The sequence below is a fragment of the Typopeltis vanoorti genome, chromosome 15, assembly GCF_054136105.1.
Source record: "Typopeltis vanoorti isolate ZY-2024b chromosome 15, IOZ_Tvanoo_1.0, whole genome shotgun sequence".
NCBI classification, from domain to species: domain Eukaryota; kingdom Metazoa; phylum Arthropoda; class Arachnida; order Uropygi; family Thelyphonidae; genus Typopeltis; species Typopeltis vanoorti.
In genome coordinates, this window is record NC_143563.1 from 116,018,234 (window position 1) to 117,171,666 (window position 1,153,433).

General features: G+C 36.7%; 3 protein-coding genes across 14 annotated transcripts in view; 1 reads left to right on the top strand and 2 right to left on the bottom strand.

The window, feature by feature from the left end:
- Positions 1-15,377: 15,377 nt before the first annotated feature.
- Positions 15,378-177,724, top strand: LOC150099094 (chitin synthase chs-2-like). Its single transcript, XM_090405809.1, has 10 exons — positions 15,378-15,418; positions 28,746-28,825; positions 38,398-38,500; positions 70,910-71,063; positions 82,517-82,727; positions 106,385-106,585; positions 120,113-120,507; positions 140,085-140,748; positions 156,729-157,466; positions 177,354-177,724. Exons 1-10 carry the CDS (start codon positions 15,378-15,380, stop codon positions 177,617-177,619), a joined length of 2,853 nt encoding a protein of 950 aa, XP_090261935.1. The 3' UTR covers positions 177,620-177,724.
- Positions 35,167-559,429, bottom strand: gwl (serine/threonine-protein kinase greatwall). Of its 7 annotated transcripts, none has more exons than XR_016549465.1 (15): positions 559,208-559,429; positions 546,748-546,803; positions 531,336-531,436; positions 498,188-498,279; positions 440,720-440,859; positions 417,728-417,816; positions 384,249-384,364; positions 350,066-350,282; positions 326,797-327,752; positions 296,973-297,108; positions 261,283-261,396; positions 233,909-234,010; positions 214,785-214,895; positions 205,077-205,305; positions 35,167-35,198 (listed from the first exon to the last, which is right to left on the bottom strand). XR_016549465.1 is itself a non-coding variant. In XM_090404739.1 (14 exons), exons 1-14 carry the CDS (start codon positions 559,298-559,300, stop codon positions 205,259-205,261), a joined length of 2,280 nt encoding a protein of 759 aa, XP_090260865.1. In that variant the 5' UTR covers positions 559,301-559,429; the 3' UTR covers positions 204,609-205,258. The 7 variants fall into 7 exon arrangements, 3 of the variants coding, with proteins under 3 accessions (XP_090260865.1, XP_090260863.1, XP_090260866.1); XR_016549466.1 differs by lacking the exon at positions 35,167-35,198 and adding an exon at positions 39,795-39,998; XR_016549463.1 differs by lacking the exon at positions 35,167-35,198 and adding an exon at positions 132,516-132,728.
- Positions 559,430-584,504: 25,075 nt separating this feature from the next.
- The window catches only part of Ae2 (anion exchange protein Ae2), an 834,322-nt gene continuing 265,393 nt past the window's right edge, over positions 584,505-1,153,433 (bottom strand). For 4 of the 6 annotated variants that reach the window (XM_090404844.1, XM_090404848.1, XM_090404849.1 and 1 more), the window contains 19 exons: positions 1,122,714-1,122,765; positions 1,092,946-1,093,097; positions 1,036,956-1,037,107; positions 1,005,395-1,005,575; positions 961,007-961,229; positions 940,741-940,846; positions 930,771-930,971; positions 920,084-920,188; positions 867,928-868,111; positions 841,078-841,281; positions 831,478-831,626; positions 817,912-818,106; positions 783,620-783,838; positions 750,299-750,388; positions 706,331-706,497; positions 668,080-668,333; positions 639,617-639,786; positions 603,104-603,274; positions 584,505-586,989 (listed from right to left, as the gene is read on the bottom strand). In XM_090404844.1, the coding sequence (XP_090260970.1) occupies positions 586,936-586,989; positions 603,104-603,274; positions 639,617-639,786; positions 668,080-668,333; positions 706,331-706,497; positions 750,299-750,388; positions 783,620-783,838; positions 817,912-818,106; positions 831,478-831,626; positions 841,078-841,281; positions 867,928-868,111; positions 920,084-920,188; positions 930,771-930,971; positions 940,741-940,846; positions 961,007-961,229; positions 1,005,395-1,005,575; positions 1,036,956-1,037,107; positions 1,092,946-1,093,097; positions 1,122,714-1,122,765 (3,029 nt within the window). In that variant the 3' untranslated portion in view covers positions 584,505-586,935. Of the gene's footprint in view, positions 586,990-603,103; positions 603,275-639,616; positions 639,787-668,079; positions 668,334-706,330; positions 706,498-750,298; positions 750,389-783,619; positions 783,839-817,911; positions 818,107-831,477; positions 831,627-841,077; positions 841,282-867,927; positions 868,112-920,083; positions 920,189-930,770; positions 930,972-940,740; positions 940,847-961,006; positions 961,230-1,005,394; positions 1,005,576-1,036,955; positions 1,037,108-1,092,945; positions 1,093,098-1,122,713; positions 1,122,766-1,153,433 lie in introns of those variants that run through there. The other 2 variants (XM_090404845.1, XM_090404846.1) reach the window with 2 other exon arrangements.

Below are 1,153,433 nucleotides of genomic sequence, written 5' to 3' on the forward strand. Positions count from 1 at the left end.
TCCAGCACCTAGCATCTGTGATTATTATTGTGTCAACCAATCCAATTGAATGTTGTCACTTGTCATGAGTTGAGCGCTTTCTGTATGATGGCTGTATTACAAAAAGCTGTGACATGTTTTCTGAAACTGAAAATTTGAAAGTGGATGTTAGGAGAAAAAACCTAAATGTTTCTCTTGCTATGCAGTATAGCATTTGTTGAGGTTGCAAAGTTTTTTAACGGTATACAGGCATTTTTATTCTAGTCTTCGGAAACAACAGACAGTAAAAAATATCTCCTCCTGAATAAAAATCAATATTCTGTGTATTATAAGACACTGTTGATCTACAAAAAAATACCAGCAGATGTGAGATTGATAAGACAGACGAACCGCTGATACTAAAAAAAAAAAAAAAAACACTAAGGAATGTAGGATTCCCGAAAGTGTGAGTAATTCCGATAATGATAAGATGTTATGTACTGAGTCTCAGTAAACAAAAGAAAATTCTTGGAAAATGGAGCAAAATATACACAAACCAGAGAAATACACATAACATGGGCAACAAATTTTACGAAATCATTGGCTGCTCCATCAAACCATGTTTATTTCTGCCATACCACTCTATCCTCTCCATTCTCCTTGTATTTTTTTTTTTCAATTATGCCATCACCCAGCAACTTATAGGACACACATATCACAAATGTTAATTATTAATAATTCGTTTAGCATTAATGAAAGTATTTCTACTCACACTTATTCTTTTCTTTCATTTCCCATTCTCACATGTGTTATAAATGATGGTACACATATTTTCATCTTTGAGTATTTCAAATATATCAACCAAATATAGCATTCTCCTTCATTGTAGTTTTCTAATAAATCCTAAAACAAACCGATTGTCCCCCCCCCCCCCCACTGCAGAAGTATTCAAAGTTCTAACAGATAAGCTTAGGTGTTGATGGTTATTCATAACTTAGTTTTTAATGGTATTAACAACACCAAACAATTTAATCAAAAGATGTTTTATTAACTGCTTATATTTCGCTCAAATCAGCATCATCAGAGCACAACACACACTTGTACACGTAACAATGAGTAAGTAAAACAATAAAATTGCAGTGCACAAAAGATCTAAAGTCCTATCTATGGCTCCCTATAATGTTGAAAAAAAAAATCATTATAGCCATGTGGGAGTTGCTCTTAGGATGACAGTCTCCCAAATTTTTGGCAAATTAATGCAACCATACATGTTCAGGTTAGGAGAATTCTTCGAAGCCATTGCTGACAAAAAATAATCTTTCAGATCTGCAACCACTCCTAATTACCAAATGGATTACCAAAAATCCACAAAGCTAATAACCCCCTACGCCCCATAGTTGATAGCATAGATAGTCCCATGTATAAACTGGCCCAACAGTTAGCCAAGTCACCTGCTCCTCTTACTGGCAACTCCTCTACTATTGTAAAAAATTCAGTCCATTTCAAAACACTAGTTAAAAATGGTATCCTAAAAACTTCAGACATAATGGTTAGTTTTTATGTCACCGCTTTATTTACAAATGTACCACTTATAGATACTCTGGATTTGATAAAGTCTAAATTTCCCCCTGATATTTTTGAATTATTCAAATTTACTATGTATGCAGGTCACTTTACATGGGGATAAAAAATCTACAAACAGATTAATGGTACTGCTATGGGTTCCCCCCCCCCCTCTCCCCCCACTTAGCAAACTTTTACATGGAACACTTTGAAAACAAAGTACTTACCACAGCTATACAAGCCACTAGTTTGGTTATGCTATGTAGATGATGTGTTTGCCATTTGGCCCCATGGACAAGATACTTTTGGATGCATTTGTCACCTACCTAAACAGTCAACACCCCAAAATCCACTTCACAGTAAAAAAGAATCTAATAACTGTTTATTATTTCTTGACACATTAGTCACCCGCCTTTCAGATGGATCACTGTCTTTTTCCATTTACAGAAAGCCTGCACACACAGGAAGATACCTACATAAACAATCACATCAACAGTATAGCATTTTAAAAACACAGAGCCAGAGCCATTTGTTCTAATGATACAGCTCTGGCCACAGAACTCAAATATCTGCACCATACATTCTTAGCCAACGGCTACAATCCCTACAAAATAGATAAAATACTACATAAGCTCATTACTTCTCCCTCCCCTAATACACAGGAACACACCATGACTATCTCTATTCCCTATGTCAGAGATACATCAGAAAAGATAGCCAAAGTACTGATGAAACATGGCCTTCGCACTACTTTCAAACCGCATATAAAACTAGCAACTTTGATCTGCTCTCCTAAGGATAAACTTCACCCTTTAGCACACCCAGGAGTGTATGAAGTTCCCTGTAACTGTGGCTTGGCCTACTATGGACAAACAGGAAGATCAGTTAACATCTGCCTGGAAGATCATAAAAAATACATTTGCTACTATTACTATGGCAAGTCAGGACTGGCAGACCATGCTTTGGATACTCCTTCACACAGGATTAGATGGGAGAAAACAAATGTGCTATTTAGGTGTGGTTACAGATCTGAAAGATCTGTAACCACACCTAAATAGCACATTTGTTTTTTGCACATTATTTTAGAGTTAGCAATGGCTTTGCAGATTCTCTTAACCTGAATAAGTATGGTTGTATTAATTTGCCAAAAATTTGGGAGACTGTCATCCTAAGAGCACCTCCCACATGGCTGTAATGATTTTTTTTTTCAACACTAGACAGCACCATAAATGGGACTTTAGATCTTTTGTGCACTGCAATTTTATTGTTCTACTTACTTGCTGTCCTGTGTACAAGTGTGTTGTGCTCTTATAATGCTGAATTTGAAATTCAGCGAAATATAAGCAGTTAATAAAACATCTTTTGATTAAATTGTTTGGTGTTGTTAATACCATTAAAAACTTAAGTTATGAATATTCAGTTATCCTGCAATTAATTGCATTGGACCAATTAAAATGAGTGCCGATGCGCTATACACTCTCAAAACTTTCATACATCGATAAAAATGCAATCATAAGGTCATGTGCATCTGCAGAGGGGGACAATGGAGAACCCCCCCCCCCCCCGGATCAAGTAAAAAATTCCATAAATTATAATCATGAAAGCGATTGAGATATGTAATCTTACACCCTCGACCATGGGACGCGTTTTTTGTCTTAAAATTTTATTATGGGTTGGCCCGTTTTGGCTCATGGCCTGGTAGCCATAGAACACGTGTTTTATTGCAGCAATAAAGCACGTGTTCCTGTTTTTGGTTCATCTTTTTCTGATTTGTGAAAAAATGAACTGTTGTGACCAGCGACCAGTGTTCGTTTGCCCTCTGTGTCTAGTGAATCACTGAGTGAAGTGTAAATTGTAAATTTATAGTGAAACAAATTTAAACAGAAAAATACATTTTTAAAAGGTAAGTGTATGTAATTTAATATTATTTACTTGTTAGTTTTATGATTTTTTTTTGCTTTTAAACTGAAATAATTTGATTTAGGAATTTGGGATTAATTAGTTGATTTTTAATAAAATATAACGGTCAATTTTTTTATATATGAAATTGTGCTAAAAACTGTATTAATTCCTATTTTTTTTTTTCCCAAGAATTAAAGATCATTAAAATCGATGTAAAATGAAAATAATGTATTTATAGTTTACATTGACAAATAATTACATTAAAAAATGCTAAAAGACGTTTATTGATGTATTTATTTAATTACATCAATAATTATAAAAATTTATTGATGTAATTATTTGTCTCCAAGCTTTGCCCCCCCCCCGCCACCTGGAAAATTTTCTGCGGATGCCCATGCATACAGTCAAATTGATGTGAAATTTGTAGCGTGGGCATAACAAACACAACAGAACACCCAACCAAAATGGGCACGCGACACCACTGATATATATATATATTGATCCCATATATTGTGACTAACGTACAGCAGGCATATTGCAAAAGTGGCTAAAATAGGTTGAAGCACATCATTGTCATGTCAGGGGTAAAGGTGAGAAATCAGAAAAAAAAGTTTATTTATTTATTTATATTTTGAAGAGTTGCAGGCTATATTTGTTTGGAAATACTTCTTGCAGAAGACTGTTCCAGAGGACAGAGGTAGATGGAATAAAAGATGAAAAAGGAAAGCAGGTTCCGTATATTTGCAGTTGCAGAGTAAAAGAGCAATGGTCAGCTTCTACTCATGTATTACCAGTGCAACAGAAAGTGGAGGAAATGATAGAATGATAATTGACACTTAAGTGGAGCAATGACTATTGAAGTATCTGTAGAATAGACAGACCTGAAACACTGCATCTGTGAGATAGAAGTTTAAGTGAATCTGATAGAGTGGAATCACCTAGGAACTGAATTTCTCTCCTGTGGACAGTATCAAAATTTTTTTGAAAAGTTTTAGGGGCGCCATCTGAGCATGCAAGCAGTAGTCCAAGCATGGAAGAATTTGATATTTGTACATAGTTAAGAGTTCAGTAGGTTTAAAACAGTATCTCGAATAAAGAGAATGCCTACCTTTTTGGAAGCTGAGGAAGCAATGGATATGATATGTTTGTACCAGGAGAGACTGGAGGTAAATATCCATCCAAGGCAGAGAGATCTAATCTTGTCTGGCGATTTCTGTATTGTTGAGGGTAAGGGTAAGTGAGTTGATATCTTTTTTGTGAAAGAAAAGGAAGGCAAGACAGCATTTTGGTAGCACTGAAGGTGACTAGATTATTCTTGCCGCATTGAAGGATGATATGTAGATCAACGTTTAAGGCGCTGGCTGTAAATGATCTTGATCCTTGGAATGTCTGTGCACTGCATGGCATGTCAAATGAGCAGTGAATGGAACTATTATCATCTGCAAAGCTGTGGATAGAATTAGTGATGACTGAGAGTAGATAGTTTAAATACATGAAAAAAAATAAGCGACAGGACAGTGTCGTGAGATACACCTGCATTGCTGGAATGACCTGAGAGGAAACCAGCAAGGCAGTTTGTTTAGCACCTGCTAAATAAACTGCCACCCTCTGTAATTGGATTGGTGGCTTCCTCTCAGGTCATTCGCTCTATGTTGTGGTTGATGGCTCCTACTCTTCAGGTCTTAATGCCAAACATGATCAAAGGCTATGGAAATGTCAAGAGCAACAGTAGAAATTTTTCCAAACCTTTCCATAGCATGTGTCCAGTTGTGGGTAATGTAAATTAAGAGGCCAGCTGCGTATCTGGAATGGCAAAATCGATACTAGGGGTGCTTAAGAGTCAAAGCTGTATAACTGAGAGGAGACCTCCACATAGCCTTTAAAGGAATGCGGCGAACAGACCAGGGCTTCTAACCTCGTGTCCAATCCTCACCATCACATGGTGCACCCTATTGGGTATCTACCTGGATACTGAACGAACGAGGATGGGCAATTTGGGTTTTAGCCGACCAAATTGTATTCTTATTGGCTTAAACCAATATACAAAATGATGGTACATGACAAAATTTCATGCCAGCTAAGGCGTCACCTGGTTGAATAAGGCCCACGTTGTTTTCGCCAGGGAACCAGGGCGAACAGCAAAAGGTCAGCTACTGGAATGAATCTGAAAGCACACCCCCAACTCAACTTCACCAGAGTTAAAGATCGGTAATATCAATATAAGAAGCCTGAATGGCAAAGAAATGGAGCTAGCCGAAGAATTAGATAAGACCAGATCGACATAATAGGGATGACAGAAACAAAAAACACAAAAACTGGCGAGATCTTTCTCAGCAATAAATAAAATGTTATATTCAGGCAATGACAATCAAGGAAAAGAAGGTGTATTCAACATAAAATACGAGGCTAATCTTCTTGAATGGCAGGCAGTCTCAAGTAGAGTGATGTGGACAAATATCAGAATGGGGAACTGGACAATGAGACTTATTTGAGCCTAAGGTCCAACAGAAGGCTTTACTAAGGTAGAAGTAGAGGAATTTTTTGAGGCTCTAGAGAAAGCAACTGATAGAATGAAAAAGGAAAAGATGGTCCTTGTTGGGGATCTAAATAGCAGAGTAGGAAATGATTGTCAGACCTACAAAAATATTTTGGGAATATTTGGAGAAAACAGCAAAGCTAATAATAATGGCAAATACCTGTTGGATTTCTGCTCAGGACATGGACTGGTTATTACTAACACCATGTTCCAACATAAAAATGTGCACAAATTCACATGGAGAGAAGACGCAAGAAATAAGAAAAGTTTCATCGACTATGTTATTGTTGATAGTGATGTTTTCTCCCTGGTGCAGGACACCAGAGTGTATAAAGGATTTGAAATTGGATGTGATCACTATTTAGTATTGAGCAGGATAAAATTGAATTTCATACTGAAAAGAATGACATGTAAAAAAGTCTTAAAGCGAATAAAAGTTGAGCAGCTCTCAGATGTGAACTGTAGACTAAACTACACAAAGATTATTGAAGAAACAAGGAAAGAGTTTGAGAACAAGAACCAAACCTTGTAGATTCATTGGCAAACCTTGAAGAAAAACCTGACTGATTCAGCTAGAGATGCATGTGGTGAGGTTGTCTGCAAGGATAGAAAAATCAGAACTCCATGGTGGACACAGGAAGTTAAAGAGTTAAAGCAAATAAGTCAGCTTGTGTTCTTAGAGAATACAGAGACAAATGTAAGAAAGCTAAACACTGTGGAAAACTGACTAAACAAAAGTAATGGGAGGACATTGGCAAGAACATAGAAATGAAATATCAAGAAGGTGGTAAGATATTCTGGAGGTTGTTGAAGAAGCTTAGAAATGGAGGAAAGAATGCTGTAAAAGGAGTTAGAAGTGATAAAGGTGACATGAAAACAGGAGAAAAAGTATCCATGAAGTATGGAATAATTACTTCGAAAAATTGCTAAATGAAACAAGCAGTGATAGCACAGTGGTAAAAAAAAACACTGTACAGGCATACAGTCAAGAATACATATCCATACTTGAAGTAGAAAATGCCATTAAAAGCTTGAATGTGGAAAGGCAGCAGGAGTAGATGATATTTGACAGAAATGATGAAATATGGTGGTATAAAAGTCTTACAGTGGCTGCACTGCATAGTTCAGAAATCCTGGACAGAGGGACGAATTCCCGCTGATTGGAGTAGAGCTCTAATAGTACCCATATATAAAAAGGGAAATAAAACTGAATGTGAGAATTACAGAGGTGTTTCCTTACTGAATGTTCCTGGCAAGATACATGCAAGTATACTTGAGAAACGGTTGAGAAGAATTCTGGAAGAAAAGCTCGGTGAAGAACAAGCTGGATTCAGGCCAAATAGAGGCTGTCAGGATCAGAGCTTCACTTTACAACAAATAGTTGAAAAATCATGGGAATAAAACAAACATCTGTACTTAAGTTTTGTCGATCTGGAAAAGGCATATGACAAGGTGCCAAGAGAGAAGCTATTCAATACGCTACAGTTATATGGTGTCAATGGGGCATTATATCAAGCAATACTTACTCTTTATTTGAGTTGCAAGTCAGCAGTTAGAATTGAAGTACAGGAAGATGGTTTAATGGTAAATCTGGTGTGAGACAAAGATGTACATATTCCCATCTGTTATTCGTTATCTAGATGGATCACATTATGAAGGAAAGTGGTATTAAAAGTGATATCAGAATTCTAGATGTTAATGTCGTCATCATCATCATCATCATCATCATCATCAAATTCCTGCCATGTACCCTCAATGGGTGTACAGGATATGACAGTACTACATGAAAAAATTACATCATTACTAACTTCCTATCTACAATTTAACTCCAAATCAGTCTGTTACTTGTCAAGACTCCAACATTATCAGATCTTATATTTCTATCGTCTAAGGCACTTTGTACCACATCAATCCACCTATATCTTGGTCTTCCTCTGGGTCGTTTTCCTGCCAACCTGGCAGAGAACACTTGTTTTGCTAATCTTTCCTCTCCCATTCTATTTAAGTGACCATACCACCTGAGATTAGCTCTGCTAACGCATTCCTGGATGCTGACAATGTCAAGTTCTTTCCTAATATCCTCATTTTTAATATGATATTGCCATTGATGCCATCTGTTCACACTTCTAATCTTTCTCAGGACTCTCATATCTGCGGTCTCTAGTCTTTGGTCAAGTGTTTTACTTCTGACCCAGCTCTCAGATCCATAAGTTAAAATTGGTTTGAACACAGTCTTGTATACAGCTAATTTAGTGTTCCGACTAATTTCTTTCTTATTCCATATGAATTTATTCAATTGACTTCCCACGATACCAGCTTTGCTGATTCTGTTGTCTATTTCTATATTTAGTTTACCATCTTCAGTAAAAATTGTGCCTAAGTAGCTGAAATGTGTTACTTGTTCCACAGGTTCTCCATTCACAACACAGTTGACATTTTCAATGATTCTGCCTATTTTCATTGTCTTTGTCTTTTTATTGCTGACCTTCATACCATATCTATTACAACAGCTATTCAATTTAGTCAGAGAATCTTAAAGACTTGTAGTGGATTTATTTAGAAGTATAACATCATCCGCATAAAGCAAAGAGCTGACATTAACATCTCCAATTTTGATATCAGGTTTAATACCACATTCCTTCATAACGTGATCCATATAGATAATGAATAACAGAGGGGATAATGTACATCCTTGTCTCACACCAGATTTAACATTAAACCATCTTCCTGTACTTCCTTCAATTCTAACTGCTGACTCACAACTCAAATAAAGACTAAGTATTGCTTGATATAATGCCCCATTGACACCATATAACTGCAGCATATTGAATAGCTTCTCTCTTGGCACCTTGTCATATGCCTTTTCCAAATCGACAAAACTTAAATACAGATCTTTGTTATATTCCCATGCTTTCTCAACTATTTGTCGTAAAGTGAAGATCTGATCCTGACAGCCTCTATTTGGCCTGAATCCAGCTTGTTCTTCAACAAGCTTTTCTTCCACAATTCTTCTCAACCGTTTCTCAAGTATACTTGCATAGATCTTGCCAGGAACACTCAGTAGGGAAATACCTCTGTAATTCTCACATTCAGTTTTATTTCCCTTTTTATATATGGGTACTATGAGAGCTCTACTCCAATCATCGGGAATTCGTCCCTCTGTCCAGGCTTTCTGAACTATGCAGTGCAGCCACTGTAATACTCTTATACCACCATACTTCAGCATTTCTGGTCGAATATCATCTACTCCTGCTGCCTTTCCACATTTCAAGCCTTTGATGGCTTTTTCTACTTCAAGTATGGATATGTATTCCTGACGGCATGCCTGGTCAGTGTTTTTTATCACTGTGCTGTCATCACTGCTTGTTTCATTTAGCAGTTTTTCAAAGTAATTACTCCATACTTCAAGGATATCTTTTTTCTCCTGTTTTCAATTCACCTTTATCATCTCTAATTCCTTTTACAGCACTCTTTCCTCCATTCCTAAGCTTCTTCAACAACCTCCAGAATATTTTGCCACCTTCTTGATATTTATTTTCTATATTCTTGCCAAAGTCCTCCCATGACTTTTGTTTAGCTACTTTTACACACTGTTTAGCATTCTTGCATTTGTCTCTGTATTCTGTAAGAGTAAAAGCTGACTTATTTGCCAGGAACTTTTGATATGCTTTCTTCTTTTCCTTCACTGCCTCTTTAACTTCCTGTGTCCACCAGGGAGTTCTGATTTTTTTATCCTTGCACACAACCTCACCACATGCCTCTCTGGCAGAATCAATCAATGTTTCCTTCAGAGTTTGCCACTGAATCTCCAAGGTTTGATTCCTGTTCCTAAACTCTTTCATTTTCTTTTCAATAATATTTCTGTATTTTAGTCTACAGTTCACATCTGAGAGCTGCTCAACTTTTATTCGCTTTAAAACTTTCTTACATGTTATTCTTTTCAATATGAAATTCAATTTTATCCTGCTCAATACTAAATAGTGATCACATCCAATTTCAAATCCTCTGTACACGCTGGTGTCCTGCACCAGGGAAAAAACATCACTATCAATAATAACATAGTCAATTAGACTTTTCTTATTCCTAGCCTCTTCTCTCCATGTGAATTTGTGCACATTTTTATGTTGGAACATGGTGTTAGTAATAACCAGTCCATGTCCTGAGCAGAAATCCAACAGATATTTGCCATTATTATTAGCTTTGCTCTTTTCTCCAAATTTTCCCAAAATATTTTTGTACGTCTCACAATCATTTCCTACTCTACTATTTAGAACCCCAACAAGGACCAACTTTTCCTTTTTCATTGTGTCAGTTGCTTTTTCTAAAGCCTCAAAAAATTCCTCCACTTCTACCTTAGTAGAACCTTCTGTGGGACCATAGGCACAAATAAGTCTCATTGTCCAGTTCCCCATTCTCATATTTGCCCACATTACTCTACTTGAGACTGACTGCCATTCAAGAAGATTAGCCTCGTATTTTGTGTTGAATACTATGGCTACTCCTTCTTTTCCTTGATTGTCATTGCCTGAATATAACATTTTGTATTTATTGCTCAGAAAGATCTCACCAGTTTTGGTCTTTTTTGTTTCAGTCACCCCTATTATGTCGATCTGGTACTTATCTAATTCCTCAGCTAGTCCATTTCTTTGCCATTCAGGCTTCTTACATTGATAGTACCGATCTTTAACTCTGGTGATGTTGAGTTGGGGTTTGTTTTCAGATCTGTTCCAGTAGCTGACTTTTCACTGTTTGCCCTGGTTCCCTGGCGAAAACAACGGGGGCCTTGTTTAACCGGGCGATGCCCCAGCCGGCATGAAATTTTGTCATGTTGTACCATCAATTTTTATTTTGGTTTAACCAATAAAAATACAATTTGGTCGGCTAAATCCCAAATTGCCAGCCCATCCTCGTTCGTTCAGTATCAAAGTAGATACCCAACAGGGTGCACCACGAGAAGGTGAGGATTGGACATTAAGTCAGAAGCCCTGGTCGGTTCTCCGCGTTCCTTTAAAGGCTATGTGGAGGTCTCCTCTCAGTTATACAGCTTTGACCGTTTTATGCAGATGATGTTATACTTCTAAATAAATTCGCTACAAGTTTGCAAGATTCTCTGACTAAATTGAATAACTGTTGTAATAGATATGGTATGAAGGTCAGCAATAAAAAGACAAAGACAATGAAAATAGGTAGAATCGTTGAAAATGTCAACTGTGTTTTGAATGGAGAACCTGTGGAACAAGTAAAATATTTCAGCTACTTTTTTAGTGAAGAATGTAAATTAAATATGGAAATAGACAACAGAATCAATAAATCTGGTATGGTAGGAAGTCAATTGAATAAATTCATATGGAATAAGAGAGAAATTAGTCGGAACACTAAATTAGCTGTATACAAGACAGTGTTCAAACCAATTTTAACTTATGGATCTGAGAGCTGGGTCAGAAGTAAAACACTTGACCAGAGACTACAGAATGCAGATATGAGAGTCCTGAGAAAGATTATAGGCATGAACAGATGGCATCAATGGCAATATCATATTGAAAACGAGGATATTAGGAAAGAACTTGACATTGTCAGCATCCAGGAATCAGTGAGGAGAGCTAATCTCAGGTGATATGGTCACTTAAACAGAATGGGCGAGGAAAGATTAGCAAAACAAGCGTTCTCTGCCAGGCTGGCAGGAAAATGACCCAGAGGAAGCCCAAGATATAGGTGGATGATACAGTACAAAGTGCCTTAGACAATGGAAATATAAGATCTGATGATGTTGGAGTCTTGACAAGTAACAGACTCATGTGGAGGAAAATTGTAGATAGGGAGTTAGTAATAATGTAAATTTTTCATGTAGTACTATCATATCCTGTACACCCTTGAGGGTACATGTCAGGAATTTGATGATGATAATACTGGTGTCGCTGATTAATTGGTTGATCTCTAGGTAGTGGAAAGTTTGCTATTGATGACATTCTCCATTTTGGAGAGGATTGAGGTGATGTCAACTGGTTGCTAGTTTTACTGCAGACTATCTTTCATTTTTGGGATAAGCTAAAAATGCAATTGCTTCCATGCACTGTGATAAGTACAGCTATGTATAATAGATTGTAGAGACAATATAGAACTGGTTTTAGCTCTGGAGCACAATGCTTGAGACAAGTAGAGTTATGCAATCAGGACTAGGAGACTTTATAGTATCCAAGTTTAGTAATTTTCTGATGTCTTTTTTATCGAAAACCCACAGGAGACATATAGCACTCAGATGATATGGAAGGAGGCAACTTCCCTTGGTTATTAATGCATGAGTTCATGGTAAAGGGCAATGCTAGGAGACAGGATTTATCTTTGAGTGGAGTAATAGTGGTGCAATCAAGAAGAGAGAGGAGGAAGTGTAGGTGAGCAGAAGTGAAGTCCAAATGACCCTAGCAAGGGAATAAAAGGTATAGCTTCCATTTTAATTTTCTACTGTTGGCCTTTATGAAAAGAGATTTAGATCTGTTGATGACTGTTTTGCATTTGTGTCATGCTTGAGTATAGACCAAGTATAAAGCTGGAGTTCTTGATGTGCTGTGATACACTGAATTTTTTTTTTTACTATTTTGATAGACTTTCTGTTAAACTAGGAATTGTAAAGCAGACAAAGATTTTGGGTTGAATGAGGGATGAAGGAACGGATGAGCCGAAGCAATAATTAGTGAAAGGAAAGAAGAAGTATAAGTTCCATAAGGTCATCCCATTTGGCATCTTTGTAGTGCCAGAGGATGTAAGGTTAAGGGTAGTTTGAGGAGGGATGTTCTATGAGGGAAGAGACTTGCACAAGATTATAGCTTGAGTTACTGAGAGGAGTAGTGACCTCAGTGTTGTATCTGGAAGAAGAACTGGCTAGAAAGGGAGAATTTTGGAAGAGTGTTATCAGGAATTTGATAACACTCTTCCAAATCTCTCATCTAAAGTAAGTGAATATGACATAAATTCAGACGACCATTTTTTTAAAGTTCCTTCAATGTCATTGACAAGTTCTTAGACACATCGTGTTACAGTTACCCCAGACAAACTCGGTTTTTTAAATACTTCCTTGTTATGTGGGCACAGAATTTTCCCCAGCAGTGATGAGACACTCTTTCACAAACTTGCCGTCCAAGAAGGCTTTTCATTTTTTAGCAATTTTTTCAGCTATTACATAACTTACTTTGACACACACACTTCGCTCTCTTCCCTCTGCCTTTTAAACATACCCTGCAGGCATTTTAAATCAATTTGGAGATGGTTCGCTTTGTCCACGCGAAGCTGCCCTTGCAGGTGATCGAAATTGGATGCATGCTTTGTCTCATAGTATCAATTTATATTGTATTCTTTTGATACTGACACTAACTCAAGACAAATTAAACACATTGGCTTATCGTCGATTGGCACAAAAAAGTACAAATTGGTCCACTTTTCATTAAAAACCCAAATCACTTGATTTACACTTTTTACTCGTAGAAGTGATGGAAGGTGAACCCAAAAAATTATCCAAAATGGCCATGTAACGGTTATTATCCACTGAATATGTCTCACACTAATGAAAAAAAAAAGCCTGGCAATACAAAAACCACAGTAGGCTATGGTTGACGCAACGAACCTGCACGCGCTTATACATGAATATCACACTCTTCACGACTGATTGATTGTGAATGAGATCTTCTTGTATTTATATGAAAATAACGAAGTATCGAGAACCTTCAAGATGTATCTGGAAGGAGGTAGACAGCGCACTCGAATGAACTACTGCTTCAGCCATCTAGCTGTGACGTTAGTACCGCTTGACGCTGGTAGATGGCTGAAGAAGCATGTCTATTTGATATTTATTTTTATAGGATTTTATGTAAAGTATCAAATGCACAGCGTTCCTTGTGAATCTGGAAAGCATCTTGCAATTCTAAATACTGCAGTATATCTTAGTGACCTGCAGGCTTCATTGAAATTATTTTTTTATTTAATTGCGTTTTAATGTTAATTAGTTATTTTTTCAAAATGGCCAGTGGTCAATGACAAAGAGCACCACGCACCATGCGTTGAAGACCCCTGGCCTATGCACTAACTGGCAGCCAGCCTGCAACACCTGTACCAAGTATATTACATTTCAAACAGTATGACAAAGTAACAATAATTTGATTAACCGTTATTATAATGAAATGAGGTCTAGTGAACGAGAGAGAAGAGGGAGAAAACCACTACATCAAGGCTCTATCCTACAATTTGTAACATTGTCAGAGAACAAATTCATATAAATACTTTCAATACAGCAGAACTGGTGGCCTAATCAATAACTTAACATAAATGTTTGTTGCATTAAAGCTAAGATCATAGATTACCACAGTCCTAATTATAATTAACTCTTAAACCAAAAGGTTATGTGGGTAGAATTTGTGCCAAGAATTCGTTCTTGGAATCTTTAGACCACTATTATTGTTAAGATTACGGTGGTCGATAAGAATTTCACAGGTCACTTTAAATTTACGCTGACACATTGTTTTGGCGTGATGTAAAACTGGTGCCTTTCCAGTCAATTTTATGTAGACTATTCAAGGCATGATCAGAAAGGCCAGATTTACCATAGTTATTAAATCTAATGTGTCGTCTATGTTCCTTTTCTTGGATAGGAATTGTGCATCGTGTTTCATCTATATAGGAAAAATTACAGGTGCAATGAATATGGTATACTCCGGGGTGGGCCAGTGGAGGAAGTGGATCAATCCTTGAATGCATTGAATAAGTTCTTTAATTTTGCAGGAGGTATAAAGGTGGCAATCAAGGTCGTATTTCTGTAGTATTCTCTTTATTTTATCTGATATTCTTTTAATGTATGGAATGGCTACTGGGAGTCTTGGGAAGAATTTTGTTGATAGTATTTTTGCTGTAGCCAATTTTCAGGAAGGTATTGCTGATAAATTTTAACTCACGTCTCAGTGCTTGCTCACTGGAGCAAATCTTTAAGGACCCATATTTCAGCGTGTTAATGACATATAGTTTTTGTGTTGGATGGTGGTAAGAGTTCATATGTATATATTTGCCAGTGTGTGTAGGCTTACAGTAAACAGTGAAGGAAAGACTGCTGGAAGGAACATATATGACAAGTGTATTATCAAAGAATTAGAAAAGGAAGTGTGTTTTGACTTTCAATTGCAATCATGAATTGTATGCATTTATGTTGTTTATTAGGGTTGAGAAAAGTGTCTAATGTCTGGCAGCCATGGGACCACATAACAAAAACATTATCAATGTATCTAATCCAAACTTTGGATTTTTAAGTTAAGGAATCTAGAGCACGTTGCTGAAATGCTTCCATATAAAAGTTAGCAATTAGGGGGAGTAGCTCATGGCTGTGCCTTCTTTTTTGCAGGTCAGAAGTATTTGGCCAGACAAAATAGCTAGAACATAGTACATGGGCAAAGAGTGTCGTGATATTGGGCAGGAATTTGTCCTGTAAAAGAAGAATTGCATCATTGATTGAAACATTTGTGAAAAGGGCAAAGACAAGAAATTGACTAATAAATCACTTTTTTTCAAGCGCAATGTCCTTAACAAACTGTGTGTTTTTAATATAGGAGGGGAATGACCTACCAACTCCTTCAGTGTTCATACTAGTTTCATGGCTAGGTGATAATTGAGGTTGTTGATAATCGGCTAAAATGGTATACATTCTGCTTGCAAATCTTGGACAAATTATATATTCTCAGGGAACACGTGCAGTATGAAAATAGTTTTTTAATCAGTCACATCCTGGCCTGTATCTGCAGGCCAGGATGTGACTGATTTAAGTAATTCATCTGTTTTCTTTTTAATCTGATTAGTTGGGTTATATTTCACAAATTGGTAGGTGCTGTTGTCTGAGACTAGTTGATTCATTTTTTCCAGGTAATTAGTTTGGTTTAAAATAACCATGACACTGCCTTCATTGGTTCTAGTAATTACAATGGCCTGACTTGCTTTTAATTATTTCACAGCTGCCAATTCAATTCTTGTCAGGTTCCAAGTTATTGCTTTAGTATTGTTTAAAATGTTAAAGGTTTTTAATCATATTTTACCAGTGCAGTAAGCTAAATATACTATGGTAAGCTAAAGATTCACGTTTCTGTTTTGATTAATCAACTGGCAATTTTAAAACAATATAGAGAGAACATACTTATTCCCAACTGCATCAAGCTAAAAAGGAAATTCACCTCAGCAAAAGCATTAAGAATTTATAACAATATGGAAAAAGCAATGCTCAGAGAGCAGATTCAAACTACTTGCAAAAACTTAGCATTTGCTCAAAATCAGGTTTGAAATTTAAAATCTGAACTTTTCAGTTATTTAAATCCATATATTTGGGAAGTCCTTGAGAGGACTGACAAGTCAGCTAAACATACCCTGGAAAAAAGAAAGTAAAACTTATAGCCAAATTTCTTAGACTGAAAGAGCAGCAATATTTAAATAGCCACCAGACAAATTTAAATTTCTCATCATTGAATGACTTTGAAAGCAGGCAACCACAGGTCAGTGATGACAGGTGCAACTAACCAGAATTAAGTGATAACAGAAGTAATCAACTGCATTCAATGAACAGTTGTGATTAACCATTCTAGCTATGCCTTGAACTGTGATGAACTCTCACTATTTTGAAAAGGCTTAAATTTTGCTGCAGCACCAGGGCTGTTAACAAATTAGATTTTATATACCATATTGAAAGAATAATAAGATTTCTACTAACCACCATAGCTCATAAAATACAATTAGAAACCTCTAACATTTTAAACAATACCAAAACAATAACTAGGAACCTGACCAAAACTGAACTGACAGTTGTGAAATCTTTAAAAGCAAGTCAGGATTTTGTAATTACTAGAGCTGATAAAGGCAGTACGGTGGTTATTTTAATCTGATCCCTTACCTAGAAAAAATGAATGAATTAGTCTTATACAACAGCATCTATCAACTTGTGAACTATGACCCAACTAATCGGATTAAAAAGAAAAGAGAAGAATTATGCAAATCAGTCACATCCTGTCTCACAGATACAGTTAAAAAACTACTTCTACACTATGCTTGTTTCCCTAAAAAAATTATGGTTTGAGCAAATTTCACAAGAATAATGCATCATTTCAGCTAATAGTTGAAGGTCATGCTTTAGCAACTTGCTCACATTCTATAACAATGTTACCATTGAATTAGACAATGGGAATAAATACACTGTGATACATTTGGATTTTACTAAGGCTTTTGACAGAATACAGAATGGTAGACTTGCATAAATCGGAGAATATGGGTTTGGATTATAGTATATTAGCAGATGGCTGACTGATGGATATCAAAAACTGGTATACGAGGGGATGTGAGTCTGCAAAATTTAAGGTGATCAGTGGTGTACCACAAGGATCAGTGCTTGTGTAACTGTTATTCAATCTGTACATTAATGACATTGGGAAGGATCTGACAAGAGACATACAGCTTTCCATCATCAGCAAAGATAGGTAGGGTAATCAGGAATGCTACTGATATGCAGTACTTGCAGAATGATTTGAATAGGCTGGAATTATGGGCATGGGAAAATGGATATCAGCTCAATGTCAGTAAATGTAAAGTCATTCACTTTGGCATGATCAGATATTCAATGTCGTATTATATAGGTGGGATTATGCTAGAAGAAACTGATGAGTCTAGGGATCTTGGAGTGTTAGTAGATAGGAAGTTGAAGTTCAGGTGCCATGTAACAAAGATTGCAAATACAACTCAAAAGAAAATTGTAATGCTGAAACGAACGTTCACATGTATGTCATTTTGCCTCTTTACAAGGCCTGAATAAGACTTCACTTGGACTATTGTGCGCAGGTCAAGTCTCCCTGATTTCCATTGTGATTCTGATATAATGTGAGAGAGAGTGCAAAGGAGAGTGTTAAAAATTATATCAGGATTGTGGAATACTGAGTATGAAAACAGATTGAGAATTGTAGACTGCAGACATTAGCAAACAGGAGAAAGAGGGTGTGATATGATCGAGACTTACAAACTTCTGAAAGGATCATACAGGATTTCAAATGATGGAATTTCTCAATTTATGGAGGGTGGGGAAAGAACAAGAGGGCATCCTTGGAAGCTGAGAATGAATGCCGCTAAGAAGGGAGTGAGAGCTAGATTGTTCTCTCATAGGGTGGTGTGCGACTGGAATGGATTTCCATTAGATGTTGTGAGTGAAAGCATTGTGAATGAATTGAAGAATAAGTAGAATAAATATGATAGCTGGTGTGTGTAGTATGTGGCCTCCAGTGGCGTTGCGTGATCATTTCAGTTGGGTGTGCTGTCATGTTTTGCAGGAGGAGGGGGGAAGCTTGGAGACAAATAATTACATCAATCAATTTTTATAATTTATTGATGTAATTATTTGTCAATGTAAACTATAAATACATTATTTTCCTTTAGCATCGATTTTAATGATCTTTAATTCTTGGGGGGGAAAAAGGTATTCAGAATTAATAGGATTTTAGCACAATTTCATATATTAAAAAATTGACTAGCATATTTTATTAAAAATCAACTAATTAATTAATCCTAAATTAAATTATTTCAATTTAAAAGCAAAAAAAATCATAAAACTAACGAGTAAAATAATATTAAATTACCGTATTTGCCGGCATATAGGATGCATCCCCCTTTTTGTACACATTTTTTAGGGAAAAAACTTTATCACTGAATATTATAATGAATTTACAGTATTTCAAATATAAAGTAATAAGTACGTCTAGTTTCAACAAATACCTAATCTAACTAGGAAAGAGTACCCACCTTTTAATCGTCAAAACCCAGAAATTCATCTCTAGAGCAAAATGAAGAGACACTTGAAACCTCTTCTGAACCAGAATATGAGTCCTCATACAACAAATTGTCCTCTGTACCATCCAGCGCATTACTAATTCCACACTTCTTAAATGATTTAACCAGTCTCAGTTTTCACAGCATCCCATAAAGCTTTGACCCACTCACAAACTTGCAAAATGCTAGGCCTCTTCCTTCTTCCTGATGGCGTAACCTCAAAATCTGAAGACTGCATCCAGCTGTTTCACTTCTCCTTCATAAATTCCTTAAATGGTTTATTAATACAGACATCTAAAAGGCTTCTTCAACAGTCCACCAGGGTGCCTAGACCAAATTTTATCTATCCATAACTTCATTCCTCCTCCATCCATCCAGCCTTTTGCGTGAACATGTACAAACACTCCTTTAAGCAGTTTTTCTTTGGATAGCATCTTCCTTTTAAAAATCAACAGTGGCAGCAATTTTGTCCCATCAGCACAGCAGGATAAAACAACCATGTAGTGAGTTTTTTCGTGCCCCGAAGTTTTAATAGTGACACTTTTAGTGTCCTTGGAATCTACAGTTTTGTTTGAGGGCACATCAAAAGTCATCAGTGTTTCCTATTTGCGCAAGTTCAAATTTTTCTCGTTTCCTTGCGTTAATGATGAATCGATAAAATTCAATCATTTTTTCTTCATATTCAGCTGGCATCTTTTGTGATATTTTTGTTTTAGTTCGCATACATAGCTGGTTTCTCTTCATGAATCTTGAACACCATGATGTTGATCCAGTAAAGTTGGCGATTCCTCTGTTAGTGGCTATCGCTTTCACTTGATGAATAATCATTTTTGTAGACACCGAAAGTCCCACTTTTCTGTGGTCTAAAATCCAAGTATTTAGTTCTGTCTCAAGTTCTGGCCATTTTGCAGTTCCACTTTGTAGGTTATGTTTACTGTGAGTTGTTTTTTTTAATTCCAGTTCCTGATTCCGCCAAGTTCTTATCATTTTCTCAGTTGAGGTGGTCCGAAATGCCTCTCTGCAGCTCAATCAAATTTCTGCAGTTAAATTTTCTTTAAATTTCTTGACAAATTATGGCTGAAAAACGTCGGCATTGTTACAATATTGCATACGAGCTACGTGTGATTGCATATGCTAAAGAACATGGAAATCACACGTAGCTTGTATGCAATATTGTAACAATGCTGACGTTTTTCAGCCATAATTTGCCAAGAAATTTAAAGAAAATTTAACTGCAGAAATTTATCACCGTTCACAACTGCGACAACAATTGGAAAGTTTAAACGACCAGGACACAGCTGTGATCGTCGATGACAGCGTCCACTGAACTCTACGTCAGTGTTTCTCAAAGTGTGGTAAGTGTATCCCGGGGGTATACGTGAAAGGTCTTCAGGGGATCAGTGGCAATTTTCAGCTATGCATCATTAATGCAGAGAATAAAATTCAATGTATCCGTGAAGTTCGAGATTGGAAAACGTTCCTATTGTATCACTGGATAAGGTACAGAGACATCTGCAAGTGCAATATGTTTCTCAACAAACAGTGCAATTAGAGACAACTGGGATAAAAACAGCACTAACTAATGAATCGCATGTCCTCCTCCCACAGAAAATGCTATATGACTCGAGCTAAATCATATGTTGCCGGTGCAACATATGGTTTTGTTTGAGTGAACGTGTTAAAACGAAGAAATATATAGTGAATGTGTTTCAGATATTATATAAGGAATTCGATTGAAGAGAATTAGCATTTCAACTCAACTGGCGGCTTGTCTTTGTCATTTAGTAGCACGATCTTTTGTTAATACCGCACCAATCATATGAACGCAGATGTCTGAAGTTTGAGAAACATTACTCTATGTAACTGGAATGCTCTCACACACACACACACACACCACAAGGAAGCAATAAAGAAATCGCGTAACTCGGACCAGAGAAAATTTCCAGAAATTAAAATAATAAAAAACTGAGTATCAGCGTATAAGACGCACCCTGTTTTTCAGACCTATTTTCAAAGAAAAAAGTGCGTTTTATATGCCAGCAAATATGGTACATACACTTACCTTTAAAAAATGTTTTTTGTTTAAATTTGTTTCACTATAAATTTACAATCCACACTTCACTCTGTAACTTACTAGACAGAGGGCAAACTAACCGGTTACTGTTCACAAATGAAAAAGATGAACCAAAAACAGGAACATGTGTTTAATTACCGCAATAAAATACATGTTCTATGGCTACCCCGCAACAGGCCAACCCATAAAATTTTAAGATAGACAAAGCATTCCCAGAGTCGAGGGTGTAAGATTACATATCTCAATCAATTTTATGATTATTATTATTATTATTATTATTATTACGGGTATCTCCATGGAGTCAGTAGACTCATCGCGGGAGACCCAAACTAGCAAAACAATATCTGTCATATCTCTTCTTGAATTCATTTACAGACGAAGAGCTCACAACTAAGTCAGGCAATGAATTCCACTCATTCACCACCCTCCAGGCAAAAAACCTTGTTCTGACACCTTTGTTAACCACACTCTTCTTTAATTTCCAGAGATGACCTCTTGTTCTTCCATCACTATCACACAGCTGAAACATTTCCCCTGCATCAATCCTATAAAAACCTTTTAGTAATTTGAATGTTTCTATCATATCCCCTCTTCTTCGCCTATCAACCAATCTCTGCAATCCACAAGCTCTCAATCTTTCAATGTAGGGAGCATTTTTTATATCACTCACCAACTTGGTCACTCTTCTCTGAACCCTCTCCACAGCCTCCTCATCTCCAAGGAATCCAGGTGACCAGACCTGAGCACAGTAATCCAAATGTGGAAGTATCAATGCTTTATAAAGGGGAATAATAACCTCTTTATCTCTGGATGTCAGTGTGTTCCTCAACAACCAAGTAATCCTATGTGCAATCTTGGACACCTTAGCAATGTGTCCTCTGAACTTCATCTCCCTATCTACCAATACCCCTAAGTCCCTAGCCTCATCAATCTCTTGGAGTACCTTTCCATCGATGTAGTACACAGCTGGTAATCTTTTAATCCCAAAATGCATGACTTTACACTTTTCCACATTGAACTGACATCCATTTTCTTTTGCCCATTTTACCAGTTTATTTAAATCCTCCTGCAAACTTTCAACATCAGCTTGATTTTTTATTGCACTACACAACTTTGCATCATCAGCAAACAACTGAATATCTCCCTTTAAGCCGTTTCCTATATCATTTATATACAAATTAAACAACATTGGCCCAAGCACAGAGCCCTGAGGCACACCACTGGTCACCTGCCTCATTCTGGACTCGGCTCCTCCATACACCACCTTATGGTATCTCTCCCCCCCCCCCACCCCCCCCCCCCCCCACCCCCCCCCCCCCCCACCCCCCCCCCCCCCCACCCCCCCCCCCCCCCACCCCCCCCCCCCCCCACCCCCCCCCCCCCCCACCCCCCCCCCCCCCCACCCCCCCCCCCCCCCACCCCCCCCCCCCCCCACCCCCCCCCCCCCCCACCCCCCCCCCCCCCCACCCCCCCCCCCCCCCACCCCCCCCCCCCCCCACCCCCCCCCCCCCCCACCCCCCCCCCCCCCCACCCCCCCCCCCCCCCACCCCCCCCCCCCCCCACCCCCCCCCCCCCCCACCCCCCCCCCCCCCCACCCCCCCCCCCCCCCACCCCCCCCCCCCCCCACCCCCCCCCCCCCCCACCCCCCCCCCCCCCCACCCCCCCCCCCCCCCACCCCCCCCCCCCCCCACCCCCCCCCCCCCCCACCCCCCCCCCCCCCCACCCCCCCCCCCCCCCACCCCCCCCCCCCCCCACCCCCCCCCCCCCCCACCCCCCCCCAGTTTTAATTTTTTTTTCTTATCGGCATAGATTCTACAATAATAAGCACAACGACTCTCTAGACCTCGGCAAACAAACAATAAAACATAAAGAAAAAACACTGCAAATATAATACATGATGGTACAAATTAAATGGATATTGAATCCAACATTTTCCATAGCCGAATATAGAAACTACAAGAGTTTCGTGCTGAATATATAGAAACTAAAAGTTTCGGTGGATGCAAGCATAAGCAACCTTATGGGCAACTTATAATAAAGGTGGAGTAAGCTCCACATCACTTTCCTTAGTATTTTCCATAATGTAAAGCACATCTCCTAGAGGACATGTATGATAAATAAGCTTTGGCTCTTTATTTGAGTAATACATGATGGTTTATTTATTTTCAGTTACAATCTAAAAATTATTGAACAAAGAAATAAAAAAAACCAACTAAACTATACTATACTGACATCAGAGTCGCAGTATCTCTCAGATACAAATTTACTATCAAATATCACAAACCTTTACATAACATGCGTTAAACCAAATTGACAGCAAAAAACAGTGCGCAATATCACTCTTAACATATGAATGCACAGCTACTCATGACCTCCAAGCTGAATTGTGTAAGAATATTTATGTTAAGCATTTTGCATGTATCTGTCAGATCAGATGTGAGCTCCGCATGATTAAAGGCACATTAATCAAAACTCTTGCCGTATATCAAAGGATTGCCACAATTAATTTCACCGCGTTAAGCAAGGGATACCTGTATATGTTTATCAGTGGCTTCGCATGCTCATTTCAGTTGGGTGTGTGCTGTCATGTGGGTTATGCAATCCGTGCTACAGATTTCACATCGATTTATTATTATTATTTCTGATGAGGAGAAATGACTGTGGAAGAATGATATTTTGGGATAAAAATGGGAATAGAGTGACTGATGCAAAGGACATAGTGGAATTGTTCAATGACCACTTTATTGGAGTATTTCATCCTGGAGGAGTCAGTTTTAATGCTAGAGGGATAGGGCAGGTTCAAGGTTTAGATGTACAGGAGGAGAGTGCATTTCAGATACTGAAAACTCTGGATGTCAATAAAGCTTTAGGACTGGATGGTATTTCACGAGTTTTGAGAGAATGTGCTAGGGAACTGACGGTGCCTTTAACCTGGCTTTTCAATGAAAGTCTGGCTTCGGCAAAGGTGCCCAGGGAATGGAAGGAAGGTAAGATAGTGCCATTGCATGAGGGTGGTAACAGACTGGAAGTGTCTAATTATAGACCAGTCTGTGTGTCATCAGTAGTTGTTAAGATCTTGGAGAAAGTAGTGAGGGACCGTATACAGCACTGGGCAGATGAGGGTAATGTTATCTGTGAGAGTCAACATGGATTTGTGAAAGGGCGCTCTTGTTTTAGCAATATGCTAAAACAAGATGTAACTTTTATAATAAAGTTACAAGAACATTAGATGAGCGAAAGGCATATACTGCAATTTTCTTAGACGTAGCAAATGCCTTTGCTACGTCTAAGAAATAATATAGGTCCTAGTACTAAGAAACAATATGTCTGAGAAATAATATAGGTTAAACAATATAGGTCCTAGTACTGAGCCCCACAGGGCTCAGTACTAGGACCTATACTGTTTAACCTTTATATCAATGACATTGCCAGTGGATTGCAAGGGGATATTCAGTTGTTTGCAGATGATGCGAAGCTGGGAAGGATTATTAGTAATAGTGCAGATGTGGTAGCCCTGCAAGAGGATTTGAATAAGCTAGTTAGTTGGGCAAATGAATAGGGGTATCAGTTTAATGCAGCACAATGTAAGGTCTTGAGGTTTGGGAAACATCGATGGGATGCTGCATACTCTATGGGAGGAGTTATACTGGAGGAAGTTGGGGAGACAAGAGATCTGGGGTTGATGATTGATAGAAACCTGAAGTTTAGGGGACATATTGCAAAGGTGGTGAAGATAACACAGAGGATTGCTGCAATTATGAGAAGGACACTGACCTGCAGAGATAAGAGGGTTCTAATTCCGTTGTATAAGTCTCTGATCAGACCACACTTGGATTATTGTTCTCAGATTTGGTCCCCAGGATTTGAAGGGGATAAATGAACTGTGGAAAAGATACAAAGATGGCATCAGGACTGTACAAGGATAGTTATGAGAATCGGCTGAGTGAATGTGGACTGCAGTGTTTGGCAGATAGAAGGAGAGGTGATATGATTGAGACTTTTAAACTGTTGAGAGGTGGTTACAGGGTTGACAGTGGGGAGTTCTTTCACTTGGTTGAACAGCGGGAAGGAGTGATGACAAGAGGCCATCCCTGGAAGTTACGAAAGGAAACTGTGAGCAAGAGGGTGAGGAGTGGTTTCTTTGCATGGAGGGTGGTTGAGCCGTGGAATGCATTGCCTGATATAGTGGTGAGGGCGAGAACGGTCAATGAGTTTAAGGAGTGGCATGATAGACTTTGTGTTTCTTAGGGGGAACCTACCCTCGATGAGTCTTGACAGACTTTATGTTCTTAGGTAGGACCTCCCACAATGAGTCTTTTGACTCCATGGAGGCCTGAATAATAATAATAATAATAATAATAAACTGAATTTGCAGATGAGAGTGACGTGAAAGATGGTTTTAGCCATTTTGCAGACAAAAGCAGATTAATATTAATTCAAAGGGATATTATGTTGAAAAGTGACACAGTTGTTTTCTTTCTATCACCTCTAAACGTTAGGCCAGAAACTTGTGGAACTACCCTCGTACACAGTTGATAAACATGTTGTGCCTTATCATATTATTCATTACAGTTCTATCCTCTAAGTATAATTATGAAGTATGTTCCATGCTGAGCTCCGATTTGTTATGGGATAGTTATTATTATTTTATATATATATATTTTTTTTAGCAAAGTGTCATCTTCTTATGAGGGTAATTTACGATTTCGTATAGTGAGACGTGTATTGTTTCCATATATTGATGGACAGCAATGAAAGAGAACTACTTTGCAGTTCCAGAATTGTTACAAGTATTATTATTTTGGAATGAACTTAGTTTTTTATTAAACACCGTGATGCAGCAAAACTGCAGTTATTAACCTTGCAGGTTTCATTTTTTTATGTAATGGAGTTAACATTGTGATTTTTAGATTAAGTGGTAATTTCTAAAAAAAAATAGTTTTAGTGATTGGCAATATGATACAATGGCACATAAGTTTTTAACTCGAGAAAAACAAGCCATGATTGTTGAGTTATGCCATGAAATCATATGAGGTCATGTTTCACAGGATCGTAACAAAATTGGTGTATGCCTTAAAGAAAGAAAGAAAAACAAAATGGAGGATACATTTTACAACAAATTTCTTTTTCCTCCCTTTTCATTCCCATTAACTTTCTACCCATCTACAGTATTCATATTCTACAGACCACCCTTCATGCATGGCACGAGATTACTCTCACCTTTCTGAGGAGTAATCTCACACACCAATGTTATCATAAAATATTTTACAAGCATGTGAACATTAAGGTTCATAAACTTGATAACATCTTTCTAATAAATTATGTTTTTTGAAAAATTTCATATGTGTCACTATTTTGTGTGCCATCTTAGGAGTTACTACTTCAAAAAGCTACTCGAGTAATCACCATACATCTGCTGACTATCTGAAAAGAAAACTTTTGTATTTCTTCATAGAAATTTGGTTGTGAGCCTAATTATCATGAGCAATTATCCAAGAATTGCTAATTCCTGGATACGTAAAAGAAAATTTCTCAATTTATTGCCACTTTACAAGGCCTTGATAAGATCTCACTTGGACTGTTGTGCACAGGTCTGATCTCCTGGTTTCTGTTGTGATTCTGATACAGTGGAAAGAGAGAGAGAGTGCAAAGGAGATTGTTAAAAATGATATTAGGATTGTGAATACTGATTATGAAGACAGATTGAGAATTGTAGACTGCAGACACTAGCAAACCGGAGAAAGAGGAGTGATATGATTGAGACTTACAAACCTCTGAAAGGATCATAGAGGATTTCAATTTATGCAGGGTGTGGAAAGGACAAGAGGGCATCCTTGGAAGCTGAGAATGAATGCCGCTAAGAACGGGGTGAGGGCTAGATTTTTCTCTCATAGGGGGTGAATGATTGGAATGAACTGCCATTGGATGTGGTATGTGCAAACAGTGTGAATGAATTCAAGAATAAACATGATAGCAGGTGTGTGTAATATGTAGCCTCCCTCGATCAGTCCTTGACTCCGTGGAGGTTTCTCTTAATAATAATAATTTGCATTGACTAGAAGAATTGTACGTTCTTCCCATGAATGCTAATCCAAGGTAAAATTTTCTTAGGATCTGAGTATATGTTTTTCATGTCTGGCAGCACACATTGTTAACGTTGAACTGTAGATTTAAGTAGTTTCATTCATTGGCTAGTTTGCAAGCCATTATTACATGAGGTATGATCAAAAAAAGTTGCCAAAGTGTCTTATCCAAGATAATGTATTTATTTTGGAATGAATGATTGAAATAGTTCCTTTACAACTATGCAGTCCAACATTTTTGAATATTTCCAAAGTCCTTTGTTTTGAACTCGACAAGTATACCAGCAGTTTTTTTTTTTTTTTTCAGTCTCTTGATGATATCAATTATTATTCCATTTAACACCAACTTGAGTTTTGAAAAATCGAAAAAGTGTAAGGTATTAAAGGAATTAATCTCAAGAATTACGAGAGCTAGCAATAAGACTTATCATTCTGCATTCCCTGTGGCGAGGAGATGATAAAATGGTATCAGGATAAAAATTCACCTGTCCTGACTGCTCCATTCCTTCATAAGAGGAGGAGCCTTAGAAATGTACTAGGAAAGTCATGAAACATTATTTCACTGTCATGATTTGAGCAGGTCCGATGGACTACGTTTGTCCCAGCCATGAGAAATATGTTGCTTAACACTGCTCATCAGTGGTATATTTCATGTGTGGCTAAATATTAACTGAATGTTGCGAATTCTTTCATTATAATTAGACTGTGGAGCTCTACAACAGCTTTAAGATAGCATAAGATATAGTAGATTACCTGCATAATTGATTCTTCTCATAGTTATGCTTGTGCTGTTGTTCAAGACGGTCACTATGAATCAAAAAAAATCACATTTTTACATAAATAATCCATATTTAGTATTTTATGTCAGCTCACATCTCAATTAAAACTCAGAAAATGTTTTAATATTTAATTTGCGGAAGTTTTTCTCCATCAGAACACAAGCTCATCACTGAAATGTGGCATATTTTGTTGGAGTTGGTGGAATTATAAAAGGACACAAACAACAGTCACATTTTACAAGGCAATAAAGCACTTCAACTAAGATGAGAACAGCAAACTGCACACCTTGCATAGATGCCAGTAGAACCAGAGGAGACTTAATGGATTTGCTACAGACTTCACTTTTTAAAAAAATTTTTTAAAGTCATAAGTTCCACAAACAAGAGCTTAAAAAAACCTGTAACAATCAGTTGTGAAAGAGACTGGAATACAACTTCTTAAGTTGACAGCCTGGAAAGTAGCGTGAATGGACCTTTGGTCGATAGTGAAACTGCATTCTAGTTTTGAGGGAAACTTGTGCTGTAATATCGTAAATTATTTACACGTGAACACAAGGAGAAGTATTATTTATTAAATATGCTGCCAAATATTTCAGTTTGAAACTAACAAACTATCATCAGTGGCCCAAACAACATTTTTTACAAGATAGAATGCAACAATTGATTTATTCAAAATAGTACAAGCCACGTGATGTTTCATCGCTAATAGCATTATACTTCACTGAAGAAAAGGTTAATCATAAAAGTGATTATAAAATAATTATATAATTTATGATCATTAGATCATTAGATGTAGTATCCAGATGGTTTCTTAGGACATTCTATCTTTGTAAATATCATTATTGGCCTTAATTAAAATAAAAATAATGTGTTATTCGGATCCAAGTTTCCCCCATTATTTCCAATTTTTTGGAATTGCATATTAGGCTCATAACTATTTTAATCATGAAACCCTGGTGAGATTTTCTATTTTGAATCTGGAGAAATCATACTAATAATTGATTCACTTTTTTTTTTTTTTTTTCTAGGATGGATGAAGATCAAGCAGCTCGAAGGAATGCCAAACTATTTTTGGACATTGCAGATCCTGACTACTATATGTTTGAAGGTAAGTATTTTATTCTCTAATGTTTCTATTATAGATACTTTCTAATTTAGCTTTGCAGCATGGCTGGCAGATTGATAGTGTTTCTGCCCTCACCTAATAGGCCATAGGTCGAGCTCACTGCAGGCATGGTGCAGGAACTCTTTCTGGCATGAAGGAGTTTCATGTTTGGTCTGTAGAACAGGGTTTACTAATTATCTACATTTAGCAATAGCACATTTGTAATACCACTTGTTCTATAGGTGCCTTTCATGAATGAGAATCACATAAAATTCTTATTAAAATGATAGGCTATTAAAAATATTTTTAATTATATAAATTTCATTACATAAATTCTGTTTCCTTTAAAACATTGGTTGCTACTTTTCTTTTATTAAGAGGTATTACATGTGATGTAGTGAATGATTAAACATACTGAATGAACTGCAATGTTACCACGATTATATTCTTCTTCTTGTTTCTCTCTTTTTTTTTTTCTCATGCAGTGCAAAATCTTTTGCTCATAGTATAATTACTATGAGCAAAATGCTGTGGACAAAAGATTTTTTTCTTGGTTTAAACTTAGAAGTTTGTTTAGGACGTACAAAAGTGGACCATCCCTCCCAGTGTTTTTTTGTTATGAGTATGGAAGAACATAAACTTGGCATAGTGTTGTTTGAATAATAAAAAAATATAATTATCAATTACAAAAAATTGGCATTTTAAGTCAAGATTGAAGATGCATATTTTGTTATCTTTTAATGTTTGTACGTGAGAAAATCTAAACGAATTAAAAAAAAAAAATTCGTAAGTTACACAGACAACAGCTTAAAAAAAACTGTAATACATCAGTGCCTTGACGTAAGTGCTTAGGTCACTATTCATATTTCTTGAATAGTGAGCGGTTATAATCTCTTGAATGAAATAGTGTTGAAAAGACTGGTTCAAAGATAGATGGAATCAAAGAAGGTGAATGATAATCTGGCTAGGCAAGAAGGGAGCAGAACTGTTGCTTACATCTTTGGAGGAATGGGAGAAGAAAGTGAGGAATGTTCAGCACAACAGAGGCAGAAACAGAACATTTATGAGAAATAATTGGAGTGAGTAAATCCGAAAGTAATTATCTATTAACTGGGTTGCCCTTCTAATGGATAACATCAAGCATTTTTTTGGGAGATTGTCTGATTTTGAATTTATAGTGTTAGCAGTTGTCTGGTTGAGAAACTGTGTCTTGTGGGGAAAGGATGTTAAATTTTAATGCCAAGAAAAGTTTCCGGTGTAAGTCATCCCAAATCGATAAATCTCATCTTGTATATAGATATGGATATTGCCAAAGGTAACAAGAAGTAAACTTGACATCTTTGTTGTGTTAAACAAGACAGGGCTGCACTTTAGCAGCATTGAAATTCACGGTTGTTTTGACTATCCTGCAGAATAGCAAGCAGATCAGTGTGTAAGACAGCTATGAGAGATCTCGAAGATTGTCCAGTGTTTCTCATATGAACGGAAGGAATAGTTCATTGTCATCAGCAAAACTAGGCATTGGATTTAAAGTCAGTAAGACAAGAGCATTTATGTAGAGGAGGAGTAGAAATGTAGAGTGTGATATGCAAGAAGACACAAAAGAGTTGCTAGTGCATGCAAAAAAGAAGAGTGAGAAAGTAAAAGTTGTGAATCTGTTGCCATGGTATGATAGAGGTGAGCCGAGACCGAGAGCTATGATCACTAATAGATCAGTGTGCAAAATGACCAGGAGGAATGGTGTGGATTTGTGGAGTGCATTTGATGGATGGAAGGAAGGATTTATATAAGGTGGATGGTTCACATGTAAACAGATTTGGTGTCAGGAGTCTTGAGAAAATGTTATTTGGTGAGAGTTTGAAAGTACTAAGTCAGAGAAACTAGAATTTAAGGGGGATGCAGGCAACCTAGAGGTTAGGAAGTGGGAGGTGTGATCATATGATGTAACACTCCAGACTCACTTTAGTCAGCTAAGTAACAGAATGTTTAAGGGATATATATGGAATAGGTGGCAGTATGGTAGTTTAAGTATGCCAATACCAGAAGTATTCGAAATACAGTGGAGAAGGTTTTGACATTGGGTCGCACAACTTGGCCAAAAGTTATAGGCATTAGTGAAATGTGGTTGACCAAGGATATGGTCATATGAATAGAATACATGCGATATAGTGTTTTCAGAGAGGATAGAAGGAACAGGAGAGTTCATCAGGGGAACAGAGATTTAGATGGCAGTTCATTTGAAGCTATCTAGTGTGTGAAATAGAGGCCAACAGGGTAAATATGTAATGGGCTGGTGTTATAATCCAGGGGGTATATGGGAAAATGTAGATAACATACACTTGCAAATTAGCCTGATAAGTACAAGTCGAGTAATTATTATGGAGAGGATTTCAACTATGGAGACATAGATTGGGAGGAGGAATGGTTACAGGATAGGGATAGAAATGGAATTTAATAGTTGCTAAAAGATAATTATCCGAGGTAACATGTAATTGGTCGGAGGAGGGGAAACAAGGTTCAAGAGTGTTGGATGTAATCATTACATCAGAGAACCTAACACTAACCAACTGGGGCAACTCGTGGTAAAGGTGGTATAACTTCACATCACTTGCCTTAGTATCCCATAATGCAAAGCACATATCCTTATGGGTATGTATAATGCTATGCATTATGGGAAGGGTTCATTACCCAGACCAGTTTTATGGGATACTAAGGCAAGTGATGAGAATTTATACCACCTTTACCACGAGTTGCCACAGTTCTGAAATTACTTCAGGTGCAAACTTTGTTTGCTTACACTTGGATAAAGGATTAAACCAAATATATAATTGGTAACATAACCAAGTGAAAATAACTTCCATCAACTATCTCTAATCCAGAGAATTTTAATAATAAGGTGTGACACCTTTTGGCAACTGGTATATGGAAATATGACTTCTGATTACTTCCACCTTAGTATTATTACCTCTGGGTCTGGCTCCCACTGATGAGATCTCAATAAAGGTTGAAACTAGCCTGGTAGTGACCCTTCCCATAATGCATAACATTATAGATACCCATAAGGATATGTGCTTTGCATTATGCGATACTAAGGCAAGTGATATGTGAAGTTATACCACCTTTACCACGAGTTGCCCCAGTCCTGAAATTACTTCATGTGCAAACTTTGTTTGCTTACACTTGGAAATTTATTTTACATGTTTAGTTATACCCATAAAAAGAGAGCACCATTAACAGCAATTCAGCTGGCATAAGGTGGTGGAGATTAGAAGGAGAATATTTATTCCCTTTTTAGTGAGGAAAGTAAAGGAACAGATTTGGAGACCTCTACATTTGTTGAATAATAATCTTTCTTTCTGAAAAAAAAAAAATTACGCAGTGATATTTGGAGAGAAGAGGTTGAAAATTGAAATAAAGATCAATAGATGTGAGCTGGAAGAGATTAGAAACTTCATGTACCTAGAGTGAAACATGACACACCGTTTAGGACTATAAAAAAAAGAGATAAGACTGCAAAAAGTGAAAGTAAACCTAATGACAGTGGACAAGTCAAATCAGGAGCCTTCTCATAAAGTTTCCCATAGATTTATTTATTTTTAATTCCTGAAATTAAATTTATACTTTCTCTCACACACACATACATGTCATGAAATTCTTTTTAAATGAATTTTATGTAAATAATTATGTCTTATTTTCTATAATATATTATAGAAAATATAATATATTTCTATATTATATTTTCTATATTCATTAAATATTTATTAAACAATGTTCCTTTTGTATTACATTTCTCTTGTCTTTTTATGAGACAAAGATAAGTGAATGTAATATATGAAATTCGAAAAGTTTGAGTAAATAGAAATTATTATTACATGACACCTCCAGGGAGTCCAAAGACTCATCGAGGGATGGCACCTACTCTACAACTTTCTGTCTCCACCACTCAATCCAACTACAATGAGCCACAATTATACCAGTGGCATCTACTGTCCATCACCACTACTAGTATTTTCGTAGACAATCACAAACATCCATGCACATGGCAAGACTCGAACCCGCAGCCTGTCGGCTAGAGAGCGGATATGCTAACCCACTTGGATAACCAGAAATAAAAATCCCAGAACTACAGTTCATGCTATTCAACATTATCATCCTTGATTTTCAAGACAATGAAACTAAATTATGCATATCTGAAACAGCAACAATCAAAACTAATTGTAACACCATAAATATTCACCACCTTTACATTGTTTCAGAAGTTTGGCATCTTTATCATATTAAAATGAATCTGAACTTATAACCAATTAGAGCACTTCATGCCAGCCAGTGCCATCTATATAGGAAGTACTTCTATTATTTTTTCATATTCTTTCATACTTCTGAGAATGGCCATATTCAAAATGGCTCCAGCTTTTTACATCTATCATGACTAACAAAATTCCTATTCATTGTCCAGCTTATTTTACAGGTTTTTAGCCATTCAAGAGTTGAAAGGCACCCTTTCAATGTTTTAATTTTCTCATATACTTATTTTATATCTTAAGTTTATTATTATTATTTTTAAATGTATTGTGAAAACACCAGAAATGACAATTAATACTCATGGTACGAACCTAACCTATTTATAGTTGTTGAGAGGAAAAAACAAACAAACAAAATAAACATGTATCTTTCCTCCTCGGAACATTCAGTATATCGAATTATTTCAGCAAGGTAGATATATTTTACACCATAAACAGATTGAAATATATTTTTATAATTATCGAGCAAAAGTGAGTTTATATATATATATATATATATTTCGTAACAAACTGTGTGGCGGAAGAGTTGTTTTATGTAACAAAGGTCATGATGTAGATATATTCCGTCAGTCATTTGTGTGGTTGATCTGTTTTACAATTGGGATCCAAGTCTTAGGGAAAGAAGCCATTACAACACCTGTATGAGATTGACTTAACATTTTTTTTTTCTGTTGAAAATCGTTATACATGATTTTATTCTAGACAGAACTCGAACAAATGTATTTTCCAACTACAGGGCATTTGTTCTTCTGACAACATTGTGGAAGCACCAGTTTAGGAGAATGAGCAGCATTCAGCATGAGTTAATTTTGATTACATTGCAATAATAAAACAACTGAATCCCGCGAAAGGAGTTGCGATGTTCATGCAACATCAGTTCTCTTTCATTATAGAGCATATTTTAGGGTTTTCCTAATTTCACGTTTGTTCCTCTTTACTGTGCAACTATAAAGAGGAACAAGCACTGTTGACAAAAGTAAACATTTACAAAAATCGTTCCTGTAACAAAAATATGAAGCCAATCCTAAATTTCTTATTAACAGTGTACATAGATAATCTTCTACCGAAACTAATGAGTTGACTTCTCCAACTTTGTTTTGGATCGGTAATACTGTCTAAGAAACAAGTGTAGCAATCACTTGATCTGGGAGTCGAATATTTGGTGGCTGGTAGCTCTTAAATTTTTTGATGGATTGTATTCTTCAGGGATACATAAATATTATTATCATTATTATTATTATACGGGCATCTCCATGGAGTCAGTAGACTCATTGCAGGAGATTCAAACTATCCACACAACATCTATCATACCCCTTTTTGAACTCATTGACAGACAAAGCACTCACACCTGAATCAGGCAACGTATTCCATTCATTCACCACCTTCCAAGCGAAAAATGAAGTCCTCACACCCTTGTTAACCACACTCTTACTTAATTTCCAGAGATGACCTCTTGTTCTTACACCACTAATCCACTGCTGAAATATTTCCACTGCATCAAACCTATAAAACCATTTTAGTAACTTAAATGTTTTCATCATATCCCTTCTTCTCTGCCTATCAACCAACTTTTGTAACCAAGAAACTCTCAAACTATCAATGTAGCGATCATTCTTTACACCACTCACCAACTTGGTCACTTGCCTCTGAATCTTTTCTACCACTTCCTCATCTCCAAGGAATCCAGGTGACCAGACCCGAGCACACCAGATGTGGACATATCAACACTTTATAAAGAAAAATAATAAATTCTTTATCTCTGCATGTTAGTGTGTTCTTCACTAACCAACAAATATCGCATTCATTATTTTGAAGGAATAACTCAGAGATGTGTCAGCTTGCGAAACATCAGTTTTCAGCCACAATGAGAAAAAAAAAATCATTCAAAGGATCTGTGTTTAGAAATCTGGAATAGTACGAACAGCATTATGTGCTTGCTATGTTAGTTAGCAGTACTCTAATTTTTACTCCTGCAGATCACTCATTCTTCACAATAAAGATTTCGATATCCAGATAAAAAGGACACACGAGCCATTAACTTTCAAGGTTCAGGGTTGTTTCTTGCTCTTTAGAATCTAAAGATGGTAAAAAGAGTGATGTGAGACCCATGAAATGTAAAACAACCTTAATAAAAATAAAAGAACAAAATAATTCATTTATGATCATATTGTTAGCATATATGACTAAAGAGAAATCAGATAGTACAGGGTGTTTCCAAATTATGTAAAAATATATATTCATGAAACGACATAAATATAATTTAATTTTTCTTTATAACATTTAAAAGGTAACAATTTTTTCCCCCCCACAATGAAGTAATTTTGTCAATCTGCTTGGTATCACTGTGTGGATGAGAATCTCTTCATGTGAAGTAATTGGACCTTATCACTTCAGTGGTGCTGTTAATGGTGAAAATTATCATGAAAGATCGAGAGATTATGCTGTACCAAATATCAGAAACATGTTTAGAGATACGTTTGTGGATTTTTAGCAAGATGGTGCACCTCCACATTATCATACAGCAGAACGGGATTATCTTAAAATGAATTTCTTGATTTTTGGATAGGTTGCTGATGGAGTGTTTTTGAAAATCCTCTAGATCTCACCCTTTTGGAATTTTTTTGCTTGTAAATAACTGAAAAATCATGTTTCCAGTTGCATACTGCAAACATTGTAGGATATGAGGATGATGATAAACAGTAAGCAGAAAAAATTTCGCCTGCCTTATGCCTTTTAGTTTGCAGTTCAGTTGGCGAGATATGTTGCTCATGTATTCAAGCCGATGGTGAAACTTGAACCTTTAAATATAATTTATGTTATGAAAATACTGTATCTCTTAGCTTTAAAATGTGATAAAGAAAAATTAAAATTGTGTATTGTTGTTTACGAAATATTAATTTAAGTGTGTATACATAATGTTGAAACAACCTGTAAATTTATATCGATTTGCATGTTTTTGCTCTTCTCATTGAGACCTAGATAGAATTTTCTGGTTTAGCTTGGTTTGTCATTAAGTGACTGTCCCATGTATTTCACCAATTTAAACCTTTGGAGTCACCAGTATTACACACAGAAAGTTTCCAGTTCTTCCATATCTTTGTCCAAGAAATTCTATGAATATATTGCAGTCTACAAAATACATTGCAATTAGTATAAATCGTAGTCAGAACAAACAGTTCGTTGGAGACCAGTTGACGAAAACACCCAAAATTTAAAAAAAAAAAAAAAAAAAAAAAAAAAAAAAAAAAAAAAAAAAAGCAGAACTCTGTAGTCATGATTTCCTATTATATAGAACAATATCAAGAAAGGCCAGTGAGTCAAGGTGAATGATCCCTTTATGGTTTCAAAAGAAACTTATGAATGAAACCACACAATCAGTGAAAATCAGTCACTGCCTGTACTATACTACATCATACTCAAATATATTCCACTGTTGCTGCAAACGATTAACAGCATACATGATCATTAATAAAATTGCTTCAAATACAACAAATACCTGTTGTTGAACTTTATACATGTGCATCAGACCTTTTATCTGTATTTGCATATTGTTTGTATATGTTTGCCATCAGCGGTGTAGCTAGAGCTTTTGCCGCCTGGGCAGGTTCCTGAGTTTGCTGCCCCTCTCAATGCACACCAAACATATTACAAAAAGTCAAAACGACGTATAGGGAAATAAATTAAAACACTGTTTGTTTTTGAAGTAAAACTTTAATTTCAACATTCTAAAATGTTATTTTTCTTGCTTTTCTGTTAGCAAAATCATCGATGACATTGGCAAAGTCTATTTCATAGTAATGTAGGTAATTCATAATCAATTTTATTTAGAAAAACTTCTCACAACTAGCAACACTTGCAGCAATTGTGAGGAAAATTCACAGTAGTATTACAATATTTGGAAATGAGTTCTCCAGACTGTGTTTTAGAATAAACTGCAAAAGTTCAAAAATGTTCAAAGTGCCGCATCCTAGCTACGCCTCTGTTTGCCATCATGAATGGTGCCACATGTTTATACTAGAAAAATAAACAGATTAAGAAAAATAGGAAAAGAAGTTAAAGAATTCCCTCTAATACGCAAATAAAATTCAAACAAAAATTCTGAGCAGCTTATTCATTTTTATTTTCCCTTTTCAGTAAAATTACTTTTCCAATCAATAATACTGAAAACTGCTATTGGAGAGATAAAGAGGTTATTATTCCCCTTTATAAGGCATTTATACTTACACATTTGGATTACTGTGCTCAAGTCTGATCACCTGGATTCCTTGGAAATGAGGAGGTTGTGGAGAAGGTTCAGAGGAGAGTGACTAAGTTGGTGAGTGATGTAAAAAAAGCTCCATACATAGATAGATTGAGAGCTTGTGGATTGCAGAGGTTGGTTGATATGCAGAGAAGAGGAGCTATGATAGAAACATTTAAATTACTAAAAGGTTTTTATAAGATTGATGCAGGGGGAATATTTCAGCTATGTGATAGTGATGGAAGAACAAGAGGTCATCCCTGAAAATTAAGGAAAAGTGTGGTTAACAAGGGTTGAGAACTAGATTTTTTGCCTGGAGGGTGGTGAATGAGTGGAATGCATTGCCTGGCTCAGTTGTGAGTTCTTCGTCTGTAAATGAATTAAAGAAGAGATATGATAGATATTGTTTTGATAGTTTGGGTCTTCCGTGATGAGTCTACTGACTCCATGGAGATACCCGTAATAGTAATAAAAATTAATCATTTCTGAGAAGAAATGCTTTCAAGGCATTGCACCCCCATTAATATTTACGAATCACCACTAACTCAAAATAACTTTTCAGACAAGCCTTTTAAACCTAACAAAATAGGCTTATTCAGGTCATATTTTAGGAGAAGAAGAAGATGTACACCATGACCATACACGGGATTCCAATTTGTGGCCTTTGCTGCAAGCACAGTTATGTTATTTTCAACTGAACTGCAGCAGTATTTCCTTCATCACATTTCCATATTAACTACACATACTGGCAAAGTTGCAAAATAGATATTAGAGGAAATCTGCTATTTTATTTTGCACAGCTAGAAGGTAATCCTAAAGGTGTACTTATATGTGGAAAACTATTAAAGAAATGCACTTTTCTAGTGTTTTTTCAGGTGGCTAAATGGAGAACAATATTACAGCAAGTACCCTCCCTCACAATAGTTTATAGAATTATGTGATAAACATAACAATTTTTCAAAAGAAATAAACTTTCCTTTTTTATATCTTATATGGATGTTGTAACAACAATTAAGAGAACTATTTAAATGCAGCTCATGTTTTCTTTGATGATGCTTTCGAGAAAAGTGACACAATGGGATGGATGATTAACATGTATGTGAAGCAATTAATTGATGTTATCGATGAAGCTGCAAGGTAAGACTTTATATTAATGCACCATAATTACATTAATGTGCTTTTCAAATTGTTACATGTTATATGAAGTTCATACTATTTATATTGTGACCCATGTTTATGAAAGAAAAGTCTCCAAAATGATAAAAATAAATCTCCTAATGCCTTTTATTTCCATGGGAGTAAGCGAAGGCAGTTTCAGCCCTAATTTTATTGGACCCGAGGGGAAGTCAAATTTTGCCATTAGCCAGAGACAGCCGGCTCAAGACTATCACTAAAGTTAGGGCCACAAGAGAGTTTCGCTATCTTGCTACCTGTAACTCTACACAAAATATATTATTGTCTGAAATAGCATGGTTCTGTGGTTGAGTTTCATGAGTTTAGATAATACTCAAATAAATGAAAAACTCAAATTTCCAGGAAAAAAAAAACAGCTTGTTCATGATCGACTAACTCAGGAACTGGTCAAAGAAAGGCTTAAAGAAGATTCTTTTAGTTGGCAAATAGTGATGCAAAAGCCATTCATTGACTTTTATCCAAAATGACAACATTATTAAATTGACATTGGCTGTTTACATTACACCACTACAATTAAGGCTGAGTGGAATGTACTAAAATAAAGTTACTTGTATCTCAGTCAAGTTTGTAAAAATTTTATTTTTTATAGAAAAAACCTTGACACTTCTGTATGAATCAGTTAAATCATCATTTAAGGAGAATAATAAATGTTCATGGGTACCTGTGTGGCCCTGTGAAAATGGAGTTGTTTCCATAGCACTGGACAAGCAGAAGAAAGGCCGTTATAAGTTTGATTCCAATTGCTGACTAGGGGAATTTTCAAGACCTTTTTCAGCCTATTCTGAGTTAGTTAATCTTTCACATGGGATTAAAAACCATACGACTCAAGGAAATTGCTCATATAACTTGCACTATTTCAGGCTATACAGTATAATGTTTTAGACCACATGATTTCTTTAGCTATCTGCCATGCTTGCTTGCTAGTCAGTGATGGTTAAGAGTGGATCTTCAAAAAATTAGGGTGGGCTAAATGGTCTTATCTTCTTGCTTTGGGAAAAATGGCATTAAAGGCTTTGTATTATATATAAATGTTTCTTGTATCTGATGATTCAGGAAACATTTAAGCAAAGCAGTTGAATTCAGGCCTTTCAAAAAAAAAAAAGTTTTTGAAATATATGTATACAAGCCTGGTTGGACAAGTGGTTAGTCTATCTTCTCTCCAGCCTGGGTTCAAATCCCACCTTGTGTATTGATGTTTGTGATTTTCTTTCACCATCACACACAGGGCTGCATTTATCATTAGGCGCAAGATGGGGCCTCATTTTAAAACCTTACTCCTCCTCACAAAGAACAATAACAATAACGGCGAAGGTTGGTCGATTGGTAGAGCCTCTGCTACTAATCGCTCAGTTAAGTAAGTTTAGCGCAGTTAGTAGTTGGAAGAGGTCCAATCGTTCGATGCTGTCAGCGCACACTCTCCCTCGATGAGTCTTTGGCCTCCCTGGAGGTGTCAAAATAATAGTAATAAGTAGAACAACAACAACAATAAAAAAACAGCGTAGTTATAGTTGTAAAATAAAATACTTATTTTTAAATATTAAATTCATAATATAAAAACTAGAGGCTGCTGAAAAATTTGTGAGGCTTCCAGCTTCTATTTGAAATACATTGTTCTTTCCATAGAATATAAAACTAACAGGAACTCTGTATTTCATAAAATTTATGTATGTAAGCGCATACCATTTCTTTGCTGGACGTATATACATGTCCAGCAAACCTGGATAATATTCTCTCCATCTGCTGAAAGAACATGGATAAGAAGTGTAGTTTGACCATCATGTCCATTAGAAGGTGCGATAATCCTTCACGCTGAAAAGAACACTTAACTACATTACCAAGGGTATGCAGTAGCTACGTTCTGTGGCCTACAGCAAGAAACGCATTGCCATTTTCTCAGTAACTGGAATCTAAGTTATATCAGACTAAATACCTATGAGTTATATTCATTTTGCTGCTTGTTTTTATCATATAATTATAGTTTTTAATGCCAGCGTAAAATAAGAAATCCTTTCATACTTTCTTCACTTTGTATTGTATCACTTTGGAAGATCAATGTCACTATCAATTTTTTTGCTAATTATTTTAATCGTCAATACATTTTAAAATTCTCCAAGAATTTGATTGAAGATAATGATTTGTCAAACAATTATTTTATAAATTCATGAAAATCCGAATCTAAAAATGAATACAGCCTCCATCTGTTCCAAAATATGTTTCCTATTTTATTCATAATCTTAGTTCGAAGGTTAGTTATCATACGTAAATCTTGAATCATATCATGTAATGCATAATTTTTATAACGTAATCTGTAGGTTTTTGCATTTCAACTTTTTCAGTTTTCACCCTAATCACTCACTACAAATCAAAATAAACGGCAGTTATGAAGTCAACTGTTATGTACATATTTTCGGCTAATTTCGATATTATGTGGCAGTTTTGAAGTAGCAATATTTTCCCTGCAGTTTATCATTTGAAACATGTGTAGGTGCATGCATCAAAATGAAATTTTATTTCCAAAATTTTCCTAACAGAATTAATTCGCCTTTAATGGCTAACTCCTCCCCCTCCCAAAATTATCACCACACACACACACACATGCACTTTCTTTTGGTTCGAATTCGTTACTTTTTGAAAGTAATTGTACTGTTGCAGTTTTAAGCAAAAGACAAAGAATCTGATAAAATACCATTGGATATAAATTAAAAAGACTCATGATCGAAAACCCCGAGTAATGCAATTTAACACCATTTGTTGTTCATAAAAAAAAAAATAAAAAAATCGTTCCGAAAATTGAAATGTGCGACCCATATAATCTTATTTTGAAAGGAAAGGAAGCAAAATGTCATATTTATTTCAATAAATGTTATTTAAAAAATATATTTGACATAATATTTCCAGTGCAAACAAACATTTTGATTATTTATTTTCGCACATGTGAAATTCGTTTTTATTTGGGAAGAGACACAATAAGTAAATTGTGCAGCAAAAAAGGGTCAATCCAAGAAATACAGTGCACATACCTATAATAATCCGTTAAGGGGGGTGGAGGGTAATTGCATTTTAACAGATAGAATGCTGATGAAGTTTCATCAGCATTCTGCCTTTTTATTAGGTCAAAGGGATTTTGAGTATATTTGTGAACAGATATATTCAACATAGTGCTGTAAAAGTGCCGCATTTGAAGAAATATTAGTGGCATAATAATAAAATAGCAAAATTCATAACGCTTCAGAATAACTTGATAATACCAAAAGAAGATGAGACACATCTGTAGAAATCTATTATTATTATTAGAGTCCTTTTAATTATGAACTCTATAAAGATATACTTAATAAATTTGTATTTTTGTGTTTTTAAATAAATAAACTAGTTTCATTTTGTCACAGATGGTTTTCGCTGGACTACCTGGACTTTTAGACTATTGTTCTTATCAATTTTGTAAAAACTCGATTGTAGGTTAAATATTCCAAAGCACATTACATCGATTTTTTACTTAGGTCAAGTCCCATAAGAATGTTGTAAAAAATAACCTTGTTTGTCTCTGTATAATTTGTATTAGATATTTTTGTAAATAGCCCTTTGCAAATTAACTGTATATACTTCTTTAATAAGAATATGTTAGTGTTTTTAACACTCTAACATATTCTTATTAAATTAAAAGGCAATGTTTTTCTCCAGAGCTGTATGTAATAAATCTGCATGGCGTCATTTGAAAGGTTGTTTATTAAATTTTGTGTGTATGAGAAAGGCTTACAAGCTCTGCATAAACACCTCTGAAGTCAGTCAGAAAGGTTCAAACAACTTTCCGGTGGTCGGCAACTTACAATCAAAAGAAGGCACAGAAGAGAACAAAGAGCGGGCCGAACTTGAAACTTAAGATGAAAGAATCATGCCGAATTCTTCGGGGGTTACAAACTTCGTGTGAGGTCTCAGAGAAGGCATAATAAAAGGGGACAGAGCCAAGCATATAGGGCTTCCCGTTTCCAAACATTGCCAGAGAGGAGCTTCGAGTTGCCGAAAGGAGATGTTCCAATCGCCAGAGAAAAGCTTCCAAGCTAGAGAGGAATCCTGGTTGACAGCAATTCGAGTTAGTGGAGGTGGCAGTCATCCAGGCATTTTTGGTGAGCCCAAGCAGAGGAGAAAAAGCAAGACAAATTACCCATAGCACCTTGGCTCAAAAGTTTTTCTTTTCACTGTGGGAGAATAACTTTTTGCCAGAGCTGTATATGAGTACCGCAGGGCACAGTTCACAGTCTGCTATTTTCCCAATGAGATATTTCTGAAGCCAGATTTCCTGAAGGAAGCTCAAGATCTGATATGAGAGAATTGCCTTAGAATTTTTTGTGCAAGACCTTTGACTGAATGTGCGATACAGATTTTGTGTAAGATAGTTAGTTATAGTTATATACCTTTGTACAATTCCTCTTATAATGTGTTTTATTTAGACAATTAAGATTTAGATTAACAGTAACAAGAAGTGTCATTAAGAGAATCTATTGGCATATTTGATGTTGATATACAGTTTGTAAAAGTAATTTAATAGAGTTAGCTAACATAAGGTAATGTAGTAAAGATTTTAATTACATCTTTCTTTAAATTAATTATGATTCAGTTACATGGAATATTTAAAAGTGTAAATAATATATATATTTAGAATTACATTAAAAGATTTTAAACTATTTAGAAAATTTAATATTAAATATAAAGTATTGTAGAAGTTGCATAATTATTTATAATCCATCGATATAAGTTAGTCATTTATTTATATAAAATGACTTACAAGGTTGCTAGTTTAATATTATTAATATTTATTGTATACATGTGAAATTCGTTTATATTTTTGGGAAGAGACACAATAAATAAATTGTGCACCAAAAAGGGTCAAATATTGTAGAATAGTAAAGGAAATTCCAAAAAAAACCGGAAATTTAACTGATAGTTTGTTACCGTTATTTGGCTAGTACTTGTAAAGCAGTATACTGTATACAAGTGTATATACCTAATTATATGGTTAAAGTAGTTGTTGCAGTCGATAAGAATAAATTATTCAATTAATTATTATTCCTATTTTACTGTTACTCGTTCATTTTAACAAAACCAAGATACTACTGTTTCTATTTTTGTATTTTTTAAGCTTTTAACGTAATTGTTTATTTTAGATTTAATAAATATTTATTTCGCTTTTGATAGATTAATACACATAATGATGCCAAGAAAATTTGAATCCGGAGCTAGTAAAAGAAAACGACTTAAGAAAAAATGAAAAACAGCTAAATAGTCAAAAGGGGGCAGTTTTGAAAATGAAGAATTTCGTAGAACTGAAGTTGTACTTTGCAGTTCTCAGAATTTTTATTATTATTATGTGACACCTCCAGGACAAAGACTCATCGAGGGAGAGTGTGCCAACAGCATTGAACGATTGAACTCCTTCCAACCGCGCTCAAACTTGCTTAACGTTTTGTGAGTCATTAGTAGCAGAGGCTCTACCAATCGACCAACCTTTCATTATCAAGAGATAAAAGTGAAAATGAAGCACATCAAAATGATGTTGAAAACATAGCAGAGAAAGAAGTAAATGAATCAAATCAAGAGGATTCTGAAGAAAATTTTCAATCAGAGTCTGTACTTACCAGCAAGCAAGCTATCTCTTATCCTACCGATATAGCAGTGTGGCTACTTACTATTAATGAACAGTTTATCGAGCATATTTAATAAATATGCCCCAGAATGTTGGTAAAACCGAAAATTAAAAAAAAAAAAAAAACACACAGAACGCAATAGAATATATGTATGTCAGAAATGTAAATATATCACATTTTTACTGTAAAAAGGCGAATGGAACAAAGGAGAAACGAGAGTGGCTAATTTTTTCAGAAACCAGCAAAGCAATTTACTGCTTTGTTTGTAAATTGTTTTCTAAGTCAAATAATAGCTTAATGAAGGGTTTTAATGACTGAGGAAATATAACACGAACCTTATGTGAGCACGAGCATTCTACCGAACATATACGAGCGATGTGCACATATCGCAAAAGAAAATGAAGTTCTGTAAATAGTCGAATTGATCAAACAAATACAATCTGAAGAAAATTATTGGAGAGAGGTTTTAAAAAGAATAATAGCTACCATACACTAGAGTAAGGTAGCTAAACACGATTATTTATCGTGTTTACATTATTTAAGTGAATTTGATGATTTTTTAAAACATCACATGAAAATGTACACCAACTGTGGTTCTGGCAGATCAAATTATCTTTCTTACCATACTTGTGATGACTTCATAGCGTTAATAGCTAAAAAAACAACAGAAATATTAATATCAGAAATTAAGGAAGCTGCTTATTTTGCAATAATACTCATTCAACGCCAGACATTGCCCATAATGACCAACTAGCTATGATATTTAGTTATGTTGCCGCAAATTCTGACATTAGAGAAACATTTATCAGGTTCATCAGAATTACACAACCTAATTCCTTATATTTAGAAGAGGTAGTATTAAAAAAATTAGAATTATCTTTGGATATAAAAATGTGCAGAGGGCAAAGCTATGATAACGTTGCATATGAAAGGTATCTATACAGGTTTACAAGCCAGGCTGTGAAAAACAACGTTACTGGCTTGCTGGGTGAAGCATAAAATGCTTTTTATTTTCCCCTTTATCTGTGTGGAGAAGCTTGATGGGGGAGGTTGTGAGACTTATGCTCGTACTTTGTGAACTATGGAGTTAGCTCTGTTCTGCTGAAAGCAGGATTGCCTTGGGTCTTTTGTGTTTTTGATAGTCATGTTCACTATAACTGGAAGCTTGTCTGATTAGTGGATTGGGATGAGAATGTGCCTTGCTGAAGAACTTTTCCGCATGGTCATGAAGGAGAGAACGGGTCAGGGGTTCCGGTTTCTCTGTGGATTTGCGTGTTTCTGACGAACCATGGGGCGTCTAAGATCATCCGCAGGCATTTGTTTTGTATCCTCTGTAGTTTCTGGATGTTAGATTTGGATGTGTGACTCCATGCCGGGGATGCATATGTGATTACTGGTCGAATTACCATCTTATATAATAACAGCTTGTTGAGTTTATCCAATTTGCTGTTGCGATTGATCAGGGGATAGAGTTGGGCTATGGTTCTGGATGTCTTTGTGCCTATGAGCTTGATATGGCTGTTGAAATTTAGCTTTTTGTCTAGCTGTACTCCAAGGTATTTGGCTTTTGTCTGCCATGGTATCTTTTTTCTGAGAAGTTCAATATCATCTTGGATGAAGGCTTTGCATCTGGTGAACAGTATAGCTGAGCTTTTGACGGGGTTTACTTGTATCCTCCAGTCGGAGAACCATTTCTCTAGCTTTGTGATAGTATCCTGGAGACGACTGATCGCCAGGTGTGGGCGGAGAGATCTTGTCATTATGGATGTGTCGTCAGCATATAGGGCTGTGATGGTAGTCCTCAGGTTCTGTGGAATGTCAGCCACGTAGATTGTGAAAAGTAAAGGAGCCAAAAGAGATCCCTGTGGTACTCCTGCCAGGATTTTGCGCCTAGTTGAGATGGTGCCATTTATTTTTATCTGCATGGATCTGTCAGTGAGGTATGATTTTATTAGACGGGTAAGGTTTGTTGGAATGTTGGCCTGAATGAGTTTATAGAGTAATCCTTGATGCCATACCTTATCAAAGGCCTTGGCAATATCCAGAAAAACTGCAGCTGTGTGAAGGTTCCAGTTGTATCCTTGAGTGATATGCTCCACTAGTCGGTGTATTTCTTGCACTGTGCTGTGCATACGGCAGAAGCCGAATTGTTCGTTTGGAATTATTCCTAATTGGTCTGATTTTTCTTGTAGTCTTGAAAGGATAATTTTTTCAGCAATCTTTCCCAGATTGGAAAGCAGGCTTATTGGACGGTAGCTTTGCGGGAGTTGCAGATTGTTTCCTGGCTTTTTTATTGGTATGATGTCTGCTGTTTTCCATGCAGAGGGGAAGTGTTGTATCCTCAATATTGCATTGGTTATGTTCACCAGATGCATAATAGCTTTTCTAGGAAGTAATTTGATGATTCTGTTAGTAATTCCATCTGGCCCTGGAGCTTTTTTGTTGTTTAGATGTTTTATGATGTTGGTTATTTCAACTGGAGTAGTGGGGGGTGATGCTGGCTAGCTTGTCTTCGGACTGACTTAAGGTACGCTTGACCTGCTGGTGGACTTTATATATGTGGGTGATGTTTATATTATCATATGACGGGCTGCATTGTTTTTCTAGGTTTTCTGCTATTGCTTCTGCTTTTTCTTTATCAGTGTGCGCCATTGCATGGGCGGCAGGGGATTGTGTTTAGTGCGCAGAATCTTCAGAAATTTCCATATTGTGTGATCTTCTGGGTTGAGTGATGATAGTTTATTGTCCCAATCCTGGTTCCTGTGGATTTGAAGTGCTTTTCTGACTTGGTTGTTCAACTTGTTCAGAGTTTTCTTGTGTTGTGGTATCTTTTCCTGGCTTTGTTTTTTGTTCTGATGAGGTCCATTATGTTTTCTGGGAGCCGACCGGATGGGTGGTTGGTTGTGGTTTTGGTGACTGCTTCTAGTGCTTTTTATTTATTTGGCTTGTTAAATTGCTTATTGCTTCATCTATGTCTTCTTTTTTGTGGATGAGTGGTACAGGACCAATGTATTCTGGTAGGATTTTAGCTAGCCTATCCCACGATATGAAGGCGTGCCAAGTTTGATCAGGATTGGGTTGTGGTCGGATGATAGTTCACTGAGCATCTCTAGTTTGTATTGATAACTGATGTTTCTAAGGATAGCTATGTCAAGTACATCTGATCTGCCTTGCGGGCTGTAATGAGTGTGCTCAGTGGATCCTGCTACCACAACTGAGTTAAGTGTTGAATAGTTGTGTAGTATGCGACCACTTCTGTTGTTGGTGGTGCTGAACCATGCTGTGTGTTTGGCGTTCAAGTCACCTACTATGATGGTGGGGTCTGTGGTGCCGAGGACTGCATCCAGGTCTGTTGTCAGTAGAGGATTGCTTGGTGAGTTGTAGGCAGCATTGTTTGTGTGGACTTGTATTCTTGTGGTTTCCAGGTTTGTAGTCTGTGGGTTGGATATGGCATTGTGGTGGAGGTAGGGTTTGATGTAGATGGCAGTGTTCCTCCTCTGGAGCTGAGTCTATCCGTTCAGTATATTGTGTATCCTCTCACTTTTGGGTTGTTGGCAGATCTTAGGTGGGTCTCATTGATCAGCATTATGTCCGGGTTGTGTCTTTGTGCGAATTCCTCTAGTTCTAATGTTTTGTTGGTGAGGCCATTGGCATTCCAGGCTGCAATTAGAAGCGAGTTAGGTTTTACTTTTGTTTTATTCATAGTTGAGTGCTGTATGGAATGGGTTCCTTGCAGGAATCTCTTTGTGGAGGATGGAGTTGGGTTTGTTCTGCTGAATTCCTGCAGCATAGTGGCTAGCGAAGCAGTCAGTATTGCTGTGATGTTGGAGCCTATTTGATTGCTTTGTATTGTGTCCTTTGGGCCGGCTGCTTCTGCATAGGTCTTGGTGGAAGGTTGAGCCCTTTCCTGACTTTTATGGATTGGGTTTTGATGGTTTGATGACTGTGAGTGGTGGTCCAGATTGGGGGAGGTTGGACGGGTCTTGTAGTTCCGTGATTTCTGGGATGGTGGCTGCATCCTTTGTAGTTTGCTGGGTGGGGACCTCCACAGTTGGCAAATTTGGCTGGTGTGGTTCTTGCTTTTGTGCATGTAATGGTTTGATGCTTCTCGCCACACTTCAGGCATCTGAACTCGACTTTACAGTCTTTGGGCATGGCCAAACTTTTGGCAACGATGGCATTGCCCTGCTGATGCCCTTTTCCTGAGTGGCTCTGTTGATATTTTAAGTCCACAGACCGCAGTTATGTCACAAATTTGTCTCTGTGTGTTCTGTATCTCAACCAATACTAATGGCATCGGTTGTTTATCGGATCTGTACATCCGGCTGACTTTGATAGGTGTTAAGCCCTGCTGGGTAAGGTCAGCCGCGATCTCCTCGGAGGTAATGCCTTCGGTGACACCTCGCAGTACAACCTTTAGATTTCTTTCGCTGCTTAGTGCGAAGGTGTGGTACTGTAGTTTTTTGTTATTCCTCTGTAGTCTGTGACTGTTGTTGGTTGAATTTTTACACCTTTGTCGGTGTTTCTGGCCCAGGAGTATCCAATTTGATGTTCTCTTAGGTTTCTTGCAACTGTGGTCTATTTTTCCTTTTCACGGAGAATTACCGGGGGACCTTTTCCCTTTTTTCCGGGACTATTTGTGAGGGTGTTTCGTTTTCCACAAGATCATCCTCGATTCTACGTCTCTTGCCCGTCTGTTCTCCTGTGAAGACCGTCTGACTGAGGCTCTCGGGCAGGGAGATGGATGTGTCATTGATCTCTTCCACTTCGCCCTCCATATCATCGGATTCTTCCGGCTGTGTGTACAGGTTTAGGAAACCTGGCCATTCAGTATCAAATTTTTTAAGCAGTAATTTAAACAATTTTAATGCTTGCTCTTTGTTTAGATGCTCTAGCAGATCAGTAATATTATCCATGTCTGTTTTATTTGTTGTTATATCTAGTAGGTAGTGATTGGAAAATTGCTTATGATCGCAATTAGAAATCCCGCAGGTCTTGAGACCTGCCAGCAGAAATTTTGTAGAGGATATTGCAGATGAAAAGGATTGCCAGCAATATCGAGCGATTAGCTAAATGCGCAAATCAATAGCATATGAAATTTCAGAAAATGAAGAACGCTTACCTCTATATATATCATTTATAATTCAAAACTATCGCACTGAACTAATACGCGAGCCGCCATTTGCATATTTTAAAAAGCGTAGTCCCTCTGCACATTATATACCGTGCTCTAGTCATTCCTTAAATTTAATTGGCAACTATGCCGCGGAATCTTGTCCGGAAGCAGTGCAATATTTTTGTTTTATTCAAAATGTATATAATTACTTTTCATCTTCAACAAGATGGGGTATAATCCTTAAACATAAAAAAAAAAAAATCTTTAACAGTTAAAAGACTAAGTGAAACGAGATGGTCCGCAAGAGCTGACGCTATATTGGCTTTGAAACGTGGATATAAACAAATTAAAAACGCATTACTTGAACTATCCATTTCTCCTCATGAAAAATCTATTTCTAAATTAGAGAGCTCATCATTGGCTGAACATTTTGACAAACCAGAAACAGCAATTTTAACAGTTATGTGGGATAAAATTTTACAACGAATAAATGCTACTAGTAAATCTCTACAAGATCCCGATATGGATTTGTTTTTAGCTAATAATTTGTTACTCTTTAGTTTTATTTTAGATATAAGAAATAGTTTTGCTGCTGTAAATGAAGAAGCAAATTTATTAACAGATGAGACAAAATTTAAAGATGAAAAGGAAAGAGTTAAAAAACGGGAAAAAAAATGAGTGACGAAGTTTCACAATCTAACAATGAGATTATATTACATGGGAAAGAAAATTTCGCTGTGAACACTTTTAATGTCATTTGCGATAAGCTAATTTTGGAAATTCATGAAAGAACAAAAAGCTATTTCGACATATTAGATATGTTTGACATTTTTTTGAAGGAAGATATAGATCAAGACAAGTACAAGATTAGTATTGATAAAATTTTACAAACTTATGGGACTGACATTGATACAGAAAAATTTACTGATGAAGTTAAGCAATTTTTAATAACGATAAAGGAAGAAAATTCTTCAATTAAAAATATGTACAAATTTATAAACGATGGGTTAAGGTCTACTTTTCCAAACGTTGAAAATATTTTTGACGATGCCTATTTCAAATGCAAGTGCTGAACGCTCATTTTCAGTGTTGAAACGAATAAAAAATTATTTAAGAAGCAACTTACACAAAAATAAAACAAGTGACCTGTCGTTATTATGCATTGAATCAGATGTAATGGACTCGATCAATTATAATGACATCATAGATATATTTATTTGCTAAAACCAAAGCCAGAAAAGAAAAAAAAATTAGTTAATTTTGAACTGATTTATTTTTATATTTTTTTAAAATGCAAATATATGTATACCAATGTTGTATTGTGTTATTAAAATGAGTTATTATGGAAATGTTGGCTTTTATTTTCAATGAACAAAAAAAAAAAAAGCTAATTTTTGAGGGCCTCATAATGATGTTGCATCTCGGGCCTCCAAAAGTATAAATGCGGCCTTGATCACACATTAAATAATTCGTATTTTCCCAAGATGGACTGAGTCATTATGGGAAAAGTGGACTTAAACCTTCCACACTAAATCTCTCCCACAAGTCTTGACCCACAGTGGGAGAGATACAGGCTGATTACCATATATCTATCTATCGATCAGCTAATGCCTTTTTTTATTCCTGTATAGTGAATAGGTGAGGCCGGTTTAGTCCTGTCTAACTTTTGGAGACTGAGTGGGCAGTGCGATCTCCACTGGTGGCCTATCAGAGATAGCTGGCCGAAGGCTATCACTAATCAAGTGTAACACAGTGATGAGACGGCTAACAAGTGGTACCTAACACACATATTTTTAATGTCTGAAAATAGTGTGGGTTCTAACGGTCGATTTTCTTGAGTTTATGGGATGAAAAACCTGAGTTTCCAGATTTTTCATCTGCTTTTTTTTTTTTTTCCCTGCCTGCCTGTGCCAGGGATTTACTAACTTCGGAACCAGTCGAAAACACAGTTCCTCTAGTCAATGACTCGAATCGAACTCGCGAGCAGTTTGGCACTGAGGAGTGCAAACACCACTTCCACTGAGTTACACAGGCTCATATATATATATATATATATATATATATCAAAAGGCCAGACAGCTAAATCCATCATTTTGCACATGGAAGAACACCAGAGAGACATTTCCTACAATAGGACTAGAGCCCAGCTCTCTCTCTAGCCACGTTCTCTTCTCTATTAACTCGGATGAAGGCCGCCAACACCTCGTAGACTGGCCAAAAACTATTAATGTGTGTTATGATGAACTCGAAAGAAAGTTCATCGAATCTAGAGAAATTTCACTAGATTCATCCATTAACAACAGCCTTAGCTTCCATCTCTCTGATGCACACATTGCCTCTGTTCAGTATTGGCGCACTCGTGGCAGCTCACGCACGTAGTCAACTTTAATTTAGAACTCAAGCTCGCACTCCTGTTTTTAAAATGTACTATTGTCTTTTATACTAGATCTGTTGATGTAATTTTATCATGTCTCTGTCATTTTTTATATAATTCTTTGCCTGTGATACCTGAAGAAGTTGAATCGTTCAACGAAACTAGTTGTATCTTAATATTAAACCGTTGTTTATTCATTCTCGGTATATAGTCAGTCAAACTAATTTTTTATAATATTTTCTACCGAGTAAAGATGAACAATAATATATATATATTTTATTTATTTTTTCTATATTCTATACTGTATTTTTCGATAGATAACGTGCGCGTTATCTATACAAAAAAGTCTAAATTCGTTAAAAATGAACATGCGCGGTATACATTTGAAAGGTATGAGAGGTAAATCAAATGTAATAAAACTAAGGTAGAAGTATTACTTAATATTTCTTGAACATTACACTATTCAAATCCAAAAACTGCTTCATCAGACGCAATATTGAAAGAATCAATTGCGTTACAAATTTCGTTTGGTATTTCTTCAGCTTCATAATTATTGCCACCGGGCACCACTGCATTCCCTTGTGCTTTAATGAAACCATTTCTAACAGTTTTCACTTACAGCTGCCCAACTTTCTACAATCCACGTAACTATATCTTTATACGACGTTCTTTTCATCTGCCCTGTTCTGTTATATTCATTGATGCCATTCATCATCCAGTATTCCCACCTAGCCTGCAAATTATCTTTGAATATTTTATTTACTGCAAGATCAAAGGGGGGGCGGAATTTTTTTTGTTAAACCACCTGGAATGACGGCCAATTTGGAATACTTACAATTGTTTTAACTTATGCTGTCGTGTGTGCCCTACACGAATCCAACACTAACAAAGATTTTGGGTTGAAAAATGCCATTTTTCTCTTTCGCCACACATTCTCCAACCAAAATTTCATAACCTCGGAATCACAACCTTTTGGAACAGTTTTTCTTTTGAAAATCACCGTCTGTGGTAGTTTGGAACCATCTGCAGTTACACAGAGAACCACAATAAAGTTAGATCTTTTGTGCCCTGTTGTAGCAGCTGAAACCTCTTTTGCTCCCTTCAGATTCACAGTCCTAGAACTAGGCATGTCAAAACTTATGGGAACCTCATCTATATTCCCAAAGTGACAAGCATCAACCCCACACAAGTTTTCTCTCAGAAACAAACGAAATTTAGCTAATTTTGCTTCCCATTCGCATGGCAAATTTTGTCCAATACTAGTGGAGGAGCGCACACTTAAATTGTTTCTCTTAATAAATCCAAAAACCCAAGATGGTTAGGCCTTGAAATCCTTTTGCGCAATTCTTTTTGATTCCTGCAACATATGGACAGTAGATATTCTCATACCTTTGGCTCTTTCACTAACAACCCAATCAGTTTTTTTCCTATGGTTGGCCACAAGCATCTTCTAAACCTTATAGCACGTTTCCTCATATGTAAACATTTCACAACTGTTTCAGCCTTTCACCATTTACGAACACTACTTTCTCCAACACTGAACAATCTACCAGCTTCACGATTCCCTTTTTCCTTCACTACTTCTACCACTTCAAGCTTGAACTGCACTGTGTAGGATTTTCTCTGAGAAGTACTTCTGTCTTCCATGGGTAATTCAGATCTAATAACAAAATATAAACAAATAATGATTTACTTTATGAAATAATTGACCACTGCAACGCATATGCTTTTAAAGAATTCCTCCGTCTTCTGTCTGTATTTCCTAACTCTACCGCTAGTTGGCGAATGCGCGTTATCTACACATCAAAAGGAGTGATGACAATGTTGGGGGTGCGCATTATCTATCGAAAAATATGGTATATATTTCTCTAGTTGACGACTAGAATCGAACTCGCAACACTCTTTCTTTGGGCAGTTTAGCACTGAGGAGTGCAAATACCACTTCCACTGAGCTACACATGCTCATATATATATTTATTTATTTACAGAGTAATTGACTCAGTTAAATAACATGTTTAAAATTATTAACTGACTTAAACACCGAGAAAAAAATACAAGAGATTTAATAAGGTTTCAATACTAGTTTCATCGGAAATGCCGACTTCGTAAGGTGAATACAGTACCATGGAGAAAACAACATCTTAAAAATATATTGTACTTTAGACAAAACAGAGTTTAGAACAAGTAGTAGTTGTGTTTGAAATTGAGTCCGAGCATTAGCTCTGGCATGAATCACTGTGCATGTGAATGATATCATGAGTGCACCAAAACTGAATTACAGTGCTATGTGAATCAGGCAGGCTGTAACCGAGATTGCTGTTTAGATGGGCAGGGTCAAGAGCTATTTCTTTGGATTCCAAGATACGTCTTTGTAATTCATCGGAGCATTTATGGATGTTTGAAGTTGAGTTCCAGTCTATTTGATGTTGTCGTCCTTCAACATTGGTATTGGCTGAGAATAAAATGTGGCTGGATAGGGCACTAGCACGGACTCTGCTCTGATGAATTAGAAAGACGTATCTTGGAATCCAAAGATTTTCTGAGGTTCCCTGGATGTAAGGAAGGGTAATGAAATTATTGTGTTTTGGATCTTGTAGGGGATCATATTCAGCAGACAGAGAGTTTGTTACTTTTTTGAAGAGGAAAACCATTGGCTAAAAGTGCCCTGATGTGATCAGTTTCACTAGAGAAGATAATGTGTCTTGAGCAGATGGTTCCGTTTGCTAAGGTTTTGATAACACCATACTGCTGAGAGGGGATGTGATGTAAAGGATGATGATGATGTACCTTCCAATGTGTTTTTTTTTTTTTATGTAGACAGAAAAGGATAAGGACTTGTTGGGTAGCCAGGTGACAAGAGTGTCAAGGAATGGAAAACTGTTATTGTTTTTCTTTTCAATCATGAAACAGATCTTTGGGTGTTGGCTATTGAGGTGCTAAAACATTTCCAACATATATCCCAGCCATGCATCAAATAGATAACACATTGTCCATGTAGTATAGCCATATTAGGTTTGAAGAGGAGGGGTTTATTGCTGTATTTTCAAAATGTTCCATGAAACGATTAATCTAGGAGGAGTCTATAGTTGTTCCTGCAAGCTACTTGTGTTTTTTTCACTGCCAAGTGTAGCAAGAATGCAAGGTAAAAGTGAATAACTCTGATATATCATGTGGAGAGTCTGAGTGAGTTCTGAGGTTTCTTTCAGAGGTATGTTAGTCAACAGGAAAGTATCTTTAAGGATCAAGTATGACAAGCAAATTAAATATTTTAATGTGGGAGGTGTCCAGTGGTGAGCTATAAGGGACTCACGCGAGCCCTTTAATTTTTTCTTAAATTTGTAATAATCTTGTAGAACTAGAAAATACCACAGTGGAATGTATACATGCTACTATAATTGATACTTTAAATTCATATGGATTTTCTGATAACTATTTAAAAAATCATTTCATTGCATTTTGTTCTGATGGAGCTAGTGTAATGTTAGGAAACAAATCAGGTGTTACAATCAAACTTCTTATCCATAAAAATTTCCCAACGTTGTGATTTGGCATTGCGCTCATCATTTACACTTCGCATTAGATGATTCGATAAAAAACATTAAAGAAATAAATCATTTTGAAATATTTATGGATTAATTATATGCTTTTTTATCATCACCAAAAAATCAACGAGAATTAAATACGATTGCAAAAGACCTTGGTATCAAAATTTTAAAGATCGGCCGTGTGTTTGGACCACGGTGGGCAGCTTGCAGTTTACGAACAGCTCTTGCTTTGTGAAGAAATTACCCAGCTTTATGCAAGCATTTTGCATCAAACGATAAATATAAGGGCTTTTTAAACTGATTTCTCAATTTATCCTACAGGAATTATCATATCTATCAGAAGTTCTACAAAGTCACAATATAAGTATTATAAGGGCTAAGTTAGGCTTTTTTTTTTTTTTTTTTTGCTCGATGATGCGAACCCTTTGTTAAAATTTCCATAGCTCAATACTGGAGGTGTCGCTTATAATGATAAAGCACTTCTGGGCTTTATCATTACAAGTGACGTGTTTGGTCAATTTATAAGAGGGGAAGCTAATTGTATCCACTATGTGTCTCAAGGATGTGTTCTGTTTATTTTATATAATCCATAAATTTGGGGAGGCATAGGATTATAAGTTTTTGGATAGTTCCACAAGGCCAGGAGCTTTATCTAATAATGTTTGAAGTTTTTTTTTTATTATTATTATTTGGATAGGGATCGGTATCTTACTGCTCAATTTCTGAATAACATTGACATTTTTTGATCATATTCAGAGCTCTCAAGTACTGCTATCCTTCTCTGCTCTTTGGTGATGATAACCTTCTAGTTCTGGTTTAACTTTTTAAGTGCACTGAGTTTCACATGGGATAAATTCCTTTTTTGGAAGCTTTGCCTATTTTAAAACGTTGTCTATATCTAGGCAGATATTATTGGCAATATGGCAGGGGAGACTGTAGATGCCCTTTACTATTTTTGTCATATGTAACTGAGAACAAATTCAGTTGCCTACTTTACCAAAGTTTTGAAGATCGTTATCATGAAACCTCCAACAAAATTCTATCACTGCATGCATGGACAGCACCAGTGGTGCACCTTTGTGCACGTTAAGATGTCTTGGTGCCAAATTGAAATATTGGCCTAATAATCTAATTATTATGTAAATTTTGTTATCTCTAGATATGTTTTCTCTACTAAACTTGATTGTCAGTGATAATAAACCTGTTTGCATCCATACCTGTCAGACTTTCAAGGTAGTGTGGCAGTTTAATATTCACTGGTAGCACCTCTGTGTAAGCCTTCATTAACTTTTAACTATAGACATTGATCAACTGAAAAATGTCTGATGTAAGGCTTTATATGTGTTAAGTATGATTCCCAATTTCGTACCTACATGCAATACTTAGTTTTTGGCTCTGCAAGTAGTGATGTTATGTAATCTTGCCACTTTTGTCATTTGCTCTTCCCTTCCTTGACATGTCATGTTCCTGTAATGTATCGAATAGTGAATGTTTTTTGTTTTTTTGAATGCATATAGCATAATCATCAGGAACTCATTATATTTGCTCTGATTATACAGACCTGATTTTCAATCCTGTTTTACAAGACTCATAAACTCACTTTCAGTTGAAAGCCCTTTATAAAATCCTTCTTTGAAAACAAGCTGGGAAGAACACATGCATTTAAAAGATAAGCTACTGGTCTTTTGTTCCCCCCCCCTCCCCTTCAAAGTCTCATAATACTATTATTATTATTATTATTATTATTGTTTAGGCATCCAAGGAGTCAAAAGACTCATCGTGGGAGGTCTCTCCTAGGAAACACAAAGTCTGTCATACCACTCCTTAAACTTATCTCGCTCTCATCACTATCAGGCAATGCATTCCATGGTTCAACCACCCTCCATGCAAAAAAACCACTCCTCACCCTCTTGCTCCCAGTTTTCTTTCGTAACTTCCAGGGATGGCCCCTTGTCATCACTCCTTCCCGCTGTTCAACTAAGCGAAAGAACTCCCCAGTGTCAACCCTGTAACCACCTCTCAACAGTTTAAAAGTCTCAATCATATCACCTCTCCTTTTTCTATACACCAAAGTCTGCAGTCCGCATTCCTCAGCCAATCCTCATAACTAATATTGTACAGTCCTGAAACTGTCTTTGTTATCTGCCTCTCTACCATTTCTACGGTTAATTTATCCCCTTCAAATCCTGGGCAACAAATCTGAGAACAGTAGTCTAAGTGTGGTCTGATCAGGGTCTTATACAACAGAATGATAACTCTTTTATCTCTGCAGGTCAGCGTCCTTCTCATTATTGCAGAAATCCTCTGTGTTACCTTCACCATCTTTGCAATACGTCCCTTGAATTTCATGTTTCTATCAATCATCAACCCCAAATCTCTTGTCTCCTCTACTTCCTTCAGTATAGCTCCTCCAATAGAGTATGCAGCATCCCAAACCTCAAGACCTTACATTTTGCTGCATTAAACCCACATCCCCATTCATTTACCCATCTGTCTAGCTTATTCAAATCCTCTTGCATGACTACCACATCTGCACTATTACTAATAACTCTTCCTAGCTTCACATCATCTACAAACAACTGAATATCCCCCTGCAATCCACTGACAAAGTCAAAGGGGATATTGTGTGGTGAGTGTTTGGAAAGGTTGGAGTTGGGAACATTTGCCATACATGAATTAGAGGAAAAGGCCAGAAGATTTGCTTTTTCTATAGTTGATGATGATGGGATAAAACCATTCAAGTGTAACAGTGGTGGAAGCTATGTCTGATGGATTTTGCAGGAGGCCAGAAAACATGACTGTCATTTGAAAGAAAGTTTCTTGCTTTTAGTTCTGTCAAAATCCCCTTTTGGATGATTTCAAAATTTTCATGCAGCTATTCTGTGCTTTGTAAAGCCCAGAATAAGCTGTAAAGGAGGATGGAATTTCAGATTTTATTTATTATTTAGCATATACAGAAAAACAAAAAAAAAAAAAAAAAAGAAGAAAAAATTAATGATCAAAACTATATACAGATTGAGAGTTAACCAATTAATGTCATCTGGGAGGAAATGCAAGTTCCTGAGTCCTCCAGGGAAGGAGTATGTGGGTCAGTCATCAGTGATATGATGCATAGTCTGCACAGCAGTGCATTCACAAAAGGGTGATTGCAAAATTCCCCACAGATGTAATAAGTCGGCACAGCAGCTTTGTCCAGTCCTAAATCTGTTTAGCTGGCTCCAAAAGTGTTGCAGTAGATTGAATCCTGGAGGTTTGATAGTTGGATCTGTAATCAAGTACTTGTTTGTAATTTGTTTCAATGTAGTTTGTTTCTTCACCAGTCCTAGAGACTCTTCTCTCCCGTAGTCCTAAATGGACCGTTGTGTCATTCATGGCATTCAATACCAGATGATAGTCCTAGAGACTATCATCTGGTATTTCCACAAGCCATATGGAAGATCTGGGGATAGCGGTGAGTTGGAGGTGGAGATATCTTGATGTATAGGAAGGTGCATGTTATTTCTGATTTTCTTTATTTCTTTGATGGTAGCTTTTTCTCTTCTGAAGCATGGAGGAATGATGTGGGAAAGAATAGGTAACTATGGGAGAGGAGTAGATCTTAAAGTGAGAGATTGTTATCATTGTTATGTTAAGCTGTTTGTGTCCACAGGAGTTATGTGGTGACTTTGGCTCCAAACTTACAAGCAATACTCTGCAATAGGGAAGACCAAAGCCAGGGCTGCTATTCTAAGAGTTGAGGCATTGCAATCCCAAGTTAGACTATGGTCTAGTGTGATACTAAGGTAACAAGGGTTACTTTCAGAGATTACTCTTGTTGCAGAAGTTTATTTTTTAGTTTTCTATGAGCCTCATGGTTATTTAGGTGAAAAGTAGAAACAACAGTTTTGCTGGGATTAGGATAGTCTCCAGCTCTGCTTTTTTGTGAATTCAGGTGACCTTTTATTTTCCTATTGGAGGGCATTTGTTCTAATAATTTTCGAGTTTTTTTTTGGCTTCTTTATACAGTAAACCTTTCTTCCATATGGTGTCATAAACTGATTTTAGTTCTATGAAGGCAGTCCCTGTCTTTAAACCCTTTTGGTATCCAGCTTCTCTGTGGGTTGTGAGAGCTAGGACCTGGTCTAAACCTACTCTGTTCACCAGGTAAAATGGCTTCTATTTTTGGAGAAATCCTAGAGAATAATCCTTTTATAAAGTTGGATGAGAGCTAGTTATGGTATGCTTGATTCTTCATCTGTACAGCATTAGCACAACCTTGGAGAATCAGAGCTTAGTTAGCTGCTGGGAACATAGAGTAAAATGGGGAATAAATGATTCCATACCAGTGGGGATTATTTCGGCAATACATTCAGTACATATATTTCGGTTGGAAAAAGTATTCCGATTGAAAGAATGAAGCACAGATGTTGCAAACATCATCCCACTTGGCAATTTTATAGTGCGATACAACATGTTGGTGTGTGCATGTTGCTCCATGGGGTAAAGCAATTAAGAGTAGGTTATGCTAATCAAACAATTTTCATGGTGTCCATAGAACAGTCACTAGTACGGAAGAAGTACCGGGTGTTTGGAGAGTGAGTGGGCTATCTGGTATTTGAGTAAACGTGAACAATTTGGTTAGGTCGGTGGTGATAGCATGTGTCAGTATCTCTACCTGCTTGTTCCAATCAGTTGGAAAAGGGAAGCCAGTTGGTGATGTAAACATTAAAATACCTCGGTATGATAATCTTGTTGTTACAAAAGTAGACTGAAGAAAATCAACAAATTTGGAATGGTTGGTAGCATTAGGGGAACAATAGAAGCAGTGAATGAATTTGAAAGAATGAGAGACAGATATTCCCAGCCAAAGGAGGTTAAGATGAAGAGACTCTATCTTTGTCATGACATATGATTATTATTATTATTTTCTTGACCTACTTGAAGTCTCAAGACTCATCGTAGGAGGTCAACACTAGTCAACCAAAGCCCATGGCACTTCTTAAACTTATCCACCGCACTTCGCAACTCTCATTCATTGCCACTGCTACACTCTCTACCACTCTACTCTGCACAACCTGAAATATCAAATCTCCATACATGTTTCTCTGAATAGATTCATTCATTCTTCTCTCACTGCCATCCCCGACTCTTTATGCTTTCATTGTCTCTCTCTCTCTCCCTCCCCCCCTTCTCTCCCTCTTCCACACACTGTTAACTTCCTCCAATTTTCTCTCTTCCCCTGTCTCTCCCATTCTCTCACTTCATACTTCTCGCACCTGGCCAACCTCTCCAGCTTACTAATCTCTTCATTCACTATTCTCAACTCAGCCTTCATGCCTTCCATCTCCTTTCTCAGTAGTTCTATTTATCGCTCCATACATCTTGTTTTCAATTGACATTCACTCACTCACTCTCACACACACACACACCCATGGTCATCAGATAAACCATCTCCCTCTGGCACACTGCCCAAGGTCAGATCCAGTACATCTTTCACATTCTCTTCACTTTCTCTAACATGCTACTGGATCCGTAAATCAGCATTCACCCATTTTTGATGCACTATCTCTGCTGCTGCTGCAGCATTTTGGGATCGAAATACTTGTGTCTTTCAGTGTTTCCCACTGCCTACATTTCATGTCTCACCTGCTACAGTTTTAATTCATGAGATGCATATGTGCCATATGTGTATAGCAAGCTATGAAATCCTCAACTATGCTATGAATAATGTACTCTTCAAATGGTGGCAGAATGGGCAACATGTTAGATCTGGCGGCTGCCATGATGAATCCTTTATCACAGTTGTATACAATATAGATACCAATAGCACCAACTTAAAAATCAAAGTATTGGTGATGAAATAAACACAATAAAATCCTTCCTTACTAATACCTATTTTTTTATAACATCTCGCATCAACCAACTATATATATCTTCATGCACTAGCACCACCTATCAGAGTAAATGCAGAGATGCCACTGCTGAAATTAGTAACCGTGCGTAATTGAGGAAGTACCTTGAATAAGTTGAAATCTCTGGATTTATGTCAGAAAAAGCAGTAAAGTTTATAAACTGGAGATGGTAATGAACATTATTGATAATGAGAAGATGTATGCTTGTAAAGTTAGTGTCTCTGACTCTGTGGAGGTCAGATGTTAATAATAAAGTCAATTTAGAAGGTTCTTTGAGGGTTTGCAATCTCAACTGGATTGCATACAGATGGCAGCTGAGCATTTTCCCATGCAGTGTTTGAGATTTGGTTTTCATGGTGGCTGCTGAATGTAGCATTTGATTTTTGCATTGGCATTTCTTGCTTATAGTCATTAGTTGGTGCATGCTTTATCACTATTTTGACAATTTGTCTTCAGCTGATGATGTAGTTTACAACCTTAATTAAATATGCCTAGAAATTATATTATTTTTTTAATCCTTTATCCAAACAAAGTTTACATGTGAAGTATCTTAATGACTAGGCTACTGTATACAGAGGAAAAAACTTTCTACAACTAGTTCTCATTCAGAGTATTTTAATAATAAGACAATACACCTTTTCACTTGTTGTATATGGGAAATATATGACTTCTACATTTACTCAAACTCAATATCTCTTCTGGATCTGGCTCCGACTGATGAGACCTTAATAAAGATTCGAATGGGTCTGTGTGTGGCCCTTCCTATAATGCATAGCATTATACATATCCGAAATGGTGGTGCCCATACCAGTTCACCTTAATAAGATGTAAATTCATTATCTGCTCTATACAAGTAGTCTAGTTGTGAAGATACTTCACACACAAACTTTGTTTACATTTGGATAAAGGATTAAATAAGAATATCATTTCTTGGCATATTTAATTAAATTATAACCAAGTAAAAAAATTTTAACCTGTTCCTACTGAGTGAAAGTAAGTGGATGTGCTCATTTATATGATGGAGATGGAAAGCATTCTAGCGTAATATTTACAGCCATTACAAATTTGGATCTGTTTGTTGGTGTGTCACAGGTAACTGTCCAATCACGGGACATTTCTTTCGATCTTTCTCCCATATTTGACCGAATCAGATTTAAGTATACCAAACAAGATGCCATACTGGAGAATTCAGCTATTGAGATCACAAGGGACTATGCTTGCTAAAATTTAATACATAACAGGAATTTCAGGCGAATATGAGCTGAAATCATGAACTGAAATTCTTATTCGATTATTTCATCTAGTAACAGTGGTGGAATGTTTAACAAAAGTAAGAAAAACAACTAAAGCAACTTTGGCACATGTAGTCTAGCCTTATAATTTGGTTTTGCCTCATTTTGCTATTAAAATATTCACTTGAAATGCAGATTTCATTAAATTCCATCAAGCCAGAGTGGCATTATTATCATTTCAAATCATTTTTCCAATAAACACTGTTACTGTGAATATATACACTGCTTGGAAAGAAGTCAATGGATACCATAGTGTGAAGAACAAACAGCCATGGCACCCACCTTAATAAGATGTAGGACTTCCTTTCTCTGTAATGACTGAAGTGATCCTATCATTCTTGTTGTAGGCATGTAATGAGGTTTGAACTATTGTGGGACAGACGTCCCTTGACCTCACCTGATGCATCAATTCATCTCACAGATGTACAATAGGATTGAGATCAGGACTCTGTGTAGGCCAATCAAGTGTAGTGATGTACAGATTCATGTTCCGGTCAATGCCCGGAACACCACATTGAATGGGTTGGCCAATGAATGATGGTTTTTATATATTATCCTTCATAGCACCCTACAGTCATTCTGTGAGTGTGGTGGATTGTTCATTGTGGGTAACACTTGCAATTCACTCCCTTTACTTATACCTCAGTATCACTGATTGTTGACCTGGGATGGCCCTATTTGTCAGCAATTTGTGAACAGATAGGCTAATGATGTGGCATCCTGTTACTATACCTGTTTCATACTCCACCATTCTCTTCTTGCAGCCATTTCATCCAGACACAGTGCAACTGTGTCTGGATGAAATGCATCATATTACTCTAATTTATACTGGCTACAAACGCGTGACTTGTTACATGGCACGATGCACCTTGCTCATGGGGGCTGTCCATTGACACACATGTGAGTATATATATTATTTCAAATCAAATTTGCCAGCAAACAATTATAAAACAGAATGGGAGAGGAAAGATTAGTAAATCAAGTGTTCTCTGTTAGGTTGGCAGAAAAAAATACCCAGAGGAAGAACTAGAGGTAGGTGGATTGATAGAGTAAAAAGTGGCTCAGAAGACAGAAATATAAGAATCTGATCATAGTGGAGTCATGACAGATAATAGATTAATTTGAAGGAAAATTGTTGATTGGAGGTTAGTAATGATATAATTTTTTCATTTAGTTCTATCATAATATCATAACACTCCATTATGGTACATATCAAGAATTCGATGATGAGAAAAATTAGGGAAGAGAATGTGGCGTCAGTGGTAGATTCATATTAAAACATGAAACATGAAGATATTACCGAACTAATTTAACATGTATTATTATTATTTGAGACCCTCAATTTCATCAGAAGATATCCTATAACACCCATTCAGAAGTTTATAGTAATCCATGTATTTGCAATCTGTCCTCATAATTTAAATCCCATAATTCAGATATAATCTTTCTAACACTTCTTTCCACAGCTTCTTTATCCCCTTGGAACCTGGAATACCAAATTTGCACACAATAATTCAGGTGCAGTCTTATTAAGGGCCTTATAAAGAGGCAAAATGACTTCTTATCCTTACATGTCAAGGTTTGCTCCAACATCACAGTTATTCTCTGAGTTGTATTTGCAACTTTTGCTATGTGAGCTTTGAACTTGAAATTCCTATCTACCATTATGCCAAGATCCCTATCCTCACCAGTTTCTTGTAGCAAAAACCTGCTAATATAATATAATATAATATGCTGCTGGAAATCTCATCACACCAAAGTGCATAACTTTACATTTACCAACATTAAACTCACAGCCATTTTTGTTTGCCCAAATTTCCAGCTTATTGAAATAATTTTATAAGTGCTGGATATCAGTAGCATCCCTGATTACCCTGCCTATTTTTGCATCATTGGCAAACAATTGCGCATCTCCTTCCTAATGTCATGAATGTATAGACTGAACAACAATGGCCCAAAGGCTGAACCCTGAGGTACAGCACTGGTCACCTTATATCTGGCAGATTCACACCTGCCATATACCACTTTCTGATATTGTCTGTCAGCCGTCCACTGATCCAAGTCAAGAGTTTATATTCCAATCCCATTTTCTCCAGTTCATGCAACAGACTTTGGTGTGGTATCCTATCAAATGCCTTAGCAAAATCCAACATCGTCATGTCTATTCCCTTTATCCAACGTGGCCATAACATTGTTATAAGATATAAGCTTTTTTTAACATGACCTTCTTTTAGTAAACTCATGCCACCCTTTGCAGAGCATAGCTTGTTTGTCTACTCATTTCTGTATGCGAGTTCTTACCTACTCTAAAATCTTCACTACCACGCACCAGAGATACTGATAGGTCAGTACTTAACCACATCAGTGTTTGCACCACCCTTGTATAATGGAACTATCATACATTCCTGTGATGTCATTCTTGAGCTGAGACTCAAGTTATGCAAACATGTTCAAGGCCTAGCCAATTCAGCTGAATATTCCTTTAGCAAATGTACCAGTATTCCATCTATCCCTGACAAATTTGTATCCAGGTTATGCAATAACCTAGTCCTTATATCCTTGATTATCATCATCAAATTCCTGGTATATACCCTCAAGGATCATTCTACATTTCATGTAGAACTATCATATCCTGATAGTTCTACATGAAAAATTTACATTATTACTAACATCCTATCTATAATTTTCATACAAATCAGTCTGTTACCTGTCAAGACTACAATATTATCAGATCTTATATTTCTGTCTTCTAAGACACTTTACTGTATCAATCCACCTATATCTTGGTCTTCCTCTGGGTCTTTTTCCTGCCAACCTGGCAAAGAACACTTGTTTTGCTAATCTTTCCTCTCCCATTCTGTTTAAGTGACCATACCACCTAAGATTAGCTCTGCTAATGCATTCCTGAATGCTGACAATGTCAAGTTCTTTCCTAATATCCTTGTTTTTAATATGATATTGCCATTGATGTCATCTGTTCATGCCCCTAATCTTTCTCAGGACTCTCATATCTGCAGTCTCTTGTCTTTGCTCAAGTGTTTTACTTCTGACCCAGCTCTCAGATCCATAATATCGTTGATATGGTCCTTAAACAGAAAGTTAAAGTTGGCAAAGTGTTTGATGCCAACTTTCACCTAGGTGATTTGATTCAGTCAGACTTGCCTGAGAAGACTAAACTATTAGATATGACAATATTGGAATGCTTACAATAATAGACTAATTTGGAGGAAGATTGTTGATAGGAGATTAGAAGTAATGTAAACTTAATAATGTTTTAAAATTTAATAATCAATGCGACCATAGTTGAAATCTCCCATAATAATCACCCTCCTTCCATTCGTTTCTTCTATTTGCTTGTGCATACTGTCACCACCATCTTTTCCATCACCTGGTCTATAGCAGCACCCAATTGTATATTTAGTTCTGCTAGTCACAATCTCACACCAAATGGCCTCAAATGTGCTCTTTTCTCTATCCTGCAATTCAACTTCTATTCTTCTTGGCTGCAGCTCATCAGTTATCATCAACAATACTCCTCCCCCCATTTTATTCTCCCTGTCATTCCTGAACACACCATACCCATCACATTCAATCCCACTAGCTATATCATCTACAGTCAGCCATGTTTCACTAATACCAATAACCTGTGGTCTGGAAGTGCAAACCATGGCCAAAAACTCTTCCTTCTTGTTCCTAATACTCCTAGCATTAGTGTACATAAATTTAAGACCCCCCATTAGCCCCAACCCTACCTTGATGCCTTATATTAACTATCCCACTCTGATTTGTTGTCCTTATTTGCTCGGGCATATTATATTCATTCTTACATTCAACTGCCTCCCTAAGGACTGTATATCTACTCCCCCCCTTAATAAATCTAGTTTCCCTGAATTTGCACATCCACCACATTCAGCAACACTTTCTCAAGTTTTCTTACACCGTAACCATTCAAATGCAAGCCATCCATCTTATATAGATCCTTTCGCCCATCGAACTCACTCCACACGTCCACAAATTCCACACCACTCGTCATACATAACCCATGCATAAAGTAATTCGCAATTATGGCTCTCCTTTTAAACATTTCACTGTCATACCGTGGCAAAAGACTAATCATTCTCACTCTTTTCTTTTGCTACCTCAAACAATTCATTCAGGTCTTCTATCATTTCCATTTTGTCTCCTTTCAAATCATTCATACCTGCCACAACAATCATTTCTTTCACCCTTTTCTTTTGCTCTCTAATAGACTCAGTTACATCCTTTATGGTCGCACCAGGTTGGTACGATTTTGTCAAATCCTCTCCTATCACACCTCGTACTAACGAGTCTCCATACAGCACTCTATCCTTCATTTTGTTCATGTTCACACTCATACGTCTATTTTTCCTGTCATACTTTTTATTATTGGCTGGTTCATTCAGTCGACTTTTGCTCATACGCTTTTGCTCATAGCTGCTGTTTTGCCCTTTGTATCGCACCATTCAACAACGTGATCTCACTCATTGCGTCTATCTCATCTTTTTTATTCTCAGTAAAACCATTAATACTATCATTCACACTTTCTACATTCACACTCTCACAATTCTCTGGTACAACCTCGCCGTTTCTTGTCATATCCCTATTTTCTTCATTCTGAAGTTTGACAAAAATATCACACTCACGATCCGAAATACTCTTCAATTTCTCATTCTCCCTACATTTTCTGTGTACATTTCGCAGCTAGTACACTGAATCATCTCTTTTATACTACCGTTCTTTGATAAAGATGGCGAATCATCATTACTGTCTGCCGTTTTCCTTCGTACTGGAGCCATACTTGCAACGTATTTTATCAAATTATAAATTATAACACACCAAAAACACACAAAAAGATGCACTAAGAGATGCAAGGCAAACAAAACTACGCAATATTAAATAAATTTATCAACGATAACTGAAAATAATACTTATCTTATCCGGAGCTTTCACGAACACTACAAATCCCTCTAGCGGCGACAGCCCCAATAAAATATGTTATAAAGACACACAAAATACTCTAAAAACACAAAAATCATTCTAATACACTATAAAACCAATTTTCTAAGGAAAAACACACAAAAAACACCAGAAATCACCAATTTTACACGAGCGCTAAATTACACCGACCACTCACCATATAACCTAGAACCCCGACTCCCCAATTAATTAATGATTGCAGTGAGGAGAGGACACATGGGAGGAAGGAATTGGATTTTATGCGGTTATTAAGGGATAACTATCTGCGACAGCATGTAATGGAAAATACCAGGGGTCAGAGAGTGCTTGACCTAGTAATTATATCTGAGGATTTGGCTGTAACAAATATAACCACATTGTCACCAATCGGTGAGAGTGATCATAGGGTCTTGACTTGGGAGGTGGCTAAAGGTGTAGAATTTTCAATTAAGACAGGGTACATTTGGAATTAACGGGCTGGAAAGTATGACAAGCTTAGGAGTTTGATTGGTTCAGTGCCATGGCAGGTACAACTGCAAGGACTAGAAGTCGATAGTGCATGGGAGGTAGTTAAGAAGTGTTTGCATGAAGCAATGGCTGACTGTATACCTAGAGTCCGAATAAGAAATCAACTAGGGGTTAAATGGATGAATAACACCATTAAGCTTGAGCTGCAAAAAAAGAAACAACTATGGAGGGAATTTAAGGAGAAAGGTGACTGGCAGGCACACGAACGGTATAAAACGCAGGCCAGAAGGGTAACGAGTGTGGTAAGAAAAGCAAAAAAGGATTACGAAAGAACATTGGCCATGCAGGTTAAAGAGAATCCTAAACAGTTTTTTAGATATGTAGCAAGTAAAAGGAAAAATGTACATGGCAGAATGATTTTAAAGAATGCCGATGGTAGGGAGGTAACTGAATCAGTTGATATAGTTGAGTTACTGAGTGAGCACATTGCAAGAATATATCATCCAGGTGGTGACATTGCAGAAACGAATGTACCAGTAGATTATACGGGAATTGTGGTGAATGAAGTGGAGGTGAGTAGTCTATTGCATAACCTCAATGTCAATACATCTGTGGGATTGGATGGTATACTGGCTCGTGTTGTACGAGAAGCAGCTAAAGAATTGTCAGTACCCTTGACCATTTTGTTTAATTTGAGTCTCGGGTCTGGGTTAGTCCCGAGGGGGTGGAAAGAAGGGAAAATAGTTCCACTGCATAAAGGTGGTTCCAAGACTGCTGTTGTAAATTACCGACCGATTAGCATATCAGGAATCATTGTTAAGGTCTTAGAGAAATTAGTCAAGAAAAGAATACAGGATTGGATAGATGAAAATGGAATATTGTATGGGGGACAACATGGTTTTGTGAAGGGTAGATCATACCTCAGTAACTTGCTCACGTTTTATAACACAGTGACGGCTGAACTGGATAGGGGTGATGGGTTTACAGTAATACTACTGGACCTTGCCAAGGCTTTTGATAGGATACCACATAGAACCCTAATCAGTAAACTGGAGCAGATGGGGATAGATATAGGGTTGGTGAGATGGATAGGAAGGTAGTTGAAGGAGAGATACCAGAGAGTGGTTTATTCAGGAGTGGAGTCTAAAAGATGGCTTGTGACTAGTGGAGTGCCACAGGGCTCTTTTCTTGGACCACTGCTTTTCAATTTGTTCATTAATGATATAGGAAAGGATTTGAGAGGAAGTGTTCACTCTTGTTTGCTGATGATGCAAAGTTGGGTAGAGCAATTATGAGTGCACAGGATGTCAATATTTTACAGGATGATTTGGATAGTTTGGAGGACTGGGCTAGGAAAAATGGATGTCAATTTAATGTGTCAAAGTGTAAGGTTATGCACTTTGGGGTGAAAAGAATAGCAGCAGTATATCGCATTGGTGGAACCGTACTCCAGGAGATTGATGAGGCCAGGGATTTGGGAGTGTTGGTGGATAGGGAATTGAAGTTTAGGGGGCACATTGCAAAAGTGACTAAAACAGCTCACCAAATCACTTGGCTTCTGAAAAATACTTTAACATGCAGAGACAAACAAGTTGTTGTTCCTCTGTATCGAGCTTTGATAAGACCCCATCTTGACTACTGTGCCCAGTTATGGGCACCAGGGTTTCTTCGTGATGGGGAGGAAGTGGAGAGAATCCAGAGACGAGTGACCAAGATGATAGCAGATTTGTGGAATGAACCTTATGAGAATAGGTTGAAGATTTGTGGGTTGCAGACATTGGGCGATAGGCGAAGGAGAGGTGATATGATTGAGACATTCAAATTACTGAAGGGTTTCTATAAGATTGATCAGAAGATATTTTTGAAAATATGACTGGTGGTGGGAGGACTAGGGGCCATGAATGGAAGCTGGGCAAGAGCATGGTTGACAAGGGTGTTAGAGCTAGGTTTTTTACTTGGAGAGTGGTGAATGAGTGGAATAAGCTTGCCCGGAACAACAATAATAATAATGTTGTACTGTCATAGCATCCTGTACACCCCTTGAAGGCACATATCAGGACATTGATGATGATGTATTTTGTTTTACATGTTTGTTGTAAATTCAGATGTCTCTTGTGTTGGCAGTTTAATGGAGTATTGGCAGCACTAAAAAACCTTCAGGGAGTAAAAATACCCCATGGAAGACCAAGACCTAGGTGGTTTGATTCAGTCAGATGTGCCAGAGAAAAACTATTAGATATGACACTTGTAGCACACTCACAGACAACACGATAATCAGTGAAGCAAGTGGGTGACTCTATAGTCCTATCTAGGTGGTGTGTCCTCTATGGGCATTTGTGGGCAGCTTAGGATATAAATTGGGACCTCTGATGATAATTGTTTCCCAAATTTTCGGAAGTTTTATGCATCCATATTGATTTAAATTAGGTTGATTTCTGAGTGTTGCTGCATATTCAATTTTTCATGCAAAATCAATTTTTGGAATCTGCTGCAGCACTCAGAAATCAACCTAATTTAAACAAATATGGATGCATAAAACTTCTCAAAATTTGAGAAACAATAATTTGTAGAGGGTCTCAGTGACTGAAAAGAAATATTGGAAGCATTAAAATGAGTTTTTAGTCCATTCTTAGTGTTGTCAATATGCCATTAAACCTCCAACATGATGTCCTCTAAACACTTAAGTGTTAACACACAGATGCCTCTTGTCCTGCATTTTTATTAGTTAAGTTAAAAAAAATACATCAGTAATTTTAATAAATTTAGTTTAATCCTTTATTATAAGTGTAAGCAAACAAAGTTTGCACCTGAAGTATCTTCAGGACTGAGGCAACTCGTAGTAAATGTGGACCAAGCTCTGACCAAGTTTGCACATTTGTTTGCTTACACTTGGATAAAGGATTAAACTAAATTTATTATAGTCTAACCAAGTGGGAAAAAACTTTCTACATCAGTAATTTGTTGAGTGCAGTGCTATTTGTAGTTGCAACTATTTATAACCTATTCCAGTTTCAGCATCTAGGCAATCACTTTTGTTTTGTATTCTTTAGTAAAGTCCATCAAACAGATACACACCTTTCGCCTCCTAAAAAGATCTCTACTCCTTATGGTGGAAGATTAGTATGGAGTTTGCCTGGCAGAAATAAATTTATCATACATTTAAAGAACAAAGATTTAATACGGCATAAAAAGAGGTGGAGTCAGGTAGGTTTGATGGTATTGTTAATTGTATTTCCTTTGAGATGTGTTCCTTGATTGTTCTAAAACATTTGATATGTTAATTTTATTTTGTTCTCTGACTGCATGTGTTATTTCTCCTTCTGGCTGGATGAAATTTAGAATCATTACTAAGATTTTCAAGCCACCTCACAGTTTTAATTTAAATTGAATAATTTTTATCATCAAAATTTGGCAAAACATTTAAAATGATATAAGCTATTGCAGGATGATTGTATTCTGATGTTTAGAAAATCCACTAAAATCTAAACTCAAGTTTGGTTTGAAAATTTTTATGACAAATTAGACACAACAAAATTATAGGATCAATTGGGAAAACCAGAGGTCATCCCTGGAAACTGTAATAAAGAGGGTGTGAGAAGCACGTTTTTTGCATGCAGAGCTGTGAATGATTGGAATGCCTTGCCTGAGAGTGTGGTGTCTGCAGAGAATTTGAGTGTGTCGAAGGCACAGTATGATGAGCTGTGTGATAAAAGGACCTCCTAGATGAGTCTTTGAATCCATGGGGTCTTGGGATAATAATAATAATAAAGGTGGGTAACCAGTGGTGTGCCCCAGAGTCCTGTTCTTTGCCCCTGCTGTGTTTAACTTATTTATAAATGAAATATCATTTGGACTCACTGGCGAGCTTCATTTGTTTGCTGATGTTAAGTCCCTTCAGAAAGATTTGAATAGACTTTTCACTTGGACAGATGAGTGGGGCTGTAATTTATTAGTAAGTGCAAGGTGTTACATTTTGGAGTGCAGAAATATAAGGCTATGTACTGTATTGATGGTTCTGTACTGCAGGAAGTGATTAGATTAGAGATTTGGGAGTGGTGGTTGACAATAGACTGAAGTTTAGAGGGCACATTGCAAGTGTTGCAAAGACTGCACATCTTAGTGCTGCTATGATAAGTAGGGATGAGGAAGTAGTTGTGCCACTGTATAAAGCATGGGTCAGGCCACACTTGGACTACTGCGCTCAGATTTGGTCACCTGGTTTTCAATCTGATGGGAACATTGGAGAGAACCCAGGGAAGAGTAACTAAGATAATATCAGGACTATGAAATGATGGCTTTGGAGAGAGAGAGAGATTGAAGAAATGTGCATTGCAGAGTTTGGTAGATAGGAGGAAAAGAGGTGACATGGTAGAGATATTTAAGCTACTGAGGTTTTTTTTATGATATTAATTTAGAGAGGATTATAAAAAGAGTCGAAGGCAAGAGAGAGGAAGAATGAGAGGCCGTGGAGGTTGTCGTGGCAGGAATACCCGTGGGCATGAAATTCATCAAGTCTGAAATGCTTCTGTCTTTGAATTCAGATGATGCGTACATTACACTTAGTTTAGTCTTTAAGCGAACTGTATCGAATAATGATCCATAGGCTTTTTGCAGATATGTTACATCACTATCAGGGAATTTATTTCTGTAGTTTTCAAAAAAATCACAATTAAGGAGAGAAAAGAACTGAAAATTTGCAATAGATTTGAAGCACTCTCGAATTTGTAACATGTTGTTGTCCAGGATTTCATTGAAAAGACGCTTAAATCTTAACTCTTCTGAGTCATCACACATATGACGTCTCTTATGACTTGGTTTCCCTTCACAAACATTAATATCACATGTAACATTGTCATAAATACTCATGAAATCTTCCTCTCTCATAGTCTGAATATTTAAAGAGAATTCTTCAATTGTTTTGGCACAGTACCTTATATCTAGAGATTTGATTTGCAAAATTTTAAAGACAACATCAGGAAATGAGAAAATACTACCAGTAGAAATCGAGTGTTAAACTTTGTAAGAAAGTTAAAAAAACCTTGCGCTTTCAAAACTGTGTCACTGTCCCAGTCATCTGGAGCATCCAAAATGTGTTGAAAGAATGCCTCTATCATGCCATAATTCTCTTTCACAGTGTTCACAATACGTGAAGTGAAGTTCCATCTCGTTGGCGCTGCAGTGGGCAGTTTCCTTCCAAGAAAGTTCTTAAGAGCAGCTGTCCACTTTGTAGACTTTGAGAAGAAAGCAGTAAGACCCAACATAGTTTGAAAGAACACTGTACACTCTTTGATGTTGGAAGCAGATTGCTGTAGTGTTAAATTCAGTAAATGGCTGTAACAATGCACGAAAGCCGGGCATGGATACTGTTCTTGAATCTGTTTGTTTAAACCACTCACTTGACTGGCTAAGACAGCAGCACCATCATATGTCTGCACCACAAGTTTTTTCTCACACTTCTACTCCTTCAGAACTGCACTTATGTGTTCGAAAAGTGCTGCAGCGGAGTGATCACATCAGTGAAACCCAGAAATCTTTCGTGAACTTCATTGTTGCCGTCAATGTAATGAAGAACAGTCAAAAGCTGAGACTTGTTTATGATGTCAGAAGTTTCATCCATAATTAGTGCCACAAAGTCCATTTGTACGATCTCTTTCTTTATTACCTCATAACTACTGAGGTAATTGCAGCAATCAAGTCGTTCTGAATGGCTGAAGATGTACCTCTAAAAACAAAGGACTCCTTCAAATGAGTTGCCAAAAGGGGATCATACTGATTTATTAGATCAAGAAGTTGTACATCATTTCCTCTGTTTGCAGACATCAGGGACTCGTCATGACCACGAAAAGGTAGCTCTTGCTTTTATAAGTAAGGGACAACGTCTATTAAGCATTTCGTGATTTTTTTTTCACCTTTTCATTATGCATCACTGACACGTTTCTGTTCATCAAGCTGATGATCAATTCTTGCTCTTCCGAGCTGTTTAATTGAAGAAAACACTTAATATGGTTAGCAGATTTTTTGTGCCTGGTAATAGACAATGTCAAAGTGTTTAAGTTGCTAAAACCGCTTTTGCACCACACTCCATTATCACTAGACAAGGCCAACAAAACAACTTATGCAATTTCTTCGATCCTGCTAACCAGTGGATATTCTTGTACTGATCCTCACTGAACGAGCAAACATATTCTCTGTTTTTTTTCCTTGTGATGAGTTTTTAAATCTGGCATGCCTGAAAAGCAAGCCATGCCTGCCACATGACAGGCATGGCTTGCTGTTCTTTACAATATCACTTTTCTTCTGAACACTCATCTGGGAAAAGGGATTTCTTAATAAACTGTCAATAACACACACTTCTAATGACTGTCCGGTATCCATCTTAGCGCCTCAAAATTAACAGAAAACTAATAAATGCAGCAGTTTACATACACAGTCCCCCGCAAAGCAGTTCACTTAAACATCACACAGACTTGTAAAGGCTGGCTGAAGCTCACTGGTTAGAGCTACTTTGACTGCGTATGGCCTGTGTTTAAGCAATAGGGTGAGACGACCGAGCAAGCATTAGCCTTCGATAAACAACGCAAAGCCCAATTATTGCCGCGCAAGCTTAAGACGTCTTCTATCTACAAAAATAAAAGCCTAAGTGGAATGCTTATAAATGCATGCATTTATTAACAAATAAATACTACTTCTTTCTCAAGTAATGAGAAAGAAGTAATAAAGAAATTATTACTTCTTTATTAATAAGAAGAAGTAATAAGAAAGCGTGAAGAATTAGCCCCTAAATTGGTGAGAACTAGGATGCAGAAATAGATTGATAACAGCAATTCTCTGTGGTTGTCAGCATGTGTTTGTTAAAGGGGAATCGTGTTACCAATTTACTTATGTACTATAACAAGGTGAGAAATGTGAATAGACACGTTGAATCAGTTTAAAGCACGGTTGGATGAGCATTATGTGCAACAGTGTGTCCCTCCCATGATGAGTCTCTAACTCCATGGAGGTCAGATGTTAATAATAATAATGTCTTGGACAAGGGAGATGCATATACAGTGGTAAATTTAGATTTTGCAAAAGCTTTTGCTAGACTGCCACATGACAAGCTGTCAAATAAACTGAAATGGATGGAATTGGATAACAGAATAGTGAGTTGGATCTATCACTGGCTGTCAGATAGATATAAGACAGCTGTATATGGGGTGCAGTATCCTGAAGGAAAGGGGGGAAGTCTAGTGGTGTGCTGCATGGGATCTGTACTGGGGCCATTGTTGTTCAGTTTGTATATTAATGATATTGGTATGGGTTTAACTGGTGATATGCAACTGTTTTAGATGATACAAAATTGGGGATTGCAGTGCAGCATCAAGCAGATATTATGGCCCTACAGGAGTGCTTGAATAGATTGTATGAATGGACAGGTAAGTGGAACTATCAGTTCAACGTTGCAAAGCATGAGGTTTTGAAATTTGGTAAGCAACAATGGAATGCAAAGGATATACTTGGTGGGGAAACTATAATGGAGATAGAGGAGATAAAAGATCTGGTAATGGTAGTGAAAAAGACCTGAAATTCAGTGGCTACATTGGAGAAGTTGTGAAGTCATTACATTGGATAATGGCAATAATGCAGAGGATGTTGATGTGCAGAAATAAAGTTATGTTTCCATTGTATAAGACCTTAATCAGGCATCATATGGATTATTGTGCACAGATTTGGTCACCTGGTTTTAATAGTGAGGAGGAGGATATGTTAGAAAGTGGTCAGTGATCTTTTGAACAGAATATGAAGACAAATTGAGAGAATGTAAATTGCAAAGCCTTGTGAATAGGAGGAGCGGGTATATGATTGAGACATATAAGCTAGTCAGGGGTTATCAGGTTGACATGGAAGAGATTTTTCATAGAATCAGAGAGGGGAGGGGTAGAACAAGAGGCCATTCCTGGAAACTGTATAAGGAGGGTGTCAGCAGAGAAGTGGTGAGCAAGTTCTTTTCATGGAGAGTTGTTGATTAATGGAATGCATTCTCTGAGTGTATTGTGAATGTAGACGCATTGAATCAGTTTAAGGCACATATTGGATGAACTTTGTGTGTAATCGTGTGTACCTCCCACAACGAGTCTCTGACTCCATGGAAGTCATATGTTAAAACTCCACTCATAGTGTATTTGTCAATACTGTATTTGAATTTTTTTTTTTTATACATAAATGTTCTCATTTCAAATACCAGTACTCTTTTGAGGAAATTCTCTGTAATCCTCTCAGAGGTTTTCGGTTTTACGTAACTGAACATTCAGCAGACTTGTTTGTTTTCTCTGTTATTTCCTGACATTAACATGTAGTTAAAATGTTATATTATTAAAATAAAGGAATTCACTCATAATTAATTTAATGGAATGAACACAGCACACAGAGCTAATTAAAGAACAGGTTAATCATTCAGAGAAATAATAAAATGTTTAATTCATTTAATTATTTCATTGTGCTGTATTTATTCCATTAAATTAATTATGATTGTAAACCAGCACCTAAGTCTAAATACTTGTTTAAGTAAAGGAATTCTTTATGGTTATGCAATACAATCAATGTTGAAGAGCAGACCGGTTTTAGTGTGTAAATGCATATATCACAAACTCTAAATGCACCTCCAGTTGGCATATTGATCACGAATAACCTGAAAAAATTTAGTCACTAATGAGAAATATATCCTGGCGTAGGATAAAACATAGTAGGGAAAATATCTTGAGGGTCAGAGGAGCCTTCCAGATGCTTTGGGACTGGCATATGAGAGCAAATGTTGCTCCCCTCCCCAATGCTTTTCCCAGTCTACAAACTGAGAGCAGCATTTTACTGTCCTGGAGATATCAGGAGTTTTCTTCACAGTACCTTCACCAACACTGATGATACTATGGTAGTGAAATATCTGTAGCCATTTATTAGCTAAATTGTAATGGAGTGATGTCATTAATTGTAAATATAGTAAGACACATTAACTGATTAATCTTCATTGCTGTGATTTTCATGTTAAGAAATCCCTTCCAATCTAACAACAACAACAGTGCACTTTAACTGCAAAGTTCGAATCCTGTTAAAGATGTGAAGAATCTTTAAGAGATTTTTCATCTGAAGATGATAAACCTCTTTTTGGCGCTCATTGCCCATTATCCAGTCTCATATGAAGGTATCAGATTAAATAGTTATTTCATCAGCATTTCATTACAGAAACTAGATTTTTCATCTCACAAAACAGGTACACTGAACTGAAATGCAGTGGACTGAAGAAATAACACTGGCCAACAAAAAAAATTTTTTTCCCTGTTGATTATGATCTGACACTTGTTTTTTACTAATTTGGGTGCGCCGATTTCAAATATCAAACCCATTTTTCTCTATCACGTCAGGTTTTTCCTGGCATTTTCTTTTTGCTAATTTGTAAGTTTTTGATAGTTTTAAGGAGGCAGTACTATTTAGAGGATCAAAAAAATCGATTTTTGAATATTATTTTCTGAAAGTATGTACTTTTAAAAATCTGTTCCTAACTTTTTATCAAGAAATTCGAAAAATTCTCGAAGATATAGCCTATTATTCAAAGCGGTGCACAGATCAGAATCGGAGCGCTCATTGCTCTCGCTTGTTAGTAAACGAATAAGTGCATAAGAACCTGCAACGGCACGTACTGGCGCTTTGAATGTGAGAGAGGCCGATAACCGACCTAATACATTTAGGTGATGAAAAGTAGGAGATGACAACTGCCTAAAACAAATGAATGCTATATGCGTCATAGCGGACAAAGAACGATCGAAATCAGTCAATCGTTAATCGATCGTGAAAGTATGAGGAGCGCTTATAACGTTTCAATAAAGTCTCTGGTTTTTTTTTGTCTTGTTAATTGCATGTTAGTCGGCAGTGAAGAAAATACATAATGTCTACTACTCGAAATTGTGTCAACAGTGTAGATTCCTTCTGCTACATTTGTGGCAGCTTTACTGTTCCCAGTCAAAGGACAAATATCACTGATTTCATTAAGAAAGTGTACTTTGCATACTTTGACATAAAAATTGCAGATCAGGATAAGTCATGGGCTCCAAATAAAGTGTGTAAGTCATGTGTAGAAAATTTACGACAATGGAGCAAGGAAAAACGCCAAAAATTAGCTTTTGGCATTCCAATGATTTGGCGTGAACCGAAAAATTACGTAGATGATTGCTATTTTTGTTTAGTTCAGACTTCTGGTTATAATAAGAAGAATAAGAAAAAAATTGTGTATCCAAATCTCGACTCAGCAATTCGGCCAGTTGCTCATTCCAATGAAATAGCTGTGCCAATTTATAAAGGACTTACTTTACTTGAGAATGATCACACGATCGGGATATGCCAGATGTTCTTGAGGAGCAAGACCCAGATATTGATTTAGACAATGAAAATTTAATTTCTAGTTCTGGACCGCAACGTTTTACTCAAGCGGAATTGAATGACTTAGTAAGAGATTTGGGCCTATCAAAGGAATCATCGGAATTGTTAGCTTCAAGATTAAATGAAAAAAACTTACTGGAGCAAGATACGAAAATAACTTTTTATCGTAGCAGGGAAAGTAATCTTGTACAATATTTTAAACACGAGTGTGGGTTTGTTTACTGTAACAATGTGTTGGCCTGAGGAAACTACAATATGCTACAAGATTTCATTAGTCCAGTGATTGATGTAATTTTATATTTGTCAACATGCCACAGCATATGCATAAGTGTACTAATATTCTTTATGATTATGCCATAATTAATTATTAGTACTTATGTTAGTTTAATGTACGAACTTTAAAAAAAATTGGAAAGGTATTTACGAGTAAATTTATTGGGACTGGGCCCTCATCTTATAAAAAAAATAAATAAATGCACATTAGGTAGCATTGCAATCTTATGTAGTTTATGGCAGTGTCTATTGCATGTAGCTCTCTCACAGCAAAGTTGATAGATTCCAATGGGATCTGAGCAGACATTATGCTGTCTGGAAAGACAGCAGAAACTCCCATTTAGATCCTCTGATTTTGAACCATCTGTGAACCATGAGGCACAAAATCAGAGTATTCCAGTCTGTGCGCTTGAAAGAGCTATTTTAGTAGGGAGCAGGAAGGATGAAGTATTTGAGTAGCCAGAAGAAAGAAAAGCTGCATGGTGGTATATATGAATGCCATGGCAGTAATATATTTAATGGCATCTGTGCAATGTTGTCAACTTCAATATCTAAAGTTTGTAAGAGAGCTTTTGTTCACAAACCAAAGTATAATATGGTGGTTTTGATGTACAGTTTCACCCAACTTGGACAAAAAATAAATGACCACATGGGATGGTCCAGCAGGGGTTATTATTTTGGTAGCATATAGCAGAGTCAGCTGTAGAGACTGAAGTGACAAGATTCATTTGCTTCAATGTATAGGTTAGGAATCATTGAGACTATTGAAATGATCCAGTTACAATTCTTATTGCTTGATAGCAGAAAGGGTCCAACCAGCATAGGGCACTCCCTCTGGGTATTTTGTGAAGATATATATGGTAAAAAGGGAGGTGAAGTGCTGTTGATGATAGAAAAAGTGTTACGTCCATACAAAGTAGAGATGCAAGGGAGAAATAGTGGTAATGGTTTTCCGGCAGTATGGTGTGAGACAGAGGTGAATAGCATGAAATACTTTGTTGGATGTTGCTACTCTACACATTACACCTGGTAATGTGTAGAGTAGTGACCAGCAAATTAGCCAAAAAAATAGGAAAAGGGTGATTATCATGGGTGATTTTAATTATGAGATAGCAACTGGAAGTAAAGAAAATAAATTTCTTTAGTTTTTAAGGGACAACAACTTCAGGCAGTATGTAAGAGAGGGTACATTAGAATTTGAGGGTCTTGGATTTGATCATTTCATCAGAGGATATAATAAATTTAGTTTAATCCTTTATCCAAGTGTGAGCAAACAAAGTTTGCGCCTGAAAATGTTAGCTTGGTTACGAGTTGGCCAGTGTTGTACTACCTTACCCCAGTCCTGAAGAAATTTTCAGGTGCAAACTTTGTTTTCTCACAATTGGATAAAGGATTAAACTAAATTAATTATAATCTAACCAAGTGAAAAATAAACTTTTCATCATCAGAGGATAGTATTATAAATGACGTGTGAAATCATCCTCCTGTTGGTGAGAGTAACTATGTAGCGATCACCTGGGTGGATGCCAACAGTGTAAGGACTTCTGTGAGAAAAAGGATATATGTGTAACTACAAGGCTGCTGATTATGGGAAGCTCAGGAAACATAAAATGAGGAATTGGCTGGAAAGGAGATCAGTGCTGCTTGGATGGTATTCAAGAACTATCTGGTAGAAGCAATGTCTAAATATATTCCAAGGGTCAGAAGGTTAAATAATGTAGGTGCGTAATGAGTGTAAGCAGTGAACACATAAGATGTCGTGACATAAAATAACTAATAAACAGAAATATGCACTTGGTGTATTCTTTCACACCCACAGAATTTTCAGCCCTTTTTTGCATATTTATATATTAGGGATTTGTTTTTGTTTCCAATTAGTCAAAGAGTAAGAATAAATCTTGTTTTTCATTTTGTATTATGTAATATAACAAGATATAGTGTCAGTGGCACAAAAAAGTAGAATGTTTCATTGCACTTTTTTTTCCACATAATACTTTATCAAGAGGTTGCATTCATAGCGTACAATGTCATGTTAGCTGTGAAAGACATAACTCTGTTGCGCACTGATGACCTCGGGAGATTGGAAAAGCTATCTGACTTTCACCCTCAAAAAAGAAGTACCGCAAACCCTATCCCCAGCAAAAGTGTTCAAGTAACTTTGTGGAATTCAAGAATTGATTTTCTCTTACGTGAAATATGTCTTGCTTGTTTCACCATAGGTGTGGTTTCATTGATGGGGTTCTTTTGGTTTAGAACAGATTATCAAAGAAAACATTTTTTCTCCCAACTTAATAATTGTTGTATATGTTAATTATATTTCTCTTTTCAAACAGTTATCAAAGAAAAAAAAATGCTACATTTTCCGATTTTTAAAAAAATCTTAATTATAATTTAAGATTCATATTTTCATGTATGTGGGTGATCTGAAAAGTTCTTGGCCTAAAATGAAAAAACGAATTTATCATTTCAAAATTATTTTTATTTTTCAACATAATCTCCTTTAAGACTGATACATTTATTCCAACTATGCTTCAGCGACATTATCCCATCCCTGTAGTGGTTCTCAGTAACATCTGCAAAATATCCCTCTACAGCTGCAATCACCTCTTGATTCAAAGAAAAACACTGACCAGCGAAGAAGAGTTAGTTTTGGGAAGAGATAGAAGTCAGAGGGAGCCAAATTTGAGGAATAGGGTGGATGTTCCAACAATTTGTAGTGTAGATCCCTTAATTTTTCCATTGCCAAAACACCTTTGTGGGCAGGTGCATTGTCCTGATGAAAGATGATTTTTTCTTCTGCAAACCAAATCTTTTCTCATGAATTTTTTCATCTAGTCTGGTTAAAAGATCGGAATAATATTCCCGGTTATTGTTTTATCCTTTTCAAGATAATTAATAAACAAAATGCCTTTAGCATCCCAAAACACCGATGCCATGATCTTTATTGCTGATGGAACTGATTTTGCCTTCTTTGGTGCTGAACAACCGGTCTGTCCACTCTTTTGACTGCTGTTTGGATTCTGGTGTGTAATGGTGAATCCAAGTCTATTATTTTAAGAAGAATAAAATCAGTTTTATTCTTATCAAAATCCTCCAAGCACTGTTCAGAGATTTTCATGCAAGTGCGCACCCATCTTGTTGAAACTTTTTCATTTGCAATTTTTTATGCAAAATATATCCTACACGTTCTTTTGAAATGCCTATAGTCTCAACAATTTCATGCACTTTGACTTGCCTGTCATACAATACCATATCGTGCCCTTGATCAGTGATTTCTGGTGTTGTTACACTTTTTGGATGTCCTTCACGTGGATCATCTTCAAGGCTGGTATGGCCACGTTTAAATTCGCCAGCCCATTTCTTAATTGTCGAAAATGAAGGAGAAGAGTGCCCATAAACTTTTATGAACTTCGAATGAATTTCTTTTTGCATTAAACCTTCTTTTACAAAGAATTTTATAACTGCATGATAGTTAATTTTATCCATTTCAATGGATACAGACAACACTTTTGCTTCAGACAGCTGTATAAAAAAAACTACTTGATAGAATGACTTGCAATTTCACACTGATGTTTATGACAGATGTACCAAAAAAAAGAAATGTGACAATGGTTTTGCCATCTTTGGTTGAGGCTGAGAACCTTTCAGTCCACCCATGTAAAAACAAAAGTGACAAAAGTGTTTTTACATATTCTTTGTTATACATCTTCTGTATAATGTATCATTATAATAACAACAGAGAGTAACATTAAGATAATTTATCAAAAGGGGGGTAAAACTAGTCCACATTAACCACTGATCATGAAATTCACTTACTGCAAAGTCTTTTTGGTCTTAAGCAAAGATGTGCAGAAATCCACTATACTCGATAAGCATGAAACTGAATTTTAAGAAATAATCATGTCTGTAAAGGTTTCTGAAATATGAATTTATTATTTCTATCAAAGATAGTAAAATGAGTACACTTTTTTGTGCAGGTGATGTACATGTACTATCTCTTGGGTTACAATGTAATGGAACTTCCGATGTCTGCAAGTAAAAGAGATATTTTGTCAATGAACATTTATATCTTAGCATTAGATGGTGATATCAACTTTCAACCGAAAGCAGTACAACTGCTTGTAGATTTAATGAAGAAAGATGAAAACTTAGGAGCAGCATGTGGACGTATTCATCCAATTGGAAATGGTAATTTTTTTGTAGTATGTTCGTTATATTGTAACATTCCTGCAGGATGTTTTCATTTTATCCATAATGTTAATAACCAAATATATATTATTATTATATATAGACCTCCATGGAGTCAAAACTCATCATGGGAGGTCAACACAGGCAATGCATTCCATGCTCCTACCATTCTCCATGAATAAAACTCACTTATCTTTTTACTCACTACTCCGTTTTGCAACTTCAGGGGTAGCCCCTTATCGTTGTTCCTTCCCCTCGTTCTACCACATGAAAAATCTCCTCAGTGTTAGCATGATAATAACCCTTCAACAGCTTAGATATCTTGATCATATTCCCCTCCCCCATCTTCCATCCACCAAACTCTGCAGTCTTCATGCTTCAGTCTGTCATCATAATCAACATTGTACAGTCCTAATATCATTTTTGTTATCTGTTTCTGCACCCTTTCCAAGGTTACTTCATTTTCCCTTCAAATCCTAGTGACCAGATCTGAGCACAGAAATCCAGATTTGGTCTGATCAAAGCTTTATACAATGGAACCACCATACTTTTATCTCTTGCAGTGAATATCCTCCTCAATATTGCAGCAAATTCTCTGAGATGTCTTGAAGATGTCTTCAAACCTCTATCCACAATCACCCTGAGATCCCTTGCTTCCTCCACTTCTTCCAATATAACACCACCAAGTGAGTATGAATTATCCCGTCTGAGGATTCCAAATTTTAAAACCTTACATTTACTTGCATTAAACTGACATCCCCATTCGTTTGTCAACCTTCCAGCCTATTCAAATCCTCTTGAAGAGTCAAAACATCAGTACTATTACTAATAACTCTCCCAGGCTTCACACCATCAGCAAACAACTGCAATCTCCCTTTACTGTAGTGACAGTTTATCATTGACATAAAGATTAAACAGCAGTGGTCCAAGTACTGAACTCTGTGGAACTCCACTTGTAAAATATTACAAGTGGAGTTCCACACTTCCTTACTACTTGATACTGCTCCCACATATAACTCTCTGATAACTACCAGAGAGCCGATTATGAATCCAATCCATTAACCTAATATCCAAACCCATATGTTGCAACTTAAAAATCAAGTTGTCAATTAGCACCCTGTCAAATGCCTGTGAAAAATCCAAAATAATGGCACTGTATGCTTTTACTCTCATTCACTGTTCTTGTTACTCTATTGTAAAAGGTTACTAGATTACTAAAACAAGAGTGCTCTTTAACAAATGCATGATGGCCTGCATAAATAATATTTCCCTCATCTACCCAATTCTGTATATGAGTTCTCACCAGTTTCTGCAAAATCTTAACAACTACGGCACTAGAGAAGTATCAAGTGATGATAATTATCCTAAAATGCATCAAGTATTTTAGTCTGTAAATAATGGGCTATCATCAGTGTAATAAGACAGAGATAATGGATTTCATCTGACTTGTTATGACATAACTAATGATAGAGTAGACTTTCATTGTAAATAGCAAATGCCATTATAACAAACTTTCTCAATGGAACAAACTGCTACAAAGTCCTTGCTGAAGACTATACACTATAACAAATTATTCCAGTGGTTCCTACAAGTTTGCAATAGTGAGAGTCAACTGTATAATGTTAAAAAGCTTATTTATTATTATTTTTTTTTTTACAGCTGCTGAGAACAAGAAATTCCCAAACTTTTGGTAAGGGCAAACAATCATTTTGATTAAGGTTTGATCAAAGCAATAATGCTTCAGAACTGTCTTTGAATTTACATTCAAATTTAAAATGATTTGTGCGGACTCCATGCTGAGTGAGCAAGATTTCCATTAGTGTTGGTGTCCCTGAAATCTGTTCTCTTTAGATTGGTTAGTTTGTCCAAAATATGAGAGATGGCATTTGCAGAGCACCTGGTAAACATAGAATTAAAGTTTTGTTGTGTGGTAAGAAAGCTGATTTCAATTCTTCTGGAACAGTAATATTTCATCTGCTACTAAATATGTTAAGCCTGATCTATATGAACATGGGCCAAAATGTACTCCCTCCCCATAATGAGCATAATCCCCATGCATATACCTTCATCCACAGAAGGCATTTTACATTTGAATGTTTATTTAAACAAAATCTTAAAAAAACATGACTTGACCTCCTGTTACAGACAATACAGAAAATTGGCATCCCTTATCCGCTCCGCTAAAGACCAACCACTTCCCCTAGACCTACATGGTGTATACCAGGTCCCTTGCAGCTGTAAACTGTCTTACTTTGGCCAAACAGGCAGGACAGCGAATATCAGAATTTCGAAACACAAGGACTACATCCATTTTCACAAGTACAGCCACTCTGGTGTTGCAGACCATGCTCTGGATACATGCCACAGAATACGGTGAAAGAAAGCTACAGTAATGCACTGTAGCAAATACAAATTCGAAAGACTATTCGTGGAATCAGCCTCAGCCCTAAGAAACTCTCCAAACCTCAACAACTTTGGTTGTATGACTGCCCCAAATTTGGGAGGCCTACATAGCCCGCTAGGGGGTACCATCAGGACTTTTAGGAGAACAAATAGCTTCATCACTTCATTCTCAGTTACTGTGTTGTAGTGCCTACATGCACGTGCCTTTTTTGTAAGTTCCTTTTCAAGATGGCAATGTGACATTGCCGAAATATTTATTAAAGTGTAATTTAATTTATATTCTTATCTACGTTGTCAATTCCTAAGTGATTTAGTAATGCAATACCAACGTATAAGATTGTCTACGAGAATAAAGAAAGCTCAACTATGAATAGTAAGGTTTTTTTTTCCCAACAACAATGTATCATTAGTTATATCTTAACAACTTGGATGCTATCTCTCTAGCTTGCTTGCAGCTTGTGCCATAGAGGTGAAATCCATTTGTAAGTTCTCACTTTCGTATGTGAATTATTTCTCTAATGGTCTGACTTATGATATATTTAAAATATTTTGTGCATATACATCAACATCAAATTCCTGACATGTACCCTCAGTGGGTGTACAGGATATTATGATAGTTCTACATGAGGAACTGACATCATTACTAATTTCATATCAACAATTTTCCTCCAAATAAATCTGTTATCTGTCAAAACTCCAACATTGTCAGATCTTATATTTCTGTCTTCTAAGGCATTTTTTTGCTGTACCAATCCACCTATATCTTGGACTTTCTCTTGGTCTTTTTCCTGCAAACCTTTCCTCTCCCATTCTATTTAGGTGACCATACCACCTTAGATTAGCTCTGCTAACACATTCCTGGATGCTAACAGTGTCAGGTTCTTTCCTAAAATCCTATTTTATAATATGATATTGACATTGATGTCATTTGTTCTCACACTCTAGTCTTTGTGTTCTTTGTTTGAATGTTTTATTTCGAATCCAGCTCTCAGATCTATAAGCTAAAATTGGTTTGAACACTGTCTTGTATACAGCTAATTTAGTGTTTTGACTAATTTTCTCTTATTCCATATAAATTTATTCATTTGACTTCCTACCATACTGGCTTTGTTGATTCTGTTGCCTATTTCCATATTTACTAAAAACTGTGCCTAAGTAGCTGAAATATTCTATAGGTTCTCCATTCACGATGCAGTTGACATTTTTCAGTGTTTCTGTCTATTTTCATTGTGTATCTCTTGTTATTGCTGATTTCCATACCAAATTTATTACAACAGTTATTCAATTTAGTCAGGGAATCTTACAGACTTGTACTAGATTTATTTAAAAGTATAACATCATCTGCATAAAGTAAAGAGCTGAGGTTAACATCTCCAGTTTTGTTATCAAGTTTAATACTGCTTTCCTTCATAATGTACATCCTTCTCTGATACCAGATTTAACATCAAACCATCTTCCTGTACTTCCTTCAGTTCTAACTGCTGACTTACAAGTCAGATAAAGACTAAGTATTGCTTGATATAATGCTCTATCGACACCATATATTATTATTATTATTCCTGACACCTCCAAGGAGTCTGAAGACTCATTTTCAGATATGTGGCAAGTAGAAGAAGGAATGATTATTGTAAGACGATGTTAATGGATATTTCTGATAAGCAGGCATATATGTTAGTTACTCATAGCTATTATTTTTCAGGAAATAACAACATACACTAAAATATTAATTATACTAACTTTAAATAATACTTTCCTATATTTTGGGAAGAACGTTATATGCCATCATCAGGAATCACAGAAAGAATGGTATGTGCACACAGGTACTAACACTGGCAAATAAAACTGAAGAAAGGCAACCAAAGTTTGGTGTCCAGTCCTAACCGTTGCCTCTAGTGGACTGAAGAGATGAGGATGAGTGCTTCTCAGATTTGGGGTAATCTCATGTACCAAATTTGTTGAGGTTTGGAAAGTTTTTCAGGGTTGAGGCAGATTCAAGGAATAGCTTCTCATATTTGTATTTGCTGTGGTGTAATAGAGTGGCCTTTTTCCAGCATATCCTGTGGTGGGTGTCCAAAGCACGGTAGTCAAGTCCTGAGTGGTTGTAATGGTGGAACCAGATATAGTCCTTGAGTTCAGAAATTCTGATATTGGCTGTAGTAGGGCAATTAGCAACTGCAAGGAACCTGGTAGGTCTAGAGAATGTGGTTGGTCTTTGGTGTAGCAAATAAGGAATGCCAATTTTTTATGTGGCCTTTAAGTGGTAGTAAGGTTGTATTTCCTTAGGATTTTTGTTAGTTTCAGATGTGCCCTGGATATATGGAATTTTGAGTAATCTGAAGGGGGGGGGGGATTTGCTATTACGGTGTTTTAATATTTCTTGAGGAGCTAAGAAAGTGTTGAAAATATGGTCAAGTTGGGAAGGGGGCTACTGGTGGTGAATGTATCTATCTGTGTGAATTTTTTGTAAACGGAGAATGTCAGAAATCTGCAGGCTAGCATGTAATCAGTGTCTAGCCTGCAGATTTCTGACATTCTCCGTTTACAAAAAGGAGAATGTCAGAAATCTGCAGGCTAGACACTGATTACATGCTAGCCTGCAGATTTCTGACATTCTCCGTTTATTCCTGACTGCATGTTCCTGACTGCATGCAGTCAGGAATTCCTGACTGTATTCCTGACTGCATGCAGTCAGGATATGTATTCCTGACTGCATGCCTGGTCAGTGTTTTTTACCACTGTGCTGTCATCACAGTGGTAAAAAACTCCCGTTTTCATGTCACCTCCAGAAATCTGCAGGCTAGCATGTAATCAGTGTCTAGGAATAGGAGACTTGTTTTCCTTTTCCAAGGTTAACGGGATCCTGGGATGTTAAGAAAATGTTGAGGATATCCAGGCCATGTGACCAAACGGTAGTGCTGTAATGAGGCCGTGGCAAAAGAGATGCCCACCACGGGCGCAAAACGTAAAAAATAAATAAATAGATATAAAAGTCTGCTATTTTATATTGTATTTTTAAATTTCGGCAATATGCCGCTTTAGACACACAAATTCTGCAACACACTGTAACTCGTTTTGATGGGGTTAATAGTAAGTATTTAACATATTGAATTTAGTAAAATTTAACTTGTTACATTTAAATTTTTTTCATTTTTGGGTTGGGGGGGGTACAAGTCAGACAGTTGCCACAGGCGCTTCATACCCTCATTACTGTACTGCCAAATGGAGAAACACATTATCTGCATAGTATTTCCAGACAGTGTGTTTTTGTTGGGAAAGGTTCAAGGATTTTTCTTCAAGGGTCTCCATTAAGAAGTTGGTTAGTAGTGGAGAACCCATGGCTGTCCCCCTTCTATCCGTTTGTGGAATTTTCCTTGCCAAATAAAATAGCCTGAGTTCATGGTGAACTGAAACAGGACTGAGATATTAGAAGGAAATGTGGCTTGGATGAGGTCTACTATACTGGGGTGAGTGTTTTATGTGTGAAAGTGTGTTGCCAGTATATTGTGTGATCACTTTGGCTATATGGGTGAATCAATGCCATCCACAATGGGATGTAATGACACATTTTGTAGCCCATATATCTGGGGGATGTTAATGGGAATGATAACTGCTGCAGAATACATCATTGAGGTATTCAGTGAACAATTTATAAGGGTGTTTCATCCTCATTAGAGTGAAATTGTAAAATCTCGCGAGAAATTATTTCTTTAAGAGAATTTTCGCTAAAGATTTTACAATTTTTTTGTCTGAGTTTATAAGAAAAAAATGTGCTTAGTAAGATGTAAAAATATAAAAGAATAATTTACTTTTAGAATGTACCTGCACTTTAGACTTATTGGTAAAAGCTTAAGAGGAGTTAAGCCGGATTAGTGCTGATTACCACCGAAATCGTATGGTCAAGCGGCCAGCGACGACGTCAATTCTTTCATTACTTCTGGCTAATCCTGGAATACTCCTAATTAAGAACAAAGGAATAAAAGGCAATACAGCACGTGGCTTTTTGATCCTTGGTCTCGTGCTTGGCTCTTCATCTACGAGGGCGCCTTCCCTAGTTCCAGGATGATCATTCTTCCTGCCGCCAGCTCTCTCTAGGCTCTGGATAGCTATGGCAGAACCCCAGCACGTCCGATGAAGGAAAGCTCTCGAGGATTGACCAGACGGAAGACGTTCCAGTTTCACTGCGTGTGTTACGGAATATAAGTCGGACTTTCCTCTCGAGGTTGTTAGCAAGCAAGCCATTATTTTGTTGTAGTATGTTTGTGAATGTAACTCGAAATCGTAAAGGATTGAGAGAGGTTACTTGTTAACCGGCGGGTAAGATTGAATGTGAAATAATGGAAGAATATGTATTGTTAAGTATGTCTAATTCATAGTTTGCTTGTGTCTTAATTAGTATCATTGGAGTATCGGATGTGTTGGAAGAAAGTTAATATAATCCCTCCTGGAATATTTATGCATGGTTTTGTCTCATAGAAGACACTTTTATTTCATGGCACTATAGTTTCTGTTGCTCAGATAGCAAGTAGTTTTGTATGTTAAAGTGCTTTTGATTAAGTTAATCTTTTATTAACTCTTATATGCTCTGTATCATATCTTTTAGTTTGATAATAAACATGTTTTTGTTTTGTAATTACCTGGTTCTCATTCCTTAGCCAATGCACTATCCCAAAAATATTAATGAGCCTGAGGGAGTAGAATACAGTAACGAGCCATGACTTGCATAGAAGTATTAACTTATTTTCTTGTTATCTTCTCGCCCTGACTTTCAAACGTAAAAGGATCAATTAAATTTCTTAATTGATATTGTGCAATTGCTCAGGGACTGTTACGTTAGATAGACTTACAACATGAGGTCTAGCTAACCACAGAAAAAAAAAAAAATGGGGGGGGGGGGGGCAAGAATAAGTAAGTAAATAAATAAACAGCAAAAAAATAACATATTTTACAAAATCATTACAAACTCAAATGAAGTGGATGGCTTAATTGTGAATAAACAGGAGATATACAAGGAAATAAATAAGCTTGATGTCAATAAGGATTTCATGACATGTCACTATGTTTCTTAAGGGAATTGGTAGTGGCATTAGCATGCCTATTTAATCAGAGTTATAGTCTCCAGGGATGGCCTCTTGTTCTACCCCCCCCCCCCTCCGATTCTATGAAAAATTTCTTCCATGTCAACCTGATAACAACCCCTGATTAGTACAAATTCCTAGAGAGTGGAAATTAAGTAAAATTCTTCCACTGCATAATAGCGGTGATAAGGCTATGGCTACAAATTATATGCCAATCTGTATATCTGGAGTTCTGGCGAAGATACTACAGAGATTGGCGAGAACTAGGATACAGAAATGGGTTGATAACAGCAGTACACTTTGAGGTTGTCACCAGGAGTTTGATAAAGAGAGATCATATTTGACAAACTTACTTATGTATCATAACAAGGTTACAAATGTCTTGGCCAACGGAGATGCATATACAGTGATATACACTAAATTTTGCAAAAGCTTTTGATAGACTGTCACATGACAAGCTGTTAAATAAACTGAAACAGATTGGATTGGATAACAGACTAGTGAGTTGGGTCCAGGATATTGGCTGATATCCAGGTGACCAAATCTGTTCACCATAATCAATATGAGGCCTCTTAATCAGGCGTCATATATATTATGGTGAACAGATTTGGTCACCGAGTTTTTATGGTGACGAGGATATGTTATTAGAAAAGATCCAGAGAAGATTCACAAAGGTGGTAAGTAGACTTTTGGAATGTGGAGTATGAAGACAAATTGAGAGAATGTGAATTGTCTTGTGAATAGGAGGAGGAGAAAGGGAAGGAATATGATTGAGACACATAACCTAGTCAGGGATTGTTATCAGGTTGACATGGAAGAAATTTTTCATAGAATCGAGGGGGGGGGGTAGAACAAGAGGCCATTCCTGGAGACTGTATAAAGAAGTTATGAGCAGAGAAGTGAAGAGAAGGTTCTCTGCATGGCAAGTGATTGGTGGGTGGGATGCATTGAATCAGTTTAAGGCATGGTTGGATGAGCTTTGTGTGTGATAGCATGTACCTCCCATGATGAGTCTGATTCCATTGAGGTCAAATGTTAATAATAATTTAAATGCAAAAATAGCATAAGATGATGTGATTATGGACAAGAAGCCATATTGCTACCGGCTGGTGAGCCTGAATTTGAAGGCATACAGGTATGTAAAGTTTGGAGTTTAGGAGGGACAGAGAGAATAAAATGGGGGGGAGGGGTATTATTGATGATAGCTGATGAACTGCAGCCAAGGAGAATTGAAGTTGTATCGCAGGATAGTGAAAGGAGCTCATGTGAGGCTATTTGGTGTGAGATTGCGACTGACAGAATAAAATATACAGTTGAGTGCTGCTATAGACCAGGTGATGGAATAGATGGTGGAGATAGTATGCATAGGGAAATTGATGAAATGAGTGGAAGGAGGGTAATTATTATGGGGGATTTCAACTATGGTAACATTGATTGGAAAGAGGAGAGGACACATGTGAGGAAGGAAAAGGATTTTATTCAATTATTAAGGGATAACTATCTGAAACAGCATGTAATTGAAAATACTAGGGGTGTGAGAGTGCTTGACCTGGTAATAGCATCTGAGAATTTGACTGTAATGAATATGACGATGTTGCCACCTATTGGTGAGAGTGATCATAAGGTCTTGACCTGGGAAGTGGCTAAAGGTGTGGAATTTTCGATTAAGACAGGGTAAATGTGGAATTACCGTGCTGGTAAGTATGACAAGCTTAGGAGATTGCTTGGATCAGTGCCATGGCATGTACAACTGCAAGGGCTAGACGTCGATAGAGCGTGGGACGTGGTCAAGGAGCATTTACAGGAGGTAATGGCTGATTGTATACCTAGGGTCCGAATAGTAAAACAAGTAGGGGTTCAATGGATGAATAACACCATTAAGCTTGAGCTGCAAAAAAAGAAACAACTGTGGAGGGAATTTAAAGAAAGGGGTGACCTGCAGGCACACGAACAGTATAAAGTGCAGGCCAGAAAGGTACCGAGTGTGGTAAAAAAAGCAAAAGCGGATTATGAAAGGAAACTAGCTTTGCAAGCAAAAGAGAATCCCCAAACAGTTCTTTCAATATGCTGCAAGCAAGAAAAAAACTGTACACGGCAAAATGATTTTAAGGAATGACGATGGTAAGGAGGTCACTGAATCAGTCGATATAGTGGAGTTACTGAGCGCGCACTTTGCAAAAGCATATCATCCAGGTGGTGACATTGAAAAAATGAAGGAACCATTAGTTTATACGGGAATAGTGATGAATGAAGTGGAGGTGACTAGTCTATTACAGAACCTTAATGTGAACACATCTGTGGGATTGGATGGTATACCGGCACGGGTCTTGCGTGAAGCGGCTAAAGAATTATCAGTGCCCTTGACCATGTTGTTTAATCTGAGTCTCAGGTCTGGTTTAGTCCCGAAGGTGTGGAAAGAGGGGAAAATAGTTTCACTGCATAAAGGAGGATCCAAGACTACAGTTGCAAATTACCGACCGATCAGCATATCAGGAGTCGTTGTCAAGTTCTTAGAGAAAGTAGTCAAGGGAAAAATACAGGAATGGATTGATGAAAACGAGATACTGTACAGGGGACAGCATGGCTTTGTGAAGGGTAGATCATGATTCAGTAACTTGCTCAAGTTTTATAACAAGGTGATGGCTGAACTGGATAAGGGAAATGGGTTTACAGTGATACTGCTGGACCTGGCAAAGGCGTTTGACAGGATACCACATGGAATACTAATCCGTAAACTACAACATATGGGAATGGATATAGGATTGGTGAGATGGATAGGTGGTTGGTTGATGGAGAGATATCAAAGAGTAGTTTATTCAGGAGTAGAGTCCAAAAGACGGCCTGTGACTAGTGGTGTGCCGCAGGGTTCTGTTCTTGGACCACTGCTGTTTAATCTGTTCATTAACGATATAGGGAAGGATCTAAGTGGAACAATTCATTTGTTCGCTGATGATGCAAAGTCTTGCAGAATGACTTAGATAGATTGGAGTTCTGGATGTCAATTTAATGTGACAAAATGTAAAGTTATGCATTTTGGGGTGAAAAGATTAGCAGCAGTATACCACATTGGTGGAACTGTACTCCAAGAGATTGATGAGACCAGGGACTTGGGAGTGTTGGTGGATAGGGAGATGAAGTTTAGGGGGCACATTGCAAAAGTAGCTAAATCAGCTCATCAACTCACTTGGTTGTTGAAAAATACCTTGACGAGCAGAGACAAGCAAGTTATTGTACCTCTGTACTGAGCCTTGATAAGACCTTATCTCGACTACTGTGCCCAGATTTGGTCACCTCGGTTCCTTCTTGATGGGGAGGAGGTGGAGTGGATCCAGAGGTGAGTGACTAAGATGATAACAGGTCTATGGAATGAACCATATGAGAACAGGTTGAAGATTTGTGGGTTGCAGAAACTAGTTGATAGGCAGAGGAGGGGAGATATGATTGAGACATTCAAATTGCTAAAGGGATTCTATAGGATTAATTCAGAGGATATTTTTGAGATCAGGACTGGTGGTGGGAGAACTAGGGGACACCTATGGAAGCTGGGCAAGAGTGTGGTTAGCAGGGGTGTTAGAGCTGAGTTCTTTACTTTTAGAGTGGTAAATGAGTGGAATAAGCTGCTAGAGTCTGTTGTGGGTGCTATGACGGTGAACGAGTTCAAGACAAGGTATGATAGATACTGTGAGAATGTAATCGCATAGTTGTGTGGACATGATGTTTAGGGCCTCCCTCGATGAGTCTAAGGACTCCTGGAGTCGCCCGAAATAATAATAATAATAATAATAAAGGGATAAGATTTTGTACCTGTGCGTGTGCACACACACATACATTTGAAACTATATAACAGGGGATTGTAATACTCAGGAAACAGCATGGAGCACTAAGGAAAAGAGACAGTTAAGAGATAGTTGGTGATAGCAATAAGAATTGTGTACCTAGACAAATGGATGAATAGAATAGGAGTCAAATGAATAAAGAAATTACATGAGAATTGTGGAAGAAAAAGGATATTTGAAGTTAAGGATAAAAATGGAACTATTTAATGATTCATTTGTTAAGCTATTTTATACTGATTGAAATAATTTTTGTGGGGGGTGAAGGTGAATGAGCTGTAGGCATTCAAATTCAGTAATTTTGATATGAGAAAGGTGATTGGACTGGATGAAACTTTGCATTTTGTAAAAGAATGTGTTAAAGAATGAGAATACATTTAGTTTGGTTGCTTAATAAGAGCATGTGTAAGGTGTGGGTGAGAGAGAGAGAGAACATAAATGTACTACTGTAAAAGTTGATGCAGCTTCATAAATTTTTACAATGTTTTATTGAATCGATTTTACAGGAGTCACATCCGAAATTCAAAGAATTGTAAACTTGTATATAATAGATGTAAATAATAATATCAGCCCAGAAAAATTCACATGATACTGTAGATAGAAGATATACGAGTGTGTATTTCAAAAGAAAATCCCTTAGAGATCTGAGGTATGCTAGAATTACCTACATAAGTAATACAAAATGCCTATCTGTAGAGACCCAGAGGAATTAAACAAGTATCTAAAAAAATAGAAGTTTAGGGGCAATTACCTTAGAGTTCGGAAATCTATTTGATGTATCACTTGGTATAGGGTAGAATGGAAACCCATTGTAACCAAAGCAGTCCGACACCGCCGTCAAGGTCCATAGCAAAAGGGGGCGGTATGCATCAGAAGCTGTTATGCTATGCTGAAAAAGGGATTAAACTACACTTCAGGGAGATAGAAGTTGGAACTTTCTAGAAGGAAAGGAGTTAGCACGTGATAGGTACGGGGATCCCAGACCTTAATTCAAAGTTTGCGTGGAAATATATGGGGTCTAAAAACTTCGCGCAGCGTCCCGCGAGAGGCGAAATAAAAGGTTCAGCAATGGACTGACAGCCATTGACGAATGTGCATTGGGAGACGTGACGCCAGGAGAAGAGAGGGAGGTCGATCCATGGAATCCCGGGTGAATTCGTGGAGGGTAACTGGAGGCGAAACCTTATAGAGCAAGTAGCGGCTCAGGACCTGGATGACAAGGCTTTGATCATCAGACCGCACGTCCTAGTGCCTACAACACCGAAAGATCGACCTCCAGCCCTGCGAGAAATTCCAGAGGAGAACACAGTTTCCATGATGCTTCTGAAGCGATAGAGCAAGCCTTAAAATAGAGGGGGATCCAGAATAAGCCTGAAGAGAAGATACAACTAAGTGCAATTGTGCCTATGAAAGAATTAATGTTAGTTGAATTTTGTTGAAAAGCTTTCTCTTATATATGATGGGAAGAACTGAATTCTTAGAGCTGGAGGATGTAATAGATTGAAAACTTATTAGCATGGAGTGAATTTGTTTGCTTTTTGAATAATCTGAAGGATATTAATGAAAGTTTAAGCTTATGTTGTATTGTGTTGAAATGATTTAAAGGAATTGATAAGAAAATTATAGAATTTAGAATTGTAATGGTGCGAGAAGTTGGTTGCTAAGTGAGTTTTACATTTTTTTTGTGAAAGTTAGAATTAGAGATTTTATTAGTCAAAGCATGATAATTCCTAGATTGTAAATGGGCTGATAGTTATTTGATATATAGAATTAATTGTTTGATGATTTACGTCTTTGATGTTTATAACATGCCTAAGAGTTGTCCTATGTGATGTTTTAATTTTGATGCTTAGCTTTGAGAGGAAATGATAGTAACATCATTTAAGTGTATACATTGTATTATTGTCTTAGTGTGAATAAATATGTTTGTTTTATTTATAAGAAGTGCCATCTGATCTTTTTAGCAACTGCACTGTTCTCAAATAAAATCCGATCCTGTAAGCGGGAAAGAAATTAAAGCTTGGTACGAAATTTAAGTTAGGAGTTAGCCACGACTGTAATTAACTGTATAGAGGTGCTTTACTGGAGGTATAAACAATTTCTTATGCCAATTAGAGATTTTTAGTGGCACAGCCTGGAATAATCAAATAAATTTCTAGAAATCTCAAGTATAATATACTGAAAGTAGAGAAAAGGTATTAAGATTAACTGACTATATAGAAAGGTAAAAGATAAGGATGAAGTATAAAAAAAGTTAATGAATGAATATATGGAAGACAAGTATAAAGAACAGATAGATATATTACAAAATCGATAGACAGATGATTAAGAGAAAGATAGATATTTTAAGGTGCAGTAACAATAACATTAGTAAGTAGTAAATAAAAAAATATATTATGCATATTAAAAATCAAAACCTCAATATATATAACAAACACACAGTAACATTAGAAAATATATATAAAATAAAGAAACCTCAATAATATTACACTACTGCATTCCGGTGAAAATAGAACGGATGCATTAAATTACAGACTAGGTTGTATTTTTGAAATGGTAGTTACATCTGGTAAGGTTGATTAGGAAGGGCATTGAGGATTACATGATGCCTGTAGTGCATAATGGGATACATGTTATTATTATTCAGACTCTCTATAGAGTAACAAGACTCATTGTGGGAGGTCAATCTTAGATAACACAAAGTTAATCATGCCACTTCTTAAACTCATTCACCGTTCTTGCTTTCACTATCCTATCAGGCATTGCATTCCATGGTCCAACCACTCTCCATGCAAAATTTACATGTTAAATTACCCAAGCGAAATTAATGACTTGGGTACTTATCCTCCCTATGATATCTTTCTTAATAATATTGAGGCAAATGATCTGTACTCAACAGCCTCTAATTTCCTATCAAGTATAATATACTATATGCAGGTGAACTACTATATATCATTGAACCAATTTTAACTAAATAGGTTTGTTTGTTTGGAATTACTATGGCTGAAGCAACCAAAGACTATGGAAGTGAATTTCAGTCTAACTGAAGTGGGAATTCACACTAGAATTTGGCTGATGTTATTTTATCTTTAATGCAAATCCAACTGATAAAAAGTTGTAAACATATTGTACATTTAGAATTATAGCTGGGCTAAGGGTTAGGTAAACCGTGAGCACTACTTTTGAGATTAAACATGGTAAGCTTTTCAAACCACTTCAAGCCTCCAATAAGCAAAACGGTGGTCTTACAACATCCACATGTGGGATTCTACTCCATGGCATTTAGTTGGACAATCGAATTCTATCCAGTTGGCCAATCAGATGTTAATAACCATGCATATTTCAGTTTTAAAGATTTATATTATATATATATATATGACGATCCGTAATATTAACTTGGAATTGGGATATGTTCATATTTATATATACTGACTTAGATCCCAGAACTAGAAATAACAATTAAATAAATTTATTCAAAACACAACATGTTTCAGCAGATTGTCCGACTTCTTCAGGCGTGGGAACATAAAAAGCAAATAAAAAACACCATAAGAAACATCGTATCACTATTATAAAATTCAGTTAGCTTTGAACTGTAGCTACAGTCCGTGTTGAAGTTCTATTGTTGAGCAACTGTGTGCATCTGATTTCACGAGTGTGCCAATATCGGATAGCAGAGCTGAAAGAGTCCGGTAAATTATAACTGAGGTTATTATTTATATGATGAGGGTCCATAACAATTTCCTTAGACTCGACTATGCAGCGCTCCACCTCGTCACGGCATATATGAAGGTTTCAAGTTGTTGTCCAGTTTATCTCATATTTCAAACCTTCACATATGCCGTGACGAGGTGGAGCGCCACATAGTTGAGTCTAAGGAAATTGTTATGGACCCTCATCATATAAATAATAACCTCAGTTATAATTTACCGGACTCTTTCAGCTCTGCTATCCGATATTGGCACATTCGTGAAATCAGATGCACACAGTTGCCCAACAATAGAACTTCAACACAGACTGTAGCTATAGCTACAGTTCAAAGCTAACTGAATTTTATAATAGTCGTTTTTATAGTGATACGATGTTTCTTATAGTGTTTTTTATGTGCTTTTTATGTTCCCACAGCTGAAGAAGTCGGACAATCTGATGAAACATGTTGCGTTTTGAATAAATTTAATTGTTATTTCTAGTTCTCGGATCTAAGTCAGTATATATATATATATATGTATATGTAATAAATTTTTTGTTAAAAAATTTATTACATCTATATCTCCTCCAGAGATTTTTATTAAAAATAAAAACACCTTGTTGCAACTTTTATAGGTAAAGGTGATAAGGCTCCGTATTACTAAAACTTGGTATTTAGGGTCTAGCTACTCACCAAGGAGACCTCAAAAAAAGGTTGAAACCGGTCTGGGTAGTGACCCCACCCATAATGCATTGGAGTATACATCTTCTAGTGAGATGTGCTTTACATTATGGGAAAATACTAAGAATAGTGATCAGAGCTTTACCCACCTTTACAATGAGTTGCCCTGGTGTTGTAACATCTTTAGACTTGAACTTTGTTTCAGGCGCAAACTTAATTGTTTGCATACTTGGGATTAGGAGTTAAAATAACCATGTTTATAAAATTACTTGGTTATCCTAATATATATATATATATATATATATATATATATATATATATATATATATATATATATATATATACCCTATAATATAAAAAGCTTTTTTTGTAACGTTTTTTTGTCAAGTTATTTGAAACTCGGGCTACCCTGAGTGTCGAGTCATCAGAATTCAAGAACCGGCCTACCAGTCCGGAAGCATGGGGAGGGGGGGGGGCATAGGCGCTGGGGGCAGACCCCCTTTCGAGTCTTCAAAATTCAAGTCATCAGAAGCTATAAATTAACTTGGAAACATATTGCTGACATTTGAAGGCATTCTGGGTGCCATGGTATTGTTGAGCATGATCCCACGTACAACAAAGTTGTATAGCTGAAGAGAACCAAGGCTATAGCTAAGGTTAGTATTAAGATGGACCAGACTGAGGACAATTTTCTGTTGATTCCACAGTACTTCTCTTCAGCTCATCATAGCATCTAAAAAAAAAACTTTTGGGATTTGTTCCAGATCACTGGATGAGTGACAGAATCTTCAACTTTGGCATCCAGAATGCCTTCAAATGTTAGCAATACATTTGAAGTTAATTTATACCTACTGATATCTCATAATGTATATTTTTGTAATTTCTCTTTTCATGTCATACACCAGATTGAGTCTCCTAAGAAGATGAAACTAATTGTGTGTTCAAATGCTTAATAGTTTTTTTTAATTTCGATATTTCTCAACTTCTTTAATCTTTTTATATAGCTGAGTAAATCTTTTTGATCTGTACTTACCTATGGATAAGATCCTCTAGATTTAAATGATGTTCATTTCAATCTCCAAAACAACACACACTTTTCCTAATAGGTAAACAAATTCACTTGATGTTTCTATTGCTTGGCTAATGCTAATTTTGTTCTTTTTCAGTTCCTTTCTTTAAATGTTCACAACCGTACTGATCCTGCAGGTAGAGCGCCAAGATAGTCAACACTATTATTATTATTACGGGCAAATCCAAGGAGTCATTAGACTCATCGAGGGAGACCCTAAACATCATGTCAAGAACTATCATCAGCATTTGCACAGTATCTATTATACTTTGCTTTGAACTCATTCACAGTCATGGCGCCCACAACACACTCTGGCAGCATATTCCACTCATTCACCACTTTTGCTCAGTTTCCATGGATGGCTCCTAGTTTTCACACCACCACACTGTTCTGAAAAATTTCATCTGAATTAATCTTGTAAAACTCCCCGCAGTAATTTAAATGTCTCAATCATATCACTCCTTTTCCGCCTATCAACCAGTTCCTGTAACCCACAAATCTTCAACTTGTTCTCGTAACGTTGATTCCATAGACCAGTTATCATCTTGGTCATTTGCCTCTGGATCCTCTCCACCTCCTCCCCATCATCAAGAAACATTGGTACAGATCTGCACACAGTCGTCAAGATGGGGTCTTATCCAGTCTCAATACAGAGGAAGAATAACTTGCTCATCAAAGTATTCTTCAGTAACCAAGTGATCTGATTTAGCCACTTTTGCTATGTGCTTCCTAAAACTTTAACTTCCTATCCACTAACACACCCAAGTCTCTGGCTTTGTGAATTTCCTGGAGTACGGTTCCACCAATGTGGTATACTGTAGATAATCTTTTCACTCTAAAATGCATAATTTTACACTTTGCCACATTAAACTGAGATCTATTCTCCTTAGCCCAGTCTGTCAATCTATCCAAATCATCCTGCAAAATTTTGACATTATGTGTATACACTATTGCTCCACCCAACTTTACATCGTCAGTAAATAACTGAACAGTTCTTCTCAGATCCTTTCCTATATTATTAATGAACAAATTAAATAGCAGTGGTCCAAGAACAGAAACCTGTGGCACACTAGTCACAGATCTTTTTGTGAACTCTACTCCTGAATAAACTACTCTCTGATATCTCTCCATCAACCACTCTATATCCATCCCCATGTGCTGCAGTTTACTGATTAGAATTTCATGTGGTATCCTGTCAAAGGCCTTTGCAAAGTCCAGCAGTATCACTATAAACCCATTACCCTTATCCAATTCAGCAGTCACTGTATTATAAAACATGAGCAAGTTACTGAGGCATGATCTACCCTTCACAAAACCATGCTGCCCTCCCCCAATATAGTATCCCATTTTCATCTATCCATTTTCCTGCATTTTGCTCTTGACCAACTTCTCCAATACTTTGACAGTGACTACTGATATGCTGATCGGTGAGTAGTTTGCAACAGCATTCTTGGAGCCTCCTTTATGCATCGGAACTATTTTCGCCTCTTTCCACCCCCTCTGAAATAACCCAGCGCTGAGACTTGGATTAAACAATATGGTCAAGGGTGCTGACAAGTCCTTTGCCACTTCACATAAGACTCAAGGTGGTATACCATCCAATCCCACAGATATATTCACATTAAGGTTCTGTAATATGCTATTCACCTCTATTTCATTCACCTTGGTTCCCTCATTCCTGCAATATCACTGCCTGGATGATATACTCTTGCAAAGTGTTCACCTAGTAATTCTACTATTTTGACTGATTCAGTTACCTTCCTACCATCAGCATTCCTTGAAATCATTCTGCCATATACATTTTTTCTTTTACTCGCAGGATGTTGCAAGAACTGTTTGGGATTCTCTTTAGCCAGTGTTGCTAACTTCCTTTCATAATCTGCTTTTGTTTTTCTTACCACACTAGTTACCCTTTTGACTTGTGCCTGCAGGTCACCTTTCTCCTTAAATTCCCTCCACAATTGTTTCTTTTTTCGCAGCTCCAGCTTAATGGTGTTATTCATCCATTTAACACCCACTTGATTTACTCTCCAGACTCTAGGTATGCAGTCAGCTATTACCTCCCTCAAACACTATCAACATCCATCCCTTGCAGTTTTACATGCCATGGCACTGATCCAAGCAATCTCCTAAGCTTATCATACTTATCAGCCCAGTAATTCCACATGTACCTTGTCTTAACTGAAAATTTCACACATTTAGCCACCTCCCAGGTCAGTACCATATGATCACTCTCACCAATTGGTGACAACGCGGTCATATTCCTTATAGACAAATCCTTTGATGCAATTACTAGATCGAGCACTCTCGAACCCCTAGTTATATTCTATTCCATGTTGTCTCAGGTAATAACTGCATAAATTCCATTTCCTTTCTCCCATGCATCCTCTCCATCTTCCAATCTGTTTCCATAGTTGAAATCCGCCCCCCCCCCCTTAAGTTACCTGTCCTCCACTCATTGAATCTGTTTGCCAATGCATACTACCTCCATCATCTATCCCAACCCCTGGTCTATAGCCAGCACCCAATTGTATATTTTGTTCTGCTGGCCTCAATCTCACACCAGATAGCCTCTAATGTGCTATTTTCACTGTCCTGCAGTTCATCAGCTATTCATCAATAACACTCCTTCCCCTATCCTTCCTGAACACACTATACCTTTCACATTCTACCCCATTAACTATATCATCTTCTGTTAACCACGTCTGCCAATAACCTTTGGCCGGGATGAGCCAACCAAGGCTAAAAATTCCTCCTACTTGTTCCTAATGCTTCTGGCATTAGTGTATATAAAGTGCAAAAGCCCCCCCCCCCCATCTTGATGCCTTATACTAACTATCCCATTCTGTTTTGTTACCATTGTATATCACTATTGATCTTACACATATTGTTCATATGTCTACAGGATACAGATAACATTCTGTGACTCTTCTGAGTATGCTGTGGTTGTTGTTTGTTCTACAGGCATTTCAAATCCCTGTCTAGTTGATTTTTTTCTTCCATGGAGCAGCATTCACACAGTCACTCTCATTCACATGTTGTCTGGAATTATAATAATGTCAAGTGGAATGATATTCATGATTTCTGTGGCCCATTTTCTTAGTTGTATTATTATTTTCAGTGTTATGATTCAAATACTTCCACTGCATGCATAGCTAAAAGACATTGATTCTTCAGTGAACACTGAAATCTGTCTTTACTTTCTATTTATAATGAGACCATAAATATCTGCATGCAAATTATCAACACATCCAAAAAGTATTTTGAAAGGGCTAAAAGCAGGAGACTTCCTTCAAGTCCAGATGGCAATTATGTTTTTTTTTTTTTCTTCAAAGCAACTGACTATAATTTTTGTCCAACCTTATTTTTATCTTCTTTATATTTGTGGTTCTGATGCATCATAGCTCACAGGAAAAGCCAGTTTCTTACTTTTTCTCCAAGTTACAATAGAACTGTGGTAAATCCCAACTTGGTAAATACACCTGGCATTCCAAACATGACAAATGCCTTTGAGTTTTTGGCAGAAAAAGTCAAGAACATCTTGTCCAACTGTATACAAAAGAGGCTTGTGATCTGGACAGCATTTCTCTGACTTTTCTGAAGATTTGGTTTGGGATCCAGAGTTGATCCTTGTTCATAATCGGCTTTTTATTCTTCGAGAAAACCATTAACACTCCACTTGTACTCTATGTTAATAAGGAACTATGAAACATTCTTTTAATTACAAAATAAGTATCAATATGAATTTGCCAAATTAATGCATTCTGATAATTTTAAATCACATTTTCCTGGCCTTTCTGAATTAACATCCATGTTCAACTACAATCTGAATTGTTTCTGCAAATCTAATTAAGTGCTGTGTGTTTTATCACAATCGTAATTTGTTCTCTGAAAATATGGTTAGAAATTCAATGAAATATTAATGCCTCAATAAATTATTTATTTTGCTTCTAGTGTATATACTGTGAAGCACTGGTATGAATAACTACCAAACCTAAGCCTATATTACATTACCAGCAACTGGGTTTAAATCGATTTCCCAAAGGATAGGAGCAGTCAACTTGTAAGAGGATGTTAAGGAGGCCTTATAAGATGGGAGGTAACAGCAGTTACATAGTATAAAAAGAAGACTAGGAAGGCAACATGGTTGGTATGGGGGAAAAAATCACATTATAAGGATTCCAGTAGTTGATTTCGCTTTGAAATCTGCATTTGCTAGGATATTACATGGAAAAACTATAACAAAAGTTGGAGTGAATGGGTATGAAGCTGGTGACAGATAGGAGTGACTGACAGACAGACACCAGAAAGTAATATATGGGGAGGGGGGTTGGAATCCAGAAGAATGAGGCTAACTAGTGAAGTGCCTCAGGGATCTGCACTAAGGCCATGGCTCTTTAATTTGTATATTAATGATATAGGGAAAGATTTAAGGGAGGGATATTCAGTTGTTTGCTGATGATGCAAAACTGGGTAGGGCAGCAGTTGATAAATGCAGGATGATTTAAATAAATGGCACTATGGGAGAAGAATGATAGACGTCAATTTAATGTTGCGAAATGTAAGGTTGAAAAGATTATATACAGTACTGTGTATTCCACTGATAGTACGAAATTGCAGGAAACTGATTAAGCTAGGGATCTGAGTGTCATGGTACAGTGAGTTGAAGTTTGGAGGGCATATTGTAAAAGTTGTCAAAATAGCTCATAGGATCAATTGGATGCAGAAGAATGGTTGCATCTTGACTAGCGTGCTCAGATTTGGTTGCTTGAATTTCATGGGATTCAAAGACCAAGCTGGTGGCAGGTCTGTAGAATGCTCCCTATGAGAATAGGTTGAATCTGTATGGGTGTAAAGTTTAGGGACCTTCAACCTTGGTATCATTTCTGGGTCTCACATATGAGACCTCAATTAAAATCAAAACTGGTCTTGGTAGTGACCCTTCCCATAATGCATAGCATTATACTTATCTGTAAGGATACAGTCTGACAACAGATGAGAGAATCCTTGACACTTATGCACATGGCAGAAGAAGGTTAATCCATTTCTATAATAGGTTAATTAATGTGTTTCGTGGTATGAGTGTTTATTATTACACGTCAGACAATTAGCTTTTCTTTAATGAACATTCTAGTTTTTAAAAAAATGGTAACTATTTTGCTAGTATAACAGTTATAAAATTTTATATAAACCCATGATTTCGCATGTTTGTGATGAATTCGTACATCGCCTTATTCCTTTCTCCTCTTCAACGTGAATTGACTCTTCTTGGTACTCTGCCAGCTACGGTTCTCTGAACTGTGGCAGACTTTATGTGCATTGTATTATGGGATACTAAGGCAATTGATGTGAAGTCATTAGCCCCTATATACAGCAGCCCAGTCGTGAAGTGACTTCACACACAAAGTTTATTTGCTTACATTTGCATAAAGGATGAAACCAAGAATATAATTTGTTGGCTTTAAAGTTCAGTGAATAGGCAGAAAAGAGGGAAGATGATAAAAGGGTTCTATAAGATTGACAAAATAAATTTTTCAATACATGATGAATAGAGAGAGAGAGAACTAGAAGTCATGCCATAAGTTGTGAAAGAGGAAAGTGAAGGTTAATAAAGGTGTGAAGGCTAGATTTTCGCTAGGAGAGGAGAGTGATGAATGAGTAGAATGGATTAGAAGTAGTGGTGAGTGCCCTGACAGTGAATGAGTTTGAGGAGATATGATAGGTATTGTGTGTATAAAGGATAGTGTAGGTCTCCCAAGATGATTCTTCTGATTTCATGGAGACACCCATCTAATAATAATAAGAATGTTCCAAATCTCAAAAAAAAAAAAAAAAAAAAAAAAAAAAAAAAAAAAAGGAATTCTTTGCTGCAGGAGAGAGAGAGAAACAATTTTTGCTCAAAAATTGCATTCCTAAAGTGAAATGAAATTTTGTCTGTTACCTAGTTTACAAATTAAATAAAGATGTACTCTTGATACTGGTATGTATTATTACCAAGTAAAAGAATTCCTGTCTCTCTGTCTTATATTATTTGATATTAAATAGTTGTAATAGGATTGCCATCATTTCTGTTGGTGGAATCCAGAGATAATGTACATTTGCACAAAATTTACAACAGACAAAATTATCTGCCTCTGCAAATCTCCATGTTTAATGAGACACCTTGGTATTAGACATGAAATCCTGACTTGAATCAGAATTCAAGTAGATCCTGAGATGGTTACCATCCTTATATAACTATTCTCACATTTGGTTTGGGCTCAATACCCATGCAATATATATTTCCTTTCTCGTGAGGAAGGACAGCTCACAGATTTTTAACCCATTCATGATTATGACTGTTTCATTCTCATACCTACTCTTTGTCTTATTTCCAGGGAACAAGATTCTGACTCTGGTGTTTTATGTGCTCCACACCTTCATGGATAGCCTGGTTAACATATCCTCTCTCCAGCCATGAGGCTGCAGGTTTGAATCCCACCAACCATTTACCATATGCAATATGACCTTTGATTCCTTTGTGTCATAATATATCAAATCAAATCCCAAACTTCATGAATACAGGCATGATCTTACTCCTTGGAGTGAAATCATACCTGAATGCATAAAATGAAAATGATTATCCTAATAATATTATTATTAACCATTTAATTTTCCTGATAGTTATAATACAGAATGAGTGATTAACCGTACCATTTAAATTCAATTTTTTAACTTAATTATTCAAATTTTGCTAAACTATTGCATATCCTGAAATGTCTAGTTATCAGAGAAATTTTCAAATGTTTGGTTTAACAAAACCAGAAATGTGAAATTAGCCAACTTTCCCTTAATATTATTGCAATACTAAATAGCACTATAGATAACCTGATTTTCATGGAATAATATGGTATATTCTTCTTTCACAGGAGCTATGGTATGGTACCAGAAATTTGAGTATGCCATGGGTCACTGGCTGCAAAAAGCTACAGAGCATATGATTGGCTGTGTGCTTTGTAGTCCTGGTTGCTTTTCTCTATTTCGTGCAAGTGCTCTGATGGGAGACAATGTAATGAAAAAATACACAGCAACTTCAACTGAGCCCTTGCATTATGTACAATACGATCAAGGTTAGTAATTATGTAAATAAGGGAAAGAATATGTTTACTTAATAAGCTTATTTCCAGAAAATTATATACATTCAAAAATCTTTTGTAGTTTCTAGTTTTGCAGATAAGAAATGTACATACCATTCCCTGAAGCTATTTATTTATTTATTCGTATGGAGTTTCCTCCCTTTTTCTCCCCCATTCCTATTGGGGTGAGTTGAGCCCCCCCCTCATGGGGGGGTTAAGTATTTATGGCTGTAGATCCGTATGCGTGTTCATGGGGCTGGTTTGCCTGCTTGCGGGATGAAAAATGCCAGATAAACTGGCAGAAAAAACCAAATCCCTACTGCCCGCGTCCAAGACCGGCTAACTTGGCTATGGCTGAGGAAGATCCTCAAATTCCTCACGTCTTCGATGGGAATCGAACCTGGGACACTCCTTACCCAGTCATATGGTTGCGAAGTGCACAGCCACTAGGCTGACCATGTGGATCCTGAAGCTATCAAAAATAGTTAATTTCTCTGTGTCTGTTTAGACACTCAATCAAATTTAACACTCACTTTTATAATCGTATCCCATATTTCCTCCTGCAATCACATACAACACTTACAGCAAACCAGTTTGTATTTAGTAACTGCAGAGAGGAAAGGTAAATGAGATGTTTATTTTGACTGGTACTAATGATCTCGAAAGAGATAAGTGAAGTATTTGAGAAGATATGAAAGAGTTGCTGATACAAGTGAATAAGTAAAAGTTATGACTAGATTTCTTGGTGGGTTTTGAATGGGTAGAACTGTGGGAATAATGGATCTACCACAGTGATTCTTCTAACTCCATGGAGATACTTGTATAATAATAATTATCATTATTGTACAGGCACCTCCATGGTCTTCACATCCCTACTAACCACACTTTTATTCAACTTCCATGGAGGACCTCTTGTTCTGGCCCCTCTAGCCAAGTGCTGGAACATTTCTCCTGCATCACTCCTATAGGGAGGTTATCATATCCCCTGTTTTTCTCTTGTCAACACAGGAAAAAACAGGCTACTCACCTCTGAATCCTCTCCACTGCTTCCTCATCCCCAAGAAACCCAGACTTGAGAACAGTAATCCAGATGTGGGCACATCAAGGCCTTATAAAGAGAAATAACGACTTCTTTATGTCTACTTGTTAATGTGTTCTTCAATAGCAAAGTAATCTTATGAGCTACCTTAGCAATATGTCCTTTAAACTTTAACTCTGTTAAAACTACTCCGAAATCTCTAGCTTCATCTATTTCATTGAGTAAAGTTCCATTAATGTTGTACACAGCTTGTAATCTATTTATCCCAAAATGCATAACTTTACATTTCTCCACATTAAACTGACACCCATTATCTTTTGCTTATACTGACAACCTATTTAAATCATCCTGCAAGTTCTCCACATTGCCTTGATTAACTATTATTCTACCTAATTTCACATCATCAGCAAACAACTGAATGTTTCCTTTCATTTCTTATATCATTTATATACAAATTAAACAGTAGTGGTCCAAGCACTGAACCTGTAGTAAACCACTAGTCACCTGTTTTCACCTTGATTGCTTGTAGAGTGGTGAATGAATGGAATGGGTTGCCAGAGTTAGTTGTGAGTGCTTTGTCTGTTAATGGTTTCAAGGAAATGTACGACAGATATTAAGTTCATAGTTTTGGTCTCCCACAGTGAGTTTTAGGACTGTAGGGAGATGCCCTTGTAATAATAATCATAACAATAATAATAATATTCAGATTTCCATAGCTGTTGTAGTGATTCATGTTGAAGTTTTGAACAAAAACTACATAGCATCAAGAATGAAGGTAAATAATTTACTAAGTAAATTAAATATTTGCAACCTGATGTTTTGCCAGTTCAAGTTAGCATTATCAAAGTCACTTTGAAGACACACTCAGTGAAAACTGAAAATAAAATGAACTCCAGAACAGGATAGTCACATGTATGGAGGGCAATGGTGGCACTCTTTGTGATTGTTATTGATGGGCAGTGCAAAAAATTGATGTTGGATTACACCATTGTTCTGTTACAGTTTACTGGTTTTGGTAGCCCATGAGACACTTCCAAGAACAGCCAACCAGGTGTATGTGGAGTGGCTCTAGCCTAAAATTAACTGAAACTATTCATTTAGAACTAGCACAATAAAAGAAGTTTAATCAGGAAGTTTGACCTTCTTGCAACAAAGAAAAATCTCAAGCAACTTCCATCAAGCAAGGCGATCCACAACTTCTCACATTATGAACCATGATTTCTCACATTATTATTATTATTACCAGGGAGTCCAAAGACTCATCAGGGAGGGCATCTACTCTACAGCTCTCTATCTCCACCACCCACAATCCACCAACTACACTAACGCCATCTACCGCCCACCACTGCCACTAGTATATTCACAGACAATCACAAACATCCAAGCCCAGGGGGGGGGGATTCGAACCCGGATCGTTTTGGCTGGAGAGCGGATACGCTAACCACTCGGCTAATCAGGCTGGCCTGGTTGGCCGACTCCCAAGGCCGCGACGCCCTTGGGAGTCGTTAGTTTTGTTGAGGTGGCCCGTGAAATAATAAAAACAAATTTAAAATGTTTTAAGACTAAGTAGATATATTTTTTTATCTTAAAAGAAATATATTTAATTTTTATTATTTATTATTTCTTTTTTGTATTGAATATAAATACAATAAACATTATAATCACATGTCTGTATTACGATGTTTTTTTTTCTGAATGGGGGTCGTGAAATATTTTAATTTTTCCAAAGGGGCCTTCACATCCATAAGTTTGGGAAGCACTGGCCTTCCCAAATGATACAACACCAAGAGTGTTGTATCATATGTCTCCTTGTGGTCCTAGGGTCCCTGGAGAGAGTATAAAAAATGGGAGAAAAGAGCACCACTTGGAACACCTAAAACAGGTGGTACCAGTACAGCATTTTGAAAAAAAAATTAGTTTGTCTGAAAATGCAAATAAGAAATCACAAAGTGTGTGTTGAGCATTAAAATGGCAATAAAAAAATATGACAATTTTGGAATAAGCTACAATTAACTGCAGCTTCAATTTAATTTTTAATTTCATGATTTCACATGGAATAACCATTAATGAGTCTTGAACCAACAACTGGTTCAGTAAAACATACAGCAAAGTATACTGTACAGTAGTGTAGTTGTTTTATTTTTTTTTTACTATAGTGAAATTTGAATTCAAAAGAATTCAAATTTGTATGTTCATTCTCTATCTTACAGTCATTGCTATAATTCTACCCAGAGGTTGCAAGCAAGCATGGTATTCTACACCAAGCATGATTTATGGCGTAAATTAAACGAAAAACATTTAAAATGTTTGGGATTTATCTCTCCCTCTCTGTTTCTCTGCTGAACAGTAGAGACCACCTTGCTAGTGTAGTGTGAATTTTGCCATACTACTATGGCTCATTGCACATTTGTTCTAGTGGGCTATTTACACACAGTTTGAAATTGTTAGAGTTGAATTTTTAATTGTCAGTGTTTATGTTGATTTTTCAAGAACTGTCAATGTCGATGTCAGGCAGCTGACAAAGATAATGGAAAATGTGGTCCTTTCTGGGGATTTAAACAGCAGCATATGAAATGAATCCGAGACATAAGGAACATTTTGAGAAAATTTGGAGAAAAGGGCAAAGCTAATAATAATGGTAAGTATTTACTGGGCTTCTGCTTGTCTTTTCAAGAACTGTCAATGCCAATGTCGGGCAGCTGACATAAAGATAATGGAAAATATGGTCCTTTCTGGGGATTTAAACGGCAGCATATGAAATGAATCCCACCAGGCATACAGGAACATTTTGAGAAAATTTGGAGAAAAGGGCAAAGCTAATAATAATGGCAAGTATTTACTGGACTTCTGCTCGTCTTGTGCAAATCTGTTATTCAAAGAACTCGACTGAACTAGGATGCTTCTGTAAAAATGTGATGAGTGTGTTAAAAGTTAAATGCACAGTTAAAACATATTTCACCGATATTTTGGCTTATGAGTGTGCTCTATATATATAATTTCTTTTGCCTCATTTTGAAATGAATAGAAATCTTAAATATGATTTCATTAAATTCAAACAGCTAGTACTGAATTATCAGTTTAAATCATTTTGAGACATAATTGGCATTACTGAGACAAAAAAAGGTGAGATCTTACTAAACAATAAAAAGCATAGGATGGTATTTCCAGGTTCCAGGCAATAATAATCAAGGAAAGGAAGGAGTAGTAATAGCATTCAATACCAAGCACGAAGATAAACTTCTTCATTGGAAGGCAGTTTCGAGTAGAGTTATGTGAGTAAACTTCAAAATGGGGAAATGGACAATGAAACTTATTTGTGCCAATGTCGGGCAGCTGACATAAAGATAATGGAAAACGTGGTTTTCCATTATCTTTATGTCAGCTGCCCGAACATTTGGGAAAATTTGGAGAAAAGAGCAAAGCTAATAATAATGGCAAGTATTTACTGGACTTCTGCTCAGGTCGTTGTTGATAGTGATATCAACATGATGGTTCAGGATACAAGTGTACAGAGAATCTGAAATTGGAACCTAACCTAACCTGACCATTACTTATTAATCAGGATAAAAATGGTTATCACAATGAAAAGAACAGTATGTAAGAAATTTTAAAACCTTTCATTTGTTTCCATTTGAAACAAATGGAAAACAAGAACCAAACCTTGGTTCTTGTTTTCAATTTGCTTCATTTTCATTGATTGCCACCTTCCTGATATTTATAAGAATAAATATCAGAAGGTTGAATTCCTAAAGATTGGAGTCGAGTTCTCATAGTACTCTATAAAAAAGGGAATAAAGGGAATTCCTTTACAAAGGAATTTCACTGCTAAGTGTTCCAGGTAAGACTTATGCAAGCATACTTGAAAAGAGATTGAGATAGATTGTGGAAGAGAAATTTGGAGAACAACAAGCTGGGTTCAAATGAAATAGTTTGCCAAAATCAGATTTTCACTTTAAGACAAATAGTTGAGAAATCATGAGACAATGACAAGGTGCCCAGAGAAAATCTTTTCAAAACACTACAAAATCAGGAGTGAATGGAATATAATACAGAGCAATCCACAATCAGGGCCGAGCCGTGCGGTTGTGCAGATTGTGCGCCGCACAAGGGCGCCATTTCACCACGGGAAATAATAAAAAAAATATTAAATTTTCTTATTCTTGAATTATATCGTACTATATAAATTACACAATTACAAATTATAGTTAATGCAATAAAAATGAAATTTTAAATCAGTCAAATTATTATGAATTCTTAATAATCTAACAACATTTTTAACTTAATACATCACCAGTTTTATTATAATTTGTTTGAAGTGAAACGTTATCAATATTACCACAGATTTTATTTTACAGAGTAAGCATCGACTCAGCGAAAATTTTATAAATATTCTCGATTTTTTATTATATTTTTAGTGGAAATTGTTAGTTTAAGACAGACCGCGAATTCATTCTTACGCTGTCCTTTGCCCAGTAACACCAACAGGATGTAGCATAGAGGCAGCCTGCCTCACGGTGCTGCTTAATAAGGGCGCTTGTTCAGTCATATTACGGCAACAAGATATTTTACAAAAATACAGCGTTTAGTTAGCAAATAAAAAAGGTGCCATTTCCCATTGACAGTGAAATATGTGCTTATTATATTTTATTAATAAAAAAATTATAGCCATACATACTAAAACTAAACATTTTAGAACCCACTTATTAGATACTTAAGGAAACAACCCATAAAGTATCATACGATGTGAATTTCATAAACTTTTATAGTCTATATATATATATATATATATATATATTAAATTATATTATGCATGAATTCTCCTACTCATATTGCGAGTCTCTATCGCCCCGAATTTCACATTGGAGCGATAACTCGCTCCTTGCAGTAAACAATACGCCATCCCCAACAGCCATTATACTGAAGAAACAGGAAAACCAATTAGTGTTATCATATCACTGGATAAGGTACATATAGACATTTGCAGACTGTGTAATATATTTCTCAACAAATTGTGCAATTACAGACAACTTGGAATATAAACACTAACTAATGAATCCCATCTTCCCTCCAACAGAAACTGCCATATACACTCAAGCAAACCACATGTTGCAGGTGCAATATATGGTTGTGCTTGACACTACCCCCCCCTCATCATGAACGTGTTAAATCTAAGAAATATATAGTGAATGCATTTCAAATATTATGGAAATCGATTTAAGAGAATTAGCATTTCAATTCAATTGTCAGCTTGTTTTGTTTGGGTTGCGCGATCTTTTGTTAATACCACGCCAATTATATGCACTTCTTAATAGCTGCTTTTTCTCTATTGGCATACAATCGCGCACATCTTTCACTTCTCATATGTAAAATATGTATGTAAAATAAATCTAAATTTATACTAATTATATAGTTAAAAGCATATCTCCAAATTATCTTTGTTATGTAATATTTCTTCAAAAAAAATCAACTAACGCCTTTTTATTCCCTAATAGGGAGTAGGCAAGGCCTTTATACCCTATCTAGCCTTTGGAGACTGAGTGGGCAGTTCAATCTCCACCAGTAGCCAATCAGAGATAGCTGGCCCATGTCTATCACTAATTATAGCAGCCACCAATGAAGAGGCTGGCAAACAAGTGCTGCCATTTCTTGGTACCTAGCCTTAACAAGATATGTCACTGTCTGAAATAATGTGGGTACTACAGTCGATTTTCTTGAGTTTACGGGACGAAAAACCCGAGTTTCCGGGAGGAAAAACCCGCTTGCCTATGCCAGAGATCGACTAACTTGGGAACCGGTCGAAGATAGGCTTAGAAAAAAAGTTCCTCCAGTCAGCGACTAGACTAGAACCTAGGTCTAACTTCAAGCAGCCAAGCGCAGTAATATTTCTTTTTATATTAAAATAAAAGTAATTTTTGTTTATATATATATATATTCTGGAATAAATATTTTTGAAAATGTTTATTGTGAAAAATTCCTTATTAATGAATTTCAGTGATTACAATGTTCTACTACTGTTAAATAAAATTAATTTTTATATATGCATATAAACTATTTTGTACTTTTAACAAAATAAAATTTTCATGGAAACTTATTTTATGGGGGCGCTGAAAAACGTTTTGCACAAGGCACCTCCTGTCCACAGTCTATATTTGAGTTGTAAGTCAGCAGTTAGAATTGATGAAATACAGGAAGATGGCTTGATGTAAAATCAGAGTATGACAAGGATGGACATTATCTGCTCTCTTATTCATAATCTATATGGATCACATTATGAAAGAGAGTGGCATCAGGCCTGATATTAGATGATGGAGATGTCTAACTTAGCTGTTTGCTTTATGCAGATTATCCTAAACCCATCTAGTGCAAGTCCCCACTAACAGCTGTATCAAATTTGATATGAAATTCAGTCAAATTTGATACCATACAAAGACCAAAAGTGTGAAAATAGGCAGGACCATAGAAAACTTCAGCTACATTCTGAATGGATATCCTACAGAACAAGTAAAATATTTCAGCTATTTAGGAATAGTTTTTAGTGAAGATAGCAGGTTAAATTCTGGAAATAGACAACAGAATAAGCAAAGGTGGTATGGTGGGTAGCCAGCTGAATAAATTCATATGGAATTAGCCAAAATACCAAACTAGCAGTATCAAAGAATGTTCAAACCAGTCGTAAGTTATGGATCTGAGAACTGGATTAGAAATAATGCACTTGATCACAGATATGAGTGTTCTGAGAAAAATTAGGGGAGTGAACTGATGACATCAATGACAGAATCATATTAGAATGGAACTTGCTAACCTAAGGTGGTATATGGCCACTTAAATAGAATGGGTGAGGAAAGGTTAGCAAAATAGGTGTTGTATGCCAAGATGGAAGGAAAGAGATTCAGAAGAAGACCAAGGCCTAGGTAGATTGATTCCGTTAGAAGTGCCTTAGAAACATGAAATATTAGATATGATAATATTGAAGTTCTCATAAGTAATAGACTGATTTGGAGGAAAATTGTTGATAGGAGATTAATAATAACGTACTTCATGTAGTGTAGTGCTGTCATAGTAACCTGAACATCCCCTTGGGGATACATATCAGAAAATTGATGATGATCATTTTGATCATTTTGAGAATAAAAATGTTCCAATTGAAACCAAAATTAAACTTCCTAGTCATTATATTTTATGCATCCAGAACAGATTTTCATAAAATATATATATATATATATAGATATACATATATATATGTAATATAAACATACCATAATATTTTGGCTATTCTTCTCCTGCAAATGATTCATTTGAAACAAAACTTGGGATAGTTTGACAATTTTATAAGAATTTTAAATAACAAATTTGAATAAAACTGCATGGTCAACGTCCTAGAATAACTTATAGATGCCATCAACAAATTGAATAGGTTCTTAGAAATTTTGAATAACACACCTAAATGTGATTTACTTTGTTTATTACAAGTGCCAAGAGCATAAAGAATAGGACAGAGGAATATGTGTCACTTGTTGATTTATCAGAAAAAAATTATTATATTATAGGAGAGGAGGAGGGGTGCTACTAATGATATCAGATGACTCAAGTCCAGTTAGGGTAGAAATACAAGAAAACAATGATGGTAACAATGTCCCATGTAGCAATGAGTTTGAGTCTATTTGGTGTGAAGTGGAGGTTAACAGAATGAAATATATGGTGGGGTGTTGCTATAGACTTGGCAGCTCAGTTGTAGGGGGACAAAGAAATGCATCGCCAATTTAGCCTTATGGGTACCAAGCGAATGATCATTATGGGTGACTTTAATTTTCAAAACATTGATTGGGTAGAAGATCATGAGATTTCTCTTGAAATCTCATGATCACAAAGAACAGGACTTTATTGAATTGTTGCAGGATAACTTTCTCAAGTAGCATGTGAAAGAAGGAACTCGAGGTCAAAGAGTTTTGGATTTGCTCATAGCATCAGAAGGGATCTCTGTCAAGAATATAGCTATTTTACCACCAATTGGTGACAGTGATCATGCTGTTCTTTCTTGGGAAGTATCTACTTGTATTGAAACTACAATTAAATCAGGCTACATGCTGAATTACAAAGCTGGAAATTATGATCAACTTAGACGAATATTATCTTTGGTCCCATGGTATCAGTTACTGAATGGAAAAAATATCAGCAATGCATGGGAATCTTTGAAAAAGTGCTTGAATAAGGCAGTATCTGAATGTATCCTTAGTGTTCGAAGAGTAAATAGGTTGGGTGTGAAATGGATGTGCAGCCTTATTAAGCTAGAAATCCACAAGATGATGATGATGTGGAAAGAGTATTGTGAGAATAAGAGTGAGAGGAGTTATGAAATATATAAAGCTCAGGCCAGAAAAGTAACGAGTATTGTGAGAAAAGCTAAAACGGAGTATGAAAAAAAATTGGTCATGCAAGCTAAAGGCACTCCAAAAGAATTTTATCATTATGCCGCAAGCAAAAGAACGAATGAATATGGAAGAATAACTTTACTGAATGCAGATGGTACACGAGTGTCAGAAGCTAAGGAGATTGTTCAGTTAATGAGTGCTCACTTTGCTAAGATATATCAATAAGGTGTATGTAGTATGGTGCTACTGCTACCTTGGATGAAAAGTTAGAGGTTCATGAAAATGAGGTTGAAGAGCTTTTGCATAACCTGGATAAGAATTTGTCAATAGGGACAGATGGAATATCTGCCCATTTGTTAAAGGAATGTTCAGCTGAATTGGCTAGGCCTTTCACACATTTATATAACTTGAGTCTCAGCTAGGGAATGGAAGGAATGTAATATAGTTCCGTTGCACAAGGGTGGTGCAAAAACTGATATGTCTAACTACCGACCTATTAGTATTTCTGGTGTGGTAGTGAAGATTTTAGAGAAATTAGTAAGAACTCGCATACAGAAATGGGTAGACAATCATTCTATACTCTGCAGGGAACAGCATGGGTTTACTAAAGGAAGGTCATGTTTTAGCAATTTGCTCATATTTTATAACAATGTTACGGCCGAGTTGGATAAAGGAAATGGATACACTATGATAATAGTGGATTTTTCTAAGGCATTTGATAGGATACCACACGATAGGCTGTTGCGTCAACTGGAGAATATGGGATTGGAATATATAGTCTATTGACTTGGATCAGGGGATGGTTAACAGACAGATATCAAAAAGTGGTATACAGTGGGTGTGACTCTACCAGATTTAAGGTAACCAGTGGTGTACCTCAGGGTTCAGTCCTTGGGCCATTATTGTTCACTCTATACATTAATCACTTCAAGCAGGGTCTATCATCAGATTTGCAATTGCTTGCTGATGATGCGAAGATAGGCAGGGCAATCAGGGATGCTACTGATATTCAGTAATTACAAAATGATTTGAATAGACTGGAAATCTGGGCAAACGAAAATGGTTCTCAGTTTAATGTTAGTAAGTGTAAAGTTATGCACTTTAGCATGATTAGAGATCCAGCGGCATATTATATTAGCAGGGTTATGCTATAAGAAACTGAAGAGACAAGGGATCTTGGTGTATTGATAAGAATTTAAAGTTCAAAGGTCACACAGCAAAAGTTGCAAATATAACTCAGAGAATAATTTCTATGCTGAAGTGAACCTTGACATGTAAGGATAAGGAAGTAATATTGCCTCTTTATAAGGCTTTGATAAGACCTCACTTGGATTAATGTGCGCAGATTTGGTCTCCCGGGTTTCAAGGGGATAAAGAAGAGTTACAAAGATTATATCCGGATTATGGGATTTAGATTATGAGGACAGATTGCAAGTATGTGGATTACAGACTCTGGTTAACAGGTGAAAGAGGGGTGATATGATAGAGGTCTATAAACTTTTGAATGGGTGTTATAGCATTTCAAATGATGAAATTTTTTGTTATATGGAAGGCGGGGAGAGAACATCGTGGCATCCATGGAAGTTAAGGTTGTTCTCAGTCAAGAAAGGGGTAAGAGCTAGGTTTTTCTCTCAGAGAGCAGTGAGTGGAATAATTTGCCCTTAGGGGTAGTGAGTGCATCTAGTGTAAATGATTTTAAGGGAAGGTATGATAGCTGGGTTGGGTAATTTACAGCCTCCCTCGATGAGTCCTCGACTCCGTGGAGGTCTCAGATAATAATAATAATAATTATTATGTGACACCTCCAGGGAGTCCAAAGACTCATCAAGGGAGAGTGTGCCAACAGCATCAAACGATTGAACCCCTTCCAACTACTAATCGTGCTCAAACTTACTTAAATTTTTTTGTGAGCCATTAATGGCAGAGGCTCTACCAATCAACCAATCTTTGCTGGCAAATCAAATATATGAAATATTATTAGATGGGAAGAGATGAATTAACAGATATTTCCTTATTATAAGTGCCATGCTCACTTTATGTTCAAGACATGCATTAGTCATCACTAATACCATATCCTATCATAAATATATGCACAAATTCACAAGAAATGATTATTGAAGAATTTGAGAAAATTCTTCTGTTATATGTCAAGCAAGAAGAAGAAGAATTATGGCAGGTTGAAACTGGTGAATAGTTATTGTATAATGCTGAAGTAGTATTATTTTGAGCATATGCTCATGTGTTGGCAGTACTCCCAAAAGTGGTTCAAATTCTACCATGGAGTGCAATCAAAGTCTTTCCCATGTCTGCTTTATGCATAATTTTCACTACCCAAAAGTATCATGATGTACAAATGTTTAAAATTTTAAAATGTGGACGGCAGGTGATTACAGGTTTGTGGTATTTTACTAACCAGCAATAGCATTCACTGTGACTCCTTTTGTGGTTTGGTAATCTTCATGTGATAGATGAATCTCATTGCCTTGCCTGAGATCACCTGCTGACTTACTGGAGACTTGAAGTGGTTCCTAAATGTTCCATGTTTGGTCTCTATTCTGTATTATATAACCCTCAGTTCATTTGCAAGTACTAATACACTACAGGTTTACAACCTTTAATGAATTTGGTTTACATTAAAAAGTAAAAACAGGTTTTAGTATCAAGTATGTACAGACATTGATAAATAGCATTTTAACAGACCATTGCACTACACCCAGTGCAGTGATGTTTCCTGTGATCAGGCAGCATCGTTGTGAAAATGCCAGAGTGTTTTCACTGATGTTTGGACGTTGAAAGCTAAGGAAGAACCAAAGAATGATTATTAAACAGTGCTTTAATTCTATTTATCTAAGAATTGGGTCACTCTGAATGGTTGTTGGCCTCTGTGTTTAGTTTACCATTTACACACTGGACATCATTCTGAGCAATTGCAGAAGCACTGGGTTTGACTGGCACGAGGGATAGAGCCCCTTAGTTTCTATACATGAAGGAAAGTCATCAAAAATCATCAAATGATAACAGAGTATGTATATGAAAACATTATGTGTAAGTAATTTTTTTTTTGCCTTGATTTAATATAATGATTATAACAATAGACATGATTATCTTGATTTCAAGGCAAGCTGGCTAAGTGGATAGCATATCTGCTCTCCAGTCATCTTATGTTTGAATTCCACATCTGGTGTGAGAGCACCACCATATTTCTTAGAAGCCATTAAATTGCTTGGAAAATTCGATATCTAGGGTCCTTGAGCATGGTTTCAATTATGACATGTTTAAAACCTTATGCAGGTGGGTTCACATAACAAAAAGTAGAGGACAATTTTCCTTCTGCATAAATAACACACAGAAACGGTCCTCTAGTTTTTGCATTATTTATGCATCTTGCATAACATAAGTCTAAAGTGGCACAAAATACTACTTCATCTCCAGAGTATGGGTTCTAGATTACCTAACTCATAACCTATGTGAGTATTAATGTACCATAGTTTTCAACAACCTTTTGCAGGTGTATAAAAATTGTCTTAATATTATATCAAGACAATTTTTGTGTGGTATTCCTTATTTGAAGGACTAGAAATCATAAAACATGAATAATGCTAATATTTTCTTGGATTCTAGTTCTCCATGAATAGGATCAGTTACTAATAAATACAGTTGTAGATTTTAATGCTAGCTAGTTGTAGAATGTCACTCTAGAACTTATTCTCCAGTGATAATAACTTCTCACATTCCAGTTTCATCAGCATTTTCTCTGCAGACCAGCTGCAGAGAAAATGCTGATGAATCAGAATATATGAAATAATCTGCTTTGCAAATTATTTCATATATTTTGATTTTGGTTTTCTTTAGTTAGTACACTGACAAAATCCTATGTAGCATGCAACTTCAACTATGTAACTAAGCATGTAATCTTCATGCAACTGGTAATTACTTCCTTGTACTTTTCCATAAAATCTCCTTTTTTTTTTGCTTTCTTCCCCCCCCTCCAGTTCTCTGTTCATTTCATCATTCACAACTTTACTCATACTACAAACATTTCTATTTAAACCTTAAAATATTTATATGTATATTAGCATTTAATATAATTGAAATCTAGCTTTCTGTTTATAGGTGAAGATAGATGGCTGTGTACTTTACTTTTACAACAAGGTTATCGTGTGGAATACTGTGCTGCTTCTGATGCCTATACCCATTGCCCAGAAGGATTTGGTGAATTTTATATTCAGAGAAGACGCTGGGCTCCCTCTACCATGGCCAACATCTTAGACTTATTAAGAGATTACAAAAGGACTGTGAAAAACAACAAAAACATTTCCATGCTATACATATCATACCAAATGATATTAATGGTTGGAACTATCCTTGGACCAGGAACTATTTTCCTCATGATAGTTGGAGCAATGGTAGCAGTTTACAATATCTCCACTATGAATTCTGTTTTAGCCAATACGCTTCCAGTCCTTTTCTTCATACTTGTCTGCTTTTGTATGAAAAATGATACACAGGTATGCAACATAAAATTGATCATAGATATAAGTAGCAGTTCACTGGTATAATACTGTTGATTTTCCTTACAGGCACTTTATATTAATTTATAGTACATGACAATATTAAAATTGTATTTACTAATAGATTGAATTTCTTTTGATGACAATGCTGGACACTACACAGAGATGGATTTAGTAGGAGGGGATCCAAGCAACTATTTATGGTTTTGCCTTCCTAGAAGGCTGGTATCAAAGGATAAATCAAGTGTGATTTATGGCATAGATTTCTTAAAAACAGTTTGTTGTCATTATTGCAACATGTATGCATGGGGATGAATGTGAAGAACGTGCTTGTAGAGAGAGACTGAACAAGAGAAGTAGAGGGTATGGACTGTAGAAAGTGCAACATTTTGATGAATTACGAGGCATCAGTAAATGAGAAAAAAAAAAAAAAAAGAGTGAATGTCAGGCCAAAAGAGAAAGTAGTGAGGATTAGAAGGTTATCAGTGGTAATGGCCAATAAAGGTGAGTGAGAAAATAAAAGTGTCAAAAATGTGACTGCAGAAACAGAACAAAAGTGAGCATGACTGCATGTGCAAAAGAGAGAACAAAGGAATGAAAGTTAGTAAGACTGTGGATGCTTTGTATATGAGTGTGATTGCTGGTATGTAAGATTTGAAGAATGAGTTGATCAGGTTGTGAAATGAGATGATGTACATACACAGTAAGATTAGACATCTGGTGGATAGAAATGAAATATTAGAACTATTAAACTGTGTTTAGTTATTTCTCTGTGCTACTCATCCTGTAGAACCTAATTATGAGAACTGAAAGAGTATACAAGGATAGAATGAAAGAAATTAGAGAAAAAGATGCAATGGATGATTTCATTATTAAAGGTGAATGAGAGGATACACAAGGTCTGCTTTCTAGAATGGAAGATCAACAGAGTGATAGATGTGTACAAAAAATCAATGAGCAAGAGAGCTTGTGGTGGTTATGGGAATAAAATGATCTGAAGATTGGTGTTAGGAGGTTATTGAAGAAAATGAAAGATAACAGTATCATAGAAAAAGTTGTCAGCATGCTACTGAGGTATGACAATGACAAGTTGACAGGGCAAACAAGAATCACGAATCGTATGTTGGCAGATCTGTGTATCTGAGGAACACAATATCAGATTGTGTCCCCATGGTCAGGAAGACAAACAAGGTAGGCGTTAGATAGATGAGCAGTAGTATCAAGCTTGATCTGCAAAAAAAGAAAATGTTATGGAGAATGTTCAAGGAGAAAGGCGATCAGTACACCCATGAGCAGTACAAGGCTCAAGCTAGGAAGGTTACCAGCATAGTAAGAAAAGCTAAATCAGATTATGAGAAGACGTTAGCCAAGGAAATCAAGGGTAATCCCAAAGAGTTCTTCTGCTATGTGGCAAGTAAAAGGAAAAATGCCTTTGGAAGGATAACTTTAGTGGGTGCTGATGGTATTGAGGTGACAAATTCAGATGTAATAGTAGAGTTACTGAGTGATCACTTTTCAAAAGTCACAAAAGTGAGGATATCTCTGTACCTGTAGCAATAACTAATGTGAGAATTGAAGTTAAGAAATCAGAAGTACTTAGTATATTGCAAAATTTAAATGCAAACACTGCTGTTAGATAGAATATCTCTCGGGTGATGCGTGAATGTGCAAAGGAATTGCCAACGCCTCTTACTTGGTTATTTAACTTAAGTTTGAATTCTGGTATGGTCTCTAGGTAGTGGAAGGAAGGCAAAGTAGTTCCTCTGTATAAAGGCTGCGCTAAAACTGTGGTAGTTAATTACAGACCAATCACCATCTCAGGAGTATTGGTAAAAGTATTGGAAAAGGTTGGTTAAAGACAAAATTCAAGAATGGGTGGACCAGGATATGATACTCTATAGGGGCCAACATGGTTCTGTTAAAGGACGATCCTGCCTTAGAAATTTATTAATTTTTATAATAGAATGACATCTGAGTTGGATAAAGGAAATGGCTACACAGTGGTACTTCTGGATTTTGCTAAGGTGTTTGACAGGATACCCCATGGAATACTGTTGCGCAAATTGGAGCAGATGGGGATGGATACTAAACTGGTGATATGGATAGGAGAATGGCTCAGGGAGAGATACCAGAAGGTGGTGTACAGAGGAGCAGAGTCCAGGATGAGGCAGGTGACCAGTGGTGTGCCTCAAGGCTCTGTGCTTGGGCCATTGTTGTTTAATTTGTACATAAATGATATAGGAAATGGCTTGAGGGCAGATATTCAGTTGTTTGCTGATGATGCAAAGTTGGGTAGTGCAAAAAATCAAGCTGATGTTGAGAGTTTACAGGATGATTTAAATAAGCTGGGAAAATGGGCAAAGGATAATGGATATCAGTTCAACGTGGAAAAGTGTAAGGTTGTGCATTTTGGGATTAAAAGATTACCGGCTGTGTACCACATTGATGGAACGGTACTCCAAGAGATTGATGAGGCTAGGGACTTAGGGGTCACCCTAAGTCACCCAAAAAGGGAGGGGGGGGAGTGCTATTGATGATAGAGAAAGAGTTATGTCCATACAAAGTAGAGATGCAAGAGGGAAATAGTGCCAGTGGTTTTGAGGCAGTATGTTGTGACATAGAGGTGAATGGAATGAAATACTTGGTTGGATGTTGTTATAGACCAGGAAATGTGGATGGTAGTGACTTTGAAATGTATAATCAAATTAGCCAAGCAAATAAGAATGGCAATATAGACTGGAATGATGAGATAGCAACTGGAAGTAAAGAAAATGAGTTTCTTGAGTTTTTTGAGGGATAACTACCTCAGACAGTATGTAACAGAGGGCACGCAAGGAATGAGAGCCTTGGATTTGGTCATCTCATCAGAGGATGTAATTATAAATGAGGTATCAAATCATCCACCAATTGATGAGAGTGACCATGAGGTGATTACCTGGGTGGTTGCCAGCAAGCAGTGTGAGGACCTCTGTGAGAAAAGGGTATATGTGGTGGTACACAAGGGGGGGGGGATTATGAAGATCTCAGGAGACAGCTTGCGAGTGTAGCATGGAATGAGGAGTTAGCTGGAAAAGAGATCAATGCAGCTTGGGGGATTTTCAAAAACTATCTAGTAGATGCAATGTCTAAATGTATTCCAAGGCTGAGAAGGTTAAATAAGGTAGGTGTGAAATGGATGAATAAAGAGATTAAGCATGCGATACAGAGAAAAAGGGCATTATGGAGGCAGCATAAGAGAAATGGAAATAACCAATTCCATGAGGACTACAAAGACCAAGCAAGGCGGGTGACGTGGTTGGTGAGGGTAGCTAAAGAGAGGTATGTCTCTCTTTAGCTACCCTTTAGCTTTGACTTCATTAGCTAACAGCAGTTAGCTAATGAAGTCAAAAAGAATCCTAAGGAGTTCTTTCAATATGTAGCCAGCAAAAGAAAGAATGATTATGGAAGGATGATATTGATTGGAGAAAATGGTATAAAGACAGCTGTTGCAGAAGGTGGTGGAGATACTTAATGAGCAGTTCATAAAGGTCTTTCAATCTTGTGAATATGACTTCATGGAGAGATTGAGAGCAGTTGATGATGGAAAAGAGAGACTGACTGTAAGTGAGCAAAGAGGTGTATGGGGAGTTGAGCAAACTAGTTGTAAATAAGGCTGTGGGACTTGATAATATATCACCACGTATTCTGAAGGAATGTGCCAGGGAGTTGATGCCGGCCTTGAGATAGTTTTTTAATATGAGTCTTCCACTCGATCAAGTTCCTAAGGAGTGGAAGGAGGTCAAGATTGTGCCACTTCATAAAGGAGGTGATAGAACTCAAGCATCAAACTAGGCCTATCTCTGTGTCAGGTGTTTTGGTTAAGTTGTTGGAGAACTTTGTGAGAACTAAGATCCTGAAGTGGGTTGAAAACAAAGGTATTATCTTTGATGGATAGCATGGATTTGCTTAAAAGGAGGTCATGTTTTAGTAATCTATTTACTTATTGCAATAAGATGACTGGTTCCATGGACATAGGAGAAGGATACACAGTAAATATTTAGATTTTGCAAAGGCTTTTGATAGATTACCGCATGATAAGTTGATAGTCAAACTGGAGTGGATGGGGTTGAATATTAGATTGGAGACTGGCTATAAGTATCAACAAGTTGTGTATGGGGGAGCGATATCCAGGAAAAGGAAAGTTATTAGTGGTGTGCCTCAGGGGTCTGTTTCAGGGCCATTGCTGTTTAACTTGCATATTAATGATATTGGTGGAGATATTCAGTTGTTTGCAGATGATGCAAAGTTGGGACGAACCATGAAGAGTAGAGAGGATGTTGTGGCCTTACAAGAAGACTTGAATAAATTGAGCGATTGGGTACAGGAATAGGGATGTGAGTTCAATGTTGCAAAATGTAAGGTTTTAAAATTTGGAAAACAAAATTGGGATGCAGAATTTATGCTTTGTGAGGATATATTGTTGGAGGAGGTGGAGAAAATAAGAGATCTGGGGGTGATAGTGGATAAGGATCTAAAATTTAGGGGACACATAGCCAAAACTGTGAAGACAACACAAAGGCTTCTGGGAATGATGCGGACGACACTGACTTGTAGAAGTAGGGAGATTCTTGTTCCATTGTATAAGGCTTTGATTAGGCCACACATGGACTATTGTGCCCAGATTTGGTCACCTGGTTTTCAGAAGGATGAAGAGATGTTGGACAGGGTCCAAAGGCTACTGACTAAGGCAATTTCTGATCTCTGGAATGTCGAGTATGAGGAAAGATTGAGAAGATGCAACTTGCAGAGTCTGGTAGACAGGAGGAGGAGGAGGGAAGATATGATAGAGACCTACAAGTTATTAAGGGGTTGTTATAGGATCAATGCTGGAGAGGTTCTACAGAAAATAGTGGGAGATCAGGGGAGAACCTGACGTCATCCCTGGAAGCTGGTGTGAGTAGAGGAGTGAGAAGCAGGTTTTTTTCATGCAGAGTTGTGAATGACTGGAATGCCTTACCTGAGAGTGTGGTGTCTGCAGAGAATTTTAGTGTGTTTAAAGCACGGTATGATGAGCTGTGTGTTTGATAAAAGGACCTCGTAGATGAATCTTTGACTGCAAGGGGTCTTGGGTAATAATAATAATATTCAACCAGAAATGCTCAAGTATGGAGGTATAAAATCCTTACATTGGCTGCACTGCATAGTTCAGAAGGCCTGGACAGTGGGACGAATTCCAGATGATTGGAGTAGAATCTCTCATAGCACCCATATATAAAAAGGGAAATAAAACTGAATGTGAGAATTACAGAAGTATTTCCCTACTTAGTGTTACTGGTAAGATTTATGCAAGTATGAGAAATGGTTGAGAGGATTGTGGAAGGGAAACTTGGTGAAGAACAAGCTGGTTTAAAGCCAAATAGAGGCTGTCAGAATCAGATTTTCACTTTACGACAAATAGTTGAGAAATCATGGAAGTATAACAAAGAACTGTATTTAAGTTTTGCCGATTTGGAAAAGGCATATGACAAGGTGCCAAGAGAGAAGCTATTCAATACATTACAGCATGGTGTCAATTGGACATTATATCAAGCAATACTTAGTCTTTATTTGAGTTGCAAGTCAGCAGTTAGAATTGAAGGAAGTACAGGAAGACGGTTTAATGTTAAATCTGGTGTCAGACAAAGATGTACATTATCTCCTCTGTTATTAATTATCTATATGGATCACATTATGAAGGAAAGTGGTATTAAAGCTGATATCAAAATTAGAGATGTTATACTTCTAAATAAATCTGCTAGAAGTCTGCAAGATTTCCTGACTAAATTGAATAACTGTTGTAATAGATATGGTATGAAGGTCAGCAATAACAAGACAAAGACAATGAAAATAGACAGAAGCATTGAAAATATCAACTGCATTGTGAATGTAGAACCTATGGAACAAGTAAAACATTTCAGCTACTTAATCACGATACATCATATTCTGTACACCCCTTGAGGGTACATGTCAGGAATTTTATGATGATGACGACTCTTGGTCAATGAGCTGAAGGTCTAAGAATGAGCCTCTCACTTGCTCACACTCTCAAGTTATAGAGCAATATTTTGTCTCCGAATCCAAGATGTTTCTTCAAGGAAGAAACAGATTCAAAATTTTTAAAAAACCTCAATGAAGAATTCTAAAATGAGTAGAAAGGCTCGTGTTGGCAGCACATGTTAGTTTATTTAATGGTATTGATTCAAAACACAGAATGATAAGAAAATCGTATTTTTTAAACTTATTAGCTGATATTATATCCAGCATCTTCAAGGCACAAGAACAGTTTGTCACAGTACACAAAACAATAATTTGGTATAACATTGGGACCAGTTTAAAAAATTTTTAATGGAGAACACAAGGAACTAAAGTCTTAATTGATGCCATATAGTGTTGGATAAAGAGAGAGAGAGAGACCACAATTAGGACTTTAGCTCCTTGTGTTGTCCGTTAAAACTAGTCACACTGTAATACCATTGTTATTTCATGTGCTGTGACAAACTGTTCTTGTGCTCTGAAGATGCTGGATATAATACTGACAAAATATCGGATAATAAGTTAATAAATATTATTTTCTTATCATTCTGGAAAAACAAAGTGGCTTTTAATGATATATATACACTAAAAATTAAAGATATTTCTTGGTATCTTAAATTTACTCCAACAATATATATATATACGCTCTTGCATAACAGGAGGCATTTCTAGAGTACCCAGAATCCTTTATACATTAGATGGAGCTCAGTGATGATACAGCAGTGTTCTTCCATTCATTTCATAGATACTTTTTTTTTTTAACTACAGTATAATCAACCATCCTTATGTTGCTAGAGATAGTGAAGCAGAAGAGTGTAAGAGGTAGAACTGTGAGGACTGCCAAGGTATGATGGTAGGGAGCTAAGGAGAAGAGTGATGAATATGAATGGCATATTGGTTTAATTTTTCTAATCCTAAACTAATATGCTATTTAGAAGTTATTACAGATCAGAAATATTATTTTTATTTAGAGTCAGCCATGGCTATGAAGAATTATCCTAAGCTGAACAAGTATGATTGCATTAATTTGCCCAAAATTTGGGAGACTGTTATCTTAAGATTGACTTCTACATAGCTGTAATACTTCTTTTTTAAAAACATTACAGGGTACCAAATTAGGACTTGAGATCTTTTGCTTGTTACAATTTGAATTGTTTCACTTACTCATTGTCATGTATAAACTTTGACATGCTGCTTTGTGCTCACTCTGAAATTCAGCAAACTGTAAGCCAGTTAATAAACATCTTTTTAATAAAATAATTTGTCTGGTGTTGTTAATACCATTAAAATAAGTTATGAATGACATAGTAGTTAGGATGTGCATGAAGAGAGGATGTATGAGATAAATATGAGAGTAGAAGATAGCTGTTTGCTGCAGGTGCAGTGGCAATGTGAAACAAACTACCTAGGTTGTTGCTGAGAGGAGAATAGTGTATGGCGAGTCAAGGAAATGAAAATTAGATGATGGGATTGTGTAAGATACCAGGAATCAGTGCAAGATAGATGAGAGAATCCAAGATAAGAATGCAGGGATGGCCTCAGTGGGAGCAATAAGTCAAGGTCTTGGTGAACACTAAGGTGAGGAATTATAAAAAAAAAAAGGAAAGAGAGAGGGGGGATAAGGTACTGTACTTATACACAAATGCACAGAATATTAAGAAAGAGTGCAGTTATCAGCCTTGAACTTAAACTCAACTTATTTTTATTCTTTACCAGGCAACAGGCATGTGCTTATCTATGAACATTTTAAGTTATTAAAATATTCATAGATTAAGTTATGCACTAAGCAGTAGTGCATAACTTACAATGCTAGTTTGACGGAAAATTAGGATGCCTATAAAATATCTAGTCACCCTAATTAATAATGTTTATGTGGACTAAGAGTTAGATAAGCCAGGAGCTCAAATCATTTGATCAGCCTGGCTATTTGGAGTTATGACCAAAGCAACTAAGTCTGTTAGGCCAGTGTATGACATCTGTTAACTGCATATATTCTCCAAGGATGAAAATCCTGCTGCCATTGTATGTGACCAGATAACTTACCATTGTGAAAAGCCCTTATAAAGGTTCTCATCTTTAGTTGAGAAGGCAGTATGTTATTTAAACAATATTAATTTTATTAAAACTTTACAAACTGACTAAAATAATTAATTTTACATACTATTTAGTTAATTTTATTTATCTATCTACCAAACTAGAACCATCAAAGTTTTTCTATTTTCAGCTATATATCAATGCTCCATTTTTCTTGTATCAATGAATAAAAAATAAAAAAAATTACCAATTTAAAAAATAAGTATACTGAAAAGCTTAAACAAGCACATGTGTTTTATTTGATTTTAACATAAGTGGACTAAGAATTAAATAATTCAGGATAAATTTATCCTGATGTGATCCTCCCATAAAGCTATGATTTTGAATTTCTTCTAGTGGTGACTTTTGATGGTTTTGAATTCCTTATAGGCTGCAGCTTTGGAGATGTTGAGGACTGCTTACAGTTCAGAGTTTAAAATATCACATAGTTAATGTTAGCTGTATTTATTTTTGACAGCTCACACAAAATAGCACCAATTTGTTCATGCAATAGCACTAGACCAGCCTGTTTGTATATATTGGGTCTTGGCTGAATGAAACTTGCTTTTAATTTTTATATCAGTAAATAAATATTAATTATTTTCTAATTATTCTATTGTTATTATTATTATTCAGGTCTCCATGGAGTCAAAAGATTCATCATGGGAGGTCCTTTCTAAGAAACACAAATCTATCAAGACTCATCGAGGGAGATCCCTCCTAGGAAACACAAAGTCTATCATACCACTTCTTAAATGCATTGACCGTTCTCACTCTCACCACTCCATCAGGCAATGCATTCCATGGTTCAACCACCCTCCACGCAAAGAAACCACTCCTCACCCTCTTTCTTGTACCTGACACCATCTTTGTTATCCGCCTTTGTACCCTTTCCACAGTTAATTTATCCCCTTCAAATCCTGGGGACCAGATCTGAGAACAATAGTCTAAGTGTGGTCTGACTAGAGTCTTATACAATGGAATGATAACCATTTTATCTCTGCAGGTCAGTGTCCATCTCATTATTGCAGCAATCCTCTGTGTTACCTTCACTACCTTTGCAATATGTCCCCTAAATTTCAAGTTTCTATCAATCATCAAACCCAGATCTCGTCTCTCCTACTTCCTCCAGTTTAAGTCCTCCCATAGAGTGTGCAGCGTCCCATCAATGTATCCCAAACCTCAAGACCTTTGCTGCATTAAACTGACATCCCCATTCATTTCCCCATCTATCTAGCTTATTCAAATCCTCTTGCAGGGCTACCACATCTGCACTATTACTAATAACCCTTCTCAGCTTCGCATCATCCGCAAAAAAACGAATATCCCCTTGCAATCCACGGATAATGTCATTGACATAGAGGTTAAACAATATAGGTCCCAGTACTGAGCCCTGTGGAACCCCACTTGTAACCTTCTCCCTCTTTCATATTGCTCCGGCATACACAACTCTCTGATACCTATCGGAACAGCCAATCCTGAATCCAGTTGACCAATCTGACATCCAACCCATGTGGTGCAACTTGAATATCAGCTTATCATGTGGCACCCTGTCAAATACCTTTGCTAAGTCTAGGGAAATGGCAGTATATGTCTTTCCCTCCCTCATCTAATGCTCTTGTAACTTTATCATAAAAGGCTAGCATATTGCTAAAACAAGAGCGCCCCTTCACAAATCCATGTTGACTCTCACTGATAACATTACCCTCATCTGCCCAATGTTGTATATGGTCCCTCACTACTTTCTCCAAGATCTTAGTAACTACTGATGACACACAAACTGGCCTATAATTAGACACTTCCAGTCTGCTACTGCCCTTATGCAATGGCACTATCTTACCTTCCTTCCATTCCATGGGCACCTTTCCTGCAGCCAGGTCAAAGGCACTGTCAGTTTCTTAGCACATTCTCTCAAAACTTGTGGTGAAATACCATCCAGTCCCACAGCTTTACTAACATCCAGAGTACTCAATATGTAGAACACACATTCCTCCTGCACCTCTAAACCTCGAATCTGCTCTATCCCTCTAGTGTTCAAATTGACTCCTCCAAGATGAAATACTCCAATAAAGTGTTCATTGAACAATTCCACTATGTCCTCTGCATCAGTCACTCTTTTCCCATTTTTATCCCACAATGTCATTCTTCCACAGTCATTTCTCCTCCTACTGGCCACATAGCTAAAAAATTACCTAGGCTTTTCCTTGGATCTAAGGGCCAATCTTTTCTCATATTCCAGTTTCACCTTCCTTACCATACTAGTCTCTTCTGGCCTGTGTCTTATATTCTTCATGCATCTTCTCTTCACCTGTCTCCTTATATCTCTTCCATAGCCTCTTTTTCGCATGTAGCTCCTTTAATATTGTTTGTCATCCACTTTACTCCAAATTGTGTCCTCTATTCCTTCACAATTTACCAAGCACTAATGATATCCAGGCCTTCCAATTCCTCCCTCCACGAAACTTCCCCAAGTTGATGTCTAAGACTATTATAATCACCTGCTTTATAATTCCACATACATTCACGTCTCTTTGATACTCCTGCATGTCTATTAATTTTCCAAGTCAAAACCATATGGTCACTCTCTCCAACTGGTGGGAGAGATGTCATCTCAGTTATTATCAGCTCTTCTGATGCTATAACCAAATCAGAAACTCTTGAACCTCTTGTTCCCTCTGTTACATGTTGCCTAAGACATTTGTCCTTCAAGAATTCTAGAAATTCTATTCCCTTATTGCTACATGCATCTTCCTTTCCCCAGTCTATACTGCTGTAATTAAAATCTCCCATAACAATCATTCTTCTTGCACTTGCCACGTTCAACTATCTCAACATCTCCTGGTCCCCACCCTTTGTGCTCCTTGGTCTGTAGCAACACCCCACTAAATATTCTGTCTTGCCCACTTCCACCATATGCTTTCGAAATCATTAGTGTCACAGCCTTCCAAAGCCTCCATTCTTAGAGGACATAGGTTGTCACTTATCATAAGCAGTACTCCACCGCCATGCTTTCCCTTCCTATCCTGTCGAAAAATGCTGTACCCAGCAACTTCTATTCCTGTTGTTATATCCTCTTCTGTCAACCACGTCTCTATGATCCGAATAATTTTTGGCCAGGCTGATGCTATCAGTGACACCAATTCCTCTCCCTTATTCCGAATATTCCTGGCATAATTATAAAGCATAAAAATGCCATTGTTTCTATACTCAGTATTACCTGATGTTGTCCCCCTTCTCCCAAGTACCCATTCCCACAAGAGGCCACCCCTGCTACCATCCACACTAACTCGTTCAGAACAGCAATCTCTGCAGATGCCTACATCCTTCCTCATTCAAATGCAAGCGGTCTCTCGCATACCGTTCCTCTCTGCTCTCAAACACACTCCAAGCATCCACATATCCAAATCCTCTCTTCTGACACATCCTCGCTATTATGCCATTCAATATCACCACTCTTTTGCTCAGCTCGACATTATCATACCTAGGCAACACACACACTATCTTTCCTCTCTGTGTCTTCTTTTGTACAGCCTCAAGTAAGAATCTCATATCTCTCGCTGCCCTATTTACACCACCACTCAAGTCATTTGTTCCCACCATCAGAATAATCTCATCCACCCTTTCACCTCTCTTGAATTAAATTTAATTCAATTAAAAGTAAAATTTAATTAAATTTAATTCAACATTAAATAAACTAAATATGAATTGCTAACACATAAGTCTTTCTACTTGTTTCAGGCTTGTTGCTTGGCTATATTACTATAAGCTGTAATAATGCCAAGCTTCATAAATTTCAAAGGGTCAAATGATAATTCAATAAACAAAGTTTAATGCATGAATCCTCAAAATCCTTAATTTGAGGTTTATGAAACAATTACAAAAAGTGTTTTCAGAAAACTGTTGGTATTTTTATTAACATTTAAAGTGATTTACGGACATCAAATTTCATCTGATTCTTATGGTTTACTGGTAAAAGCATAGCATTTACTGTTGGACCCCAAGACAAATGATCAAAATGAGTGTTCTCATAAGAGAGGGTGCATGGTCTGTTTCACGTTTTCTCACAAAAAAAGGTTTGACTTCATTTATGCAAGCTGTAAGAGAAAAATAGAAAATTCCATGGAAAATTCTGCAATGTTATATTTTACTTTATTTGTGATATGTTTTTTTTTTGTTTAATAACTAATATTTAAATATAAGCAAATTAAAAATTTCTTCTTGATTTTATTTGTAAGTTCTAAAGAATGACTTGCTGTAATATGTCAATCACTCTTCTAGTGAGTAGTAAAGTGACCAGTGCAGAAAGATAACTATTTAATTGGGACCATCAAGGAATTTATACCAGGATGAGAGAGAAAGGAGATGAAGAATGAATTAAGGGAATAGAGATGAATGAATTGGAGGTATTGTGCACTAGTGATCCAGTGCTTATGCTAGATGAGACAGCACCCCCTCTATAAAATCTAAATTTCTGGAGTGATAGTTAAGGTCAACTGTGACAAGGATACTGGTTGACCCTGGTGGTTTTAGGGGTGAAGTAATTGAGATATCAGCAGGGAGGGAAGGAAGGAACTGAAAAATGTTTGAGAAGTTCATCCAGATGGAGATAAATCAGAATTCTTGTTTTTAAAATCTTCAGAGCTTTTGATGTGAGAAGGAGAATAACCAAACAAATGCCAAAAGGATAAAAATACAGTCCTACTTATAAATCTTTATATGTAGGACTGCATATATTCAGATCAACAGAATCTGAATGTAAGAATGTTTACTTTTTGTATCTTGGTGATATTTACATGTTTAGGAGTCTGGTATGATATAACCAAATCTTATCAGTTCTTTTTATTATTATTATTACTTGACACCTCCAAAGAAAAGGCAAACTGTATAGCCTGGATTGGATGTAATGTACAGTTTGCTTTTTCTTAAACCTTCCACACTGTGAACCATCCTCAGAATGCTTTGTTTTTACAGGATGTAAAACGTTTTTACTATATACGGGATGGTAGTGTGAGTTAAGATTCAGACATCTGTAAGTATGTGTTAACTCAAAACCTTGTAAAGCTGGAGAATAACTTCCTCTTTCTTACAAGTTAATGTTTTCTTCAACATTGCAGTTATTCAATGTGATGCCTTAACCATTTCAACAACATATCGCCTAAACCTCAACTTTTGTTTATAGCAATCCCAACTCTCTAGCTTCAACAAGTATTTGCAGTAAATTTCCATTAATACTTTGCATGTAATGTCCTCCCTCAAAAATGAATAACCTTAGAATTGGTAACATTGAACTGATATTTACTGTCATCTGGTCAAGTCAAGTCTACAGGAATTTTGTATCAACTATGTCCCTTATTGCTTTTGCTAACTTTGCATCATTAACAAATAATCAGATATTAACTCTTAAGATGCTTCCCAATATCATTAATATACAAGTTAAACAAGAATGCCCAAAGTCACCTTCATTCTCTTAAACTCAACAATTCAATACTTCACTTTCCCATATCTGTCAATCAGCCACTCTTCCTATCCATGTCATAAAACTTGCAACATCTCATTTGGATCCTGTTAAATGACTTGAAAAAATTGAGAAGGTATTGTAGTGTATCTATTCCACTTATCTAACTCTGATTTATATTATCTACATTGCCATGATGTCCTCTTAGATAGTGACTCATCTGTAATTTGCTGCCTCAGTCCTAACTTTACCTTTTAATAACAAAATTATCTTGCTCTCTTTCCCTCATCAAGAAATCTTACTGAACTAGGTCAGGAGCACTGGTGACTCTAGCACATTCCATCAGCACTCATGCCAATATTCTAACCGCACTGTTGTAGTTCAGTCAGGCTCTTGTAATGTATTTTATACCTCTAACCCCCACTCTTCTGTTGAGCCCCCTCCCCCCTCCAAGGAATCCAGAAAGTTAATGAGTTTGCCAGAAATGTATACCTTACTATAGTGAACGTGTAACAACTCAACTATTTCCAATGCATCTGACATTTTCTTATCTACATTTCTTTAAGCTGCCTTCCCAGTTTATTATAAACACCTGGTATAGTTCCACACATGTTCCTTTTTACTCAAAGCTCTTACATGCATGATCATGGGAGGCATTACAGCTGGCTCATTTATATATATATTCTCAGATTCTATATTTTTCATACAGTAATTTTGTGAAAAAGTCTTTGATATATAAAAAATTCTAGCAAAAATGAATACACATTGTAAAATGCATTCGAACATCAAATTTATCGTAATCAAAATTTGATGTCAAGGCTATCAGATGAAAAGATGTGCTGTTAGAAAGCTCCTGAAAGATCTGTGATTTTGTTGATTTATTAAGTGTTTTCTTAGATTTAATTGTGTATTTTTAGTATATTATTGTAGTTTTTTTAGTGTAATTATTATATTATAGCATTTTATATCATAACTACAGAAATATTATTCGTTTTTACTACTCTTAAGAATGGTGCCTAAAACTCATCGTAACAAGGCAATGTCTAAAACTCAAGTTCTTACTACTGAGGAAAGTGTTTGTCCTGATGAACAAAAGTACTGCTGCAGCGATGATGATAATTTATCTCAGGATAAGTTGACATTAGAAATATCTTGGTCAAAAGAAATTATTAGAAAATTGACCAGAGAATTGGAAAAGATGGAAAAACGTCTGATTAAACTCAGACATGATAAGAAAAAGGATCAGAACAAGAAAAGGCAGGAAAGTACTGAACATGGTAATCATAATATTAATAACAAGGTAAGTCAGTTAACATTAACATCTAAGAAAAAAGAGGTAATATGGTATAGTGACTCAATCTTAAAATTTGTGCTTGCCGAGGGTGAAAATTAAAAATATGACAAATGCAATTGAAAACCAAAAAAAGAAAAGTAAAAGAGATGGTAGTTCTGGTAGGTACTAATAATTTAAGCAGTGACAAATATAGTATGAGAGAAAATATGAAAGGTCTGTTGGAAGAAAGGAGAAAGAAATGTGAGAGTAAAAATTGTAGGATTACTGTCATATCTGGATAGCAATCCTACAATTTTTACTCTCAGGTGACATTAGCAATTGATTTCATGCCAGGCTGTGTAGAAGAAATGGATGCGAGTTTTTAGATGTGTGGAGTGTGTTTGATGGCAGAAATGACTTGTATAAGAAGAATGGCCTGCACTTGAATTCATTTGGCATCAGGAGCCTGGAGAAATTACTTCTTGGTATGAGACCTAATGCAGAGAGTTAGGGAAACTAGTTCTTCCCCCTTGCTGATTTAGTTTCCCTAAAGCTCTGCATTAGGTCTCATACCAAGAATGGGAAAACGTGTGCGAAAGTTCAGCTGTGTTATGCAAATGTGATAAAGATATGAATGTCTTCAAACATGGTTATGTATGTGGCAAAGGGGTGTAAAAATATGCTTTGGGTTTGGATCTTTTAAGTATGTCTGGGAAGGGAAAAGAGAAAATTTTAGAAAAAGACCAAATAGACTGCATAATAATTTTTTACACAAAAAAGCAAGCATTACATATTGTATGTAACTCACCAGAAAATAAAGTGCTCAGCTTGAGATGAACACACTTATGATTTTTAATGCACTTTTCTGGCAGAAACGAGGACAATTTTCAACAATAAACATTTTATACGGTAAACAATTGAGGTACATGCCTGCTAAAGGGTATTTCCCCTAACATAAATTCGCTACTTATAATAACATGCGGGATACAGGCAGACACAAATTTAACGAAGATAAAATTTGATTTTTAAGTCGCAGGATGAAAAACATATGAAAAGATAAAGGGTTACTACAATTTGTAGACTGTGTTTTTATCGGAACCGTGTTGTATAAGTGCTAGGCGGTAATTTATTATGTCTGTACACAAATGCCAGGTGCATCAGAAATAAAGGGGTTGAATTATTGCTTTATTGAATATGATGTGGCTTAAGATTGTTGGCATTAGTGAAAACTAGGTATCAGAATCAGATATGGTAAGTGGGATTGAGTGTAATAGTATACCATTTTTAGGAATGACAAGAGATAGGAGAGGAGTACTACTAACAATATCAGATGACTAAAGTCCAGTTAGGTAGAAACACAAGAAAATAATGATGGTAACAATGTCCCATGTAGCGGTGTGAGTCTATCTGGTGTGAAGCAGAGGTTAACAGAATGAAATAAATATGATGGGGTGTTGCTACAGACTTGGTGGCTCAGTTGCAGGGGATGAAGAAATGCATTGCCAAATGAATGATTGTTATGGGTGATTTTAATTTTCCAAACATTGACTGGGAAGAAGAGAAATCTCATGATAAAAAAGAAGAGGAATTTATTGAATTATTGTGAGACAACTTTCTCAGGCAGCATGTGAAAGAAGGAACTCGAGGTCAAAGAGGTGTTCGATTTGCTCATAGCATCAGAAGGGGTCTCTGTCCAGAATATGGCTATTTTACCACCAATCGGCAGCAGTGATCATGCTGTATTTTCTTGGGAATATTTAACTGTATTAATGCTCCGATCAACTTAGGAGAATATTATCTTTGGTCCCAGTTACTGAATCGAAAAAATGTCAAGCGATGCATGGGAATCTTAAGGGCTTAAATGAAGCAGTATATGAATGTATCCCTAGTGTTCGAAGAATAAATAGGTTGGGAGTGAAATGGATGTGCAACCTTATTAAGCAAGAGATCCACAAGATGACGACGTGGAAAGAATATCATGAGAGTATGAGTGAGAGGAGTTATGAAATATATAAAGCTCAGGCCAGTAAAGTAACGAGTATTGTGGGGAAAACTAAATTGGAGTATGAAAAAAAATTGGCCATGCAAGCTAAAGGAAATCCAAAATAATTTTATCGTTATGCTACAAGCAAAAGAAAAAATGAATGTGAAAGAATAACTTTATTGAATGCAGATGGTACTCGAGTGTCGGAAGCTAACAAGATTGTTCAGTTAACCAGTGCTACTGCTACATTAATATGAAGAGTCAACGGTTCATGAAAATGAGGTTGAAGAGCTGTTGTATAACCTGGATAAGAATTTGTCTATAGGGACAGATGGAATATCAGCCTGTTTGCTAAAGGAATGTTCAGCTGAATTTGCTAGGTCTTTCACATGTTTGTATAACTTGAGTCTCGGCTCAGGAATGACACCACAGGAATGTATGATAGTTCCATTTTACAAGGGTGGTGTAAAAACTGATGTGTCTAACTACTGACCTATCAGTATCTCTGGTGTGATAGTGAAGATTTAGAGAAGTTGTTAAGAAGTCACATACAGAAATGGGCAGACAAACAAGCTATACTCTGCAAGGAGCAGCATGAGTTTACTAAAGGAAGGTCATGTTTTAGCAATTTGCTCATATTTTATAACAATGTTATGGCTGGGTTCAATGAAGGGAATGGATAAACTATGATAATGTTAGATTTTTCTGAGGCATTTGATAGGATACCACACGAAAAGCTACTGCATAAACTGGAGAATATGGGATTGGAATATGAACTCTTGACTTGGATCTGGGGATGGTTGACAGACATATCAAAAAGTGGTATACAGTGGGTGTGAATCTACCAGATTTAAGGCGATCAGTGGTGTACCTCAGGGTTCAGTCCTTCGGCCATTATTGTTCAATCTGTACATTAATGACATCAGGCAGGGTCTAACATCAGATGTGTAATTAATGTACAGATTGAACAAGAATGGCCGAAGGACTAATTGCCCTGCCAATGATGTGAAGGTAGGCAGGGCAATTAGGGATACTACTGATATTCAGCACTTAGGCTGGAAATTGGGGAAACGAAAATGGCTATCATTTTAATGTCAGTAAGTGTAAAGTTATGCACTTTGGCATGATTTGAGTTTCAGCAACACATTATATTATATTAGCAAGGTTATGCTACCAGAAACCGTGAAGGCAAAGGATCATGGTGTTTTGGTGGATAGGAATTTGAAGTTTAAACGTCACACAGCAAAAGTTGCAAATACAACGCAGAGGATAATTAAGATGTTGAAGCCAATCTTGAGATGTAAGGATAATGAAGTCATTTTGCCTCTTTATAAGGCTTTGATAAGACCACACCTGGATTATTGTGTGGAGGTTTGGTCTCCCGGGTTCTAAGGGGTATAAAGAAGCTGTGGAAAGGATGCAAAGAAGAGTTGCAAACATTATATCTGGATTATGGGATTTAGATTATGAGGACAAATTGAGAGTACGTGGATTGTAGATTCTGGTTAACAGGAGAAAGAGGAATGATATGATAGAGGTCTATAAATTCTTGTAGAGAGGCTTATACGCTGGTTAAACATGATAACTAATAATTAAGGAATTGACAGCGTACACTAGAAATATAAATTAAATAAACTTTAATATATACTTTCCGATATTTCGGCCAAGTAATAAGTCTGTAACAAGTGGTCTTACTTGTTACAGACCACACAGAAAATTGGCATCCCTTATCCACTCCACTAAAGACCAACTACTTTCCCCTAGACCTACCTGGTGTATACCAGGTCCCTTGCAGCTGTAAATTGTCTTACTTTGGCCAAACAGGCAGGACAGCAAATATCAGAATCTCAGAACACAAGGATTACATCTGATTTCACCAGTACAGCCACTCTGGGCTTGCAGACCATGCTCTGGATACTCGCCACAGAATAAGATGGAAGAAAGCCACAGTAATACACCACAGCAAGTTCAAATATGAAAGACTATTCATGGAATCAGCCTCAGCCCTTAGGAACATGCCAAACATCAACAAATTTGGATGCATGAGACTGCCCCAAATTTGGGAAACATTTATCAAAAGAACTTCAGCCCAAAGGCCAAGAACTCCCAACATAGCCCGCCAGGGGGCACCATCAGGACTTTAGGAAAACGTTATCTTCCTAGCTTCGGTTCTCATTTGCTGTTATGTAGTACTTGTGTGCACGTGTCTTTGTATTAAGTTCCCAAGAAGATGGCAACATGAGGTTTGCCGAAATATCGGAAAGTATATATTAAAGTTTATTTAATTTATATTTCTAGTGTATGCTGTCAATTCCTTAATTATTAGTTAAGAGGTCTATAAACTTTTGAATGGTTGCTATAGGATATCATCATATGAAATTTTTTGTTATGGAAGGTGGGGAAAGAACACGAGGGACATCCATGGAAGTTGAATTTATTTGATGTCAAGAGAGGGGTAAGAGCTAGGTTTTTCTTTTTCAGAGAGCAGTGAGTGAGTGGAATAGTTTGGCCTTTAGGGGTAGTGAGTGCATCTAGTGTGAATGAATTTAAGGGAAAGTATGACAGCTGATTTGGGTGAATCATAGCCTCCCTCAATGAGTCCTAGACTCCCTGGAGGTCTCAGATAATAATAATCAAGACGGTGTAGAAAAATAACAAGAAGTAATCTTTGAAAATTGTATAAGAGTGAAGATTCTTGCATGAACTATTTATTAATTTATTTTATTTATTTTTTCCAGATCTACCTTGCCCAAATAATGAGTATTGGCTATGCTCTCCTAATGATGGCTGTTCTTGTTGGTACTGCTTTGCAGCTAGTAGAAGATGGCATTGGAGCACCGTCAGCAATATTTTTCATAGCCCTAGCCAGTAGTTTTATAATAGCTGCTTTACTGCACCCACAAGAGTTCTGGTGTATAGCCCATGGATTTTTGTACTTTCTTAGTGTTCCTTCTATGTATCTCCTGTTAGTGATCTATTCATTTGTAAATCTCAATGTTGTGTCTTGGGGCACACGCGAGGCACCTCAAAAAACATCTTCAGACAGTGAGACAGGTAAAGAACAAACAGGAAAGAAAGAGAAAAGACGTATGACATGGCTGGGTCTTGGTGCTAAGCAGGAGGAACAAGAAGGAGGTATAACATTTGGAATTGGCAATTTGTTCAAATGTTTATTTTGCACATATGATAAGCCTAATGACAGAGAGCAACTCATGAATATACAAGACTCACTAAATAGCTTATCTGAGCAAATTACCTCAACAGATTTAAGTAAGAAATCACAAAATGCTTTCAGAAGAAGATCATTGGCTAAACAAATGGCAAATCTGCCACCTTTACAGGAGTCGGTGGAATCTGTTTATGAAGAAGGTGATGACTGCCCTGATAATCTCTTGAATGACGGTAAGATAAATCTGAAATTTTTTATTATTAACTAATTTTATTTTAAAATGAAATCTTACATTTTACAATTTTTCAAAAGCATTGTAAGGTGATATTTTAGCAGCTCATCAGCAAGATATAGTAGTGGCATACAGCAATATCTTGCTAGGTGTTGAGAATGAATGTAGTGTTTTTGACTTGTGCTGTTTTAAACTTCAGTAATGATATATCATCTAAAGTTTTTCAGGAAGCTCCTGCAATTTCAAATTAATATACCAATTAAGCATATGGTCTACAAAATTAGTCTTTACTCCTAGTTGCAAACTGCCTACTCTTGTGAAGCCTACCAAAATTCATACATGCAAAGACGTATTTGAATACCATAACATTGTATACAGAATCCCTTGTCATCTATACTGGCTTGACCATCTCTATGGTTGCACCTGCAATATTCTTAAGCACCTAAGCAATAGTAAAAAAAATCTGCTTATTGGAAAAAATTGCAATCCACACATTCAGAAAAAATCATACTTCCCAAAACGAGGGAGCAACTATCCTAGTATTTCCAAATAATGAAATTATGTCATGGATTTCAGAAATTATAGCTATAAGAAGTTGGTGTATAGCTATACACCAACTCTATAAACTTCCATTGTCCCTTTCTTTTAGGGTTACACGGTGATCAGCACTCATATTTGTAGATTTAGGGACTCAAAAACACACGTGTTGAACAGATTAATTACAAATAAAATAAAACTTGACGTTTCGACCTCTATATCGAGGTAATCATCGGAAGAATACAACTGTATGCAGAACCAAGCTACATGCTCAAGCTTTCTATACCAGTAAACTAAATCTACGTAGTTAACAAATCTTTTTTCTAGCCTGACCTCTAGTGATAGAAAAGAAAAACAAAAATAAAATAATAATAATATATATATATAGTTTTATGAAAAAAATTGAATGACTAGAACCGAGATTTAATTAAAAAGGTTTTAATATAAACACACTACTAGTTTCGGCCTGTAACAGCCTTCTTCAGGTGACATTATAAAAGAAAAAACACTAAACATTGAGGGTTAAAAGACTATGAACAACATAGACAGTCTTTATACATAATTAGCATTAAAATGTTGTAGTTGTATTTGAAGCTGTTCTTTCATTTGTTGCATTGTTGGGAGAGTGCGTGCTTGCTGCATCACGTGGACGCCAGTACATGATTACAGCTGAATGACTATCCGGGAGGTTGTAGCTTAAGTTGTTATTTAGATGAACAGGATTGAAGATGATTTCTCTCGATTCCACAATTTTTCTCTCTATTTCGTCACTGCAACGGAAGATGTTTGTAGATTTTTCCCAGCAGACTTTGTGACTTTGGTTATCATCATTAGGATTAGCCGAGAAGAGGATATGACTTGATAATGCACTTGCTCGCTGTCTCTTGTAAGTAATGTCTCTCATGTGTTCTTCCATACGCATTTTGACAGATTTGTCTGTCTGCCTGAAATAAGGAATATCGCAGTCACATAATATTTTATATACGCCAGGGTATTTGAGTTGATGATGACAAGGTATTGGGTGGCTAATTAAGGAACGGATCTTTGGAAGTGGAGTGAACAAGGTTCTGATATTGTATTTTTTTAGAGCTTTTGCTAATTTATGTGAAACAGTACTTATGTAAGGAATAGATATATTGCTTTTGAATCTATTTGTTTCTTCTGAGTGATGTCTGGGAGGATTAAGAAGGAATTTGTTAATGATTTTCTTGGAATATCCATTAACTTCGAAAGAAGTTTTCAGATGGTTTATTTCTGTAAGCAGTTCATTTGGATCATCAAGAAGAGAACGGGCTCTATGTCCCAAGGTGGAAATTATTCCAAGCTTATGAGGAGGGAAATGATGGGATTGACTGTGCAGATATCTGTTGGTATGTGTGGGTTTTCTATATATCGATATTTTTAGTTTACCAGCAGAAGAGCGAGTCAGTTTGACATCAAGAAAAGGCAAGGAATTATCCGTTTCAAGCTCAGCAGTAAACTTAATACTTTGATGTCGGCTATTGAGATGTTCGAGGAAAACCATAAGGGATTCATGTCCATGGCTCCAAACAATGAAGACATCATCCACATAACGTTTCCAAACTTTAGGTGTTAAAATAAAGGAAGAGATAGCCTTGGTTTCAAAATCTTCTAAGTAAATATTTGCAAGAAGAGGAGATAAAGGATTACCCATAGCCAGTCCATGATTTTGTTTGTATATATTATCTTGAAATTTGAAGTAACCGGACCTGATGCAATGTGTAAGCAAGGCTAACATTTTTTTGGATAACTTGTCCTTGAGTAATGTTAGGACTTCATCTGTTGGGACATTAGTGAACAAAGAAGTTATGTCCAAGCTAGCCATGATGTCATTTTCATCAACTGTAATATCCTTGATGTATGTAACAAATTCTGTAGTGTTCTTGATAAAGGAATAGAGCCCGTTGTCTTCTTGATGATCCAAATGAACTGCTTACAGAAATAAACCATCTGAAAACTTCTTTCGAAGTTAATGGATATTCCAAGAAAATCATTAACAAATTCCTTCTTAATCCTCCCAGACATCACTCAGAAGAAACAAATAGATTCAAAAGCAATATATCTATTCCTTACATAAGTACTGTTTCACATAAATTAGCAAAAGTTCTAAAAAAATACAATATCAGAACCTTGTTCACTCCACTTCCAAAGATCCGTTCCTTAATTAGCCACCCAATACCTTGTCATCATCAACTCAAATACCCTGGCGTATATAAAATATTATGTGACTGCGATATTCCTTATTTCAGGCAGACAGACAAATCTGTCAAAATGCGTATGGAAGAACACATGAGAGACATTACTTACAAGAGACAGCGAGCAAGTGCATTATCAAGTCATATCCTCTTCTCGGCTAATCCTAATGATGATAACCAAAGTCACAAAGTCTGCTGGGAAAAATCTACAAACATCTTCCGTTGCAGTGACGAAATAGAGAGAAAAATTGTGGAATCGAGAGAAATCATCTTCAATCCTGTTCATCTAAATAACAACTTAAGCTACAACCTCCCGGATAGTCATTCAGCTGTAATCATGTACTGGCGTCCACGTGATGCAGCAAGCACGCACTCTCCCAACAATGCAACAAATGAAAGAACAGCTTCAAATACAACTACAACATTTTAATGCTAATTATGTATAAAGACTGTCTATGTTGTTCATAGTCTTTTAACCCTCAATGTTTAGTGTTTTTTCTTTTATAATGTCACCTGAAGAAGGCTGTTACAGGCCGAAACTAGTAGTGTGTTTATATTAAAACCTTTTTAATTAAATCTCGGTTCTAGTCATTCAATTTTTTTCATAAAACTATGTATGTTAACCGAGTCAATGATCATTCTGTCATATATATATATATATATATATATATATATATATATATATATATAAAAAAAAAAAAAAAATATATATATATAGATAAATGCAACTACAATAAACTGTTAGAGTCCTCATGTATTAATATTCTGGATAGTTACAAAATGATTTCTTTCAGTTGCTATTGAATGTTCTAAACACTTCACCAAGTCACCAGGTTGTCTTCTTGTAGTGGGAATTTTTCTAATGCTAGTTTAGGATGTTATACAGGTTGTAGATGGGTCCTCCACATTCTTGAAATGGTGAAGCCATCATTTTTGTTGAGATTTGGGTTGTGTTTGAGCATTTCACAAGACTCTTTAAATTTTCTCTCAAACCAGGTTTTGGTGCGGTGTAGGGACTTGGTATTTTTCCAGTCAATTCTATGGTATGTTTGGAGTGCATGGTCAGAAAGGCCTGTTTTACCGAAGTGTAGGTATTTAACGTGTCGTTTGTGTTCGTCTTGTCTGATTGGGATAGTTCGCCCTGTTTCCCCTATGTATGGTATGTTACAAGTGCAGTGTATTTTGTATACCCCTGGGTGTGCTAGGTGTGGAAGAGGATCTTTAGAGGAACTGAGTAGGTGTCTTAGCTTATTTGGGGGTTTAAAGGTGGTTTTAATGTTGTATTTGCGAAGTGTTCTGTCTATTTTTTCAGAAATGCCTCTAACATAAGGAATGGCAATAGCATTCTTGAAATCTTTTTTGTTCTTACTGGTGTCTTTATGGAGGATCTTGTGAATAGTTTTTTTATTGTACCCATTTTTGATAAATGTTTGGTTGATGATTCTGTATTCTTGGTTTAGAGCCTGTTCATTTGAACAGATAGTTAGGGCTCTGTGTTTAAGGGTGCTTATGACACCTAAGTTTTGTGTTGGGTGGTGGTAAGAATTTTTGTGTATGTATTGGCCTGTGTGTGTAGGTTTTCAGTGAACTGAGAAGGAGAGACAGCCAGAGGGAAGACGTGTGACAAGTGTGTCTAGGAAAGGAAGAGAGTCGTTTTTTTCCATTTCAATGGTGAATTGGATACGTTTGTGTTGTTTGTTTAGGTGGCTAAGGAATGTATTTAAAGCTTCACGGCCGTGGGGCCAAATGGCAAAAATATCGTCGACGTATTTGAGCCAGATTTTGGGCTTTAGACATGCTGTCTCTAGAGCCCGTTGCTCAAAGTCTTCCATATAAAAGTTAGCTATTGGGGGAGAAAGTGGTGAGCCCATGGCTGTACCTTCTTTTTGAAGGTAAAAATTGTTTTGCCATATGAAATATCCGGAGCGGAGTACGTGGGCAAAAAGGGCCGTGCTGTCATGTGGAAATATGTTCTGTAGGAGCAAGATCGTGTTATTGATTGGGACATTGGTGAAAAGGGAAGTTATGTCAAAGCTGACTAATAAATCTTGGTCGGTGAGTGTAATGTTTTTGATCTTACTGATGAAATGTGTATTTTTTATGTAGGAAGGGGACTGACCTACCAATTCCTTGAGTGTGGCAGCTAATTTTTTTGCTAAGTGATAATTTGGGCTGTCAATTCCTTCAACAATTGGGCGAAGTGGTGTGCCAGATTTGTGTATTTTTGGCAGGCCATAAATTCTGGGCGCACGGGCATACTGAGGTATTAATTTTTTTGTCGTTTCTTCGGGCCATGTGTGGACGGATTTGATTAATTCAGTTGTTTTCTTTTTGTTATGTTTTGTGGGGTTGTAGTTAACCTTTTGGTCGGTGTTATGGTCAGATATTAACTGGTTCATTTTTTCTATGTATGTCGTACGGTCTAACAGGACGGTGGAATTGCCTTTATCGTCACATTGCCCCTATGTGATTTCAGAGAATTGGAAGTTCCATAATATTAAAATTAACTCCAAGTTTTAGCCAATAAAAATGACTAGCAATTTGATGTGTCCATTTAAGTGACCTCCACCACCTTTTCCACTCTTCATTTCTCATTTCTTTCCTTCAAGAGAGAGTGTGTGAGCTTTGTAATTATGAAGATGATGCCATGCCGAAAATGATCATACTGTAATTATGTGATATCATTTTATTTATATATCTTTTTCTTTGGTTTTAAATTACTTCTCCACATATTATTAATCTTTATACTTCAGTCTTTTACAGTTTGTTTTTAATTAATTTAACTTATTCTTTTGTGATCATTAAAACTAATCATCGCAGAAATGCTTTCTTTCACAATAATTCTCTATACACTGCCTCAGTCAAAATTATCAGGTGCATACTTAAGTATTGTAGTTCCACACTAAATATAATTTCAAGGTATGTTTTTCAAAATGTTTTAATCACAGGTCTAAGCCAGGAAGTTCAAAACTAAACGAGTGCTCCTAAACAAAATAAGCTTCCTATATTATATTGAAGTAGCCTGTGTAGCTCAGTGGATGTGGCGTTTGCCAACCACAGCGCTTGGCCGCACGAAGGAAGACTTGGTTTCGAGTCTAGTCGGCGACTAGAGGAAATTTTTCTAAGCCTTTTTTCAACCGGTTCCCGAGTTAGTTGATCTCTGGCACGGGCAAGCAGGTTTTTCCTCCCGGAAACTTGGGTTTTTCGTCCTGTAAACTCAAGAAAATCGACCATAGAACCCACATTATTTCAGACATTAAATATATTGTGTTAGGGTTAGGGACCACGAGATGGCGGCACATTTGAGCCGTCTCTCTTCACTGAGTACCGCTTAATTAGTGATAGCCTTGGGCCATCTATCTCTGATTGGTACCAGTGGAGATTGAACTGCCCACTCAGTCTCCAAAAGTTAGATAGGGCTAAATGGCCTCGCCTACTCCCCGTATACGGGGAATAAAAAGGCGTTAGCTGATTTTTTTTTTTTTTATATTATATTGAGTGTTTTAAATGGTATAGTGCTTCATTTTCTTTCAGAGAATTTTTTCTTGAGTGGTATATAAATCAAGTGAATATTAAATCCAACATTATTTCAAAGCCAAATGTAGAAACTATGAAAGTTTCGTAAACAAGTTGACCAGAGAGCTTACGGGACTGCCAGCAAGTGTATTCTCATAAGCTCTCTGGTCAACTTGTTTACGAAACTTTCATAGTTTCTACATTTGGCTTTGAAATAATGTTGAATTTAATATCCACTTGATTTATATAATTTTGCATTGCTGAAATGAAGCCTTTTGGCTTTTTATTTTAGTAAATTTCTTCAGTGTTTTTTTTTTTTTCCTTTTGATGTTAGATATTCTGAAAATGGCATCATTAAGGAAGCACACATATCAGTGGCATGGAAAGCTTCAGCTCGAACATTTAGTTTTTTAGAGTGGATATGCTGCAAAAAATGTTAATATATATGCATCAGAAAATGTAATAGAAATGTGATGATAAGCTAGAATGTTCTAAAAAAAAGGAAAACAGAAGTAGTATCATGAACAAGTCAGTAATGGATAAAATGCTAATAACGATGGCATTTGGAAAAGGGTGAACTCAAAGCACAAGATTAAATGTCTAAAGAAGAGTTGGACTTTTGAGTGATGTGAATAAGGAGGAGGAAGTTATTAATATGAAGAAAGTATCATAACATTACAGATTATTCTCAGTATCCTTTGATACTAAGGATAATAATGTAGTGTTATGTGGGAATTCAATTATTAGAGGTGTATATAAAACATGTTTCCAGATAAAACACTGAAAAAAACAAACAAACTGGATGCATAGGATACTGGCATTAAAATTCAGATATCCCACACATAAAAAAGATGAACTGAATTAAAATTTAGAAATTTATTATTTTGTGAACTTGTTAAATAGTCAGGAGAAATTGAAGGAAGTTTTTCTGCTATATAGCAACTAACAGGAAAGATAACCTTAATCAATGCTGATAGTAGCAAAGGAAATAATTTTGCAGAGTATATCATCCAGATGAAGATTTTGAAATTGTCGCTGTGTCAGAGACTAATGCAAGAACTGACATAGATGAACTTAAGATATCATATTGAAAAGTATGAATGTGAATACAGCAGTAGTATTGAATGGTTTATATACTGTGCAAATATGCAAGAAAACTGGCAATACCTCTGATGCAATCGTTTTATCTGAGTCTCAGATCTGGCAAGGTTTCAAGGGAGTGGAAAGAGGGTAAGACAGTTCCAAGACAGAAGCTACCAATTAGTACCTCAGGAGTGGTGGTTAAAGTACTGGGTAGATTGGACTAAGATACTCTAAAGTGGGCAGGATGGCTTTGTAAAAGATAAGTACATCATCATCAAATTTCTGGTATGCATACCCTCAAGGGGTGTACAGGATATGATAGTTTTATTAAAACACTTAAGAAATAGAACAACGTAGTTAAGAATATAAATTAAATTAATTAAATTAAACTTTAATAAATATTTTCCGATATTTCGGCAACATCACATTGCCATTTTCTAAAGGAACTTACAAAAAAGTTATGTGCACGTAGGCACTACAACACAGAAACTGGGAATGAAGAGATGAAGCTATTGTTCTCCTAACAGTCCTGATGGTGCCCTCTAGCGGGCTAAGTAGGTGTTCTTGGCCGTTGGGCTGAGGATCTGCAGATGTAGGCCTCCCAAATTTGGGAGGCCTACATCTGCATACACCCAAATTTGTTGAGGTTTGGAGAATTTCTTAGGGCTGAGGCTGATTCCATAAAGAGTCTTTCAAATTTGTATTTGCTATGGTGTATCACTGTAGCTTTCTTCCACCGTATTCTGTGGCGTGTATCCAGAGCATGGTCCGCAAGCCCAGAATGACTGTATTTGTGAAAACGGATGTAGTCCTTGTGTTCCAAAATTCTGATATTCGCTGTCCTGCCTGTTTGGCCAAAGTAAGACAGTTTACAACTGCAAGGGACCTGGTAAACACCAGGTAGGTCTAGGGGAAGTGGTTGGTCTTTAGTGGAGCGGATAAGGGATGCCAATTTTCTGTAAGGTTTGTAACAGGAGGTCAGGTCATGTTTTTTTAAGATTTTGGTAATCTTTTCCGAGGTGCCTCGGATGTAGGGAATGGTGATGGATTTAGAGTAATCCTTGTTGGGGGGGGGAAGGGGATCTGTGGTTTGTAGGTTCTAATATTTTTTGGATTTTTTTTTGGGGGGGGGTAGCCATTGGCTGAGAAAGTGTTGAGGATGTGATTTAGTTCAGTGTTTAGGGCCAAGTCGTTTGAACAGATTAGTTTAGCCCTGTTGTATAGTGTTTTCACTACTCCATATTGTTGTGAGGGGGGTAGTGGGATTGTTGGTGAATGTATCTGCCTGTATGGGTGGGTTTTCTGTAAACTGAGAAAACCAAGGATCCATTAGGCTGGCGGGTGACTAGTGTGTCTAGGAAAGGGACACTTGGCTGTTGTTTTCCTCTTTTTCCAGAGTGAATTTGATTCTGGGGTGTTGGTTGTTTAAGTGTGTTAAGAAGGAGAGAAGTGTTTCAGAGCCATGTGGCCAAATAGCGAACACATCATCAACGTAGCGAAGCCATATGGTTGGTTTTTGTGGGGCAGAGGCTAAGGCTTTTGCTTCAAAGGTCTCCATAAAGAAATTGGCCAAGGGTGGGGAGAGTGGTGAACCCATGGCTGTCCCCTCTATTTGTTTGTAGAATTTTCCCTGCCAAACGAAATAGCCTGAGTCCATTGTGAACTGAAATAAGGCTGAGATATCGGGAGAAAATTTAGTTTGGATTAGCTCTAAAGTTTCCTTGAGTGGGACATTTGTAAATAAAGAGGACACATCAAAGCTGATCATTATGTTAGTATGTTGGAGTGTAAGGTTTTCTATGCTGGCTTTTTTATGTGTGATGGTGTGTTGCCAGTATAGTGTGTGAGCTCTTTGGCCAAATGTTTAGCTAATTTGTATGTGGGGGAATCAATGCCATCCACTATGGGACATAATGGCACATTTTCTTTGTGTATTTTTGGGAGTCCATAAATACGGGGAGGTATAGAGTTAAACGGCTTTAATCTGTTGGTAACTTCTACAGGCCAAGAAGTGACTCTCTTAAGGAGCCTGTGAAGTTTTCTAATTTGAGAGTTGGTGGGATTGTAATTGATAGGGAGGTAAGTGGCCCGATCTAATAGAAGAGCATTCAGCTTACCTGTGTAGTCCTTTTGGTTAAGTAATACAGTTGCATTTCCCTTATCCGCTTTGGTGATAACTAATTCTTTATTATCCTTCATTTCCTTGTTTGATATGTTGGTTTTTGGTGGTCTTGCTTTGGAAAGGACACAGGCTACATCCAGTCTTACACTGTTGGCGACTTGATGTGGAAGGTGGCGGATTCCGCGGTCGATCTGGATCATAATATCCCAATAAAATTACACTAGGTATTTTATTGGGAACAATGGCGAACACCTACTTAGCCCGCTAGAGGGCACCATCAGGACTGTTAGGAGAACAATAGCTTCATCTCTTCATTCCCAGTTTCTGTGTTGTAGTGCCTACGTGCACGTAACTTTTTTGTAAGTTCCTTTAGAAAATGGCAATGTAACGTTGCCGAAATATCGGAAAATATTTATTAAAATTTAATTTATATTCTTAACTACGTTGTTCTATTCTTTAAGTGTTTTAATAATGCATAACCAACGTATAAGCCTGTCTACAAGGATATGATAGTACTAGATGAAATTACTAACTTCCTATCAACAATTTTCCTTTAAATCAATCTGTGACCTGTCAAGACTCCAATATTATCAGATCTTATATTTCTGTCTTATAAGGCACTTTTTACTGTATCAATCCACCTATATCTTGGTCTTCCTCTGGGTCTTTTTCCTGCCAACCTGGCACAGAACACTTGTTTTGCTAATCTTTCCTCTCCCATTCTGTTTAAGTGACCATACCACCTAAGATTAGCTCTGGTAAAACACATTCCTGGATGCTGACAATGTCAGGTTCTTTCCTAATATCCTCATTTTCAATATGATATTGCCATTGATGCCATCTGTTCACACCTCTAATCTTTCTCAGGACTCACATATCTGTGGTCTCTGGTCAAGTGTTTTGCTTTTGACCCAGCTCTCAGATTCATAAGTTAAAACTGGTTTGAACACTTATTGTATATAGATAATGTAGTGTTTTGGCTAATTTCTCTCTTATTCCATATAAATTTATTCAGTTGACTTCCTACCATACCAGCTTTGTTGATTCTGTTGTCTATTTCCATATTTAATTTATAATCTTCACTAAAAATCGCGCCTAAGTAGCCGAAATGCTCTTCTTGTGAATAGGTTCTCTATTCACAAGCAGTTGAATATTTTCATTGTCTTTGTCTTTTTAATGCTGACCTTCATACCATATCTATTACAACAGTTATTCAGTTTAGTCAGGGAATCTTGCAGACTTGTAGTGGATTTATTTAGCTGAGATTAACATCTCCAATTTTGACATCAGGTTTAATAATGTACATCCTTGTCTGACACCAGATTTAACATTAAACCATCTTCCTGTACTTCCTTCAATTCTAACTGCTGACTTGCAACTCAAATAAAGACTAAGTATTGACACCATATAACTGTAGTGTTTTGATTAGCTTCTCTCTTGGCACATGCCTTTTCCAGATCTACAAAACTCAAGTGCAGATGTTTGTTATATTCCCATGATTTCTCAACAATCTGTTGTAAAGTGAAAATCTGATCCTGATAGCCTCTATTTGGCCGGAATCCAGCTTGTTCTTCATCATGCTTCTCTTCCACAATCCTTCTCAGCTGTTTCTCAAGTGTACTTGCATATATTGGAGGGAGTTTGATGGGCGAAAGGATTTCTACAAGATGGATGGCTTACATTTGAATGGATTTGGTGTGCTAAGACTGGAAAAAGTGTTGCTGAGTGAAGTAAGAGTGGATGTGAAAACTAGAACTATTAAGGAGGGGAGGAAGTGGATGTACAGAACATCAGTGAGGCAGTTGAGTGCAAGAATGTATATAATGTGCCCGAGCCAGTACGAAGGACAAGAAATCAGAATAGGATAGTTATATCCTATTCTGATTATAATATATAAGAATAGGATAGTTAGGATAGTATAATGCATCAACATAGGGGTGGGACAAATAGACCTCTGCATTTCATGTATACTAATGCCAGGAGTATTAGGAACAAGAAGGAAGAATTTTTGGCCTTGGCCACAGGTTATTGGCATTAGTGAAACATGGCTGACAGAAGATGATATAGTTAGTGGGATAGAATGTGTAGGGTATAGTGTGTTCAGGAGGGACAGAGAGAATAAAATGGGGGGGGGGGGAGGAGTGTTATTGATGATAGCTGATGAACTGCAGCCAAGGAGAATAGAAGTTGTATTGCAGGATAGTGAAAAGAGCTCATTTGAGGCTATTTGGTATGAGATTGAGACTAACGGAACAAAATGTACAGTTGGGTGCTGCTATAGACCAGATGGTGGAGATAGTATGCATAGACAAATTGATGAAATGAGTGGAAGGAGGGTAATTATTATGGGGGATTTCAACTATGGTAACACTGATTGGAAGGAACTGGATTTTATTTAGTTACTAAGGGATAACTATCTGAGATAGCATGTAATGGAAAATACTAGGGTTTCGGGAGTGCTTAACCTAAATTTGACTGTAATGAATATGACCATGTTGCCACGTATTGGTGAGAGTAATCATAGGGTCTTGACCTGGGAGGTGGCTAGATGTGTGAAATTTTTGATTAAGACAGGGTACATGTGGAATTACCATGCTGGCAAGTATGACAAGCTTAGGAGATTGCTTAGTTCAGTGCCGTGGTCAAGCTGCATTTGCAGGAGGTTATGGCTGACTGTATACCTAGAGTCCAAATAATAAATCAAGTAGGGGTTAAATGGATGAATAACACCATTAAACCTGAGTTGCAAAAAAAAGAAACAACAACTGTGGAAGGAATTTAAGGAGAAAGGTGACCTGCGGGCACATGAACGATATAAAGCACAGGCCAGAAGGGTAACGAGTGTTGTAAGAAAAGCAAAAGCGGATTATGAAAGGAAACTAGCTATACAAGCTAAAGAGAATTCCAAACAGTTCTTTCAATATGCTGCAAGCAAGAAAAAACTGTACACGGCAAAATGATTTTAAGGAATGCCGATGGTAGGGAGGTCACTGAATCAGTCGATATAGTGGAATTACTGAGTGAGCACTTTGCCAGAGTATATCATCCAGGTGGTGACATTGAAGGAAGGAAGGAACCATGAGTTTATATGGGAATTGTGGTGAATGAAGTGGAGGTGAATAGTCTATTACAGAACCTTAATGTGAATACATCTGTGGGATTGGATGGTATACCAGCACGGGTTTTACGTGAAGCGCCTAAAGAATTGTTAGTGCCCTTGACCATATTGTTTAATCTGAGTCTCGGGTCTGGTTTAGTCTGGAAGTGGTGGAAAGAAGGGAAAATAGTTCCACTGCATAAAGGAGGATCCAAGACTACTGTTGCAAATTACCGACCGATCAGCATATCAGGAGTCATTGTCAAGGGAAAAATACAGGAACGGATTGATGAAAATGAGATACTGTATGGGGGACAGCATGGTTCTGTGAATGCTACTCTGTAAAATGCAACATATGGGAATGGATATAGGGTTGGTGAGATGGATAGGAGGGTGGTTGATGGAGAGATACCAGAGAGTAGTTTACTCAAGAGTAGAGTCCAAAAGACGGCCTGTGACAAGTGGTGTGCCGCAAGGTTCTGTTCTTGGACCACTGTTGTTTAATTTGTTCATTAATGATATAGGGAAGCAACTGAGAGGAACGGATCATTTGTTCGCTGATGATGTAAAGTTAGGTAGGGCAATAGTGAATGCAGAAGATGTCAAAATTTTGCAGGATGATTTGGATAGATTGGAGGTCTGGGCTAAGGAGAATGGATGTCAATTTAATGTGGCAAAATGTAAGGTTATGCATTTTGGGGTGAAAAGATTAGTAGCAGTATATCACATTGGTGGAACTGTACACTGGGAGATTGATAAGGCCAGCGACTTGGGAGTGTAGGTGGATAGGGAGTTGAAGTTTAGGTGGAACATCGCAAAAGTGGCTAAATCAGCTCATCAAATCACTTGGATGCTGAAGAATACTTTGACGAACAGAGATAAGCAAGTTATTGTTCCTCTGTATCGAACCTTGATAAGACCCCATCTTGGTTACTGTGCCCAGATTCGGTCACCTAGGTTTCTTCTTGATGGGGAGGAGGTTGAGAGGATCCAGAGACGAGTGACCAAGATGATAGCAGGTCTATGGAATGAACCTTATGAAAACAGGTTGAAGATTTGTGGGTTGCAGAAATTGGTTGATAGGCAGAAAAGGGGAGATATGATTGAGACATTCAAATTGGTGAAGTGTTTCTATAGGATTAATTCAGAGGATATTTTCAAGAACAGGTGGGAGGATTAGGGGACATCCATGGAAGCTGGGCAAGAGTGTGGTTAGTAAGGGTGTTAGAGCTGGGTTTTTTACTTTTAGAGTGGTGAATGAATGGAATAAGCTACCAGAGTCTGTTGAGGGTGCTAGGACAGTAAATGAGTTCAAGGCAAAGTATGATAGATACTGTGTGAATGTCTAATAGTTGTGATGGACATGATGTTTAGGGCATCAGCTCTGGCAAGGTTCCAAGGGAGCGGAAAGAGGGCAAGATATTTCCATTACAATAAAGGTGGCTACAAGACAGAAATACACTTCTGAATAAAAAAAAAAAAAATTAGAATAATCAAAGAAAATGTTAATGATTTGCAATTATGATTTAATGCATAGAAAATAATTATTATCAAATATGAATTAGCATCATCTAAATCTATTTACTTTGTAGATTCCATAACCATGTAAACACATAAAAATGTAATCTAAATTATAAGAACACTATTATTTGAAAACATTCACGAAATTAGAATAATTTTTAACATGGTTCAAAATATTAGAATATTCCAAATTTTTCTGATTGCTTTTGAGGAGAGCATAGAAATGGCATATACTTCAGTAACTGTGGGACTGACTCACATGTGTGAGGAATCGTTTGCATGTGGATTTTATTTAATCATTTGCTAAACATGGGTTGAACCAGTGACACATCGAAAGCTAAGAAGTTTTGTATGGTGTCTCTACACAAACTCAACAGTATATAGCTAAGGTATTGAAATGCTCTCAAGCAAGCCTGAGGATAGTATTGAGACAGTATTCTAATAACTGGAGTTTTCAAAATAATTGCTGCAATAGCTGTCAAAAGGTAATAACTACATCAAGAGATGAGAGGAGATTGAATATCATGAAGAAAAACTGGTTCCGAAGTGTAAGGTATTTTCGCAGGAGAAGGAAAGAACTAGGACATATACATTTGAACGTATGTGTCTAAATCTATGATGTTGAGAAGACTTCACAAATTGGGTTTTAAATTACATGTGTCTAAGATGAATCTGCTTATGACTTCCAAGCAAAAGGCAGCTGGAGTGTGATGGTGTAAGCAAAGACTGTTGTGGGAGTCACAAGAGGTCTGGAAAAAGGTACTTTTTAGCAATGAAAGTATGTTTTGTGTGTCCTATGGTCATCAAGAGATATGTATTTGGCATCATAAGCAAGAAGCATTTAGTAAAGAATGCATGAAACGTTCAGTGAAATTTGCAACCTCTGGCATGGTATAGGGTTGTATGACAGCAGAGGGGCAGGTAGGCTGTGTTTTATGTGCAAAAGAGTCAATTCCAAAGTGTACCAAGAAATTCTTGAGCATTTATACGCTAACCACATGGCCAGCCAAGCTGGCCATGTGGTTAGCATATCTGCTCTCCAGCCAAAAGGCTGCAGGTTCAAATCCCGCCATGGGCATGGATGTTTGTGTTGTCTGTGGAAATACTAGTGGCGGTGGTTGGCAGTAGTTAGTAGATTGAGTGGTTGAGACAGAGTTGTAAAGCAGGTGCCCTCCCTCGATGGGTCTTTGGACTCCCTGGAGGTGTCAAATAATAATAATAATTTTGTTACCAGCAAAAAAAAAAAAAAAATTACGTATCTTTCATTGTAGCCTTTTTTATTTATTCATTAATTAAAAAAAAAAAATCACTGTTAGAATTAGCTACAGCACTTAAGAAATTAGAGTTTCCTCTGATTCTTTAGAACAATCTGATAATACTGCTGTAAATGATTTATCGGGTACTAATTATGATTATGAGAAAGTGAAGAATATTTTTAAAATATGTGAAAGTCTACAGTAATAGAAGTGTCTCCCCACCATGACATTGATGGAAATTTAAATATCATAGCTATTTGTTTGTGTTTTTCTTGTAGTTGTTAAATACAGATAGAACTGATTTTTAAATTTTATCCATTAAATACAATTTATTCAAGTCTTTAGCGCTTGCCAATTTCATCAGCATTAAGTGTATCAACATTTGAGCTTTACTTATTAAACAGAATATAGATTATAGATCCAATACAATATCTTCTTTATCACAAAAATTTATCAGAATAAAGATGAACACTGTTTTATGGTATTGTAATTCATCATTTGTTTAATAAATTAAAATATGAAGTTAGGATAATTTATGTCACTGTTATCATATGAATGGTGCCATGAGCACTGCTATATTAAGTTAAATTCTGAGGAAATTTTTGGACTCATATTTTGCTTTATTTATTCTAGAAGATCAGTCAAAACAAGAATCTATAAAGAATAATACTTGGCTGAATGAAGAAGAACTAAGACACTGCAAAGAGGAACAGCTAACCAGTAGAGAAAACCAATTCTGGAAAGACCTCATAGTCAGATACCTGTTGCCTCTTGAAAAGAATAAAGAACAGGAACAAATTGTGGCTGAAGAACTCAAAAACTTAAGAAACAAAGTAATTTTTGTATTTTTAATGGGGAATGCACTATTCATTTTAATAGTACTCTTACTGCAATCCAAAAAGGATACACTTCATATTAATTGGCCTCTTGGACAGAAAGCCAACATCAGCTATATTCCCATAAACTATATAGTTACCATTGCTATCGAACCCTTGAAACTTGAACCAATAGGACTAGTTTTTGCTCTTTTCTTTGCATTAATTCTTGTTATTCAGTTCTTTGGTATGCTATTTCATAGACTTGGAACTCTATCACATATTTTATCTTCAACAGATATTGGACTGTTCAATAAAAAAATGGAAGATATAAATGATAAGGTTTTCATTGAAAAGCATGGACTTGAAATTGTGAAGCAGCTTCAAAAACTTAAACCAGATGAAGAAAAAAATTGTCAGAAAACACAGCAGACCAACAGAAGAAAGGGAACAGTCTGTATATTGGAAGAAAATCAAAAATATAAACCAAAAGTTAAAACATTGGATGCTGCTTTGTATAACCGCTATAGAAGATTAAGCGAAGCAGGTTCACATGGTGAGTATTCCATTTCCCAAAGCAGTCATAAAATTATTCAATAAGTCAAGACTCATTTTGTTTAATAAGCATTATTAATATGGAATTTTATATGGTCTATGGTAGTATAAACACACAACTTTTTTCAATAATGCAATATGCCATACCAGTCTGAAATTAGCACTGAGTTTTGATTTCTAAATGTTGTAACATTATCTGTACTAAATTTATATAGAGTATTGTAACGTCACTGCGTCATTATAATATCTATTTGTTATTCCTATATTTACCCTATATTATATCTTGTTCCACTCTAAATATCCCTCCTTCTAATCTACTGTCGTGCCCTTAAAATATTAATTCAGATTTATCTCCTCTTCAGATATTGGCAAAATTTATATTATGCTGCACCAGCCAACACCCTATAACAGAGGAGACTCTTGTTCAGGGAAATAAATCAAAATTCAAAAGGGATACACACAATAATTAATCTCACGTTGTGCAGATTCAGTTAGCAGTCATGACTCGAATCTCGCTTAAGCAATTATATCTAAATTCCTTCCCGCCAAAAGGTTCTATTTCATAAGTGGTGGTTTGTGTTCATAATCAGGTATAAGGTACAAAACATGTTTATTGGAAAAACATAAAAAATTTACTCTAAGTTAAGGCTCATACTAAATCACAATGAATCTGAGTATGCTAAATCCTTCAATTACAAAAGGATAAGATTAAGTGTAAGCATAATACAACTAGGATATAATTCCTTTCACAAGTTATTCACAGAACATGCATTAAACACGTTCATTAATACTCTACCAATATCTATCTTAATTCTGAATTTCATTAAGCAAGCCTAGCCATTCTCAATCAAAATACTGCCTATCAACAATTCTTGTTTGTTCCACAGGTCTCAATTAATTCAATCAATTCTCAGTTAAAAGTTCTCTACTAGTATCCTTTAGTTTACAGTGCACACAAATTTCTTATTCTTCTAAGCGATATTTAACAACATAGAATGAAAATCTTTACATTACCGGATCCTTTCAGATTTCATGCAGATCTGGGTTACCTTACTATATATTCTTCGGCTGTCTTTGCGCCTGGCGATGCACTACGCTTTTCTTTTAATCGTTTCCGACTGTTGCAAGCTGTCTACTGCTCCGCAGGAAACTATCTCCGATGGGACATTCTGCTAAGGCTCGATTCTGCATAGGCCATCATATCACGATCAGCTCCATTTGGAAATCTTCAAGCATTCTCAAGAAAAGAACTTGCCGTCCATCATCACTGTAGTTGATCCACCGCTCTCTCATGAACTCCTCGACAAAACCTCATAAAACTCGAATCCAGGAACCACAAGGAAAAAGCCCTGTAAAATGGCACGCTTCGTCTTTTATTCACCCTTTTTGGGCGCCCTCTATTCGATGTGGTTTTCACCCACAAACCCCATCGTTCATGCCCCTTGGGTGATCCTACACTCTCCCTAATCTGTTAGGCTACATTATTCCAGGTAGCCGTTCTGACATCATTTTCCGTGTAGGTATAGCCTCCATCGCTACGCTCGACTCGTACAGATTATCCGCGATTATTCCGGATTACTACTTATAATTTTTCTCAGAATTTCGTAATGTACTAGACAGCTTAATGGGAATTACAAATAACTTAACAATTCCCTTACACAATTCTTACTATTTTTGACACATAATTCTCTGCTTCTCATTTCAGTTATGCAGGAATAACTCTCACTATATGGCACACATGGACTACACATTATTACATAACATAAAATAATACTTCATAATTATTAGCTGATGTGCAGATATCTCCTTAATTAGTAGTAAACATCATGTTAAATCCTGAATAAAGAATTTACTTGTAAAGCTCTCCATTCAAGATCTAACAGTATACTGCTGCCCTGGTTAGCTGAGTGGTTAGTGTATCTGCTCTCCAGCCAAAAGGCTACGAGTTTGAATCCCGCCGTAGGCATGGATGTTTGTGATTGTCTGCGGAAATACTAGTCATGGTGGTGAGTGGTAGATACTGTTGGTGTAGCTGGTGGATGGAGTGGTGGAGACAGAGAGAGAGATGTAGAGTAGGTGTCCTCCCTCGATGAGTCTTTGGACTCCCTGGAGGTGTCATGTAATAATAATAATATTTCAGCTTGTCACATTTTTGTCTCTTGATAAGTTTGATGAATTTTGATTTAGAATGGTTGATCCTTATTTAACTTCTTCATCCAAATCTATTTTGGATTCTGTAAGATGATTGGGACTTTTATCAGATTCACTCTTTTAAATTACTGTTTAATGTAAGATGAGCAAATGTTCAAGGCCATGATCCATTATTTATCTTAATTTAGATGCAGTCCCTTTCTCCTCAGATTATCTGAAACATACCATAAGTTCACCTTGAGAACCTGCTTTGTTATTGCTAAGGTAACACAGATTTATGGATTCAAGTTGAAAGAAAAACTGTTTCTTTCAGTACACCCTCTGTCCAAAAAGAAACTGAACTTTTCGAATTTAGAAGAAACTAGTGGTGCTACCTGCTGTATCTTTTTGTTGTTGAAAGCAGCAACCTTCACTAGTGTTGTGTCAACTGTTTATGACATTTGTTTCATTAGAAGCCGAGTTATCGTGCCAAGAGTGACAGTGCGTTTTGAGGAACAGTCGGAAAATGAGTTTCAAACAGAGAGCTGTGATTGACTTTTGTATTAAACTTGGTAAACATTTTACCGAAATGCATCAAATGCTTCAAAAAGCATATGGTGATAAATGCTCGTTCTTTACTCAAGTTCTACGATTCCAAGGGCATTATCCACATAATTCGTTCCTCCTGGCCAAACGATCAGGAGGAACGAATTATGTAGTTCACTGATGGTCTCAATGGCGAGTTTTATCTCAAAGTTTTGAAATGATTGATAGCAAGAATTCGTCACGTATGGGATGAATATCGTGATGCAGGCAGCCGGTCACTTTTGCACGATAATGCACCATCACGTTGTTTGAACATTGTGAGACAGTTTTTGAGCAAAAACCAATGAATGAATGGTTTAAGCGATTTCAAAGTGGTCGTGAGACGCTTGAGGACGACCAAAAGCCAGGTCACCCAAAAATTGGACTGAGCGAAGTTAACATCCAAAAAGTGTGTGATTTCATCAAGGAAAGCCCGAAATCGTCTGAGATTGATTGAAGATGAACTGGGGATTCCAAAATCAACTGTGCACAACATTTTGACCGAGAGTTTGGGCCTTGGTAAATTGAATTCGCGCTTTGTTCCCAACAAGTTGACCGATGACCAAAAAATGTATCAAATTGAACACTGCAAGGACCTCATTAAACTTCCTTGAAACGATTGTTACTGGTAATGAAACGTGGTGTTTTGAGTATGAGCTCAAAACAAAACGGCAGAGTGCCGAGTGGAGACCACCAGAAGAGGGGCACCCGAAAAAAAGTCGCTTGGAGAAGCCAAAAGTAAAGACAGTGCTGATTTGTTTCTACGATTCCAAGGGCATTATCCACATAATTCGTTCCTCCTGGCCAAACAATCAGGAGGAACGAATTATGTAGTTCACTGATGGTCTCAATGGCGAGTTTTATCTCAAAGTTTTGAAATGATTGATAGCAAGAATTCGTCACGTATGGGATGAATATCGTGATGCAGGCAGCTGGTCACTTTTGCACGATAATGCACCATCACGTTGTTTGAACATTGTGAGACAGTTTTTGAGCAAAAACCAACTTTGTGTGTTGGATCACTCGCCATAATAACCTGATTTAGCACCCTGTGACTTCTTTCTCTTCCCCCAACTTCATTTGCTGATGAAAGGAAAGTGATATGACACCATTGAAAACGTTCAAGTGGCAGTAACCACGACCCTCAACAGTTTCCCAAAAACCGATATAAAAAACTCATTTAACAAATTAATTGACTGTGCCAAATGCTGTATCGAAGCTGAGGGAGAGTATATTGATTGAAATAAATGATTTGAATAATTATAATTGGCCTGTGTTTTATTTTCTATCAAAAGTTTTCAGTTTCTTTTTGGATAGAGGGTGTATAATCATATGTAATAATCTTTGGTTTACATATTGAGTGTGTCCATATTTATTTTCTGACAATTTCTGCTGTGAAAAGGGGTAAGATTATTTTAAAATGCTAAAATGGATTAAAGAAAACTTATTGAAATTAAATTAACACAAAAATTTATATTTCAGATGCAGACCAATAATCTAGAAAAACTAAAGAATAACTTTTGGAATTTTGAAAACTGGCAGAGTTGCTCATTTGCCTGCATGGGTTTTCTGAGTGATAGTGTTTTTGCTCACTAATCAACTGGTTGTAGGTTTTTGTATCCCATTGTGGGTATGGATATCTGTGAATATTTTAGTTGCAAAATGAAATTTTATTAACCAATGTGAGATCCTGATCAGGGTTTTTAGATTATCAATCCTTAGCTTATCCATGTTACTTATGTACTATAGCACTGGTGGCTCTCAAGGCAATTTTGATTTCTATTATGTTTATTAACATAAAAGTTAAGAATTCATGATACATATAATAATATGTTGTTTAAGAGATACTTATGCCATGAGAAGTTTCTTCAATTAACACAAAAAAAAAAACACAACTGATAAGTAACACCATTTATTTAAGACCATCATCAGTGGCAACGATAGTTAATTACAAAGCAGAATGCAAACAATACATTGGCTTGAAAAAGTAAGAGCCGTGTGATGATCATTAGCTATTAAAAAAAAACTTATCGATGTGTGATCAAAATAAGAATTTTCCATATCTTAGAGGAAGCAAGGCAGTTGTTCTGATTTATGTTCAGATGATGAAGTAAGTATTTACAGCAGGAACTTGTAAACATCAAACAATATGTGAAACCCAATGGCTTCTCAGAAAGGACTATGCAACAGCTTTTCAATTCCTATAATCCTAGCTCAAATAACAAGCAAACAGTACATCGAGTTCCAATTTCTTACATTTCTGGCATCTCAGCACCCATTTCCAGAATACTTAAGAAATACAATTTAGTGGCTACTTTTCTTCCTATTAACAAATTGGAACACCGTGGTTTCCTTCTTCAAAAGATAAACTCTAACTCTCCCTGGTGTCTGCCAAGTTTCTTGTGACTGTCATCATTCTTACTTTGGACAAACTGGATGCTTTGTAGAAAAGAGAATACAAGGACACCAATTATACATTAGCAATAGTAAATCTGAAAAATCTGGCTTGGCACAGCATGGAATAGATACAGACCACAACATCTTATGGTCTAAAACACGCTTACTTCATTGATGTCAATATAAATTTGAATGCTTGTTCAAAAAACGTGCTAAGGCCTTAGTTCACCATTCTGAACTTAAATGGAACAACTACCGCTCTCTCTCTAAGATATGGGAAAGTGTTATTTTAATCACACACTAATAACTTCTTTTATTATTATTATTATTTTTTAAATAGCCAATAAATTATCAAGATTGCATTGTTTTTGTATAACATCACTTGGCTCTTACTTTTTTCAAATCAATCCATTGTTTGTGTTCTACTTTGTAATTAATTATTGTTGCCACTGATGATGGCTTATAATATTCAAGTTGAAATATATGCCTTAAATAAATAATATTACTTATCCCTTGTATTTTTTCATGTTAACTGAAGAAACATATATACCATTTTTCGCAGACATATCAATACGTATAATTTGACAGCATACTACATGGAATTCTGTTATGTAAACTGGAATAAATACCAAAAAGTAGTATATGGAGAAGCAGAATCTAGGAGAAAGCAGATAATTAATTGTGTGCACCTAAGGCTCTATGCTTAGAGTAGTGCGGTTTAATTTGTACATAAATGATATAGGAAATAATTTGAAGGGAGATATTCAGTTGAATGCAGATGGTGCAAAGATGGAAGGGTAATAGTTAATCAAGGTGATGTAGATTAACTATTACCATATCATACAAACTATCCACACAATCTATACCTTGAACCTATTAACAGACAAAGCATTCACAACTCTCCAAGCAAAAAATCTAGTCTTCATATCCCTACTAACCACACCATTATTGAACTTCCAAAGATGACCCCTTGTTCTGGCTCCTCCAGCCAAGTGCTGAAGGAAATAATTCTATATCATATCCCCTCTTTTTTTCTCATATCAACCAACTTTTGCAATCCACACACCCTCAATCTATCTTCATAGGGAACATTCCACAGACTACTCACCCTCATCTCCAAGAAACCCAGAAGACCAAACTTGAGCATACAACTTAACTCTACTTATCAATATGTTCTTCAATGAACAAGTAATCTTATGGGCTATCTTAGCAATGGAGAGAGGTTGAGAAAATGTGGACTGCAGAGTTAATGCATAGGAGGAAAAGAGGTGACATGATAGAGACATTTAAGTTAGTAAGAGGATTTTATCAGATGAATCCAGATGAGATTATAAAAAGAGTAGAAGGCAAGAAGGGGGGAAACCAGAGGCATTACCTATAGTTATGTAAGAGTGTGGTGAAGAGGGGTGTGAGGAGTAGATTTTTTTACATGGAGAATCATCAGTGAATGGAATGCATTACCAGAATGTGTTGTTAACACAAGGAGTATTTTAAAAATGTTGTCAGTTGAATGAACCTCCTATGATGTGTCTGCAATAATAATATGTCCTCTAACCCTTTAGCTTCATCTATTTCTTGGAGTACAGTGCTCAATGTGATACACAGCTTGTAATCTGTTTATCACAAACTGCATAACTCTACATTAAACTTACACCATTATCTTTTGCCTATACTGATAGCCTATTTAAATCATCTTGCAAATTCTCCAAATCTCATGATTAGCTATTATTCTACCTAATTTCGTATCATCAGCAAACAACTAAATATATCCTATATCATTTATGTACAAATTAAACAGCAATGGTCCCAGCACTGAACCTTGCAGCAAACCACTAGTTACCTGTTTTTGTCTTGATTCTGCCCCTCCATATACCACTTTTTGATATCTGTCTGGCAGCCACCCTCTTATCCACTTAACATGTCATATCCATAAGAGAGTTCCATGTGGTATTCTGTCAAATGCCTTTGTAAAATTCAGCAGAATCATCATATAGCCATTTCCTTTATTTAACTTTGCTGTTACTCTATTATAAAAAAAAAAATAGTAAATTGATCGACCCTTCACAAAGCCATGTTGCCCCCTCATACAGTATCATATTTTTATCCACCCATTCTTGAATTCTCTTTTTGACCAATTTTTCTTACTTTTATCACCACAGCTGAGATACTGATTGGTCTATAATTTGTTATTGCAGTTTAGAACTTCCCTTATGAGAGAGAATTATTTTCCCTCTTTCCACTCCCTTGGAACTCTACCAGAGCTTATTCAGAGGCATTGGCAGTTGCATATGCTTGCAAAACCTGAGCTGATATCCTATCTAATCCCACAACTGTATTTAGATTGAGATTCTGCAATATCCTAAGAACTTCCAATTCATCCACCTCTGTTCCTGCATTAGTGCCTGTCACATATGTTACAGCAGTAACCTCACTAGAATGATATACCCTTGCAAAGTGGTCACTCAGTAACTGGACTATTTTATCTGCTTTTGTCACCTCTTGACCATCATCACTCATAGGTTAATCTTTTATAGTCATTCTTCCTCTTACTTCCACATAACAAAAGAATTCTATGGGATTTCCTTTGGCTTGCTGGGCTAGATTTTTCGCATAATCTGATTTTGCCTTCCTTGACACCTTTCTCTTTATATCCCATCCACAGAATTTTCTTCTGTGGCTCATGCTATTAAGCATCCATTTAACACCTATTTAACCCTCCTTACCTTAGGTATACAATTTAATCTTGCTTCCTCTAGATGACACTTAACTATTTCCCATGCACTAATAAATCCTTACCTTGCAGTATTTTATGCCATGGCACAGATTTAAGCTTCTTCCTAAGCTTGTCATAATCACCTGCCTTGTTTTGAAAAATTGAAAAAATTCAGTTTCCTTCCAGTCTGTATCTTCATAGTTGAAGTACCTCATAATAATCACTCAACCTGTACACATTGGACTAATTTGGTGATTCATGTCTTGCAGAGCATCCAAGGAACAAACAATCGGCAAGATTAAGGAAAATGAGACTGCACATGCAGTTTATAGACCATTTCATACTTTGTTCCATGTACTGCTTGATAGTACATATACAGACTACAGACAGTTTATAAGATCAACACTAACTGCTTAATTGCAGTCATCATCACCGGAAGTATTGAAAAACAAATCATATGGCATTGAACATTGCCATTCTAGTCAACATAAAAAGAGAAGAGAGGAAATTGTTCTTGTTAGGCTCTAAATAAGTCACAGTCATCTTACACATTCTTCTTTACTGAGGGTTGATGACCCTCCCATGTGTGAAAAATGCAATACACATCTTACTATTTGTCATATTCTGGTGGAGTGCCAGCACTTTACATGAGAGAGGAACGAAATTTTTACCTACCTAGCCAAGCCATAATATGCTCAAGCAGATTACATAATATTTTTAGCCTTCTACAAAGAATTTATATAAACAAATTTGACTGCTATTTTGTTTATTTATATGTAGATATTGCATTGCTAAGTTTTTGAGCATGTATATTGTTCACTAGTTTCTCTGTGGCTATTTCTGTACTGCTGTAATTTGCTGTAATTCTATGAGGGTGGGCTGAAAAGTTCTTGGCCTAACAGTGAAAACATGAATTTATAATTTCAAAATTATTTTTATTTTTCAACATAATCTCCCTTAAGACTAATACATTTATTCCAGTGATGCTACAGCACCATTATCCCATCCCTGTAGCAGTTCTCAGTAAGATCTGCATAAAATACCCTTCTACAGCTGCAATCACCTCTTGATTCGAAGAAAAATGCTGACCAACGAGGAAGAGTTTTAGTTTTGAAAAGAGATAGAAGTCAGAGGGAGCCAAATCTGGGGAATAGGGTGGATGTTCCAACAATTCATAGTGCATATCCCTTAATTTCCCATTGCCAAAACACCTTTGTGAGCAGGTGCATTATCCTGAGAAAGAAGTTTTTTTTCTTCTGCAAACCTGGTCTTTTCTCATGAATTTTTCCGTCTAGTCTGGTTAAAAGATTGGAATATTATTCCCTAATTATTGTTTTACCTTTTTCAAGATAATTAATAAACAAAATCCTTTAGCATCCCAAAACACCAATGCCATGACCTTTCCTGCTGATGGAACCAACTTTGTCTTCTTTGGCATTGAACAACTGGCTTCTGTCCACTCTTTTGACTGCTGTTTGGATTCTGGTGTGTAATGGTGAATCCAAGCCTCATCCATAGTAATAAATCGATGCACAAAATCAGATTTATTCTTGTTAAAATGCTACAAGCACTGTTCAGATTTTCATGCGAGTGTGTTTTTGATCTGTTGTGAGTAAGCGTGGCACCCATCTTGCACAAAGCTTCTGTCACTGGAATCAGTTGCAGAGTTCATGCAGAGTTGTTTGCAATGGCTGACCTTGCTGACAGTAGAATGGGAAACGTGCAATGTGGCCGAAATATCTCGGATCAAATGACTGAACTCATTGGCTCTTCTATCATACTATACTTGAATGGACTCAACTCTTTTCGTCTACTCACCCTGATGGCAAAGAATGTCTACACTGCTAATGCCCATGTGTCAATGTGTGTGTATGTATGTATGTTATACAGGTGAGGCAACATACAGCTATAAAGGTGTCTGGAACACTTTTGGTAACAGAGCATACTACTCTCTGTGTCTGCCAGTCAGCCAATTCCCCCCACTCCAACACACACCCATGCTACTAGCTTGCCATCATTCCCATTTGCTCCAACATTTGTAACAGTTTTCCATGTGTTATTCTGTCAAATGCCTTTGCAAAGTCCTGCAGTATCATGGTGTAGTCATTTCCCGTATCCAATTCCACTTTATTATAAAATGTGAATAAATTACTGAGGCAGGACCAATCTTTACAAAGCTGTGCTGCCTACTATAGAGTAGCACATCCCTATCTATTTACCTGTTGTTAGATTTTATCTTTAACAACTTTTTCAATATTTTAATAACCACTCCTAATATATTAATTGGTCTGTAGTTTGCTTTGTCTATCTAGGTGCCACCTTTACAGAATGGAACTATCTTATTCTCTTTCACACCTGCCTGGAACCCTGCCAGAGCTGAGAATTAAATTGAACAACTTCAGAGGCAGTGCCAATTCTTTTGCACATTCATATTGTGAATGGGAAGACATGCCATCCCATCCCACTGCTGTATTCACAGACATTTTTCAATATGCTGAAAATCAATTGTGACATGAGTCTGTTTCACATCAGCAACTGCAAAATTATCACTCAGCAAATCAACAATTTCTTCTGCTTCTGTCACTATCCTACCAGTCATTTTTCCTCTTGCTTGTTTGGTTAATTTTCTCTTATACCATATTAGTCACTATTCTTGCTTGAACACCTTTTCTTTATATTCCATCCACAGCATTTTCTTTTTTCTTTTTGCAGCTCTTGCTTAATATCTCTACTCATCCACTTAATCGCCATTTGGTTTAACTTTCTGACCTTGGATATGCAGTTTGATATTGCTTCTCTCAAACAATCCCTGACCACTTCCCATGCAGCTTCCTAAGTTTATCATAATTACTAGCCTTTTCTTGCAAGAAAATGCCACATTTAGCAATTTCCCAGAACAAGACTGAATAGCCACTCTCCCCAATTGTAGGCAGAGTGTCTATCGTGGTCATGGATATATCTTCTGATGCTATTGCCATATACAACACTCTCTCAAACCCATGCTCTGTTCTATAACATGTTTCAGGTAATTATCCTTTAGCAACTGCATAAATTCCACTTCCATCTTTCCATGCCCCCTTTCCTCCCTCAAACTTATGTCCCCATAGCTGAAGTCTCCCATAATTGCTTGGCTTGCACTCGTGCTAATCTGCTGATGAATGGCATCTACAGCAGCAACCAACAATAAAACCGCTAATCACTTGGCCTATCTAGCCAAGTTCTAGTGGTAAGACTTATACGTTGGTTAGACATAACTGGTAATTAATTTACGGAATTAACAATGCATGTAAAGTAAATTAATTAAAGATAACTTTAATGAATCACTTCTATATTTCGACAATGTCACATTGTCATCTTCAGGAACATAAAGATATGGTATGTGCACTAAAGGAACTAACAAAGCAAATGAGGAAGAAATTAAGACACTAATTTTGTTCCTAAAGTCCTAATGGTGCCCTCTTGCGGGCTAATTTGGTAGTCTTGGCCGTTGGGCTGAAGTTCTCATAATGAAAGTCTCCCAAATTTGGGGCAGTTTCATGCACCCAAATTTGTTGAGGTTAGGAACGTTTTTTAGAGCTGCTGAAGATTCTTTGAATAATCTTTCGTATTTAAACTTGCTGCGATGGATTATTTTTGTCTTCTTCCAACGAATTTTATGGTGGGTATCTAAGGCATGGTCTGCCAGCCCAGAGCGGCTGTACTGGTGAAACCGGATGTAGTCTTGGTGTTCTGAAATCCTGATATTTGTTGTTCTGCCTGTTTGGCCAAAGTAGGACAATTTGCAGCTGCAAGGGACCTGGTATACACCAGGTAGGTCTAGGGGAAGTGGTTGGTCTTTGGTAGAGCGGATAAGGAATGCCAACTTTTTATATGGTCTGTAACAGGAAGTAAGGTCATATTTCTTGAGGATATTAGTTATTTTTTCAGAGGTGCCCTGGATGTAGGGGATAGTGATAGACTTGGTGTAGTCTTTATTGTTGAGGGGGGAGGGGGGTTGTGGTTTTCAGGTTTTAGTATTTTTTGGATTTTTTTGGGGTTATAGCCATTGGCTAAGAAAGTGTTGAGGATGTGGTTTAGTTCCATAGTCAGGGCCTTGTCATCTGAGCAGATTAATTTTGCCCTGTTATATAGTGTTTTTATCACCCCATATTGTTGTGAGGGGGGGGGTGGTGGGATTGCTGGTGAATGTATCTGCTAGTGTGGGTGGGTTTTCTGTAAACAGAGAAAACCAAAGATCCATCAAGCTGGCGGGTGATTAAAGTGTCTAGGAAGGGGAGGGTGTTGTTTTCCTCTTTTTCTAAGGTGAACTGGACTCTGGGATGTTGGTTGTGTAAGTGTGTTAGGAAGGAGTGGAGCGAGTCTGAGCCATGTGGCCAAATAGCAAACACATCATCCACATAACGAAGCCAAATAGTGGGTTTTTGTGGGACGGAGTTTAAGGCTTTTTCTTCAAATGTCTCCATAAAGGAATTGGCCATGGGTGGGGAAAGTGGTGAACCCATGGCTGTCCCCTCTATCTGTTTGTAGAACTTTCCTTGCCAAACGAAATAGCTTGAGTTCATTGTGAACTGAAATAGGGCTGAGATATCGGGAGGAAACTTGGCTTGGATGAGCTCAAGGGTTTCTTTGAGTGGGACATTAGTGAATAGGGAGGAGACGTCAACACTGACCATTATGTCAGTGTGTTGGAGTGTGAGGTTTTCTATACTGGCTTTAAAGTGGGCCGAGTTTTTTATGTGTGATGGTGTGTTGCCAGTGTAGTGTGTGAGCGTTTTGGCTAAATGTTTGGCTAATTTATATGTGGGGGAATCAATGCCATTCACTATGGGACGTAATGGCACATTTTGTTTATGTATTTTTGGGAGTCCATATAATCGGGGGGGTCTAGAGTTATAAGGTTTAAGCTTGTTGGTGACTTCCACAGGCCAAGAAGTGACTTTCTTAAGGAGTCTGTGGATAGTTCTAATCTGAGAGCTGGTCGGATTATATTCAATGGGGAGGTAAGTAGTACAGTCTCGTATTAAAGAATTTAGCTTACCTTTGTAGTCTTTTTGATTGAGTACCACAGTGGCGCTTCCCTTATCAGCTTTGGTGATTACTATTTTTTTGTTGTTTTTTAATTCTTGTAGGGCTGTATATTCGTTTTTGGATAAGTTGGATTTTGGCGGTTTGGCTTTAGTGAGAACACCAACTACATCCAGTCTCACGTTGTTGGCGATATGGATAGGCAGGTTGCGAATTCCACGCTCTATTTGAATCATGATTTCTTCAGCAGGAATCCTTTTTGGAGCTAGGGCGAAATTGTGACCACGTGAAAGTGCGGTGAGTGCTTCAGGCTTTAAAACTGATGACGAGAGGTTGACTACTGTGTTAAGTGGTGGCTGGGGTACAGAAGTAGAAGTCTTGGTCAGGTTTTCGTATTTTTTTACGTGCCGACTACGTATTTTTTCGAATTCCTTTCTTGCCGATGTGCATGATATGTCATGGAGTATCGACCATAGATCAAGGCCGAGTGTGTTAGAAAGCTCTTCCTCTAGCGCCCGTACGTTTTTGTTTTCGTCGGCAAGGAGAACGCGCGTCGCGGTCATTTGTTCTCTTAACAGGGCGAAGCTAGTGCGGTTATAAATTCTCGTAAATTAATGGGTCATGATGTGGATTACAGCAGAAATGAATGAAAAACATTGAATTAAACAACAGTGTAATGCTCCCAATCATTCCAACTGTTATTTAATTGGTTCCTTGTGCCATTTCATTCCATTAAACATTCAACATGAGTTCCAATCAGCACCATAACCTAAAAATATGATTATGGATGTAGTGGAAAATATAGCCTTTGGACCGTAGACGAGATATGGAGCTGAGGCCTTTTTTTCTTTGTCCCTCCATCTTTTTTTTCCTCAAATACTATTGGGTTCTCTTATCCCCCCCCCCCATATTCTGAACCTATGAACTTTCATTTCTCACCACAATGAAGGCTATAATAAGAGTGCTTACTATGGAACTGAACAGCTTTCTACTTATCTAATGCTTACTTACTATCTGGAATTGCTCATGAGGTTCAGTGTTCATAAAACACTGGCAGAGTTTGAACAGATTTGATAAAAAAAAAATACTGAAATTGGTTTGGATAGTAGCATTTTACCATAATGCAAGATATCTGAGAAGGAGTTTGCTGTGCATTATGGAACCTTTGGGAGAATATGATATTAGTCAGCTGCTCTCTACATACAAGCAGTTTAGCTGTGAATATACTTTACGTGCAAAATTTTAATTGCTCATGCCTAGAAAAAAAAAAAAAATCTGTATGTAAGAAAGGTAGTCAACTTCACTTCCAAATGAATGCAAAGTGACCATGCAGTCTTCACTTGAGAGACTGCTAAATACATGGAAAATTTGTGTTAAGAAGAGTAAATGTGGAATTACAAAGATGATGACTACAATGAACTCAAGAGGCAGTTTGGCATAAGAAACTGCTAGGAAAGGAGGTGAATGAAAAAGCAATCAAGGGATATTTAAGGAAAGATATACTAGATTACATACTCAGTCAGCAGAGTGAACTGGATGCTAGATAAATGAGCAACATCATTTTAACCAAGATTTGATAATTTTTTTTTTTAAATTGTGAAGAGTATAGAAAGAGAAAGGTGATCAGCATGCACATGAACAGTACAAAGCACCAGCAAGGATGACCAGCCTGGTAAAACTGGTAATTAGTTTATGGAATTAACAACGCATATAAAGTATATTAATTAAAGGTAACTTTAATGAATAACTTCTATATTTCGGCAATGTCACATTGCCATCTTCAGGAACATAAAGATATGGTATGTGCACTCAGGAACTAACACAAAGCAAATGAGGAAGAAAGCAAGAAACTAATATTGTTCCTAAAGTCCTAATGGTGCCCTATTGCGGGCTAATTTGGTAGTCTTGGCAGTTGGGCTGAAGTTCTCATAATGAAAGTATCCCAAATTTGGGGCAGTTTCATGCACCCAAATTTGTTGAGGTTAGGAACGTTTTTTTAGAGCTGCTGTTTTTAGAGCAATGGTATGTTAAAGTTTGCATAATAAATGCGCTACAAACCACCTTCATGTCTTCATCATCCAAAATTTAGGAAAATGATTCTTGTAAGAAACAAGCCAAGCCATCAATAAAAAATTATTGTTGATGATAGTTTGGCAGCTAGCCTTAACATTGCCTAACTTAGTGATCAAAAAGCAGAGTTACTCTAATCCATTTAAGAATCTAGGCCAATCCTGTAGAATCTCTCAGTCCCTCCTCCATTATGCTAACAGCATATAAGTAGAAAGAAAATTGCCCAAGGCATAAAAGTAGAATTTAAAGTAGCTGTATGTCCATGACAAGGTTAAATGGATGTGTTTCAATGCTACCTTCATCAACAGTGGGATGATAAATGGGGCCTGCATCCATTTTGAATAAAACATGGACAAAGATCTGTTATGGTTGCCTTGCTGTCACCATATTCTTGAAATAGTTCTAGGATCTGTAGTAATACTACTCTCAAATGGACTTCTGCAGGCCCAGAAATACTTCTGTTCAAGAGGTTTCAAAAATCATGGACAGCTTAAGACTGTTCCAGCTTCCAAAAATAGTGTGATGGGTGAAAAAAGCCACAGCAGCTCTCACTGAAATTGCCAGCAAGATGATTACCTTCACCAAAACAGAATTTTATTGGGAGTAATGGTTAAAACTAACCATCAGGACTGTTAAATATACTTGAAATTTTCAGTTTTTTTTTTTTCTTATTATTGCAAAAACAGTGACCAGGTGTCCCATACCAAATTCAAAATGTTTCAAATCTGCTATTTTTAAGGTGCACTCTAGTATAATAAAAATACAATAAAAGAAAGCTTTACCTTAGTAATTTACTTGACTTTATAATAAAATGATATTTGAGCTGGATAAGAAAAATGGCTATAACAGGATACTGCATGGAACCATACAAGTTAGAGACAATGGGGTACCAACCTGTTTAAAACTGATGGCTGATGGACAACACATCAGAGAGTAGTACATAGTGGGGATGAGTCAAAGAGAAAGCAAGTGATCAGTGGTGTGCCAAATGACTTAGTATTTGGACTACTGCTGTTCAGTTTTGTATATTAATTAATGGAATGATGGGGGGGGAGGGAAGAATGAAGGCCTGAAGTGGCTTGAAAAAGTTCCATGTTTGGTCTTTAGAATAGGGTTTCTGAACTATGCAAACATTTTGTGGCCTTCACTCACAAAATGTTTTCTAAAACTGTAGTACATTCATTTAACTACTGAAATGGGTTGGCTAAGAAGATTACTTGGAGTATCTCTGCTGGATAGACTAAGAAACGAAGAAATAAGGAAACGACTAAAACAAGAAATAACAATAATAGACAATATCCAAGAAAGAAGACTGCGATGGTTTGGCCATGTGACCAGAATGGGAACAGAAAAACTGCCAGCTAAAGCTCTGAATACAACGATGGAAGGTAAAAGATCCAAAGGGCAGCCCAGAATTAGATGGATAGACAAAATAAAAGAGGACCTGAAAACCAAATCACAACAAGCGACACCAAACTGGACAGAATTGTTCGGAATCTCCAGGGAGAGACAGAAGTGAAAAGAGTTCATTCGGCCTCATCATCATCCACATAGATGATGGAAGAGAGAAGAAGAAGTACATTCATACTGTGATTAGTATGAATATACTATAGTTTTACAAAATGTTTTGTGGATGAAGGCCACATAAAAAAAAAATAAGTCAGAGGATTACTTAGATCTTAAGAAACATACTAACAAGTAGGGATAAGAAAGTTATTAACCGACTTTATAAGTCTTTAATGCTAAACATCTGGATTACTGATCATAGATTTAGACAGCTGAATTTCTTGGAGATGTTGAAGTGGTGAAAAGAATGCAGAGCAAAATAACCATTAAATTATGTCTGGTTAGCAGAGTGTTCATAGGTAAGAGATGAATTTCATTGCCTAGTGTGAGATCACCATCCCACTTATTAGAAGCCTTTAGTGGCTTGAAGAAGTCCCATGTATGATCTCTTGAGCAAGGTTTCTGGACTATAGAAAAAAATCCTTAGCCCACTGGCAGGGTACAAATGTACTATAGGTTTACTAATAATAACCTTTTATGGGTGGGAACCATGAGAGAGAGAGAGAGAGAAAGAAATAGAAGGTTTGTGGGATATAGTTTAGAAAAGAGGGAATCTAATAGGTACACATAAGTGTGCATATAGAGTAGATGCTAAGTTTTTTTTCAATAAATTATTGAACGAGAAAGACAATGTGGGGCTTATAATAGTGTGTGTAGATAGTAACGGTGCAAGAGGTTTTTTTTTGCTTGGAGAGTGATAAATGAGTAGAAAGGGTTGCCAGAGGTGGTTGTGAGTGAGTGAATGAATTTAAGGTGAGTTATTATATGTATTGTGTGAAATAAAGCTTAGGCCTCCCATGAGTTTTTAGACTCCATGAAGATGGTCACATAACAATGATAATAAAGGAAAACATTGCTTAACACGAATTTTATATGCGCAATAATCAGTTAGCATGATTGAGTGAAATGATACTATTTCCTACTCTAAGCGAGTGATTAATCAGTTAACGCGATTTTATATGTTATGCGAAATTTTACTTTACATGAAATTTTTGTCGCCAAACTGCAGCGAGCAACAGCACTTGTCAATGTAGCAGCCAGTGGTGGCTGGCGACAATCAGCAGTCGACTCAAAGCTATCATCACAAGCGCATGTGCAAACTCTGTTTTCTTGCTCAATCACTTTTCCTTCATTTTGCTTTCATTTAGATACCTATAAGGTTTATTATATTCAACCCCTGATATGGAAAAGAGAAAGACTGATAAAGGAAGTAGAGAAGAAAAGTAATTACATTACAAGAAAAGCTGGAAGTCATTAAGAGACATGAAAGTAGCACTAGTAATACAACGATTGTGCAAGACCTGAGTCTACAGTTCGGACTATGTTAAATAGAGCAAAGAAAAGTTGCTACTGCTTCTTTAAGCATCCAGATCACCCAAAATAGAAGCCATTTAATGATCGAGATGGAACATCTTTTATCACGCTGGATTGAGGATTGTAACCGAAAAAGAATACCTCTTGGTACAAGGAATATTCAGGCAAAATCTCTCAATATTTTTACATCATTGAAAGAGACCAGATTTCGAGAGCAACATGAAAGCTTTACTACAAGTTTAAGATGGTTTGACCATTTTAAAAATCGAGCTGAGCTGGACTGAAGTCGATCACTATTCAAACATCTTTACTTTTTTTTTTTTTTTTTGTAAAAAAGATCAATCAAATGTTTAGACATAAAATAAAAATTTAGGTGATTAACTTTGATGATTTTATCCTCTATTATAGCTTATACATTTTTCGCTAATTGATGGATGAATTATAATTTTTCCTATTGTTTATGGTATTTCACTTAGCACTCATTAATTGGATTAATTAATTGCGTTAATCGAGGTTTCCTGTATACCATTCTAAAATATATACACAGTGTGCTTGTTGAGTAATGAGATAATTATTATATCAAAACAAATAACTATATTTGGAATTGTCAATTATACAGATTCAAAATAATCTCACTCCAACTCTACATAACATTTACATCTGTCGCACAGGTGTTCAAAGGCACAGTAGAAGTCCTGAATGGGAACCTCCTTCATTGTCTGGGTCACACAGTGTTGGATGCCTTTAATTTTGCTGAAGCGCTTCCCCTATCAAGGCACATTTCATCTTTGCGAAGAAGAAAGTCTGCAGGAGCAAAATCTGGAGAATAAGGGGGGAAGGATGTTCTATCACACAGATCAACTTTGAAGCCAGAAACTGCCTCACAAGCAGTGTGTGGATGCAATAGAAACCAGTTGTTGTGGAACAGTTTTTTCCTGACGCATTGCATTGGGCATGCAGGCATTAAATTACTCCTAAATACTGACCATTCACTGTGGATAATTCCAGCAGCATCAATATTTTTGCAATCTGACTTTCTTCTGCCAAGGAGAAGACATTGCATGCTTGCCCTAGCATTTCATTTCTGGATCAAACTAAAAATATTAACTTTCATGACAGGTGACAATTCTTTGCAATACATCTTGGTCAACTGCATGGATGAAATTTTGACAACATGCAACACTGTGCTCCCTCTGTTCATGTGTCAATGTGTGCAGCACAAACTTTGAACAAATCTTCCTCTAGTGTGGATCTCTTTCTAAGATTAATCTTGCCATTTCTTTACCGACACCAAGCTGTATAGTGAGTAGCCTAGTGGTTATTTGCTTGTCATGGGCAACAATTTCCCTAGCTTTTCATCACATTTTCATTTGTCCGTCCATAGCGTGGTTAATCCTCCTTACACTCTTTAAACATTGAAAACCAGTGGAACACCTGTGAATGACTCAGTCATCACCGTAAACTTTTTTTCTTTTTTTTTCAGATATCGGTAAATTTCTCTAGCAGTTTTTCCTATTTTACAATAAAATTTTATCACAGCTCTTTGCTCCATGATGCAACTTCTGACATCACTTACTTCAATGGTTGCCACTTGAAAACTCGAAAGTCAGGTGACAGCAGTCAAAACTGCTATCACCTGATTGTTTTGACAGCAGTTTTCACTGCTAGAGTGTGTTGTAATTGCACCTGCAATTACAACACACTCTAGCAGACAAAACAATAAACATGTTTGTTACTCTTATTTAAAGGACTGTCCTAAAAAAATCAATCTGATTACTTAATGGGCACATTGTGTAGTGTCTGACCTGTAGGTTTCTAGATGCTTTTAGCTTATTGTCAAGTACAGGCAGCTTAAGTAGAGAACTTAATGACCAAAGGAGTACTCCCCCACCCCCTTACAGGAAATGCAGGCTAAAAAAAAATACTTAGCCTGCCCACAGTACATTAATACTGTTAGCAATGGGCCTTTTTTGCTTGTTTGTTATAATGGTAATATTTTTAATAACAAAAAAAAAAAAAAAAAAATACACACGTGTTAAATAATCAGACTGAACAATGGTTTTATCAGCCATTTTTATTTATTTGTAGGTACACCCATTTTGACAAATATGAATCGTCGTTCCAGTACCATCAAAGCATTAGAGAGGCGGTGCAGTACTGTGATTCAAAGAAGACTCTCCCAATCTCAACCTATCCAAGAATCATTACAAGAGAGTGATATAGTACAACTCCGCCGTTTAAGCATAGCATATGGTCCAAAGCCAAATGGCACTTTAAGAGGGGAATACAATACTGGTTATGAAATTTCAGATGGAGAAGAAAGTGTTACTGATATAACAATGCAGTTCCCTTGAATTATAATAAAATCATATCCATGTTTACCTTGACTTTAAACCCTGAGTGGACTACTGATTAGATGCAAAATTGCTCAAAAATAAAGTAATTTATATAAAACACAAGATATAAGATGTGGTGTAAATTACTTATCCCATTCCCACATTTAAAATAATTTAAGTTTAAGCTTGCCACTTTTATAAAACATCCAGCAATTCATGCTGACCAACACTTCATAGCAAAAAAGAAACAAACTGTGTGTGTGTGTGTGTTTTGCATTCTAGTTAAAACTCATATCGATCATTTAACGGCATGAATTAACATTTTAATACCTCCAATATATTGCCTCTGCCAGAGAAGTGTAATACACATAGCAGTCACTAAGTTACAAACCTTTATGCAGATGTATGTAAACATCAATTATGCAGTATATATATATGCAAAATACTTGGTCACATGCATCACCACGTATTCTAGGTAAGTAACTAATTAAGAATGCTGAAGGTCAGTAATCATCAATAGTGTTGATCACAATGGGAAAATCAAAAAATCTTTCAGAGTTTGATAAAGGGCTTACTGTGGACGCCCACTGGCTGGAGCCATTATTTTGAAAACAGGAGAGTTGACTAGTTACTCCAAAGGTGAGAAGAATTAGTGTTTCACATATTTTGGGAAGTTTTATGCAACCAGTCACAGAGAGAGCTGAACTTTAGTGGAATGTATAAGGTTAGCAAGTTTTCTTGTGGGGCTTGAAAGGCATGCAGAGATTTGTATTTCTTTAAGACTGGCTATTTTTTCTGAAGTGCCTCAGACATAGGGGATGGTGATAACATTACTAAAATTTTTTAGAGAGAAGTCAAGGATGATTTGGTTGGATCATCCTTGACTAAATGTCTGTAGGTAGAGCAGTCTCTGAGAATAATGTCCATTTTTCTATTGTATGCACTGATATTAAGAATAACAGTAGCACTTCTATTATCAGCTCTGGTGATACAGCTATCTTTGTGTAGTTTCTTGAAGGCACTGAGTTGGCAAGATGATAGATTTCTTTTAGGAGGCGAAAATTAGAAAGAATGCTGGTGACATCAAGCCTAATGTTAGCTATTTCCAGCGCTAGATTGCAGATAATGCATTCGATGTTGAACATTAGATCTAGTGCTGGTACTTGTTTTGGAGCAACAGCAAAATTATGGCCAAGACTAAGGACACTGACACAGCATCACTAAGTTTTTTTGATGTTGTGTTCACTACAGTATAAAAAGATTGAACTAGAGGTGCAGATTTAGAATCGAGAAGACTGTTGTACTTTTAGATGTGTTTATTTTTTACTTTTAGGAATTCTTTCTGAGCAGAGGCTTCTGAAATATCAAAGAGAATGGTAAAGAGTTCAGTGTTCAGAATACCCAAGAGCTCCGATTACAATGAGTTGATGGCTGCATCGATAGCAGTGAGAATGGTATGACAGCAATCCGTTCCTGCAAAAAAGCAAAACTGGCATGCTTGTAGATATGAAGGGTCTTTTTAGATTTGAATTTGACTTTAAATTTTACATAGTTTTGTAATATTTCTGTGTCCAAACATCTTTTGAGAAAGGCAACCTTGTTTAATTCTCTATAATAAATTTAGTTTAATCCAAGTGTAAGCAAACAAAGTTTGAGGCTGAAATATCTTCAGGACTGAGGCAACTTGTCGTAAAGGTGGACCAAGCTCTCATTACTCCTTGTCTTGAGTGATATAGAGCTTGGCCCACCTTTACCACGAATTGTCTCAGTCCTGAAGATACTTCAGATGCAAACTTTGTTTGCTTACACTTGGATAAAGAATTAAACTAAATTTATTATAGTCTAACCAAGTGGAAAAAACTTCCAACATCTTTCTCTAGGTCCAGAGTAATTTAATAATAAGGTGAGACACCTTTTGGCAACTCGTATAGGTAAATATAACTTCTCCATTGCTTCCACCTTAGTATCACCACCTCTGGGTCTAGCTCCTGCTGACAAGACCTCAATAAAGGTCGAAACCGGTTGGAAGCTTGGGTGATGAATGGCAATGCTGTAGCTCATGAAGTTAACTGAGGCACGGCTGTTACCCCTCGGATGAGATGTGAGCAAATGAGCGGCTCTGCTCGGTGGTGGGGGTGAGCCTGCCACAGTGTAGAGCAAACCGGTTCTGAGAGTTGTTCTCAGTGGCAGGGTGAGCCTGTTACTGAGGGGAACATCACTGAGTTTTTGGAGTTTGACCTATACTTGAACATTCAACAAAGGTTGAAACCGATCTGGGTAGTGACTCTTCCCATAATGCATATCATTATACATGTCCGCAAGGATATGTGCTTTGCATTATGGGAGATACTAAGACAAGGAGTGATGAGAGCTTGGTCCACCTTTACCACGAGTTGCCTCAGTCCTGAAGATAGTTCAGGTGCAAACTTGTTTACACTTGGATAAAGGATTAAACTAAATTTATTATAGTGTAACCAAGTGCGAAAAAATTTCCAACACGTGTAATTCTCTAGACAGTTGATGTTTCAACTTACCATAATGCTTTGCTTTGTGCACTCTATCTTCTCCATGAATGATCATAATCCATGTGTTAAGCCTTAACACATTGATCATTCAATCTCACATTTTGGCATCTATTCTGTGGAGAATACCAAATAAGTGCTCCACCTCTCTCACTATCCTCTGGTCGTTTTCATCATTTCATTCTTACTATCACTGCATGCATGCTTGCCTGCCATCATCTTTGCCATTCACAATTACGTTTTCTCACATTCTGTTGTTCAACTCACCTAACACTTCTAGCATTCACTCTTGAACACTTCTAATACATGCTCACCAGTTCCATTCTCTTTCCATGAATTATTATCAGACCTCAAGGAGTCAAACAGCTCATCAGGTGGATGTTCTCCATCTTACACTCAGCTCATCATACCATGACTTGAATGCATTCCAACCACACACAACTCTCCATACATAAAATCTACTCCTCACTGCCTTGCTCACACAGCTTCCAGGGATGGCCTCTTATTCTCACCGTCTTCCCCTGATTCTATGAAAAATCTGATCCACATTAATCTGGTCATAATCCCTTACTGTATGTCTTGATCAGGTTCCCATCCTCTTCCTTCTATCCACTTTGCAAATTGCAATCACTCTTCATACTCAGCATTCTAGAGATTAGAAACCATCTTAGTCAATCATCTCTGAACCCTTTCCAACATCTCTTCATCTTTCTGCAAACTAGATGGCTACCTCTAGTTTGATTACTCTGTGCAGAGTAATCTATATGAGGTCTGATCAAAGCTTTATATGATGAAATCACATCCTTAATCCTACATGCCAGTGTTCTCCACATCATTGCCATTATGCAATGTGCTGTCCTCACAATTTTAGCAAAATGTTCCAAAATTTCAGGTCCCTATCTCCCAATACCCCCAGATCCCTCATCTCTTCTGTAACCTATTTGTGCTTCCCAAACTTGAAAACCCCCTACACTTTGGTACATTGAACTGGTAGTCCCATTCATTTGCCTATTCACAAAATCTATTCAAGTCCATTTGCAAGGCTACAACATCATTCTATTCCTCATAATTCTCCTTAATTGCATCATCTGTAAACAACTGTATATCACCATTCAAGCCCTTCCCAATTTCATCTACATTCAAATTAAACAGGAACGACCCCAAAACTGACCCTTCAGCACACCACTAGTGACTTTCCTCTTCTGATATCACTTCCCTATACACAGCTTGCTGATACCTCTCAGAGCCAATTGACTGCATTAAACTATTTATTCCTTGACATTTTAATAAAGAAACAATCCAATAATAGTATCAACCTATCTGTATACAGAAAACCTACAAATACTGGACGTTACCTCCATTTCAACTCAGCTCATCACATAGCTCAGAAACTTAGCATTATCCATAGTCTCAAGAAAAGAGGCGACAGACAAGGATGACAGTATACGACAGACAAGGATGACCTACTAACGGAATTAACCACAATATCCAGAGAACTTTCTTTAAATGGTTACCCAAAAAGACTCTACAACAAGATTCTCTTTACTGATATACCACATCAACAACGTGATGACGTCCAATACATCAGTACAATTACGATTCCTTTTGTCAGCAACCTTTCCAAAAAATTAGCTAACCTTTTAAAACCACATAAGATCAGAGTGGCATTCAAACCAATCAACACTATTCGGAAATTTTTAAGATCACCAAAAGATCCTCACCCATTCTACAAGTACTCTGGAGTATATAATATACCTTGCTCATGTGGTATTAGTTACGTAGGTCAGACCTCTAGAAGCTTTGAAACGAGAAAGAAAGAACACATAGGATATGTCAGAAATAACAGACAAGACATTTCAGGCCTTTCATGCCACTTTGCCTCTACTATCCATCACATTGAGTGGGATAAGAGCCTTATGCCATACATAGAAGATAACTACCATTCAAGAACCTTTAAAGAAGCAGCTACAGTCACCCGTAAAACTGAAAACCTAAACAAGAATCAAGGTCTAATTTTACCAGAAATTTGGAAAACTTTTATCAGATCATTGAACATCAAAGAAATGAACTTTCATAACAATTATGTCATGAACCATAACGAATAAATCACGTTAACAAGACACGCATATTGTCACACACAATACCCATTTTTTGTATGAATTAGAACCATCAGTTATAACCTAGTCTGTAACCTTCATTTTAGCTTACTAGTTTGTATTCCCTGAGGATGCCAATAGAAAAAATTGGCGAAACATGTAGGAGGATAAAATAAAGCTACTTGACAAAGATTATATATAAAAAAAGTGTAATAGTCTTATGAATGATTGTCAAGAAAAAATTCAACATAATGAAAAGGATGTATTTTATCTCTGTGCCTGTTTAACTTGTACAGCAAATACATTTTAAGAATGGCAGGACTGGAGGAGTCTTCAGTTGGAATTAAAATTAGTGGAAAAAATATTAATAATTTGAAGTATACAGATGATACCACCCTGCTAGCAGAATGCAAAGAAGATTTGGAGGAACTTATTATTAAAGTTAAAGAAGAAAGTGCTAAATATGGTTCTTAAACTTAACCTCAAAAAGACAAAAGTTATGGCGACATGTGAACTTAATGATTTTGTAATAGATGGGGAGAAAATGGAAGCAGTTAACAATTTTGTGCTCCTAGGATCCCGAATTGATAAAGATGGTTATTGTACTGAAGAAGTTAGAAGATTATTACTCGGAAAGAATGCAATGACAAATTTAAGCAAGATCTTTAAAGATAAAAATATTAGCCTTGCAACAAAAATCAGAATCGTGAAAGCAGTGGTATTCCCTGTGGTACTGTATGGACGTGAAAGTTGGACCCTGAGAAAGAGTGAAGGAAGGAAGGAAGGAAGATAGATGCATTTGAATTATGGGTTTGGAGATGCTTACTAAGAATACCATGGACTGTAAAGCAAACCAATAAATCAGTGATAGACAGAATAAAGTCAGATTGTTCCCTCGAAGCTATGATCATGGAGCAAAAATTGTCATACTTCGGGCATATTATACGAACAAATGACATTCTGGAGAAGATGATGATGATGCTTGCTGAAGAAGAGACCAACAATTAGATGGGTGGATGGAGTTAAAGAAGCAACTGGAGTGTGCTTGGAAATTCTGAAAGACATGGTCAGGGACAGATCTGAATGGAGAATGTATGTTCATAGGATCACCAGGAGTCGAAAACGACTCGATGGAACATAACATAACAATGCTAGAATTTTATTTCCTTTGCTGGATTAGAGATAGTTATTGGAAGTTTTTCCACTTGGTTATAGTATAAGTACTAAGGCAAGTGATGTGAAGTATTAGCTTCTATATACAAGTTTCCCCAGTCCTGAAAATACTTCAGGTGCAAACAAATTTGCTTACACTTGGATAAAGGGTTAAACCAAGTATATCATTTCTTGATATCTTTAATTTATGTATGAGTCATTTGCTTGTTTGTGTAGTTTTAAAAGCTTTTATTTTTATTATACTATATACTGTATTGTATGTCATGGCACCAATACAATGCAGACAATTTTAACTTGCATAATTTGTTTCACTAGTGTGTGTGTTCAAAATGTATTTGCTTTTTGGAATAAAAATAGAATGAGAGTGAAGGAACAAACAGGGAAATATGTGTGGGTTGGGGATTGGGGTGAACAGGAAGACAATGTGTGAAAAGACTAAACATACACACATAATCACAGTAATAAGATTTTTAATAAGTAAATATTTCATCCTAAGTATCATAGGACATCTTCAGTACAGATGATTCAAACAATACTAAGAATTACATACACTTAGGGCGCATGCTTACAATGGAATCCCTCTATGTGTGAAGTAGCATGTTATAGAAATTAAATTAAAATATATCTGGAAAAAAAGGATTACATTAAAATTAGATAACATATGAAATTATTTTACACAATTTAGGATGACAATTTCTCAGACTTTAGGGATAGTAAGAACATCATTACAGTTCAAATTAGGTCTGTGACATAGGGCTTCAGCACTTTCTTCATATAAACGTTCATGTTTATATGAAGATCTATGTAGAAGTTTGGTTTTCTTCCAATGGATCCTATGGTTAGGGTGTTCAATTCCGTGTTGTGTAAGGCCAGATTTCTACGATTAGATGAGACGTATGGTCTTGATGTTCCGAAATGTGTTTGTTAATGGATCTACCTGTCTTTCTATAGTAGGTCAATATACAGGAGCATGGGACTTCGTACACACCAGGTAGCATAAGAGGTGAGAGGTTAACAAGCAAGAGGAAGGAACAGCAATGGGGGTCTCCCTTATCACCAAACTTAGTCAACCTCTTTCTAGGACACCTGGAAGAAAAAATTTTCATGTTTAATCCTAAACCAAAAATCTGGCTATGATAAGTTCATGACGTCTTTGCTGTCTGGGGTCACTCTGAACAAGAACTACACTTGTTCCTAGATAAAATCAACCTTCTTCGTCTGTACATCAAATTCACACTCGAAAAAGAAGCTCCACAGGGTATCTCCTTCCTGGATGTACAAATCCAAAGAAAAGAAGATGGTTCCATCTCCACTTCTGTCTATTGTAAGCTGACTTTTTCAGGATGCTACATTCACAATTCTTCTGCTCACCATCCATCTCAAAAATTTGGCATCATTAAATCATTAGTAACCAGAGCACACAGATTCTGCTTCTCCGAAGGTTCTTTAAACCAAGAATTGGAAATAATTAAAAATACAGCCATAAAAATTGGATACAATCCAAACACAATGCAAAAAATCATCAGTTACTTCCCCTCACATCAACTAGTCAAGAACAAATCCGTAGAATTCCCATACCATATGTCAAAGGCATCTCTTAACGTCTTTCAAAAATTTTGAAAAAATATAAATTGGCTGCTACCTACAAACCAGTCAACCAAATCCACAATTGGTTACCTTCTCTTAAAAACAAACTCTCACCTCTTATGCTACTTGATGTGTATGAGGTCCCATGCTCCTGAAAATTGTCCTACTATGGACAGACAGGTAGATCCATTAACAAATGCATTTCGGAACATCAAGACCATATCCGTCTCATCAAACCGCAGAAATCTCGCTAACCAGCATTGGTCAGACTTACCATATCCTACCTATGCAAAGTCTGAGCAAAGTTTCAGGGAATTAAATCATCTGAACATAAAATCACAGCAGGAGTCAAATCATGACTCCCTGTGATTATCTCTGCTCTCTGAAGAAACTGCACCAAACCGGTAAAATTAAACACTTACTGCAATGGCAAGTCAAGTGCTCAATAATCACCCTTGCACATCTGACAAAGAGATAAGAGACTACAGGTCCAATCAATCCAACATGCCAGAACAGTTATCTGTCTAATATTTCAATAATTTGAACAGTATAATTGAAAACAACTGAAGGAGAAAAACAAGTAAAAATTAAACACGATAACAAAATATTAAAACAAGCAAATAATTTCAGGATTAAGATGAAAAAATAAGGGGGGGAGGGGGAAGATGTTTTAAATAGCACGATATTCAACTTCATATCTACAAGCCATTATCCGCAAAAATATATTATAAATCTGCATCGCCGAAGTGAAGCCTTTATTTATAGTAAATACTTTTACACCAACCGAGAGTTCGCTTACGAAAAATACACCTCTCTGATGTTTCAAGTTACTTAGTACCGAGGGTTTTTGCTCTCTTAAGGTTTCTGCTTGGTCTCTGATGAAAACCAACCAGTTTGAAACAGCTGTCAGGTCAGTGAAACCTTTTCAAAATGGACCAATAGTAGGGAAATATATGGATGCTTGGGCAGTGATCATCTCTCCTATAAGGTCTGGCTAGGACAACTTGTAAATATTGGTGAGTGTATTCCGGTAAGCTCTCTGGTCAAATGTCATATGAAACTTTTATAGTTTCTATATTCAGCTTGGAAATAATGCTATATTTAATATCCACTTAATTTTTATAAATATACAGTAAACCCTCGATTTAATGGACTAATAGGGGCTAAGGGTGTCCGTTAAAGCGTGAAATTTTATCAATATTAGCACTGTAATAACAAAAAAATTGTTTTACACACACTCTTAGATAAGTTAATGTGAAGTTAATGTTCAATGTTGAGGCACTTGGTTTAGGTAATCCTGCTTTGAAAAAACTATCAAGTTTTTTTTAAATTTTGGATTCTGCTGTTTTTTTTATCATTAACTCCCTAAAATTATGAAAATGTGTGTAATAAAACTGCTGCAGAAAGTCTAACCACATGACAAAAGAACCAGTTACAGTGCGATTGGTGTGATCACGTCCTAATCATTTGCTGAACATGTTTTATGAGCTGTGACTCATTTATGTCGGCTAAATTACTGCAGTGTTTTTCCGACATATGATAGCTTATTCACTAAAATTTGTTAAAAATAACAGAAAATTAATAACAAAAAGTAACCTGTTAATTTAATTATAAGCAAATCTTGGTTAAAAGCATTTTAAAATTAACAGGGTGTTAATTTTCACATGTGATATACGGTCCGTTAAATCGAGGGTTTACTGTACTAATGTTTTTTATGGAATAGAAAGTATGGGTGGATTAAGAATGACAGATTATTTATTAACGGATTGAGTGAGTGTGTGCATGGAATAAATAGTGCAGAAATACATACACAGCGATTGCTGAGTGATATACAAAGTGAAGACATACATGTTTTTGCGATCTAGTCCCATGGCCGCCAGACACTAGACACTTTCCTTAGCCACCTAAACAAACAACACAAACGCATACGGTTCACAATTGAGATTGAAAAATAGAACACACTTCCGTTTCTAGATACACTTATCATACGTCTTCCTTCTGGAAGAGGAAGGAAGATGTATGATAGGAGGTCTTTCCTTCACTGTTTACCAGAAACTGACACATACTGGCCAATATATATGCATAAACTCTTACCACCACCCAACACAAAAACTAGGTGTCATTAATACTCTAAAAAACAAGGCTTTGAAGATCTGCTCCAGTGAACAGGCATTGAAAGACGAATTTAAAGTTATTAGCAATACTTTCCAAAAAAAAAATGGGTACAGTCAAAGCATTATTAACAAAATTCTCTACAAGACCTCAATAAAAAACAAAGATAAACCAGACTACAATAAAACTATAACCATTCCTTACATTAAAGGGACATCAGATAAAATAAACAGAATACTACAAAAATACAACCTCAAAGCCACCTTTAAACATCCTGCGAAATTAAAAAGCTTACTCAACTCATCCAAAGACCCACTCCCTCTGCTGGCCAACCCTGGAGTATACCGTATTTACTGCAATATATACCATATATAGGGGAAACAGGACACACAATTCCTATCAGACAAAAGGAACATAAAAGACACATTAAATATAATAACTATGGTGAAGCTGGCCTTTCTGACCATGCCCTGAACACTTTACATAGAAGTGACTGGAAAAGCACCAGTTGTTTACATCACACCAAAACATGGTATGAATGCAAATTTAAGGAAGCCTGTGAGATTATTACCAACCACCCCAATCTGAACAATAATGATGGTCTAAAAAATCCCAAGCATATGGAAGGCACTTATTCAACACACAGAACCTTTCTCTCTAAGAGTTAACCATAAACAGGACTGTAGATAATCCAGAATCCTAAATCTAAAATAACAATTGTAATGTTAAAAATAGACATCCTTGTTACTAAAAGAAGACTATCTATAAGAAAGAATGCTTTTCTCATGTTATCTTAAATAGAATTTAGCTTTGATGTAGTTTCTAAATAATTAATTAATTTGTAATTTTTTTTTTTCCTTAGAGGTCATGCCAGTAGAATAACCAGTGATCAAATCATTGTTTCTATAGCTTACTGTGTGTAACGTAACTCAGTTTGTCCTTGTATATACTTCATATGATGATCAAAACGTTGGGAAATTAAAAGAGTTATTTATAACATGGTTGTAAAGTCCATAATTTCTAAAATGAATGCTGATCACCATGCAACACTAAAAGAAAGTAGTGTATGGAGAAGCAGAATCCAAGAGGCGGGTGACTAACAGTGTGCTGCTATTGTAATTTGTACATTAATAATATAAGAAATGATTTGAAGGGAAATAATAAGTTATTGGGTATCATAAGGTTAATCAAGGTAATCTAGTGAGCTTACAGAATGATTTAAACAGGTTGACAGTAGGAGCAAATGATAATGGATGTTAGTTTAATGTGGAAAAGTGTAAAGTGCATTTTGAGATGAAATGATTACAGGCTTTGTACTACAAGAATATGATGAAGCTAGATAGGGAATTAAAGTCAGAGTCAATTGCAAAAGTGGCCAAGGTAGCTCATAGGATTATGTGGTTATTGAAAAACATATTAACAGGCAAAGATATTATCATTATTAACATAAGACTAATAGAGTCAAACCAGTGAGAGAGGTGTATATTATCTCATGCAAAAAGATCATCAAACCATAAACCCATTCAGTTTCTGCACTTGCTACACTTTCAGGCAATTCATTTCACACATCAATCTCCTCTCCCCATGCAAAGAACCTACTTCTCACACCTTCCTTATATAGTTTCCAGGGATGGCCTCTTGTTTTACCCTTGCCTCCCTCTACTCTATAAAAATTTCTCCATATTAATCTGGTTACAACCACTCACCACCTTATATGTCTCAATGATATTCCCTCTTCTTCTATTCATAAAGCTCTATAAGTTGCATTTCCTCAATCTCTTCTCATGTCTGATATTCCACAGACCTGACACTAACTAAATAAACCTCTAATACAGGGTTTCCAAAACTTTTCTGACGATGGAACACTTCACAAATCCTGAAATTTTCACGGAACACCTTGGTTATTTTGTAATGTATTAATTAATAATTAATTGTTCATTTAGCTGATTTTTAGTGTTAACTGATAATTAATTAAACATCAATTAAACGTAAACATCATTAAATTAATTCATGCTGATTTTCATCGGCATATCCCATTCTGATCACCAAAAATTTATAATATTATTATAAGTACTTACGAGTGGATGCAGACTTTTCCTCATATGTGCTGGTAGTTTTCTCCTCTTTTTGTACATCCTGGAGATAGCTTTGTAGGCTGGTGGTGGATGACTCACTATCTGTTGCGTCACAAACACCTTCAATAAAAGATTTCTTAATACCAAAAATAAACAAAGTCCCTTGTCTCTTATTCATATTAAAATTTAATCTGCAGGCCTATTACTTTTAAAAAATCATGGCACTATTGTTTCGTCGAAACTTTCACCCTACAATATGAACTTGCGAAGAAAGTATTCATATTGTAGGGTGTTTGGTCACTAACATTTGCAACACAGATGTTATTTCACTCAGTTTTGACAACAGAGGATACACCGCCCATTGTTGTAATCAGCTTGCAGGCAATTTTTATGATCGGTCATAAACAGCAGTATTCTCTTTCCCCATTGTTAAAAGATTTCGATGTGTGAAAATTAATGATAATTCATGAATATTTCCATGTTTAAAAATATGCCACTTGGTCACTGACATTTGCTACACAGATGTCATGCCATCCATTGTTATAACCGCTTGCAGGCAATTTTTATGACCGGTCATAAACAGCAGTATTCCCTTTCCCAAATGTTGAAAGGTTTCGATGTGTGAAAATTAACGATACACAGATGTTATTAGGCGTTCTGGGTCTGAGCTTTTCGACATATTCACGAATATTATTCTCCTCAGAATATTTCCACTATAAAATATTTATTCATGAAAAATGCTTAGAAAACTAAAATGACAAATTCCAGGAGAAACTTCTCGTGGAACACTTATTCACTTTCCGCAGAACACTAGTGTTCTGGGGAACACAGTTTGGAAAATCCTGCTCTAATACATCCCGATCCCCCTGAAAAATGTGTATGTACACTTCGAAGAATAAAGAAGGTAGGAGTGAAATGGATGTGTAATGTTATTAAGTGAATACAGAGTACATAAGGATATCAGTTATGAAAATTATAAGAAACAGGCCAGAAAAGTTGCAATATTGAACAGAAAGCTAAGTATAAAAAAGGAACTGGCTCTGCAAGCTAAAGAAAACTCAGAAGAATTCTATCATTATGTTGTAAGTAAAAGAAAGAATGAATGTGAAAGAATAACTCTCGTCAATGTGAACTGTATGCAGGTGGCAGATGCCAAAGAGACTGTTCAAGTGATAAGTGCCTAATCGCTAAAAGTTATCAATCTGGCATATGCAATATAGAACTCAATGCTAAATCTACACTGGATAAAGAAACTCAGGTGTATGACAAAGGGATATAATTCATATTCAGTTTATGCTGTTGCATAAATTGAATATGAATTCTGCAATAGGGACTAATGGGATATCAGCACAGGTGCAAAAAGAGCATTCAGCTGAATGCTGTTTCTTTGAACCTGGCTGGGCTGTATAATTTGATTCTCAGACCACGGAAGATTTTACATGAGTGCAAAGAATGTATGATTAATTCCAATGTGCAATGATGGTTCAAAGACTAATTTGTTGAACTATCAACTTATCAACATTATTATTATGTGATCCCTTCAGGGAGTCCAGAGACTCATCGAGGAAGGGTACCTACTCTACAGCTCTGTGTCTGCACCACTCAGTCTCCATCAACTACCATCACAATCTACACCATAGTCATCTGCTGCCCACCACCACCACTACATGAGTGGAAAGAATGTATGATTCATTCCAATGTGCAATGATGGTTCAAATACTAATTTTTTGAATTATCAACTTATCAACAGTATTATTATGTGATCCCTTCAGGGAGTCCAGAAACTCATCAAGGGAGGGTACCTACTCTACAGCACTGTGTCTCCACCACTTAGTCTCCATCAACTACCATCATCATCTACTGCCCACCACACTGTTAGTCACCAGATTGTCAAATAGAGCCAAACCACAGACAATCATATACATCCATGCCCACAATGGGATTTGAACCCGCAGACGTTTGGCTGGAGAGCGGATACACTAACCACTCAGCCAAACAGGTCGGAAATATCAATATATCTGGAATCAAGGTAAAGATTTTTTTTTGGGGGGGGGGGGGGGGAAATCAACTGGTTAGGGCTCACATACAGAAATCATTCCATAATAATGCTACTGTTGAGTTACCATGATACTTTTGGACTTTACTAATGCTTTTAATATAATTAATCATGGAAAGCTGTTGCATAAATTGGAGGATATGGGACTGGATTATAAATTACTAGTTCGGATAAGAGGATGGTTGAATGACATATCAAAAAGTAATGTACCACAGGGATCAGCCCTTGATCATTACATTAATGATATTACAAAGAATTTAACAGATGACTTGCAACAATTTGCTGATGATGCAAAGATAGGTAAGGTAATCAGGAATACAAATGACATGCAGTACTTGAATAATGATTTCAATAAGCTGGAATTGTGGGCATGTGAAAACAGCTCTCAAGATGAATATTAGTAAATGTAGCTTTGCACTTTTGTGTAATGATATATCCAATGGCATATTTTATTGGCTAGATTATGTTAGAAGAAACTGACCAGGCTAGCGATATTAGACCTTTAGTAGATAGAAATTTGAAGTTTAGGAGTCATATAGAAAAATTGCAACCACAACTCAAAGGATCACTGCAATGCTGAAACAATCACTGGCGTGTAAGAATAAAGAAGTCATTTTGTTTCTTTACAAGTCTTTGTTATGACCTCATCTGGACTACAAGGGTGGTCTGAAAAGTTCTTGGCCTAACAATGAAAAATGAATTTATAATTTCAAAATTATTTTTATTTTTCAACATAACCTCCCTTAAGACTAATACATTGATTCCAGCGATGCTCCAGCACCATTATCCCGTCCCTGTAGTGGTTCTCAGTAAGATCTGCAAATATCCCTCTACAGCTGCAATCACCTCTTGATTCGAAGAAAAATGCTGACCAGCGAGGAAGAGTTTTAGTTTTGGGAAGAGATAGAAGTCAGAGGTAGCAAAATCTGGGAAAATAGGGTGGATGTTTTCAACAATTCATAGTGCAGATCTCTTAATTTTCCCATTGCCAAAACACCTTTGTGGGCAGGTGCATTGTCCTGATGAAAGATGATTTTTCCCCCCCTGCAAACCAGGTCTTTTCTCACAAATTTTTTCGTCTAGTCTAGTTAAAAGATCAGAATAATATTTCCTGGTTAATGTTTTGCCCTTTTCAAGATAATTAGTATTATTATTATGGGCGACTCCAGGGAGTCCTTAGACTCATCGAGGGAGGCCCTAAACATCATATCCACACAACTAGAAGACATTCTCACAGTATTTATCATACCTTGCCTTGAACTCGCTCACCGTCATAGCACCCACAACAGACTCTGGCAGCCTATTCCACTCATTTACCACTCTAAAAGTAAAGAACCCAGCTCTAACACCATTGCTAACCACATTCTTGCCCAGCTTCCATATGTGTCCCCTAGTTCTCCCACCACCAGTCCTGATCTCAAAAATATCATCTGAATTAATCCTATAGAAACCCTTTAGCAATTTGAATGTCTCAATCATATCTCCCCTTTTCCACCTATCAACAAATTTCTGCAACCCACAAATCTTCAACCTGTTCTCATATGGTTTATTCCATAGACCCACTATCATCTTAGTCGCTCGCCTTTGGATCCTCTCCACCTCCTCCCCATCAAGAAGGAACCTAGGTGACCAAATCTGGGCACAGTAGTCGAGATGAGGTCTTATCAAGGCTTGGTACAGAGGTACAATAACTTGCTTGTCTCTGATCATCAAGGTATTTTTCAACAACCAAGTGAGTTGATGAGCTGATTTAGCTACTTTTGCAATGCGCCCCCTAAACTTTATCTCCCAATCCGCCAACACTCCCAAGTCCCTGGCCTCATCAATTTCCTGGAGTACAGTTCAACCAATGTGGTATACTGCTGCTAATCTTTTCACCCCAAAATGCATAACCTTACATTTTGTCACATTAAATTGACATCCATTCTCCTTAGCCCAGAACTCCAATCTATCCAAGTCTTCCTGCAAGATTTTGACATCTTCTGCATTCACTATCGCCCTACCCAACTTTGCATCATCAGCGAACAAATGAACTGTTCCTCTTAGATCCTTCCCTATATCGTTAACGAACAAAATAAACAGCAGTGGTCCAAGAACAGAACCCTGTGGCACACCACTAGTCACAGGCCATCTTTTGGATTCTACTCCTGAATAAACTACTCTTTGATATCTCTCCATCAACCCCCAACTATCCATCTCACCAACCCAATATCCATTCCCATATGTTGTAGTTTACGGATTAGAATTCCATGTGGTATCCTCTCAAACGCCTTTGCCAGGTCCAGCAGTATCACTGTAAACCCATTATCCTTATCCAGTTCAGCTGCCACCTTGTTATAAAACTTGTGCAAGTTACTGAGGCATGATCTACCCTTCACAAAGCCATGCTGTCCCACATACAGTATCTTATTTTCATCAATCCATTCCTGTATTTTTCCCTTGACTACTTTCTCCAAGACTTTGACAACGACTCCTGATATGCTGATCGGTCGGTAATTTGCAACTGTAGTCTTGGATCCTCCTTCATGCAGTGAAACTATTTTCCCCTCTTTCCACACCTTCAGGACTAAACCAGACCCGAGACTCAGGTTAAACAATATGGTCAAGGGCACTAACAATTCTTTAGCCGCTTGATGTAAGACTCATGCCGGTATACCATTGAATCCCACAGATGTATTCACATTAAGGTTCTGTAATAGACTATTCACCTCCACTTCATTCACCATAATTCCCATATAAACTAATGGTTCCTTCCTTCCTTCAATGTCACCACCTGGATGATATACTCTTGCAAAGTGCTCACTCAGTAATTCCACTATATCGACTGATTCAGTGACCTACCTACCATCGGCATTCCTTAAAATCATTTTGCCGTGTACAGTTTTTTTTCTTGCTTGCAGCATATTGAAACAACTGTTTGGGATTCTCTTTAGCTTGTATAGCTAGTTTCCTTTCATAATCCGCTTTTGCTTTTTTTACCACACTCGTTACCCTTCTGACCTGCACTTTATACTGTTCGTGTGCCTGCAGGTCACCCCTTTCTTTAAATTCCCTGCACAGTTGGTTCTTTTTTTGCACCTCAAGCTTAATGGTGTTATTCATCCATTTAACCCCTACTTGTTTTACTATTCGGACCCTAGGTATACAATCAGCCATAACCTCCTGTAAATGCTCCTTGACCACATCCCATGCTCTATCGACATCCAGCCCTTGCAGTTGTACATGCCAGCACGGTAATTCCACATACACCCTGTCTTAATCGAAAATTCCACACCTTTAGCCACCTCCAAGGTCACCTTATGATCACTCTCACCAATAGGTGGCAACATGGTCATATTCATTACAGTCAAATTCTGAGATGCTATTACCAGGTCAAGCACTCTCACACACCCCTAGTATTTTCAATTACATGCTGTCTCAGGGGTGCTTAAGGGTCAAAGCTGTACAACTGAGAGGAGACCTCCACATAGCCTTTAAAGGAATGCGGAGAACCGACCAGGGCTTCTGACCTAATGTCCCATCCTCACCTTCTCGTGGTGCACCCTGTTGGGTATCTACTTTGATACTGAACAGACGAGGATAGGCTGGCAAATTGGGATTTAGCCGACCAAATTTTATTCTTATTGGTTAAACCAAAATAAAAAATGATGGTACAACATGACAAAATTACATGCCGGCTGGGGTGTCGCCCGGTTAAACAAGGCCCCCGTTGTTTTCGCCAGGAACCAGAGCGAACAGCGAAAAGTCAGCTACTGGAACAAATCTGAAAACAAACCCCAACTCAACATCACCAGAGTTAAAGATCGGTACTATCAACATAAGAAGCCTGAATGGCAAAGAAATTGAGCTAGCCGAGGAATTAGATAAGTACCAGATCGACATAATAGGGGTGACTGAAACAAAAAAGACCAAAACTGGTGAGATCTTTCTGAGCAATAAATACAAAATGTTATATTCGGGCAATGACAATCAAGGAAAAGAAGGAGTAGCCATAGTATTCAACACAAAATACGAGGCTAATCTTCTTGAATGGCAGTCAGTCGTAAGTAGAGTCATGTGGGCAAATATGAGAATGGGGAACTGGACAATGAGACTTATTTGTGCCTATGGTCCCACAGAAGGTTCTACTAAGGTAGAAGTGGAGGAATTTTTTGACGCTTTAGAAAAAGCAACTGACACAGTGAAAAAGGAAAAGTTGGTCCTTGTTGGGGATCTAAATAGCAGAGTAGGAAATGATTGTGAGACATACAAAAATATTTTGGGAAAATTTGGAGAAAAGAGCAAGGCTAATAATAATGGCAAATATCTGTTGGATTTCTGCTCAGGACATGGACTGGTTATTACTAACACCTGGTTCCAACATAAAAATGTGCACAAATTCACATGGAGAGAAGAGGCTAGGAATAAGAAAAGTCTCATTGACTATGTTATTGTTGATAGTGATGTTTTCTCCCTGGTGCAGGACACCAGAGTGTACAGAGGATTTGAAATTGGAAGTGATCACTATTTAGTCTTGAGCAGGATAAAATTGAATTTCATATTGAAAAGAATAACATGTAAGAAAGTTTTAAAGCGAATAAAAGTTGAGCAGCTCTCAGATGTGAACTGTAGACTAAAATACAGAAAGATTATTGAAAAGAAAATGAAAGAGTGTGAGAACAGGAATCAAACCTTGGAGATTCAGTGGCAAACTATGAAGAAAACATTGATTGATTCTGCCAGAGAGGCATGTGGTGAGGTTGTGTGCAAGGATAAAAAAATCAGAACTCCCTGGTGGACACAGGAAGTTAAAGAGGCAGTGAAGGAAAAGAAGAAAGCATATCAAACGTTCCTGGCAAATAAGTCAGCTTTTACTCTTACAGAATACAGAGACAAATGTAAGAAAGCTAAACAGTGGGTAAAACTAGCTAAACAAAAGTCATGGGAGGACTTTGGCAAGAATATAGAAAATAAATATCAAGAAGGTGTGAAAATATTCTGGAGATTGTTGAAGAAGCTTAGGAATGGAGAAAAGAGTGCTGTAAAAGGAGTTAGAGATGATAAAGGTGACATGAAAATGTGAGAAAAAGATATCCTTGAAGTATGGAGTAAATACTTTGAAAAACTGCTAAATGAAACAAGCAGTGATGACAGCACAGTGATAAAAAACACTGACCAGGCATGTAGTTAGGAATACATATCCATACTTGAAGTAGAAAAAGCCATCAAAGGCTTGAAATGTGGAAAGGCAGCAGGAGTAGATGATATTCGTCCAGAAATGCTGAAGTATGGTGGTATGAAAGTCTTACAGTGGCTGCACTGCATAGTTCATAAAGCCTGGACAGAGAGACGAATTCCCGATTATTGGAGTAGAGCTCTCATAGTACCCATATATAAAAAGGGAAATAAAACTGAATGTGAGAATTACAGAGGTATTTCCCTACTGAGTGTTCCTGGCAAGATCTATGCAAGTATACTTGAGAAGAATTGTGGAAGAAAAGCTTGGTGAAGAACAAGCTGGATTCAGGCCAAATAGAGGCTGTCAGGATCAGATCTTCACTTTATGACAAACAGTCGAGAAAGCATGGGAATATAACAAAGATCTGTATTTAAGTTTTGTCGATTTGGAATAGGCATATGACAAGGTGCCAAGAGAGAAGCTATTCAATACGCTGCAGTTATATGGTGTCAATGGGGCATTATATCAAGCAATACTTAGTCTTTATTTGAGTTGTAAGTAAGCAATTAGAATTGAAGGAAGTACAGGAAGATGGTTTAATGTTAAACTGGTGTGAGACAAGGATGTACATTATCCCCTCTGTTATTCATTATCTATATGGATCACATTATGAAGGAAAGTGGTATTAAACCTGATATCAAAATTGGAGATGTTAATGTCAGCTCTTTGCTTTATGCGGATGATGTTATACTTCTAAATAAATCCACTACAAGTCTGCAAGATTCTCTGACTAAATTGAATAGCTGTTGTAATAGATATGGTATGAAGGTCAGTAATAAAAAGACAAAGACAATGAAAATAGGTAGAATCACTGAAAATGTCAACTGTGTTGTGAATGGAGAACCTGTGGAACAAGTAAAACATTTCAACTACTTAGGCACGATTTTTACTGAAGATGGTAAATTAAATATAGAAATAGACAACAGAATCAGCAAAGCTGGTATGGTGGGAAGTCAACTGAATAAATTCATATGGAATAAGAGAGAAATTAGTCAGAACACTAAATTAGCTGTATACAAGACAGTGTTCAAACCAGTTTTATCTTATGGATCTAAGAGCTGGGTCAGAAGTAAAACACTTGACCAAAGACTAGAGACCGCAGATATGAGAGTCCATGGCATCAATGGCAATATCATATTAACAATGAGGATATTAGGAAAGAACTTGACATTGTCAGCATCCAGGAATGCATTAGCAGAGCTAATCTCAGGTGGTATGGTCACTTAAACAGAATGGGAGAGGAAAGATTAGCAAAACAAGTGTTCTCTGCCAGGTTGGCAGGAAAACGACCCAGAGGAAGACCAAGATATAGGTGGATTGATACGGTACAAAGTGCCTTAGAGGATAGAAATATAAGAGCTGATAATGTTGGAGTCTTGACAAGTAACAAACTGATTTGGAGGAAAATTGTAGATACGAAGTTAGTAATGATGTAATTTTTTCATGCAGTACTGTCATATCCTGTACACCCCTTGAGGGTACATGGCAGGAATTTGATGATGATGCTGTCTCAGATAGTTATCCTTTAATAATTGAATAAAATCCATTTCCTTCCTCGTGTGTCCTCTCCTCCTTCCAATCAATGTTACCATAGTTGAAATCCCCCATAATAATTACCCTCCTTCCACTCATTTTATCAATTGTTTATGCATACTATCTCCACCATCTATTCCATCACCTGGTCTATAGCAGCATGCAACTGTATATTTTATTCTGCCAGTCTCAATCTCGCACCAAATAGCCTCAAATGAGCTCATTTCACTATCCTGCGATACACCTTCAATTCTCCTTGGCTGCAGTTCATCAGCTATCATAAATAACACCCCTCCCCCCATTTTATTCTCTCTGTCCCCTCCTAAACACACTATAACCTACACATTCTATCCCACTAACTGTATCATCTTCCGTCAGCCATGTTTCACTAGCGCCAATAACCTGTGGCCAGGAAGAGCCAATCAAGGCCAAAAATTCTTCCTTCTTGTTCCTAATACTCCTGGCATTAGTATACATGAAATGCAGTGATCCCTTTGTCCCACCCCTATCTTGATGCGTTATTCTAAATATCCCATTCCCATTTTTTGTCCTGATGTCCGCATATCCCCCCCCCCTTGGTAGTTCTAGTTTCCCTGGTTCTGCACATCCATTTTCACTTCATTCAGCAACACGTTTTCCAGTTTCCGCACACCAAATCCATTCAAATGTAGGCCATCCATCTTGTATAAATCCTTTCGCCCATCAAATTCATTCCACACGTCCACGAATTCCACACCACACCGTCTGCATAACCTGCGCATAATGTCATTTGAGATTATGGCCCTCCTTCTAAACTCCTCTCTGTCATACCGCGGCAACAGATTCACCATTCTAACTCTGTCACTCTTTTCTTTCGCTACCTTTAACAATACTTTCAAGTCCTCTCTCTCATAAAAAATTTATCTCCTTCAATTCATTCATACCCGCCACAACTATCAATTCTTTCACCCTCTGTTTTTGCGCTCTAATACTCTCACATCCTTAAATTTCGCACCCGATAAGTACGATTTAGTTAGACTCCCATCTATCACTCCTCTTAATAATGAGTCACCATACAACACTCTTTCCTTCATTTCAGAAACTCTCCCACTCTTACGCTTATTTTTCCTTTCAAACACTTGTTTATTTACATTAGCCGAATCACTCTGGAAAGAGTTTTGCAGGTGCTCTAATTGCTGCTGTTCATTTTGTATCACTGCCCGCAACCTAGTGATCTCACTTCCTACAAATAATTCCTCATTTTTTTAATAATTTAAACCATTCTCTCTCTCTGTATAGTTGCTTTCACTCTTTCTTTGATCATCGCTCTCATTGCCATCTTCTACATCGCAATTCCCTATCAAGCCACTATTTTCACTCACATTCTGACTTTCTTCAACCATAACTGTCTCACAACCTGACACATACTTCAACTCCTCACATTGCTTATACTTTCTGCACATTCTCCCACCACTATCACATTCAATCCAAACTCCAGCCTCATTCGGGAATGCATACATCCCACACACATCACATTGGACAAACTCTCTCACATTACGGTTTTTGAAGAATGGCGTCGTATTTTTGGACGCCATTATCTCATGTCGCTTTGGTGCCATGTGTAAATCTATGAAACTTTTCGTTAAATACTAAATTAAATAACAGAATTCACACCAAAATCACACAGACACAACAAGCTACCAAAATTAGACAATATTACGTTATGATTTAAACCTATATTCTAATTTTCACTCAAAATTATACTTAGCTTTCAGGAGTTCTCTGAAAACACTACTGACTGTGTAGCCCTCTAGCAGGCTGGATTCAATTAATAAACAAAATGCCTTTAGCTTCCCTAAACACCGATGACATGACCTTTCCTGCTGATGGAAGCGACTTTGTCTTCTTTGGCGCTAAACAACCGGCTTCTGTCCACTCTTTTGACTGTTGTTTGGATTCTGGTGTGTAATGGTTAATTCAAGTCTCATCTATAGTAATAAATCTTGCAGTTTTATTCATTTTAAAACACCCAAGCACTGTTCAGAGATTTTAATGCGAGTGTATTTTTATAATCTGCTGTGAGGAAGCACGGCACCCATCTTGCACAAAGCTTTTTCATTTGCAATTCTTCATGCAAAATATATCTTGCACGTTCTTTTGAAATGCCTATAGTCTCAGCAGTTTCATGCACTTTGACTCGCCAGTCATCCAATATCATATAGTACACTGATGAATGATTGCTGGTGTTGTTACACTTTTTTGGACATCCTTCACATAGATCATCTTCAAGACTAGTATGGCCACATTTAAACTCAGCAGCCCATTTCTTAATTGTCGAAAAGGAAGGAGAAGAGTGCCCATAAACTTTTATGAACTTTGAATGAATTTCTTTTGGTGTTAAACCTTCTTTTACACAGAATTTTATAACTGCACGATATTCAATTTTATCCATTTCAAGGGATACAGACAACACTTTGGCTTCTGACAGTTGTATTAAAAAAACTACTTGATAGAATGACTTGCAATTTCACATGGATGCTTATGACAGATGTACCAACTTAAAAAAAAAAATATTGCCAATAGTGTTGCTATTTATGGTGAAGGCCGCAAACTTTTCAGACCACCAAAGTATAAAGTATATACATCAGGTGGTGAAATATGAAGGAGAGGTGTAGAGTTCACTGTAGAGAAGAAAATTAATAAGAACATTACCCATAACATCAAAAAAATCAGACAGAGTAACGGCAATTCTAGTAAATTCTAAACCTAGAGATATGTTGTTCATTCAAATATATGCTCCTACAGAACAGAATGAAGAAGTAGAAATAGATAACATATATGATGAAATAGAATGGTGTATAAAGGAAACTGGAGGCAAGAAAAATTGAGTTTTTATTTGTGCTATGGATGACTGGAATGCAAAAGTTAGATCACAGAGAACATCTACATATGTAGGTCCATTTAGACTTGGAATTCGGAATGAGAGAGGACACCTATTACAGAAAGCTGATTGATTTCTGTAACATGTAGTCTCATTTAACACATGAGAAAGTCCAGATGGAAGATACAAAAATCAATTAGACTATATCGTGTCAGTAAACATTATTTCAATAGAATACATAACTCAAAGGTGATGCCAAGTTCTGACTGTGGATCTGATCATAGACTGGTCTTAATGAAGATGAATATTCGCCTGAAAACAATAAAAATTAAAAGAAAACAACCCCTAAAATGGGATCTTCAGGTGGTACAAAATCAAAATTTAATGTAAATGTTTTGGAACTGCTGTTTGTACACTTGTAAAACAAAAATAAACCCTCTCAGTGGAATGAACTACAAGCAGTTATCATAACATCTGCTAAAAACCACATCAATAAACATGAAGAAAGAAAAGAAAAAACCATGGATAACATAAGAAGTAATCGACCTTGTTGATGAAAGAAGAACATGGAAAAGAGCAGCAAATGAAGAAGAAAGATTAAGATATAAAACATTGGATAAAAGAATCAAACAGTTATGCTGGAGATTGAAAGAAAACTAGATAAATAGGCAGTGTACCGAGACAGAAGAATTACAAAATAAGAACAAAACCAGAGAAGCATTCCTAAAAGTGAAAAAACTTAATGGAAAATTAAGCAGTCTAGTAACATTGAGGACAAAGATGGGAACATAATCATTGATAAGGAAAAGATAAATAGAAAATGGGTGGAGTACTTATCAGATCTCTATAATGATGATAACGTAGCATGATAGATGATTCACGACACCCGAAGTTAAATGTAGCAAGAGATACCACTCTACTGATAATAAAGGAGATACAACACATAATTAACAATCTTCCTAATAATAAATCCCCTGGGTGCGATAATATTCTGACTATGCTGCTGAAAGCTTTGGACTGGCTATAATAACAACTATTTAGTGGAATCCATTCAGGACATAAAACAATAGAAGTTTTCACAACATCTATCTGCATACGAATTCCAAAGAAAAATAATGCACAAAATTGCAAGGATTACAGAACTGTGAGCCTAATATCCCATGCATGAAAAATTATTTTAACCATTGTTAACAAAGAAATTGAAAGAGCCTTAATCTGTGAATTGAGTGAACAACAGAAAGGCTTCAGAAGAGGAATGGGTACCATTAATGCTATCCTAGATCTAAAAATACTAATAGAAAGATCACTTGAAAGAAATAGGAAGATATACATATACTTCATAGACTTTCAGAAAGCCTTTGATTGGGTAAAACATAATAAAATGTTCAATATATTAGATAAATTAGACATAGAAGATCATGTACTTAAGATTATAAAAATGATTTACGCCAAACAGAAAATGCAGCTGTTTAACTCTGAGACTTCTGAAGTGAAAATAAAAAAGAGGAGTTAGACAAGGTTGTATCCTTTCACCAATTTATTAATATCTATGGTAAGATATTAATAAATATCTTTAAAATACAACAATATTTTAAAGATATTTATACAACAAAATATGGTTAAAATACAACAATCTTAGATATGCTGATGACACCATTCTAATAGCAGAAAACAGAAAGAAATAATCAAATTACTGCAGCTACTAATTGAAGAGGATAAAGAGTTTGGATTAGATAAATGCCAAAGAGACCAAATTTATGAAAATCTCAAAAGAAAACAGATCCGAGCCAGAAATATTCATAAACAATATGAAAATTGAGCATACAACACAATACAAATATTTAGGCACCTACTTTACTGCAGATGGAAAGCAAGATATAAAATAAAAATAAGAACAGCCATAGCCAAAGATGCCTTCTGGAAAAATAAAGATCTGCTCAGAAGTTCTGTGGGTATCGAGACAAAGAAAAGAATGATAACATAAGTGTGGCCAGTTTTCACATATGAAAGCGAGACCTAGGTATTCAAAAAGAGTGTACGACAACAGATAATGGCCTTTGACTATAGGAAGCTCTGAAAATCTCATGGATAGATTACGCAACAAATACAGATGTCCTACTGAGAATGAGAACACAGAGATCTTTACAGGAAATGATCCAGAGAAAGATGAAATTGGCAGGACGTACTCAGAGGTTCAGCAGGACAGAGGATACTAGCAGTTTTAGAAGGAAAAATTATGGGAAAAGGATCAAGATGTAAAAAACGAAGGACATAGTTTGAAGATATAAGATCATGGACAGGATCACATGGCTGTGCAGAAACAAAAAAGGAAAGCCACCAACAGAGAGAACTGGAAGGACATGGTGCTGCAACCTCTCACTGAGGAAGCTATATGATGATGATAGTATTTAAGAACAAATGACAATAGTGAGAATTACTTTAAAGGTGAAAGTTATGCAATTGCAAAAAAGTACTGACAGCAAAACTTACTGCAGTTCTGAAATTTTTTGATTTGACAATGAAATGAAATTTCATTTTCAAATCAATGAAATGAAAAAGTAATGAAAAATTCAGATTTATACACTCTATTTGTATATAAGGGTTAAGCTAGGCATTTTATTTGAAAGAGTTCCTGCTGATCTCAGTGAAGATCATCAAGTACTATATTTTTGGACCATAAGAGGCACCTTTTTACGTAGAGAAATTGGTTTAACATTGGGGTGCGTCTTATGGTCTGAAAGTAGGCAATACCAGGTAAATCTTGGATTCCCATGTTTTCAATGCGAGCCAAACACGTGTCTCGCTGTATAGGTGGGAATCCTTGATTTACATGCGAAAACTTTACTGGCATTAATAGTAGTTAGTGGGCTAGTGTATGTGGTTTTGAAAGGATGAGATGATTATTAAGTCATTTCAAAAATGCGGCATAAGTAATGCGATGGATGGTACTGAACATGACTTAGTTTTTGAAGAGAGTGATAACAATAGTTCAGAAATAATATGAAAATATTATTTCATATTATGACAATAATATGAAAAGTGACAGTAACGAGACGAGTGATAGTGCCGAGGCAAGTAAAGACGAACTGAATACTGCTGGTACAAGTTATGGTAATAATAAATTAAATTTAAGGTTTGTGAATATATTTATATAATAATATAATTTTTCTAAAAATTGTCTCATAAATTTGGTGTGTGTCTTATCATCTGAAAAATATGGTATTCTAATTTCCCCAACTGCTTAAATCTTAACCTTCATCCCTATAAAACAGCAGTTCAGAAAAATTGGTACTCAGAAGAGCAAGCCAACCAGAGAGTTCAGTTCTTTATAGATGGCTGACTAATGAAAATGATGACAGATTTGTATAAGACAAAGTATATACATATAGTGTCACTGGTCAGGTTACAGACATGCACACACAAAGTAATCTGTTTATCTGACTTTCAAAACAATGACCCTTTAATTATCCAATCCTTGCATGTCGAGTGCCTTCTTTGTAGAGCAACATATAATAGTATTTTAATTATCTGAACTCACCGTTCTGATAATTGAAGGGTTGGATTAAATTTTTATTCAACCCTTCAATCCAGTTGATCAATGTTCGAGTTATGTTATGTTAAGAAGTTTTTACTTTTTTTAAAATTTTTAATACAGTTGTGATGGCAACTGTTTGCAGGGAGTTTATTATAACATTAAGTGAACAAGAAATAAGGAAAGCTTGAATTCAAGACTAATGTCACAACACATACTACAAACACAAATGTGAATTACTGCAAAGTTTTATAATTATTTTATTATTATTTATTTATTTTTTATGGTAGAGTCATAAGCAAATATCTTTACTCTTCCACCAGAATTCACTGATTATTACTTTTTTACTTTTTATACACTGATTTTTGCTTTTGAGAATGTGTGGAGAAATTTTAATAACTATTTTGTGCTTTCCTCTCACAGGTTTGTTTGCTATAATCAAAAATTTACACTTTGAATATTTGAAAGCTGGCAATGCAATTAAAAATATCAGTCAAGAAACTATGGCACTGGTGTTCAGAAATACTAGATGGTGAGCAAGAGTATCTTACAGCAGAAGTAGGTCATTTCCACATTCTTAAATGTCTGACAAGCAATAAAGATTTAAACTGTAAAGTATAATATCTTATTCACTTCATTTACTTTATGGATATCCTGCATAACTTTATGAAAAGACAAAACACTTTTGACAAAGTTCTAAAGTTAACTCACCATGAACTTTGAATGACATTTCTCCTTCCATATGCACTTTCATAAAGGAGCTGAATATCTTTTAAATCCAGATAAATGTGTTTGTTTCAGATGAACAAGTTTAAGTTTCTGGTTGTAAATATTAATATTCTTCTCTTTTGATGAAAAACAGTTCATGAAAAATCTCTCATTTCTTCTCAGAATCAGTAATCGAAATTAGAAATGTTAAGGTGATGAATAGTGTTACGAGCTAGAAAATGGTAAAATATAAATGATCATACTGTAACAAAATAAGCAGAGACAAGCTGAATATATAATATGAATTTTATCAACACACACAATATGTGCAAATCAGTTCAGTCTGCTTGCACTTCCTTGAAAAACGAAGTACTTTAAGAAAAAACACATTAACCATCTTGGCAATGAAAATAGTATTTTCTTATAACCTGATTACACCTAAAATACATACTTTTAAATTCAGTTATAACAAAATTCTAAGTTATTACACTAAAACACACATAAAATATAGCCATAGTCATGTTATAGTTCGCCCACCGATTAGAGACCCTTCGACACTTCTGCGCATGACCCAAAAAGGAGAATCCATTCCGATAATAGGGTAATCAATCTGTCTTTTGGGATGAGTTTGTTTATTATTACAGGTTGGAAAATTAAGCTTTTCTTTTACGAACATTGTAGTTTTTAAAATGTAACTATTTTGCTTGTATAACAGTTGGAAATATGTACGTAGCGTATTAACAAAATTAAAAAAAGGTATAGCATAAAACAAAAATGTAACGAAATTTATTTTTAAGAAAGTTTCTATAAAATAAAAATAATTATACAGAAAAACAGAAATTTTTTTCAAATGAACTTAGATATTCTAAACTTACAGTTGAGAAAACTGAGACACTTTAATGTCCTAAACCGATTATTTATGACTTGTTGCGACTCTTTTAACAAACCCATCGAAAAAAAAAAAAGGTTGGAAAAAAATACCATCATCAAATCCTTTAATCTTCATAGTCATCTGAATCCACATTCTTCTTTAGAATACCAACATTTTCCATAAGTTAAATTACTATCAATCCAAGTTTCATCTAGATACACAATCAGCCTTTTCTCATCCCTGAAATGTCATATTGCTCTCAAATGCTGCGTTCTAGATAAAACAATGTCACTCTCCATGATAAGTTTCCTTTTATTCTAGGACTTTTGAAAACAAAATCCGATTTCATGAAGTATTTTCCTTAAAGTTTCTCTTTTCCAAGGAAAATTAATTTTTTCTTTAAGCACAGGAATCAATTTCGGAACAGTTGACACTCTTTTCTCGACCACGTAAAAATCGTGAATAGTTCTTCTTATAACATCTACATCAAAATCATTCAAAGCTACAGTTTCGATGGTTTTCTTTCTTTGGCACTTTTTTTTTTTTTTAGGAGATTTAAATTTTGGCTTACCTTCACCTTTTTATTCCCTACGAATTCTTTTAACAGTCGACCCCGATACGCCCGCACTTGCGCGTTTTATGACTTGAGACAGGGGAACAAGGAAACTGCCTTTTAAAGATTCTTTTTCGCAGAATGTCAGCACATTATTCAATATTCTTTTGCAAGAACTACTGAAACGTTTAACAACAGAACTTGTTGACTGTACTGGATCCATCATACAAATTAATAATAAAAAAATAATGCAAAAAAGCGACAACAAAAATCAAGCTACTACTAGTACAGCGATAGAAAAGAAAGCACGTGATTTCGCATTTTGGCGATAAATTCATACATCCTTCATTTCTTTCTCCCCTTCAGCATGAATCGACCAGCAGAGACCTACAAACGGTGGGCAAACTATAAGAGAGAAGACACACAAAAAAAAAAAACTCTTATGTTCTTGTTGACAGTGATATTTTCACACCAGTTCATGTTACAAGAGTACACAAAAAATATACAAATATTCTATAAAAATAATAATAAAAAATAAAATAAAAGAGTGTGAAAGCAAGAACCAAATTTGTTACCCCATTTCCCTTGGCGACTCAGACTTTCAGCCAGAGAAGCTTGTTTGCAAAGACAGAAAAATTTGAACTTTTGAAAAAGCTAAAGAGGAAATCTTGGAAAAAAAAGAAAGTATATCTGAAAGAAAGTTCCAAGTATCAGAGATCATAAAAACTAAGAATATAGATGTTCTAAATGTCTTGCATAATTATTCAGAAAGACTTAAATGAATCAAGTAACAACAAGTAGAAAATATCAAAGAGGAGTACATATCAATATTTCTGTAAGAAAAGCTATCTTCTTCTTCTTCTTTTTCTGAGCCATTTTCTGTCCACTGCTGGACAAAGGCATCTTCCAGTTCTTTCCACTTTCTCTATTCTTGGCAATGGCTGACCAATTTTTCCCAACAAAATTTGACAGTTCATCACTTCACTTTCTTTCAGGATGTCCTTAGCCTCATTTCCCTACTTTTAGGAATCCAGTTTGTTAGAATGGTGGTTCATCGCTAATCTTCTCTTCTGGATAGATGTCTGGTCAATTTCTATTGTAGTCGCTTATGGTGAAGAATGATGAAACAGTGATGTGAGTCTGGCTACTTACTCAGGTGTTTCGCTTCTTATCTTTTAATGTGATGTCTAGCATCAACCTCTCCATTTTTCTTTGACTTGTTGTTAGTTTATTTTCCAGTGCTTTTGTTAGCAAAATACAAAACGATGGTACAACATGACAAAATTTCATGCTGGCTGGGGCGTCGCTCAGTTAAACAAGGCCCCCATTGTTTTCGCCAGGGAACCAGGGCGAACAGCGAAAAGTCAGCTACTGGAACAAATCTGAAAACACACCCCAAGTCATCATCACCAGAGCTAAAGATCAGTACTATCAACATAAGAAGCCTCAATGGCAAAGAAATGGAGCTAGCTGAGGAATTAGATAAGTACCAGATCAACAAAATAGGGGTGACTGAAACAAAAAAAGTACAAAAACTGGTGAGATCTTTCTGAGCAATAAATACAAAATGTTATATTCAGGCAATGACAATCAAGGAAAAGAAGGAGTAGCCATAGTATTCAACACTAAATACGCAGCTAATCTTCTTGAATGGCAGGCAATCTCAAGTAGAGTGATGTGGGCAAATATAAGAATGGGTAACTGGATAATGAGACTTATTTGTGCCTATAGTCCCACAGAAGGTTCTACTAAGGTAGAAGTGGAGGAATTTTTTGATGTTTTAGAGAAATCAACTGATACAATGAAAAAGGAAAAGTTGGTCTTTGTTGGGGGGATCTAAATAGCAGAGTAGGAAATGATTGTCAAACATACAAAAATATTTTGGGAAAATTTGGAGAAAAGAGCAAAGCTAATTATAATGGCAAATATCTGTTGGATTTCTGCTCAGGACATGGACTGGTTATTACTAACACCATGTTCCAACATAAAAATATGCACAAATTCAGATGGAGAGAAGAGGCAAGGAATAAGAAAAGTCTCATTGACTATGTTATGGTTGATAGTGATGTTTTTCCACTGGTGCAGGACACCAGAGTGTACAGAGGATTTGAAATTGGAAGTGATCACTATTTAGTCTTGAGCAGGATAAAATTAAAATTTCATATTGAAAAGAATAACAAGTAAGAAAGTTTTAAAGTGAATAAAAGTTGAGCACCTCTCAGATGTGAACTGTAGACTAAAATACACGAAGATTATTGAAGAAAAAATGATAGTGTTTGAGAACAGGAACCAAACCTTGGAGATTCAGTAGCAAGCTATGAAGAAAACATTGATTGCTTCAGCCAGAGAGGCATGTAGTGAGGTTGTGTGCAAGGATAGAAAAACCAGAACTCCATGGTGGACACAGAAAGTTAAAGAGGCAGTGAAGGAAAAGAACAAAGTATATCAAAAGTTCCTTAGAGAATACAGAGACAAATGTAAGAAAGCTAAACACTGTGTAAAACAAGTTAAACAAAAGTCATCGAAAGACTTTGGTAAGAACATAGAAAATAAATATCAAGAGGAGGGCAAGATCTTTTGGAGATTGAAGAAGCTCAGAAATAGAGGAAAGAGTGTTGTAAAAGGAATTAGAGATGATAAAAGTGACATGAAACGAGAGAAAAAGATATCCTTGAAATATAGAGTATTTACTTTGAAAAATTGCTAAATGAAACAAGCAGTGATGACAGCACAGTGGTAAAAAACACTGACCACGCATGCAGTCAGGAATACATATCTATTCTTGAAGTAGAAAAAGCCATCAAAAGTCTGAAATGTGGAACGGCAGCAGAAGTAGATGATATTTGACCAGAAATGCTGAAGTATGGAGGTATAAAAGTCGTACAGTGGCTGCACAGCATAGTTCAGAACACCTGGACAGAGAGACGAATTCCAGATGATTGGAGTAGAGCTCTCATAGTGCCCATATATAAAAAGGGAAATAAAACTGAATGTGAGAATTACAGAAGTATTTCTCTACTGAGTGTTCCTGGCAAGATTTACGCAAGTATACTTGAGAAACGGTTGAGAAGAATTGTGAAAGAAAAGTTTGGTGAAGAACAAGCTGGATTCAGGCCAAATAGAGGCTGTCAGGATCAGATCTTCAATTTACGAGAAATAGTTGAGAAATCATGGGCATATAACAAAGATCTCCTTTTTAAGTTTTGTAGATCTGGAAAAGGCATATGATAAGGTGCCAAGAAAGAAGCTATTCAATACGCTAGTTATATGGTGTCAATGGGGCTGTATATCAAGCAATACTTAGTCTTTATTTGAGTTGTAAGTCAGCAGTTAGAATTGAAGCAAGTACAGGAAGATGGTTTAATGTGAAATTTGGTGTGAGACAAGTATATACATTATCCCCTCTGTTATTCATTATCTATATGAATCACATTATGAAGGAAAGTGTATTAAACCTGATAACAAAATTGGAGATGTTAATGTCAGCTCTTTGCTTTATGCAGACACAATGTTATACTTCTAAATAAATCCACTGCAAGTTTGCAAGATTCCCTGACTAAATTGAATAATTGTTGTAATAGATATGGTATGAAGGTCAGCAATAAAAAGACAAAGACAATGAAAATAGTCTACTGCATTGTGAATGGAGAACCTGTGGAACAAGTAAAACATTTCAGCTACTTAGGCACAAATTTTAGTGAAGAGGGTAAATTAAATATGAAAATAGACAACAGAATCAACAAAGCTGGTATGGTAGGAAGTCAATTGAATAAACTCATGGAATAAGAGAGAAATTAGTAGGAACAATAAATTAGCCATATACAAGACAGTATTCAAACCAGTTTTAACTTATGGATCTGAGAGCTGGGTCAGAAGTAAAACGCTTGACCAAAGACTAGAGACTGCAGATATGAGAGTCCTGAGAAAGATTAGATCCATGAACAGATGGCATCAATGACAATATCATATTAAAAATGAGGATATTAGGAAAGAATATTAGCAAAACAAGTGTTCTCTGCCAGGTTGGCAGAAAACGACCCAGAGGAAGACCAAGATATAGGTGGATTGATACTGTACAAAGTGCCTTAGACGATAGAAATATAATATCTGATAATGTTGGAGTCTTGACAAGTAACAGACTGATTTGGAGGAAAATTGTAGATAAGAAGTTAGCAATGATGTAAATTTTTTAATGTAGTACTATCATATCCTGTACACACCTTGAGGGTACATGGCACGAATTTGATGATGCTTTTGTTAGCGACCAATTTTCACAACCATATGTGATGACTGGAAGTATAAACAGAGTGGGACATCATTGTTTTGAAAAATGCTTTTTAATTTTCTGAATGCACTCCAGGCAAGTTGAACTCTCCAATTTATTTCCTTTTGAGTCCACAGTTTAGATCAATGAGATGACAAGTATGTATATGAAGAGACTCTTTCCAAAAAATTGTTTTCTATTATGTTTTTTGGTGTTACTAAATGATTTAACATGATTTTAGTTTTTTCTTGTTTATTTTTAGACTGACATTTCTGCTTTCAATGTCTTCTGGAGTGTTTAGAAAAATTATGATATCATCTGCATATCTTAGGTGTGTTAAGTTTCTGTTATTAATTTTTATACCAAGGTTTTTCCAGTTTATATCATTAAATATTTCTTGAAGGACTGATGTAAAGATTTTGGGTGATAGGTCACCCGTCTTCTTGTCGGACACCTTTTTCAATTGATATTTTATTACTACTTGTGTGAAGTTGGATTGTTGCTGTTGCAGTGTGGCATATTGCCTGGAGGAGGTCCAGGAAATATCAAACAGGAATACATATCAATATTTCTGTAGGAAAAGCTATCAATAATCTAAAATGTAGAATGAAAGCAGAAGTAGATAATAAATTAACTATAAATGCTCAAATATGAAGGGTATAAAAGTTTTACAACAACTACACTGTCTAATTCAGGATGCCTAATCAGAAGGTCAATTTCCAGGTAACTGGAGTAGAACTCCCATAATACCCATCTATAAAAGGGAAATAAAATTTAAGGTGAAAATTACAAAGGAATTTCCATACTGAGTGTTCCATATAAGATTTATGTAAGCATACATGAGAAGGGGCTAAGATAAATTGCAGAAGAAAAACTTGGTGAATAATTTGGGTTCAGGCCAAACAGGAATTGTCAGGATCAGATTTTCACTTTAAAACAAACAGCTGAGAAATCATGGAGGTATCAACAAGAATCTTCATTTAAGATCATATGCCCTTTCTAGATCTGTAAACAAGTATAAAGAGAAAAGGTCTTTAAAATGCCAGTTATATGAGGTAATCTACATATTATACGGACCAATATATATACAGGGTGTCCCTGCAAAACCACCAACATTCGTCATAGAATATGCTGCCACAAATGCATCCTGATGCCAGTAGGGGGCTCAGACAAGGCAGCGGCTTAAAAGTGCTGGATCAGCCAAAATCCAGCATTCTCATAGTAGACTGGACATGAGATGCAGCAGTTTACGAATGCAGAGAAAGCTGATATGCACCTGATGTTTGGCATAGCCGAGGTCAATGGTAGAGAGGCGCAAAGACTGTACCGTGAGCGATATCCTATGTGCCGTGTGCCCGATCATAAAATGTTTGTGCGAGTGCACCGTCAGCTGTGTGAGGCAGGCACCTTCCACATCAGTCGAAGGTGCTCTGACCGTCCGTGCTCATGATGCTGCATGAGCACGGACGGTCAGAACACCAGCCATGAGCGAGGACATCTTGTGTATGCTTGTACCTGGGTTACCAGGTACAAGCACGCAATACACTGCCTGGAGCCTGGGTGTGCAATGGAACAGTGTCTGGCGAGTACTGCATGAAGAAGGGCTACACCCCTATCACTTGCAGCAAGTGCAAGTGATAGGGGTGTTGACAGCTGTTGATTATCCCCTGCACATGGATTTCGCCCAGTGGTTGCTGCAGCACAGTGTCATACAGCTTATTTCCCAGCTCCTATGTTCTTTACGGATGAATCAACTTTCTCACATGAAGTCATAGTCAAAGTCCATAATGTGCATTTGTGGGCGGCCCAGAACCCCCATGGTACACGTCCACAGTCGATCTAGCAATGATTCGCCATCAATGTCTGGGTGGGGATCATGCATAACTACTTAATTTGACCCTACCTACTGCTGGACCGCCTCAATGGGTGAATGTACCGTATTTTCCTGAACTGGTTTTGCCAGAATTGCTTCAGAATGTTCAAGTCGCCACCCGCTCCCGTATGTGGTTCCAGCATGATGAGGAACCTGCCCATTTCAGCATCTTAATGCCACATTTGGGAACCGATTGGGCACGGTGGTCCCATCCCATGGCCCCCAGATCACTTGATCTTTCTTGTCTTGATTTCTTTCTGTGGGGACATTTGAAGAGTGTTGTGTACGAGACGGCGCGCATTCAGCGGAGGATCTGGTAGTCCGACTGTCTTTTGCAGCTGGTGATGTGTGCGACAAGCCCAGTGTTTACAAGCAGGTATGCCAATCACTACTCCACCGTTGTTCCTTGTGTATCAACATTGGTGGGTGGACGTTTGCACATTTGTTGTAATGACCTCCAATAAATGTCACTCTGGAAACCTGTGTCTGTCCTTCATTTCCGACTCCTCACTGCATTACGGCCATATATTCTATGACGAATATTGGTCGTTTCTGTGTGTACTACCATCCCCTCACATTTGGGCCATGAATTCAGGGACACCTTGTATACATATGTAGTCTATGCTTCAGCTGTGAGCCAGTAGTTAGAAATGATGGAGGTAAAGGAAGACAGTTTCATGTAAAATCAGCAGTGAGCAAATATGCACGCTAACTCCACTCTTATTCTTCATTTATATGGATCACATCATAAAAGCAAGTGGCACTTAATCTGAAATAGAGATATTATTATTAAACAGGCATCTCCACAGCATCAGAAGACTAATTATGAGAGAGCTACACTTTATAAACATTACCTCTCCTTAAACTCTTTCACTGTCAGGATACTCACAACTAATTCTGACAATTCATTCCACTTACTCACCACTCTCCATGCAAAAAATCTAGCACTACTCACACTACATTGTTACACTACTTCCAAGGGTGATCTCTAGTTCTATCTCTCTATTTGTCATATATTGAAAAATGTCCTTTGTGTCAGTCTTATAGAACCTGTTTCTATCATGTCTCTGCAAATAAACTAAACTTGGCAACCCATACACACTCATGTTGGAGGTTTAATGGAATATTATCAGTACTGGGAAAGGTTTAAAACTAATTTTAATGCTTCCAATATTTTGTCTGTCACAGAGAGATCTTCAGGGATTACAAATAACTTTTTGTAACAGCACACACACACAAATACAATACAATAATAAGTAAAACACGAGTGAAACTAAAGTCCTATCTAGGTGATGTGCCCCTCTATGGGTGTTTGTAGGTGCCTAGGATGCAAAGAGTGATCTCTGATAATTAATGTTTCCCAAATTTTGGGAAGTTTTATGCAACTGTATTTGTTTAAATTCAGTTGATTCCTGAGTGTAGATGCAGATTCAAAAAACAGTCTTTCTTTCTTGAATTTACTATGGTGGAGCATGGTGGTTTTTTTCCAGGAGATCCTGTGGGTTGTATCCAAAACGTGGTCTGCAAGGCCAGATTGACCATAATCATGATTGCAAATGTACGATTTGTGTTCTTCTAACTGGATGGTTGCTGATCTGCCTGTCTGTCCGAAGTAAGCCAGCATACAGGAACAAGATACCCTATATACTCCATTCTAGTAGCAAGGCTTATATGTTGGTCATACATAACTGGTAATTAGTTTACGGAATTAACAATGCATAGTTATTCATTAAAGTTACCTTTAATTAATATACTTTATATGCGTTGTTAGTTCCATAAACTAATTACCAGCTATATACTCCAGGCACTGAGAGAGGAGGGAGCTGATCTTTGGTGGAACGGATAAGGATAGTAAGTTTATGGTAGGGCTTAAATGCTGTGTGGAGATTGCACTTTTTTAATGACCTGGCTATTTTTTCTGATGTGCCACAGAAGTAGGATATGGTGATGACATTTCTGAAGTCCTTCTGAATAGATGGTAGGGGAATGGGGAAGGAATTGATTTTTTTTTTTTTTTTTAAATTCTGTGATCACTTTTTTTTTAAATCATTTTTTAAAAATTCTTTTTAAAATATCCAAGATTTTTTACATTCTAGTATATTACCAATATTGCATCAAATGACTGTTTATTGAGTGTAAAAACTTCTTACCATGAAAATATGTAGTGTCAGTTTCATCATCAGGAACAGGTATAAATGGAGCTTCCTTCAGAAGTAAATTATTCCAGTTGATAAATTCAAAAAGAGGCCAAGTTTTTAGTTCTGAAAAAAAAAAAAAAAAGCATAAAAGAAAACATTCTGATAGCTAATATTATCAAAAACTAGGTGTTAATCAGATGAGATTTACTTCATAATGTAGAGGAATTTTTAAGTGCATTTTGCAGAATTTCTTTTTGCAATTTTTGTGCCTGGTATCATTTTTGTTATTCATCTTTGCATTCTCTCCATGGTAACTCCGTCCTCTTCAAAGTCCAGAGACCAGATCTGAGCAGAGAAATTCATATGAGGTCTGATCCAAGCCTTATACAATGGGAGCACCACCTTTTATCTCTCGTGGTCAATGTCCTGTTCCATATTGCAACAGTTCTCTGAAATGGTCTTCCCAACCTCTGAAATGCTCTCACAACTTCAAACTTCTATGATTGCCACCAGATCCCTTGCTTCCTCCATCATAACTTAATCAAGTAAGTATGAAGCATCCTATCTGTGGATTCCATATGTCACAACCTTACATTCTGCAGTGATGCGTTGATTACATTTTGCTGTTATAATGAAAATCTGTCTTCATGCTCTGTGTAGGGTGAGGGCGATCTCTTAGTAAATGTCTGGAACACATTCCATTGGTTTGAAATGCTGCCCAGAGCCAGGATACAATGCTATGTGAGATTCCAAACTCTCTGGCAACATCAGTAATTCTGTGGCTTTCTTCAGCTTTCCAATAATTCTTCCCTGCACAATATCCTCTAGATTAAGGGTTCTCAACCTGTGGTATGTGTACCCCTTTGGGGGGGGGTACGTGGTAAAATTTTTGGAGGATAGGGGGTATGCCGTGAGAGCTCAAAAGTCGCTAAGTTGGCACCCACCTCACTGATTACCCAGTAAAATGTTTATAATTTTATATTGTTTATTCCCATTGTTTTACTATAACTATAGTTTTATCTAACTATACAAGGGGTACTCCAGTTACATATACATTTCCAGGTGGTACATGAAGCATAAAAGGTTGAGAACCACTGCTCTAGATGATATCTTTGAGACAATACAAGACATCCAAGTTTGCAACTTTATTCCTTCACAAAAACGCTTTGGTATTAAAATAAGAAACTAGTTGGTATTAAAATAGTTTTTTCTCAGATACTTGATCAACATTCCCGAAATAGTCAATTTTACATAGCTTCTGTGGTCAAGAAAAAATATCGTTTAATAAGACCTTACTATAGTTTGGATTATCAGAAAAAGAGAGAGCTATCCAGAGGAATGGTAGATGAGATTACAGGAATAGCAATAAAAAACTAAATGAGGTTTGTGCTCAGTAATCATATGCCACTAATTACAACAATACCCATGTCTTCTACTCCAATCAACCAGACTTCAAATTTCTAAACAGGCCTCAATTGTAATCTTTCCAACCTTGAGGCTAAATGGAGTAAAAACAGCACTGAGAAAGTAAATTGCTGTTTGCATCTTCAAGGAGTACAATATAACCCTGTAATGTGTGTGTGTGTGTGCGCGCGCGCGCACACACACACACACACAAGGCAATACAAAATCAAGTGAAACTTGTGGACAAAAGACTGCAGTTAAAGTAGGTGTGGTACCTTCTGTGGGGTGTCTGTTACAGGCCTCAATTGTAATCTGTGATCTTGGAGGATTAATATTTACCATATTTAGAAATTTTTACACATCCATATTTATTCAGATTAGGCTGGTTTTTGAGGGGCAGTTGCAGATGTTAAAAAAAGTATTTCAGTTATAAAATTGCTGCAATGTATCGTGATGGCTTTTCCCCACACGAAATTAATAAAAAAAATACATCTGCAATCATGACTATAGTCAATCAGAGATGCTACATACTGTCATGATTGCAGATGTAGTTTTTTATGCTCTTCTATATAGATGGTAGCTGATCTCTGTGTAGGGCCAACTCAGAGGAACAAGAAACTCTTATACATACTAGGAAGAGGAAGGAGTTAGTTCTTGGGGAATGAACGAGGGCAGCCAGTTTCAAGTGAGACTGAAAGGCTGTGCAGATAGGGTTGTATTTTTTGGACCATTTTCTCTAACATTTCAAAAGCCTCCAGTCAGAAAGAATTCATGAACATAAAAAATAGATACATCAAAAAGTGTTAAGTCTTTTTAACTTGAATGAGAATAAGTCTTTTTAACTTTCCAACCTCGAGTTCAGTCTATTCACACCATAGTTAACCTATTGTCAAAAAAGAATTAATGAAGCAGCCATCAGTGCCCTAAATCTCAGCACAATTTTGCCATATCACAGAAAAATGTAACAGTATTAGACCTGATGTACCCTACCTCAGGAAATAGCTGACAACATTAGGCATGAGAGTCCAACAGGGTACATTGAAAGAAGTGTAATATGGTTTCAGAGAAAAAAGAGGAGTTTCAATATAAATTATTAAGGTATTAGTTCTAAAATTTACAAGGTGCTTTTTCTGGTTAGATCATAAGTGGTTGTGAATAGTATATATTTTCAGGTTTTCTGTTGTTCAGAGTATTTTTTGGAAGCCTTGACAGCACTTTTATACTATGTTTTAATAATGATGTCCGATATAAGTCTATTTGCCAATAAATTATCACTTGGCCCTCCACCATTCATGGACTACATTTTACACTACATACTACAAGATTTTTTTAGCATGTGGTGCTTGCAGTATGTTTTCATCCAAGCAGTTAAAAATATAGATAGGAAACAGAACAGTGCACATCTGTATAAAATGTAGGAAATGGAAAGGCTCAGCGACATTGATATCAGCACTGATTTAAGTCACTGTGGTAGCAGTGTATTAAAACCTAGTGAATACTTGCAGAGAAAGATGAGTAGTGTAATTGAAGGTGAGGAAGATATGCATCATTTGAAAATGGATATTTCATCAGGGAGTGTAATAGATTTTGAGGATGTAACAAGTGGGTGAGAGAGAGAGAGAGAGATGCTGGTAAAAGAGGTAGAACATTATGAAAAATGAGTTCAGAAGTGTGAACAAAGAGATTAGGAGACTGGAATGGCTAACTGATGTGAAATGGACAAGGGGTGGAGTGAGAGAGTGTTATAGGAATGTTAGAAAGAGAGAGAGAGAAAACAGAACTAGAGGACAAGAAAGAATGAAGAGATGCCAAGATAGTGCAGGAGATAGGGATGGAGACATGAGAGAAAGGCAGGTAAGTGTTAGAGTGCAAGGGGGAGAGAGAGAATGAAGTATGCAGGTGAGCAAGAAATGAACATAGCAGTAAGAAATGTGGTGTATGGAGATTCAATCATTCATGGAGGAAAAACAGAATGCTAGAGGAGAGCTTGCCTGTAGTAATGATGGTGTATGTGACTATGGAAATTAAGTGAGGTGAAAGAGGTGGATGAGGTGATTGAGATAGTGGGTACAAATGACCTGAGAGGTAGCGTGAATCGGATAGTGTGAGATTTGAAGTTTATGCTTGAGGTTGTATTGCAGAAGAGCACGAGAAGGAAGATAGTGTGTTACATTCATAATAAAGTTTAATGGAATGAATACAGCACAGAGAAATAATTAACCAGATTTAATCATTCTGATATTTCATTTCTGTCACAGAGACATCTTTAGAAATACAATATTGAAATAACACACGCAATAATAAGTGGAAGAAATTAAACTATTTTAAGGGGACATACCTATGGGTTACCACCCATAGGTATGTCCCCTATGGGTGGTAACCTTAGTTATTGAGTGGGAGACCTAAGAATTATAGTTCTAGAAGCAAATCATATATAGTATGGTAAGTGGAAATGATGTTTATCCAGGGAATTTAATCAGCTAAGCTTCATAAAAGATGCAGGGACTGGTATTATGTGCATCTGCATGTTTAAAATAAAATTTCACTTGCCTATAGCTGTCTGAATCTAGATGGGCTAGCTTTGCTTCGAGAATAGATCATCATCAATTATACTAATTTATCTGCTATTAATGCAGCCATTAGCTCTTCCCAAGCTGAACCCTCTTCTATTTTCAACCCAAACTTGAGAGAATTTGCTTTGATATTTCAAATAAATCTGCTCACAAAGAAATTCAGAAAATAAAGGATAAACATAATGAAAAATATAACAAATACTGCAAATCTTTTTCTCGCCTCAGCCATACAGTTAGCCACTTTAAGTTGTTGCTAACCTTTTGTCAAAAAGACTTGATAAAATAGCAGTGCTTCGTCCAGTCATAGTTTAGAAATCATGTGGCATATATAGAGAGAGTCCATAACTTGCATCTCCTAATATTGCCACATATCATTAGGTTCGACATAGCTAACACCTTTTCACAAACAACACTACCATGTTCTACGCACTCTATGCTCTACGTGAATTCTGCAAAGACAATCGTAATCATTAACCATATGGATAGCCTCCAATTCATGAACCTAATTACCCACTGTGTCCCATAGTAGATGTTACTGACCCCTTCCCCCCCACACACACACCTTTAAGTCAAACAGGGCTCCACCGATTTTTCCCTCAAACGTTTGGTCTGTGTACCAAAGAACAATAAATGGAAGCGATAGGACAAATAATTTTGTGGAAGCCTGTCATCGAAAACTGCAATTGAGCTTTGGCAGCACCACAAGTCATCCAAACTTATGGATTTTTATAAATGGACTACAAAAAATTCAAAAAACATATGATGTTGATTATGAAAGAGCAGTAGCAGGTTTTCAATATGAGCACAAACGTAGACATTACAATGAAGCTGACCAAAGAATTTTGAAAAAAAGTTATTAATTACGATAGGGAAAATATAACAGAATATTTACATGGTGTTGCATATAACTATAATATGAATTAATAAATTCAAAAAAATTGTCTTGAATTTCATATATACTTTTTTTGTTTTATTGTAAATATGTTTGTTAATTACAAAATAATATTAATAAATGAATTAAAACAAAACTATATTTTTTCTTTATTTTAATACTGTGCAATTATACTTTTCATTTTTAAATCATTTTTGGACCACTCTTTTTAACCATCTCTTTCTTAAACGATCCTACAAATTTTGATATATGATATAAATGAAAATATATAATATAAATATTTATTAACTAGCTGACTCATTTTTTTGTATGGGAAATTTCAATATAACTTCTATACAATTTTTAATTCTACACAATAAAAATAAACTTAATTATAAGTGGGATTTTTCAAATTTTATGTTTATACCGTTCATTTAACTCATTTTTCAAAAAAATATTATTTAAATTTACCTGGTAATAGATCAACAGAATAGAATGTAGTGAGAAGAACTTATATACTTTGTTATATGAGATGCCAAAACAGTGCACCAATAAGTTACTGAAATAAAAATCTCGTATAACAAAGTATATAAGTTCTTCTCACTACAACCTTGGTATTATCTAGGTCAACCTACTCACTGATGAGACCTCAATAAAGGTCGAAACCGTTCTGGGTAGTGACCTTCCCCCATAATGTATAACATCATACATCTCCTACAAGATGTGTTTTTACATTATGGGAATTACTAAGAATAGTGATCAGAACTTTACCCACCTTTTGCTACGAGTTGCCCTAGTATCGAACCAGGTGTTTAGCTTACACTAGGATTCGCCGAAATTTTTATAGTTTGCTATATTCGGCATGAAACTCTTAGATTTCTATCTTTGAGTTTCTCATTCGGTTTTGAAATAATGTGGGATTTAATATCCCCTTAATTTAAATAATTTTACATCACCGAAGTGAAGCTTCTTGGCTCTTTATTTCAGTAACATACGTTTTATGTATGTATGTATTTTTTTTTTTTTTTTAAATATTTGTTTGTTTTAATCTAGCACTAGATGGTAGACTGTAATGGACTTGGGATATTATTGAGCCTTTGACTTGCTCATTTTGGCTTATGGCAGTAGGTTTAAAAACACTTACTTGTTTGGTATGGTTTGGGGATAATTGTTTTTGCAGGATCATGCTCAGTATAATCTGCTGCTTTGTGGATTAATGAGTTAGGGTGGATAGTGGCATTTGCAAAGAAGTGGCAGCTGTTTCACGTAAGAAAATTTGATCTCAGGGATAGTGGGTTTTCAGTGAAACTGTATGTTTGTTAGAAACAATGGTACACTGAACACTATTCATAAACATTTATTTTGTATCTGCAGTTTGATAACGTTTGAATACACTGTGTGTGACTCCATGCAGGTGAACCATACATCAGGATTGGCCTGATCAGCATCTTGTATAGAAGCAGTTTAAGTTACATACTAAGCCAGCTATTATGGTATAGTAATGGGCATTGTTGCCCTATTTCCTTTGAGCAGACAGGATCAATATGAGTTGTGAATCAAATCCCTTTATCTATTTGTGCTCAAGTATTTGGCTATTGGTTGCCATGGAATAGGATGCCAAACATTTGCACTCCAGAGGTACTTCTCTTTTTGCAAATAGTAATGCAGTGTCTGCATTAACATTAATTTACCATATTTTTGAACCATTGCTCTAGTTTTCGAGATTATATTTTGCAGTTGTTCAACCACGTCACAGGGAGCAGATCATTATTGCAGTATCATTTGTATATAGGGCCATTGTGGTGGCAAAGAATTTTTTGTTGTTGTTATTCAGTCTTTACATTTATGGCACTGTAGAGGATCTGACATGTAACATAACTATTTGCTGATGATGCAAAGATAGGTGGGGTAATCTGAAATGCAGCTAACATGCAGTACTTATGAAATGACAATAACTTAAACATGCTGGAATTGTTGGCATGTGAAAAAGGGCTGACAGTTTAATGCTAGTAAATGTAAACTTATGCACTTAGGTGTGATGAGATATCTAAAGCAGTATTATTTTAGCAGACAGGAAGTGAAATTTAGCAGCCACATAGCAAAGATTGCAAATACAACTCAGAGGACAATTGCAATACTGAAATGAACATTGACATTTGGAAGGAAGCCTTTTTTTTTTTTTTTTTTTTTTTGTGTGTGATGTAATTATTTTATTTTGTAATCTTCATATTCTAGTACAAAATTTTGACAATCATATGTGTAACCTAAGAGCAACAGCTGGTCCAGGTTACGATATACATTAAATTACAAAAAGTTATGTAATGCATTATCATCATATACATATATGTACATCCATATAATATACATATTATATATTATTATAATATAATAACATAATAAAATCAAAGGAGACATGCTAATATGTACAGAGAAAGTTGCATAACATTAATTAGGAACAAAATAAAACAAAATAGTTAAATAGCATTTAGATTTTTTACATTTTACACCTGCAACAGGATCTTTTTAATACCAATATGCAAAACCAATCCTTTATATTATTATTCTGAACAGAGCTTCCTCATTTCTGTGTGAAAATAAATATTCTTTTATTCGAGTTTTGTATTTGTTTGGGTTAGTTTCATTTCTTATTGAATATTTTTGGCACTAAATAAGTATAATGTTTGTCTTCTTTATTTGCTTTAGAAACTACTGTATTTTTTGGACAATAAGACGCATCCCAAATTTATGAGACGATTTTTAGAAAAAGATATTTACAAATTCTTACTTAATTTTTATTTATTGCTACAATCATTTGTATTAGCAATATTCAGTTCATCTTCACTCTCGGTACTATCACTGGGCTCGTTAATGTCACCGTTCGTATTACTTTCGTCTGACCTATCGTTGTCACTCCCTTCAAAAACTGCATCTTCAGTACCATCCATTGCTTTACTTATCCCGCATTTCTTAAACGACTTTATAATCGTCTCTTCTTTCACAGCTTCCCATGAATTTTTCACCCAGGTACATACGTCTGAAATTGTTGGCCGTTTCATATGTCCTGTTGCTGTAACATCATGATTTGCCATCCATTTGTTCCACTCTTCCCACATAAAATTTTTGAATGGTTTATTAATAGATCCATCCAAGGGTTGTAATTGACTTGTAAGGCCTCCAGGAATGACAGCTAATTCTGTATTCATTTCTTTTAGTCAATTACAACCCTTGGATGGATCTATTAATAAACCATTCAAAAATTTTATGCGGGAAGATTGGAACAAATGGTATAGTAATGGGCTATTTCCTTTGATCAATTCGCTCTGAATTGATCCCACACTAACATTGCAGGCTTTTTAAACAATGCACCTGGACGTTTTGCCCATATCTTTTGTATCCATAATTTCATTCGTTTCGTCCATCCAGCCTTTATCTTGAACGTGGATAATAATGCCACGAGGAATTTCATCTCTCAGTAAAGTTTTTCTCTTTATGAAGGATGAAGTTAGAGGCACTTCATCCATGTTCGCAAATTGATTAAGCTCGAAGTTAAATTTCCTTCTTGCTGATATGACAAATCAATGGAATTCTATAATTTTAGCTTCATAGTCAGCTGGCATTTTTTGGGCTAGAGTGGTTTTTGGATGCATGCATAACCTGTGTCTTTTCATAAATCTAAAGCACCAAGATGATGATCTGGTAAACTCTAAAATTCCATTAGCAGTTGCCCATCGTTCGCTTCAAAAATTATCATTTTCGTAGAAACAGATATTCCCATGTTGCGATGATTTGTTACCCCATTTTTCCTTTGTACTTCTAATTCTGGCCATTTTTCTAGGTGCGACCAGAATGTTTTCTTGTGTTTACATAGCAGTTTTAATTGTTCCTCTTGTTTTCTCCACTCGCGAACCATTTTTTCTGTTGGTGGTGGACCAAAATGTCTTTCTGCTGCTCTGTTTCCATACTGTTTTGCATAATTTATCACATTTAATTTATAACTCACGTTATATGAAAGTCTTTTTTGTTTTACACTCATTTTTTTCTAATATTAAGATAAAAATTTTAGTGACTTATAAAAAATAATTCAAATGAACCGTACAAAAGCACATATGTTTACACACTAATGACTATTGACGCTATAAATTGGTGATTCACCCACATGCAGCGAGATAATTTAGGTACCTACCTTCAGTGGCGTATTTACTAATTTTATTAACATATTGCGCCAGTAACTGAACTTCGCTAACAGCTTCGGTACAGTGTAAAGATTCGTATTTTAATGTTACCTTTGGACCATAAGACGCACCCCAATTTTAAGTCGATTTTTCTATGTAAAAAGGTGCATCTTATGGTCCGAAAAATACGGTATATATTTTAGGCCCTTATGTCTACTAAGGAAAGCATCATTTGATATTTACATATTCATTGTTGTTTTTTTATGAATAATAGTACCCTATAGGTGTATAAATATCTAAAAGATAGTATGTTTAGTATGGTGTATTTATTACACATTGCAGTATCCTTATATTTGTTTCTAGTTAAGTTTGAATTACTTCATTCTGAGTTGAGACTAAAGGTTTCAGCATAGTGCGATAGATTCTGTCCCAACTTAATATACCATATTGTAGTGTGCTTTGAATCCAGGCAGAACATAATATTTTCAGCATATTTAAATTTAAGAATTCCCTCAAGGGCTTACTTTAGTGAGTACGGGAGCAGCAAACCACAGTTCAGCATCAGGTACCTGAGGTACCTGATGCTGAACTGTGCTTTACTTCATGTAATATACATCTGTATATTATCTGTAGACCAGTCACTACTCTTCTTTCTTTCTTTCTTATTGTTTCTCTTGCTCCTTCTCCCAAATGCTACTAGAGTAGTCAAGGGCTAAGGGCAAATCTTTCCTATTATGCTATGTTTTTTCCATCTCACGCAATGGGAGTCTGCTTTCCCTCCCAAAAAGGCAGGTTCGGAGGCCTTGAGGTGGTAGCCCCACCACCGAACTCACCCTGTGAAAGGCTGGTAGCTTATCCGGGGGAAATTTCAAATTACTTGCAAAGCTCTGAAGAATAAAAATAGGATGGATTTAATTGGAATTGACCCAGCTAATGGACAGGGAATTCTCTTTGAAAAATTAAAAATAGTTACTTGGAATGTCTGTGGAATCACACACAAAATGAATGAGCTAAACAGAGAACTAAAAAATAGAAACATGAAATAGCAGCAATAACGGACAAAAAAAGAAAAAGAAGGGATCTCAAAATATGGAATTATGTCATGATCTCTGGAGTTCCAGAAGACAAATGGGCTTCATCTGGGGTTGCAATTTGGATTAATAAAAAATGGAAAAACAAAATTTTAGATTATACTTGGTATCAGACAGAATAATCAAAGTTAGAATTAAAATTATGAATCAAATATTCAATATTTTTGGAATTTATGCACCAGTAGATGGAAAAGAGGAAGAGACAGAAAAATTTTACAAAAAACTTCAGGAATGTATTGATGAAACAAATAAAAATGTGGCAAAAATCTTGATGAGAGATTTCAATGCTAGGGCAGTGTTAGATCTGAAATAGGCGACCTCAATTTTGCATGATGTCACCATTCCAGAATCTAACAGTAAACATAAAATAAATATGCATACTTATCTTTTAGCATGTAAACTTAAATGTAAGTCAACAAAAAGGGGCAGTTATAAGAGAAATTATTAGTGATTTTCTACAAGTGAAAGAATGCAAGTTATTCAGCAACATAGGGCAAAGATCGCCCTAACGCTACAAGAGCAACGTATGCGCCCGCGGGCATCACATTTGAGAAAATATCGTGATCCATACATTCTTGGAAATAGAAAGTCCCGTATGTTGATCGGTGATGTCACCCAGTCGGAGACCAATAGATGAGACGATAAGAGAAATTCAAACTCGAAAAGGTGGTGCTCTTGGGAGCGTATAAAAACCGGCAACACGGAATTGAATCCCCCCGTTTTCTTGTTCCTGCATTTCTCTCCGTGTGCTACAAGCGTTCATTGCAGTTCAGCTTTTATTTTTAAGAGCTGACTCTCGAGAAGTTCTGGCATGGCACCGCAGCAGATTTCGGCAAGTTCAAGCATAGGCAGTCAGTGAAAAAGGTCGTTGACATAAAACTTTAGCAGAGAAATAGCGCCCGGCTCAAGGGAGCACGTGTATTCCACGTGGCGAAAGAATCGAGATAGCCAGAATCTCGTAACAAAGAAGGAAGGAGACAGAAAGAAACCGATAAAGAGTAGATAAGTACTTTCACTTGTTCTAGCCCCTTTTGAGAATTGACTAACAGTGTGAAGAGAGTGTCTTAAGTTTGTAATAGAAGGAAGTGTGAAGAACTAAGATTTTTGTAAATGACTCTATGCCCTTTTGAAATGAACTTTAATAGAGATTTTGATATAGAGATTTTATATTTAAATGACAATTGATAGAGATTTTGTCGTAATTCATTCGAGAGAGATTATCAATGTGCTAAATGCCTAAATGTCCAATAGAGTTGTAGATAAGAATGTAAAATATGTTGAAATATTTAATTTGCTAAAATTTAGAAATCAATGCTTAATTATTTTAAGAGCGAGAGGGTGAGAGAAAAGTAGAAGTTTAAATTAGAATTAATAATTATTTTATTTTGTATTGCATTGCATAATGAGTTCATTAAATTTATTTGATACTTTACATGTCTGTGTTTCTGATCATGCTGACTGACCCTGCCCTTTCATAAAATACGAACCTATGATTGTATGTGTGCGTGGGGATATCTCAATTAAGAGTAGTAGGGCACAACTGCAATAGACTAGAAAACCTAGGGCTTCTAAATTTCAGATAAGATTATTAGTAGCACCTGATATGGTATGACTATTCTTAGGCTGAGTTTAGCTCTACCCTTAATGCCCAGGCTGGCGCAGAAAAAATAAATTTGCCTGAGTAAATAGGACAGCTCATAGTAATTTCTGGTGTACTCATAGTACACCAGAAATTACCTATTCAGGGAATAGGTAATTTCTGGTGGCCCTTAGAAGAAAAAATTACGTAAGGAAAAGTATAAAAGGGAAACATAACGATAAAATTAAAACAAAGAGAAGGTCACATAACAATGGTGTAACCTATATAACAAAAGATACAAGCGGTAGGAATTTGATAGAAGAGGTTGAAGTAAGAAAGGATAAAATCAAACATAGAGCATCGATATAAATATAAAAGTAAAATAAAAAGAAAACAACAGGACGTAACAGCAGGAAGTAACCCAAGAACAGGATGCATTGGATCAGAAGGAGAATCAGCAATCAATAGCAATGGAATTTTATTAAGAGAATTCTGCATATTTAACAAACTAAAAATCAGCAATACTTTCTTCAGGCATAAAAATATACATAAGTACACATGGTAAGCAAGAGGAACAAAATCACTAATACATTATATTATTATTTATAACAAACCAAATAATATCACAGATACAAGGGTTTTTAGAGGAAGCGAAATTGATAATAATCACATGTTAGTTGAAAGCAGATTTGAATTTATCAAAAGAACCACATACTTCAAAAGAAAAAAAGATAACGTACCAACATCTACTAAACAATTTAAAATTCATCCCCTAGAACAGGAGAGTATTAGAAACTTATATAAAAGCAGAATAAGAGATAAAATAAAACCAATCACAAACAATATTGAAACTGACTAGAAAAATATAAAGGAAACCATACTAAAAGCAGCAGAAGAAAGTTTAGGATACAAATCAAGGAAAAACAAAAAATGGCTCAGAACTTGGAATGATGACTTAAAAGGAATTAATCAAAAAGAAAAAAACAGGATTTTAAAATGATGACTTAAAAGGAATTAATCAAAAAGAAAAAAACAGGATTTTAAAATCTATCTGCAAAATAAAAACACTGCTGACTATATACAACATAAGAAGTTACAGGCTGAAGTCAGAAAGCTTTCCAGAAGTATATGCAGAGAAGATTGGAGTAAATATGTTAAATCATTAGAACAGGCCATCACTGGAACAGAAAGAATAGGTTTTAAAATTTTCAGGCAACTACAAACAGCAGAAAATGACCAATTAAGAAATAATCTAATTTCCAAAGAGGATTGGATAGAACACTATAAAATATTGTGGAATGAAAAACAAGAAATACAAAACAATGACAAAACTCACAAAATTGAAGATACCAATATACATGAAAGTACAGAAGAAATAGTAATGGAAGAATTAGAAAAAGAATTAAAAACTCAAGAAATAGAAAAAGCCCAGGCCTGGATGGAATATACATTGAGCTCTTTAAATATGCAGACAATAGCTTAAAAGAAAACCTACTTAAACTCTTCAATAATATCTAGAAATATCAAAAGATCCCAAAATAATGGGAAACTGGAGCAGTAATAAATATTCACAAAAACAGGACAAATATGGAAATTACAGAGGCATTACTCTCTTAATAACAGCATCTAAACTATATGCAAACATCTTAAAGAATACATTAATTAAACATACAGAAATTTATTTAGAAGAAGAACAGTGTGGTTTTAGAAGAGGGAGAGGATGCACAGATGCCTCTTTCACAATGCAAAAAGAAAAGAATTTAACCTGTTCACTTTTCTTCTCTTTATTGACTACCAAAAAGCATATAACCTGAAAAGAAATCTACTCTGGAAAATATTATAAGATGATAAAATACCTCCTAAATTAATTAAAGCAATAAAAAGTCTATACAGAGAAACAAAATTTGTATCAAATTTGCAGATGGATCATTAATCATTATCAGAACCTACAACTATAAATAAAGGAGTAAGACAAGGCTACGGCTTATCCCCAATTCTATTCAACATTTATATAAACAGAATCGTAAAAGAATGGAAAACAACTGTCCAAGATGGAAATAAACTAACAAATAATAAACAGCTAAATACAATACTTTACGGATGATCAAGTACTGATTTCAAATTCAGAAGATAAACTCCAAATTGCAACTAACCAAAAATTTTAAATGAAAATATCTGAAACTAAAAATATCTGGATCATTTAAAATGGGGTGGAAACACCATTCTAAATGTCAAAATTATGCTTAACAATGAAATAATAGAACAGTTACAGAATTCAAATACTTAGGAAATATAATCTCGCAATACAATACTGATTCACAATTGGAAGCAAGATAATTTACAATAGAATGCATGGCATAATTAAAAGAAATTTTGGTAAACAAATGACTAAAGAAACTCAATTAAGATTACATAATATGACCTCTAAACCATCTCTCAATTTTGAAAGTGAAACCTGGATTCTAAAACAAAGAAACAGACAAAGATTGGAAGCAGCAAAAATGAAGTTTCTAAGACCTCTCCTGGGACTCTACATTAGATAAAAAGAAAAACACAGAAATAAGAGAAAGATTACAAAGAATATCATACAAGAAGTAGAAGAATATCAGCAAAATTGGCTACACCACATAGAAATGATGAATAACAATAGGATTCCCAAACTAGCATATAAATATTAACCTACAGGAAGAAGAGACTGCAGACGTCCAAGACTAAGATGGAAAGACCAACTTCATCTGCAGAGCAGGAACAGGACATTAAACGCCTATACCTGAATTGCTCAGAAGATGACGAAATTTAAGAATCTATTTAGGTAGCAAAGTCTGTTTAACATAATCCTTACTTTAACTAAGCTGAAAAGCCAAACACTATTTTTTTCTGGCGAAGTTAATTAAAGTAAGGGTATAAAAATCCCTTATTATTTTACAGCTAGTATGCGAAACTCTAAGATCAAGATGATCTTAGAGTTTCGCATACTGGCTGTAAAATAATAAGGGATTTTTATCCCCCTAATTTAATATCCTTACTTTATTTACGACATCGGTAATATGTGGTTTCCAGCTTAAATTACTATCGATTTTTAATCCCAAGTAAGTTATGACACTGACTTTTTCTATTTCCTCACAGTTTCAATTTGAATTTGTCCTGCAATTCCAATTATGCAAAATTAATTGTGCAGTGAAGTTCATTTTGCGTGTTGTATTTCACAAATTAAAATTTACATATTTAGTTTTTGAAACATTCAGACTGAGTTGGTTTGACTGGAACCACTTTGTGACTTTTAAAAGATCACCATTCACTATGGTTTGCATTTGTTTGGCTGCATCTGTAGAGAATTAGTACTGTATCATCTGCAAAAGTATTTATTTTACTGTTTAGTTTAAGATTGCAGAAGTAATTGATATAAATATTAAATAAAATTGGTCCTAAGACAGATCCTTGTGGTACACTGCAGTATACTGTTTTGGAGCTGCTATAGCTGTTGTTTATTTTTACAATTTGTGATCAGGCATTTAAGTAATTTTTGAACCCGTTTAGGGGGCAGTACGTTGTATTCCTATGACTTCTAATTTTTTTTTAATTAAAATTTCATTACAGTGTCAAAAGCTTTGTGTATATCTAGAAATGCTGCTCATGTTAGTTTATGTTCAAAGTTCATCAAGGGAGTTATAAACTGTGTTTGTCAAGTTCAGTAAAGCATGTTCTGTGCTAAATTTTTGCCTGAACCCAAATTGATTCTCTGTAAAGAAGTTGTTTTTGTCCAAAAATTTCATGAGTCTAATTTTTACCAATTTCTCTAATATTTTCAAAAAGACCAGTAGAAAGGAGATTGGTCTGTAATTTTTCAAGTTACTTTTGTTTCCCTTTTTTGTAAATAGGTACAATTACGGTCTTCTTAAAATCCAATGGAAACGTGCCTGTCATCAGTGATAAGTTAAAAATGTACATTTGGCATTATTTCACAATGCTAGTGTTAACACCATCGTATCTTGAAGTTTTGGTTGTTTTTAGGCTAGCTATAACACTTTTGATTTTATTTTCACAAGTGAGGAAAAGATATATCGACTTATCAATTCTCTTGAGAGTGCAATTCTGAGCGGTGGTTTTAGCATTTTTCATAATGCTTTCACTGACCATGGCAAAGTAATTATTGAATTCTTCAGTTAGTCCTCTGTCTCCATTTTCTCTATTCCTATCGATATCTTTAAGTATGGGGAGGGTTTGTTTGTGTATATCTTTGCCGATTAATTTATTTGTAAACTTCCATTGTTTTCTGTGGTTTCCTTGGCATTTTAGGAATTCATTACTGTAGTATTCGTTTTTACTTTCTTTTAATTTATGGAGTATTAGATTTCTATAGCACTTGAAACTGTGTTATTAATATTGATTGTGTGGGTATTTTTTAAACTTTTTATACACTTTATCTCTAATTTTTATGCAGCATCTGATTTCCTGTGTAATCCAGGTCTTTGCTTCTTTCATTCTGCCTATTATTTTAACTTTAATTGGGTCTTGTATTTTATTGTTTAATATTGCAATAAATTTATGATATGAGGTATCAATATTTGTTTCCGTCATTATCTCTTTCCAGTAGACAGTGCTCACGTTACGTTTCAATACTCTGGAATCAATTGTTGTGTAGGGAATGTTTTTGGTTGTACTATCTCTGTGCTGTACTTGCAAATGCACTTTAATACTGACTGGAATGTGATTCGCAATAAGTTGGTCAGAACTGCTGCTTGGATTTTGTTTCCACTTAAAGTTCTCCTGAATATATGATCTAGGCACATTCTACCACCATTGAATTCTCTAGTGGGGACATTAATATATTGTTTAAGTCCATGCATAGCAAGTAGATCTAGATAATCTTGAGAGGAGCCACTGTTCCTCAGCAAGTTAATATTCATATCCCCAATTATGAGTAACATTATCACTTCTGATCTCATCTCGACTACACTTGAGTTCTTGTATAAAGTTGGACTCTGTGTAGCATTGCAACCTATATACAGGCATTATATATATATTACGATGTTCTAAATATAAATAGACATTTTCAGCTGTTTTCATTTTTATGTTAGTAATGTTATTAACAGATATGGAATATCAAATAAAGATAATTACACATCCACATTTGTTATAATTTTTACATTGATGCTAATTTTTAAATCCACATAAATGGTACAAATCAATTTCAGCATTTTTAACCCAGATTTCTGTTAATATCAGAACATCTAGCCGATAGTTTAAATTGTCTAGCAGTAATTCAATGTGTTCTAATTTATCTCAAATACTTCTTATATTTATATTGAAAATATTCAAAGTACTTACAGTGTATGAGGATAAAAAGTTTCTTAATTCTACTGAATCATGACAAATTACACATTTATGAAAAGTGACATCATAGTTATTATTCTCATCTGCCATTGTTGTTCGCAATTAGTTATTACTCTCACTGTTTTCTCGGAGTTTAGACAAGTCTTCTTCTCATCTAATTCGCCATATTTTAAATGTATCATCTCTTCTCATGAAAAGTTTGCCCTGTTTGACCCAAATATTTGTAGTCGACTTCTTCACATTTCTTGGCAATAAACAGTAGGTGTTTTAGGTTTCCAATCAAGTGCATGTGTAAATATATTTTGCTATCCTTAAAATTGTCGCACATATCAGTTGTACCTAGTCTATATTTGATCCTTTTGTTTCCATCTAGCCATTTGTCTCTGATCGCTTTACTTTTAAATTTTATAATGTTAGGCATTGCTTTGTTTTTCTGCCCACTAGGAACATAGTGTATAGCTTCAATATCATCATTTCATTATAGCTGATCTTGATTTTATGTGCAATTTTCTTCGCTATTTCATGCACACTTTCACGTGCTCATGAAGAACATCGACAATTTCTAGGTTTGAGCTAATTGCCTGTTGATTCAAAATCAAATCATCCACTGTTTCATGAATTTTTTTCAGCTCACTATGCAGCTCCATATTTGCATTTTTTAGATTTTAAGTTCCTTAACTTCTTTAACATTGTTTTAAGTTCCTTAACTTCTTGTGTCAGGGCAGCAATGATAGTCAGAAAGCCATCTATTTTGTTCGAGGTATATTCAGTTGAACTTCTTAAGTCATTGACATCTTTTTTTTTTTTTAAATTCTTTTATTAATCCCATTAAATCCGTCATACATATATTGTCTGTATTACTAATCTCTGGAATGCACGAATCATCACCCCTGTGAGAAGTTGCCGATGGGCATTGACTAGCACTGAAATGGTGTCCGTCATGGAATAAAAAGTTGAAACAGTGAGCAGGTCTTTGTTGTTCGCTGAATTTGCACGAAGCGCATTTCCAGTTTTGTTTTCTATCTTTGGAGAACTTTTTAAATTGGCTTTTGTTGAGACCAGCATAATAAAAATGATAACTACTTTTGCATTTATCTGCACACTTCATAACAGATGTAACGTCAATACTAGTCTCTTCACAAAATTTGCAGTGGACTCCTATTATGCTAGATAGAGTTTAGTGTTAAAAGTTAATCCTATTCTTTGCTCTACGTACTCCCCTTGTATACTAGCCCAATGGCAACCATTGAATAACAGCGGGTTGAATAGGCAAGTTTTTTAGTACTGCTTGCAGAGGTTAAACGAGTTAGAGTAGAGCGAGTTATAGACTACACTTCAGGAATTACAACACATTTTTTAAATTGAATACTAATTAAAACATTGTTTACCTACTGAGCACTGTTTCACATGACTGTTAGGCACCGCACCACCAAGCAGACTATCATTTTGCCACTTTTACAAGGACTTCATACGAATGCACCTTGACTACTGTGTGCAGATGTCTACTTATTTCTAATGTGATGCATATACAGCAGAGAGGGTGCAAAGTTGAGTGTTAAAGACGATATTGGGATTGTGGAATGTAGATTATGATGACAGATGGAGAATGTGTGGACTGTAGATACTAGCAAACATGAGAAAGAGGGGTGATATGATAGAGACCTCTAAATTCTGAAATGGTTATATAGGATACTGTTAGAATTTTTAATGTTATAGAATGTGGAGAGAGGACAAGAATGCATCGATGGAAGTTGAGAATGAATGCAGTCAACAAAGGGGATTACAGTTAGATTTTTCTCTTACCGAACAGAAAGTGATTGGAATGGCTTTCCTCTGGAGGTGATGAGTGCAGGCAGTGTGAATGAATCAATGAAAAGGTATTCAAGCTGGGATGAAGGCCTCCTTCTGTGAGTCCCTGACTTCCCTGATAATAATAATTATAGCAAATTATCAAAAAGACCCAATCAGAATTACAAAGCCCCTTACCATAGCCCATAATTTCTCTATAGTGAGAGATGCTGTAAAAATTTCTCCAAAAATTAAAATTTATTCCACCTATTAATTGCTGAAAACAGAACAATGTCAATTATTACAAGCAAACAGAATCTTTACCTTTAGCACTTGGGCGAATTTCAGGTTCTGTAGTCAACAACAAATCAATGGCAGTTTTGGCTTCATTAGATAGTGCTTCCTCTTCTACTGGCCAAGGAATATCTATACAAAAAAAAGTAAGCAGCTAATATGAAACATTTGAAACTGATATGCAAAGCCAGCCATTTTTTTTTAACGATTTCAATATTTGTACAAGCATACCTCAACTAATGAAACTTCACACTTATGGACATTTGTGAATTGCCACTAACCCCAAAGTTATGTCACTTTCTTCAAAGTTATGGCTCTTTAGTGCCATGATGCCACCACCTTCTATTGTAGAAGATACACAGATATGACACAGTGCTATACCTGACCAGCAATAATTGTATAGCAGTATACACAAACTCATTTGATAAACCAGTTTTCATACCATTAGGTTTTTTAATTCAGTAATAACTGCACCACCATCAAACTTCAGAGCACTGCTTCAACTTGTGAACATTAGAGTTACGCCACTTTCCTGGAAATGAAGGTGACATAGCTGTGGGAAATGACTGTACTTTAATTTTTCAATTAAAGTATACAGTCATAAAACAATTGAAACAAAGTATTACTAAATAAAATATAAGACATACTGTTCTGTTTTGATTCACCTCTCCAGAAACATTTAATTCCTCTTTGATATCAGTCCCTAGCAGTAAAAATTTCTGCCTCCTTCCACTCTCCAATACATCCAAATTGCTATATGCTTTATTATGTTAGAGGAGCCTTTGCTTTAAATTGACCAGTGATAGATTATGCTTATGTAAAACACGATACTCTTACTTCATTTTACTGCTTCCTCTTACTGGAAATTTAAGTGCTTCTTTACCATCACTGTGATACTGGGCTTGTTCTGATGTCAATTTGTGTAGAACATTTTGATAGCTTCTATTGACCATGACAATGCAGTAAAGGTATTGTGCATAAATTCTCTTGAAGAGTTCGGCTAAAAGTTTACAAGTGTCATTTTTTGCTGGATTTCTAATGGCTTGATGCAGCGTTTTAGGATCAACTGAGTATGTAATCTGGAATGAGTTATTTTCGAGGATGATACTTATGCTTTATGTAAAAATGATATATATCATTTTACTCAGAAGAAGAACTTGATGGTATTTCTACCTTGTCATGGTGAAGAGTTTGCATGCACCACAGAGTCTGAAAGCTATGTTGGCAATAGCATACCTATTAGTAGGGCCATCCTAGCAGCACAGGTCAAGGGAGCAGTGCCAGACTAAGACAGATATCCTGGTCCTCCAGGTTGAAGGTTAAGCAAGAGGTTGGTAACCTATTCTCTTCTTGGAAAAAAACAAACAGATAAACTCAGAAACATCCAAAGCAAAAACAAGATGAATTACTGGAAACAGCAGTAGCAAACAATTTGGAATAACAGACATATTAAATGTTGCCACTGGGAATGTTAGAGATTGAAGTTGAAATTTATTTTTTTTTTTCATTTGGTTATACTATAAATTAAAGATGCACAGAAATTATATTCTTGGTTTCATCCATCATCCAAGTGTAAGTAAACAAAGTTTGCATGTGGAGTAATTTCACGACTGGGCTACTTATATATAGCGGCTTCACATCATAATAAATTTAGTGTAATTCTTTATCCAAGTGTTAGCAAACAAAGTTTGTGCCTGAAGATACTCCAAAACTGAGGCAACTTGTAGCAAAGGTGGACCAAGCTCTCATCACTCCTGTCTCAGTATCTTCCATAATGCAAAGCACATCTCCTTGCAGATATGTGTAATGCTATGCATTAAGGGAAGGGCCACTACCCAGACTGGTTTCGACCTTTATTGAGGTCTCATCAGTGGGAGTCAGGCCCAGAAGTGGAGATACCAAGGCAAAAGCAATAGAGGTCATCTCTACTTATATGAGTTGCCAAAAGGTGTACCAAATTATTATTAAATTACTCTGGATCCAGAGAAAGATGTTGAAAGTTTATTTTCAACTTGGTTAGACCTATAATAAATTAGTTTAATCCTTTATCCAAGTGTTAGCAAACAAAGTTTGCGCCTGAAGATACTTCAAAACTGAGGCAACTCATAACAAAGGTGGACCAAGCTCTCATCACTTCAGTCTCAGTATCTCCCATAATGCAAAGCACATCTCCTTGCGGATATGTGTAATGCTATACATTAATTGAAGGGCCATTACCCAGACCGGTCTGGTCTGGTCTCAACAGATGATCTCAACAATACTGTTATGAAATAATGTTGTCAGTATCCAACTGTGGAAGTTAGTGGCAAAAGAGGCCTACTTTTATCTGCACACAAATGTTTATACAATTTGGCATAAACATTTCTTTATACCAAATTTTACTTTTTTTTAATGGAAAGAATGACAATGCCAGAATGTTGTAGCAATCTTAGAAGATGAAAACCAAGGTAGTACCAGAGAATGTGTACATATGTGATTGGTCTGCAACATTTTATGGATTTTTGAAGCTGTATTGCTTAAATAGCAGAATTTTAAAACTGGAAGCACAAATCCTCCATGCTTCTTTGATAGTTGAAGAAATTCCTTTTTAACTTCTTGGTATTGGCAGGACCAAAAAAATTGCACAGTCTTACTATATAACTGACTTTTTTCAGCTTCTGTGATGTTTGTAATATTTGTTATGTACAACTGAGCAGGAAAGATTATGCTTTTAAGCACTATGATTTTAAAAGAAAAGGAAAGTGGCCCAGTTTCTAAGGTTTCAGTGTTCATGTACACAAGTTCTTGAAATGGTAATATTAGGTAAGTGGAGAAGGGAATTCTAACTATAATGAGGGGTTCTCTCTTAGAGCTTAGTGAAAAAGGAATGCCTCCAAGATCCCAGTTTCCAAAAACTTTTTTGTCTTGTCTGCATTAGCAGTTAATTTGCTTAATTTTTTTCCAAAATACTCAAAAGTATTTGGAATCATTATCCTTCAAAGTGCCTATTACATTATCAGCATATGCTAATACTTTATTTTCCTTCCTAGTTGAAGAAACTGTTATTCCTCACATAGCACATGTATTGTTGACTTCCTGTAAGAAAGGTTCAAGAACCAGTGCAAAAAACAATGGACTAAGAGGGAAATCTAGCTTAACTATTTTTTGAATTTTGACTGGGTCTGATATGAACCCATTAACTAGGTGGGCGGTAGCTGAATTGGTATAGACTCATTTAATACTGGATAGCAGGTTTTTACCCACATCAATTTCAATCTTTATTGAAGTGAAATAGCAAAGGGGTGCATAGGCCTAGAGTGGTAAGTAAAGGGGTGAAAGAGACCTTGACAGTATTAGGAGAAAAAAAAGACAGATAGATAGAGAAAAGGCCTCAGCTCTTTTATATCATAATATAGCCAAAGGCTATCAGTTTTCCTTTTTCACCAATCTCATATAGATGAATGACCAAAAGACCAATTGAAACTCAAGTACAAAGATGCCTGATACCTACATGATTAATCTTATCTGAGTGGTTAATAACCACCTTCAGTTGATCTTCTCTGCCTCGGATTGCTCTCTAGTCATCTCTGCAGTTGACTATAAGACTACATTGAATTAAGACAATGAAACCATTTAAAAAATCTCTCATAGCAAAAACAGACTGAATATTTCATTAAGTGGATGGTATACACAAACTAGTGAAAAATTTGATATCTCCTAGAATGCTTCAACCTTTATCGAGGTCTTATCAATGGGAGAAAGACTCAGAAGTGATACCAAGGTTGAAGAAATGCAAAAGTTATATTTCCATATACAAGTAGACAAAAGGTGTCACAGCTTATTCCTAAAATACTCTGGATTAGAGATAGGTGTTGAAAATTTTTTTTAGTTATACTATAAATTAAAGATGCCAAGAAATTATATTCTCGGTTTCATTCTTTATCCAAGTGGAGCAAACAAAGTTTGTACATGAAGTAACTTAAGTAGCTGAAGTTAGTGAAGTAGCTATATATAAATAGTTGAAGTTAGTGAAGTAGCTATATATAAATAGTTGAAGTAACTTCAGCTACTTGTATATAGAGACTAATGTCTTTGCATCAATTGCCACCTGCATCACTAGAATTTACAGAACTAAAAGAAATATTGCAAAGAAAGCTCACCAAGAATCTTGTGATAGATTTATTAGTAATATTGAAAATGATTTACATGGCCATCAAAACACTGCTTATAAATTAATAAAATATTTGAATAAATCAGAAAAAGAGGTAGCAGAAACTCCAGGAATCTCAAAAGAAGAATGGTAAAATCCATCCCTCAGTAAAGAAGAAATAAAAGATAAAGATATAAATAATGTAGAAATGAGAAAAAGAGTGTGTGGCTATAGCAATTAAGTGGGATGAAAGGGTAGATGAGATGATTGTGATGGTGGGCACAAATGACTTGAGAGGCAATGTAAATCATTTGCCGAGAGATCTGAGATTCTTGCTTGAGGTTGTACAAAACAAAATGCAAAGAGGAAAGATTGTGTGTGAGTTTTGCACAGATATGCCTAGGTATGATAGTGATAAGCTAAGCAGAGGAGCAGTAATAATGAATAGCATAATAGCCAGAATGTGTCAGAAGAAAGGACTGGAATGCGTGTATGCTTGGAGGGCATTTGAGGACAGAAAGGAACTGTATGCGAGAGATCACTTGCATTTGAATGAGGAAGGATGTAGGCATCTGGAGAGAGTGCTGTTTTCTGAACAAGTCAGTGTGTCAATGCAGGGAAACTAGAATTCCCAGGGTGGATGGTAGCAGGGGGGTGGCCTCTTGTGGGAATGGGTGCTTGGGGATAGGGGGGGGGATGACATCAGGTAACACTGAGTCCAGTGTGGTCTGGAGGAGATAATGATAGGTATAGAAGCAGTGACATTTTTATGCTTTATACTAATGCCAGGAGTATCCGGCATAAAGGAGATGAATTGGTGGCACTGATAGTATGAGCCTGGCCAAAGATTATTGGGATCTCAGAGACATGGTTGACAGAAGATGATATAATAACTGGAATAGAAGTGGGTACAGCATTTTTTGGCAGGATAGGAAGGGAAAATATGGTGGTGGAGTACTGCTTATGATAAGTAATGACTTATGTCCTCTAAGAGTAGAGGCTTTGGAAGGCAGCGACACTAATGGTTTTGAAAGCATATGGTGTAAGGTAAAGGTGAGCAAGACAGGATATTTAGTGGGGTGTTGCTACAAGCCAATGAGCACAGAGGGGTGGGGAGCAGGAGATGTTTAGGCAGATGAGCCTGGCAAGCGAAAGAAGAATGATTGTTTTGGGAGATTTTAACTACAACAGTATATGCTGGGAAGAGGAAAATGCATGTAGTAATAAGGGAATGGAATTTCTAGAAATTTTGAGGGACAAATGTCTTAGGCAACATGTAATAGAGAGAATAACAGGTTCAAGAGATTTGATTATAGCATAACCAAAGGTGCATCAGAAGAGCTGATAATAACTGAGATGATATCTCTCTCCACCCCAGTTGGAGAGAGAGTGATCATGTGGTTTTAAATTGGAAGATGAATAGACACGCAGGAGTATCAAAGAAAAGGTAACGTATGTGGAATTATAAGGCAGGTAATTATAATAGTCTTAGATATGAACTTCGGGCAGTTCCACGGAGGGAAGAATTGGATGGGTGAGATATCATTAGTGCTTGGAAAATTGTGAAGGAATATTTGTTAGCAGCAATAGTCAAGTGTATGACACAATTTGGTGTAAAGTGGATGACAAACAATATCAAACAGGAACTGAAGGTGAAAAAGAGATTATGGGAGAGATATAAAGAGAGGGGTGGAGAGCAGATGCATGAAGAATATAAGCAGGCCAGGAGAGTGAATAGTATGGTGAGGAAGGCAAAACTGGAATATGAGAAGAGATTGGCACTAAGATCCAAAGAAAATCCTAGGGAATTTTTTATCTATGTTACCGACTTTGCGTTTCCTAGGAAGGCCCTCCCATGACGAGTCTCTTGACTCCATGGAGACCTGAGTAATAATAATAATAATAAAATGGATTTATTGGAGATGGTGGAATTATAAGAAGCTTATCAGACTAGGATATAGCCTTTCTCTTATTTAATAAATATATATATATATATATAGCGAGAGAGAGATTTTTTTTATTGTAAACATAACAATCTTATGTACAGGATTAACAGTTTTTGATTCTCTGCAGTCAGGCAGAGAGGTTACATGCTCATACTTTTGAGGTATGTTACATTGAAATATCAGTTATAAAGTGAATTACATTTTTTTTTTTTAAATTAAAGCCATTAACAGTTATTTTGACATGATACTGTATAAGAACATAAAATCTGACATGTATGTGGAAGAACATAACTGTTGCTATAGGACAATATTATCTATTTACATGAGTGAAACAGATGATTAATATTTGCACTGTTAAGCACAAAAAAAGCTTTCTTCCCCCTTTCTTGGGGGGGGGGAACCACTTCTATGCTGGAAAGTGGACTAAGATGAAGTTGCCCTACTCAGCCATGAGTTGATTCCATGGATTCCAGTCTTGGTGGGAAAGATCTAAGGTGTTGTTTTGCCTGTGGTGGTGATGCTCGTATAGAATCCGACTTCTCACCTTTTGTTTGAAGGCTGCAAGGAGTTAGTCAGCTGCCTCTCTCTGTGAAGTTGCTGTGCTGTCTCGTCTTGTATGTCTGAGATAGAAGCTGTATATTACCACTTTCACAGTGATGAAGAGGTAATTGCAGAATGAATAATTATTTGACTCTGCATGGATAAAATTGAAATACTCCTCTTCTGTATGAAAACTACCACAGGTGAAAGCTGCCATTTCCCAAGACAAACTGATTAACTGGGTGTTGACTGGGCATTCCAAGTAGATATGCTGGACTGTTCCTGATCAGTAGCAGAACAGGCAGTTATCTGAGTTACATTTTCATAATATAGTTAGAGTGGGTAATACATTGTGCCAAATTCTCCAATGAATATCTGCATCGGGTTTGATGGCACTTGTGCGATATGGTAGGTCCCATTGAAATAGTGTTTGGTGCGATGATGCAGGATTTTCCAATAAAATGCTTTGGTTCGACTGTTGTGTTCGAGTGCTGTAGATTTTGTTGGTGTTGCTGGGTGTAAGTTTCTCCCATGAATTATTAGTTCTTATTAGAAAGATAGGCACCGGATCTTCTGAGTTAGGAGGGATAAGCCCCTCTTCCGTTATGCTATCAGGCATAGTGGCTTGAAAAGCAGCCTTTACAGGGTGCATCTACTCAGCCTGATTTCCATATTCCAGGTTTTCGAGCGATTTTTGAAAGTGCCAGGTGAGGCTTGGAGAAAGAATGTCACCCAAGATCCTAACGCCTCACCAGCTCCATGGAGGAAAGAAAATCTCTTTTTGAGTGATCGGCTTCCTTACCATCGTGTTGTGGAAGATGGGTTCCATGAGGATTTCAGGAAGGGATGCAGTCTTCACTGTGTGCTGGAGGTTTAGTTTCTTCCATCTTCGTAAGGCATATTTGTAGAAATTTGCTAGATTCACTTTCACGTGCACTGTTGTCATTCTTAAGGTTGTGGAGAGAGAGAGACCTCTAGTGGCAGAAGTGAAAAAATATATATTCAGTGAGTGGTGCATTTATGTGCTGTTTCCTGTTGTAGGGTATTAAGGAGAAATCAGGGGATTGACAAAAGAGCAGACCCAGATTCCTTCACAACAGTCTTCCTCAGGACTCTGTGTTATCCCCTATACTTTTTAACATCTATGTGTATGATCTACCTCATACCAGATCAAGCAAGTATATATATGCCGATGACCTAGTGATCTTAGATCAATCCACCTCCTTTACCAACCTTGAATACAGACCTGAACACTCAGGAAGAGTACTTCAAGCAGTGGTACTTGAAGCCAAATCCAACAAAACACTGTCCTCAGTATTTCACCTGTACAATGCAGAGGCGAATCGACAACTCAACCTTTCCTTCTGAGGAAAAATGGTAGAACATGAGCCTCACCCAAAATACCTTGGAGTGAGCCTGGACAGAAACCTAACCTATAAAAGGCACATCATCAACCTCTCCAATAAAATTAAAACCAGAAATAACATCATTTCAAGGCTTGTTGGCACAACCTGGGGTTGTGGTGCAGAAGTCCTAAGGTCGTCTGCACTAGCCCTCGCATTCTCTGCAGCAGAATATTGTGCCCCTGTCTGGGAAAGAAGTACACACACTAACATTATAGACACTCAGCTGAACTCTACCATGTGCACAATTAGTGGGACAGTGAGAAGCACCCCTCTCTCCTGGCTGCCTGTTTTATCTAACATTGCTCCACCACACATACGGAGAAGACAAGCCTCGATTAAGGAATTTAATAAAGTAATGAGCAACTCACTCCAACCTACCCCAGACTCTCATAAACCCACCTAGTCTTCACCTCAAATCTAGAAAGCCTCTCTGGTCTATGGATGAACTCTCTTCAGCTGCGCTGCCATCAATATCTGACATATGGAGAGAATACTGGTCCAACAATCTCCCAACAAACAGCTTCCTAGTAGAAGATCCCTGTGCTCTGCAGCCTGGTTTTGATCTACCTAGGAAGATTTGGTCATCCATAAACAGGATCAGAACTAGTCAGGGCAGATATGGCTATCTTCTACATAAATGGGAGCTGTCAGATCACCCTTATTGTGATTGTTCCCCTGTGGCTCAGACGATTACTCATATTGTGTACGACTGCCCAAGGTGCCAATTTCATGGTGGTGGCCTACAGGACATCCACAAGGTGATGGATGAGGCCTTGAATTGGCTTTCCAGCCTGGACCTTGACCTGTAGTTGGTATGATGGTGGCAGTGGTTATGGAGGAACCAGCAGAAGATCACGGTCCCGTCTCACCACGAAGACGTTATTCTCCTAGTTACTCTCATAGTCCTCGTCATAGTATCAGCAGAACTCCTCATCATGTTAGAAGATGATGATACAGTGTGAAATGGGCCTCCTCTAATGGATCAAGTTTTTTCACACAAGACACAACTGCTCTCTACTTAAACGTCGGATACAGCTACTTTTATGTTGTGAAGTGTTGTGAGAACATGCAGCCTTGTCATACTTGTGCGATATGGTAGGTCCCATTGAAATAGTGTTTGGTGCAATGCTGCAGGATTTTCCAACAAAATGCTTTGGTTCGACTGTTGTGTTCGAGTGCTGTAGATTTTGTTGGTGTTGCTGGGTGTAAGTTTCTCCCATGAATTATTAGTTCTTATTAGAAAGATAGGCACCGGATCTTCTGAGTTAAGAGGGATAAGCCCCTCTTCCATTATGCTATCAGGCATAGTGGCTTGAAAAGCAGCCTTTACAGGGTGTATCTACTCAGCCTGATTTTCCAATAAAATGCATTACATAAAAGACACCCTGGCTTGTGCCTTTTATGTAATGAACTTTTATATGTTAAGATTTTCATAATTTGCGATTGTACTTTTCACTTACCAGTTTTCATGTAGCCATAAGGATAAATAAATAAAGGAGAAATCGAGTGTGGAACGTTGTTATCCTGTTATGAATGGAGGTCAAGTTTTGTCCTCCATCTTTGAGAGAAGTACATAGCTTGGAGTAGGAAAGCCAGTGTTTGTTTTGTTCCATATGAATTGATAGATGGTTGACTTTATTTGTGTGATGAATTGCACTGGTGGCGTGAAAATCTTTAGTGTATGCCAAAGAACACCGGTGGCTATTTGGTTAACAACTTTTGTTCTCCCTCTTGTGGAAGCAGAAGCTCATATTGCTGTCCACTTTCCTAGTACTTGCTTGAGACGTTTATTTAGTGTTTACCGGTTCTTATCCACATAAGAGGGAGTGTTTCCTAGGTAAATCTCCAGGTATTTGTTTCCCTCTGCGGACCAGATATTGGGGAATCGGTTTGGTTGGTCCATTTGCCACGCCACAGTCCTGTGGTTTTATGTGCATTTAGTTTGGCTCCTGAGGCTGCTTGGTATTGTTGGTATGCTGTTCGTATGTTATGGAAATCCTCTTCTTTGCAGGCTATAATTGTAACATCATCAGCATATGCTGTCAGGGTTATGGTTTGGTAGGAAAGTTTAGGACAGGATGCCCTAAGCAGCATGCTTAATCTACACAAAAACAGCTCAATAGCAATTGTGTAAAGAGGACTGGAAAGTGGACAGCCCTGTTTAATACCTCTGCTGTATGGTACAGTTATGGTAAGTCTGTTGTTTATTTTCATGCAAAAGTGTGCTTTGGTATACAACATCTTAATAGAATGAATGATGCCTGAGCTAAAGCCAAAGGCTTTCAAGCAGCTGAATAGGTATAGGTGCAGTTGAAAGCTTTTTCTTGGTCTAGTGTTACAAGACCCATTGTTTCACTTTTGTAGTTAGCTATGCTTATGAGATCCCTTATGAGGTGTAAGTTTTCGTGGATAGATTATCCAGGGATAGAATAGCTCTGATGCCTATTTATTACTTCATTCAGAGCGGGTTTAAGTTTGTTGGCAATGGCTTTTCATATTATTTTACAGTCTGTGTTTATGATGGAGATGGGTCTCCAGTTCCCTAATTTTGTCGCACCTCCTTTCTTTGGAATAATTTAATAACAGATGTTGTCATATTGAGTGGGAAGCCATTGGTATTGGCGTCGCCATATGCTCTGTAGAGGGATAGGTCCAAGCTGTTCCCAGGACTGGTAATATTCAGTGGTGAGCCCATCTATGCCAGGAGATTTATCTTTAGGTAAAGAGGTGCAAGCAGTTGTCAAATCATGTAGCTTGACGGGGAGTTCTGTGTTATGCCTAGTTGCTGGTGATAGTCTTTTCACATCAGAGAGAATTATATTTGTGGCATCCAATCTTGCAGTACTACAAAGAAATTTTTGTAGTACTGCAAGGTATATAAGAGGATTTTGTCATGATTTTCTATGATATTTCCACTATCTGTTCTTAATAGCATATATAGTGGTGCACTCTTGTTGGCGTTTTTCCAGTGAGAAGAAATACTTTGTGGGTGCATCTGCAAAGTTAATGTGTGTGTGTCGTGCTCTTATTAGTGCTCCTCTTCCAGAGTGCTCTAGGTGTGAGGGTATGGTGTCTTCTAAGGACCAGTATTACTCAGATTCCGGATGATGTAATTGCTGTTGTTGTTGTTGTTGCATATTTTGAAGGACTGAATGCTTATTCAAATTCCTCTGGTGATATACATAGATAGATAGATAGATGATCTAATAAGAAAGTGGAAATCTACTATAGCAAACCCAGGAAGAAATATCATACAACAGTAAATCCAATGCTTTTGCCGTTCACAATTTATAGCAACTAACTAGTGAATACAATTTAAGAATTTCATTAAAGGAAACTAAAACTATGGCATTCTGTGGTAAATATCCCATATGAACTAAAATAGTAATTGAAAACCAAACTTTAGAAAAAGTAACACATTTTGAATATTTAGGATGTGATGTGGGGTGCTTAAGGGTCAAAGCTGTATAACTGAGAGGAGACTGCCACATAGCCTTTAAAGGAATGCGGAGACCAGGGCTTCTGACCTAATGTCCAATCCTCATGTTCTCGTGGTGCACCCTATTGGGTATCTACCTGGATACTGAACGAACGAGGATGGGCTGGCAATTTGGGATTTAGCCATCCAAATTGTATTCTTATTGGCTTAAACCAAAATACAAAATGATGGTACAACATGACAAAATTTCATGCTGGCTGGAGGTGGTCGCTTGGTTAAACAAGGCCCCCCACTGTTTTTGCCAGGGAACCAGGGCGAACAGCGAAAAGTCAGCTACTGGATCAAATCTTAAAACACACCCCAACATAACATCACCAGAGTTAAAGATCAGTACTATCAACATAAGAAGTCTGAATGGCAAAGAAATGGAGCTAGCTGAGGAATTAGATAAGTACCAGATTGACATAACAGGGGTGACTGAAACAAAAAGACAAAACTGGTGAGACCTTTCTGAGCAATAAATACAAAATGTTATATTCAGGCAATGACAATCAAGGAAAAGAAGGAGTGGCCATAGTATTAAACACTAAATATGAGGCTAACCTTCTTGAATGGCAGGCAATCTCAAGTAGAGTGATGTGGGCAGATATCAGAATGGGGAACTGGACAATGAGACTTATTTGTGCCTATGATCGAACAGAAGGCTCTACTAGGGTACTAAGGTAGAAGTGGAGGAATTTTTTGAGGCTTTAGAGAAAGCAACTGATACAATGAAAAAGGAAAAGTTGGTCCTTGTTGGGGATCTAAATAGCAGAGTAGGAAAAGATTGTCAGACACAAAAATATTTTGGGAAAATCTGGAGAAAAGAGCAAAGCTAATAATAATGGCAATTACCTGTTGGATTTCTGCTCAGGACATGGACTGGTTATTACTAACATCATGTTCCAACATAAAAATATGCACAAATTCACATGGAGAAAAGAGGCAAGGAATAAGAAGTCTCATAGACTATGTTATTGCTGACAGTGATGTTTCTCTCCCTGGTGCAGGACACCAGAGTGTACAGAGGATTTGAAATTGGAAGTGATCACTATTTAGTCTTGAGTAGGATAAAATTAAATTTCATATTCAAAAAATAATAACGTGTAAGAAAGTTTTAAAGTGAATAAAAGTTGAGCAGCTCTCAGATGTGAACTGTAGACTAAAATACACAAAGATTATTGAAGAAAAAATGAAAGAGTTTGAGAACGGGAAACAAACCTTGGAGATTCAGTGGCAAGCTTTGAAGAAAATCCTGATTGATTCAGCTAGAGAGGCATGTGGTGAAGTTGTCTGTAAGGATAGAAAAATTAGAACTACATGGTGGACACAGAAACTTAAAGAGGCAGTGAAGGAAAAGAAGAAAGCATATCAAAAGATCCTAGCAAATAAATCAGCTTGTGGTCTTAGAGAACACAGAGACAAATGTAAGAAAGCTAAACACTGTGTAAAACAAGTTAAACAAAAGTCATCGGAAGATTTTGGTAAGAACATAGAAAATAAACATCAAGAAGATGGTAAGTTATTTTGGAGATTGTTGAAGAAGCTCAGAAATGGAGGAAAGAGTCTTAAAGATGATAAAGGTGACATGAAACTGGAGAAAATGATATCCGTGAAGTATGGAGTAATTACTTTGAATTACTTCGCCAAACTTTTCTTACACAATTCTTCTCAACCGTTTCTCAAATATACTTGCATAAATCTTACCAGGAACACTCAGTAGGGATATACCTCTGTAATTCTCACATTACAGGTATTTCCCTACTGAGTGTTCCTGGCAAGATTTATGCAAGTGTACTTGAGAAATGGTTGAGAAGAATTGGGAAGAACAAGCTGGATTCAGGCCAAATTAGAGGCTGTCAGGATCAGATCTTCACTTTACGACAAATAGTTCAGAAAGCATGGGAATATAACAAAGATCTATATTTAAGTTTTGTCGATCTGGAAAAGGCATACGACAAGGTGCCAAGAGAGAAGCTATTCAATACGCTACAGTTATATGGTGTCAATGGGGCATTATATCAAGCAATACTTAGTCTTTATTTGAGTTGTAAGTCAGCAGTTAGAATTGAAGGAAGTACAGGACGATGGTTTAATGTTAAATCTGGTGTCAGACAAGGATGTACATTATCCCCTCTCTTATTCATTATCTATATGGATCACATTACGAAGGAAAGTGGTATTAAACGTGATATCAAAATTGGAGATGTTGATGTCAGCTCTTTTCTTTATGCAGACGATGTTATACTTATAAATAAATCCGCTACAAGCCTGCAAGATCCCCTGACTAAATTGCATAACTGTTGTAATAGATATGGTATGAAGGTCAGCAATAACAAGACAAAGATAATGAAAATAGGCAGAAGCATTGAAGATGTCAACTGCATTGTGAATGGAGAACCTGTGGAACAAGTAAAACATTTCAGCTACTTAGTCACTATTTTTAGTGAAGATGGTAAATTAAATATGGAAATAGACAACAGAATCAACAAAGCTGGTATGGTAGGATGTCAATTGAATAAATTCTCCTTGTCCCAAGTATGCAAAACAGTTAAGTTTGCACCTGAACGTAGTTCAAATCTGAAGGTAGTGCAACACCAGGGCAACTCGTAAAGGTGGTAAAGCTCTGATCGCTATTCTTAGTATTTCCCATAATGTAAAACACATCTCACTAAGAGATGTATAATGTTATACATTATGGGTGTGTGTGGGGGGGGTCACTACCCAGACTGGTTTCAACCTTTTTTGAGGTCTCCTCAGTGAGTAGCTAGACCCTGAAATACCAATGTTTTTAGTAATTACTTGGTATCCTTAATATATATCATCCCCAAGGTAAAAAACTTTTCACATCTTTATCTCATCCAGAGTTCCTTATTCAAAGTAAAAGTACCTTGTAGCAACTTGTATAGGTAAAGTTGATAAGGCTCTGTATTACTAAAAACCTTGGTATTTCAGGGTCTAGCTACTCACTGAGGAGACCTCAAAAAAGGTTGAAACCGTCTGGGTAGTGACCCCCCCCCACACCCATAATGTATAACAGTATACATCTCTTAGTGAAATGTGTTTTACATTATGGGAAATACTAAGAATAGTGATCAGAACTTTACCCACCTTTACAACAAGTTGCCCTGGTGTTGCACTACCTTTAGACTTGAACTAAGTTCAGGTGCAAACTTAACTGTTTTGCTTACTTGGGAGAAGGAGTAAAAAAAACCAACTTTATAAAATTACTTGGTATCCTTAATATATATTATCCCAAAGGTAAAAAAAAACTTTTCACATATATATATATTATAGATATATATAGAAATATGTAATTAAATTTAATTTAATAACTTATATTTAAATAAATCAAGTATTTTATATTGTTCTCTCAGTAGTAAAATGATTTAACAAATATAGTAATTTAATACAAAAATGCAGAGTTTATTTTTATTTAAGTTCTGTCTAAAAGTGTGCGGCCCGTGACGCTACTGCTCATCATATACTGGCCCTCGTATAGAATGAAGTTGGCCATGCCTGATCTAGATTATACACACATATATATATATATATACAGAGACAATCTACATTACATTTCAAACAGTATGCCAAAGAGACAATTATTTAATCAAGAGTTATTCTACTGGCCTGACCTCTAGTGAGAAAATAAAATAAAATAATAATATAACTTTATCAACGTTATATTCTATTTATAACATCATCAGAGAACAATTTCATATAGATAGTTTTATTAAAGCAAAAGTGGTGTTCTAATTTAACATGAGAGTTAAGATCCTGGATTATATACATAACTGGTAATTAGTTTACGGAATTAACAACGCATATAAAGTATATTAATTAAAGGTAACTTTAATGAATAACTTCTATATTTCGGCAACGTCACATTGCCATCTTCAGGAACATAAAGATATGGTATGTGCACGCAGGCACTAACACAAAGCAAATGAGGAAGAAAGCAAGAAACTAATATTGTTCCTAAAGTCCTAATGGTGCCCTCTTGCGGGCTAATTTGGTAGTCTTGGCAGTTGGGCTGAAGTTCTCATAATGAAAGTCTCCCAAATTTGGGGTAGTTTCATGCACCCAAATTTGTTGAGGTTAGGAACGTTTTTTAGAGCTGCTGAAGATTCTTTGAATAATCTTTCGTATTTAAACTTGCTGCGATGAATTATTTTTGTTTTCTTCCAACGAATTTTATGGTGGGTATCTAAGGCATGGTCTGCCAGCCCAGAGTGGCTGTAGTGGTGAAGGAACTGTGGAAGTCACCAACAAACTAAAACCTTATAACTATAACCCCCCCCCCCCCGATTATATGGACTCCCAAAAATACATAAACAAAATGTGCCATTGCGTCCCATAGTGGATGGCATTGATTCCCCCACATAAAATTAGTCAAACATTCAGCCAAAATGCTCGCACACTACACTGGCAACACACCATCACACATAAAAAACTCAGCCCACTTTAAAGCCAGTATAGAAAACCTCACACTCCAACACACTGACATAATGGTTAGTTTTGACGTCTCCTCCCTATTCACTAATGTCCCACTCAAAGAAACCCTAGAACTCATCCAAGCCAAGTTTCCTCCCGATATCTCAGCCCTATTTCAGTTCACAATGAACTCAGGCTATTTCGTTTGGCAAGGAAAGTTCTACAAACAGATAGAGGGGACAGCCATGGGTTCACCACCTTCCCCACCCTTGGCCAATTTCGTTATGGAGACATTTGAAGAGGAAGCCTTAAACTCTGCCCCACAAAAACCCACTATTTGGCTTCATTATGTGGATGATGTGTTTGCTATTTGGCCACATGGCTCAGACACACTCCATTCCTTCCTAACACACTTAAACAACCAACACCCTCCCCTTCCTAGACACTTTAATCACCCGCCAGCTTGATGGATCTTTGGTTTTCTCTGTTCACAGAAAACCCACCCATACTGGCAGATACATTCACCAGCAGTCCCTCCCCCCTCACAACAATATGGGGTTATAAAAACACTATATAACAGGGCAAAATTAATCTGCTCAGATGATAAGGCCCTAACTACTGAACTAAACCACATCCTCAACACTTTCTTAGCCAATGGCTATAACCCCAAGAAAATCCCCAAAATACTAAAACCAGTAAACCACAACCCCCCCCCTCCACAATAAAGATTACACCAAGGCTATCACCATCCCCTACATCCAGGGCACCTCTGAGAAAATAACCAATATCCTCAAAAAAATATGACCTTACTTCCTGTTACAGACCATATAAAAAGTTGACATCCCTTATCCGCTCTACCAAAGACCAACCACTTCCCCTAGACCTACCAGGTGTATACCAGGTCCCTTGCAGCTGCAAATTGTCCTACTTTGGCCAAACAGGCAGAACAACAAACATCAGGATTTCAGAACACCAAGAGTACATCCGGTTTCACCAGTACAGCCGCTCTGGGCTGGCAGACCATGCCTTAGATACCCACCATAAAATTCATTGGAAGAAAACAAAAATAATTCATCGCAGCAAGTTTAAATACGAAAGATTATTCAAAGAATCTTCAGCAGCTCTAAAAAACGTTCCTAACCTCAACAAATTTGGGTGCATAAAACTACCCCAAATTTGGGAGACTTACATTATGAGAACTTCAGCCCAACTGCCAAGACTACTAAATTAGCCTGCAAGAGGGCACCATTAGGACTTTAGGAACAATATTAGTTTCTTGCTTTCTTCCCAATTTGCTTTGTGTTAGTGCCTGCGTGCACATACCGTATCTTTATGTTCCTGAAGATGGCAATGTGACGTTGCCGAAATATAGAAGTTATTCATTAAAGTTACCTTTAATTAATATACTTTATATGCGTTGTTAATTCCGTAAACTAATTACCAGTTATGTCTGACCAACGTATAAGCCTTTCTACTGGATTATATACAGTCCTATTTATAATTAACTCTTAGACAAAAAGGTTATGTGGGTAGAATGTGTGCCTTCCATATTCTTGGGATTTTTAGACCATCATTATTGCTAAGATTAGGGTGGTTGATAAGAATTTGACAGGCCTCCTTAAATTTATATTCATAAATTTAAGGAGTTGTTTATATTTACCTGTTGTTTATATCACACCAAAAGCCTTTCCAGTCAGTTCTATGTAGAGTATTCAGGGCATGATCAGAAAGGCCATATTTACCATAGTTATTAAATTTCATGTGTCGTTTATGTTCCATTTTTTGGATAGGAATTGTGCATCCTGTTTCACCTATATAGGGCAAATTACAGGTGCAATGAATATGGTATACTGCAGGGTGGGTCAGCAGAGGAAGTGAATCCTTGGATGAATTGAGTAAGTTCTTTAATTTTGCAGGATTTTTAGAGGTGGCAGCATTATGGCTGTATTTCTGTAGTATTCTGTTTATTTTATCTCATATACTTTTAATGTATGAAATGGGTACAGTTTTATTGTAATCTAGTTTATTTTTGTTTTTAGGTGAGGTCTTGTGAAGAATTTCGTTGATAGTATTTTGGCTGTAGCCATTTTTCAGGAAGGTATTGCTGATAACTTTTAATTCATCTTTAAGTACTTGTTCATTGGAGCAAATCTTCAAAGCCTGTTTCTTAGAGTGTTAATGACAACACCTAGTTTTTGTGTTGGGTGTGGTGGGAGTTTATGTGTATATAAAGCCCTGTTTCTTAGTATGTTAATGACACCTAGTTTTTGTGTTGGGTGTGGTGGGTGTTTATGTCTATATATTGGCTAGTGTATAGGCTTTTGGTAAACAGTAAAGGAAAAACAGCCAGAAGGAAGATGTGTGACAAGTGGTGTATCTAATGTGTTCTGACTTTCAATCTCAACTATATGTGTTTGTTTAGGTGGCTGAGGAAAGTGTCTAATGGCCATGGGACAAAATATCGAAAACTTCATCTAAATTAGACTGAGTTTTAAAGTAGAGGAATCTAGAGCACATTGCTCAAAAGCTTCCATATAAAGTTAGCAACTAGGGGATAATAATGGAGAGCTCATAGCTGTGCCTTCTTTTTGTAGGCAGAAAGCATTTTGCTACACAAAATAGCCAGAACATCGTATATATACAAAGAGTGTTGTGACATTGGGAGGGAATTTTCCTGTAAAAGAAGAATTGTGTTATTGATTGGGAGATTTGTGAAGAGAGCAGAGACATCAAAACTGACTAATAAATCACTTTTTTTCCAGTGTTTAATTTTGTTTAGAAAGTGTTGCGTGTTTTTAATAAGGAGGAGGAAATGACCTACCAACTCCTTGAGTGTTGAAGCTAGTTTCTTGACTAGATGATAATTGGGGCTGTCTATACCTTCAACTATCAGCGGGAGTGGTACATTCTCTTTGTGAATCTTGGGTAAACCTTAAATTCCAGGGGAACAAGCATAGTGTGGAAGTAGTTTTTTAACTGTATCTTCAGGCCAAGAAGGGGCTGATTTAAGTAATTTTTCTGTTTTCTTTTTTATCCAATTAGTTGGGTTATAGTTAACAAGTCGATATGTGCTGTTGTCTGAGACTAATTGATTAATTTTTTCTAAATATATTATTCAGTTTAAAATAACAGTGGCACTGCTTTTTATCAGCTCTAGTGATTACAATGTCTTGATTTGACTTTGATTTGATTGACAGCTGCCAATTCAGATTTGGTTAGGTTGCTAGTTATTGTTTTCATATTCAATATGGAGGTTAGGAGAAATCTTAAGCTTCTTTCAATATGGTATTTTAAATCAAATTTGTTAATAGTCTTGGGTGCAACAGCAAAGTTTAAGTCTTTACTAAGTAACAAGAATTCACTATTGCTCAGGGCATAGTGAAAAAGGTTGATCACATGGCTGTTCACCGAAGGCAGTTGGTAGCTTTGTTATCACTTACTTTTGGTTGGTTTTTGTTACCACTGGCTTGTGGGTGGCTGTTTTCATTCACTGCAGAGAAGAAATTCAAATTTGCCTGTTGACTTCCTGAATATTGTCAATCTTTAAGTCTATGAAATTTGGACAAATGTTTTCCTTTCTTTGTTTCAAGGATATGATTAGAGGAGTTATCTGTAATCCTGTCAATGATATCACAAATATCTGGATTTAGACGTCTTACAAGTCGTCTTGTAAGACGTCTTGTAAGACAGCTTGGACCCTGATGAGCACCAACAATTCAAAACAGCCACCAGGCCAGTGAAACCTAAATCAAAAATGCTAACAAATAGTGAATATCAGCTATAGACAATCTGTGTCTTTTAAGTAGTGAAAGCCAAGACTACTCTGTTGGTGAAAATTACAATCTCATAAGCTCTCTAGCAAACTTCAAAACTTTTTAAGTTTCAATTTATTTGGCTATTAAAAAAAAATGATGCATCTATAATATCCTTGGTATCCAATGCATAATGGAAGTTAGGTTGTTGTTTTTTTCACATTTTTACCTGAATATTTATTCATTTCTTTCTTTGTTGTTTTTGTAAAATTTATAGTGGCTGGAGTGGTTGTGGTGTCTTCAGAGTGCTCTAATAAGTTTAAAGCTTTTTTGATTTATAAGAAGATTCAGAAAAGGAGCACCATGAACCTTTAATTCAGTAAATCTGAATAATAAAATTAATTTTATTTTTATATAATGAGTGCTCACTTCCCAAAAATCTATCAAATGCGTATGTAACATAGCACACAGTTCTACCACTACATTGGATGAAGAGATAGAGATGCATGAAAAGGAGGTTTTAGAGCTGTTGATAGAATTCAAATTCGAATAATAAGAATTCGTAATAGGGACAGATGGGATAGCATCACGTATGCTAAAGGAATGTTCAGCTGAATTGGCTAGACAAGTGGTATGTTTGCTAATTTCATCTCAGCCCAGGAAAGATCCCATAGGAATGGAAACAATGCATAATAATTTCATTGACGAGGTGCAAAGCATGATATGTCTAATCATCAATTTATTAATATCTCTGGAGTGTTGCTGGAGATTTTAGAGAAGTTGGTAAAAACTTTCAAATGGAAATGGGTTGACAGAAAAGCTCTGGTTTGTAATGTACAGCATGGGTTTACTAATCTGCCAAATTCAAGGTGACCAGTGAGCATAGGCATCTGCAGAGGAAGGAAAATGGGGTACTGCCCCCCCTCCCCAGGATCTACTTGTAAAAAAAAAAAAAAAAAAAATTAAATTAAATAAAAATTTATTGATGTAATTATTTCTCCCCCCCTCCCAGAAAATTTTCTGCAGATGCCCATGACAGTGAGGCATCCCAGGAATTAATCCTTGGCCCATTGTTGTTCAATCCATATATTGAAAAGGGTTTCAGTAGATGTTCAAGCGTTTGTCAATGATACAGAGATGGCAGGGTTATCAGAGCTGAATATTATGATATCTCTTACAGAATGATTTCAACTGGATGAAAGTGTAGGCAAACAATAATGGCTATTAATTTGGTGTTCAAGAATATAAAGTTATTCAATTTGTTATGATGAGATACTTAACAGCATATTATTATTATTATTATTAAACAAGACCTCATGGAGTCAAAGACTCATCTAGGAGGTCCTTTTATCTCACACACATCTCATCATACCGTGTCTTAAACACGTTCAAACTCCTTGCAGACACCACACTCTCAGGCAAGGCATTCCAATCACTCACAACTCTGCACGAAAAAAACCTGCCTCTCACTCCCCTACTCACACCCTCTTTATACAGTTTCCAGGGATGACCTCTGGTTCTCCCCTGATCTCCCACTATTCTCTGTAGAACTTCTCCACCATTGATCCTATAACAACCCCTTACCAACTTGTAGGTCTCTATCATATCTCCCCTCTTCCTTCTCTCCACTAGACTCTGCAAATTACATCTTTTCAATCTTTCCTCATACTCGACATTCCAGAGGTCAGAAACTAACTGTCAGTCGCCTTTGGACCCTTTCCAACATTTCTTCATCCTTCTGAAAACCAAGTGACCAAATCTGGGCACAATAGTCCATGTGTGGCCTAATCAAAGCCTTATACAATGGAACAAGAATCTCCCTACTTCTACACGTCAGTGTCCTCCACATCATTCCCAGAAGTCTTTGTGTTGTCTTCACAATTTTCGAAATGTGTCCCCTAAATTTTAGATCCTTATCCACTATCACCCCCAGATCTCTTATTTCCTCTTCTTCCAACAATATATTCTCACCAAGCATAAATTCTGCATCCCATCTTTGTTTTCCAAATTTTAAAACCTTACATTTTGCAACATTGAACTCACATCCCTATTTGCTTGCCTAATCACTCAATTTATTCAAGTCTTCTTGCAAGGCCACAACATCTTCACTACTCTTTATGGTTCGTCCCAACTTTGCATCATCTGCAAACAACTGAATATATCCATCCAAATCTTCGCCAATATCATTAATATACAAGTTAAATAGTAATGGCCCTAAAACAGACCCCTGAGGCACTCCACTAGTTTCCTTTTCCTGGATATTGCACCCCCATACACAACTTGTTGATACCTATTAGATAGCCAGTCTCCAATCCAATGCACTAATCTAATATCCAACCCCATCTGCTCTAGTTTGACTGTCAACTTATCATGAGGTACTCTATCAAAAGCTTTTGCGAAATCCAAGTATATTACTGTGTATCCTTCTCCTCTGTCCAAGGAAGCAGTCACTTTATTGCAATAAGTAAGTAGATTACTAAAACATGACCTCCCTTTAGCAAATCCATGCTGTCCATCAAAGATTATACCATTGTTGTCAACCCAACTCTGGATCCTAGTTCTCACAAGCTTCTCCAACAACTTAACCACAACACCTGACACAGAGATAGGCCTATAGTTTGATGCTTGAGTTCGATCACCTCCTTTATGAAGTGGCACAATCTTGCCCTCCTTCCACTCTTTAGGAACTTGACCAAGTGCAAGACTCGTATTAAAAAATTATGTCAAGGCAGGTGTCAACTCTCTGGCACATTCCTTCAGAATATGCGGTGATATATTATCAAGTCCCACAGCCTTATTTACATCTAGTTTACTCAACTCCCCAAACACCTCTTGCTCACTTACAGTCAGTCTCTCCTCCCCATCATCAACTGCTCTTAATCTCTCTATGAAGTCACATTCACAAGATTGAAAGATCTTTATGAACTGCTCATTAAGTATCTCCACCACACATTCTGCAACAGCTGTCTTTATACCATTTCCTCCAATCAATGCCATCCTTCCATAATCATTCTTTCTTTTGCTGGCTACATATCAAAAGAACTCCCTAGGATTCTTTTTGGCTTCATTAGCTAACTGCTGTTCATACCTCTCTTTAGCTACTCTCACCAACCAAGTCACCCTCCTTGGCTGGTCTTTGTAGACCTCATGAAATTGGTTACTTCCACTTCTCTTATGAGGATTCTAAAATGAAGAATTCATATTATGTTCATACCTCCACAATGCCCTTTTTCTCTGTATTGCATGCTTAATCTGTTTATTCATCCATCTCACACCTACCTTATTTAACCTTCTCACCCATGGTATACATTTAGACATTGCATCTACTAAATAGTTTTTGAAAATCCCCCAAGCTGCACTGATCTCTTTTCCAGCTAACTTCTCATTCCATTCTACACCTGCACGCTGTCTCCTGAGCTCTTCATAATCATCCCCCTTGTAGTTCCACATATATCCTTTTTTCACAGGGGTCCTTGCACTGGTGGCAACCACCCAGGTAATCACCTCATGGTCACTTTCACCAATTGGTGGATGATTGACACCTCATTGATAATTACTTCCTCCAATGAGATGACCAAATCCAAGACCCTTAATCCTCGTGTGCCCTCTTACATACTGTCTGAGGTAGTTATCCCTCAAAAACTCAAGAAATTTTATTTTCTTGAGTTTTTGAGGGATTTTCTTTATTTCCAGTTGCTATCTCTTCATTCCAGTCTATATTGCCATAATTAAAATCACCCATAATGATGACCCTTTTCTTATTTGCTTGGCTTATTTGACTATACATTTCACTATCCCCACCATCCACATTACCAGGTCTATAACAACATCCCACCAAGTATTTGGTTCTATACACCTCTATCTCACACCATACTGCCTCAAAACCACTGGCCCTATTTCCCTCTTGCATCTCTACCTTGTATGGACATAACTCTTTCTCTATCATCAATAGCACTCCCCCTCCCTTTTTACCCCTTCTATCCTCATGAAACACATCATACCTTTCCATCTCTATTTCTGTCAGGATGTCGTCCTCATCTAACCATGTCTCACTTATTTCGACAATCTCTGGGTGCACAGACGCAATTAGTGCAACCATTTCATCCGCCTTGTTTCTTATACTTCTAGCATTGGTATACAAACACAACAACTCATTTCTAGATCTACAGCTAGTTCCACTGATACCACTCACTCGATGTGATCTCTCCATGCTGGACTGGGGCCATTTCCCTTTCTGCTTCTTCATTTTAGAACCCTTTGCAATTCCATCTGTTTCCCCTTGATCCCTGGTCATCCCATTACTTTCCTGCCTACACATGCTCTCACCTCCTCTTGGAGCATCCACCTTTCTCACGCTGTGTAGCCCTGTCCACCCTGACCCTCCCCGTTTCCCTGCTCCTCTTGCACACCCATTCTCTCATCACTTCACCTCACCAATTCACCTTCCACTTCTTCAATCTCTCCTGTCTTACACTCCTGCTCTTCCACATCACTCCCCTCTCGATCTGATTCATTTTCTCTATTCACTTCTCTGCCTTCCAGCAGCAGTCTCTCCAAGCAACTCACACCATAACCACTCAAATGCAGTCCATCGCTCCCATACAGCTCACTTTGTCCCTCAAACTCATTCCACACATTAACAAACTGTACTCCCATCTCCTCACACATTTCGGCCAGAATATCATTCATAATCCTTGCTCTCCGCCTCATTTCACCACAATCATACCTAGGCAACACGCTGACTACCCTTCCTGTCACACTATTCTCTTTTATCTTTCCAAGCAGTCTCCTGACAATCATTTTGACATACTCTTTGTTCTCTCTCAAATCATTTGTACCAATTAATACAATTAACTCTTTTGCTCGCTCCCGCCTCATATTCAATGCCTCAATCACTCTACTCATTTTACTGCCTGGAAAACATACTTTGTGCATTTTATCCTCTAGCACACCTTTAATAATGGAGTCGCCATACAACGCCACTTGCTCATCTTTCGTTAACTCTTTCATGCCATCATGATTTATTTTAATAGTTTTGACCTGAATTCTCTTAATTTCATTCCGCATCCATTTCATTTCTTGCTTCATCCAATCCAATTCACCTTCCGAACCTCGCGACACATTCTCTCTATCATTAAATCTTTCTAACTTTCTAACTCTCGACCCCCTCTTTTCACTTTCCCTCTCATTCATCCTTCTTTGTTTCCATACTTTCGGTCCAACATACGTCCAACTTTCACTATGATTCTTCTCACTTTCACTCTCATTTATCTTTCTTTGTTTCCGTACTTTCAGACTAACATGCGTCCAACTTTCGCTATCATTCTTCTCACTTTTACTGTCATTCATCTTTCTTTGGTTCAGTACTTTCGTTCCAACATGCGTCCAACTTTCGCCATCATTCATTCTTTTTTCACTATCATTTATTCTTTCAATTTTTTTTACTTGCGATTTCTGCATCACGCCATTTCTACTTTCATTCGTTCTCTCAATTTCGTTTCTTTCCGCCTCACTTTTGTCCCTTTTAACATCTGTTACGGTTGCCAAATCGCTCTTTTTCTTTTTTCCTGATTTTTTAACATTTTTTCGCCTCTCTTACTCACCATCCTTCTCTTTCAAACGTGCACTCACGACACAATTGGTACTAGCACTTTCTGTCGTCAATTTCATATTCGCATCATCAGTTCCTCGTTCAGGTCACACTTCGCACACACCCTTCTTCCAACCGCACTAAACATCCACAAGTCATTTATGTAATCGAAGGAATACATATAACAGACCTCACACTTAACGAAATGACTGAAATCTAAATTAAAATCATGGAATGACAATGCCGCTGCCATTTTTTTTTTCTCTGCAGGTTACCAGGTCTAATAATAACGATTTCGTAATTTAGTTTAGGCAAGAAAAAACCCCCACACTAATAATATCGGTAGCGTACAACGTTTACAGCCGCTCTTACTTAAACAATTACGCATATATACTTAATTATTCCTAGTAAAACTTATCTGAATCAGGAGCTCTTCGAATCGCGTCCGCAGCACTTGGCCCACTAGCGCCCTCTTATTATTAAGAGTATTTCAAGCATAATCCCACCAATATTATATTGGTGGGATTATGCTTGAAAAAAACTGATGAGGCTAGGAATCTTGGAATTAATGTGGATAGGAAGCTGAAGTTTAAAGGGTCACATAGCAAAAATTCACTTCATAGGATAATTGCAATGTTGAAATGAACAATGACAGGTAAAGATAAGGAAGAAAGATGTTTTGCCTCTTTACAAGGCCTTGATATGACCGAACCTGGAATGCTGTGTACAGATTTGGCCTCCTGGATTATGAGGGGATAAAGAAGCTGTGGAAAAGCTGAAAAGTAAACTTACAAAGATGACATTGGGATTACAGGCTGTAGATAATGAGGACAGATTAAGAGTATGCAACTGCAGATGATGGTTGATGGGGAAAAAAAGGGGAAATATGACAGAAGTCTAGAAATTTCTGAAATGGTATTACAGAATGTCAGTTAATGAAATTTTCTATTATATGAAAGGTGAAGAGAGGACAAGGGAACATATTGGATTGTTTGTGTGGTTAAGAAAAGGGTGAAAGCTAGATTTTTCTCTCACAGAGCAGTGGGTGAGTGGAACAATTTTCCAATTGATATGGTGAGTACATCTAATGTGAATAAATTCAAGAGAAAGTAGAACAGCTGGTGTGAGTAACGTATGGCCTCCCTTGACAAGTTCTTGACTCCCTGGAGGTATCTGATAATAATAAGTCTAAATTTATTTTTATATAACTATAATTTTAATGGTAAACAAATTTTATAACTGTTTAAAGAAAATGGAGTGAAAGAACATGCACTTTCACAGAGACTACTTCCACAGAGGTTCCCTGCAGAAGGAAAGAAATGATTGCTGCAAAAAAATTTCTGAACCTCTGATTTATACAGCAATTTACTTTTACCTTTGGTTTTTGACCTTAGAATATAAAACCTACAAAGAAAGTCCCTTTCAACTTTTAACATTTCTCTCTATCATTTTCAATTGAATGATCTTTTGTTAAAATCTTTCCACTTGGCATGGTAAATTGTGACTACAAGATGGAGCTCTGTTTAGAAGACATGGTTTTATAAAGGAATTAGTATATGTTAAATCATGAATTACTATGAGAGTAATACCACAATACTACACTTACTTCCAAAGAAAAAATGCAGAAAACGAACTCTGAATGCAAAATACACATGTCAAATTGCATAAACATAGTTACAAGTCATATACACTTCTCAGTGATTTTTGTTACTCAGATGCATTTTTATTTATTCATAGCACTTCATTTCTTCAAAGTCACATAACAACTGAAATCAAAGTAATTATAAGTTTTCTGGCAATTTCATGATCACATCTGTTAATTACATTTTTTTTTTTTAAATACACATAGAAAAATCTTTGAAGAGGTATAAAGCTGAATTATTGTATAAAGTTTGTAACACTACAATTCGTCCTAAGAAATATTTGGCATTTCTTATTTTCAATGTGCATGCACAGAACATTTGAATGTATAAAAAAAAGTACACTATATACTTAGAAATAAACTATTTAAGTTTTTTTTTTTTCTCAATAAGAATCTACTACAGGTAAAAGAATTAAAATTTGATTTAATATTTACAATTATCTTTTATATAATTATGTATATATTAGAAAATGACTATTTAAGATACCTCTCTGCAAAATGTTGTTAAAAACAGCTTCGGGTGTCTGATCGTTAAATGGAGGGAAACCAGTAAGAAATTCAAAAAGACAGACTCCCAGTGCCCACCAATCAACAGCAAATCCTATAAATAAGTACATAAATTTGAATACAGGGATATTAAAATTAAAAAATATTTCAAATGTAAAATGATTAAATTATAATACAGAAATAAGATTTTGATTAATTTCAGAACTCTTAAATACAGTTAACTTTAACTGCAGTAAATGCTGCTATAATCAATTCATTTTACCTAACTACAAAAAAAAGTCCTGCCCAAAGCCACATCAATATAGTGCAATACTAAAAGAAATTCACTATAGCAAACTGTCTACTATAACAAACTATTCTGTTAAGAATATACTATAGTGAGAGTTGACTGTTACAAACGTGACAATTTAGCTTGTCCACACAGTAACTTGCATAATAACTTGGTACACATCCTAGGAAGGGGAGGGAGGGAAAACAGTTATTATGACATATATAGGATAGATAACAGCTAATTTTTACTAAGCAGAAAACAGATTATTAATCATCCACAAGACACCAGCAGAAAATTTAATCCAACCAAGCTTTTGATCATACAGTTAAAACAGAGAAAAAAACAACTTAAGACAGAATGCTGGCAAAATGAAATGTGAAAGATTTTTAAGTGAATTTAGTGAGTAAATAAAAAGTTAAATATCTTTCTCTTGATAGAGAATTTCAGAAGGAAGTATTCATCCCTTTTATTGATTATAAGAAAGCAAAGTCATCCTTTCATAGTCATTCCTCCTTTTACTTGGCATATAGCAAAAGAACTCCTTAGGGTTTCTTTTGGCCTGGTCAGCTAGCTTTCTCTCATAATTAGTTTTGGCCTTCCTTACCATACCAGCCACCCTTCTTGCCTATACCATACACTGCTTATGAGCATGCTGATCACTTGTTTCTTTATAATCCCTCCACAACCTTTTCTTTGTGTGCAACTCCTGCTTAATAAAACTATTCATCCATCTAACTCCTACCTGATTTATCCTTCTGACTAGGTATATGTTCATATACTGCTTTCTTCAAACACCCTTGCCCACATCCCATGCACCAATAACATCCCTCCCCTTCAAATTCTTATGCTATTGCTCTGCTGAAAGCTGTCTCTTCAGCGTGTCATAATCATCTGCTTTGTAATTTCAAATATATCTCTTAATAGAAAACTGTGCATGTGTGGCAATCTCCCAAGTGAAGACTACATGATCACTTTCTTGGTTTGGTTAGTGTTAAGTTGCCTGATGAAATGACAAGATCTAGCACTCTTGAATCTTGTGTCCCCCTTCATTACATGTTGCCTCAGGTAATTATCTTTCAGCAACTGTATAAATTCAATTTCCTTCCCTACCTATGACCATTCCTCCTCCCAATCTATGTCCCCATAGTCGAAATCCCCCTATAATAATAACTCGACTTCTGCTCGTCATTCTAATTTGTGAGTGCATGTTATCTACATTCTTCCATTTACCCCCTGGATTATAACAGTAATAACCAATTACATATTTTGCCCTGTTGCCTCTATTTGACACCAGACAGTTTTAAATGAACTGCCCTATGAATCTCTGTCCCCCAATGTACTTCTATCCATTTTGGCTTTAATTCCTCTGCTATCATTAGCAAAACCCCTTCCTTCTGTCCTCTCTGAAGACACTATATCTCTTGCATTCTATTCCTATGATCATATCACATTCTCAGTCAACCATATTTCACTAATGCCTATAACTTTTGACCAAGATGTGTTAACCAATGCCCAAAACTCCTCAAATGTATTTTGAATACTTCTGGTGTTAGTATACTAAACTGCAAAACCCCCTTAATCCCACCATCTCCCTTACAACTTGTGTTACTTAGTCGACTAAAGTTAACCTGGAATGTGATCACACCTCCCACTTCCTAACCTCTAGGTTGCCTGGACCCATGCTCATCTGCATTCTCCTAAACCTTCTACTTTCCCTTACTCTCAATGAACAATATTTTCTCAAGATTCCTGACTCCAAATCCATTTAGATGTAAGCCATCCACCTTATATAAATCCTTCCTTTCATCAAACACACTGCACAAATCCACACACAATCTGCGCACTGACTCATTCATGATCATAGCTCTCTGCCTCAGCCTCTACCGTATCAGCTTGCCTCTATCATACCATCACAACAGACTCACAACTTTTACTTTCTTACTCTTCTTTTTCACATGCACTAGCAACTATTTCATATCTTCTCGCATATCACACTTGTCACCTGCGAAATCATTTGTACCATCCAAAATAGACATATGGCTTTATAATGGAAATGTCAGCATCACTGACATTTCCATTATAAAGCCATAGTAATGGCTTTTCCATTACTATCTAGTCATTCTCTTCATTTCCCACTGTGTCATTTGTACAGTCATTCCTACCACTCGCAACACTAATTACACCAATCACATTATCACACATTGTCTTTCAACTCACCACTATCACTCTCTTCACATTTATAACATTCATTCATGAAACACATTCCTCAGTTACATCCCCTCTACAAAAAAATCTTTCGTTCTGTGAAAGCCATACATTTTGTACATGCTGCAGCAAACCTAATCACATATGCACGTAGATAGGCTTATGTGTTTGTCAGACATGTTTGTAATAGATTTCACGGTTTGATATGAACACAGAGGATTAAGAAAATAACTATTTATTAACTTAAAAGCTAATATTTCTGGCTAATAATGCTGGATATAATACCAGCGAAATATTAGCTTTTAAGTTAATAAATAGTTATTTTCTTAATCATCTGTGTTCATATCAACCGTGAAATCTATTACAAACTAATCACATATGATAAAATTTCCTGGCATTGATTTGGGTATTGACACCATGATACACAATACGGTGTAGAAAAAAACAAATATTAAACCTTTAATAATAAAAAAAATTAAGCACATTATCCTTACAGTTAATTACACAAACACTTCTAAATATAATGATGCAAAAAGAATGACTTTAGTTGTTGATAAAAGCTTCCAAAATTTTTTTTTTAAAAAATTATCTCTCAGCACCAATATTCACCACTTGTCCTATCTTCTGCTCTCTTACAGTCAATATATTCTTTTTATTCAAAGCTCTCGCATGATTTGCTATCTCATAAGTTAAAACTGCATGATCACTTTCTTCAATTCAAGGCAACATATTTATCTAATTTTTATAGAGTTTCAGATGCTAATGAGATTCAATATTGTTGTTCCATGAGTCAATCCCATCATGTGATCCTTAAGGTAATTACTCCTCGGTAACTATAAATTTCTTTTTTTTTTTTTGTCAATATGCATTTTTTCTCCTTTTCACCCAGGTCTACAGCATATCCATAGCTGAAATCAACTTTAACGATAGCTTCACATATATACATAAGGTTTATCTGTATAGGCAGTTAACAGTCCTATTCAGAAAAATCTAGCCTGTAGCAACATCCAAATCTCAACAAATTTGGGTGCATGAGACTGCCCCAAATTTGGGAAGCTTACTACATTCTAAGATTTTCAGCCCAACAGCCAAGACAACCCAATTTAGCCTGCTAGGGAGCACCTTTTAGGACTCTAGGACTGACTTCAGTTGCCTTTCTTCAGCCTCATTTGATTAGTCTGAGTGCCTGGTGCACATATCATTGTTTTGTGATCCCTGAAGCTGGCAATATAACCAGGGGTGGCTCGTGCATAGGCACTGCAGCACCCCCAATTTTTCTCGATATATAAATATATTTATTAATTTATTTATATTTGCTTGTAATATTTAATTTTATCATCAACAATCATATACAATTCTCTTAATTAGTATAAAAAATAATAAAAATCCATCTTGTAGCACTTAGGAGGGCGAAGGACGCTAGCAGCACTGCGTTTACCAGTATCATATTGCTAGGCACGCAAGCACATGCACGTCATAGTGAGATGCGAGTTATTAGTGTAATTCGGCACTGTCCATCACGGTTCCACTGTTGTTTAAATGCAGTTTGCGCTAGTAATACAGTGTTCGTAATGCTTATCGTGTTTACTCCGTCTCTTTAAATGTTTGGACATTACAATTAAAGACATAGCATTTGTTATAGTTTTTATTTTAGAACATTATTGTGGTTATGATAATGGATTTTATTTTTAACTAATTTTGAATTATACCAAACTGCATAATTTTATCGATAATAAACAATATTTTTTCCATGTGTAATTCTTTTTTAAAATTTTTACCATAATTTTGATATTTTATCCAAACATGTATATACACTGTACTTACAGTTTGTATGTATATTTCGAAAGTTGCAGCACCCCCAGGATTTCAAGCCACGAGCCGTCACTGAATGTAACATTGCCAAAATATAGGTATTTATTAAAGTTTTTATAATTAATAATTTAGTCATCTCCTAAAAAATTAGAGGTATGTCTAACCAAGTATAAGCTTATCTACAAGAATAGCAATAGACAGCAACAATGGGATTTTTAGATACCATAAAAAAGGAGAAAAACTGCATATTTTGGTCATCTACTTCATAATGAAAAATATAAGATACTTCAAGTGATTATAAAAGGGAAGATAAATGGAAGATCTTGACTGCACACATCAGACAGTGGACTGACACGAGCGCTGAAAAATTATTCAGAATGACTGACGATCACTCAAAATTTGCCAAGGAGCTTGCCGATTTCTGATAAGAGATGACATTCAAAAAGATCTCTTAATTAACATATGTGACATTTTGTGCAAAAGCCACATGAAAGGTTGTTGCACAAAATGGAGGGCATGTGACTGAATATAAGCTACTGACTCGGATAAGTCAGTAGCTTAAGTGAGAGGAGACCTCCACATGGCCTTTAAAGGAATGCAGAGAACCGACCAGGGCTTCTGACGTAATTTCCAATCCTCACCTTCTCGTGGTGCACCCTGTTGGGTATCTACCTGGATACTGAACAAACGAGGATGGGCTGGCAATTTGGGATTTAGCCAACCAAATTGTATTCTTAATGGTTTAAACCAAAATACAAAATGATGGTTCAACATGACAAAATTTCATGCCGGCTGGAGAGTCGTCTGTTAAACAAGACCCCCATTGTTTTCACCAGGGTGAACAGCGAAAAGTCAGCTACTGGAACAAATCTGAAAAAACACCCCAACTCAACATCACCAGAGTTAAAGATCGGTACTATCAACATAAGAAGCCTGAATGGCAAAGAAATGGAGCTAGTTGAGGAATTAGATAAGTACCAGATTGACATAACAGGGGTGACTGAAACAAAAAGACAAAACTGGTGAGACCTTTCTGAGCAATAAATACAAAATGTTATATTCAGGCAATTACAATCAAGGAAAAGAAGGAGTAGCCATTGTATTCAACACTAAACACAAGGCTAATCTTCTTGAATGGCAGGCAGTCTAAAGTAGAGTGATGTGGGCAAATATCAGAATGAGGAACTAGACAATGAGATTATTTGTGCCTATGGTCCCATTGAAGGTTCTACTAAGGTAGAAGTGGAGGAATTTTTTGAGGATTTAGAGAAAGCAGCTGACACAATGAAAAATGAAAAGTTGGTCTTTGTTGGGGATCTAAATAGCAGAGTAGGAAATGATTGTGAAGACTTACAAAAATATATTGGGAAATTTGAAGAAAAGAGCAAAGCTAATAATAATGGCAAATACCTGTTGGATTTCTGCTCAGAACATAGACTGGTTATTACTAACACCATGTTCCAACATAAAAATGTGCACAAATTCACATGGAGAGAAGAGGCAAGAAATAAGATTGATAGTGATGTTTTCTCCCTTCTGCAGGACACCAGAGTGCACAGAGGATTTGAAATTGGAAGTGATCACTATTTAGTCTTGAGCAGGATAAAATTGAATTTCATATTGAAGAGAATAACATGTAAGAAAGTTTTAAAGCGAATTAAAGTTGAGCAGCTCTCAGATGTGAACTGTAGACTAAAATACACAAAGATTATTGAAGAAAAAATGAAAGAGTTTGAGAACAGGAACCAAACTTTAGACATTCAATAGCAAGCCTTGAAGAAAACCTTGAATGATAGAGCCAAAGAGGCATGTGGTGAGGTTGTCTGCAAGGATAGAAAAATCAGAACTCCATGGTGGACACAGGAAGTTAAAGAGGCAATGAAGGAAAAGAAGAAAGCATATGAGAAGTTCCTGGCAAATAAGTCAGCTTGTGCTCTTAGAGCATACAGAGACAAATGTAACAAAGCTAAACACTGTGTAAAACTGGCTAAACAAAAGTCATGGGAGGATTTTGGCAAGAACACAGAAAATAAATATCAAAAAGGTGACTGAAGAAGCTTAGAAATGGAGAAAAGAGTACTGTAAAAGTAGTTAGAGATGATAAAGGTGACATGAAAACGGGAGAGAAAAGATATTCTTGAAGTATGGCAGTAATTACTTTGAGTAATTGCTAAATGAAACAAGCAGTGATAGCACAGTGGTAAAAAACACTCAACAAGTATACAGTCAGGAATACATATCCATACTTGAAGTAGAAAAAGCCATCAAAGGCTTGAAATGTGGAAAGGCAGCAGAAGTTGATGATATTCGACCAGAAATGCTGAAGTATGGTGGTATGAAAATCTTGCAGTGGCTGCACTGCATAGTTCAGAAAACCTGGACAGAGGGACGAATTCCCGATGATTAGAGAAGAACTCTCATAGTACCCATATATAAAAAGGGAAATAAAACTGAATGTGAGTATTACAGAGGTATTTCCCAACTGAGTATTCCTGGAAGATATATGCAAGTATACTTGAGAAACAGTTGAGAAGAATTGTGGAAGAAAGGCTCGGTGAAGAACAAGCTGGATTCAGGCCAAATAGAGGCTGTCAGGATCAGATCTTCAATTTACGACAAATAATTGAGAAATCATGGGCATATAACAAAGATCTCCATTTAAGTTTTGTAGATCTGGAAAAGGCATATGACAAGGTGCCAAGAAAGAAGCTATTCATAACGCTATAGTTATATGGTGTCAATGGGGCATTATATCAAGCAATACTTAGACTTTATGTGAGTTGTAAGTCAGCAGTTAGAATTCAAGGAACTACAGGAAGATGGTTTAACCTTCCTACCGGCTAGGACGTCTATAGACGTCCAACTAAATCTGGATAAGATTCAGCCCACCTGTTTAAAGAACCTGGATAAGAAGTGCAATTTGACTGTCATGTCCATTAGAAGGTGTGATAAACCCTCACGCTGAAGAGAAAGGTTAATCGGATTATCTCCCGTTCGTAGCTGCCTCTCAGTTGCCTATAACAAGAAACGGACTTTCTTGTTCCATGCTGGTGAACTGGATTTTAGTTATATATGATAGACTAAAAATAGAGAAATTATTTATATTTTTGTTTTCTCTTTTTATTCTACAATACAATTTTAATTTCTGGACAAAATAAAGGTCTTGCATAATTTCTTCACTTAACCAATTTAATTTTTTATTTTTTTGCGCTAATTTTTTTCTAATCGCTACTAGACAAAAGATTTTTCTTTGTTCTCGAAGAAATTAATTCACGATAATTATTTGGAATATTCTTTTAAAAAAAGAAAAGAAAACCGGCTGCCCACGTTCAAAGTTATATTAATTTTATTTTTGTACAAAACCATCGAAATCGAATAATACTTAACAGATTTCCTTTAGGACACGCTTGAGCAACTTTGCTTTATAGAGAATAACATGAAATTCTTTAATCATATTACTAAATTTTTTCTTCATGTTGTATAGTAATCTCTACTTTCACTTTCTTGGTTTCCTTGTATAATTGGTCATTACAAAATGAAATTAACAGTAATGATTTAAATTTATATTTTCTGCATAATTCAGATATTTTATTCTCCAATTTTTAAAGTAAGCGATACGTTTGCTTATTTTTATCATTCAAAATATGTATATCAAATGTGAAATTTCATTTCCATATTTTTACAATAGAATTGAACTTTATTTTGCCTCTGATAGTTTAACCCCCCCCGTTGCATTACTATCACACACCCGAAAACTGTTATGAAACATAGGTACAGTTTTTATTTAATTCGTTATTTTTCTCTAGTAATTGTTCCACATAACTTTAATTTTTCGATACTGAAACTATGTGGTGATTATTATAAATTAGCAAATTATAAATCAGACAATATACATATTTCCTGATTATTATAAATCAGGAAATTATGTGATATTCGGATACAGGTGAAATTAATATTTAAAATCACTGTCATCCTTCAAATGCAATATCAGAATAAAGAAAGTGAAAAACCCGAAGTTTCGAAATACATTTCGAAAGCCCGCTCTCGAAATGTATTGGTCTACAGACTGGATTCTGAACACGCCAATGTTTCGTGATGTTATGACTGAAAAACAATTCAATCTCATCATGAAGTATTTGCATTTTCAGAATAATGAAGAATACGATCAGGCAACACATCCTTGCCCAGTCCTCAACAAAATTTATGATTTTCTGATGAAAATCCGTCAAAAATGTAGATCATTCTACATTCCTGAGAGAGACTTGAGTATCGATGAAAGCCTTATGCCATTCAAAGGTGGACTGAAATGTAAGCAGTATATTCCCAAAAAGAAAGCGAAGTATGGAGTAAAATCTTTTATGCTTTGCGAATCAGAAAGTGGATATCTTTGGGATTTCAAACCTTATACGGGAAAGCAAACTGTAATCGAGCACGATAAATATTCGGATCTCCCCTTGTCGATGCGTGCAGTAATGCAGTTACTAGACCCTTTACTGGGGAAAGGTTACTGCATTATAATGGATAATTACTATATATGTGTCCTGAACTCGCTGATTTGCTTTTACAGCATCTTACAGATAGTTATAGTACTGTAAATGCAAAAAGGCGAGATATGCCTCCAGATCTGACTTCAGGAAAGCTATCGAAGGGGGAAATCCGAACTTATCAGCGAGGGAAAGTCTTTGCACTACGTTGGAAAGACAAAAAAGATGTTTTTCTGCTATCTTCCTTGCACAATCCATCAGCGGAATCCGTGGAGAAGCATGGTTTGAAGAAAGAAAAACCCATTGCTGTGTGTGCATACAACGACACTATGGGTTGAGTCGACAGGTGCGATCAGCAACTATCATTCTACTCTGTAATGAGGAAACAGCATAAAAAATATTACAAAAAAGTGTTTGGACATGTTATTTGAATTTTGAAGTGTTTGGATTTTGTTATTTGGAACAGTTTCCTCCTGTACAAGAAAAAATGTTTGTCTACCATAACATATCTAGAATACAGAATAGAAATTGCGAAAGCATTGCTGCATGCACATGCACCTTCTTCAGCAAGCAGAAAAACAGGAAATCCTGTCAGACATCTGAGGTTGAACGCTGCTAACTCCAACCATTATCCCGAAAATCTACCACCAACGGCTAATAAAAAAAAAACCTCCACGCAAATATTATGTATGTAATAAAAAAAATATCAGAAAGGAAACAAAAATCTGGTGCCCTGAGTGTAAAACTGCTTTGTGTGTTTACCCTTGCTTCAAGGTGTTCCATGCAGTTCAAGAATTTTAAATTCTGAACAGTATGAAATAAAAAATGTTTGTTTTCAAGGCCATCAAAACAGTCCTTTTCAGGACTACAAATATTGATAGAGGGATACCCGAATGCACTGTTTCTTTATCATCTTGAAGGCTAATTTTTAAGTTCTTTTTATGACACAGAGAAACTGGAAAGAGTATTCCAGGTAAAGTATTTCATCAAAACAATAAAAAATAATGAAATAAAATCTACCCTATATATATATAAAATGATAAGCTTTTTTATGTCATGTTTATCGAAACGTTTTGAAACTCAGGGGCTACCCTGAGTGTCGAGTCTTCAAAATTCGAGTCATCAGAATTCAGGGGCTGAACCCCCTTTCGAGTTATCACAATTGAAGGAGAACTGGTCTACCATACCGGAACACGGGGAGTTGGGCACAGCCCCCCTAGTTAATAAATGAAATATATAAATAATAACGGGAACATTTTCACCTTGCCAACACTCAACATTGATGTGATATGGGCTCCAAATTTCTTGTTTCGGATATATATATATATATATATATATATATTACAAAGTTTTGTAATAAAAATTTCTGCTACAATGAAGTTTGGCAGAATCAACAATATTATTACCACCTTATTTCTGTTTCTCGTGTGGGAGAAAAACGGTAAAATGTCACTCTTATAATTATATGAGATGTTATAATGGCAAAAATAGTAAGAAAAAAGTCATTTGCAGTTTCTCTTCAAAACACAAAGAAAGAACATTGTAAATTCAGCCAGTGGAAAAGAAAATACTACATATTTTTCTCCTGTTATCTGATTTTTTTTCTTATAGTTCAAAGAAGAAATCACTACATATAACATGAAGTCTGCAGGAGGGAAAAAAATCTGGAAATTGGTTACATTATAACGAATAGAGAAATCATGTCAGAAAAATTATTCACGTATGATTCTAATCTCAGCAGACATAACATTTTCTTCTAGATTAGATATCTAAAGTAACTGAACCTTTGCTACTATTTTACACTAAAATGAACGGGTATGTTCCCCAAGTGATTTACGTTTGTAACAGCTGTCTTGCGAACGATTTATGAAATAAATTATCTGAAATATCCGCAGATTGCTTAGGTCTATATCCCCCCCCCCCCAAAAAAGAAGATTATGAAACGCATATGCACCTTTTCTTTGAAAATAATTCAAATCCTCTTTTTCAAGATAATTGTATGATTTAATTTCTAATTTTTGATAATAAAAGTGAAACTGATCATTATAAATTAAGCAATTATTTTGGCATAAATAATGTATAAGCATGTAAACGAAATATCAGTATTTCTGTTAGAATATAGGTAATCAACAATCGAAAAGGAAACAAGACATTCTTGACATATTCTGCACTACAGCCTGGGGCACTTTAGTGTTCTCCCCTTTCTTCTCAATAGCACTGAGAGTAATAAGCCTTCAACTTTTCCTCCAGCTAAGAGGATATTACCAAGTATTTAGAAGACATAGATTATTTCAGAAATAGCTTCCAGCAGCAGAAGTAATATTTAGATTTTTTTAAAGAAAAACAAACAAAAATAATACTACTGAACTTTCTTTTGTGTGGTATGCATATAAACAATTTTGCATGGTGAAAATATAGCATATTATTTCTAAAATTTCACATCATTTCAGCGGGCAGTAGAACAGCTGGTTTTAGATTGCAAATAAATAGAACAGAATTAGAAGTTTCACAATACAATCTGATTGCCGTATATCTTTTGTCAAAATGCTAAAATGAAGTAATTGATTTGGAATGCTGTCTAGAAAAGCTTTCAAACCTGTGAGTTCTAGGAGAGGATAAGGAGGGGGGGGGGGAAGCATTAGAAAATCTTCAAAATGAAAAAGAATTTTGAATCATTCCGTATATGATATTTTTCCCATTATATTTTCAACATATCTACGAGGATGTGCACTAGATATTATCGTAATATGCATAATACAAATAAATAAATAAATGACGAAGGGGAAGAATCACTGCTAAAATATCATTGGATATAAATTTTTGATACCAAAAAGACACAATAGGAAACCGAGTAAGGCAATTTAGCATTTTAACATTTTTTTTTATTTTGTCTTTATGAATAACAAAAAATCGTTTCTAAATCTGAAATGTGATGATCCATATAATGCTATTTCGCTAGAAACGAAAGAAAAAGGACATATTTATTTCAATAAATATTATTTAAAAATATAAATGTTTGACATAATATTTTCAAAGCAAACATTTGAAAATTTTAAAATTCGAAAAAAAATTATTCAATTATTATACGTAAAGTGAAAGAACAATCAGTGCATCTCTTCCGGTGCACTGATTTGTAGAATAAAATACACCAAATTCACTATCACTAAATAGATTCATTGCAAAAGCTGATCAGTGGGCATTTCAGGATTGATTTTTTTTTCGCATATGTGAAATTGGTTTCAATTTTTGGGAAGAGACACAATAAATCATTTTAGAGGCAAGAAAGGTCAAATAACTTAGGACAGTAAATGAAATTCTAAGCAACACAATAGACGTAAAGGCAGGGGGAGGGGACACAAAGGTCACTCAGCAACAGTTAATCCACTAATGCTATAGAATAGCCGTAACGAGATTAACGGCGGAGGAAGGTAATGGCATGATAAAAGGTAGAATGCCGACGAAGTTTTGATCCATGAAAAAAGCTAGGGAGTGTTGAATATTTCATCCACACCGGCCGGTTGGGAGGTTAATGTTAAATCTGATGTGAGACAAGGATGTACTTTATCTCCTCTGTTATTATCTATATGGATAACATTATGAAGGAAAGTGGTATTAAACATGATGTCAGAATTGGAGATGTTAATGTCAGCTCTTTGCTTTATGCTGACGATGTTATACTTCCGAATAAATCCGCTACAAGTCTGCAAGATTCCCTGACTAAATTGAATAACTGTTGTAATACATATGGTATGAAGGTCAGCAATAACAAGACAAAGATAATGAAAATAGGCAGAATCGTTATAAATGTCAACTGTGTTTTGAATGGGGAACCTGCGGAACAATAAAACATTTCAGCTACTTAGGCATGATTTTTTAGTGAAGATGGTAAATTAAATATGGAAATAGACAAGAATCATTAAAGCTGGTATGGTAGGAAGTCAATTGAATAAATTCATATGGAATAAGAGAGAAATTAGTCAGAACACTAAATTAGCTGTATACAAGACAGTGTTCAAACCAGTTTTAACTTATGGATCTGAGAGCTGGGTCAAAAGTAAAAATCTTGACCAAAGACTAGAGACCGCAGATATGAGAATCCTGAGAAAGATTAGAGGCATGAACAGATGACATCAATGGCAATATCATATTAAAAACGAGGATATTAGGAAAGAACTTGACATTGTCAGCATCCAGGAATGCATTAACAGAGCTAATCTCAGGTGGTATGGTCATTTAAAAAGAATGGGCGAGGAAAGATTAGCAAAACAAATGTTCTCTTCCAGGTTGGCAGGAAAACGACCCAGAGGAAGATCAAGATATAGGTGGATTGATACGGTACAAAGTACCTTAGATGACAGAAATATAAGATCTGATTATATTGGAGTCTTGACAAGTAACAGGCTGTTAGGACTGTTATTGAATGCATCCAGGAATGCATTAACAGAGCTAATCTCAGGTGGTATGGTCATATATTGGAGTCTTGACAAGTAACAGGCTGATCTGGAGGAAAATTGTAGATAGGAAAATAGTAATGAAGTAAATTTTTCATGTAGTACTATCATATTCTGTACACCCCTTGAGGGTATATGGCAGGAATTTGATGATGATGACTTGGATAAGTGAGTGGCTGATGGACCGGTATTAGAAAGTGGTATATGGGAGTGGGAATCTGCCAGATTTAAGGTGACCATTGGTGTGCCCCAAGGATCAGTCTTCAGACCATTGCTATTTAATCTATATATTAATGATACTAGAAAGAACCTGACAGGAGATCTTCATTTGTTTTCTGATAATGCCAAAAAGACATGAAAATATGAGATGCTACTGATATACAGCATTTACAGGATGATGTGAATAGTATGGAAGTGTAGGCTAATGATAATGGCTGTCATTTCAATGTTAGTAAGTGTAAAGTTATGCATTTTGGCATGATGAGAAATCCAAAGCCATATTATATTGGTGACATTATGACTGGAGACTGAATGAGGCTAAATATCTTGAAGTTATAACGAACAGGAAGTTAGAGTTCAAAGGTCGCATGAGAAAAATTGCAGATACAACTCAGGTAATAATTGCAATGTTCAAATGAATGCTGACATCTAAGGATATGGAAGTCATTTTGCCTCTTTACAAGCCTTGATATTATTATTATTATTATTATTACTACTACTACTATGGGCGACTCCAGGGAGTCCTTAGACTCATCGAGGGAGGCCCTAAACATCATGTCCACACAACTATACGACATTCTCACAGTATCTATCATACCTTGCCTTGCCTTGCCATCACTCACTGTCATAGCAACCACAACAGACTCTGGCAGCTTATTCCACTCATTTACCACTCTAAAAGTAAAGAACCCAGCTCTAACACCCCTGCTAACCACACTCTTGCCCAGCTTCCATATGTGTCCCCTAGTTCTCCCACCACCAGTCCTGATCTCAAAAATATCCTCTGAATTAATCCTATATAAACCCTTTAGCAATTTGAATGTCTCAATCATATCTCCCCTTTTCTGCCTATCAACTAATTTCTGCAATCCACAAATCTTCAACCTGTTCTCATATGGTTTATTCCATAGACCCGCTATCATCTTAGTCACTCACCTCTGGATCCTCTCCACCTCCTTCCCATCAAGAGGGAACCTAGGTGACCAAATCTGGGCACAGTAGTCGAGATGAGGTCTTATCAAGGCTCGATACAGAGGTACAATAACTTGCTTGTCTTTGCTCGTCAAGGTATTTTTCAACAACCAAGTGAGTTGATGAGCTGATTTAGCCACTTTTGCAATGCGCCCCCTAAACTTTATCTCCCAATCCACTAACACTCCCAAGTCCCTGGCCTCATCAATTTCCTGGAGTACAGTTCCACCAATGTGGTATACTGCTGCTAATCTTTTCACCCCAAAATGCATAACCTTACATTTTGTCACATTAAATTGACATCCATTTTCCTTAGGCCAGAACTCCAATCTATCCAAGATTGGAGTTCTGGGATTGGAGTACCATATGACTACACTTGAACTACTGTGCACAGATTTGGTCTCCTGTGTTCCAAGACAATGAAGAAGCTGCAGAAAGGTTGCAAAAAAGTTACAAAAACGATATCAGAATTATGGAATGTTGATTATGAGGAAAGACTGAGAGTATTAGTCTTTCCACATATATACTCAACCCACATAACTCAGAGTATGTGGATTGCAGACAGAAGAAAGAAAGGTGATATGATAGACATCTATAAACTTCTGAGACAGCATTATAGGATAATGGTTGATGAAATTTTTCATTATATGGAAGGTAGGGAGAGGACATCTGTTGAAGTTAACTTTGTTTACAATTAAGAAAGGGAGGTGAGCTAGATTTTTCTCTTATAGAACCTTGACTATGAGAGAAAAATCTGTAATTATTTTAGAATAATTTGCACTTTTTTTTTCTTTTGAGATTTAGATTGCAAACTCTTATATTACGTTTTATGTTACTCCCACCGATGAAAAAGTTATTTGCAAACCTACAGCACATTTTGTACTGTGGGTGGGCTTATGTTTGGCACATAAGCCCTCGACATTTCAAAGGCATTTGACTGGGTTTGGCAGAGGGGCTTATTATCCAAACTGCTATCCAATAGCATGCCTTCCTCACTCTGCAACTGGATCAGCAACTTTCACACTGTTCAGCAGATATGTGTCGTGGTGGATGGCTTACTCTCCTCAGATTTCCCAACTAATGCAGGATTACTCCAGGGTTCTGTTCTTTCACCCACTCGCTTCCTCTTGTATATAAATGACCTACTCTCATAGACTTCCAATCCTATCCATAGCTTTGCCGATGACACTCCATTCCTCCTTTTCATTCCACAAACCTTGTAGTGCTCAAGTATTAGAATCCACAAGATCTACCATGACCAGTGCCCTAAACTCATATCTCCTAGCTATATGCTACCAAAACTCAGTCCTGCCTGATCTTTTGAAAGAAAGAGCTTTCATCACCCTTACCTTCTGTAATACCGAGATATCCAAACATGATCAGATTTCTCTTCTTGGGCTGACCTGCACCTCCGCTCTTTCCTGGTATACAACCACATTTCAACTATAGCTTCTGCAGCTGCCAAAAACTTGGTGTACTTTTTTGCATAAGAGACTACTTCACACCTTCACAACTGCTAACTCTATACAAAGCTCAAATCTGCCAAGCTATGGAATATTGCTCCTATATTTTGGGTGGTGCACCAAAATCCTCTCTAAGATTGCTTGGTTCTATCCAGAAGAGGGCAATCCGGCTAATTAATGATCCCTCTCTCACACATACCACTTCAATCCCTTTCTCACAGGGATTCAATTTCTAACTTGTGCCTCTTCTACAGATAATTTCATGAACAATGCTGTGCTGAATTGGCCACTATTATTTCTCCACCCTTTTCCAAAATCATTAAAACATGAATCACTGCTAACCAACACCTTTTACAGTCCATCTTGAAACTCAATGAAACATTGGTAGATGTGGCTACCTACTACATAAATGGGAGCTGTTAGACCACCCTTATTGTGATTGTTCTCCCATGGCTAAGACGATTACTCATATTGTGAATGACTGCCCAAGGCACCAATTTCACAGTGGTAGCTTACAGGACATCCAAAAGTGACGGATGAGGCCTTGGATTGGCTTTCCAAACTGGACATTGACCTGTAGCTGTTCTGTATTCCTTTATGCCATAAGAATAAATAAATGAATAAGTTGAAACCACTTCTTTGCCTCCTCTTTCATTCCATCTGCTTATGTCCTTTGGAACAGCCTCTCCCCAACTCTGCCTTTCCCAAACATTACAAAACTCAGCTGTCCAAGTAAAATGTGAACAGAGTCCTCCTTTCTTCTATTCCTCTTGCCCACACACAACACTAAATGTGCTATAGGTATCATGGCCTTTCATATATGGACCAGATATAAAAAACCATTTATGATAATTCCATAGCCCTATCTATTTTGGTTAAAAACAAATTATCTGTTGTTGTGGCATACGTTTTTTAAGGCAGCTGTTTCATCTAGTGAAATGTTGCTATTAGGAGATTTGGATTTTATCAGATTTCTGGCCACATGCAAATGAATATTGTCAGTCATCACTGGATATAGATCCCTTATCACTTCTAGAACAAGTACTTGTCTAGAAGTGATGGTAAAATTATGACTGCAACTGAGAACACTGAATACACACGAGGGTGGTCTGAAATGTTCTCGACCTCGACCATAGATGATTATTATTATTATTATTATGTGACACCTCCAGGGAGTCCAAATACTCATTGAGGGAGAGTGTGCCAACAGCATCGAATTATTGATTCCCTTACAACTACCAACCACGCTCAAACTTGCTTAACTTTCTGCAAGCCATTAGTAGCAGAGGCTCTACCAAATGATCAACCTTTGCTGGCCACAGATGGCAACACTATTAGAATGATTTTTTTTTTCCTAAGTTGGTACATCTGTCATGAGCATCCATGTAAAATTGCAAATCATTATATCAAGTAGTTTGTTTTATACAGCTGTTTGAAGCAAAAGTATCATCTGTATCCCTTGAATGGATAAAATTGAGTATCATGTGGTTATAAAATTCTTTGTAAAAAAAGCTTTAAAGCCAAAAGAAATTCATTCGAAGTTCATAAAAGTTTATGGGCACTCTTCTCCTTCATTTAAGAAATGGGCTGCCAAGTTTAAATGTGCCATACCAACCTTGAAGATGATCCACGTGAAGGACATCCAAAAAGTGTAACACTAGAAATCATTGATCAAGTGCACGATATGGTATTGGATGACCAGAGAGTCAAAGTGCGTGAAATTGCTGAGACTATAGTCATTTCAAAAGAACGTGTGGGATATATTTTGCATAAAGAATTGCAAATGAAAAAGCTTTGTGCAAGATGGGTGCTGCGCTTGCTCACAGCAGATCAAAAATGCACCCTTATGAAAATCTCTAAACAGTGCTTGGAGCATTTTAACAAGAATAACACTGATTTTGTGCATTGATTTATTACTATGGAGGAGACTTGGATTCATCATTACACACCAAAATCTAAACAGCAGTCAAAAACAGTGGACAGAAGTTGTTCAGCACCAAAGAAGACAAAGTCAGTTCCATCAGAGGAAAGGTGATGGCATCAGTGTTTTGGGATGCTAAAGGCATTTTGTTTATTAATTATCTTGAAAGGGGTAAAACGTTAACCAGAGAATATTATTCCGATCTTTTAACCAGACTAGACGAAAAAATTCGTGAGAAAATGCCCAGTTTGCAGAAGAAAAAAATCATCTTTCATTAGGACAATGCACCTGCCCACAAAGGCAATGGGAAAAATTAACGGATCTGCACTATAAATTGTTGGAACATCCACTCTATTCCCCAGATTTTGCTCCCTCTGACTTCTATCTTTTCCCAAAACTAAAAATCTTCCTCGCTGGTCAACATTTTTCTTCAAATCAAGAGGTGATTGCAGCTGTAGAGGGGTATTTTGCACATCTTAATGAGAACCACTAAAGGACAGGATAATGGTGCCAGAGCATCACTGGAATAAATGTATGTCTTAAGGGAGATTATGTTGAAAAATAAAAATAATTTTGAAATTATAAATTTGTTTTTCCATTCTTAGGCCGAGAACTTTTCAGACCACCCTCATATTCCGTAAGCTGCTATAATAAATATACTATTACATGGATTTTTCTTGGTTGCAGCCAGAGACATTTTTCACTGTTGGAGAAATTTGTCTTTTTTCATGTGAAGTTTCTGACATTTTGACATTCTTTAGTCGATGCATTTATGTTTTGATTTTTTATGGCACATCAACATCTGAGGCTATAATGTGCCAAGTCAAAAGGTAAAAGAAATCAAACAAATATTTATACATAAATAAATAATGTAAAATTGGTATATCTGATATATAACTAAAATTTAATTTAGTATATCCAAGGAGTTCTAAAGTGTCCAACAGTATCATAGTGGTGTATTTATTTCCTTTATACAACTCAGCCACAGTATTATAAAATATGAGTGAATTACTCAGAAATAACTTTGCTTTAGTAAACTACTCATAATGTTCATTGAAAAGTATAGCTTATCTGTCAACCCATTTCTGTATAAGTTGACAGATAGGCTACACCTCCCCAACATGCAGCCTCTTTGAGTATGTGGCTCCTGAAGAGCTACCATATCTGCACTATTACTAGTAAAACTATAAAAGTATTGGTGAATACTAGCGTGAGCTACTGCAAGTAGTCCTACAATGTAGTACAAACACGGGCAACTCGTTGCAAAGATGGGTAAAGTTCTGATCGCTATTCTTAGGTGTTTTCCATAATGTAAAAACACATTTCCTAGGAAATGTATGCTGTTATTACATTATGGTGAGAGGTCACTACGGCAATACTTTTATAGTTTTTTTATACTATATTCGGCATGAAACTCTCTGATTCCAATCTGAGTTTCTTATTCGGTTTTAAAACAATGTGGGATATAATATCCCCTTAATTTAAACAATGTTTATATATCGCCGAAATGAAGCCTGTTTGCTCTTTATATTTAAGTAACTTAATTGATTTGTTCATGTTACATGTCAGAAAGTGCGTTAAATCTTCATTTTTCAACTGCTTTTCCCAAAGAACTAGTTTACATTTGAATGCCTTAACTTGGTCACACATGTTCGTAATGATCTGATCTTTTCCTTGCAGTTTTAAATTTCAATCATATAAGTGTTTTGTTATATCAACCATGAAGGATAAATCTTGCAACCACACTGTGTCAAAAAACAGGCTTGTGTCTTGATTTTTAGATATTAAGAACTGACATATTTCTTCTTTCAAGTCCCAGAATTGTTTAAGAATCTTGGAGCAGGATAGCCAACGTACCTCGGTATAGTAGGACAAACCAGAATATTCGCTGTCTAATTCACTTAAGAAACAGAGAACTGTCGCTGATTTAAGCCTCGAGATTTTATGAAATTAATGAATTTTTTGACAGATGTCAACACATTTTCATGTTTATTACTTTCGCGCATAATACTTCTTGATGTATAATACAATGCATATGATGAATCTTGGATCCGTCATAAATTTTATTTTGTTATTTTTTGCAGTAATGCCACGAAACCATTGTTTTTTCCGGTCATAGAAGGAGCTCCATCTGTAGCTACAGAAGTTAATTTTGACAGAGGCAGATTGTATTTTTGCAGAAGTTCAAAAACACAATTAAATATATCTTGTCCTGTACTAGTGTTATGCATTGGTACTAGTTCCAATAATTCCTCAAAAATGTTGAAATCTGTGTCGCAAGCACGAAGAAACACAGCTAATTGAGCTACGCCCTCAATGTCCATACTGTCGTCACAGGCAATGGAAAAAGCTTCAAAACTAGATGATTTTGCTTTGATCTGAACACCTAAATTGTCAGCCAAATCAGTAATTCTTTCCGCAACTGTATTTCGAGACAAAGAGATTGTTTGAAAAGCCTTCATATTTTCAGGACAAATAATTTCTGCAGCTTTAATTAGACATTCCTTAATAAAATCACCTTCAGGAAAAGGTTTTAAGTATTTAGCTATCAACTCCGACAAGATGTAGCTTGCATGTACCACCGCTTCACTTTCTGGTGATACTTTAGTGAACATGAACTGTTGTTTTTTCAGTCCCGACTTGAGCTCTTTCAACTTTTCTTGTCTCATTAATCCCTCGTAATTATCATATTTTGATTTATGTTGTTCATAGTGACGATTAATGCTTTGGTACACTGATAACGTTATTACAAATTAAGCAGATTATTTTATTTTTTACTTCACAGCAAAAATACTCCAATTCCCACTTTTCTTGGAAATTTCGATGTTCGTCAGCAATTTTTCGTTTATTACTAACACTTGGTTTCGATAGAGACATGCTGAATATTTTAATAAAAACTGATATTTTTTCTTGAACATCAACTTACCAGACGCTAAATAACTGCACAAATTAATAAGAGTAATGTAAATAAACTTATTTTTTTTTGTTCACCGAAAGCGAAATATTTCCTGTTACGCACACCAAACAAGTCAGTTCAAACAAGACTGACGACTAGACGTGGACGAGGTACTGGCACGTGATAGTAGGTATATAATCGGCTGGTAGAAATAGTGGGGGAAATGGTTCGCCTGCATGTAAAGGAAATGCACGCAACACGGCTATATGTAGCCGTGGTAAAAATATTCGTCGTAGGCCGCATGCAGCCAGCGGGTTTGACACCCATGTCCTACAAGCATCCCACAGAAACAAGATTTAAAAAATGCTATCATGCTTCCATATATCAAGAATGTTGCAGACAAGATGGCTAAATTACTAAACAAACATAACATCAAAGTAGCCTTTCTGCGACTGGAAAAAATTCAAGATCTCTATATCCCCCGAAACCTCCACATCATCCTTTAAAAAAACCAGGTGTTTATAAAATTTAATGTTCTTGCAGCATCTGCTACGTAGGACAGACAGGAAGATCTGGGGAAATACGCATAAACGAACCCCAAAAGGATGTACAAAACAGAAGAGAACACAAATCAGGTCTAGCTTTCCATACCACTTCCACCGGCCACAATGTACTCTGGCAGAAAACAAACATGTCTTATATAGAAAAAAACTGTTACATAAGGAAATTTAAAGAAGCTGCAAACATGCTTAGAATTCCAACACAATGCAATAAAAACCAAGGCTTAATTCTACACCAAGTTTGGTCAGCTTTGATAAAAAATATACCTCAGTCAGATCCCGGACATTATGATCGTGAACAGCAGAACGTGGCATCATCCAGCATTGTTTAAACTTAGCACTGCTTTGAATCTGTATTTTTTAATTTTATAAATAGTCAGACGGCTACAACTGTATAGTATGAACTATTAATTTCTCTTTTTTGTTGTTTTTACTTTCAGTTACCTTTTACCCCTGAAGATATAAGGCAAACGACTTACGAAACTTCTCGGGTTTTATTTCTTTATTGTGCTTTTAGCTTAATAAAAAAAAAAGTGGTCCAATTACCGGAATATGCCTTATGAACTTCTAAACCACAGAAACCTCCACTTACAATTAAATTATTTCAGTCTAAAACAAAAAAAATCATAAAACTAACAAGTAATATAATATATATATAATATATATATAATATAATATAATAATATAAATTACGTTCAAGTAGAAATTTGTTTCACTATAAATTTACAATTCACACTTCACTCAGTGACTCACTAGACACAGAGGGCAAACGAACTGGTCGCTGTTCACAACAATAATGAACATTTTTTCCCCAAATCAGAAAAAGATGAACCAAAAACAGGTTGTTTTTGGTTCATCTTTTATTGTTTTATTGATAGATTAAAACACGTGTTCTATGGCTACCCTGCCGTGGGCCAAAACAGGCCAACCCACAAAATTTTAAGATAAACGTCGAGAGTGTAAGGTTCCAGATATCAATCACTTTTATGATTATAATTTGTGGAATTTTTTACTTGATCCTGGGGGATGTGCCAAGAAATTGGAACTGTCTAAAAGATGCATGACTAGATTGTCAAGAAAGGGCAGATGGTGATTTGATTCTTTTTCTAGTGTGAAGTGTATTTTAGGATGTTGGCTATTTAGGTGAGTTACAAAGAAATCCATGTCTTGCTCATGAAGCTGGCAAATACATCATCTACATAGTACAGCCAGATTAAAGGTTTGAAACTTGCTGCACCAACTGCTTTATTCTCAAAATGCTCAAGTAGAAATATGCCAAAGAAGAGGTGAAGGGAACTCAGTGCAGTATCATTAATTTGTAGATTTTTCCTAGCCAAATAAAGTGCATGTATAGTAAATTTGAAGAATTCAAATTTTTGTGTTGTAATGCTATGAAAAAGAGATGAACAGCATCTGATACCTAAGCCTGTTTATAAGGTTCATGATCTTCCATGGCAACTTAGTCATTTTAGCCTTTCTACAACAATGCTGGAATACCAATACATTCCTGCTTTCCTAGAACTCAAGAAAAGTTCTATTGGGTCAAAGAGCATTATATATTTATTGACAGGCAAGTTTAATACTCTTTTATGTAAAAATTATTGCTACTTGCACAGAGATTACTAACATAAATCAAAACTATTGCCTCTCTACATGAATAACTCATGTATTAAAACCCTAAATGTAGTCTGCAACATCTAAATCAATGAACATCAGATCTCCGAAATTGTGACAAAAAAATTTAGAAGAGGAAAAAAGCATGCATTTGATAAAATTTGAAATCCACCAACAATGGTTTATGCACCTACCACAACTTTGCCAAGATTGTATGGTTATAAATTTATCATCACAGGCATTTATGGAAGAAACTGCCAGTGTTCGGTAGTTGGTTGGTTAGGAGTTTATAGTTTATTGATGCAAGGATGGCAAAGGCCATACAGTGCCTAACCAAAGGTTACAACTGTACTCAAGGCAATAATAAACAGATAAAATAGTAAATAATATGTTATGTATAAACAGCAAATTTAAAAAAAATTTAGTAATGCAAAGAGTACTACATATAAATAGAATTTATAATCAAATGTGTTTGTATAAATCAATTATTTTTAAGAAGTTAAAACTTCATGCAAATTATTGGAGTATGAGAAGATAATAGTACATATAGCTTAGCTGGTGTAGTAAAAACGTTATCGCTTTCTTAAGCAAATTGCTAGCTCTCTACCAGAATGTAACAAAGGGTGAGATGTGGTACACATAGGTGGGTCATCAGCCCTCAGTAAATAAGAATGTGTAAGATGACTGTGACCTGTGTGCAGAGTCTAGAGAAAACTTTCTCTCTTCTGTTTCTCCAAGTGACTGTGACCTGTGTGCAGAGTCTAGAGAAAACTTTCTCTCTTCTGTTTCTCCACTGAATTGACTGACAATGCTTAATTTCAGGAATCTCCTGCAATTTATTTGTCAGTGCTTCCTGCCATTGGATTATCAGCTTTGATTTTATGAACAGTCTGTATATGGGACTGACAAAATAGTACTGGAAAATGTATAAGCTGATCTAGCAGCTGGATCTGCAGTCTCATTTCCCTTAATCCCAATGTGACTGGGAATCCAACACAGCTGAATATAAAAATTAATTAAGGACCTTCAATTTGTATAATAGCAGTAGAACCTTGAAAAATCACCGATGTGGATTATACACAGGAAATGAGACGGCTTGTAAAGAACTCAATGAATCTGTATAAATTATACATTTTTGAGCAGTTTTCTTTTATTTTCACAAGCTGAATTGTATGCAATTCTGCTACATATTGCTGCAGTTGAGTGGAATCTGAATGGATATGATAAAGTCAGAAAAGACAGCAACACAACCAGTAGAGGTCTAAGTTCTTGAACAATCAATATAGATAGGAAGGAAATCTCTTCTACTGTGTACACATTAAATAACTACATATACACTTAGTTAGCTTTCCATTAGAACCCCCACCTCCGATTTACATATTCGCTGCAATAACAAAGTACCACATGATATCAATGTCACATACAGCTACGATAAATGGGCACACCTATCCCCTGTAAATAATCAGTAAATGTTTGCCAGTAATGGTGATGTAAGCTAAATTGACTGCAGGCAAATAGTTGGGGCCCAGAGGGCAGGTGCCAGTATTTTGTTAACAGCTGTTGCTCCCACACTAATGTAGCAAGGGTGTACCAGGACTGGATTAACCATGAACAGACATCCATTAGGACTCACATTGGTCAGTCATGCATGATTGATCCTAGAGGTGAGTGTCGGGTGTTTCACCTGGTATCTCAGCAATGACATGCAAGCTCACCCACCAGTACAACAGCTGGGCAGCTCAATCCATTTCCACATGCACCATGTACTGTACTTTGCTTTGCCTGTGGTTCCACAGCCAAAGAACAATAAGGATACTCATGATGATGGCCAGGTATTGCAAACAATGGCTTGCATGAGACAAGGAACATTGACAATGGACCCTCGACAGATGGTAGAGGCAATCTGGAGTGATGAGTCCCATTTCCTGCTGCACCATGCTGATGGCCTGGTTCACATTTGGCTTAAACAGCACAAAGCCCTATCTCCTGCTTGCACAGTTGGGGTTCAAGAGGCTGGTGGAGGTGCTGGTCTGGGGAACTTTTTCCTAGCACACCCTAGGTCCGTTGGTTATCATCCCAATAACACTTAATGGTGAACGCTACTACAGAGATCTTTTAGCCGACCATCTCCATCCATATCTGAATGGTAAGGAACACAATAATGAATACACCCCATTGCCTTTGTCCCCAAACTCCCATGACTGTAACCCAATTGAACATTGTGGGATATGCTAGAATGTAATGTGAGAACAACTGATCCTCCTCTGTGGAATTAGCATGAACTGACAGAGTTGCTGCAGTGAACATGGGTTGAGTTATGCAAGGAGAATGTGCAATGCCATGTGGAACCTGTTCCTAGGCATCTACAAGTCATGATTGCGGCATCTACAAGTCATGATTGCACAGAGAGGCAGACCAACACATTATTAGGTGGATGTTTCTAATGCAAAGCTAACTCTGTGTAGACAGACAATGGAGTGTCAGACCTCCTTAGTTGACACAATGAGAGGTTGAATGATGGAGTGCAAATGTAGCATGGGGGAAAGCTCTTATGTTCGATGCAGGTAATGTTGTCAAGATTCATGCCAATAGTTTACATAATCTCTTTAACACACATACCAAAAGAACATTGGCAGAATTCATAGGATATTGAGCCTCCCAAAGCCGAGAAAAGATACTAGTCCATTGCAGAATGCTCTGGAAGAGACTTTATTTCCGATTGTCACCCTCAACATAAAAACTCTAAATGGGCAATGTACAGAAAGCACCAGTAGCTATCCATAATCCCTGATGATGGATAGGATTCACCCATCACAGGCTACTCAGCTCTGCAGAACCATAGACTTGAGACCTACAATCCAGCTTTGAATATACAAGTGCACAAACGGTGAAGCAAAGAAGATTGATTCAAACCCTATTCAGTAGAGGATAGAGGTGCACAGGAGATTGAATGCTCTTTTGCACTTTCCCTAAGTTGATGAATGTATGCAAGAAATGTGAGCTTTCTGTCAGAGATGAGCCCTAAGAACTTGGCTTCTGCTGCTGCTACCGGAATAATACTTTGTCTAATTCTTTGAGTGCATTTTCTGCAGATGTATACACAGACATTTTTCTACTGAAAACCTCAATCCATTACTAAGAGTTCATGAAGCGACATGATCAATTGATTGTTGAATGTCTTTCTTTCAATTACCCACATGTTACAAGGGTGAGAGTAAATAGTGAAATCATGAACATATAGAACATTGCCTATAATGGAAGTAGCTTAAGTGATTAAATTAACTTTTATGTACTCTCAGTTCAGGTCATAACTTTGCTATTACACCAAAACAACACACAGACTAGAAATTATGATGAAGATAGAATATTGGATCTACAATCTTCCTCTTTCAACAGCCAATTTACTTATGCCAAGAATGTGGCTTCTGAAATCCGATCCCCCCCCCCTACATCCAACAGTTGATATACAGAGTCCCACTCACAAAACTTGCCTACAGCTAATATCATGACAAAATCTAAACCAGCAAATCAAAATAAAATTAAAGAAAGAAAACTAGCCTTTAAAAAGTTATATAAGAATAAAAAAAAATCGTGATAACAAAAGCTGATAAAGGTTACACATTGTCTTTATTAATTATTATTCACATCTGATCTCTGTGGAGTCAGAGACTCATCATGGATGTACACACTATCACACACACACAGCTCATCCAACTGCCTTAAACTGATTCAATGTGTCTACATTCACAACACACTCAAGCAATGCCCTCCTTATCCAGTTTCCAGGGGTGGCCTCTCATTCTATCTCCCTCTCCCATTCTATGAAAATTCTCTTCCATGTCAACCTGATAACAACCCCTAACTAGCTTATATGTCTCAATCATATCCCTGCCTCTTCCTCCTCCTATTAATGAGGCTTTGTGATTTACATTTTCTCAATCTGTCCTTGTATTATACATTCCAAAGACCACTCAACACCTCTGTGAATCTTCTCTAGACCCTTTCAAATATATATTCTCATCACCAGGAAAATTTGGTACCAAATCTGTGCACAATAATCCATATGAGGCCTGTACAATGTAATCATAACCTCCTCTTTATTTCTGCATGTTAGGGTTCTTCTGCATCATTGCCATTATCCGGTGTGATGTCTTCACAACTTGCATAATGCGGCCCCTGAATTTCAGGTCATTGTCGACTACCTCTGCCAGATCTCTCATCTTAATCACTACAACAACAAAAAACAGAATCTTCTAGATGACAATTCTACTAATGAAATTATAGATTGAGACTCGACTATTATTGAAAAAAGTTACTTTTTAATCTAAAGAAATCATTACTAACTTAAAACCCATTCATGTTGCACCATCAAACACATACGATATTTATATGTGGCTTTTGAAATCCAATTCCACTCTACATCCTATAGTTGATATATACACAGTCCCACTTACAAAACTTGCCCAATAGTTAGTTAAACCGCAGGCTCCTCTACTTATATATATAAAATCAAACATAACAGTTTGTTTTCACATCACCTTATTTATTTAAGTATACCACTAACAGATACTCTTCATTTAATAAAATCAAACATTCCTTCCCTTTTTATATTTTTGAATTATTCTCATTTACTATGCATTCAGATTACTTTACTTGGCAAAGAAAATCTACAAACAAATAGCATGGCAATAGATTCCTCCCTCTACTGAACAGCTACTTTCAAACCTTTAATCTCATTACACTATATAAATGATGTGTTTGCCATTTATATATAGATATGCCATTCATATAGTCAGTAGGATAGAATATGAAGGATATAGTGTGTTCAGGGAAGATAAGAGAAAAAAGAATAAGGGAAGGAGTGCTATTGATAATAGCTGATGAACTGCAACTACAGCCGACCAGAATACCAGATAACCCAAATCACTCAACAAATGCCCTAGATATCTTCCTTACCAATGACTCTTCCAAATATATAGTGAATATAGTGAGCCCCCTGGGTAATTCTGACCATAACCTAGTGCTCATCTCCAGCCTCATGCAACAACGCTTACACAGTAACACCAGCACAAGAGTAGTTTGGCATTATAACAGTGCCAAATTGGACAGCCTACGACACTACTATGCTTCCTTCCCATGGTTGGACTATTGTTTGCAGTCTTCCAATCCAAACATATGCACCGAGCACATCACCAAAGTAATCCTCACTGGCATGATAACATACATTCCCCACACCACTCTGAACTGCTGTCACCTATCCAAACCCTGGTTCTCCAAAAGATGTGCCAAGACTGTACAAATGAAAAAATCAGGCATACCACAACTAGCTCAAATTAAGAACTCCATCCTCCTTCAGTGCCTATGCTGAAGCCCAAAACAGATGCAAAAAAATGATCAATGATTCCAAAACAGAATTTGAACGGGCAAAAAGCAGGAAACTTGCAGCCTGTCCTAGTGGCAGCCATGCTATTTGGTCTCTTCTCTTGCCAGAGTAATTGGTCACAACGTTTGCCCTACACTACTCCCACCCCTATCATACCCAGATGGCTCAATTGCAAAATCACCCACAGAAAAAACTAATCTCCTAGCTTCACACTTTGCCTCCAATGCATGCATAACTGCTAATGGCAAATGCCCCCAGTCATTCCAACTGCCCAACATACAATGCCTCCTGTATCCTTTTGCCAGAAAGAGATCATAAACCTGTTGTCAAAATTAGACACAAAAAAAATCCTGACCCTGATGGCATTTCTCCAGTTCTGAAGGTCTGTGCAGAAGAACTGACTCCTATCCTATGCCGTCTGTACACACTCTCTTACTCCACTGGTATATCCCAAAGTCTCAAAATTGGCTAATATTCAACCCATTCCCAAAAAGGGTGACAAATGGCTGACATCTAACTACTGCCCTAACTCACTCACCTCAATCCTATCTAAAGTGATGGAGAAAACCATCAATTCTCAACTCCTACTCTACCTTGAAGGTACCCAGCTATTAAGCGACCACCAATACGGATTCCGTCGATGCTGACCAACAGGTGACCTGCTCTTGTATATCACCCATCTCTGGACATATGCCATGGAAAAATTTGGCGAATCCCAAGTAGTTGCACTGGATATCTCTAAAGCCTTTGACCACGTCTGGCACAAAGGCTTACTAAGCAAACTTCCATCATTTGGACTGTCTCAGGACTTCTGCAGATGGATTACCAGCTTTCTGTCTAGACACACACTATGTGTAATGGTAGATGGCTCCCTATCCTCCCACTATCCAACTAATGCTGTGGTCCCCACAATGTTCAGTTCTCTCACCGACCCTCTTCATTCTGTACATCAACAACCTACTTCAGTTGACCTCCAACTCAATACACAGTTTTGCAGATGACAGCACGTTGCACTCCTCCCTTTCATTCGATAAACCTTACCCTACCAACTTACTTCAACCCACAGAACATCACCCACAACTTCCCTTAATTCGGACCTCCAAGACATCCTAAGATGGGGCTCAGATAACCTTGTCAACTTCAATGCTAGTAAAACCCAGTTCTGTCTTATTTCCCACAAAAAAAAAAAAGAACCATTTTCCCCCAGTATTATTTTTGATAACATTCAAATTCCCAAAAAAGATGAAATTTCTCTTCTTGGAATTACCCTGACATCAAGCCTCTTCTGGCATAAACACATCACAACCATTTCATCCTCAGCTTCCAAAAAAACTAGGTTTTCTCTTTCCCTCAAGACATTACTTCACCTCTCTACAAATCACTAATTCGCCCAGCTATCGAATACTGTTCTCACATTTGGAGTGGAGCTCCTAAAAGCTCCCTCAAAATACTTGACTCAATACAGAGGAGAGCAATTAGACTGATAAATGATCCATCTCTTACTGACTCACTTCCCCCACTTTCATATAGATGTTTAGTCTCCGCAATTTGTATATTCTACAAATATTTTCATGGAAAATGCTTATCTGAAACAATATCAATAATTCTCCCACTCTGTACTAAACCCATTGGAACATGTACAGCCACCTCCCAACATCCCTTCACAGTACACCTCGAAATCCACAGAACAAGTTTCTTTTCCTCCTCCTTCATCCCTGCTACTGCTGTACTGTGGAACAGTCTTCCCAGCCAACCTATCGTATATGGCCAACATTAAAAAAAGAGTTCAACCGTAGGCCAGTGAAAATAGCAATTAGAGGCTATCTGGTGTGAGATAGAGGCCAGCATGCTTCTACAGACCAGAGAATGGAGAAGATGATGGGGATAGGATGCATGCATCAACAAATAAGCTCAATGAGTGGAGGGCAGACAATTATCACGTTGGATTTCAACTATGGGAACAAGATTGGAAGGAGGAGAGGACACATGAGAGGAAGGAAATGGAATTTATGCAGTTACTAAGGAGAAATTAACTGAGACAACATGAGGTGGAATATACCAGGGGTTTGAAAGTGCTAGATCTAGTAACTGCATTTGATAAATTAAAGATACCAAGAAATTATATTCTTGATTTAATTCTTTAACCAAGTGTAAGCGAACAAGTTTGTGCCTGAACTATTTTCAGGACTGGGGGCAACTCGTATAAAGAAGCTAATGACTTCACATCACTTACTATCCCATAATGCAAAGCACATATTCTTACAGACATATGTGATGCTATGCATCATGGGAAAGGTCAATACCCAGGCCAGTTTCAACCTTTATTGAGGTCTCATCAGTGGGAGCCAGACCCAGACGAGATACTAAGATTGAAACAATGCAGAAGTCATATTTTCATATACGAGTAGCCAAAACGTGTCACACCTTATTTTTAAAATACTCTGAATTAGATATGGGTGCTTAAGGGTCAAAGCTGTATAACTGAGAGGAGACCTCCACATAGCCTTTAAAGGAATGCGGAGAACCGACCAGGGCTTCTGACCTAATGTCCAATCCTCACCTTCTCGTGGTGCACCCTGTTGGGTATCTACTTTGATACTGAACGAACGAGGATGGGCTGGCAATTTGGGATTTAGCCGACCAAATTGTATTCTTATTGGTTAAACCAAAATAAAAAATGATGGTACAACATGACAAAATTCCATGCCGGCTGGGGCGTCGCCTGGTTAAACAAGGCCCCCGTTGTTTTTGCCAGGGAACCAGGGCGAACAGCGAAAAGTCAGCTACTGGAACAAATCTGAAAACAAACCCCAACTCAACATCACCAGAGTTAAAGATCGGTACTATCAACGTAAGAAGCCTGAATGGCAAAGAAATGGAGTTAGCTGAGGAATTAGATAAGTACCAGATTGACATAATAGGGGTGACTGAAACAAAAAAGACCAAAACTGGTGAGATCTTTCTGAGCAATAAATACAAAATGTTATATTCAGGCAATAACAATCAAGGAAAAGAAGGAGTAGCCATAGTATTCAACACAAAATACGAGGCTAATCTTCTTGAATGGCAGTCAGTGTCAAGTAGAGTAATGTGGGCAAATATGAGAATGGGGAACTGGACAATGAGACTTATTTGTGCCTATGGTCCCACAGAAGGCTCTACTAAGGTAGAAGTGGAGGAATTTTTTGAGGCTTTAGAAAAAGCAACTGACACAATGAAAAAGGAAAAGTTGGTCCTTGTTGGGGATCTAAATAGTAGAGTAGGAAATGATTGTGAGACATACAAAAATATTTTGGGAAAATTTGGAGAAAAGAGCAAAGCTAATAATAATGGCAAATATCTGTTGGATTTCTGCTCAGGACATGGACTGGTTATTACTAACACCATGTTCCAACATAAAAATGTGCACAAATTCACATGGAGAGAAGAGGCTAGAAATAAGAAAAGTCTCATTGACTATGTTATTGTTGATAGTGATGTTTTCTCCCTGGTGCAGGACACCAGAGTGTACAGAGGATTTGAATTGCTGTTGTAAGATTTTCCACTTGGTTATACTATAAATTAAAGATACCAAGAAATTATATTCTTGGTTTAATTCTTTATACAAGTGTAAACAAACAAGTTTATGACTTCTGCATTACTTCAACCTTAGTATCACCTCTTGGTCTGGCTCCACTGATGAGACCTCAATAAAGGTTGAAACTGGTCTGGGTAGTGACCCTTCTCATAATGCATAGCATTATACATAGCATTATACACATATCCGTAAGGATATGTGCTCTGCATTATGGGATACTAAGGCAAGTGATGTGAAGTCGTTAGCATCTTTATGTGAGTTGCCCCAGTCCTGAAAATAGTTCTGGCACAAACCTGTTTGCTTACACTTGATAAAGAATTAAACGAAGAATATAATTTCTTAGTTTCTTTAATTTAGAGTATAACCAAGTGGAAAAACTTACAATAATAATTGCATCTGAGAATTTGACTATAATCAATATGACCACACTGATGCCAACTGGTGAGAGTGATCATATGGTATTGAGCTGAGATGGCTATAGTGTGAAATGTTCAGTTAAGAAGGGATATATGTGAAATTACAGGGCTAGTAAGTATGACAAGCTTAGGAGATTGCTTGGATCAGTGCCATCCATGGCATGTGAAACTGGTAGGACTGGATGTTGATAGTGCATGGGGAGTGGTAAAGGAGTGTTTTAAAGAAATAATGGCAGACTGAATACCTAGAGTCAGGAGAGTAAATCAAGTGGCAGTTAAAAGGATGAATATCTTCATTAAGCTAGAGCTAAAAAAAATAAAATAAATTGTGGAGGAAATTCAAGGAGAAAGGTGACTAGCAAGCACATCAGCAGTATGAAGCACAGGCCAGAAGGGTAATCAGTGTGGTAAGAAAGGCAAAAATCAGAGTATGAAAGAAAATTAGCAGTGCAAGCCAAAGATAATCCCAAACAATTCTTTCGATATGTTGCAAGTAAAAGGAAGAAAGTTTATGGCAGAATGATTTTAATAAATGCTGATGGTAGTGAAATAACTGAATCAGTCAAAATAGTAGAATTGCTAAGTGAACACTTTTCAATAGTATGTATCATCCAGGTGGAGATATTGCAGTAACTAAAGAGAGAGAGGCAAATGCTTATATAGGCACTAAAGTAAATGAAATGGAGGTGAATAAAATATTACAGAACCTTAATGTGGGATTGGATAGCATACCAGCTTGAGTTTTATGTGAAGCTGCTAGGAATTGTCAGTTCCCTTGACAACATTGTTTAATCTAAGTCTCAGCATTGGGTTAATCCCAAGGGGGTGGAAAGAGGAGAAAATAGTCCCATTCCATGAAGGAGGCTCCAAGACTGATACAGCAAATTACTGACTGATCAGCATATCAGAAGTTGTTGTCAAAGAAGTGGAGAAGTTGGTCAAAAGCAAAATAAAGGATGGATAGTTGGAAATTAAATACTATATGGGGGCAACATGGTTTTGTAAAGGGTAAGTCATGCCTCAGTAACTTGCATAAATTTTATAATACAGTGATAGCTGAGCTGGGTAAAAGTAATGGGTTTACAGTGATACTGCAGGACTAATAATATTAGTCCTGCAGTATCACTGTAAACCCATGTGGTATCCTTGCAAAAACTTTTGAAAGGATACCACATGGAATTCTAATCAATAAACTGCAGCACATGGGGATGGATACAGGGTTAGTGAGGTGGATAAGAGGATGGTTGATTAAGAAATATCAGAGAGTAGTTTATTCGTGAGCTGAGTTCAGAAGAAGGATGTGACTAGTGGCATGTCACAGGGATCTGTTCTTGGGCTGCTACTGTTTAATGTGTACATTAAAGTTATAGGAAAGGATCTGAGAGGAACTGTTCAGTCGTTTGTCAAGGATGCAAAATTGGGTAGAGCAATGGTCAATACAGATAGTGGTAAAATTTTGGAGAATGATTTCGATAGACTGGCAGCCTGGGAAAAGAAGAATGGATATTAGTTTAATGTAGCAAAGCATAAGATTATGCATTTTGGGATGAAAAGATTACCAGCTGTATACCACATTGATGAAAATGTATTCCAGGAAATTGATGAAGGTAGAGATTTGGGAGTGTTGGTCAATAGGGATTTAAAGGGCACATAGCAAAAGTGGCGAAAGAAGCTCATCGAATTACTTGGTTACTGAAGAATACTTTGAAGGGCAGACAAGCAGGTTATTATTCCTCTTTATTAAGCGTTGATAAGACCCCATCTTGAATACTACATGCAGATCTGGTTTGTTGGTAATGAGGAAGAAGTGAAGAGGATCTAGAGGCGAGTAACCAAGATGGTAGCAGGTCTATGGAATGAACCTTACGAGAACAGGTTGAAGATGTGTGTGTTAGAAATTGGTTGATTGGCAGAAAAGGGGGTGATATGATTGAGACATTTTGTATGTCTCAATCATATCATCCCTTTTCTGCCTATCAACCAATTTCTAACACACACAAATTACTGAAGGGTTTTTACAAGATTAATAAAGAGGAAATTTTTCAGAACAAGACTGGTGGTGGAGACCTAGGGCCATCCTTGGAAAATGAGCAAGAGTGTTAGAACTAAATTTTTTGCTTAGAGAGTGATAAGTAGAATAGGGTATCAGAGTCTGGTGTGGGTGCCATGAGTATGAATGAATTAAAAGCAAAGTATGATACATAATGCACAAATGTTGGATAGTGTTTGGCATGATGTTTAGGGCCTCCCTCGGTGAGTCTAAAACTCTGTGGAGTAGCTTGTAATAATAATGTTGGATTCCTTTGTAATAATCACCTAAATAGCCAACATCCAAAATATACTTCAAATTAGAAAAAGAATCAAATAACTGCCCTTTCATAAGACACTAGCCACTTTACTTTCTAACTTTCTATTTATAAGAAGCTAACACACTGGAAGATAAACCACTAAAGTATAATTCAGGAGCTAAGTAATCTGGAGTTCCTAATATTTTCTTACTGCTGGACATATCTTGGCAGTGACGTAACTCAGATCCACGGCTGCTTGTTCTAGTGATGCAGCCTTTCCTACAGAGCTCAACTACTTAACATCCCACTTCTATGGATAATGGCTTCAGCCACTATAAAATAGATAAAACACTGCATTCTCCCCCCTTCCCAAACACACAAAAGCAAACCACCACCAATTCCTATCCTTAAGGACAAACGCCATCCACTACCACATTTTGAAGTGTGTACAGACAGGAGTATCTCTTAATATCTGCCTTGGAGAACCTAAGAAATACATTCACTGAAATCCAGTCATGACTTGCCATCCATTATGGCAAGTCATGACTGGCAGACCATGCTTTGGACACCTCTTCACACAGGATTGGATGAAAGAAAACTAATGTGTTATATTGAAATTATTATAAATCAGAGAGAGACTATTTTTCAATTTGATAATGACTATGAAGCACTCTTCTAACCTCAACAATTATGGCTAGCATTCATCTGCCAATAATTTAGGAGACAGTAATCTTAAGATCAACTTCAACCTAACAAGTGTAACTTTACCTATACAACATTACAGTGCATCAAATTAGGACTTCATCCATGACAGTCTGAATTGTTTCATTTACTCATTGTTACAATGAGTAAATGAAACACTCAATTGTACTGCCATTAGTAGTAGTTGTCCATCATGCTGGTTTGAAACCTTGCAAAATATAAGCTTGTTAATAAATATTTTATATGATTTATTATTTTTTGTGTTGTAATGTAAACAGAGATCAATAATGTCCAACACCAAAGACTGTTTACAAGAGTGAATTAAGCTCAAGATATTTTTCTTAATTTGTTTTAACTATGTAAAAGCAAATAAATAATCCAACTTTTAAAAAACAATCTGCTTTTAATTATAAATTTTCTTCAAGCCAGTTATTACCATGTTCTCTCACAAGGAGTAATTCAGGAGCTAAGTAATCTGGAGTTCCTAATATTTTCTTATTGCTAGACATATTCTGGCAACGGCGTACACTTTTTGGTGTCCTGTATGGGGTATGACCTGAAGGGGTTGGTGACTGAAAAAAAAAAATAATAATAATAAATAAATAAAATAATAATAATAATAATAATAAATGCAATAATAATATACATTGCTAAGAAATGTGCATATTTTTCTAAATACATAATCTTAGAAAAATACGCGCATTTAGTTTCAATCGTGAAATAACTATATAGAAGGTTATAAATCATCTAGGTAATAAGAAATGGATTCATTTCCAAGATCATTACTAAAAGAATGAACCAAAAAACTAAAGAAAACCTCCCCAAGTTTCATCTAGCAACCATGAATTTATTATGCTGTGAATGATTGTGTAATTGTTAAAAATAAAATAACATATCGGATGCAAAAGGCACAATGCCACTGGTGATTTTGAGACAAAATCTGATTACTTAATGGCAATTTAAAACACCATCATTAGTAACTTTTAAAATAATGAAATTAGATTATAATACTCAGAGATTCTCACAATCAAAAACAGATATAAGTGCAACAAATTGTCATAGGCCATTTATTTCATCTGATGGGCACCTGGATGGAACAATGTACTTGCTTTGTTTCACAACCAATGAAAACATTGAAAGTTTTTTTCACTTGGTTATACTATAAATTAAAGATGGCAAGAAATTATATTCTTGGTTTCATCCTTTATCTACATGTAAACAAACAAAGCTCGCACATCAAGTAACTTTATGACAGGGCCACTTGAATATAGAGGCTAATGACTTCACATTAATTGCCTTAGTATCCCATAATGCAACACACATATCCCTACGGACATGCAAAATGCCATGCATTATGGGAAGGGTCACTACCCAGACCAGTTAAATCCTTTATTGAGTTGAAAAAGCAAATGAGTGTGCATCATAGGTCTAGAGTAGTTAGTATAGCAAGTGCAAGAAAACCTGATAGTACTGATAACACTGTCACTTGTGAAAAAGGAAAACTGATAGTCTTTGGCTATATGATGATATAAAAGAATACAGGCCTTTTCTCCTTTTTCACCAGTCTCATGCAGATGAACAACCAAAAGACCAATTAAAACTAAAGTGCAAAGATGACTGATATTCAGTGGTTAGCCTTATCTGAGTTAAACATCTTGAGTTGCCTGGGACTGCTCTCCAATCATCCCAGCAATTGACCATAAGACCCCACTGAACTAAGAGGATGGAACCATTTAAATATCTCTCATGGTAAAAAGAGACAATTTTATCTCCCTCTGGTGAATATTGCATAATGTAGGTTGAAAATAGAATACAGGATTGGGTTGATGAACATAAGTTTCTATATGATATGGGTTTGTGAAGGGCAAGTCTTGTTTCAGAAATCCGCTTATGTTTTATGATAAGGTAACAAATGTGTTGGATAAGGAAGAATCATATACAGTGATCTATTCGGATTTTGCAAAAAGTGTAGGAATAGATAATATATTATTATTATTATCCAAGACCCCCATGGAATCAAAGACTAATCTAGGAAGTCCTTTTATCATACACACAGCTCATCATACCGTGCTTTAAACACACTCAAATACTCTGCAGACACCACACTCTAAGGCAAGGCATTCCAATCATTCACAACTCTGCATGCAAAAAAAAACCTGCTTCCCTCTCATTCACACTCCTCTTTATACAGTTTCCAGGGATGACCTCTGATTCTCCCCCCTGATATCCCACTGTTTTCTATAGAACCTCTCAAACATTCACCCTATAACAACCACTTACTAACTTATAGATCTCTATAGGCTTGATGTCAGGGTAATTCAAGAAGAGAAATCACATCTTGTCTGGGAATTTGAGTGTTATCAAAAATAATGCTGTGGGAAAACGGTTCTTTTTTGTAAGAAATGGGACAAAACTGGGTTTTACTTGTGTTGAAGTTGACGAGGTTATCTGAGTCCCATTGGAGGATGGCTTGGAGGTCAGAATTAAGGGCAGTGGTGGTTGGGGTTTTATTGGTTGAGGTGAGTTGTATAGAGTAGAGTTTGTCTAATGAAAGGGAGGAGTGTAATGTGCCGTCAACTGTAAAACTGTGTACTGAGTGCGAGGTCAACTGAAGCAGGTTATTGATATATAGAAGGAAGAGGGTCGGTGAGAGAACTGAACCTTGTGGGACCCCAGCATTAGTTGGATAGTGAGAGGATAGGGAGTCATCAATCATCATCACACACGCATAGTGTGTGTCCAGACAGAAAGCTGGCAATCCATCTCCAGAATTTCTCAGACAGTCCAAATGATGGGAGTTTGCTTAGTAAGTGTTTGTGCCAGACCAGTCAAAGGCTTAGTATAAAAAGTGCAACTACTTGGGATTCGCCAAATTTCTCCATATCATTTGTCGAGCGATGAGTGATATATGAGAGTAGATCTCCTTGATCGGCATCGATGGAGTCCATACTGGTGGTCACTTAATAGCTGGATACCTTCAAGGTTAGCAGTTGAGAGTTAATGGTTTTCTCCATCACTTTAGATAGGACTGAGGTAAGTGACATAGGCCGGTAGTTAGATGCAGTAATTTGTCACCCTTTTTAGGAATAGGTTGAATACAAGCCAGTTTCCAGGCTTTAGAATATATACCAGTGGAATAAGAGAGTATGTACATGGGTAATAGGATAGGAGTCAGTTCTGGTGCACAGACCTTCACGACAATTGGAGGAATGCCATCAGGGCCAGGAAACTTTTTTGTGTCTAATTTAGACAACAGGTTTATGATCTCTTTTGGCAAAAGGATACAAGGGGCATTGTGTGTTGGGTAGTTGGAATGACTGGAGGACATCTGCCATTGTCAGTTATGTGTGCATTGGAGGCAAAGTGTGAAGCCGGGAGGTCAGCTTTTTCTGTGGGTGATGTTGCAATTGAGCCATATAGGTATGACAGGGGTGGGAATAGTGTAGGCAGGACCAAAAAAATTGCACAGGTTTACTATATAACTGCCTTTTTTCAGCTTCTGTGATGTTTGTAATATTTGTTATGTACAACTGAGCAGGAAAGATTATGCTTTTAAGCACTGTGATTTTAAAAGAAAAGGAAAGTGGCCCAGTTTCTAAGGTTTCAGTGTTCATGTATACAAGTTCTTGAAATGGTAATATTAGGTAAGTGGAGAAGGGAATTCCAAGTATAATGAGGGATTCTCACTTAGACGTTAGTCTAAAAGGAATGCCTCCAAGATCCCACTTTCCAAAAACTTTTAATTTTGTCTTGTCCACATTAATGGTTAATCCACTGCTTTTCTGAATTTTTCCAAAATACCAAGAAATATTTTTTTATTATTTTTATTTTAGGAAGCATTATCCTTCAAAGTTCCCACTATATGCTGATGATGTATATTCCTTTACAGCTGAAGGAACTGTTATTCCTCGCACAGCATGTGTATTGTCAATTACCTGTAAAAAAGGTTCAACAACCATTCAACTCTACAACTCCGTCTCACTACTCCACCAACCTTCATCTAACACCAACTACCATCACTAGTGCTTTCACGGACATCCATGCCCATGGTGGAATTCGAACCCACAGCCTTTTGGCAGGAGAGCGGATACGCTAAATACCACTCGGTATTATGCTTTCACATTCATTCATTCTTTCAGTTTGCAGCATAATGTTAGATTACTTTTAGGTTGTCTTTACCTTGCAAAGCCAGTTTCTTTTCATATTCAAACTTTGCTTTCGATACAATACTTCTAACTCTTCTGGTCAGTGCTTTATGATTTTTATAGAAATAATCATCCTTACGAACAGACATTACTTCCATATCATATTTTTCTTAAGAATCTTCTGATTAATAACATTGCACATTTCAATCCTATCATTTTATTCTTCAAATTGTAGGACATTCCAAGATTTCAACATTTAAGTATTTTTTTAAAATGCTTCTCATTCACTGCTGGTATCCTTCTAATCCATCAATCAATATCATGGGACTGAATCTATTATGCAACTCAGTTGGTCATAATTTGTTTTTCAGTTCAACATGTACCACCCTCTTCTGAATGGAACATTCATATACTTAACCACTTCCCACATAGACACAATATAATTACCAAATGGAGACAGAACAGTCGCAACTTTAATTGAAACCTGCTTGGCACTATAATCGGATCTAACACTCTTTGACCTCAAGTTTCTTCTGTCACATGCTGCTTGAGGAAGTTGTCTTGCAACAGCTAAATGAGTTTTGTTGCATTTTTCTCATGAGATTTCACTGCTATTATACGAAATAAATTAAAGTCATAATAATTAATCATTTATTACCCATCAGACTGATTTGGTGATGCATTTCATTGTCACCAGCAACTAATCCACTAGGCCTGTAAAAATATACCAATATCTTGTTAGACACAACCTCATACAAGATAGCTTCAAGCTCACAACAGAATGGAAATTTTATTTTTTTTACTGGTATTACAGCAATACTATTCTACCCTAAGTAGACAGAAATCATCTAAATCATAAGCAGCACACTCCTTTCTAAAATTACTATGCCATTTATATGAGAATATGAATCTTTAAATAAAAAGCTCTCACTATGTAATGGCAGCATATTCATTATTATAAATCAACCTTTATGAAATAAGCATTGCTTTTTTCAATGGAGCCGTCCTATCATATCATGCAATATTTTTAATGAATTTATTTCTTATTGCAGTATTAATATTATATATTATATATACTTGATTCTTTCGGCTTTTTATTAAAATTTTTGGCTATTTAAATTTTTCCTCATTAAATTTTTATACTATAATTATTTCTGCATATTAAGGTGTTTTACTGTTTAACTATTAAGCATGTGGTCAGGGAAATCTTAACACTGAAGTTCCTCCAACTCACTCTTGGAAATTTTATCTTAATGGTGATTGCCAAATTAACAAATTTGGTATACACCTTTCTGATTTCATTTTTGGTCAGGGAGTCCAAAGCCTCATCGAAGGAGAGTGTGCCAACAGCATCGAATGATTGATACCCTTCCAACTACTAACCATGCTCAAACTTGCTTAACTTTTTGCAAGCCATTAATAGCAGAGGCTCTACCAATCGACCAACCTTTGCTGGCAAATCAAATATATGAAACATGATTAGATGTGAAGAGATGAATTAACAGTATTTCAATGGAGTCAGCAGACTCATCACGGAAGATCCACCCCATTTATGCACACAATACCTATCATACCTTTTTAAACTCACTCACTGTCAAGAGTGGTCACTACTAATTCTGGCTATCCATCCAATCATTCAAAACTCTCCAGGCAAAATATCTAATCTGCACATGCTGACTAACCCTACATTTACATAACTTTTGGGGATGGCCCCTAGTTTTTTCTCTATTCATCATGTATTGAAAAATTTCTTTTATGTCAATCTTATAGAACCCCTTTAAAAACAAGTTTCTATTATATCTCCTCTTCTGCCAATCAACTAAAATTTTGCAAACCACATACACACCTGCAACCTATCATCGCAGGGAGCATTCCACAGATCTATTACCAGCTTGGTCACTTGTCTCTGAATCCTCTCCACCATACTCTGATTCCTAAGAAAACAAGGTGACTAAATCTCTGCACAGCAGTAATAATGCTTCTGAATCATAGCCTTATAAAGAGGGATAATAATCTTCCTATGTTTATTGTTACTGTGATTTCAACATCCAAATAATCTGCGTACCTTTTGTTTGGTGAACTCGTTGATCCTGTTCATTATGTTGAATTTTTTCTTGACAATTATTCATAAGACTATTACACTTTTTTTTTATAATCTTTGTCAAGTAGCTTTATTTTATCCTCCTACATGTTTCGCCAATCTTTTTCTATAGCCATCCTCAGGGAATACAAACTAGTAAGCTAAAATGAAGGTTACAGACTAGGTTATAACTGATAGTTCTAATTCATACAAAAAATTGGTATTGTGCGTGTCTCGTTAACGTGATTTATTCGTTATGGCTCATTACGTAATTGTTATTAAAATTCATTTCTTTGATGTTTAATGATCTGATAAAAGTTTTCCAAATTTCTGGTAAAATTAGACCTTGATTCTTGTTTAGGTTTTCAGTTTTACGGGCGACTGTAGCTGCTTCTTTAAAGGTTCTTGAATGGTAGTTATCTTCTATGTATGGCATAAGGCTCTTATCCCACTCAATGTGATGATTAGTAGAGGCAAAGTGGCATGAAAGGCCTGAAATGTCTTGTCTGTTATTTCTGACATATCCTATGTGTTTTCTTTCTCGTTTCAAAGCTTCTAGAGGTCTGACCTACGTAACTAATACCACATGAGCAAGGTATATTATATACTCCAGAGTACTTGTAGAATGGGTGAGGATCTTTCGGTGATCTTAAAAATTTCCGAATAGTGTTGATTGGTTTGAATGCCACTCTGATCTTATGTGGTTTTAAAAGGTTAGCTAATTTTTTGGAAAGGTTGCTGACAAAAGGAATCGTAATTGCACTGATGTATTGGACGTCATCACGTTGTCAATGTGGTATATCAGTAAAGAGAATCTTGTTATAGAGTCTTTTTTGGGTAACCATTTAAAGAAAGTTCTCTGGATATTGTGGTTAATTCCGTTAGTAGGTCTTCCTTGTCTGTCATATACTGTATAGCTCTTTTCTTGAGACTATGGATAATGCTAAGTTTCTGAGCTATGTGATGAGCTGAGTTGAAATGGAGGTAACGTCCAGTATTTGTAGGTTTTCTGTATACAGATAGGTTGATACTATTATTGGATTGTTTCTTTATTAAAATGTCAAGGAATGGAAGTTTTTTATCTTTTTCCATTTCTAATGTGAATTTGATGGTATTGTTGAAACTATTGATTTGGTTGAGATAATTCATTAGTTCTTCTTTCGTATGATCCCAAATGATAAAGATGTCATCTACATATCTGTACCAAATTTTCGGTTTTGGAATGATCTGGGTTAAGATTTTTTTCTCTAGATCTTCCATGAATAAGTCAGCACAAGGAGGTGATGGGGGCTACCCATAGCTAATCCAGTGAGTTGCTTGTAGATCTTTTTTTGCCAAATAAAATAGTTAGAAGTTAAATAGTGATTGAACAAAGTAGTGATGTTTTTTGGGAACAAGTTGTCTAAGATGTTGATGACTTCAACCACTGGAATGTTAGTAAACAGAGATGTAATGTCCATGCTTGCTAGTATATCCTCTTCAAAATATTAAATACTTCAGATTATGAAGAAAAAATTAAAAATCTATTATCTGACAGGTCGGTATATGAAGTTCTCAGTAGAGATCCTACCACAAAAAACCATAATGACACCAATGAATTATTACGTGGAATGAATAACTGGCCTATAGAAATTATAAAAAAAATAAAATCTATGCACTCGCTTATTCCTAGATTGTATGGCCTTCCAAAAATTCATAAAGAAGGTATACCATTACGTCCAATAGTTGATGGAATCTATTCTCCCACTTACCAACTGTCAAAGTATCTGGCGAAGATTTTACAACAACACATTCACGTCTCGGATACTTATATTAAAAACTTGAAACATTTTATAGATAAAATAAAAAACATCCCTATTTTGAAGAGGACATACTAGCAAGCCTGGACATTACATCTCTGTTTACTAACATTCCAGTGGTTGAAGTCATCAACATCTTAGACAACTTGTTCCCAAAAAACATCACTACTTTGTTCAATCACTATTTAACTTCTAACTATTTTATTTGGCAAAAAAAGATCTACAAGCAACTCACTGGATTAGCTATGGGTAGCGCCCCTATCACCTCCTTGTGCTGACTTATTCATGGAAGATCTAGAGAAAAAAATCTTAACCCAGATCATTCCAAAACCGAAAATTCGGTACAGATATGTGGATGACATCTTTATCATTTGGGATCATACAAAAGAAGAACTAATGAATTACCTCAACCAAATCAATAGTTTCCACAATACCATCAAATTCACATTAGAAATGGAAAAAGATAAAAAATTGCCATTCCTTGACATTTTAATAAAGAAACAATCCAATAATAGTATCAACCTATCTGTATACAGAAAACCTACAAATACTGGACGTTACCTCCATTTCAACTCAGCTCATCACATAGCTCAGAAACTTAGCATTATCCATAGTCTCAAGAAAAGAGCTATACAGTATACGACAGACAAGGATGACCTACTAACGGAATTAACCACAATATCCAGAGAACTTTCTTTAAATGGTTACCCAAAAAGACTCTATAACAAGATTCTCTTTACTGATATACCACATCGACAACGTGAGGATGTCCAATACATCAGTACAATTACGATTCCTTTTGTCAGCAACCTTTCCAAAAAATTAGCTAACCTTTTAAAACCACATAAGATCAGAGTGGCATTCAAACCAATCAACACTATTTGGAAATTTTTAAGATCACCGAAAGATCCTCACCCATTCTACAAGTACTCTGGAGTATATAATATACCTTGCTCATGTGGTATTAGTTACGTAGGTCAGACCTCTAGAAGCTTTGAAACGAGAAAGAAAGAACACATAGGATATGTCAGAAATAACAGACAAGACATTTCAGGCCTTTAATGCCACTTTGCCTCTACTAACCATCACATTGAGTGGGATAAGAGACTTATGCCATACATAGAAGATAACTACCATTCAAGAACCTTTAAAGAAGCAGCTACAGTCGCCCGTAAAACTGAAAACCTAAACTTGGAAAACTTTTATCAGATCATTAAACATCAAAGAAATGAACTTTCATAACAATTACGTAATGAGCCATAACGAATAAATCACGTTAATGAGACACGCACAATACCAATTTTTTGTATGAATTAGAACTATCAGTTATAACTTAGTCTGTAACCTTCATTTTAGCTTACTAGTTTGTATTCCCTGAGAATGCCAATAGAAAAAGATTGGGGAAACATGTAGGAGGATAAAATAAAGCTACTTGACAAAGATTATAAAAAAAAAAGTGTAATAGTCTTATGAATAATTGTCAAGAAAAAATTCAACATAATGAACAGGATCAACGAGTTCACCAAACAAAAGGTACGCAATCTGGAAGGTTTAAAATGCAAAAAAGCTAGGTATTTAATCCAAATAATCTTTTGAGCTATTCTGCCAACTTTTGTAGTATGTGTTCTGAACTCTGTCCACCATTACCCCAAGTCCCCAGTGCTAAATGTCCTGCAATCCAGCACCATCAATGCGATACAAGTATGAAATCTTTTCATCCAGAAATGTATAAACTTACATTTTGCAACACTAAATTGACAACTATTATATTTGTACCACAATGCCAATTTATTTAAATCATCCAGCAGTATATTAACATCACCTTTATCAACTATTGCTCTCTCCACTTTTGCATCATCAGCAACCAAACTGAATATCACCACTTAAATCTTATCCTATATCATTAATATGCAAATTAAATAGTGGCCCTAGAACTGAAGTTACTAAAAGAGTTTGGTAGGACTAATGCAGAGAAAATTTTTCAGCACTTAGGTGGAATGGGGGAGGTAACAGAACAAGAGACCATACCTTAGACTTGAATGAGAGTGTGGTTAGTACATGTCTCACGACTACATTTCTTGCTTGGAGAGTATATGAATGAAATAAGTTGCCAGAATCTATTGTAAATGTTTTGTCGGCAAATGTGTTCAAGGAGAGGTATGGAAGGCATTATGTGGATGGTCTAGGCCTTCCCCAGTGGTTATCAGATGCTATGAAGCTTTCTATATAATAATAATAAAATATGAAATAAACATCTGAATAGATACCAACATCAAATGATGATAACTTCCCAATGGCACAATAAACCACCCAAGCATGTGCCTTGTATGTAGAGATGATGGCTTCAAAAACTGCAGGAAAAAACGAACTCCAATGTTAAACCAAATCCAGCAAAGCTGCAGTTGTAGCAACTACTCTGGACCAAATGTTCGGGTTCAGGAAAGCAAATCCCAGCCAGGAATACACAAACAATTCTCACTGCACTAGTCAATGGCTAACACATGTACAAGGCCAAATTCTCTACAGATTGTGTTCTGGAATGCCAGTGGTCTAGGAAACGAAACAAAATGCACGAACTACAAGAAATTTATGATGCTATAGAGCTGAGGTAATCCTTATACATGAAACGCACCTTTGACAGATGTCAAAGGGTGATATCCCAAAACTCAGGAACTGTGTTCTATACCACAACGACAGACCAATGCCTGGGGAGGGAGGGAGGGAGCAGCCATATTGTTAAGTCCAGCATAGAACACAATGAAATTATAAATCCTGCATTACTAACAGAGAAATCGAAGGAGTGGAGGTCCAAACTGCAAATGCAGGTCAACTGAAAATATAGTACATATATATAACTCTCCAAATAAACAGTTATTAGAATCAGACTTGACTGAAATTCTAGCCACAAACAAAGCAGTGCCAGTAGCAGGAAACCTAAATGCTAAGCACACTGTCTGGAATAGCAGAACTACAAATCGAAACAGTAGCACCCTCAATGACTTTGCTGCCATCAGAAACATGGTAATCATAGGACCTCCAGAACACACAATACTACAATGTGGCAGGACTTCCTGATGTCCTTGACATAGTGATAGCACAAAATATTGTGCAACAATACCAAATAAGTGCAATGGATAACCTCAGCTCTGACCACAACCCAGTTTTACACTAACTAGGTTTACAACATGAAAATAACCCAGATTTTGTCCAACCATCAACTGGATAAAATTAATGGCTGCTCTACATGAATCTCTTGGCCCAATTCCAATGATCAACTCGAAGGAAAAAAATTGATGATTAAATGTCAAGTCAGAAAAGCAGATAACAACTACATTAACAGCTGCCACTGTGGATGTGCCATGCACAAACTCTGACTAGCTTCTGGACAATATTAAAAACCTGATCTGTGAAAAGAACAGAGCGAAGTGACATTACCACAGAATACCATTAAGTATTCTGTGGGTAATGTACAAATAGGATTAAGTACAATACAGCTACAAACGAAGTTTGATATGCACTTAAAAACTATCAAAAGATGAGATTTCTAACAAAATCATCAAATGCCTACCACATAAAGCCGTAATGCACATTGCTGCTATTATTAATGCAATATTAAGATATCACTACTTCCCTGCACAATGGAAAATAGCAGATGTGATCTTAATTCCAAAACAAGGAAAAGCAACACACCTTCCCCAAAATATTGCCCAATCAGCCTGCTTTCCTGCCTAAGAAAAATAGCTGACAGGGCAATACTAATAACACTGCAGAAAGTCAATAAAGAATTAAATCTCATCTCTGATGAGCAATTTGGATTTCATGAGAACCACTCCATAGAACAAGTTCACAAAGTCATGGAAAACATCAGGGAAGGGTTCAACTGTAAGCAGCACCAAGGGGCAATCATTCTGGACATTGTCAAAGCATTCGACAAAATATGGCACAATGGGCTTCTTTTCAAACTCCTGTAGGTCAAAATTCCCACTAGGAGTGGTCAAACTTACCAAACTACTCCAGTGATCGCAAACTCAGAGTGAAGTTCTAGAGAATTAGATTGTCTGAACCCAACATCACTGCAGATATCCCCCAGGGTTCCCTGCTATTACCTCTGCTCTTTGATATCCATGTAGCGTGCATTTCATGCACAGTTGTCACCATGATGATACTTTAATAATGGTCTGCTCCATGTAACCTAGATTGGCAACCGACAAACTGCAAAATGCAGTCTCAGTACTAGAATAATGATTCAAAAAATAGCTAACTGATGTTAATGCAGACAAGGGCACTGCAGTGCTATTCACAAGATGAGTGCCCCTGGAGGATGAAGATGTGTTTGGCACCCCCATTCCATGGCAACCAGTAGCCAAATACTTAGTGGTACAACTAGATAAAGAGCTTTGCTTTACAACTCACATCGATCATGTCTGCTGAAAAGCAAACAGGGCAATGAGACAGCTATACCCATTACTGAATTGTTGTAGCCAGCTAAGCAAAAAACTCAAACTGGTGTTATACAAGATGCATCTCAGGCCAGTCATGATGTATGGTTCACTCATGGAGTCACACAGCGGATTCAAACGTTAACAAACTACTGATTATCCAAAAGAAATGTTTATGAATAGCGCTTAACAAGCCATTGTTTGAGAGAAACATACAACTTTACTGAGAAACTTATATCCCATAGATCAAAACTTTCCTAAGCAAAAAGGCTGCAAAATTCATTGCAAATGCTGCTTTCTGCCCTAACCCACTAATCTGCCAAGCGATAAGACTACAGTGAGCAGGATTGCGCAAAACATAAATGTCCCAAAATCATGCTGAATAAGCACATTTTTTTTAAACCCACTGCCAAATGCCCAAAACGAGCAAGCCAAAGACTCAATAATATGCCAAGCCCATTATTGTCTATCACCTAGCAGGAGACTAAAACGAATACCTCAGGACAAACATCCCAAAAAAATCATACCGAACAAGTAGGTTTTTTTGTTTGTTTTTTATTCTCTTATAAAAAAAGAAAAGAAAAAGACTCACTGATAGTCAATAGCCCACAGTGGTCAAGCCAAGTGTTCAATAATATTCCTTAATCCAGAAATTTTGTTGCAAATCCAAAAAAGGGATAAAGGGCACAGGTACAATCAATCCATCATGCCAGAACAGTTATTCTCAGTGTCTTCAAGTATATTCCTCTGTCTCCCACTGATGAAACCTCATAGCTGAAACTAATCTGTGTAATGACCATTCGCATAATGCATAGCAATGTACATGTCTGAAGGAAAGGGTGAACTGCTTTTCCCTGGACTCTCACAATGTATAGCAAATTGTCATAGCAGAATCTAACAATGCAAATTGTTAGATTCTGGGGAAATTGATGTCAAGTCAACAGTTTCATACACAAGAAGTCTATTCATACTTCATGAGTAACCTTTGCTTACACCTGGGAAAAGGATTAAAAGAAGAATATAATAATGTCTACTATAATTTACTGAGGTTGAGTGTGGAATTTAACAAGGACAATATATTGACCACTCTTATTCTACATTTTGCAACCAACCATTGATCTAACCAACAATTCAGTCAAATTTAATATGAAGATGATACAAAGATAAGCCGAAAGGCTTAAAATGGGTTTTTAACATCTCCCTCTTAATTATGAAGATGAAACATTACTTATTGTCCATAAAAAGCCATTATTAATAGATACATTTACCTAAGCTACAACAGATTTTAAGTAAATATTAAATTGTTTTTTTAATGTTGGTTACTTTAAATAGATATCCATATATATTCATCATCAGTAAAACTTAACTCATCATCTATAGGATCCCCCAAAGAGATAACATCTTTCTTAATATCAGTTAAAATATCAATTTCTCATACTGTCGATCGCAACTGAAATAGATTATTATTATTATTATTCAGGCCTCCATGGAGTCAAAAGACTCTTCAAGGGGAGGTCCCCCCCTAAGAAACCAAAAGTCTATCATACCACTCCTTAAACTCATTAACCGTTCTCGCTCTCACCACTCCATCAGGCAATGCATTCAACCACCCTCCATGCAAAGAAACCACTCCTCACCCTCGTGCTCACAGTTTCCTTTCGTAACTTCCAGGGATGGCCTCTTGTCATCACTCCTTCCTGCTGTTCAACCAAGTGAAAGAACTCCCCAGTGTCAACCCTGTAACCACCTCTCAACAGTTTAAAAGTCTCAATCATATCACCTCTCCTTCTTCTATCCACCAAACTCTGCAGTCCACATTCCCTCAGCCGATCCTCATAACTAAAATTGTACAGTCCTGAAACCATCTTTGTTATCCGTCTTTGTACCCTTTCCACAGTTAATTTATCCCCTTCAAATCCTGGGGACCAAATCTGAGAACAATAGTCTATTCACAAAAATCTGTGCATATGATAAATTAACTTCAAAATACTATTAAAAAAAAAAAAACATCTGCATATACAGCAATACATTGCATAGTGCAGGTTTCACTATAGCTTGGTTTATAACTTTTAACATGGGAAACATTTTTACAAGTAGTACAGCACTGTACTGCATTAATATTACAGCTCTACTAAAACAATAGCACAGTGATTTAGTATATCAAAGTAACAGCTGTATCGATGCACCCTTTAGTACAGGGATCGCCAAACTTCTTTGACCGTCGACCCCTTCAAGAGTTTCTTGACTTTTTATCGAGCCCCCTCTATTTTAGTATTATGTAATTATAATAGGATAAGCAAAAAAGATGCTTGTTGGTAAATACGTCATTTGGGCCTACTTGATTGGCCTCCGTAACTATTTTCATGACCTTGCTCCATCTTACAGGTCCTATTCATGTCGCTGTTCCCACGATTCACTCTTAATTGCGTTGTCATTCAATATGGAGATAATTCAAGTTAACCGAATTAAATATTACCCATACAATGATATCTTATATTATTTTTATCGACCTCTGAGCCCGAATTGACCCCTAACAATGTTATATCGACCCCTGGGGGTCGATATCGACCACTGCTTTAGTATTATTTCAATTTCGATGCAGCAAAGTCGTGGTTGCTCTGCAAAATTTTATACAAGTAACCTTTTACACACAATTACAAGGGAAGAGGAAATGCATCAAAGCATGTGAACCTAACAAATGTAAATGGCTAATGCTACAACAAAAACTACAAAAAAACATGAAGAAGAGGAAGTAAATTAGATGAACTGTTGCTGAAGCGCATATGAAAGAATTCTAATTAACCCTGCAACTGGCTATATTATCTATAGATGTCCAGCTAAATCTGGATAAGATTTTGTAACACCTATTGAATAACATGGATAAGAAGTGTAATTTGGTTTCAGTATTTCATCCACCTCGTCAGTAGGGAGGTTAAATGAGCTTTTGATTTTCTTATGGATGCCAATCCTAAAATCACATGAAGCATTAAAGTTCGGAAAGCATTGCAAAATGCTACTTGATGTTACAAGAATAAGAATGCAGAAAATGAAGAAAAAAAATCTATGTAAACTGCACTGTTTAAATAGAGTATTTGAAAATAAAACCTCGTGTTCAATTATAAACAATAAAAATCTTTACTATATTTTTCTTTTATTTTAATCCTTTTTAATTTTTTTGTGTGCATTAGTATTTCTGGTGAGATTGCAGTAGACAAATGATGCATAATTATTATTTTCCCACCAATACTGCAATTATTTGGAATGCATTAAGCTATAATATGTTATGATAATGTTTTAAACAGTGCAGTTTTGCAGAGCATGTAACTTCTTCAGCACCTGCTAACCACATTATGAAAGGTATTACTGTATTTAGGTGAATTCAGACTCAGATACGGTATATTTTGCTAAGGGTTCCATGCCATATAATTGCAAAGCAAGCTAGTCCTGCAAACAATTCTAGAAATCCCAACCAGTATTCCATTCTGGCATCAGTATATGCTACTAACAATGTCAAATACTGAACAGTCACCACAATATGCGCTCTTCAACTAACAGGGTGAAGGTTTGAATATCCTGCCGTAGGCATGGATGTTTGGGATTGATATGGGAGATGGACTTCACTGACCAGTGTGAGACCACCACCCCCCACTTATTGAAGGTCGAAAGTGGCTTGAAAAAGTTTTATGTTTTGTCTCTAGAGCAGGGTTTTTGATCTTTAGATAGTAGATGAATTCCACTGCCTAGTGTAAAACCATCACTGTGTTTACACAAAATCTGAAGCAGCTTAAAAAAAAAATTCATGTTTTGTCTCTAGAGCAGGATTTGTGGACTATCCCTTATCCCACCCAAAGTGCTAATATTAATCTGTTATACACTAATGGCCTATAATGTGTGGGATTCACATAAAAAAAAAAAAAAAGAATTATCTATGATTTCTACTCTTCCACTCAAGTTAAAAACACAAACTTTACATTTAGACTGCACTGCATCACAAACATCTGTTAAAAAACAATCAGCAAATCTAATCTAACTTTGAAAGGACCAAATGCAGAAAATCTACATCACGCTCACACCACAGTAGGTATTCTGGTTTCTTATAAAGGCTATTGGACACAGCTTCTTATATAACTGCATACATGCTTTCATCTCAACTAAATGAAATTGCATGAAAAATGCACCAATGAAACATCAACCAAACATAATGCTAAAATCCTCACATCAGTCTTTTTCTCCCACTTATGTATAAACAGTATGGAAAATCACCTTGTATTTACCAAGAAGAACATCCCACTATATGCCTCCTCTGATCTTGCACTAGAAAGACACCAAGAATGTTTAAAAGTGATGTCAATAAGTCTCCTTTTGTAGTAGCAGCACATGCTATCACACTTCTATTTCCCTTACCTCAATCCTCTCAAAAACAAAAACAATAGAGAAGGTAATGAATAAGTTAGTTAACAGCTAACTTATTCATTACTTGGAGATCCCCCCAATTAATTAGTGATCACCAATATGAATTGTAGCACTCTCACACCACAGCAGATGTAGCCAACTTTCTCCACCGTTCAAGACAAGCTATAAAAATGTTGAGAGAAACTCATGTGGCAGTCTTGACATTTCCAGAATATTTAATCAGTTGTGGTATAGATGTCTCCTTACTCAGCTGCCATCTTATGGTTTATCTTCTGTCCTTGGCAACTGGGATGCCAGTTCCCTATCAGACAACAGCACATCCTGATCCTCTTCTTCATTTGAAAAACCATTTGTTTCTCAAATGAGAAAAGTTTCAAGAACCTTCATATCTAATGCCTTAATCTAATCTCCATATCTAATATCTTAATTAAAATCTCACATGATTAACGATGTATAATGTTCATTTTACAAAAATTGTGTTTAAGGAAAGATATATATAAAGAATTGTCATTGCTTGTAAAATTACCAAAAATCCTTTGGATGTAATAATTTTATTACAAAACTGTCTTAAACAAAATGTGTATTGCATGAAGTGTGATGTCATCGTGTCCTGATGCTAGCACATTTCCATATGTGGAAATCTTAAGCATTGCACATGTATGCTGCACAGAGTTCAGGGTGTATATAAGCTCACACATCTCAAAGGAGAGCATCTTAGGGTCTTCAGCTTTCTTTTCCCTGGGTTCACCATCATGTGAAAGTGTGATGTTGGTCATTGGAAAGAGGGACGTCTTGGGTTTTTTCAGTCCTGTTTCTTTCCTGGATCCACTGCCATGTGAAGCTTTACTGTCTGTTGCCGGAGCATCTTGTGTCTGAAATTTGACACATGTCGCCACAGAGAGTTCATCGGAAAAAGCATTCATCGAACAGATGAGGCTGCCACATTGCCAAGTACCAGAATCCAAAGGTAAAAGGATATTGATGACAGAAGACAAAGAAAAGCAACAGGAAAGAAGAAAACAGGCCTACAGAAGAAAGAAATGGGAACTTCAACATAAGAGGTATATGATGTGTAATTCGTCGTAAGCACAAAGAAAGATATCTTCCAGACCGATCACATTCTGTGTTTTGCACTGCGATCAATTTATTATTATTAGTATTAGTGTAAATATTATCGATGTAAATCAATAATTACCTGATCTGAGAGTAAATAAGCGTATTGCTACATGTACTAAATGTAAGGTTACTTAATTGAGCATATACTTGAAAGTTTAATATTTTTATAGGTAAGAATGACCAGTAAAAGTACAAGAAATTATGTTTAGATTTCAAGATAGTATTGTAGAACTAAGCCTGTGATAGTCATTTATAATTACCTAAGACTTGGAATTTCATTGCATCAATGCTTAAATGAAAATGAGCTGTGTATACAGATTTCTTGATTTAATTAAATTGATCTATGAAACACATTGAGACTGACTTGTCAATGCACTGATCCAAAACAATAAGAACCTGCATGTTCTGAGTAATAAGGGGCAAGATATTTATATTATGATAAGAGATAAGTTTGAGCCACAACTAATATAAAGCAAAGGCCAGAATTAATGGGGCATAATATCTGCTTTGTCTTCACTTAAGATTCTTACAAACTCACACTCAATAGGTAGTGTAACTGGTACAGTCATAAATCAATTTGTTAAATTGCAGAGTGTGAGTGAAAGTAAGAAAGCCAGAACATAAAGTACTACTTACTTATCCTCTTCACTCCCTGTGGAGCATAGGGCCTCGAACATAAAGTAAGAGTTAAATATAACTTAAAGGTGCAGATAAGATAAAGCAGATGTTTAATACTACAACCTTCAGCTGTTCAAGAAATGTATCGACAGATGCCTTCTTTCTTCGTGACAACCTTCCCATATGAAAATAGCACTGTTGTGTTATAGGTGGTTTTGCAACCTCTCACGTGTAGATTTGATATTAAAAATAAATGACGATGGGATCAAGTTCTCTTTTGTAAAGATTGCACTACCATTACTGAAATAAAGAGCCAAAAGGCTTCACTTTGGCGATGTAAAATATTTAAATTAAGGGGATATTAAATCCCACATTATTTCAAAGCCGAATAAGAAACTCAAAGATAGAAATCAAAGAGTTTCATGCTGAATATATAGAAAACTATAAAAGTTTCGGCGAATCCTAGTGTAAGCTAGGATTTATCGTGGGGTATTTCTTTGATGAGTTTCATGCCATGGATGTAAGGTCTTACAGCACTTTCTCCTCTGAGTTTCTTGCAGGCAGCGCACATCACAGTCATTATCTCTGCAAATATTTGCAATGAGATCTTGCTTGACACTGGAGAAACCTTCAATATTAAATGATATTATTTTTAGGCCTGGCCCTTTGCTATTCTTCTGCTGAATATGCCTGCCCAGTATGATACAGATCCTGCCATGCTGAAAAACTTGACCCAGCATTGAATGAAAGCTGCCGCTTAATTACAGGATGCCTGAAACCAACACCACTAAAAGACCTCTATACTTTGGCTGGTATTGCATCCCCTTCAATTCAAAGATCTGCATTCTCAGTTGATGCAAGAAGCAGACAAATGAATGATGAATGCCACCCACTATTCGGCCAGACTGCAGTGCCCCAAAGACTAAGATCCCGACATGGCTTCTTTGCAACTGTTGAACCACCTAAAAACCTCCCAGAGACAAGACTTCAATAATGGCTTGCTCTATATCCTGAAAATAATACTGGTATTCCAACAGCCGAACATCTTCCATGTGGTGCTGACTTGGACTGGAATACTTGGAAAAGCCTCAACAGACTTCGAACGACAGGACGCTGCAAACAAAACCTCATCAAATGGAGCTACCTCACTGGCCCAGACGATTGTGAGTGTGGGACAACCCAGTCCATGGAACACCTTCTTTCTTGTCCCTTTCTTCCATCGCCTTGCACAAAAGAGGACTTTATATCCTGCACAAAAAGAGCAGTTGATTGTGCAAGATACTGGAGGAACATCTGACCATGTTTATTCTATATAAGTTATGTATAGTTTCCTTTTTTTTTCATATTTAATTATTATTCCCTGACCAGTAAGGTCAGGGAATAATAATTAAATATGAAATAATTTAATATGATTAAATTATAATTTAATAATTAAATTAAATATGAAATAATAATTCACCTACCAAATCTAAGCTGATCTCATTGTAATGTATCCTAATTTGTTGTAAATCATGTTGTACCACTAACTTACTACTGTACTACTTGTGTTTGGATACGAAATAAATAAATATATAACATATATATTTAATAAGCCGAAAAGCTATTTTACCGGAGAATATGTTAATAGAAAGGGATGTATTACCTGGTGTTGTACTACCCAAGTGATCATTTACACTTGGGCTCGCCGATAGTTTTTTCTGCATGAAACTCTATGGATTTCAATCCGAGTTTCGTACCCGACTATAAAAACATAAAGGGATTTACCATCCCCCTTTCTATTAATATATATATTTATTTATTTTTATATATAATAAATCAGGAAATTTGTATGGTATGGCAACTAGGCAATTCTATATATTTTCAGCTATTAAACTTTCATGCATTTAAAAACAGAACTGTAGCAATCTAAATGGATTTGCTGCTCATGTTGCTGAACAATAAATGAGTAACAATATTGTTTAACAACAATATTTCACCAGCTTTCCATCTTGGGCAAGAAACAATCTGTGTTATATAGCTGACAGTGATTTTTTTTGTTTATTTCTTAAATAGGAAATAACATAAAAACTGCAAGTATTAGGTATGATAAGCAAAGTAGGTTAATAAAGTATACAAATTTATATGGTTAAACTGATTATGATAACATACAAAAGATGTAATATACAGGGGGTCCTCGAGTTACGTCGGAGATCCATTCCTACGGACTGACGTAAGGCAATTTTCGATGCAAGTCGGAATTACCATAGCCTAAGTTACTCACCTAATCTAAAACACCCTAAAGTCATACGTATATCAAGAAACAGAACTAGGCCATAGGAAAATGAAAGGGAGAACATAATTACTGTATAGTACAGAAAAATGACAAAAATAAAACTGTAATAAAAAAAAACAACATAAAACAATCTTTTCGCCTTTTCTTGAATTAACATGAGACTAGTTGGGATATGGCATTGATGCTGGTTTTCCAGCCAAATAACAAGAAGCCTTTCCATCTCAATCATGAGCCTACTATGTTTTTCGTAATCACAGTCGATTTCATGGGCGCCATATCCTTTTACGTGTTCAAGGATGCAAACTTTATCCTTGATAATAGTCCCGACTGTAGTACGACTTAAGTTCAACGCGTGGCCGATGTTCATTGGCGTTTCTCCCTTTTTTGCCTACTATATTTTTCATAATCACAGTCGATTTCATGGGCGCCATATCCTTTCAAGTGTTCAAGGATGCAAACTTTATCCTTGATAATAGTCCTGACTGTAGTACGACTTAAGTTCAACCCGTGGCCGATGTTCGTTGGCGTTTCTCCCTTTTTTGCCCTTTTAATAATGTCTAATTTCACTTCTAATGTAATAGCTTTCCTTTTCTTCAACACACTGCCATCGGAAGAGTCTGCCTTACGTTTGGGAGCCATATTGAAAGGTAAAAAGTCACAAAAAAACACAAACACTAAAGTGAGAGAGCGGATGTAAACAAGGCACGCGGTACCCAAGCGATGCCACCTCTCCCAAACAAACGGCGCATAACGGCGTATTCTTCTGCCGCACTCACAAACAAGTTTGCCCGCAACATTTGAATTTTACGTTGCACTGCTTCAAGTTGAAATTTATTTTTAAAATTATTTATCGCATTACCGCTGTAAAGTCGAAACGACGCAGGTCGAGGACCCCCTGTATATATCCAACGCTTTTTTTTTAAGTTATGACATCTGATTCACTGTTGCTGTAGTATTCTTCATATGATGCATTTGTACTGTTATGCTAAAGGCTAAACTTGCTTACATACAGTGATCTAAAACTTTTATAGCTCAGAGGACTAAGACAGAAAACCAAATACCAGTAACTATAAGATTATCAACAGCTTTCTTAGGAAGGTGCTCATATTTCAGGCCTGTGTAAACTTACAGGCTAGTTATGTTAATATGTTCACTGCCATTCATTTATGAGAGAATGTACCCAGGCCAGTCAGAATGACCTTGATGTAGTGCAGGGTTTCTCAAACTGTGTTCTGTGTAACACTAGTGTTCCATGGAAGGTGAATAGGTGTTCCGCTAGAAGTTCTCCTGGAATTTGTCATTTTAGTTTTCTAAGCATTTTTCATGAATAAATATTTTATAGTAGAAGTATTCTGAGGAGAATAATATTCGTGAATATGTCGAAAATCTCAGACCTAGAACGTCTAATAACGTGTGTATCATTAATTTTCACACATCGAAACCTTTCAACATTTGGGAAAGGGAATACCGTTGTTTATGACGGGTCATAAAAATTGCCTGCAAGCGGATTATAACAATGGGTGGATTAGGTTAGGATCTCTGTTCTCAAAACTGAAGGAAATGACATCTGTGTAGCAAATGTCAGTGACCAAGCGGCATATTTTTAAACATGGAAATATTCATGAATTATCGTTAATTTTTAAATATGGAAATCTTTCAACAATCGGGTACCGTCGTTTATGACCAATTATAAAAATTGCCTGCAAACTGATTACAACAATGGGCGGCTGTTCTCAAAACTGAACGAAATAACATCTGTGTTGCAAATGTCAGTGACCAATCAGCAAGGAAGTATAAAGAAAATTTTTCCACTGAAATTGAAGATCAAGGAAGTCTGTATCCGGTTCTCAAATCTATTAATACTGAATATTTTCTTCGCAAGTTCATACTGCAGTGTGTAAGTGCTTGTTCTGAAACCGGAATGCCGTGATTTTTTTAAAAAGTTTTAGGAATACAGATTTAAATTCTAATATGAATAAGAGACAAGGCATTTTGCTTAATTTTGGTATTAAGAAATCTCTTATTGAAGGTGTTTATGACACAACAGAGAGTGAGTCATCCACTACCAGCCTACAAAGTGATCTCCAGGATGTACAAAAGGAGGGGAAAACTACAAGCACACAGGAGAAAAAGTCTGCATTCACTCGTAAGTACTTATAATATAAATTTTTGGTGATCAGAATAGGATATGTCAATGAAAATCAGCACAAATTAATTTAATGATGGTTTAATTAATTAATAATTAATTATTAAATAATAATAATAAATCAGCTAAATTACCAATTCATTATTAATTAATACATTACAAAATAACCAAGGTGTTCCGTGAAAATGTCATGATTTGTGAAGTGTTCCGTCGTAGAAAAAGTTTGAGAAACCCTGATGTGCATACACATCCAGGCAATTCAACCACCCAGGTCAGACTGAGTTATGCAGCATATAAACATGTCTCTCTTATAATGCTTAGAAGCAGAAGTGGAACATATGCAAATACTTGTTTGACACTTGAAATCTTTAGTGGCACATCTGCAAGTATTGATTTGATGCTTTAAAGCATCAGTGGCATTGAATGTGTTAATAAGACTTTTAACGACTTAATTAATAATACATCAGGTAAAAAATTCAATATTTAAATCCAATATTTCATGTACACGAACTGAGAAATTTTTATGATAAGAATAACAGAAGGACAAATGTAAATCGAATTTCAAGCAAGCATTCAAATATTTTGACTCCACTCTCTAGGCATCATGTTGGAGGCTTAATGGAGTATTAGTAGCACTAAGAAAGGATCAAAAACTAATTTTAATGCTTACAATATTTCATCTCAGTCACCGAGACATCTTCAGGGTGTACAAATAACACTTGTAACATAACCACAAAGATAACACCCATTGTTGTGGTTGTGAGTGACTAAAGTCCTATCTAATTAGTGTACCCTCTATGGGCATTTGTAGGTGGCCTAGGATGTAAACTGGGACTTCTGATGATTATTGTTTATCAAATTTTGGGAAGTTTTATGCATGAAATTAGGTTGATTTCTGAGTGCTGCTGCATATTCCAAAAACAGTCTTTCATTTTTGAATTTACTATGATGGAGCATGGTGGTTTGCTTCCAGAAGATCCAATGAGTGGTATCCAATACATGGCTCTATAATCTTTGTTCCAGTAGAACCTCCCTTTCAACAGAACTGAACCATATACACCATACCTTCCTTCTCCAATGGCTACTGTGCTTGCAAAATTAAAAAAAAAAAAAAATTAATCCTTCCCCAAGTTCTCAGCCATCCCTTCAGAAGGATTTCAGAAATGCCATCACCATCCCCTATGTCTGGGGTGGATTGGAGAAAATAGCCAGGTCTTTAAAAAAGTACAATCACTACACAGATTTTAGACTCCCACTGAAAACTTGCTACCCTTATCCATTCTACCAAATATCAGCTCCCTCCTCTCTCAGTGCCTGGAGTAAAGTACGCTGTTCCTGCAAGTTAGAACAGACAGGTAGATCAGCCACCATCCGTTTAGATGAACACAAATCTTACCTCTGGAATTACAACTATTGTCAATCTGGTCTTGCAGGATCTTCTGGAAGAAAACAGCCATACTTCATCATAGTAAATTTCAAAAAGAAAGACTGCTTTTGGAATCTGCAGCAGCACTTAGAAATCAATCTAATTTAAACAAATATGAATGCATAAAGTTCCCCAAAATTTGGGAAACAAAAATTGTCAGAGGTCCCAGACATTTGAAAGTTGTTTACATGCAAATTTCTTTGATATGCAAAACATAAGAAGATTCCTAGAATAACTCTTCATTTTGAAGGTAAGTCTTTTTAGGGTAATGGTTTTTCTTCATATAATTGCATGTAGGGCATTAAGCACATGGTCTTCTAATCCACTTTCATTATATAATTTTGGTATTTTTCTCTGTATTTAGTGGCAGATCTGCCAGAAAATGTCTCAGTTACTGAAGGCAGAATACTGGATTAAACTACTGAATTCTTTACCTGTTGTGTTGTTAAGCCATCAAGTCTTTTATAAACATATTCATATTTTCTTTCATAGAAATACGGAATGATTAGTGAATTCCAATCTACTTCATGTAACTTCTCAATAGTATACAATGACAGTGTCGTACAATGCTTGCTTATCTTTCCCCCCCCCCCCCTCCCAACCTCAAATGCATGTTCAGTTTTGCCAATATGTGTCCAAATGTTGCTAAGTCATTTTATGTATACAAGAATGTGGGGGGGGGGGGGGTTGAGAAGATGAAGATCTAAACTAATTTGATAAACAGGTTTAAATGCTCATCTTTTCCAAGGCCAATGTAAAATATGTGCTTATATTCCAAATTCAGTGTACATAGAAAATTTGAATTTGTCTGCTCTGAGAGTTTACCAAACTGGATCATAACTAGTTTTGCTTCTGTTTAAGTGAAAGAGAGATGTACAGTGGTATCTCTCTAATCCGAACTGCGGTTTGAAAGAAAAAAGTTTTATTTATTACGTATTATTATTTTGTGTACTATTATTTTTATTTAATAATTATTATTTTAACTATTATTTATTTTATTATTATTATTACAGTACAGTATTTTTTTCATACTGTCACTTGTATGGTTATACTGTACTGTAGGCCTATTTTGATATATTGTGTGTTTACGTTTGCTTTTTTATACTGTACAGTACGTACTGTATTGTCAACATGAATCACTGCTGTTGTTAATGAACTGATTAGTCACCACTATTGCACAATGTTTGTGTATCTTTACATCTTTTCAATAACAATTACGAATTAGCCTACAGCCCGGATGTATATAACGCTCAGTTTTTCTTTGGTTATTAAAATGAAAAGTTGTCTTTATTGTTTTGTGTTTTCGTAAGTTTTCAGTGAATGACTATCGATTGTTTTAGTTTTTCATTAACTTCATTTTTTATTTTACTCTTTTTAACACTAAAATTTATTTCATTAAAATGGCTACCAGGTCAAAGCCTACCAAAAGAAAACACATAAAGTTATCATTGTCAGATAAGTGTAAAATAATTCAGCGTCTAGAAAAGGGTGAAGCGGCAGTACAACTTGCTACTGAATACAATGTCAGCAAATCTACAATTAATGACATTAAAAAAAATTTTTTTTTTTTTATAAAGACAGGATTTTAACTTATGTTTCAACCACAGAAGAAGGACCAAGCCTTGCTTGGTCCTTAAGAGACGAACTCTGAAAACAAGCGACTTTTCTTAACTTGATTCTGCTGTTTACACGTAGTTTCTTCAAGAAAGAAGTCATCATACTCCCATCTCTGGAGACATTTTAAAGCAGAAAGCTAAGCATTTCCATTCACAAATTTACCCGGATCAGAAATTCAAAGCAAGTGATGGTTGGCTAGAAAAATTTAAGAAACGCCATGGTATTTGGTGTCTATCAATATCAGGGGACAAACTGACTAGTGACATATCTGCTGTAAAACCATTCCAAAAAGCTTTTTTAGAAAAAAATCTTGAATTAAATTTAACCGATGATCAAATTTATAATGCGGAAGAAAGTGGTCTTTGTTCGAGGTCGTTACCAGAGAAAACTCTAGTTCACAGAAATGAAGCCTCAATGCCTGGTTGAAAAATGTCCAAAGAGCGTGTCACGTTCATGCCTTGTGCAAATGCCTCAGGAAAACATAAATTAAAGTTACTTATGACTGGAAAATCAAAAAACCCATGACCATTTAAGAACCTTTTTAAAATCCCAGAATTTAGAACAAAAAGCATTTTTATTATTGGATAACTGTCCTGGACATCCTCCAGCAGATGAATTGATTAGTGAAGACGGAAATTGTATGGCTATGTTTTAGCCTCAAACTGTACTCCACTGTTGCAACCAATGGCTCAGAACATAATACAATCCATTAAATTAAAATATCGTAAAGACCTGATTTTAAATGTAATTTCCCAAAATTATGACATGACCACATTAATAAAAAATATAAATTTGAAGGATGTAGCATTCTCAGTTGCTGCTGCTTGGTAAGCCATCGAACCTGGAGCAATTCGAGCGTCATGGGGAAAAAAAAAAAAAAAAAAAAAAAAACTGTGGCCTTCTAGAATTTACCAAGATAACTATGGTGATACACAAAAAGAGGAAATTCAAAACGTGCATAATTTGGTTAAAAATATAAATCCAGATGTTGAAATTTCACAAACAGATGTTACAGAATAGATTACAGGTAGAACCGAAAGTGAATTCAAAATCGAATCAGATTCTGAAATTATAAACATGACGCTACAGAATGATTAGATGGTGATAAAGAACTCGAAGAAAAAAAAAAAAAGTAAAACGTGAAGAGGCAGTTGACAGTTTTAATATGTGTATAGAATGGGCTAAGCAGAATGATATGCCATTCCACAAAATTTTATTGCTAATGCAGCTCCGAGAAGAAGCATTCGAAAAATGTTTAGCTTCCAAGAAGCAAAAGAAAATCAGTGACTTTTTTACAAAGAAATAAAAAAAAAAAATTTTGTGTTTGAAATTTTTTTTGTATTGTGTACAAGAAAGTGATATTTTTTACGCAAATTAAGTTACATACTGAACTATGCAATTTTATTAAATCAGAATCCTCAACAATACAGGTAAATACAAACTAAATTTTTTACTAAAATAAACTTGTGTATTATATTTTTAAGTTTTACATTACAGTAGCTTTTTTCTATCAGTAACTTCATTTATTTACAGGATTAAATTGATGTACAATTAGAATCTGATTATTTTTGACTTAAACGCTAGTTATTGTTGTCTCTTGGGGAAAATTTTGCTAATCCAAACTTTGCTACTCCGAACAAGCACAGTTTTTATTAGTTCGGATTAGCGAGATACCACTGTATTTCAAAACATTCTCCCTCTTTCTCTGTCAGTTCAACAGAACTGTACATTTCAAGAGAAGATAAAGCTATTTTTTTCAAGATAAGCTCAGCAATAATAAAAACAAAAACAGGACTCCTTGTATAAAGATACCTTGGTACATTCAATACTGGAAACTAAAAACAAGTATGCCACATTAACAAAATATATTAATTAAAATTAAACACAAATATTTCACTTTATACATGTAATAAAACATCATCAGAATGAGATGAAGAACAATAATAGAAATGCAAAAGAATAGAAAAAGGGATGGCTATGGATCAACGCAGATAAATGAGAGGAGATCTGCAAGCCAACTTTTATGGAATGCATAGAACTAACTAAGGCTTCTGACCTAATAATAAATTTCCATTTAAAGGTACACCAAGTTAATAGGAATTTATATCGATACTGAATGTATGAGGATGTGCTATAACTTTGGGATTTAGCTAACCTAATTTTAAGAGGGTGGTCTGAAAAGTTCTCAGCATATCAATGAAAAAACGAATTTATAATTTCAAAATTAATTGTATTTTTCAACATAATTTCCCCTTAAGACTAATACATTTATTCCAGTGATGCTCCAGTGCCATTATCCTGTCCCTATAGTGGTCCTCAGTAAGATCTGCAAAATACCCCTCTACAGCAGCAATCACCTCTTGATTCGAAGAAAAACACTGGCCAGCGAGGAAGAATTTTTAATTTTGGGAAGAGATAGAAGTCAGAGGGAGCCAAATCTGGGGAATAGGGTGGATGTTCCAACAATTCATAGTGCAGATCCATTAATTTTCCTATTGCCAAAACACCTTTGTGGGCAGGTGCATAGTCCTGATGAAAGATGATTTTTTCTTCTGCAAAGTGGGTCTTTTCTCACAAATTTTTTTCATCTGGTCTGGTTAAAAGATCGGAATAATATTCCCTAGTTATTGTTTTACATTTTCAAGATAATTAATAAACAAAATACCTTTAGCATCCCAAAACAGCGATGCCATGACCTTTCTTGCTGATGGAACCGACTTTGTCTTCTTTGGTGCTGAACAACCAGCTTCTTCACTGTTTTGACTGCTGTTTGGATTCTGGTGTGTAAAGGTGAATCAAAGTCTCGTCCATAGTAATAAATCAATGCACAAAATCAATTTTATTCTTGTTAAAACGCTCCAAGCACTGTTCAGAGATTTTCATGCATGGGCATTTTTGATCTGCTGTGAGCAAGCACGTCTTTGCACCCATCTTGTGCAAAGCTTTTTCATTTGCAATTCTTCATGCAAAATATAGCCTACATGTTCGTTTGAAATGCCTATAGTCTCAGCAATTTCACGCACTTTGACTCGCCGGTCATCCAATACCAGATTGTGCACTTGATCAATGATTATACTTTTTGGAAGTCTTTCACATGGATCATCTTCAAGGCTGGTACAGCCACGTTTAAACTCGCAGCCTATTTCTTAATTGTCGAAAACGAAGGAGAAGAGTGCCCATAAACTTTTATGAACTTTGAATGAATTTCTTTTGGCTTTAAATCTTCTTTTACAAAGAATTTTATAATTGCATGATACTCAATTTTTATCAATTTCAAGGAATATCGACAACACTTTTGATTCAAACAGCTCTGTAAAAAAAAACTACTTGATAGAATCAGTTGCAATTTCACATGGATGCTTATGACACATGTACAAACTTAGAAAAAAAATCTTGTTGCCATATATGGTCTAGGCCGAGAACTTTTCAGACCACCCATGTAAAGTTGAGAGTATTTAAGTGAATTATTCTTGTTAACATTTTAATTGTCTCTGAAAATATAACAAGATGTATAATAACAGAATAACAGTGATTCTCTTACAAGAAAAGTTGTATAAATGCATAATGTAAACACATGACATAAGTGAGTGAAATCAAAGCCAAACTGAGTCATTATCTACCAGATTTAGTTATATAAAAGTAGTGGAACTAGTTGATTAGATCCTGCTAATTGGTATTAAGTCACTGTAATTTAGACAATAAACATCCATCATAGTTTGTTGCACTAACCCATTGCTTATGTATCATGTCACCGTTTTTTTTTGTTTTTTTTTTTGTATATCTTGAGGATGTCAACCATTTGTTAATCTGCAATGTTTTTCTGGTAAGTATGCAAAGTAGTAATGTTTTCTATTACTGTAAACTGTAATGTCCGTATACAAAAATAAAAAACGATTTGCATTGGATCTTTATAAGCAACTGATGATTTCAATCATTTTATTGATGTAGCCTGCACTTCTTCTCTTTACTTAATTAATAAGCAAGAATTATTTTAATACCACATAAGACAGACTCAACATCAATAAAATAAAATTTGTTACCTAAATAACATATAAACTTCACTTAAGAAATTCTTAGCAAGTTTTCTTTGTTCAAGAACCTTTCATTAAGAGCTTAATATATACTTTTGTCAATTCTTAAAGTTGTAGTTTTTAAAAAATTTGCAAAATTTGCAAATTAAATAACTTACTGACTTGGTTCTCCATTTCCGAAAAGAAATACCTTGAGGAGTTTTTGGAAGAGAGTTATGCTTTACTGCTTTCTTCACCATTTTTTTTGAATCTCCTAGTTCTGAACAAGAAGTAGATCTGTTTTGTGCATGTGATGATGCTGTGAAATCAAATCTAGTTTCTTTCATGCAGTGTTCTCTGGAACTTTTATCATATTTACAAGATAATGAATGAGGAATGTTTTCTTTTTTTTCAATCTTGACAATTTTATTTTTTTCCTTTTGTGCAAGAGAATTTATAGAACTTTCTTGACAACAAAAAGGAATAGCATCCACTGATGATGATAATATATTTAAATTGCTAAATGAATTCTGTGTGGATGAGCAATCAAAGACGCTTCCTTCACTTTCAGAAGAAGCATCAAGAACGTCACCTACAGATAACACAGAAGTTGACTGCCAACGAAATGAACCAAGTTTTCTGCGCTTTGAAGAAAGATGTAATCCAAATTCTTGAAAATCACTGGTCATACCTGTTGAATTGAACGGGGGTATATTTTCGTTAGAATTTGAAGCAAGCAAGAATGGAGAACATCTTTTAACATCATGTATTAATTTATTCTCACACATCTGGTTTATTCCTGAATGTGCTTTTGAAGCAATAGCTTTGTTAAAATTATTGCTCCTTCTATGGTATGTTGAAAGATCACTGGAAAATATTTCACTTAGATGCCTTATGGAACGAGACTGAAACTTTCTCCTCTGTTTTGGAGCTGAAGGAGTGTTACTAGATTTAGAATTAAGACTGGAACCTGAAACATCACAAGATGAAATCATGCTTCTTAAAGAACGTTTCTGCTTAGCTCTAGAAACAGCAGAAACAGGATCATCTAGATAACTAGGTTGCTGTAGAGACAAAACAGATGATGAAGTAGGATCTTCTGAAATGTCAGCAGGTTGATATCCAGATGATTCATCTAAAATAAATAAACATTAAATTGTTGGTGCAGTATAAAGTACGTGTGTATATGTACATGATATAGATATTTAATGAATTCTATTCTTGCAAAAACTGTGTGTTCTGAAAAAAAAATTAATAAAAAGATGCGATGGGATGTCAGAGATCAGTGATTAGTATCTTCTGATTAACATGCCTCATGTTTTCATATGAAAATCGTAGCAACAAAAAATTGTAAACTTATAGTACAGTAAATGGGATAAGGATTAGATTATCCTATTCCACAGACATGGTGCATTCATGCCTCAAACATCTCACAGCAGTTTCACATCACATAATGAAGATCATCTAACACCTGCAGCATTCAAAAACATCAGAGTTGTAGTATGATTTAAGCCCACAGCTTATAGGTAGGAAACTGACGACACTAACTATTTAGCCAACCAATCTGTCAAACTTGATATCTGTGATAATTTTTTACAATACTTACTTGCTTCTGAAAATTATTTCACTACTTGAATCATTAATAGTAATAAATTCTGTATAGCATATTTTGAAATATAGATATGTAAGTAGCAGACATAACTAATAATTAAGAGGGAATCAATTTTGGAAATAAATCATTTGATGGGAGGAGAATTTCTGATCTTGTTTCAAGATGATTAACAGTGCATGCAGTTAAAGAGAAAACAGAATAACAATTGTAAAGTATAGCACATGTTGTACGATGTTAAATCAGGAGAGCTTGATTTGTAATCATTATAATTCAAAGACTGGAATTATTTTAAAAAATTACTTAACACAGTAATGAGGAGTATTAAGTAGGATAACTTCCAAAAATTGGGAAAGTTTTAGGCAGTTGCTTCTATTTAAGTTTGGCTGAACTTCGTGGCTTTCTTTATACAATCCTTCTAACAGAGGAACAGCCTGGGTATAAAACTTCAGTCTTTTCCATTGAATGCTGGTGTCAGGTAGAAATGGCATGACTAGCAAGACCTGAATTATCAAAATAATGGGTGTATTATTCTTGGTGGTCCTCTAGACACATATATAAGTGAACCTGTTTGTCTGGCCATAATATGAGACCACATAAACAAGGAATTCTATAAACATCCGATAAAAAACAGGAGGATATTTATCTTTTGGAGAGCATAAGAACAAGTGAATTTACAAACTGGACAAAAGGAGACTTTAGAATTTTCTTGTTGAGAAGACTAGGACGAAAGCCATAGTTGTCTAGTACATTTGTTATGATGCCGGAGTTGCAACAGAGATAATAGTAGCTCTAATAAAAGACAGTTTTGTTTTTAGAATAGAAACTGTGGATTGTACTTGTTTTTTTTCCATATACCGAAAACCTAAGACTACCATTAAGTTATATTTGGAAGAGAGTATTTGGGAATAGAAGGTCTTTATTGTTTTCTAATTCAAGTGTAAATTTTATCCTTGGGTGGAATGATTTTTTTTTTTTTTTTTTAAATAATAATAATTTCAGTGTCACACTCTTTGAATTCTGATGGTTACAGATCAAGATAGGCAGCATCAGTACAAACTCATTATTATGTTAAATAGAATGAATAGAGCACAGAGAAACAATAAAATACAAGTTTAATAGATCCTATATTTATCTCTGTCACATAGCCATCAGAAATACAATCTTAAAATTATAAAGCACACACAAAAACACTCAAAGCAATAAGTGGAAACAAAATTGGACTAAAAAATAAAGTCCTATGAGGGGGATGCCCTCTTTGGGTGCTGTTGGTTGGGAGGCCTTACAATTAAAGTTTCCCAAATCTTGGGAAGTTTAACACAACCATATTTAAATATTAAGATTATGCTGGCTTAACAAATCTGCTGCTCAAGTTTATATTTTTTGTGGTGAAGCATAGTGGTTTTAAGCTTCCTGTCCTGGAGTGACTCGAGTGTCAGGAGAGATTTAGTGTGATCTTGTAGATCACTCAGTTTTTGGGGAGGTGCTTCCTGAACTTTAGCAGGACATCAGTTAAAGTCAAAACTGGTCTGGGTAGTGACCCTCATTTTAATGCCTAGCATTATACACTTCTGAAGAGAAGTGTGCTTTGCATCATGGGATACAAATGCAACTGATGTGATGTCATCAGCCTCTATATACAAGTAGCCTGATCATGAAGATATACATGCCAGACACTGAATAAGATACCTTTATGCAGATGTATATCAAAGCAACTTATGCAGCGTATATATATGCAAAATACTTGGTCACATCCATTACCATGTGTTCTAGGCAACTATTTAAGAATGCTGATGATCAGTAATCATCAATAACATTGATTAAGGGAAAAACAAAGGATCTTTAAAAGTTTGATAAGAAGCTTATTGTGGATAACAGTGACTGGATCCACAATTTTGAAAACAGCAGAGCTGACTGGTTTCTCAAAATGTGAGTTATCCAAGCTGTTTAATCAGCAGAAAAATAACCGACACTGCTTTTCTAAGAGGTGTAACCGTGGTCCTAAGACAGTTATCAGGAATGTCATGACTATTGTCTGAGAAGGCTTGCATGGACAAACAGAACTTCCTATGTGCAGCAATTGACTTGACTGAAGCTTTTAATGAAGGCTGCTCCCAGACCATATTTCACAAAACTATATGCAGGGAACTGAAGAAGCTTACTGGTACTGGCAGTCGCATGCCTATATGTAAAATAACAGTTTTTAATTCAGTGACCAGTATGTGTACTTCCCAAACAATCTTTGTTTGCTTAAACTTCAATAAAGGATTAAACAAGAGTATAATTTCTTGGGGAGTATAATTTACAGAGAAAAGTAGCGATCCAACTGCAAAGCACAGAAATTAGACCATAAAATGGTGGCTGGGAAAGAAACCTTTGTGCCTGATTCAATGAAATGCCTTTGAAACATTGAGTGATCATACAAGGTGGGAAGATTTGTTGTGGAACCAGTATGGAGATCACTAAATGAAGAGGATGGCTACTAATGCCCTTCACTGATTTTGAGAGAATTCAGTTGGAAACAATGGAATGATAGTCTAGATAGATGACTTTTATTTTCCTTTTAACAGATGGGATAGAAACAGATTTGCTTCAAAGTTGAGTAAATGCCAGAATGTGCTAGGTGAAAGAGCTGAAGAGGTGTGAAGTGGAGTAGATTGTATAAGTTGTAATGGATAGTGTGATTTTTGCATATGGTCCACTAGAAGGGAAAACAGGAACTTTTGAGTCTCTAGAGAAGGCAGGAATACAATAAACAAAAAGTTACTTGGTGGACACCTAAACAACAAAATAGGAAATATCCCTTCAAACTGAAATCTTTTGGGAAAACTTGAAGGGCCAAGGCAAATAATAACAATCAGTACCTTCTTGATTTCAGCTAATCAGTGGTCATTAGCAGACAGTGAAGGAAACTGTAAACCAACACTCACACACACAAAAACACAGGTCAATACATACACAAACTCATACCACCACATTACCCAGAAACAATGTGTTATTAGCACCCTAAAAAACAGAGCCTCAATAATTTGCTCTGATACGAAGGCTCTGAAAAATGAACTGAAAATAAGTAAAGTGTTTATAAAAAAAACAGACACAATAAGAAAACAATCCGTAGAATAATTCACAAAAATGCAACCAAAAATGAAAAGATTACAGTAAGGTCATATCCATCCCCTATACGAGGATTTTCTAAAGGAACAGACAATATACTACAAAAATGCAACATTAAGGCTACATTAAAAATAAAAATATATAATATCTAGGCTCTTCTACAGATTCCATTCCCTACATAGGTTAAACAGACCATACAATCCGAAAACACAAAGAACACAAATGATGCATTAGATATCTTTATCACAGAAAAGCAGGCCTTTCTGATGGTGCACTTGAAACAAGCCACTGGACTGAGTGCAAATGCATCCAGTCCTCACATCAAACCAATTCATGGTAAGAATGTCAATTCAAATACTCATCATCATCAAATTCCTGCCATGTACCCTCAAGGGGTGTACAGGATATGATACTATTACATGAAAAATTTAACTCATTACTAACTTCCCATCTACAATTTTCCTCCAAATCAGTCTGTTACTTGTCAAGACTCAAACATTATCAGATCTTTGTTAAACATACCAAGCAATTTTATAAGCTAGGTTTTTAATCCTTTTTTGCACCTCCACGTAGTGCAAGTCTGAGGCAACTCGTTGCAAAGGTGGAGTATGCTCCGATCACTTTTTTTTTTTTTTGGTATTTTCCCCTAATGCAAAGCACATTCGGTTGCGGAGATGTATGATGCTATGCATTAAAGGTAATCTGGGTAGTGACCATTACCTTTAATACATAGCATCATACATCTCTGCAAGGGAATGTGCTTTGAATTAGGGTAAAATATCAAGAAAAGTGATCGGATCTTACTCCACCTTTGCAACGAGTTGCCTCAGACTTGCACTACGTGGAGGCGCAAACTTGACTTACTTGGGAAAAGGATTAAAAGCCTAGCTTATAAAATTGCTTGGTATCTTTAACATAATATATACGCAAGGTAAAAACCTTTCTACATATTACTCTCATCCTGAGATTTATATTTAATGAGATTAAAGCACCTTGTGGCAACTTGCTTAGGCAAAATTTATAAGCTCTGTATTACTTTAACCTTGGCATTTTTTAGGTCTGGCTCCCAGTGATGAGACCTCAATAAAGGTCGAAACTGGTCTGTGTAGTAACCATTACCTTTATTGCATAGCATCATACATCTCCACAAGGGAATGTGCTTTGCACTAATGGAAAATACCAAGAAAAGTGATCGGGACTTACTCCACCTTTGCAACGAGTTGCCTCAGACTTGCACTATGTGCAGGTGCAAACTTAACTTACTTGGGAAAAAGGATTAAAAATCTAGCTTATAAAATTGCTTGGTATATTTAACATAGTATATACCCAAAGAAAAAAACTTTCTACATTATCAGATCTTATATTTCTATCGTCTAAGGCACTTTGTACCGTATCAATCCACATATATCTTGGTCTTCCTCTGGGCCGTTTTCCTGCCAACCTGGCAGAGAACAATTGTTTTGCGAATCTTTCCTCACCCATTCTGTTTAAGTGACCATACCACCTGAGATTAGCTTTGCTAATGCATTCCTGGATGCTGACAAAGTCAAGTTCTTTCCTAATATCCCCGTTTTTAATATGATATTGCCATTGATACCATCTGTTCATGCCTCTAATCTTTCTCAGGACTCTTATATCTGTGGTCTCTAGTCTTTGGTCAAGTGTTTTACTTCTGACCCAGTTCTCAGATCCATAAGTTAAAACTGATTTCAACACTGTCTCGTATACAGCTAATTTAGTGTTTTGGCTAATTTCTCTCTTATTCCATATAAATTTATTCAGTCTTCCTACCATACCAGTTATGTTGATTCTGTTGTCTATTTCCACATTAAATTTACCATCTTCACTAAAAATCGTGCCTAAGTAGTTGAAATGTTTTATTGTTCCACAGGTTCTCCGTTTACAATGCAGTTGACATTTTCAATGATTCTGCCTATTTTCATTGTCTTTGTCTTTTTATTGTTGACCTTCATACCATATCTATCACAACAGTTATTCAATTTAGTCAGGGAATCTTGCAGACTTGTAGGAGATTTATAGATAAGTATAACATCGTCCGCATAAAGCAAAGAGCTGACATTAACATCTCCAATTTTGATATCCTGTTTATTACCACTTTTCTTCATAATGTGATCCATATAGATAATGAATAACAGAGGGGATAATGTACATCCTTGTCTCACACCAGATTTAACATTAAACCATCTTCCTGTACTTCCTTCAATTCTAACTGCTGACTTACAACTCAAATAAAGACTAAGTACTGCTTGATATAATGCCCCATTGACACCATATAACTGTAGCGTGTTGAATAGCTTCTCTCTTGGCACCTTATCGTATGCCTTTTCCAGATCTACAAAACTTAAATACAGATCTTTTTTATATTCCCATGAATTCTCAACTATTTGTCGTAAAGTGAAGATCTGATCCTGACAGCCTCTATTTGGCCTGAATCCAGCTTTTTCTTCCACAATTCTTCTCAACTGTTTCTCAAGTATACTTGCATAAATCTTACCAGGAACACTCAGTAGGGAAATACTTCTGTAATTCTCACATTCAGTTTTATTTCCCTTTTTATATAGGGGTATTATGAGAGCTCTACTTCAATCATGGGGAATTCGTCCCTCTGTCAAGGCCTTCTGAACTATGCAGTGCAGCCACTGTAAGACTTTTATACCACTATACCTCAGCATTTCTGGTCGAATAGGTGCCATCAGTCTCATAAGAAACATTTCTTTTTTATACAGCCATATCCCAATGTAACTGATAGAAGCATGTGGAGTAAACTGTGTTGTGCAAGTTCTCCTGAGACAAAAGAACTGACATTTTTAAATGACTATAACATATTTTATAACTTTGATCTGACCAAATTGTATAGTCTATCTTTCAGCATTCCAATATGTTCTAATGTTTTTTTATGGAATAGAAAGTATGGGGGGGGGGAATAAAGAATGACAGATTATTTAGTAATGGATTAAGCGAGTGTGTGCGCATGGAATAAATAGTGCAAAATACATACACAGAGAAGATTGCTGAGTGATATACAAAAGAATGTGGGAGAAGATCAGGGACAAAAACAAGCATCAGTGGGGGTAAAGAATGTCAAGTTAAAAAGGAGCAGAAAAGATATTGTGCTGTATGGGGATTCTATAATTAAGGGTGTGAAGGATGGTAGAGTAATTAAAGAGTGTTATCCAGGGTCAAAGATTAAGGATATAACTGAGGCTGTGAAATTGCAGAAAGATAGAGCAAGTGAGATTGTTGCAGTTATATGAACGAATGATCTAGGTAGCAATAGATTTTCTGAGACAGGATTTGAAGATTTTAATGATAGCAATGAATGCAAAGAGCGAGAGTGAAAAGATCATGAGTGTGCTACCAAGATTTGATAGTGATGAATTAAACAGAAGAGCAATTATAGTAAATGGAATGATGTCAAGATTATGTAAAAGCTTTTGCAAATAAACGATACTGAATATTTATTTTATGAATGTCTGGGATAACTTTGATAAAAGGAAGGAGTATTTTAAGAGAGATGGTTTGCACTTAATGGATTGGGCGCTTGGCATTTAGAACAGTTATTGATAAAGGATAGAGTAAATGGTCAAAAACATGGAAATGGGATTTGCTAGGGAGGCAGGTGATAGAGTCAGCTATAAATAGTACTAAGGTCATTAATTGCTGTGAATTTGGGATTAATTGTTTGCAGAAAATTAACAGTATACAGAGTGGGCTAATTCATACACAGGGAGATTATGGGAGGAAGGGAATATTGCAGTTTATGTATACACTTGGTCGTCGACTTACGACAGACTTCTGTTCTGGCTGATAGGTAGGTCATAAGTCGATCTGGTCGTATGTCAGCCATATATTTATTAACAGTATTCTTTAACCTTTCTAATCTTTTTATCATCTTTATAATTTTTTTTATAATCTTTTAAATTTATAATTATGTATATTGTACATAATGTGAAAAATAATACTGTACATACTGTACTGTAAACACAAAAATACAATATAAAATTAATGTAAAAATTAACACAAATGAAATTACAAAATCAATTTTTAATCTTCGCTTATGCTGGGTTGTGGATCGTCAGGGTCATGTTCTTGGGTTGAGGTAGGAGATGTTCTCTTGATGAGGAACATGCTGAGCTTTGTTTGAACAGTTTGTTTCTTTTTTCTTCATATATCTCACGATAACAACCCACAGCATCTTGAACGATACGTTCAACCTTTGTGACTCATTTGACATTAGGGTCCATTGCTTCGAAACTGGCGAGAGCTTTATTCAGTTGCGAAAAAGAATCTGATAAACTCTTTGCAGGTGAATTTCTTTTCTGGCTCCTCTTCTTCCTCTCTAGCTTTTTCTTCTGACACTCTCTGTGCTTCCAATTCAATCAACTCTTCATCCAAAAGTTCATTTATTTCACAATCTAGCAACTCCTCTACGTCTTCTATTTCACATTCTAATTTAAGATTTTTTGCAAGTTTAACTATTTTTTCTGTAATCACTTCCAGTTCCTCTGCTTTTTCAAATCCTTCAAATGTATTTGCATAACATTTTAGACACTTCTTCCAAATTCCCGACATACAATTCTTTGTTAAACGTTCCCATGCGGTCGAAATATTCTTGATACATTGAAGAATGTTGTACTGCTTCCAAAAGTCTCACAAACATAAATCAGCATCAGAATCTATCACTTCGATGGCTTGTGCGAATGTCGTTCTGAGGTAGTGAGTCTTGAATGCTGAAATAGCACCCTGATCCATGGGTTGAATGAGAGCGGTTGTGTTAGGTGGCATAAAAATCACTCTAACATCATGTTGAAGGTGTCCAGATGAGGAGGGTGGCCAGGGGCATTGTCCATAATCAATAAAATCTTGAAAGGGATACCTCTCTCCCTGCACAATATTCATGAGCATGGGGAATAAAGCAGTTCATGAACCAGTCTTCAAACATTGCTCGAGTCATCCAAGCTTTAGGGTTTGAACGGTAGTAAATGGGCAGTGTGTGTGCTTGTTGATGTGCTTAAATGCATAAGGATTTTCTGAACGATAAATGAGAAAAGGCTTCAGCTTAAAACCAACGGCATTCCCAGTCAATTGATCCTTAAAACCTTTGAATCCTGGCATCCTTTTTGCTTCTTGGTGTATATGCATACAATTAGGCATGCGTTTCCATTGCAAGCCAGTTTCATCAACGTTAAATATTTGTTCCGGTAGATAACCTGCTTCTTTGATTAAAGAGTCAAAACCATCAATGAATTTTTGGGCTTCATCTGCACTTCCTGCTTCTCCTGTGACACGTACATTATGCAAAGCACATCTTTTTTAAAACGCTTAAACCATCTAGTACTAGTCTGAAAATCTTCTGCATAATCATCTCCGGCACGTGATTTTAAACTCTGAAACAGACTTCTACCTTTCGCTTGCACTGTGCAAAGGCTCATGGGTGAATTTTTCTGTATCAAATCTTCCATCCACATAAACAACAATTTCCCCATTTCGTGGATGGGTCCCTGTTGTTGTTTGGTTAAAATTGTAGACTTCATAGGTGCGGAACCTTTCACAGCTTCCCGAATTCTTTCTTTGTCCTTAAGTATCGTCGATACCGTGGAATGCGATAACTTCATGTCATGTGCTATCGTATTCACTTTCTTTCCGCCTTCATACTTCTGGATAACTTTCATTTTACACTCTAAATCAATAGTTTTCCTTGACATCTTAGCTGGCGTATCTCCCTGGTGCAGGACACTCTGGTGTCCTGCACCAGGGAGAAAACATCACTATCAACAATAACATAGTCAATGAGACTTTTCTTATTCCTTGCCTCTTCTCTCCATGTGAATTTGTGGACATTTTTATGTTGGAATATGGTGTTAGTAATAACCAGTCCATGTCCTGAGCAGAAATCAAATAAGTATTTGCCATTATTATTAGCTTTGCTCTTTTCTCCAAATTTTCCCAAAATATTTTTGTATGTCTGACAATCTTTTCCTATTCTGCTATTTAGATTCCCAACAAGGATCAACTTTTCCTTTTTCATTGTATCAGTTGCTTTCTCTAAAGCCTCAAAACATTCCTCCACTTCTACCTTAGTAGAACCTTCTGTGGGAGCATAGGCACAAATAAGTCACATTGTCAAGTTCCCCATTCTCATATTTGCCCACATCACTGTTATTTATATATATGAGACATATGTATATGACACTCCACATGAGACTGCTTGCCATTCAAGGTCAGCCTCATATTTAGTGTTGAATATATGGTTACTCCGTCTTTTCCTTGATTGTAGTTCCTGAATATAACATTTTGTATTTATTGCTCAGAAAGATCTCATCAGTTTTTGTCTTTTTTGTTTCAGTCACCCCTATTATATCAATCTGGTACTTATCTAATTCCTCAGCTAGCTCCATTTCTTTCCCAAGAAATGGAGTTCAGACTATCAACATAAGAAGTTCAGACTTCTTATGTTGATAGTACCAATCTTTAACTCTGGTGATGTTGAGTTGGGGGTGTGTTCTCAGATTTGTTCTAGAAGCTGACTTTTCGCTGTTCATCCTGGTTCCCTGGTGAAAACAACAGGGGCCTTATTTAACCAGATGACTCTCGAGCCGGCATGAAATTTTGTGATGTTGTACCATCAATTTGTATTTTGGTTTAAGCCAGTAAGAAAATAATTTGGTCAGCCAGCCCATCCTTGTTCGTTCAGTATCCAGGTAGATACCCAACAGGGTGCACCACAAGAAGGTGAGGATTGGACATTAGGTCAGAAGCCCTGGTCGGTTCTCTGCATTCCTTTAAAGGCTATGTGGAGGTCTCTTCTCAGTTATACAGCTTTGACCCTTAAGCACTCCATTCAAATACTCATCAACCAAATCTCAACAAAAATGATACTCTAAAAGTTCCAAGTATTTGGATGGCTCACCTACGACCCATATAAAGTTTCTGGAGAGGGAAAAAAATCCAATTGAATTTCTTTTCTTCTGGTATTCAGGCAGCAAACAGAAATTCTGGGTAACAATTTCCATTTGCAGCCTGAATACCAGAAGAAAAGGAAATCAACTGGGTAACAATATAGTAACTTTCAGGCAGCAAACAGAAATTGTGGATAACAAGACTATAAGAAGCAAATAATTGCGAATGTAGTTTTACTAAGAAAATTGTGTTTTATTTTATTTTTTGTATTTCTTTTTTTTATTTATTTTAATTTTTTCCACTAGAAGTCAGACTATGCTCAATGGTTGACTAAGCAGTTATTCCCAGCCCAGTATGTACCAATATGATCCAGAGAATGTGTATATAGAGGCTGATCAAAATTAAAGTATCCCTTTAAAGCCTTGTGGTGTACCATCCAGTGATCCAAATGCTGTTAAACTTTGCAGAAATACATTGTGCATCATGCGGAAGTGATATCTTGGGGGGGGGGGGGGGGGGGGGGTAAAAATTCACCACAACAGTGCATTGTAAATGCAGAATATATGGAATTTGCACATCGTATAACTCAGCAGGTGCTAGAAGAGTTTAAAAAGATGGACAGAGGATTTTTCCCTTGATTCTGGTTGTTAATACCATCCATAGTGATGACACTAACCTTGCCCCAACATGTTCGTAAAGTTGTACTACCTAAACAATTGCAATGCTGGTGCTGCACTCTGCGAATTTCGTCATCTGAACAAATGTCAACAAGGTCCACTATCTCCATGTGTTCTGTGATTAATGATATCGTTTTGAAGAAATGGGATCGTTCAGAGTTAGAATGGCAGAAGTTGCTACTGCCATTGTGGAACAGGCCATGAATAACAGCATTAGTTCCTGCAGTGCACATGCTATATCAAGACACGTACCTTACACAACTGTCTGGGAAACTCTACAGACGATTCTGCATTTCTACCCATTCAAATAACCCTGACAGAGGAGTTGCCCTGCAAGACTTTGAAAGTCAGCTGACATTCGCTTTAACATTCCTTGTTCAAGTGAAGTTGGATGCTGCATGGCCATGGATGATTGTGTGGAGAGATGTGGCTCACTTTTACTCAAACAGAGTTGTGAATACCCACAATTTCCCAGTATGGGCTATGCAAAACCCACATGCAATCCAACAAATTCTTTTGCATTCACTGAAAATTATTGTTGGGTGCAGGGGTTTACCGCTTCATTGGACCATTCTTCTTTGAGGACATTTACCAGTCAGGTTCTGTGACCTGCTCAGTTACTATTGAGAAGTATCGCAATATGATAAATAATTTTGTTGTGCCACAGCATCACCTGTGCATAGATTCAATTTTCATGCAGGATGAAGGCCCTCCACACACCAGTCGATCTGTATAGGAGGTTCTTCAAGAATATTTCACAGAAGCCAGAGTGATCAGCTATGCATTTCCCACTGCATGGCCACCTCATTCACCTGATCTGACACTATGACTTCTAGGGATTTCTCAAAGAGAAAGTTTATCAGGATCATCCTGATAATTTGCAAGTGCTGAAAGATAGCATAGTGCAGGATGTGTGTAACATCACTCCCAAACCATCTGCATTCTGCCAGTATGCCAAAAACTCCAAAGGATGCAGTTTAATTAATTTTTAATTAAATTAAATAAATGTAGTTTAATTTTAATTAAAATAAGTTCTTAAACACCATAGTGTGTCTCCATAATTATTCATAATGATTGCTGATCACTATATCATCCTGAAAGAAAGAAATCAGTATTATTATTAGTCAATAAGTGAAAGATTTTGAAAAGAAAAACCAAACTAAGAGAATGAGTGGCAAATTCTGTAGAAAACATAGGCTTTGCAAGGAAAACATGATGAGGTTGAAGGCAAGGATAAAAAATAAAAATAAAAATATCATGGTGTACACATGAAGTTCACAGAGCTGTTTTTGTCAAAAGAACAAATGATACTGGATTTCTTCTTTTTGTGATATTACTGGAAGTTTATGGCTAGTAAGAATATACTCTTAGAAAATACAAAGCAAAATTTTTTAAATTAAGGGGATATAAAATCCACATTGTTTCAAAACCAAATAAGAAACTCAAAGATTGGAATCGAATCAGAGAGTTTCATGCCGAATATAGTAAACTATAAAGTATCGGCAAACACTAGCGTGAGCTAATGCAAGTGACCCTAGTACGTAGTACAATATCGGACAACTTGTTGCAAAGGTGGGGAAAGTTCAGATCGCTATTCTTAGGTATTTTCCATAATGTAAAAACACATTTCCTAGGAAATGTATGCTGTTATTACATTATGGAGGGAGGTCACTACCCAGACCGGTTTCAGCCTTTTTTGAGGCTTCATCAGTGAGTAGCTAGACCATAATACCAAAGTGTAAGTTCTTTTCGCTATACACTTTGGTATTATGGTCTAGCTACTCACTGATGAAGCCTCAAAAAAAGGCTGAAACCGGTCTGGGTAGTGACCTCCCTCCATAATGTAATAACAGCATACATTTCCTAGGAAATGTGTTTTTACATTATGGAAAATACCTAAGAATAGCGATCTGAACTTTCCCCACCTTTGCAACAAGTTGTCCGATATTGTACTACGTACTAGGGTCACTTGCATTAGCTCACGCTAGTGTTTGCCGATACTTTATAGTTTACTATATTCGGCATGAAACTCTCTGATTCGATTCCAATCTTTGAGTTTCTTATTTGGTTTTGAAACAATGTGGATTTTATATCCCCTTAATTTAAAATATTGTTTATATCGCCGAAATGAAGCTTATTAGCTCTTTATATTTAAGTAACAAAGCAAAATGCTGAAATCTAATTTCAGCATTTTGTTGAAAAAGTAAATTTAAACATCTAAAAAGTAACTATACAAAAGTCATGTGAAATTTTGAAAACAATACAGCAAATACCATTAAGATGGCAAATTTTGGCTTGCTTTCATCTCTAAGAGTTCTTCGAAATGGAAGACAAAGTGCACAACGAAAGGAAGAATAATCCATAAAGTTCATAAAAACTAAAGATATTCTGGGTATCTGGAGTAATTATTTTAAAACATTATCAAATGAGGTCAATGATACAGAGTAGGTGAAAATTCACTGTACAATGTTTACAAATTAAACTACTACCTAAGAGAATAAAATGTAATGCAAGTAATAAATTACTCAACATTTCAGGCCTCTGCACTATGACCATCTTCAGCAGAACATATAGTATAGATAAATGCACAAGCTTATAAGTTGGTCGTCTGAAAATTCTCGGCCTAACAATAAAAAAAATGAATTTATAATTTCAAAATTATTTTTATTTTTTAACATAATCCCCCTTAAGACTGATACATTTATTCCAGTGATGCTCCAGTGCCATTATCCCGTCCACGTAGTGGTTCTCAGTAAGATCTGCAAATTACTCTTGTACAGCTGCAATCACCTCTTGATTTGAAGAAAAATGCTGACCAGCGAGGAAGACTTTTAGTTTTGGGAAGAGACAGAAGTCAGAGGAAGTGAAATCTGGGGATGTTTCAACAATTCATAGTGAAGATCCCTTAATTTTACCATTGCCAAAACACCTTTGTGGGCATATGCATTGTCCTGATGAAAAAAGATAATTTTTTTCTTCTGCAAACCGGGTCTTTTCTCATAAATTTTTTAATCTAGTCTGGTTAAAAGATCGGAATAATATTCCCCAGTTACTGTTTTATCCTTTTCAAGATAATTAATAAACAAAATGCCTTTAGCATCCCGATGCCATGACCTTTTCTGCTGATGGAACCACTTTGTCTTCTTTGGTGCTGAACAACCAGCTTCTATCCATGTTTTGACTGTTGTTTGGATTTTTTGTGTGTAATGGTGAATCAAAGTCTCATCCATAGTAATAAATCAATGAAAAAAATTCAGTTTTATTCTTGTTAAAACGTGCTGTTCAGAGATTTTCATGCAAGTGCATTTTTGATCTGCTGTGAGCAAGCGCAGCACCCATCTTGTGCAAAGCTTTTTCATCTGCAATTCTTCATGCAAAATATTTCAGAAGAACATGCCTACACGTTCTTCTGAAATGCCTATAGTCTCAGCAATTTCACGCACTTTGACTCGCCGGTCATCCAATACCGTATCGTGCACTCGATAAATGATTACACTTTTTGGACATCCTTCATATGGATTATCTTCAAGGCTGGTACAGCTAAGTTTAGGCAGCCCATTTCTTAATTGTCGAAAATGAAGGAGAAGAGTGCCCATAAACTTTTATGAACTTTGAATGAATTTCTTTTGGCTTTAAACCATCCTTTACCAAGAATTTTATAATTGCGTGACACTCAATTTCATCCATTTCAAAGGATACAGACAACAATCTGGCTTCCGACAGCTGTATAAAAAAAACTGCTTGATAGAATGACTTGCGATTTCCATTGGATGCTTATGACAGATGTATCAACTCAGAAAAAAAATCTTGCCAATAGTGTTGCCATCTATGGTCGAGATCGAGAACTTTTCAGACCACCCACGTATATAAGGCAGAAAATGTACACAACAGCAATGTATTCAAATACAAAGGAATTTTTTAAGGAGCAAAATAAGAGAACAAAGAAAATTCCAAGCAAATCAAGGTTAACAATCATAGTATATGCGTCATCAAAACTTCTTTTAAACATCAAAACTTCTTAGTTTTGATGTTTAAATCAAAGTTCATACACATTAATACTTAGTCACCACACATTGTGAATGTAAGAATAAATATTTAACCAAAGTATTTTGCATCTCTGTATATCTTTAAATGATATACAGAGATGCAAAACACAATCTTCTCTATAATTCTGCATATTATTTAATGCAATTTAATGACTAAATATTTTACTTTTTCAACAAAGCTCCTTCGTTGTTTCCAGAGAAGCATTTCTTAAACTCTGCAGGGCACTAATGTTCCATGAAAAATCATCATAAATAAAAAAAATAGAATAAAATAAATTTTTGCATACTTGTAGCATACATTGTTTTTGTATCATTATAATTACTATTATTATTTTTTTTTTGATTATACACCCTCTGTCCAAAAAGAAACCAAACTTTTTGAAAATAGAAGAAACTAGTGGCCCCACCTGTTGTATCTTTTTGTTGTTGAAAGTGGCAACCTTCATTAGTGTTATGTCAACTGTTTATGACATTTGTTTCATTAGAAGCTGAGTTATAGTGCCAAGAGTGACAGTGTGTTTTGACGAATGGTTAGGAAATGAGTTTCAAACAGAGAGCTGAGATTGACTTTTGTGTTAAACTTGATAAAAGTATACTGAAACACATCAAATGCTTCAAAAAGCATATGGCGATGAATGTTTATTCCATATTCAAGTTTACAAGTGGTTTAAGCAATTTAAAAGTAGTAATGAGATGTTTGAGGACGACGAAAAGCCAAGTCATCCAAAACTGAGTGAAGTTAACATCCAAAATGTGCGTGATTTCATCAAAGAAAACCAGAAATTCTCTGTGAGATTGATTGAAGATGAATTGGGGGGGGATTCCAAAATCAACTGTGAACAACATTTCAACCGAGAGTTTTGGGCCTTCGTAAATTGAATTCGTGATTTATTCCCCACAAGTTGACAGACGACCAAAAAATGTATCTTATTGAACACTGCAAAGACCTCATTGAAACTGCTCATAAGGACTCAAAATTCCTTGAAACGATTGTTACGGGTGACAAAACGTGGTGTTTTGAGTATGAGCCCAAAACAAAGCGCAAGAGTGCTGAATGGAGACCACCAGAAGGGGGGCATCTAAAAAATGTCGCTTGGAGGAGTCAAAAGTAAAGATAATGATGATTTGTTTCTATGATTCCAAGGGCTTTATCCACAAAGAATTTGTTCCGCCTGGCCAAACAGTCAATGGTGAGTTTTATCTCAAAGTTATGAAGCGATCACTAGCGAGAATTAGTCGCGTACGGCATGAATATCATGATGCAGGAAGCTGGTCACTTTTGCACGATAATGCACAATCTCATCGTTTAAACATTGTGAGACAGTTTTTGAGCAAAAACCAAGTTTGTGTGTTGGATCACTCGCTGTATTCACCTGATTTAGCACCCTGTGACTTCTTTCTCTAACTCCAACTTCATTTGCCGATGAAAGGAAAGCGATACGACACTACTGAAAACGTTCAAGTAGCAGTAACCACGACCCTCAAGAGTATCCCAAAATCCGATATAAAAAATTCATTTAACGAATTAATTACTATACAAACACACGTAATAACCACATAAATAAGTTTTAATAAGTAAATATTTCATCCTAAGGATCTTAGGACATTGTCAGTACAATTCAAGCAATACTAGGAATAACATACAATTAGGGCGCATGATTACAATGGAATCCCAATATGCATGCAGTAGCGTGTTAAGAATTAAATAAAAATATATCTGGAGGGGAAAAAAAAAAAAACAGAGTAAATTAAAATAAAATAACATATATAAAATTATTTTACACAATTTTATATGACAATTTCCCATACTTTAGGAATAGCAAGAATGTCATTACGGTTTAGATTTGGTCTGTGAAGTAGGGCTTCAGCACTTTCTTTATATAAACGTTCATGTTTATATAAAGATCTATGTAGAAGTTTGGTCTTTCCTCAATGGATCTTATTGTTAAACTGTGAATGAAATTATTTTGTATGTTTTTGTTCTTCATTCACATTTAACATAATCTACCATACACAAAGGCTAGACTTGTAATTAATTAATGTAAATCACTTGTTTATAATTTAATATTCATATAACTACCTTTAATTTTATCTAATATTTAATTAATTAATCAAAGATATATGTATTAATAATGAAAAGACTGTATTAAATATTATTAAGCTATTTTGTTTATTACTATATTAATATTATAAGAACTTGTATTTGATAATTTAACTGCGCATTAATTGAAATGTAAATATTCTTTATTTATTCCTATTTGTAGAAGTTTAGCGTTATTCAATACCTCAATTTTATTATATTTTGTTTTGTTATCATGGAAACGTATGTTAGATAGCTTGCACGAATTTGGAACAGTGCTATGCTTAAAGAGATCACGAGCACAATTTAGGGGGAAGAATGGATATAAAAAGGAAGAACGCTGAAAATATATAGATTAGAGAGAGAAGGTGAGAGAGAGAATTGGCATTCGGTTGGAATCGGAATATTCAGCATTCGGGGAATCAGAGTGCGATATTAGAGAGTTGGCAAGTCACTCGAGCAGCTTATTTAAGTCTACTAGTCGAGAAGCGGTTAGCTAATAAGTTGTAAAATAACAATTATAGCTACGGAAGACAGCTGACTAATAAGTTGTAGAATAACAATTATAGCTACAGAAGACAGCTGAGTGACTACTGAATGAATAGCGATACTAGAGTTGAGATTTAATTTCATTTCAAGGACACACAGAATCTTTAAGCATAGCACGGAGTAACAAGAGAATAGTAGAGGCTGTAAAGTTGAAGTTTACCATTAGCTGTGTTTAGAATTATAGTGCCTAAAGAATTATTTGAATGCAGGAGGAATGAACAACTGTGCATATAAAATCTAAAGTTAAGGAATTATTGTGTTACTTTAAATTCATGAGTGATCAGTACTTCATGCAAGAACGTCTGATTATGTGTATTGTGACCGTGAATTAATTCAGTTAATGCTAGGAAGATTTGTTTTAATGAGTGCCGTATACTGCTCAAGGTGTTTACAGTTATAAAAAATGTTTGTGTGTAAGTTTATGAAGAAAGAAGTTTATCGGTAAGATTATTCCAACCATTAATATTCCTTTGCAGAGAAGTGTGTGAGTTTCATCCTAGAATTTCCTTATATTAACAGTAACTATTGCGGAAGTTAGCTAAAGTGTAAATTTAAAAGTGTTTGTTTGTGAAGTGGTGTTACTGCAATTTTTGTCATATTTGGAACTTAAGGAACTGCGAGAAGACTGTATTATAGAGATAACAGATTTACCATTGTATGAGTTGTATGATTGAATTTATCTGAGGAGTTAAAATGTTTGTGATATCTTAATTACTGATTTGAATTTAAGTGTAAAATTTATGATTCTAAAATTAAATGTTTGTTTTTGTTAATCAAAGGATGTATTTTGCCTGAATCTCTTTTACTGCACCATTCATAAAATATTCGAACCAAAGCGGTAATTCAAATATACTCGGCCAGTATATATAATAACAACGTATAAAGGAAGGATAGTTGAGAGTTGGTTTATCTTCAATTCTTGAACTAATTCAAATATAAAGTGGCACAGTCTTTAAATATAAATTTTCTTTATATTTGAGTTAGAAATCAACTTACAACTTATTAATTAGTTAAGAACATCGTAATAGTAATCATGTCGGATCCAAAGTATAGATTGAGAAGAAGTAGGATCCAACATTATGCTTTGGGTTTTAAATTCTGTGTTGTGCGAGTCCAGATTTCTGCAGTTTGATAAGACGGATATGGTCTTAATGTTCCAAAATGCATTTATTAACAGATCTACCTGTCTGTCCATAGTAAGACAATTTACAGGAGCATGGAACCTCGTACATGCCAGGTAGCATCAAAGATGAGAGTCTGTCTTTAGGAGAAGGTAACAAGTTATAGATCTGGTTGATTGGTTTGTAGGTAGTAGCAAGTTTTATTTCTTCATAATTTTTGAAAGACGTTCAGAGATGCCTTTGACATAAGGCATGGGAATCCTATGGGCGTGTTCTTGTCTAGGTTGATGTGTGGGGAAGTGACTGATATTTTCTTGAGTTGTTTTAAGATTGTATCCATTTAGTATGGCTATATTTTTGATTATTTCCAATTCTTGGTTTAGAGATTCTTCAGAGGAGCAGAATCTGTGTGCTCTGGTTACTAATGATTTAATGATGCCAAATTTTTGAGATGGATGATGAGCAGAAGAATTGTGAATGCAGTGACCTGAAAATGTCGGCTTGCAATAGACAGAAGTGGAGATGGAACCTTCTTTTCTTTGGATTTGTACATCCAGGAAGGAGATACCCTGTGGAGATTCTTTTTCTAGCGTAAATTTGATGCGAAGATGAAGAAGGTTTATTTTATCTAGAAACAGATGCAGAGCGCTGATGACTAACCTATTTAACTAACATCTTGCCTTTGAGGCGATTGGCTGTCCAATTACCCCAGACAGCAAAGACGTCATCGACATAATGTAGCCAAATTTTTGGTTTGGGTTTAAACGTGAAAATTTTTTCTTCAAAGTATTCTAGAAACAGGTTTGCTAAGTTTGGTGATAAGGGAAACTCCATTACTGTTCCTTCCTCTTGCTTGTAAATTTTTTCTTTCCAAGTGAAGTAACTGGACGTAATAACAAATTTGAATAATTCGACAATATCAGATGGAAATTTTTAAGTTAACAAGTCTACTGTTTCTTTATGGGGAATATTAGATCTATAACTTGTTACCTTCTCCTAAAGACAAACTCTCACCTCTGATGCTACCTGGTGTGTACGAGGTTCCATGCTCCTATAAATTGTCTTACTCTGGACAGACAGTGGATCTGTTCATAACTGCATTTCAGAACATCAAGACCATATTCGTCTTATCAAACCGCAGAAATCTGGCCTCGCACAACACAGAGTTTAAAACCCAAACCATAGGATCCATTGGGGGAAAGACCAAACTTCTACATAGACATAGATCTTAATATAAAGAAAGTGCTGAAGCCCTACTTCACAGACCAAATCTAAACCATAATGACAGTCTTGATATTCATAAAGTATGTTAAATTGTCATACAAAATTGTGTAAAATAATTTTTATATATTTATCTTATTTTGTACACCCCTTAAGGATACATGTCAGGAATTTGATGATGATGATCTTATTTTAATGTCATCTTTCCCCCCCCCTCCAGATATATTTGAATTTAATTCTATAACACGCTACTGCATGCATATTGGGATTCAATTTAATCATATGCCCTAATTGTATGTTATTCCTAGTATTGTTTGAATTAACTGTACTGACGATGTCCTAAGATACTTAGGATAAAATATTTACTTATTAAAACTTATTACTGCAGTTATAATTAGATTTCAATAATTATAATTGGCCTGTTCAAAGTTTATTTTTCACTTGGTTAGAATATAATAAATTTAGTTTAATCTTCAGAACTGGGGTACCCCAGTCCTGAAGATACTTTCAGGTGCAAACTTTGTTTGCTCACACTTGGATAGACAGATCTTCCTCTAAATCCAGATTAAACTAAATTTATTATATTCTAACCAAGTGAAAAATAAACTTTGAACATCTTCCTCTCAATCCAGAGTAATTTATTAAAAAGGTGGCACACCAATTGGCAACTCCTATAGGTAGAGATGACCTTGCTAATGCTTCTGACTGGTATCTCCACTTGGGCCTGGCTCCCACTGAAGAGACTTCAATAAAGGTCGAAACTAGTCTGGGTAGTGGCCCTTCCCTTAATGCATAACATTAGACATATCCACAAGGAGATGTGTTTTGCATTATGGGAGAGATACTGAGATAGGAGTGTTGGTATCTTGCTCCACCTTTGCAAGGAGTCACCCTGGTGTTGTACCACCTTACCCCAGTCCTGAAGATACTTTCAGGACTGGAGTAAGGTGGTATAACACCAGGGCGACTCCTTGCAACACCAGGGCGACTCCTTGTACTTTCAGGTGCAAACTTTGTTTGCTCACACTTGGATAAAGGATTAAACTAAATTTATTATAATTGGCCTGTGTTTTATTTTCTATCAAAAGTTCGGTTTCTTTTGGGACAGAGGGTGTATACTGGCATAGACTAATAATCAAGTAGACTGCAGAACACTTTATTTTGGTAGGCTTTGCATTAGGGCACATGGACTGAGGGAGGGAGGGAGGGGGAAAGCAAACTGATATCATGCATTTGGTGGATGAAACAAAGTAACCTTCTGCTGATATATTCTTGCATGTTTACACAGTGCTATCTTCGTAATTACAAGATTAGTTCTGTAGTATTGCAAAAAAAAGCTAGTAAGGATAATGCATAACTAAACTCACTTCCTTGTATAATTTTTTTTTTGATAATTAGTATTTTGAAATATTATTATTTCAAATGTAAGTTTTGTATAAATATATTGTGAGAAGAAAAAGTTCTGCAACTAAACAAGTTTGGGAAATGCTGCTCTAGAGAATGATGTCAGACTACAAATGTAATGACACATCATACTTGCTACAAATGCAATGATACCATATGTAATAGAGCTATCTTTGATTATACAGAAAAATGTAAAATATTTGTTGAAAAATTTTCTGTAAAGAACTCATGAGGATGTGCCAAAAAGATTGGCACATCCTCATGAGTTCTTTACAGAAAATTTTTATACTATCTTCACAACAAGGTAGCTATTTAGCCATATTTAGTATATTATGATTCAACTGCATCCACTTCTAGATTAGTCCGGTTTGACTTTTAAAAATATATAACTTCTGTCTAATCAAATTAATTTTATCATGGCCTGAAAAATGTGCAGAAAATTCTTCCCACCATAAGATAAAAAATGGTTTGCAGAGAACATTTAAAACTCTCTCCTCTGCTGAATATAAACTTTTATAATCAGAATAATTATGATTAGATACAGTACACTAGTTATTCCAAAAATTTTGATATTTAATATAAAAGCTGCTTTGAAATGCTTTCTTAGTACTGAAAAAACCCAACAAATATAAACCTAAGGCTTAAGTAACAGTTAAGTAATTGTTTTACAACAAAGAAATATTTATAAAGATATATCAAGCCTTACATTTAGAGCTAAAGTCAATCTTTGTTTTTACTATCTTAACCACGTCACTGAGAGGAGATGAAATAACTGAATCATAGTCAGAAATACTACCATGGTCTTGAAATCTTTTGAGATGTGTAGAAATATCTTCTTTATTTCTCAAAACACCATGGGCAGGATTCAAGACAGTCTTCAGATTTGTTGAATCAGATGAAATTAGGTCAGCTGAGGCAGAATTCTGAAATAAGTAGTCTTCATTATCAAAGAATCCTGTTATGCTGCTAATGAGTTTACAAAGAGTAAATTGTGAACTTATCTTTACAAACATACTTTAGATCATTCAACTAAATAATAGAATAAATGAAAATATTTGCATATTATCTTTCAAGCAAAAAGATACTGAAAACATAGTGTCTCAAAGAAGTCACATGCATGTTAATCAGTTCATCTAGAAGACCTTGAGCTATTTCAGTTTAAAAGTATTTTACCATCATGATGGTAAAATCTCCATTTCAGAGCCTGTGTAACTCAGCAGATGTGGCGTTTGCGCATCATAGCACTTGGTTACACAAAGGAAGACTTTGTTTCAAATCAAGTTGACAACTAGAGGAAATTTTTCTAAGCCTTTTTTTTTTTTTGACCAGTTCCCGAGTTAGTCAATCTCTAGCTTGGGTATGCTGTTTTTTTCCTCTCAGAAACTCAAGAAAATCGACTGTAGAACCCACACTATTTCAGACATTAAATATACTGTGTTACGGTTATAGACCACGAGAGGATGCAACTTGTTGAATCATCTCTTCACTGAGTGCCGCTTAATTAGTGATAACCTTGGGCCAGCTATCTCTGTTTTTTTTTTTTTTTTTAAATGTTGGGCCCCATATAAGAGAGATTGGCTGGTCAACCTATAATACATTAGTACCGTATATGGGTAGTGGGTTGGGAAAGGAGAACCTTGTTTACGTTTGATTTGAAAGCCTGTATGTCGTATTCTTGGGAAATACATCAGGGAGAAGACTATTCCACAGTACCGTAGTAGCAGGGATGAAGGAGGAGGAAAAGAAACTTGTTCTGTGGGTTTCAAGGTGTACTGTGAAAGGATGTTGGGTGGCAGCTGTACGTGTTTCAATGGGCTTAGTACAGAATGGGGGAATTATTGATGCTGTTTCAGATGAACATTTCCCATGGAAATATTTATAGAATATACAAGTCGCAGAGACCAAGCGTCTATGTGAAAGTGAGGGGGAGCAAGTTGGTGACTGTAGAACCCACACTATTTCAGACATTAAATATACTATGTTAGGGACCATGAGATGACACAACTTGTTGAGTCATCTCTTCACCGAGTGCCACTTAATTAGTGATAACCTTGATGCTGTTTCAGATGATTGGGTACCAGTTGAGATTGAACTGCCCACTTAGTCTCCAAAAGTTAGACAGGGTAAAAACTGCCTCGCCTACATCCTATATGGGAATAAAAAGACCTTCGCTGATTTTTTTTTTTTAAATCTTCATTTCAAACAATTTCAAAAATGAGACATGAATGATTCCATGAACTGAGAAGTCTTTTTCCTTTCTTTCTTTTTAAATATTAACTCCCACAAAAGAGATTGTGGGAGTTAATATTTAACATGCTGGAGTAACATCTAAGCTTTTGCGATATTCCTGATTGCATGATAAATATTACAAGATTTCCAGAATTCTCTAAATGTCATTTTGGGATTTGTATCCAATGCTTTAATTGCTTGGGACAGTGCTCTCTTTGGCTGCAATAATAACGTAGTGTTGGGTGGAAGTTGGACAACTTTCACATTGGGGTGGAAATCATCCAAATGGGCAGGATGGAGAATTGTATAAAATAAGCAGTATCTTAAAGGGAATGTTATTTTCATTGCAATATTTTTCTACGTCAGCAATAAAGCAGTTGATAAACCAATCTTCATATAATGATAGAGTCATCCATGATTTTTGATTGAATCAATAATGAACTGGAAGTGTTGCTTTGGTGATGCCTTTAATGCTTGTGGGCTCTCAGAGTTGTGAACAAGTATTGGTTTCAATGTGCATGTTCCAGATGTGTTTCCACCAAGCGAAAGTATTACCCTGTTTTTCGAAGCTTCGTGTCCTGGCATAGTTTTTTCCTCTATGGAAATACAAGTTTGAGATGGCATTTGTTTGATAAAACAGGCCTGTTTCATCCATATTAAATATCTGCTAATGCAAATATGGACCATGGCCAATTACGGATTGTAGCCACTCCAGAAAATTTTTGGCTGCTTCAGAATAACCACCGGCAGCCTCGTGAGATATGTGCACACCAATCATTGCATGCAGCAAACTACTGTGTTCCTTGTCTTAGCCTGTATTGCCATAAGGCTCAAAGGAACAAGTTTCTAGATCTGGTTTTCCATCCATATCATAAGCAATTTTTCCATTTCTGTTAGTGTGCATTGAGGTCTTTTTTGTTATTATGGTAGTTTTCATGCTGACTGTTCCTTTAACATGTTTTTTTATATGCAAGGCATATAAAACTACTATCTGCCTCAACTGTCCAAATTACTGGGACCACATCAAAAGCTCTGCCACCACACGTGTGGCTACGAGATAATGTTATAGTTTCCACCTTCACATTAGCTGTAAGTAGACTGAGTATAGAATTATACATGTCCGCAAGGAAATGTATTTTGCATTATGGGATACTAAGACAAATAATGAAAAGTTATACTGCCACGAGTTGCCGTCCTGAAAATACTTCAGGCGCAAATTTTGTTTGCTTACACTTGGATAAAGGATTAAACCAAATATATAATTGGTAAAAACATGCTTATTTTCTGTTGTCCCTGTTCTATGAAATAACAGAACATGGAAAACTTCAAAATGAAAGAAAATTCTGACTCAGGTCAGATATCATGCAATTCTGAACAATGAGAAGCCATGTGTTTTATACTGGGTATCTTATACAACTTGGGATCTAAATTCTACTGTAAGCAGGAGTGTTTGTGATTATCTCTATAAGTGGCAGATAAATATTACCACTTGGTTTTATACCACTGTCTTACTTACTAAAACTTGAAAAGTTCCATGTTTAGTCCCTAGAGCAGGATTATGGAGGGGAAAAAAAGGATTATGTAAAAAATTTTAAAAAAATCTAAAACAACAAATCTTAGTCCACTCATGATACTAATGTACTATTTACAATTTTCTGTGGAGCCATATATATATATATATATATATATATATATATATATATATATATATATATATAAAAATGTGGATGATAATTGATTGCTTCCTTCCTCTCTCCCCTCCTACATTCTGCAGGCTTTGATCTGTTCTCTACAGTGAAAAATTGTAAATTGTGGAATCCCTTCACTGTCACTGATGAGGCTTCTGTCAAAGTGACTCAACTTATTCAATACACCAATAAAAAGTTTTCTGAGAAGAATAATATAAGACTTATGGGATGGAAGCAGTGATAAGGCAAAATGGAAATTATAATGAAGACCTGTAAATTTTCATGTATTTTGTTAAATAAATGTGTGGTTTAAGAAGAATGTGATTGTGCACAGAACTTTTTGAGGTGACTCGTACATTCTGCATGATAACTGTAAAGACAAACTGTAAATTTACCAAAAGGTTGGCATATACTTTCCTATTCAAGACATTACTACTTGCCTATGGAATATTATATAAATCCATTCATCCAGCCAACCTTAAAATACTGTTCTCACATTTGGGGTGGTATACCTTCATACAAGACATTCACAGAAACTCCATCCACTCATTTTCTCGTAGATGTTCTGTTTCCTATATGTTTCTTTCAAATTTCAAACATGATGGCCAGCATTCGATGTGTAGAATTTATGGAGACAAAAACACCTGTAGGATTTTACTTATGATTAAGAAAATGACACTCAATGTCTCTAGATCAAGGTCATTATCAGGAAAACATGTATATGAACAAGATGCAAGCTACATGACGCTATGCATAAGTACACTAAATCTGACTGCTTTGTTAAGCTTCTACCTAGCCTGGTGAGAAAAAAAGAAGATAAAATAAATAAATAAAATAAAATAAAAAAATAAAAAAAATATATATATATATATATATTAACAAGTATCTCACATTTCCTTCATTTTTTTTTTATTTTTTAAACCAGGTTTTCATGCGGAGTAAGGACTTGGTGCCTTTCAAGTTAAGTATCTGACAGGTTAGAAGTGCATGCTCTGACAAGCCTGGAAACACATGATCAAGGAAACTTTCAAACCTCCTGCAAAATTATAAAAGATACTTAGTTCATCCAAAGAGCCCCTTCCTTACCTTGTCATCCAGGTGTGTGTGTGGGGGGGGGGGGGGGTTACAAAATCCTGTGCACCTGCAACTTACCTACATAGGGCAAACAGATTCCAATAAGAAAAGACAAACACCACATTAAATCTCTTCACTATGGTAAAACAGACCTGTCAGATCATGCACTCCAAAACTGTCACATAATTAACTGGAAAAGCACCAAGTTCCTATATCGCACCAATACCTGCTTTGAAAGAAAATTCAAGGAGGCTTGTGAAATGTTGATTTATCATCCCAGCCTAAGCAAGAATGATGGATTAGCAATTCTAAGAATCTTGAAGACCCATCTACAACCTAAATATCATCCAGAACATGAAAGCAGAATCCCAAAAGAAGAAAACCTAAAGATAGCCGGACTGTAGAGATGCACTTGGAGTTCCACTGTATTTTTTTTCATCCTCTGTATTTATTATACTTATTATAATTTTTATTTAATTTAATTATTTATCTTACTTACTTATTCTCACCAGAGGTCAGGCTAAGATAAAAGATTAACAAAGCAGTCAGATTTAGTGTACTAATGTGGAGTGTCATGTAGCTTGAGTCTTGTTCATAGACACTGATTTTTAGTGGAACCTGTGGCATAGTAATTAAGTGAAATCTTTAATTAGTAAAAAGACAGATATTTCGTACTAAAAATAATAGTACATCTTCAGTGTCTGTAACAGTAATGGGAATGGAATACAGGCAAATGTTCGGTGGATCACCTATTAAAATACAATTTTTACTGCATGCTAGGAAATAATAGAAATAACAAATTTAATCTAGTAAGATAAATGGATTTTTACATAAGATAAAAGTCTCCCAGAACTTTGAGAGAGACATATACAGTCATTTCTATTTAAATTCAGTCGGTGTAAGATAGTTTCACAACTTTCTTTGAATAAGCGTTCATATTTGAATCTGCACTATGGAGGAGAGCTGCTTTATCCCACTGGACACTATGAGTAGAGTCGGTACTGTGCTGCGCCAGACCAGACTTCAGAGGTTTGTTATAATCAATATAATATTGATGTTATTTTATTATTTTTTTCAAAGAATGGCCAGTTTGTCCAAAATAAGAGACATCACATTCGCAAGGTATTTGGTAAACGCCAGCCAAAGATAGAGAAGACAGTTTATCCTTTGTAGAAGGTAATAAAGAAGAAATTTTGTTGATAGGAATATATGTTGGAATCAGTTGATACTTTTTCAGAATTCTACCTATAGGTTCTGAGATTCCTGGAATGTACGGAATAGGAACTCTGCAGACTGTTGAAGAAACTGTAGGTGTTGGAACATAAGAGTCAAGTATCTTTTGCATTTGATTGGAGCTGTAATCATTTGATTCCATTAACATTTTAATGATGGAAAGTTCTTTTGTAAGATTATTTGGGAAAGAGCAAACTTTATGTGCTCTATGAATTAGAGATTTAAGAATGTCAAATTTTTGAGATGTGGTGTGCAGACTTTTTGTGAATGTATCTGCCAGTAAAAGTGGGTTTTCAAATAACGCTTGTAGATAAGGTACCAGACGACGTTCTGGTAAGGAGGATGTCCAAAAATGGTAAATTACCAGAGTTTTCTTTTTCCATGGTGAATTGGATGCATTGGTGAAGGTTATTTATCTGTTGTAGAAAAGTGGAATGTTCATCTTCAGTGTGTGTGGCCAAACAGCAAAAACATCACCGACGTAACGGTACCAAAGAGATGGTTGAGGATGAATGGATGAGAACATAGTATCTTCGAATTGTTTCAAATAGTAGTTTGCCAAAGGGAGACAGAGGGCTACCCATGGCAGTACCTTCAATTTGTTTGTAGATTTTGTTTTTCCAACTGAAATAACTTGAGTGGATGACATATTCGAAAATCCTTGCGATATCTGGAGGTTAATCTTCATATAATGAATTGACTATGTCGGTTAATGGGATATTGATGAACAGAGAAATGATGTCAAAACTAACTAATATTTCGGAATCTGTAATTTTTATATCCTTGATTTTTTCAAGAAAATCTGTTGAGTTTTTTATATAGGATCTGGAATGACCAGTGAGAGCACTTAAGGCACGTGATAATACTTTTGCAATACAATAAGTTGGAGAGTCACTGCAATTTACGATAGGTCGTATAGGACAGCCTTCTTTATGGATTTTTGGGAGTGCAGAAAGACGAGTAGTTCTTCTAAAGTAGGTGCGTATATTTTATCCACATAGTTCGGATCCCAACTTATAACCTCACTAAGTAATTTATTTAGCTGTTTAATTTGCAAATTAGTAGGATTACATGTGATCTCTTGGTAGGTTGTGGTGTCTTTTAATAGGCTGGATACATTTGTCTCATCGTCAGTCTTATTCATAATTACAATAGCTTTTCCTTTATCGGCCTTAGAAATGGATATTGTATTATCTTTTCTTAAAGAAGTTAGACCTTTAATTTCAACATTTGATAAATTGAATGGAGGTAATTTGCTTTTGAATAACGAAGTCGCAACTTCAAAACGTAGTTTGTTGGCATCTTCATCATAGATGATGAAGTCCTGACAAACTGCATTCTACATTATGTAAGAAATCAAGATAAGGAATGCGTGAAGGAATAACAGCAAAATCGAGGCCGTTTGCTAAAGCACTGGTTTCAGCGGTGGATAATGGGAGATCGGAAATGTTTACAATCCATTTATTTGTAGACGTACTGTCAGAGGAAAGGTTTTTCTTTTGCTTGTTATATAAAGAGGTTGTATTTTTGCATAAGATTTTGAAGATTTCTCTCATAAGACAGGGATAAGGATTGTTTTGATAAGTGAAGAACAATATCCAATAATTCTTCATTAAGAACACCTGAAATGTCTTCTTTGAGAACTGATATAGAATTGATATTAGAAGCTAATTCTTTTTTGGCAGTACGAAGTTGATTACGAATTAAGGAAAAACTTGCACGTATATAAATAGAGTGGGCTCCAGGAGACTGAACTGTTTCTTTAAATCTAGCGAAAGTGGGAATAACTTTAGTATCACGCCACTTTTTGAGGAAGGAAATCCGTGCTTGAAGCTTATCTTGTAGAACCGATAAATTTCCCAATTTTCCTGTTAGTAAACTCTTCCCCATGAAGGATGATGATTCTGATTTTTAGTGGAACCTGTGGCATAGTAATTAAATAATAAAGTAACATGTCAAAACCACAGTGAAATCTTTAATTAGTAAAAAGGCAGATATTTCTTACTAAAAATAATAGTACATCTTCAGTGTCTGTAACAGTAATAGGAATGGAATATAGGCAAACGTTCGGTGGATCACCTATTAAAATACAATTGTTACTATGTGCTAGGAAATAATAGAAATAACAAATTTAATCTATTAAGATAAATGGTTTTTTACATAAGATAAAAGCCTCCCAGAACTTTGAGAGAGATATACAGTCATTTCTATTTAAATTCGGTCGGTGTAAGATAGTTTCACAACTTTTCTTTGAATAAGCGTTCATATTCTGCATCTATGGAGGAGAACTGCTTTATCCCACTGGACACTATGAGTAGAGTCAGTACTGTGCTATGCCAGACCAGACTTCAGAGGTTTGTTATGATCAATATAATATTAATGTTCTTTTATTCTTTTTTCCAAAGAATGGCCAGTTTGTCCAAAATAAGAGACATCACATTCGCAGGGTATTTGGTAAATGCCAGCCAAAGATAGAGAAGACAGTTTATCCTTTGCAGAAGGTAATAAAGGATAGTACATCTTCAGTGTTACAGACACTGAAGATGTACTATTATTTTTAGTACGAAATATCTGACTTTTTACTAATTAAAGATTTCACTGTGGTTTTTACATGTTACTTTATTATTTAATTACTATGCCACAGGTTCCACTAAAAATCAGAATCATCATTCTTCACGGGGAAGAGTTTACTAAACTAACAGGAAAATTAGGAAATTTATCGGTTCTACAAGGTAAGCTTCAAGCTCGGATTTCCTTCCTCAAAAACTGGCGTGATACTAAAGTTAGTATCACGTCTACAAATAAATGGATTGTAAACATTTCTGATTGACCATTATCCACCGCTGAAACCAGTGCTTTAGTAAAGCACCTTGATTTTGCTGTTATTCCTTCATGCATTTCTTATCTTGATTTCTTACATAATATAGAACGCAGTTTGTCAGGACTTCATCGTCTATGATGAAGATGCCAACAAACTACGTTTTGAAGTTGCGACTTCGTTATTCAAAAGCAAATTACCTCCATGCAATTTATCAAATGCTGAAATTAAAGGTCTAACTTCTTTAAGAAAAGATAATACAATATCCATTTCTAAGGCCGATAAAGGAAAAGCTATTGTAATTATGAATAAGACTGACTATGAGACAAAAGTAACCAGCCTATTAAAAGACACCACAACCTACCAAGAGACCACACTAATTCGCAAATTAAACAGCTAAATAAATTACTTGATGAGGTTATAAGTTGGGATTCGAACTACGTGGATAAAACACGCACCTACTTTGGAAGAACTCCTCGTCTTTATGGACTCCCAAAAATCCATAAAGAAGGCTGTCCTGTACAACCTATCATAAATTGCATTGAATCTCCAACTTATCGGATGGCAAAAGTATTATCACGTGCCTTAAGTGCTCTCACTGGTCATTCCAGATCCTATATAAAAAAAACTCAACAGATTTTCTTGAAAAAATCAAGGATATAAAAATTACAGATTTTGAAATATTAGTCAGTTTTGACATCATTTCTCTGTTCACCAATATCCCATTAACCGACACAGTCAATTCATTATATGAAGATTAACCTCCAGATATCGCAAGGATATTCAAATATGTCATCCACTCAGGTTATTTCATTGGAAAAACAAAATCTACAAACAAATTGAAGGTACTGCCATGGGTAGCCCTCTGTTTCCACCTTTGGCAAACTACTATTTGAAACAATTTGAAGATACTATGTTCTCATCCATTCATCCTCAACCATCTCTTTGGTACCGTTACATCGATGATGTTTGTGGTCAAACAGCAACATTTGCTGTTTGGCCACACAGTGAAGATGAACTTTCAACTTTCCTACAACAGATAAATAACCTTCACCCACACATCCAATTCACTATGGAAAAAGAAAACTCTGGTACTTTACCATTTTTGGACATCCTCCTTACCAGAACGTCTTCTGGTACCTTATCTACAAGCGTCTTTCGAAAACCCACTTTTACTGGCAGATACATTCACAAAAAGTCTGCACACCACGTCTCAAAAATTTGGCATTCTTAAATCTCTAATTCATAGAGCACATAAAGTTTGCTCTTTCCCAATAATCTTACAAAAGAACTTTCCATCATTAAAAAGTTAATGGAATCAAATGATTATAACTCCAATCAAATGCAAAAGATACTTGACTCTTATGTTCCAACACCTACAGTTTCTTCAACAGTCTGCAGAGTTCCTATTCCGTACATTCCAGGAATCTCAGAACCTATAGGTAGAATTCTGAAAAAAAGTATCAACTGATTCCAACAAATATTCCTATCAACAAAATTTCTTCTTTATTACCTTCTACAAAGGATAAACTGTCTTCTCTATCTTTGGCTGGCGTTTACCAAATACCTTGCGAATGTGATGTCTCTTATTTTGGACAAACTGGCCATTCTTTGGAAAAAAGAATAAAAGAACATCAATATTATATTGATTATAACAAACCTCTGAAGTCTGGTCTGGCACAGCACAGTACCGACTCTACTCATAGTGTCCAGTGGGATAAAGCAGCTCTCCTCCATAGTGCAGATTCAAATATGAACGCTTATTCAAAGAAAGTTGTGAAACTATTTTACACGACCGAATTTAAATAGAAATGACTGTATGTCTCTCTCAAAGTTCTGGGAGACTTTTATCTTATGAAAAAAAACCATTTATCTTAATAGATTAAATTTGTTATTTCTATTATTTCCTAGCACGCGGTAATAATTGCATTTTAATAGGTGATCCACCAAATGTTTGCCTGTATTCCATTCCTATTACTGTTACAGACACTGAAGATGTACCATTATTTTTAGAATGAAACATGTCTTTTTACTAATTAAAGATTTTGCTGTGGTTTTTACGTGTTACTTTATTATTTTGTTCATAGATATGTTTTCTTGATGATGAAATTGATACAGAGGTCGAAATGGCAAGTGTTATTTTTGTAATTATGAGTAAAGTAATTGCTCCAACATGTGTGTTTTTGTCATCATAAATTCTACACAATGTTTTCTATATGTATTTTGATGGACACTACTCCCCATAACTGATCAGCACCATTCTTCCAATTTCTTCTAAACACATAAAAATATAAAATATAAGCAGCTGGGCAACATTTGCATGCACTTCAGCTTCAAATACATTAAACCAGCTTCTCATTACTTCTTTCATTCTATCTACCCCTGTTTTTTGGAACAGCCTTCTCCCATATTCTCATACTGCTCAATGCAGCCACCAGAGATATAAATACAAAAATGTTTTTGTTTATTAAATTTCAACATCAAAAAAATTAATTATATTCAATAAAATATCACATGGAGTAAAAAAAAAACGAAATTCAATGGCAAACTGAGCAGATATTTGCCACAAGAGATTCCAGCTGATAACCTTAGACTGAAGGACATGTAGCTCTAACACTGACTACAAGAAAGTTGGATGTAAATATGAATGGTGAAGTTCATTCTTTGCTGCATGTAACAGTGTTATATAATTCCCTAAGTAATATTAACTCAGTTTTCATTCCATCTATTACATTCATTGGGTACATATTTTAATGAAATATGCAAAAAAAAAAAAAAAAAAAAACGAATACTTCCAATCTGCAAAAGGGTGACTAGGTTTTTTGTAGTAACTTTTCTTGTTTATGACAGTGTTGTTCTATTAATATAAATTGTATTTATTAATTCTATTTCATTATATATTTCTATTTCTTATTAATAATTTCAGTATGGATATAAGTAAAAATTTTGGTAAGAAAAGAAGAGAAGATGAAATGTCTGAAACTGCAGAAGGCACAAGTTTTGGAAATCAGAGTCAGCATTGAAACTTTGTTTCAATGCTGACTGTGATTTCCAAAATTTTGAGGGGAAAAAACTTTTCATCAAGAGCACAAAGAAACGTATTTAAATATATTAAATGGAAACTAAAAAGATTATGTAGCTCAGACATTTTTACAGTTTGTAAAAGTTGGGGGAAAAGGGCCAACTCTACTGCATTTATCGAAAAATTTTAAAAAGGATATGGTTTCTCGAAAGAAACAAATGATGACTTTCCTCTCAAGAAATAAATTATATTTAGGATCTTTGAAAGTGAATTTTTGGATACAAAATATTACAAATCATTTACTCAAGTGAATTTTTAAATATTGGTTATTTTGGCCATAGAGCCTGAAAGTGTAATATTTCAAAATATGGCTATCAGTTATTCAATTCAATGACAAATTAAGGAATTGGAAGTGTCAATAGGGCAAAGAATTAAGTAAATAGATAAATAAGAGTCCTTTTTATAAGTACATGCTTACATGAAAGCAGTCATGATATAACAAAAACAAAAGCAAACCCTGGAATGTGTGAGATATTTGGACAATGATAAAACTAAAATTATTGAAAACTAAATTTGTTGAAATGTCTCGCTTCATTAAAAGAACGTCCCAATGCAGTGAACATGTATAACGAATTAAAGAAGATTTTAAAGACTTCATATTTCCACAAATAATTTGTGTTGTAACCACTGATGGTACAACAGTAATGAAAAGTAAGAGAAATGGTGTACAAGCTTATTTATTAAAATTGTCTCAAAGAGTTCTAAATGCTGTCAACACAAGCAGTGTGTTAATACTTGCTGATAGCATTTAGAATTTTTTGATGAAGAATAATGACAAAAAGAGCATAATGTATTACTTAATTATAATCATAAAAGATGGTTAAGTTTTGATTATGGTGTTCAGTATATTTGTGAACTGTATAAAATTGTTTTTAGCATATTGGAACCTGATCATAAAGATTTAATGGCAAAATTGCATAACATATTCTGTGTGACTTAATATTATTTTTAAAAGCCTTTTCACCATGGTTGAGTTCCATAAATAAGCAACTACAAGCAACCAACTTGACAGTTGTGGATGCAATGTCAACATACAAAAAAAAATATTGAATGATCTTCTATGCTAAGCTGAGAGTGATGATTTTTTCCTTCTTTAATAAGTTTTATAAATACAATATCTAACAGAACAGTTCAAATAAATATATAAAAAATAAAATTACTGATTGATTGAAATCTTTAAAAACTGAATGAATGCAAGATTTCAAGAACTTGATTTTAAAAAAAATTTTTTTTTATAACATCTCTTTTTTCAAGAAATGAACATGGAAAATTTGGAATATTTATTATATAATGGACTATCCTCGCTTTCTGCTATTCCAATACTTAGCTGGGAAAATTGTAAAATTTTCCTTAATGGAACTTATACATTGAAAACGTTTCTCAAAGATAAAAACTTGATAATAGTATCATTTTGAATGGATTTCTATAATAATTCAAACAAATATAAACAATTTGCTACTACAGTAGCTCAACTTCTGTTATCAATATTCCCAACAACAGTTTACTGTGAGCGAGCTTTTAATACATTGCATTTTATCAAAAATAAATATCACAACCAAATAACAGATGAGAACTTGATGCCTGCAATGAAACCAGCATTGGAAGAAACCAAAAAGAATTTCACTTGGAAACAATTATTAAGTAAATAAATACGGTTTATTATATTAAACTAAAAACAGGATTGTGTCCAGAGAAATATGTTTTGAGGTATTATGTTTAGTTGTTGCGTTTTTGTTGCATTTACTATTTCATTTTAATAAAATGTCTTGGAGTTGAGCATTTTAGTTTAACATTTAACATGTTCATAGATCATTATTACTATACATTAGTTTACCTGAAGCTCAAAAACTAAAACAAGGTTTACTACTAATATAACCCATGTAATTAATAATAAAGATTCTATAATTATTTCTGCAAATAATTCATTTACATCAAAAAGAAATATGAAATATTTCTTTTTGATGTAAATGAATTACATCAAATTTAGTACGAAAAAAGTATTTAGTACTAAAAATAACAGTACATCATCAGTGTGTAGAAACAAGTAAATCAGAGGAATGGGAATACAATGTACATACAGTAGTTGGTTTACCAATTAAAAACTGTTGCCACCTGCTAGAAATTAATATTCTTCTCCCTACTACATATTAAGCCTACTGGCCTGTTACAGAGCTTTAGCCTGTCTAAGTCATACCCGACTAACCCTATGCCGCTCGGTGTTTCTTATGGCTGTAGCTGCGCATGATCATGGGGCTGGTTTGCCTGCTTGTGGGAGGAAAAATCCCAGATAAACTGGGGAGAAAAACACTGCTGTCCACACCCAAGTCCGGCTAATTTGGCTATGTTTGAGAAAGATCCTTAATCTCCTCACTTCAGCGACAGGAATCAAACCAGACACTCCTTTCCCAGACATATGGTTGCAAAGCACATAGCCACTCTCCCACACTTTGGGGGGGGGGGGGAGAGAGACAATCGTTAAGATTCAGATTTAGCTGATGTAAAAGGGCTTTGCAACTTTCTTTGAAAAGAAATTCTTATTTAAACCTGCTTCTATGGAGAAGACGAACTTCATCCCACTGGATACTGTGTTTATGTCAATACTACGTTGTGCCAAACCAGACTTTTGAAGTTTCATGTATTCGATATAATATTGATGTTCATTAATTCTTTTTTCCACAGAACGGCGTGTTTGTCCAAAGTATGTTAGATTACATTCACAAGCTATCTGGTAAACACAAACTAATGATAGATGTGACAATTTGTCTTTTGTGGATGGCAACAGATTTGTGTTGATAGGAAAATATGTTTCCCCATCAACAAGTTTCCTTCTGGAAATATTATCAACATTATTATAAACATATTTATAATTATAAATTATAAACATAATTATCAACTAAAACACAAGTTTAAAAAAAAATTCCAATCCAAAAAATTGATAAAGCGGGAATTCGTAAAGTGAGAACTAGCTGTACATCTAACCCTTGTACAGGTAAAGTCCTATCTAGGTGGTGTGCCCTCTATGGACATTTGTAGGCAGCCCAGGATGTAAAACTGGGACCTCTAACAATTATTTTCACTATATTATTTCAGGAAATTACAACGTACTAGGATATACATTAAATTAAATTTTAATATATTTCTATATTTCGGCAACGTCACGCTGCCATTTTCAAGAACTTATGTACAAGATACGTGCACGCAGGCACAGCAAAAACAATAAATGAGCAAGAAGAATGAAGCTATTATTTCTCCTAAAGTCCTGATGGTGCCCTCTAGCGGGCGATGTTGGTATTCTTGGGCGATTGGGCTGGAGGTCTTCTGATGTAGGTTTCCCAAATTTGAGGAAGTCTCATGCAGCCAAATTTGTCGAGGTTTGGCTCGTTTCTTAGGGCTGAAGCTGATTCTATGAAAAGCCTTTCATATCTGTATTTGCTACAGTGTATTATCCTGGCTTTTTTCAAACGTATTCTATGGCAAGTATCCAGAGCATGGTCAGCAAGACCAGAGTGGCTGTATTGGTGAAAGCTGTCCTACTTCAGCCAAACAGGCAGGACAGCGAATATCAGAATTTCAGAACACAAGGACTACATCCGGTTTCACCAATACAGCCACTCTGGTCTTGCTGACCATGCTCTGGATACCTGCCATAGAATACGGTGGAAAAAAGCCAGGATAATATACCGTAGCAAATACAGATATGAAAGGCTTTTCATAGAATCAGCTTCAGCCCTAAGAAACGAGCCAAACCTCGACAAATTTGGCTGCATGAGACTTCCTCAAATTTGGGAAACCTACATCAGAAGACCTCCAGCCCAATCGCCCAAGAATACCAACATCGCCCGCTAGAGGGCACCATCAGGACTTTAGGAGAAATAATAGCTTCATTCTTCTTGCTCATTTATTGTTTTTGCTGTGCCTGCGTGCACGTATCTTGTACATAAGTTCTTGAAAATGGCAGCGTGACGTTGCCGAAATATAGAAATATATTAAAATTTAATTTAATGTATATCCTAGTACGTTGTAATTTCCTGAAATAATATAGTGAAAATGCATAACCAACGTCTAAGCCTTTCCACGAGTCTAACAATTATTGTTTCCCAAATTTTGGGATATTTTAAGCATCCATATTCGTTTAAATCAGGTTGATTTCTGAATGCTGCACCAGATTCCAAAAACAGTCTTTCCTAAACAAGTATGGAAAGTTATGGAAAGATAAAAGTATTATCATCACCAGAGTAGATAAGGGTAATGCCACCATCGTCCTTAATGGCATGGAATAGATAGTGCCACCTCCATCCGACGAGATCAAGATCCATTCCACAAAAATGCAAGTGTTAAAAAATTTAAAAAACTTACTTGAAAATAGTATCTTCCTGGCCACCAGATATTAAAAAAAAAAACTCAAACCCCTCGGTTCTTGTCCCCCTCCCACCTGGATATATGGTTTACCTAAAATCCACAAACTTAATTCCCTCCTTAAGACCTATAAGTGAATGCCACTTATGTTTCATGCTACAAATTGTCAAAACAGCTGGCAAGCTCTTTTACCTCCATCACCCAATCACTGGTCTTACCACATAGCTCAAAATTTCTCTATCAAATCAACCTTCCTTTTTCATTTGCTCCCTCTATCACTCTCTAAACTCTGTCAACCACTCTAACCTCTTCTACTTTCTCTCTTTCTAAAGCTTGATTTCTGCAGTCTAAGTACCCCAATAGTGAAGTCATCCTTGAGGACTTCAATGTCCACAACTCAATTGACTCCCCTTCTCTAGTTTCACTGATGAAGCAAGCAGGGATGCATGCTGAGGTGTTCGCCATCAGCAATGACCTATTTCAGATTATCAATCTTCCCACCAGAATACCAAACAACCCTCTACAATTTGCAAGCACACTTCACCTCTTCCTAGCAAGATCCCCTTCCAGGTATAATGTGGTTGTCTGTTCTCCTTCTGGAAATTTTGACTACAACCTCATACAAGTCTCTTTTGCCACAGAACAACTTACATCCACCAGTTCACACTCGTGTGTACTTTGGCACTATAAGGGTGCCAACTGGGAGGACCTCTGTGACTCCTCTATTCCTCCTTCTCATGGTCTGACTACTACTTGTTCTTCTGATCCAAACACCTGATCAAACCGAATAACAGAAATCATCCCCACAGGACTTAAGGTTTTCATCGCCAATTCCACTCCAAATTATCAGCCACCATCCAAGAATTAGTTCTCAAAAAAGTATGGCAATGCTGTAAAAGAAAAATCCTCTGCTTACCACAACTGGCTCAAGACCTAAACTCCAGCTGTCCTCTCTGCTTATACAACAGCTCACAACAGTTGCAAAAGAATCATCACTAAGTCCAAGTCAGACTCTGAAAGAGTCAAATGCTGCAAAAACGCCTCCTGTCCAAATGGTAATCACTCCTTCTGGTCCCTTGCGAAGGCCATTGGGCACAACTTCTGCCCACATAAGATTCACCACTCTCACATCCCAATAGTATTATAGTCACTTCGCCAAAAGACAAGGTCAACTTACTGACATCACTCTTCCAATTCCTGAACTGATGAACTGGGCACAGTTCCCTCCACTCCACAAAGAACAGTTCCCTTCATGTCTCCAACAAAAAAGAAATCCAAAGAATCCTTAATAACTTGAACACAAACAATCATCTGGTTCTGATAGTATCCCACCTATTGTGGTAAAAAATTGAGCCCCAGAACTAACGCCTATTGTGTATTGCCTTTTCAATCTATCCTATTCAATTGTCATCTACCCAACAACATGGAACAAGTCCACATCCACCCAAAGAAAGGTGATAAAAAGTCAACAAACAAACTACAGTCCAACAGCTCTCACTTCTGTTCTCTCTAAAATTATGCAGAAAATCATCAAAACCAACTCTTGAATCATCTAGAGACATACTAACTAATCAGTGACCAGCAGTATCGATTCTGCCACTAACAATCTACAGCTGATCTTGCTTTCACCACCCACCCATGTTTGAAGAAACTCACAAGGTTACCTTCGACTACAAAGGCATTTCATCGGGTTTGGCACAGGGAGTGTACTCGCCAAACCGCCATCCTATGATCTGCCTTCCTCACTCTGCAACTGGATTGGCAATTTTCACACTGGTCACTCATTACATGTCATGGTACATGACTTACTCTCCTCAGATCTCCTCACCAATGCAGGAATACTCCAGGTTTCTGTTCTTCCACCCACTCTTTTCCTCTTGTACATAAATGACCTACTCTCACAGACTTCCAATCCTATCCACAGCTTTGCTGACAATACACTCCATTCCTCCTTTTCATTCGACAAACCTGTTAGTGTTCAAGTATTAGAATCCTCAAGATCTACCATGACCAGGGACCTGAACTGAACTCAGATCTTATAGATATATCCCAGTGGGGCAAGGACAGCCTTGTAAGCTTCAATGCTACCAAAACTCAGTGCTATGATCTCTCGCAAGAAAGAGTGCACCCCCCCCCCACACACACACCTTCAGTAATACCGAGATATCTACATACGATCAGATTTCTCTCCTTGAACTAACCTGCAACTCTCACTATAGCTCCTGCAGCTGCAAATATACTTGGTGTACTTTTTTGCACAAAACACTACTTCACACCTGCTAACTCTATACAAAGTCCAAATTCATCCAGCTATGAAATATTGCTTCCATATCTCGGGTGGTGCACCAAAATCTTCTCTAAGATTGCTCGATTCTATCCAGAAGAGAGCAGTCCAACTAATTTGTGATCACTGTCTCACAAACCTACTTCAATCCCTCTTTCACAGACATTCACTTTCTGCCTTGTGCCTCTTCTACAGATACTTTTATGGACAGTGCTCTGCTGAATTGGTCACTATTATTCCTCCATTCTCCTCCAAAATCATTAAACCAAGAGTCACTGCTAACGAACCCTTTCACAGCACATCTTAATATTCACCAAACCAACTTCACTGCCTCCTCTTTTAATCCATCTACTTCTATCCTTTGAATCAATTTCCTCAACTCTGCCTTCCCTAAAGGCTACAACCCTTAGGCTATTCAAGCCGAATGTGAACAGACTCCTTTCTTTTATTCATCTTACCCACACACGGCACTAGTGTGCTACAGGTCTTATGGACTTTCGTGTGTGGACAAGATATATATATATATATAAAAAAATTGCTGATTTTTACCTGGAAAATTTTGAAAAACAAGTCAGACTCAGCCTTTCTCAAAACTTTTATGTGGCTAAGATACATAGATGATGTGTTCTTATTTGGCCTCATGGCCCAGACACATTAGACTTCTTCCTCAGTCACCTCAACAGTCTACATCCAAGAATCCAGTTTATGATGGGAAAGGAAAATAACAAGAGTTTACGCAAAGTATATAAGTTCTCTTCGCTATAACCTCGGTATTACCTAGGTCTACCTACTCACTGATGAGACCTCAATAAAAGTCAAAACCGGTCTGGGTAGTGACCTGCTACCATAATGTATAACATCATACATCTCCTAGGAGATGTGTTTTACATTATGGGAAATACTAAGAATAGTGATCAGAACTTTACCCACCTTTGCAACGAGTTGTCCTAGTGTTGAACTACGTGCTTTAGCTTATGCTAAAATCCGCCAAAACTTTTATAGTTTGCTATATTCGGTATGAAACTCTTTGATTCCTATCTTTGAGTTTCTTATTCAGCTTTGAAATAATGTGGGATTTAATATCCCCTTAATTTAAATAATAGTTTACCCTTCCTAGACACCTTAGGAAGGGTAAACTATTGCCTTCCAAATGGAAACCTCTCCTTTACTGTATATAGAAAACAGACAGACAGACAGGTAGATTAATCACTATCCATTTAGATGAACACAAATCGTACATCTGCAATCATGGCTATGGTCAATCTGGCGTTGCAGACCATGTATTGGATACAACTCACAGGATCTTCTGGAAGAAAACCACCATGCTTCACCATAGTAAATTTAAAAAGGAAAGACTGTTGTTGGAATGTGCAGTGCCACTCAGAAATCAACCTAATTTAAACAACAATCGTTATTGGTCCCAGTTTACATCCTAGGCCACCTACAAATGCCCATAGTGGCCTCACCACCTATATAAGACTTTAGAGTCACCCACGTTTTATTAAGTATTGTATTGTCTTTGAGGGGTGTTACAAGGATTACTTGTACACGTAGTTCTCTTTACAAATTTTTTGGATCAGAACTTTTATTTTAAATTATGTGCAGCAAAGGTGATTAGGGGCATGTACAGGGAATTACGCAGTATGTAATAACATAATGATCAGTTAGAACAAGCCTGAGTCACTCACAAGCCTTGGCAATGCAATTCATAGTTTTCTTCAATTACATTTGATTTTTTATTTTGTTTTCATTTTAACTATATCCCTTTCACTTTTCCAACAATGTTTGGAAAATGAGCAAAAGAAACAAAGAAAAGCAATTACATTAGAGAAAAAAAATACGAAATTATTACCAGCCATCAAGCAGGTAGCACTGTCAAAACTCTTTCTAAGAAATATTCTCTTGTTGCTACTACAGTTTGCACCATTTTAAAGGATAAAGAAAAAATATTTGAAAGAAGTAAAAAAAATGTGCAATCTATGCAGTTTACATGGTTGCATAGAAACAGGCAGTATAATTCTTAATATAGAAAAACTGTTAACTGCTTGGATAAGCGACTAAACTCAACAATTAAACATGCCTATTACCTATGTAACAATTTTAATTAAAGCATCAGCCATTTTTAAAATGCTGAAAGACCAAAAAGGGGATGATTGCAAAGAGACTTTTTCTGCAAATAGTGGGTGGTTTGACCACTATAAAAAGCGAACTGGTTGGTATAACATTAAAGTACAAGGTGAAGCTGCAAGCACCGATAGTGAGGCTGCAAAATCTTATCCAGAAAAATTAGAAGAAATAATTAAAGAAAGAAATTACTCACCATCACAGATTTTTAACATCGATGAGATGGGCCTTTTTTGGAAATGGATGCCTGCAAGAACTTACATCGCAAAAGCAGAATCCTCAATGCCAGGTGTTAAAGCATCAAAAGATCACATCGCTCTACTATTAGGAGGAAATGCTGCTGGCAAATGCAAGTTAAAACCCTTATTTGTGCATTAATCAGAAAATCCAAGAAGCTTAAAAGGAATTAATAAAGATACTCTCCAGTAATATGGCAAGCAAATAAGTAGGCTTGGCTGATGCGTTCCCTATTCGAAGATTGGCTTATGCATCACTTTGATCTTGAAGTGAAACTTTATTGTGAGAAAACGCAAATTCCATTTAAGTGTTTCTGATAACTCACAATGCACCTAGCCATCCCTCATCAGCAGCTTACATTTGCTGTGATGTAAAACTAGTCTTTTTACCTCCAAATACAACTTCTCTTTTACAACTAATGGCTTTAAATGATTGCGACATTTAAAGCACATTATCTCAAAGAGACTTTTGAAATGTTAATAGAAGCAACTGATGAAGATGGAAACTTTTGTATCAAAGAGTTTTGGAAGAGATTTAACATTTTAGAAGCAATTTGGGTAACACAGAGCACCTGGCATAAAGTTTCCGAAAAAAACTATGAAAGGAGTATGACATAAACTTTGTCCTTAGTTTAATCATAATTTCAAAGGCTATGAAGATCAAACAAAGATTGCAAATTGTGAAACTCAAGCGATCTTAGGTATGGCTAACCAGTTGCAAATGGAAAGTTTTAGAAGGAGAGGTTAATAAGCTACTTCGATTTCACACTATGGAACTCTCACTCAATGATTTCCTTGAATTAGAGAAACAAGAAAGAAACAAAGAAGAAAAAGACAAAGAAGATAATGAATATGAAGCTCCAACTCGGTTTTTCACTTTAATAAGCCTAGAAGAAGCATTTAAACTTCTTGAAAAAGCTAAAGCAATCTTTGAATCACAAGATTCAGACTTTGAACGATTTAGTAAATTTTCCCACGAAATGAATAATGCTTCTGCTTGCTATCGAGCTATTTTAAACGAAAAGAAGCGAAAGTCAACAAAGCAGATGACACTCAAGATCTTCTTTGAAAAAAAAAAAAAAAAAAGATGCACCAAAGGAGATATATCAATATCTCCTGCTGATTCACCCAGTGATATAGAAATGAGCTAATTTTTTTTTCAAAGAATCTTTTTTAATTAAAAATTTTTCTTATGTTATTTTTTTAAATATGTAAATCTTTGGCAAGTCAAGTCTTTTCTTATCATTCAATATTAATTTTATATACTCCTGCTTACAAATGTAACTCTTGCTTATAGCATTATTTCTAAGGGCAAATAAACTCCCGCTTTATGAACGGTCACCAGGGACCAATGAATTCATAAAGACGGGAACTACCTGTACTCCTTGAAGATGTCTCAGTGACTGAGACAAAAGATTAAAAACATTAAAATTAGTTTTTAATCCTTTCCAAAGATGAAACTTTTGTTGGAAAGTTTCAGGTTCCAATCTATCTATCACATGAGGAACCTTTATCAGGTCTTTTCAATCAAATGATAAGTTAGCCAGTCTCATATGGATGTAGAGTTTGTTTCTCCCAGAATTTCAGGTTTTTCATCCCACAGAACAGGCAAGCCAGCCCGATGAACATGTAGCTCTACAACCATAAATACCTGCCCTTATGGGATACAGCAGTGTGATGTGCCTGCTGCATTAATTTGTCATGACTAATGTTCCGTCTAAGCTGTGCATGTGCACCTATCAAAAAGGGCGCGCACACACACACACACACACACACCTTGTGACAATGCACATAAACTGAAAATTCTGAAAGCAAAAATTACAAAATTTTTGCTTTCAGAATTTTTCTTTAATGTTTTTTTAATTTTTGAACATGGCATAAAAACAAATTATATAAATCACACTTGTTACTTATTTTATTTAGTAATTTCTCCAATGTCTCCATGTCAGTACTACTCCAAACCATTCCAATTTAATACTTTACCATTTTTTTCACCTTATAAGGACATGCTTTTTTGTACCTAAAATTTATCTGAAAATTAGGATGCATCCTTTAAGCCAAATGCATCTTATAAACTGGTGCACTTACAGTGCGTCTTATACACCGGTGTGTTTTTTATGTGTGCTCACTGCTTGTCGTAATGCGTGATCAGTTTGAATAGTTGCACAGTCGTTAACGGTCACACATTTAAACTAGTAATCAATGCAGTATTATATTTAAATTTTTTATAATCCATTTATTCTATGAAGCACAGACATAGCTATACAATTGCGTTTAGGGCAGCAGAGCAGCACTTTGGGCCTCTGCGTACAAAAAAATGGTATAAACTTGGAGGAAACAAGAGCAGCAATTAAGAGAAGCAAAATTCTAAAAAAACACAATCCCCACAGAAAGCTGGCAAAATAACCAGAAATTTAAAATCAATAAATGAATTAAAAACTTGGATAATGGATCAAAGAAGATCGGTTTGCTGCATATCTACAAAAATCATTATTAAAAAATTAATGGCAAATATCGATTTTACTGGACCGCCACCATGGTGCTTTAGATTTATGAAGAGAAATTATTTATGCATGTTTGCAAAAACGAAAATATCACAAAAAAATACCAGACAAACGTGAAAATAAAATTATTAAGTTTCATATATTCAACATAAATGCTGGAAAACAAACAGTTTTGAATTTTCACAGATAGCTAATATGGATGAAGTGTCTCTGACTTTTGATGTGCCATCTAACAAGACTGATGACTCCAAATGTAAAAATAATACTGTTGACACTTCTGGTCATGAAAATATACCTATACTGCTGTTTTGTCATGGTGTGCAGATGGAACAAAATTGCTACATTTTTTCATTTTTAAAAGAAAAATTTCTCAAAGGAGTTTACTATTCAGATTCAACCAAAAGGATGGATGGATGAGGAAGAAATGAACTTATGGATAAAGGTGTGGTCAGGATGTCCTGGAAGTTTATGTCAGAAACCTGCTTTGTTAGTATGGGATCGGTTTAGATGTCATAAAACCAAAGCTGTTAAGAATGAACTTTGCAAAATGAACACAAAAATAGTTGTAATCCCAGTAGGACTGACCTCCAAGCTTCGACCTTTAGATGTATCAATAAACAGATTTAAAGGATTTATGAGGGAAAAATGGATCAATTGGATGCAATCTCCAAATTTTGAGAAACATCTACAGGTAGGAGAAAGAAGGCCACAATTTCGCAGGTGTGTGACCAGGTAAAGAGTTCATGGAATGAAGTGAAACCCAAAATTATTATAAAATATGTTCAAAAGTGTGGCATTAGTAATTCTCTTGACAGTATGGAGGATGACTTATTATTTGAAGACAGTGATGACTCAGTTTCTGATGAAGAATCAAATTCAAAAAATTTTGAGAGTGAAAATGAAGATGAATAAAGATTTGAAAAGATTAATGGAATTTATGTCAGATTTTTTAATTTGCTAATGATTTTTTTAAAGAACAATTTATCTAATAAATGGATAATACATGTATTAAAATTTAAAATAAAAAAAATAATATTTACATGAAAAATTCGATGCATAATTCATGCAACTTATACTGCAAGGAAGGATTTTTTTCCCCCAGGGATGTGTTGTGTCCAATACAATGGTGTGTCTTATAAGGCGAAAAATGTGGTAGTTACTTTTACCCTGTGCGGTGTGGGTGAACTGATGCTCATGTCAGCAAGTTGCAGAGGCATATTTGTTTAGAGTGTCCACTGTCTGGACAGTACAATCACTTGAACTTGTGGTTATGCTTGTATATACTTGAAGTTATGGCTAGATAAAAAAAAAAAAAGGGGGGGGGGGTTAATATTAGAAATATTACATTAGCAGTTTAGCGTATTAAACCCTCAAAATATCACTGAAAAATTAATGTGGATGAGAACTACAAATTTGTTCAAATTTGAGTGGCTGGACCAATGTGTCAAAACTGCAACTTCAAAGAACAATAACAACATGCGACTTGAATGTTAGTATTAACAAAAAAGAATTTTCTATTCTGAAACTAGACATGATTTGTTTATGAACTGCATGTACATGTAGTATTTAAGCGGCTGAAGGAGTAATCATTTAGGTTGCTTATAAAGAAATATTTGGAATGCAGTTGCAAGTTTTTCTATTTGGTTATATTATAAAGTAAAGATACCATTAAATTATATTCTTAGTTTAATCCATTATCCAGGTATAAGCAAAAAAAAAAGGTGTTAAAAAAGGGTGCAACAACACCTTTTGGTGGCCAAAAGATGCTGACTACTTGTATCTGGAAATATAACTTCTGCATTACTTCAACCTTAGTATCACTTCTGGGTCTTGCTCCCACTGATGAGACCTCAATAAAGGTCGAAACCAGTCTGGGTGGCCCTTCCCATAATGCATTGCATTATACATGTCCGTAAGGATATGTGCTTTGCATTATGGGATACTAAAGCAATTGATGTTAAGTCATTAGCCTCTATATACAAGCTGCCCTGTCATTAAGTTACTTCATGTGTAAAGTTGTTTGCTTGCACTTGGATAATGGATTAAACCAAGAATACAACTTTTTGGCATCTTAAATTTATTTAGAATGCAGGATACATCTGAACAAAGATGTTGCACCAATTTTAGGGTAACAAATTAGTCTGTGGCTTGTGACTTTCACTGTTGTGAGCACAGGATACCATAAACATTGAGTCTGAGAATGGAAACTTTCACACAAAATGTCTTTCATGCACATAACTGGCAAAATTTAGAGGAAACATTGGTCATCACTCCTAATCGGAAACATCTGTGCTGAGGGACAGACAGGTTGAAGTAGACCCTAAAGGGATGTACAGGGTATTATGATAGTGCTACAGGATTAAGTTCATGTAATTACTAATGTTCTTCAATGATTTTCCTCTGAATTAATCTATTATTTGTCAGCACACCAATATTGTAAGATCTTATATTTCTATCTTTCAAAGCACTTCTGACCATTTATCCACCTAAATTTTGGTCTAACTCTGGGTTATTTTCCTACCATCTTGGTATCAAACACTTTTCCTCTCCCATTCTGTTTAAGTGATCATACTTTGGATTAGCTCTGCTCAGACATTTTCAAATGCTAACAATGTCAAGTTTGTTCCTAATATTTTCCTTTTTAATATAATTTTGCTATTGATGACATCAATTCACTCTCCTATTTTTCTCAGAACTCTCATATCTGTGGTCTATGAACAAATGTTTTATTTCTAACCCAACTCTCAGATCCATAAGTTGAAACTGATTTGAACATGGTCTTGTTTACTGCTAGTTTAGTGTTTTGGCTAATTTCTCTCTTACTCCATAGGAAATAGTTCCCCACTTTCAGCTTTACTCATTCTATAATCTATTTCCATAGTTCAAATTAGTAAGGTATCTTTGAGATGTGGGAATGGATGAAAAATACAGGTACACGAGTTAAAGATATTAAGCCAGCACTTTTTTTTGGGGGGGGGGGGGGGTCATTAAGTGCAGTATGCATTCTTTGCAAACAGGAAAAGATGAATAAAAAAGATTCTGCATCCATGTCACTGTTAATAAAGGTATGCTGTACCATTGCATACCATCCCAAAAAAAAGCACTGCATTAAGCTGTTATTATATTATAAGAGTTGAGTCAAGCAATACAGTCGGACTAAATAGGATATCATCATGGGTACTGAAGGAATGTGCTAGAAAGCTGGTAATACCTTTGACCTAGTTTTTCAACTTGAGTCTCAGCACATGCATGATTCATAATGAGCATAAGGACAACAAGATAATTCCACTATATCAGGATGAAGCTTGGACTGGTGCAATGAATTGTAGACAGTGTGGTCACCATGATATTGGAAAGGTTGGGTTAGGATTGGCATCCAAAGGTAGGCAAACTATGATCATCTATATCCATGATTTTGTTAAGGTTAGATCTCATTTTAGAAATCTACTCATATTTTATAATAGAGTGATAGCAGAGATGGATAATGGAAATGGATATACCATGATACCTCTGGATTTTGCCAAGGGATAGATCAAATAGATAGATATGAAAAATAGATAAGCATGACTGGTACCTGTGAGTGTTGAATGATCTAAGAGAAGAAAAATGACCAGTAGAGCAATATAGTTCTGCTTTTTTTTCCCTTTTTTTTTTATGTTGGGCCCATATACAAGAAGTTGGCTGGTCAACCTATAGTACCATATATGGATAGTGGGATGGGAAAGGAGGAACTTGTTAACATTCGATTTAAAAGCCTGTATATTGTATTCCTTGGGAAATACATCAGGGGGAAGACTGTTCCACAGTATAACAGTAGCAGGAATGAAGGAGGAGGAAAAGAAACTTGTTCTGTGGGTTTCAAGGTGTATTGTGAAAGGATGTTGGGCAGCAACTGTATGTATTCCAATGGACTTTGTAACGAGTGGGGGAATTATTGATGCTGTTTCAGATGAACATTTTCCATGGAAATATTTATAGAATATACAAATTGCAGAGAATAAACGTCTATGTGAAAGTGGGGGGAGTGAGTCGGTAAGAGATGGATCATTTATCAGTCTAATTGCTCTCCTCTGTATTGAGTCAAGCATTTCGATGGAACTTTTAGGAGCCCCACTCCAAATGTGAGAACAGTATTCAATAGCTGGGCGGATTTGCGATTTGTATAATGTTAACAGCTGTTTTGAAGTTAAGTAACGTCTCGGGCAAAAGAGAAAGCCTAATTTTTTGGAAGCTGAGGATGCAATTGTTGTTATGCGTTTATGCCAGGAGAGGTCTGATGTCATGGTAATTCCGAGAAGAGAAATTTCATCTTGTCTGGGAATTTGAGTGTTATCAAAAATAATACTGGGGGAAAATGGTTCTTTTTTGTGGGAAATAAGAACAGAACTGGGTTTTACTAGCGTTGAAGTTGACGAGGTTATCTGAGCCCCATCGGAGGATGTTTTGGAGGTCAGAATTAAGAGAAGTTGTGGTTGATGTTCTGTGTGTTGAAGTGAGTTGTGTAGGGTAAGGTTTATCAAATGAAAGGGAGGAGTGCAATGTGCTGTAATCTGCAAAACTGTCTATTGGGTTGGAGGTCAATTGAAGTAGGTCATGGATGTATAGAAAGAAGAGGGTCGGTGAGAGAACTGAACCTTGTGGGACCCCAGCATCAGTTGGACAGTAGGAGGATAGGGAGCCATCTACCATTACACATAGTGTGTGTCCAGACAGGAAGCTGGCAATCTATCTCCAGAAGTCCTGAAACAGTTCAAATGATGGAAGTTTACTTAATAAGTCTTTGTGCCAGACCTGCTCAAAGACTTTAGAGACATCAAGTGCAACCACTTGAGATTCACCAAATTTTTCCATGGCATATGTCCAGAGATGAGTGATATATGAGAGCAGGTCACCTGTTGATTGGCACTGACGGAATCCGTATTGGTGGTCGCTTAATAGCTGGGTACCTTCAAGGTAGAATAGGAGTTGAGAATTGATGGTTTTCTCCATCACTTTAGATAGGATTGAGGTGAGTGAGATAAGGTGTAGTTAGATGGCAGTGATTTGTCACCCTTTTTGGGAATGTGTGAATATAAGCCAATTTCCAGGCTTTGGGATACATATATACCAGTGGAGTAGGAGTGTGTGTGTACAGACGACATAGGATAGGAGTCAGTTCTGCTGCACAGACCTTCAGAACTGGAGAAATGCCATCAGGGTCAGGATTTTTTTTGTGTCTAATTTTGACAACAGGTTTATGATCTCTTTCTGGCAAAAGGATACAGGAGGCATTGTATGTTGGGCAGTTGGAATGACTGGGGGGCATTTGCCATTAGCAGTTATGCATGCATTGGAGGCAAAGTGTGAAGCTAGGACATTAGCTTTTCTGTGGGTGATGTTGCAATTAAGCCCTCTGGGTATGATAGGGGTGGGAGTAGTGTAGGGCAAAAGTTGCGACCAACTGCTTTGGCAAGAGACCAAAAAGGCATGACTGCCGCTAGGACAGGCTGCAAGTTTCCTGCTTTTTGCCCGTTCAAATTCTGTTTTGGAATCGTTGATAATTTTTTTGCATCTGTTTTTGGCTTCAGCATAGGCACTGAAGGAGGATGGAGTTCTTAATTTGAGCCAGTTGTGGTATGCCTGATTTTTCATTTGTACGGCCTTGGCACATCTTTTGGAGAACCAGGGTTTGGATAGGTTCAGAGTGGTGTGGGGAATGTATGTTATCATGCTAGTGAGGATTATTTTGGTGATGTGTTCGGTGCATATGTTTGGATTGGAAGACTGCAAACAATAGTCCAACCATGGGAAGGAAGCAAAGTAGTGTTGTAGACTGTCCAATTTGGCACTGTTATAATGCCAAACTACTCTTGTGCTGGTGTGACTGTATAAGTGTTGTTGCATGGGGCTGGAGATGAGCACTAGGTTGTGGTCAGAATTACCCAGGGGGTTTATTACATTCACTGTATATTTGGAAGGGTCATTGGTAAGGAAGTGATCTAGGGTATTTGGAGAGTAATTTGGGTTATTTGGTATTCTGGTCGGCTTATGAACAATTTGTGTAAGGTCGCTGGTGGTGGCAAATATTTCAGCGTCTCTGCCTGCAGGATCTGTACAACTGGAAGAGGAAAGCCAGCTGGTGTTATGGACATTAAAATCACCTAGGAAAATGATTTCACTATTAGGATAGTGGGACTGGAGGAAATTAACTTTTGAGGAGAGGAAATTAAAGAGCTCGGAGTGGTTGGTGGTATTGGGAGAGCAATAGAGATAGCAGATGAATTTGACTGAGTGGAGGAGGGATATTTTTAGCCAAAGAAGGTCAAAGTTGGGCGATTCTAGGTTATGTGCTCTCTGACAGGGTATGTTAGAACGGATATATGTGCACACACCACCCTTGGGTTGAAAGGAGTTAAATAAAGAATAGTTTGGATGGTTGAGATGGATTGTGCCAGGGAAAGAAGAAATTTGATTTTCTGTTAAGAGTAGGTGGGTTTGGTTGACTGCAGATGATAGTGAATGCTATTAAGTTTGGAGTTGAGACCACGGATGTTGGTGCAGTGGATATGCGGTGCATGCATACTGGTCTCCTTGGTGGCTACTAGTGGCGTCACTTAGTTTTTGCACTAGTTTGGTTTGTTTGTAGTCTATGGTGTTGTCTCCATTTTTGGCGTTTTTCTTCTAGCTGTCTTCGGAGTTGCCGTCTTTGTTCCCTTTGTTCAAAGGTTAAGTCAGGTCGAGCACGTACACGCGATTAGGGCAACCGTCCTTTAGTTTGCTATTTATCGCCATTATTAATTTGGAAGTGTTTGCCGGTGTATCACAGATCACTTTCACAAGACATGGAAAGTTTGTTCCGTCCTTTCTTTTGTTTGTGGGACCAAATCGATGACATCTGATGATATTCCTGGGATTGAAGTTGCATTCACCTGCTAGTTTGCTAATTTCTTCTTTTAGAGAGTTACCATTTTCCTCCGGAAAGTTCAGAATAACGGCATTGAGTCTCCTGTTTTCAGCTTCGAGCGACGTGTGTACCGTTGATACGATTAAATCACAGAGTTCATTAGCGAGTACAGATGCACTTGCAATCTGCCGCTGATCGTCGAGTATCTCGAGCTTTGTTTCCAACTTTCGGATTTTGGACGAGAAAGTATCAATCGTGTTATTAAGGTGTTGTTCAAGATTTTCAACTCGTTTGCCTAGTTCAGCAGCTGTTTAACAGAAGGAAGGCACATCGAACAGAAAAAAGTCTGGTTCAGTTTGATAAAAAGCTTGGGAGCCAATTCATCTATTTTCACACAGGAAGTATGTGGCCAGTTGTAACAGTAGTTGCATGATATACCTTTTTTCCTTTCGGTAACTTCAGTTTCGCAACTGCAGCACTTCGTATTGTCTGTTTGTTGGCTATCGGCTGCGGTATGCTGATGGGACTCGAAGTAATCTTTTGTTGTTGACCTTTGTTGCCGCCATCTTTACTTCGCATCGTAGGCATATCGGGCACTTTCACGTGGCTGTTTTTTTTTAATAAAAAATAAATGATATGAAGGACTATGGGTACTTACGAAAATGCTTAGGCCATTGTTATTTTTACTTTTATTTATTTATTTATTCGTATGGCATGAATATCAAAACATGCAGTACAATGCACTTTAATAACATATAAAATTAAAAGTCATTTTAAAAACCAATAAAATTAAAAGGTTACATCCATATTGGTTAGATAGTTCATAGCTTCGGGTGTGTAGCACTTAAAAAGTCCAATTTGTCTCCTGAATATGCTCTGAGATAACACTGAGTCATAATGTGGTTCACAGTTTGTCTCTGAGCTCCACAATCACAATGCGGGGATGGTCATTTACCCCATTTAAAAAGCATGTCCGCACATACACCATGACCAGTTCGTATTCTATTAAGCTGAGTCCAGGATTTTCGTGGGAGGTGTGAGCAAGCATCAAAACTTTCTTGTAATTCATTGAGAGAAAATTTTGTAATGTCATCTGTATGGCTCTCCCACTGTTCTTGCCACTTTTGCTTCAAGTCAAAGTTAGAATGTAGTAGTAGTTGGGCTAATTGTAGTGGTGGATGTCTTGATCTCAATCGTCGTACACTTAAGTCTGGGAGATCTAAATGTATTGGTAGGGCTGTGTTCTCCAAGATTTTCTTATACTCCTGTAAGAGAGCCTTAGTCCTGCACAGATTCGGTGGAACAATGTTACTAAGAGCTGGAAGCCAGTGTGTGGGCGTTGATTTAATTGTGCCAGAAATCAGTCTCATTGTATTATTTAGTTGGCTATCAACAAGTTTAACATGTGTGCTATTTAGCCACACTGGCGAGCAATATTCGGCAACAGAGAAAACTAGACCAAGAGCAGTAATCTGCAGATTATCGGCTGTTGCTCCCCATGTCATGCCTATTAGTTTTTGTATCATGTTGTTATGGGTTCTTAACTTGGCAGAAACGTTTGTTAGGTGTTGCTTGTAAGAGAGCGTGCGGTCCAGGGTAACGCCCAAGTACTTTGGAAACTTATTGTGTCATAGTAAACATCCATCAAAGAAGATATGTAAAGTGACATCTGCCATGTGATTATTAAGGTGAAAGCTTGATACTTCTGTTTTGTCTGGATTGAGCTGGAGCCTCCATTTTTTATAATATTCACCTATAGTTTTCAGATCTTTTGTAAGTACGTCTTCAGCCTGACTCATGTTTTTGAGTCGAATGGCAATTACAGTGTCATCAGCATAACAGAACTTGCGTGAGATGGTAGCAGGCAAGTCATATGTGTATAGGTTATAAAGTAAGGGTGCCAATACTGACCCTCGTGGAAGACCATTATTAAGTTTTCGTTGTCGGGACATTTTATTTCCTAATATAACTTGAAAGAAACGTTCAGTGAGCATGGAGAAATTAAGTGTGCAGTCCGTTTACATGGGACAATGCTAAGAAATTTGTATATAAGACCTTCGCCCTATACTGTATCATAGGCTGCTGTTACATCCAAGAAGACAGCTGATGTTTTATCTTGCTTCTGAAATCCAGCTTCTATGTATGATGTTAAAGTGAGCAATTGATCACAGCAACCACGTTTTTCTCTAAAACCAGCTTGCTCAATCGGAACATGCTGCATAATTGGTGTGGACAATCTGTTGTACAGAAGGCGCTCTAACATTTTATAGGCGCAACTCAATAAAGCAATAGGTCTGTAATATGGCGTCGGCTAGCTCGGATGGTTACAGCAGATAGACGGGCCACAGATAACTCGGCAATTCAATACTGGACAACAACGACGTGTGAGCAGCCACACCATCCACAACCATCTCCTCTTATATATTAATGATATGAGGAATAGTCTAGAGCATACAAAAGTGGGCAGTAACGCCCCCCCCCCAGTGGGCACCGAAACCTTCTAGGGAGGCTATATTTGGGAGCGTTCAGGCGGTCTAGGGGTCAGCGGCTCTTTATTGAAGATATATATTTAAAAATTAATTATTTTCGTGATTTTGCAATTAGATATTCATTTAAAATTTAAATATTGCATTTTAATTCATCTTATGCCTGTCTTAAACGATCAATTTTTTTTTATCAATTTTCTATTTCAATTATTTAATCATTTAAAAATTTACCATGTCAGACAGAAATAGATGTCAATTTTCTATGTCAATGAGAAAATAGAGCCAGATGCATGGGGCACTCCATCTCCGAAGTCGTGCAGGCACTGGGTGTTTCACAGGCCACTGCGTCAAGAGCGTACCATGAGTACATGGAATCAGGTAAAACCACAGCTGCTAGGGAAAACTGCCATGGTCTACAACTTGTCAATGATAGGGCATGGCGTCGGCTAGCTCGGATGGTTACGCAGATAGACGGGCCACAGTGCCGCAGATAACTCGCCAATTCAATACTGGACAACAACGACGTGTGAGCAGCCACACCATCCACAACCATCTCCTCACTATGGGGTACAGAAGCCACTGCCCGACTAGGGTACCTCTGCTCACCACACGTCACAAGGCACAATGATTAGCATGGCAGCAGGAACACTGCCGGTGGACCCTCAACGCATGGAAAAAGGTTGCCTGGACTGATGAGTCGAGGTACACGTTGGTACATGCCGATGGCAGCGTACGAGTGCGTCGCCAATCATATGAAGCAATGGATCCCTCGTGCCAGCAGGGTACAGTTCAGGCCGGGTGGTGGTTAGACTGTTTACGTGGTGGTCCATGTAAACAGTGCATGGGGACTGTTTACGTGGGATGAAATGGGTCCCCCTGGTACATCTACCATCGTCCCTCACTGGCGAATGATACAGGGACCTGCTGTCAGATCGTGTGCACCCATTTCTGCACCTACAGCACCCTGAACCTACAGCAAGACAATGCACCAGCCCACAGCTCCCGAATTGTGGCCGAGTGGGTGGATGAACACTCCATGAACACGAGGATGCTTGGCTGGCCCCCGAGGTCCCCTGACCTCAATCCTATTGAACACGTCTGGGATGCTGTTGAGAGAGAGAGATATACGTGCCCTGGACCCTGCTCCGACCAATCTCCGTGCATTGTGGGAAGCTGTGCAGTGGTCAAGGATCAGTTTGGCTCCCCAACACTTCGGGTGCTTTGTGGAGTCTATGCCAGGCCGCATCGGCACCGTCATCAAGGCGAAAGATGGTGCTACCTGCTACTAGGCAGGTATCTCTAATTCAGCTGCTCATGAATGTAGATACAAGTGAGATTTTGCAGTATAGGAGGTGGGGTAGAACTTGGAATCATCTTTGTAAGCTGAATAAAGGATATCAAGATTAAGAATGATGTCCAGGTTCTTCTTGTGGTGCGTGGTGAGAGTGTGGAATGGGCTACCATTGGGCATTATGAGTACATTGTGGTTAGTATTTTAAAGAGAGAGAGAGATAACATGTATTGAAGCAGAAATGACTAAATCGATGAGTCCTGATGATGATAATAATGCCAGTGATGCATATTACAAATTGTGCTTAAAGGATGATAACATGCTCCTTGTAAAAGACAAACAGAATTACTCAACAAATCAGAATGTAGTTACACAGCATCATTTAATTTTCTTTCATAATTTAAAATTCTCTTTACTAATATACATATTTTGCAAAGATGGCTAACATGAAGGGGAATGTGTGTTGTTTTATCATCTTTCACTCTCGCGAATTTGAGTTCACTAATGTGTGAGCCAGTTATTTAATGATGATATAGTTAAAAAAAAAACTCATGAATGAATAAAATCATTTCTTAAAATTCAAAAGGTAAAAAACACTTACAAAAGCAAGTGAAGATGTTAAAGAAAGTAGCTGACCAGGAGTCCGGCTTTTTAAATACTGAGCTACCTCCTTGTTTCTGTGTGATGGTGTACCAATCAAATCCATCAACTGAATTTCTGAAAACCCAAATCAAACCAATTAGCTGTATTTCTGAAAAACAAAATCATTATTAAAATAATATGAACACACTATCATGATTCATAAATAACGAACCAAAACAAATCATGGGCTCCTCATTATTACTGCATATCTTTACTTCTGACTAAAATTAACTAAACAGATTCAGGAGAAAAAGGTGATCTATTATTTTTGAATTGCAATGATTTAAAGAGAATCAAAATGTCATAACAGATTGTTACTCTGTTTAACTGTTATTATTCAGGACATTCATAATATCAGGACTGTACAGTTCTGATGTCATTTTTGTTATCTTTCTATGTACTCTTTCCAAGGTTAATTTATCCCCTTCAAATCCTGGGGACCAAATCTGAGCATATTACTCCAGATGTGGTCTGATCAGGGATTTATACATGGAATTAAAATTCTATCTCTGCTATTCAGCATCCTCAGTATTGTGGCAATCCTCTGGGCTAACTTAACCACTTTTGCAACATGTCCCAACAACTTCAAGTTTTATCAATCATCTCCCTCACTTCCTCCAACAGAGTATGCAACCTCCCATTGATGTATCCAAACCTTCAAGACATTACATTTAGTTGAATTAAACTGACATCCCCCATTCATTTGCCACATGTCCAGTATATTCAAATCCTTCTAAAGGGCCAACACATGTCACAAGTACTAATAACCCTTCCCAACTTCACATCTTCTGTAATCCACCGACGATGTCATTGATATAAAGGTTAAACAATACAGGTCCCAATAACTGAGTCCTGTGGGATCTCACTTGGAACTTTCTGCTTCCTTGATAATGCTCCCACATACACAACTCTCTGATATCTATCAAACAGCCAATTACTAATCCAGTTCACTAACCTAACATTTAAACTCACGTGCTGTAACTTAAATATTAGCTTATAATGTGGCACCCTGCCAAATGCCTTTGTAAACCCCCCCCAAAAAATCACAGCATACACCTTTCTCTCATCAACTGCACTTGTTACTTTCTTATAAAAGGCAATTAGATTACTAAAATATAACTGCTCCTTACCAAATCCATGTTGACTCGCATATATAACATTACCCTCATCTGTCCAATGCTATACATGATCTCTCACTAATTTGACCAAAATCTTAACTACTGATGAAACACAAACCGGTCCATAGCTGATACTTTCATTCTACTACCACTCTTATGCAATGGCTCTATTTTGCCCTCCTTCTGCTTGGGCACCTTTCCTGTAGCCAGACTTGTTGATAACCCAGGTCAACTGAGCTATCAGTTCTTCCGTGCATTTTCTCTCAAAATCCGTGGTGAAATTCCATCCAGTGCCATTGCTTTACTGACATCCAGAGTACTTGGTATTTGAAACATACTTTCCTCTTGCATTTCTAAACTTTGAACCCTCACCATCAACCTAGTATTAAAACCTACTTCTCCAGGATGATGTACCCCAATAAAGTGATCATATCGTACCTGACCATACTTGTCACTTTCCTGGCCTGAGTCTCATATTCTTCATGCAATTGCTCTCCATCCCTTCCTTATATCTCTTCCATAACCTCTTTTTCACTTGCAGTTCCCATTTGATATTGTTTGTCATCCACTTGACCCCAAAATGATTGGATTCTCTTTTTCACTTGATGTATACAATTTGCCATTGCTGTGAATAAATATTCCTTCACCCATGCACTGATGATAACACACCCTTCCAATTCTTCGATCCATGGAACTGTCCCAAGCTGATTTCTAAGATTATTATTATTATAGTCACCAGCCTTAGAATGCCAGATAAATTTCTTTCTCTTTGATACTCCTGCATGTCTGTTCATCCTCCAAGTCAAAACTACATGGTCACTCTCTCCAACTAGGAGGGGGGATGGGTGCCATGTCAGTTACAATTAGATCCTCTGATGCTATGACCAATTCCAAAACTCTTGAACTTCATGTTCCTTCTTCTACATGTTATCTGAGATATTTGTCTCTCAATAATTCCATTCCCTTACTAATACTTGCTGCTGCTGTTTCCTCTTCTCAATTTATATGCATTGTTAAAATCTTCCTTAATGTCCTTCTTTTTCACACAATTCAAGCTCAACTGGAAAAATATAGTGATCCATCAGGATTAGTCACCTGCCTTTCAGATATTTGAGTTCTGAAAACTAATTTTCAGACCTCAAATTTCTGTGCCATATGTTCTTGGCCAATGGCTACAGTTCCTACAAAATAGATAAAATACTACACAGCCACATTACCCCTCCATCCCCTAATATACAGGAATAAAGCATTACCATTTCTCTTCGCTATGTCAGAGGGATATCAGAAAAGATAGCCAAAGTACTGATGAAACATGGCCTTTGCACAACATTCAAACCCCATGTTAAATTAGCAACTCTGATATACTTCCCTAAGAATAAACTTCACCCTCTAGCAATTTTTGAGTCAGCCATGGCTATGAAAAATTCTCCTGACTTGAACAAATATGGTTGCATTAATTTGCCAAAATGTGGGAGACTGTTATCTTAAGAGCAATTCCCACATAGCTGTAATATTTTTTACAACATTAGAGGGCACCAAAATAGGACTTCAGATGTTTTGTCCATTACAATTGTATTGTTTCACTTACTCACTGTATACAAGCTGTGTTGTGCTCTGATGATGCTTATTTGAAATTCAGCGAAATATAAGCAGTTAATAAAATAGTTTGTTTAGTGCTGTTAATGCTATTAAAAATAAGTCATGAATGCACATCTAATGTTGGACCATGCCTGTGTCATTAATATATAGGTTGAACAATAAAGGCCAAGATCTGAACCCTGAGGTACACCACTGGTCACCTTAAATGAGGCAGATTCATACCCAGTGTATACCACTTTTTGATATTTGTCTGTCAACAATCCTCTGATCAAAGTCAAGATTTTATATTCCAATCCCATATTCACCAGTTTATGCAATGGCTTTTCATGTGGAATCCTATTAAATGCCTCAGAAATCTCATTATCATAGTATATCCATTCCCTTTATCCAACTCAGCCATAACATTGTTATAAAATATGAGCCTAAAACATGACCTACCTTTAGTAAACCCATGCTGCACCTTGCAGATTATAGCTTGCTTGTCTACCCATTTCTGTATGCGAGTTCTTACCAACTTCTCTAAAATCTTCACTACTACACCAGCAATACTGATAGGTCGGTAGTTAGACACATCAGTTTTTGCACCACCCTTGTACAACGGAACTATCATACATTCCTTCTGTTTCCGTGGTATCATTCCCAAGCTGAGACTCAACACATGAAAGGTCTGGCCAATTCAGCTGAACATTCCTTTAGCAAATGGGTTGATATTTCATCTGTCCCTACTGACAAATTCTTATCCAGGTTATGCAACAGCTCTTCAACCTCATTTTCATGAACCTCTAACTCTCCATCCAATGTAGCAGTAACACTGTGTACAATGCCATTAGCTTCTAGAGTACCATCTGCATTCAATAAAGTTCTTCTTTCACATTCATTCTTTCTTTATTTTGCTTGTGGCATAATGATAAAATCTTTTGGATTGGCATAAGATTGCATGGCCAATTTCTATTCATACTCTGATTTAGCTATCCTCACAATACTTGTTACTATTCTGGCCTGAGCTTTATATATTTCATAACTCCTCTCATTCTTATTCTCACGATATTCTTTCCACATTTTCTTCTTCTTGTGGATCTCTTGCTTAATAAGGGTGCACATCCATTTCACTCCCAACCTATTTATTCTTTGAATACTAGGGATACATTCAGATACCGCCTCATTTAAGCACTTTTTCAAAGATTTCCATGCATTGGTGACATTTTTCCTATTCAGTAACTGATACCATGGGACCAAAGATAGTATTCTCCTAAGTTGATCATAATTTCCAGCTTTGTAGTTCAACATATAGACTGTTCTAATCGGACCATCAATACAATTAGATACTTCCCATGAAAGCACAGCATGATCACTGTCACCATCTGTCACCAGAAGGTGACAGTGACTATTTTACCACCAAATGGTGGTAAAATAGTCATATTCTTAACACAGAATCCTTCTGATGCTATAAGCAAATCCAACACTCTTTAACCTTGAGGATCCGTCTTTCACATGCTGCTTGAGAAATTAATGAAAATAAATCATGTTTAGCATTCATGCAGTGATAGAGATTGATTATACATAGCCAGGAAAAGTGGAGGATATGGACATTTACATGTCAAGCAAACAGTAGAAGAAGAAGAAGAAAAGTGAGATAACTGAAGCACAAAGAGAAACAAAAGTGAATGCAGTAGATTCAAAAAAGCAATAGAAAAAGAAAAAAACTGAAAAAAGATCAGAAGGTTAGAAAAATAAAATATTCCATAGTCAATATTTGAAGAACATTCAAGGAAAAGTTGATAGTCACTTAACAATATACCATCAAGAAAGAAGCAGAAGGTCTGATACCTGCTGCTCAAAAACAAGCAATACAAATAAATGTTATCAAGGTGAAAATTGAAAAGATACATTATGATAATAGCAAATTCGAACTGTGCAGAAATAAAGAAGAGAAGAGACAGTGGATACATCATTATTTCTAGTAGCATGATTGCTCATATAAATTATAAACAAAGGCATGATCAGGTTGCAAAAGCTGTACGAAAATATTTCTCTTGTAGAAAAAATTCTCTTGTAGAAAATATGGTATCCCAACTTGCAAAATACCTCTTTGGGGTATGTCATATTCATGCATGTGTTGATTTCTAGGACTTTTGGATAAGGCCCAAATTGGACTCATCTGCCAGTCAAATATATGGTTATGTTATGTTTCTTGTTACTCTTTCCTGCTTATGTCATATAATTATAGTATTTTGAAGAGCTTTTATACTAGCACCTTCTCACATGACTTTTACATATCTACAAAACCTATATACTATGGTTGGTCAAGAGGATAGCATACCTGCTCTTTAAACTACAGGTTGAGGATTCAAATCCTGCTGCAGGAAAAGTTTTTCTGAATCTCTGAATGTGTTAGGTAGGCGATGTGTTTTTCATCACCTGGTGATGCAACCATGATGCAAACATCTTATGGATTTATAACTGTTAATGAGTGAGAGAGTTCACATAAAAAAGTAAAATAACACACACACACAAACAAATATATAGTTCTCCCCAAGATTTCTCAACTATTTGTCTTAAAAGTAAAAAAATCTGATCTGACAAACATTTAAAGATTACACACATTTTACAGACATAGTAGACAATGCAGTAAGGATTAACATGCTTTCAAATGCAATCAAATTAAACTTGCCAAGAAGTTATATAACTTGTTTAATCCTTCGTTTAAGTATAAGCAAACTAAGTTTGCACATGAAGTATCTACACGTCTTGGCTACATGCATATTGAGGTGATGACTCCACATCAATTACCTAAATATTCCATAATGTAATGCAATCTTTCTTTGAGACGTGAATATTGCGACATTATGGGAAAGGTCACTACCAGAGCTGTTTCTGCCTCTATTGAGGTCACATCAGTCAGAGCAGAAGAGATACCATGGATGAATTAATGCTACTCTGTATTTCTCATGTACAAGTAGTAAAAAATGTAAGTTTATTATTAAAATATTCTGGATCACAAACACTTGGTAGAAAGTTTTTCCACTCGGTTCGAAATAAAGAAGCTGATGACTTCACATCACCTTAATAAAGGATTAAACAAGAATGTTTTCTTGGTAAGTTTAATTAATTTCTAATGAAGTAGAAAAACTATGAAAAGCTCTACTTTGTAAAGGTCCCACTTTACATCCTAGGCCACCTATAAATGCCCACAGAGGATGCCCAGATGGGACTTTAGAGTGACCTACGTGTTTCACTTTGTATTGTGTTGTATTTGAGTGTGTGCTACAAGATTTATTTCTAATCCCTGAAGATGTCTCAGTGACTGATATGAAATATTAGAAGCATTAAAATTAGTTTTTAATCCTTTCCTAGTGCTGTAAATATTCCATTAAACCTCCAACATCAGGTATATAATCCTCATCTACTTGACTGTACTAGCCCTGTACTTCCTCAGTTAGTCCACCCTAGCATCATCCTGTCAATTTCAACTTGCACAGTACAGTATGGGGATACAATAATAATGACAACCCAGGCCAACTATTGACAGACACTGGATGTTTGCAAACAACCTCCATCTCCTTTACAACAGCAAGCAATCCAGAACCTTTAAATCTGGAAGATGGCGTTCTAAGACAACCCTGATCTGTTTTGCAAAACAGATCAGGGTTGTGTTCCTTCCATATGGAAGGAACCCCTTTCACCTCAACCTATCAAGTACTGCCTCCTTTTCTCCACAGCCAGCACAGACTGTGCCTAATCAGTGTAGGACTTATAATCCCCAGGAATAAAGTTTCTGAATACCCCCAATGGAATCTCAGGAAAACAAACTGCCCAAAATTTACTGAATTCATTGAAAACACCAACATAATTCCACCTGTAGTTGATAACTATAAAAGATTCACTAAACTTCTCTAACATCTGGTGAAAGAAACATATCCCTGAGAGGATTCAGAAAAATCTATATACACCGTGCTGGTCAACTGAAAGCAGTATTCTTTTAGCCAGAGCATCTGAACTGAATTGCTCTGGATTCAGAGCATCTGAATCCAGAGCAACAGAACCATCTAGACACTGCTTCTGCTCTCTTAAGGTTCTTGGATGATGGCAGAAGAGCTAGTTGGCTTGAAGAAATGAACAAACTTAACTTAACCAGATCAAGCCACAAGGCTTGTACACTGCTCCATCTGGCTTTACTGAATTCATTGAAAACAACATCAACATAATTCCACCTACAGCTGATAACTATGAAAGATTCACTAAACTTCTCTAGATTCTGCCAAGAAACACATCCCTGAGAGGATTCAGAAAATTCTATATACACCATGCTGGTCAACTGAAGCAGTATTCTTTTAGACAGAGCATTAATAACAGAACCATCTAGACACTGCTCTCTTTAAGGTTCTTGGATGATGGCAGAAGAGCTAGCTGGCTTCAAGCCACAAGGCTTGTACACTGCTCCATTGACTGAGAGACACCAACACTCCAAACAGGACTAAAGGAAAAGTAAACCCTAACAGTATTGCAAAAATCTTAGCACAAAAAGCTAAACCCAAAATTCCCACAGATACCAAAATAGAGATCCATCGTCTTTATAAAAAAAGTTTTCTTATCATGTCCTACATCTACAGCAAACTGTAATCCAGTAACTATAGATGAAATTAATGCATAACTCAAACAGGTAAAGCTCCTGGCATTGATGGCATCCTTCCAGACTTTCTCACTCACCTTGGCCAAGAGCAAAATCCTGGCTATCTAATTTCTTCTCTACAATAATAAATAATGAATGGTTCCCAAAACTTTGGTATTAATCAAAGATAATAGTCCTGCCAAAACCTAATAAGCCAAGTGATGGCCCTAATAACTACTGCTAGATAGAATAGAATTACTCTGCACTCCTTACAAACTTTTTGAAAGGATTATCCTCTCTAGAATTTCTCCAAAATTAGAAGTCATCTTACCCAGTGAAGAAGCTACAATCAGGCCCTAGCTCTCACAACCCATATAGAAGCTGGATACTAAGAGGGTTAAAAAAACAGGTACTGCCTTAATTCCTAACATCAGTTTATGACATTGTATGGAAGAAATTTCTACTGTATAAAGCAGCTAAAATACTCAACGCCCAAAAAACACTAAAATTAACAGAATGTTCTCCAATAGGAAAATAAAGGTTCATCTGAATACACAAAAAAGCAGAAGATTTATATTACAGGATGGATTGCCACCAGGATCTGTTCTCTCCATAAGCGACACCTTCAACAGCATGTCGAAAGTTTATCTATGCTGATGACATAGAAATCACCACCCAAGACAGTATCTTTCAAGGCCTTGAGGAAACACTAAACAAAGATCTGAGCTCAGTACAAAATTACTTTGAATGCTGGGGACTCTCCTATTTCAAGCAAAACTGCTGTTTCTGCTTTCCACCTAAATAACCATGAGGCTCACAAAAAACTAAAAATAAACTTCTGCAATAGGACTTTAATCCATGAAAATAACCTTGCTACCTTGGTGTCACACTTGATAAAACAAGCTGACAAGCAAAACTTGAGGTTGTAATGCCTCGACTCTTAAAACACCAGCCCTGCAATTACTCTTCCCTGCTGCAGAGTATTTCACCAGTTTGTAGCCAAAGTCATTGCACAACTCTCATAGATATATGGCTTAACATAACAATGAAAACCTTCTCTGGTACCTTATGATCTACTCCTCTCCCATGATGATGCACTCTTTCCCACAAAACTCCTCCATGCTTCAGAAGAGAAGAACTATCATCAAAGAAATAAAGAAAATAAGAAATAATATGCATATTCCCATTCATCAAGATATCTCTTCATCTACAGCACACCACCTTGCCTCCAGATCCCCCATAAGGCTTGTGGAAATACCAGATAATGGTCCCCAGGATTGGTGGAAAGACTGGAATGAACTACAAACAAGTACCTAATAACAAATCCAACTATCAATTACTAGGATTCAATCTACCTTAACACCTCTGAAGTCTGCTAAACAGATTTAGGACTGGGCAAGGCCACAGTGCCCACTTATTACATAAGTGGGGAATTTCAAGTCACCCTTTTGCATGTGTGGTGCTGTGCAGACTATACATCATATCACTGATGACTGCCCCATACACTTCTTTTCTGGAGAACTAAGGAATTTGCATTTACTCCCAGGCAATGCCATCAACTGGTTAACTGAACTGCGTCTGTATATAGTTTTGCTCAATATTTTGTACCATAGTGCCCCCCTATACACGGGACATATTTTCCAAGACACCCCCCACCCCACCCACGAATAACAAACTGCAGATAGTACCAAACCCTATATATATATACTGTCTTTTTCCTATACATACATACCTATGATAAAGCTTAATTTATAAATTAGGCACAGAAAGAGATTAACAATAACTAATAATAATAAAAAAAAATTATAACAACATACTTTAATAAAAGTTTTCTGAATGTGAACGGAATCTTAGCAACCTCAGCATATGTTTATTTTTTATTATTTTATGAAGTTGAGAAATTTCACCTTTTTCACTTAAAAGGAAGTACTTTATGCTTTTCTTTGGAAAATCCGAATTGCCATCATCACTACTCTTGCACTTTGGGAAAATAAGGGTTACTTGAACACAAACACTGAGGTACTGCAACAGTCGATCTGAAAACCGAGAACTACTCAGAATGGTGCAAATTTAAAAACTTATGAATTGTCTATTGCTAAAAGAAAAAGCCATATGGCTTCATTTCAGCAATGTAAATTTACATAAGCAAAGTGGATATTAGATCCAATAGATAACTGAAACTATGGATAAGAGAGGACTATGGTATCTCCCCATATACTAAATCAGTTTACATGTAACAATAAGTGAAAGAATTCAAATTATAACAGACAAAAGATCTAAAGTCCAAATTTGGCATTCTCTAATGTTGTAAAAAAGAAGTATTGCAGCTATGTAGGAGTTGATCTTAAGATAACAGTCTCTCAAATTTTTCGAAAATTAATGCAGCCATACTTGTTCTGGTTAGGAGAATGCTTCACAGCCATGGCAGACTGTAAAAGTAATTTTAATGACCTGTAACTTCTATACAGCACATTAGTTTTCTTCCTTCTAATCCTGTGTGAAAGGATGTCCAAAGCATGCTTTACCAGTTCAGACTTGTCATAATAATGATAGCAAATGTATTTCTTATGCTCTTCAAGCTGGATGTTAACAGAATTTCCTATCTGTCCACAGCAGGCCAAGTCACAGTAACAGGGAATTTCAGACACTCCAGGATATACTAGGGAATGGAGTTTATCCTTAGGACAGATCAGAGTTGTTGATTTAATATGTGGTTTGAATGTGGTGCAAACACCATATTTTATTAGTACTTTGGCTATCTTTTCAGATGTACCTCAGATATAGGGAATAGGAATAGTGGTGTTTTATTCTTGTGGGTTTGAGGAGGGGAAGTAAGAGGGCCATGTAGTATTTTATTTATTTTGTAGGAGCTGTAGCTAGGCCAGGAAAGTATGACAAATATATTTAAGTATTGCAGAAAGTTGCATTATTAGAACAAGCTCTGTGGGTATGAGTGTTTTTAAAATACCATATTGTTGCACTGGATAATGATGTAATTGTTTATGTAGATATCTTCTTGTGTGTGTGTGTTGGCTTTCTGTAAATAACCATTTGAAAGGTGGTTGACTAATATGTCAAGATACGGCAAACATTTATCAGATTCTTTTTCTAGTTTGAAGTGAATTTTCAGGTGTTGGCTGTTTAGGCAGGTAACAAAAGAATCCAAATAGCAAACACATCATCACCAAAGCATAGCCACAATATGTAGCTGTGGTAAGTATTTTGTTTACCAAGTGTTCCATGTCAAAGTTAGGTAAAGGGGGAGAGAGGAGGAACCCACCAGTACCATTAATCTGGTTGTAGATTTTTTTTCTTGCCATGTATAGCAACCTGGATACATAACAAATTTGAATAGTTCGAAGGTAAGGGTATGGGAGGTTAGACTTTATTAAATCAAGAGTGTCAATTAGTTAACTAATATTTAAGGAATTGACAGCGCATACTAGAAATATAAATTAAATAAACTTTAATATATACTTTCCGATATTTCAGCAAACGTCACGTTGCCATCTTCTTGGGAACTTAATACAAAGACATGTGCACACAAGTACTACATAACAGCAAATGAGAACTGAAGCTAGGAAGCTAACGTTTTCCTAAAGTCCTGATGGTGCCCCCTGGCGGGCTATGTTGGTAGTTCTTGGTCTTTGGGCTGAAGTTTTCTGATAAATGTTTCCCAAATTTGGGGCAGTCTCATGCATCCAAATTTGTTGAGGTTTGGCATGTTCCTAAGGGCTGAGGCTGATTCCATGAATAGTCTTTCATATTTGAACTTGCTGCGGTGTATTACTGTGTCTTTCTTCCATCTTATTCTGTGGCGAGTATCCAGAGCATGGTCTGCAAGCCCAGAGTGGCTGTACTGGTGAAATCAGATGTAATCCTTGTGTTCTGAGATTCTGATATTTGCTGTCCTGCCTGTTTGGTCAAAGTAAGACAATTTACAGCTGAAAGGGACCTGGTATACACCAGGTAGGTCTAGGGGAAAGTGGTTGGTCTTTAGTGGAGCGGATAAGGGATGCCAATTTTCTGTGTGGTCTGTAACAGGTGGTCAAGTCATGGACTTGACCACTTGTTACAGACTTGTTACTTGGCCGAAATATCGGAAAGTATATATTAAAGTTTATTTAATTTATATTTCTAGTATACGATGTCAATTCCTATTTGCTATTTGGCCACATGGCCCGGTTTCACTCCTCTCCTTCCTACACTTAAACAACCAACACCCTAGAATCAAGTTCACCCTGGAAAAAGAGGAAAACAATAACCTCCCCTTCCTAGACACACTAGTCACCCGCCAACCTGATGGAACCTTGATTTTCTCAGTTTATAGAAAACCCACCCATACAGGCAGATACATTCATCAACAATCCCATAACCCTCCCCCTCACAACAATATGGAGTTATTAAGACACTATTCAACAGGGCAAAAATAATCTGTGCAAATGATCAAGTCCTAACCACTGAAATAAATCACATCCTTGACACTTTCTCAGCCAATGGCTACACCCCCCAAAAAATCCAGAAAATACTTAACCCAGTTATCCACAACCCACCACCCCCTCCCCTTCACAAAAAAGATTACTCTAAATCCATCACCATTCCCTACATCCGAGGCACCTCGGAAAAAATCAACAAAATCTTAAGAAAACATGACTTAACCACTTGTTACAGACCACATAGAAAATTGGCATCCCTTATCCGCTCCACTAAAGACAAACCACTTCCCCTAGACCTACCTGGTGTATACCAGGTCCCTTGCAGCTGTAAATTGTCTTACTTTGGCCAAACAGGCAGGACAGCAAATATCAGAATCTCGGAACACAAGGATTACATCCGATTTCACCAGTACAGCCACTCTGGGCTTGCAGACCACGCTCTGGATACTCGCCACAGAATAAGATGGAAGAAAGACACAGTCATACACCGCAGCAAGTTCAAGTATGAAAGACTATTCGTGGAATCAGCCTCAGCCCTTAGGAACATGCCAAACCTCAACAAATTTGGATGCATGAGACTGCCCCAAATTTGGGAAACATTTATCAGAAGAACTTCAGCCCAAAGGCCAAGAACTACCAACATAGCCCGCCAGGGGGCACCATCAGGACTTTAGGAAAACGTTAGCTTCCTAGCTTCAGTTCTCATTTGCTGTTATGTAGTACTTGTGTGCACGTGTCTTTGTATTAAGTTCCCAAGAAGATGGCAACGTGACGTTTGCCGAAATATCGGAAAGTATATATTAAAGTTTATTTAATTTATATTTCTAGTATACGCTGTCAATTCCTTAAATATTAGTTATCATGTTTAACCAGCGTATAAGCCTCTGAACAAGAATAGTGTCAATTAGCAGTATATTAGTAAAGAAAGAAGTGACATGGAAACTAACTATTATGTCTGAAATTTTAAGGATGTGATTTGAAATGGACAGTATGTTTTTTATAAATGTGGAGGATTTAGCTAACTGCTGAGCAAGTTTGAGAGACTGTTAGCTTGAGATCTAGTCCTGCATAGCTGTAATACTTCTTTTTTTTACAACATTACAGGGTGCCAATTTAGGACTTTAGATCTTTTGTCCATCACAATTTGAATTGTTTCACTTACTCATAAAATAAGTTATGAAGAACTTCAAAACCTAAGTTTGTCTATTAAATTGATGATCATCAACAGAGATGATGTTGTATATAAAGCAAAATATTTCTGTAAGTTGAAACTGATATTGGTCAGAAAATTGAACAAGTTTACCTTCTAACAATGCTGTGATAGTGATATTTTTCATGCTTTTCTCAAATTCAAAGAAAACTTACATTCAGGTAAGGCACATTGTATTACTGAGAGATGAGTTTAGAGCTCCTACAAGAACAAATTGCTGCTACTTGCATAGAGCCTAGTTCAATAGCACTATAACGGTTCTAAATGAAGATCTATTTAAAAATGTTTCAAATCCTGATCTGTTGACCATCCTATATCACATCTCTGAAGTCTTCACAAAAAAAGAATTCATAAAAGTTAAAATCAGGCATCTGAAGAAATTTGAAATCCTACAACAACACAAATGTACAATGTGCCAACCATAACTTAGATGAGATCACGAAGTCAAAGTTATCATCAGTGGTACTTAGAGAAGAAGATAAGAATGCTCTCATTTGTGTTTATAACTTTGCTGTTTCAGCTAAACAAGTTTAAAATTACAATGAATACTGAACGAGGCATCTACAATCTTCTACCTCAAATAGCCAATAATGTGCGTTTAGACATAGCAAGCACTTTAAATAAATCTAAACCACACAGAAGTAATATACCACAGAATGAAAAAGTTGCTTTAAAGAAGTTACAGATGAATAAAAATAGTGATTACTAAAGCACATAAGGATAATGCCACAGTTATCATAAATGAAAAGGATTACAACAAAAAATGCAGCATCTCCTAGGTTACAGTTCTTCTTACCAACTTATAGATCGACACCCCACTATGTCTCAAAAGAAAAAAGTCCGTAAATTATTGTAAAAAGTGACTAATTGGCTGAAAAAATTCATCAACAAAATAAAACCTGTTAGTGTTAAATCACCTCATATTTATGGGGTACCTAAAATCCACAAATCTAATATTCGCCTATGTCCTGTAGTTGACAGTATACAGTCCTACTTATAAACTTGATCAACAGTTAGCTAAGTCACTTGCCTCATTACTGGTACTCCTCTACTTTCATAAAAAAATTTCTGTGCATTTCGAATCACTAGTTAAAAATTACATCCTTAAAAATACAGACATAAGTTTCAATGTCACATTTTTATTTACTAACATACCACTAATAGATACTCCAGAATTAATAGTCTAATTCGCCCACTCTCCCGTGATATCTTCGAATTATTGAAATTTACTATGCACGCAAGTTACTTTACGTGGCAAAGAAAAATCTACATACAGAATCCTCCCTCCTGGTCCCTTTACCTAATTTTTACATGGAACACTTGGTAAACAAAATACTTACCAAAGATACATAGTGTGGTTATGCTTTCGTGATGATATCTTTGCTATTTGGATTCATGGGGAAGACATTTTGGATTTTTGTTGTTGCAAACAGCCAATACTTCAAAATTCACTTCACAGTAGAAAAAGAATATCTATTTTTTTGCTTATCTTGACATATTAGTCAATCACCTTTCAGACGGTTATTTACAGAAAGAGCCCACACACACACACACAAAAAAAAAAAAATGACGATATCTACATAAACAATTATATTATCATCCAAGTGCAACAGGGATACTTGTCAGGCAAATGATCTGGATAAATTCCAGCATCTTTTTCCATTTAGTGCAATTACTAGAGAATTGTAGAATCTGATAGGAATGTATAATTGTAAGAGGAAACAAGTAAACTCTTATAGTGCTTTAAAACAAATCTGGTAATAATAACTCCCTTTTCATTCAGATGAACACTAGAGCACAGAACACAGTGAGAAAATAAAATTAGTACTTTAAGTTACAATAATGGAAAGATGTATACTACACTTGGTGATCCCAGCTCTTTCTGTTTAGGTGAATCTGCAAGACCTGTGTGGGCCATTGGTTGTAGAAGTCAAAATAAAATAATTTGTTTTCTGTTACAATAAGTGGAGGATGTGCACCAAATTTGGTAACTGTTTTTGTCTGGATGAATTTCACAAGTTTGTTTTAGGTCCTCCTCTATAGGAAATGGAGAGAAAGAAAAGCCTAACCTTCACAGTGCTTTAGGTATGATAAGAGTAAGTTGTTTACTAAATAAGAAGATTGCAGATGTTCTTGCTTAGATGGAGGGAGAATCATAGCCCTTTTTTATTTAGACAAAAAAAAAGGGCACAGATTTTGGTTTGGGCCCCTATGGGGAAAATCTTTATGGTGCTTTCACTTATGACAAGCATACACTATATACCAAATTTACAGAAAGTAGCTCTTTTACTTGCAATGTACAAAAATTAAATATGAGTATCCTCAGGTTATAGGTTTAAAAAACCTAATGTTTTTAGTTACAATAAGAAGAACACAAATACAATATTTGATAAGCACAATTTTTTTTTGTCTATATAAAATCTGAAGGAGTTTAGTCTGAGCGTTCAGGTTGGAGGAGGGGTGGGATGAAGATGAAATTTCATAGTGATTTTAGTAAGAAAAGAGTAGGAACTTTTTTTTTTCTTTCCCTCTTCCTTTTTTGGTATAAATTTGATCTGTCTTCTGAGGATTCTCTATGACAAAAATTTCAAGTTGTGAAAAGTTTTTTTTTTTTTTTTCACTTGGTTACAAAGTAAATTATGCTTGACAAGAAATTATATTCTTGTTAAATCATGAAACACATCCCAAATCAACATCACGAGAGTTCAAGATCAGTACCATCAACATAAGAAACCTGAATGGCAAAGAAATGGAGCTAGCTGAGGAATTGTACCAGATTGACATAACAAGGGTGACTGAAACAAAAAAGACAAAAACTGATGAGATCTTCTGAGCAATAAATACAAAATGTTATATTCAGGCATGACAAAAAGGAATAGCCATATTCAACACTAAATAAGAGGCAAATTTTCTTGAATGGCAGGAATTTCAAATAGTGATGTGGGCAAATATCAGCACAGGGAACTGGACAATTAGACTTATTCATACCTATGCTCCCACAGAACGTTCTACTAAGGTAGAAGTAAAGGAATTTTTTGAGGCTTTAGAGAAAGCAACTGACACAATGAAAAAGAAAAGTTGGTTCTTGTTGGGGATCTAAATAGCAGAGTTGGAAATGATTGTCGGACGTATAAAAATATTTTGGGAAAATTTGAAGAAAAGAGCAAAGCTAATGTTGGATCCTACTTCGTCTTAATCTGTACCTTGGATCCGACATGTTATTTACTACAATGTTCTTAACCTAAAAATAGTTGCTAGTTGGTTTCTAATTCAAATATAGAGAAAATTTATATTTAAAGACTGCGCCACTCTATATCTGAATTAGTTCAAGAATTGAAGAAAAATCAACCCTCAACTATTTCTCCTTAATATATATACTGGCCGAGTATATTTGACTTACTTAATTTACCCGCTTTGGTTCGAATATTTTATGAATGGTGCAGTAAAAGAGATTCAGGCAAAATACAACTTTTGATTAACAAAAACAAACATTTAATATAAGCTATATAACACATACATAAATTCTACTTCTAATTTAAACAATAAAAACAAGTCAAACATTAAGCCAAGTCAATCACATTAGTTCAACCTTCCAAGCCTTCACATTCACTTTCTCAGCTTCTGAGTTACAAAGTTCCTACACATATATAAATATAATAGAACTTCCTATCTAATCAGTTTTCACACACTTCTCAGTCATGCTATAAGTTCAAAATATCGCAGGCACTAATAGTTGAAAATATCTCTCTAACAATTCTTAACTTCAACTCTCAATCACGAAGAGTTTCCACAGTTGAGGTTAGGTTAAGCGTAGCGTAATTAACACTCAATTCTTCAAGCATTGAAATAATACACTAAGATAGTCCTTACCGGAAATAGTTCCTAGTACATCAAATACGTTGTGAGCAAACTTTTAAATTATTTTTATTTCACTTAAGAACACATCTACAAGACTCATCCACAGTTATAATTAAAACACTATCAATTGCGCTTCAGAAATCCAGACATCGACTGCAGGGTACTTTAACTATCCTTGTTACCACTCATAAACTAATTAAAACACTGTGCGGTTCTCCTTAGGGCAAATCGGAAATAAGCTGCAATTCTAGACCAACTGGGTTTATTCAGAATTCTTCCTTGAACGTCCAGCTTTTTATATTATCTGATTACAGCATAAATTTCCCTTTTATTATTACTGCTGGCTTCACTTTCAGCGAACTATAAAATTCACTTCTTCCTTGCTCACTTATAAAAATTATCCTCTTAACTCCTGCCCTTAAGAACCTTTCATTTACTTCTACTTCTCTAGTTTATGCCCTTGCTTCCTTTCACTTCCAAGTTTCCGTCCCAACTCTCTCTTGTTACCTCTTATATTTTTTTATCATTCTTTTTCCAGCCCTCGCTCTGTTCCACTCGCGCTCGTTTATTTCACGCGTTTCCATGACAACAAATAAACGTAAACATTTTCGCTAACGTTACATAAGGTTATACCACTACATTCAGTTATTACATAACGTTAAACTTTCACAAACAAGAATAAATAGAATATTTGCATTTTCAATAAATGCGTAGTTAAATTACAAATACAAGTTCTTATAATATTGACATAACAATCAATAAAATAGCTTAATAATATTTAATACAGAATCTTATTACTATTAACACATATCTTTGATTAAACAATTAAATATTAGATATAATTAAGGTAAATACATGATATCAAATTATAATTTAAGTTATTTACATTAAATAATATTTACAAATGTAGCCTTTGTGATGGAAGATCATGTTGGATTCTGAAGCAAATAATAATTACTCTAATATCTACATAATCAGAATCCAACACTAATAATAATGGCAAATACCTGTTGGATTTCTGCTCAGGACATGGACTGGTTATTACTAACTCAATGTTCCAACATAAAAATGTGAATAAATTCACATGGAGAGAAGAAGTATGGTCATTGACCATGTTACTGTTGGTAGTGATGTTTTCTCCCTGGTGCAAGACACTAGATTGTAGAGAGGATTTAAATCTGGTGTCAGACATGGATGTACATTATCCCCTCTGTTATTCATTATCTATATGGATCACATTATGAAGGAAAGTGTTATTAAACCTGATATCAAAATTGGAGATGTTAATCTCAGCTCTTTGCTTTATGCAGATAATGTTATATTTCTAAATAAATCCTCTACAAGATTCCCTGACTAAATTGAATAACTGTTGTAATAGATATAGTATGAAGGTCAGCAATAACAAGACAAAGACAATGAAAATAGGCAGAAGCATTGAAAATATCAAATGCATTGTGAATGGAGAACCTATAGAACAAGTAAAACATATCAGCTACTTAGGCACAATTTTTAGTGAAGATGGTAAATTAAATATGGAAATAGAGAAAAGAATCAACAAAGCTAGTATGGTAGGAAGACAACTGAATAAATTTATATGGAATAAGAGAAAAATTAGTTAAAACACTAAATTAGCTGTATACAAGACATTATTCAAACCAATTTTAACTTAAAGATCTGAGAGCTGGGTTATAAGTAAAACAGTTGACCAAGACTAGAGACCACAGATATGAGTCCTGAAAAAGATTAGGGGCATGAACAGATGGCATCAATGGCAATATCATATTAAAAATGAGGATATTAGGAAAGAACTTGACATTGTGGGAGAGGAAAAGGGGAATGGGAGTGGAAAGATTAGCAAAACAAGTGTTCTCTGCAAGGTTGGCAGAAAAAAGAACCAGACCAAGATATAGGTGGATTGATATGGTAAAAAGTGCCTTAGAAGATAGAAACATGCGATCTAATAATGTTGGAGTCTTGACAAGTAAGAGATTGATTTGGAGGAAAATTGTAGATAGGAAATTAGAAATTATGTAAATTTTTCATGTAGTACTATCATATCCTGTACAACCCTTGAGGGTACATATTAGGATTATGATGATGTTAAATGCTTTATCCAAGTATAGGTATCTATGCACGTGAAGTATCTTCACAGATACTAGAAAAAATATATGACATCTGCATTAATTCAACCTTGGTATCTTCCTGGGTCTGGTTCCTAATGATGAGACATCAATAAAGGTTAAAACCACTGGTCTGTACTGACACTTCCAATAATGCATAGCAATATACACTACCGAAAGGAAGTATGCTTTGGGATAAGATACTAAGGCAACTGATGCAAAGTCAACAATCTCTGCACATAAGTAATCCAGTCATGAAGATATTCGCATCCAAACTATTTGCTTACACTTGGATAAAGTATTAAACAACAATATAATTCCTTGTCATGTAATATTCAAAGAATTTAAGTGTACTGAAGATAAAATAATTCTCAACGGTTATTTTTCTTCAAAAATATGGAAGTCTTTTGACAATCAATCTCCTAATAACACTACTTCAGAGACTAGAAAATATCCATTCTTTACATCAAAAGCAAAGCTTCTCAGAACATGTCTTGTCATCCAGTAGCATCCTCTAGCAAGAGGGTTGCAGCAGATTAGCAGCACTTCTTCATTTCTCTCTGTCTGTTGCCTCCGTCATTCTTAAACCAGTCCATTCCATGATATCATTGAACCACTCTCTAGTTGGTCTTCCACATCTTCTCTTCCTCTCAACTTTCCGTTGTAATATAGTACTTGTCAGGCATCCCGAAGAACCTCTCAGAAGGTCCTGCAAATCTGGTCTTTGCATAATATTCTTGAGCAGTGTTCCTTCCATCCCAACTCTTCTTAAAACTTCTTGATTCGATATTCTCTCCAACATTATAATCTTTTCCATCTTTTCATAACACCACATTTCCAATGTATTAATTCTTTCCATATCTCTCTTTTTGAGTGTCCATGACTCACTTCCATAACTTGCAATACTCCAAACTATTGCTTTAACTATTCCAATGGGGGGGGGAGTCTGACCACACACCTCCTCGCGGCCCCCCTGGACCCCTTGAAGTTCTTGACCAAATTTCTTATGGTCCGATTTCAAGGTGACTAACATGGCAACGGCACCCATTTTCTAATGAAGAGTCAAAAAAAGTTATCAACCAATGCTACTGCGTCCGGGGCAGCCGACGCGTCAGGGGCTGCAGTCTGGGCTCCTGATGATAAATATGCTACGAGGACTCATATTAACATTTTGCAACTCAATATCAACGGTACTCAGAGAAAAATGGATGAACTCAAATACATGCTTTACAAAAACAATATCCATATAGCTTGTCTACAAGAAACAAAACTAAATAAAAATCTGAACTTCATCAAAGGATACACAGTTCTTAGGAAGGATAGAGAGGAGAGCAGGTGGTGGGCTTGCTATCCTTTTGAAGACCCCAGAAATCGAATTCAAAGAAATCACCCTAAATCAATATTTAAATAATAACAGTTTGCGGAAGCTCAAGCTGCTGAAATACATTTACCAAACCATTCTATTTCAATCACAAACGTCTACCATCCTGATAATACAAATATTGATACAGACATCATTGAAAAGCTAAGCGAATCTCTAACTGATGCAACGATTATACTTGGTGACCTAAATGCTAAAAGCCCAACGTGGGGCTCCCCCGATTTAGACCATAAAGGTCAACAATTGGAAGACCTCTTTACAGATTTGGAACTCACAACAATTAACAATGGACAGAGCACCTATCTCTCTAAAACTAAAGGAACTGAATCTGCTAATTGACATCACAGCTATTAATTATAGTATTGCATCAAGTGCACAATGGAAAATTTTGGGAAATGCCATCAGTGACCACAGACCTATAATAACAACACTAAACTTCAAGATTGATCAAGAACAGCAAATCAAAAGGACATGGAACTTCAGAAAAGCCGACTGGACAAGGTTTACTCAAACCTTGGAGAGCTTCAGTCAAGATGAACCTGTCTCTGGAAATCTCGACAGAAAATTACAAATCCTTACTTCACACATCAGTAAAGCTGCCAAAGCAACAATACCAAGAGACAAGAGGAAAAACCTGGATACCATACTGGAAAGATCACAATATTGATTCAATGATTACAGAAAGAGACAATATCAATGAACAATTCAGAATTAATAAAACTGATGAAAACAGAAAGAAATTAATGGACATAACACACAAAATAGAGCAGGAAATTTGGAAGTGCAAACAAGAGAAATGGGCGAAGTTTTGCAGTAACCTGGATCCAAGAAAAGACAGCCAACACTGGAACATTATTAGAATTCTAGACAACAATATCAAAAAAGAGAACCAACAGAAAACAAACTTCATCATAAATGCTGGGAAACAAGTTATTACAGATCAAGAAATTGCAAACACACTTGCAAAAACCTATTCAAACAACTCCAAACTTCAGTATAACAGAGGGGACAAAATCCTCGGTAAACTCACAAGTAAAATACAAAAACAAGCAAGAACATACCAATATAATGACATCTTCTCCGAAGAATTAACACTAAGTGAACTAAATTCATCAATCAAGAAAACTGCACCTAATAAATCTCCTGGTAATGATCTTATCTTTGGTCATATGGTCAAACACCTTGGCAAAATTGCCAAAGAATAACTTCTGGACATTCTCAATACCTCTTGGCAAACAAGCAAACTTCCAAAAGAATGGAAAAAATCAGTTATTGTACCCATCCTGAAACCAGACAGAAATGCTGCAGAATGTCAAAGTTATAGACCTATCGCATTAACTAGCATACTTTGTAAAATTACTGAATTTGGGATTTAGCCGACCAAATTGTATTCTTATTGGTTAAACCAAAATAAAAAATGATGGTACAACATGACAAAATTTCATGCCGGCTGGGGCGTCGCCCGGTTAAACAAGGCCCCTGTTGTTTTCGCCAGGGGAACCAGAGCGAACAGCGAAAAGTCAGCTACTGGAACAAATCTGAAAACAAACCCCAACTCAACATCACCAGAGTTAAAGATCGGTACTATCAACGTAAGAAGCCTGAATGGCAAAGAAATGGAGCTAGCTGAGGAATCAGATAAGTACCCGATCGACATAATAGGGGTGACTGAAACAAAAAAGACAAAAACTGGTGAGATCTTTCTGAACAATAAGTACAAAATGTTGTATTCAGGTAATGACAATCAAGGAAAAGAAGGAGTAGCCATAGTATTCAACACAAAATATGAGGCTAATCTTCTTGAATGGCAGTCAGTCTCAAGAGAGTAATGTGGGCAAATATGAGAATGGGGAACTCAATGAGACTTATTTGTGCCTATGGTCCCACAGAAGGTTCTACTAAGGTAAAAGTGGAGGAATTTTTTGATGCTTTAGAAAAAGCAACTGACACAATGAAAAAGGAAAAGTTGGTCCTTGTTGGAGATCTAAATAGCAGAGTAGGAAATGATTGTGAGACATACAAAAATATTTTGGGAAAATTTGGAGAAAAGAGCAAAGCTAATAATAATGGCAAATATCTGTTGGATTTCTGCTCAGGACATGGACTGGTTATTACTAACACCATGTTCCGAGATAAAAATGTGCACAAATTCACATGGAGAGAAGAGGCTAGGAATAAGAAAAGTCTCATTGACTATGTTATTGTTGATAGTGATGTTTTCTCCCTGGTGCAGGACACCAGAGTGTACAGAGGATTTGAAATTGGAAGTGATCACTATTTAGTCTTGAGCAGGATAAAATTGAATTTCATATTGAAAAGAATAACATGTAAGAAAGTTTTAAAGCGAATAAATGTTGAGCAGCTCTCAGATGTGAACTGTAGACTAAAATACAGAAAGATTATTGAAAAAAAATGAGAGAGTTTGAGAACAGGAATCAAACCTTGGAGATTCAGTGTCAAACTCTGAAGAAAACACCGATTGATTCTACCAGAGAGGCATGTGGTGAGGTTGTCTGCAAGGATAAAAAAATCAGAACTCCCTGGTGGACACAGGAAGTTAAAGAGGCAGTGAAGGAAAAGAAGAAAGCATATCAAAAGTTCCTGGCAAATAAGTCAACTTGTGCTCTTAGAGAATATAGAGACAAATGCAAGAATGCTAAACACTGTGTAAAACTAGCTAAAGAAAAGTCATGGGAGGACTTTGGCAAGAATATAGAAAATAAATATCAAGAAGGTGGCAAAATATTCTGGAGGTTGTTTGAAGAAATGTAGGAAAGAGTGCTGTAAAAGTAGTTAGAGATGATAGAGGTGACATGAAAACAGATGAAAAAGATATCCTTGAAGTATGGAGTAATTACTTTGAAAAACTGCTAAATGAAACAAGCAGTGATTACAGCACTGTGGTAAAAAACACTGACAAGGCGTGCAGTCAGGAATACATATCCATACTTGAAGTAGAAAAAGCCATCAAAGGCTTGAAATGTGGAAAGGCAGCAGGAGTAGATGATATTCGACCAGAAATACTCAAGTATGGTGGTATAAAAGTCTAAAAATTGCTAAATGAAACAAGCAATGATAGCACAGTGGTAAAAAACACTCAACAGGCATACAGTCAGGAATACATATCCATACTTGAAGTAGAAAAAAGCTATCAAAGACTTGAAATGTGGAAAGGCAGCAGAAGTAGATGATATTCGACCAGATATGCTGAAGTATGGTGGTATAAAAGTCTTACAGTGGCCGTACTGCATAGTTCAGAAAGCCTGGACAGAGGGACGAATTCCCGCTGATTCCAGTAGAGCTCTAATAGTGCCCATATATAAAAAGGGAAATAAAACTGAATGTGAGAATTACAGAGGTATTTCCCTACTGAGTGTTCCTGGCAAGATCTATACAAGTATACTTGAAAAACGGTTGAGAAGAATTGTGGAAGAAAAGCTTGGTGAAGAACAAGCTGGATTCAGGCCAAATAGAGGCTGTCACGATCAGATCTTCACTTTACGACAAATAGTTGCATGGGAATATAACAAAAATCTGTATTTAAGTTTTGTTGATCTGGAAAAGGCATATGACAAGATGCCAAGAGAGAAGCTATTCAATATGCTAGTTATATGGTGTCAATGGGGCATTATATCAAGCAATACTTAGTCTTTATTTGAGTTGTAAGTCAGCAGTTAGAATTAACGGAAGTAGAGGAAAATGGTTTAATGTTAAGTCTGGTGGGAGACAAGGTTGTACATTATCCCCTCTGTTATTCATTATCTATATGGATCACATTATGAAGGAAAGTGGTATTAAACATGATATTAAAATTGGAGATGTTAATGTCAGCTCTTTGCTTTATGCGGATGATGTTATACTTCTAAATAAATCTGCTACAAGATTCTCTGACTAAACTGAATAGCTGTTGTAATAGATATTGTATGAAGGTCAGCAATTAAAAGACAAAGACAATGAAAATAGGCAGAATCATTGAAAATGTCAACGTGTTGTGAATGGAGAACCTGTGGAACAAGTAAAACATTTCAGCTACTTAGGCACGATTTTTAGTGAAGATGGGAAATTAAATACAGAAATAGACAACAGAATCAGCAAAGCTGGTATGGTGGGACGTCAATTGAATAAATTCATATGGAATAAGAGAGAAATTAGTCGGAACACTAAATTAGCCATATACAAAACAGTGTTCAAACCAGTTTTAACTTATGGATCTGAGAGCTGGGTCAGAAGTAAAACACTTGACCAAAGATTAGAGACCGCAGATATGAGAGTCCTGAGAAAGATTAGAGGCGTGAACAGATGGCATTAATGGCAATATCATATTAAAAATGAGGATATTAGGAAAGAACTTGACATTGTCAGCATCCAGGAATGCGTTAGCAGAGCTAATCTCAGGTGGTATGGTCACTTAAATAGAATGGGAGAGAAAAGATTAGCAAAAGAAGTGTTCTCTGCCAGGTTGGCAGCAAAACGGCCCAGAGGAAGACCAAGATATATGTGGATTGATACGGTACAAAGTGCCTTAGACGATAGAAATATAAGATCTGATAATGTTGGAGTCTTGACAAGTAACAGACTGATTTGGAGGAAAATTGTAGATAGGAAGTTAGTAATGATGTAATTTTTTCATGTAGTACTATCATATCCTGTACACCCCTTGAAGGTACATGGCAGGAATTTGATGATGATGATCATACACTCTAGGCTTATGCATTGGCTGACAAAAAATAAGAAAATCAACTACTACCAAACTGCCTATAGAACTCGTCATTCGACAACAGATCAATTATTCCACTTCTGCCAAACAATAATAGACTCATTTCAGGAAAAACCAACAAAAAAGACAACTGCCATATTCCTTGATATGACTGCTGCTTTCAATCGTGTTTGGATCAAAAAATTAATACAAACAGTACATAATATTGGAAATAGAGGAAACACTTCAATCTGGATTGCTGATTTCATAAGAGGAAGAAAAATCAAAGTCAGAATCAATGCAGCAATATCAAAAGAGCAGAGAACCTGGGCTGGTGTTCCCCAGGGCTCAGTACTCAGTCCCTTACTATTCCTTCTATATGTCAATAACATTCATCCCTATCTTACAGAAGACACAAAAGTAACTTGCTATGCAGATGATATAGCCATCTGGCACACTAGTGCTAAAATCAAAGAATCAGAGGAGATTCTAAACAAATCCATGAGATTAGAAAAATGAGCAGATGAACTTAAACTCAAAATCAACCCAGACAAAACAAAACTAAGCACCTTTAGAACAGACAGGAAAAATAGACATTACTACAATTCCAAAGTCATGATCAACAACAAGCTAATTGAAAAAGTCGCAAATCCAAAATACCTTGGCATTACGCTTGATCAGGAATTACCTTTTGCACACCACATCTCTAACATTTCCAACAGAGCTCTAAAAAAATTAAATATACTGAAAAGGCTTTGTGGAACAAATTGGGGCGCAAAGCCAAAAATCCTCAAAACTACTTACACTACACTAGTAAGGCCAATAATGGAATATGCAGCACCTATCTAGTCACCTTCGGCCTCATTGGTAAAGAAAAAATTAGACAAAATACAAGCAAAAGCATCCAAGATTATCATTGGTGCAGTCTCATCCAATAACAACATCAGAGCCCAACAGGAATGTGGGCTTGACCTGCTGGAGGACAGACGAAAATTTTGCCACCATAAAATTCATAAATAATATCGGAAACTATCAAAGTGATCATATCTCCCTAAAAACTTATGCACATTGAAACCAAAAATGCAGACTTCACAGATCATCAACTTTACAATATGATGACACTATCAGGAAAGAAATAGGTCTTGATCAGCTAAATACCCACATAAACAAAGGACCTCTATTTTCCAGTCCTTTAACTTCAAATACCTCCATAAATCTAAACCTTACCAAACTCTGTACAAAAAAAGAACCAAAAGAAATGCTCAAAGAAAAAGGCCTAAATACTATCAACCTTCTTTCATCCTCCAAACAGGTTATTTGTTATACCTATGGATCGTCAGACACCAATATGATTAATGGAGGCGCTAATGTTCTCCTTCTACTCCCGAAAGGTGAAAAATTTTCAATAAAAGTTAGATTTGGGAGAATCGCTTCCAATTTTACCAGCGAACTCTATGCAATAAATAAAGCACTAGAAGCCTACTTAAAACTATCATCATCTCAACAATCTGAAGGAATTATAATTTACAGTGACTCAAGATCAGCTATGGAGGCAATCAAAAATGGCAATACCAAGCTCACACAAGACATCCATAAACTCTTAAATCAACTAAAGTGTTTAGGTAAAAGTTGCATTTTACAATGGATTCCTGCTCATGTAGGCATTGATTACAATGAAGCAGCTGATAAATTAGCAAAAGAGGCCAGAGAACTCAACCAAGAAACTCATATGATAACTCTTGCTGATGCCAATGCACTAGCAAAAGCTAAACTAATTCCACTGAAATCAGTGATACAACATCAAATTCCGGAAATCAGTGCTGACAGAAGGACCTCCACCACGATAGCAAGACTACGAACAGGACATTATAGAGGTATGAAGATCAATACAGATGAATACGAGAACATATAGAAACTGCAACAACTGCCCCAATACTGAACTGACACCCACTCACATCTTTACCTGTCCAGCAATTACAGCAGCCTTGCAAGAAATAGATCCTAATCCTGAACAATAGCTCTATACAAACAAAATCATCGACATAGCCAAAGCAGTACAAGGAGCACACGGACATCTAAGACTCTTCAAAGGACAAGACAACAACAACTATTCCAATTCTAACACCTATTTTAATATTCTTGTTTATTAAAATTCTCTTCAAATTTCTTTTTCTTCAATTTTCTTAAAATTCTCATAAATGCCGATTTAGTTTTGCCTATTCTATTTCTAATGTCCAACTCTGAAGTTCCTTTTTCTGAGATCCAGCTACCTAAATATTGAAATTTTTCCACTTCTTTCCTCCACATCTCATATTTACATTATCTCCTATTTTTCTGCCTATTATTATCTTGGTCTTCTTTGTGTTAATCCTTAGTCCGTACTCTTTCCAAGCATTTTCAATTCTTTGAACAATTTGTTGTAATCCATTTTCACTTTCTGCCATCACCACTACATCATCCGCATATCTTAAGTTATTAATGATTCTTCCATTTATTTTTATTCCTTCTTCTACATCCTCAAGTGCCTCTCTAAGCATCTGTTCACTATAAAGGTTAAACAATAACGATGATAACTTGCATCCTTGTCTAACTCCTCTCTCCACCGGGAATTCTCCTGTTTCCTCACCATTTACACATACTGATGCTGTTTGTGACCAATATAATATCTTTAAAATTTTGAAGTCATAAGAGTCAATATCAATATTTTCTAGAATGTCAAAAAGCCTTTTATGTTTCACTGTATCAAATGCCTTTTCAAAATCTAGAAATTCCAAAAACAACTTTCCACTATGGTTTAGTGTTTTCTACCAATAATTCTTAGACAAGTTATAGCCTCTCTAGTTCCTCTGTTGGTTCGGAATCTAAACCGTTCCTCATTCATTTCTTTTTCTATTTTATTCTTAATTCTCTCTAAAATTATTTGTGCCAGAATTTTTGCTTAATAAGTTATAAGACTTATCGTTCTAAAATTGTTATATTCTAAAATTCCCGTCTTTTTTGGAATGGGGATAAAAATTGATCTTCTAAACTCCTCTGCTAATTCTTGTCCCTCATAAATTCCATTAATAATTTGCCAGAAAACTTCCATACCTTTTTCACCTATATTCCTTATAAGTAATATCTGTATACCATCTATTGCAGAGGATTTTCCTTCTTTCATCTTTTGAATTGCTAGATTCAATTTCTCCCTCGTGATACACAGCCTGTACCCACTATGCTCTTTGATTTGATTTTCTCCTCTTTCTCTGTCTTCATCCCTCTCTGTAATATTTTCTCTTTTTCTATCAGAATTTCATCTCTTTCATTCTTGACTGCTCCAGTCCTAAAAAACTTAATTTCAAGATGAACTAGTTAAGATCTATTATTCTTTTTTCATTAATGATGAAATTCCTCTCTTAAATAGCCTGAAGTTTATCAAATACCTTGTTTCTACCAAAAAAAGGTTTAATGACAGCCATATGGATGAACTCTATCCAATAATTTATGCTTCATCCATGTAATTTCAATGGTATTCAAAAGTTATTTCAATTTTTCAATCAACACTTCACATATATAAAAAAAAATAAAAATGAAAAATCAATATCGCATTAAAAATAAGAGTATGAAAGAATGTTTTAAAAAGAATTAGAGTTGAGCATTTTACAGGAAAATACTAAGGCATGTGATGTGATGTCATTAGCCTCTAGATACGAGATTCCCAGTTGTGAAGTTACTTCACGTGCAAACTTTGTTTGCTAACACTTGGATAAAGGATTGATCGAGAATATAATTTCTTGGCATCTAATTTACAGGTAAACTGTAGACTCAACTATACAAACAGTATTGAAGAAAGAATGAAACAGCTCAAAAACAAGAACCAAACCTTGGAGTCTCAATGGTAAACTCTGAAGAAACTAAGAGTCAAATAGTGAAGTAGTGTGCAATGAGAGAAAAATAAGAATGCCATGGTGGGCACAAGAAGTTAAAGAAGCAGTTGTAAGAAAAATAAAAAGCATACCAAAAGTTCTAGCAAATAAGTTGCCAGATGCCATGCCTTAAAAGAATGCAGAGAAAAATGTAAGAGAGCTAAGCTATATGTAAAAGTAGCTAAACAAAAGATAAAAGGCTTTAGTAAGAATACAGAAGATATATATCAGGAAGGTGGGAAAATGTTCTGGAGACTATTAAAAAAGCTTGGAAATGGCAAAAAAGTTACTGTATGGAATCAAAGGGATTAATGGCTTTATGGCAGGTGGCAGAACCAAAGAATTCATTGCTTGATAAAGTGGTGAATATACAGACAGTAAATGCATTTATGGAGTAGTATGAGAGATTGTGTTGTCTAAGATGGCCTTATGTGTATGACTCCATGGAGGTTGAGAAAAATAATAGTATAATATATCTCACTAAAAATGTCCCTGGGAATAGTAAAATTGGTACAATCATCCATAAGAACTTTCCAAGACACAAAGCAAGTAGCAAGTCAGTTATGGTAATAAAAGTTAAATTAAAGATGCCAAGTAATTGCTTGCACTTGGATAAAGGATTAAACAAGAACATATAATTTCTAGGATTGAAAGATGTCCCTTCAACAAAGTAATCTATGTGATTTCTTTGCAATTAGCAATTAAAACAATTATGACACATGCACAAAACTTGTCAGGTTTTTTAATTGTTTCTTTTTAATAAACTCTTTATATTACAATGTGGTCTCAATACCGAAAACTACCTACAGGAATTTTAATTACCTTTAAAAATCCTTTCAACATTTTCTAACTTGGCATGTGGCCAGGGTGTATTTTAAGTTTTCATCATTTAAATCTTGTGATCTCACTTAAAAACTACTGTAAAATAGACACATTTTAAAATTATATTAACACTGAATATGCAAGCTTAAATGGTAAAGTATGTGGGTGGTCTGAAAAGTTCTCGGCCTCGACCAAAGATGGCAACACTATCAGCAAGAGTTTTTTTTTCTAAGTTGGTACATCTGTCATAAGCATCCATGTGAAATTGCAAGTGAAGTAGTTTTTTTATACAGCTGTATGAAGCAAAAGCATTGTCTGTATCCCTTGAAATGTATAAAATTGAGTATTGTGCAGTTATATAATTCTTTGCAAAAGAAGGTTTAACGCCAAAAGAAATTCATTCAAAGTTCGTAAAAGTTTATGGGCACTCTTCTCCTTCATTTTTGACAATTAAGAAATAGGCTGAGAGTTTAAATGTGGCTGTACCAGCCTTGAAGATGATATCCACCTGAAGGACGTCCAAAAAGTGTAACAACACCAGAAATCACTGATCAAGTGCACGATATGGTATTGGATGACTGGCGAGTCAAAGTGCATGAAATTGCTGAGAATATAGGCATTTCAAAAGAATGTGTAGGATATATTTTGCATGAAGAATTGCAAATGAAAAAGCTTTGTGCAAGATGGGTGTCGCACTTGCTCACAGCAGATCAAAAACGTACTCGCATGAAAATCTCTGAACAGTGCTTGGAGCGTTTGAACAAGAATAAAACTGATTTTGTGCGTCGATTTATTACTATGGATGAGGCTTGGATTCACCACTACACACCAGAATCCAAACAGCAGTCAAAACAGTTGACAGAAGCTGGCTGTTCAGCACCAAAGAAGACAAAGTCAGTTCCATCAGAGGAAAGGTGATGACATCAATGTTTTGCTAAAGGGATGCTAAAGGCATTTTGTTTATTAATTATCTTGAAAGGTGTAAAACATTAACCATGGAATATTATTCCGATCTTTTAACGAGACTAGATGAAAAAATTTGTGAGAAAATGCCCAGTTTGCAGAAGAAAAAAATCGTCTTTCGTTAGGACAATGCACCTGCCCACAAAAGTGTTTTGGCAATGGGAAAATTAATGGATCTGCACTATGAATTGTTGGAACATTCACCCTATTCCCTAGATTTGTATCCCTCTGACTTCTATCTCTTCCCAAAACTAAAAATCTTCCTCGCTGGTCAGTGTTTTTCTTTGAATCAAGAAGTGATTGCAGCTGTAGAGGGGTATTTTGCAGATCTTACTGAGAACCACTACAGGGACAGAATAATGGCACTGGAGCATCGCTGGAATAAATGTATTAGTATTAAGAGAGATTTTGTTAAAAAATAAAAATAATTTTGAAATTATAATTCGTTTTTTCATTGTTAGGCCAAGAACTTTTCAGACCACCTTCATAGATCATTATCCCCTGCTGGACTATAACAACAGGAAGGTACTTCTGCTTTCAAAAATAATAAATGATAAAAGGGAAAATGTCTACTTACCTTTGCATCATTTTAATTGATGGAGGGACTTCTTCAATTCGATTTCCTCTCATATACAATGATTTTAATCAGGGTAACTCCACAATCTGAAGTGGAGTTACCCCAATTAAGTGGAGAAAATTCAACAAAGCAAGAATATAAAACTTTTTTAAAAGGGAATAATCACCAAGGCAATTATTCCATGCTATAAATATGTTCAAATGTTTCAGTTTCAAAACTGAAACTGAGTCACCCATATCTAGCAAATTGTTACTGCTCAGATTAAGAAATTTCAAATTTCAGAACATACTAACATTAAGGGAAATACTATCCAACTGATTGTACTGTAGAAAAAGCTCTTTGGTAACACCAATTTTACCCATGTTTTTACCTAAATGCTCATTATCTTTAAGAACAGATAAATTTTCAATGAGAATAGAAGAATCTAAATCCAAGTTTGATAGATCCAGCTGAACCACAATCAGCCGTCTTGGGTATTGCCTGGTTAAACAAGGGGCCCCATTGTTTTCAACAGGAAACCAGGGAAGACAGCAAAAAGTCAGTTACTGGAACAAATGATTGATACAGTTAACAGTGCCTTAGAAGACAGAAATATAAATTCTCATAATCTTGAAGTCTTGATATATAACAGATTGATGTGGAGGATTGTTGATAGGAAGTTAGTAATGATGTAAGTTTTTCATATAGTACTATCATAATAACCTCTACACCCATTGAGGCTACATGTCAGGAATTTGATGATGATGAGCAGGAGGAGGAGAAAAGTAGGTAGACCAAAGGATAGCAGCTTATTTAGCAGGCCTCAATGCCAGACTTCCACAAAGGATGAGATACTCACCATGACCAGCATCTTGAACATGATTCTTACTGCCAGGAGAGAGAGATGAGGTGAGACTATCACTCTGATTATAAGAATATCTGCACTATAGATAGGAAAGCGAAATTATCAAAATGTTGTGTGCTCTGAAGATGCTGGATATAATACCAGCGAAATATTAGCTTTTAAGTTAATAAATAGTTATTTTCTTATCCATCTGTGTTCCTATCATATCGTGAAATCTATTACAACATGTCTGACGAACACATGCCTATCCACGCGTATCAAAACATCAGCCTACCCATGAAACTAGTATGTAGTATTCTGTAGCTTTAAGACCTTTCATGGGTGGGATTGTTATTTAAAGAAGATTAAATAAGTGCTATGACAAAAATAACTGATTTGTATATTGCTGATTACAGTATATATAATACTCTTCTTGCCATTCCAGGAATTTCCTATCATGCATTAAGTGGTATAATTGTGAAAGAGTATCCTATTTAACCCAGTGCTGGTGAGGTGGGAAAATGTAACAAAAGTGATAAGGTGGGATCCCAACAGACCCATCCAAAAAATGTAGTGCATTATAGAAATCCATATCTTTTTAATCAATATTAGATTACGTATTGTTTACATGTCCGGTAATTTTACAGAACAAAAATGCAGATCCACAAAATTAACTGATGGTTACTGACTAATTCTAAATCAATTCCACTATCATCATCTCTGCTGAATGGCTCCTTGTCTGTCAAAGCCTCATTTATAAGTTGACATAGCCTCTGTTCTTCCTGCTTGTAACTCATGTGGTAAAAAAAAAAAAAAAAAAAAAAAATATTATTCTCAAAATACCCTCTAAATATTTACGAAAACGTATTTGCTTAAAGGTGGTATGTAAAAATATAGAAGACACAGCGGTAACGATAATATTTTAGCAGAATATAGCAGAAAATATAGTCGTACTTTTGGTAGGATGGAGTCTGGTGGACTCCAGCACACTTTACACCTCTGCACAATAAACTTGCATGCGTGAAACAGCCTGTCGTCTATGGCGTCGAGTAGCGGGTTAGGGGAGGGGAATCTATACTGAGGCATGACTCACTGCCACGTGTTGTTAAAAAGTTATAGTCGATTTAATATCTTTGGGGTCTGTGACACCCCCACTTTACTAACGGCAGGTTAAGAAAAACTGGTTTCCATGTTAAGTGATAAATATTTAGTGACAGAAAACAGGCATATTTTTAAATATAAAACTTAGTAATAACAACAACAATAGAACATAGATTCATTATTGTTATTCTGATAAAACAAAATACTCAAAATAGCTTACGTTTCTTAAATGTTATTTTTGACAAACCAAAGTCAGTAAGTTTAATATGTCCATTACTGGATATCAACATGTTGTCAGGTTTCAAGTCTCTAAAAAATAAATAAATAAATAAAACAAAAAAAGGACCAAGTTTGCCAATATAAAGAATAAATACATATAAGAAAGGAAATAAAAATTAAGGATTGTTTATAAAATGAAATAAAAATACTTAAGATCACTGACATTGGGATCAAAATTAACATGGAGAGAACACACAAGAAATACAAGTCTTTCGAATTATATTTTATCATTCAAAGTGATATTTTCAGAGGCTCAGGGTACAAGAGTATATGCATGGCCTCTGAAGTAAGAAGTGATCACCATTTAGTTTTCAGCAAGATAAAAATTAATGTCATATTGAAAAGTATATATAATTTTTTTTTTTTTTAAATCTAAGTTAAACAGCTTTCAAAGATGAATTCTCCTCTTAGTCAATCTCCTCATGGCCGAGTACTTGTGACCTGATATGTATGTCATCAGTCCAGTAAGAGTAAGAATTTGATCCAGTTATCTTCATGAGCCTGTCTCTTAAGATGAACTGCAGACTTAAATATATAAATGAATGAAATGAAAACAGTAGAAAGTAAGATGTGGACATACAGATAAAAATCTGAAGAAAACACTGATCAATTTTGGAGACCTGTGAAGTTGTTTGGGAGGATAAAAACATTAGAATTTCATGGTGAAGACTGAAAAAGTTAAAGAGGCAGTCCTATAAAAGAAATTTTAATCTACATTTTTATTTATTTTTTCTTATTTCCATTGTATGTCTTTTCATTCTGTTAAAAGTTGATTCTGCAATTTCTATTCTTCTGAATAGAAATCTCATTATTAGGTTTCTGAATAGAAACCTAATCTCTATAATTAAATGTCTTAAATAAATGTAACTTTCAACTTGTTCTACATGGTTTTCTAATTTGAGTTTTAACTTTGGAGTGTATTTTATTCTGCTTACTATCATAACTTTAGTTTTTCTGTGATTATGGAATTTAATATAAGGCCATCTTTTTTTTTATCTCTATTAAATCTTTTATCAATCATTATTGTCTTGTTTTGCATAAGAAAGGTTATTTATATTCCTTTTTCCTATTTTAAGTCCACCAGTTCTACCATACTTTCAAAAATTTCTTTTCTATAAAGAATGAAAGAGGAGAAAGCAAACAACCTATCTAACACCTTGTTGTATTCGGAAAATTTTTGACAGTTTTGCAATTTGGTTCCAATATAATATAGGTTATCAGTCTTATGTCATTCCTGTCTATTTTTTCTTTATTAATGTTTCTATTAATTTCTTAAGTGAACACAATCAAATGCTTTATTAGAATCTATAAAATAAAGATGAACATCTTTCTGCATTTCCAGATTTCTTTCTAGTACCATTCTGATGCTAAAGATATCCTCTCTTGTTCCTCTGCTTTTCATAAATCCAGTTTGGGCGTCCTTTATTTCACTTGCTGTGTTTGATTTTATTCTTTAAAATATGATTCATAATAGTAGTTTTATTATATGGCCCATTTTGCTGGCTCGTCCATCGCCCAGCATAAAAAGGGACTTTAAGCAGAGGGTCTAGGTCGAAAAATATGCTACAATGAGACCACCTGCAATGCACAATGACAGAAGGATATTAGTAGGAACATAACTGCAGACCTCTACAGGATGATGATGGATTGGAAGAACTGATGAAGGAATTGGACCATATAAAATGGGATGTTGTGGGCTATCAGAGATAAGAGGAAAAAAAAATATAAACTCGCATGCAATTAAAAAATGGACAAATACTCTACCACTGTGAATGTGACAGAAACTTAACTGGTGGTGTAGGATTCCTAATAAATAAAACAATCAAGGACAATGTCCTCTTTGTTAATAAAATAACATCAAGAATAGCTGAACTAAGTCTCTTCATAAATAAAAGATACTAACTGAATATTATACAAATATATGCCCCAACCACGGACCATCCAAATGAAGAGAGAGAAGATTTCTGTGAAACATTAGAATCCACATTAAATAATTCTAAAGAATTCTACATAATTATAATGGGTGACTTTAATGGCAAGATTGGAAGCAGAGATGACCATCTGAACTCTATTGGTAAATTTGGATTTGGACAGAGAATTAAAAAGAAGAAAGACTTATTGAATTCGCAGGAGAAAATAACCTCTTTATTATGAACAGTTTTTTCAAGAAGAAAATCAACCAAAAATGGACTTGGAGAACCCCAAATGAACAAACTTACAATGAAATAACTTCATCTTTCCAACAGAAGATATATAATAAATAATACCGAAGTGCTTAATAGATTTAATACAGGAAGTGACCACAGACTAGTAAGGGCAAAAGTATGGATCAACAAAAAATGGGAACAAAATAAGAGCATAAGAAAAATGTCCAATTTAGTGAATCTACAAAACCTCGACCACAATAAAAGCTGTTATAGAGAATCACTCATAAATGAACTAAAAAAGTTAAACACAGCTACTACCATCGATGATGCTAATGAAATCTTAACAAAATCTATCTTGAATTGTGCACTATAAATAGGAGGTGTAAAAAGACACCAAAGAGAGGAAAAACTAAGACAGGAAACCTTAGATCTAATGAAGAAAAGAAGAGATATGAAAAGAGATTTGAATGACACCAGTAAAATAGAATATGCAGAAATTTGTAAAACTATACGTAAAAGGATGAAACACGAAATTAGATAGTATAATACTACGAAAATTAAAAATAACAATAGAAAACAATAGTAGTATGAAGGTCCTAAGATGAACATTATCAGTTGGAACAAAGGAAATAACTGCTGTAAGAGGCAAAAATGGTGAACTTATAAAAAATAGTGATGCAATAATCAAAAGAATTCAGGAATTTTATATTGAACTCCATGAGAGAAAGACTGAGACATCCAAGAATCAACTAAGGATAACTCCCGTGAGGAAGAATACAATGCCCCTGAAATCTTACAAGGTGATGTGGAAATGCCACTGTGGGAAATGGAAAAGCCCCAGGAGAAGATGGAATTATGGTAGACTTCTTAAAACTGGGAGGAAACCCTGTCATAAAACAGCTGACTAAACTCTTTAATAAATGCCTAAAACAGAGAAAAATTCCAAAAAATTGGAACAATTCACTTCTAATATTAATTTTTAAAAAGGGCAATAAGGAAGAAATTAAAAACTACAGACCTTATATCAAAAATGTTACAGATAAGCTAGCCAAATTAATGAACAAACACAACATAAAAGTAGCCTTCCTTCCTATGGAAAAAATCTCAAGATTCCTACATCCACCAAAACCACCTCATCATCCGCTTAAAAAACCAGGAGTCTACAAAATCCATTGCTCGTGTGGGATTTTCTACGGAGGACAGACAGGAAGATCTGGAGAAACAAGCATGGCTGAACACCAAAAAGATGTACAATACAAAAGAGAACAAAAAACGGGTTTTGCTTTCCATACCACTTCCACTGGACACGATGTACTCTGGCAAAAAACGATGATGTCATGCATAGAAAACAACAGTTATATAAGAAAATTTAAAGAAGCTGCTAATATGTTAAAAAACACAACCAAATGCAATAAAAATCAAGGTTTAATTCTCCATCAAGTGTGGTCAGCTCTAATAAAAAATCTACCTCAATCTGAGCTCGGACTGTATGAACGAGAACAAGAACACGTGACATCGTACAGTATTGTTCAACATCAATAACGTTTTATATCTGCATTCTGTTATTTGAGTTTATGAATAGCCAGACAGTTATGATTTGTATTTATTAATTCTCTTGTTTAAACTTTAAGTTATACTATTTGCCCCCTGAAGATGTAAATCCTACGATTTACGAAACTTGTCGGGAACTGTTATTTCAGTATTTTGTATAACTGAATAATAAAAAATGTAGTGTAATCACCGAAATATATCTTTTGAACCAATTAGCCACAGAAGTCAATGCCTGCAACTACGGACCTATAAAGCTTACTCCCCACCATATATATAGTCTTCACAAAAATTATAAATAGAATAAAATATAAATTTGAGGGAATGCAATCCTGTGAACAAGCTGGATTTAGGAAGAATTACAATACTTTGGACCATGTTCACACAGTAAGACATCTTATTGAAATATCAATAAGCTGTCAATATAATAAACTTTTATGTCTGGCCTATATAGATTACAAAAAAGCATCTGATTCAGTTACAACATCTGCAACACTAAAAGCTCTTGAAACCCAGGGAACTGAGAAACCATATACAAAAACATTTAAACATATTTACGATAATGCAACTTCTGTAATTAAATTACAGTGAAAAGTTTCCAATACAAAAAGGCATCCGGCAAGGCAATACCATATCTCTCAAATTATTTACAGCTGCACTAGAGGATGTATTTAAAAGCCTTAATTGGGAAACAAAAGGAATAAACATAAATGGAGAAAGGCTGCATCATCTGAAATTTACAGATGATGTTGTCCTAACAGCTGATAATCTTGAAGTATATGTATATTTGGGCCAATTGTTATCCTTTGAGGATTGCCAAAGAAAACAGACTGAACGAAGAATTCACCTTGGATGGATGGATGGCTTATGGGAAAATGAGAGACATATTCAGAAGTGACATCCCTATGAGTCTAAAAAGGAAAGCTTTTGACCAGTGCATACTTCCTGTCCTAACATGTGGGAGAGAAATATGGACTTTAACAGAAGCCCTAAACAAAAAGCTGAGAACAACACAACATTGCATGGAGAAAAGTCAGTTGGTTGGTTGGTTGGCTTATAGTTTATTTGGCACAAAAACTACAAAGGTCATACTGTGCCATACTAAAGGTTACAAACATTAGCATTTACAGAAAATTGTTAACAATATGTCTGTACAAGAATCTAGTTTCATAAAGCAGCATCTCTAGGTAAACAGAAATGTTGCAGAGGGCACAGCAACACACAAGGTCAGAGGTTATTACAGTAGTGCAAAAATAGTTAACAATATAAGTTAATACATAATATATGAAACACTAAGCCAAGGAATGCTGTATCTACATATATGTAAAATTATAACAAATGCCTTTATAGCAGTACAAATATAGGCAAAAAGGGATTATTATACAATATGCATGGATGAAAATTAAATTTAGCAATGCAGTAGAAACAGAATTACTAGAAAGTACACAAATAGGTAAGATGTCCTACAGCACTACATGATTATTCGAAAAATAAAGTAGTAAATAAGATGCATACACAAAATGTATGTTAAGTGATGCAGTATCTACATATAAACAAAATTACTGCAGAGGTTTCAGCAGTATATAAATAGATAACTATAGGTTAACATATGTATATACAAAACAAGTCAAGGAAAGCAGGTGTCTACATCTAGTAAGATTACAACAAACATCATTATAATAATACTTAAAGAGTCAGAAAGGAATTATTATACAGCATTGATGTATAAAATTTGAGTTTAGCATTATGGTATTTACATATTAACAAAATTACAGCAGGGTGATACAAATATACAAGATTAAGGCGCATGGTAATACATAATTGGTCAGATTTAACCTAATGAATAATACATAGGTATAAAAGTTAAGTTACGCAAAAAAAAAAGTATTTACATATAAACAAATTTATGGTCAAATGTGTTTGTACAAATTAATTCTTTCTAAAAAATTAAAAAAAAACAGCATGCAATTTGCCAGTCTGCTAGCATTTCCCCGAGTGTATATGGCTTGGTTAGATGGGCGAAAATTTCATTCCTCTCTCGTGTAAATTTTTGACAATCAACCAGTGAGATGTGTGTTGCATTTTTCACATATGGGTCATCAGCTCTCAGTAAATGAGAGCTGATGGCTGTGACCTATGCGTAAGGTGACTGTGACCTATGTGGAGCCTAGCAAGGACAACCTCCTCCCTTCTCTTTGTACGTTGACTAGAATGCCAGTGTTTAATTTCAGGTTTAATGTTATATAATTTGTTTGTTGAGGTTTCTTGACATGTTAACTCACACTGAGCAATTAGCTTTGATCTATGAGTTGTGTGTAGTCTGTATATAGAACTGTCAAATAGTATGTGGAGAAGGTATGGGCTGATTTAGCAGCTGCATCTGCAGCCTCATTTCCTTTGATTCCGATGTGGATGGGAATCCAGCAGAACTGAACATCGAAATTAAGGATTTTCATTTTGTGAAGCAGCTGTAGCACTTCATAAAGTACTGAATGAGGATTATACATAGGAGAGGAGATAGCCTGTAAAAAGCTCAATGAGTCTGTATAAATTATACACTTTTGGTAGCAGTTTTCTTTTATATGCACAAGTGCAAGCTGAATGGCATGTAACTCTGCTGTATAATTACTGCAGTCTGGTGGGATCTGATTTGAGATAATAAGGTCAGGAAACACAGCAGCACAGCCAACAGAGGTGTTAGTTTTTGAACCATCAGTATAGATGGGTAAGAAATCAGCGTGTGCATTAAACAATTGCAGGTAAATGGATGATGGGGTATAAGATTTCTGTAGCTGACAAAGTGAGAGGTTGCAGGATGGTGTGCAAACCTGCCATGGAGGAATGCTGTTCTGTTTAGTGTAGCTAATGTTGTCAACATTTATACTAACAGCTTGCACAGTTTCTTTAATACACATACCAAAGGATGTATAGCAGTTTGATGTGTGTGATATTGAGCTTCCCAATGCAGAGAGAAGATACTATTCCATGTAAGATGATCTGGGAGAGATTTTATTTTTAGGGCTTAATTAAGAGCCAACTGTTTCCGTCGAAGTGATAGAGCCGGTTCATTTGCTTCTACATAGAGACTTGGAGTGGGTGAGGTGTGAAAGGCACCAGTAGCTATCCGTATACCCTGATGATGGATGGAATCTAACCATCGTAGGTTACTCTGTCTTGCCAAGCCATAGACTTGGGACCCATAATCCAGCTTTGAACGTATACGTGCACGATAAAGATAGAGCCATGAAGCTCGATCAGCACCCCACCCAGTAGAGGATAGAGTGCGAAGGAGGTTCAAAGTTCTTTTGCACTTTTCTCTTAGTTGATGAATGTGTGCTAGAAATGTGAGTTTTCTATCAAAAATGAGTCCCAAGAACTTGGTTTCTGTAGTTACTGGAATAACAGTAGGTCCCATTCTTAGTTCAGGATCTGGGTGATGAATGCGTTTTTGACAGAAGTGTACACAGACACTTTTTTCTGTTGAAAACCTAAACCCATTATTAAGAGCCCACAGAAAGACATGATCAATTGCTTGCTGAAGTTGTCTATCAATTACCCTCATGTTACGTGAGTGACAGTGGGAGAAAGCTGTTCAATGATTGAATTGATTTTAATAGCAAAAAGGGTTACACTTAAGACAGAGCCTTGGGGAACACCTTGTTCTTGAAGATATGGTCGAGATAGCATACTTCCCACTCTGACCTTGAAAGTTCGCCTGGACAGAAAGTTTTTAATAAATATAGGGAGGTGTCCTTTGAGACCTAGGTTATAGAGGTCTTTTAATATGCCATATCTCCAGGTTGTGTCATGTCAAAAAAAAACAAAAAAAAACAGATGTTCTTGCTTCAGAAATGCATCTCTTATACAAGTTTCTAACCGAACTAAATGGTCTAAAGTTGATCAATGTCTATGGAAACCACATTGTGTATTGGAAAGAAGAGTGTTGCTTTCTAAATACCAGAGAAGTCTGGCATTAACCATTTTCTCTAGTATCTTACAAAGACAGCTAGTCAGAGCAATGGGTCCATGATTATTTGCTTGTGTTGGATCTTTTCCTGGTTTTGGGATAGCAATGACAATTGCCTTATGCCAAGAATTTGGAAACTCTTCCTCTGCAAGTATTCTATTGTACAATAAGAGAAGAAGATCCATAGAAGATGATGGTAGATGTTTTATCATTTCATAATGGATGTCATCAGGTCCTACTGCACTAGGGTGAGATTGTAGGAGAGCTCTTCTTAGTTCCTCCTTGACAAATGGCTGAAGAATGTTGGTAGAAAAATTAAGCCTTTGTTTCTCTTGCTGCTCTTTCAGTATTAAAAATTCCAGAGAATATGAAGCTGTTGCTGAGATTTTAGCAAAAGTTTCTCCCAAAGTATCTGCAATAGCTTTGGGATCAGCAAGAACACTTCCATTATAGTCTAAGGTGGACAAACAATGTGTACTATATCTGCCTTTCATTTTCCAGATTTTATCCCATACAATTTTTGGACTGGTCATTTCATTAATTGATGTAGTAAATTGGATCCATGATTGTTTTTGACTCTGACATCTTACAAAACGTGCTTTGGCTCGAGCACGCTTGAAAGTTATTAAATTTGATGTGGTGGGGTATCTACAAAATATGCTCCATGCTTTGTGTTGATCTTGTTGTTGATTGATGGCATCAGGTTTAAATTTTGCAAGATGAGAGAAAGTGTTCCAGTCAGCCTGGTTCATTTTCCATATAGGTATCTGTGTGGGTGAACATGGTTCCTGTGAAGACATTGTATAAAGAACAGGAAAGTGATCACTTCCATATATGTTCTCTTCAACATCCCACATGAGCAGTGGAAGAATGGAAGGGGAACAGATTGTAAGATCAATTGCGGAATATGAGCAGGTAGGCATATGGAAGAAAGTATTGAGTTTATTATTTAGAAGGAAAAGGTTATTATTATCAAGAATTTTTTCAATGATTCAACCTCGTCTATTAGTGTTGGCACTACCCCATAGAGTATTGTGACCGTTAAAGTCACCCATCAAAAGTATGGGTTCAGGCAGTTGCAAGATAAGGTTATCAACATCAATTTCATTTAACTTAGCATTTAGTGGTAAATAAATTGAACATGCTGTAATCCCACAGAGAAGCGAATCGCTACCGCTTCCAGAGAAGTATTAAATTGGACCTGATGGAAAGGAGTATGACTGCCCACTAGGATAGCTACTCCTCCATGAGTGGGACCATCTCCAGTTCTATCCTTACGTACAACAGTGAAATTCCTAAAGGTACGGTCCTCGTTGGGTCTTAAGTAAGTTTCCTGTAGACAGAAACAGAAAAGGTTTGTGTTTCTGCAACAACATCTTTATATCGTCAATATTCTGGCAGATCCCACGACAGTTCCATTGTAAAAATTTTCCTATTGCTTTGATTTTATTGACTTGTCTGGTTTTCGAGAGGTTGAGGGCTTACCTTTGTCAGATTTATATTTATCCACTGTTTTAGGGAAGTATGGACAGCCAGTGTCCATCTCTTCCTCTGGTAGATTGTTCAAAACATCAAATGTGTTAGGGTCAGTTGGTATGTTTAGTTTGCTTTCAGTGGGTATGGAGGTATCCATTTTTTCTGTGCGAGTGTCTGGTGGTTTATCTTTGGGTGAAGTCTCCACCATAATTTTTTTGGCAGATGAGTTTTCATTAAATGGGACCATTTTTGAAATTGTCTCTGGAGTAAGGCCATAGGTCTTGTGATTAATGCACTCAGCAGAGAAGCACTTGCGATCGTTAAGTTCAGATATGGTGAAATTATCAAATGGTGGAATAGACATACATGTTTAAGTTGCTGTTGGCACTTTTTTAATTGTTACTTTTTCAGCATAAGAGGATTGTAGAACAGGTGTAATGGTGGCTAGCTTTCTTTTTGCATCCTGATATGATATGTTTTGTTCTGTTTTTATTTTTTGTATCTCTTTTTCATCTTTCCATTTCTCAGACATGCACGAGAGTATGCTGGATGATCTCCCTGACAGTTGACACATTTAGCTTTTTTTTCACAGTAATATTTATTTTCATATTCATTACTACCACATCAAGCACAGGTAGTAGAACCACAACAGGCAGTTTGGATATGTCCGTATCTTTGACATTTAAAGCATCTCAGCAGATTAGGGATGTACATTCTAACAGGACAGCTGAGATACCCTGCTTTTACAGATGTCGGAGGCCTAGGTGTATCAAAAGTAAGGATGATGTTCTTGGTTGAGACCAAGCGACCATCCCTGCGTATCAGGATGTGCCTCACACCAGTCACTCCTTGATCTTTAAGCTCTGAACATATCTCCTCATCTGGAACTTCAAGGAGATTCCATTCTGATATTGCTCCTCTACTGGAATTGAGTGTTCTGTGAGGTGTTACTGCAATTTGAATTCCACCCATTGTCGTTGCTCTCAGTAGTTTCTCAGAATGTTGTTTGCACATTGTTTTCACGAGGATATCACCAGAACGGAATTTCTTGACAGTTTTGGGAGGTCCTGCCAGTCCTTCTAAACCTTTTTGGAAAAAGAAGGGTGACATTTTCCCAATTGGTTTTTCACCTGTTGCATGAATGATTAAAAAGGTTGGTACATTTTTGTTAGTATCCAATATCTTTTGTTTCTTACTTCTGTTTCCATATGCTGAGTCTATATTATCAGTACTTGGTTGGGACTTTGTTAGGGTCCCTGAAACATTTGAGGATGAAGAATTCGTATTTAAGGAATTTTGAATTTGGTGCCAGAGCTCCCCACCCACCACGGAGCCACACAATGCATGGAGAGAAGTATGCTAAAAATAACATTATGAGATAGGAAGACAAATACCTGGATAACATCTCAAACAGGTCATGAATATTGCAAAATACATTAAACAGGCTAAGTGGAGATGGGCTGGCCATATTGCCAGATGCAATGATAGGAGATGGACTAGAAGAACAAGAGAGTGGAGACCAATGGATGGAGCAAGACAAAGAGGAAGACCGAGAAGAAAGTGGAGGTATGAACTGGAACAAATTGCAGGAGTGAGATGGATGGGAGAGGCAGTAAACCGAGTGGTCTGGAAAACCATGGGGAAGACCGTCCAGCAGCGGACAGAACCAAAAGGTTGAAGAAGAAGAAGAATCTTTATATTCGATTGCCCCAGTCTTTTTTTAGGATTTTTATAAAGATGAATTCATGAGTTCAAGAGGAACATATCCACTTTCATATATATATATATATATTTAAAAAAATATTTAATAACTAACAAACCGAGAATAGGTTAGAAAACTTTAATGATACAACTAGCTTCGGCTTATTATGGCCTTCATCAGGTATCTTTGTAGGCAGAAGAAACAATAATAAAAGACTGAAGATATTAAGAAAACTGAGAAGCACAGGTTAATTGTATTAGATAATTAAAAATAAAATACGTTGTATTAAAGTTCCAGTTGTTCTATTTACATGCCATTGTTTATTGTATGCGTGGTAGTAGACTCTCGAGAACGCCAGTAATGAACAACAGCAGTATAGCTCTCAGGGATGTTATAGCTCAAATTACTGTTTAAATGTTCAGGATTAAGGATGATCTCCCTGAATTCCACTATTTTTCATTCAAATTCATCCTTGCAATGGAAAATGTTTTCAGATCTATCCCAGGAAACCGAGTGACCTTGAAAATTATCATGAGGATTGTTAGAGAAGAGAACACGGCTGGATAAGGCACTAGCATTTGATCTTTTATAGGAGATGTCTCTTTTATGCTCCTCCATGCGAAGTTCAACAGATTTATTAGTTTGACTGTAATAATGAACATTACAGTCACACCATAGTTTATATATGCCAGGATATTTTAGATTATGATGCTTAGGTTGAGGATGGCTTATAAGAGATGTGATTTTTGGAAGAGTGGTGAATAACGTCCTGATATTTTACTTTTGAAGGACTTTTGCCAATTTTTGGAAGATCACTGATGTATGGGACTGAGATGTTACCTTTAAAATTGGTAGTTTCTGTATTGTGGTGCCTAATAGGATTCACCACTCTTCCAAAAATCAGATCTCTTATAAGCCATCCTAAACCTAAGCATCATAATCTAAAATATCCTGACGTATATAAACTATGGTGTGACTGTAATGTTCCTTATTATGGTCAAACTAATAAATCTGTTGAACTTCGCATGGAGGAGCATAAAAGAGACATCTCCTATAAAAGATCAAATACTAGTGCCTTATCCAGCCGTGTTCTCTTCTCTAACAATCCTCATGATAATTTTCAAGGTCACTCAGTTTACTAAGATAGATTTGAAAACATTTTCCGTTGCAAGGATAAATTTGAAAGAAAGATAGTGGAATTCAGGGAGATCATCCTTAATCCTGAACATTTGAACAGTAATTTGAGCTATAACATCCCTCAGAGACATACTGCTGTTGTTCAATACTGGCGTTCTCGAGAGTCTACTACCACGCATACAATAAACAATGGCATGTAAATAGAACAACTGGAACTTTAATACAACGTATTTTATTTTTAATTATCTAATACAATTAACCTGTGCTTCTCAGTTTTCTTAATATCTTCAGTCTTTTATTATTGTTTCTTCTACCTACAAAGATAACTGATGAAGACCATAATAAGCTGAAACTAGTTGTAGTATTAAAGTTTTCAAACTTATTCTCGGTTTGTTAGTCATTAAATATTTTTTTAAATGTATCACAGTAACTGAGTCAATGCTCATGAATACATATATTTATATATATATATATATATTCATATTTATATATATTGACTATAACCGAGACTAGAATAACAATTAAATTTATTCAAAACGCAACATGTTTCATCTCTCCTATTTATATATATATAAATAGGGGAGACCTTCGTCCAGCAACGGACAGAACCAAAGGGTTGAAGAAGAAGAATCTTTATATTCGATTGCCCTAATCTTTTTTTTTTTTTAGGATTTTTATAAAGATAGAATTCCTGAGTTCAAGAGGAACATATCCACTTTCATATATATATATATATATATATATATACATATATATATATATATTAAAAATTAATAATTATACTGACTAAGAACACCGAGAAAGCTAAGAAAACTTTAATGTAACACGACTAGTTTCGTCGGAAAGCTGACTTCTTCAGGTGTGTAAATAATAACAAAAAAACTGGAAAAATAAGGTAAAAAACATGGACTTCTCAAATTAACAAAATAGGAATAGCAACAGTCATATTTGAACTGGTGTCCGCATGGCAGGACCAGCGCGAGTTGTAAGTGAGTGGCACCTGATTCAAGAGTGTCAGAACTCAATCACTGCACTGTGGGAGTCAGATAAAATGTATCATTCTGGCTAAATGTATCAAAACCTTCTCCACCAGTTTCGTGTGGCAAAGTAATGATTTCAGCTGTGTGTGTGTGTGTGTGTGTGTGTGTGTGTGTGTGTGTGTGTGTGTGTGTGTGTGTGTGTGTGTGTGTGTGTGTGTGCGCGCGCGCGCGTGCGTGGAGATTCGTTGACTCGGCTGAAATAAATATTGTAAAAATAGAGTTGAATGACTTAAACCGAGAGTTAAGTAAAAAAAGGTTTAATAGTAAAACACAACTAGTTTCAGCTTATAACAGCCTTCATCAGGTGATGTTATAAAAGAAAAGAAAAAACACTAAACACTTAAGCTTAAAGAATCTATGAACAACATAGAGAGTCTCTATACATAATTAGGATGAAAACATTGTAATTGTATTTAAAGCTGTTCTTTCGTTTGCTGCATTGTTGGAAGAGTGCGTTCTTGCAGCATCAGGTGAACGCCAGTACCTGATTACTGCTGAATGGCTATCTGGGAGGTTGTAGCTCAAGTTATTATTTAGATGTTCAGGGTTGAGGATGATTTCCCTAGATTCTATGATTTTTCTCTCCATTTCATCATGGCAACAAAAAATGTTGGTAGATCTGTCCCAGCAGACTGTATGACTTGGGTTATCATCATTAGGATCAGCCGAGAAAAGGATATGGCTTGATAAGGCACTGGCTCGCTGTCTCTTGTAAGCAATGTCCCTCATGTGTTCCTCCATATGCAATTCAATAGATTTGTCCATCTGGCCAAAATAAGGAATATCACAATCACACCATATTTTGTACACACCAGGATATTTAAGATGATGATGACAAGGTTTTGGGTGGCTTATTAAGGAGTAGATTTTTGAAAGTGGATTTTTTCAAAGTTCTGATATTGTATTTTCTTAGAACCTTGGCTAATTTTTGTGAAACTGAACTTATGTAAGGAATAGATATATCACCTTTAAATGTATTTATTTCTTCTGTGTGATGACTAGGAGGATTAAGAAGGAATTTTTCAATAATTCTTTTCGAATATCCATTAAGTAAGAAAGTAATTTTTAGATAGTTGATTTCTTTATGAAGTTCATCTGGGTCATCAAGAAGAGAGCGAGCTCCATGTCCCAAGGTAGAAATTATTCCAAGTTTTTGGGAAGGGAAGTGATGGGACTGACTATGAAGATATATCTGTTAGTATGTGTAGGCTTTCTATACATCGAAATTTTAAGTTTACCAGAAGAGCAAGTCAGTTTTACATCTAGAAAAGGCAGGAAACTATCAGTTTCAAGCTTGGCTGTGAACTTTATACTTGGATGTCGACTATTGAGATGTTTAAGGAAATCCATAAGGGAATCATGTCCATGGCTCCAAATGAGGAAAATGTCATCCACATAACGTTTCCAAACCTTAGGTGTTAAAGCAAAGGAAGAGATAGCCTTGGCTTCAAAATCCTCCAAATAAATATTTGCAAGAACAGGGGATAAAGGATTACCCATCGCCAGACCATGATTTTGCTTGTATATAGTATCTTGGAATCTAAAGTAACCGGATTTGATGCAATGGGTAAGTAAAGCCAACATTTTTTTGGATAACTTGTCTTCGAGTAATGTTAGGACTTCGTCTGTTGGGACATTAGTGAACAAGGAACTATGTTGATGCTAGCCATGATTTCATCTTCATTAACTGTCACATCTTTAATGATCATTCTTTCATATATATATATATTCATATTTATATATACTGACTATAACCGAGACTAAAATAACAATTAAATTTATTCAAAATGCAACATGTTTCATCGGATTGTCCGACTTCTTCAGGCGTGGGAACATAGAAAGCAAGTAAACACTATAAGAAACATCGTATCACTATAAAACGACTATTATAAAATCAGTTAGTTTTGAACTGTAGCTACAGTCCATGTTGAAGTTCTATTGTTAAGTAGCTGCGTGCGTCTGATTTCACGCGTGTGCCAATATCGGAGAGCAGAGCTGAAAGAGTCCGGTAGATTATAGCTGAGGTTATTATTTATGTCATGATGGTCCATAACAATTTCCTTAGACTCGACTATGCGTCGCTCCACCTCGTCACGGCATATATGAAGGTTTGAGGTTATTGTCCAGTTTATCTCCTGTTGATGGCCTTCATCACTTGTGTTTACTGAAAACAGTACATGGCTTGGCAGGGCACTTGCTCTAGTTCTTTTGTAGGCAATGTCTCTCTGGTGTTCTTCTAGACGTAGGAGGATGAATTTTTCAGTTTGGCCATAGTATTGCTTCCCGCAGTCACAAGTGATTTTGTACACTCCTGGGAATTGTAGATGGTTGTGAGCTTGTTTGTATTTACTTAAAATCGATCTTAGTTTAGGAAGAGTAGAGAAACAGGTTTTTATGTTGAACTTTCTTAAAATTCTTCTTCTTCTTAGTTTCGTGGAGAGCGAGCTGATATATGGTAAGGAGATATAACCTTTTGGATTGTCTTGTGTTTCTGAGTTGTTTTGATGGCGGTGGTATAGATGCTTATTAATAGTTTTCGACGAGTAGCCATTACTTGTGAAGGTTCTTTGTAGATGTTGTAGTTCATTTTTTAGATCTTCATCATCTGACAGTATAGATCTAGCATAATGTGCTAGGGTTGAGATGATACCCACTTTCTGTGCAGGATAGTGATGTGAGGACGCATGCAGGTATCTATCTCTGTGTGTAGATTTTCTAAAGATTGATATTTTAATAGAATCAGATGGCTTGGTAAGTCTTACATCCAGGAAGGGAAGAGATCCATTTTCTTCAACCTCCACTGTTAATTTGATATCTTGGTGGAAGTTGTTTAAATGATTTAAAAAAGACCTAAGGTTATCGGTCACTATCCTGCACAGAAAGTGGGTATCATCTCAACCGTAGCACATCGTGCTAGATCTATACTGTCAGATGATGAAGATCTAAAAAATGAACTACAACATCTACAAAGAACCTTCACAAGTAATGGCTACTCGTCGAAAACTATTAATAAGCATCTATACCACCGCCATCAAAATAACTCAGAAACACAAGACAATATTTAGTATTGAAGTTCAATACTAAATGGTGATTACTTCCTATTTCAAATACCCTGTATACAGTTGTCCTGAACCAATGGGAAAATTTTTCACTGTCAAAAATAGCATAGTCAATGAGACTTTTCTTATTTCTTGCTTTTTCTCTCAATGTGAATTTGTGCACATATTCATGTGTTGGATCGTGATTTTAATAATAACACAGTCCAACACAATTTTTGCTGACTTTTATATGAGACTTGTTTTTTACTAATTTGGGTGCGCTGATTTCAAATATCAGTGGTGAGCGGTGAGTGCTCCGATTCTGATCTGCGCACCACTTTGAATAATAGGCTATATCTTTGGGAATTTTTCGAATTTCTTGATAAAAAGTTAGGAACAGATTTTTAAAAGTACATACTTTAAGAAAATAATATTAAAAAATCGATTCTTTTGATCCTCTAAATAGTAATGCCTCCTTAAAACTATCAAAAACTTACAAATTAGCAAACAGAAAATGCCATAGAGGAAAAACCTGACGTGATAGAGAAAAATGGGTTTGATATTTGAAATCAGCGCACCCAAATTAGTAAAAAACAAGTGTCAGATCATAATCAGCAGAAAATTTTTTTTTTTTTTGTTGGCCAGTGTAATTAGTCATTGCCCTGAGCAGAAATCTAGCAGGTACTTACTATTATTATTAGCTTTGCTCTTTTCTTCAAATTTTTTCAAAACATTCTTATTTGTCAGGTAAAAATTGAGGTTGCACCTGTGAATCAGTTATGTCAAACTCGTGCTCCCACATTTTATTGTAATTGCAAGTATTTTTTGTGCAAAATAAGAAGTAAACGGAAAACTAACAGAGGGTACTAACGAGCCAATTACTTCCACACAATTTGTAAGTATCTATTGTCCATCAACTCAGTTACTTTTTACAATTAAAAAACAGCCACATGAAAGCACCCGCTCTGCTTACCATGTGAAGTAAAGATGGAAGCAACAAAGGCCAACAACAAAAGTTACCTTGAGTCCCGTCAGCGTAGTGCTGCCGATCGTCAACACCCCGAATGACAATATGAAGTGCTGAAGCTGTGAAACCGAAGTTACCAAAAGAAAAAAAGTATATTGTGCAATTTCTGTTGTCAATGGCTACATACTTCATGCGCAAAAATAGATGAACTGGCACACAAGTTTTTTTACCAATCTCAACCAGCCTTTCTTCTGTTCGATGTTACTCCCTTCCGTAAAACAGCTACTAAACCTAGCAAACGAGTTGAAAACCTTCAACAACACCTTAATACTATGATCAATACTTTCTCCTCCAAATGAAATATCAGGAATACTACAACTGGCTCAAATCAAGAACTCCATCCTCCTTCAATGCCTATACTGAAATCCAAAACAGAAGCAAGAAAATTATCAATGGTTACAAAACAGAATTTGAACGAGCAAAAATAGGAAATTTGCAGCCATGCCTTTTGGTCTCTTGCCAAAGCAACTGGTCGTAACTTTTGCCCTACACTAGTCCCACCCCTATCATATCCAGATGGCTCAATTGCAACATCACCCACAGAAATAGCTAACCTACTGGCTTCACACTTTGTCTCTAATGCACGCATAACTGAAATGGCAAATGCCCTATAGTCATTCCAACTGCCCAACATACAATACCCCCTGTATCCTTTTGCCAAAAAGAAATCATAAACCTGTTGTCTAAATTAGACACAAATAAGTCTCCTAACCCTGATGGCATCCCTCCAATTGTCCTGAAGTCTGTGTACCAGCACTGACTCCTATTCTATGCCATCTGTACATACACTCTTACTCCACTGGTATATATATCCCAAAGCCTTGGAAACTGGCCTACATTCAACCCATTCCTAAAAAGAGTGCCGAATTGCTGCCATCTAACTACTGCCCTATCTCACTCCCATCTAAATTGGACTGAGGTGAGTGAGACATTAATGGAGAAAACCATCAATTCTCACCTCCTACTCTACCTTGAAGGTAACAAACTATTTAGTGACCACCAGTACGAATTCCGTCGATGCCGATCAACAGGAGATCTACTCTCATACATCACCCATCTCTGGACAAATGCCATGGAGAAATTTCATGAATCCAAAGTGGTCACTTGACATTGCTAAAACCTTTAACCGGATCTAGCACAAAGGATTTCTAAGCAAACTCCTATCATTTGGACTTCTCTGGACCTGCAGATGGACTGCCAACTTTCTGTCTGGACGTGCATTATGTGTGATGGTAGATGGCTCCCTATCCTCTCGCCATCCAAGTAATGCTGGGGTCCCACAAGGTTCAGTTCTCTCACCGACCCTCTCTCTTTTGTATATCAATGACCTACTTCAGTTGACCTCCAAACCCGATACACAGTTTTGCAGATGACAACACATTGCACTCCTCCCTTTCATTTGACAAACCCTATTCTACACAACTCACTTCGACCCATAGAACATCAACCACCACTGCCCTTAATTCTGACCTCCAAGCCATCCTCCAATGGGGCTCACATAACCTCGTCAACTCAACACTAGTAAAACCCAGTTCTATCTTATTTCTCACAAAAAAAAAAAAAAAAAAAAAACATTTTCCCCCAGTATTATTTTTGATAATACTTAAATTCTCTGACAAGATGAGATTTCTCTTCTCAGAATTACCCTGACATTAGACCTCTCCTGGCATAAACACATCACAACCAATAATACTGCACTTCTTCCTCAGCTTCCAAAAAAGTTCTCATATTTGGAGTGGGCTCCTAAAAGCTCCCTCAAAATGCTTGACTTAATACAGAGGAGAGCAATTAGACTGATAAACGACCAATCTCTTATCAACTTGCTCTGCTCACTTTCACATGGATGTTTGGTCCCTGCAATTTGTATATTCTATAAATATTTCCATGGGAAATGCTCATCTGAAACAGCATCAACAATTCTCCCATTCTGTACTAAGCCCATTCCAACATGTACAGCTGCTGCCCAACATCGTTTTTACAGTACACCTTGAAACCCACAGAACAAGTTTTCTTTTCCTCATCCTTTATCCCTGCTACTGTGGTACTGTGGAACAGTTTTCCCCTTGATGTATATTCTATACCCAAGGTATAGAATATACAGGCTTTTAAATCAAATGTAAACAAGTTTCTCCTTTCCCAACCCACTATCCATATACGCTACTAATGTACTATAGGCTGATCAACCAACCTCTCGTATAAGGGCTCAACATAAAAAAAAAAAATTATTTCCTACTCTGCTGTTTAGATCTTCAAGGACCAACTTTTCTTTTTTTCATCGCGTCAGCTGCCTTCTCTAATGTCTCAAAAAATTCCTCTTCTACTCCACTTCTTCCTTAGTAGAACCTTCTGTAGGAGACCATAAGTACAAATACATTCGTTGTTATGTTATAACTATATAACAAGTCCCTTCTACAGCACGTGAGCAGGTACACATTTGCCAATGTATGTGACATGCCAATTTCAAATTTTTTCAGTATTATTTTGTGTAAAATTAATACTTGTGAACTGTCTTCATGATATAACTACACTTTTAGAAATTTAAAAAAATATGATTTCGCTTTATTATTGATGAATTATAAAACTGGAAAGCAAAATGTCTTTTGCATTCTAACATAACTTTGGTCTCTCCAGAAAGCACACAGTGATTTATTGTATTTCTGCCTTTTAACATAACTTTGGTTTCTCTAGAAAGGATGCAATGATTCATCACATTTCCAACAGATGGCAAACTGAAAGTAAAAATGATTTGTTGCATCCTGCACAATAGACAAGTACTGAATGATGTGATTTTTGCAGTGCCCAGTCATACATGGGAAAAGTAAGATTATCAAAACAGGTGTTTGATGCCAGAATGTCCTGAGAAAAGATCCAAAGGAAGACCAAGATCTCAGTGCGATGCAGTCTGAAGTTAGAAGACCAAAATATAAGATCTAACATTATTGGTGTCCTGAAAGATAACATAGCAATTTTCATAAAATTATCAGGCAGTTTGGAATGTTTGTAATAGAAAGAAGTTATAATGATGTAAACTTTTCATTTAGTACTTTCACAGTATCCTATATACCCTTTAAGAGTTACATATAGGGTTTTGATGATGATGATGAGAATAATCTTCAGTCAGCAAAATGATCTTATAGAATATATAAGAAAATGTAAGAAAGCTATGTGTAAGAATAGCTAAACAAAACTTACTTTTGGAAGAATACAGAAGATAAATATATGAAAGTGATAAAATATTTTGGAGGCTGTTGAAAAAAACTTAGAAATAGAAGGAAGAGCCCTTCTATTTCATACTCAAGGTGATAAAGTGGCTTTGAAAAAATTTCCGTGTCTGGTCTCTAGAGCAGTTGAAATCATCTAACCCTTTATTCTCCCATGGCACTAAAATCTAACAGACTTTAAATTTTTCATGCTTGGGACACACAAAGGGAAAAAAGTAAAATAAAATAAAAATTTTAAGTCTGTTTTCAAGAACAAGCTAGTTCAAAAAAACAGGTAGTTTTCAGGGCCAGATTTTTAATTTAACTCAAATTAAGATGTCATGGGATCTGCATTTAAGTTATAGTCGCTAGACCGGTAAAAGACACAAGACGGTGAACCACTCTTCTCTTGGCACTCATGTCAAGAAAAGAGTGGTTCAAAACTTTAGTTATATGACGAGAATAAGATGACAGGAAAATTGGTATGAAAATCAGCTTGATTTTCGTATGTTATTTCTATTTAAAAGCTATGAAAATAAGCAGAAACATGGAAAACATAACTACATGCCAATAAAGAACCTGAAGAACAAGGAAAACATTTCAGCTATTAAGGCACAATTATTAATAGAATAAATGATGAAAGAAATTAGTTATAGAACTAAACTAGCAGTGTACAAGTAAGTCTTCAAAAATTTAACCCTGTATATCTGAGAGTTCAGTTAGAAATAAAATAGATGATCAATCTAGAGCAGTGGTTCTTAACCTGTGTTCCCCGGAACACTGGTGTTTCGTGGAAGGTGAATAGGTGTTCCGCGAGAAGTTCTGGAATTTGTCATTTTTAAATTAATTTGTCAGCACAAATTAATTTAATGATGATTTAATTGATGTTTAATTAATTATTAATTAATAATTATCAATTATTGATTAATAATAAAAAATCAGCTAAATTACCAATTAATTATTAATTTATACATTACAAAATAACCAAGGTGTTCCGTGAAAATTTCAGGATTTGTGAAATGTTCCGTAGTCAAAAAAAGTTTGAGAAACACTGGTCTAGAGGCACATAAGTTCTCAGAAAAATTAGGATCATGATCATTAATAGCAGAATCACATTGAAATGAGAATATTAGTAACTAGACTTCATTAGCATTCAAGACTGCTATGAGCAGAGAAATTTAAGGTGGTATGCCACTTGAACAGATCTGGAAAGGAAATGTTAGCCAAACAGATGCATTTCTTATGCCAAAATAGTGGGGAAAACAAATGTCTATAGGAAGACTAAATAATATCTAGTTTACTGATACAGTTAGTAGTATCTTAGAATAATGAAATGCAAAACCTGACAGCATTGGAAACTTGACAAATAACAGACTAATTTGGAAAAAAATGTGGAAAGGAAGCTAGTAATAATTTAATTATGTTGTGTGATCGTAATATCCAACACCATGATTCTGATGATAAAATTTTTTAAAAATTTACTTAGTGGACTTGGATACAACTATTAATCAACATCCAAATTATAGTGTGTTTAACTCTTAGTAAGGGAATACCATGAGTAGAGATATAAATACAAAATTAATGATGGAAAATCTCATGTAAAAAGATTTTTTTAATAGTATAATTTTTGCCTGGCATCTTCAGTACATTTTAAGCTCAAATTAAACAATAACTGACAATTCCAAAAAACACCACCTAAGTAGCTAGTGTAAGATAACTAAAAAGGTCAATAAAATTTCCTAACAAAAAAAAAAAAAAAAAAAAAAAAAAAAAAAAAAAAACCCTATAGATACAATAAAAAGTTAGGAAAGATTAGCTGATTTTATTATTATTATTATTATTATTCCTTACACCTCCAAAGAGTCTGAAGACTCATCACAGGAGGACACCTACAACTGTCTCAACCACTACACTGAATATAAGAATGGTGTTCTTCTAGTCGAATACAGGCAGATCTTCTTGTTTGTCCGAAATAAGATAATCCACAAGAGCAAGGAATCTGGTAGACACGTGGATAATTAAGATGTGGAAGCTTGTCCTTAGGAGAAGTGAGAAAGGTGGAGATTTTTCTGACCAGTCAAAATGCAACAAAAATATTCAGTGGTTTTAAAACTTTTGCTATATGTTCACTAATGCAGTGTACATAAGGGATAGGAATGCACGTTATTTCTTCTGTATTGAAGAGGAAGACATATCAGATAGTTTACATCTATTCCCTTTATGGGAGATAGTACTTTACAAATCGGCTAATCTTTCCTAACTTTTTATTGTATATATAGTTTTTTTTTTTTTTTTTTTTTTTGTTAAGAAATTTTATTGACCTTTTTAGTTATCTTACACTAACTACTTAGGTGGTGCTTTTTGGAATTGTCAGTTATTGTTTAATTTGAGCTTAACATGTACTGAAGATGCCAGGCGAAAATTATACTATTAAAAAAATCTTTTTACGTGAGATTTTCTGTCATTAATTTTGTATTTATAGTGTGTTTAGTCAATAGTAATTTCCATTTTCAAACTCATTTGAAAGATAAAAGTACATGATCTTTATTTGTCAAAATTAATTTGGACCAAATATTCAGAAAATGAAATTAATTTCAAATGCTAGAAAAAGAAATTTAAAAATTTATAATGTCTCAGCCAATGCATACTACCTGTGCACAATGCCATGAATATGCAAGTATTCCAATGCTTGAGCAGCTTCAGCAGTATAAAATACTGCCATGTCTTCATCAAAATAGCCATAAACATGCAATAATGACTTCACATCTCCACCAATCATATATTCCATTACCTAAAGGGAAGGAAAAAGAATGAGTTACACATAACAATAGTAAGAATGGAAATTATTTTAATAAGTAAATTCCATTAATGTACAAATATTTTTATTTACTACCATTATTAGGGATATCTCCAAGGACTTGTCAAAGTAGGGCCCTCTACTTCAATACTCCAACTACACACAATGACACTATTACTACAATCAATACCACTACCACTCACCATAGTCAACAACATTTTTTGTCTGTAAATTGTATGTTCTCTTTATACAGGAATCTCAAACAAAGCTAGATGTCAGTTCAGGCTAGGAACTAAAACAAATACATTAGAAAATATAGACAAGTGGATTTTATTATTTTATTTAGCATATAGGTAAATACAAGAAATTATTGAGCAAAACTATATACAGACTGACAGTACAGTTAACCAGTCAATGACACTATCTGGAAGTAAATGCAAGTTCCTGAGCCCTCCAGGGAAGGAGTGTATGGGCAGTCATCACAGCACCACAAATACAAAAAGGTAACTGTGAAACCTACATGGCCAACCTATGGCACATGCACAAAAAGTGGTGCACTGGATGATCAGAAGTGGCATGCTGGATCCCAATGATGATAATAAAAAGTAAGCCTATTTATGCAAAAAGTATTAATCAGAAACTGATTTGTAGGAAAAAAGCTAAAACTTTTGTTTCATGCACATCTTTTTGCACATTCACTTGTTTTATCCTGAGGCAGCAGGTGTTAGCAACAGTGGTGTGTCACAGGTTTATATTGATCAGTCTTGTCCACGTGGTTAGCCTAGTGGCTGTGTGCTTCGCAACCATATGACTGGGAAAGGAGTGTCCCGGGTTCGATTCCTGTTGAAGACGTGAGGAATTTGAGGATCTTCCTCAGCCATAGCCAAGTTAGCAAGTCTTGGCACGGGCAGTAGGGTTTTTTCTGCCAGTTTATCTGGCATTTTTCATCCCGCAAGCAGGCAAACCGGCCCCATGAACACACACAGATCTACAGCCATAAATACTTAACCCCCCCATGAGGAGGCTCAACTCGCCCCAATAAGGACGGGGAGAAAAAGGGAGGAAACTCCATACGAATAAATAAATAAATTGATCAGTTTACAACTGATACTCGTGTGCTATAGAGATGAGCTTCGTTTGTCCTTTGTGAACATTTGCAGTTTTGTATTTTTTTTGAAAATTAAGCCTTGGTTTTACATTCAGTAACCTATCACAGTGCAAAAAACAAAGTGACAGCAAGCGTGAATTCAATGAATAGTATGAAAATGAGCTCTTATTTATAGTGAATCCATTAAGAAAACCATTGTGCATTGTTTGTGAAAACACTTTCTCGCATAATAAAAGACATGATCTTAATAGACACTACAAAACACAACATCAGACTGAAATAGAAGGAAAACTGAAGCTAGTGCTTGGGTCTGGGTTATGGAGAGAATATGTGATTAAGAAAAAGGAAGAAATCAAAAGATGAGATATGTTTGTTAAAAGAAGGTATGAAAGTTTGGCGATGACAGAAGCATTCTACGAAATTGCTTTAACGTTGGCTAAAAAGCAGAAGTCTTTCTCTGATGGAGAAGAAATTGTTAAGCCTTTTCTCCAAATATTTGCAAGCTACCTTGGTGATAAAAATATCGAAAGGAAAGTAGACAAAATTGCTCTGTCAAAACAAACAGTTACAGGATGCACCAAAGAACTCTCTAATGATGTATATGAGCAACAGAAAGATCTTGTCCATGCTTGTACTTTCTTTTCTTTAGCTTAGGACATATCTGCTGACATATGTGATGAAGCCAGTTAAGCATTTTTATAAGCAGAATCGATGATAATTTTAAGTTTTGAAGAACTTATCGATCTTGAATTATTTCATGGAAAAACAAAAGGATCAGATATATTTGAGAAAGTGAAATCATGCCTGGAAAATCTACAAGAAAATTCTAGTAACTTCATCATTGTTTGTACTGACGGAAAACTGTCAATGATAGGTAAAGCCGCTGGGACTACAACTTTGCTTGAAAACGTTTTCTGTAGTCCTTTACTAAAATATCACTGCATTATACACCAAGAGTGTATAATGCACTCTGTGTGGAAAAACATTACATTTGCAGCATGTTATGTTACCAGTTGTGAAATGTGTAGCAAGAAAATTAAACAGAAGAGAATATTGTGAAATATTAGATTTGGAACATGCTGATTTCATTCTTCACTGTGAGGTGAGCTGGCTTTCTAGAGCAGTGTTTCTCAAACTTCAGATATCTGCGTACCCTTCTTAAATTTTCATTATTGCCAAGTACGCCTAATTAAAAGTTTATTTTTCACTTCGTTAGACTATAATAAATTTAGTTTAATCCTTTATCCAAGTGTGTGCAAACAAAGTTTGCACCTGAAAGTATCTTCAGGACTGGGGTAAAGTGGTACAACACCAGGCAACTCCTTGCAAGGGTGGAGCAAGCTACCAACACTCCTATCTCAGTATCTCCCATAATGCAAAACACATCTCCTTACAGATATGTATAATATTATGCATTAAGGGAAGGGCCACTACCCAGACAAGTTTCGACCTTTATTGAGGTCTCTTTAGTGTGAGCCAGGCCCATGTGGAGATACCAAGGCAGAAGCATTAGCAAGATCATCTCCTCCTATAGGAGCTGCCAAACGGTGTGCCACCTTTTTATTAAATTACTCTGGATTTAGAGAAAAATGTTAAAAGTTTATTTTTCACTTGGTTAGACTATAATAAATTTAATTTAATCCTATATTCAAGTCCAAGTGAAAAATAAACTTTCAACATCTTTCTCTAAATCCAGAGTAATTTAATAAAATGGTGGCACACTGTTTGGTAGCTCCTATAGGAGGAGATGACCTTGCTAATGCTTCTGGCTTGGTATCTCCACTTGGGCCTGGCTCCCACTGAAGAGACCTCAGTAAAGGTCGAAACTAGTCTGGGTAGTGGCCCTTCCCTTAATGCATAACATTATACATATCCGCAAGGAGATGTGTTTTGCATTATGGGAGATACTGAGATAGGAGTGTTGGTAGCTTGTTCCACCTTTGCAAGGAGTTACCCGGTGTTGTACCACCCCCAGTCCTGAAGATACTTTCAGGCGCAAACTTTGTTTGCATACACTTGGATAAAGGATTAAACTAAATTTATTATACCCCTAATTAATTAATTAAAAAAACAAATTCATTAATAATTGAAATAAAAATTTAATTAAAATTAATAAATTAATTTAAAATATTAATTAAAATTAAATATCTATTTTATTTGAATTTATATGTCCATGTAAACAAAAAATATGATTTATTTTTAAATTTTGGTTTTCTAGAGATGTCAGATGACACACTCATCAATTTCATTTGATCCAGATGCAATATCAACGTTTTCTTGTTGCTTACAGCTACTTGTATTTGCTATATTGCTCTCTTTTGGGGGTTTTAGAAATCCAATCTTTAACCAATGATCCATACATAAAAATTTGAAAGCTAAACAAAATACTGTATTTACTCGAATATAACTAACTTTTTTCCTAAAATTAAAGCTAAAAAATCGTGTTGCGAGATACGTGCGGGAATTTTTGGAAACTAAAGTTTTCAGAAAAAAACTGAAAATGGTGCGACTTACCAAGAGCTCCTACTCGCTATCACTACTTTTGGCATCGAGAACAGTTTCTTTGTGTGAATTGTCAAAATCATCTATCTAAATGGCGTTATCTTCTTTCCCATTATTTCAAGCAAAAAATACCAGTCATTTACAAGACTTGAGATACGTAGAGCAGCGAAGAACTGCATATGATTGGTGCGGTATTAACAAAAGATTGCGTGAACCAAAGACAAATTAGCATTTTAACAGTTCAGTTGAAATGCTAATTCTCTTCAACCGAATTCCATAATATCTGAAACACATTCACTATATATTTCTTAGTTTTAACACGTTAATGATGGGGTGGCATCAAGCAAAACCATATCTTCCACCGGCAACATATGGTTTTGATTGGTCTATACAGCAGTTTCTGTTGGAGAGGGAATGTGATTCATTATTTAGTGCCGTTTTATCTAATTATCCCGGTTGTCTCTAATTGCACTGTTTGTTGAAAAATATAATGACTCCTTTAATTATGCATAGCTGAAAATTGCTGTGTACCCCCTAATGACTTTTGCGTGCCCTCGGGGGTATGCACACCATACTTTGAGAAACACTGTTCTAGAGGAAAGGTTCTGAGTATATTTTGGATACAGAAAAATACTGTTCATTATTTTCTATAAGAAAAAAATGAGCTGCCTGAGGAAAGAGCCCTTTTATTTGAAAAATACTGGCTCTTCTTTGATTTAACATTTTTAGTTTATGTTACCAGCCATCTCAATGATCTAAATTTGAAGCTGCAGAGCAAGAACAAATTCTTTCCAAGCTTAGCAAATGATATCTATGCATTCAAGATGAAATTAAATAACCTCTCAGTTAGAAAATGAAGATATGAGCTAGTTTCCACACTTAAAAGAGCAGAGTGAATCTGCTAAAGATAATGACAATTTTACAAAATATATCAAAAAAATCAGGTTATTGCAAGAATCAGTTGAAAGTCGTTTCGTGATTTTGTTAAAGAAGAGAACTGCATACTTGCATTTATAAACCCATTTTCACTTTATTATTATTATTATTATTATTGTTCCGGGCAACTCCAAGGAGTCGACAGACTCATCGAGGGAGGCCCTAACATCATGTCAAGAAAACTATTCGACATTCACACAGTATCTATCATACCTTGCCTTGAACTCATTCACGGTCATAGCACCCACAACAGACTCTGGAAGCTTCTTCCACTCATTCGCTACTCTCCAAGTAAAAACCTAGCTCTAACACCCTTGTCAACCATGCTCTTGCCCAGCTTCCATTCATGGCCCCTAGTCCTCCCACCACCAGTCATATTTTCAAAAATATCTTCTGGATCAATCTTATAGAAACCCTTCAGTAATTTGAATGTCTCAATCATATCACCCCTCCTTCGCCTATCGACCAATTTCTGCAACACACAAATCTTAAACCTATTCTCATAAGGTTCATTCCACAGACCTGCTATCATCTTGGTCACTCGTCTCTGGATCCTCTCAACTTCCTCACCATCACGAAGAAACCCTGGTGCCCATAACTGGGCACAGTAGTCCAGATGGGGTTTTATCAAGGCTCGATACAAATCTTAAACCTATTCTCATAAGGTTCATTCCACAGACCTGCTATCATCTTGGTCACTCGTCTCTGGATCCTCTCCACTTCCTCACCATCACGAAGAAACCCTGGTGCCCATAACTGGGCACAGTAGTCCAGATGGGGTTTTATCAAGGCTCGATACAGAGGAACAACAACTTGTTTCTCTCTGCATGTTAAAGTATTTTTCAGAAGCCAAGTGATTTGGTGAGCCTGTTTTAGTCACTTTTGCAATGTGCCCCCTAAACTTCAATTCCCTATCCACCAACACTCCCAAATCCCTGGCCTCATCAATCTCCTGGAGTACGGTTCCACCAAAGCGATATACTGCTGCTGCTATTCTTTTCACCCCCAAAGTGCATAACCTTACACTTTGGCACATTAAATTGACATCCATTTTTTCTAGCCCAGTCCTCCAAACTATCCAAATCATCCTGTAAAATTTTGACATCCTGTGCACTCATAATTGCTCTACCCAACTTTGCATCATCAGCAAACAAGTGAACACTTCCTCTCAAATCCTTTCCTATATCATTGATGAACAAATTGAAAAGCAGTGGTCCAAGAACAGAGCCCTGTGGCACTCCACTAGTCACAAGCCGTCTTTAGACTCCACTCCTGAATAAACCACTCTCTGGTATCTCTCCTTCAACCACCCTCCAATCCATCTCACCAACCCTATATCTATTCCCATCTGCTCCAGTTTACTGATTAGGGTTCTATGTAGTATCCTATCAAAAGCCTTGGCAAGGTCCAGTAGTATTACTGTAAACCCATTACCCCTATCCAGTTCAGCTGTCACTGTGTTATAAAACATGAGCAAGTTACTGGGGCATGATCTACCCTTCACAAAACCATGTTGTCCCCCATACAATATCCCATTTTCATCTATCCAATCCTGTATTCTTTTCTTGACTAATTTCTCTAAGACCTTGACAATGATTCCTGATATGCTAATCAGTCGGTAATTTACAACAGCAGTCTTGGAGCCACATTTATGCAGTGGAACTATTTTCCCCTCTTTCCACCCCCTCGGGACTAACCCAGACCCGAGACTCAAATTAAACAAAATGGTCAAGGGTACTGACAATTCTTCAGCTGCTTCTCGTACAACACGAGCCAGTATACCATCCAATCCCACAGATGTATTGACATTGAGGTTATGCAATAGACTACTCACCTCCACTTCATTCACCACAATTCCCGTATAATCTACTGGTTTATTCGTTTCTGCAATGTCACCACCTGGATTATATATTCTTGCAAAGTGCTCACTCAGTAACTCAGCTATCTCAACTGATTCAGTTACCTCCCTACCATCGGCATTCTTTAAAATCATTCTGCCATGTACATTTTTCCTTTTACTTGCTACATATCTAAAAAACTGTTTAGGATTCTCTTTAGCCTGCATGGCCAATGTTCTTTCGTAATCATTTTTTGTTTTTCTTACCACACTCGTCACCCTTCTGGCTTGCGCTTTATACCGTTCATGTGCCTGCCGGTCACCTTTCTCCTTAAATTCCCTCCATAGTTGTTTCTTTTTTTGCAGCTCAAGCTTAATGGTGTTATTCATCCATTTAACCCCTACTTGATTTATTATTCGGACTCTAGGTATAGTCAGCCATTGCTTCATGCAAACACTTCTTAACTACCTCCCATGCACTATTGACTTCTAGTCCTTGTAGTTGTACATGCCATGGCACTGAGCCAATCAAACTCCTAAGCTTGTCATACTTTCCAGCCCGATAATTCCAAATGTACCCTGTCTTAACTGAAAATTCTACACCTTTAGCCACCTCCCAAGTCAAGTCCCTATGATCACTCTCACCGATTGGTGGCAATGTGGTCATATTTGTTACAGCCAAATCCTCAGATGTAATTACTAGGTCAAGCACTCTCTGACCCCTAGTATTTTCCATTACATGCTGTCGCAGATAGTTATCCCTTAATAACCGCATAAAATCCAATTCCTTCCTCCCGTGTGTCCTCTCCTCACTCCAATCAATGCGACCATAGTTGAAATCTCCCATAATAATCACCCTCCTTCCACTCATTTCTTCTATTTGCATGTGCATATTGTCACCACCATCTTTTCCATCACCTGGTCTATAGCAGCACCCAATTGTATATTTAGTTCTGCTAGCCACAATCTCACACCAAATGGCCTCAAATGTGCTCTTTTCTCTATCCTGCAATTCAACTTCTATTCTCCTTGGCTGTAGCTCATCAGCTATCATCAACAATACTCCTCCCCCCATTTTATTCACTCTGTCATTCCTGAACACACTATACCCATCACATTCAATCCCACTAGCTATATCATCTACAGTCAGCCATGTTTCACTAATACCAATAACCTGTGGTCTGGAAGTGCCAACCATGGCCAAAAACTCTTCCTTCTTGTTCCTAATACTCCTAGTATTAGTGTACATGAATTTAAGACCCCCATTAGCCCCAACCATACCTTCATGCCTTATATTAACTATCCCACTCTGGTTTGTTGTCCTTATTTGCTCTAGCATATTATATTCATTCTCACATTCAACTGCCTCCCTAAGGACTGTATATCTACTCCCCCCCCCTTAACAAATCTAGTTTCCCTGAATTTGCATATCCACTACATTCAGCGCAACACTTTCTCAAGTCTTCTTACACCATAACCATTCAAATGCAAGCCATCCATCTTATATAGATCATTTCGCCCATCAAACTCACTCCGCACGTCCACAAATTCCACACCACTCGTCATACATAACCCACGCATAAAGTCATTCGCAATTATGGCCCTCCTTTTAAACATTTCACTGTCATACCGTGACAAAAGAATAATCATTCTAACTCTCTCACTCTTTTCTTTTGCTGCCTCAAACAATTCATTCAGATCTTCTATCATTTCCATTTTATCTCCTTTCAAATCATTCGTACCTGCCACAACAATCATTTCTTTCACCCTTTCCTTTTGCTCTCTAATAGACTCAGTTACATCCTTTATGGTTGCACCAGGTTGGTACGATTTTGTCAAATCCTCTACTAACACACCTCGTACTAACGAGTCTCCACACAGCACTCTATCCTTCATTTTGTTCATGTTCACATTCATATGCCTATTTTTCCTGTCAATACCTTTTATTATTGGTTGGTTCATTCAGTCGACTTTTGTTCATGCACTCTAGCTGCTGTTTTGCCCTTTCTATCGCACCATTCAACAACGCGATCTCATTCAATGCATCTATCTCATCAATTTTATTCTCTGAGAAACCATTAATACTATCATTCACTCTATCTACATTCACACTCTCATAATTCTCATGTACAACCTTGCCGTTTCTTGTCATATCGCTATTTTCTTCATTCTGAAGGTTGACAAAAATATCACACTCACGATCCGAAATACACTTCAATTCCTCATTCTCCCTACATTTTCTACACACATTCAATCCTTTATTATCATCTATCCACACTCTGACCGCACTCCGTAAAGCATACATTTCACAGCTAGTACACTGACTCATTTCTTTTATACTATTGTTCTTTGATAACGATGGCGAACCATCATTACTGGCCGCCATTTTCCTTCGTACAGGTGCCATAATTATTGCAACGTGTTTTACCAAATAATAAGTTATACACACCAAAAACACACAAACAGACGCACTAAAATACGCAAGGCAAACAAAACTACGCAATATTAACTAATTTTACTTATCTTATCAGGAGCTTTGCACGAACACTACACACTACGATATAACCTCGAACAAAACAACACTTAATGAACAAAAAATTATAAAGATGCCTAGTAACATACAAATGGAACTTATTGACTTGAAAACGAATTCATTCTTCTTCAACCTTTTGGTTCTGTCCACTGCTGGACAAAGGGCTCCCCCAATGATTTTCCAGATCACTCGGTTTTCTGCCTCTCCCATCTATCTCACTTCTGGAATTTGTTCCAGTTCATCCCTCCACTTTCTTCTCGGTCTTCCTCTTTGTCTTGCTCCATCCATTGGTCTCCACTCTGTTGTTTTTCTAGTCCATCTCCCATCACTGTATCTGGCAATAAGGCCAGCCCATTTCCAACTTAGCCTGTTTAATGTATTTTACAATATCCATGACGCCTGTTTGAGATCTTATCTAGGTATTTGTCTTCCTATCTCATAATGTTATTTTTAGCATACTTCTCTCCATGCAATGTTGTGTTGTTCTCAGCTTTTTGTTTAGGGCTTCTGCTCAAGTCCATATTTCTCTCCCCCACATGTTAAGGACAGGAAGTATGCACTGGTCAAAAGCTTTCCTTTTTAGACTCATAGGGATTTCACTTCTGAATATGTCTCACATTTTCCAATAAGCCATGCATCCAAGATGAATTCTTTGTTCAATCTCTTTTCTTTGGCACTCCTCAAAGGATAACAATTGGCCCAAATATACAAATAGAAAACATAACTGATGATCTAAACCTTGAGATCATAAACAACAAATAAATTACATATCTGTCAAAAACAACAGGCACAGAATCAGTATTAGATTATGAAACAGAGCATCTTACCAAGTGGGAAATACTAAAGAATGCCAGAAGTGACCATAGACCTATCATCACAACCATTAATTTGCAGTTAGACCAAAAACGACAAACAAAGAGATCTTGGAACTTCAGAAAAGCTAATTGGCCTAAATACACACAACTATTAGAAACATACTGCACTGGCACACCCACTAGTAAAGAACTTGATCAGCAACTACTAGAATTAACTAAGAACATACTGAGAGCTACAAAAATTTCAATTCCCAAAGGAATCAGGAAAAACAATTGGGTTCCATTCTGGAAAGATCATAATATCAACACTAAGATCACCAAAAGAGATAGAATCAACGAACAGTTAAAACAAAATAATACAGAAGACAACAGAAAGAAGTTAATAGAATTAACTCAAAACATAGAAGATGAAATTTCTAACTGCAAACAAAAAAAGTGGGAAGAATTCTGCAATAGACTAGATCCAAGAAAAGACTCACAACACTGGAATATCATCATATTATTAAATAATGCAACACTTCCAGACACTAATCACTCTTCAAACACAGCCTCCTCAGCAATTAATACGGCAGCAAACAAACAAACAAACAGATGGAAATATGCTAGCCAAACATTACTCTAAAGTAAGCAAACGCAATACAATGAAGAAGACAAGAAGTGCAAGAAAACTGCAAAACATCTGCTAATACAATCCAGAAACTATCCTTCTGAAGACATCTTTACTCAGGACCTCACAATGACAGAATTAGAAACAGCAATTAGTCAAGCTGACCCTGGCAAATCACATGGAATTGATCTTATCTTCGAAGATTTGATTAAAAACATGGGAACAAAAACTGAAGATATTTAACATTTCCTGGAATACAGGTAAACTACCAAAAATCTAGAAAATCAGTCATTATACTCTTACTAAAACCTAACAAAAACCCTGGTGATAGTAAAAGCTGCAGACCAATAGCTTTGATTAGCACTCTCTGTAAACTAAACAAAAGAATAATACATACCAGACTTATGAATTGGCTCTTTGAAAATAACAAGCTCAACTTCTACCAAACTGCATACAGGTCTGGACACAATACAGAAGATCAATTATTTTAGCTTTGCCAATCAGTCATAGATGGCTTTCAAGAAAAACCACCAAACAAGACAATATTCTTGGATCTCACAGCTGCCTTTGATCGTGATTGGAGACAAAAGCTAGTTAAATTGCATACGATATTAGAATAAGGGGGAAAGCATTAATCTGGATTTCAGATTTCATGAAAGGAAGAAAAATGAAAGTAAAAGTTAATGGAATTTATTCCAACATGCATCGAACTTCAGCTAGAGTCCCACAAGGTTCTGTTTTAAGCCCACTCCTATTTCTCATCTATATGAAAAATATCCATTCTCACATAACAAATGACACAAAAATAGCATGCTATGCAGATGATATAACAATCTGGCAAACAAGCAGTAATCCTCAACAATCTGAATAAGTCCTAAATAATTTAATAAAAGGCTTAGAAAGATGGGCAAAGGAACTTAAATTACAGATAAACCCAGAAAAAACAAAACTGAGCATCTTCTCCACTGATAGAAAAAAAAACAGACACAATTACAACCCCCAAATCAAAATATATAATGCCAAAACAGAAAAAACAGTCTCCAAAATACTTAGGCCTAATAATTCATCAATTACCCTTGATACTGAACTGAGATTTACAACTCATATTGCAAATATATCTAATAAAGCTCTTACAAAGCTTAATATCATCAATAGGCTTTGTGGAACAAAGTGGGGGTGTAAGACCAAAGACAGTTAAAACTATATCCAGCATTCATACGACCCTACTATGGAATATGCATCATCAATCTGGGGGTCCAGCTTCTACTAGCTCAAAAGAAAAACTTCACAGAGTACAATCAAGAGCAGCAAGAATTATTATAGATGCAGTCTCATCCATGAATAATTTAAAAGTTCAACAAGAGTGTGGGCTTCACGTACTAGAAGACAGAAGAAAACTCTCCACAGTTAAATTCACTAAGAGAATCAGCAGCCAACAACAGGATCACATCTCACTCAGGACTCTCGACGCCTGGACAAGAAAATCTAGACTAAAGAGATCATCTACTTTACGATACAATCATGAAATTAGAAAACACATCGACTTAGAGCACCTGTCCATTAAAATAAACAAAGAATCATTCTTTCCCACTATTCTACCAAAACACACAATGATAAACTTAAATCTCCTAGAACCTTGTTCACAAAAGGATTCACAGGAAGAAAATAAAAGAAAAGGACCTGACACTATATATCATTTAAATAATCTAAACCATGTCATTGCCTACATTGTTGGATCATCTGATGAAGCAATGAACCAAAGAGGTTCAGGAGTTTTTCCAACTCTACCTGGAAATGCAAATCAAAACCACAGCTAACAAAATAGCTTCAAACTTCACTTGTGAATTAACAGCCATACAAACAGCTCTCAAGTTCTCTCTCTGAAATCCTGTAATAACCATCTACAGCAACTCAAAATCTGAAACTTGAGGCTTTAAAAAATGGAAAAACAAAACTTGCACAGGAAATTCATGAACTACTAACAATTTTAAATTTGAAAAATAAGAACTGTACACTGTAATGGATACCAGCCCATGTAAATATTGAAGCCAATGAAAGAGCAGACAGATTAGCCAAAGAACCTACTTACCTCAAAAATTACACCCACTAACTGATGCTAACTCTGTTGCCAAAATAAAATTGGTAAAACAAACTATCAAGAAGAAGAATGTAATCAGCAAAATTAATGAAAATAGAGAAATAACCACAATCATCATCACCAGACTAAGGACGGAACATTTTAAAGTCATGAAAATACAGCCAGACAGTAGTAGGAACCATGAAACATGCAAGAACTGTCCAGGAGTTGAACTAACACCTGCCCATATCTATCCTTGTACAGCAATTGCTGCTGCTCTACAGAAAATTGACAATAACCCTAGAGAAAAGCTCTACTCCATCAAAGTTCAACAGATTACCAAAGTAGTTCTACAGATCCACAGTCATATCTAGAAGCTCTTCAATGGACTCAAAAACAACATTTCTTTATCCATCTTACATTTCTGTTCACAAATTCTCATCTCTCATACTATTGTCTCCATTCACAAGCACTTCATTCCCCCTTTTATACAATTCCATTTGTCCATCAAATGCATCCCAGACAATAATAAACTGAATCCCTTTCTAATTAGCATCATTCATGATTTTTGCTCACTGTCTCAACTCATTGTCATACCTATGCAGTTCTATCTTTACTACCACACTTTGTCTTTAATTCTCCTAACATCTATAGTCACATTCTCTCTCTTGGCCCAATCAAATTATTTGTTCCCACAACCACCACTAACTCTCTTGTTCATTTACTTATATCCAAATGAAATGATGATCCTATTCATCCTCCCTTCAGGAAAACAGAATCTTGTGCATCCTCTCCACCACTTTTAAAAATGGATTCTCTATACGGCACCACTCTGAATCAAGTATCACCCACTTTTCTTTACCATCTTTCATTATATTCCTTTGCACCCTTCATTTTCATAAACATCTAATCTCAATTTGCATGTGATTCATCTAAAATCTCATCTTGATCAGTTCATTCTTCAAGTCCTGCATTCATGCGATCATGCTCTCTCTTGAATCTTTTGCTTTAGTTCTGTTATTATTATTATGTAATACCTCCAAAGAGTCCAAAGACTCATCGAGGGAAGGCACCTACTTTACAACTGTCCGTCTCCACCATTCAATCCACCAACTACAGTGAACCACATCATCTACACCAATGCCATCTACTGCCCACCACCAATAATATTTCACAGACAATCGAAAACATCCATGCCCATGGCGGGATTCGAACCCGCCGCCTTTTTGCTGGAGAATGGATATATGCTAACCACTCAGCCAACAAGGTCAGCGATTTCAGGAATTTTTCCCAAAATTTTGCTTGCTCTTGTTTGAACAATCACAATCTCTTTCATTCCCACAATTTTGCTTGATCTTCTAACAATCCTGCTCTCTATCTTTTTTTCTTAAATAAAGACAACCCTTATAAACTCAAAGAGCTATAAATACTTGTCTAGTGCAGACTTCTACAATCATTCATACCGAAGGTGGGATTCGAACCCACGACCTCTTGGTTGGAGAGCAGATATGCTACCCACTCGACCAACCAGGCCGGTTGTTCGCACAATTTCACTTGCTCTTGTTCCAACAATCCTACTGTTCCAACAAAATTGTAGACCTAACTAATTGTTAGGTCTACAATTTTGCTTGCTTTTCTTGCAACAATCCCACCCTGTATTGTTCAATTCACTTTGTTCCAACAATCATTCTCTCTTTCGTTCCCACACCCAATCTCACTTTACATCATCATCATCATCAAATTCTGCCATCGTGTAGAACTATCATATCCTGTACACCCCTTATGCATGAAAAATTTACATCATTAACATAACTTCCTATCTACAAATTTCCTGCCAACCTGACAGAGAACACTTGTTTTGCTAATCTTTCCTCTCCCATTCTGTTTAAGTGATCATACCACCTGAGATTAGCTCTGCTAACGTATTCCTGGATGCTGACAATGTCAAAGTCTTTCCTAATATCCTCATTTTTAATATATTGCCATTGATGCCATCTATTCATGCCCATAATCTTTCTCGAGACTCCCATATCTGCGGTCTCTAGTCTTTGGTCAAGTGTTTTATTTCTAACCGAGCTCTCAGATTGATAAGTTAAAATGTTCATGACTTATTTTTCACAGTATTACCACACCACACAATTTTATCAAAGATATGTTTTATTAACTGCTTATATTTTGGTGATTTTCAACTCAGCATCATCAGAGCACAACACACTTGTACACGCGACAGTGAGTGGGTGAAACAATGCAATTGCAATGGACAAAAGATCTAAAGTCCTATTTTGGCGCCCTCTAACGAAAAAAAATAAATAAATAAAAATCAGCTATGCAGGTGTTTCTCTTAGGATAACAGTCCCCCAAATTTTTGGCAAATTAATGCAACCATATTTGTCGAAGTTGGGAGAATTCCTCAAAGCCATTGCTTACTCAAAAAATAATCTTTCAGATCTGTAACGATTCCTAAATAGCACATTCGTTTTCCTCCATCTAATCCTGTGTGAAAGAGTGTATAAAAAAATAAATAAATAAAAATCAGCTATGCAGGTGTTTCTCTTAGGATAACAGTCCCCCAAATTTTTGGCAAATTAATGCAACCATATTTGTCGAAGTTGGGAGAATTCTTCAAAGCCATTGCTTACTCAAAAAATAATCTTTCAGATCTGTAACGACTCCTAAATAGCACATTCGTTTTCCTCCATCTAATCCTGTGTGAAAGAGAGTATAAAGCGTGGTCTGCCAATCCCGATTTGCCATCGTAATAGTAGCGAATGTATTTTTCGTGTTTTTCCAGGCGGATGTTAACTGATCTTCCTGTTTGCCCATAATAAGCTAAGTCACAATCACAAGGAACTTCATACACTCCTGAGTGTGCTAAAGGGTAAAGTTCATCCTTAGAGGAGCGGATGAGACTTGCGAGCTTGACATGAGGTTTGAAAGTGGTGTGAAGGCCATGTTTCTTCAATACTTGGGCTATCTTTTCTGATGTACCTCTGATATAGGGAATAGAAATGGTCATGTTGTATTCTTGTGTATTAGGAGAAGGCAGAGTAATGGGCCTATTTAGTATTTTATCTATTTTGCAGGGATTATAGCCTTCGTTACTATTACAATGACAAGTTGGGACTGGCAGACCATGCTTTGGACACTCCTTTACACAGGATTAGATGGAGGAAAATGAATGTGCTATTTAAGAGGCATCACAGATCTGAAAGATTATTTTTTGAGTCAGCAATGGCTTTGAAGAATTCTCCCAACCTGAACAAATATGGTTGCATTAATTTGCCAAAAATTTGGGAGACTGTTATCCTAAGAGAAACTCCTGCACAGCTGATTTTTTCCCTTTTTTTTTTTTTCGTTAGAGGGAACCAAAAATAGGACTTTAGATCTTTTGTCCATTGCAACTGCATTGTTTCACTCGCTCACTGTCGCATGTACAAGTGTGTTGTGCTCTGATGATGCTGAGTTGAAAATCAGCAAAATATAAGCAGTTAATAAAACATCTCTTTGATAAAATTATGGTGGTGTTAATGGCATGAAAAATAAGTCATGAATAACCGTCAACATCTAAGCTTATCTGTTAAGTTAAAATTGGTTTGAACACTGTCTTGTATATAGCTAATTTAGTGTTTTGACTTATTTCTCTCTTCTTCCATATAAATTTATTCAGTTGACTTCCTACCATACCAGCTTTATTGATTCTGTTGTCTATTTCCATATTTAATTTACCATCTTCACAAAAAATTGTGCCAAAGTAGTTGAAATGTTTTACGTGTCCCAAAGGTTCTCCATTCACAATGCAGTTGATATTTTCAATTTCTTTGTCTTGTTATTGCTGACCTTCATACCATATCTGTTACAACAATTATCCAATTTAGTCAGGGAATCTTGCAGGCTTGTAGAAGATTTATTTAGAAGTATAACATCATCACATAAAGAAAAGAGCTGAGATTAACATCTCCAATTTTGTTATTAGGTTTAATACCCCTTTCCTTCATAATGTGATCCATATAGATAATGAATAACAGAAGGGGAATAATGTACATCCTTGTCTCACACCAGATTTAACACGAAACCATCTTTTTGTACTTCCTTCAATTCTAACTACTGACTTACAACTCAAATAAACACGAAGTATTGCTTAATATAATGCCCCACTGACACCATACAACTGCAACAATTTGAATGGCTTCTCTCTTGGCACCTTGTCGTATGCCTTTTCCAGATCGACAAAACTTAAATACAGATCTTTGTTATATTCCCATTATTTCTCAACTATTTGTCATAAAGTGATAATCTGACCCTGACAGCCTCTATTTGGCCTGAATCCAGCTTGTTCTTCACCAAGCTTTTCTTCCGCAATCCTTCTCAATAATTTTGTAAGTATACTTGCATAGATCTTGCCAGGAACACTCAGTAGGGAAATACCTCTGTAATTCTCACATTGAGTTTTATTTCTCATTTTATATATGGATACTATGAGAGCTCTACTCCAGTCATCTGGAATTCGTCCCTCTGTCCAGGTCTTCTGAACTATGCAGTGCAGCCACTGTAAGACTTTTATACCTCCATACTTGAGCATTTCTGGTCTAATATCGTCTATTCCAGCTGCCTTTCCACATTTCAGGCCTTTGATGCTATTTTCTACTTCAAGTATGACTGCATGCCTGTTAAGTGTTTTTTTACCACTGTGCTATCACTATCTGTTTCATTTAGCAATTTTTCAAAGTAATTACTCCATACTTCAAGGATATCTTTTCTCACATTACGTTGGGATATATAATCAAGATTTATTTGGGATGATTTCATCAGGTTACAAAAAAATGTGTGTAAGGAAGTGGGGAACAGGATTTTATGCTGATAATGTGAATAAAATAAGAAAGCTTCTTCTATTAGGTTCATAGTCCTGAACACATACCACCTGTTCAAAATAAATGCAAAGGTTTTCTATCTTCTAAGATAGAAATTCCAAAAGTTAAGTCTTTATCCTTACCCTACTCTCAACATATTCAGATTAACTGAAACTGAAATTATACAGTGAACTTTTTAGTGTAGTTATTACTAGAAACATAATTTCAATTTTAAAATCATGTTAATTTTTTTTAAGCTTGCAAATGGAATTATTAACTTTAACAAGCAATGCTACTTTTTTTTTTCAATTACAACAGAATACAAACACAAGGCCTCCTGATCTGAAAAATAATACCATGAAGTGTAAAGCATTTGCTGTAACTTTTACACTGTTACCTATAATTTACCTGATCAAATGCTTTAATCCATTAATAAAATATATAAAAAAAATCCAATATAATAAACTTGAACACTAAAAGTAATGTAAAAATTCAATGTAGCTTACAAATGTCAAAGTTTTACATTGATTTTTTACATAGGTCAAGTCCCATGAGAACTATAAATAACTTGCTTGTTTCTATGTATATTTTGCAAAATATTAATATAGTTAACCCTGTGGGAAGTGAACGTATTTACTGTTTTAATGTCAAAAACAAAGGCAATGCTTTCGTTGCTTACTGTGCTAACACCTTTAAAGATAGTATCTAAGAGTGCTGCTAGATTTAGAGAAGTTTCTATGGCCCCGAAAGGAGAAGCAAAGTATCAAAGAGGTCCGCTAGTTTTAGAAACAAGTTTCCATGCCCGGCAAAATACAATCAAAAGATTGCATGGAGGAGAACAAAGAGCAGATTAAACTTAAAAGAAGATAAAAGAGTCATGCCAAATTCTTTGTGGTTTACTACCCTTAGTGCAAGGTCACGAGATTACAAAATAAAAGGGACTGAGCCAAGCATAAGATGCTTCCCGGTTCCAGTCGCCGCCAAAGAGGAGCTTCCAGGCCAGAGAGAGAGAGAGAGGACTTCCAGGGCAGAGAGAGGGCTTCCAGATGTTGCCAAAGAAAGAAAGGCTTCCAGATGCCAGAGAGAGGGAGGGATCCCGGTTGAGAGTTGGTGGCAGTTTCAGTTTCTTGGAGGTGGCAGTTCGAGCTATTGGAGACAGCAGTTGTCCAGGCATTTTGGCGAGCCAAAGCAGAGGAGGAAAGGCGATATAAATTACCCGAGGCAGCTTTGCTCGGAAGTTTTTTTTCTTTTCACCGTGGGAGAACAACCTTTTGCCAGAGCTGAATGAGTACCGCAGTCCACAGCCTGCTATTTTCCCGATGAGATATTACCGAAGCCAGACATTCCTGAGGAAGTTCAAGATCTGAGATGAAAGAATTGCCTTAGAACTTTGTGCAAGACTTTTGACTGAATGTGCGATACAGAGCCTTTGTAAGTTCCATACTTTTGTACAATTCCTCTTATAGTGTGTTATAGAAAGACTTTTAAGAATTTGGTTAATAGCAATAAGAAGTGTCATTAAGAGAATCGATTGGCATGTTGGAAGTTGATATAAAAATTGTAAAGATAACTTAACAGAGAGTTAGCTAATCTCTTTGCAAGTATACTAGAAGTTTAATAAGTTGAATTTTGTAAGCAGAGAGTAAATAAGATTGTGAGTTAAAGAAGTTAATTAGTGTTAAAGTTAAAAAGGTTCTAATTTATGTTAAATATTTTATAAATGGATAGAGAAAGCAATCTCCCTACTGCTTAATTCATGTATAATTTGTAAATAAATGTGTGTTAATTATTTGTTAAAAGAGTTCTGCCTGATCTTTTATTTTACAACTGCACTGTTATTAAATAAATCGGACTTGTGAGCGGGAAATAATTTAAGGCAATAAAAACACAGTCCAGTTACTTACGAACCACGACTGTTAAAGTAAACATTGATAAAAAAACTTCGCTCATGAGAGAGAGGGAAATCTACTGGAAGTTTTATTTAGTCTTATGCCAATTAAATGATATATTGGTGGCACAGTCTGACAAATACATTTCCAGTATTCAAAGGCATTCGACTAGTAAATAGGAAGGTGGATAATCATAGTACGCAGTAGAGTAAATGAGAAAGGATAAGAGAGAAAAAGCGCATTAGAGTAAAGCTATAAAGAATTAGGAAATGAAGATAGAAGAGAGTAAAAGATAAAGATGTTACATATAAAAAATAACATGCGTTTACAATGGCACAGACAGCAAAAGATATTACAGTAATACAGTTAACCCATGAACAACAGGGGTTTGAACTGCATTGGTCCACTTATATGCTAATTTTTTCAATAAATATAGTGAAAAATGTTTGGAGATTTGTGACAATAGAAAAAAATTGCATAGGCTAGAAATATTGAAAAAAATTAAGAAAAAGTTTGCTATGTCATGAATTAATAAAATATATGTGGATATTAGTCTATTTTATCATTTACCTCCATAAAATATATACAAATCTATCATAAAAAGTTAAAATTTATAAAGAAAGAAAGAAAGAAAGACAGACAGACAGACAGTACAAGCTGCCATTCACAGCTGATAGAAAAAATGTAAACAAATGCAAAGATGCAGTATTAAATCATAACTGCATAAAATTAATTGTAGCACATACTGTACTACTGTAATAATTTTAATAATTTTGTAGCCATCTCCTGCTGCTATTGCAGTGAGCTCAAGTGTTGCACGTATCTGCTTAAAACGGCGTGTGATGGTAATTATCTCCATGTGAGCAGTTTGTCTCTCAAGTAAATTGCATATCACAGTAAAATGTGATTACTCGCAGTTCTCGTGTATTTTTTATCGTGTTTAGCGCAATACCATAAACCTTGAATAACACCATGGGACCCATACAAAGTGCCACTAGTGATGCTGGTAGTGCTCCCAAGAAGGCAGAGAAAAGTGATAACATTACAAAAAAAATACCATAAACCTTGAATAACACCATGGGACCCATACAAAAGTGCCACTAGTGATGCTGGAAGAAGTCGTAACATTACAACAAAAAGTGAAACTGTTGATATGTACTGTAGATTGAGGTCTGCAGTTGCGAGCATTTCGAGATAAATGAATCTGGCATAAAGACCATTATAAAAAAAGAAAAGGAAATTTGTGAAGCTGCTGCTGCAGCTACATTAGCAGGCATGAAAATCTTGCACTGTCTAAGGAATAGCTTTTTATCTCATTCTGAAAATGCAACTTTTATCTGCGGCGCAGGATTGCTACAAGAAAGGCATACCTATAGACTAATGTGATTCGAGAAAAAGAGAAGTCAATTATATGACAACTTAAAGCAAAAGAAAGGTGAAGGATTAAAGCTGGAGAATTTAATGGCAGCAAAGGATGGTTTGATCATTTTAGAAAGAGGTTTGGCTTAAAAATGTCAAGATAACAGGAGAATCAGCTTCTGCCAACCAAGAGACAGCAGATGAGTTCCCAGATGCCATTAAGAAAATCAATGAGGAGAAAGAATATCTGCCTGAACAGGTTTTTAATGTAGACGAAAATGCCCTATTCTGGAAAAAAAAAATGCCAAAAGGACATTTATTAGTAAGGAAGAGAAGAGAGCACTAGGATTTAAGGCAGGAAGGTATAGGCTAACTCTACTGTTTTGTACAAATGCAGTTGAGTTTATGATCAGGACTGCCCTTATCTATAAAGCTGCTAACCCATAAGCCTTGAAGGGAAAAGATAAATACCAGCTGCCAGTCTTTTGGTCATACAACAAGAAGGTCTGGACAATGATTTTTCTGGATTGGTTCCATCGATGCTTTGTCCATGAAGTCAGGAAGTACCTTGCTAGTAAGGACTGCCTTTTAAAGTTCTTTTGATATTGGGCAATGCTCCTGGCCACCCAGAACTTCATGAGCTCAACACCAAAGACACTGAAGTGGTCTTCTTGCCCCCAAAGACAACATCCCTAATTCAGCTTCTAGACCAGTGGGGTCATAAGGACCTTTAAGACTCATCACATACAGTACTCTATAGAAAGTACTGCCAAGCTATCGAAGCAAAACTCGATAGAGAGAGAGAACATCATAAAAGTCTGGAAGGATTACACCACTGAAGACACCATCATTGTTACACAAATTAAACAGAGCTCTATAATTAGCAACCTAAGTATAGAGCGCTATAATACATTATTAGTCACTTACCTTTTCCTGGATTCAATTCACCTGTACACTATTTTTTGATGTCTCTTCATCAGCCAGCCTCTTATCCAAATCACCAGCTTCACATACATGCCCATTTGAAATAAGAGCTCCACATGTATCCTGCTAAATGCCTCTCCAACAACAGCTCTCACTGCATAACCATTTCCTTTAATCGAACCGAAGCATCTCTATTATAAAAAGTGAGCAAATTACTTACGCAAGACACACACACACACACACACACACAGAATTCTGCCTTTTGCCAACTGCAATACTTTAACCACCGCTCCAGAAATAGTGACTGGTCTCTTGGAGCCTTCTTTATGCAATGGAACTATTAAGACTAGATGGGTAATACACCTTTGCAAAATGAGCACTCAGAATCAATTTTGTCTCATTACAAAATGAAAGAACTCTTTAGGATTTTCTTTGGCCTCCTTGGCTCTCATTAGTTTGGCTTTCCTTACCATAATCATCATCTTTCTCATCTGTGCTTTCTACTGTTCATGAGCTTGTGGTCACCTTTCTCTTCTTATACCCTCTACAACTTATTCTGAATCACCCATGTGATGATCTGATACTGCTTTTTTTAAACACTCCATATTAACTCTCATATACGGTATAACAGATTTCCCCTCCAGATTCTGTCATGACAATACTACATGATAGCTCTTCAACTTGTCCTAATTGCAAGTTCCTGGCAATACCCCAGCTTAAGACCATATGATCATTCTCAATTGGAAGTAGTGTGGGAATCTTTATTGTTGCCAAGTTCTCTGATTCTATCACCAGCTCTGGCACTTATAAATCTGAAATTTTTCTGCCATTACATGTTGTCATAGGTAACTATCTCTTCACAGCTGTATAAATTCCATTTCATTCTCTCCGGTGACCATCGTCCATCCAATGCACTTATTGTGTTAATTGGCTGGTGCATTGCCATCTAGGTTCTCCCTTTTATCCCATGGCCTGCAAAAGCAACCAACTATATATTTTATCTTGATGGCTTCTACCTCACATCAAATACCATCAAATGCACTGACATTCCTGATGAACCCTCTTTTTATTTTTTGGCTTTAATTCTTCTGCAATTATTAACAAAACTCCTACCCTCATTCTATTTCCTCTAATTCTCTGAAAACACTATACCCCTTGCATTCTATCTCTAAGACTATATCATCTTCTGTCAACTAAGTCTCACTAATACCTGTAACATTTGGCTGAGTAGAACTAACGAATATCAAATAACCCCTCACCTTCATTCTGATGCTTTCACCATTAGCAGACATCATCAACTGCAATACACACACACTTCACCTCACAACTTACCTAACACCTAGTGTTTCCTCACTCAATTTCAGAGCCTAAAGAGCTAATTCAACATTGAACATCATTTGATTTTTTTCTCTTGTATCAAGGATGCCTGTACCTATATTGACATGCACTTTCTCTCTCTCCTCTTAAAGAATCCCTCTGGTTTCCACGAGTCTGCACTTTCCCTATAATTGAATGAAATGGATGAACGAACGACTCTCAGGAAAGGCAAATGTCCATATAATAGATATTAGTAATGCAATCAATAACAGAAAAAGGATTGGAAAAAGAAGACATTTTTACCTATTTCATCAACTAACAGCAGGCATGTACAAGAAAGAGTTGAAATAGATATATGTTTTAAGTGTCACATAAGAGGTCGTATTAAATATGTGAAGCATAATGAAGCTACTGAAGAGGAATATACAATGTATTTGTAAGAATCATCATCATCAAATTCCTGACATGTACCTTCCAGGGGTGTACAGGATATTATGATAGTACTACATGATAAACTTCCTATCTACAATTTTTCTCAAAATTAATTTACTATCTGTCAAGACTCCAACATTATCAGATCTTATATTATTGTCTTCTAAAGCACTTGATACTGCATCAATCCACCTATATCTTGGTCTTCCTCTGGGTCTTTTTCCTGACAACCTGGCAGAGAACACGTGTTTCTAATCTTTCATCTCCCATTCACCTGACAAGTGACCATACCACCTGAGATTAGCTCTACTAACACATTCCTGTATGCCATCAACATCAAGTTCTTTCCTAATATCCTCATTTTTATTATGTTATTGCCATTGATGCCATTGCTTCATGACCCTAATCATTCTCAGGACTCTCATATCTGTGGTCTCTAGTCTTTGGTCAAGTGTTTTATTTATAACTCAGCTCCCAGATCCATAAGTTAAAATTGGTTTGAACACTGCCTTGTATAAAGCTATTTTGGCTAATTTCTTCTTATACCATATAAATTTTCTCTCTTATTCAGTTGAATTTCCTAAAATACAGACTTTGTTGATTATGTTGTCTATTTGCATATTTAATTTACCATCTTCACTAAAAATTGTGCAAAAGAACCTGAAATGTTTTACTTGTTCTATAGGTTCTGCATTCCTGATGCAATTGATATTTTCAATGTTTCTACCTATTTTCATCATCTCTGTCATGTTACAGCTGATTTTCATACCAAATTTATAACAGCAGTTATTCAATTTAGTCAGGGAATCTTGCAGACTTGTAGCAGATTTATTTAGAAGTATAACATCATTGGAATAAAGCAAAGAGCTGAGATTAACAGCTCCAATTTTGATATCAGGTTTAATACTGCTTTCGTTCATAATGTGATCCATACAGATAATGAATAAATAGAGGGGATAATGTATCCTCGTCTGATACCAGATATAACATTAAACTATCTTCCTGTGCTTCAATAATAACTGTTGACTTACAATCAAATAAAGACTAAGTATTGCTTGATATAATGCACCACTGACACAATATAACTAGCATTTTGAATAGCTTCTGTTTTTGGCATCTTGTCATATGGCTTTTCCAGATCTACAAAACTTAAATACACATTTGTTATATTCCAACGATTTCTCAACTATTTGTTGTAAAGTCAAATTCTGATTTTGACAGCTTCTCTTTGTCCTGAATCCAGCTTGTTCTTCACCAAGCTTCTCTTTTCATTCTCAACCGTTTCTCAAGTATACTTGCATAAATTTTACCAGAAACATTCAGTAAGGAAATACCTCTGTAATTCTCACATTCAGTTTCATTTTCCTTTTATATATGGGTACTAGGTGGGTTCTACTTATCATCTGGAATTCGTCCCTCTGTCCAGGGATTCTGAAGTATGCAGTGTAGCCACTGCAAGTCTTTTATAGCTCCATACTTGAGCATTTCTGGTCAAATATCATTAACTCCTGCTGTACTATCTTGTCTACTATTGGTGGTTTACAAAGTGTTTAGAAAAGTCTTGGCTCATAGGCTTTGTATGACTCTGGACCTAGCACAACCAAAACAACATGCTGGCTTTTGAAGTGGCTTCAGTACAATGGACCATGATAATGTTATTTTCGACAACTGAATATTATACTACAAAACATAAAACTTGGTTTTAATTGGAGATTTTACAGAGTTATAACCTGCTAGTTTCGGCAAATTGATTGTTGGCTTCGTCTGGGCATACCAAAAGCAACAAAACAGCTAAAAACAGAACAGAAACAAGCTGAAGTATCAGGTTAAAACATAACCGAATGCTAAATATTACTAAAATTCAAATGAAACGTTACACAAAATGCATCAAGCATGTATGTTAGTAGTCATTGTTATACAGGTGCGTTCTATAATCGACTGCAAAGTTGAACTCTGATGTGTTGAGTGTTGAACTATGATCTTATGAGAGCTTTCCATATGTCACCAAGGATCATCCTTGGTTTCTGTTAAGGCTGCCTCTTGAATAGATCACTACTGCAGCTTCTTTGATGTTATAGGTACGAAAATCTTCTTCTGAGTACAGCATAGTACTTTATCCCATTCAATGTTGTGATTGGTATTAGAAAAATGGAGAGCTAAACCAGAATTGTCTTCTCTGTTGTTGTTAACGTCCCCGATGTGCTCTTTTTCCTTATCTCTAAACTTCTAGATGTTTGTCCTATATAATTTAAACCGCAAGACAAAGGAATGTTGTAAACTCCAGAATGTTTATAGAAAGCAATCTTGTCCTTTGGTGATCGTAACAAGTTGCTTCAAACCAATAAAGTTGTCTTTATTGGTTTGAAGGTCACTCAGATCTCTTGAGGTCTTAGCAGTTTTGCAATTTTCTGTGAAACTGTGCCAGCAAAAGGAATGGAAATAGAAGACCTGTAGTGAGTTTCTTGGGTTTGCTGTTAAGAGGGGTTGGAGAAAATAATCTTTTTTATCAATTTTTTTTTTGGATAACCATTGTTTGTTAAAGTTTTGAAGATGAAATCTAATTCATCTGTTAAAACTTTGTCATCTCTCTGCTCTGTTTTTCAGCATATGTATAGTACTCAACTTTTGTGAAATATGGTGTGATGAAGAAAAATGCAGGTAAAGGCCAGTGTAGGTCAGTTTGCGATAAACCTTTAGATCAATATTGCCATCTGTTTGTTTTGTGATCAATGCGTCTAGAAATGGTAATTTTCTTTCCCTTTCGAGTTCTAAGGTAAACTTGATTTTTGATGAAATGAGTTTATTGAAGCTAAGCAATCAAACAGTTCTGCTTCAGTATGTTTCCATATGATGAAAATGTCATCGACGTATCTCCACCATACTGATGGTTTTGGATCCATATGTGACAAGATATCATTTTCAAACTTTTCCATAAATAAGTCCGCACATGGAGAAGATAGAGGACTACCCATTGCAAGACCTGATAGTTGTTTATAGATCTTTCCATTCCATTTGAAGTAATTTGAATTGACGCAATGTCTATAAAGTTGAGCAATATCTTGAGGAAACAGATTGTCTATGATGGTTATGACTTTATTCACTGGGACATTGGTAAACAAAGACATTAGAGGTAGGCTAGCAAGCATGTCTGTTCCTGATATTGCGATGTTTCTTAGCTTTTCAATGAAATGTTGTGTATTTCTGATACATGTGTCTGTATTACGAATATGTGCTTTCAGAAGACGAGCTAGGTATTTTGATAGTAAGTAGGGGAATTTATCCCATCTACTATTCGAAGAAGAGGTATCCCAGCATTGTGAACTTTCAGCGAACCACATAATCATGGAGTTAACGGATGTAATGACATCAATTTCTTTTTAGATCTGTTGGTCAATTGTCCATATTGCATAGAAGGTTGTCTGTTTGGTTTCGGTTTGGTTTGTCCAGGTGGGGGTGTGAGTCTAATTCACAATAAATGGATGTGTCTGAGAGCAACACCGAGATGTTTGATGCATAACTCTGTAAAAGGTATTTAAAATGACGGTAGAGTTTCCTTTGTCTGCCTTGAGGATAATTATTCCTTCGTGTTTTTTTAAATTGGATAGTGCTCTTTTTTTTTTTTCTGAAGGGGTGATGTTCTTGTTTGGTGGTCGTGAAGATGAGAGGATGATTGCAGTCTTCAATCTCAAATCATTAGCAACTGATTCAGGTAAAGAATGAAGTGCCTTCTCCACGCTGCACATAATATCTACTTTCGGAATAAACTCTGGAGCATCTGCAAACTTAAAACCTTTTTAAGGATGCTGACTTCTGTAGGTGTTAAGTTGTGGTCCGAGAGGTTGAAAACAACTTTGTTATCTGAAAGGTTGAAAACAACTTTGTTATCTGAAAGGTTTGGTCTTGAATTAGAGCTTTTTTTGTATAAAGAGTTGAATTTTTTTATCTGTTTATTCTTGGTAATTAAAAATGTCATATTAAAACTATCGTTAATCATGTTGTCTAAATGGGACCATAGGTTAGCCTCTATACTGTTAGAAATAACGTTGTATAAATGAAAGCAAGGTGAATCCACCTGGCTCAGCACAAATCTAGCGTGTTCTATCCTTTCGAGTAATATCACTAAAGACGTTTTAAAACATATCTGTTTAGCTCTTCTCAAGTGAAACTGTTCACTTATAAGTAGAAACATGGGAATAATGCTGTTTCTACATCTTTTTAAAAACATGAGTTGATTCAGAAGTTTAGTCTTCTTGCATTTAAGCTGTTCAAATCTACGTACCTTACGCTTGACTTCCCCATCAAGTCTGTTCATGATAATGTTTTTTCGAACACTGAATATTACACAATGAAACATGTAAAACTGGGTTTTAATTGGTCAGAGATTTTTTTTACAGAGTGATAGCCTACTAGTTTCGCCAACTTGACTGTTGGCATACCAAAAACAACAAAACAGCTTAAAACCTGTATATATATATATATATATATATATATATATATATATATATATAAAAGATTCTTCTCTCCAACACCTCATAACAACAAACCCAAGAAACTCACTACAGGTCTTCTATTTCCATTCCTTTTGCTGGCACAGTTTCACAGAAAATACTTAAGACTTATTACAGAATTAAATACAGAAAGGACTTATTTACGGAAAAGTCTGAAAAAGATATCTTGTCACATATGGATCCAAAACCATCAGTATGGTGGAGATACGTCAATGACATTTTCATCATATGGATCCAAAACCATCAGTATGGTGGAGATACGTCAATGACATTTTCATCATATGGAGACATACTGAAGCAGAACTATTTGACTGCTTAGCTTCAATAAACTCATTTCATCAAAAAATCAAGTTTACCTTAGAACTGGAAAGGGAAAGAAAATTACCATTTCTAGATGCATTGATCACAAAACAAACGGATGACAATATTGATCTAAAGGTTTATCGCAAACTGACCCATACTGGCCATTACCTGCATTTTTCTTCATCACACCATATTTCACATCTTTCTTCATCACACCATATTGAGTACTATACATATGCTGAAAAACAGAGCAGTTTGTATCATAAGAGATGACAAAGTTTTAACAGACGAATTAGATCTCATCTTCAAAACTTTAACAAACAATGGTTATCAAAAAAAAAATTGATAAAAAAGATTATTTTCTCCAACCCCTCCCAACAGCAAACCCAAGAAACTCACTACAGGTCTTCTATTTCCATTCCTTTTGCTGGCAGTTTCACAGAAAATTGCAAATCTGCTAAGACCTCAAGAGATCCGAGTGACCTTCAAACCAATAAAGACAGTTCACAACTTGTTACGATCACCAAAGGAAAAGATTGCTTTCTATAAACATCCTGGAGTTTACAACATTCCTTACTCTTGAAGTTTAAATTATATAGGACAAACATCGAGAAGTTTAGAGATATGAAAAAAAGAACACATCGGGGACATTAACAACAACAGAGAAGACAATTCTGGTTTAGCTCTCCATTTTTCTAATACCAATCACAACAATGAATGGGATAAAAGTACTATGCCGTACTCAGAAGAAGACTTTCGTACCTACAACATCAAAGAAGCTGCAGTAGTGATCTATTCAAGAGGCAGCCTTAACAGAAACCAAGGATGATCCTTGGTGACATATGGAAAGCTCTCATAAGATCATAGTTCAACACATCAAAGTTCAACTTTGCAGCCCATTATAGAACGCACCTGTATAACAATGATTGCTAACATACACGCTTGATGCATTTGGTGTAACGTTTCATTTGAATTTTAATAATATTTAGCATTCGGTTATGTTTTAACCTGATACTTCAGCTTGTTTCTGTTCTGTTTTTAGCTGTTTTGTTGCTTTTGGTATGCCCAGACGAAGCCAACAGTCAAGTCGGAGAAACTAGTAGGTTATAACTCTGTAAAAAAATCTCCAACTGACCAATTAAAACCCAGTTTTATATGTTTCATTGTACAATGGACCATATTCAAGTTGTACAACAGATTATTGATCAGTGTAAAATGAATATCAGTTACCATTATGTCTTGATTTTATTTATTATGAGAAAGCATTTGATTCAGTAAAAACCTTTGTAATACTTAAAGCATTGCAAAAGCATTGGAGGAGCAATATGTCAGGCTCATCAAATCAGCATACACCAATGCCACAGCAGCAATTCATTTCAATGGAAACATCTCTATTGTGGAAATACAGAGAGATATAAGACGGGTTAACACAATATCTCCAAAATAATTTGCATCATGCCTAGAAGAAATATTCAAACTTCTTGATTGGGAAGGGATAGGTCTGAAGATAAATGGAAGCTATTTAAGCCATTTAAGCTTTGCAGATGACATAGTTATCTTTATTTCAACTGTGCATGAATTACAGACTCATATCCATGAACTCCAAATTGCTAGCAAAACAGCTGGCCCAAAATTAAACCTAAAGAAGACCCAAGTTATGTTCAATAGCTATGTCCAACCAGAAATAATAAAAACCAATAACAATGAAATTAAACAAAATAGATCATTACATACTTAGGAAAATAGATATCAATGGAACAAAATATGCACAAAATTAAAAGACGCACAATACTTGGGAGGAAAGCATTTGGAAAATTACATTCAATATTCAAAAGCCAACAACCATTATGACTGAAAAGAAAAGATTTTGACCAATGTATTCTTCCCACATTGACATATGGCTGTGAAACATGGACACTAAAGGTAAAGGAAATTCAAAAATTAAGAAAACACAATTCAGTATAGAAAGAAGTATGCTTGGTATCACAAGACTAGATCACAAAAGGAATATGTGGATAAGAAATCAAACCAAAGTCTCTGACATCATAGGAAGAGTGAAACATCTGAAGTGGCAATGGGCTGGGCATACTGCTTGTAGACAAAATCAATAATAGACAAAAGAAGCACTGGATTGGATTCCATAAGAGGAAAAATGACCACGGCACTTACCTAAAATCATGGTGGATTGATGATGTCATCACATTTGCAGGAGTGACATGGGAAAGAAGAGCCATGAACAGACAGTTTTGAAATAATCTTGGAAAGGCCTTCATCTAGCAGTGGATTAACAATGGCTGATGATGATTATCATCATCATTTACTCTTGCTGCTGTCAAATTGTGAATGAAGATATTTGAGAATTATAATACTTCATTCACATTTAACATAATCTGCCATAACTTAAGCAACACTTGTAAATATTATTTGATGTTAATCTCTTGCTCGTAAATTATTATTCATAATTACTTTGAGTTTGTTTATTATTGTTTAATTATTTAATCTAGAATATGTATTAATACTGAAAGGACTCTGTATTATAATGTCACTCAATTTATTTTATTTATTCCTATGTTGATGTTGTAAGAAGCTGTGCATATATATTATAAGAATTTGTGTTTATCATATTCAAAATATTTTATGTAAACTACAGATTATTACCTTATTTGTTATTTCTGAAAGAGAATGTAAATATGTGGAATTCTGCTGATATGATTTTATGTAATTCTTCTGATTGAATTTGATTGGCTAGTAAATGAGAAAAGGAGTTGTTTTTAGTTAGCGCGTGCTTAGAACGTGAACGGCTATGATATGGAGAAAAGCCTGTAGATGTAAGCTGAACTGGCTAGAACCGGATTTTGGCAGGAATAATAAATGCAGTTAAATGGAAGACGAAAAAAAAACACTGGGGGAGAAAGCTTAGGGACAGCGAAGAGACTGGTCGCGTGTAACAAAAGGTGAGTTGAGATATGTGAAAAAATCGACAAGGAAAGGACCAGGAATAAATAGGCCTTAAAAATTACCTCTATTGAATTCTGATATTACGATAGATTCTTAATGATTAGAGGGAGGAAAGCTGCAGAGCTGAAGTCAATACATAGTGGAAGATAAGGAATTAGTACATGACGTAAATCTAATGTGTCAAGACTTATGTAGCTCTGTGTTTAATATTTCAGTTAACTTAGTGAAGATTTCTTTGAATTGTGTTTCCTCACGGTAATTAGTTAACAGGAATTTTTAAAATGTGCCTAAGTGAATTCGATGTGCTGAAGTTGTAACCCGGTAAGACTTATCCTTTTTACATCCAGTGTGAAGCAAATGAAAATTAGTTCCGCCTAATATATCTTAACCCTAGCTGCGGCCTTTAACTATAAATAGTCAAAAGAATGAAGTACTAAAGTACTTCTCCCTTGAATTGATATTTGCCTTGTAATTCAATTAAGTGTTTATAGACTAGAAGTTAATTAGAGAAGACAATAAAAAAATATTTATTGTGAATTCTGGAACTTTGAACTGTGAAAACTATTTTCTATTAATTGGCAGAATATAGAGAACTGAGAGTTGAATGTTTGATACCTAATGCATTGTATCTATTCAGAGCACTAGAACTAAATCGATGTGTAGATGATATGATTTGTCTCATAGAATAGAGACAAGTTGTGATAGAAATGCTTATGTCTTTTATAATAAGATCTAAGAGTTTTGGCTTTAATCTTAAAACCTAACTGAGTAGCTATCTGCATCTCAGAGATATTTTGAATTTGTTCAATTGCATTATCTTGTTTAGAAAGTTATATTTAGATGTACATGTTATATAACCCTGCATTAAATGTTTTGTTTTATTGAATTCAATTTGATGTTTGCCTGATTTCCTTTCATTGCATTGCTCATAAATATTTATCGGACCTTGCGGAAGCCTTAAAAGATAATATTAACCTCGGCCTATAGAAAAGTGAGACTGTAAATGTTAGTCGTTGATTGATTCCTCTATATTATATAGACTAATCTGAATATAAGGTGGTGCAGGATAATATAAATTTCTTTATATTCGGATCAGTATCAATCAACATCTGACAAATAAAAAACGGAATTTAAAGAAGTAAGGATAAGTTCAACTAACCAACATAAATGGATCAGACTGCAAGATAGGGCGACACAACACTGCCTTTCCACATTTCAGGCTTTTGATGGCTTTTTCTCCACTGTGCTGTCACTGCTTGTTTCATTTAGCAATTTTTCGAAGTAGTTATTCCATACATCAAGAATATCTTTTTCTCCAGTTTTCATGTCTACATTTCACATCTGAGAGTTGCTCAGCTTTTATTCGCTGTAAAACTTTCTTACGTGTTCTTCTTTTCAATATGAAATTCAATTTTATCCTACTCAAGAATAAATGGTGATTATTTCCAATTTCAAATCCTCTGTACACTCCAGTGTCCTGCACTGAGAAAAGATTACTACCAGCAATAACATAGTCAATGAGACTTTTCTTATTCCTTGCATCTTTTCTTCCTGTAAATTTATGCACATTTTTATGTTGGAACATTGTGTTAGTAAAAACCAGTCCATATCCTGAGCAGTCTCATTGTTCAGTTCCCCATACAAGATTAGCCTTGTATTTAGCATTGAATACTATAGCTACCCCTTCTTTTTCCTCATTGTTATTGCCTGAATATAACATTTTGTATTTATTGCTTAGTATTTGTAAGCAGTGCAGACTAAACAAAGAATTGAGTAAACAGTACAAATCATAAGTAAGAAGTCTGGCAGTATGCATCGGCAGCAAACTTTACAAAGAAGGTACACAAGACAAGCTCAGTTGGGTGTAGGATTAGTTAATAACAAACCACTGAGATGCTGTCATTTCAAATCATTGAAATACTCTCTGAAGGGGAATAGTCAGAGAAAGAACCACAAAACCTGAAATTGCAGATGACATTTATATGAGCCGAAAGATAGCAAAATGAAGAGGCAAAAATCTCCTGAGTTTGAAGAAGAAAATTTAATATTTCCAATTTTATAAGTAGATGAATTTTGAAAAAAATCAAAGGGGATGTGAAAATAATATAGAAAAAATCATATATACACCTTGGAAAGAAGTCCAGACACCATACATAGTGTGAGGAACAAACAGCCATGGCGCTCACCTTAATAAGATGTAGGACCTTTTGCTGTGATGACTGCTGCAATCCTGTGAGACAGTGTTTCACAAGCATACGATAACAATCAATGGGAATTTTGGACCATTCTTCCTGTAGGCATGTAATGAGGTCCTAGACTGTTGTGGGAAAATGGCCCTTGACCTCAACAGACTCTCCAGTTCATCCTACAGATGATCAATAGGACTGAGATCTGGACTCTGTGGAAGTCAGTCAAGTGTGGTGATGTACATGCCCACCAACAATGCAGTTACAGCAGCAGCCTCATGACACAGTGCATTGAATTGGTGAAAAAGACAATGGTCAGTTCTGTTGAAACCAGGCAAAAAAGGTAGCACTGGATTGTCCAGAATGCTCAGATACCTCTCAGAGATCAATATTTGTAGCACCAGGAAAAACAGGACCATGCCATCACATTACCACATCCGAATTTCATAGTTGGGGTTACACAATCTGGTAAGAGACATTCACTGGGGCATCCGCCACACCTATCAGTAGAGGGTGTAGCATGATTCGTTGTTCCATAACATAGCTTTCCAAACTTCCACATCCACCGTACACGATATTTGCACCACTGAAGACAACACTGCATGTTGGGTTGGGTAATCTGGATCTTGCATTTTGCAGTCCTACCGTGTTGCGAGCCTTGGTTCTAAATGTTTTTGAGTAGATTCATGTTCCACTTGATGCCAAGAACTCTGCACTCAATGTGTGGGCCAACAAATGGTGGTTTTTACATATTATCCTTCATAGCACCCTATGGTCACATTCAGTGAGTGTGTTGGGTCATGTACTGTGGGTGCACTTGCAGTTGACTTCTTGCTCTTCCATCTCAGTATGGTATTGCTGACTGTTGATCTGGGATGACCCAATTTGTCAACAATTTGCAGAACAGATAAGCCTGCAACATGACATCCTATCACAATGCCTCTTTCAAACTCGGTAAGTTCCCTTTGTGTAACTATTTCCCCCAAACACAATTGCACTGACTTGTCAGCATCATATTCCTTGAATTTATACAAGCTACAAAATCACAATTTGTTACATGGCATGAGCAAGGTGCATCATGGGGGTGTCCAATGATTTTTATCCAAGCAATACATATCATACTTGAAAACAGCAGTACTACAAAGTTTTTTGTTTTAAAGATGAAACTGGTGGGAAAGAGTAAACAGCTTAAAGGAATAGGCTGTTTACTTTTCTATTTATGTGAATTTTAACAATAATATCAATATGATGGGGTGCTTAAGGGTCAAAGTTGTATAACTGAGATGAGACCTCCATATAGCCTTCAAAGGAATGCGGAGAACCGACCAGGGCTTCTGACATAATGTCCAATCCTCACCTTCTCGTGGTGCATCCTGTTGGGTATCTACCTGGATATTGAATGAAAGAGGATGGGCTGCCAATTTGGGATTTAGCCGACCAAATTGTATTCTTATTGGTTAAATCAAAATAAAAAATGACAGTACAATATGGCAAAATTTCATGCCGGCTGGGGTGTCGCCCGGTTAAACAAGGTCCCCTTTGTTTTCGCCAGGGAACCATGGCGAACAGCAAAAAGTCAGTTACTGGAACAAATCTGAAAACACACACCAACTCGACATCATCAGAGTAAAAGATCGGTACTATCAACATAAGAAGGAGCTAGCCGAGGAATTAGATGAGTATCAGATGACATAATAGAGGTGACTGAAACAAAAAAGACAAAAACTGGTGAGATCTTTCTGAGCAATAAATACAAAATGTTATATTCAGGCAATGACAATCAAGGAAAAGAAGGAGTAGCCATAGTAATCAACACAAAATACGAGGCTAATCTTCTTGAATGGTAGGCAGTCTCAAGTGGAGTGATGTGGGCAAATATGAAAACGGGGTACTGGACAATGAGACTTATTTGTGCCTATGGTCCCACAGAAGGTTCTACTAAAGTAGAAGTGGAGGAATTTTTTGATGCTTTAGAAAAAGCAACTGACACAATGAAAAAGGAAAAGTTGGTCCTTGTTGGGGATCTAAATAGCAGAGTAGGAAATGATTGTCAGACATACAAAAATATTTTGGGAAAATTTGGATAAAAAGAGCAAAGCTAATAATAATGGCAAATACCTGTTGGATTTCTGATCAGGACATGAACTGGTTATTACTAACACCATGTTCCAACATAAAAATGTGCACAAATTTACATGAAGAGGCAAGGAATAAGAAAAGAAAATAATGATATTTTCTCCCTGGTGCAGGACACCAGAGTGTACAGAGGATTTGAAATTGGGAGAGATCACTATTTAGTCTTGAGCAGGATAAAATTGAATTTCATATTGAAAAGAATAACACATAAGAAAGTTTTAAAGCGAATAAAAGTTAAGCAGCTCTCATATGTGAACTGTAGATTAACATACACAAAGATAATTGAACAAAAAAATGAAAGAGTTTGAGAACAGGAACCAAACCTTGGAGATTCAGTGGCAAGCCTTGAAGAAAATTCAAGGCTTGCCACTGAATTTTCAACCAGAGAGGCATGTGGTGAGGTTGTCTGCAAGGATAGAAAAATCAGGACTCCATGGTGAACACAGGAAGTTAAAGAGGCAGTGAAAAAAAAAAAGAAATCATATCAAAAGTTCCTGGCAAATAAATCAGCTTTTGCTCTTAGAGAATACAGAGACAAACGTAAGAAAGCGAAACATTGTGTAAAACTAGCTAAACAAAAGTCATGGGAGGACTTTGGTAAGAACATAGAAAATAAATATCAAGAAGGTGGTAAGATATTCTGGAGGTTGTTGAAGAAGCTTAGAAATGGAGGAAAGAGTGCTGTAAAAGGAGTCAGAGATCATAAAGGTGACATGAAAACAGGAGAAAAAGATATCCTTGAAGTATGGAGTAATTACTTCGAAAAATTGCTAAATGAAAGAAGCAGTGATAGCACAGTAGTAAAAAAACACTCAACAGGCATACAGTCAGGAATACATATCCATACTTGAAGTAGAAAAAGCCATCAAAGTCTTGAAATGTGGAAAGGCAGCAGGAGTAGATGATATTGGACCAGAAATGCTGAAGTATGGTGGTATAAAAGTCTTACAGTGGCCGTACTGCATAGTTCAGAAAGCCTGGACAGAGGGACGAATTCCCGCTGATTTCAGTAGAGCTCTAATAGTGCCCATATATAAAAAGGGAAATAAAACTGAATGTGAGAATTACAGAGGTATTTCCCTACTGAGTGTTCCTGGCAAGATCTATACAAGTATACTTGAAAAACGGTTGAGAAGAATTGTGGAAGAAAAGCTTGGTGAAGAACAAGCTGGATTCAGGCCAAATAGAGGCTGTCACGATCAGATCTTCACTTGACGACAAATAGTTGCATGGGAATATAACAAAAATCTGTATTTAAGTTTTGTCAATCTGGAAAAGGCATATGACAAGGTGCCAAGAGAGAAGCTATTCAATATGCTAGTTATATGGTGTCAATGGGGTATTATATCAAGCAATACTTAGTCTGTATTTGAGTTGTAAGTCGGCAGTTAGAATTGAAGGCTGGTTTAATGTTAAGTCTGATGTGAGACAAGGATGTGCATAATCCCTCTGTTATTCATTATTTATATGGATCACATTATGAAGGAAAGTGGTATTAAACATGATATCAGAATTGGAGATGTTAATGTCAGCTCTTTGCTTTATGCAGACGATGTTATACTTCTGAATAAATCCGCTACAAGTTTGCAAGATTCCCTGACTAAATTGAATAACTGTTGTAATAGATATGGTATCAATGTCAGCATTAAAAAGATAAAGACAATGAAAATAGGTAGAATTGTTGAAAATGTCAACTGTGTTGTGAAAACAGGGAACCTGTGGAACAAGTAAAACATTTCAGCTACTTAGGCACAATTTTTAGTGAAGATGGTAAATTAAATATGGAAATAGACAACAGAATCAATAAAGCTGGTATGGTAGGAAGTCAATTAAATAAATTCATAGGAAATAAGAGAGAAATTAGTCAGAACACTAAATTAGCTGTATACAAGACAGTGTTCAAACCAGTTTTAACTTATGGATCTGAGAGCTGGGTCAGAAGTAAAACACTTGACTAGAGACCGCAGATATGAGAGTCCTGAGAAAGATTAGAGGCATGAACAGATGGCATCAATGGCAATATCATATTAAAAACGAGGATATTAGGAAAGAACTTGACATTGTCGGCATCCAGGAGTGCGTTAGCAGAGCTAATCTCAGGTGGTACAGTCACTTATATAGAATGGGCGATGAAAAATTAGCAAAACAAGTGTTCTCTGCCAGGTTGGCAGGAAAACGACACAGAGGAAGACCAAGATATAGGTGGATTGATATGGTACAATGTGCCTTAGACGATAAAAATATAAGATCCGATAATGATAATATTGGGGTCTTGACAAGTAATAGACTGATTTGGAAAAAAATTGTAGATAGGAAGTTAGTAATGATGTAAATTTTTCATGTAGTACTATCATATCCTGTACACCCCTTGAGGGTACATGTCAGGAATTTGATGAATGATATCAATATGACATATAGATAACCATTATAGTACATGTTTCATGTAATTAGAAATAAATAAGATAAAGATAAATAAAGAAAGAAAAAAATAAGAAAGATGCTTAAGTATGTTTGCATGGTGTGAAGGTTTACATGCTATTTAATAATGCTATTACGAAAAATGAAAGGTAGTCTCAGGTATTTGTATTAGTGGGAACTAAAGACTTAAAATCAAGGTTACTTAAGAAATTAGAAGATTATTTTTTTTATAACTGATTTTAGTAATGATCAGGTAAATTTTTAGAGTCAATTAAAGATATTTTTTTAAACAGTGATGTATATTCCGAGCGTACCAGGAGTGTGTGTAACACACCTGAAAAATCCATGAAGAAATTTTTTAAGTTATTTATTTTAAATAACTATTTATTTACTCCAAAGCTTTTGACTGTATTCATCATGTGAAACTATGGGAAGTAATGAAAATAATGGGTTTTCATCAACACATTATCAGGTTGATAGCTCACTTGTACTGTGAGAAAGAAGCCATGGCAAGAAGAGGATTAACCAATTGGCTTCACGTTGTAAAAGGAGTTAGGCAGGGATGCTCACTTTCTCCTCATCTGTTCAGTATCTATGTTGAGGATACTGTGCATTTAGCATCTGATGAGCTTAAGACACAAAGTAGGATAGGTGGTAGATTGATCAGTAATCTGAGGTACACTGATAATACAGTATTCTCTGTAATAACAAGGAAGAACTAGGACAAATCCTTGACAAAGTTAATGAGATCAATAAGAACAGAAAAATTCAGCTCAATCCTAATAAGACAAAGATTATGGTTCTCAAGGAAATACAGACAGGGAAGATCCTGAGAAACAAGTGTACCTTAATGGAGAAAGAACTGAGGAAGTCAGCAAGTTCAAGTACTTGAGATACAAGTACTTGAGAATCCAAAAGACATTAGAAGATTAGGAATGGATAAAACAACAGTCAGAGACTTATCCAAAATCTGGAAGGATGGATCTAGCTCCATAGGAACAAAGTTGAGGATTCAGGATGATGCCGCTTTTCCAATAGCGAATTATGGATGTGAGACTCGTAATCTAAAGAAGTCTGATAGGAAAAGGATGTCTGCTTTTGAGATGTAGTGTTACAGAAGGCTGTTGTGGATATCATATACTGAAAGGCAGACAAATGGATGGATGGATGCTAGAAAAGGATATTGACAAATGAAAGTTGAAATACTTAGGACACACTGAAAGGATGAAAGGAGGATTTCTCTAAAGTAACAAAAGGTAAAGCTTCTGGACAAAAAGGAAGGGGAAGACCAACAATAAGATGGATGGATGGTGTGTCTGAAATACTGATCTTCAGGGAGTTGAAGCCACCAGAAAAGCATACGACAGAACCATCTCCTATTGATTGCATTGGAGAGGCTGGTCTGAGCAGGTGGTTCTAACTCAGTTGGTTATGGTTTTGGTAACATCATACTGCTGGGAAAGTTAGTGAGTGTACCTTCCAGTGTGTGTGTGTGTGTGTGTGTGGATTTTCTGTAGACTGAAAAGGATAAGGATTTGTTTGGTAGCCAGGTTAACTAGAGTGTTGAGGAAGGGTAGACAGTTATTGTTTTCTTTTTCCATGGTGAAATGGAACCCCTTCAGTGTTGGTTGTTGAGGTGGGCTAAAAATGTTTCTAATATATTCCTGCCACAAGGCCAAATGAAGAATACGTCGTCAACAAAGTGTAGCCATATTGTTGGTTTGAGAGGAACAGAATTTAGGGCAATGTTATCAAAATGTTATGTGTAAAGACTGGCATGGGGGGGGGGGGGGAGTTGAGCCCATAAATGTACCTTCAATCTGCTTGTAGGATTTTCCCAGTCAGGTAAAATAAGCACAGTGTACTGCAAAGGTGAATAACACTGATATGTCTAGGGAAAGGAGTCTGAATGAGATCTGAGGTTTCTTTCAGTAGTACATTAATGAAAAGGGAAGCTATATCAACACTGACCATGATGTTGGTGTCTTTGAGAATCGTATCTGACAAACAAGATTTGAAATGGACAAACTTGTTTTACAAGTGAAGTGTGGCTAGTAATAAGAACGAAAGCTCTTTGGTTAAGTGTTTGACCACTTTATAAGTAGGGAAACCAATACTGTTCACTATGGGTCTCCAGGGAATTCCATGTGTTTTTTGGTAACCAATAAATTGGGAAGGCCTAAGATTTAATTTTTCGAATAGTTTCAAGAGGCCAGAATACAACATCTAATAATTTTTCAAGAAGCTTTTTTGTGTTTAGGTAGGGTCAGTATGAATTAGGAAGTATGTCGATCAATCTCCAAAGCAATTGGTCGTAACTTCTGTCCTACACTATTCCCACCCTATCATACCCAGATGGATCAATTACAATATCACCCACAGAAAAAGCTAACCTCCTGGCTTCACACTTTGCCTCCAATGTACACATAATTGACAATGGCAAATGCCCACCAGTCATTCCAACTGCCCAACATACAATACCCCCTGTATCCTTTTGCCAAAAAGAGATCATAAACATGTTGTCTAAATTAGACACAAAAAAATCTCCTGGCATCCCTCAAATTGTTCTGAAGCTCTGTGCAACAGAAATGACTCCTATTCTATGCCATCTGTACATACTCTCCTACTCCACCGGTATATATCCCGAAGCCTGGAAACTGGCCTATATTCAACCCGTTCCTATAGAGGCTGGCAAATCGCTGCCATCTAACTACCACCCTATCTCACTCACCTCAGTCCTAACTAAAGTGATGGAGAAAACCATCAATTCTCAACTCCTACTCTACTTTGAAGGTACCCAGCTATTAATCAACCACCAGTACAAATTCCATTGATACCGATCAACAGGAGATCTACACTCATATATCACCCATCTCTGGACAAATGCCATGGAGAAATTGGGCAAATCCCACTTGATATCTCTGAAGTCTTTGACAGGGTCTGGCACAAAGGCTTACTAAGCAAACTACTATCATTTGGACTGTCTCAGGACTTCTGCAGATGGACTGCCAGCTTCCTGTCTGGACGCACACTATGTGTAATGGTAGATGGCTTCCTATCCTCCCACTATCCAACTAATGCTGGGGTCTCATAAAGTTCAGTTCTATCATCAAAGTTCTACCATCTTCTTTCTGTACATCAATGACCTACTTCAGTCGAGCTCCAACCCAATACACAGTTTGGCAGATGTCAACACATTGCACTTCTCCCTTTCATTAGACAAACCCTACTCTACACAACTCACTTCAACCAATAGAACCCAACCAACACTGCCCTTAATTCTGACCTCCAAGCCATCCTCCAATGGGACTCAGATAACCTTGTCAACTTCAGCGCCAGTAAAACCCAGTTTTGTTATATTTCTCACAAAAAAAGAACCATTTTCTCCCAGTATTATTTTTGATAATACTTAAATTCCCAGACAAGATGAGATTTCTCTTCTCAGAATTACCCTGACATCAGGCCTCTCCTGGCATAAACACATCACAACCATTGCATCCTCAGCTTCCAAAAAACTAGGATTTCTCTTTCACTCAAGACATTACTTCACCTCTAAATAGCTGTTAACCTTATACAAATCACAAATCTGCCCAGCTATTGAATACTATTCTCACATTTGGAGTGGGTCTCTTAAAGCTCCCTAAAAATGCTTGACTCAATACAGAGGAGATCAATTAGACTGATAAATGACCCATTTCTTACCAATGTACTCCCCTCACTTCCACATAGACATTTGGTCTCTGCATTTGTAAGTTTTATAAATATTTCCATGGGAAATATTCATCTGAAACAGAATCAATAATTCCCCACTCTGTACTAAGCCCATTCGAACACGGGTTGAATCTTGAATGGGAAATTTTATACTAAATTTCCCATTCAGAGGAGATCAATTAGACTGATAAATGACCCATTTCTTACCAATGTACTCCCCTCACTTCCACATAGACATTTGGTCTCTGCATTTGTAAGTTTTATAAATATTTCCATGGGAAATATTCATCTGAAACAGAATCAATAATTCCCCACTCTGTACTAAGCCCATTCGAACACGGGTTGAATCTTGAATGGGAAATTTTATACTAAATTTTATTTATTCAGGATTCAACAAGAATTAGAAAACAAATAAGAGATACTTGAGTTTAGTATAGAAACTGATTGTGAAAAGAGTGCATAGAACGAATATTTTATGTGAAGATACAAACCCTAAATCAATTAAGTCAATTTTATGTAAAGAAGTATGTTTTAGTTAATTGTAACAGCCATAATATGTTCTATGTGAAACGTATGTAATCTAAAGTTCAAGGTCGGGGGAGCATTACTCTTGCGGCAGGCAAAGATTCAGGCAAAGATTCAGGCAAAGTGTCAGGCAAAGATTCGTAGGAGAAAAGAGGGTGCTAAAGGTGCGAAATAAAAAGGGTTAGCCCCCCTTGCAGAAGGTTTTTTGATCGTAGCACTTTTCGCCATTGCTCGAGTCGTGACCATTAGGTTTTTGACCTGCTCTTTTCGGACGAGCAGTTCTATCTCGCCTCGTGATGGATCCAGGATAGCCCGTACATGTTCCATATCGGCAGCTGTAGTTCCTGTATTCATGACCACGATGTCGAATAGGATCACCAGAAACAGAACCAGACCAACTTGGACAGATCACCAGCCGTGCTGAAAGGGGCAGACGAGACGTACACCATGTATGCCCACATGTGTAAGGGTAATTCTATGATGTTCCAAACTAAGTTTTCAAGGAAGGAGAACCCAGTACTGTATGCAGAAAGTGGACTATCTTGGTAAAGTAATGTTTTATTCTCCCTTATATTAGAAGAGAAGCATGCTGTAAAATAAGTGTGAACTGCAGTTAAGTATTAAGTGTGAACGAACATTCCAGTGAGGAACTTTAGGTGATTAGCATTAACTGCAAAGGTCTAGCTCTATAGGTATCTTTGTCTCAGATTGTGAATTAGGTAGAGTGTGATAATTATGATTTGTAGCCTTTAACATAGCTTTACAGGATAAATTGAGACGATTAGAGTTTTGATATATGTATTGTGTACAGTCTAATGAGTGGAATCTTAAAAGGAGCCTATGTTAAATTTCCAATTAAGTTCTAAATATCAATGATAGCTCCTCACCTGAGTATGACTTTAATCTAATAGTGAGAATGAATGTAACTATGTACAATTTAGTGATCTTAATAAATGTTCTTTATGTTTTAACCTGAAATTAGCCTGTGTCTGAATTCAACTCATTGTTCATAAATTCGGAACCTAATGCGGAGAACAATTGAATATTTATAGGCCACGATTGCAAACATCATTGAGTATAATTAGTTAGATAATTAGGAGCTGAAGGATAAGTGTAGGGATAATCACCTCTGCATAATTTCTGAGAGAAGTTCCATGGTTAAGGATTCCTCCTAACCTAAGGATACTGGCTGGCACAGTGGAACAAATAAATTTGCCAGTATCTAACAGGAAAACAACTCCAGACAGTAATTACAAAGGATTTGGCTCCAACAAGGAGATAGGCCCTTTGTCCGAGAGTTTAATACACACGGTTACTCTAAGTAGTCGGCCAAGTAGATAGATAGCCTTCGTAGTTTAGCACCATTGCTTGTGTTAAGATAGGATTATCAGGGAAATCAGTTTAAGGCAGAAATAAGGTAAATCGATTAACACAAGGACGAGATATTGAATACAGATATAGAATTAAAAATAAAGAATTGAATGTAGATATTGAAAGTAAAGAAAGTGAATAAAATATAAATACACGTGAATATAACACACGTACAGCTGCCACCCAACATCCTTTCACAGTACGCCTTGAAACCCACAGAACAAGTTTCTTTTCCTCCTTCTACATTCCTGGTACTGTGGAACAGTCTTTCCCTGATGTATTTTCTAAGGAATACAACATGCAGGCTTTTAAATCAAATGTAAACAAGTTTCTCCTTTCCCAACCCACTACCCATATACAGTACTAACGTACTATGGTTGATCAGCCAATCTCTCGTATATGGGCACAACATAAAAAATAAATAAATAAAAATTTCTGAGTAAGATCAACATTTTTTTCTATCGTATTCAGAACAATCAAGTATGACAGTAGCATTACTCTTATCTGCTTTATTGATTATAATATTCTTGTTCTGGAATAGGTTTTTTAAGTGCAGTTAATTACACATGGGATAAGTTTTGTTTTTTGGAGGCTTTGCTGACTAAAATGCTGGTTATGTCTAGCTGGCAATATGGGATGGGGGGACTGATGCTCTGAAGGAAATACCATGCCTGCAAATTATGGTAAGAATAGAACATAGTCTTCTACTAAGAAAAATAAAAATCAATGGTCATATTTAAAGTTACTGTTATTGGTTCACTTTTTTTTTTTTTTTTTAACTTTTTTTGGTAATCCTATCCTATAAGGTTGTTCAACCCAACTTATGCAGATGGGCATAAAAGTGAAGAGAAAGAAGAAACTTGTTAATGTTGGTTTTGAAGATTGTACTCCTTAGGAAATACATAAGAAGAAATATTCCAAATGGCAGCAGTAGAGGAAAGAAGGAAAGTGACAAAAAGTTGTTCTTCAAGTTTGTGATTCAATTGTAAAGAGATACTGAATGACTTCACATTCTCTTCTGAATTTGTGTTATTATTTAGCAAATTTAGCAGAGAGTGAGAGAATTATTGATGCCAATTCTGATGAACTGTGTCCATGGAAATATCTGCAGAAAATGCAGACGGCAATAAATGAGAATGTCTGTGCAAAAGAGAGTTGTGAATTACAGCTGTGTTTAGGGTGTTCTTATAGGCATGATCCAAAATGAGAGAACAAGCATTCAATGGTTGGACAGATTTTATGATTTATATACAGTGTTGGTAGCTGTTCAGAGGTAAAGTAGCACCTTGAACAAAAAAAAAACTTTTTTTTTTTTTGGATTCAATCAAGTGATATTTGTGATATGCTTATTCCAAGAGAGGTGGGGAAATTTGAAGTTGAATTAATTCCCACAACAGAAATTTCAGATAGTCTAGAGATTTGGATACCACCAAATGCAATGGGTTTTTTTTTTTTTTTTTGCAACTGAAATTAATAAGGTCATTTATCAATCATAAATAACCACCGCCAGTGGCGGCAAATGAAGTTTTAAGTGGGGGAGCTGCCTATACAATATAATTATTTTTAAAAAAATTATATTTTTCCTAATTAGTAACCAATTTATTAATAAATTGGTTACTGATTAGGAAAAAAATACTTTTTTTTAAATTATTTTGTATAGGCAGCACCCCCACTTAAAACTTCACGGGCTGCCACTGACCCCCACTGAAAAATAATGTCATCATCAAATTCCTGACATGTACAACCGTTGAGGGTACATGTCAGGATATGATAGTATTACATGAAATAATTACATCATTACTAACTTCCTATCTACAATTTTCCTCCAAGTCAGTCTGTTACTTGTCAAGACTCCAACATTATCAGATCTTATATTTCTATTGCCTAGGGCCGGGGTCGGCAACCTTTTGAGTCGGAAGAGTCAAAAATTACAATTTACAAAATTTCAAAGTTTTTAAAGAGCCACAAGATCTTATTGTCTTCAAGGCATGTTTGCACGGCATTCGCTATATCTTCCCCTCTAGTTTGTTAGATACTACAAATATTAGATACTTAGTTTACGAGTAAAGGTGTTATGCCGAAATCAATGAAAATTGCCAAACATATAAACTTCCGACGGACTGACGACAGTGACGATGCGTGTCACGGGGGAGGGGTGCGGTGAAAAGCGAGTACAAGTGGCTGAGAGATAGAATCGGTGCCTAATCCTCGTTAATCGATTCAGAACGATTTTTAATTTTTTTTTTTTTTTTGATAAAATAAATAATATTTGCGTATGGAACTAAAGAGCCGCAGCTTCACATCCAAAGAGCCGCATGTGGCTTGCGAGCCGCAGGTTGCCGACCCCTGGCCTAGGGCACTTTGTACAGCATCAATCCACCTATATCTTGGTCTTCCTCTGGATCGTTTTCCTGCCAACCTAGCAGAGAACACTTGTGTTTTGCTAATCTTTCCTCTCCCAATTCGATTTAAGTGACCATACCTGAGATTAGCTCTGCAAACGCATTCCTGGATACTCACAATGTCAAGTTATTTCCTAATATCTTCGTTTTTAATATGATATTGTCATCGATGCCATTTGTTCAAGCCTCTAATCTTTCTCATTACTCTCATATCTGCAGTCTCTAGTCTTTGGTCAAGTGTTTTACTTCTGACCTAGCTCTCAGATCCATAAGTTAAAACTGGTTTGAACACTGTCTTGTATACAGCTAATATAGTGTTCGGACTAATTTCTCTCTTATTCCATATGAGTTTATTCAATTGACTTCCTACCATACCAGCTTTGCTGACTCTGCTGTCTATTTCCATATTTAATTTACCATCTTCACTAAAAATAGTGCCTAAGTAGCTGAAATGTTTTACTTGTTCCACAGGTTCCCCGTTCACAACGCAGTTGATATTTTCAACAATTCTGCCTATTTTCATCGTCTTTGTCTTCATACCATATCTATTCACTAGATATGGTATGAAGGTCTTTTGCTGACCTTCGTACCATATCTATTACAACAGTTATTCAATTAAGTCAGGGAATCTTGCAAACTTGTAGCGGATTTATTCAGAAGTATAACATCGTCTGCATAAAGCAAAGAGCTGATATTAACATCTCCAATTCTGATATCATGTTTAATACCACTTTCCTTCAAAATGTGATCCATATAAATAATGAATAACAGAGGGATTATGTACATCCTTGTCTCACATCAGACTTAACATTAAACCATCCTACATTTCTAACTGCCGACTTACAACTCAAATACAGACTAAGTATTGCTTGATATAATGCCCCATTGACACCATATAACTGTAGCGTATTGAATAGCTTCTCTCTTGGCACCTTGTCATATGCCTTTTCCAGATCGACAAAACTTAAATACAGATTTTTGTTATATTCCCATGCTTTCTCAACTATTTGTCGTAAAGTGAAGATCTGATCCTGACAGCCTCTATTTGGTGTAAATCCAGCTTTTTCTTCACCAAGCTTTTCTTCCACAATTCTTCTCAACCGTTTCTCAAGTATACTTGCATAAATCTTACCAGGAACACTCAGTTGGGAAATACCTCTGTAATTCTCACATTTAGTTTTATTTCTCTTTTTTTATATGGGTACTATGAGAGCTCTACTGCAATCATTGGGAATTTGTCCCTCTGTCCAGACTTTCTGAACTATGCAGTGCAGCCACTGTAAGACTTTTATACCACCATACTTCAGCATTTCTGGTCGAATATCATCTACTCCTGCTGCCTTTCCACATTTCAAGCCTTTGATGGCTATTTCTACCTCAAGCATGGATATGTATTCCTGACTGTATACCTGTTGAGTGTTTTTTTCTACTGTGCTATCACTGCTTGTTTCATTTTGCAAATTTTCAAAGTAATTACTCCATACTCTAAGGATATCTTTTTCTACCATTTTCATGTCACCCTGATCATCTCTAACTCCTTTTACAGCACTCTTTCCTCCATTTCTAAGTTTCTTCAACAACCTCCAGAATATCTTACCACCTTCTTGATGTTTGTTTTCTATGTTCTTGCCAAAGTCCTCCCATGACTTTTGCTTAGCTAGTTTTACACAGTGTTTAGCTTTCTTACATTTGTCTCTGTATTCTCTAAGAGCACAAGCTGACTTATTTGCCAGGAACTTTTGATATGCTTTCTTCTTTTCCTTCACTGCCTCTTTAACTTCCTGTATCCACCATGGAGTTCTGATTTTTCTATCTTTGCAGACAACCTCACCACATGCCTCTCTGGCTGAATCGTTCAAGATTTTCTTCAAGGCTTGCAGCTGAATCTCCAAAGTTTGGTTCCTGTTCTCAAACTCTTTCATTTTTTCTTCAATAATCTTTGAGTATTTTAATCTACAGTTCACATCTGAGGGCTGCTCAACTTTTATTCGCTTTAAAACTTTCTTACATGTTATTCTTTTCAATATGAAATTCAATTTTATCCTGCTCAAGACTAAACAGTGATCACTTCCAATTTCAAATCCTCTGTACACTCTGGTATTCTGCACCAGGGAGAAAACATCACTATCAACAATAACATAGTCAATGAGGCTTTTCTTATTCCTTGCCTCTTCTCTCCATGTGAATTTGTGCACATTTTGATGTTGGAACATGGTGTTAGTAATAACCAGTTCTTGTCCTGAGCAGAAATCCGTCAGGTATTTGCCATTATTATTAGCTTTGCTCTTTTCTCCAAATTTTCGCAAAATATTTTTGTATGTCTCACAATCATTTCCTACTCTGCTATTTAGATCCCCAACAAGGACCAACTTTTCCTTTTTCATTGTGTCAGTTACTTTCTCTAAAGCATCAAAAAATTCCTCAACTTCTACCTTAGTAGAACCTTCTGTGGGACCATAGCACAATTAAGTCTCATTGTCCAGTTCCTCATTCTCATATTTGCACACATCACTCTACTTGAGACTTCCTGCCATTCAAGAAGATTAGCCTCGTTAGTGTTAAATACTATGGCTACTCATTCTTTTCCTTGATTGTCATTGCCTGAATATAACATTTTGTATTTATTGCTCAGAAAGATCTCACCAATTTTTGTCTTTTTTGTTTCAGTCATCCCTATTATGTCATCTGATACTCATCTAATTCCTCAGCTAGATCCAGTTCTTTGCTATTCAGGCTTCTTATGTTAATAGTACCGATCCTTAACTCTGGTAATGTTGAGTTGGGGTGTGTTTTCAGATTTGTTCCAGTAGCTGACTTTTTGCTGTTCGCCCTGGTTCCCTGGCAAAAACAATGGAGGGCCTTGTTTAACCAGGCGACACCCCAGCCGGCATGAAATTTTGTCATGTTGTACCATCAATTTGTATTTTGGTTTAAGCCAATAAGATTACAATGTGGTCGGCTAAATCCTAAATTGCCAGCCCATTCTCGTTCGTTCAGTATCCAGGTAGAAACCCAACAGGGTGCACCACGAGAAGGTGAGGATTGGACATTAGGTCAGAAGCCCTGGTCGGTTCTCCACATTCCTTTAAAGACTATGTGGAGGTCTCCTCTCAGTTATATAGCTTTGACGCTTAATGTAGAGATCAAAATTTAGGACTACAGAAAATGATATTCTGAAAATGTTTTGGTGATCCAAATACTGCAAATCTTTTCAAATGAGATAGAGAAGTGCAGTGTATTTGATTTGCAATATATTGAACAAAGATAGAAGGTAAAAGAACAGGGCCTTGTGGATATTTGGTCTTCTAAGGTGTCATCTCCTTCTAGGATGATGACACCATGAGCTTCCACCCTCCATGTACGATTTTGTGCTTCTCTCTTGCATTAAGACAAAAAGGTCCAGTCCTTGATATTTCCTATCCAATCTGTTCTTTGTTTTCCTATTCTTCTTCTTCCTTGTATCACTCCTTTTAGAAGTGTTTTTTTGTGGGGATTCATGCATAAGTATGTGACCAAGGGTTTTCCTTTTCTTAATGGTTTTCAGCAGAGTCCTTTCTTCTCCAATCACCTCTAAATTATTTATTTTTTGGCAGTCTATGGGACTCTAAGGATTCTTTGAAGGATCCAATTTTAAAGGTTTTCAGTTAATTTTCACATCTGATACTGTCAGGTTTCTGCTCCATATAGCAGTGTTGACCACATGTAGCATTTGGACAGCCTAATTCTTGTTTTTGTGTGAATTTCCCTTGAGGTCAAAATGTTTTTCATGCTAATGAAGGTTGATCTAGCAATTTCTATCTTCCTTAGTATTTCCTTTTCACACCTTCCACTCTTTGTAAATAGGAGTGATGTTAGCTTGCTCCACCTCTGCAACGAGTTGCCCGGTGTTGTGCCACCTTACCCCAGTCCTGAAGATACTTTCAGGCACAAACTTTGTTTGCTCACACTTGGATAAAGGATTAAACTAAATTTATCATAGTCTAACCAAGTGAAAAATAAACTTTCAACTCTTTGTAATTAGTTGACCCAAATATATATGACTCTCTACTTGATTTAAAGTATTTCCTGTGATCTTAATATTTATATTGGTTACTTTCCTTTTTGTTCTTGTCACCAGCATGGTTTTGGCTTTTTTTTTTTTTTTTTTTTTGAAGTTAAGTCCACATTTTTCACTTAGTTTCAGAATCTCTTCTAGTAGGTTTTGAAAAGAGCTTTTTGGTTTTCAGCCAGCAGTACTGCATCAACTGCATAGCTTAAGTTGTTTACATTTCTACTTCCTATGGTCACTCCTTTAAATTCTGCTAATTTTTGGAAGATACTTTCAGTATATAGAGGTTAAACAATTTACAAGAAAGAATACAACCTGGTCTGACACCCTTCTTTACTGAGAATTCCTCTCAGGTTTCTCCTGCAATTTTTATTGAGGCAGTTTACTCCCAATATAAATTTATCAATAATCTAGTATCTTTCCCATCTACTCCTAATTTTTTTATGCATTCTATTAGTCATTCATGTTCTATATTGTCAAAGGCCTTTTGGCAGGTATCCTTTTTCGCATATTTTGTTATATATGTCAGTCAGTGATGTTATGGCCTTATCTTTAGGCATTGTGCCATAATTCCATGATTGTAGGATTCCTTTGAATACTCTATCCCTTATTTTGACTTTCTCCATTAGGACGTTTTCCATTGGCATCTTCAATGCAATGAATGCCTACCCTTTTCCCAGATTTTCTAGTTAGTTCCCTAACTTTTTCCTGAATTTCTCTGGCTTTTGTGTTTTTGGTCCAAAAGCTCAATTTCCTTGTATTTGTTATTGAGCCATAGTTCTTTTCCAATCCTGCATTCTTTCCTGATCTTGTTTAAGTTCTTGTATTCAGGATGATTTTTGAATTTCTTTCATTCTTTCCTCCATCATTTTCAGTATCTTGTCATTCATCCAGGGTTTACTCATCTTCTTCTCAAATTTGGGAATTGTTGGTTTTACTGCCTTTTTTTATGACCTCTTTAAATTTCTGCCATCTACTCTAAATATTTTTTACTTACATTATTTAATAGAATTTTGTGCCAAACTTAGTTAATGCCTTAGAGATATCAAGATAACTACTTGAGATCACCCAATCTTTTCGATGGCATAAGTCCAAATGTGGAAAACATAGGCAAGAAGACCACCTATTGATCAACAATGGGAGAATCCATACTGGAAATAGTTTAATAGTTGAGTGTTGTTTTCTCGGGTGCTTAAGGGTCAAAGCTGTATAACTGAGAGGTGACCTCCACATAGCCTTTAAAGGAATGCGGAGAACCGACCAGGGCTTCTGACCTAATGTCCAATCTCACCTTCTCGTGGTGCACCCTGTTGGGTATCTACTTTGATACTGAACGAACGAGGATGGGCTGACAATTTGGGATTTAGCCGACCAAATTGTATTCTTATTGGTTAAACCAAAATAAAAAATGATGTTACAACATGACAAAATTTCATGTCGGCTGGGGCGTCGCCCGGTTAAACAAGGCCCCCGTTGTTTTCGCCAGGGAACCAGGGTGAACAGCGAAAAGTCAGCTACTGGAACAAATCTGAAAACAAACCCCAACTCAACATCACCAGAGTTAAAGATCGGTACTATCAACGTAAGAAGCCTGAATGGCAAAGAAATGGAGCTAGCTGAGGAATTAGATAAGTACCAGATCGACATAATAGGGGTGACTGAAACAAAAAAGACCAAAACTGGTGAGATCTTTCTGAGCAATAAATACAAAATGTTATATTCAGGCAATAACAATCAAGGAAAAGAAGGAGTAGCCATAGTATTCAACACAAAATACGAGGCTAATCTTCTTGAATGGCAGTCAGTCTCAAGTAGAGTAATGTGGGCAAATATGAGAATGGGGAACTGGACAATGAGACTTATTTGTGCCTATGGTCCCACAGAAGGTTCTACTAAGGTAGAAGTGGAGGAATTTTTTGAAGCTTTAGAAAAAGCAACTGATACAATGAAAAAGGAAAAGTTGGTCCTTGTTGGGGTTCTAAATAGTAGAGTAGGAAATGATTGTGAGACATACAAAAATATTTTGGGAAAATTTGGAGAAAAGAGCAAAGCTAATAATAATGGCAAATATCTGTTGGATTTCTGCTCAGGACATGGACTGGTTATTACTAACACCATGTTCCAACATAAAAATGTGCACAAATTCACATGGAGAGAAGAGGCTAGGAATAAGAAAAGTCTCATTGACTATGTTATTGTTGATTGTGATGTTTTCTCCCTGGTGCAGGACACCAGAGTGTACAGAGGATTTGAAATTGGAAGTGATCACTATTTAGTCTTGCGCAGGATAAAATTGAATTTCATATTGAAAAGAATAACATGTAAGAAAGTTTTAAAGCGAATAAAAGTTGAGCAGCTCTCAGATGTAAACTGTAGACTAAAATACAGAAATATTATTGAAAAGAAAATGAAAGAGTTTGAGAACAGGAATCAAACCTTGGAGATTCAGTGGCAAACTCTGAAGGAAACATTGATTGATTCTGCCAGAGAGGCATGTGGTGAGGTTGTGTGCAAAGATAAAAAAATCAGAACTCCCTGGTGGACACAGGAAGTTAAAGAGGCAGTGAAGGAAAAGAAGAAAGCATATCAAAAGTTCCTGGCAAATAAGTCAGCTTTTACTCTTACAGAATACAGAGACAAATGTAAGAAAGCTAAACGGTGTGTAAAACTAGCTAAACAAAAGTCATGGGAGGACTTTGGCAAGAATATAGAAAATAAATATCAAGAAGGTGGCAAAATATTCTGGAGGTTGTTGAAGAAGCTTAGGAATGGAGGAAAGAGTGCTGTAAAAGGAATTAGAGATGATAAAGGTGAAATGAAAACAGGAGAAAAAGATATCCTTGAAGTATGGAGTAATTACTTTGAAAAACTGCTAAATGAAACAAGCAGTGGTGACAGCACAGTGATAAAAAACACTGACCAGGCATGCAGTCAGGAATACATATCCATACTTGAAGTAGAAAAAGCCATCAAAGGCTTGAAATGTGGAAAGGCAGCAGGAGTAGATGATATTCGACCAGAAATGCTGAAGTATGGTGGTATAAGAGTCTTACAGTGGCTGCACTGCACAGTTCAGAAAGCCTGGACAGAGGGACGAATTCCCGATGATTGGAGTAGAGCTCTCATAGTACCCATATATAAAAAGGGAAATAAAACTGAATGTGAGAATTACAGAGGTATTTCCCTACTGAGTGTTCCTGGCAAGATCTATGCAAGTATACTTGAGAAACGGTTGAGAAGAATTGTGGAAGAAAAGCTTGGTGAAGAACAAGCTGGATTCAGGCCAAATAGAGGCTGTCAGGATCAGTTCTTCACTTTACGACAAATAGTCGAGAAAGCATGGGAATATAACAAAGATCTGTATTTAAGTTTTGTCGATTTGGAAAAGGCATATGACAAGGTGCCAAGAGAGAAGCTATTCAATACGCTGCAGTTATATGGTGTCAATGGGGCATTATATCAAGCAATACTTAGTCTTTATTTGAGTTGTGAGTCAGCAGTTAGAATTGAAGGAAGTACAGGAAGATGGTTTAATGTTAAATCTGGTGTGAGACAAGGATGTACATTATCCCCTCTGTTATTCATTATCTATATGGATCACATTATGAAGGAATGTGGTATTAAACCTGATATCAAAATTGGAGATGTTAATGTCAGCTCTTTGCTTTATGCGGATGATGTTATACTTCTAAATAAATCCGCTAGAAGTCTGCAAGATTCTCTGACTAAATTGAATAGCTGTTGTAATAGATATGGTATGAAGGTCAGCAATAAAAAGACAAAGACAATGAAAATAGGCAGAATCATTGAAAATGTCAACTGTGTTGTGAATGGAGAACCTGTGGAACAAGTAAAACATTTCAGCTACTTAGGCACAATTTTTACTGAAGATGGTAAACTAAATATAGAAATAGACAACAGAATCAGCAAAGCTGGTATCGTGGGAAGTCAATTGAATAAATTCATATGGAATAAGAAAGAAATTAGTCGGAACACTAAATTAGCTGTATACAAGACTGTGTTCAAACCAATTTTAACTTATGGATCTGAGAGCTGGGTCAGAAGTAAAACACTTGACCAAAGACTAGAGACCGCAGATATGAGTGTCCTGAGAAAGATTAGAGGCGTGAACAGATGGCATCAATGGCAATATCATATTAAAAATGAGGATATTAGGAAAGAACTTGACATTGTCAGCATCCAGGAATGCGTTAGCAGAGCTAATCTCAGATGGTATGGTCACTTAAATAGAATGGGAGAGGAAAGATTAGCAAAACAAGTGTTCTCTGCCAGGTTGGCAGGAAAACGACCCAGAGGAAGACCAAGATATAGGTGGATTGATACGGTACAAAGTGCCTTAGACGATAGAAATATAAGATCTGATAATGTTGGAGTCTTGACAAGTAACAGACTGATTTGGAGGAAAATTGTAGATAGGAAGTTAGTAATGATGTAATTTTTTCTTGTAGTACTGTCATATCCTGTACACCCCTTGAGGGTACATGGCAGGAAATTGATGATGATGATGATGATGTGTTGTTTTCTCCATGATTTCAAAAAGAACTGGAGTGAATGAAATTGGATGGTAATTAAATTTTTTGCCTTTCTTCGGAAATGATTGAATATGAAAAAAAAAGCAGTAGAAGGAATAAAGGAAAATGAATATTCGGTAACTGAAGAAATGCCACCAGGGTCAGGAGACTTTTTGGTTTCCAGTTTGAACAAGATTCTTCTGATCTTTTTCTGGCAAAAAATCAAATAGGGAATTGAACACTGGATGTTTCAAATGGCAGAAAGATATTAACTAAGATCATCTATGCAAAAATTAGGTGAAAAATAAGAGACCAGGAGATTCGTTTTTTCTGTGGGTAACAATGCACCATTCAAATATAATGGAAGCATGGTTGAACAGAAGTTATAGTCATATAACTTTTGTCCACAATTGGAAAAAAACAGCTTGGAAAGAAATTATAAAGTACAGTGCTGGCATTTGGATATGATGTAAATTTTCTGCTTTTATTCCTTTCAAAATCAGTTTTGGATGTGCTGAAAGTTTTCTTACAGCTATTTTGGACTTTGGTATTAAAAAAACAAAGACAGAGAGATTTCAATATAAGCCCAATTTTTCCCTTATAGCAGGCATGGCCAACTTCATTCTAAACGAGGGTCAATATATGATGAGTGGTAGTGTCACGGGCTGCACACTTTTAGAGAGAACTTAAATAAAAATAAACTATGCATTTTTTTGAGGCATTAGTTATATGTATTGAATTACTATATTTGTTAAATGATTTTGCTACTGGGAGAACAATATAAAATGCTTGATTGATTTAAATATGTTGTTTAATTAAATTTAATTACATATTTCGGGTTTTTTTTACATGTAACCCAATTTAATGAGAACACTGTGGCCGTTCATGTGTGGCAACAAGTTCATCAAAGTTGATTTTCAACGCTAATAACAATTTTAGTACGTACTTGTCTAACGTATTCTTGGTATTTAGCGACATGGCACTGTATGTAGTGGCGTTTGAGGTTATATTCCTTGTGCACAAACAATATTTGCAAACAGACAAGGCATGTGTTTTGTTGTCGTTATTGTTTATAAACAGAAATTCATTTTCCCATTTCTCCTGAAATGACCTGTTTACTTCACAGATCTTATGTTTCTTACTCATAGTACACAAAGGCTGAAGTAACTGACCAGGGGACACAAACTGCAATTATAACCCTGTTAACTGTGAAACTGATCACTGTAACCAGAGCAGAGCAAGTGACTTTCAATGATGCATTACTCTGGAGCGCATAGAAATCTACCACTACTACAACTCGCACAGAGAAGCAGTAGATTTTATAAATCGAGTAATCATTTTAAAGCAATTTTGATTCCGTGTTGAGAATATAAAGTGTTTCCGTCATCAGAAATAATGAATATAACTAGTATATCAATCAGAAAATCAACGGTCGAAACTAATAGCTAAATTGATAATACATATAATTGAATATAGTTTTTATCACCAAAACTTACAACCAAAATCACGTTACGGGCTGCGTGCCTGCTGTTGGCTACCTATGCCTTATACAGTCCTGGCACACTTCTTGGTAAACCAAGACTTAGATAAAGGATGAGAAGTTAAAATGTTTCCATACCCTTAAGAATTGCTTCAGATAATGATGATTCATTAGAAATGTACTGATCAAAAGACTGAACAACATTTAGATGTTGATTTTTGTCCACCATGCTAGGAAAGAAAATTAAAAAAAAAAAAAAGAAGTTCTAAATAGTTGTTTTTCATTAGAAGAACAACAGAGGCAAAAAATGAATCTGGTGGAATGGGGTAAGAGGAAAATCTGTTGGAAGCTCTCTGATATGGTATATCTAAGCAGACATGTGAATAAATACCACCTTTGAAATGAAAAGAATCCAAGAGAATGCAATTTTGGAAATCTGAGGTGAGTAGTGCTCAAAGAAGTTCAAATTTGAGTTTTTCCTGTTAGGGAAAAGGATGTGTGCATATCTGGTTTTGCAGAAGGTGGGCAGAAATGAACATTACTGAGCCCGGAGCTAAGACAACAAACATTTATGATGTGCATCTAAAAAAGCTTTGGAAGATTCACCTTTATCCACATGCAATCTACTTCTCTTTGCTTGACTTTTCATGATTGTTGTTAGTGGCTGAAACTGGAAGTTATAATGGATTTCTTACCAAGCGGTAAGGAATCCATTATAATCACACATGCTGCAAAGGTGTGTAGCTTGGTAAGGCATCCATTACCTTGGTAATGGATGTCTTACCAAGAGTTTTCACCATCACTTGGATTCCCTCCAGGCATACTTGCAGAACAGTGGCAGCAAGATTATTCTATAGCCAATTAGGACGACTCCTAAAACATTACCATTAAACTCAGCCCAGTATACTAAGTAGGAGAGTGGTCAACAGAATAACTATTTTAAAGCTGTACATTCAAGAAGGAGAAATGGTGGGTCTATCCAAATGTCTGATGCAATTATGAAAACATCACTCATATTGCATGCTGGAAGAAATGGAGGGAAGAGGGGGGACAAGTAATTTGGGCTTTGTTCTGATATCCAAACATGGTTTTTGACCACTTCTAAGATTCCAATAATCAAAGTGGTGGTATTACACTAGGCAATGAAGCTCATCTACCACCTGGTGAGGCCTAATACCACTTTCATTCTGAGGAGTATCAGCACCACACAATGACTCCTGCCCTGCTCACTTTAGTTCACTCCTGGATGGCTTACCCCCCCCCCCCAGGTCTAATAATCAAATGCCTGCTAGTTGGAGAATATATCCAGGGACTATTAACAGGCCCACTAATGTGAAGGTTAGGCAGAGGATTTGGATGCTGCACACCAAATGAACTCCACTGAAATTCAACATACTACAAATAGTAGTGGCCAGAATGTCAGTTCCATCAGTGTTTTAGACTTCTGCGGTTTAATCCTAAACACTATAATCATGTAATCTAATGGACCATCCCCAGAAGAAAGCCTTCAGACCCATTAGGCTCTCGACAATGCACAGTAAACAAATTGAGTATTACTTACCAAATATATGTTGCTTTTAGACTGCATAGAATAAAACAGTTGTACAATAAAAGGGCTTCTACTTAGTGCAAGGGCATCCCTTTCTGCTAAGACTGAAAAAAAAAATCATTATTATAAAAAAAAAACATTGATTTGATTTCCTTATTAAGATCATATTTTAGAAATTTACTTTGTATAAATAAAATAACTTCCCTAAATGAAAGATACTCTCAAAAGATATTCTGAATAATTTATGTGACTATTCCATAATAAAAATGTGATAACGACAATTCAAAAGTATATGTTTGTTTGTCATGTCCTTTTCTGTATGTCTTTTTATACAATTTCTATAACACCATCAAAATCAGATGGATTTATCACGCATATCATTACCAAGCATGTAAATAAAACTATAGGATTTGTGAATATTTCGAACACACAGTGTTAATTCATAAGCATTTTTATTAAAATTAGAATTTTTCCATCCCAGTACTCTGCTCTATACAACAAAGTAATAAAGTACATTATCAAAAATTATGGAGACAACTACCGTGTTAGAGCAAAACTTTAGTTTAATATAAACCAAAATGAACACTCGACGTTTCGACCTTCATATCAAGGTCATCATCTGGAGCATACACATATATACAAAGAAACAAGCTGGACTACAATCTACATGATTTGTTTAAAGTTACTGTTCAAGAGTTACAACAATTATTGGCCTGACTCTGGTGAGGAAAAAAAAAAACTTTACTACATCAAAGCTAGAGTCCTATTATTATTATTATCTATTAGGTTACAAAATTAAATTGGGCTGGAGAGCCACATGTTTATATATATATATATATATATATAAAAACTAAGTGATTGTACATATAAATTTCAACCAATTGGTATGGAATAGTTTCCGATAAAAGCTGAAAATTGCTTAAAGTCCTAAAGTGTGCTGGAAACTAAGTAGGCTGAATATATGCCACCATTATTGTTGAGATTAGGGTGGTTAATCAGAATTTCACAGGCTTCTTTAAATTTTCTTTCATACCAGGTTTTTCATGATGTAAAGAGCAGGTACTTTTCCAATCCATTTGGTGGAGGGTGTTGAGAGCGTGATCAGAGAGGCCTGCTTCACCAAAATTGTTATATTTAATGTATTTTTTGTGTTCTTTTTTTTTTTTTTTTTTTTTACATATAGGGATTGCACGTCCAGTTTCACCAATATAAGGTAAGTTACAGGTGCAGTAGATGCAATAAACTCCAGGATGTGCCAGTGGGAGGAGAGGATCCTTAGAGGAATTGAATATGTTTTTTAATTTTATAGGTGGTTTAAAAGTGGCATTAAGATTATAATGGCATAGGATTCTATTAATTTTTTCTGATAACCCTTTAATGTATGGGATGGCTATGGTTTTAATGTAATCTATATTCTTTTTTGATTAAGTCTTATGAAGAACTTTATTAATAGTATTTTTGTTATAGCCATTATTTATAAATGTTGATAATAATCATTAATTCTTCTTTAAGAGCTTATTGATTAGAGCAAATTGTTACAGCTCTGTTTTTAAGGGTGTTAATGACTCCAAATTTTTGTGACGGGGGGGGGGGTGATATGAGTTAGCATGTGTATATACTGGCCAGGATGTGTTGGTTTGCAGTAAACCGTGAAGGATAGACTGCCTGAGGGAAGATGTGTGACCAGTGTATCCAGGAAATGGAGCGAGTTCTGATTTTCAATTTCAGTAGTAAATTGTTCAGGTGGCTAAGGAATGTGTTTAAAGTTTGTCGACTGTGTGGCCAGATAACGAAAACATCATCAACATATCTAAGCAACACTGTAGGTTTTAGAGTAAAGGAATCAAGAGCACTTTGCTCAAAAGTTTCCATATAAAAGTTAGCAATTGGGTGTGTGGGGGAGGGGGGAGGGGATCGAGGTGAGCCCATGGACATACCTTCTTTTTGTAGGTAAAATTTATTTTGCCACACGAAGTAACTGGAACGTAGTACGTGGACAAAGAGGGCCATAATGTTGGGCAAAACTTTGTTCCGTAGGAGAAGAATTGAGCCACTGATTGGGGCATTTGTGAAAAAGGGCAGAAACATCAAAACTGACTAATAAATCATCTTTGCTGAGATTTATGTTTTTAATTTTGCTTATAAAGTGTTGTGTGTTCTTTATATAGGAGGGGGAATGGCCTACCAACTCCTTGAGTGTTGAAGCTAATTTCTTCGCTAGGTGATAATTAGGGCTGTCTATTCCTTCAATCATCAGCCAAAGCGGAATATTTTGTTTGTGTACTTTAGGAACACCATATATTCTGGGAGAAGAGGAGTAATGGGATATAAGTTTTTTAACAGCATCTGATGGCCAAGAAGTAATGGACTTGAGTAATTTCTCAGTTTTTTTCTTTTTATTCTGTTAGTAGGATTATAGTTTATAAGCTGATAGGTGCTGTTATCAGAGACTAGTTGATTCATCTGATGGATGTATCTGTTAAGGACGACATTGGCATTACCTTTGTCCGATTTTGTTATAATTATATCTTGATTAGCATTTAATCAATCTTTTAAGTGCCCTTGATTCCTTTACTCTAAAACCTACAGTGTAGCTTAGATACGTTGACGATGTTTTTGTCATCTGGCCACACGGTCAACAAACTTTAAACACATTCCTTAGTCACCTGAACAAACAACATGAACGCATAAAATTTACTACTGAAATTGAAAATCAGAACTCGCTCCGGTTCCTGGATACACTGGTCACACATCTTCCCTCAGGCAATTTATCCTTTACGGTTTACTGCAAACCGACACATACTGGCCAATATATACATGCTAACTCATATCACCACATGTCGCAAAAATTTGGAGTCATTAACACCCTTAAAAACAGAGCCATAACAATTTGCTCTAATCAATAAGCTCTTAAAGAAGAATTAAAGATTATTAGCAACACATTTATAAATAATGGCTATAACAAAAATACTATTAATAAAGTTCTTCATAAGACTTCATCAAAAAAGAATATAGATTACAGTAAAACCATAGCCATCCCATACATTAAAGGGTTATCAGAAAAAATTAATAGAATCATATGCCATTATAATCTTAATGCCACTTTTAAACCACCTATGAAATTAGAAAACATATTCAACTCCTCTAAGGATCCTCTCCTCCCACTGGCAGGAGAGGATCCTTAGAGGAGTTCATTGCATCTACTGCAGCTGTAACTTACCTTATATTGGTGAAATTGAACGTACAATCCGTATACGTAAAAAAGAACATAAAAGCCACATTAAATATAACAATTTTGGTGAAGCAGCCCTATCAGATCATGCTCTCAACACCCTACACCAAATGGATTGAAGTACCTGCTCTTTGCATCATGCAAAAACCTGGAATGAAAGAAATTTTAAGAAGCCTGTGAAATTCTGATTAACCACCCTAATCTCAACAATAATGATGGCATAAAAATTCCAAGAATTTGGATACATATTCAGCCTACTTAGTTTCCAACATACTTCAGGACTATAAGCAATTTTTAACTTTTATTGGAAACTATTCCATACCAATTGGTTGAAATATATAAGTATAATCGCACATATAACATGTTGCTCTCCAGCCCAGTTTAATTTTGCAACCTCATCATTAAATTCCTGCCATGTGCCCTCAAGGGATGTACAGAATATGATAGTACTCTACAATTTTCGTCCAAATCAGTCAGTTACTTGTCAAGATTCCAACATAATCAGATCTTATATTTCTATCATCTAAGGCACTTTGTACTGTAGCAATCCACCTATATCTTGGTCTTCCTCTTGGTCGTTTTCCTGCCAACCTGCCAGAGAACAATTGTTTTGCAATTCTTTCCTTCCCCATTCTGTTTAAGTGACCATACCACCTGGGATTTGCTCTGTTAATGCATTCCTGGATGCTGACAAAGTCAAGTTCTTTCCTAATATCCTTGTTTTTAATATAATATTGCCATTGATGCCATCTGTTGAAGCCTGTAATCTTTCTCAGGACTCTCATATCTGCGGTCTCTAGTCTTTGGTCAAGTGTTTAACTTCTGACACAGCTCTCAGATCCATAAGTTAAAACTGGTTTCAGCACTGTCTTCTATACAGCAAATTTAGTGTTTTGGCTAATTTCTCTCTTATTATATATAAATTTATTCAATTGACTTCCTACCATACCAGCTTTGTTGATTCTGTTGTCTATTTCCATATTTAATTTACCATCTTCACAAAAAATCGTGCTTAAGTAGCTGAAATGTTTTATTGTTCCAGAGGTTCCCCATTCACAATGCAGTTGATATTTTCAATGATACTGCCTATTTTCAACGTCTTTTTATTGCTGACCTTCATATCATATCCATTACAACAGTTATTCAATTTAGTCAGGGAATCTTGCAGACTTGTAGGGGATTTATTTAGAAGTATAACATCTTCTGCATAAAGTAAAGATCTGACATTAACATCTCCAATTCTGATATCATGTTTAATACCACTTTCCTTCGTAATGTAATCCATATATATAGATAATGAATAACAGAGATAATGTACATCCTTGTCTCACACCATATTTAACATTAAACCATCTTCCTGTAGTTCCTTCAATTCTAACTGCTGACTTACAACTTAAATAAAGATTAAGTATTACTTAATATAATGCCCCATTGACATCATATAACTGCAGGTTATGGAATAGCGTCTCTCTTTTCACAATGTCACATACCTTTTCCAGATTGACAAAACTTAAATACAGATCTTTGTTATATTCTCATGATTTCTCAACTATTTATCGTAAAGTGAAGATCCGATCATGACAGCCTCTATTTGGTGTAAATCCAGCTTTTTCTTCACCAAGCTTTTCTTCCACAATTCTTCTCAACTGTATCTCATGTATACTTGCATAAATCTTACCAGGAACACTCAGTTGGGAAATACCTCTGTAATTCTCACATTCAGTTTTATTTCCCTTTTTTTATATGGGTACTATGAGAGCTCTACTGCAATCATCGGGAATTTGTCCCTCTGTCCAGACTTTCTGAACTATGCAGTGCAGCCACTGGAAAACTTTTATACCACCATACTTCAGCATTTCTGGTCGAATATCACCTACTCCTGCTGCCTTTCCACATTTCAAGCCTTTGATGGCTTTTTCTACTTCAAGCATGGATATGTATTCCTGACTGTATGCCTGTGGAGTGTTTTTTTCCACTTTGCTATCATTGCTTGTTTCATTTTGCAAATTTTCAAAGTAATTACTCCATACTCTAAGGATATCTTTTTCTACTATTTTCATGTCACCCTTATCATCTCTAACTCCTTTTACAGCACTCTTTCCTCCATTTCAAAGCTTCTTCAACAACCTCCAGAATATCTTACCACCTGCTTGATATTTATTTTCTATGTTCTTGCCAAAGTCCTCCCATGACTTTTGCTTAGCTAGTTTTACACAGTGTTTAGCTTTCTTACATTTGTCTCTGTATTCTCTAAGAGTACAAGCTGACTTATTTGCAGGAACTTTTGATATGCTTTCTTCTTTCCCTTCACTGCCTCTTTAACTTCCTGTATCCACCATGCAGTTCTGATTTTTCTATCCTTGCAGACAACCTCACCACATGCCTGTCTGGCTGAATCATTCAAGATTTTCTTCAAGGCTTGCAGCTGAATCTCCAAGGTTTTGTTAAACTTTGATAAATTTAGATTCCTAAATTTATCAAAGTTTAACATCGTTTAACAGGAAAAACCTTGTAAGGAATATGCTTGCTTCTAGGTATGTGCTGTATGCAACTGGTAAAATATAGATTACATTATTATAAAGAAAAAAGATTGTGAATATTTCAAGGAAGGAATACAGGTAACCCTCGTATAACGTGGTACTTATACAATGCGGTTTCGATATAACGCAGTCTACAAATTGTGGTGTCCCTTGTTCAACGCGGTTTCGATATAATGCGGTCTACAATTTCTAGTAACCCTTTATTATTTTTTTCATATTTTTCACCGCGGAATTAAAAAATCAAATTTTATCTTCGTTAAATTTGTGTCTACCCATATCGCGCAAGTAGTTATAAGTACCGAATTTAGTTTTATTGTATTCACTGAATAAGGCACTGTACAGAGGGCTTTTGTAGTCTGTGTCATTCTCAACAAATAGTGCAATTAGAGACAGAATAAAAACAGCGCTAACTAATAAATCACATCTCCCCTCTCACAGAAACTACGCTGTATAGACTTAAGCAAAACCGTATGTTGCACCGAAACACAGTATCTAACTAAAAACTATTGTCCAATTTTTCAATTATGAAATAAGTGTTTTTTATTGCATTTGAAATTCTCGATGTCATTATGACAGATCACAAAGGCTAACTTAAAATAAAAGACTAACAAGAATTGAAACATGCCATATAATGAATGTGTGAGTTCGCCTGCGAGCTCAAATGCAAACAAGAAGCCATAAAAATTCAACCAAGGGTTGAAATGTTGTGTGACTTGAGCCAGTAAGTAATGAGAAGTTCCACTGGAATGATAAATGACACCCTGTTGTGAATGTGTTAAAACTATTAGTGAATTTTGTTATGACAGTTTCAGATGTTATGGAATTCAATTGAAGAGCATTAGCATCTCAACTCAACACTTGTCGGTTGCTTTTGTCTTTGGGTCGCGCGATCTTTTGTTAATACCGCACCAAAACGTCTTTATAGCTGCTGTCTTGCGTAAAACAAAATTCAGCTTGTACGTATTGTAACAATTAAAAAAAAAACTTGAATAATTTATAAGCGTTTAAAAGGATATCACCTATAAATCATTGACGTGCCACCTCTGGCACGAGTTCCACAGGTTCGCAATCTAGAGTTTACTATATAAAGTGTTTATTGTTGAAAATTGTCTTCGTTTTCTGCCAGGAAAGCGCATTTAAAATCATAAGTGTGTTATTCTCAAGCAGAGCAGTTTATTTTCTGGTGAGTTACATACATATGTAATGCTAAAAGTTTATTTTTATTGTAATGGCCATTAAATCTGCAATGAAAGGGAAAAAACCAACATTGAAGAGGAAATTCATTTCTCTCGAATAAAAAATTAAAATCTTGGATTGGTTGAAAATTGGAGAAAAACCAGGAGTTGTTGCAAGGACTCTGAATTTAAATGAATAAACAATCAAACAAAATGAACATAAAATCCAAGGAAGTGTTATTGCTAGGTCAACGGTAAGTGCAAAGCGCGTTGCTCGTGTTCGCAATATTCTAATAGAAAAGATGGAGAAATCTCTAATGATTTGGATACAAGATTGGGAAAAAACCAACATTGAAGAGGAAATTCATTTCTCTCGAATAAAAAATTAAAATCTTGGATTGGTTGAAAATTGGAGAAAAACCAGGAGTTGTTGCAAGGACTCTGAATTTAAATGAATAAACAATTCAAACAATCAAACAAAATGAACATAAAATCCAAGGAAGTGTTATTGCTAGGTCAACGGTAAGTGCAAAGCGCGTTTCTCGTGTTCGCAATATTCTAATAGAAAAGATGGAGAAATCTCTAATGATTTGGATACAAGATTGCACTCAAAAGAAAATTCCTTTGGAAGGACACCTTATTAAGCAAAAAGCTCTCAAAGTTTATAAACATTTAAAAGAATGGATCAAGATTCTTCAGAAGAAATTTCTCAGCATGGATTTTCTGCCAGTAAGGGTTGGTTCGAAAACTTTAAAAAGCAGTTTTCTTTGTATAATCTTAAAATCCATGGAGAATCAGCATCAGCAGATGTTGAAGCTGCCTGGAAATACCCAGCAGAACTTTTAAAAATCATTAAAGAAGGTGGTTAACGTGCAGACCAGGTGTTCAATGCGGATGAATCTGGGTTATATTGGAAAAAAATGCCAAAACGCACCTATATTTCAAAAAATGAAAGATCAGCTCCTGGATTCAAAGTTTCCAAAGATAGAATTACTCTACTGTTTTGTAGTAATGCATCAGGTGATTATATGACAAAACCAATGTTTATTAACCGATCTGCAAATCCTCGTGTGATGAAAGGGCTCGACAAGTCCATCCTACCTGTTTATTGGCGGGCCAACAAAAAGGCGTGGGTTACAGCTAGCATGTTTGAAAATTGGTTTATCAAGTATTTTGTATCCAATGTAGAAAGTTACACAAAGAAAAAGAATATGGACATCAAAATTCTACTAATTTTAGATAACGCACCAGGCCACCCAACAAATGTAAGCCATCCGAATATTAAAATGACTTTTTTGCCGCCTAATACTACTTCACTTATTCAACCACTTGACCAAGGAATAATATCAACATTTAAGTCATATTATATTCGGCGAACATTTCAATTAATTTTGGAAAAAATGGAATCTAATCCAAACATGACACTGCCTCAAGCGTGGAAAGAGTTTTCAATATTGAATTGTGTAAAAATTATTTCTCTGTACATTAAGGAATTACAACCCTCTACGCTGAATGCTTGCTGGAAAAAAATATGGCCTAAAGCTGTAATGGAACAAAATTTCGTACCTCCAGTGGATGCCGAGCTACGTCGTATATTAAATGTCACACGCATATTTGGTGGAGAGGGCTTTTGCGATATGGTTGAAAACGAAATTAGTGAATTAATTGATGGAGAAACAGATTTAAAAGAGGAGGAACTGGTACAATTGATAGATGGCGTTGAACCAAATGGCGAGGAAAGTTCTGCTGAAGATTTTGATTGTGATGAATCCATTAAAGAATTCAGTTTAAAGAAATTAGCAGAAGGATTGGACTTGGCAAGAAAGTTAGGAAGTTATTTTACGGATAATGATCCCTCAATGGAGCGCTCGGGAAAATTCACGAGACAACTGGATATTTGTTTAGCGCCATATTATGAACTTAATAAAAAATTGCAACATAGTGGAAAGCAAAGTCTTATTACTGACTTCTTGATGACTAAACCAGCTGAAGTATGCAATGAGAATTATACAAATGATGTCCAAGAGATTTCAAGTGTTGACGACTTCAGGCCACTTAAAGAACATCTATGAAATGTTATTTCTGAAGATTGTGATGATGATTAAAATATGCGCTTCATTTTATTGTGTCTAAAACATTTATGCATTATGTGCAAATGAAATTTATGTACAATTTGTAATTTTTAGAATTGATAATACAATGTTTTGTAGTATGACTTGCATTAAGTTGCTGTGAACAAAAGCTCAAAGTGCGTGGGCATGCCGATGGAAAGAAAGGTTGCCCCCAGGCAGTCACATGCCCATGGCACGTGCAGAAGCAAGTGGTCAGAAAAAACAAACGATACAAAACAAGACCTACGTAGGAGAAATTATACATGTTGGGTGAGCCACGTGAGTTACGGTGATTGCCGATAGGGGAGATGATATAAAAGGGTTAGGAACCCCCCCACACACACGGCTTTTTTTTTCTCTTCTCTCTTGGCTGGTAGTCTCATGTATTCTGGTGGGTAGACGGTTGCACGGAGGAGCGTCTCTGTCCAGGAGTGCTTGGATGAAGGATCAGCGAAGAGTCCTGTTAGGAATCCCGAGGGCGGTAATAGGATATGCCGCTTATGACCTGGAAGGATCACATGCTCCTAATCGTACGATGAAAGAACACATCTCCGTTTGACTGACAGGCAATCCATGGAAAGGGCTCAGCATCTGGGCAACAGGTCTCACGGAAGCAGAATCGCCTTACGCCATCGTCATATCTGGAGTGGGCTAGTTATGCTGGGATCGTGTGGACTTGTCTTTGACCGAAGAAATCCATGCCATAGCACCGACTAAATGAATCGGAAGGGAGATCGATCAGAGAACGGTAGTCAGAAGATGAAGGAACAAGTATGAAGAACCAGTATGTACGGTAACGTTGAAAATTCTTTGTCTATATAATGTGTATAATAAAATTAACATGTTATAAATGAGATTAAGGGAAATTGAGGATTGAGGACTTTTATATAATTAAGACAGGACTGTAGCACCTTAATATTAGAACGCATAGTGAGGTAACTCCTATATGGTTAAACTAATGTGTATGTTTTTGAAAGTATTAAGAAGGTTTAGTCTGAGTAATGTGATATAAGAAGATTAATGTGAATATTGCAGTCAAGTTTTGTCAGTTTGTGAAATAACATATTAATGTTGCTTCTTGATGTCCTTACTTAATAAGGATACTGTTAAATTGTGAATAAAGATATTTTATATATTATAATACTTCATTCATATTTAACATAATCCACCATGTCATAAGCAAGACTTGTAAATATTATTTGTTATTAGTCTCTTGCTTATAATATGTTATTCATATAATTGCTTTGAGTTTTGTTTGTTGTTAATTAATTATATAATCTTAGGATTAGTATTTGTAATAAAAAAGACTCTATATAAAAATGTCATTCATTTTATTTACTTAACTCTGTAAAATTATTATAAGAAACTGTGTGTATATGAATTTAAATGTACCTTATGTGAACTGTGATATATATATTTTTTGTTATTTCTGTAAGTGAAAGTAATTTTATGGAATTCTACTGATGGGATCTGATTGGCTGTTGACAGAGAAACGGAGTTTATTATTAGTTAGCTTGTGGTGAGGGCGTGAGCTACTGTGTATGAAGAGAAAAGCCAGTCGATATAAGCTGAACTGGTTAAAACCGGATTTTGGCGGGAAAAGGAGAATGTAGTTGATTGGAAAACAAAAGTAAAGGAGAAGCCTTAGGGACAGCATAGAGATCGGTAGCGAGCGGCAGAAAGGGAATTGATATATGTCGTAAATCGACTAGGAAAGGACAAGGGATTAATAGGCATTTTGAATTACTTCTATGGGAGTTCTGATACTACGATAAATTACAAATGGTTAGCGGAAGAATAGTGCAGAACTGAAGTTAATACATAGAAGAAAATAAGCAATTAGTAGATAACTTAAACCAAGTACATTAAGACTTGTGTATTTCTGTGTCTATAATTCAGTTATTATAGGGGAAGATTTCTTTTGAATTGTGTTGCCATAAAGTAAAAGTCAACCAGAATTTCAAATGTGCCTATGTGAATTCGATGTGTAGAAGCAGTAATCTGGTAAGAGTTGTCCTTTCTATAACCTGTGAAGCTATAACAGTTAACTCCGTCGGATATATTTTGACCTTAGCTGTGATGCTATGTCAATTAATGGTCGGATGTTAGATGTACTGAAGTACTTTCCCCTCGAAATAATATAGTGTAGCCTGTCATAAGATTAGTTATTGTAACATTTGGAAGGTTAAACTTTTAAGAACTATTCTCAACTTGATTGACTGCGCATAAAGAACTGAAAAGTAAATGTCTGATAGTTAATGGATTGTAATTATTCTGAATACTTTAAACTGAACTAATATATTTTTGATTTAATTCATCTAATTGGGTAGAGAGAATTATGTGAAAGAAATACTGATGCTTTAAGAATTAAGAAGTGTCAACATTAGCCATAATCCTCAAAACCTAATTAAGAGGCTACTAATATCTGAATATGAATTTTGGTAATTGTTCAATTTGATAACCTTTTGCAGATAGTTATACTTGAATGTATTTGTTGTGCTATTCCACATTAAATGTTTTCTTTTGTTGAGTTAAACTTAGCGTTTGCTTAATTTTCTTTCATTGCACCGCTCATAAAATTGATCGGACCTTTGCGGAAGCCTTAAATGCTATTAATAATCTAGGCCTGAAGATAAAGTGATAATATAAGTATAGTTGATGATTGATTCCTCTATATTATTTAGACTAATCTGAATATAGGGTGGCGCAGTATAATGTAAATTTCTTTATATTCAGATAAGCATCAATGTTGTTGTTGATGTTGCTTCTTAATGTCCTTACTTAATAAGGATACCTATAATTTTCTCTGATTAACATTGAAGTTTTTGATTCAGTTTCTTTGTATTGTAAATTGTATTAATGTGTCAAATAAACCTTTGCTATCTTTAATCCGAGTGTCTGACTATTAGAATCCAATGCACCACTTGCTAAAAGATACGAATCTAAGCGGGAGAAAATAGATTATGTTACTGGTCATGATTACAAATCAGTAGTCATTATAGTACACCTTTGAGATCACATCTTGATTAAGACATGTTTAACTTAATTTAATAGCTTAGGTGGCGCAGCAAATAAACATAAATATTCCTAATGCTTTAACAGAAGTGAGATTTCAAAGACCTTCCCACGCTGCTTTTGGCTCGACCCTGAGGCAATTCCTTTGTGTTTTAGACCACATTACTCCTTAGAAAGGACCCAGCACATAGCACATATATTAAAAGAATTTAAGATAGGGGGACACAACAGTTTGGTTCCTGTTCTCAAAAATCTTTCATTTTTTCTTCAATAATAATAATTATTATTATTATTATTATTGTTACGGGAAACTCCAAGGAGTCGACAGACTCATCGAGGGAGACCCTAACATCATGTCTGGAACAACTATTCAACATTCACACAGTATCTATCATATCTTGCCTTGAACTCATTCACGGTGGTAGCACCCACAACAGACTCTGGAAGCTTATTCCACTCATTCACCACTCTCCAAGTAAAAAACCTAGCTCTAACACCCTTGTCAACCACGCTCTTGCCCAGCTTCCATGCATGGCCCCTAGTCCTCCCACCACCAGTCATATTTTCAAAAATATCTTCTGGATCAATCTTATAAAAACACTTCAGTAATTTGAATGTCTCAATCATATCACCCCTCCTTCGCCTATCATCCAATTTCTGCAACCCACAAATCCTCAACCTATTCTCATAAGGTTCATTCCACAGACCTGCTATCATCTTGGTCACTCGTCTCTGGACCCTCTCCACTTCCACCCCATCACGAAGAAACCCTGGTGCCCATAACTGGGCACAGAAGTCCAGATGGGGTCTTATCAAGGCTCGATACAGAGGAACAACAACTTGTTTCTCTCTGCATGTTAAAGTATTTTTCATAAGCCAAGTGATTTGGTGAGCTGTTTTAGTTACTTTTGCAATGTGCCCCATAAACTTCAACTCCCTATCCACCAGCACTCCCAAATCCCTGGCCTCATCAATCTCCTGGAGTACGGTTCCACCTATGCGATATACTGCTGCTATTCTTTTCACCCCAAAGTGCATAACCTTACACTTTGCCACATTAAACTGACATCCATTTTTCCTAGCCCAGTCCTCCAAACTATCCAAATCATCCTGTAAAATTTTGACATCCTGTGCACTCACAATTGCTCTACCCAACTTTGCATCATCAGCAAATAAGTGAACACTTCCTCTCAAATCCTTTCCAATATCAATGATGAACAAATTGAAAAGCAGTGGTCCAAGAACAGAGCCCTGCGGCACTCCACTAGTCACAAGACGTCTTTTTGACTCCACTCCTGAATAAACCACTCTCTGGTATCTCTCCTTCAACCACCCTCCTATCCATCTTACCAACCCTATATCTATCCCCATCTGCTCCAATTTACTGATTAGGGTTCCATGTGGTATCCTGTCAAAGGCCTTGGCAAGGTCCAGTAGTATCACTGTAAACCCATTACCCCTATCCAGTTCAGCTGTCACTGTATTATAAAACGTCAGCAAGTTACTGAGGCATGATCTACCCTTCACAAAACCATGTTGTCCCCCATACAATATCCCATTTTCATCTATCTAATCCTGTAGTCTTTCCTTGACTAATTTCTCTAAGACCTTGACAATGATTCCTGATATGCTAATCGGCCGGTAATTTACAACAGCGGTCTTGGAACCACCTTTATGCAGTGGAACAATTTTCCCCTCCTTGAACCCGCTCGGGACTAACCCAGACCCAAGACTCAAATTAAACAAAATGGTCAAGGGTACTGACAATTCATTAGCTGCTTCTCATACTACACAAGCTGGTATACCATCCAATCCCACAGATGTATTGATATTGAGGTTATGCAATAGACTACTCACCTCCACTTCATTCACCACAATTCCCGTATAATCTACTGGTTTATTCGTTTCTGCAATGTCACCACCTGGATGATATATTCTTGCAAAGTGCTCTCTCAGTAACTCAGCTATCTCAACTGATTCAGTTAGCTCCCTACCATCGGCATTCTTTAAAATCATTCTGCCATGTACATTTTTCCTTTTACTTGCTACATATCTAAAAAACTGTTTAGGATTCTCTTTAGCCCGCATGGCCAATGTTCTTTCGTAATCCTTTTTTGCTTTTCTTACCACACTCATCACCCTTCTGGCCTGCGCTTTATACCGTTCATGTGCTTGCCAGTCACCTTTCTCCTTAAATTCCCTCCATAGTTGTTTCTTTTTTTGCAGCTCAAGCTTAATGGTGTTATTCATCCATTTAACCCCTACTTGATTTATTATTCGGACTCTAGGTATACAGTCAGCCATTACTTCATGCAAGCACTTCTTAACCACCTCCCATGCACTATCAACTTCTAGTCCTTGCAGTTGTACATGCCATGGCACTGAACCAATCAAACTCCTAAGCTTATCATACTTTCCAGCCTGATAATTCCACATGTACCCTGTCTTAATTGAAAATTCTACACCTTTAGCCACCTCCCAAGTCAAGACCCTATGATCACTCTCACCGATTGGTGGCAATGTGGTCATATTTGTTACAGCCAAATCCTCAGATGTAATTACTAGGTCAAGCACTCTCTGACCCCTAGTATTTTCCATTACATGCTGTCGCAGATAGTTATCCCTTAATAACCGCATAAAATCCAATTCCTTCCTCCCGTGTGTCCTCTCCTCACGAAATCAATGCGACCATAGTTGAAATCTCCCATAATAATCACCCTCCTTCCACTCATTTCTTCTATTTGCATGTGCATATTGTCACCACCATCTTTTCCATCACCTGGTCTATAGCAGCACCCAACTGTATATTTTATTGAATATTTAGTTCTGCTAGCCACAATCTCACACCAAATGGCCTCAAATGTGCTCTTTTCTCTATCCTGCAATTCAACTTCTATTCTCCTTGGCTGTAGCTCATCAGCTATCATCAACAATACTCCTCCCCCCATTTTATTCTCTCTGTCATTCCTGAACACACTATACCCATCACATTCAATCCCAGTAGCTATATCTATATCATCTACAGTCAGCCATGTTTCACTAATACCAATAACCTGTGGTCTGGAAGTGCCAACCATGGCCAAAAACTCTTCCTTCTTGTTCCTAATACTCCTAGTATTAGTGTACATGAATTTAAGACCCCCATTAGCCCCCAACCCTACCTTGATACCTTATATTAACTATCCCACTCTGGTTTGTTGTCCTTATTTGCTCTAGCATATTATATTCATTCTTACATTCAACTGCCTCCCTAAGGACTGCATATCTACTCCCCCCCCCCCTTAACGAATCTAGTTTCCCTGAATTTGCACATCCACTACATTCAGCAACACTTTCTCAAGTCTTCTTACACCATAACCATTCAAATGCAAGCCATCCATCTTATATAGATCCTTTCGCCCATCAAACTCACTCCGCACGTCCACAAATTCCACACCACTCGTCATACATAACCCACGCATAAAGTCATTCGCAATTATGGCCCTCTTTTTAAACATTTCACTGTCATACCATGGCAAAAGACTAATCATTCTAACTCTCTCACTCTTTTCTTTTGCTACCTCAAACAATTCATTCAGGTCTTTATCATTTCCATTTTATCTCCTTTCAAATCATTCGTACCTGCCACAACAATCATTTCTTTCACCCTTTATAAAGATCTCACCAGCATTTCTCTTTTATGTCGATCTGTTACTTATCTAATTCCTCAGCCAGCTCCATTTCTTTGCCATTCAGGCTTCTTATGTTGAGAGTATCGATCTTTAACTCTGGTGATGTTGAGTTGGGATATGTTTTCAGATTTGTTCCAGTAGCTGACTTTTCGCTGTTCGCCCTGGTTCCCTGGCGAAAACAAAGGGGAGCCTTGTTTAATTGTGCGACACCCCAGCCGGCATGAAATTTTGTCATGTTGTACCATCATTTTGTATTTTGGTTTAATTCAATATGAATACAATTTGGTTGGCTAACTCCCAAATTGCAGCCCATCCTTGTTCGTTCAGTATCCACGTAAATATCCAACAGGATGCACCACAAGAATGTGAGGAGTGGACATTAGGTTAGAAGCCCTGGTCAGTTCTCCCCATTCCTTTAAAGTCTATATGGAGGTTTCCTCTCATTTATACAGCTCTGACCCTAAGCACCCGATTTTGTAACCTAATAGATAATAATAGTAGGACTCTAGGCTTTGATGTAGTAAAGGGTTTTTTTTTACATCACCAGAGGTCAGGCCAATATTTGTTCTACCAGGTTGGTCAGTAACTTTAGCAAACCATGTAGATTGTAGTGCAGCTTGTTTCTTTGTATATATGTGAATGCTCCAGATGATAAACTTGATATGAAGGTTGATACGTCAAGTGTTCATTTTGGTTTATATTAAACTAAAGTTTTGCTCTAACACGTTAGTTGTTTCCATAATTTTTGAAAATGTATTTTGATCACTGTGTAAATATGAAAGAAAAGAGTAATAGAGTGATAAAAGGCACCAATATTTTTCTAAATTTTTTTTATGCATTCCACTCGCAAAACACTGCTACACTCATATCACGAGCAGGCCAAGATAATCCAAATATCCTGCTCAAGAAATCAAACATAAAACCCTTTCAAGTCTTGTATGAATGGAGTTGTGATCTCATACCAGGTAATGATCTTCAGCATCATCAAACTCCTGACATGCGCCTTCAAAGGGTGAATAAGATATTATGATAGTACAACATGAAGTACTTACATCATTAATAACTTCCTATCACCAATTTTCCTCCGAAGAAACCTACTATCTGTCAAGACTCCAACATCATCAGATATTATATTTCTGTCCTCTAAGGCACACTTGTTACTGCATCAATCCTATATCTTGGTCTTCCTCTGGATTGTTTTTCTGCCAACCTGGCAGAGAATACTTGTTTTGCTAATCTTTACTCACCCATTCTGTTTAAGTGACCATACCACCTGAGATTAGCTCTGCTAATGCATTCCTGGATGGTGACAATATCAAGTTCTTTCCTAATATCCTTGTTTTTAATATATTGCCATTGATGCCATCTGTTCATCCCCCTAATTTATCTCAAGAATCTCATATCTGTGGTCTCTAGTCTTTGGTCAAGTGTTTACTTCTAACCCAGCAATCAGATCCATGAGTTAAAATTGGTTTGAACACTGTCTTGTATACAGCTAATTTAGTGTTTTGGCTAATTTCTCTCTCATTCCATATAAATTTATTCTATTGACTTCCTACCATACCAGCTTTCTTGATTCTGCTGTCTATTTCCATATTTAATTTACCATCTTCACTAAAAAATAGTGCCTAAGTAGTTGAAATGTTTTAATTGTTCTATAAGTTCTCCATTCACAATGCAGTTGATATTTTCAATGTTTCTGCCTATTTTCATTGTCTTTGTCTTTTTAATGCCGACCTTCATACTGTTGGATCTTGAATGAAAAGATTTCCATAAAGAAATAATTTATTCAGGATTCAACAAGTTTTAGCTAAACAACAACGAAAATGCTTGTACCAGGTAAAGATACAAATTGTTTAATGAATCATATGCTAGTACTATTTTATGTAATATTACTTAAAGGTAAACAATGTCATTTTTTTGAAAGAATTTATAATGGAAGAAGTATTCTTTATAAGATATATGTTAAGGCATGTAACAGAAGTTCAAAGTCTACTAACGAAAATGTTGGGTGAATTGCGTAGCCTACAGTAAATTGTCCATGTGAGGGGCGGCACGCGCTCGGTGTTTTCCAGGAAGACGTGGCACATGCACGGAATTCTCCAGGAAGACGCGAATAGAAAAAACGACATGTGTGCAAAAAGAGGGTGCCAGGCAGAAAGGTATGAGAGTGAAGAGGGTGCCAAAGGTAGTGGATATAAAAGGGGTTTGTCCCCCTTTAAAGGAGTCTTTTTGTCTTTTGTCTGTTTTGCTTTGGATTTTCTTGTGAAGTCGGGGCGAGTTCAAATTCGGGATCTTGTCGATAGTGTGTAGTTATTCATGGCCATCGTTTCAAGATGTCATACGGAAGGAATCGACGAGAAGATAATCAGCAGCATTCCGAGCAAATTTGAAGGAACTGACTGCCATATACGTCCATGTGGATCGATCCAAGCCATGCTGTTTCTAGTCCACGATGGGAAAGAAAGGCAGAACAATGAAGTCCAAGCCTAGCCGGTGAGACAATCATCTAGAAGAAGACCGGATATTCCGTGGGACGAAGCAAGGATAAGATGACAGAATGAATATACTTCCAGAAATATGGTAATGTAAAACCTTTTGTAATTCTTTGTTAAGAAAGAGAGGAATATTGTAATATAGAAGAAAAGAGATGTTATGTTTCAGAACTCTATACTTGTAGAAAAAGGACTAAAGCGAACATTGGATAGCAGTGTTCAAGTCCTAGGGCTATTTCTCAAATAATTAATTGAATGAATTATAGTTTGAAATGCTGTGAGTAATGATCTATAAAGTTAACGATGTGATTGAATTAATTTGAGAGAATATGTAGGCTCGTAAGGATATTTGAAGGATGCTAACAAATTTTGTGCTATAGAATTAACCCATACTTAAATTGTTGTATAAAATACAGTTGCTATGCTTAACCCTTTTACTTAGGATACCTATATTCCAATTGAGTTTATTCTTGTAAATGTGTAACCTTAGGAATTTAATAAACTTATCTTGAATATCTTAACCTGGTTTGTGCCTTGAATTGAATCCAATGCACCGCTTGCTAATATATGAATCTGAGCGGGATAGAATTATTTGACAGAGACCACGACTGCAAACTAAAGTAAATTAAGTAACATAGATAAACTGAGATAAGAAGCATTTAGTAAATTGATTAGCTTAGTATATTTTCTGAAAGTTACTCCTTGGTGAAGAGAAATTTCTAACCTAGGGATCTGGCTTGCACAGCTTGATCAAATAAATATTGCCAGAACCTGATTTAGGAGGTGACTCCAGACCGTTATTACTGAGGATACGGCTCTATCCAGAGGTCTACTCTCTGTTAATTATTTAATATACTTAATCATTCTGAGAATCGGCCAATTGTCAGGATAGATTATACAGTAAATGCGAGAGTGCAGTGTTATGATAGTTTCATGAGTATAGACCATAGAAGTACATAGTTAAAGTGATAACACTACACAGTGATAATTTAAGACTAATAAAATAGGAAGAAGAACACAATAAAAATATAAAATTAAGGAAATGTCACGACATAACAATACCATATCTATTACAACAGTTATTCAATTTAGTCAGTGAATATTACAGACTTGTAGTGGATTTATTTAGACGTATAGCATCATCTGCATAAAGTAAAGGGCTGAGATTAACATCTCCAATTTTGATATCAGGTTTAATAGTGCTTTTCTTCATAACGCGATCCAAATAGATAATGAATAAACAGAGGGAATAACGTACATCCTTGTCTGACACCAGATTTAATATCAAACCATCTTCCTGCTCTTCCTTCAATTCTAACCATTGACTTACAACTCAAATAAAGACTAAGTATTGTTTGATATAATGCTCCATTGACACCACATAACTGTAGAGTATTGAATAGCTTCTCTCTTTGCACCTTGTCATAGGCCTTTTGAAGGTCTACAAAACTTAAATACAGATCTTTGTTATATTCTCACGATTTCTCAACTATTTGTCATAAAGTGAAAATCTGATCCTGACAGCTTCAATTTGGCCTTAGTCCAGCTTGTTCTTCACCAAGCTTCCCTTCCACAATCCAAGCATAAATCTTACCAGGAACACTCAGTAGGGAAATACCTCTGTAATTCTCACACACTTTTATACCTCCATACATGAGCATTTCTGGTCAAATATCATCTACTCCTGCTGCCTTTCCAGATTTCAGTTTTTTTACAGCATTTTTCTATTTCAAGTATGAATATGTATTCCTGATTGCATGCCTGTTAAGTGTTTTTTTACCACTGTGCTATCACTGATTGTTTCATTCAGCAAGTTTTGAAGTAATTACTCCATACAACAATGTATCTTTTTCTGTAATTTTCATGTCACCTTTATCACCACTAATTTATTTCATTTCAAAAAGTCAGCCGCAGGAACAGATTACTTCAAGAATATTATCACAATTAAAAAGTTCCACAAATTTGACAAAAAAAAAAAGAAGCTAGAATAACATCAGGGGAGTAAGAGAAATGCAAGTGTAATAATGCTAATAAGATTAAATGAATGAAAAAATTTACAGAATGCTTTTATCAAACCATCTTCCATTTATACCTTAATTATCTGGAGTACTTAATAATTTAATAACAAAAGATTAACTTTTGTTACTCAAGACCTTATCCAAAGCTTACAAAAGTAAGTCTACAGGCAATGGATAAGATGCAGAGAAGTAAAGCGAACCTTCACACAAAGCTAAGCGTTCTGAAAACGATATTCATGTGCACTCACTATGGATGAGAGACTCAGTTGATGATCAAAGACTTTTTATGGTGAATAGTGGCATTTGAAAAAATATGCTATAGAAAGATTCTACAAACTCGATGGATGCAAATGGTAATGAATAAGAACCCTATAGAAAATTAAATTGGGAAGAGAACTTAATGCAGAAAATACTTAGAGGGAAATTATCTTTTTTTTTTTTTCACATATCTACAGAATGGATGACAGCAGAAAGATCAAAATCTTGATGTTTTGCAGAAAGGATGGCATAAACAGAAATGGCTGGCCAAGACAAGAATAGGCAAATAATGTGAAGGAGTAGTGCAAAAAGTCTGCAGGAGTTGGGCTAGTCAAGGACATAAGGGAAATATCAGAAAATAGTAAAAATTACATGATGGTGTTGATGCAATGGTCATCATAGATAATGAAGAACATAGATCTTGCCACTTCCACAGCTGATCATCTAGCTGATAGTATTCACCTTTGGAATGAATCCATAGAAAGGTTTAGAGCAACTTGTATGGTTAGCCCTGACATTTATAAGGCATTTAATCAGGTCTGGCATTGAAGGCTGCTCAACAAACTATTATCCTATGGTCTGCTTTCTACTCTTTGCAATTCACTACTGTCATGGTAGATGATTTCCTCTCCTCAGATTTTACCACCAATGCAGAAACACCCTAAGGTTTTGTATTTTCACCAACTATTTTTCCTATGAATAGCATCTGAAGTCAGTCTTACATATAAATGTGCATGACTGACTTCAGATGATATTCATAGCTCTGATGATGACAGTACACTCCATTTCTCTTTTCATTTAATAGCCCTTATAATGCCCATATATCAGAAGTCTCAAGATCAACCATAACCAATGCCTTAAATGCTGATTCCCTTGCTATACTTCAATGGAGCGAAGGCAACTTGTAAAGTTTAATGCTACTAAAACTCAGTCCTGTCTAATTTCTTGCAAGAAAGATTTCACATTATTAAGCCTAACAGATATCATTCTCAAACAAACACGTTTCAGCCACCAAAAAATTCTGAGTACTTTTCTTAAGGCACTATTTCTCACCCATACAATTACCAAAACTATCATCATCATCAAATTATTGCCATGCACCCTCAATGGTGTACAGGATATGGTGATACTACATGAAAAATTTACATCGTTATTTCAGAAATCCAACAGGTATTTGACATTATTATTAGCTTTGCTCTTTTCTACAAATTTTCCCAAGATATTTTTGTATGTCTGACAATCATTTCCTACTCTGGTATTTAGATCCTCAACAAGGACCAACTTTTCCTTATCTACAATTTTCCACCAACTCAGTCTGTTATTGTCAAGACTACAACATTATCATATCTTACATTTCTATCGTCTAAGGCACTTTTTACCATATCAATCCACCTATATCTTGGTCTTCTTCTGGGTCATATTCCTGCCAACCTGGCAGAGAACACTTGTTTTGCTAATCTTCCCTCTCCCATTCTGTTTAAGTGACTATACCACCTGAGTTTAGCTCTGTTAATGCATTCCTGGATGAGGACAATGTCAAGTTCTTTCATAATATCCTCGTTTTTAATTTGTTGATTATTTTTAACATATTATGTTGATCATTTTTAATATGTTAGCTTTGTTGATTCTGTTGTCTATTTCCATATTTAATTTACCATCTTCACTAAAAATCGTGCCTAAGTAGCTGAAATGTTTTACTTGTTCCACAGGTTCTCCATTCACAACGCAGTAGAAATTTTCAGTGATTCTGCCTAATTTCATTGTTTTTGTCTTTTTATTGCTGACCTTCATGCCATATCTATTACATTCGTTATTCAATTTAGTCAGGGAATCTTGCAGACTTGTAGCGGATTTATTTAGAAGTTAAATAAATGCATAAAGCAAAGAGCTGACATTAACATCTCCAATTTTGATATCGTGTTTAATACCACTTTCCTTCTTAATGTAATCCATATATATAGATAATGAATAACAGAGGGGATAATGTACATCCTTGTCTCACACCAGATTTAACATTAAACCATCTTCCTGTACTTCCTTCAATTCTAACTGCCGACTTACAACTCAAATACAGACTAAGTATTGCTTGATATAATGCCCCATTGACACCATATAACTAGCGTATTGAATAGCTTCTCTCTTGGCACCTTGTCATATGCCTTTTCCAGATCAACAAAACTTAAATACAGATCTTTGTTATATTCCCATGATTTCTCAACTATTTGTCGTAAAGTGAAGATCTGATCCTGACAGCCTCTATTTGGGCTGAATCCAGCGTGTTCTTCACCAAGCTTTTCTTCAACAATTCTTCTCAACCGTTTCTCATGTATACATGCATAAATCTTACCAAAAACACTCAGTAGGGAAATACCTCTGTAATTCTCACATTCAGTTTTATTTCCCTTTTTATATATGGATACTATGAGAGCTCTACTCCAATCATCTGGAATTTGTCCCTCTGTCCAGGCCTTCTGAACTATGCAATGCAGTCACTGTAAGACTTTTATACTTCAATACTTCAGCAATTCTGGTCGAATATCATATACTCCTGCTGCCTTTATAGGAAAGACAGCATTCTATCGATACTTCAAGTATGGATATGTATTCCTCACTGTATGCCTGTTGTGTGTGTTTTTTTTTACCACTGTGTTATCACTGCTTATGACATTTAGCAATTTTTCTAAGAAATTACTCCATACTTCAAGGATATCTTTTTCTCCAGTTTTCATGTCACCTTTATCAACTCTAATTTCTTTTACAGCACTCTTTCCTAAATTTCTGAGCTTCTTTACTTTCTATTCTTACCAAAGTCCTCCCATGACTTTTGTTTAGCTTTATTACATTTGTTTCTATATTCTCTAAGAGCACAAGCTGACTTATTTGCCAGGAACTTTTGATATGCTTTCTTCTTTTCCTTCACTGCCTCTTTAACTTTCCGTGTCCACCATGGCGTTTTGATTTTCTTATACTTGCAGACAACCTCACCACATGCCTCTCTGGCTGAATCAATCAGGGTTTTCTTCAAGTCTTGCTAATGAATCTCCAAGGTTTGGTTCCTGTTCTCAAACTCTTTCATTTTTTCGTCAATAATCTTCGTGTATGTTAGTCTATAGTTCACATCTGAGAGCTGTTTAACTTTTATTTGCTTTAAAACTTTCTTACATGTTATTCTTTTCAATATGAAATTCAATTTTATCCTACTTAAAACTAAATAGTGATCGCTTCCAATTTCAAATCCTCTGTACACTCTGGTGTCCTGCACCAGGGAGAAAACATCAATATCAACAATAACATAGTCAATGAGGCTTTTCTTATTCCTTGCCTCTTCTCTCCATGTGAATTTGTGCATATTTTTATGTTGGAACATGGTGTTAGTAATAACCAGTCCATGTCCTGAGCAGAAATCCAACAGGTATTTGCCATTATTATTAGCTTTGCTCTTTTCTCCAAATTTTCGCAAAATATTTTTGTATGCCTGACAATCATTTCCTACTCTGCTATTTAGATCCCCAACAAGGACCAACTTTTCTTTATTCATTGTGTCAGTTGCTTTCTCTAAAGCATCAAAAAATTCCTCAACTTCTACCTTAGTAGAACCTTCTGTGGGACCATAGCAGAATTAAGTCTCATTGTCCAGTTCTCCATTCTCATATTTGCACACATCACTCTACTTGAGACTGCTTGCCATTCAAGAAGATTAGCCTCGTTAGTGTTAAATACTATGGCTACTCATTCTTTTCCTTGATTGTCATTGCCTGAATATAACATTTTGTATTTATTGCTCAGAAAGATCTCACCAGTTTTTGTCTTTTTTGTTTCAGTCATCCCTATTATGTCATCTGATACTCATCTAATTCCTCAGCTAGATCCATTTCTTTGCCATTCAGGCTTCTTATGTTAATAGTACCAATCCTTAACTCTGGTGATGTTGAGTTGAGGTGTGTTTTCAGATTTGTTTCAGCAGCTGACTTTTCGCTGTTTGTCTTTGTTCCCTGGCGAAAACAACGGGGTCTTGTTTATCTGGGCAATGTATCAGCTGGCATGAAATTCTGTGATGTTGTACCATTATTTCTATCTTTCGGTTTAAGCCAATAAGAATACAATTTGGTCAGCTAAATCCCAAATTGCCAGCACATCCTTGTTCGTTCAGTATCCAGGTAGATACTTAACACGGTGCAGCATGAGAAGGTGAGGACTGGACATTAGGTAAGAAGCCCTGGTCGGTTCTCTGCATTCCTTTAAAGGCTATGTGGAGGTCTCATCTCAGTTATACAGCTTTGATCCTTAAGTACCAACACTATATAAATCCCAAATCTGGCTAACCATGGAATACTGGTCACACATTTGGAAGTGTGTACACCCAAATCCACTTTAAGATTTCTTGATGCAATACAGAAGAGGGCAATCTAACTAACTGATGATCCCATCTGTCTCGAAATCTCTCTCTCTCTCTCGCACAGAAATTCAGTTTCAAATGTCAGTTCTACAGGTACTTTCATGAACAATGTTCACTAGTCTGATCATTATTGTCTCACTATTCTTCCCCTAGTTTCTTCCAAAACTTATAGGAACACAAGCAGCTGCTTGTGAACACCGATTTACCTTCCAGCTCCAAACGCATTGAACTAACTTATTTTTCTCTACTTTCATTCCATCTACTCCTGCTCTTTGGAAAACAATTGTTTTAAAAAAATTACTTGTACTATGCTTTATTTCATTGTTATGTTTATGTTCTAAAAACTGTTTTGATTTTCTGTGTTTTTTTTTAATATCAAAATTCAAGGACAGTTGGATTCAGTTTCATAACTATACACTATTTGAAAACATACTACTATACAGTACTAAGATGACTGAATTCAACATCTTGAAAATAAAGTAATAAAATTAATTTTACAAGGATTATAAACTAGTGAGTTTCTGATACTTCATGTAAAAAACATATTCTTCAATTTTATTTATGAGTGCTTTTTTAAGAGATCATAAAGGACATCAATAGATTAAGTAAAGTAAACCAATAGATGAACTAAAAAAATTTTGCTAACAAAAGATACGTAATTTTGTATGTAATCCCATGAAGTATTATTATTGCAGAGGAACCTTCGTGGAGTCTGAAAACTCAACATGGGAGACTCACACCACCCAAGTCTATCATTCCTCTTCTTGAGCACATTTACCAATGAAGTACTCAATAACTGATGCTGACAACCCATTCCACTCATTTGCTATTCTCCAAACAAAAAATGTAGTCCTCACAGCCTTGCTAACCACACTCTTACTCAATTTCCAGGGACGAACCCTGGAAATTGCCTCCTATAATCAAGTTGTGAAAAAATTCCATTGCATAAATCTTATGAAATCTTCTGAATATCTTATTCTCACTTCCACTCTTCTTTTCTGCCTATCAAAACTTCTGAAACATTAAACCCTTAATCTAACCTTGTTGGAAGTTAGCAATCACACCATTTTAGTCACTCCAGATCCTCTCCACCACTTCATCTATCTTCTGGATGACCTCCAAACTCTTTTGACTGCAATTCATCTACTATCATCAGCAAATCCCTCCACTCCATTCTATTTTCTCTATCCTCCCTGAAAATACTACAGTCCTTACATTATATTTCTGTGATTATATCAACTGCTATGAACCAAGTTTCACGGCTATAACTTTTGGCAAAGTTGCACCAATCAATGCCAAAAACTCCTTCCTCTTATTCCTGTTACATCTGGCATTAGTACAGCAGTGAACAAATTAATCTGGACAAGTTGAAGTTTCATCAAGTTTTTGGTTTCAGTTCACAATAATTTTGGTTGAGTGATGTGTGTTTTAACTGTCTCTGTTATGTTTATTAATAATGTTGTGAATTTTTAATAATGTAAGCAAGTTGACATTCATAGTGTTTTATTCATTTTGTGTAGCTACAAAATGAAAATGAAACTGACACTCAATGGGAAAAATATTGATCAAGTGTCAAGATATAAATATCTTGGTTGCTGGCTTAATGAACGGTGGGATCCAGAAATAGATATAAAGACAAGGATTGAAGTTGCACGGCAGTCCTTCATGAAAAGGCCTTTGACAGGATACCACATGGAATTCTAATCAGTAAATTGCAGCATATGGGAATGGACATAGGGTTGGTGAAATGGATAGGAGGGTGGTTGACGGAGAGATATCAGAGAGTGGTTTACTCAGGAGTAGAGTCCAGAAGACGGCCTGTGACTAGTGGTGTGCCACAAGGATCTGTTCTTGGACCACTGCTGTTTAATTTGTTCATAAATGATATAGGAAAGGATCTGAGAGGAACAGTTCATTTGTTTGCGGATGATGCGAAGTTGGGTAGGGCAATAGTGAATGCAGATGACGTCAAAATTTTGCAGGATGATTTGGATAGATTGGAGGTCTGGGCTAAGGAGAATGGATGTCAATTTAATGTGGCAAAATGTAAGGTTATGCATTTTGGGGTGAAAAGATTGGCGGCAGTTTACTGCATTGGTGGAACCGTGCTCCAGGAAATTGATGAGGCACGAGATTTAGGAGTGTTGGTGGATAAGGAATTGAAATTTAGGGGACACATTGCAAAAGGGCCAAATCAGCTCATCAAATCACTTGGTTGCTGAAGAATACGTTGACAAGCAGAGACAAGCAGGTTATTGTTCCTCTGTATAGAGCCTTGATAAGACCCCATCTCGACTACTGTGCTCAGATTTGGTCACCTAGGTTTCTTCTTGATGGGGAGGAGGTGGAGAGGATCCAGAGGCGAGTGACCAAGATGATAGCAGGTCTGTGGAATGAACCGTATGAGAACAGGGTGAGGATTTGTGGGTTGCAAAAATTGGTTGATAGGCGGAGGAGGGGAGATATGATTGAGACATTCAAATTACTGAAGGGTTTCAATAAAATTAATTCAGAAGATATTTTTGAGAACAGGGCTGGTTGTGGGAGGACTAGGGGACATCCATGGAAACTGGGCAAAAGTGTGGTTAGTAAAGGTGTTAGAGCTGGGTTCTTTACTTGAGTAGTGAATGAGTGGAATGCGCTCCCTGAGTCTGTGGTGGATGCTGTGACAGTGAATCAGTTTAAGGCGAGGTATGATAGATACTGTATGAATGTCGAATAGTTGTGATGAATATGATTTGGGGCCTCCCTCGATGAGTCTAATGACTCCCTGGAGTTGCCCGTAATAATAGTAATAATAATAAAGACCTAAACATGGAAGTCAGATGCCGAATGCTGAAATGCTACGTGTGGTCTATTCTGCTCTATGGAGTTGAAACATGGACATTGAAGGCGACAACTATCAAGAAAATCGAAGCCTTTGAGATGTGGCTATACAGAAGAATGCTAAAGATATCATGGACAGAAAAAATTACCAATGAAGATGTCTTAAAATCCATTGGCAAAGCTAAACATCTTGTACAAATAATCAAGAAACGAAAAACATCATATCTTGGTCACATCATGAGAAACAGCAAATACCAACTTCTACAAACTATTTTGATAGGAAGAATTGGTGGCAAAGGAACTAGAGGAAGAAAAAGAATATCATGGTTTGACAACATCAAGACGTGGACAGGAAAGAGCAGTGCACAACTGCTCAGATTAGCACAAGAGTGCAGTTTGTTCGCCAAGATGGTTGCTGACCTTCGATAGAAGATAGCACAATAAGAAGAAGAATATGCTAAAAAATCCAACCCAATGCAATAAAAATCAAGGTTTAATTTGGATAAAATATGTAACAGATTTGGATAAAATATGTAACAGAACTTTTCAATGATACTAGACAGAAGCCTATAAATATAAAATATAACATTCAAGGACCAGCAATCATGAAATACGAAATAGAGAATGCTATACGAACAAGTAAAACAGGAAAAGCCAGTGGACCAGATGGTGTGCAAACAGAATTTTTAAAATTAAAAGAACCAGATAACATCAAACTTCTTGAAAAGCTATTTAATAAAATATATGAAAGTGATGAATTTCCATCAGATTGTCTCGATACACTTATCACTGTCCCAAAGAAACCCAAAGCGAATTCCTGTGGTGACTTCCGACTTATTAGTCTAATGAGCCAAACATTAAAAATATTTTTGAAAGTAATTCAGAATCGTATTTATAGAAAAAGTGAAGAAACTCTAAGTGACACACAATTCGGCTTTCAGAATGGTTTTGGTACTAGAGAGGCCCTTTTCTGTATCCAAATATTGATACAAAAATGCATAGAAAAACAGAAATCTGTCCTTATGTGTTTCATAGATTTTGAAAAAGCATTCGACAAAGTCAGACACACTAACTTAATAGAAGTCCTTCAACAAATAAGGCTAGACGAACAAGACATAAGACTAATAACAAATCTGTATTGGAATCAGTCAGCTACCGTTCAATTAGACAACATTACCAACAGTGATATTAACATCAAAAGAGGAGTGAGACAAGGATGTGTGCTCTCACCACTCCTGTTCAACATATATGCAGAGGTAATCTTTAAAAAAGCATTGGAAGAATGTCCAGAGGGAATCAGAATAAATGGAAAGATTGTTAACAACCTACGATATGCAGATGACACCGTGCTAATTGCAGATAACATTATGGATCTCCAAAAACTCATTGACAGAGTATACATAGAAAGCCAAAGAATGGGAATAAATATAAACATCAATAAGACAAAATACATGATCATCAGCAAACATCCAGCCTCATCAATGAAACTGACACTCAATGGGAAAAATATTGATCAAATGTCAAGATATAAATATCTTGGTTGCTGGCTTAATGAATGGTGGGATCCAGAAATAGATATAAAGACAAGGATTGAAGTTGCACGGCAGTCCTTCATGAAAATGAGAACACTATTCTGCAATAAAGACCTAAACATGGAAGTCAGATGCCGAATGCTGAAATGCTATGTGTGGTCTATTCTGCTCTATGGAGTTGAAACATGGACATTGAAGGTGACAACCATCAAGAAAATCGAAGCCTTTAAGATGTGGCTATATAGAAGAATGCTAAAGATATCATGGACAGAAAAAATTACCAATGAAGATGTCTTAAAATCCATTGGCAAAGCTAAACATCTTGTACAAATAATCAAGAAACGAAAAACATCTTATCTTGGCCACATCATGAGAACAGCAAATACCAACTTCTACAAACTATTTTGATAGGAAGAACTGGTGGCAAAGGAACTAGAGGAAGAAAAAGAATATCATGGTTTGACAACATCAAGATGTGGACAGGAAAGAGCAGTGCACAACTGCTCAGATTAGCACAAGAGTGCAGTTTGCTCGCCAAGATGGTCGCTGACCTTCGATAGAAGATAGCACAATAAGAAGAAGAATATGCTAAAAAATCCAACCCAATGCAATAAAAATCAAGGTTTAATTCTCCATCAAGTGTGGTCAGCTCTAATAAAAAATCTACCTCAATCTGAGCTCGGACTGTATGAACAAGAACAAGCACACGTGACATCGTCCAGTATTGTTCAACATCAATAACGTTATATATCTGCATTCTGTTATTTGAGTTTTATGAATAGCCAGACGGTTATGATTTGTATTTATTAATTCTCTTGTTTAAACTTTAAGTTATACTATTTACCCCTGAAGATGTAAATCCTACGATTTACGAAACTTGTCGGGAACTATTATTTCAGTGTTTTATATAACTGAATAATAAAAAAAAAATGTGGTGTAATCACCGAAATATGTCTTTTGAACCAATTAGCCACAGAAGTTTACGCCTGCAATATCTAATATAATACAGTAATAATTTTTTTTTTTTTTTGATTGCTAAAATATTTATACATACAATAAACATCTTGTGTGACGTCGTACCTTATAATTTTACAGAGTTCAGCACTAAGTGCTGCAATTCCTACATTGGATTTCAATTAAAATTTTTAATAATACTTTTTTGCCTTTATATTATGTATTTACAACACATGTTCTTCTAATATTAACAATGAAGATTATACAGAATTTTTTGTATAATTTTTTATTTTATTTAATTTTTTTTTTATGTTTTAGAAAGAGTGATTATACATACAAATTTCTGCATTTGCTTATAAGGATTACTTGTAGATGAGTGAGGCAAGTAAATCCCACCTACTTCAAAGCTTGGGTTAGCTTTTATGAAGAGAGTGGTATTTAGCCTTCACTATTTGTGTTGTTGCTACTGTTTATGTATGGGATGTAGGCATTGGATGTTGGTGATTTGTGATGTGTATATTAGTGTTAATGGTTTCTTAACTTTGTTGGTATATTTTCCAGAGTTCGTTTTTTAATGTTCTGTAGTTATCTACGTGTTTTAATTTTCTTGGTAGGTTGTTGAATTGCGTGGGTATCTGATGTGATCTCATAAAAGAACCGTATGAGTTGTTGAAGGGTGTGGGGATGTAGAGAGTTGTTGTAGGTCGTGTTATACGATATGTGTCTCTGTTGTTTCGATAAGTGATGTTGAAGTAATTCCTTGTTAGTGTCATGTAGTGTTTCAGGTTTTTAATTCTCAGAATTCTGTGTATCGCCATGTGCTTGTCAGATATTGGTTGTTGCGTGTAAGGTGTCCAGATCACTGTTGACAAGATTTTCCTGTGTAGTGTTTCTACTTTTGTTAGGTGGCTTTTTGATGTATTTGCATAGACTGCTATTCCGTATCTGAGTAGGGATCTGCAGATACCGTGATATAGGAGTTTTTTTTTTATGTTGGTTGGAATAATGTCTTTAACTTGGAAGAGTTTTGCTGAGATGATCCGGAGTTTGGTGTGTAGGTATTCTATATGTTTTGTCCATTTAAGGTGGGAATCTATATAGAGACCGAGGTATTTTGCGTGTGTTACAGGTTTGATTCGGAACATTGTCAGGTATTTTTGTTGTTAATGCAGCGGTATGTGTGACAATGTATCGATAGTGATGCGGGACATATGATTCTTGGGTTGAGTATTATCAACATCTGTGTTTTGGTGCCGTTGATTAGAATTGCGTCTTGGTGGAAGTATGTTGTGATTTCGTTTAGGTCTTGTTGTGCTTTGCAGAGAGCCGTGTTAATGTCTGTGTGGATTGCTAGTAGTGCAGTGTCATCTGCGTATTGAAATATTTGACTTCTTATGGATATGTTATGAACATCGTTAATGTATATGTTGAATAGAGTAGTTGATAATATGGCACCTTGAGGTACACTGTGCTTTACTTGTATACTCCGACTGTGACATGTACCTATTTTTGTTACTTGTGTTCTGTTTGAGAGGTAGTTCTTGAACCACGTATGCAGTGTTCCTCTTATATAGTTTGGTGAGTAGTATGTCATGTTCAAGTGTGTCAAATGCTTTGTTAGGTCCAGCAGTATAAGGACGGCATACTTATTTTTGTCGAGAGCTTTGTTTATTGTGTCGGCAATGTCTTCTAATAAAGTAATGGTGCTTTTTGTTTTCTGAAAGTCGTATTGGTTTTGTGAGATGATGTTGTACTTCTGTAAATAGTTCTGTAGTCTGGCGTGTGTTATTTTTTCTAGAATTTTTGAGATGACTGGTAGTGTAGCTATTGGTCTGTAGTTCTGAGTATCGTTTCTTTTGCCGTGTTTGTATACTGGCGTAATTACTGCAGTTTTTAGTTGTTGTGGAACAATGCCTGTGTCGAATATTATGTTCACGAGTTTCAAAAGTATTGGATTTATTTGTTCAAAGTGTGTTATAAGGTCTGTGAGTCTTATTTTGTCTATTCCTGGAGTGGTCTTTGGTTTTAGTTGTAGGATTGCGTCTTTCAGTTCCTGTTTTGTTATGGGTGGAAAATACATCGTTTGCTGTTGACTTTGTGTCAGTAGTTTTTTGTTGATCGTTGGTAGTTTGTCTTTTTTGAGTTGTGTGATGTTGTTTGTGAAAGCATGGTTGAATGAGTCTGCTAGTTCCTCTTAGTTTGTGTCCTGACCAAAGCTTTTTGCAATAAAATCTTGTGCTGAAGTTTTCTTTTTTCGGGTTACTAATTCGGTGAGTGTAGCCCATGTTTACTTAATGTTGTCATTATATTCCATGAATTTTTGGAAGTAGTAGAGTCTTTTTTGCCCTACGAATTTTTGTTGTTAGTTTATTTCTTGTGTTTTTGTATACGGTTTGTAAATGTGTATTACTGGGTGACTTTTTAAGTTTTTTCCATAGATTTTCTTTTACGGTAATAGTATTTAGTATGTCGTCATTTATCCATGGATTGTTGTCTGTTTGTCACCTTGTTTGTGTAGGTTTTGTTGCTTTTTTGTATATTTCTGTGAACTCTAGTTAAAAATTCTCGTATCATGTTACAGGATCGTTTATTTTAAGTAGGGAATTCCAGTCTGTATTTTTTACTTGGTTATCAACAATGCTCTTTAGTATGATTTAATATGAAAGATATATAAAGTTGTATTATTATTATTATTATTATTATTAATAATAATATGACTTTTTCTTACAAGCTAAACAATTATTCACAATATTCCACTCATAAAAAATAAATAACCTAATACTATTAAATACATCTGAAAAAAATTGTTTATCTTTCAGTGCCATTGATTTAGGTATAATACAAAATGAAAGGTTATATATAAACAATGATCAAAATTTATTTGAAAATTAAGATTCATGGTTAAACAAAACAAATGCAAAAAATACTCAAACTTACCTTGGTGCACCATATTTTTATTCACCATATCAGATTTCTTCATGACTTTAATTGCATATATTTCTTTGGAATTTTCCTTTTTATGTCCCAAAAATACTTTTCTATTGAAAAATCACAAAATAAATAAACGACTAAAGTAATTTCTGTCTGAAAACAGTAATTTATATAAGCGATCTAACTCTTCTTGCAGCAGTAGTTATTCAAATGGGATCAGATTCCAATCATGTATTGCTTTTATATCAAATGCATATAACTTTATAAGTATACAAAGCCACAAGGCACATCATTTTGAGTATTTTAGAGTGACTGCCAGTTTTGTGGAGAGAGCAAAATACATGACAATGGAGTAGAGAATATTGACAAAAGTTCAGACAATGCTAGTTAGTGTCAACAATAATGGTAAAAAGATAGAACAAAGAGAACTTTAAGAAAGAAAGAAATAGCCAACTCATGTAGAGTCCTTCACAAGATTGCAGAAACATCAAGCAACTAGTAGAGCTGACAAGAGAAAAAAAAAGCAACAAGTGCGAAGTAAGAAACAAGAACGTACGAGTAAGTGAGAGAAAGAGGGGAATGAGAAGTTTTTTATATTTCTATGATAAGAGATATACATAATAAAGTGTTATTAAATCTTGTTTCTCCTGGTGTAAAAATTAATACATACAAAAACAAAAGGTGAAAGAACTGTTCTGAGCTGGCACTCATGACTTGAAAGATGAAAAATATTATACGAGAGAAAATATGAAAGTCATTTGCAGCAACGTCGGCTGCTGTGACCAGACTTTAAAATAAGGTCGAGGATAAGAACCTTTGGAAGCTATGGGATGAAGACAATTAGGTGGTTTCACTTAATAAAAGAGAGTGTTAGCGAGGATTTCAGATGGATTAGATAGCGTACAAGATTGGTGGAGACATAATTCAAAAACGATTCTGAGCTCTACAGTCGAGGTGCTTGGTGAGACATCTGGAAAGGTTAGAGAGCAGAAGGGGGGGGTTGGTGAGGGAATAATAATGTACAAGAAGCAGTGATGGCTAAGAGGAGGGCAAAGCAGAAGTGGGATGAGTCAAGAGTGAAAGAAAACAGAGAGGAGAACAAGGAAAGAAAGCGAGAAGCCAAGAGAGTTGTTGTGCAGGCAAAGGCCATGGCATATCAAGATCTTTATGATCAATTAGAAACAAAGGAAGGACAGAGAAAAATTTATCGATTGGCAAAATGTAGAAATAAGGCATCAAAGGACATCTTTACTGTGAGGTAAATCAAAGACTATGGAGAAAGAGTATTAAGGGGGGATGTGGATATAAGAAACAGATGGAGAATATATTTTGAAGGGCTTTTGAATGAGGAAAATGCGAGGATTCACAGAGAAGATGGGCAGCCTTATGAGGGGGATGGTGCAGAACATCAGTAGAGTGGAAGTGAATGAGGCCATAAAGAGGATGAAGAATGGAAAATTGGTGGGCCCCTGACAGGATCCCAGTGGAGGCATGGAAGGCACTGGGAAAAGAGGGAATTGATCTGCTATGGGACATGTTCATAAAAGTTTGCCAACAGGAACATATACTCAAGGAGTGGAAGGAAAGTACTCTTGTCACCATCTATAAGGGTAAAGGGGATACACAAGACTGTAAGAATTACAGAGGAATAAAGTTGATGTCCCACACAATGAAAATTCTAGAAAGGGTTCTTGATGGAAGACTGAGAAAGGAGATTGCAAAGGAGAAATTTGGCTTCATGCCTGGTCGATCAATGACAGATGATGGAAAAGTTTTGAGAGAAACAGGAACTACATCTAGTGTTTATTGATCTGGAAAAAGCATACGATAGAGTCCAAGGCAAGAAGTCTGGAGGTGTCTAAGAGAGAAGAAAGTACCAGAGAAATATGTCAGGTTGGTGCAGGAGATGTATAGAAATGTGAAGACAAGAGTTCGGACCTGCCTGGGAGAGACAAAGTTTTCAAGTGACAGTTGGCTTGCATCAAAGGTCAGCATTAGTCCATTCCTGTTTAATATTGTGATGGAGGTGGTGACAGAGGAGGTGAGAGAAAACGTGTCTTGGACAATGTTATATGCAGATGACATAGTGCTGTGTGCAGAATCAAGAGAAGAAGTGACAGCTAAACTGGAAAGATGGAGGAAAGTACCGGAAGAGAGAGGTATGAAACTGAGCAGAAGTAAGACAGAGTATATGTGTGTTGCAAAGTGGATGGCAGCCAGGAGACAGATCTGGAGCTGGAAGGAAATGTCATCAGGAAGGTTAAGGACTTTAGATACTTAGATTCAACAGTGAAAGAGGATGGATGGCTGAGAAGGAAGTGGGATGCAGGATATAAGTTGGATGGAGGAACTGGTGAGAGATGGCTGGAGTGGTATGCCATAAGAGGGTGCCGATCAATCTAAAATACAAAATCTACAGGACAGTAGTGAGACCAACTATGATGTATGCTATTGAAACTGTGGCCTTGAGGAAAAATAACATCAGCAGGATGGGGGTAGCAGAGATGAGAATGCTTAGGTGGATGTGGGGTGTGACCACAAAGGATCGTCTGAGAAATGACTATGTAAGGGGAATGGTGAAAGTTACGAACTTAGGAGCAAAGATACAGGAGGCAAGGTTGAGATGGTTTGGTCATGTGATGAGGAGGGAGGATGAATATGTGGGAAAAAAGGTCATGCAGATGGATGGGAGGAGGAAGCACAGGCAGACAAAGAAGAGATGGAGGTAGCTGATTGAGGAAGACTTGAGGATGAAAAACTTGGATGTGGTTATAGCCCAAGACAGGAAGATGTGGAGAAGACTCACTAAAAACAGCGACCCTACTTAAGTGAGAAAAACTGCAGAAGACGAAGAAGATATGAAAGTCATTGGAAAAACAGAAAAAGGGGAGAGAGAGAGAGAAGATCAAGACCAAGTCTGCTGCTGCACTATGATAGCAGCAAACTGGGGAGGAGGGCACTGATCAAATGAATCAATGTGCAGGTTGTGCAGAAGGAATGATGTTAAGTTTGTAGACTTATGGACTGAATTTGATGGACAGAAGGACTTATAATGGAGATGGATTGTACTTGAATGGATTCAGAGGTTAGGTATCTATAGAGCTTTGTTTACTGAGAACGTGGAAGCACAAAGTCAGGAAAACTAATGCTATCAGAGTTGATGCGGGTAGTGTGTACAGACACCCAGGAGGGGAGCGAGTGTGAGAATAACCATAAATTCAGATTCAGTCTCTCAAGTAACAATATCAAATGGAGTAAAAAAACACAAGGTGTAAAGGTCATTGGGGGACTAAGAGGATGTTCAGTTTATAGAATATAGTCCTAGAAGTATCAAAAATAAGAGGGAGGAGTTTTTGACATTGATCAGTGCTACCTTGCTAAAAGTTACAGGCTTTAGTGAAACTTGGCAGACAGCAGATGAGGTAGCTACAGGGAGAGAATGTGAGAAAAAGAGAGAAAGAGATAACATTTTCAGGGAGGATAGAGAAGATAGTATGGGGAGGTCTGCCACTAATGACAGGAGATGAATTGGCCAAAAAAGCGTTAGAGACATGCATGTGGATGGCAATTCATTTAAAGCAATCTGGTATGAGATAGATATAAACAGGCCAAAATACACAGTTCATTACTGCTATGGGCTGGTGTGAGGAGAGGGATAGAAAGTAATGTACAAAGTACAAAGGATAAGCCATGCATCACCAAATTAACACAAGTGAAAGCTGAGTAATTACAACGGGAGACTTCAACTACAGACACGTAGGAAGGAAATGAAATTTATACACCTATTAACAGATAATTACTTGATGCAACATGTAACAGAAAGGACTTGGGGTATGCAAGCATTGGATCTAGTAATATAATCAAAAGATCTACTTGTAACTAAAGTGATCACATTGCCTCTGACTGGGAAAAGTGAGCATATGATCTTGACTTGGGAGGTTGCAAAACATGAAATTTTCAGTTAAGAAGGGGGTATGTAGAAGTAAGAGGGATGAGTATTATCATTAAGCAGTAACAACAAAAAAATATAAATAAATAAATAAAATGTTGTTGGGAGGGGGGGGGGGGGGTATAAGGAGAAAGGTGATCAAGCTCACAAAGCAGAACAAGACTCAGGGAAAAAAGGCAACCAGCACAGTAAGGAAGGAAAAATCAGATTATGACAGGAAATTGGCTGAGTAGGCCAAATGAAATCCTAAAAAGGTTTTTTGCTGGTGGTGAACAAAAAAAGAATGATAATGAAAGGATAATCCTTAATAAGTGCTGACTATTATGTGGAGGTGAAGGAAGCAGACAAAATAGTTGAGTTGATGAGTAACCACTTTGCTAGAGTTCAACATCCAAGTGAGGACATTTCTGTGACAGATATAATAGGAATTGATGTGGGAATAGAGGTTGATGAATTGGATGTGCATAAAATATTGCAGAATTTCAATGCAAATACAGCAGTGGATTCAGATGTTATATCAGCTAATGCATTAAGAGAATGTGCAGAGGAATTGACAGTGCCTCTAACTATGTTGTTTTTGCATTGTGATTTTGCTGTTAAGTCTCAGATCTGATAAAGTCCCAAGGAAATAGAAGAAGAGCAAAATAATTACTATGCAAATTAAAGATCAGTCTCTGGAGTGGTGGTAAAAGTATTGGAAAAGTTGGTCAAAGAATTTAGAAATGGGTGGATAACAATATTATACTCTTTGGGAACAGCATGGCTTTGTGAAGAATAATTCATATCTTAGTAATTTACCAACTTTTTAACTGTGCCTCCCCCATTACAGAGTCTACTTGGCTACAGATACATCTTCTGATGCTATTACCAGATCTAACGCTCTCAAACCTCTAGTTCCCCTCCATGTGCTGTTTCAGGTAATTATTCCTTTGCAACTGTATAAATTCTACTTCCATCTTGCCATACCCCCTTTCCTTTCTCCAATCTATGTTCCCATAGATGAAGTCCCCCATAATAATTGCTCAGCATGTACCCATTATGCTAATCTGTTGATACATGGCATCCACATCTTCCTGTGGTCTATAGCAGAAACCAGCAATATATTTTGTCCTATTGGCCTCTATCTCACACCAGATAGCCTCAAACAAACCACCTGTCCCATACCCAAAATCCTGTAACTTTTAATTTTGTTGGTTGAAGTTCTTCAGCTATCAGCAATATCTCACCTCCTGTCCTATTCCCATGCTCTCTGAAAATACGATACCATTTACATTCTATCCCTGTAACTATTGTTATGTTGTTGTTGCTTTCTCCTATATTTTACTTTTATTACTCCTTTTATCACTATTTTTCTATTCTACAATCGGACAAATTATCTATTTTGGGACTTGTCTCCTTTTTGGATATTGACAAATTTATATTTTTAAGCTGCGGCAGCACAATATCCTATAATAGAAGGGACTCTTATTCAGAGAGACATTCCCAGAATTTCATGCATATGCTCATTAACAAAACTCTTTACTATGGCCAAGTAAATTTCAGCTAGCAGTCGTGACCTCTAATCTAACTCTATAAACTTTCAATTCTCTCCCTCTTAGGTTCTAATTTTATGAGTGGTAGTTTGATTCTCATATTCAGGCAAAACTCAGGTATAAAAACAAAACATGTTTATTTGGATCTTAAGACACATACAACTATAATATATCACACATGCAATGGACTCAAGGTCATGCAAAATCAATTCATACTAAGTTAATTCTAAAGTCATACTAAACAATACTAGACAAAGGAAATAAGCACAGTACTATATAAGCAATAATTCTCTTCCATAAGTTACACATTAATATACTCAGATTTAACGTCAAAGAAATTTCAATCAGATTCTATCTGCTACACTTGTCTCATATATTGAATTCTATCTCACTCATATATATTCGTTCCAAGACAATTTGTCTGATGGACACCAGCTATTACAAATCAGAATAATCACTTAGAGTTCTCTAGTAAACTGTCCAAATTCAATCAATATACAATTACTTTCTTCCCTCTAATGCAACTGAATAACATATAACAAAATACTATACTTGACCATCACTATGCCAGAAATCAGGTCTGCCAGATCTGTCTACCTTTTTGTTAAACACGACTGTACTTCCATCGCGTCCACATGCTGGGTCTGGTTAGCGTCTGATTAGGCTGTACTTCGCACATGACAGTGTTTCTGCGTTGTCCTTGATTAGCTGTTGGACATACTTGTATCTGTTGCCACTTCTAAGGAAACATTCGCCATTCCTCTCTGATGGGACATTTAGCGAAGGCTCGTAACTGCTGATGCCGACATCTCATGCTAAGCTCTGTCAGAAATCTATTGAACATCTTTAGGAATGGGCTCGCCGTCCAACATCGCTGCCCCATACACGTCTGTCTCGACCAGAAAAGACCAAATTCCCAAGAGTAGAAAGCCCTGAAAACTGACGCACATCGCCTTTTATTCCTACTTCCTGCACCCTCTTTTTCCTTCTGTTTTTTTCACATGGCACCTCTCGATATTGCCCCCTGGTTGATCCCATACTCACCTTCTGCTCTTGGAGTACTCTTTTCCCAGAAAGCAAACTAAAGTTACCTTCTGCGTATGCCACTACCTTGGGCTCTACGCTCAACCTGTACGGCTCGCAATGACCTTTGGACTACTGTTTACAACTTACTCAGTGACTTACTGTATATAAAATTGTCTTAATGAAAGTAATATTTACACACAAATTCTCTATTTAACAATTTTGAACAGACATTATATCATAATAATTTACATGAAGGGAACATATATTCTTACACACACTTAGTAATTTCTTTTATTTTCTGCTGGAGTGCAGAAAGTTTCTCCTACAGCTTTTATATGAAACATGTTAAATCCTGAATAAATAGTTTCCTTTTCCAAGTTCTTCATTCAGGATCTAACACTATATCATTTTGTAATTACCAAAGAATGGTAATTAAGGCTAAAGAAGAAACATGGGAAAGAAAGTACAGGGAGATCAAACACCTAGTGGAATATAATCACTCTTCTGAGGCTTGGTGATCTGTGCAACAGGTACGAGTCCCTTATATATCTCAAACAGGACTTAATATCATTTCCCTCCAAGATTTTAAGAGATACTATGAATGTTTATTATATGAGGAGAGGGTGGAATATCAAGGAGATGATAGGCTGTTGCCAGGAGAAAGACCATACCATACCATACCTGCATGCAATGATGAGCTATAAGGGGCTCACGTGAGCCCTTTGTTAAATTTTTCTCAAATTTGAGAGTACCTTGTTCTTGTTTACTTTATTTTTTCAAAAAAAAAAACAATTTTTTGAAATATATTAAGCGACAACTCATACAGTAACCTAACAAAAATTAGTCTATTCGGCAGCGTGTAGATTATTTGGAATGATTGTTTCAACTCCTCTATAGAGAATGTGCCAAATCTGAAAATAAAATAAGCACATGCACTGTGTTTAGATAATATTTATTTTTTATTTATAGATTGTTTGTCATAAAAACTTCTATCGTAAACAAAACAAATTTATTTTGTTTATAAAAAATGCGGACTTTTGCATATGTGCGATTATAAAAGATTTTATTCTTATTATATTTTGATAGTTAAAAAATGTTTTTCTTATGTAAGATAAATTAACACGGATGATTGCTTGCAAATATTTCATGTTTAGATCATGAAATATTTGTTTAAAAATGATAGCCTTTACAGGTTGATGTACCCTCATACCTTTTGATTGGCATTTGTACATAAGCTGTATTAATAAAAGTTTTTATGTGAAATATGGCTCATTTTTGCTCGACGATGTGAGCCCTTTGTTAAAATTTCCATAGCTCATCACTGCTGCATGGTATGTTAGAGCACAAATTGGAGGAGAAAAGAGAACTTGAAATACCTAAAGTGGGTGACCCATCTTGAAAAAAATGAGTTTACCTGAAAATGCAAATAAATAAATAAAAAATACACATCCTGAGGAGTGAAATGGCAGTAAAAAAAAATCAGAAATTTGACCGTCTGGAAATAAGCTGCAATTAATTTTAAAATTCTCCAAATTGCAAAAATTCTGTGGAATCACAAAATAAAAATGGATATTATAATAATAATGCTAATAAAATTATTAAGAATGTGCCAACGAGGGATTTAGTTGAACTACCAAATACTGAATATCTGGCTGAAGCATACTGAACTGAATTTTATAAACAAATGGTTTCAAAATAATGATAATAATACTCATTAAAATTTATAAAAATTTTATGAGCATTTTTTTTCAAAGCATTTGTTTATAAAATTTAATTCACATTATTTAAAATTTAATTATACTTTGGCTGAATATTCAGCACCTCGGCCAAATTGCAGAATGAAAAAAGATTAAAATATATCATGGATAATAATACTTCACCTAATTATGTGTCCACATGAAAATAAATAAATGAATACATATATATAGAAACTGGGGTGCAAAGTTCAACTCTACCTCCCCTTGGTGCACCCTGGGGTGTTGGAAATCCTAACCATTATCAGACCTGGACCCAACACCACTAACAGAGAAGTGTATATGCGACCACAGCAAAGATGCCACTACAACAACAGAAATAGCCCTGAGTCCTGCACAGCCCACACTCACCTTTCTACAGCGACGGTAAGACACAGAGTGAGGCCAGGGGGGGGTGCTAAGAATCTCGCAGATGAAAACAGGCCGCCTCTTAAATCTATGAAAAAGGGCAATTGGTACCCTCAATACTCGAACTTTGGCAAGAGACTACAGAATAGATTTATTAATCAAAGAACTAACCAATATCAACTTGGATATCCTGCTAGTGAATGAAACAAAAAGATTGAAAGAACTGACAGCAAGATGGCACAATGGCTCACGGATACTCCTCGAAGCATCCTTGTTAAATCTAAGCTCACCAAATCGATCCTTTCTTGTAACATCATATCTGAAAGAATAGGTGTACTCGTAACTGGAATAGAGAACAATATAACAATAAAATTAATACCCTGCTATGCTCCAACATCTGTAGCAGATAATCAAGAAATAGAAAATTTTTACATGAATCTTGAAGAGGCATTAAATTACAAGTCAACATACACATTCGTTGGTGGTGACTTTAATGCCAAAATAGGATGTGGAAAAGAAAACAAAAAGTTTATAGGACCACATGGCCTAGGAGAAAGAAATAGAAGAGGAGAGAGATTAGCTGAATTTGCTGCAGCAAATTCAGCTAATCCATCTTCTTCCTGGCAAGTCCATCAAGTCCATCTTCTTCCTGGGCATTTGTTGAAAACAAATGCCCAGGAAGAAGATGGACTTGGCAATCACCGAATGGAGACACAAAAAATGAAATTGACTACATTTTAATGGACTGCAAAAGACTGGTATAAAATGTTGGTACAATAGGCGAAACATACTTCAACATAGATTCTGACCACAGACTCCACAGAGCCATTATAAGAATAGACCACAAAAAAGAACAACATATCAGGGTAACATCAAACCACAAAAGACAACCCGAACAAATAGACTACCACAAATTCAGGAAGTACATAGAAGAGACTGGATGGACTATTAAGAACTGTTACATAAATGATGACTATTACTAAGATAATAAGCCGAAAGGCTATTTTACCGGCAAATATATTAATAGAAAGGGGGATGGTAAATCCCTTTATGTTTTAATAGCCGGGTACGAAACTCGGATCAAAATCCATAGAGTTTCATGCCGAAAAAACTATTGGCAGGCCCAAGTGTAAATGATCACTTGGGTAGCACAACACCAGGGCAACTCCATGCAAAGGTGGAGCAAGCTCCATCACTAACTTTAATATTCTCTCATAATGTAAAACCCAGCTCCTAAGAGATGTATATATATTGTTTTACATTATGAGAGGAGGTCACTACCCAGGTTTCAACCTTTTCTGAGGTCTCATCAGTGAGTAGGTAGACCTGGAATATCAAAGTTTTAGGTGAACATAAATATAGGAGTACACCACATCGGCAATTCGATAGTAAAGGTATGTAGGTTCGTGTTCACTTAAAACTTTGATATTCCAGGTCTACCTACTAACTGATGAGACCTCAAAAAAGGTTGAAACCGGTCTGGGTAGTGACCTCTTCTCATAATGTAAAACAATATATATACATCTCTTAGGAGCTGGGTTTTACATTATGAGAGAATATTAAAGTCAGTGACAGATCTTGCTCCACCTTTGCATGGAGTTGCCCTGGTGTTGTACTACCCAAGTGACCTGACGATAGTTTTTTCGGCATGAAACTCTATGGATTTCGATCCGAGTTTCCTACCCGGCTATTAAAACATAAAGGGATTTACCATCCCCCCTTTCTATTAATATATTTGCCGGTAAAATAGCCTTTCGGCTTATTATCTTAGTAATTAACAATAAATATAGGAGTACACCACTTCGGCAATTCGATAGTAGAGGTATGTAGGTTCGTGTTCACTTAAAACTTTGATATTCCAGGTCTAAATACTCACTGATAAGACCTCAAAAAAGGTTGAAACCTGTCTGGGTAGTGACCTCCTCTCATAATGTAAAACAATATATATACATCTCTTAGGAGCTGGGTTTTACATTATGAGAGAATATTAAAGTTAGTGACGGAGCTTGCTCCACCTTTGCAAGGAGTTGCCCTGGTGTTGTACTACCCAAGTGATCATTTTATTATTATTATTATTATTATTTCGGGCGACTCCAGGAGTCCTTAGACTCATCGAGGGAGGCCCTAAACATCATGTCCACACAACCATGCGATTACATTCTCACAGTATCTATCATACCTTGCCTTGAACTCGTTCACCGTCATAGCACCCACAACAGCCTCTGGCAGCTTATTCCACTCATTTACCACTCTAAAAGTAAAGAACCCAGCTCTAACACCCCCTGCTAACCACACTCTTGCCCAGCTTCCATAGGTGTCCCCTAGTTCTCCCACCACCAGTACTGATCTCAAAAATATCCTCTGAATTAATCCTATAGAATTCCTTTAGCAATTTGAATGTCTCAATCATATCTCCCCTTTTCCGCCTATCAACTAGTTTCTGCAATCCACAAATCTTCAACCTGTTCTCATATGGTTCATTCCATAGACCTGTTATCATCTTAGTCACTCGCCTCTGGATCCTCTCCACCTCCTCCCCATCAAGAAGGAACCGAGTTGACCAAATCTGGGCACAGTAGTCGAGATGAGGTCTTATCAAGGCTCGGTACAGAGGTACAATAACTTGCTTGTCTCTGCTCATCAAGGTATTTTTCAACAACCAAGTGAGTTGATGAGCTGATTTAGCTACTTTTGCAATGTGCCCCCCAAACTTCATCTCCCTATCCACCAACACTCCCAAGTCCCTGGCCTCATCAATCTCATGGAGTACAGTTCCACCAATGTGGTTGGTATACTGCTGCTAATCTTTTCACCCCAAAATGCATAACCTTACATTTTGTCACATTAAATTGACATCCATTCTCCTTAGCCCAGAACTCCAATCTATCTAAGTCACCCTGCAAGACTTTAACATCTTCTGCATTAACTATTGCCTGCCCAACTTTGCATCATCAGCGAACAAATGAATTGTTCCACTTAGATCCTTCCCTATATCGTTAATGAACAGATTAAACAGCAGTGGTCCAAAAACAGAACCCTGCGGCACACCACTAGTCACAGGCCGTCTTTTGGACTCTACTCCTGAATAAACTACTCTCTGATATCTCTCCATCAACCAACCACCTAAACCACCTATCCATCTCACCAACCCTATATCCATTCCCATATGTTGTAGTTTACGGATTAGTATTCTATGTGGTATCCTGTCAAACGCCTTTGCCAGGTCCAGCAGTATCACTGTAAACCCATTTCCCTTATCCAGTTCAGTCACCTTGTTATAAAACTTGAGCAAGTTACTGAAGCATGATCTACCCTTCACAAAGCCATGCTGTCCCCTGTACAGTATCTTATTTTCATCGATCCATTCCTGTATTTTTCCCTTGACTACTTTCTCCAAGACCGTAGTCTTGGATCCTCCTTTATGCAGTGAAACTATTTTCCCCTCTTTCCACACCTTCGGGACTAAACCAGACCTGAGACTCAGATTAAACAACATGGTCAAGGGCACTGATAATTCCTTAGCCGCTTCACACAAGACCCGTGCCGGTATACCATCCAATCCCACAGATGTGTTCACATTAAGGTTCTGTAATAGACTAGTCACCTCCACTTCATTCATCACTATTCCTCTATAAACTAATGGTTCCTTCATTTTTTCAATGTCACCACCTGGATGATATGCTTTTGCAAAGTGCGCACTCAGTAACTCCACTATATCGACTGATTCAGTGACCTCCTTACCATCGTCATTCCTTAAAATCATTTTGCCGTGTACAGTTTTTTTCTTACTTGCAGCATATTGAAAGAACTGTTTGGGATTCTCTTTTGCTTGAATAGCTAGTTTCCTTTCATAATCCACTAGTTTTTGACCGATAGTGTTTTCGGCATGAAACTCGATGGATTTCGATCCGAGTTTCGTACCTGGCTATTAAAACATAAAGGGATTTACCATCCCCCTTTCTATTAAATGATGACTATATTGACTTTATTAATAAATTCAAAGAGTGCAAGAAAAAATCAGAAATTCCTGTGAAACAAAAGAAAAGAGAACGACTCTCACCTCAAACTACAGAACTACTGAACTGAAGAAATCTGAAGAAAATTTTCTAGAATACAAAATTATTTGTAAGTTACTAAGGAAAAGAATTCCAGAAGAATACAAAGTTTTCAGGATACAAAAACTAAGAGAAGAAGTGCAGGCAAAAACCAGTCTGAAAAAAATAGAGAAAGACTTAAATTTTTAAACAGTCAATTCCATCTGCTTTACAGGATCAAAATGCAGAAAAGCATACTAATAGAAAAAGGATAGAAGAAATTGTGCAGAATTTTTATAATGATCTCTATGCAACTAAGTGCCAAGTTTCAGAACCTATCATTCCAAAACCAAGCAATATACCAGATGTACTTTCAGAAGAAATAGAACATGCCCTTAAGAAAATGAGCAAAGGTAAATCCTCAGGACTTGATCATGTTAAGGCTGAAGAAATCCAACAAGGTGGACCAATTATTTTCAAAGCGTTGGCTGCAGTTTCACATGGTACTTCAAAGAAAGAAAGAAAGATTCCAGAGGAATGGGAGATCTCAAAAACCATACTTCTATTCAAAAAAGGGAACAAGGAAGACATAAAAAAACTATCGTCCAATCTGTCTACTCTTTCACATATATAAAATCATGAACAGAGTAATACTGAACAGAATCAAAATACAGAACAATCAATAAAAATGAATAATGATTTATCTGAAGAACTAGCAAAAAGAAAGAAAGCTGCATGGCTATCATTCAACAGACTAAAAGAAACACTTACTGATCCAAATCTTGACATCTCTGTGAAGGAAAATCTATTTAATAGTGACATTCTTCCATCACTCACATATGGATCAGAAACATGGAACACAACAAGAAAAGAAGAAGAAAATCTCAGAATAACTCAGGGCACAATAGAACACAGGATTTGTAACATCAGTAAAATGGAACATGTTAGAAACACGGAACTAAGAAAGAGATCAGGCATAAAAGATGTGGTAACTGCAGTATATAAAAGCAAGATGAGATGGGCAGGTCACATAGACAGAATCAGGGATAACAGATGGACATATAGAATATTCAACTGGTAACCAAGAATAAAGAGAAAAGCAGGAAGACTACCTACAAGATGGGAAGATTCACTAGTGAAATCTATGTGACCTGCACTCATGGAGAAATCCTGAGTGAAACACAGGTCCATCAAGGTAATATAGAAACTTTTAAAGTTTCGAAAACTGACTAAAGAGATTATAAGAATACAATCTTCGCATTCAGAGTTGCTTTACCTTGCAATAATAAAAAGACACAAGAGCTGTCAACATGTCCATATATTTACCTTTTGACAGTTCTTTTGATTAAAGTTTCAGTGGCCTGACACTGTTTCAAACTTTGGTTCTCATCAGAGATCAGGCAGAAACCTTAAAATAACAAGATTCCTGATTCAATATCAAAGCAATTCTGTTTCAGAAAATTGTATTTTTCATAAGTGAACAGCAATTGGTTCTTAAGAGTAATTATCAAGAAGCCTATAAGTATGCATTTTGATCATCAAAATTTGTTTATCAAAATAAACAGATCAATTCATATTTCATTCACTACTTAAGAAACTTGGAAAGTTTTAAGTAGTGCAAACTAAGGTAACTCTGATGCCGAGGATTGTATTTTCATATGGTCTCTTTATTTTTTCTGAAACTCGCCACGTTTCTAAATATATGTATATTCAGCAAAATAAGCATTTATCTCTCTAATGTCTCCTATTTCTGTTTATTTTCTATTGCCAAAATGAAGACTTTTACAATCTTCTTTGATGAGTAAAAAGGGAAAATAAAATTTTGCTTTCCATAAATATAACTGTCAAATTTTTACATACAGAACCAAGATACTTCAACTTGAAATAAGTGAGATATAATAGAGATTATGGATCCATCCATATTTTATAACCAAATGTATGGAAAAAACTTAAAACTTTCAAAATTTACCAGAGTTTGTAAGAACAACCTTCTCATGAGCTTTATAGTATTTTTTTGAAAGTACGAAAATTTTACAATTCTTACTTTCCCTTATTTCCATATTTTGCAATAAAATATAGATGAATCTGTAATAGTGTCTATTACAGTCAGTGTCACAACTAGGCAGGTGCACAGGCACAGGGACCAAGATGAAGGGAGCCTGAAATTGGGTATCAAAAAATTATCAGTATTATATTTTCATTTTCAAATTTTGTCACTGTGGGGCCAATTCTGTAAGGTTTTTGGTTCAAGTTAAAAATTAACTGTTCTATTTCTATCCTATTTGTTTTTTTGTTTTGTTTTTTTTCCAAAAAAAGGAGGAGAGAGACAGTAATGTGTCAACATCCAGATCTCTCATTTCCTCCACCTTCTTCAAATATCTCCCACTCCTGTGCCTACCCATTCAGTCTATGCAAGTCCTTGTAAGGCAACAACACCACTCTACTTCTCATAGTTCTTCCCAATTTGAGTCATCTGCAAACAACTGAACATCCCCATGAGAAGCACACCACTAATGCCAGTGTGTAAAATTTGTGGCTCATTCCCATCAAGAAGGTAGCCACAAATTTTACATACTGGCTATTGTTTCCTAGATGTGTCAAGAAGAATACCTATCTCTCTCTCTCTTTTTTTTTTTTTTTTTTTTAACTACAGTTACTTTATAACAAATCAAATCTTCAAATTCTAACCACCAGTTAAAATTAATTAAGCAAACATGAACATTTAAATAAAACAATAAAAAAAGCACAAAAATATAAAACAAAAAAGATACTGACCCAAAAGCACCTCGTGAAATAGGTTTGATTATTATAAAATCATCAATACTGGGCAACTGAAAAAAATAAAAATAAAAGCAAATTATATTTAACAAAACTGCAAACTTAAATAAAACCACAAATTAAATTTAATAAAAACTGTTAAACCAGTTGGCTGAGTGAACAGTGCATGCACTTCCCAGCTATGCATTTGAATCCAAAGAAGCAATGCTGTAGAAGATGCTGTACACTCAGTAGCTGTCCACCATTATACAGCAAAAAAGGTCACTTTTAATGATAAATGCCATCCCATTTCAGATCAATCAGAGCACATTTTCCTAGCAGTGGTATCATACGATCAAAGATCCTCTGATGCTACTAGAACAAGAGCTGAATAAGAAGTGTAACCTATCTGTACATCATTGCCAACCAAGTACACCCATTCATGCTAGAATTAACCTGCTTGTGATGGGATAACGTGCGAAGTCACAGGACATTTTCTAGAAATGGTTATGTTATTTTTAAAAAAAAGTGATTATAATAGCGATAATTTTAAATTTGGGAATAAAGAACTGATCTCTTTATTCACAATATCTTAATCACAACGTGCATCTTTCAGATGTGATGGAATGAGATATTTGTGACAGGGGACAGTGGAAAATCAGACAGAACCCAAGAAATCATTGTATTCACCTGAGCAAGAATACTTTGGAGTGTTTCTAGAATCTCATCAATGCTTCAGAATACTGAAGTTATGAAAGTGAATAGTCAAACATGCTTTAAATATCACTAAAACTAGCCACTCAATGTATATAGTCAATTTTCACTATAGTAAATTCAATTCTCTGTTATAGTGAATTTCTTTTAACAGATCATTGTATCGATAGGACTTTTCAGTCCTATAGATACAATGTGTATTTTAAGAAAACTTTTTTTTTTGCAAATATCAATAATTATTTGGTATTTGCAGAGAAAAATTGCATAATGTAGTGGATGCATAAATAGGCTTTAATGAGGAAAGTGAACATGTAAATATACAGAAATGCTAAATATAATTCCTTGGGTAACAAACTGGAATGGAAAGATCAATACAAAGTGTAATGGAAGTCATGGACCCCACCCTGAGGAAGCTACTATGCTTTATGTGCATTTATACAAGAAGCAATTAAGAACAAGATGGAGGAAGTTTTTGCAATGGATAGTTTTTTTTGCTAAAAGGTATTTGTATTAGCAAGATGTGGCTGATGGATGATGATATAGTTACTGGGATAGAATGTGAGAGGTATATTATTTTCAAGACAGACAGAGCAAACAAGAGGAGGGGGATATTACTGATGACAGCAGATGATTTGCAGCTAAAAAGAGTAGGAGTTCAGTAGGAGGTCAAAGCGGCAAAAGGCAGTGTATATGAGGCAATCTGGTGAGAGACAGAGATCAAAAGTACAAAATATATAGTCAGTTGCTGCTAGAAGCAGGAAATACAAATGATGATGTGGATTTTATGCATAGGAAAATAAGTTCAATGAGAGGAGGGCGAGCCATTATTATGGAGGACATCTACTACATGAACATATTGAAAGAAGGAAAGGTCACATAAGGAATAAGGAGCTTGTTCACATTTGACTTCACAAGCTGTGGATTGTAGGCCTTTGGAAACATATGGTTGGAGACTGTTCCAGAGGAGAGCAATGGAAGGGATAAACAAAGAGGAGGAGAAATTTGTTCTGTGGGTTTGGAGTTGAACTGTGAGAGGGTATTGATTGGCTGCTGCATGCACTTGGATTGATATGATAGAGGGTGGAGGAATTATCAATGCCAAATCTGATGGACAGTAGTCAGAGAAGTATTTATAGAAGATGCAGACTGCAGAAACTGAGTGGAGTGTATTAGTGAGAAAGGGGTCATCAATCAATCTACCTGTCCTTTTTTGTATAGAATATAGAATATTATTTTTAGGGACTCTTAACGAGTGACCAAGATGGTGGCAGGTCTATGGAATGAACCATATGAGGACAGTTTGAAGATGTTTTGGTTATAGAAATTGATTTACAGGCAGAAAAGAAATGATATGAATACAAATTACTGAAAATACAAAGAAATACAAATTACTGAAGGGTTTTTACAAAATTAATACAGAGAAAATTTTTCAGAACAGGTGGTGGGAGAACTAGAGGCCATCCTCGGAAACTAGCAAGGGTATTAGAACTAGATTTTTGGCTCGGAGAGTGGTGAATGAGTAGAATAGGTTGCCAAAGTCTGTGAAAGAGTTAAAAGCAAAGTATGGTAGAGATACTACATGAATGTTGGATAGTGCTTGGCATTACATTTAGAATCTCCCCCTTAATGAGTCTAAGGACTCCATAGAGTTGCCCATATAATAATAATATATAGAAGAAAGAGGGTAGGCAAAAGAACAAAGACTTGCAAGACCCAGCATTAGTTGCATAGTTAGATGATAAGGAGCCATCCACCATCACTTGAAGTGAGCATCCAGTGAAAAAGATGGCTACTCAATTGCAGAGGTCTGGAGCAGACTAAAATGATGGGAGTTTACTTACTAGACCTTTGTGCCAAACTTGGTCAAATGCCTTTGAACTATCAAGGGCAACCACTTGAGATTCAGTGAAACTTTTCCATGGTATTTATCTAGAAATAGGTGACATAGTTAGTAGATCCCCTCCCATTAATTAGCAGTGAAAGAATCTACACTGGCACTCATTTATTACTTGAGAGCCTTCAAGGTAGCATTGGAATTTGTGAGAGATAGTGGGCAGTAGTTTACCTGAGGCAGCATGTGATGGAAGAATAGAAGGTACCCATGGACTGGGAGTGCCAGATCTTCTCTAATGGAAATTTTCTAATGCCTGAGAGTGCATTAGAGAATTTGTTTACAACCAGCTACGACCAGATGATGAAAGAACAATCATATGGTTTTAACATGGGAGGTGGCTAAATTGCAGAATTTTCAGTTAAAAGATATACATGGAATTACAGAGCTGGTAATTATGTGGTAATTAACTATGGGATGAGAAATTAGAGTTGAAAGACAGTAATGCAAGGGAAATAATCAAGAGGCATTTGAAGGAAATAGTAGAGAACTGCATATCTAAAATCAGGCTGGTAAATCAAGTGGATCATGTGAAGTTAAATGGATGAGTGTTATCATTAAGTGCAAAAAAAATGAAAATCCTCCAGAGAGAATTTAAAGAGGAAAGTGATCAGCAAGATCATGAGCAGTATAAAACATAGGCCAGGAAGATGACCAGTATGGTAAGGAAGGCAAAATCAGAATATACAAGAGGAATCTGACTGAGCTAGTCAAAGGTAAGTAAATCCCAAAAAGTTTCACTATGTGGCAATAAAAGGAAGAATGACTAATGATAAAATAATTTCAATGAATGCAGATGGGAGGGATGACCAAACTGACAAAACAGTTAAATTAAATAAATAACTACTTTGCAAAGATATATCATCCCGGGGAAGATACTGCAGTAAGAGATTGATGTGAAACAGGTGGATAGGATAACTGATTGATGTGGAAACAGAGGTGGATAGGATAATTTTAGAACTTGATGCAAATACAGATACGGGAGATTAGATGTGATACCATTTTGCATATTAGTAGAATGTACTAGGAAAATGGCAGTGTCTTTGACCAGATTATTTAATTTTTGTCTCAAGAGGGAAATAGTTCCATTGCAGGAAGGCAACACCAAGAAAGAGGTAGCATAGCCCCACCTTATCTGCAGTCAATACCATTCCGAAAATGTTAAATGAAAATTCCAGAAATAAACAATTTATAATTACACTGGCAAAGTGGATATTAAATCAATCATTATTTCAAAGCCAAATGTTTGTGGTAACTATTAAAGTTTCGTAAGTTGACTTGAGAGCTTATGAGAATAAAATCCTCGACATCCCCAAATTGCCTTAGCTATTTAAGTCAAGTAGTGCAAAGCTAAGGTAACTCGGGGATGCAGAGGATTGTATTCTCATAAGTTCTCAGGCCAACTTAGGAAACTTTCACAGTGTCTACAAACATTTGGCTTTGAAATAATGTTGATTCTAATATCCACTTGGCCTATGTAATATTACATCACCAAAATGAAGCCATATGACTCATTTAGTAATAGACAATTCGTAAGTTTTAAACTGGGTGCCGCTCTGAGTAGTTCTCAGTTGTCAAATTGACTGGCACGGTATTGCAGTGCTTGTGTTCAAGTAACATTATTTTACTTAATAATGGCTCCAAAGCACAAGATTAGTGATGTCAAAGAGAAGCTGTAAAGTGCTTCCTTTTAAGTGAAAAAGGTGAATGTTCTCAACTTCATAAAATAAAAATAATAATAATAATAAAAAAATGTTGAGATTGCTAAGATTCCAATCACATTCAGATAACGTTTATTAAAGTATGTTGTTATAACTGTTCTATTTTATTATTAGTTATTGTTGTTAATAGGGTGCGCAGCAGCTAGGTTCTTGTTCCTGCACCCTGTTAATACCCATTAGGGGAGGCTAAAGCTGCTATCGACCAAACGCAAGCAATTGAACTAAAATGCTCCCAAATTCCTGCCCTAAAGGATCCCCCCACCTGGGGCCAGGCCTAAAAATAATATCATTTAATATTGAAGGTTTCTCCAGTGTCAAGCAAGATCTCATTGCAAATATTAACAGAGATAATGACTGTGATGTACTCTGCCTGCAAGAAACTTACAGAGGGGAAGGTGCCATAAGACCTTACATTCCTGGCATGAAACTGATCAAAGAGATACCCCATGATAAATATGGTAGTACAATATTTACAAAAGAAAACTTAATTCCATTATCCATTGACTCAACAAACAACAGAAACATTGAGATTATTAGAACTTGTAAAAATATCTCAATCACCTTAGTTTATAAACTGCCAGAAGAAGCTTTCTCCTTCCCTGACATCCTCCTCAATAAGAATGCATGCATGACTAATGTTGTATTAGGTGACTTTAACAGCCATAGTATTAACTGGGGTTACACAAAGTCCAACAAAGATGTAGAACTTGTAGAAAAATGGGCTGAAATGCTTTCTCTAAACCTGATACACAATCCAAAACTCCCTGTATCTTTCAACAGTGGCAGATGGAAGCAAGGCTATAACCGTGACCTCATATCTGTTAGCTCAAAAATATCCAACATTTGTGTTAAAAAGACTTTAAATCCCATCCCATACTCAACAGAGACCTATAATGCTTCAATTCAACACAGCCATTATGCCTAACACTGTCCCTTACAGACGATGATTTAATTTCAAAAAAGCTAATTGGAAGAGTTTCGTGGAAGATCTCGACTGCTCCATAGAAATAGTCCCTCCAAACCCTCAAGATTATCCCGAATTCATAAAAATACCTCCACCAAACACATCCCACTGTCCCGAGGATGCCGCACAAAACTTTCCAGGCCTCTCCAGTGACATATATTTGCTAGTTACCTATAACTTTACACTAAACCCTTCTCAGAGGAGGCTATCAAAGCAGGAGAAAGGCATGGAACTTTATCAACAGAATTAGGAAGGATTTCATTAAGCCATATGAGCATCCACAGGTAACAGCTAATGAAATTGCTAACCAGCTGCTGCTGAATGGAAAATTCCCTAAAAAAGCATCCAAAAAAAATAAGATACTTAGAACCCCAAGTGAGGAACAAAATATGATTAATTCAGATTTCACCATCAATGAACTCGATGCTGCCAGAAACCTATTAAAACCTAGAAAATCTGCAGGCCTTGATGATATCTGTTATGAAAAAATTAAACATTTTGGATCCAGGACTAAAGAGTGGTTATTAAAACTATATAACACTTGCCTCAGAACCCTAAGGATACCAACAATCTGGAGGCATGTTAAAGTGGTGACCTTTCTGAAACCTGGGAAAACTCCAACTGAAGCAAAAAATTACAGACCTATATCAATACTCAGCAACCTCTTCAAACTCCATATCCTTGGATGGTATACCTGCTCGGGTCTTATGTGAAGCGGCTAAAGAATTGTCAGTGCCCTTGACCATTTAGTTTAATTTGAGTTTCGGGAATGGGTTAGTCCCGAGGGTGTGGAAAGAGGGGAAAATAGTTCCACTACATAAAGGAGGTTCCAAGACTGCTGTTGCAAATTACCGACTGATCAGCATATCAGGAGTCGTTGTCAAGGTCTTGGAGAAAGTAGTCAAGAGAAAAATACAGGAATGGATAGATGAAAATGGGACACTGTATGGGGGACAGCATGGTTTTGTGAAGGGTAGATCATGCCTCAGTAACTTGCTCACGTTTTATAACACAGTGGCGGCTGAACTGGATAAGAGTAATGGGTTTACAGTGATACTGCTGGACCTTGGAAACTGGGCAAGAGTGTGGTTAGCAAGGGTCATATGAATGATTAATCTTGAATAGGCTACAACCCCTAATTGAACCCCATCTTATTGGTGAAGGAGGCTGGTTTTAGACCAGGCAAATCCTGTACATCACAAATTCTCAACCTCACTCAATATATAGAAAATGGTTATGAGCAAAACTAACCCACTGGAGCAGTCTTTGTACACCTAATTGCAGCATATGATACCATAAACCATCTCATACTCAGAAATAAAATATACAGAATAACTAGAGGCTATTGCCTTGTTCTCCTGATCCAATCACTCTCAGAAAACAGCGGTTCTTTGTGGACCTGGGGGTAGGGAGAGCTGCTGGCATCCCCCCAAAAAATGGCTTCCCCCAGGGAAGTGTGTTATCACCATTATTTTTAACATTTACATCAATGATCTCCCCATCTTTCCAGGTACTAGAAATTTTATCTATGCTGCTGACCTTGCCATAGCTACTCAATCAAAAAATTTCAAGTCCATTGAAACTAGTCTATCACTTGCCTTAAATAGTCTAATCATATATTATAGCAGCAATCAATTAAAAACCAAACCCCTTGAAAAGCCAGACTGGACTTTTCCATCTTAACAATAAGGAAGCTAGATTTCTTGGGAAGGCTCTAATTTAGAAAATTCCTGGAACCCAATCTACTTCGGTGTGACTCGATCGCACCCTTTCATATAAAAGACACAGAAAAAATGAAGGCAAAAGTGGATGCAAGAAACAACCTACTAAGAAAGCTTACCTCCTCCAAATGGGATGCAGACCCTAGCACACTGAGATCTTCTGCCTTGGTCCTTTGCTATTCTTCTGCTGAATATGCCTGCCTGGTATGGTCCAGATCCTGCCATGCTGAAAAACTTGACCCAGCATTGAATGAAAGCTGCCACTTAATTACAGGATGCCTGAAACCAACACCACTAAAAAAACCTGTATACTTTTGCTGGTATTGCACCCCCTTCAATTCGAAGATCTGCATTCTCAGCTGGCTAAAGAAGCAGACAAATGAATGTTGAATGCCACCCACTATTCAGCAAGACCACAGTACCTCAATAGCTTCCCAGCAACTGTGGAACCACCTAAAAACCCTCCTGAGACAAGACTTCAACAATGGCTTGCACTATACCCTGAAGTAATACCGGTATTCCAACAGCCAAACATCTTCCATGTGGTGCCCACTTGGACTGGAATACATGGAAAAGCTTCAACAGACTTCAAATGACTGGACGCTGCAAAAAAAACTCATCAAATGGGGCTACCTCACTGGACCAGATAATTGTGAGTGTTGGACAACCCAGTCCATGGAACACCTTCTTTCTTGTCCCATTCTTCAATCATCTTGCATGAAAGAAGACCTTATATACTGCATAGAAAGAGCAGTTGATTGCGCAAGATAATGGAGGAACATCTGACCATATTTATTATATATCTTATGTATAGTTTCTTTTTCTTCGTATTTTACTTATTATTCCCTGTATAACTCACTTATAATTTGTTGTAAATAATGTTGTATCACTTACTACTGTATCACTTGTGTTTGGTTACGAAATAAAATTGTTTTAATCTCTTACTGTGACTAATTTATAAATTAAACTTTACCATAGATATGTATGTATGTATGTATGTATAGGAAAAAACATAGTATATAGGTTTTGTTGAAAGTTTATTTTCCACTTGGTTAGAGTATAATAAATTTAGTTTAATCCTTTATCCAAGTGTGAGCAAACAAAGTTTGCGCCTGAAAGTATCTTCAGGACTGGGTTAAGGTGGTACACACCAGGGCAACTCGTTGTAAAGGTGGAGCAAGCTACCAACACTCCTATCTTAGTATCTCCTATAATGCAAAACACATCTCCTTGCGGATATGTCTAATGTTATGCATTAAGGGAAGGGCCACTACCCAGACCGGTTTCGACCTTTATTGAGGTCTCTTCAGTGGGAGCCAGGCCCAAGTCGAGATATCAGGCAGAAGCATTAGCAGGTCATCTCCACCTATAGGAATTGCCAATTGGTGTGCCACCCTTTTTTAATAAATTACTCTGGATTTAGAGAAAGATGTTGAAAGTTTATTTTCCACTTGGTTAGAGTATAATAAATTTAGTTTAATCCTTTATCCAAGTGTGAGCAAACAAAGTTTGCGCCTGAAAGTATCTTCAGGACTGGGTTAAGGTGGTACACACCAGGGCAACTCGTTGTAAAGGTGGAGCAAGCTACCAACACTCCTATCTTAGTATCTCCTATAATGCAAAACACATCTCCTTGCGGATATGTCTAATGTTATGCATTAAGGGAAGGGCCACTACCCAGACCGGTTTCGACCTTTATTGAGGTCTCTTCAGTGGGAGCCAGGCCCAAGTCGAGATATCAGGCAGAAGCATTAGCAGGTCATCTCCACCTATAGGAATTGCCAAAGGATTAAACTAAATTTATTATATAGGTTTTGGTACTATCTGTGGTTTCAGATATCTGCAGGGTGTCTTGGAACGTATCCCCTGCATATAATGGGGAACTATCAGCATATCAAGAGTGGTAGCCAATCTACTAGAGAAGTTAATGACAAAATTCAGGAATGTGTGAATAGAAATAGAATACTCAGGTCATTTAATTCATTAATGACATAGGAAATATTTATTTGAAATATATCTGCAAAGATCTCCAGGATGATTTATATGACTGACAGTATGGACAAAGGAGAGTGGCTTTCAGTTTAATGTATCAAATTGTAAGGCTATACAATTTAGGATGAAAAGATTACCAGATGTGTCTACATTGATGAAAATGGACAGAAGAAAATTAACAAAACTATGAATTTGGAAGGAATGATGGTGGACTGTGAGTTAAAAGTTCATGGGACATATTTCAAAGATGAATAAAATAGCTCATGGAATTATCTGATTACTGAAGAACATACAAGCAAAGATAGAGTGGTCATTATACTGCTTTAAAACGCTTTGATATTACTCCATCTCTAGGCCACTTTATACAAAATTGATGGAGAGAATACAGAGGCAAATGAACAAGTTAGTAATAGGTCTATGGAATATCTTCATGTGGGTTATCCTTTCCTTTAGTGTTACATGTGGTGATCAGCATTCATTTTACAAAAATTATGAATTCTACAACCGTGTTATAAAGCTTATTTTAATTTTCCGACATTTCGACCTTCATATTAAGGTCATCACCTGGAGCATACACATATATATACAGAGACAAGCTAAATTACATTTCACATATTATGCTGAAGAGACAATGATTTGATCAATGGTTATTCCACTGCCCTGATCTTTAGTGAAAATAAAAAAATTACTATAAATGAAATAAAATAAATTAATTATATCAACTCTTTTTTTTTAAGGTTACACGGTGATAGTTTTTACAGTAAAATGATATCCTAAATTAACACGATAATTGCTATATTAGATTTAGAATCCTGGATTACCTATGGTCCTATTTATAATTAACTCTTAGGAAGAAAGGTTAAGTGGGTGGAATATGTGCCTTCCATGTGCTTAGGATTTTTAGACCATCATTATTGTTAAGATCAGGGAAAAGGAGATGTTCAAGATTATGGCAACTATAGAGGGATCAAGCTGATGTCACACACATTGAAGATATGGGAAAGAGTAATTGAAGGAAGGATACGGCAGGAAAAAAAAAATTGGTGAGGAGCAGTTTGGATTTATGCCAGGAAGAGGGACAACAGATGCAATATTTGCGCTAAGGCGATTGATAGAGAAATATAGGGAGATGCAGGCGGAGCTACATATGGTGTTTATAGACCTGGAAAAGGCATACGACAGAGTGGCCAGACAGGAGGTATGGAGGTGTATGAGGAAGAAGGGGGGGGTGTCAGAAAAGCACGTGAGGTTGGTCAAGGAGATGTATGAGGGAGCAAAAACTCAGGTCAGGTCTAGTGTCGGCATGACAGGGGGGTTCCCCATTGTCATAGGGCTCCATCAGGGATCAGCTCTGAGCCCCTATCTCTTTGATCTGGTCATGGATGTACTGGTGGAGGACGTCAAGAAGGAGGTGCCATGGAGCATGATGTTTGCCGATGATATTGTTCTCTGTGAATCATCCTAAGAGAAGCATGAAAAGACCCTGGAAGAGTGGAGAAAGGTATTGGAAGAGAGAGAGAGGCATGAAAATTAACTGGGTAAAAGATTGAATATATATCAACGGGGAGTGATGAGGATATGATCATACAACACCAGGGAGAAAGGTTAACTTCAGGGAAGAAATTCAAGTACCTCGGATCGGTCGTCGAGAGGAATGGTGACCTGGATGAGGAAATACATCACCGAATAACAACATCCGGCTGGATGAACTGGAGGAAGATGAGCGGGGTCCTGTGTGACAAGAGAGTGAGTTGTAAGATGAAAGGAAAGCTGTATAAGATGGTGGTGAGGCTGGCGATGCTCCACGGCACAGAGACGTGGCCTATAACAAAGGCACAGGAGAGGAAGGTGGAGGTGGCGGAGATGTGGATGTTGAGATGGATGAGTGGTGTGACGAAGAAAAGGATAAGAAATGACTACATCAGAGGGACGATCAAGGTGGGACCAATCGGTAAGAAGTACAAGAAAGCAGGCTGTGGTGGTTCGGTCATGTAGAGAGGAATGAGGAGTATGTTGGTAAACAAGTGGATAGTATGGAGGTGGAGGGAAGGAGGAAAAGAGGCAGGCCCAAACTAAGATGGAGGGATAAGGTGGCAGAGGATCTTAGGGAGAAGGATGGAGTTGGAAAGATGCCCTGGACCGGAGAAACTGGAAGAAGATTAAAGATGGGAATGCCGACCCCGTTTAACATGGGATAAGGCATAGCAAAAGAAGATTACTGTTAAGATTAGGGTGATTGATGAGAATCTCACAGGCCTTCTTAAATTTACGTTCATACCATGTTTAGGTGTGATGTAAACAACAGGTGCTAATCCGGTCAATTCTATGTAAAGTGTTCAGGACATGATCAGAAAGACCAACTTGACCATAGTTATTATATTTAATGTGTTGTTTATGTTCCTTTTTTCTGATAGGAACTGTGCATCCTGTTTCCCCTATACAGGGCAAATAACAGATGCAATGAATACAGTATACTCCAGGGTGGGCCAGTGGATCCTTGGATGAGTTGAGAAAGTTCCTTAATTTTGCTGGAGGTTTAAAAGCGACTTTAAGGTCGTATTTTTGTGGTATTCTATTTATTTTGTCTGATATCCCTTTAATGTATGGAATGGTTAGTTTTATTGTGATCTTGTTTATTTTTATTTTTAAGTGAGGTCTTGTACAGAATTTTGTTAATAATATTTTTAGGAAGGTATTGCTGATTACTTTTAATTCATCTTTATGATCATTTTGCTTAGAGGATGGTGAATAAATGGAATAACTGTTGTTTTAGAATTACAGCCAAAACAACTAAATCAATGAAGTTGTAAGTTATCGCTGAACAGTGTGCTTGTTTTGCAGTATGAAAAACCAGAGTTTAGCAAAAATCCTAGGGTGTCTCCAGAGCATTATCAGGAATCTGGATTGTTAATTATCACAGGCTGAGGAAATATAAACTACAAAGTTTGGTGTATACGTGCTCTGTTATTCACTGACAGAGCATATGAAAAGATGCAAGTGTCCCAAGACAAATGGTTCTAGACATCCCATGGATCTTCGAATTTGATGGAGATATTCACGTAATAATACTAATATGGTAGACATACCACATATCCGAATAACAAGCTAACAATAATAAACTACTAGCATAATGTCCTAGACGTGGATAAAATGAACTTGGGTTCATTTTTTTTAAACAATGAACTAATTACATAAGAGAATCAATCTTCTATAAGGATAGTAGTTGACACTGCTTAAAGTAACGCCCATCAATGTGCTATTACTTACATTTCTAGGATTTAAAAAAAAAAAAAAACTACAAGTCCGTTTCAAAATGAACACAGAAAAATATAGACATAACGAATAGCAAAAGAGATTTTTCTTTTAAAAGTTTTTTTTTTCCAGTCTTTTCCTCCACAATTACCAAAAATGTATGTATCATAACTACAATGACCAAGAAATAGTAAATACCAAAGCTTTTCATTAGAAAACATACTTTGATAACATTCGTGCGCGACCGTTCACCATCTGGATGTAACTCGCTGATGTAACAATCTTCAATCGCCCCATCACCTTTTAAGCTTTGCATTTCACTGTTCTCTTTATGTCGCTTCAGAAAACATCCAATAAAGAAGTTTTCTAATTGAAGTTAAGCATTTTAAAAATTAATATTAAACTGCCAGTAATGCGAGTAAAACGAAATAATAGCAACTACAATACATATATTCAAACATTGCGCCACGATTTTCAAACTACGAGAACAACAACGCCACAAAAAAATTATTTCCTTTAAATGTACAAAATTAAATAAAATAGTTAAGGAAAAAAGACAAACCCTCGTATATTAGAGAGAAGCGTGAGAAATTAATGATTGAGTAAAATAAATAAATAAAATAATAATAACTAAGTTAATAGATAAACCCTAAAAAAAATGCGTCGATATTTTAAAAACTTTCGAACGAGAACGAGCGCTTTGGAAAATGCAGACCTTAAGCATTACGAAATTTCAAACCTTCAGTTATTTAGTAGCGCATAGGTACACAACAAAATACAGGAGGAACTACTACTTAGAACGTAGGGTTCTATCTGTATCTCTTATACCGATGCTTTTGATTAAAGGTTTCCAAGGTGTTGGATATAATTTGCCACATTGGATTATATCATCAGCTCTATTACAGAAACCTCTGGTAGAGAATATTTCAATTTGATTTATTTTATTTTATTTTTTTTTAGGGAAGAATTCTAAGACAGGAATGCCTGAAAAATGCTTATGTTAAGGTTTATTATTAGTTTGTTTTATACTCTAAGCAGTAGCATACGGAATACACTTTTCTTTCTTTCTTCCTTTCTTTTTTTTTTTAATGAACACTTTCATTTAAAACAACTTTCAGTCAAAATTTATTAGTAGTAGTATTTGACACCTCCATGGAGTCCAAGGACTCATCGAGGGAGGGCATCTGCTCCACAACTCTGTCTCCACTGCTCATTCCACCAACTGACAGCAACTACACCAACGCCATCTACTGTCGACCACCACCAGTATTTCCAGAGACACAAACGTCTATGCCCACGGCGGTATTCGAACCCGCAGCCTTTTGGCTGGAGAGCGGATACGCTAACCACTCGGCCAGCCAGGCCGGCAAAAATTTCCTCTAGTCAACAACTAGACTTGAACTTAAGTCTAACTTCAAGCAACCAAGCGCAGAGAACGCAAGCGCCACGTCCACTGAGATACACAGGCCTCGACTGTATATACAGGCCTAAATTACATAACGAACAGTTGGTAAAATTTCTCAGGTCAGGATATCTCATCACAATATTCTTGTTAAAACTTTTTCTAAGCTTCCACATTTAATGACTTGAATTAAAAACATCGTTAATTGTTGTACTACAAGGCAGGTGATTATGACAAGCTTAGAAAGAATAAACTTAAATCTATGCCATGACATGAAACACTGATATTAATAGTTCATAGGAGATAGTTATGGGTCATCTAGAGAAGTGTTTCCCAACCTTTTTGAAGTCGCGGTCCCCTTGTAGCGAATGTTAATTCACTGCAACACCCTAAAAATCCAAAATGGAAATTTTTTATATTTCACATATCATAAAGTTGAAGTAATAAATTATAATTTTACAACACTAAATATGACATTTATGACAATGCAATACTGTTATAAATGGAGATATTCAGAAGAATATGGACATATCAATTAGCCAAGTGTGAACAACAGGTGTGAGCAATATGATAAGATAAAATTTAATGGAAATAAACTATCCCGCGGATCCCCTTTGTTGGGAAATACGGACCTATAGGAAGCAATATTAAATTGTAAGCCTATGGTGAGGAGGGTTAATCAGGAAGAAGATAGACGGATGAGTAATAGCATTACCCACGAGATGCAGAAGAAGAAAATGATGTGGGTGGTATATAAAGATAAACAGAAAGGTGACCAGCAAAGAGTCATAAAGAGTACAAGGCTCATGCATGAAAGGTGTTATATTTTAGCCCTATCTAACTTTTTGAGACTGAGTGGGAAATTCAATATCGACCACTAGCTAGCACAGGAATATAACTAATTGTAAGCAGCATCAGATGAAAAAAACAGTAGAAAAGTATTGCCATCTCAGGTTCAATATTCCTAATGTGATAATTGTTGGAACTTTTGAACTTCTTTGGATAGATGGACAGAGTCTTTGACTCTTTATCCCTTTATCTGATTTTAGCTTGTGTATGAGAGGATTATTGTGGGTAAATTATCTGCTCATTGTGAGTATTGTAAGCTGTATTAGCTTTCTCTTGCGATGGAGGATTTCGTTTTTTATGTTTGAAATGATCCGAAGGTTTATAGTTTGCTGCCTGTTCAATTAGCTGATTTGAGTGATATCTGTGACTGCGAAGAATTTTTCTGCAATGCCTATCATGTAGGTCTTGATTTCTGGAAGGTTGGCTTCTTGGTGTAACTGGAGGTTTCTCATGAACTAAGTGGCATTAAATGCCATTCTTATGCATTTGTTCTGGATCGTCTGTAATGTGTTGATGTTGCTTTTAGTGTGTGTCCCCAGGTTGGTGATGCGTAAGTGAGTTGTGGTTTTATCACTGATTTATAGAGAAGATTTTGTTATTTATGTTTAGGAAGCTCTTCGTATTCAAAAGTGGATATAGCTGTGCTATTGTCTGACTTGGTGATAATTGTTGTTCAGCGAAACGCATTTTTATTCCGGTCTAGGGAATGGACGAGGCCATTCCCTAGACCGGAGATAACTGGCCCAATCAGAGATAACTGGCCCAAGGCTATCACTAATTAAGCGGCACACAGCGAAGAGGCGGCTCCACAAGTGCCGCCATCTCGTAGTCCCTGATACTAACACAATATATTTAATGTCTGAAATAGGGTGGGTTCTACGGTCTATTTTCTTGAGTATACGGGACGAAAAATCTCGCTTGCCTGTGCCAGAGATCGACGAACTCGGAAAACTATCGAACAAAGGCTTAGGAAAAAATTTTTCTAGTCGCCGACTAGAGTCGATACTAAATCTTCCTTTGTGCGGTCAAGCGCAATCGAGTGCGAACGCCACATCCACTGAACTACACATGCTCTGATAATTGTTTTTTTTTTTTAAATCAAAAATGAAAATATATTCCGCTGCACTATTTTAGTCAAAGAAAAATATTGTTATTATTATTATGGGCAACTCTAAAGAGTCCTTAGACTCATCGAGGAATTTCCTAATTTCCTAAACATCATGTCAAGAACTACTCAGCATTCACACAGTATCTATCATACTTTGCTTTGAACTCATTCACCGTCATGGCACCCACAACAGACTCTGGAAGCTTATTCCACTCATTCACCACTCTCCAAGTAAAAAATCTACTTTTCAGCCACTTTTCCATTTATCAACCAATTTCTGTAAACCTCAGATTTTAATTATGTTCTCATAAGGTTCATTCCATAGACCAGCTACCATCTTGGTCACTCACCTCTGGATCCTCTTCCCCCCCTCCTCCCAATCACCAAGAAATACTGACACCCAAATCTATGTATGCTAGTTAACATGGGATCTTATCAAGGCTCCATAAAGAGGAACAATAATCTGCTTGTCTCTTCTCATCGAAGTATTCTTCAGTAACCAGGTGATCTCATGATCTAATTTAACCACTTTTGCAATATGATCCCTAAACTTATTGCCACATTAAGCTGACAAAAATTCTCTTTAACGGTCCTGTCTGCCAATCTATCCAAATCATCCTGCAAAATTTTGACATCATGTGCATTCACTATTGGTCTACCCAATGTTTCGTCATCAGCAAACAGAAGAACAGTTCCTCTCAGATCCTTTCCTATATCATTAATGAACATATTAAATAGCAGTGATCCAAGAGCAGAACCCTGCGTCACACCACTTGTAACAGACCTACTTTTGAACTCTACTCCAGAATTAACTACCCTCTGATATCTCTCAAACACCCACCCTCCTGTCCATCTCACCAAACCTATATCCATACCCATGTGCTGCAGTTTACTGATTAGAATTCCATGTGGTATCCTGTCAAAGGCCAAAATATAATTATATTCAATATTAAAATGAAGTATTCTAACGTGGTTACAGTTGTAAGCTGTAATCTACATTTCTCTGTCGTGTGCAAATTGAATAGCAATTTTATCAGTATTTTCTATTATTAATATCGGGTGATAGAGAAGGGGTGTGTGTGTCATGTAGTAATCTATCGAAAGTCTTTGCAAAATTTAAATATACTACTGTACATGCATTCCCCTTGTTCAATGTATTCGTCCGCTTGATATAATAAGCAGATTGTTAAAACATGAACTTCCTTTAGCAAACTATTGCTAGCCATTAAAGAGAATACTACTACTGCTGCTGTCCAGTGAGTTTGAATCCTTGTCCTCATTAGCATCTCCAACACTTTGTCCACAACTCCAGAGGTTAATTGCGTGTGTTTGTGTATGTATGATTTTGTTGTTCCAACCCATGAGAGGTCATTTGTACACCTATAGCACATTTGGTACTTTTGCACTACACTGCATTAAACCACGCATACAAAGAGTGTCGTGAATTCGATTCTGGTCACCGAAAAGAGAAACTTTTTCTAACCATTTTTGAACTGTATCCCGAGTTAGACGATCGCTGGTATAGGAAAGAGGGTTCTTCTCACTGAAACTTAGGTTTCATCTCCCGTTAACTCAGGAAAATTGACCGAAGAACCCACAATGTTTCAAAGCATTACAAATATTGTGCTGGACGACGATATCACGGCTTGAAAACACGGGTGTAGTCGGCCAGGGCGACGCCCTGGTATTTTTTTTAAAACTATCAACATTTTTAAATTCATTATTATAAATTATAAGAATTATAATAATGAGACTTATAATGCATATCCAGCTTTTGGTCAAAAAATAGCAGCTTGCACTCTTGTCATTTACGTTTCAGAAAACAAGACAGTCTCTCTGCCATTTGGCCGTCGTATATCGCAATAATAATAATAATAATAATAATAATAATAATAATAATAATAATAATAATAATAATGATGATGATGATGCAGCACTTCGTGCTCTGGATTTTTGTTTCCAAGGTAGAGCCCTGGCACTATTTCTTTTTGGACTACACCTCTGCTTGTTAACCGTCTCTTTACTGAGTGGCGATTAAATTAGTTATAGATTTTGGCCAGTTACGAGGGGTGTGTTGGTAAATTTCCAATAGACGGCGACACAATTCGTTCATTCGTACCAGTGTCAGCACGTATAGTTCGCCCACTGTTTGTAGATCTCTCCTTGACATTTTGCCAAGAATAGTCGATTCATGCTGAAGGGGAGAAAGAAATGATGTACGTACGAATTGGTCGCCAACATGCGAAATCACGTGCTTTATTGTCTGTCGCTGTACTAGCTTGATTTTCGTTGTCGCTTTTTTGCATTATTTTTTTTATGATTAATTTGTATGATGGATCCAGTACAGTCAACAAGTTCTGTTGTTAAACGTTTCAGTAGCTCTCGCAAAAGAATATTGAATAGTGTGCTGACATTCTGCGAAAAAGAATAGTCTCCTTGTTCCTCTTTCTCAAGTCATAAAATGTGCAAGTGCAATTGCGGACGTATCGGGGTCGACTGTTAAAAGAATTCGTAGGGAATCAAAAGGTGAAGGTAAGCCTAAATTTAAATCTCCTAAAAAAAGCGCCAGAGAAAGAAAACCATCGAAACCGTAGATTTGAATGATTTTGATGTAGACGTTATAAGAAGAACTATTCACGAATTTTACGTGGTCGAGAAAAGAGTGCGAACTGTTCCGAAATTAATTTTCCTTGGAAAATAGAAACTTTAAAGGAAAATACTTGATGAAATCGGATTTTGTTTTAAAAAGTCCCAGAATAAAAGGAAACTTATCATGAAACGAAGTGACATTGTTTTATCTAGTCAGTATTTGAGAGCAATAAGAAGTTTCAGGGAGGAGAAAAAACCATTGTGTATCTAGATGAAACTTGGATTGATAGTAATTTAACTTATAGAAAACGTTGGTAGTCTAAAGAAAAATGTGCACTGCTACAAACCGGAAATGTCTCGTGGCGCATAATAATTTTGTGTGCGGGTGAAGAAATGGGTTTTTTTACCGGATTCAAACTTACTATACAAAGACAATTCAACTACTGGAGATTACCATGGGCAAATGAATTCTACGATCTTCGAAAAGTGGGAAGAAAAAAAAATGATTCCAAACCTTCCTAAAAATGGTGTTGTTGTAATTGATAACGATTCATATCACTCTATTCGATTAAACAAAGTTCCCAATTTGTCTAATAAGAAGCAAATTCTTATGGATTGGCTCTCTGCAAATAACATTTCTCATTCTCCTGATATGCGAAAAATTGATATTGCTTAATTTGGTCAAAAGAAACTCGCCCACAACTAAACTATTTAAATTCGACACAACGCTCAAAGAGAGCATGGATTTCTAGCTTTGAGGCTACCACCACATCATTGCGATATTAATGCTATTGAGTATGTTTGGGCAGAAGATAAAAGTTTCATTCGCCATCGCAAGGTAACTGGGGATATTGACATGTCGAAACTTTATAAGCTTTCAGAACAGGCGATTGAAAGTTGAAAGTATTACAGTTTAAAATTGGGGAAAATATTGCTCTCATGTCACCTCATTGGAAAATATGTATTGGGACAGAGACGGATTTATCGAAGAATTATGCGAACCTTTGGTGATCAGTTTAAGTGATGGCGATTTGGACACCGATTCAGATAACTCTGAAGATTAAAATGATTTGATATTGGTATTTTTTTCAAACCTTTTTTTGCATGGGTTTGTTAAAAGAGTCACAACAAGTCATAAATAATTAATCGGTTTAGGACATTAAAGTGTCTCAGTTCTCTCAACTGTAAGTTTAGAATATCTAAGTTCATTTGCAAAAATTTCTGTTTTTCTATATAATTATTTTATTTTATAGAAAACTTTCTTAAAAATAAACTTAGTTAAATTTTTGTTTTATGCTATACTTTTTAATTTTGTTAATACTCTACGTACATTTTTTCAACTGTGATACAAGCAAAATAGTTACACTTTAAAAACTACAATGTTCGTAAAAGAAAAGCTAAATTTTCCGACATGTAATAATAAACAAACACATCCCAGAAGACAGACTGATTATAACCCTATTATCGGAATGGATTCTCCTTTTTCAGATCCCTCGACACTTCTGACATGCGCAGAAGTGTCGAGGGATCTGTAATCGGTGGGCGAACTCTATCATCGTATTCATGAGCCCTGGCAAAACTTTAGCCACTAGCGACGCGTAATTCTCGTTGGTAAACATTTAAAATGACTATGTTCGCATTTTTCATAAAAATGGAGAAAAACGAGTTTCCTACAGTGATAAAACACTTCGATTTGAAGAACTGGACAACCGTGCAGATCAAAGCTGAGTTAGATGCAGTTCAGCTACTCTGCACAGCATTAAAAACGATTTACTTTGGGATAAATGACTTTAAACGTGGTCGTGAATCCATCGATGATGAAGCGCGCTCCGGAAGCCCAACTGATGTCACTGCGAAAGAAATGATTGACAAAACTAATGGTATCGTTATGGAAGACCACCAAGTGAAAGTGCGTGAGATTACTGAGATTGTAGGAATCTCAACTGAACGGGTTTTCCTGCGCGAAAAATCTGTGTGCGCGATTGTTGACTGTCAATCAAAACGCATGTGAAAAGACATTTCAACGCAATGTTTGGTAATGTTTAATCGCAATTCCTAGGATTTTTTCCATCGATTCGTGACTGTAAAGGAAACTTGGATCGACCACTACACACCCGAGTCCAAGAAGCAGTCAAAACACTGGACAAATCCCCGTGAAAGAGCACAGAAAAAAGCGAAAACCGTTCTGTCAGCTGAAAAGGCGATGGCACTGTTTTTTGGGATTCCCAAAGAATTAACAACATAGTGGCGTTTGTACACCACGGCGCATGGCCGCACGAAGGAAGACTTGGTTTCGAGTCTAGTCGGCGACTAGAGGAAATTTTTCTAAGCCTTTTTTCGACCGGTTCCCGAGTTAGTCGATCTCTGGCACGGGCAAGCGGGTTTTTCCTCCCGGAAACTCGGGTTTTTCGTCCTGTAAACTCAAGAAAATCGACCGTAGAACCCACATTATTTCAGACATTGAATATATTGTGTTAGGGTTAGGGACCACGAGATGGCGGCACATTTGAGCCGTCTCTCTTCACTGTGTACCGCTTAATTAGTGATAGCCTTGGGCCATCTATCTCTGATTGGTACCAGTGGAGATTGAACTGCCCACTCAGTCTCCAAAAGTTAGATAGGGCTAAATGGCCTCGGCCACTCTCCGTATACGGGAATAACAAGGCGTTAGTTGATTGATTTTTTTGATGACTATTAGGAAAAGGGTAAAACAATAACAGTAGTCTATTATGCGTAATTGTTGGACCGTTTAAAAGAAGAAATGAAGAAAAATACGGCCCAGATTGGCGCACAAAAAAGTGCTCTTTCATCAAGACAATGCATCGTCCCACACATCGACCGTTGCAATGGTCAAATTGTGCGAATTGAGATTCGAATTGGTTCCACATCCACCGTATTCTCCGGATTTTGTCCCTTGTGGCTTCTTCAAACTCGAACTTAAAAATTTGGCCAGGTGGGAAAAAATTTTCTTCGAACGAGGATGTCATCAAGGCTGTCAATGACTATTTTGCACAATTTGACAAATCCTACTTTTTAGATGGGATGAAAAAATTGGAAACTCGCTGGACCAAATATGTAGACCTCGATGGAGAGTATGTTCAGAAATAAATGTGATTTCTTCCAAAAATATGTGTTTAACTTTTTTTTACGAAACTTTTCAAACAACCCTCATATTTCTGAAAGGCTAACAGTGAAGATTGAACTATCCACTCAGTCTCCAAAAGTTAGACAGGACAAAAAAAAAGGTCTAACCTACTCAATAATAACATTATTAAGAGAGACCTCCAAGTAGTTAGAGACTAATCGATGGTAGCCACATACTACACGCACCAGTAATCATACTTATTCTCGAATCTATTCAGACTGTTTGCATGCACAATATCCAATGGCAATCCATTTATATCACACCTTATCCTATGAGAGAAAAATCTAGCCCTCATCCCCATCTTAGAGACGTTTATTCTCAGCTTCCTAGGATGGCTCTTGTCCTTTCCCACCCTCCATAAATTGAAAAATGCCACCAACTGAAACCCTATATGATCCGTTCAGAAGTTTTTGACTGAACCATATTATCCATGTATCTCCTGTTTTCTGGTGTCTGCAGTCTACAAATTCTCAATCTGTCTTCATAATCACTGTTCCACCATCCTGATATCATTTTTAACAGTCTCCTTTGCACTCTCTCCACTATGTCAGAATCACAATGCAAATCAGACATGCGCACGGTAGCCCAAGTGAAGTCTTATTAAGGCTTCATAAAGAGGCAAAATGACATCCATATCTTTTCACATGAAAGTTCGATTCAACATTGCAATTATATTTTGAGTTATGTTGACAATATTTGTTACATGGCCCCTGAACTACAACTTGGTATCTACTAACAATTCAAGATCTATAGCATGCTTAGTTTTTTCTAGAATAATCCCATCAATATAATATGATATTGGATATCTAATCATTCCAAAGTGCATGACTTTACATTTACTGATATCCTTTTCATTTCAAATCATTCTGCAATTAGTACATAGCAGCAGCATCCTTGATTATCCTACCTACCTATCTTTGCATCATCAGCAAACAGCTCGTATGTCATATGTCAAATCCTCCCCAATATCATTAATGTACAGACTGAATAACAGTGAACCAAAGACTGACCGTTGTTACACCACTAGATACCTTAAATCTTGAAGACTCACATCCTCTATATACACTTTTTGATATCTGTCAGCCATCCTCTTACCCATGCTATAATATAATATTTGATAATCCAATCCATTATCTCCAATTTATGCAGCAATCTTCGATGGTGTATTCTGTCAAAAGCCTTAGCAGAACCCAAAATTATCACGGTGAATCCATTCCTCTTGTCTAGTTCAATGGTAACATTATAGAATATGAGCAAGTTGTTAAAACATGACCTTCCCTTAGTAAATCTATGCTGTCCAAGTACAGATTCACTGTCAACCTATTGCAGAATTCGAGCCCTAACCAATTTTTACAAATCTTCTGCTCCATTCTTGATTGACCAATGGTTGGATACATCAGTCTTTGCACCACCCTTCTGCAATGGAATTACCATATATTCCTTCCATTCCTGTGGAATCTTCCCTGTTCTGACTCAAATTATATAGCCTTGTCAAAGGAATAGCCATTTCATCTGAAAATTCTTTTAGTATACCTGTGATGATATCCATTCAGTTTCTATTACTGAATTCTTAATAGATTTGCAAAACAGCTCTAATACCTCCTCTTCTTACACCAGAGTTTCTTCATCCAGTGAAGAGGTAGCAGTGCCCTTAATGTTGCATACACCAGGTTGAAAGCTTTTAGCAAATAGTTGAACAACACCATCTGCATTCAGAAGAGTTGTTTCATAATAGTTCTTCCTTTCATTTGCAGCATATCGACAAAATTCTTATAGGTTGCATTTAAGCCTGCAGTGCTAGTTTCTTTTCATACTCGCTTAGCTTTCTGTACAACAATAGCAAATCTTTTGGCCTGCTACTTAAAATTTTCATCACATCCTTATGCCCTCCGCATTCCTTCTACATCATCCTTTTATGAATCTTTTGCTTAAGATTACACATCCATTTGATTCCTAGCCTATTTATTCTTTTAACTCTTGAGACATATTCTGATATTGCATCATTTAAGTATTTTTTTAATGCTTCCTATGCGCTATCGATATTCTTCCCATCCAGCAAACTGATCCCATTCCACTGAACACACGATACACCTCACTTGGTCATAATTTCCTGCTTTGTAGTTCAACATGAAACCTTTTCTAAATGGAATGTTCATAAACTTAGTTGCTTTCCAAGTGTATACTGCACTTTCACTGTCACCAACCGAATTCAGATTAATTACATCATTGACTGAAACACCTCTGACACTATAATCAAATCTAACACTCGTTGAAATCGAATTCCTTCTGTAACATGCTGCTTGAGAAAGTTGTCTCACAACAGCTCAATAAATTCATTGAGATTTTACTGATACCAATCATTATTTGATAATTATAATCTACCATTATAATTTTTTGCGCAATTAATGGATGGTTGACAGACATATCAAAAAGTGGTATTCGGTGGATGTGAATCTACCATATTTAAGGTGTACCTCAGGGTTCGGTCCTTGTTCAATCTATGCATTAATGGCATTAGTGAGGATCCAACAGATGTGCAATTGCTTTTCTGATGATGTGAAGATAGACAGTGCAATCAGGGATGCAACTGATGCTCAACACTTACAAAATGATTTGAATAGATTAAAAATTTGGGCAAACGAAAATCGCTAATCAGTTTAATGTTAGTAAGTGTAAAGTCATGCACTTTGGTGTGATGAAATTTTCAGGAGCGCATTATATTAACAGGCTTATCTACAAGAAACTGATGACGTTAGGGAGCTTGGCATAATGCTGGATAGGAATTTGAAGTTCAAAGGACCCATATCAAAAGTAGAAAATACAACTCATAGGATAATTGTGATGTTGAAGTGGACCTTGACATCTAAGAATAAGGAAGTCGTTTTGCCTCTTTATAAGCCTTGTTAAGACAACTCCTTCATTATCGTGTGCAGATTTGGCCTCCCAGGTTCCAAGGGGATAAAGAAGCTGTGGAAAGGGTGCAAAGAAGAGTTACCAAGATTATATTGATTATGGTATTTATATTATGAGGAGAGATTGCGAGTATGTGGATTACAGACACATGAGAAAGTGGATTGAATATGTGGTTAACACGAGAAAGAGTATTGATATGATAGATGTCTATAAACTTTTGAAGGTGTTATAGGATATCTGATGAAATTTTTTGTTATATGAAGAGAGAACATGGGGCATCCATAAAATTTTAGTTTGTTTAGTCAAGAAATGGGTGGGATCTAGGTTTTTCTCTGAGTGGAGTAGTTTGCCTTTAGGGGTAATGAGTGCATCTAGAGTGAATGAATTTAATGAAATGTAAGACAGCTGGTTTGGTTGAGTTATAGCATCCCTCATGGTCGTTGACTCCCTGGATATCTCAGATAATAATAATAATAATACTGTATATATATATATAGGAAATAATTCAATAATATTCACTGAACAACTCTATACTCTTTGCATTAGTCAGTCTACTCCTATCCTTGTCTAACCATGTCATTCTTCCTCCTCCTACCGACCACATAATTAAAATATTGGCAAAGTTTATCCTTGGATCTCAGGACAAATCTCTTCTCATATTCCAGTTTTGCCCTCCTTACCATATTAGTCACTCTCATCTTATATTCTTCATGCATCTGCTCACCACCCCTCATTTTATCTCATTAACCTCTTTTTCACCAGCAGTTTGATATCATTTTTCGTCATCCACTTTACCCAACACATAATTGAGTTCTCTTTTTTTTTACGCTGCTAATAAAATTAGTCCCAAGTGCTGATGATATCTTGCCATTTCAATTCTTCCATCCATGGAACTGGCACATGGTGATTAATAAGGTTATTATAATCATCTATCTTATAATTACACATACAACTCTTTCTCTTTGATGCTCCAAACATCTATTCATCATCCAAGTCAAAACCACATGGTCACTCTTTCAAACTGGGGATGGAGATACCATCTGAGTTATAATCAGATCTTCTGATTTACTAAAATAAAGAGCCAAAAGGCTTCAATTCGGTGATGCCAAATTATATCAATTAAGTGGATATTAAATCCAACATAATTTCAGAGAAGAATATAGAAACTATAAAAGTTTTGTATTTGAAAGTTGACCAGAGAGCTTGTGGGAATACAAATACACTCGCCGCCATACTACGAGTTGCCCTAGCCGAACCTAATATGTTGGATTTAATATCACTTAATTTATAAGATCTTCTGATGCTTTTCCCAAATCCAGAACTCTTGAACCTCATGTTCCTTTTACATGTTGTCTAGGACATTTGTCTCTCAGGAATTCCAGTCTCTTACATGCAGTTTCATCTTCATAATTTAAACTGCTATGGAGTATTGCACTATATGGATGTGAAACTTGGATTCTAGACAAAGACATAAGGAGATTAGAGACTTTTGAAATGTGGTGCTGGTGCCGCATGAAAATCAATTGGTCAGAAAAAAAATCAAACAAACATATCCTGAGAGAGATAAGCAAAACAAGAAGTCTAATTAGATCATTCAAAATTAGAAGAGATAGGCGGTATGGACATATACTTAAGCATGATGTACTTGTGAAAAGAATAACTGAAGCAAAATAGAGGGGGAAAGACCAAGTCAAAGAAAATCATGGGCCTGAGGAGTTATCAAGAGATTAAGAAGCCAATGATAGAATGTAATAGAGGAAATTGCTGCTGAGCTATCAGTCCCAAAATTAATGCAAATGAGTTTAAATCTCCAATAACGATCATTCTTTTTACACTTGCCAAGCTCAACTGCCTAAACATCTCTTGCTCTTCAATCTCTACACTGAGTTAGCTTTGCATTAGGAACGCCTACCAAATAACACATTGGTCTACCTCTCTGTACAATCACGGCTTGTAAATGCCTAGAAGCAGAATCCACAAGCTGTCAAATATCCTCCATGCATAACTTGACCCATGTCCTCTACAGCAACTCTCAGTTCATGCTGATCTGTGAATGAAGATCAGCAGCTCTCATACCCTTTTCTTGCATATCCCACAAATGTTCAATTGAGTTACAGTCAGTGGAGTTTGGGCCAAGGCAATGTGGTGAATTCATTGTCGTGGTCCTCAACCACTCAGTAGTTGCACGAGCCCAATGACAAGGTGTGTTATCCTGTTGAAAGATGACACTGTGAACAGGACAGATCTCCTGCAGATATGGATGGAGCTGGTTCCTGTAGCAGTCATCATTCATTATTTGTGGGATGATAACCAACAGACGTTCAACAGGCTGGCAGTGTTATGATCTAGGGACCTTTTTCCTAGCATGTGTTAGATCTGTTAGTTATCATCCCACAAACAATGAATGATGAATACTACAGGAACCAGCTCCAACCATATCTGCAGGAGATCTGTCCTGTTCTGCTGCACAATCCTGAAGCCAGCCATCAGGATTGTGCAACAGGAAATGGGATTTATCACTCCAGATAACCTATCTGTTGAGGGGGCCATTACCGATGTTCCTTGGCTCATGTAAGGCATTGTTTGCAATGCCTGCTTGTCTTTGGCTGTCGAACTCCAAGAAAAGAACGGCATGGTGCATGTGCAAATGAGTCAAACTGCCTCCATTCTAATGGTGGGTGAGCTGTGCAACTGTTGCACGTGGTCTGAGATACCAGTCATAACTACGAACACTTACGTCTAAGATCAACCATGCATGACTAACCAACGTGAGCCCTTCATACAGTAGTACAGGAGCAACCAACAAGTGCAGCTATTTCAGAAATACTTAAACCTGACCTGCAGATCCCAACTATCTGCCAGCATTCAAATTAGCTTACATTGCCACGTTTCCCCATTACTTGCAAACATTTACTGATTACAAAGTACAGGTGTTCCCATTTATAAAGTAGCCGCATGTGATGATATCACAAGGTACTTCGTTACAGCACTGAATATGTAAATAGGGGAGGTGTTCCTAATACAAAGCTAACTCAGCATATGCTCCATGGCTTATAGCAACACCCCCCATTAAATATTCTGTCCTGCCCACCTGTGTTTCACTACATATGTTCTCAAAACTATTAGTGGCATGGCCTTCATAATTCTCCACTCTTTGAAGATATAACTTATCACTGATAGTAAGCAATAGTCCACCACTGAATTCCCCTCTTCATATCTTGCCAAAAAATACTACACCTATTTCTTTCAGTATATTATCTTCCATAAAACATGTCTTGCTGATCCCAAATAATCTTTGGACAGGGCTGAGGCTATCAGCACCAACAATACATCTCATTATTCTGACTACACTTCATATTTGTATAAAGAATCATCAAGGCACTGTCACTATTTCTATATCTATCATTATTCCTCAAGACTCCAATGGATTTTGCATTACACCATGCATTCCCCAAAGAGACCATGCCTGTTACTATCCACCTGATAATTCTAGTCAACACTGATTTGTTTAGAGAACAACATTCTCTCCAGATGCCTACACCCTTTCTCATTCAACTGCCACCCATCTCTCTTATACAGTTCCTTTCCATTCTCAAATGGCTTTCAAGCATCCACATAATCCAATCCTCTTTTTTGACATATTTTGGCTATCATACTATTCATTATTGATGCTCTTCTCCTCAGCTCTGCATTATCATACCTCATCAACACACTATTTTCCTTCTGTCTTCTTCCTGTACACCATCAATTCATACTGTCTCTCAAGTCATTCATGCCCATCATTACAATTTTCTCATTCACTCTTTCACTTCGCTCAATTGCCATGGCAACACTGTCTATTGTTCCCCTAGGCAGACACCCCTCTGGCATTTTATCTTGCATACTATGGATCATCAAATCCCCATACATCATGCCTCTTTACCACTCTGTTCCTTCCTGGCTCACCTGCATCCCTCACTCTCTCCTCTGAGACTTTCTCTTCTTGTTCTCTCCCTTACCTGCCATCTTTCCAAGCTTTTCATTTTTTTCTCATTTGCTCCTTTCACTGGTTCTCCTATTCTCTCTCCCTATTATATCATTCCCATAACACTCTCATTGCTACTGTGATTCACTTTCCATTTGTTGTTTCTAGTCTCCTTATCTCTCTTTCGCACTCCTAAATTCATTCCTCATACATGCCACTTTTTCTTTCAGTGCATCAATTTCTCTCTCTGCAAACTACTCTTGCTCAACATTCATTCTCCCAGTCATTTGCTTTCCTCACCCTCGATCCTGCTATTCATCTCTCTTGTTCGATATTCACCCGTTTCTAATGTTGGGCTACTGAAGTCTGTTATGCTAATTTCTAAATCACAAAGTTCTCATTTTCTACATTTTATGCAGACATGCGCTTCCTGGTATCTCATGTCATATTTCAAATTGCCAGAATGTATGCATGCTGCAAGCACCATATGCCACAGAATCCTGTAGTATACTCTGTAAAATGTAGTCCTTAGTTTTTAAATGGTGGAGGATTCTGCAATAAGCCACTGACAAACTGAACTGTGGCTGTAACTCAAACACTGCACAAGAATACTAACAAACTAAACTAAAATATTCCATTAACATACAAATTCGTCAATTGCAAAACTAACTACAGACTATATCTCCTATTTACCTTAGAATCGAAATAAAAGCTCTATTTAAGCTGTCTAAAGCCATTATTATTATTAGTTTTGTTAACCTCCATGGAGTCAACAGACATCATGGGAGGTCTATCAATAATGGGCTTTGAAGTTATTTACACTACCTGTACAATGCAGTCCTGCATTGCTGGACTGCACAATGTAGTACGACAGTGCATTCCACTCAACAACAACACTCCATGCATAAAATCTATTCCTCACACACTTCTTCACCACATCTTTATACAACTTTCAGGGATGGATTCTCCTGCTTCCCATCTTTACATCCACTCTTTTTATAATTCCTTCTCTATTAATCTGATAGAATCCATTAACTAATTTGAAAGTCTCTATCATATCTCCTTTTCCTCCTATCCACTAACCTCTGGAATACGCATTCCCTCAAATTCTCTTCATAATCAACAGTGCAGAGTTCTGATATCACTTTCATCATTGATCTTTGGATGGCCTCTAGTGTTTCCACATTACAATGAACACCAGGTGACCAAATATGAGCACGATAGTCCGTATGTGGTTTGACCAATGCCTTATACAGAAGTACCACCACCTCCTTATCCCTACATGTTAATGTACTTTTTATCATAGTAGCAATGCAATGATTGACTGTGGGCATATGAATGAGGAAATTCTTTACATGCAGAAGGAATGCTTTGCCTGAGTGTGTTGCGAATCTAGACACACTGAATCAGTTCAGTTGGATGAGCACTTGTTGCAAAAGTGTGTATCTTCTGTGATAAGTCTCCGACTCCATGGAAGTCAGATGTTAATAATAATTATACTAAATGATAAATTAATTCATTTATTTCTTTAAACAAAGAAAGTTGGCATCATTAACATTCTGAAATATTTTCCAGGGAAGCATAATTTTATCACTTGTTTTTAGACTAATATGGATGAGAGAGAATTGTAGTAGCCTTTCCTTTGGTCATAAAGTAAATTATAGTTAATAAGAAATTACAATGTACAATGCGGTGTAGTGGTAATCACATCTGCCCTAACACGCGGAAGAACTCCAGGTTCAATTCCTGGCAAGTACGGTAAAGGAAAACGAAATTAGAGCAAGTGTAGCTCAGTGGATGTGGTGTTTGCACATAACAGCACACGAAGGAAGACTTGCTTTGGAATCTAGTTGGTGATTAGAGGAAATTTTTCTAAACCTTTTTTTGACCGGTTCCCAAGTTAGTCGATCTCTAGCAGATGCAAGTAGGTTTTTTCTCTTGGAAACTTGTTTTTCATAATTTAAACTCAAGAAAATCAACCGTAGAACCTACATTATTTCAGACATTAAATATATTAAGGTTAGGGACTACGAGATGGTGGCACTTGTTGAGCCATCTCTCTCTCTCTCTCTCTTTGCTGCGTGCCGCTTGATTAGTGATAGCTTTGTGCCGGCTATCTCTGATTGAGTACCAGTGGAGATTGAACTGCCCACTCAGTTTCCAAAAAGTTAGATAGGGCTAAAACGGCTTCGTCTTCTCCCTATACAGGAATAAAAAGGCATTAGCTGATTTTTTGATAAGAAATTACATTTCACTTTTTTTTAGTTTGGCTAATATCCTACTAGCTAAACTTTAGAACCAATAAATCCTCAGTCTATCATCATAGAGAATACTGTATAGCTCTTCCAAATTTTCACTTGCCTGTGTATCTTCTCCATCAATTCAAACCCCAAGAAACCAGAAGAATTTGTGCACAAGAGTCAAGATGTGGTCATACTCATTCCAGTGTGGCATATGAGAATATCTGCTCTCCACTCAAATAGTCTGCAGGATTGAATACTGAGATGGCAGAGATCTTTGTGATCATCCTTAGGTGCAAGATGAATTTTACTGCCAGGTGTAATACCTCTGCTCCTCTTAGTGGATGTCTTAGGTGGGTTGAAACAGTTCTAGGTTTAGTATCTAGCACAAGGTTTCTGGATTATATAAAAATAAACCAAATATATCATCATCAATTTCTGATGTATAAACTCAGGGAGTGTACAGGATCTTATGGTAGTACTACATGAAAAGTTATATTATTATTATTATGATTCAGGCCTCCATCGAGTTACAAGACTCATCATGGAAAGCCTATCACAGAAATCACTCCTTACCCTCTTGCTCAGAGCTTCCTTTCGAAACTTCCAGGGATGGCACCTTGTCCTTAATACCAAACAAAAGAACTTCCAAGTGTCAAACTGTAACTACTTCTCAACAGTTTAAGTCTCAATCATATAACCTCCTTCTTCTATCTACCAAATTCTGCAGTCCACATTCCTTCAGCCTATCTTCATAACTAACATTGTGCAATCTTGATACCATCTTTGTTGTCAGCCTCTGCAGTCTTTCCACATTTATCCCCTTCAAATGGGACCAAATTTTGAAAACAATAGTCCAAGTGAGGTCTGAAAAGAGTTGTCATTTATACAATGACAACTCTTTTCTCTACAGGTTAGCTTCCTTCTCAGTATTGCAGCAATAATCTGGGTCTTAACCCAGATTATTGCAATATGTTTACCAAATTTCAGGTTTCTATCACAATATGTTTCCCAAATTTCAGGTTTCTATCAATCATCACCACTAGATCCCTTGCCTCCTCCCCCACTTCTTCCAAATGAGTATGCAGCCTCCTATCGATGTATGCCAAACTTCAAGACTTTACATTTAGCTGCATTATACTGACACTCCTATTAATTTGCCCTTCTGTCCAGTTTATTCAAATCCTCATACAGGGATACCACATTTGCACTATTACTGATGACCCCTTCTCAGCTTAACGTAATCTGCTAGCTGAATAGCAGATTGACAATGCCGTTGATATAAAGGTTAAACAATACAGATCCTAGTACCGAGGCCTGTAGGACCCCACTTGTAACCTTTTGCATCCTTGACATGTCCTCCCATGCACAACTCTTTGATACCCATGAGATAACAAATCCTGAATTCAGTTCACTAATCTAACTCATGTCCTGCAACTTAAATATAAGCTTATCATGTGGTACCCTGTCAAATGTCTTTGTAAAATCAAAAAGGAAGAATATGCCTTTCCCTCATCAACTGCTCTTGTCACTTGTAAAAGGCAATAATATTACTGACCCCTTAACAAATCCATGTAGATTCTCACAGATAACATTACCCTCATCTGCCCAACACTGTAAATGATCCCTCACTAAGTTCTCCAAGATCTTAACAACTAATGATGAAATACAAACTGATCTATAGTTTGACACTTCCAATCTGCAACCACCTTTATGCAGTGACACTCTTATCCTCCTTCCATTCCTTGGGTACCTTTCTCATGGCCAGACTTTTATTGAAAAGCCAGGTCAAGGAAGCTGTCAATTCTCTAGCACATTCTTTCTTCCATGGCAAATTTCCATCCAATCTTACTGCGTTTTCACTTCCTATCTGGTCAGAAAAATACTGTATTCTGCTCCTATCCCTGTTAGTATATCATCTTCCATCAACCACGTCTCAAAGATCCCAACTATCTTCGCCACGAGTTCATCAACTTTATTCTAGATACACCTGCCATTAATATCTAGGCATTGTCACTGTTTCTATACCTATCATTATCCCCCACTCCAAACTCCATTGGGTTCAGCATTCCCGATGTATTCCCTCTTCTCCCAAGCACCTATTACCACAAGAGGTCACTCTTGCTACCATCCACTCTGATAATTCCAGTTTCCCTGCATTGACATACTGACTCATTCAGAGAACAGCATTCTCTCCAGATGCCTATGTTCTTCCTCATTCAAATGCAAACTGTTTCTCACATACAGTTCCTTTCTGACCTCATATCCCCCCCCCAAGCATCCATGTATTCCAATTCTCTCTTTTGACACATTCTGGCTATTATACTATTCATTATTAATGCTCTTTTCTGTAGCTCTGCATTATCATACCTGGGCAACACACATTATCTTTCCTCTCTCAGTCTTCTTCCATACAACCTCAAGAATAAACCTCAGATCTCTTGGTGCAGATGTGGTAGCCCTGCAAGAGGATTTGAATAAGCTAGATAGATTGGCAAATGAATGGGGGGGGGGGGTTCAGTTTAATGCAGCAAAATGTAAGGTCTTGAGGTTTGGGACACATCGACGGGACGCTGCATACTCTATGGGAGCACTTAAACTGGAGTAAGTAGGAGAGACAAGAGATCTGGGTTTGATGATTGATAGAAACCTGAAATTTAGGAGAGATATTGCAAAGGTAATGAAGGTAACACAGAGGATTGCTGCAATAATGAGAAGGACACTGACCTGCAGAGATAAAATGGTTATCATTCCATTGTATAAGACTCTGATCAGACCACACTTAGGCTATTGTTCTCAGATCTGGTCCGCAGGATTTGAAGGGGATAAATTAACTGTGGAAAGGGTACAAAGGCGGATAACAAAGATGGTGTCGGGACTGTACAATGTTAGTTATGAGGACCGGTTGAGGGAGTGTGGACTGCAGAGTTTGGTGGATAGCAGGAGAGGTGATATGATTGAGACTTTTAAACTGTTGAGAGGTGGTTACAGGGTTGACACTGGGGGGTTCTTTTGCTTGGTTGAACAGCAGGAAGGAGTCATGACAAGGGGCCATCCCTGGAAGTTACGAAAGGAAACTGTGAGAAAGAGGGTGAGGAGTGGTTTCTTTGCATGGAGGGTGGTTGAACCATGGAATGCATTGCTGATGGAGTGGTGAGAGCGTGAATGGGCAATGCATTTAAGGAGTGGTATGATAGACTTTGTGTTTCCTAGGAGGGACCTCCCTCGATGAGTCTTGATAGACTTGTGTTTCTTAGAAAGGACCTCCCACAATGTGTCTTTTGACTCCATTGAGGCCTGAATAATAATAATAATCTCTTGCCTCCAGTTCACACTGCCACTCAAGTCATTCGTGCCCACCATCATGATCATCTCATCCACCCTTCACCTCGCTTACTGCCACAGCCACATTTTTTATTGTTCCTCCAGGCAAACACTCCTCAGGCATTCAATCTTGTGCACCATGGATCATCGAGTCTCCGTCTATGTTTCTTCCTCACTTGCCTGCATCTCTTACTCTCTCTTCTCTAACAGCTTCTTTCTTTGTTCCCTTACTTACCTTATGATCTGGCATCTCTCCATCCCTGATTCCCACTCTTTTACTGGTTTACCTATTTTCTACTCTGAATGAATAGAATAGGTTGCTTGAATCTGTCTTGGATGCCATGTTGGTGAATGAGTTCAAAAGACAGTACAATATATATTGGTGGTTAGTGCTTGATATAACGTTTAGTACCTCAATTAGTCTACTTCAAGAATATATTATTATATTCTTGTTATTAAACAAGAATATAATAATATATTTATTTATTTAATAATTTTATTACTGCAGTAGTAAAATTATTAAATAAATGTGTCTAATAAACTTTATCATGCCACAAGCATCATTAAAACCTACTTTTAGTTTGGTTCAAAATATAATTGTGTATTATCAAAACATTGTAGGAACATATTAGTTTTACCAGAATAAAATGCTTGCTAAGAAAACTAAGTCAATATTGTTTTATGAAGAGTGTGTGTGTGTTGGGAGCGGGGTGTAATTTTTTTATTTTAGAAAAATATATATATATATAAAAATAATTGTGGGAGGGGAAGAAATGCTACTAGGAAGATTTTCTCTGGAGTCTAAACATAGTTCTGATAAAATCATCTCCAGTAAGGAAAGTGATTATTATTATTTAGAACCTTCATGGAATCATTACAGTTTATACAAGCAATGCATTCCATGATACTACTATTCTCTATGCAAAAAAAAGTTACTTCTCACTCTCTTACTAACCACTGACTCTTGCAACTTTCAGGGATGCCCCATTATTCCTTTCCTTTGTTTTACCATACAAAAATATCTTTCCAGTTTGGTATATATATCACTCAAAAACTTCAATGTATTGATCATATCATGCCTTTCTCTTATATTCACCAACTCTGCAGATTACATGACTTTAGTCTGTCCTCATATCCAACATTCCACAGTTCTGATATCGCCTTTGTTACCTGCATTTGTACTCCTCCTCCTCCTCCTAAAGTTGCTTCGTCTTCTTGAAATTCTGGAGGATGTGGTTTGATTAGGACCTTACTCAATAGAACACTCACTCTCTTATCTCTACTGGCCTGTGTCCTTAAGAATTGCAGCAGTCTTTAGGGTTGTGTTCACCACCTTTGCAATATTATTATTATCTGAGACCTCAAGATAATCAAGGACTCAAAGGAGGCCATACATCATCCACACCAACTGTTTTTCCACTCTTAAACTCATTCACACTAGATGCACTCATCACTTCTACAGGAAAGCTGTTTCACTCACTGATATGTTAGCGAGATATCAGTGAGTGAAACTCTTGTCCTCTCTCTCCACCTTCCATATAATAAAAAATTTCACATATTCCATGAACATCACATTTCTGTCTGCCATCACCCCAAGATTTCTCGCCTCCTTCACTTCCTCTAAAATCTCAGACCACGAGATGTAATTTATTTACATCCTAATGTCCTTACAGAAGAGACTCTGCAACTTGGTTGGTATAGACAAGTCCTTTGGTCGGAAAGACTCAGGTTGGAATCCTGTCTAGGACAAGAGGAGGCTTTATCAGGTGTTTTCAATCAAATGGTGGGTAGCCCTGTCTTATATGGAGGTGGAGGGTTTTTCTGTCAGAAATACAGATTTTTCGTCCCTCAAAACAGGCAAACCAGCTTTACGAAAAGCCATATCTATAGGCAGAATACTAATTGCAAGAGATTACAGCCTCACCATCTTACTGTGGATCTCAGGTAGAAGTCCATAATAGTCAACCTCCTGGATGGAGATAACATTTGATAGGACAGTGTGCCTGACACCATAAGGCTTTTGAGCGCTTAAAAGGTTGTGGGTTAAATATTCTGATTCCAGAGGTTATTTGTTCAAATCTAGTCTTCTCTAGCATGATATACGAATACTATTCACAGCAAGCTGGACTGTCGATTAGTTTTTTTATGGACTTCCCAAAAGCATGAGGAAAGGGAAAATGCATATATTTCTGCTATCACTCCATCCCCAAATCAATGCACATATATAGTTGGTATGTACATAGAGCAACAGTGCTTTTCCTTCACTAGTATTCAGTTTGTTATCTGGATTGAATTGCCTTCTTTGTTATTATTTTATTTATCACTTGTAGTATGCATGCAGGTTCTACTGCACCTAATAATACTTGTAGTTTGAGTGCAGATAAACTTCTCTGCTCACAATTATGAACTAAGAAAATATTAATAAATAGCCACTGCAGAGATCTCAAAAATTGGTATCATTACTTGTGATGCATAAATCAACCTGGACATGTGCAGTATATATATATTGCCTTGCCAAAAGTATCTAGACACCACTTGTCTGGCAGGTCATACATATGGATGCAGTCAATAACAAGTTGGGGCACCATTTGCAACAATAACTGCAGCAGCACATTGGGGAAGATTATCTACAAGTTGCTGATGCTTCAACAATTGATGGTGGTTGGTGACAGGTGGCTTGCACAGGCATGCAGCACTCCAGAATATCCCACATCACTTCAATCAGGACTCTGAGCAGGTCAAGGCAACAGGTTAATGCCAAGCTGTTTTGTGTGAAGCACCTTTGTGTTGTATGTGCAGCATGGCATGTCGCATTGTCCTGCTGGATTAGTTTGTGTCTTTTTTAAAGAACTCAGAAGTTGAATTCTTCTTCTTTGGCCATCTGAAAAAAAATAATCTGCAGTTTCTTTTTCAGGCCAGTATTACCTGAAGTGTCATTCTTTTGTCTTGACAAGAGAGAACTATATGAAGAAATAATTAATAATCAATTCCATTCCCATGGAACTCTGTCATCACTCCAGGAAGATGATTAGCCAGCACCTCTTGATTACTAGAGGCAATGTCTTGTGTCCACACCACATATGGACTCAACATGTGCAGAACAGAACATTGCCCATACCATGACTCCACCACCACAATCCTTCACTGTGTGCACGAAACAGTCTTGGTCATATCTCTCGTGAGGGTGCCTCCAGATCCCACATATGTCGTCCACCTAATTGGTGGAGAGTAAAGCACCTCATCATTCCACATCACTTTTGCCCACTGGTCCAGTGCCGACACTCTTGACACCAGAAGAGATGCTGCCAAGCATTCGCCTCTGAGATGAAAGGCTTCCTCTTCACAGCCTGCCCAAAAAACCCCATCTCATGAAGAGCACACTGCACTGTTAATGTTGATAGGCCACACTGGGAGGTGGAAAGAGAACCTATCAGGTCCACTGATACAGCAGCTGTGATGGCCTGAAGAGTGATCCTACAAGTCTTTGTCACCTCTCGGATGATGGCCTGTTTGTCGTAGTCCAAAAGAATATGGGGTCTTCCTGATTGCGGTGCGACCATTGTAGCACCTTGCGTCTCGCATTTCTATACAATTTCATGTGCAGCAGATCATGGATGTCCAGTAAGAACACTGATTTCACAGATGGACTTGCCACTTATATGGCACCCAATGATCATGCTTCATTCAAAATCGCTTAATTGACATGTCTTGGGCATGCTGACCAGTTGTGTTCTGCAAAACTGCTGTCTTGGATGTCTGCTACTTTCTTTTTATAGCAGATCCCATGCAGTGCTTTATGGGAGGCCAGTACATTATATACCTGCGGGGGAAGGGTCCAAATACTTTTTGGCAGGGCAATGCAATTCTTCTTCTTCGGTCATCTGAAAAAAAAAAAAAATCTGCAGTTTCTTTTTCATGCCAGTATTACTGAAGTGTCATTCTTTTGTCAATACAGAGGACTACATGAAAAATTAAATACCACAGCATAAACTAATATGATTTTATTACATATTATTCTGAAAAGTGCAAGCTTGGACGGAGTATGCTAAGTTATCTGACAGCTTTGTAATTTGATTCTATTTAACTGAGTATACCATATCCACTTGCATTTTTGTTTGTTTTTTACTCAATAGTTACAATAATACTTTTATTGCCATAACTTTAACAACCAAAAAACAGTGAACATAACAAATGAAAAACCCAGGCTGAATTAATTTTCTTTTAAAATGATTTTAAGATTAACATAAAGTGCAAATTACAGTACTTATGAATTACACACTATTTCAATATAATGAAACATGATATTCTTTTTATTCTTATTAACCTATGATTTTGAAATAACTTCATATGGTTCTGTAATGTAAATACTGTAATAATGTATAAAATAACAAAGGAAGGCAGTCATATATATAATATAAACTAAACAAAAACTTTAATTTATATTAAAGTTTCTACTATAAATATAAAATATAAATTAAAGTTTTTTTCTTTTTTTAAAAAAATAATAACGCTTTTGCAAATTTTGAGAAACTGGAAATATTCAAGAAAACATTTTCTGTATACTTCTGAAAAACTAAATTGAATATAAATGCATTACATAAAAATTATCTTAAAATACTTAGCTTATTGTTAGAAGAGATTACATTCATTTCCTACATCTAGACTTAAGATAGAAATGTTTCAACACTTCATGTAACAGTAAAGGAAGACAAAAATAATGAAATGATCAATTCACTATTGTAGAAATCATAATACTAGGCATTTTTTCCCCTACTAATTTTTAAAACAATGATTGGCATGCATTCTTATTCAATTAACTACCATTCCAAAGTGGACCTGCATTTCCATCATCTAAACTTATGATAAATTTATCTTCCTTAACTTATGGTTAAGGAAGATAAATATTGATTTTTTGGGTCTCACTATATTGTTAGACTGCATTTCTCTTAGTCACAATGCTAATTATTAACAATATACTCTATTAATATCATGAAACTGACATCAAAATATATCACATATGCTTTTATCACTGTTCATATGTAATTACAATGTTTTATCAAAACATTTTATTGTTGCTACAAAGTAAATATCACAGAATTAAAAAAAAAAATTAATATTCTACAACAAATATTATCCTATATTATCCAAGAAATTGGTAGAATGTTTATCTGAAGAAATTTTTTATTCATATAGTATTACTGCTGTCATTTATAGAGTGACATATTATCTGTCTATTTTACAAATGGTTGAAATTCTTTCTATCAACAGTTTTTTTATGCATAGCTTTTATCAAGAGTTTTCTGCAATAATCCTTAAAGAGTGAATATAAACAAGAAGATCAACTGACAACAAATGTTAATAAAGTGGACAAAAAAAAAAAATTGAAAGTAGTATTTATGTATTACTATAGCCAACACCTTTATGAAAATGCACAACAGTCCTCTCATTTAATGTCAGATATCATGTGAAAATCACATTTTAATTGAGATAAGTTATAAATATTTCATCTTATGAAAATATAGGCCTCTAAATCACATATCCTGTTTGAGAATATAAATTTAAGTGTATAAGTAAACTGCTACACTATACAGCTGAAAGCACAGAATTCATACACTGTTAACTATACAGTTTTATCTTTAATTTATTAGGTTTAATAATACAACTTTACAAAATCATCCTGGAATATTACAAAAAAAAAAAATCTAGGCTAAGATAACCACTTATGGTCCCAGTATAAAGGCTTTCTTTATCACATTGTTGTTCTTGCACACCCACCCCAGATGTGTGTGTGTGTGTGTGTATGTAAATAAGATTTTTTAAAGTTTATAAAATTACTTGGTAACCCTAATATATATATTATTATTATTATTACAGGCAACTCCAGGGAGTCTTTAGACTCATCGAGGAGAGGCCCCAAATCATGTTCATCACAACTATACGACATTCATACAGTATCTATCATACCTCGCCTTAAACTCATTCACTGTCACAGCATCCACCACAGACTCTGGCAGCCCATTCCACTCATTCACCACTCTAAAAGTAAAGAACCCAGCTCTAACACCCTTATTAACCACACTTTTGCCTAGCTTCCATAGATGTCCCCTAGTCCTCCCACAACCAGCCCTGTTCTCAAAAATATCTTCTGAATTAATTACACACACACACACACACACACACACACACACACACACACACACACACACACACACACACACACACACACACATATGCAACTAATTATTTTATATATAAATACTAGCTAAAAAACAAAATCTGATCTTCTTTAATAAATCTGTATTATATATATTTTACAGAAGGCAAAGTTTATTTAATAAACACATTCACAAAAAAACTTTCTTCCAAAACTGCAGGAAATCTTGAAAAAAAGGGAAATCAATAATTTTTGATTTCCTTTCAGAGATCAGTATCTTCATCATCACTTTCATCTTTAATTTCTTCTCCATCAAGCTGAAAAAAACCAATAAATTTTATTTCACACTCAAGTGTTACTTTACAAGCAATTTCATTCTAACATTTATTGTCAATAAATGCTAAAAATTATTACACAGTGACAGCTCAGATTTTTGGGGATACAATGTCCAATATTGTTTTGGAAATTTACTACATTAAAAATGTGGACATCTTTCATTTGAAAGAACTGAATGGAACATACACCAGAACAGATAATCTGAGGCTTTTTAATGTATTGAATATAGTAAAGTAGCTCAAATGATACATCATTTGTGGTGTACAAAAATGCAGGAACCTACAGGTTGCCCCATTTTTCAATTCATAGCATAATGATCATCTATGTCAAGTATTCATCACTTGATGATAAAGCATCTGCAGCTGATAACTTGATGTTTTAAGGATCCTTGTGACATAAAGACTGAATAATATACGCACGTAAACACAAGAAAGATATTTAATTAACCAATTATTTCGGTCTGGAAATAGCAGACCATCTTCAGTGGCACTACAAGAACAGGTTTAAAAAAAAAAAAATACAAGGTGGAATACTAACAATAGATCATTTAAAAATAGAACAAGCCACGTGATGTTATATCACTAAGTATTAAAGGGGAATATTTTTAAGCAGAGACATGATTGAAATAAAGATATTAATTAATAATATTAAATAATATAAAATTAATATGAATTAATGAGTTATCCTGATTAGACTTTCCCAGATTTTTGATATAGATATACAGTCATTCCGATTCAGGTTAGGACAATGGAGTAAGGCCTCTACACTTTCGTTGAATAAATGTTCAAATTTATAACGGAATTAATGTAAGAGGCGAATTTTTGACCAAAGGATGTTGTGGTTAGTTTCAATCCCGTGCTGAGACAATCCAGATTTTTCAGGTTTGTTGTGATGAATGGAGGATTGATGTTCGCTTCTTCTCTACTTACGGCCAAACTTCCTCCTTCCAACATATCTCTTTCTGAAATGAAATCTTTACAGTCCTTGAGAAAAAAACAATCACCTCATTATCATCAAAACTGACAAGGGGAAAGCAACAGTAGTTATGTACTCAGCAAATTACAGAAGAAAACTTTCTCTTTCACTTCGAGATAGCTCCACATATCAAGAACTTGATTATAATCCAACCAACAGACAACTAAAGAAATTAAATTCTCTCTTAGATGAGGTCATCAGTTTAGATAGAGAAACAATTGAAAGACTTAAAACTCATTTTGCTCATCATCATCAGTATATTATCTCCCATAAAACATGTCTTGCTGATCCCAAATAATCTTTGGACAGGGCTGAGGCTATCAGCACCAACAATACATCTCATTATTCTGACTACACTTCATATTTGTATAAAGAATCATCAAGGCACTGTCACTATTTCTATATCTATCATTATTCCTCAAGACTCCAATGGATTTTGCATTACACCATGCATTCCCCAAAGAGACCATGCCTGTTACTATCCACCTGATAATTCTAGTCAACACTGATTTGTTTAGAGAACAACATTCTCTCCAGATGCCTACACCCTTTCTCATTCAACTGCCACCCATCTCTCTTATACAGTTCCTTTCCATTCTCAAATGGCTTTCAAGCATCCACATAATCCAATCCTCTTTTTTGACATATTTTGGCTATCATACTATTCATTATTGATGCTCTTCTCCTCAGCTCTGCATTATCATACCTCATCAACACACTATTTTCCTTCTGTCTTCTTCCTGTACACCATCAATTCATACTGTCTCTCAAGTCATTCATGCCCATCATTACAATTTTCTCATCCACTCTTTCACTTCACTCAATTGCCATAGCAACACTGTCTATTGTTCCTCTAGGCAGAGGAACAATAGACAGTGTTGATGAACAATATAGATGAACAATAGACACTCCTCTGGCATTTTATCTTGCATACTATGGATCATCAAATCCCCATACATCATGCCTCTTTACCACTCTGTTCCTTCCTGGCTCACCTGCATCCCTCACTCTCTCCTCTGAGACTTTCTCTTCTTGTTCTCTCCCTTACCTGCCATCTTTCCAAGCTTTTCATTTTCTTCTCATTTGCTCCTTTCACTGGTTCTCCTATTCTCTCTCCCTATTATATCATTCCCATAACACTCTCATTGCTACTGTGATTCACTTTCCATTTGTTGTTTCTAGTCTCCTTATCTCTCTTTCGCACTCCTAAATTCATTCCTCATACATGCCACTTTTTCTTTCAGTGCATCAATTTCTCTCTCTGCAAACTAACTACTCTTGCTCAACATTCATTCTCCCAGTCATTTGCTTTCCTCACCCTCGATCCTGCTATTCATCTCTCTTGTTCGATATTCACCTGTTTCTAATGTTGGGCTACTGAAGTCTGTTATGCTAATTTCTAAATCACAAAGTTCTCATTTTCTACATTTTATGCAGACATGTGCTTTCTGGTATCTCATGTCATATTTCAAATTGCCAGAATGTATGCATGCTGCAAGCATCACATGCCACAGAATCCTGTAGTATACTCTGTAAAATGTAGTCCTTAGTTTTTAAATGGTGGAGGATTCTGCAATAAGCCACTGACAAACTGAACTAAAATATTCCATTAACATAAAAATTCGTCAAGCGCAAAACTAACTACAGACTATATCTCCTATTTTCCTTAGAATCCAAAGAAGATATTATAAAACTATTCGATTTCGTAATACACTCTGGATATTTCTTATGTCAAAACAAATTTTACAGCCAAGTAGAAGGAACAGCCATGGGAAGTCCTCTCTCTCCTGCTTTAGCCAACTTTTATTTAGAACATCTAGAATAAGTCCTCTTCTCATCTATTTTTCCTCAACCATCCTTTTGGGTAAGATATATAGACGACATCTTTACTGTATGGCCGCACAACAAAGCCTCCTTACCTTCTTTTTTAAACAGTATCAATTCCTTACATCATTGTATAAAGTTTACTATGGAAATGGAAGAAAATAACCAGTTATCTTTTTTAGATGTTCTCCTCATCCAGTCACCTTCAAATACGCTTACAACTACAGTTTACAGGAAAGCAACATTCACAGGTCATTATATTCTTAAAGAATCAGCCCATCATCCTTGTCAAAAAACAGGAATCATAAAATGTCTAATGAGAAGAGCCAAAACCAATTGTTCTACTTCTAATTTTCTACAGAAAGAACTTTCTACTATCCAACAACACATGAAACTCAATGGCTTTTCCGAAAAGAGTACTCAACATCTTCTCGATTCTTATAATCCACCACAAAACAACAAAGATTCAATACATTGAGTTCCAATTCCATACATCTCTGGGATTTCAGAGCCTATCGCAAGAATTCTGAAGAAATATGAGTTAACAGCTACGCATTCAACTATTAATAAATTATCTTCCCATTTTCCTTCTTCTAAAGACAAACGCTCAACTATGTCTCTTCCTGGAGTTTATCAAATTCCCTGAAACTGTGATCTCTCATATTTTGGACAAACTGGGCATTCTCTTGAAAAAAGAATCCAAGAACATCAATCCTCCATTCATCACAACAAACCTGAAAAATCTGGATTGGCTCAGCATTGGATTGAAACTAACCACAACATCCTTTGGTCCAAAATTCGCCTCTTACATAGATCCCGTCATAAATTTGAACATTTATTCAAAGAAAGTGTAGAGGCCTTACTCCATCGTCCTAACCTCCTAATCGGAATGACTGTATATCTATATCAAAAATCTGGGAAAGTCTAATCAGGATAACTCATTAATTCATATTAATTTTATATTATTTAATATTATTAATTAATATCTTTATTTCAATCATGTCTCTGCTTAAAAATATTCCCTTTAATACTTAGTGATATAACAACACGTGGCTTGTTCTATTTTTAAATGATCTATTGTTAGTATTCCACTTTGTATTTTTTTTTTTATTTTTAAAAAAGAACTGTTCTTGTAGTGCCACTGAAGATGGTCTGCTATTTCCAGACCGAAATATTTGGTTAATTAAATATCTTTCTTGTGTTTACGTGCTTATATTATTCAGCTGATAACTTGTATATGACAATGGCAGAGATGACCAATTATGTACTACATGTAAAATGTACATTTGGATACTTTATTCACAGATGCAATGCTTTTTTCAATGCCACTACTTCTAGAGTTTACAGTGCTGTGATTTTGAATATTTCAATAACTGTTTTGTTTCTAAGCAGATTCCCACACCCATAATCGAATCAGCTGGTTTGGTGTTTTTTCATTTCTTTTTTATTATTTTAACGGCTATTTCTGCCTGTTTTCGTTTAGGAGTGTCTCTTATTTTAAACACATTGGCTCTTTATTCAAGAATTCTTAGGGTATTTTAAAGGTAAATAAATGCAGATTAATAGAGGAAGAAATTTTGCACATACCTTGTTTGGAAGTTAGGATGTCTTCTTTCTCCATACTTCTGCTGTTTGCTGTTAAAATGGGGGGGGGGGGGGGGGTTGGAAACATGGAGGTTCGGAAAACGTGGAGGGGGTGTTTGATAAATTAGAAAACCCGGGTTTTTTAAAATAATATGTATATAAATACATACATTATTATATTTAAGGGTGCTATTTTCGGGAAGGGGAAAGGTTATATTGGAAACTAGGCAGGGGAGAGCGTTTAACGGGGTGTGAGCCATTTTCGATTCTGTATCGTCATCGGAACCTTAAGGGAAGAGTGCCTTCCCGTTCATTTCTTTTGTTTCATAATTTTATTCAAGTGATTCCCAACCATACTAACATTACTTTATTATTATATTATATTATATATTATGAACCATGGAAGAATGCATTCTCTGATAGAGTGGCGAGAGCAAGGACAGTCAATGAGAATCAAAGTCTATCATACCACTCCTTATTTAAGGAGTGGTATGATAGACTTTGTCTTTCCTAGGAGGACTCCCACGATGAGTCTTGATAGACTTGTGTTTCCTAGGAAGGACTTCATGCGACGAGTCTTTTGACCTTGGAGGCCTAAATAATAATAATTATATTAGCAATATAATATATATGCTAATATAATATTATATATTATATTAGCAATGCCCAAGGAAAATCTCCTCAGTGTTAATCTGATAACAACTCTTCAAAAGCTAATCTCAATCATATCCACCCACCCTTTGTCTTCTATCTGTAAAACTCTGCAGTCTGCATGCTCTCTATGTATATTCATAACCAACACCATAGACAGTCTCGATATCATTTTTATTATCCATCTCCATACCTTCCAAAGTTATTTCATCCGCTTGAAATCCCAGTGACCAAATCAGCATACAGAAATTTAGATGTTGTCTGATCAAAGTTTTATACAATGGGACCACCATCATTTTATCTCTTGTGGTCAATGTCCTCTTCAATATTCAAAAATTCTCTCAGATGTCTTCACAACCTTTGCAATATGTCTCATCTGAATTTCAATTCTTCAGTGTCATGAATCGATCTTGTCTGAGATTTCATGTAAACCAACATAATAAATGATTAAAGCTCTATCTGGCCAAGTATGCAAAGAATTGGCTGGGAATATGGAAGTTCAGATAATGGGAAGCCCTTTAAAAAAAAGTGTGGTGAAGTTCTACCAAGAAAGATGCATGCCTAAACATCAATAAGGGAGCATCCTCAAAAAGATCCAGCAGCTCTGTCAATGGATTTGCTTCAACCAATGCATGAGAATTTTCATTCAATAAATTACCATTATGAGTATTATTCACTTCATCAGTGCATAAAGTGCACCTGCACTCATCCTAATGTTTAATACTATAAACACAATACGACGAGAACAAATAAGTGTATAAAGGTGCTGATATTGTTTGAACAACAATATCAGCACAACAGTATCAAATTGTGTATGATGGACCAGTGTCCCAAAAAAAGGATGGTAAAAAGTGGTGTGTCTCAAGGTTCAGTTCTTCGACTTCTGATGTTTATTTTATTTGATAATGACATTTCACTTGGACTGACTGGGAATATTCAGTTGTTTGCTGATGATGCAAAGTTGGGACAGAATTATAAGGAGCATTGCTGATGTTATTTCTTCCTTCAGGAAGATATACAAGTCCTTACCTTGGTCAAAGGAGTGGGGACTAGTAATTTTAATAATAATATTATTATTATTATATCGGGTATCTCCTTGGAGTCAAAACACTCATCACTGGAGACACACCCACTAACCATTATTCAAACAGTGCTTTTCATACCTCTCCTTAAACGTATTCACCATTGGGGGGAATTCAAACTACCCCTGGCAAACCACGTCCATGAAAGACTGCCTTCACTGGATGCTGTATTCAGCAGTAACTGGCTCATCATCTCTATCAGAAGATTGGAATCTTCAAAACTTTATTACAATGTGGTCATATTATATGCTCTAAGCTGCAACAACTACAGTAAGAAGTTTTACACATCAAATGATATATGAAATTCAATGGCTTTTCAGAGCAGACCACACAACCTCTTTTTTAATTCCTATATTCCTAGCTCATATAACAAGGAAATAGTATGTAGAGTCTCTATGCCAGACATTTCTGGGATTTTGGAAGCAATGTCTAGAATTCTTAAGATGTACAATCTAGCAGGTACAATCATTCCAGTCAAAAAACTATCATCATGGTTCGAATATTCTAAAGATAAATATTCTCCTCTTGTTCTTCCTAGCATCAATCAAGTTACTTGTGGCTCTCATCTTTCATATTTTGGATAAACTGCACATTATTATTATTAATATTATGATTCAGTCCTCCACAGTGTCACAAGACTCAGCGTGGGAGGCCCACCCTAGAAAACAAAGTCTATCATACCACTCCTTGAACTCATTCACCATTCGTGCTCTCACTATCAGGAAATGCATTCCACAATTCAACTACCCTCCATGCAAAGAAACCACTCCTCACCATCTTGCTCATGACATCATGGTCCTTGTCCTCACTACTTCACATTGTTCTACCAAACAAAAGAATTCCCCAGTGTCAACCCTATAACCACCTCTCAACAGTTTAAAAGCCTCAATCATATCATCTCTCCTTCTTCTTCTTCTATCCACCAAACTCTGCAGTCCACATTCCCTCAGCCAATCCTCATAACTAACATTGTACAATCCTGAAACTATCTTTGTTATCTGCCTTTGTACCCTTTCCAAGGTTAATTTATCCCCTTCAAATCCTGGGGACCAAATCTGAGAACAATAGTCTAAGTGTGGTCTGATCAGAGTCTTTTGTATAAGACTCTGATCAACAGAATGATAACCCTTTTATCTCTGCAGGTCAGTGTCCTTCTCAGTATTGCAGCAATACTCTGGGTTACCTTCACCACCTTTGTAATACGTTCCCAAAATTTCAGGTTTCTATCCATCACTCCTCGATCTCTTGGCTCCCTCACTTCCTCCAGTACAGTTCCTCAGAGTATGCAGCTTCCTACTGATGTATCCCAAACTTCAAGACTTTACATTTAGCTGAATTAAACTGAAATCTCCCATTCATTTACACATCTGTCCATTTTATTCAAATTCTACCACATCTGCACTATTACTGATAATCCTTCACAGCTTCACATCATCTGCAAATAACTGAATATCCCCCTGCAATCCACTGACAACATCATTGATATAAAGGTTAAACAATACAGGTCATACTAAGTACTGAGCCTCATGGAACCCCACATATAACCTTCTGCTTTCTTGCTACAGCTCCCTCATTCATAATTCTATGATACCTATCAGACAGCCCATCCCCAATCCATTTCACCAATCTGACATCTAAACCCATGTGCTGTAACTTAAATATCAGCTTATCGTGTGGCATTCTGTTAAACGCCTTTGTAAAATCTAAAAAAAAAGGCAGAATATGCCTTGCCCTCTTCAAATCCATGCTGACTCTCACAGGTACCATTACCCTATCTGCCCAATGCTGTAAACGATCCCTCACTACTTTCTCCAAAATTTTAACTACTCATGAAATACAAACTGGTCTATAGTTTGACACTTCCATTTTACTACCACCCTTATGCAATGGCACTATCTTACCCTCCCTCCACTCCTTGGGTGCTTTTCCCATGGACAGACTCTCATTATAAAGTCAGGTCAACAAAGCTGTCAGTTCTTTAATGCATTCTCAAAACCTGTGGCGAAATCCCATCGCATCCCACTGCTTTATTGACATTCAGAGTACTCAGTATTTGAAACACACTCTCTTTTTGAACTTCTTGTCAAGAAATTTGAGGAAACAATAACTGCTGGACAGACTAACCAATGGCAAAATGGCAAATCTTTTAAGGATTTGAGAATTGGATCACGGAATGTACTTTTTTTTTTATTGGTCGGGAACCCTAAGAATGCTGCTGGAGCAGTTAGATAAATATAAGTTACATATTACTGCTATACAAGAAATGAGATGGACAGGAGAGGGAATCACAGAAAAGAAGAATTATATCATATTTTATATTGCCAAAAGAAAGATCACATGTTTGGAACAGGCTTCATTGTACACAAGAGAATAAAACATCTTATCACGGGTGTCAAAGCAAAATCACATAAAATGTGTAGATTATGAATCAGTTTTATATCTGTGCATGCTTCAACTAAAGAAAAAAATGAGCTGAAAAAGAAATCTCTTTTATGATGATTTAGATAAAATCTAAACAACCATTCAACTTGTATATTATCCAAGCATATGCACCAACCAAAGACCATCCAGATGAGGAGTTGGAATAATTTTATGAAGACATCCAAACTGCAATCTCTAGTGCTAAGTCAGATGATATTATTATAATGATGGGTGACCTAAATGCAAAAGTGGGCTCAGAAAAAATCTCATTTTGCATGGGAAACCAAGGGCTTGGAATCAGGAATGAAAGAGGTGAAAGATTAATTCAATTCTGTAAACCAATGACCTAATAATTGCCAACACACTATTTAAACATCCTCCCAGAAGATTATATACATGGAAAAGTCCTGGTGATCTATGGAAACCAAACTGACTATATAATAATAAGCAAAAGATTCTGAAATGCAATAACACAAACAAAAACATATCCTGGAGAAGTCATAGGATGAGACCACAACTCAGTGATTGCAAAAATCAAAATAAAACTTAAGATACCAAGCCAACCATTCATAAGAGAAACTTATAATTCAGACTCATTTAACAACCAAGAAGTTAAAGCTTTATAAAAGAAGTCACGAAATCCCTTAACAAGTCAGACACCACAACTCACACAGAAAATAGAACACCAATTGATGAAATTAACATCAATTGGCAAACATTCAAGAATAGCATCAACGAAGCAGCCAAAAATATACTCCCACAATTAAAAAGGAAAAGGAATAAACCTTGGATAAATGAAAAAATATTAAAGTTGATGGAACAAAGAAAAAAGTTAAAGAACAAACCTGAATGTAAAGGCATGAATAAAGAAATTAAAAAAAGAATGCAGGAAAGCCAAACAGATATGGATTAAGAACGAATGTACAGACATAGAAAACCTTGATAGAAAACACAAAAGCATAGAAACGTATGAAAAGATCAGAGAAATGACAAGCAGGACAAAAACACAGTAAATCACGCACCTGTCATTAGAGACTCAAGAGACCATATTCTAATGGATAAAAAAAATCATGGAAAGATGGATTAAATACACAAGGATATTATACGAGCAACAAAGAAATAATATTCCTGAACAGGCTAATTTAGAAGGACCACCCATTTTACTTTGTGAAGTTGAAAATGCTGTCAGAAAACTAAAACCACATAAAGCTGCAGGAATAGATAATATCTTGGCAGAATGGTTGAGGGCTTTCGATGAAGGAGGACTGAAATTTCTAACAAAATTATGCAATAAGATATACGAGATTGGATTTCTACCAAAATATATTAATTTATTATTATTATTATTATTATTCAGGCCTCCATGGAGTCAAAAGACTCATTGCAGGAGGTCCTTCCTAAGAAACACAAAGTCTATCAAGACTCATCGAGGGAGGTCCCTCCTAGGAAACACAAAGTCTATCATACCACTCCTTAAACTCATTGATTGCTCTCACCACTCTATCAGGCAATGCACTCTATGGTTCAACCACCCTCCATGCAAAGAAACCACTCCTCACCATCTTGCCCGCAGTTTCCTTTTGTAACTTCCAGGGATGGCCCCTTGTCATCACTCCTTCCTGCTGTTCAACTAAGCGAAAGAATGCCCCAGTATCAACCCTGTAACCACCTCTCAACAGTTTAAAAGTCTCATTCATATCACCTCTCCTTCTTCTATCCACCAAACTCTGCAGTCCACATTCCCTCAACCGGTCCTCATAACAAACATTGTACAGTCCTGAAACCATCTTTGTTATCTGCCTTTGTACCCTTTCTACAGTTAATTTATCCCCTTCAAATCCTGGGGACCAAATCTGAGAACAATAGTCTAAGTGTGGTCTGATCTGAGTCTTAGACAATGGAATGATAACTCTTTTATCTCTGCAGGTCAGTGTCCTCCTCATTATTGCAGCAATCCTCTGTGTTACCTTCACCACCTTTGCAATATGTCCCCTAAATTTCAGGTTTTTATCAATCATCAACCCCAGATCTCTTGTCTCCCCTACTTCCTCGAGTATAGCTCCTCCCACAGAGTATGAGGCATCCCATCGATGTGTCCCAAACCTCAAGACTTTACATTTTGTTGCATTAAACCGACATACCCATTCATTTGCCCATCTGTCTAGCTTATTCATCACTCAATTCATCATTGTGAAGAATTGATTGTGATTGTTCCCCTGTGACTCAGACGATTACTCATATTGTGTACGACTGCCCAAGGCACCAATTTCATGGTGGTGACCTACAGGACATCCACAAGGTGACGGATGAGGCCTTGGATTGGCTTTCCAGACTGGACATTGACCTGTAGTTGTAATTATTTTTGTTTTTTTTAAAAAAAAGGAGGACTTGGAAAGCAGTTTGTGTCTTTTATGTAATGAACTTTTACATGTTTTTAGTTTTTCATCATTTGTTTCTGGATATTGTGATTGTACATTTCACTTGCCAGTTTCACAAAGCCATATGCATAAATAAACCACTCAATTTTCATTCCAGTTCCCAAAAAAACAAAAGCTACAAGATGTGATGAGTTCAGGACAATTAGCCTCATCAGTCAAGTATCAAAAGTCCTCCTATATGTTATTCTTGAAAGAAATAAAAGAAAAATAAACATAGAAATAAATGATACACAAAGTGGCTTCAAGGAAAATGTAGATACAATAGAAGGTATCTTCAATGTCAGAACCATCATAGAAAGATATCTAGAAAAACAAAAAGATTACCACTGCTTCATAGATTACAAAAAGGCATTTGACAGTGTTCAACATGAGCAATTAATTGAAATCCTTTCAAAAATAGGCATGGACGGAAAAGACATTAGGCTAATAGCTAATCTTAACTGGGAACAGACTGCATCTTTGAGAATAAATAGAGAGACCTCAGAAGAATTCCCAGTTCAGAAAGGTGTGAGACAAAGCTGTGTCTTGTTTCTGATTCTCTTTAACCTGTACACAGGAGAAATATTTAATAAAATTAGTAACCTCAAAGGAATCAATGTAGGGGCAGAAATATTAATAACCTAAGATATGCAGATGACACGGTTTTTCTAGCAGAAAACAAATATGACCATAAGACCCTTATAGATGAAACCCTCAAGTACAGCGAACAGTATGGCCTGTTTCAACTTTAAAAAGACAAAATCATGATAATTTCAAGAGAAAAGGAAATACCAAAAATATGCATCAATATAAAAGGAAATAAATTAGAACAGGTGCAAACATGCATATACCTCGGCCACTTGATCACAGAGAATGGCAGAACAGAAGATGAAATTAGAAAAAGGATTGAAATTGCAAGGTCAACTATCAACAGTATAAAAAATCTACTGACATCTAGAGAATGAAATCTGAAAACAAGACTAAGAATCTCCAAATGTTACATATGGTTCACATTATTATATGGAGTAGAGACATGGCCACTCACCAATCTGAGTGTGAAAAAACTGGAAGCCTTTGAAATGTGGATGCTGTGAAGAATTATGAGGCTATCATGGAAAGACAAAAAGACAAATGAAGAGGTACTAGAGATGGTAGGCGTAAACAGGAGCCTGATAAAAGAAATTAAAAAGAGAAAAGGCTATTTTGGACATATTCTGAGACATAACTGCCTACAAAGGACACTTCTCAAAGAAACTGTTGAGGGAAAGAGGAGAGGAAGACAAAGACTGGAGTGGATGAAAAATATAGAAGACTGGACCTATCTCTCATATGAGGAATGCAGCAGAGAGGCGCAGAATAGGACATGGTGGGGACACATGGTAGTCAATCTCCTGGAGGGAGAAGACATCTGACAGGACAGGAGATAAAATCTATGAGGAATGCCCAAGAAGGGATATTAAAATTATTATAGGTGATTTGAATGCTAAGAGAGGGAAAGAGGATACATACATACATACCATTGGGAAATATAGTTTGCATAATGAGTCCAATGATAATGGGAATAGATTGGTCAATTTTTCTTCGTGAAGAAACATCATTGTTAGCAGAAGAAACATCATTGTTTAATCACAAAAACATTCATAAAATGACTTGAAGTCTTCTGATGGGAACATTTTACACAAACTGATTACATCTTAACAGATGCAAGACACTTGTCCAACTTGATGGATGTCAGATACAGAGGGACAAATATTGACTCTGACCACTATCTAGTTATATCCAAGATTAGAAGCAGAATCTCAAATACAAGGAAGACGTATGGATCTCATGCCAGAAAGAATAATAATAGAAGACTGAAGGAATTAATGGAATAGAAGACTGAAAAAAATTAATGAAAGCCTATCTACTCTAACTGATAGTGAGAGTGCTAATGATGACTGGAAAACTCTTAAGAATGTCATAGCTACAACAGCAGGTACAGTATTAGGAAAAGGAGGTAGAGCTGAATATAACTACTGGTTCAATGTGTGACTAGCAAAAAAATGAGGCATATAGACAAATGCAGCAAACTTGTAAAACTGTAGAGGAATATTGTATGACCAGAAAGGAAGAAAAAAGTGCATAAGAACAGAAAGAAGAAACAATATGAGTATGAACTTATAAAGAACCAGAACATCACCAAAGTATAAATGAAAGAAGGCACTACTATCAGAAGTTAAAAAGAAGCCGGAAAGACTTCCAGCCTAGAACAACGTTATGTAAGGATAAGGAGGGAATAATCCTGGGTGGGAATGAATGAACACTAGAAAGATGGGTAGAACAATTAATGAATCACTGAATACTAATATATCTGATCAACTGGATGACACAGATAAAATAGAGTCAAACAGGAGATCTAGAAGTAGATGAACCAATACCAACAATTGCAGATGTGGAAGCAGCTATTACAAAACTTAAGAATAATAAGGTACTAGGAATTGATATGATACAAGCAGAATTAATTAAAAAAAATACAGGTATAGAATATTTCAGGCAGCTGTGTCAACTCATAATCAAAATTTGGATCACTGAAACAATCCCAGATGAGTGGAATCTCACTATAATATGCCCTATACATAAGAAAGGCAATGTAATGATCTGTTCTAACAGGAATCAATTTATTATGTACCACTTATAAAATTTTCTTCAACATTCTATTCAAGAGACCCTGTGTAGAGAATGCTATTGGTGATTATGAATGTAAATTCCATCAAGGAAAATCAAAAATGACCAGACTTTTACTATATGCCAAATACAATGATTAAATCTGGTGAAACCTAGTTTGGAATGTTGAGAATGGAGTGTAATGTAATATACTACATTACAAAAAACGTTGTTTAATGATGAAGTATATGTTCAACTACAGTGATTCTAGAATTTAAAAAAAACAAAAAAACAAAAAAAAAAAACATGCATTATTTTCTCAAGATTTCCATAAAGCAAGTTTCAAAATATATACATATATTTGCATTTTGGATGCTACTTGTTCTAAAACTATCTAAATAAATATTCAACACAAAAGAAAATTAATTACATGGAAAATAAAACAGATTCATTAATATCTATGAATATAGTTTATTTTTTATTCTACTTGGTGTAATATTTATCTATCAGCTATTTGGTTTAGAATTTATATGGTAAACTGAAAAGGAAAAATACAGTTTTCAAAACAGAATACTGGTATTTAAATAAAAATATTAAGATATAGTGGAATGACAATTTGAGTATAAACTTTTTATTTTTATTTGGGGCACACAAGTTCAATGTGAGGGGTGCAAATTTAGCTCACCTCCTCATGGTGAACCTGGATAATGCTAAATGAGCTAGAGTGATCATGGCAGCCAGTCTATCCATGGATATCCTGGCTACTAACTACATGCAGCAATCAGAAGCGAACGGTCCTTAAAAGATCCATTTGAAAAACCAACTGTGGCGGAGTACATGTGGCTCAACAGCTGCCATACTAAACTAATTGACTGTCAGTGTAACACCACAATGCGACTTACATCTGGAACCATAAAAATAATTCCTGTTTATTGGCTTCCAATGCTGAGTAACATAATACCACCAAATCTACAAAGACGTGACGCTCTATTACGAGAATATGATAAATACTCAGAAATACTGAATTGCCTATACATAACGACATATCAGAACTACTACAGCTTAACAGATTGAGATTAAGAAAGTCTCCTCTTTGTGAATGAAGGACACATCTGAGAATGACTAAAATACCAAAGATCAATGGAAACGAGTGTGGAGCAAAAATACTAATGCCCAACTCGAAATTTGGTTTGATAGGTGCTGCCTCAACATCCCGGATATGGAATTGAGCCAAAAGACATGGATAACACTGAACAGGATTCGAACCTGCCATGGAAGATGTGCAAGCTTTCTGTACAAGTGGAGAAAAATTCCATCACCGGAGTGTGACCGTGGACACCCGAACCAATCAATCCATCATATTTCCACTGAGTGCAGTCTTTGTGCATATACGGGTCAAAGAAGTGACTTCCTGGAGGCAACACAGTCTGTTATAGACTGGATCAGAGAACTTGATCTTAACTTATAAGTGCTTTGTCCTGAAGGCGTAACTGCCTATGTGTTACTTTAATTGTTTGTCAATTACATTTTTTATTTACCTTTTACATATTTGTACTGATTTATGTACATGCACTTTTATAACTCTATGTAGATTGCCATACGATAAACAAATAAGTTCAATGTGAGCTTACTCTGTAACTCAACTTTTGTCACATGTGCTCACTGTAGCTACTGTATCAAAAATTTTTTTTTCAACTTTTGTATTCAAATAACTTTTGGTGTGTATGCTTTACTGTGTATGCAATCCCGAAGAAATCTCTGAATATAAGGTCAGGCGTATAAATTGGACAGGAAACAGGTCCTTTATTTGCCCACCCACACACATTATAGACATCCAAAATCTGTTGTTGCAGAGGTGTCCATCTAACTGAAAAATGTTATTAAGACATTTTTTAGTTCTGGAAAAAAAAAATTGTTGAGGAAACTATCCCTGTCTTTCATTTTTTAACATTTAATTGTATCATAATGGACTTGTGTGTCTGTTTTAGTATTTGATATGCTGACTGCAATCTTTTTAATAGAGAACCCATCTCTAAGCTTATATGGGGATTTCTTCAGACTATAATAATTTCGGACTCAGATTTATGAATATGCTTAAGAGTTCTTGAGAAATTCTCAGGTGTCCTACAAAACTTAGATTTCTCAACACAGCTTCAAACTGATTAAACCATTGCTTGATATATTTACCAGTATGTGGATTAGCCTGACAGATTTGCAAAAAGTCTTGTCACACATGAATCACTGATTAAAACTTAAAACCATACAGCAGAGATTTCTGATAAACTATCATCATCTTAACATCTATGATTAGAATTGGATGGGAGTACATGAAGACAAAGCTCTTAGCATAGTTGTTTTCACAGTACACACCCATGATGAATAACTACCCTAGGTATTCGTTTGTGAAAATCCTGTATAACAAAAGTATGAAAATGACATCACTAAAAAAATTTATAATTGTTTTGCTTATATTCTTTTAAAAAAACAAATATACATACTGCTTGCAATTCACTTTCTGTAAAACAATCTTTTAGACGCCATCGTACAAATACCATAAAAAGCACAACAAAAGGGAACGCTATGGCTGCTTCTGTTGATTTTACAACCCAAAGTACAGCAAAGCATGCTACTTGAATCATGGTGAAGAAATGCATCTTCAGTGTTCGAACCTATAAAATACCATTTTGTTTATTTTAATACAATTGTGGTACATTACACATAGAAATTAGATGACACTGACCAATAAATAGTTCATGCATAAAAATCAGTGTAACCTGGGTTACGCAATAGGACTTTTCTAATTAATTTTCCTCCTTCTTACACTTTCAATGAACCAAAAATATAGCTAACTTATTAACTAGAATAAAAAGTCAAATTCCACTGTTTGAAAGAACTGTAAGAATTGATTTTTTTTTAAAGTATATAAATTCAACTATGTTTAATTTGTTTACAGTTTAATTTAAAGTCTATATTACTTTAAATTAACAGTTTAATTATTGATTAAAAAAAACTGTAGTCAATTTCAGAACTACAAGAAGTAGGAATTTTTTCTGAAATGCTTGTTTATCCATTACTCAGACATACATTTTACAAAAACAGATAAATAAAATGATACAGCCTATTCTTATGTAATGGGAATGAAGCTAGGATTAACCTGGTAGTGAAACAATAACATGACATCCTTTCTTGTATACAATGAAGTAAACAGAAGCAACATGATTGTGTTACTAGTGTCATGATGAGAAGTTGTGGAGTATATGAATGGTGTTATGAAAAATGTTTTTTTCTCTTTAATTATATCATGTAGATTTATGTAATATTGCTTTTGTGTGATAGCCAGACTGGATATAATCATTGTACTGTGGTTCTAAAAGTGTTTGCTTTGGTTGTTATTTTGATTAATGGAGGTGCCATTAATGTTACAAAAATGGAGGCAGGGGCAGAAAAGAAGTTTATGCCAGCAGCATGGAAGGTCTCAACTTGAAGATCTCAAGTTTTTCTCTGGATGTTTCTCAATGGATAAGATGCGACAATTGTTTTATGTATGCATCCAAAAACATTAAAGATTTATGGAGTGCTAAATCAAATGATAAAAAGGAATGTATCATTATAAGTAAGAAGTGTGATGAAAGGCTAGGATGTTTCAAAAATGAGAACAGTGTTACCAAGAGTAATCAGAAAATGGATGGGAGTGCTTGTTATGGTAATAATAGAAGTGGTGTAAAAGAGCTTAGGCAAGAGTTGATAAAAATGAAGTGTCAGGTTAAACATATAGAGGAGGAAATAGAAATTTAAAGAAGAGCATGACTGATGAAAATGACAAGGAGGTTAAGAAGAAGCAAATATCTAGAGATGATAAGGTTGCTTTATATGGCAACTCAATCATTAAAGGTGTGGTAAAAAATAAAGTGCACTAGACATGTTTTACAGGTGATACAATAAAGTGAATAACAGATGCTTTGCATAAAAGGAAAGAACTGGCATCAGAATAATTCATAGTGGTGGGCACAAACGATCTGAGTAGAGAGAGACAAAGAATGTGGAAAGGGATTTGTCTCTACTCAAGTCGTTTGTAAAAACGACTTGAGTAGAGACTAATACAACTTGAGTAAGACCAATGCCTTATATGAACTATTTTATTTTTTATTTTATTTTATTTTTTTTTAAATAACGAAACCTGTGGTGCGTTCATAATTAAAAGAAACACACGTATAAACCACAGTGAAAATTATTTAATTGTAAATATTTCATCCTAAGTATCTTAGGACATCATCAGTACAGTATTTAAGCAAAATTAGGAATAACATACAGTTAGGGTGCATGATTACAATAGAATCTCATGAAAACATTCATAATGTGCTAAAGTAGTACAAAAAAAAAAAAGTTAATTATTTAACACAAATTTTGTATGATAATTTCCCATACTTTAGGAATAGTAAGAACGTCGTTGCGGTTTAGGTTTGGTCTGTGTAGTAGGGCTTCAGAACTCTCTTTGTATAAACGTGCATGTTTAAATAAAGATCTATGTAAAAGTTTAGCCTTTTCCCAATGGATCCTATGGATTGGATTTTCAATTCCGTGTTGAAACTCAAAAAATCATCAGTCACTTCTGCATACATCAAACCAGACAGGAAGAAGTGCATATAGGATTCCCATACCTTACGTTAAAGGCATCTCAGAACGTCTTCCTAAAATTATGAAGAAATACAATTTTGCCACTACTTACAAACCTATCAACCAAATTTACAACTTATTACCTTCTCCTAAGGACAAATTCTCACCCTTGATGTTACCTGGTGTTTATGAGATTCCATGCTCATGCAAATTATCTTACTTTGGATAGACAGGTAGGTCTGTTCTGAAACGCATCTCGGAACATCAAGACCACATTCGTCTTCTTAAACCGCAGAAATCTGGCCTCTCTCAACACGGAATTGAAAATCCAAACCATAGGATCCATTGGGAAAAGGCTAAACTTTTACATAGATCTTTATTTAAACACGAACGTTTATACAAAGAAAGTTCTGAAGCCCTACTACACAGACCAAACCTAAACCGCAACGACGTTCTTACTATTCCTAAAGTATGGGAAATTATCATACAAAATTGTGTTAAATAATTAACTTTTTTTTTTTTTTTGTACTACTTTAGCACATTATGCACGTTTTCATGAGATTCTATTATAATCATGCGCCCTAACTGTATGTTATTCCTAATTTTGTTTAAATACTGTATTGATGATGTCCTAAGATACTTAGGATGAAATATTTACAATTAAATAATTTTCACTGTGGTTTATACGTGTGTTTCTTCTAACATATGAACTATTGTGCTCAGATTTGGTCACCTAGTTTTCATTGTGATGTGAAAACACTAAGGATGGTTCAAAGACGAATAACCAAAGTGATATCAAGACTCTGGAGTGTTGGCTATGAAGAGCGTTTAAGAGACTGTGGATTACAGATATTTTTTTTTATGCTGACCCATACACGAGAGGTTGATTGATCAAACTATAGTACGTTAGTACCGTAAATGGGTAGATTTGGATGAAAGTGAAAGAGGAGATATGATAGAGATCTTCAAGTTAGTTAAGGGTTTTATCATATTAATACAGAAGAAATTATAAAAAGAGTGGATGTTAAGATGGGAAGAATGAGAGGTCATTCCTGGAAGTTGTATAATGATGTGGTGAAGAAGAGTGTGAGGAGTAGATTTTTTTACATGGAGAGTTGTTAGTGAGTGAAATGCATTACCTGTGCACGCTGTGAGTGCAGGCAGTAAATAACTTCAAAGCTCATTATGATAGACATGTTGCTGGTTGAGTGGGCCTCCCACAATGAGTCTGTTAACTCCATAGAGGTTACAAAATAATAATAATAATAATAATTTTTCTAGGCATGAAAACAGAAACCATGAGAGTAAAATGACAAATGAAGATGAAAACTTGGATATTATAACACAGATCTTGGATATAACTGCAGATAAAACCCATCAAAAATTATTGGTTTGTATTGCTCCCCCCCATCTCCTTGATGGAGGGGGGGGAGGGTGGAAGTCAGACTAAATGAACACATTTAGTCTGACTTTTATGAATTAAGTTCATTTTTTTTCAGATCCCAGAGTACCTTGTTAAGATGTTCGTTTCTTTTCAGTTACAATCTGAATGTTTCTATGACTATGGAAGTGATGTGTTTACCACATTTGTAATTCGTGTTCTGAAGATGCTGGTTGGAAATCAAAAAATATTAGTCAGTTCAATTAATTATTTAACTTTAGGGTTATTTATACTATGAAACACTTATGAATATCTAAAAACATTTCAGTCTTGAAATGTTTTTAGATATTTAGGCACCTGGGGTAACTGCCAAGGAAAGGCTGAAATTTCACTGATATGGAAAAAAAAAAAAAAAATTTGGTCTTTTCCCATAGAGAGAGTCAAATGTTTATGCAAAATCTATCCATGCTACTATGCTGGCTAGATTTTAATGAAAATTATATGTGGAATTACTACTACTATTACTTGAGCCATCTTTCAGCCCCACTGCCAATGACTAAGGAAAGTGATTATGCAGTTGATTTCAGAAGCTGCCAAACATGTAGCATTTCAGTTAAGAAGTGATATATACGAATAACTACAGGGCAAATGACTGTGTTAAGCTTAGGAGGTACTTAGAAGCAATGCCATGGTATAATACAATGATGGTAACAATGTCCCATGCAGAGGTAAGTTTGAGTCTATCTGGTGTGAAGTGGAGGTTAACAGAATGAAATATATGGTGGGGTGTTGCTACAGACCTGGCAACTCAGTTGCAGGAGACAAAGAAATGCATTGCCAATTTAACCTTATGGGTACCAAACGAATGATCATTATGGGTGACTTTAATTTTACAAACATTGATTGGATAGAAGAGAAATCTCATGATAAGAAATAAGAGGAATTTATTGAATTGTTGCAAGACAATTTTCTCAAGCAGCATGTGAAAGAAGGAACTCAGGGTCAAAGAGTGTTGGATTTGTTCATAGCAAATCCAACACTCTTTGATGGGATCTCTGTCAAGAATAAGGCTATTTTACCAATTGGTGATAGTCATCATTCTGTACTTTCTTGGGAAGTATCTAATTGTATTGATGCTCCAATTAAAACAGGTTACATGCTGAAGTGCAAAGTTGGAAATTATGATCAACTTATGAGAATACTATCTTTGGTCCCACGGTATTAGTTACTGAATGGGAAAAATGTCTGCAATGCATGGAAATCCTTGAAAAAGTGCTTAAATGAGGCACTATCTGAATGTATCCCTAGTGTTCAAAGAATAAATAGGCTGGGACGTGCAACCTTATTAAGCAAGAGATCCACAAGAAGAAGATGATGTGGAAAGAATATCATGAGAATAAGAGTGAGAGGAGTTATGAAATATATAAAGCTCAGGCCAGAAAAGTAGCGAGTATTGTGAGGAAAGCTAAATTAGAGTATGAAAAGAAATTGGCCATGCAATCTTAAGCCAATCCAAAAGAATTTTATCATTATGCTGCAAGCAAAATAAAGAATGAATGAATGAAGAATAACTTTATTGAATGCAAATGGTACTCTAGAAGCTAATGAGATTGTTCAATTAATGAGTGCTCACTTTGCTAAGATATATCAATCAGGTGTATGTAACATGATACACAGTGCTACTGCTACATTGGATGAAGAGTAAGAGGTTCATGAAAATGAGGTTGAAAAGCTGTTGCATAACCTGCATAAGAATTTGTCTATAGGGACAAATGGAATATCAGCCCGTTTGCTAAAGGAATGTTCAGCTGAATTGGCTACGCCTTTTATGCATTTGAATAACTTCAGTCTCAGCACAGGAATGGAAGGAAAGTATGATAGTTCCATTGTACAAGGGTGGTGCAAAAACTGATGTGTCTAACTACCAACCTATCAGTATCTCTGGTGTGGTAGTGAAGATTTTTAGAGAAGTTGTTAAGAACTCACATACAGAAATAGGGAGACAAACATGCTATGCTCTGCAAGGAACAGCATGGGTCAACTAAAGGAAGGTCATATTTTAGCAATTTGCTCATATTTTATAACAATGTTACAGCCAAGTTGGATAACGGGAATGGATGCACTATGATAATGTTGGATTTTTCTAAGGCATTTGATAGGATACCACACGAAAGGCTGTTGCATAAACTGAAGAATATGGGAGTGGAATATAACCTCTTGACTTGGATCAGGGGATGGTTGACAGACAGATATCAAGAAGTGGTATACAGTGGGTGTGAATCTGCCAGATTTATGGTGACCAGTGGTGTACCTCAGGATTCAGTCCTTGGGCCATTACTGTTCAATGTATACATTAATGACATCAGGCAGGATCTAACATCAGGTGTGCAATTGCTTACCGATGATGCAAAGATAGGTAGGGCAATCAGGGATGCTACTGATATTCAGAAATTACAAAATGATTTGAATAGACTGGAAATTTGGGCAGACTCTGGTTAACAGGAGATATGATAGAGGTCTATAAACTTTTGAATCGGTGTTATAGGATATCAACTAATGAAATTTTTCATTATATGGAAGATGGGGAGAGAACATGGGGGGCATCCATGGAAGTTAAATTTGTTCATAGTCAAGAAAGTGGTAAGAATTAGGTTTTTCTCCCAGTGAGTGAGTGAGTGAGTGGAATGAATTGCCCTTAGGGATAGTCACACCTTCCCTTAAATTCATTCACATCTAATGTGAATGAATTTAAGGGAAGGTGTGACAGCTGGTTTGGGTGATTTATAGCCTCCTTCGATGAGTACTTGACTTCCTGGAAGTCTCAGATAATAATAATAAGAAGAAAAATCAGCAAGGTAAGCATGTATGCAGCATATGGGAGATAGTCACAGGGATGTGAGGAGTGCCTGAAGGAACCAATATTAGACTTATACTCAAGAGTAGGAGGATAAATCAAGTAGGAGATGGATGAGTAATCATTGCAAAGGAACTGTCATAAAGAGAATTTTAGAGATATAAAAGAAGGAAAAACAAGAATACGAGAGGAAATTAGCTGAGCAGGAACTAAACAAAATTCTAAGAAGGTCTTTTGCTATGTGGTGAATAAAAGAAAGAATGATAATGGAAGGATAACTGTAATAAGTGCTGATGGTAGGGAGTGAGGGAAGCAAACAAAATAGTTCAATTACTGAGTGACCACTTTGCAAGAATCTATCATCCAAGTGAAGGGAGTGCAGCGACAGATGTTAGAAGTAGTAATGTGGAAATAGAAGTTGATGAAATAGAAGACACTGCTGAAGGATGTCAATGGAAACATGGCAATGAGAGTAGACATGATATTATTATTATTATTATTGCAGGGGCACCTCCATGGAGTCTAAAAACTCATCATGAGAGATCCAAACAATCTATTGTACCTCTATTTAAACTCACTGACAGACAAAGCACTCACAACCAACTTTGGCAACCCATTCTGCTAATCATCACTTTCCAAGCAAAAAATCAAGTTCTCATACCCATACTAACCACTCCTATTTAATTTTCAGGGATAACCTCTAGTATAGCTCATGTTGTTTAATGGAAAAATAGACATCTAAAACTAACGCTTAACTAATTAAATTTATTTAGCTAATTATACTGTGGTCCCCAAGGTATCTTCATGGGCACAAAGAAATATATTGAGCATGTGCACACAGACTGAACATAAAAGGTGAGCTCCTACTGTTTTCTAACCGGTTGTGATGGGACACTTGCTGAAGTGCTTCAAAATGGTCTCCCAGATTTTCGGTAATGTGATGTAGCCAAATTTATTTAAGTTTAGGGAATGATTTAGTACTGTGGAAGATTTGAGAAACAGTCTCTTTAATTTAAATCTGTTTCTGTATAGGAGAAAGGATATTTTCAACTGGATCCCATGATCTGTATCCACGTAGTATGGTCTGCCATCCCAGACACATACAGGGTGATCAAAATTAAAGTATCACTGTTTAAGTCTTGTGGAGCACAATCCAGTGATCCAAATGCTGCAAAACTTTGCAAGAATGCATTGTGCACCATGCAGGAGTGAAATCTGAGAGAGAGAGGAGGGAAAGAAAAAAAACAGGAGTTCCAAAACTTACCTCCACCAGGGGCCTTATAAATACCAAATACATGGTATTCGCATATTACACAACACGGCAAGTGAGAGAAGGGTTTAAAAAGATGAACACGAGATGTTTTCCTTTGTTCTGGTTGTTATACTGTCCACACCTGTACTACCTAAACAATCCAGTGATTCAAATGTTGCAAAACTTTGCAGGAATACATTGTGCATCATGCAGATTTTCAACTAGATCCCATGATCTGTATCCACATAGTATGGCCTGCCATTCCAGACACATACAGGGTGATTAAAATTAAAGTATTGCTGTTTAAGTCCTTGTGGAGCACAATCCATTTCTCTCTCAGATAATGCAGAAGCAATATCAGAGGGAGAGAAAAAAGTTCCAAAATTCACCACCAGGGTCATTGTAAACACCCAAATGCATAGAATTTGCATAACACACAACTTGGCGAGTGCCAGGAAGGTTTAAAAAGATGGACACAGGACAAAAGCAGTTTTCCGTTCATTCTGGTTGTTAATACTGTCCACAGCTGTACTACCTGAACAACTGCAATGCTGTTGCTACAATCTGCAAATTTCATCGCCTGAACAAATGTTGACAAAGTCCACTATCTCCCTGTGTTCTACAATGAATTATAGTCATTTTGAAGAAACAGGATTGTTGGGAGTTAGAATGGCAGAGGCTGCAAACCAAGAATAACAGCATTAGTTTCTGCAATGCACATGCTTTATCAAGACATGGATGTGCGTTACACAACAGTCTGGAAGATTCTGAATTCCTACCTATTCAAGATAACTCTGACAGAGGAGTTGAGCCTGCAAGATTTTGAAAATCGACTGACATTTGCTTTAACATTCCTTGCTTAAGTGAAATTTCCTATTTGTCCAAAGTAGTTAAGCTTGTAGGACCAAGGGATGTTGTAGATCCCCAGGATGGTCCACATGGTAGAGAGGATATTTTGGTGAGTGAGCAGTAGGTATTTGATGAAATAAATAACCTTGATGTTAATAAGGCGATAGGATTTGATGATATATCACCACAAGTCTTATGGAAATGTTCCGGGGAATTGGAGGTTACACTGGCATACCTGTTTAATAAGTCTTACAACAGCACAGGTTCCAAGGGAGTGGAAGGAAGGTAAAAATTGTTCCAATGCATAGAGGTGGTGATAAGGCTGTGATTGATTGGCCTGTAATTTCTAGTCACTAGAAATTACAGGCCAATCTGTATATCTGGAGTTGTGGTGAAGGTACTAGACAGATAGGTAAGAAGTAGAATATGGAAATGGGTCAATAGCAGCAGTATTCTCAGCGGTTTTCAGCATGGGTTTGTTAAAGGGAGATCATGTTTTATTAACTTACTTATGTACTACAAGCTGTTTCAAAAAGAATGACCCAATTTCAAATAATTATATTTAATAATGAAAATGTGGTACAGTTACAAAATAAATTACCAAGTATGAAGTAAGGCCTAAAGGCTCTGGGCCAAGGCCGTTCACATGGTATAAGTCATTCATTTGTGGTTCGTGGTTGCAGAGATATACAATTTTCAAATCGGGACATTCTTTTTGAAACGACTAATGTATTGGACAAGGGAGATGCACATTTGGTGGTATACTTAGATTTTGCAAAAGTTTTTGATAGACCACCACATGACAAGCTGTTAAATAAACTGAAACAGATGGGATTGGATAACAGACTTCTGAGTTGGATTAGTGATTGGCTATCAGATAGGTATCAGAAAGTTGTATATGGAGGGAAACTTTAAAGGAGGTGGAGGATATGAGAGATCTGGGAGTGTGGTGGGAAGGGACCTGAAATTCAGAGGTCATATTGAGTAAGTTGTGAAGTCGTCACATCAGATAATGGCAATAATGTGGAGGACCCTAACAACAGAAATAAAAGGCTGAAGGAAGTGCAGGTAGAGTTGAGCTGTGCTAAAAAAAAAGTGTTTTTAATCGGTGTATAGTGTGGCTTTTGTCGTGAATTAAGCTACATTTTTTCAGTAATACAAGTATCCTTCAGTGGTCTGTTTTGGAGTTTAGTTGTTGTATATATTGTGTTATTTTTGGTTTATTCTTACTAGTCAGAGTCGGATGCATCTGGGGTGGAAGAAAAGTTTTTGTTATTTAGTTATTTAATATAGTTTTTGCTTGAAGTATCGCATAAGTAAATTAGCTTATAGTAGAGCGTTTAGCATTTAGTTCTTTGGCACTATTTGAATGATGGCAGCAGCCGCAGCCAGCATTCAAACAATGCCAAGTCCTCCCCCATTTAAGGACTATATTTTGCATAACATATTACAGAATTTTGTAGAGTGTGGTGCTTGTGGTATGTGGTGAGTGAGAGAAGGGGGAGTACATATATACACACAAAATGTAGGCAATGGGAAGAACTTAGTGAGTCAGAGATTACCATAACTGACCTTTGTTGCATCAGGGGAGGGAGGATCTCAACCTAGAGAGACGAGTAGTGTGACAGAGGGTGAGAATAACAAGCGAAATGCGAACGAAAAAATAAGAGTGGTGAGTGTGGAAAGTTTGAATAATTGTCAAGTTTTTGGAGATGGTCTTAAATAGGAGGGTGAATGGTGAGCAAAAGTGGCTAACTTGCAGAGAGAGAGAGAGATTGATGAGCAGAAAGAGGAGGTGGAATGTCTCGGGGAATGAGTTGAGAAGTGTGAAAGATGATATCAGCCGAATGGAAGAGATAAATGCAAGGTGAATCAGAGTAGGAGTGACAGAGAGTTACAGGAATGATAGAAGACGAGAGAATAGAAACAGTAGAAAAGAGGGAATGAGAAGAATGCAAGGGAGTACCGGAAACCAGGGATAGAGTGATGCCAAGACAGCAGGTAAGTACGGGAACACAGAGAGAAAGTGTTAGAAGAGAGAGAGGGATGCAGGTGAGCAATCAAGGAACAGTGGTAAGAGGTGTGATGTATGGAGACTCGATGATCCGTGGTGTGCAAGATAGGATGCCAGAGGAGTGTTTACCTGGAGGAATGATAGAAAATGTGGCTATGGCAATTAAGCAGGATGAAAGGGTGGATGAGATGATTATGATGGTGGACACAAATGACTTCAGAGGCAGTGTAAATCGATTGGCAAGAGATTTAAGATTCATGCTAGAGGTTGTACAAAAGAAAAGAGAGAGAGAGAAAGAGGAAAGATTATGTGTGTGTGTGTGTGTTGCCAGGTATGATAATGACAATCTGAGTAGATTAGCAATAATAATGAAGAGCAAGATAGCCAGAATGTGTCAGAAGAAAGGATTGGAATATGTGGATGCTTGGAGGGCATTTCAGGAAAGAAAGGAACTGTATATGAGAGACTGCATGCATCTGGAGAGATTGCTATTTTCTGAATGAGTCAGTGTGTCGATGCAGGGAAACTAGAATTCCCATGGTGGATGGTAGCAGGGGTGGTCTCTTGTGGGAATGGGTGCTTGAGGGAAGACATGAGGTAAAGCTGAGTTCAGTGGAGTCTGGAGGAGATAATGATAGGTAAAGAAACAGTGACATTTTTATGCTTTATACTAATGCCAGGAGTATCTACAATAAAGGAGATGAATTGGTGGCACTGATAGCATCATCCTCCGAACATTATTAGGATCTCCGAGACATGGTTGACAGAAGATGATATACTAACAGGAATAGAAGTAGCAAGGTACAGCATTTTTTGGCAGGATAGGAAGGGAAAACGCAGTGGTGGAGTACTGCTTATGATAAGATATGACTTGTGTCCTCTAAGAGTGGTGGTAGTGACACTAATGGTTTTGAAAGAATGTGGTGTGAGGTAGAGGTGAGCAAGACAGGATATTTAGTGGGGTGTTGCTACAACAAAGGAGCACAGAGGGTGAGGAGCAGGAGATGTTTAGGCAGTTGAACTTGGCAAGTGAAAGAATAATGATTGTTATAGGAGATTTTAACTACAGCAGTAAAAATTGGGAAGAGGAAAATGCATGTAGTAATAAGTGAATGGAATTTCTAGAATCTTGAGGGACAACTGTCTTAGGCAACATGTAATAGAGGGAACAAAAAGTTCAAGAGTTTTGGATTTGGTCATAGCATCAGAAGAGCTGATTATAACTCAGATGACATCTCTTCCACCAGATGGAGAGAGTGACCACGAGGTTTTGATCTGGAAGATGAATAGACATGCAGGAGTGTCAAAGACAAGGGAACATATGTGGAATTATAAGGCATGTGATTATAATAGTCTAAGATATCAACTTGGTGCAGTTTCACAGAGGGCAGAATTAGTAGGCTAAGATATCATTAGTGTGTGTGAAATTGTGAAGGAATATTTGTTAACAGCAAAAGTGAATGACAAACAATATCAAACAGGAACTGAAGGTGAAAAATAGATTATGGAAGAGATATAAAGAGAGTGGTGGAGAACAGATGAATGAAGAATATAAGACTCAGGCCAGGAGAGTGACTTGTATAGTGAATAAGGCAAAACTCGAATATGAGAAGAGATTGACCCTAAGATCCAAAGAAAATCCTAGGGAATTTTTTAGTTATGTGGCAAGTAGGAGGAGAAATAATTCTGAAAGAATGACACTGTGGGATAAAAACAGGAATAGAGTGACTGATGCAAAGGACATTGTTCAATGAACACTTTATTGGAGTATTTCATCCTGGAGAAGTAAGTTTTAATACTAGAGGGAGAGCACATGTTCGAGGTTTAGAGGCACAAGAGGAGAGTGTATTCTAAATACTGGGTACTCTGGATGTCAGTAAAGCAGTGGACCTGGATGGTATTTTGCCATGGGTTTTGAGAGAATGTGCAAAAGAACTGACAGCTCCGTTGACCTGGTTTTTCAGTAAAAGTCTGGCTATGGGAAAGGTGCCCAAGAAGTGGAAGGAGGGTAAAATAGCACCATTGCATAAGGGTGGTAAAATAGCACCATTGCATAAGGGTGGTAGTAAAATGGAAGTGTCAAACTGTAGACAAGTTTGTATTTCATGAGTAGTTAAAATTTTGGAGAAATTAGTGAGGAATCATTTACAGCATTGGGTAGATAAGGGTAATGGTACCTGTGAGAGTCAGAATGGATTTGTTGAGGGATACCCTTGCTTTAGTAATATGATTGCCTTTTATAATAAAGTAACTAGAGTGACTGAAAGGGGAAAGGCATATTCTGCCTTTTTTGGACTTTACAAAGGCATTTAACAGAATGGCACATGATAAGCTGATATTTAAGTTACAGCACATGGGTTTAGATGTCAGATTAGTGAAATGGATTGGGGATTGGCTGTCTGATAGGTATAAGAGAGTTGTGTATGGTGGGCAATATTAAGGAGGCAGAAGGTTACAATTGGGGTCCCAAAGGGCTTATTACTGTGACCTGTATTGTTTAACCTTTATATCAATGACATTGTCAGTGGATTGCAGGGGGGAGTATTCAGTTATTTGCAGATGATGTGAAGCTGAGAAGAGTTATTAGTAATAGTGCCGATGTGGCAGCCCTTCACAAGGATTTGAATAAACTATACAGATGGGCAAATGAAAGGGGATATCGGTATAATGCAGCAAAATGTAAAGTCTTGAAGTCTGGGATACATTGATGGGAGGCTGCATACTCGATTGGAGGAGCTGTAGTGGAGGAAATAGGAAAGACAAGAGATCTGGTGGTGATGATTGATAGAAATTGATAGAAAACTGAAATTCAGGGAGCATATTGCACTCAGAGGATTGCTGCAATACTGAGATAGATGCTGACCTGCAGAGATAATCATTCCGTTGTATAAGATTCTGATCAGACCACACTTAGACTATTGTTCTTAAATTTGGTCGCCTGGATTTGAAGGGGATAAATTAACTGTAAAAAGGATAGAGAGGCAGATAACAAAGATGGTTTCAGGACTGTACAATATTAGTTATGAGGATTGGCTGAGGGAATGTGGACTGCAGAGTTTGTGTGATAGAAGAAGGAGAGGTGATATGATTGAGACTTTTAAACTGTTGAGAGGTGGTTATAGGGTTGACATTGGGGAGTTCTTTCACTTGGTGGAACAATGGGAAGGAGCGATGACAAGGAGCCATCCCTAGAAGTTATGAAAGGAAGCTCTGAGCAAAAGGGTGAGGAGTGGTTTCTTTGCATGGATAGTGGTTGAACCGTGGAATGCATTGCCTGATAGAGTGACGAGAGTAAGAACGGTCAATGAGTTCAGGAAGTGGTATGAAAGACTATGTGTTTCCTAGGAAGTCCTCCAACAATGAGTCTCTTTACTCCATGGAGGTCTGAATAATAATAATATCATCTGCAAAAAGTAAAGAGCTAAGTTGGACATCTCTCATTCTAATATCATGCCTAATGTCACTTTCTTTCATAATGTGATCCATATAAATGATGAATAAGAGTGGAGATAATGTGCATCCTTGTCTTATGCCTGATTTTTCATCAAATCATGTTCCTGTATTTCTTTCAATTCTAACTACTGACTGACAACATAAATATAGACTATGTATTGCTCTGTATAATGTTCCATTCATCCCATACAAGAGTAGTGTTTTGAAAAGCTTTTCTCTGGTTACACTGTCTTATGCATTTTCCAGATCTATAAAACTTAACTACACATCCTTGTGATATTCCTAAGATTTCTGAACTATTTGTCATCATCAAATTCCAGCCATGTACCCTCATGTGGTGTACAGGATATGATACTACTACATGAAAAATTTACATCATTACTAACTTCCTATCTACAATTTTCCTCCAAATCAATCTGTTACTTCTCAAGACTCCAACAACAATACGGTACAAAGTGCCTCCAACTAAGGCACTTTGTACCGTATCAATCCACCTATATCTTGGGCTTCCTCTGGGTCATTTTCCTGCAAACCTGGCAGAGAATACTTGTTTTGCTAATCTTTCCTTGCCCATTCTATTTAAGTGACCATACCACATGAGATTAGTTCTGCTAACGCATTCCTGGATGCTGACAATGTCAAGTTCTTTCCTAATATCTTCATTTTTAATATGATATTGTCATTGATGCCATCTGTTCAAGCCTCTAATCTTTCTCATTACTCTCATATCTGCAGTCTCTAGTCTTTGGTCAAGTGTTTTACTTCTGACCCAGCTCTCAGATCCATAAGTTAAAACTGGTTTGAACACTGTCTTGTATACAGCTAATATAGTGTTCAGACTAATTTCTTTCTTATTTCATATGAGTTCAATTGACTTCCTACCATACCAGCTTTGCTGACTCTGCTGTCTATTTCCATATTTAATTTACCATCTTCACTAAAAATTGTGCCTAAGTAGCTGAAATGTTTTACTTGTTCCACAGGTTCCCTGATCACAACGCAGTTGATATTTTCAACAATTCTGCCTATTTTCATTGTCTTTGTCTTTTTATTGCTGAACTTCATACCATATCTATTACAACAGTTATTCAATTTAGTCAGGGAATCTTGCAGACTTGTAGCGGATTTATTTAAAAGTATAACATCGTCTGCATAAAGCAAAGAGCTGACATTAACATCTCCAATTTTGATATCATGTTTAATACACTTTCTTTCATAATGTGATCCATATAGATAATGAATAATGGAAGGGATCAAAAGTGAAGATCCTGAAATAGCAAGATGAATTACTACATAGCCTGAACTCATCTCGAAAAACAAAATGGATTGATACAGTTGAAAACCTTGATTTCAAATAATCAAGTAGAAAAGCTTGGAATCTTCTCCAACAACTATCCACAACTAAACTACCTAAAAGAAAAAGCATAACTATCTCTGTTGAGAAAATAGCTAATCAAATTAATATATCAAGGGCACCTAGGGATCATGGACATACCAAGAAAGTTAAGAAAGAACTTAGAGCTTTAAAAACAAATGCCCCTGCTTTCTCACTTCCTCAATCTTCACTACAGATAAAGTAAAAGCCATCATTAAAGATATCAAAGCAGGCAAGGCCCCAGGCTTCGATGGTGTCCATTCTGAATTTCTGATCAATAGGGGGCCAATTGCTATAAAATGGCTCTCTGACTTCTTTTCTAGTATATTATTGACTGGCCAACTACCTAGCCAGTTTAAGAAGTCAAAAATAGTTGCTATTCTTAAACCTGGAAATCTGCCCCAGGAGGCAAAAAGTTTCAGACCTATTGCTTTATTGAGTTGCACCTATAAAATGTTATAACACCTTCTAACATTTTCTAACTTAATGAAAAGGACTACAAAGGTAAGCTTAATGCTCTTCTATTAGATCGGGCTACTTACCTCCCTATCAATTACAATCCCACCAACTCACAAATCAGAAAACTTCACAGGCTCCTTAAGAAAGTCACTTCTTGGCTTGTAGAATTTACCAACAGATTAAAGCTATTTAACTCTATACCCCCACCCTGTATTTACGGACTCCCATAAATACATAAAGAAAATGTGCCATTATGTCCCATAGTGGATGGCATTGATTCCCTCACATACAAATTAGCTAAACATTTGGCCAAAGAGCTCACACACACTACTGGCAACACACCATCACACATAAAAAACTCAGCCCACTTCAAAGCCAGCATAGAAAACCTTACACTCCAACATACTGACATAATGGTCAACTCTGACGTCTCCTCCTTATCCACAAATGTCACACTCAAGGAAACTTTAGAGCTAATCCAAGCTAAATTTTCTCCCGATATCTCAGCTCTATTTCAGTTCACAATGAACTCAGGCTATTTCGTTTGGCAGGGAAAATTCTACAAATAGAAGGGACAGCCATGGGTTCACCACTCTCCCCACCTTGGCCAATTTCTTTATGGAGACCTTTGAAGAAAAAGCCTTAGCCTCTTCCCCACAAAAACCAACCATATGGCTTCGCTACGTTGATGATGTGTTTGCTATTTGGCCATATGGCTCTGAAACACTCCTCTCTTTCCTTACACACTTCAATTGCCAACACGCCAGAATCAAGTTCACCCTGGAAAAAGAGGAAAACAACAGCTTCGCTTTCCTAGATACAAGTAACCCGCCAGCCTGATGGAACCTTGGTTTTCTCAGTTTATAGAAAACCCGCCCATACAGGCAGATACATTTACCAACAATCCCCCCCCCCCCCTCACAACAATATGGAGTGGTGAAAACACTATACAACAGGGCTAAACTAATCTGTTCTAACAACATGGCCCTAAACACTGAACTAAATCACATCCTCAACACTTTCTCAGCCAATGGCTACCCCCCCCCCCCCCCCAATAAAAAATCCAAAAAATATTAAAACCTACAAACCGCAGTCCTCCCCTCCACAACAAAGATTACTCAAAATCCATCACCATTCCCTACATCCGAAGGCACCTTGGAAAAAATTACCAAAATTTAAAAAAAACATGACCTCACCTCCTGTTACAGGCCTTACAGAAAATTGGCATCCCTTATCTGCTCCACCAAAGACCAACCACTTCCCCTAGACCTACCTGGTGTATACCAGGTCCCTTGCAGTTGTAAACTGTCGTACTTTGGCCAAACAGGCAGGACAGCGACTATCAGAATTTCTGAACACAAGGACTACGTCCGGTTTCACAAGTACAGCCATTCTGGTCTTGCAGACCATGCTCTGGATACACGCCACAGAATACGGTGGAAGAAAGCTACAGTAATACACCGTAGCAAATACAAATTCAAAAGACTATTTATGGAATCAGCCTCAGCCCTAAGAAACTCTCCAAACCTCAACAAATTTGGTTGTATGAGACTGCCCCAAATATGAGAGGCATACATCAGCAGACCTTCAGCCCAATGGCCAAGAACACCTACTTAGCCCGCTAGAGGGCACCATCAGGACTTCTAGGAGAACGATAGCTTCATATCTTCATTCTCAGTTACTGTGTTGTAGTGCCTGCGTGCACATGCCTTTTTGTAAGTTCCTTTGGAAAATGGCAACGTGACGTTGCCGAAATATCGGAAATATTTATTAAAGTGTAATTTAATTTATATTCGAATCTACGTTGTTCAATTCCCTAAGTGATTTAGAAATGCATAACCAACGTATAAGCCTGTCTACGAGAATAGAACACCTTCTATAGATTGTCCATACCAATCATGCAGCATGTCCTGAATGAACAAGTTGGTTTTAGAGAAAAACGTGGTTGCTGTGATCAAGTGCTCACTTTAACATCATACAGAGTAGCTGGATTCCAGATGCAAGAGAAAACATCAGCTGTCTTCTTGGACCTGACAGCAGCTAATGATACAGTATGACATGTAGGTCTTATTATACAAATTTCTTAGCATTGTCCCATATAAAGGACTGCGCACTTAATTTCCTCCATTATCACAGAACGTTTCTTTCAAGTTATATTAGGAAATAAAATGTCCTGAAAACGAAAACTTAATAACAGTCTTCCACAAGGGTTAGTATTGGCGCCCTTACTTTATAACCTATACACATATGACTTGCCTGCTACCATCTCACACAAGTTTTGTTATGCTGATGACACTGTAATTGCCATTCAACACAAAAACGTGAGTCAGACTGAAAAGGCACTTACAAAATATGTGAAAACAATAGGTGAATATTACAAAAAATGGAGGCTCCAGAGCTTTCACCTTAATAATCACATGGCAGATATCACTTTGCTTATCTGCTTTGAAGAATGTTTACTAAGGCACAATAAGTTTCCAAAGTACTTGGGAGTGACCCTGGACTGCACTCTTTTACAAGCAATACCTAACAAACGTTTCTGCTAAATTAAGAACCCTTAACAACATAATACAAAAACTAATAAGCCCGACATGGGGAGCAACAGCCGATAACCTACGGATTACAGCTCTTGGTCTAGTTTTCTCTGTTGCCGAATATTACTCACCAGTGTGGCTAAATAGCACACATGTTAAACTTGTTGATAACAAACTAAATAATACAATGAGCCTGATTTCTGGCACAATTAAATCAATGCCTACACAGTGGCTTCCAGCTCTTAGAAACATTGTTACACCAAGTCAGCACAGGACTAAAGCTCTCTTATAGGAGTATAAGAAAATCTTGGAGAACACAGCCCTACCAATACACTTAGATCTCCAAGACTTAAGCGTATGATGATTGAGATAGAGACATCAACCACTACAATAAACCCAACTACTTATAGAATCTAACTTCCACCTGAAGCAAAAGTGGCAAGAACAGTGGGAAAGAAAGACAGATGATATCACAAAATTTTCTCTCAAGAAATTACAAGAAAGTTATGATGCTTGCTCACGCCTCCAACAAAAATTCTGGACTCAGCTTAATAGAATACAAACTGGCCATGGTGTATGTGAAGACATGCTTTTTAAATGGGGTAAATGACCATCCCTCACATTGTGATTGTGGAGCTCAAAGAGAAACTGTGGACCATATTATTTTATTTTTATTATTATTCCAGGCAACTCCAAGGAGTCGGCAGACTCATCGAGAGAGGCCCTAACATCATGTCAAGAACAACTATTCGACATTCACACAGTATCTATCATACCTCACCTTGAATTCATTAACGGTCGTAGCACCCACAATAGACCCTGCAGCTTATTCCACTCATTCACCACTCTCCAAGTAAAAAACTTGGCTCTAACACCCCTGTTAACCAAATTCTTGCCCAACTTCCATGTATGGCCCCTAGTCCTCCCACCACCAGTCCTATTCTCAAAAATATCTTCTGGATTAATCTTATAGAAACCCTTCAGTAATTTGAATGTCTCAATCATATCACCCCTTTTCCGCCTATCGACCAATTTTCGCAACCCACAAATCTTCAACCTGTTCTCATAAGGTTCATTCCACAGACCTGCTATCATCTTGGTCACTCGTCTCTGGATTCTCTCCACCTCCTCCCGGGACATCAAGAAGAAACCCTGGTGCCCATATCTGGGCACAGTAGTCTAGATAGGGTCTTATCAAGGCTCGATACAGAGGTACAATAACTTGTTTGTCTCTGCTTGTTAAAGTATTTTTCAGAAGCCAAGTGATTTGATGAGCTGATTTAGCCACTTTTGCAATGTGCCCACTAAACTTCAATTCCCTATCCACCAACACTCCCAAATCCCTGGCCTCATCAATCTCCTGGAGTACAGTTCCACCAGTGTGATATACTGCTGCTATTCTTTTCACCCCAAAATGCATAACCTTACACTTTGCGATATTAAATTGACATCCATTTTCCCTAGCCCAGTCCTCCAAACTATCCAAATCATCCTGTAAAATTTTGACATCCTGTGCACTCACAATTGCTCTACCCAACTTTGCATCATCAGCAAACAAGTGAACACTTCCTCTCAGATCCTTTCCTATATCATTGAAACAAATTGAAAAGTAGTGGTCCAAGAACCGAGCCCTGCGGCACATCACTAGTCAAAAGCCGTCTTTTGGACTCAACTCCTGAATAAACCACTCTCTGGTATCTCCATCAACCACCCTCCTATCCATCCCCATCTGCTTCAGTTTACTGATTAGACTTCCATGTGGTATCCTGTCAAAGGCCTTGGCAAGGTCCAGTAGAATCACTGTAAACCTATTACCCTTATCCAGTTCATCATCACTGTGTTATAAAACGTGAGCAGGTTACTGAGGCATGATCTACCCTTCACAAAACCATACAATATCCCATTTTCATCTATCCAATCCTGTATTCTTTTCTTGACTAATTTCTCCAAGACCTTGACAACGATTCCTGATATGCTAATCGATCAGTAATTTACAACAGCAGTCTTGGAACCTCCTTTATGCAGTGGAACTATTTTCTCATCTTTCCACCCCTTCGGGACTAACCCAGACCCGAGAATCAAATTAAACAAATTGGTCTAGGGTACTGACAATTCTTTAGCCGCTTCACGTATGACTCGAGCCGGTATACCATCCAATCCCACAGATGTATTGACATTGAGGTTATGCAATAGACTTCTCACCTCCACTTAATTCACCACAATTCCCGTATAATCTACTGGTACATTCGTTTCTGCAATGTCACCACCTGGATGATATATTCTTGCAAAGTGCTCACTCAGTAACTCTACTATATCAACTGATTCAGTTACCTCCCTACCATCGGCATTCTTTAAAATCATTCTGCCATATACATTTTTTCTTTTACTTGCAACATATCGAAAAAACTGTTTAGGATTCTCTTTAGCCTGCATGGCCAATGTTCTTTCATAATCCTTTTTTGCTTTTCTTACCACACTCATTACCCTTTTGGCCCTGCGCTTTATACCGTTCGTGTGCTTGCCAGTCATTTTCTCCTTAAATTCCTTACATAGTTGTTTCTTTTTTTGTAGCTCAAGCTTAATGGTGTTATTCATCCATTTAACCCCTACTTGATTTATTATTCGGACTCTAGGTTAGTCAGCCATTGCTTCATGCAAACACTTCTTAACTACCTCCCATGCACTATTGACTTCTAGTCCTTGCAGTTGTACATGCCATGGCACTGAACCAATCAAACTCCTAAGCTTGTCATACTTTCCAGCCCGATAATTCCACATGTACCCTGTCTTAATTGAAAATTCTACACCTTTAGCTACCTCCCAAGTCAAGACCCTATGATCACTCTCACCGATTGGTGGCAATGTGGTCATATTTGTTACAGCCAAATCCTCAGATGTAATTACTAGGTCAAGCACTCTCTGACCCCTAGTATTTTCTATTACATGCTGTCGCAGATAGTTATCCATTAATATAAAATCCAATTCCTTCCGCCCGTGTGTCCTTTCCTCACTCCAATGTACATAATGTCACCACCATCTTTTCCATCACCTGGCCTATAGCAGCACCCAATTGTATATTTAGTTCTGCTAGCCACAATCTCACACCAAATGGCCTCAAATGTGCTCTTTTCTCTATCCTGCAATTCAACTTCTATTCTCCTTGGCTGCAGCTCATCAGCTATCATCAACAATACTTCCCCCCCCATTTTATTCTCCCTGTCATTCCTGAACACACTATACCCATCACATTCAATCCCACTAGCTATATCATCTACAGTCAGCCATGTTTCACTAATACCAATAACCTGTGGTCTGGAAGTGCCAACCATGGCCAAAAACTCTTCCTTTTTGTTCCTAATACTCCTAGCATTAGTGAACATGAATTTAAGACCCCATTAGCCCGAACCCTACCTTGATGCCTTGTATTAACTATCCCACTCTGATTTGTTGTCCTTATTTGCTCAGGCATATTATATTCATTCTTACATTCAACTGCCTCCCTAAGGACTGTATATCTACCCCCCCCCTTAATAAATCTAGTTTCCCTGATTCTGCACATCCACTTCCTTCAACAACACTTTTTCAAGTCTCCTTACACCGAATCCATTCAAATGCAAGCCATACATCTTATATAGATCCTTTCGCCCATCGAACTCACTCCACACGTCCACAAATTCCACACCACTCATTATACATAACCCACGCATAAAGTCATCTGCAATTATGGCCCTCCTTTTAAACACTTCACTGTCATACCGCGGCAAAAGACTAATCATCCTAACTCTCTCTCTTTTCTTTTGCTACCTCAAACAATTCATTCAGGTCCTCTATCATTTCCATTTTATCTCCTTTCAAATCATTCGTACCTGCCACAACAATCATTTATTTCACCCTTTCCTTTTGCTCTCTAATAGACTCAGTTACATCCTTAATGGTCGCACCAGATTGGTACGATTTTGTGAAATCCTCTACTAACACACATCGTACTAACGAATCTCCATACAGCACTCTCTCCTTCATTTTGTTTATGTCCACACTCATACTCTTATTTTGCTTATCATACTTTTTATTATTGGCTGGTACACTCAGTAGACTTTTGTTCATATGCTCAAGCTTCTGCTTTGCTCTTTGTATCGCTCCGCTCAACAACACGATCTCACTCGTTGCATCTATCTCATCTTTTTTATTTTCTGTTAAACCATTAATTTGCTCTGTATTAATACCATCATTCACACTTTCTACATTCACGCCCTCACAGTTCTCTGGCCTTTTCTTGTCATACTTTACAACCTTGCCTTTTCTTGTCATATCACTATTTTCTTCATTCTGAAGTTTGACAAAAATATCACACTCACAACCTGAAATACACTTTAATTCCTCATTTTCCTTACATTTTCTAAACACATTCACTCTTTTATTATCATCTAACCATACTCCAAACGCACACTGCAAAGCGTACATTTCGCAGATAGTACACTGAATAATCTCCTTTATATTACAGTTATTGAATAAAGATGGCAAACCATTATTGCTAGCCGCCATTTTCCTTCTTACGGAAGCCATACGTAATATTCAAGTAAATTTGTCAATGATAACTGAAAATAACACTTATCTTATCAGGAGCTCTCAACAAACACTACAGACTACCATATTGTGACCCAATGTTATCTTAGAGCATATTCAGGAGACAAATTGGACTTTTTAAGTGCTACACCTGAAGCTATGAACTATTTGACCAATATGGATGTAAGCTTTTAATATTATTAGTTTTTAAAATGACAGTGTATTCTATTGCATGTTTTGATATTCATGCCATACGAATAAATAAATAAATAAATGGAGGGGATAATGTACATCCTTGTCTCACACCAGATTTAATTAAACCATCTTCCTGTACTTCCTTCAATTCTAACTGCTGACTTACAACTCAAATAAAGACTAAGTATTGCTTCATATAATACCCCATTGACATCATAACTGTAGTAGCATATTGAATAGCTTCTCTCTTGGCACCTTGTCATATGCCTTTTCCAGATCTACAAAACTTAAATACAGATCTTTGTTATATTCCCATGATTTCTCAACTATTTGTCGTAAAGTGAAGATCTGATCCTGACAGCCTCTATTTGGCCTGAATCCAGCATGTTCTTCACCACGCTTTTCTTCCACAATTCTTTTCAACCATTTTTCAAGTATACTTGCATAAATCTTACCAGGAACACTCAGTAGGGAAATACCTCTGTAATTCTCACATTCAGTTTTATTTCCCTTTTTATACATGGGTACTATGAGAACTCTACTCCAATCATCCAGAATTCGTCCCTCTGTCCAGGCCTTCTGAACTATGCAGTGCAGCCACTGTTAACTTCAGCATTTCTGGTCGAATAACATCAACTCCTGCTGCCTTTCCACATTTCAATATCATACTACTACTTCAAGTATGGATATGTATTCCTGACTGTATGCCTGTTGAATGTTTTTTACCACTGTGCTATCACTGCTTGTTTCATTTAGCAATTTTTCAAAGTAATTACTCTATACTTCAAGGATATCTTTTTTTCCAGTTTCATGTCACCTTTATCATCTTTAATTCTTTTTACAGCACTCTTTTCTCCATTTCTAAGCTTCTTCAACAACCTCCAGAATATTTTGCCACCTTCTTGATATTTATTTTCTATATTCTTGCCAAAGTCCTCCCATGACTTTTGTTTAGCTAGTTTTACACAGTGTTTAGCATTCTTGCATTTGTCTCTATATTCTCTATGAGCACAAGATGACTTATTTGACAGGAACTTTTGATATGCTTTCTTCTTTTCCTTCACTGCCTCTTTAACTTCCTGTGTCCACCAGGAAGTTCTGATTTTTCTATCCTTGCAGACAACCTCACCGCATACCTCTCTGGCTGAATCAATCAGGGTTTTCTTCAAGGCGTGCCACTGAATCTCCAAGGTTTGGTTATTGTTCTCAAACTTTTTCATTTATTCTTCAATAATCTTTGTGTATTTTAGTCTGCAGTTCACATCTGAGAGCTGCTCAACTTTTATTCACTTTAAAACTTTCTTACATGTTCTTCTTTTCAATATGCAATTCAATTTTATCCTGCTCAAGATTAAATAGTGATCACTTCGAAATCAAATCCTATGTAACACTCTGGTTTCCTGCACCGGGGAGAAAACATCACTATCAACAATAACATAGTCAATGAGACTTTTCTTATTCCTTGTCCCTTCTCTCCATGTGAATTTGTGCACATTTTTATGTTGTTATGGACTGGTTATTACTAACATGTTGTTAGTAATAACCAGTCCATGTCCTGAGTAAAAATCCAACAGGTATTTGCCATTATTATTAGCTTTGCTCTTTTCTCCAAATTTTCCCAAAACATTTTTGTATGTCTGACAATCATTTCCTACTCTGCTATTTAGATCCCCAACTTTTCCTTTTTCATTGTGTCAATTGCTATCTCTAAAGCCTGAAAAAAGTTCTGCACTTCTACATTAGTAGAATCTTCTGTCGGACAATAGGAACAAATAAGTCTCATTGTCCAGTTCCCCATTCTCATATTTGCCCACATCACTCTACTTGAGACTGCCTGCCATTCAAGAAGATTAGCCTCATATTTAGTGTTGAATACTATGGCTACTCCTTCTTTTCCTTGATTGTCATTGCCTGAATATAACATTTTGTATTTATTTCTCAGTAAGATCTCACCAGCTTTTCTCTTTTTGAGTCACCCTTATTATGTCAATCTGATACTTATCTAATTCCTCAGCTAGCTCCATTTCTTTGCCATTGAGGCTTCTTATGTTGATGTTACCGATCTTTAGCTCTGGTAATATTGAGTTGGGTTGTGTTTTCAGATTTGTTCTGTTAGTTAACTTTTCACTGTGTATCCTGGTTCCCTGGCAAAAACAAAGGGGGCCTTGTTTAACCAGGCGATGCCCCAGCCGACATGAAATTTTGTCATGCTGTACCATCATTTTGTATTTTGGTTTAAGCCAATAAGAATACAATTTGGTCGGCTAAATTCAATACTGCCAGCCCATCCTCGTTCATTCAGGATCCAGATAGATACTCAACAGAGTCCACAACGAGAAGGTGAGGACTGGACATTAGGTCAGAAGCCCTAGTCGGTTCTCCACATTCATTTAAAGGCTATGTTGAGGTCACCTCTCGGTTATACAGCTTTGACCCTTATGCATCCCGACCTATTTGTCTTAAAACGGAAAATCTGATCCTGACAACCTGTATTTAGCCTGAACACAGCTTGTTCTTCTCCAAGTTTCTCTTCCACAGTCTTTCTTAACCTCTTTTCAAGTATGCTTGCATAGATCTTACCTGGAACACTCAGTAGAGAAATTCCTCTGTAATTCTCAAATTCAGTTTTATTCCCTTTTCTATAGATGGGTACTATGAGAGCTGTACTCCAATCATTGGGAATTCGATCTTCTGTCCAAGCCTTATGATTCATGCAGTGTAGCCACTGCAAAACTTTTATACCTCCATACTTAGGCATTTTAATCCAATATCATCTAATTCAGCTGCCTTTCCACATTTCAAGTTTTTGACGGATTTTTCTACCTTAAGTATTGATATGTACTCCTCTTTGCATTCCTCTTGAAAATTTTCTTGTATGATTCTGTCACTGCTTGGTTCGTTTAACAGTCTTTCACAAAGTAATTACACCGGACATCTAGGATATCCTTATCTTCAGTTTTAATGTCATCTTTATCATCTTTGATTCCTTTTAGTTCTCTTTCCTACATATCTAAGCTTCTTCAATAGCTTCCAGGACATTTTGCCACTTTCCTGATATTTGTTTTCTATATTCTTACCAAAGTCTTCTCATGACTTTGGTTTAGCAATGTTTACACATAACTTCACTCACTTACATTTTTCTCTGTATTCTTTTAGGGCATCTGCTGACTTATTTGCTAGGAACTTTTAATATGATTTCTTCTTTTCCAGGACTGCTTCTTTAAAATCTTGTGTCCACCATTGTGTTTTTATTTTTCTTTCTTTGCAGACAACTTCACCACATACCTCCCTAGCTGAATCAATCGATGTCTTCTTTTTCAGAGTTTGTCAATGAGACCCCAAGATTTGGTTCCTGTTTTCAATTTGTTTCATTTTTTCTTCAGTAATGTTTGCATAGTTGAGTCTACAATTTACCTCTAGAAGCTGCTCAACTTTAATTCTTTTTAAATTTTTCTTACATACTGTTCTTTTCAACATGATATCCAATTTTATCTAAGTAATGGTCACTTACAATTTCTAATCCCCTGTACACTCTTGTATCCTGAATCAGCATTATGATATCACTATCAACAATGACATAGCCAATGATGATTTTCTTATTTCACCATATAAACTTGCACACATCTTTATGTTGAAACATGGTGTTAGTAATGACTAGTCCATGTCCTGAGCAGAAGTCCAGTAAATACTTTCCATTATTATTAGCTTAGCACTTTTCTCCAAATTTTTCAAAAATCTTCCTATATGCCTGGTGAGATTCACTTCCTACTATGCTGTTCAGGTATCCAACAAAGACCAGTTTTTCCATTTTCTTTATGTTAATGTCTGTTCTAATGACTCTAAAAATTCCTCCGCTTCTTCCTTAGATTAACCTTCTGTGGGACCATAGCCACAAATAAATTCATTGTCCATTTCCCCATTTTGAAGGTTGCCCACATAACTCTACTTGAAACTACCTTCCAATTGTAATGGTAGCTATTACTTGTTATTTATGAGCCTGCTTGATCACCGCTCTATTGTAATATCTTTATTCTAATTAGCAGTGCGTGCTTTTTTCTCATAACCTTTCTTACTTATTCTATTGTGTACTATGTTTATCCACCTTTCGTATTTACTAGTCGTATGCCTATGAACACTGGAAAATTTATTTATTTAGAACTGCGCCACCAGTATATCAATATCGGCACAAGATTCAGTAAAATGACCGGTAGATTTCTCTCTCTCTCTTGTATAACGTAAATTCCTTCAACAAAGTTTATATAAACAGTCGTGATTCTTAAGTACTTAAACTGCTCTTTTTTAATGCCTTAGTTGTTTCCTGCTCACAAGTTTGATTTTTTTTTAGAAACAGTGCATTGAAAAATAAAAGATCGGGCAGCACTCTATTGACATATAAATAAAACACATTTATTTACAATACTAACAAAGTACATTAATTAAACGATTGGGAGGTTACTCTCTCTACCTATCCTTTTAGCATAAAGAAACAAATGTTCCCCTTTCAATACTAAATGATAATACAATATATTTACTCTATTACTTCTCTGTTTATTAAATCAAAATTATCTAAACTAATTTACTCATAAAGAGGTGGTTAGCTAGCTATGCCAAGTTATCTCACAAATTATATTCCAATTAATAATAAATCAGAGGACTCTCTTATAGATACTTCTTATTACTATTTCTTATCAGTCCATCTATAACATAACTCCTAGATTACAAAAGTAATGTACAACAAAATATGGAGCAAACTTACAGAGGCTGTGTCACACACTCTTCCAAAGGTTTTGCACTAAAGTCTCTATGTTTTTTCTTTCATCTTGGGCCTTAGGCTTCCATCTGGAGAGTCTTGCTTCAGGGGGAGTCTAATCGGGATCTTGGCAAGTCTTGGGCTGCAATTTTCCCAGTACTCGAACAGCTCATGCAAGAAGTTTCAGCATAGGTTTGAAGGTCGCCCTGTGACTCTTGGCTTCGGTTGACCTCCCACAGCAAGAGGACTTCCAACAGACACTTGGCTCGGGTCTGGTGTGGGTTCGCCGTAACACCTGGTCTTCTGGATTCAGGCTGTCTCTGGTTCTCTCCTCCTTGGTAACTGCGCCTCGCCTCTCCTCGGTAACTGCGCCTTGCCTCTCTTTTTGGTAACTGGGCCTCCTCTTCCTCCCAATGTCCGACTCAGTCCCTTTTTATTTCCCATTCTCCGGGACCTTGCACCAAGGGTTGTAACCCACAAAGAAATCAGCAAATCTCCTTGATGTTTTGATAAAACCACTCAGTTCTTTCTTCTCTTCCATGCAGTCCTTTTTTCTTATTTTGTCGGGCAGTGGAAACTTCTCTGAACCTAGCAGATCTCTTTGATACTAACTTTGAAGATGTTATTGCGCAGAGCTCGTAAACAACTTTCTCACACACTTAATCGTAAACAACTTTCTTTATACATAGCTATTATACAAAGTTCTGATGGCAAAGCATTGCCTTTGTTTTTAACATTCTAGAAATTTTAGTTAAAATAGTAAATACAGTCTTTTCCCATAGGGTTATTTACATTAATATTTAACATAAAATACATAGAGATAAACAAGGTTGTTTTTGTAACAAACTCATGAGACTTGACCTCTGTAAAAATCGATATAAAGCACTTTGGCATTTCTAAGCTACATCGAGTTTTACACAATCAAGAAGTTTATCTTCATGTTTGGTGTTGAATGCTATTGCTACTCCTTCCTTTCTTTGATCATTATTGCCTGAAAATAGCATCCTATACTTGTTATTTAGTAGTCTCATCTGTTTTTGTCTTCTTTGTCTCTATAATGCCAATTATGTCCATATGGTACTTTTCCAAGTCTTCTGCAAGTTCGATTTCCTTTCCATTAATACTCCTTAAATTGATGGTTCCTATCTCCAGCTCTTCTGATGTTGGGTTCATTCCTCTTCTTCTAGATGCTGATTTGGAGTTTGTTCCAATAGCAGACTTTTCACTATTCGCCCTGGTTCCCTAACGAAAACAGTGGTGGCATTATTTAACTGGGAAACGCCCCAGCTGACATGAAATCTCATCATGTTGTACCATCATATGCATTTGTGGTTTAAGGCAATAAAAATTAGTTTGGTTGGCTAAGTCTGAAATTGCCAGCCTATCTTTGTTCATTCACAGTACCCAGTAGATACCTACTAGCAGGGTACACCAATTGATGGTGAGGATTGGCATTAGATCAGAAGCCCCAGTTGGTTCTCCCCATCCCTGAAAGGCAATGTGGAGGTCTCTTCCCAGTTATTTGGTTTTGATCCTTAACCGACCTCAGATATTTCAAAAGAACTAAAAATAAAATCAATAGAAGGAAAACTAAACAACTACAAACAAAACTGGATAGAATATGCAAACTGAATTGCCAACACCTGATATCCTAAACAATTCTAATATAAGCAGTTAATAAAACATCTCTTTGATAAAATTGTGTGGTGTTGTTAATACCATGAAAAATAAGTCATGAATAACTGTCAACATCTAAGCCTATCTGTTAGATTGATGATTCTGCATGGAGAAAATATTGTATACAAAGCACGACGGTTCGGTAAGTTGAAACTGAAATTGTCCAGAAAATTGAACAGGTTAGCCTTCCTTAAATGATGCCACGACAACGATATCATTTTATCTTTTCTGAAATTCAAAGAAAAGTCACAATCGGCAAAGGCACATCATATTTATCGATGGGCAAGTTTAGCACTTCTCCAAGAACAAATCTCTAAGTTCGCATAGAGCTTAGTAAGCTAAACAGCTCTATAACAAGAACTAATCAATATGTTAAATCCTGAAATGTGGACTGTCCTACATCACATGTCCGAAGTTGCAGCAAAAAAAGAATTTACAAAAGTAAAAAGCAGACACCTGAAGATATATGAACTCCTAAAACAGCACCAACATACGAAGTCCCAACCACAAACCCATTTACAGAAGACCACGTGGTCGTAATTCTATTGTTGGAAACACTCACTGAAGAAGCCAAGAATGCTCTCAGTCTATGCATAACTTTGGCATCATGCCTAAACAAATTCCTAAACTAGAAATTACGATGAAAGTAGAACGAAGTATCCACGATCTTCCGCCGGCAATGGCCAATAATATGTGAACAGATATAGCAAGTATTCTAAACAAGGCTAAGCCTCCAAAACGAAATATGCCACGTAATCAAATAACTGCCCTAAAAAGTTATATAATAATAAAAATATTATTATTACAAAAGCTGATAAAGGAAATGCAACACTTATCATGAATCAAGAAGAGTATAACAGAAAAATGCAAGATCTCCTATTACCAAAAATCCACAAAACTAATATCCCCCCTACGTCCCATAGTCGATAACATAGATAGTCCCACACATAAACTGGCCTAGCATTTAGCCAAGTCACTTGCCCCCTTATTGGCAACTCCTCTACTTTTGTAAAAAATTCAGTCTGTTTCAAAACACTGGTTAAAAATATTATTCTAAACAATTCAGACATAATGATTAGTTTTGATGTCATCTCTTTATTTACCAATGTACCACTTATAGTCACTCTTGAGTTAATCAAGTCTAAATTTCCCCCTGATATTTTTGAATTATTTAAATTTACAATGAATGCAGGTTACTTTACATGGGGAGGAAAATTCTACAAACAGATTAATGTATTGCTATGGGTTTCCCCCTCTTCCCAAATTTTTACATGGAACACTTTGAAAACAAAGTACTTACCAAAGCTACATACAAGCCAGAAGTATGGTTACACTATGTAGATGATGTGTTTGCCATCTGGCCCCATGGACAAGACACTTTGGATGCATTTGTCACCTACCTAACCAACACCCCAAAATCCACTTCTCAGTAGAAAAAGAATCAAATAACTGTTTACCATTTCTTGACACATTAGTCACCTGCCTTTCAGATGGATCACTATCTTTTTCCATTTACAGAAAGCAAACACACACAGGAAGATACCTATATAAACAATCACATCATCCTCCAGTCCAACAGTATGGTATTTTAAAAACACTTACACACAGAGCCAGAGCCATTTGTTCTAACGATACAGCTCTGACCACAAAACTCATATATCTGCACCATACGTTCTTAGCCAATGGCTAATCCCTACAAAATAGATAAAATACTACATAGGCCCATTACTCATAGCCAAAGTATTGATGAAACATGGCCTTCACACCACTTTCAGACCTCATGTCAAGCTGGCAACTCTGATCTGCTCACCTAAGGATAAACTTCACCCTTTAGTACACCCAGGAGTATATGAAGTTCCTTGTGACTGTGACTTTGCCTATTATGGGCAAACAGGGAGATCAGTTAACATCTGCCTGGAAGAACATGAAAAATACATTTGCTACTATTACTATGGCAAGTCGGGACTGGCAGACCATGCTTTGGACACTCCTTCACACAGGATTAGATGGAGGAAAACGAATGTGCTATTTAGGAGTTGTTACAGATCTGAAAGATTATTTTTTGAGTCAGCAATGACTTTGAAGAATTCTCCCAACCTTAACAAATATGGTTGCATTAATTTGTCAAAAATTTGGGAGGCTGTTATCCTAGGAGAAACTTCTGCATAGCTGTTTTTTTTTTTTCCTGTTAGAGGGTGCCAAAAATAGGACTTTAGATCTTTGGTCCATTGCAATTGCATTGTTTCACTCACTCACTGTCGCGTGTACAAGTGCTTATATTTTGCTGAACTGAAATTCAGCAAAATATAAGCATTTAATAAAACATCTCTTTGATAAAATTGTGTGCCATTGCTAATATCATGAAAAATAAGTCATGAATAACCGTCAACACCTAAGTTTATCTGTTAGATCCTAAACAATTAATAATAATAAAAAAAAATTAAACCAATTGTAAAGAGAAGGCTGGGTAGACCTCAAAAGAGGATATTAGATGGATAATAAGACCAGAATGGACCAATAGGAGTCTATATCCGTAATTAATGTTATGAAGATGATGACGTAATTGTAAGTGGTGGTTTCACACTTTCCTTCAGTCGGTGAGAGTGATCATGAAGTGATGGGCTGAGTTACTTTTTACTTCTTGTTCTTTTATTTTTTTTCCCTTCCTATCTTAGTGACTCGCTCTTCCCATTTGCTTTCCCCTCTGTTGTATAAATTTTTAAAATAAATGTAACCCTACATTGCCAAAAAAACCATAGCCACATGTTACTGGAGGACTGATAGTTGTTGATAGATGGTTGTATGGTAAATCAACAGCTGACATCCCTCTGACTTCCAAGTGGTTTATCTCTACGACCAGGAATATCTCCAGAAATACTAAAAAAAATTTACATGCCCAAAGCATGAATTATGGTAAAAGGTATATAAACAGCTAAATTCAAATTATGTGCAAGAATTTGTAATTTTGTTACAATGTTTTTTTACTAGCCAATTCAATTACTAGTCTTCAGTGACAAGAAAAACTTGTTCATTCTGCTCTCTCTCTCTCTCTCTCATCTATCAAAGTACAGGGCAGATGAGTTTTAGAGCAGAACTATGTAAACAGATGCTCCTTCCTATTTTTATCTAAGCATCTAATATAGCAGATGAGTTTCTCCTCATTTTAAATATCTGAAAAAGACTTGCAATAGGAGTCTGATTTTTGTTAAACAAAAATTGGTTAATTTTTGTTTAACGACATCAGCAGTAACTGACAAATTTATATTATATATCATTCTGATACTGTTCTGCTACTTGGCTTATATGATTTTATAAACGGTAAATGATTTATTGAATTTAATTTCTTAATAGTTTGTATTAAAATGGTAATTCAAGTGTTCAAATTTAGAATATCTTTTTTTGAAAAGCAGTTAAAGGTGTGTCTGTTCACTGAGCGATTTCTTGCCAGATCTCTGTCACAGCATTTTTCGTGGAAATCGAATGTCTCAAGAAACTTAAACGTCTCCACTTTAAGAAAGCCCTGAAAATCTTGTAGTATTCTATAGTTTCTATAAACAGTCCCAGGATATTTTTTATACATTACAGAATGCAACTTTGTCTTCATAGCATTACTTGATTGTTTTCTTCTTCAATTTAGCATTGTGTGCAAACATCACTTCCAATGAGCTACAAGATATTTCATACTTATTGCAGAGCTTAATACATTTGTAGTTAATGGTTATTCAGAGTTAATACTTCAGAGTTAATAGACATTTAACCATATTTCTTTGTTTCCACTATCAAGACTACAGTAATTAAACTAAAAGAAGAAAGGTCTTTAATAGCTACAATTTTGAAGTCTACCAATGGCTAGCCTACCTGATCTGCTCTCCATACTAATAATCATATGTGAACTGGTCTACTTCAAACAGTAATATTTGACATAATTTGTACAGACAACAATAACACAAACATTGTATCACATATAATCAATAAAGCAACTCAGGGATTGATGATCATGCCTTTGAGAAATTGGTATAAAAAATTCATAGAAATATAGATACCAAAAAACTGCCTAAATCTAGATACTTTGACAAACTAAGAAAACCACTGCCTATTTTGTAATATAACTGAATATACACCCTCTGTCCAAAAAGAAATCAAACTTTTCGAAAATAGAAGAAACTAGTTGTGCCACCTGTTGTATCTTTTTGTTGTTGAAAGCGGCAACCTTCATTAGTGTTGTGTCAACTGTTTATGACATTTGTTTCATTAGAAGCCGAGTTATAGTGCCAAGAGTGACAGTGTGTTTTGATGAGTGGTCTAAAAATGAGTTTCAAACAGAGTTGTGATTGACTTTTGTGTTAAACTTGGTAAAAGTTTTACCAAAACACATCAAATGCTTCAAAAAGCATACGGTGATGAATGCTTATCCTGTACTCAAGTTTACGAGTGGTTTAAGTGATTTCAAAGTGGTCGTGAGACACTTGAGGACTACAAAAAGCCAGGCCATCCAAAAACTGGACCGAGCAAAGTTAACATTCAAAAAGTGTGGGATTTCATCAAAGAAAACCCGAAATCGTCTGAGAGATTGATTGAAGATGAATTGGGGATTTCAAAATCAACTGTGCACAATATTTTGACCGAGAATTTGAGCCTTCGTAAATTGAATTCGCGATTTGTTCCCCACAAGTTGCCCGACGACCAAAAAATGTATTGAATTGAACACTGCAAGGACCTCATTAAAAACGTTCATAAGGCCTCAAACTTCCTTGAAACGATCACTACTGGTGATGAAACGTGGTGTTTTGAGTATGAGCTTGAAACAAAGCGTCAGAGTGCTGAGTGGAGACCACCAGAAGAGGGGCATCCGAAAAAAAGTCACCTGGAGAAGTCAAAAGTAAAGACAATGCTGATTTGTTTCTACAATTCGAAGGGCATTATCCACAAAGAATTCGTTCCTCCTGGCCAAACGGCCAATGGTGAGTTTTATTTCAAAGTGTTGAAGCAATTGATAGCGAGAATTCGTCGTGTACAGCATGAATTTCGTGACTACCGACCATTCGTCAAAACACATTGTCACTCTTGGCACTATAACTCGGCCTCTAATGAAACAAATGTCATAAACAGTTGACACAACACTAATGAAGGTTACCACTTTCGACAACAAAAAGATACAACAGGTGGCAACACTAGTTTCTTCTATTTTTGAAAAGTTCGGTTTCTTTTGGGCAGAGGGTGTAGAATGTGTATAGTAGCATCATCATCATGACAATATATCGAGTTTTAACATTAAAAAACTCAATATATCGTCTTTTATTGTTAGAATACTATAATGACCTGTTCAAAAACTAAATTAAAGTTTTTAATGGCTATCAGAAAAATTAGTAAATTTAAGAACAACTGAGGAACAAGGTATTTAAAAATAGACATACTGGTCTTCTACCACACATTTTGTAATTGTATCAATAATTATCAACTAAAAAAATGTTCATAAACTGCTGCATATATATTCATGTTAGAAGTTTTAAATTTTAGCATAAGCTTATATTATAATGTGATCAAAAAAAGTTTGTGCACTTTTTTTTAGATTAAAAACAACACAAAAAATGAAAAAAAGTTTATTCAGAAAAATAGGCATATTTGCAGTTAATAACATAACAAAAAATGAGTTTATAAATACAACTCCTGATATTTAAAAGTGAAGGAAATCATTCAACTTCATTTCCAGTCCTTTTACACAGTTTTGAAACTGTTGATTCTGCAAATGGCTATCTAGCAATATGAAAATCAGATGACAAGATATCTGATGAATATAAAAATATGATAATCAGAATTACAAGATATCTGGTGAATAGGAGGTTGTAATAGAAGTTCCCAACCAAAGCCAAGGAGAGTCCTGGTTGCCCACATCATCTGAGGTGTCACATTGTCCCAAAGAAACAATGATTCTGTGATTAATTTTTTTATTTTATGTTGCTCTCATAAAAAGGTTACTTAACAAACCTATAATACATTTTGTAGTGTGGCTGGGCTGATTTATATAGGATATTTTTTAAGATATTTTATGTGACTGTTTCACCAAGAAAATAGACCCTTGTGATGGATAATACCAGCTATATTCCTTCAGACACAGAGCAGTGAACTGTGGCATAGATTTGAAGAATGATAACCAATGATGTGATTCATTTATTTTGTTGCTCTGTATGTTTTTTTTTTAAAGCACATATTAGCAACCAGTTCAAAAATAGCTCAGTATTTCGATGGAAAAGTAGCAACAAACCACCTGACAATCTCCAAATTTTACACTTATTTAGACTTGTGTTAGTTATTAATAAAGAAATTTAAAGGTTTATATTAACAACACAGAAATTAAAAAAAAAATTACTGCATCAGTTAGTTAGGCAAAATATTAGATTAAAATATTCAAATTTTATACATCTGTGTTATTAGCTGTGAAGTTTTATTATTATTATTTGGCAACTCCAGGGAGTCCAAGACTCATCAAGGGAGGGCAGCTACTCTCAACTCTCCATCTCTACCACTCAACCTCATCCACCAATCACATCATCTGCACTAACGCTATCTACTGTCCACCACCACTAGTATTTTCACAGACAATCACAAATATCCATGCCCATGGTAGGATTCAAACCTGCAGCCTTTTGGATAGAGAGAGAATGCACTAACTTGGCCTCTTGGCCAACCAGGCCGGCAGTTAATGTGGAATCTGGTGCAGTGTTTGTACACCAAGAAAACTTTAACTTTCCCACTCAAAAATGAATGGTTTGCTCATTCAATAAATATTTCTGCACACATCTGTCATATTTGGCTTGAATATGACTCAACTTCAGTTCATTTTCGGTGGCAGTTAGTCACTGTTTTTCTAGGAGTTACCAAAATTTGCATCACCACATGCTACAAATTTTTCCAACGATTTTGGGTTATGTGCTCGTTCTGAATGCAATGGCATCCAGAAAATTTATTGTCAAAATATTAACTTTGCAAAAAAAGTGCACAAATGTTTCGGTCACATGATTAGAAATACCATTAGATAATAACCTTCTGCACATAAGGAAGTACAGGATGATGTTTTACAGGAACAAACATTAGAACAATTCGCTCAAAAAAATGAACACCAGTCATGGATGATACCCCCATGTATAAAAACACTCCAAAGAGAACAGCCACTGGAACTTGTTGTAGTATGGGTGCCATTAAAACAGAGATACCTAGTGAAACAATCAGATTTAATTATCAATGTAATAATATTTAATTAAAAAAAAGTTATTATATTACTACAGCTACCCCCCCCCTTCCCAGGTCACAGTTGCCATTAATACTTATTACTAAACATCACCATATTATCAAGAAATTCATTCTTAAAAATGAGACTCAGCTTACTAAGCTACAGAAGAAGAAGAGAATATTTCAAGGTAATGAACACAAAAAAAGTGTTCATCTTTTGTGCCACAAAATAGGTAGGAAATATTAATTAGCACAGCTGATTCACATTTGACATATCATATTTTCACATATCATTATCAGATGAAACAGATTTAATTCAGTGCAACAATCATAAAAATTAATCTGAATAACTTTATATATGAATTTTTATCATTATTATTATTATTATTGCTGTTATAAATGCTGTTAAAGAAGAAAGATGTGGCCAAACGCAAATATCTTAAAAATCAAATTACAAGAAATACAAATATAGTACGCCCACAGATACGAGACCCTTCGACACTTCTGCGCAAGTAAAAAGAAGGAGAATCCATTCCAATAATAGGGTAAGCAATCCGTATTGTGTGATGAGTGTTTATTATTACATGTAGGAAAATTAATTTCTCTTTTATGATCATTGTAGTTTTTAAAGTGGTAACTATTTTGCTTGTATAACAGTTGGAAAATTTTACATATAAAGCATGTGATTTTGAGTGTTGTTGACCAATTCATACATCACATTATTTCTTTCTCCCCTTCAACATGAATTGACTCTTCTCGGCAGTCTGCCAACGACAGCTCTCGCTTATGTGGCTGGATTATATCTTAAAAATCAAATTATAAGAAAATGTAGACAAGATAAAAAAGAATACCTGGAAGAACAATGTAATAACATAGATGAATTATTTAAAAAAGAAAACATATAGAGAGCCTATAAAGAAATTAACAAATTGGCTTTCAAATTTAATAAGAATAGCAAAAACAATGCCATTAAAGACGAAAATGGAAAATTATTCATAGAATCTGAGGATATATTAATGGACTGGAAGAATTATCTTGAAAATCTCTATAATGGTGAAAAACTAGATGTTGATATTAGCATAGAAAATCAAAATGAGGATAATCTAGGACCCTCAATAATGCAAGAATAATTTGATAAAGCACTATCCAAAATGAATAAGGGAAAAAGTACAAGTGTAGACAATATTCCTATAGAACTACTACAAAATCAGGTAATGAGAGACAAAATCCTTACTCTATCTAATAGCCCAAATCTATGATAGAGTAGAAATACCAAAGAAGTTCATGAAATCAACTATAATACCAATACCAAAAAAGAATAATGCAGCCAATAATAAATGGATAAATGCAGCCAATTTAGAACAATAGCTTTAATCCCACATGTTAGCAAACCTCTGCTAAAAATTATTAAAACTAGAATTTATTCAAAAATAGATTGTCTACTGGATGAGGACCAATTTGGATTCAGAAAGAATTGAGGAACAAGAGAGGCAATACTCTGTTTAAGAACAATAATAGAGAGAAGAATAAATCTTAGTAAAAATACTTACATTTGCTTCCTTGATTTAGAGAAAGCATTTGATAAAGTAAACCAGCAAATACTCCTAAATTGTCTAACTAGTACTGGCATTTGAGGCAGTATGGTGTGAGATAGAGGTGAATAGAATCAAATACTTGGTGGGATGTTGTTATAGACCTGGTAATGTGGATGGTGGTGATAGTGAAATGTATAGTCAAATAAGCCAAGCAAATAAGAAAAGGGTGATCATTATGGGTGATTTTAATTATGGCAATATAGACTGGAATGAAGAGATAGCAACTGGAAGTAAAGAAAATGAGTTTCTTGAGTTTTTGAGGGATAACTACCTCAGACAGTATGTAACAGAGGGCACAAGAGGATTAAGGGTCTTGGATTTGGTCATCTCATCGGAGGATGTAATTATCAATGAGGTATCAAATCATCCACCAATTGGTGAAAGTGACCATGAGGTGATTACTTGGGTGGTTGCCAGCAGTGCAAGGACCCCAGTGAAAAAAGGGTATATGTGGAACTACAAGGGGGGTGATTATGAAGAGCTCAGGAGACAGCTTGCAGGTGTAGCATGGAATGAGGAGTTAGCTGGAAAAGAGATCAATGCAGCTTGGAGGATTTTCAAAAAATATTTAGTGGATGCAATGTCTAAATGTATACCACGGGTGAGAAGGTTAAATAAGTTAGGTGTGAGATAGATGAATAAAGAGATTAAGCATGCAATACAGAGAAAAAGGGCATTGTGGAGGCAGCATAAGAGAAGTGGAAGTAACCAATTTCATGAGTTCTACAAAGACCAGGCAAGGAGAGTGACTTGGTTGGTGAGAGTAGCTAAAGGGAGGTATGAACAGCAGTTAGCTAATGAAGCTAAAAAGAATCCTAGGGAGTTCTTTCGATATGTAGCCAGCAAAAGAAAGAATGATTATGGAAGGATGGCATTGATTGGAGGAAATGGTATAAAGACAGCTGTTGCAGAATGTGTGGTGGAGATACTTAATGAACAGTTCATAAAGATCTTTCAATCTTGTGAATGTGACTTCATGGAGAGATTAAGAGCAGTTGATGATGGGGAGGAGAGACTGACTGTAAGTGAGGAAGAGGTGTTTGGGGAGTTGAGTAAACTAGATGTAAATAAGGCTGTGGGACTTGATAATATATCACCGCGTATTCTGAAGGAATGTGCCAGAGAGTTGACACCTGCCTTGACATATTTTTTTAATATGAGTCTTGCACTTGGTCAAATCCCTAAAGAGTGGAAGGAGAGCAAGATTGTGCCACTTCATAAAGGAGGTGATCGAACTCAAGCATCAAACTATAGGCCTATCTGTGTGTCAGGTGTTGTGGTTAAGTTGTTGGAGAAGCTTGTGAGAACTACGATCCAGAGTTGGGTTGACAACAATGGTATAATCTTTGATGGACAGCATGGATTTGCTAAAGGGAGGTCGTGTTTTAGTAATCTACTTACTTATTACAATAAAGTGACTGCTTCCTTGGACAGAGGAGAAGGATACACAGTAATATATTTGGATTTTGCAAAAGTTTTTGATAGAGTACCTCATGATAAGTTGACAGTCAAACTAGAGCAGATGGGGTTGGATATTAGATTAGTGCATTGGATTGGAGACTGGCTATCTGATAGGTATCAACAAGTTGTGTATGGGGGTGCAATATCCAGGAAAAGGAAAGTCACTAGTGGAGTGCCTCAGGGATCTGTTTTAGGGCCATTACTATTTAACTTGTATGTTAATGATATTGGCAAAGATTTGGATGGAGATATTCAGCTGTTTGCAGATGATGCAAAGTTGGGACGAACCATAAAGAGTAGTAAAGATGTTGTGGTCTTGCAAGAAGACTTGAATAAATTGAGTGATTGGGCAAGCAAATGGGGATGTGAGTTCAATGTTGCAAAATGTAAGGTTTTAAAATTTGGAAAACAAAGATGGGATGCAGAATTTATGCTTGGTAAGAATATATTGTTGGAAGTAGAGGAAATAAGAGATCTGGGAGTGATAGTGGATAAGGATCTAAAATTTAGGGGACACATCGCCAAAATTGTGAAGACAACACAAAGACTTCTGGGAATGATGAGGAGGACACTGACGTGTAGAAGTAGGGAGATTCTTGTTCCATTGTATAAGGCTTTGATTAGGCCACACATGGACTATTGTGCCCAGATTTGGTCACCTGGTTTTCAGAAGGATGAAGAGATGTTGGAAAGGGTCCAAAGGCGACTGACTTAGGTAGTTTCTGACCTCTGGAATGTCGAGTATGAGGAAAGATTGAAAAGATGTAATTTGCAGAGTCTAGTGGAGAGAAGGAAGAGGGGAGATATGATAGAGACCTACAAGTTGGTAAGGGGTTGTTATAGGATTAATGGTGGAGAAGTTCTACAGAGAATAGTGGGAGATCAGGGGAGAACCAGAGGTCATGCCTGGAAACTGTATAAAGAGGGTGTGAGTAGGGGAGTGAGAGGCAGGTTTTTTTCGTGCAGAGTTGTGAATGATTGGAATGCCTTGCCTGAGAGTGTGGTGTCTGCAAGGAGTTTGAATGTGTTTAAGACCCGGTATGATGAGATGTGTGTGAGATAAAAGGACCTCCTAGATGAGTCTTTGACTCCATGAGGTCTTGTTTAATAATAATAATACACTTGAGGGATAGTAAAATAATTTATCAAATTTATAAAAATCAAAATGGACTGATCAAAATCAATGATAAAGAGAAAATAATAAATATAAGGAGTGGAGTAAGACAAGGATGTATACTTTCACTGCTTATATTTAATTTATGTGTTTCCTAGGAAGGACCTCCCACGATGAGTTTTTTGACTCCTTGGAGGCCTAAATAATAATAACAATAATAATAAAATGCCATTCAGGAAACTAAAGATAAAATAAATAGCAGCATAAAGATAAATGGTCAGCAAGTCATGTGTATGAGATTTGCTGATTAGCAGAAAGCAGAAGAATGTTAAAGAACGTTAAAAAATAACCTCGAAAAATATAAAATGAAAATCAACACAGATAAGACTAAAATCCTTGTTACAGGCAAAACCCCCTATCAATATAGAGCATATAGACATCAGCGGGAAAACAAGTAAAAAGCTTCAAATACTTAGAAAACCCAATAACAGAAACTGGCAGAACAAGAGAAGACATGAGATCAAGAAAAAACAAATATGCAGGGACTTCGTGTGTCTCAGGCTGATACAGTAGCTGTGAAGGCTTGCAGAAAACCTTGAAAAAATGGCTGATTAAAGGGGCTCTGGTGAAGATATTAGGACTGCAATGACATCTGTTTAATCATTGGCAGAATAATTCATATATCAATGGCAATGTGAAACAATGGCAGGTGGAAGAATTTGAATACAGATTCTTCCGCCTAGTAGTTTGAGCCAAGTTAGTTGGCTATTGCAGATGTGGAAGAGATGCGGGGGGGGGGTGTCCCTCACCATGTTACTATCTTAAAGCTGACCATGGAGAAACAGAAATATCTCACAAGCTATGCTTTGGAAGTTGGAACCCCTGCATTGGGTTTCCAACTTCCAACAGTAAATAGTTACTGGTAAGAAGACATTGAAATTATGAGTAAAATGAGTGCTGTAAATGTACTCCACGATGATGATGTCAACTTAAATCTGAAAGGAAGGTTGGCATCTGATATTTGTCATTTGAGAACAAGAAACAGAGTCTTGAAAATTGGAACTTGGAATGTGAGAACATTATATAAACTAGGGAATTCTGACAACCTTATATAGGAAAAGAAAAACTAAAGTTGATGTGATGGGAATTAGTGAAACAAGATGGCCTAACATGGGAAAACTAGAAAAAGATGGCTTTACATTTGGATTTTCTGGCAGAGAGAAGCATGAATATAGAGCATGCTTCATGATTAAGAAACGCCTCTTTAAATCTGTAATGGGGCTGTGGCCCATAAATGAAAGAATGATTCTTATTAAATTAGCCACAAAGTCTTTTAACATCATAATTAGCCGGGTTTATGCTTCTACGTAAATTATCATTGCTGATGACATAATCTGATGTGATGACTTCACAACTTGTGCAATGGGACTCTGAAGGTGATATTATTGAGACTTTTAAACTGTTGAGAGGTGGTTATAGGGTTGACACGAGAGTTCTTTCGCTTGGTTGAACAGCGGGAAGGAGTGATGACAAGGGGCCATCCCTAGACGTTACGAAAGGAAACTGTGAGCAAGAGGGTGAGGAGTGGTTTCTTTGCATGGAGGGCGATTGAATCGTGGAATGCATTGTCTGATAGAGTGGTGAGAGCGAGAATGGTCAATGAGTTTAAGGAGGGATAGACTTTGTGTTTTCTAGGAGGAACCTCCCATGATGAGTCTTGATAGATAATAGTAAATTTAGTTTAATCCTTTATCCAAGTGTGAGCAAACAAAGTTTGCGCTGAAAGTATCTTCAGGACTGGGGTAAGGTAGTACATCACCAGGCAACTCGTTGCAAAGGTGGAGCAAGCTAACATCACTCCTATCTCAGTATCTCCCATAATGCAAAACACATCTCCTTGTGGATATGTCTAATGTTATGATTAAGGGAAGGGCCACTACCCAGACTAGTTTTGACCTTTATTGAGGTCTTTTCAGTGTGGGAGCCAGGCGCAAGTGGAGATACCAGGCAGAAGCATTAGCAAGGTCATCTCTACCTATAGGAGTTGCCAAATGGTGTGCCACCCTTTTTTAATAAATTACTCTGGATTTAGAGAAAGATGTTGAAAGTTTATTTTTCACTTGGTTAGACTATAATAAATTTAGTTTAATCCTTTATCCAAGTGTGAGCAAACAAAGTTTGCGCCTGAAAGTATCTTCAGGACTGGAATAAGGTAGTACAAGGCAACTCGTTGCAAAGGTGAGGCAAGCTAACATCACTCCTATCTCAGTATCTCCCATAATGCAAAACACATCTTGCAGATATGTATAATGTTATGCATTAAGGGAAGGGCCACTACCCAGACTAGTTTCGACCTTTATTGAGGTCTCTTCAGTGGGAGCGAGGCCCAAGTGGAGATACCAGGCAGAAGCATTCGCAAGGTCATCTTTACCTACCTTACCCCAGTCCTGAAGATACTTTCAGGCACAAACTTTGTTTGCTCACACTCGGATAAAGGATTAAACTAAATTTATTATAGTCTCGATAGACTTTGTGTTTCTTAGGAAGGACCTCCCGCGATGAGTCTTTTGACTCCATGGAGGCCTGAATAATAATACTTCAGATCCTTGTCCATCACCACTACTCCAAGGTTGCTTGTCTCCTCAACTTCCTGCAAAATTTCTCCACCAAGTGTATAACTTTGCATCCTTTTATTACCTACCAAATTTCAAAATTTTACACTTTACAGCACTGAATTGACAGTTCCATATTGTTGCCTACTCCTACAATCTATTCAAGCCCTCCTGTAAGGGCACAGCATCTGCTTAATTCCTCATCACTCTTCCCAGGTTGCATAATCTGTAATCAGTTGTATATCACCAGTTAAACCCATCCCAATATCATTAATATAGAAATTAAATAAAAAGCAATGATCCCAAAACAGATCCCTGGGGTGCACCACTAATGCCTTTCCTTATACATAACTTGCTGATACAACTCTGATAGCTTGTCACCTACCCAACTCACTAGTCTATCATCCAATGTGAGGTATTTGAGACTGGTTACCACACAGTCTCAAATACCCCACTCCCATCCTGATCTATTCCATTTCTATGCTGATCATTCCACCCCACCCCCCCAATACATATATTCATTACAACTTCCACTTCCCATATGCCATGTCTTCCTGTCTACCTAGTCTCCTCCCTGTTTCCCTGTTTCTCTTGCATTCCTATTCTCATTCCACTGGCAACATATTTCTTTCCTTTAATATATACAAACACAAGAAAATAAGTAATAATATTTATTTAAAGCCATATATTTCAGCCTGAATATTACAGGCCATCATCAGTGGTAATGACAGCTAATTACAAGGTAGAAGCAAACGATTAATTGATTTGAAATAGTAAGAAACGTGATGTTATATATAAAACAATGCAATGGTATAACTGAGGAAACACTGCATTATTAATTATTCATTAACTCTATTTAAAAAACAAAAACACTTTAGTGATGTGTAATTAGAATAAGACTTTCCCATATCTTTGTAGAGGCAGTTATTCCAATTTAAGTTCAGATAATGAAGTAAGGCCTTAGTGCTTTCTTTAAATAAATGTTCAAATTTATAATGATGCAGATGAAGTAAGAGTGTTTCAGACCATATGATATTGTAATCTCTATAAATTCCATGTTGTGCCAAGCCAAATTTCTCTTGTACTGTTTATTTAAGCTAGGATTATTAGAATTAAAAAAAAAAAAAAAAAAGCTGTTGTGTAGTCCTTTCTGAGATGACATTGAGTTTTATGTATCATTTGATGTTTAAGAGTTCTTGCTATAATTGGGCGGGTAGATCTCAAAAGAGGATATTGAATGGATAATGAGACTGGAACAGACCAATGTGGTCTATGTCAGTAATCAGCATTATGATAATGCTATAATTTATATATTAAAGATGCCAAGAATTATAATCTTGGTTTAATCCTTTATCCAAGTGTAAGCATACAAAGTTTGCGCCTGAAGTATTTTCAGGACTAGGGCAACTCATACATATAAGCTAATGACTTCACATCATTTTACTTAGTATCCCATAATGCAAAGCAAACACCCTAATGGGAATGTATAATGCTATTCATTATGGATAGGGCCACTACCCAGACAGATTTCGACCTTTATTGAGGTGAAAAAGTAAAGGGTTGCTCATCATGGGCCTAGAGTAGTTAGTACAGGGGGTGCAAGAGAGCATCCGCTCTAACCAAAAGTCTGTGGGTTCGAATCCTGCAATGGGCACGGATGTTTGTGATCGTCTGTGAAAAATACTAGTGGTGGGCAGTAGTGTAGTTGTAGTTGGTGGATTTGAGTGATGGAGACAGAGAGTTGTAGAGTAGGTGCCCTCCCTCGATGAGTCTTTGACTCCCTGGAAAGCATCACGTAATAATAATAATAAAAAGAAAAAAAAAAGATAACATGAGGGACAAAGAAAAGGCCTTAGCTCTTTTATATGATCATATAGCCAAAAGCTATCAGTTTTCCTTTTTCACCAATCTCATATAGATGAACAACCAAAAGACTCATTGAAACTAAAGCGAAGGATGACTGATACCCAGGTAGTTAGCCCCATCTGAGTTAACTACCTTGAGTTGGCCTTCTCTGCCTGGAATTTCCCTCCAGTCATCCCTGCAATTGACTATTAGACCACATTGAATAAAGATGATGGAACTATTTAAAAAACCTTTCATAACAAGAATAGACAGAATTTTATCCCCTCTGATAAACATTGCATAATGTGGATGGTCTACACCAGGGTTTCTCAAACTGTGTTCCACGGAAGGTGAATAGGTGTTCTGCGAGATGTTCTGGAATTTGTCATTTTAGTTTTCTAAGCATTTTTCATGAATATATATTTTATAGTAGAAATATTCTGAGGAGAATAATCGTGAATATGTCAAAACGCTCAGACACAGAATGCCTAATAACATCTGCCTGTGTGTCGTTAATTTTCACATATCGAAACATTTCAACATTTGGAAAAGGGAATACCGCTATTTATGACAGGTCATAAAAATTGCCTGCAAGCGGATTATAACAAAGGTTGACATATCCTCTGTTCTCAAAACTGAAGGAAATGACATCTGTGTAGCAAATGTCAGTGACTAAGCAGCCTATTTTTAAACCTGGAAATATTCATGAATTGTCGTTAATTTTCACACATCGAAATCTTTCAACAATCGAGAAAGAGAATACCGCTGTTTATGACCGATCATAAAAATTGCTTGCAAGCCGATTACAACAATGGGAGACGTGTTCTCAAAACTGAACGAAATAACATCTGTGTTTCAAATGTTAGTGACCAATCAGCAAGGAAGTATAAAGAAAATTTTTTCGCTGAAATTGAAGATCAAGGTAGTCTGTATCATGTTCTCAAATCTATTAATACTGAATACTTTCTTCGCAAGTTCGTATTGCAGTGTGTGTAAGTGCTTGTTCTGAAACCGGAGTGCCATAATTTTTTTAAAAGTAATAGGAATACAGATTTAAATTCTAACATGAATAAGAGACAATGCACTTTATTTAATTTTGGTATTAAGAAATCTCTTACTGAAGGTGTTTGTGACGGAACAGATAGTGAGTAATCCACCTCAAGCCTACAAAGATCTCCAGGATGTACAAAAGGAGGGGGAAAACTACCAGCACACAGGAGAAAAAGTCTACATTCTCTCCTAAGTACTTATAATAATGTTATAAATATATTGGGTTGTTGCAAATGAAATGGACGATTTTAAGGACAATTGAAAAAGAAGAGAATAAAAAGAAGAATACTTGTTTAATCAAAGTATTCTCCAGCAGCATCAATGCATTGTTGCCAACATGTGGCAAGGTCATTTATACCACATATGTAAAAAATCAGTGTCTCTGGAAGTGATGAAGTCCTCCACTGCCCGATAAATTGATGCATCGTTGCAAAGCATTTCTTGGACAAAAAATGGCTCAAGTGCCGGAAAAAATGGTAATCAGTTGGGGAAATGTCAGGAGAGTATGGAGGATGAGGCACAATTCTGTATCCCAAATTGTTGATTTGTTGTATGGTTGACACTGTCGTATGTGGTCGGGCGTTATCCTGAAGCAATAGGACTCCATATCTATTCGCAAGTGCTGGTTGCTTAAGGCACAATTTGTCATGCATTTGCCGCATAACTGTACAATATCGAGCTGTATTTATCGTTTCACCTCGTAGAAGGAATGAGTAGTGAATAACACCAGCAGACCACCACCACACAGTAAACATCTTCATTGGATGCAGAGGTGCCTCTGGAGTCCTTCCTGGAGCATCTTTCACTCCCAACCACTGCGATGAACGTGTACGATTGTCGTAGAATAGCCACTTCTCATCCACATTCACAATTCGTTGCAGGAACCTTTCTTCTTTACTTCTTAAGAGAGAAGAGCACACTTCCAAACGACATGCTTTGTTTTCATCAGTGAGTTCGTGAGACACCCACTTGTCGAGCTTCCTTACTTTTCCTATTATTGCCAAGTGCTATGAAACAGTTGAGAAGTGTACATTTAGTGTCTGGGCAATCTCTTGTACAGTTCGTCGTGGATCTGATTCGATTAAATCCTTTAATTCATTCGAATCAATGGAGGAAGGACGATGGCCACAGAGTTCGTTTTGTAGCCTCAAATCTCCTGAGCAAAATTTTGCAAAACAATGGCGAGTGGATCTCTGATTAGTTGTTCCTCCACCGAATGCTTTATTGATGTTTTTTACTGCAGCCGCTGCAGAATTTCCCAATTTGAACTCGTAAAGGTATAGCAATCTTAATTGACTGGGTTTCATGATTGACTTGATGTCGGTAGTATTCAATGTTTAATGCTCGTTGAACGAAACAAATACTGCAAATGCATCACCCACGTGTGACGCTGTCACATGACATAAAAAATTTGCATATACCTCAGCGCTTGCTTTCTTCAGCAACCAGTAGAAACCTGAGTCATTCAACAGCTATTTCATTTGCAACAACCCAATATTTGGTGATCAGAATGGGATATGTCAATGAAAATCAGAAGAAATTAATTTAATGATTTGCCTGAGGAAACTACAATATGCTACAAGATTTCATTAGTCCAGTGATTGATAACTAACCACAACATGCCACATCATATACATAAGTGTACTAATACTCTTTATGATTATGCCATAATTACTTATTAATCCTTATGTTAATGTATGAACTTTGGAAAGGTATTTACTAGTCAATTTGTTGGGACTGGGCCCTCGTCTTTTTAAAAAAGAATTCTTCTTACTCTTTTAACTAGTTTTATAATTAATAAATCTGATTTATTTCGAACTGTTTAATTTTTGTTACTGAACATTTTATCAAATCATTCTTATTACAATTGCTTTTACATTATTTGACACGGTTTAGTACTTTTCTTACAAGTATTGTTAGAATTCATATTTACTTTTGTGTGTTGCAGTCTTTTTTTACTATTTTGCATTATTCATTTACTTTTATATTATAGAACACAATTGTATTTGTTTTTATTATAGCTCTAACAAATATTGGAATTTCAATATTATTCAAAAATTACCCATGGATTCTTGTTTAAAGACAGGAACTTTAACACAAGGAGGAGCAAGTACTTCTGCTGACACATCTACTCGTATGATTGGAGAAGATATGGAATTACAAACTGTGGTTTCTTCAAAAGCTAATATTAAAGAACAAGAGTCATCTAAGAACAGACCAAAACAGAAGTACCATGAAAGTTATTTAAATTATGGATTTACGTGTATTGGCAATACACATACTCCTGATGCAATACGTGTTTTATGTAATAAAATACTAGTAAACAGTTCTTTGGCTCCAGCTAAACTTTGTAGGCACTTTGAAATGAAACACACTGATTACAAAGGAAAAGATATACATTTTTTTAAGAGACGACGTGACTCGCTAGAAAAATCTAAACCTCAAATGGCTACAATTGCTACAGAAAACTGAAAATGCAACAGAGGCATCTTTTTGTGTGAGTTACCACATTGCACTTCATGGTGAAGCTCATACAACTGGTGAGTCGCTCATTAAGCCTTGTGTGAAAGACATTGTATCATGCATGTTGAATGAGCAGATTGCTAAAAAAATAGATGCAGTACAATTATCAAATGATACTGTTTCATGCCGCATTAACGATCTTTCTGCTGACATAGAGAAAGAGCTAATTCATCGACTTAGACTTTGCAGTGAATATTTATTGCAAATGGATGAATCTACAGATGTCACAGGACTTGCTGTATTACTAGTGTTTGTTCGTTACATATTTGATAAAAGTATTGAAGAAGATTTACTCATGCGAATATCTACAAGAAAAAACTACCAGAGAAGATATATTCAACTGTATTAATAATTATATTACAAAACAGGGAATGGGTTGGGAGAAGTGTATTGATATTTGTACAGATGGTGCTCAAGCAATGGTAGGAAAGATAAAGGGTGTTGTAACACGTATCCTGCAAGTAGCTACAAGCGCCACCAAAGGTCATTGTGTTTTGCATAGACAAGCACTAGTAGCAAAAAGAATTCCTACATATTTAAAAACTATTTTGGATGAAGCCGTAAAAATGATCAACTATGTATCTCGACCACTTCAATCCAGATTATTTAAACTTTTGTGTGATGAAATGGATAGTGCACATAACACACTTTTATTACATACTGAAGTGAGATGGCTATCCAGAGGAAAAGCATTATTGAGGCTTTTTGGACTTCATAGTGAGTTAATGGTCATCTTGACGTCACATAATTTAGGAGAAAATTTTATTGAATTATTAAGAAATTGTTCATGGTTGATGAGTCTTGTGTATCTGGCAGATTTTTTACAAAGTGCAATGAAATTAACTTATCATTACAAGACAAGAATATTACAATTTTTAATATAAGAGATAAAATTTCATATTTTGATAGGAAGTTGCAATTCTGGATTTCTACAGTTGAACAGAATAATTTTGATTGTTTTCCAACCTTGCATGAATTTTTGATTGAAATAAATTCTAAAGTAAATAAAGAAGTTTCTAATGCAATTTTAGAACACTTGCATGACTTACAATCAACCCTTTTGCAATATTTTCCACAATCCAGTGAGGGCAATTCCTGGGTTCTGAATCCATTTACAGTGACAGCTAAGCCAGCGGGCTTCAGCACAAGTGATTATGAAAATCTAATTGACTTAATTAGTGACTCTGATTTAAAACAAAGATACAAGGAACTGCCAATAAATGATTTCTGGGCAAATTTAACAGAAGAGTACCCGAGCATGTCAAAACTAGCTATTCTTGTTTTACTTCCTTTTACAATGACATATTTATGCGAGGTAGGATGTTTACATTATGCTGCAACCAAATCAAAGTCCAGGAACAGACTCGACGCTACACCAAATACGAGAATTCAACTTTCTAATATTGTGCCTGATATCAAAAGAATTTGTCATTAAAGACCCAAAAACATTGGAGTCATTAATAACTTAATTATCAATATAATAAATTTAGTTTAATCCTTTATCCAAGTGTGAGCAAACAAAGCTACCAACACTCCTATCTCAGTATCTCCCATAATGCAAAACACATCTCCTTGCAGATATGTCTAATGATATGCATTAAGGAAAGGGCCACAATCCAGACTAGTTTCGAGCTTTATTGAGGTCTCTTCAGTGGGAGCCAGGCCCAAGTGGAGATACCAGGCAGAAGCATTAGCAGGTCATCTCTACCTATAGGAGTTGCCAAATAATGTGCCACCCTTTTTTAATAAATTACTCTGGGGTAAGGTGGTACAACACCGGTGTTGTACCACCTTATCCCAGTCCTGAAGATACTTTCAGGTGCAAACTTTGTTTGCTCATACCTGGATATAGGATTAAACTAAATTTATTATACTCTAACCAAGTGAAAAATAAACTTTCAACATCTTTCTCTAAATCCAGAGTAATTTATTAAAAAAGGGTGGCACACCATTTGGCAACTCCTATAGGTAGAGATGACCTGCTAATGCTTCTGCCTGGTATCTCCACTTGGGCCTGGCTCCCACTGAAGAGACCTCAATAAAGGTCGAAACTAGTCTGGGTTGTGGCCCTTCCCTTAATGCATAACATTAGACATATCCGCAAGGAGATGTGTTTTGCATTATGGGAGATACTGAGATAGGAGTGATGTTAGCTTGCTCCACCTTTGCAACGAGTTGCCTGGTGATGTACTACCTTACCCCAGTCCTGAAGATACTTTCAGGCGCAAACTTTGTTTGCTCACACTTGGAAAAGGATTAAACTAAATTTATTATACTCTAACCAAGTGAAAAATAAACTTTTAATTTTCAATATACGTGTACATACTCTAGTTTATTTTACTATTTTTATGAGTTTTGTTTTTAATAATTAACATTTGACAATAAATGTTTGTTTTTTCTTAATGCTTAGATTTACTCATTTATTTTATTTATTATTTATATTTACCTACCCTACAAAACAACCAAGATGTTCCGTTAAAAGTTCAGGATTTGTGTAGTGTTCCGTCATAGGAAAAGATAAAGAAAATTTTTTCCACTAAAATTGAAGATCAAGGTAGTCTGTATCCAATTCTCAAATCTAGTAATATTGAATACTTTCTTTGCAAGTTCGTATTGTAGGGTGAAAGTTTCAAAATTGTAGTGCCGTGATTTTTTAAAATAGGCCTGCAGATTTAAATTTTAATATGAATAAGAGACAAGAGACTTTGTTTAATTTTGGTATTAAGAAATCTCTTATTGAAGGTGTTTATGATGCAACAGATAGTGAGTCATCCACTACCAGCACACAGAAGAAAAAGTTTGCATTCACTCTTAGGTAATTATAATAATATTATAAATTTTTGGTGATCACAATGGGATATGTCAATGAAAATCAGCAAAATTAATTTAATGATAGTTTAATCGATGTTTAATTAACTATTAATTAATAATTAATTATCAATTCTTTCTTCTTCTTCTTCTTTTCAGCCATTTTCTGTCCACTGCTGGACGAAGGCCTCCTCCAGATTATGTTCTTGGCAATGGTCAACCATTGCCAAGAACATAATTAATAATAAATAATTATTAATTAATAATAAAAAATCATCTAAATTACCAATTATTATTAATTAATACATTACAAAATAACCAAGGTGTTCCGTGAACATTTCAGGATTTGTGAAGTGTTCCGTCATAGTAAAAGTTTGAGAAACCCTGGTCTACACCATCTAGTCATAAATTTGATATCTACTAGAATGCTTCTTTCTAAATACAAAAATCGTCTGACTGAACAATAAAATTTTCACAGTACAATATTATAAAGCATTTGGATGTCATATTGCTGGTTTTCAAATCCATGTTTCTTTCTAACCTTCCATAAATGGTATTTTAATTCGTTAATTATAAAAATCAATTCTCTTCCCATTGCTTACTGGTGGTGGATATTGCAAAAAAATAACCTGTTCCAAATACACAGGGCAAGAGGGCAGCTGTAGAATGCATGTTCTACTGTTTCCAATTGATAACAGATGTCACATATTGGATCTCTGATGTTGAAATACCTCCATTTCATGGTGCTGTCTGGAAGGTGGCCATATGCAATTCTCCAAGCAAGATTCTTCTTCTTAGGGTATCCTTGGAACTTCCACAAATTGTGAAACAAAGTACTGTTGTCAGTACCCAACTATGGGATTTCATAGTGAAAGAGATTAAAGATTTCTTCATACCAAATTTTACTTTTTTTAATAAAAAGAATGTCGATGCCAGAGTGTTTTAGCAGTCTTCAAGTTAAGTACAAAGTGTTGTAGTATTCAGGAACAATTTCAACTTTTGGACCTTTACAATCATTAACTCCAAACAGGGGAAGATGAAAATCTAGGCAGTATAGGAGAAGGTCTGCAATATTTTATAGATTTTAGATGCTGTATTGCTTAAATAGCAGAATTTTAAAACTGGAAGCCCAAATCCTCCATGCTTCTTTGATAGTTGAAGAAATTCCTTTTTAATTCTTGGTATTGGCTAGACCAAAAAATTTCCACAGGCTTACTATATACCATATTTGCCAGCATATAAGACGCAGTTATTTTCTTTGAAAATAGGTCTGAAAAACAGGGTGCGTCTTATACGCCGATATTCAGTTTCTTATTACTTTCATTTTGGGAAATTTTCTCTGTTCCGAGTTATGTAATTTCTTTCTTGCTTCCTTGCAGTGTGTGAGAGCATTCCAGTTAAGTAGAGTTCAATGGATGCGCATGCACTGTCATCGGCGATTACAGCTGTGTTCCTGTTCGTTTAAACTTTCCAATTGTTGTTGCAGTTGTTGTGAATGGTGATAAATTTCTGCCGTTAAATTTTCTCTAAATTTCTTGGCAAATTATGGCTGAAAAATGTCGGCATTGCTACAATATTGCATACAAGATTGACTGCGTATTAGGTATTTTGAAAGTAGACCTACTTATTACTTTATATTTGAAATACTGTAAATTCATTATAATATTCAATGATAAAGATTTTTTCCTAAAAAATGTGTACAAAAAAAGGGGTGCATCTTATATGCCGGCAAATATGGTAATTATTTTTCTTCAGTTTCTGTAATGTATGTAATATTTATTATGTACAACTGAACAGGAAGGCATTTCCATAAACTTTTAATTTTGTCTTGTCCGTATTAGTAGTTAATCCACTGATCTTGCTAAATTTTTCCAAAATACCAAAATATGGAATCATTATCCTTCAAAGTGCCCACTACATCATCGGCATATGCTAATACCTTATTTTCCTTTATAGTTGAAGGAACTGTTATTCTTCGCACAGCATATGTACTGTCGACTTCCTGTAAGAATGGTTCAAGTACCAATGCAAAGAGCAGTGGACTAAAAGGACAAACCTTGCTTTACTCCCTTTTGAATTTTGACAAGGCCTGACAGGAACCTATTAACTAGGAAGCGGGTAGTTGAATTGACATAGGTTCCTTTGATAACGGATAGCAGCTTTTTACCTACACCAATTTGCTGGAGGATGTAGAATAGAAAGGGATGCCTGACATTATCAAATGCTTGAGTAAGGTCTTCTGATAGCACTGCCATCAACTGCTTTTTTTTTTTGTGTTAACCAGGTGGATTAGATCATGTAGCAGAAATAGATTAAATTCTACTGCTCGACCTGGTACTGCATATACCTGTGTGCTTTTAATTATGTATCTCATTCCCACTTTGAGCCTGTTAGCGATAATGCAGAAAAATATCTTGTAGTCAGTATTAGATAGAGAAATAGGTTTCCAGCTGCTGATTAAGGTGTGATCTCTACAGGGTTGGTGCAAGAGTATCTGATGCCCCTAGGCAAAGAAAATTTAGGTGCTCCTATACATTGTCTCTCTCTATATATTTTGTCATATTCACACAAGCACATGTGGAACCTAGGCAAGCACCCCTAGGCAATTGCCTAGCTACGCCTAATGATAAATCCGGCCCTGGATCTCTATTAGGTTTTGGAATGAGGACAGCATGGATTGCTACAAATTCACTTTGTATGTGTCCTGATGAGAGAAAGGAATTGAATGTATAACTAGAATGGGAATAATAAAATCCCAGGCCTTGTGATAAAGTTCTATCCCTAGACAATCAGGTAATGGGGATTTTCTTGTCTGGCATTCTTTATAGGCTATGGTAATTTCAGATGCTGTAATGGGTCTGTCAAGCCCATCTTGGATATGAACAGGAAAGCCATTAATGTTCCAAGAGTTATAATTTCAAACAGTACTACTGTCTTCAAACAGATTTTTGTAATGTTTTTGAAAGAAGTCAAGGATGTCTTGATTGGTGGACATGTCTTCTCCATTAACACAGATCTGAGTGATAGTCCTTTCTTTGTGAAATTTAGTGAATTGTCTATTGAAGAAGGCAGTTGAAGGGCTGTCTGCTAGTGCTGCTGTATTCTTATCTTAAAATTTCTTTCTTCTACTTGTTTCTGTTTTTACATTTCTATCTCTATTAATGTTTCTAATGATGTTGCTACATTCTATACCACTGTGTTGGTTTGTTACGAACCAGCTTCTCTCTTTACAGATCTTTCAACGTTTTCCTTTTGAGGAAAGCTTGTTCCTTTCCCCATTCTATCATATTCTGTTTTACTGCTTGCTTGAATTTTAAGCACATATCCCAATTCCAGGGAACATTATTCCAATTTGAACAGAGGGTCTGGAATTTAGTTGAAAAGATCAACAGAAAATTTGATGGAAGTCTCTATGGTCCGGAACAGACCTCTACTTTTTCTATGCAGTGGAACTTAAGTAGAACTGGATTATGATCTGACATGTTGATGCCAAGATGTTATATCTGAATTATCCTGTTTATAAGGGAAGAAGAGATATAAATTCGATCAATACGAGTACCAATACCTTGATTCATGTACGTGAATGCCTGGAGATTAGGATTGTGAATCTCTATGTCTATTAGTTGAGCACTGTCGAGATATGTTTTTAACTGTACATATCCCACTTTTCCACTTCTGGGGTGTCCTCCTATTTTGTCTAATGTGGGGTTTTCAATACAATACATCCATGATGCTAGGGGGCATCTTTAGAACTCTAGGAACAAGAGTAGTTTTCTCCCTTCTGCTTCATTTTTTTTTGTAGTGCATGCGTGCATGTGTCATAGATGTACCCATGAAGATGGCAATGTGAAGTTGCCAAAATACAGGAAGTATTTATTAAAGTTTCTTTTAATTAATATTCCAGTATACGTTGTAAATTCCTTAAATAATTCAATAGTCATGTGTTACCAAAATATAAGCCTACCTACAAGAATATTGGTAATTTCAACTGATGTTCCATCAATATTTGACTGGCAAAGTGGTTTCTGCTGATCTGGAGTTCAGGAGCTTATTTCTAGCTGATTTGGTCATGCACTTTTTGTAATTTTACCAAGTGTAGTGTGTTTAAAAGAGCTGTCTTTACTAGACTGAATTGGAAGATACAGAAACTCTCCAGTTGCTATGATGAAGTAGGCACCGTATAAATATGGCTCCAATTCCTGGAAGAATTTTCATCTAACTGTTCCACTGGAGCATAAACATTTATAAATCTTATTACACATTCACAGTATATCCAGTCTATTGTCAAAATTCTTCTTTCTGCATCTCTTTGGATATTACAGAATGATCCAAGAATAAGAACAACTCCTACTCCAGCCGTGTTAAATCTTCCAAAGCTCCAATTAGAAAGAAGTGGATATCTATTTGTTAAAGTTTTTATATCTTTATATCTGCAGGAGTATGTTTCTTGGAGAAACAAAAACCTAATATTATGGTGTAGCATAAATTTCCTGTTTAATTTGCCTATGGAATCCTCATACATTTAATGAGGCAATGCAGAAAGGAGATGTTATGATTAATGAAGTGTCACTGGTAAGTCTTCAACTTCTAGATTTTGGATGAACCTGATGAGGTCTTCAATCTGTGAAGGAGCAATCGTGTAGCCTGCTCCTTGTAAACAGTTTTCCAGTTTTTCAGATGTTGCTTTCCATTATTTCAATTTCATGCCTATCATTCTTGATTTGGAAGTTAGTTATTTTCTTTTCATGTAGGTGATAATCATACCGAGAAAACTTTGTATTCTCTTTATATTTTCTTTAATTGTATCTCTTGCTTTTCCTTTATTAGCATGAAAAGGTTCTTCATAATCCATAAACTCTTCTGAGCCTGACGAGTTTTCATTTGATGATCCACAGCCTTCTCCATCTTCACGTTTTTTATTACCAATTTTCTTTTAGATGTAGTTCTTTTTTTTTTTTTTGTGTTTATCCTCTTTTTTTTTTTATTAATTCATCTTTCCTTTTTGATAATCTTGTCTGCATATTAAGTTCATTTAGTTGTCTTACTTGCTTTTCAGTTTCTTCTCCAGTTTCTCCTTGTAGAACAGTTTCATGTTTTTGCATTTCGTTTTGTACCTGTTCAGTTGCTATACTAGGTTCATTATTGGTAATTTCAACTGATGTTCCATCAATATTTAACTGGGAAAGTGGTTTCTACTGATCTGAAGTTTGGAGGCCAATTTCTAGCCAATTTGGTCGCGCACTTTTTGTGATTTTAAAAAGTGTAGTTTGTTTAAAAGTGCCGTCTTTATTAGATTGAATTGGAAGATCTGGGAACTCTTCATTGTGCCTCTCTGATATATATATATATATGGTGTTCTAATTGGCTCTACCAGTGCTTCTACTCTTTCAGCAAAAGTTATAAAAGGACAGGTATCAACGCGGTGTTCTGAACTTTCATATTTCTGACAGGGTTTGAGACACTGATTAGCAAAGTGTCCAATCTTCTCCATGCAGTTGAAACATTTTGATTTGGGACAGGTTCCACCCAAGTGATCGTATGAACCACAACGCAAGCACTGCCTTTGTGCTCTGGGATAATTTACCATAACTTGGGTTATAGCGATGTTGACAAAATTTGGTACGGACATCTTATCCATTGTGAAGGTGACTTCACCAGAAAACCAGCTTGGATCTTCGCCTGATAAACCCTTTCGTATATTACTAATCTTATCCCATTTTGAAAATGTCTGTATAAGAATTCATTACTGTTCTCTATATATTCCATCGAAAATCTTTCGATTTTTATTGTTTTTACCTGGCTCCGGACCATTACAGGAATAACTGTGCTGCCTTTGAAAGTAAAACCTCGTAATATGTTGTCTCTTGTTTCCACATCTTTGACTACAATTAAATATTCCCCCCTGCCATAAGGGGTGAAAGAATAAATCTTACTGTAAAATGGTGGTTGTGATATCGCAAAAGTAATCCCGTAATGCAGATATTAACTGCACTACCAGAAATTTTAATATTTATTTTAATAAAGACCAGTGCTAGTGGAGGGTGAAACCACCACATCTTTGTAAGGTCTCATCAGTGGGAGACAGACCCAGAAGTGGTACCAAGGTAATGCAGAAGTCATATTTCCATATATGAGTAGCCAAAAGGTGTCACACCTTATTATTAAAATACTTTGGATGTTAAAGTTGATCGTTCCACTTGGTTAATCCAAGAATATAATTTCTTGGCATCTTTAATTTATAGTATAACCAAGTGGAAAAGTTTTCAATATTCTACTTTTGAGGTAGAGTTTTTATCTTGTTTCATATCTCTTCTCTTTATCTTTATTCAGAAGTGAATATCAGGAATGTTTATGGTTTCCTGTGAAAGTTTGTTTTCATATTTTTCATTTTTGAGTAGCCAAAAGGTGTCACACCTTATTATTAAAATACTTTGGATTAGAGATAGATGTTAGAAGTTTTCCCACCTGGTTATACTATAAATTAAAGATGCCAAGAAATTATATTCTTGGTTTAATCCCATTAATAAGGAATCACTGTGGAAGACCTTTCACAGAGATCACACCTGAAAACACCAATGCAATGCATGCTATGATCTGTGATGATAGATGAATACCAGTCAAAAACATTGCAAAGACTGTGGGGATATCCAGGTAATGAATGGGATCATTATCCACCAATAGATCTGGGCATGCAGAAGCTCTCAGCACTAAAGTGAGTCCTGAAATGTTTGAATGCTGACCAAAAGAGAGGATGTGTGCTGTCATATATCAAGGGATTTTGAATCATTTTGAGTAATCAGGTGCAAATTTTTTGGCTCTTATTGTGAACATTGATGAAACATGGCTTCATCACTATGATCCAGAGACCAAACAACAGTAAATGGAGTGGAGACACAAAGGTTCTTTATGACCAAAGAAGTTCCTAATCCAAAAGTCAGCAGGAAAGGTCCTTGCCATTGTCTTTTGGGATATTGATGTATAATCCTTACCAAGTACCTCAAAAAAGGTGAACCTGTTACAGCAGCCGTTTATTCAATAGCACTGAAAGAAAAACACTGCAGTAGACTGAGCAGAGGAGTGTTGGTTTTGCAGGACAATGCACCTACTCACACTTCTCATGAAACCCAACAGACAATACATAACTTGGGCTTTCAATGACTGCCTCACCCATCCTATTCGCCATATCTAGCCCCATCTAACTATTTCCTATTCCCAAATTTAAAGAAATACTTGAAAATAATAAATTTTACCACAGATAATGAAGTTATATCTGCAGCTGACAACTGGTTTGTGCAATATGGGAAAGATTTTTTTTTTTTTCCAGAGGATTATAAATGATGCAGCAGCATTGTAACAAGTGTATGAGGAATGTGTGGAATAATGTGTATATTACATGGCTATCTCAATTCCTTCATGGCTATTATCATAACTTTTCAGCATACACTTGTATCTGATTTTGAACAGGATGCAAATGTAAATACCACTGAAAAGAAAACAAGTGTGAAAATTTTGGGATAAAAAAAAACAAATAAAAAATAGCTCTTGTACAGAATGATTCGAATATATGTACAAAAAAAAAAGATGCCAAATTTACAGTCAAGAGGAGATATATGAGTGTGGAATTAGAGTAGTGACGTGGCATAAGTATCTTGAGGAGGAAAGAAGTTAGCAGTGCAAAGGAGATAGTCATCGGATGTTTTGAAGAATGCAGCATATCCAGAGTCAGGAGGATAAATTAGATTGGAGTTGGATGAGTAGCATCATTAAGCAGGAATTGCAAAAAAAAAAAAAAGAAAATCATCGAGGGTATATAAAGAAAATGTGATCAGGATGCTCATAAGCAGTACAAAGCACAGGCAAAAGGGAGACCAGTATGGTAAGGAAGGCAAAAAGCAGATTATGAGAGTGTGCACCAAAGTAAACCCGAAGAGTTCTTTTACTAAATGGCAAGTAAATGGAAGAATTACAATGGAAGGATAACTAATGAATGCTGATGGTAGAGATGTAAATAAAGTGGATAGTTGGGTTACTGAGTGGTAATTTTGCAATTGTGTACATTCAGATGGAGATAATGAAGAGCCAGATGTGACATTGACAGATGAGAGGTAGATGAACTGGAGGTGCTAAGATGTTGCAGGACTTGAATGCAAACATGGCCAAAAATAATGTCAGATATCAACTTGAGAATTACAAGAACAGACAAGGGGAAATGGCAACTCTCTGACCAAACTGTTTAATGTTAGTCTCAAATCTGGGAAGGTGCTAAGAGAAGGGAAAGAGAACAAAATAGTTCTACTGCATAAAGGAGGCTCCAAGATAGAGATAACACATTACAGTCCAATCTCAGAAGTGATGGTTAAAGTATTGGCAAAGCTGATAAAAAAAAAAAAACAGAACTCAGGAATGGGTGGATGGGAATATGATACTCTGTGAGAGACATCTTGATTCTGTGAAGGGCTGGACTTGCCTTAGTAATTGGTTCACTTTTTATAATAACGTGATTACTAGAATTGGATAAAGGAAATGGCTATACAATGATAATCTGGACTTAACAAAGGCATTCAATAGGATACCACATGGCACTCTCTTTCAAAAATTGGAGTAAATAGGGATGGATATGAAGCTGAAAATAAGGGGATGCCTGTTGGACAGACATCAAAGAATAGTATATGGCAAAATTGAATAAAGGAAAAATAAAACAGCTGCTAGTTAATTAGAATATCAGGAAATGATTCAAAGGGATCCAATTGTTTTCTGATGTAGTGCAACAGTTAATGAAGATGACAGAGATCTTACAGGATGATTTAAACAGTAAGGATTAAGGATAACAGATGCCAACTCAATGTGCCAAATTGTACAGTCATGTGCACTTAAGGTTCCTTTTTTTTTTATCATTGTAGTGCACTGTTTCATTAATTCATGAGCTGTGTACTGAATTAATGAAACAGTGCACTACAATGATACAAAAAAGGGCAACTCCTAGAAATTGTGTATGAATGGAATGGGTTGCCAGAGGTAGTTATGAGTACTTTATTAATGAATGAGTTCAAGGAGAAGTAAAACAGATATTGGGGAATATCAGTTAGCATGAGCCATCCCATGATGAGTCTTTGACTGTATAGAGATACCCAAGAAAATTATAACAACAGATAAATTAAATGTGTGTGTGTGTGTATATATAAATAATCCCTGGGGGGGGGGGCATCTCCAAGTGGTGGATAGGGAAAAGCCTCCCAGATACAGGTGGTAGGAGGGAAATGAAATACCTCCCATGGACTAACAGGCTTGTTAGTGGACAACAGCGATTACCGGTACTGGCATGAAGCTGAAGATGCAGAACATCTATATAGGGTTCATCTCCAGACAGTTACTTGGCATGGCTTTAATGGCAGTAACACTGTGATAGAGAAGGCAAGAGGGAAACCACTCTACTACTTTCCCATGACAACCTTGATGGATAGCATTAAAAGAGGAGGCAGCTTCCAGCCTGGCAAACCAAGGCAATACCTCTGGGCACAGAGGAAAAAGGAATGTGCATACACAAATTAGACCTCTGCTGAGTACGCACGATGTTGACAAAACTGATTTCTCTCTCAGCTAAAACCCAATTCTGAGCAAAAAACACTCATTAAAAAAAATAACTTGGATAGCTACATGGAATGGACAAGGCCTTGTACAGAGCAGTAAACTAGACATTGTATAAAAAGAAATGAAAGAAAGGAACACAAATTTATTGGGTATCAATGTAGATGGTACTTAATCAAAGCAGCACAGAAACCCATTGGAGAGGCAAGGGTCACTTTAACTCATACATGGGTAATCATATATGCTTTGCAGACTCCGATTCAGTCAGCAAGAATGGGGTTGCAATAATTACTAGTAAGGCATTACACAGATCTATAACTGGATCTATAGATCCAGTTATAGATCTGTGTCTATAACTATATATGGATCTTGGAGCTTTTGGCTTAAGGAACCAAAATAGTAGGAGAGAAAGGACAAAAATTTCTGTTTAGCAAGAGAGATGAATATAACAAAAACTCATACTTCAAACACCATAATCGTAGACTATATACCTGGAGATCACCTGGTGATAGAACTAGAAACCAAATTGACTTTATCCTAATCAATCAGCGATGGAAATCCACGATGAAAATTGTAAAAATACTTCCAGGTGCAGAATGTGGCTGAGTTCATCAACTTCGCATAGCAGACATAAAAATACATTTAAAGGTAAATAAATTAACCTATCTTTCAAGAATAGAGGTCTCAAGAGTTAATAGTAATTATAATATTGCAGATCCCCATGGGGCGTGTGACTTGCAGGCATCGGCATGGCTAACCTGGGGTCCCAGAGCTAAGTATGATCTATTTCAAAGCTTTTGATCATACTTTTCTCTTACTCTTCTTGCTTCTACCCTCATACTAACATTCTTCCTAATGAGGGTTTTTACTTAAAACTTTTTTATCTGTCTCTTTTTCTTACTTACTAACCCCAGGAGGAGGTCCTCCATTTTCTTTGAAGCTATTAGAGTATTTGAGGGCTAGGGGTGTAAAGTTCTTGATAGAAAGAGGAAGATTCTGTTCAAAAGCAAAATTGCATGGGTCTTTCAGTGTTCCAAAATCTTCAAGCAGGATCATTTGTTCAAAGAAAACTGACATTAAGCGCTTCACATTTTAGGAAGGTATCATTAATGAATGCTTCCAGCCAAACTAGATAATCAGTTGTTGAATGATATTTAAGGAAGCCAGATTGTGTTCTGAAAAAAAAAAAAAAAAAAAAAAAAAAAAAAAAAAAAAAAGATTGTTTCTCTCCAAAAACCATAAAAGATTCAAGTACACCTTTTTTTTTCTTTCTATAATCTTGCACAATCAGCTGGTCAGAGCAATTGGTTGATACTTTATGGACGATTTTGGATTCTTCTGTGGATTAGGAAAGGCAATAATAACTGCCTTTTGCCAGAATATTTGGAAATATACTTTGATAAAAAATTCTGTTATAAAGGTGCAGCAGCAGCAACTGATGGCAACAGAAGTCTTACCATCATGTAATGGATATTAACTGGTCCAAAAGCAGATGGCACTTAATGAAAGCAGCTTTTATTTCTTATTTTGTGGACAGCCTGTTGTATTCTTCAGTACCATTTAAAAAAAAAAAAACAGCATTTATTGTTTTTCTGCTTTGAATTTTTTGACACTGAACTTCAGGAGGGGACAAGAAGATACTGCTTATGTTTTAGCAAAAATCTCCCTGGTGTGTCGGCAACTGTGCAGCCATCATGTTCCAACATGGAGAGCTGGTGGGGTGGTGTATCTATCATTCATTTTTCAAAAGTAGACTTCTCTACTTTTGACTACTTTTGTTATGGATGATATGCACTGGATCCAGGATTCTTTTTGGCACTGATGGCAGATATGTCTTGCTTGAGCATATTTGAAAGCAATTACATTTGCAGCTGTGGGATATCTGCAAAAATACTCCAAGCTTTCTTCTGGGGTTTTTTGGCTGCTGTGCAATCGTCATTCCATCATGGCAAGGCTTAGGCAAATGTGGAAACTGACTATATGATTTAGAAATTGCATTTGCGTCAGTTTCTATAATACTTTCTGTTACATAATTTACTGCACTCTGGATAGTAGAAGAACTGATTGCTGAAGAATCGAATTATGCTAATGAAGAAAAAGTGTACCAGCTAGCTTGCTCAATTTTAAAGCATAATATCCATGATGTTATACATGGTTGCCCATGCAGAAAAGTGTATAACATGGGAAAGTGATTACTCACAAATAGGTTATCATCAATTTCCTACTTAAGCAGTGGGAAATGGGAGAATGAGCGATCAATTAAAATGCTACTGGTGAATGTTCACATACACATGTGGAAGAAAATGTTGCTTCCTGGGTTTAAGAGGGAGAGATCACTGTTGTTGAGCATACACTCAACTCTTCCTCAGATGTTTGTGCAGCCACTGCCCCACAGAGTGTTGTGTATATTTAAATTCCCATTAAAAGTAAGGGGAATGATAACTGCAGAGGATGTTATCATCATCTTGAGAATATCTACAGCAGAAGGACGATTACAATTTCCCTTTCTTTAACTCTTCAGTACAGTTCCATTATATATACAACCAATAACTATTCATCATCTTTTTATTATTGTTTTTAAAATAACACAAGCCTTAAAGTCATTTACAAGCTTATACAAATACAAGCTTCTCCAGAGAAGGCTTTAACAGCATCCATGCTGCTTGTGTAGTACTGTAGTGGTAAGCCACCCTGAACCAAAGAAAGAATGTTTTAACTTTGATTATAGTTGCTGACTAGAGAAACTTTTTCTAAACCTTTCTTTGACTGGTTCCGAAGTTAATCTATCTGTGGCATATTGCATTACTGTTAGGAACCACAAGACAGGTGCCTGCCATATTCCCTTCACTGGATGCCATTTATCATTGATAACTTGTTATCATTGTTATCTCTGTTGGCTAAGGGAGTAGAGTGGAACTGAATGACTGCCCCTCAGTCTCCAAAAGTTACAAAAGGGTAAAATGGCCTTATCTACTCTCTTTTAGGAATATAAGCTATTACAAGACAGTGAAAGGATGCAGGGTCTGAACCTGCAGCAGTTGTGGTTGCAACAATCAGTGGCTTTTACCGACTTGATGCAAGCAATCTTAAATCCAAAATAAGATATCTGGTAACATTAAACTGGCTTGTCCACATCTGGTTCCAATATCATTTTATGAAAATCTATGTAAAGGATGAAAAAACATTCTGAATAATTCTGCATTCTTTTAAGTAATTTATTGTTGTTTAGTATATAAGTTAGAAAGCATCACCTAGCAGAAAACCCCCATATCAATGACTTGGGATTTTGAATACCTTCCATTTTTGAGACAGATGTCAGACAGTTCTAGTTTATTCAGAATCTCTATCTCAGATGACTTATCACATAATCTTAGATTGGTTTGTCAGTTTTGTAAAAGGGAAAATCTCTACCACTTCCATCAAGACAGATTAAATCTAACCTTTACTGAAATATTATAGACAGGATCTGAATCTCTCTTTCCCGAGCCAGATGATGCTTCATCATATCTAATGGCACAATGAATCTAATCTGCTATTAATTATAAGGGGGGGGGAAATATATATACATATATATATATAAGGAAACAAAATAAGTGTTAAATGAAAATAACATAAGAGAAAAAGCATAAGAGAACAAGAGAAAAAGCAGGCAAAAAGTTTAAAGTTTTAATCTAACATGCTTACCTATGAAAAGGGCAACAAGAAATGTTGATAACCTTTGTTCTTTGACTTCCACAATATGTGGTGATTCTCCAGGTGCATGTGTCCTGCTCATAACTGTTACACTAACAACATGAGAAACAGATCTTACAGTTGCAGCTGACATCCAAGGTCCACCAAGCAGGGCACAGCCTATTTGCATGTAGCCAATCAATAATAGGTCTAGGTGAAATCCAGAGCCTTTCTTCAGTTTTCTTTCCTTTTTACATACAATTAATCTGAAAAATATTCAAATATTTCAACTTATAAAACTTTACAATAATAAAAAAAGAAATAATTGCTTCATTATGGAATAATGACTCACTGTAGAGGGCAAAGTATTTCAGCTCATACGAAATTTTGGGACTTTAAAACATATTTACTATGCATTCATGGAAATTACCTACTTTGGGATAAAGATGCACTCCCAAGCCACATGAAAAAATGACATCTGATGTCTTCAACATTGATTCATAGGTTTTGTGAATACATTCAAGTTCACAAGCATGTACCTATACAATTTCTGAAATTGAAGTACACCACTACACTTGTATCAACTGACTTTGTGATTGTTTTAATATTACAGTTTAATCCTTGTTTTAAGTTACTGAATTAGCAAGTAAATGCTATATAGTTGTTTGCTGATTAACGATTACTCATGTGTCCCATTTTGAAACAAGTTTACCACCTAGACAATATGTGGTAGTTCTGTAACTTAACTATCAGTAAGAAAAATTAGACAAGTTAAATTTAGACAACTGGTCTTTGAAAGCTCACATACACATTGGAAAAAATTCTCTTAATCTCAGTAAACAAGCATCAATAACCAATTTAATCATCAATCACTATCCATCTGTTTCAGTGGAGTAGTCTGAAACACCAATTACAGATAATATTTTACAGTGTTTTACTTAGTATCATCAGAGCAAAATAATACAAAATGGATTTTATATAGCTGAGTGGTAGTGCTTCCACTCCCATAGTGCCTCAGTAGTGTAAGTGGAAGAACGACGGTATATTGTGCCCTTTGATTGGAAAAGGCCTGAGTTTGAGGATAAATCTTTATTTGTGCTTTTTCATTTGAAGGCATGTTAGCAGATCTCCTACAGTGGTAGCAGGGTTATTTCTCCATGAAACTCTGGTTTTTCATCACATACAGACAAATCAGCCTTCAGAACACATGCAATGTACAGACAAAAAATACTCTTGTTGATGGTGATGGGCAGTAGATGGCATTGATGGTTGTGTAGAAGGAGAATTAATAATAAATACAGACTACCAGAAGAAAGACTGTCACAGATTCAATTCTAGTTGCCAACTGAGAACTTTTTCTAGACTTTTCTAGCTAGGGGGTCTCACATTTGTTGGCAGAAGCACGTCTTTTTCATGGAAAATGATGTTTTTTACTCTTCATGTAATAAAATGCTCAGTAGAACTCACACTATTTCAGACAATATTATTATTATTATTACTACCCGAAGATCCCATGATGTCAGACACTCACCTAGGAAGTCCTTTTGTCATACACACAGTTCATCATACAGAATCTTAAACACACTTGAATTCTCTGCAAAAACCACACTCTCAGGCAAGGCATTCCAATCATTCACAACTCTGAATGCAAAAAACTTGCTTTTCATTCCCATGCCCTCCTTATACAGCTTCCAGGGATGACCTTTGGTTCTCAAATGATCTCTCATCGTTTTTCTGTAAAACCTCTCCAACATTGATCCTACAACAACAACCCCTTACTAACCTGTAGGTCTCTATCATATCACCCCCTCATCCTCCTATCCACTAGACTCTGCAGAGTGCATCTTCTCAAACTATTCTCATATTTGACATTCCAGAGATCAGAAACTACCTTAGTCGCCTCTGGACCTTTTCCAACATCTCTTTGTCTTTTTGAAAACCAGGTGACAAAATCTGTGCACAGTAGTCTAATCAGAGCCTTATACAATGGAACAAGAATCTTCTTACTTCTACAAGTCAATGTCCTCTGCATCACTTCCAGAATTCATTGTGTTGTCTCACAATTTTGGCAATGTGTCCTCTAAATTTTAGATACTTATTGACCAACATCTCTTATTTCCCCTGCCTCCAACAATGTTTCCCAAGCATAAATTCTACATCTTTGTTTCCCAAAATTTAAAACCTTATATTTGCAATATTGAACTGGTATCCCTACTCTCATGTCCGTTCACTCAATCTATTCTGGTCTTCTTGTAAGGCCACAACATCTGATGTGCTCTTCACAGTTTGTCCCAACTTTGCATCATCTGCAAACAACTGAATATTCCCATCCAAATCATCACCAATATCATTAACATACAGGTTACACAGCAATGGTCCTAAAACAGACTCATTAGTCACACCACTAGAGACTTTCCTCTTCCAGGATATTGCTCCTTCATACACAACTTGCTGATACCTATCAGATAGTCAATCTCCGATCAGATGCACTAATCTAATATCCTATCCCATCCACTCTAGTTTGAACTATCAACTTATCATGGGGTAATCTATCAAATGCCTTTGCAAAATCTAAGTATACTACTGTATATCCCTCTCATACACCTCAGGATTTAGGAATGCAAGATGATGGCAGTTGTCAGGTATGCAAAAGCATACCTGACAACTGCCATCATCTTGCATTCCTTCCATACCTGTTGTCAGGTATGCAAAAGCATGCCTGACAACTTCCATCAACTGAACTCAATTACTGGTGATGACTAAGGGGCTGATTGGCTACCTATTTCCAAAAGTTAAAGCTAAGTATTCTACTTACTCCCTTTTGGAATAAAAGGTATTAGAGGATTTATTTATTTATTTATTTATTTTTAATGCAAAAGGAATCAAAGCACATTTCATGTAATCCAGCAGAGTATAAAGACTGCTACTAAAAGAGACAAATATATCACCAAACAGAGCAACACTCAAATCCTGGATATCTTCTGTTATACACTGTTTTAAGTAATTATCCTCAGTAGCTGCATAAATTTCATTTCTTTTCATATGTTATTTCTTCCTTTCAACATATCCCCACAGATGAGAGCTCCCAGAATAATCACCTGCTTGGCTGAGTGGTTAGCATAGCTCTCTCCAGTCAAAAGGCTGCTGGTTTGCCCAAAACCCTGTGAGTGACCATACAGCATCCATTAACATCATATGTGAGTAACTAACAAGATGATTACTGAAGAAATCTGTCGATGCAAACCATTCACATCATCTTTTGCAGCCCTGGCCAATAGCAGCAGTTATTTAAAAAAAATGTATGTCTAACACACATCTCTATTAAATAACTAGTAATAAAAAATATATATATTTGTCCTGCTGACTTTTATCTCATACTCGATAACTTCAGCTCTACTATCTCCCCATAAATCTTACCATCTTAATTTCAGTTTGTGTTGGATGCAGTTTTCCTGTTATGGGGGGGGGGGGATCTACTGATGACTTCCTCCCACATATTCCCTGTATTATCATAAATACAATATCTCTTCCATCCAATCTCTGCTGCAATTTTATCCTTCTCCATCAAACAAGTCTCACTAATTTTTGGACAAGTCAGGCTAACAAATGCACCAAACATCTTACTCCAGTTTCTTAGGTTTACTGAAAATTAGTATAAATGATTGTAATATTCCCTGGGCCCATTTGTATCCTTAAATGACTGTTCCTATAATAAACATTCTTTGATATTTCCCCATTCTCTATTCATTTGCCTTAATGATGCCTGCAGAAAATATAACAAGCATCACCCACCCAAAAAGAAGCCCTACCTTGCTTGGGCATTTGCACTTCTATTCTCTTGGTGAATAAAACTTTCTGTAGACACCTAACTCCATATCCATTCAAATGCAATCAATCTATGCACTAACTAATCTGCAATCACAATCCTTTTTTTTTTTTTTGTTTCAACTATCTCTCTCTCTTTTTTACTTCTAGTAACCAATTCATATCTTGCATTTAACACATTCACACTGGGAAGCATTTTGTGCTGTATATTGTGAGTTAACCGATCTCATACAGAGGTAGCAGGATTTTTTTTCCTGGAAACTCGGGTTTTTCATCCCGCATATAGGCAAATAGGGTCTTCAGCATGCAATTTACAGAAAAAAAATACTAGTTGTGGAGGTGGGCGGTAGATGCCATTGATGGAGATGATTACTAGTAGAGGTTCGGTGTAGTGGTTGAGACAGTTGTATAAATAGTAAGTGTCCTCCTGCGATGAGTCTTCGGACTCCTTGGAGGTGTCATGAATAATAATATCGAAAAATATAGCTTAAGACAAAGCTTGGTGTGAATATGTTAAATCATGTATACTTGATTTTGTTGTTGTTGTTAAACCAAAAGTATTAACTCTTTCAACTCTCTCACTTGATATTTGAATAACTTAATTTACATCTTTAATCTTTGCACCAGAAAAACATTATTTCATCTTGCACTCTTCAAGCACAGTTTTGATTATGGAAATTATATGATATTGTTTCCTTACTCTCCCTTTGCTTTTTTTTCCCTTTCTTTCAGTGTTCTTTCTTACTTCCCTCTCTCTCTCTCTCTGCTAAGCCACTTACTTGATACTTCTCCCATTGTTTAAGCTTACATTATCTCTAACTGTCTGTGAAAGATCTTGTAAGCACTCTTTTTTCATTATTTCTGTTTCATCATTCTCAAATTCCAACACGTCTTTTGTGTTATTTCTGATGCACGCTATCATTATTCATATTTTATTCAATTATCAATCATTCAAGCATTCTTTTCTATGTTCTCTACAAGATGTACATTTTCATACCTCTTGTCACAAATGTTCTCCATTATCTCACTTTGGGAACATTTCCAAAACACAATTTTTGCTTTCCTCCTCAAAGCTTCTTCTCACCTTTGACAATGCACTGCATGCACAAACTGCAAATCACAAAGATCCTCACATTAAATTACCTGTACAGTGATGTCTTGGCCACAACTGTCCTGTTCCCATTTGTTATTATGGAACTGTAATATAACAGAAAACTTTAATAACTCAAATAAATACTATACAAGCAGTGTGCACAATTTGTATTGTGGACAAATAACCAGTTTGCAGAAATCAGAAACTATAGCTAGCTTCTCTTCTCACAAGAACTATATCTAATTTCAACAGGGAGAATCAGCATTTGTAGACCATGCCCTGACCACATAAACCACATGCCATCATTTATGTCACACCTCCTTGAAGTCTTGATGTCTGTTCAAGAAGTCCTGTGAGATCTTCGTTTGACCAAACCTAATCAAGAATAATTTCATTTCCAATTTAGGGCTATAAAAAGTAATTATCATTTGCAAAAGAAATTTTAAAAACAGCAAATGCTTTATCCCTTCCAGATGTATGTGTTTAGAGCTTGAAAAATGTGCTCATCTGCTTGTCCACGATGAGTACAAATTTTTAGTTGATGAGTAAAGAAATAAGTGAGGGGGGGGGTGTTGCTCAGTTTAATCTTCAGTTAAATTTACATAATGTGGATTCTATGGCATGCTTTATGTCATATAGTTTTTTTTTACCTTATCACATTTTACTTTACTGACGACTGTTCACATCGATTATCACTGATCTTGGTGGACACACTGCAAAAGTTGTAAAGATCACCTAAAAAATTGCTGTTATAATGTGGAGAATCCTAATGAATATGAATATGGAGGTGATAGTTCTTCTGCTGTATAAATAAGGCATTAATCAGGCTGCATCTGGATTTCTCCACAGATATCGTTACCAGGTTATACTGGCAATAAGGAAACACTGGAGAAAGTGCAGAGATGAATGAATAAGACTATCTCAGGTCTCTGGAATGTTGAGTATGAGGATGGAATGTAGTCGACACAGCTAGAAAAGAGGAGGAGATGTGATATGACTGAAACCATATCAGTTGGTGAGTGGACCTATCATCAGACAGATACAAGGGAACTGGCACAAAATAATGGTTGATGGGAGAATAAGAGGTCATCCCTGAAAACTGTACAAAATCACATGAGTAAGGAAGTGAAAAGAATATTGTTTACATGGTAAATGAGTGGAATGAGCTGCCAGAATGGGTAGGGAGTGCTTAGATGCTGAATATTTTCAAGGCAAGATTATTATAGTATAGTTAGCATAGAAATAAAGCCAGAAATGCCTGCTGGATTTCTATTCAGGACATAGATTATTTATTACTTACACCATGGTGTTAGTAATAAAAATGCGCACAAATTCACAAATTTGTGCACATTGATTTGCTAAATTTAGGATTTAGCAAATCAAGTATTCTCATTGGCTTAAACCACAATGTAAAATGACGGTACAACATAACAAAACTTCATGCCAGCTGGGAAGTCCCCTGTTAAACAAGGTTCAGTTGTTTTCGTCAGGGAACCAGGGCAAACAGTGCAAAGTCAGCTACTGTAACAAATCTGAGAACACATCACAACTCAACATCATCAGAGTTCAGGATTGGTACTATCAATGTAAGAAGTATCAATGAAAAAGAAATGGAACTAGCAGAAGAATTGGATAAGTACCAGATCAACATAACAGGTGTGAATGAAAAAAAAAAGGCAAAAACAGGTGAGATCTTTCTAAGCAGCAAATACAAAATCTTATATTCGGGCAATAACAATCAGGTAAAAAAGGGAGTAGTTATTGTATTCAACACTAAATATGATGATAATCTTCAATGGCAGACGATATCAAGTAGAGTGATGGACAAATATTAGAATGGGGAATTTGAAAATGAGACTTACTGGTGCTTTTGGTCTCACAGAAGGTTCTACCAAAGAAGAAATGAAGGAATTTTTTCAGGCATTAGAGAAAGTAGTGACACAATGAAAAAGGAAACGTTGGTCCCTGTTGGAGTATAGTGCCTATTGGCAAGTGAGTCCTTGGATTCCATGCAGCAGTTATCTAATATCAACATTACACACAATGCTGCTTCACCCAGGCTGACTAGTGAAATATTTGCCTGCCTGGTGAGCCAGTACAAATATTTTCAAACTCAGGGGGGTTTGAAATGCTTCTCCACATATCTTCATATGTGGAGAAGCATTTCAAACCCCCCTGAGTTTTTAAATAGCGGTCATCACACTGCAGGAGACATTTATCAGTCCCACACATGAGAAGTTCCAAGATCTATGGCATGACAGCCATGTGATTGAAAGAAGAACAGAATTTGTTCATAATTTTCTTGAAGACTTGAGAGCTGATTTAACAGATGAGCTTATATGTTGACAGTTATTCATGACTTAATTTTTAATGGTATTAACAACACCAAACAATTTAATCAAAAGATGTTTTGTTACGTGCTTATATTTCGCTGAATTTCAAACCAGCATCATCAGAGCACAACACACTTGTACATGCGACAGTGAGTAAGTGGAACAATACAATTGCAATCGACAAATGATCTAGAATACTATTTGGTGCTTTTTAATGTTGTGAAAAAAAACAGCTATGTGGGAGTTGCTTTTAGGATGACAGTCTCCCAAATTTTTGGAAAATTAATGCAACCATATTTGTTCAGGTTAGAAGAATTCTTCAAAACCATTGCTGACTCAAAAAAAAATCTTTCAGATTTGTAACGACTCCTAAATAGCACATTAGTTTTCTTCCATCTACACAGCTTGTGTAGATGGAAGGGGTGTCCAAAGCATGGTCTGTCAGTCCTGACTTGCCACAGTAATAGTAGCGAATGTATTTTTTATGTTCTTCCAGGCAGATTAACTGATCTTCCTGTTTGTCCATAGTAGGCCAAGTCGCAGTCACAGGGAACTTCATACACTCTTGGGTGTGTTAGAGGGTGAAGTTTATCCTTAGATGAGCGGATCAGGGTTGTTAGTTTGACATGAGGTTTGAAAGTGGTGCAAAGACCATATTTCATCAGTACTTCGGCTATATTTTCTGATGTACCTCTGACATAGGGAATAGAGATGGTCATGTTGTGTTCCTGTGTATTAGGGGAGGGAGGAGTAATAGGGCTGTGTAGTGTTTTATCTATTTTGTAGAAATTGCAGCTGTTGGCTAAGAACATATGGCACAGATATTTGAGTTCTGTGGTCAGAGCTGTATCGTTGGAACAAATGGCTCTGGCTCTGTGTGTTAAATGTTTATAAAATGCCATACTGTTGGACTGGATGATGATGTGATTTTTTATGTAGGTATCTTCCTGTGTGTGTTGGCTTTCTGTAAATGGGAAAAGATAGTGATCCATCTGAAAAGCGGGTGACTAATGATCATTTCTTGACACATTACCAAGTAGTGGAGCAGTTGATGACCTTTTCCATTATTTTTGAGTGTACTGAAGATAGGGCAATTGTTTGATGATTGACTTCTGTCTCCTTATTTTGGGAACTAGCTAAATAAAAGCCAGATTTCAAGCTATATAGGATAAATGCCAGATGAGTACGACAGCTTGAAGAGATAGCACAATGCAGGCATAAGTTATGGAGAACAAGTTTTTAATACAACTGGGGATGGACGATACCATCAAGGCCTAGAGATATAATGGTATCAAGCAAAGTGCGTATTTTTCTAATTCTGTTTGCAGAAATTTCAGAGGAGGCATACTGTTGTTATAATACATTCTGTTTTATTTCTTACCCTGCTTTGTCTTTGTGTTCTTTACTTATAATGGTCTGAATTAACTATCGGCTGCTACTATCTATCTATTTCTACTATATCCTATATTCTCATGCTCTATAGTCTAACAAATTTATTTGTTTAATGACTGTGCTAAGAGCCTGTGTAGCTCAGTGGATGTGGCGTTTGCACACCATGGCGCATGGCCACACGAAGGAAGACTTCGTTTCGAGTCTAGTCGGCGACTAGAGGAAATTTTTCTAAGCCTTTTTTCGACCGGTTCCCGAGTTAGTCGATCTCTGGTATGGGCAAGTGGGTTTTTCCTCCCGGAAACTCAGGTTTTTCGTCCTGTAAATTCAAGAAAATCGACCGTAGAACCCACATTATTTCAGACATTAAATATGTTGTGTTAGGATTAGGGACCACGAAATGGCGGCACATTTGAGCCGTCTCTCTTCACTGTAAACCACTTAATTAGTGATAGCCTTGGGCCATCTATCTCTGATTGGTACCAGTGGAGATTGAACTGCCCACTCAGTCTCCAAAAGTTAAATAGGTCTAAATGGCCTCGCCTACTCCCCGTACACGGGAATAAAAAGGCGTTAGGTGATTTTTTTTTTTTTTTTGACTGTGCTAGTTAGACTATATATTGAGTGCAAGATTATAAGATTTTAAACCAAAGACAAAGCAGATATCGTTTCTATTCACTGCTTATATTAATCCTTACCTTAAATTAGTTGTGGCTTAATTATTGATAATATAAACTTCTATTTTAAACAGGTTTAAAATTTTCAGGAAAGTGCATTGACAGAATCAATCCAATGTGTTGTTCACAAACCATTTACTTAAATCAAAAAGGAATATTTACAGTATGATTCACATTAACATATATATACATCATCATCATCATCATCAAATTCCTGCCATGTACCCTCAAGGGGTGTACAGGATATGATAGTACTATATGCAAAATTTACATCATTACTAACTTCCTATCTACAATTTTCCTCCAAATCAGTCTGTTACTTGTCAAGACTCCAACATAACCAGATTGTCTTACAGAAATATCTTATATTTCTATCGTCTAAGGCACTTTGTACCGTATCAATCCACCTATATCTTGGTCTTCCTCTGGGTCGTTTTCCTGCCAACCTGGCAGAGAACACTTGTTTTGCTAATCTTTCCTCTCCCATTCTATTTAAGTGACCATACCATCTGAGATTAGCTCTGCTAACGCATTCCTGGATGCTGACAATGTCCAGTTCTTGTCTAATATCCTTATTTTTAATATGATGTTGCCATTGATGCCATCTGTTCATGCCTCTAATCTTTTTCAGGATTCTCATATATGCGGTCTCTAGTCTTTGGTCAAGTGTTTTACTTCTGACCAAGCTTTCAGATCCATAAGTTAAAACTGGTTTGAACACTGTCTTCTATACAGCTAATTTAATGTTCCGACTAATTTCTCCCTTATTCCATATGAATTTATTCAATTGACTTCCTACCATACCAGCATTGTTGATTCTGTTGTCTATTTCGATATTTAATTTACCATCTTCAGTAAAAATCGTGCCTAAGTAGCTGAAATGTTTTACTTGTTCCACAGGTTCTCCATTCACAACACAGTTGACATTTTTAACGATTCTGCCTATTTTCATTATCTTTGTCTTGTTATTGCTGACCTTCATACCATATCTATTACAACAGTTATTCAATTTAGTCAGGGAATCTTGCAGACTTGTAGCGGATTTATTCGGAAGTATAATATCGTCTGCATAAAGCAAAGAGCTGACATTAACATCTCCAATTTTGATATCATGTTTAATACCACTTTCCTTCATAATGTGATCCATATAGATAATGAATAACAGAGGGGATGGTGTACATCCTTGTTTCACACCAGATTTAACATTAAACCATCTTCCTGTACTTCCTTCAATTCTATCTGCTAACTTACAACTCAAATAAAGACTAAGTATTACTTGATATAATGCCCCATTGACGCCATATAACTATAGCATATTGAATAGCTTCTCTCTTGGCACCTTGTCATATGCCTTTTCCAAATCGACAAAATTTAAATACAGATCTTTGTTATATTCCCATGATTTCTTGACTATTCATCGTAAAGTGAAGATCTGATCCTGACAGCCTCTATTTGACCTGAATCCAGCTTGTTCTTCACCAAGCTTTTCTTCCACAATTCTTCTCAACTGTTTCTCAAGTATACTTGCATATATCTTATAAGGAACACTCAATAGGGATATACCTCTGTAATTCTCACATTCAGTTTTATTTCTCTTTTTATATATAGGTACTATGAGAGCTCTACTCCAATCCAGGCATTCTGAAGTATGCAGTGCAGCCACTGTAAGAATTTTATACCACCATACTTCAGCATTTCTGGTCGAATATCATCTACTCCTGCTGCTTTTCCACGTTTCAAGCCTTTGATGGCTTTTTCTACTTCAAGTATGGATATATATTCCTGACTGCATGCCTGGTCAGTGTGTTTTATCACAGTGCTGTCATCACTGCTTGTTTCATTTAGCAAATTTTCAAAGTAATTACTCCATGTTTCAAGGATATATTTTTCTCCCGTTTTCATTTCAACTTTATCATCTCTAACTTCTTTTACAGCACTCTTTCCTTCATTCCTAAGCTTCTTCAACAAACGCCAGAATATCTCACCACCTACTTGATGTTTATTTTCTATGTTCTTGCCAAAATCCTCCCATGGCTTTTGCTTAGCTAGTTTTACACAGTGTTTAGCTTTCTTACATTTGTCTCTGTATTCTCTAAGAGCACAAGCTGACTTATTCGCCAGGAACTTTTGATATGCTTTCTTCTTTCCCTTCACTTCCTCTTTAACTTCCTGTGTCCACCATGGAGTTCTAATTTTTCTATCCTTGCAGACAACTTCACCACATGCCTCTCTAGCTGAATCAATCAGGGTTTTCTTCAAGGCTTGCCACTGAATCTCCAAGGTTTGGTTCCTGTTCTCAAGCTCTTTCGTTTTTTCTTCAATCGTGATTGTGTATTTTAGGCTACAGTTCACATCTGAGAGCTGATCAACTTTTATTTGCTTTAAAACTTTCTTACATGTCATTCTTTTCAATATGAAATACAATTTTATCCTGCTCAAGACTAAATAGTGATCACTTCCAATTTCAAATCCTCTGTACACTCTGGTGTCCTGCACCAGGGAGAAAACATCACTATCAACAATAACATGTCAATGAGACTTTTCTTATTCCTTGCCTGTGAATTTGTGCACATTTTTATGTTGGAACATGGTGTTAGTAATAACCAGTCCATGTCCTGAGCAGAAATCCAACAGGTATTTGCCATTATTATTAGCTTTGGTCTTTTCTCCAAATTTTTCCAAAACATTTTTGTATGTCTAACAATCACTTCCTACTCTGCTATTTACATCCCCAACAAGGACCAACTTTTCCTTTTTTATTGTGTCAGTAGCTTTCTCTAGAGCCTCAAAAAATTTGTCCACTTCTACCTTAGTAGAACCTTTTGTGGGGACTTATTTTTGCCTATATAATGAGACTTATATAGGCACAAATAAGTGTCATTGTCAAGTTCCACTGATATTTGCCCAAATCACTCTATTGACACTGTCTGCCATTCAAGATGAGCTTCGTATTTTGTGTTGAATACTATTGCTACTCCTTCTTTTCCTTGATTGTCCTTGCCTGAATATAACATTTTGTATTTATTGCTCAGAAAGATCTCACTAGTTTTTGTCATTTTTGTTTCAGTCACCCCTATTATGTTGATCTGGTACTTATCTAATTCCTCCGCTAGCTCCATTTCTTTGCCATTCAGGCTTCTTATGTTGATAGTACTGATCTTTAACTCTGGTGATGTTGAGTTGGGGTGTGTTTTCAGATTTGTTCCAGTTGCTGACTTTTCGCCCTGGTTCCCTGGCGAAAACAACGGGGGCCTTGTTTAACTGGGTGACGCCCCAGCCAGCATGAAATTTTGTCATGTTGTACCATCATTTTGTATTATGGTTTAACCAATAGGAATACAATTTGGTCGGCTAAATCCAAAATTGCCAGCCCATCCTCGTTCGTTCAGTATCCAGGTAGATACCCAACAGGGTGCACCACGAGAAGGTGAGGATTGGACATTAGGTCAGAAGCCCTAGTCGGTTCTCCGCATTCCTTTAAAGGCTATGTGGAGGTCTCCTCTCAGTTATACAGCTTTGACCTTTAAGCACCCCCATATATATACAATTTCATTAAAATTCTTTTGTTATTCTCAATTCTTCCAAATCCAACCTTAGTTTCTAATTTTCTTCCTTTAAAGCTAATTCACAATCTAGAATTATATCAGTCATATACACATTAACTGACAATAAGGCATACCTTGTGTAAGCCTAATTCAATATCAATATAAATTATCACAAACAGATACAGTTGATATATATTCTTGTTCAGAATTATTTCATATATAACTACTTACAATTCTCGTTCAGCATTTGTTCTTGATTTCCCACTAAATTTCCTCCTTGTCCAAGTCGTCGATTATTCCATGCCCTATAGGACCCTTAACATTGTGGCAATGTGCAGCTCTTTCTTAGCTAGACAATCGACACAACATTTCTCATGTGGTGCCGGACCCAGGTAAGAGACCACAACCCTACAATGCTTCTCTTTAGGTTATCGATGGAGGAACTAATGTGACGGTGGACCCAGGTAAGAGAAGAAATAGAAAACCCTAAGACAAAATTCCTTCTTGACAACTTGCCTTATATATGCCTGGACTTCCATTGTACGCATGCGTGTGTTTCTCGAACTTTCAATATATGGTCCTATATTGACCTTTTAACATGCTGATGTCATTCTTCATGCATCTTTGGAAATTTCCATCTATGGCAATTGTTAGAATTCTTCACTATTCTTAGATTTAAACTTACTGATTAGACATGAGTTAACAGCATTACATGATGATGTTGTCATGTGCCACATTACTTAAAAAAAAGGCTCATGGTTAATTTATTACAAGATTATCACAGACAAACTATCATTTCTCTAAGTACATTCCCCTTAAAAAAACATGTAAAAGCGAACATTATAAGTTACATAATTACACATCATGAGAGATTTTACACTGTGAATAGGTTTGTGAAATAGTGAGAGGGAATTTGTCTTGGTTGTCTAGAGATGAAGAAAAAAACTAATGCCAAGAGGTCTGGCTTATTATTATTATTATTCGTGACACCTCCAAGGAGTCTGAAGACTCATTGCAGGAGGATACCTATTACAACTGTCTCCACCGAACCTCTAATACCAATTATCGCCATCAACCGCCCATCACAACTAGTATTTTTTGTCTGTAAATGGCGTGTATTCTGAAGGGCCGATTTGTCTGTATGTGGGGATGAAAAACCCGAGTTCCCGGAGGGAAAAACCCTGCTACCACCGCATGAGATTGGCAAACTCACCTTTGATTGAAAAAGTCCACGTAAAGATTCCCTCCGTCATGACGAGAATCGAACTTAGGCCTATTCCAATCGAAGGGCACAATGTACTGTTGTTCTTCCAATTGCACTACGGAGGCGTTATCTTCAGGAGATATTGCCATTGTATTATTAGTATGCTAGACAGGTGGAAAAGTGTAAGGACAGACGTTGCATCTCATAGCCTTAGTGAGGGACCAGAATGCTTGATTACTATGTGACCAAAAAACAAACTTAGTGCATCTGGCTCTTATAAAGTCAGATTCAGATTGATGATGACTTTTTTTTTTTTTTTTTTTTGCAGTTGTTATAACCTGTAGTATAAATTAAATGAGAAGCTGAAGTTTTTGACTTGAGCCATTGGGAATATACTGAATTTTTGGTTTAGACTACTTTTGCACAGCTGCTGGAGAATCACAGTTTGAAAAAGGGTTGATGATAATAATTATTATTATTATTTTATTTTTTATGGATTGTAAAAGGATGTTGGTTATCATTGATTCTTCTAATGATTTTAGAAAAAGTGAAGGTAAAATACTGACCAATTCAACAGAGCATTGTCCATGAAAGTATCTGTAGAAGAATCACAATGCAGAAATAGAGAGAGTAACTGAAGTGGATATATGAGAGAGGGATCATTAAGTGGCAGGATTGCCATCTGGATAGAATCAAGCAATCTCAGAGAAATTTGGAGCACCAACCACAAATATGGGAACAATATTCCACGGTAGGGTGAATTTGGGATTTGTACAGAGTTAGCATCTGAAGTAGCATCTTGTGCAAAAAAAAAAAAAAAAAAAAAAAAGTACACCACATTTTTTGGCAGCTGCAGAAGCTATAATTGAAATGTGCTTGTGCCAGGAAAGATCAGAGGTGTAGATCAGTTTGAAGAGAAATTTTATTGTGTTTGGATACCTCAGTATTATTGAAGGCATGGGAGAGGGAATGTGAGCTCTTTTGTTGCAAGAGATTAGACAGGACTGAATTTTGGTGGAATTGAAGTCTACAAAGTTGTCCTTGCCACATTGGGATGTAGCTAGGAGATCAAGGTTCACACCACTGGTCGTGATGGATCTTGAGTCTAATACTTGAGCAATACAAGGTTTGTCAAATGATAAGAATGAAGAGTGTACTGTTATCAGCAAATCTATGGAATGGTTGGATGTCTGTGAGAGCAGGTCATTTATATATAAAACAGGAAGAGAGTTGGTAAAAGCACTGGTGGGGAAATCTGAAAAGAGAACACCGTCCACCAGGACATGTAGTGAGTGTCCAGTGAGAAAGTTGGTGATCCAGTTGTAGAGTGTGGAAGGCAAATCCTAGGATGGCAGTTTGCTAAGTAGGCTCCTGTGACAAAGCTGATCAGATGCATTTAAAATATCAAGGGCAACCACTTGAGTTTCTCCAAATTTTTTCATGGCTTGAGTCCAAAGGTGGTTGATGAAAGCTAGAAGATTAGTTGTATATCATAAATAGCAGAATCTATATGTTGGTCACTGATTAGTCGATAGCTCTCTAGTTGGTTCAAGAGTTGGTTGTTGATGACCTTCTCCATAATTTTAGAGAGAACAGAAGGGAGAGTTATTGGTTGGTAGTGCATTGGTTGACTTTTATCACCTTTATTTGGGATGGGCCCATTTCCATTTTGTAGGGAAGAAACCAGTTGAATAAGAGAGGATGAAGAGACGATAGGTGTTAGTTCTAGAGGTGCACAAGTTTTTAACACAACAGGCAGGATACCATGAAAATCAGATGCTTTGTTTGTGTTCAGGTTATTAAGCATTTTTCAGATTTCTTTCTGCCAGAAGACTATGGGTGACACGAAGAGAGTAGTTCTTGGGGGGGGGGGACTTTGCTCAGGTCATTAATCCAGGAACTGTAAGAGAAGAGTGATGGTAGTAAGTTGGCCTTGTCTTTAGTTGAGGCAATTACAGTATTATCCAGATGTGAGAGTGGTGGAAACCTGGGTAGGCAAAAGCTGTGCCCTGTTGCTTTGGCAAGGGACCAGAAAGAGTGACTGTCATTTGGGCATGAGGCAAGTTTGCAGTATTTGGCCCTTTCAAAGTCTGATTTGGATTTGGTGATGTTTCTTTTACAGTTGTTGCAAGCTGCGATATAGACAGAGTTGAGAAGGTAGGCCTTTGGTCTAGAAGCAGTATGCAGAGTTGTTTCTTTTACTGCATTGGCATAATTTTTTGAGAACCAAAGTATGGATAGTAGCTGTGAATTTGGAGTCGAATAAGGGACTAATGCCTTTATTCCTGTGATGATGATTTCCATTATTTAGTCTGAGCAGGTGTTTGGATTAGGTGAAATGAAGCAATATTCGGACTATGGGAAGGATGAATAGAAGTCATGGAGGGTGTCTCATTTGGTGCCCTGTAGTGCCAAAGAACATGAGCCTGAGAACTAGTAGGTGAAGGTTGTTCTGTGGCAAAAGAGACTTGTATGAGGTTGTAATCTGAGTTACAAAGGTGGGAACTGATACCCGTAGCATACTTGGAAGGGGTGCTTGTTAGGAATAAGTCAAGTGTATTGGCAAATTGGAGAGGGGGAGGTTGTCAGGCATCCCGATAAGGAGATCTGTGATAGGTCACTGCTAATGGCCAACACCTTGGCATCCCTTCCAGTTTGATTGGTGAAACTGAAGAATGGAAGTCAACGTGAGGTGTGGACGCTGAAGTCTCCAAGACAGCTAACCTCACTATTAGGATATTTTGACTGTAGAAAGTCAAGCTTCAGAAAGACTAATTTACAGTAGAATTGGTACTATTATTATTGACACTCTCCCTCATGAACAGGCCGGTTTCAGGCCTGGGCACAACTGTGAAGATCAAGCTTTGGCCTTAACGACTCATATAAAATCTGGTTTTGAAAAACGCGTTAAAACTGGTGCAGTCTTTATAGACTTGACATATATGACCCTGTATGAAGGAACAGCATGATCTACAAGCTCCTTTAAATGTAAAAAAAATGACCCATCTGATCAACACTATTCTGTCTAATAGAACAATATGGGTAGTTCGAGATGATGATGATATGAGCAAGCCAAGAACACTTAACAATGGACTCCCACAAGTGTCAGTCTGGCCCCCTCTTCTTTTCAATTTGTAAATTTCTGATCTTCCAAGGACGTCTAGAAAATTCATATATGCTTTAAGGAGGGGGGGGGTAGATATACAGTCCTTAGGGAGGCAGTTGAATGTATGAATGAATATAATATGCCTGAGCGAGGACATCAAATCAGAATGGGATAGTTAATATAAGGCATCAAGGTAGGGTTGGGGCTAATGGGGGTCTTAAATTCATGTACACCAATGCTAGGAGTATTAGGAACAAGAAGGAAGAGTTTCTGGCCATGGTTGGCACTTCCAGACCACAGGTTATTGGTATTAGTGAATCATGGCTGACTGTAGATGATATAGCTAGTGGGATTGAATGTGATGGGTATAGTGTGTTCAGGAATGACAGGGAGAATAAAATGGGAGGAGGAGTATTGTTGATGATAGCTGATGAGCTACAGCCAAGGAGAATAGAAGTTAGTTTGCAGGATAGAGAAAAGAGCACATTTGAGGCAATTTGGTGTGAGATTGTGGCTAGCAGAACTAAATATACAATTGGGTGCTGCTAAAGACCAGGTGATGGAAAAGATGGTGGTGATAGTATGCACAAGCAAATAGAAGAAATGAGTAGAAAGAGGGTAATTATTATGGGGGGTAATTATTATGGGAGATTTCAACTATGGTCGCATTGATTGGAGTGAGGAGAGGACACATGGGAGGAAGGAATTGGATTTTATGCAGTTATTAAGGGATAACTATCTGTGACAGCATGTAATGGAAAATACTAGGGGTCAGAGAGTGCTTGACCTAGTAATTACATCTGAGGATTTGGCTGTAACAAATATGACCACATTGCCACCAACTGGTGAGAGTGATCATAGGGTCTTGACTTGGGAGGTGGCTAAAGGTGTAGAATTTTCAATTAAGACAGGGTACATGTGGAATTATTGGGCTGGAAAGTATGACGAGCTTAGGAGTTTGATTGGTTCAGTGCCATGGCATGTACAACTGCAAGGACTAGAAGTTGATAGTGCATGGGAGGCAGTTAAGAAGTGTTTGCATGAAGCAATGGCTGACTGTATACCTGGAGTCCGAATAATAAATCAAGTAGGGGTTAAATGGATGAATAACACCATTAAGCTTGAGCTGCAAAAAAAGAAACAACTATGGAGGGAATTTAAGGAGAAAATGACCGGCAGGCGCATGAACGGTATAAAGCGCAGGCCAGAAGGGTAACCAGTGTGGTAAGAAAAGCAAAAAAGGATTATGAAAGAACATTGGCCATGCAGGCAAAAGAGAATCCTAAACAGTTTTTTAGATATGTAGCAAGTAAAAGGAAAAATGTACATGGCAGAATGATTTTAAAGAATGCCGATGGTAGGGAGGTAACTGAAACAGTTGATATAGTTGAGTTACTGAGTGAGCACTTTGCAAGTATGTATCATTCAGGTAGTGACATTGCAGAAACGAATAAACCAGTAGATTATATGGGAATTGTGGTGAATGAAGTGGAGGTGAGTAGTCTATTGCATAACCTCAATGTCAATACATCCGTGGGATTGGATGGTATACCAGCTTGTGTCATACGAGAAGCAGCTAAAGAATTGTCAGTACCCTTGACCATTTTGTTTAATTTGAGTCTCGGGTCTGGGTTAGTCCCGAGGGGGTGGAAAGAGGGGAAAATAGTTCCACTGCATAAAGGTGGTTCCAAGATTGCTGTTGTAAATTACCGACCGATTAGCATATCAGGAATCATTGTCAAGGGTCTTAGAGAAATTAGTCAAGAAAAGAATACAGGATTGGATAGATGAAAATGGGGGACAACATGGTTTTGTGAAGAGTAGATCATGCCTCAGTAACTTGCTCACGTTTTATAACACAGTGATGGCTGAACTGGATAGGGGTAATGGGTTTACAGTGATACTACTGGATTGCCAAGGCCTTTGACAGGATACCACATGGAACCTTAATCAGTAAACTGGAGCAGATGGGGATAGATATAGGGTTGGTGAGATGGAGAGGAGGGTGGTTGAAGGAGAGATACCAGAGAGTGGTTTATGCAGGAGTGGAGTCTAAAAGACGGCTTGTTACTAGTGGTGTGCCACTGGGCTCTGTTCTTGGACCACTGCTTTTCAATTTGTTCATCAATGATATAGGAAAGGATATGAGACGAAGTGTTCACTTGTTTGCTGATGATGCAAAGTTGGGTAGAGCAATTGTCAGTGCACAGGATGTCAAAATTTTACAGGATGATTTGGATAGTTTGGAGGACTGGGCTAGGAAAAATGGATGTCAATTTAATGTGGCAAAGTGTAAGGTTATGCACTTTGGGGTGAAAAGAATAGCAGCAGTATATCGCATTGGTGGAACCGTACTCCAGGAGATTGATGAGGCCAGGGATTTGGGAGTGTTGGTGGATAGGGAATTGAAGTTTAGTGAGCACATTGCAAAAGTGACTAAATCAGCTCATCAAATCACTTGGCTTCTGAAAAATACTTTAACATGCAGAGACAAACAAGTTGTTGTTCCTCTATATCGAGCCTTGATAAGACCCCATCTGGACTACTGTGCCCAGTTATGGGCACCAGGGTTTCTTCGTGATGGGGAGGAAGTGGAGAGGATCCAGAGACGAGTGACCAAGATGATAGAAGGTCTGTGGAATGAACCTTATGAGAATAGGCTGAAGATTTGTGGGTTTCAGAGATTGGACGATAGGTGAAGGAGGGGTGATATGATTGAGACATTCAAATTACTGAAGGGTTTCTATAAGATTGATCCAGAAGATATTTTTGAAAATATGACTGGTGGTGGGAAGACTAGGGGCCATGCATGGAAGCTGGGCAGGAGCGTGGATGACAAGGGAGTTAGAGCTAGGTTTTTTACTTGGAGAGTGGTGAATGAGTGGAATAAGCTTCCAGAGTCTGCTGTGGGTGCTATGACCATGAATGAGTTCAAGGCAAGGTATGATAGATACTGTGTCAATGTCGAATAGTTGTTCTTGACATGATGTTAGGGCCTCCCTCGATGAGTCGGTCGACTCCTTGGAGTTGCCCAGAACAATAATAATAATGCTGATGATTTATGCATCACATTCCAACACCAGAACTTCTGTACTATAGAGCACATACTAATTAGTGACCTAGAGGAGCTAAACCACTTCTTTGAGAAGTGGGATTTTATTCCAAGCACTACCAAGACTGAAACATGCTGTTTCCATTTGAACAATAGCATGGCAAGTGACATCTTAAAAATGCCACTAAATGAGAACATACTACTGCATAATTTTAGTTCAAAGTATCTGGGCATAACCCTAAACAGAACTCTCCCCTTTAATAGACATCTCCCCAATATTGCTGCCAAACTCAGGACTAGAAATAACATACTGCATAAACTTGCTGGAACATCCTGGGGAGCTTGTACTCCCACATTAAGGACATCTGCTCTGGGTCTCATTTACTCAACTGGAATACTGCTCAACTGTCTGGCTGAACAGTGCACATGTTAAATTAATTGATGCGTCCTGAATCAGGTAATGTGTATAATTTCTGGAACATTAAAGACTTCTTCTTCTTTTCAGCCATTTTCTCTGTTCTTGGCAATGGTTGACCAATTTTTCCCAACAATATTTGACAATTCATCACTCCACCTTCTTTTAGGATGTCCACGGCCTCGTTTCCCTTCTTTTGGAATCCAGTTTGTTAGCATGGTGGTCCATCGCTCATCTTCTCTTCTGGATAGATGTCTGGCCCATTTCCATTTTAGTCACTTATGGTGAAGAATGATGTCAGTGATGTGAGTCTGGCTTCTTATCCAGGTGTTTCGCTTCTTATCTTTTAATGTGATGCCTAGCATCAACCTCTCCATTTTTCTTTGAGTTGTTGCTAGTTTATTTGTGAGTGCTTTTGTTAGAGACCAAGTTTCACAACCATATGTGATGACTGGAAGTATACACTGGTTAAATGTCTTCAATTTTCTGAATGCGCTCCAGGCAAAGTTGAACTCTCCTATTTATTTCCTTTTGGAGTCTGCAGTTTAGATCAATGAGATGACCTAAATATGTCTATGAAGAGACTCTTTCCAATAAATTGTTTTCTATTATTATGATAAAGACTACTCCATCATATTGGCGACCAGTTCTGAGCCACATACAACCGCCACAACTATGACGCCAAGACAACCTGATTCGTGAATATAACAAAATTTGCAGAATCTACTGCTTCCTATACACTCTGTTATTGACAGCTTTACATCACAGAGGCTTAAGTCAAGACACTCACCTATTATAACAGCACAACGACTTGTCACAGAGGGCTATGATGCAACAACAGTATGGCAGATGGAATTGACTGCCAAGCCCAAGTAATCTGGCAGACTGTCTTTAACCCAAACAGCCCTCCTTCAGGGTTCGACTTACCTTGAAAAATATGGACCTCCCTAAACAGAGTTTGCACCAACCATGGTAGGTGTGGAGCTTCCTTTTTACTTGGGGAATAAGACATCTTGTGACTATCAAGAGGATAACCAAACTATACAACATATCACGTTTGACTGTCCTCACAGAGCCTACATGGGACTTGTAAGTGACTTTATAACAGTTTCTACAGATGCTGTTGACTGGCTGTCAAACTTAGACATTTAATTTTAATTTTATGCTTATTTGTATATTTTTATATGCATATATGACTACAGTGTCACTTCACACTATTGTATTCTTTTATATATCTTTTATGCATTTTATTTCCTTGTATGTACTTTTTTTTGTGCGTGGCATATATATGCATTCTTCTTAGCCAAGCGTTAAATAAATAAATAAATAACCAACTATTAGGGTATTTTGACTGTAGAAAGTCAAGCTTTAGAGAGAGAGAGAGAGTTGACGAAGTCCGAATGGATAACGGAGTTTGGTGTGCAAGCAGACGAAAAGAGCAAGTTATTTAGTAGGGAAATTTTGAGCCAAAGCAGATCAAACATGGGGATTTGAGATTTTGCAATCTCTGACATCATATGTCAACTCTGATGAATGCACAAGTGCCACCATTGTGGTGGAAAGAACTGTGTCATGTGTAGTTTGGGTAGTTGGGCATGTCATTTATATTGCTGTTTAGATTATGGAGAAAGACGACTGAGAAAGTTTCTGAGATGAAATTGTAATGGAGTTCATGCCAGCAAATTTTAACAGATCTGCAAATAACACACTTTTAACACCGCAACAGTATGACATCCTCAAAACATTCAAAGAGCCAGAGATATTTTATCAAGTTAGAGTCCTTGAAACTGAACTCAAGGACCTTTGTAACACCTTTTTAGCCAATGGGTACAGCCTACACAGAATAGACCAAATACTGAATGCATCCCCCCCCCCTCCTGCAATCAAACTGTTATAAAGTTAATTTTTTTATACGAGTCTTTCACTCGGTCAAGTTCCTAAGGAGCGGAAGGAGGGAAAGATTGTGCCACTTCATAAAGGAGGTGATTGAACTCAAGCATCAAACTATAGGCCTATCTGTGTGTCAGGTGTTGTGGTTAAGTTGTTGGAGAAGCTTGTGAGAACTAGGACCCAGAGTTGGGTTGACAACAATGGTATTATCTTTGATGGATAGCATGGATTTGCTAAAGGGAGGTCATGGTTTAGTAATCTACTTACTTATTACAATAAAGTGACTGCTTCCTTGGACAGAGGAAAAGGATACACAGTAATATACTTGGATTTCACAAAGGCTTTTGATAGAGTACCTCATGATAGGTTGACAGTCAAACTAGAGCAGATGGGGTTGGATATTAGATTGGTGCACTGGATTGGAGACTGACTGTCTGATAGGTAGCAGCAAGTTGTGTATGGGGGAGCAATATCCAGGAAAAGGAAAGTCACTAGAAGAGTGCCTCAGAGTCTGTTTTAGGGCCATTACTGTTTAACTTGTATATTAATGATATTGGTGAAGATTTGGATGGAGATATTCAGTTGTTTGCAGGTGATGCAAAGTTGGGACGAACCATGAAAAGTAGTGAAGATGTTGTGGCCTTACAAGAAGACTTGAATAAATTGAGTGATTGGGCACGGAAATGGGGATGTGAGTTCAATGTTGCAAAATGTAAAGTTTTAAAATTTGGAAAACAAAGATGGGATGCAGAATTTATGCTTGGTGAGGCTATACTGTTGGAGGTGGAAGAAATAAGAGATCTGGGGGTGATAGTGGATAAGGATCTGAAATTTAGGGGACACATAGCCAAAATTGTGAAGACAACACAAAGGCTTCTGGGAATGATGCGGAGGACACTGACGTGTAGAAGTAGGGAGATTCTTGTTCCGTTGTATAAGGCTTTGATTAGGCCACACATGGACTATTGTGCCCAGATTTGGTCACCTGCTTTTCAGAAGGATGAAGAGATGTTGGAAAGGATCCAAAGGCGACTGACTAAGGTAGTTTCTGACCTCTGGAATGTCGAGTATGAGGAAAGATTGAGAAGATATAATTTGCAGAGCCTTACCTACAAGTTGGTAAGGGGTTGTTATAGGATCAATGCTGGAGAAGTTCTACAGAAAATAGTGGGATATCAGGGGAGAACCAGAGGTCATCCCTGGAAACTGTATAAAGAGGGTGTGAGTAGGGGAGTGAGAGGCAGGTTTATTTCATGTAGAGTTGTAAATGATTCGAATGCCTTGCCTGAGAGTGTGGTGTCTGCATGGAGTTTGAGTGTGTTTAAGACACCACGGTATGATGAGATGTGTGTGATAAAAGGACCTCCCAGATGAGTCTTTGACTCCATGAGGTCTTGGGGTAGCAGTAATAATAATAATAATAATAATAATAATAATCCAATATATTAAGGATACATCAGAAAACAGCCAAAGTTCTCTGCAATTATGATCTCCCACAAACACTTTCAAATCTTTCATTCAAATAGTCTTCATCTTCTCCTAAAGATAAACTTCATCATCTGCACATCCTGGAGTGTATGAAGTTTCTTGTGCCTGCAGTTTAGCCTAGTTTGGACCAACTAGTACATGAGTTGTTGGAAGTTTTTCCACTTGGTTATACTATAAATTAAAGATACCAAGAAATCAATGGTTAAATTCAGTCTGGACCTGTCCCCGAACTTTTTTATGCACTGGACCCAGACCCAGAACATTTTACTGTTTTGTGACTTTTCTCCCTTTATGGTAATTAAGCTTAACGTGAAGCAGGTTACTAAGATGTGCATTCTCATATGGAGGTAGCAGGATTTTTTCTCCTGGAAACTCGGGTTTTTCATCCCGCATACAGACAAATCGGCCCTTCAGAACACATGCAATTTACAGACAAAAAATACTAGCTGTGGTAGTGGTGGAGGTGGATGGAATTGATGGAGATAATTCGGTGTAGTGGTTGAGACAGTGGTAGGTGTCCTCCCGTGATGAGTCTTCGGACTCATTCGAAGGTGTCACAAATAATAATAATAATATGACTGGTGTGGTATTAACAAAAGATCAGGCAATGGAAAGATAAAAGCAAGTCAACAACTGAGTTGAAATGCTATCTCCCCTCAACCGAATTCCAATGTGAAACAGCCATAACAACATTCACTATATATATATATTTCTTAGTTTTAACATGTTTACGAATTTTAACATGTTCGGTTGAATTTTATTGCTGCCGAGCAAACTGACACATATCTAATAAATAACAATAGTTTTTGTTAGATACTGTGTTTGCTAGTGCAGCATATGGTTTTGCTCGATTCTATATGGCATACTTTCTGAATGAGAGAGACATGTGATTCATTCATCAGTGTTGTTTTTATCCCAGTTGTCTCTAATTGCACTATTTGTTGAGAAATATATTATACAGAGTGCTTGTACTTTATTCACTTATATAATAAAAGTACTTGTTATCTTGCCTCTGCAGTATAGTGGCTATTGGGGAGGGCATGTTGTTTACCGTGGGAGCAAGTTACTATCGCCCTGACATGAATGTGTTTAAGTTTTTTTTTCATGTGCGAGGTATATGCGAATCTTTTTAATTTCTTTTTTCGAAAAGTAAAATCAGGGATGCGAGTTATGTGCAAGTAAATATGGTATTTCAACTATGGATAAGTACATTGGTATCTTCTTTAAACGGAAAAATAGCTCGGATGACAGCGATAATACAAAATGAATTTGAAATGACAGTTTGTAATGTGTAGTTTCTGAAGAGAAAGAGCTCTGTAACGAATCCACAGAAACACAGAATTCCCATCAGTTGCAATGTGATAATATTAATATGCTGAACGAATGGAAAGATTTGCTGATTTGATGGACACTTGGCCAGTGGATTGCATTCAAAGGTAAATACAATTGGTTATTTTGTAGGAACATGTTTCTGTTTTGTGACTTTTCTCCCTTTACAGTAATTATGCCTACATTATTATGTTATTATTCAACAGTTGTTTACACTTTTGAATGTGTATATAAAGTCAATATCAACAGCCACCTCATTATGAACGTGTGATGAAAGGGACGGGTAGATTTGGAGCTTCCCTGAATAGCATCCAAAGGTAAATACAATTGGTCATTTTGTATAGGGCCCAGGAACTTATTTGTTTAGAATTTAACCACTGAGTTTAGCCTACTTTGGACCAACTTGTATATTTTTGGGAAGTTTTTCCACTTGATTATACTATAAATTAAAGATACTAAGAAATAATATACTTGGTTTAATCCTTTATCCAAGTGTAAGCAAACAAAGTTTGTGCCTGAAATATAATCAGGACTAGGGCAACTTGTATATAGAAGCTAATGACTTCAGGGGTGAATTCTCCATGCTTGCTGTGCAAGCTCATTAATTGAGAGAGAAGTAATATTTATTTGTTAATAAATGCATGCATTTATAAGCATTCCATTTAGGCTTTTATTTTTGTAGACAGAAGTCTTAAGCTTGCGCGGCAATAATTGAACTTTGCATTGTTTATCGAAGGCCGATGCTTGCTCATCTAGTCAAAGCTACCTTGGCTTGCTCGGTTGTAGGAGCTTCCAGGTCCTTGCAGCAGAACTGTGATTTCATGCGCATGCATAGCCATTTCACGTCGTCTCACTCTGTTGCTTAAACACAGGCCATACACAGTCAACGTAGCTCTAGCCAGTGAGCTTCAGCCAGCCTTTACAAGTGTGCATGTTGCTTGGGAAAATTAACTTTTTATGACGATGTTATTGACCAGTTCATAAAGAAGAACTGTAGAGTAGAATTTGTATTCAAGTAGCTAAATTGAAAAAGATAGAATATCATTTTATTATTATTATTATTAGTCAGGCATCCATGGAGTCAAAAGACTCATTGTGGGAGGTCCTTCCTAAGAACATAAAGTCTGTCAAGACTCATCGAGGGGAGGTCCCCTCCTAAGAAACACAAAGTCTATCATACCACTCCTTAAACTCATTGACCGTTCTTGCCCTCACCTATCAGGCAATGGATTCGACATCTCAACCACCCTCCATGCAAAGAAACCACTCCTCACCCTCTTGCTCACAGTTTCCTTTCGTAACGTCCAGGGATGGCCTCTTGTCATCGCTCCTTTCTGCTGTTCAACCAAGTGAAAGAACTCCCAATTTTCAACCCTGTAACCACCTCTCAACAGTTTAAAAGTCTCAATCATATCACCTCTCCTTCTTCTATCTGCCAAACTCTGCAGTCCACATTCCCTCACCCAATCCTCATAACTAACATTGTACAATCCTGAAACTATCTTTGTTATCTGCCTTTGTACCCTTTCCGAGGTTAATTTATCTAAGACTATTATAATCACCTGCATTATAATTCCACATAAGTTCCCGTCTCTTTGATACTCCTGCATGTCTATTCATTTTCCAAGTCAAAACCATATGGTCACTCTCTCCAACTGGTGGGAGAGATGTCATCTCAGTTATTATCAACTCTTCTGATGCTATAACCAAATCCAAAACTCTTGAACCTCTTGTTCCCTTTGTTACATGTTGCCTAAGACATTTGTCCCTCAAGAATTCTAGAAATTCCATTCCACTATTGCTACATGCATCTTCCTCTCTCCAATTTATACTACTGTAGTTAAAATCTCCCATAACAATCATTCTTCTTGCACTTGCCAAACTTAGCTATCTAAACATCTCCTGGTCCTCATCTTCTGTGCTCCTGGGTCTGTAGCAACACTGCACTAAATATCCTGTCTTGCCTACCTCTACCTCACACCATATGCTCTCAAAATCATTTGTCTCACTTCCTTCCAAAGCCTCCACTCTTAGAGGACATAGGTCATCACTTATCATAAGCAGTACCCCCATCACCTTGCTTTCCCCTCCTATCCTGACGAAAAATGCTATACCCAGCGACCTCTATTCCTGTTATTATATCCCCTTCTGTCAACCATGTCTCAGTGATCCCAATAATTTTTGGCCAGGTTGATGCTATCTGCGCCACCAATTCCTCTCCCTTATTTCGGATACTCCTGGCATTAGTATAAAGCATATAAATGCCATTGTTTCTATACCCAGCATTATCCCTTCTAGACTCCACTGGGCTCAGTGTTACCTGACATCGTCTCCCTTCTCCCAAGTATCCATTCCCACAAGAGGCCACCCCTGCTATCATCCTCCTTGGGACACACTGACTCGTTCAGAACAGCAATCTCTCCAGATGCCTACGTCCTTTCTCATTCAAATGTAAACAGTCTCTCGCATACAATTCCTCTCTTTCCTCAAATGCACTCCAAGCATCCACATATACCAGTCCTCTCTTGTCACACATTCTCGCTATTATGCCATTCAATATCACCGCTTTTCTGCTCAGCTCATCATTATCATACTTAGGCAACACGCACTTGTTTTTTCCTCTCTCTCTGTCTTCTGTACAGTCTCAAGCAAAAATCTCATATCTCTCGCTGCCCGACTTACATTACCACTCAAGTCATTCGTTCCTACCATCACAATCATCTCATCCACCCTTTCACCTCTCTTAATTGCCATAGCCACCCTTTCTGTTGTTTCTTGTGGCCAACACTCCTCACGCATCCTATCTTGAACACCACGGATCATTGAGTCACCATACATTATACCTCTTACCATTCCCTCTCGCCTTTTGTTTCCATTCTCTCCTGTTCTTGCATTCCCATAGGTCTCTCTCATTCATTCTCCTCTACTGCTATTCTCTCTTCTAGCATTCCCATACCTCTCTCTCCTACCGTTTCGATTCTCTCCTCTTCTAGCACTTCCATATCTCTCTCTCATTCCATCTCTCCTACTGTTTCCATCCTCTCGTCTGCTAGCATTCCCATACCTCTCTTCTACTGTTTTCATTCCTCTTCTAGCACCCCCATACCTCTCACTCATACTCCCTAAATTCTCTCTCTCTCCTACTCTGATTCGCCTTGCATTTATCTCTTCCATTCTCCTAATCTTATCTTTCATACTTCTGCTCTCATTCACAAGACATTCCACCACCTCTTTCAACTCATCTATCTCCCTCTGCATGTCAGTCACTCCTAATCTAAATTCACTCTCCAAAACAAAACCATCTCCTAAACTTTCACAGTCACTCACACCTTCCACACTATCAACTATTATTTTCTCATTCATATATATCTTTTTTTCGTTCTCTCCTATCACACTACTTGTCTTCCTACATTCATTCCCCGTTCCTGGAGCAACAAAGTCGGATATCGATATTTCTAATGCACTTATTTCCTCCAACTGCCTGCATTTTGCGCATGTACGCTCTCTTTCACAAGCCACATATCTAATTCCAGAGATGCATATATGCCGCAAGTACTGCATGCCACAAAGTCCCTTATGATATTGCTAATAATTGAGTTCTTAAATGGTAGAGGACTTGGTTATACGTCACTTGCGACTGCTGCTGAATCCGTCATCATTCCTTACTGCCGAGTAGCGTAATCTTTAATAATTATTCAATTAATAAATTCCGTTAAATAAATAAGAAAAAAAAATACAAAGAATTACAAGCAAAAAAACATTTAAGTACTAAATATAATTAAATAAAATGAAATATAACTAAATACAGTAATGAAAACTTAGCTTCGTTTTGTCTTTCACCGTTATTATGCATTCGATTCCGACGGTAACCAAATATATTATATCGCGACAGCAACTAACTTCCAAAAAACAACCACTGAAGTACACTCGTATTCAGAGAAACAATTTAGCACTCAAAAACGTAAAAAAAGGGGGGGGGGAAAAAACGGACTATTCACCGATTAAAAATCACTTTCTTCTGCAAATTCACCACCATGTTGTATTTGTATGATTAAATGTACATAAATTTCTAAATATATAGTTTTAAATGGTCAGTAATTCATTATTCCACTGATCAGACTTCAATCACACCTCTCACTCCCTGAATGATAACAAGAGCAAGCGTGAATTTCGAAACCAGTATTCGCCCCTAAATGACTTCACATCACTTGCCTTAGTATCCCATAATGCAAAGCACATATCCTTACAGGTATGATGCATTATGGTAAGGGTCACTACCCAGACCGGTTTTGACCTTTATTGAGGTCTTGTCAGCGGGAGCCAAATCTAGAGGTGATACTAAGGTTGAAGTAATGCAGAAGTCATATTTTCATATATCTCACCTCATTATTGAAATACTCTGGATTAGGGATAGCTGTTATTAGTTTTTACACTTGGTTATACTATAAATTAAAGATCAAAAGAAATTGTATACTTGGTTTAATCCTTTATCCAAGTGTAAGTAAACAAAGTTTGCACCTGAAATATAATCAGGACTAGGACAACTCGTATATAGAAGCTAATGACTTCATATCACTTGCATTAGTATCCCATAATGCAAAGCACATAACCTTATGGGCATGTATAATGCTATTCATTATGGGAAGGGTCACTACCCAGACCGGTTTCGACCTTTATTGAGGTCTTGTCAGTGGGAGCCAGACACAGAGGTGATACTAAGGTTGAAGAAATGCAGAAGTTATATTTTCTTTGTTTCTTTGGATATGTGCTTTGCATTAAGGGATACTAAGGCAAGTGATGTGAAGTCATTAACTTCTATATACGAGTTGTCCTAGTCCTGATTATATTTCAGACGCAAACTTTGTTTACTTACACTTGGATTAAGGATTAAACCAAATATATAATTTCATGACATCTTTAATTTATGGTACGTCAGTTAACATCTGCCTTGAAGAACACAAAAATGGAAGAAGTCTTCAGAATCTGCTGTACACGTTGTATTCCCTACAGTGGTAAAACAAAAAAATTAAAACTATTTTAATTAGACAGAAGCACACCACATCAGATAACTATGTTAGGGAAAATCAGGTCATTTTGATCATGCCACTGATAAGTGACTAGCAAGGAAGTCAACTATTACACATCTCAAATTCTGATAGTTCTGGTAGTTTGTTAGGTTATATTAACACTCTCAAGCTTGAATAAACATGGTAGACTTAATATTTCGAGACTGGTATGTTACTGTAAGATCTCATCCTTCACCACCCCTACTCTGCAAATCGCCAGTCAGTAAACTCAATAACTAAAAAACGTGACCAGGTTAGAAAGGGATACCACGCAAGAAAGCAATGGATACTACAAGGCATAACTTCTGCAAAGATATATGCAACTGCTGAGCATATAATTCATATACATTTTTTTTTGGAAACTTTCTTTTGGACAGTTTAGGACTTTGTGTTTACAAATTGTCCAACTTCTCAACTTACCATCAGTCAACAAACTCTAGATATACATATTTATGAATTTAGGGAAACAAAAACACACGTGTTGAAAAGATTATTTTACTGTATTGTTTTAAATCGGACAACCTACATTGAAAAAATGAACCATTTTGTATCGGACCACAACACCTACCAAATAGTAAATTACAATCCCACGCAACGTAACAAAAAGAAAACTACTGAACTACTTAAATCAGTTAACACGTGGCCGGAAGAAACAATTAAAAAATTAACACAGCAGTATGCCTGCGCACCCAGAATTTATGGCCTGCCAAAAGTACACAAAACAGACACGCCATTACGTCCAATTATGGAAGGAATTGACAATCCGAATTACTACTTAGCCAAAAAATTAGTGGCCACACTCAAGGAATTGGTTGGTCATTCCCCTTCCTACATAAAAAATACACAACAATTCATAAACAAAATTAAAAATATTACACTCAATGGCCAAGATCTATTGGTCAGCTTTGACATAACTTCCCTTTACACCAATGTCCCAATCAATGATACTATCCTACTCTTACAGAACATATTTCCACACGTATTCACGGCCCTCTTTGCCCACGCACTCCGCTCCGGATATTTCATGTGGCAAAACAATTTTTACCTTCAAAAAGAGGGTACAGCCATGGGCTCACCACTCCCCCCCCCAATAGCGAACTTTTATATGGAAGATTTTGAGCAATGAGCTCTAGAATCGGCGTGCCTAAAGCCCAAAATTTGGCTCAGATATGTTGACAATATTTTCGCCATTTGGCCCCACGGCCACCAAGCACTAGATACATTCCTTAGCCACCTGAACAAACAACACAAACTCATCCAATTCACCACTGAAATTGAAAAAAACAACTCTCTTCCGTTCCTAGACACAAGTCTTCCTTCAGGCTGTCTCTCCTTCTCAGTTTACTGCAAACCTACACACACAGGCCAGTACATACACAAAACTTCTTATCACCACCCAACACAAAAACTAGGGGTCATAAGCACCCTTAAACACAGAGCTCCAACCATTTGTTCAAATGAACAAGCTCTTAACCATGAATATGAGACCATCAAACATACCTTTATAAAAAATGGATACAGTATAAAAATCATTCACAAGATCCTCGACAAAGATGCCACTAATAATAAAAAATATTTCAAGAATGCTATTGTATACCATATGTTAGAGGCATTTCAGAAAAAATAGACAGAACACTACACAAATACAACATCAAAACCACCTTTAAACCCCCAACAAAATTAAGACACCTACACAGTTCTTTCAAGGATCCCCTGCCACATTTAGCCCACCCAGGGGTTTACAAAATAGATTGCACATGTAACATACCATACATAGGGGAAACAGGGCGAACCATCCCAATCAGAAAGGATGAACACAAACGTCACATAAAATACCTCCATTTTGGAAAAACCAGCCTTTCTGATCACGCACTCCAAACATACCACAGAATTGACTGGAAAGGTACCAAGTCCCTACACCGCACCAAAACCTGGTTTGAGCAGAAATTCAAGGAAGCATGTGAAATGCTCAAGCATGATCCGAATCTGAATAAAAATGATGGTCTAACAATTTCAAGAATGTGGATGACCCATCTACAACCTTCATAGCAACCAAGAAGAAAAAAATCTCAATACAAGAAGACTTGGTGAAGCGGTTTCCGCCCCCCCCCCCCCCCTGAACATTCAATAGCAACCTGTACTGCTGTTGAAAGTTTATTTTTCACTAGGTTAGACTATAATAAATTTAGTTTAATCCTTTATCCCAGTGAGAGCAAACAAAGTTTGTGCCTGAAAATATCTTCAGGACTGAATATAGTGTTGTACTATCTTACCTGAGTAAGTAGTGCAACACTAGGCAACTCGTAGCAAAGGTGGAGCAAGCTACCAACACTCCTATCCCAGTATCGCCCATAATGCAAAACACATCTCCTTGTGGATATGTATACTGTTATGCATTAAGGGATTGGCCACTACCCAGACTAGTTTCGACCTTTATTGAGGTGTATTTAAGTAAAGACCTCTCTAAAAATTAGGACGATCCCTAGACCACTCCATAGTGGCCGAAAGACCGTCCAACTCAGCGTTGCTCCACTCAGTGACAGGCTCACTGAGTGGAACAACAGAAGACTGCTGCATAAATTGGAGAAAATAGGTTTGGATCATACAATATGAGCATGGATAAGAGGATGGCTGACTAACAGATATCAAAAAGTGGTATATGGGGGATCTGAATCTGCAAGGTTTAAGGTAAAAAGTGGTGTACCACAAGGATCAGTGCTTGGTCCACTGTTATTCAATCTGTACATTAATGATACTGGGAAGGATTTGACAAGCGACATACAGTTATTTGCTGATGATGATGCAAAGATAGGTAGGGTAATCAGGAATACTGCTGATATGCAGGCTTTGGAGAATGATTTGAATAGGCTGGAATAGTGGGCATGGGAAAATGGGTGTCAGTTCAATGTCAGTAAATGTAAAGTCATTCACTACAGCATGATTAGATATCCACTGTCGTATTATATTGGTGGGATTAGGATAGAAGAAACTGATGAGGCTAGGGATCTTGGACTGTTAATAGATAGGAAGTTGACATTTAGGGGCCATGTGGCAAAGATTGCAAATACAACTCAAAAGATAATTGCAATGCTGAAACGGACTTTCACATGTAAAGATAAGGATTTTATTTTGCCTCTTTACAAGGCCTTGATAAGACCTCACTTGGACTATTATGTGAAGGTCTGGTCTCCATTGTGATTCGTGATTGGAATGAATTGCCATTGGATGTTGTGAGTGCAAGCAGTGTGAATGAATTCATGAATAAGTATGATAGCTGGTGTGTGTAGTATGTGACCTCCCTCGATGAGTCTCTGACTCTCTGGAGGTATCTCTTAATAATAATAATAATAATAATAATAATAATAATAATAGCTATCTTCATTAGTATATATATATAACATAGCTTAAGACAGAATTCTTTTCACTAACTGTAGAACACCACCACTTCCTAGTAAGAGTTGGAGAGGGGAATAAAAATAATATGAAACTTTCAATGATCTTAGTCCTTAATTAATTTAGATTCCCAAATGATGATGAAAATACTTCATACCAAGGATTAAGCAAGTAAATAGAGCAGGAGGGAAACGGATGAACCGTGAAATCAAGCAAGCTGCATTGGAAAAGAAAATGCTATGGAGGAGGTATGGCTGAGGTGGTGATTGGATCCATGAAGAGTAGGAAGGTGATGAGCATCGTACAGAAAGCAAAGCTGCAGTATAAGAGAAAATTTGCTGGTCAGGCCAAGGTAATTTGAGGGAATTTTTCTATGTGGCAAGTTGGCACTTATGAATGTCATGCCAGCAGAGTTACTGTTGCAAAGGATTAGGAGAATTGGAAGTGAAAGAATCAGAGGTGTATCAGGTGTTGAATAAGTTAGATGTTAATAAGGCTGTGAGATTGGATATCATCACCATGTATTCCTAAGAAATGTGTGCAACAGTTAGCTATGCCCTTGATATGGTTATTTAATGAAAGTCTTACTGTGTTCTTGTTGAGAGGCTTACTAGAGGGGACAGCCATGGGTTCACCACTTTCCCCACCCTTGGCCAACTTCTTCATGGAGATGTTTGAAGAGAAAGCCTTAAACTCAGCCCCACAAAAACCTACCATATGGCTTCGCTACGTTGATGATGTTTTCGCTATTTGGCCACATGGCCCGGATTCACTCCTCTCCTTCCTAACACACTTGAACAACCAACACCCTAGAATCAAATTCACCCTGGAAAAAGAGGAAAACAATAACCTCCACTCCCTAGACACACTAGTCACCCGCCAACCTGATGGAACCTTGGTTTTCTCAGTTTATAGAAAACCCACCCATACAGGCAGATACATTCACCAACAATCCCCCCCCCTCACAACAATATGGAGTTATTAAAACATTATTCAACAGGGCAAAAATAATCTGTTCTAATGATCAAGCCCTAACCACTGAACTAAATCACATCCAAGACACTTTCTCAGCCAACGGCTACCCCCCTCCAAAAAATACTTAACCCAGTTATCCACAACCCACCACCCCCTCCCCTTCACAAAAAAGATTACTCTAAATCTATCACGATTCCCTACATCAGAGGCACCTTGGAAAAAATCAAAAAAAATCCTAAAAAAACATGACTTGACCACTTGTTACAGACCACATAGAAAACTGGCGTCCCTTATCCGCTCCACCAAAGACCAACCACTTCCCCTAGACCTACCTGGTGTATACCAGGTCCCTTGCAGCTGTAAACTGTCCTACTTTGGCCAAACTGGCAGGACAGCAAATATCAGAATCTCAGAACACAAGGATTACATCCGATTTTACCAGTACAGCCACTCTGGGCTTGCAGACCACGCTCTGGATACTCTCCACAGAATAAGATGGAAGAAAGCCACAGTAATACACCGCAGCAAGTTCAAGTATGAAAGACTATTCATGGAATCAGCCTCGGCCCTTAGGAACATGCCAAACCTCAACAAATTTGGATGCATGAAACTGCCCCAAATTTGGGAAACTTTTATCAGAAGAACTTCAGCCCAAAGGCCAAGAACTACCAATATAGCCCGCCAGGGGGCACCATCAGGACTTTAGGAAACGCTAGCTTCCTAGCTTCAGTCTCATTTGCTGTTATTAGTACTTGTGTGCACGTGTCTTGTAGTAAGTTCCCAAGAAGATGGCAACGTGACGTTCGCCGAAATATCGGAACGTATATATTAAAGTTTATTTAATCTATATTTCTAGTATACGCTGTCAATTCCTTAAATATTAGTTATCAAGTCTTACTGTGGTAAGGTTCCTAAGGAGTGGAAAGAAGGCAAAATAGTACCACTCCTGAAGAATGGTTCTAGGACAGAATTTCCAATCATCATCATCATCATCATCAAATTCCTGCCATGTACCCTCAAGGGGTGTACAGGATATGACAGTACTACATGAAAAAATTACATCATTACTAACTTTCTATCTACAATTTTCCTCCAAATCAGTCTGTTACTTGTCAAGACTCCAACATTATCAGATCTTCTTTAACTCTGGTAATGTTGAGTTGGGGTTTGTTTTCAGATTTGTTCCAGTAGCTGACTTTTCGCTGTTCGCCCTGGTTCCCTGGCGAAAACAACGGGGGCCTTGTTTAACCGGGCGACGCCCCAGCCGGTATGAAATTTTGTCATGTTGTACCATCATTTTTTATTTTGGTTTAACCAATAAGAATACAATTTGGTCGGCTAAATCCCAAATTGCCAGCCCATCCTTGTTCGTTCAGTATCAAAGTAGATACCCAACAGGGTGCACCACGAGAAGGTGAGGATTGGACATTAGGTCAGAAGCCCTGGTCGGTTCTCCGCATTCCTTTAAAGGCTATGTGGAGGTCTCCTCTCAGTTATACAGCTTTGACCCTTAAGCACCCCTGACCCTTAAGCACCCCCAGAATTTCCAATTATAGACCAATAGTCAAGGTGTTGGAGAGATTTGGTTAGGAATAGAATAAAAGATTAGGTTTGATGGACATAGTATTCTTTATGATGGTCATCATGGATGTAGGTCTTGTTTTAGCAATTCACTTGCATTTCATGACAGAGTGACGAGCATGTTAGATAAGAGAGAATCATACACAGTGAATATTCTTTGACTTTGCAAAAGCATTTGATAGACCACCACATAAGTTGGTGTACTAGCTGCAGATGACGGGAATAGATAGTATATTGGTTAGGTGGATCGGAGATTGCCTCTCTGAATGATAATGATGCCAGCAAATTGTGTATGATGGAGCAGTGTCTCAAAAGGCACTCTTCTCTTCTCAGGTCTCTTCTGTTTAATTTGTTTGAAAATGTGATATCATGTGGACTGACTGGGAATCTTCAATTGTTTGCTGATGATGCAAATTTGGAGAGAATTATAAGTAGCACCACTAATATTAATCCCTTCAGGAAGATTTGAATAGACTTTTGACTTGGACTAAGCATTGGGGTTGTAGTTTTAATATTAATAAGTGCAAGGTATTGCATTTTGGAGTGCAGGATTATAAGACTGTGTACTATATTGACAGTGCTGTACTGCCCAAAATGGATGAGATTTGAGATCTGGAGTGATGGTTGACAGCAGACTGAAGTTTAGAGGGCATATTGCAAGTGTTGAAAAGACCACGTTGTAATGCAGACTATTGTGCTCAGATTTTTACTCAGATTTTAGCAAAATCCAAAAAGTATCATGGTGTATCCATTCCCCTTGTCTAGTTCAATGGCAACATTGTTATAGAATGTGAGCAAGTTGCTAAAACATTAACTTCCCTTAGTAAACTCATGTTGTTCATTGCAAAGTAGAGATTCACTGTCAACCCATTTCTGAATGTAGGCCCTAACCAATTTTTCCAAAATCTTCACCACCACTCCTGAGATACTAACTGGTCAATAGTTGGATACATTGGTCTTTGCACCACCCTTGTGCAATGGAATTACCATAAATTCTTTCCATTCCTGTGGAATCTTCCTGTTCTGAGACTCATTAAACATTCTGGTCAAAAGAATGGCCAGTTCAGCTGAACACTCTTTTACCACACGTGCTGATATTCCATCAGTCCCTATTGCTGAATTCTTATTCAATTTGTGCAACAGCTCTAATACCTCGGCTTCACACACCTGCGTTTCTTCATCTAGTGAAGAGGTAATAGTGAGCTCAATGTTGTGTTCACTAGGTTGATAGCTTTTAACGAAATGGGCACTCATTAACTGAACAACCTCTTCTGCATCTGTAACCCTCATGCCATCTGGATTTAGAAGAGTTATTCTTTCATATTAATTCTTTCTTTTACTTGCAGCATATCGATAGAATTCTTGTGGGTTGTCTTTAGCACGCAAAGCCAGTTTCTTTTCATAATCAGACTTTGCTTTCATATGGAGGCTGTATTATTGAATTTAATTATTTATTAGTATTAATAAATTTATTTTCCAGGTATTAGTTGAATCCAGATGTCTTTTATAATGAATTTCAAATGCTTCTTACTGCTTATGTCTTTGTCTCTCTCTAAAGAGAGAGAGAGATAATACCTTAAGCAGCAAAAATAGTCTGAAATTTGATTCAACTACATTAACTCTGCTACCTACTGCAGCTTATCCATAGCAACAATAAAAAAAAAGCAAAAGTACACCACAGTTTCTGAAATTTATTGACAGACAAAAATAAGGGATTCTGAGAGATAAGTATGATGGACAATTTTCCTTCATTTTTTCATATAGAGGAATACTGAATTTGAATGTAAAATTTCAATATTGTTCTTACTTATATTACTAAGAATGAAAAAAAAAAAAAAAACTTCAGTCAGTTTATAAGAATTAACTGTAAAACAAAGTAATTATTTCAACTATCATACATACTCACAAATCTCTACTTCAAGGAAGAGTAAAATAAATATCAGCAGTGAGCCAACTGATGCAGCAAATGCATGCCAAACATGAATTTTTTTTTGAATTCCTAAGGGTGAAATAATCCAACCTCTAACAGCACTATTGGTAGGACTTAATCCTTCAGGAACACTAAGTTTCTAGAAAAATATTATAATATATAAAATCAAACAATGCTTAGTACTAAGCACAATAATACTGAAAGCAAATTAGTTTAGAGTTAGAAAATGTGCTCTGTAAAATGTTAAGACAGAGTTAGACAATATGAAATAATGACTTATCATTTTTTTAAAAATTAATTGTAAAGCAGTTTCTGATGACTCAGGTAAATAATGTAGATCTTTCTACATTATTTAATGGTAAGGCTTGAGAGAACTGACAAATGCAAACTATAACATTTATATTAAATTAAATTAAACTTGCAAGAAATTATATTTTTGTTTAAACCTTTATCCAAGTATATGCAAGCAAAGTTTGTGCATAAAGTTTTTTCACTACTTGTATGCAACTTTTATAATTTACTGTCAACAATTTAGAAGAAACAAAATGAAAATTTTCCTCATAAGTTTCAGAAATAAAAAAATATCAAATAAGCTTCATAAATGGAGAAAAGACAATAGTGAATGTTTAATTCCATACAAAACTGCAGTACATATGTCACTGAACTGTTTTTTCTGCATAAAATGTAGAAAATGAGAAGCACTTTGTGATTTAGAAATTACTTAAAATATTGAGCAAGAAACAGTTTTTGTTTTACCTTGAAGCAAAAAAAGAAGAAAACTAATTCATATTGACATTCTGAAATCAAATACAGGCTTAAGATTACCCAGTCATCATCTAGTTTTTCAGTAATTAAAATTATGTGTTGACGAACAAATTGCATTTCATACTGAACTTACAGCATATACCCAAGTCAATTCACTTACGGTTTCAAGCCTTTTGCTTATATAGCTACATCATTGCATTCTTTGATTAAAAACAATTAACTGTCACTTTTAACAGATCCTGAAAATTTGACAATAAAATCCCTGAACATCTATCTTCTGTGCAGTTTTTTTCAATATTATTTAAAATGCCATTGAAAGAACTATCCTAAACAACTGTATGCATATGTGAACCAATAAAAATTTCCTTCGTTAATTGGACACATTACAAGGTAGCAGCAAAACAAGATAAGTTATTGTTATAATTTATTAGTGTTACTTTAAATTACAGGGAGTCTAAGCTAGATACAACGTATAGCCTTTATAGCCTTGCGTAGTTTGCACTTAAGGAATTTATACTTAAATGTAATATTTTATGGTGCGTAAGGATCAAAGCTGTATAACCGAGAGGAGACCTCCAAATGGCCTTTAAAGGAATGCAAAGAGCTGACCAGGGCTTCTGACTTAATGTCCAATTCTCACCTTCTCATGGTGCACCCTGCTAGGTATCTGCTTGGATATTGAACGAATGAGGATAGGCTGGAAATTTGGGATTTAGCCGAGCAAATTGTATTCTTATTGGCTTAAACTAAAATATAAAATGATGGTGCAACATGACAGAATTTCATGCTGACGTGGGGGGGGGGGATCACCTGGTTAAACAAGACCCATATTGTTTTCACCAGGGAACGAGGGCAACGAGCAAAAATTCAGTTACTGGAACAAACCCTAAAACACACCCCAACTCAATATCACCAGAGGTCAGGATCCATACTATCAACATAAGAGGCCTGAATGGCAAAGAAATAGAGCTAGCTGAGAAATTAGATAAGTACCAGATCGACATAATAGGGGTGACTGAAACAAAAAAGACAAAAACTGGTGAGATCTTTCTGAGCAATAAATACAAAATGTTATATTCAGGCAATGACAATCAAGGAAAAGAAGGAGTAGCTATAGTATTCAACACAAAATACGAGGCTAATCTTCTTGAATGGCAGGCAGTCTGAAGTAGAGTAATGTGGACAAATATCAGAATGGGAAACTGGACAACAAGACTGTTTTGTGCCTATAGTCCCACAGAAGGATCTACTAAGGTAGAAGTGGAGGAATTTTTTGAGGATTTAGAGAAAGAAACTGACAGAATGAAAAATGAAAAGTTGGTCCTTAAGCACCCCAAGGTGCTTAAGGGTCAAAGCTGTATAACTGAATAACTTAGAGGAAAATTCAACTTAGCCTTTAAAGGAATGCAGAGAACCAACCAGGGCTTTTGACCTAATGTCCAATCCTCACCTTCTCATGGTGCGCCCTGTTAGGTATCTGCCTGGATACTGAACGAAAGAAGATGGGCTGAAAATTTGGGATTTAGCTGCCCAAATTGCATTTTTATCAGCTTAAATCAAAATACAGAATGACGGTACATGATAGAATTTCATGCTGGCTGGGGTGTTACCTGGTTAAACACGGCCCCTCATTGTTTTCACCAGGGAACTAGGGTGAACAGCAAAAATTCAGCTACTGGAACAAATCCTAAAATGCATCTCAACTCAACAGCAGAGTTCAAGACCGGTACTATCAACATAAGAAGCCTGAATGGCAAAGAAATGGAGCTAGCTGAGGAATTAGATAAGTACCAGATCAACAAAATAGGGGTGACTGAAACAAAAAAGACAAAAATTGGTGAGATCTTTCTGAGCAATAAATACAAAATGTTATATTCAGGCAATTACAATCAAGGAAAAGAAGGAGTAGCCATTGTATTCAACACTAAATATGAGGCTAATCTTCTTGAACAGGCAGTCTCAAGTAGAGTGATGTGGGCAAATATCAGAATGTGGAACTGGACAATGAGACTTATTTGTGCCTATAGTCCCACAGAAGGTTCTACTAAGGTAGATGTGGAGGAATTTTTTGAGGCTTTAGAGAAAGGAACTGACAAATGAATAAAGAAAAGTTGGTCCTTGTTGGGGGATCTAAATAGCAGAGTAGGAAATGATGGTTAGACATAAAAAAATAAATTGGATAAAGTTGGAGAAAAGAGCAAAGCTAATAATGATGGCAAATACGTGTTGAATTTCTGCTCAAGACATGGACTGCCCATTACTAACATCATGTTCCAACATAAAAATGTGCATAAATTCATATGGAGAGAAGAGACAAGGAATAAGAAAAGACTCATTGACTATGTTATTGTCAATAGTGATGTTTTCTCCCTGGTGCAGGACACTAGAGTGTACAGGGAATTTGAAATTGGAAATGATCACCATTTAGTCTTGAGCAGAATAATATTGAATTTTATATTGAAAAGAACATATAAGAAAATTTTAAAGCAAATAAAAGTTGAGCAGCTGTCAGATGTGAACTGCAGACTAAATAGACAGAATTATTCAAGAAAAAATGAAAGAGTTTGAGAACAGGAACCAAACCTTGGAGATTGAATGGCAAGTCCTGAAGAAAACACTGACTGATTCAGCCAGAGAGGCATGTGGTGAGGTTGTCTGCAAGGACAGAGAAATCAGAACTCCATGGTAGACACAGGAAGTTAAAGAGGCAGTGAAGGAAAAGCAGAAAGCATATCAAAAGTTACTGGAAAATAAGTCAGTGATCTTAGATAATACAGAGACAAATGTAAGAAAGCTAAACAGTGCATAAAACTAGCTAAACAAAAGTCATTGGAAGACTTTGGTAAGAACACAGTAAATAAATATCAGGAAGGTGGCAAAATATTCTGGACGCTATTGAAAAAGCTTAGAAATGGAGGAAAAAGTAGTGTAAAGGGAATCAGAGATGATAAAGGTGACAAGTAAACTGAAGATAACAATATTCTTGATGTCTGGAATAATTACTTTGAAAAATTTCCTAAATGAAATAATCAATGACACCACAGCAGTAAAAAAACACTCAACAGGGATGCAGTCAGGAATACATATCCATACTTGAAGTAGAAAAAGGCATCAAAGGCCTGAAATGTGGAAAGGCAGCAGGAGTAGATGATATTTGACCATAAATGCTCAAGTATGGAGGTATAAAAGTCTTACAGTCACTGAACTGCATAGTTCACAGGGCCTGGACAGAGGGACGAATTCTGAATGATTGGAGTAGAGTTCTCATAGTACCCATATATAAATAGGGAAATAAAACAATGTGAGAATTGTTTGTGGGTAAGGAAGGTAAAACTGGAATATGAAGAGATTGGTCCTGAGATTCAAAGAAAATCCTAAGGAATTCTTTTGTTATGTGCCAATTAGAGGAGGAATGATTGTGTAAGAACAACGTTGTATAAAAATGGGAGTAGAGTGACTGATGCAAAGGACACAGTTGAGTTGTTCATTGAACACTTTATTGGGGTATTTCATCCTATTGGGATTTCACCACAAGTTTTGAGAGAATGCGTCAAAGAACTGACTGCTATGGTGATCTGGCTTTACAATGAGAGTCTAGCCACAGAAAAGGTGCCCAAGGAGTGGAAAGAGGAAAAGCTAGTACCATTGTATAATGGTGGTAGTAAAATGGAAGTGTCAAACTGTAGACTTAAAGTTTATATTTAAACAGTAGTTGTGAAGATTTTAGAGAAATTCATGAAGGATCATTTACTATATTGGGCAGATGAGAGTAATGTTATCTATGAAAGTGAGCATGGATTTTTTTAAGGGGCACTCTTGTTTCAGTAATCTTTTTTCTGATCGCTTTTTATAATAAAATGTGAAGAGCAGTTGAATTGGGAAAGGCATATTTTGCCAGTTTTTTTTTTTTTTTTTTGACAAAGGCATTTAACAGAGTGCCACATGATAAGCTGATATTTAACCAATGTGCTGCATCCATTGATGCAGCACATTGGCTGTTTGAATGTCAGGTTAGTGAATTGAAATGAAGATAGGCTGCCTGATAGGTATGAGAGAGTTGTGTATGAGGGAGGCTGTACCAAGGATGCAGAAGGTTAGAAGAGGGATCTCACAGGGCTCAGTACTAGTATCTGTATTGATAAACTTAACATCAATGACTCTCAATGGATTGCAGGGAGATATTCAGTACTTTGCAGATGATGTGAAGATGGCAAGGGTTATGAGTAATAGTGCAGATGTGGTGGCCCTTCAAGAGGATTTGAATCAAATGGAGGGATGGATAAATGAAAGGAGAGTGTCAGTTTAATGCAGCTAAATGTAAAGTTTTGGTGTTTGGGATACATCATTGTGAGGATGCATACTCTGTTGGAGAACTGTAATAGAGAAAGTGTGTGTGTGTGGGGGTGAAGATGTATAATGCTATGCATTATGGGAAAGGCCACTACTCAGACCAGTTTCGATCTTTATTGAAGTCTCATCAGTGGGAACCAGACCCAGAAATGATACCAATATTGAAGTAATACAGAAGTCATATTTCCATATACAAGTAGTCAAAAGGTGTCACATTTTATTGCTAAAATACTCTGGATCAGAGAAAGATTGAAAGTCTTTTCACTTGATTATACTATAAATTAAAGATGTCAAGAAATTATATTCTTGGTTTCATCGTTTATCCAAACATAAGCAAACAAAGTTTGCACGTGATGTCACTTCACAACTGGACTACTTGTATATAGAGGCTAATGACGCTCATCAATTGCCTTAGTATCCCATAATACAATGCATATATCTTTACGGACATGTACAATGCTATGCATTATGGGAAATTCCATAATGCATGGGATTTCCCATTATACATGTCCATAAGGATATGTGTATTGCATTATGAGATACCAAGGCAGCAGATGTGAAGTCATTAGCCTCTATATACAAGTAGCTGAGTCAAGTGACTTCATGAATAAACACTTTGTTTGCTTATTATGCTTGGAGTTTTAAGTTTTTTTCATTTGGTTATACTATAAATTAAAGATGCCAAGTATATTCTAGGTTTCTTTAATTTATAGTATAACCAAATGAAAAAACTTTCAACATCATAGGCCTAGATGCAAGAGAAACAAATAGTATTAGAAGAAAGAACAGACAGATAGATAGTATGAGAGAGAGAAAAGGCCTCAACTCTTTAACACTTTGAATCCTAGGCCTACTGGGGCTTAAAGAACCCTGTGTCCTGACCATTTTTAGCTCTCTTTAAAAAATTGCTGTGCAGTATTTCCATGGAATATCTAAATAATTATTTTTTTGTCTTTTAGTTAGCATCTCTGACAATTAATTGGAACAAAAATTTTAGTTATACATGTGATATGGGTTCCAGAAAGGGTTGCAAGAAATCAAAGTTTTTGAAAAAAATAAAAATTTAATTTTTTATTTTCTACTTTTTTAGTGTTCAAAATTCAACAAATTAAGTCAAAATATTGCTTAGATGTTGCATAAATAATGAAAATTATAAATAAAATTTGTGTGTGTTATTATTATGATGAAAATATCATTTTATATAGGGGTACCTCACTATAATTATCCACTATTGGCCACAAAAGTCGAGTGGTAAATTTAGGCCATTCAGTTTTTGAAATGCCATGACCTCACGTGCAATCGTAAACATGACTCGCTGGTCATCCCCTCATTCAAAGTGCTGCATGACTGTCACTTGACTCTGAGCTCACATCTGTGGGAAGAACTGCTTGCTCTTGTTCTGGATCACTGTTTGCCCAATCATCTAATTCAGATCCTTTGTTTTCAAGTAATTCCTTGAGCACCTGTTCTAATTCGTGTTCACTCAATAACTGTTTTACACCTCTGATTGGGCACCACTGGGTCCTAGTCTGTTCATGATGACAGAGAAATTCAAACTGATCTCTCAGGTCACAAGAAGAGAGAGTCATGAATCTCTTATATTGTTTAGATTGGAGCAGCCAGAGTTATGATGGCACGATGTAATATAAACATGAACACATGCGAGTGTATGGGATGCAGCCGATGGGTAGGCATTATGATATACTAATATAAATTCTCTTTTTTATTGATGAAAGTCAATTCTCATGAATATTGAAGCTGAAGATTCAAATTTAACTACAGTACAGTCTGATAATGAATTTCCAGCATACATTATTATTTTCTGAATTTTTAATTTAGCAATGCAAATATACATTAATGGGATTCTGAATTCACGCACGATCGATGTATATTTACATCGACAGGACTCAAAGTGTTAATGTCATCATATAGCCAAAGGCTATCAGTTTTCCTTTTTCGTGTCTCATGCAGATGAACAACCAAATGATCAATTGAAATTAAAATGAAAAGATGGTTGATACCTAGGTGATTAGCCTTAACTGAGTTAACTGCCTTCAGTTGGCCTTCTTTGCCTTGGATTACTCTCCAGTCATCACAGCAACTGACCATAAGACCACATTGAACTAAGAATATGGGAACCATTTAAAAAACCTCTCATAGCAAAAACAGACAGTATTTTATCTCCACCTGGTGAATATTGCATAATGTGGGTGGTCTACACCACCTAGCCAAAAATTTGACATCTAGAATGCTTCTTTCTAAATACAAATATCATCGGACTGAACAACAAAATTTCCACAATACAATATTACAAAGCATTTGCATGCCATATTGCTTGTTTTCAAATCCATGTTTCGTTCTAACCCTCCATAAATGGTATTATAATATTCATTAATTATAAAAATCAAAATTCTTTGACCACTGCTGACAAGTTGGTAATTAATTTACAGAATTAACAACGCATATAAAGTATATTAATTAAAGATAACTTTAATGAATCACTTCTATATTTCGGCAATGTCACATTGCCATCTTCAGGAACATAAAGATATGGTATGTGCACTAAGGAACTAACAAAGCAAATGAGGAAGAAAGTAAGAAACTAATTTTGTTCCTAAAGTCCTAATGGTGCCCTCTTGCGAGCTAATTTGGTAGTCTTGGCAGTTGGGCTGAAGTTCTCATAATGAAAGTCTCCCAAATTTGGGGCAGTTTCATGCACCCAAATTTGTTGAGGTTAGGAACGTTTTTTAGAGCTGCTGAAGATTCTTTGAATAATCTTTCGTATTTAAACTTGCTGCGATGGATTATTTTTGTTTTCTTCCAACGAATTTTATGGTGGGTATCTAAGGCATGGTCTGCCAGCCCAGAGCGGCTGTACTGGTGAAACCGGATGTAGTCTTAGTGTTCTGAAATCCTGATATTTGTTGTTCTGCCTGTTTGGCCAAAGTAGGACAATTTGCAGCTGCATATATACCAGGTCCCTTGCAGCTGCAAATTGTCCTACTTTGGCCAAACAGGCAGAACAACAAATATCAGGATTTCAGAACACCAAGACTACATCCGGTTTCACCAGTACAGCTGCTCTGGGCTGGCAGATCATGCCTTAGATACCCACCATAAAATTCGTTGGAAGAAAACAAAAATAATCCATCGCAGCAAGTTTAAATACGAAAGATTATTCAAAGAATCTTCAGCAGCTCTAAAAAACGTTCCTAACCTCAACAAATTTGGGTGCATGAAACTGCCCCAAATTTGGGAGACTTTCATTATGAGAACTTCAGCCCAACTGCCAAGACTACCAAATTAGCCCGCAAGAGGGCACCATTAGGACTTTAGGAACAAAATTAGTTTCTTACTTTTTTCCTCATTTGCTTTGTTAGTTCCTTAGTGAACATACCATATCTTTATGTTCCTGAAGATGGCAATGTGACATTGCCGAAATATAGAAGTGATTCATTAAAGTTATCTTTAATTAATATACTTTATATGCGTTGTTAATTCCGTAAATTAATTACCAGTTATGTCTAACCAACGTATAAGTCTTACAACTAGAATGCTGACAAGTTGTTGGTACTGCAAAAATATAACCTGTTCTGTTGTAAGTAATGGAATGTCCAACACATATAATCTGCTCCAAATATGCAGGACAAGAGGGCAGTGTAGAATGTATGATCTACTGTTTACAAGGTCAGACTAGATGTTGGTAAAACAGGTCAGACTAGATCCCTGATGTTAAATTATGTTGATTTAATGGCACTGACTGGAAGGTGGCCATATTCAATTCTCCAAGCAAATTCCTTCCTGTCAGAGTATCCTTGGAACATCAGTAAGTTATGAAACAAAGTGTTGTTGTTGTCAGGACCCACCTGTGGAAGTTTGTGGTGAAAGAGCTTAAAGATTTCTTCATACCAAATTTTACTTTTATTAATGGAAAGAATGTCAATGCCAGAGTGTTGTGATATTCAGGAACAATCTCAGCTTTTGGATCTTTATAATCATTTACTCCAAACGGGGGAAGATGAAAATCTAGGTAGTACTGGAGAAGGACTGCACATGTGTAATTGGTCTGCAACATTTTATGGACTTTTGAAGCTGTATTGATTACATAGCAGAATTTTAAGACTAGAAACCCAAAGTCTCCATGCTTCTTTGACAGTCGAAGAAATTTATTTTTAACTTCTTGGTACTGACTGGACCAAAAAAATTGCACAGGCTTACTATATAATTGCTTTTCTTCAGTTTATGCAATGTTTGTAATATCTATTATGTACAACTGAGTAGGGAAAATTATGGTTTCAAGTACGACTTTAAAAGAAAACGAAAGTGGCTCAATTTTCCAGTCTTCTAATGTAGCAATGTTTTTGTATATAGGTTCTTGAACTGGTAATATTGGGTAAGTGGAGAAGGGAATTCGAAGTATAGTGAGGGGTTCTCTCTTAGGAGTTAGTCCAAAAGGAATATCTCCAAGATCCCACTTTCAAAAACTTTTTAATTTTTTCGTCTGCATTAGAAGTTTTCAAAATAACAACAAAAAAAAGAAGATGCATATGAATCATTATCCTTCCAAGTACTTATTACATCATCGGCATATGCTAATACCTTATTTTCCTTTGTAGTTGAAGGAACTGTTATTCCTCACACAGCACATATATTGTTGACTTCCTGCAAGAACCAATGCAAAAATTAATGGACTAAGAAAGCAACCATGCTTGACTCCTTTTTGAATTTTGACTAGATTTGATAGGAACCTATTAACTAGAAGGCAGGAAGCTGAATTGGTATAGGCTCCTTTCATTACAGATAGCAGCTGTTTACTCACACCAATTTGCTGGAGTATTGGAAAAGAAAGGGATTCCAGACATTATCAAATGCTAGAGTAAGGTCTTCTGATGGCACTGCCATTCACTGCCTTTTCATATTAACTAAGCGGAGTAGATCAAATAGTAGAAACTGATGAAATTTTACCGCTCGGCCTGAAACTCCATACACCCGTGTGCTTTTAGTTATGTACAGGCAGTTCCTGGGTTACGAACAAGATACGTTCCTGAGAATGTCTTTAGGTCAGATTTGTATGCAACTCAAATCCCTGATGAACAGCGCATATCCGGTAATAATAATTATTATTATTCTTACTATATGACACCTCCAGGGAGTGTCCAAAGACTCACTGAGGGAGGGAACCTACTCTACAATTCTCTCTACTCTACAGCTCATTCTAACCGCAACTACACCAATGCCATCTACTACCCACCACCACCACTAGTATTTCCACAGACAATCACCAAAATCCATGCCCACAGCTTTTGGCTGGAGAGCGGATATGCTAACCATGCGGCTAACCAGGTCAGCATCATCATAATAATAATAATAATAATACCCCTGTACTCTAATAATAAGTTACAAAAACTATTGTGTTCTTTATTTTAATTCAAACAAACAGAATGTAAAAATCTCATACATGTGGGTTTGTTTACATGCACAGAAGAAACTAGTTCCTGGATTAAACACTGAATTAAATAATTAAATTTAATTATTTAATTCAGTGGTTCCCAAATTTTTTTGGTTCATGGTGCTCTTAGTATATCAAGATTTTTCCATGGCGCCCAAAGTCAGAACATCTGTGGAATGCTGTAAGTTGGGTCATCTGTGACCCAGGGACCACCTGTATATCATTCCTACTTTGAGCCTGTTATTGATAATGTGCAAATATATCTTGTAGTAAGTATTAGATAAAGAAATAGGTCTCCAGCTGCTGATTACGGTATGATCTCTATTAGGTTTTGGAAAATGGGGACAGTATGACTTGCGAGAGATTCACTTGGTATGTGTATAACTGATGAGAGAAAAGAGTTAAACAAATTAACTAGAATGGAAAAAATAAAATCCCAAGCTTGCAGTGGGATCCAGACCCAGAAGAGATACCAAGGTTGAAGTAATGCAGAAATCATGCATTTCCCTTATACAAGTAATCAAAAGGTGTCACACCGTATTATTAAAATATTCTGGATCAGAGATGTTGAAAGTTTTTTTCACTTGGTTAAACTATAAATTAAAGCTGCCAAGAAATTATATTCTTGGTTTAATCATTTGTCCAAGTATAAGCAAAACAAATTGTTTGTTTACACTTTGGTTATCTAATTTTTAAAACACTTTGTAACATCAACCCTAACTACCATTTTGGGTCTGTTATGCTGATGTTTTTGCCATCTGGCTACATCATGAAAATAACTCCTGCTTACAATAAATAAATAGCCGTCTTCTGCAGATCGCATTTAATGTGAAAAGACCGACAGTAGTTTTCTGGGCTTCACACTTACCAAGAACCTTCCATGCAGATATGTTTACAGGAAATCAACCTTCATTAGCAAGACATACATGACTTAGCACATCAACCTGACTGAAAGAAAGGTATCATTAAAGGTTTTCATAATCTGTAACCAAATGGTTACAACTCACTCACAATGTCCAGCAGGACAAGATTCTTATAACCTGATTCTCTGGGATTGAGGTACCTTTAATGTTTCTGACATTTCTTAAATGGACTACAAAGATTTCATAGAAATTTTATCTGGCCCACTATATAGGCAAATGTTAACAAACTTTCAACTTTCTACTTAAACAAACTTTGTTCGTTTTGGATTTAATGGTACAAGATCATACTGCATAGTACACAAGGTAATAAGTAAGTGGCATAAACAGGTATAAAAATCAGTACATAAAAAAATATATGGATAAATATATCCCTAAACTGGCAGAAAACCAGGTGTCACAGAATTAATAACCATAAAAATGATTAATCACAGAAATATTCTCAAGCAAAGAATGAGACAACTCAACAGTGAACAAATAAAGCAAACTTTGAGATAATAAATAACAAAGTATATGAGTCCCTAAAAAGAGACAAAGAATTCCACATACAAAACATATGCCAAACTATGGTTTTTTATGATAATCCATAGACCAAAGAAGCTTTTCAGATTGTGAAACATCTTAGTAACAAAGAAAGGAAACCCAAAAAATTAGTTAAAGATAAAGATAAAGAATTATCAGAATGGAAAAACTACTATAAAAGTTTACTTAACATTAAAAACATTTCACTAACTTCAGTGCCCAGAATCAAAATAAGTGAAGAAATACCTATAAACTGCAACAACTTCACTCTTGATGAACTCAAAACAGCACTCAGCAAGCAAAAAACAGGGAAAACCACAGGGACTGAGGAATCATGGTGGTGACTAACTATAGAACATTTCCTCAATATATGCAATAATGCTCTCAGGAGGGGAAATACCTCCCAATTAGAAAAAGGTATAATTGCACCAATACCAAAAAAAAAAGGAAACTTAAATAAACTGGAAACTAAAATGGAATAATTTTATTACCTATAGGTCTGAAACTTTACAATAAAATGATTCTTAATTGTATAGAACCTTATATTTCCCCACTATTAAGGAAAAATCACGCAGGATTCCTAAAGAACAGAAGCACATTAGAACACATTCACAGTGTCAGAAGATTATTGGAAGGTTCCATAGACAAAAATACTCCACTTATCCTCAATTTCATAGACTTTACAAAGGCATTTGATTCCATTAGTAGAATTAACATATTTAGTATTCTTTATCATTATGGTATTCCCAACAAAATGATAGAAGCAATTGCAGCACCTTATCAAGATTTTCATGCCCGTGTTCTTGTCAATAGAGAATTGATAAAATTTCCTATAACAACAGGAGTTCTACAAGGAGACACCTTGGTTCCCTTCCTCTTTATAATAACTCTAGACTACATTTTCAGGATGGTTGAGGATGGATTCAGTGCAACGCTAACAACCAACGATAAATAACTCTATCTCAGTGACCTCAGCTATGCAGACGATATAGTATTAATAGATTCATCTTTTTCCAAGGTGCAACAACACTTTGACAAACTATGCTAAGCTGCAAAAATATTTGGACTGATAGTTAACTCAAATAAAACTTAAATACTCACAAATATAGTACAAGGTTCCATCATTACAGAACACAACCAACTATTAGAAAAAGTAGAAGACTTCCAATACTTAGGCTTAAATATAAACAATATTGTAAATTGCATAATATTAAGAAAATATAAAGCTCTCAATCAACACACAAATCTAAGAAATATATGGAAATCACCTCTCATCACCTTGGAAACAAGAATTATGCTTTACAAAGCAATCTCTCAGGCTATTTTCTTATATAATGGAGAAATGTTGCTTTTTTGGAACGTTTCCGCCCAAAAAGTAACAAAAACCATTAATAGCTTTAATACAACCTGCTCAAGACTGTTACTCGGCTACTCCTGGAAGGATCATATTTGTAATTCCACTATTTTAGAAGAGGCAAACCAAAACCCTTGATTGAAACCCAACCCAGACGTCAACTTGATTGGCTTGGGCATCAACTGAGACATCCTCCTTCTCCATACTTTGACATCTTAGTTTAATATGCCCCTCAAATGGACAAAGATGAAGACCAACTAAACAATTCTGCCAGTATATCAACCACCAGCTCAAAACAAAGAAGCCTGGAAAGCTACATAGAATAATTAACTTTTTCTTATTCCTATGTATTTAGTTCGTTTCCCTATTTACAAATTGTAAATTGTAAATAGATGATGATGACATAAAAACAAATGTAAAAGGTGTGTAGAAACAAATTTAAAGAGGAGTATAAAAATAACTGTAGAAAAATACATAAAAACATTTGTAAAAAAATTAGGTGTTAAAAGCTTATATATGATAAATTAAACTAATAAAACTGATATGTACGTAATTTATATAAGATGATATACATTGATACTCTGCAAAAATTTAAAAACAGGGTTGACAATTAATAAATCTGATAAAATCTGCCTAAATGTACAGACCGGCATAAAACCATTAGCAAACCAAATGGTCTCATATCAGTCGATGGGTGCTGTGCACATTCTTCCATCATGGCAAAAATTTCAATGGACATCAGTAGATGCTATATGGCTAGCAAAGTGATGTATCACATGAATTTGTACCAGGTAGTCCTGGTACAAATGTAGACTCTTCTTGAAGCTTTGACCCTCCGCAGACCAGTTACTTTAGACACATCTATCCATCTCAGTGAGAGTCTGCCACTTCCCCTCTTCTGAGAACTTTACCCTCTATTACTGTTTTGAGAGGCTGTCCTTCCATTCTTTTTATATATCTGAAGTATTTTAGCTTTCTTCTGCCAATACCATTAACAGGTCCTAAAGTTCAGACAGAGTAAAACAGTGACTGCACTCTGATGAAATGAGAGTTCACACTTGGGCATGTTATCATCCATCAATAGGAAGGAGCGTATAAGATGACTACAATCAAGTGGAGCCAAGAAAGAACAACTTGTGTTTGAAGGTCTCTGCATAGACTAGACTTGATGGAGCTTATTATTGGTTTCACTATTCCATGATGACTGCCACCGGGATAAATGTTTATGTCTGATGATCTGCAGTAATCACTGTATGAGACAGGCAGATAGTGGAAGCTTGAGAAACAAGCCAACCTAGCTACAGTATCTGAGGTCTTGTTTCCTTTAATCCCAACATGAATTCCAATTCATGTTGGGATAATCAAATCCAATGTCCTTCCATAAATGAGAAAGGACATTGGATTTGAGAGAGCACTAGATGTTTCTGCACCTCTAGACATCTAATTGCCAGCAGAGAACTTTGTGAATCTGTATATATATATATATATATATATATATATATATATATATATATATATAAAACACCTTTGGCAGTGTGCAGTCGGATGTAGCTTAATGCAAGCTCTATTGCATACAGCTCAGCAGTGAATTTGTTACATTCCATTGGACGCTGAGCAGATATTATGCTGTCTAGAAAGACAGCAATGGGGTGTATGGGGTGTCAAGGAGAGATAGTACCCCTCCACTTGAACGGTTGCACATAAACTGTGGTTCAGCTAGATTGGTTCTCACTGGACGCCCAACTCTCGCTTATGGCTCCAAGAAAACTGGTAGTAGCCACATCCCAGTAAACTGTGTCAACCCACAGGCTAAACTAAGTGTGGGTATCCAGATATGGTGATCTCAAGTCACCTGGAGCATCTGTATTCCATATTAGGAGTGGCTAAATTCAGGTCAAGGAGTGGTGGTTGACACTTGATGAAACTTAACCACTGAAACTGAATGAACTCAAACCAACCTAAAGATGCATGCTGGCTCGACAGTCACCCTGTCAAACAAAGTTTGCGTCCACTATTAGGGAACCAAGATAGTGAAGGCGAAAAATATGTTATTGGAACAAAACATCACCTAGGAACATGGAACCTAAGAACTATTCACCAGGAAGGAGCATTGGAAATACTACTGCATGAATAATTCAACTACAGATGGGAAGTGATTGGACTCTGAGAAACCAGATGGACTGGAAAAGGAGAATTTCACCATGGACAGTACAAAAATTTAACTTCTAGGCAGGGAGGACAACAAACACCAAGAGGGAGTAGCACTTATATTAAAACCAAAGGCTCAAATTTCTCTATTGTCTTACAATCCTATCTTGCCTAGGATAATTAAAGCAAAATTTAAAACATCAAATGGATCAGTGACTATTATTCAAGTATACTCACCAACTTCAACATCATCAGAAGAAGACAGTGAGGAGTTCTATACAGATCTGCAAAAAGCACAGCAGACATCAAGTCACGATCTCCTAATTGTAATGGGGGACTTAAACACAAAAGTAGGCAAAGACTGGGATACCTGGCCAAGAGTAATCGGACAGTTTGGGGATGGAGAAAGAAATGAATGTGGAAAAAGACTGCTAAACTTTTGCTCAAATAATAGACTAACAATAACCAACACTCTCTTTAAACAACTAAAACTCCAAAGAAAATGGACAATATGATCAACTATATTATTGTAAACCAAAGATGGAAATCAAGTATCCTAAATTGCAGATCCTTTGCTGCAGACTGTGGATCAGACTATAAGCTAGTACTAGCAAACCTAAGAATAAAGTTAAAATCTGAAAGCACTTTTAAAGTCAAAAGGAGACTGAATGCAAATAAACTACAAGACAATAATATTCAATGAAACTATGAACTACCAAAACAGAACGTAAGCATCGAAGAACACTGGTGCAAATTAAAGGAAATAATATTAAAATCGGCAGAAAATACAATAGGTTACACAGAAAGAGAAAATAAAAAGGACTGGATCTCAAAGAAGTAAAAAGGTTAAGTAACCAAAGGAAAAGCATGAAATTAAAACAGAACTATAACAGAAATGAATATAATAGATTAACCAGAGAAATTAAAAACTGGTTAGGAGAAACAAGAATAACTGGTTAGAAAAAAATGCAAAATGGCAGAGAAGCTATTAAAAGAAAAGAACCTCCATGGATTATATAAACAAATAGATCAAATTAGTAAGACACAGTCAAAAAATGATAATGATCAAAAACAAAGAGGGACAACTAATTGAAAGTAAAACAAAAAGAATGGTCATATGGGAAGAATACTTCAGAGACTTATATAATAAAAACAGCTCTCAGGATATTATTAATCCAGCCACTGAAATGGAAGAGGAAACAAATATCTTGACCAAAGAAACAATAAGCACACAGCATAGATAAACTTAAAACTAGGAAAACAGCTGGTATTGATCAGATACATGCAGAATTCTCAAAAGCAGGAAAGGAACAACTTCGGGACCATTTAAAACATTATTTGAAAGGATCTACAAAAATGAAGCGATACCTATTGACTGGATCAAATCAGTTATAATTCCTATATACAAAAAAAGGAGATAAAACAGAATGCAATAATTACAGAGGCATTAGCCTCCTCAGTATTCCAAGTAAGGTTTTTTACGAAAGTACTCCAAAAACAAATTAAGCCATATATAGAACTAGCATTAGGAGAAAAACAAGCAGGTTTCAGACCAGGACGAAGCACAATTGATCAATTATTCACCTTAAGACAGCTAATAGAAAAGACTCTAGAGTACAACCAAAGTTGCTATATAAATTTCATAGATTTTCATCAGGCATTTGATTCAATCCATAGAAGAGAACTATGGGGAACTATGCAAGAATCTGGAATTCCCAACAAAACTAAACTATAAGAATAACAAAGAATCTATACGAGAAATCTGAAAGTGAAGTATGAGGGGAGGACATCTTAACCAACTGGTTCCCCACATAGCGTGGAGTAAGACAGGGATGCAATCTGTCACCGGACCTGTTCAATCTTACACTCTCCAGGGACAGACAAAAGTGGAAAATGTTTATTTGGCCTCATCATCATCCACATAGATAATGGAAGAGAGAAGAAGAAGAAGAAGTAGAAAACCAACTAGATTTTCTGATTTTGAACTATTTATGCAGACAACCACAAAATCAGAGTATTTATTCCCTTCTTGTGCTTGAAAGAGGTGCTGGCAGACAATAGGGAGGGATGAAATGTTTAGGCAGAATGCAGAGAGAAAAAGCACCTGAAGGTATGTATGAAAGCCATGGCTGTAGTATATTTGATGACATCTGTGCTAATGTTGTTTACCCCAATAGCCAGAGCTTGATATATGGAGCTTTTGTTTGAAAACCAAATGTTCTTATGGCAGTCAGATGGGTGCTGTACACATTCTCCCATCATGGGCAAAAATTTCAATAGACATCAGCAGATGCCATATGATTACCTCAATGATGAATCACACGAATTCACACCAGGTTTCTTCAAGCTTCAACTCTCTGAAGACCAATTACTTCAGATACACCATCTGTCCATCTCATTTAGGGTCTACCACTTCCCCCTCTTCCAGGAACTTTACTCTCTATTACTGTTTTGAGAGGTCTTGCTCCCATTCTTTCTGTGTTTAAAGTATTTTAGCTTTCTTCTGGCCATACTCTTAAGGAGTCATAAAATTCTACCTATCATTTCTAGAACATCAATTTCTCCACCTCTCAGTGTATAGATCTTCAACAGTTTACTGTAACACTACATTTAAAAAGAAACAATCCTTTCCTATCAGATTCCTTTAGGTTTCACATTGCATAAGTAGCTACTGGAAAAACAGCTTCATCCTATCTAGAATCCTTATTTTTGTTACCATCTTTGTTAATGAAAGATCTGTCTTTCCGCCTAAAACCGAAGTCAAGCAAGTAACAAAAGTTACTTGTTTGACTAGTAACTTTCAGTAAGTTCACTGACTATAGTTCTAGCCATTCCTAATGCTCTTTTGATGTCATCTGAACAGCATCTCATTAACCAAGGATTTGTTACAGATCTTCCCTATCATTAGAGAGGAGAACTGTATCATCAGTATGTGTGTGTATATATATATATCTTTGGTTTCCACTTATTCCTGTCTTCAGTTCATCCAGTATGATATACATGATGTTCTTAGCATAGATACTGAACAAGTAAGGAGAAAGTAAGTATCTTTGCCTAACTATCTTTGATTAACTTCCTTGCCTACCCAAAGCTAGTTAGTTAATCCAGCAACTATTCTTACCATGGCTTCTTGCTCACTGTACAAGGAAGCTATCAACCTGATAACATGTTTAAGGAAACCTACTTTCATTACCTGCCACAATTTCACATGATGAATACAATCAAATGCTATGAATAGTCTATGAAGTAATTATTGAAGGAAGTCCCATCTCTGTACTTCTCAATGATTTAATTTCTTGTACCTTTGTCTCTCCTAAAACCTGCCTATTCCTCAGCCTCAACCCTATTTAGAATAATCTTTAGTAGAAACTTGCTTACAAGAGAGATTAGACCTTGTAAGTTCTCACAGACCTTCATATCTCCCTTCTTGTGAAGTGGTATGAATACTGACTTCTTCCAGTCTCTAGGCCTCCAGTTCACACCTCCATCCCTTGAGCTATAATTAAGTCTGTCTGGATGTTATTTATACATTGTTAAACTAAATTGGTTAGAGACATGTGTGAAAGTACATTCCATAATTTGATTTCTGCATACACAATTCAATAAGTCTAAGGCAATAATGGAATGTCAAAGAATCAGGCTTGTTTTTGGTATAATGAACATAAAAACCGGAACAGTGAACAGTGTGAATATTTATCATACATGAAGGTGTGGCAGATCACTGATAAGCAAAATTGATGATAACAGTGTTCACCCAGTGGTATGTTTTAGCTGATAGGCACGTAAAAATTTAAAGAATGATCATGGTTTCTAATTCAAATAATGGCTTCTACTTCAGCCAGGCAAAGAGTAAGTTATGCAAGTTTGTAATGAAAAGACTCCAACCTGATGAGACAGGACTACAGGAAATTTATGAGGTTAGGAATTTAGGAATGATGGCAGAGAGAGAATTGAAATTTACAGAACATATCAGAAGCAGGCAAAATAGCTCAAAGGATCACTAGAATGTTAAGAAACACACTCACCAGTAGGGATAAGGAAGTTATCATCCCTCTTTATAAGGCTGTGATATGACCCCATTTGTCTTGACTACTGTACACAGATTTGGTTTGTCTGGGTTTCTTGGGAATGAAGAAGGTGGTGGAAGGACCTAGAGACAAATGACTGGCCTGGTGACAGATCTGTGGAATGTTTCCTATGAGAAGAGATTGAAGGTTTGTGAGTTATAAAGTACAGCTGACAGGTGGAAAAGAGGAGATATGACAGAAACATAAGTTACTCAAGGGCTTTTATAGAGTAGTTGAAAAGAAATTTTCAATACATGACAGCAAGGAAGAGCACAAGAACTATAATTTTTATTATTTGGCAAGTGGTGAATGATTGGAATGAGTTGCCATAGATGGTCTTCAGTGCTCTGTTAAGGAATGAATTTAAGGAGAGGTAGGATAAGTAGGTATTATGTGAATAATAATTTGTTTGTGCTTCAGAAAATGTGTCTTTGGGTTTCATGAAGATGCCCATGGAATAATGAAGTAAGAGGGTGGTCTGGCTGAAACAAATGTGCATGATATAATCTTCCAGTAGCTGGGGTTTTGTAAAATGTGTGCCAAAACAATTTATGTCTTCAGTTGATAATTCATCACACTCCAGAATAAAAAAATATATGACTTGAGGCATCTCGCCAGCCTGGTTGGCCGAGTGGTTAGCACATCTGCTCTCCAGTCAAAAGGTTGTGGGTTCGAATCCTGCCATGGGTATGGATGTTTGTGATTATCTGTGAAAATAGTGGTGGTAGTCAGTGGTAGATGATGCTGGTGTAGACGATGAGGGTAGTTGTGGTTAGTGGAGTGGTGGAGACGGAGAGTTGTATAGCAGGTGCTCTCCCTCGATGAATCTTTGGACTCCCTGGAGGTGTTATGTAATAATAATAATCTTCAGTACCAGTAGTCAGTCAAAATAAAAATTCAAAACTATACTGAACCCAAGGAAAATCACATGAAGTGTTTTGTGATTTCCACATGGATAGTCAAGACTTTTTTTTTTTTTGAATGACCTCATGGAATATGGATCTACAATCAATGCTGTTTATTACTTTTTATAAAATAATGGAGTGAACAAAGACAGTAAATTTGCAACAAACACACGGGAATACTGATGTGGGATGTGCTCATGCATGAAAATGCCATCCTCCTTACTGAGATATGACACTGGTTGCAGTCTAATGGGAGATTTTAAAGCATTAACATTATAGTCTAGATTTGGCCTACTCCAATTTTGATTTATTTGAGCTGTGGAAGCAACATACTTCCAGAAGATATAGATGAAAATGTTCAAAAAAAAAAAAAGAATCTTTACTGTCAGCTACTACATTTGAGGCCTGGAATTTTATAGGAAGGTTATGAGTAAAGTAGATAAGATAGCAGGGCATATGACCTCATAACAGGATAAGTCAATGTATGTAACCTTGAATGCATATAATTTTATGTCATCATTAAAAGACTTTTCGCAAATAATAACATTAATTTTTTTGGATATCCCTTTATATACTACAAAAGGTAATGGTAATCAAAGGATTCATCAATTAATTCATTAAACAAAAAAGGGCTGGACATGGAGAAAACTTACCTAAACGATTTAAAAAAAAATAAAAAATAAACTTCCATGCTGAATGATCTGTTTAGAAATGAATCCTAAATCTGAAAAAAGAGAAAGAAATGGAGTCACATGGCTTTTTTTTTTCTTACTTTCTTTGCTATAGGGTTGATGCTACTGTTTGGCATCTATCCTATTGTGCAACATGGAAGCAAGCCTACATTCATTCCATTCCAAAAAAAAGAGAGAAGATAAAACTCCTGTACCAAGGTCACATCTTAGTTCTCTTAAAATGAACTGCTGTGTTTGTTTACAAATGCCAAAAGTATTGGAAATAAAGGAAATGGTTTCAATGATTGCGTTTATTCACCCCAAAATCATTGAAATAAGTGAAACATGGTTCAATGAAGATGATATACTAACAGGAATAGTAATGGAAGGATACAGTATTTTTCGTGAAGATAGAAAGGACAAAAAGAGAGGGGGGGGGTTTCTGCTTATGATAACAGAGGAATTATGTCCACATAAGGTTGACATGAAAGAGGGAAATAGTGGTAATGGTTATGAGGCAGTGTGGTGTAAAATGGAAGTTGACAGGAAAAGATATTTAGCTCAATGTTGCCATAGGCCAGGGAATGTGGAGAGTGTGATGAAGAAATGTATAAACAACTTGGATTAGGGTATGCAAGGATCAAGAATTTTAGATCTGATCATTTCAATAGAGGATGTAACTGTAAGTAGGGTTTTATACTTTTCTCCAGTTGATGAGAATGATCATGAAGTGATCACCTCGGCTAGCCACATGCAAGCTTCTATGAGGAAAAGATATATGTGGAATTATAAGGCTGGTGATCATGACAAACATAGGAGACAGCTTGGAGTTATAGAATGGAATGAAGAATTGAGTGGTAAGGAAATAAATACTGCTTGGGAACTGACAAAGTAAAACATAACATCATCAATGTGTGAATGCATTCTGAAGGTCAAAAGGCTGAATACAGTAAGTATAAAATGGATGAATAAGGGGATTGAGCATGAAATCTAGAAGAAGAAGGCACTTTGCAAGCAGTACAAGATGAATAATGATAATAATCAGTTACATGAAGAGAATAAAGGACAAGCCAGGAGAGTCAGCAAGGACAACAAAAGGCAGTATGGCCAGAAATAGGCAAATCAGGTGAAGAAAAACCAAAGAGTTTTTTTTTTTAGGTATGTGGCTAGTAGAACAAAGAATGATTATGCTAAGACTATTATGGATGAAAATGGTAGAATAGTAACTGCTGCAGAAGACTGATGAGGTATTCAGTAAGAAATTTATAAGGGTGTTTCATCATGAGAAATTTAAGTGTAGAGGATATAGCAGAGGATGTCTTAATTGTGAGTGACCAAGAGGTATTTGAAGAAATTAATAACCTTGATGTCAATAAGATTTGATGATATCACCATGTATGTGTCTTAAGGGAATGTTCCAGGAAATTGGCAGTAGCATTAGCATGCTTGTTTAATAAGAGTCTCACAAAAGCACAGTTTCCAAGTGAGTGGAAGTAAAATTGTTCCACTGCATAAAGGTGGTGATAAGGCTGTGACTAGAAATTATAGGCCAATCTGTATATCTGGAGTTGTGGTGAAGGTACTAGAGAGATAGGTAAGAAGTAGGATACAGAAATGGATCGATAGCAGCAGTATTCTCTGTGGTTATCAGCACGGGTTTGTCAAAGGGAGATCATGTTTTACTGTTTTACTAACTTACTTATGTACTATAACAAGGTGACTAATGTATTGGACAAGGAGATGCATATTCAGTGGTATACTTAGATTTTTGATAGACTACCACATGACAAGCTGTTAAATAAACTGAAACTGATGGAACTGGATATCAGACTTTTCAGTTGGATTAGTGACTGGCTGTCAGATAGGTATCAGAAAGTTGTATATGGGGTGCAGTATTGCAAAATGGAAGGTCACTAGTGGTGTGCAATTGAAATCAGTTTTGGGACCATTATTGTTCAATTTGTATATTAATAATATTGGGATGGGTTCAACTAGTGATATGTAATTGTTTAAAGATGATGCAAAATTGGTGAGAGCAATGCAGAGTCAAGCATATGTTATGGTCTTACAGGATGACTCGAACAAATTGCAAGAATGGGCAGGTAGGTTGAATTATCAGTTCAATGTTGCAAAGTATAATGTATGGTGAGAAAGGATCTAGAATTGCATTGACAACAATGGTATTATCTTTGATGGACAACATGGACTTGCTAAAAGGAGATCATGTTTTAGTAATCTACTTGCTTATTACAATAAGGTGATGACTTCCTTGGAGAGGGATACACAGTAATATACTTAGATTTTGCAAAGGCTTTTGATAGTTTACAGCATGATAAGTTGAGAGTCAAACTAGAACAATGGGGTTAGATTAGTGCATTAGATCAGAGACTGGCTATCTGACAGGTATCAGCAAGTATGGGGAAGCAATATCCAGGAAGAGGAAAGTCACTAGTGGTGTGCCTCAGGGGGTCTGTTTTAGGGCCATTGCTGTTTAACTTGTATATTAATGACACTGGTGAAGATCTGGATGGAGATATTCAATTGTTTGCAGATGATGCAAAGTTGGGAGAGTCATGAAGAGTGGAGAAGATGTTGTGGCCTTACAAGAAGACTTCAATATATAGAGTGAATGGGCACAGGAATGGAGAAGCGAGTTCAATGTTGCAAAATGTAAGGTTTTAAAATTTGGGATATGAAGATGGGATGTAGAATTTATGCTTAGTGGGGATATACTGTTGGAGGTAGAGGACATAAGATAGTGGATAAGGATCTGAAATTTAGGGGACACATTGCAAAAATTGTGAGGGCAACACAAAGAATTCTGGGAATGATGCAGAGGACACTGACTAGGAGAAGTAAGGAGATTCTTGTTCCATTGTATAGGGCTTTTTTTTAGGCCACACATGGACTACTGTGCACAGATTTGGTCACCTGGTTTTCAAAAGGACGAAGAGATATTGGAAAGAGTTCAGAGGGGTGACTGATAAGGTGATTTCTGTTCTCTGGAATGTCAAATATGAAGAAAGTTCAGAAGATGCAATTTACAGAGTCTAGTGGATAGGAAGAAGAGGGGGTGATATGATAGAGATGACCTACAAGTTAATAAGGAGTTGTTATAGAATCAATGTTGAAGAGGTTTTACAGAAAATGGTGGGAGATCAGTTGAGAACCAGAGATCATCCCTGGAAGCTGTATGAGGGTGGTCTGAAAAGTTCTCGGCATCGACCATAGATGGCAACACTATAGGCAAGATTTTTTTTTTCTAAGTTGGTACATCTGTCATAACCATCCATGTGAAATTGCAAGTCATTCTATCAAGTAGTTTTTTATACATCTGTCTGAAGCAAAAGTGTTGTCTGTATCCCTTGAAATGGATAAAACTGAGTATCGTGCAGTTATAAAATTCTTTGTAAAAGAAGGTTTAACGCCAAAAGAAATTCATTCAAAGTTCATAAAAGTTTATGGGCATTCTTCTCCTTTGTTTTCAATAATTAAGAAATGGGCTGCCGAATTTAGATGTGGCCATACCAGCCTTGAAGATGATCCACATGAACAACGTCTAAAAAGTGTATCAACACCAGAAATCATTGATCAAGTGCACGATATGGTATTGGATGACCAGCGAGTCAAAGTGTGTGAAATTGCTGAGACTATAGGCATTTCAAAAGAATGTATAGGATATATTTTGCATGAAGAATTGCAAATGAAAAAAGCTTTGCACAAGATGGGTTCCGTGCTTGCTCACAGCAGATCAAAAACGCACTTGCATGAAAATCTCTGAAGTGCTTGAATAAAACTGATTTTGTGCAACGATTTATTACTATGGATGATGAGACTTGGATTTGCTATTACACACCAGAATCCAAACAGCAATGAAAACAGTGGACAGAAGCCGGTTGTTCAGTGCCAAAGAAGACAAAGTCGGTTCCATCAGCAGGAAAGGTCATTGCATTGGTGTTTTGGGATGTTAAAGGCATTTTGTTTATTAATTATCTTGAAAAGGGTAAAACAATAACCGGAGAATATTATTCCGATCTTTTCACCAGACTAGACAAAAAAATTCGTGAGAAAACCAGCTTTGCAGAAGATAAAAATCGTCTTCATTAAAAGGACAATGCACCTGCCCACAAAGGTGCTTTCATCATCACGAACCATGGGCTCACTGCCTGTTGATGTCTGATGCCTGTTTCACTATCTTCTTCCACCTTTCTTTGTCCAGTGCACAGTGTTGCAGTTTTTGTACACCCATTCCACACCAGTCTTTTATATCATCTATCCATTCTCTGTATGGCCTACCTCTTCTGTTTAAACCATCCAAAATACCAAACATAAATGTCTTTATCTTCCGGTCCTCACTCATTCTACAGATGTGTCCAAATAATTGCGGCTTCCATTTTATAATCTTCTGCATTAGATTCTGTGGTGCTTTGGCAATGGGAAAATTAAGGGATCTGTACCTATCAATTGTTGGAACATCCACTTTATTCTTCAGATTTGTCTCCCTCTAACTTCTATCTTTTCCTCACTGATCAGCATTTTTCTTCGAATCAAGAGGTGATTAATGTGAGGGGTATTTTGCAGATCTTAGTGAAAACTGCTACAGGGACAGGATAGTGGTGCCGGAGCATCGCTGGAATAAATGTATTAGTCTTAAGGGAGATTATGCTGAAAAATAAAAATAATTTTGAAATTCTATGTTTTTTCATTGTTAGGCAGAGAACGTTTCAGACCACCCTTGTATAAGGAGGATGTGAGCAGGAGAGTGAGAAGTAGGTTTTTTTGCATGCAGAGTTGGCAATGATTGGAATGCCTTCCTGAGAGTGTGGTGTCTGCAGAGAGTCTGAGTGTATATCATGGAGTTAAGGACTCGTAGATGAGTCTTTAACTCCATGGGGTCTTCAGATGATAGTAATAATAAGGTTTTGAAATTTGATACACAATAATGGAATGCAAAGTATACACTTGGTGGGGAAAGTTTAAAAGAGGCAGAGAAGATGAGAGATCTGGGAATGAGAGTGGTATTATTGGATAAGGACATGAAATTCAGGGCCACACTGTGCAATTTGTGAAGATATCACATCGGATAATGGCAATGATGTGGAGGACCCTGACATGCAGAAATAAAGAGGTTGTGATGCCATTGTATAATGCCTTGATCAGGTCTCATATGGATTATTGTGTATAGGTTTTTTTCATCAGGTTTACTTGGTGACAAGGATGTGTTGGAATGGGTCCAGAGAAGATTCGAAAAGCAGGTCAGTGGTCTTTGGAATGAGTATGAGGACAGATTCAGATTGTAATGTAATCTGCAAAGCCTTGTAAGTAGGAGGAGGGGGGGGATATGATTGAAACATATAAGTTAGTCAGCATTAGTTAACAGGTTGACTTGAAAGAGGTTTTTCATAAATGGGAGAAGTGGAGCAGAACAAGAGGCAATTGTTGGAACCTGTATAAAGAGGGTGTGAGCAGAGGATTGAGGATTAGGTTCTTTGCATGAAGAGTGGTTGGTGAGTGGAATGCACAGCCTGAGTGTGTTGTGAATGTAGACACAACGAATCAGTTTAAGGCAATGGATGAGCATTGTGTGCGATAGTGTGTACTTCCCATGATGAGTCTCTGACTCCAAGGTCAGATGATAATAAAAGTAATATCATCATCAGCAGTTAACTTCTTTACTATCAGCACTACCATATTTTCCAATATCTTAAAGACAACTTTCATCCACAGCAGATATCCTAGCCAACATTATTTGCCTCTTGATATCAGCTGTGGAGGTGTGGAAAAACCCATGTAAAAGTCAGATATGACATTTCCAGTGCATCTGAATCGAAGTCACTAAGCTACTTACCAACCTACAATCTTGTACAGATCATCTTCCAACTAATGCAAATGGATTTTCTGTTTCCGTTTTGGAAAAAATAATCTCCCCTGAATTATATTCAGGTTACATGATTTTCTCTATTCATATTTCCACACCAATGTTCAGGGCTCTACTTCTCCCAATGCTATTCCACCTATACAAAAATAACATTCTCTAACTTCCCATCCTGTGATGTAACTACACTCACTCCACTTCATTGATCTCTGTCATCTGAAACCTTGTAGTGCTGAAATTTTCCTAAAATTTCAAGAACTTCAACAATCAATGACTTGACTTGAACATCAATTTTCTTGCATTCTCCAGTGACATGACTACTTTTATCACAAAAATATTCAGAACAAGAAACATCTCACTTGTATAATATTCATGTGCCTAGAAAGATCAGATTTTACTTGTTAGTCTGAACACTTCTTGCCTTTCCTGGCACAAACATATCACATTCATATTTCTTTAGCTTCTAAAAAACAAACTTATCATTCTTTTTTTGCTCATGATAGTTTTTCTCATCAGATATAAATTAGTATTATTATTAAAAGAGACTTCTAGGGAATGACAAATTCATTGAGGGAGGCCACACATCACCCACTCCAAATGTCATGTTTTTTTCTTGAATTCATTCAACTATCCACACTCACAACTGCCAAAGGCAATCCATTCAATCACACATCGCTCTATGAGAGAAAAATCTAGTTCTCATCCTCTTCTTCACTTCATTCATTTTCAACTTCTACAGTACTATCTTCTCCCCCATCCTCCATAAAATGAGAAATTCCATCTGCTCATATCCTGTATGACTCTTTCAGAAGCTTGTAAATTTCAATCATATCACTCATCTTTCTCCTGTTTAGCAGTGTCTACATTCCACAAATTCTCTATTGATCTTCGTAATCTGTATTCAAATCCTGATATAATCTTTAACACTTCCTGTTGAACTCTCCCGACCGTATCAGCATACAACAGTTCAAATGGGCCTTGATATGACCTCACATATTATTATTATTATTAAACAAGACCTCATGGAGTCAAAGACTCATCTAGGAGGTCCTTTTATCTCACACACATCTCATCATACCGGGTCTTAAACACATTCAAACTCCTTGCAGACACCACACTCTCAGGCAAGGCATTCCAATTATTCACAACTCTGCACGAAAAAAACCTGCCTCTCACTCCCCTACTCACACCCTCTTTATACAGTTTCCAGGTATGACCTCTGGTTCTCCCCTGATCTCCCACTATTCTCTGTAGAACTTCTCCACCATTGATCCTATAACAACCCCTTACCAACATGTAGGTCTCTATCATATCTCCCCTCTTCCTTCTCTCCACTAGACTCTGCAAATTACATCTTTTCAATCTTTCCTCATACTCGACATTCCAGAGGTCAGAAACTACCTTAGTCAGTCGCCTTTGCACCCTTTCCAACATCTCTTCATCCTTCTGAAAACCAGGTGACCAAATCTGGGCACAATAGTCCATGTGTGGCCTAATCAAAGCCTTATACAATGGAACAAGAATCTCCCTACTTCTACACGTCAGTGTCCTCCTCATCATTCCCAGAAGTCTTTGTGTTGTCTTCACAATTTTGGCGATGTGTCCCCTAAATTTTAGATCCTTATCCACTATCACTCCCAGATCTCTTATTTCCTCTACTTCCAACAATATATTCTCACCAAGCATAAATTCTGCATCCCATCTTTGTTTTCCAAATTTTAAAACCTTACATTTTGCAACATTGAACTCACATCCCCATTTGCTTGCCCCATCACTCAATTTATTCAAGTCTTCTTGCAAGGCCACAACATCTTCACTACTCTTTATGGTTCGTCCCAACTTTGCATCATCTGCAAACAACTGAATATCTCCATCCAAATCTTCGCCAATATCATTAATATACAAGTTAAATAGTAATGGCCCTAAAACAGATCCCTGAGGCACTCCACTAGTGACTTTCCTTTTCCTGGATATTGCACCCCCCATACACAACTTGTTGATACCTATCAGATAGCCAGTCTCCAATCCAATGCACTAATCTAATATCCAACCCCATCTGCTCTAGTTTGACTGTCAACTTATCATGAGGTACTCTATCAAAAGCTTTTGCAAAATCCAAATATATTACTGTGTATCCTTCTCCTCTGTCCAAGGAAGCAGTCACTTTATTGTAATAAGTAAGTAGATTACTAAAACACAACCTCCCTTTAGCAAATCCATGCTGTCCATCAAAGATTATACCATTGTTGTCAACCCAACTCTGGATCCTAGTTCTCACAAGCTTCTCCAACAACTTAACCACAACACCTGACACACAGATAGGCCTATAGTTTGATGCTTGAGTTCGATCACCTCCTTTATGAAGTGGCACAATCTTGCCCTCCTTCCACTCTTTAGGGACTTGACCAAGTGCAAGACTCGTATTAAAAAAAATATGTCAAGGCAGGTGTCAACTCTCTGGCACATTCCTTCAGAATACGCGGTGATATATTATCAAGTCCCACAGCCTTATTTACATCTAGTTTACTCAACTCCCCAAACACCTCTTGCTCACTTACAGTCAGTCTCTCCTCCCCATCATCAACTACTCTTAATCTCTCCATGAAGTCACATTCACAAGATTGAAAGATCTTTATGAACTGCTCATTAAGTATCTCCACCACACATTCTGCAACAGCTGTCTTTATACCATTTCCTCCAATCAATGTCATCCTTCCATAATCATTCTTTCTTTTGCTGGCTACATATCGAAAGAACTCCCTAGGTTTCTTTTTAGCTTCATTAGCTAACTGCTGTTCATACCTCTCTTTAGCTACTCTCACCAACCAAGTCACTCTCCTTGCCTGGTCTTTGTAGAACTCATGAAATTGGTTACTTCCACTTCTCTTATGCTGCCTCCACAATGCCCTTTTTCTCTGTATTGCATGCTTAATCTCTTTATTCATCCATCTCACACCTAACTTATTTAACCTTCTCACCCGCGGTATACATTTAGACATTGCATCCACTAAATATTTTTTGAAAATCCCCCAAGCTGCATTGATCTCTTTTCCAGCTAACTCTTCATTCCATGCTACAACTGCAAGCTGTCTCCTGAGCTCTTCATAATCACCCCCCTTGTAGTTCCACATATACCCTTTTTTCACAGGGGTCCTTGCACTGCTGGCAACCACCCAGGTAATCACCTCATGGTCACTTTCACCAATTGGTGGATGATTTGATACCTCATTGATAATTACATCCTCCGATGAGATGACCAAATCCAAGACCCTTAATCCTCTTGTGCCCTCTGTTACATACTGTCTGAGGTAGTTATCCCTCAAAAACTCATTTTCTTTACTTCCAGTTGCTATCTCTTCATTCCAGTCTATATTGCCATAATTAAAGGAACAAAATGACTTTCTAATCCTTACATGTTCAGGTCTGTTTCAAAATTGCAATTATCCTCTCAGTTGTATTTGCAATCTTTGCTATATGGCCCTTGAACTTCAACTTCCTATCTACTAAAACACCAAGATCCCTGGCCTGATCAGTTTCCTCTATCACAATCCCATCAATATTATATGCCAATGGATATCTCATTACACCCAAGTGCATAACAATACACTTACTAACATAGAATTCACAGCCAATTTCACATGCCAGAATTCTGGACAACTCAAATTGCTCTATAAGTACTGTACATTCAACTGTATTCCTAATTGCTCTACCTATCTCTGCATCATCAGCAAACAGTTGTATGACACCTGTCAAATCATTCCCATGGAATAACAATGTATAAATGCTAATATAAATCCTGAATCAGCATAATTCTTACATTTTGAATAGTGCAATAAAAATTCCTTAAACTACTTGATGGTATTCAAAACAGGACAACCTATGATAATTCTCTGAATAGAGTGCAGGTTATATCCATGATGCTTTTTATTTTGGTTATTTCTTCCATCAGAAGGAAATCAACTGAACAATAAGCTCACTTTATCTGTTCTACTGATTTCCTTCTGTTTATTAAACAAAATAAAACTCATCATGACTGCTGATGGAAATAACCAATTCGCCATTCAAATAATTACTGTATAATTTTTTAAATAACACAAGTAAGTAAAACTAAATAGAATTTATTACTCCTATATATTTCACTCAATATGTTATGAGCTTCATTCACAGAAAAGGCAGAAGAATGGGTAACGATATTTAAATTCTGAATACAAGAGCCAGTCATACAGCAGGCATATCACATGTCTCAGTTGCAGCTGTATAATTAGGAGGAAACACTAACTTAGAGATAGGCACATACAATCTATCCGATTAAGATTTGGATGGTAGTGTAGGACTTCACATGATTAGAAAAATGGATGATCAAATTTGAACCTACTGTAGTGTAGCATCTTGATATGGTTCCAGTGAACTATTTCTAGTGTCAACAGCAATGAGAAGCAAAACCTGAACCTTCAGATTCCAAAAATATTAAGTAATCTTGATGTTCTTGGATTCCGAAGTAGCAAGATGACAAGAACAGAGTACTTGATAAACACCAAGCAAGGATAGAGGTGATAATGCCTCTTTGATAGGTAGTAAGAAAAATGACAATTTCTAGGCTAGGGCATACAAATTATATCTGTGAAGGGTCCTTGCTATTTGTTCAGATGTTCCTTTAAGGTAGGATAGGCTTAAAACTATGTAAGTATACATATGAATTCCAACCAACAGGTATGGAATAGTTTCCAATAAAAGCTGAAAATTGCTTAACGTCCTAAAGTTAGGATATGCTGGAAACTAAGTAGGCTGAATATGTGCCATCCAAATTTTTGGAATCTTTATGCCACCATTATTGTTGAGTTAGGGTGGTTAATCAGAATTTCACAGGTTTCTTTAAATTTTCGTTCATACCAGGTTTTTGTATGATGTAACGAGCAGGTACCTTTCCAATCAATTTGTTGTAGGGTGTTGAGAGCATGATCTGAGAAGCCTGCTTCACCAAAATTGTTGTATGTAATGTGTCTTTTGTGTTCTTTTTCACCAGAGGTCAGGCCAGTCATTGTTATAATGGTTGGTCAGTTACTTTAGCAAATCATGTAGATTGTAGTGCTGCTTTTTTTTTTTTTTGTATATATGTGTATGCTCCAGATGATGACCTTGATATGAAGGTCGAAACGTCGAGTGTTCATTTTGGTCTATATTAAACTAAAGTTTTGCTCTACCACGGTAGTTGTCTCCATAATATTTCATAATGTATTCTGATCGCCGTGTAAGCACGAAGGAAAATATTAGTAATAAATGAAATCTGTTAGCATGAGGAAATTCCAACAGCCTTTTGTCATGGGTGTTATACATCCCTAGACCAAACCAAGACAGCTAAGCTCTACCAAACTAGGTAGAGCTTAACTGTCATACTCTTTCCCAATTTTGCATTGAAATCTAGTAGATAGGCAAGCCAAAGACAGTCTACATCCAAAAACAACCAGGTGAAGAGAGCTTACTCTCTTCATCAGGCCCTTCTGTGTGGAGTGCATAATAAACCGCCACAACTGACATACTGGTAAGATGACCTTCAGTCTAATAAATATCTGTCATTTATGAACTTATAACCAAGAATTAATTCTGTACTACTTCATCTCTCTCTCTCTCTCTCTCTACAGATAAGAGAACCCATCTGAAGGCTAAAGATGGGTTCTGTAGGCTTCAGGACCCCATCTTAAAATTTACCAATGAGATTAATCTCGCATCTTCTATATCCCTCATCGACAGTGACACTTCAATGTAATGGAGACTAATATATTTCTCAAACAGGATCCTTTGCCCAAGTACTAAAAGTGACCAATTAGTAAATGAGTATTTAGGTTTAGGTCCTGATTTACATTCATCAGGACAATAAAAAAGGAAATAATTTACAGCACAAGAAAAATAATTAAACAACATGTTGAATTGGATTTAAATGGTATTGATGCGAACAGAGATTGATAAGAAATTAAGTATTTATTAACTTAATAGCTAATATTTCGCTGGTATTATATCGAGCATCTTCAGAGCACACAAAGTTTATTACAAATGCGAGACAACCACAATCCGGTGTAACAGTGGGGCTAGTATAAGTAATTGCAGCATGCAACACAAGACTAAAGTCCTAATACGGTGCCATCTAAGTTTAAAAAAAAAATTTCTTCTTTAATTATTGAAACAACTTTTTTTTAAAAATTTAGGTGGCGCCGTATTAGGACTTTAGTCGTGTTGCACACTGCAATTACTTATACTAGCCCCACTGTTACACCGGATTGTGGTTGTCTCGCATTTGTAACAAACTTTGTTTGTGTGCTCTGAAGATGCTCGATATAATACCAGCGAAATATTAGCTATTAAGTTAATAAATAGTTAATTTCTTATCAATCTCTGTTCGCATCAATACCATTTAAATCCAATTCAATGAGTGACAAACACATAAGCCTATCCACGCAATTAAACAACAATTTAATCGATTTCAATATTTCATCTCAGTAACAGAGACATCATCGGGAATATAATGTTAAAATTGTAATAACACACACAAAACAAATAAGACACAATAAGTGGGAGAAATGAGATAGAATAAATATAGATTAAAGTCCTATGAGGGTACCCTCTATGGGTGCTGTTGTATAGCCTGCCTTAGATGGTGGGTGGCAGGCCTAAGAATTAAAGTTTCCTAAATTTTGTGAAGTTTAATACAACCATATTTGTTAAGATTAGGCTGGTTTTTTAAGTCTGTTGCAGATTCTTTCAAGTCTTTCAGATTTGTATTTGCTGCAATGCACCATGGTAATTTTCTTCAATCTAATTCTGTGTATGGTATCCAAGGCATGGTCTGCTAGACCTGATTGACCATAGTTGTGGTGATGGATGTATTTTTTGTTCTTCTAGGTGAAAGTAGATCTCCCAGTCTGAACATAATATGATAGCTTGTAAGAACAAGAAACTATGTAAACACCTGGAATGAGGGAAGGAAGCAGATCCTTAGAAGAGCAGAGAAGGGAAGCCAGCTTCAAATAAGGTTTGAAAGGTCTGTCCCTTCCACCTTCCCCCCATCCCTCTCAACATATGGACACTAGTAGAGCCATTACTATTCCCTATATCTGGGACACTTCCATAAAAATAGTCAGAACTTGGAAAAAATATAATCTCTGAACTGTTTTCAAAACTCAGGAGTTTAGTCTTTATTTATTCTATCTCATTTCTTCCACTTTTAACATTGTATTCCTGATGATGTCTCTGTGACTAAGATGAAATATTGAAATCCATTAAACTTGTTGTTTAATTATTTCTCTTTGTGCTGTAAATTATTCCATTAAGGTATAACATGAAAGTGACTGATTATTCTGGTATGATAGATGATGCAGCAACGTTCACATTGGACAGACCACGACCTCGTGGCCATATGAGATGTTTCCTATCAGCCATTCTGTTTGCATACTGGTGGATGTGCCACATATTCTGATGGGTTTTTCAATTATAACCAAACCTGCATTGAGGGCAAGAGAAAAGAATATATTTGTTTCAGGATATTTTAGAAGAGCATTTCTCGAAGTGTAGTCTGTGGTCCACACTTTGAGAAATGCTCTTGCATGGATTGTGTGGATTTCCTCGTAGGCTATGATCGAATTTTGTTAGTACATGGATTAAGTTTTTGCATGAATAGTAGTCTAGGTAATGGGCATATTCAATCACTGTGCTTGATACTTATCCAAAATGTTAAAAGTTTCTCTATTAGAAGAGTAATGCTATCAACTTTTTCAGTATGTAACCATGCAGACAGAGATTGTGCATTTTTAACTTCCTTGAATATTTTTTTAAAATAGTAAATAAAGTTAAGTGCTTATATTTCATACAAAGATCTTTAACAGTCATTCCAGCCACATGTTTACTTATGACGCCATACTGTGTTCCCAATGTTATTTCTTTTCGCTGTTTCTTTTTACTGGCATCACTCTGTAGGATAGCTGTATTAAAATGAAGATATCTCACAAATTAAAAATATAAAAATGAATTAAAGTTAAGAAGTTATAAGGAATTTTATAAAAGAAGTTGTTGAAATATATTTCCTTGCATACGTTGCGAGCAAAATGTTTTGCAACATTATTTTTCAAAATTTGTAGGGGACACAAATTCTATTCTGCACAAATACCAATTAACTTTCCTGCACGATGAAAAGAAGTTTATTGCAGTTTCAAGAATACTGCTGAAAACAGTAATGGCAGTTCACAATGGCAGACTGAAATGGAAGTTAATCTGTTGTATTGGACGTGGCGGTGAATTTGAGCTGAGCAGAAGAAAGTGATTTTTAATCGGTGAATAGTCTGTTTTTTTCCCCGTTTTTGAGTGCTAAATTATTTCTCTGAATACGAGTGTACTTCAGTGGTTGTTTTTTGGAAGCGAGTTGCTGTCGCGATATAATATATTTTGGTTACCATCGGAATCGAATGCATAACAGTGGAAGACTAAATGAAGCTAAGTTTTCATTAATGTATTTAGTTATATTTCATTTTATTTAATTATATTTAGTGCACTTAAATGTTTTGTTTTGCTTGAAATTGTTTGTACTTTTTTTTTTCTTATTTATTTAACGGAATTTATTAATTGAATAATTATTAAAGATTATGCTACTTGGCAGTAAGGAATGATGGCGGATTCAGCTGCAGTCGAAAGTGGCATATTGCCAAGTCCTCCACCATTTAAGAACTCTATTCTAAGCAATATCATAAGGGACTTTGTGGCATGCAGTACTTGCGGCATGTATGTGTCTCGGGAATTCGATATGTGCCTTGTGAAAGAGAGCGTATGTGCGCAGGCAGTGGGAGGAAATAAGTGCATTAGAAATATTGATATCCGACCTTGTTGCTCCAGGAACTGGGAATGAATGTAGGAAGACAAGTAGTGTGATAGGAGAGAATGAAAAAAAGATATATATGAATGAGAAAATAATAGTTGATAGTGTGGAAGGTGTCAGTGACTGTGAAAGTTTAGGAGATGGTTTTGTTTGGGAGAGTGAATTTAGATTAAGAGTGACTGACCTGCAGAGGGAAAGAGATGAGCTGAAAGAGGAGGTGGAATGTCTTGTGAATGAGAGCAGAAGTATGAAAGATAAGATTAGGAGAATGGAAGAGATAAATGCAAGGCGATTCAGAGCAAGGGAGAGAGAGAATTTTGGGAGTATGAGTGAGAGGTATGGGGGTGCTAGAAGAGGAGAGAATGGAAACAGTAGAAGAGAGGGAATGAGAGAGAGGTATGGGAATGCTAGCAGACGAAACAGTAGGAGAGACGGAATGAGAGAGAGATATGGAAGTGCTAGAAGAGGAGAGAATGGAAACGGTAGAAGAGATGGAATGAGAGAGAGGTATGGGAATGCTAGAAGAAGAGAGGATGAAAACAGCAGGAGAGACGGAATGAGAGAGAGATATGGAAGTGCTAGAAGAGGAGAGAATGGAAACAGTAGGAGAGAGAGGTATGGGAATGCTAGAAGAGAGAATAGCAGTAGAGGAGAGGGAATGAGAGAGACCAATGGGAATGAAAGAAGAGGAGAGAATGGAAACAATAGGAGAGAGGAAATGGTAAGAGGTATAATGTATGATAACTCAATGATCCGTGGTGTTCAAGATAGGATGCGTGAGGAGTGTTTGCCAGGAGGAACAATAGAAAGGGTGGCTATGGCAATTAAGAGAGGTGAAAGGGTGGACGAGAAGATTGTGATGGTAGGAACAAATGACTTGAGTGTTAATGTAAGACGGGCAGCGAGAGATATGAGATTTTTGCTTGAGGCTGTATGGAAGAAGACAGAGAGAGGAAAAATAGTGTGCGTGTTGTCTAGGTATGATAATGATGAGCTGAGCAGAAGAGCGGTGATATTGAATGGCATAATAGCGAGAATGTGTGGCAAGAGAGGATTGGTATATGTGGATGCTTGGAGTGCGTTTCAGGAAAGAGAGGAATTGTATGCGAGAGACTGTTTACATTTGAATGAGAAAGGACGTAGGCATCTGGAGAGATTGCTGTTCTGAACGAGTCAGTGTGTCCCAGGGAGGATGATAGCAGGGATGGCCTCTTGTGGGAATGGATACTTGGGAGAAGGGAGACGATGTCAGGTAACACTGAGCCCAGTGGAGTCTAGAAGGGATAATGCTGGGTATAGAAACAATGGCATTTATATGCTTTATACTAATGCCAGGAGTATCTGGAATAAGGGAGAGGAATTGGTGGCGCAGATAGCATCAGCCTGGCCAAAAATTATTGGGATCACTGAGACATGGTTGACAGAAGGGGATATCATAACAGGAATAGAAGTTGCTGGGTATAGCATTTTTCATCAGGATAGGAGGGGAAAGCATGGTGGTGGGGTACTGCTTATGATAAGTGATGATCTATGTCCTTTTAGAGTGGAGGCTTTGGAAGGAAGTGAGACAAATGATTTTGAGAGCTTATGGTGTGAGGTAGAGGTAGGCAAGACAGGATATTTAGTGCAGTGTTGCTACAGACCCAGGAGCACAGAGGATGGGGACCAGGAGATGTTTAGATAGCTAAGTTTCGCAAGTGCAAGAAGAATGATTGTTATGGGAGATTTTAACTACAGTAGTATAAATTGGAGAGAGGAAGATGCATGTAGCAATAGGGGAATGGAATTTCTAGAATTCTTGAGGGACAAATATCTTATGCAACATGTAACAGAGGGAACAAGAGGTTCAAGAGTTTTGGATTTGGTTATAGCATCAGAAGAGGTGATAATAACTGAGTTGACATCTCTCCCACCAGTTGGAGAGAGTGACCATATTGTTTTCACTTGGAAAATGAATAGACATGCAGCAGTATCAAAGAGATGGGAACTTATGTGGAATTATAATGCAGGTGATTATAAGAGTCTTAGACGACAACTTCGGGAAGTTTCATGGAGGGAGGAATTGGAAGGCCGGGATATCATTAGTGCGTGGGAAATTATGAAAGAATATTTGTTAGCAGCAATGGTAAGTTGTATACCACGAGTGAAGAAGAGGACTCAATTTGGAGTAAAGTGGATGACAAACAATATTAAACAGGAATTGCATGCGAAAAAGAGGCTATGGAAGAGATATAAGGAGACAGGTGAAGAGAAGATGCATGAAGAATATAAGACACAGGCCAGAAGAGTGACTAGTGTGGTAAGGAAAGCGAAACTGGAATATGAGAGGAGATTGGCCCTAAGATCAAAAGAAAATCCTAGGGAATTTTTTAGCTGTGTGGCCAGTAGGAGGAGAAATGACTGTGGAAGAATGATATCGTGGGATAAAAATGGGAATTGAGTGACTGATGCAGAGGACATTGTGTAATTGTTCAATGAACACTTTATTGGAGTATTTCATCCTAGAGATGTCATTTTTAATGCTAGAGGGATAGGGCTGGTTCGAGGTTTAGAGGTACAGGAGGAGAGTGTGTTTCAGATACTGAGCACTCTGGATGTCAGTAAAGCTGTGGGACTGGATGGTATTTCACCATGAGTTTTGAGAGAATGTGCTAGGGAACTGACAGTGCCTTTAACCTGGCTTTTCAATGAAAGTCTGGCTTCGGCAAAGGTGACCAGGGAATGGAAGGAAGGTAAGATAGTGCTATTGCATAATGGCGGTAGCAGACTGGAAGTGTCTAATTATAGACCAGTTTGTGTGTCATCAGTAGTTATTAAGATCTTGGAGAAAGTAGTGAGGGACCGTATACAGCATTGGGCAGATGAGGGTAATGTTATCTGTGAGAGTCAACATTGATTTGTGAAAGGGTGCTCTTGTTTTAGCAATATGCTAGCCTTTTATAATAGAGTTAGAAAGGAAGGCAGTTGTTGAGGGAAAGGCATATACTGCAATTTTCTTAGACTTAGCGAAGGCATTTGACAGGGTGCCACATGATAAGCTGATATTTAAGTTGCAGCACATGGGTCTGGATGTCAGATTGGTCAACTGGATTCAGGATTGGTTGTCTGATAGGTATCAGAGAGTTGTGTATGGTGGAGCAGTTTCAAGGAGGCAGAGGGTGGCAAGTGGGGTCCCACAGGGCTCAGTACTAGGACCTATATTGTTTAACCTTTATATCAATGACACTGCCAGTGGATTCCAAGGGGATATTCAGTTGTTTGAGGATGATGCGAAGCTGGGAAGGATTATTAGTAATAGTGCAGATGTGGTAGCCCTGCAAGAGGATTTGAATAAGCTAGATAGATAGGCAAATGAATGGGGGTCTCGGTTTAATGCAGCAAAATGTAAGGTTTTGAGGTTTAGGAAACATTGATGGGACTGCATACTCTATGGGAGGAGTTATACTGGAGGAAGTAGGGGAGACAAGAGATCTGGGGTTGATGATTGATAGAAACCTGAAATTTTGTGGACATATTGCAAAGGTAGTGAAGGTAACACAGAGGATTGCTGCAATAATGAGAAGGACACTGACCTGCAGAGATAAAACAGTTATCATTCCATTGTATAAGACCCTGATCAGACCACACTTGGAGTATTGTTCTCAGATTTGGTCCCCAGGATTTGAAGGGAATAAATTAACTGTGGAAAGGATACAAAGACGGATGACAAAGATGGTTTCAGGACTGTACAAGGATAGTTATGAGGATCGGCTGAGGGAATGTGGACTGCAGAGTTTGGTGGATAGAAGAAGGAGAGGTGATGTGATTGAGACTTTTAAACTGTTGAGAGGTGGTTACAGGGTTGACACTGGGGAGTTCTTTCGCTTGGTTGAACAGTGGGAAGGAGTGATGACAAGAGGCCATCCCTGGAAGTTACGAAAGGAAACTGTGAGCAAGAGGGTGAGGAGTGGTTGAACCGTGGAATGCAATGCCTGATGGAGTGGTGAGAGCAAGAACGGTCGATGAGTTTAAGGAGTGGTGTGATAGACTTTATGTTCTTAGGAAGGACCTCCCACGATGAGTCTTTTGACTCCATGAAGGCCTGAATAATAATAATAATGATAATAATTCCTGAGCATGCACAGAAGTGAAAAGAATGCTACTGAACATTACTAAGTATTTGGTTGTTAGGAAGTAGGAAAGGTACACAGCAGAAGAACTGTGTAGTTTCTGTGTCTTCAAGTATATGAAGACTGAACAGAAATTAGAAGAAAAGTTAGAAATGGAAGACAGAGAGAATATTCTTTAAAAGAGAGATACATGAACTTTTTAAGCGTCATTAATTTCAAAAGTAATTTCAAAAGGGAGTGACTATTAGGTGACAAGAATGCAGCAACTGTTAATGGAGTGGACAGAATTATTGGTAGGATGGATAATGTCAGAATTAATGTTGAATGTGCAGCTATGGAAATAGAGGAGAATAAAATGAACATAAAGAAATAGCATACTTGAATGCTATCCTTCGCAGACAAGGTGTGAAATTCAAAAATTGCAGAAGTCACAAGAGATTAGCAGGGCTGAGAAGAGAAAGAAGCAGGTAATCCAAAGTAATGATAAATGCCAAGTGAGCAAACAAGAAAAAGAAATTAAGAAGAAAATGATGTATGGAGATTCAAAGATTAGGGGAGTACTTAATGACAGTGTGACAAAGTCATGTTTCCCTGGTGAAAAGTTCACAATATTAGTCATACCATTTGGATGCAAAAAAAGAAGCGAAGGAACTAATTGTCTTGGTTGACACAAATGACTTCAGAGGCAAGAAGTATTGTATGAAGGAGGATGTAAAGGAGTTGTTAGAGGAGACAAAACTGAAGAGCAAGAAGGTGAAGTCTGTAAGTCTCCGGCTATGCTATGATGGAGGCAAACTTAGGAGGAGGGTGTTGGTAGCTAATGAATCAATATGTAGATTGTGAAGAAAGAATGATGTAGGATTTGTGGAACTGTGGTCTGTACTTGACAGAAAGAAGGATTTCTATAATGCTGATGGACTGCATCAAAATGGTTTTGGTGTTAGGTGTCTAGAGAGAGAGAGAACTTTGTTCAATGAGCATGCTGAAATGCAAATTCAGGAAAATTTAAGAAATTAGGGAGGAAGCAGGTGAGTTTGTGTGAATGTGAGAATGACAAAGTGCAGAATTTAGTCTCTCAAGCATTAGTGAACAGGATAGTCAATTCAGGAAGTAAAGGTTGTTGGAGACCTCAAGGGAGTTTTTGGCATAGGTTAGTGCAATCTTGCCAAAAGTTATAGGCATTAGTAAGACTTGGTCAACAGCAGATGATGTAGATACAGAGATAGAATGTGAAGGGTTTAATATTTTCAGGGAAGACAGAGATTGGGGGATGGGTACTGCTGATGACAGAATAAATTGCAGCCAAAAAGAATAGGATATAAATGAGAGGATGGCTGTTCATTTGAAGCAATCTGGTGTGAGATCACAACCAGTAAGACAAAATATACAGTTATTTGTTGCTGTAGGCCAGGGAGATCCATGGATGATACGGAAGACAATTGGCAAATTATTATAATGAGTACAGGTCGAGTAATTATTATTGGGGACTTCAACTATAGGGGTTATAGACTGGAAGGAAGAAAGATCATGTAGCAGCAAGGAAATGGAATTTGTACACCTACTGAGAGATAATTACTTGTGGCAGTATGTGATGGAGGGGACTAAGGGCTGTGAGGGTATTGGAACTGGTCACAGAATCAGAAGACAAGGTGGCCACATTACCTCTATTAAATACTATTAAATAATCTTTGTACGTGAGTTTTTTCCGTTATTAATTTTGTATCGATATGTCTACTCACGGTATACCTCTTTTAAAACTTAGAATATACAGAGTTCCATGTTCCTGCAAGTTAGCCGACTATGGACAGACAGGAAGATCAGCTGCCATCTGCATAGAAGAACAAAAAATACACCTGCAGTCATAACCATGGTCAATCTGGCCTTGCAGACCATGCTTTAGATACGGCTCACTAAAATCAACTGTAAAAAGAACCATCATGCTCCATCACAGTAAATTTAAAATGGAAAGACTGTTTTTAGAATCTGCTGCTGCTCTTCAAAATCAGCCTAATTTGAATAAATATGGTTGCATAAAACCTGCCTCTCTGATGTAAAGGAACATAAACCTACAGTCAAGTGATGTCCTGGCCTAGCTGGCTGAGTGGTTAGTGTATCTGTTCTCTAGCCAAAAAGGCTGCGGGTTCGAATCCTGCTGTAGGCATGGATGTTTGTGATCCATGCCTACAGCAGGATTATACAGTGATATAATCCTGCTGTAGATTTTCTTTGCAAATGCTAGTGGTGATGGTGGTGGACGGTAGATGGCTTGGTGTAGCTGTAGTTAGAGACAGTTGTAGAGTAGGTGCCCTGCCCTGATGAATCATTGGACTCCTTGGAGGTGTCATGTAATAATAAAACTTCCCAAAATATGGGAAACACTAAATACTTCGAGATCTCAGTTTATATCCTAGGATTTATGTAAAGCAAATAAAGATGTATATGCATGTGTGTGCATGTAACTTGAAATTAATTTAAATTGCATTCCAGATTTTTCTATATCATTAGATCAGTTCACAAATGCTAATTTTACAAATATAATTCTATCAAAAAAAAAAAAAAATCAACTAACATGCCATATAAACTTTGTGAAAACCTGCCTATCTGATGTAAAGGAACATAAACATACTGTCAAGTGGGTTCCCGAGTAAAAAAACACACCTCAGCATGTGTTAATTCATAATAATTTCGTGGGTATTGTTCTGCCAAATTAGCCACCAGCACTCCTTCCATGGTGATGCATGTATCCTTGAAGACTTCAAAAACATGACCAACTGCTAGTCGACATCCATATACAGTTCAGCTTGAAACTTACCAATTTAACTTATTTTTCTTTTTTTCATTCCATCAAAAAGCACCTCTGTTCTTTTTGATGGCCTTTCTCATACTGTTTTGCAAAAGGACTGCAAAGCATCAGGTTCCTCTTTTTCCTCAACTACTTACCAAGACGTGGCACTGATCTGCTAAAGATTTGTCTCGTGTGGACACATTAATAATGTGTAATTTTTGTGGAACTTGTGATACAAATTAATAAACATCTGTAATACACATAACACAAAAATTGTTTAATGATAATAAATAATTATTTTAACCACAATTGTAATTATTATAATTAATAATTATTTTCAGATCAAAGATATGAAAATGAAATACTATTCATCACTGATACTTGCAAACCAGGTCTGCTTGCCAGAATACCAAGCAGTTAGTATACCCACACTCCAACTAGCATGATGTAGGTTCAAATTCTATCATGGGCATGGAGGATTGTGATTGTCTTTAGGGGGGAAATGAATTTCCCTGCCAATTTAAGACCATTGAATGGAAGATTAAAGCATCTTGAAAAAGTTCCCCATGTGGTCTTTAGAGCAGGGTTTCCATATTATGCAAAAAATAAATAAAAAAACAAACAAACAAACCTAAAATGAATACAAACAGAAAAATCCTTAGTCCATACATGGTACTAATACTACGTACATGCTAAGGTACTAACGATACACGTGGTATTAATACTTTAGGTTTCCAAGAATTTCATGGGATAAAGTCAGATTCATGGTACAAGCCATAAGAGGAAATGATAATAGAACAATATTAATGATAGAATGCTTTAAAAAAATCCCAATATTTAGATAATTTTTGAACAACATTCTATCATTAATAATATCCTATAATCATTTCTTGCTTGCAGCTCATAATATGAACATGCTTCATTGATGGTGGCTTGTTATTTTCAGGTAAACAATTTGATAATTATTTATTATCATTAAACTATTTTAGTGTTATGTGTAAAAGTTATATCAAAACAGCATCAGGAGAATCAATGGCTTACATTTTGTTGTATATTTCATAATTTGTTTTTACATGCCAACAAATCATAATGTTTAATATGCTTCTATTAATATATCATATTTTAAAAGTATAACAGATTAAACTAAGAAGAACAATACATACCTGAGTATATACATCTTCAATTAAGAAATCTACAATAACCATAATCACAATAGCAATAGGAACTCCAAAATCTGCTAGAATTCTCCTAGCCTAGAAAAGAAAAATAATTCTTTTTACATAAAATATATCTATCTATCTATATATATATATACACGAGGGTGGTCTGAAAAGTTCTCGGCCTCAACCATAAATGACAACACTATCAGCAAGATTTTTTTTTACCCAAGTTGGTACATCTGTCATAATCATCAATGTGAAATTGCAAGTCATTCTATCAAGTAGTTTTTTTATACACCTATCTGAAGCAAAAGTGTCGTCTGTATCATTTGAAATGGATAAAATTGAGTATCATGCAGTTATAAAATTCTTTGTAAAAGAAGGTTTAATGCCAAAAGAAATTCAATGGAAGTTCATTCGAATTTATGGGCACTCTGTTCCTTCGTTTTCAACAATTAAGAAATGGTCTGTCAAGCTTAAACATGGCCATACCAGTCTTGAAGATGATCCACATAAACGACATCTAAAAACTGTAACAACACCAGAAATCATTGATCAAGTGCAGGATATGGTATTGGATGATGGATGAGTCAAAATCCGTGAAATTGCTGAGACTATAGGCATTTCAAAAGAATGTGTTGGATATATTTTGCATTAAGAATTGCAAATGAAAAAGCTTTGAGTAAGATGGGTGCCACCTTGCTCACAGCAGATCAAAAACGCACTTGCATGAAAATCTCTGAACACTTTTTGGAGCATTTTTTACAAGAATAAAACCGATTTTATGCATAATTTTATTAGTATGGATGAGGCTTGAATTCACCATTACACACCAGAATCCAAACAGCAGTCAAAACAGTGGATAGAAGCCGGTTTTCTGCACCAAAGAAGACAAAGTCGGTTACATCAGCAGGAAAGGTCATGGCATCAGTGTTTTGGGATGCTAAAGGAATTTTGTTTATTAATTAGCTTGAAAAAGGGTAAAAAAAAAATAACCGGGGAATATTATTCCTATCATTTAACCAGACTAGACGAAAAAATTCATGAGAAAAGAATCGGTTTGCAGAAGAAAAAAATCATCTTTCATCAGGACAATGCAACTGCCCACAAAGGTGTTTTGGCAATGGGCAAATTAAGAATATGCACTATGAATTGTTGGGACATCCACCCTATTCCCAGATTTGGCTCCCTCTGGCTATCTCTTCCCAAAACTCTTCCTTGCTGGTGAGCGTTATTTTTTTCTAATCAAGAAAAGATTGCTGCTGTAGGGGGGTATTTTGCAGATCTTACTCAGAACCACTACAGGGACAGGATAATGGTGCCGGAGCATCACTGGAATAAATGTATTAGTCTTAAAGGGAGATTATGTTGAAAAATAAAACTAATTTTGAAATTATAAATTCGTTTTTTCATTGTTAGGCTGAGAACTTTTCAGACCACCCTTGTATATGTGTATATATATATATATTATTATTATTATTATTACGGGTATCTCCATGGAGTCAGTAGACTCCGCAGGAGACCCAAACTAGCAAAACAATATCTATCATATCTCTTCTTGAATTCATTTACAGATGAAGAACTCACAACTGAGTCTGGTAATGAAAAACTGTGTATACTCGTAGATGGTATATGCTCCGCACAAGCCAACTACGAGTATACTTGAATGTCGATTACCGTCGGCAACAAGATTACCCGTACTGACCTTGAAGAAGTGAAATTGCTTGGTGTATGGGAACAAACTATGCTAAAGTAGCGTGGCAGTGAACCTGTAAAACACACTTTTCTTTAATTTCCAGGGATGACCACTTGTTCTTCCATCTCTATCACACAGCTGAAACATTTCCCCTGCATCAATCTTATAAAAGCCTTTTAGTGATTTAAATGTCTCTATCATATCCCCTCTTCTTCGCCAATCAACCAACCTCTGCAATCCACAAGGTCTCAGTTTATCAATGTAGGGAGCATTTTTTACATCACTCACCAACCTAGTCACTCTCCTCTGAACCTTCTCCACAACTTCCTCATCTCCAAGGAATCCAGGAGAGCAGACCCGAGCAGAGTAATCTAAATGTGGAAGTATGAACGCTTTATAAAGGGGAATAATAACCTCCTTATCTCTGGATGTTAGTATGTTCCTCAATAACCACGTAATCCTATGTGTAATCTTGGACACCTTAACAATGTGTCCCCTAAACTTCATCTCCCTATTCACCAATACCCCTAAGTCCCTAGCCTCATCAATCTCTTGGAGTACCGTTCCATCAATGTGGTACACAGCCGGTAATCTTTTAATCCCAAAATGCACAACCTTACACTTTTCCACGTTGAACTGATATCCATTATCCTTTGCCCATTTTGCCAGCTTATTTAAATCATCCTGCAAACTCTCAACATCAGCTTGATTTTTTGCACTACCCAACTTTGCATCATCAGCAAACAACTGAATATCTGCCCTCAATCCATTTCCTATATCATTTATGTACAAATTAAACAACAATGGCCCAAGCACAGAGCCTTGAGGCACACCACTGGTCACCTGCCTCATCCTGGACTCTGCTCCTCCATACACCACCTTCTGGTATCTTTCCCTGAGCCATTCTCCTATCCATATCACCAGTTTAGTATCCATTCCCATCTGCTCCAATTTGCATAAGTGTTCCATGGGGGTATCCTGTCAAAAGTCTTAGCAAAATCCAGAAGTACCACTGTGTAGCCATTTCCTTTGTCCAACTCAGATGTCATTCTATTATAAAAAGTTAATAGATTGCTACTTTTTTTTTTTTTTCACCAGAGGTCAGGTCAACAATTGTTGTAGCGGTTGGTCAGTATCTTTAACAAACCAGTTTGATTGTAGTGTAGCTTGTTTTCTGTGTATAGTTGTATGCTCCAGAAGATGACCTTGACATAAAGGTCGAAACATCAAATGTAGATTTTAGTTATATTAAACTAAAGTTTTTATTCAAACACGGTAGTTGTCTCCATAATTTTCAAAAATGCATTCGGATCACCGTGTAAGCTTAAAAGAAAGGATTAATAGATTGCTACCTTTAACAAAACCATGTTGACCTCTATAGAGTATCATATCCTGATCCACCCATTCTTGAATTTTGTCTTTAACCAACTTTTCCAATACTTTTACCACCACTCCCGAGATGGTGATTGGTCTGTAATTAACTACTGCAGTTTTAGAGCCACCTTTATGTAAAGGAACTACTTTGCCTTCCTTCCACTCCCTAGGGACCATACCAGAGTTCAAACTTAAGTTAAATAACCAAGTAAGAGACGTTGACAATTCCTTTGCACGTTCATGCAACACCCGAGCTGATATTCCATCTAAACCTACAGCAGTGCTTGCATTTAAATTTTGCAATATGTTAAATACCTCTGATTTCTTAAATTCAATTCTCACATTAGTTATTGCTACAGGTACAGAGATATCCTCACTTGGGTGATAGACTTTTGAAAAGTGATCACTCAGTAACTCTACTATTACATCTGGATTTGTCACCTCAATACCATCAGCACCCACTAAAGTTATCCTTCCAAAGGCATTTTTCCTTTTACTTGGCACATAGCAGAAGAACTCTTTGGGATTACCCTTGATTTCCTTGGCTAACGTCTTCTCATAATCTGATTTAGCTTTTCTTACTATGCTGGTAACCTTCCTAGCTTGAGCCTTGTACTGCTCATGGGTGTACTGATCGCCTTTCTCCTTGAACATTCTCCATAACATTTTCTTTTTTTGCAGATCAAGCTTGATACTACTGCTCATCTATCTAACGCCTACCGTGGTTGTCTTCCTGACCATGGGGATGCAATCTGATATTGCTTTCCTCAGATACCCACTGATTTTATCCCACGCACTGCTAACATCTTTCCCCTGTAATATGTTCTGCCATGGGATGGCTGCAAGCTCACTCTGAAACTTGTTATAATTGCCTAACCTGTAGTTCCATATAAACCCTTTCTTAACAGAAAAATCCACAGATTTTGCAACCTCCCAAGTCAATACCACATGATCACTCTCACCAACTGGAGGTAACGAGGACACTTTACTTTTGCATATATCCTCTGAACCAATGACCAGGTCCAACACTCTCACACCACGTGTCCCTTCAGTTATGTGCTGTTTCAAGTAATTATCTCGCAGAAGATGTATGAACTCAATTTCCTTTTTGCCACATGATATTTCCTCCTTCCAATTGATATCACCATAATTAACATCCCCCATAATAATTACTAAACCTGCACTCATTGCACTAATCATTAATTTGCTGATCGATGAATTCAATCTCCCCCTCCCCCTGCCCTATAGCAGCAACCAACTGTATATTTGGTTGCGTTGGTCACTATTTCACACCAGACCGCCTCAAATGAACTCTCATTCACATGTCTTTCATCTTTCCCCTGCAACACATCAGCTATCATCAACAGTACTCCTCTCCCTTGTTCTATCTTCTCTATCCTCCCTGAAAACACTGAAACCATCACATTCAATTCCAGTGACCACATCTTCTGCTGACAGCCAAGTTTCACTAATACCTACAGATGAGATTGCACTGACTAAGGCCAAAAATTCTTCTCTCTTATTTCAAATGCTTCTTGCATTGGTATACAAAAATTGCAGATTCCCTTTAGTTCTTGTACTGGCTTTAGAACTGATATACATGTCACTAATTTCAGTAGTCCCATGCTGATTTTTATCCCCTCTATTCTGCAAATAAGGATCAACAAATATACAATCACTGCTAAAGTTTCTCTCTCTTACACTCAGTCTTTTCAATTTCAGTTTCCCTGCCCAATTACTTCAACTTGTTCAGAAAACAGTAACTTCTTCAATCGCTTATGACCTTCCTTGCTCAGATGCAGCCCATCTCTAGCATACAACTATCTTTTTCCTTCAAACACACTCCAGACATCAACAAATTCCAGACCTCTTTTTTTACACATTCTTGCAATGATATCATTCATTATCATTGCTCGTCTACTTAACTCATAATTTTCAAAACGAGGCCAGCACACACACTATCCTCCCATTGACACTTTTCTTCTTCACAATATCTAACAATGTTCTTAAATCTTTTGCTACCCGATTTTTACTACCACTCAGGTCATTTCTACCCACCATAACTATCATCTTGTCTGCATCATGCCCTCTCTTTATTGCTAAAGCCACTCTCTCTATTGTCCTCACCAGTCCCTGCTCTCCATACCCTTAATCATAGAATCACCATATATTTTACCACTCTTAACTTCATTCATGTCCAAACAAGCGTCACTCCTGGCTTCATTTTCTACGCTATTCAGCATGACTCTTCCAGTTTCATTACTCAATGCTCTTTTACTTATCCCCTCACTCTCACGACATCTCGTTTCTTCTAGACCTCTTGTGCTTTTATTTTATTGACTTCCAATCACTCCCATACTATTTATTACTTCATCATTCACTAAAGACTCTCCCAAACGTAATCTTGTTCTAGTTACTTCAGCTAACGTGATCCCTATAGTCCTAATTTCTCTCTTCAACATTTAACTCAATTTTAACTTCCAGTACCTCCTTACTGAGCACTTCCAATTCTTCTTGCAGAAGATGCAAGTCACTTTTCATTTTCATGAACCCCCGCTGAAGTTCTTCCGCTATGGTTCCAATGCCTGCTTTCATTCCTAAACGCTCCAGACTATCCCAACACTTTTCCCATACATTGACATTTTCATTCTTCTCATTTACCCAGACAGTCCACAGATCCTTCACATTCTTCTGCGCATACATGTAGCAGTTTCTGCAACGCATCCATTGTGAAAAATCTAACGCTGAACCAGCCTTTCGTGTAGAAGTCCTGCGCACTGCTGATGTATGTTGGATGCCATCTTTAGACGCTGAAGTAGTGAAACAAACAGTAGTGAAAACACAATATATACAACAGAGTTTCAAACAATAACACCACTGAAGTACACTTGTATCTAACCGATGCACAACTGCAGCACAATTTGAGAAAAAAAGCCGCACTATACTTAAATTTAAAAACACATTTTCTAGCCTAACTGAACATGACTGCCACCAAACTATATATATATATAGTTAAAATCAATAAATTGAATGGTTCTTTGCTGTGCTGCTGATTTGAAACAAACAAACTCTCGAATTAAATAAATAGATGATTATAAGAATGTAAAATGACACTATTTTCTCTTTACAACTATTCTAATAAATCAAAATAGTTACATAATGCACAGATATGATAATAGTAAATAAAGATAATGAATAATATGATGACTGAGAAGAGTAAGGGGAAAGACATGGAGTTAACTGGATGAGAAGTTGAACCCAATGAGAGGCAGATTGCATTTAAATTGACCTGGAACTAGTCATCTGGCACAGCTACTCTCCACATCAGAAATGAGAAAAGAAGAATAGAGATGATATATGCAAGGAAAATGTTCCATGGATATGCCAGGAAGGAAAAAAAAAATAAGGTATAGAAAAGGGAGAGAGAGAGCGAGAGAGAGAGAGATGAAAGACTGCTTGTGGATGCAATGCAAAAATGGGAGTGCATTTACAAAAGATGGCGTTGGTGTACATGATGAAAGTAGTAGTAGTTGTGGATTGAGTGGTGGAGGGTTGTAGAGTAGGTGCCCTCTCTCAATGAGTCTTTGGACTCCCTGGAGGTGTCATATAATAATAATAATAATAAAATGAATCACTATGAGGGAAGGAAGAAGTTGGCAGAAGTGTTCATAAAAGCAACAGAAATATATAAAACAGGTAACAAACAAAATTCAGGTAGCACATTTTAAGTAAAAAAGTACTGAAAATAAGAGGAATGAATCAGCATACCTGCAGACTGTGCCAAAGAAATTTGATAGACTGAGGATGATATAATAAAGGGTACAGGTACTATTTTGAACAAGTGTGAACAAATTAAATTTAATTTGTTCACATTTGTTCACCAGAACAAATGAAGTATCTGTGATTTGTAAGAAGATATCATTCTATGTATATAAATTGAATGGACATATTTTAAGAGATTTAACAAATATTAGGGTACAGGTGTATGTATTTGATAGATTTTTAGACAACTTGAAAAACTCAGTAGATTGCAGGTTTCATTAAAAATGCTTCGACTATAAGAGAAAGAAAATTATGAAACTATTGTGCAAGTCTCTGGTCAAGGCAATATTACATTATGGCTCATATAATTATTCACCTGAATTTTTAATAAATATCAAGAGTATTGAAGATATTCAGAGAAGATTCACTAAGCATGTGAGGTGATTGTATAAACAGAGTTATGAGTATGGGTTGGTTGGATATAATTTGCTAATTGTTACCTAACAAACAAAGGAAACTGAACTAAAGTTAAGGAGTTAGTTCAGGTACTTACAAGATTTTATTAGAAGTATACCAATAGTATATCAGCTACATTCTAAATACTGACACCATGAGATGTTGTTTTCAAAGATGTTTTCAACTTCCTCACAAAATCATTTGATTTCAGAAATATGCACCTGATATATTACATATGCTGCTCGGAAAGAAGTCAAAAGACACCTCCATGGGCAAGGTGCATTGAGCTATGTAATGAGTCATGTTTGTAGCTTGTGTAGATTGGAAGAATTAGATGCTCCCAAGCCAGTGCAACTGTGTCCAAGTGAAATGTCTTCCAAAAGGGAAATGACAGAGCTTGAAAGAGGCATTGTGATAAGATGCCATGTTGCAGGCCTATCTCTTCAGCAAACTGTTGACCTGGAATGACCAGCTTGTCAACAATTTGCTGAACTGAGACGAAAGTGCAGGAAGTCAACTGCATGTGCTACCTACAGACGATGATCCACCACACTCACTTATCATGACTGTAAGGTGCAATGAAGGATAATATGAAAAAACCACCATGCATCAGCTGACACATTGAAAGCAGAGTTCTGGCCATTCACTGTAACACAAATCTGTACGGAAACATTCAGAGCAGAGGCTAACAACATCGGTTTCCTGGGTAGGACTGCAATATGCAAGCCCCACATTACCCGAACCAACATGAAGAATTATCTTCAGTGGTTCAAAGAGCATGTACAGTGGGATCTGGAGGCTTGGAAAGTTGTGTTATGGAGTGAAAAATCATGCTCACCCTCCACGGAAAAGATGGACAGGCATTGGTGTGGCGAATGCCTGTTATATGTATCTTACCAGAGTGCATAACTCCAACTATGACATTTGGAGGTGGCAGTGTGATGGTATGGTTCTGGTTTGGCCTCAGACCTCTGTTTGTGGTATCATGAACACTGAATTCTAAGAGGTATGTGAACATTCTGAACAATCCAATGCTTCCTGCTTTGTGGTGTTTCTCCAGAAATGACCATGGTCTCTTTTAGCAAGACAATGCACTGTGTCATAAGGCTGCTGTTGTAACTGCATGGTTGGTGGACCTGAACACTACCACACTTGATTGGTCCCCACAAAGTGCAGTTCTCAAGCCCACTAAACATTTGTGGGATGAAATGGAGCATCAGGTGAGATCAAACGGCATCATCATCATCATCAAATTCCTGCCATGTAGCCTCAAGGGGTGTACAGGATATGATAGTACTACATGAAAAAATTACATCATTATTAATTTCCTATCTACAATTTTCCTCCAAATCAGTCTGTTACTTGTCAAGACTGCAACATTATCAGATCTTATATTTCTATCATCTAAGGCACTTTGTACCGTATCGATCCACCTATATCTTGGTCTTCCTCTGGGTCGTTTTGCTGCCAACCTGGCAGAGAACACTTGTTTTGCTAATCTTTCCTCGCCCATTCTGTTTAAGTGACCATACCACCTGAGATTAGCTCTGCTAACACATTCCTGGATGCTGACAATGTCAAGTTCTTTCCTAATATCCTCGTTTTTAATATGATATTGCCATTGATGCCATCTGTTCACACCTCTAATCTTTCTCAGGACTCTCATATCTGTGGTCTCTAGTCTTTGGTCAAGTGTTTTACTTCTGACCCAGCTCTCAGATCCATAAGTTAAAACTGGTTTGAAGACTGTCTTGTACACAGCTAATTTAGTGTTCCGACAAATTTCTCTCTTATTCCATATGAATTTATTCAACTGATTTCCCACCATACCAGCTTTGCTGATTCTGTTGTCTATTTCTATATTTAATTTACCATCTTCAGTAAAAATCATGCCTAAGTAGCTGAAATGTTTTACTTGTTCCACAGGTTCTCCATTCACAACACAGTTCATATTTTCAATGATTCTGCCTATTTTCATTGTCTTTGTCTTTTTATTGCTGACCTTCATACCATATCTATTACAACAGCTATTCAATTTAGTCAGAGAATCTTGCAGACTTGTAGCGGATTTATTTAGAAGTATAACATCATCTGCATAAAGCAAAGAGCTGACATTAACATCTCCAATTTTGATATCATGTTTAATACCACTTTCCTTCATAATGTGATCCATATAGATAATGAATAACAGAGGGGATAATGTACATCCTTGTCTCACACCAGATTTAACATTAAACCATCTTCCTGTACTTCCTTCAATTCTAACTGCTGACTTACAACTCAAATAAAGACTAAGTATTGCTTGATATAATGCCCCATTGACACCATATAACTGCAGCGCATTGAATAGCTTCTCTCTTGGTACCTTGTCATATGCCTTTTCCAGATCGACAAAACTTAAATACAGATCTTTGTTATATTCCCATGCTTTCTCGACTATTTGTCGTAAAGTGAAGATCTGATCCTGACAGCCTCTATTTGGCCTGAATCCAGCTTGTTCTTCACCAAGCTTTTCTTCCACAATTCTTCTCAACCGTTTCTCAAGTATACTTGCATAGATCTTGCCAGGAACACTCAGTAGGGAAATACCTCTGTAATTCTCACATGCAGTTTTATTTCCCTTTTTATATATGGGTACTATGAGAGCTCTACTCCAGTCATTGGGAATTCGTCCCTCTGTCCAAGCTTTCTGAACTATGCAGTGCAGCCACTGTAAGACTCTTATACCACCATACTTCAGCATTTCTGGTCGAATATCATCTACTCCTGCTGCCTTTCCACATTTCAAGCCTTTGATGGCTTTTTCTACTTCAAGTATGGATATGTATTCCTGACTGCGTGGCTGGTCAGTGTTTTTTATCACTGTGCTGTCATCACTGCTTGTTTCATTTAGCAGTTTTTCAAAGTAATTACTCCATACTTCAAGGATATCTTTTTCTCCTGTTTTCATGTCACCTTTATCATCTCTAACTCCTTTTACAGCACTTTTTCCTCCATTTCTGAGCTTCTTCAACAACCTCCAGAATATTTTGCCACCTTCTTGATATTTATTTTCTATATTCTTGCCAAAGTCCTCCCATGACTTTTGTTTAGCTAGTTTTACACAGTGTTTAGCATTCTTGCATTTGTCTCTATATTCTCTAAGAGCACAAGCTGACTTATTTGACAGGAACTTTTGGTATGCTTTCTTCTTTTCCTTCACTGTCTCTTTACTTCCTGTGTCCACCAGGGAGTTCTGATTTTTTATCGTTACAGATAACCTCACCACATGCCTCTCTGGCAGAATCAATCAATGTTTTCTTCAGAGTTTGCCACTGAATCTCCAAGGTTTGATTCCTGTTCTCAAACTCTTTCATTTTTTCTTCAATAATCTTTGTGTATTTTAGCCTACAGTTCACATCTGAGAGCTGCTCAACTTTTATTCGCTTTAAAACTTTCTTACATGTTCTTCTTTTCAAGGACCCGGAGTTTGAGATCAAAGGGCATCAACCCTATAACAGTCCAGGACCTCATTACAAGCTTACAGAAAGAATGGTCCCAAATTCCTATTGATCGCTATTGTACACTTGTGGAAAAGTATGCTCTAGGATTGATGCAGTCATCACATTGAAAGGAGGTCCCACATCTTAGTAAGGTGGGTGCCAGGACTGTTTAGTCCTCATACTATTGTGTCCACTGACTTCTTTCCAAACAATGTATATTACATTATACATATTACTTATTATATATATATATATATTATTATTATTATTACACAGACTATGGAGTTGACAGACTCATTCTGGGAAGTTCATTCAACTGACAAAAAATCTGATACTGAATCTTAAAATCCTTAACACTCACTGCATTAACCACATATTTCAGTAATGTATTCCATTCACTAACAATTCTCGATCTAAAAAATCTACTCCTCATACCCCACTTCACCACACTCTCCAACAACTTCCAGGATGTCTGCCTTCTGCACTTCATAATCCCCTCTGGGGATTATGAAGTGCAGAAATCTCCTAAAATCTCTTCACTAACTTCACCAAACTCTGCAAATCTATAACCTCTCTCCATTGTCAGCATTCCAGACTACTGATATTGTCTTAGTCACTGCTCTGTGGATCGTCTACAATGTTTCCACATCACAATGAAAACGAGCTGACCAAATCGGAGCACAAATGCCCAAGTGTGGTTTGACCATTGCTTTATACAGTGGCACTAAGATGTGAAGTTTTAGCAATAGTTAGAATATGCCCTCTAAACTTCAGCCTACTGCCAGCCATCACACTCTTAACCCCAAATCTTAAATATCATTCACTTCCTGCATAAAATGCCATCATTAAGCAAACAGCCTTATATTTTGGCAGTCCAAAATACAACATCTTGCACTTATTAATATTAAAACTACAACTTCACTCCTTTGTCCAAGTCAAAAATCTATTCAGATCTTCCTGAAGGGAACTAACATTAGAGGTGCTACTTATAATTTTCTCCAACTTTCCATCATCAGCAAATAACTGAAGATCCCCAGTCAGCCCACATGATATATCATTTACAAACAAGTTAAACAGCAAGGGCCAAAGAACAGAAACCCTAGGGCACATCACTAGTTACCCCTCTTATTTGAAACACTACTCAATCATACACAAATTGGTATCATTCAGATAGCCAATCACCAACTCATTTAATCAATATACTATCTATTCTCATGCTGCAGCTATACAGCAACTTATCATATAGTAATCTATCAAACACATTTGCAAAGTCCAAGAATATCACTGTATATGATTCTTCCTTATCTGACAAGCTCGTTACCTTATCATCAAATGCAAGTAAATTGCTATAACAAGAATACCCTTTACAAATCATGCCAACCATCATAAATAATACTATGTCCAACAACCCAATCTTGTATTCTATTCCTAACCAATCTCTCCAACACCTTGACTACAACTACAGTTATACTGATTGGTCTATAATTGGAAACTTATGTCCTAGAACTATGCTTGTGAAGTGGTACTACTTTGCCATCTTCCACTCTTAGGAACTTTACCAACTGCAAAACTTTCTTTAAATAACTTGGGTCAAGGTTATAGCTAATTGCTGTGCACATTGCTTAAATATACATGGTGATATGTCATCCTTTCCTATAAGCCTTAACTAATAACCCAATCAACAGCTGATACACTTTTGATTCTTTCGTATCCAATTCTGATACTTGCCTCCTTCTACATATTGCATAGAATCATTTACACCAGACTGGTATACTGATAAAGTCTCATTCATTAATTCCACTATATCCTTTGCAGCAATTCACTTTGCTACCATGACTATCCACCAGTGTCAACTTGCCATAATTATTGTTTCTCTTGCTTGCCACATAGCAGAAGAATTCTCTTGAATTAACCTTGCTGACCAGCTAACCTTCTCTCGTACCTTTTATTTCTTTATCATGCTCATCACCTTCCTAGTCTGCACTTTATACTCTTCAGGGATCTGATCACCACCAACTGACTCGTACCTCCTCCCTAACATTTTCTTTTCCAGCACAGCTTGCTTGATTTCACTGTTCATCCATTTCACTCCTACTCTATTTATTCGCTTAACCTTTGGTATGCAGTTATACATTGCTCAGATACTGCCTTGTGGAGTTCCATGAATTGTCAACATCCTTTCTGCTCTGCTCATCTCCTCAATGTACTGATGGTAACCTACCTGATTACAGAGTTTCCTAAAATCACCCACTTTATACTCCCACATATATTCATTTTTGGCAATAACCTTTTCTTGTTTCACCATTTTCCATACAAGTACCTCATGATCATTCTCACCAACTGGAAGCAGTTTTAATACTTCATTCTCAACTACATCTGGTGAAGTTATCATTGAATCCAAAACACTAAAGGCTCTAGTTGCTTCGTTCACATGCTACTTAAGATATTTACCTTGCAGAAATTCAACAAACTCACTCTCCATGTTCCCATACACTACCACATCATGCATATTCAAAATCTGCACATATACCATCAACTTCCACAATTTGCAGACACAGTTCTTCTGTAATCATTAACAGTACTCTCCCTCCTCTTTTCACCTTCCTAACTTTCAGAAAATAGTATATTATATACTTCCATTTCTAAAACAACCCGACATCCCTTATATCCAAATATCCCCTGTACCAATCATCTTTGGGAATACTGACTCAACCTATGCAACAAACTCAGCTCTCTTATTTTGAATTCTCCTTACATTGGTAAGATCACATAACAATTACTCTGTGTTTAGGGTCATTGTACCAGCATCGACATTCTCTATTCTAGCTAATATACCACAACTCTCTCTCTCTTGGGTTTGACCAATTCCCTGTTCATGACTCTGATTGGCATTCACAGTATCCTTGTATCTGCCTTCCTCTTGTCATACTACATGTGTGGCTGTGTGTTCTGATCAATAAGAAATCTGTGATCGTTAGCTACATTAATTATCATCATTCAGGCCTCCACGGAGTCAAGAGACTCATTGTGGGAGGTCCTTCTTAAGAAACACAAAGTCTATCATATCGCTCCTTAAACTCATTGACTGTTCTCGCTCTCACCACTGTATCAGGCAATGCATTCCAAGTTTCAACCACCCTCCTTGCAAAGAAACCAATCCTCAACCTCTTGCTCACAGCTTCCTTTCGTAACTTCCAGGGATGGCCTCTTGTCATCGCTCCTTCTCGCTGTTCCACCAAGCGAAAGAACTCCCCAATTTCCACCCTGTAACTGCTTCTCAACAGTTTGTCTGGATCACATCCTTCTTCATTCCAACAAATTCTGCAGTCCACATCCCCTCAGCCAATCCTCATCTTTACCTAACCTAACCTAACCAAATTTGAGAACAACAGTCCAAGTGTGGTCTGATGAGAGTCTTATACAAAGGAATGATAACTTTTTTATCTCTGCAGGTCAGCGTCCTTCTCAGTATTGAAGCAATCCTCTGGGTTACCTTCACCACCTTTGCAATGTGCTCCCTGAATTTCAGTTTTCTATCAATCATTACCCCCCCCCAGATATTCTGTCTCCCCTACTTCCTCCAGTGCAACTCCTCCAATTGAGTATGCAGCCTCCCATCGATGGTTACCAAACTCCAAGACTTTTACATTTTGCTACATTAAACTGATACTCCAATTCATTTGCCCATCTGTAGTTTATTCAAATCCTCTTGCAGGGCTGCCACATTTGCACTATTACTGATAACCCTTCCTAGCTTCACATCATCCACAAACAACTGAATATCCCCTTGCAGTCCATTGACATAAAGGTGGAACAATACAGGTCCCAGTAATGAGCCCTGTGGAACCCCACTTGTAACCTTCTGCTTCTTTGATATTGCCTCACCATACACAACTCTCTGATACCTATCAGACAGCCAATCCTGAATCCAGTTGACTAACCCAACCATTTTAACCCATTTAAACCCATGTGCTGCTACATATGTTCCCTTTTCTTTGATACTCCTGCATGTCTATTCATCCTCCAGTCAAAACCACATGGTCACTCTCTCCAACTGCTGGGAGAGATGTCATCTCAGTTATCATCAACTCTTCTGATGCTATGACCAAATCCAAAACTCTTGAACCTCTTGTTCCCTCTATTACATGTTGCCCAAGACATTTGTCCCTAAAGAATTCTAGAAATTCCATTCCCTTATTACTACACGCATTTTCATCTTCCCATCTTATACTGCTGTAGTTAAAATCTCCATTTCATATATATTATATGACAGTGGGTTTCAACATGAATGCAAAACCTTCTGAGACTTAAAAATTTGATTTTCATCTTGTTTTCTTGTTATCTAACATGAGATTAACAAATAATTTATATTACATGTATATTTGATTAGGTTGTCCTCAAATGATATTTCATAAAATCTAGAAAGCAGAGTCAATAGAAAAATCACCCACTCTTGTTCAATCTCCCTACTAGCCAAAGTGCATCAAATACCTAATGAATTTTCATGGATAAAAACATCAGGGCCATTCTGTCTTTCATCTTGTAATTATCATCTTCTAATGATAATCCCTTACTGTTCAAGCCATTAATCAAGTAACTATGGGGGTGCTGAAAAGTTGTGATAATCACCATGAAGGAATTGAGGTAGAACCATGTAACACACATTATTTCACATATTCCCCATGAAGTGTTATAAACTTGATACAGCACTTTTGCAGCATTTGTAATCCTCTGCGAAAAAGTCTTTCCGTTGTTGCACAAACTTCCACCTGATTTCTCAAATTGATTCAAAATCCCTAGAGATGACAGCACATATTTGCACTTTTGGTCGGCATTCAAACATTTACGGACCCACTTTGCTGAGAGCTTCAGCATGCCCACATGTTGGTGGATAATGACTCCAATGTGTTCCCTGGATATCCCCAGAATCTTTGCAATGTTTTTGGCTGGTATTTGTCTATCATTAAGGATCATGACATGCATTATATTGATGTTTTTAGTGATGTCACAGTGATCACTATATTGTGATCACTGTGAAAGGTCTTCCTGACCTGGAGGCATCTTGTCTCAGGATGCCCAATTTTAAACTTGGCCACCCTGTCAACTGTTGGATATTCTGAGGCACAGTCCCCTGAAGTCTCACACAAAGTTTGGTAAATCTCAGCTGTGGACTTTTCTTGCAGCAGGAAAAATTGATGATGATCCGCACCTCCATGTTCTTCAAATTTCTTCAAAACCCCCTGACATGCCTTCTTATATATCCTAAAAGAAAAAGAAGAAATTATTAGAATTTGATGAAACATGAGGTTTAAATGGTTTTAATATATGTTCTGTGGTTATATCAGTTGATTTAATATCATTTTTGTTCTAGGTGTTCATCAGAACTTTTCACCCCCCCCCGTAATTTGTGACTTTAGAAATCACATGACAAATTGAACTGTTTTATGAAAATTTCATTATTATCATTAATAATGTGTGTGTGTCATTAATGAGTGTATTATTAATAATACTTTGTGTATGACAGTGTACCCATGGAGGTACACTTTTACACACAAAGCCCATCAAGCTATGCTTTAAACTCATTCAATGCATACACATTCACTGCAATTCATACCACTCACATCATGCAGAGAACCTGTTCTTTATGCCCCTGCTTATCACGCCCTCTTTATCCAGAGATGTCTCCTTGTTCTATCCTCCCTTCCATTCTATGAAAAATTTCTTCCATATCAACCCTGTAACAACCCTTCACTAACTTGAATGTCGCAATCATATCCCAGCTTTTCCTCCTATTCACAAGGTTTGCAAACTGCATTCCATTCATCTTATCCTGCTCACATCCTCCTTATACAACTTTCAATGATGTCACCTTGTTCTACCCCTTTCTCCATTATATGAAGTATTTCTTCTTCATCAACCCTGCAACAACCCTTTACTAAATTAAATTTCACAATTCTATCCCCACTATTCCTCCTATTCACAAGGCTTTGCACCAACTGCATCCAACATCCCAAAGACCAGTTACGTCCTTAGTCGTCTCTAAACCCTTTCCAACATATCCTTATCACAGTGAAATCAGGGGACCAAATCTTTGTACAATAATCCATATGAAGTCTGATCAAGGTCTTATACAATGGAACTAGAACCTCTCTGTTTCTGCATGCTAAGGTCCTCCACATTATTGCTATAATCTGATGTGAAGTACTGACTTAACAACTTGTGCAATGTGACCTCTGAACTTCAGATTTTTGTCTTTCACCACCATTCCAAGGTCGCTTGTCTCTTCAACTTCTTGCAAAATTTCTCCACCAAGTGTATAACTTTGCATCACTTTGTTGCCTACCATATTTCAAAACCTTTGACTTAGCAACACTGACCTGACAGTTTGATACTGTTGCCTACTCATACAATCTATTCAAGAAATCCTATAAGGCCACAACATTTGCTTGATTTCCTCCACTCTCCCCAATTTTGCATCATCTACAAACACTTGTATAATACCACTTAAACTGCATCCCGATATCATTAATATACAAATTATTATTATTATTTTTTTATTATTAACATCTAACCTCCATGGAGTCAGAGACTCATCATGGAAGGTATACATTGTCACACACAAAGCTCATCCAACTGTGTCAAACTGATTTGATGGGCCCACATTCACAACACACTCAAGTAATGAATTCCACTCACCAACCACTCAGCATGCAATGAGGATGGCTTCTTGTTCTACTCACCTACTGTATTCTATGAAAAATTTCTTCCATGTCAACCTGATAACAACTCCTGACTAACTTACATGTCTGTCATATCCCTCTGACTCCTCCTCCTATTCACTAGGCTTTGCAATTTACATTCTTTCAATCTCTCTTCATAGCCACATTCCAAAGACCACTGACCATCTTTATGAATCTTTTCTGGACCCTTTCTAATATCTTTGTCACCATGAAAACCTGGCAACCAAATCTGTGCACAATAATCCATATGAGGCCTGATCAAGGCCTTATACAACAGAATCATAACCTCACTATTTCTGGATGTCAAGGTGCTTTTGCATCATTGCCATTATCTCATATGACGACTTCACAACTTGTGCATCGGTTAGAAACAAGTGACCTTCAGTGGTATTATTGTTTAGAACTGTGTTGTATATATTGTGTTTTCACTGCCGTTTGTTTCACTATATCAACGTGTAAAGATGGCGTCCAACAAGAAACGTACGTCAGCGGCGCGCAGAACTTCTACTACTACACGAAAGGCTGGCTCAGCGTTAGATTTTTCGCAATGGATGCGTTGCGGAAACTGCTATATGTATGCACCGAAAAATGTGAAGGATCTGTGGTCGGTCTGGCAAAATGAGAAGAAAGAAAATGTCGACGTATGTGAGAAGTGTCGGGATAGGCTGGAGCGTTTAGGAATGGAAGCTGACATCGGGACCGTAGCGGAAGAACTTCGGCGGGAGTTTATGAAAATGAAAAATGACCTTCATCTTCTTCATGAGGAAGTGGAAGTGATCGGTAAGGAGATACTGGAAGTTAAAGCTGAGTTTAATGTGTTAAACAGAGAAATTAGGACTATAGAGATTACTTTAGCTGAAGTAACTAGAACAGGATTACATATGGGTGAGTCTTTGGTGAATGATTCAGTAATAAATAGTATGGGAGTGATTGGGAGTCAACATAATAAAACCACAAGTGGCCTAGAAGAAATGAGATGTAGTGAGAGTGGGGGAGTAAGTAATAGAGAGTTGAGTAATGAAGCTGGGGGAGTCATGCTGAATAGTGTAGAGAATGAGGCCATGAGTGTGGACTTGAATGAAGTTAAGAGTGGTAAAATATATGGTGATTCTATAATTAAGGGTATGGAGAGTGGTATGCATGAGGAGTGCTTGGCTGATGGGACAATAGAAAGAGTGGCTTTAGCAATAAAGAGAGGGCATGAAACAGACAAGATGATAGTTATGGTGGGTACGAATGACTTGAGAGGTAGTATAAATCGGGTAGGAAAAGATTTAAGAACATTATTAGATATTGTGAAGAGGAAAAGTGTCAATGGGAGAATAGTGTGTGTGCTGCCTCGTTTTGACAATTACGAGTTAAGTAGACGAGCAATGATAATGAATGATATAATTGCAAGAATGTGCAGAAAAAGAGGTCTGGAGTTTGTTGATGTTTGGAGTGTGTTTGAAGGGAAAAGGCAGTTGTATGCTAGAGATGGTCTGCATCTTAACATGGAAGGACATAAGCGATTGAAGAAGTTATTGTTTTCTGAACAGGTTGAAGTTATTGGGCAGGGAAACTAATATTGAAAAGGCTGAGTGTAAGAGAGAGAAACTTTAGCACTGATTGTGTATTTCTTGATCCTTATAGGCAGAATAAATTGCAGAAGAGAGGGGATAAAAATCGGCATAGGACTACGGTAGTTAGTGACTTATATATCAGTTCTAAAGCCGGTACAAGATCTAGAGGGAATCTGCAATTTTTGTATACCAATGCTAGAAGCATTCGAAATAAAAGAGAAGAATTTTTGGCATTAGTCAGTGAAATTTCACCAAAAGTTGTAGGCATTAGTGAAACTTGGCTGTCAGCAGAAGATGTGGTCACTGGAAGTGAATGTGATGGGTACAGTATTTTCAGGGAGGATAGAGAAGATAGAACAGGAGGAGGAGTACTGTTGATGATAGCTGATGTGTTGCAGCCAAAGAAAGTAGTATATCATGATGAAAGACATGTAAATGAGAGTTCATTTGAGGCAGTCTGGTGCGAAATAGTGACCAACGCAACCAAATATACAGTTGGATGCTGCTATAGGCCAGGGAGTACGGGGGGAGATATTGAATTCATGCATCAGCAACTTAGTGCAATGAGTGAAGGCTTAGTGATTATTATGGGGGATTTTAATTATGGTGATATCAATTGGAAGGAGGAAATATCACGTGCAAAAAGGAAATGGAGTTCATACATCTTCTACGAGATAATTACTTGAAACAGCACGTAACTGAAGGGACACGTGGTGTGAGAGTGTTGGACCTGGTTATTGGTTCAGAGGTTATATGCATAAGTAAGGTGTCCTCGTTACCTCCAGTTGGTGAAAGCGATCATGTGGTATTGACTTGGGAGGTTGCAAAATCTGTGGATTTTTCTATTAAGAAGGGGTATGTAAGGAACTACAGGTTAGGCAATTATAATAAGCTTCGGAGTGAGCTTGCAGCCATCCCATGGCAGAACATATTGCAAGGGAAAGATGTTAGCAGTGCTTGGGATAAAATCAGCGGGTATCTGAGGAAAGCAATATCAGATTGTGTCCCCATGGTCAGGAGGTCAAACAAGGCAGGCATTAGATGGATGAGCAGTAGTATCAAGCTTGAACTGCAAAAAAAGAAAATGTTATGGAGAATTTACAAGGAGAAGGGCGATCAGAACACCCATGAGCAGTACAAGGCTCAAGCTAGGAAGGTTACCAGCATAGTAAGAAAAGCTAAATCAGATTATGAGAAGACCTTAGCCAAAGAGATCAAAGGTAATCCCAAAGAGTTCTTCCGCTATGTGGCAAGTAAGAGGAAGAATGACTTCGGAAGGATAACCTTAGTGGGTGCTGATGGTATTGAGGTGACAAAATCAGATGTAATAGTCGAGTTACTGAGTGATCACTTCTCAAAAGTCTATCACCCAAGTGATGATATCTCTATACCTATAGCAATACCTAATGTGAGAATTGAAGCTAAAGAATCAGAAGTATTAAATATATTGCAAAACTTAAATGCAAGCACTGCGGTAGGCTTAGATGGAATATCAGCTCGGGTGTTGCGTGAATGTGCAAATGAATTGTCAACCCCTCTTACCTGGATATTTAATTTAAGTTTGAACTCTGGTATGGTCCCTAGGGAGTGGAAGTTAGGCAAAGTGGTTCCTTTGCATAAGGGTGGCTCTAAAACTGCGGTATTGAATTACAGACCAATCACCATCTCAGGAGTAGTGGTAAAAGTATTGGAAAAGTTGGTTAAAGACAAAATTCAAGAATGGGTGGATCAGGATATGATACTCTATAGAGGCCAACATGGTTTTGTTAAAGGTAGATCCTGCCTTAGCAATCTATTAACTATTCATAATAGAATACCATCAGAGTTGGACAAAGGAACTGGCTACACAGTGGTACTTCTGGATTTTGCTAAGGCTTTTGACAGGATACCCCATAGAACACTGTTACGCAAATTGGAGCAGATGGGAATGGATATTAAATTGGTGATATGGATAGGAGAATGGCTCAGGGAGAGATACCGTAAGGTGGTGTATGGAGGAGCCGAGTCCAGAATGAGGCAGGTGACCAGTGGTGTGCCTCAGGGCTCTGTGCTTGGGCCAATGTTGTTTAATTTGTATATAAATGATATAGGAAACGGCTTAAAGGGAGATATTCAGTTGTTTGCTGATGATGCAAAGTTGTGTAGTGCAATAAAAAATCAAGCTGATGTTGAAAGTTTGCAGGAGGATTTAAATAAGCTGGTAAAATGGGCAAAAGAAAATGGATGTCAGTTCAATGTGGAAAAGTGTAAAGTCATGCATTTTGGGATTAAAAGATTACCAGCTGTGTACTACATCGATGGAAAGGTACTCCAAGAGATTGATGAGGCTAGGGACTTAGGGGTATTGGTAGATAGGGAGATGAAGTTCAGAGGACACATTGCTAAGGTGTCCAAGATTGCACATAGGATTACTTGGTTGTTGAGGAACACACTGACATCCAGAGATAAGGAGGTTATTATTCCCCTTTATAAAGCATTGATACTTCCACATTTGGATTACTGTGCTCAGGTCTGGTCACCTGGATTCCTTGGAGATGAGGAGACTGTGGAGAGGGTTCAGAGAAGAGTGACCAAGTTGGTGAGTGATATAAAAAATGCTCCCTACATTGATAGATTGAGAGCTTGTGGATTGCAGAGGTTGGTTGATAGGCGAAGAAGAGGGGATATGATAGAAACATTCAAATTACTAAAAGGTTTTTATAGGATTGATGCAGGGGAAATGTTTCAGCTGTGTGATAGTGATGGAAGAACAAGAGGTCATCTCTGGAAATTAAAGAAGAGCGTGGTTAACAAAGGTGTCAGAACAAGGTTTTTTGCCTGGAGGGTGGTGAATGAGTGGAATTCATTGCCTGACTTTGTTGTGAGCTCTTCATCTGTAAATGAATTCAAGAAGAGATATGACAGATATTGTTTTGCTAGTTTGGGTCTCCCGCGATGAGTCTACTGACTCCATGGAGATACCCGTAATAATAATAATAATAATAATAATAATTGCCATTATCTCATATGACGACTTCACAACTTGTGCAAAGTGACCTCTGAAGTTCAGGTTCTTGTCCACTACCACTCCCAGGTTTTTCATTTATTCTACCTCCTTTAAAGTTTCCTCTCACCAAGTCTATACTTTGAATCCTATTGTTGCTTACTGAATTTCAAAACCTTTATACTTCGCAACATTGAACTTACTGTGCCACTTACCTGTCCATCATACAATCTATCAGGTCCTCCTGCAAGGCCATAACATATGCTTGATTCTACATAGTTCTCCATAATTCAGCATTATCTGCAAACAGTTGCATATCACTAGTTAAACTCATCTCAATATCATTACTATACAAATTGAACAACAATGGCAGCAATACAGATCCCTGTGGCATACCACTAGTGAATTTCCTATTTTGAGATACTGCACCTCCATATACAAGTTTCTGATACCTATCTGACAGCTGTTACTGACCCAACACACCAGTGTGTTATTCAATCCAATTTGTTTCAGTTTACTTAACAGCTTGTTGTGGAGCAGTCTATCAAAAGCTTTTGCAAAATCAAAGTATACATTGCATATGCATCCCGAGACATTTGTTATCTTGTTACACTGCATAAGCAAGTTAGTAAAACATGATCTCTCTTTATCAAACCCAAGCTGACAAGCTCAGAGAATACTGAGGTTAGCAACCCATTCATGTATCCTACTTCTCACCAATCTCTCCAGTACCTTAATCATAACTCTGGATATACAGATTGGCCTATAATTTGTACTTACAGCCTTATCACTATCTTTATGCAGTGGAACAATTTTATCCTCTTGGAACCCGTGCTGCTTAAAACTCTTATTAAACAGGCATGGCAATACTACTTCCCATTCCCTGGAACATTCCTTTACAAAACATTATGAATGTCATCAAATCCTATTGCTTTTATTGACACAAAGCTTATTTATTTCCTCCTATGCCACCGCTCACTTACAATTAAGCCATCCTTTCCTATGTCCTCTACAATTGAGTTTTCATGATTTCCCCCTGATGAGGATGAAACTCTCATAATTTCAATGAATATTTCAAAGATGTCTTCTGCAGCAGTTACCATTCTGCTATTTTCATCCATTAACATCATCTTACAATAATTCTTCTTTCTACTTGCCACATATCCGAAAACTCTCTAAGGTTTTTATTAGTCTGATTTCATAATTTCTGCTCATACTGTATTCTTACCAAGTGAATCACCTTCCTGGCTGCTCTTTATACCTCATTCATGGAATTCACTGCTACCTTCATTCATCTTATGCTGCCTTGACAGTATCCTCTTCTTCCATATTTCATATTTAATACCTCTATTCATCCATCTGACGCTTCTACTTTATTTAGTCTTTTGACCTTTGGAATACATTTACACATCAATGATGTTAAATTATTATTATTATTATTATTATTATTCAGGCCTCCAAGGAGTCAAAAGACTCATCGAGGGAGGCCCTTTCTAAGACATAAAGTCTGTCAAGACTCATCGAGGGGAGGTCCCCCCCTGAGAAACACAAAGTTTATCATACCACTCCTTAAACCCACTGACTGTTCTTGCTCCCACCACTCCATCAGGCAATGCATTCCACGGCTCAACCACCCTCCACACAAAGAAACCACTCCTTACCCTCTTGCTCACAGTTTCCTTTCGTAACTTCCAGGGATGGCCTCTTGTCATCACTCCTTCCCGCTGATCTTTGTTTAGTTCCCATGCAGCATTTATTTCTCTACTGCTTAACACCCCATTCCATGCTATAGCTCCAAGTTGTCTTATAAGCTTTTCATAATCACCAACCTTGTAATTCTACATATATCCTTTCTCACAGACGTCCTCATGTGGCTAGCCACAAACCAGGTTATCACTTCATGATCACTCTCCCCAACTGGAGGGAAGTACGAAACCCCACTCCTCTGATGACATGATTAGATCTAAAACTCTCGATCCTTGTGTGCTCTCTTTTACATATACTGTCTAATATAGTCGTATCTTATGAACTAAAGAAATCTATTTTCCTTATTCACAAATGCTATCTCTTCAATCCAATCTCTACCGCCATAATTAAAATCACCCATAATAATCAAATTTCAATTGTTCACTAACTGAAGTTGCTTGTACATTTCTTCATCATCTCCTAGATGAGTCTTTGATTCCATGAGGTCTTGGGGTAATAATAATAATCACCACCCTCCACATTCCCTGACCAATAGCAGTATTTGACTAAATATATCAATCGTCAATCTCCACCTCACACCATACTGACTATTGCCACTATTTACATTTTGCTTCTACACTTTGTGCAGATATCATTCTCCTGCTATCATTAATGGCACCCCCCCCCTTTCCTTTGTTGTCCTTTTTTTCCCTCATGAAAAACATGCCTTCCATTTCTGTTCCTGTCAGGATATCACCCTAATCTAACAATTCTGGGGTGAATAACATGAATCAATGAAACCATTTCATCCTTCTTATTTCTGAAGTTCCGGGTAAATAAACACAGCAATTCACTTTTAGATCTATAACCAGTCCTGTCCATGCCACTTGTAGGTTATGATCATCCCACACTCAACCATTTTCAATTGCTTTTATCACCACATACCCTATCTATGATATCTCTTCAGAGTCAAGAACACCATGTATATCTCCTTCCCATACTGACCATCCCAACCTGACTCTCCATATTTCCCTGTTCATCGTCTGGCATTTCCATTCTATCATTATCAAATTAAATATAAAACCCAAATTAAGTACAAGAGATATTATTATTGCTGATTATTAAGACAGACCTGCAGGGAGTCTGGGAGTCATCGAGGAAGGCCACATACTACACACACCAGCTATCATACTTCTTCTTGAATTCATTCACACTGCTTGAATACAACATTTAATGGCAGTCCATTCCAATCATGCACCACTCTTTGAGTGAAAAATCTAGATCTCATCCTTTTCTTGTCAGCATTCATTCTCAGCTTCCAAGGATGCCCTCTTGTCCTTTCTCTACCATCCATAAAATAAAAAATTCCATCAATTATAATCATGTATGATCCTTTCAGAAGTTTCTTAGCCTCAGTCATATCACCCATCTTTCTCCTGTTTGCTAGTGTCTGCAGTCTACAAATTCTCAATCTGTCTTCATAATCAGTATTCCACAGTCCTGATATCATTTTTGACAATCTCCTTTGTACTCTCTCTACTGTATCAGAATTACAACAGAAATGAGGACCAGACCTGTGCACAACATTTCAAATAAGATCTTATCAAGACTTTGTAAAGAGGCAAAATGACATCCTTATCTTTACACATAAAGTTTGTTTCAGCATTGCAATTATCTCTTCAGTTTATTATTATTATTATTATTATTATTATTATTATTATTATTATTTCGGGCTACTCCAGGGAGTCCTTAGACTCATCGAGGGAGGCCCTAAACATCATGTCCACACAACTATTCGACATTCTCACAGTATCAATCATACCTTGCCTTGAACTCGCTCACTGTCATAGCACGTACAACAGACTCTGGCAGCTTATTCCACTCATTTACCACTCTAAAAGTAAAGAACCCAGCTCTAACACCCCTGCTAACGACACTCTTGCCCAGCTTCCATAGGTGTCCCCTAGTTCTCCCACCACCAGTACTGATCTCAAAAATATCCTCTGAATTAATCCTATAGAATCCTTTTAGCAATTTGAATGTCTCAATCATATCTCCCCTTTTCCGCCTATCAACTAGTTTCTGCAACCCACAAATCTTCAACCTGTTCTCATATGGTTCATTCCATAGACCTGCTATCATCTTAGTCACTCGCCTCTGGATCCTCTCCATCTCCTCCCCATCAAGAAGGAACCGAGGTGACCAAATATGGGCGCAGTAGTCGAGATGAGGTCTTATCAGGGCTCGGTACAGAGGTACAATAACTTGCTTGTCTCTGCTCGTCAAGGTATTTTTTAACAACCAAGTGAGTTGATGAGCTGATTTAGCTACTTTTGCAATGTGCCCTCTAAACATCATCTCCCTATTCACCAACACTCCCAAGTCACTGGCCTCATCAATCTCTTGGAGTACAGTTCCACCAATGTGGTATACTGCTGCTAATCTTTTCACCCCAAAATGCATAACCTTACATTTCTCCTTAGCCCAGAACTCCAATCTATCTAAGTCATCCTGCAAGACTTTGATATCTTCTGCATTCACTATCGCCCTACCCAACTTTGCATCATCAGCGAACAAATGAACTGTTCCACTTAGATCCTTCCCTACATTGTTAATGAACAGATTAAACAGCAGTGGTCCAAGAACAGAACCCTGCGGCACACCACTTGTCACAGACCGTCTTTTGGACTCTACTCCTGAATAAACTACTCTTTGATATCTCTCCATCAACCACCCACCTATCCATCTCACCAACCCTATATCCATTCCCATATGTGGTAGTTTACAGATTAGAATTCCATGTGGTATCCTCTCAAATGTCTTTGCCAGGTCCAGCAGTATCACTGTAAACCCATTTCCCTTATCCAGTTCAGCCGTCACTTTGTTATAAAACTTGAGCAAGTTACTGAAGCATGATCTACCCTTCACAAAGCCATGCTGTCCCACATACAGTATCTCATTTTCATCAATCCATTCATCTCATTTTCATCAATCCATTCCTGTATTTTTCCCTTTACTACTTTCTCCAAGACCTTGACAACGACTCCTGATATGCTGATCGGTTGGTAATTTGCCACAATAGTCTTGGATCCTCCTTTATGCAGTGAAACTATTTTCCCCTCTTTCCACACCTTCGGGACTAAACCAGACCTGAGACTCAGATTAAACAACATGGTCAAGGGCACTGATAATTCCTTAGCCGCTTCACGCAAGACCTGTGCTGGTATACCATCCAATCCCACAGATGTGTTCACATTAAGGTTCTGTAATAGACTAGTCACCTCCACTTCATTCATCACTATTCCCGTATAAACTAATGGTTCCTTCATTTTTTCAATGTCACCACCTGGATGATATACTTTTGCAAAGTGCGCGCTCAGTAACTCCACTATATCGACTGGTTCAGTGACCTCCTTACCATCGTCATTCCTTAAAATCATTTTGCCATGTACAGTTTTTTTCTTGCTTGCAGCATATTGAAAAAATTGTTTCGGATTCTCTTTTGCTTGCATAGCTAGTTTCCTTTCATAATCGGCTTTTGCTGTTTTTACCACACTCGTTACCCTTCTGGCCTGCACTTTATACCGTTCGTGTGTCTGCAGGTCACCCCTTTCTTTAAATTCCCTCCACAGTTGTTTCTTTTTTTGCAGCTCAAGCTTAATGGTGTTATTCATCCATTTAACCCCTACATGTTTTACTATTCAGACCCTAGGTATACAATCAGCCATAACCTCCTGTAAATGCTCCTTGACCACTTCCCATGCTCTATCGACGTCCAGCCCTTGCAGTTGTACATGCAATGGCACTGATCCAAGCAATCTCCTAAGCTTGTCAAACTTGCCAGCATGGAAATTCCACATATACCCTGTCTTAATCAAAAATTTCACACCTTTAGCCACCTCCCAGGTCAAGACCTTATGACCACTCTCACCAATAGGTGACATGGTCATATTCATTACAGTCAAATTGTGAGATGCTATTACCAGGTCAAGCACTCTCACACCCCTAGTATTTTCAATTACATGCTGTCTCAGATAGTTATCCCTTAATAATTGAATAAAATCCATTTCCTTCCTCACATGTGTCCTCTCCTCCTTCCAATCAATGTTACCATAGTTGAAATCACCCATAATAATTACCCTCCTTCCACTCATTTCATCAATTTGTTTATGCATACTATCTCCACCATCTATTCCATCACCTGGTCTATAGCAGCACCCAATTATATATTTTATTCTGCCAGTCTCAATCTCACACCAAATAGCCTCAAATGAGCTCCTTTCACTATCCTGCAATACAACTTCAATTCTCCTTGGCTACAGTTCATCAGCTATCAAAAAATAACACCCCTCCCCCCATTTTATTCTCTCTGTCCCCTCCATGTTTCACTAATGCCAATAACCTGTGGCCAGGAAGAGCCAATCAAGGCCAAAAATTCTTCCTTCTTGTTCCTAATACTCCTGGCATTAGTATACATGAAATGCAGTGATCCCTTTGTCCCACCCCTATCTTGATGCGTTATTCTAAATGTCCCATTCCCATTTTTTGTCCTTAGTGCTGGCTTGGGTACATTATATACATTTATACACTCAACTGTGTCACTGATGTTTGCATATACACTCCCCCCCCCCTGGTAGTTCTAGTTTCCCTGGTTCTGCACATCCATTTTCACTTCATTCAGCAACACTTTTTCCAGTCTCCGCACACCAAGTCCATTCAAATGCAGGCCATCCATCCATCGTATATAAGTCCTTTCGCCCATCAAACTCATTCCACACCACGCCGTCTGCATAACCTGCGCATAATGTCATTTGCGATTATGGCCCTCCTAAACTCCTCTCTGTCATACCGCGGCAACAGACTCACCATTTTAACTCTGTCACTCTTTTCTTTCGCTACCTTTAACAATACTTTCAAGTCCTCTCTCAGTTGTATTTAAAATCTTTGCTACATGGTCCCCTGAACTTCACCTTCCTATCTACTAACAACTCCAAGATCCCGAGGTTTCTTCTAGCATAATCCCACCAATATAAAATATGACAATGGATATCTAATCATGCTAAAGTGCATGAGATTACATTTCCTGACATCCATCTTCCCATGCCCACAGTTCCAGCTTATTCAAATCATTCTGCTAGTATTGCATATCAGCCACATTTCTGATTACCCTACCTATCTTTGCATCATTAGCAAATAACTGTATGTCGTCTGTCAAATCCTTCCCAATGTCCTTAATGACTGAATAACAGTGGACCAAGAAATGATCCTTGTGGTACACCACTGGTTACCTTAAATATTGCAGGCTCACATCCTCTATATACCACTTTTTGATATAAGGCTGGTAAGTATGACAAGTTTAGGAGATTACTTGGATCAATGCCATGGCATGTGAAACTGCAAGGGCTGAGTATCGATAGTGCATGGGAAGTGGTCTAGGAGTGTGTGAGGGAAATAATAGCAGACTGCATACCTCGAGTGAGGAGAATAAATCAGATGGATGTTAAATGGATGAATACTATTATTAAGTTGGATCTACAGAAAAATAAAAATTTGTAAAAGGAATTCAAGGAGAAAAGTGACATGAGCAGTACATGCCAGAAGGGTAACCACAGTGTGGTAAGAAAAGCAAAAGCAGAGTATGAAAGGAAATTAGCAGTACAGGACAAAGATAACCCCAAAGAGTTCTTTGAGAATGTTGCAAGTAAAAGGAAAAATGTTTATTCCAGAAAGATTTTAATGAACGTCAATGGTAGGGAGGTAACTGAATCAGGCAAAATAGTAAAATTACTAAGTGAACACTTTGCAAGAGTGTATTATCCAGTTAGAGACATTGCAGTAATAAGTGAGGAAAAGGTTATATCAAAACTGAGGTAAATCAAGTAGTGGTGCAAAGCATGTTACAGAACCTTGATGTGAATACAGCTATGGAATTAGATGGTATACCAGCTCAAGTTTTAGATGGAGGTGCTAAGAATAGGCAGTGCCTTTGACCACATTGTTTAATCTACGTCTTGGCTCTGGGTTAGTAACAAGAAGAGAGAAAGAGAGAAAAATACACTGCTTAGAAAGAAGTCAATAGACACCGTAGTGTGAGGAACAAACAGTCATGGTGTCCCCCTTAATAAGATGTAAGACCTTCTTTTGCTGCAATTCTACAGAGAATACTTTCCACAAGCATATGATAACAACCAATGGGAATTTTGGACCATTCTTCTTATAGGCATATAATAAAGTCCTGAACTGTTGTGGGGCAGATGTTCAATGGGGTTGAGATCAGGCTCTGTGGAGGCCAGTCAAGTGTGGTGATGTTCATGTCCACAAACCATGCAGTTACAGAGGCAGCCCTTATGATACAGTGTCTTGCTGAAAGAGACAATGGTCAGTTCTGTAGAAATGCCACAAAGTAGGAAGCACTGCATTGTCCAGTTTGTTCAGGTACCTCTCAAAGTTCAGTGTTCATGGTGCCACAAACAGAGGTCTGAGGCCAAACCATGAAAAAGATGACCATACCAACACACTGCTACCTCGGAATTTCATAGCTGAAGTAGGGGATATTAGATTTCACAAAAGCATGTGTTCTGCCCTTTTTATGAAAATCATCATAGAGGATGTAGTTGAAGTGGGATGTGGTCATGGAAGATGCCAATTGAAGTTCTGTTAGGAAAAAGAGATCACATTTTGATGCCTGTAAGTGCTGATGTACATCAGTAATGTTTGTATTGTCTAAAATGACAGCAACCAATTTTTATAAGAAAAAGTTTTGGTATTATTTAGGGTGGGTTAGGGCCTATTTTTATTATATATTTACATTTTTTGCTATTTTTTTCATAATTTTAGGTTTTTTTTTTTTTTTTTTTACTAATTTATATGGGAGTTTTTTTATCTTGTATCTGCAGTTAAAATTAGTATTTTTATGATTGACTTGCATTTGTAAGGTGGCTGATTCAGAAAACAAAGAGAAGGGAATGCAGCTAGGGTGAGGGACTTGTCTACATAACTAACATACAGGGAGTACCCAGTCTAAGTGCGCCATCGGACAGTTCCCTCTGCATACTATCAACCCGGTCTTCTTCCAGGCACAACTTGTCAGGGCAAGTGACAGTGGGATTATTCGCCAGTTATCCATGTTTAGAATACTGCTCACATGTATAGGATGGTGCACCTAAAACTTCCTGTAAAATCTTTACGCTGCCCAGAGGCTAGAAATTAGGCTCACAGATGAACCCTCTCTTACAGTCTCAACTCCAGTCTATTTCACAGATGCAGTGTTTCAGCACTGTATCTATTCTACAGTTAATTCCATGATTACAGTTCTAGTGAATTGGCAAACATCATTCCTCCACTTAATGTTGCATCAATTAATACATGAGCTGCACAGCACCCCTTTACTGTACAAACATACCAAACTTGCTTCTACTCATCCTCTCTTATTCTGTCTACCTGTTCTCCACAACAGCCTTCCTCAAGAAGTATTCCCAAACAACTAGAACCTGCAACTCATCAAAAAATACATTAATAAACTTCTATCTCAGTCCTCGTCTGCACTCCACACGACATGATGGGAGTATAGGTCCCTCAACCTCTCATGTACAGGATCAATATTAAAAAAAAATAAACATACTACTGGCATTCTTTCCTTGTAGCTTCTAAAGCCACTGCACTGCTCCAAAATGTCTCCTATATCTATCATAATTGCCAAAGCCTTATAGTTTATCTCCAAAACTTTTCTACATGTCTGGTATTAATTTCCTACTCTGCTGTTTAGATCTCTAATAAAGATGAACTTTTGCATTATGCCATTTATAATTACTGTCAGAATATGAACATATCAATATGAGTTTTCTAATAACTCGTAAGGTATGAAATGCATACACCTTAATAAGTAGGATTATGATATATATATCCTAGTAACCACTCTGCTCATCAGAGGCCACAGGTGTCTCAAAAAAAGATGTTTTCTCACTACAGCAGGGTTTCCAAATTACCTAATTATTTAGTCTATCTAGTGTACTAATTTATAATAGGTTTACAACTTTTTTTCTTTTTTTGGGTGGGGGGAGGATCAAAGTTCATATAAAGAAAATAAAATGAATTGATAAATAAAATAAATGATTTGCATATTTAGACTTGAAATTCAGCAATAATAATAATAATTATTATTATTATTACCCAAGTCCCCTTGGAGTCAAAGACTCATCTGGGAGGTCCTTTTATCATACACACAGCTCATCATACCATGCTTTAAAGACCCTCAAATTTTCTGCAGACACAAAACTCCAGGCAAGGCATTCCAATCATTCACAGCTCTGCATGAAAAAACCTGCTTCTCACTCCCCTACTCACACCCTCTTTATAGTTTCCAGAGATGATCTCTGGAAACTATAAAGAGGGTGTGAGTAGGGGATCTCCACTATTTTCTGAAGAGCCTCTCCAGCATTGATCTTATAACAACCCCTTACTAACTTGTAGGTCTCTATCATATCCCCCCCCCCCCCCCTCTTCCTCCTGTCCACCAGACTCTGCAAGTTGCATCTTCTCAATCTTTCCTCATACTCGACATTCCAGAGGTCAGAAACTACCTTAGTCATTCGCCTCTGGACCCTTCCCAACATCTTTTCGTCCTTCTGAAAACCAGGTGACCAAATCTGGGCAGAATAGTGCATGTGTAGCCTAATCAAAGTCTTATACAATGGAACAAGAATCTCCCTACTTCTACAAGTCAGTGTCCTCTGCATCATTCTCAGAAGCCTTTGTGTTGTCTTCACAATTTTGGCTATGTGTCCCCTAAATTTCAGATCCTTATCCACTATCATCCCCAGATCTCTTATTTCCTCCACCTCCGACAATATATCTTCACCAAGCATAAATTCTTCATCCTATCTTTGTTTGCCAAAATTTAAAACCTTACATTTTGCAACATTGAACTCATATCCCCACGCCTGTGCCCAATCGCCCAATTATCCAAGGCCACAACATCTTCTCTACTCTTCGTGGTTCATCCCAACTTTGCATCATCTGCAAACAACTGAATATCTCCATCCAAATCTTCACCAATATCATTAATATACAAGTTAAACAGTAATGGTCCTAAAACAGACCCCTGAGGCACACTGCTAGTGACTTTCCTTTTCCTGGATATCGCTCCCCCAAACACAACTTGTTGATACCTATCAGATAGCCAGTCTCCAATCCAATGCACCAAGACACAATGATTAGTATATTTCTTGAAACAGTATTTCAAGAAAAGGCCAAAGGAAAAAATCATTATTTAAAACACTTGGTTTACAAGGTTCTTCAATGTGATTACAGCTACTCATTCATAAGGAGCAACAAAACTAATACTAATGAGGTAACTTATTTTCATACAAAAATTTTGTATGAAGTAGTTACTTGTTATCTAAGTTTTTACTCATAGTTTTTTTTTTTTTTTTTGTAATAATAAAAAAAGGCAGTGTTTTAGAATAAAGGCAAAATCATATGTTTTAATTACAGAAATCTGTAATTACTGTCAGAATATGAACATATCAATAGTTGTTTAATTGTTAGTATCAAGTTAGTAAAAATTGAAATTAAGTAAACTTACTGTTCTTCCTAAAAATTTACTGTGCCTAAAATTTCTGAAGAATATAGCTATAGCAAATGTTCCAGCTGTCAGAATGAATGACAATAAAGCTGTATTGGGTTGATAAGTAGGCAGGTGATCAGAAGTATATGTATCTTTAGGATTCCAATATCCCATAGCAGTAGAGGAATTCAAAGATATATTACAGTAGTTTGGAAGAAGTGGATTTTCATGGAATACCTAAACAATTAACAATTTAAAATATAATACTGTCTTTTATACATACAGAAATTGTTAAATATTATGTCTTAGAGAGATAAAGAAATAATTAGCTTTTTAAAAATATAATTGATTTATAATGTTAACTATAAATCAATTACTATTCAATGTTTCACTTACACCTGTGTTTCAATATAGAAAATAATATTTTTAAAGGTTTGAGAAAACTGCAGGAATATTAGTGGTCTTAAAAAGAAATAAAAACTGCATAAAAATAACTGTTATATATGAAACCTTTCCTGGGTGGCTGAATAGATTAGCATCTCTGCTTTACAATGAACTGAATTTAGGTACAAATACTTCTGCAGTGCAACAATCTTAAACGTTTTGTGGTAGACGATTTTTCATCAGGTGTTTAAGACCACCAACTTGCTTATTTTGCAACCATCATATAGTATGACTAGTTGAGTGTCTCATGATTCTGTACTAAGGCCACTACTCATTAATTTGTGATATAGGGAAATATTTATGGGTATATTTAGTTGTTTTCTACCAGTGATGGGTTGCTTAAACAGGAATCAGAAACTATCAAACAGATAACTGTACCACACAGATACAACATAAGTGTATCAATAAGGAATTACTGTGAGTAGGCATATTTAAATAATACTCATAATCAAACCCGTACTTCCTGATTTATCCTTCTGACCTTGGATGTACACTGTGATATTGTTTACTTCAGATATCCACTTTGACCATCTCCATGCACTACTAATATCCCTTGAATTGAATTTTTATGATGCACTGCTTTAAGCTTGCCATTATAATCTTCCTCACAGTGTAGATATACACTCTTCTTAACTGAATAACTTGTTTTTTTTTTTTTTGCAGCAAGAAAGCAGAAGGTTATACATGGTGATTTTTGGTGCTGAAAGATAAGTTCTATTTGGAAGTATGAGGGTGGTCTGAAAAGTTCTCAGCCTAACAATGAAAAAACGAATTTATAATTTTAAAATTATTTTTATTTTCAACATAATCTTCCTTAAGACTAATACATTTATTCCAGCGTTTATTCCAGACGGAATAATGGAATTATCCCGTCCCTGTAGTGGTTCTCAGTAAGATCTGCAAAATAGCCCTCTACAGCTGCAATCACCTCTTGATTGAAAGAAAAAAAAAAGCGAGGAAAGAGAAAGAAGTCAGAGGGAGCCAAATCTGGGGAATAGAGTGGATGTTCCAACAATTCCTAGTGCGGATCTCTTAATTTTCCTATTGCCAAAACTCCTTTGCGAGTCTTTTCTCACAAATTTTTTTTGTCTAGTCTGGTTAAAAGATCGGAATAATATTTATCCCCAGTTATTGTTTTCCCCTTTTCAAGATAATTAATAAATAAAATGCCTTTAGCATCCCAAAACACCGATGCCATGTCCTTTCCTCCTGATGGAATACACTTTGTCTTCTTTGGTGCTGAACAACCGGCTTCTGTCCACTGTTTTGACTGCTGTTTGGATTCTGGTGTGTAATGGTGAATCCAAGTCTCATCCATAGTAATAAATCGACACACAAAATAAGTTTTATTCTTGTTACAATGCTCCAAGCACTGTTCAGAGATGCGAGTGCATTTCTGATGTGCTGTGAGCAAGCTGGGCACCCACCTTGTGCAAAACGTTTTCATTTGCAATTCTTCATGCAAAATATATCCTATACATTCTTTTGAAATGCCTATAGCTTCAGCAATTTTATGCACTTTGACTCGCCGGTCATCCAATACCATATCGTGCACTTGATCAATGATTTCTGGTGCTATACTTTTTGGACGTCCTTCATGTGGATCATCTTCAAGGCTGGTACGGCCACGTTTAAACTCGGCATCCAATTTTTTAATTGTCAAAAACGAAGGAGAAGGGTGCCCATAAACCTTTATGAACTTCGAATGAATTTCTTTTGGTGGTAAACCTTCTTTTACAAAGAATTTTATAACTGTACGATACTCAATTTTATCCATTTCAAGGGATACAGACAACATTTTTGCTTCAGAGAAGCAGCTGTATAAAACTTGATAATATGACTTGCAATTTCACATGGATGCTATGATAGATATACTAACTTAGAAAAAAAAAATCTTGCCGATAGTGTTGCCATCTATGGTCGTGGCCGAGAGCTTTTCAGATCACCCTTGTATGTAGTGATAATTAATTCATTCTTTTTCATTATTTTATTTATGAGTGTTTGATCAATTAACTATAAGAGAAGTGTGCTTAATTTTGTAATTTTCAAAGGTTTAATTTTGGTTTTATTGTATGCCATATTGCACATCATGACATCTATGTGTAAAACAATGGCAAGTGATTTTAATTTGTGTGGGTTTTGTTTGTTGCATTGTATGTATGCTAAATGATGTATGCACTACATAGAAAGAGAGATTCATGGAAGGAAAATGAAACCGGAGAACCTGTTTATTGTAAGTGTTTTGTGAGTGAATGCCAGAAGAGTGAAGAGACTAAGAAGAATGACGGTGGCGAGTTGAAAGACGAAATGTGTGATAACTCTTGTGATAAGGCAAAGTTTGTGTTACTGCAGGATGAATTCGAATGAAGCAGGAAAAAATTAAGAGAACGATCAGATGTAATGGAAAAGTAGCACTCTTGCGTGGAGTTTTCCACAGAATAAAATGTAAAACTGAGTGGTTCATATGACAGAAGAAAGGAGGGAAATGCAAGAGAAAACCATTGTATGAAAGAGTGAAAGCATCAGAATAAGGGTCAGATTTTGTATGGTGACTCATTGATAAGAGTGCTTGAGGAGAGCATGAGGAAATTATGTTTTCCTCATGCAAAGATTAAGGATGTCAGTGATGCTGTAAGGATGCAGAGAGTGAAAGAGATGTTCATTTGGCTGGTATAAATGATTTAGCAGGTGAAAAGCATGGTGAAAAGATATGAAAGAGTTGCTAGTGCATGCAAATAAGAAGACTGAGAAAGTAAAAGTTGTAAGTCTGTTGTTTCAGTATGATAGAGCTGAGATGAAACAGAGAGCATTGATTGTAAAGCAGTCAGGGCACAGATAATGCAAAAGGAATAGCATGAAGTTTCTGAATGTACAGAATGAATTTGATAAAAGCAAGCATTTTTGTAAGGTATAAGGCTTGCATTTGAATGGATCTGGGATCAGAAGTATTGAGAAAGTGTAGTCCAGTGAGAGTTTGGAAGTGCAAAGTCAGGAAAACTAGAATGTTTAGGGGGGGGAATGCAGGTAATGCTAATGTAGCACCCCCCTCCACTCTATGTTGCTTGGACCTATGCAACTTAGATAAAATGATGTTAAATGCGGCACCTCAGGTTTTTAACTTTAGTGGGTTAGCAACATACAGGGTGTTCGGGATAAATTTGACAGTTTCGTAAGGAAAAAGAAAATCTTCTTTGTATCTATTAAATTTAATGAATTGACAAAAAAACATTACAGGCAGAGTTAATTACAATACTATCAACAAGATTTACTCAAAATAACCACCATTAGCATCGATCACAGCTTCAATTCTGCTTCGGAACCTCGAACAAGCTGATGCTACAGTCTCCCTGGGAAGGGCCGCAAAAACTGTTTTAATTTTATCCATTAACTGGGCTTTTGTATTACTGGAAGTGCGATTGGTGTCTTTTTCAACTGCGCCCCATACAAAATAATCCATGGGGTTAAGGTCTGGGGAGTTTGGAGGCCAAACATTTGGACTGGTGAAGTCGTAGAAATTTTCAGACAACCATTTTTGACTTTTCCCAGAGGTGTGGCAAGGGGCCGAATCCTGCTGCCATACATACGGCCTACCATTGGCTACCCTTGTTATCCAGGGCTTGACTACAGTTAGCAACTCCACGAACAAAGCCCGAATTCCAATGCCAGGGTTCTTCAACACCTGTTCCTGCAGATTTGCGAGGAATTCTGCTGTACGAACGCAATCAGATCGTCTGCTAGGGATCTTTCTTCTTGCTACATCCTCGTAGTCACCATTGCAAGTCTCTAGTTCATGCCTGATTGTTTTTACTGTATTCAGGGAGCATTGGGCAGCAGTCGTAATATCCTTATTTTGATGGCGGGCACGAATCATCATGATACAAGTTATTCTCTTCCATGATTCAGGTGGGTTCCAGCTATCCATCCTTTCTGACATCTTGTATATGAATGAAGAAGGGTCCAAACTTTTAAATGAAGAGAAGTGTGTGTTAATACATGTAACTTACGGAAAAATATAATTAATTATAAATATGTCAAATTTATCCCGAACACCCTGTATTGTGTAAGGGAGGATGTGGGACAAAAGGGGTACTGCAACTTATGTATACTAATGCAGGAAGTATTTGAATATAAGCGAGGTGTTTTTGGCATTCTTCTTCTTCTTCTTCTTTCTCAGCAATTTTCGATTTGCTGCTGAATGAAGGCCTCCTCCATGATCTTCCAATTTCCCCGGTCTTCTGCCATCCATCTCTTTCCAGCCAGTTTTTCTATTTCATCTGTCCATCTTGTTTTTGAAGTGTTCTTGTCTTCTTTTTCCAGTTGGTATACATTTTGTTCTGGTCCATCTATGGTCCATTCCTCAAGCCAGATGTCCCGCCCATCTCCATTTAGATGCTTTTACAATTTTTATTGCATCCAAAACTTTTGTCTGTGATCTGATCCACCCCTTTCTCTTTTCATCCATTAGTGTTATTCCTAGGATGATTCTTTCCATTCTTCTTATCATCACCAGTATTTGTTTTTCCATTTGTTTAGTTAGTGCCAAGGTTTCTGAGCCATAGGCTGGTACTGGTAATATGCACTGGTTGAATACTTTCAGGCAGATGGGCAAGTTATTTTTGAAGGTGTAGTTCAATTTTCCAAATGAATACTAGGCTAACTGTATTCTTCTTTTAATTTCACTCTTTTTCGTAATTCATTTTTAATGTAAAGTTGCCTCAAGTACACACAAGAGGAGAGTATTTCTATTGGCTCATTATAAGGTTTTATTGTTTTTGCTCTTAAGTACCTATTGAACATAACTTTTGTTTTTCTCTATTTATTTTAAGACCTATCGTCTTGCTTTCTATGTTCAGTATATTTATCATTTCCTGTAGGTTTTGTGCTGATTCTGAAATTAATACAATATCATCTGCATACATTAAATTGGTTACTTTTTCACTTTTTAATGTATAGCTTTGGAACTCCAGTTAATTTTCGGAATCATCTCCTGAAGTGCTGTTCTAAAAATCTTAGTGGATATAAAATCTCCCTGTCTTATCCCCTTTTGTATAGGTATCTTGTTGATTTCTATTTGTTGTCTTATATTTGCTGTTTCATTTTTGTATATTTAACAGTTCCACATATTCACTTGGTATGGATTGAATTTCTATTATTGCAGAAGTTATGATGTCAAAAGCACTTTTCATATATTCTTCTTTTTTTGTTGATTTAACTCAGTGCATGGTCAACTGGAATCCATCCTGCTCTACTTATTGTTTTAAATCCAGAAAATATGTTATTCTGTTAGTTATTGTTTTTGTAATTGTTTATGCAGAACTGATAATAAGCTAACTGGTCTGTAATTTTTGGCTTCTTTTTTTATAAATTAATGTTAATATTGCATTATTTCAGATTGTAGGTATTTTCCCTTTATCAATATATAAGTTGATAAGGTCAGTTAGATGTTATATTAATTCTTCACCAGCAATCTTTATTAAGTCAATTTGGATTTCATCTTCTCCTGATGCTTTTCCATTTTTCATTTGGTATACAGCTTCATGTACTTTATAGATTATTGATAGTTCAAAATTATTATTGATATCAGCACCTCTGCAGCACAACTGAAAGAACAATGGTACGCTGTGCCATTCGATTAGATAAGGCCTGAGTTTGATTCTTACCATGACAGGAAGAATTTTATATGGATGTTTTTCAATTGAAGGCGAGTTGACCAATCTCATATGGAGGTAGCATGGTGTTTTCTTCTGAAAACTCACGATTTTAATCCTGCATACAGACAAATTGGCCTTCAGAACACATGCAATTTACAGAAAAAAAAATACCAGTGGTGTTGAGCAGTAGATGGCTTTGGTCTAGATGATGATGGTAATACCGGTTGGTGTAGTTGGTGAATTAATTGGTGGAGATGGAGATTTGTAGAGTAGGTGCCCTCCCTCGATGAGTCTTTGGATTCGAGGTGTCACGAAAAAATAATAAAACTGCGGTTACTTCATTCATTCTGTATGGTTTTATCTGATTCACCTTTATAAAGTCCTTTGTAAAATTCTTCCAGTCTTTTGATAATTCCTTTTGGATTTCTTGTTACTGTATCTTTCCTTTGATTGCTACAAAGTGTTTGTTTCCAATCATCAGGCTTCTGAGAATTTTCATATTACTGTTATTTTCTATTACGGTATTTGTTTTTCTAGTGTTAGAAGCTCTTATTTAATGTCTTACTCTTTTCCTTATAGTTTTGCATAACTCTGAGTATTTTACTTTTGTAAATGAAAGATGTCAAGAAATTATATTCTTGATTTAATCCTTTATCCAACAGTAAGCAAACAAAGAAGAGGACACAATTTGGTGTAAAGTGGATGACAAACAACATTAAACAGGAAATGCATGTGAAAAAGAGATATAAGGAGACAGGTGGAGAGCAGATGCATGAAGAATATAAGACACAGACCAGTAGAGTGACTAGTATGGTAAGGAATGAAAAACTGAAATATGAGAAGAGATTGGCCCTAAGATCCAAAGAAAATCCTAGGGAATTTTGTAGCTATGTGGCCAGTAGGAGGAGAAATGATTGTGCAAGAATAGCATTGTGGGATAAAAATGGGAATAGTGTGACTGATGCAGAGGACATAGCGGAGTTGTTCAATGAACACTTTATTGGAGTATTTCATCCTGGAGAAATAGGTTTTAATACTAAAGGGATAGGACAGGTTCGAGGTTTAGAGGTGCAAGAGGAAAGTGTGTTCCAAATACTGAGTACTCTGGATGTCAATAAAGCTGTGGGAGTGGACAGTATTTCATCACAAGTTTTGAGAGAATTTGCTAAAGAACTGAGAGCTCCTTTGACCTGGCTTTTCAATGAAGTCTGGCCACGGAACTGAAGGAAGATAAGTGTCTAATTATAGGCCAGTTTCTGTGTCATCGGTAGTTGTTAAGATCTTGGAGAAAATAGTAAGGGACCGTATACAGCATTGGGCAGATGAGGGCAATGTTATCTGTGAGGGTCAACCTGGATTTGTGGCACTCTTGTTTTAGTAATATGCTAGCCTTTTATAATAAAGTTACAAAGGCAGTTGATGAGGGAAAGGCATATACTGCCATTTTCTTAGACTTAGCAAAGGCATCTGACAGGATGCCACATGATAAGCTGATATTTAAGTTGCAGCACATGGGTTTGGATGTCAGGTTGGTCAACTGGATTTCGGATTGGTTGTCCAATAGGTATCAGAGAGTTGTGTATGCTGGGGTAGTATCAAGGAGGCAGAAGGTTACAAGTGGGGTCCCACAGGGCTCAGTACTGGGACCTATATTGTTTAACCTTTATATCAATGACATTGTCAGCGGATTACAGGGGGATATTGTTATTTGCAGATGATGTGAAGCTGGGAAAGGTTATTAGTAATAGTGCAGATGTGGTAGCCCTGCAAGAGGATTTGAATAAACTAGACAGATGGGCAAATGAATGGGATGTTCAGTTTAATGCAACATAATGTAAGGTCTTGATGTTTGGGATACATCGATGGGACACTTCATACTCTATTGGAGGAGCCGAACTGGAGGAAGTGGGGGAGACAAGCGATCTGGGGTTGATGATTGATAGAAACCTGAAATTCAGGGGATATACTGCAAAGGTAGTGAAAGTAACACAGAGGATTGCTGTAATACTGAGAAGGACTCTGACCTGCAGAGATAAAAGAGTTATCATTTCATTGTTTAAGACCCTCATCAGACCACACTTAAACTACTGTTCTAAAATTTGGTTCCCATGATTTGAAGGGGAGAAATTAACTGTGAAAAGGGTACAAAGGCAGATAACAAAGATGGTTTCAGGACCATACAATGTTAGTTATGAGGATCGCCTGAGGGATTGTGGACTGCAGAGTTTGGTTGATAGAAGAAGGAGAGGTGATATGATTGAGACTTTTAAATTGTTAAGAGGTGGTTACAGGGTTGATACTGGGGAGTTCTTTTGCTTGATTGAACAGCAGGAAGGAGTGATGACAAGGGGCCATCCCTGGAAGTTACGAAAGGAAACTGTGAGCAAGAAGGTGAGGAGTGGTTTCTTTACATGGAGGGTGGTTGAACCATGGAATGCATTGCCTGATAGAGTGGTGAGAGCGAGAACGGTCAATGAGTTGGAGTGGTATGACAGACTTTGTGCTTCCTAAGAAGGACCTCCCACGATAAGTCTTTTGACTCCATGGAAGCCTGAATAATAATAATAAAAGTTTGCACATGAAGTAAATTCTGGGCAATTTTTATATAGAAGATAATGACTTCACATCACTCAACTTAGTATCCTATAATACAAAGCACATATCCTTACGATTGTATAATTCTGGGCATTATGGGAAGAGTCACCACCCAGAGCAGTTTCAACCTTTATTGAGGTCTTGTCAGTGGGAGCCAGATTCAGAAGTGATACCAAGATTGAAGTAATGCAGTATATTTCCATATACAGTATATGCAATATATATATTTCCATATATAGTATATTGCAGTATATTGGCTTTCATATACAAGCCAAAAGGTATCACACACTTTATTACTAAAATACTCTTGATTAGAGATAGATGTTGAAAATTTTTCTGCTTGGTTATTCTTGGTTAAACCAAGAATATAATTTCTTGGCATCTTTAATTTATGGTATAACCAAGTGGAAAAGTTTTCAATATTCTACTTTTGAGGTAGAGGTTTTATCTTGTTTCAGAGAGTTGTGTATGGTGGAGCGGTTTCAAGAAGACAGAAGGTTACAAGTGGGGTCCCACAGGTCTCAGTACTAGGACCTATATTGTTTAACCTTTATATCAATGACATTGCCAGTGGATTGCAAGGGGATATTCAGTTGTTTGCAGATGATGCGAAGCTGGGAAGGATTATTAGTAATAGTGCAGATGTGGTAGCCCTGCAAGAGGATTTGAATAAGCTAAATAGATGGGCAAATGAATGGGGGTGTCAGTTTAATGCAGCAAAATGTAAGGTCTTGAGGTTTGGGAAACATCGATGGGATACTGCATACTCTATGGAAGGAGTTATACTGGAGGAAGTTGGGGAGACAAGAGATCTGGGGTTGATGATTGATAGAAACCTGAATTTTAGGGGACATATTGCAAAGGTGGTGAAGGTAACACAGAGGAGCGCTGCAATTATGAGAAGGACACTGACCTGCAGAGATAAGAGGGTTATCATTCCGTTGTATAAGTCTCTGATCAGACCACACTTGGATTATTGTTCTCAGATTCGGTCCCCAGGATTTGAAGGGGATAAATTAACTGTGGAAAAGATACAAAGACAGATGACAAAGATGGTCTCAGGACTGTGCAAGGATAGTTATGAGAATCGGCTGAGGGAATGTGGACTGCAGAGTTTGGCAGATAGAAGAAGGAGAGGTGATATGATTGAGACTTTTAAACTGTTGAGAGGTGGTTACAGGGTTGACACTGGGGAGTTCTTTCACTTGGTTGAACAGCGGGAAGGAGTGATGACAAGAGGCCATCCCTGGAAGTTACGAAAGGAAACTGTGAGCAAGAGGGTGAGGAGTGGTTTCTTTGCATGGAGGGTGGTTGAGCCGTGGAATGCATTTCCTGATAGAGTGGTGAGGGCGAGAACGGTCAATGAGTTTAAGGAGTGGTATGATAGATTTTGTGTTTCTTAGGGGGAACCTCCCCTTGATGAGTCTTGACAGACTTTATGTTCTTAGGAAGGACCTCCCACAATGAGTCTTTTGACTCCATGGAGGCCTGAATAATAATAATAATAATATCTCTTCTCTTTTTCAACATGTTTATGATTTCCTGTGAAAGCTTATTTTCTTTATTTGCAGATGTTACTATGATATCTGTTATTGCTTGATTTAATTTATCAACATTTTCTTCAATTATTTTATCTAATTTTTTATTTTATTTCTATATTCTTTTTGTTTTTTAATTATTGTGTTAAGGTCAAGTTTTTTTGGTTATATTTACTAATCCACTTTCTTTCTGCATAATTTTTGCTCTTATTAGTCTATGATCACTTTGTGTTCTGAACTGACTTATGACATACATCACATATTATATTTTTCCTGTTGCAGAGGATATAGTCTATTTCATTTTTGACTTCTCCGTTTAGACTTCATGTTCATTTCTTTTTTAGGCATTTTTTAAAGAATGTGTTCATGACATAGAGTCTGTTGGCTTCTGTAAATTCTATTAAAATATTTCCATTTTCACTTCTCTCCCCTAACCCATGGGTTTCAATCATTTCAATTTGGGAAACATTTTTTCCTATTTTTGCATTAAAGTCTCCCATTATGATCAAAACAGAGGAGTAGCTACGGGCGGGTATGGTCCTCCCCAGGCGGCACTTTGAACCTTTTGAACTTTTGGTTAATTCGAAAATACAGTCTCGAGAACTCATTTCCAAATATTGTAATACTATTGCGAATTTTCCTCACAATTGCTGTAAGTGTTGCTAGTTGTGAGAGCAGCTTTTCTAAATAAAATTGATTAAGAATTACCTACATTACTATGAAATAGACTTTGCCAATGTCATCGACGATTTTGCTAATAGAAAAGCAAGAAAAATAACACTTTAGAATGTTGAAATCAAAGTTTTAGTTCAAAAATAAACATAGTGTTTTAATTTATTTTCCTATACGTCATTATGACTTTTTGTAGTATTATTGGTGTGTGTTGAGAGGGGAGGGAAACTCAGGGAATGCCCCGGGCAGCAAAAGCTCTAGCTACAGCACTGGATCAAAAATGTTTTTTTATTATTATCTACAGTTTTTTGCATATCCTCATAAAACTCTTCTTTCTACTCCTCTGAATAAGATTGTGTTGGGACATAAATTTGTACTATTTTTAGTTTGTACCTATTGTTGATTTTCAATGCGAGTTCGGCAATTCTGTGCAATACATAATTTATTTCTTCTATATTTTCTTTTAATTGTTTTTTGATGATAAATCCTACTCCTCCTTTAAATGGTAAAAGTAGTGACCACTTTTAAGTTGTATAAATTCCTCATTCTTCCTTTTTACCTCACTTAATCCCATTATATCCCATTTTATTCTTTTTAGTTCTTCTTTAAGAATGACCAAATCTTCTTCGATTCTTAATATTTTACATTAAATGTTCCTATATGTAAATTTCTCTGTTTGGGCTTACTTTGTTTAAAGTTGATCCTTTTCTGTTGTTTTTTCAGCTTTATCATCTAACAAGGTCCTCCTTTTCACGTTTAAGACAATGTCTTCATTTATCTGGAACACTATCCTGTCTGGGAAGTGCCCCTTCTAGCCTTGGGCTTTACGGTCTTAATTCTTCCTTTTCATTTCATCATGAGGGGTTTTGGTCTAATCTCCCTCATTGACCAGATGGCTTGGGAGATGTGTTTTATACATATCTGCCAGATAGTTAACTTCAGCCCATCTCTAACCCTGGGGAACAGATGTTGCAGAAGATAACTCTTCTGCTTCCATTACTGTTGGAGTTTATGCCCTCTTTCACTTCTAGAACCATTGAATATCTTCACCTGTAACCCTAGGTAAGGACCCATTGCTAGGTACTGTCAGCTGAGCCTAGCATTTTTAATGAGGTGTATCTCCTCTCATCTCATCTGTTCACTGGGCTGCAGGTTTACTCTAATGCTTAGTGATGTGCCACACCAGGCCTTGCCATGTAGTCCTGTTGTATGCTTTTCTGGAGGCTTCAACTCTCTAAAGATCAGTCACTCTGCACACACCATCCATCTCACTGACGGTCTACTCCTTCCTCTTTTTATAGGAAATTTACCTTCTATTACTGTTCTGAGAAGTTGTCCTTCCATCCTTTCAATGTGTCCAAAATATTTAAATTTTCTTCTGTCAATATCCTTAAGGAGCCTTAAAGTTCTATTGATCTTTTCTAATACTCTACCCCTCCTCTTTTTTTTTAACAGGCATTAGTTAGCTCAATTTGGCCAAAAGTTATAGACATTAGTGAGATTTAGTTGACTGAGGATGATATGGTGATTGGAATAGAATGTAAGGATTTGAGGTCTTCAAAGAGGACAGAAAGAATAGGACAGTGAGCATGGTTTTGCTAATGATAGCAGAGGAAATAAAGCCAAAAAGAGTAGAAATACATCAGGTGGACAGAGATGCAGAAGGCAGTTAATCTGAGGCTATCTACTGTGAGAGAGAGAGGCCAACAGGACAAAATATATGTATTGGTTGCCTGCTATAATTCAGGGGATAGAGGAGAGAATGCAGATGATATGCATTGGCAAATTAGCACAATGAGTGCAAGTCAAGTATGTTATGGAGATTTTGAGTATTGGGGACACAGACTGCAAGGAGAATGGTCACAGAGATGGAAGAAAGTGGTGTATATATATATATATATATATATAGCTGCTGAGAGATCATTACCTGAGATAGCATTTAGTGGAGGGAGGGATAAACAAGATTCGAGAGTGCTAGATGTGATTACTGATTCATTTGTGGTTTCAAGTGCAAAGACAGCAAAGGTCATACTGCATCCTAACACAAGTTGCAGCAGTAAACAGGGTATAAATAAATAAATAAATACTGGTATCCCTTGCTTAATGCGGTTTTGCTTAACGCGGCAAAATTAATTGTGGAAATCCCTTGATATACATGGCAAGAGATTTGATTAACGTGCCTTTAACCCTGCGGAGCTCGCAGCTGATCTGACAGATACATGCAAAATGTATCTTACTATAAATATTCTTACAGAATTCAGCGTACAGCTTGGAGGTCATGAGTAGCTGTGCGTTCATATGTTGTGAGTGATATTCCGCACTGTTTTTTGCTGTCAGTTTGGTTTAACACGTTATATAAAGGGGTTTATGATATTTGACAGTAAATTGTATCTGAGAGATACCGAGACCTTTGATGCCAGTATAGTATGGTTTAGTTTTTTTTTTTTTTTTAATTCCTTGTTCAATAATTTCTAGATTATAACTGAAAATAAATAAACCATCATGTATTACTGAAATAGAGAGCCAAAGGCTTATTTATCATTCATGTCCTCTAGGAGATGTGCTTTACATTATGGAAAATACTAAGGAAAGTGATCTGGAGCTTACTCCATCTTTACTACGAGTTGCCCATAAGGTTGCTTATGCTTGCATCTGCTGAAACTTTTAGTTTCTACATATTTGGCACAAGACTCTTGTAGTTTCTATATTCGGCTATGAAACAATGTTGGATTCAATATCCAATTAATTTGTACTATCATTATTTTGTACTCAAAGAGCCTGTATAAATTACACACTTTTGGTAGGAATCTTCTTTTATAAGCACAAGTGCAAGCTGAATGGCATGCAACTCTGCGATATAATTACTGCAATCAAATAGGATTTATGTTTTATTGCTTGTTTGCTGAGGTCTGGAGAGTCATTTTGCCTGTTGTCGTAGAATTTATGCCGATAAGAAAAAAACTAAAACTGTTCAAACGACTCTTGATAACTTCTTTTGATAAAAAAACTGCAGTAAATAATGTAGGTACAAGTATTTATTAAACATTTACTTTGCATTCATTTTTTATCTTTCCTAAAAGAGTACCATATAAAACAAATTATTAATACAGTAATCAATCATGGACGAATTGTAATTGTTACCATTGTTTATTAGATTTCATTAACACGATTTTGATATAGGCGGTAACATCGAGGGATTAATTAACCACTTTAATCGAGGGATACCTGAGATATAAGAAGATAAATTAGTGAATAAGATAAAATGCATGTACAAATGCAAAGTATCTGCATATTAAAGCACTAGATGTAGATTATACACCAGACAGGAGATAGCATGTAAAGAACTCAAAGAGCCTGTATAAATTACACACTTTTGGTAGGAATCTTCTTTTATAAGCACAAGTGCAAGCTGAATGGCATGCAACTCTGCGATATAATTACTGCAATCAAATAGCATCTGGCTGGAGATAGTAATGTTAAGAAATATAGCAGCAAAGCCAACAGAGATCTCTCGTTTTGAACCATCAGTATAGATAGACAAGAAATCAGAGTCAGCTGCTCTGAGTGCACTGAAGAAATGAATGTAGACAGTTAAGGGCATATGAGACTTTTGTAGTTCCAGGATGGAATGCAACCCTGCTGCAGAGGAATGTTGTTTTGTTTGGTGCAGGTAATGTCAACACGCACATGCCAATAGCTTCCATAGCCTCTTTAATGAACATACCAAAATTACGAACGGCAGTCTGATGTGTGTGATATTGGACATCCCAACATAGAGAGAAGAGACTAGTCCTTGTAGAATGATCTGGAAGGGACTTTATCTTTAGAGCATTATTATTATTAACATCTTATCTACATGGGGTCAGAGGCTCATTGTGGGAGGTATGCACTATCACGCACAAAGCTCATCCACGAGTGCCTTAAACTGATTCAATGTATCTATATTCACAACATACTCAGGCAATGCATTCTACTCAACAACCACTCTCCAAGTAAAGAAAGCGCTCCTCACTCTTCTGGTCACAACCTTCTTTTACAGTTTACAGGAATGGCCTATTTTTATACACCCACCATTCTATGAAAATTATCTTTCATGTCAAACTGATAACAACCACTGACTACCTTTATATGTCTCAATCATATCCCCCCCCCTCCTCCTATTCACAAGGCTTTGAAATTTACATTCTTTCAATCTTATTATAAATGCTAAGAAATTATATTCTTAGTTTCATCTTTATCCAAGTATCTGTCCTTATACTCCACACTACAAAGACTACTGACCTTGTGAATCTTTTTTGGACCCTTTTAATATATCCTCGTCACCATGAAAACCCAGTAACCAGAGGGGGCGCTAGTGGGTCAAGCGCTACGAACGTGTTTTGAAGAGCTCCTGATTCAGATAAGTTTTACTAGGAATAATTAAGTATATATGCGTAATTGTTTAAGTAAGAGCGGCTGTAAACGTTGTACGCTACCGATATTATTAGTGTGGGGTTTTTTTCCTTGCTTAAACTAAATACGAAAACGTTAATATTAGACCTAGTAACCTGCAGAAAAAAAAAAAAAAAAAAAAATGGCGGCGGCATTGTCATTCCATGATTTTAATTTGGATTTCAGTCGGTTCGTTAAGTGTGAGGTCTGTTATATGTATTCATTTGACTATATAAATGATTTGTGGATGTTTAGTGCGGATGGAAGAAGGGTGTGTGCGAAATGTGACCTGAACGAGGAATTGATGAATGCGAATATGAAGTTGATGACAGAAAGTGCTAGTACCGATTGTGTCGCGAGTGCACGTTTCAAAGAGAAGGATGGCGAGAAATGTTAAAAAATCAGGAAAAAAGAAAAAGAGCGATTTGACAACCGTAACGGATGTTAAAAGGGACGAAAGTGAGGCAGAAAGAAACAAAATTGAGAGAACGAATGAAAGTAGAAATGGCGTGGTGCAGAAATCGCAAGTAAAAAAAATCGAAAGAATGAATGATAGCGAAAAAAGAATGAATGATGGCGAAAGTTGGACGCATGTTGGAACGAAAGTACTGAACCAAAGAAAGATGAATGACAGTAAAAGTGAGAAGAATGATAGCGAAAGTTGGACGCATGTTAGTCCAAAAGTACGGAAACAAAGAAAGATATGTGAGAGTGAAAGTGAGAAGAATGATAGTGAAAGTTGGACGTATGTTGGACCGAAAGTACAGAAACAAAGAAGGATGAATGAGAGGGAAAGTGAGAAGAGGGGGTCGAGAGTTAGAAAGATTTAATGATAGAGTGAATGTGTCGCGAGGTTCAGAAGGTGAATTGGATTGGATGAAGCAAGAAATGAAATGGATGCGGAATGAAATTAAGAGAATTCAGGTCAAAACTATTAAAATAAATCATGATGGTATGAAAGAGTTAACGAAAGATGAGCGAGTGGCGTTGTATGGCGACTCCATTATTAAAGGTGTGCTAGAGGATAAAATGCACAAGGTATGTTTTCCAGGCGGTAAAATGAGAAGAGTGATTGAGGCATTGAATATGAGGCGGGAACGAGCAAAAGAGTTAATTGTATTAATTGGTACGAATGATTTGAGAGAGAACAAAGAGCATGTCAAAATGAATGTCAGGAGACTGCTTGGAAAGATAAAGGAGAATAGTGTGACAGGAAGGGTGGTCAGTGTGTTGCCTAGGTATGATTGTGGTGAAATGAGGCGGAGAGCAAGGATTATGAATGATATTCTGGCTGAAATGTGTGAGGAGATGGGAGTACAGTTTGTTAATGTGTGGAATGAGTTTGAGGGACGAAGTGAGCTGTATGGGAGCGATGGACTGCATTTGAGTGGTTATGGTGTGAGTCGCTTGGAGAGACTGCTGCTGGAAGGTAGAGAAGTGAATAGAGAGAATGAATCAGATCGAGAGGGGAGTGATGTGGAAGAGCAGGAGAGTAAGACAGGAGAGATTGAAGGAGTGGAAATGAATGTGGAAGTGAGTGGTATGAGTATAGAAAATGAGAGAATGGGTGTGCAAGAGGAGCAGGGAAACGGCGAGGCTCAGGGTGGACAGGGATACACAGCGTGAGAAAGGTGGATGTTCCAAGAGGAGGTGAGAGAATGTGTAGGCAGGAAAGTAATGGGATGATCAGGGATCAAAAGGAAACAGATGGAATTGCAAAGGGTTCTAAAATGAAGAAGCAGAAAGGGAAATGGCCCCAGTCCAGCATGGAGAGATCACATCGAGTGAGTGGTATCAGTGGAACTAGCTGTAGATCCAGAAATGAGTTGTTGTGTTTGTATACCAATGCTAGAAGTATAAGAAACAAGGCGGATGAAATGGTTGCACTAATTGCATCTGTGCACCCAGAGATTGTCGGAATAAGTGAGACATGGTTAGATGAGGATGACATCCTGACAGGAATAGAGATGGAAAGGTATGATGTGTTTCGTGAGGATAGAAGGGGTAAAAAGGGAGGGGGAGTGCTATTGATGATAGAGAAAGAGTTATGTCCATACAAGGTAGAGATGCAAGAGGGAAATGGGGCCAGTGGTTTTGAGGCAGTATGGTGTGAGATAGAGGTGAATAGAATCAAATACTTGGTGGGATGTAGTTATAGACCTGGTAATGTGGATGGTGGTGATAGTGAAATGTATAGTCAAATAAGCCAAGCAAATAAGAAAAGGGTGATCATTATGGGTGATTTTAATTATGGCAATATAGACTGGAATGAAGAGATAGCAACTGGAAGTAAAGAAAATGAGTTTCTTGAGTTTTTGAGGGATAACTACCTCAGACGGTATGTAACAGAGGGCACAAGAGGATTAAGGGTCTTGGATTTGGTCATCTCATCGGAGGATGTAATTATCAATGAGGTATCAAATCATCCACCAATTGGTGAAAGTGACCATGAGGTGATTACCTGGGTGGTTGCCAGCAGTGCAAGGACCCCAGTGAAAAAAGGGTATATGTGGAACTACAAGGGGGGGCGATTATGAAGAGCTCAGGAGACAGCTTGCAGGTGTAGCATGGAATGAGGAGTTAGCTGGAAAAGAGATCAATGCAGCTTGGGGGATTTTCAAAAAATATTTAGTGGATGCAATGTCTAAATGTATACCATGGGTGAGAAGGTTAAATAAGTTAGGTGTGAGATGGATGAATAAAGAGATTAAGCATGCAATACAGAGAAAAAGGGCATTGTGGAGGCAGCATAAGAGAAGTGGAAGTAACCAATTTCATGAGTTCTACAAAGACCACGCAAGGAGAGTGACTTGGTTGGTGAGAGTAGCTAAAGAGAGGTATGAACAGCAGTTAGCTAATGAAGCTAAAAAGAATCCTAGGGAGTTCTTTCGATATGTAGCCAGCAAAAGAAAGAATGATTATGGAAGGATGACATTGATTGGAGGAAATGGTATAAAGACAGCTGTTGCAGAATGTGTGGTGGAGATACTTAATGAGCAGTTCATAAAGATCTTTCAATCTTGTGAATGTGACTTCATGGAGAGATTAAGAGCAGTTGATGATGGGGAGGAGAGACTGACTGTAAGTGAGCAAGAGGTGTTTGGGGAGTTGAGTAAACTAGATGTAAATAAGGCTGTGGGACTTGATAATATATCACCACGTATTCTGAAGGAATGTGCCAGAGAGTTGACACCTGCCTTGACATATTTTTTTAATACGAGTCTTGCACTTGGTCAAGTCCCTAGAGAGTGGAAGGAGGGCAAGATTGTGCCACTTCATAAAGGAGGTGATCGAACTCAAGCATCAAACTATAGGCCTATCTGTGTGTCAGGTGTTGTGGTTAAGTTGTTGGAGAAGCTTGTGAGAACTAGGATCCAGAGTTGGGTTGACAACAATGGTATAATCTTTGATGGACAGCATCGATTTGCTAAAGGAGGTCGTGTTTTAGTAATCTACTTACTTATTACAATAAAGTGACTGCTTCCTTGGACAGAGGAGAAGGATACACAGTAATATACTTGGATTTTGCAAAAGCTTTTGATAGAGTACCTCATGATAAGTTGACAGTCAAACTAGAGCAGATGTGGTTGGATATTAGATTAGTGCATTGGATTGGAGACTGGCTATCTGATAGGTATCAACAAGTTGTGTATGGGGTTGCAATATCCAGGAAAAGGAAAGTCACTAGTGGAGTGCCTCAGGGATCTGTTTTAGGGCCATTACTATTTAACTTGTATATTAATGATATTGGCAAAGATTTGGATGGAGATATTCAGTTGTTTGCAGATGATGCAAAGTTGGGACGAACCATAAAGAGTAGTGAAGATGTTGTGGCCTTGCAAAAAGACTTGAATAAATTGAGTGATTGGGCAAGCAAATGGGGATGTGAGTTCAATGTTGCAAAATGTAAGGTTTTAAAATTTGGAAAACAAAGATGGGATGCAGAATTTATGCTTGGTGAGAATATATTGTTGGAAGTAGAGGAAATAAGAGATCTGGGAGTGATAGTGGATAAGGATCTAAAATTTAGGGGACACATCGCCAAAATTGTGAAGACAACACAAAGACTTCTGGGAATGATGAGGAGGACACTGACGTGTAGAAGTAGGGAGATTCTTGTTCCGTTGTATAAGGCTTTGATTAGGCCACACATGGACTCTTGTGCCCAGATTTGGTCACCTGGTTTTCAGAAGGATGAAGAGATGTTGGAAAGGGTCCAAAGGCGACTGACTAAGGTAGTTTCTGACCTCTGGAATGTCGAGTATGAGGAAAGATTGAAAAGATGTAATTTGCAGAGTCTAGTGGAGAGAAGGAAGAGGGGAGATATGATAGAGACCTACAAGTTGGTAAGGGGTTGTTATAGGATCAATGGTGGAGAAGTTCTACAGAGAATAGTGGGAGATCAGGGGAGAACCAGAGGTCATACCTGGAAACTGTATAAAGAGGGTGTGAGTAGGGGAGTGATAGGCAGGTTTTTTTCGTGCAGAGTTGTGAATGATTGGAATGCCTTGCCTGAGAGTGTGGTGTCTGCAAGGAGTTTGAATGTGTTTAAGACCCGGTATGATGAGATGTGTGTGAGATAAAAGGACCTCCTAGATGAGTCTTTGACTCCATGAGGTCTTGTTTAATAATAATAATAATAATAATAATAATAATAATAATAATAACTAAATCTGTAAACAATAACCCATGTGAGGCCTCATTAAGGCCTTAGACAATGGCATCATAACACCTTTACTTTTGCACATGGGTCTTCTACATCATTCATATTATCTGAAGTGGCATCTTCACAACTTGTGCAAAATGGTCCCTGAATTTCAGGTCCTTGTCCACCACCACTCCCTCCCAGATCTCTCATCTCCTCTACCTCCTTTGAAGTTTCCTCACTATGTATAATTTGCATCCCATTGTTGCTCACAAAATTTCAATACCTTACACTTTGCAACATTGAACTGACAGTTCCACTTACTCATTCATGCATAATAATAATCATTATTATTATATGTGCAACTCCATGGAGTCTGAAGACCCATCCATAGGAGACCAAATCTATCCACACAATCTATCATACCTTTACCTGAATCCATTAACAGACAAAGCACTCACAACTGACTCTGGCAGCCCATTCTACTGATTCACAACTCTCCAAGAAAAAAAATCTAGTCCTTGCACACCTTTATCCAACTTCCAGGTATGAGCCCTTGTGCTGGTTCCTCTAGCAAAGTGCTGAAACATCTCTCCTACATCTACCCTATCCTTTCTTTTTCTCCTGTCAACCAACTTCTGCAATCCACACACCTTCAATCTATCCGCACAGAGAACATTCCACAGGCCACTCATCATCTTGGTCACTCATCTCTGAATCCTTTCCACTGCTTCCTCATCTCCAAAAAAAACCGAGCACAGCAATCCAGATGTGGGCGTATCAAGGCCTTAATCTCTACTTGATAATGTGTTCTTCAATAGCCAAGTAATCTTATGGGCTACCTTAGAAGCCTTAAAAATATGTCCTCTAAGCTTTAACTCTCTGTCTACCGCCACTCCTAAATCTCTGACTTCTCTATTTCCTAGAGAACAGTGACATCAATGTGATATATGGCTTATAATCTATTTATCACAAAATGCATAAAATTACATTTCTCTACATTAAACTGACACCATTAACTTTTGCCCATATTGATGGCCTATTTAAATCGTCCTGCAAACTCTTCAAATCACCTTAATTAACTATTACTCTACCTAATTTAGCATCATCAGCACACAACTGAATATTTCCTTTCAGGTTATTTTCTATATCATTTATGTACAAATTAAACATCAATGGGCCCAGCACTAAACCTTGCAGCACACCACTAGTCACCTGTTTCTGCCTCAATTCTTCCCTTTCATATACCACTTTTTGATAGCTGTCTTTCAGCCATCCTCCTGTCCACATAACCATCCTCATTTGTTCTAATTTGTGTAACAGAGTTACATGTGGTATTTTGTCAAATACCTTTGCAAAATCATCTTGTAGCCATTTCCTTTATCCAACTCAGCTGTGACTCTACTATAAAAAGTTACTAAGGCATGACAAATCCTTCACAAAGCCATGTTGAACCTTTAAATAGTATCATATTTTTATCTACATATTCTTGAATTCTCTTTTTTACCAATTTTTCTAGTACTTTTACCAGCACACCTGAGATACTGATTGTTCTGTAATTTACTACTGCAGTCTAAGAACCTCCCTTATGCAAAAGAATTATTTTGCCTTCTTTCCACTCCCTTGGAACTCTACGAGCTGAGACAAATTAAAGAGTCTAGTCAAAGGCATTGCCAGTTTCCTTGAACATTCTCACAAAATCCTAGCTGATATTCCATCTAATCCCACAGCTGTATTTACGTTGATATTCTGCAATATAAGAACCTCCAAATCATCCACCTCTGTTCCCACATTAGTCTGTTACATATCCACAGCAGTAATCTTACTTGGATGAAATATTCTTGCAAAGTGGCCACTCAGTAACTCAACTAATTTATCTACTTCTGTCACCTCATCACTATTAGCACTCATTAAGGTTAATCTTCCACAGTCATTCTTCCTCTTACTTGCCACATAAAGAAAGAACACATTTTGGGATTTCCTTTGGTCTGCTGTGCTAGATTTTTTTCATAATCTGATTTTGATTTACTTGCCAGGCTTTCTTGCCTGAGCATTGTACTGTTCATGAGATTGTTGCTCACCTTTCTCTTTAATATCCTCCACACCATTTTCTTCTTCTGCAGCTCATGTTTAATGATCATTCATCTAACTCCTACCTGATTAATCCTCCTTACCATTGTAAGGAGGGTTACTTAAGAGATAAATGTTTTCATCTAAGTGATAGATAGAGTTTATTTGATTCAACATAAAGACTTTGAATGGATGATGTGTGAAAAGCATCCATAGCTATCCAGATTCCCTGATGATGGATAGAGTCCAACCACAAGAATATAAAAGCGATGCTGAAAACAAATAGTAAGAAAATAGTGGACTCTTTGTGCATATCCTAAAAAAAACATCACACATGAAATTGGCAAGCATCCTCCATCATGCCATACTTTTTCTCTCTTCCATCATCTATGTGGATGATGATGAGGCCGAATGAACTATTTCCACTTCTGTCTGTTCCAGGCGAGTCCGAACAATTCTGTCCAGTTTGGTGTCACTTGTTGTGATTTAGTTTTAAGGTCCTCTTTTATTTTGTCTATCCATCTAATTCTGGACCATCCTTTGGATCTTTTACCTTCCATCGTTGTATTCAGGGCTTTAGATGGTAGTCTTTCTGTTCCCATGGCCAAACCATCGCAGTCTTCTTTCTTGGATTTTGTCTATTATTGTTATTTCTTGTTTTAGTCATTTCCTTATGTCTTCATTTCTTAGTCGATCCAGAAGAGATACTCCAAGTAATCTTTTTAGCCAACCCATTTCAGTAACTAATAATTTTTTCTCTTCAGCCTTTTTGAGATTCCAGCATTCACTTCCAAAGAGGAGTATTGGGAGGACCATTGTTTCATAGATTCTTACTTTTGTTACTTGTTTGATGTCTCTTGACTTCCATATTTTATTAAGACATCCAAAAGTTTGGGATGCTTGACTGATTCATTTGTTCATATCTTTTATAATTTCACCATTGTATTCAATAACTCCTTCAAGGTAGGTGAAGTTTTCTACCTGCTCTAGATTCTTACTATCAATTTCAATTTTCAGATTGGTGTTTCTTTTTCCTATTTGCATAATTTTTGTTTTGTCTATATTTATATTTAATCCAGATTTTATACACTCCTCCTTAATTTTATCAGAAATTCACTGTACATTTTCTTCTGTGCTTGAAGGTAATGCAATGTCGTCTGCAAATTTTAAATTTGTCACATTTTTCTCATATATTTTGATTCCGGAGTCTTCATTGTTTAAGGCCTTATTGGTTGCTTCTTCCAGTGTAAGATTGAACAGGTCTGGTGACAGATTGCATCCCTTTCTTACTTCGCTCTCTGTGTGGAACCAGTTGGTTAAGGTGTCCTCCATTCATACTGCACTTTCATTTCTCATACAGATTCTTTATTATTCTTATGGTTTTGTTGGGAATTCCAAATTCATCCATAGTTCTCTTCTATGGATTGAATCAAATGCCTGACGAAAGTCTATGAAATTTAAGTAGCAACTTTGGTTGTACTCTAGTGTCTTTTCTATTAGCTGTCTTAAAGTGAATAGTTGATCAATTGTGCTTCGCCCTGGTCTGAAACTGGCTCGTTCTTCTCCTAGCGCCAGTTCTATATATGGCTTAATTTGTTTTTGGAGTACTTTCGCAAAAAGCTTACTTGGAATACTGAGGAGGCTAACGCCTCAGTAATTATTGCATTCTGTTTTATCTCCTTTTTTGTATATAAGCGTTATGACTGATTTGGTCCAATCAGTAGGCAATGCTTCATTTTTGTAGATCTTTCAAATAATGTTTTTAATGGTTCCAAAAGTTGTTCCTTTCCTGCTTTTAAGAATTCTGCATGTATTTGATCAATGCCAGGTGCTTTCCTAGTTTTGAGTTTTTCTATGCTGTGTGCTATTATTTCTTTGGTAAAGATATTTGTTTCCTCTTCTATTTCAGTGGCTGGAATCATAACATCCTAGGAGCTGTTTTTATTATATAAATCTTTGAAGTATTCTTCCCATGCCATACTTAGAAGAGAATTACTTCAACAGATTGTTCAAGGAGCCCTCCAAGGTTATTCAATCAAAAGGCACACTAAATAGAAATTGACGAACGATCGTTCACAAAATCTGGAAATCATTAAATAACACGTGCAAAATTAAAGACCTGTCCTATGCCAGCAATCGCATACAGAGTTTACACAACAATGGAGAGACTGCACGTAACATCACAAATATCATTAGGCATGTTACGTGCAGTCTCTCCAGCAGATATCAACTGCTGTTGGAAAATGTTTAAGTTTTTGCCATTAGTTTTATTTATGTTAAGTAACCTCCTGTTTATGCTGTTAGTCATATAGAGAGAAAAACGTATAAAGGAAATACATCTAATATAAATAAACAATTGCACATGAGTTAAAAAACTGGTTATATCAATGAAAGCAAATCTACTTGTACTGAAACGTAAAAGTGTATCGTCTTGACAGGGAGAAAAAGAAAGAGGTACGCTCCTTAGAAAAACTTAAATGCAAGAAAGTATCACTTTCCAACAGACTTAATTTCTTGCAAAACTGCAGAGATAAAAGTGGGATACTTGTTTGTAGAGGCTAATATGACTTCACATTAATTGCCTTAGTTTCCCATAATGCATAGCATCCATTCTTTTTGATGTCTATGCATTAAGGGAAGGGCCACTACCCAAACTGGTTTTGACCTTTACTGAGGTTGAATACCCAGGATCAGGAAGATAAACCAAGCAGGGGTTAAGTGGATGAGTAGCAATATATATATATATATATCAGGAGCTGCAAAAAAAGAGAGCATTATGGAAGGAATATAAACAAAATGGTGATCAGTACATTCACCAGCAATACAAAGAACAGGCAAGAAGGGTAACTAGTATGGTAATGAAGGCTAAATTAGATTATGAAAGAAAATTAGAAGAACAGGCCAAAGTAAATCCAAAAGATTTTTTGCTGTATAGCAAGTTAAGAGAAAGAATGATTATGGATGACTTAACTCGGTACTGATGGGAAGAAAGTGACACAAACAGCAAACTGACAATTGAGTCACAGACATATGCAAACATATGTTTTAATTCAATAGTAACTGAGAATTCTCTTAATATACCAGGTATTGCTTTTTTGCTTGTATTTAATTGTACGAGGGTGGTCTGAAAAGTTCTCGGTCACAACCATAGATGGCAACACTATCGTCATGATTTTTTTTTTCTAAGTTGGTACATCTGTCAAATGCATCCATGTGAAATTGTAAGTCATTCTATCAAGTAGTTTGTTTTATACAGTTTTCAGAAGCAAAAGTGTTGTCTGTATTCCCTCAAAATGGATAAAACTGAGTATCGTGTAGTTATAAAATTCTTTGTAAAAGAAGGTTTAACGCCAAAAGAAATTCATTCGAAGTTCATAAATTTATGGGCACTCTTCTAATTCGTTTTCAACAATTAAGAAATGGGCTGTTGAGTTTAAAAGTGGCTGTACCAGCCTTGAAGATGATACATGTGAAGGACGTCCAAAATGTGTAACAACACCAGAAATTATTGATCGAGTGCACGATATGGTATTGGATGACCGTCGAGTCAAAGTGCGTGAAATTTATGACACTATAGGCATTTCAAAAGAATTGTGTAGGATATATTTTGCACGAAGAATTGCAAATGAAAAAAAAAAGCTGCGCAAGATGGGTGCCACTCTTGCTCACAGCAGATCAAAAACACACTCACATGAAAATCTCTGAACAGTGCTTGGAGCATTTTAACAAGAACAAAATGATTTTGTGTGTCAATTTATTACTATGGATGAGACTTCGATTCACCATTACACACCAGAATCCAAACAGCAGTCAAAACAGTGGACAGAAGCCAGTTATTCAGTGCCAAAGAAGAAAAGTCGGTTCCATCAGCAAGAAAGGTCATGGCATCAGTGTTTGGGATGAAACCAGGGAATATTATTCCAATCTTTTAACCAGACTAGATGAAAAAATTCATGAGGTGTTTTGGCAATGGGAAAATTAAGGGATCTATACTATGAATTGTTGGAACATCCACCCTATTCCCCAGATTTGGCTCCCTCTGACTTCTATCTCTTCCGAAACTAAAACTTTTCGGAAGAGATAGAAGTGTTTTTTTTCCCTAGTCAATGTTTTTTTCACTGGTCAGTGTTTTTTTTCGAATCAAAAGGTGACTGCAGCTGTAGAAGGGTATTTTGCAGATCTTATTGAGAACCACTATAGGGACGAGAAAATGGTGCTAGAGCATCGCTGGAATAAATGTATTAGTTTTAAGTTAGATTATGTTGAAAAATAAAAATAATTTTGAAATTATAAATTCGTTTTTTCATTGTTATTCTGAGAATTTTTCAGCCCACCCTCGTATAACTGTTCCTTATACAGTTTCCTTAAGACTTTGCCTACTGAAACATTTTACAATAAATCCTAAAATTTACTCACAAAAAGGCTATCAATAATTTTTATGATTTATTGGGAGTTCAATAGAGGTATCATTTTGTGTTACACAATAACAAACAAGACATTTTCAGAGAACTAAATATTAATTTTACTGCTAATTTAAAGTAGGTGAAAAAAATTTTTTAAATTACTCTTTCAAAAATAAAGTCTTGGAATATCAACTGAGTGAAAAAATGTAACTGGAAACGTTTTCAAAATAGTGAAAGAAAAAAGTATACAAGGTGACAGAAATAGACCATCTAAATGACGTGTGAATGTGTAATTTGGTAAGCAATTTATGATGTGTATGGAGGGCGGCAGGTGAATATAAGCATGCACTGCTGGAGACAGTGACAAATGAATTTAAGATATGGTATGACCTTTACAGCTGAAGTGGATCTACACAATAACAATGCCAGCCAGGCTGGCCAAGTGGTTAGTATATCTGCTCTCCAGCCAAAAGGCTGCGGGTTCGAATCCCGCCATGGGCATGGATGTTTGTGATTGTCTGTGGAAATACTAGTAGTGGTGGTCGGTGATAGATGGCATTGGTGTAGTTGCAGTCAGTGGGTTGATTGAGTGGTGGAGACAGAGTAGGTACCCTCCCTCGATGAGTCTTTGGACTCCCTGGAGGTGTCAAATAATTATTAATAATAACTCTCTTTTTACTCAGTGAGGTGAAGTAACATATTATCTTAACTTCCTGTTACATTATCTACCCACTGATCCATGCCAGTTGGTGTCCAATGCATGAACACTATTTTCTGCCATCTCTTTTTGTCCATTTTCAGATGGCTCAACCTTTACAGACCCTATCCACACCATTCCTTTACATTATCTACACACTTGTTTGGGCTGTCCTCTTCTGTTTCAGCATTCATTCTACTGAATATTCAGTTTTGATCTTTCTGCTATCACCCATCCTGCAGATATGTCCGAAAAACTGAGTTTCTAATTATCTTCTACATTAGACTCACTTTCCAATTTAATTTTCTTCATTTGCTAAATTTTGCATCTATCAAATTTATAGAAATTTACTGAAATACGGTCTCTTGAATGCCAATTTAATTTTCTTCATTTGTTAAATTTTGCATCTATCAAATTTATAGAAATTTACTGTAATATGCTCTCTTGGATGCCAGTATTCACCTTCCAGTCAGTGACCATTTACCCATGTCAAACATCCATAAAGAGTGTATAATAATAACTGCATGTTTCCAGTACTTTCAGCTATGTGTCAAGGTTTTACTTTTCCCTGTTTTTTCAATGCTTATAGGCTAACTTTTGGCTTTTTTTTTTTTTTTTTAAATCTTAGATTTCATCTCCTTTTTACAGTATAAATCATGCATAATTGCTCGTGAGGTGATGTTCTTAACCTCTTACAGGTCACGTTCACCGATCTTTATTAATTTCATCATCCTGTTATCCCAAATATTGTTTTAGATTTTTTCAATTCATTATCAAGGCATATAACTTTTCTTCTTCCCTCTTAACCTCATCACTGTTCTTTCCATTTCACTTCTTCAATAATAACTATGTAATCTGCAAATATTAAGTTATTGATTCTCCTATACATTGAACTAGAAATTCCCTTATATTTAACTTTGTAACATCCAGTGTTCTTCCCAAAAGCATGATCAGTGCTTTCACAAAAAGCATTCATCAAAATCAATATCTCCAAAAGCTTAGATATATTCAGTCTTCCTCTTATGTACTGCTTGTTGTCATCTGGAATCACCTTCCTATTTTTTCCACAATTTCTCACAGCATCCTCTGCATTATTATTGATTTTCTGCAATACATATCAGGTTACTGTCTACTCCATAAGATTAAAGTACAGCCCATACCACTGTTCCTTCTGTGATGTCAAATGCTTTCTGAAAGTCAAGAAAAATGACATGAATATTTTTATGTTCAACTTTCTCCACAATCATAATATTTGCTGCAGAGTACCAAAGTCTCCTCTGTATCCTTCAAGTAACATGGCTTTACAACAAACCTAATTAATACTCAGACAGAATGAATAATCTTTTGGATTTAGAGAAAGATGTTGGAAGTTCCCCCCCCCCACTTGGTTAGACTATAATAAATTTAGTTAATCCTTTATCCAAGTGTAAGCAAACAAAGTTTGTGCCTGAAGTATCTTCAGGACTGAGGCAATTTGTGCTCAAGGTGGACCAAGCTCTCCAAGAGTTGCCTCAGTCCTGAAGATACTTCAAGTGCAAACTTTGTTTACTTACATAAAGGATTAACTAAATTTATTAATGAATAATCCTATCTGTACCTGTGTGCAATATCTATGAAATGTATGTTATTTAGCTGGTTTGATTGTGAACTTTGATTATGAAATTTGAACTAGAATCTTTTCAACTATATTATTATTTGGGTCAATCAGGGAATCATTAGAGTCTTCATCTGAGGGCCATCTTAAACACCACAAAGTCTAACATACATTCCTTAAACTCATTCACTGTTTGTACTCTCACTACCCTATTGGGAAATGCATTCCACAGGGCAACAACCCTCCATTCAAAAAAGCAATTCTTCACACTCTTACTTATCACTTCCATTTATAATTTCCAGTAATGGCCCCTTGTTCTTGCTCCTTCCTCTTGTTTCTATCACACAAAAATACCCTCACCCCCGTAGCTACCTCTAAACAGTTTAAATGTCCCATACATATCACCTCTCTTTCTTCTACCAACTAAACTCTGCAGTCTATCCTCATAGCTAACACTGTACAGTTCTGATATTTTGGTATTTATCTTTTCAAATCCCAATGACCAAATCTGATCACAATAATTCATGTGTAGTCTCATTAAGGCTTTACACAATGGAACCCCAACTCTTCTACCTCTGCTGGTCAGTGTCCTTCTCAGTTTTGCAGCAATCCTCTGGGTTACCTTCACCACCTTTGAGATATGTACCATAAACTCCAACTTTCTATCAATCACCACCCTAAGGTCTGTTGATTCCTCTACTTTCTCTAGGACAGTTCCTCCAACAGACTATGCAGCTTCCCATTGATAGATCCCAAACTTTAAGACCTTACTACTTACAATTATAATAACGGAATTAACTCACATAAAATATTTTTATTAGTAGAATTTTTGCCTGAGTATCACAGGCATCATCAGTACAAGTACAAAGGCTAATAATTAAACAATAACTGACATATTCAAAGGGAATCACCTAAGTAGCTAAAGTAAGATAACTAAAAACAATCCTTGAATTTCCTAAACTTATTAAAAAAAAAAAAAACTATATATCTATATATGTGTATACAATTACAAAAGTTGGGAAAGATTAGAAAGAAGAGTACTATCTCCCACAAAGGGGAGATAGTACTCTATAAATCAGCTAATGTTTCCTAACGTTTGTAATTGTATATACAGGCAACATATATATATATATATATATATATATATATATATATATAGTTTTTTGTTAAAAATAAGTTTAGGAAATTCAAGGACCGGTTTTAGTTATCTTACTTGAGCTACTTAGGTGACGTGAATATGTCAGTTATTGTTTAATTAGCCTTTGTACTTGTAGTGATGATGCCTGTGATACTCAGGCGAAAATTCTACTAATAAAGAATATTTTACGTGAGTTAATTCCGTTATTATAATTGTAAGTAATATGTCTACTCATGGTATTTCTTTACTGAAACTGATTCAAGACCTTACATTTAGTTGCATTGAACTAATATCCCATTCATTTGCCCATCTGTCAAGCTTATCCAATTCCATCTGAAGGGCTACATCAGCACTATTATCAATAACCCTTTCCAGCATCACATCAACTGAATATCTCTCTGGAATTCACTAACAATGCCATTGATATCCTGAACCAGAGGGACTCCATTTATAACTTTCTGTCATTGATATTGCTCCTTCATACACAACTCTGTCATATCTATCAGACAGCCAATCCTCTATTCAATTCACTAAGAAGTCATCCAAACTCATATGCAGTAATTTAATTTTCAGCTTATCATGTGAGTACCCTACCAAATGCCATTTTATATAAAAATACTAAAAATAAAAAAAGAGAGCAGTATATGCATGCCTTTCTATCATCAACTGCTTGTTCATTTTTATAAAAGGCAATTAGATTACTTAAACAAGAACACATCTTAACAAATCTATACTGATCCTCACAGATAACATTACCATCATCTGCCCAACGCTGAACACAATCTCCCATTATTATTAATTTATTTTTTTTTTACAAAAAAGACAAGCCTTACAAATTGAAGGAGCTATACACGCTCATCCATAGCAGGCTTTTACAGACATCCACGTCTGTGGTGGGGCTTGAACCCACGAACTGCTGGTTGGAGAGCAAGTATGCTATCTATTCGACCTGCTAGGCTGGCTAAATTAAGAGTTATATAAATCTTAATAACTACATTAGAAATACAAAATGGCCTATAGTTTCACACTTTCATTCTGTCACCACCCTTATGCAATGGGACAATCCTACTCTCCTTCCATTCCTTGCTATAGTCAATGAAAAGTCACTGTCAGTGACTTTTCAGTGTGTTAAGTCACTATGTTAAGGAACTATCAGTTCCTTAACACATTCTCTTAAAACATGTGGCAAAATCCTATCCAGTCCTATTACTTTATTGACATCCAGAGTACTTAGTATATGTAACACACTCTCCTGTTACATTTCCAAACTTTGAACCCATCCCATCACTCTAATAATAAAATCTTTGTTTCCAGGATGAAATATCTTAATAAAGTGATGATTAAACAACTCCACTTTGTCTTCTGTATCAATCATTCTACTCTTGTTTTTGTCTAACAATGTCATTATTCCACAATCGCTTCTCCTCCTATTGGCCATATAATGAAAGAATTCCTTCAGATTCTCCTTGGATTGCAGAGCTAATATCTTCACATGTTCAAGTTTTGCCATCCATACCATGCTAGTCTTATATTCCTCATGCAAATGCTCTCCATCCCTTTCCTTATATTTCCATAACCTCATTTTCATTTGCAGCTCCCATTTGATATTATTTGTCATCCCCTCTACACCAATCTTTGTTCTCTTTTTCACTCAAGGTATACAACTTGCCATTGCTGCCAATAAATATTTCTTTACTAATTCCCATGCACTGGTGATATCTCACTGTTCCAATTCTTTCACCCATGCAACTTCCCCAAGCTGATTTCTACAATTGTTATAATTACATGCCTTATAATTGCACATAAATTCCTTTCTTCTCAATACTTCTGCATGTGTAATCATCCCCAAAGTGAAGACTACATGGTCTCCCTCTTTCTCCGAACATCTCAGTTACAATCTGATCCTCTGCTGCTATGACCAAATGCATAACTCTTGAATCTAACATTCTTCTAATACATGTCGCCCAAGGCATTTGTCCTTCAAGAACTCCAGAAATTCCATTCCATTACCACTACTACATGCTGTTTTCCTCTTTCAAATTTATACTGCTGTAGTTAAAATCTTCCATAATGATCACTCATTTTGCAGTTGCCAAACTCAACTGTCTAAACATTTCCTGCTCCTCAAACTCTTACCTGGCCTACAACAACATCTCACTAAATATCCTGTCCTGCCTACTTCCACCTCGTACCATATACTATCAAAACTAGTGACATTTTCCTCCAAATCCTCTGCTCTGAGAGGACACAACTCATCATTTATCATAAGCAATACTAATACTCCACACCATTTTTGCTCTTCCAGTCCTGTTGAAATATGATATATGTTACTATTTTTATTCCTGTTATTTTATCATATTTAATCAACCATGTTTCTGATTCTGATAATGTTGGGACTGGCTGAGGAAGCTTTCAGTGCAACTAATTCAACTTCTTTATTCTTGATACTCCTGGAATTAGTATAAAGAAACATCAATGCATTGTCAATATTTCTATACCTATTATTATTTCCTCAGGACTCCATTTTAATCTGCATAACTGTCAGCCTGGTTGGCTGAGTGGTTAGTGTAGCTGCTCTCCAACCAAAAGGCTGCAGGTTCATATCCAGCCATGGGCATGGATGTTTATGATTGTCTGTGAAAATACTAGTGGTGGGCGGTAGATGGTGTTGGTGTAGATGATGATGGTAGTAGCGATTCATGGTAGTTGGTGGATTGAGGTGGAGACAGAGCTGTAGATGCCCTCCCTCGATGAGTCTTTGGACTCCTTGGAGGTGTCACGTAATAATGATGATAATAACACTTGCATCCCTCACTTTCTCTCCTTCTCCTTGCATTCCCACCTACCTGCTTTCTTGTCATCTGTCCATCCCTAGCTCCTGTCTCACCTCTGATTTTTTTTCTCTCTCTCTCTCCTTGCACTCCCACTTCCTTCTTGTCATCTCTCAATTCATATCCTAGTCCCTGCATTATTTTGCCTTCCTCTGAATTCCTCCTGTCCTCTGGTACTCCTATCTCCCCCTCTGATTCTATAATTCCCATAACCCTTTCTCCCCCCCTCTAATGATGGGGGGAGGTGAGAGAGGCTGACTAATGTGGGATGAACTAATATTTGTCCTACATTAGTCAGAAGTTCCAGTACCATAATATCCTTTTTCATGCTTTTGAACTTGTTCTTCATACATTCCTTCTTTCTCTCTATCTCTCTCTTTCAAAGCAATCTACTCTCACTTGACATTCATCTATGCAATTGTTGCCATCTTATAAATTAATAAAAATTTAGTTCTCATCCCTTTATTCACTACAGAGAGGCTCAATTTCAAAAGATGTCCCCTCGTCCTCTTCCTTCCTTCCATTATAACAAAAAATTTCAGACGATATCCTGTAACACCCATTCAGACATTTATAGCCTTCTTTCATATTGCTCTTTTTTTTTCCCTATTTACCAGTGTTGGGAGTCCACATACTCTCAATCTGTCCTCATAATCTATATTCCATACTCACAATATCATCTCTATAATGCTTCTGCACCCCCCCCCTAGAACCCAAAAGTCCAAATCTGTACACAGTAGTTCTGGTGCTCTCATATACTGCATTCATTTCCACTTGATGTTCACCTTCCTCATCTTCGATCACATTACCCATCTCTCTCTGCTGGCATTCACTTGTTTCTGACATACTGCTACTATAGACACTTAAATCTAAGCTGGTATCAAATTCACCAAAGTGTTCCCATTTCCTAACAGACATGCACTCAAGGCCTGCCATATTTCTAACTGCCAGGACTCAAACATGCCACAAGCATCATATACCATAAAATCTTGTAATATGAAGTGTAAAATGCAATCTTTGAATGATGGCAAGCTAGGCAACAGCATAACGGCAAACAGACTTACATTACCCAGTAAAATGACACTGAAAAAACCAAAATATGCTTAAAATAGACTCTAATCAACAAAAAACTTTTTCAAAATGCAAAGTATCCAAAGCAAATTACAATCTAATAGGAAAAGCTTCTTGTAAATTTAGAAGCTGTCTTTTTTATCTGACAACACATTAATGCATCTGACTCACTCGTTGAATGTTGCACATGTGAGATGTTCATGGTTTCAGGAAATGAGCTGGAGAAGCTTGTTAGTGACATTAATAGCCATGTTTATATTTTAAGACGCATAGACACTATACAAAACAAACATCACACTCTGAAAAATGATGAATCCAAGTATAATAACACCTTTACTGTACTTAGTTACCTGGATTTCTGGGTTTTTATTTATAGTAATCAGGCTTTTGATCATTGACATAACAGTTTACAAGTTATACTATCAATAACAATTGTACTGATTAATTTTTAATTTTGATCAGCAAGCACTAGAAATGACAATCATAACCTTTACAAAATCAAAAGACCAATACAGATGTGACATACTTACACGTATTAATTTTTTGATACTCTCATATATAAACAGGAGGGAAATTAGAGCAGAAAATATTTCTTGAGTAAATCTGCTAAAGTACTGAACTAGTACAGACCCCTCAAAAGCAACCAGAACTGTTACTAAAAATGCTAACCAAAAGCTTATCCACATTCGAAAAGGAAGGAATTCTATACCATTATCTTCACAAAACTGTAATAAGTAAAATTTCTCATTAGAATAATTGATGAATTGGCTTTTATAGCTGTCATTCAAGAAATAACATATCATTATTTACTAGCATTTCTTTTGTACGGTAATACAATTACAAATGACATAAACAAAACTAAATCATCTCTCAAGTAATAACCTATATTAAAAACATGAAAAACAGAACAATCTATTAATTAAATACACAGGGTGTTCACATTGGGAATATACGGTATAATGAAAATGACTCAACAGCAAACTACTTTTTTGGAGGTCTGAAAGAGTTCCATGTTTGGTCTCAAGAGAGGCAGGTTTCTGAACCAAGTAAAAAATGAATATAAAATAGAAAAATGTTTAAAAATACAAAAAAAAAAAAAAATCCTTAGCCTATCCAAGGCAGTAGTTATAATAGGCTTGCACTCTCTTTCATAAGTGAAGAGGAACATTTGAAAAAAAATGCTCTTACTTTTTATGACAATAAGTAAAAATGTGACATTTATTAAAACTGAGGTCTGTTTCACTAGATTTTTAAACTAGAAGATGCATCAGAACTTAATATTTCTCCAATGTAATAATCCTTCACTTATTAACCAACTGTATGTAGAATGTGTTCCCACTTTGGTTATGAACTAAATTATACTAGAGTAGAAAGTATGAAATTATATTTTTGGTCTAATCCCTTACCCAATCACAAGCAAAGAAAAGTTTGTGCATGACGTATCTTCACAACTAGGTTACTTGTGTATAGAGATAGATCATTTCACATGGAATTGCCATAGTAACTCATAATGCACAGCTCATTTTCTTTTGGGCATATATATTATTATTATTATCTGAGACCTCCAGGGAATCGAAGACTCATCAAGGGCCATATTGCTATGAATTATAGAAGAGGTTACAAATGCAGACTGGTTTCAACCTTTATTGAGGTCTCATTGGGAACTAGACCCTCCCCTATATTGAGATATACTTGTATCACCCCCCCTTCCCCCAAGATTATTCTGAGTATTTTTAAGGGTATCTAGTCTGCAGGATTTTAATAATATGGTGTTGCATCATTTAAGATATTGGGGTCTGATGTGGCTGCTGCTATATTTTGTTCCTGGAGCCAGACTTCCAGTTTCTTTCCCATGTTTCTTCTTATATGTGGTATGGGTGACAGCCACATGAGCATGCTGAACACAATGTAGGAACCTCAAACATTCTCCATTTGAGAGTACTGCAGTCTGACTGCTAGACGGTACACAGGACTGAATGGTAATGCTTAATAATTAGCGAGTGAGTAATCTTGCTGCTAAATTTGGTAGCTCATGCATGGAGGGATGCTGAGTACAGTGATGTGGAGGAAGTGCTGAGGCTACACAATGTACCAAAAATTGGCTGCTTTTTCTGTGAGGAAGGAATGCCCATGAACCCTTCATCTTCACTACATGCTTTTCTCTGAGTCCTTAACATGAAACAACATTGAAAGAAATATAAGAAATTTCATTAATACTATGGATAAAGAAACCCCCCCCCCAAAAAAAAAAACATAATGCAATAAACTTACAAACAAAATCAGATTCATATTAAGTTCACCAACATTTGTAATCTCAACACCAATGTAAACAAAGTGCACCACTGCTTATGGATATCTAAGCTTGATCTACTGTTCCTGAATGAACCTGAACTAGAAGGATCAATGTCTACTGTGAAAGAGTTGATTGTCTCAGTCACATCAACATTTTCCTAACTAACTACACTCTGTAGTTTCTTCTGACACAATGTAAAATTTGGGCATGTGTGAATTGTGACATTCTGTGCCAGAGAATGACAAACTTGGAATCTACTCTTGACAATTTCCATGTGGCTCAAAATTTTCTTGTCCCATTCTTTTATGTTCATTTGATGACTATATCATACTCAAAATTCTGATGACCAATCTGACCTATTACTCTTTGTCTGAGAAGCTGGTTCATAGTGAGATCTCAGTGCCGTAACGAGGGCATGGCGAAAGAGGCACCCGCCACGGGTGCAACTAGGTTTGGGGTGCAAAACGTAAAAAATAAAAATAAATAAATAGATATAAAAGTCCGCTATTTTATATTGTATTTTTAAATTTTGGCAATACGCCGCTTTAGACACACACATTCTGCAACACACTGCAACTCATTTTGATGGGGTTAATAGAGTAAGTATTTAACATATTGCATTTAGTAACATTTAACTTGTTACATTTAAATTTTTCAAAATTTTTGTCATTTTTGGGTTGGGGGGGGTGCAAGTTAGACACCTGCCACAGGCGCTTCATACTCTCGTTACTGTACTGCGAGATCTTGACATTTCACATGTACAACTCAAAATGACTTACCTTCTCTAATTCCACCAGTCAAACTAGCAGAAATGCTAAGATATTTGCTGTCATTAACAATCTTTTACAAGTTATCCACCTACCCAGCAGATTACTCAATAATTCCATTCCACCTTCCAAACACTTTGATCTCTTCTTAACTAGTTCTGATAATGACATGTAGATATCAGTTCTCCTCTTGGCAATCCTCATAAGATATAAGATATAAAATAATGGAAAAAATCCTCAACAATCAACTCTTTGACACCTAGAATCATACCATTTAATAAGTGACCATCAGTATCAATTCTGTTGCTCTTGTGAAGAATGCCCTTCACACAGTCATCTCGGCCTTATATTCTTTGGCATTACAAAAGAGCCAAATGTGATAGCCTGCTTGATTTCTACTCCTCCTTTCCTTGGGCTGATTATTCTTTTTACTCTAGAGATCCAGACATCTGTTCCAACTGAATAACTGAAATAATTCTTTCTGCAATGGATGTCTTCACATTCCCCAGTCTAACCAAAATCCTAGACTAGTATCCAAACTCTGGTTTTTCAATAAGTGTGATAAAGCAAAAAAATTCTGTATCTTGCAAATGGCAGGAGATCAAAACACAATCACACCACTCAGCCCACAAGACACATTAAGTACTGCAAAAACGATCATCAACTAATCCAAATCTGAGTTTGAAAGGGTCAAGTGCAAAACACTTGCACAAGTGGAAGATGAGCCTTCTAGTCTCTCACCAAAACCATGGGGCATTACTTCTGAAAATCATTATTTCAATTTTTTTTTCTCACATTTCAATTGAATCATTGTAACATCATTCCAAAAAAAAAGGGAGACCTCCTGATATCATTTTTACCTTTAACTTAAGGCAGCAGTGTGTCTTCCACATCGCTACAAGCTGAATACAATCTTTTGTGAGAAAGATAACAGAAGAACCTTGAATAGCTGGAGTATCAGCAAATCTTCTGTTCCTGATGATATGCCCTCAACTATGTATACAAACTAACATCCATATATCATCTGTATCATCTTTACATGTATCCTTCAGCATGTAAATAAGGCTACATCCAACCAATACCAAAAGATAAAAGAGAAGAACACAAAAGCCACCAGCCATACAATTATCATCCCGTTATACTCACCTCGGTTCTCAGTTCTACTGAAAATAATGGAGAAAGTCCTCAACAATCAACTCTTTCACACCTAGAATCATACCATTTAATCAGTGACCATCAGTATCAATCTGCTACTCTTGCAAAAGTAGATCTGCTTACCAACATCAGCCATCTCTATGGACCAAAGCTATGGAAAGGTTCTGTGAAACCTGTGTGGCTGCTCTAGATATTTCTGGAACTTTTGATTGAGGCTGGGCACAAAGGGATGATTACCAAATTAACACTGTACTCCCTACCCTTCACACCTGGACTGCCAATTTCCTTTTTCCAGATTGCCCCACCAATGATGAACACTCAAATCCTTTCCAAGTTTGCTGATAACAGTAAAACTCAGAAAGGATTTCCAGTTGTCCATTCATCTATTTCATTTGACAAACCTTGCAATGTCCACATATCCAAACTGCAAAATCTTTCAGAATCACTACCATAAACACTGATCTTGCTATATTGAAGTGGAGTGAGAATCTTGTCAAATGCAATGCATCAAAACACAATTCTGCCTTATTTCATGCAAGACAGACCACACTTCATTTCTCTCCCTTAAAAGTGCCCAGATTTCCAAGCAACATTAAATCTCTCTCTCCTTGGAATGACTTATACTTCTAGCCTCTCCTGGTAAAAACATATTACACAACAATCTCCCCTATTAAAAAAATTAGGTAACCTTTTCTGCTGAAGACATTATTTTTCACCTATGCAAGGTGAGAAATAATGGTGACAAATACTCAATCTCACATACCTTAGAATATTGTTCTCCCATATGAAATGGTGCACCTAAAACCTCTCTGAAAAAAAGCTTTATGCTGTTCAGAGGAAGGCAATTTGGACATTGATGATCCTACTCTGAAAGACTTACTCCAATCAATAACTGTTTCTGCTTTGTGCCACTTCTACAGGTATTTCTATAGGCAGTGTTTTGCTAATCTTACAAACACTATTCTCCCACCCACCTTTCCTCAAACCCATAAAAGCATAAGCAGCTGCTGGTGAACATACATTTACTCCAGCTCCAAACAAATCAAACCAATTTCTCTTCATCTTTAATAATTAATGTCTCTATGTGCTCTGGAACAGAATTCCCCCACACAGTTTTTCCTAAGGACTTAAAACTACTAGCTGTTCATAAAGCAACAGATTACTATCTTCTTCCCCATAAATGGACTATACATTTTCCAATCTGTGATGCATATGAGACTGATATAGATAGGTATACACATAAAGAAAAAAAAACTAAGTAAGCAGTTAACATTGAAGGAAATACAGGAAGACAGTTTGATGTAAAATTAGGCATAAGATAAGAGTGCACAGTATTTCCACTCTTATTCTTCATCTATATGGATCATATTATGAAAGAAAGCAGCAAGAGAAAAAGAAATGGTCAAGGAAGGCATGGAGAGTAATGAGTGCAAAGAACAGATGTGAGCAAGTAAGAAGTGATGTGGTAGAGTAGAACAGCAAGGAAGGAAGTATTGAAGTGTTGCTTATGAATGGAGAAGTGGGTAGCACCACTGTAGAGAATGGGTGAACAAGTGTGCAGACCAAACAGGGAAATGGGGGGGGATTACAGTGGAGAGGAGAAGACAGTGTGAGAGAGGTTGACATTCAAAGAGGAAGTGAAATTCAGAGTAGACAAGAAAGGAATGGGAAGGCATAATAATGGGAAGACCATTTGGGTTTGAAGAGGGTACTGGGATGAGTAAAGAGAAAAAGAAATGGCTCAAGGAAGGCATGGAGAAATCTCATCTAATAAGTGATATCAGTGAAACTTGTTATAGATCCAGAAATCAACTCTTATGTTTGTATACAAATGTTAGAAGTATCAGAACCAGGGGAAATGAAATTGCTGTGTTGATAAAGTTTGTTAACCCAAAAATTGTTGGAATAAGTGAGATGTGGTTGAACGAGGATGACGTCCTGAAAAGAATGGAGAGGGAGGAGTATGATATCTTTTTTATTTTTTTAAAACAGACACAGCAAAAAAGAAGTTAGAGTGCTGTTGATGATGGAAAAGAAGTTATGCCCATGCAAGGTAGAGATACAAAGGAGAAAGACTGTAGTGGCAATGGATTTGAGTCAGTATGATGTGAGATAGGGGTGAACAGAATGAAATACTTAGATGTTACTAAAGACCTGGTAATGTGGACAGTGGTGACCATTGCATGTATAAGCAAATTAGTCAAACAAATAGGAAAGGAATGATTTTAATTATGGTAATATAGATTGGGACAATGACACAGCATCTGAAAGTAAAGAAAATGAATTCTGCAGTTTTTGAGGGACAATTACCTCAAGTAGTGTGTAACAGAGGGTACAGGCCGAGGGTCTTGGATTTGATTATCTCATCAGAGGTAATGGACCTCTGATGGCATCTCAGCAAAAATGAGGTGCCAAATCTCCTTTAGTTTGGTAAGAGTGACCATCAAATGATTACCTGGGTGGGTGCCAGCCATGTGAAGAAACAATATATGTGGAGCTATAAGGCTGGTGATTATGAAATGCTCAGCAGACAGCTTGCATCTGTTGCACAGGATGAAGAGTTGGGTGTAAAAGAGATCAATGCTGCTTGGGTGATATTTAAGAAGAATGATTAAATGCACTTCAAGGGTCAGAAGTTTAAATAAGGTAGATTTAAAATGGATGAATGCAAAGATTAAGCATGAAATACAGAGGAAGAAAGGCATTATGGAGGCAACATAAGTGGTAATGATTAGTTCAATGAGGAGCATAAATAACAGGCAAGGAAGGTGACATGGTTGGTAAGGATAGCAAAGGGACAGTATGAACAGCAATTAGTTAATGAAACTAAAGTTAGCTATTGAGTTCTTTTGATATGCCACCAACAGAAAGAAAAAAAAAAGATTATGGTAGGATGACAATGATTGGATAAAATTGTATAAGGATAACTACTGCAGAGGATATAGTTCAGATATTAAATGAGCAGTTCAAGGTATTTTATCCTTGCAAATGTGACATCATACAGAGTTTCAGAGCAATAGAATGAGAAAAACTGACTGTGAGTGAACAAGAGGTATATAGGGATTTGAGTAAACTTGATGATATATCACCAAGTGTTTAGAGGGAATGTGTCAGGAAATTGACAACTACCTTGGCTTCTTGTTTAATGTGAGTCTTACACTGGGTCAAATTACAAAGGACTGAAAAGAAGGCAAGATTGTACTGCTTTGTAAGAGAGAGGTGGCAGAATTCCATCTTAAAATTATTGGCAAATCTGTGTGTCAGGTGTTGTACTTAAAGTGTTGGAGAGGTCGGTTAGAACTAAGATCCCGAATTAGGTTGACAGCATTGTTGTTCTCTTTGACAACATCATTGGTTTGCTGATGGAAGATCATGGTTTAGTAATTTCCTTACTTATTGCAATAAGATGACATATGCATTGGACAAGATGGATGGATGAGGTTAGATATTAGAGTATTGCACTGGATTGGAGATTGGCTAACTGATAGGTATTAGCAAGTTGTGTGTAGGGGAGCAATATCTCATAAGAGGAAAGTCACGTGGTGTGCTTCAGGGCCTGTTTCAGGGCAACTGATGTCGAATCTGTAAGTTAATGATATTGCAGAATTTTGAACAGGGATATTCAGCTGTTTACAGATGGTGGAAAGCTGGGAAAAACTACAAGAAGAAGGCCAGATGTTGTGACTTTGCAAGAGGACTTGAACAGACTGAATAATGGGCATAGCAGTTTGGTTACCAGTTCAGTATTACAAAGAATAAGGTATTAAAATTTGAAAAACAAAGATAAGATGTATATGCACTTGGTGGGGATATATTGGAGGAGGTGGGGGAAATCAGAGATCTGGGTGTGATGGCAGATAGGGATCTAAAATTTAGAGGAGACATTTCTAAAACCGTCAGGATAACACAATAAATTCTGGCAATGATGAAGAGGATACTGACTTGTAGAAGTAAGAAGATTCTTGTTCCATTGTACACGGACTTAATTATGCCACATATGAACTGCTGTGCACAGATTTGGTGACCTGGTTTTCAAAAGGATGAAAAGGTATTGGAAAGGGCTAGAGGTGATGACTAAGGTGGGCTAGAGGTGATGACTAAGGTAGTTTCTGGTCTCTGGAATGTTGAATATGAAAACAAAGTAAAAAGAATGCAAATTAAGAGTTTAACAGATAAGAGGAGGAGGGATGATATGATAGAGACATAAGTTGGTAAGGGGTTCTTATCAAATTAATATTGAAGAAGTTTTTCATAGAATGTTGGGGAAGGAGGAAACAAGAGGTCATCCCTGGAAGTTGTATAAGTAGGATGTGAACAAAAGAGTGAAAAGAAGATTTTTTGCATGGAGAGTGGTGAATAACTGGAATGCATTGCCTGAGAGTGAGGTGCTTGCAGAGAATGTAAATGCATTCAAGGTACGGTATGATGAATTGTATGTGTATGATAAGGGGGACCTCCAATTATCAATCTTTCACTCCAGTAGGTATGGGAATAATACTAAATTTGATAATTAGAATTAGAGACATCAAACTTAGTTCTTTGCTTTAAGCAGATGATGTACTCTTAAACCCAATGCAATTTACCAAGATTCTCTAAACTGAATAAGAGTGCTACATATTTGGAATGAAAATATGCAATAAAAAAGGCCAAACTATGAATATGGGCAATAACATGGAAAACTTCCATTACATTGTGAATAGAGAACCTATAGAAAAAGTAAGACATTTCAGCTATTTAGTCACAGTTGTTACTGAAACTGGAAAAATAAATATGGAATAGACAATAGAATAATCAAAGCTGAAATGGCAGTAAGACAGTAGAATATGTTTATATGCAGTATACATGACAGTTCAAACCATTTTTAAATTACAGATCTGAGAGTTTGTTTAAGATAAAGCACTTGATCAAAGACTAGAGGCTACAGATATGAGAGTTATGAGAAGTAGGAGAGTGAACAGTTGGCATCAATGGCAGAAACATATTAAAAATGAGGATATTAGGAAGGAACCCAACATTGTTAGTAATCAAGAATTTGTGAGCAGAGCTATCTAGGATGGTATGGTCACTTATACAGAATGGGTATTTTTAGCAAAACAGTTATTTGATGCTAAAATGGCAGGAATAAAATCCAGAGGAAGACTAGGATCTAGATTAATTGATTCGGTCAGAAAAATCCCAGAAGACTCAGATATGTAATAGTGGAAAGCTGACAAGAACTAGATTGGAGAGAAATCCTTGATAGAAGATTAGTAATAACGTAGACAATTAGTAATGTGACTGAAAATTTGGTTTTGCTTTGACGTGTTTTTCAGTTATCAGCTTTGGCCAAATAAGATTTGGTATTTGGCTAGCCAAAGAAAAATTCCTGTTACATGTGTCATAACAAACCCAACCAACTGGAAAGAGCCTTCCCTTAACTTGTGCGACCATTCAAATAGAAGAGTTCCATGGCTCTCACTCCTAAGTACAATTTCTTCATCACTAGTAACCAATTATTCCTTGAAAGAGTTGTTTTCAGAAGTCAGAAATAGTTATGAAGAAATACTGAAAAATTCATTTTCCTCAATCATAACTTACCACAAATTCATTTTGATTATTAATTCCAAATTATTATTATCATCATTGCACCTTCCGTGGGATCAACACTCACTGTGGGAGGTTAATTCAACTGACAACATATTTATCATACCAAATCATAAAATCCTAACACTCCTTGTATTAGCAACACATTCTGGTAATGTGTTCCTTTCACTGACAATTCTCCATGTAAAAAATCTACTCCTCATACACCTCTTCACCACACTCCATTACTTCCAGGAATGACCTCTGGGTTTTCCCCTCTTGCCTTCTACTCTTTTTATAATCTTATCTGGATTAATCTAAAATCCTCTAACTTAAATGTTTCTATCATATCATCTCTTTTAATCCTATCCACTAAAATCTGCAATCTCTTTTAATCCTATCCGCATTTTTTCAACCTCTCTGCATAGCCAGCAATCCAAAGTTCTGATATTGTCTTAGTCACTTGTCTCTGGACACTCTCCAATGTTTCAACAACACACTGAAAACCAGGTGACCGCATTTGAGCACAATAGTCAGTGTGCTCTGACCAGTGCTTTATTCAGTGGCACAGCCACTAGCTTATTATTATTCCTGACACCTGCAAGGAGTCCGAGGACTCATCGCGGGAGGACACCTACAACTGTCTCAACCACTACACCGAACCTCTACTACAAATCGTCTCCATCAACGCCATCTACCGCCCATTTCCACCACCACCACAACTGGTATTCCATGTCTGTAAATTGTGTGTGTTCTGAAGGACCGATTTGTCTGTATGAGGGATAAAAAACCCAAGTTTCCAGGAGAAAAAACCCTGCTACCTCCGTATGAGATCGGCTAACTCACCTTCGATTGAAAATCGTCCAGATAAAGATTCCTCCCATTGCGACGAGAATCGAACTTAGGCCTAACCCAATCAAACTTTTCCTAACATGTTTTTCTTATCATAGCAAAACTACAACATGAAGCCTTGGCAACACCAGCAATATGTCCTCTAAGCTTCAGTCTACTGTCAACCATCACTCCGAAATCGCTAATCTCATCCAATTCCTGCAGTACAGCCCCATCAATATAGTACACAGCTTTATATTTCTGCACTCAAAAATGCAATGCCTTGCATTTATTGATATTAAAACTACAACCCCACCCCTTTATCTAAGTAAAAAGTCTATTCAAATCTTCCTGAAAAGAATTAACATCAGCAGTGCTACTTATAATTCTCTCCGACTTTGCATCATCATCAGCATCATCTTTGCAAAAACAGAAAAGCCCCGCTCAGTCCACAGGATGCATCGTTTGCAAGCAAGTTAAACTGCAGGGGGGGCCCCCAAGAACAGAACCCTGGAGTATGTCACTGATTATCCTCCTTTTTTGAGACACTGCTCCATAATACACAACCTGCTGGTATTGTTCAAAGAGCCAATCTACAATCCATCTAACCATATACTACCTATCCCATCCTCTGCAGCTTATGTACCACCTTATCATGTAGTACTGTGTCAAACACTTTTGCAAAGTCAAGAATATCACTGTACATGATTCTCCCCTATCTAACACATTCATTACTCTATCATAAAATGCAAATAAATTGCTAAAATGGGACTTACCCTTTAAAATCCATGCTGGAAATATGTTAATGGACATAAAGAATGCTATGTCCATCAGCCCAATCCTGTTTTCTATTCCTAACCAATCTCTCGAACATCTTGACCATAAATACAGTTATACAGACTGGTCTATAACAGGAAACTTCTGTCCTAGAACTATGCTTGTAGAGTGGAACTATTCTTTCAAGTTAGTTCAAGGGCATAGCCAACTGCGGTGCACATTCCTTAAAAATATGTGGTGATATGTCATCCATTCCCACAGCCTTATTAACATCTAACCCAATCAATACCTCTGATTCTTTCTCTTCCAATTCTAATACTTGCCTCCCCTTCTATAGATTGCATTGCATCATTTACACCAGTATGACATACCCTGATAAAGTGATCTTTCAATAATTCCTATATCCTTTGCAACTGTTATTCTGCTGTCATGACTATCAATCAGTGTCAACCTGCCATAATTTTTCTTTCTCTTGCTTGCCATATAGTGGAAATATTCCTTGAGTTAACCTTGGCCCTCTCACACTGCACTTTTTCCTTCTTTATTATGCTCATCAATTTTCGAGCCCACAGTTTATACTCTTCATGGATCCAATCACCACCAACTGTCTTGAATCTCTTCCATAGCAGCCTTTTCTTTTCCAGCACAGTCTTCTTGATGTCACTGTTCATTCATCCATTTCACTCTTACTTTTTTTTACTCACTAAAACCTTGGTATGCAGTTACATTGCCTGTGTCAGATAATGACTTGCGAATTTCCATGCATTAACATTTTTTCCATTCATCTCATCTATCCAACATACCAATGTTAACGGACTACAGATCTTCCTATAATCACACGCTTTATAATTCCACATATATCCATTTTTGGAAGTAACATTTCCTGTATCATCACTTCCCAAACAAGTACCTCATGATCACTCTCACCAACTGGCAGCACCTCATTAACAACTATGCATTGTGAAGTTATCACCAAATCCAAAACATTAAAACTTCTAGTTGCTTCAGATGTTCATATCTCAGAAATTCAACAAATTCGCTCTCCTTTTTCCATACACTATCTCCTCCTTCCATTCTATATTTCTGTAATCAAAGTTTCCCATCAGGATCATATTCTTTTTACATGCCCAACAAATCTCCCTAAACATTTCATAATCAGTATTGTCTGCATTCATTGGCCTATAGCATCCTATCAGATATACTAGCCTGTTAATTTAAACTTCACATCACACAGTATTCAAAATCCGTGCATACACTATCAACTTCCACACTTTGTGGATACAATTCCTCTGTAATCAAGGGTTATTATAGGGTCGACGTGGAAAACATTTTTCATAGAATGGGAGAGGGGAGTATAACAAGGGGCCCATCACTATAAATTGTATAAGCAGGGTGTGAACAGAGAAGTAAGGAGTAGGTTCTTTGCATGGAGGGTGGTTGGTGAATGGAATGCATTGCCTGAGTGTGTTGTGGGTGTAGGCACATTGAATCAGTTTAAACCATGGTTGGATGAGTGTGTGCAATGGATGAGCATTGTGTGCAATAGTGTGACCTCCCACAATGAGTCTCTGACTCCATGGAGGTCAAATGTTAACAATAATAATAATAAATATAATAATAATCATTAACAGCATTCTTCCTCTTTTTTTCATTTCTGTCCTTCTGGAAAATTATATATCCTTTCCTTAACATTCCTGACATCTTCCTCCTCAGACTTTTCAATTAATGAAGCTCATATTCACAGTCTGAACCTCACAACTACCTTAAACTTTCCCAATTTTGGGAAGTTATCCTAAATAACACTTCACATTCCTGTGTTTCTTTATTATTATCCAGGCCCCCATGGAGTCAAAAGACTCATTGTGGGAGGCCATTTTTAGGAAACACAAAGTTTATCATACCACTCCTTGAACCCATTAACCGTTCCAGCCCCAACCACTCTCTCAGGCAATGCATTCCAAGGTTCAACCACCCTCCATGCAAAGAAACCACTCCTCATCTTCTTGCGCACAGCCTCCTTTCGTAACTTCCAGGGATGGCTCCTTGTCATTGCTCCTTACCTCTGTTCCATCAAGTGAAAGAACTCTCCAATGTCTACCGTGTAACTGCCTCTCAACAGTTTAAAAGTCTCGATCATATCACCTCTCCTTCTATCCACCAAACTCTGCAGTCCACATTCCCTCAGTCGATCCTCATAACTCATATTGCACAGTCCTGAAACCATCTTTGTTATTCGCATCTGTACCCTTTCCACAGTCAATTTATCCCCTTCAAATCCTGAGGAAATTTAATATTGTAATTATTTAAATTTATTTCTTTGCATTCTAGTAGCTGTACATGGAGTTATCTTCCTGCAGTTGATAGCATTTATTGATGTGCTTGCAATTTAAGTGTTGTGCTTATTGTGTTTATCTCTTTTCAACTCTATTGATAATGTTGGCTAGGAAACCTAGCTGAAAATTTTTAAAATAATTTTTGTTTTCTTTCCCTAACATAAATTTAATTGTTAATATGTTACTCTATAATAATTTACCATAATGTCCCCCCCCCACCATAACATAAAAACTATTTACTGAGAACATTTCAAAACACCAACATTCCATAACAACAATCTAATATTTCTATTATCTAGAAATCATAAAGCTTTCCATCTACAATGCACTTTTCACATCTTATTTTCTCAAATAGACAAAATATACTACGTTTCTTACCTTGTATAAGATTTCATCGAAAAGCATTACTGGGCCAGTAATACCAACAATCAGAAGTGGCTGAGCACTGAATAAGGAAAATAATACCCCAGTCATTGCAGTACTTATAAGTGTTTCAGATACGCCAATTAACTGGCCTGTTTTATCAGCTGAAAATTATACAATATTTGTCAGTTTTGGTTTTGTATTTTAATATCTATTTTGCATGAAATATCAAAAGTTAAGTATTTTGAAAAATGCAATATTTTCACGAGAATAAGCAATAAAATGTGCATCGTCCTGGTTGGCTGAGTGGTTAACGTATCTGCTCTCCAGCCAAAAGGCTGTGGGTTCAAATCCCGCTGTGGGCATGGATGTTTGTGATTGTCTGTGAAAATGCTAGTGGTAGTGGGCAGTAGATGGCGCTGGTATAGACAATGCTGTGGAGACGGAGAGTTGTAGAGTAGGTGCATTCCCTTGATGAGTCTTTGGATTCCCTGCAGGTGTCACATAATAATTTTTTTTTTAAACCACAGTTTATTATCTTTCAAAGAAATTACATGATTATAGAGTATATATTCTGTTACATGTTATTAAAATTATTATGATTAGGACAATATAATATAATACAGGCAGTCCCCGAGTTACGGATGATCCGCCTTACGCCGTTCTTCCGTACGGGCTCCCAAAGCTCCCCATAATGATAATTAATAATTAAATCAGTGGATCTCAAACAGTGCACCGCAAAATATTCCAATATTTTCACTGACATAACGGCACCAACTGCATACTGCAATTATTAGGTAGGTCTATGTTCTGACTTTGGGCGCCATGGAAAAATTCTAAGTGTGCCGTGAATCAAAAAAGTTGGGAACCACTGAATTAAATAATTAAATTAATAATTCGAGAAGTAGTTTCTTCTGCACATGTAAAAACAAACGTGTATGAGTTTGTTTTTATGTTCTGTTTGTTTGAATTAAAAGAAAGAGCACAATAGTTTCTGTAGCTTATTATTATTATTACACTGCATTATTATTGCCACTTATGAGCCATTATAGTATTGTTATTATTATTACTGTATATGAGCTGTTCGTCAGGGATCTGAGTTACGTACAAATCCGATACGTTCTCAGGAACGTATCTCGTTCGTAACCTGGGGACTGCCTGTACCAGCCGTACCTAAGCACTGCGACACTACAGCACCCCCAAGGAAAAAATGAAAAATTAAAATTTTGTTTGTGTTTATAAATAATAACAATGCTTACAACATTATATAAATGCAATACAACATGTTAAAGGTTACAGCTTATGTTTTGACAGTGATTGAATAGTTAATAATTGGAATTGTTCGATTAATGCTTTAGATTATGAAACAAATACAATGCGATCAAATGCAGTATCAGAATTATCATGTTCGACCAATTGCAGCCAGACTCGCCGATATTCGTTTGCGCTTGTGATTGCATGTTACAAGTGATTCCAACACTGCTTGTTTGGGTAGGTTATCGTAAACTTGTGCGAGTTATTTCTGTGAGATACAAAAATTTTATTATTGGTGTGTGTTCATGGTGAGGGTGAACTATTAAATAAAATAGTTCATCCTAATAAATAAAATAATTAAAATAACATAATTATTTATTTATTATAGATACACGGCTGAATTATGATGCATGTCACTGTTGAAAATAATTATATTTTTTCAATTATCGTTACACAAAACAAATATACTGCGATCAATTGCAGTGTCAGAATTATCACACTTGGCCAAATACAGCCAGACTCGCTGATACTTGTTTGCACTTATGATTGCATGTTACAAGTGATTCCAACACTGCTTGCTTGGGCAGTGTATCATATGCTTGCGCGTGTTATTTCTGTGAGATATGAAACTTTTATTATTGTTGCATGTTCATAGTGAGGGTGAACTATTTTTTGTAAATCTTATTTTATTCTGTTAAAATAACAAAATTATTTATTCATTATAGATACAAAGCTGAATTATGATGAGTACCACTGCTGAAGATAGGAAAATAATTATATTTTTTCAATTATCGTTACACGAAACAAATGCACTGCGATCTAATGCAGTGTGAGAATTATCGTGCCAATTGCAAGCTAGACTTGTGGGAGTCACTTGTCATTGCACGTTACTAGTGATTCCGACACTGCTCGTTTGGGTAGTGTCGCTTACAGATAAATTGTATGCATGCATGCATTATTTCTGTGCGATTATGTAACTTTTATTATTGATGTGTGTTCATGGTGAGGGTGAAATATTTTTAATAAGGCAATTTATTTTTTAAATTTTGTATATGCAGCACACCCACTTAAAATTTTCACTGGCCACCACTGGCCTGTACTATAATTAATGCTAAAATTAATAGTAATCCTAACAAAATATGTTTACAATCTCAGTTTTATATTAAAACAGTTAAACAGCTATTTTTGCATTTTTTATAATTTACATTTTAATTTTACAATTTATTTTTATTCACAATTCACATTAACAATTACTTTTTTTTGTTAACATGCAATAACGCTTAATACATTCGTTTCACATTTTACAGTAATAATTTTTAAAAAAATCGACATCAATGAAACTTATAGATACAAAGCTGAATTATGATGAGTGTCACTGTTGAAAATATGAAAATAATTATATATTTTCAATTATCGTTACACAAAACAAATATACTGTGATCTAACGCAGTGTCAGAATTATCACATTTGGCCAAAAAAAAATTTCACTCTTAATATATTTATAATTTGCATAATGTGGAATTCATATAACAAAATAATAATGATCACAGTAATCATTTGCAAATACAGCTCACAGTTACACAAGGTAGTTAATATGATTACATGGTGCATTTTACATTGTATTATATATACGGGAGGGGTGCTTGACCTATGTCGTCCTCGAGACGTGCGTCGTTTTCACTTTATGGCAGTAATCCCATAAATAATTTTAAAAATAAATTTCAACTTGAAGCAGTGTGACGTAAAATTCAAACATCGTGGGCAAACTTGTTTGTAAGCGCAGTGGAAGAATAAGCACCAGGGGGGACAGAGCCCCCCCCCCAGTATTCTATAAATTTTTAGTAGTAGTGTCTTTTTGCCCTATGAATTTTTGTTGTTAGTCGATTTCTTGTGTTTTTATATAATATTTGCAGATGAGTGTTACTGGGTAACCTTTTTTTGTCTTTTCTATAGATTTTACAGTAATACTATTTAGAACGTCTCCATTTATCCATGGATTATTATTAGTTTGCCACCTCATTTGTGTAGGCTTTGTTGCTTTTTTGTATATTTCTGTGAGTATTAGTTGGAAGTTCTCATATAAAGTTACAGGATAATTTATTTTAAGTAGGCAATTCCAGTCTGTATTTTTTACGAGTCTGTCGACAATGCTCTTTAATATGATTGAGTTTTGTAGAGTTGTGGTATTAGGATATATAATAATAAATATAATAATAATAAATATTTATGCAGGTCTCACTATTATTAAAGAAATTATGTCATTAATTCTTTTTTTCTTTATGTGGCTTCCACTCATGAAAGTTTTTTGTAAACCTATAATACAATTGTACTGTGGGAAGGCTAAGAATTTTTTCCCTATTTTTATTATTATTATTATTATTTGACACCTCCAGCGAGTCCAAAGACTCATCGAGGGAGAGTGTGCCAACAGCATTGAACAATTGGTCCCCTTCCAACTACTAACCTATTAATTTTATATTTTTTGTATTTTTTATTTATTTTGTACATAGTGCAGAAATCCTGCTCTGGAGACCAAAGATAGAATTTTTTCAAGCCATTTCAGGTGTCCAATAAGGGGAGGGGTTGTGGTCTCACACCAGATGATAAAGTTCATCTCCAACTTAAAGACAATCACAAACATTCATGCCCAAGGCAGGATTCAAATTCATGACCTGTTTGTTGGTTGGAGAGTGGATACATTTAGCTAACTAGATTAACAATTGATGTCCTCATGCTTGAATCCTGAAATACGTAGTCCAGTACATTCAACATACTATTCCTCCAACACATACATCTAATTTGGTCAATTAAGCATAAATTTAAGTATACAACTCACAGAAATCTGAGATGTTTAGGTAGTTAAGTGACAAGTACAAACAAGTGATCATTAGGGGAGATTTTAACTACAGTAGTATAAAACTGAGAAGAGGAAACCACATATACAGTGGGTGATCGGTTAACGAACAGTTCGGACTGCGAACAAATCGGACAACAAACACTTTCATGAAAGATTTTTTATGTTCGGACAACAAACACGTTCGGATAACGAACATCTCACAGAACAAACACAAGAAGGAGTGACGCTGTGTAAGATTTGTAGAACTGTATTTTACTGCCATCTATGAACGGTTTCTGGAACGAGACTTTGACAGTTGTATACATAACCTTTTTGTGCACTAGTTAATTTCTGTTCTCTGAATTTTTGTAAGTGCTTTTCTGAACTTTTTATTTAAAAAAAACTGATAATATTATGTGTCCTAAAAAGAGTGGAGTGTCAAGAACTGTGCTCAACCAAGCAAGAGATAATAGCTAAGGTAGAGAGTGGGCAGAAGATGTCTGATGTTGCTAGGCAGTATGGCTTGAACAGGTCTACAGTAGGCACAATCTTAGCTAAGAAAGATATATCAAGAAGACTCAAGCAGCTAAATGAGTAACGAAAATGACATCTGAGAAACAAATATGTGCCATCCATGAAAAAATGGAGAGATTGAAGAACACCAAGAAACTCAGCGAGCTGTGTTTTCTTCTGAAAAAGAGGAAGACGAAAGAGGACCAATGCCAACATCTGCTATTAAAGATCTTTTGAAGAAGTGGGAGGATGTCAGAGCAATGGTCTTAGAATGGCACCCAAACCAGGTTGAGGTCAATGGGCATAGGGATCTCTACAACAACAATGCTATTAATCACTTCCGAAAAATCCTGAAGAGAGAAAAGCAATTGACATCGGATAGCTTCTTTAACGCCCCACAAACGAAAAAAAAAAAAAACATGACAGATGAAAATGCAAGACTGTGTATGTATGCATTATTGTTATTATAAATAAATGTAATAAGAAATTATATAATTTTTTATTTATTTTTTTGGGTCTCCAGAATGAATTAATCAAATTCCCATAAAAATCTATGGCAAATCGATGATCAGTTAACGAACAATTCGGCAGCGAACATCATCTTTGAACAAATTATGCTCATTAACCGATCATCCTCTGTATTGCAAAGAAATTGAATTTCTGCCATTCCAGAGGGATAAATTTGGCAGCATGTACTAGAGGGAACACGAGGTTCTAAAATTTTCAATTCAATCCCAGCATCAGAGGATCTTATTACAGCTGAGATGCCACGCTTGTCCCTGGCTGGAAAGAGTAATTATGTAGTCTTGACTTGGAGAATAAAAGACATGCAGAGATAATAAGGAGAAACACATTTATATGGGATTATAAAGTGATTATAACAGTCTCAGAAACCAGTTTGGTGAAATTCCATTGATGCAAAAAGGGAGAGATATTGCCAGTGCACAGAAACCAGTTAGGATATTTAATGAAATATAAAGAGATTGGCTCTGCCCAAAGACTTTTTTCATTATGTAGCCAGTAGAAGCAGAAATGAGTGTGGTATACCAATGCTGTTAGATGAAAATGGAGTTTGAGTGATTAATTCAGTTGATATAGTAGAATTGTTTAATGATAATTTTATTGAGGAATTTCTTCCTCCTAAAGTAGTTTTATTACACAAGGAATGAGGAAAGCTTAAGGAGACTTAGAAATGTATGAGGAGAATGTAATTAATTTCAAATACTAAGTACTCTAGATGTCACTTTTATTTATTTATTCAGTGTATGGGTAAAAATACAAGAAATTACGTGAAAATCTATATAGGTTGACAGTTCATTGAACCAATCGATGGCACTATTTGGGAGTAAATGTAGGTTATGAGGCCTCTGTGAAAGGAGTGTGTGGGACAGTCATCAGTAATATTATGCATAGTCTGCACAGTGCCACACACACATACACACGAAAGGTTGTAATTTTCCATAGATATAAGTGGGCACAGCTGTTGTGCCTGCTCCTAAATCTGTTTAGCTAGCTCCAGAGGCATCAAGGCAAATTGAATCCTGGTTTGCAATCAGGTACTTGTTTGCCGCTTGTAGTTCATTCCAGTCTTCTCTACCAGTACTGATGACCATCATCTGGTATTTCCACAACTCAGATGGGAGATGAGGATGCGAGTTGTAGGTGGAAAGATATCTTGATGGTATAAGAGGGTTAATGTTATTTTTCATTTTATGTCTTTGATGGTAGCTTCTTTTCTGTAGCATGGAGGAGCAATGTGGGAAAGAACAGGTAACCAAGGAAGAGAAGTAGATCTTGAGGTACTAGAGATGGTTCTCACTGTTATGTTAGGCTGTGTGCCCACAAGAGTTGTGTGGTGACTTCAGTTCCAAAAGATGTTAGCAGTGCTTGGGATAAAATCAGTGGGTATCTGAGGAAAGCAATATCAGATTGTGTCCCTATGGTCAGGAGGTCAAACAAGGCAGGCATTAGATGGATGAGCAGTAGTATCAAGCTTGAACTGCAAAAAAAGAAAATGTTATGGAGAATTTACAAGGAGAAGGGCGATCAGGACACCCATGAGCAGTACAAGGCTCAAGCTAGGAAGGTTACCAGCATAGTAAGAAAAGCTAAATCAGATTATGAGAAGACCTTAGCCAAAGAGATCAAGGGTAATCCCAAAGAGTTCTTCCGCTATGTGGCAAGTAAGAGGAAGAATGACTTCGGAAGGATAACCTTAGTGGGTGCTGATGGTATTGAGGTGACAAAATCAGATGTAATAGTCGAGTTACTGAGTGATCACTTCTCAAAAGTCTATCACCCAAGTGAGGATATCTCTATACCTATAGCAATACCTAATGTGAGAATTGAAGCTAAAGAATCAGAGGTATTAAATATATTGCAAAACTTAAATGCAAACACTGCGGTAGGCTTAGATGGAATATCAGCTCGGGTGTTGCGTGAATGTGCAAATGAATTGTCAACCCCTCTTACCTGGATATTTAATTTAAGTTTGAACTCTGGTATGGTCCCTAGGGAGTGGAAGTTAGGCAAAGTGGTTCCTTTGCATAAGGGTGGCTCTAAAACTGCGGTATTGAATTACAGACCAATCACCATCTCAGGAGTAGTGATAAAAGTATTGGAAAAGTTGGTTAAAGACAAAATTCAAGAATGGGTGGATCAGGATATGATACTCTATAGAGGCCAACATGGTTTTGTTAAAGGTAGATCCTGCCTTAGCAATCTATTAACTATTCATAATAGAATAACATCCAAGTTGGACAAAGGAACTGGCTACACAGTGGTACTTCTGGATTTTGCTAAGGCTTTTGACAGGATACCCCATAGAACACTGTTACGCAAATTGGAGCAGATGGGAATGGATATTAAATTGGTGATATGGATAGGAGAATGGCTCAGGGAGAGATACCATAAGGTGGTGTATGGAGGAGCCGAGTCCAGAATGAGGCAGGTGACCAGTGGTGTACCTCAGGGCTCTGTGCTTGGGCCAATATTGTTTAATTTGTATATAAATGATATAGGAAACGGCTTAAAGGGAGATATTCAGTTGTTTGCTGATGATGCAAAGTTGTGTAGTGCAATAAAAAATCAAGCTGATGTTGAAAGTTTGCAGGAGGATTTAAATAAGCTGGTAAAATGGGCAAAAGAAAATGGATGTCAGTTCAATGTGGAAAAGTGTAAAGTCATGCATTTTGGGATTAAAAGATTACCAGCTGTGTACTACATCGATGGAAAGGTACTCCAAGAGATTGATGAGGCTAGGGACTTAGGGGTATTGGTAGATAGGGAGATGAAGTTCAGAGGACACATTGCTAAGGTGTCCAAGATTGCACATAGGATTACTTGGTTGTTGAGGAACACACTGACATCCAGAGATAAAGAGGTTATTATTCCCCTTTATAAAGCATTGATACTTCCACATTTGGATTACTGTGCTCAGGTCTGGTCACCTGGATTCCTTGGAGATGAGGAGGCTGTGGAGAGGGTTCAGAGAAGAGTGACCAAGTTGGTGAGTGATATAAAAAATACTCCCTACATTGATAGATTGAGAGCTTGTGGATTGCAGAGATTGGTTGATAGGCGAAGAAGAGGTGATATGATAGAAACATTCAAATTACTAAAAGGTTTTTATAGGATTGATGCAGGGGAAATGTTTCAGCTGTGTGATAGTGATGGAAGAACAAGAGGTCATCTCTGGAAATTAAAGAAGAGTGTGGTTAACAAAGGTGTCAGAACAAGGTTTTTTGCCTGGAGGGTGGTGAATGAGTGGAATTCATTGCCTGACTTAGTTGTGAGCTCTTCGTCTGTAAATGAATTCAAGAAGAGATATGACAGATATTGTTTTGCTAGTTTGGGTCTCCCGCGATGAGTCTACTGACTCCATGGAGATACCCGTAATAATAATAATAATAATAATAATTATTATTATTATTATTATTATTTGTGACACCTCCAAGGAGTCCGAAGACTGTGTGTGTTTATTTCATTTCTCACAAAATCTGGAAACACCCTGCTCTAGAGACCAAACACTGCAAAGTTTCAGACCATTTTCAGGCCTCCAGTAATACAGGTGGTGGAGAACTCAAAGAAATTTATTTCCCACCTAAAAGTAATCACAAAATATCCATGCCCATGGCAAGATTCAAATGTGCAGTCTGTTGGTTGGAGAGCAAATATGCTGACCACTTGGCCAACCACAGTCCAGATTGTTTGTAATTTGATGAATATCATGTTTTATGGTGGCTTGTTAGTTTATTATCTTGACCTCCATGGAGTCACAAGACTTATTGTGGGAGGTCAGCACTATTGTACCACTATCATCCAAGTTGCCAATCATGATAGATCAAATCTCAAAAAATGCAGCTGTTCAATGCTCACTAAACAATATGCAACATGATGATATTAAATTTTTTTTTGTTTACACAGCCCAGACAATCTTCACAGACATTCACAGATAGCACACCTAATATAAGCATGCTGCCAATTTCTGTTTTGTTTTCATGTGGTACAGCAATATCCTACTCTGTTCTCCAGTGATGGAATTGTGCAATGAACTAAGCAGTGAACATGTCATAATATTAGAAATAGTTTTATTTTCAATCATGTAACTCTTGACTGCTGACTAGTATCTACAATTTTAAACTTTAACATATTATTATTTTCCAGTAATAATAAATTTTAGTGATTTTAACTGTCAAAAAAAAGTTATAATAAACTAGATAATACTATATTTTAGTTTAAAACCGAGTACCGGTCCGTAACTTTAACAGGTTTCTTTCTCAAACAACAGTATTAAAAAAGAGGAAATAAACATTCTCAACATAATTTAATAATCATTTCCTGTATTGTTCTCAGTAAATATTTACATGTTTTAGTATGAATTGGAATTATTCTCAATGCAAATTAGCATTAATATCAAACAATTTGTAATATACCATAATTCTATACATTTTTTAATATGTATTGCACATCTTCACATTTGACACAAAAACAAAAGAAATGACATGCTGTACCCATTAATCCTCCAAATGTTATTGATGCAGCAAGAGCAGCAAAATAAATGAAGACTGCTGAAGCTAGACATTGACCATTTAATCCATCTAAAATATCACTAACATACCAAGGATATCGATTTTTGACATCATTAATCAGACCACCAAAACATCTATGTGTGCGACTTAAAGGATCATAGGGGATCTTATCATCACCTTCAGATTCTAAAAATTAAATATATTGTAACCAAATTTATTAGATTAATGAAATATAAGAACAAAAAATAAAATAAAATCAAAAAATCAAAAATTTAATTTATTAAACAGTTTAGACAAGATGAGCATTCAGACAATTGCATATTAATGATAAGAAAATAATTTAAAAATATTTAAATTCTGCACATAATAATGTTTACTTGTTTACTATCCCCAACATTTGATGGAAAGTATATACAATGTAAAATTGATATGCTTTATCCAACATGAAAAACAAGTTTCAAATATCTCCTGTTTCAAAACTAGAACTTCATTGCCATAAGAGGCATCTATGTTCTTGTCATTGTTACGTAGTGATCAGCATTCATTATGACAAAATTACGAAGACTATTGCAATATTGGAATAATAACTTTAATTTAAAATCAAACTAAACACAACATTTTTACTTCATATTAAATCCATCGTCATATGAAGTACACAAATATATATATGCATAAACAAGCTATATTACAATACATGACATATTACTACCAAATAATTACTTACTAATCTGGTCAACAGTTGACTAAATGGTGACTTCTGATGAAGGAAAATCATTATTATTATTACTGATGGAGTCGATAGGACTCACTGCAGGAGGTCAATGCTAGATAACACAAGGCCTATTGTCCTACTCCTTAAACTCATCCAGCATTTGTACATTTACCACCCTCTCAGGCAATGCATTCCATGTTCCTAACACTCTTCATGTAAAAAAAAAATATTTTAACTTCTCTCTCACTGCTTCTGTGGCGCCAAGGCCTTATTCTTTCCCCTCACTGTACCATATGAAAAATCTCCCAAGTGTCAATACAATAATAACCTTTCAACAGGTTAAATGTATCAATCATGTTTTCCCTACCCCTCATCGCATATCCACCAAACACTGTAGTCCACATTCCTTCAATCTATCCTCATAATCAATATTGTTCAGTCCTGATATCATTTTTATTATTCACCTTTTCAAAGGTTATTTCATCTCCTTCAAATTCTGGTGAACACATCTGAGAACAGTAATCCACACGTAGTCTGATTGGAGCTCTACACAATGGAGCCACTGCCCTTTTCTCTCTGTTGGTCAATACCAATCATGGCATTGCAGCACAATCTCACCCCCCCCCACTACACGTCCTCTGAACTTTAAATTTCCACACGCCAAGATCCCATATTTCCTCCACTTCTTTCAGTGTAACTAAGCCATGTAAGTATGGAGCATCCAATCTGTGGATCCCACATTTCAAAACCTTACACTAAGCTGTATTAAATGGTCATACCCATTCATTTTCCAATCTTTCCAGCATATTCAAATCCTTCTAAAGAGCCAAAACATCAGCATTATTACTAATAACCCTCAGTGAGTATATCATTGACATGACATCAAGACTGAACACTAATGATACCAGTACTGAACTTTTGGAACTCACCTGTAACATTCCTTGTCCCTGATATGTCTCTATCATATACAACTATCTGATATCTATCAGAAAGTCAGTTATTAATTCAGTCTCCTAACTTGATATCCAAAAAATCCATATGTTGCAACTTAAATACTAACTTGTGTGGTATCCTATCAAATGCCTTTGCAAAATCAAAAATGATGATGCATGTTACTCTCATTCAGTCCTCCTTATCTATTCTAAAAGGCACAAAAATTACAAAAACAAGAGTGCCCCCTAATAAATTTATGATGGACTGTAACAAGAATATTGTCCTCATCTGTACAAATGAGTCATTTCTAATTTTTAAAAATTGTAACAACCAAACAAGAAATAGAAACTGGTCTATTCGATATTCCACTGTACTACCACCAAACTCACACAATGGCAAAGAGGGCATCTTACTCTCTTTCTACTGCTCAAGTACTTGCCTTCTTGCAGACTTTCATTAAACAGGTTAATGGCAAAGTGACTTCCACATCACATCCCCTTAAAACAGGTGATAAAATTCCACATAGTTCCACTGCCTCACTGAAATGTAGCATACTCTGTATTTGAAATAAGGAGCATGCTAAATATTCAGTATTTGGAATACAAGCTTTTCATTCACTTCTTGTGCTTCACCAGAATGGTACACTCTAATAAAGTGATCTAAATAGCTCAACTATGTCATAATTCTTGACATCATCTTCCCCATCCATCAACAAACTGCCATTGTACTGCTAAAAGCTGGTCTCTAAGTCTGACTGCATTATAATTCCGCATAAACTCCTTCGAACTCAATATTTCAGCATGCCTATTAAAAAGTCCAGACCACATGATCACTCTTACCAACTGGGGACAAGTATGACATCTCAGTCACAATAATCCTCTGATTCTGTGACCAGACCAAATTCTTGATTCTCATCAAATGATGAGGATCCCCGCCCCCCCTCCATCACATGATGCTAAGACAGTTGTCTTTCAAGTAGTCCAAAAATTCAGTATTGTATACTGCCCAGTTTACTTGGTTAGTTCCCATAATAATCCCTCCCTTTGTACTTGCCAAATTAATTTGCATAAACAATTGTCTACTCATCACAATCAATAAATCAATATCTTGTTCTATAAACTCGCACCGCATTCTTGGTATAAGTTAAGTGAGTTTCACTGATACTAACAATCATCAGAGAGACTGAACTAATTAACACCATAACTTAATTCACATTTTCCCTAATGCTTCCAGCATTAGTATAGAAAATCCAGCAAACTGCCCATATTCAAATAGCTATCATTAATACCTGCATACTCCACTTAGCTCCTCAAGTATACACTGTCATTTCTTAATTCGCTATGCTACATTCCACCCTTGATATTATTATTATTATTTAGGCTTCCAAGGAGTCAAAAGACTCATCGCAGGAGGTCCTTCCTAAGAAACACAAGTCTATCGAGACTCAACGTGGGAGGTCCCTCCTAGGAAACACAAAGTCTATCATACCACTCCAACTCATTGGCCGTTCTCACTCTCACCACTCTATCAGGCAATGCATTCGACGGTTCAACCACCCCTCCATGTAAAGAAACCATTCCCCACCCTCTTGCTCACAGTTTCCTCTCGTAACTTCCAGGGATGGCACCTTGTCATGACTCCTTCCCGCTGTTCAACCAAGCAAAAGAACTCCCCGGTGTCAACCCTTCTATTCACCAAACACTATCTCATCACATTCCCTCAGCCGATCCTCATAACTAACATTGCACAGTCCTGAAACTGTCTTTGCTATCCACCTCTGTACAGTTAATTTATCTCCTTCAAATCCTGGGGATCAAATCCGAGAACAATAGTCTAAGTGTGGTCTCATCAGGGTCTTATACAATGGAATGATAATTCTTTCATCTCTGCAGGTTAGCATCCTTCTCATTATTGCAACAATCCTCTGTGTTACCTTCACCACCTTTGCAATATGTCCAGAATGCAGAAACAGTTAACAACAGTTAGCCAAAATTGGAAAGGTTCGCGTGACATGATACGCATGAAGCGTGAAGAGTCAGTCATTTTTACAAAGTCGCATTATATAATTTTTGGCTTAGTGTAGCTCCGTTAAACTTAATAAGTTGATCAGATTTTTCCACATATCCTTCAATATAACCCCTTGGTTACTATTAAGGTTACATCCTGTTCGTAGGACTACTGCAGCTTCTTTAAAAGTTGGATGCATGGTATCCCCCTAAAGACAACGTAGCTTTCTTCAAATATGTGGGTGTTTATAGCATGCGATGCGCATGTGGACTATCCTACATAAGCCAAACTTCGAGAAGCCTAGAAATTAGAAAGAAAGAACATGTAGGAGATGTTAATCACAACAGAACAGACACCTCAGGTTTGGTACATCATTTCTCAACTTCAAACTACGCAATACATTGGGATAACAGCTCCATGCCATATATAAAAGAGGATTACAGTTGTCGAACTTTTAAAGAAGCTGCAGTAGTCCTACGAAGAGGATGTAACCTTAATTGTAACCAAGGGGTTATATTAAAGGATATGCGGAAAAATCTGATTAACTCATTAAGGTTAGCGGAGCTACATTATGCCAAAAATTATGTAACGCGACTTTGTAAAAATGACTAACTCTTTACGCTTCATGCGTATCATGTCACGCGAACCTTTCCAATTTTGTCTAACTGTTGTTAACCGTTTCTGCATTCCTTTGTTTTTTTGCATTTATTAGTAGTTTTTTCACCTGCTCATCTTGACAAAGTTAGTCAGATACAGCTAGCGAAACTAGTAGATGTTTTTGTACATGTGTGTATTAAAACCTATGTTCTTGTAATCCAAATAGTATGTGTTAATCTTTAAAAATGACCAAATATAACTTCCATCATGAGCATTTTATTATTTTTATTATCATTAAAACACAAACTCTGGAAACTATACCAACACAGTTAATATAGCATTAACACTTATATACACATCACAAATCACCAGCATCTAATGCCTACATTCCATCTATAAACAAACAACATAAATAGTGAAAGCTAATCCAACTCTCTTTATAAAAGCAAACCCTAGCTTCGAAGTAGTGGGATTAGCCTGTCTCATTTCAACTAATCCTCATAGGCATAGACTGCAAATTATTGTATTGTAACCCTCGTATAATGCGGGTACAGGTAACAGGTAACCCTCGTATAACGCAGTACTTATACAATGCGGTTTCGACATAACGCGGTCTACAAATTATAGTAACCTTTTATCTTTTCATATATCTTTCACTGCATGACTTAAAAATCAAATTTTATCTTTGTTAAATTTGCATCTGTCCGTATTGCACATGTAGTTATAAGAAGCGAATTTATATTAGGGGAAATACCCTTTAGCATGCATGTACGTCAATTGTTTACCGTATAAAGTGTTTATTGTTGAAAATTGTCTTCATTTTTCTGCCAGGAAAGCACATTAATAATAATAAGTGTGTTAATCTGAAGCTGAGCACATTATTTTCTGGTGAATTACATACATAATTAATACGTAATGTTTTTTTTATGAAAAAATTTATTTTTATAGTAAGGGCCACTTAGAGAGCTTTTGCGATATGGTTGAAAACGAAATTAGTGAATTAATTGATGTGGAAATAGATTTAAATGAGGTGGAACTGGTACAGTTAATAGATGACGCTGAACCAAATGGCAGGGAGAGTTCTGCCGAAGACTCTGATTGTGATGAATCAGTTAAATAATTCAATTTAAAGAAATTAGCAGAAGAAATATTTTCTGGTGAATTACATACATAATTAATACGTAATGTTTTTTTTATGAAAAAATTTATTTTTATAGTAAGGGCCTCTTAGAGAGCTTCTGCGATATGGTTGAAAACGAAATTAGTGAATTAATTGATGTGGAAATAGATTTAAATGAGGTGGAACTGGTACAGTTAATAGATGACGCTGAACCAAATGGCAGGGAGCGTTCTGCCGAAGACTCTGATTGTGATGAATCATTTAAATAATTCAATTTAAAGAAATTAGCAGAAGGATTGGACTTGTTATTTGGATTTTGGTTGGACTTCCTAACTTGTTAGGAAGTTATTTTATGGATAATGATCCCTAAATGGAGCCCTCCGGAAAATTCACGAGACAATTGGATATTTGTTTAGCTCCATATTATGAACTTAATCATAAAAATTGCAAGGTCTTATTACTGACTTCATGATAACTAACTGTCTTCAATTGCATACTTCAGCTGGTTACTAAACCAGCCGAAGTATGCAATGAGAATTATACAAATGATGTCCAAGAGATTTCAACTGATGATGATGTCCGGCTACTCGTAAATAAAGAACATCTAAGAAATGTTCGTTTTGAAGACAGTGATGATGATTAAAACATGCACTTCATTTTTATTTTGCCTAAAACATTTATGCATTACATGCAATGAAGTTTACGTACAATTTGTATTTTTATAAGTTTATACTATGTATTTTGTTTCATAGTTTATGTTTTCTTATGTGATCCGAGTTTTACATAACATGATTTATATAATGCGGCATTTCTATGGAACGCAACATCCACGTTATACAAGGGTTACCTGTATATGTCAATACCATGTATAATTATAAATGATGATATTGATATGGAAAAAAAAATTGTGTATTTATATTTAAAGAAAAAAAATATTTAAAAGAAATAAGGTACTTTAAACTATGTACAGAATTTTGTAGAGCAGAAAATATAATGTCTTAATTGTACATATGTAAATACTCTGTATGATGATAATAGAAAAAAATTATTATATAGAGAAATTATATCTATTGTTAATGTATATACAGAGTATAAATATGCAAAAAAAAAACTGTAATAATCATCATTATTAACATTATAATAATAAACATTGTAAACAATTATTATTATTTTAAAAATATTATGCACGTGTAAGTATCTGTTATGCACAATTGTGTTCATGTAATGTATCAAAAATATTATATGTATAAAAAGTATTATTATTAGTATAAAGTAAAAGTCAGGGGTAGAAGAATACTCCCACTCCTGACTTTTGTCCTTAAATCCCTCCTCTTCTCCCAAAAAAAACTTCTATCTTCAGATTCTTCTCTCACTCCCCACCTGCCAAATGCTCTCTACCCACCCTTAATAATAATACTATACATATAAAACACCCAGGTTTTTTCAAATAATTTCCCCCACATTACTTCCCTCCCCCTTTAAATTAACAGCAGATGAAGGCACATCGCTTGGATAAGGAGGCAGAAAACAACATCAAAAAATGTATGTCCAAATTTTTCTCCTATTCGAGGTAGAAGAAATAAGAGATCTGGGGAGTGATAGTGGATAAGGATCTGAAATTTAGGGGACACATAGCAAAAATTGTGAAGACAACATAAAGGCTTCTGGGATTGATGTGGAGGACACTGACATGTAGAAGTAGGGAGATTCTTGTTCCTTTGTAAAAGGCTTTGATTAGGCCACACACGGATTATTGTGCCCAGATTTGGTCACCTGGTTTTCAGAAGCATGAAGAGATATTGGAAGGATCCAAAGGCAACTGACTAAGGTAATTTCTGACCTCTGGAATGTCGAGTATGAGGAAAGATTGAGAAGATGCAATTTGAAAAGTCTGATGGACAGGAGGAAGAGGGGAGATATGATAGAGACCTATAAATTGGTAAGGGGTTGTTATAGGATCAATGCTGGAGAAGTTCTACAGAAAATAGTGCGAGATCGAGGGGAGAACCAGAGGTGATCCCTGAAAACTGTATAAAGAAGGCGTGAGTAGGAGAGTGAAAGGCAGGTTTTTCTCATGCAGAGTTGTAAATGATTGGAATGCCTTGCCTGAGAGTGTGGTGTCTGCAAGGAGTTTGAATGTGTTCAAGGCACGGTATGATGAGCTGTGTGTGTGATAAAAGGACCTCCCAGATGAATCTTTAACTCCATGAGGTCTTGGAGTGGTAATAATAATAATAATATATTAGCTTTATAACACTTCAGTAATGCCCTAAGATTTGGGCAAAGAGCCAATGACATTGTAAAAAAAAGGGGCACTCCTAAACGAAAGTAGACTATATTAGGCATTAAAATAATAGTATTATTATTATATGAATGCATGTAATTTATCTGAGACATAATAAAATGTTTAAAAAAATACAAATAATAATAAAAAAAATTAAGAGAGACCTCCAGGGAGTCAGGGACTCATCAAGGGAGGCCACATATACACACCAGCTACTATACTTATTATTGAATTCATTCACACTGCTTGCACTCACAACATCCAATGGCAATCTATTCCAATCACGCACCATCCAATGAGAGAAAAATCTAGCTCTCCCTCCCCCCTTCTTAGCGGCATTCATTCTCAGCTTACCAGGATGCCCTCTTGTCTTTTCCCCACCCTCAATAAATTGAAAAAATTCCATCAACAGAAATCTTGTATGACCCTTTCAGAAGTTTGTAAGTCTCAATCATATCACCCCTCTTTCTTCTGTTTGCTAGTGTCTGCCAGTCTACAAATTCTCAATCTGTCTTCCTCATCAGTATTCATTTTTAACACTCTCCTTTGCACTCTTTCCGACATATCAGAATCACAATGGAAACCAGGAGACCAGACCTGTGCACAATAGTCCAAGTGAGATCTTAACACCTTGTAAAGAGGCAAAATGATATCCTTATCTTTACATGTGAAATATTCCTTTCAGCATTGCAATTATCTTTTGAGTTCTATTTGCAATCTTTGCTACATGGCCCCTGAACTTCAACTTCCTATCTACTAACACTCCAAGATCCCTAGCCTCATCAGTTTCTTCAAGCATAATCCCACCAATATAATACAACACTGGATATCTAATCATGCAAAGTGCATGACTTTATATTTACTGCATATCAGTAGCATTCCTGATTACCCTGCCTATCTTTGCATCATCAGAAAATAGTTGTATGTAGCTTGTCAAATCCTTCCCAATATCATTAATGTATAGATTCAATAACAGTGGGCCAAGCACTGTTCCTTGTGGTACACCACTGGTTACCTTAAATATGAATTGAAACAAAATTGCATAAATGTAAGATAATAAAATGCTTAATGAAATTAAGATTGTTTTGATGAAATCCAGAACTTAGACCAGTTTTAATTGTACTGAAGCACATCTGAATTTTAGGTATTACTAATTTTATAAATGTATGAATTATAACAAAAATTATTTTTTATGTAGGATCCTCATATGTTTTAGAATGTCTGTTTACGAGGCAGTATCTGACATTACACGGATGACACTTGGTATAACATAAGTCTGGGTAGCTACCAGAAGTCTCTGTAAGTAGTACATTTATTGAACTTCGTTCAATTCAGTTTGATCTCTTAGTCATATCCATCTACAGGTTTGTTGTTTGTTTCTGTTGATTCTGCTAGCCGAACTTCAATCACTTTATAGCCGTCGACATCGTTTAGTTTGCGGGATTGGAACTTGGCAGCAATTGTTTTTTTTCTCCTGATGTTTTTTGGTGTCAGTCCGGTAGACACACGGGCTTCTTCTCCAGGCAGGACATCCCCTTTCATGCATAATTTCAACGGTTGCATGAGACCAGGGCCCTCAAAGCCAGCCAGGCTGGCCGAGTGGTTAGCATATCTGCTCTCGAGCCAAAAGGCTGCGGGTTCGAATCCTGCCATGGGCATGGAGGTTTGTGATTATCTGTGGAAACACCAGTGATGGTGGTAGTGGTCGGTGGTAGATGGCGTTGGTGTAGTTGTGGTCAGTTGGTGGATTGAGTGGTAGAGACAGTTGTAGAGCAGGTGCCCTCCCTCGATGAGTCTTTGGACTCCCTGGAAGTGTCAAATGATAATAATAATAAAAAATCTTGAAGACACATCCCCATATAACATTTTTGATATCTGTCTGTTTGTCAGCCAACCTCCATGCTGTATTCTGTCAAAAGCCTTAGCAAAATCCAAAAGTATCATGGTGTATCCATTCCCCTTGTCTAATTCCATGGTAACATTGTTATAGAATGTGAGCAAGTTACTAAAACATGACCTTCCCTTAGTAAACTCATGTTGCTCATTGCAAAGTAGAGATTCACTGTCAACCCATTACTGAATGCAAGCCAATAACCAATTTTTCCAAAATCTTCACCACCACGACCCTTATGCAATGGAATTTCCATACATTCTTTCCATTCCTGCAGAATCGTCCCTATTCTGCGACTTATTAAACAGTCTAGTCAAAGGAATAGCCAGTTTAGCTGAAGACTTTCAGCACACCTACTGATATCTCATCAGTCCCTATTACTGAATTCTTATTCAGTTTGTGCAACAGCTCTAATACCTTTTCTTCATACACTTGAATTTCTTCATCCATTGAAGCGGTAGCAGTGAGCTCAATATCACATACACCAGGTTGATAGCTTTTAACAAAATGGGCACTCATTAGTTCAACAACCTCTTCTACATCTGTAACCCTCACACCACCTGCATTTAGAATAGTTATTTTTCATATTCATTCTTTCTTTTTCTTGCAGCATATCGATAGAATTCTCGTGAGTTGTCTTTAGCATGCAGAGTCAGTTTCTTTTGTGAGGTAACTGTATTTAAAATGACTCAGGTTCGTTTTAGTTTCAGTGCAGTGTTTTTTGAGATGTATTTATATTTTATAATAAAGTTACAAGAGCATTAGATGAGGGAAAGCTATATACCATCATTTTCCTAGACTTAGCCAAGGCATTTGACAGGGTGCCACATGATAAGCTGATATTAGTAATAGTGCAGATGTGGTAGCCCTGCAAGAGGATTTGAATAAGATAGATAGATGGACAAATGAATGGGGGTATTGGTTTAATGCAGCAAAGTGTAAAGGTCTTGAGGTTTGGGACATATCGATAGGATGCTGCATACTCTATGGGAGGAGTTAAACTGGAGGAAGTAGGGGAGACAAGAGATCTGGGGTTGATGATTGATAGAAACCTGAAATTTAGGGTACATATTGCAAAGGTAGTGAAGGTAACACAGAGGATTGCTGCAATAATGAGAAGGACACTGACCTGCAGAGATAAAAGAGTTATCATTCCGTTGTAAAAGACTCTGATCAGACCACACTCAGACTATTGTTCTCAGATCTGGTCCCCAGGATTTGAAGGGGATAAATTAACTGTGGAAATGGTACAAAGGTGGATAACAAAGATGATGTCAGGACTGCACAATGTTAGTTATGAGGATCGGCTGAGGGAATGTGGACTGCAGAGTTTGGTGGATATAAGAAGGAGAGGTGATATGATTGAGACTTTTAAACTGTTGAGAGGTGGTTACAGGGTTGACACTGGGGAGTTCTTTTGCTTGGTTGAACAGCGGGAAGGAGTCATGACAAGGGGCCATCCCTGGAAGTTACGAAAGGAAACTGTGAGAAAGAGGGTGAGGAGTGGTTCCTTTGCATGGAGGGTGGTTGAACCAAGGAATGCGCTGCCTGATGGAGTGGTGAGAGCGAGAACGGTCAATTAGTTTAAGGAGTGGTATGATAGACTTTGTGTTTCTCTGGGGGGGACCTCCCCTCGATGAATCTTGATAGGCTTTGTGTTTCTTAGGAAGAACCTCCCACAACGAGTCTTTTGACTCCATGGAGGTCTGAATAATAATAATATGGGAAACTTCCTTATTGCCGTGTTTTAACATATTAATGATATCAAGTTTGCTAAACAATGGCAAAAATAAACAATCTTCATATTTAAATTTCTAGAATGTTTTAAACACACACACACACAATAGATATCCTAAAATTATCTTCATATTTAAATTTCTAGAATGTTTTACACACACACACACACACACACACAATAGGTATCTATCTTAAAATTATTATTAATATTATTTACATTATCTCCATGGAGTCCAGAGACTCATTGCAGGCACCCAAATCAACCTCATAAGCACAAATCCTATCATACTTCTCCTTGCATCCATTCACTGTTAGGGAACTCACAACCAATTTGGACAATCCATTTCCCTCACTCACCACTCTCCATGCCCCTCCTACTAAACACACTTAAACAACTACCATGGATGGTCCCTAGTTCTCTGACTATTTGTCATATATTGAAAAATTTCACTTGCATCAATTTTATAAAACTCCATTAATGTCTTAAAAGTTTCTATCAAGTTCCCTCTTTTTCTGCCTATCAACTAAACTTTGTAATCCACAAACCTTCAACCTATCCTCATAGGGATTATTCCAGAGACCAGTCAACATCTTGGTCACTCATCTCTGAAATTCTAAATTCTAAAATTCAAAATAAATATTCTATGATAGGAACAGTGAGGGGGGGGGCATCTTCCTGTATTTCGTTTTTCTCTTTAATAGAACCTATAAGGACTTTTCTCCCCCCCCCCCTAATTCAGTAGTCTTGTGATAACTATTCTACTTTGTATTCAATAAGTATTCATATCTATTACAATAACTTGTGCAATGACCAAATGTCCAAAACCTGATTTGTTCTGATGTTTATTATTTGCAGTTTTGCCTGAAAACTAGAAAAGGCTGAACAACTGATCACTCTAATGTCCAAAGCAAGTTATCACTTGCTTTATAACCATTTAATCTCTACCTAACATCGCAAAATTAATCATTCTAATGTAGGAATTTAGGATTTCTATATAAATTTGTCAAGTCATTGCAACAACCATTTGTGATTGCAAAGTTAGGCAAATCAAATAAATCTATCCCTTTCAAATCCTTCTTATGTTGTTGTAAATTTTCCTACTTAGTTATACTAGAAATTAAACATAGAATATAATTTCTTGGTATCTTTAATTCATAGCGTTCTTCACATTATTGCAGCAATCCTCTGGATTACCTTCACCACCTTTGCAATATGTTTCCTAAACTTCAAGTTTCTATCAATCAAAACCCCCAAGGTTACTTGCTCCTCCACTTATTCCAGTACAGTTCCACCAACATAGTAGCAGCCTTCACCACCTTTGCAATGGATCCCAAACATCCAGACCTTACATTTTGTTAAATTAAACTGCACTCCCATTCATTTTGGCATCTCTCTGATTTACTGAAATCCTCCTGAAGGGTTGCCACATCTATACTATTACTAATAACCCTTCCCAAATTCACATCATCTGCAAATAAATTGCATATTCCCTTGCACTCCATTGACAATGTCATTTATATACAGGTTAAACAATACAGGGTCCCAGTACTGAGACCTGTGGAATCTCACTTATAACCTTTTGCTTCTTTTTTTTTTTTGACACTGCTTCCTTGTACACAACTTTCTGATATCTATCGGAAGCCAATCCACAATCCAATTGACATTCACAAACCTGACATTTAAAACATTTAAACCCTAACAGCAGTTCAAGAGGAATGCCTTTCCCTCATGAACTGCTTTTGTTACTTAATTGTAGAAGTCAGATTACTAAAACAAGAGCACCCATAAGCAAAGACATGTTTGATAATCCTGGATGTCATTACTATCATCTGTACAATGCTGTATACAATCTCTCACTAATTTCTTCAAAATCTTAATAGCTACAGAAGAAGCATAAACTGTTCCATAGTTTGACAGATATTCTACCATTTTTATGCAATGCCACTATCTTATCCTCCTTCTAATCTTTGGGCACCTTTCCCATAGCCAGACTCATTGAATAGCCCAGTCAATGTAACTGTCAGTTCTCTAGCACATTCTCTCAAAAGACATTGCAAAATTCCATCCAGTCCCATTGCTTAACTGTCCAGTGGCACAACTTATGTTTCCAGGGTGCAATACCTGAATAATAATTATTATTACAAGACACCTCCGAGGAGTCCAAAGACTCATCGAGGGAGGGCACCTACTCTACAACTCTCCGTCTCCACCACTCAATCCACCAACTATAGCGAACCTCAACTACCATCGTCATCTACACCAAGTGATCATTAATCAAATTCACTGTGTCTTTTGAATCAGTCACTCAAATGTCATCTTCACCTAAGAATGTCATAATCTTCTATAATCATTTCTCCTCCTACTGGTCACATAGCAAAAGAATTCCTTTGAAGATATCAGGGATAATGTCTTGTAATATTCAAGATTTGTCATCCTTACCATGCTAATCTATCTCCACTCCTTTACTTATACTTCTTCCATAACCTCTTTTCATGATATGGTATTGGATGACGAGTCAAAGTGTATGAAATTGCTGAGACAATAGGCATTTCAAAAGAATGTGTAGGATATATTTTGCATGAAGAATTGCAAATGAAAAAACTTTGCACAAGATGGCAGAGCATCTTGCGCAGAGCATCACAGCCCTGTGCAACACAGCAGATCAAAAACGCACTCGCATGAAAATCTCTGAACTGTGCTTGGAGCATTTTAACAAGAATAAAACTGATTTTGTGCATCGATTTATTACTATGGATGAGACTTGGATTCACCATTACACACCAGAATCCAAACAACAGCCAAAACAGTGAACACAAGCCGGTTGTTCATTGCCAAAGAAGACAAAGTCATGGCATCGGTGTTTTGGGATGCTAAAGGTATTTTGTCTATTAATTATGTTTGAGTAATATTATTCCAATCTTTTAACCAGACTAGATGAAAAAATTCATGAGCAATGACCCAGTTTGCAGAAGAAAAAAATCATCTTTCATCAGGACAATGCACCAGCCCAGAAACGTGTTTTGGCAATGGGAAAATTAAGGGGATCTGCACTATAATTGTTGAAACATCCACCATATTCCCCAGATTTGGCTCCCTCTGACTTCTATCTCTTCCCAAACCTAAAACTCTTCTCGCTGGTCAGCGTTTTTCTTTGAATCAAGAGGTGGTTGCAGCTGTAGAGTGGTATTTTCAGATCTTAATGAGAACAACTACAGGGATGGGGTAATGGTGCTGGAGCATCACTGGAATAAATGTGTTAACCTTAAGGGAGATTATGTTGAAAAATAAAAATAATTTTGAAATTATAATTCGTTTTTTCATTATTAGGCCGAGAAAAGCAGAGAACATTTCAGACCACTGTTGTACATGGTAATTCTCTCCAAATGGGGGCAGGAATGATATTTCAGTTACAATCAAGTTTTCCGATGCCAGGACCAAATCCAAAACTTTTGAACCTTGTGTTCTTTCTACTATTGTTGCCTAAGCCTCAACAATTCCAGAAATTTCATTCCATACTACAAAATGCTGTTGATTGGGTTAAGTTATCTGTTTTTTATTTACATAAAATGCCAACACATCTCTTCATCATAAAAAGTGATTACTGACTGTCTTAGAAAAAATGCATTTTTTTTTAACAGTGACACCAGCAAACAAACCTAGAACTATTTGGAGAAAATACATGATAGACATGGTATATATTCTTTCCTAATCCTAATTTGATCATTAAAATGATACAAATGAACTGATAATTTGTGTAATTATCAAATTATTGATTGTTATTATAATTATTATTACATGGAGTCAGAATATTCATTGCAAGAGAGAGAGAGAGAGAGAGAGACATAACTTATCATACATCTTAAACTCATTCACTGTCATGGCACTCACAAATGCCACTCCATTCCGCTCACTCACCACTTTACGAGCAAAAAATCTAGTACACATTTCCAGGGATGACCCTGGAAATGTGTACTAGATTTGTCATGTATTGAAAAATTTCTGTACTCCTTTAATAACTTAGAAGTGTCTATCATGTCTCCTCTTTTCCATCTGTTAACTAAACTTTGCGATCCACACACCTCCAAATCTTACCTTATAGCAAGCATTCCATAGACCTGTCACTATGTCTATGAATCCTCTCCACCACCTCCTGATTTCTAAGAAACCCAGTTAACCAAATCTGTACACACAGTAGTCACAATGCAGCTGAATCATAGCCTTATAAAGATGGATAATAACCTCCCTATCTCTACTTGTTGCTGAGTAAAAACCAACAACCCTTGAGCTATTTCATTAACTTTTGTTATATGCCCCCAAACTTCACTTCTGTGCACTCCCAAATACCATGGATAGCAGAATGTAATCTTTTCATCCAGAAGTGCATAACCATATATTCTGCAACATTAAATTAACAACTATTATGCTTTGCCCAGAATATAGATTTCTTTAAACATCCTGTAGGATGCCTAAATCACCTTTATCAACCTCTCAGTTTTGCATCTCAGTTAACAAATGAACATCCATCCACAAATCCTTAAATCATCTCCTAAATCATTAATATGCAAATGAAAATAGTGGCCCTAGTTTGCCTTTATTCTGCCACTGGTGGAATCGAGGAGAACCTGGGTAACTAGACCACTAATCACCCATTTTCATCTTGATTCAAGCCATCATATACTATTCTTTGGTGTCTCTCGGTCAGATACTCCCTATTCATGGCACTAGCTCATTATTAATCCCATTTGCTCTAGCTAATGTAATAGTTTTCCATTAGATATTCTGTCAAATGCCTTTGAAAAGTCAAGCAGTAGACAATTCCTCTATCCAATTCCATTGTTACATCATTATAAAATGTGAACAAATTATTAAGGCAGGACCTACCTTTTACAAGGCCATGATGACCACCACAGGATATTGTATTCCTATCCACTAATTCCAAGATTTCAGGTTTAATTTTTGTAATTTTACCTGCCACTCCTGAGATAATAACTGGTCTATAATTTGCTACTTCAGTCTCGGAGAAACTTTAACGTAATGGAACTATTTCATTTTCTATCCACTTGCTTGGAACGCTGCCAGAACCATATTCACATTGATATTTTTCAATGTGCTGAACAGTTGGGATTCTACTAGGATGATACAGCCATGCAAAGGGATAACTTAGCAACTCAAATATTTCTTCTGCTTCTGTCACCTTCCTACCATTCCCATTGATTAAACTTATCCTTTCATACTCACTTACTCAATACATAGCAAAACCTCTTACAATTTACTTTGGCCTATGAGCTAATTTTCTCTCATACCAATTTAGCCTTCTTTACTATACTAGTCACTCTTCTTGTCTATGCTTTGTATTGTCCATGAGTATGCTGATCACCTTTTATTAATGTTCTCTACTCAACTTTTTTTTCCCCTTTTCTCCCAGTCCTGTTTTATATTGCTAATCTTTGTTTGCTTACATATGGATAAAGGATTAAACTAAATTTATTATAATGCAATGAAACATTTCCATCGTTCATTTATTTTTTTCTTTTATGTTTGGTAGTACCTGTATTCCAATTTCTTTGAAACTTGGACAAAAATTTAATAATAGGTTATCAATTTTTCCATATCATTATGGTAAAAATCATACTCAAATCATACTCAAATCAGAGTATGATTTGACATGTAAATAACTTTTTATTTAATAGTTCAATTTCTTTTATTGCAGGTACATAAATTAACTGAGTCTTGGGAGATTGATTATGAGGAATTTCACGAAGGGACAACAACTAAAAGTAGTGGAATTTTATTTTCAAAATAACAGGTCCATTATTTTGAAGCAAAGAGCTTACCGCCGCCATTTCCAAGTCAGAAAATGGACCCTCAGCGACAATGATTCGGAAACTAATGCAACGCTTAGAGGAAAAGGGTTCTGTGATGAACCTTCCACCTACTGGAATAACACGTTCGGGTTGCAATGAAGAAAACACTGAACAGGTTAGAGCCAGAATTGAAGCAGAACCAGAAACATCAACAAGAAGACGTTCTAAGGAATTAGGGTCGTCCCAAACATTCTTAAGGCAAATTTTAAGAAACGAATTAAAGATGTTTCCATATAAAACACAGTTGGTGCAGGAACTTAAACCCATGGACCACTATCAGTGCTGAAATTATGCAATTCGCATCCAAGAATTAGCCAGAGAAAACCATGAATTTATTCATCAACTTATCATGTCTGATGAAGCTCATTTTCATTTGAATGACTTCGTCAATAAGCAGACCTGTCGTTTCTGGGGTACAGCAAATCCAAAGATAATTCATCACCGCCAACTGCATGCTACCAAATGCACCGTCTGGTATGGGCAACTTTGCAGGAAGATATTGGGCCCTACTTCTTTCAAACTGAAGACGGTGGCACTTTGACATATTGGGATATGATTGACAATTTTTTACATCCTGCAGTGGAAAATTGTCCTGAAATGTGGTTTCAACAGGATGGGGAAACTTCCCATACGGCCAGGGCCACAATGAACCTCCTGAGGCAACTGTTTGGCGAGAAGATAATTTCAAGTAATTCCCAGATTAACTGGCCACCACGTTTCCCCGACCTTACAGTCCCTGATTACTTCCTGTGGAGATATCTGAAAGAATGGGTGTACGTGAACAAACCGCACACACTTGAGCAGCTCAATGAGAATATCCGTGCAGAAATTCGAGCATTAGATCCTCAAACATTAACTACCGTTATGAACAATGCAATCGAAAGAGCCCAACTTTACGAGGCAGCAAATGGAGCTCATTTGAAAGATGTCATCTTCCATACCTAACCTAATCAAATCTCCATATATTAGACATTCACTGTATGTAATATCACTGAAATTGGTTCATGAATAAAAAAGTTATTTAAATGTCAAATCCTACTCTAACTTTTGGCCCACCCTTTATATATATAAGATGGAATTAAAACAGTTTGTATGAAAGGAGAGCAACTTCACCAATACTACTACAAACCTCATTTCTTAGAAAAAACAGTAGTTTACTTCTGATTTTTAGCAAAAATAAGTGAAAATTCTTCAAAGTTATGACTAAATAATTAATTCACCAAATTATGGTTTAATGGAGAAAAAATAGTATGCTGAGAAGCAGCTCATTTTCAAGGGAATAAAAAAAAAGCCCTGCATTCCAAATGAGATTTCAATAGATTACTGAATCCCAAAATATTTATCAGATATAAAAGCAAACTGAAGAAGAAAAGCACTGATCAAATCCACCGGCCCGGCTGGCAGTGGTAAGTGTATCCACTCTCCTATGTCTGTAGAGGCATGTGTTTACGGGGCCAGTTTGCTGCTTGCAGGAAGAAAAACTTCAGATAAACTGGGGAGAAAAACCCTGCAGTCCACGTCCAAGACTGGCTAACTTGGCTATGTCTGAGAAAGATCCTAAGCTCCTCACGTCAGCGACAGGAATCGAACGCAGGACACTCCTTTCCCAGACATATGATTGTGGAGAGCGTATAGATATATTATATAATATATATATATATATATATATATAATAATAATAATAATAATAATAATAATAATAACAAAGAATTATAGCGACTGTACAGAAAATTAAAAGATATGAAGCAAGAATAAACCAACATGAACAAAATATGCAATTTCGACAGAACCAACGTAAGTTCTTTCAGTCTGTCCTGAGAAATACAAATGTAAACAATCATTCACCAGAGGGGAATGATTGTTTACATTCATTCCCTCTAGAATAATCTGGAATAATCCTTTTGAACATAATAAAAATGCCTCATGGATTAAAGAAATAGAATCTGAAATGAATGAAAAACAAATGCAAAATGTCATTATCATTAAAGAAATGGTCAATGCACAAGCTAGAAAATTAAAAAACTGGAGTGCGTCTGGCAAAGACGAACTACACGAATTTTGGTTAAAGCATCTAACCAGTCTACATGATCGAATGGCAGAAAAATTTAATTATTTGTCGCAGTCAGGCTCAGTGAAAGAATGGATGATATCTGGGTGCACTGTTCTCTACACGAAAGATAAGGATAAGGGTGCAGACCTAAGTAACTATCGTCCAATAACATTCCTACCAACTATGCTTAAGCTGTTCACTGCAATCACAGCAAATTCCATATACCACTATTTATCAGATAATCAGATTTATCTGATTGAACAAAAAGGCAATTTTCAAACATCTAGAGGAACAAAAGACCAAATCCTTATTATAAAATGATTCTCAGAAATTCAAAAAGATGAAAAACTAACTTAAATATCGCATAGATAGACTATAAGAAAGCATTGAATTCCATCCCACACTACTGGATCCTAAAATCACTATAAATATTTGTAATTAGCTAAAACATATGTTCGTTTCTGGCTATGAAATCATGGAAAACAACTTTATTAGTGAATAATGAATGATTCGGAGATATTAGCATAAAACGTGGAATTTTCCAAGGTGATAACTTGTCATTGCTCTTCAACATTTCTTTGATACCTTTTCTATGATTCTGAAGAAAACAAAACTTGGATATGAAATTCCTAAATATCATATTAAAATTTCTCATCTGTTGTATATGGATGACTTGAAGTTATATAGAAAATCGGCACAGCAAATAGACTCTTTACTGAATACAGTTCATATTTTCAGTCAGGACATCAAATTGGAATTTGGTTTAGATAAATGCCCAATTTTATCTCTTAAAAGGGAAAAAATTAATGATGCTAGCAATTTTAATTTTGATCAAGAGAAATATATAAAAGCAATTTCAGATGACAAACACTACAAATACCTAGGAATATTAGAAGCTAGAGATATTCTCCACTCAAAAGTTAAACAACAGGCAGCAGCAGAATACACCAAAAGAGTTAGAAATATTCTGAAAACAAAACTAAATGGATTAAACACAATTAGAATAATGAATTCTTGGGATATACCAGTAATCGATACACAGCTGGCATAATAGATTGGACAAAAGAAGACCTGGACAAACTGGATCGCAAAACTAGAAACTTAATGCCTATGCATCATGCATTACATCCAGGAAGTGATGTTGACCGGTTGTACCTACCAAGGAGAATACATGGATGGGGTATGCTGCAAATGAGACAGATTGTGAAAGAAGAAGAAATTAGTTTAAAAAGTTACATCGACAATAGCTCTGAGTGAATGCTTCAAGCAGTTACACAAGAGGGCCTTCTAAGAGCAACAGGAAACAAATCCAATTACAAAAAGGAACAGCAAAATAACCAATATATATGCACTGGAAAAATAAACCCTTGCATGGCCGATTTCTTCAAGATACTGAAGGAAAAAATTGACATGAATAAGATGTGGCAATGGCTACAATATCCATATATTAAAAAAGAAACAGAAGGATTCATTCTAGCAGCTTAAGAATAAGCATTACAAACTAATGCAATGAAGGAAAAAATTTTGAACATCAATAATAACAGCAAATACAGATTATGAGAAAGATGAGACTGAACATCTAATCAGTGCCTGCAGCGAGATAGGTCAAACTGACTATAAATACCGCCATGATCAAGTGGCCAAAATAATTCATTGGCATGTATGCAAAAAATATGGCTTTCCTACTTCTGATAACTGGTGGCAACATAAAAAAAATAGAGACAGTATTGGAAAACGAAACAGCAAAAATTCTCGGAGACTTTAGAATACAAACCGATCGGCATTTGTACACAACATATCTGACATTACAATTATCAAACATCGACAGTTTTGGATTATTGATATAGCAGTACCCAGTTATTACTCTTTCTTCAAACTATCCAACTATTTACAGCAATCAAACATCATCGAAGTGATCTCATATGATCTACAAAAAACAACATTACTAGGAATAGTCCAAATTTTATGATGCTACCTGACAGACTATTCTTAGATTCTTGGGTAGAATCTGAATTGCTCTGTATCACAAGTCAAACTGTTTCTTAAATGATATCTTGTTTTGACTGTGTATCAATTATGTGAATAAAATAATAATATCAATCGTACTCTGACATTTAAAATGGAAAAATCTGCGTTGCCAAAACACCTCACATTTTTCATTGGTAGTATGATAAGTTAGCACAACTTTGTGCACCTGCAGTTTTATATTTACATATTATATTTATGAATGAGTCAGGTAACCCTCTATTTGAATAACAAAAAATAACTATTCCTTCCTTTGAACTATAATAGTGTATTCTCATGCACGTAGTTATGATTGAGACACAGGTAAGTAAAAATATTAGATGACTCGTACCTGTTTTGAATCTTGTCAATACAATCTTGTCGACAGTCCAATCTCTACTGGTAGCCAATCAGAGATAGCTGGACCAAGACTATTACTAATTATTAACGGCATCCAGTGAAGAAAGGAAGACAAGTGCCACAATCTTCTGGAGCCTTACCCTAATGTAGTATACTATGTCTTCTACAGTGTGAGTTTACATGATGAGAAATCAGAGTTTCTGGGAGAAAAAACCAGCTTGTTCATGATCAAGATCAATTAACTCAGGAACCAGTTGAAGATAGCATCCAGTGAAGAGAAGCAAACAACTGCTGCCATCTTCTGTTACCTAACTCAGTATATTATGTGGTAGCCCTGCAAGAGGATTTAAATAAGCTAGATAGATGGACAAATGAATGGAGGTCTCGTTTAATGCAGCAAAATGTAAGGTCTTGAGGTTTAGGAAACATCGATGGGACTGCATACTCTATGGGAGGAGTTATACTGGAGGAAGTAGGGGAGACAAGAGATATGGGGTTGATGATTGATAGAAACCTGAAGTTTAGGGGACATATTGCAAAGGTGGTAAAGGTAACACAGAGGATTGCTGCAATTATGAGAAGGACACTGACCTGCAGAGATAAGAGGGTTATCATTCCGTTGTATAAGTCTCTGATCAGACCACACTTGGACTATTGTTCTCAGATTTGGTCCCCAGGATTTGAAGGGAATAAATTAACTGTGGAAAGGATACAAAGACGGATGACAAAGATGGTTTCAGGACTGTACAAGGATAGTTATGAGGATCGCCTGAGGGAATGTGGACTGCAGAGTTTGGTGGATAGAAGAAGGAGAGGTGATATGATTGAGACTTTTAAACTGCTGAGAGGTGGTTACAGGGTTGACACTGGGGAGTTCTTTCACTTGGTTGGAGTGATGACAAGAGGCCATCCCTGGAAGTTACAAAAGGAAACTGTGAGCAAGAGGGTGAGGAGTGGTTTCTTTGCATGGAGGATGGTTGAGCCGTGGAATGCATTGCCTGATAGAGTGGTGAGGGCGAGAACGGTCAATGAGTTTAAGGAGTGGTATGATAGACTTTGTGTTTCTTAGGGGGGACCTCCCATGATGAGTCTTTTGACTCCATGGAGGCCTGAATAATAATAATAATAATAATAATAACAATTAAGTCTGAGAGAGTGTGGAATTCTACATTTGATTTTCTTGAGTTTCTGGAGTGGGATGGAAAACTCCAAGTTTCTTCCTCTTGAAAACAAATGCAGGAATTTGACATGACTGGAGTGAAGCTGTTGATGGTACAGGATTTTTGAGATACACTCTGATGTTTTTTTATATTATATTTATTTAAATAATGCTGTCTGCAAACTGCTGAAATGATTCCACAGTCCACTAATGGATCACAATTTGCAGTTTGAAAAACACTGGTATAGACTATGCCTTGGATAACTGCATGGAATCAAATGGGGAAAAAACTCTTATGCACTTTACTGTAATTAACGCAGTCTTTTTTTTTTTTGAATCAGCAGCGAATCTTAAAAATAAACTCAACCTGAACAAGTATGACTGTATAAAACTTAAAAAGAATTTTTTGTGTATAGGAAAGGTAGAAAAGTGTTGGATACTATAGAAACAAAGCTGTAAGTAGTTATTTTAGTAATGTGTTACTTCTCAGGTAAAACAACTGGCTATCTCTATGCTGAGGTGGAAGTAAAAGAACAAAGGATAAGAGGTGGATAACTTGAAGATTAAAGTTATTATTATTATTATTTAGAACTCCAAGGAGTCAAACGTCTCATAGCAGTAGGTCCTTCCTAGGAAACACAAGTCTATCAAGACTCATCATGGAAGGTTCCTCCTAGGAAACACAAAGTCCATCATACCACTCCTTAAACTCATTGACCATTCTCGCTCTCCCCACTCTATCAGGCAATGCATTCCATGGTTCAACCACCCTCCATGCAAAGAAACCACTACTCACCCTCTTGCTCACAGTTTCTTTTTGTAACTTCAAGGGATGGCCTCTTGTCATCACTCCTTCCAGCTATTCAACCAAGTGAAAGAACTCCCCAGTGTCAACCCTGTAACTGCCTCTCAACAGTTTAAAAGTCTCAATCATATCACCTCTCCTTCTTCTATCCACCAAACTCTGAAGTCCACATTCCCCCAACCGATCCTCATAACTAACATTACAGTCCTGAAACCATCTTTGTTATCCGCCTTTGTACCCTTCCCACAGTTAATTTATCCCCCTTCTGATCCTGGGAACCAAATCTGAGAACAATAGTCTAAGTGTGGTCTGATCAGGGTCTTATACAACAGAATGATAACCCTTTTATCTCTACAAGTCAGTGTCCTTCTCATTATTGCAGCAATCCTCTGTGTTACCTTCACCACCTTTGCAACATGTCCACTAAATTTCAGGTATCTATCAATCATCAACCCCAGATCTCTGGTCTCCCCCTACTTCCTCCACTTTAACTCCTCCCATAGAGTATGCAGCATCCCATCAACGTGTCTCAAACCTCAAAACCTAACACTTTGCTGCTTAAACCGACACCCCCATTCATTTGCCTATCTGTCTAGCTTATTGAAATCCTCTTGCAATACTACCACTTCTGCACTATTACTAATAACCTTTCCCAGGTTCACATCATCTGCGAACAACTGAATATCCCCCTGTAATCCACTGACAATGTCATTGCTATAAAGGTTAAACAATATAGGTCACATTACTGGAGGCAGAGGGTTACCCGACTTGTAACCCTCTGCCTCCATGAAACTGTCTCACCATACAACTCTTTGATACCTATCGGACAGCCAATCCTGAATCCAGTTGACCTACCTGACATCCAAACCCATGTGCTGCAACTTAAATATCAGCTTATCATGTGGAACCCTGTCAAATGCCTTCGCTAAATGACGTCTAACCCTCAAACCTGCCCAATCCCTCCAGCATTAAAACTGACTCCTCCAGGATGAAATACACCAATAAAGTGTTCATTGAACAATTCCACAATGTCTTCTGCATCAGTCACTCTCTTCCCATTTTTATCCCACAATCATTTCTCCTCCTACTGGAGGAGAAATGATTGTGGGATAAAAATGGGAAGAGACTGGCCACATAGCTAAAAAATTCCCTAGGATTTTCTTTGGATCTTAGGGCCAATCTCTTCTCATATTCCAGTTTTGCCTTCCTTACCATACTAGTCATTCTCCTGGCCTGTGTCTTATATTCTTGATGCATCTGCTCTGCACCTGTCTCCTTATATCTCTTCCATAGCTTCTTTTTCACATGCAGCTCCTGTTTAATATTGTTTGTCATCCACTGTACACCAAATTGTGTCCTCTTCTTCACTTGTGAAATACAGCTTACTACTGCTGCTAACAAATATTCCTTCACAATTTCCCAATATCCCGGCCTTCCAATTCCTTCCTCCATTAAACTTCCCCAAATTGATGTGTAAGACTATTATAATCCCCTGCCTTATAATTCCACATATGTTCCCGTCTCTTTGGTACTCCTGCATGTCTATTCATCTTCCAAGTCAAAACCACATGGGCACTCTCTCCAACTGGTGGGAGAGATGTCATCTCAGTTATTATCAGCTCTTCTGATGCTATGACTAAATCCAAAACTCTTGAACATCTTGTTCCCTATATTCCATGTTGCTTAAGATATTTGTCCCTCAAGAATTCTACAAATTCCATTCCCTTATTGCTACATGCATCTTCCTCTCCCCAATTATAATGCTGTAGTTAAAATCTCCCATAACAATCATTCTTCTTGCACTTGCCAAGCTCAACTGTCTAAACATCTAATGATCCCCACCCTCTGTGCTCCTTGGTTTGTAGCAACACCTCACTAAATATCTTTATATCTAACTATCTAAGTTATGCATAGGGTTCAACTTGAACACATCAGTAGGATTTGACATAATATCAAAATGCTTGTTGAAAGAATGTTCAAGGTTAGTCCATGCCAGTTCTACTTCAACCTTAGCACAAGCAGGATTCTTAATGAGTGAAAGGATAGCAAGATAATTCTAAAATAATTCTACGACTGATGTAGTGATTTACAGTCCAATCAGTATCTCTGATATGGTTGCCAAGAGCTAATAGAAAAATTAGTAATCATATCCCAAAGTGGGCAGACCACATAATGGTTTTTGTTAAAAGTGGGTCTTTACTTTAGCAATCTGCTCAACATTATCTAATAGAGAAACAACAGAGCAAGATAACAGGAATGGATAATACCCTGATATCTGTAGATTTTGCAATGATATCTGGCATGTTTCTTCCGATGAAATTGTTATTTATTATGTGATATGGATAGAAGAGTGGATGAGTGATAGGTATCAAAGTGAAGGAGGAAGTGATATAGGAAGTAAGAGACAAAGTGTGACCAGTGGTGTACCACAGGGTTTTATTCTTGAGCCATTGTTGTTTAGCTTGATGTTAATGATATTAGGAATAGTCTAGAGGGTGATAGACAGTTATTTGAAGATGATGCTAAGTGATCAGTTATATGAGAAAAGAACCATGAATATCAGTTCAATGTTGCAAAGACAAAGGTTATGTATAACGGACAGAGGACACTGGAAGAAGGATATTATATTAAGGCTAAATTTTCTTATATACAAATGATCAAGGAAGATGAAGACCCTGGGTAGTTCCAGTTATCACATTAGATAACTGCAATGTTGAACAGCACATGTGGGGATGAGGACATTCTCTCCACTTTACAGAGCTATGATAAGAACATATCATAACTACTGTGCAAATACGGTAATCTGGATTCAGAGAAGATGAAAACAACTAAAAAGATCCAGCAGCAAATAACAAAGAGAGAGTATACATGTGGAATTGTGAATGTGTGGACATAGTAAAAGAATGTCATCTTCAAAGAGTAACAGAAGAAATCGAAGATTTGATAGAAACATACATGTTGATGAAGTATCTTAGAGTACAGACACAAGTATGATTTTATAGCTCATGGCAGATAGGGAGAACTCCACATCATCTGTGGAAACTGAGTATGGATGCAGTTACACAGCACATGTGGTCTAGGTTCTTCTTGTCACATGTGGGAGTATATAGAGTGAGCTTTCAGGGAAAGCTCATTCCACATGTGAGAGCATCTTCGTGCATATTTTAAAACAAAGATATAATAGGTATTTAGGAATTGTTTGCACTCCCTCAATGAGTCCTTGAAAGAGGACTACGTAAGAAAGAAAATTACAGATAATTTTTTGAACATATAGAAGAAATAAAATATGTATATTATATATGCCATACCTTTTTCTATTTCACCTTTTCTTTTCTTTAACTGTGCTGTTTTCTTTCGCAGATCTTGGATAGGAAGTAAGGACTGTTTTTTCCAGTCACCTGGGGGAAGCACTATGCTGTCGTCCAAAAATTCATTAATAGCACTGAGCAGATCTTTTCTGTCTTCAGCTTTATAAGCGACCTCATGAAAATCCTGTAGAAATTAAGTATATATTAATTCAGTATACTTTTGTATGCAGTAGCCAATTAAGGTCAATTAAAATAATATTTATCTTGGATTATTCAGTTTTCATTCAAGTTTTAAAAGAAAAAAAAATCTTTATTTTATTTTTATGAAATATTTCTAAAATTATCTACCCAACATTTTTTCTGAGTTTTTACTGCATGTCATGATGGATGACACCCTCTCTTCAAGCTCTGCCACAAAACTATTATTATATCACACCTCCAGGGAGTCCGAAGACTCATCGAGGGAGGGCATCAACTCTACAACTCATTGTCTCACTAGTGCACCAACCTTCATCTAACACCAATGCCATCTACTGCCGACTACCACCATTAGTGCTTTCACAGACAATCATAAACATCCATGCCCATGGCAGAATTCGAACCCGCAGCCTTTTGGATGGAGAGCAGATACGCTAACCACTCAGCCATCCAGGCATAGAAGTTCTGAGGAGCACTGTTCTTCAGCCCCTTTTCCTTATACAGAAACAACCTACACTCAATCAGAAAAGAAAGACAAAATACATTTTATGTGCATCTCCTGCCTTATAGCAGCAGATAACTGTATTACGTCTTTATTTTCGAATTGAGTGTAGGTCAAAAATGGTGACTAAGACATCAATGTGCGAGATTTAGTGCAATGCATGATATACATCGACATGCACACAATGAATGCACACCGAGAGAGAGAATAATTATTCATTTAGTTTTAAAAGAAAAGATCTTCATTTTATTTCTATGAGATATTTCTAAAATTATGTAGCAAGCAGCTGCCAGGTGGTAGGGCACTAGAATCATCCTTAGTAGTGGATGCCGTACACATGGTGCTAAGTCATTATTTATTTATTTTATTTTTATGTTGGGCCCATATACCAGAGGTTGGCTGGTCAACTTATTGTACTTTAGTACCGTATATGGGTAGTGGGATGGGAAAGGAGAAACTTGTTGACATTCGATTTAAAAGTCTGTATATTATATTCCTTGGGAAATACATTGGGGAAGACTGTTCCACAGTATAACAGTAGCAGGGATGAAGGAGGAGGAAAAGAAACTTGTTCTGTGGGTTTCAAGATGTACTGTGAAAGGACGTTGGGCGACAACTGTACGTGTTCCAATGGGCTCTGTACAGAGTGGGTAATTATTGATGCTATTTCAGATGAACATTTTCCATGGAAATATTTATAGAATATACAAATTGCAGAGAATAAACGTCTATGTGAAAGTGGGGGGAGTGAGGTGGTAAGAGATGGATCATTTAAGTCTAATTGCTCTCCTCTGTATTGATTCAAGCATTTTGAGGGAGCTTTTAGGAGACCCACTCCAAATGTGAGAACAGTATTTGATAGCTGGGCAGATTTGTGATTTGTATAAGGTTATCAGCTGTTTTGAGGTGAAGTAACAAGTTGAGCAAAAGAGAAATCCTAGTTTTTTGGAAGCTGAGGATACAATGGTTATGATGTGTTTATGCCAGGAGAGTCCTGATGTCAAGGTAACTCTGAGAAGAGAAATTTCATCTTGTCTGGGAATTTGAGTGCTATCAAAAATAATACTGGGGGAAAATGGTTCTTTTTTGTGAGAAATAAGACAGAACTGGGTTTTACTAGCATTGAAGTTGACAAGGTTATCTGAGCTTCATTGGAGGATGGCTTGGAGGTCTGAATTAAGAGGAGTTGTGGTTGATGTTTTGTGGGTTGAAGTGAGTTGTGTAGGGTAAGGTTTATCATTTCTTTTAGTGTTGCACGGTGATCAACATTCATTTTAGAAATTATGGACTTTACAACCGTGCTATAAATAACTATTTTAATTTCCCGACGTTTCGACCTTCATATGAAGGTCATCATCTGGAGTACATACAAATATACAAGGACAAGCTGAGTTACATTTCACAAGTAAATTAAAGAAACAATGATTTGATCACCGGTTATTCTACTGGCATGAGCTCTAGTGAAAAAAATACAGATAAAATTACAAATTAATTAATTATTTAGGAACTACATCAAAGCTAAATTCTATTGAAGATAATATGAAAGAAACATTCTTTCCTGTAGATAGTTTTTTTTTTTTTTACAGTAACAACGATGTCCTATTTTTAACAATTACAATTGTTATATTAGATTTAGGATTCTGGATTACCTACAGTCCTGTTTATAGTTAACTCATAGGGAGAAAGGTTCCGTGGGTAGAATATGTGCCTTCCATATGCTTGGAATTTTTAGACCATCATTATTGTTCAGATTAGGGTGGTTGATAAGAATCTCACAGGCTTCCTTAAATTTGCGTTCATACCATGTTTTGGTGTGATGTAAACAACTGGTGCTTTTCCAGTCAATTCTATGTAAAGTGTTCAGGGCATAATCAGAAAGGCCAGCTTCAACCATAGCTATTATATTTAATGTGTTGTTTATGTTCCTTTTGTCTGATAGGAATTGTGAGTCTTGTTTCCAATATATATATATGGTAGATTACAGATGCAATAAATACAGTATACTCAAGGGTGGGCTAGCAGAGGGAGTGGGTCTTTGGGTGAGTTGAGTAAGCTTTTTAATTTTGCAGAAGGTTTAAAGGTGGCTTTGAGGTTGTATTTCTGTAGTATTCTGTTTATTTTATTTGATGTCCATTTAATGTAGGGAATGATTATAGTTTTATTGTAGTCTGGTTTATCTTTGTTTTATATTGAGGTCTTGTACTCTACAAATTTAATTAGATTTTCGGATTCTATGAGAAAGAAATTATATGAATAATTCAACTTGATTGAGTAGCCATGATGCACACAAATGAAACATCCCAATCAGCCTTAAAAGAAAAATATTTGACAGGTGTACGCTTCCGGTCATGACATACAGCAGTGAAACCTAAAGTTTCACATCCATATGATACCTGAACTAAAAAAAAATTGACTGACAAGTTGAGGAATACCCTGAGAAAAATGAAAAGATTACTGCACGGCATTATCATTCAAGATTGAAAGAACCATACCTGGGTCAGAGTTCAAACCAATGTGAGAGACATTCTAACAACTATTGAAGAACCCAAATGGCAGTGGGAAGGACATATTGCTAATAGTAATCTTCAAAAGTGGCCATGGTTGATAACTGAACAGTATCCCAGAGATGGAAAGAAAGCTATAGGAACAAACAGAACTGAATAGAGGATGAGGGAGGCCTCTGCTCAGCAGTGGACAGACAATGGCTATAATGACGATGATAGACAATTACCCTCGTCATTGAGAGCTGGCACAAGGTTATCAATGATTTTCATAAGCATCTGGAGAGGAGAGTACATTACTACTGAGGTCTTGTAGAGAATTTTGTTAATAGCTTTTTGGCTGTCAACTAAAATGTAAGGTTTATCAAATGAAAGGGAAGAGTTCAATGTGCTGTCATCTGTAAAACTGTGTAGTGAGTTGGAGTAGATCACTGATATACAGAAGGAAGAGGGTCGGTGAGAGAACTGAACTTTGTGGGACCCCAGCATTAGTTGGATAGTGAGAGGATAGGGTCTACCATCACACATAGTGTGCTTCCAGACAGAAAGCTAGCAATCCATCTACAGAAGTCCTGAGACAGTCGAATGATGGAAGTTTGTTTAGTAAGCCTTTGTGCCAGACACGGTCAAAGGCTTTAGAGATATCAAGTGCAACTACTTGGGATTCACCAAATTTTTCCATAGTATTTGCCCAGAGTATATGAGAGCAGGTCAACTGTTGATCGGCATCGACGGAATCCGTACTGATGGTCGCTTAATAGCTGGGTACCTTCAAGGTAAAGTAGGAGTTGAGAATTGATGGTTTTCTCCATCACTTTAGATAGGACTGAGGTGAGTGAAATAAGGCAGGTAGATGGCAGTGATTTGTCACCCTTTTTAGGAATGGATTGAATATAGGCCAATTTCCAGGCTTTGGGATATATACACCAGTGGAGTAAGAGAGTATGTACAGACGGCATAGGATAGGAGTCAGTTCTGCTGCACAGACCTTCAAGACAATTGGAGAAATGCCATCAGGGCCAGGAGCTTTTTTTTTGTGTCTGATTTTGACAACAGGTTTATGATCTCTTTCTGGCAAAAGGCTACAGGAGGCATTTTATGTTGTGCAGTTGAAATGACTAGGGGGGGGGGGCATTGTCAGTTATGCATGCATTGGAGGCGAAGTCAGGAGATTAGCTTTTTCTGTGAGTGATGTTGCAATTGAGCCATCCGAGTATGATAGGGGTGGGAGTAGTGTAGGGCAAAAGTTGCGAACAATTGCTCTGGCAAGACCAAAAGGCATGGCTGCTGCAAGGACAAGCTGCAAATTTCCTGCTTTTTGCCCATTCAAATTCTGTATTGGAATCATTAATAATTTTTTTGGACTTCAGGCACTTAAGGAGGATGGAGTTCTTGATTTGAGCCAGTTGTTGTATGCTTGATTTTTCCATTGTACAGCCTTGGCACATCTTTTGGAGAACCAGTGTTCGGATAGGGGGCCTGTGTGGGGAATGTATGTTTTCATGCCAGTGAGGATTACTTTGGTGCATATGTTTGGATTGGAAGACTGGAACCAACAGTCCAACCATGGAAATGAAGCATAGTAGTCTCAGAGGCTGTCCCATTTGACGCTCTTATAATGCTAAACTACTCTTGTGTGGGTGTGACTGTGTAAGCATTGTTGCATGGGGCAGGAGATGAGCACTAGGTTGTGGTCAGAATTACCCAGGGGGCTCACTACATTTACTGTATATTTGGAAGGGTCATTGGTAAGGAAGAGATCTAGGGTATTTGAGGAGTGATTTAGGTTATGTGGTATTCTGGTCAGCTTGTGAACAATTTGTGTAAGGTCCTTAGTGATTGCAAATGTTTCAGCATCTCTGCCTTCAGGATCTGTACACTTTCCTCTTCCAAGATTCACTGGAAGAGGAAAGCCAGTTGGTGTTATGGACATTAAAATCATCTAGGAGAATGAATTAGGAGAGTGGAACTGGAGAACAGATATTAGTGATATTGTTATATATATATATTTGGTGGTATTTGTTCCTTTAGTGTGATCGGCATTTATTTCAGACAAATTATGGAGACTACAACTGTGTCAGAAATAATTACCTTAATTCCCCGACATTTCGACCTCCATATTAAGGCCAAATATATATATATATATATATATATATATATATAGAAAATGGAAAAATTACTCTAATCAGTCACTTCTTTGACCAAGGATACAGTTAAAAAACTGCTTCCACACTACACTTGTTCCCCAAGAATTTATGGTTTACCCAAGATTCACAAGCAGAACATACCACTCCGGCCAATAGTTGAAGGCATAGACAGTCCCAATTATCATCCAGCCAAGAAACTAGCGTAAACACTCAAGAAGTTGATAGGTCATTCCCCCTCCTATATTAAAAACATGCAATACTTTGTAAATAAAATTAAAAACATCACACTGGAAAAAAGTAATTTATTAGTCAATTTTGACATCTCTGCCCTTTTCGCAAATGTCCCGATCACAGTTCAGTTCTTTTATAGGAATTCGTTCTGGCTATTTTGTGTGTCAAAACACTTTCCACCTACAAAAAGAAGGCACAGCCATGGATTCACCTTTATCCCTCCCCCCCCTCCTTTCCAATTGCTAACTTTCATATGGAAGCTTTTGAGCAATGTGCTATAGATTCCTTTACTTTAAAAGTTGAATTCTGGCTTTGATACAATGACAATGTTTTCGCTATCTGGTCCCATGGCCGCCAGACATTAGACACTTTTCTCAGCCACCTAAACAAACACCACATATGCCTACAATTCACAACTGAGATTGAAAGTCAGAACACACTTCCTTTTCTAGATACACTTGTCACACGTTTTCCTTCTGGCAGTCTTCCCTTCACTGTTTACTGGAAGCCTACACATACAGGCCAGTATATACACATAAAATCCTACCACCACCCAACACACTAAAAAACAGGGCTTTGAAGATCTGCTCCAGTGAACAAGCACTTAAAGATGAATTAAATGATATTTAATTCATCTTTAAGTACTACAGGCTACAACCATATAAATGGCTACAGCCAAAATACTATGAACAAAATTCTTCACATGATCTCACTTAAAAACAGAAATAAACTAGATTACAATAAACTGTATTACATTAAAGGGATATCAGACCAATAAACAGTATACTACAGAAATAATCTTAATGCCACATTTAAACCTCCTACAAAATTAAAGAACGTATTCAACTCTTCCAAGGATCCACTTCCTCAACTGGTTCATGCTGGAGCATACCGTATTCATTGCACCTGTAATTTGTCCTATATGGGTGAAACAGGATGCACAATTCCTATCCACAAAAAAAGGAATATAAATGGCACATTAAATTTAACAACTACGGTAAATCTGGACTTTCTGATCATGCCCTGAATACTCTACATAGAATTGACTGGACAGGCACCTGTTGTTTACATCACACCAAAACGTGATATGAATGTAAATTTTAGGAGGCCTGTGAAATTCTTATCAACTACCCTAATCTTAACAATAATGATGGTCTAAAAACCCAAAAATATGGAAGGCACATATTCTACTCACATAACCTTTTTGTCCAAGAGTAAATTATAAATAAGAATGTAAGTAATCCAGGATCTTAACTCTCATGTTAAATTAGGATGCCACTTTTGCTGGAACAAAACCATCCATATGAATTTGTTCTCTGATGATTTTATAAACAGAATATATCTTTGATGTAGTTTTTTTTTCCCCACTAGAGGTCAAACCAGTAGAATAATGGTTGATCAAATCAATGTCTATGTGGCATACCATTTGAAATGTAATAAGCTTGTCTCTCTGTGTGTGTATATATATGTTACACGCAAATTATGAAATCGCACAATCCATTAACTGTATAACGCGCTTATACAGTTCGTGGAATGTGTAGAATTTTGCACAATTCATGAAATGAGCATTATGTTTTCTGCTCATTTCATGAATTGGGTGCATAATAACAAAAGCAGCGAATGAGCATCGCATGATGTGCAGAAACTCGTGATAAACTGGTGAAGAGCATTTCTTATTGGTTGTTGCTGCAAGTTGCTGTGTTTTAAGAATTTTTTTGTAATAGTATTAGTCAAGTGTTACAGTAAATTTGTACAACATTACATCAGAATTCCTTTCGTCATATTTAGTAAGGTTAGTTTCTCATTGCCATCAGTTGCAGGACCTGCTGCTTACATAATATGTGACGATTAGGTTCTAATTACAGTAAATTTGTACAACATTACATCAGAATTCCTTTCTTCTTTTTTCATAAGGTTAGTTTCACATTGCCGTTAGTTGTAGGACCCGCGGTTTCCATAATATGTGACGATTCATCACTATTAACTTAATAAAGTGATATTTTAAGATTCCATGAAATGTACAAGCGCATTTTGCAGTTCATGAAACGAGCAAAAATGTTGCGCATTCTGGGAATTTTGCGATTTCATAATCTGCATATAACATATATGAGTCAATTCATGAAATGAGCAGAAAATGTAATGTTCATTTCATGAATTGTGCAAAATTCTACACATTCCACCAACTGCACAAGTGCATTATGCAGTTCATGGAATGAGCAAAAATGTTGTGCATTCTGTGAATTGTGCGTATATGTATATATATATATATATATATATATATATGTATATATATATATATATATATGATTAGTACTATTAACTCGGGGTTGGGATATGTTCATTTTTCTAAATTAATTGACTTAAAACCCGATAATGTTGTTCGCGTTTATTGAAAACAGGACATGGCTTGACAGAGCAGTTGCTCTGGTTCTTTTGCCATGTCCTGTTTTCAATAAACACGAACAACGAAAGCCACCAACATGAAATAAATTGGACATCAACTTCAAACCTTACACATCTGCCATGATGAGGTAGAACGCTGCATTGTCGAGTCAAAGGAAAGCACCTTGGACCCTTTTCACATGAATAACAATCTTAGCTATAATTTGCCTGACTCTTTCAACTCTACTATTAGATACTGGAGATCGCGTGATTCCACACACGCACAGGTGTACAACAATAGAACTTTAACTCGGACTGTAGTTCAAGCTCATAATAACTGTAATTTACAGTCGAATATTATGGCTTTATAATTGTATAGCTTTAGAGTGTGTCAATGTTAATTTCAGTGTCTTTTAATATCTTTCTATGTTCTTATCGCCTGATGAAGTCATTCTTGACGAAACATGTTGCGTTTTTTCAAATAAATGTCATTGTGTTATAATTCTCGGGTTTTAAGTCAGTTAATTTAGAAAAATGAATATATATATATATATGTGTGTGTGTGTGTGTGCGCGTGTGTGTGTGCGTGTGTGTTACAATTATTTCTTACAATGAAAGAACAGCTATCAAGTCTTTAAAAGATAATAGTAACATAGTTATTCTTCCAGCAGACAAAGGGAATGCAACTGTCATCTTAGACAAGTCTGATTACCATAATAAAATCTTGGAACTTTTAAACAGTGATACTTACTCAGAAATTAATAGTGACCCTATGATTGAACTACACAATAGAACTAATAATTTATTAAAAACCACCTTGGAGTTACAAAGAAACATTCGTCTTTCTCTTAGGTCACTTCATCCCTTGATCCCACGACTGTATGGTCTCCCCAAGATTCACAAAACAAACTGCCCACTCAGACCTATAGTTGAGGGCATACACTCTCCTACCTATAACCTCTCCAAATATCACAAAACTGCAAGGTTTCTAAGAAATCTTTCTGGAATTTCCTCTTCGCATATTAAAAACTCTGCAGATTTTGTTTCTAAAATCAAGGATATCAAACTTAAAAAAACAGATTTAATGGCCAGTTTCGATATTGTTTCTCTCTTTACAAATGTACCTGCTCAAGAAGTCCTCGATCTTCTCAAGAACAAATTATCAAAAAAAACTCTTTGCTCCTCTCCCATTGCATAAAGTCAGGATACTTCAAATATGACAATAAGATCTACTTACAAAACTCAGATCTGGCCATGGGCAGCCCGCTCTCTCCGATTCTCGCGGATATATTTCTCAACTATTTTGAAGAAAATGCTATTAACTCCTTCCATCTTAAACCAAAATTCTGGTATCGCTATATTGATGATATTTTCCTCATCTGGGAAGATGGTGTCAACAACCTCAATTTATTTTTAGACCACCTAAACAAGTGCCATGAAAAAATCTCTTTTACCTTCGAACTGGAATCAGATGACTGTCTCCCCTTTTTAGACCTTAAACTTACCAGATGTGATGAGAGTATTAAAATCTCAATTTTTAGAAAGCCTACTCATACTGATAGATACCTTCATGCTTCCTCCCATCACTATCCCCCACAAAAATTTGGTATTATTTCCACCTTAGCTCACCGAGCCAAATCGTTACTTACAGAAGAAACAGAAATTGAAAATGAACTCCTTTTTCTTAAAAAAACTTTTATTAATAATGGTTTCTCTCCTAAGAAAATTGACAAATTTCTTTCCCCCCGTCACTCAACTACTTCTGAAGATCCCTCTTCCCCAAGAGCCTTCATCTCTTTGCCTTACATCAGCTCTCTTTCACCAAAACTGGAAAAGATTCTCAAGAAGTTTAACTTCAAAATTTGCTTCACTACGCTTCCAAAACTTCATTCAACACTCAGCAAACCTAAAGAGAAACATCTTCCAACTCAGTTTCCAGGAGTGTACAACATTTTATGTGATTGTGGAAAGCCATACTATGGCCAGACTGCTAAATCCATCCTTCTACGTTTGGAAGAACACCATAGAGATATCTCCTATAACAGGACTAGAGCTAGCACTCTCTCTAGCCACGTTCTCTTTTCAGCTAACTCAGATGAAGGCCACCAACACATTGTGAACTGGACTCAAACTTCTACCATCCATGTGTGCTATGATGAACTTGAGAGAAAGATTGTCGAATCTAGGGCAATTTCTCTAGATTCCTCTCACATCAACAACAGCCTGAGTTTCAATCTCTCTGACGCATACGTTGCCTCTGTTCAGTACTGGCACACTTGCGACAGCGCGTAGTATACGTTTGTTTGGAACTCAAGCTCGCATTTTGTTTTCAAACACGCTACTGTCTTTTTGTACTTGTTCTGTTATTACAATTTTAAGTCTCTGTAATTCTTTATATACTTCTTTGATTGTGATACCTGAAGATGTTGATCAATTCAACGAAACTAGTGTACTAGTAGTATCTTTTCAAATATATCATGTCATCTTTTTATCTCTCGATATCAGTCATTAAAGCTTTTTCATAATATTCCAGCTGAGTAAAAATAAATTCTGAAAAAAAAAAAAAAAATATATATATATATATATATATATGTACACACACACACACGCACGCACGCAGTGTGTGTGTGTACTCCAGATGATGAACTTAATATGAAGGTCGAAACAGAATGAAATGAAAGTCAATATTTGTAACATGGTTGTAGTCTCTATAATTTATCTGAAATGATCGGTGGTATTTTGTTTATTTTTAACTGTGTTTTTAACTAGTGTTGTTTATTCAACAATTATTACATGATATACTTTCAGAAATGTTTTACATTATTTCCATTCTTGATCTGTCAATTTTCTGTCTTCCTTCCTGTTGTTATTCAACACTATACCTAATTCCTCCATACATGAAATACACTTACAAAATACTCTTTGAATATTTCCATTATACCATGAAAGAGTCAGTCTTCTTTTTCATCCTTTCTTCTACTAGCAATATAAATGTAGAATTTGCTAGTGTTTTGCTTTACTGATTTATCCATTCTCCTTTCACATGCTAATTTCTCTTTCCACACTACAATTGTTACATCTCTAACCTGCATCTTATGCTCCTAATGCTGCTAAAGGTTATCCTGTTCTCTACTCTCCAGCCAAAAGGCTGCAGGTTCAAATCCTGCCATGGGCATGGATGTTTTTGATGATGCAGTTCACTGTAGTTGAAGGATTGAGTGGTAGAGACGGAGAGTTGTAGAGTAGGTGCCCTCCCTCGACGAGTCTTAGGACTCCTTGGAGGCATCACGTAATAATAATAATAATAATGTGTATGAGAATAATGATGACCAAGACGTCGATGTTAACTGATATCAAAGTGCAGGTTTTAGTGCAAAATAGTGTGTTTAATTTTAATTTTTATTTTAATTAATTAATTAATTTTTTTATTATTATTCAGGCCTCCATGGAGTCAAAAGACTCTCATTGGGAGGTCCTTCCTAAAAAACACAAAGTCTATCAAGACTCATTGAGGGGATGTCCCCCGTAGGAAACACAGTCTATCATACAACCCCTTAAACTCATTGACCGTTCTCGCTCTCACCACTCCATCGGGCAATGCATTCCATAGTTCAACCACCCTCCATGCAAAGAAACCACTCCTCACCCTCTTGCTCACAGTTTCCTTTCGTAACTTCCAGGGATGGCCTCTTGTCATCACTCCTTCCCGCTGTTCAACCAAGTGAAAGAACTCCCCAGTGTCAACCCTGTAACCACCTCTCAACAGTTTAAAAGTCTCAATCATATCACCTCTCCTTCTTCTATCCACCAAACTCTGCACATTCCTTCAGCCAATCCTCATAACTATCATTGCACAGTCCTGAAAATATCTTTGTTATCTGCCTTTGTACCCTTTCACAGTTAATTTATCCCCTTCAAATCCTAGGGACCAAATCTGAGAACAATAGTCCAAGTGTGGTCTGATCAGGGTCTTATACAATGGAATGATAACCCTTTTATCTCTGCAGGTCAGTGTCCTTCTCATTATTGCAGCAATCCTTTGCGTTACCTACACCACCTTTGCAATCATATCCCCTAAATTTCAAGTTTTTATCAATCATCAACCCCAGATCTCTGGTCATTTGCCCATCTATTTAGCTTATTCAAATCCTCTTGCAGGGCTGCCGCATATGCACAATTACTAATAATCCTTCCCAGCTTCGCATCATCTGCAAACAACTGAATATCCCCTTGCAATCCACTGACAATGTCATTGATATAAAGGTTAAACAATATAGGTCTCAGTACTGAGCCCTGTGGGACCCCACTTGTAACCCTATACTTCCTTGAAACTGCCCACCATACGCAACTCTCTGATATCTATCATACAGCCAATCCTGAATCCAGTTGACCAGTTTGACATTCAGACCCATGTGCTGCAACTTAAATATCAGCTTATCATGTGGCACCCTGTCAAATGCCTTCGCTAAGTCTAAGAAAATGGCAGTATATGCCTTTCCCTCATCTAATGCTCTTGTAATTTTATCATAAAAGCCTAGCATATTGCAAAAACAAGAGCACCCCTTCACAAATCCATGTTGACTCTCACAGATAACATTACCCTCATTTGCACAATACTGTATACAGCCCTTCACTACGTTCTCCAAGAAATTACTAACTACTGATGACACACAAACTGGTCTATAATTAGACACTTCCAGTGTGCTACCGTCCTTATGCAATGGCACTATCTTACCTTCCTTCCATTACATGGGCACCTTTCCAGCAGCCAGACTTTCATTGAAAAGCCAGGTCAAAGGCACTGTCAGTTCCCTAGCACATTCTTTCAAAACTTGTGGCGAAATACCATCCCCAGTCCCATAGCTTTACTGACATCCAGAGTACTCAGTATTTGAAATACACTCTCCTCCTGTACGTCTAACCCTCAAACCTGGCCAATCCCTCTAGCATTAAAACTAACTCCTCCAGGATGAAATACTCCAATAAAGTGTTCATTGAACAATTCCACTATGTCCTCGGCATCAGTCACTCTATTCCCATTTGTATTCCACAATATCATTCTCGCACATTCATTTCTTCTCCTACTGGCTACATATCTAAAAAATTCCCTAGGATTTTCTTTGGATCTTAGGGCCAATCTCCTCTCATATTCCAGTTTCGTCTTCCTTACCATACTAGTCACTCTCCTGGCCCGTGTCTTATACACTTCATGCATCTTCTCTTCACCTGTCTCCTTATATCTCTTCCATAGACTTTTCGCATGCAATTCCTGTTTAATATTGTTTGTCATCCACTTTACTCCAAATTGTGTCCTCTTGTTTACTCATGGTATACAACTTACCATTGCTGCTAACAAATATTCTTTCATAATTTCCCACGCACTAATGATATCCTGGCCTTCCAATACTTCCCTCCATGAAACTACCCCATGTTGACGTCTTAGACTATTATAATCACCTACCTTATAATTCCACATATGTTCCCATCTCTTTGATGCTCCTGGATGTCTATTCATTTTCCAAGTCAAAACCATATGGTCACTCTCTCCAACTGGTGGGAGAGATGTCATCTCAGTTATTATCAACTCTTTTGATGCTATAACCAAATCAAATACTCCTGAACCTATTGTTCCCTCTATTACATTTTGCCTAAGACATTTGTCCCTCAAGAATTCTAGAAATTCCATTCCCTTATTGCTACATGCATCTTCCCCTCCCCAATTAATACTACTGTAGTTAAAATCTCCCTTAACAATCATTCTTCTTGCACTTGTCAAACTCAACTGTTTAAACATTTCCTGGTACCAACCCTCTGTACTCCTGGGTCTGTAGCAACACCCGACTAAATATCTGGTCTTGCCAACCTCTACCTCACACCATATGCTTTAAAAATCATTAGTGCCACTGACTTTTCCCTTCCTATCCTGCCGAAAAATGCTGTACCCAGCGACTTCTATTCGTATTATTATATCCTTGTCTGTCAACCACGTTTCAGCGATCCCAATAATTTTTGGCCAGGCTGATGCTATCTGCGCCACCAATTCCTCTCCCTTATTCTGGATACTCCTGGCATTAGTATAAAGCATATAAATGCCGTTGTTTCTATACCCAGCATTATCCCCTCTAGACTCCACTAGGCTCAGTGTTACCTGATGTCGTTCCGATTCTCATAAGTACCCATTCCCACAAGAGGCCACCCACTGCTACCATCCTCCCTGGGACACACTGACCTGTTCAGAACAGCAATCTCTTTAGATGCCTACGTCCTTCCTCATTCAAATGTAAGCGGTCTCTCGCATACAATTCCTCTCTGTCCTCAAACGCACTTCAAGCATCCACATATTCCAGTCCACTCTTGTCACACATTCTAGCTATTATGCCATTCAATATTACTGCTCTTCTGCTCAGCTCGTCATTATCATACCTAGGCAACACACACACACACTATCTTTCCTCTCTGTGTCTTCTTTCATACCACCTCAAGCAAGAATCTCATATCTCTCGCTGCCCTATTTACACCACTCAAGTCATTTGTTCCCACCATCAACAATCATCTCATCCACCCTTTCACCTCTCTTAACTGCCAAAGCCACACTTTCTATCGTTCCTCCTGGCAAACACTCCTCACACATCCTATCTTGAACACCATGGATCACTGAGACCCCATACATTAGTTTCCATTTTCTGCTCTTCTATCACTCCCATACCTCTCTCTAATTCCGTCTCTCCTACTGTTTCCATTCTCTCCTCTTCTAGCACTCCCATACCTCTCTCCTACTGTTTCCATTCTCTCCTCTTCTAGCACTCCCATATCTCTCATTCCCTCTCTAAAATGGTATGATGAGATGTGTGTGAGATAAAAGGACCTCCTAGATGAGTCTTTGACTCCATGAGGTCTTGTTTAATAATAATAATAATAATAATAATAATAAATGTTTCCATTTCCACATCCAATTCCATTCTCTCCTCTCCTATCATTCCCAAAACTCTCTTTCCCCTACTCCGATTTGCCTTGGATTTATCTCTTCCATTCTCCTAATCTCATCTTTCATACTTCTCCCACCTCCTCTTTCAGCTCCTTTATCTCCCTCTGCAGGCCAGTCACTCTTAATCGAAATTCATTCTCCCAAACAAATCCATCTCCTAAACTTTCACAGTCACTCACGCCTTCTACACTATCAACTATTATTTTCTCATTAATATTTGTTTCTTCATTCTCTCCTATCACACTACTCGTCTTCCGGTATTCATTTCCCGTTCCTGGAGCAACAAGGTCAAATATTGAGATATCTACTGCATTTATTTCCTCCCACTGTCTGCACTTTACGCACATACGCACCCTCCCCCATCTCTCTCGCAAGCCAGATATCCAATTCCCGAAACGCATACATGGCGCAAGTACTGCATGCCACAAACTCCCTTATTATATTGCTTATAATAGAATTCTTAAATGGCGGAGGACTTGGCAACACGCCATTTGCGACTGCAGCTGAATCCCCCCATCATTCGTTACTGCCGAGGGACTATTAGCGTAATCGTTAATAAATAAATAAGAAAAGTACAAACAATTATCAAAACAAAATATTAAGTACACTACATAAAATGAAATAAAACTAAATACAGTAATGAAAACTTAGCTTCATCTTGTCTTCCACCATTATGCATCCAACCCCTTCGTCTCGGTAACCAAAATACACAATATCACGATAACAACCAACTTTGAAAAACAACCACTTAAGTACACTCGTATTCCAGAGAAACAATTTAGCACTCAAAAAAGATAAAAAAACGAACTATTCACCGATTAAAAATCACTTTCTTCAGCAGAGCTCAAATTCATCGCCACATGCTACAGCGACACTCCTTAATGTATTTATATATATATATATATATATATATATATATATATATATATATATATATATTATATTATATATAAGTATAAAGAATACTTAATGTATTCATTGCCAAGAGTAAATGGCTTGTGGTATGAGAGTGATAATGGAGAAAATATTTCTCAGAAATATTTCATAAGCGAGCATAAGAAATGAAAGCTGCAAAAGAACAAAATGACTGGTATTATGGATATAAGGCAGGATTGTAAAAGTTATTACTCTTGTAAAAGTGTTGTGGAGAAGGTAGTGAATGACAGTGCATAAAATACAAATGAGAGTTTGAAGAATGTGATTGAAAGTAATAATGTGGATGATGAGATGCCAGCTTAATACTCCTTCACAGGACAAAAAGTGAGCTTGAGTGACTGGAGAAACGAATGGTGTGTGGTACAGAAGGATGGAGAATGAAAGAAAAAGTGAATGTGAAAAGCATAAAAGTGCAACAAACTGGGAGAAAAGAGATAGTATTCTATGGGGTTTCGATGATAAGATGTACCTATGGCATAGTATATTTATTAATAAAATACGTAAAGACCACAGTAATAACTTTTAATTAATAAAGGTACAAATATTTCGTACTGAAATTAACAGCACATCTTCAGTGTCATACAAACAGTTAAAAGAATGGTATAGAAAGTACAGAACAGTCAGTGGATCACCAATTAATATTGTTACCGTGTGCTAGGACATTAATTACTAAATATTAATATATAATCCTTTAAAGATATTTTTATTGATGGTTGCATAAAATAAGAGTCTCCCAGATTTTTGAGAGAGAGAGACGGTCATTTCGATTTAGATTCAGCTGATGTAAAATAGCTTCACAACTTTCTTTAAAAAGGCGTTCATATTTGAACCTGCATCTGTGGAGGAGAAGAGCTTTATCCCACTGGATATTATGAGAAGTGTCAATGCTGTGTTGTGCTAGACCAGACTTATGAGGTTTCACGTATTCAATATAATATTGATGTTCTTAATTCTTTTTTCCACAGAACGACGTTTGTCCAAAATAAGATACATTGCATTCACATGGTATTTCGTAAACACCTGCCAAAGATAGAGATAACAATTTATCTTTTGTAGATGCCAATAAATAAGAAATTTTGTTGATAGGAATATACGTGGGAATCAGATGATACTTCTTTAAAATTCTTCATATCGGTTCTGAGATGCCAGGAATGTAAGGGATTGGAACTCTGCGGTCTGTTGAAGAAACCTGAGGTATTGGATCATAGGACTAAATTATTATTATTGTTATTGTTCCGGGCAACTCCAAGGAGATGACAGACTCATCGAGGGATGCCCTAACATCATGTCAAGAACAACTATTCGACATTCACACAGTATCTATCATACCTTGCCTTGAACTCATTCACAGTCGTAGCACCCACAACAGACTCTGGAAGCTTATTCCACTCATTCACTACTCTCAAAGTAAAAAACCTAGCTCTAACACCCTTGTCAACCACGCTCTTGCCCAGCTTCCATTCATGGCCCTAGTCCTCCCACCACCAGTCATATTTTCAAAAATATCTTCAGGATCAATCTTATAGAAACCCTTCAGTAATTTGAATGTCTCAATCATATCACCCCTTTTCCGCCTATCGACCAATTTCTGCAACCCAAATCTTCAACCTATTCTCATAAGGTTCATTCCACAGACCTGCTATCATCTTGGTCACTCGTCTCTGGATCCTCTCCACTTCCTCCCCATCATGAAGAAACCCTGGTGCCCATAACTGGGCACAGAAGTCCAGATGGGGTCTTATCAAGGCTCGATACAGAGGAACAAACAACTTGTTTGTCTCTGCATGTTAAAGTATTTTTCAGAAGCCAAGTGATTTGTTTAACTGTTTTAGTCACTTTTGCAATGTCCCCCCTAAACTTCAATTCCCTATCCACCAACACTCCCAAATCCCTGGCCTCATCAATCTCCCGGAGTACGGTTCCATCAATGCGATATACTGCTGCTATTCTTTTCACCCCAAAGTGCATAACCTTACACTTTGGCACATTAAATTGACATCCAGTTTTCCTAGCCCAGTACTCTAAACTATCCAAGTCAACCTGTAAAATTTTGACATCCTGTGCACTCATAATTGCCCTACCCAACTTTGCATCATCAGCAAACAATGAACACTTCCTCTCAAATCCTTTCCTATATCATTGATGAACAAATTGAAAAGCAGTGGTCCAAGAACAGAGCCCTGTGGCACTCCACTAGTCACAAGCTGTCTTTTAGACTCCACTCTTGAATAAACCACTCTCTGGTATCTCTCCTTCAACCACCCTCCTATCCATCTCACCAACCCTATATCTATCCCCATCTGCTCCAGTTTACTGATTAGGGTTCTATGTGGTATCCTATCAAAAGCCTTGGCAAGGTCCAGTAGTATTACTGTAAACCCATTACCCCTATCCAGTTCAGCCGTCACTGTGTTATAAAACGTTAGCAAGTTACTGAGGCATGATCTACCCTTCACAAAACCATGTTGTTCCCCATACAATATCCCATTTTCATCTATCCAATCATGTATTCTTTTCTTGACTAATTTCTCTAAGACCTTGACAATGATTCCTGATATGCTAATCGGTCGGTAATTTACAACAGCAGTCTTGGAACCACCTTTATGCAGTGGAACTATTTCTCCCTCTTTCCACCCCCCTCGGGACTAACCCAGACCCGAGACTCAAATTAAACAAAATGGTCAAGGGTACTGACAATTCTTTAGCTGTTTCTCGTACAACATGAGCTGGTATACCTTCCAATCCCACAGATGTATTGACATTGAGGTTATGCAATAGACTACTCACCTCCACTTCATTCACCACAATTCCCGTATAATCTACTGGTACATTCGTTTCTGCAATGTCACCACCTGGATGATATATTCTTGCAAAGTGCTCACTCAGTAACTCTATTATATCAACTGATTCAGTTACCTCCCTACCATCGGCATTCTTTAAAATCATTCTGCCATATACATTTTTTCTTTTACTTGCAACATATCGAAAAAACTGTTTAGGATTCTCTTTAGCCTGCATGGCCAATGTTCTTTCATAATCCTCTTTTGCTTTTCTTACCACACTCGTTACCCTTCTGGCCTGCGCTTTATACTGTTCGTGTGCCTGCCGGTCATTTTCTCCTTAAATTCCCTCCATAGTTGTTCCTTTTTTTGCAGCTCAAGCTTAATGGTGTTATTCATCCATTTAACACCTACTTGATTTATTATTCGGACTCTAGGTATAGTCAGCCATTGCTTCATGCAAACACTTCTTAACTACCTCCCATGCACTATTGACTTTTAGTCCTTGCAGTTGCATGCCATGGCACTGAACCAATCAAACTGCTAAGCTTGTCATACTTTCCAGCACGGTAATTCCACATGTACCCTGTCTTAATTGAAAATTCTACACCTTTAGCCACCTCCCAAGTCAAGACCCTATGATCACTCTCACTGATTGGTGGCAATGTGGTCATATTGGTTACAGCCAACTCCTCAGATGTAATTACTAGGTCAAGCACTCTCTGACCCCTAGTATTTTCCATTACATGCTGTCGCAGATAGTTATCCCTTAATAACTGTATAAAATCCAATTCCTTCCTCCCGTGTGTCCTCTCCTCACTCCAATGTGCATACTATCACCACCATCTTTTCCATCACCTGGTCTTTAGCAGCACCCAATTGTATATTTAGTTCTGCTAGCCACAATCTCACACCAAATGGCCTCAAATGTGCTCTTTTCTCTATCCTGCAATTCAACTTCTATTCTCCTTGGCTGTAGCTCATCAGCTATCATCAACAATACTCCTCCTCCCATTTTATTCTCCCTGTCATTCCTGAACACACTATACCCATCACATTCAATCCCACTAGCTATATCATCTACAGTCAGCCATGTTTCACTAATACCAATAACCTGTGGTCTGGAAGTGCCAACCATAGCCAAAAACTCTTCCTTCTTGTTCCTAATACTCCTAGCATTAGTGTACATGAATTTAAAACCCCATTAGCCCGAACCCTACCTTGATGCCTTATATTAACTATCCCACTCTGATTTGTTGTCCTTATTTGCTCGGGCATATTATATTCATTCTTACATTCAACTGCCTCCCTAAGGACTGTATATCTACTCCCCCCCCCCCCTTAATAAATCTAGATTCCCTGAATTTGCACATCCACCACATTCAGCAACACTTTCTCAAGTCTTCTTACACTGTAACCATTCAAATGCAAGCCATCCATCTTATATAGATCCTTTCGCCCATCGAACTCACTCCGCACGTCCACAAATTCCACACCACTCGTCATATAACCCAAGCATAAAGTCATTCGCAATTATGGCCCTCCTCTTAAACATTTCACTGTCATACCGTGGCAAAAGACTAATCATTCTAACTCTCTCACTCTTTTCTTTTGCTACCTCAAACAATTCATTCAGGTTTTCTATCATTTCCATTTTATCTCTTTTAAAATCATTCGTACCTGCCACAACAATCATTTCTTTCACACTTTCCTTTTGCTCTCTAATAGACTCAGTTACATCCTTTATGGTTGCACCAGGTTGGTACGATTTTGTCAAATCCTCTACTATCACACCTCGTACTAACGAGTCTCCATACAGCACTCTATCCTTCGTTTTGTTCATGTTCACACTCATACGTCTATTTTTCCTGTCATACTTTTTATTATTGGCTGGTTCATTCAGTCGACTTTTGCTCATACGCTCTTGCTGCTGTTTTGCCCTTTGTATCGCACCATTCAACAACGCGATCTCACTCATTGAGTCTATCACATCTTTTTATTCTCAGTAAAACCATTAATACTATCATTCACACTCTTCCAATTCTCTGGTACAACCTCGCCGTTTCTTGTCATATCCCTATTTTCTTCATTCTGAAGTTTGACAAAAATATCACACTAACAATCCGAAATACTCTTCAATTTCTCATTCTCCCTACATTTTATACACACATTCACTCCTTTATTATCATCTAACCACACTCCGACCGCACTCCGCAATGCATACATTTCGCAGCTAGTACACTGAATCATCTCTTTTATATTACCCTTCTTTGATAAAGATGGCGAACCATCATTACTGGCCGCCATTTTCCTTCGTACTGGAGCCATACTTACTTGCAACGTATTTTATCAAATTATAAATTATAACACACCAAAAACACACAAAAAGATGCACTAAGAGACGCAAGGTAAACAAATCTACGCAATATTAAATAAATTTATCAACGATTACTGAAAAGAATACTTATCTTATCCGGAACTTTCACGAACACCACACACTACGAGGATTCGATAATGCCAACTTTTTGAGATGTGTGATGAGCAGACTTTTGATGAATGTATCTGCCAGTAAATGTAGGTTTTCGATAGACACTTGTAGACAAAGTACCAGAAGATGTACGTGAAAGGAGGATATCCAAGAATGGCAAACTACCAGAATTTTCTTTTTCCATGGTGAATTGAATACATGGGTGAAGGCTATTTATCTGTTGTAGAAATGTGAAGAGTTTTTTTCAGCATGTGGCCAAATAGCAAAAACATCATCGACATAACGAAACCAAAGAGAACGCTGCAGATGAATGGATGAAAACATATTATCTTCGAAGTGTTTCATAAAATAATTTACCAAAGGCGGAGACAGAGGGCTACCCATGGCAGTACCTTCAACTTGTTTGTAGATCTTGTTTTTCCAACTGAAATAATCTGAGTGGATAACGAATTCGAAAATCTTTGCAATATCTGGAGGGTAATCCTAATATAGTAATTTGACAGTGTCCGCTAGTGGCATATTGGTAAAAAGAGAAACAATATCAAAACTGACTAATAACTCAGACTCTTTGATTTGAATATCCTTAATTTTTTCATGAAAATCTGTTGAATTTTTTATATACGATCTGGCTTTATTTACGGTTTGTAGGATTATGAGTGATTTCTTGGTAAGTGGAAGTATCTTCTAAAAGGCTGGTTACTATTCTCTCATAGTCAGTCTTATCCATGATCACAACAGCTTTTCCCTTATCTGCTTTTGAAATAGATAAATCTTTATTTTTTCTTAAAGAAGTTAGCCCATTATTAGGTATACTTAATGACAAAGTGATGAAAGCAAAGTAGTGAATCTGAAAGTATGCTGAAGAAAGAAGCATCGTCATCATCATCATCAAATTCCTGCCATGTACCCACAGGGGGTGTACAGGATATGACAGTACTACGTGAAAAAATTATATCATTACTAACTTCCTATCTACAATTTTCCTCCAAATCAGTCTGTTACTTGTCAAGACTCTAACATTATCACATCTTATATTTCTATCGTCTAAGGCACTTTGTACTGTATCAATCCACCTATATCTTGGTCTTCGTCTGGATCGTTTTGCTGCCAACCTGGCAGAGAACACTTCTTTTGCTAATCTTTCCTAGCCCATTCTGTTTAGGTGGCCATAGCACCTGAGATTAGCTCTGAAAACGCATTCCTGGATGCTGACAATATCACGTTTTTTCCTAATATTCTCGTTTTTAATATGATATTGCCATTGATGCCATCTGTTCACGCCTATAATCTTTCTCAGGACTCTCATATCTGTGGTCTCTAGTCTTTGGTCAAGTGTTTTACTTCTGACCCAGCTCTCAGATCCATAAGTTAAAACTGGTTTGAACACTGTCTTGTACACAGCTAATTTAGTGTTTCGACTAATTTCTCTCTTATTCCATATGAATTTATTCAATTGACTTCCCACCATACCAGCTTTGCTGATTCTGTTGTCTATTTCTATATTTAATTTACCATCTTCAGTAAAAATCGTGCCTAAGTAGCTGAAATGTTTTACTTGTTCCACAGGTTCTCCATTCACAACACAGTTGACATTTTCAATGATTCTGCCTATTTTCATTGTCTTTGTGTTTTTACTACTGACCTTCATACCATATCTATTACAACAACTATTCAATTTAGTCAGAGAATCTTGCAGGCTTGTAGTGGATTTATTTAGAAGTATAACATCATCCGCATAAAGCAAAGAGCTGACAATAACATCTCCAATTTTGATATCATGTTTAATACCACTTTCCTTCATAATGTGATCCATATAGATAATGAATAACAGAGGGGATAACGTACATCCTTGTCTCACACCAGATTTAACATTAAACCATCTTCCTGTACTTCCTTCAATTCTAACTGCTGACTTACAACTCAAATAAAGACTAAGTATTGCTTGATATGATGCCCCATTGACACCATATAACTGCAACGTATTGAATAGCTTCTCTCTTGGCACCTTATCATATGCCTTTTCCAAATCGACAAAACTTAAATACAGATCTTTGTTATATTCCCATGCTTTCTCGAGTATTTGTCGTAAAGTGAAGATCTGATCCTGACAGCCTCTGTTTGGCCTGAATCCAGCTTGCTCTTCACCAAGCTTTTCTTTCACAATTCTTCTCAACCGTTTCTCAAGTATACTTGCATAGATCTTGTCAGGAACACTCAGTAGGGAAATACCTCTGTAATTCTCACATTCAGTTTTATTTGCTTTTTTTTTTATATGGGTACCATTAAAGCTCCACTCCAATCATCAGGAATTTGTCCCTCTCTCCAGGCTTTCTGAACTATACAGTGCTGCCACTGTAAGACTTTTATACCACCATACTTCAGCATTTCTGGTCGAATATCATCTACTCCAGCTGCCTTTCCACATTTCAAGCCTTTGATGGCTTTTTCTACTTCAAGTATGGATATGTATTCCTGACTGCATGCCTGGTCAGTGTTTTTTAACACTGTGCTGTCATCTCTGCTTGTTTCATTTAGCAGTTTTTCAAAGTAATTACTCCATACTTCAAGGATATCTTTTTCTCCTGTTTTCATGTCACCTTTATCATCTCTAACTCCTTTTACAGCACTCTTTCCTCCATTCCTAAGCTTCTTCAACAACCTCCAGAATATTTTGCCACCTTCTTGATATTTATTTTCTATATTCTTGCCAAAGTCCTCCCATGACTTTTGTTTAGCTAGTTTTACACAGTGTTTAGCATTCTTGCATTTGTCTCTATATTCTCTAAGAGTACAAGCTGACTTATTTGATAGGAACTTTTGATATGCTTTCTCCTTTTCCTTCACTGCCTCTTTAACTTTCTGTGTCCACCAGGGAGTTCTGATTTTTTTATCCTTGCACACAACCTCACCCATGCCTCTCTGGCAGAATCAATCAATGTTTTCTTCAGAGTTTGCCACTGAATCTCCAAGGTTTGATTCCTGTTCTCAAACTCTTTCATTTTATCTTCAATAATCTTTGTGTATTTTAGTCTACAGTTCACATCTGAGAGCTGCTCAATCCTTTAAAACTTTCTTACATGTCATTCTTTTCAATATGAAATTCAATTTTATCCTGCTCAAGACTAAATAGTGATCACTTCCAATTTCAAATCCTCTGTACACTCTGGTGTCCTGCACCAGGGAGAAAACATCACTATCAACAATAACATAGTCAATGAGACTTTTCTTATTCCTTGCCTCTTCTCTCCATGTGAATTTGTGTGCATTTTTATGTTGGAACATGGTGTTAGTAATAACCAGTCCATGTCCTGAGCAGAAATCCAACAGATATTTGCCATTATTATTAGCTTTGCTCTTTTCTCCAAATTTTCCTAAAATATTTTTGTATGTCTCACAATCATTTCCTACTCTGCTATTTAGATCCCCAACAAGGACCAACTTTTCCTTTTTCATTGTGTCAGTTGCTTTTTCTAAAGCCTCAAAAAATTCCTCCACTTCTACCTTAGTAGAACCTTCTGTGGGACCATAGGCACAAATAAGTCTCACTGTCCAGTTTCCCATTCTCATATTTGCCCACATTACTCTACTTGAGACTGACTGCCATTCAAGAAGATTAGCCTCGTATTTTGTGTTGAATACTATGGCTACTCCTTCTTTTCCTTGATTGTCATTGCCTGAATATAACATTTTGTATTTATTGCTCAGAAAGATCTCCTTCTTTTCCTTGATTGTCATTGCCTGAATATAACATTTTGTATTTATTGCTCAGAAAGATCTCACCAGTTTTTGTCTTTTTTGTTTCAGTCACTCCTATTATGTCAATCTGGTACTTATCTAATTCCTCAGCTAGCTCCATTTCTTTGCCATTCAGGCTTCTTACGTTGATAGTACTGATCTTTAACTCTGGTGATGTTAAGTTGGGGTTTGTTTTCAGATTTGTTCCAGTAGCTGACTTATCTCTGTTCGCTCTGGTTCCCTGGCGAAAACAACGGCGGCCTTGTTTAACCAGGCGACGCCCCAGCCGGCATGAAATTTTGTCATGTTGTACCATAATTTTTTATTTTGGTTTAACCAATAAGAATACAATTTGGTCGGCTAAATCCCAAATTGCCAGCCCATCCTCGTTCATTCAGTATCCAAGTAGATACCCAACAGGGTGCACCACGAGAAGGTGAGGATTGGACATTAGGTCAGAAGCCCTGGTCGGTTCTCCGCATTCCTTTAAAGGCTATGTAGAGGTCTCCTCGCAGTTATACAGCTTTGACCCTTAAGCACCTTTAAAGAAAGCTGTGAAGCTATTTTACATCGGCCGAATCTAAATCGAAATGACTCTCTCTCTCTCTCAAAAATCTGGGAGATTTTATCTTATGCAACCATCAATAAAAAATAATTATCTTTAAATTATTATTTATTAATATTTAGTGATTAATCTCTTAGCACATGGCAACAATGTTAACTGGTGATCCACCGACTGTTCTGTACTTTGTATACCATTCTTTTAATTTGTATGACACTGAAGATGTGCTGTTAATTTCAGTATGAAATATTTGTACCTTTATTAATTAAAAGTTATTACTGTGGGCTTTACGTGTTTTATTATTAGGTATACTTAATGGCAAAGTGATGAAAGCAAAGTACTGAATCTGAAAGTATGCTGAAGAAAGAAGCAAATGAGTTAATTGTTTTTGGCAGGCACAAATGATTTGAAAGGTGAAAAATATGCAATGAGAGAAAATATGAATGAGTTTTTAGTGGAAGCAAAAATGAAATGTCAAAAAGTAAAGAAGTTGGTAGAAAATAAATAATATTATATGGAGATTTGATCACAAGAGGTATATTGATAAGAGAGTCACAATAGCATGTTTTCCAGGTGGGAAGATCAAAGATGTTGGTGAAGCTGTTAGTGTGCAGAAGGGACAAATGAAGAAGATGATTGTTATGGAAGGAACAAATCATTAGAAAAGGGAGAAATATCCAATGAGAAATGATATGAAAGAGTTGTTGAAAGAAGCAAAAATGAAGAGTAAGTAAGTAAAGATTGTGAGTCTGCCGATTCAGTGTGATAGGATGGAACTGATTAGAAAGGGCCATCACTGTCAATGAGAAGAATGTGCAGGAGGAATGGTGTGCAGTTTAGAGATGTGTGGAGTGAATATGATAATGTAAATTATCATATTCACTCCACATGTAAGAACCTGTATATGCTTAATAATTGCACTTAAAGAATTTTGAAGTTAGATGCTTGGAAAAATTGTGGTTCAGTGAGGGTGGAGTGCAAAACCACGGAAACTAGATATATTAGGGAGGATGAAATCAAGCATGTGTCTGGTGGCCACCCCTGTGATAAATGAGCATGTATGCAGTAATGATTATGCAATGCCGAATGGGATTTCACAGGTTTCCTATTTGAATGGGTTAGTAATGACATTACATAAGGATAACTATGGATACGAAAGGATGCTGGAATGCATGTACACATTCAAGTAGGAAAAGCAATTTTCATAGCAGGAAGGTGACTGGGCCAAAAGAAATAGTTGAGTTGATGAGTGATTATTTTGCAAAGGCATCATCCAGGTGGAGATTTTACAGTTGCTGATGTTGCAGAGACACATATGAACATTATTATTATTATTATTATTAAACAAGACCTCATGGAGTCAAAGACTCATCTAGGAGGTCCTTTTATCTCACACACATCTCATCATACCGGGTCTTAAACACATTCAAACTCCTTGCAGACACCACACTCTCAGGCAAGGCATTCCAATCATTCACAACTCTGCACGAAAAAAACCTGCCTCTCACTCCCCTACTCACACCCTCTTTATACAGTTTCCAGGCATGACCTCTGGTTCTCCCCTGATCTCCCACTATTCTCTGTAGAACTTCTCCACCATTGATCCTATAACAACCCCTTACCAACTTGTAGGTCTCTATCATATCTCCCCTCTTCCTTCTCTCCACTAGACTCTGCAAATTACATCTTTTCAATCTTTCCTCATACTCGACATTCCAGAGGTCAGAAACTACCTTAGTCAGTCGCCTTTGGACCCTTTCCAACACTGAGGTAGATGAACAGGAGATGTTCAGTATATTAAAAAAATATGAATATGACCTCAGCAGTGGATAAGAATCATTAAGAAAGAGAAAATGCTGTAGACAGAATAAAGGAGTGATCATATTCATTAACACTCCTGCAAAGCACAAGCAATAACAGTGATTAGCATAAGTATTGGCAGGCAAATTGGGTTATGTGAGGAAATTAGCTGAGCAAGCTAAAAACAATAAATTACACGATAACCACAGTAATCAACTTTAATGAATCAAAGTACAGATATTTCGTACTGAAAACAACAGTACGTCATCAGTGTGTAGAAACAAGCAAATCAAAGAAAAGGGAATATAAGGTACATATGGCAGTCAGTGGTTTGCCAATTAAAAACTGTTGCCACATGCTAGAAACTAATATTAATAAATAATATTATTAAAAACTATTTTTGATGGTTACATAAGATAAGAATCTCCCAACCTTTTGGGAGAGGGAGACAATCGTTCTGATCCAGATTTGGCCGATGTAAAAGGGCTTCGCAACCTTCTTTTGAAAAGGCATTCATATTTAACCTGCTTCTATGGAGAAGACGAGCTTCATCCCACTGGATACTGTGTTCTGTGGCAATACCATGTTGTGCCAGACCAGACTTTTGAGGTTTCATGTATTCGATATAATACTGATGATCATTAATTCTTATTTCCATAGAACGATCTATTTGTCCAAAGTATGTTAGATTACATTCATAAGGTATCTGGTAAATGCCAGCTAATGATAGAGGTAACAGTTTGTCTTTTGTAGATGGCAACAGATGAGAAATTTTGTTGATAGAAAAATATTGGGACTATTCTTTAACCCCAGGTCACCATATAGGGACACCAAAACATGGTGAACCATTTCTGTTATCCAACTCAGCCCATTACTTTATTATTACAAGTGAGTAAAACACTAAGGTAGGCTTACACCTCACCCATTCACAAAATCATGCTTGCTAAGTTGGATAACAGAAATGTTATACCATGATTCTGCTATACTTCATGGAGGCATCTGACAGAATACTATAAGTAAATCTATAACATAATCTGAAGAAAATGGAAATGGACATGAAACTGACAGAATGCATAAGAGCAGTTGGCAGACAGACATCAGCGAGCAGATGTCTATCAATTCACTCATCTGTGTGCCAGCCAGCATCTTATTCATACCACCAGCTTTACCTTCATTCCTATTTCACATCTATTACTCTTCATGTTTGTCTGTCTGCATTCTGCTGGATTCTACTACTCCGTGAACATAGAGGAGTAGAATCCAGGATGCAGACTGGTGAAAGCTATAGGCTCTTCTGCTATTGCTACATTTGATTTAAAGAGATTGACATTGTGGGCAAAAGATAATGACTGTCGACTTAAACTTGTGCACTTTGGGATGAAAAGATTATATGCTGGTTATTACAGTGACAGAACTGAAGTGCAAGAAATTGATCAGGATAAGGATGGTTGAGGAAAGATTATGCATAGAGCTGAGGTTGGCAGATTGGTTATTTTGGGGTTTATTAGTGAAAGAAAAAAAAAGGTTATACTGTGCCAAATCAAAATTTGCAGTGATACTCCAAGTAATAATAAATAGTGATACAGAGATAAATACCATGCTATGTACATAAATAAAGTTTTAGAAAAATAGATTTAAGCAAGTCAATTTCTACACATAAAGAGAATTATAAACAAATGTGTTTGTATAAGTTAATTTTTTATAAAAATTTTAAAATTTCATGCAATTTGCTTGAGTCTAATAGGATCGAACCGAGTATATGGGTCAGACAAATAAGTAATAGCATCATTCTTTTCTTGAGTGAAGTGCTGACGCTCAATTAAAATATAGCAAATGGTGAGATGCTTGTTGTACAGTTCACATATATGTGGGTCATCAGCTCTCAGTAGATAAGAATATGTTAGATGATGACTATCCTGAAGCCTAGCAAGAGAACTTCTTTTTATTTCTAATGTTGACTAGCCTGTCAATACCAAATTTCAGGCTTAATCTCATACAATTTATTTGTAAGTGTTTCTTGCCATGATGACTGCCATACAAAATGTGGAAAAAATGTAAGCAGAACTAGAGCTGCATCTGAAGCCTCATTACAATTAATTCCAATTGGCTTGATACCCAGCACAACTGAACATTATTATTATTATCCTAAGATCCCATGGAGTCAAAGACTCATATAGGAGGTCCCACTGTCATACACGCAGCTCATCCATACCTTACCTTAAACACATTCAAATTCTCAGCAGACCCAACACTCTCAGGCAAACCATTCCAATCAGTCACAACTTTGAATGCAAAAAACCTGCTTCTCACTCCCATGTTCACACCCTCCTTATACAGTTACAAGGATGACCTCTTGTGTCCTCCTGATCTCCCACCATTCTATGAAAAACTTCTTCAACATTGATAACAACCCCTTACCAACTTGTATGCCTCTATCATATCACCCCTCTTCCTCCTATACACTAGACTTTGAAAAATGCATCTTCTCAACCTTTCCTCATATTCAACATTCCAGAGATCAGAAACTATCTTAGCCAATCGCCTGTGGACCCTTTCCAAGATCTCTTCATCCCTTTTGAAAACCAGGTGACCAAACCTGTGCAGAGTAGTCTATGTGCAGCTGAATCAGAGCGTATACAATGGAACAAGAATCTCCTTACTTCTACATGTCAGTGTCCTCTGCATCATTCCCAGAATTCATTGCATGGTCCTCACAATTTTGGCAATGTGTCCTCTAAATTTTAGATCCTTATCCACCGTCATCCCAAGATCTCTTATTTCCTTCACCTCCAACAGCATACCCCCACCAAATATAAATTCTACATCCCATCTTTGTTTTTCAAATTTTAAAGCTTTACATTTAGCCACACTGAACTGGTGGCATCCCCACTCCCATGTATATTCACTCAATCTATTCAAGTCTTCTTGTAAGGCCCAAACATCTGCTCTACTCCTCATTGTACATTCCGACTTTTCATCATCTGTAAAGAACTGAATATCCCCACCCAAATCCTTCCCAACATCATTAACATATACGTTAAACAGCAATGGCCATAAAACAGATCCCTGAGGCACACACCACTAGTGACTTTCCTCTTCTGGGATATTGCTCCCTTATACACAACTTGCTAATACCTATCAGATAGCCAATCTCCAATCCAATGCAATAATCTAATATCCAACCCCATCCACTATAGTTTGATTATCAACTTATTATGCAGAAACCTATCAAAAGACTTTCTAAAATCTAAGTATACTACTGTGTATTCATCTCCCTTGTCCAATCAAATTCTTGTCAAATTCCCTCGTCTATCATCTTAATGTAATAAGTAAGCAGATTACTAAAACATGACCTCCACTTAACAAATCCATGCTATCCATCAACTCTGGATCTTGGTTCTCACATATCAACCAAACAATTTAATCATAACAACTGATACACAGATAGGCCTACAATTTGATTCTTGAGTTTTGTCAGCTTCCTTATGAAGCAGCACAATCTTGCCTTCCTTCCACTCCTTTGGAACTTGATACAGTGCAAGACTCATATTAAACAAATATGTCAAGGCAGATGCCAACTCCAAGGCAAAATCCTTCTAAATACATGATATATTATCAAGTCTCACAGCCTTATTAACAACAAGTTTGCTCACTTTCCGATATACCTCTTGCTAACTTAGTCAGTCTCTCCTCCTCATCAACAACTCTCAAACAATCCATGATGTTACATTCACAAGAATGAAAGACGTTTATGAACTGATCATTAAATATCTGAACTATATCATCTGCAGCAGTTGTTCTTATACGATTTTCTCCAATCAATGTCATCCTTCCATACTCATTCTTTCTTTCTTTTGCTGGTTACATATCGAAAGATCTCCCCAGGAATTGTTTTGGCTTCACTGGATAACTGCTGCTCATACTTCACTTTTGCTACCCTTCCCTTACCAACCAAGTCACCCTCCTTGCTTGAATTGATTACCATACCTCTTATGTTGCCTCCATATGCCTTTTTTGACTTTGTAGCACATGCTTAATCTCTTCATTCATCAATTCACACCTACCTTGTTTAACCTTTTGAACCTTGGAATACATTTAGACATTGCTTCTACTAGAAAGTTCTTGAATATCACACAAACAGTACTGATCTCCTTTCCAGCCAACTCTTCATTCCATGCTATATCTGCAAGCTGTCTCCTGAGCTTCTCATAATCACCAGCCTTCCACACATACCCTTTCTTCACACTGCTGGCGACCACCCAGGTAATCATCTCATTGTTAGCTCTCACCAGATGGAGGGCGAGTTGCTTCACACCTCATTTACAATAACATCCTCTAATTGGATGATCAAATCCAAGACCCTCAAATCCTGGTGTGCCCTTTTTTTTACATACTGCCTGAGGTAGTTGTCCTTCAAAAACTTGAGATACTCATTTTCTTTACTTCCAGTTACTATCTCACCATCCCATTCTATACTGCCATTATTAAAATCATCCATAATGAACACCTTTTTCTTATTTGCTTGATTACTTTGAGTATACATTTCATGGTCACTAGCATCAGCATTACCAGATCTATAACAACATCCAACTAATTATTTCATTCTATTCACCTCTATCCCACACCATACTGCCTCAAAACCACTGGCATTATTTTCCTTCCTGCATTTCTACCTCGTATGGACATAACTCTTTCTCTAACATCAGTAGCAATCACACTCCCTTTCTACCTTCACAAAACGCATCATACCCCTCCATCTCTATTCCTGTCAGGATGTTATCCTCATCCAACCACATCCCGCTTATTCCAACAATACTTGAATGAATTGACTCAATTAATGCAATCATTTCACCTGCCTTGTTTCTTACACTTCTAGCACTTGTATGAAAACATAGCAGCTCATTCCGGATTCTATAGCAACTTCTACTGATAGCACTTATTAGATGCCTTCGAACATGACTTCGCCATGTTCGAAGGTTCATTGTAGAACCTTCTTCAAATCCAACTGTTTCCTCTTGATCCCAGGTCATTCCCTTCCCTTTTTGTCTACACATGCATTCACATCATATTGGAGAATCAACCTTTCTCATGCTGTGTTCCCCTATCTATCCTGAGCCTCCCCGTTTCCCTGTTTGTGTTGCACACTTGTTCTCTCGTTCTCTACACTCATGCTACACACTTCTTCATTTTCTCCTTCCTTACTCTCTGGCTCTTTCACACTGCTTTTTACTTGATCAGATTCATTCTCTGCACTCATTTCTCTAATACAGTCCATCATTCTTATACAGTTTCATTCATCTTTCAAACTCATTCCACATACCTTGTTTGGATGTTAGGTTGTCTTCGTTCTGCATACTTCTGCTGTTAGGCTGTTTAAAGGGGAGGGGAGGGGGTTAGGAAATGTGGGGGGAGGGGGATTGAGGCAAGGTGGGAAATTAATTTGAAAACCCAGGTTTTTTTTAAAAATAATATATAGCTGGATTCTTTACGACCTGCAGTCATGGAGAAATCCTGACTGAAACCACAGGTCCATCAAGGTAATATATATATATCATTATATTTAAGGGTGCTTCTTTGGGGAAGGGGAAGGGTTTTAATTTTTTATCTACCCATCATTGAATTCTCCTTTTTACCAATTTTTCTAGTACTTTAACCACTATACCTGATATACTGGCTGGTCTATAATTTGCTACTGCAGTCTTAGAACATGCAAGATAATTATTTTGCTCTCTTTCCACTTCCTTGGAACTCTATCAGAGCTGAGACTTAAATTAAAGAGTCTAGTCAAAGGAATTGCCAGTTGCTATGTACCTTCTCGCAAAACCATTGCTGATAACCCATCTAATTCCACAGCTGTATTTATATTGAGATTCTGCAATATCCTAAGAACCTCCAATTCATCCACCTCTGTTCACGCATTAGTATCTGCCACATATGTTAAAGGAGTAACCTCACTAGGATGATATAATCCTTGCAAAGTGGTCACTCAGTAACTCATCTGTTTTATCCGCTTCTATCTCCTCGTGACCATCATCACTCATTAAGGTTAATCTTCCATAGTTATTCTTCCTCTTACTTGCAACATAAACGAAAGAACTCTTTGGGATTTCCTTTCGCCTGGTTGCTAGATTCTGCTCATAATCTGACTTTGCCTTCCTTGCCATGCTGGTCATCTTTCTTGCCTGAGCCTTGTACTGCTCATAAGTTAGCTCTCGTGTCTAATGATATTACTCATCCATCTAATTCATTAACCTCCTTACCCTAGGTATACAATTTAATACTGCTTCCTCTACATGATCCATACTTATATCCCATGTACTACTAATATCCTTACTCTGCAGTGTTTTTGCCACGGCACAAATTTAAGTTTCTTCCTAAGCCTGTCAATCACCTACCTTGTAGTTCCACAAGTACCCCTTCTTGATATAATATTCGTCATGTTTTACAATCTCCCAGGTCAGGACTGCATGGTCACTTTTACCAATTGGAGGCGATGTTGTCACCTTGGTTAAGTGGATAGCTCTTCTGATCCCATTACCAGGTACAATACTCTTCCACACCTAGTCCCTTCCATCACATGCTGCCTTAAGTATTGTACCTGGTAATGGGATCAGAAGAACTATCTCTCAGCATGTGTGCAAATTCTATTTCCTTCCTGCCATGTGATCTTTCTTCCCTCCAGTCTATATCTCCATAGTTGAAGTCTCTCATAATAATCACTTGACCTGTACTCATAGTACTAATTTGGCGATGCATGTCTTTGCCAAATTAGTACACTATGGAACCCCCTCCCCTGGCTTATTGCAACAACCAACTGTATATTTTATCTTACTGGCTTCAATCTCACACCAGTTTGCTTCTAGTGAGCAGCCACTCTCGCGTCTGTCTCTTATTCTTTTTGGTTGCAATTCATCTGTTATCATCAGCAGTACTCCTCCTCTCATCCTATCTTCCCTGAAAATACTAAACCCTTCACATTCAATCGTTGTAACTAACTACATTAACTACGCCCTCACTAATGCCTATAACTTTTGGTGAGGTTGCACTAACATTTTCCCTCTTGTTACTGATAGTGCTGGCATTAGTATATAGAAACTGGCATCCCTTTAGTTCCCACAGCCACCTTCATTTTCTGAATTGATTACACTACTCAATATTTTTGCCTGAGACAGTAGATTTCTCACCTGGTCATTCTCACACTCACTCGCTTCATGGATGCCTTCACACAAACTCACTTGCTTCCACCCTAATTACTTAAGTTTCCTGAATTTGCACTTCAGGATGCTCTGTGAACAAAGTTCTCTCTCTCTCCAGACATCTAACACAAAGACCATTTAGATGCAGTCCATCAACATCATACAAATCCTTCTTTCTGTTAAACAGAGATGCACAGATCCACAAATTCTACCCCATTCCTTTTGCAGAATCTACGTATAGACTAATTGGCTATCGATGCCCTCCTCCTCAGTTCACCTCTATCATAGCATGGTAGGAGACTTAAAATCTTCAGCTTCTTGCTTTTCAGTTTTGCCTCTTCTAACAACTCCTTTACACCCCCCCCCCCCTCTTAGCATACTTCTCACCTCTGAAATCATTTGTACCAACCAAGACAATAATTTCCTTTGACTTACCTTTTTGCATCCAGATGTGACTAACATTGTGAATTTTGACACCTGGGAAAAACAATTTTGTCATACTTTTGTTAAGTACACTCCTGATCATTGATTCTCCATACATAATTTTCCTCTTAACTCATTTTTTTCTTGTTAGTTCAGTCTGTCTTTATTATTACTTCTTCAGATCACCTGCTTCTTTCTTTTTTCAGTCCTGCTTAACTCTTGCAGCCTCAGCAATTTTTTAATTTTGCACTTTGTCCTATGAAGGATAACATTTAAGTGACTATTTCTTTATTAATATTCATTTCATTCTCCTCTATTTCCACAGCCACACGTTCGACATTAAGAACATCATTTCCTATCTTATCACTGGTATTTGATGCACTCTCATCACCTAACAGACACTCACTTTTATAACACTTAATACATACTCTCTCTTTCCAGTTTCAATTTCCTTCCACATATTCTTTAATTTTCTCAACAAATACATTTCAAATACACTGCACTGAATAATATCAAGCAAATTCAAATTGCTGGAAAACATGGTCATTGCCACCATTGTTTGTTGTGTCAGTGCCATGCCGACAATATCACAATAAAAATGTTATCAAGATAATAAATACTCTAGGAACACAAAATCTACACTAATACACTATAATACTCTAATTTTCTGAGGAAAAACTGAATAAAACATATAAAAATCACTAATTTTACACATTAAATGAGTGATTGGCACATGTCATGACTCATTTGAGATAGATCGTTTAGATCAGCGCTTCCCAAACTGTGGGCCAAACTGAGGGGGCCGTGAAATAATGAAAACAAATTTAAAATGTTTTAAGACTAAGTAGATTTTTTTATTTTAAAAGAAACGTATTTAACTTTTATTATTTCTTTTTTGTTATTTTTTATATTTTAATGGAAAAATTCACCCATTGGCGTTGGTTCACAAACTTTGCTTCCTGCGTATTTCGGTGCTTAATGAATATTAGTAAATATTGCTTATTCATATGTTTCATTTCAAAGCAGTGGTTAATTGTATTTACTTCGAATGCTCTCCAGGAAAGCTCCAAATCTTCCTGTCCCTTTCATCACGCATTCGTAATCAGGGACTGTTGATATTGACTTTATATACATATCAAAACTCATTTTATATTATCACTGTCATCCGAGCTAGTTTTCTGTTACCAATAAAAGTTTCGCATATACTTCACACATGAAAAAAGGCTTAAACAAGTTCATGTGGGGAGATAGCAACTCGCTTGCAGTGGTAAACAACACCCCTCCCTAACAGCCACTATACTGCAGAGGCAATCAAAACAAGTACTTTTATTATGCCAGTGAATAAGGTATGAGGAGTCTGTGTAATATATTTCTCAACAAATAGTGCAATTAGAGACAACTGGGATAAAAACACACTAATTAATGAATCACATGTCCCCTCATACAGAAACAAAACCATATGTTGCATGGGCAAACACAGTATCTAACTAAAAACTATTATTATTAATTAGATGTGTGTGAGTTCGATTTCCCAAGGCAGCAATAAAATTCAACCGAACATGTTAAAATTCATAAAAGTGTTAAAACTAAGTAATACATATATATATATATATATATATATATGTTATGGCAGTTTCACATATGGAATTCGGTTGAAGAGAGTTAGCATTTCAACTCAATTGCTTTTATATTTCGGTTGCGCGATCTTTTGTTAATACCGCACCAATCATATACATGTTTTAATAACCTACCTTTGCTGTCTGTTTCGCGTTAGGCTTAATTACTGTAAAGGGAAAAAAGTCACAAAAGAAAAAAATGTTCCTGGTCCGGGGATTCCCTTATTCAGGTAATATTTACTAATTTCATGTTATCAATCTGTGGTATGCCAGTATCGGTAAGTGGTGATATTATTTGATCTATTTTACGTTAAAAAATTTAACCCTGAGATGGATAAGTGGCTGATAAAAAATTTTAAAAAAAATCCCGTGAACAATCAGAAACAGACAAAAAAAAAAAAAAAAAAGACAGTATTTCATATTTTACCAGAACAGCCCGCATCGTCTTCAGAACCAAATGTTAAGAGGCAAAAAATGTAATATTTGCATTTGATTTTTGCAATATTTGCTGTGTATGTTTTGTATTGAATATAAATACATTAAATATTATAATAATATATCTCTCTATTACGATTTTTTTTCGAGGAGGGGGGCGTGAAATATTTTAATTTTTGCAAAGGGGGCCCTGACATCCAGAAGTTTGGGAAGCACTGGTTTAGATCATTGCCTCCAGTATGAGAAAATTTACAGTAGTGAATAGATCACATCAATGGCAAAATCATGCTATTCAGAAATATAATAGTGAATCTTGTTGGTTTATTGGTTAAGTGAATAGGATATCAACTCCTCAAATAAGAGACTGCAGGTTTTAATCTTACATTAGTACTGAAGGCCTGAAGTTGCTTGAAAATGGTCCACATTTGGTCTCTACCCTGACTACTGAATCTTAGTCCCCTCACATTACTAATGTAAAATAGCTTACATTAAACACTTCAGGTCGTATGATCAGAATATTAGAGAAAAGTTGACAAAACAATTCAGTCTTCTAAAGTTACTATTACTTTAGAAGACTGAAATATAAGAATAAAGACCTGACAAATAGATTAATTTGTAAAAAAAAAAAAAAAAAAAAAAAATATATATATATATATATATATATATATATATATATATATAGTATCCTGAATCTTGATGATCCCTTGGAAGCAAAAGTTCCCTCACAGATTAAAGGGATGAAAGTAGGCATGGCAAGATGGAAATGAAATTTATACAGTTGCTAAGAGATAATCACATGAGAGGGTATATCTTGGAGAAGACCAGTGGTTTTGGATGGCTGGATCTGGTAATAGCATTAGAAGGCATACCTATAAATGAAATAGACACCGCCTCTGATCAGGGAAAGTGACCACATAAGTCTCTTTCTGGGAGTTAGCTGAACATGTGAATTCTCAGTCAAGGAAGTGTTTATATGGAACTATAAAGCTGGCAATTATCAAAAATTCAGAAGGCAGCTTGGAGCAGTGCCATAGCTTAAAACTTTACAGGGAAAGAATGCAGTGATAGCACATGTGACATAGTCAGGACAATAAACAAAGTAAGGACAAAGGTGCAGGCAAGAAGGGTGACCAATAACTTTGTAAGAAAGGCTAAATCAGATTATGGAAGAAAATTAGCTAAGTAGGCCAAAGTAAATCCAAAAGTTTTCTTTCTTTTTTTTTTTTTTTTTTTAGTTTATTTGCTATATAGGAAGTAAAAGAAATAACGATTATGGAAGAATAACTTTATCCGTTTCTAATAGGAGAGTACCAGAAAAAAAAATAGTTAAGGCACTAAGCAATCACTTTGCAAGTATGTACTATCTACCTGGATGATACAAGAGTATCAGCCAGGAGGAGACTGTAGTTACTAACATGAGAGACTAATGCAAGAATTAAGGTAGATCAACTGGATGTCCTCAGCATACTGAAAAATATTAATGTGAATACAGCTGTAAGTCTAGAATGACATATCAACTCATGTGTTATGGTAATGTGTAACAGAACTGGAAGAAGTGCCTCTGACAAAGTTGAAGTCTCAGCTAAGAGTGTAAGATAGTTCCATTACATAAAGATGGCTCCAAGACAGCGATAGCAAAATTAATTTCAAATAGTGTCTCAGGCATGGTGTTAAAGTATTAAAAAAGTCGGTTGAAGGTACAATTCAAGAATGGATGGATAGAAATGTGATACCCTATGGTGGGCAACATGGCTTTGTAAAAGGCAGGTTTTCTTAGTAATTTATTCACATTTTATAATAAATGTGACAATGGAATGGGATAAAGGAAATGGTTACACCATGACATTGCTGGACTTTGCAAAAGCATCTGACAGAATATCACATGGAAAACTATTACATTAGCTGTAGCAATGGGGAATTGAGACAAAGAAAGATACAGTGAATGATTTTTTTTTTTTGGGGGGGGGGTGGATTTGGTTGTTTGCTGATGATGATGATGCAAAAGTGGGGAAGGCATCATCATCATCAAATTCCTGCCATGTACCCTCAAGGGGTGTACAGAATATGACAGTACTACGTGAAAAAATTATATCATTACTAACTTCCTATCTACAATTTTCCTCCAAATCAGTCTGTTACTTGTCAAGACTCCAACATTATCAGATCTTATATTTCTATCGTCTAAGGCACTTTGTACCGTATCGATCCACCGATATCTTGGTCTTCCTCTGGGTCGTTTTCCTGCCAACCTGGCAGAGAACACTTGTTTTGCTAATCTTTCCTCTCCCATTCTATTTAAGTGACCATACCACCTGAGATTAGCTCTGCTAACACATTCCTGGATGCTGACAATGTCAAGTTCTTTCCTAATATCCTCGTTTTTAATATGATATTGCCATTGATGCCATCTGTTCACGCCTATAATCTTTCTCAGGACTCTCATATCTGCGGTCTCTAGTGGTCAAGTGTTTTACTTCTGACCCAGCTCTCAGATCCATAAGTTAAAACTGGTTTGAACACTGTCTTGTATACAGCTAATTTAGTGTTCTGACTAATTTATCTCTTATTCCATATGAATTTATTCAATTGACTTCCCACCATACCAGCTTTGCTGATTCTGTTGTCTATTTCTATATTTAATTTACCATCTTCAGTAAAAATCGTGCCTAAGTAGCTGAAATGTTTTACTTGTTCCACAGGTTCTCCATTCACAACAAAGTTGACATTTCAATGATTCTGCCTATTTTCATTGTCTTTGTCTTTTATTGCTGATCTTCAAACCATATCTATTACAACAGCTATTCAATTTAGTCAGAGAATCTTGCAGACTTGTAGCGGATTTATTTAGAAGTATAACATCATCCGCATAAAGCAAAGAGCTGACATTAACATATCCAATTTTGATATCATGTTTAATACCACTTTCCTTCATAATGTGATCCATATAGATAATGAATAACAGAGGGGATAATGTACATCCTTGTCTCACACCAGATTTAACATTAAACCATCTTCCTGTACTTCCTTCAATTCTAACTGCTGACTTACAACTCAAATAAAGACAAAGTATTGCTTGATATAATGCCCCATTGACACCATATAACTGCAGCGCATTGAATAGCTTCTCTCTTGGCACCTTGTCATATGCCTTTTCCAAATCGACAAAACTAAATACAGATCTTTGTTATATTCCCATGCTTTCTCGACTATTTGACTTAAAGTGAAGATCTGAACTCGACAGCCTCTATTTGGCCTGAATCCAGCTTGTTCTTCACCAAGCTTTTCTTCCACAATTATTCTCAACCTTTTCTCAAGTATACTTGCATAGATCTTGCCAGGAACACTCAGTAGGGAAATACCTCTGTAATTCTCACATTCAGTTTTATTTCCCTTTTTATATATGGGTACTATGAGAGCTCTACTCCAATCATCGGGAATTCGTCCCACTGTCCAGGCTTTCTGAACTATGCAGTGCAGCCACTGTAAGACTCTTATAGCACCATACTTCAGCATTTCTGGTTGAATATCATCTATTCCTGCTACCTTTCCACATTTCAAGCCTTTGATGGCTTTTTCTACTTCAAGTATGGATATGCATTCCTGACTGCGTGGCTGGTCAGTGTTTTTTATCACTGTGCTGTCATCACTGCTTGTTTCATTTAGCAGTTTTTCAAAGTAATTACTCCATACTTCAAGGATATCTTTTTCTCCTGTTTTCATGTCACCTTTATCATCTCTAACTCCTTTTACAGCACTCTTTCCTCCATTCCTAAGCTTCTTCAACAACCTCCAGAATATTTTGCCACCTTCTTGATATTTATTTTCTATATTCTTGCCAAAGTCCTCCCATTGTTTAGCTAGTTTTACACACTGTTTAGCTTTCTTACATTTGTCTCTGTATTCTGTAAGAGTAAAAGCTGACTTATTTGCCAGGAACTTTTGATATGCTTTCTTCTTTTCCTTCACTGCCTCTTTAACTTCCTGTGTCCACCAGGGAGTTCTGATTTTTTTATCCTTGCACACAACCTCACCATATGCCTCTCTGGCAGAATCAATCAATGTTTTCTTCAGAGTTTGCCACTGAATCTCCAAGGTTTGATTCCTGTTCTCAAACTCTTTCATTTTATCTTCAATAATCTTTGTGTATTTTAGTCTACTGTTCACATCTGAGAGTTACTCAACTTTTATTCGCTTTAAAACTTTCTTACATGTCATTCTTTTCAATATGAAATTCAATTTTATCCTGCTCAAGACTAAATAGTGATCACTTCCAATTTCAAATCCTCTGTACACTCTGGTGTCCTGCACCAGGGAGAAAACATCACTATCAACAATAACATAGTCAATGAGACTTTTCTTATTCCTAGCCTCTTCTCTCCATGTGAATTTGTGTGCATTTTTATGTTGGAACATGGTGTTAGTAATAACCAGGTTTAAGCTTGAGGGTGTATGGAAGAAGTAAGAGAGAGTGTGTTAAAGAAAAGTGTGCTGCTGAGGTATGATAATGCAGAGAAGAGAATCAATAATGGACAGTATGATAGCCTGAATATGTCAGAAGAGAGGCTTAGATTACGTGAATGCTTGGAGGGCATTTCAGCACAGTTCCTTTCTGTCCTCAAATGTGAGACACAGCTTGCATCTGAACAAGGAAGAATGCAGGCATATGGAGAGAGAAAGTCTAGTTTCCCCTGCATTGACACACCAAGTAATCAGTGTGCTGATGTAGTAAAACTAGAATTATCAAGGTGGATGGTAGTGGGGGTGGCCTCTTGTGGGAATAGTTGTTTGGGAGAATAGGGAATAGATCATGTAATGCAGTGAAGATAATGACAGGTACAGAAACAGTGACAGTGCCTTGAGATTCTTTATACAAATACCAGGAGTATTCAGAATAAAAGCCTCAGCCTCTCCAAAGATTATTTGGATCACTGAGACATGGATGATGGAAGATAATAAGCTGAAAGGAATAGAAGTAGTAGGGTATAACATTTTTTGGCAGGATAGGAAGAACAAACATGGTGGTAGAGTACTGCTTATGATAAGTGATGAGTTGTGTCCTCTCAGAGTGGAAGATTTGGAGGGTAGCAGGAGTAATGGTTTTTGAGAACATATGGTGTCAGTTGGAGGTCAGCAGGACAGATTTTAGTGGGATATTGCCATAAGCCAGGGAGCAGAAGGGATGAAGAGCAGGAAATGGTTAGGCAGTTCAGTTTGGCAAGTGCAAAAAGAATGATTGTGATGGGAGATTTTAACTACAGCAGTATAACTTGGGAAGAGGAAATGGAATATAGTAGTAAGGGAATGGAATTTCAGGAATTTTCAAGGAGATAGATGTCTTAGCAGTGCTGGATTGAGGGTATGTGGCACCCCGAGGCCAGTTTTATCAACACATTGTAAGACAAGACAGGCATCATAAAATTCATTATTGTTAAAAGCAGTTTATAGTTATTGCCAAAAAAGTGCATAGAGAGCATTTTGGGGGCACTGCTCGTACCACCAAAACTTCAACTATTACTTTGACTAATACTATTACTTTTGTTTTTACAATGTTGGCACCCCAAAGCCATTGTACCCCTAGGCCTGTGCCTCTTGTGCCTAAGCCTAAAGATCAGGAAGTTCTTATTATAACTGAGAGGGTGTCTACCCCCCCCCCCAATCCTGTTGGAGATTGTGACCATGCAGATTTGACTTGGAAGATGAATAGACATACAGGAGTATCAAACAGAAAAGAATGCATGTGGAATTATAAAGTAGCTAATTATAATAATCCTATTGGGGCAGTTCCATGAATGGAGAAATTGGAAAGTCAAGATATTACATCAGTTCTTGGGAACTTGTGAAAGAACATTCATTAGCAGCAGTAGCAAGTTGCATGCCAAAAGCGAAGAAGAGAACATTGCTTGGTGTGAAATGGATGACAAATGATATCAAATGGGAACTGCAGAAGAAAAAGAGGTTATGGAAGAGATATAAAGAGAGGAGCAGATGCATAAAGAATACAAAAATTAGGTCAGGAGAGTGATGGTAAGGAAGGCAAAACCGGAATATGAAAAGAGATTGGACCTGAGATCCAAAGAAAATCCTAAGGAATTCTTTTGTTATGTGGCCAGTAGGAGGAGGAATGATTGTGGAAGAATGACATTGTTGGATAAATATGGGAATATAGTGACTGATGCAAAGAACATACTGGAGTTGATCAATGAACACTTTATGGGGTATTTCATCCTGGAAAAGTAGACTTTAAAACTAGAGGGAAGGACCAGGTTTAAGGTTTAGAAGTGTAAGAAGAGAGTATGTTTCAAATACTGAATATTCTGGATGTCAATAAAGCAATAGACTGGATGGGAGTTTGCCACAGATTCTGAGAGAACCTGCTAAAGAACTGACAGCTCTGTTAACCTGGCTTTTCAATGAATGTTGGGCCATGGGAAAGGTGCCCAAGCAGTGGAAGGAGGATAAGATAGTTCATTGTATAATAGTGCTAGCACACTGTAAGTGTCAAGCTATAGAACAGTTTATATTTCATCAGTAATAGTTAAGATTTTGGAGAAATTAGTGGGGGATCATATACAGCATTGTTTCTTTTAAGATTATACGATGGTCAGCATTCATAGTTAAGAATTTATGGAGACACAACAGACATGTGAAAATAATTACTTCACTTTAGGCATATTAGGAAAGTAATACATTCGACTTTTAGACCTCTTTATTGAGGTCATCATCAGGAAAATACATATGCATAAGATACAAGCTACATGCCACTGCACTTTACAAAGATAAAATGAATCTAAGCTACTTATTAATCTTTAATCCGGTTGCTATAAGGGTTGCAGGTGGGTCCTCCACAATCTTGGAATGATTGGTCCGTCATTTTTGTTTGTTCAAGTTTAGATTGTGTTTTAGCATTTCACAGGCTTCTTTGAATTTTCTCTCAAAGCAGGTTTTGGTATAGTGTAGAAACTTGGTGCCTTTCCTGTCAATTCTATGGTATGTTTGAAGTGCATGGTCTGATAGGCCTGCTTTTACATAATGGAGGTATTTAATGTTTCGTTTGTGTTCATATTTTCTGATTAGGATAAAGTGTCCTGTTTCTTCTATGTAGGGTAGGTTACATGTACATTGGATTTTGCAAACCCTTGGATGGGCCAGGTGTGGAAGAGGACCTTTGGAAGAACTGAGTAAATTTCTTAATTTACTCAGGGGTTTGAAGGTAGTCTTGATGTTGTATTTATGACATAATTTTCAGTGTTCTGTCTATTTTCTCTGAAATGCCTACCCTATATTATCATCATCATCAAATTCCTGCCATGTACCCTCAAGGGGTGTACAGGATATAGCACTACATGAAAAATTTACATCATTACTAACTTCCTATCTACAATTTTCCTCCAAATCAGTCAGTTACTTATTAGGAAAGTAATACATTCGATAATACACTCCAACATTATCAGATTTCAATCATCTAAGGCACTTTGTACGATATCAATCCACCTATATGTTGGTCTTCCTCTGGGTCGTTTTTCCTGTCAACCTAGCAGAGAACACTTGTTTTGCTAATCTTTCCCTGCACATTCTGTTTAAGTGAACAGAATGTACTTCCATACCACCTGAGATTAGCTCTGTTAACACATTCCTGGATGCTGACAATGTCAAGTTCTTTCCTAATATCTCTTTTTAATATCATTTTGCCATTGATGCCATCTGTTCATTCACGCCTCTAATCTTTCTCAGGACTCTCATATCTACAGTCTCTAGTCTTTGGTCAAGTGTTTTACTTCGGACCCAGCTCTCAGATCCATAAGTTAAAACTGGTTTGAACACTGTCTTGTATACAGCTAATTTAGTGTTCCGACTAATTTCTCTCTTATTCCATATGAATTTATTCAATTGACATCCCACCATACCAGCTTTGTTGATTGTTGCCATTTCCATATTTAATTTACCATCTTCACTAAAAATCGTGCCTAAGTAGCTGAAATGTTTTACTTGTTCCACATGTTCTCCATTCACAACACAGTTGACTTTTCAACAATTCTGCCAATTTTCATTGTCTTTGTCTTTTTGTTCCTGACCTTTATACCATATCTATTACAACAGTTATTCAATTTAGTCAGGGAATCTTGCAGGCTTGTAGCAGATTTATTTAGAAGTATAACATCATCTGCATAAAGCTGACATTAACATCTCCAATTTTGATATCAGGTTTAATACCACTTTCCTTCATAATGTGATCCATATAGATAATGAATAACAAAGGGAATAATGTATATCCTTGTCGGACACCAGATTTAACATTAAACCATCTTCCTGTACTTCCTTCAATTCTAACTGCTGACTTACAACTCAAATAAAGACTAAGTACTGCTTGATATAATGCCCCATTGACATCATATAACTGTAGCGTATTGAATAGCTTCTCTCTTGGAACCTTGTCATATGCCTTTTACAGATCGACAAAATTTAAATACAGATCTTTGTTATATTCCCATGGTTTTACAACTATTTGTCATAAAGTGAAGATCTGATCCTGACAGCCTGTATTTGACTTGAATCCAGCTTGTTCTTCACCAAGCTTTTCTTCCACAATTCTTCTCAACTGTTTCTCAAGTATACTTCCATAAATCTTACCAGGAACACTCTGTCCAGAACTTCTGAACTATGCAGTGCAGCCACTGTAAGACTATTGTACCACCTTACTTCAGCATTTCTGATCAAATATCATCTACTCTTGCTGCTTTCCACATTTCAAGCCTTTGATAGCTTTTTCTACTTCAAGTATGGATATGTATTCCTGACTATATGCCTTTTGAGTGATTTTTACCAGTGTGCTATCACTGCTTGTTTCATTTAGCAATTTTTCAAAGTAATTACTCCATACTTCAAGGATATCTTTTTCTCCCGTTTTCATGTCACCTTTATCATCTCAAAGTCCTTTTACAGCACTCTTTCCTCCATTTCTAAGCTTCTTCAACAACCTCCAGAATATTTTGCCACCTTCTTGATATTTATTTTTTATGTTCGTGCCAAAGACCACCCATGAATTTTGTTCAGCCAGTTTTACACAGTGTGTTTAGCTTTCTTACATTTGTCTCTGTATTCTCTAAGAGCACAAGTGGACTTATTTGCCAGGAACTTCTGGTATGCTTTCTTCTTTTCCTTCACTGCCTCTTTAACTTCCTTTGTCCAATATCTAGTTCTGATTTTTCTATCCTTCCTGACAACCTCACCACATGCCTCTCTGGCTGAATCAATCAGGGATTTCTTTAAGGCTTGCTATTGAATCTCCAGGGTTTGGTTCCTGTTCTCAAGCTCTTTTATTTTTTCTTGAATAATCTTTGTGTATTTTAGTCTACAGTTCACATCTGAGAGCTGCTCAACTTTTATTCGCTTTAAAACTTTCTTACATGTTATTCTTTTCAATACAAAATTCAATTTTATCCTGCTCAAGTTAAATAGTGATCACTTCCAATTTCAAATCCTCTGTACACTCTGGTGTCCTGCACCAGGGAGAAAACATCACTATCAACAATAACATAGTCAATGAGACTTTTCTTATTCCTAGCCTCTTCTCTCCATGTGAATTTGTGCGCATTTATATGTTGGAACATGGTGTTAATAATAACCAGTCCATGTCCTGAGCAGAAATCCAACAGATATTTGCCAATTTTTCCTTTTTCATTGTGTCAGTTGCTTTCTCTAAAGCCTCAAAAAATTCCTCCACTTCTACCTTAGTAGAACCTTCTGTGGGACTATTAGGCACAAATAAGTCTCATTGTCCAGTTCCCCATTATGATATTTGCCCATATCACTCTACTTGAGACTGCCTGCTTGCCATTCAAGAAGATTAGCCTCGCATTTAATGTTGAATACTATGGCTACCCCCTTCTTTTCCTTGATTGTTATTGCCTGATTATAACAATTTGTATTTATTGCTCAGAAAGATCTCACCAGCTTTTCTCTTTTATGCTTCAGTCATGCCTATTATGTCGATCTGGTACTTATCTAATTCCTCAGCTAGCTCCATTTCTATGTCATTGAGGTTTCTTATGTTGATAGTACCAATCTTTAACTCTGGTGATGTTGAGTTGGAGAGTTTTCAGATTTGTTGCAGTAGCTGACTTTTCGCTGTTCACAATGTTTCCCTGGTGAAAATAATGGGTGGTGGTGGGGAGCCTTGTTTAACCGGGCAATGCCCCAGCCGGCATGAAATTTTGTCGTGTTGTACCATCATTTTGTATTTTGGTTTAAGCCAATAAGAATATAATTTGATCGGCTAAATCCCGAATTGCAAGCCCATCCTTGTTCGTTCAGTATCCAGGTAGATACCCAACAGGGTGCACCATGAGACGGTGAGGATTGGATATTAGGTCAGAAGCCCTGGTCGGTTCTCTGCATTCCTTTAAAGGTTATGTGGAAGGCTTCTCTTAGTTATACAGCTTTGACCCTTAAGCACCCCCTATCTATCCTATATTAGAAGCAATCAATTCGATGTAGGGTGTTAAGAGCGTGAATTGGAAAAGTACCTGTTCTTTGCATCATACAAAAACTTGGTATGAACGGAAATTTAAAGAAGCCTGTGAAATTGTGATTAACCATCCTAATCTTAATAATAATGGGGACTTAAAAATCCCAAGAATTTGGATGGCACACATTCAGCCCACTTAGTTTCCAGCAAACTCTGACTTTAGGACTCTAGGTAATTTTTCATTTTTTATTGGCCACTATCTATACCAGTTGCAATTTATATGTATACTTATATAAGTAATTTTATTTTCTGTTTATTTATTTATCTGTTATTTTCTATATGAACATGTTACTCTTCAGCTTAATTTAACTTTGTAACCTAATAGATAATAATAATAACAGTACTCTAGCTTTGATGTAGTGAGGGTGTTTTTTTTTTTTTTTAAAGCACCAGAGGTCTGGCAAATAGTTTTAATGGTTGATCAGTAACTTTATCATGCCAGGTGGATTGTAGTGCAGCTTGTTTCTTTGTATATATACGTATACTCCAGAAGAAGACCTTAATGTGAAGGTTGAAACGTTGAGTGTATATTTTAGTTTATATTAAACTAAAGTTTTACTCTAACAAGGTAGTTGTATCCATAATTTTCATAATGTATTCTGATCGCCGTGTAAGCATGAAAGTAAGGATAATTATTTTAACATGTGTGTTGTGTCTATATAAATTCTTAATATGAATATACAGCATTGGGCAGGTGAGGGTAACGATATCTGTAAGAGTCAGCATGCATTTGTTAAGGGGCACTCTGTTTTTTAGTAATATGATTGCCCTTTATAAAAATAACAAGAGCGGTTGATGAGGGAAAGGCATATTCTGTTAGTTTCTTTTGGATTTTACATAGTATTTGACTCTAGTAGTAAGACTTATACGTTGGTTAGACATAACTGGTAATTAATTTACGGAATTGACAATGCATATAAAGTAAATAAATTAAAGATAACTTTAATGAATCACTTCTATATTTCGGCAATGTCACATTGCCATCTTCAGGAACATAAAGATATGGTATGTGCACTAAGGAACTAACAAAGCAAATGAGGAAGAAAATAAGAATTAATTTTGTTCCTAAAGTCCTAATGGTGCCCTCTTGCGGGCTAATTTGGTAGTCTTGGCAGTTGGGCTGAAGTTCTCATAATGAAAGTCTCCCAAATTTGGGGCAGTTTCATGCACCCAAATTTGTTGAGGTTAGGAACGTTTTTTAGAGCTGCTGAAGATTCTTTGAATAGTCTTTCGTATTTAAACTTGCTGCGATGGATTATTTTTGTCTTCTTCCAACGAATTTTATGGTGGGTATCTAAGGCATGGTCTGCCAGTCCAGAGCGGCTGTAATGGTGAAAACGGATGTAGTCTTGGTGTTCTGAAATCCTGATATTTGTTGTTCTGCCTGTTTGGCCAAAGTAGGACAATTTGCAGCTGCAAGGGACCTGGTATACACCAGGTAGGTCTAGGGGAAGTGGTTGGTCTTTGGTAGAGCGGATAAGGGATGCCAACTTTTTATATGGTCTGTAACAGGAAGTAAGGTCATATTTTTTGAGGATATTAGTTATTTTTTCAGAGGTGCCCTGGATGTAGGGGATAGTGATAGACTTGGTGTAGTCTTTATTGTGGAGGGGGGGGAGGGGGGTTGTGGTTTATAGGTTTTAGTATTTTTTGGATTTTTTTGGGGTTGTAGCCATTGGCTAAGAAAGTGTTGAGGATGTGGTTTAGTTCCATAGTCAGGGCCTTGTCATCTGAGCAGATTAATTTTGCCCTGTTATATAGTGTTTTTATCACCCCATATTGTTGTGAGGGGGGGGGGGGAGATTGCTGGTGAATGTATCTGCCAGTGTGGGTGGGTTTTCTGTAAACAGAGAAAACCAAAGATCCATCAAGCTGGCGGGTGATTAAAGTGTCTAGGAAGGGGAGGGTGTTGTTTTCCTCTTTTTCTAAGGTGAACTGGACTCTGGGATGTTGGTTGTTTAAGTGTGTTAGGAAGGAGTGGAGTGTATCTGAGCCATGTGGCCAAATAGCAAACACATCATCCACATAACGAAGCCAAATAGTGGGTTTTTGTGGGGCGGAGTTTAAGGCTTTCTCTTCAAATGTCTCCATAAAGAAATTGGCCAAGGGTGGGGAAAGTGGTGAACCCATGGCTGTCCCCTCAATCTGTTTGTAGAACTTTCCTTGCCAAACGAAATAGCCTGAGTTCATTGTGAACTGAAATAGGGCTGAGATATCGGGAGGAAACTTGGCTTGGATGAGCTCAAAGGTTTCTTTGAGTGGGACATTAGTGAATAGGGAGGAGACATCAAAACTGACCATTATGTCAGTATGTTGGAGTGTGAGGTTTTCTATACTGGCTTTAAAGTGGGCCGAGTTTTTTATGTGTGATGGTGTGTTGCCAGTGTAGTGTGTGAGCGTTTTGGCTAAATGTTTGGCTAATTTATATGTGGGGGAATCAATGCCATCCACTATGGGACGTAATGGCACATTTTGTTTATGTATTTTTGGGAGTCCATATAATCGGGGAGGTCTAGAGTTATAAGGTTTAAGTTTGTTGGTGACTTCCACAGGCCAAGAAGTGACTTTCTTATCCGCTCTACCAAAGACCAACCACTTCCCCTAGACCTACCTGGTGTATACCAGGTCCCTTGCAGCTGCAAATAGTCCTACTTTGGCCAAACAGGCAGAACAACAAATATCAGGATTTCAGAACACCAAGACTACATCCGTTTTCACCATTACAGCCGCTCTGGACTGGCAGACCATGCCTTAGATACCCACCATAAAATTCGTTGGAAGAAGACAAAAATAATCCATCGCAGCAAGTTTAAATACGAAAGACTATTCAAAGAATCTTCAGCAGCTCTAAAAAAACGTTCCTAACCTCAACAAATTTGGGTGCATGAAACTGCCCCAAATTTGGGAGACTTTCATTTTGAGAACTTCAGCCCAACTGCCAAGACTACCAAATTAGCCCGCAAGAGGGCACCATTAGGACTTTAGGAACAAAATTAGTTCTTATTTTCTTCCTCATTTGCTTTGTTAGTTCCTTAGTGCACATACCATATCTTTATGTTCCTGAAGATGGCAATGTGACATGGCCGAAATATAGAAGTGATTCATTAAAGTTATCTTTAATTTATTTACTTTATATGCGTTGTCAATTCCGTAAATTAATTACTAGTATTTGACAGGGTGCCACATGATAAGATGATATTTAAGTTGTAGCACATGGGTTTGAATGTCAGGTTAGTGAATTGGATAAGGGACTGGCTATCTGACAGGTATCAGAGATACCTGTATGAGGGAGCAATATCTAATAAGCAGATGGTTATAAGTGGAGTTCCACAAGGCTCAGTACCAGGTCCTGTATTGTTTAACTTTGTATCAGTGACATTGTCAATATATTGAAGGGGAATATGATTTTTCACAGATGATGTGAAGCTGGGAAGAGTTATTAGTAATACAGCTAATGTGGTAGCCCTTCAAGAGGATTTGAATAAACTGTATAGATGGGCAAATGAATGGGGGATTCAGTTTAATTCAACTAAATGTAAAGTCTTGAAGTTTGAGATACATCAAAGAGAGGCTGCATACTGCATTGGAGGAACTATGAGTAAAGGTGGTGAAGGCAACCCAGAGGATTGCTGCAATACTGAGAAGGACACTGACCTTTAGAGATAAAAAAACAGTTATCATTCAATTTATAAAGCTCTCATTAGATCAAACATTGACTATTGTGCTCCAATTTGGTCCATAGGATTTGATGGAGATAAATTAACCTTGGAAAAGGTGTGCAGAAACAGATGACAAAGATGATATCAATTTTACAAGATTATACAATGTTAATTATGAGGATAGACTGAGGGAAAATGGAATGCAATGTCTGGTAGACAGAAGAAGGCGAGGTGATATGATTGAGACATTTAAACTGTTGAGAGGTAGTTACAGGATTCACACTGGGGAGTTCTTTCATTTGATGGAACTAGGGGAAGCAACGAGGACATAGGGCCATCTCTGGAAGTTGCGGAAGAAAAAAATCTGGAGTAAGAGTGAAAGAAGTGGTTTCTTTACATGGAGGGTAATTGAACTGGTGAATGCATTGCCTGAAACGTGGTGATAGCACAAATAATGAATGAGTTCAAGGAATGGTGTAATAGACTGTGTTTTCCATGGTGGGCCTCCCATAATGAGTCTTGTGACTCTATGGAGGTCCTGAATCATCATCATCATCATCATAATAATAATGTGTAAGAACACATTTTCCTACACCAGTCAGAGAACTAGTCAACATGCAGCCAGCAAAGATTTGTGAATATTGCAAAGAAAACTATTTCTCCGAGTGATCAAATGCCACAGTGTATTTAAGAGAAATAAACGTGAAAGCATAGGATAATTTATAATTTCTTACTTAAGCATGTACATTAGTTTTTTTTTTATATATACAATTATGTTCATGCAAGTTTGAAAGATAAAGTGCATTCACACTACTGTGCGTGATTGTGTGGTCAGATAAACTAAGAATCCTACTTTTATGAACAAACAGGGTTATTTTGGAACATTGTACTATAATAAACGTTTTGCAAATTTCAATTTCAACAATTATAAAATATTTGCATAATAGTGAAAATATTCTTTTTTACATGAACTTTTTCATTGGAAAAAGAATATTTTCTTCTATTGTAAATATATATATAATCAATCTCATTAAATCAACTGTATAAGATCATACCCTATTAGACATCAGTGTTGACATTGAACGTCCAACTTCATGGTAATCTAAATCACACTTCACAGGTCCAAGAACCACAAATAAAAACCTTATAGGTATAGGAACCTTAAAAAAAAAAAAGGAAAACATGAGTATTTTATTAAAAGTTTAACCCAATCTAATTGCAAATAAATACATAATTAATAAAATGTATATAAGAAAATAATTAAGTCATAGGTACTATTTCTGGAAAAATTCCATGTTACTCTTCTAAGTAAATATTATTTTTATGGCTATTTTAGCCTATTTTTGTTTAGGAGTATCCCTTTTTTTTATAATGTCACTGGCTTTTCCCTCAATTTTTAGGACATTACTGATGTTTTAAAAACAGTATATGAAGAATAATTCGGACATACCATTGTAGGGTGTTGCTGGTTGTCTTCTTATTCAGCGGCATCTGCCGTATGATGATATACATTTATCTGTGGTTACAGTATGACTGAAAGGAAGGGGGGGGGTGGAAAAGTGGGGATGGAGAGATGTGGAAGAATTTTTGGTGAAGCAGGAGGTGTGTGAATGTGAAAACCAGGTTTGCTAAGGGTGGGCAGAGAATTCTTTGGGAGCTTGTCATCTTTGGAGCTCATGGGGGGAAAGACTTCCCCCCATGAGCTCCGAAGATGGCACACTGTCAAAACGGCTCACACCCCATTACTCTTCCTTCTCCAAAAGTTTCAATCTTTCACCTCCCTCCCAAAGAATTCTCTGTTATGTGTATTATATGTATGCTCTTACATTTTCTGTAGTTTGCACATGAAATAAAATAAGTCCTGTGATTGAGTGAGTTTCTTTGGAGAAAATTAATTTGAACTGCTTTGTCAATTAATAGTAACAAACCAATATGTATTCAATCGATTATTCCTAAACATTTTGAATACAAATATAATTTATGATGTGATTTCTCCAATTTGTTACAAACTGAAAATTCTGCAACATGGGTTTCTTCAAGATATACATTACCAAACTTTAGAGTTATGGTTTTACTGACAATTTCTTGAAATGCTTTAACAGTTATCTGTTCAAAAGGAAGCACTTCGAAAAAGTCGATGACACCACCAACACATACAACAAATCACGTAACATCTAGGATCCCACAGGATTTTCATCTTGGCACTCCTCTCCTTCTTCTTCTATCCCCCCATCAAGTGATATTTCTCTTTATTTTCAACATACTCAGTTTCTTCTCTTTGATAACCTCAAGATATATCACACAGCAAAATCAATGGATTATGTGCACAGCCTCACATAATAATTTAAATAATTTAAGGTTGTAATATAATGAATAACTGATAAATGTTCAATGTATTTCAATGAAATAGAGATATTTCAGAAGTGGAGGGTGTGTGGGGGGAAACATTACATATCATTATACAATACCTAATTACCTCAATCAAGTTTCGATCTAAAATTACTTAAATACGATGTTATATTTAAGTTGTTATATGAAACTGTCTAGGTCCTCTTTTAATCTCATAAATATATATAAAAGATCACAAACACTTCAAAAATGTAAAACTATGTATAAAAAAAAAAATCTTCATTTTTACGTGTCTTCAACCAGATGGAAAGAAATATTAGCAAGCCAAGTGTATGGAACAAAAATAGAAGGGAAAAGTTCTAAAGGAAGGTTTAGTTCAGAATGCCTGAGAAGGTAGAAATATGAGTTAACCATATTGGAGACCTAAAAACTAACAGGCTAAATAAAATTGTTGACAGAAACTAATATCGATACGAACATGATCACAACATATCAGGAAATGTCGATAACCTGCTTAAGGGTTGAAGCTAGATAATTAGGAGGATACCTGTACATAGCAGGCAGAGCTCACAGCGACTTCTGACTCAGTGCCCAATTATTTCTCTCTCATTCCCTTAAGAGTGAATATCCACTAGAAGCTAAACAAACAAGTACTTCTCAGAATCTGGCTAAACAGTATTGTGTATTGGCTGAAACCAAACCTGTACTATGATGGTACAAATCAGTAATGAGAAATGAAGTTCATGCATCACCTAACTCCATAAGAGTCATTTCTGTTTTTGTCAGAGAATCAAGGTGAACACTGAAAGTTGTATAATGATATAACGTTAATTTTTCTTTAACTGGTCATCATCAGTGCATGAGCATAATCAGAAAGTGAAGCTAAAACAAAGAATGCTAATCCTATTTACAGAGCTGAGCTACATGACAGAATGCCACCTTGCAGATGGTTACAAAATAAAATAAACTTAGAATTCAAGCCCAAGTTAAAAATTAATTGATTGAAATTAAAAAAAAAAAGGAAGGAAACACTATTGCTTGTCACTTATGAGGGTGAGACTCCTTAATCTTGGCAACAGAGAGGCAGTCATTCTGATTTAAATTTGGACACTGTAGAAGTGCTTCAGCACTCTTTAACCACTCAAAGATAAATCTGCACTGATGTAAAAGGCGAGTATGGGACCAGAGGATATTATGGTCAGTATCCATTTCATGCTCAGCAAGGCAAGATATTTCAGGTTTATTGTTGTTGATACAAAATTTGCATTCTTGTAGGTTTTTCAACAAAATGTTCCATAACTCTGATTATGGGATATGGATTGACCATACAGGTATGGAGGTTCTTGTGAATGGGCTTGTAAGTGTCCAGGATGCATTTAAACTTCCTTGAGGTGAAACCATTCTATATAGTATGAAGCATTGGATGATGCTAAATTCTCGTTGGAGAACTTGGAAATTGGAGCAGAGAACAAGAACATGTGCTCTGTTGCGCAAAGATTTGAAGGTGCTTATTTTTTTGAGATGGATGATGTGCTGAATCTTATTGTATGTAGCAGTCTGTGAAGGAAGGTTTATGGTGAATAGGTGTAACAAGTAATTCCAGAAGGGATATGGAAAATGAGGACGACCAGGAAGGCTCATTTTTCATCTTTTTCTTTGTCCATGGTGAAGTTGATGTGTGGATGAAAGCTTTTGGTGTTGATTAAAAATGTAGGTAGAGATACTTCTGAGTTGGCCAGATGACAAACATATCAGCCACATATCGTACCCAAAAGGAAGGTTGGAGTTGTATTGAAGAGAACAGAGATTCCTCAAGATGGTCCAAGTAGAAATTGGCTAGTACAAGTGACAAGAAGCTTCCCATAGCTGTTCCTTCAATCTGTTTGTAGAAATGGTTTCTGTAGATGAAATAGCCTGAGTTCATGACAAAATCAAACATTTCCACTATGTCTGGAGAGAACTCCTATGATAATAGTCTCAACCAGAGGTACCCTGATACAAAACGACCAGATATCAAAGCTGACTATCGGGTGTGTAGGCTATATTGTGTTTACTGCTTTTCATACTCATCTGGCATCTACCACTTACTAGACTATAATCAACCTATCCAAGAGGTATAAAATCAGCCATAAAGTTATCATGTCCTTATCCTCACTTCATTTCTATTCAAAATGGAAAAATCATGAATAAGATATTGAATCACGAACAAATAGTGTACTATCCTTAGTTCTGCTAAGTATAGTAGTCCATTTTCCTTTATCAAATGAAAAACTTGGCAGTACTCATGTTCTAAGCTACATGATTTGCCATAATCAACGTTTTGATCTCCTTGATATACTGAATGGAGGATGGGGGTAGGACAATGTTATCAACTTCATCATTAACAAAACACAAACCTTCCATATTTCATTATTATTACTATTATACATATATCTCACTGGAATCAGAAGACTCATCGTGGGAGATCTATTATTCAAACATACCTTTCATACTTTTCCTTAAGCTCATTAACTGATGAAGCATCCACAACCACCACTGGTAACTCATTCCATCATTCACCACTCTCCTAGCAGAAAACGTAGTCCTAACACCATTTCTAACCACACTTTTACACAACTTCCACTGGTGAAGCCCCCACTCCCCGTTCTCTACCTGCTTGCCATGTACTGAAAAAAGTCTTCAGTGTCAATCCTATAAAACCTCTATAATAACATAAATGCTTCTATCATATCTCCTCATTTTTTGCCTGTGAGCTAATTTTTGAAGCATACAGACCATCAATCTATTATTGTAGGGAGCATTCCACAGACCTGCCAAATCCTTGTTACTCACCTATGGACCCTCTGCACAAGTTCTTCACCTCACAGAATCCAGGAATCCAGATCTGTCTGCAGCAGTCAACATGTGGCCTTATTAAAGCCTTATATAGAACAATAATAACCTCTCTATCCCTGCTTGTTAGTGTTTTTCAACAACAACATAATTTGATGTGCTAATTGCTTACTTTTGCAATATACTCTCTATACTTCAACACCCTATCCAAAATCAATCCCAAGTACCTGGCCTCATCAGATACCTGCAGGTCAGCTCCATCAATATAGTACACAGCTTCTGATCTCTTCCTAAAGTGCATCACTTTACATTTGGCCACATTAAACTGGCAGCCATTGACCTTTGCCCATTCTTCAAGTCATCCATTTAAGTCATCCTAAAGGATCTCTACATCATCTTCATTTAATCATTCACTGAGTAGCCACTCCATTGTCACTTGATTATAAGAAGTAAGCAAATTAGTTATCATATTCCTATCCACTCGGTCATGAATTCTGTCTTTTGCCAATTTCTCTAATATCTTAACCACTACTCCTAAGATACTGAAGAACCACTACTCCTAAGATCCCGGGGGAAAATAGTTCCACTGCATAAAGGAGGATCCAAGACTACTGTTGCAAATTACCGACCAATCAGCATATCAGGAGTCATTGTCAAGGTCTTGGAGAAAGTAGTCAAGGGAAATATACAGGAATGGATTGTTGAAAATGAGATACTGTACAGGGGACAGCATGGCTTTGTGAAGGGTAGATCATGCCTCAGTAACTTGTTCAAGTTTTATAACCCAGTGATGGCTGAACTGGATAAGGGTAATGGGTTTACAGTGATACTGATGGACCTGGCTAAGGCCTTTGACAGGATACCACATGGAATTCTAATCCGTAAACTACAGCATATGGGAATGGATAGAGGGTTGACGCGATGGATAGGTGGGTGGTTGATGGAGAGATATCAGAGAGTAGTTTATTCAGGAGTAGAATCCAAAAGACGGCCTGTGACTAGTGGTGTGCCGCAGGGTTTTGTTCTTGGACCACTACTGTTTAACTTGTTCATTACGATATATGGAAGGATCTAAGAGGAACGGTTCATTTGTTCGCTGATGATGCAAAGGTTGGGTAGGGCAATAGTGAATGCAGAAGATGTCAAAATCTTGCAGGATGATTTGGATAGATTGGAGTTCTGGGCTAAGGAGAATGGATGTCAATTTAATGTGACAAAATGAAGGTTATGCATTTTGGGGTGAAAAGATTAGCAGCAGTATACCACATTGGTGGAAATGTACTCCAGGAGATTGATGAGGCCAGGAACTTGGGAGTTTTGGTGGATAGGGAGATGAAGTTTAGGAGGCACATGGTCTAGGGATAGAACTTTACCGTGAAACCTGGGATTTTTTTCTTCCCATTATAGTTATACTGTTTAATTTTTTTCTCTCATCAGGACACAAACCAAGTGAATTTTTAGCAACCCATACCGTCATTCCAAAAGCTAATAGAGATCACACTTAACCAGCAGCTGGAGACCTATTTCTCTATCTAATACTGACTACAAGATATTATTCTGCATTATCACTAACAGGCTCAAAGTGGGAATGAGATACATAATTAAAGGCACACAGGTGTATGGAGTACCTAATGGAGTATCTAATACTGACTAAAAAATATCTTTCCACATTATCAATAACAGGTTCAAAGTGGGAATGAGATACATAATTAAAACAGGTGTATAGAGGTCCAGGCTGAGCAGTAGAATTCAATCTGTTTCTGCTACATGATCTACTCCACTTAGTTAATAAGAAAAGAAATCGATGGCAGTGCTATCAGTAGACCTTACTCAAGCATTTGATAATGTCTGGCATCCCTTTCTGTTCCACATCCTCCAGCAAATTGGTGTGGTTTAAAAGCTGCTATTCATTATCAAAGGAGCCTATGCCAATTCACCTCCTAGTTAATGGGTTCCTGTCAGACCAGGCCAAAATTCAAAAAGAAGTCAAGCAAGGTTGCTCCTCTTATCCACTGCTGTTTGCATTGGTTCTTGAACCTTTCTTACAGGAAGTCAACAATACACATGCTGTGCGAGGAATAATAGTTCCTTCAACTACAAGCAAATAGGCATTTTGAAGGATAATGATTCCACATACACATTTTTTGGTATTTCAGAAAAATTCAGATAGATCAGTGGATTAACTGATCTAAGTTTTTGGAAAGTGGGATCTTGGAGGCATTCCTTTTGGACTAACCCCTAAGAGACAACCCCTCATTATACTTGGAATTACCTTCTCCACTTATCCAATATTACCAGTTCAAGAACTTACATACAAAAACATCGGAACCTTAGAAGACAAGAAAATAGGACCATTTTCCTTTTCTTCTAAAGCCATAGTACTCAGAACCATAATCTTCCCTACTCAGTTGTACATAATAAATTAATCAGACACATAATATCACAAAAGCTGAAGAAAAGCAGTTATATAGTAATCCTGTGCAATTTTTTTTTTTTGGTCCAGCTGATACCAAGTAGTTAAAAAGGAATTTCTTCAACTATCAAAGAAGCCTGGAAAATTTGGGCTTCCAGTCTTAAAATTCTGCTATTAAGCAAGACAGCTTGAAAAATCCATAAAATATTGAATACAAATCACATATGTGCAGACCTTCTCCTGTACTGCCTGGGGTTTCATCTAGCCCTGTTTAGAGTAAATGATTATAAATGTCGAAAAGCTGAGATTTTTCCTGAATACTACAATATTTTGTGCTTAATTCTAAGATTGCTACAACATTCTGGCATTGACATTCTTTCCATTAAAAATAGTAAAATTTGGCATAAATAAATCTTTAAAATCTTTTGACCTGAACGTACCCTAATAAGTTATGAAACAATAACAATTTGTTTCATAACTTATTCAAGTTCCAAGGATACGCTAATAGGAGGGATCTTGCTCGGAGAATTGCATATGACCGCCTTCCAGTCAATACCATCAAATGGAGGTATTTTAACATCAGAGATCCAAGCTGTGACATCTGTTACCGATTGGCAACTGTAGAACAGGCATTCTACAGCTGCCCTCTTGTTCTGTGCATTTCGAGCAGATATTGTGCATTCCATTACTTACAACAGAACAGGTTCTTTTTCTTTTTGAAGTACCCACCACCTGTCAGCAATGTGAAGAAAATATTTTGATTTTTATAATTAATGAATTAAAATACCATTTATGGAATGTTAGAAAGAAACATGGATTTGAAAACCAGCAAAATGACATCCAAATGCTTTATAATATTGTACTGTGGAAATTTTATTGTTCAATCAGACAATTTTTGTATTTAGAAAGGGGAATTCTAGGAGATATCAAATATTTGGTTAGGTGGTGTAGGCCACCCACATTATGCAATATTCACTAGGGAAAGATAAAATTCTGTCCATTTTTGCTATGAGAGATTTTTTTCAATGGTTCCATCCTCTTAATTCAATGTGATCTTATGGTCAATTGCAGGGATGACTGGAGAGCAACCCCAGACAGAAAAGGCCAACTTTTCCCCATTATCCCAAGTCTCTAGCCTCATCAATCTCCTACAATTCAATAACATCACTATGTGATACACAGTATGTAACCTTTTCAATCCATAGTGCTTATCTGACATTTTGTAACATTATGTGGCAATGAAGCATGAACAATAAGACAAAAAGATAAAAAAAAAAAAAGAATCATTGCATCAGAAATTAAATATATGAGAACAGCAAGTTATACTAGACTAGATAAAAAGAGAAATGAAGATATACCAAAATAAAGAAACCGAACACCAATAATGAAAACCATAAAAAACTACAGAACCAAATGGAACAATCATAGAAATAGTGGTGGACCAATGAAATGCTGGGATGAGACCAAAAAATGCCATCTTGCCCAGATTGATGACAGGAGGAAGAAGTAATTGACAATCATTATCCACATCGAGGAAACACAAATTAATGACACAATCTACCATACCTCTCCTTGAAACCCATTAACAGACAAAGCACTCAAAACCGACTCTGCCAACCACCACTCATTTACAACTCTCCAAACAAAAAAAAGCTAGTCCTCACGTCCATTCAACTTCCAAGGATGGCCTCCTGTTCTGCCTCTCTAGCCAAGTGCTGAAACATTTCCCCTGTATCGATCCTATAAAACCACTTAAGCAAATTAAATGTTTCTATCATATCTTTCGATCAACTTCTGCAATCCACACACCCTCCATCTATCCTTATATGGATCATTCCACAGACCACTCATCATCTTCACTTCTGAATTTTCTCCACTGCTTCCTCACTCCCAAGAAACCCAGGAGATCAGACCTGAGCACACAGTAATCCAGATATGGATGTATCAGGCCTTATGAAGTGGAATAACAACTTCTTTATCTCTGTTTGGTAGTGTGTTCTTCAATAGCCAAGCAATCTTATTAGCTACTTTAGTAACCTTAGCAATTTGTTCTCTGAACTTTCACTCTCTGTCTTCCTCCCCCCCTAGATCTTTAGCTGCATCTATTTCCTAGAGTAGAATTCCATCAGTGTGGTACACAGTTTGTAATCTATTTATCTTAAATTGCATAAATTTACATTTCCCCACATGTGCATGGCAGTTTTACACGCTATAGCATTGATCCAATTAACTGACTAACTAATCGATGGTACTAACTTAGGCATATTATACACACTCTTACACTCAACTGCTTCATTGATGTCTGCATATCCACTCAACAATTTACCTCCTAAAAGCTCTAGCTTCCCTGATTCTGCACATCCACTTTCACTTCTTTCAACAACACTTTTTCAAGTCTCCGAACACCATCCATTCAGATGCAAACCGTCCTTCTTGTACAAGTCCTTTCGCCCATCAAACTTAGCTCTGGAAACTCCCCACACTTGCTTATCCACAAGAAACAATGAGCAAATCTAACACAATAGCTCTGATGTTGCTATATCAAAACCTCATAATGAAGAATAATAAGTTCCAAATTGTTACTTTAAGTGTGTTCATCAAATTCACATTATTCCTGTGAGCTATTTTGTTCTACTTTTTATACTATGTCTGACCACCAACTTTCTGTTCACCATTATCCCTAAGTATCATACTGAACACGTACCAAAGAGCAGGCATGCAGGCGTATGGTTAATTCATTTCTCAAGTTGAAATAACATGTCTCTGATCAGAAGAAAACTGGTTACCTTTGTAACCTCTACTGATAACACAAGATCTAGCATTCTCATTCCTTCTCATGTTGTTTTAGGTAATTATCTCTTAGCAGATTAGCTGCATAAATTCAGTTTCCATCCATTCATGTGACTTGTCTCTTCTTCCAATTTTTATCCTCATAGTTGAAGACCATCAAAAGTACCCATTCAGTGCACTTATGCTAATTTGAATCTCCTAACCTAAAACAGCAACTGAGTATTTTTCACACCATACAGCATCAAACACTGCTTCTGACATCCCTAACTGACTTCTTGTCAAGTCATATTAGTTGTCAATACTAATCAACGATACTTATCCTGTTCTTTCCAGCCTTCCTGAAAACATAATATCCTTTATAGTCTAACTCGATAATTCAAGTTGAATTTACCAAAGTCAAAAACTGCTCTCCGTCTTATTATGGAAGACTGTCATTAATGTACATAAATTACAGTATACCTTTGAACCCATATTATTGAAATTATTTTTTGAGTATTTGCACACACTCTTCTAATCCCCCCTCCCAAAAGCATTCCCTGTTCATCAAATTCACGTTTCCCTGACTTTATGCTTATAAACACTCACCGAACAACACTGCTCCAGAAATTTAGCTCAAAGCCCATTCCAGCTAACAATCAATCATCACCAGTCCAAATGCCAAACAGTTGCCTCTTCTCCAACAAACAGACTGCAGGTTCAAATCCCACTGCTCTGTTTAACACAGGCTTGCAAGTGGCTTGACACAGTTCCATGTTTCATCTCTAGAAGAGGTTTCCAGATTTTGTGATAAAATATAAAACAAGAAAACCTTAGTCCATCCATAGTACTAATATACTACACATAAGTCCTGTCCATCAAATACACAACACACTCACAGGGCGCAACAAATACCATGATCCAGTTCCATGTGGCTAGTAGATTTTGCCAGCTGCTGAGTGGCTGCAGACTGGACAGGGATGTCTGTGTGTGGGAAGAAAGAAGGTTAGTCTGCAGGTATCTCTAGAATTAGGTTATCAGGAATTCTTCCAGATGAGAACAAACTTACCTCTTTTTCAAGTCAACTTTGAGTTCCAATATTAATGGTGCGAGTGATTACATCTGAAAATTAAATTATCTACTGTAGGCAATGAGTTTTCTACCATCTACCAATGGGCTAGGACACCTCAAACAATATCTAAACTGAAGTGACCAGAATAATTGCTCAGAGATTTAAAGCATAAGTTAAATTACATGTGTAGGACAAGGAAACTGCCAATTTCTTTTACCATGATAGAAATTATATGTCAAAGGTTGATTTTATTTACTGTAGCAGAAAAAAAGGAAGAGAGGAATGAAATAAGGAAAGTATTACAACTTACCTCAATTAAATTTGACATAGTATGTCCTTCTGCGAGTCTCACAAAAGAGGCAGCTGGCTTATCAAGGAAATTCAGAGCTCCAACTAAAACCAGAGTTGCTTCAGATCCTACAGGTATTCTTCTTAAGATCCCACTATCAGATTTTGATTGAAAGTCTTCAACAGAAAAAGATTTCTTAACTGAGAAAACATCCTTATTGTTCTGAAAGAGCAAAACAGTTTCCTTCACTACATTAAAGTATTATGGCATAACAGAAAATAATTTCCAAGTACATTAATTAACATGGTATCTGCCAACTACGAATATACTCGTAGTTGGTATATGAGCCTCACAAGCCAACTACGAATATACTCGGATGTCGATTACTGTGCAACTATGGGATTACTGATACTGACCTTGAATAAGTGAAAGTGCTTGGTGTGCGGTAACAAACTATGTATGAGGAGCGTGGCAGCGAATGTGTTAATACATTAAAATATAAACTGAACTTACAAACTGATTACAGTAGGGTATTTAAAAAAAATTATACAAAAAATATTCTATTTCCACACCACAAATATCCCCCCCCCCCAAAAAAAAAGGTAGCAAAGAATAAAGAACTCCATTTCATTTTCTGGATCTGGAGAAAGCTTTCTCAAGCAAGAGAATATGGCTAGTAGGCATTGAAGAGGGCAGGTGTAGATGAAGAAATGGTAGGAGTTGGTGCAAGGGATGTACCAGGGTTCTAGATCTGCTATAAGGATTACTGACAAACTTTCAAAGAAATTTAATACTAGCAAAGGACTCAAGTAGGGCTGTCATCAACATTGTTTACGATATACTATTATGCAGCCTTAGAAGATTGCTGTGGAATGGGAGTAACAAAAGGAGAACAAGTCTTGCATTCTTTTTTGCTGGTGATCCTTTCACAAGACAAGGAGGAATGTTGGATACCAAATGAGAAAGTTTATTGGATACAAATACACTGTTTGGAAGGAAGCCAACAGATACCCCCATGGGAAAGGCCTTTTGTACCATGTAACAAGTTACATGCTTGTAGTTGGTATAAATTGGAGGAATATGATGCCTGAAAGTCAGTACAACTCTGTCTGGGTGAAATGGCTGCTAGAAGGGAACTGACAGAGTTTTTAAAAGATATGCTGTGATAGATGCCACACTGCAGGCCAATCTATTTGGCAAATGGTTGACAAATCAGGTCAACAATCGGTGATACCATACTGAGATGGATGTGCAGAGAGTCAACTGCAAGTACCTACAATGGACGATCCACCACACTCACCAAATTTGACCATAGGGTGCTATAAAGGATAGCATGTAAAAACAGCCATTCACAGGCAGACATATTGAATGCAGAGTCCGGGCATTGACAGGAACACGAATCTGTACGAAAACATTCAGAATCAAGGCTAACAACATAGGTTTCCATGGTAGGACTGCAGAATGCAAGCCCCACATTACCCCAAACAACATGCAGCATCATCTTCAGTGGAGGAAAGAGCACGTACATTGGGATGTGGAAGTTGGAAAGCTGTGTTATGGGGGCAATGAATCACACTACACCCTCTACTGAGCAGATGGATGAGTGTGGGAGATGCCCAGTGAACATCTCTTACCAGAGTGTAACTCCAGCTCTGAGGTGATGGTGCAATGGTATGATCCTGTTTGGCCTCAGACCTCTGTTTGTGGTGCCACAAACACTGAACTCCAAGAGGTATCTGAACATTCTGGACAATGCAATGCTTCCTACTTTGTAGCACTTCTACAGAATTGACATTGTCTTTTTCAGCAAAACAATGCACCACATCATAAGACTGCTGTTATAACTGCATTGTTCATGGAAATGAATGTCACTATACTTGACTCTCCTCCACAGAGTTCTGATCTCAACGCTACTGAACATCTGTGGAATGAACTAGAGTGTCAGGTGAGGTCAGAGAACATCCATCCCACAACAGTCCAGGACCTCATTACATGCTTACGGGAAGAATGGTCCAAATTCTCTGACCTTGAAATGGTGTAAACATGTCCAAAGAATGAGAGAATTTAATGGCCACTAAGAATTTAACTAACTGGTCACCCCATTGGAAAGAGGAAAAAATGAACAAACAGAGCAAGATGGAGAGGCTTACAGAATGAGTACTGGAAAAATCATTGAGAATGGAATGACCAAGAGGTGTTGATAAGTGGAAATGCCTGAAAGAAGTGGTATTCTGTTTAAGAAACAATAGGATTTTTTTTGTGAGGGATTATTTGTAAAGAAAATAAAGAATAAAACTTCAGTTACTCTATAAAACATATCCTATTATGCAGACATTTTTGAGCACTGTTTAAATTCCAATCCTTGAACACAAAAGCATAATTCCAAAGAAGGGAAAAAACTTTCCTCCAAAAACTGAATTGATAAAATATTAAAAGAACATGAAGCTGTTACATTATGAGGCTTAATATTCTTAACAATGAAAAAAAATTCAAGAGATTCTCAAAGACACTATCTATGACCAGCTCCAAAAAAGACTCAAAATAAAAAGAAATAAAGCATGAATAAAAATATATTAAATCTATTCAGAAAAAAAATAAAAGAAATACGAAGCAGAATATAAAACCCTAAACAAAATAAGGAAAGAATGCATAAATGAACAAAACTGGTATGATGATGACTTCAATGACCTAGAAATATATATATCTACTAATACCTTTTATTGTGCACAGGAAACAGGTATAACTTTAAGAGGGCTGGTAGGCAGTGCATTTTCACCTTTAACCAATCACAGACAGTTGGTCCAAAGGCTGCCAATGATTTTTGTATGCATCTGAGGAGGAAAGCATCAGTGGGGTATTCTGTGGTAAGCCAACATTATTAAAAGAATCATTCAATTTGTATAAAAACCTACTTTATTAAGGGAAAAAAAAATTCTATTTATACATCAGTTTAATCCTTCATTTCTGAGACAAAACAGTATGTAAATCTGCAAGAGTCAGATGTTTGTTACCATATTTAACAATTTTTGACTTGAGCTCATATCTTGGTTTGAAAAAGGTACACACAAAATATCTTCACTGTTTCAACATTATTGAGAAAGATAAAAATAAATGTCAGTTAAAAAAATAACATCTAAAAGGAAAGCACAAGAAAGAACTAACTGCATTTCACTCCTCAGCTGCAGGTAAAAACTAAGCTACCTGTGTTGTTGACAACTTATAAGCCTTTAATTCCCACACAAATTTGTCAGATTGAAAATATGCCAATGTGCATTTATTATCTCAGCTCATCTTCAGCTATTAGAAATGTATGCAGATGCTTGGTTATAACATTTCATGCAGGGAATCACACAACTCTCTCTCTTCATATAGGAATAATCAATGCATGTTTTGATAGCAAAGCTTACCTTATGCAATTTAAAGTCACACTGTAAATGTCTTGATATTCATAACAGTTCATGATTATTTATTTCAGATAAATAACTGAGATAAATAATAAATTTATTTCAAATAACTGCTCAAAAATTATTTCTTCGTGAATTTTCTGGGTGTGCAACATACACTTAGCACACCCAAAATAAATGCCCCTAGAAATCATGCCAAAAAACTACTCCAATTTCATGGTTCATAATGCTAACTCTATACTGTCTGAAACAGTGAGAGTTCTAAAGTTGGTTCTATTGAGTTGTGGCATCAAAAACTAAATTTCTGAGAAGAAAAACACTACTTAACTGTGGTGTTTTTCTTCTCAGATTAACTTCAAAGATTAACTTGGGAACTATCTGAAAAAAATGCTTTGAAAAGTTTCTGTAGTAGGTAAACTTAAATTTAAACTTAAATTTACAATATTCTTTTTTCTGACTTCTTTTTAAAATGGCAGTCTAGTGTTATGGAAGCAAACACCATCTTTAACAGACACCTAGAAATATAACATCCTTTTTTTTTTCTTAATAAAATTAAAGAAATAAAATAAATAAAATAAAATAAGTTTGAGAGGTATTCCAAGAACTAAAAGAAATGATGAACAAGAAAGTGAATAATCATGTAACTTTGATCACAAGAAACAATGAGGATATGTTATTTGAAACCAAACAAATTAAGATAAGGGGGCAGAATGCATTTCAGATCTTTTCAGAGAAGTGGGAGGGGTGGGTGGAAAGAGCAGCAATACCAAAGTTTGAAAAGAAGATCCTCTAATACTAAAAGAAGTAATACTAACAGCTGTAAAATAAATCAAGACTGGAAAGGCTCAAATCAAAATTACACTGACAATGAACTTATAAAAGCTCTAGAAGAAAATGCCTTGCATGAACTAAGAAAGCTGTAGAACCTCATTTATGAAAGCACACACATTCCCAATGAAATCAAGATTTCAACATTAATAAAATTACGAAAAAGTTGAGGTAGTTGATTGTAATGATTATAAACCAATAATCCTCTGCATGGAGGGTGGTTGAATCATGGAATGCATTGCCTGATGGAGTGGTGAGAGCGAGAACGGGCAATGAGTTTAAGGAGTGGTATGATAGACTTTGTGTTTCTTAGGGGGAGGATCTCCCCTCAATGAGTCTTGATAGACTTTGTGTTTCTTAGGAAGGACCTCCCACGATGAGTCTTTTGACTCCATGGAGGCCTGAATAATAATAATAATAATAATAATAATAATAATAATAATAATAATAATAATGAACAATAACAAAATTACTGTTATGAATTATATAGAAAATAATAAAATCAAAAACAACATATGAAATAAAGGATAATCAAAATAAATTTGTGAAAATACAGGAAGAAATTTCTTTATCATTCTAATACTAGAAACAAACTTAGAAATGAGGAACGTCGTTTATGTTTGTTATATAGATTACAACAGAGCATTTACTAGTATTCATCATAAGAAATTACAAGATACATTAATAAAGAAGAGAGTAGGCAAAAACAACATATGGCTGATATTACACATATAGTGATATTTAACTAGGACATAAAAGTCATCAAAGAACTGTAATAAACTTTACAAATAAAGAAAAGCACTTGAAGTTGTGTGTTTTCTACCATTATGCTCATCAGTGAAAACATTTTTCAAAGTATTAAAGAAGTAGAGGGAGTGAAAATAAGAAAAAAAGAAATATAAATAAAATAAGCTTCTCTATTCAGGATACTGTATTCAGTGCTAAAGGAGAAAATGCCTCGAAAAATATGCTTCTAATGATAGAAGATCACACAATACAGATCAGAAGAGCAAAATTTGAAAAATCAACCTTGAACAGAATGAAATGATGCTAACAAAGAGAAATAACAAAATCAGAAGGAGGGCAATGCTAGACAACACAAAGTTTATTGTACCAATTGCTGGATAAACTCAACAGTTTGAACTTTCGCCACCCTATCTATCAATGCATACGATGCTACTACCAATTTCCATGCAAAAATCTTACTATTTAACTCACCACTTCCTTAAGCAACTTCCAGGGTTTGTCTCTTGTCCATATGTTCCTTCCTCATTTTACAAAATGAAAAATCTCCCCAGCTTCAATCTGATAATAACCTTTCAACAACTTAAATGTCTCAATAATATACTTCCCTTCATCTTCTAATCACTTAACTCTGTAGCTTGCATACCCCTTCAGTCTATTCTCATAACTAACACAGTACAGTTCTGATTATCATTTTTGTTATCTGTCTCTGCACCCATTCCAAGGTTATTTCATCCCCTTCAAATCCATAACCAGATTGGAGCACAGAAATCCATGGTCTCATTGAAAGTTTATACAAAGGAAAAACCACCCTTTTATCTCACATTATCCATGTCCTCCTCAATATGAATGACCTGAGTGATGAGAAATATTGTATGAGGAGGATGTCAAAGAGTTGTTGGAAGACGTGAAAAGAAAGTGAGAAGATGAAGTTTGTGAGTCTGCTGCCACGCTATGATACAGGTGAAATGAGAAGGAGAGCAATGATAGTTAATGAATCAATACATAGGTTGCGCAGGAGGAATGATGTAGAGTTTCCAGACCTACACCCTGAGTTTGATGGGCAGAAAAATTTGTACAATTCTGATGGACTGCATTTAAAAGGATGTTGTCTACAGAAAGCTTTATTCATTGACAGTGCAGAAGCTCAAAATTAGGAAAATAAAGCAATTGCAGACTGTGTGTGTGTGTGTGTGTGTGTGTGTGTGTGTGTGTGTGTGTGTGTGTGTGTGAGGGCACCCATGAAGCGAATCTGTGTGTGAATGAACAAAAAAGGCAAAATCTAGTCTCTCAGGCAACAATATTGAAAGGTGTAGTCAAATCAGAATATAAAGGTGATTGGGGTGGGGGGGAGATGCTACAGTTTCTATATAATATTGCTAGAAGAACCAGAAATAAGAAAGAACAGTTTTTGGCACTGGTTAGTGCAACCTCACCAAACGTTGCAGGCATTAGTGAGACTTGGCTAACAGAAGATGACATAGTTGCAAGAGGTGAGGTGCTGTTGACGAAAGGAGATGAATTGCAGCCAACAAGATTATGAGTCAGTTGGGCAGATGGCAGTTCTTTTGAGTCAATTTGGTGCGAGATCAAGGCTAATAGGACAAAATATAAAATTAGCTGCTGCAATATGCCAGGAGCTACCAGGGATGATGTAGTGGATATGCATCAGCAGATTAGTAATGAGTGCAAGCTGGGTAGTTATTATGGGGGGGGGGGGGGCTTCAACTTTGGAGACATAGACCGGAAGGAGGAAAGATCAAATGGCAGGAAGGAAATGGAATTTATACACTTACTGAGATGACATTCTGGTTTGGATAAATGTGCAATTTTATCTCTTAAAAGGGAAAAAATTAATGATGCTAGCAATTTTAATTTTGATCAGGAGAAATATATAAAAGCAATTTCAGCTAACACACTACATATAGTTTGGAATATTACAAGCCAGTGATATTCTCCACTCTAAAGTAAAACAACAGGCAGCAGCAGAATATACCAAAAGAGTTAAAAATATTCTGAGAACAAAATTTAATGGATTGAACACAATTCAAACAATGAAGTCTTGGACTATACCAGTGATCTGATACACAGCTAGCATAATAAATTAGATAAAAGAATACATGGACAAATTGGAACCAAACTAGAAAATTAATGACTATGCATCATGCATTACATCCATGAAGTGATGTTGATCGGCTGTATCTACCAAGAAAAATAGGTGGACAGGGTCTTCTGCAAGTGAGACAGACTCTTGATGAAGAAGAAATTAGAAAAAAAAATTACATTAACAACAGCACTGAGTGAATGCTTCAAACCATTTCACAAGGCCTTCTAAAAGCAATAGGAAATAAATCAGATTACCAAAAAGTAACAGCAAAATAACCATGTGCACTGGAAAAATAAACCCTTGTATGGCCAATTTCTTCATGATACTGAGGGAAAAATTGATGTGACCAAGAAATGGCAATGGTTACAATATATGTTAAAAAGAAACAGAAGGATTTATTCTAGCTGCTCAAGAAAAGGCTTTACAAACTGATGCAATCAAAGCAAACATTTCGAACATCAATAATAACAGGAAATGCAGATTAGTAATCAGAAAGATGAGACTGAGAACATTTGATCAGTGCCTTCAGCAAGATAGCCCAAACTGATTATAAATACTGCTATGATCAAGTGGCCAAAATAATTCACTGGAATGTATTCAAAAAAATTGCTTTACCTGCTTACATTTAGTTGTGTTAAACAGACATCCCCATTCATTTGCCCACTTTTCCAGCTTATTCACATCCCCTTGAAGAACCTAAACATCAGCATAATATAGGTATTATTTCTGGGAAAACTCCCATGTTATTCTTCTTAAAAACTATCGCACATCAACGACTAAACGCAATTAATAGAAGCTTGACATTAAAAATGGGGGGCCCTCCTAAACATTAGCATAATTACTAATAACCCTCCCAAGCTTCACATCATCTGCTTGATTTAAAGTTGCTGTATCTTGAGCAATGAAAATTTTTCCATGAGAAAAAAACATTAGTAGCATAAAGTAGAATTATAATTATATATCTTAAACATACCAGCTAAATGCAAAGGTAAATTCTGTACTGATTTCTCACATTTAGGAGATAATTATCCATAAGATAATCGCATTAATTCAGAGATGTGTCTGTATAAAGAAAGCGGCTGCTTACATTGTAATTCACTTAATTACCTAAATGACTATTTTAATGTTCATTGACTGCTTTGCTTGTCGTTGTGTCTACAAAATGATGATACTATTGTTTATAACCCCAGTAATATTAGCTGTAAATTAAACTTGCCAAGAAATTATATTCTTGTTTATTCCTTCATCCAGGTGTTAACAAAGTTTGTGTGAAGTATCTTCACGTCTAGGCTACTTGTATATAGAGGTAATGACTTCCCAATGGATAAAACAAGAATATATTGTTCAATTGAATTATTCCGGTTTTGTGACCACATGTTTATTTTTAAAAAAACAAAATGTTTTTTAAAACTAAACAAGTACTAAAAAACAAACCCGACAAGTTTCATTAGTTGTCAGACTAACATCTTCAGGGGTAAAGAGAACTGACAGTTTAAAGCACAAACTATATGAAATTAGAAAAAACAAGTTCATTTGTTGGCATTATGAACATCAAAAAAAGTTCGTTAAAAAAACCGAATAACAGATCTATACAACTTGATTTTAAATCATGTTAGCTGGAAAAACAATGCTATTTGATGTTGCTTTCTGTGGTTCACTTTCATTCTGTCCGAGGTCTGAACCAGGTAAATTTTTAATAAACGCTGACCAAACTTGATTTAAAATCAAACCTTGATTTTTATTGCATTGCATAGGAATTTTAATCATATTTACTGCCTCTTTGAATTTTCTTGTGAAATAGTTTTTATCAATGTAGGACATGTTTGTTCTGTCCCAGAGTATATCATGATCAATAGAAGCTGTGTGAAATGCCAAGACAGACTTATGTTCTCTCCTTTTTTTGTAAGTCCTTTTGATGTTCGCTCATGCGGATTTCTCCCAATCTCCCCGTCTGGCCTACGTAGCAGATGCCACAGTAACAGTGAATATTATAAACTCCTGGTTTATAATACCAGGAGTTTATAATATTCATTGTAAACTTTTTTCATTGGGTGATGTGGAGGTTTCGGAGGATGAAGAGATTTTGATATTTTTTCAAGTGGCAGGAAAGTCACTTTTATTGTAGAGAAGTTTGACTAATTTATCTGTTACATTCTTGACATAAGGAAGGGTGACTACGTTCTTGAAGTCTTATTTATTTAAGTTTCTTGTAGGTGCTGAATTAAGAATTTTCTTAATTGACTTAGTTTTAAAACCATTCATAGATAAAAGTCAGAGGGAGCCAAATCTGGGGAATAGAATGGATGTTCCAACAATTCATAGTTCAGATCCCTTAATTTTCCCATTGCCAAAACACCTTTGTGGGCCGGTGCATTGTCCTGATGAAAGATTATTTTTTTTTAAAATTTTTAAGAATATATTGTCTTGGCAAGTTTAATTTAAATTGCAACCAACTGAAAATAATTTTCTACAACTATTTCTAATCCAGAGTATTTCAATAATAAGGTGATATGGCTCTAGACTACTTGTAAATGGAAAATATAACTTCTACATTACTTCAACCTTGGCATCTTTTCAGGATCTGGTTCCCACTGATAACATTTAATACTGTTCGTCTTTGGGCAAGCTTAATTTAAATTACAACAAAGTGAGAAACACTTTCTATAATCACTATAAAGTTTTAATACTTTTAAAAAAAAAATCAATTTTGTATAGTTATAAGAATGGACTAGTTCTGCTGAAATTTCTACTATCACTGATGATGATTAACACAGGTTGATAACATCGTGGGCTGAACATCACGTGATCAAGCAAGCATTTCCGTCAACAAAATGAATAGAAATGAATGAATTAAAAAGAAAAAGAAGAAAAAAGCAAGAGAAAATGCAACTGAAAATTAAAAACTTACAATTAATGCTTTTTCTGGAATTTGGATCCTCATTTCAGCTAGAGTATTCTCATCTTGATGATATGAACTGGCTATTCTCTTTGATAAAGGACTGAAGTGTGGTGATCTAAAAATAAGTTCACAATACATCATATATGATTATATTATATTATTTTCTGACCACTATTGTGTCATAAGATTCATCAGATTAAACTGCAAAGACAATACAGTGTATATGGAGTTTAATATAAAGGGGGGGGGACTGAAAGTTCTGATAAATACCTAAAATAAAAATGACATTAAAACAACCACGAGAAAGAACATATCTTAAACCCATTAACTCCTATTTTTCATCAAATTGTAATAATTTGTTCTTTTTCTTTTAGGATATATAAGAAGAGATAGAGGTTTTGAAGAAATTCGAACTTTTCAGTCTCCCCCCCCCCCACCTCAAGATGCAAACATACATAACAAAATAGTAATTAATATATATTGCGATAAATCCTTTCAGAGTATACAGCAGACGATGATATAAAATACTAACAACATTTTATTATTATTGCCAAAATCCTCCATCCTATTGTCATTCAAAAGCTAAACCTAACTCTGGAAACAGACAACAGCCAGCTGAAATTTATATGGAATAAGAGAGGAATCAGCGAACTAGCACAAACTATACAAGAAGACAGTGCTCAAATCAGTTTTATGGATCAATCAAAATTTAGAGACCACAGATATGAGGATTTTGAGAAAAATTAGGGGAATGAACAGGTGGCATCAACAGCAGAATCATATTAAAAATGAAGATATTAGAAAGGAACTTGATATTGTTAGCATTCATGAATGTGTAAGCAGAGCTAATCTAAGGTGGCATTGACCACTTAAATAGACTGGGTGTGGAAAGGTTAGTACGAGGATGATCTGAAAGGTTCTCAGCCTAACAATGAAAAAATGAATTTATAATTTCAAAATTATTTTTATTTTTCAACATAATCTCCCTTAAGACTAATACATTTATTCCAGTGATGCTACAGTGCCATTATCCTGTCCCCGTAGTGGTTCAAAGTAACATCTGCAAATAACCCCTCTACAGCTGCAATCACCTCTTGATTCGAAGAATAACGATCACCAATGAGAAAGAATTTTAGTTTTGGGAAGAGACAGATGTCAGAGGGAGCCAAATCTGGGGAATAGAGTGGATGTTCCAACAATTCATAGTGCGGATCCCTTAATCCAGTGCATTGTCCTGATAACAGATAATTTTTCTGTTCTGCAAACAGGGTCTTTACTCACGAATTTTTTTGTCTAGTCGTGTTAAAAGATCGGAATAATATTACCCAGTTATTGTTTTACTATTTTCAAGATAAGTAATAGAAAAATAACTTTAGCATCTCAAAACACCAAAGCAATGACTTTCCTACTGATGAAAGCAAGTTTGTTTTCTTTCCAGCTGAACAACCAGCTTCTGTCCACTGTTTTGACTGCTGTTTGGATTCTGGTGTGATGATCCAAGTCTCATCCATAGTAATAAATCAATGTAGAAAATCAATTTTATTCTTGTTAAAATGCTCCAAAGCACCTGTTCAGAGATTTTCATGCGAGTGCATTTTTGATGTGCTGTGAGCGAGCACAGCACTCATCTTGCGCAAAGATTTTTCAATTGCAATTCTTCATGCAAAATATATCCTACATGTTCTTTTTAAATGCCTACAGTCTCAGCAATTTCACGCACTTTGAATTACCAGTCATCCAATACCATATCATGCATTTAATGAATGATTTCTGGTGTTGTTACACTTTTTGGACGGCCTTCAAGTGGATCATCTTCAAGGCTGGTATGGCCATGTTTAAACTTGGCAGCTCATTTTTCAATACATGAAAATAAGGCGAAGAGTGCCCATAAACTTTGATTAACTTCGAATGAATTTCTTTTAGTGTTAAACCTTATTTTACAAAGAATTTTATAATGCACGATACTTAATTTTATCCATTTCAAGGAATACAGACAATGCTTTTGTTCAGACAGCTGTATAAAACAAACTACTTCATCGAATGACCGAATTTCACATGAATGCTTATAACAGATGTATCGACTTAGAAAAAAAAAAAAATCATGCCAATAGTGTTGCCATCTATGGTCGAAAACGAGAACTTTTCAGACACCCTAGAAAAAGGTGTTTGATGCCAAGATGGCATCTCTATTCAAGATTATGCAATAACAGCCAAAATGGAAAATTTATGTTAAAAAAACAGATTATTATTATTAAGGCCTCCAAGGAGTCAAAAGACTCATCGCGGAAGGTCCTTCCTAGGAAACACAAGTCTATCAAGACTCATCGTGGGAGGTCCCTCCCAGGAAACACAAAGTCTATCATACGACTCCTTAAATTCACCGACCGTTCTCGTTTTCACCACTCTATCAGGCAATGCATTCCACGGTTCAACCACCCTCCATGTATAGAAACCACTCCTCACCCTCTTGCTCACAGTTTCCTTTCGTAACTTCCAGGGATGGCCCCTTGTCATCACTCCTTCCCACTGTTAAACCCTGTAACCACCTCTCAACAATTTAAAAGTCTCAATCATATCACCTCTCCTTCTTTTATCCACCAAACTTTGCAGTCCACATTCCCTCAGCCGATCCTCATAACTAACATTGTACAGTCCTGAAACCATCTTTGTTATCTGCTTTTGTACCCTTTCCATAGTTAATTTATCCAATTCCAATCCTGGGGACCAAATCTGAGAACATTAGTCTAAGTGTAGTCTGATCAGGGTCATATACAATGGAATAATAACTCTTATCTCTGCAGGTCAGTGTTCTTCTCATTATTGCAGCAATCCTCTGTGTTACCTTCACTACCTTTGCAATATGTCCCCTAAACTTCAGGTTTCTATCAATCATCAACCCCAGATCTCTTGTCTCCCCTACTTCCTCCAGTATAACTCCTCCCATAGAGTATGCAGCATCCCATCGATGTTTCCCAAACCTCAAGACCTTACATTTTGCTGCATTAAACTGACACCCCCATTCATTTGCCCATCTGTCTAGCTTATTCAAATCCTCTTGCATCACTACCACATCTGCACTATTACTAATAATACTAATAACCCTTCCCAGCTTCACATCATCTGCAAACAACTAAATATCCCCCTGCAATCCACTCACAATGTCATTGATATAAAGGTTAAACAATACAGACCCCAGTACTGAGCCCTGTGGGACCCCATTTATAACCCTTTGCCTCCTCGAAACTGACCCACCAAACACAACTCTCTAATACCTATCAGACAGCCAATCCTGAATCCAGTTGACCAACCTGACATCCAAACCCATGTGCTGCAACTTAAATATCAGCTTATCATATGGTATCCTGCCAAATGCCTTTGATAAATCCAAGAAAATGTCAGTATATGGCTTTCATTCATCTACTGCTCTTGTAATTTTATTATAAAAGGCTAGCATATTACTAAAACAAGAGCGCCCCCTCACAAATCCATGTTGACTCTCACAGATAACATTACCCTCATCTGCCCTGGTCCCTAACTAATTTCTCCAAGATCTTAACAACACTTCCAGTCTGTTATTGCCCTTACGCAATGGCACTATCATATCTTCCTTCCATTCCCTGGGCACCTTTCCCATAGCCAGAATTTCATTGAAAAGCCAGGTCAAAGGAGCTGTCAATTGCTTAGCACATTCTCTTAAAACTTGTAGTGAAATACCATCCAGTTTCACAGCTTTATTAACATCCAGAGTAGTCAGTATTTGGAACATGTTCTCCTCATGCACCTCTAAACCTTGAACCTGCCATATCCCTCTAGTATTAAAATTTACTACTCCACGATGAACTACAGCAATAACTTGTTCATTGAACAATTCCACGATGTCCTCTGCATCAGTCACTCTATTCCCATTTTTATCCAACAATGTCATTCTTCCACAACCATTTCTCCTCCTACTGGCCACATAGCTAAAAAATTCCCTAGGATTTTCTTTGGATCTTAGGACCAATCTCTTCTCATATTCCCGTTTCGCCTTCCTTACCATACTAGTCACTCTCCTGGCTTGTGTGTCTTATATTCTTCATGCATCTGCTCTTCACCTGTCTCATTATATCTCTTCCATAGCCTATTTTTCACATGCAGCTCCTGTTTAATATTATTTGTCATCGACTTTACACCAAATCGTGTCCTCTTCTTCAGTTGTGGAATACAGCTTACTATTGCTGCTAACAAATATTCCTTCACAATTTCCCAATATCCCGGCCTTCCAATTCCTTCTTCTATGAAACTTCCCAAAGTTGACGTGTAAGGCTATTATAATCCCCTGCCTTATAATTCCACATATGTTCCCATCTCTTTAATACTCCTGCATGTCTATTCATCTTCCAAGTAAAAACCACATGGTTACTCTCTCCAACTGGTGGGAAAGATGTCATCTCAGTTATTATCAACTCTTCTGATGCTATGACTAAATCCAAAACTCTTGAACCTCTTGTTCCCTCTATTACATGTTGCCTAAGATATTTGTCCCTCAAGAATTCTAAAATTCCATTCCCTTATTGCTACATGCATTTTCCTCTCCCCAATATACTGCTGTAGTTAAAATCTTTCATAACAATCATTCTTCTAGCACTTGCCAAGCTCAGATGTCTAAACATCTCCTCGTTCCCACCTTCTGTGCTCCTTGGTTTGTAGCAACACACCACTAAATATCCCATCTTGCTCTACCTCACACCATATGCTTTCAAAATCATTAGTGTCACTGCCTTCTAAAGCCTCCACTTTTAGAAGACATAAGTCGTCACTTATCATAAGCAGTACTCCACCACCACACTTTCCCTTTCTATCCTTCTGAAAAATGCTGTACCCTGCTACTTCTATTCTTGTTATTATATACTCTTCTGTCAACCACATCTCAGTGATCCCAATAATCTTTGGCCAGGCTGATGCTATCAGTGCCACCAATTCCTCTCCTTTATTCTGGATACTCCTGGCATTAGTATAAAGCATAAAATTGCCACTATTTCTATACCCAGCATTATCCCATCTAGACTCTACTGGGCTCAGTGCTACCATGATATTGTCCCGCTTCTCCCAAGTACCCTTTCCCACAAGAGGCCACTCCTGCTACCATCCACCTTGGTCATTCTAGTTTCCCTGCATTGACACACTGACTCATTCAGTACAGCAATCTCACCGGATGCCTACGTCCTTCCTCATTCAAATGCAAGCGGTCTCTTGAATACAATTCCTCTCTGTCCTCAAATGCTCTCCAAGCATCCAAATATTCCAATCCTCTCTTCTGACACATTCTAGCTATTATATCATTCAATATTACTGCTCTTCTACTCAGCTCATCACAATCGTACCTAGGTAACACGGACACTATCTTTCCTCTCTGCATCTTCTTTCGTACTACCTCAAGCAAGAATCTCATATCTCTCACTGCACAATTTACATTACTTCTCAAGTCATTTGTTCCTACCATCACAATCATCTCATCCAACCTTTCACCCCTCTTAATTGCCATAGCCACACTTTCTATTGTTCCTCCAGGCAAACACTCCTCACACATCCTATCTTGCACACCACGGATCATTGAGTCACCATACATTGCACCTCTTACCACTCCCTCTCTCCTACTGTTTCCATTCTCTCCTCTTCTATCATTCCCATAACTCTCTCTCATTCCCTCTCTTCTACTGTTCCCATTTTCTCCTCTTCTATCATTCCCTCTCTATTACTGTTTCTATCGCCTCCTATTCTATCATTCCCAAACCCTTCTCTGATTCCCTCTCTCCTACTGCTTCTATTCTCTCCTCTTCTATCATTCCCAAAGCTTTCTCTCACTCCTACTCTGATTTGCCTTGCATACATCTCTCCCATTCTCCTCATCTCATATTTCATACTTCTCATCTCGTTCACAAGATATTCCACCTTCTCTTTCAGCTCATCTATCCCTCTCTCTGCAAGTTAGTCACTCTTACTCGCCATTCATTTACCCCTTCAATGCCATCTCCGTAGACTTCACCGTCATTCAAGCTTTCCGCACTCCCAACTCTTATTTTCTGAATCATACTTCACTCGTCATTCTCTCCTATCACACTACTCGTCTCCCAACATTCATTTCCCATCCCTGAAGCAACTAGGTTGGTTATCGATATATGTAATTCATTAATTTCCTCCCACTATCTGCATTTTGTGCATATATGCATCCCCCCTTCTCTCACCCACCACATATCCAACCTGAGTTTCTGGGAGGAAAAACCCTACAACCTCTGTTGGCTGGTCATATTCACCTGAAAATTCCTCATAAAGGTTCTCACTCTGGACAGGATTCCCAGGTCTTTCCAACCAAAGGGCATCATTGATACCAACTGAGCTACAGAGGTTTGGGGGTGGGGGGATTTGAAATATTGTAAATATGAATTTAATGATATTCTCTATGTTTGAAAGAGTTCCTTTTAAAAAATTGTTAAATGAGAAAACTAGGCGCATACTGGTTTTTTCATTTAATAGCAGAAAGTTTCTTGAGTTTTTGAGGGATAACTACCTCAGACAGTATGTAACAGAGGGCATGCGAGGATTGAAGGTCTTGGATTTAGTCATCTCATCACAGGATGTAATTATAAATGAGGTGTCAAATTACCCACCAGTGATTTAGTGAGAGTGACAATGAGGTGATTACCTGGGTGGTTGCCAGCAGTGTGAGGACCTCTGTGAGAAAAGGGTATATGCAGACCTACAAGGGGGTGATTATGAAGAGCTCAGGAGACAGCTTGTGGGTGTAACATGGAATGAGGAGTTAGCTGGAAAAGAGAACAATGCAGCTTGGGGGATTTTCAAAAACTATCAGATGCAATGTCTAAATGTATTCCAAGGGTGAGAAGGTTAAATAAGGTAGGTGTGAGATGGATGAATAAAGAGATTAAGCATGCGATACAGAGAAAGAGGACATTGTGGAGGTAGCATAAGAGAAGTGGAAATAATCAATTCCATGAGGTCTACAAAGACCAGGCAAATTGATGAGAGTAGCTAAAGAGAGGTATGGACAGCAGTTAGCTAATGAAGACAAAAAGAATCCTAAGGAGTTCTTTCGATATGTAGCCAACAAAAGAAAGAATGATTATGGAAGGATGACATTGATAGGAGAAAATGGTATAAAGACAGCTGTTGCAGAATGTGTGGTGGAGATACTTAATAAGCAGTTCATAAAGGTCTTTCAATCTTGTGAATGTGACAACATGGAGAGACTGAGAGCAGTAGATGATGGGGAGGAGAGACTGACTGTAAGTGAGCAAGAGGTGTATGGGGATTTGAGTAAACTAGATGTTATATTCTAGGGAGTTGACACCTGCCTTGAGATATTTTTTTAATACGAGTCTTGCACTTGGTCAAGTTCCTAAAGAGTGGAAGGAGGGCAAGTTTGTGACACTTCATAAAGGAGGTGATTGAACTCAAGAATTAAATTATAGGCCTATCGGTGTGTGAGGTGTTGTGGTTAAGTTGTTGGAGAAGCTTGTGAGAACTAGGATCCAGAGTTGGGTGGACAACAATGGTATTATGTTTGATGGACAGCATGGATTTGCTAAAGGGAGGACATGTTTTAATAATCTACTTACTTATTACAATAAAGTGACTGCTTCCTTGGACAGAGGAGAAGGATACATAGTAATATACTTAGATTTTGCAAAGGCTTTTGATAGAGTATCTCATGATAAATTGATAGTCAAACTAGAGCAGATGTGGTTGGATATTAGATAAGTGCATTGGATTGGAGATTGGCTATCTGATAGGTATCAACAAGTTGTGTATGGGGGAGCAATATCCAGGAAAAGGAAAGTCACTAGTGGAGTGCCTCACGGGTCTGTTTTAGGGCCATTACTGTTTAACTTGTATATTAATGATATATAGGTGAAGATTTGGATGGAGAGATTCAGTTGTTTGCAGATGATGCAAAGTTGGGACGAACCATGAAGTGTAGTGAAGATGTTGTGGCCTTAAAAGAAGACTTGAATAAATTGAGTGATTGGGAATGGAAATGTGAGTTCAATGTTGCAATATGTAAGGTTTTAAATTTTGGAAAACAAAGATGGGATGCAGAATTTATGCTTGGTGAGAATATATTGTTGGAGGTGGAAGAAATAAGAGATCTGGGGTTGATAGTGGATAAGGATCTGAAATTTAGGGGACACATAGCCAAAATTCTGAAGACAACACAAAAGCTTCTGGGAATGATGCGGAGTACACTGACAGGTAGAAGTATGGAGATTCTTGTCACTTTGTATAAGGCTTTGATTAGGCCACACATGGATTATTGTGCCCAGATTTGGTCAGCTGCTTTTCAGAAGGATAAAGAGATGCTGGAAAGGGTCCAAAGGTGACTGACTAAGGTAGTTTTTGACCTCTGGAATGTCGAGTATGAGGAAAGATTGAGAAGATGCAATTTGCAGAGTCTGGTGGACAGGAGGAAGAGGGGAGATATGATAGAGACCTACATGTTGGTAAGGAGTTGTTATAGGATCAATGCTGGAGAAGTTCTACAGAAAATAGTGGGAGATCGGGGGGAGAACCAGAGGTCATCCCAGGAAACTTTATAAAGAAGGTGTGAGTAGGGGAGTTAGAGGCAGGTTTTTTTTGTGCAGTATTGTAAATGATTGGAATGCCTTGCCTGAGAGTGTGGTGTCTGCAAGGAGTGTGAATGTGTTCAAGGCACGGTATGATGAACTGTGTGTGTGATAAGGACCTCCCAGATGAGTCTTTGACTCCATGAGGTCTTGGGGTGATAATAATAATAATAATATGGCCACACAGTCCAGACACATTTCGATACATTTTTAGTGTATTTAAATAGCCCACATCCTAAAATCCACCTCTCAATGGAACAGGAAGATAATGACCGTCTGCCCTCCCTAAATATGCTAATCACACAGCTTCCTGATGGTTCATTAACATTTTCTGTTTATAAAAAGGTCACACCTAAAGGGAGATATTTGCACAAGCATTCACACCATCATCTAACTTTTAACAGTATGGTATCCTAAGAACACTAATTCACAGAACTAGACTATCTGTCCCAGTGACAATGCTCTTACCACTGAACTCACTTACTTGCATCACACTTTCTTAGCCAATGGCTATAATCCCCATAGGATAGAAAAAATACTAAATGCTTCTAAGAAATCCCCTCCACTGCCTATCGCACAAGACTACAGCATAATTGTTACCGTCCCATACATGCAAGGCACATCTGAAAAGATATCTAGTGTGCTTAATAAATATCAGCTATGCACCATATTTAAACCATATGTCAAACTGGCAACTGTTATCTGTTCACATAAGGACAAACAACTCTCTTCTCTATCACATTCAGGAATTTAGGAAGTGTCCTGTTCTTGTGACCTGGCTTACTATGGACAGACAGGAAGAACTATTGACATCCACCTTGGTAAACATAAAAAAATACAGGTATTATTTCTGGAAAAATTTCCATGTTACTATTCTAAATAAATATTCATTTTTATGGCTATTTTTTGGATATGGAAATGTCCAATCACACATCAACGACTACACACAATTAATTGAATCTGGTCACACAAAAAAAATGGAATATCCTATCTGAATCCCGTAACAACAAATGTGCAGCTTCCAATCCTTCGTATATAATGCCATCATAAAACCTACGCCAAAGAATTCAATTATAAATCTCAAATTATAACCTCACATTTGATGAAATCACATTCTAAAACTTTAGACCTTCTAAACAAAGGTCTAAAGTTCACAATATCCCCAAAATATTACAAAGACATTATTATACAAATCCAAGCCAACTAGAAACAGACCCCAACAAAGAAGTAATATTTCATAAAATAAACATCTTAAATAGCAAAATAAAAATAAAATCCAACAATACCCCTAACCTACAAAAATCTCTGATATCAATAAAAAAGAACCTGAATATAACAATGGCAAAAGCAAACAATGGTGACATGGTAGTCATCATAAACAAAACGGATTACCACAACAAAATAACAGGTATTTTAAATGACCAAAACACATACCAAGAAGTCCTAAATGACCCTAACCCACCCCACCCCTGACCTCATAAAACAAATTAACAACACCCTACACAGTATAAAAAACCAAAACAAGAGGGAGAGATAAAACAACAATAAAAACACAACACCCCATACATAATCGGACAAATTAAAACCCATAAAGACGGTTATGGGTTTTAATTTGTTAAAACCCAGTAAGCCCAATAGTCTCATACAAACACGACCACATCCCCTTATTGAAATTCATAGTAAAGCTACTTAAACTTTTACTCAAACTTAAACTTTTAAGTCAAACTCAATGATAAAAAAACACTGACGACCTATTTCAAAATATAAAAAAACCTAACTCTATCCCACGATGATGTCCTCACTTCACTGGATGCAATGTCGCTATACACCAATGTAGACGTCCCCAGAACTTTAGACATCATACATATACTAATCACAGAACACCAAACCCAAGTATCACAAAAAAAAATTAACACTGAGCAATATCGTACACCTGATAAAACTAATTATCTCAGCTAGCTTCTTTAAATTTAACAATAACGTCTATATCCAAATTTTCAGACTCCTTATGGGCCAAAATATTAGCAGACAACTAGCTGAATTATTTCTATCACATATAGAATCAAACCTACTCCCCCCCGGGGGTCATCACCTTTTATGGCTGATACATGGACGATATTCTATGTATTGGAGAAGCAACATGCATCACCACTTTACAAGTGTCCCTTAACGACTTCAGCAACAGACTAAAATTTACTACAGAAACAGAACATAAAAAATCCACAAATTTCCTAAACCTGACATTAATTATAACAAACAACAAAACAGCCACAAAAATATTCCACAAACCCACACGTATTAGAAATTACCTCCATTTAATTCATACCATCCTTATTCTATCAAAAAATCAGTCATCCTAGCACAATTTATAAATGCATACAAATTTTCGACTACACATAATTAGCTGAACATAGAAATAAAAAAAATTAACACAATCTTTAAAAAACTGAAATTACCCAACACAGCTAACAAATTATGCCAAACAAAACAGCAAAATACTGATCAAAACAATCCAATAATCAAAACAAGCTTCCCAACACAAAAAATCAAACTGCCATACATCCAGAACACACACAAAGCCTACAAATACATTTTTAAACACACCGACCATAAGTTGGCATTCATCACGAATCAAAAATTGGCAACACTTCTAAAACCTAGAAAATTTCACACATACAGAGAAATAGTAGAACACCACAATGTAGTTTACAAATTTTCTTGCCAACAAGACTGTGATGTCACCTACACAGGTTCCACGATCAGATCTTTATGGGCTACAAGAACACTTCCGTGACTGCAACACACCAATTCCAGAACATTTATACAATAAGAAATAATACCCAAAAGGAAAACAGAATATAAAATACAGGAAAAACAGAAACAGCAGTTCATGCTCTTGAACAGAAGCATACCCCATAAATTAACAAAGCCATAATAATAGACATACAGGAAAACAAAACAATGCTTAGAGTATTGGAAACAATAGCCATAAAATGTAACAAAAACTCAATAAACATTCACTGCCAGTATATAATCTCCGATAGTTGGAGCTCCAAAGCATAAAAATTCGGTCACAACTCTGACCAATAGAAAACAACACAGATACATGCATGACAAAAACACCAAGCCGACATGACATAGTCTCCACTTTTCCCACAACTTCCAAACACGATGCAATGTCGAAATGCTCACACTCCATTACTCCCACCCCTAATCTTGTTCGATTGTATTCTATCCGTCTCCTTTTCCCAAAAAATTTCTATTTTTCACCTTCTTCCCAAAGAATTCTCAGCTTACCTTTAAAACCTGGGTTTTAAAATTCACATACCTCTTGCCTCACCTGCAATTCTCCCACATCTCTCTATCTCCACATTTTCAGCCTCCTTCCCCCCCCCCTTCTTTCAGTCATACTTCAACAGTAATACAAATGTATATTGCCATATGCCAGATGTCAATGAATAAGAAGGCAACCAGGACCATTCTACAAAAGGTATGTGAAAAATTATTCTTCCCATATATTCTTCATGTATCTGTCTTTAAAACATCAGTAATGCCCTAAAAATTAAGTAAAAAGCCAATGATATTATAAAAAAAGGATACTTCTAAACAAAAATAGGCAAAAATAGCCAATAAAAATTAATAAAAAAATATATTCAGCATTTGTTGTGGCAAGTCAGGTCTAGCAAACCATGCATTGAATACTCCTTCACACAGGATCAAATGGAAAAATACAAAAGTGCTACAGAGAAGTCATAAGTCAGAGAAATTGTTTTTGGAATCAACAGCAGCTTTAAAACATATTCCAAACTTCAACAAGTACGGCTGTATAAATTTACCAAAAATCTGGGAGACAGTCATTTTAAAATCAAATTAATACTTGTTTTCTCTCTTTTTCAACACAGATGGCACCAATTAGAACTTTAGTTCATTGTGTTTTCCATTACAATTTTTTATTAAACTATCCCACTGTTGCACCAAATTGTTGTTTTGTGTACTGTGACAAACTGTTCTTGTGCTCTGAAGATGCTGGATATAATACCAGCAAAATATCACCTAATAAGTTAATAAATATTAATTATTTTCTTATCATTCTGTGTTGTAATCAATACTATTAAAATAAACTAACATGTTAAGGACTAGCTTTTTTATACTTTATAGGGTTGTGAATCTCTGGAATGGGTTGCCAGAGGCCATTGCTAGTGTTTCATCAGTGAAATGAGCTCAAGGAGATTAATGGAGATTAATGATAGGTGTGGTGTGAATAATGATTAAAGTGGATCTCACAAGATGAGTTGACTCCAAGGAATAATAATAAAAACATAATCGAGTACAGGCAGTCCCAGGGTTACAGACGAGATAGGTTCCAGAGAATGGCTTTAGGTCGTATTTATATGTAACACAGATCCCTGATGAACAGTGCATATATGGTAATAATAATAACAATACTATAATGGCTCATATGTAGTAATAATAATACAGTGTAATACTCTAACAATAATAATATCCCTGTTCTGTAATAATAAGTTACAGAAACTATTGTGCTCTTTCTTTTAATTCAAACAAAGAAAACATTATTATTATTTAAGTTAAAGGATATTATATCCCATATTGTTTCTTAGCCGAATAAGAAACTCAAAGAGTTTCATGCCGAATATAGAAACTATATATAAAGTTCGGCGATTCCAAGCGTAAGCAAATACCTGGATAGAGCAGCAACTGACCCTTGAAGGGAGTGCAAGCTGAGGCAACTCATAGAAAGGGTGGAGCAAGCTCCGATCACTATTCTTGATATTTACCCATAATGTGAACCTAACTCCTAGGAGCTGTATTATTGTTCAACATTATGAGAGAAGGTCACTACCCAGACCGGTTTCGACCTTTTTTGAGATCTCATCAGTGAGTAGGTAGACCAAGTTAATACCAAGTTTGTAGCGAACAGAACTTACATCCCTTCTATGAGAATTGCCAAGAGGTGTCCTATTAAATTACTAATTATAATGAAGAGCCAAAGGCTTCAATTCGGCGACATGAACTTATTTAAGTTAAGGGATATTATATCCCATATTGTTTATTAGCCAAATAAGAAACTCGAAGAGTTTCATGCCGAATATAGAAACTATATATAAAGTTCGGCGATTCCAAGCATAAGCAAATACCTGGATAGAGCAGCAACTGACCCTTGAAGGGAGTGCAAGCTGACACTGTACTGTGTACTGTGCCCTGTGGGACCCCCACTTGTAACCCTCTGCTTCCTTGAAACTGCCCCACCACACACACAACTCTCTGATACCTATCAGACAGCCAATCCTGAATCCAGTTGACCAATCTGACATCCAGATCCATGTGCTGCAACTTAAGCATCAACTTATCATGTGGCACCCTGTCAAATGCCTTCGCTAAGTCAAAGAAGATGACAGTATATGCCTTTCCCTCATCTAATGCTCTTGTAGCTTTATCATAAAAGGCTAGCATATTGCTAAAACAAGAGTGCCCCTTCACAAATCCATGTTGACTCTCACAGATAACATTATCTTCATCTGCCCAATGCTGTATACGGTCCTTCACTACTTTCTCCAAGATCTTACTAACTACTGATGAGACACAAACTGGCCTATAATTAGACACTTCCAGTCTGCTACCGCCCTTATGCAATGGCAGTATCTTACTTCCGTCCATTCCATGGGCACCTTTCCCCACAGCAAGACTTTCATTGAAAAGCCAGGTCAAAGGTACTAGCACATTCTCTCAAAACTCGTGGTGAAATAACATCCAGTTTCACAGCTTTACTGACATCCAGAGTACTCAGAATTTGAAACTCACTCTCCTCCTATACCTCTAAACCTCGAACCTGCCCAATCCCTCTAGAATTAAAACTGACTCCTCCAGGATGAAATACTCCAATAAAAAGTTCATTGAACAATTCCACTATGTCCGCTGCATCAGTCACTCTATTCCCATTTTCATCCCAGAATATCATTCTTCCACAGTCATTTCTCCTCCTACTGGACACATATCTAAAAAATTCCCTAGGATTTTCTTTGGATCTTAAGGCTAATCTCCTCTCATATTCCAGTTTCGTCTTCCTTAACATAAACAGAAGGTAGGCTAACATTAATTGGAAGATGATGATATACTGTAGAGGATAGAATGGGTGCTGGAGAATTAGGATTTGAATCAGGATCAGATTCTCGTGGTAGAGAGGATGGACCGGGTGCTGGAGAATCAGGATTTGATTCTGTTGCTGGAGGAGGGGAACTTACCACTGAAGTTGGTTTCTTGAAAAAGGTATTCAGAGTTGTTTGCACATCTTTTTTCTTTTCTCATCATAAATGGCCTTGTAGTAGCTGATGTTCCAATTAACTATACAGTAAACCCTTGTAAACTGCTCAATGTTAGAATCTTGCTCCGGAATAGATTTTAATCAAATTATCTCAATTTTCCATTATAAGCTGAATTACTGCTATAAAAGAATGTTCCAATGAAAAAAGAAGAAAAAAAAAAACTAATAAAGGCTTTATTCTTAGGTAATAAAATTTGTAAAAAGATGATTAAAAATATCCATTACTATTACAAATTTCCTCATGAAATACTACAACTTTCAAATGTTTGTAATCCAATATAGCAATCCCTCAATTAATGCATCTGCGATTAGTGCATTTTCAATTAGTGTGTCTTTTTTTTTTCTATATCCAAATGTAATTAATGTGCCTCTAAAATTCAATTAGTGCACCAATATACACCGTAAAATAAATGTTACATATATTAAAAAATTTTTACCTATATATTTTTTATGGCTAACTATTTTAAAAAATCACTCGGCAGGATGAAATAATTTAGTTACTGATTTAAAACATTTCACAAAGTTATTTTTTAATGGCATACAATACTACACTAATGTATTTCCATGTACACTATATTCCAAATTTACTGCTTAAATTTATGTCGTCTGCTAATTTCATAGCATTTTGCTAATCATATCACATGCCTCCTTCACAATTGTTTTCCTTACTTTTTTCTTTAAAGTATTTCCACAACCTTTAATAATGAGTAAAAGAATTAGTGAACAAAAAAGTGGAAGTGTAAAAAAAGATTCAAAAAGTAATTTCACTGGAAGAAAAACTTGAAATAATTTGAAAAATGAACAGGGCTAATCCAGAGTAAAGATAGGAAAAGAACACAAAATGAGTGAATCAACTATAAGAGCAATTTTAAACAAAGCTGCTGAATACAAAGAGAAAGGTAAGGCTGCTTCAAGTTCATCATGCATGCAGACCACTTGAAATCAAAGTATTATAATGATTGAATTAGAGAGACTTCTTTCCACATGGATTGAAGATTATATCAAAAACGGATCCGATAAGCAATGACCTTATTAAATCAAAAGCATTGTCTCTTTGTAACCTTGAAAGAAAGAGCTATCACTGAAGGCAAAGAAGAATAATTCCATGCTAGTGGTGGATGGCTTGAGCATTTCAAAAAGAGAAATAGCTTAGATAATTAAGAGGGAGATGTTAAATCCCGTTTTATTTTATAGCCGGGTACGAAACTCGGGTCGAAATCCATCGACTTCCATAGAGTTTCAATGCTGAAAAAACTATCTGCGGAACCAAGTGTAAATGATCACTTGGATAGTACAACACCAGGGCAACTCCATGCAAAGGTGGAGCAAGCTCCCTCACTAACTTTAATATTCTTTCACAATGTAAAACGCATCTCCTAAGAGGTGTATATATATTGTTTTACATTATGAGAAAAGGTCACTACCCAGACTGGTTTCAACCTTTTTTGAGGTCTCATCAGTGAGTAGGTAGACCTGGAATATCAAGGTTTTAAGTGAACAGAAACTTACATACCTCTACTATCGAATTGCCGAAGTGGTGTACTATATAATGTTAAATATTGTTAACTACAAAGATAATAAGCCGAAAGGCTATTTTACCGGCGAATTTGTTAATTAAGAGGGAGATATTGTTAAATCCCATTTTATTTTTATAGCCGGGTATGAAACTTGGGTCGAAATCCATTGACATCCATAGAGTTTCAATGCTGAAAAAACTATCGGCAGAACCAAATGTAAATGATCACTTGGATATGTAAAAGATCTCCCTCTTAATTAACAAATTCGCTGGTAAAATAGCCTTTCGGCTTATTATCTTTGTAGCTTAGATAATGTTCGAATCACAGGCGAAGCTGCAAGTGTGGATAAGGAGGTGGCTGCAAATTACCATCAGATGTATGAAAAAAAAGAAACAGAATGCCGACCAAACTACGTTAGCTCAATTCTTCATTAAGAAGCAGCATAATAAATTTATATTCTGAATATGTATTATTGTCTCTCAGCTTCATGGTTTTCCTTTAACTAGACCCTGAGACATGCCTAATTCTTTTATAAAAAAAAATTAAGAGTCAAAAATGAAATTTGAGGAATAATTATTATTATTCAGGCCTCAATGGAATCAAAAGACTCATCGCAGGTGGTCCTTCCTAGGAAACACAAAGTCTATCAGGACTCATCATATGAGGTCCCTCTTAGGAAACACAAAGTCTATCATACCACTCCTTGAACTCATTGACCATTCTCGCTCTCACCACTCCATCAGGCAATGCATTCCATAGTTCAACCACCCTCCATGCAAAGAAACCACTCCTCACCCTCTTTCTCACATTTCCCTTTCGTAGCTTCCAGGGATGGCCCCTTGTCATGACTCCTTCCTGCTGTTCAACCAAGCGAAAGAACTCCCCAGTGTCAACCCTGTCACCACCTCTCAACGGTTTAAAAGTCTCAATCATATCACCCCACCTTCTTTTAATCACCACACTCTGCAGTCCACACTCCCTCAGCCGATCCTTATAACTAACATTGTACAGTCCTGAAACCATCTTTGTTATGCGCCTTTGTACACTTTCCACAGTTAATTTATCCAATTCCAATCCTGGGGACCAAATCTGAGAACATTAGTCTAAGTGTGGTCTGATCAAGGTCTTATACAACGGAATGATAACTGTTTTATCTCTGCAGGGCAGTGTCCTTCTCATTATTGCAGCAATCCTCTGTTAATACAGAGGATTGCTGTATTAACAGAGGATTATTAACAGAGTAGGTGGCTTCACCACCTTTGCAATATGTCTCTTGAATTTCAGGTTTCTATCAATCATCAACCCCAGATCTCCTATCTCTCTTCTGGCTTGTGTCTTATATTCTTCATGCATCTTCTCTTCACCTGTCACCTGATATCTCTTCCATAGCCTCTTTTTTCGCATGCAGTTCCCGTTTAATATTGTCTGTCATCCACTCCAAATTGTGTCCTCTTCTTCACTCGTGGAATGCAGCTTACCATTGCTGCTAACAAATATTCCTTCACAATTTCCCAAGCAGTAATGATATTCCAGCCTTCCAATTCCTCCCTCCACAAAACTTCTCAAAGTTGACATTTAAGACTATTGTAATCACCTGCTTAATAATTGCACATTCCCGTCTCTTTGATACTTCTGCAAGTCTATTCATCTTCCAAGTCAAAACCACATGGTCACTCTCTCCAACTGGTGGGAGAGATGTCATCTCAGTTATTATCAACTCTTCTGATGCTATGACCAAATCCAAAACTCTTGAACCTCTTGTTCCCTCTATTATATGTTGCCTAAGACAGTTGTCCCCTCAAGAATTCTAGAAATTCCATTCCCTTATTGCTACATGCATCTTCCTCTCCCCAATTTATACTGCTGTAGTTAAAATCTCCCATAAGAAACAAATTATACTTTTTTCCATAGGTTATTATATTTGATGAGCGTGTTTTCGATATTACGCACATTAATCGAGCGATTGCTGGGAAAACAAACTTTGGCATAAGCAATATCAATATCATGCCAGTAAAATACATGCATGCCTAATGGTACATATGCCTTTCATTAGGCTACTAATTAGATTCTTGAACTTTATATGCAGCCCAAATTTCTTTCAACCAAAAGAGTGGAAGAAATATTTTTATCTACCTTCACTATTCCATGATGAAGAGAAAACTTGTAGCATCCATAAAAACTATAGTTTACTATTGTGTACAACAGATTTTATTAAATTTTAATTACTTATAGATATTTCAGTTTATTAATTACAGTTATTAATAATTTTTTCCAAATCTTTGGCATAATCTATCATCGAGGATGAAGTTTGGAAAGGGCTTTGAGCACGTTGCAATTTAGCTTCATTTTCAGAGGATTCTGAGGGCTAGTATTGTTATATTTCACATTTAGCCCAGATTTGTAATGCATTTTGAGTTCAACATAGAATTGGCATTCTGAAATGCATTTTACAACAGACTAGCTTATTTATCCAAAATAGAACAACTTGCAATTACAAGGAATTTGATATATTCCAAGTAGGAATAAAGTTGCACTTTATCATTTGACTAGGGTAATAAAGAGCTGATTTATTTGATAGACTTAAATGGGGCTGCAAGATGACATTTCTTTAGGATGTAAGTAACACATACAGAGGTGCCTGTAATACATGAGATATGAATCTTATAGAAGTCATCTCTTCTGTGGAATAAGGAGAAAATGGCTAATTTTATTTTTCCATGATTTATGGCTTATATCCATTTAGGCAATTTTTTATTTATTTATTTATTTATTATTATTTTTTTAGTGGAAATTTCTTGAAGAGATTTCGATGAAGAACAGACAATGTTAGCTTTGATAGCTGTGAGGGATGATGCTAATATTAATGAATATAATGGCTAAAGAAAGTAATTTTGCAGTAAACAAAAGTGAAAAGGAGCAATCTATTTCTCTTTTTAATAGGACATCAGGAAAGGATAAAGTTCCATTTGATTTCATTTCTATAGTGAACATGAGTCTGGGGTGTAGGCTATATTTTTTAAGAATAGACCTAATTCTTGATGATATTTTTGCCGTTTGCAAAAAAACTCACATGTAAAATTTTGATGCCAAAAAAGAGGGCTTTGGATTTATATGGGAGATTTATTACTAATAGAAGTTGGAGAATGTGGGGGATCTATTCCGTTTTCCTGAAATCTGCAAAGTTCTTCATTCCAGCTGAATTATCTCAAGTTCATAATGATCTTAAAGAGGTCCACAATATGATGAAAATTCAGAAAACAGAAGTTCTAAGATTCATTTAAAGGTATGCTGATGAAGAGTGAGGTAATGTTAAAAATGGCCAGTCAATTCACTAATTCAAATCTCCTGACTCCAGTGAAGGAAGTAAGGAGATCTAAGAGGAACTCTTGAAATTTTGTAGGTTGGGCTTTCAATTGAATCAACAATCATTCATTGAGGATATCCAGGTGGAAGACAGAAGGTGGGTGGTTCTTCCATGTTAAATTCTAAGTCACGAGACAAAGTTACCTGGGTTGAGGGTGATTATATTATCCGACAAAGAATTAAGTTTTAGTTACTGTTGGTGGAGTCTCTGTCAATGACATGTAGCAGAATATCCATCTTACACTTATGTTAAGTAGTCTGGTACAACAACCAGTAGAGTCTAGAATACAAAAAGTAATCATCTTTGAGTGTAGATTCTGTTCTGTTTGATCAAGAAAGTTCTAAACAAGGATATGTACATTTCGGTTTACATTCAGAAGCAAAATATCATATTATTTTATCTTATAAAAACAACAAAAAAGAATATGTCTTACTTTTTATCATGACCTAACATATTTAAGTTAGCATAACCTGAACTATTTCGCCGCATTGAGAATCCAAATGGTTTTTCATGAACATGACGATGCCTAAGAAGTAGAACTTCCATCACTGCTTCTTTTTCCTCTGTTTGTATCTGATCAGAATTTATCATGCTTTCAACTATTCGACTAGAAATTGCTGTAAGATCTTTTGCTTCTATATCTAAGAGAACTGAGGCTAAAATAAGAAACAATAATTATAATAATTATAGTAAATTATAATAGACAAAAAATTATATTCTTGTTTTAATCCTCTGCCCAAGTACAAGCAAACATGTAATTACATGAGGTGTTTGCTTTTGCTTGGGATTTATCTTTTGAATAACAACTTTTGAGTATACACCATTGCCATAATTTCACATGAAGTGAGAGGAAATAAAGTTAAGTCATCCAATTAAAAAAAATAAGAACAGTTAATTTCCAATAAACAATTAGATTTAGAAAAGGGTAGCCAGCTTTGGGTATGCTTAAGCAGCAGTGACAGTTTTTTTTTTGTTTTTTTTTAAATAATGAAAACAGTTATAGCATTGTTATAGTATCATACATTTGTTTTTTTAAGGATACACAGTGGTCAGCTTCATTGTGAAAAACTTATGGAGATGAAAAACACGTGTTGGAGTAATTACTAAATGCTTTGTTAATCGTTTATCCTAACCTGACCTAACATGGAAAAAAATAAATAAATAAAATAATAATAAATAAAAAATTATACATAAATATAAATTAACAGATAAAATACATTTTTATACATAAGTATAATAACAGACCGATGTTAAAAAAAGTTAAATAATTGACAATAAAGTTTTATAATGGAACTACATTAAACACATCTCTACAGTCCTTTTATATTAAGGTTTCTTGTATTGGGTTTCTGCCATCGTGTTCTGGATGCTATACAGGTTGCAGATGGGTCCTCCAGATACTTAGAATTACTAATCCATCATTCTTGTTTAGATCTGGATGAAGTTTCAGCATCTCACAAGCTTCCTTGAAAAATTTATTATATAAACATCTGCATATTATAAACAGGCAGATATAAACAGTCCTTAGAGTCCTGAAGTCAGGATTTTCTGGAAAACTAAGTGGGATGAATATTGTCAAACAGTACATGGGGAAGTATATGGTGATCAAGCATCTCCATTAGCAATCTCATTTCATGTAATTCCAATGTGGCTGGAAATTTAGCACAAATGAACATCCAAATTAACCTTGCGGAGGTCACGGCTGATCTGACAGATACATGCAAATTGTTTAATATAAATATTCTTACACATATTCAGTGTATAGATTAGAGGTCATGACTAACTGCACATGCATACGTTACGAGTGATATTCCGCACTGTTTTGTTTTTTTGCTGTCAGTTTGGTTTAACAAGTGTTATGTAAAGGTTTGTGATATTTGACAGTAAACTGTATCTGAAAGATACCGAACTCTAATGTCAGTATAGTATTGGTTTAGTTTTTTTTTTTTTTTTTCCTACCATGGGAAATGGTTGGAAAAATATATCGATTGGATAATGCATCAGATGTTAAAGAGGTTCAGCGAATGTTACTCGAGTCCAATGATAAGAGTCAAATGCGAAAGTGATATTTGATAGTAAATTGTATCTGAGAGATACCGCGAACTCCATATAGTAGAGTATATGGAGTTTGTGGAGGGTGTGAGCAAAGGAATGAGAAGCAGATTCTTTGCATGGAGGGCAGTTGGTGAGTAGAATGCATTGCCTGAGTGTGTTGTGGATGTGGACACATTGAATCAGTTTAACACGCAGTTGTATGCAATAGTGAGTATCTCCCATGATGAGTCTCTGACTCCATGGAGGTCAAATGTTGATAATAATAATAATAATATTTTCTAGATTGTAACTGAAAATAAACCATCATGTATGATATTTGCAGTGTTTTTTTTAAGTTTTATCGCATTTTAGCACATACTAGTAATGAATGTATCTCTCAGATACAAGCGACCTACACTGCAATTTTTTTGACTGCGACCTCTGCAGTGTTAAGGGTCTTCATTTTGTACAATAGTTGTAAAATCTCACAAAGTACTGGTGCTAGATTGCAAACCACAGTCATATAACAAACTTAATCGCAGCAGTTAGCTAATGAAGCTAAAAAGAATCCTAGGGAGTTCTTTCGATATGTAGCCAGCAAAAGAAAGAATGATTATGGAAGGATGACATTGATTGGAGGAAATGGTATAAAGACAGCTGTTGCAGAATGTGTGGTGGAGATACTTAATGAGCAGTTCATAAAGATCTTTCAATCTTGTGAATGTGACTTCATGGAGAGATTAAGAGCAGTTGATATTGAGGAGGAGAGACTGACTGTAAGTGAGCAAGAGGTGTTTGGGGAGTTGAGTAAACTAGATGTAAATAAGGCTGTGGGACTTGATAATATATCACCGCGTATTCTGAAGGAATGTGCCAGAGAGTTGACACCTGCCTTGACATATTTTTTTAATACTAGTCTTGCACTCAGTCAAGTCCCTAAAGAGTGAAAGGAGGGCAAGATTGTGCCACTTCATAAAGGAGGTGATCGAACTCAAGCATCAAACTATAGGCCTATCTGTGTGTCAGGTGTTGTGGTTAAGTTGTTGGAGAAGCTTGTGAGAACTAGGATCCAGAGTTGGGTTGACAACAATGGTATAATCTTTGATGGACAGCATGGATTTGCTAAAGGGAGGTCGTGTTTTAGTAATCTACTTACTTATTACAATAAGGTGACTGCTTCCTTGGACAGAGGAGAAGGATACACAGTAATATACTTGGATTTCGGTAAAACGTTTGATAGAGTACCTCATGATAAGTTGACAGTCAAACTAGAGCAGATGGGGTTGGATATTAGATTAGTGCATTGGATTGGAGACTGGCTATCTGATAGGTATCAACAAGTTGTGTATGGGGGTGCAATATCCAGGAAAAGGAAAGTCACTAGTGGAGTGCCTCAGGGATCTGTTTTAGGGCCATTACTATTTAACTTGTATATTAATGATATTGGCGAAGATTTGGATGGAGATATTCAGTTGTTTGCAGATGATGCAAAGTTGGGACGAACCATAAAGAGTAGTGAAGATGTTGTGGCCTTGCAAGAAGACTTGAATAAATTGAGTGATTGGGCAAGCAAATGGGGATGCGAGTTCAATGTTGCAAAATGTAAGGTTTTAAAATTTGGAAAACAAAGATGGGATGCAGAATTTATGCTTGGTGAGAATATATTGTTGGAAGTAGAGGAAATAAGAGATCTGTGGGTGATAGTGGATAAGGATCTAAAATTTAGGGGACACATCGCCAAAATTGTGAAGACAACACAAAGACTTCTGGGAATGATGCGGAGGATACTGACGTGTAGAAGTAGGGAGATTCTTGTTCCGTTGTATAAGGCTTTGATTAGGCCACACATGGACTATTGTGCCCAGATTTGGTCACCTGGTTTTCAGAAGGATGAAGAGATGTTGGAAAGGGTCCAAAGGCGACTGACTAAGGTAGTTTCTGACCTCTGGAATGTTGAGTATCAGGAAAGATTGAAAAGATGTAATATGCAGAGTCTAGTGGAGAGAAGGAAGAGGGGAGATATGATAGAGACCTACAAGTTGGTAAGGGGTTGTTATAGGATCAATGGTGGAGAAGTTCTACAGAGAATAGTGGGAGATCAGGGGAGAACCAGAGGTCATCCCTGGAAACTGTATAAAGAGGGTGTGAGTAGGGGAGTGAGAGGAAGGTTTTTTTCATGCAGAGTTGTGAGTGATTGGAATGCCTTGCCTGAGAGTGTGGTGTCTGCAAGGAGTTTGAATGTGTTTAAGACACGGTATGATGAGATGTGTTTGAGATAAAAGGACCTCCTAGATGAGTCTTTGACTCCATGAGGTCTTGTTTAATAATAATAATAATGAATCACTGCCTATTTTCTCCCCTTGAAGATGCGTGTAAATTTTAAAGGTGGTTTAAAAGTGGCATTAAGATTGCAATGGTGTAGAATTCTATTAATTTTTTTTGATAACCCTTTAACGTATGGGATAGCTATGGTTCTACTATAATCTGTATTATTTTCGATGAAGTTTTATGGAGAATTTAATTAATAGTATTTTTGCTATAGCCATTATTTATAAATGTATTGCTAATAATTTGTCTTGTTTAAGAGATTGTTCTAATATTAGAGCAAATTGTTATAGCTCTATTTTTGAGGGTGTTAATGAGTCCAAGTTTTTGCGTAGGTGGTGATACGAGTTAGCATGTATAGACTGGCCGTTATGTGTAGGCTTGCAGTAAACAGTGAAGGTTAAACTGCCTGAGGTTAGTTTTAATGGTTGATCAGTAACTTTAGCATACTATGTAGATTGTAGTGCAGCTTGTTTCTTTATATGTATGTGTATGCTCCAGATGATGATCTTAATATGAAGGTCAAAACATCAAGTGTTTATTTTGGTTTATATTAAACTAAAGTTTTACTCTAATGTGGTAGTTGTTTCCATTACTTTCATGGTGAAGATGAGTGGATATATTTAGTTGTTTGCAGATGATGCAACGTTGTTAAGAACTATGAGAAATAGAACAGATGTTATGGCTTTACAAGAGGACGTGAATAGGTTGAGATGGGCACACAAGTTGGGTTACAAGTTCGATGTCATAAACTATAAGGTTTAAAATTTAGAAAACACAGATGGGATGTAGAGTATGCATTGCATGGGGATATACTGGAGGAGGTGGAAGAAATAAAAGATCCAGGCGTAATGATGGATAGGTATCTTAAATTTAGAGGACACACACTTCTAAAATTGTGAGGACAACACAACAAATAGTAGCAATAATGTACAGGACTATGACTTGTAGAAATATGGAGATTCTAGTTCCACTGTACAAGGCCGCCTTGAAAAGGCCACAGATGGACTACTGTGCAACAGATTTGGTCATCTGGTTTTCAAATCTACTGGAATGCTGAATATGAAGAGAGGTCGAGATGATACAATTTACAGAGTCTACAGAATAGGAGGAGGAGTGATGTAATAGAGATGTATAATTTTGAAAGAGATTTTTATCAGGTTTTTATTTTTACTACTGAGTTATAGTAAAACTTTAGTTTAATATAAACCAAAATAAACACTTGACATTTTGACCTTCACATTAAGGTCATTATCTGAAGTACACACACATATATACAAAGAAACCGGCTGCACTACAATCTACATGGTATGCTAAAGTTACCGATCAATGGTTAAAACTATTGGCCTAACCTCTGGTGGGAAAAAAAACCTTACTACATCAAAGCTAGAGTCCTGTTATTATTATTATCTATTACGTTACAAAATTAAATTAAGCTGAAGAGCAACATGTTCACACAAAAAAATTACTTATGTAAGTATACATATAAATTACAACAAACCAGTATGGATAGTGGCCAATAAAAGCTGAAAAATTGCTTTGAGTCCTAAAGTCAGAGTTTGCTGGAAAAACAAGTAGGCTGCCATCCAAATTTTGGGGATTTTTATCCCACCATTATTGTTAAGATTAGGGTGGTTAATCAAAATTTCACAGGCTTCTTTAAATTTCTGTTCATACCAGGTTTTTGTATGATGTAAAGAACAAGTACTTTTCCAATCAATTTGGTGTAGGGTGTTAAGAGTGTGATCTGAGAGGCCCGATTCTCCAAAACTGTTAAATTTAATATGTCATTTGTGTTACTATAAAGTAACACAAAAATTTACTTAAAAACAAAAAAAAACAGATATCAGAGATACCCGTTTTATTTTATTTTATTTATTTTTTTTTTTGTTTTTACGGATAGGGATTGTATGTCCAGTTTCCCCAATATAAGGTAAGTTAGAGGTGCAATAGATGCAATAAACTCCAGGGTGTGCCAATGAGGGAAGAGGATCCTTAGATGAATATGATTCTTAATTTTAAAGGTGGTTTAAAAGTGGCATTAAGATTATAATGGTGTAGGATTTTATTAAATTTTTTTTATGATAACCCTTTAATGTATGGCATAGCTATGATTTTATTGTAATCTATAGTATTTTTAATGAAGTTTATGAAGAACTTTATTAACAGCATTTTTACTATAGCCATTATTTATAAATGCATTGCTAATAATTTGTAATTCTTGTTTAAGAGCTTGTTCATCAGATCAAATTGCTCTATTTTTGAGGGTGTTAATGACTAAAGTTTTTGTGTAGGTGGTGATAGGAGTTAGCATGTATATATTGGCCGTTATGTGTAGGCTTGCAGTAAACAGTGAAGGTTATAGTGCCTGAGGTTAGTTTTAATGGTTGATCAGTAACTTCAGCATACCACGTAGATTGTAGTGCAGCTTGTTTCTTTGTATGTATATGCATACTCCAGATGATGACCTTAATATGAAGGTCGAAATGTCAAGTGTTTATTTTGGTTTATGTCAAACAAAAATTTAACTCTAACACAGTAGTTATTTCCATAATTTTCATGACATATTCTGATCACCGTGTAAGTATGAAGGAAAGGATTAACAGTAAAGAGGTTTCATAGAACGGGGGGGGGGGGCCATAGGTCATCCTTCGAAGGTGTATAGGAGGATGTGAGCAAAGGAGTGAGAAACACATTTTTTGCATGAAGATCGGTGAATGACAGGAATGAATTACCTGATGAATCACATCTCTGCGGTGTCTACAGAGATGTGAATGTATTTAAGGCACAGTAACATGAGCTGTGTGTATGACAGAGACCTCCCACGATGAGTCTGACTCCAGGGAGATCTGGGAATAATAATAATATTAATAATCATGTGTAATAATCAGTTTCTGTTAAGTGAGATATTAAAAAAAAGTAGTTCCTTGTTCAAAGATTGTAATTCATTATGAATTTATGGGGGCTCCATCATTTTAAGAGCATATTCTAATTCATGCAATGTTATGCTTTGCTTAATTGCATATATATCCATACTTATATAGAAAAACCTGATCCTGAGATCACTTGCACTAAAGATTAAGAGTTGTTAAGTGATAAAAACAGAGATATAGACATTGATTAGTTTCATTACATATAATTTTGAATAGAATATTCTCTAAATTTTAGAGAATGATCACTTTGGTGTATATCGATGAATGTGTTTCCTTATTTTTAGAAACATGCAATTAAGGAGATATGAACACTGTTGCGTCGTCCCTTCTTCTCTATAATGTGTATCTTGTATCTTTCTCATTGATATATCGGGACAACTTATTCGAGTTTAGCCTTTATTATTAGTCGCAAATATCAAATTCTATCGCATATGTCTCCACATTAAGTAGGTTGCGTCATTGTTATGCGTTCCACATTAATAATAAACTAAGCCTTATATCTTGCTTCTCTTATGCTCCTTCTTATGTAACTTAACCTTTACGGGCCACCAGAAGTTTACCTGTTCCCTGAATTCTATAAATTATCCTAATCACTCAGGCAAATTTATTTTTTTACTGCGCCAGCCTGAGCCTTAAAGTTAAAGATTGACTCTGCATTTAGGTTAATTACAGAATATCAGGTGCTACTAACAATATAAATCTAATTCCTAGAAACTTGGGCTCTCTGGCATAATTTTACTCTTATTTGCAGTCGTGCCCTTACTTTCAATTGGGGTATTCCCGCACACACACACACACATGTTCTTAGGTTCGATATTTTATGAAGGGTCAGTCATTGTGATCAGAAACACACATAATTGAAGAATCAGAACATTTATTAAATTCAATTAGTAATGACATACAAGTTAAATTGATCATCAAATCTAATGTTAAACCTCTACCTTTCATTCACTCTCTCAGTCTTAAAGCAATTTAGTACTTTACTTCAAAATATCAGTAAATTCAATAATTCAATACATATTACATTTATGATTACAACTCATTTTTGGACATTAAGATACTTTAACACATTTTATAACCTCTCTCGGAATAAACATGACAGAATCTCTATCTGGTTGAAAGTCCTTAAAGTTCGCTTCAAGAAAACATAGTCATTTACACAGATCTTAATTCTTCACTCTTTCTTTTAATACAAATTTCAGATTGCGTTCTTTTAAATGTTAGTCAATTCTCAAAAGGGGCTAGAACAAGTGAGAGTACTTATCTATTCTCTTTCTTCGATTTTCTGCCGTCCTTCGTTTCGAATCTGGTTGTCTCGACCTTATCGCCACGTGGGTTGCACGTACTCACCTGGGCTGGACGCTACCCTTCTGCTTAGGTTTTACGTTGATGATCTTCTCACCATGGCCTGCGGTTAGTCTTGCCGAAACTCTACTACGGTGTCATACCGAACTCTATCGTAAGTCAGCCCTCAAAAATGAGAGCTGAACCACGAAGAACTCTCGGAGCACACGGAGAGAAACTTAGGAATAAGAAAAACGGGGCTCATTTACTTCCGTGTCGCGGGTTTTATTCGCTCTCCTAGAGCGCCACCTTTCTGAGTTTGAAATATCTTATCGTCTCACCTATTGGTCTCCGTTTGGGTGACTTCACCGATTAACATACGGGACTTCTTGTTTCGGGGAACGTATGCGTCATGATGCCTTCTAAGATGTGATGCCCGTGGGTGCTTACCCTGATCTTACAGTATTTAGGGTGATCTTTGCCCTATGTTATTGAATAGTACGCATTCTTTCACTTACAATATTTCATTAATAATTCCTCTCTTATTTTACCCCTTTTTCTGACTTACATTCATGTTAGACACTTAGATATAAAACTTTAAAACTCACAAAATTCACAGTTCATCATGTAGGAAGTTGTTATAAACAAAAACATATTTATACTGCGCTAAAAAGATAAGTATGCAAGTATGGTTTTATGTTAATTGTTAGATTCTGGAATGGTGACGTCAAGTAAAATTTGAAGTCGCCTATTTCAGATCTAACAACACCCACTTCAAAGAGTGCATTATAAAGAATATTATCTATCTGACATTGTAATACTCTTATCTCAGAATCTCCTTCAGGTTAATGTACTAACCAGCGGCATTCCCAAAGGACCCCTCCCCAAAAAAGGGAAAAAAAAAAAAAAAAAAACACTAGAAAATTTTCCAAAAATCTTTTCCTAATTAAAAATATATTTTTTTTATTTATGTTGTGTTGTGTCTTCTATTTCACTACTTATGAATTAGTGGTCGCATAAGGTAGGAATACCCTATAGCTCTCGAGAATCACGGCCGCTGTGAACGAGATCGAGCTGGGCCAGAGGAGATCATGGGTTTCATGTATTGGAGATCACTGCAGATGCTCAGTCATAGATCATATGTAATGCGTAGTGTCTATTCTCAAATTGTCTACTCAACCCCCCCCCCCCCCCCCGCCGCAAGATTAAATCCTGAGTGTGCCACTGGACCTAACAAGTACATATGTTTAGTGTTGAGCAATGTGTGATGAAGGAAATGCAATCAGTTTTAATATTAATTATTAGTAATTTATTATAACTTTAGCGTAAATTTTAGCATGAGTCGGTATTGAGTGAGAGCATTGTTTCACACATTGCTCTCAATAACATAATACATATCATTTGGGTGATATGCGTTTGCAAGTGTCTGAGTTTAAAGTGCTTTTGTAATACACTGGTTTTGTGGTTTGTGCCATTTCTTTATCAATTATAGCAGCCACCATACCTATATTTACTGATTTGTTAGCCCAGCCTGCTACCATTTAAAGATTACACTCTGTAAAGTATCAAGCTGCAGATGTGGTATGTATGCTTCCTGTTATTCAAAAAACATGGCAGAGAAGAGATGGTGGGAGTGCATGTTTGCATGAAATATAGACAACGGGAAAAGCGAACTGGGTGATATCAATAGCTCACAGAACAATGGAACTGATAGTAGCTATGGAAATGAGGGAGAGAGTTACCAGTCTCCGTTTCCAGGGAGAGAGTTACGAGTAGCATGGCTGAGGTGGAAGGAAGGCCAGCATGAGATAGCTAACAGATGACATTAGGTAGTGTGACTGGAAATATGGAACATCTGTTGACTATGTCATTGAATTTCAAGTGAACGTAAGATTCCAGGTGAGGGAGATACAAGTACCCAGAGAGAGAGAGAGAGAGAGAGAGAGAGGAAGTGGATGGTATGAAAAAATTATGTGACAGGAAAGAAGAATAGACTTAAAAGACTGACTGATGTGAGACAAACAAGAAATTTGAAAGAAAGTTATGGGAATTGGAGAAGGAGAGAGAATGGGTGAACAAGGAAAAGCGAGCAAATGAGAAAAAGTTGAGAGAGAACAGGAAAGAGAGGGGAATGAGAAACCATTGAGAAAGAAAACAAGAGCAAGGGAGAAAGACAGAGAAAGTCAGAAGAGAGAGAGAGAGAGAGAGAGAGAGAAGAAGGAGGGAGAGTGCTGGAGGAGTAAGGAATGCAGTTGAGCAAGGAATGAATGGATCTGTCAGGAGAGTAATGTATGCAAATTCAATGATTCTTGATATGCAGAAAAGAATGTCAGAGGAGTGCTTGCATAGAAGAATGACAGTGTGTATGCGTCCATGGCAATAAAGATGAGGTAAAAATGTGTGATGAGATGATAGTATTAATTGATACCAATGAGCTGAGAGGAGGGGGAGGCATCAATTGGGTGGAAAGAGATTTGAAATTAATATTAGGAACTGTGCAGGTGAGAGTGGATATGTGACCATGAAGTTATTACCTCGGTGGTTGCTAGATGTGAGGAAAGGGTATATGTGAAACTACAAGGCTGGTGAGTCAGGGGTCTGTTTAAGGGCCACTGCTGTTTAACCTGTATGATAAGGATATTGGGGAATATATGAATGGAGATATACAGTTGTTTGCAGATGATGCAAAGTTGTGATGAACTATGAGGAATAGAACAGATGTTGTGGCCTTAAAAGAAAACTTGAACAGACTGAGAATATGGGCACAAGAGGTGGGGATGCCAGTTCAATGCTGAGAAATGTAAGGTTTTAAAATTTGGAAAACAAAGATGGGATGTAGGATTTACTCTTGATGGGAATATATTGTTGCAGGCAGAAGAAATAAGAGATCTTGGATGGCCGCAGATAAGCATCTGAAATATAAGGGACATATTGCCAAAATAGTGAGGACAACACAACAAATTCTGGAAATATGGAGGACATTGACTTGTAGAAGTAAGGAGATGCTAGTTCCATAGTCTTTGGTGTGCAAGTTACTTAGTACTGTGGACTATATATTTTTATATGGACTATGGACTACACACATTCTTAGACACAACTGCCTACAAAGTACACTTCTTGAAGGAACTGTTGAGAGAAAGAGAAGGAGAGGAAGACAAAGACTGTAATTGAAAAATATAGAAGAATGTGCCTATCTCTCATATGAGGAATACAGCAGAGAGGGCAGAATAGGACATGGTGAAGACATGTCAATCTCCAGTTGGGAGAGGACTACTGTGCACAGATTTGGTCACCTGGTTTCAAAAGGATGAAGAGATGTTGAAGACGGTCTATGGACAACTGACTAAAATAGTTTCTGATCTCTGGAATGTTTGATATGAAGAAAAATTGAGACAATGCAATTTGCAGAGTCTGGTGGATAGGAGGAAGAGAGGTGATATCATAGACATACAGGGGTAAATGTTATAGGATTAATATTTTTCATAAAATGCTGGCAGATTGGGGGAGAACAAGAGGTCATCCCTGGAAGCTGTATAAGGAGTGTATGAGCAAGGGAATGAGAAGTAGATTTTTTGCATGGAGAGTTGTGAATGATTGGAATGCATTACCTGATAGCATGCAGAGAATTTGAATGTGTTTAAGGCATGGTATGATGAGCTGTGTGTACAACAAAAGGGATCTCCTATGAGAGCTTGTGAATTTATGCGGTCTTAGAATGGTGATGATAATAATAAAAGTACAGTGAATGTATTGCCCAGATATGATAATACCAGCTATAATGAATGACATCATAGTGAGAATTTGTTGATGGAGAAGACCAAAATATGTGCCTGCTTGGAGTCATATACAATCTCACTGACATACATATAAGTCAGGGAGATTGTTTTTGGAATTAAATGCAACTTTAAACCATACTCCAAACTTCAACAAGTATGGCTGTATAAATTTACCAAAAATCTGGGAAACAGTCATTTTAAGATCATTTTAAGTTAATAAGTATTAATTATTTTCTTATTATTCTGTGTTGTAATCAATACCATTAAAATAAACTAAGAGGTAACTATGTGTTGATGTTTCTCTATACAAATAACAGCAGTATCAGGAATGAACGAAGTAAACGAAGAAAAAGGACAGGTTGAGACTATGAGTGCTACCAGTCCAAAGATAACTGGAATCAGTGAAAAATCTAAGTGACAGAAGATGATGTCCTGATAGGAATAGAAGGGTATAGCATATTTTGACATAATATTTTGGCAAGAAAAACTGGGTGGCAAAGTGTTACTTATGACAAGTTATGAGCTGAGTTCTCTCAGAGTAGAAAAATTTGGAAAGGAACATCAGTAATAGTTTGAAGGGCATAGTGTAAGGTGGAAGTGGGCAGGACAGATATTTAGTGGGATATGTTGCTATGGGTCAGGGAACTTGGAGGGTGATGAGAAGGAAATATTTAGTCAGACCAGTTTGGCAAGTACAAAGCAAATGATCATTACAGGAGATTTCTATAGTCATAAACTAGGCGCAGGAGGCAGCATACATAGGTAGGTAAACTGAATTTTTTTGGAATTCTTGAGGGATAAATATCTCAAGCAACATATAATAGAGGGAACATGAGGATTAGGATTTATAAAAATTAAGTGGATATTAAATCCAGCCTTATTTCAAAGCTGAATATAGAAACTATAAAAGTTTTGTATGAAATTTGATCAGAGAGCTTATGGGAATACACTCACAGATATTTACGAGTTGCCCTAGGCGAATGAAAAATACACCTCCCGAATGTTAGTTACTTAGTACTGAGAGTTTTTGCTCTCGTAAGGTTTCTGCCTGGTCTCTGACAAAAACCAACCAGTTTGAAACAGCTGTCAGGCCAGTAAAACCTTTTCAAAATGGACCAATAGGAGGGGAATATATGGACACTTGGGCAGCGATCATCTCTCCTATAAAGTCCAGCTAGGGCAACACATAAATATCGGCAAATGTATTCCTGTAAGCTCTCTGGTCAAATTCCATACGAAACTTTTATAGTTTCTATATTCAGCTTTGAAATAATGCTGGATTTAATATCCACTTAATTTTTATAAATTTGCATTGCCGAAGTGAAGCTTTTTGGCTCTTTATTTTAGTAAATGAGGACTAAGAGTTTTGGATTTGGTCCTTGTATCAGAAGATCTGACTATAACTGAGATGTCTCTTGCCACTCACTTGTGAAAGTGCATTGTGGTCTTTACATGGAGGCTGAAGATAAGTGAAGAAGTATCAATGAAAGAGGAATTTATGTGGAATTATTAAGGCAGGTGACTCTATAATCAGCTTAGAAATCAGCTAGAAGAGCTCCATGGACGGAAGAATTGAGGAATGAGTGGTGGTGTGTGTGTGTGTGGGGTTATATAATGATGAAATATTTATCAACTGATGTAGCAAATTGAATTCCGCAAGTAAAAAATATTTCTTCATTATACCTCCCTCCACCACTACTCACTCCTCACTGATATTAATTACACTACATAAAATGTAGTTTAAAGCAGATGACTAATAAAATCAAAAACAGGAACTGCAGCTGAAAAAAAGGTAAGGGAAAGGCAGAGAGATTGGAAGCAATTGCACATAAGATAGGAAAGTGACTGCAATAGTAAGGAAGAATGGAATAAGAGATGGGATTACCACTACAGTCTGAGGTAAATCCTAAGGAATTCTTTCATTATGTAGACAGTAGGTGGAGAAATGATGGTGGATGAATGTTATAACGAACACCTGTTAGATGGACTGTAGTGCTAATCCCATCTTGTATTCCATTTTTGTCTTCCTTACTATAGCAGTCACTTTCCTAACTTATATGTCATGTGACCAAATTATACTCTGTATAGGCTTAAACCACAAACGCATGTGATGGGACAACATGATAAGATTTCATGACGACTGTGGTGGCGTCCAGTTAAACAAGGCCCCCTGCTGTTTTCAACAAGGAACCAGGAAGAGTGAAAAGTCAGCTACTTGAACAAGCTGCAACTCAACATCTAGAAGAAAAAGAATAAACCAACATCAGAAGAAATGAACATAGGAACCATCAATATAAGGAATATTAATGGAAAGAAAATCAAACTTGCAGAAGAATTGGAAAATTACCATGTGGGTATAATTGGCATTACTGAGACAAAGAAGACAAAATAGGTGAGATCTTACTAAATAATAAATATAGGATGTTAATTTCAGGCAATAATCATCAAGGAAAGGAAGGAGGAGTGATAGCATTCAACACTAAACATGAAGATAAACTTATTGATTGGATGACAGTTTCAAGTAAAGTATGTGGGCAAACTTCAAAATGGGAACAAGGAGGACAATGAAACTTATTTGTACCTATGGTTCCACAGAAGATTCTCTAAGGGAGAAGCAGGAATTTGAGTCATTAGAACAGACAGCTAACAAAGAAAATGGAAAAAATGTCCTTCTTGGAGATCTCAAAAGCAGAGTAGGAAATGGATCCCACAATGCATATAGGAGCATTTTGTGAAAATTTGGGGAAAAGGGCAAAGCTAATTACTGGACTTCTGCTAAAGGTATTGATTAGTCATGACTCACACCATGTTTCAGCATAAAGAAACAAAAAAAGCCTCATTGACTACATCATTGTTGATAGTAATTATTATTATGTGACACTTCCAAGTGGTCCACGGACTCATCTAGGAAGGGCACCTACACTACAACTCTCCATCTCCACAACTAAATCCACCAATTACAGTGAACAGCATCATCTACACCATCTACTGCCCACCACCACTGTAATTTCACAGACAATCACAAACATCCATGCCCATTGCTGGATTTGAACCCGCAGTCTTTTGGCTGGACAGTGGATATGCTTACCATTTGGCTAACCAGGCCAGTAATGTCATCGTGCTTGTTCATGATACAAGAGTGTACAGAAGATTTGAAACTGGTAGTGACTGTTAATTAAGTCCTAAGCAGGATAAAAATGAATATCACATTGAAAAGAACAGTATATGTAAGAGTGTTTTTAAAAGAATTAAAAATGAGCAGCCTTTACAAGTAAATTGTAGACTTGACTATAGAAACATTACTGAAGAAAATTTGTAGCAGTCTGAAAACAAGAACCAAACCTTGGAGTTTCAGTGGCAAACCATGAAGAAGAATTGATTGATTCTGCTAGGAGGTATGCACTGAAGTTATCTGTAAGGATAGAAAATAAAGAACACCATGGTGGACACAGGAAGTTAAAGAAGCAGGACCTGAAAAAGAAGAAATCAAATCAAAAGTTAATAGCAAATAACTCGGTAGATGCCCTGAAAGAATACAGAGAAAAATGTAAGAGCTAAGCAATGTGTAAAAGTAGCAAAACAAAAGTCATGGAAGATTTTGGTAAGAGTATGGAAAAAAAAATCAGTAAGTGGCAAAATGTTCTGGAGGCTATTGAAGAAGTTTAGATGGACTGTAGTGCTAATCCCATCTTGTATTCCATTTTTGTCTTCCTTACTATAGCAGTCACTTTCCTAACTTATATGCAACGTGACCAAATTATACTATGTACTGGCTTAAACCACAAATGCATATGATGACAAACATGATGAGATTTCATGCCAGCTGCGGTGGTAAGAAATGGAGAAAAGAGTATTGTAAAAGCAATCTAAGATGATAAAGGTGATATTATTATTATTTGACACTTTGACACCTCCAGGGAGTCCAAAGACTCATCGAGGGAGAGCACCTGCTCTACAACTCCGTCTCCACAATTCAACCTCCAAACTGGTCGCAACTCCACCAACACAATCTACTGCCAACTACCATGGTATTTCCACAGACAATCACAAATGTCCATGCCCGCAGCGGGATTTGAACCCGCAGCCTTTTGGCTGGAGAGCGGATATGCTATCCACTCAGCCAACCAAGCCAGCGACATGAAAACTGAAGATAAGGATATCCTAGATGTCTGGAGTAATTACTTTGAAAGATTGTTAAATAAATCAAGCAATGGCAGAACCATACTAGAAAATTTTCAAGAGGAATGCAAAGAGGAGTACATATTAATACTTGAGGTAGGAAAACCTGCCAGAAACTTAAAATGTGGAAAGGCAGCTGGAGGTAGATGGAACTCAACAGAAATGCTTAAGTATGGAGGAATAAAAATAAAACACTTTCCAGTGGCTACACTGCACATTCAGAGGCCTGATCAGAAGGTCAAATTCCAGATAATTGGAGTAGAGCTCTCACACTACACATAAAAAAAAGGGGAATAAAAGTGAATGTGAGAATTACAGAGGAATTTGCCTAATAAGTGTTCCACATAAGATTTTTGCAAGCATACTTGAAAAGAGGTTGAGAAAGGCTGTGGAAGAGAAACTTTAGAGGAATAAAGCAGGTTCAGGACAAACAGAGGTTGTCAAGATCAGATTTTCACTTTAAGACAAATAGTTCAGAAATAGTGGAAATATGACAAGGATCTCTACTTAAGTTTAGTAGATCTGGAAAAGGCATATGACAAGGTGCACAGAGAAAAGTTTTTCAAAACAATACAATTATATGGGGTTGATGAAATATTATACAGAGCAATACATTGTCTATATTTAAGCTCTCGGTCAGCAGTTAAAATTGAAGGAAATTGTTTCATGTAAAATCAGTGGTAGTCTTTGGAGAGTCCAAATGTGATTTTTTACTGCACAAAATTTGTTTAGTGAGCAAGTACAATTTATGTAATTTCTTACTATAGTTTGTTTAAAATTGCAGATTGCTTAATTACACTTTTTTGTTTTTATGTAATCTTTGTGAACAAGACTGAACTGCCGAGCTACTCACCCCTTATAAATGCCCATTATCTCCACTGTTATTCATCATCTATGAGGGTGGTGTGAAAAGTTCTCAGCCTCAACCATAGATGGCAATGCCATCGGCAAGATTTTTTTTTTTTAAGTTGGTACATCTGTCTTAAGCATCTATGTGAAATTGTAAGTCATTCTATCAAGTAGTTTATTTTACACAGCAGTCTGAAGCAAAAGTGTTGTCTGTATCCCTTGAAATGGATAAAATTAGGTATCGTGCAATAATAAATAAAATTCTTTGTAAAAGAAGGTTTAATGCCATAAGAAAGTCATTCAAAGTTCATAAAAGTTTATGGGCACTCTTCTCCTTCGTTTTCGACAATTAAGAAATGGGCTGCTGAGTTTAAACGTGGCCGTACCAGCCTAGAAGATGATCCATGTGAAGGACGTCCAAAAAGTGCAACAGTACCAGAAATCATTCATCAAGTGAATGATATGTTATAGGATGACCGGTGAGTCAAAGTAAGTGAAATCGCTGAGACTATAGGCAATTCAAAAGAACGTGTGTGATATATTTTGCATGAAGAATGGAAATGAAAAAGCTTTGCGCAACATGGGTGCCCTGCTTGCTCACAGCAGATAGAAAATGCACTCGCATGAAAATCTCTGAACAGTGATTGGAGCGTTTTAACAAGAATAAAACTGATTTTGTGTGTCGATTTATTACTATGGATGAGACTTGGATTCATCATTACACACCAGAATCCAAACAGCAGTAAAAACAGTGGGCAGAAGCTGGTTATTCAGTGCCAAAGAAGACAAAGTCGGTTCCATCAGTAGGAAAGGTCATGGTATCGGTTTTGGGATACTCAAGGCATTTTGTTCATTAATTATCTAGAAAAGGGCAAAACAATAACCGGGAAATATTATTCCGATCTTTTAACCAGACTAGAAAAATCATCTTTCATGAGGACAATGCACCTGCCCACAAAGGTGTTTTGGCAATGGGAAAATTAAGGATCTGCACTATGAATTGTTGGAACATCCACCCTATTCCCCAGATTTGGCTTCCTCTGACTTCTATCTCTTATCAAAACTAAAACTCTTCCTTGCTGGCTTCGAATCAAGAGGAGATTGCAGCTTCAGAGGGATATTTTTCAGATCTTACTGAGAACTACTACAGGGCTGGGATAATGGTGCTGGAGAATCACTGGAATAAATGTATTAGTCTAAGAGAGATTATGTTAAAAAATAAAAATAATTGTGAAATTATAAATTCGCTTTTTCATTGTTAGGCCAAGAACTTTGCAGACTACCCTCATATATGGATCACATCATGAAAGAAAGTGGCATCAAGCCTGATATTAGAATTAGAGATGTCAAACTTAACTCTCTGATTTATGCAGATGATGATGATGCACTCTTAAACACATGTAGTGTAAGTCTCCATGATTCACTAACTAAATTGAAGAACAGCTGTAACAAATTTGACATGAAAATCAGCAATAAAAAGACAAAAACTATGAAAATAGGCAGGAGTATAGAAAAGATGCTTTCTGAATGGAGATCCAATACAACAAGTAAAATATATCACATATTTAGGCATAGTGTTTAGTGAACATGGCAGATTAAATCTGGAAATAGACAACATAATAAGCAAAGCTGGCATGGTGGGTAGCCAACTGAATAAATTTATATGGAATAAGAGAGAAATAAACCAAAATATCCAACTAGCAGTATACAAGACAGTGTCAAATGAATTTTAATTTATGGATCTGACAGTTGAGTTAGAAATAAAGCATTTGATCAAAGACTAGAGAGTTCTGAGAAAAATTATGGGAGTGAACCGATGGCATCAATGACAGAATCATATTAAAAATAAGATATTAGAAAGGAACTTGACATTGTTAGCATTCGAGAATATGTCAGCAGAACTGATCTAACATGGTATGACCACTGAAATAGAATGGGTGAAGAAAGGTTAGCAAAACAGGGTGTTTGATGCCTAGATGGCAGGAAATAGACCCAGAGAAAGACCAAGGTCTGAGTGAATTGATTCAGTCAGAAGTACCTTAGAAGCACAGAATGTCAGATATGACAATATTGAAGTGCTCACAAGTAACAGTTTGATTTGGAGGAAAATTATTGATAAGAGATTAATAATAATATAAACATAATCATGTAGTGCTGTCATAGTAAACTGAACACCCCTTTGGGATACATATCAGGAAACTGATGATGATGTGCCACAGGATGGTGTGACCAATGCAGATGGCACAGTGGAGTTGATTAATGATAACTTTACTGGTGCATTTCATCCTGGAAAAGCAGGTTTTATCCCTAAAGAATGGGAAGGGTTTCAGGTTTAGTAGTACATGAAAATAGCTTGTTTAAAATCTCAAGTACACTAGAAATCAATAATGTACAAATGAATAAGATTTCACTGAGTGTTATAAAAGAATATGCTAGAGTACTGACAAGTCCAGTGACTTAGCTGTTCAATGAAAGTCTGGCTACTAGGAACGTGTCCAATAAGTGGAAGGAGGTTAAGATAGCATAATTATTGAGGTTTTGGATAAATGAGTGGGAGATCATATTGGGCAAATTGAGCAGATGATGGTGATATCTGTGAAGTTAGCATGGATTTTTTAAGAGCCATGTCAGCTTCAGTGATTTGCTTGCTTTTATAATAAAGAAATAAGAACAGTTGACAACTGATCCTATCAGAATACCACATAAGAAACTATTCAAAACTGGAGATAACGGGAATGGATATGAGGCTAGTAGCATGGATAGGGGGTGGCTGATGGATATACACACCAGAGAGCAGTTTATGGTGTAGTGGAATGATAATCACTAGTGGAGTACCTCGGGGTTCGGTACTAGGGCCCCTATGTTATTGATATACAGATTAAAGAGTAGTGGCCCTAGTACCGAACCCCGAGGTACTCCACTAGTGACCATCATTCTCCTAGACTCCACTCCACCATATACTGCTCTCTGGTGTGTATTTCAGGAGATATTCAGTTGTTTGCTGATGATACAAGACTGAAGACAGCAATAGTTGATTAAGGTGATATAGATATGATAAACTGGCATTGTAGGAAAAGGATGATGATTGTCAATTTAATGTTGCAAAATGTAAGGTTTATGCACTTTGGGTTTGAAAAAGGTTGCATACAGTGTGTCATGTTGATAGTTTGCAAGAAATTGATGAGGCTAGGACTTGTAGATAATGATGGACAAAGAGTTGAAGTTCAGAGGGCATATTGCAAAAGCTGGTAAAATATCTCAATGAATTATTTGGATGTTGAAAAACATTCTAACAAGTAAAGTTAAGGAAGTTCTTATCCCTCTTTATAAGGCTATGATTCGGCCACATCTTGACTACTGCACACAGATTTGATCACCTGGGTTTCTTGGGGACCAGGGAGTGGTCAAAAGGATTCAGAGTTGAGTGCCAAGATGGTGACAGGTATGTGAAATACTCCTTATGAGGACAGGTTGGAGGTTTCTGGTTACAAAGTTTAGTTGAATAGGAGGAAAAGAAGGGACATGAAACTTTCAAGATATTAAAGGAGTTTTTATAAAATTGACACGTGATATTTTTCAATATATGACAGATAGTCAGAGAACTAGAAGCCATTCGTGAAAGTTGCAGAAGAGTGTGGTTAGTAGGGGTGTGTGGACCAGATTTTTTGCATGGAGCGTGGTGAGTGAGTGGAATGGATTGCCAGAATTGGTTGCAAGTTTCCAGGCAGTGAATGGATTCAAGGAGAGGTATGATAGAATTTGTGTGTATGATGGTTGAGTTGATTTGGATCTCCCACAATGAGTCTCTGGACTCCATGGAGATGCTGTGAAATAATAATAAATGAAATGCATGTACTGTTTTTTTTTGTTTTTTTTTTCCCCAAAGTCATTTGATAGATGGTACAAGATAAGATGATTATTTCAGTTGCAAACACATAGGGTTAGATATCAGGTCAGTGAAATAAATTGGAAATTGGAGGTCTGTTAGATACCAGTTATGTTAGGGGAGATGGGAGCAGTATTAAGGAAAAGGAAGGTCATAAGTGGAGTTTCACATGGATCATTACTGGTGCCTTTGCTTTTAACCTTTATGTCAATGACATTATCACTGAGTTGCAGGGAAATTTAAAGTTATTTGCATTATGATATGAAACTTAGAAGGGTTAATAATAATAGTGTGATGTGGTAGCATTTCAGTAGTTTAAACAAGTTGGACAGATTGGCCAGTGAATTGGGATATTGTTTTTTAATGCAATTAAATATAAGATCTTGAAATTTGGGATCTGATGATGGGAATTTGCATACTCATTGGTGGATCTGTATGAAAGGAAGTGGAGAGGCAAGGGTTCTTGGGGATGATAGTTTATAAAAATGTGAAGTTTAGGGGAAAAGACAGATTGCAAAAGTAGTGAAGGTAAGCCAGAGGATTGCTGCAAGACTAAGAAGGACTCTGACCAGTAGTGATCCAGAGTCCTTAGTATTGCGGCAATCCTTTGGATTACCTCTTGTTCTAATCAGGCGACATCTAGATTACTGTGCTCAGGTGTGGTCACAGGTATCTAGATTACTGTGCTCAGGTCTGGTCACTGGGATTTGAAGAGGATAAATTAACCTTGAAAAAAAATTACAGAAGCAGATAACAAAAATGATATCAGGCTTGTGCCATGCTAGTTATGAGGATAAGCTGTAGGAATGCATACTACAGAATTTGGTGGATAGAAGAAAAAGGTGAGACAAAATAGGCCATCCGAAAAGGTTTCAGAGAGATGTGATAAGTGGCTTTTTTGCTTTGTGGGTTGATGGACCATGGAATTCATTGCCTGATAAGATGGTCAATGCATTTTGGACTTTTTTTTTTTTTTTTTGCTAGAAAGAGATTGGGAGAATCTTGTCCAAAGTGGATACCAAAATGTCAGCTAGTCCTGTCTAAATTTCTGCTTGTTCTAAAGGCTTGTAGTGCAGAGTTGACCCTGTTCTACGTATTTTTTTTTTTTTTTTATTCTCTCTCTCTCTTATTCCACTGGTATGAATCCTGCAGCTGGAAATTAGCCCATATTCAACTTTTTCCTAAGAATAATTAAATATATACTGCTCCTCCTCATTCTTTTCTTCTAAACACGTTTTCAAATCCAGTGTTAACAATTTTCCCACCCATCGACAGCGCTAATATACTAGAGGATGAACATCTTCTCATATATGGAATTACCATATATGATAAACATTATCTTGCTGAACAATACCATATCCTTAAAACATTACACAGTAAGGGCAGAGGACAATCGTTGTCAATTTAATGTTGTAAACTGGAAGGTAATGTACTTTGGGCTGAAAAGATTGCATACTTTGTATCATTGATGGTACCACATTATAGATTGATAAGGCTAGGGATCTGGGGATGATGGTGGAAAGAGATTTGAATTCACAGGATATGATTGAAAAGATTGGCAAAACAGCTCAGAGGATTACTTGAATAATGAAGAATAAATATATTGACAAGTAAGCACAATTAGGTTATTATTCCTCTTTATGAGGTTACGATTCGGCCACATAGTGACTAATATGCACAGATTTGGTTACTTGAGTTTCTAGGAGACAGGAAGGTGGTGAAAACGGTAGTGAAAGAGATGAGTGGGCAAGCTCATGACAGGTCTGTGGAATGTTCCCTATGATGATAGAATGAAGTGGTGTGGGTTGTACGGTTTAGCTATCACGCAGAGAAGAGAGGATATGATAGAAACTTTTAAGTTACTAAAGGGATTCTATAAGACTGACACAAAAGAAATCTTTCAATACCTGGAGAATAGGGAGAGAACAATTGGAAGTTGTCTAAGAGTGTGGTCAGTAACGGTGTACGGACTGGGAGAGTGGTGAATGAGTAAATGGATTGCCAGAGGTGGTTGTGAACACCTCAACAATGAATACATTTAAGGAGATGTATTATAGGTATTGCATTAATGGATAATGTGGGTCTCCCACGATGAGTTTTTTGACACCATGGAATACCAGTATAAATTATAATAATAATTAAAGTATATCCATGTGTTGAGGCCTAAGTGCTGTGCAGAATTCATGCTGGATGTTTAATGGAATAATTATCATGAGAAAGGATTAAAAATAATTTTAATACTTCCAATATTTCGTCTCTGTCACAGAGACATCTTCGGGGATTATAAAAAACTTATTGTAACATCACACACACAAAAGCAATACAGTAGCGAGTGAAACTAAAGTCCTATGTAGATGGTGAGCCCTCTATGGGCATTTGCAGGTGGCCTGGGATGTAAAGAGGGATCTCTAATAATTAATGTTTCCCAAATTTTGAGAAGTTTAATGAAACCGTATTTGTTTAAATTAGGTTGATTCCTGAGTGCCAATGAGGATTCAACAAACAGTCTTTCTCTTTTGAATTTACTATGGTGGAGCATGGTCGTTTTTTCCCATGAGATCCTGTGGGTAGTATCCAAAACATAGTCTGCAAGGCCATATTGACCATAATCATGATCAATGAGGATTCAACAAACAGTCTTTCCTCTTTTGAATTTACTATGGTGGAACATGGTCTGCAAGGCCAGATTGACCATAATCATGATTGCAGATGTAAGATCTGTGTTCTTCTAACCGGATTGATGCTGACCTACCTGTCTGTCCGAAGGTTACAGTTTACAGGTACAAGGTACTCTATATACTCCAGGCACTGAGAGAGGAGGAAGCTAGCCTTTGGTGGAACAGATAAGGGTAGCAATTTTAAGCCCCACCGTAAACTTGCTACTCTTATCCGTTCCACCAAAGGCCAGCTCCCTCCTCTCTCAGTGCCTGGAGTATATAGAGTATCTTGTGCCTATAAACTGATTTACTTCAGACAGACAGGCAGGTTAGCATCTATCCAGTTAGAAGAACACAGATCTTACATCTGCAATCATGATTATGGTCAATATGGCCTTGCAGACCATGTTTTGGATACTACTCACAGGATCTCATGGAAAAAAACGACAATGCTCCACCATAGTAAATTCAAAAGAGAAAGACTGTTTGTTGAATCCTCATTGATCATGATTATGGTCAATCTGGCCTTGCAGACCATGTTTTTGATACTACCCACAGGATCTCATGGAAAAAAAAACGACCATGCTCCACCATAGTAAATTCAAAAGAGAAAGACTGTTTGTTGAATCTGCATCGGCACTCAGGAATCAACCTAATTTAAACAAATACGGTTGCATTAAACTTCCCAAAATTTGGGAAACATTAATTATTAGAGATCCCTCTTTACATCCTAGGCCACCTGCAAATGCCCATAGAGGGTGCACCACCTAGATAGGACTTTAGTTTCGCTCACTACTGTATTGCTTTTGTGTGTGTGTTGTTACAAAAAGTTTTTTGTAATCCCCGAAGATGTCTCTGTGACAGAGACGAAATATTGGAAGTATTAAAATTATTTTTAATCCTTTCTCAGTGCTGATAATTATTCCATTAAACCATGAATTAAAGTATATCCTGTGTTATCCATGCTGAAGCAAATATATTAATTGCTTATAAATGTTTATCTAATTGATAAACATATTACTGTATTTATCAGTCTGAGCAGTTAAGAAAAGACATACAGTGGAACCTCAGTTGTCAAACATAATTCGTTCCTAAAGGTTGTTCGAAAACGGATTTGCTTGAAAACTGAAACCATTTTCTCATAAGAATTATTGTAAAATGGAATAATCTGTTCCCGAACCCCAGATGATTGCTTATTTAAACCTTTATAACTTTTTTACTTCATACGTAAAATCGTATACAAAAATAATGAAAATGCATAAAATCTTACATAAAAAGAATAAACACAATAAATAGATAAAATATAGATGAAAACGGGTGATCTCTTTCCACAAAACTTTGGACCTCACCCTATTTCACACACATTTCTTTGATCAAAGAACTAGGAATCCTCCCCTCCTTCCTCTGTCTCTGAAGACATTTCTTCAACCACCGCCTTTTGCTGCTCCTTCTGAAGTTCTTCCGTGGTGAGCTCATTCCCGTGGTCCTCCACATCAGCATTGCCAACTTCCAAGCCCATGCTTTTGTCCAGAGACACAACATCATTGACAACAGCAACATACTCAGCCTCAAAGCCCTCAATGCCTCTGTGTCTGCTAAACAGTCTGGCCACAATTTCCTCCAGGCCGAGTTTATGGTCCTGTAAGTCACTTGCACCCAGGCTTTGTCAAGAATATTAAGCAATGGAGGGTATTGAAGTGATTTTTCCAGAATTCTCTGAGTGTTAATTCTGTGTCAGAGGTCACTTCAAAACACCTTTGAAACAGTGCTTTGGTGTGGAGTTTCTTCAAGTTCGAAATGACCTGTTGGTCTATGGGCTGGATTAGAGGAGTCATGTTAGGGGACAGGAACTTCACTGTGATAAAAATCAAGCTCCTCCACCAACTCGTTCTCCAAGCCTGGAGGGTGAGCAGGAGCATTGTTCATCACAAGAAGGCATTTTAATGACAAATTTTTTTCTTGAAGGTATTTTTTCACATTTGGGGCAAAGACTTCATGGATCCACTGAATAAAAAATTGCCTGGTTACCCAAGCCTTACTATTAGCACCACTTGTACCAGGTTTTTTTTTTTAAACAGGTCATCATGTAATCGCCTCGCTTTTTCACAGATTACAGCCTAACAAACAACACTATCACCAGCACTGTTTCTCGTTTATCCAAATCAGCAACAATTTTTCCACTTCTTCAATCATCTGAGATCTTTGTTTAGTAAGAACTTTCACTCCTTTTGCAACATCGGCTCCCTTGATCGCCTCTCAATTTTTGAGTATTGTACAGATAATTATCTGTACAATACTATCCATTATAATTGATATCGCCATACCGAACTGCACAGCAAGATCCACGACACGAACGTTATTTTCAGGTTTGGATAAGATTTCTTTTTCACCTTTGTCGTGGTTCTAACAACTTTTCTTTTCGCTTTGCTGCTATCACTATCCTTCTACAGCCCCATGGTGACTTATTTAGTAATAATTTATAAAAAAACAACAAAACACAAAGAAAATCAAGAAAAGGCACTGCAAATTCGAGCAAGTGGCTAGATTGAGAGTAGGCTGCCGTACATCTCAGCCCGGGGATCACATGGTTGCTGGTTTGCCTGTTCTGGAAAATATGTTCAGGAACTGATTTGTTAGAGATGAGAGGCATTCGATAACCGAGGTTTCACCGTACGTTTTAATCAGTGATAATATAGTCCGACCACATAAGTGAGAGCCGTCATTGGCAGACTGCCAAGAAGAGTCAATTCATGTTGAAGGGGAGAAAGAAATAATGCGATGTATGAATTGGTCACCAACAGGCAAAATCACATGCTTTATATGTAAAATTTTCCAACTGTTATACAAGCAAAATAGTTACCACTTTAAAAACTACAATGATCATAAAAGAGAAGTTAATTTTCCGACATGTAATAATAAATGCTCATCCCACAATACGGATTGATTACCTTATTATTGGAATGGATTCCCCTTCTTTTGACACGGGCAGAAGTGTCGAAGGGTCTCATATCTGTGGGCATACTATACAAGACCAAAAGCCAGTAACCAAGAAAACTTATGAAACATTTTCTCAATTATCAATTTCTCATGACAAAATGGCAACTAACAAAACAATCAAAACACACATTATTATTATTATGGGAAACCAAGGAGTCTATAGACTCATCAAGGAAGTCCCTAAACATCATGTCAAGAACTATCCAACATTTGTGCAGTATCTATCATACTTTGCTTTGAACTCATTCACGGTCATGGCACCCATAACAGACTGATAACCTATTCCACTCATTTACTACTCTCCAAACAAAAAAATTAGTTCTAACACCCTTGCTAACTACACTTTAACTCAGTTCCATGGATAGCTCCTAGTTCTCCCAACAACAGACCTGTTCTGAAAAATTTCCTCTGAATTAATCTTCTAAAAACCCTTCAGTAATTTGTATGTTTCAATCATATTGCCCTTTTTCCATCTATCAACCAGTTTCTGTAACCCACAAATCCTCAACCTGTTCTCATAAGATTCATTCCATAGACCTGCTATCATCTTGGTCACTCGCCTCAGGATCCTCTCCATCTCATCACCAAGAAACCTGGTGCCCAGATCTGCACACTGTAGTCAAGAAGGGGGTCTTATCAAGGCTCGATAAAGAAAAACAATAACCTATTTTCTCTCTGTTCATCAAAGTATTCTTCAGTAACCAAGTGATCTGATGAGCTGTTTTTTGCTAGGGGGCACACTTTGCTATGTGCCCCCTACTTCTCCAATACTTTGACAACTGCTGATATGCTGATCAGTTGGTAAATTGCTACATCAGTCTTGGAGCCTCCTCAATGGAACTATTTTCCTCTCTTTCCACCCCATCAGCACTAACCCAGAGCTGAGAATTAGATTAAACAATATGGTCATGGACACTGACAATTCCTTTGCCGCTTCATATAAAACTTGAGCTGGTATATCATCCAACCCCCCCCCACAGCTGTATTCACACTGAGGTTCTGTAATATGCTATGCACCTCCATTTCATTTACCTCAGTTCCATTGTAAGTCTTTGGATCTCTTATTCCTGCAGTATCACCAGATCAGGAGTGGGGAACTTTTTTTCTGCCAAGCCATTTGGATATTTATAACATCATTCGTGGGCAATACAAAATTATCACTTAAATATTAGACTGCTACATTTGGTCAAACATTTAATTAACTCACCCCTGATGCGATGGCTGGAACTGCTTCTCTTTATAACTTGAGCAGTGGGAGGTTGTTGTACCTAGCTTTCAGCTCATAATCACTTTGCAGATGAATGATTTTGCGTTGTAGGTTATCAGGTACATCAGTCGGTTCCACGCTGAACGGTGTAGCAAAGATGTTCAATTCCATTTGTTTACTTTTCACGTCCTTGAATGTTTCATTAAATTCCTCAATTAGTTTTGCATAGTCACTAGCATATTTAAGTGTCGTAGAAGGCTTTTGTCCTTCCAGAGTGGGGAAATGCACCCACTGCTTGAGTTATTCCTTTCGAGTTGCACTTTCCACAGCCTTAATTTAGCTTCAAATGATTTCACGTTTGAAAGCAGGGAGCTAGTTGGGGCCCTGCAGCTTGAGGTTCAGCTCTGAGAGGTACTTGGTAATGTCCACCATGAATGCTAGATCACACAGACACTTGCTATCATCGAGTTCCCTGAGAGGTTTTCCCTTCATCTCCATGAACTGCTTGACTTCATCCCACAGTTCGGAAAACCTCATGAGCATGTTCCCACGACTCGGCCACTGCACTTCGCAGTGATAAACAAGATCACCATCCTCAAACTCAAGCTTATTCAGTAACTCCTTAAACTGGTAGCTGCTAAAACCTCTGCTTTTGACAAAATTTATGCATGACACTACTGTTGAGTCGCAACAACTGTGCCTACAGACTTTCTGGGTGTATGATGTAGTTGCATACAATTAAATCACATGGATCAAGACTGAGATGATTCAGTTCTTTCTTGACAAATGCAATTAACCCTTTTTGCAAGCCAACCATGGCTGGAGCTCCATCTGTAGTAAGGCCACTTAACTTTTTAAATATTAGCTCAAGTTTTTTCATTGATAAAACAAGTCTCTCAAACAAGTCCTCACCTCTTGTAGTGCCATGCATGATTTCCAGTGACAGAAGTTCCTCTTGCATGTCAAACTCTGCAGTTATCCCATGAACGAAAACGGCCAGTTGAGCAGTATTTGTTATGTCCGTTGTCTTGTCACACGACAGAGAAAAAAATCTGAAATCTCCTGCAGAATCCTTCAATGTTTTCTCAATATCTTGTGCTAAGTCAGTAATCCGATCTGAGATGGTTCTCAGAGACAAACTAACACTCTGAAACAATTTTACTTTGTCTGGTGCTAACAGCTCTGCAGCAGCCACCATGCACTCTTTCACAAACTCTCCCTCTACATGAGGCCTCAGCTTATTTGTGATTAGCTCACTCATTACATAACTTGTCTGAATAACATTGTCGCTGTCACAACGAGGCCTAGTGAAAGCAGCTTGTTGTGATTCCAAACTCAGCTGAAGGGCATTGATTTTATACAGACACATTTGGCCTCCCAATTCATTGAGTTTAGCATGCCTTGAGCTGTAATGACGCTCCAGATTGGCTTTTTTCATTACTGCTAACGCATTGCCACAAACTAGGCACACAAGTTGGCCTTTGACTTCAACAAAAAAAATAATCGTTTGTCCATTTCTCTTAGAAAGATCGACACTCTGCATCAACTTTTCTTTTCTTTGTAGTTGCCATTTGTAGGATGTTACACCACTTAAGTTTTAATAACTATCCTGTGTGTGTTGCCAGTGACAATTATTTTCCTTTGATCGCTGCTCTAATCCTGCATCTTGGATTTGCAACATATCCAGCGTTCATACCATTCTCATCGGCTGCTGCGGCAGCCGACAAGAAGACCTTGAGAGTCAATGCATGTGTCTGTCCTGTCATGTACTTGTATGTGTCCTGTCTATCCCGTAATGGAAGTTCCTTTCTTGTCACTCAAAATTTATATCATTATTATGATTCACTTAATATAAATTTATGTTGCTATGAAAAAAGCTCCTAGACTTATTGAATTTCATATACCACCTGCGGTTGCCTTGGCATGGCCAGACTAAATGATTTTGCAGGCCTTATAAGGCCCACGGGCCAGACGTTCCCCACCCCCCTGACCTATACGACATACTTTTGCAAAGTTTTCACTTAGTAATTCTAATATTTCGACTGATTCAGTTACCTCCCTACCATGTGCATTCATTTTGCCATATACAACTTCCTTTTATCTGCTATTGCCTTTCTTACCACACTAGTTACCCTTCTGGCCTGCACCTTGTACTGTTCATGTACCTGCAGGTCACCTTTCTTCTTAAATTCCCTCCACAATTGTTTCTCTTTTTGCAGCTCCAGCTTAATGTTAATATTCATCCATTTAACTTCCACTTGATTTACTCTCCTGACTCTAGGTATGCAGTTTGCCATTACTTCCCTCAAACACTTCTTTAGCACTTCCCATACACTATCAACATCCATCCCTTGCAGTTTTATGTGCCATGTAAATACTTACCAGCCCTGTAATTCTACATATAACCTCTCTTCCCTGAAAATCCCACACATTTAGTTAACTCCCAGGTCAAGACCATATGGTCACTCTCAATCAGTGGCAACGTTGTCGTATTCGTTATAGACAAATGCTCAGATGCAATTACTAGATTGAGCACTCTTGCACTCCTAGTATATTCCATCACATGATGTCTCAGGTAATCATCTCTTAATAACTGCATAAATTCCATTTCCTTCCTCCCATGTGTCCACTCCTGCTTCTAATCTATGTTCCCATAGTTGAAGCCTCCCCATCCTAATTATCCACCTTCCACTCAACGAGCTTATTTGACAATGCTTACTATCTTCATCATGTTTTCCATCCCCTTATCTATAGAAGCATCCAACTGTGTAATTTTTTTTCTGCTGGCCTCAATCTCACACCAGATAGTCTCAAATATGCTATTTTCAGTGGTCTCTGCAGTTGAACATCAATAACACTCACCTTCCACATTATTTTCTCACTATCTTCCCTGACACACTATCCTTCATGTTCTATCCCATTAACTATGTCATCTTCTGTTAGAAATGTCTCACTAATACCAATAACCTTTGGCCAAGATGAGCCAACCAATGCCAAAAATTCCTCCTGCTTGTTCCAAATACTCCTGGCATTAGTATACATAAAGTGCAAAAGCCCTTTAGGCCTACCGTTATCCTGACACTTTATACTAACTATTCCAGAAATTTGTAACGTGTGCTACTCTACTAACTTAGACATATTATACACACTCTTACACTCAACTGCTTCACTGATGTCTGCATATCCACTCAACGGTTTACCCCTCCCCTAAAATCTCTAGCTTCTCTGATTTTGTACATCCACTTTCACTTCATTCACAACACTTTTTCCAGCCTTCGAACACCAAATCCATTCAGATGCAAACCATCCTTCTTATATAAGTCATTTCACCTGTCAAACTCCAAACCACTGCTCCTGCATAACCTCTACATCCAGGGCCGAATCAACACCTTCTTAGGCCCCCGGCAGGAAGAGAAATGTGAGGTCCCTATCACATTTCCTAATGTTCAGTAATAATAATAAGATACTCATTGATTCTGTAGTCCCAAGTAATTCCATTGGTGGATGTGAAGGCGATATTCAAAACAAAAATAACACAACAATTCACTTCTTCCCACCCACACGCTTCCCCATAGAAAAACTAACATTATAAAGTGACTTTTCTACATTTTGATGTGGCAAAATCATGTATCAGGTAATCAAAGTTAATATTTTGTAAAATCTCATGTTCAATGATCATTAAACTTAGGTAGTTTAATTGTGACTGTGCCATGATGTTTCTTAATTCATTTTAGAAAATGAACGTTCACCACAGGCATTAGTAACCATCACTGGAAGAAAAATCCTCATAGAGATTTCCATATTAGGAAATATTGAAAATATATGTTCATTATGCATATAAGCATAAATTTTGTCAATGGTAACACAGTCTTCTTCTTCATTTGTTGTTAAGGTCTATCACGTATATTGCTTTCTTCACTGATTCTATATCCATCATCATGTGTGACCTAAAGTGGAGACATTCCATGGTTTCCACTTTTATAGAAGTGTTCTGTAGAATTAAGGTCTTCACTATAGAAGTTGACTAGATCATCACAGTGAGTTTTTATATCTTGATCATCTAAAGTATGAAGAGTTTCTAAGAAGCCAAATTTATTAAATATTTCCTTCGTACTGTTTTTCTCATGTATCCAAACTAGTTACCATGGAATCTATGATCGGTAAGTATGTGTCCATTCTAAATTTCCTGCTGCCCTTAAGTTGCACATCTGAGTTGTCCGTGTTTCTACCACCATCTACAAATGTTAGAGTGCTGCTGCACTGTTTTATTCGTTTATACAAATCCTGGCAATTCTTATCCCATGACTTTTCTTTCGCTTGGGATTCATAGTCTTCAAAACAGTTTTTTTTCTCAGTTATAAATACCTTTAAGGACTTGAGCAATTTCATAGCACTAGATAAGTTTGTGCTTTCTTTCTGGAGGGCTTAGCTCAAACTGTTAAATCATTTCAGTATGTCATTCCAAAAAATAGTCAGAAAATTTGTTTCTAGTTTGCCTCTTAAACCCCAAGCTGTAAGCCATGTTTCTGATGATTCCTGACTCCCTCCTAAATCATCCGAACTCAATCTGATTTCTTCGTAACCTTCGTATAGACCACTTACTGCATCTGCATGTGCAGACCACCGAGTTCTTGACAATTGTAATAAATTTAGTTTAATCCTTTATCCAAGTGTGAGCAACAAAGTTTGTACCTGAAAGTATCTTCAGGACTGGGGTAAGGTGGTACAACACACGGGCAACTCATTGCAAAGGTGGAGCAAGCTAACATCACTGTTATCTCAGTATTTCTCATAATGCAAAACACATCTCCTTGCGGATATGTATAATGTTATGCATTAAGGGAAGAGCCACTACCCAGACTAGTTTCGACCTTTATTGAGGTCTCTTCAGTGGGAGCCAGGCCCAAGTGGAGATACGAGGCAGAAGCATTAGCAAGGTCATTTCGGGAAATACTGAGATAGGAGTTATGTTAGCTTGCTCCACCTTTGCAACGAGTTTCCCGGTGTTGTACCACCTTACCCCAGTCCTGAAGATACTTCCAGGTGCAAACTTTGATTGCTCACACTTGGATGAAGGATTAAACTAAATTTATTATAGTCTAACCAAGTGAAAAATAAACTTTCAACTTCTTGACAATTGGTTTACCACTGTAAGCCGAGATCCCAAATGCAAAACCATTATTTCCCAATGATAAGGCAGGATGAAAAGAAATTGTAAAGATTTTGAACAAAATCAAAATAAATGGTGACATTTAAGGTACTATTTACTGCATGAACACCTACAAGGTTCAAGGAATGTCTTGCGCATGGTGTATATACAATGCATATTTATTTCGTTCCTTAATTTTAGCCTGTAATCCTGAATAATGCCCTGACATATTTGCTGCATTATCATAGGACTGACTTCTACAGTTCATTAGTGGTATATTATTTTGATCCAAAAAAGTCGTAACTAAGTCAGTGAGAATATCTGCTTTATGCCCATGAATTGGAATAAACTATAAAAATCCTTCTTTAGGAATACCTCCAGAAACATATCTTATTATAAATGTCAGATAGTCTACATGTGCGATATCAGGTGCTGAATCCACCAATATGGAATAATACTTAGCCTTCTGTACTTCAGTGACAAACACTAAACAATTCTAGACACTAAAAATTTTATAATTGCAATTATTCTTTTCAATACTTCCATACAGTACTGACGCTCACTATCGAACTGGATGACCAATTGTGTGTTTATATGGCCATTCACTTTTAGACAACTGCAGTATGTCATCATGCATTTTCTGCGTTTCGTCCCATTTTTCATGATGTGAAATGGCCTTTATTCCATGTTTCCAGTCATTGAATCCACTCATTATAAATGGGAATCAGAAGTTGAAAACAATTTACAAACAAAACTTTTCCTTTTGTGGGAGAATAAATAAGCCAGTCTCGAAGTTGAGTTTCTCCATTTGACAAATGTCGTGAAAACAGTGCCGATGTTAAATACCTAGTTTCTTTATCTGAATTGTTACTTCCTACCATATATTCTCGGGCTGACTGATTAAAGCTGCACTGATTATTTTGGCATTTGGATGGACCTTTTTGAACTCAGTACTCCTGTAAGATATGATTTGTCATTGGCCATAGTCGGGGATCTGAACTCTTATAATTGTCATTATGTGTACTTACGTTTGCTGTAGCACAAGCACAGGTTGTTTCTTCCTGTACACTATTACTGCACAAGGACTTGCTTGAAACCGAATTTCCTGGCGATTCCATATTTTCCCTTTTCCTATGAGCTTCATTTTCCTCAACAACTTCACTTTCTGCTCTTAAAAAATGCTGTTAGTTTTGGAAGTTTTTGAATAGTCTTTGCCTGTTCATTTTCTTTCGTTTGGCACAACCACTTTCGTAACGTTTCATATTGAGGGGATGCGTGTTCTCCTAATATCTCTATGACTCGCCTATAACTATTTTCAAACTAGACCAAGACAATAACATCATATACTTATCTACTAATTTAAACTTGTAAAACAGAAAGCTGAACCTGAACTGCAATGTATATATTATGGTTGGTACTCAACAATCACCTGCAGGCCACAGGAGAAGATTCATTCATTGTTGCAACATTCCAGCTATGAAAGTTGTTCGAGATTTAAAAAAATTTATTCCTTTATGTATTATATTTTGCACTGCTCGAAATAGAAATTTAGAAGTGCCGGTATACTTTCCAAGGTTTGATTTGCGTTAATTGGCTTTGGCACATAAGCATTATCAACAATGCGTTGGTCAGAAACTCATGACTGTTGACTTAGGATGCACCAAATCAAGTTAATGAAATTCCATAAAAGTGAGTAACTTATAGCTTAGCATCGAAATAAAATGAAGTTTAATCGCAGTTTTTTGTTTAACCGGGTTTCTTGTAACCAGAGTTTGAAAACGACAATCGACAAAACTAAATTAAGCTTTTCAAAGTAATTCAAAGTTCTTCCTCATAGCATTTTCATAAAATACTTTGCATCAAGTTATATTAGGGTTCTGTAATATTTTCACCGGCCCAAGTCGAGCACTGAAAATTTGTTTGTTTTCTCTATTTTAAAAAATAAGAGAATGAATACCCCCCTGAAAAGCGGGGCCACTAGGCAGTTGCCGGGTTCGCCGTTATCTTAAAACGGCCCTGTCTACATCGAGTCATTCGCTATTATCTCCCTCCTGAGAGCTCTACTCTGTCATACCACAGCAACAGACTCACTATCTTAACTCTCTCACTCTTTTCTTCTGCTACTTCCAGTAATTGTTTCATGTTCTCTCTCTCGTGCAATATTTTCTCTTTTTATATCATTCATTCCAGCCACTATGATATTTCTTTCAAACTACTCTTTTGTGGTCTAATAGCCTCACTAACGTTATTAGTTTTCGCACTCAGAAAGCATGATTTTCTCAAACTCTCGTCAATCACACCTTTTATGACTTGATTTTTCTTTCTCTTAATTCTCTCACTCTTTTCTTTGGCTACTTCCAGTAATTCTTTCAAGTTTTCTCTCATGCCATACTTTTCTCCGTTTAAATCATTCATTCCAGCCACTATGATAATTTCTTTCACCCTACCCTTTTGTGGTCTAATAGTCTCACTAACACTAACTTGGTCTTTCTTTCTTTCTCATGCTCTCATTTATGTTACATTTTAATAATGAATATAAACAAATTATATATTATTATTATATAGTGCCTCCAGGAATCCAAAGACTCATTGAGGAAGGGCACATGCTCTACAACTCTCCAGCTCCACCACTCCACCAACTGCAACTACCTTCATATACACACCAACACCAACCATCGTGACTAGTAATTTCACAGACAATCACAAACATCCATGCCCACGGCAGAATTCGAACCTGCAGTCTTTTGGCTGGAGTGGATGTGCTAACCACTTGGCCAACCAGGCTGGCATATAATTGCAGAAAATAATCTGTGATACTTCTTTCTCAACTTTCGAAGTTTTCATATCCACAATAACGGTTCAAATTCTACATATTCTATTAGTTATGCCACTGCAATCAGTTGTGCCTTGAGCATCAAAAGATATTAGCCAGAGTTGCTTTGATACTGTTATGGTCAGGATCGTTGGCAGATTAGATCGTGCCCTGAGGCAAACAATTAAATATCGCCCCTGATGGATTACAAGACAAAAATATAAGAAAATCTATAAGATATCTCACAAAAAAAGTTTTAAGCTCTTCTAAATTTAAATGAAAAGCTTTGTCTGCCTCTATCGATATAGTTGCTAGACTAAGCAATCATTCTTTGGTGTTGGCAAATAATTTTTAAACAGTTTAAGCTTGGAAAAACTTCTTTCCACACTTGCCACGCTAATAGGAATTGTTAGCATAGTGATACCGCAATACCTACTGCAATATAGCTGAACGAGCGCCTGCCATGCCGTGAGGCAGGCTGCCTCTATGCTACACCCTGTCGACAGTACTGGTAATGGTATGAATGTTCTTGTGATGAGGAAACGATACTATAATGAAAGCAGTATGGCAGTGATTGAAACCCCAGTATAACTACACTCTATGCTATCCTGTGTAACATGCTGTCACAAAATCATCTGCAGATGATCTAGGTACTGGTCTAGGTATCGTACTTAGAAAAGTAGCCACCATACTATGATCCAGAGAAATCAATCTTTCAAATGCTTTCTGTGCTTTAGAAAGGTTTTTGATGCTTGAATATATATAATCCCTCTTACTAGTCATATTCCATTACTTAGAATCATAATTGGCATGCTCCACTAGTTTTGACAAGGCAAAAATACAATTATGCCAAATCATGATATAAAAATCAGTATTACGTAAAAAAATTGAATAAACTGAAATCTCTCTTCTCATTTTGTTAATCAACTAAAATTTCACTCAACATGAGTGAGTGACGAATGCTTTGTCCATATCCTGACTTATGCTTTAAAGATACTTGTGCCATAATGATGAAGGTTGTGTACACATACAGAAATATTAATTAAAACAAATAACTTTATTTGCCAGATATTTCAATCTGAGAAATATGTCATCTTTAGTGGCAGGCTAGTATGAACAAGGTAGAACATTAACTGTGAATTTAAAAACAATGGAGCTATGTAATGATAAAATGAGATGTATTAATGTGATATTTAGATGGCACAAAACTATTGACTGCTGATAAGAATAAGACTTTTCCAGATTTTTGGCAAGGCAGTTCTAATTTAAAGGATGATAGAGTAGGGCTTCTGTGGTCTCTTTGAATAAACACTTGAATACGCAGCAGCATCGGTGGGGTAGGTCAACCACAGAATCTTCTGACATTCTCAGTCAGAAGATTCTGTGGTTGGGGGGGTCAATATTTCATGATATGCTAAACCACATTTCTCAGATTTATTATTAGTGATATATAAATGGTGTTGCTGTAATATATATATCATTATCATCATCATCGTTCGTTTATTTATAATTTTACAATTATAAATAGGGAAACAAATCAAAACAAATAAGTAGTCCGTGTACATTAAGATAGGACTTGGAGGTTGTTGTGAAGTGAAGGAAAACCATGCTTCTCCGTCATATGCTAATTGATCTCTGATGCAGAGAGAGTTGGGCGGGAAATGGGGAGAATATTGTATTTCCAATATGGAGTTCGGGGTCTGCCTCTTTTTCTACATTTTTGCCAGTAACTTCCATGAGTCGGAGAAAGTCTACAAACCGAGATAGTGCTACTGAGTACAGGACAGCCGACACGCATACTCGAAGACCATATAGAGTATGTGAAAAATCAGCAATGTGGTCAGCAAAGGACATGAAACACGTAGTCACCCTCAACATAAGATCATTATACTGACCTGGAAAATTGCAATTAGTCCAGAAAAATGTAAAAAGACTGAAATGGGGTATTTTAGGTTTATCAGAGACATACTGGTGTGGAGATGGATTCATGGATTTACCAGAAGGAAGACTATACTTCTCAGGAAGAAAAGATAACATACACAGAGAAGGAGTTGCATTATTAATCGAGAAGAAACTTACACACTCAGTAATTGAAATAAAACCAGTGTCTCCTAGAATAATCACAGGCAAATTTCAAGCAAAAGAAAAAGGTCAAACAATTAAAATAATCCAAATATATGCACCAGACAGTAACCATTCAGAGGAAGAAATAGAAAATTTCTATGAAGAACTACAACAGGAAATAGATAATTCCAAAAATAGAGAACTCATGATAGTGACGGGAGATTTTAACACTAAAATAGGACTTCACAGCAGACAAAAAAGATCTGATGGGGAAATTTGGATACAGAGAAGAACAATTACTCCACTTCATTAAGCAAACGAGCTAATGATTGCAAACACATTGTTCTATCAACGCCCTAATAATAAATATATGTCCCCCCCCACCCCCCCCCCCCCCCACCCCCCCCCCCCCCCACCCCCCCCCCCCCCCACCCCCCCCCCCCCCCACCCCCCCCCCCCCCCACCCCCCCCCCCCCCCACCCCCCCCCCCCCCCACCCCCCCCCCCCCCCACCCCCCCCCCCCCCCACCCCCCCCCCCCCCCACCCCCCCCCCCCCCCACCCCCCCCCCCCCCCACCCCCCCCCCCCCCCACCCCCCCCCCCCCCCACCCCCCCCCCCCCCCACCCCCCCCCCCCCCCACCCCCCCCCCCCCCCACCCCCCCCCCCCCCCACCCCCCCCCCCCCCCACCCCCCCCCCCCCCCACCCCCCCCCCCCCCCACCCCCCCCCCCCCCCACCCCCCCCCCCCCCCACCCCCCCCCCCCCCCACCCCCCCCCCCCCCCACCCCCCCCCCCCCCCACCCCCCCCCCCCCCCACCCCCCCCCCCCCCCACCCCCCCCCCCCCCCACCCCCCCCCCCCCCCACCCCCCCCCCAGGCCTTCGCACCACCTTCAAGCCTCATGTCAAGCTGGCAACTCTGATCCGCTCACCAAAGGATAAACTTCACCCTTTAGCACACCCAGGAGTGTATGAAGTTCCATGTGACTGTGACTTGGCCTATTATGGGCAAACAGGAAGATCAGTGAACATCCGCCTGGAAGAACATGAAAGATACATTCGCTACTATTATTATGGCAAGTCGGGACTGGCAGACCACGCTTTGGACACTCCTTCACACAGGATTAGATGGAGGAAAACGAATGTGCTATTTAGGAGTCGTTATAGATCTGAAAGACTATTTTTTGAGTCAGCAATGGCTTTGAAGAATTCTCCCAACCTTAACAAATATGGTTGCATTAATTTACCAAAAATTTGGGAGACGGTTATCCTAAGAAAAACTCCTGGATAACTGCCTTTTTTTTTTTTTTTTTTTTTTTTCATTAGAGGGCGCCAAAAATAGGACTTTAGATCTTTTGTCTTTCTGCAATTATATTGTTTCACTCACTCAGTCGCGTTTACATGTGTGTTGTGCTCTGATGATGCTGAGTTGAAAATCAGCGAAATATTAGCGTTAATAAAACATCCTTGTTGATAAAAGTGTTTGTGGTGTTGTTAATACCGTGAAAAATAAGTCATGAGCAGTAAAGATAATAAACAACAAGATGACTGAAACCAGGAATACTGAAGATATAAGAAAAATCTGGTCAAACCATTTTAAGACTATCTTTCACCAAGGAAACAAAACTACAATGCCAACAATAGAAGAAAATAATGACTACCCAAAAATTTTACAAGAAGAAGTTAGATACGCAATAAAACAGATGAAAAACAATAAGGCACCAGGCATTGATACTATCCCTACTGCACTGTGGTCATATGGAGACAGCACATCAATAGAATATTTAACAATCCTATTCAATAAAATACTACAAACAGGAGAGATCCCAGATGAACTGGAGAACTGGAAAGATCATCCCAATATACAAGAAAGGAGACAAAAGAGACTGCAAAAATTACAGACCAATCAATTTACTCTCCCACACCTATAAAATATTCGTAAAAATTATACAAAATAGATTAAAAAATACCTATGAAGAACTGATAGGAATAGAACAAGCTGGTTTCCAATGAAACTATTCAACAATAGACCAGATTTTCACATTGCACCAATTAGCAGAGCTCAGCTTTGAAGACCATAAAGAACTATATTGTTGTTTTGTGGACTTTAAAACAAGCTTTCGATAGCATCAATAGAGAAATCCTTCTTAAAGTTCTACTAGAAAAAGCAATAGATAAATATATAATACAGTTTCTGATAAAATTTTACTCTAAGTATTAGGCACGGGGATAATGGGCAAGGATGCCCATTATCTCCATGCCTATTCAACTTATATCTAGATGAAGTTGTAAAGAAGGCAATAGACAATGAGCCTGGAATCAATGTCAATAGTTTAAACATAAATAATATCAAATTTGCAGATGATCTCATCCTTATTGCAAGAACCCCAAATGAACTACAAAGGTTGATAAACAAGTTAAACGAAACCTGTAAAATATATGACATGACAATAAATATACAAAAGACAAAAGTGATGAAAACAGGGAGGAACAGAACTACCATCTCAGCCACCCTAAATGGAGTACAAATAGAACAAGTAGACAACTTCATATATCTTGGATAAAAACTAACAGAAACAATAGATGAACTCGAAACAATCAAACACAGAATAGCAACAGGATGGACCACCATAGAAAAATTACGGAAAATCTGGAAAACAAACAAGATATCTAAGCTAGCCAAAATCAAATTATATGAATCAATAATTATACCAACAGTCATCTATGGAGCAGAAGTGTGGACAGTTAAGAAAACAGAGGAGAAAAAAATTACCGGCATTTGAAATGAAATGCTTAAGAAAAATAAATAGAACAAGTTGGATAAAAAATAAAACAAACAGCAAGGTCAGACAAGAATTATTGTATAGAAAGACAATAACAGAAAAAGTTAGAAAACAACAACTGAGATGGTTTGGCCACACTGTATGCATGGATGCGTAAAATATGGCCAAATCTGTATATTCCCTCCGTAGAATACAGCAATCCCTCGATTAGTAATGCGTTCTTTAAAACATGCACATTAATCGAAAACGCACTAATCGAATATAATAACCTATGGGAAAAAGTATAATTCGTTCCTCAAATTTCTTTTTTTAACCTTAATTTTTTTATAAGAGAATTAAGGTATGTCTGAGGGCCTAGTTAAAGGAAACCATGAAGCTGAAAGACAATAAAATGTATTCAGAATATAAATTTTATTATTCTACTTCTTAACAAAGAATTTAGCTAATGTAGTTTGGCATGCATTTTGTTTCTTTTTTTCATACAACTGATGGCAAGCCCCTATTGCCTCTTCTACTCTTCTGCAAATTTTACTACTTCTCTCTTCATCAGGTTCAGCCTCTAAGCATTGCTGCTTAAAAACTTTGATTGTACAAAAAATATTTTCAAACTGTTTCTGTGAAATCTCTTTTGCCTGACTATCAGTGGTTAAATTTTCTTCATATTCTTCAGGATCTTCCCGCTGTGCATCTAAATTTAGCAGGTCAGAATCACTCAATTCTTCAGAATGAGATTTAATTAAATCTTGGACGTCATCATTGAAGGGGAGAAAGAAATAAAGGACGTACGAATTGGTTGCCAACATGAGAAATCACGTGCTTTATAGATAAAATTTCCCAACTGTTATACAAGCAAAATAGCTACCACCTTTAAAAACTACAATGTTCATAAAAGAGAAGTTAATTTTCCGACGTGTAATAATAAACAATTCATCCCAGAAGACAGATTGATTACCCTATTATCGAATGGATTCTCCTTTTTGTGACGTGCAGAAGTGTCAAAGGGTCTCAAATCTGTGGGCATACTATAGCAGACGACATAAATTTTAGCAGTAAAAATTTGGAACATAGTATAATATGGTATAATAATAATAATGTACGTGGAAGTAGCGTATGCCATTAAAAATAACTTTGTAATCTGTCTACTCTTTCACATATATAAAATCATGAACAGAGTAATACTGAACAGAATCCAAAACACTCTCGAAGACAACTCCAGTAGAGAGAAGGCAGGATTCAGAAGAGGCTTCTCCACAACAGATCATATCCAAGTCATTTCACAACTAACAGAAAAATGCAGAGAATACTGAATCCCTCTATGTTTCCTCTTTATTGATTTTAAAAAAGCATTTGATACCATAGAACACAATGCAGTCATTAGTGCCTTACTGGAAATAAATGTAGATCCTACTTACATCCACATGATAAAAGAAATTAACAAAAATCAGACCACATAAATAACCCTATTTGATCAACCTATAAATATAGATATAAAGAGAGGGGTCAGTCAAGGCGATGTAATCTCCCCAAATCTATTTACCAGCACTTTAGAATCCACTCTGAAAAAAATAGACCTAAAGGGAGGAATAAGCATAGATGGTGAAAAACTACAAATCTTTATGATTGCAGATGATCTAGTACTGATATCCCACAACCCAAAAGACCTAGAAGAAATGGAGGAAAAAATATACACAAACAGCAGTAAGATAGGCTTAGAAATTAATCTAGAAAAAACAAAATGGATCAAAAACATCTATACAAGTGACAGTCACCTAAGTATTGATGGTATCCCTATAGAACGGATTGACTCCTACAATTACTTAGGACAAACAATAAAAATAAATAATGATTTATCTGAAGAACTAGCAAAAAGAAAGAAAGCTGCATGGCTATCATTCAACAGACTAAAAGAAACACTTACTGATCCAAATTTTGACATCTCTGCGAAGGCAAAACTATTTAATAGTGAACATGACAAGAAAAGAAGAAGAAACGCTCAGAATAACTAGCATGCAATAGAACGCAGGATTTGTAACATCAGCAAAATGGAACATTAGAAACACGGAACTGAGAAAGAGATCAGGCATAAAAGATGTAATAACTGCAGTATATGAAAGCAAGATGAAATGGGCAGGTCACATAGCCAGACTCAGGGATAATAGATGGACATATAGAATACTCAACTGGCAACCAAGAATAAAGAGAAAAGCAGAAGACCATCTACAAGATGGGAAGATCCACTAATGAAATCTGTGGGTATAACATGGAAGAGAGAGACTCAAGATCGAGATCGTTGGAGGCATCTTTGTGACCTGCACTCATGGAGAAATCCTGAGTGAAACAAAGGTCCATTAAGGTAATCAAGGTTCTGGCATGTGAGACTTGTAATAGTCAGAAACATGTATTTTTTGCTGGGAGAAGTGTTCCTGCTACATAATGCATTAGATGTTGAGAAGTTCTAGCTTGAAATGCTATGGACTACAGCACACAATACAAGCTCACTGTAGTAATATTTTTTATAATGCAATTTTTTGAGATGGATGATGTGCAGACTGCTGCTGTATATAGCAATTAGTGAAGGTGGGTTTATGGTAGATGGGGGATAGTTAGTTTACCAGAAAGAGAACATAAAAGTCTCTTTAACAAAGCCAGTTTACTGTCCTTTTCTATTATACTTATAGAAAGTCTCATTCTTATCAGTCATCAACGGTTTCAGGTCATCTATAGATCAATTTACTACATCTGTTTACAATTTACTTCCTTCATACTAGTCTGTCAGTGAAGATGAGTTGTTAGTCTTGGGTTGAAATATTTGGCAAATAAAGTTATATGTCTTAATTAATATGTTCTTTATCTACATGTACACAACCTTCATGTCTCGGCTATAATTTTAACACTCCCAGTTTAATACATTCACTCCCACACTAAATAGTAAACACCTCAGGACCAGCAGCTAATTATATTATTGAAATACGATCCACACGAACATTCCTTTCTCCTATAAAATACAAAAATTCTTATATTCCAAGCACCTCTTTGAATGTATTGTGTCTGTAACATCACACATTATCAGTTTCCATCTACAACAGCTCTCAATATTTTACACCATATTGAATATGCTCTTTCGTCTCTCCACCTTCAGCATTCTGTTCCTGGTAGACTCAAATCTCCAGCCTCATATTTTATATTATAACTCAAATCATATATACAAAATATAATATTCTTTCTTTGACATTTTTAGACTTCCTTATAGCTTGTCTTTATTATTATTTTTATTACAAGCTTAGAGCAAAGTGGAAGAACTGTGGCCAATTCAACAGAACAGCACCCACAAGAATACTCAGAAAAACATATGGCAGAAATGGAACATCGATGAGAAAGTTATTGGTGTAAATCTGAGAGAGAGAGACTGACACACTGCATTATTTATGCAGAAAAGAATTGCTTTGAGTGACTACTCTACACACACAGTGTGTGTGTGTGTGTGTGTGTGTGTGTATACATGCACAGGGGCGAGAAAACAAGCACAATTATCACAGTAATACCTGAATAACAAATTTCCATTAATTATTTTAATGAGTGATCTTTCTATGTATATCTTTCCTTCACCATATTCTCCTGCTTGCTTGTCCTTCCCCCCTCACTCCATCTTCCACTTACTTTCATTAGTAAATCTCCCCTCTGACCGCCAAATTAATTTTTTAAATTGACTAGAGAAATTTAAAGTTTAATTTTAAGAGAATTTCATCAAAGTGCATTTCTTTAAATGTAAGATGACTATACAAATTTGAAAAACAAAATTAAATTTTATTAGCTCTTAATTTAAAAACAAATTAACTGAATATGCAAACTATATAAAACAAAACAAAAGGTAAAAGTGCATAAGACATACCTTGTTCGAGACACTTGCGAAGATTAAGTAAACTATGAAAAGACAAGGATGCAACATGGGGTTTTCCCCATCTATCAACCCCTTCTTCAACATCTTCTTCATACTTTATCCAACGAGCAGTCTCCTTCCATTCTAATCTTCCATCAAATGCTACCTCCAGTTCATCAAGTTCAACAAAGATCTTGGGGAAAGAAAAAAAAATGTTGAGGGACTTCTTAATTTTTGAACGAAAATAACAAATCTTCAAGAGCATAAAGCTTTTTTAAATTTTCATAAGGTACTACTTTATGGTATTCACATAAGGTACTACTTTATGGTATTCATACAACAGATTGTATGAGTGGGCAATAGTAAGTGTAAGGGTCTGAAATTTGGTAGACAACAATAGGTTGCAAAGTATACACTTGACAGGGAACTTTTGGAGAAGATTAAGGAGATAACAGACCTTCAATTGGGTGGATAAGAATCTGAAGCTCAGAGGTCACATTGCACAAGGTGTGAAGACATCACATCGGATTATGGCAATGAAGCAGAGGACCTTAACTTGTAGAAATAAAGAGGTTCTGGTTTCACTGTATAAAGTCTTGATCAGGATTTGTATGGATTATTGTGCACAGATTTAGTCCCCTGGTTTTCATGGTGATACTGGAAAGAGTACAGAGAAGACTGACTAAGGTCATAACTGGTCTTTGGAATGTTGGATATGAAGACAGACTGAAGGACTGCAGTTTGCAAAGACTTGTGAATAGGAGAAAGAGGGGATACGATTGAGATATTTAAGTTGGTAAAGGGTTGTTACTGCATTAATGTGGAAGAATTTTTTCATAGAATGGGAGAAGGCAGTTTGAACAAGGAAACAGAAGCTGTATAAGGAGAGTGTGAGCAGGGGCATAAGGAACAAGTTCTTTGCATGAGAGTAGTTGGTGAGTGGAATGCATTGCTTGACATTGTGGAGATAACAATTGAATGAGTTTAAAGTGCAATTTGATGGGCTTTTTGTGTGTAACAGTGTTTGCCTGTCAGCATGAACTTTTGATTCCATATAGAGCTGGCATTAATAATAATAATAATAAAATAAAGTGGAGGTAGAGCAAGTAGATGAACAGAAAAGAAAAGATCTATTGATATTTCTTCACACAGATGGGAGTTGTAGTCCTGGGGATAAATAGTATGAGAAAGAGTGTTCCAGAAAGATAATTAGAATGACAAACTATAAAGTTTGAACTGAACTGTGTATAGGTCTACCAGCATAGCTTGTCTTTGTTATTATTATTATTACAAGCTTAGAGCAAAGTGAAAGAACTGTAGTGACCAATTCAACAGAACAGCACCCACAAGAATACTATCAGAAAAACATATGGCAGAAATGGAACATCGATAAGAAAGTTATTGGAGTAAATCTGAGTGAGAGAGAGAGAGAGAGAGAATGTCATCTATTTTCCTGGAGGGATTCTTGCATTTTTAGGGAAGGTTTGGTGCATTATCCCAAATGCGAGAGCAGTATACTAAGATAGGAAGGATTTAGGATTTACAGTGTTGGTTGTACAGGTGAGAAATACTGTGAGAATAAAAGAACAATGCCAAGTTTACTAAAGACTGGGGTGTGAGTCATCCCAAAATGAGAAATCTGATCTCTATACTGTATTTTCATAGCATGGAGATCAGAAAGCAAATAGCAAAGAGATCGGAGTTAAAGGGGCTAATTATGGAAGATCTTGAAGCTTTGAATGGCTATGCACTACAAAGATTATCAAATGAAGAAGAGGAATGTACTGTTTTATAAATGCTATGAACAGGAGCCATGGTCAGTGAGAGAGAGAGAGAGCGTGACAGAATCACTTTATTAAGATTTGATGTTATATTGGCTTTCCACTTCAACCAAAACTCAATAAGGCTGATTCTATGTCAGTTCATTCCATTCTGAAAATAGTTATCCAGAAAATGAACATTTAAATTAAATTTTTATTTAATATTTTACTGCTATAACTAATTAATAAATAAACAGATACACGAATTTTAATTTTCATTGTTTCCCGTTTAGCTGCACCCTACAACCTTTTGCATCTGATGATGCTGGTGTTACAATAGAGAAAAATAAACTTTAAAGTTTTCAATAAACTTTAATTCTTTTTTCCCAATGTACATCTTACCCATTATCATCAATGATAATGTTATAAGGATGCATGAGCTTGAAAACATGTACTCATACAATTCCAGGTTCAAGATCTATAATCAGTATCTCGAAGTAGTGATCTCACTTAGCAGGATGATAATAACCTAATGAACGTCAATGAACTAAAATGCACTTTGAAGTAAAGGAGCCTGTGGGACTTTGCTATTGAAATGAAACACATAAGCAAAGTGAAAATGATAAACAATTTAACTAAATTAACAAGCATCTGAGTAACATAAAACATCTTCGGTGCATTTAAACTACGAGAACAAGGATTTTAAATTAAACAGATTATCACTATATGTTGCAACAGTGGCTCAGTTGAGAAGCACATCTCTGAACTGAAGATAACATTGATGTTCAGAAATTTTCATTATCTTCAGTTCATTAAACCAAAGAAGTTCTGATTAGCTCAGCATGGAGCTGATCCCCAGTCATTTGAAATAATACGAAACTACTTGGCTGAAACAGATTTAAATTATGAATTCTCTTCAAAAAGAAAACTTAAGTCTTGCACAGTAATGGATGTCCATTACCAAGATTTGAGAAACTGTAATTTCCAAATGCTTAAAAAGATTCCCTTTCTCTCAATCTTAAGTTCCTTAGAGTGTTAAAGATTAAACTGCAGTATACATACACTGACTGCATCTAAAAGGATATCCAATGTTATAGCATGTGACAACCTGAATTTGAATTGAATTTCCTAATATATTCTTAAGTGCTTATTTAAACATTGTTTGTTGCACATGCTTAATAAAAAAAATATTAATGGTTTCTTGGGTTAGCGTCGGAATCGAATGCATAATGGTGAAAGACAAAATGAAGCTAAGTTTTCATTACTGTATTTAGTTATATTTCATTTTATTTAGTGTACTTAAATGTTTTGTTTTGCTTGTAAATATTTGTACTTTTTTTCTTATTTATTTAACAGAATTTATTAATTGAATAAATAACAATTACTCTACTCAGCAGTAAGGAATGATGGCGGATTCAGCTGCAGTCACAAGTGGCATATCGCCAAGTCCTCTGCGAATTAAGAACTCTATTACAAGCAATATCATAAGGGACTTTGTGGCATGCAGTACTTGCAGCATGTATGCGTCTCAGGAATTGGATATGTAGCTTGTGAAAGAGAGCATATGTGTGCAAAATGCAGGCAGTGGGAGGAAATAAGTGCATTCGAGATATCAATATCCGTCCTTGTTGCTCCATGAACGGGAAATGAATGTAGAAAGACAAGTAGTGTGGTAGGAGAGAATGAAAAATAAAATATATGAATGAGAAAATATGAATGAGAAAATAATAGTTGATAGTGTGGAAGGCGTGAGTGACTGTGAAAGTTTAGGAGATGGTTTTGTTTGGGAGAGTGAATTTAGATTAAGAGTGACTGACCTGCAGAGGGAGATAGATGAGCAGAAAGAGGAGGTGGAATGTCTTGTGAATGAGAGCAGAAGTATGAAAGATAAGATTAGGAGAATGGAAGAGATAAATGCAAGCCAAATCAGAGTAGGGGAGAGAGAGAGAGAGAGAATTTTGGGAGAGTTAGAAGAGGAGAGAGAGGAAACAGTAGAAGAGAAGGAATGAGTGAGAGGTATGGGAGTGCTAGAAGAGGACAGAATGGAAACAGTAGAAGAGAGGGAATGAGAGAGAGGTATGGGAATGCTAGCATATGAGAGGATGGAAACAGTAGGAGAGATGGAATGAGAGAGAGAAATGGAAGTGCTAGAAGAGGAGAGAATGGAAACAGTAGGAGAGACGGAATGAGAGAGGGATATAGAAGTGCTAGAAGTGGAGAAAATGGAAACAGTAGGAGAGAGGGAATAAGAGAGATGTATGAGAGTGCTAGAAGAGAAGAGAATGGAAATAGTAGGAGAGAGAGGGGTATGGGAATGCTAGAAGAGAGAATAGCAGTAGAGGAGAGGGAATGAGAGAGACCTATGGGAATTAAAGAAGAGGAGAGAATGGAAACAATAGGAGAGAGGGAATGGTAAGAGGTATAACGAATGACAACTCAATGATCCATGGTGTTCAAGTTGGATGCGTGAGGACTGTTTGCCAGGAGGAACAATAGAAAGGTGTGGCTATGGCAATTAAGAGAGGTGAAAGGGTGGATGAGATGATTATGATGGTAGGAACAAATGAATTGAGTGGTAATGTAAGTCGGGCAGCGAGAGATATGAGATTTTTGCATGAGGCTGTACGGAAGAAGACAGAGAGAGGAAAAATAGTGTGCGTGTTGTCTAGGTATGATAATGATGAGCTGAGCAGAAGAACGGTGATATTGAGTAAAAGCGAGAATGTGTGACGAGAGAGGACTGTTATATGTGGATGCTTGGAGTGCGTTTGAGAAAGGAGAGGAATTGTATGCGAGAGACCACTTACATTTGAATGAGTATTAGTATAAAGCATTTATAAGCTTTATACTAATGCCAGGAGTATCTGGAATAAGGGAGAGGAATTGGTGGTGGAGATAGCACCAGCCTGGCCAAAAGTTATTGGGATCACTGAGACGTGGTTGACAGAAGGGGATATAATAACAGGAATAGAAGTCGCTGTTTTTTCGTCAGGATAGGAGGAGAAAGCATGGTGGTGGGGTACTGCTTATGATAAGTGATGACCTATGTCCTCTAAAAGTGGAGGCTTTGGAAGGAAGTGAGACAAATGATTTTGAGAGCATATGGTGTGAGATAGAGGTAGGTAGGCAAGACAGGATATTTAGTAGGGAGTTGCTACAGACCTAGGAGCACAGAGGATGGGGACCAGGAAATGTTTAACAGTTGAGTTTGGCAAGTGCAAGAAGAATGATTGTTATGGGAGATTTTAACTACAGTAGTATAAATTGGGGAGAGGAAGATGCATGTAGCAATAAGGGAATGGAATTTCTAGAATTCTTGAGAGACAAATGTCTTAGGCAACATGTAACAGAGGTTCAAGAGTTTTGGATTTCGTTATAGCATAAGAAGAGTTGATAATAACTGAGATGACATCTCTCCCACCAGTTGGAGAGAGTGACCATATGGTTTTGATTTGGAAAATGAATAGACATGCAGGAATATCAAAGAGATGGGAACTTATGTGGAATTATAAGCAGGTGATTATAATAGTCTTTGACGTCAACTTCGAGAAGTTTCATGGAGGGAGGAATTGGAAGGCCGGGATATCATTAGTGTGTGGGAAATTGTGAAAGAATATTTGTTAGCAGCAATGGTAAGTTGTATACCACGAGTGAAGTAGAGGACACAATTTTGGAGTAAAGTGGATGACAAACAATATTAAACAAGAATTGCACGCGAAAAAGAGGGTATGGAAGAGATATAAGGAGACAGGTGAAGAGAAGATGCATGAAGAATATAAGACACAGGCCAGAAGAGTGACTAGTGTGGTAAGGAAAGCAAAACTGGAATATGAGAGGAGATTGGCCCTAAGATCCAAAGAAAATCCTAAGGAATTTTTTTTTAGCTATGTGGCCAGTAAGAGGAGAAATGACTGTGGAAGAATGATATTGTAGGACAAAAATGGGAATAAAGTGACTGATGCAGAGGACATAGTGGAATTGTTCAATGAACACTTTATTGGAGTATTTCATCCTAGAGGAGTCAGTTTTAATGCTAGAGGGATAGGGCTGGTTCGAGGTTTAGAGGTACAGGAGGAGAGTATGTTTCAGATACTGAGTACTCTGGATGTCAGTAAAGCTTTGGGACTGGATGGTATTTCACCAAGAGTCTTAAGAGAATGTGCTAGGGAACTGACAGTACCTTTAACCTGGCTTTTCAATGAAAGTCTGGCTGTGGGAAAGGTGCCAAGGGAATGGAAGGAAAGTAAGATAGTGCCATTGCATAAGGACAGTAGCAGACTGGAAGTGTCTAATTATAGGCCAGTCTGTGTGTCATCAGTAGTTGTTAAGATCTTGGTGAAAGTAGTGAGGGATCATATACAGAATTGGACAGATGAGGGTAATGTTATCTGTGAGAGTGAACATGAATTTGTGAAAGGATGCTCTTGTTTTAGCAATATGCTAGCCTTTTATAATAAAGTTACAAGAACATTAGATGAGGGAAAGGCATATACTGCAATTTTCTTAGACTTAGCGAAGGCATTTGACAGGGTGCCACATGATAAGCTGATATTTAAGTTGCAGCACATGGGTCTGGATGTCAGATTGGTCAACTGGATTCAAGATTGGCTGTCTGATAGGTATCAGAGAGTTGTGTATGGTGGAGCAGTTTCAAGGAGACAGAGGGTTACAAGTGGCGTCCCACAGGGTTCAGTACTAAGGCCTATATTGTTTAACCTTTATATCAATGACATTGCCAGTGGACAGCAAGGGAATATTCAGTTGTTTGCAGATGATGCTAAGTTGGGAAGGATTATTAGTAATAGTGCAGATGTGGTAGCCTTGCAAGAGGATATTAATAAGCTAGATATATGGGCAAATGAATGGGGGTTGTCAGTTTAATGCAGCAAAATGTAAGGTCTTGAGGTTTGGGAAACATCGATGGGATGCTGCATTCTCTATGGGAGGAGTTATACTGGAGGAAGTAGGGGAGACAAGCGATCTGGGGGTTGATGATTGACATAAACCTGAAATTTAAGGGACATATTGCAAAGGTGGTGAAAGTAACACAGAGGATTGCTGCAATTATGAGAAGGACACTGACCTGCAGAGATAAAAGGGTTATCATTCTGTTGTATAAGTCTCTGATCAGATCACACTTATACTGTTGTTCTCTGATTTGGTCCCCAGGATTTCAAGGAGATAAATTAACTGTGGAAAGGATACAAAGACGGATGACAAAGATGGTTTTAGGACTGTACAAGGATACTTGTGAAGATCGGCTGAGGGAATGTGGACTGCAGAGTTTGGTGGATAGAAGAAGGAGAGGTGATATGAATGAGACATTTAAACTGTTGAGAGGTGGTTACAGGGTTGACACTGGGGAGTTCTTTCGCTTGGTTGAACAGCGGGAAGGAGTCATGACAAGGGGCCATCCCTGGAAGTTACGAAAGGAAACTGTGAGAAAGAGGGTGAGGAGTGGTTTCTTTGCATGGAGGGTGGTTGAACCGTGGAATGCATTGCCTGATGGAGTGGTGAGAGCGAGAATGGTCAATGAGTTTAAGGAGAGGTATGATAGACTTTGTGTTTTTTGGGGGGTGGAGGGGCCTCCCCTCGATGAATCTTGACAGACTTTATGTTCTTAGGAAGGACCTACCACAATGAGTCTTTTGACTCCATGGAGGCCTGAATAATAATAAAAAAAAATAATAATAATAATAAAAAATTAAAAATACAGAAATAAGAACAAAAATAATGCAGTAAACAAAGTAATTTGATAAGAACATGGATTATTAATCAAGTGTCAAGACTACTACTTTTTTTGGGGCATCAAGGGTGGGAATTTTTTTTTTTTTTTTTTCGGATTTACATGCAGAATTACAGTCTCAAATATGTTCTGGATCCCTCCCCCCACCCCATCCATACCAGGAGTTTTCCGTAACTCATTAGCAGATTCCCAGAATAATAATATTACTTTTAAACAGTAGCCTTTTTAAGGTAACAATCTTTCTTCAACTAACTACATCGAACAAATTGTTACCCTGAAAAGATTAATTCAAAAGTAATGACTGATTATTCTGGTAATATGCTGATATTTTTTAAATCTAAAAAAGTATGAATGTACAAAACTTCTAAAATAATAAAAAATAATAATGGATATTATTTCTGGGAAAATTCCCATGTCACTCCTGTTAACAAACTATTATATTTACGGCTATTTTGCCTGCTTTTGTCATTGGCTTTTTATTCACGGATTCTTAGGGCATTGTAGATGTAAATTTACCAATAAATATATGTAGCATAAAGGAAAAGAAATTTGCATATACCTTTTTCTGTGTGCTGTGGCTTTTCTTCTTTCAGCGATGTGCAAACTACTGTGTGTGTGGGGGGGGGGGGGTTAGGCAATGTGGGAGAATTAAAAGAGAAATGGAAAAAAAACCCGGGTTTTTTTGAATAATATATATATACACATGTATATTATAATGGATGGGCGGAGCATTTTTTATATTTATATAGGATGGGAAAGGGTGAAGGGGGTTGAAAACAGCAACTGATTTTTAGAGAAGGGAAGGGGGGGGGTTGACAGGGTACGGTCTGTTTCGACTATTCTTGGTCGTCGTCTGAACACATGGAGGAAGTGGATGCTATGTCAGGTCGGGTAGGTGTTTCTGCTTTTGAAGTGTTTGTGTTATCGCCTATTGGTCGGGGTTGTGACGTCGATTTTATGTTGTGAAGCTTCCAAACCTCAGATATTATGTAGGGCCTGTGTACGTTGAGAGAGTTCACATTGCATATTATGGCTATAGTTTCCGATATTCTAAGCATTGTTTCATTGTTTTGTCTGTCTACTATGATGGCCTTGTTGATCTGCGGGGCATGTTTTTGTTCAAGGGCATGAACAGCTATTTCCGTTTTTCCTGTGCTTTGTATTCGATTTTTCTTTTTGATGTTACGTTTTTTAGTGTTTAAATGTTCTGGAATAGGGATGTTACAATCGCAGAAGTGTTCTTGTAGTCTTGCCCATAAAGACCTGATGGTGGAACCTGTGTAGGTGATATCACAGTCTTTTTGGCAAAGAAATTTATAGACTACATTGTGGTGTTCAAATATTTCTTTTTGTGTGTGAGATTTAGTGGGTTTTAGGAGATTTGCCAATTTTTGGTTTGTGGTGAATACCAGTTTGTAGTCAGTATGTTTGAAGATGTATTTGTAGGCTTTGTATGTGTTTTGGGTGTATGGTAGTTTGATAATTTTTTTTGTGTAGGGAAGTTTGTTTTGGTACTTGGGTTGTTTTGGCGGTTTTTGGCAGTCTTGTTTGCGTAATTTATTAGTTGTGTAGGATAGTTGCGATTTTTGAAGAACAAAGTTATTTTTTTTATTTCTGCGTTTAGATTACTCTGATTGGTTGAAAATTTTTATGCATTTATGAATTGTGATAAGATGACCGATTTTTTAACGGAATATGGATGGTATGAGTGGAAATGGAGGTAGTTTCCAACATGTGAGGGTTTGTGGTATACTTTCGTGGCTATTTTGTTGTGTGTTCTTGTTAGTGTCAAGTTTAAGAAATTCATGGATTTGTTCTGTTCGGTTTCTATGGTGAATTTTAGTCTGTTGCTGTAACTGTTTAGGGACGCTTTTAAGGTGGTGATGTGTGTAAGATTTCCAATGCACAGAATATCGTCCATGTATCTGCCATAAAAGGAGATGCTGTGGGGGGGGGGGGGGGGGGGGGTCAGAGTGATTCTATGTGTGTAGGAATAATTCCGCTAGTTGTCTGCTGATGTTTTGGCAAATGGGGAGTCCAAAGTTTTGGGAGCAATATTCAAAGGCTCGTTGGACCTGAGACTTATTATTATTTCCCAAGACCTCATGGAGTCAAAGACTCATCTGTGAGGTCCTTTTATCACACACACACACACACACACACACACACACACACACACACACACACATCTCATCATACCGTGTCTTAAACACACTCAAACTCCTTGCAGACACCACACTCTCAGGCAAGGCATTCCAATCATTCACAACTCTGCACGAAAAAAACCTGCCTCTCACTCCCCTACTCACACCCACTTTATACAGTTTCCAGGGATGATCTCTGGTTCTCCCCTGATCTCCCACTATTCTCTGTAGAACATCTCCACCACTGATCTTATAACAACCCCGTACCAATTTGTAAGTCTCTATCATATCTCCCCTCTTCCTCCTGTCTATTAGACTCTGCAAATTACATCTTCTCAATCTTTCTCATACTCAACATCCCAGAGGTCAGAAACTACCCTAGTCAGTCGCCTTTGGACCAATTCCAGCATATCTTCATCCTTCTGAAAAGCAGGTGACCAAATCTGGGCACAATAGTCCACGTGTGGCCTAATCAAAGCCTTATACAATGGAACAAGAATCTCCCTACTTCTACACGTCAGTGTCCTCTGCATCATTCCCAGAAGTCTTTGTGTTGTCTTCACAATTTTGGTGATGTGTCGCCTAAATTTTAGATCCTTATCCGCTATCACCCCCAGATCTCTTCTTTCTCCCACCTCCGACATTATATCCTCACCAAGCATAAATTCTGCATCCCGTCTTTGTTTTCCAAATTTTAAAATATTACATTTTGCAACATTGAACTCACATCTCCATTTCCGTGCCCAATCACTCAATTTATTCAAGTCTTCTTGCAAGGCCACAACATCTTCACTACTCTTCATAGTTCATCCCAACTTTGCATCATCTGCAAACAACTGAATATCTCCATCCAAATCTTCACCTATATCGTTAAAATACAACTTAAACAGTAATGGCCCCAAAACAGACCCCTGAGGCACACTGCTAGTGACTTTCCTTTTCCTGGATATCACACCCCCATACACAACTTGTTGATACCTATCAGATAGCCAGTCTCCAATCCAATGCACTAATCTAATATCCAACCCCATCTGCTCTAGTTTGACTGTCAACTTATCATGAGGTACTCTATCAAAAGCCTTCGCGAAATCCAAGTATATTGCTGTGTATCCTTCTCCTCTGTCCAAGGAAGCAGTCACTTTATTGAAATAAGTAAGTAGATTACTAAAACATGACCTCCCTTTAGCAAATCCATGGTGTCCATCAAAGATTATACCATTGTTGTCAAGCCAACTCTGGATCCTAGTTCTCACAAGCTTCTCCAACAACTTAACCACAACACCTCACACACAGATAGGCCTATAATTTAATTCTTGAGTTTGATCACCTCCTTTATGAAGTGGCACAAACTTGCCCTTCTTCCACTCTTTAGGAACTTGACCAAGTGCAAGACTCGTATTAAAAAAATATGTCAAGGCAGGTGTCAACTCTCTGGCACATTCCATCAGAATATGCGGTGATATATTATCAAGTCCCACAGCCTTATTTACATCTAGTTTGCTCAACTCCCCAAACACCTCTTGCTCACTTACAGTCAGTCTCTCCTCCCCATCATCAACTGCTCTCAACCTCTCCGTGAAGTCACATTCACAAGATTGAAAGATCTTTATGAACTGCTCATTAAGTATCCCCACCACACATTCTGCAACAGCTTTCTTTATACCATTTCCTCCAATCAATGTCATCCTTCCATAATCATTCTTTCTTTTGCTGGCTACATATCGAAAGAACTCCCTAGGATTCTTTTTGGCCTCATTAGCTAACTGCTGTTCTATTCTTTAGCTACTCTCACAAACCAAGTCACCCTCCTTGCCTGGTCTTTGTAGACCTCATGAAATTGGTTACTTCCACTTCTCTTATGCTGCCTCCACAATGCCCTTTTTCGCATGCTTAATCTCTATATGTATCGCATGCTTAATCTCTTTATTAATCCATCTCACACCTATCTTATTTAACCTTCTCACCCTTGGAATACATTTAGACATTGCATCTACTAGATAGTTTTTGAAAATTCCCCAAGCTGCATTGATCTCTTTTCCAGCTAACTCCTCATTCCACGCTACACCCGCAAGCTGTCTCCTGAGCTCTTCATAATCCCCCCCCCCCCCTTGTATTTCCACATATACCCTATTTTCACAGGGGTCCTTGAACTGCTGGCAACCACCCAGGTAATCACCTCATGGTCACTTTCACCAATTGGTGGATGATTTGATACCTCATTTATAATTACATCCTCCAATGAGATGACCAAATCCAAGACCCTTAATCCTCGTGTGCCCTCTGTTACATAGTTTTATTAGATCGTCGGCTTGTCGAGAGCTCCTGAAAAGATTAGTATTATTTTGTGTTAACATTAGATATTTTACTAGAATTTTAAGTAGTATTGTTTGCTTTTTGTTTCTTGGTGTGTCTGTGCAATTTTGTTTGTTTTCTGTTATTTTAATTATTATATTTAAGAAAAGATAGCGTACACATGGCACCGATAAAGAAAAAAATGGCGGCCAGATCGCCATGTTTGTTTAAGAGTTTTGATGTAAACGAATTTATGCAATGTGCTGTCTATGAGATGTATGCCTTGCAAAGAGCGGTGGGAGTCTGGTTAGAAAGTGATAGTGGAGTTAATATGTGTAAAAAGTGTAAAGAGAATAAGGACTTCAAGCGTGTTTCGTGTGTCGAGAGCGATATCGTGAACGATAGTCAGAATGTAGAAAATGGCGGTGTGCTAGAGAATTGCGTGGTAGTGCCAGATATGTGTGAGAGCATCGCCGAAAATGTAAATGAAGGTAGAAACACAGAAAGAAAATGGATGATTTGATCGATAATGAAAATAGTGAGATAAATGCGAGTAGCGAAATTGCCCGTTTGAATGGTGCCATACACAGAGCTAAAAGACAACTGGAGCATATGGAAAAATGTGTGTTGAACGTATCGACAATTAACCGGCGGAAGTCTGTGACGGCAAATAATAGAATGTTCGCAAACGTCAATAAAATGAAGGAGCGAGTGCTGTATGGGGATTCGCTATTAAGAGGCATAATAATTGAGAGTTTAACAAAGTCGTATCAGCCGGGTGCGAACATAAAGGACGTCAGCGAATCTATTCGACTGCGAAAAGAGAGGGTGAAAGAGATGATAATCGTGGCAGGAACAAATGATTTGAAAGAGGACAAAATGGAAATGATAGAGGATGTGAGGGAGTTGTTTGAGGTAGCAAAAGAGAAGAGTGAGAGATTTAGGATGGTGAGTATCTTACCGCAGTATGACAGCGAAGTGTTTAGAAGGAGGGCCATAATTGCCAATGACTTTATGCATTGGTTATGCATGGAGAGTGGTGTGGAATTTGTGGATGTGTGGAATGAGTTCGATGGGCGAAAGGACTTATATAAGATGGATGGATTGCATTTGAATGGAGTTGGTGTACGGAGACTTGAAAGAATGTTGATGAATGATGTGGAAGTGGATGTACAGACTCAGGGAAACTAGATTTATTAAGGGGGGGGGAGTAGATATGCAGACTTTAGGGGGGCAGTTATGTGTATGAATGAGTATATTATGCCCGAGCAAGTACGACGGACAACAAATCAGAATGGGATAGTTAGTATAAGGCATCAAAGTAGGGATGGGACAAATGGGCTTCTGTGATTCATGTAAACTAATGCCAGGAGTATTAGGAACAAGAAGGAAGATTTTTTGGCCATGGTTGGCACTTCCAGGCCACAGGTTGTTGGTATTAGTGAAACATGGCTGAGAGAAGATGATAAAGCTAGTGGGATTGAATGCGACGGGTATAGCGTGTTCAGGAGTGACAGGGTGAATAAAAAGGGGGGGGAGGGGTGTTATTGATGAGAGCTGATGATCTTCAGCCAAGGAGTATAGAAGTTGAACTGCATGATGGGGAAAAAAGCACATTTGAGGCTGTTTGGTGTGAGATAGAATCCAGCAGAACAAAATATACAATTGGGTGCTGCTATAGACCGGGTGATGGAGTGGATGGTGGGGATAGTATGCATAAGCAAATAGAAGAAATGAGTGGAAGGAGGGTAATTATTATGGGTGATTTCAATTATGGTAACATTGACTGGAAAGAGGAGAGGGCACATGGGAGGAAGGAATTGGATTTTATGCGGTTATTAAGGGACAACTATCTACGGCAACATGTATTGGAAAATACCAGGGGGCAGAGAGTGCTGGACCTAGTAATTGCAACCGAGAATGTGGCTGTAACGAACATGACCATGTTGCTACCAATTGGTGAGAGTGACCATAAGGTCATGACTTGGGGGGTGGCTAAAGGAGTCGAATTTACAATTAAGACAGGGTACATGTGGAATTACCGGGCTGGTAAGTATGACAAGCTTAGGTGTGTGCTTGGCTCAATGCCATGGCATGTAAAACTGCAAGGGCTGGATGTTGATAGTGCATGGGAGGTGGTTAAGAACTGTTTGCAGGAGGCAATGGTTGACTGTATACCAAGAGTCCGAATAATAAATCAAGTAAGGGTTAAATGGATGAATAACACTATTAAGCTTGAGCTGCAAAAAAAGAAACAATTGTGGAGGGAATTTAAGGAGAAGGGTGACCATCAGGTGCAGGAACAGTATAAAGCTCAGGCCAGGATGGTAACAAGGGTGGTAAGAAAAGCAAAAAAAGATTACGAAAGGAAATTGACCACGCAGGCTAAAGAGAATCCCAAACAGTTTTTTCAATATGTTGCAAGTAAAAGGAAAAATGCTCATCGTAGAATGATCTTAAAAAATGCTGAGGGTAGGGAGGTAACAGGATCAGTCGATATTGTGGAATTACTGAGCAAGCACTTTGCAAGAGTATATCATCCAGGTGGTGGCTTTGCAGGAATGGAAGAACCAACAGCTTATACTGGAATTGTGATGAATGAGTAGAGGTAACTAGTCTATTACAGAACCTTAATGTCAATACATCTGTGGGATTGGATGGTATACCAGCTCGTGTCGTAAGTGAAGCGGCCAAAGAATTGTCAGTGCCCTTGACCATTTTGTTTAATTTGAGCCTCAGGACTGGGTCAGTCCCAAGGGGGTGGAAAGAGGGGAAAATAGTTCCACTGCACAAAGGTGGTTCCAAGGCTGCTGTTGAAAATTACCGGCCAATCAGCATAACAGGAATCATTATCAAGGTCTTAGAGAAAATAGTCAAGAGGAAAATACAAGATTGGATAGAAGAAAATGGGATACTGTATCGGGGACAGTATGGTTTTGTGAAGGGTAGGTCATGGCTCAGTAACTTGCTCATGTATTATAACACAGTGACGGCTGAACTGGATAAGGGTAATGGGTTTACGGTGATTCTACTGGACCTTGCCAAGGCCTTTGACAGGATACGACATGGAATTCTAATCAGTAAATTGCAGCATATGGGAATGGACATAGGGTTGGTGAGATGGATAGGAGGGTGGTTGACGGAGAGATATCAGAGAGTGGTTTACTAAGGAGTAGAGTCCACAAGACGGCCTGTGACTAGTGGTGTGCCACAAGGATCTGTTCTTGGACCACTGCTGTTTAATTTGTTCATAAATGATATAGGAAAGGATCTGAGAGGAACAGTTCATTTGTTTGCGGATGATGCAAAGTTGGGTAGGGCAATAGTGAATGCAGATGACGTCAAAATTTTGCAGGATGATTTGGATAGATTGGAGGTCTGGGCTAAGGAGAATGGATGTCAGTTTAATGTGGCAAAATGTAAGGTTATGCATTTTGGGGTGAAAAGATTGGCGGTAGTTTACTGCATTGGTGGAACCGTGCTCCAGGAAATTGATGAGGCACGAGATTTAGGAGTGTTGGTAGATAAGGAATTGAAATTTAGGGGACACATTGCAAAAGTGGCCAAATCAGCTCATCAAATCACTTGGTTGCTGAAGAATACGTTGACAAGCAGAGACAAGCAGGTTATTGTTCCTCTGTATCGAGCCTTGATAAGACCCCATCTAGACTACTGTGCTCAGATTTGGTCACCTAGGTTTCTTCTTGATGGGGAGGAGGTGGAGAGGATCCGGAGGCGAGTGACCAAGATGATAGCAGGTCTGTGGAATGAACCGTATGAGAACAGGTTGAGGATTTGTGGGTTGCAAACATTGGTTGATAGGCGGAGGAGGGGAGATATGATTGAGACATTCAAATTACTGAAGGGTTTCTATAAAATTAATTCAGAAGATATTTTTGAGAACAGGGCTGGTTGTGGGAGGACTAGGGGACATCCATGGAAACTGGGCAAAAGTGTGGTTAGTAAAGGTGTTAGAGCTGGGTTCTTTACTTTTAGAGTAGTGAATTAGTGGAATGCGCTCCCTGAGCCTGTGGTGCATGCTGTGACAGTGAATGAGTTTAAGGCGAGGTATGATAGATACTGTATGAATGTCAAATAGTTGTGATGAATATGATTTGGGGCCGCCCTCGATGAGTCTAATGACTCCCTGGAGTTGCCTGTAATAATAGTAATAGTAATACTGTCTGAGCTAGTTATCCCTCAAAAACTCAAGAAACTCATTTTCTTTACTTCCAGTTACTATCTCTTCATTCCAGTCTATATTGCCATAATTAAAATCACCCATAATGATCACCCTTTTCTTATTTGCTTGGCTTATTTGACTATATATTTCACTATCACCACCATCCACATTACCTGGTCTATAACAACATCCCACCAAGTATTTGATTCTATTCACCTCTATCTCACACCATACTGCCTCAAAACCACCGGCCCTATTTCCCTCTTGCATCTCTACCTTGTATGGACATAACTCTTTCTCTATCATCAATAGCACTCCCCCTCCCTTTTTACCCCTTCTATCCTCACGACACATATCATTCCCTTCCATCTCTATTCCTGTCAGGATGTCGTCCTCATCTAACCATGTCTCACTTATTCCGACAATCTTTGGGTGAACAGATGCAATTAGTGCAACCAATTCATCTGCCTTGTTTCTTATACTTCTAGCATTGGTATACAAACATGACAGCTCATTTCTGGATCTACAGCTAGTTCCACTGATACCACTCACTCGATGTGATCTCTCCATACTGGACTGGGGCCATTTCCCTTTCTACTTCTTCATTTTATAACCCGTTTCAATTTCATCTGTTTCCTCTTGATCCCTGCTCATATCCCATTTCTTTCCTGCCTATACATGCTCTCACCTCGTCTTGGAGCATCCACCTTTCTCACGCTGTGTACCCCTGTCCACCCTGAGCCTCCCCGTTTCCCTGCTCCTCTTGCACACCCATTCTCTCATTTTCTATACTCATACCACTCACTTCCCCATTCATTTCCAGTTCTTCAATCTCTCCTGTCTTACTCTCCTGCTCTTCCACAGCACTCCCCTCTCGATCTGATTCATTCTCTCTATTCACTTCTCTACCTTCCAGCAGCAGTCTCTCCAAGCGACTCACACCATAACCACTCAAATGCAGTCCATCGCTCCAATACAGCTCACGTCATCCCTCAAACTCATTCCATACATTAACAAATTGCACTCCCGTCTCCTCACACATTTCAGCCAACATATCATTGATAATCCTTGCTCTCTGCCTCATTTCACCACAGTCATACCTAGGCAACACACTGACTACCCTTCCTGTCATGCTATTCTCTTTTATCCTTCCAAGCAGCCTCCTGATATCCATTCTGACATGCTCTTTGTCCTCTCTCAAATCATTTGTACCAATTAATACTATTAACTCTTTTGCTCGCTCCCACCTCATATCCAATGCCTCAATCACTCTACTCATTTTACTGCCTGGAAAACATACCTTGTGCATTCTATCCTCTAGCACACCTTTAATAATGGAGTCGCCATACAACACCACTTGCTCATCTTTCGTTAACTGTTTCATGCCATCATGAATTATATTAATAGTTTTGACCTGATTTCTCTTAGTTTCATTCCAAATCCCTTTCATTTCTTGCCTCATCCAATCCAATTCAACTTCCGAATCTCGCGACACATTCTCTCTATCATTCAATCTTTCTAACTCTAGACCCCCCCCCCTTCTCACTTTCCATCTCATTCATCCTTCTTTGTTTCCGTACTTTCAGTTATAACATACGTTATAAATCGAGATGAAGAGAAGTAATGCTTTCAAGAGAAAAGAACACCACGTTTTTTAGAGACTATATACATAATATGTTTGTGCCAGGATAAACTGGATGGGACAGTCGACCCAAGAGGAGAAAGCTGATCTTGAAAGGAAATTGGATCATTATCAAAAGTAAGAGGGAGTGAAGTGAGATCTTTCTTATAGGTAATAAGGCAGGTCTGAGTGTTTTTGGTACTGAAATTTATTAAGCTGTCTTTATTCCTGTGTTAAGGCTTAAGTGCTAGGAAAAACTCATGATAAAAGTTTAAAGTTTCAGATGAAATATTGGATGCATTAAATACTATTTTTAATAATTTCCTAGTGATGTTACACTTCATTCAACTTTTATCGTCAGCAGTCCTCATCCCATAGTCACTATAGTCAATGGTCTAAGAGAAACACATATCTTTTTGGGCAGACCATGGAAATGAGGGGATTCTAGCAAAATGAGCATAACCTCACAAGAGCTAAACCGAGATATTGAATGTGACAACAGATGAAATCATCAGCTGGGATGATGCTATTAAGAAACTTTAAACTCTTTAAAGTAGTCATATTTGTTCATGAAGTGTTAAAATATAAGACTTATTATTGTTTATATAATATAATCTTCACCAATATTACTCCTAAACCATCAATATGGGAGATATGTAAATGACATCTTCATCATATGGCAAGAAAGCATAGAAAACCTACATATGTTTGTTGATAGAATCAACTCACTCCACAACAAAATCAAATTTACTCTAGAAGTGGAAAATAACAAACAACTGCACTTCTTAGACATACTGGTAAAGAGACAAGATAACAATTTCAAACTGTCCATTTACAAAAAGCCTACAGATACTAGACGATATCTACATTATTCTTCAAACCATCATAGGTCACATAAACGTAGCATCATCCACATGTTGGGAAATAGAGTCTGCAAATTTGTATCAGATGAAGACGAGGTTCAGACAGAACTGTCCAAATTGTTACAACATTATCTCAAAATGGATATCCTCTAAACATTATCAACAAATTCCTGTATAAAGATAACCACCGACAACAAGAAACAGTCTCCCAGCAGGTTTCAACAGTCATCATCCCCTTTATGGGTTTGGTTTCCACCAATATAGCGAGATTGTTAAAAGCTCATAACATCAGAGTTATATTTAAACCAACTACTAGCATTAGACAGGTGTTAAGATCTCCTAAGGAAAGTGTTCCATTTTACAACTATCCAGGTGTGTATAATATTCCATGTACGTGTGGCTTCTTTACATTGGACAAACTTCAAGAAGCCTTGAAATCAGACAGAAAGAACATGTTGGAGATGTCAATCATAACAGGACGATCATCTCCGGTTTAGCGCATCACTTTTTAACTTCTAACCATTCTATAGACTGGGAAAATAGTTCTATGCCCTACATAGACGAGGATTTCAGACACCGATTATTCAAAGAAGCAACAGTAGTCCTACGAACAGGCAGCAACCTAAACAGAAATCAAGGTGCCATATTGAATGAGATTTGGAAAAATTTAATCAATTCACTCAGTTTGAAGGAAATATAGTAAGCCAACAATCATATAACGTGTGCTCATGTAATGCATGTTCAGGACACTGACTAAAGATTTGCAATACATGCTGGCATTGTCACGCGAACGTATCAACCTAGCTACCTTATAGTTACTAACGGTTTTGTATTCTTTATACTTTGTGCATTTATCTTTTTTTTGTTTACTGTTCAAGCCTTGAGAAAGCTAGACAGTTACTAGCGAAACTGTTAGGCATTATTATATGAACATATATAGTAATTAAAAAACCTATGGTCATATAAACAAGATTAAGTGTTATATTTTAAACTTAAAACTCATTTAATTTAGAATGCTAAATCACTAAATATCATCGTAAGTGTCACTAAAATCATTCATAACTCACTCTTTTGATAAGCATTCACGCAAATTCAAGAAAAATATGATCTATTATAAAGAAGAAACACAGATCCTTATTATTATTACACCCTCCATGGAGGCTCAATTCAATGACAACAAATTTATCATATCGAATCTTAAAATCCTTAACATTCCTTGCGTTAACAACACATTCCAGTAAGGAGTTGACAAATCTCCATGAAAAAATCTATTCCTTATACCCATCTTCACCATACTCTTACGTAACTTCCAGGGATAGCCTCTTGTTCTCTACTCAAACCTTCTACTCTTTTTATAACCTCATCTGGATTAATCTGATAAAATCCTCTCACTAACTTAAATGTCTCTATCATATCACCTCTTTTCCTCCTATCCACTAAAACTCTGCAATCCAAAGTCCTGAGATTCTCTTAGTCACTTGTCTCTCTCCAATGTCTCCACATCACACTGAACACTAGATGACCAGATTTGAGCACAATAGTCCACAAGTGTTGTCTGACCAGTGCTTTATACAGTGGTATAACTATTTCCTTATCCGTACATGTTAGAGTACTTCTTATCATAGCCGTACTACAATGTGCAGCATTTGTAACACCAAAAATATGCCCTCTAAACTTCAGTCTATCATCAGTCATCACTTCTAAATCTGTAATCTCATCCACTTTCCACAGTACGGCACCATCGATATAGTACACAGCCTTATATTTCTGAACTCAAAATGCAACACCTTGCATTTATTGATATTAAAACTACAATCACACTCCTCTGTCCAACCCAAAAATCTATTCAAATCTTCCTGAACGGAATTAACATGAGCAGTGCTACTTATAATTCTTCCCAACTTTGCATCATCAGCAAACAACTGAAGATTCCAAGTCAGTCCACATGATATATTATTTACAAATATGTTAAACAGAACCCTAGAGTATGCCACTAGTTACTCTCCTTTTTTGAGACAGTTGCTGGTATCATTCAGAGAGTCGATCTTTGATCCATCTAACTAATATACTATTTATTCCCATCCTCTGCAGCTTTTACACCAACTTATCGTGTGGTAATCACTTTTGCAAAGTCCATTAATATCACTGATAAGGTAAGTAATCATATCCCGTATATAATTACTTACCTTATCATAAAATGCAAGTAAATTGCTAAAACAGGACCTACCCTTTACAAATCTATGGTAACCATGATAAAGAATGCTATGTCCATCAACCCAATCCTGTATTCTATTCCTAACTAATCTCTCCAACACAGCCACAGTTATGCAGACTGGTTTATAATTGGAAACTTCTGCCCTAGAATAATGCTTGTGGAGTGGTACCATTCTGCTTTCTTTCCACTCCTTAGGAACCCTATCCCATAACATTTTCTTTTCCAGCACAGCTTACTTGATTTTATTGTTCATCCATTTCACATTATACATTGTTCTCACATTATACATTGCATTTGTCAGGAACGACAGGATCATGCGAATGAAATTGGGTCTTGGAGAAGAGCGGGTGGTCGTATTATGTGTATATGCCCCGCAAGTTGGCTGTACAGCAGAGGAGAAAGATGAGTTCTGGAACGTGTTAGATGAAGAAATGAGGGAACTGGAAGAAAACGAGATGGTGATTGTCGGAGGAGACTTTTGAACGGACACATAGGAAGACAGAATAGAGACTGTGAAAGGGTGCATGGCGGCCTCGGAGTGGGAATGATGAACCAGGAAGGAGAGAGGGTTGTGGACTTTGCAGTAGCGTTTGATCTGGCAATTGTGAACTTGTTTTTCTACAAGAGGGAAGAGCATTTAATAATATTTAGGATTGTCGGAGGAGACTTTTGAACGGACACATAGGAAGACAGAATAGACACTGTGAAAGGGTGCATGGCGGCCTCGGAGTGGGAATGATGAACCAGGAAGGAGAGAGGGTTGTGGACTTTGCAGTAGCGTTTGATCTGGCAATTGTGAACTCGTTTTTCTACAAGAGGGAAGAGCATTTGATAATATTTAGGAGGGGTAACAACAGTTCACAAATTGACTACATTTTGACTAGAAGAAAACATCTTAAGGTTGTGACAAATTGTAAAGTAATTCCAACGGATCAAGTGGCACAGCAACACCGACTGCTGTGCGCAGACTTTAAAATAAGATCGAAGATAAGAACCTCTGGAAGCCATGGGATGAAGATGAAGTGGTTTCGCTTAAAAGAAGAGGGTGTGAGGAATCGTTTTAGGGAGAGGGTGTTAGAGAGGATTTTGGATGGGATGGAAAGTGTACAAGATTGGTGGAAAAATAATTCAAAAGTAATCCTGAACTGTGCAATTGAGGTGTTTAGTGAGACATCTGGAAAGATTAGAGAACAGAAGGAGGGTTGGTGGTGGAATAATAATGTACAAGTGGCAGCGACAGCTAAGAGGAAGGCAAAGCAGAAGTGGGATGAGTAAAGAGTGGAAGAGGATAGAGAGGTGTACAGAGAGAGAAAACAAGAAGCCAAGAGAGTTGTGGCACAGGCAAAGGCCATGGCATATCAAGATCTCTATGATCAATTAGAAACAAAGGAAGGACAGAGAAAAATTTACCAACTAGCGAAATGTAGAAATAAAGCAGCAAAGGACATCTTACATGTGAGGCAGATCAAAGACACTGAAGGAAGAGTATCATGGAGGGATGTTGACATAAGAAACAGATGGAGAATATATTTTGAGGGACTTTTGAATGAGGAAAATGCAAGGACTCACCGAGAAGATGGGCAGCCTTCTGAGGGGATGGTGCAGAACATCAGTAGAGTGGAAGTGACGGAGGCCATGAAGAGGATGAGGAATGGAAAATCGGTGGGCCCTGATAGGATTCCAGTGGAGGCATGGAAGGCACTGGGGAAAGAGGGAATTGACCTGCTGTGGGACCTGTTCATGAAAGTTTGCCAACAGAAAAATATACCCAAGGAATGGAGAAAGAGTACTCATGTCCCTATCTACAAGGGTAAAGAGGATGCACAAGACTGTAAAAATTACAGAGGAATAAAGTTGATGTCCCACACAATGAAAATCCTAGAAAGGGTTCTTGATGGCAGATTGAGGAAGGAGGTGGAGATTGCAAAGGAACAATTTGGCTTCATGCCTGGTAGATCAACAACAGATGCTATCTTTGCATTACAGCAGATGATGGAAAAGTTTCGAGAGAAACAACAGGAGCTACATCTGGCATTTATTGATCTGGAGAAAGCATACGACAGAGTGCCAAGGCAAGAAGTCTGGAGGTGTCTGAGGGAGAAGAAGGTTCCAGAGAAATATGTCAGGTTGGTGAGGGAGATGTACAGAAATGTGAAGACAAGTGTTCGGACCTGTCTGGGACAGGCAGAAAGTTTTCAAGTAACAGTTGGCTTACATCAAGGGTCAGCATTAAGTCCGTTTCTGTTTAACATTGTGATGGAGGTGGTGACGGAGGAGGTGAGAGAAGATGCCCCTTGGACAATGTTGTATGCAGATGACATCTTGCTGTGTGCAGATTCAAGAGAAGAAGCAGGAACTAAACTAGAAAGATGGAGAAAAGTACTGGAAGAGAGAGGTACGAGACTGAGCAGAAGTAAGACAGAGTATATGTGTTGCACAGTGGGCGGCGGCCAGGAGACAGATCTGGAGCTGGAAGGAAATGTCATCAGGAAGGTGAGGGACTTTAGATATTTAGGTTCAACACTGGAAGAAGATGGAGGAGCTGAGGAGGAAGTGGGATGCAGGATACAAGCGGGTTGGAGGATCTGGAGGGAGATGGCTGGAGTGTTATGCGATAAGAGGGTGCCGATCAATCTGAAAGGCAAAATCTATAGGACAGTAGTGAGGCCAGCTATGACGTATGCTATAGAAACTATGGCCCTGAGGAAAAATAACATCAGCAAGATGGAAGTAGCAGAAATGAGAATGCTTAGGTGGATGTGTGACCATAAAGGATCGTCTGAGAAATGACTATGTAAGGGGAACAGTGAAAGTTACAAACTTAGGAGCGAAGATACAGGAGGCAAGGTTGAGATGGTTTGGTCATGTGATGAGGAGCAAGGACGAATATGTGGGAAGAAGGGTCATGCAAATGGATTTGCAAGGAAGGAAGGAGGAAGCGTGGGTGGCCAAAAAAGAGATGGAGGGAGTTGGTAGAAGAGGACTTGAGGATGAAGAACTTGGATGTGGTGGCAGCCCAAGACAGGAGGATGTGGAGGAGACTCATCATCAACAGTGACCCCACTTAAGTGGGATAAGCTGCAGGAAAAGATACTACCTTATGAGTTTCCATGCACTGTTAACGTCTTTTCTGCTCAGCTCATCCCAATGTACTGATGTTAACTGACTACAGAGTTTCCTATAATCACCCGCTTTATATTTCCACATTTTTGGCAGTAACCTTTTCCTGTTTCATCACTTCCCAAATATGTAACTCATGATCAATCTCACCAATCGGCAGCAATGTGAACACTTCCTTAACAACACATTCTTGTGAAGTTATCACCAAATACAAAAAATTAAAGCCTCGAGTTGCTTCAGTCACATACTGCTTAAGATATTTATCACTCAGAAATGCAATAAACTCACTCTCCTTGTTCTCATACACTATCTCCTCCTTCCATTCTATATTCCTGTAAATGAAGTCTCCCATCAGGATCACCTTATTTTTACATGCCCAACTAATTTGTCTAAAGATTTCATAATCAGTATTCTCTGCATTCCCTGGCCATTTAAATTGGAATGATTCTCTCTCTCAAAAGTCTAAGATTTTTATTCTTCGTAAATATCAGAAACAATTTTGTATTAATTTAAAGAAACATCTCATGGAATTAAGTATCTCTTAAACAACGAAAACGATTATATATTTAACGTGCACAGAGCACTTGCTGTTATCACTTAACTGATTATTATATTTCATGGAAGTTTTTTCACTTGGCTATGCTATCAATTATGTATTTGGTTTAATTCTTTATCCAAGTGTAAGCAAACAAAGTTTATGCCTGAAGTATTTTCAGAACTAGGGCAACTCGTGGTAAAGGTGGGATAAGTTCTGATCACTTGCCTCAGTATCCCATAATGCAAAGCACATCGCCTTGCAGACATGTATACTGCTATGCATTAAGGGAAGGGTCACTACCCCAGACTGGTTTCAATCTTTATTGAAGTCTCGTCAGTGGGAGTCAGACCCAGAGGTGGTGATATTAAGGTGGAAGTTTGGTTTCGTTTGGTTTATAGTTTATTTGGCACAAAAACTACAAAGGTCATACTGTGCCATACTAAAGGTTACAACATTAGCATTTACATAAAATTGTAAGCAATATGTCTGTACAAGAATCTACTTTCAAAAAGCAGCATCTCTAGGTAAACAGAACTGCTGCAGAGGGCACAGCAACACACAAGGTCAGAGGTTATTACAGTAGTACAAAAATAGTTAACAATATAAATTAATACATAATATAAGAAATACTAAGCCAGGGAATGCAGTATTTACATATATGAAAAATTATAATAGATGCCTTTATAGCAGTACAAAAATAGGCAAAAAGGGATTATTATACAATATGCATGGATGAAAATTAAATTTAGCAATGTAGTATAAACAGAATTTAGCAATACATATAAACAGAATTACTAGAAAGTACACAAGTAGGTAAGATGTCCTACAGCACTACGTGATTATTCGAAAAATAAAGTAGTAAATAAGATATACACAAAATGTATGTTAAGTGATGCAGTATCTACATATAAACAAAATTACTGCAGAAATTTCAGCAATACATAAACAGATAACTATAGGTTAACATTTGTATATACAAAACAAGTCAAGGTAAGCAGTGTCCTACATCTAGTAAGATTACAACAAACGTTATTATACTAATACTTAGAGAGTCAGAAAGGAATTATTATACAACAATAATGCATAAAATTTAAGTTTAGCATTATCGTATTTACATATTAACAAAATTACAGCAGGGTGATACAAATATACAAGATCAAGGCCTATGGTAATACATATTTGGTCAGATTTAACCTAACGAATAATATGTATGTATAAAAGTTAAGCAAAAAAAATTTACATATAACCAGAGGTCATCCCTGGAAACTGTATAAAGAGGGTGTGAGTAGGGGAGTGAGAGGCAGGTTTTTTTCGTGCAGAGTTGTGAATGATTGGAATGCCTTGCCTGAGAGTGTGGTGTCTGCAAGGAGTTTGAATGTGTTTAAGACCCGGTATGATGAGATGTGTGTGAGATAAAAGGACCTCCTAGATGAGTCTTTGACTCCATGAGGTCTTGTTTAATAATAATAATAATAATAATAATAATAAACAAATTTATGGTCAAATGTGTTTGTACAAATTCATTCTTTCTAAAAAATTAAAAACATCATGCAATTTGCCTGAGTCTGATAGCATTTTCCTGAGTGTATACGGCTTGGTTAGATAGGTGAAATGTTCATTCCTCTCTCGTGTAAATTTTTGACAATCTACCAGAATATGATGAACAGTGAGATGTGTGTTGCATTTTTCACATATGGGAGGGTCATCAGCTCTCAGTAAATGAGAATGCGTAAGGTGACTGTGACCTATGCGGAGCCTAGCAAGGACAACCTCCTCCCTTCTCTTTGTACGTTGACTAGAATGCCAGTGTTTAATTTCAGGTTTAATGTTATATAATTTGTTTGTTGATGTTTCTTGCCATGTTAACTCACACTGAGCAATTAGCTTTGATCTTATAAGTTGTCTGTAGTCTGTATATGGAACTGTCAAATAGTATGTGGAGAAGGTATGGGCTGATTTAGCAGCTGCATCTGCAGCCTCATTTCCTTTGATTCCGATGTGGATGGGAATCCAGCAGAACTGAACATCGAAATTAAGGATTTTCATTTTGTGAAGCAGGTGTAGCACTTCATAAAGTACTGGAAGAGGATTATACGTAGGAGAGGAGATAGCCTGTAAAGGGCTCAATGCGTCTGTATAAATTATACACTTTTGGTAGAAGTTTTCTTTTATATACACAAGTGCAAGTTGAATGGCATGTAACTCTGCTGTATAATTACTGCAGTCTCGTGGGATCTGATTTGAGATAATAATGTCAGGAAACACAGCAGCAGCACAGCCAACAGAGGTGTTAGTTCTTGAACCATTAGTATAGATGGGTAAGAAATCAGCGTGTGCTGCTCTGTGTGCATTAAACAATTGCAGGTAAATGGATGATGGGGTATAAGATTTCTGTAGCTGACAAAGTGAGAGGTTGCAGGATGGTGTGCAAACCTGTCATGGAGGAATGCTGTTATGTTTAGTGTAGCTAATGTTGTCAACATTTATACTAACAGCTTGCACAGTTTCTTTAATACGCATACCAAAAGGATGTATAGCAGTTTGATGTGTATGATATTGAGCTTCCCATGCAGAGAGAAGATACTATTCCATGTAGGGTGATCTGGGAGAGTTTTATTTTTAGGGCATAATTAAGAGACAACTGTTTCCGTCGAAGTGATAGAGCTGATTCATTTGCTTCAACATAGAGACTTTGAGTGGGTGAGGTGCGAAAGACACCAGTAGCTATCCATATACCCTGATGATGGATGGAATCCAACTATCGTAGGTTACTCTGTCTTGCCGAACCATAGACTTGAGACTCATAATCCAGCTTTGAACGTATAAGCGTACGATAAAGATGGAGCAATGAAGCTCGATCAGCACCCCACTCAGTAGAGGATAGAGTGCGAAGGAGGTTCAAAGTTCTTTTGGAAGTAATGGTTATGTGACTTCTGCATTACTTCCAAAAGAACTTTGAACCTCCTTCCAAAGTTTCCAAAAGGTGTCAACACCTTACTACTAAAATTCTCTGGCTTAGACATAATTGATGGAAGTTTTTTCACTTGGCTATGGGCTACCAATTATATATTTGGTTTAATCCTTTATCCAAGTGTAAGCAAACAAAGTTCATGCCTGAAGTATTTTCAGGACTGTGGCAACTCATGGTAAAGGGGGGATGAGTTCTGATCACTTGCCTTAGTATCCCATAATGCAAAGCACATCGCCTTGCAGACATGTATACTGCTATGCATTAAGGGAAGGGTCACTACCCAGAATGGTTTTGAATTTTATTGAGGTCTCATCAGTGGGAGCCAGACCCAAGGGTGGTGATACCAAGATGGAAGTAATGCAGAAGTCATATCACCATATACCAGTTGCCAAAAGGTGTCAACACCTTATTACTAAAATTCTCTGGATTAGAGATAGTTGATGGAAGTTTTTTCACTTGGCAATATGGTGATATATGATTATATGGTATATGTGCACCTTTGGCTTTGATCACCTCCTGCACCCTTTGAGGAAGGTTATTCACCAATGTGTGTGTGGTAGAAATCAGGTGGAATTTGTCTCCATTCCTCCATCAAAGCAGCACTGAGTTAAGTGCCAGATCAAGGACGTGCTGCTCTGGACCTCAATTGCCACTCCAATTCGTCCCACAGGTGTTTGATGGGGTTGAAGTCAGGACTCTGCACAGTCTAGCGCAGTGATTTAATGCTCTTCATACTATTCCATATCAGCTTTAACTTTGTGGCATGGAGCACTGTCATCTTGATAGTGACATGGATCCCCTCCATAGAACTCCACAGTGTAGACAGCACCTGATTATCCAGAATATCAAGGTATTGGGCTCCATTCATGGAACTACGGACAACGACCAGTGGTCCCATTCCAAACCAGCTGAATGCACCCCACACCATCACTTCTCTGTCACCAAACTTTACTGTGGATACGACACACACTATGGTAACAAGCATTTAGGCTGCCCTACACACTGCCATCAGACTGGAAACAGATGAACCTTGATTCATCACTCTAGAGTGCCATTTTCCACTGGTCAATTGTCCAGTTCGCACACTCTTTGCAGCAGACCCTGATGAGCCACCTTGTTCATTGTTCCCCCTGTATTCTGCTGCTCTTCTGTGGAAATCCAGTAAATGAGATTCTTTCTGTATAGTATTAGTGTTCACCATGGTGTTACTGGCACTCTGGAACTCATCATGGATGGTCTGTGCCAATTGTAGCCGGTTTCTGATTGCCACACATTTTAACACCCTCCTGTTCCCGTCATTCATTTTTGGCAGTTGTCCTAGGTGTTTTCCTGCATTAATGATGCCAGAACATCTCCATTTGTTGATCACATTGTCAGCCATTAATTTGGATGTTCCAGTTGAGCAGCAATAGCACATATGGACATGCCACCAATATGACAGCCCATGATGACACCTCTCTCGAAGTTACTGAGTTCAGTCATTTTACCATACCAGCTGTATTCAACTGGTACAATTAAATATTGCTTCCTACTATTTCTACACCAGTTTTTATGTTATTAACAAACCAGGAATGTTCCATAACTTCAAATAACACAGGTGTCCAGACAATTATTGGTTGGGCGTGTGTGTGTGTGTGTGTGTGTGTGTGTGTGTGTGTGTGTGTGTGTGTGTGTGTGTGTGTGTGTGTGTGTGTGTGTGTGTGCGTGTGCACGCGCGCATGCATGCACGCGTATCCTCTAATATCTTTTATTCCTGAAATGGAGTAGGCAGAGCAGGTTAATCAGATATAGAAATGTGAGATATTAAACTTAATTCTTTACTTACACAAACATTTCATTTATTTTGTCTGGAATTAATTTCTTAACATTGAGACAACTTGACAAAGTTGCTAGGTGTACTTATGTATTAAACAGAAAGAAATAAAAACTGCAACCTACAAATGACAATTGATGATCTCCAATTGGAAAGTGGGGATAGAATACAAATGATGACTGGCTAGCCTGCATTAGTCCACCTAAGGACAGAGCTGGTGTAATGGGCATTAAGTCTCCTCAATTAGGAAGATAATTTGTCCGCACTAGAAGTGCTAATAATTTCCTCCCTCCTCTTAGGCTGACTAATACTGCTCATCGTTTCTGTTGCCAGTTCTCTTTCTAACTGGAGGTGACCAATTACCATGCTGAATGAGTGCCTAAGTTTTTAGGTTATTTTTTGATAAATTACACAAATCACAGATTAAGTTCATTAAAAAGATTTTAGGTAAGTGACATTAATTTAAGCTATAGCACCTTTCAAAATTTAAATATTAATTCTGAATTTAATTTTTATACTTCATACTCTTCTCATATTTCTTATATCTCCCATTATTTATTTTTTACATTTGAACTTTTTGAAGTTGTTGTTCTGTGTACATTACATGATAATATTTTGTGTTCTGTTATCAACTATGATTTCAAGGCATTATCTTTGTGCTCTGTTTCTCCACCATTTTCTTCATGTAATTATTAATATCAAACCTCCAAGGAGTCAAAGACTCATCAAGGAAGGTCAGCACTCTCACACAAATAGATCAAACTGTGTAATAAACCTGTTCACTGTTTCCATACTCACCATACTCTTAGGCAATGCATTTCACTCATGAACCACTCTCCATGCAAAGTATCTGCTCCTCACACCTTCCTCATACAGCTTCCAGTGGGCTCTTGTCCTACTCTTGTCTATCTCTGAAAAGTCTACTCCACATTAATGTGGTAACATCCTATCACAAACTTATGTGTTTAAGTCACATCCCCTGTTCTTCTATTCGCTTCAGAAGGCTTTGCAATTCGCATTCCTTTAACTGGTCTTCATATCCCAGATTCCAAAGACTTTGCCATGTTAGTGAATCTTCTCTAGACTACAAAATCCTAAACTCCTTGAAAACCAAGCAACCAGATTTGTACACAGTAGTCCAAATGTAAACTTTGTATTCTATCATAAAAATCTAGCTTCTGTTCAGTGGCTTAAATTCAAAACACCAGCTTCTCATTCGCTTACAAAACAGCCAGAAACATGTGTAAAAAAAAAAAAAGTTATCAATGATTCCAAAACAGATGTCATAAGAATGAAATGCAATAAACTCCCCTCCTGCTCAACAGGCAGTCAAGGGCCACTGGCCAACTCCCATACACTGTCTAGCTTCGAACACACTGAACTAACTTCTCGTCAGCTTCCTTCATTCCATCGACCTTCAATCTTTGAAGCAATCTTCTCCATACTGTTTTTCCCCATTGTTTCTTAAAGAGTGGGAGTACAATCTCCCACTCTTTAAGAAACATATCAATAGGTTCCCTGTTTCTCCTTGATCAGTTACCAATACATGGCTTTATAGTCTTATAAGGTATTCTGAACTTTCGTGTGTGGGGTCAACATAAAAAAACTAGAACCTCTTTGCTTCAATATGTTGAAGGCCTTCTCATAATTTTCATAATCCATTGTGAAATCCTAACAATATTAGCAACATGTCTCTGCCCACCATCACTCCCAGATGTCTCATCTCCTCCTCCCAAATTTTTTCATTAATAATATACCCTTCATCCCATACTTGAGTACCAAATTTCAAGACCTTACACTATGCGACATTGAGCTGATAACTCCATTCACTCTGATTTCTAGCATATTTAAATAACATTCTAGTAAGTATAAACATAAGCTGGACTTATAACATCAATGGATAGAATACTGAATGAGCAGATAAATGCAATATATCTAAAACCCTACTTACAAAGGTTTAATGGCAAGTCACCATGTGGTATTCAATTTTTGAAAATTACAAGTCTACTGCATAAATTAATTTGTAAGGGAGAGGGGACACTTTTTAAGGGCAATAACATTAGGCATATAATATACAACAATCTGAAATATTGATATACTTTGCTATTACCCCCCCCCCCCAAGTTTGATAGGCATTAGTTAAGAGTTAGGATTAATAATATTTTTAAACCTCTGGAATAAATACAGAAAAAAGTAAGACAAGTAAAAATCAAAAACAAAAGTAAAGCCATAAGGACACATGATAACTTATTTCAATTACAGTAACTAAATTTAATAAAATTATTCTCAAAATAATCTGAAACAAACCTCATGTGGTTGATGGTCATATAGTTTTTTAACATAAGGAAATGATGTACCATCTTCTCCATCTTTTCTGCTCAGGTGGATAAATGAAGCTACAGAACTTTTAGCTTGAATTTTATGTCGTCGAAATGCCCTAGGATCTTCAAATCGATGACCTAATGTAAAAATAAACAGTTTGTAAATTTATGATTTCATGAATGAACTTTGAACACGGAATTCAGATATACTGCACACCTGACTGAGATGCTAACCCAATTCAATGACTCTCAAACTGGATGGTACAGTAAATATACAAGGGTGGTATGAAAGGTTCTTGGCCAAACAATGAAAAAACGAATATATAATTTCAAAATTATTTTTATTTTTCAATATAATCTCCCTTAAGACTAATACATTTATTCCAGCAATTCTCCAGTGCCATTATCCCATCCCTGTAGTGGTTCTCAGTAAGATCTGCAAAATTCCCCTCTACAGCTGCAATCACCTATTGATTTGAAGAAAAAAGATGACCAGCGAGGAAGAGTTTTATTATTATTATTATTATTCAGGCCTCCATGGAGTCAAAAGACTCATCGTGGGAGGTCCTTCCTAAGAACATAAAGTCTGTCAAGACTCATCGAGGGGAGGTGCCCCCTAAGAAACACAGTCTATCATACCACTCCTTCAACTCATTGACCATTCTCGCTCTCACTAATCCATCAGGCAAATGCATTCCACAGTTCAACCACCCTCCATGCAAAGAAACCACTCCTCACCCTCTTGCTCACAGTTTCCTTTCGTAACTTCCAGGGATGGCCTCTTGTCATCACTCCTTCCCGCTGTTCAACCAAGCGAAAGAACTCCCCAGTGTCAACCCTGTAACCACCTCTCAACAGTTTAAAAGTCTTAATCATATCACCTCTCCTTCTTCTATCAACCAAACTCTGCAGTCCACATTCCCTCAGCCGATCCTCATAACTATCCTTGTACAGTCCTGAAACCATCTTTGTCATCCGTTTTTGTATCCATTCCACAGTTAATTTATCCACTTCAAATCCTGGGGACCAAATCTGAGAACAATAGTCCAAGTGTGGTCTGATAAGAGACTTATACAATGGAATGATAACCCTCTTATCTCTGCAGGTCAGTGTCCTTCTCATAATTGCAGCAATCCTCTGTGTTACTTTCACCACCTTTGCAATATGTTCCCTAAACTTCAGGTTTCTATCAATCATCAACCCCAGATCTCTTGTCTCCCTACTTCCTCCAGTATAACTCCTCCCATAGAGTATGCAGCATCCCATCGATGTTTCCCAAAACCTTACATTTTGCTGCATTAAACTGATACCCCCCATTCATTTGCCCATCTATCTAGCTTATTCAAATCCTCTTGCAGGGCTACCACATCTGCACTATTACTAATAATCCTTCCCAGATTCGCATCATCCGCAAACAACTGAATATCCCCTTGCAATCCACTGGCAATGTCATTAATATAAAGGTTAAACAATATAGGTCCTAGTACTGAGCCCCATGGGACCCCACTTGTAACCCTCTGTCTCCTTGAAACTGCTCCACCATACACAACTCTCTGATACCTATCAGACAGCCAATCTTGAATCCAGTTGACCAATCTGACATCCAGACCCATGTGCTGCAACTTGAATATCAGCTTATCATGTGGCACCCTGTCAAATGCCTTTGCTAAGTTTAAGAAAATTGCAGTATATGCCTTTCCCTCATCTAATGTTCTTGTAACTCTATTATAAAAGGCTAGCATATTGCTAAAATAAGAGCAGTTTTAGTTTTGGGAAGAGACAGAAATCAGAGGGAGCCAAATCTGGGGAATAGGGTGGATGTTCCAACAATTCATAGTGCAGATCCCTTAATTTTCCCATTGCCAAAACACCTTTGTTGGCAGGTGCAGTGTCCTGATGAAAGATGATTTTTTCTTCTGCAAGCTGGGTCTTTTCTCACGAATTGTTTTGTCTATTCTGGTTAAAAGATCGGAATAATATTCCCCGGTGATTGTTTTAGATAATAAACAAAATTCCTTTAGCATCCCAAAACACCGATGCTACAACCTTTCCTGCTGATGGAACCGAGTTTGTCTTCTTTGGTGCTGAGCAATTGGCTTCTGTCCACTGTTTTGACTGTTGTTTAGATTCTGGTGTGTAATGGCGAATCCAAGTCTCATCTGTAGTAATCAATCAAACACAAAATCAGTTTTATTCTTGTTAAAACGCTCCAAGCACTGTTCAAAGATTTTCATGCAAGTTTTCTATCTGCTGTGAGCAAGTGCGGTACCTATCTTGCACAAAGCTTTTTCATTTGCAATTCTTCATGCAAAATATATCCTACATGTTCTTTGAAATGCCTATAGTCTCAGCAATTTCATGCATTTTGACTCGCCGGTCATCTAATACAATATTGTGCACTTAATCAATGATTTCCGGTGTTGTTACACTTTTTGGACGTCCTTCACGTGGATCATCTTCAAGACTGATACGGCCATGTTTAAACTCAGCAGCCCATTTCTTCATTGTTGAAAATGAAGGAGAAGAGTACCCATAAACTTTTATGAACTTCAAATTAATTTCTTTTGGTGTTAAACCTTCTTTTACAAAGAATTTTATAACCACACGATGCTCAATTTTATTCATTTCAACAATACTTTTGTTTCAGACAGCTGTATAAAACAAACTACTTGATAGAATGATATGCAATTTCACATGGATGCTTATGACAGATGTACCAACTTAGAAAATAAAATCTTGCCAATAGTGTTGCCATGTACAAGGATAGTTACGAGGATCGGCTGAGGGAACGTGGACTGCAGAGTTTGGTGGATCGAAGAAGGAGAGGTGATATGATTGAGACTTTTAAACTGTTGAGAGGTGGTTACAGGGTTGACACTGGGGAGTTCTTTCGCTTGGTTGAACAGCGGGAAGGAGTCATGACAAGGGGCCATCCCTGGAAGTTACGAAAGGAAACTGTGAGAAAGAGGGTGAGGAGTGGTTCCTTTGCATGGAGGGTGGTTGAACCAAGGAATGCGTTGCCTGATGGAGTGGTGAGAGCGAGAACGGTCAATGAGTTTAAGGAGTGGTATGATAGACTTTGTGTTTCTTGGGGGGGTGGATCTCCCCTCAACCTCCCGCGATGAGTCTTTCGACTCCATGGCGGCCTGAATAATAATAATAATCTATGGTCGAGGCCTAGAACTTTTCAGACTACCATTGTATGCTATCTTCTCACAAAATGTTTCACATACTAAAATGCATTATGTTTCAAGATGCCAAAACATTGTCTTAAGAGAGAGAGAGAATATGTGGAAATCTTGGAGACCAAATGCTATCTTTCACTCTAGAAAAGTAACCCTCAGAGTGAAGTTTACTGTTGATTAGTTCTGTTTAAAGCCACTTTTAAACCAGCATGAAAAGAGAAAGTACACTCAGCTCTTCTAAAGACCTTCTTCCTTCCCTTGCCCACCCATGATTGTACTATATCCAGTGTATCTGTAACCTACCCTACCCTATAAGGTAAACAGAATGTACAACCCCAAACAAAAATGAATACACATCAAGTTTCCTCATTAAAGAAAAGAAGGGCTTTCTGACCATGCACTTCATACTTTCCACAGGATCGACAGGAAAGGCACTTAGTACATTGGACCAAAACATTGTACAAATAGATATTCAAGGAAGTCTGTGAAATGCTTTTCACCAACCAAATCTTAAGAAAAATGATAGCCTGAAAATCATAAGGATTTGGAGGGCTCATTGACATTCCACACAGCATCCAGAAAATAAGAATTCCAACTATTCTTTAAGCAAAAATAACCCACATATTGAATACCAGAAGAGAAACTTAATTTGATAATGATCCAGTGACTCTCAGACAACAAACAAACTAAAATATATGAACTATAGGAAATTATGAACTGCTGATGTAGTTTTACAAATGTATTTTTGTTTTTTATGTATTCTATTTATTTATTATTTTATTTTTCACCAGAGCTCAGGCTATGGTCAACAGCTGACCAAAGCAGTTGTACCAACGTAGCTCGTGATTCAGTGTATGTATGCATGTATATATAAATTAGTCCCGAAGATGACTGATATAAAGATTGAAATGATGAATTTTATTTTAATCTAATTAAAGTAAGTTCTATAATACAATAGTGCAGTCTCTATAAATTATTCATAACGAATAATACACTGCAGTATATTAAACTGAGAAGAGTATGCCATGAACAATTATGCTTATTTTCTTCAAGTATAAAAAAACAAGTCTTTGTGTTCAGTGTCTTAATGATCAAGCCACCAGAAGTTGACTTCACACAAATACTTTTGTTTTCTTATACTTAGAGAAATAAGTACTATTTCTTCGCTAAAAACTGACAATAAATCAAATTATCTATCTATCATCTGCTAACAGTTCTGATGGATGAAGAAAATAAAAATGAGAAACAAAAAAATAATAATAATAAGGGAAAAAGATTAATGATTTGGATTGTATTTTATTAAAGACTGATATATAATACATGCTGAAGGTATTCCCTAGTTGGACCTTGTTTTGCTTCACACAGCGCAGATGCTTTTATGTAAAATGATGTAGACTAGATTACAGATCTTGGAAGGAAATTTTTTTTCTTATAAAAAAAAATAGTAGCACATTGTCAAACGTTTATTTTTCACTAGGTTAGACTATGATAAATTTAGTTTAATCCTTTATCCCAGTGAGAGCAAACAAAGTTTGTGCCTGAAAATATCTTCATGACTGAATATAGTGTTGTACTATCTTACCTGGGTAAGTAGTACAACACTAGGCAACTCGTAGCAAAGGTAGAGCAAGCTACCAACAGTCCTATCCCAGTATCTCCCATAATGCAAAATACATCTCCTTGTGGATATGTGTACTGTTATGCATTAAGGGATTGGCCACTACCCAGACTAGTTCTCATCTTTATTGAGGTCTCTTCAGCGGGAGCCAGGACTAGAGTTGGAGATACCAGGCAGAAGCAGTAGCAAGGTCATCTTTACCAATAGGAGTTGCCAAAAGGTTTGCCACCTTTTTTTTTTATTAAATTACTCTGGATTTAGAGAAAGATGTTGAAAGTTTATTTTTCACTAGGTTAGACTATGATAAATTTAGTTTAATCCTTTATCCCAGTGAGAGCAAACAAAGTACTGTTAGTAGCTTGCTCCACCTTTGCTTCGAGTTGCCTGGTGTTGTACTACTTACCCAGGTAAGATAGTACAACACTATATTCAGTCCTGAAGATATTTTCAGGCACAAACTTTGTTTGCTCTCACTGGGATAAAGGATTAAACTAAATTTATCATAGTCTAACCTAGTGAAAAATAAACTTTCAACATCTTTCTCTAAATCCAGAGTAATTTAATAAAAAAATTTGGCAAACCTTTTGGCAACTCCTATAGGTAAAGATGACTTTGCTACTGCTTCTGCTTGGTATCTCCAACTCTGGGCCTGGCTCCCACTGAAGAGACCTCAATAAAGGTCGAAACTAGTCTGGGTTGTGGCCAATCCCCTAATGCATAACAGTATACATATACATATCCACAAGGAGATGTGTTTTGCATTATGGGAGATTGGGATAGGAGTGTTGGTACCTTGCTCCACCTTTGCTACGAGTTGCCTGGTGTTGTACTACTTACCCAGGTAAGATAGTACAACACTATATTCAGTCCTGAAGATATTTTCAGGCGCAAACTTTGTTTGCTCTCACTGGGATAAAGGATTAAACTATATTTATCATAGTAGCACATTAGTACTACATGTGGTAACATTACACTAACATTTATTAGTGATTACATTTCTGTAAATCACTACAAAATGATTGTAGCAAGTTAATATGTGGTTCTCATACACTGATATTCATTTTGAATAAAAGGTAGATGTAGTCCTTTGGGAAAAAGGGAATAATGTTTACAAGAATGAAGAACCAATACAGTTAAATGATCTAAAGAAAATACTGGAAAAACTAAAAAATTAGAAAAGCTACAGGAGAAGATGGAATAAATTCAGAACTATACAAATACAGCTCTAAACCATTTCAATTAAATTAATTAAATTCCTAAACAGAATATGGGAAGAAGGAAACATCCCACAAGAATGTAGGAAGCAAGTCATAAACATATTCAAAAAAAGGAAACAGAAAGGAATGCAGAAACAACAGAGGAATATCCTTATTAAATATGTGCAATAACATATATCTAGATATAATTAAAAGCAAATTAACACCATGGGATGAGGAAATTACTGGAGAAGAACAATGCAGCTTTAAGAAAGGAAGATTCTGCATAGATCTCACATTTACACTAAAATTCTATTCTTTTAGAAAAGAGAATACAATTTAACCTGCCAACATATACGGCCTTCCTGGATTATAAGAAAGCATACGATCAAATCAACAGAACAAAATTAATCAATATATTGTGTGAATTCAAAGCTCCACCTCAAACACAAAAGCAATAGCAAATATAATGTAAGAAAGCTATATTAAAATTAATAATAAAATAACCAAAAACATTAAAACCAACAGAGGTCTCATTCAAAGAAGTGGATTATCACCAATACTCTTCAATATATAAGGGGGTGCTTAATGGTCAAAGCTGTATAACTGAGAGGAGACCTCCACATAGCCTTTAAAGGAATGCAGAGAACTGACCAGGGCTTCTGACATGTCCAATCCTCACCTTCTCATGGTGCACCCTGTTAGGTATCTACCTGGATACTGAACGAACGAGGATGGGCTGGCAATTTGGGATTTAGCCGAACAAATTGTATTCTTATTGGTTAAACCAAAATAAAAAATGATGGTACAACATGACAAAATTTCATGCCAGCTGGGGCGTCGCATGGTTAAACAAGGCCCCCGTTATTTTCGCCAGAGAACCAGGGCGAACAGCGAAAAGTCAGCTACTGGAACAAACCTCAACTCAACATCACCAGAATTAAAGATCAGTACTATCAACATAAGAAGCCTGAATGGCAAAGAAATGGAGCTGGCTGAGTAATTAGATAAGCATCAGATCGATATAATAGGGGTGACTGAAACAAAAAAGACAAAAACTGGTGAGATCTTTCTGAGCAATAAATACAAAATGTTATATTCAGGAAATGACAATCAAGGAAAAGAAGGAATAGACATAGCATTCAACACAAAATACGAGGCTAATCTTCTTGAATGGCAGTCAGTCTCAAGTAGAGTAATGTGGGCAAATGTGAAAATGGGGAACTGGACAATGAGACTTATTTGTGCCTATGGTCCCACAAAAGGTTCTACTAAAGTAGAAGTGGAGGAATTTTTTGATGTTTTAGAAAAAGCAACTGACACAATGTAAAAGGAAAAGCTGGTCCTTGGGGATCTGAATAGCAGAGTAGGAAATGATTGTCAGACATACAAAAATATTCTGGAAAAATTTGGAGAAAAAAGCAAAGCTAATAATAATGGAAATACTTGTTGGATTTCTGTTCAGGACATGGACTATTTATTACTAACACCATTTTCCAACATAAAAATGTGCACAAATTCACATGGAGAGAAGAGGCAAGGAATAAGAAAAGTCTCATCGATTATGTTATTGTTGATAGGAATGTTTTCTCCTTGGTGCAGGACACCAGAGTGTACAGAGGATTTGAAATTGGAAGCGATCACTATTTAGTCTTGAGCAGGATAAAATTGAATTTCGTATTGAAAAGAATAACATGTAAGAAAGTTTTAAAACAAATAAAAGTTGAGCAACTCTCAGATGTCAACTGTAGACTAACATACACAAAGATTATCGAAGAAAAAATGAAAGAGTTTGAGAACAGGAACCAAACCTTGGAGATTCAGTGGCAAGACTTGAAGAAAACCCTGATTGATTCAGCCAGAGAGGCATGTGGTGAGGTTGTCTGCAAGGATAGAAAATCAGAACTCCATGGTGGACACAGGAAGTTAAGGAGACAGTGAAGGAAAAGAAGAAATCATATCATAAGTTCCTGGCAAATAACTCAGCTTGTGCTCTTAGAGAATACAGAGACAAATGTAAGAAAGCGAAACACTGTGTAAAACTAGCTAAACAAGTCATGGGAGGACTTTGGCAAGAACATTGAAAATAAATATCAAGAAGGTGGTAAGATATTCTGGAGGTTGTTGAAGAAGCTTAGAAATGGAGGAAAGAGTGCTGTAAAAGGAGTTAGAGATGATAAAGGTGACATGAAAACAGGAGAAAAAGATATCCTTGAAGTATGGAGTAATTACTTCGAAAAATTGCTAAATGAAACAAGTAGTGATAGCACAGTGGTAAAAAACACTCAACAGGCATACAGTCAGAAATACATATCCATACTTGAAGTAGAAAAAGCCATCAAAGGCTTGATATGTTGAAAGGCAGCAGGAGTATATGATATTCCACCAGAAATGCTGTATGGTGGTATAAAAGTCTTACAGTGGTTGCACTGCATAGTTCAGAAAGCCTGGACAGAGGGACGAATTCCCGTTGATTGGAGTAGAGCTCTAATAGTATCCATATATAAAAAGGGAAATAAAACTGAATGTGAAAATTACAGAGGTATTTCCCTACGGAGTGTTCCTGGAAAGATCTATGCAAGTATACTTGAGAAACGGTTGAGAAGAATTGTGGAAGAAAAGCTTGGTGAAGAACAAACTGGATTCAGGCCAAATAGAGGCTGTCAGTATCAGGTCTTCACTTTACGACAAATGGTCAAGAAAGCATGGGAATATAACGAAGATCTGTATTTAAGTTTTGTCGATCTGGAAAAGGCATATGACAAGGTGCCAAGAGAGAAGCTATTCAATACGCTACAGTTGTATGGAGTCAATGGGGCATTATATCAAGCAATACTTAGTCTGTATTTGAGTTGTAAGTCGGCAGTTAGAATTGAAGGATGTACAAGAAGATGGTTCAATGTTCAATCTTGTGTGAGATAAGGATGTACATTATTCCCCCCCCCCCCATTATTCATTATCTATATGGATCACATTATGAAGGAAAGTGATATTAAACATGATATCAGAATTGGAGATGTTAATGTCAGCTCTTTGCTTTGCTCTTTAAGAGTATAACATGCGGACGATGTTATACTTCTGAATAAATCCACTACAAGTTTTCAAGATTCCCTGACTAAATTGAATAACTGTTGTAATAGATATGGTATGAAGGTCTGCATTAGAAAGACAAAGACAATGAAAATAGGTAGAATTGTTGAAAATAAATGTCAACTATATTGTGAGCGGGGAACCTGTGGAACAAGTAAAACATTTCAGCTACTTAGGCACGATTTTTACTGAAGATGGTAAATTAAATATGGAAATAGACAACACAATCAACAAAGCTGGTATGGTAGGAAGACAATTGAATAAATTCATATGGAATAAGAGAGAAATTAGTTGGAACACTAAATTAGCTGTATACAAGACAGTGTTCCAACCAGTGTTAACTTATGGATCTGAGAGCTGGGTCAGAAGAAAAACACTTGACCAAAGACTAGAGACCGCAGATAATAGAGTCCTGAGAAAGATTAGAGGCATGAACAGATGACATCAATGGCAATATCATATTAAAAACGAGGATATTAAGAAAGAACTTGATATTGTCGGCATCCAGGAACGCATTAGCAGAGCTACTCTCAGGTGGTATGGTCACTTAAACAGAATGGGCGAGGAAAGATTAGCAAAACAAGTGTTCTCTGTCAGGTTGGCAGGAAAATGACCCAGAGGAAGACCAAGATATAGGTAAATTGATACGGTACAATGTGCCTTAGACAATAGAAATATAAGATCTGATAATGATAATACTGGAGTCTTTACATGTAATAGACTGATTTGGAGGAAAATTGTAGATAGGAAGTTAGTAATGATGTAAATTTTTCATGTAGTACTATCATATCCTGTACACCCCTTGAGGGTACATGTCAGGAATTTGATGATGATGATGATATATATGGGAAAAAAAAAAATCAAAAGAATGGAGGAAAGCAAAATCATAGGAATTAAAATAGGAAATAAAAAATTAACCAGCCTTTTTTATGCTGATGATCAAGTTATTTTTGATGAAAATGAAAACCAATTACAGAAAAATCTACACATATTGAACGAAGCAATAGACAGTATAACATGAAAATCTCAATAAATAAAACAAAATCAACAGCATTCAAAGGTAAAGAAATTAAAAGATACAAACTAGTCATTACAACAAAGTAACAGAACAAGTGAACAAATTTAAATATCTTGGAAATTACATAAGTCCCAATGGAAAAATCGACACTGCATATAAAAAGCAAAAATTCCTAGCAGTCACTGGAACTTTGAACAGACACTTCAATAAACAGATGTCTAGAACAACCCAAATAAAACTATACAAAATAATAGCTAAATCAATTCTGAAATATGCCAGTGAAACATGGACTTGGGAAGAACGAGATAAAAGACAAGTGGAAGCTGCAGAAATGAAGATCCTAAGACTGCTCGCAGGCTATAAAAGAATAGACAAGATAAGAAATGAAAAAATAAGAAAACAATTATCCATAATTAACATAACAGAAGACATCACAAACTAGAGAAAGAACTGGAAAAACCATGTAGAAAGAATGAATGAGAACAGATGGCGAAATACTGCCTGGAAATCTAAACCAAAAGGACACTGATCAGGAGGAGATGAGCAGAAGACTTTTTAAACCCTTGAAAACGTTGCAGGCAAACAACTGCCTAATATGCAAAGCCAAGAAGAAGTTTTACAAGAATAGTTGTAAATGGTGAAAGGATGAGGAAAGGTGGTTTGGTGATTTCATGGTATATGAGGTAAGTGCTGATGTTCACTAGATGCTGCAAGCATTTAAACAGCTTAGAGGAAACTAGAAGAGTTGCAGACAAAAGTTCAGTAGAAAAGCACTCATTCATGTGCATAAAAGGAAGTACAAAATTAGACTTTCTCTGAAATAGTAATTGAGTATATGGAAGAAAGGATAATGCCCAAATTGTCCTTTTCAGAAAAGCAATAAGCATTTTGATTGTTTTTTTTTTTAAAAAAAGAATTTTTAACTAGTCATATTACACCAATATAGATTAAAACACAAAAATCAAATGACTGGTTGCATCTTCAGGATGTATACATCTCCAAAGAGAACAAACTATTAATACTTTCTTTTCTTCTTTTTTTAATCATGAGGACTTTAGCAGTTTATTGTAGTTGTATTTAAAAAAATTTTTTTTTTAATCACTAGAGGTCAGGCTAGAGAAAAGGATTAATTAAGTACGTAGATTTAGTTTACCGGTTTACAGGGCTAGAGCATGTAGCTTGGTTCCTTATACACATGTATCCTTCCGATGATGACCTAGATTCAGGGGTTGAAACGTCAAGTTTTATTTTATTAGTAATTAATAAAATAATCTGTTCAACACGTGTGTTTTTGTGTCCCTAAATTTATAAATATGGAAACTATTAATATGACAACTATCAACAAATGAGGCACAAGACATGCATAGAACAATGTATTTTCATGTTCTCCCTCATAGAATTCATAGATCACTGTTGGAAAAGATGAAATCATGTGTTAAAAAAGCATATTAAAAAGATATTTTATATTAAAAAGATATTCCTGTTGTCCATGAATGCAATTCATGGACAACAGGAACTCATTTTGAATGACATCTGAAAGATTTTAATATAATCTCGTAACAAATGATTTTATCTATTCCAAGAATCATCTACAATGTGTCTGAAAAACAGAGAACAGATGACATGTTCTGTGTACATTTCATTTTTCACAGTTGATACTTAAGTTTTTCTGAGCTTTGTTTGATTTTGTTATTATTAACACAAGAACTCCATGCAGTCTAAAGACTAATCATGTGAGGCAAACACTGTTATACATAATATTCATTAAAACATGAATTAAACTCATTCAATGTACCTGCATTCATCACAATGTCAGACAGTGCCACTCTCCGTGCAAAGAACCTATTTGTTGTGCCCCTGCTCATACCCTCCTTACACAAGTTCCAGATATGTCCCCCTTGTTTTACTCCCTTCTCTCATCTTATGAAAAATTTCTTCCACATTAACCTGGTAGCAACACTTTACCAACTTAAATGTCTCAATCATATTCCCTCTCTTACTCCTATTCACAAGGCTTTGCAAACTGCAGTCCTTCAGTTCTGTCTTCATATCCAACATTCCAAAGACCAGAAATGACCTTAGTCAATCTTCTTTGCATTCTTTCCAATATATCCTCATCACCATGAAAACCAGGGGACTAAATTTGTGCACAATAATCGATACAAAACCTGATCAAGACCTTATACAATGGAACCAGATTTATTTCTACAAGTTAAGGTATTCTGCTTCATTGCCATAATCCAACGTGATGTCATTACAACTTGTGCGATGTAACCTCTGAACTTCGGATTCTTGTCCAACAGCATCACTCCAAGGTCATTTATATTCTCAACTTCCTCCAAAATTTTCCTGCTATGTGTATACTTTGCATCCCATTGTTGCCTATCAAATTTCAGAACCTTATACTGGGCAACACTGAATTGACAGTTCCATGCTGTTAATAATAATAACAATCGTATAATGATACACAGTCGTGAGTCTTATGGGGAGGTACGGCACCATCTCAGTACCTGCAAATTTTATCCGGGCTCCAGAACCAGCATAGGTGATGAATCAGACCTATGGCTGGGTCTGATTGTAATCCGTGTGTGTTCACTGGACCAGTTTGCCTGCTTGCAGGATGAAAACCCCCAGATAAACTGATGGAAAAAACCCTGCTGTCCATGCCCAAGACCGGCTAACTTGGCTATGACTGAGGAAGATCCTTAAGCTCCTTGCGTCGTCAACGGGAATCGAACCTAGGACACTCCTTCCCCAGGCATATGGTTGCGAAGCACATAGCCACTAGGCTATGCGCTTCGTCCTTCGTCCATAGGCTAACTGTGTGGACTCCATGCTGTTGTTTTAACTCATACAACCTATTCAAGTCCTTCTGTAAGGCCACAACATCTGTTTGACTCCTCATCATTCTCCTGAGTTTTGCATCATATGCAAATAGTTGTATATCACCAGTTAAACCTATTCCAATATCATTAATGTACAAATTAAATAATAATGGCCTCAAAACTGACCATTGCAGCACACCACTAGCGACTTTCCTCTTTCGAGACAGTGCCTCCCATACACAATTTGCTGATGTCTATTCAATAGTCATTAACCTATCCAACTCATTACTTCATCATACAATCCCATCTGATTCAGTTTAGCGACCAACTTGTGGCAATGTATCAGGTTTAGATTTTGCAAACTCTTTGCAAAATCTAAGTATAGTAGTGTGTGTGTGTGTGTAAGGATATATATACACCTAAACCTCTTTTTACGCAATAGATACGTTCCTAAAAATTACGCATAAAAAGAACTACTGACTCCATAGAAAAAGTGAAGATTGGCTCCAAACCTGAAATATAAGCAAAATAATGAAAAAAAACAAACATTAAATTCGTTAGGATCATAAGATTTTTATTTACATTTCATGGGAACACACATACCTATAAAGAATTTTAATAACTTTAAAAAAACATATGTCAATTGTTTGCTAACGATTCTATAAAAAAATTATGTTATTCGCTATCAGTTTCTGACAATAAACGCGAAAGCTTTCATTTTCGTGAGACTGTAATATCACTAGAACTACCAGATATGATATTATCGTCATCGACTTCCCCCTCAACTTGTGGAATTCTTCTTGTCATGTCTTGAACAAAAGTACCACTGGTTGTTTCAGTAGTGTTAGGCATGAACTCAGTTATTAATCGCTGTGTTAATGCTTTAGACAAGTCGCGATATAATTCTCTGTATGAAGACATTAACAACTTAAGCTCACGTGAAAACTTCCCAGCACATTCTTCATTTGGATCATGTCGGGCAAAATAATTGCCTAAATTACTGGCCAGTTTAAGACCTCCTTTAATAATATTAGACCTTTAATTATATCAGCAGTAAAAGTAGGATTATCTTGATCATTATCATTAACTTCGCTTTCAGGAGTCTCAGAAACAATCCCCACTATTTCGTCTTCACTAAGAGGTTTATCAATTAACAATTCTTCGATATCTGCCGAAGCAAGATCATCGAATCCTTCTCCGCCAATTTCACATGCCAAACTTATTATATTGGGGAATTCTGCAGTATGATTGAAGGGAACAGGAGCATTCTCTTTAACACATGCAGGCCAAATAGCTTTCTAGCATGCATTCATAGTTTCTGGTCTCAATTCAGATAACGATAATCGAACCTGATCAATACAATCCATAATTAAAATTTTTTTCCACACATCCATAACTGACAGTGTTTCATCATCATTTAGCTTGTTCAAAACGTACTGAAATGTTCGTCTGACATAATATGTTTTAAAAGTCGCAATTATACCCTGATCTAGAGGTTGTAGCAATGATGTGGTATTGGGCAGCAGAAAAAAAAAAATGCACATTTGGGTGTTCTATGGCAGGATGACCGGGAACATTATCAAGAATCAAAAGCACTTTAAATTCGACCTTGCCATTCAAATAGTGTCTAACCTCTGGCACAAAATGTTTGTGGAACCACTCAGTGAAAATATCAAAGGTCACCCAAGCTTTTTTGTTGGCCATCCAATGAACTGGCAATTTTTGAAAATCTACGCCTTTCATTGGCCGTGGTCTTAATGATCGATTTATGAGCAGTGGTTTTAACATCCGATCTCCTAAAGCGTTCGAACAAAATAGGAGTGTTATGCAATCCTTTGCTGCTTTGAACCCACCAACAGTTTTTTTGCATTTTTGATACGTAAGTTGTTTGGCATTTTTTCCAGAAAAGGCCGGTTTCATCCATATTCCAAACTTGTTCACGAGTGTAACCTCCATCTTCAATTATTTTAGCAAGTTTTTGTGGAAATGCTTTAGCAGCTGTTTCATCAGCAGAAGCCATTTCACCTTTAATTTTTATATTATGAAGAGCATGTCTTTTAATAAACTTAGCCAGCCAACCATTGCTTGCATGAAATTCATATTTTTCCTCGATTCAGATGAAGTATCTGGCTGCAGTTTTTTAATCTGTTCATAAAATCTCAATGCTGATTGCTTGATGGAATTTCTATCAACTGGCATTCTTTTTTGTACATTATCTTCTATCCACATCAATAAAATTTTTTCGGCCTTTTCTAGAACAACATCTCTTGTGAATGATGATAATTTCGCACTCGATTTTGTACCAGAACATACCGCATTTTTCTAATAGACTCTTCATTTTTCTTTATAGATCTGACAGTTGATTCACGGACTCCAAAATGCTTACCCACAGCTGTCGCACCTTCCCCAGTTTGAAGACGATCTAAAATTTGAATTTTTATATCCAAGGAAACGGCTTTCCTTTTTTTTTTTTTTTTTTTTTTGTTATCGGCAACATCATGTGAGGGCTGGATTAAAATCTTTGGATAATGAAATTAAAGTTTGAAAATTACATATAGCTTACCGTTTATTATTTCTTGGCAAAATTATTAATTTTATAATGCGATTTTTATTTTGATTTCACTTAAAAAATGCAAATGCAAAAAATGCGGTAACTGTGTTGTCTACTCAAACACCAAATTCAAACTGCTAAGAACTGCTTTTTTATGTGCAATCAGCTATGTAATTCGGGGAATTCCCAATAAATGAAATTTGTAAGAATTTAGAATTTTCTTAATTGAAACGAGAATGCAAAAAATAAAAAATAAAAAAATCTCAGAATTTTCTAGAATTTAGAATTTTCTTAATTGAAACAAGAATGCAATTCTACAAAATTCTCAGAATTTTCTTGAATAACGGATTTTTTCCTAACTTAGACTTTAGGTTGGTCGCATAAAAAAATTTATTTTTGATGTCCCAATTCACGTAACTCCGAATTCGCGTAAAAAAATTTCGCATAAAAAGAGGTTTAGGTGTATATCCCAACACAACTGAGTCATAATATATATCCCTTGTCCAATGCATTCACCACCTTGTTATAGTGCATCAGAAAGTTTGTTAAACATGACTTCCCTTTAACAAACCCATGCACTGACAAGCACAAATAATACCACTGTCATCAACCCACTTTTGTATCCAATATCTCACTAACCTCTCCAACATCTTAACTACAACTCCAGATGTACAAATTCGGCTATAATTTGTTACCTTAGCCTTATCCTTAAAGCTAAGGTAACAAAGATAGACTTAAGAATATTAGTACCTTTTCTGAAGTGAAACAATTTTGCCTTCCTTCCACGTCTCATATGGGAGATGTGCTGTTGAAAGACTTGTTAAACAGGTAGACCAAGGCTGATGCTAACTCCCTAGAACATTCTCACAAGACATGAGGTGATATATCATCATGTCATATTGCCTTATTGACATCTAGCTTACTTAACTCCCCATATACCTCTTGCTTGCTCACCATTAAAGTCTTCTCTCATTTCATTCTCTACACTTGAGTTTCAGATTTCATATTGAGGATGAAACATTCTGATGTTTCATCCTCAATATGAACTCACTGAACACATCAACTATGTCCAATGCAGCAGTCACTAACTTTCATCTATTAACAGCATCTTACACAATCATTCCTCCTTTTATATGCTACATATCTATCTATATAATATATATATATTTTTAAAATTCATGAAGGTTTTTCTTGGCCTGATTTACTCAGTTGGTAAGGGCACTTTTTTTATCCTTACCAACTGAGTTACTACAGAGTCACTACACTGGCCTGCTCTTTACTCTTCATGCAATTGATTATTATCATTATTCATCTCGTGCTACCTCCAAAGAGCATTCTTCCAGATTTCATGCTAAATCTTCTCATCCATCCATTTTACACCAACCTTATTCAGTCTTTGACCTTTGGAATACATTTGCACATTGATGCTGTTAATATTTCTTCATCAGTTCCCAAGAAGCATTTATTTCCATACTGGCTGCAACATGCTTATTGGTGATAAAGAGCTCTGGAAGAGACTAGTGCAATTTTTTGTAATAATTGGAGATATTGCTTCCATTTTAGTATGCTACTGTTTATTTTTGATAACTTGGTGTGTCTGCATGATTATTGGTCTTGTCGATTTGTTACTGACTTTTTAATTGAATTTTTGAATCTTTCCTTGAACAAACACAATGGCAGTATGCACAAGGTCATCAATGAGTGAACTGGAAGCAATGCAAAATTCAAATGCCCTTAATGACATAATTTTTTTAAAAATGGTGCGATGTCATGAGTGCAACATACATGCATGCATGGCAAAATGTGAAAGATGTGTATGCATGGAGAATGAACAGAAAACAAGAGAAGGTATGGATTTGTAGAAAGTGTGATATTTTGTTAGACTTTGAGTTAATGAATGTGAAACAGACTGAAGGAAATGGAACAAAAGCTAGTGAGATTGAAGGAGTGAAAGAACAAAATATCACGATTTTTACAAATCATTACATTTGTTGTTACTTCTGTTCCTATATTCTGCAAGAATGAAGAAACAGAAGTAAGCAAAAGGGAGCGAAAGGAAGTATGAATGAGGAAATGGAAGTAAGATGCAGCAGAACGAGATATACAAAGACTATAGGAATGATTGAAAGTGAAATTGCCAGAATGCAAGATTTGAATTAGGAATATGAGGAGTGATATTTAGTGAAAACAAATGAAGGTGTGCAAAAGTATAGAAAGAAAGAAGAAAAGGGTAAAAAGACGTGATGAGGGATTTGAGAATAGCAGTGTATAGAGGTTCCATTGTTAGAGGATTGGTTAATGAGAGTCCATAAGGTCTGCTATCCAGAAGGAAGAATGAGCAAAATAATTCATGATTTGGATACAAGGAAACAAGCAACACATTTAGTGGTGCTTGTGAGGGCAAATGATTTAAGTGAACATAAGGAGAACGTAAGGGCTGATATCAGGAGGCTACTGAGAAGAGTGAAAGATAACAGTATATTTGGAAAGGTTGTCAGTGTGTTGCTCGAGTATGACAATGATGAATTGAGATGGAGAGCCAAAATCATGAAATGTGTGCTAGAATAGCTGTATGAGGAGAAGGGAGGGCAGTTTGTGGATGTATTATTATTATTATTATTATTATTATTACGGGCGACTCCAAGGAGTCCTTAGACTCATCGAGGGAGGCCCTAAACATCATGTCCATCACAACTATTCGACATTCACACAGTATCTATCATACTTTGCCTTGAACTCATTCACTGTCATAGCACCCACAACAGACTCTGGCAGCTTATTCCACTCATTCACCACTCTAAAAGTAAAAAACCCAGCTCTAACTCCCTTGGCAACCACGCTCTTGCCCAGCTTCCATGCATGGCCCCTAGTCCTCCCACCAACAGTCATATTTTCAAAAATATCTTCTGGATCAATCTTATAGAAACCCTTCAGTAATTTAAATGTCTCAATCATATCACCCCCTCCTTCGCCTATCGACCAATTTCTGCAACCCACAAATCTTCAACCTGTTTTGATAAGGTTCATTCCATAGACCTGCTATCATCTTGGTCACTCGCCTCTGGATCCTCTCAACCTCCTCGCCATTAAGAAGAAACCTAGGTGAACATATCTGGGCACAGTAATCAAGATGGGGACTTATCAAGGCTGGATACAGAGGAATAACTTGCTTATCTCTGCTCGTCAAAGTATTCTTCAGCATCCAAGTGATTTGATGAGCCGATTTAGCCACTTTTGCAATGTGCCCCAAAACTTCAACTCTCTATCCACCAACACTCGCAAGTCCCTGGCCGCAGCAATCTCCTAGAGTATAGTTACACCAATGTGGTATACTGCTGCTAATCTTTTCAACCCAAAATGCATAACCTTACATTTTGCCACGTTAAATTGACATCCATTCTGCTTAGCCCATACCTCCAATCTATTCAAATCATCCTGCAAAATTTTGACATCTTCTGCATTCACTATTACCCTACCCAACTTAGCATCATCAGTGAACAAATGAACCGTTCCTCTCAGATCCTTCCCTATATCGTTAATGAACAAATGTCTACACGGTTAGCCTAGTGGCAGTGCGCTTCACAACCATATGACTGGGGAAGGAGTGTCCCAGGCTCAATTCCTGTCAAAGACGTGAGAGAATCTGAGGATCTTCATCAGCAATAGCCAAGTTAGCCGGTTTTGGGCACGGGCAGTAGGATTTTTTTCACCAGTTTATCTGGCGTTTTTCATCCGGCAAGCAGGCAAACAAGCCCCGTGAACACACATGGATCTACAGCCATAAATACTTAACTCCCCATGAGGGGGGGCTCAACTCACCCCAATTGGGATGGGGGAGAAAAAGGGAGGAAACTCCATATGAATAAATAAATGAACAAATTAAACAGCAATGGTCCAAGAACAGAACCCTAAGGCACACCACTAGTCACAGGCCGTCTTTTGGATTCTACTCCTGAATAAACTACTCTCTGGTATCTATCCATCAACCACCCTCTTATCCATCTCACCAACCCTATATCCATTCCCATATGTTGCAGTTTACAGATTAGACTTCCATGTGGTATCCTGTCAAAGGCCTTAGCCAGGTCCAGCAGTATCACTGTAAACCCATTACCCTTATCCAGTTCAGCCATCACTGTGTTATAAAATCTGAGCAAGTTACTGAGGCATGATCTACCCTTCACAAAGCCATGCTGTCCCCCATTTTCATCAATCCATTCCTGTATTTTACCCTAGACTACTTTCTCCAAGACCTTGACAATGACTCCTGACATGCTGATCGGTAGGTAATTTGCAACGGTAGTCCTGGATCCTCCTTTATGCAATGGAACTATTTTCCCCTCTTTCCACCCCTTCGGGACTAAACCAGACCCAAGACTCAGATTAAACAATAAGGTCAAGGGCACTGACAATTCTTTAGCCACTTCCCATAAGACCCGTGCTGATATACCATCCGATCCCACAGATATATATACACATTAAGGTTCTGTAATAGACTATTCACCTCCACTTCATTCACCACAATTCCCATATAAACTAATGGTTCCTTCATTCCTTCAACGTCACCACCTGGATGATATACTTTTGCAAAGTGCTTACTCAGTAATTCCACTATATCGACAGATTCAGTGACCTCCCTACCATCGGCGTTCCGCCACATACAGTTTTTCTATACTGAAAGAACTGTTTGGGATTCTCTTTAGCTTGCATGGCTAATTTCCTTTCATAATCCGTTTTTGCCTTTCTCACTACACTCGTTACCCTTCTGGCCTGCGCTTTATACTGTTCATGTGCCTGCAGGTCACCTTTCTCCTTAAATTCCTTCCACAGTTGTCTCTTTTTTTGCAACTCAAGTTCAATGGTGTTATTCAACTATTTAACCCCTATTTGATTTACTATTCGGTCTCTAGGTATACAGTCTGCCATAACCTTCTGCAAATGTTCCTTGACCACTTCCCATGCCCTATCCACATCCAGCCCTTGCAGTTTTACATGCCATGGCACTGAACCAAGCAATTTCCTAAGCTTGTCATACTTACCAGCACAGTAATTTCACATGTACCCTGTCTTTTAACCGAAAATTTCACACATTTAGCCACTGCCCAGGTCAAGACCCTACGATCACTTTCAACAATATGTGGCAACATGGTCATATTCATTACAGTCAAATTCTCAGATGCTATTACTAGGTCAAGCACCTTCGAACCCCTAGTATTTTCCATTACATGCTGTCTCAGATAGTTATCCCTCAGTAACTGAATAAAATCCAGTTCCTTCCTCACATGTGTCCTCTCCTCCTTCCAATCAATGTTACTATAGTTGAAATCCCCCATAATAATTACCCTCCTTCCATTCATTTCATCAATTTGCATACTATGGTGGAGATAGTATGCATACTATCTCCACCATCTATTCCTTCACCTGGTCTATAGCAGCACTCAACTGTACATTTTGTTCCATTAGTCTCAATCTCACACCAAATAGCCTCAAATGAGCTCCTTTCACTACCCTGCAATACAACTTCTATTCTCCTTGGTTGCAGTTCATCAGCTATAGCATCATGTATAGCATAGCTGATGAACTGTAACAATGGAAAGGATGGTGATAATGAAGAAATTTATAAGCAACTTTGGTCAGTGAACAAGGGAAGGGTGATTATTATGAGTGATTTAATTATGTCAGTAGAGAATTTCTCAAGTTCTTGAGAGACAACTATCTCAGCCAGTATGTACATGAGGATCAAGAGTTTTGGATCTGATCATTTCATCAGAGGATGCAATTGTGAGTGGGATTTTACATTTCCCTCCAGTTGGTGAGAGTGATCATGAAGTGATCACATTGGTTGTGGCTAGCCATATGCAGACTTCTATGAGGAAAAGAGATATGTAGAAGAACAAGGTTAGTGATTATGACAAGCTTAGGAGATAGCTTGGAGCTAACAGCATGGAATGAGGAGTAGAGCATAAGCTCATTATGTTGTTATTTTTGTATATATACACTTGTCCATCCATCCATCCACCCACACACTATGAAGATGCAACCAGACAGTTGATTTTTCCGAAACTGATTCAATTTAAGCTAATGTAATATGACTAATCAAAAATTCCATTTATTAAAAATCAAAATACACATATAATCATAAAAACAATTCACAAAATGTCAAAGTATCGAGAATTTTTAGGAAAGTTTTTGACATACCATATCAAATGTAAGAACAATATTCTATGGTTGAATGCTTCTGGGATTTGAACTGCATTAGTAGCCATAAACAAGAGAAATAGCATCTCGAGTGGAAAAGAACAAGTTTTAATAAACCTACTTTTTTTTTCTTTTTCTTCAAACTTCTGCATATATATATATATATATATATACAGATTAACTACAAGATGCCAATAGAAACTTACTGTTAGACCTACCTTTTTTTTATTCTAGGAGTACTTATATATATATATATATATATATATATATATATATATATATATATATATATATATATAGATAGATAGATAGATAGATTAGCCACAAGGTGTCAACAGTAATCTTATTCTTCACCTAAATTTCTTTGTATAATTTTGTTATATTCCATTTGTAGGAGTATGTAGTGAGACAGTAACTGAGTGGATTGTGATTATGTAGTGCATTAGTGAGCTGTAGATAGTGGATTTAGTAGGATAGACAGTGTTTATTATGTGGTATAGATTACCCTTCTGTGATGAGTGCTAAGGTAATGTATAATAAACCATAATGTTTCACTTAGTGAGACAAAAAAAAAAAAAAAACTATTTCAAAAAGAGAAATCAAAGAACACTATGAAACCGTGAGCAAGAGGGTGAGGAGTGGTTTCTTTGCATGAAGGGTGGTTGAAACATGGAATGCATTGCCTGATGGAGTGGTGAGAGCGAGAACGGTCAATGAGTTTAAGGAGTGGCATGATAGACTGTGTTTCTTATGGGGGGGGACCTCCCCTCAATGAGTCTTGATAGACTTCGTGTTTCTTAGGAAGGACCTCCCATGAGGAGTCTTTTGACTCCATGGAGGCCTGGATAATGATAATAATAATTAACCCTTTGGGCAGTGAATCAAAAATATATCTCACTTTCTATGGCACATAGGAATATTAGTAGTGCATGGGATATAGTTAAGGATCATATAGAGGAAGTAGTATTAAATTGTATAAATAGGGTAAGGAGGTGTTTATAGAATTCCATGTACGTGCGGCTTTCATATATTGGGCAAACTTCAAGAAGCCTGGAAATCAGACAGAAGGAGCATGTTGCAGATGTCAATCACAACAGGACAGTCTCATCAGGCTTAGCACATCACTTTGCAACTTCCAACCATGCAATTGACTGGGAAAATAGCTCTATGCCATATTTGGATGATGATTACGGTTACAGAATTTTCAAGGAAGTGGCAGTGGTATTAGAACGGGTAACAACCTCAACAGAAATCAGAGTGCCATACTGAAAGATATATGGAAAAACTTAATCAACTCAGTCAGTTTAACGGAACTACAATACGCAAAATATCATGTAACATGTGTGCATACAACACGTATCCATGATACTGACTGAAGCTTCTCAACACATGCACACATAGTTTCAAACTTAACTGCCTAACAGTTAGCAACGTTTCTGTATTCTCTCATAATTTGTGTGTACCATTCAGCCTTGACATAGCTAGACAGTCGCTAGCAAAACTAGTAGGCAGGATTATATTAATAAAGCACCGATGGTCTCATAACCACAAAAAGTTCATTTTTAAGTATTTTATGACCAAATATGTATAATTTAAATAGGGTAAGGAGGGTTAATCGAGTAGGAGTTAGATTGATGAGTAATATCATTAAGCATGAGCTGCAGAAGAAGAAAATATTGTGGAGGGTATATATATATATATATATATATATATATATATATAAATATATATATATATATTTGTATAAAGAGAATTTAATGACTGAAACTGAGAATAATTGCAAGGTTTTAATGGTATAACACACTACTAGTTTCGGCTTTTGACAGCCTTCTTCAGGTGTCTTTTAAAAATAAGAAACAGCATTAAAAACACTGAAGCTTAAAAAAAAACTGAGAAGCATAGGAAAAAATTGTAGTACATAATTAACATGAAAAATGTTGTACTTAGATTTAAGTTGTTCTTTCAATCGTGGCATTGTTTTGTGAGTGCGTGCTTGCAGTCTCTCGTGAACGCCAGTACTGAACAACAGCAGAATGGCTATCTGGGAGGTTGTAGCTCAAATTGTTATTTAAATGTTCATGATTAAGGATGATTTCTCTGGACTCCACAATTTTTCTTTCAAACTCATCATAGCAACGAAAGATGTTTTTGGATCTATCCCAGCAGACTGAATGACCCTGGTGTTCATCATCAGGATTGTTCGAGAAAAGACCATGACTAGACAAGGCACTGGCACTTGTTCTTTTGTAAGAGATGTCTCTCTCTTATGCTCCTCTATACATAATTCAATAGATTTATCTGTTTGACCAAAATAAGGGATATTACAGTCACACCATATCTTGTACATGACATGATATTTCAGATTCTGATGATTAGGCTTTGGATGGCTTACTAGAGAGCGGATTTTTGGAAGTGTAGTAAATAAAGTCCTGATGTTGTATTTCTTAAGAACACTAGCTAATTTTTGAGAAACTGAACTGATGTATGGGATAGAGATATTACCTTTAATATTGATTATTTCTTCAGTGTGGTGGCTAGGAGGATCTAGAAGGAATTTTTTAATGGTTCTATCAGAATATCCATTTTGTCTAAAGACATATGAGAGGTAATTAATTTCTTTTTGAAGTTCATCTGGGTCATTTAAAAGAGAGCATGCTCTATGTCCTAAGGTAGAAATAGTTCAAAGTTTTTGTGGAGGAAAATTATGGGACTGACTATGAAGATATCTATTAGTGTGTGTAGGTTTTCTATACATCGAAATTCTAAATTTTCCAGAGCAGCGGGACAGTTTTATATCCAGGAAAGATAGGGAATTGTCATGTTCAAGTTCAGCTGTGAATTTTATATTAGGATGTTGATTATTGAGATGATCAAAAAAATCCATGAGAGAATTGTAGCCGTGGCTCCAAATAATAAAAATGTCATCCACATAATGTTTCCAAAGTTTAGGTTTAGACGAGAAGGATGATATAGCTTTTGTTTCAAAATCCTCTAAATAAATGTTTGCAAGAATAAAGGATAAAGGATTGCCCATCGCTAGACCTTGGTTTTGTTTGTAGATGGTGTCTTGATATCGAAAGTAACCAGACTTAATGCAATGGGTCAGTAAAGCAAACATTTTTTTGGATAATTTGTCTTTTAGTAGTATCAAATAATACCTTATTTACAAATGTCCCTCTTCCGTAGGGACATTTGTAAATAAGGAAACTATGTCAAAACTAGCTATGATGTCATTCTCGTTGATAGTTATATCCTTAATGTGTGATACAAAGTGCATGGTGTTGTTGATGAAAGACGAAGACTTGTTAGAAAAACATTTGAGGTATTTAGCAAGATGTTTAGAAAGTTTGTAAGTCAGAGAATCAATAACTGCCACAATTGGATGAAGAGGGATGTTTTCCTTGCGATTTTAGGAACTCCATAAATACATGGTATAAGCAGATGAAGAGAGCATAGAGAAAGGCAAATGTTGCGAGATAGTTCAGTTGTTGTTTATAATAAATTGTTGGTGCGATTTTGTAGTTCTCGAGTTGGATCTTCCTGAAGTATTGAATAGGTATTATTTTCAAGCAATTGAAGCATCTTATTATGGTAATCTTCAGAACTGAGGACAACTGTAGCATTGCCTTTATCTGCCGGTAATATTATTATATCTCTGTTGTTTTTTAGGCTTTTTATAGCCTGTCGTTCAGCTAAAGAAATGTTATCTGTTGGAGGTTTTGCATTATTAATAATGAATATGGATTCAATACATAGAAGTTTTGCATCTTGAGTAGGTAGAAATGAAGTGGCCTTTTCTATTTTGGTAAGGAGAGATTCTTTAGGAATAAATCTTGGCGAAGGAATAAAATTTAGACCTTTGCCGAGAATGCTTTTTCGGCAGCTGTAAGAACATGAGAAGACTTGTTTATTATAACTTTGTCAGGATTGATGTTGGCTTTTGTAAAATTAAGTGAATTCTGTACTCTCTTAAGAGTCTCAAATTTTCTGATAAGGTTAATCTTATTATCATATTGTATTTGTTGCTTGAGCTTCACTATTCACAATAAACTCATGCCAACTATCATCATTATAATAATAATGATAGTTGGCATGAGTTTATTATTAAACAAGACTTCATGGAGTCAAAGACTCATCTGGGAATCATCATTATCCAGAGATTCTTAAAGTAATTGAGCTAAAGATCTTTTATTGTTAAACAAAAAAGCCAGAGTACGTTTTGTATCAGAAATTCTTTTGGTTAGTAGGTCTAACTTAGCCTTCCAATATATATATATATCTACTCTATATATATAAAAAGATAAGCCGAAATTTTAAACGTTTTTATGTCACGTATTTTGTCTCCAGCTTACCAGTCTGGAACTCGGGGGGGTTAAGCACCGTAGGTGCTGTGGGGAGGGGGAGAGCTCCCCTAGTATATATATATATATATATATACTAGGGGATATATATATATATATATATATATATATATATATATATAAAGAGAAAGGTGACCAGAAAACTCATAAATAGTACAAGTCTCATGCAAAAAAGATGATCAGCATGGCAAGAAAGACAAAATCAGATAATGAGAAGAATCTATTCAAGCAGGCAAAAGGAAATCCAAAAGAGTTCTTTCGTTATGTAGCAAGTAAGAGGAAGAATGACTATGGAAGATTAACCTTAATGAGTGATGATGGTCATGAGAAGAACAGAAGCGAATAAAATAGCTGAGTTACTGAGTGACCACTTTGCAAGGATATATAATCTTAGTGAGGTTACTGCTTAAACCTATGTGACAGACACTGATGTGGGAATGGAGGTGAATGAATGGGAGGTTCTTAGTATATTTCAGAATCTTAATGTAAATACAGCTGTGGGATTAGATGGGATATCAGCTAGGGTTTTCTGAGAAGGTACACGGAAACTGGTAATGCCTTTGACTAGGCTCTTTCATTAGTAAATCTTTAAGGCTCTTTAAGTCTCAGCTCTGGTAGAGTTCCATGGGAGTGGAAAGAGAGCATAATAATAATCTTGCATAAGGGAGGTTCTAAGACTGCAGTAGCAAATTATAGACCAATCAGTATCTCAGACGTGGTAATGAAAGTACTAGAAAAATTGGTAAAAATGAGAATTCAAGAATGGGTAGATAAAAATATGATACCATATGAGGATCAACATGGCTTTGTGAAGGGTCATATGACTCAGTAATTTACTAACCTCAACATTGAGCTAAATACTATACTTCAGTAGGGCAAGAAAAATTTGGTCACCTTCAGTTCAACAAAAATGCAGTTTTGCCTTTATTCTCAAAAAAGGGATCTCAGCTCACCTACCCTTACTCTTAGAAATATGCAAATCACCAGACATGATTAGATCTCTCTCTCTCTCTCTCTCTGGGAGGACTAAGATTTATCTCCAGCCTAACTTGACATAAAACACATCACATCAACAACTTCCATAGCATCCAAAAACTAGGCATTCTCTACTGCTCAAAAATACTATTTATCGCCCACTCAGCTATTAATACTATACAAATCCCAAATCGGCCCATTCTTAGAATACTGCTCAGATGTTTGGGATTAAATCAACCTAAAACCAACTTAAAAATTCTTGATGTTGTCCAGAGAAGAACAGTTTGGTTTATAGCCAATCCCTCCCTTACAGACTTATTTCAAACTATCTCACAGATGCAGTGTTTCAGCACTGTCTGTTGTGCAGGTTTTTCAATTGTCACTGCTGACTATGGAAATACCTCCACAACATGGAAATACATGGTAATAATACAATAACAGCTGAGTTGGATAAAGGAAATGGCTAAATGATGATTTGGCTGGATTTTGCAAAGTCATTTGACAGAATACCACAAGGAACTCTTTTATGCAAATTATAACAAATGGGGATGGATATGACACTGGTTAAGTGGATCAGGGGGTGGCTTCTGGACAGATATCAAAAATTGGTATATGGAGGGGCAGAATCGAGACAAAAACAGGTGACTAGCGGTGTCTGCAAGGTTCATTGCTGGGAACATTGCTGTTTAATGTGTACATAAATGATATAAGAAATAACATGAAAGGAAATATTCAGTTGTTTGCTGATGATGCAAAATTAGGTAGAGTGAAGAGCTTGCGGGAAGATTTAATTAGGCAGTCAGTACAGGCAAAAGTTAATGGTTGTCAGTTTAATGTCAAGAAATGTACAGTTATGTATTTTGGGATAAATGGATTACAAGGCATGTATCACACTGGTGGAACTGTACTTCAGGAAACAGATGAAGCTAGACATTTAGGGGTGGTATTAGACATAAAGTTATTTCAGAGGACATATTGCTAAGGTAGCCTATAAGATTACTTGGCTGTTGAAGATCACATTAACAAGTAGAGATAAGGAAGTTGTTATTCCTCTTTATAAGGCCATGATACACCCATATCGATTACTGTGCTGAAGTCTGGTCCACTAGGATTCTTGGGGATGAGAAGCGGTGGAGAGGATTCAGAAGCGAGTGACCAAGATGGTGAGTGGCCTGTAAAATATTTCCTATGAGGATAGATAGATTGAAGGTATGTTGACTGCAGAAGTTGGTTAATAGGAGAAGAAGAGGAGATATGATTGAAACATTTAAGTTGCTTAAAGGATTTTATAAGATAGATGCAGGGGAAATGTGTGTGTATATAATATACACACCCACCCATTAATATTGCTTTTGAGATAAAAGCATGGTGATGCTTTACCTGCTCAAAGGATTAAATCTTCGTAAATATGTACCATAGTAAAAGAACTAAATTTAATTAATTAAACCACATATACAGACTTATGTACTCAATATGGATATACTTTTTTTTAAAATACTGATATAATATATGATAGGTCAAAGAACCTTTAATTGCATTAGTGCTATGAGTGGGATGCAGGTGAGGGTTGAGAAAGTATACATTTATCGATATTTCTCTTGAAATACTGCAGGATGTAGATGTTTGGGAATACTTTAATGAGGAAGGCTGTTCCAGAGGATAGGGAAGATGAAATAAAACAGAAGCAGATTTGGTGTGTTTTGCAGTTGCACTGAAAAAGGGATGCAGGAAAACTGCTAGTGATCTTGTTTTAACAGGTCCACTGAACTGTTCATTGGAGTAGTGACCATAGAAATACCTGCATAACAGACAGTGCTGAAACACTGCACTGGTAAGATAGTCTGAAATAAGTCTGTAAGGGAGGGATTGGCTATGATTCAAACTGCTCTTCTCTGGACAACAACAAGAATTTATAAGTTGGTTTTAGGTGCACTATCCCAAACATCTGAGCAGTATTCTAAGGATGGGTAGATTTGGGATTTGTATAGTATTCTGGATGAGTGATAAATAGTATGTTTGAGCAGTAGAGAATGCCTAGTTTTTTGATGCTGTGGATATGATGTGTTTTATGTCTAGATAGGCTGAAGGTAAATCTTAGTCCTACCAGAGAGATCTAACCATGTCTGGTGATTTGATTATTACTAAGAGTAAGTGTAGGTGAGCTGAGATCCCTTTTGTGAGAATAAAGGCAATACTCTATTTTGGTTGAACTGAAGGTGATCAAATTTTTCTTGCCCTACTGAAATCTAGTATGCAGCTCAATGTTGAGGCACAGGATGAAGATCATAAACTGGCATGTCTCAGCTTTGCATGGTCTGTCAAATGAGTAGGATGAATGGAGAGTACAGTTATCAGCAGAGATATGAACTGGGTTAGTGGCGATTGAGAATAGTTCACTGATGTATAGGGTAAAAAAGGTAGATAATAAAACAGAGCCCTAAGGCACTCCTGCATTGGTGGCAAAGCTTGAAGAGCCACCATCATACACAGTGAATGGTACATAGCCTAAGGGATGGCAATTGTTTAGCAGCCATCAGTGCCAGATCGTATCAGTAGCATGGGAAACAGCATGCTTCTCTAATCCATTCCATGGTGCATGTCCAGTGATTGATGAGTGATGTAGACTAAGAGGTCAGCCGTGGACCTTAAATGGTAGAATCCATACTGGTAGATACTGATTAATTGGTGGGCTTGCCTCTAAGTAGTGGAGAAGTTGAATCCTCATGATTTTCTTCATCAATTTGGAGACGACTGACATGATAACAAATGATTGGTAGTTTGACAGTAGGTTTTTGTCTCTCTGTTTTTTGAATATCCTGGATATATGATTGCTACTACTCATTAAAATAAGCACTAGCTGAGTGCAAAAGATTGTAGAGATGGTACAGGACAGGTGTTAGACCTGGAGCACAGTGTTTGAGTCCAAATGGAAAGATGTCATCAGGACCAGAAAACATTTTAGTGTCCAATTATTCAGTATTCTTCTGTAGTGCTTTTGCCAAAAAAAACCACAAAAGGCATGCAGTGCTCAGATTATGATATGCAAGGGCAAATTTGCCTTAGCATCTATGCAGGAATTGGAGGGAAAGCGTGATGCTAGGAGGTCAGCTTTATCTTTGGGTGCTATAACATTTGTTCCATCTGGAGTAGGAACAGGTGGAAGCACAGGTCAGCAGAAATTGCATCTGTTGCCTTAGAAGGCAAGGCCTCCATTTGAAAGGAGGCAAGTTTTCTGCCATTACCCTTTATTAAATCAGAATTAGATCTGCTAATGACTGTTTTGTGTTTATTACAAGTTTCATCATAGGCTCAGTATGAAGCTGCTATTCTTATTCAAGCCACCTGCAGTAAGCTGAATTTTTTTCAGCTTACTACAGGTGGAAACTACTTTGGAAAGTGGATGAGTATTTAGGGTAGAATAGGGAATGAATGTCTTCATGCTAATATGGATAATTTCTATGACTTGCTCAAAGCAGGTCTGAGAGTCAGAAATGAAGATTAGAAATTCTGGAAGCAGCTAGAGAAACGGCATTCTGTGAAAGAGGAAACTTACACAAGCTTGACCTCAGCAACCAAAAGGGGAGGTGTAACCTGTATGGTGTATTTGGAAGGAGAACTGGTTAAATAGAGATCTGGAGTATCGGGAGAGTGAAGAAGGTTATTGGGAATTCAGTAAAGAACTAAATTAGGTCACTGCCTATAGCAAAGGCTAGCAAACATATCATCCAGCAGGATCAGTGGTGCTGGAAGGTGTTGACAAACCAGTGTATAAGCAAATAGGGTAGACCATAAAGATGGGGGCTTGTTTAATAATGCTTTGTATTAAACTCAATCCAATACCTTACAGACATTAATTGCAATCATGTGAGTTTTATCCAGCTTTTCCATTGCAGTTGTCCAAATATGGATAGCATATAGAGGGCCTTCTCTTTGATCAGTAGAATCCATACTAGCAATCTTATTATTAGGTTTAATGGAAAGAATACAGCACAGAGGAAAAAAATTAAACAGAAGTTTAATGGCTCCTATATTTCGTCTCAGTCACAGATACATCATCAAGGATACAATCTTAAAATTGTAAAAGCACTCATAAAAACACAAAACAATGAGTGGTAAATGTTACACTATAAGCCTAAAATCTTACAAGGGATGCTCTATGAGTGTTGCTAGCTAACCTTAGCAGTTGAGCAGGGAAGCCTAAGAATAAAAGTTTCCCCAATCTTGGAAAGATTAATATAACTATTTATTAACATTAGGTTGTATTTTAAAATCTGCTGTTGATTCTAAAAAACAAAACTCAAGTTTGTTTTTGTTGCAGTGAAGCATAATTTTTGACCATTTGATTCTGTGCAAGAAGTCCAAGAAATGGTCAGCTAGACCTGACTGACCATTTGACAGTAGTTGCATTTCTTATGTTCTATGCAGATCTCCCAGTCTGACCATATGGTAAGTTGCAAGAATAAGAAACCTTGTAAATAACATTGTGAATCTTGCTGGAACAGAGAGGAGAGGGAGTGGATTCTTAGGGGAGCAGATAAGGGCAGCTAGCTTCAGATGAAATTTGAAAGTAGTGCAGAGATTATAATTCTTTAAGATTCTGGCTTTTTTTTTTTTTTTTGAGATGTCTTGGATATTATTATTATTATTACTTGACACCAGGGAGTCAAAAGACTCATCGAGGGAGGGCAACTACTCTACAACTCTCTGTCTCCCACACTCATTCCACCAACTACAACGAACCACAAATACCATTATCATCTACACCAATGCCATCTACCACCCACCACCACTAGTATTTTCACAGACACTCACAAACATCCATGCCCACGGCGGGATTCGAACCTGCAGCCTTTTGGCTGGAGAGCGAATACGCTAACCACTTGGCCAACCAGGCCAGCAACTGTATATTACTGTAATGTATGTTGAGAGATGTGAGGAAATAGGAGAAACAACAAATTTGTTGCTCTTTGGAATTGTAACTATTGGACAGGTTACAATTCCAAAGTTCCCTTACAGCTGAACTCTTCTAGTGAATAAAATAGAGATCACCTGTAAGGGAAGCCTGGGTGGAACAGAGGTCGGAGGCTTTGCTGACAACTGTTTTAATAATGCCATATTATTGAGAAGTGGAAGAGAGAATTGATGGGAAAGTTTATATACATGTTACCTATGTGGGTTGATTTTCTGTAAAAAGAGAAAGAAAGAATGCTATTGGGTAGATGAGTAATTTGAGTATCTCGAAAAGGCAGACTATAATTATTTTCTTTTTTCTACAGTGAACTGCATTCTGGGGTACCATCTGTTGAGGTGGAGAAGGAAGAAATCTAATTGACCATAGGGCTCAGACACATTAGACTCATTCACATGTCGTCCATATGACCTTTCTTTCTCAGTTCACAGAAAACCCGCTCACACAGGTAATACATACATACATAAACTTTTCTGTTATCCCCTTTGTTTTCAACAATCTAGTGTTATCAAAACCTTTGTCAACCATCTCCAGGCTCTGCTTCTCTTTGGCTTTCCTGATAGCTGAACTCTCCTTTATTCACCAGATCAATCTTTCTATCCAATGGTTACAATGCCAAAAAAATTCAACAAATTAGTTGTTCCTCCTATCTCCGCACATCCCTCTCAACATACAGACTACAGTAATATTATTACTATTCTGTAATAATAATAATAATATCTCCTTATTTATTTATATTATATATGCATTTTGATATATATATTTTTTTATTACTTATTATCAAACCTTCTAACTGTGCCTTTATATTCTTTTTCCTATCAGTCGTAATTAACGAGTTTGTAGTCGTTGCTTGAGATAGTTCAATTACTCTTAATCCTCTCTGGCTATAATTTAACCCCCCCCCTTCTCAAGGTCGTAAGTATGCTATTTTTCACGTGTACATAGTCAAGATTCAGGAAGCACTTCGGGCTGGAACCAATTCCGTTGTCTATCTTGCTGACTTTCTCTTGCACTGATCTTTAAAATTTTATTCGTTTTTTCAACTGCGCCAGTAAAGATCACATAGAGCATAGGTTCCCAAAGTGGGCAATACCGCCCCCCCCCCCCAGTGGGTGCTGAAGCCTTCTAGGGCAGGCTATAGTGGGATCAGAAGCATTTGGGGACGTTCAGGCAGTCTAGGGGTCGGTGGCTCTTTATAGAAATTAATAATATATATTTAAAAATTAATTATTTTCGTGCTTTTGCGATTAGATAATCATTTAAAATATAGATATTGCATTTTAATTCATCTTATGCCCATCTTACACGATCAATTTTTTTTATCAATTTTATATTTCAATTATTTAATCAATTGAAAATTTACCATGTCAGATAGAAATAGATGTCAATTTTCTATGTCAATGAGAAAACAGAGCATGTATATATGTGTGCATAATAGGTTATGTTTACAGTAGCAAATATATTCGTTATATTTCATTTCAAAATATATATAAAATATATAAAACCACTTTTCTAATTGATTTGTACAAAAATAAACCCAATTTTATATAATTTATATAATGGGGGGGGGGGACGTTACAAAATTATGTCTTGCAAAGTGGGCGGTGGCCCAAAAAAGTTTGTGAACCTATGGCATAGAGGAATTGTATGTCTTTCCCATACATGCAAGAGAAATATCCAGCTCAGCACGGGAATACCTCTAAAATTTAATCCTAATCCAAGCAATATTTAAACTTAATATTAGTCAGTCGTAGCTATTCTATCTTCAGGACACACACAGGTTCTATATTTTATGAGACAGTGCATTGGTAAGGCAGAATCAGGCAAGCTATTAACAAACAAAACAGTTTATTCATTCTAAGTCAAGGCAATTACAAGGATTAAATCTACACATATCAAAATGTCTGTCTCTGATTAACTCAGCTAAATAGCATCGAAGACAAAGAAAAGCACATGTCTGGTTCTCCACTCGATTAGATTAGCATTTCTTGCTTAAGCTAAATGACAAGGACAATATATATATATATATATATTCACAACAATCAGACTCGTGGATAGACTTTTACACATTCTAAATTGATTTAACTCAGGCAAAAAAAGGAATTAGGCATAACTAAACTTTACAATCAATTTCCCTTTCATCACATAACATTAGCAAATTTCTCTGAAAACAATTAGTTAACAATTAATTAGAAGTGCAGCTTTCTGACTTCACACTTGTTCTTTACACTAACTAACTAAGGGATCATTCTTAGCCTTAATTTTCACAATTAAGGCTAAGAATGATCCCTTCTTAGCCTTAATTGTGAATGTAGGAAAGTCCCACAAAATTCTTACTTGCAACCTTGTTAGCTAGTTCAGTACACTAGATACTAGAGATTATCGAACACTAGGAACCACACTCGGGCACTAGTCCAATTCTGGAACAGACCGTCACTGTTTTTACAAACTTCCTATTATCGTCGGACTTCTGCTGGAAGGATGTGACTCCCCTGTCCTTGGAACGGCTGGACACAGGAACCTCTTCGAAGCGAGAGCCAGAAACAGAGCTTTTGGCCCCCACGATTTCTCCCTTTTATCCTACTCTCCTGACTTTGGAATGGCCTCAGATTAAACCACCTGGATTTTCTTGGAGGGGCTTTCTCCGAAAGCCCCTCCACCCCGCTGTCGCTGAATTCTGGCGGGAAAACCCGTAACCCATTGACCTTCATGATTTTCGCTAGCTTCAGGTCTACATGTCTAATCCTGTCTGAGCTATTTCATTGTTTGTACAATTTCAGTGGTTCTTAAAGATTTCAACAATTTATTCTAATATTTTACCAGCTTTAATACAGCAAAAAAAATTAGTTAAACGTTAATTCAATTAAAGTACTTTGCATAAATAGTTATTTCCAAGTAAAATCGGTATAGAAAAATTTTGTTCTAATTTTTCTTCATACCAGATTTTACAATTCCCTATACCCAGCACACCTCAGAAAAAATTGGCAAAAACTAATAAATATGTCTGCACCACTTTCAAACATCGTCTGAAGCTGGCTGCCCTTATTTAAGGATTCAATCCCTCCCCTCTCTGTTTAAGAGTCTTCTTGTTCTTGCAATTCATCATATTATGATGAATTTGGAAGATCTGCCAACATTGGCCTAAAAGAATGCAAGAAATACATCTGCTGCAACAATTATGGTCAGTCAGATCTGTTGATCATGCCTTAGACACCTTACACAGAAAAAAAAAACCTATTTGATAGCAGATTTAAAGAAAAAAAATCTAATCTTAATAAATATGGTTGGGCTAACTTACTAATTCTTAGGCCTCCTGCATAAGAACTATGGCTAACCAACAGTATCCATAGAGGACCCTCCCCTTTTACAGGACTTCAGGCTTTCAGTGTAACTTTTTCTACTTATTGTTTTGTGTGTGTTTTCAGAATTGTAAGATTGCATCCCTAATGATATCTCTCTGACAGACGAAATATAGGATCAATTAAACTTTTATTATTATTATTATTATTATTATTATTCAGGCCTACAAGGAGTCAAAAGACTCATCGAGGGAGGTCCTTCCTAAGACAAAGTCTGTCAAGACTCACTGAGGGGAGGTCCCCCCCTGAGAAACACAAAGTCTATCATACCACTCTTTAAACTCACTGACCGTTCTCGCTCCCAACACTCCATCAGGCAATGCATTCCACAGCTCAACCACCCTCCACACAAAGAAACCACTCCTTACCCTCTTGCTCACAGTTTCCTTTCGTAACTTCCAGGGATGGCCTCTTGTCATCACTCCTTCCCGCTGTTCAACCAAGCGAAAGAACTCCCCAGTGTCAACCCTGTAACCACCTCTCAACAGTTTAAAAGTCTCAATCATATCACCTCTCCTTCTTCTATCCACCAAACTCTGCAGTCCACATTCTCTCAGCCGATCCTCATAACTATCCTTGTACAGTCCTGAAACCATCTTTGTCATCTGTCTTTGTATCCTTTCCACAGTTAATTTATCCCCTTCAAATCCTGGGGACCAAATCTGAGAACAATAGTCCAAGTGTGGTTTGATCAGAGACTTATACAACGGAATGATAACCCTCTTATCTCTGCAGGTCAGTGTCCTTCTCATAATAGCAGCAATCCTCTGTGTTACCTTCACCACCTTTGCAGTATGTCCCCTAAACTTCAGGTTTCTATCAATCATCAACCCCAGATCTCTTGTCTCCCCTACTTCCTCCAGTATAACTCCTCCCATAGAGTATGCAGCATCCCATCGATGTTTCCCAAACCTCAAGACCTTACATTTTGCTGCATTAAACTGACACCCCCATTCATTTGCCCATCTATCTAGCTTATTTAAATCCTCTTGCAGGGCTACCACATCTGCACTATTACTAATAATCCTTCCCAGCTTTGCATCATCTGCAAACAACTGAATATCCCCCTGCAATCCACTGGCTATGTCATTGATATAAAGGTTAAACAATATAGGTCCTAGTACTGAGCCCTGTGAGACCCCACTTGTAACCCTCTGCCTCCTGGAAACTGCTCCACCATACACAACTCTCTGATACCTATCAGACAGCCAATCCTGAATCCAGTTGACCAATCTGACATCCAGACCCATGTGCTGCAACTTAAATATCAGCTTAAAATATCAGCTTAAACTTGTGTTTAAGCTGATATTTTTTTCTCTTATCCTGCAACTTAGAAATTGGTTAATTTGTAAGTTGCAGGATAAATACAAGTCAAAAGGAAATACATAAAAAAGTCAACTATGGAGCACACATGTAGAATAAATGGAAAAATATTATCGGAAATGGGAGCCTGTGATCCAGTTTAGACAAGATTCTTCTATAAATTTCTGGTGAAAACTGAACAAGACATTCAATGTTGTGAGTAATGTGACATTAGGACACATTTATTGAGTGTGATAGATGGCAGAAGCAAGGCTGAACCTAATATTTAATTAATAATGCCAACATATTCATGGATTTGATGAACTTACTATACACATTAATTATTTACAGAAAAAAACTATTTATGATAAATATAAGTGTAGGTATTTTTTTACATAATATAAAGAAAATGCAAATGTATTTTTCTAATGTAATTTATGTATGCAATAAATTCATTCAGCCTAATAGTTTGGGCAAAGAATAAGAGCATTAATGTCATTTCTATGTGATATAAATTTCCTGCTGAAGATACTTTCAAAATCAGTATTCGAAGTATGTGTTCATAATTTTATTGCAATAAGTACAAAATCATCCAAAATTAGGAAAACATTTGACAATATTAGCATCCAGGAATATGAGAGCTGGGATAATCTCAGCTGATAGTTACTTAAAAGAATAGAAGAGGTTAACAAAACATTTAATGATGGGAGGGGAGGGGAAAAATAACAAGAATAAGGCCAAACTGTAGATAGATTGATGCAGATTCAAGCATCTTAGAAGACCAAAATATAATAGCTGGAAAAACTTGAGTGTTAACAAATAACAGGTTAATTATTATAATTATACTAACTTCCATGGAGTCAGGAGACTTATTATGGAAGGCCTACTTAACTAGCAACATATCTATCATACTGAACCTTGAAATCATGTACATTCCTCACATTCACGATGTGTTCTGACAAATGTGCTCTCCTCACACCATTCTTCACATCTTTACACAACTTCCAGGGATGGCATCTTGTAGTTTCCATCTCACTTTCCACAATGTACCAGAACTATTATCACTATAATTTCATTGTTATAGTATTATATTGTAACCAGTTTTCTTGTGTGTTTCTAAATATTATGTTCTATACATACACTGCGTTTATGTAATACACTGTACTGCATTTCTGTATTATCATAATTATACAAGCACCACCATGGAGTCTGAACATCATCACGGGAGACCCAATCTATCCACACAATCTATAATACCTCTCCTTGAACCCATTAACAGACAAAGCACTCACAACTGACTCTGGCAACCCACTCCACTCATTTATCACTCTCTAAGCAAAAATCTAGTCCTCACACCCCCTACTAACCACACCTTTATTCAACTTTCAGGGATGACCCTTTGTTCTGGTTCCTCTAGCCAAGTGCTGAAACATTTCCCATGCATCTATCCTATAAAATCCTTTACGCAACTTATATGTTTCTATCATATCCCCTCTTTTTCTCCTATCCACCAACTTCTGCAATCCACACTCTCAATCTATCCTCATAGGGAACATTTCACAGGTGACTCACCATCTTGGTCACTCGTTTTTGAATTCTCTCCACCACTTCCTCATCCCAAAGAAACCCAAGGGACAGACTTGAGCAGAGTAATCCAGATGTGGGCATATCATGCCTTATAAAGAGGAATTACAACTTCCATATTTCTACTTCTTAATGTGTTCTTCACTAGCCAAGTAATCTTATGTGCTAATTTAGCAACCTTAGCAATATGTCCTCTAAACTTTTAACTCTCTGTTTACCCCACCCCTAAATCTCTAGCTTCATCTATTTCCTGGAGTATAGTGTCATCAACGTGACACACAGCTTGTAATCTATTTATCCCAAGCATAACTATACATTTCTCGACATTAAACTAACACACACCCATAACTTTTGTCCATACTGATGGCCTATTTAAATCATCCTGCAAGCTCTGCACATTGCCTTGCACTATTACTGTACCTAATTTCACATCATCAGCAAACAACTGAATATTTCCTTTCAGGTTATTTCTTATATCATTTATGTATAAATTAAATAGCAAAATCACTTTTTGATATCTGTCCAGCAGCCACCCTCTTATCCACTTAACCAGTGTCATATCCATTCTCGTTTGTTCTAATTTGCATAACAGTGTTAATATGTGGAATTCTGTCAAATCTAGCAATGCCATTGACTAGGCTTTTAAATTAAAAGCCTAGTCAATGGCTTTGCTAGTTTCCTTGCACATTCTCACAAAACCCTAGCTGATATCCCATCTAATCCCACAGCTGTATTTACATTAAGATTCTGAAATATACTAAGAACCTCCCATTCATTCACCTCCATTCCCACATCAGTGTCTGTCACATAGGTTTAAGCAGTAATCTCACTAAGATTATATATCCTTGCAAAGTGGTCACTCAGTAACTCAGCTATTTTATTCACTTCTGTTCTTCTCATGACCATCATCACTCATTAAGGTTAATCTTCCATAGTCATTCTTCCTCATACTTGCTACATAACGAAAGAACTCTTTGGGATTTCCTTTGGCCTGTACGGCCAAATTCTTCTCATACTCTGATTTTGCCTTCTTTGCCATGCCTTGTACTGTTCATAAGTTTGCTGATCATTTTTCTCTTTATATACCTCCTCCATAGCATTCTCTTCTTCTGCAGCCTGTGCTTAATGATATTATTCATCCATCTACTCCTATTCGATTAAGCCTCCTTACCCTAGGATTCCAATTTAATACTGCTTCCCAAGCTTATGGATGTAAAAGCCTGCTTGGAAAAATTAAAATATTTCAATGCTCCCATCAAAAAAAAAAATTCGTAATACAGACATATTATAATAAATTTAGTTTAATCCTTTATCCAAGTGTAAGCAAACAAAGTTTGCACCTGAAAATATCTTCAGGACTGAGGTAAGGTGGTGCAACTCGCAGCAAAGGTGGACCAAGCTCTCATCACTCCTTGTCTCAGTATCTCCCATAATGCAAAGCACATCTCCTGCTATGCATTAAGGGAAGGGCCATTACCCAGACTGGTTTCAACCTTTACTGAGGTCTCATCAGTGGGAGGCAGACCCAAACGTGGAGATACTAAGGTAGAAGCAACAGAAGAGGTCATACTTACCTATACAAGTTGCCAACAGGTGTACAACCTTATTATTGAATTACTCTAGATTTAGAGAAAGAAGTTGGAAGTTTATTTTGCACTTGATTAGACTATAATAAATTTAGTTTAATCCTTTATCCAAGTGTAAACAAACAAAGTTTGCACCTGAAAATATCTTCAGGACTGAGGTAAGGTGGTGCAACTCGCAGCAAAGGTGGACCAAGCACTCATCACTCTTTGTCTCAGTATCTCCAATAATGCAAAGCACACATCACTCTTTGTCTCAGTATCTCCCATAATGCAAAGCACACCTCCTTGCAGACATGTATATTGCTATGCATTAAGGGAAGAGCCACTACCCAGACTAGGAGATGTGCTTTGCATTATAGGAGATACTGAGAGAAGGAGTGATGAGAGCTTGGTCCACCTTTGCTGCAAGTTGCACCACCTTACCTCAGCCTTGAAGATATTTTTAGGCGCAAACTTTGTTTGTTTACAATTGGATAAAGGATTAAACTAAATTTATTATAGTCTAACCAAGTGCAAAATAAACTTCCAACAGACTTATTATTATAATATTTATTGTATTTATATTCAATACAAAACATACAGAGTGAATATTGCAAAAATCAAAGGCAAATTACTTTTTTAGCATCTTACATACACATTTGACATGCCACACTTAGTCTTAAAACATTTTAAATTTGTTTAATTTTCATTATTTCACAGCTCCCCCTCAACAAAACTAATGGCCCCAAGGGGGATGCGGCCCACAGTTGGGAAGCACTGCTCTAGATGACCCTTAACTATATCCCATGCACTACTAACATTCTTATCCTGCAGTGTTTTATGCCATGGTACAGATTTAATATTTTTCCTAAGCATGTCATAATCACCTGACTTGTAGTTCCACAAATACCCCATAGAATATTCCTCATGTTTTACAATCTTCCAAGTCAAGTCCGATTTTCACTTTCACCAATTGGAGACAATGGTGTCACCTTGGTTATGGATAGCTCTTCTGATCCTATTACCAGGTCCAATACTCTCCCACTAGTCCCTTCCATCACATGCTGCTTTAAGTATTGTACCTGGTAATGGGATCAGAAGAACTATCTCTCAGCATGTGTATAAATTCAGTTTCCTTCCTGCCATGTGGTCTTTCTTCCTTCCAGTTTATACCTCCATTTTCCAGTCTATATCCCTATAATAATCACTCGACGTATACTCATTGTACTAATTTGGTGATGCATGTCTTCCATATCATCTGTGGAACCCCCTGGCCTATAACAACAACCAACTGTATATTTTGTCTTATTGGTCTTAATCTCACACCAGATTGTTTCAAATGAACAGCTACACTCCCTCCTGTCTCCTGTTCTTTTTGGTTGCAATTCATCTGCTATCATCAGCAGTACTTCTCTCACCCCATCCTATCTTCTCTATCTTCCCTGAAAATAAATCTTAACAAATAATCCCTGTAACTACATCTTTTGCTGTTAGCCAAGTTTCACTAATACCTATAACTTTTGGCAAGGTCACACTGACCAATGTCAAAAATTCCTCCCTTTTGTTCTTGATCCTTCTGGCATTAGTATATAAAAACAGCAACAATCCTTTATTCCCCCAACCACCTTTACTTTCTGAATTGACTACCCTATTCAATATTTTTGCTTGAGAGACTAGATTCCTCACTTGGTCATTCTCACACTCACTCGCTTCCATGTAACTGCTTAAGTTTCCCTGAATTTGCAAGTCAGCATGCTCGGTGAACAAAGCTCTCTCCAGGCACCTAATACCAAAACCATTCAGATGCAGCCCATCTGGATTGTACAAATCCTTTTCCATCAAACAGAGACCACAGATCCACAAATTCTACATCATTCCTTTTGCACAATCTACGTATAGATTCATTGGCTATCATGCCCTCCTCAGTTTGCCTCTATCATAGCATGGTAGGAGATCTAAAATCTCCACCTTCTTGCTCTTCAATTTCGCCTCTTCTAACAACTCCTTTACATCTTCCCTCATAGAATACTTCTCACCTCTGAAATCACTGGTACCAACCAAGACAATCATTTCCTTCAACTTATCTTTTTGCATCCAGATCGCATGGCTAATATCATGAATTTTTGTCCTAGCAAAACACGATTTTGTCATAATTTCATTGAGTACTCCCCTGATTACTGAGTCTCCATACATAATTTTCTTCTTAACTTGTTTTTGTTTGTTCAGTCAATTTTTATTATTCTTTAAGATCACCTGCTTCTTTCTTTTTTCAGCTCTGCTTAACTCTTGCAGCTTTTGCAGTTTTTCAATTTCGCACTTTGTCCTATGAAGGATAACATTTAAGTGTGCTATTTCTTTATTAATATCCATTTCGTTCTCCTCTCTTTCCACGGCTGCACATTCAACATTATTAACATCATTCTCCATCTCCTTGTCGGTATTTGTTGCATTCACGTCACCTAGTAGACACTCACTTTCAAAACGCTTAGTACATACTCTCTCTCTCTCCAGTTTCAATTTCCTTCCACATATTCTTTAATTTTCTCAATGCATACATTTCACATCTACTGCACTGAATAATATCCCGCAAATTCAAATTGCCGGACAACATGCTCTTTGCTGCCAGTGTTCATCTCACTGGTGCCATGCCAAAAATATCTCAATAAATATGTTATAAACATACTAATACTCTAAAAACATGAAAATTTACACTAATACATTATAATACTCTAATTTTCGATGAAAAATCACAACAAAACAGATTAAAAAATCGCTAATTTCACAAGAGTGCTAAATTACATGACCACTCACAATATGAAACCAAAATGAAAACCCAAGTAGATAGTGTATACACTATCCAGATAAATCTACCAATAATTATCAGGACACACTTACTATTTGAAGTTATGGAACATTCAAGTTTGTTACTAACATAAAAACCAGTGTGCAGGAAGCAGTATTTAAATCATAGCAATTGAATACAGGTGGTATAGCAACATAACATGAACTCAGTGGCTTTAAGAGAGGTGTCATCGTGGACTGTCACATTGGTGGCATGTCCATACGTGCCAGTGCTGTCAAACTGGAGAATCCAAAATCAACAGTTGACGATGTGTTCAACAAACAGAGACATTCTAGCATCACCAGTGCAGGAATTCACCCAGGGTAGCCACTGAAAATGACTAATAGGGACAGGTGGGTGTTAAAACCGGCTACAATTGGCACAGTTCATCCGTGATGAGTTCCAGAGCACCAGACAGCATGGTGAGCACTAATACTGTATGAAAAGAACTCCATTTACTGGGTTTCCACAGAAGAGCTGCAGCACACAAGCCAAACATAACGACAACAAACAAGGTGGCACATCTGGCCTGGTGCAAAGAGCGTATAAGCTGGATAACTGACCAGTAGAAAATGGCACTCTAGAGTGATGAATCAAAGTTCACCTGTTTCCAGTCTGATGGCAGGGTGTGGGTGACAGTCTATGGGGTGCAAAGAGCATGAGAGCTGGATAATTGATCAGTGGAAAATCGCACTCTAGAGTGATGAATCAAAGTTCACCTGTTTCCAGTCTGATGGCAGGGTGTGGGGGACAGTCTGTGGGATGTGGGTATGTGGTGCAAGGAGCGTGTGAGCTGGATAATTGACCAACGGAAAATGGCACTCTAGAGTGATGAATCAAAGTTCACCTATTTCCAGTCTGGTGGCAGGGTGTGGGGTGCAAAGAGCATGAGAGCTGGATAATTGATCAGTGGAAAATTGCACTCTAGAGTGATGAATCAAAGTTCACCTGTTTCCAGTCTGATGGCAGGGTGTGGGGGACAGTCTGGTGAATGCTTGTTATCACTACCCATAGTAAAAATTGGTGACAGAGGTGCATTCAGCTGGTTTGGAGTGGGATCACTGGTCATTGCCCACATTTCCATGAAGACAGCTCAGTATCTTGATATTCTAGATAATCAGGTGCTGCCTACACTGTGGAGTTTTTATGGGAGGGTTCCATATTACTATCATGATGACAATGCCCAGTGCCACAAAGCTGCAGCTGATATGGAATGGTATAGAAAGATAGGTGTTAAATGACTGCCCTGGCCTGCACAGAGTCCTGACCTCAACCCCATCGAACATGTGTGGGACAAATCGGAGTGCCAATTGAGGTCCAGAGCAGCACATCCTTGGGAGGAATTGAGACAAATTCCACCTGATGTCTGCTGCACATTGGTGGAAAGCCTCTCTCAAAGGCTGCAGGAGGTGATCAAAGCTAAAGGTGAACATACCTGATATTAGGGTTCACCTGCTGGTATCAATTGTAAATTGCTAAGGTGTCCGGATAATTATTGGTAAATAGTGTAAATACCATGTCTATGTTCTGCTAATAAAAGTTTTCTATTCAAATATAGTTTCTCTGACTGTCCTATTACTTCTGGGCCATCCTGTATTATTTAGGACTTGCTGTTTACTGTTTCCTAATTAAGCTAACAACACTGTCAATATAGTAAGTGTAATTCTTCTGCTAGTACTATCTGTTTTCCACTCATTCTATACTGATAATGTCTATCTTCAATTCTGTGGATATTATCCTAGAATTGACTTTTTACTGTTTACCTTGATTAGCTGATAGAAACAGATAACTAGGGTAAACAAGAACACCCCAGCCACTATATGTATTGCATGGCTGGGGAATATTTAATAAGTAACAAACTTACATATAGAAACTATATAAGTTTGCAAAGCGTACTCTACTTTGATTTGAAAGTTCTCTTGTCAGTACAAGGGAACATTTTAAAAGAGGAATCCTATAGCACAACTAATATAAAGTACAGCCATAAGGAATTTTACTATAATCAGCTTCAATGTATATAAACTTCGAAAACTGAAAGCAAACCATGATTGCTGATCTAGTTGGTTAAGTAAGTATATCATTAACCAACAGGCTTCAGGTTCAAATCCACCATTGCCACGGATGTTTGTGTATTTCGGTTGTAAATGAATTTCATCACTTGGCATAAGACCACTGCTGTGCTTATTAAAAGGCAGTTGTCTCACTGAAATGGCTGAAAAAAGTTCCATGTTTGGTCTCCAGAGCAGGATTATACAAAAGATTGAAACTGATGATATAACTGAAGACATCAATTACATTATGCATTCAAAATGGAGATAGAGTGGACAGATTGCCAGATCTGAACCTATCTGAAAGGGTCACACAGGATTTCAGTTGATGGAATTTTTCATTTTATGGAGGATGGGGAAAGGACAAGAGGATATCCATGGAAGCTGAGAATGAATGCCACTAAGAAGGGATGAGAGCTAGATTTTGATCTCATAGAGTGGTGCATGATTGGAATGAATTGCCATTGGATGCTGTATGTGCAAGCAGTGTGAATCAATTCAAGAAGAAGTATGATAGCTAGTGTTTGTAGTATGTGGCCTCTCTCAAGGAATCGCTGACTCCCTGGAGGTCTCTCTTAATAATAATAATAATAATAATAACAACAATGCAAGATGGCCTAAACTATTGACAGAATTGAGAATGAATGGCAGTAGACAAAGGGGAAGACCAAAGAAGATATGAAAATATGAAATTGTTAGAATTGATGGAATGCAACAAATGAGAAAAGGTGAAAATAGAATGGAATAGATCATGCTGGGGGGGGGGACTTTTTTTTTCCCAGCAGTGGACCAATCTGGGTTGAAGAAGAAACACACACACACATCAGCTTCTTATTAACACAAATATATATATATATACATTATATATACTTGAGGTATGTGTGTATATATATATATATATATATATATATATATATATATATATATATATATATATATATATACCTCAAGGGCTCACTCTAGTGAGTACGGGCATGGCGAACCCAAGGCACCTGAAGCTGGACCACGCCTTACTTCATGTAATATACACCTGTTATATTATCTGCAGACTGGTCCCTACTCTTCTTTCCCTCTGTATTTCTTTTCATCTTGCTCCTTCCCCCCAATGCTATTAGAGTATTCGAGGGCTAGGGATGATTCTTTCCTATTTTCCATCTCACGCACCTGCCCACACCCCGTTAAAAATGGTGAAGACAAATCAGAACTCTATACTGCATCAGTCGTCGTGCGGGTTACCAAGGGCCGCACTGGATGTTAGGCTTCCTGGACATCCAGTGACAAATGGGCTACAAGAGCAAGATCCACCGAATTCGAAAGTAATTACTAGGAAAAAGTGGAGCATGGCTGAAAATAGACAAGTCATGCAGTGCTTCTACAGTTCAAACTCCTCGGTTAGGGAATTTCAGAAACGAATGTTCCAACTTTGGCTTGAACGACACCCAAATTCGGAAATTTCATTCGAAAGGCTGATGCAGCAATGCAGCTTCATCATCAAATGCAAGATATTTAGTGTACTTGAGCTGGAAACACTGAAACCTCAAGCTGTAAAAGGAGACTGTACTGTCCCTGAAGTGACCAAGAATATGAATGGAGTAGAACTAGATTCCAACATGCAGAATGCTGAAAATCTTCAAAATATACAAATAGTTGAAAGGAAGCTATCAGAGAAGGAACAAGAACTCGCAAGAAAAATGATCGAGCAAATGAACAGCAACCTGAAACGAGTTAGGCTTCCAGTATTGAGACAAGTACCTCAACGAAAACTGAAGGAATTCCTACAAGAGGCCAATAAAGCTGCAAGGGCTATTTTCCTACTGGAACTATTGGACAAACGAATCAACTTATGTACTCAATAGCCTATGTTGTAACATCTGAATTATGATATAAGATTAGTGAACCCAAAACAGTAAGGCTCAGGAACCAAAATGGAAGCATTGACTAGAGAATAAAATTCTTAAACTCAGAGCAGACGTGAGCAACCTGAAAAACCTTAAGGAAAAGACGCTGAAAAACACCAAAATCCGACATAACCTCATAGAGATATAATACTGGAACGCGACCTATCGATGAAGTATTAGAGGAACTGAAACAAAAAATAGTTGCAGTTGCAGCTAAAATAAGAAGATACGGTGCACGCATTGAACAGTACAAGCAAAATTAGATGTTCGTGCAAATCAGCACCAATTTTACAAGAAAATTGATTGCTGCAGGAATGATAATCTTAAAGAAAATATAAATACCAGAGACAAAGAAAATACACTTAAATTTTGGAAAAACCTATGGGACAACCCTAAGAGGCACAATAACAAGGCAAAGGGGATTGAACAAATTACGAACGAATCTCAAGAACGAAAAATAGACCAATTGAAAATAACAACTGAAATGGTTCAAAAGCAAGCAAAAAAGATAAAAAATTGGTCAACACCCGGGAAGGATGAATTACATGGCTATTGGTTGAAATATCTAACAGGCTTACACGAAAGACTTGCTGACCAATTTTATGATGTTTTAGAAAGACAAAGCAAAGAAGAGTGGCTCACAGCAGGGAAAACATTTTTAATCATAAAGGATAAAGAAAAAGGTCCAAACCCAGAAAACTTCCAACCAATAACCTGCCTGACAGGCACACTAGTTGTTAAAATATACAGCTATCTTAAAGCAAATTCTCTTTTCCCAATTGAACAAAAAAGTAACAGCAAAAATTCAAGAGACACAAAAGACCAATTGCTGATTGATAAAATGATTTTCTGAAAAATTGCAAAAGTAGAAAACCAACCTTCATATGGCTTGGATAGATTATAAAAAAGCATTTGGTTCGGTGCCTCATAGTTGGATTTTAAAATGCACAGAACTATTCGGTATTAGTGAAAACGTACAAAACGTTTTGCAATCCAGCATGAAAAACAACATTGGTTCTGAACAGAGAAGAAATTGGAGAGGTAAACATAAAAAGGGGTATCTTTCAAGGAGACTCATTATCTCCTCTATTGTTTATCTTGTCACTGATCCCCTTAACTAGAATTTTAAATAAAACTGCGCTCATGCTTACTGCACAAAAAAAAAGTGCAAAGATATCTCACCTTTTATATATGGACGATCTGAAGTTGTACACAAAATCACAGAATGAACTCAGATCACTGCTTAATACTGTGCACATATTCAGTCAAGATATATCAACGGATTTTGGCTTAGACAAATGTGCAATTGATGGAATAACAAGAGGAAAGTTTGAAGACCTGAATAAAATCGAGCTGTTCAATGGTGAAATAATCAAGGCAATAAAATTCAAAAATAGCTACAAATATTTGGGAATTTTAGAAGCATCAGAAATTTTGCACAATAAGATCAAAGAAAGAACTAGAGCAGAATACATAAGACGACTAAGAAAACTCCTTAAGTCAATGCTTAATGCTGGAAATTTGATAAAAGCAATTAATACCTGGGCCATACCTGTTCTGAGATATTCAGCAGGCATTTTTGAATGGACCCAGCTAGAGATGGAAGATTCAGACCGAAAAACTCTAAAATTAATGACAATACACCATGCCCGCAATCCTCGTAGTGACATTAATAGGCGCTATCTATCATGCAAAACAGGAGGAAGAGGATTATTACAAGTAAAGCAAGTTATTGAAGAAGAAAAATGAAATCTGAATGATTATCTGAGGTAAGGAAAGAGGGTTTATTTAAACCCATGGAGACAAAATTGGAATACAAAACCAACCAAGTAAAAGTGAGAACTGAAAGATGGAAAAATAAGGCATTGCATGGAAAATACCTTCACAGCATAGAGGACAGCGCTGACAGCAACTTGATCTGGCAATGGTTGAGAAATGGAGCACTAAAGAAAGAAACAGAATTGGTAATTTTTGCAGCACAAGAACAGGCCATTAAAACCAATGTTATGAAGGCAAAAATACAAAAAATTCAAGAAGACAGTAAATGCAGATTGTGCAAAGAAAGGAAAGAAACCGTAGACCACATTATAAGTGGGTGCAGCAAAATCGCACAAATTAAGTACTGTAAAAGGCATGATAACGTAGCTAAGATAATCCACTGGCATTTATTTAAAAATTATGGGTTTAATGTATCTAAAGACTGTGAGAAGCATAAAGTTCACCAGAAAGTGGTTGAGAATGAAAAAGCTAAAACACTCTGGGATTTCAAAATCCAGACTGACAAAAGTTTGGAATGTAATACACCCGATATAACAGTGGTTGAAAAAAGTGAAAACAAGGGGGTTAAGTTTATTGAAATATCAGTACCAGGAGATAGCCGGGTTGATGACAAAGAAAATGAAAAAATTACAAAGTATCGTGATTTTCAAGTCGAAGTTAAACGAATCTGGCAAAAGAAAACGAAAGTTGTATGCATAATAATAGGTGCTTTAGGTGCCATCCCTAAAACATTGAAAAAACATCTAGAAGCACTCGAGTTAGATGGATTAAAAATTGGGCAGCAGCAAAACGCCGCTTTGTTTGGCACAGCATTCATTTCCAGAAAGTATTTCCACAACTCATAGGCCCTTGGGTAGGGCTTAAATTAGTGGAATATAACCAGCCTTTTACTTAAGACTGAGGAAGCAAATCTAGCTTTGATGAATATTATATACATATATATAATAGATCATCAAATTCCTGACATGTACCCTCAAGGGGTGTACAGGATATGATAGCACTACATGAAAAATTTTCATCATTACTAACTCCCTATCTACAATTTTCCTCCAAATCAATCTGTTACCCGTCAAGATTCCAACATTTTCAGATCTTATATTTCTGTCTTCTAAGGCACTTTTTATTGAATCAATCGACCTATATCTTGGTCTTTTTCCTGCCAACCTGGAAGAGAACACTTGTTTTGCTAATCTTTCCTCTCCCATTCTGTTTAAGTGACCATACCACCTGAGATTAGCTCTGCTAACATATTCCTGGATGCTAATAATGTCAAGTTCTTTCCTAATATCCATGTTTTGAGTATGATATTGCCATTGATGCCATCTGTTCATTCCTCTAATCTTTCTCAGGACTCTCATATCTGTGGTCTCTAGTCTTTGGTCAAGTGTTTTATTTCTAACCTAGCTCTCAGATCAATAAGTTAAAATTGGCTTGAGCACTGTCTTGTATAGCAAGGATTAACCGATTTAAAAAAGTACTATATCCCACAGAGGGGATAGACATAGACCATCAGATCTGTTTAAGTTAGCAGAGCGAAGTAAAGTTTCATACATTTCTTTATAGATAAAAAAAAAGTGTTTCATTAGATAAAAAGATGGCATTAATATGTTGTAATTCTTTTTGTAATAGTTCATCTAAAGCATTACAACATATTAATGTCACTTTTTTATTTAATGGTTTTAAGGATCCTTTCATCAAAAGAGTTTAATAGTTATGGTATCTCTCCCTCTTCAATTACAGAAGAAATAAGTCACATTCCTATCCCTTATGTGCAAGGAATTCTTGAACACACAACAAAAATTTTAAAACCACTGAATATTTTTATTGTCTTCAGCTCCATTAGAAATATCTCCAGCTTTCTTACTTCTCCTAAGGACAAGCTTCCACCTCTCACTTATACAGGTGTGTACCAGATTACTTGCTTTTGTGGGTTATCTTATTTCGGACAAACAGGAAGATCTGTTTTTATTTGGCTAGAAGAACAGAACAGAAGAACAGAAAGAGTAGGTATCAAGCCTCTTAAGCCTCTACACACGGATTCTAATCATTGATGGTGAAGATATAGCATGTAAATCCAGACAATACCGTAAGTCAAAACTACGACTATCTAGGCAACTAAATAGGCTGGCCTTTTTAAAAAGATGTCGGGATACAAGAATGATATCCAACTGCGTTAAGCTAAAGATCAACTTTCATTCCAAAAAATCCCTCCGCATGGCGTCGAGATCGTGCCAGCTTTGCACTACTGCGAGACCAAATCGCTGCTACTTGTGCCACTCTCTCCGTGACGAACGCCATCACTGGCTCCTTGCTATCAGAGCTGTCCGCTGTACTTAACCCAGAACTTTGGTCTATTCTCTCTCTCTCCCTGGCATCTCAGAAGCATCCACACAGAAAGAATATCAAAAAATAAAAAATAAACATATCAAAAAATATAACAACCTGGTGAAAACTAAACTGCAACTGCAAATTCAACCGCTCCAGACAGTAGTTAACCTATTTTCCAAAAGGCTCAACAACGATGCCGTCAGTGCCTTAAGCCTGGCCACAATTTCGCAGTTGCTCTGAAAGAAGTGCCAGTGCTTGATGTAATGCTTAATATCGAATGCAGGATTTGTCGCTTAGCGCCGGAGATAGCGAATAACATCAGGCTTGACGTCGCCAACATCCTCGCCCAGTCTTTGCCTCCAAAGAGTAATTTTATCGTCTGCCCAATGCACTGCTCTCATGAAATTAAGGAAAAAGAAAAGTATCGTCATCGCCAGAGCGGATAAGGGTAATGCCACAGAATACAATCCCTGCTAGAACAAGACCCCACAAAAGCACAAGTTAAAAAATTAAAAAACTTACTTAAAAAAGTATCGTCCTGGCCCCCAGACATCACGAAAAAACTCAAGCCTTTCTGTTCCCCGCCCCCCTCATGAATATACGGTTTACCAAAAATCCACAAATCCAATTCCACACTAAGAGCTATAGTAGATGCCACTAATGTACCTTGCTACAAACTGTCAAAACTGTCATTTTAAAACCTTCATAGAAAATTTAATCTATTGGTAAGCTTTGACATCTCCTCATTGTTTACCAATATCCCCTTAATTGATCATTTAACACTCTTAAGAAACGTTTTTCCTTCTGGCATATTAGATCTCTTTTCCTTTGCCATCAATTCTGGTTATTTTTCTTGGAAGAACAAAATCTACAAGCAGATAGAGGAAACCGCAATGGGTTCCCCCCTCTCACCCCACTCTTGCCAATTTTTATATGGAAGATTTCAAAAAATGAGCCATAGCCTCAGTCTCTCTCAAACCTTCTATCTGGCTAAGATATGTTGATGATGTGTTCTCTATTTGGCCTCATGGCCCAGATACATTAGGCTCCTTCCTCAGTCACCTCAACAGCCTACATCCAAGAATCCAGTTTATGATGGAAAGGGAAAAGAACAATTGTTTACCCTTTCTAGACACCTTAGTTACATGCCTTCCTAACGGTACACTTTCCTTCACTGTATACAGAAAGCCCACGCACACAGGCAGATACATTCACAAACTCTTCCACCACCACCCTGCTCAACAATATGGCATTATTAAAACTCTTACTAAGAGAGCCCACAATCTTTGTTCCAGTGGAACCGCCCTTATAACTGAACTTGACCACATACACAACACTTTCCTCTCCAATGGCTACAGCAATCACAGTATCAAAAAAATAATCAGTTCCTCCCCCATTTCCCTGTCTTCTCATCAGAAAGAGTTTAGAAATGCCATCACCATACCTTACATCTGTGGCACATCTGAAAAAATAGCCAAGATTTTAAACAAGTACAACCTACACACAGCATTTAAGTCCCACCGCAAACTTTCTACCCTTATCCGTTCTACAAAAGATCAGCTCCCTCCTCTCTCAGTGCCTGGAGTTTATAAAGTACCCTGTTCCTGTAAGCTGGCGTACTTTGGACAGACAGGCAGATCAGCAACCATTCGCCTGGAGGAACACAAGTCATACATCTGCAACTACGACTATGGTCAGTCAGGCCTTGCTGACCATGTCTTGGATACAACCCATAGGATCTCGTGGAAAAAAACCACCATGCTCCACCACAGCAAATTCAAAAAAGAGAGAGAGACTATTCTTAGAATCAGCAACAGCTCTCAGAAATCAACCAAACCTTAATAAATTAGGAAGCATTAAGCTTCTTAAGATTTGGGAAACACTTATCACCAGAGGTCCCACCCTACATTACAGGCCACCTACAACTGCTCTTAGAGGGTGCTCCACCTAGTTAGGACTTTAGTGTCACCCACATAGTTGGGCTTAGTATTGTTTGTTATTTGTGTTTATGCTATATTAGTTTTTTTGTAATCCCTGAAGATGTCTCAGTGACTGAGATGAAATATAGAAAGTATTAAATTCTGTTTTAATCCTTTCTGAGTATTGTAAAAAAAAATCCATTAAGCCTCCAACATGATTTCCTCACAGCACTTAAGCATCTACACACGGATTCTAATCATACAAGTAATAGACTAATTTTGAGGAAAATTGTTGATAGGAGATTATTAATAATGTAAAGTTAATCATGTAGTGCTGTTATAACAGCCTGAACACTCTTTGATGGTACATCATCAGAAAATTGATGATGATGATGATAATGAATAATTACCTCTATAAGGGACAGCATGGTTCATTAATGATAGACCTGAATTTAGTAGTTTATAATAAAGTGAGTTCAGCTGGATAAAAGAAATGGTGTTAAATTTTTAAAAAACATTTGATATAATGCTGAATGGAAATGTATTACATAACCTGCAAGACTTTCTATAATAAGGCTGGCAACATGGATAAGAGGGTGGCTGATAGTTATAAAAGCACAGTTTCACATGTGGTGAAGTCAGTTGATTAGTGGTGTGATTTGTTGCAGAACTGTGTACTTTAGTCAACCACTATTTATTTTGAGCATGTCCGGAAAGACCTGGGTTTGAATCCTGTCTATGATGTGAGGGACTTTTATCAGAGCTTTTCAGTCAACAGTGAGTTAGAGGGCCTCATACAGTGATGTTTTTTCTCCTTGAAATTCGGGTTTTTCGTCTCTCAATACAGGCCAGTTTGCCTGTCTCTCAATACAGGCAAACTGGCCTCATAAACATGTCTCCTAACATAGGATGCTAACTGTGAGATGGAAGAGATCAGAGTCTCACCATCTTATATTTCTACTACACATTATCAATCTGAGATAGAGATCCATAATAGTCAACTTCCTGGATAAAGATGACACGTGACCAGACTGTTTATTTTACACATTACTCATACTGGAGATAATCTGAATTAATATCCAATTGTTTGCTGATGATGCTAAATTAGGAAGAGCAACAATAAATAAGTGATGTAGAAATCCTAGAGGATGATTTAATTGGATACAACTTGCTGGATATCAACAAGGCTAACAACCTAAGGAAATTGGCAGATAGGGATTGACAGGGACATGGGTTAATGGAACATATTGCAAAAGTGGGTGTATAACACAAAAGGATTATTTTGATGATGAATAACACGAAATAAACTAGGGATAAGGAATTTAATAACTCTCCTCACATGATCACATCTGGACTATTGCATCAAGGTTTGCTCAACTGGATTTCTTGAGAATGAGGCAGTGGGAATATCCAGAGGCATTTCACTAAGATGGTGTTGGGTCTCAAAAGCTTCCTACAAGGACAGAGTGAAACTTTGTGGGTTAACAAAAATTGATTAACAGGCAAAAGAGGGAATTTGATAGACATAGAAGTTATTAAAGATGTTTTATAGAATAGATGTAGGGGACATTTTTCAAGAGATAGCTGGATGGAAATAAGGAGAGTCACTCCTTATGGAATGACTCTCCTGGAAGTTGTGCAAAAGTGTGGTTAGCAGGCAGGGATTTCAGAATTAGATATTTTTGCTTGAGAGACTGATGAATGAGTTGAAGGAAAAGTATAACAGTAGTGTTATACAATCATTGTGTGCATCCTACTGTGAGTCTGGAAATTTTACACAAGTGTCCAGTTAATAATATGTTTCTCTTATATTCTCTCCTTTTTCACCTAAACTGCAGCTCAAACCTTCAATTAATCCTCACAGTAAACATGCAACAGATCTGTTGCCAAGTTGGTCACCTTCCTTTGATGTCATCTTCTCAAGTGAAATGCTTCTCACGACCTTCTTTCTTTTTCTGCAGCCCTCCAACTGTAGTTGGGCGCAGTTTTTTCTAAAAGCATTAGAAATACTCCTGTCCTCACCCCATCTTTCTCTCTGCTCCAAAAAATCAACAATATATCCCATAAATTCTATCCCTAAGACTAAATAACATCCTTCTACCATGTCAGCAAAGTCAGTCACATTGAACAGAACAATGGCAAAATAGCCCTTATTCCAGTGATAAGTGCAATACTTGCATACTAATGCTTCTGGCAGTAGTATATTGCAGTAGCCTCTTAGATCTACATGAGCCCTAGCATCATTTCATGACTATCCCATTTCAACCATCTTAGCGTATTTCAACACTTTATTCTTAATGACAATGCTCCTTCTAATACATCCTCTTTTCCCACATTTCCTTTCTTGTACATTTAGAGAAATCTCTGGAAAACAAAGTACTATATGGACATTTCTGTGGAATCTAAAGACCTATGGAAGCTCAAACTAACCATTCATAACACAATATCTATCATGCATCTCCTTGAACTTGTCAACTGACAGAGCACCCATGTCTAACTACAGCAATGAATTTCACTCATCCATTCTTCTCAATATAAAAAATCTAGTCCTCACACCTCTGCCAACCATACTATTACATGATTTCCAGGAGTGACAACAATTCCCTTATTCTCTCCCATTGTCTAATGTAGTAAAAATTCCTTCTGCATAAATGCTATAAAACCATTTTAGTAACTTATGTTTTTATAATATCTCCTCTTTCCCCTATCAAACAAGTTTTGCAATAAAAAAAATCATCCTTCTGTCATCATAGGTCACATTCAAAAGACCTGTTTCTTTCTTTGTCACTCATCTGGATCCTCTCTATCACTTTCTCGTACCCAAGAAACCCAGGTAACCAAAATGTACACAGTAGTGGCCTTAACACAGCCTCATAAAAATATAACCTGTTTATTCCTGCATTTTAGTAAATGATACTGAGAATAACTTTGCCCACTTTTGTAATAGGCTCTGTGAACTTTACCTCCGTGTCCAACCTTACCCCAAAATCCTTAGCAGCATCAATTTTCAGTGTGGTTCCATGAAATCCTAAACTTCATCACATTAAACTGAGTATCATTACCCTTTGCCCATACTATCAGTCTATTTAAATCATCCTGCAAGATTTCCACATCATTTTAACTATTGGCTTACCTAGTTTTGCATCAGCAAACATATGGATTTTTCTCCTCAAATAATAGCCTATATCATTTATGCAAATTAAGCAAACACAATCCAAGTACAGAGCTCTGCAGAATTCTGCTCGTCACCTGTCTTCTCCTGGATTATATTCCTTAATATACTACTTTGGGGTCTATCCATCAGCAACCCTCTCATGAATATCACCACCTTCATATTAATTTCCATTTACTCAAATAAGGTCTTACTGGTTAAATCATCAATATCCAATGTCTGCAAGAGTTCTGCTTCTTCAGGTTCCAGAACACCAGAAAAATTCTTATTTGCTACATCACTTCCTGGTTGTTGCCGTTTTGATAAACTATGTTCATGGTCTCTGTGACGTTTTCCATGGTGTGACCTGAAAAAACAAGGAATATTAAGTTGCATTTGAACAGCTGCAAATAACTAACTTATTCAACAAATAAAAAATAAAATAAACATAACATAAAATAATCCTATCCTATCTCTTTTTTGTGTTAGGATCAATGGAATGCCACAGCTAACTTGGCATCCCAAAACATGAATAATGATTAGGGTAGTAGACATTTAAGATAAGATTAACTGCTCTACGTCTTTAAATTTCATGTTTTCTTCTGTCTTGTTTGCCTGTTTCGTGAAATGAAAACTCTGTTACCATGCATGAGACCAGCTAACTCATCTTCATTTAGAAAAATCCTGATAAAGATTATTCAAATCCTAAATAGAATTTGAACTCATTTCATGTATTTTCAATTAATGGGCATTATTCACATTCTTTTTCTCTTGTATGGCTTCTGTAGCTCAGTCATATGTATAATGCCTATCTTCTATAATGCATAACTTCTATCCATGACTTGAGGATTCTAATGTGAATTCTGGATAAGCCATAATGGATTACTTGTATTCCATTAATTATAATTCAATAATTATAAATCAAAACATAACCATCAGATACAAATTGGGAAACTGCTGATAAAAATGTGTTTAAAATTAAATATAAATATTCATAAGAAGAGAGTACAGGCAGCCCTCGGTTTACAACGGTTCAATTTACGCTGATTCACAATAACGCCAGATGCCTGTGCGTGCTTTCTTACCGTAGCATAGTCTGCCTAAGAAACAACGCTAGCACACTCTAATGTTTGAGTGTTTACCGAGCTACTATGACGTATATGTATCAAATATAGTTTTACTGGTGAATCTACCTAATTGTTCTATTTAATTTTTTTTTACATACATATGTATTTAAATTGATAAAGTATATAATTACATACCATGTTTGATAAAAGAAGTGCAGAAAAGTTTGCAGAACTTGGTGTTAAGAAGGCACAGAAATCAATCACACTTGAAAAGAAGATGGCAATGATTCGAAGAATGAAAGATGGGCAGACACGTGCTAATGTCTGTAGACGTATGAACTTATTTCCATCGACTGTTACTACAATCATGAAAAGTGCAGATAGAATAAAACAGTCTGTGCAACAATCTATGGCAGTACTAAATGCAAAACATGTAAGTTATAACAGGGGTAAACTTCATAAAAAAATTATTTTCATTATGGGTGGATGACTTGAATCAGAAAAGCATTCCTCTGACGCAGGCTGTTATAACTGAGAAAGCAAAAACATTTTTTGAGGATCTTAAAAAGACAGATGGAGGCAAATAAACATTTTTAGGAAGCAAAGTTCATGAGATTTAAGTCTCAAAGTAAGTGCCATAGTGTCAAATTATGTGGTGAGGTGGCAAGTGCAGATGTTGCGGCAGTGGCTGCTTTTCCTAAAGAATTTCAAGACTGTGTAGAACAAGGAAGTTATCCTCCCGATCTCATTTTTAATGCTGATGAGACTGGGCTCTACTGGAAAAAATTGCCATCACACACCTTCATTTCCTGTGAAGAGCAGGTCTCTGGAACTTTGATGCTTAAACCAATGTTGATGTACCATTCACAGACACCATGCGCTTCAAGGATCTAAAGCCATGCTGCCAGTCTATTGGAAATGGAACAAGAAAGCTTGGGTTACACAAGACATTTTTATAGATTGATCCACAAATTATTTTTGTCCTACCGTGCTTTGCTTCTGTAAAGAAAATGATTTGCCAGCCAAAGCATTGCTTCTCTTGGATAATGCCACTGGACATCCTCAAAACCTTGCTGAAGTAAGAACACTATTGGATGTCAAGGTTGTTTACATGCCCTCAAACACAAGATCACTTTTGCAACCGATGGATCAGGGGATTATATCAATCTTCAAAAGCCTATTACTTCCGTATAACATTTATGGAAACAGTAAGAGTCTTGGACACTTCAGGAAAAACTATTGAAGACTACTGGCAGTCATCTGGTGATCCAAAACCAGGAACTTCAACATAGAAACATGTAATATCTTTTAGAAGTTTCATATTTTTTGTATATAATTTTGTTTTCGTTATTAATAATTTTATTTTAACAAATATACATGTATGCATTATCACACATACTTCATGTGCATATTTTTTGACTGCACGGATCATAATTTTGTATGTCCCATTAAAATTGGGTTCATTTTATGCCGATTCGGTTTACACTCATTTTTTCAGGACATGAGGCATAAACCAAGGGCTGCCTGTACTTAGTTAAGAACTACATGCATTAAAGAGTGATGAAACTGAAGATTATAAATTTGAAAAAGTCATTTGATGAATTTTTAAGTGATGAGGGGGCCTAGTAAATGCAGAGAAGATAAATATCAGGAAGGTGGCATAATGTTTTGGAGACTATTGAAAAATTTAGACAGGGAAGAAAGAATATGAAAGAAAACAATATAAGGAATAAGAGATAATAAAGGTCAAATTAAAACTGCAGATAAAGATATTCTACATGTCAGGAGTAATTACTTTGAAAGGCTGATAAATGAAATATGGGACAGAACTGTAACAGAAAATTATTCAAGAGGAATGCAATCAGGAATACATTATTTTAATGATTATTAACTTCCATGGAATCAAACTCATCATATCAATACAAAAGCAAAATATAAAATATATAAAAAATATAAAAAGCAAAAGTGGTGATGTTAACACAGAACATATTAATATCAGTGATAGAAAGAGCCATCAAAAACCTGAAAAATAAAAAAAAAGCATCTGGATTGTATAATATTTGACCAGAAATGCTCAAATATGGAAGTTTAAACATTTTGCACGAACTGCTCTACATAATCTATATGACTGGAGTAGAGTTCTCAGAACCTATCTATGAAACAGAAAAATAAAACTGAATGAGAGAATTACAGAGGAATTTCCCGAATGTGAGTTCCAATAAGATTTATGCAAGTGAACTTTCAGAAATGATTAATAAAAATTGTGGTATAAAAATTTAGGGAAAGAACAAGCAAGGTTAAGACCCAATAATGGTTCTCAGGATAAGATTTTCATTTTAAGAGAGAGACATTTTAAGAGTTTTTTTTTAAGAAAAAAAAAACAACAAATAATTGATATAAAACAAGGATCTGTATTTAAGTTTTGTAGATCTGGAAAATGCATATGATGCTAAGAAAAAGCTGTTCAAACCACTACAGATATGGTGTAAACTGGGAATCAGAAACAGCACGTACTGTGCACCCACAGATGCGAGACTGTTTAGCTAGACATGGCTAAACAGCCTTGCATATGCCCTTTCTAGAATACAAGTTATAAAGAGATTTTTGTTCATATAATAATAAGGATAATTTTCTACGTTTTGCAAAATGTTATAAACGGAGTTATATAGTAGCCAATAAAGAAAACTTGCTATGTTTTTATAAATAAAAATCCATTAATCTGTGCATATCAGAAGGAGAATCCATTCTGATATTAGAGTAATCAATGCGCTTCATGGGATCAGTGTTTATTATTATACATTAGAAAATTAGCTTTTCTTTTATGAAAATTCTAGTTCTTAAAGTGATGACTATTTTGCTTGTACAACAGAAATTTAAGTATAAAGCACGTGATTTTGCATGCTGGTGACCAATTCGTATATCCTTTATTTATTTCTTCCCTTGTATGAATTGACTATTCTTCGTACATTACCAAGCTCAGTTCTATGAAGTGTAGGCGTACAATATTTATTTATTTATTATTATTATACTAAATCTATCACACTACTATCCATCGCCAGGCTAGTCACCTGACATGGAGAACATTATTCTACTTTTAAACCAACATAAACAGGTAATCGGAATGAACCTATGGAAAATGACCCTAGACTGGAAAAGGTAAAGCAAAAATGGAAACGACAAAATATAATAAATATAGCAAACTGGAACGTAAGAGGAATAGCATATATAAAGAAATAGAATTAAACCAAATATTAAATGAAAGAAATTTTTAAATAGCAATAATCACTGAAACAAAAAAAAAAAAAAAAAAAAAAAAAAAAAGAAATTAAAAGTAACCATGAGAACCGAAAATTTTAATGTGATATAATCATAAAGGAGGTTATCCAACTCAAGCATCAAATTATAGGCCTATCTGTGTGTCAGGGGTTGTAGTTAATTGTTGGAGAAGCTTGTAAGGAGTAGGATCCAGAGTTGGGTTGACAACAATTTGATGGACAGCATGGATTTGCTAAAGGGAGGTTATGTTTTAGTAATCTACTTACTTATTACAATAAAGTGACTGCTTCCTTGGATAGAGGAGAAGGATACACAGCAATATACAGTGGTATCTCGCTAATCTGAACTAATAAAAACCGCGCTCGTTCAGATTAGTGAAAAGTTCGGATCGAATTTCTCCCCCAAGAGGCAACAATAACTAGCATTTAAGACAAAAATAACCAGATTCTAATGGTACATCAATTTAATTCTGTAAATAAATGAATTAACTGACAGAAAAAATGCTACTGTACTGTAATATAAAACTTAAAAAAATAATACAGTACGCAAGTTTATTTTAGTAAAATATTTAGTTTGTATTTACCTGTATTGTTGAGGATTCGGATTTAATAAAATTGCATAGTTCAGTACATAACTTAATTTGCGTAAAAAATATCACTTTCTTGTACATAACACACAATAAAAAGTTTCACAAACTAACACAAAAAAAATTTTTTTTTTTTTATTTCTTTTTAAAACAGTCACTGATTTCTTTTGCTTCTTGGAAGCTAAACTTTCTTCGAATGCTTCCTCTCAGAGCTGCATTAGCAATAAAATTTTGTGGAATGATGTATCATTCTGCTTAGACCATTCTATACACATACTAAAACTGTCAACGGCTTCTTCATGTTTACTTTTTTTTCCTTCAAATTCTTTATCGTCATCATCGTCTGCTAATTCATTCTGTAGCGTCATATTTATAATTTAAGCATCTGATTTGACTTCGAATTCACTTTCGGTTCTACCTGTAATTCATTCCGTAACATCTGTTTGTGAAATTTCAACATTTGGATTTATATTCTTAATCAAATTATGCCCGTTTTGAATATCCACTTTTTGTGTATCACTCTAGTTATCTTCGTAAATTCTAGAAGGCCACAGTTTTTTCCATGATGCTCGACAGCGGCGATTCATGTCGACAATATAGTACGTACTGTACAGTATAAAAAAAGCAAACGTGGACACACAATAAATCAAAATAGGCCTGCAGTGTAACTATACAATCGACTGTATAAAAAAATATATACTGTACTGTAATAATAATAAAATAAATGATAATAGTTAAATAATAATTATTAAATTAAAATAATAGCACACAAAATAATAATACGTAATAAATAAACCTTTTTTTTCTTTCAAACCGCAGTTCGGATTACTGGAGGGTTCGGACTAAAGAGGTTCGGATTAGCGAGATACTACTGTACTTAGATTTCGCAAAGGCATCTCATGATAATAGAGCATCTCATGATAAATTGACAGTCAAACTAGAGCAGATGGGATTGGATATTAGATTAGTGCATTGAATTGGAGACTGGCTATCTGATAGGTATCAACAAGTTGTGTATGGGGGAGCGATATCCAGGAAAAGGAAAGTCACTAGTGGAGTGCCTCAGTGGGGTCTGTTTTGGGGCCATTACTGTTTAACTTGTATTTTAACGATATAGGTGAAGATTTGGATGGAGATATTCAGTTGTTTGCAGATGATGCAAAGTTGGGATGAACCATGAAGAGTAGTGAAGATGTTGTGGCCTTACAAGAAGACTTAAATAAATTTGAGTGATTGGGCACGGAAATGGAGATGTGAGTTCAATGTTGCAAAATGTAAGGTTTTAAAATTTGGAAAATAAGGATGGGATGCTGAATTTATGCTTGGTGAGGATATACTGTTGGAGGTGGAAGAAATTAGAGATCTGGGGGTGATAGTGGATACGGATCTGAAATTCAGGAGACACATAGCCAAGTGAAGACAACACAAAGGCTTCTGGGAATGATGCGGAGGACACTGATGTGTAGAAGTCGGGAGATTCTTGTTCTGTATAAGGCTTTGATTAGGCCACACATGGACTATTGTGCCCAGATTTGATCACCTGGTTTTCAGAAGGATGAAGAGATGTTGGAAAGGGTCCAAAGGCGACCGACTAAGGTAGTTTCTAACCTCTGGAATGCCGAGTATGAGGAAAGATTGAGAAGATGTAATTTTCAGAGTCTGGTGGACAGGAGGAAGAGGGGAGATATGATAGAGACCTACAAGTTGGTAAGGGGTTGTGATAGGATCAATGCTGGAGAAGTTCTACAGAAAATAGTGGGAGATCACAGGAGAACAAGAGGTCATCCCTGAAAACTGTATAAAGAGGGTGTGAGTAGGAGAGTGAGAGGCAGGTTTTTCTCGTGTAGAGTTGTAAATTATTGGAATGCCTTGCCTGAGAGTGCAGTGTCTGCAAGGAGTTTGAATGTGTTCAAGGCATGGTATGATGAGCTGTGTGCGTGATAAAAGGTCCTCCCAGATGAGTCTTTGACTCCTTGGAGTGATAATAATAATAATATTAATATGGCCACCAGACACATTTTGATACATTTTTAGTGTATTTAAATAGCCCACATCCTAAAATCCACTTCACAATGGAACATATATAATAATAATATAGTGGAGTTGACAGAGACCACAGAGCACAAGCAGGAGTTATGATTTGAATTCATAACTCCCATTCAAAAACAGTTAAAAAATTATAAATCATGGAATGAAAGAATAATAGAAGCTAGAATAAAAATAGATAGAGGTTAATTAACAATAATTGGTTTATACACCCAGGAAAAAGGAAGAGAACAGGATAATATTGAATTTTATAATCAGTTACAAAATATATATAATAAAATAAATAAAAATGATTATGTAATATTAGCAGGAGACTTAAATGCAAGAATTGGAAACACAAAAATTAATAATAATATAGGAATATACGGAGAACATACTCTAAACAGGAATGGTAAAAAATTGATCGACTTTGTGGTTTATAATAATCTAAAAATAATGAATTCTTTCTATAAACATAAAGACATACAAAAGTATACTTGGGCAGCAAGAGGATAAAAAAAAATAAATAAATAAAAAATAAAAAATAAATAAAAAAAAATCAGCTAACGCCTTTTTATTCTCGTATATACAGGGAGTAGACGAGGCCTTTAGTCCTATCTAACTTTTGAAGACTGAGTGGGCAGTTTAATCTCACTGGATGCAAATCAGAGGATATGAAATAAGTAGTGACACTTTCTTGTTAAAATAAAATTCAGATTACCACCTAAATGGCTACAAATAACAAAAACAGAAAGAAAATTAAAAACATTTGTTTATAAAACTAGATTATTAAATGTCACAAATATACAATGGCTATATGAACAAAGAATTAACCAATATCTAGATAAAATAAAACAAAATGAAGAAACCGAATAGCTTAATATAAAAACGATACTAAATGCAGCAGCAAATGAAAGCTCAGGAAAGACCAAAAAATTCAATAAAAGGAAAAAACTGAAGATATGGGATGATACAATCAAAGAAATAATCAAAATGAAAAAAGAAAAGTCTATCATAAATGGCTAAGCAGTAAAAGATTAGAAGATGAAATAGAATATAAGAGAATAAGAGCCATAGCTAAAAGAGAAGTCAGAAAAGACAGAGAATCAGGGAACAAATTTGTTTCTAATTTAGAATATGATTTATATAATTATAAGACCCAATGTATATAAGATTCTGAAACATTTAAATATAAAGAAAACATAAAATTAAACACCAAATTGAAATTAGAAGAATTTCTAAATTTCTATACAGAATTGTGGACAGATAAATATTTTAAAAAAGATAACTGGCAAACATTTAATGAAAATGTAAAAACTAAAGAAGAATTAGAAATCAGCCTAAAAGAAACAAGGAAAGTCACCTGGAGAAGATAAGCTAGGTTCAGAACTATATAAATATGGAGGAACAAGGTTCAAAGAAAAACTTCTATTATTTTTAAATAAAATCTATTCAACTGGTAACCCCCCCAATAAAATGGAAAAAAGCAATAGTGATCCCTATCTTCAGTTTGAAAATTCTGTTTCCCTAATCCTGACTGTGATTTCCATTCCTACCTGTTTCATCCTCACCTTGTGCTGCTGCAACCACATCTTCAACTTCATATCTATTTTTTTCCTGCTGTACAATCTGTTGATTTGTGCTATCCTGTTTCACAGGTAGACTCTGATCATTTGCTACATTAACTTCTTGACTGTGCCTTCTCAGAAAACAATAGCCTTTCTAAATGCTCAACACCAAACCCATTCAAATGTAATCCATCAGCTTTATATCATTCCAACTTCCCTTCAAATTCACTCCACAGATTTACAAATTGAATCCCCTTTGCCTCACACAACTCAGGCATCTTACTATTCCATTATCTCCACTCTCCTTCTCAATTCACTCTTATCATATCTGGGCAACACGCCTACGACTTTCCCAACAACCCTGTTCTTCTTTACCTGCTGCAACAACTTCCTCAAGTTTCTGTCAACATTCTTTTTCTCCCCAACCAGAACTAATTGTGAATTAATTCTGAATCTGCATTAATTATGAATTAAATCAGAATTAATTGTGAGTGCCCTGACAGTGAATGAGTTTAAGGAGCAGAATGATAGCATGTATTGTGTGTATAAAGATTGGTGTAGGTCACCTGCAATGAGTCTTCAAACTACATGAGATGGATGTATAGTAATATAAGGACTTTACAATGTTAGGCACAAGGATAGACCAAGGGAATTCAAACTATATTTGGAGTGAAGATGAAGGAATGACATAACAGAAATTTAAACTGTTGAGAGGCATTTACAGGATGGGCACAAGGAAGCTTTTTTATATAGTAGAACAATGGGGAGGAACAATGACAAGAAGTCAACCCTGAAAGTTGCAAAAAGTAGTAGTGAGTAGGAGGGTAAGAAGCAGTTCTGCTGCATGGAGGGTGGTTGGACCATGAAATTCATTGCCTGATAGAGTGGTGAATGTTAAGATGGGAGTGGTGATGGGCCTGCTGTGAAGAGCCTTATGACTGTATGCAGGTCTGGAATAATAATAAAAATAACTGCCGTAAAAATTTGGTATGAAAATCAGTAATAACAAAAAGAAGGACTTTGCAAATAGGCAGGAACATTGAAAATATCAACCGTAAACCCTAAAATAAATAAAAAATTTCAGCCAATTTAGGTATACAATTTTATTGAGGACAGGAAATGTAATACTGAACCAGATAATAGAATACACATATCTATAGTAGACAGTCAACCGAATAAATTATATTTTGCTCTTCTGGATGAAAATCTGGACGATTTTCAATCGAAGGCGAGTTAGCTGATCTCATACGGAGGTAGCAGGATTTTTTTCTCCCGGAAACTCGAGTTTTTCATCCCGCATATCTATAGTAGATAGCCAACCGAATAAATTATATTTTGTTCTTCTGGATGAAAATCTGGACGATTTTCAATCGAAGGCGAGTTAGCCGATCTCATACGGAGGTAGCAGGGTTTTTTTCTCCCAGAAACTCGAGTTTTTCATCCCGCATACAAACAAATCGGCCCTTCAGAACACACTCAATTTACAGACAAAAAAATACTAGCTGTGGTGGTGGTGGAGGTAGGCAGTAGATGGCATTGATTGAGATAATTCATAGTAGAGATTCAGTTTAGTGGTTGAGACAGTTGTATCAGTTGAAACAGTTGTAGGTGTCCTCCTGCGATGAGTCTTCGGACTCCTTGGAGGTGTCAGGAATAATAATAATATCTCATAAAAGAAATTACTCAAAACAGTCAAGTGGCTATATAGAAGACAGAGCTCAAACCACTTTTAACTAAGGCTCTGGGAGCAGGGTTAGAAATAAAACACTTGATCAGAGACTGGAGATCTCAGATATGCAAGTTTTCAAAATAAAAATTCAGGGAGGTCAACAGATGGCAGAATCCGATAAAAAAATGGAGATATTAGGAAGGAACTTATCATTGTCAGTATTCATGAGTGTTTGAGAAAAGCTGAAGAGGAAAGGTTAAGAAAACAGGTGTTTGATGCCAGGGTAATAAGAAAGAATAAGAGGCAGACAAATATCTGGGTGGAATGAACTAGTAAAAGCACTTTAAAAGGCAAATAAGAGATGACAAAATCAGTCCTGACAAATATCAGATTAATTTGGAGGAAAATCGTATGCAGAAAATTAGTAATAATGTAAACTTTATATGTATTGCTATTATATTCTGACACCTATTAATAATACACATCAAGAATTTCATGATTATGATATAATAATCAAGCCACTTCAGGCCTCTAAATATGTAGGACAGTTAGCTCACACTGAAGAACAAAATTCGTCTCACATCTAAAGATATTAGGATTTGAACCCACAAGCTGTTGAATGGAGTGCACAGACACTACCTGAGCAACGAGGCAACATAATTACTATTCATAATTTATTGACTTTGTCACAGAATTGTATACAGATAAGTTATTAGCAGATGACTGACTGACTGACTGGCAATAGCGATGATGAGCCACAACTGGCAGTTAACCGTATAAGGTCCTATCTCATCAGCCTACTTCTGGACTATTGTTCTTAATGTTGTCCTCAGGATTTGAAGAGTATAAAGATACTTTAAAAGGGATAAAAAATTAATTTAAAAAAATTAAAATTAATTAGTGAATAATAGACAAAACAGTGATATTATTATGGCATTTAAGCTGTTCAGAGGTATTTACCAAATGGGCACTAGGAAGTATTTTTAATACAGTATAATTGTGGAAGAACAGGGATGAGGATGAGGGCCATCATTGGGATTTCATAAGAGTGCGGAATAAATAGTAGTAGCTTTATCTGCATAGGGAATGACTAGTGAATAAGATGCAATTCCTGAGAAGATGTTGAGAATACAGTAAATAAGTTTAAGGAATGGAAGACCACTTTCTGAAAGAGACACTACCCTGTAGTGAGGTCCATGATCGCTTCATGGTCCTGAATAAGTGTAACAGTCATCACATTGAAGTGAATGATTTCAGTCATGTAAATACTAACAGATATTTCTGCAGTATGAAATCAGAATAAAATCTTCAGATTAATCTATGAGAAAAATAATGTATAACACATAGGCTCCTATTATATACTGGTCTTTTTCTCAAAAAAAAAAAAAAAAAAAAGATACTCTCATTCAAACTTATTAATTTGTAGAATTTTCACCTTTTATAGGCATATTCAGTACAAAAAACGAGATAGCAACTAAAACAGTTCAATCTTTTCCTAACTGAAAATAAAATATTATTACTATTATTATTTGTGACATCTCCAAGGATGTCTGTAGATTCATCGCGGGAGGACAATCACTGTACAACTCTCCATCTTTACGACTACAGTCATCCACTGTACAACCAATCATCTACATCATCGCAATCTACTGCCCACCACCACAATTAGTATTTTTTGTCTGTAAATTGTGTGTGTTCTGAAGGGTTGAATTGTCTGTATGCGGGATGAAAAACAGAGTTTCCGGGAGAAAAAACCCTGCTACCTCTGTATGAGATCGGCTAACTCACCTTCAATTGAAAAAGTCCATATAAAGATTCCTCCCGTCACAACGAGAATCGAACTTAGGCCTTTTCGAATCGAAGGGTGCATCGTACTGTCGTTCTTCCAATTGTGCTACAGAGGAAAGAATATACTAAAGTTAGGGAAGATTAGCAGATTTAAAAAGTACTATCTCCCATAAAATGAGTAGGCAAATCATCAGATATATTTAAGTTAGGACAAAGAAGTAATGTTTCACTTGTTTCTTTATAAAGAACTGACTCTTATGACAGATTCTTGTCTTTCATAAAAGTGACTCTGTGTTTAGTGGTGATATACTCAGATGGTTCAGAATTATGATATTGAATACAATACTTTTCTTTATGACAAATTAAAACAGATCTTCTGGTTTGTCCATAATAAGATAAGTCACAAAAGCAGAGAATCTTGTATATGCATGTAAAACCAAAAGAGCTTACTTACCCTTACAAGATGAGAGAGAGAGAGATTTTTCTGATGAGGTAAAAGACAACAAAAATGTTTAGTGATTTAAGAATTGTTCCTATGTGTTTGGAAATACCTTACACATAAGGAATAGTAATGCACATTATTTCTTCTGGAGTCGAAGAGGCAGAGATTCTACAGATGTAAAATGCTTTTTGATAAAACCATTTGATAAGAAGATAGATTATTCTACCTTCTTATCAAGAGGAGGGGAGGTGTTGTTAATGACAGCAGAGGAATTGTGTCCACAAAGTGTGTAAGTTGATAAGAATGGAACTTTCCAACTCCCCCCCCTTGTATAACATTGCCAATCTTGATATCAGATTTAATACCACTTTGCTTCATAATATGATCCATATGGATAACTAATAACAGTGGCGATAATGTACACTCTTGTCACACACTTGATTTTACCTCAAACCATCTTTCTGTACCTCCTTCAATTTCAACTGCTGAATTACAGCTTAAATATAGACTATGTATTGCTTGATATATAATGTCCCATCTACACCATATAACTGTAGCATTTTGAAGAGCATTCCTCTTGGCACCTTGTCATATGCCTATTCCCAATCAACAAAACTTAAATATAAATCCTTGTTATATTACCAAGATTTCTCAACTATTTGACTTAAAGTGAAAATCTGATCCTGACAACCTATATTTGGCCTGAACCTAGGCTTGTTCTTCTCAAGCTTCCACAATTTTTCTTAGCTGTTTCTCAAGTATATTTGAAAAATCTTACCAGGAACACTCAGTAGGGAAATACCTCTGTAATTCTCATATTCAGTTTTATTTTCCTTTTTATAGATGGGTACTATGAGAGCTCTGCTTCAATCCTCTGGAATTCACCTCTCTGATCAGGAGTCAAATCAGTGCCTGATTAATCACTTCTGATCATTGAATAATGCAATGTATGACTGTAAAACTTTTATAACTCCATTTTGAGCATTTCTCACCGAAGTTCATCTACTCCAGCTGCATATCCACATTTCAGGTTTTTGATGACTTTTCTACTTGAAGTATAGATATATATTCCAGTTGGGAGTTTTCTACCATCATGCTGACACTGCTTGTTTCATTTAACAGTCTTTCAAAGTAATTATTCCAGTCATCAAGAATATCATTATCTTCAGTTTACATGTCACCTTTATCATCTTTAATTCCTTTCACAGTACTTCTTTCCTCTATTTCTAAGCTTTTTCAATAGCTTCCAGAATATTTTGCCACTTTCCTGATATTTATTTTCTATGTTGTTACCAAGGTCTTCTACGACTTTTTTTTACCTAGTTTTAAATGGTGGCTTTTTTACATTTTTCCCTGTATTCTGTAAGAGCACAAGCTGACTTACTTGCCAAGAACTTTTGATAAGCTTTCTTCTTTTTCTTCTCTACCTCTATAACTTCCTGAGGTCCACCATGGAGTTCTGATTTTTCTATCCTTACAGACAACCTCAGCAGATGCCTCTCTGGCAGTCAGGATTTGCTGCTGCTGAAAAAGTTTGGTTGTTGTTGTTGTTTTCAAATTCTTTCATTTATTTTTAATGTTTGTGTATTTGAGTCTACAGTTCACCTCTGAAAGCTGATCAATCTTGATTCATTTTAAAATTTTCTTACACACTCTTCTTTTCAATGTGAAATTCAATTTTATCCTGCTCAAAACTAAATAGTGATCACTTCCTATTTCAAAACCTCTGTATACTCTTGTGTCCTGAACCAAACCAATGGGAATACATTGCTATTAACTATAACAAAGTCAATGAGACTTATTTCTTGTGTCTTCTCTCCATGTGAATTTGTTCACATTTTGATGTTGGAACATGGTGTTAGGAATAACTAATCCATATCCTAAACAAGAACCCAGCAGGCATTTACCATTACTATTAGCTTTGCACTTTTCAAAAAATTCCTCCATTTCTTCTTTGGTAGAACCTTCTGTGGAACCATAAGCACAAATAAGTCTCCTTGTCCAGTTTCCATTCCGAATTTGCCCACATCACTCTATTTGATAAAAAGGGCAAGGGCAATATATATATATATATATATCTCACACATATATATATATAATTAATAGAAAAAAAATTTCATTAGCCTATGTAGAGTACAAATATGGTATTGGTTTAGAACCTTTCAAGGAAGCAACTCACAAAATGAGGTAGCTGGGCACTACAGTCAAGTCAGCTTGTTCCCTGAAAGGTCACTTTCTGCCTGTCCACAAATTACAGATAGATCATTAAACAAAAAATAATAAACCAATTGGAAACATCATGGAAGAGAGAGAGAGAGAGAAGTACCAACAAAAGTCCAAAATGAAACTGTGACAGTCTTGTCTATGTAGGGACTACAGAGGTATTGTTTGTTCAATCTTCATAGGTCACAGTCATCTCACATACTACTTCTTATTGAGAAGTGATGCATCTATGTGTGGTTGTGGTAATTATTAGTCATAATTTAATAAACTGCCTTGATTTCTTTATTGAGTACAGTTATTTTACTGCTTTTAACAATCTAGCAGAACCTTATATACTCAGGTAGATTTTATATCTCATCAAATACAACCAATGCTTTTAAATTTTAACAGAAAATTAATTTGTATGATCATTTTCTGAAATATTTTAATAATATTTCAGAAATAATTTTTCAGAAATAGTTTCAATTATATTAATTTTATTGTTAATACAACTTAATTTCTAATATATATATATAAAGAGTTTTTTGTTTTTTACATCATATATGTTATTTCTTATGTTTTAACTTTAGATTGGTATATCATAGCTACAGATGCTGATGCACAAATAAAACCCAACAGCACTTTATTATTTTTCTTTCATTTGCAAAGTAGACAAGTATGCACAGTATTAGTTTACTATTGATCCTAAAGCATCTTTTTAAATGAGTAACTCACTCCATTCTCACTGATGCACAACAGTTGTTACATGGTGTCGATACACAACAAGGAAACCACAAACAACAAAAAAGGAAAAAAGTTCAAGATTCCTCAAGAAGAAGGAATAAATAATGGAGTATGTAAATGCATAAATGACAACTTTAAATTACAACAGAGGTCTGTTGTAATTTAAAGGTCTAAAATTTTACACAAGTAAGAAGTTGTTGAATTGTTTAATTTGGACAATGGTTTGAAAGGACAAAATATTAAGTGATAATAAATTAGTACAGTAAATCATAAATGAAGATAAATCAGAATATCAGTTACCAATAAAATAAAAATATATAAATAAAATATCACACGTTGCTGCGTTGTTCCATGGAAGATCTACCTGATTATGCAAAACAAGAAGATTTACACTTGCTGAAAAATTATGCTGCAAAATTTTTGTCTATGTTACACAAGAAAATAAAAAAGCAACCGCCTTTTCTTTCTGTATTTTTTTTAATAAATAATATATATTAATAATTTCTTAATATACATTTATTAATGTTGCTTCGGACAGACAGGCAGATCAGCAACCATCCAGTTAGAAGAACACAAGTCATACATCTGCAATCACTATTATGGACAATCTGGCCTTGCCAACCATGTTTGGGATACAACCCACAGGATTTCCTGAAAAAAACCACCATGCTCCACCATAGTAAATTCAAAAAATAAAGACTGTTTTTTGAATCTGCATCTGCACTCAAGAATCAACCTAATTTAAACAAATACGGTTGCATAAAACTTCCCAAAATTTGGGAAACATTAATTATCAGAGATCCCTCTTTACATCCTAGGCCACCTGCAAATGCCCATAGAGGGCCACCACCTAGACAGGACTTTAGTTTCACTCACATGTTTTATTTATCATTGTACTGTATTTGTGTGTGTTGTTACAAAAAGTTATTTGTAATCCCTGAAGATGGATTTTGTCTCTGCGATTTAGACACTGAAATATTGGAAGCATTAAAATTAGTTTTAATCCTTTCTCGGTGCTGATAATATTCTACTGAGCCACCAACATGAAATCGACATAATGGTCAGTTTTAATGTCTCCTCCTTATTCACAAATGTAATACTCAAAGATACCTTAGATCTCATCCAAGCCAAATTTCCTCCTGATATCTCAACCCTATTCCAGTTCACCATGAACGCAGGCTATTTTGTTTGGCAAGGAAAATTCCACAAACAGATAGAGGGGACAGCCACGGGTTCTCCACCCCTGGCCAACTTCTTTATGGAGACCTTTGAAGAAAAAGCCTTAATCTCAGCCCCACAACCGAAGCTTGGCTACTCTACATGGATGATGTGTTCACTATTTGGCCATATGGTTAGATACACTCCACAACTTCTTAACACAATTAAACAATTAATACCCCAAAATCCAGTTCACCTTGGAAAAGGAAAACAACAGTCTCCCTTTCCTAGACACTGTGATTACACGAAAGTCTGATGGATCCTTGGCTTTCTCTCTTTACAGAAAACCAACCCATACAGGTAGATACATTCACCAGCAATCACACACCTCCCCTCACAAAAATATGGGATTATAAAAACCCTATATAACAGGGATAAATTAATCTGTTCTGATAACAATTCCATAACTATTCGACTTAACCACATCCTTAACACCTTCTTAGCCAATGGCTACAATCCCCCAAAAATCCAAAAAATATTAAAAGCAGTTAAGCACAACCCCCCCCCTTCCCCCCATAACAGAGATTACACTAAATCTAATTACACCAATCGAGTCTGCCACGCGGCGTCAGTGAATAAGCTACTCCAAACTTGTGCTCCCCAGTTTACCGTTATTGCAAGTGTTTTTTTCATCAAAATTAACCATCAAACGGAAACCTTAACAGCGGGTGCTGAGCAGCGGAATACTCCAGTACAACCTGTAAGTACTTATAGTGTATTAAATCAGATATCCTGCCAATTCTAAATCAGCAATGTGTAAGTGTTCACGATGCCCACCTTAAGCAGCAAAGATGGCGGCATCAAAAGCCAACGGCAAACGAGTACCACGTGCCCAGCCAGCACAGTGCCACTGATCGCCGCCGACAAACCTATTACGTGCCGCAGCTGCAAAACTGGTGTCACAGACAGAAAAAATGGCATATTCTGCGAGTTCTGTTGCCACTGGCTGCACGCTTCCTGCACAAAAATAGACGATGCTGCACAAAAGCTACTTATCAAACTTAACCAGCCATTCTTCTGTTCGCTGTGCCTCCCTTCGGTAAAACAACTTCTGAACATAGATAAACGTGTCGAAAACCTCGAAAAGCACATCAATGCTTTAAATGAAACTTTTACCTCCAAAATAAGTGCAGTCGAAGCTAAACTAGAACAAATTGAAAACCAGCACAACACGAGCTCTACTTTGCCAGTGCAAGAACTTCACAATCTAATCACATCAATGGTAAATGACTTGATGGAGGCTAAACACAAAAAACTCAATGCCATCATTTTGAACTTCCCGATGGAAAACGGAAAATCATTACAAGAGGACATCAACAAACTAGCTGAAGAATGCAACATCGATCCTAAGAATATCTCCAGGTGCCATCGTTTCAGGATTATAAATAAAAGGAAGGATGGAACGAACTTTCCGCGCCTAGTAAAAGTGACTTGCGACACACCGACAAGCACATCAAAAATAATAACAGCGATCAACAACAAGTTCAAAGACACCTGTCCCCAATCGTGCATACACACACACACACAACCAAACTTATCATTTGCACAAAGGGAACAAAGATGCAGCTTCGAAAACAACTCGAAGAAAAACGTCAAAATGGTGACAACGGTTGGACCATCAACTACAGACAAGATAAACTCGTGAAAAAACCAAGTGATACCACTAGCAGCCACCGCATAGGAAAGGTGCAAGACCAATGAGGTCCAACATACAACTCACAAAACCTTACACATGCACTTCACCAACATCCGTGGCCTAAACTCCAACCTGAATAGTGTCCACTACTACTAATACTACAGTCTACCAAACCCCACCTACTCTTCCTGGCAGAAACTCAAATCTCACCTCCTCCCAGCACCACTTATCTCAACCTTCCAAACTACTCACTCTTTAACAACTTTCATCCTAAGGGTGGTGTCTGTGCATACATTTGCTCTGACATACCTTGCCAGAGAGCACCCAACTTAGAATCACCCAACTTTGACCCTCTTTGATTGAAAGTATCCATTCCCCACTTGGTCCAATTCATCTGCTGTCTCCATCGCTCCTCCAACAGAACCAACCACCCTGAGCTGTTTAATTTCCGTTCCCTAAAAATAGACTTTCTCCAAACCCACTTTCCCAACAGCGAAATCATCCTCCTAGGAGATTTTAACGTCCACAACACTAGCTGGCTTTCCTCCTCCAGTTATACAGATCTTGCAGATAGAGATGCCGAAACATTTGCCATCACAAACGACTTTACACAACTAGTCCAGATGCCAACCAGAAAAACAGATAACCCAAACCACTTCCCAAACACCCAAGATCTCTTCCTCACCAATGACCCCTCCAAATACATAGTGAAAGTAGTGAGCCCCCTGGGCAATTCTGACCACAACCTAGTACTCATGCAACAACATTTACACAGACACCCCCCCACCATACAAGAGTAGTTTGGCACTATGCCAAGTGGGACAGCCTCTGCAACTTCTATGCTGCATTCCCATGGTTGGACTACTGTTTCCGGCCTTCCAACCCAAACATGTGCACTAGCTTATTACTAAAGTAATACTCACCGGCATGAATACATACATTCCACACAGCACACTGAACTGCCATTCCCTAACGAAACCCTGGTTCTCCAAAAGATGTGCCAAGGCTGAAGAGATGAAACACCAGACATACCACAACTGGCTGAAATCAAGAACCTCATCCTCCTTCAAAGCTTACACCGAAGCCCATAAAAGATGCAAAAAAACAATGAACGCTTCCAAAACAGAATTTGAAAGAGCAAAAAGCAGGAAATTAACAGCCTGTTCAAATGGCAGCCGAGCCTTTTGGTCTCTCACCAAAGCAACTGGCCGCAACTTCTGTCCAACTATTCCCACCCCATCATACCCAGATGGCTCTACTGCATCATCACCCACAGAAAAATTCATACTTTACTTCAAATGCATGCATAACTGACAATGGTAAATGTCCCCCAACCATTCCAGACACCCAACATATAATGCCCCTCCTATATCCTTTTGCCAGGATGAGATCAGAAAAATACTGTCCAAATTAGACACAAAAAAGTCTCCTGGCCCTGATGGCATTCCCCAGTTGTTCTAATAGTTTGTGCTCCAGAACTGACCCCTATCCTATGCCACCTATATATACTCTCTTACTCCACTGAAATCTATTGCAAAAACTGGAAATTGGCCTATATTCAGCCCATTTCCAAGAAGGGTGACAAGTCACTGCCATCCAATTACTGCCCTATCTTGCTCACCTCAGTCCTGTCAAAAGTAATGGAAAAAATCATCAATTCCCAACTCCTACACTATCTTGAAGACACTCACCAAATAAATGACCGCCAGTATGGATACCGCCAATGCCGATCAATAGGAGATCTACTCACATACGTCACCCATCTCTGGACAAATGCTATGGAGAGGTTTGGTGAATCCCAAGTGGTTGCACTAGATATCTCCAAAACCTTTGACCAGGTCTGGCACAAAGGCCTACTATGCAAACTACCATCATTTGGTCTGACCCGGGACTTCTGTAGCTGGATTGTCAGCTTTCTGTCTGGATGCACACTGCATGTGATGGTGGAAGGCTCCCTATCCTCTCACCACTCAATTAATACTGAGGAATCACCCTTACATCAAGCTTTTTGGAATCACCCTCACATCAAACCTCTCCAGGCATAAACATATCACGACCATTGCATCCTCAGCTTCAAAAAAAAAAATAGGATTTCTCTTTCGCTCAAGATGTTACTTCACTCCCGAACAACTACTAACATTATACAAATCACAAATCCGCCCAGCTATTGAATACTGCTCCCACATATGGGGTGGGACCCCTAAAAGCTCTCTCAAAATGCTTGACTCAATACAGAGGAGAGCAATTAGAGTTATCAATGATCCACCCCTTACCAACTCTCTCCCCCTACTTTCACACAGACATATGGTCTTTGCAGTATGTATATTCTACAAATATTTCCATGGGAAATGCTCAAACGAAATAACATCAATAATTCCTCTGCTCAGTACAAAGCTCATTGGAACACGTACAACTGCTGCACAATATCCCTTCACAGTACACCTAAAACAAACAGAACAAGTTTCTTTTCCTCTTCCTTCATCCCTGCAACTGCTGCACTGTGGAACAGTCTCCCACCTGCTGTGTTTCCAAGGGAATACAATTTAAAGTCATTCAAATCAAATATAAACAAATTCCTCCTTTCTCAAACCACTACCCATACACGGTACTAATGTACTATAGACTGGCCAACTAAACTCCTGTGTATGGGCTCAACATAAAAAATAAAAATCTATCACCATTCCTTATATCTGGGGCACGTCTGAAAAACTAACAAAAATCCTAAAAAAAAATATGACCTGACTACCTGTTACAAACCATATAAGAAATTGACATCCCTTATCGGCTCTACCAAAACCCAGCAACTTCCCCTAGACATACCTGGAGTACAGGGTGTTCGGGATAAATTTGACATATTTATAATTAATTATATTTTTCCGTAAGTTACATGTATTAACACACACTTCTCTTCATTTAAAAGTTTGGACCCTTCCTCATTCATATACAAGATGTCAGAAAGGATGGATAGCTGGAACCCACCTGAATCATGGAAGAGAATAACTTGTATCATGATGATTCGTGCCCGCCATCAAAATAAGGATATTACGACTGCTGCCCAATGCTCCCTGAATACAGTAAAAACAATCAGGCATGAACTAGAGACTTGCAATGGTGACTACGAGGATGTAGCAAGAAGAAAGATCCATAGCAGACGATCTGATTGCGTTCGTACAGCAGAATTCCTCGCAAATCTGCAGGAACAGGTGTTGAAGAACCCTGGCATTGGAATTCGGGCTTTGTTCGTGGAGTTGCTAACTGTAGTCAAGCCCTGGATAACAAGGGTAGCCAATGGTAGGCCGTATGTATGGCAGCAGGATTCGGCCCCTTGCCACACCTCTGGGAAAAGTCAAAAATGGTTGTCTGAAAATTTTTACGACTTCACCAGTCCAAATGTTTGGCCTCCAAACTCCCCAGACCTTAACCCCATGGATTATTTTGTATGGGGCGCAGTTGAAAAAGACACCAATCGCACTTCCAGTAATACAAAAGCCCAGTTAATGGATAAAATTAAAACAGTTTTTGCGGCCCTTCCCAGGAAGACTGTAGCATCAGCTTGTTCGAGGTTCCGAAGCAGAATTGAAGCTGTGATCGATGCTAATGGTGGTTATTTTGAGTAAATCTTGTTGATAGTATTGTAATTAACTCTGCCTGTAATGATTTTTGTCAATTCATTAAATTTAATAGATACAAAGAAGATTTTCTTTTTCCTTACGAAACTGTCAAATTTATCCCAAACACCCTGTATACCAGGTCCCTTGCAGTTGTAAACTGTGCTACTATGTCCAAACAGGCAGGAAAGCTAATATCAGGATATCTGAACCCAAAGACTACATCCAGTTTCACAAATACAGCCACTCGGGACTTGCTGACCATGCTCTAGATCAGGGTTTCTCAAACTTTTTCTAGGACGGAACACTTCACAAATCCTGAAATATTCACGGAACACCTTGGTTATTTTTGTAATGTATTATTATTATTATTCAGGCCTCCAAGGAGTCAAAAGACTCATCGAGGGAGGTCCTTCCTAAGACATAAAGTCTGTCAAGACTCACTGAGGGGAGGTCCCCCCTGAGAAACACAAAGTCTATCATACCACTGCTTAAACTCATTGACCGTTCTCGCTCTCACCACTCCATCAGGCAATTCATTCAACGGTTCAACCACCCTCCACGCAAAGAAAGCACTCCTCACCCTCTTGCTCACAGTTTCCTTTCGTAACTTCCAGGGATGGCCTCTTGTCATCAATCCTTCCCGCTGTCCAAGCGAAAGAACTCCCCAGTGTCAACCCTGTAACCACCTCTCAATACTTTAAAAGTCTCAATCATATCACCTCTCTTTCTATCTACCAAACTCTGCAGTCCACATTCCCTCAGCCGATCCTTGTAACTATCCTTGTACAGTCCTGAAACCATCTTTGTCATCTGTCTTTGTATCCTTTCCAAAGTTAATTTATCCCCTTCAAATCCTGGAGACCAAATCTGAGAACAATAGTCCAAGTGTGGTCTGATCAGAGACTTATAGAACGGAATGATAACCCTCTTATCTCTGCAGGTCAGCATCCTTCTCATAATTGCAGCAATCCTCTGTGTTACCTTCACTACCTTTGCAATATGTCCCCTAAACTTCAGGTTTCTATCAATCATCAACCCCAGATCTCTTGTCTCCCCTACTTCCTCCAGTATAACTCCTCCCATAGAGTATGCAGCATCCCATCGATGTTTCCCAAACCTCAAGACCTTACATTTTGCTGCATTAAACTGACACCCCCCCCCATTCATTTGCCCATCTATCTAGCTTATTTAAATCCTCTTGCAGGGCTACCACATCAGCACTATTACTAATAATCCTTCCCAGCTTCGCATCATCCGCAAACAACTGAATATCCCCTTGCAATCCACTGGCAATGTCATTGATATAAAGGTTAAACAATATAGGTCCTAGTACTGAGTCCTGTGGGACCCCACTTGTAACCCTTTGCCTCCTTGAAACTGCTCCACCATACACAACTCTCTGATACCTATCAGACAGCCAATCCTGAATCCAGTTGACCAATCTGACATCCAGACCCATGTGCTGCAACTTAAATATCAGCTTATCATGTGGCACCCTGTCAAATGCCTTCGCCAAGTCTAAGAAAATTGCAGTATATGCCTTTCCCTCATCTAATGTTCTTGTAACTTTATTATAAAAGGCTAGCATATTGCTAAAACAAGAGCGTCCTTTCACAAATCCATGTTGATTCTCACAGATAACATTACCCTCATCTGCCCAATGCTGTACACGGTCCCTCACTACTTTCTCCAAGATCTTAACAACTACTTATGACACACAGACAGGCCTATAATTAGACACTTCCAGTCTGTTAACACCCTTATGCAATGGCACTATTTTACCTTCCTTCCATTCCCTGGGCACCTTTGCCAAAGCCAGACTTTCATTGAAAAGCCATGTTAAAGGTACTGTCAATTCCCTAGCACATTCTCTCAAAACTCATGGCGAAATACCATCCAGTCCCACAGCTTTACTGACATCCAGAGTACTCAGTATCTGAAACACACTCTCCTCCTGTACCTCCAGACCTCGTACCAGTCCTATCCTTCTAGCATTAAAACTGACTCCTCTAGGATGAAATACTCCAATAAAGTGTTCATTGAACAATTCCACTATGTCCTCTGCATCAGTCACTCTATTCCCATTTTTATCCCACAATATCATTCTTCCACAGTCATTTCTCCTCCTACTGGCCACATAGCTAAAAAATTCCCTAGGATTTTCTTTGGATCTTAGGGCCAATCTCCTCTCATATTCCAGTTTCGCTTTCCTTACCACACTAGTCACTCTTCTGGCCTGTGTCTTATATTCCTCATGCATCTCTTCACCTATCTCCTTATATCTCTTCCATAGCCTTTTTTTCGCATGCAATTCCTGTTTAATATTGTTTGTCATCCACTTTACACCAAATTGCATCCTCTTCTTCACTCGTGGTATACAACTTACCATTGCTGATAACAAATATTCTTTCACAATTTCCCACGCACTGGTGATATCCCGGCCTTCCAATTCCTCCCTCCATGAAACTTCCCGAAGTTGACGTCTAAGACTATTATAATCACCTGCCTCATAATTCCACATAAGTTCCCGTCTCTTTGATACTCCTGCATGTCTATTCATTTTCCAAGTCAACACCATATGGTCACTCTCTCCAACTGGTGGGAGAGACGTCAACTCAGTTATTATCAACTCTTCTGATGCTATAACCAAATCCAAAATTTTTGAACCTCTTGTTCCCTCTGTTACATGTTGCCTAAGACATTTGTCCCTCAAGAATTCTAGAAATTCCATTCCCCTATTGCTACATGCATCTTCCTCTCTCCAATTTATACTACTGAAGTTAAAATCTCCCATAACAATCATTCTTCTTGCACTTGCCAAACTTAGCTGTCTAAACATCTCCTGGTCCCCATCCTCTGTGCTCCTGGGTCTGTAGCAACACCCCACTAAATATCCTGTCTTGCCTACCTCTACCTCACACCATACGCTCTCAAAATCATTTGTCTCACTTCCTTCCAAATTCTCCACTCTTAGAGGACATAGGTCATCACTTATCATAAGCAGTACCCCACCACCACGCTTTCCCCTCCTATCCTGACGAAAAATGCTATACCCAGCGACTTCTATTCCTGTTGTTATATCCCCTTCTGTCAACCACGTCTCAGTGATCGCAATAATTTTTGGCCAACTTGATGCTATCTGCGCCACCAATTCCTCTCCCTTATTCCGGATACTACTGGCATTAGTATACAGCATATAAATGCCATTGTTTCTATACCCAGCATTATCTCTTCTGGACTCCACTGGGCTCAGTGTTACCTGACATTGTCTCCCTTCTCCCAAGTATGCATTCCCACAAGAGGCCACCCCTGCTATCATCCTCCCTGGGACACACTGACTCGTTCAGAACAGCATTCTCTCCAAAAATCAAACGGGCGCTCGGGATTTATTAATTACCAATTAATTAATTAATTGGTAATTTAGCTTCTTTTATTGTTAATTAATAACTGATAGGTAATTTAGCTTATTTATTTGTTAATAAATAACTGATAGGCAATTTAGCTTATTTATTTGTTAATTAATAATTGATAATTAATTACTAATGATTGATAATTATTAATGATCGATAATTAATTATTAATAATTAATTATCGATCGTTTAATAATTATCAATTGATGTTTAATAATTATTAATTAATAATTAATTAAACATCAATTAAACCATCCTTAAATTAATTTGTGCTGATTTTCATTGACATATCCCATTCTGATCACCAAAAATTTATAATATTGTTATAAGTATTTACGAGTGAATGCAGACTTTTTCTCCTGTGTGTGGGTTTTGTAGGTTAGGTAAATATAAATAAAATAAATGAGTAAATCTAAGCGTTATGAAAAAACAATCATTTATTGTCAAATGTTAATTAGCAAAAACAAAACACATAAAAATAGTAAAACATATATTGCAAATTAAGTTCTTAATGACTCCAATATTTTTTAGGTCTTTGAATTACAAATTCTTTTGATATCAGGCACAATATTAGAAAGTTGAATTCTCATATTTGGTGTAGCGTCGAATCTGTTCCTGGACTTTGATTTGGTTGCAGCATAATATGAAAATCCTGCCTCGCATATGTCGTTGTAAAAGGAAGTAAAACAAAAAAAGCTAATTTTGATACGCTTGTCCAGAAATTATTTATTGGCAGTTCATTGTATTTTTGTTTTAAATCAGAGTCATTAATTAAGTCAATTAGATTTTCATGGTCACTTGCGCTGAAGCCTGCTGGCTTAGCTGTCACTGTAAATGGATTTAGAACCCAGGAATTGTCCTCACTGGATTTTTGAAAATATTGCAAAAGGTTGATTGCAAGTCATGCAAGTGTTCTAAAATTACGTTAGATACTTCTTCATTTACTTTAGAATTTATTTCAGTCAAAAATTCATGCAAGGTGAGAAAACAATCAAAATCATTCTGTTCAACTGTAGAAATCCAGAATCGCAACTTCCTATCAAAAGATGCAATTTTATCTCTTGTATTAAAAATTGTAATATTCTTTCCTTGTAATGATAAGTTAATTTCATTGCACTTTGTAAAAATATCTGCCAGATCGCAAGACACATAAACAAAACCATGAAGAATTTCTTAATAATTCAATAAAATTTTGTCCTAAATTATGTGACATCAAGAAGACCATTAACTCACTATGAAGTTCAATAAGCCTCAATAATGCTTTTCCTCTGGATAGCCATCTCACTTCAGTATGTAATAAAAGTGCATTATTGTGCACTACCCCATTTCATCGCACAAAATTTTAAATAATCTGGATTGAAGTGGTCGAGATTTTACATAGTTAATCATTTTTTTGGCTTCATCTAAAATAGTTTTTAAATATGTAGGAATTATTTTTTGTTACTAGTGCATGTCTATGCAAAACACAATGACTTTTGGTGGCTCTTGTAGCTACTTGCAGGATATGTGTTACAACTCCCTTCATCTTTCCTACCATTGCTTGAGCACCATCTGTACAAATATCAATACACTTCTCCCAACCGATTTCCTGTTTTGTAATATAATTATTAATACAGTTGAATATATCTTCTCCGGTAGTTTTTTCTTGTAGATATTCGCACATGAGTAAATCTTCTTTAATACTTTTTTCAAATATGTAATGAACAAACACTAGTAACACAGCGAGTCCTGAAACATCTGTAGATTCATCCATTTGCAATGAATATTCACTGCAGCCCAAGTCGATGAATTAGCTCTATTTCTATGTCAGCACAAAGATCTTTGATGTGGCGTGAAACAGTATCATTTGATAATTGTACTGCATCTATTTTTTTAGCAACCTGCTCGTTTAACATGCTTGATACAATGTCTTTCACACAAGGCGTCTCACCGATTGTATGAGCTTCACCATGAAGTGCAATGCGCTAACTCATGCGAAAATATGCCTCTGTTGCATTTTCAGTTGTAGCAATTGTAGCCATTTGAAGTTTAGATTTTTCTAGCGAGTCACGTCGTCTCTTAAAAAAATGTATATCTTTTCCTTTGTAATCAGTGTGTTTTGTTTCGAAGTGCCTACGAAATTTAGCTGGAGCCAAAGAACTGTTTACTAGTATTTTATTACATAAAACATCAGGAGCATGTGTATTGCCAATACACGTAAATCCATAATTTAAATAACTTTCATGGTACTTCCGTTTTGGTCTGTTCTTAGATGACTCTTGTTCTTTAATATTAGCGTTTGAAGAAACCACCGTTTGCAATTCCATATCTTCTCCAATCATACGAATAGATGTGTCAGCAGAAGTACTTGCTCCTCCTTGTGTTAAAGTTCCTGTCTTTAAACAAGAATCCATGGGTATTTTTTCAATAATATTCAAATTCCAATATTTGTCAGAGCTATAATAAAAACAAATAGAATTTTGTTGTAAAGGTAACTTTAGTATGAAAAACAATAAGATTATAAATAAGAAATGTGTCGAATAATATAAAAGTAAATGAATAATGCAAAATAGTAAAAAAAGAGTGCAACACACAAAAGTAAATATGAATTGTAACAATACTTGTAAGAAAGTACTAAACCGTATCAAATATTGTAAAAGCAATTGTAATAAGAATGATATGATAAAATGTTCAGTAACAAAAATTAAACAGTTTGAAATAAATCAGATATTAATTATAAAATTAGTGAAAAGAATAAGAAGAATTCTTTTTTTAAAGTCGCCTCGCCTACTCCCTATCAGGAATAAAAAGGCGTTAGCTGATTTTTTTTTTTCGGAGGGCCCGGTCCCAACAAATTTACTCGTAAATACCTTTCTAATTTTTTTTTAAAGTTCATACATTAACATAAGTATTAATTATGGCATAATCATAAAGAGTATTAGTACACTTATGTATACAGTGTGGCATGTTGACAAATATAAATTACATTTAAATTAGTTATCAATCACTGGACTAATGTGCATGTCGTAGTTTATTCAGGCAAACATCATTAAATTAATTTGTGCTGATTTTCATTTACATATCCCATTCTGATCACGAAATATATTTATAATATTATTATAAGTACTTAGGAGTGAATGCAGACTTTTTCTCCTGTGTGCGTAGTTTTCCCCTCCTTTTGTACATCCTGGAGATCTTTGTAGGCTTCAGGTTGATGACTCACTATCTGTTACATCACAAACACCTTCAATAAGAGATTTCTCAATACCAAAATTAAACAAAGTGCCTATTCATATCAGATTTTAACTCTGTATTCCTATTACTTTTAAAAAAAATCACGGCACTACGATTTCAGAACAAGCACTTACACACTGCGATACGAACTTGCGAAGAAATTATTTAGTAGTAATAGATTTGAGAACCAGATACAGACTATCTTGATCTTCAATTTCAGTGGAAAAATTTGATGATTGGTCACTGATATTTGCAACGCAGATGTTATTTCGTTCAGTTTTAAGAACACACCGCCCATTGTTGTAATCGGCTTGCAGGCAATTTTATAATCGGTCATAAACGGCGGTATTCTCTTTCCGAATTGTTGAAAGATTTCAATGTGTGAAAATTAACGATAATTCATGAATACTTCCATGTTTAAAAATATGCTGCTTGGTCACTGACATTTGCTACACAGATGTCATTTCCTTCATTTTTGAGAACAGAGGACATGCCACCACTGTTATAATCCACTTGCAGGCAATTTTTATGATCCATCATAAACAGTGTTATTCCCTTTCCCAAATGTTGAAATGTTTCAAAATTAACGATACACAGATGTTAATTAGGTGTTCTGGGTCTGAGCTTTTCGACATATTCATGAATATTATTCTCCTCAGAACATTTTTACTATAAAATATTTATTCATGAAAAATGCTTAGAAAACTAAAATGACAAATTTCAGAACTTCTCGCAGAACACCTATTCACCTTCCGCGGAACACAGTTTGAGAAACCCTGCTCTAGATACCCACCACAGAATACTATGGAAGAAATCCACTTTACTACACTGCAGCAAATAGAAAGATTATTCCTGGAATCAGCCTCAGCTCTAAAAAACTTCCCAAACCTCAACAAATTTAGGTGCATGAGACTGCCCCAAATTTGGGAAGCTTGCATCCTAAGAACATCAGCCCAACAGCCAAGACAACCCAATTTAGTCTGCTAGGGGACACCTTTAGGACTCTAGGACCAACTTCAGTTGCCTTCATCAGTCTCATTTGCTATTTGTTAGTGCCTGCATTCACATATCATAGTTTTATGTTCCTAGAAGATGGCAATGTAACATTGCCAAAATATAGGAATGTACTGATTAAAGTTTTTTAATTGATATTTTAGTATACGTTGTCATTTCCTAAAAAATTTAAAGTCATGTGTAACCAACGTATTAGTTTATCTACAAGAAAAACATTAACAAGTAAAAATAGGGAGCCTATTATCACTCTTTATAAGGCTACTCTGTGAGCAGAACTAATCTCAAGAATGGAAGAACAGGTCAGTTATGAAAGCAAGTGTTTAATGGAGATATGATTTGGCCATATCTCAACTACTGGATACAAATTTGGTCACTTGGGAAAATATATTGATTCCTGAATCAATTTATCCTGAAGAGAAATTCATTCAAAATATAGAAAATAAATAAGAAGTTCCTACTATATTTCTATCTATGTAAGCATTTGCAGAAAATTACAGAAAATCATCAAACTTGCCTGTCTTTCTGAGATTTTTTTTTAACCTCTTCTTCATGTTCTGCTTCTTCACCTACAAAATTCAAGAAAATCGAAGAGAAAAATTATTAGTTTCATTCTTAATTATCATGCTATCCACTCCCATGAAATCTGAAAATAAAAGTTGTTTAAAATGAAATTCATGCAATAACTATCAACAATATTTTCTACCAGCTATTCCGTTCACCAAAATATGAAGATAAGTATTTTTCAAATTTTATCAAAAATACTCCCAAAAATGAGCACCGATCATATAGTGATAAAATACTGATAAGAGTATCATGCTCAATTTATTCCTTCCCCATTTTGGGGAAGAGCTAGGCCAGGGACAACCAAAAACCAAAAGAAATAATACACTTATGGAGGAAACAGATCATCATAACAAGTAGTTAAGATGAAGCAGAGCAATAATCATGAAAGATATGAGCAGAAATGGGTGAAAAGAAAGGAGTGAAGTTTGTTAATTCATGGAATGAGTTTGAAGGGAGAATTGAACTCTATAAGAGTAATGGACTGCTGCTGGAAGGAAGAGTAAGTGATGTGAAAGAGTGGGAGTAAGAAAGGAGAGACTGAAGTGGTGCTTATGGATGAAATAGTGGGCAGCATGAGTGTAGAGAATGAGAGAACAACTGTGCAAGACAAAAAGGATATGCAGGGTGCACAGGGGGAACAGCATGAAAAAGGTTGAGGCGCCAAGAAAATGTGAATGCATATGTAAACAACGATAACAAGAAATGTATAACTTGGGACATAGCAAACACAGTTGGATTTGAAGAAGGTTCTGAGATCAGTAAGCAGAAAAAAGAAACAGTTCAAGGAAAGTATGGAGAGGTCGCATGTAATAAGTAGAATCAGTGAAACTTGTTATAAAGTAGATCCAAGAATGAGGTGTTATGTTTGTATACAAATGCTAGAAGCATCAGAAACAAGGAAAATTAAATGGTTCCAATGATTAAATTCATTGACTAAAAATTGATGGAATAAGTGAGACATGATTAGATGAAGATGACATCCTGACAGAAATAGCGATGGGAGGGTTTGATGTACTTCATGAAGATAGAGTAAAAAGGGAAGTGAAGTGATTTTGATGACAGAAAAAGAGATATGTCCATACAAGGTAGAGATGCAAGACAGAAATAGTGGTAGTGGTTTCTGAGATAGTATGGTGTGAGATAGAGATGAATAGAATGAAATATTCTGTTGGATGTTGCTACAGACCTAGCAACGTGGAGGGTGGTGACAAGGAAATGTATAAGAATATATAGTGAAAGAGTAATCATTGTGGGTGATTTTAATTATGGCAATGTAGATTGGAATGACAAGAAAGCAACTGCAAGTAAAGAAAATGAGTATAAGTTTTTGAGTGACAACTATCTCAGGCAGTATGTAACAGAGGGCACACAGGAACTGAGGGACTTGGATTTGACAATATCATCAGAGAATATTATCAATCAGGCAACAAATCTCTCTCCAGTTGATGAGAGTGACCATGAAGTGATTACCTGGGAGGCTGCAAGCCATGTGGGGAGAGGGTATACGTGATACTAGAAGGTTGGTGATTATGAGAAGCTCAGGAGACAGCTCACAACTATAGCATGGAACAAGAAGTTGGACGAAAAGCGATCAATGATGCTTCAGTGATATTCAAGAACTTTCTAGTAGAAGCAATGTCTAATTGTATTCCAAGGGTAAGAAGGTTAAATAAGGTAGGTGTGAAATTGATGAATAAAGAGATTAAGCATGTAATAGAGGAAAAAAAAGGCATTATGGAGGCAACATAGGAGAAGTGGTAATAATCAATTCCATGAGGAATACAGAAATGAGCAAGGAGGGTGACTGTTGGAAAGGGTAGCAAAAATTCAGTATGAGCAGCAATCAGCTAGTGAAGCAAAAAAAAAAAAAAAAAAAAATCCTAGGGAGTTCCTTCAATATGTAACCAGCAATAAAAAAAAAAATAATAATAATTAATAAATGACTATGGTAGTATGCCACTGATTGGAAAAAAATGTATAAAGTCAGCTGCTGTGGAGGATATAGTTGAGATATTTAATGAGAAGTTCATAAAGATCTTTAATCCTTGTGAATGTGACATTATGGAGAAACTGACGGTGATTGAAGAAAAGATATATAGGGAATTAAGCAAATTAGATGTTAATAAGGATGTGGGAATTGATGATATATCACCACGTATTTTGAAGGAATGTACCACGGAACTGATATCTGCCTAGACATATTTGTATAATTTGAGTCAGTCAAGTTCCAAAGGAGTGGAAAGAAGGCAAGATTGTACAGCTTCATTAAGGAGATGACAGAATTCAAGCATCAAATTATACGCCAATCTGTGTCAGGTTTTGTGTTTAAAGTGTTGGAAAGGCCGATAAGAATCAGGATTCAGAACTGGGTTTACAATAATGGCATTATCTTTGATGGACAGCACATTTTTTCTCTAAAGTGAGGTCAATGTTTTAATAAATCTACTTAGTTATTACAATAAGGTGACAGCAGCATTGGATGTGGGAAATGGATGCATATTAACATACTTAGACTGTGCAATGGGTTTTAATAGTTTACTGCATGATAAGTTGATAGTCAAACTAGAGGGGATGGAGTTGGATATTAGACTAGTGCATGGAATGGGAGATTGGCTATCTGATAAGAATCAAAAAGTTGTGTATGGGGGAACAATATTCCAGAAGAGAACAGACCCCTGAATCACTAATGGTGTGATTCAGGAATCTGTTTTAGGCCCACTGCTGTTTAACCTGTATGTGAATGATATTGGGGATGATTTGAATGGGGGATATACAGTAGTTTTACAGATGATGCAAAGTTGTGATGAACTATGAGGAGTAGTGCAGATGTTGTGGCCTTCAGACTTGAATAGACAGAGAATGAGCATGGGAGTGGATATACCAGTTCAGTGTTGTGAGATGTAAGGTTTTAAAATTTGGAAAACAAAGATGGGCTGTAGAATTTCCTCTTGGCGGGGATATATTGTTGGAGGTGGAGGAAATAAGAGATCTTGGGGAGATGGTTGATAAGGATCTAATATTTAGAGGACACATTGCCAAAATTGTAAGGCAGCACAACAAATTTTGGGATGTAGAATTTACTCTTGGTGGGGATATATTGTTGGAGATGGAGGAAATAAGAGATCTTGGGGAGATGGTTGATAAGGATCTAATATTTAGAGGACATATTGCCAAAATTGTAAGGCAGCAAAACAAATTTTGCAATGATTCAGAGGACACTGACTTTAGAAGTAAGGAGATTCTAGTTCCATTGTATAAGGTTCTGATTAGGCCACATGTGGACTACTGTGCACATATTTAGCCAACTCATTTTACAAAGAATGAAGAGATGTTGGATAGGGTTGAATAGTTTCTGATTTCGTGTTGAATATGAAGTAAGGTTGAGACAATGCAATATGCAGAGTCTAGTGGATAGGAGGAGAAGGGGTGATACGATAGAGATATGCAAGTTAGTAAAGAGTTGCTTTAGGATTAACATTGAAGTAGTTTTTAATAAAATGGTAGGAGATTGGGGAAGAACAAAAGGTCATCCTTGGAGGCTGTATAAGATTGGTGTGTGTGAGCAAGGGAGCATGTTTTCTGCTTGGAGAGCTGTGAATGATCAGAATGCACCTCCTGAGAATGTAACGTCTGTAGAGAATTTCAATGTGTTTAAGGCACTTTATAATGAGCAGTGTGTATGACAAAAGAGACCACTTAGATAAGTCTGTGACTCCATGAGGTCTTAGGATAATAATTGTTACGGACCTATTAATTCTTCACCATGTTATTATTAATAAAACCGTATCGAAAGACAAAATAGCATCAACCATATCAAAAAATATTTCTGAGAAATGATTTTTGATATGGTTGAATTAAAAAAAGGTTTTCAGTGCATAACACAACAATAAAGGTAAATTCTGATCTATTTGAAAAAAATAAAAACAATAAAGTATTAATTGTATTATTAAGTTTATTGATAATATTTTTATAAATGGTGATTAATCTCTAAGATTTTTTTCAATATAAAACTATCTAAACTTCTAAATTTTTGTCTTTAAAAAATGTAAATATAGAAGTTGAATTAATTATCAAACAGAATTAAGTACAATCATCAGCCTAATTGGCTGAGGTGGTTAACATACCCACTCTGCAACCAGCAAGCTGTGTGCATGTGTGTGTGTGTGAGAGAGGGGGAGGGCAGAGTTCTAATCCTGCCATGAGTATGGATGTTTATGATTGTATTTGGAAACTTCATTTCAGGAATGCAACACTGTGAAAGTGCAAAAAAAAAAAGAGGGACCACCCTCGATGAGTCTTAATAGACTTGTGTTTCTTAGAAAGGACTTCCCGCGATGAGTCTTTTGACTCCATGGAGGCCTGAATAATAATAATAATAACTACTCTTCTTAGTGGAGGAGTGCAGTGGCTTGAAAAAGTTACATGTCTGGTCTGACTATACAAAAAATATAAATAAATAAATAAAAATTTCTTAGCCCATCCACTGTACTAATATATTCTAGAGGCTAACAAGCTATTGAAGGTGAGGTCACAAAAAATAATAACAGAGCACTTATTATCAAAACATTTCATTATATGTTACTACATTTTTTCAAACTTTATTTAACTAATGTTACATGTTTAAGCCACCTTACTCTAATCTATGCAATGCCACCAATTATAAACAGATGCACATACATAGATAATGTAGTATACCATACTTTGGTAAACTGAAAAACATTGCCATTTACTGCAAAGAATGACAGTAAGTACTAGGAACCTGAGCTGTGTGGTTTAGGCAGAATATACTCTCTTTTAAATCCAAGAGTGCAGGATAGTGTATTATTATCGTGCACTCTTGATCATGAATGTAATCCACCTATTGGGTGGATTACGTTCATGAAAAGAGATGTATATACAGTGGTGCACTTGGATTTTTCAAAGGCATTTGACAGACTGCCACATAACAAGCTAGTAACTAAACTGAAACAGATGGGATTCGTTAACAGTCTAGTAAGTTAGATAGCTGGCTGGTGTCAGAGAGGTAGCAGCAAGTTGTGTATGGAGGAAAGGTATCCCAAAAGAGGAATGTCATTAATGGAGTGCCAGAGGGATCTGTTTTGGGACAATCAGTGTTTAACTTTTATGTAAATGATAGTGGGAATGGCATAACTGGAGATGTGCAGCTGTTCTTGCCGATGATGCAAAGTTGGAAACAACTATAAGAAGTAGAACCGATGTTGTGCCCTTGCAGGAGGAGCTGTATGTTTTATGTTGCAAAATGCAATGCAAGGTATACAGTTGATAAGGAAATTATAAAGGGGGCAGACAGATATGAGATTGAGAGACAGAAGCTTGACATTTAAGGGTCACAAAGATAAAACTGTAAGAATATCACAACGGATTATGACAAGCAAAAAATGAGGAGGATAGTAACATGCAGAAGCAAAGAGGTTATGGTTCCCTTGTATAAAGCTTTGATCAGGCCACATATTGACTAATGAGTGCAGATTTGGTCAGCTGGTTTTTCAAGGGGATGAGAATGTACTGAAGAGGGGGTCGATAGAGGTTTACTAAGTCAGTGTCAGGTCTATGAAATGTCACATATGAGGGAAGATTACAGGAATGCAAGTTCCAGAGCCTTGTGAATAGAAGCTTTGTTGGTTTATGGATTATTGGCAAAAGAACAGTAAAGGTTATCCTGTGCCATAGCAAAGGTTAAGTACAAAAGGTCAAATGCTACAGCGACAAATAAATAGTGAAAGATAGATTAGTGAATAATATGCATGTACAAAAATTATATTAAGCAATGCAATTATCAACATATAAATTATTATTAAACTGTTAATTTTAAGGAAAGAACAACGTATATTATTGTATTAACTAAATAGTTTTAATTAATACTTCCAATATTTCGGTAAGCTTATCTACAAGAAAAAAATATCAGTATTAAGGAAGATCCCCAGGGCATCAGGGACTCATTGAGGGAGGCCACATACTAAACACACCAGCTTTCATACTTGTTGTTGAATTCATTCACACTGCTTGCACACACAACATCCAGTGGCAATCAATTCCAATCATGCCACTCTATGAGATCAAAATCTAGTCCTCATCCCCCACTTCTTAGCAGCATTCATTCTCTGCTAACAGGGATGCCTTTTTGCCCTTTCCCCACCCTCCATAAAAGGAAAAATTCCACCAACTGAAATCCTGTATGACCCTTTCAAAAGTTGTGTCAATCATATCACTCATCCTTCTCCTGTTTGCTAGTGTCTGCAGTCTACAAATTCTCAATCTGTCTTCATAATCAGTATTCCACAATCCTGATATCACTTTTAACACTCTTTTAATGCTTTAACCTCGTATAGAAACATTGCACGTATCTTTTGAGTTGTATTTGCAATCTTTGTTACACGGCCCCTAAACTACAACTTCCTATCTACTAACACAGCAAGATCCATAGCCTCATTAGTTTATTCAAGCATAACCCCACCAATATAATATGACATTGGATATCTAATCACGCTGAAGTGAACGACTTCACATTAACTGACATCCATTTTCTCATTCCCACAATTCCAGCTTATTCGAATCATTCTGCAAGTACTGCATATCAGCAGCATTCCTGATTACCCTACCTATCTTTGGATCATCAGCAAACAGCTGATGATGCAAAGATAGGTGAAAAAAAATGATGAAAAATGTACAGATTGAATAACAGCAGACCAAGGACTGATCCCCGTGGTTTGATATCTGTCACTCAGCCATCCTCTTATCCATGCTAATATTTTATAATCCAAACCCATATTCTCCAATTTATGCAACAGCCTTCCTTGCCGTATTCCATCAAAAGCATTAACAAAATCCAAAAGTATCATGGTATATCCATTCCCCTTGTCTAATTCAATAGTAACGCTATTATAGATGAATGAGAGTGAAAGTGAGAAGAGGGGAATCGAGAGTTAGAAAGATTGAATGATAGAGAGAATGTGTCGCGAGATTCGGAAGTTGAATTGGATTGGATGAGGCAAGAAATGAAAGGGATTTGGAATGAAACTAAGAGAAATCAGGTCAAAACTATTAATATAATTCATGATGGCATGAAACAGTTAACGAAAGATGAGCAAGTGGTGTTGTATGGCGACTCCATTATTAAAGGTGTGCTAGAGGATAGAATGCACGGGGTATGTTTTCCAGGCAGTAAAATGAGTAGAGTGATTGAGGCATTGGATATGAGGTGGGAGCGAGCAAAAGAGTTAATAGTATTAATTGGTACAAATGATTTGAGAGAGGACAAAGAGCATGTCAGAATGGATATCAGGAGGCTGCTTGGAAGGATAAAAGAGAACAGCATGACAGGAAGGGTAGTCAGTGTGCTGCCTAGGTATGACTGTGGTGAAATGAGGCAGAGAGCAAGGATTATGAATGATATGTTGGCTGAAATGTGTGAGGAGACGGGAGTGCAATTTGTTAATGTATGGAATGAGTTTGAGGGATGACGTGAGCTGTATTGGAGCGATGGACTGCATTTGAGTGGTTATGGTGTGAGTCGCTTGGAGAGACTGCTGCTGGAAGGTAGAGAAGTGAATAGAGAGAATGAATCAGATCGAGAGGGGAGTGATGTGGAAGAACAGGAGAGATTGAAGAAGTGGATATAAATGGGGAAGTGAGTGGTATGAGTATAGAAAATGAGAGAATGGGTGTGCAAGAGGAGCAGGGAAACGGGGAGGCTCAGGGGTGGACAGGGGTACACAGCGTGAGAAAGGTGGATGCTCCAAGACGAGGTGAGAGCATGTGTAGGCAGGAAAGAAATGGGATGACCAGGGATCAAGAGAAAACAGATGAAATTGAAAAGGGTTCTAAAATGAAGAAGTAGAAAGGGAAATGGCCCCAGTCGAGCATGGAGAGATCACATCGAGTGAGTGGTATCAGTGGAACTAGCTGTAGATCCAGAAATGAGCTGTTGTGTTTCTATACAAATGCTATAGTATAAGAAACAAGGCAGAAGAAATGGTGGCACTAATTGCGTCTGTTCAGTCAAAGATTGTCAGAATAAGAGAGACATGGTTGGAAGAGGATGACATCCTGACAGGAATAGAGATGGAAGGGTACGATGTGTTTCGTGAGGATAGAAGGGGTAAAAAGGGAGGGGGAGTGCTATTGAATAGAGAAAGAGTTATGTCCATACATAGTAGAGGTGCAAGACGGAAATAATGCCAGTGGTTTTGAGTCAGTATGGTGTGAGATAGAGGTGAATGGAATCAAATACTTGGTGGGATGTTGTTATAGACCAGGTAATGTTAATGGTGGTAATAGTGAAATGTATAGTCAAATTAGTCAAGCAAATAAGAAAAGGGCGATTTTAATTATGGCAATATAGACTGGAATGATGAGATAAGTAAAGAAAATTAATTTGTTCTTGAGTTTTTGAGGGATAACTACCACAGACAGTATGTAACATAGGGCACACGAGGATTAAGGGTCTTGGATTTGGTCATCTCATCAGAGGATGTAATTATAAATGAGATGTCAAATCATCCACCAATTGGTGAGTGACCATCGGGTGATTACCTGGGTGGTTGCTAGCAGTGTGAGGTCCCCTGTGAGAAAAGAGTATATGTGGAACTACAAGGAGGGGGGGGGGGGATTATGAAGAGCTCAGGAGACAGCTTGCGGGTGTAGCGTGGAATGAGGAGTTAGCTGGAAAAGAGATCGATGCAGCTTGGAGAATTTTCAAAAACTATCTAGTAGATGCAATGTCTAAATGTATTCCAAGGGTGAGAAGGTTAAATAAGGTAGGTGTGAGATGGATGAATAAAGAGATTAAGCAAGCGATACAGAGAAAAAGGGAATTGTGGAGGCAGCATAAGAGAAGTGGAAATAATCAATTTCATGAGGTCTACAAAGACCAGGCAAGGAGGGTGACTTGGTTGGTGAGAGTAGCTAAAGAGAGGTATGAACAGCAGTTAGCTAATGAAGACAAAAAGAATCCTAAGGAGTTCTTTCGATATGTAGCCAGCATATGAAAGAATGATTATGGAAGGATGACATTGATTGGAGAAAATGTTATAAAGACGGCTGTTGCAGAACGTGTGCTGGAGATACTTAATGAGCGGTTCATAAAGATCTTTCAATCTTGTGAATGTGACTTCATGGGGAGATTGAGAGCAGTTGATGATGGGGAAGAGAGACTGACTGTAAGTGAGCAAGAGGTGTTTGGGGAGTTGAGTAAACTAGATGTAAATAAGGCTGTGGGACTTGATAATATTAATATATCACCGCGTATTCTGAAGGAATGTGCGAGGGAGTTGACACCTGCCTTGACATATTTTTTTAATACGAGTCTTGCACTTGGTCAAGTCCCTAAGGAGTGGAAGGAGGGCAAGATTGTGTCACTTCATAAAGGAGGTGATCGAACTCAAGCATCAAACTATAGGCCTATCTGTGGATCAGGTGTTGTGGTTAAGTTGTTGGAGAAGCTTGTGAGAACTGCGATCCAGAGTTGAGTTGACAATAATGGTATTATCTTTGATGGACAGCATGGATTGCTAAAGGGAGGTCATGTTTTAGTAATCTACTTACTTATTTCAATAAAGTGACTGCTTCCTTGGACAGAGGAGAAGGATACACAGTAATATACTCGGATTTCGCAAAGGCTTTTGATAGAGTACCTCATGATAAGTTGACAGTCAAACTAGAGCAGAGGGGGTTGGATATTAGATTAGTGCATTGAATTGGAGACTGGCTATCTGATAGGTATCAACAAGTTGTGTATGGGGGTGTAATAGCCAGGAAAAGGAAAGTCACTAGTGGAGTGCCCTCAGGGGTCTGTTTTAGGGCCATTACTGTTAACTCGTATATTAATGATATTGGTGAAGATTTGGATGGAGATATTCAGTTGTTTGCAGATGATGCAAATGGGATGAACCATAAAGAGTAGTGAAGATGTTGTGGCCTTACAAGAAGACTTGAATAAATTGAGTGATTGGACACGGAAATGGGGATGTGAGTTCAATGTTGCAAAATGTAAGGTTTTAAAATTTGGAAAACAAAGATGGGATGCAGAATTTATGCTTGGTGAGAATATATTTTTGGAGGTACAGGAAATCAGAGATCTGGGGGTGATAGTGGATTAGAATCTAAAATTTAGGGGACACATCGCCAAAATTGTGAAGACAACACAAAAGCTTCTAGAAATGATGCGGAGGACACTGATGTGTAGAAGTAGGGAGATTCTGGTTCCGTTGTATAAGGCTTTGATTAAGCCACACATGGACTATTATGCCAAGATTTGGTCACCGGGTTTTCAGAAGGATAAAGAGATGTTGGAAAGGGTCAAAAAGGTGATTGACTAAGGTTGTTTCTGACCTCTGGAATGTCAAGTATGAGGAAAGATTGAGAAGATGTAATTTGCAGAGTCTGGTGGACAGGAGGAAGAGGGGAGATATGATAGAGACCTACAAGTTGGCAAGGGGTTGTTATGGGATCAATGCTGGAGAAGTTCTACAGAAAATAGTGGGAAATCGTGGGAGAACCAGAGGTCATCCCAGGAAACTGTATAAAGAAGATGTGAGTAGGGGTGTGAGAGGCAGGTTTTTTCGTGCAGAGTTGTGAATGATTGGAATGCCTTGCCTGAGAGTGTGGTGTCTGCAAGGAGTTTGGGTGTGTTTAAGACACGGTATGATGAGATGTATGATAAAAGGACTTCCCAGATGAGTCTTTGACTCCATGCGGTCTTGGGGTAATAATAATAGACTGTGAGCAAGTTACTAAAATATGACCTTCCCTTAATAATCCTATGCTGTTCATTATAAACAGAGATTCACTGTCAATCCATTTCCAAATGTGAGCCCTAACCAATTCTTCCAAAATCTTCACCACCACCACTCCTGAGATGCTGATTGGTCCATAGTTGGATACATCAGACATTGCACCACCTTTGTGCAATGGGATTACCATTTATTCTTTCCACTCATGCAAAGTCTTTCTGTTACAAAACTCCAATTATTTAGGGTGGTCAAAGAAATAGTCAGTTCAGCTGCACATTATTTTAGCACTTGTAATGATATCCCTTCAGTTTCTATTGCTGAATTCTTATTCGTTTTGTGCAACGGTTCTAATACCTCCTCATCATACACCTGAGTTGCTTCATTCAATGAAGAGGTAGCAGTGAACTCAATGTTGCATACACCACGTTGATAGCTTTTTGCAAAATGGGTACTCATCAGTTGAAAAACCTCTTCTGCATCAGTCACCTCAAATCATCTGCATTCAGAAGAGTTATTGTTTCATACTCATTCTTTCTTTTATTTGCAGCATATCGACAGAATTCTTGTAGCTCTGCGATGGCATAAAATCCTGCTAAGGAAGGATATTAGTAGTACATGAGATATAGTTAAGGGAGTTCTAGAGGAAGCAGTATCAACTTGTATACCTAGGAGTCAGATGGTTGAGTAATATCATTAAGCACGAGAAGCATAAGAAGAAAATGCTGTGGAGGGTATATAAAGAGAAAGGTGACCACCATAGCAAGAAAGGTAAAAACAGATTATGATAAGAATCTAGTCAAGCAGGCAAAAGGAAATCCAAAAGAGTTCTTTCATTATGTAGCAAGTAAGAGGAAGAATGACTATGGAAGATTAACCTTAATGAGTGATGATGGTCATTAGGAGATGGAAGCAGATAAAATAGTTGAGTTACTAAATGACTACTTTGCAAGGGAATATCAATATCATCCTATTGAGGTTACTGCTTTAAGCTATGTAACAGACACTAATGTGGGAACAGACGTCGATGAACTGGAAGTTCTTAGGATATTGCATAATCTCAATGTAAATACCACTGTGGGATTACATGGGATATCAGCTAGGGTTTTGCAAGAATGTGCAAGGAACTGGCAATGCCTTTGACTAGGCTCTTTAATTTAAGTCTCAGCTCTGGTAGAGTTCCAAGGAAGTGGAAAGAGAGCAAAATAATTCCCTTGCAGGGTTCAGTGCTGGACCATTACAGTTTAATTTGTACATAAATGATATAGGAAATAACCTGAAAGGAAATATTCAGTTGTTTCCTGACAATGTGAAATTAGAAAGAGTAATAGTTAATCAAGGCAACGTGTAGAGCTTGCAGCAAGATTTAAATAGACTGTCAGTATTGTAAAATTTAATGGGTGTGAATTTAATATCCAGAAATGTAAAGTTAAGCATTTTGGGATAAATAGATTAGAAGCCATGTATCACATTGATGGCTGTACTTCAGGAAACAGGTGAAGCTAGAGATACATATAGAATGAGGAAGTTGTGGAGATGATGCAGAGTTGAGTGACCAAGATGATGAGTGGCCTGTGGAATCTTCCCTATGAGGATAGATTGAAGGTGTGTGGATTGAAGAAGTTGTTTGATAGGAGAAAAAGAGGGGTTATGACAGAAACATTTAAGTTGCTAAAAAGGTTTTATAGGATAGATGCATGGGAAATATTTTGTCACTTGGCAAGAGGGACCAGAACAAGGAGTCATCCCTAAAAGTTGAATAAAGGTGTGGTTAGTAGAGGTGTGTGGACTAGATTTGTTGCTTGGAGAATTGTGAACGAATGGAATGGGTTGCCATTCCATTCGAATGGTCAGTTGTGAGTGCTTTGTCTGTTAATGGGTTCAAAAAGAGGTATGACAGATTAGGTCACCCGCAATGAGTATTCGGATTCCATGGAGATGCCAATATTATTATTATTACGGGCAACTCCAAGGAGTCCTTAGACTCATCAAGGGAGGCCCTAACATCATGTCAAGAACAACTATTCAACATTCACACAGTATCTATCATACTTCGCCTTGAAATTATTCACAATCATGGCACCCACGACAGACTCTTTGCTACCTCTAGTAATTCCTTCAGGTCCACTCTAATAGTAAATTTATCACCTTTTAAATCATTTGTTCCTGCCACTGCTATCATTTCTTTCACCCTCTGCTTTTGAGCTCTGATAGACTCACTTACATCCTTAATTTTCGCACATGGTAAGTACGATTTTAACAAACTCATCTATTACACCTCTTACTAAAGAATCACCATACAACACTCGCTCCATTTTTCTTACACTCCCGATCATACCCTTATTTTTCTTATCATACATTTGCCTTTTATTTGCTGATGCGCTTGTAAACAATTTTGCAAACGCTCAAGCTGCCACTTCGCCTTATGTATCACTCCGGGCGATCTCACTCATTGAAACTAACTCTTCATTTTTTTTATCCGTTAAACCATTCTCTCACTCTATATTTTTACCTTCACTCTCACTTTCAACACCACTCTCAATGCTATCTGCTACTACATCGCAAATTCCTATCATATCACTATTTTCTACATTCTGACTTTCAACATCGATCTCGCGACCTGAGACGCACTTCAAATCCTCACTTTCCTTACACTTTCGGCATACATTCACTCCACTATTATTATCGAACCAAACTCCAACCGCTCTCCGCAAAGCATACATCTCACAGAAGTTACACTGAAACTCCCTCACGTTAAAATTTTTGAACAAAGTTGGCGATTTGGACGCCACTGTTTTTCTTTTCATCGGTGCCATGTGCTTGCTATCTATCGTATCTTATCAAAATACTAATTAAATAATGCAGAAAACATATAAAAATCACACAGACACACTAAGTTATCTAAACAATACTACATAAGATTCAAGCAATATTGCCAATTTTTACTCAAAATAACACTTATCTTTTCAGGGGCTCTCTACAAACACTACACACCATGTAGCCCTCTAGTGGCAAGTCACTAGAGGTGATGATGGTTATAATATAATAATAACCATCATCATCCTTTTCTTACAAATCTCTTGCTTAATAAGATTATAAATCCATTTGACTCCTACCCTATTTATTCTTAGAACTCTCGGGACACATTCTGATATTCCATCGTTTAATTATTTTTTTAAATGGTTCTCATGCACTGTCATTATTCTTCCCCTCCAGCAACTAATACCATTGCACTGAGCTCAGTATACTCCTCAGTTTATCATAATTTCCTGCTTTTAGTGCAACATGTAACCTTTTCCGAATGGAATATTCATAAACTTAGCCACTTCTCAAGTCAGTACTGCATACCAACTGTTACCAACTGAAACAGCCTCTGACACTATAATCATACCTAAAACTCTTTGATGTCATGTTCGATCTGTCACCTGCTGCTTTAGGAAGTTGTCTTGCAACAGTTCAATAAATTCCATTTCATTCTTCTCGTGAGATTTTACTGCTACCCAATCAATGTTTTGATAATTAAAGTCTCCCATTATGATTACTCTTTTTGCACCAATTGTCTCTATTTGTCGATGCATTTCTTCATCACTAGCAACCAATCTGCCATGTCTGTAACAATATCCACTATGTGTTTGATCTTGTAGGATTCCACCTCACACCAGATGGCTTCAAACTCACTGGCACATGAAATACTGTTACTAGTACTACAATCATAAGTCTCAACTCTAACTGGATTCAAGTCATCTGATATCATTAGCAGCATGCCCATCCTCTCCTGTCTATCATTCCTAAAAATACCGTAACTTTTACACTCGATACCAGTTAGTAAGTCTGATTCTGACAGCCAGGTCTCACTAATGCCTACAATGTGAGGTGCCAACATATTGACCAGGGCAACAAACTCTACCCCTCTGTTTCTGATACTCCTAGCATTCATGTACAGACATAATAATCACCTGCATGTATGCTCTTGTCTGTAGTAAGCATGACTGCAGATGGACAAATTGTAGATCTCTATTCTTCTCTAGTGCCATATGCATCTTTGCACATATTTGATTGGTCCAGAACAGACAAACACAAAGTCAAAATTGTTTTCTCTTCGTAATAATTTCCATAATAATGCCCATTCCTGTAATTACACAGTTATGTAACATTTTCACTCTTACATTCATATTCTAACAATGGCTACCTTTATAATTTAGTTTCCTTTGCTCACTGTATTAGGTCTCATACCAATTATTAGTTTTTCAAGACTCTTTATACTACCAAATACATTCAAGTGTAGGCCATCTTCCTTATACAAATCCAATCTTCCCTCAAATTCACTCCACAATCCAAAAACTCTTATCTTGCCTTCTACTCAGCCTATGCATCAAATCATTTGTCATCATAGTCCTTGTTTGTAATTCATTTTTATGATATCAAGGTAACATATCAACTATTTTCACTTTTTCACTATTCCAACAACCCTTTCACATTCTCTCTCATACTGAATTTATCACTGGTGAAGTCATTAGTACCTACTACAATTACGATCTTGGAAGTTTTTTCCCACTTGGTTAGACTATAATAAATTTAGTTTAATCCTTTATCCGAGTGTAAGCAAACAAAGTTTGCCCCTGAAGTATCTCCAGGACCGAGGCAACTCGTGGTAAAGGTGGACCAAACTCTGATCACTATTTGTCTTAGTATCTCCCATAAGGCAAAGCACATCTCCGTGAGGACATGTATAATGCTATGCATTAAGGGAAGGGCCACTACCCAGACCGGTTTCGACCTTATTGAGGTCTCTTCAGTGGGAGCCAGACCCAGAGGTGGTGAAAGCAATGGAGCAGTCATCTTTACCTATATGATTTGCCAAAAGGTGTCAACCTTATTATTAAACACTTGGATAAAGGATTAAACTAAATTAATTACAATTACGATCTTATTTACTTATCTTTTATGTGTCTGAATTGATTTTGTTATATTCTTAATTTTTGCTCTGGGAAAATGTGAAGTTATAACCCACTCATCACCAGCATGTTTTATTACAGAGTCACCATAACAAATAGCATCCTTCTTTTTAAAAATAACACTGCTTATCTGATTTTCATTACTTACAAACTTACGTGATTCCATGCTTTGCTGATTCTTATTTTGCTGCTCAATTTTCTTATCCTTCCTATATTCATTGAAACACCGCTCACCTTTCTGTAATTCCACCACCGTCTCTCTGATAATTTGCTTTAACTTCGCAATTTTGGAAGTTAATTCATTTTCAATATTCTCCTCAATATCATCGATAACCTCCTTAGCATGGCAAGCCTTCTCGTTCTCAACTTCACTGCTCTTCTTAGTGTTATGTTTCTTGTGCATTTCTGGCACCATTTTAAACTATATTTATTATTGCAATATCTTAACAAAAATATGCTATAAAACACTAAATATATTAAACACACGAAAACCTAAACTAATATACTATAAAAACTAATTTTCTTAAGCACACATTAAATTAAGAGAAAAAATAAAACATAAAAATCACCAATTTTACACAAGCACTGAAGTTACAGCAATACACAAGGTCAAAGGTTACAGCAATACATAAGAGTAAAAAATAAATTAGTAAATATCATCATCATCAAATTCCTGACATGTACCCTCAAGGGGGGTGTACAAGATATGATAGGACTACATGAAAAATTTACATCACCACTAACTTCCTATCTACAATTTTCCTCCAAATCAGTCTGTTACCTGTCAAGACTTCAACATTATCATATCTTATATTTCTATCTTCCAAGGCACTTTTTGCCGTATCAATCCACATATATCTGGATCTTTTTCCTACCAACCTGGCAGACAGCGCTTGTTTTACTACTATTACTACGGATGACTCCAAGGAGTCCTTAGAATCATCAAGGGAGGCCCTAAACATCATGTCCATCACAACTATTCGACATTCACAACATACCATACTTTGCCTTGAACTCATTCACTGTCATAGCACCTACAACAGACTCTGGCAGCTTATTTCACTCATTCACCACTCTAAAAGTAAAAAACCTAGCTCTAACACCCTTACTAACCACATTCTTGCCCAGCTTCTATGGATGTCCCCCTAGTCCTCCCCACCAGTCCTGTTCTCAAAAATATCCCCTATATTAATTCTATAGAAACCCTTCAGCAATTTGAATGTCTCAATCATATCACCCCTTTTCCGCCTATCAACCAATTTTTGCAACCCACAAATCTTCAACCTGTTCTCATGAGGTTCATTCCATAGACCTGCTATCATCTTTGTCACTCGCCTCCGGATCCTCTCAACCTCCTCCCCATCAACAAGAAACCTAGGTGACCAAATAGGGGCACAGTAGTTGAGATGGGGTCTTATCAAGGCTTGATACAGAGGAACAATAACTTGCTTCTCTGCTCGTCAAAGTATTCTTCAGCATGCAAGTGATTTGATGAGCTGATTTAACCACTTTTGCAATGTGCCCCCCCTAAACTTCAACTCCCTATCCACCAACACTCCCAAAGTTCCTGGCCGCATCAATCTCCTGGTGTACAGTTCCACCAATGTGATTTCCAGCTGCTAATCTTTTCACCCCAAAATGCATACCCTTACATTTTGCAACATTAAATTAACATCCAGTCTCGTTAGCCCAGACCTCCAATCTGTCCAAATCATCCTGCAAAATTGTGACATCTTCTGCATTCACTATTGCCCTACCCAACTTTGCATCATCATCAAACAAATGAAACGTTTGTCTCAGATCCTTCCCTATATCGTTAATGAATAAATTAAACAGCAGTGGTCCAAGAACAGAACCCTGTGGCACACTATTAGTCACAGGCTGTCTTTTGGACTCTACTCCTGAGTAGACTACTCTCTGATATCTCTCCATCAACTACCCTCCTATCCATCTCACATTTGCTAATCTTTCCTGCTTGTACTCCTATGTACAATTTTCCTCCAAATCAGTCTGGTACTTGTCAAGACTCCAACATTATCAGATCATAGATTTCTATCATCTAAGGTACTTTGTACCGTATCAATCCACCTATATCTTGGTCTTCCTCTGGGTCGTTTTCCAGCCAACCTGGCAGAGAACACTTGTTTTGCTAATCTTTCCTCGCCCATTCTGTTTAAGTGACCATACCACCAGAGATTAGCTCTGCTAACGCATTCCTGGATGCTGACAATGTCAAGTTCTTTCCTAATATTCTCATTTTTAATATGATATTGCCATTGATGCCATCTGTTCAAACCCCTAATCTTTCTCAGGACTCTCATATCTGTGGTCTCTAGTCTTTGGTCAAGTGTTTTACTTCTAACCCAGCTCTCAGATCCATAAGTTAAAACTGGTTTGAGCACTGTCTTGTATACAGCTAATTTAGTGTTTTGACTAATTTCTCTCCTATTCCATATAAATGTATTCAGTTGACTCCATGCCATAGCAGTTTTGTTGATTCTGCTGTGTATTTCCATATTTAATTTACCATCTTAACTAAAAATTGTACCTGAATAGCTGAAATGTTTTACTTGTTCTATAGGTTCTCCATATAGTATGTACAAAAATTAAGCATTGAGGTATCTATGTATAAACAAAATTACAGTCAAATATGTTTTTTCAATTTAATTATTTGTAAAAGGTTCAAAACATCATGCAATCTGTCTGAGTCTGGTAGCATTTACATGAGTACATATGGCTTGACTAGATAGATAAAAATTTCATTCCTCTCACATGTAAATTGCTGGCACTCCACCACAATATGACAAATAGGAATATGTGTATTGCATTTCTCACACACAAGTGGGTCATCAGCCCTTAGTAAATAAGAATTTGTAAGATTAGTGTGACCTATGCGGAGCCTAGCAAGAACAACTTGCTCTCTTCTCTTTCTACATTTTAATCCTTTATCCAAGTGTGAGCAAACAAAGTTTGCACCTGAACATATCTTCAGGACTGGGGTAAGGTAGTACATCCTATCTCAGTATCTCCCATGTTTTGCATTATGGGAGATACTGAGATAGGAGTGATGTTAACTTGCTCCACCTTTGCAATGAGTTGCCCGGTGTTGTACTACCTTACTCCATTCCTGAAGATACTTTCAAGCGCAAACTTTGTTTGCTCACACTTGGATAAAAGATTAAACTAAATTTATTATAGTCTAACCAAGTGAAAAACTTTCAGTAATGTTATTTGTTTGTCAATGCTTCCTGCCATGACTGCCATTAAGCAATTAGCTTTGATCTTATAAACTGCCTACAGTTTGTATATCCTTCTGTCAAACAGTATGTGCAGAAAATATGTGCTGATCTAGCAGCTGCATCTGCAGTCTGTATTTACCTTAATTCAAATGTGGCTGGGACTCCAGCATAACCAAAAATCAAAATTAAGGGTTTTCATTTTATACCAAGAGGTGTGTAATACCTCAAACAGAACTGGATGTGGATTATACATAGAAGAGGAGATAGCCTGTAAGAAATTCAATGAATCTGTACAATTACACACTTTATGCACAAGTGCAAGCTAAATGACATGCAACTTTGTTGTATAATTATTGCAATCAGGTGGGATCTGCTTGGAGATAATGTCAGGAAACACAGCAGCACAGCCAACATAGGTGACATTTCTTGAACTACAATTATAGATGGGAAAGAAATCAGAGCAGGCTGTTCTATGTGCATTAAACAATTGCAGATAGATAGATGATGGAGTATGAGACTTGTGTAGTTGACAAAGTGAGAGAGGTTGCAGGATGGGGTGCAACATCTGAAGTGTGTGATACTAAGCTTCCAAACACACAGAAAAGCGACTAGTCCATGTAAAATGATCTGGAAGAGACTTTATCTTTAGGACATAATTAAGAGATGACACGACTGTTTCCAACTACATGATACAGCTGGTTCATTTGATTCAACATAAAGACTGAGTGGTTGATGAGCAAAGGACACCAGTAGTTACCGTAATGATGGGGATCTAACCACTGCAGGTTACTCTGCCTTGCAGAACCATAGACCTGAGACCCATAATCCAGCTTGGCATATAAGCACACATTAAAGACAAAACAATGAAGCTCAATCTCCACCCCATTCAGTAGAGGATAGAGTATGAAGGAAATTCAATACTCTCTTGCATTTTTCTCTTAGTTGATGAATGTATGGAAGCATCATAAGTTTTCTGTGAAAGATGAGCCCGAAGAACTTGGTATCTGTTACTACTGGAATAACAGTTTGTCCCATTCTTAATTTAGGATCTTGGAGAAGCATGTGTTTTCGACATTTCTGTCGAAATGTACACACAGAAATGTATACACATACTTTGACAGAGCCTTGGGGAACACTCTGCTCTTGATGATATGGCTGAGATAGCATACTTCCCACTCTAACTTGGAAAGTTCATCTAGATAGAAAGTTTTTAATAAATACAGGCAGGTGTCCTCTGAGACCTAGGTTATAGAGGTATTTAATATGCCATATCTACATACTGTGTCATAAGTTTAGCCATGTCATAGAAAATTGAAACCAGATGTTCTTGCTTCAGAAATGCATATCTTATACAAGTTTCTAAACAGACCAAATGGTCTTAAGTTGAATGATGTCTAAGAAAGCCACATTGTGTATTGGATACAAGGCTGTTGCTTTTTAATTACCAGAGAAGTCTGGCATTAACTATTTTTTCAAATATCTTACAAAGATATGCTTAATTATTGCTCTATCTTACAAAGATAGAGCAATAATTGACCTATTGCTCTGAGGACCTCCCAGATGAGTCTTTGACTCCATGAGATCTTGTTTAATAATAACAATAATAATAATATCATGATCAGAGCAATAGGTCATTAATTATTTGCTTGTGTTGGATCCTTTCTAGGTTTTGGGATAGCAATGACAACTTACTTATGGCAAGAATATAGAAACTCATCCTATACAAGTATTCTATCGTATGTTAAGAGAAGGAGATCCATAGAAGATGATGGTAGATGTTGTTTTATTAAATCATAAAGGACGTCAGCAGGCAATAATATTTATTTATTTATTTATTTTTATCAATGTTTTATCAATTAGTGATCATCCGGGCTATGGGGGAACAGTCACAATAAGGGTAATCTGACAGTTTCCATTTGTGTAGTAGACATCCACATCTGCCCTAGTTAGGTTTTGATCATGTTGACAGATGACCAAATCTTCCTAGGAAAATCAGTCTGCAGAGCATACTGATCTTCTTGTTGGGAGATTGTTCAGCCACTGTTCTCTCCACGTGTCAGATGCTGATGATAAGGCAGCTGAAGATAGTTCGTTCATGGACTAGAAAGGGTTTCTTGATTTTAGGTAAAAACAATGTGGATTTTTGAGTCCAGTACAGGGGCAGGAGCGAGTTTGCTCAATGATTCATGAAATTCTTTAATCGAGGCTTGGTTTCTCCATATATCTGGTGAAACAATGTTGGAAAGGATCTTGGAAAAAGTAGTGAGGGACTGTATACAGCATTGGACAAATGAGGGTAATGTTATGTGTGAGAGTCAACATGGATTTGTGAAGGGGCGCTCTTGTTTTAACAATATGCTAGCCTTTTATAATAGAGTTACAAGAACATTAGATGAGGGAAAGGCATATACTACCATTTTCCTAGACTTAGCAAAGGCATTTGACAGGATGCCACATGATAAGCTGATATTCAAGTTGCAGCACATGGGTCTGGATGTCAGATTGGTCAAATGGATTCAGGATTGGCTGTCCTATAGGTATCAGAGAGTTGTGTATGGTGGGGGTTTCAAGGAAGCAGAGGGTTACAAGTGGGGACCCACAGGGCTCAGTACTGGGACCTATATTGTTTAACCTTTATATCAATGATATTGTCAGTGAATTGCAAGGGGATATTCAGTTGTTTGTGGATGATGCGAAGCTGGGAAGGGTTATTAGTAATAGTGCAGATGTGGTAGCCCTGCAAGAGGATTTGAATAAGCTAGACAGATGGGCAAATGAATGGGGGTGTTGGTTTAATGCAGCAAAATGTAGTCTTGAGGTTTTTGAAACATCGATGGGACACTGCATACTCTATGGGAGGAGTTATACTGTAGGAAGTAGAAGAGACAAGAGATCTGGAGTTGGTGATTGATAGAAACCTGAAATTTAGGGGACATATTACAAAGGTAATGAAGGTAACACAGCGGATTGCTGCAATAATGAGAAGGACGCTGACCTGCAGAGATAAAACAGTTATCATTCCGTTGTATAAGACCCTGATCAGACCACACTTGGACTGTTGTTCTCAGATTTGGTCCCCAGGATTTGAAGGGAATAAATTAACTGTGGAAAGGGTACAAAGGCAGATAACAAAGATGGTGTCAGGACTGTACAAATGTTAGTTATGCGGATCGGCTGAGGGAATGTGGACTGCAGAGCTTGGTGGATAAAAGGAGGAGAGGTGATATGATTGAGACTTTTAAACTGTTGAGAGGTGGTTACAGGGTTGACACTGGGAGTTCTTTCGCTTGGTTGAACAGCGAGAAGGAGTCATGACAAAGGGCCATCTCTGGAAGTTACGAAAGGAAACTGTGAGAAAGAGGGTGAGGAGTGGTTTCTTTGCATGGAGGGTGGTTGAACCATGGAATGCATTGCCTGATAGAGTGGTGAGAGCGAGAACAGTCAATGTGTTTAAGGAGTGGTATGATAGACTTTGTGTTTCCTAGGAGGGACCTCGCTCGATGAGTATTGATAGATTTGTGTTTCTTAGAAAGGACCTCCCACGATGAGTCTTTTGACTCCATGGAGGCCTGAATAATAATAATTATTATTATTCAAAAGGTATAGGGACAGGAGACTGAGTTCCCTCTGTGTGGGCAGTATCTTTGCAAGTCTGTCACCTCTCAATGCATGCTCACTTCCTTTTTATCTCTTGCTCATTAAATACAATGGACCACAACCAAAAGAAATGCAATTTTACTGCAGATCTCAAAATTCTGGCCTGGTTGGCTGAGTGGTTAGCGTATCTGCTCACCAGCAAAAAGACTGTGGGTTTGAATCTTGCTTGTGGGCATGGATGTTTGTGATTGTCTGTGAAAATCCTGGTGATGGTGGGCAGTAGATGGCGTTGGTGGACTAAGTGGTGAAGAAGGAGAGCTGCACAGCAGGTGCTCTTCCTCAATGAGTCTTTGGACTCCTTGGAGGTGTCATGTAATAATAATAATAATAAAAAGTTTAAAAAAATTAAAAAAATCCAACCAAAAAAAATCATAAATAGAACAGAAATAAAAGAAAATAACCAACATCAATTCTTACCAAAAAAAAAAAAAAGTTTCCGCATCCATTTCACCAACATCCATGGCCTAAACAGCAATATAAACAATGTGAAGCTCAGTCATCTAAACCAGAACTACTATTCCTATCAGAACCCCAACTGGCTATCTCAACAGCCACTGTCCATCTCAACTGCCCAAACTACATGTTACACAGTTCTTTCCACCACAAAGGTAACACTTGTACATTCATCAGAACCAATATACCATGTCAGAGACTGCAAATCTTTGAATCCCCACTATTTGATCTGCTTTGACTCAAAATTTCTCGAGCAAATCAACAAGCTATTTTCATATGCTCTCTCTATTGCTTGCCAAACTCTGTCAACCACTCTGACCTCTTCAACTATCTCTCTCTCTCTAAAGTTGGACTCTCTGCATCCAAAATACCCCAATAGTGAGGTTATCCTTCTTAGGGAATTCCCTTCTCCAGTTTCACCAATCAAGCAAGAAGGGATGCCAAGGTTTTTGCCATTAGCAAAGACCCATCACAGATCATCAGTCTCCCTACTAGAATACCTGACAACCCTCTCCAATCTGCCAACCCAGTTGGCCTCTTCCTAACAAGCTACCCTTCCAAGTATACCATGGTTGTCAGTTCTCCTCTTGGCAACTTGAATCACAACCTCATACAAGTCTCTTTTGCTACTAAACAACCTTACAACCCTCACCCACTAGTCCACAGTGACATGTCTTTTGGCATTTACAAAAATAGCAACTGGGAAGACCTCTGTGTCTTCTATTTCTGCTTCCCATGGTCTAACTACTGCTTCTTCTTCTGATCCAAACACTTGCTCAGACCAAATAACAGAAATCATCCTCACAGGAATGGTGGCTTTTATTCCTTATTCCATTCCAAGTTCTCAGTCACTATCCAAACCTTGTTTCTAAAAAAAGTGTGCTAATGCGGAAAGGGAAAAACCTCTGCTTACCACGAATGGCTCAAGACCGAACCTCCAGAAGTTCGCTTTGCCTATACTGCAGTCCTCAACACTTGTAAAAGAATCATCACCATGTCCAAGTCAGACTTTGAAAGGGCCAAACGCTACAAATACACCTCCTGCACAAATGGCACACACTCTTTCTGGTCCCTTACTAAGGCCATTCGGTGCAACTTCTGTGCACCCAAGTTTCCACCACTCTCACATCCAGATGGTACTGTAGTTACCTCACTAAAGACAGGGCTAATTCACTAGCATCACTCTTCTCTAAAATTCCTGCATTGATGACCTGTGCAAAGTTCCCTCCACTCCTTTCATGTCACAAATAGTCTTTTGACAAAAAGAAATATGAAGAATCTTTAATAACCTGAACAGAAACAAGGCATCTGTTCCTGATGGTATTCCCGAAGGTGTTAAGAAACTGTGCCCCAGAACTAACACCTATAGTGTATCACCTCTTCAATTCTTACCTATTAAAGGCTTAAATGCTCTCCATTCCTCTTCATTTGAGAAGCATTGTGTTGCTCAGGTGATTCAAGCTTTGGGATATTCCATGAATGTTTTACATGCTGATTTTCTTACCTATCTCAAATGAAGTTATGATAACCTGGAATTTCAATACTATCAGATCATGATCTTTTCTTACTGCAAGAAGAAGAGATGGTTAATTTTGATAATGTTCTGATTACAATCTGAATATGTTTCTCCTTTCTGAGATGGCTTTCACATGTTGCTCAGCATGGAATGAACAAATTATGCCTTCTTCTTCTTCTTCTCTTCCGTCTAAGACAGGTTGAGTCTTCTCTTGAGCAGGATCTTCCAGTCTTCTCTATTCCTTGCTGTTCGAAAAAGTTCCTTATATGTTCTGCATCCCGAGATGTTCTTTATTAATTTCAGCCAGGTAATTCTTGGTCTTCCAGGTCTTTTTTCAGTTGGAAAAGTATTGATTAGGACGTTAGGAAGTCTGTCTGCATACAATGTGTCCAAACCATCTCAGTTGTTGTTTTCTAATTTTTTCTATTATTGTCTTTTTATACAATAGTTCTTGTCTGACTGTGATGTTTGTTTTCTTTTCTATCCAACTTGTTCTATTTATTTTTCTTAAGCACTTCATTTCAAATGCCAGCAGTTTTTTCTCCTCTCTTTTTTTAACTGTCCATGCTTCTGCTCCATAGATGACTGTTGGTATAATTATTGCTTCATATAATTTGATTTTGGCTTGCTTAGATATCTTGTTTGTTTTCCAGATTTTCTGTAATTTTCCCATGGTGGTCCATCCTATCGCTATTCTGTGTTTGATTGTTTTGAGTTCATCTATTGTTTCTGTTAGTTTTGATCTAAGGTATATGAAGTTGTCTACTTGTTCTAATTGTTCTCCATTTACGGTGGCTGAGAAGGTAGTTCTGTTCCTCCCTATTTTCATCACTTTTGTCTTTTGTATATTTATTGTCATGTCATATGTTTTACAGGTTTCATTTAGCTTGTTGATCAACTTTTGTAGTTCATTTGGGGTTCTTGAAAGAAGGACGAGATCATCTGCATATTTGATATTATTTATGTTTAAACCGTTGACATTGATTCTAGGCTCATTGTCTATTGCTTTCTTTACAACTTCTTCTAGATATATGTTGAATAGGCATGGGGATAACGGGCATCCTTGCATTACTCCTTTTTGGATCTCTATGGGTTCTGTTGTGAGTGTGTCCTTTTTAATTATTGCATTTGTCTTAGAGTAATATTTTATCAGAAACTGTATTATATATTTGTCTATTGCTTTTTCGTAGAATTTTGAGAAGGATTTCTCTGTTGATGTTATCGAAAGCTTGTTTAAAGTCCACAAAACAACAATATAGTTCTTTATGGTCTTTCCAGCTGAGTTCTGCTAGTTGGTGCAATGTGAAAATTTGGTCTATTGTTGAATAGTTTCCTCGGAAACCAGCTTGTTCTATGCTTATCATTTCTTCGTAGGTGTTTTTTAATCTATTTTGTATAATTCTTATGAATATTTTATAGGTGTGAGGGAGTAAATTGATTGGTCTGTAATTTCTGCAGTCTCTTTTGTCTCCTTTCTTGTATATTGGGATGATCTTTCCAGTTCTCCAGCCATCTGGGATCTCTCCTGTTTGTAGTATTTTACTGAATAGGGTTGTTAAATATTCTATTGATATGCTGCCTCCATATGACCACAGTTCAGTAGGGATAGTATCAATGCCTGGTGCTTTATTGTTTTTCATCTGTTTTATTGCGTATCTAACTTCTTCTTGTAAAATTTTTGGGTGATCATTATATTCTTCTATTGTTGGCATTGTAGTTTTGTTTCCTTGGTGGAAGATAGTCTTAAAATGGTTTGACCAGATTTTTCTTATATATTCAATATTCCCGGTTTCAGTCATCTTGTTGTTCATCATTGTTACTGTTTTTGCTGAGAATTCCTTTGTAATTTCTCTTACAGTATCATGGAAGACTTTTAGGTTGTTTTGTTGGTATGCTTCTTGGCGTTTCTTAGCTTTTTCTTCTAACCATTTTTCTTTGGCTTTTTTGCATAGGTTATCAACTTTATTTTTTAGTGCTCTGTATTTTTCTCTATTCTCTTCATTGTTTTGTTGGTTTACAAGTATCTTGGCCTCTCTTTTCTCTTCTATGGTAGCTATGATTTCTTGGGTTATCCACTGTTTGTTTATTATGCCCAAGTCCTCCTTAATCTTCAGCATTCTCCCCTGCTAAGCCCTGGCACTTTATAAATCTTGGTTGTGATTGATCAAATATTTTTCTTATATTTGGTGTAGTATATACATCGATTCTCCAGAAATTCTCCATTGTATACAGAGGAGGCAGTCTGCTGAGGAGGCGACCCCTTTACACAGACTCTCTTTATCTGGTCACTATTTCAAAGGCTTTTTTTTTTCAGCATTACGCAGTTTTTATAGGTACTTTCATAAGTTGTTCCACTTTGATCACTGTCATTTCTCTACTTTCCTTTGATCACATAAGAACAGCAGCAGCTTCCTAACATCCCTACAGTTCAACTCAGAATGTGCCAAACCAATCTCTCCTCCTCTTCCTTCATTCTGCATCTCCTCAGAATACATGTGCCCATATCTGCAAGCAGTAATCTGGATGCAGTCTTATTAACAGCCTTGTGAAGTGGAAGAACAGTTTGCTTTCTTTTACAAGTATTCTATTTCAACAACGTGTCACTAAAAAATAACTCTATTCACTATAATTATCAAGTCTTCAGCTTCACTGTCTACATGCAGCAAAGTTTCAATAATATTAATAAGAATTAATACTTATTCCCATTAATATTCTGCTGCAATGCCCTTGATCTAAAATGGATAACATTACACTTAACACCATTGAAGTGATATCCATCGTCATTTGATCCACATGAAATTTTTGATATGTACCCTAATGAGGTGTATAAGATATGATAGTACTATATGAAAATGTTACATCATTAATAAATTTGTAGTGAGAATTTTCCTTCCAATTAATCTGTTAACTGTCAAGACTCCAATATTATCAAAACTGATATTTCTGTCTTCTAAGGCATTTATTACTGCATCAATTCACCCAGATCTTGGTCATCTTCTTCTTCGGGATTGTTTTCCTGCCATGAAGGCAAGAACATCTGTTTTGCTAACCATTCCTCTACTATACTGTTTAAATAACAATAACACCTGAAATGGGCTCTGAGAACACATTCAGGAATGCCAACAATGTCAACTTCTTTACTAACCAGTTTTAACTCTGATTCATAAGTTAAAACGGGTTTCAACACTGTCTTGTATACAGGTAGTTTAGTATTTTGACTAAATTTACTTTTGACTTTTGAATTAATTTTGACTATATTTTGACTCTCTTATTTCACATAAATTTATTCAGTTGACTTCCTACCATATCAGTTTTACTAATACTCTGTTACCTATTTCCATATTTAATTTGCCATATTCACTAAAAATGGTTCCTACATAGCAGCAGTCTTATTAATCTTATATTCATTCTTCATTTTTTTTTTCCTATCTTTCTTCCAACCCAATTTATTACAGAAGTTATTCAATTTAGGCAGGTAACAATGCAGACATGTACTGGATATATTTACCAATATAATATGATCTGCAAAAGATAAACAGCTGAGATAAACTTCTGTGGTTGCAATATCAGATTTAACATCACTTTTCTTCATAATGTAATCCATATAACAGGGGTAGAGTTTGTTGCCTTGGTCAATATGTTCAGACTTCAGATTGGGCATTAGTGAGACCTGGCTATCAGAATCAGATATAGTGAATGCTATCAAGTGCAACGTGTACAGTATTTTTAGGAAAGATAGACAGCATAGGAGAGCAGGGAGCATGGTGCTAATGATCCACATAATTAAATCCAGATAGAGTTGAGCCCTATGATTATAATCCTAGTAACAATTTTTCATGTGGCAGTGAAGTTCAAACCATATGGTTTAAGATGGAATCTAACAATTTAATAATGTAATAATAATGAGGGACTTGAATAAGTCAAACATTGATTGGATAGTAGCAAAATCTCAGGAAGAATAAAACTGAATTTTTTATTATTATTATTATTTTATTATTATTCAGGCCTCCATGGAGTCAAAAGACTCATTGTGGGAGGTCCTTTCTAAGAAATACAAATCTATCAATACTCATCGAGGGAGGTCCCTCCTAGGAAACACAAAGTCTATCATACCACTCCTTAAACACATTGACCGTTCTCGCTCTCACCACTCTATCAGGCAATGCATTCCATGGTTCAACCATCCCCCCATGCAAAGAAACTACTCCTCACCCTCTTTCTCACAGTTTCCTTTCGTAACTTCCAGGGATGGCCCCTTGTCATGACTCCTCCTCGTTGTTCAACCAAGCGAAAGAACTGCCAGTGTCAACCCTGTAACCACCTCTCAACAGTTTATAAGTCTCAATCATATCACCTCTCCTCTTTCTATCCACCAAGCTCTGCAGTCCACATTCCCTCAATTGATCCTCTTAACTATCACTGTACAGTCCTGAAAACATCTTTGTTATCCGCCTTTGTACCCTTTCCACAGTTAATTTATTCCCTTCAAATCCTGGGGACCAAATCTGAGAACAACAGTCCAAGTGTGGTCTGATCAGGGTCTTATACAACGGAATGATAACTGTTTTATCTCTGCAGGTCAGCATCCTTCTCATTATTGCAGCAATCTGCTGTGTACAAATCCGCTGTGGACATATTACAAAGGTGATGAAGTTACCTTCATCACCTTTGTAATATGGCCCCTAAATTTCAGGTTTCTATCAATCACCAACTCCAGATCTCTTGTCTTTTCTACTTCCTACAGTATAACTCCTCCCATAGAGTAAGCAGTGTCCCATCGATGTTTCAAAAACCTCAAGACTTTACAAACCGCAAACAACTGAATATTCCCTTGCAATTCACTGACAATATCATTGATATAAAGGGTAAACAATATAGGTCCCAGTACTGGACCTATATTGTTTATATGAGCTCATATAAACAATATAGGTCCCACAGAGCTCATACTGTATATGAGCCCTGTGGGACCCCACTTGTAACCCTCTGATACCTATAGGACAGCCAATCCTGAATCCAGTTGACCAATTTGACATTCAGACACATGTGCTGTAACTTAAATATCAGCTTATCATGTGTCACCCTGTCAAATGCCTTTGCTAAGTCTAAGAAAATGGCAATATATGCCTTTCCCTCATCTAATGCTCTCGTAACTTTATCATAAAAGGCTAGCATATTGCTAAAACAAGAGCGTCCCTTCACAAATCCATGTTGACTCTCACAGATAACATTACCCTCATCTGCCCAATGCTGTATAAGGTCCTTCACTACTTTCTCCAAGATCCTACTAACTACTGATGACACACAGACTGACCTATAATTAGACACTTCCAGTCTGCTACTGCCCTTATGCAATGGCTATCTTACCTTCCTTCCATTCCATCGGCACCCTTCTTGCAGCCAGACTTTCATTGTAAAGCCAGGTCAAAGACTCTGTCAGTGTCAGATCCCTAGCACATTCTCTCAAAACTTGTTGTGAAATACCATCCAGTCCCACAGCTTTATTGACATCCAGAGTACTCAGTATCTGAAACACACTCTCCTCCTGTACCTCTAAACTGTCCTATCCCTCTAGCATTAAAACTGACTCCTCTAGGATGAAATACTCCAATAAAGTGTTCATTGAACAATTCCACTATGTCCTCTGCATCAGTCTCTCTATTCCCATTTTTATCCCACAATATCATTCTTCCACAGTCATTTCTCCTCCTACTGGCCACATATCTAAAAAATTCCCTAGGATTTTCTTTGGATCTTAGGGCCAATCTCCTCTTACATTCCAGTTTAGTCTTCCTTACCATACTAGTCATTCTTCTGGCCTGTGTCATATACTCTTATTATCATAGCCTATTTTTCGCATGCAATTCTGGTTTAATATTGTTTGTCATCCACTTTATTCCAAATTGTGTCTTCTTGTTCACTCATGGTATACAACTTACCATTGCTGCTAGCAAATTTTCCTTCATAATTTCCCACACACCAATGATATCCCGGCCTTCCAATTCCTCCCTCCATGAAACTTCCCCGAGTTGACGTCTTAGACTATTATAATCACCTGCCTTATAATTCCACATACGTTCCCATATCTTTGATACTCCTGCATGT

Excerpts from the sequence above, each read along its gene's own strand:
- LOC150099094 (XM_090405809.1), top strand. The coding sequence starts at position 15,378 with ATGGGCAAAGAGTGTCGTGATATTGGGCAGGAATTTGTCCT. Across the intron at positions 28,826-38,397 it reads TGACTACTATATGTTTGAAG|CTCATGTTTTCTTTGATGAT; the intron begins GTAAGTATTTTA and ends ATTTAAATGCAG. Across the intron at positions 140,749-156,728 it reads TGATAATCTCTTGAATGACG|AAGATCAGTCAAAACAAGAA; the intron begins GTAAGATAAATC and ends TATTTATTCTAG.
- gwl (XM_090404737.1), bottom strand. The coding sequence starts at position 559,300 with ATGCAAAGCTTAAAAGGTGATGGGGCGATTGAAGATTGTTACATCAGC. Across the intron at positions 546,804-559,207 it reads CGCGCACGAATGTTATCAAA|TTGCCCAGTATTGATGATTT; the intron begins GTATGTTTTCTA and ends TATTTTTTTCAG. Across the intron at positions 440,860-498,187 it reads CTAAAAGCAACATATATTTG|GTAATGGAATATATGATTGG; the intron begins GTAAGTAATACT and ends CCTTCCCTTTAG.